The 1,153,433-nt window shown below is 43.2% G+C and overlaps 2 protein-coding genes, 2 non-coding genes and 3 pseudogenes across 4 annotated transcripts; 3 read left to right on the top strand and 4 right to left on the bottom strand.

Annotated features, from left to right (window-relative positions):
- The first annotated feature begins 189,792 nt into the window (after window positions 1-189,792).
- LOC124776493 (SH2 domain-containing protein 4B-like) lies at window positions 189,793-798,130 on the top strand. The gene is made up of 9 exons (XM_047251508.1): window positions 189,793-189,990; window positions 759,681-759,849; window positions 783,995-784,157; window positions 785,963-786,203; window positions 786,513-786,669; window positions 787,507-787,654; window positions 787,869-788,020; window positions 791,710-791,907; window positions 797,310-798,130. The coding sequence occupies exons 2-9, from the start codon at window positions 759,681-759,683 to the stop codon at window positions 797,432-797,434; spliced, it is 1,353 nt and encodes a 450-aa protein (XP_047107464.1). The 5' UTR covers window positions 189,793-189,990; the 3' UTR covers window positions 797,435-798,130.
- Trnat-ugu lies at window positions 385,764-385,837 on the bottom strand. Its single transcript has one exon. It is a non-coding gene; the product is annotated as a tRNA-Thr (tRNA).
- On the top strand, window positions 453,888-454,005 carry LOC124778900 (annotated as a pseudogene).
- Window positions 767,656-767,773, bottom strand: LOC124778937 (annotated as a pseudogene).
- An 881-nt stretch (window positions 798,131-799,011) lies between the features above and the next one.
- LOC124776492 (cyclin-dependent kinase-like 5) lies at window positions 799,012-1,148,639 on the bottom strand. Its single transcript, XM_047251507.1, has 10 exons — window positions 1,148,586-1,148,639; window positions 952,022-952,241; window positions 945,867-946,061; window positions 942,118-942,296; window positions 930,166-930,278; window positions 906,303-906,641; window positions 887,967-888,444; window positions 845,902-846,200; window positions 835,664-835,743; window positions 799,012-799,604 (listed from the first exon to the last, which is right to left on the bottom strand). The coding sequence occupies exons 2-10, from the start codon at window positions 952,187-952,189 to the stop codon at window positions 799,533-799,535; spliced, it is 1,923 nt and encodes a 640-aa protein (XP_047107463.1). The 5' UTR covers window positions 952,190-952,241; window positions 1,148,586-1,148,639; the 3' UTR covers window positions 799,012-799,532.
- LOC124778960 lies at window positions 876,116-876,233 on the bottom strand (annotated as a pseudogene).
- Window positions 958,579-958,649, top strand: Trnag-gcc. Its single transcript has one exon. It is a non-coding gene; the product is annotated as a tRNA-Gly (tRNA).
- Window positions 1,148,640-1,153,433: the final 4,794 nt, after the last annotated feature.

Below are 1,153,433 nucleotides of genomic sequence, written 5' to 3'. Positions count from 1 at the left end.
TGTACTTCAGTTTGGTCATTCGACGTGTTGTGCTACCATTCATAAACAGTATTCCAGGTGTTTTCCAACAGGATAACGCTCGCCCACATACCTCTGTTGTAACCCACAGGTTCTACAGTGTACTGACATGTTGCCTTCGCCTGCTGGATCATCAGATCTGTCTCCAGTGGAGCATATATGGGACATCACCGGACGACAACTCCAGTCTCATCCACAAACAGCATTAATCGTCCTTGTATTGACCGACCAACATGGAACTCCAGTCCGTAAACTAAGATACTACACCTGCGCAATACAATGCATGCACGTCTGCATGCTTGTATTCAACATTCTGGCAGTTACGCCGGTTATTAAGGTACCAGCATTTCACGTTTACAGTCGCTTACCTCGCGCTTACATTAATCTGTCATCTCGCAAAGCTAATCATTTAAAAATGTATTCCCGAAATTTCATTATTCTTCATTACTTATTTTCTAGTGTTGCTATTTTTTCCGTCAGTAGATATTTCGAGATTTTTTTGTTAATAAAGTTAGTAGTATAGGTTAGTGAGCAAGTGCCGACAAAAAAAAGCTTCAGGCAAAAAAGACTAACTTTTTTCATTCCCCTACGACAAGGATAGCGAGAAGTCTAGAAGTTTTTGAACCGCATTGTTACTGGTGAAGAGACTGGGTGTGGCATAAAAGTCCGAAAACAAAATGGCAGCCAACAGAATGGCACCGTTCACGAGCCTACAAATAATTTAAAAAGATGCTGAACACAAAAAAGGTTGTGGCAACAGTGTTTTGAGATCGCAAATGTAGCGGCCTATAGTGACCCTTCACCGACTACGCCGCGCCGTTCATAGCAAAAAAGGCGTGAATTGTTGCCCAGCGGTACTGCGCTCATTCATGACAACATTCGCCCGCATTCTGCGGCATTGACGAAGGATTCGCTTCGGTAGTTTAGTGGGAGGTTTTTGAACATCCACGTTATAGCCCACACTTGACCCAGAGTGATAACCATCTTTTTCCCAAATTGAAGGTTTTTTGGTCGGAAAGCACAATGGAGATGACAACTTACTGAAGGAGGACGTTACTAACTACTCAAAGAACTTGGCACCAATTGAATTTGCAGAAGGCGTAGGAAAGCTTCAAGGTACTACGAAAAAAGTTTCAATTTGAACGGCGACTACACAGAGTAATACGTATGGTATTTAAATATCTTGTGAAACAATTCTTTCATTGTCTTGAATAAAAAGATCTGGAGATACATTGCATTGCTTTTAGAGTGGTTCTGGCAGAAGCTTTTGAAATGTGATGCTACAGAGCAATGCGGAGGATCAGATGTGTAAATCTAATAACCGATGACTTATACTGAATCGAATCAATGAGACAAGATCTTTATTGTACAGCTTGACTGAAAGAAGTAATCGATTGGTAGGACACTTCCTGGGGCACCAACGATTGTGAAACAATTCTTTCATTGTCTTGAATAAAAAGATCTGGAGATACATTGCATTGCTTTTAGAGTGGTTCTGGCAGAAGCTTTTGAAATGTGGTGCTACAGAGCAATGCGGAGGATCAGATGTGTAAATCTAATAACCGATGACTTATACTGAATCGAATCAATGAGACAAGATCTTTATTGTACAGCTTGACTGAAAGAAGTAATCGATTGGTAGGACACTTCCTGGGGCACCAACGATTAACTAATTTGGCAACGAAGGGAACTGAAGGGGGAAAGAGTAGGGTGTAAAAATTGTAGGAGAGCAAGGGTCGATTACAGTACGTAAGTTCAAATGGACATACGTTGCAACAGCTAATGCAAAGTTGAAGCGACTTGCACAGAACAGTCTAACGTGGAAAGCTCCATAAAACCAGTCTTCGAACAGAAGACCACAACCATAACAACGAAGAGAAAGTGAAAACGTGTTGGTTCATAGTAGACTATTCTGCCTTGTAGTTTTTTTAAAGTTTTCTTTACTTGCATGCTTCAGTGTCCGTGAGGAACATATAAAAGATTGTGTTTTTGAATTTTTGTTCAATGTTGCCGCTCGCTATTTGCCACTCTTTATGAAAGAAAGAGATAAATTCATTGCCTTAGTATCTTTTTATAACATTTATCTATGACGCCCAAAACCGGTTATTTCTCGTTCCGTGTAAATATTCAATATGATAGCCTTTACCACTGCGAATCACTGTGTCGATAGCGATACTCGGGAGCAAAACAACTACAGCGAGAGTCCTATTTATACATCTTGCTTATCAAGTCATAATATACGCACGCTGGAGCCAACAGCTGAGTAGAACAGATACCATCGGTTTGTTGTCGCAGCAACTTAGCTCAGCCACTAGCTCACGATTGCAGTACGAAATGTTTTCGCCCTTGGCAAGATATTCTACACATAATTTTAAATGAAGAATCGAAATTAGTTAGCTGTTTATTAACACTTTTTATTGTAGCTGTCATATAAGCGGGTTTTATTATTTGCTTACTTACATCTGGGAGCAGCGTAACACGTATATAATGAATATAAAAGTGTAAAATCTGTGAATATAGAATGGCAAATTGCTGTAAAATTTTCAGATATCTTGTACTTCTATGTTATTAACGACTGCAACAAGTTTTCGACTAATTTTGTCTGTTTTTTTTTTACCAGTGTTAACCACTTTACAATTACTGTAAACAACTGCTAGATATGTTGTCAGTCAACTGTTCGTGCTGGTAAAAATATTTAAATATCTGACTGTTTGAATATCTTTTTATCTGCGTGCCTCAACTAAAAGTTATAATTATTTTTGTTATACTATTACCAGTAACATTTATATTTATTTTCTGTTTAATTTAACATAATGCCGCGCTTTTCCAGCATGTTCTGCGCCTTTTCTGGCGTTCGTTCATACATGTTGTTTAATGACAAAGTGCCTTAATTCAATTAGGACGGTAATACTATAGCTATAATTTTGTGGACTGTTCTGCTAACTGAGTGGTTGTTGGAGTATTAGGGAGGAGGGGGTTTGGGGAGCAGAAAGATAGAAGTCGATATTTATTTGTAAGTTATTTCCGCCTAAAACATAATTATGTGATGTATACTTCCATCTAAAAATGTCTCTTGCAGTGAAATGCATGCAAGCCAGTGTCAGTGTGGTACATGACAATACCACTAGTGCACCAGAAGTAAATACAAAAACAGATGACTCTCTGATACGCCGAAATCGGTGTGTCGTCCAACTCAACAGGTCACAAGCTACGTGTTGTTGGGCTCCAAGTAAATAACAGATATCACTGGACGTCGTTTCTGCCACCACGCCCCTCCCCTACCCCTGCCCCCCCCCCTCCACTCACACACACTTCACCCCAAAATATCCATCAACAGCCATTCTGTTAGCAGAACAGTGCACAGAATTGAAGCTATCATGTTTATGTGTGAATTTAGATTCATTATGGCATTATTAAATAACATTTATGTATTTCGGCCATTAAGGCCTTTGTCGTTAGTAGACACGCACGCACGCACGCACGCACACACACACACACACACACACACACACACACGTCTGCAGTGTCAGAGAACTGAAACTACACTGCTCAGCTCTCTGCCACTACAGATGTGTGTGCAAGTTGCGTTTGCGTGCGCCCTCCCCCCGCGCGTGTGTGTGTGTGTGTGTGTGTGTGTGTGTGTGTGTGTGTGTGTGTGTACTGCCGACAAAGGTCTTAATGGCCGAAAGCTATAATTGTGTGAATCTTTTTGTTGTGCCTATTGCGACTCAGCTTCTCCGCTATATGGTGAGTAGCAACTTTCCTTCTCTAGTATTGTTACATTCCATCCTGGTTTTTCCATCGTTTGATTTATGTGTGTATTTATATCTGTATGTATTGAAGTGATCAGGTGGTGAATGATTGGTGGTGACAGGCCCTGGGGCACAAGGAAACACTGTTAACAGTTGCAAAGAACTTTTATTGATCTCTATAGTGAGGCAGGCGTGCCTACCTTCGTTGACCTGGACTGGGGCTGACGATCGGGTGGCGGCTTCCATCTGGTGCTACTGAGCCGGTGACTTGCGTTGCTGCAGCCGGCAGCCTCTGTAGGCCACAGTCCTTGACGTCAGCAGCGGGTCATGGTGTCCCGCCTAGGCGACAGCTCCTCTTCTCCACACGCGGCCTCCGTGCTGGTATGTGGAGTCGGCTGTGTGTGGGGTACAAGCCCCTACCCTCGGACAGAAGTCGGCTGGTGGCTGGCGTTGTAGGACTCTCAGGATCAATAGCGGAAGGCACGGATGGCAGATTAGCAGGTTGGTGAGACCAAGTCCTGTGAAGGACTTAGAGCAGACGGCAGGCGCAGCTCAGTCTTGAACCCATGGCTGCCGCTGGCGGGGCCCGCTCGTCTCGCTGTTTGTCGTCGGTCTGGCGTCATGGGGGTACTGCTGGTTTGCAGCAACGACGAGTGATCCCTGCCTTAAAATTCACATATGAGTATATGCCTCCGGCGGCTGTTTGTTTCACTAAAACCCAGCACCTCGCCAAAGCAGAAGATTTGCCCCGACGTGGTGACGCCGCCCCACTCGCTACACGGTTACTGCCGTGCAGCGCCGTGAACTGCCGAGCCCGGCTATCCTTGCTGCGAAATCTAGTGGCGTGTCTACTAATTGTAACCCAAACGTCGCCACACAGGCTGCTAGTGAACCGCGACTGCTAACACAATGCACTATTGCATTTCCGTGCTACTTCGCTTTTGTTAAGGGTACTTGTATGTGAATAACTGTCACAAAATTGATTTTTTAAATTTTTGTCTTAAAAATTTCTCTGTAGTCTTCTGAACGAGAAAAAGTTTACCTCCAGGAAAATGGACAATAGAAAGTACCAAAATTGGAGGAATTTAAAAGTGGCTGCACGCACCATGACGTGCCCATACCACACAGTCAGCTCTGTTAGAAATAAGGTTTTGCTTTCATTTGTTTCGTTTTCATGACTTTTTAGTCCCTTAAGTTGGCTAACTTGTGAAAGCTATACAGTTGCTTGCTTATCTTTTGTTTATCAGAGAGTTTAGTCATTGTTTGCTGTTGTTTTTGAGCGAATACTTTCTTTACAGCAAAGTAATTGTATGCGTGAGTTCCTTATTCCACTTGAGAGCGATGGGAAGAATGAAGAAGTTCAGTGTTCAACAACATAAATGTTATGGAAATCGGTTCACGAAACGGATTAACTCTAATACTGAAATACAACATGATACAACACTTGAATCAGCTTCAACCACTCCAAGTCCTTCGAAGCTAAAACCGAAACATTTTGATAATGGGCTTGACAGTATTGATGCTGATAATATTGAGACGCCAGCTATTGACTCATGTTGTGTTATTGTTGAGCTCTCTGCTCTATCTGAACTGCTTCATTAAGCTTTGCTGTGTAAGGAACGTGGCAACAGTGGCGTGAAGGTAATTGAGGAGATACTTGCTAGAACAGGTTATGCATCTAAATTAAGAATTGTTTCGAATTTTTGTGATTTAAGCGAATGTGGTTACACTTGTGGCGTAACTCAACAGAGAGAGTAAAAAAGCAAATATTGAACTTGTTTACGCTATGAGGTACATAGGCAAAGGATACAGAAATGCACCACAGGATGCATCCACGCTGCATACATTCACGTCTACACTTTCCTGAACAGTATTTTTCGTACTATTATTTGCTACTTCTAAATCTGCAGAATAATTTGGTTGTACATGTCAAACCTTGTAGGGAGAGGTATGTCTATACCTTCCCCTACAAGGTTTGACATGTACAATAAAATTATTCTGCAGACTTCAGAAGAAGTAGCAAATAATAGTATGAAAAATACTGTTCAGGAAAGTGTAGACACGAATGACAGCAATGCATGTATGTCTACAGCATGGATGCATCCTGGCAATGCAGAGGCCAGAGTGAGTGGAGGGATGGAATGTGAAGGTGTTGTGAACATATTACACAGGTCAGTGGCGAAATATGGTGTGATGTATACATCTTACCTAGGAGATGAAGACTCAAAAGGGTACCAAAAAGTTAGTGAAGCCAAAACTTATGCTAACACAAAAATTGAAAAATGGAATGTGTTGGACATGTCTAGAAAAGGCTAGGTACAAGATCAAGGAACTTGATGAGGGATTTGAAGGGAAAGAAATTAGCTGATGGTAATTGTATTAGTGGACGTGGTCGGCTTGCAGACGAAGAAACAGACAGGTTGCAGTATTATTATGAATAAGCCATAAGACAAAATAAAAATGACCTTGAGGGAATGAAAAATGCAGAATGGGCTACCTTCTTTCATAAATACTCTAAAGATGACAACCTATGTCATGCACTCTGCCCACCTGGCAGTGATTCATGGTGTGGCTACCAGAGGGCTGTTACTCACGGTGAGACCTACAACCACAAGTATTCTTTGCCATTTGCTATAGTGAAAGTTATAAAACCTATGTATAGGGATCTTAGTGACAGAATATTGTTAGAGAAATATTTACTTGGTAGGACTCAAAATCCAAATGAAAGTTTCAAAAATTGAATTTGGGAACACATACCAAAAGCTTTTCCAGTAGGACTAAATACTTTGGAAAAAAAGGTGTGCTAGATGCTATTCTATGTTTCAGACGGTGCAGTGTCAAGGCTTAGTGTTATGGAACGGATGTCAGTGTCTGGTGGACTAAATATGCACAGAGCTCTAATAGCCATTGACTGAAGGTGACTGTTGGAAGAAGAAAAATCAGTTTAGCAAGCCACCAAAGAAGCAAGAATAAGAAGGAATGTGAAAAAGAAAGGGAGGAAGAACAACACAGGAAACAAGATGAATAGAGGCCTGGGATGTATTAGTGCCATGCAAGTTTAATAGAGAAAACAAGTTTTAACTTTAACTTGAATTTCATAAAAGTTAAATTATTTAATGTTCTGGGATACTTTGGTTAAAAAGTATTAAAGGTAGAGAACTGAAATTTTGTATACAGTCTTAAAACATGCTTAACTAAAAAGACTTTGAAAATAAAATGCTTTTTCGAAGAAAAACCCTGAATTCATTTCCAAAATTTTTGATAATCATACTTAAAAATTTTTTGTACCGCAATTTATGACAGCACCATCTTTTTAATAGTCTGCTTTAAAGATAGTAGTGTAATGAACTGACAGGAAAAAATAAACTTTCTACCTTGTTCGTATTTTCAGTAATGTGTACATATGATGTACATAAATAATTAGCACGGTTTATTTCACTTGCAACAAAAAAGTATGATTAAAAAAAGTGTGAGAGCTAAAGCTGCGTTTCGTACATAAAAGCGTTCCCAAAAGATGCCTTAAAAGATGGTGAGCGTTATATGGGCTTACAAATCTTATTCTTTGAGTTACACGGTTTAGAAAACTGACAATTTTTTCAAGGTTCCCCTGATATTCATGGAGCAGTTCCCTAAAAGACTACAGATTTTCAGATCAAAGACTGGGTCATGGCATTACAGTACCTGAAGATGAAGAGAAAACACTCGAAAAGCTTAGTGTTATGTAAAGTTCAACAGAAAATAAATATAAATTTGACTGGTAGCACTATAACACAAATAACTGTAATAATTTTTAATTTTAACCATCTACAAAGATGCCCCATCAACGTTACTATAACTTCCATAGTGCAGTTTTTACAAGCGATGTCCAGAAAATAAATTCCACAGATAAACTGAAGCAATACAAAACTGTGATTCATGAAGCTTTCCTGGCGGTTTGAGTAGGTCGACGTTTTGCCACGAAATTTCAGCTGACGACCATTCAGCCAGCTTCAGATGAAACTTTGCCGTCCCACGACAGAATCCTCACGACAGATTGACGACGACTGCCAGTGTGCCGGCCAGAAAGGATGTAGTTGTTAGACGGTTTCCCATATCCCACTAGTTGAATGCTGGACTTGTACCCAAGTCTCTCCTCATTACACGATTCAATTTCCCTTATTTGCACACATAACACTACACGCAGACAGTTGGGGTACACACGATCCTTTCCTGGGTGTGAACGGAGCAGAGACAGGAAGGGGATCCGGACACACCTTAAATTAACCATGCTAAATCCGTTTATAACCTTGCTGACCTTGCGCTGATGCGGGATAAAGACACAAGAAAAATAAGACTTTGCTAACTGAATTTTAGCTCTGCTCGCTGAACGATCTGGACACCCCATCGCCTGGCTGCTGTCGACACCTCACACCCCCCCCCCCCCCCATCTCAGAAGCAGATTAAAAAACGAAAAAGAAACAGGTAAAATAAACTAAAAGCATTGTACCCTTTATTTTATTCCCCTTTTTCACGTATTTTAATTTAGTTTGTGGTGGTGCCTGAAGTGGTGGCAAACATCCATCTTAGTTAGCTTTTAGGCTGAAAGTGGCAGTGGCATTAGCACTAGTTTTTGTTTGTAGGTTAGATAGGTTTCTGGGGGGTAATATGGGTGTTAGGGGCCAACGCCTGAAATGGAAGAGGTCTAGGGGAAAAAAAAGTGGTTAACGGAAAAAAGTGGTTAAAGGCCAGACTTTTTAAAATCAAAGGGCTTGACTTCAATCCCCGGTAAAACTGAGGACTTTTTACCTGTTAAAAATAAAAGTACGCTGGAGACCCACGTTCAATTCTCGGCCTTGGCACAAATTTTCACTCACCACTTCAGTCTATACACATAAAATGATACCTATATGAGACTATTAAAGTCTATGAAATGGTTTTATTTCATTTGTATAAGTACCAGCATCTTGGTTTCAGGCTGGATCCCGCATTTACATCATGGAGAGCCTCGGTAATTATGTTAGCGTGTAAAGGGGAATTTAAAGAGGCTGGGGAGGCAGTGAGAATCTGAATCGAGGAAGGACGTGTGCTAAACTAATCGGTGCATTTGTCTTAACAGATGTGCTAAGGTGGCTTAGTGGCTAACGCACGTGCCTAGTAAGCAAGAGACCTGGGTTCGATTCCCAAGCTTGCTACAAATTTTCACTCCCCACTTCAATCTATATAGATAAAATCATACCTGTATGAGACCGCCCAAGTCTTGAAACTGAGTCATTTCATTTATATCAACACAATGGAAGCAATATTTCATCAATATCTTTACCAAGGTAAAGGTTTTCACTCCTCTCTCGTGGTATTTGGAACAGAGCCACCAAAAATCATCTGTTCAAATATACGTTTTTGTGTGATGTTTGGCCCAAGAAGTTACTTAGTACAATCTTTTAACTTGCACACCAAATGTTTTTCCCCTTGAACGTTTTCAATCTATTTAATTACATGTATTTTTTTTAATTTAGAGGAATAGGAAAATTTTTATGTAAGAAATACCATTTTCAGAAAAACATACGCCGAGTTATTTTGCAAATGGAGACCAGTCTGTTGCAAGAGACTGTCGTTAACCGTTTATGAAGAGGTAAATTTTTCATTCACATAATACTGAAATTGTGAATATGCAAGAGGATCACTATCTGATTTGCGTCCCCCTTACTTTTAACGCTCACGTCCACGCAACCCAAATTTTAAATTCTTAGTACGACTGTAAGTTACTTGTATTCTATAGTCGGTGGTACTCAGAAAATTCTCAACTTTTCGCATCTGTCACTTGGTACACTTCATTTAAGATCACACTACACAGACTTTACGTGCCAGTAACTGTCATCCTGAGTAACCTTGCACATACGTATTCTTCAGAATTTATAGCTTGTTACTTTGGATTGTACGTTGGACCGTTTCATCCATATTCTTACTCCTGTTCCACATCTACTTCAATAACATGTTTTGCCTTTTTTCCTATGAAAATGAGAAACGTAAATAACCATTGCTATTGCAAACACTACTACTATTGGAGCCTCTAATTTCTTAATAAATTTTGATTTGCTGTCAGGTGACTTTAACTTTGTTAATATTTGGCGCCAATAAGATTCCGCATAAGCCACCTCGGATTGTAGATGTACCGTTCAAGTTCCACGTGCACTCACAAATGTTGCACAGGTATACTACCTTCCTCTCGTCTGACCCATTTCGTCTGTGATCTTTGCACTTGAGTACTCTCCTATTGAGTTTCTGAATAGAAGCTTTAGTGTGCAGTTTACATGTCTCGTCATAGGCTTCTTGGTGCGAGGCCGCATTCTCGTAACCAAAACGACCTTACCACCAAGGTACTTCGTCCTCATCAGGTGGGGATTTAAGCTGCACTGTGTTACGTTCCAGTTAGTATAGTGGTGCCTGCACTGTTCGACTCCTCCAACAGTTAACCTCAAAATTCCTCACTCCAGTGTCTGTCAGTATTTGGTCGTAGCCTTCTACGCAGTAGTTGGTACGCTTTGATTTAGAAGTCTCTGAGCGTCCGATACTTCACGATAAGAACCGGTGTACTTCCCATCCATACCTGTTTAATGCGCGTGTGCTGTCTGTCTCTAATAACCTCGTCGTCTACGGGTCGATAGGCCACAATCCTACTTTCTTCGCTAAAATGTCGTCCGTATTGACTACACTGTGCCATTTTGTGCTGCAGTGCCCAATGTTTACATCTGGTGCTGCAAGAGACACCTCGAGGCTCGACGGAATTTTGACGGGACAACACCAATGCGGACATTCAAGAGTAATCCGAGGTGACAATGATCATTCCAGTGTTGAAAGATCATTTACGGCAAAAGCTGTCTTAAAATAGTCAAAGTCGCTTTTAATTGGAAGGTCCCAATCTACTTTGTGGTCGGCTGCGGTGACCGAGCGGTTCTAGGCGCTTCAGACCGGAACCACGCGACTGCTACCGTCGTGGGTTCGAATCCTGCCTCGGGAATGGATGTGTATGATGTCCTGTTAGTTGGGTTTAGTTAGTTCTAAGTTCTAGGGGACTGATGATCTCAGATGTTAAGTCCCATAGTGCTCAGAGCCATTTGAACCAACCTACTCTGGCATTTCCAAAACTCTATTAATTTTTACGTGTCAAGAAAATGCTTCAGAAAATAGTTGTTTGCTTCTAAAAGCTCTATCAAAAGACACTTGAACAGCATATCACATTCTCATCCATCCAGCCATCAATCCATTCATACATACATACATCCTGTAACATGTTTTCCATGCTGTCCTGAAATTATTTTAGGTGAATATTTGGCTGTTCCTCTGAGCAACGGTATGAGCGATTACGTTCCTCAACTTATTCTATGACGTTAACGCTCCTTCGTTACTGTACGAAGTAAAAATAGCAATCCTGTTTCTGGATGTTTGGATTCGCAGCAGTTGTCTGCCGTTTGTTTAATTGAATTCTTGATTCACAGTGACACCTATTCCTCTGCTGCAGTGTCTGTACGTTTTACTCGTATGGCAACAAACACGATGAAATATAAGCAAATTCTTGAAGTCACTATTATCTCAGGAATAAAAGTGTGGCTTTTAATATCTACTGCAAAACAGACTTCGAGTTTCTGCTATAGTGCATACTTATACTTTTGCGTTGCCTATCTTACCGCAAAACCGGTTTCTTCAAGGCAACGTCTGGCTTGTTTGCAAAGTAAACCGGTTGGGATACGTTGTGACTGTTTCTGGTTACAAGCAACACGCCACGCGCCAAACAGAGTAACGTACCGAGCGTATGCGTAGGTGAGATAAGATACAGCTATTTGCCGCGAAAATTAATTGGGATTAATTACAAACCAGGAAAATACAGGGAAGGGTTCAAACATTACTGTTGTAGGACAGGGGAGAGACAAGGTTCCAGAATAACTCTGAGCACTATGGGACTTAACATGTGAGGTGATCAGTCCCCTAGAACCTAGAACTACTTAAACCTAACTAACCTAAGGACATCACACACATCCATGCTCGAGGCAGAATTCGAACCTACGACCGTAGCAGTAGCTCGGTTCCACACTGAAGCGCCTAGAACCGCTCGGCCACCGTGGCCGGCGAGAGACAAGGACTGAGTAAAGATTTAACTTACACAGGACGTCCCCGGGAGGAATGGCGTTCATTCTTTCCGCGCTCAATAAGAGATTGAAATAATAGAGAATTGTGAAGGTGATTCGATGAACCTTCTGCCAGGCACTTAAATGTGATTTGCACAGTATCTATATAGATGTACATGTAGTGATTTGGAGACATGGAAAAAATCGAGATTCGAGCAGTGATTAAGTACTTCGTAAAGAAAGATATGAAAGCGAAAGACATTCATGTCGATTTCCAGAATACACTGGGGGACTCCACTCCTTCATATTCAACTGTTATCAAGTGGACTCGCCGACAAGTTAGCCAAAGAAGCTACCCGAACACAGACGTTGGAGATCGGCCTCCCGGCAACTGATCTCCGATCGGTGTTGCGCCGTCGGGTCTTTGGCATGTGGGCAGACGAATGGCGCACTCTGTCTGCACCCAACAAGCTGCGGCGAGTAGAGGAGACCACGACTGTGTGCGGTTCCTCCATGCGGGCCTCTCGCAGGGATTCTGTGGTTCTCTGTAGGCTCCGCATTGGTCACTCTTGGCTGACGCATGGTCATCTGCTGCGTCGAGAGGACCCCCCTCATTGTCGCTGTGGTGCAACCATCACGGTGGCCCATATGTTGTTGGAATGTCCTCTTTTAACCGCTCTCAGGCGAACTTTTAATCTCCAGGATGATTTATCATCTCTTTTAGGTGACAATATCTCTATGGAAGATCGGGTTTTAAGTTTTATTCGCGCAAGCGGCTTTTATAGGCCCATTTAATTTTATTACATCACCCTCTTTTGCGCTGTATCTTTTAATTCGTTTTGTTTTGTAATTCGACTCCACCCTAATCTTTTAGGCTGGAGCTTTTAACGTGTTGCAGAGTGGCTGGCTCATCCTTTTATTTTCGTGATCAGCCTGCCACGATCCTCTGCTGTACAGTTTTAATTCTTTCTGCCTTTCTTCTCTATGTTGTTTTTGTTGCTGTGCTCTGTTTTCCATGTTGTGTTATTATTGACCTTGGGAATTTTCTTCCCCTGGAATTTTAAATCTGGTCGGCAGAGCTAAGAGGATGATCCACGCAATGGTCTGCCAAGATGTGTCACTACTCCAGAAATCATTGCAAAAGTGCACAAAATGGTCATGGAGGACCGCCCATTGAAAATGCGTGAAATTGCTCACGCTTGCCAGATGTCATCTTAAAGGGTATATCACATTTTAAAATGGTTCAGATGGCTTTGAGCACTATGGGACTTAACATCTGAGGTCATCAGTCTCCTAGAACTTAGAACTACTTAAATCTAACTAATCTAAAGACATCACACACATCCATGCCCGAGGCAGGATTCGAACCTGCGACCGTAGCGGTCGCGCGGTTCTAGACTAAAGCGGCTAGAACCGCTCTGCCACGCCGGCCGGCTATATCACATTTTAACTGGAGAATTAGAAATGAAAAAATTAACTGCAAGATGGGTGCCGCGACTCTTGACGCTGGATCAAAAATGCATGATAATTGACATATCGGAGCAACGTTCGGCCCGTTTAGGAGAGACCGAGCGAGGTGGCGCAGTGGTTAGCACACTGGACTCGCATTCGGGAGGACGACGGTTCATTCCCGTCTCCGGCCATCCTGATTTAGGTTTTCCGTGATTTCCCTAAATCGTTTCAGGCAAATGCCGGGATGGTTCCTTTGAAAGGGCACGGCCGATTTCCTTCCCCATCCTTCCCTCACCCGAGCTTGCGCTCCGTCTCTAAAGACCTCGTTGTCGACGGGACGTTAAACACTAATCGCCTCCTCCCGTTTAGGAGAAATGAACAAGATTTTTTGCGCCGGTTTGTGACTACAGATAAAACGTGGCTGCACTACTATATCCAAGAGACAAAACAACAGTCAGAGCAGTGGAAAGATGCTGATTCTCCGCCACCAAAGACAGCAAAGAGAATTCCTTCGGCCGGAAAGGTCATGGCATCAGTGTTCTGAGATGCGAAGGGGATTCTGTTTGCAGATTATCTCTCCACTGTGCAAACAATTACTGGAGAGTACTATGCTGATCTCCAGGACAAATTACAACAAAAGATACGCGAAAAAAGTCTAGGTTTAGCGAGGAAGAAAGTCATCTTCCATCAAGACAATGCGCGCCCGCCATGGCAAAATTAAACGAACTTATGTATGAATTGTCTCCACACCCGCCATATTCACCTGATATGGCTCCGTCAGACTTCCATCTCTTCGCAAAACTGAAAATTTCTCTTGATGGACTAAGATTTACTTCAATCGTAGAACTGATAGCCTGGAGGAAATTCATTTTCTAGATGGGATCAAGGCACTAGAACATCGTTGGACCAAATGCATTAATCTAAAAGGAGACTACACTGAAAAATAAAAAAAAGTTTCAGTGATGTAAGTACTTTTTTTCTATTCAGTTCCGAGAACTTTTCAAACCGCCATCGTACAATTTTCCATTGGGCATGAGATCACTGAGATTGGATCGTAGATCAGTGGAAGCGTGGCGCCTGGTCGGATTAATCATCTTCCATTTTCCTTGGTCGTGACCGATACGCTGTCAGCCAGGCGAACGGCTGAGCGAAACGTCCACTGCATCCAAATGATTTTCAGTTAATTTTGGCTTACGAAGTGGATCAGCAAAGATTTAGCGTCACAACATGTGTTATAGCGATTTCAGACCTCATCCTGTCAGCATTTATGCGAACTACGCGTAGTGAAATGTTCTAGGTTTCTTTGATCAATAGACTATTCTCGCGATGTTTCGCTACCGAAAGAAAATTCGAACGCATGAATTGTAAATGATATAAGTTCAAATACATTTTTACTATAGCGAAAAGCAATTACGTTTCTTAGCGAGATGCAATGAGGATAATATGACATCCCACTCATTTTCGTTGGGACAAAGCTGAGAACAAACTGTGCAAATCTGGTAAGTCTCGGCAAACATTACAACATGGGTCGCCAGACTTCTTATCTCCTGTAGCGCAACACTTTTCGCGAAAATGAGCACAGCATATTTCTCACTAAGTTCTGTTCCAACACTGTGTAACAAATTCCTTGAACCTCATGACCAGTGACAGTGGAAATTCTTAGGCTTGTTATGAGGCTGGTTTCAATCGTTCGAAGGAATGATTGTTAGTTACACAGTAGCTACTTGATCGTTCGGCGTTAACTGTTCCATCGTGATCGTAACCTCAAGTACCATGACAGCTGTGGACTACGTGAACATTATTGCAGACTGACTGAGTCGGTTCATTCTTGCTGTCTTCCCTGACGACGACGTCGTCCAGCAGGACAACTGTCACAAGGTCAGAATCGTGCTACAGTGGTTTGAGAGGCGTGATAGTCAACTCACGTTGATGTTTTGGTCGCCGAATGGGCCTGATCTGAACTCGATGGAACACATCTGAGGCGCTGCCGGGTGCCTAAATCAGGGCGTACTAACCTACGGGAATTGCGTGATCTGCGCATACACATCCAGTGCCACATACCTCCAGAAACATACCACGGTCTTGTCGAATCCATACCACGCAGAATCGCTGCTGTGCTGCATCCAAAAGTGGACCAACTCGCTGTTCAGCAGGTTGTCATAATGTTCTGGCTCAACAGTGTACATCATCAGCAGACAAATATTTGAGTTACTCGGATACTCAACGGATGATCACGTAAATATGGCGGAAGTCTGATAACAAACTTTCAGAAAGTAAGAGTAGCCTTCTGCAGTCGTTCTCATCTTCAGCAGAACTCTTTTGGATATGGTTTTATGTAATTACACGGTGTGGTTGTGAATCATATTCCTACTGGACTTAGTATTGGTGAAAAGTGGAAGAAAAGATCCTGCTATGATACGTCTGGAGACCAATGCCTTTTCCGATTGGGGCTGTTTTATTTGTGATGAGTAATGTGTATTTACAGATGAGGCTTGGTTCATAAAAGATGGCAAGGTAATTGATCACAAAACGCACATGTGGACGGATGCAAATCCTCAAGCAGTCAAGTACGTGAGGCATCGGGATCCCTTCAGTATCAGTGTACTGGCAGAGATAGATTCTTAGGGTAATACACTTCACCAACCAGAGTAACAGGTGCTGTGTATCACCGAATTCTGCTCGATGAGTTACCAGCATTGTTGGAAGACGTTACGCCTGCAAAAAGACAGTGACTGTTATTAATGCAGTATGGAGACCACTCTGTTTTCTTTGGATCGTGCGACAGTGCCGCACTGCAACGTTTCACGGGCCATAGATTGGTCGAGCAGGTGCAGTAGCATGGCCTCCTAGTTCAGCAGATCTCAGTCCGTTGGCTTTCTGCATGCGGGGGCATTCATAGGTACTGGTGTATGCCCAACCCATCGACAGTGCAACCCACACAGGAGTGTGTGAACAACGAATGTTTCGAAGTCCAAATGGAACCAGATGCGTTTGAAAGAGCGTTTGGTTCACTGCGAAGAAGGGCTGAAGTGTGTTAGGATGCGCGGTAACGACATACAGCATTAACGGTATTGTCTGCTTGCAGACTGCTGACTAAAACTGGATGGTAGTGTGGAAAAACCATGACCTCTCCACTAGGGTCATAATTTTCTGGTGAAATGAGCTGTGTATTTTTCAGCAAACTGGAGAACATAACTCCCACGTAGAAGTGTCTATTCAGTTCCGTCTTGCTTACTGTCCATGTTATGCATCAATCCAGAGTTGAGCAACGAACATAGCTTTTCATGACTGTCCTCCCGAGAGAGGACAAGTTGGCGCATCTGTTTCCGGTGTACACAGCTGAATCTCGGGTTTTCAGCCTAATGGCAGTACTGAAAAATCCCAACGTCTGTCAGGCGTCATACTCATCATCTTTTGACGATGTTATTTCACCCGAAGATGATGTGTGTTAGACTCAAAAAGTCGCGGTTTTTCAACACTGTCGCCCAGCTGGAAAGCCAGTGTATTTATATTGCGAGTAGTTGCGTCTGGAAACAAACGTATTCATTTGCAAGCGGCCCAGCAGTCTGCGAACTCACTTTAATAGGGGTGATAAAAGGAATATACAGTTTAAACTGCGTGCCGTTTTCGTTTCGATCGGTTGGCAACCCTTGCTACTGCTCAGATTTTAGGTTGGTTGGTTGGGTTAAAGATTAAAGGGACCAAACTCCATAGGTCATCGGTCCCTTGTTTCATAAACACACAGAGCACAGTGAAACCATCCATTAGTCAGTCGAAGCACAAATGAAAAATTCCAGGGGAAGAAAATCCCCAAGGTCAATAATAAAACAACATGGAAAACGGAGCACAGCAACAAAAACAACATAGAGAAGAAAGGCAGAAAGAATTAAAACTGTACAGCAGAGGATCGTGGCAGGCTGATCACGAAAATAAAAGAATGAGCCAGCCACTCTGCAACACGTTAAAAGCTCCAGCCTAAAAGATTAGGGTGGAGTCGAATTACAACACAAAACGAATTAAAAAATTACAGCGCAAAAGAGGGTGATGTAATAAAATTAAATGAGCCTATAAAAGCCGCTTGCGCGAATAAAACTTAAAACCCGATCCGCCATAGAGATATTGTCACCTAAAAGAGATGATAAATCATCCTGGAGATTAAAAGTTCGCCTGAGAGCGGTTAAAAGAGGACATTCCAACAACATATGGGCCACCGTGATGGTTGCACCACAGCGACAATGGGGGGGGGGGGGGGTCCTCTCGACGCAGCAGATGACCATGGGTCAGCCAAGAGTGACCAAAGCGGAGCCTACAGAGAATAACAGAATCCCTGCGAGAGGCCCGCATGGAGGAACCGCACACAGTCGTGGTCTCCTCTACTCGCCGCAGCTTGTTGGGTACAGACAGAGTGCGCCATTCGTCTGCCCACATCCCAAAGACCCGACGGCGCAACACCGATCGGAGATCAGTTGCCGGGAGGCCGATCTCCAACGTCTGTGTTCGGGTAGCTTCTTTGGCTAACTTGTCGGCGAGTTCGTTTCCCGCTATCCCAACGTGTCCCGGGGTCCATATGAACACCACTTAACGTCCACGCTGTTCGAGAGCATGAACGGACTCCTGGATGGCAACAACAATGGGATGGCGTGGGTAGCACTGGTCAAGAGCCTGTAGACTACTGAGAGAGCCACTGCAAACGACAAAAGACTCTCCAGTGCTGGTACGAATACGCTCAAGGGCACGAAAAATGGCTGTTAGCTCTGCGGTGTATAAACTGCAGCCATCCGGCAAGGAGCGCTGGTCTACACAGTCCGCATGAGCATAAGCGTACCCCACACGGCCATCAACCATCGAGCCATCTGTATAGATAGCCTCCGAGTCACGAGATGCGTCGAGGAGAGCAAGAAATTGGCGGCGCAAGACTGCAGGAGGAACTGAATCCTTTCGCCATCGTGAGAGGTCCAGCCGAAGCTGCGGGCGACGAATACACCAAGGTGGTGTATGTGGGTGGACCTGAAAAGCAGATGGAAGAGGCAAAGACTCGAGTTCACGAAGGAGTGACCTAACACGGATCCCAATTGTATGGCCCGATCGTGGCCGCCGGTGTGGCATATGGACTGCCGCATTAGCGAAAAGGAGACCGTAGTTAGGGTGAGGGTGCGAACAATGGACGTGGGTAGCATAGTTGGCTAACAGTTGTTGACGCCGAATGCGAAGTGGAGGAACCCCAGCCTCAGCAAGTAGGCTATTAACAGGGCTGGTGCGGAATGCTCCTGTCGCCTGTGGAGTCCCACAGTGGTGAACGGGGTTCAGCAGTTGCAACGCTGAGGGCGACGCTGAGCCATACGGCACACTCCCATAATCCAGTCGGGACAGCACGAGGGCATTGTAGAGCTGCAGCAGCGTATGACGATCTGCATCCCACGTTGTGTTGCTGAGTCAGCGGAGGGCATTCAGATGCCGCCAGCACTGACGCTTGAGCTGACGAATATGTGGAAGCCAAGTAAGCCGGGCATTGAACAGCAATCCCAGAAAACGGTAAATGTCAACAACCCTGAGCATGGCATCTTGAAGATAGAGCTCAGGGTGGGGATGGACAGCTCGACGCCGACAAAAGTGCATAACACAAGTCTTTGCAGGAGAAAATTGAAGCCCATGGGCTAGGGCCCACGCCTGCGCCTTGCGTATGGCTCCCTGCAACCTACGTTCTGCAACACTAATGATGGAGGAGCTGAAAAAGATGCAGAAATCGTCAGCATATAACGTGGGTGAGACAGACGACCCTACTGCTGCAAGGCCATTAATGGCCACAAGGAAAAGGGGCACGCTCAATACGGAGCCCTGTGGAACGCCGTTCTCCTGGATATGAACTATGGGATGTGCCAATGAAAACGCGGAATGTCCGAACAGATAAAAAATTCTGAATAAAAATGGGGAGAGAGCCCCGGAGACCACACCCGTGCAACGTGGCGAGAATATGGTGCCGCCACGTTGTGTCATATGCTCTGGAGAGGTCGAAAAAGACGGAGACGAGGTGTTGGCGCCTGGAAAAAGCAGTGCGGATTGCAGACTCAAGGAACACCAAAGTATCGGCGGTGGAACGGCCCTGACGGAATCCGCTCTGGCACGGAGCCAGAAGACCTCGAGACTCGAGCAGCCAACACAGCCGTCGACTCACCATACGTTCCAGTAGCTTGCACAGAGTATTTGTCAAGCTGATTGGCCGATAGCTATCCACATTAAGCGGGTCCTTACCAGGCTTTAGCACCGGAATGATGGCACTTTCTCGCCACTGCGAAGGAAAGACACCATCGCCCCATATGCGGTTGAAGATGGCAAGAACACATCGATGACACTCCGGGGACAGGTGTTTGAGCATCTGATTGTGGACGCCATCTGGCCCAGTGCCAGGGCGCTTTGGAGTTCCAACAAACTAAATGGGGCGTTATACGCCTCAGGGTGGCGAGAAGCAAAAGAAAGCCGTTTGCCTTCGTCCTGGCGTTTTAGCGCGCGAAACGCGGGCGGGTAATTCCCCGACGCAGAGGCCCGAACATAGTGCTGTGCGAAATGCTCGGCGATTGCATCGGCATCGGTGGATAGCGCGCCATTGATGGAAAGCCCTGGGACACCTGTAGAGTGCTGCAATCCAAAGATGCGCCGAATTTTCATCCACACCTGGGAGGGTAAAGTACGGGAACCAATGGTGGAAACGTACCTCTCCCAGCACTCCTGTTTGCGCCTTTTGATGAGCCGCCGTTTCTGAGCACGGAGACGTTTGAAGAAAATGAGGTTCTCCAAAGACGGGTGCCGTTTATGTCGCTGAAGAGCCCGCCGACGTTCTTAAATGGCTTCAGTGACCTCCGGAGACCACCAAGGCACTGACTTTCGCTGGGGGCACCCTAACGAACGAGGAATGGTAAGTTCCGCAGCGGAAACAATCGCTGCAGTCAGTGTCTCAACCGCCACATCGATGGTACCGTGGGGGAGAGATTCAACAGTGGCAGCAGAGGAGAACGTTTCCCAGTTTGCCTTGCTAAATGCCCATCTAGGCAAGCGTTCATGGGAGCGACGCTGGGGTAGTGAAAGGAAGATGGTCACTACCACACAAGTCGTCATGGACTCTCCAGTGGACCGATGGTACAAGCCCTGGGCTGCACAACGACAGATCTATGGCCGAGAACGTGCCATGCGCCACACTGAAATGTGTGGCGGCGCCAGTGTTTAAGAGGCAGAGGTCGAGTTGGGAGATGAGATTCTCGACATCTCTGCCTCGGCCAGTAATCTTCGTTCCACCCCACAGGAGATTGTGGGCGTTAAAATCCCCAAGGAAAAGAAAAGGCGTGGGAAGTTGGGTGATAAGTGCAGCCAATTCGGTCGGGCAGACTGTACCACCCGGAGGGAGATAGACACTGCAGATGGTTATGTCCAGGATAGTCCTTACGCGGACAGCCACAGCTTCCAATGTTGTTTGGAGGGGCACTGGTGCACTATATACAGAGGTAAGGACATACACGCAGGCTCCACCTGACACACTATTGTAAGTGCTAAGGTTGCAGTAATAACCCCTGTATCCACGAAGGACAGGGGTCCGCATTGCCAGGAACTAGGTTTCCTGGAGGGCAATGCTTAAAACAGGTGTCATGCTTACAAGGGAACCTCCCCATCGCACCCCCCTCAGATTTAGTTATAAGTTGGCACAGTGGATAGGCCTTGAAAAACTGAACACAGATCAACTGAGAAAACAGGAAGAAGGTTCCCTTGTTAGAAGCTGTCGTAGCTCAGGTAGATGGCTAAAATAACCGCCACAATTCCACTGGAGGATTGTACAAAGCGTGTCCTGTAGGGGCATGCAGACACTGAAAAGGCAAATTACTTTGCAGGGTCACATGCTGCCACCGACTGAGTGACGGACGTCGCTACGTCCATCGTTTCTGAGGTGACGGCGAGATCCAGGTCATCATGGGACGCAAAGAGCTCGACCTCATCCTCAGAGGCTGAGCTAACAGGAAGCGATGGTGTGGGAACCACTGGGTCCTTATCCTTCTTAGAGAGCTTCCTCTTCTCTCTCTTGTCTTTGGGAGGAGGGTTTGCATGCCGGGAGGGCTTTCCTGACGCATTATCAGGAACAGACGAAGAGCGTGAAGCCCTTCGACCAGCAGCTGGTGGCTTCTTCAGTCACTGGCTAGTGTCTTGTGAGACACTGGGGAAGTCCTTGGAAGGGACTCCCCCAAGGGATCCCTTCCGAACAAGTGAGGCTGGAGGAGGCTGTTGCGTCTCCGGCTGAGCAGCCGGAGAGGGCTGTCGCCTCTCCGGCTGAGAGGTGGGGACTGACGTCCCCAGTTGTTCGAGGCGCACTGCTCCCAAACTGGGTGTTTTGGGTGTAGTGGAAGAGAGAGTGGCCCCCACCAGTGGAGGGGCAGGCGTAACGTGACTGTTCTGTGGGCCAACTGTGAAAGGAGTCTTTGCAGGAACTGGTGGCGGCAGTGTTACAGCAGCATAACTCAACATAGGTGTGGGGTTGAGCCGTTCTAATTTCTTCCTCGCCTCTTGGCAAGTTAAACGGTCCAAGGTCTTAATTTCTTTCGCTCTCTTTGGTAGACTGCACAGTCTGGCGAGCAGGGAGAATGATGCTCCCCACAGTTAACGCAGGTGGGAGGTGGAGCACACGGAGCATTGGGATGCGAAGGTCGTCCACAATCTCGACACGTGGGGCTAGCAGTGCATCTGGAGGACATGTGTCCGAATTTCCACAACTGGGAGCATCGCATAGGGGGCGGGACATAGGGCTTGACATCGCACCGGTAGATCATGACCTTGACCTTCTCGGGCAAGCAGTCGCCCTCAAAGGCCAGGATGAAAGCACCGGTAGCGATCCTATTATTCTTGGGTCCCCTAAAGACACGACGAACGAAGTGTACACCTCATCGTGCCAGGTTCTCCCGTAGTTCCTCATCAGACTGTAGCAGAAGATCTTTATGAAAGATAATCCCCTGGACCAAATTTAGTGACTTATGGGGAGTGACGTTAACGCGGATGTCACCAAGCTTCTCACAGGCGAGTAATGCCCTTGACTGTGCAGATGAAGCTGCTTGTATCAAAATGGCCCCGCTCCGCATTTTGGAAAGAGATGCCACTTCCCCGAACTTATCTTCAAGATGAGCCACAAAGAACAGAGCCTTAGTCCCCAAAAATGAATCCCCATCAGTTCTGCTGCACACAAGGTATCGTGGTGAATACGGCTCCTGTCTGTCCGCAGCCCTGCGTCCCTCCCAGGGCGTGGCTAGGGAAGGGAACGAGTTGGAGTTATATGTCACAGAATTAAATTCTATCTTACCGCGCTTAGAGACGTTGGTGGTCGTACGACCACCGGATTGAGACTTTACCCGCTTCATTGCGGGGTATCCGCCCCGATGCCACCCACTCCGACCAGGGGCTCTCCCCACGGGCGCCACCCAGCCACAGCAAAGGCCACCTGGCATGATGGCCGTTGCCGGGAGTCCCGATGCCCCAGAGAGACGAGCATCTACTCCTTGGCTTACGTGGGGAGGTGTCAGCTCAGGCATCGGCAGTACGAGCCCTGTGTTGTCAGGGGGCTACAACCTAGAGGGTACATGACGACCCCACCACAACGGGCTGGCTACCGTGCTGGATTTTGGGTGCCATGGGAAGTCCATAGGTATCGTGGGTGCAGATGGTGACGCACTAATGATGTAACTTACACAATCCATCAGGAGTGTATGCCCAAAATAAGGGATGGAAGGTGTAGTTACGACGCCAAGACGATAAAGAGTGCCAAGGTCTTAGGGCACAGAGGACTGATGTTGCACCAAGTAAGGTGTCCTTCCCCAAAAGGCTCGTACTTCTGTTGAATTTGGAAAAATGGAAGTCAAACCCCAATGGGGATCATCACATTAAAGGCCGAAACAGTTGAGACTCCTTTTAGTCGCCTCTTACGACAGGCAGGAATACCACGGGCCTATTCTTATCCCCGGACCTGCAGGGGGGGCTCAGATTTTATTTAGAGACAGTGCAGTTAGTGAAAATGAATCTTTTCCTGCCCAAGAACGCATTTTAGTCGAAGCGTGTTACAAATACGGTGCGGCGAATGTTTTTTAGACACTTCGCAGTTTTCTGTTGGCGAAAAATATCTGATTCATCGATAATTATATGACTATTTGAAAAATTTGAGGGAAGTCTTTGAGTTGCTGATGTTAAGACACCAAATCAACGTCGTACCATCCAGGCTACTGAAGATATAGCCTAGCAAATAAATGTACCCCAAAGACCTTGAATCTCGTCGATCACAAGAATTGTACATTTTGAGAGGTACCAAGCCAAATGAGCATTTGCAACGGCGCAAATTTACCTATTGAATGTTGGAGAGCTCAACTGTGGATGTCAGTTTTGCGAGCAATGTCCTGTTTAGTGTTGTGTCGCATTTGCAACTGGACAGCTAAGTCAACAACCATAACTGTCGAATATATGGTGACGAGAATCCTCGCATAACACAACAGCCGACGAGTGCAGAACTATCTAGTGTAGTGTGAGTTCTGCTGGTCGGAATGCGTGAGACTTACTTTTTAGTGCATGTAGCAGTTATTGCAGTGCTGGTGAATGGCGTACATTATTGCAACACAATAAACGAGTGTCTGTGGCTCCAGCTGTAAGGGATAGGCCTAAAAACCAAGTGGTTCCAGCAAGAAAGGGACACCTATCATACCACGTCCAAATCGCGCACGTTCTTGTAGGACAAGTTTCAGTGTCGTGTCATCTCACGCCATTGAGGCCGGAAATGACCTCCATAATTTCGCGAGCGTGGTGTGGTGTGGTGTTACTGTACCCTGTGGGATTATGTGAAGGCACATGTAAAAAAACCGAGAATCATTCCCGAGTTAAAGGACTAAATTCAGTGCATCACTGCGAAAATCGATCTAGAAATGGTTTAAAATGTCATTGAAACGCCTGGTTAAATCCGCAGGACAGAACAGGTAGTTGGAATTGTGGCCAGGGGCCAAAAATGAGCGGCTGTCATTTACACTCGAACACATATAACTTTATTTAGTTGCCCAAACATTACAGCGCAAATTTCCGAGCTTAACTATCGACTGAATATGTCACCAGAATCTTATGATTTAAGGGCACAGCCTCTTTAGTTTTTAAAACGGCTGAAAGCCCATGATTTAAAACACAGCTACAATAAATTTTCAAAGGCAGAAGGCCCGAAGCTTTATCCTTTTTTAAAAAGGAAGCTGAAGATCAAAACAGTCTAAGACTTAACAATAAGGAATTTCACTTTTAAATGGCTGAAGGCCCATGATTTAAAACCCAACTAAAAGCATACAAATTCGAACCATCGGCTATGAGCCATTAAAATACACGATAAAAACACCAATAAGAAAGGGCAGTACAGCCAGCGGCGCTCAGAAGTTTACGAGGTCGGTCTGCACTTGAAATATTAACGTTCGCTTAGGGGAGAGAGGTAGTCGGCCCAACTATATCCTATCAGCTGGCAACCCAACCGAGAGACAGTCAACGGAACCACCGACAAGACGACTTGATTTCCACCCGACCAGTACACAAGGAGCACAAGGAACTCCAAAGCCAAAACGTAAAAGGCGTAGCCACCCAGAACCACGTATTCACAAGCTGTCAAAACTACACACACGTGTTGGACAGCGACAACACGGTGAGGAAAGGACACTGCCTGAATTTTACGTTAGCGGCCAGGGCAGGTAACAGGAACGCTAACGGTCACAAGGCAGAAAATTCCGCTGGTGCACTTGGACTTCAAACAACCAAAATACAGTTAAAGTCCACTGGATGGTGACTAAACTATCGCCAACTCGAACACTCGCTGTTGCTCACGGGAATACCCCCAACAGCCAACCATGAAAACCGACGGCACAATGTGAACAGACTGGCTTCCGTAATTAAATCACCACTCAGCTTTGATGTGCTGAGTCGGTGAGCCACGAACCTCGTGGCAATCGGAACAGCTCCCACACACTCCGACACTGCGTAAAGACCGCCAGTGGTCCCGGCCCACTGCGCCGCGTGATTTCCTGGCTGATCCACACCAACCAACCGACTACCACACATCAGCACGGAGACAGCACTAAAATAACTACACACAGTTTCACGAACACTTGCCCGAAGGACTGGACAATACTAACGGCAGCGACTGTGCAATGACAAGGACGGATCACGAGTGGCACAGGCAGGCAATCCATAAGCGGTCGCCGGCCAACATGCACGTCGTCCGACAAGACGACCGACCGACAACCAACCAAGGTGGTCCGCACTCAAGTGATACGTATCGGCAACCGTCGGGCGAGTCTGGCTGTCCGGATCTCACTGCAGCCGCGCCCCGACTGAACTTCGGCCGCGTCCACAGTCAAACAGTGCCAGGTCCAAACTGCACTGCTAGCGCCTCCCAACTCACTGACAGATCCGAACTAACTCCGAACACACGACAACCGGGAAGTAATAGCAGTCAGCAAAGATAATACGCCAGGGCATACATCGATAAGCGCTGCTGCTGCCGCTCACGGGCAGGCAAGGCGGCAACTGAGTGACACCAGTAATTGAAATTATCATAACGAGGTGGTAGTACAGTAAAAAAAACAAGGTGTCAAATGAGATATGGCACGAACATGAGCCACGCACGGCTCAGTCATTGAAAATGTTTAAAAAGAGTAAGAGTTTGTCAACAAAATTTTGGCGGACATTCGTTAGATTTTATTTTCCACACGTAACTGTACTGTATAATGGTGAATTCACAAAAGTTTTTCAGCTTTTTAAGTAACTAATGTGCTTAATTGCGAAATTAAATGCCGGCCGCGGTGGTCTCGTGGTTCTAGGCGCGCAGTCCGGAACCGCGCGACTCTTACGGTCGCAGGTTCGAATCCTGCCTCGGGCATGGATGTGTGTGATGTCCTTAGGTTAGTTAGGTTTAAGTAGTTCTAAGTTCTAGGGGACTGATGACCACAGCTGTTAAGTCCCATAGTGCTCAGAGCCATTTTGAGAAATTAAATTGCGGGTTCTTGTTTTACGTTGGCACGGTGAGAAGTGCCGTCAGCGCTAGTGCACTACACTGTGTGTGCCGCTTCTGAGCATTCGACGACGACACTCTCCGTATTAGGATGCAGTCACAGTGGGACCGATATCGGTGGATTCCTCCGATGACCGACATCGGCTGAAGATGAACGGTCTTTTCAAATCAGCACGCCACTACATGCGCGGTCGCACTGCAGCCGATCTCATCACCCGAACGTTCAGACTTCGGACGACAATTGGTGAAATTCAAACAGAATTGTTTTCTGCGGTCAAATCGACCGTCGTTCTCACTCACGAAATATGAATTGTGAGGAACTGGTAAATTTAGCCCAAAAAAAAGAGAGTTTGTGCCATCCCAAAGTTGAAAAATATCATAAACATTTTTGAAAGGTGCCTATCAGCAGCTGTCAAATAGTGTATAAAATGCATGATTGACCATCAGCTGCTTTTATTTTACACCCAAATATCGACCCGTTTCAGTCATCAACCATCGTCACGGATAAGAGTTGAAATGGTTTAAGCCATTACATTACATTTGTCAAAGTGTACACAGAGAGTAGAATGGTTAGCATACTGGACTCGCATTCCAGAGGACGACGGTTAAAACCCGCGTACGGCCATTTTGATTTAGGTTTTCTGTGATTTCTCTAAATCGCTTGAAGCAAATGCCGAGATGGTTCTCGAGTTTCCAGCCAAATGGTAGTACTGGTACGCTTAGTATGTTTGCTTCTAAAAGTCCTGTGTCGTATATTGATCATCATGACATGCTCTACACATTATTTAAGTAATGACAAATGTAATGTGGTGACTTAAACAATTTTAACCCTTAACCGTGAAGATACTCCATGACTGAAACAGGCTGATATTTGTGTTTAAAATAAAAGCAGCTGATGGCCAATCACGCATTTTATACAAAAATATAATGACGGGGATATAGTTAGAATCTATGGATTGGAATCTCAGGGTTACTGGAAACCATAAGTAGGCAAAATTTTTATCCGAAAGTTTAGGAGTAAATTATAACCCCAAAAAATAATCTGTTCACGTGAGAAGTGTTGGGTACCTTATGCTTACAGTTACTGTAGTTGATCTCTTTGGGTTGTGGTAGGTTGACATTAGCTGTCTACAAATTATTATTCCTGCATACTGGCGTTTGTATGCTAGTATGGTAAATGAAATGTCATGTGGCTAGGGCCTCCCGTCGGGTAGACCGTTCGCCTGGTGCAGGTCTTTCGAGTTGACGCCACTTCCGCGACCTGCGCGTCGATGGGGATGAAATGATGGTGATGACAACACAACAGCCAGTCCCTGAGCGGAGAAAATCTCCGACCCAGCCGGGAATCGAACCCGGGACCTTACGATTGACATTCCGTCACGCTGACCATTCAGCTACCGGGGCCGGACTGTTAGTATGGTGGTGGTTCTGTTATATGAAGTCGTTTGCAAATGTTGTGTATGGCTCTGGCTCTGAGCACTATGCGACTTAAGTTCTTAGGTCATCAATCGCATGGAACTTAGAACTACTTTAACCTAACTAACCTAAGGACATCACACACATCCATGCCCGAGGCAGGATTCGAACCTGGGACCGTAGCGGTCGCTCGGCTCCAGACTGTAGCTCCTAGACCCGCACGGCCACTCCGGCCGGCTGTTGTGTATGTGTTTCAATTTTTCAGTGTTTTAGATTTTCCTAGTACGTTTTTCTAAAGTTTATGCTTGTCTTTCGCATGTGTGCCGAAGGACAACCATTGAAGGTTTATTGACGAATGTCTGATTAACTTCATATAAATACAGCAAAATAATGTTCGCCGGCCGCGGTGGTCTAGCGGTTCTAGGCGCTGAGTCCGGAACCGCGCGACTGCTACGGTCGCAGGTTCGAATCCTGCTTCGGGCATGGATGTGTGTGATGTCCTTAGGTTAGTTAGGTTTAAGTAGTTCTAAGTTCTAGGGGACTGATGACCACAGATGTTAAGTCCCATAGTGCTCAGAGCCATTTGAACCATTTTTTGAAAATAATGTTCGTAATCTTGTGCCTCAAGATCACCACAAATTACCTCCAGTAAGTGACTAAACGTTTCTCATTTCATCTCATATATCCGTAAAACTTATCTGGTTATTCTGATAACTGAGGACAGAGTGTACAGTACTACTCATGTTCTTTTTGAGACAGATACCCGTGTACCTCATCAACATGCATTCGGAGTCTTTTTAATAGTGAAAGCTATAATGCAGCATACATCACCAAGCACAGAGGCGTCGTGGTATCCGTCCCACACTAGCAGGTTAAAATCTAACCGTGTTCATACACAGAAGAGATTCTAAACTAAGCTAACTTAACTTCGTTGACCCCGCCAAAAATTGGCGAAGGAGGTCGGACGCACTGTGACCATGCTGTCGGCCGATGTTACTGCGCGACCTCTGGCGACGGCGTCTGACAATCGTTGTCAGTACCACTGTGAATGCAGCCTTAAGGCCCACACACACATGCGAGCGATTTCGCCAGCCCTCCCGCTGTGCGGTCGTGCGCGATACGTTCGCCTGTGTACCTGTGATTAGCGGTTATATTAGCGGTTATATACTTGCCGGGTTCGTGGTTCGGGTGCGTCGGTTTGCTGGAGGGGATCTACCTTCGATCACTACTTCCAGCCAACGAGTTTCCCGCACTTCGTCAGTGCATGCAGGTAGGGCTTCCCAAGCTGTCGCCCTTGCCCACACAGTCACATAGGTAGGCGAGCGAGTTGGCGTACCTATCGGGCTGTGAACGGGCGCCGGCTGGAGTGGCCGTGCGGTTCTTGGCGCTTCAGCCTGGAACCGCGCGACCGCTACGGTCGCAGGTTCGAATCCTGCCTCGGGCATGGATGTGTGTGATGTCCTTAGGTTAGTTAGGTTTAAGTAGTTCTAAGTTCTAGGCGACTGAAGACCTCAGACGTTAAGTCGCATAGTGCTCAGAACCATTTGAACCATTTTGTGAACGGGCGGCCTCTTGCAGTCTATGGTCCGTTGCTGCGCAAGCAGCTTCTAAGAAAAGGGGGGGGGGGTGACAGAAAGTCAGTATTTTCTCACCAGAGCACTGAAGACGAAAAAAAATGGTTCAAATGGCTCTGAGCACTATGGGACTCAACTGCTGAGGTCATTAGTCCCCTAGAACTTAGTACTAGTTAAACCTAACTAACCTAAGGACATCACAAACATCCATGCCCGAGGCAGGATTCGAACCTGCGACCGTAGCGGTCTTGTGGTTCCAGACTGCAGCGCCTTTAAACGCAGGGCCACTTCGGCCGGCGAGGTATGGGGAGACCTGGAGTCTTACACCTGGGGCTCGAGCGGCTGCAAGTGGCCCTGACGTGCCGCTGTGGACAAGCAACAACAAACACTGCTAAAAAGCCGATTGCGGATCGCAGCTTCCCTACATTTGTGAATTATTCCCTTCCACATTGTTGATTTCGGTGCTATTCTGTGAAACAAAGGTGGGTGGTAAATGCTTCTAGTGACATCTTTTATTACCTTCTTGGACTTATCAAACTGACTATGATAGGTTTCTCCATCGTCGTCTTCTTACGAAACCATAATAGCTAAACGCCACGCTTCCTGAAGTATTGTTTGGCTTCACATAATACCACCTGCGGTTTATCAGACCTAGAAGCACTTTGGTTTGTCAGTTAAAACTTAATGACAGAATTCATACATTTGGCTGCAAAAAACAAGGCAAGCTGTTTGATAGCTTAACAATCTAGTTTCTATGTAGCTTTGTTCCCTTCATGTACAACAACACAAAATATCCAGTAAACGTGGCCTTTTATATGCATATATTAAGAGCTACAATCACTTATTCAGTAGAAGAAATGTGTTTCACATTAGCGAAGATGAACAAGTGCTAATAGCTGTTAACTATGCACTTTAGAGCTGGTGATTACGGAACCATTTTTCTCCTTTTGGACCATACTATCATCTCTCAAAATGTGGAAAGCAAAGAGCTTACAGTATTAGAGATATGTTTCACAGTACCGAAGATCAAGAAGAGCTCATAGCTCTTAAGGTATTCGTTTTACCACTTTTTTTTTTTTTTTGCTTCGAATGATCGTTCTTGTTATATTCCTGAATGACTAGTCCTACTGGGACAGCCTGTATTTCTTCTCTATAACGGACATTCTTAGTAACGGACACGGGGATCGAAAACTACTTCCACAATACAAGTGAGACCTCTTATCAACGGACAGCCTGACATAAAACGGTCACATTTCCTGGAATCTGAGACACCAATGGTCAGGGCCTCGAGCCAGCGGCACTGTTTCACGTTACTACAAAGCGTACATTCAGCAGGTACTTTGTCGCTATACCTTGATAAGAATGTGCTGTGCGCGCTGCGATGTCACAGAAACGCAAACGGCTGACTTCGAAGGAAAATTCTGGTGTTAAAGATATGGCACTGAGGTTAGTTGTAGATAAAACACCTCAATGAGTTTTGGAGAGATAAAAGTGGCAACCTTCCGTTGAGAACGGCGTATGAGTGGATCTCTTATTCCGAAAAAAGCACTCGAAATCGCTAAAGATGGCTGAATAGATTCAGGATTAAGCGCATCTCTATGCGAACTGTGTACGGCGAATCTGGTTCAGCTGACAAAAAGCATTGTGTCGGAAAGGTGAAAAAAGGTATGTGGAGTCTACGAAGGTTATGAAGAAAGAAACGTGGTTAACTACGACGAGACTGCTCTTTTCATGTCGTTTTATTTAGAGGTGTCCCTATGAGTCTGTCTTCTTATCGTGTGTCAGTAAGATAGCTAAATTTGAAAAACCTGTCGTTATAGACAGGGCCAATAGGGATCTGACTCAAGTAAAATGAAGATAGAGTGGTTTCCAAACTGCAGTACGTGGAAGAAAAGGGTAATAACGACTGAGTGGCTGTTGAAATTTGGTCGAAAAATGGGTGGCTAGATAGGAAAGTGTTCCTGTCTTACTACAGCACACTGCAGTACAAGTCTGATGAGTATGACACTTGAATTCTTTCGCCAAACACTTCTTCACAGTGCTACCCCTGGATCTAAGGATTATTCATAATTTTAGTTCTGAATGGGCAAAAAATATTGACATATTGTTTTCCAAATAGCCTATCTTGTATTTGCATATGAAATATCAATAACTGTCAGTGTATTGGAGGCAACTCTGTATATATCTTATGCCTTCAGACAAGTCCCTTTCACTAAAGTCAGCAACTGCTTCTAGAAAATGTTTTTGTCTGAAACAGTGACCTATCTCCAGCCATCAATGGCAGTGTCCAGGACCATGAGGTTCACAGACGTGAATTTTATCTGCTTCGTAACGATAAAACTGACGGCAGCGAAGGTGATTATGATAATGATGATGATGATGATGATGATGATGACATTGCTGAACAGGACTGCCTTCCACTTACAAATTGAGACGCTGCTGAAGAGATAGGAAGAGGGATGAAAAGGTTAGCCTTTGTATTTTGGAAAATATATTGCAAAGACAGTTATAAAAAACTTAATATTCGGAAAAAGACATCATTATTTTGAACAATCTTAGTCTCTCCACAAATAAAATCCACTGTAAATGGTAGAGCGTTTCTAATTCAATAATTCAACAAAAATCTGCACTACTATGTGCACTGTATTTTGTTCTTTGAAATCTGTGTGTATGACGTTGCCTAAGAGGATACTCCCCACACTATACCCCCCACACTCTCAGATGAGACTAAAACCGGTTAGTACCCTTGTGCCACATCCATATGTTACCAGCTCTCGTTTTAATATGTGCCGAATGATCCGAAAGCTCTCTTGATAATTATTACTTGATACAAGATTAGCTACCTCTATGACAACAAATCACATATAATATTTTTGGACCGGTGTATGAGGGAGCCAGCTGTTGCACGAAAGCAGGAGCAGCCAGATGAAAATGGAGAACACAGTGAGAAATATTTTACTGCACCGGGAAGTCGAGTTCGCCGCACTGAGCACCCAGCTGCATCGCCGCATGTATCACAGTGATAGTAATGAGGAAGTCTGGCACCGCGCCGTGGGACGCAGCTTCCGCTGGCATCGTTTCTTCGGCCGTCTCTCTCTCTCATCACTTTTTATGGCTTCAGGCTTTCATCAGATCTGTTACTTTCGACATATGGAATTGGAATTGAAAACACTCTGTAGACTATGTTCTAATTTCCAGAAGAACTTTTCGAGGTGTTTGACATCTTCGCCAACGTTTTGGCCGCTGTTGGAATTGGCCCTCATTTGTACGGTGTATTTGCTATGTAACGATGAAAGCCAGTCGGAATATTGGCAAACACGTTGGTCTGTGAAACAGCACATGCATTCGAAGAAGATGCCAGTTTTATTTATTTCAGATGGTACAAGTGTCATCGAAAGGTGGTTCAAGACAAATAGATTATTATTAAGTTTGAGCAAGACCCATTATGCACACATCCGAACTTCTCACAGGACTCTAAAAGCTACAAAACCAGTCCACTCTGATTGTGTAATAGCAAAAGTAGAAAGCGATAAGTTTTTTGGATCTACAAAAACACCACAGCCTTTAATTGGAAAATCCATGCTCTACAATTAGTGAAGCGCCTCAGATCAGGTACGATTTTAAAACATATGATTACTCCTAGAAGTGATTTAGAAATGAATAATATAAGCTATTTTGTAAATTTTCATTCACTAATGAGCTATAGAGTATTTTTTGGGGAAACTTAACTTTGTAACGCTTTCAAAATAGACAAATAATAAGCACATTTGGTGTTAGTACCAAAGCATTCTAATGAAGGAAGAAGATTAGCAGATAGCGTACTGCTGTTGGACTTCCTGTAGAGACTATCCAAAAGGTCTTAGTCTTTTGAAAACTGCTCATTAATATACATATTCATTCCTTTGTCATTGAGCAAAATCTCTCAAGAAATAGTGAAAAAAATTATTATTATACTAGAAACAAAAAACCTCCACAAAGACTTCACCTCAGTGAGTCATGCAGAATTTCGCTATTCTTCTGCGCCACATCATCACCAATGATAGAAGGCATAGCGAACATGTCACAACCTAAATGCGAATGTCTGTAGTGACGTTTACATATTGAATAAACTGTGTATTCGCTATAGTTTGTAACTAATTTACTATATATATATATATATATATATATATATATATATATATATATATATATATATATATATAATTTTCATTAAAACCCTGCTGTTGTATTTATTCCAAATTATCATTTCGAAACTATACTGTTTCATCTTCAGATGTGCTTGTGGCAGTATAATTCAACCGACACGTTAAATTGCATAAAGTTATCCCAAGCATAACTACTTCGAAATTCAGCATAAAATATGGGAGTTCTCGTGTCACCCAGTATGAAGGCCAGACATACACTATATGTACAGGCGTTGGACAAAAATGTGGAAACACCGTGAGAAATTCATGCTTGAACATAAATGCAAATGCTAATCACGCTTACAAGTTGTACTGTTGTATTCCACCACGAAAGGCAAATGTGTAATGTCCTCAATACGTTGCAAGTGTCAGTAGTGATCAGAACAGTGTTCTGTGTAGTTGTGAGCGCTTTATGTCGTAGCTAAGTGAATTAGAATGAGGAAAAACTTTTGGAGCTCGTATGGTGAGTGCTTGCGTAACAGAGGGAGCCCAGGTGTTTGGTGTTTCAAGAGGCATCTTATCGAAGATTCTAAGTCACAACGCGGACAGAAGTGTGTGTTGAGTGATCGTGACAGATGGTCATTGAAGAGGACAGAAAGTAAGCGAACAACGTCTGCAAAAGTCATTGCGGAACGGAGTGTCGGACTTGCGAATCCCGTCAGCACCAAACACCACTAATGGAGCTCCTGAAGCAAGGAATTGAAGGGCCAGCTAGAATTCCAAAAGCACACATCAGTGATGCAAACAGGAAAACGTGGTGCCGAAGCCATAAAACATGGACTATGGAGCAATGGAAAAAGCCATTTAGTCGAGTATTCTTTCACACTGTTTCCTACTTGTTGCCGAGTTTACACCTCAAGAGTGAAACATGTCGAGGGGACGGTGATGATTTGGGTAGCCCTCTCGTGGAATTGCATGGGTTCCATGGTTACTCTGCGACGTCGAATTACTGCCAAGGGTTATGTGAACATTCTGTATGATTAATTCCATCCCTTGGTGCAATGCTTGTTCCCCAATGGCGATTGTTCCAAGTCGAAAGGGCGTCTGTTTACAGAGTTCGTATCGTCCAGGACTGATTTTGCGGGCACGAGGATGAAATGTCGCATCTCCCCCGACCACAACTGGCATCAGATCTCTGTATTACTGACCCTGTCCGCCCCAGTAGCTGAGTGGTGGGCCACCAGACACAATTGAACCTCGAATGTTTCTATACCCGGAGGACAAACATTTTCCCGTGGCCAAATGTCATGCTATTACGTGGGTCAAAGGGTGGGCGGTTGCTTGTCTCTTTCATGAGGGACCTAAATCCCGCCTCGACTTCTGGACCTATTTACGAACAGCCCATGCAGTTCTAGAAAACACGCCACGTTACCGAACATTATTTGCTAACTATCTTGGAGGGGTCTTTGTTCTGGGAGCTGAGGGCACCTACCCCTCCCCTCCCCCCCTCCCTGCAGTGTCTGAGTGTGAATCACCTATGATTGATTCTACATCTGACTTCCGCGGATGGGGGAGCGCGTCGTAGATTGCTCGGATTTTATTTCATTTCCTTTTTCTTTACGCAGCATTTATATATGTTTTTCATAATAATAGTGAATATTACAAAAACACAATGCAAATAAATAATCAACAACAACGCCTTCCACTTCTGTTGATTCCTGTGTCTCCTACTTCCCTATGCCTCACAGGCTCGGTGGTGGTGAGGAGGACACTATGGTCAGACCTCGGACTCGACCCCTGCCCAAAATGCCCCCTCCCACCCCTCCCCCCACCGGTCCAATATTTTCTTTAAAAAATGTGGAGGAAAAAAGAAAAAAAATGTGGTCAGCGCGACAGAATGTCAATTCTAAGGGCGCAGGTTCGATTCCCGGCTGGGTCGGAGGTTTTATCCGCTCAGGGACTGGGTGTTGTGTTGTCCTAATCCTCATCATTTCATCCCCATCGACGAGCAATTCGCCGAAGTGGCGTCAAATCGAAAGACTTGCACCAGGCGAGCGGTCTACCAGACGGGAGGCCCCAATCACACGACATTTTTATTTATTACTGAGCCTTTGTCTCCTTTTACGAGAAAGGTGCGTGATCGGCACCATCTCCATCAAAGTTACCTGAACTTGCCACTATTTTGTAGGAAGAATGGTACAGGATTTCCATGAAAACCATACAGGGCCTGTACTTACCCACTCCAAGGCGACTGGAATCTGTTTTGAAAGCTAGCAGGTTTCCAACACCGTGTTGGGCATGGTAATGTGTTTCCACAATTTGTCCAACCCCTTTATATGAGCGGGTGAGTGTGTGTGTGTGTGTGTGTATGTGTGTGTGTATTATCTGGGAGTCATTTTCAAATAAAACTGAGACTGTTCAGAGTCTATTCTACCTTGCACTGAACACACTTCACACTGGTGTACTCCCCATTCCTGATTTAAATGAGAGCAACAGCATTTAATTTTAATAAACGCCTTATCTGCTGCAAGATCCTTGGTTTCATTGTTTTCAGGATTTGAATTTAAGAGTGTGTATGGTCATATAGAATTTTCAATTTATGAGGAAGCATAAACATCGCGGGGTTCGATTTTAACGTCAGTAATCGTACGTACATTGTTGTTCCAGTGCCAGTCGCATTAGGCCTAGTTTAAGCGAACAAAGTAATTTGATTTGACTTATTACGCTCAATATGTAACTGTACTTAATTTTGAATTTGATGCTCTGAACATAATGTTATGATGGAATTTCACTGCTATTTAGCAATGGTTACTGGTCATTCGTTAGTAGCAGTGTTCCACTAATTTAACGCTGTCAGTGACAATAAAATACCAGCGAAAGAAGTTATTGTAAATAATCACGCCACAGATATATTTCGCGATCATTAATCACGTTACTCGTTTCGATGTTTGACCGTTGAGCAACCTGTCCCAATTCCTCATAATATACTTTTATTGATCATACAAGGTGGTTACAGAAACGTGAACATTTAAAATAATTACAAAAATGAAGGATACTTACAAAACTTTATTTGATGCCGAAACGGCAGAAGTGGAATTCACTTTTTAAAAATTACCTCATTTAATTGCTGTCCATGTCGCCGTACAGATTCAGTAATCCGATTCTGAAGAATACGAACAGCGCAAGGCAATGTGTTTTCCGGTATGTTGGCAATGTTTTCTTCACTCTGACTCTTTAGCTGGAACAAGGTTTGTCTGGTACACAATGGTCTTCACATGTCCCTATAAAAAGCAGTCACACGTTGAGAAGTCTGAATACCAGGGCGGCAAAGCGATATCAGCATTCCTTGAAATTATGCGATCCCCAAACAAAGTTTCATTGTGGCCATAAACAGTCGGGGAGGTTGTGGGGGTGGCTCCATTCTCTTGAAACCGGGCTTAATGTCACGATCTGGAAAAGACTGGACCTTGGAGGACAATACGTCTCTATCGTGTTGACATAACACTGAGATGTCTGACAGAGGAGCCTTCTTCATTTTCAAAAAAAGTAAGGACCTATCACCCCACGACATGACATTTGTGATTTGTGGTGCATAATGTTGTTCCACCTCTTCCTCGCAATAAGGTGAAAGATGTTCGTGTAAAAACGCCATTTAGGTAGTTGGCATGCAGAGAACTTACCACTGTGCTCGCGCTCGTTTGATCAGTGTGCAGAGTTGGGGCGAGGCGCGTCAGCACAGAGCGTCACTGGGGCGAGACGGCGATTCAGCGTCGCCACCTGCTGTGAAGGGGTCGCTTATGCTTTGGCCTCGCGGCTTGCAGGTATTTTGGAAGGCAGAGAACAAGAGGCGCTGCCTACAATGACAACCATCAAAAACAGTTGAAAGAAGCCGAAGAGAAATGTCATTCTCTTCTCTTCTGTTCTGAGATTCAACTCGGCGGTGTGTTCTGATTAATAAGAGATCTGTTCACCAAACGTTGTAATTGTTACATAAGAGCAAAAAAATACAGAAGATTTCTTTAAAAAGCAGTTAATCATTTCGTAGCGAGTTGGCGTAGATGAGAGCTCTCTTACAGCTCTCGACACTCTGCAGATGGAGAAGTCACGTGGTACAAGAAATAGCACTGCATAGCAGGTCAAGAGCTACAAGAAACTACGAGAAGGCGACTGCAAGAAAAGTTAAAAAATATCACGGAGATATTCAGGGTGAGAGATCGTTAGTGATGATGTTGACTCAGTTACAACACATAACTTGAGCCGTAACACTTCTGACTGCACACTACACAGTAACTTTTGCACTGTGTAACGGACAGTGGCGATCCGCAGAAGGATTTTCTAACGCCAAGTAGCGCGTGTTGTGCTTAATAAGCGAAACAGGTGACTCATCTGACATCCAAACATTTTCAGTGAAGTTATCATCGTCGTTGTTTTTAGCTATCAGATTTTCAAAAAATTGCAGGCGCAGTGCAGAATTATTAGGTATCAGTTTTTGAATGCTCTGAAGCTTGTGAGGATGAGATTGAAGACTACAGAGTTTTCTTTGCACGCTCTGACGTCCGCGCCCCAATCAGCGTGCAATTTTTCACACCGAATGACGAGGCCTCCTTACCACTGCATCTTGCTCAGCATCAGTGTTTCATGGAATAAGTACAGATAATATACACTGTTATACCGGAGCCAAGGTAGCACCTGAGGGCCGGCAACCCATATTACAACACAGAGGAAGAGGTTGCCTATGCCCAAGGCGTACCAAAAGCACCATGGTAAACACTGGCTGTTTACATACAAGATAATGGAAACAGACATTCCGAGCACTACTTCCTGCAGGGGAGCTCGAGCCACGGCCTGCAGGAAGTATCACTACGCCAAAACCTGATTGGCTGGAGACAGCTATATTGGGGCTAGAACCAGCCCCAAAGTTCAGTTCACGCTGGATGCCGACCTCGTGTACTGCGACCGTTGAAGATTACGTCATCGTCTCTGAATTAGACTGTTACTAGTGTGTGTGTGTGTGTGTGTGTGTGTGTGTGTGTGTGTGTGTGTGTGTGTCTGTGTCTGTGTGTGTGTGTGTCTGTGTGTGTGTGTGTGTGTGTGTGTGTGTTACCACGAACCTTTATGCAAAATTAGAAGTGAACTTCTGTTTGCCTCAGTTAGGATACTTTTTTCGTTATTATTACCTTCCGTTTGTATGTTCAATCATCTACCTCGTGAACTTACTTTATTAAAAGTTGTGTTTGTGAAAAATTGCGAATTGTCAGTCACAAGATACATCAAATAACTTTTTTGCAAAACTGAACCAGACTCTTCAAAGCGCCGAAACACTCTTCGTGCAGGTGTACACACACACACACAATATCGGTAATGTGCACTTCAGGGTAACCACACGCTCCACACCGCTCCATTGCTCCATTGCAACTAAATGTTCGGTACTACTTGACAGTTTCGAGTTACACCCCCACTTATTCAAGATCTACAGGACTGCCAACATCAGCTTCAAATGTTCCCGTTTCTCTAAGCCATCCTGCGCTTCACTGACAAGATTGATCCAAGCGCCACGTGTTCTCTCTTGCAGGTACGACTGTCGTAATTATAAAGACTGCCACGTGTCCGATGACCCAGATTTTTATTTCGCCCATAATAATTATCGAGCAGCCGCACTAGTTTGATTGCTGCAGTGCTGAGACACCCTATATTTTGTTCACGTTGTCTGGCAACTGGAGAAACCGAATGAGGTGGCACAGTGGATTAACATTGGTTTCTTCGTCCAGAGAACCTGATTTATTTGGTGATATTCGAAGGCGTGCTGAAAAGTAATGCCTCTCAATTTTTATATGAAAACTCTTAAAAAAACACCGTTTACATTTTACCTCTTTATTCTTCATGTCTACGTATCTGCAACCGTCCGTCGCTAGAGGGCTCCGAACTGTAGCGTGTGGCACGGCGCGTGTTATGCAACTATACTGCTGAAAAATAAAATAGTACACCCTTTTAGAGATTTGCAATTCACTCTAAATTTATTGTTGCAACAGTGTATATGGAGAACATGAAATGATTACATCTACAGATCAACAGCTGAACACCCACATTAGTACGTGGTGTAGCCTCCATAGGGGGCAATGCAGGCGCTGACTTTGGCATCCAGTCGACCGTACAGATGGCGGATACTGCCCTGGGATACGTTATGACAAGCCTGCACGGCCTGTTGACGTAGTTCTGTAAGAGTCATTGGCTGACGAGTCGCACGAGTCATTTCTCGTCCCATCATATCCCAAGGCGTTCAACTGGAGGTAAGTCTGGAAATCGTGCTGGCGAAGGAAGTTGCTGCCCGTCTTACAGCACAAGTTGAGTTTCAAGGGCAGTGTATGGGCGAGCATTATCCTGCTGGAACAGCACATCGTCTTCTTCTTGCAAGGATGGAGAAAGAAGGGGTTTAGCAACATTCTGCTACTAATGAGCGCTGGTTCGCGGCCCCTCCAGAAACAGCAAGAGGGCGAGGTTTGTAGCTTACAGCACCTCAGGCCATAAGGCCTGGGGTGGGTCCATTGTGTCTTGGATGAATGCACTCGAAGAGACAGCGCTCACTAGGTCTACGCTGTACGCACCAACGACCATCAACTGCGTGCAGGCATAATCTGCTTTTTTCACTGAAGACCATGGCGCGCCAATCCATTTTCCCTGTGAGCCTCTGACAGTACCAGTCGAGCCTTGCACGCTGATGCTGTTACTTGAGTGGAAGAGGGCTAGAGTTGTGCATACACACTGCAAATAACCGGTTTGCAACAGTTCATGTAGATATGTCTGGGCACAGAAACCCTCTTATCTGTACTGTGATAGCTGTAAGATCTGCCCCTGCTGCCTTTACAATGCGACGATCCTGGCGGGCGTTTGTGCTGCGTGAACCTCGTCTACAGGTGTACAGGTGTGAGAATGTGTGTCTAGCGGCATCACAGTTTAAGATAGGAAAGTTAGATTCGGTGCAACATTCCTGCGTGTGCAAGTTACAGCCAGGCTTGGGCCTGTTGACAATAAGTTACGCTGACCAGCAGTTGTGAAGTAGAATGGAGGCCGCAGGGCCGTCGAACCGCTGAAAAGAGTAAACACAGCGGTTTGCATGTCGCAAGTCGCAGGCAGAAGGGGCCCACTGGTGCAACCGGGTGTGGGGAGTACGTGACTCGGAGCAGCAAAACAGAGGCGCACAGCCGAGTGTAAATAGATGCCGTTTTCCAACGAGATTCATTCAAGTGTGGCAGCTCTCCTGGACGGCGAGGCGTGTAACACCATCGGCTACATGCAGCAACAAATGCTTCAAATGGATTTGAGCACTATGGGACTTAACTTCTGAGGTCATCAGTCCCCTAGAACATAGAACTACTTAAACCTAACTAACCTATGGGCATCACACACATCCATGCCCGAGGCAGGATTCGAACCTGCGACTACAGCGGTCGTGCGGTTCCAGATTGTAGCGCCTAGAACCGCTCGGCCACACAACATGCAGCAACAGATGCAGCGCCAGCGCCCCAGTCCACGGCGGGTCGTTGGTTCGACCCTCTGAGGCCGACGCGGGGTCCACAGCCAGCCAGCGGTGGGCCACTCTTTGGCTCGCTACCGCGACCAGTCGTCTCGGCTCCCGACACACGCCGGAGGCGAGGGCCGCAGATTCAGACGCCAGATCGCAGGCGGTCATTGCCGCCACGTTCTCAGCTATACCAGTGAGGAAGAAGCAGCAGTCGGGCCAACCTATGGCTCCGAGCGGAGCAGCGCAGAAACAACGAGGATGGTGGCCGCTGAGTCGGCTGCTGGTGCAGCCTCCTGACGTAATTGGAACTCTGCAACTGGTGTACAGGGCTGGTCCAACACAGCGCGTTGCACTGGGTCGCTGGGGTGGTGGCCTTGGCATTGCGGGACCCTGTGATGCGGACCGAGGTGAACGGGGCACTGTAGCTAAAAAACAATAAATCATTTGGAAAGTTTTCGCCGAGTTTTAATACAGCAACCCCTGGCACCCACCCACTACATTTGGTGTCTTCCCACTACAGTTGGTCATCCAGATACATTCGGTGGCAGAAGTCGCCATTACAACGTGATCACTGATACCAGTATCGTTCCACAACCGATACAGCACGTCCAAAAATTCGTGGTAATTCTCCGAATGCACTGTCCTGCCACTGGGAAGGTCACAACGTGACACCGTTCAAACTCACTCAGTTGGCTGTAGGAAACACGAGTGCGTCTCCATCGGATGATTGCCTGCTTGCTTCACACGTGTGCGCCACACTGAGCCTTCCGGGTCTGGGCATTCCGTATCAGAGGATAGACACAGATGGCGCTCTGGTAGCTATGCCACTACGTTATCTGTTGACGGATGACGTTGAAACCATGTGGCATATGCCGTCATAGGACCAAAATCGACGTCGTCTTTCTAGGTGAACTAATTTTTTTCCGGCGCTGTATGTCGGTCCATGAGAAACTGGTACTTGGGCGCCCTAAAAAGTAATACCTCAAATGTTTATCGCAAAACCTCACGAAGCTTTTCAAATAAAACAAACATTATTTATATTTTACATCTTTATTCTTCACGTCTATAGACTTGCAACCCTCTGTCGCTAGAGGGCTCCAAACTACAGCGTTGACATGGAGATATGTATCGTAACTACATCGGTGAGTGAGAAACAACGCGCTGTAGTCGAATTTCGAATTCGAAGAGTTCGTCCGCACATGGAGCATCTCCTCCTTCAACAAGATAATGCCAGATCACACACGAGCGCTGAAACATCTGCAACAATCCGACGCCTTGAGTTCACTGTCATCGATCACCTTCCATACAGTCCCGACTTGGCCCCATCCGATTTTCATCTCTTTCCAAAACGTAAGAGAAACCTTTGTTAGTGAGGAAGTGGTGCAAGTGGAGATGAGGTTGTGGCTACATCAACAAACTCAAAACATTGTACAGTATCAACAAACTGGTAGCTCGGTGGGAGAAATGTCTTTATCGCCAGCGTGACTTTGTTGAGAAATAAACATGTACACATCAAAAATGAAGATGTAGAATATTAATAACGTTTGTTATATTCAAAAAGCGCTAAGAATTTTCAAATTACAATTTCGGAGGCATTACTTTTCAGTACACTCTCCTAGATATAGATTTCTCGCAGTTTCTGTGAAGTATTCCACGCAAGTACCACTATAGTTCATTAGAACAGTTAACGGTGAACGATCAGATAGCTATTTTGTGACTAACGATCGTACCTCTGGACGACTGAAATGGGCCTCATAACAAGCCGAAGAGTTGCCACTGTCATAATTTATCAGGTACATAGAATTTGTTACACAACGATCAGAACTTAATAGAGAAAAGTACTGTGCTCATTTTCGCGAAAAGTGTTGCCCTGCAGAAGATAAGAAATCTGGCGACTCATGTTGTAATGTTTGCCGGGACTTATTAGATTTGACCAGTTTGTTCTCAACTTTGTCCCAATGGAAATGCGTGGAATATCATATTATCCTTATTGCCTCTCGCTAAGGAACGTAATTGCTTTTTGGCTACAGCAAAAATGTATTTGAACTTATATTAATTACAGTACATGCGTTGAATTTTCTTTGGATGTTGAAGCATCGCGAAAATTGTCGAGTGATCAAAGAAATCCTCGAACATTTCGCTAGGATCAGTTCACAAAAATGTAAGCAGGAAGAGATCTGAAATCGCTATACCACGCATTGTGACTCGGCGTCTTCGCTCATCCAGTTGTTAACTGAAAATGATTTGGACGCTCATCGGTTTTTCTAATAATACGCTTACTGTTTACACTCGTATCTGTAGTTAGGATTATGGCTCCGGACTGGAATGACTAGATGTGTTGGTGAAATTCAACTGTGTCTTGAAATCCTGATCAGGAAGTACTTATAAAAACTATTGAAACACATTGTGGCTTTATTTTATACTGAATTGGAAAGCCAGTTGATGAATTAACTAGTACACAACCTTGATTCTTTCAAAAAATAATATATACTATTTCTGTAGGTAACACTATTTATTTAAACAATCAACATTAAAAATACTGGCTGGTTGAGGTCTTCGTCTTTGAAAGAATCAGCCTATATTTTTTACAAAGCCATGTCCTCAAAATACCCTTTTTCGACATAATAGCACTAGTATCCAGTTCTATTACTGTATTTTGAACCTGCATCAGAATGCAGCATGTGTATCCAAATTATCATAGTCGACTTGTTTCAAGACTGGTTTTTTTACATTACACGAAAGTAACTTTTAACTACCTAATTTAGTAATTAAGCCGAATGAGAAATGATTTATTCGTTATTTAAGACACAGCTGAACACCAGTAATGGAAGGTCATATGGTTTACACACACCAATCGTTCCGCTCTTGACGCTGGCTATAGAAAACGGAGCAGTTACTTATTTTTGAGGGACACTAACGTTTCTTAAAACATTTTGACACCAAGGAGGATACATGTGACTGAAATGAACCTTACACCACTGTTTTAGTTAATTTTAATAAACAAAGTACCTAAATGTAAATGATATGAGAGTGTAAAACCATAGTAATACACTAATTATATTAATACTAGAACTGTCCGTTACGTTTTCACTATAAAACCGCTGAACCGATTTCAGTAGAACCTGATAAGGAAATAGCTTAAATCCTCAGTGAGAACATAGGCTACTTTAGAAACTGCGTACAAGCTACTTCTTGATTTGAAGAATATTAAGCGAATTAGGGAAAGATATTTACTCTTTGAAAAGCAATTTCCTCTTTGACTTTTGAACTTTTATCATATTTCTGAAAATGCTTCTATTGGTTGATATGTTCTATGTAATATGTTTCAACGTAATGAGTACGATGAGTCCTCAACGTGTTTAACCCTTACTTTCATACCAATATTATAAATGCGAAAGTAACCCTGCCTGGTACATTTTCGCGAGTAAACCTCTTAATCCGATTCGATGAAATTTGGTAAGGGAGTAACTAGCACTCTTTAAAAAAACTCTTTTAGAAAAAAGGACGACTCTGTAAGAGGATGAAGGGAATGGAACATATTTTCTCATCAGTGAACATAAACCACGTTAAAGAGTATTAAATTTGTTGTATGCGCGCTCCTAGCCATGTTACAACACGTATTGTAGCTTACTTACCATCACTCATCATAACAAAAATACTGATATGCGAAGCACAGCCACAGGTAACACCGGCAGGTTCGAAAAATATGCAAGTGTTACGGAGATGCTTCGGAAACACAAATGGAAAACAGTTGAGGGAAGGCGAAATTCTTTTCGAGAACACTACTGAAAAAAATTAGAGAACGGGCATTTGAAACTGACTGCAGAACGAATCTAGTGCTGCCAACATACATTTCGTGTAAGGACCACGAAGGTAAGATACGAGAAACTAGGGCTCTTACAGAGGCATACAGCCAGTCGTTTTTCACTCGTTCTATTTGCGAGTGGAACTGGCAAGAAGATGCCTAGTAGTGTTACAGGATACCCTCCGCCATACACCGTACGGTGGCTTGCGGAATATGGTTATAGATGTAGATCTAGATATGTAATGTGAAAACCCTGCGTGCCCTACTCAGAGACTCCAACCACCGTGGAATAAAATCAAAGACGGGTTGGATGAGTTCTTGATGAATACCTAACATTCATGGTTGGTTGCAAAAGATATTATTGGAAGGCCGTGACGGAAAGGTTGAAGTTGTCGACAAATCAAACATCCTCGGTAAGCAGCATGGCCGTTGAATACGCAGGTCAAAGACCAATGGGTACCAGGCCCATCGAAAAAGACTTCCGTATTCGTCGCCGCTCCGATTTGGGTACTGTCTTTCTGAAAGATGAAGATACCTCAACGAGAGGCAGTAGATAAAGGCGCAAAATCTGGTGTTTGTATGCTATGCAGCTCGACAAGTTGTCACCACGGTAGGGTGTAACACGTGCGCTTGCCTCGCTGTAGTACGGGTTGAAGCAGTAAAACACTGCATTTTTCGACTCGCGCAGCCAGCGACGGCATCACAGTTTGAGTTGTTTGTTTTTTTCTGGACAACGGAAGTCGACTATTATTTCACATTCTCCTCGGCGTAGCTAGGAAGCATAATATATAGGTATTAGTCATCAGTTGCGAGGATGACGGCTACGACGCTGATCTTCGATGTCTTGTGTTCCACAATACCAGGGTGTGTAGTGTGCGCCAACATGACCGGTGGCTTCCTTTGTTGATATCCTTCTTGCCGTAAAGTGTAAATGAGCGGACAGACTAGACTTGATATCGCCGTTAGAGGCATGCAGGCAGGCTATTATAATACTTTGTTGAGCAATTTATGTTCCGAATCTCCGTTACACTTCCAAAATGAAGTAACGCTCATCCTTACTTTTCAATTTTTCTTACTTTCGGGACTAATATATTTCTAATCGCTTTAATAAATTTAGTTATGGATTTTGGGAATACCACCATACGATCTTATTTCAAAGCTACAGCAAAAAGTAAGAAATATTTCGTTTATCTTTCCGGAACAGATTCTAAATTTTTTTTTAGCTTTCTGTCAGTTAGATTATAGATCTGAAGGGATATGAGCTATTTCAGACAGTTACTGAGATTCTAAGAAAGAAAATGTATTTTCCAGATGCATTCCGACAACTGAAAGAGATAAACGGAGAAAGACCACTATTAGTAACAGTTAAACTGAAAAAGTATGCCTATGCCGAGTATAGCTATTTTGAACGACGCTTTTCAGAAGAAAGTACTTAAAAGAGAACGGTGTGAATACTTGTGCTCCTACCGCTTCAGCAGATTTTATGGTGTGCTCTTTGCCAGCTGGCTTCGTTATGAATTGCAGGTTTAGTCACTACGCAACTTGGACTAGATAAACATACGCATTCTGCTGATAACAGCAGTCGGTGCCGGCCATAAAACGTCAGCATTAATTAAAGAGGTTATCTACCCAGCAATACGACATTCAGATTCAATAACTAGTTTCAACAGTCAAACCACGAGCGTGTGCCCTGAGTACTTCTTGCGACTGTACAGGGTTTATTAGAAATTACTCTACGAACTTTAAAGCTTGAATTACCCACAGCAAAAAAGAAAAAGAAAATCATTGCAGAAATCCATTGTTTTTAGGTTTCTACTAAGAAGAGTTTCGAGGTGAAATCCAATTGAAGTTTGTAACCAATAAAGAAAATTCGCGTTGTTACGTAAACGAGTAGTATTATCTGTACATGGTTTTTACTTTACTTTCCTTGATTGTGATATTTTGCTACGGACAGTTGTTTTCCTTTGGATCAGTGCATGTTTGACGTTATTCTGCCTCGGACGTTTCGCGTTTGTAGGAAAATAGAGTTACTTTTCATTTCTTTTCAGCGGTGGTAATATTTTTTATTTCCTTAGCAGGCAGATGAGATTTTTATTTAGGGGCGCGCAAATGGTAATGGATGTGCGGCTGCCCGACTGTACAAAATGTGGTTCCTGATTGAACGCAGTATACTCAGCGTTTCTTGCTGGTTATCGTTTTTGCATGACGAAGCTCCAACACATTTCATTGGCATTGTGCCAGATGGACTGGATGACGTATTCCATGGAAGATGGAATGGATAGGTAAGGAGAGAAGGGGGCTAGTCCAATGGACTGCTGATTCCCACGATCTCAGTTCTTTGGATTATTATCTATGGAAGTTTAAAAAATTAGATTTATAATTTATTTCTGTAGAGATGCTTCATCGATGTCTGGTGCAAATCTGCGAAATCATGCAATATTCTTTTGAAAAAATGTGACGATCCATGATCAGATGTGTGAATGTTTGTCTAGAATCAAACAAAGATCTTTCACAAAGTTTCTTGTTAGTTTTTAACTTCAGAGCCTTTGTAGAATATTGTTAATAACTAAAGGACAAAGCATTTTTGGACTTGTTTTTTCTTGTTTTCATCTGAGAAGTTCACTCTAAAATATGGAAAAGTATTTCTTGTCAACATTCATAGTGATATCATTCTGAAATGCTGGAGCAGGTTCTTTAATGAAATGATGTGTCATCCGATCGACTTAAAAGTTACCAGGAAACGAAATACTCATTCATATAGGACGTTCATCAGTGGTCGAAATGGTGCTGATACATTTTGCTCTGCTCTTTGATGTGTACCATTTGCAACAGAGAACAGAACTTGCATCACAATGATATGTCCTGCGATAACATTTTACGTGTAATTTTATAATTACATAAAAATATCACAGTTTTTATTATCTTTATTCTCTTTCACATATTTCCAATGCGGGACTTAGTTGACAGAAGTAATGACACTAATGAAATATTCCTCTTACCGAGGCCAGTATCGAGCGTGTTCTGTAGCATTACTGGGATGTTGGTCATGGCATTTGCAGAAGGGCCGGCTGCGGTAGTAGTGCGGTTCTAGGCGCTTCAGTTCGGAACCGCGCGAAAGCTACGGTCGCAGGTTCGAATCCTGCTTCGGGCATGGATGTGTGTGATGTCCTTAGGTTAGTTAGGTTTAAGTAGTTCTAAGTTCTAGGGGACTGATGACCTCAGATGTTAAGTTCCATAGTGCTCAGAGCCATTTGAACCATTTTTTTGCAGAAGGTATCTTTAGTCATTGGGAGGTGTGTGAAATAAGTACGTAATTCAGAAAAACGTCTGCAAAATAATCTCTTGGTGTGGTGGTAAGAGTCAAATAGTCATGCTGGAGTTTTGGCAATTTAACTGATGCAGGTTTCCCCCAAGGTTGTGTTATTTCTGTATAAGGAGGGGCACAGAAGATAGTAAAGGCTGCATCTCGGCAAGGAATGTAGACTAAGCCCGTCTGTACCCCCAGTGCTACTGTGGTGGTGGACTGTTATGCTACGTGATGTAGGAAGTGCACCCAAAGCGCTGCAAACAGTGGGATAAAAGTCGGCTGTTAATTTTGCGGACCCAAAACTTGTGCTCATCAGTATATGTGTTGGTAGTGAAATTGTTTTAGAGGAGAATATTTTACAAGCAAATATAGAATGCTGTGACTGAGAATATACTTTTCAAAAGGTTCGTAGGGTTCATAGGGACTTTGTCTTCCACATGAAGACAGACTGAAATTAAAGGGAATGTTTAACTTACACATGTAAACTAAAAGTTTACCTTAGCACTAGTTGTAATCTTCCAGTTCCTGTGGTTGCAAGTAGGCGTCGACCGAATCACTCACCTGCAAGCGTATGCAACTAGTGAAACTGCCGCCATTCTCCAGAAGAAGAAATTTGAGCAGCTAACAAAGACGACACTGAACACTACGCCTCGACTGGATACATCACGAACAGTGGTGAATCTTTCATCTCATCCCATCAGCAACGCAGCCACAGAAGCACTAGCTAAAGGACTAAACTTTGCCGTCACATCTGAGCGGATTCCTACGGAAGTAATTATTGAATCCATGGAAACAGTACTCCGGCACACATCTGCGATAGAAGCTGAGAAAATTAGGCAGGAAACCGTTCGAGTTCTACGTGCCAAGCCACCGAAACACAACCTTAAACGAGAGGAGAGGGTAGCTATCTAGGAAACTGAAGAACAACGACGAAATTATGATATTAACAACAGGCAAAGGCAATGCTACTGTCATCTTAGACACCGTGCAGTACGAGGACAAGATGAAAGAATCATTAAATGATCCCGTCTACAAAGAAATAGGGGCGGACCCAACGGCGATGATAATTCGAAAGACGCAGGCCGCGATTAAGGACTCGAGAATTGACGCTGACACAGCCAAGGATCTTACCAGTCTCTCCTAGAATTTACTGCGTTTCAAAGATACATAAGGAAAGTTATCCTTTGAGGCCAATAGTGAATGGGATCAGTTCGCCTACTTAGAATTTGGCAAAGTATCTAGCCTGCAAATTAAGTCGTCTAGTTGGCAAGACGGACTCTTAATTGAAGAACTCGACGCACTTTATAGAACGCCTAAAGGGAGAGACAATTTTACTTACGGACATTACGGTCAGCTTTGACGTGAAGTCACTATTTACGAAAGTGCCAGCGGATGAAACTATCAGCAACCTTCAGGAGTATATCCCGCCAGACTTATGGCACCTGGTTAAGTTGTGCCTGACTTCAACGTACTTCAAATGGAAAGGAAAATTCTACGAGCAGACAGATGGCGTAGCAATGGGGTCTCCCCTATCTCCGCTGGCAGCCGACATATTCATGGAAGCCTTTGAAGCAACGGCCCTCGGTTAGCTCCTTTACGCCCACGTTGCTGGTTCATATACGTGGAAGACACGTTCGCTATATGGCCTCATGGTGAAACGGAGCTAAACAAGTTTCACGAATATCTGAACAACATGAACAGGAAGATGCAGTTCACGCTCGGAGAAGAATGGTGCAATTCCATTTCTAGACGTCGAAGTATACAGGAGAATGGAGGGTACACTGGGTCACAGAGTATATCGCAAGCCTACACGTACAGACAGGCATCTGCACGCCAAATCCTACCACCATCCAGTGCAGAATAACTCTGTCATCCGTTCTTTGGCAGTCAGCGCGCAGCGCCTAAGTGATGCTCAGAACATAACACCTGAGCTTAAAAGGCTACGCACAACGTTTCTAGCCAACGGCTACAGCCATAAGTCGATCCACACAGTCCTGTCGACGATCTCAAGTAAGAAAGATAAACAAGAAATAGACAAACTGCAGCCAACAGTGCACTTACCTTATGTGAAAAATGTCACTGACCGAATAGGCAAACACCGGTTTGGGGTACAGACTGTCTTCTATAGTGGTCGTAGGATCCAGGACGTGCTAGGCTCCACCAAGGACAAGGTGGATACATTACACACTGCAGGCGTTTACAAGGTGCAATGCGAATGTGGTGAGGCATACATCGGCGAGACTGGTAGGCCAGTAGCAATTCGGGATTACGAGAGCTATATTCGTCTAGGGCAACACAACAAATCTGCAGTGGCAGAACATAATCAAGACTGCGGAAAAGAAATAAAATTCAGCGAAGCCTGTGTGTTGGCCACGCAGCCGGTTATGACGAAACGCTTGAACACCCTAATAACATGAACAGGGAGGATGGACTCAGGCTTGCCCCATCTTGACTGCCAGCAATCAGAGCCAAACAGACCGCACTGTCAACACGTGGCACGAGCACTACCGGCGAGTAACTGCCGCCGCGCGACCGACGTCCAGCATTTGGTAAACAACAGCCAACTTCTCATTCGACGGTGACCACCAGTCATGGCACACAGCACAAGAGCCAAAGACAACAGAGGTTACCTTGTCCCTCCACCGCAATAACCTATTAAAATAAAATTCCCTCTCCTTCCTTAAGTGACCAGTGAACAGTAACAACAAAATATAAAGGACACTGCATAACTAGAACGAACTCCCCCTCCTGGATGATGCCCTCTCTCCCTCCATTTATCCCTCCTATCAACTCTGATCCTCACCCCCCGTCCTTTCCTCCGTCCTTCCCTGGGCTCCCTCTTCCCCCCCCCCCCCTACCATCCTGTTTTCTCCCCACCTAACCTCTCCTTACCTCCCTTCTTCCCCCCCCCCCCCGAGTCCTTTTGTATTCCCCTCCTCTGCCTTCCCCACCCCCTGTCGCGTCTGCCCAGCACCCCCCCCCCCCCACCCCTCTTATGGGTCCTCATCCTCCATCAGCTCCTTTCCCCCTCCCCCCTTCGCTTTTCCTCTCCTTCCCCCCTTTTTTATTTTCCCATCATCTGTCCAGTTTCCCCCCACGTGCTCTCGGCTGTGGTATGTCATATTTGCCAAACTTTTAGTGCAGTGTGCCAGTGAACGTTCGGTGTTGTTTCGTCTTTTCAAGTGTTGCGAACAGAAACCATACTGTCACTGGGTCTGAATTTTATGTCTTTTGCGAACAGAAACCAGACTGTCGCTGTGTTTTTTAATTGACTATTATTTTACCTGTCTGCTTCATATGTATTTTATTAGCATCATCATCCCTTTGTTCTATGTTTTAAGTTCCACGATTTTTTTTCGCCATATTACCATTTAAATCTCCGATTTTATCGCCTGTTTTTATTATATATTATCGTCATCTTTTTAAAACAAAGTCTGTAGGCTGAAGAACGGCATACTAAGCTGCTGCCAGCCCGCCCCCTTCGGGGGGGAATCGAAAATCAATAAAGAAGAAAGAAAACTAGAACGAACCATTAGACCCAGAAGAAGGCCGCTGCAACCATGGTCGAAACGTTGGTTTTTCTGCAGCAGCAGTAGCAGCAGTAGTTTTATGCATTATGACGGTGTACCATACGCAGAAAACTTTTATATCGACTAAAGAAAATAGTTCTGTATAGGGGAAGGTGTGGTAAACTCGCCACTGTAAGGGAAGTTGAATTTTCATCAAACAATAGTTATTGATTGAGGCTTACTGCGTGCGCTTTTTGAATGTACATATTATGAAGTATCACACCAGTTTTTAAGTGAAAAAGAAAATAATGTATGGGAACTAAATGCATTTTTCTGAACGCTTGCGTAGTGACATCTTTTCTTACCCGTAGGTAATGTGGCCAGAGCCCTCACAACAGGAGCTCATGTCAGCTGTTCTGGTTTCCAGACATATTTTCTAGGCATCTTGATGCTCTAGTATCTGTCAAGCAACTGCAACTGAACTTTTTCAATCGGATTTTGGTATTAGGCCAAATATAACTGAGCGGAGACGTATTAAATAATATAATTTAAATCAGAATCTTGACAAAGGGCTAGAATGACGGATGACAACTCTGTATATAAAACGCTTTAGAACTCAGTCTGATCTGTAATATTATGAGTGATGTATGGAAGTATAATCTATTGTTGAGGTATACACTGTGGCCACTTCTCCTGACGAGTGGTGTGGCCACCTCTACCGATCGGACACCATGTTGGCATAAGTGGTTCACAGATTACACCATCAAAACGAAAGAAATAACAACATTTGTAAGCCAAATGACGTTGCTTCAATATTGGTACGATAAAGCAGCAGTACTTCACGTATTAGTGAGATAAGAAGAATGACACAAATTACAAGGGGCGTTCAACAAGTGATGGAACACCATTTTTTTCTGAAAGCAAGTTGGCTCCATCCAGGATTCACCACTCTTTTGGTTAGAATACCCTATTTTTGAACATAATCTCTTTGTTTAGTGCGATGGTCTTACGTCACCTTACTAGGAGGGCCTGTATGCCCGCGTGATACTACTTTACTGGTCGACGCCGGAGCCAACGTCTTGATGCATGACTGTCATGCAGCGATCACCTCGGATGAGTGTGTCCGCACGTTCCAACATTGCAGGAGCCACGCCTGTGCGGGGCCGGACGGCACGCAGAAGATCTGACAGGTTTGTGCAGCCTTGTTGCGATGATAACAGACACCTCGCCCAACAACTCGCCTTGCTTTTGCTCACTGTCAGGTCTCCGCAGACATTCTGCAAGCGCCTATGAATATCTGCGATGCTGTCGGACACCGTTTTAAACCGTTTCATGTAGTATTTCACTACATTCGTGCTCCACGTCCATAAACTTTATGTGGCAGCATTTAAAATAAATTCGGCGTTATTGTGAACAACTCCTCTCATTTTGGTGGGATGGCACTGAAATCTTCAGTTTGCAGTGAAGCGATTCCATCCTAGCATGTTAACCGATGAACCTGACAAAGACGTCAATCTCTCTTTTAATTTCTCGTTCTTCTGTACTTTCATCGGAAAGTAAGGGAGAGTGTTGTGTGTAGAGCATAATGTAACTAAGAGCACACTATGATTTTGGGTCGCACTTCGATCTGGTGACTTGAATGATTTTAGAATCAGGTGAAGGTATGCGCTCTCGAGACCGCCATTAGCAGTTCTCGCCATTTTCTACAGATTTTCTCTTTCTGACACGTGAGGTTGTACTAGAGAATATATGAAAGCTATTTGAAATATGTTGTCACGTAGAAGAAGGTGTAATTAGATGAATGACGAATACTAACTTCACTTAACGAAGGTTTATTCTGCACTTGCACGTACAAGAGCGCGTAGCGAACTGCCTCAGGCCAGAACACATACAGAATACATACTGTGGTGTCACCGCCAGACACCACACTTGCTAGGTGGTAGCCTTTAAATCGGCCGCGGTCCATTAGTATACGTCGGACCCGCGTGTTGCCACTGTCAGTGATCGCAGACCGAGCGCCACCACACGGCAGGTCTAGAGAGACGTACTAGCACTCGCCCCAGTTGTACAGCCGAAGTTCATAGCAATGGTTCACTGACAAATACGCTCTCATTTGCCGAGACGATAGTTAGCATAGCCTTCAGCTACATTTGCTACGACCTAGCAAGGCGCCGTATTCAATTGATAATTAATATTATGAAGCATGTACCGTAACGAGAGATGTTCTACAATTGTGGATTAAAGTTAAGTATTACATCATCTACGTACTTTATTTACAATTCTCAAGATATTGTCCTGTTCCAGACCTCACGCCAGTCAGCGTGTAATTAAACGCGTGCATTTCGGCCTCCTCTAGAAAAACAGTGTTGGCTCTTCTGCCAACACTACACATACAGCTACAGAACATTCCAGTAAAATGATTCTTGACATTTGTGGATTCTTATAGAATGTACTAGAACCGAATATAAAAATTAAAACAGTACAGGCCAGGTGTGTTTTGAACTCACGACCCTCCCTGCAACAGTTTAGTACCATATCCACCACACCAAAGTGCTACTCAACGTTGGCTGCGACAGTATCGTTAATTCTTCGGGTACAACATTTTATGGTGAGTAAAATGCTATATACGAGGGTTGAAACTTTAATAGTGGCAACTATTTATTTACAGCTTGTACAAAATAGATACGTGTTTCAAAGTTTTCCTGACCTTCAGAGTAGTCACCAGCATTGTGTATAACCTCTTGCCAGCGATGTGGAAGCCGTAGGATACTCTTAGCAGTGCCAGTTGCGTTGACAGTTCGAGCGGCGCTGTCTATTGCCCGACGAATTTGTAACAGTTCTGAAGCGAATGCCGTCAAGTGTTTCCTTCAGTTTAGAAATAGAGTTGAACTCACGATGGCATAAGTCAGGTGAGTGCAGTAGGTCGTACAGCCCTTAGCGGCCCCATCAGTCAAACAAATCAGTAACAGCTTGCACTATACGTGCTTGAGCATTGTCTTGCAAAATGATGGTCAGGTCCTGCAGAAAGTGTCATAACTTCTGTCTATATGCAGTTCATTTTGGAACACAACCTACGGCCAGCTTAGAGACAGATTTGATGACACTTTCTGCGGGACCCGACCATCATTTTGCTGGACAATGCTCAAGCACATACAGTGCAAGCTGTTACTGATTTTTTTGACTGATACCGTTGCTAAGTGCTATACCACCTACTGCACTCCCCTGACTTACACCCTCGTAAGTTCAGCTCGATTTCTAAGCTGAAGGAAACACTTGACCGCATTCGCTTCAGAACTACTACAAATTTGTCGGACAATAGACCACTCCGCTCGAACTGTAAACACAACTGGCACTGCTAAGAGTATCCTACGGCTTTCACATCGCTGGCAACGGGTTATACACAATGCTGGTGACTATTTTGAAGATCAGTAAAACTTTGAAACACGCGTCTATTTTGTATGAGCTGTAAATAAATAGTTGCCACTATTAAAGTTCCAACCCTCGTATTTTTAGAACTATTTACGTAATTTGTGCACAGTCATGCCATTTTCGTCGGTCGTGCACAATCTTTTGCCTTGAAACAGGTCTTTTACCATGGAACACGTAATAACTGCAAATGAACCGAGTTTCTTTAATGTCTTAACAATGTTACCTATCTTGAAAATGGAAATTTCTCTAGGTTTCCAATATTTCAAAATGTATTTAACTTGTAATTGGACTTTGATAATACTTCCTCTTAATTTGATTTCATATTCATAGTTCAGTGATAATGTAACAGATAGACAATTAAATGCGGGGCTGATAAAATTTTCTGGACTACAACGCTTTTAAAGTTCTTTGGAGTATCTGTTCCTTGGTACATGAGCACGTTGTACGTTGGAACAGTTTTTCACGTTTGGAAAAACGTTAATTCTCCAGAATAATTTTTAAGATTTCAGAAAAAAGCTGCCGCACATACAAAATGAATGCCGTCATTTAAAAATGGAATAAGCAAATATATTACTTCTATTACGATGCTGGCCAGATGCCATCTTCCTACGGATCCTTGACTTGTTTCTGAATCTTTAATAATGACTTTCTTTCTTATCATTTTCTTGACAGTTCATCACTTCATACAGTGTCTGCTCCTTGATTATTAATATCAAGAAATATCAAAACTTGTGTCCACTTCGACGTTGAAATAAGAAAGCCGCCCGGTGTGGCCCAGCGGTTCTAGGCGCTTCAGTCTGGGACCGTGCGACCGCTACGGTCGCAGGTTCTAATCCTGCCTCGGGCATGGGTGTGTGTGATGTCCTTAGGTTAGTTAGGTTTAAGTAGTTCTAAGTTCCAGGGGACTGATGACCTCAGATGTTAAGTCCCATAGCGCTCAGAACCGTTTGAACCATTTGAAATAAGAAAAAGATTTTGGCGAAATGTGTTTTCACTATTTAAAACTTTTAAAGGCGAAAATTTATAAAAGAGATTCCTACTTTGTTGACAGGTAATTAAGCTGAGGCTGGAAACATAAATCTCCGTTTCTTGATATGCAGTACTGCAAATGTAGTGTTGTAGGCTACAAAAAAAGTTGTGGTGTGGATATTATGCGAACTAGATTTCAAAATGTTTGGTGGGTAACTGAGTCTTGATTGTGTCAACGGGTGGATAAGGAAAGGACTATAGCTGGCAGCTGTGATAGATTCCGGCCCGACTGAGCGGATTTCTGAATTAAAAAGTGATAGTTCGTTAAATCGATACTCATAATAATCTAATGAGGTGAAGTGTCCTTCCCGTCATTTCTACATCTACATCTGCATCTAAATCCGCACTCTTCGTTTCCTTATGAAGTGCATGGCAGAAGGCACTTCCCTCTGAACCAGCTAGTAGGGCTTCTTCACGTTCCATTCATATATGGATCGCAGGAATAATGATTGCTTAAACGCAGCTGTGTGAATACTGTAATTAATCTGATCTTGTCTTTGCAATTCCTATGGGATCGATACATCCGGGATTTCAGTTTATTCCTAGATTCTTCCTTTAAAGCTGGTTCTTGAAACCTTCTAAGTAGGCTTTCTCCGAATAGTTTCCGCCTGTCTTCAAATTCTGCCACTTTCTACAGCATCTCTGTGACCCTCCCCCACGAGTGAAACAAACCCGTGACAGTTTGTGCTGTCTTTCTCTGTACATGTTCAACGTCCCTATTTGGTACGGTTCCCGCACATGTGAGCAATATTCTAGGATAGGTTGCACGAGTGATTTGCACGCAATCTCCTTAGTAGACTGAATGAAATTTTCACTCTGCAGCGGAGTGTGCGCTGATACGAAACTTCCTGGCAGATTAAAACTGTGTTCCAGACCGAGACTCGAGCTCGAGATCTTTACCTTTCGTGGGCAGGTGGTCTACCATCTGAGCTACCGAAGCACGACTCACGACCCGTCCTCACAGCTCCAATTTCGTCAGTACCTCGTCTCCAACCTTCCAGGCAAAGATCCCGAGTTCGAGTCTCGGTCTAGACACAGTTTTAATCTGCCAGGAAGTTTCCTTAGTAGACTGATTGCGTTTCCCTAGTATACCATCAATGAACTGAAGTCTGCCACTTGCTGTACCTACGACTGACTCAAATGCTTTCCTGAAATCGAGAAATACTGCTTCCACTTGATTACCTTGGTCCATGGATTTCAGGATGCCATGAGAAAAAACAGCATATGATAGACGTTTTCGGAATCTATGAAGGTTGGCATGGATGAGATCATTTTGTTCCAGGTTCCTCAGTACATTTGAGCTAATTACATATTCTAAGATTCTACGAGGGTTGAATGAAAAGTAATGCCTTCACCTTCGTTAATTGGGTTTGAATGGGAATATTTTAATAAATCAAATGCAGAAATAATCCTTGGAATGTGATCTTTAATTGCCAATATTCACTTTTCCACATGATTACCAGTCAATTGGACACATTTCAGCCAACGATGAACAAGTTTTCTGAAGCTGTTACGGAAGAAGTCGACATTCTGTTTCCGCAACCAGTCTCACAGTTCTCTCAACGTCTTCATCAGAAGCATAATGATGTCCCCGCAGATCGTCTTTCATCATTGGGAACAGATGGAAGTCAGACGTGCTAAATCTGGACTGTATGGAGGATGCTGTACGGTGGTGAGATTCAGTCTCTGAAGTTCTGCTGTGGCGGCACGTGAAGTGTGTTGTTTGGGATTGTCATACTGCAGGAAAACATTTCCCTTTTCCTTTCGGACTCTTGTTAGCCGTCGTTTCAGAGTTCGCAGCGCTGTGATGTAACGTTCTGAATTTGTTGTTGTTCCACTATCAAGGAAATCAACATGGATAACACCATCTGCGTCCCAGAACACTGTGGCCATGATTTTTCCACCTCAGGGCTGCGTCTTGAATTTATTTTTCTGGGGCGAGTCTTTGTGTCGATATTCCATAGACTGACGTTTCGTCTCCGGGTCATAATGGTGTACCCACGTTTCGTCTCCTGTCACAACTGAATGGAGAAAGGTGTCACCTTCATTCTCGTAACGCGATAGGAGGTCCTGGAAAAATTCAAGTCTCTGCACTGTCATTTCAAGAGTCATCATCAGGGGTACCCATTGTGCACAGATCTTTCGATAGCCAAGCAAAGCAATAATGTGATCCACACGTTCTTGTGCTTGCAGTTTCTCTCTGAATGATACGACGATCGTCCTGGACCAATATGTCAACATTTTTTTTGTGAAGCTCGGTGGTTGCTGTCACAGGACCACCAACTCTTTGTTTATCACACAGGTCAGATGTTTCCACCTCAACATCTCTAAAATTACTCGCCCAACGACGCACAGTACTCACATCAACACAATCACCATAACCTGCTTTCATTCTCTGATGAATATCCTTTGGGGTGACACCTTCTGCTGTCAAGAATTCAATGACTGCACGTTGCTTAAATCGCATTGACTGACCGTCAGCGCAGGGTTCAATACTTTACACTGTAACAACACAACCGTTCAATGCTAAGGCTTTCCACTGGAGTTGTAGAGAAGAGGCTACAGAACAAGCCAGTACCTGCCGCAAACCAATGCTGCCAACTGTTGAAGAGTTACGAAGGTGGAGGCAGTACTTTTCAGTCAACCCTCGTACAACCAATGGGTGTCAAGGAAGTTCGACGGTACTTTTGGGTAGATCACTTCTGCTACCCTTCTTGCAGGCGGGTTTGACCTGAGCTTTCTTCCAATTACTGGGCACGGTTTTTTGTTCAAGGGATCTACGGTAGATTACGGTTAAAAGAGGAGCTAACTCAACCGCATGTTAGGTGTTTAGCTGGATAGGGATCCCCTATAGCCTTGGGGCTTTGTTCAGTTTTTGCGATTTCCGCTATTTTTCAACACCACTGAATATGTACATCGCCCTACTTTTCAGTGGTGCGAGAATTAAACTGGGGCGTTATCTCTGGATTTTCCTTTGTAAAGAAACATTTAGAAACGGAGTTCAGCGATTCTATCTTTGCTTTGCTACCCTCAATTTCAATCCCTGTCTCGTTCCTTGAGTGTCTGGACACTGGCTTAAGCATCACTAAGAGCCTTTACATATGGCTAGAATTGCTTTGGGATGGGATTTATATTTCGATAATATTCACCTACCGTAGTCGTTGAAGGCTTAACGAATTGTTATCTTGACATCCAAACGCGCTTCGATTCAGTCTCCCACTAGCTATAGCCCTATGCTTTGTTTTACTCCTACTGTGCAGTAGTCTCTTTCTCTTTACAAGTTTCTTTACAGTGTCTGTATACTATGGAGGGTCTCTCTCGTCATGAAATCTTCTACTAGGTACGTTCGTCCAGTGCATGATCAACTATTAATTTAAATTACAGCCACAATTCTTCTGCTTGTTGCTCTTGAGAGCTAAATGCGTTGAGTTCCTTATTGACATATGACATTACTGCCTCTTTATCTAGTTTGTTGAAAACATAAATCCTTCTGCTTGTTTAAGTTACCCTTTGTATTTGGTAATCACTATTGCTGCATTGTCTCAAGGTCACTGATACCAGTTTCTACATGGGTATCCTCAAACGGTTCTAACAATCTGTTCTAGGTCGTTCTCAGAGACGCATTTGGTAATGTTTCACAGGACGTCTTGCCACATTCAGCCCTTACAAAACTGTAACTTTCCCAGTTGGATTGTTGAATGACTGAAGTCTCCTTTATGCTGATAGTACGACTTGGCAAGTGACTTACTACTAAAACTTACGTTTTTCTCTAAAGTTTTCGGTTACATCTGGAGGTGAATCTGGTGGTCGATAGGAGGATTCGATTACAATTTTATGTCCACCCTTGATACTGGGTTTTGCCCAAACAATCTCGCATGTAGTTTCAATTTCTGACAGATATGGGTTTTTTATCTACTGCGACAAATGCAACACAACTGTTTAACATTAGCCTATCTTTTCGGTATGTACTTAAATTTTCCCCGAAAATCGCACTGCTATCAATTTTAGGGCTTAATCAACTGTCTATACCTAGTATTACGTGAGCATCACTGCCATTTTCGAGTAATTCAAAACATTGTTGTGAATGCTTCAGCAGTTATTCAGTAGGATTTTAATAGTCTGCTCTTAAGGGGCATTCCTTTTACTGCTGTTTCTGTGTCTCTTACACATATAAGCACTGTATGGAGAGTCGCCTAATCTAGAAAACCCTTTTATACACCCAACACAGGCTGCCTGGGTAGCAGCTTCTGCTGCGTAGTGCACACATGACCCATTTAGGGGGGTCCTACTGTTGTCAACGCTATGTCGCGCACGTTCAGGAAGCTGCAGCCAAACTTGTCACAGAAACTTGGAAGTCTCTCGTTCAGTTTCATCACAAGGAACAATACTCGTGCACTGAAGCGTTTAGAGGCGCATATTATTAACGACTGGTAATCAAAAAGCACGTGGCCAGTAATATGCTAGCAAATGCTAAACCATTAGTTCCATCGGGCAAGTTTGGAAGACACACTGCAAAGTACAGATATCACCTGTCTGCTTTTAACTTGGCATCATCAAAATGGTGTGCATAAGCCATTAAGCGCAGAATGGTTACCATAAAAAGAATAAATGTCATTCTCAAGACAGCGCATTATTTGGCGTACAACGATGGTGCCACCCTTCAAACTTAAACGAAATCTCGGGCTACTACAGATAAGTCTGTCATCATAATTTAAAAAAAAAAATAATAAAATATGTAGAAGTAAAGCGGGTTAACGGAAATCAATTCAGATCAACACGTAACGCTTGCAGCAGGATGGAAGACAAATTACATTTATTTGCCCATAGTGCACGAGAAGATCTGTGAATCACAGTCATAATGCTTAAGACACGAAACCAATATTGCTGTAACTCGAGACACCGGGAGCAGCTCCGCATCTTCCAGGAGCTGAAACATCAACTCTCGACGCAGCTGCTGCTGCCACTTAACGGCGTGTCTCGGAATTATCAGAACGGGTCTGAAGGGTCTGAAACAGACGGCGCTACAGTTTCGGTACTACTACTACAGGATGATGGATGCTTGGGCTTCAACCTCCCTCTACCACGAGGTCATTGCTGAGGGAATTGGATCCGGAAATGAGACGCCAAAATTAATAGACGAGTTCTGCTATTTGGGCAGCAAAACAAGTGAGACACCAGAAGTAGGCAGGATATACTCGTAAAATACAGACTGGTAAAGCGTTTCTGAAAAAGAGAAGTTTGTTAACATTGATTATAAATTTAATGTTCGGAAGAAAGTGAAACTGAACGATATGCAGTTCAGACACGAAGAGAATAGTAGTTTTTTTTATGTGATGCTACAGAAGAATATTGAAGAGTTGATGAGTGGACTGAATAACTAATGAGGAGGAAGAAGAAATTCGTGGTCAACAATACTAAAAGAAGGGACCAGTGTGGGACCTATCCTGAAGCGTCGACGAATCCTTAATTTTGTAATGGAGGGAAGTGTGAGAGAGTCCAAGGGTTGAATACAATAAACAGGCTGAAATGGATGTAGGTTACAGCAGCTACGCAGATATGAAGAGGCTTGCACAGGATAAACTGGCGTGGAGAGCTGCATCAAACCACTCTTCACACTGAAGACCACAACACCAACAAACGAGTCTTGTACTTACGCTTAAAGCGCTTGCGCGAGTTCTTACACCGCAACACTGTTGCGTCACCGGTGAAAGTTGATGTGTTGTACCGGTAGGTTTAAGCGACACGAAAATGTGGAATGCAGCAGCATCTAGCGGCAGGATCTGAAACATCAACTCTCGACGCAGCTGCTGCTGCCACTTAACGGCGTGTCTCGGAATTATCAGAACGGGTCTGAAACAGACGGCGCTACAGTTTCGGTACTACTACTACAGGATGATGGATGCTTGGGCTTCAACCTCCCTCTGCCACGAGATCATTGAAATGGGACAGAAGCTCGTGTTGGGAGGCAATGATGAAGGGAACCGGCCTTGCTCTTTTCAAAGAAACCATTACAGTATTTGACTTAAGCGATTTAGGTAAACCACAGCAAGCGGCAAACGAAAATGTGACGGAGATCCGAATCGCTATTCTCCAGAGTGTCAATCCAGTGTGGTTACACCGCGGCACACTGCTCAGGTTTTGTTATTGAAACAAGAAATTTCACACTGAGCACTCTCTTTATTTTTCGAAATCACTTAACTTGAGTTCCTAACACCTACATTTAATAGGAAACTGTATATGTGGAAGATGCGGAGCTGCTCCCGGTGTCTCGAGTTAGAGCACTATTGGTTTCGTGTCTTAAGCATTATGACTGTGATTCACAGATCTTCTCGTGCACTATGGGCAAATAAATGTAATTTGTCTTCCATCCTGCTGCAAGCGTTACGTGTTGATCTGAATGTCACTGAGTAAACCTCATTCCATATCTTTCCACCCATAAAATATTCCGTACTTAACAAGGGCTTGTCTTGAGATTTTCATAGCTAGAGAGACTAACCATTACTCCGGGGTCTCTAATGACAGAAAAAAAAAGTTGTGTGACTAGGGCCTCCCGTCGGGTAGACCGTTCGCCTGGTGCAAGTCTTTCGTTGCATGTGCTCGGGGCGGACGTCGTAAGACATTCGTTTAAGTTCGTTGTTGATCGATTAACTCAGTTTTTTTTTAATTACAGAGGGCAGCTAACGCTCTGGCCGGACACGCTGAGCTACCGTGCCGGCCGCTCAGCTACCGGAGACGGACCTAATGACAGTGGCCTCCTAGTGTTTGTCCCCTAGTTCCGCAAACAAGTATAAACAGAATCGTCAGTAGGTTTTTGACTGCATATAATAGAAATAATAATAATAGCAAATAAGTCAACAAAACTTAAAAGTCCAAGCCATAACTTTTGCGTCTTGCTGTTGTTCATTCAAAATTTGTTACTAGTTTCAGTTGCGTAACCACCTGTCTACCACCCTTCAGCAAGCGCGAGGTTTCAATAAAGAATAACGAATTGTTATTTTCCAGAATGAGATGTTCACTCTGCAGCGGAGTGTGCGCTGATATGAAACTTCCTGGCAGATTAAAACTGTGTGCCCGACCGAGACTCGAACTCGCTGCAGAGTGAAAATCTCATTCTGGAAACATCCCCCAGGCTGTGGCTAAGCCATGTCTCCGCAATATCCTTTCTTTCAGGAGTGCTAGTTCTGCAAGGTTCGCAGGAGAGCTTCTGTAAAGTTTGGAAGGTAGGAGACGAGGTACTGGCAGAAGTAAAGCTGTGAGTACCGGGCATGAGTCGTGCTTCGGTAGCTCAGTTGGTAGAGCACTTGCCCGCGAACGGCAAAGGTCCCGAGTTCGAGTCTCGGTCGGGCACACAGTTTTAATCTGCCAGGAAGTTTCATATCAGCGCACACTCCGCTGCAGAGTGAAAATCTCATTCTGGAAACATCCCCCAGGCTGTGGCTAAGCCATGTCTCCGCAATATCCTTTCTTTCAGGAGTGCTAGTTCTGCAAGGTTCGCAGGAGAGCTTCTGTAAAGTTTGGAAGGTAGGAGACGAGGTACTGGCAGTAGTAAAGCTGTGAGTACCGGGCGTGAGTCGTGCTTCGGTAGCTCAGTTGGTAGAGCACTTGCCCGCGAAAGGCAAAGGTCCCGAGTTCGAGTCTCGGTCGGGCACACAGTTTTAATCTGCCAGGAAGTTTCGAATTGTTATTTTGATGGACTATAAGGAAATCGATATTACTGTTCTGTTTATTAAAAAGAATCATTTTTGTGTCCACATTTCCAATTTTTTTTCTTAGAGGGTGTCCAGCGATAAGAACAGTTGAAGATGTCATTTGAAATATGGATGTTCTTAAAATGTAGTTAATGATCGAGAAAACGACTGCCGGCCGGAGTGGCCGAGCGGTTCTAGGCGCTACAGTGTGGAACCGCGCGGCCGCTACGGTCGCAGGTTCGAATGCTGCCTCGGGCATGGATGTGTGTGATATCCTTAGGCTAGTTAGGTTTAAGTAGTTCTAAGTTCTAGGGGACTGATAACCTCAGACGTTACGTCCCATAGTGCTCAGAGCCATTTGAACCATTTTGAACAAAAAACGACTCATATTGTATTTACTTCTGCGATTTCCTAGTATTAATGTCGTACACACCGCAGGAAAAAAACGCAGCACCCTCAAAAACTACGTTCAGTGGCACCAGGGTTTAAGGTGTGCACAGTGAGCGTTTGTAGCGTTAGTTATTCGTTTGTCTCGGTCATTGGTGATATGGAGTCCTGTATATGTGCTCTCTGTTTTGAGTGTGCAGACGGTAACTGTGCTGAATTTAGAAGTGAACAATGTGTAAAACATTCAGATTAGTGTACAACCATGCCCCGCCGAAGAGTACGTACTCCTGTCAAACAACTTCTGTCATTTGTTTAGGGTCGCATTGTGGACCTGCGGGAAGCTGCATGCAAGTATCAACTAGTTACTGTATATGTTGGGCACAATGTATCGGTGGTGTGTCGCTGGACGTCCACGTGGTACAGATGCACATCAAGACCGACGCATTGTGTAGCAGCTGTGGCCGACCGAGCATCATCCAGGGAAGAAATATGGGCACGTGCTGCGCATGATGTGTCACCAAGGACCATTGGGAACCGTCTGCTCGTAGAAGGGCTGATATAAGTTGTGTCTCTGGCCAGAGCACCACTGACATCACGACACTGCCAAGCACGTCTACTCTGGTGTCGTGAAAGAGCCGACTGAGGAGTGTGGTAGCACTCTGTTGTCTTCTGTGGCGAGACTAGGTTTTGTCAGCATGGAAGTGATGGCGGACGTACATGTGTACGGCGTAGCCCTGGTGAGCGGCCTATTCCGGAGTGGATTCACCCATGACATGCAGGTCTCAACCACATGTCCTGGCATGGGGGGGGGGGGGTCATATCTGGTGTGCCTGCAGCGTAAAGTAACCAGTACCTGCTACATTACACAGGTTGTTATGCCCATGCTACCGTCATTTCTTAGACAGGAAAGTGATGTGCTTTTTCAGCGGAACAACGATCGTCCACATACGGCTGCTGCGATCCAACGTGCTCTTCATGGTGTTCAGCAACTGAACTGCCATGGCCAGAAGGATCACCAGATAGATCTCTTTCCAACTGAACGTTTAAGGGACGTGGTGAAGCGAGAAACTTACTTGATCTCCAGAGCCTTAAAGAACCCTCTCCGAATTGCAATAAAAGGTGCAAGATGCTAGGGACAATCTATCCAGGCTGTCACTCGGCCCCTTTGTTTGGGCACCCTTTACTATGTATGTTTCATTATACCTGAATTGGTTATCATATACAGGGTGGTCCATTGATCGTGACCGGGCCAAATATCTCACGAAATAAGCGTCAAACGAAAAAACTGCAAAGAACATAACTTGTCTAGCTTGAAGGAGGAAACCAGATGGCGCTATGATTGGCCCTCTAGATGGCGCTGCCATAGGTCAAACGGATATCAACTGCGTTTTTTTTAAAAATAGGAACCCCATTTTTATTACATATTCGTGAAGTACGTAAAGAAATATGTATGGTTTAGTTGGACCACTTTTTTCGCTTTGTGATAGATGGCGCTGTAATAGTCACAAACGTCTAAGTACGCGGTATCACGTAACATTCCGCCAGTGAGGACGGTATTTGCTTCGTGATACATTACCCGTTTTAAAATGGGCCGTTTACCAATTGCGGGAAACGTCGAATTGTGTTGATGTATGGCTATTGTGATCAAAATGACAACGGGCGTGTGCTATGTATGCTGCTCGGTATCCTGGATGACACCGTTCGCAGCATAGTTACGTTATTTAAGGAAACAGGAAGTGTTCAGCCACATGTGAAACGTCACCCACGACCTGCAACAAATCATGATGCCCAAATAGGTGTTTTAGCTGCTGTCGCGGCTAACCCGCACATCAGTAGCAGACAAATTGCGCGAGAATCGGGAATCTCAAAACCGTCGGTGTTGAGAATGCTACATCAACATCTATTGCACTCGTACCATATTTCTATGCACCAGGAAATTCATGGATACGACTTTGAACGTCGTGTACAGGTCTGCCACTGGGCACAAGAGACATTACGGGACGATGACAGATTTTTTGCACACGTTCTGTTTAGCGACGAAGCGTCATTCACAAACAGCGGTAACGTAAACCGGCATAACATGCACTATTGGGCAACGTAAAATCCTCGGTGACGCCGACAAGTGGAACATCAGCGACCTTGGCGGGTTAATGTATGGTGCGGCATTATGGGAGGAAGGATAATTGGCCCCCGTTTTATCGATGGCAATCTAAATGGTGCAATGCATGCTGATTTCCTACGTAATGTTCTACCGATGTTACTACAAGATATTTCACTGCATGACAGAATGGCGATGTACTTCCAACATGATGGATGTCCAGCACATAGCTCGCGTGCGGTTGAAGCGGTACTGAATAGCATATTTCATGACAAGTGGACTGGTCGTCGAAGCACGTTCACCGGATCTGACGTCCCTGCATTTCTTTCTGTGGGGAAAGTTGAAGGATATTTGCTATAGTGATCCACCGACAACGCCTGACAACATGCGGCAGCGCATTGTCAATGCAAGTGCGAACATTACGGAAGGCGAACTACTCGCTGTTGAGAGGAATGTCGTTACAGTAGTGCCAAATGCATTGAGATTGACGGACACCATTTTGAGCATTTATTGCATTAATGTGGTACTTACAGGTAATCACGCTGTAACAGCATGCGTTCTCAGAAATGATAAGTTCACAAAGGTGCATGTATCACATTGGAACAACCGAAATAAAATGTTCAAACGTATCTACGTTCTGTATTATAATTTAAAAAACCTACCTGTTACCAACTGTTCGTATAAAATTGTGAGCCATGTGACAATTACAGCGCCATCTATCACAAAGCGAAAAAAGTGGTACAACTAAAACATTCTTATTTCTTTACGTACTACACGAATATGTAATAAAAATGGGGGTCCCTGTTTTAGAAAAAGCAGTTGAATCCGTTTGACCTATGGCAGCGCCATCTAGCGGGCCAACCATAGCGCCATCTGGTTTCCCCCTTCAAGCTAGGCGAGTTTCGTTCTTTGTAGTTTTTCCGTTTGACGCTTATTTCGTGAGATATTTGGCCCGGTCACTATCAATGGACCACCCTGTATACCTACTATGACGTTCTACCTGTCAGGTCATTGGTCAATAGAACGGCTTTGTCTCCGGGCGTTGCACTGTTTTCCCGGCTGTGTATTTTCACCAAGAAACAGTTTTATTGTAATACGTTCGTACGATGCTCATAAGAACCGCAAAAAGATTTGTGTGTCTGCCAGAGCCACAGCTGCCCCTACGTAAACAAGCAGAAAAAACTGCTAACTGACATATCCTGGAATACTGTTGGATCAATATCAAATCTAACGTTGCGTAAATGTCTCATGCTTACATGTCTAAAACTACTGTTGTGTGGATAAATTAATAAACGATGTTTGTAAAGACATTTTAACATTGCACAGGCTAGCATGAGATGTCACGTCATTGAATTATGGCGTATGAATTATTGATATTAACCTTGATTTGTAGAAATATTGCTATACCTAATTGTCGAGGGCGTACGCTGAAAAGTAATGCCTCTGAATTTTGTATGTGAAAATTCTTGAAGTTTTTTTAAATAAAACAAACTTTGTTACCATTTTACATCTTTGTTATTCACTTCTACATATTTATTTCTCCACATAAACAAACTTTGTTACCATTCTGCATCTTTATTATTCACTTCTACATATTTATTTCTCAACATATTTATCGTGGCGACGAATACATACCTCCCGAAAAGAGACCAGTTTGTTGATACCGTCACTGTAGAATCTTTGACTTTTGTGGGAGCCACAAACTCACCTCTGCTTGCTCTGTTTCATCACTATCAAAGTGAAGTCCTTACGATTTGGAAACAGATGAAAACCGGATGGGGCCAAGTCTGGACTTTATGGAGGATGATCAAGGACAACGAGCCCAAGACGCCGGAATTTAGCAGATGCCGCAGCGTTCGTGTGTGGTCTGGCATTGCCATTCTGAAGGGAAGAGTGCTCCTTGTGTAGACGAAATCTCGGATTGGTGCTTTCAATTTTCTGAGATGTTTCTACGCACTGACGTAGTTGCGTTGAACATTGCAATCTTACACGCTACAATTCGGAGCCCTATTGTGGCAGAAAGTTGCAACTTGCGTCAGCGAACTGGGAAAGTCGACCAAGTATTCTGCATGACATGTAATACCTCAGCCGATATTGAGAACAGAGTAAAAAATTCGGAGGCATTACTTTTAGCACGTCCTCGTACCAATAAAGGCATAAAAAATTTTTCATTTGACAACACTCTCAGGAAGCGAAGGTAGCATATAATGTGCTGAAGAGTGAAGGTAGCATGTAATGTACTGAAGAATGTGTGACTGAAGGTGACTTAGGTCTTATACAGGGTGAGTCACCTAACATTACCGCTGGATATATTTCGTAAACCACATCAAATACTGACGAATCGATTCCACAGACCGAACATGAGGAGAGGGGCCTAGTGTAATTGGTTAATACAAACCATAAAAAAATGCACGGAAGTATGTTTTTTAACACAAACCTACGTTTTTTTAAAATGGAACCCCGTTAGTTTTGTTAGCACATCTGAACATATAAACAATACGTAATCAGTGCCGTTTGTTGCATTGTAAAATGTTAATTACATCCGGAGATATTGTAACCTAAAGTTGACGCTTGAATACCACTTCTCCGCTGTTCGATCGTGTGTATCGGAGAGCACCGAATTACGTAGGGATCCAAAGGGAACGGTGATGGACCTTAGGTACAGAAGAGATTGGAACAGCACATTACGTCCACATGCTAACACCTTTTTATTGGTCATTTTCACTGACGCACATGCACATTACCATGAGGGTTGAGGTACAAGAACACACGTGGTTTCCGTTTTGAATTACGGAGTGGAATAGAGTGTGTCCCGACGTGTCAGGCCAATAGATGTTCAATGTGGTGGCCATCATTTGCTGCACACAATTGCAGTCTCTGGTGTAATGAATGTCGTACATGCCGCAGTACATCTGGTGTAATGTCGCCGCAGGCTGCCACAATACATTGTTTCATATCCTCTGGGGTTGTAGGCACATCACGGTACACATTCTCCTTTAACGTACCCCACAGAAAGAAGTCCAGAGGTGTAAGATCAGGAGTACGGGCTGGCCAATTTATGCGTCCTCCACGTCCTATGAAATGCCCGTCGAACATCCTGTCAAGGGTCAGCCTAGTGTTAATTGCGGAATATGCAGGTGCACCATCATGCTGATACCACATACGTCGACGCGTTTCCAGTGGGACATTTTCGAGCAACGTTGGCAGATCATTCTGTAGAAACGCGATGTATATTGCAACTGTTTGGGCCCCTGCAATGAAGTGAGGACCAATGAGGTGGTCGCCAATGATTCCGCACCATACATTTACAGTCCACGGTCGCTGTCGCTCTACCTGTCTGAGCCAGCGAGGATTGTCCACGGACCAGTAATGCATGTTCCGTAGATTCACTGCCCCGTGGTTTGTGAAACCCGCTTCATCGGTAAACAGGTAGAACTGCAATGCATTCTCTGTTAATGCCCATTGAGAGAATTGCACTCGATAATTAAAGTCATCATCATGTAATTGCTGATGTAGTGACACATGAAACGGGTGAAAGCGGTGACGATGCAGTACGCGCCTGACACTACTTTGACTCAGTCCACCGGCTCTCGCAATGTCCCGTGTACTCATGTGTGGGTTCATGACAACAGCAGCTAACACACCAACTGCACCCGCTTCTCCTGTGACGGGCCGGTTACGGACCCGTTTGTGTGCTACGACCATACCTGTTACATACAGTTGGCGGTAGATGTTTTGCAATGTGCTGCACGTTGGATGCTCTCTGTCCGGGTACCGTTCTGCATACACCCTGCAGGCTTCAGCTGCATTTCATCGACACTCGCCATAGATGAGTATCATCTCCGCCTTTTCGAATACACCATGGTCACAGTTCCTACAACACTACACTATCACAGACGTCTGGTAACACGGTGTTCTACAGTTGGTCTGCGTGCGGAGACGAATGCAGAATAACAATAGCAGCAAGCGCTGCTCGCCGACCGTGGCCCGTGTTTGTTACAACACGCAACTGAACGTCGGAGGTTTCAAGCGTCAACTTTAGGTTACAATATCTTTGGATGTAATTAACATTTTACAATGCAACAAACGGCACTGATTACGTATTTGTTTATATATTCAGATGTGCTAACAAAATTAACGTGGTTCCATTTAAAAAAAAACGTAGGTTTATGTTAAAAAACGTACTTCCATGCATATTTGTATGGTTTGTATTAAACAATTACACTAGCTCCTCTCCTCACGTTCGGTCTGTGGAATCGGTTCGTCAGTATTTGATGTGGTTTACGAAACATATCCAGCGGTAACGTTAGGTGACTCACCCTATATAAGGTGGAATTCTGAGAGGAAGTTTTCTTTGGAAGCACAAATATCGAGCTCAGGGAGTTAAACTAGGAATGCGGTTTCTTCCCAAACACCCCCTCTATTATCTCGGGGAAGACTTTTCTTCCAAATGAATGAATCCCATTTATCCCAGAGAAAAATTCCAATTTATTAAGTACTACGTATGGATTTTTAGCTCTTCAATCCTATTTCAACACTGACCTATGAAATTGTATTCGTTCCGTCCCAGAACAGTTTATGTGTATAGGTTCCGCGTTAGCAGAGGTATTTACCTTAAAACGTGTTATGATCGATACCGATAGCAATAATTAAAGACGGTGGGAATCTTACACCCCGTACAGGTCGGCATTTCGCGATACAGAAATTATTGCAGGTACGTCTAAGCTGCAGGCGCTCACTGCTGGACTCATTCATTTCGTCATTTCCCTGTCGGCTACTATTGCTGCCATTCTTTGCTGTGAAACAGGAGCAACAAAGTGGTCTCATCTTGCTAAAACCGCTTATTACTGATAATATGAAGAGGCGACAGAATCAATACAGTTCATTTTTATCTTAAAACGATTAAAGTAATAAATGAAATTAGAACATTTCTTTATTTCTTGTGCAGTTGTTTTTTAGGAGCATCTTTTTCTCTCCTTAATAAACTTCTTATTTTCCTGTTCTGGTTGTAACGTATTTTGAATAATCGTAAAGGCACAGCAAAATTTTTCACTCAGTTAAAAAATCAGTTTATGTGTCACTTCGTCCTTCACTATATTTGTACTGACGACTGCTTCAATTTTTTTTCTGTGACAAGAAGGATACCTATTGAACTTCTGTATTTAAATCTGTGTGTCTGTACTTAAATTGCTGAATGACTGAGACCCACAATATCCTAGCGCAACGCAATCTGAATTAAAAAAAAAATAATAAATAAATAAAAAAAATATAAAAAAACTGACTTCAAATAATTAATTCAAAAGAACGGTCCTGACTAAAAAGAAATCCTAGCAATAACCTATACATTTCAACACTATGTATTTTTTTTTACCTTAATAATGTGACATACAGTTCAGACACGAATATAAATCGTTCAAATGGTTCAAATGGCTCTGAGCACTATTGGACTTAACTTCTGTGGTCATCAGTCCCCTAGAACTTAGAACTACTTAAACCCTATTAGACGACCGCGCTGAAACTCAGTGAGGTGTTGATAATGGTATCTTTGTCGTCTTGAAGGTATTCTTGACTAATCTCAACTCACCACATGCAGTTTCAAAGGTAACTAACGCTCACACTCGTTACAGAGTGTATTTCAAGTAAACATAATTTGCGACTGGCAAGAAATTTGATAGACTTCATCTTTCAGATGAAGAACACGCCTGCCAACTCTCGTTTATGTAGCACGACTTCTTCTTGGTGTTGCGACTTTTTTTTCGTCAGTGAATACGACAGGACCTACAGTGGTCAAATAAGAGATGCACGTGAAGGCAACGTGACAGTTCTGTGATTTAAGTACAGATACATATATGATTACCGGGTGTTTCATCTGCTCAAGAGAGGATATAACTGGAAAATCCTGAAGTTAACGAAAAAGCTTCCGAAATGCAGCTGCCTCAGGGCAATGGGACGGGTCGTAGGTAACAATAATTGTTCTTGAGACTATAGCTACGATGAAAATAGATACTGCCTACATAAGCATTGTGTGATAGTGTAAGTGGGCTGCTTCTGTGTTGGCAGCGCTGTGTAGCGCTTTGCATTGGATCTCTGACAGCGCTTTCTTTGTAAGAGACGCTGTGGCTGGTTGGACTCGTTGTTGGAAGTTAATCGCGTGTTGGGCAGTTGAAAGTTAGTCGTCAACAGTCATAGAAGTACTCTAGGGCAGTTGGAGGTGAAAAGCCATCAGTGATGGATGTTAGATGTGAGAAGTTAGCATTGATGGAGGGTAGAGGTCTGAAGTGTTGGCGTAGGCTAACGATCTGTACATGTTGGAGATTGAACATGATTCATGATTATATACCTTTGTACTAGATGTCAATGACGATTTATATGCCGGCCGTGGTGGTCTCGCGGTTAAGGCGCTCAGTCCGGAACCGCGCGACTGCTACGGTCGCAGGTTCGAATCCTGCCTCGGGCATGGATGTGTGTGATGTCCTTAGGTGATTCGAGTTGTTCATGAACAGAATTCCAGGGCGTGTCTTCCAACAGGATAAAGCTCGCCCAAATACCATTATTGTAACTCAACGTGCTGTACAGAGTGTCGACACGTTACCTTGGCCTGCTCGTTAACCACAACTGCATCCGGTCGAGCACATATGGGGCATCATCGAACGACAACTCCAGCGTCATCCAAAAACAGTATTAACCGTCCCTCTACTGACCGACGAAGTGCAAGAGGCATGGAACTCCATCTCACAAGCTGACATCAGACACCTGTACCATACAATGCATGGATGTTTGCTTGCTTGCATTCAACATTCTGGCGGTTACACTTGTTGTTATTGTAACAGCGTTACACATTTCCAGTGGCTTATTTCGCGCTTACATGAAGCTGTGATTTTGCAGTGTTCATCTCTTAAATACGTCACCTAGACAAATACACTCCTGGAAATTGAAATAAGAACACCGTGAATTCATTGTCCCAGGAAGGGGAAACTTTATTGACACATTCCTGGGGCCAGATGCATCACATGATCACACTGACAGAACCACAGGCACATAGACACAGGCAACAGAGCATGCACAATGTCGGCACTAGTACAGTGTATATCCACCTTTCGCAGCAATGCAGGCTGCTATTCTCCCATGGAGACGATCGTAGAGATGCTGGATGTAGTCCTGTGGAACGGCTTGCCATGCCATTTCCACCTGGCGCCTCAGTTGGACCAGCGTTCGTGCTGGACGTGCAGACCGCGTGAGACGACGCTTCATCCAGTCCCAAACATGCTCAATGGGGGACAGATCCGGAGATCTTGCTGGCCAGGGTAGTTGACTTACACTTTCTAGAGCACGTTGGGTGGCACGGGATACATGCGGACGTGCATTGTCCTGTTGGAACAGCAAGTTCCCTTGCCGGCCTAGGAATGGTAGAACAATGGGTTCGATGACGGTTTGGATGTACCGTGCACTATTCAGTGTCCCCTCGACGATCACCAGTGGTGTACGGCCAGTGTAGGAGATCGCTCCCCACACCATGATGCCGGGTGTTGGCCCTGTGTGCCTCGGTCGTATGCAGTCCTGATTGTGGCGCTCACCTGCACGGCGCCAAACACGCATACGACCATCATTGGCACCAAGGCAGAAGCGACTCTCATCGCTGAAGACGGCACGTCTCCATTCGTCCCTCCATTCACGCCTGTCGCGACACCACTGGAGGCGGGCTGCACGATGTTGGGGCGTGAGCGGAAGACGGCCTAACGGTGTGCGGGACCGTAGCCCAGCTTCATGGAGACGGTTGCGAATGGTCCTCGCCGATACCCCAGGAGCAACAGTGTCCCTAATTTGCTGGGAAGTGGCGGTGCGGTCCCCTACGGCACTGCGTAGGATCCTACGGTCTTGGCGTGCATCCGTGCGTCGCTGCGGTCCGGTCCCAGGTCGACGGGCACGTGCACCTTCCGCCGACCACTGGCGACAACATCGATGTACTGTGGAGACCTCACGCCCCACGTGTTGAGCAATTCGGCGGTACGTCCACCCGGCCTCCCGCATGCCCACTATACGCCCTCGCTCAAAGTCCGTCAACTGCACATACGGTTCACGTCCACGCTGTCGCGGCATGCTACCAGTGTTAAAGACTGCGATGGAGCTCCGTATGCCACGGCAAACTGGCTGACACTGACGGCGGCGGTGCACAAATGCTGCGCAGCTAGCGCCATTCGACGGCCAACACCGCGGTTCCTGGTGTGTCCGCTGTGCCGTGCGTGTGATCATTGCTTGTACAGCCCTCTCGCAGTGTCCGGAGCAAGTATGGTGGGTCTGACACACCGGTGTCAATGTGTTCTTTTTTCCATTTCCAGGAGTGTATATCCCTGAAATTTCATTACACTTCAATAATTAATTTTTGGTTTTGTGATTTTTCTTCCGTCAGTGTACATTAAACGTGCTGAAGTAATATTGAGGAAGCTCACGTACGAATGTCTGTGGATGGTACATTTCCTTTGTAAAAGACGATATTAAGTTGCTCTAAGTCTAGGGCTACACTTGAGGCGTATGGGTCCAACGATAGGTTATCAGAGAACTAGTCGGAGTTTCCTGTACGTTATTGCCATGTATCAGTTCTTCACTGTTAATGATTTGCAGCATTCTTACACTTACAGCTTGCACCTGTACGTTGTGCTGTCCTCAGATTTTACTCTTATCTATAGTACACGAGACTGATAATCGCTGGGTCGCTGGTTCGAGTCTCGTTTCGGCCTTTTTTTTTTTGGATTTCGTTCTGTTCGAAAGATTTATCGAATATAGATTAATTAACACATATATAATTGTCGTTTTCATGAAAATTGCAAGTCTTCTTATTTATAATTACATATCACACATAAAAATCCAGTTTTCATTGCAAATATACATTCTTAATCACCTTTTTTGAAGAGGTTTCTAACAAACAATGAATAAATTAAAAAAAACAATACATATTAATTTTTTTCATCATTACGAATTTTACACGGCACGGAAAAGCTCACGGAGCTTGTATCGTTGTTTAAAAATTTGCCATAGCCAGGATTCGAATCCGAGCCACTTATGAGGTAGGAAACCATTCAAACAAAGAGCCATGCAGTCAGTCGAAAAGCGCTACCCTGTTTTAGTGTATTAAAGACGTTAGGTGAACTTCAAAGTCGATTTTCTCTAGAATTTTTGAGAGTTGCATCGATCTGCTTTTGTTGATAGATACTTGAGTTCTTCACACGACTCACGAGCCCCCCTAATAGCATTGTTTCTGCCAGTCTATCTGTCGTAGAACTTCACAGAAGCTGCCCAAGCATGAGCCGTTGGACTGACGGTTCTGGAAGAAACGACGTTGCGAAGAACTGCCCTAGACACAGCCTAGAAAATTGTTTCCAGAATGTGTTACCAGCGAAAGTAATGATTCTACGTTCAAGGCTTGGTCGGAAAACAGTCTTAATCTGTGAGGAAGTTTCATAACAGGGGGTCAAATTTCAGTTCGGGGATCGAAATTTACGTTTTCTGGGGTTTCACTGAATTCCTTAAGACAAGCGCCCAGATGGTTTACTTGAAAAGAACACAGACAATTTCTATCTCTACTCTTCGTCAACCTGAACTTGTTGGCTTCTAATAGTCTCGTCACTAACGAGATAGCGAACTCCCATTTTACTACCAAATGTACCTTCTCGTTTCTTTTCTCATTATGAAGCTTTCTAAAAGGAAGCGAATTCTCATAGCTCCTATTGGTCATTACAGTTATTATACACTACTGGCCATTAAAATTGCTACACCAAGAAGAAATGCAGATGATAAACGGGTATTCATTGGACAAATATATTATACTAGAACTGACATGTGATTACATTTTAACGCAATTTGGGTGCATAGATCCAGAGAAATCAGTACCCAGAACAACCACCTCTGGCCGTAATAACGGCCTTGATACGCCTGGGCTTTGGGTCAAACAGAGCTTGGATGGCGTGTACAGATACAGCTGCCCATGCAGCTTCAACCCAATACCACAGTTCATCGAGAGTAGTGACTGGCGTATTGTGACGAGCCAGTTGCTTGGCCACCATTGACCAGACGTTTTCAGTCGGTGAGAGATCTGGGGAATGTGCTGGCCAGGGTAGCAGTCGAACATTTTCTGTATCCATAAAGGCCTGTACAGGACCTGCAAGATGCGGTCGTGCATTATCCTGCTGAAATGTAGGGTTTCGCAGGGATCGAATGAAGGGTAGAGCCACGGGTCGTAACACATCTGAAATCTAACGTCCACTGTTCAAAGTCCCGCCAATGCGAACAAGAGGTGACCGAGCCGTGTAACCAATGGCACCCCATACCATCACGCCGGGCGATGTCGCCAAACACGGATGCAACCATCATGATGCTGTAAACAGAACCTGGATTTATCCGAAAACATGACGTTTTGCCATTCATGCACCCAGGTTTGTCGTTGAGTACACCATCGCAGGCGCTCCTGTCTGTGATGCAGCGTCAAGGGTAACCGTAGCCATGGTCTCCGAGCTGATAGTCCATGCTGCTGCAGACGTCGTCGAACTGTTTGTGCAGATGCTTGTTGTCTTGCAAACGTACCCATCTGTTGACTCAGGGATCGAGACGTGGCTGCACGATCCGTTACAGCCATGCGGATAAGATGCCTGTCATCTCGACTGCTAGTGATACGAGGCCGTTGGGATCCAGCGCGGCGTTCCGTATTACCCTCCTGAACCCACCGATTCCATATTCTGCTAACAGTCATTGGATCTCGACCAACGGGAGCAGCAATGTCGCGATACGAGAAACTGCAGTCGCGATAGGCTACAATCCGACCTTTATCAAAGTCGGAAACGTGATGCTACGCATTTCTCCTCCTTACACGAGGCATCACAACAACGTTTCACCAGGCAACGCCGGTCAGCTGTTGTTTATGTATGAGAAATTGGTGGAAACTTTCCTCATTTCAGCATTTTGTACGTGTCGCCACCGGCGCCAACCTTGTGTGAATGCTCTGAAAAGCTAATCATTTGCACATCACAGCATCTTCATCCTGTTCGTTAAATTTCGTGTCTCTAGCACGTCATCTTCGTGGTGTGGCAATTTTAATTGCCAGTAGTGTGTTTTCAGTGTACTGATTTTGTACTGTATGCGCCTTGTATGTAATGATTGATGATTTCTATCGCACTATGGTGATTCCACAAATATACATTTGAATAAATATGATATGAAGAAAGAAATTATACAAATCTAGTACCCACCCTCAACGGACGAGTGTTTCTGTCGAAACATCAAGTTTTGATCAAATATCTCTGACTGACACCATAGAAGCGCCTGACAGTGAGCAATCACATAGATTTAAACTTCTCACTATTAATTTTTAAATTAGAGCGAAAGATAGTAACGTGTGGTAATTTTTATCACTATTGTACTCAGAAGTAGTAATATGAAAAAATGACTGCCCGCTGTTGCGTTCTCCAACGCGGGGAGGTATCGGACACCGGAGGTACTCATGCGAATGAAGGGCTTGTGAAACGGTTTGAATTCACGAAATCAAGGGTGTATGGCTCCGTATTGCATTATCGTTTATTTAGAAAGATGCATAAGGGGCCTGGAGATGGCATAGTGGAATGTTGAAAGTGGTTGTCGTCAAAATAAAATAAAATAACGTCTTAGTTACACCGCTGTTGAAGAATTTCATTGATGTTGACAATTACTTACCCAGCTAATGCCCCCCGTCGATGATGCATCAACAGAGATTATTCTACTTGGGGGTCAACTTACCGTCCCTCTTTTGTCGTAATTCGCTGCTGCGAGAACACTGATGGAAAGGAAAATGACAGTATTCGTAACCAAAAAGCGAAAGACAAGGGAACGAAATTTTTAAGAACTTTTCAGAATTATTTGTAAGGCAGATACATAGTAATAAGTTTGCAATACTTCTTTGGCGAAGTAGCTAGAGCCTTAAGATCGTAGACAACATGCAAATAGCATCTTTGAAATGACAAAAAGTAAGTGATCAGTAGACTAGCAATATGGTTAAACCAATAGGTGCGCTTACAAAACAATATCTCGGATATGTCAGCTCATACCAACCCGAGACACCTGGAGAATTGTCAACTTCACACTCCTGGAGGCCACAGGTGATCAGAGGAAGCGGCCCGTTGCGCTGTACGGCACGAGTTGAGACGACTACAGACAGAAGTCTACGATTTTAATATGAAATCACAATCCAAGGTGTTTTTATTCTATTGCACAATGTGTATCAAAAAGAATCATTCGATTTAAAAACGATAACTCTTATGTTATTTGAGGCATGTGCGTGAATAACGTACTATGTAAAGAGCAAACTCTCGAGTTTTACATGGTTCCCGTTAGGTAAAAGCAGTGTGCGCCCACTTCAGTTCTTGAAAAACGGTGTCTCGGTGAGAGATAGCGTTTTGCGTTCTACGTTTTGCGCAGTGCGGGTCAGTAATAACTATTAAGCGTGACTTTCGTACTATGGATGGTGTGGATCCTCCTACAGCACAGAGCATTAGACGATGGCATGATCAGTTGCGAGAAACAGGTTGCTTGTGTAAAGACAAATCGTCGGACCGTCCCCGATTGTCTGAGACAGACGTCGAACGCACCCGCCATAGTTTCACAAGGAGTCCGCAGAAATCCGTTCGCCTTGGAGCTCGACAGCTCAACATGCTCCCGATGTCCGTCTGGCGTGTGATGCGTCGACGTTTACACATGAAACCATACAAAATTCAGCTACTGCAAGCTCTTCGGAAAGATGAACCGTCGTGATGTGAGAGTATGGGGTACAAGTTATGCGATATGAGAACGACTCTCCATAATTTAATGTCTTTTGTGCAATTTCATGGGAAAAGGTTATGGTCCATTTTTCTATGCCTAGAACACTGCTACAGAAAGCACATATCTCGATATGCTTGGTAACTGTCTTTTCCCACAGTTGGAGACTGATTCGAACGACTTCATTTACCAACGGGATGGGGCACCGCCACAATGGCATCTGAAAGTGCGGGGATTTTTATATCAGAGGATTACTGAACGATGAACGGTCGCACTGGACTAAATGAGCCGAGCGGTTCTAGGCGCTACAGTCTGGAAACGCGCGACCGCTACGGTCTCAGGTTCGAATCCTGCCTCGGGCATGGATGTGTGTGATGTCCTTAGGTTGGTTAGGTTTAAGTAGTTCTAAGTTCTAGGGGACTGATGACCTCATATGTTAAGTCCCATAGTGCTCAGAGCCCTTTTTTTGGACTAAATGATTTAGCCTTACATTACTTGCCTCCAAGGTCACCGGACCTGACTATATGTGATTATTTCTTTTGGGGGTTTATTAAAGACTCTGTTTATGTGCCTCAGTTACCAACAACAGAAGACATGCTCCCTGCAGTCTGGGAATAATCTGAAAGCCGCATTGACGTATACCGTGCATCTCAAGGGGTCGTATTGAACACCTATGAAAAGGTATGACAAAAAACTTTTTGAGTTTCCCGTTCATCAAAACCAAAATACATTACATATGTTTATTAGTTTGAAAAATATAGACGTGTCATTTTGATGATTATTTTTGATACATCCTGTATTTTACGAACGCCGCAGATGTATCGGTACACTTTTCAACATAAATTGATTTCGACAACCTGAAGCACTGCCTCTCGAAATGCTTATTTAGTTGTGTCTTGGACATAAGAATGGTTGAATGCCACCATTTATTGCTGATAATGTGTTCTAAGATGTTTCACTTGCGAATAACAAGGTCTCACCCGCGTGAAATGATTAACAATCGCTATAAAAACAGCTTAGCAGTCTTCCACATTTGAAAGTTATTCACCAGACTGTGTATTCGCGAATGTGACGCGTATGGCCAAAGGTATGAATGGCTTCATGGTCTGGGAGTTCAAATGAATTTTACACTATTCCATAAGCTGTGTAATAGACATTAATAACTGCATCACGTCTCAGAAATGTTATCGTGATACTGTATAGTACTAGTCTGTATAATACTATGCTGTCTGTTTAGTACTAGTTGCTTCCGACCAAGGAATAATTTTAAAACCGCTAAGTGTACGATGCACCAGGCAAGAGGACAGTACAACAGTTACATCTTAGCAGTGGCGAATCTGCTATGATTTCGCCGCCGCCAGCGCTTAGCTGTCGACGATACCGCACGTCTCCTCCCACACACAGATAAGCATCTTGACACAAATCTCTTTCTCAGTAAAGACCTGGCAAGCACTTCTAATCATTTGAATGTAGTTACATTTTTTCTGATAAACCTTATCAAATACGTGTTTCTTTGAACAAACGTGGTACTGTAGTGAGTGGATTCAAAATTTCGTGTAGTCACTGTTAGCCATTTTATTAATTCTCTGTCACTAATGTTTACTAATTTCACCTCATTTTTATTTTGTTTGGCGTTGTATGTAAGTTTCTATGATTTGGGATATGCCTTTGCAGTGATTTTGTTAGATAATTTTACGTATTTAAATGTTATATTTGAAAAAATCCTTGAACTATCGTGTCCGCCATTAGTTACTGGGCTTCGACCAATCAGAACAAAGCAGGTCATTTCTCATTTCTCATTAGTACAAAATGTAAACACAGTGAGATTTCTAAATTTGACAGGTGTTCGATGACAGTGGCTTATGTTTACGTTCTGGAACACGACATCCTGCACCACTTTCAAGGTCGTGAGTAAGATCACTTGCTTTTACAGTTACCTTTGTAAAATTTGTTTGGTAATTTTTTAAAAGATATTCGCGAGATGTTTCTTTTAGAAACTCTTGGGATTTTGTTTACTAAATTCGAACGTGACATTTGCAATAACTTAGGTAGTTAAGCGAGTTCTTCCGAGTCTAAAATCATTAAAGTTTACTTCATTATATTTCCAAGATAAATACATTATCGCATCAAAAGTATCCGGACACTTGTTAGCGGACATTATAGTGAGGTGTGTCCACACCTCGTCACAATAACGACCTGAACTGTGCTGGGGACATTTTCAACAAAGTGGCTCAATCTCTGTGGAGCAAAGACAGCTTATTCTTCCTCGAGAGCCTAAACCTGAGATTGAGATAGTACTGATGTTGGACGCTGGGTCTAGTGCGAAGTCGACTTTCTGATTCATTTCAAAGGTATTTAATTGGGTTAAGATTAAGACTCTGTGGAGGCCAGTCCATATCAGCAACGTTATTGCCCGCAGATCATTACCAAGTAGTGTTATTTTACGACAGAATACATTGTCATGCTGATACAATCATCGTCTCCGAACTGTACTGCTGTTCGGAGTACACAGTGCTCTAAATGTGTTCATACCCTTACACATTTTTCGTTTTCTTAATCACAACTGTCTCTAACTAGAATTCTGTAAATATATGTGTATACGAGTTAGCTTATTTTAAATTGATCTAAACTTGTAAATACTTTGTCATGTCCTATATCCTTGTAAAAAGAGATCTACGGATGAATAAAGCTACTACTACTACTACTACTACAATATGGAGACGACAACCTGACCACGAGAAGCACCCCCATACCGTAACACTACCTCCTTCGTTCTTCACTGTTGCCACTAAATATGACACGTTAATAGATTTCTCCAGGCGTTCGCCAAACCCAGACCACTCCATCGGATTGTCACAGGTTACAACGTGATTCCAAATCACGCTTTCCCAGTCATCTACGGTCGAGTCGCTTCGTTCGGTACACCACACCAAGCGTCATTTAACACTGATTACAGAAATGTGTGTCTTGTGAGGAGTTGCTCGACCGTTGTACACCATTCTTTTTAACTCTGTAAGAAGAGTCATTGTGCTTGCTGGTCTATTGTTACCACTTTGAAAATCACCAGTGATTCCTTCTGCTGATTTCATATGACTTCGTATAACCACCCCCAACAATGCTCGACGGCCCCTGTCCATCAGTCCATGTGGTCTGCCTGGTCTTGGTTTACCCTTGATTCCTACTCTGCAGGAATCAGCATGGATTCCGGAAACAGCGATCGTGTGAGACCCAACTTGCTTTATTTGTTCTTGAGACCCAGAAAATATTAGATACAGGTTCCCAGGTAGATGCCATTTTCCTTGACTTCCGGAAGGCGTTCAATACAGTTCCGCACTGTCGCCTGATAAACAAAGTAAGAGCCTACGGGATATCAGGCCAGCTGTGTGGCTGGATTGAAGAGTTTTTAGCAAACAGAACACAGGATGTTGTTCTCAATGGAGAGACGTCTACAGACGTTAAAGTAACCTCTGGCATGCCAAAGGGGAATATTATGGGACCATTGCTTTTCACAATATATGTAAATGACCTAGTAGATAGTGTTGGAAGTTCCATGCGGCTTTTCGCTGGTGATGCTGTAGTATACAGAGAAGTTGCAGCATTAGAAAACTGCAGCGAAATGCAGGAAGATCTGCAGCAGACAGGCACTTGGTGCAGGGAGTGGCAACTGACCCTTAACATAGACAAATGTAATGTATTGCGAATACATAGAAAGAAGGATCCCTTATTGTATGATTATATGATAGCAGAACAATAACTGGTAGCAATTACTTCTGTAAAACATCTGGGAGTATGCGTACGGAATGATTTGAAGTGGGATGATAATATAAAATTAATTGTTCGTAAGGTGGGTGCCAGGTTGAGATTCATTGGGAGAGTCCTTAGAAAATGTAGTCCATCAACAAAGGAGGTGGCTTACAAAACACTCGTTCGACCTATACTTGAGTATTGCTCATCAGTGTGGGATCCGTGCCAGGTCGGGTTGGCAGAGGAGATAGAGAAGATCTAAAGAAGAGCGGCGCGTTTCGTCACAGGGTTATTTGGTAAGCGTGACAGCGTTACGTAGATGTTTAGCAAACTCAAGTGGCAGACTCTGCAAGATAGGCGCTCTGCATCGCGGTGTAACTTGCTGTCCAGGTTTCGAGAGGGTGCGTTTCTGGATGAGGTATCGAATATATTGCTTCCCCCTACTTATATCTCCCAAGGAGATCGCGAATGTAAAATTAGAGAGATTCGAGCGCGCACGGAGGCTTTCCGGCAGTCGCTCTTCCCGCGAACCATACGCGACTGCCGGCCGAAGTGGCCGTGCGGTTAAAGGCGCTGCAGTTTGGAACCGCAAGACCGCTACGGTCGCAGGTTCGAATCCTGCCTCGGGCATGGATGTTTGTGATGTCCTTAGGTTAGTTAGGTTTAACTAGTTCTAAGTTCTAAGGGACTAATGACCTCAGCAGTTGAGTCCCATAGTGCTCAGAGCCATTTGAACCATACGCGACTAGAACAGGAAAGGGAGGTAATTAAGTGGCACGTAAAGTGCCCTCCACCACACACCGTTGGGTGGGGCTTGCGGAGTATAAATGTAGATGTAGCTGTAGCTGTGCTTGTTTCTTCGAGGCTCCACTTAACAATCATATCACCAACAGTCTACTTGGGGAGCACTATACGGTAAAATTCCTCATCGACTTGTTGATCAGATGACATCTAGTGACTAGTCCACGTCCGAACTCACTGAACTTACCTTACTGATCCAAAAAATACTCCCCACCTATATTTATACTGGCGAGTTCACCTCTCTAGACATCTACAGTTCGATTAAAATTACTTCATAGTTGACGCTTGTCACTTGCGCTACAGTGTTGCCACATCGGCTGCCGGCTACCGCTCGGTTGTAGCTAACACAAACACTGCAGGTCAGTTCACAAATGCTGTTAATGTGTGACGCGAAGCAATACTGGGGAAGCGGTCGCAGCGAGGTATGACGGAAAGGCGAGATGTTCTGGCGACTGCTGATTTTATGTGACCAACGACTGAACTGCGGCAGGTGACGCGTTCTGTCGCCCTGAATGATGATGATGATTAGTGTTTTAGGGCGCACAACAACGAGGTTATCAGCGCCCGTTCCCAAAAGAAATGTTGACGAGTGCACCCTGAATTTAAACTCATATCTTAACATAATCACAACCTAGTGATGTACAACGCACACTGCCGTTAATCAGCGGCAGAACTAAAATCACGTTCGCTTTGTCCACGGCGATTAACGCTAACCTCTACGAGCAAACTCAAAACAGAAAAATTTCACTTTCAGCGCTAAAAACAAACTGTAATTTCTCGCTATCATACAATGATAAACTGAAACTATAATCACACAGGTTACATGAACTGTCGCTTTGCCAACCGATGAGCAGTCCTGGTTGGCAATTGGCTGTAGATTTCAGACAATACAGGAAGATTCTAAACGAAAAAATAACGATAGCAAGAAAAATAAGTGCAAATAAAAATGTCAATACGACAATGAAAATGATGTGGCGAAATATTAGAAATTAAAAAAAATACATTTAAATCAATTAACTGAATAATAATAATGAAAGTCATTAGATTAGATTTAGAAACATAAAAATTTTTGTTATATACCACCAGATTCGAATCTGTGACCGTAATACACAACAGTTTTTTTTAATGTACTTTATTACACAGGTCAACCAGCTCTCTGACCGAACACGATGATGATGAAGAACTCACAACACCCAGTCCCCTGCCGGGAATCGAACCCGGGCCCCCTGCGTGGTAGGCGGTAACGCTACCGCTACGCTACGGAGGCGGATATTAATGCGTTAACCACTGCGCTACGAAAATATCCGGTATAAAACTGCTTCATTTATGAGTCTGGTAGCCCAATAGCAACGATGAATCGCAGCCATCAAAAATTCTGCTTCACGTAATGTCGTGCGAAAGTTATCTAACGTGGATCGATCGCTGTGATTATAATAGCTGTATATATGACGCTGAAACGGGTCTAGTGCGGAAGTATCCGTTAGTGTCGCTAGTCCTGTGTATGAAACGTATATATATCGTTAGCATCGTTTCGTGCGTGTGTGTTGTTTTTCGTGTGATTATCATATGTGGTGAAATACGAAATAAAAGTACCAGATTCAGGATTTGCCATTCAAACACAGCGATAAAGATAGCCATAGAATGTGAACTGACCATGTGTTGTGGCAGTTCGGCAACGGCGAACGGTTCGGGCGTGACGCTGAGCGCTCTGATTGCAGGAAGTCAGCTCACTTAGTGAAGTGTCAACTATCAAGGAATATTAATTGGACTACAGTGATCAATTCTGCGATATATAGCGTAGGGGTGACCGGATACTTCTGATCCGAAAGTGTATGTAGACGCATTCACGGTCAAAAACTGATATTTAAATTTTTTAAGAGACGTTTTCTTTACAAATGGTAATTTCACTGCAGAGAGCGGACAGAGGGAAAGAATATGTTGAAGACCTCTACATTTTGGAGTGGGGGAGGGGATCGGGGGAATGGAGAGAGGTAAGAAAATGTCTGATGATGTGATAATAGAAGAAGAAATAGAAGTCGATACGGAACACACAGGAGAGGCAGTGTTAGAATCAAAGTTTAACAAAGCTTTAGAAGACTTGCGATGAAATAAGGCGGAAGGCATAGAGTTCGTTCTTTCCGAAAATCTAAAATCGTTGGGCGACGCAGCAACGAAGCAACTGTTCAGGTTGGTGCGTAAAATGTATGAGATTGGAAACTGAGATCTACTTATTAGAATTTCCTTTTGGTATTCTTCTGACAGCGTTTCTCTAAGTCGATATCTCTTAGTGAGCGCCACAACACATTATGTATTTTCTTTGCTTTCTTTCTTTTAATTGCCTTCAGTATCTTATGATTTATGTTTACTAACATCTAATTAGAAAGCGTTATGTAAATGGATGTTATTATTTTGAACTGTAATAGTATCCACAATGTACCTGGATATATTGTCTATGTATTTCTGAAATTTTAGATCCAGCAGAAGAAATGATATCTTTGTAAAAGTTTTACCAACAAAAGGGGGGCAGATGAGGACCGAGAGGGTTCAAGGAGCGGACTTACATATGTTAGACGGGAACTCTTGAGTGTGCAGTGACTCTTGTCAAAAGTTTGTTAGTTGGTGAAAAGAAGAGTGTTTTAGTAGTATGGGAATAAGGAGCACTGTGAAGAATATCACTTCACCGTGATTTATACTGAGCAGCCAATCAAACTAGACTTTCGAGACTGTGATCTTTGTTGTTTCGCGTAACTGACGAGAGGAAAATTCATCCTGTACACCGAACTGCCATTTACTTCGTGCAAACTTGCGTTTAGAAATCTGAGGGCCAAGCTTACAACCTTTCGTTTTAAGTGGAATAACAAACCGGCTGCGAGGATCTTAACACGAATTAAGCTGCAGTCTCATTGCTAAAGTGCAATACCTGTGTATCAACTGCCATCTCGATACGATCCAGTCTCATGTTACTGTTTAAGTTTAATTTATTTTACTTATTCTGTTGCTAACCGACAAAACGGAACAGCCGTAAATTTTATTTCAAGCTTGGTTATTACTTACTAATTTACTATCAAGATTGTCATCGCCATCTTGCAACAGATCAGCGGTTTTCGAGAACAACAAAGCGTCGAATCCAGAGTATATGCTTCACGATAGCGGTGACACGGGTTAGACAAGCGAATGGATCTCTGACTCCATCATACAACAACAGGAGCATTATACTAATAATAGATAAGCTGAGATTCCTTTAGAAAATAACTACAGTGTTAACCGAATGTCAGTTGCATTAGCAACATATAATTTTCCCTCGCAGTGGAAACTTCAGAACCAAATGACGTACTTGGAACAGCGTTTAGCTACGTCAGATTTTATAGATTGTGTAATAATATCTTCTTTTTTGTCACATGTTCACGTTATGTGAATTATTTATTTAAATACGTTTTGAGAGAGTTTCAGAAATAAGGTGTAAGGAGAAAAGGTAACTGCCTCCAGATGTTTGCAAATGCATATTCGCTCATGTTGAAGTCTTTTACTATTAAGTGGAATTTTACAGAAGAGATCTTATACGCTAAGGTACATTCCGTCAACACGCGGTGCTGTGGTGCCCACATCGGATGCAGAGTCATTACGTATCTAAGACAGAACAGTATACTCCTATCAGAATTTTAATTATACAGCATGAGGAGAGGATGGCGGTTTAGATTATCCTTGTTAATTTCCGTCGGAGCTACTGTGGAGCACATAAGTAGTTATAAGCCCCAAGAACTTTCACGAAACTCTCCTAACCCACCGGAAAACTGAGAGAGAGAGAGAGAGAGAGAGAGAGAGAGAGAGAGAGAGATTGGGAGGTGGGGGGGAGGGGGGCAGAGGCATACAGTCGTGTAGACCAGTACGACAGTCTGCGGCCGAGAAGCAAGAGTAGGTGCCCTGTGCTCACTCGAGCCCAAGTGAGACTGAGAGGAATCAAGTGGCTTCTGTTGACGAGATCATTCACCAAGTTGTACGAAGTAGCGCTGTACAAGAGGGAAGAGGACAGTAGAAACAACAGAATCAGAAGGTCAACTAGTTAGTACAAGCACCACAGTAGTGGGAGGTTCATCAGGAGCAAATGATAACCTAGTACTCTGTCAAATACTCAGTAAATTTGGGGAACTAGAAAAGTTAGACACGTTAGAAACGAAAATAAAAAAGATGCAAAGTGAATTGAAAATCGAACTCACCACTTTCCCATCCCTGCCCCAGTCCATGACAGAGGTGCTAGGCAGGTCTTACCCCAATTTTTTGCAAACTAACAAGTATATACCCGCACCTACCCAAATATGATTGCTAGGCATGCATTACCCACGCAGAATTTTTTACCAGTGGGTGAAGCTACTCCACGCATTCCAGAGTTGTACTAAAATGGTTCCTCTTTCCTGTCCCAGTCCTATTCCCTTCTTCAAGATTGTCACGAGTGTCCTACAACCGAAGTATTTTTTCTACACAATAGGTTATATGTGTACTAATTTCGACTGAAATTGTACCATGCGTTCCACAGTTGTAATTTACATATGTCCCCTTTCTACTGACACCCCCACACCTAGGGATTACACGTCGTTAGGAGTGTCATCAATCGTTGCGACCCCGAATACTGTGGTTCAACACTAGTGTAGTATACTTTAGATAATTTGTACATCACCCAGTTCAAATAGCCACTTCACCCCCAGTGGCGGTAGGAGTGTCTTAGACCAACAGTATTTTGTCCCAGATAATTAGACTATACTTACAAAGCATAGTTGATATTGACACAGGTATTCTATAGCCAGATTTACATGTCACGATATGTCAACCGCTCCCTCCTTCCCGTCGAGAAATGAAGCTAGAAGTAACTTTGACATAAGCGTATTTCCATATTCACACAATAAAGTGAGTAACGGCTGCAATATATATTATACGGATTTTTCAAGTGTGCACAAACGCATCCATAGAATGAAGCCAAAGAGGAAGACATTTTGACTGCACACTAGATGTATTACTATGAACAACAAATATATACTTATTGTAAAGGTGAGATGGTAAGATAATTGCGTATAGGAACTGAAAGCGTCAAGCCAACGTCCCACAAATGATTTGTAACCTATAGTTAAGTGAAAGGGCTTCGAAAAGTTATTTCACTTCATTTCAGACTGGAGTCTGTCAGTAAAACAGGAACTTTACCTTAAGTTACGTGAGCAGTAAGTTTCGATTTCCGACTACGCAGCTACTTGTAATTTATATAGTCTCAAGTTGTTTTCATCGCTCTATGTATGTGTATTGTTCTATCGTCCAGAACTGTGCCAAACTGAAGTGGCGCAGAGAAACACACGGGAAGTGACTTAATCCACTATCACTTACCGAAAGAGATAATTTCTAGAAACCCGATTTAACGAACACTTGTGCCAACAATATCAAGCTAAGATTTTTCTCTTATACCCCGTCTAATCAGCACAAATGTCGAATGCGTAATCGACCTTATAATTAAATAACCATTCATTTCATTCTTTAACTGCATTTCTCAATCCAGACGTTACGTAGGTTACAAGGTGCGATCGGCTGATTAGATAACAAACGCTTTCACGGTTTGAATTCCCACCACGTTAAGACGCTCACTGTTTCACTCTGCAACATTCTAACATGTGCTAAGGGAAGAGTCACCCTCAACACTTATACACTAAGATACACAGGCATTGGTTATAAATGTTAAGAGGCTACTTTTTATATTTCAGGCTTATAATGAAGTTGTAAATCTAATATCCTCATTTCTGATGATGTTGGCCGATATCTTCATAATTTTCATCCCATTTTAATTACACTCATATAGTTACTAACTGCCTCGCAAGATATGTTAATTCTGCACTCTTAACGCATGTCAGTACTATTTCTTTCATATCTATTCAGCGGTATAGTGTTATCTGTATCAATATTTTTCGAAAATTCACTCTTAGCCTCTATGATACTTTTCCCCCTTTTAAGAAAAACATATCGGTATCTGAAACCGAGCATGCAACTACAACGTTAAAAGACTACCAGTTCTACGAAGACAGCCTTCCTTCGTGATGTTTCTCCTGTCGTTATGTTTCATTATTTACAATCTACACTACTCTTTTAGTGTATCTATAATACTACTTGAAATCAGGAGCTTAGTTATGTAGTCAAAGAAATTATGGACTTCATTTGAACTGGCTTTTCAAAAGCCACTGAGCATGTATAAGAATTCAGTTATATGGATTCATATCGATTTGAGACGCCCTTAACGCTTCTTCTCTACTCCTACATCCATACTTTGCACACTGCTGTGAAGTGCATGCTAGAGAGTACTTCTCATCGTACAAGTTATTAGTTCTTCCAGCTCCTTCGTAATCGATACTGTCCCGATACATAGGGGCGTACTATATTTCTAGATTCGTCATTTAAAGCTGGCTTTTGAACTTCGTAAGTACGCTTTCTCAGAGTAGTTCACATCTGTCGAGTGCATCCCAGTCCAGTTTCTTCGGCATCTCTGTGACACCTGTCTGTTCTCTGTATACGTTCAATGTCCTCTGTTAGTCCTATTTGGTACGGGTACCAATATTCTAGTTGGGTCACACGAATGTTTTGCGAACGTTCTCCTTTGTAGACTAATTGTATTTACATGAACCGAAGTCTGCCGCCTCCTTTACCTATGACTGATCCTATGTGATCGCGTCATTTTGTATCCGTAGAAATGGTTACACCCAGGTATTTGTGTGAGTTGACCGACTCCAACTGTAACTCGTTGATATTATAGTCATAATTCGTGTTTTCGTTTTGTGAACTGAGCAGTTTTACACTTCTGTGTATTTAAAGAAAGTTTCCAATATTTGTACCACTTTGAAATCTTTTAATAATGTGACTGAATATTTGTGCAGCTTGTTTCAGACAGTATTTCTTTATAGATAACCAAATCACCGGCGAAAAATCTGAGGTTGTTGTCGTAAGTAGGCTGTTTAGGTTTTCTTATTGGTAACGCCACGTAGCGCTCTATATGAAAATCACTGGCTATGCTGTGTGCAGTCTGTGGCCAGTTTGCATTGTTGTCTGCCATTGTAGTGTTGGGCAGCTGGATGTGAACAGCGCGTAGATTGCGCAGTTGGAGGTGAGCCGCCAGCAGTGGTGGATGTGGGGTGAGAGATGGCGGAGTTTTGAAATTTGTAAGACTGGATGTCATGAACTGCTATATATATTATGACTATTAAGGTAAATACATTGTTTGTTCTCTATTAAAATCTTTCATTTGCTAACTATTCCTATCAGTAGTTAGTGCCTTCCGTAGTTTGAATCTTTTATTTAGCTGGCAGTAGTGGCGCTCGCTGTATTGCAGTAGTTCGAGTAACGAAGATTTTTGTGAAGTAAGTGATTTGTGAAAGGTATAAGTTAATGTTAGTCAGGGCTATTCTTTTGTAGGGATTATTGAAAGTCAGATTGCGTTGCGCTAAAAAATATTGTGTGTCAGTTTAAGTACAGTCATTTATAATTGTTCTAAGGGGACGTTTCATATGTCAACCCTTAGCCGAGGATACCTCACTGGAATCTTCTGATTTTTTCTTGTAGTTTGTGTAGTTAGTGTAGCTTTTGTTTATTGCTAGCGTGTAATTGTAGAGAAAATCTACTTTGTAGTTGCAGTCTTTCACTGTTGTACAGTAAAGCAGTTGTGGCATGCATGTAGATTTGCACCAAGTATTTCGCAGCTGTAATTAACTAGATATTATTTTCAGTGCTATCTTAATGTGTTCTCTTATTTTTGCTCTTCAAATTGTGCTTTTCTGTGTTATCGTGTGAAATATTGTGACAATAATGGCGTGTGAAAAACGTAATATAGGCTCCAAAGTAAACTGAGAAGTGACACTGAAGACGAAAGCAGTGTGTTAGCGCCACCGTGTAATGAATTAACTAATGTTCAAAGTAATAATTTGGTAATTGTACATAGGGAAATGGAGCGGGCTGCAAATAATGGTGTAGGCAGTGAAACGATTAGTGAACAGGGAAGTATTATCGATCGATCGGTCGGCAACAGCTTGCCTCAGGAATCCGAAATGACAGGACACAATCTTGCAAATACTGTAGATTCAGGTTTTGCGTCCTCGCCGTTTTCTCAAATAAGTCAAGACACATTTTCTGCTTTTCAAAATGCGAATATTGGCGGTTCAAATGCATTGCCGAATAGCACTGAGGAACATGTTTCAGACACCAGTGCATTGTTATTACAATTAATGCAACAAATGGGACAAAAGCTTCAAAAGTTAGACACAATGGAACAAAATCTTCAAAAGTTAGACACAATGGAACAAAATCTTCAAAAGTTAGACGCAATGGAACAAACACAGCAACAGTTAGACACAATGGAACAAAATCAGAGACAAACACAGCAAAAGCTTCAAAAGTTAGACTCACTGGAACAAACTCTCGAACAAACACGTGAAGATTTAACTACTGAGTTACACAACATTGAATCGAAATGTCAAAAAGTCTGTAATGACGTAAAAACACAAATTTGTGAGCATTTTCAACCTATTTTTTCGCAGCATGAAAATGCATTACAGAATCACGAAGCAGCTATAAAAGAACTGCAAACTATTGTTCATGAAAATCATGAGACCTTGCAAGCTAAAATTGATTCAGTTGCATCTACCGATTCGGTTACGCAACTTGCAAAAACTCAGGAAACCTTAAAGGACACAGTAGATACTCTGAAAATTGGTTCAGAAAGACACATGGAGGAAATTAGTTCATTATCAGAGAAAGTAGTTGAACTTTCGGATCAGCTAAATAATTTATCTACGAAGGTAGATGATAATCTGAATGACACAAAACCGGTAGTCTTTAATGACACAGGAGAGTGCGAACAAATTAGGAAATTCAAACAAAATCAGAATCAAATTAATACGCAACACCAAAGAGAAATCCGGGAAATACAAGATCAGCTGATACAGGTAATACAAGAACTACATGTTTCAGAGGACACTCGCGCTCCAATACGGGAAGAGGGACATAGAAATACTGAACAGCCACAAAATAATAACACAGGGCACTTCGGAAATTATGAAAGAAATTGGCAAGGTACACCGAATTTTGAGATGGAACCACCGAAACGACGTAACAATGACCGACATGCGACTTGTCGACATGATGATTTTGATTATAAGCTGTACATTACTACACGTAAATTCAAAACATTTAAGAATTCTGGCAACGACATTCATCCACAAGCATGGCTCCATCAATTCTCTCATTGTTTTCCTCCCAACTGGTCGTTAGAACACAGATTAGAATTTATGTGTGGCTACTTAGAGAATGAACCAGCTGTAAGAATGCGATCGGTCATTCACGATTGTCACAGTGAAGGAGAATTTTATCATGCCTTCCTCTCAGCATATTGATCTCAAGCTACACAAGACCGAGTAAAACATAGCATCATAATGATGAAACATTTCGAACAATCTGAATTTTCCAGTCTTGTGAAATATTTTGAAGACATGTTGCACAAGAATCAGTACCTGTCAAACCCATACAGCCCCTCAGAACTCATCCACATTTGCTTAATCAAATTACCTGAGCATTTACGACATATTATTTTGGCAGGACGTTGCAAAGACGACACTGAAGCTTTTCAGGGACTCTTACAAGAATTAGAAATTGACACTGACAATCGCGGAACGCGTAAACAGGAACACAACAATTACAGTTCACATCCGTCGCAATTCCGCGATGACAGAAATAATAACTGGACACGACGAGGCTATTCTCACAACACAAATCGTGACCAAAACAGACACCACCCGTATGACAACCACTGGCAGAGAAATAGTTACAGAGAAAGTTCGCATTTCCGTAGTAATGAATATGACAGAGACAATAATAGAAACAGACTATATGGTAACCAGAACTATTATTATCAAGGGAGACAGATAACTGTAGACGCAACGGTCCAGTGCGCAGTTACGATTCAGGGAGAAATTCTCCACCACATGACCGACAAGAAAGAAACTATGGAATCTACCGACATGACGACAGATGATATGATCGTAAGGACAGAGCTGAATTGCATCAGAACTGGCGGGATTTAAACAGGGCTGGGCCCTCTGGGCAAGGTGAATTTGTAGAAGTTAGACCTCCAAATCCCAATAACGACGCGCGCCAACAAAGAAACAGACAATGACTCGCACCGCAGGCAGCCACGTGCGCCGGCTGGCTCAGAGAAAAATAACATAGACGCTAACATTGAGAAAAATTCCAGTATTCTTTACCGACGTATACCACATGATAATTGTGTCGAAGTTGAAACACTGCATATTAGGAAGAGTAAAGGTTTACACCACATTTCACATGTAAAATCATTTATTGAGAGATAATCTGCTTTTTAACTTAGTCTTTGCTATAAAATTTTTCACTTTACATTACTGGGATGCTTTGTCAGACTTAGAATCTGTTAACATGCAACAATGTCTGAAGTTAGATATCCAGTCAAGAACCAAGAGAACTTATTTAAACAGAAATTACCACTGCATTGTGATAGTGAACAGAGGACACAGTGTTACTGTGTGTGTACATTCTTGCTTGTTAGTTGCACGATTACGTAACGACTATAAGGCTTACATACTTAGAACATATACTGCTAATGAGATTTTAATGCAACATTTTGGTTTACTTGAAAAGACATTCCTTATTTGAAGTAGTTTTTGTGAGATTAAAGCTGACTTAGTATTTGGTTTCTTTGACAGCTACGCGATTATATCACGACGCTACTAATGTGTGACACAATTTGCATTGTTGCTTTTACGGTGTTTCTGTTTTATATCTCCACAGTTTTTCTGAATTATTCTGGAAAGTAAAACATGTTTTAGTAGTAACTTTTGTGGTATAGCTACAATGAGACAGCCTTTTTCGTAGCACAACAATAGGTTACATTATAGTACTTTCTTGATCACGGTAAGGTACGTAATAACTACGATATCTATACGCAAAGCATTTCACTTTCGTTTATGATGAGGTAAGTACATTGACTTCACCAGAACTTTGCTTACAGAGAACGATAACTACGACACTTCCACAGAATTATCTTAGAGCAAGACGCACATTTAGCGCTACAGGACACGCATTTGAGTGATTAATTTTGTATTTAAACCATTCATTTTTCAAGATTTTTGAATTACAAAGAAAGTTTTCCGTGATACATTTCATTACATTGCTGTAATCTGTAACACCTGAGGGTATAATTACATTAATCCTCAGGGGAGTACACGCTTACTTTGTGTACCATGTGTTTGGCAAGCACAAGGAGCCCTAGCTAATATGGTATTTGCTTATACAACTCTACACATCGGTACCATATTTCTCTAACACATAAATTACACAGCTATCTGATCATTTAACTGAGAGAGACAAACATTTATTTTACTACATCAGTGACAGATATTTACGCAATTACACCGTTGGATAACTTCACACTTACGAAATTGTATTTTGTCTGTACTTTGTGAATTGTTCATATTTTTTCGGACCCATTGTGATATTATGAGAGCTTTGAATGATATACACTCCTGGAAATGGAAAAAAGAACACATTGACACCGGTGTGTCAGACCCACCATACTTGCTCCGCACACTGCGAGAGGGCTGTACAAGCAATGATCACACGCACGGCACAGCGGACACACCAGGAACCGCGGTGTTGGCCGTCGAATGGCGCTACCTGCGCAGCATTTGTGCACCGCCGCCGTCAGTGTCAGCCAGTTTGCCGTGGCATACGGAGCTCCATCGCAGTCTTTAACACTGGTAGCATGCCGCGACAGCGTGGACGTGAACCGTATGTGCAGTTGACGGACTTTGAGCGAGGGCGTATAGTGGGCATGCGGGAGGCCGGGTGGACGTACCGCCGAATTGCTCAACACGTGGGGCGTGAGGTCTCCACAGTACATCGATGTTGTCGCCAGTGGTCGGCGGAAGGTGCACGTGCCCGTCGACCAGGGACCGGACCGCAGCGACGCACGGATGCACGCCAAGACCGTAGGATCCTACGCAGTGCCGTAGGGGACCACACCGCCACTTCCCAGCAAATTAGGGACACTGTTGCTCCTGGGGTATCGGCGAGGACCATTCGCAACCGTCTCCATGAAGCTGGGCTACGGTCCCGCACACCTTAGGCCGTCTTCCGCTCACACCCCAACATCGTGCAGCCCGCCTCCAGTGGTGTCGCGACAGGCGTGAATGGAGGGACGAATGGAGACGTGTCGTCTTCAGCGATGAGAGTCGCTTCTGCCTTGGTGCCAATGATGGTCGTATGCGTGTTTGGCGCCGTGCAGGTGAGCGCCACAATCAGGACTGCATACGACCGAGGCACACAGGGCCAACACCCGGCATCATGGTGTGGGGAGCGATCTCCTACACTGGCCGTACACCACTGGTGATCGTCGAGGGGACACTGAATAGTGCACGGTACATCCAAACCGTCATCGAACCCATCGTTCTACCATTCCTAGACCGGCAAGGGAACTTGCTGTTCCAACAGGACAATGCACGTCCGCATGTATCCCGTGCCACCCAACGTGCTCTAGAAGGTGTAAGTCAACTACCCTGGCCAGCAAGATCTCCGGATCTGTCCCCCATTGAGCATTTTTGGGACTGGATGAAGCGTCGTCTCACGCGGTCTGCACGTCCAGCACGAACGCTGGTCCAACTGAGGCGCCAGGTGGAAATGGCATGGCAAGCCGTTCCACAGGACTACATCCAGCGTCTCTACGATCGTCTCCATGGGAGAATAGCAGCCTGCATTGCTGCGAAAGGTGGATATACACTGTACTAGTGCCGACGTTGTGCATGCTCTGTTGCCTGTGTCTATGTGCCTGTGGTTCTGTCAGTGTGATCATGTGATGTATCTGACCCCAGGAATGTGTCAATAAAGTTTCCCCTTCCTGGGACAATGAATTCACGGTGTTCTTATTTCAATTTCCAGGAGTGTATTTGGTGTGGGATCACGATTTTTAAAGTACGTTTGAGGCAGATGACACTTTTGACACGAGCAGAGAATTTTTTTTAGGTTTTGAAATTATTGGAGGAAGCTACGACGATTTGTAGAGTTGACTGAGGTGTTATGATGTTATTATTACGATTACTATGTGTATTATGCTGTTGCGGTATGTTTATGATCAATAAGCTGATGCTGTATGAGTTATTTGATTATGCTACGTATCTGTTATGATGAAAGTTTGTTTACTGCATTATGAAATGCCATATGGCTAGTGACTGACGTTTCACACCTTGCTTTGCCTATTTTGTTTAATATCTAGTTCTTAGCTGCACTGCAGCATTGGTTAAAATAAAATTTTATAGATGTACTAATATAAATATTTTATGCCTACAGATCCAGTAAAGAATAACTTTATGATGGATGTACTCCAAAAAACATGGGGGAGCACAAAAAGACATTTCCACTCCACAGGAATTGCATACATAATTTTTGTCAGTGACTTGGTAACTTCTCTGCTAGAGCAAGTTACAGTGATGCATCACTCTAGTGTTAAGATGTGACATAGGTATTAAACATGGCCATTTTTACTGTAATATTTTTTCTGCTCGAGCTTTCTCATGTTTAGATATAAGTTATTGCATTTGCTGCGGCTGTTTGCCAGGCATAGTGCTACTAAATTTCACTTTGTATTACTTTGATAAGCTAGTTTTACTACTGATTTATTTTTCTTGTTGCTGCACATTGGCTCATATTAGTTGTAATGTTGCATTGCTTGGTAACTTAGATTTACTTCAGCTTGCTGTGACAATTTCCATTTTTTTCATTGCTGTTTGTATTAATTGTTTTATGCTGCTGCATTGCCTCGTCCCTTAGTTTAGCATCTGAGCTCAGTAGATTTAAGTTAGCTTAAGAGGGGGTAGACTATATAAGAGAATGAGTTGTGATGCATTGGAAGAAATGCATTGAGAAGTTATACGAAAAAAGTACAGAAAGCAGGTATAGATAGGACTTTTTGGAAATAATGAAGAACGAAGGGAGATCTCCGAGAAGTAAAGAAAGTTTTGTTTGCAAAATACTGCAGTAAAACAAACCCTGTTCTTTCCTTGTGTTATCCCTCTATGTGTTCGTGTTCCCTTGTGTATTTGTCTTTTTCCTGTGTTTAAGTGTTTAGCTAATAAGATTTATGTTGTAGAATTTTTCAAATAATATGTTATTTTCTTTGTAAAGATGTTTAGACATCATTTATTCTGTTCTGTTTCAATGCTCATGTGTGAAATTAATGTTTCGAAAACTATTCTCAATATTTTATTATTATGAAAATCACTGGCTGTGCTGTGTGCAGTCTGTGGCCAGTTTGCATTGTTGTCTGCCATTGTAGTGTTGGGCAGCTGGATGTGAACAGCGCGTAGCGTTACGAAGTTGGAGGTGAGCCGCCAGCATTGGTGGATGTGGGGAGAGAGATGGCGGAGTTTTCAAATTTGTAAGACTGGATGTCATGAACTGCTATATATATTATGACTATTAAGGTAAATACATTGTTTGTTCTCTATTAAAATCTTTCATTTGCTAACTATTCCTATCAGTAGTTAGTGCCTTCCGTAGTTTGAATCTTTTATTTAGCTGGCAGTAGTGGCACTCACTGTATTGCAGTAGTTCGAGTAACGAAGATTTTTGTGAGGTAAGTGATTTGTGAAAGTTATAGGTTAATGTTAGTCAGGGTCATTCTTTTTTAGGGATTATTGAAAGTCAGATTACGTTGCGCTAAAAAATATTGTGTGTCAGTTTAAGCACAGTCATGTATAATTGTTCTTAATATTGTCTGAATGTTCATTAATATGCAGTATGATTGTCTAAAAGGTACTAATACGCTTCTCTTGAGCACAATAGACGTTACTTGTGCAGCTGTCGGTGACTCTCCGTCCAATATAACATATTATGTTTGCCTTCCCAATAAATGCTTTATCCAGTAACAAATTTTGTTTGATACTCATACGGTCGTACTTTCGATTACAAGCGGAGGTGTGGTACTGGATGAAATGCTTCTCGGAAATCGAGCGGTACTGCATCTACTTGACTGCCTTGTTCCGTGGCTTACGGATGGCGTGTAAGAAAAGTATGAGTTAATGTCTTATGCTCGACTATTCTTAAATCTATGCTGGGTAACATGAAGGTCATTCTGTTCGAGATACCTCATTACGTTTGAGCTTAGAATATGTTCTAAGAGTCTACAACAAATGGACTTGAGGGATTCTGGACGGTAGCTTTTTAGATACCTTCTGCAACCTTTCCAGTAGACGGGTGTGACCTGTGCTTTCATTCAGCTACGAGGCACGGTTTATTGTTAGAGAGATCTCACACGGGCTAACTCAGCCACAAATTGTCGACAGAACTTGACAGCGATTCCATCGGTCCTTTCAGTTTTGCTCAGTTTTAGCGATATACTCTGTTTATCAACATCACTGACACTAATACCTACTTCATTCGCCGTTGGGGGGCACTGCAGGAGCCTCCACGAAGATTGCGTTCACCACTCGAACAACAAGCAATCGGGTGTCCCCTGGAAACGACCTAGTCGGCCAATCCTGCAAACACCGGAGCACCAAAACCAAAGATGACAATACACCTCTCCGAAGAGACTCAAAAAAGGCCTTTATCAAGACCATCACTAGTGACAACTTTCTGCAATATTGGAGGCTTATCTGTAAATAAAGAAATTTTATTGTCTGACATGTGCAAACGAAACAACTGTGATGTTCTAGTCTTACAAGAAACACACAGAGCACCAACTAGTCATAGACCAAAAATACCAGGCATGAAATTAGTTCTTGAGAGACCACACGAAAGGTACGGAAGTGCTATATTTGTGAAACCGAACTTAGACGTATGCTCCTGTGCTCTGACCTGCGAAGAAAATATAGAAATTTTAACTATTGAGCTACATTCATGTACTGTAACATCCGTGTACAAACCACCCAGTGCGAGGTTCAAATTTACGGAGCCTGGAAATTTCCATTCAAAAAACATGAAAGTTGTACTAGGAGATTTTAACTGTCACGGTCTCGCATGGGGTTATAAAGAGACAAATGACGATGGCGAAATGCTGGAGATCTGGGCAGACCAGACTAAACTGAAATTGATACATGACCCAAAGTTGCCTGCATCATTTAACAGCGGAAGATGGAAACGAGGATATAATCCAGATAACATCTTTGTCTCCGAAAAGGTATCCCTGCAAACTGTAAAGCAAATCGAGGATCCAATTCCAAGATCGCAACACAGAGCAACAACTTGCTGCATTTCTGCAGTAATCAAATCAGATGTAATGCCCTTCAAGAGACGCTTCAATTTCAAAAAAGCTCATTGGGAACTTTTCACAGAGGACTTTGATAAGGAGATCCTGGAAATTAAACCAGAGATACAATCATATGAAACTTTTATAGAACTTGTCAATAAAATCTCTCGTCGACGCATACCTAGAGAGTGCCGCACCCAGCATATCGCTGGACTCAATGGTAGCAGCAAGGAAGCTCTGAAAAAGTATGAAGAACTGTACAATAAGGACCCCTTCTCAGAGGAAACGATCCAGGCAAGTGAGGTACTAATGTCTGGTATATCCGAAGCGAGAAAGGAAAGGTGGTGGAACCTCCTACAAAAGACGGACATGAAGCACAGCAGTAGGAAGGCATGGAAACTGCTCAAAAGTCTCAGCAACGACCCAACAGAACCACAACCAAATTAGAGTGAAGTTACACCTGATCAGATAGCTCACCAACTACTCATGAACGGAAAAACTAAAAGGAAGATCAGGAATGGCAAAATTAAAAGAAAATTGAACGAGGAGATTAGCTTCCTAGCTCACCCGTTCTTCACTCAGGAGCTACAAGATGCCATCAAAGATTTGAAAAACAATAAGGCCGCTGGCCTCGACGATCTGAGATCCGAGCAAATGAAACATTTTGGACCGGGAGTACAAGCATGGATCCTAGAGCTAATGAATAACTGTATTACAACAATGCAAATTCCTAAACTGTGGAGGAAAGCTCCGGTTATTGGGTTACTAAAACCAGGGAAAGACCCGGCTGAAGCTAAAAATTTCCAGCCTGTCTCACTGCTTTGTCATTTATTTAAAGTGCTGGAGCGAATGATCCTCAAACGCATAGCTGATTATGTGGACAAAGCCCTCATTAACGAACAAGCTGGATCTCGACCAGGAAAATCATGCTGTGGCCAAATCCTTAATCTCACACAGTACATCGAAGACGGCTATCAGAGGGGAGAAGTAACTGGGGTCGCATTCCTGGATCTCAGTGCTGCATATAACACAATTAACCATAAGTTGCTTACCCAGAAAGTGTATAATGTCACTAAGGACTACACCCTTTCTATGTTCGTGCAATGTATGCTACAGAACAGACGCTACTATGTAACCTTACAATCTAAAAACAGCCGATGGAGGACACAGAAAAATGGCTCCAATATTATTTAACATCTATACCAATGATCTTCCCGTCAGCCACCAGACACGAATGTTCATATATGCTGACGATGCAGCAGTGGCCACACAGGATAAAACCTTTGAACAAGTGGAGGAGAATCTCACAGGAGCCTTAACAGAACTTGTTACCTATTACGACGGCAATAATCTCAAACCAAACCCTAGTAAATCTCAAGTATCCGCCTTCCATCTTAGGAACAAACAAGCCAATCGGAAACTCCGAGTCATGTGGCAAGGGGAAGAGCTGAAACATACAAACAGCCCAAAATACCTGGGAATAACATTGGACAGAGCACTTACTTTTAAGCAGCACTGTCACAACACTAAAAAAAAGGTCTGTGCCAGGAACAACATACTGCGGAAGCTAACAGGTTCATCGTGGGGAGCTCAACCACATGTTTTGCCCACCACGGGTCTGGTGCTGAGTATCTCAGCAGCGGAATATGCGGCGCCAGTTTGGAGGAACTCTGCCCACACTAAGCAAGTTGACGTCGCCGTAAACGAAACTGTACGTATTGCCACAGGATGCCTCAAACCAACTCCCACAGACATAATTTACCCCATCATAGGCATAGCACCACCCACTATCCGCAGACAAGTAGCCGCCGAGATCGAAAGATCAAAACAAAAGAATGATCCTCGACACCCGATGCATATGCACCGAAAACAACGTGTCCAGCTGAAATCCCGCAGGAGTTTCATTGAAACTACTGAAGAGCTCGCCACCAAGCCCGTCGCAAGGCGGCTATCTCTCTGGGAAGAAATGGTGCCACACTCCACAATGGAACTACTTGAGGAGGGATCTGCAGGATTTCAACTACCTTTTACAACTTGGAGGTCATTAAACTGGCTGCGCACTGGAGTAACTGGGTGCAAATCAAACCTATTTAAATGGGGCTACAGTGATAGCGATAGGTGTGAATGCGGAGCAATACAGGACTTGGACCACCTACTGATCTGCCCAGATATGTCTATAACATGCACTAAAGATGATATTTTGAAAGTCAATGACAAAGCAATCTACGTTGCTAATTACTGGGAAGGGAAGATATAATTGGTGCATCAGGACACGGAAGAAGAATTCGCCGTTGCAGTGGCGTGAGAAATAAATTGTCGCAATACTCCTGGATTTTCGTTTGTGAAGGAGCAACAGCTTACTCTGTAAGAACACCAATGAAATATGAGTTCGATCCACATAAATAAGGGGAAATCATTTCGGTAGACCAGAAAACGATGCCATTAAATGCGTGACGCATACTCTGATGAGCCAAAACCTTGTGGCCGGTGCCTACGGTGCGAATGAATGCCGCCTGGTGGTATTGTGGCTACGTGACGCCGTAAGGAAAGTATATAACGTAATCGAAGCAGAGACGAATGCCTATTCATTCTAGCGACAATACGGAAAGCAGACGGGGAATCCACTGACATAAACGACTCTGACAAAGGGCGGACTGTTATGGCTCTGCGTTTGAGAACGAGCTACTGTAGTGATCATCACGTTGAAACCACGTGTAGACAACAAAGTGTAAGACATGCACGAATCACAGAAGGTGAAGACCGGAAGCTTGCCCGTTATGTAAGGCAGGATAGGCGGTGATCTGTGACAGACTCCAAGGGAGAGGACAATGGTGGTGCAAGCACGTTTCAGAGCACACGGATCAGCGTACGTTGTTGATTATGGAGTCCGCAGCAGACGACCCCTTTCTCTTAATACGTTCACTCAACAACAATTACGATTGCAGTGGCCAAGGGATCATCGAGAATGGACCGTGAATCAGAGTGGAAACGAGTCGCCTGGAGGGATGAATCAATTTTCTTTTTACAAAAGGTGGATGGTCATGTTCGCATGCGACGTCGTCAATACGGGCGCTGGCCGGTGGAGGCAGTATTGTGCTTTGGGGGAGACTCACCTAGGCTTCAAATGGCTCTGAGCACAATGGGACTTAACATCTATGGTCATCAGTCCCCTAGAACTTAGAACTACTTAAACCTAACTAACCTAAGGACATCACACAACACCCAGTCATCACGAGGCAGAGAATCCCTGATCCCGCCGGGAATTGAACCCGGGAACCCGGGTCACCTAGGCTTCCATGAGACCTGTGGTAGTGATTGAATGCGCCATAACGGCTGTGGACTAAGTGAACATTATTGCGGACCATCTACGTATCTTCATGCATGAGGCCTTCCCGGTGGTGGTGGCATCTTACAAAGGAATAATTATCAATGTCACAAGGCCAGAAATGTGCTACAGTGGATGACAGGGAACTCATTTTGACTACTAAATTCGCCTCAGCTGAATCAGATGGTACGGCTTGGCAATCAGTTCTGCACCGGTTCGTAATTTAGGGGAAGTGTGTGACCTGTGCGTAGACGCCTAGTGTCCCATGCCCCTGCATGCCTACGAAGGACTTCTCGAAACTATGCTATTCAGAATGACTGTTACATGGCGGTCCAAAGGCTGAAGCGCCTAGAACCGCTCGGCCACAACAGCCTGAAGATAATCACTGATTATGAATCCCTTCTTTTTGTTCGACTTTTCCATCCAATAGTCTCTGTTGTTTCAATCGAAAGCTATTAATACCTTTCCATTCATTGCTCGGTCAATATGTTATTCCCATAATAAAAGTGGCTGTCATCTTTAGGTTATTTTCTTTGGTTCTTAACAGGAGAATGTGACTCTAATAAGGAAATTGGTTAGGACGGAATGGAAGCGATCAGCTTCATTTAAACAATTACTATAATTTAGAGGCAATACTTGTCGGGTTTCTATATTTTTAAGGTTTTTGTTAAGTAACTACAGTGCGAATGTTCACATATTTGGCAGTAGACGTGCTCGTATGACCTAACGCAAGCTTGTGATGCAAGGAGGAGGACCACGACTCGATAGAGGCCACAGATAACACAAGTGTCATTCTATGCGATAGAACAAGGAAATCTCCAAGGAATATCAATCTTTGTTGCCATCTGCTTTTCATTAAGTTTCTACATGTACCTACTTACTTTGATAACCCCTATGAATATATGGAAGAGGGGCTTCTCACTGAACCACATATTAGGGTTCCTTCCCGTTCCATTCTGCTTACATGCCTCCGTGCATTCAGTAATTAATGTAATCTTGTCTTCGCAGTCCCTACGGGAGCGATAAGTAGAGAACTGTAATATATTTCTAGACCTCTTGTTCAGTATTGACTCTTAGGTTTTCGTGAGCTACTTGACGTCCATCGTGAAGCGTCTTCCAGTTCACGTTTTTCAGCATTTTCGTTAGGGATCAATCGTGAATCAGACAAACGTATGACCATTTAGTTCTACATCATCGATGACTCTCCAAGCTTATGCCTCCTCCTTACTGCTGCACAGATAAATAACTTGTCTTACACATACCCAAATCTTTATGAATGATATGTCGCTGATTATGCTCAACTTCTCCGAACTTCGCAGTGCCCATTTTCTTCTTAGTATCTGCCGCACCTGTTCTTTGGGACTGCGGCAGCTCCAAGATTTCAAGAAAATAGATACCAAGAGCCGTAATTTTTATTTAGGTACCAATCTCGGTGCCTCATTGGCACAGGCCTGTATACACGAAACTAGGTAAGTCATCTAATCGTTTGTGTTATTATAGAGGCCGCTACATCCAACTGGTTTGAGCAGACCTCTTCTCGGTAGACGCGGGCCCTTCACATTTCTAACTACAACTGTCGTTTCTGTAATGAACTGATAATTTGGAAATATTTGTTACGCCTTTCCATCTGTCAACATTGCGACCGTGCTGAACTGATGGTCAGAGATCAACGGATCTTCGAGATCGCCAAAACAAAATGAAGCATTGCGATAACTGCTCTGAAGTGTATGTTGGCGACACTGTGTAACCAGAAAATTGGAAATTTTTAGTAAGGTCTTATGGGACCAAACTGCTGAGGTCATCGATCCCTAAGCTTACGCACTACTTACTCTAACTTAAACTAACTTACGCTAAGGACAACACATACACCCATGCCCAAGGGAGGACTCGAACCTCCGACGAAGGGAGCCGCGCGGACAAGATGCATAGACCGCTCGGCTACCCCGCGAGGCCTGTGTAACTAGGCAAGCTCCCAGTGGTATACCAATATCAATCACTGCCTTAAAAGAGCACACTGGGTCGCTTTCGATCGGTGTAGATGCTGTAGAACTGATACCAGGCGCTAGTGTGAACCTCCAATGTTGACGTTAGTCAGGCCAATGAAGCGATGAGAATATGTCTTTCGATTGTCGGGAATCAGAACACTATGGTTCCTGGCCAAGAGAAGGCTACTGGTATCAAGCACACGGCTTAATCTGAGGAAGAAATTTCTGAGTGTGTACGTTTGGGGCATATCATTGTATGGTAGTGAAACATGGACTGTGGGAAAATCGGAACGGAAGAGAATTGAAGCGTTTGAAATGTGGTGTTACAGACGGATGTTGAAAATTAGGTGGACTGATAAGGTAAGGAATGAAGAGATTCTCCGTAAAATTGGCGAGGAAAGGAATGTGTGGGAACTACTGAGAAGAAGAAGGAGCAGGATTACAAATGTGTTAAGACATCAGGAAACAACTTCCATACTACTAGAGGGACCTGCAGAGGATAAAAAATGTAGGGGAAGACGAATATTCGAATACATCCAGTAGCAAATAACTGAGGACGTATGTTGCAAGTGTTATTCTAAGATGAAAGGTTGGCACAGACAGGAGAGGAATTAGAAAAAAAAAATTCGATATAGAGACGTGACAGAATGGCAGAAAGGTGCTATCGTTTTGGACTTGCCCGTTACCAGAACTTGAGTGATTTATTGATGTATCAACACTACCTTTCCAACGTGTGTACAGATAATGGTGTATACCACTCGCAGCTATGTAACACGGCGTAAGAACAATACTTGTAAACTGATCATAACCGACAGGGATCGAAGACGAGAGTCGCGCCTTCCTGTTGGTTTCAAACCTAACAGGCATCGCTGCTGTCAGTGAATGCATGTCTATCGCAACCAGTTTCCGAGCGAACGTTGCGAAGTGAATTGCATACAACAGATAATTTAGAATCAGGCACATCGTAAAAGGCCGTAGTTCACAGCGGCACGGAAAGCTGCACGTCTCTAGTGGGCCAAACAACACAGAAACTGGTCAGTAGCTGAGGGGAGGAACAATTTGCCTATTTTAAACTTATCCGAGGCGTCGAACGCATCGACGGCACAATGAGGCGTGTAATCCGCAGGGTATGGTGGCCGAAGTTCAAGCAGGAGGGTTTTCTTTCATGTTTTGAGGATGTTTTCGAACGACTTGCACCAATTAATTCAGGTTATCGTGAACATGAGCTAGGATATTTATTTAAACACTGACAAGGGAACCTCCCCATCGCACCCCTCTCAGATTTAGTTATAAGTTGGCACAGTGGATAGGCCTTGAAAAACTGAACACAGATCAATTGAGAAAACAGGAAGAAGTTGTGTGGAACTGTGAAAAAATAAGCAAAATATACAAACTGAGTAGTTCATGGGAAGATAGGCAACATCAAGGACACTGAAAAGGCTGGAGCGCCGTGGTCTCGTGGTAACGTGAGCAGCTGCGGAACGAAAGGACCTTGGTTCAAATCTTCCATTGAGTGAAAAGTTTAATTTTTTATTTTCAGTTTACGTGACAAACTCTTGTGTTTTTATCACTTTTTTGGGAGTGATTATCACATTCACAAGAAAACCTAAATCGGGCAAGGTAGAAGAATCTTTTTATCCATTCGCCAAGTGTACAAGTTAGGTGGGTCGACAACATATTCCTGTCATGTGACACACATGCCGTCGCCAGTGACGTATAGAATATATCATGTGTTTTCCTGTGGAGGAATCGGTTGACCTATGACCTTGCGATCAAATGTTTTCGGTTCCCATTGGAGAGGCACGTCCTTTCGTCTACTAATCGCACGGTTTTGCGATGCGGTCGCAAAACACAGACACTAAACTTATTACAGTGAACAGAGACGTCAATGAACGAACGGACAGATAATAACTATGCAAAAATAAAGAAAGTAAAATTTTTACTCGAGCGAAGACTTGAACCATGGACCTCTCCTTCTGCAGCTGCTCACGCTACCACGGGATCACAGCGCTCGTGAGCTGACGGTCTCCATAATATTGCCTATGTCACCCATGGACTACTCAGTTTGTATATTTTGCTTATTTTTTCACAGTTCCACACAACTTCTTCCTGTTTTCTCAATTGATCTGTGTTCAGTTTATCAAGGCCTATCCACTGTGCCAACTTATAACTAAATCTGAGGGGGGTGCGATGGGGAAGTTCCCTTGTGAGTCCCAGCGTTGTCCGTATATGTGTTAGGTTGGTGCATTAGTTCGTAGTGTTTTTGTTTTGCATCTTCCTGTTGCTACGGGTTTATTTATCGATTGTTGTTTTCCAATTGTAGTTCACTGTTGCTATTCGATTTTACATATTGTCATTTTATCATTTGGAGATAGCGAGTAGAGTTCTGGACGCTAGAAAATGGAGTGCCAAGTGGAGAAATCGGAACATTTCCGACGTATTCTTCTTTTTCGGATCAATAGAGGGTTGGCAACAGCAGAAGCAGCTAGAAATATTTGCTCCGTGTATGGGGATAATGCTGTTGTACAGAGCACGGCAAGAAAATGGTTTTCTCGTTTTAAGGAGGATCGTTTTAATACTAGTAACTCTTCATTTTCAGGAAGGCCTTCGGGGTTTAAACGCATTAATGCACAATGAACCACGTCAGTGTACTCGAAAACTGGAAGATGTGGTGTACTGTGGTCATTCCACCATCGTGCGGCATTTATATGCAGTGGGGAAGGTTCAAAAATCTGACGTACGCTCTAAGCCAAATTCACAAAAATCAGCGGTGGCCATATATGTAACTCCGCTTGCGCGTCATCAGTTGGCTCGTGAGCAACTCTAACCATTTCTATGCTCTACCGTTACTGGTGACGAGGAATGTTGTGTTTATGCTAACATAAGGAAAAGAAAGGACTGGTTGAGCCCGAACAAAGCAGCAACTCCCCGTACAAAGATCAGAGTGCAACAACAAAAGATAATGTTAATGGAACAGTGGCGGTGTGATGTACTACAATATTGCTTCCCCGAGATGTACCATTAAACTGACATTAAATGTCAACAACTGAAACACGTATGTAACGCAGCAGCGATGGCGAGGCATTGTAGCATCTGTGACCAGAGAGTATGCGCTTGACCGCGCGAGTGTTGCGAGCGGTTCTCAGTAGTAGTCTGTCGTTGCGCAGTCTGTTAGTAGCTGTAGGCCAGTGCAGTACAGTAGTCGTTGCGAGTCTGTAGCTCTGTCTAGTTGAGAGCAGTACTCAGTCTGTAGTCGTCATGCAGAGCGGTCGGTCAGTAGTAGCAGCCCAGTGCGGTTGTGTGATGTAGGCGGTCGGCAACACTGGTCAAGATGGTGAATAAGGTATACCATTAATTAATATAATCATTAGATAATGTAAAAATTTATTTATTGTAATTATTCTCCAACAAGTCCCCCAATAATAATTTTTTTATTTCAAAAGCATTTTTTCAAAAATTTAATTTTTTATTGAACTAAAGATCTCGTTGCACTTCCCATTTCATTCCACTTCTTTTGAAGAAAAAATTTCACTAGAATCACAAAAAAAAGAGAATATTATTATTTGCAATGCAGTTCCTCCGAGAGGTGCGCAACAACAAGAGCAGATATGTGACATCCATTTATTCTGAGGTAAGACTTTAATTCTGATTGTTTTACACAGGGCCAAAGACCGATATTTCGGTTTAATTGAAATTTCTTGTCACTGAACGGACTTTAAATTTTGTGAAGAAATTATGTTTGAGTCAGATTGCGAATTTCACATTTTTGTTGCCATTGTCAGTACATTTCATTGTGGGCAGGTTACGCATAGAGCAATGTCCATCAGCATTTCTAATTAGTATCGTCCTTTTCTTTTAAAATTTTTGTGGGGAGGTTACACTTGGCTCCCATTTCTATTGAGTATTGTCATTTATTTCTTTTAAAATTGCGGTGGGGAGGTTACACTTGGCGACACCCAGTCCAGGATCGTATTTCGTTGAGAGTCTTTTGAACAACAGTCAGATATCTGCTCTTGTTTGCTTAGATATAATTAGGATTTAGCGCAACGCTTTTAATAATATTGTGACTTTCTCTCTACAGGTCAACGGCAATTTGTTGCTTTGTTGTATTTGTGTGTTGCTTTTGCATTGTGCTTATTTATTTTTCTGAAAAATTGTGACTATTGTAAAAATGCCGCGAAAGACTGTGAATAGTGTATCGCGAGGTATTTTGAATGAAATTACCGACTCGAACAGCGTGACCGATAGTAATTGTGATACGCAACGTAATGATGACAATCCTGCGTTCACTAACAATCAGTGCATTCCAACCACTAATGATGACTTTCACCTTAATGATGAACAAACGAACTCAATTGTCTCGTCTGTTAACTTGACGACAATTGATGACGCAGAATGCTCTATTGTAATGAGCGCTGCAGAGCTTAACACACCCGATTTGGAAAACCCAAGTAACGAACAGACAAATTTGTCTAATGAATATGAACAGATCACACAAAGTAGGGCGGATTTATTTAATTCCGAAACAATGACTGATAGTGTACATTTGACTGGCAAACCTTTTTCTAAAATACAGAATGACCAAATGGTCACACAAAGCGCGACAACTGCAGGTACACCGTTAAACAGTACTGAGAATGCAAATGCTACGTATGATTTGAATCAATTTATGGCAATAATGCTACAGTTTAAGAACGACCTTACTGCAAATTCCAAACAACAGAACGAAAAATTAGACAAACAAAGTGAAGATTTTAAACAACTCAGTGAACAGGTCAAACAACAGAGTGAAAATTTCAAACAATTTAGGGAAGATAACAGACAGCTTAGTGAACAAATTAGAGACGTTGCCGCGCAGTGCCATGACACTAAGGAACAGTTGCGCGTGGAAATTGAGGCTTGTTCACAAAAAAATAGCGAAGAAATAAAGTCGATTGCGCAAGAATTAAGGGAAATGCAAACAGCCGCAACAAATACACTCAGAGACGAAATTAGCGGAGTCGCCAAACAGTGCTCTGAAAAAGTTACACAATTACGGGACGAGTTTAGAGCAATGACGGTAGAACTTTCGCGCACTATGGACGCAAAGATAGACGCGAAATTCGAACAGCAGAACACTCAGATTAACGAGCGCTTTAATCAGCACATACAGAACAGTGATACGCGTTTCCGCAGATTTATTCAAGATCAAAACAAAGTAAAACGACAAGTCATGGAAACAATCAGTGCACAGAGACAAGAGGACAAACGTAAAATGTTCGCGAAAGCGAAGACGTATGTAGACAATAATATTACTACAGTGTCCGACAAAATTAATACCATAGAACAATTGAACGCGGAATTACGGGATGAAATTTCTGATCTTAAAGCAAAAACAGATACACACACAGTAAATATTCAAACAGTGACAGATAGATTCGAACAATTAGATCTAACACAGGATTGTGATGTTATCAAAGCTGATGTTAAAAAACTGAGCGAAACTACGCGCAAGTTGCAAAAACAGATTAATGCGTCTGATTCTAAAACCGATGATCAGGCAAAAATACTGACAGAAAAATATGATGAATTGGCCAGTCGTATTGATGCTATCGAAAGTGCTAATGACAATAAGTCAGACGATACTGCACCGGTTTCTTTTATCCAAACACCTGAATTTCAAAATTTACAGCAGGCAATTAATGAGATCGATTCGTCTAACAACACGTTACGTAGGAAGTTGTCAAATTTACAACAAGAAGTAACAGAGATGAAAAACATTTCAGTTAATAACATACCACAACAGACGCCACTTTATGAACATGTGTCTGACTCACGCAGCGTGTATAATGTGAACAATTTACAGAGACTACGCGAATTAAAATCCGAAAAGCCACGCGACTTAAAATCTGAAAAGCTACGTAGCTTGAAATCCGGAATGACACAGACGAACAGATTCACACACAAACCCGAACGTGTTTTCAAATTCAATGGCGAGAACGTAGATTACGAGCAATTTTTATCCGCCAGAAAATGTAAGGAATTTAATAATGACAGCGTACAGGTACACGCTTTGCACTGTATACGACAATTTATCTTTGTACATTCACCGCTATTGCCTGTAATGCAGAAGCTAGCTTTGAACCAGATGCGACAACTTGCTATTGCATTTTCATCAGCATTGCCTGTAATGAAGAAATTTGAATTAGCACGGATACAACAATTTGCCTTTGAAATTTTACCGCTATTGCCTGTAACACAAAAGCTAAAATTTATTTGCAGTGCGTAATTGACCTCAGGGGATTCATTACGCTTTAATGAATATGTGCCGTAGCGAGCATAGGGCCCCGAGCTGTAGTAGTGCTGTTTCATCTTTAGTTTTCTGCACTGCTGCCTTTTCTTCTACTATCCTTTATATCTATCCAAACTGCTCTTTAACTATTGCTCTATTTAGGATTAAGAATATGTAATGAAAACCGGATATGACAAACCTTTACCGAATGTGGCAATTTTATTAAGCATTCCCGTAATGACAACTACCGCCGTAATTTTAATTACAGATAAAATCGTAATCATCAGTATGTATAAAAATTTGAGCAATCGGAACCATATTTATGTAACAATAGATGTTTTACACCGCAACAGCATGAAAGTCAACCGCTTAGCATACCTAACCAACAATGCAGTCTACAAGGTCAACCAAACTTTAATGTTTCGCCGCGTGCACGTATAGTCCTAGCTCCAACAAATAGTAACGCATGGCAGCAAAGAAACAACTACGTGCAGATAACACACTATTTCAACTCGTATCGCAATGCGCCGTATAGAAATTACTATCATGACAGACGTAAAAATGATGAGCACAATTTTCAGCGTACATTTAATAACAGTCGATCTTATGAGCAGCAACAACGGATAATCATGAATGAAACAGACAATAGGTGTCATCGATAGCGTAATACGTCAGTAAGAAATAACAGAGCAGTTCAAATAGTCGAAATGCCACAGCATCCTCCCGACAGAATTTCACCAGACACAGTACAGGTTTTATATTACAGTAACGCAAACATTACTTTTGACACGCAGAATTTTGCTCACGAGAATGTTATTTGAAAAATGCTCTGTTGAATGCTCCACTTTTATCGCACCCTGATCTTACCAGAAATTTTTCCATTGATACCGACAGTTCCAACACCGCTTTAGGCGTACACATTTTCCAGGAATTGAAGAAGATGGTTCTACAGTAATCAAAAACATCGCATTTGCAAGCCGCATTTTGTCACCCGCTGAACGAAATTATTCTGTTACTGAACTTGAAACATTATGTGTTGTTTGGGCTTTTACGAGATTTCGGCATTTTCTTTATGGCAGACATACCACTGTTTACACAGACCACAGAGCGATACAATTTTTACTTTCGGCTAAATTTACTCACGATAGACTAAGTAGATGGAAACTGTATTTACAGGAGTTTAATTTTACAATAGTTCACATTCCCGGCACGCAAAATGTTATAGCAGACGCACTATCGCGTTCTCTCAGCAACAATCAGCAAGACGTAGCAACCCACTTCTGCAAAGCAAATTTCAGTGTCATGTACATTCAACAAGTTGCATTTGAAAACTTTATTTCATCGTCGTTACAGGACATAGCAAAGGAGCAAAATAAAGACAACGTGTGGAAAGAAATTAAACAGCTTTGGCAAGATAAGAATAATGTTACGATTAGAAACCACTACACTGTACGCAATGACATTCTGTTTCGCCGCTCTCATCCTGACAGCAACAATTGGTTATTATGCATTCCTGACGAACTGGTTAACAAATTAATTTGGTACACTCATTTAAGTTACGCACATTACGGAGCAAGAAAATGTTTTCTTATACTGAGACAGAACTGTTATTTTGCCAACATGGAGAAACGTATACGACGAGTTTTAGCGTCTTGTAAAATTTGCCAGAAAGCTAAATCAGACACCACTTCACATATTCCTCCTTTATATCCCATTATACCTGTTAAATTAAGACACATGGCCGCAGTAGATATTTTTGGTCCGATTCCCAGAACTAACAGAGGTTTTTGCTACATTTTTGTCGCTGTTGAGCTCACTTCAAAATTTGTTACTTTCACTCCGTTACGCAAAGCTACTGCCAAAACTGTTTCAAATGCATTTGTAAAACATTTTCTATTTCATGTAGGGCATGTAATGAAAGTAATTTCTGACAATGGATCTCAATTTCGTAGTAGCGTATGGACACGCATGTTACGAGCCAGAAACATTTCTCCGATCTATATATCCAAGTACCACGCTTCTTCGAACCCTTGTGAAAGATTAATGAAAGAAATTGGTAAGCTGTGCCGAATATACTGCCACAAAAGACATATTGATTGGGATACACACATACTCTCATTCCAAGATGTAATTAATTCCATTCCAAATGAATCCACTATGCTATCTCCGACTGTTATACTGAAAAACGTTGAACCACCGAACAAAATTAAAGAATTAATAGAATTTCCCAAAAGTCGTCGCCTACGACACCACGAAATAATTGACATTGCGCTGAAGAACATCAAACGTGCCGCAGAGCGCCGGAGAAGACAGCAAAAACAGGTTTGTAAACGCCGAGACTTTCACGTTGGACAGAAAATATTAGTGCGTACACACTATTTATCCAGCAAATTAAAAGGTAAGTGCAGTAAATTTGAACTTCTATACGCAGGTCCGTATCGGATTCGCAGCATCCCTCACCCCAATGTTGTACACGTCGAAACTTTGAGAACCAGAAAATCGAAAGGCAATCACCATATATCAAACATTAAACCGTTTATTGAGTGAAACCACTGTATGATTCAACACACTATGATGCCATTTACTAATGCAATTATTTCACGTGACTAATTACTGATGATTATCGTATTTTTTCTTGGCAAGTGCCCGGCAAGGTAAGGTTAGCAGGTCGCTCTTCTTGTCGTTACACATCAGACCGTGCATATTTTTCCAGATGAATTTACACATTTATGACTATTTTTGCAATTATATTTATGTGACTACTTATTGATGATTATCGTGTTTTTTCTTGGCAAGTGCCCGGCAAGGTAAGGTTAGCAGGTCGCTCTTCTTGTCGTTACACATCAGACCGTGCATATTTTTCATTTTTTTTGTGTATGTGACTGTTCTCCAGTTTTGTTTGTATGTATTGTGAAATAGTTAAGATATAACACACACCAGTCGACTTTGACATTTTTTTTGCCTTATGACATCTCAACATCGTGACTGTTTCACATTTTTTTTGCTACTGCATTGTATTATTCTGTGTATATCTTTGTTTTTGAACACTGTGAATGTTTTTGACATATTACGTTTTCTGTCATGTTATGCTGTAGGGTTAATTATGTTACCATAAACCAGTCATTATCTAGTGGGTATATGATTTAAATGCAGGACATTAATCTTTGTTCATCAATTTCAGAAAGGAATGATGATTCTAAGAAATAAATTTAACATAAATGGGAATTTCACCTACGGAATAAACGAAAGGAGATGCAATAACTTTATGAGGAAGAGTAAAGGGATCAGGATTAACAAACATTAACAAGAATATACTATACTCATCACAGAATAGCAGTCTTAACTAATTTTTTCTTTCAGATTACAAGGTGATTGATGCAGGCTGTCAGACTGAACTACACATCTTAGTTTTAGTGATGAAATATGCTAGAGATAAGGAATAGTTATGTAATGAGTAATGAAGTGATTTTTGCAGATGATAATGAATGCTGACGAATAATGATGAAGAATATGCTGTTATGAATAATGAAGTTTTTCTTTACAGGTGATGATGATAATGAAGTTATGATAATATGGATAATGAATAATGAAGTTTTTTCTTTACAGACGAGGATAATGTTGAAGTTATGTATTTATGCTATGTAGTTATTTAAGTATTTGTTGCAGTTTGTTTTGACAGCAGGCGTTATATTGCATAGTAGGATGACTGAAAGTTTTGGAAAGGACAGCTATGGAACACATTTTTATACACACTTCACTGCCTGTTAATTCGAAGTTCACTACTTTTCAGCATAGTGTGCGTTTCTTCTTTCAGGTCAATAATCCGTTTTTGTATTTTTTCCAGGAGAAGTTTTTTCATGATACTTACTAAACCTGTTACTTATTATACCTGTTCTAGTACTTGCATTTTTATATTTTTACCCATTTGTGTCTATCGTTTATAAATGTGATCACATGTACTGCCTTGTTACATAATCTTGCTACAGCTGACTCATGACGAATGACATTACCTATCCTCATTTGCTGCAATAGGTCAAAAGCCAATAGTGTTATGTTTCAGCAATTAATTATCGATCCCAACGCAATGCATTGCTACAAAAAAAAAAAAAAAAAAAAAAAAGCATGTATTACCAGTCGCACATACTGTCACTAGTTTATGATAATTCTGAATAATACTGATCAACTATGAATAGCATGTCACTTGAGTAATGACCTCTTAATGAGACTATATTCAAAATAATGCTTTGTCACTAGCTAATAACTGCCACTGTCTATTATAATGATACCACTTATACTGCTTGTGATTACTAATGATTTGACTGTAATTAACTGATTTTAATAATGCCTTTGTAATGATCTGAATACTACTGAATGAGGAACACTGTTTATTGTAATGAGTACTTGTAATGCCCATGATTATTAATGCTATGACTGTAATTAACTGATTTTTAATAATGACTTCGTAATAATCTGAATAATACTGAATGATGATTTTATTCAATACTTGCTGGCCACTGAGTGCCAATAATTAATGTCACTCCACGAATTGTTATTAATTATGCCATTGATTAGCTCTTGTTTCCAATGTTGATACTTTGTTGTTGGAAATGAATGTGACTGTTTCATAATGCTTTGTAATTAGGAAAAGACTAATGATTCTTAATAGATTGGAATGACACATAATTAATTAACTATGGTACTGTTTAATAATGCTTTGTAATTAATTAAGGCTAATAATTCTTACTATATTGAAATGACAAATGATCAATTAATTAACTGTAATTAGACAAATGATTAATTAACGACAAATGATTAATTAACGGTAATTAGACAAATGATTAATTAACTGTAATTAGACAAATGATTAATTAATGACAAATGATTAATTAACTGTAATTAGGAAAAGGCTAATGATTATTGGAATGACAACTGATTAATTAACTGTAATTAGGAGAAGGTTAATGATTCTTAATTATACTCTGTAACTGAAAATAATGCATTTATTTCATAATGCTTTGTAACCAGGAAAAGAAGGCTACTGATTCTATGTAAAACAATTAATGAACATTTTTCTGTAATACTACATACTTGGTACAGAAATGTTCAATAACTGGGCTATGAATGCCACAAACTACTAATTAAGTCTGTAATTGTCAATATTATGTGACATAATGTCCTTCTCCTCATAAGCTAACTACCCTGAATTACTGCAATGTCCATTTGTCCTGTTTATCCTAGTGATCATGGAGCACTATCTTTGGCTTTGCACTAATTCTACGTTGGTGTGCCTTGTAAGAGTGTGGTGTTGACACGACATGCTGTCCACCACCATGAGCGATGAAGACATTATTATGGTCCCACTGTTTGGTGTACCTAATGTACTGCCAAAATGAAAACATGGAACATTACTACGACAGTTCAGTGTCTTTGCTACACTGATAAATTCTGATGGGAAAAGAACTTCAAGTTGTGTCACTTGGTGTTGTACTTCTGTGGAAAGATATGGACTTTCAGAGCAGCTGTGTGCAATCTAAAGTGCTACAACCATGATGCAATCCTTCCCTTTCCTATCCTGATTCTTGTCACATAAAGAAAAATTTTTTTGGTAACATCATTTATGTTCATAGGTTATACATTTTTCGATTCGCTGAACTCCAATGCGAGTACAATTATGTCACTTGTCAACATAATATTTTTTGCCAGTCTGTTCATTTGTTCTGAATATGCTAAAGAATTTTCAGTGCCTGTGCACTTTGTTATCTGTCAAATAATTTGTATATACTTTTCTGATTTGCTACTATGTTTTGTACTCACATTTTGTCTTTGTCTGATATATTTTGTACTTAGTGCGTGTGCACAACATTTACTTTATGTACTACATCTAATTATTCTTGCCAGTCTGTTTATTTGTTCTGCATATGCTAAAGAATTTTTTCAGTGCCTGTGCACTTTATTATCTGTCAAAAATTTGTATATACTTTTTTCTGATTTGCTACTATGTTTAGTATTCACATTTTGTCTTTGTCTGATATATTTTGTACTTAGTGCGTGTGCACAACATTTAAATATTCTGTAAGTTGTAGGATTTTGTTAATTAAAGAAAAATTTTGCCGCGATTGGCAAGTCCAAATGACTCACCATCGCTGCCAAATTTTTGCCCCCCCAGTGGAGGGTTATGAAACACGTATGTAACGCAGCAGCGATGGCGAGGCATTGTAGCATCTGTGACCAGAGAGTATGCGCTTGACCGCGCGAGTGTTGCGAGCGGTTCTCAGTAGTAGTCTGTCGTTGCGCAGTCTGTTAGTAGCTGTAGGCCAGTGCAGTACAGTAGTCGTTGCGAGTCTGTAGCTCTGTCTAGTTGAGAGCAGTACTCAGTCTGTAGTCGTCATGCAGAGCGGTCGGTCAGTAGTAGCAGCCCAGTGCGGTTGTGTGATGTAGGCGGTCGGCAACACTGGTCAAGATGGTGAATAAGGTATACCATTAATTAATATAATCATTAGATAATGTAAAAATTTATTTATTGTAATTATTCTCCAACAAGTCCCCCAATAATAATTTTTTTATTTCAAAAGCATTTTTTCAAAAATTTAATTTTTTATTGAACTAAAGATCTCGTTGCACTTCCCATTTCATTCCACTTCTTTTGAAGAAAAAATTTCACTAGAATCACAAAAAAAAGAGAATATTATTATTTGCAATGCAGTTCCTCCGAGAGGTGCGCAACAACAAGAGCAGATATGTGACATCCATTTATTCTGAGGTAAGACTTTAATTCTGATTGTTTTACACAGGGCCAAAGACCGATATTTCGGTTTAATTGAAATTTCTTGTCACTGAACGGACTTTAAATTTTGTGAAGAAATTATGTTTGAGTCAGATTGCGAATTTCACATTTTTGTTGCCATTGTCAGTACATTTCATTGTGGGCAGGTTACGCATAGAGCAATGTCCATCAGCATTTCTAATTAGTATCGTCCTTTTCTTTTAAAATTTTTGTGGGGAGGTTACACTTGGCTCCCATTTCTATTGAGTATTGTCATTTATTTCTTTTAAAATTGCGGTGGGGAGGTTACACAACTGAGACGTCTTGCAGGCGCAGTCCAAGAACAACGACCTGAAAGACTGTTTGAAGTAATGCTACTCCACGACAACGCCCGCCCGCGTTGTGCTAGACTGACAGAAAACGTTATGCAGGGATTGGGTTGGGAAGTCATTCCGCAACCACCTTTTTCACCTGATATTGCGCCCGCTTTCAAGCAAACTGCAAGGAACTTCCTTTCCGGGTGAAAATGAGCTTCTAACATGGTTCGACAACTTCTTCGTCTCAAAACCACGTGGTTCCTACAATCGCGGAATCAAAAAGTTACCCCAGCGTTGGCAGTCTTTTGTCGATAGTGAAGGAGAATATGTTATTAATGACTAAAGTCTGTATTTTGTTGTATTTATTAAACTTCTGGGAATTCAGTGCCAACAAAATATTTATTTCAGTTCTGACAGTCAGTCTCCTCCTTTCCCCTCTCTCTGTCCTTCCCCACTGCCCTCCCCCCCCCCCCCCCCCCCCCGCTCTGCCCATCATCTCCCCCTTCTCTCTGTGCACCTCTTATTCCCACTCTATCCGCCCATCTCCTTTTTCCCCGCTCTCTGTACATATCCTCCTCTCTTCTTTCTATGTCTGTCTCCTCTTGCCCCCCGCTCCCTGACCATCTCCTCCTCTTCCCCTTCACTGTCCGTCTCCTCCACAGCCTCTTTCTGTGTCGCACAATGATATAATTTCATAGCTACATTCAGCAGCATTTGTGAATACTGTCTGCCATATGTGTTCTGAATAAATATCAAAGAAGCAATGAAGTCGAACATCATCCACGATCCTGAAATTTTTCACGCATGTCGGTGTTATGTCGTCATTTCTCCTGAATTATGTTCGGTACAATGACATAATTTTGTACGTATATTCACTGCCATGTGTGAACATTGTCTGCAAAATGTGTCGTGAATACAGTTAGTAGTAATTGTTGTGCTCTTCAGTCCTGAGACTGGTTTGATGCAGCTATCCATGCTACTCTATCCTGTGCAAGCTGCTTCATCTCCCAGTACGTACTGCAGCCTACATCCTTCTGAACCTGCTTAGTGTATTCATATATTGGTCTCCCTCTATGATTTTTACCCTCCACGCTGCCCTCAAATACTAAATTGGTGATCCCTAGATCCCTCAGAATATGTCCTACCAACCGATCCCTTCTTCTAGTCAAGTTGTGCCACAAACTCCTCTTCTCCCCGATTCTATTCAGTACCTCCTCATTAGTTATGTGATCTACCCATCTAATCTTCAGCATTCTTCTGTAGCACCACATTTCGAAAGCTTCTATTCTCTTCTTATCTATTCTCTGCTTGCCTAAACTATTTATCGTCCATGTTTCACTTCCATACATGGCTACACTCCATACAAATACATTCAGAAACGACTTCCTGACACTTAAATCTATACTCGATATTAACAAATTTCTCTTCTTCAGAAACGCTTTCCTTGCCATTGCCAGTCTACATTTTATATCCCCTCTACTTCGACCATCATCAGTTATATTGCTCCCCACATAGCAAAACTCCTTTACTACTTTAAGTGTCTCATTTCCTAATCTACTTCCCTCAGCATCACCCGATTTAATTTGACAACATTCCATTATCCTCGTTTTGCTTTTCTTGATGCTCATCTTATATCCTCCTTTCAAGACACTGTCCATTCCGTTCAACTGCTCTTCCAAGTCCAAGTTTTTATTTCTTCTCCATGGATTTTAATACCCACTCCGAATTTTTCTTTTGTTTCCTTTACTGCTTGCTCAATATACAGATTGAATAACATTGGGGACAGGCTACAACCCTGTCTCACTCCCTTCCCAACCACTGCTTCCCTTTCATGCCCCTCGACTCTTATGACTGCCATCTAGTTTCTGTACAAATTGTAAATAGCCTATCGCTCCCTGTATTTTACCCCTGCCACCTTAAGAATTTGAAAGAGAGTATTCCAGTCAACATAGTCAAAAGCTTTCTCTAAGTCTACAAATGCTAGAAATGTAGGTTTGCCTTTCCTCAATCTATTTTCTAAGATAAGTCGTAGGGTCAGTATTGCCTCACGTGTTCCAACATTTCTGCGGAATCCAAACTTATCTTCGCCGAGGTCGGCTTCTACCAGTTTTTCCATTCGTCTGTAAAGAATTCGCGTTAGTATTTTGCAGCTGTGACTTATTGAACTGATAGTTCGGTAATTTTCACATCTGTCAACACCTGCTTTCTTTGGGATTGGAATTATTATATTCTTCTTGAAGTCTGAGGGTATTTCGCCTTTCTCATACATCTTGCTCACCAGATGGTAGAGTTTTGTTAGGACTGGCTGTCCCAAGGCCGTCAGTAGTTCTAATGGAATGTTGTCTACTCCCGGGGCCTTGTTTCGACTCAGGTCTTTTAGTGCTCTGTCAAACTCCTCACGCAGTATCGTATCTCCCATTTCATCTTCATCTACATCCTCTTCCATTTCCATAATATTGTCCTCAAGTACACCGCCCTTGCATAGACCCTCCATATACTCCTTCCACCTTTCTGCTTTCCCTTCTCTGCTTAGAACTGGGTTTCCATCTGAGCTCTTGATATTCATACAAGTGGCTCTCTTTTCTCCAAAGGTCTCTCTAATTTTCCTGTAGGCAGTATCTATCTTACCCCTGGTGAGATAAGCCTCTACATCCTTACATTTGTCTTCCAGCCATCCCTGCTTAGCCATTTTGCACTTCCGGTCGATCTCATTTTTGAGACGTTTGTATTTCCTTTTGCCTGCTTCATTTACTGCGTTTTTATATTTTCTCCTTTCATCAATTAAATTTCTTATGTTACCCAAGGATTTCTACTAGCCCTCATCTTTTTACCTAATTGATCCTCTGCTGCCTTAACTACTTCATCCCTCAAAGCTACCCATTCTTCTTCTACTTTATTTCTTTCCCCCATTCTTGTCAATTTTTCCCTGATGCTCTCCCTGAAACGCTGTAGAACGTCTGGTTTAGTCAGTTTATCCAGTCCCATCTCCTTAAATTGCCACCTTTTTGCAGTTTCTTCAGTTTTAAACTGCAGTTCACAACCAATAGATTGTCGTCAGAGTCCACATCTGCCCCTGGAAACGTCTTACAATTTAAAACTTGCTTCCTAAATCTCTGTCTTATCATTATATAATCTATCTGAAACTTGTCAGTATCTCCAGGTTTCTTCCATGTATACAACCTTCTTTTATGATTCTTGAACCAAGTGTTAGCTATGATTAAGATATGCTCTGTGCAAAATTCTACCAGGCGGCTTACTCTTTCATTTCTTACCCCCAGTCCATATTCACCTACTACGTTTCCTTCTTTTTCCTACTATCGAATTCCAGTCACCCATGACTATTAAATTTTCGTCTCCCTTCACTATCTGAATAATTTCTTTTATTTCATCATACATTTCTTCAATTACTTCGTCATCTGCAGAGCTAGTTGGCATATAAACTTGTACTACTGTAGGAGGCGTGGGCTTCGTGTCTATTTTGGCCACAATAAGGCGTTCACTATGCTGTTTGTAGTAGCTTACCCGCACTCTTATTTTTTTTATTCATTATTAAACCTACTCCTGCATTACCCCTATTTGATTTTGTACTTATAACCCTGTATTCACCTGACCGAAAGTCTTGTTCCTGCTGCCACCGAACTTCACTAATTCCCACTATATCTAACTTTAACCTATCCATTTCCCTTTTTAAATTTTCTAACCTACCTGCCCGATTAAGGTATCTGACATTCCACGCTCCGATCCGTAGAACGCCAGTTTTCTTTCTCCTGATAACGACGTCCTCTTGAGTAGTCCCCGCCCGGAGATCCGAATGGGGGACTATTTTACCTCCGGAATATTTTACCCAAGAGGACGCCATCATCATTTAATCATACAGTAAAGCTGCATGCCCTCGGGAAAAATTACGCCCGTAGTTTCCCCTTGCTTTCAGCCGTTCGCAGTACCAGCACAGCAAGGCTGTTTTGGTTAGTGTTACATGGCCAGATCAGTCAATCATCCAGACTGTTGCCCCTGCAACTACTGAAAAGGCTGCTGCCCCTCTTCAAGAACCACACGTTTGTCTGGCCTCTCAACAGATACCCCTCCATTGTGGTTGCACCAACGGCAAGGTCTATGTTTCATGGGGGGGGAGACGGTACAGTAGTAAAGAAGCAATGACAGTAGTAAAGAAGTAATACATTAATACGTCGTATCTGATGCGACAGTTTTAGTGCATGAACAGCGCCAATGTAGTAAACGATGAACTTTTTTCGTTTCATCATGTGATGAGTGTAAGCGACAAAAGTATCGTAAACGTTTGAAATTTTGTGTAAATTTAGGTGCAAGTCACGAAGTGCTCTCATTCTCAAACACTGAACAGTGCACACAATAGCTATGTAAATTCTGCAACGACAGTGTGGAAGTACTCATTAACCATACTGAAGATTGTATAATCACGTGTTCATTAGTTTCAATCTTATTACGTAGCATATATCAACCAACAAAAGCGTTTTCACAAATATGGGAAAGTTCAAAGTCAAAGAGTAAATGTTTTTCCCTACTTCGTGTAATATTCTTCGAATCAATAAGTATCTTTTACTCCACACTTTGCAAAGTAGCCTTGGTCTTTCCTCGACGTTCAGGCTGCGTCCTTACTGAATTTCATCGAAATCGGTTTAGCGGGTTAGTAATAATACATTTAAACGTCATGCATGATGCAGCAGTTTTTCAGGCACTTCATTATTTATGACGTCATATAACGTCAATTATGTACCGTACAATGATATAATTTTGCAAGTACGTTCAGTGCTATGTGTGAATATCGCTTGCAAAATGTGTCGCGAATACATTTATTAGCAAAGAACTAATAAATTAAAACGCCAAGTCTGTTGCGAAAATGAACCACGAAAATATAGTAAGCAATAAACGTTTTTGTCTTTTATCTTTATATGGGGGAGGGGGGGGCTAGTCAGCGAGAAAATGTTTGAAATAACGTGTGAAGTTTGTTGGAAGGTACAAAGTGCTCTCTTTCTCAAAAACTGGATGAATAACATCTGGGTATTCGCATGTCGTGGCTTACATTTCTGCTGCATCATCACCCTTTTGATAGGGATCACACTGATTCTTTCCAGACAGTAAGTGATGTGTATATCAAGTTTGGTTGAAATCGGTCCAGTGGTATCGGAGGAGATGTGGGACAAACGTATATACATTTTTATAATATATATGAATATTTCTTTCTGTGTGATCCGATTTTGAGGTACTAAAGCCCATACGGTGTCCCAAATTATGAAATTATGCTCAAGTTACCTGCCAAATCTCCATGATCACTCGTCTGGTATTTTTAGAGCTTAGTGTATTCAAAGACAAACAGACAGACACGACGGTTTTACAGATTTGCTATTAATATAGATTTTCGGTGACCAAATATCAACCGTTCTTCTATATCTTCATGATGAGTATACTGTGAACATTTCCAAGCTGACAGCACCCAAACTCTGCTGGCTAGGCGAACACCCGATTGCACCACGACTGACACACTAAATCATCCGATCTTAACTAAGCCCCTAGAAAATGTCTGGGCCCATTTGAAACAGAGGGTGAAACGTAGCATTCAACATCCTCGCAATATGGCACCTCTGCTCAATCTAATCATTGGTATGGAATACCTGAAGAAACTGATCTGGAGTCTGTCCTTCGCTGAATTGAGGCCATTATGAAGATCAGAGACAGTGTTACATGGTATTATGTTCTGAAAAGACATTTTTACAAATTTCAAAGTTTGAGAGAATTTTACATTTTCTCTGCAGTCTGGTCAACTAAGCAGGAATTAACTACGTCCTGCAGGCGATCAGGTAGATATACTAAACCGCCACGACACAATAAAGTTAAGTGCAAAAGATTTTTCTGGCAGAACGATGTTATTCAACAGATCGTTAATCGAATTTTTTTCCTCGCGTTTCACTGTAACTCTTTGTCAAGAGAGAGAACACATCGGCTACATGTAAATAGCCAAATTCCGACTGAAATAGAACGTCATAAAAAGCTGAACTTTTTACTGGCGTAAATCTTTAATCAGTGCGGGATAACTTTCGTTGCTGTCATCGTATAGAATATCTATCCTAATTTACTTGGGCGATAACCGCTCAAGATACCATGACTAATGAAAACGCGAGTCCCAGAGTTCTTGCTTTATGTGACGAGTTACCTGAAAAATTAGACTACCTGAGCAAGCCTCCAGACCTCACTCACAGTTTGATTGTCACTGCTTTTATTCCTATTGCCGCTCGTTTTCTTGTTGGAACTAATTCATTGATGTATGCAGATTGTGGAAGGATAACCACACTCCTTCTTCCCATCTGTTCCTCTATTGATCCTATTCCGTAATGAGGACCATCTGTGTTGTTCTGAAGTCATAGGAGGAGAACCAGTGAATGAAAGTCCGACACAGGTGTGCTCAGAAAGTAATGTTTTAGGAGGTAATAAAATTTCATTATTAAAGCAGACGCTATGGACTCAGAAACATGAAATGCTTATTCAAATTTTTATGTAGTTGTTCATGTTTTTTCTGTCTTAAGCGGTGAATCAGCATTGAAAAATATTTGCCTTGTTCTGTAGTCACACTTTTATTTCGCCTACTGGATACCGGTTCGTGTACCTTTTTCTATCATCAAGCCATCCCCAAGCGTGAAGTTGTGAAGTTCGCTTCCTAAATATATGCATCATATGCTCAACTAACATTACTTCTAGGAGTATCGAGTAACATTTTTGCTCAGTGATATAGCCCAGTTATGTATTTATGTACATTGCTTTAAGGGAATGCAAGTTTTCTCAGCGAATTTCAGTGCTAATGAATTCAAGGCGCATCAATTTAATAGGAGCGTCGCTGTGATACAAAGTATGCAACAGAAATCGTAGCAGCGATTGTGATCTAATGAGCGATTAGAGAGTCTCTTGGCAGCCAGTTTGCCGTTAGTTGTAACACGCGCTGGCTTATACAGAGTACATGCGTGGGGCAGCAGAGGAACTTTGGACTGGCGCGCGTTAGGCTGCGTTGGTTGATGACGTGGCGCGCTCTTCCCCACTCCTGTGGTCGCCCCTTAACTGGTAAACCCCCGATCTAGCCGGCAGGGCCGTCCACAGTTTCTGTTAAGGGCGCTCCGTGTTCCTATTAATTAAGCGGCCCAAGGCATGTAATAACGTTGATTATAACGCTTCCGCCGGGGGACATTGTGGCGCAAGTTTCGCTGCGAACTGCGCTCTGGATACCACCACGCTGTTACGGAAGCCATTAAGCTCCGCCTTGCGTCACATGTTTCAGACGGGGAGAATAACGGCCGCACTGCCGATGTACTATAAGTTGTTACGGATCATAGGGAGGCCGGAAGTACGAATATACTGCTCGTGAGTCCCATGCGGGAAATTGTCAGCCCCTCTTACAAGATGGTTGGGGCAGGATTAGCGGCTTTACCCTGCGGAGTGGCTCAGTTTGATGGGTCTGAATGAGCCCGCATAGTGGTCTAAGGGTTTCTGTATGAGAGTGACAACAGGCACTTCTCTTCCCCCTGGATACGCTATTTTTCCCTCAGACTCTTGTGAAGGCGAAATGGCATGCTGAAAAGTAATGCCTCCGAATTTTTATAGTGAAAACTCGTAAAGTTTCTTTTGAATAAAACAAACGTTATTAAAATTTTGCATGATTATTCTTCACGTGTACCTGTTTGCAGCTCTCTGCCGTTAGAGGGCGCCTAACTGTAGCGTGTAACATGGCTGTGTTTAACGTAAAGATGCTTCTACATCTGTGCGCCTTGCGGCTGTGCGTTCCCCACACGGAAGTAGAGGCGTCCCCTGTGAGCACAGGTATGAATGGAATCACTCGTGTGTACATGCTGTGCAAAAGGCATGCACCTACACGCATGTCTCTCCTTGCCTGTGAGGCAACCACAGCCGCATGGCGAACAGGCTCAAGGCGCACAGGTGTAAAGGCATCTTAACTATGTCGGTAAGAGAGGAATAGCATGCTCTAATAGAGTTTCTAATTCGAAGAGTTCGCCCACACATGGAACTCCATCTCTATAACAATGCAAGACCACGCACGAGCGCTGCGCCATCTGAAACAACTCGACACCTTAGATTCATTGTCATCGACTGTACTCCATACAGTCCCAACTTGGTACCATCCGGATTTCATCTGTCTCCAAAACTTAAAGAACACTTTCTAGGACTTGACTTTGATAGTGGTGAAGTGGTTCAACCACAGGTGAGGTTGTGGCTCTGTCAACAAAGTCAAATATTCTACAGTGACTGTGTCAACAAACTAGTCTGTCGTTGAGAGAAATGCGTTGGTCGCCAGGGAGCCTTTGTTGAGAAATGTACATGCGGACGTGAAGAACAGAGATGCTGAATGTTAATAACGTTGTTTTATTTAAAAATCTTTGACAGTTTTCACATAAAATATTTGGAGGCATTACTTTTCAGCACGCCTTCGTATTACGAAGTCACTCTTGCCCATTACGAATCGCTGGTTCTCTGGAACATGCGGAGTTGAGCGCGCCTTTTTCCGGCAAGAGGCTCTGTCTTGGTGTTTCGTTCAGCTATGACCAAGTGCTACTGCTCACGTGTCTGTATGGGAGGCGAGGACAGTCGTTGTTCATGTTTTACGTGGAACTCTCGTATGTAGTAGAGTCCCACCAAGAATGCGTGGAAGCTTTGCCTGTTTTTGTTGTGGTCTTCAGTTCAAAGACTGCAGCTCTATGGATCTGAGCACTAAGGGACTTAACATCTGAGGTCATCAGTCCCCTAGAACTTAGAACTACTTAAACCTAATTAACCTAAGGACGTCACACACATCCATGCCCGAGGCAGGATTCGAACCTGCGAGCGTAGCAGTCGCGCGGTTCCGGACTGAAGCGCCTAGAACCGCTCGGCCACCGCGGACGGCGCGACTGCAACTCTCCATGCTTCTCTATCCTGTGCAAGCCTTTTCATCTCCGAATGACTACTGCAACCTACATCCTTCTGAATCTCCTACATGTATTCATCCCTTGGACTCCCTCTACGATTTTTACTACCCACGCTTCCCTCCAGTACTAAATTGGTGACTCCTTGGTGCCTCATAATGTGTGCTACCAATCGATCCCTTCTTCTAGTTAGATTGCACCGCAAATTTCTCTTCTCCCCAATCATATTCAGTATCTCCTCATTAGTTACGTAATCTACCCATATAATCTTCAGCATTGTTATGTAGCATTCCATTTCGAAAGCTTCTGTTCTTTTCTTGCCTAAACTGTTTAACGTCCATGTTTCACTTCAGTACATGGCTACACTCCTTACAAATACTTTCAGAAAGGACTTCCTAACACTTGAATCTATTATATTCGATGTAACATACTTTTCGTCTTCAGAAATGCTTTTCTTGCCATTGCCAGTCTACATTTTATATCCTCCCTACTTCGTACATCATCAGTTATTTTCCATCCCAAATAAGAAAGCTCATCTACTACTTTAAGTGTCTCATTTCCTAATCTAATTCCCTCAGCATCACCTGATTTAATTCGACTACATTACATTATTCTCGTTTTGCTTTTGTTGAGTGTGGCTAGGGCCTCCCGTCGGGTAGACCGTTTGCCTGGTGCAACTCTTTCGGGCTGACGCCACTTCGGTGACTTGCGTGTCGATGGGGATGAAATCATGATGATAAGGACAACAAAACACCCAGTCCCTGAGCGAAGAAAATCTCCGACCCAGCCGGGAATCGAACCGGGGTCATTATGCATTACGTCGCGCTGACCACTCAGCTACCAGGGGACGACGCTTTTGTTGATGTTCGTCTTATATCCTCCTTTCAAGACACTGTCCATTCCGTTCAACTACTCTTCCAAAGTCCTTTGCTATCTCTGACAGAATTACAAACCTCAATTTTTTTTATTTCTTCTCCCTAGACTTTAATTCCTACTCCAAATTTTTCTTTTGTTTCCTTTACTGCTTGCTCAATATAGAGACTGAACAATATCAGGGATAGGATACAACCCTGTCTCACTCCCTTCTCAACCACTGATTCTCTTTCGTGCCCCTCGAGTCTTATAACTGCGTTCTGGTTTCTGTACAAATTGTAAATAACCTTTCGCTCCCGGTATTTTACCCCGCCACCTTTAGAATTTGAAAGATAGTATTCCCGTCAGTATTGTCAGAAGCTTTCTCCACGTCTACAAATGCTGTAAACATAGGTTTCCCTTTCCTTAGCCTATCTTCTATGAGAAGTTGTAGGGTCAGTATTGCCTCGCGTGTTCCTACGTTTCTCCAGAATCCAAACTTATTTTCCCCTAGACCGGCCTCTACTAGTTTTCCCATTCTTCTGTAAAGGATTCGTGTTACTAATTTACAACCGTTACTTATTAAACTGATAGTTCTGTTGATAAAATGTGAGTCTAGAAGCTTTCCATCGAATGATAGGGCATAATTACACCCAAAATAAGCGGTCATATCACTATCGCCATTTTCAGCCTGCAGCATTTAAATAATTACTAGAACAGTTATAAAGGCAAGCATGAAGCGAGATAGATTAGTTTGGAAAAACAACACTGCAATAGCGAACTTCAACTGGCACTTATTTTATGCCTTAACGTTTTAACGCATCGAGCAAGCTTTGCCCATCAACAGGCACGTTTGTAGCAAAAACAACAGCGGATAGCACTGGACATCACTGTTTTACCGTTTACAGCTACACCGCTTCCTTCCCCCTTCCTCCTTCTCCCCCTTTCCCGACCCTCTCAAGAAAGTTGCTTCAACAGAACACTCGATGTAGATGAGGCTTTGAAAGCTATTCCTCCTTTTCTTCTTACAGGTTGAGGTGTAATGATCTTTCTAATTGCGAGAAACAGTTTGCGCATAAAAGCAGTTCGGCCATGTTGCGTTGGTAAATAATTGTTTGAATCATGTGGTACTAATTTCCTCGACGATAAAAATTAAAATTACAGAAAAAAGGAAAAAGTGAATCACCTACAATGCATTAGGGTAGGACAAAATATCGGTGGAGGTGGTTTTTGCCATTGTCTTCCTCCGACGCGTTGAAGTGTGAGGTGAATATCTGTGCTTTGTGGATAAATGTGATTATTACTTGTGCAGTGTGGTGTTATGTTTGTGTGAGTTTTGTGAGAACAGGGATGAAAATAAGGGAGGCGGTAACGCTGAACGCTGTGTTGGCACAAAACCCATTTTTCCGGAATAATCCCAAGAGTGGCGCCGAGTTTAATGCCTGCATCCAATGGATGGATCAACGTCGGCAGTAGATTATATCCCCCACTCCACCACACACACTGCGGAAGACTTTGGATTTAATCCAGCACTCTAGCGCTCAGCATGGAGATCAAGACCTTAATTCCACCTCCTTTCGCAGGCAATTTCTAGCGATGGAAGTATCTTCCATCATGTTAAGCGCCACCTCGATAGTGTATACGTTAACTAAAGGGAGGGTAACAAAAGGCTGCATAAAAAGTGTCAGTAGATCAATAACAAGGAGGTGGTTCCTCATAAGCAATAGAGGCGTTCGGGAAAATCAGGATCACTGGATATTAGTTAACGCACATAGAGGGCCATTACTGCTGGATCGAAAATGTTGCGTGACTGATATCGATTAGAAGACAATTTCTACATGGAGATCTGAACTGAAGATATCGATTAGAGATCTGACGGGAAAGGTAATGTTCATTGTACTATCGAAACAAAAACGTAACTGTGAGTATAATATCTCCTATTAGTGCTGACTGTTCTTGCTAAAATGGACACCCACTTTACAGCGTCCTGTCTCGATCGTGATCCAGGCACCAGCTTCCTCTTCTACCTCCAAGAGGAAACTACCTGGTAGAATTTTGCACGGATCATAGTTTTATTATTGCTGACACTTCTTCAAGAGTCATGTATGAATGCTGTGTGAGAGGCCTGCAGACAATGGAATGGTTTAGATTGTATATATAATGGCAAGAAAGTGATTTCGAACCTGATTTTAAACTGTAAGACATTTCCAGGGGCAGATGTGGACTCTGATCGTAATTTTTTGGTTATGAAATGTGGGTTAAAACTTAAGAAATTACACAAAGGAACTTAAGATGGGAGCCGAAGAAGCTGAAAGAGCCAGAATATAAAGAGTTTCAGAGGGAACATTAGGCTACCTTTGACAATGATAGGGCAAGGGAAAACAGCAGAAGACGAATGGGTAGCTTTGAGAGGTGAAATAGTGAAGGCAGCAGTTGATCAAATAGGTAAAAAAGACAAGGCCTAGTAGAAATCTTTGGATAAGACAGTAGGTATTGAATTTAACTGGCGAAAGTATAAAATATAAAAATGCAGGATACTTCTGTGCAGCAGTCGAAAGAAAATTCAGACGTCTCAACAATGAGAGCGGCAGAAAGTGCAAAATGGCTAAACAGGAACGGCTAGAAGCCAAAATCAAGGGTGTAGAAGCGTGTATAATTAGGCGAAAGATAGATAACGCCTACAGGAAGATTAACGAGACCTTTGGTACAAAGAGAAGCAACCGTATGAATATAAAGAGCTCAGATTGGAAGCCAATACTAAACCACAGAATGGAAAGTTGAAAAGTGGAAGGACTATTTAGAGAGGGTCTACAACTTCCTTCATCAAGCAGAAAGAAAGAAAGAAAAACTTCAGAAAGAATTATACTTCAGGGAGAATAAATACAAATTTAATGTAAGATGATGACACTGTAATTTTGCAGGGATAGCAAAGGACTTGGAAGAGCAAATGGTTCAAATGGCTCTGAGCACTATGGGACTTAACTTCTGAGGTCATCAGTCCCCTAGAACTTAGGACTACGTAAACCTAACTAACCTAAGGACGTCACACACATCCATGCCCGAGGCAGGATTCGAACCTGCGACCTTAGCGTCGCGCGGTTCCAGAGTGTAGCGCCTAGAACCGCTCGGCCACACCGGCCGGCTTGGAAGAGCAACTGAACTTAATCGACAGTGTCTTGAAAAGAGGCTGTAAAACGAACATCAACAAAAGTAAATCAAGGATAATGAAATCAGGCAATGCTGAGAGAATTAATTTAAGAAATGGGACACTAAAAGTGTTATATGAGCTTTTCTATCTGCGCTACAAACTAACTAATGATGACTGAAGTAAAAAGAACGTAAAAAGCACACTAGATATAGAAAGGAAAGAATTTCTGAAAGAGGAATTTTGTTGGAGTGTACCCTTTTACGAAAATGAAACGTTGACCATAAGCCGTTCAGAGAAGAAGATAGTTTTTGACATGTGGTGCTATGGAACAACTTGACTAAAAGAAGGGATCGGTGGATAAGACGCGTTCTGTGGCACCATAAAACTATTATTTTTGTACTAGAGGGAAGTGTGTGTGTGGGGGCGAAGGAGGGGAGGGGTAAAACTTGTAGAAGGAGACCTGGGGACGAATACAGTAAGCAGGTTCAAATGGGAGTAGGTTGCAGTAATTACACCGAGATGAAAAGGCTTGAACAGGATGGACTACGGTGTAGAGTTCCATCAATTCAGTCTTGAAACTAAAGACCACAATAACTAGCTTAATCACTATGATTAAAGTCAAGTTCACAACAGAAATTAAAGGCAGGTGAGAAGATTACAATGTAATGCAAATAAGAATTGAAGGCACACTCAAAGGATCAGATATATTTACTAATATACACTGAAGAACCAAAGAAACTGGTACACCTGCCTAATATCGTGTAGGACCCCCCGCGCACACGCAGAAGTACCGCAACACGACATGGCATGGACCCGACTAATGTCTGAAGTAATGCTGGAGGGAATTGACACTATGAATTCCGCAGGGCTGTCCGTAAATCCGTAAGAGTACGGGGGGGGGGGGGGGGGGGGGAATCTCCTCTGAACAGCACGTTGCAAGGCATCCCATATATGATCAATAATGTTCATGTCTGGGGAGTCTGGTGGCCAGCGGAAGTGTTTAATCTCAGAAGAGTTTTCCTAGAGCTACTCTGTAGCAATTCAGGACTTGTGGAGTGGCGCATTGGCCTGCTGGAATTATCCAAGTCTGTCAGAATGCAAATGGACACGAATGGATGCAGGTAATCAGACAGGATGCTTACGTACGTGTCACCCGTCAGAGTCGTATCTAGCCGTATCAGGGGTCCCATATCACTGCAATTGCACACGCCCCACACCATTACATGGCCTCTACACAGCTTGAACAGTCCCCTGCTGAGATACAGAGTCCATGGATGCATGAGGTCGTCTCCATACCCGTACACTTCCGTCCGCTCGATACAATTTGAAATGAGACTCGTCTGACCAGTCTACATGTTTCCAGTGATCAAAAGTCCAATGTCGGTGTTAACGGCCCCAGGAGAGGCGTAAAGCCTTATGTCGCACCGCACCGTCACCAAGGGTACACGACTGGGCCTTCGGAAGCCCATATCGATGATGTTTCGTTGAATGGTTCGCAAGCGGACACTTGTTGATGGCCCACTATTGAAAACTGCAGCAGTTTGCAGAAGGCTTGCACTTGTGTCAAGTTCAACGATTCTCTTCAGTCGTCGTTAGTCCTGTTCTTACCGGATCTTTTTCGGTAGCAGAGATGTCGGAGATTTGGTGGTTGATCCAGTTCCTGGTATTCACGGTACACTCGTGAAATGGTCGTAAGGAAATCCCCACTTCATCGCTATCTCGGAGATTCTGTGTACATTCGCTCTTGCGCCGACTATAACAACACGTTCAAACTCACTTAAATGTTGATAACCTGCCATTGTAGCAGCAGTAACGGTTCTAACAACTGCGCCAGACACTTGTCAATATAGGCGTTGCCGACCGCAGCGCCGAATTCTCCCTGTTTACATGTCTCTGTATTTGAATATGCATGCTTACACCAGTTCCTTTGGCGCTTCAGTGTGTAAGGAGTGTTCAAATGAGAAAATATGAAGCGTTATAACAACCAGACCGGTTGAAATTTGTATATGCAGCTTGGGGATAACGTAGTGAGACATGTAGGGACGCGAATGTAGTGTTCTCTCCTGCCCCTACGAAATTCGGAGCCGTCCTTTTCGAGGTCCGAGATCTGGTACTCATCGAATTACTCGAGCACAGAAAAATCATTAAAAGTGACTTGTACTGTCTGACACTCTGCAGCGAACTCAAGTCCATCAAGAGCAAACGATCTGCAGCGGTCGCGGAGTGAGTGATTCTGCTCCACTATAACGCGGTCCAAAAAAATGTTCAAATGTGTGTGAAATCTTATGGGACTTAACTGCTATGGTCATCAGCCCCTAAGCTTACACACTACTTAATCCGTTTTCGCCGGCCGCGGTGGTCTAGCGGTTCTAGGCGCGCAGTCCGGAACCGCGCGACTGCTACGGTCGCAGGTTCGAATCCTGCCTCGGGCATAGATGTGTGTGATGTCCTTAGGTTAGTTAGGTTTAAGTAGTTCTAAGTTCTAGGGGACTGATGACCACATATGTTAAGTCCCATAGTGCTCAGAGCCATTTGAACCATTTGAACACTACTTAACCTAAATGATCCTAAGGACAAACACACACTCCCACGCTTGAGGGAGGACTCGAACCTCCGCCGGGATCACGCGGTCCAAACTTGTCCAATTTCACTCAAAGGTAAATAGTCAAGGTGAAGTGGGAGCAGCTTTAGCGTCCACCCTACAGCACGGACGATATGTCGGCCTGCGACTTCCGTTTGTTTGGATCTCGGGAAAAACATCTAGAAAGGGAATTGCTTCAACTCGGACTACGAACAAAAGAACAGAGTGGAGGACTGGCTCCTGTCACAGCAACAGGCCTCGCGAAACAATGGGTGATTAATCTTGAATAAATATTATACCTGCAGTTATGTTTCGTTCCTTGACAGATGTAGATAGAAGATACTCACCTTTTAGTTGATGAGATAGGACCGAAATGGGTGGCAGAGTGTACTTTAACCGTTCAAGTAGTGCTGGTTATTTGGCCGGGAGTCAGAGTTGGGGTACGAGGAAACCATGCGCAATAACTACTGAAACATCCGTGGAAATGAAGACGAACGGAAATTTTGTGTCAAACGGGGCTACAGTAGAACTTTTTAAGTTACGTGATTGGCAGTGTGGGTAACTCCGAGGTTCGGCTGTAGACCTTCTTTCGTACTATCTTCAAAATATTTACTAATCAGGTTGTGACGAACGAGCAACAACATGCTTAAACGGTTTTCCCGCTGTAAACCGGCAGCCTTTCTTACAGTTCTGAGGTTTCAGCACTCGGGTATACTGCTGCAGCGTGGCGCCTAAGTTGTTGGCCCGTGCGGCTCAAAGACTGACTGTACCTATCGCGGAAACCCGCGCTGACTCGTTGAAAGAGATCCCAAAATTGGGGGTCAGACCCATGGCTCGCCATACGTGTTGCTTAAAGCTTCGCCTCCCAAAGAAAACAGTCGACAAGAAATAGTGGCACTGCTGGCCAACCTAGCTGTGTCTTTTTCAGTAGTTCTGAACGCCAGGTCTGGAACGTTACGTCACCAGGTGGTGGCGTCTTCCTAACGTCCAAATTCACCTTGCAGTTGTATTCCTGCGCCTGATAGCGTTCAAGTTCCTAAAAAGAATTAATTTAATGGAAACTGCCAGTCTGCTGGCGATAATTAGTAACTGCTTAGTGCAAATAGGTAACAACTCGAAAAAGCAAGGAAAAATATCTCTGTGTTTATGTATGACCATTATCTACGCACCTTCTCTCGGTCACGTTCGCGCTACACACACAATTGATAAGCGGATTTTCCCCACTCATTATTTACGGAGATTCTCAACAAATTTTGATGCTCAAATGCTCCATTTTATTAAAACTAAGAAGGGTGTCGACCTCGAACGCTCAGAAGTGCAGTGAAATATGCTTCGAATATAAATCGCTTATTCCAAAAACAGTCATTTGCGACATTCGCATGCAAAATTGCGCGTCTTATTGTGAGAGAAATGGTTCAAATGGCTCTGAGCACTATGGGACTTAACTTCTGAGGTCATCAGTCCCCTAGAACTTAGAACTACCTAAACCTAACCAACCTATGGATATCACACACATCCATGCCCGAAGCAGGATTCGAACCTGCGACCGTAGCGGTCGCGCGGTTCCAGACTGTAGCGCCTAGAACCGCTCGGCAACTCCGGCCGGCATTGTGAGAGAAATTTGAATAATCGCCTGGTTGGGATCTAAGACAGGAACTTTGATGGCGTGAAGAAACAAAATAGCAATGCAACAGGACCCAGAACACACATTTTTCAATGCCGTGACTTATTGTTGTATGTCCTTATGCTTAAAATAATAACGCTGTCTCAATAACAGACTTTTTTCTTGATCTGACAGTGCGGCGCATCTATGTAGTATTCAAAGCGCAGGTGTGGGATCTCGATGGAGGCCAAAGCAAAATCGAACAGAACAATATACTCATATGATCTCACCCAATATCTCACATTCAGCATCACCTCTGCATTCAAGCACTCCAGTGCCAAACGCAACCCTAGTTTTTCAAACGATGATATTGATATGTTGATATTGGATGCTTGAATGTGTAAGGGGTGTGTGTTCTGTTCTGTTCCATTTCGCTATGACACTTCATTGACATGCCACACCAAAACAGTGAAGTGTGAATAGCTGTGCAACCCTATCAGGTCAATAGCGGACTTGACGACTCTCGTGGCGGCCGCCAATAGAGTGTTGTTGTTGTCCGGAACATGCGGGACGCGCACAGATGGATATTTGGCATTCAGGCGCTTGTGCCTGGATGATTTCTGAAGCGGGCCACCCGCGCGATGCGAGTGTATTGCAAGTTGCTGTCGTTTAGGCGGGACACAGCACTGCTTCGCACCTATAAATCCCAGATCCGATCCATGCTCACCTATGCAAATGTGGCTTGGACTTCCTTCCTCCCTCCTTTTATCACGGCCTCCAGAGCCTGGAACGCCATGCACTCTGCCTAGCCTTTCGGACCCTCTACCAACTTATAAAGTTCCCCGCCCTGCTGTCCCACGTTACCCGTATACTTGACACTACCCACCAGCTAGTTTCCCCCGTGCTCAAGGATATCGGTACTATCCCGCGCCTCTACCACCATATTCCCCCAACACTCACCTCCACATCCTCTCCCAATTAAACTTTAATCGCCTTCCCTTACCCAACCATCAAATCCGTCCTGATATACACCCATCCTACCAGATCTAAAAGATCCCACCCCTCCTCCCCTGGTCAGGACTGCCTTCCCCACCACTCGTCTACACCCACATCCTAAGGCTCCACTCTCACGAATTCTTCCTCGAAACACATGCCCACACAGTCAACCTCTTACACACTACACTTACTGCCACATTTCCATGATAGGCCTATCCCTGAAAGTTTATATCCCCTCGTCACTTCTGTCGCCCACAAAAAAAAAAAAAAAAAAAAAAAAAAGGTTCAAATGGCTCTGAGCACTATGGGACTTAACTTCTGTGGTCATCAGTCCCCTAGAACTTAAAACTACTTAAACCTAACTAACCTAAGGACTAGAGTGCTGCAACGCTCAATGTTTGACCGGTCACTGCTCGCCCGTTGACGGGGGGACCGAGCCGCTCGTGTCCGGCCCCACACGACTCGGCTCGGTCTCGTACTCGCCCCATGTCTGTTGTCCGGATTCCGGACACCCGGATAACCGAGCACGACCGGTCACCGCTGACGTCTCACCTCGCCTCGCCTCGGCTCGCTGCACTGTACTGTACAAATCCAACGCCTCTCTCTCTCTCTCTCTCTCTCTCTCTCTCTCTCTCTCTCTCTCTCTCTCACACACACACACACACTCACACACACACACACACACAGTGTATTTATCTCTCTCTCTCTCTCTCTTTTAATACAAAATTGACATTTCCAAGAACGGGTACGTGACACAGCTAAATTCATAAAGCACCTGGAAAGTAAAATGATATTTCAATACAATCGCGGATAAAAGACGAGTCTCATTTCCAAACAAAAGATATATTTTTCCTTTCATTTATAGGAAACATTAAATAAGTGCTTTGTCTGTAATCTAGAAGACAACCATCTTCATAAAGATAGCATACAAAGAATATTTACAGACTTGTCATACTTTTCAATTGTTTGCAACATAAACAAAATTATAGTTATTGTTGATCAGCAATAAATCACTAACGCGTTCCGGATTTAATTGCCTGCGGCAATTTGTTAGTAACATGCCGGCTTTACTAAAGCACCTTTCACTAGGTGCGCTTGTTGCTGGGATACGTAAAATACGTCTTGCAACTGCAGCCAAATCTGGCAGATCTGTTTCATGTCTGCTCCACCACTTTAAGATGTCATCATCATCTCCGGGATGCATTAAAATGTACAGATCTACTTCATCTGCTGCGGGTGATATGTTGTTCCTCCATTCCTTGAAACGATCTCTCTTTCTGGGTGGTGATGACACAGTACTTGAAGGATCTATGGTAATAAACAACAGAGACAAGTAATACAGAACTGATATGGAAATCATCGAAACGTTCCCTTAAGAGACCGATGAACTCGCTGTTTGGTCTCTCACCCCAAACAACCCGACCCCCTTTCCCATAAAAACGAGGTGTTTTACGTTAATGAAATATTATACGAGTCACAACATTCCCGTTTCTCTATAATACACTTTCCACTAACTATGCAAAAAAGATTATGTTAATGATTGCATGTTGTACCTGTGTACGTAGCACACATTTGTCGCACATTGCTAAGAATTTCCTGCTTTTCACTTATTTCAAGCATATTAAGATCACGGAAGGACGGCTAAAGAAACGATCTTTTGTGAGGTTTCTTCCAACTGTGTTTCTTTAAATGAGTGGTTCCCGACTGGAAAAACAATAAAGTGGAGCAATTTATGCACGATACGTACCCAGTAGACGTACTGTTTTCATCTAACAACCAACAGAAATGTACTCCATAGGCTTTTCAGACCTTCCCGTTTCTTTAATGTGTAAACATTGGTTTCAATCTTACGTTTTACTACACTCGCTTCCTCGCGCTGCATGATTACAGAGAGAGACACACCACAAATGAAAAGCCCGTACTGGCTGCAGTGTCACACGGATAATGACACGTGTAAATAAATGTGTTTGAAGTTATGTGCTACGTATTCGGTCACGGCTTCTATGCTCGGTCACTAGAACTAGAGCGGGTAGCCTATCCAGTTAGGGTGTGCTCGCCCCACCTCGTATTTTGTGCTCGCTTACTCGGTCATGCAGGACTCTACTAAGGACATTACACACATCCATGCCCGAGGCAGGATTCGAACTTGCGACCGCAGCAGTCGCGCGGTTCCGGACTGCGCGCCTAGAACCGCGAGACCACCGCGGCCGGCTTTTTATTGTGTCAAACATTTATTTTTGTCAACTGCCATGTCCAGTTTTATCATGTATTTTAAAATTTTTACTGTCATGTGGCTGAAGGGTGGTGATTTGTGTCCGCTGATAGCCCATCCACCCGCCCAAGTAGGGCGAGGAGGATTAAAAGAAACGGAGCGGCAGTTCGGTCTCAGCTATCAAACTAGTTATTCCTTAGAGCTCTTCGGCCAGGTGTCAACTGCATCAGAAAGCGCATCAATCAGTCTCGCTAAGGATTCATCGTAGCACTTCGTCATGCAGTGCCTAACATCTAATTCCTACCGAGCTTAGGGCAGTGACTTTTACCTCTTTACACTTTGGCCTTACGTCAACCAATTAGCTCCAACCATCCCTCGTGAATGTGGACATGAACCTTTTTTTTCTCTCACTTTGGTCTTCCGGCCCTGAATCAATTGTAAATAACTTGTTCCACGAATTGGCTTCTTTTTATGTACATGTTGATAAAACTAGTTTACATTGATCACGTGGGCGGTGTTCTCATTGCGCCTCTACCGGCACAAGACGCTTCCCGCAGTTTTGCACGTCGACTGTTCTTGGGACGGGCGATTTGTGGTCTGAACACATTTTCGTCCGGTTGTGAGCATTCGAGATCACGCACTTCGCTTTTAAGTACAGTGTGTTTCACAATGTTTTGACGCTTTCAAATCTAAATAACGCGCGCTAAAAACAAGACAGTGACGGTGGCGCCGTCTGTTAGTGGTGTGGAATGTCAAGTTTCATCCCATATATAGGTAAGTGATCATGTCGCACTGGTCGAAGCAGCATCGTGCGTTCGTGGCGGAGGTCTGTCGTCGCTACGGCGAATCTGTCGTGCGCGTGCAACGTGCCCTTCGGAAGCATTTCGAGATTCAGTCGCGATATCCAATTCCTGCTATTGGAACAATATTGAATTGCGTAAGAAACTTCCGTGCAACTGCCAGTGCATCGAATCGAAAGTCAACCGACTGTCGGAAAACCGTCCGAACTGCCGAGGACATCGAACATGTACGTAGCTGTTTACAGGCAAGCATCCGTCGTTCGTTACGAAATGTGCCCAAACGGTCAACATTTCTCCAGCGTCCACTCATAATATAATACGGTTTGCTCCGTGTTATCATCCAAACGCGCTTGTGTCTAGTGACTGCCTCCCTCGCCTCATTGAACCGTGTCAGACTTTTACCTGTGGGGTTATCTGAAGGCGAGAGTGCACTCCGTCTGGCCGGGAATCTCGCTTCAGTTAAAAGACAGAATTCAGTGTGAAATTTCCAGAATTCCTCTAGCAGTTACGAAAGATGTGTTCAAAAACTGGGTGAATCGTCTCCAGTATTGCGTAGCGGCGAATGGTCGTCATTTGTCCGGTGTAGTATTTCATGAGTTAACTACACTCCTGGAAATTGAAATAAGAACACCGTGAATTCATTGTCCCAGGAAGGGGAAACTTTATTGACACATTCCTGGGGTCAGATACATCACATGATCACACTGACAGAACCACAGGCACATAGACACAGGCAACAGAGCATGCACAATGTCGGCACTAGTACAGTGTATATCCACCTTTCGCAGCAATGCAGGCTGCTATTCTCCCATGGAGACGATCGAAGAGATGCTGGATGTAGTCCTGTGGAACGGCTTGCCATGCCATTTCCACCTGGCGCCTCAGTTGGACCAGCGTTCGTGCTGGACGTGCAGACCGCGTGAGACGACGCTTCATCCAGTCCCAAACATGCTCAATGGGGGACAGATCCGGAGATCTTGCTGGCCAGGGTAGTTGACTTACACCTTCTAGAGCACGTTGGGTGGCACGGGATACATGCGGACGTGCATTGTCCTGTTGAAACAGCAAGTTCCCTTGCCGGTCTAGGAATGGTAGAACGATGGGTTCGATGACGGTTTGGATGTACCGTGCACTATTCAGTGTCCCCTCGACGATCACCAGTGGTGTACGGCCAGTGTAGGAGATCGCTCCCCACACCATGATGCCGGGTATTGGCCCTGTGTGCCTCGGTCGTATGCAGTCCTGATTGTGGCGCTCACCTGCACGGCGCCAAACACGCATACGACCATCATTGGCGCCAAGGCAGAAGCGACTCTCATCGCTGAAGACGACACGTCTCCATTCGTCCCTCCATTCACGCCTGTCGCGACACCACTGGAGGCGGGCTGCACGATGTTGGGGCGTGAGCGGAAGACGGCCTAACGGTGTGCGGGACTGTAGCCCAGCTTCATGGAGACGGTTGCGAATGGTCCTCGCCGATACCCCAGGAGCAACAGTGTCCCTAATTTGCTGGGAAGTGGCGGTGCGGTCCCCTACGGCACTGCGTAGGATCCTACGGTCTTGGCGTGCATCCGTGCGTCGCTGCGGTCCGGTCCCAGGTCGACGGGCACGTGCACCTTCCGCCGACCACTGGCGACAACATCGATGTACTGTGGCCACCTCACGCCCCACGTGTTGAGCAATTCGGCGGTACGTCCACCCGGCCTCCCGCATGCCCACTATACGCCCTCGCTCAAAGTCCGTCAGCTGCACATACGGTTCACGTCCACGTTGTCGCGGCATGCTACCAGTGTTAAAGACTGCGATGGAGCTCCGTATGCCACGGCAAACTGGCTGACACTGACGGCGGCGGTGCACAAATGCTGCGCAGCTAGCGCCATTGGACGGCCAACACCGCGGTTCCTGGTGTGTCCGCTGTGCCGTGCGTGTTATCATTGCTTGTACAGCCCTCTCGCAGTGTCCGGAGCAAGTATGGTGGGTCTGACACACCGGTGTCAATGTGTTCTTTTTTCCATTTCCAGGAGTGTATAATAAATGTTGGAGCTTGCTTAAAATGTTCAACTTTGTTTTGCGATGTATTATTCAAATTTGAATCATCAAAACACTTTGAAACACTCTCTACTTGCGCTGTTTGATCGTCGTCCAATGAGGGTGGGGCATCACAAACGGGTGTTAACTCTGTGTCGCTCATCTGCACCTGTGTCGAAATCGCTAGTCGCCGGCTCCTCTTGTTGCGAGAAAGCGCATATAGGCGTAGTCGTGCAATCGGCGACGAGCGCATTTCCTGGAATATTTTGAGCAGCTGCGCAGTCACGGCGGGGTCCTTAGTTTCAAGGCGAACCTCGCACTCGGCGTGCCGGAACACGCGCCGCTATTGGGCCGTTATGCAGAACGAACCTTGTCTGCAACAACGGAGTCTGCCTCACGTACCACAGACTCTGCGACTATTACGTTCCTGCAGTTATAAGCGTAGCTAGATGGAAGAGAAGCCGCGGTTGTAGTTTAATAATTTATAAGAACTGTTCCGCTCAACCACACTTACAATGTCAGTCACCTTAAGATCCGAGCACATTAAATCTGACACATTTCACCGTCACAAGAATCAGAAGACTTCGTAGAATCAGAGGTACAAATCGATTAAAAAATAAAATAAAATCTTTTACCAAGTTTCCTGTGTTCACTTTCGTTGACAATGCCGTTTTCTGCTAGGGTTACAAAGCTTGAATTTAATATACGACGTGCGACTATAAAACAACGGGACTGTTGCTGCAAACGATTTTATTTCATAAACATACATTTTAGTTATTGTCACTTTCAATATACTCCCCTCCTCTATCCCTAGAACGCTCAATGCGAATTTTTCGTTGGTGGAAACAGTGCTGAAAAACTTCCGAGTGCCGCGTTTTCTTTCACTGCTTCAACGGGGAAAACTCTTGTTCCTTTTAGTGCAGATTTGACTTTGAGGACTAGACAAAAGTCATATGGTGTTTGGTCAGGCGACTAAACTGGATGGTATAACACTGGGATACTGTACGTCGCTAGAAAACTCTTCACAGGCAATGCAGTATGAGCCAGTGCGTTGTCTTGATGTGCAACCCAAGACTTGTTCTTCCACAGTTCGGATCGTTCTTTTCTTCTCACGGAGTTGAGCATGAACCTCAAAGTAGTAATATTAATTAATATTTTGACCTTCAAGAACCCAGTGAAGACACACAATTCCATAAATGTCGAAAAAGCAATCATCATCACTTTGAATCTTGATTTGCTCATTCGAACTCTTTTGCTCTCAGTGGGGGTGGAACCTTCCAGTGCATGCATTGGCGCCTAGTTTCTGGACCATAAAAAAAACAAGATTCGTCGCATATTATCACTGTTTCCAAGAAATAAGGATCATTATCAGTGGTATTCAGAGCGTCAGCACCAAAAGTTCCACGAGCTTCTTTTTGTTCGATCGAGAGAATCCAGTTTCGCACACACATTCTTGATCAATTCGTGCCGTTTCAGCAAGAGATAGAATACTCAACCGACCTTCAGATCTGATCAGATTGCCTATTTTTTCGAGATTTTCATCCGTTTTTGATGTTGGTCGGCGTTCCTGAGTCATCTGCAAGGTCTTTGCGGCCATCTTGGAAACGTTTGAACCACTCAGAACTCTCATACATGATAAACCGTCTTCGCCATACACTTATTTTAGTAAAAGGCAGGTTTCAGTAGCAGTTTTTGCAAGTTTTATGTGGAACTTCAAGGCGATTCATTGCTCTATTATTACATACTATTACACTTGTCATTTTTACGGCAAAGGGAAATAACAGCTCTTACGCAAACGAAGGCCACGGTCACACTGATTCGTCTACAGAAATCAGGGATGCCGCATTCGGCTGAGAAGGCTTCACACTTCGCTTCTATTATTGGTCGTTCATCTTTGGTGCATATATACTTATTCTGTGACATCATCAGTGTCTTTATTTTATAGGCATACCTTGTAATTCGGCGTGAGCTTATTCTTAATACTTTATCTGCTAGACGCCAGACTATCGGCCGGTTTTAATATTTTATGCTTCACATTCTTGTAATAATACGAGTAGATATATCTTAGTGCCCCCCCCCCTCCCCCATGAACCATGGACCTTGCCGTTGGTGGGGAGGCTTGCGTGCCTCAGCGATACAGATGGCCGTATCGCAGGTGCAACCACAACGGAGGGGTATCTGTTGAGAGGCCAGACAAACATGTGGTTCCTGAAGAGGGGCAGCAGCCTTTTCAGTAGTTTCAGGGGCAACAGTCTGGATGATTGACTGATCTGGCCTTGTAACATTAACCAAAACGGCCTTGCTGCGCTGGTACTGCGAACGGCTGAAAGCAAGAGGAAACTACGGGCGTAATTTTTCCCGAGGGCATGCAGCTTTACCGTATGATTAAATGATGATGGCGTCCTCTTGGGTAAAATATTCCGGAGGTAAAATAGTCCCCCATTCGGATCTCCGGGCGGGGACTACTCAAGAGGACGTCGTTATCAGGAGAAAGAAAACTGGCGTTCTACGGATCGGAGGGTGGAATGTCAGATCCCTTAATCGGGCAGGTAGGTTAGAAAATTTAAAAAGGGAAATGGATAGGTTAAAGTTAGATATAGTGGGAATTAGTGAAGTTCGGTGACAGGGGGAACAAGACTTTTGGTCAGGTGATTACAGGATTATAAATACAAAATCAAATAGGGGTAATGCAGGAGTAGGTTTAATAATGAATAAAAAAATAGGAGTGCGGGTAAGCTACTACAAACAGCATAGTGAACGCATTATTGTGGCCAAGATAGACACAAAGCCCACGCCTACTACAGAAGTACAAGTTTATATGCCAACTAGCTCTGCAGATGATGAAGAAATTGATGAAATGTATGACGAGATAAAAGAAATTATTCAGGTAGTGAAGGGAGACGAAAATTTAATAGTCATGGGTGACTGGAATTCGTCAGTAGGGAAAGGGAGAGAAGGAAACATAGTAGGTGAATATGGATTGGGGGTAAGAAATGAAAGAGGAAGCCGCCTTGTAGAATTTTGCACAGAGCATAACTTAATCATAGCTAACACTTGGTTCAAGAATCATGAAAGAAGGTTGTATACCTGGAAGAATCCTGGAGATACTAAAAGGTATCAGATAGATTATATAATGGTAAGACAGAGATTTAGGAACTAGGTTTTAAATTGTAAGACGTTTCCAGGGGCAGATGTGGATTCTGACCACAATATATTGGTTATGAACTGCAGATTGAAACTGAAGAAAATGCAAAAAGGTGGGAATTTAAGGAGATGGGACCTGGATAAACTGAAGGAACCAGAGGTTGTAGAGAGTTTCAGGGAGAACATAAGGGAACAATTGACAGGAATGGGGGAAAGAAATACAGTAGAAGAAGAATGGGTAGCTCTGAGGGATGAAGTAGTGAAGGCAGCAGAGGATCAAGTAGGTAAAAAGACGAGGGCTAATAGAAATCCTTGGGTAACAGAAGAAATATTGAATTTAATTGATGAAATGAGAAAATATACAAATGCAGTAAATGCAGCAAGCAAAAAGGAATACAAACGTCTCAAAAATGAGATCGACAGGAAGTGCAAAATGGCTAAGCAGGGATGGCTAGAGGACAAATGTAAGGATGTAGAGGCTTGTCTCACTAGGGGTAAGATAGATACTGCCTACAGGAAAATTAAAGAGACCTTTGGAGAGAAGAGAACCACGTGTATGAATATCAAGAGCTCAGATGGGAACCCAGTTCTAAGAAAAGAAGGGAAGGCAGAAAGGTGGAAGGAGTATATAGAGGGTTTATACAAGGGCGATGTACTTGAGGACAATATTATGGAAATGGAAGAGGATGTAGATGAAGATGAAATGGGAGATACGATACTGCGTGAAGAGTTTGACAGAGCACTGAAAGACCTGAGTCGAAACAGGGCCCCAGGAGTAGACAACAATCCATTAGAACTACTGATGGCCTTGGGAGAGCCAGTCATGACAAAACTCTACCATCTGGTGAGCAAGATGTATGAGACAGGCGAAATACCCACAGACTTCAAGATGAATATAATAATTCCAATCCCAAAGAAAGCAGGTGTTGACAGACGTGATAATTACCGAACTATCAGTTCAATAAGTCACAGCTGCAAAATACTAACGCGAATTCTTTACAGACGAATGGAAAAACTAGTAGAAGCGGACCTCGGGGAAGATCAGTTTGGATTCCGTAGAAATGTTGGAACACGTGAGGCAATACTAACCTTACGACTTATCTTAGAAAAAAGATTAAGAAAAGGCAAACCTACGTTTCTAGCATTTGTAGACTTAGAGGAAGCTTTTGACAACGTTAACTGGAATACTCTCTTTCAAATTCTGTAGGTGGCAGGGGTAAAATACAGGGAGCGAAAGGCTATTTACAATTTGTACAGAAACCAGATGGCAGTTATAAGAGTCGAGGGGCATGAAAAGGAAGCAGTGGTTGGGAAAGGAGTGAGACAGGGTTGTAGCCTCTCCCCGATGTTATTCAATCTGTATATTGAGCAAGCAGTAAAGGAAACAAAAGAAAAATTCGGAGTAGGTATTAAAATTCATGGAGAAGAAGAAAAAACGTTGAGGTTCGCCGATGACATTGTAATTCTGTCAGAGACAGCAAAGGACTTGGAAGAGCAGTTGAACGGAATGGACAGTGTCTTGAAAGGAGGATATAAGATGAACATCAACAAAAGCAAAACGAGGATAATGGAATGTAGTCAAATTAAATCGGGTGATGCTGAGGGGATTAGATTAGGAAATGAGACACTTAAAGTAGTAAAGGAGTTTTGCTATCTTGGGAGTAAAATAACTGATGATGGTCGATGTAGAGAGGATATAAAATGTAGACTGGCAATGGCAAGGAAATCGTCTCTGAAGAAGATAAATTTGTTAACATCGAGTATAGATTTAAGTGTCAGGAAGTCGTTTCTGAAAGTATTTGCATGGAGTGTAGCCATGTATGGAAGTGAAACATGGACGATAACCAGTTTGGACAAGAAGAGAATAGAAGCTTTCGAAATGTGGTGCTACAGAAGAATGCTGAAGATAAGGTGGGTAGATCACGTAACTAATGAGGAGGTATTGAATAGGATTGGGGAGAAGAGAAGTTTGTGGCACAACTTGACTAGAAGAAGGGATCGGTTGGTAGGACACGTTTTGAGGCATGAAGGGATCACCAATTTAGCATTGGAGGGCAGCGTGGAGGGTAAAAATCGTAGAGGGAGACCAAGAGATGAATACAGTAAGCAGATTCAGAAGGATGTAGGTTGCAGTAGGTACTGGGAGATGAAGAAGCTTGCACAGGATAGAGTAGCATGGAGAGCTGCATCAAACCAGTCTCAGGACTGAAGACCACAACAACAACAACGTATCTTATTGCTTCGCTTGGAAAGAGACTAAATTTATTTGTTGTTAAAAGGAAGTCAGATCGCGTTTCTAACTTACAATTTCGATCCAGCGACAGTTTTAATGTGAATCATTGGAATTTTGCTGCACGAAGTTACATGCAAGGTATTTCTTCAAAGGCCTTATGCCGATAAATCTCAACGCTGGTTACACTGCAACTCAAGAGTTGCACCTCAATTACAAACCTGGTGGTTAAGTAAGACATTCTTCAGATTGTCAGGTGATTGCGCACGACTGTTACGTAATGTTTGACTAGTCTCACAAGTGAGTTCTGGGGTGTTCAATGCTAACATGATGTGGCTCAACTGAACTGCAGATGTCCTCACGTGTTGATCGCCTTGGTCCCGGCGTATAATGTTCTTCTGGAAAGTTCGCTGAATGATCTCAGAAAATAAAGGAAAAAAGAGTTACAAATAAAATATCTTTACTGGCATAAAAGTAACCACTTCTGACATCGATTGTAAAGCAGTCGGAAACTGTCACGGATCGCTTCCTTTGGAATCGGTCGAAGTGCCTTGGTCGAACATTGTCGGATATCCGCATCACTACAGAAGACGAGACCAGCACGATTCGGAGAAGAAGCGACAGTCAGTGGCACGGTGTTCGTCGTTTTCCCAACCTCCCTCCATGATGTATCAAGCCCTTCCTGTCGAAAAACGATCAACACCGTCTTTTCTCAGCCGACTTTTTTGGGAGGTGTTGTAACGGCGACCGGAACAGTCGCGGGGTTGAAGTAACGGAAACGCGGCGGGACCCGCGGAGCGGCCCGCGAACAACACAACGGAGAGGACGGACACGACCAACGAAGGACCTTACGACGATAACAAGAACAAGACAACAGAGTCAAGAAACCTAACTAAACAACCACGTCCACTCGTAAATAAAACACGAACGTAAATACGCTGTTTAAGGCGAGGCGATATGTCAAGAGACGTACGCAATGTTAGACTGACTGGCTAATCGAGAGGCAGGGACGCCGCTATTGGCCGCTGGAACCACGTGTTCCACTGTGGCGTCCTCACGCTAAATGCGGGCCAGGAGGCGCGCGCCGCCACAGCTTACGGCGCCTTGGTGCAGCGACCTCTAGGGGTCTTCGACGTCCATGACGTCTGGCGGGTATTCAAATTCCGCGGCGCGCAGTACCAGAGGAGGCGAGAAAGACGAATATCAAGCCATTGAATGTCGCCTGATCCCCAGATCGTACTGGTAGCAACAGGTCTTGACTCTTATACTGATGAGGGTATCCGACAACGCGTGGACACAGTGCTTCGAGCGATTCCACAATAAGCGATCCCTGAGAGTTTCCGACATCTCTGCAACCGATGTCAGAAGTGTGTTACAACTAGTAGTGATTACTTTGAACGCCAATAAAGGTATTTTGTTCGTAACTCTTGTTTCCTTTATTTTCTGTCACCATTCACCGAACTTTTTAGATGAAGGCAGACAACCCGACACAAACCGTGGCAACAAATCAAATAACACGTGTTTTAGAGGAATTTAAGTATTAGGAAGTCTTTTCCGGAAGTGCACTTCCGAAAAAGAATAGTGGATCCTTTAAGAGATTTCCAGTTCACTCAAAATTTATAGTTGTAACAGTGTATATAGAGTGCATGAAACGATTACATTTACATGATGATGATGGTAATGTTTGGTTTGTGGGGAGGCTCAACTGCGCGGTCAACAGTCAAATTTTATCTACGTTCACAAATGATAATAATGATGAAATGATGGTCACAACACAAACACCCAGTGAAAAATGGTTCAAACGGCTCTAAGCACTATGGGACTTAGTGGGAGGTCATCAGTCCCCTAGACTTAGAACTGCTTAAACCTAACTAACCTAAGGACATCACACACATCCATGCCCGTGGCAGATTTCGAACCTGCGTCCGTAGCAGCAGCGCCGTTCCGTACCGAAGCACCTAGAACCGCTCGGCCACAACGGCTGGCAAATTCCCAGCCCCCGATTACACTTACAGATCAACAGCACAAATGGTTCTGTGGTACCGTGTATCGACCCATGCTGTAGCCTCCACGGACGGTAATGCAGGCGCCGACTGTGGCATCCGGTCAATCGTACATATGCCGGATACTGTTCTGGGATACGTTATGCCACGCCTGCTCGACCTGTTCACAGATTTCTGCAAGAGTTGCAGGTTGACGAGTCGCACGAGTCACTTTTCGTCCCATCACATCCTACACGTGCTCGAATGGAGAGAAGTCTGGAGATCGTGCTGGCCACGGACGATGATGCACGTCTTGCAGAGTACGTTGAGTTTCCCGGACAGTGTGTGGGCGACTATCATCCCGGGTCGACTGACGCGCGCGCGCCACATTGGATCGATCTGATTGGCTGCTGATGATGTCATCATGCCTATATAAGTGGGAGACCGTAACAGCCGCTACAGTCAGTGAACTCCTGACGACGATGGCGGAGATGGCCATCGAAAGCTCGAGCATTTTATTCGAATTGACGCGGCTGGAAAACCGAGAACGTTTTATTCATGTATGCCGTCGCGAAAGACTCCGAGGACACATGACTATTATCCTGTTCGAATAACACAAAACCTTCTTGTTGTATGAGCGACAAAAGAACGGGTCTAGCAACATTCTGCACTTACTGAGCACTGGTTAGCATCCCCTCCAAAGGTGAACGAGAGTTGCAGCCTATCGCACCCAGACCATAAGACCTGGGATGGGACCATTGTGTCTTGGACGAACGCATTCAATGAGATAGCGCTCACGTCGTACGTGCAAACAACCGTCATTTGTGTGCATGCAGAATTTGCTTTCATCGCTCAAGAACACGGTGCACCATTCCATCTTCCAAGTGATCCTCTGACGCCACGAGTCGAGCCGTGCTGTGGCGTGACTGCAATGTCAACTACAGGTGTGCGTGCTCGTAGTGCCGTTGCTAATAACAGGTCCTCAACAGTTCATGTTGACACGTCTGGGCTCACAAGTCCTCTTATCTGTGCTCTGGTAGCTGTATGATCTGCCACTGCTGCCCTTGCAATACGACTATCCTGGCGGACGTCTATGCTCTGTGGACGACCGGAACCTCTTCTAAAAGAGTGAAAATATTCACGTGATCACTGATACCAGCATCGTTGCACAACTGACATCCAGCTTATGTGGCAATTCTCTGAGGGATCATCCCGCCACTCGGAAGGCGGGAATTTGACACCTTTCATTCTCCCTCAGTTGGCTTTAGGAAGCACGAGTGTGTCTCCATGGTATGGCTGCCTGCTTGCTTCATGCTTTTGCACCAGAGCCCTCTGGCTGTGAGCATTCTTTATCAAAGGGTAGACAAAGATGACTCTATTTGTTGGCGGACGACGCTGAAACCGCTATCAGTACATCTACTATGCCCCAGATGGCACAGCCGTCATCGGATCAAAATCGTCATCTTTCTAGGTGTACTAATTTTTGTTTCCGACAGTGTATTTGTCTGGAGTGTGACCTCATACTGTAGTGAATAGTCTGCGATAAACAGTACAAAGGAAACTTGGTGCTGCAGAGGAATGCTGGAGATTATACTGGTAGCTGATATAGCTAATGAAGAAATACCAAACTGGACGGGGGAGAAAAGAAATTTGTAACACACTTTGATTAAAATAAGGAATCGGTTGATAGGACACACCCTGATGCATCCAGTAACAGTTAATTTACTAATGGAGGTAAGTATTGGTTCAAATGGCTTTAAGCACTATGGGACTTAACATCTCAGGTCATCAGTCCCCTACACTTGGAACTACTTAAACGTAACTAACGTAAGGACATCACACACATCGATGCCCGAGGCAGGATTCGAACCTGCGACCGTAGCAGCAGCGTGGTTCCGGGCTGAAGCACCTAGAACCGCTTGGCTACAGCGGACGGCGGAGAGAAGTATGGAGATCAAAAATTGTACAAAGAGACCGAGTCTTGAATACAGTAAGCAGTTTTAAATGGCTGTGGGCTGTAGTAGTAGTTCTGCAGAGATGAAGAGGGTTGCAAGGGCAGACTAACGTGGAGAGCTTCATCAAACCAATCTTCAGACAGAACATCGCAACAACAACAACAACAACAACTGACGGATGCTGCACAGTCCAGTATACTGTACCGTCACGACGGAAATGGTCGCCGATACAAGGAATACCAAGGGAAGTAAACGATCCGAAAAACTTTTTATTGATGAACTTATTTTTAGCTGTTATTGTACAGGATGTTCTGATTATTGTGATTGTGTGCGACTGACAATTGCAGCTTGCTCTTCCGACAATAGTCAGTTGTTATTTTATTACATGGTATCAGATTTTAAGTTAACAGACATTACAGTTACTACTGGGACGAAATGTTCTCTTCAACTGTTCTGTGCCCTTTTCTGCGACCCGAGACAACGAGGGATTGTTACAATATGGGAAACGTCTCTACGACTGGGTGCAGGCAACCAGACATAATGTACGTTTGTCAGAAATTGTACGTACAGTTTATCTCTTAATGTAGCAACCATATACAAATACGCACTGTTTCGTAGGACGACTACACAGCATCGAGTTGAGGAACATTCCACGCCGAAGAACACAGCCCTGAGAATCATCTCTCCACCTTCTCAGCTTCTGATCAGTCTGTGAGCTTTTATACGCCTACATGTTACCTTCGGAAGAGTGTTATGGAGCGGACTTCAGTCTGGTTAAGATTTAGATTTATGAGAGATAATTACGTCGTAAATAAACCGCCTGACAAAAAACTTGAGCGCCCATGAGCGGATGCCAATGTAACTTTTTAAACTAGTGTGTTACTATGCATCGTAGCTCCTGTTTAGTGTTGTTAACAGGCCTGGTAGGGTATATAACGGGCGTAGAAGTGCCAGATTTTGAATGATCACTACAAAGACCGCGGTGATGTCGCCTATTTGAGTGATACAGCGTTATCAGCACCTGCCAAAGTTTGAAAGAGGACTCACTGTGGGTGTTTATTTGGCCGGTTGGTCGAAAGGTCCAGTATCCGGATTTGTGAGACATTCACAAGTGGTAATGGCCCAATGATGGACTGTATGGGAACGCGAGCGCGACATATTCGTCATCAAGGTTGCGATCCAGCACTTCTGACCATCACAAAGGAGAATCGCAGTACTGTGCACCAAGCACACACAGTCCCCTCACACGTGCACCTGCCGTCCGTCATCACCATCATCATCATCATCATTATCGTAATCATCATCATCATCATCGTCTCTGAGGATTAGGCCTTTTTATCTGCTCCGCCGCAGAATTGTTCACGCTGTTTAACGGGTGTCCACCGTGTCTCTTGCCGACTGAGCTACACTGTATTGACGCTTTAGTTGTTCTAGCATCAGACGTACGTCGGACATGGTCTTTACAGTGCAGTCGTTACTTTTCAATTATATTTGTTATATATTCAACATCTAGTCGTTGTCTAATATCCGTATTTCTTTTGTAGTCCAACAATGAATATTCCACAACAAAGCAAAGGAACTTCATCTCTGGTGATTCGATTCGTCGTAAATGATCACATGTTAGGCTCCAACATTCGCTCCTGTACAGCAGCAAAGGAAATGTCGTTACTTTGTAGAGTCTAGTTAATGTTTCCTTCCGTATCTTCTGTTTTAATGTACGTTGTATAGTTCCACAGAAATGTCTGAATCTGGCCAATTTTAGTTCCACATCACTTGACTTAGGAAATTTAAAATTGCGCCCTAAATATTTAAACTCTCTTGCTTGTGCAATTATTTGTCTATCTATAACAATTTTGGTCATTACTTTTGTTTGCCGGCCGGAGTGGCCGAGCGGTTCTACGCGCTACAGCCTGGAACCGCGCGACCTCTACGGTCGCAGGTTCGAATCCTGCCTCGGGCATGGATGTTTGTGATGTCCTTAGGTTAGTTAGGTTTAGGTAGTTCTAAGTTCTAGGGGACTGATGACCTCAGATGTTAAGTCCCATAGTGCTCAGAGCCGTTTGAACCATTTTTTTTATGAACTCAGAAGTTAAGTCCCATAGTGCTCTGAGCCATTTGAACCCTCACTTTTGTTTTGTCTGCTGATACGCTCATTCCGTATTTAGCAGCAATTTGACTCAATTGTGTACTGAAATTTGAACCTTTCTTTAGATTCACCTGTTATAATCTGATCGTCAACAAACAGAATCGTCATAAATAAAAATTATGTTTTTTAATGTGTCTTTCAGTAAAATCAACCATTATCGAATGATATCGCCGATGTAAACATTAAAAAGGGTGGAGGACAGCGAGCAGCCTCATCTGTCTTCTTGGCTGACATCGGCAGATTCTGTCCCATTCCTCACAGTATAAATACTTATTTTTATTATTTTTCTATAATAACTGAATTGCCGTAATCAGATATGCTGGAATTTCCAATTTCTTAACTGATCCCCCTTAGCATTTTTGCTTTACCTTGTCAAAGGTCTTTCCGTATTTGATAAAAACACAGAAAATTGGCAGTCCAAATTCCCTTCTTTTCTCGGCTGCTTGTGACAAAGTGAAAATTTCCCTTCTTATCTCGGTTAAATGTGACAGTGAAAAGATAATCAAAACAAGATCTACCTTTTCTGAAATCTGTTGTATCTCTAACGTAGGTGCTTCCGTTATTGGCACTCATCTCTTCTTTGTAGTTTTAGCATACGTTTTGCAGCAGGAATTTAGTAGACTTATTCCTCGGTAACTTGGGTATTGTATTCATCACCTTTCTTCTAAATAGGCCATACCAAAGCTTCATTTCATTCAACTGGCGCATGTCCGCTAGGCCACCAAATATTCATAGAATTTAAGGGTGTATGATTTAGTTGATCAGATATGTATTTAATCACCTATATGTTTATTTTCTCAGTGCCAGGCGTTTTTTTTTCATGTGTTCAGTCACATGTTGTAGCTCTTCCATTATTATCAGATCTACAGAGTCGCTTGTACTGGTGTTTATTTTTTTGTGCTTCTTCATTATGTCCACAGATATCTGAAACATTTTAAGCGTTGTTTTTCGGATTTAATTGTCAAGTATCTCATTCTTGTTTAAGTTTTTCATGAACTTATACTTATTTAGTTAGGGAGATTTACTTTTATAAACCTGTCTGCAATTCACTGCATTAGATAATGTCTAAGCTTTTAGATATGCCTCCTTTTTGTCTTTTATTAACATGCTAATATCATCATTTCAAATCGTTAATCCCCTTTTACAGTACATCTTTTTCCTCCTTCCTCATGCTTCAGCGACTCCCTGCAGTATAATTTGTTTAATAGTAGTCGATTCTCTGTTTATGGCTTTGCTTGCTGGTTTCGTTTCACGTTTCTCATTTAGTCTCTTCAGACGTTTTGCGCAACCAGATGGTGACTCCAGCAGCAGCTCTTTGTTCTTGCGATACTCAGCAATAGATCATCACGTTTCCCGTAATTTCTTTTTTGTTTGAGTTATTGGAACAATATCGATTTTAGCATTGCCTAGTTCTTGTTCCAGTTCTGTTTCTTTATGTGTCAGACCTCTAGCATTCCATGTCGCTGCTGTGAACGTTTCTGATATTTGTGATTTGTATTTGCTCTTTACCTTATTTCTTTCATTTCTCTGCATATAATGATGAGGCCGGCGTGGAATTTTCTTTGCCTTTTTAGAGATTTGAGTGTCCCCTGACAGCGTCGCAAATACTACCCAGGGTAAGGACATTGGTGGGGCTGCCATCTTTCAGCTTCTGTCACAGCTGACTTTATTTCAGACGTGATCTATCCTAGACAGACTGCCTTCTCTACGACTCCGAGATCTGTCCACCCTGGGTATTTTACACTCAAGAGCCAAAGAAACTGGTACGCCTGCCTAATTTCGTGTAGGTTCCCCGCGCGCACCATGAATCCTGCAGGGCTGTCGATAAATCCACAAGAGTACGAGGGGCTGAGAATCTCTTCTGAACAGCACATTGCGAGACATCCCAGATACGCTCAATAATGTTCATGTCTGGGGAGTCTGGTGGCCAGCGGAAGTGTTTAAGCTCAGAAGAGTGTTCGTGGAGCCACTCTGTAGCTATTCTGTACGCGTGGGGTGTCCCCTTGTCCTCCTGGAACTGCCGAAGTCCGTCGGACTGCACAATCGACATAAATGGATCCAGGTGATCAGACAGGAGGCTCACCTGTCAGAGTCGTATCTAGACGTATCTACATCTACATTTATACTCCGCAAGCCACCCAGCGGTGTGTGGCGGAGGGCACTTTACGTGCCACTGTCATTACCTCCCTTTCCTGTTCCAGTCGCGTATGGTTCGCGGGAAGAACGACTGCCGGAAAGCCTCCGTGCGCGCTAGAATCTCTCTGATTTTACATTCGTGATCTCCTCGCGAGGTGTAAGTAGGGGGAATATATTCAATACCTCATCCAGAAACGCACTCTCTCGAAACCTGGACAGCAAGCTACACCGCGATGCAGAGCGCCTCTCTTGCAGAGTCTGCCACTTGAGTTTGCTAAACATCTCCGTAACGCTATCACGCTTACCAAATAACCCTGTGACGAAACGCGCCGCTCTTCTTTAGATCTTCTCCATCTCCTCTGTCAACCCGACCTGCAACAGCTAGACTAGGCAATTAACGTTCCACGCGGCTGCTGCCGTCAACATCACAACGTAAACAGCTGTGACTGGAGTGGTGGTGTGACCGGCAAGTGTGGACTACGGATGAATGGCGTTGCACTGTCTTCAGCGATGAGCCGTGGTTCTGCACTACCCCTACGACCATCGTTGGCGCTTATTTCGGCGACCTGGGTAGAGGTCCCATTCTTCCAGTATTTTGGAGAAATTCAGCGTTGTTCGTCCTAACGTCATGGTGTGCAGAGCCTTTGGGTTTGACTTCAGGCCGCGGCTGGTAGTGCTTGAGGGACCTCTGACGACACAACGGTGCGTCACAGACATCCTGCGTCCTCATGTGTTTCCACCTACGCGGCAGTGACGTAGTGCCATTTCTCAGTTGGGCAAAGATCGTCCAAACAGGCCACGTTTCTCTATCTCATGCGCTGTCTGCGTAATGTACAGATACTCCCACGGCCAGCAAAATCCACAGATCTGTTCCCCATAGAACATGTGTTTGATAAATTCAGACAGCCCTGCTTCCCACTGCCAGTATCCAGGATATGAAGGACCACTTAGAACAGTTGTGGGCCAGGATGCCCCAGCAGAGGATACAACGGATTTATCACATCTTTCCCAAGCGAACTGCCGCATGTGCCAGGGTACAGGAGATACAACGTCATACTGACAAGTGCGTTTTTATTGCAAAGTACTTCGTAAAATTGAGTCGATTTTGTAATCACTGAAATAATGTCACATACACTCTCAACCCGTGAATATTCATTTCCTTTCCTCCTTTCCTTCTAGAGGCTTCCGTTCTTTGTCAGACAGGGAATGTGCCTATAAAAGACAGAGAAGAGTCTGTTAAGAAAAGTTTCGAAAAAGACAGTGGAAAATTTCTATTAGTCTAAAGTTTTGAAATATAATAAAGGTTAATAATACCTCCCACTGCTGCTCGAAATATATCTGATTTTTGCTCAAAACGAGGCATGTCGGACGTGTATCGTTGTAAATTGAGTAGTGTTGCTAAGTGTCTTTGCAAAAACGCGAACTTCACCTTGACGAAGGAAGAGCATATCTTGACTAATTAGTGTGAAAAAAATCTCACATACTTTCTACGTTATCTGCATAACTATTGTTTCATTGCCTTTCTTTTAATAAAACTCTACTATGCATAAAGTTTTGAAAATTTTGGAAGAAAATGGGTTTCATTATTGGTTTCTATTTGAAGAGAGCCTGAGTTGCGGAAGAATTGTGTATCATGTGATGTACTAAATAAACTATTGGGATAGTTCCTTCTTCAGGCAACGTTTTCGCTGAAGTGATATAAATTAACAGCGGATACATGCACGTTTCCTTTATACCTTAATCATGTTACCAGTACAAGGTAACTGGATTACTGGCACTTTTTTGCAGATGTGATACTGTGCACAACTCATGAAATCCTACGAACAAATTTATAGTGTACACGAAATGTAAACGGAAACTCCGATAAAAATAGGAAACATGTAACAGAAACAAGACCGTCAAGGCAGTAACTTAGATTGAAGCGGTACGATTTCCACACTTCTGTATTTTACCTTTAGAGAGTAATATGAGAAAACCACGCAAGTTTCTTATTAAATCTGCACGAATTTTTATTTCATTGACGACAGTAACGTACTGGACGGGAAGACACACAAAACCTGTAACATCTTTTTGAAGCGGGAAGATACAAAATATTTGTAACATCTTTCGTGCAGCTTGTGAAAAGAGAGAGAATGTTAAATTCAGATGGTCAATTCTCGCACAGATTCCGCAAAGTTGGTGGAGATGCTACTGGTACGCATCATTAGTTCCAAAGAGCAAGTTGTTTTGCTGATCTGCATTCTGTTTTTAGAGTTGATTTCCGGACAGCAATGCTGCTGAACTAATAATATAAATCGTCATGTAATGATGGGGCCAAGGCTCATGAACGAGTTGTAATTAATAACTAATTTTAGATGAAAAATGAAAAGTAGCACCCACAAAAAAGATAAGACGATTCCGTAATTGCATTTATTTCAAGACAGCGTAAAAATTCAGTGATAATATCACATTTATTATTTAAAAAAAAAAAGTCTCAAGAAAAAATCCTGGAAACAGTCATATGTCAGTTCGACTAATTCCTTAAATTGCTACTTAAAGCGTGAAAAACTGTAGCTGACGTTAAGCAATTGTAGGAAATATTATTTTTCTACCAGTAAATCTGCTTCTTTTTTCGGTCGTTTAAGGGTTTAACGTCGGGAATCCTTCGCAAATGTACACTGCTGCCGGTAAAAAGTGAAACACTCAGAAGCAATGGTTTGTAAGACGAAACGATAAGAGAATATGTAGAACGCCGGAACCATAATAAGTAATTTAAATGTCAGAGAAGTAACGTGCACGTAGGCTCCTCAGCACCTTCTTTTTGTGTGGACGGACAGGTCAGCGTTACGCAACGCTCACTCGGTGCGGAGCCGTCACACGAAGTGGGAAACGGGTATCCATGTGCCACTATGCCTCGCCGACTTCACAGGGTGGAATATCGACATGCGGATGCGTTCGAACGGGGCGGAGTGATTGGTCTAGGTGGCTCTGTCGTTTCGTAACACTGCGGCACGCTCATGGATACGCTGCTTCAAGCGTAAGGCCTATGTGGAACCAATGGAGAGAAGACGGCAATACGCAGGACTCAATGTGACCACAGCGCGAGATGACGCTGCTCATTTCTGTAGTGTCATCTCCCTAATAGGTGGAACAAATTTCATTGTGATTACATCTTCCAGTCCTGCTGTTTCACTTTCTCCAAACAGCAGGGTAGATACAGATAAAAATAGCACGGCTGAACAAAAATAATAAGTGCATGTCGCAAAAGCGACTTGAAAATAATGTAATTTACCATTGTGGTTATTTTTATAATGTTATACGCCTTAACTACAAAAAAATTCAGATAAACGAAGTATATTTTCATAGTGAATATAAAGTGTTTGGGAAACCAGTGTAGTAAGCATTTAATGAAGCAAAAATTTTACGAATCGCTAGCTGCAGCAACGGAATAAGGAATAATGATAGTAAAGAAATTCTGGCCCGATTCTGGAGGATATATACTTGTTATATAATGTGAGAATTTTATATTTTTATTCTGTGCGAAAAAGTACAATTCAGGTAAGTAAATGTTCAATGAGAACTGTGAAACTTGTACATTCACGAGTTTTACTACATCGTGGTATTATTTATGGACTCTCAGTTGAATATGTGATCGAATGTTCTTTCTTTTGAAAGAAACCTTGCGTTCAAAGTTTTTCTAAATGACTAGCTAACACAATAGGCTATGTCGGCAGTAGATTGCCGACCGAGGTGGCGCAATGGTTAAGCGACTGTACTCTGTTCGGTAGAACCGGTATTCAAATCAGGGACCAGATTTAGGTTAACGCTGGTTTCCATAAGACAGGTTAAGGCGAATGCCGAGACACCTCCTTCTTAAAGACCAAAGCTGATTTCCTGGCTCAATCCGGCCAGATCAAACTTATTTAATCCCTCTAACGGTAACGACAGAAGTGACGTGCTAATGTAATTTAAATTATTTAAAGTAATTCAAAATGTCTGCCCGGTTAGCCGAGCGACCTAACGCACTGTTTTGCGGGCGGGAAGGCGTGACGGTCCCCGGCAAGAATCCGTCCGGCGGACTAGTGTCGAGGTCCGGTGTGCCGGCCAGTCTGTGGGTGGTTTTTAAGGCGGTTTTCCATCTGCCTCGGCGAATGCGGGCTGGTTCCCCTTATTCCGCCTGAGTTACACTTTGTCGGCGATTGCTGCGCAAACACTGTCTCCACGTATGCGTACATCATAATTACTTTACCATGCAACCATTGCGGTTACACTCGTCTAGTGCGAGACGCTCGCGGGGCGGTCCACTGGGGGCCGAACCACACAATAACCCTGGTTTCGGTGTGGGGGCCGGGCGGTGTGGCCGACCGGTTCTAGGCGCTTCAGTCTGGAACCGCGCGACCCCTACGGTCGCAGGTTCGAATCCCGCCTCGGGTATGGATGTGTGTGATGTCCTTAGGTTTTTTTTCTGGTCATCAGTCTACTGACTGGTTTGATGCGGCCCGCCACGCATTCCTTTCCTGTGCTAACCTCTTCATCTCAGAGTAGCACTTGCAACCTACGTCCTCAATTACACTCCTGGAAATGGAAAAAAGAACATATTGACACCGGTGTGTCAGACCCACCATACTTGCTCCGGACACTGCCAGAGGGCTGTACAAGCAATGATCACATGCACGGCACAGCGGACACACCAGGAACCGTGGTGTTGACCGTCGAATGGCGCTGGCTGCGCAGCATTTGTGCACCGCCGCCGTCAGTGTCAGCCAGTTTGCCGTGGCATACGGAGCTCCATCGCAGTCTTTAACACTGGTAGCATGCCGCGACAGCGTGGACGTGAACCGTATGTGCAGTTGACGGACTTTGAGCGAGGGCGTATAGTGGGCATTCGGGAGGCCGGGTGGACGTACCGCCGAATTGCTCAACACGTGGGGCGTGAGGTCTCCACAGTACATCGATGTTGTCGCCAGTGGTCGGCGGAAGGTGCACGTGCCCGTCGACCTGGGACCGGACCGCAGCGACGCACGGATGCACGCCAAGACCGTAGGATCCTACGCAGTGCCGTAGGGGACCGCACCGCCACTTCCCAGCAAATTAGGGACACTGTTGCTCCTGGGGTATCGGCGAGGACCATTCGCAACCGTCTCCATGAAGCTGGGCTACGGTCCCGCACACCGTTAGGCCGTCTTCCGCTCACGCCCCAACATCGTGCAGCCCGCCTATAGTGGTGTCGCGAAAGGCGTGAATGGAGGGACGAATGGAGACGTGTCGTCTTCAGCGATGAGAGTCGCTTCTGCCTTGGTGCCGATGACGGTCGTATGCGTGTTTGGCGCCGTGCAGGTGAGCGCCACAATCAGGACTGCATACGACCGAGGCACACAGGGCCAACACCCGGCATCATGGTGTGGGGAGCGATCTCCTACACTGGCCGTACACCACTGGTGATCGTCGAGGGGACACTGAATAGTGCACGGTACATCCAAACCGTCATCGAACCCATCGTTCTACCATTCCTAGACCGGCAAGGGAACTTGCTGTTCCAACAGGACAATGCACGTCCGCATGTATCCCGTGCCACCCAACGTGCTCTAGAAGGTGTAAGTCAACTACCCTGGCCAGCAAGATCTCCGGATCTGTCCCCCATTGAGCATGTTTGGGACTGGATGAAGCGTCGTCTCACGCGGTCTGCACGTCCAACACGAACGCTGGTCCAACTGAGGCGCCAGGTGGAAATGGCATGGCAAGCCGTTCCACAGGACTACATCCAGCATATCTACGATCGTCTCCATGGGAGAATAGCAGCCTGTATTGCTGCGAAAGGTGGATATACACTGTACTAGTGCCGACATTGTGCATGCTCTGTTGCCTGTGTCTATGTGCCTGTGGTTCTGTCAGTGTGATCATGTGATGTATCTGACCCCAGGAATGTGTCAATAAAGTTTCCCCTTCCTGGGACAATGAATTCACGGTGTTCTTATTTCAATTTCCAAGAGTGTATTTGCTTGACGTATTCCAATCTCTGTCTTCCTCTACAGTTTTGGCCCACTACAGCTCCCTCTAGTACCATGGAAGTCATTCCCTCATGTCTTAGCAGATGTCCTATCATCCTGTCCCTTCTCCTTATCAGTGTTTTCCACATATTCCTTTCCTCTCCGATTCTGCGTAGAACCTCCTCATTCCTTACCTTATCAGTCCACCTAATTTTCAACATTCGTCTATAGCACCACATCTCAAATGCTTCGATTCTCTTCTGTTCCGGTTTTCCCACAGTCCATGTTTCACTACCATACAATGCTGTACTCCAGACGTACATCCTCAGAAATTTCTTCCTCAAATTAAGGCCGGTATTTGATATTAGTAGACTTCTCCTGGCCAGAAATGCCTTTTTTGCCATAGCGAGTCTGCTTTTGATGTCCTCCTTGCTCCGTCCGTCATTGGTTGGTTATTTTACTGCCTAGGTAGCAGAATTCCTTAACTTCATTGACTTCGTGACCATCAATCCTGATGTTAAGTTTCTCGCTGTTCTCATTTCTACTACTTCTCATTACCTTCGTATTTCTCCGATTTACTCTCAAACCATACTGTGTACTCATTAGACTGTTCATTCCGTTCAGCAGATCATTTAATTCTTCTTCACTTTCACCCAGGATAGCAATGTCATCAGCGAATCGTATCATTGATATCCTTTCACCTTGTATTTTAATTCCACTCCTGAACCTTTCTTTTATTTCCATCATTGCTTCCTCGATGTATAGATTGAAGAGTAGGGGCGAAAGGCTACAGCCTTGTCTTACACCCTTCTTAATACGAGCACTTCGTTCTTGATCGTCCACTCTTATTATTCCCTCTTGGTTGTTGTACATATTGCATATGGCCCGTCTCTCCCTATAGCTTACCCCAACTTTTTTCAGAATCTCGAACAGCTTGCACCATTTTATATTGTCGAACGCTTTTTCCCGGTCGACAAATCCTATGAAAGTGTCCTGATTTTTCTTTAGCCTTGCTTCCATTATTAGCCGTAACGTCAGAATTGCCTCTCTCGTCTCTTTACTTTTCCTAAAGCCAAACTGATCGTCACCTAGCGCATTCTCAATTTTCTTTTCCATTCTTCTGTATATTATTCTTGTAAGCAGCTTCGATGCATGAGCTGTTAAGCTGATTGTGCGATAATTCTCGCACTTGTCAGCTCTTGCCGTCTTTGGAATTGTGTGGATGATGCTTTTCCGAAAGTCAGATGGTATGTCGCCAGACTCATATATTCTACACACCAACGTGAATAGTCGTTTTTTTTGCCACTTCCCCCAATGATGTTAGAAATTCTGATGGAATGTTATCTATCCCTTCTGCCTTATTTGACCGTAAGTCCTCCAAAGCTCTTTTAAATTCCGATTCTAATACTAGATCCCGTATCTCTTCTAAATCGACTCCTGTTTCTTCTTCTATCACATCAGACAAATCTTCACCCTCATAGAGGCTTTCAATGTATTCTTTCCACCTATCTGCTCTCTCCTCTGTATTTAACTGTGGAATTCCCATTGCACTCTTAATGTTACCACCGTTGCTTTTAATGTCACCAAAGGTTGTTTTGACTTCCCTGTATGCTGAGTCTGTCCTTCCGACAATCATATCTTTTTCGATGTCTTCACATTTTTCCTGCAGCCGTTTCATCTTAGCTCCCTGCACTTCCTATTAATTTCATTCCTCAGCGACTTGTATTTCTGTATTCCCGATTTTCCCGGAACATGTTTGTACTTCCTCCTTTCATCAATCAACTGAAGTATTTCTTCTGTTACCCATGGTTTCTTCGCAGCTACCTCCTTTGTACCTATGTTTTCCTTCCCAACTTCTGTGATGGCCCTTTTTAGAGATGTCCATTCCTCTTCAAGTGTACTGCCTACTTCGCTATTCCTTATTGCTGTATCTATAGCGTTAGAGAACTTCAAACGTATCTCGTCATTCCTTAGTACTTCCGTATCCCACTTCTTTGCGTATTGATTCTTCCTGACTAATGTCTTGAACTTCAACCTACTCTTCATCACTACTATATTGTGATCTGAGTCTATATCTGATCTTGGGTACGCCTTACAATCCAGTATCTGATTTCGGAATCTCTGTCTGACCATGATGTAATCTAATTGAAATCTTCCCGTATCTCCCGGCCTTTTCCAAGTATACCTCATCCTCTTGTGATTCTTGAACAGGGTATTCGCTATTACTAGCTTAAACTTGTTACAGAACTCAATTAGTCTTTCTCCTCTTTCATTCCTTGTCCCAAGCCCATATTCTCCTGTAACCTTTTCTTCTACTCCTTCCCCTACAACTGCATTCCAGTCGCCCATGACTATTAGATTTTCGTCCCCCTTTACATGCTGCATTACCCTTTCAATATCCTCATACACTTTCTCTATCTGTTCATCTTCAGCTTGCGACGTCGGCATGTATACCTGAATTATCGTTGTCGGTGTTGGTCTGCTGTCGATTCTGATTAGAACAACCCGGTCACTGAACTGTTCACAGTAACACACCCTCTGCCCTACCTTCCTATTCATAACGAATCCTACACCTGTTATACCATTTTCTGCTGCTGTTGATATTACCCAATACTCATCTGACCAGAAATCCTTGTCTTCCTTCCACTTCACTTCACTGACCCCTTCTCTATCTAGATTGAGCCTTTGCATTTCCCTTTTCAGATTTTCTAGTTTCCCTACCACGTTCAAGCTTCTGACATTCCACGGCCCGACTCGTAGAACGTTATCCTTTCGTTGATTATTCAATCTTTTTCTCATGGTAACCTCCTCCTTGGTAGTCCCCTCACGGAGATCCGAATGGGGGACTATTCCGGAATCTTTCGCCAATGGAGAGACCATCATGATACTTCTTCAATTACAGGCCACATGTCCTGTGGATACACGTTACGTGTCTTTAATGCAGTGGTTTCCATTGCCTTCTGCATCCTCATGTCGTTGATCATCGCTGATTCTTCCGCCTTTAGGGGCAATTTCCCACCCCTAGGACAAGAGAGTGCTCTGAATCTCTATCCGCTCTTCCGCCCTCTTTGACAAGACCGTTGACAGAATGAGGCTGACTTCTTATGCCGGAAGTCTTCGGCCGCCAATGCTGATTATTTATCAAAATTTAGGCAGTGGCGGGGATCGAACCCGGGACCGAAGACGTTTTTCGTTATGAATCAAAGACGCTACCCCTAGACCACGGGTAAATCCATGTCGTTAGCTTAATTGGGTCTAAGTAGTTCTAAGTTCTAGGGGACTGATGACCTTCGATGTTAAGTCCCATAGTGCTCAGAGCCATTTTTTTCGGTGTGGGGCGGCGGTGGGGTGTTGTGGACTGCTGTAGCCTGTTGTGGGGTTGTGAGTCACTGAGGGCTAAGGCAGGGACGAAGCCTCTCCGTCATTTCTAGGTCCCCAGTTCCATACACTACAATACAATAATATACGAAATAAAGTTTTAAAAAGACCATATGAAGTTGGTAAATGAATAATGTAAATAAAGAGAAATATTTCGTATTCACTTTACTGATGATTTCTTTTCTTCAATGTTGATGTTGTTAACGCTGGCTGATGCGATGGAACTCGACTCGGGTACTCGGTTCGAATCCTAATGGTGGAAAAAAATCGTCAGTTTTTGCCCAGTAAGGGGAGGAGAGATAATGACTTACTGTTCCTGATCATCATAATTTTCCCCAATGTCGTGGATTCAATTGCAAATATCGCACGCACTCATTATGGTCACTTACATTCAGGCACAGTTAAGACACGAATCTCAGAGGGAGAAAATTTTTCGAATTAGGCGGCTGGGCCTCTTCATACAGATCTTCCAACCAACTGCTTAACTTTGTTGGTGTAAGCTTTTGTCTGTATCTTCTACATGTTTTTATTTTCTGGTCTGAAGGTAGCGGCTATACTATACCGCTCTTGGTCCTAAGCGACCTTGCGGTTGTCATTATATTTCTCGAAGTATTTTATCTGGTCGGAAATCATGTGATACGTTTACATTTTAGTTTTTATTCCTATGACATTTCTTTTTGACGAGAGCACTTTTTCTGAGACGTTTTAAAACTTGTTGTGATTACATGTATTCCATGTAACTTCTTATTCTGATGAAGATTGCCCTATTGCAGTCGAAACCGTGGTCAATTGACAAAGAAATTTTGTGCAACCGAAGTGGCTGTATATATGTCCTGTAATTCTGGAGAAATGTTGGATAACGGGTGGCAATACTGATCATACGATTACCTTATAAGATAGGTTAAACAAAGACAAACCTACGTGTATAGCTTTTGTAGACATAGAGAAAGATTTTGAACAATTTTAAATGAAATATACTCTTTGAAATCCTGAAGGTAGCCGGGATAAAATACAGAGGACAAACTGGTTATACTTGTATAAAGCTTGCACAGAAACCAGATGGTAATTATGAGTCGAAGGGTATGAAAGGGAAGTAGTGATTGAGAAGAGAATGAGACGGGGTTGAGCAAATGGTAAAGAAAGCAAATAAATTGAAACTTTGAGGATTGCCGACGGCATCGTAATTCCGCTAGAGACAGCAACTCACTTGGAAAAGCAGTTGAACGAAATGGACAGCGTTTTGAACGGACGACATAAGATGAACATCAACAAAAGCAAATCAAGGATAATGGAACGTAGTTGAATTAAATCAGGTGATGCTCACGAAATTAGATTAGGGAACGAAACACTTATAGCAGTAGATGAGTTTTGCTATACGGTCAGTAAAATAACTGATGATGGCTGTAGTAGAGAGGATATAAATTGTAGACTGGCAGTGGGAAGAAAAGCGGTTATGAAGAAGAGAAATTTAACATCAAATACAGGTTTAAAAGTGAGAAAGTGTTTTATGAAGTTATTTTTATGGAATGTAGCCTTGTATGAGAGTGAAACATAGACCATAAACAGTATAGACACGAAGAGAATAGAAATTTTTCAAATGTGATGCTGCAGAAGAATGCTGAAGATTAAGTGGGTGGATCACGTAACTAATGAGGAAGTACTGAATAGAATTGGGGAGACAAGAAATTTTGTGGCGGAGCTAGACTAAAGAAAGGGATCGGTTGATAGGACATATTCCGAGGTATTAAGGGACCACCAGTTTAGTACCGGAGGGACGTGTGTGGAGTAAAAATCGTAGAGGGAGACCAAAGTGGAGAATAAAGTAAGCAGATTCAGAAGCATGCACGTTGTAGTAGTTATTTGGAGATGAAGAGGTTTGCACAGTGTAGAGTAGCATAGAGAGCTGCAGCAAACCATTCTTCGGACTAAAGACCCCAAGAACAACAACTGGGGGAAAGAGAAGCAGCTGTATGAACATCAAATGTTCAGATGGAAAACCAGTCCTAAGCAAACAAGGGTAAGCTGGGAGGAGAAAGGAATATGTAGAGCTGAGTATACAAGGGAAATGAATTTGAAGGCAATATTATAGAAAGGAAGGAGATACAATACTGCGAGAAGAGTTTGACAGGGTAATAAGAGACAAAAGTCTAAATGAGCACCCTGGAGTAGACGCGTCGGAATTCCTGATATCATTAGGAGAGACAGTCATGAGAAGACTATTCCACCTGCTGTCGAAGATGTATTTCGCACAGGTGAAATACCTCCAGACTTTGAGAAGAATGTCATAATTCCAATTTCAATTAAAGCAGTTGCTGACAGATCTGAACATTACCGAACTATCAGTTTAATAAGTCACGGTTGCAAAACACTAGGAACATCCACAATGAGATTTTCGCTCTGCAGCGGAGTGTGCGCTGATATGAAACTTCCCGGCAGACTAAAACTGTATATCGGACCGAGACTCGAAATCGGGACCTTTGCCTTTCGCGGGCAAGTGCTCTACCAAGTTTAATATCAGCGCACACTCCGCTGCAGAGTGAAAATCTCATTCTGGAAACATCCCCATGGCTAAGCCATGTCTCCGCAATATCCTTTCTTTCAGGAGTGCTAGTTCAGCAAGGTTCGCAGGAGAGCTTCTGTAAAGTTTGGAAGGTAGGAGACGAGGTACTGGCAGGAGTAAAGCTGTGAGGACGGCGCGTGAGTCGTGCTTGGGTAGCTCAGTTGGTAGAGCACTTGCCTACGAAAGTCAAAGGTCCCGAGTTCGAGTCTCGGTCCGGCACACAGTTTTAATCTGCCAGGAAGTTTCACAAGGAACTTCTTCTTTATAGAAGAATGGAAAACTGGTGGAGGTCGACCTCGGGGAGATCGTTTGGATTCCGGGGAAATGTTGGCGCATGCAAGATAATACTGACCCTTCGACTTACCTTAGAAGGCAGGTTAAAAAAAGACGAACTTGGGTTTATAGCTTTTGTAGAGTTAGTGAAAGTTTTTGACACTGTCGACTCAAATACATTCTTTGAAATTCTGAAGGCAATAAGGGGTAAAATACAGGGGATAAACAGGTTATCTTCAACTTATACAGAAAAAACTAGAAGGGAATTACGAGTCGATGGGTGTTATCCAATCTGCACGTTGAGAAAGTAATAAAGGAAGCCAAAGAAAAATTTGGAGAAGGAGTTAAAGTTCAGCGTGAAGAAATGTAAAGCTTGAAGTTTTTCGATGACACTGTGATTCTGCCAGAGACAGGAAAGGACTTGGAAGTGTATTTGAACGAAATGGACAGTGTATTGAAAGGCGGGTATAAAATGCACATCTGCAAAAGCAAAAGAAGGATAATGGAATATACTGGAATTAAGGCACACTATGCTGAGAAAATTAGATTAGGAAATGAGACACTTAAAGTAGAGGATGTTGTTGTTGTTGTTGTCTTCAGTCCGGAGACTGGTTTGATGCAGCTCTCCATGCTACTCTATCCTGCGCAAGCTTCTTCATCTCCCAGTACTTACTGCAACCTACATCCTTCTGAATCTGCTTAGTGTATTCATCTCTTGGTCTCTCTCTACGATTTTTACCCTTCACGCTGCCCTCCACTGCTAAATTTGTGATCCCTTGATGCCTCAGAACATGTCCTACCAACCGGTCCCTTCTTCTTGTCAAGTTGTGCCACAAACTCCTCTTCTCCCCAATTCTATTCAATACCTCCTCATTAGTTATGTGATCTACCCATCTAATCTTCAGCATTCTTCTGTAGCACCACATTTCGAAAGCTTCTATTTTCTTCTTGTCCAAACTATTTATCGTCCATGTTTCACCTCCATACATGGCTATACTCCATACAAATACTTTCAGAAACGACTTCCTGACACTTAAATCTATACTCGATGTTAACAAATTTCTCTTCTTCAGAAACGCTTTACTCGCCATTGGCAGTCTACATTATATATCCTCTCTACTCCGACCATCATCAGTTATTTTGCTCCCCAAACTGCAAAACTCCTTTACTACTTTAAGTGTCTCAGTTCCTAATCTAATTCCCTCAGCATCACCCGATTTAATTCGACTACATTCCATTATCCTCGTTTTGCTTTTGTTGATGTTCATCTTATATCCTCCTTTCAATACACTATCCATTCCGTTCAACTGCTCTTCCAAGTCCTTTGCTGTCTCTGACAGAATTACAATGTCATTGGCAAACCTCAACGCTTTTATTTCTTTCCATGGGCTTTAATACCTACTCCGAATTTTTCTTTTGTTTCCTTTACTGCTTGCTCAATATACAGATTGAATAACACCGCGGACAGGCTACAACCCTGTCTCACTCCCTTCCCAACCGCTGCTTCCCTTTCATGCCCCTCGACTCTTATTACTGCCATCTGGTTTCTGTACAAATTGTAAATAGCCTTTCGCTCCCTGTATTTTACTCATGCCACCTTTAGAATTTGAAAGAGAGTATTCCAGTCAACATTGTCAAAAGCTTACTCTAAGTCCACCAATGCTAGAAATGTAGGTTTGCCTTTCCTTAACCTATTTTCTAAGATAAGTCGTAGGGTCAGTATTGCCTCACGTGTTCCAACATTTCTGCGGAATCCAAACTGTTCTTCACCGAGGTCGGCTTCTACCAGTTTTTCCATTCGTCTGTAAAGAAATCGCGTTAGTATTTTGCAGCTGTGACTTATTAAACTGACAGTTCGGTGATTTTCACATCTGTCAACACCTGCTTTCTTTGGGATTGGAATAATTATATTCTTCTTGAAGTCTGAGGGTATTTCGCCTGCCTCATATATCTTGCTCACCAGATGGTAGAGTTTTGTCAGGACTGGCTCTCCCAAAGCCGTCAGTAGTTCCAATGGAATGTTGTCTGCTCCCGGGGCCTTGTTTCGACTCAGGTCTTTCAGTGCTCTGTCAAACTCTTCACGCAGTATTGTATCTCCCATTTCATCTTCATCTACATCCTCTTCCATTTCCGTAATATTGTCCTCAGGTACATCGCCCTTGTATAGACCCTCTATAGAGGGTCTATATACTCCTTCCACCTTTCTGCTTTCCCTTCTTTGCTTAGAACTGGGTTTCCATCTGAGCTCTTGATATTCATACAAGTGGCTCTCTTTTCTCCAAAGGTCTCTTTAATTTTCCTGTAGGCAGTATCTATCTTACCCCTAGTGAGATAAGCCTCTACATCTTTACATTTGTCCTCTAGGCATCCCTGCTTAGCCATTTTGCACTTCCTGTCGATCTCATTTTTGAGACGTTTGTATTCCCTTTTGCCTGCTTCATTTACTGCGTTTTTATATTTTCTCCTTTCATGAATTAAATTCAATATTTCTTCTGTTACCCAAGGATTTCTACGAGCCCTCGTCTTTTTACCTACTTGATCCTCTGCTGCCTTCACTACTTCATTCCTCAGAGCTACCCATTCTTCTTCTACTGCATTTCTTTCTCCCATTCCTGTCAATTGTTCCCTTATGCTATCCCTGAAACTCTGTACAACCTCTGGTTTAGTCAATTTATCCAGGTCCCATCTCCTTAAATTCCCACCTTTTTGCAGTTTTGGATGAGTTGTGCTATTTTGGGAAGCAAACTGACAATGGCCGAAGTAGAGAGGATATAAAATGTAGCCTTGCAGTGGTACGAAAACTGTTTATTAACAACGAATACAAATGTAAATGTTAGAAGGTCTGTTCCGAAGGTATTTATATGGGATGTAGCACTGTGCGGAAGTGAAATGTGGTTGACATGCAGTTCAGTCAGGAAGAGTATAGGAGCTTGTTGAAGTACGGTGCTACAGAAGAATGCTGAAGATTATATGGAGAGATCATGTACCAAATGAGGAGGCACTGAACAGAATTGGGACGAAAGGAAACTTTTGGTATAAATTAACTAATAGAAGCGGTCGGTTGAGAGGACGCTTTCTGAGACGTCAACGAATCGTTGGTTTAATATTAAAGGGAAGTGTGGGGGGTAAAGCAGGTTCAATTTCCTGTTGATTGAGGCAGTTATAAAGATATGATGCGGTTTGCACAGGAGAGGCTAGCATGGAGAGCTAGATTTAGAACTGAAGACCACAACAACTATACCAATGAAATGTTTGATAATCGTGTTTACTGCAGTGCCACTCAGCACGAGTTCGATGAGAGCAAAGCATATACAGCGCACGTTCCGTCTTCGTATTCCGTTAGATTATGTTTTATTTATTCATCTGAATTTCTTAGGAAACTACAGGAAAGAGCACATGAACGGCTTTTTGCCCAACATCTTTATACTTAAGGATAAGAAGAACGCAGTTCCAAATGAAGAATAAGCCAGTTTTCCATACTGAAATGAGAAAACCACGGCAATTGAAGAGCCTTCAAATATATAAAAAGTGGTTAAAAGAAAATGCAACAGATGTTTGCCAACGCACTGCAGCGATTAAGGTTTTTTCGTTATTTTAACTCTCTGTTTGTCAGTTAACGTAGGTACAGCATTGGCATTTTGATTAAGACTGTGTTATTATGAATAAAATTTTCTCGGCTGCAGCCCATTGAATTCTATTAATATCTGCCTTCCGTCATCGCCATTTGACGACTGGTAGTATCTCCAAGTCACCTTCGCCTTCAAGTACTTGATGTGAACAGAATGTGCTTTTGAGTTGGAATCCTTTATCTTTATGGTCATTCACCACCTCCTTCTTGACTAAATTTCTATGTTATGCGAGTACTACTTAGCCACGATATTGTAGTTATTTGTGACGCTGTCGCCACAATTCAGTTTTGATGCCTGTAGAATACTGCAATAAATGAAAAAGATATTTCCAATATACTGATAGGGCACCCCCTTCGCTAGGGAGATGTAGACTACCACTTATCTGTCGCTCTGTAGCTGTTGGTTTGCATTTTATTATAAACATATGTTTGTCATCTTGACATGGTTCACATATTTTGGAAAATACCGTTTTGACTACCTTGTGCGTACATCTTACGACGATACGCCTGTATCTGGAAGTGCGCTTAATAATTTGGTAACAGCTGAGTGTACGCGATTGTAGTTCTGGTTTTCTGTCCTGTAGGATGATTTGAAAATGGATCCCGACCTGAAACTAGTCATCATGTAAATAAAAGGGACATTTATAGTTTTGGTTGTTTTCCCGTCGTATTGATTAACACAAACTGCTACCCTGCAATTACTCCAGCGTGCAACCGCAGAGTTGATCCTTAAACCGCTGCAAGCGTAAATTGCGTCGGGAGTTTGATAGCTCGTATCTGGGACTGGCAGCGGTAGCATGGAGAAAGTTGGGCATCCCAACTACTGACCGCACCGACTGAACAGTCCACCTTCGCTTCCTGGAATACAAAATTACTTTAAAGAGTCACCGTACAAACAGAAAACACGTAATAATGGGTGGCATAGTGTCATGAGTGATTCCGCTAATGCTCAGATTTTAGAAAACACTTATCATAACCGTCTCAGTATATGTTATCTGCTTATTCAGGTAAAATTTTTAAAAGATTACATTCGAACTATTTTCATTCTATGTTATCTACTGAAATATTTATTAAACTTTTGTTTTATTTTAGATCTGAAGATGAATATTACAAGTGATCGAACTAGTTATCAAGTATGACTATTTGCAGCTGAGATAACAAATAGTTTAAAAAATACTTACACGAAACTAGGCACACTGTGCGTGGAGCACAGAAATGATTTATTATAACTGGATTGTCTCCGTAGCCGAAAGGTCGCTGCCTTCGGTGCGTGAGGACTCGGGTTTGATTCCCGATACCTTCTCAGATTTTTTTCTGTGGTAGAGAGATCTGGTACGGGGTCCAATCAGCCCTTGTGAGGCCAAATGAGGAGTTTCTTGAATGAAGAAGCGGCTGTACCATCAGGATTCATCTACTGGCTGTAACGGCTGGAGGGAATGTTGACATGCTGATCACATGTCCCGCGATCAAAGGTTCGTACTGCGTTGTAGGCAGCAGTCTGGAGGCGGAAGAGGCTTAAGGCCCCTAATGCGTGGATGGTGGTTATTTTATTTGTTCAAACTGCCTTGGTGGCGTATGTTATACCGTTGTCACCATTATTGTGACACGTTACTATATAACAAGACTGCTGACTGTTTCTCGCGATGACTGCTTCGCATATGAAACCGGGCAACCTTCTTATTAATTTCGGCGGTCAAAACAGTTTCAATAAAACATTTGTAAAAATACTTAAATTGAAAATAGTACTTCTCAGAGCAAGTGAGCAGTATTGCTTTCAGAAGACCGACTAGCTAAATTAACATTGTTATTATTATTATTATTATTATTATTATTAGCGAATGTCCTCATTGGAGAACGATAAGCAGATCATTTTGAATCTTTCTTAGGTTTCTTCTTATTTTCCCAATATCTCTTCATTTTCTCCCCGAATGCCTTCTTTCTTTCTGCGGTCCACTTTGGTCGGTATGGTTATGGTTCCACCTTTGGAATAAACTTCTACTTATCAATTTTGCTTCTAAATGTATCCCTGTCTGTTGTGTTTGTTAAGTCAGTTTTTGCTTTTGTTAAAATTCTTCTTGACTTCAGTTACCAAGGAACTGATGCTTTAAGGGATGTCACATAGTCCAAAAGAAGTTTAGTGAGTCTGTTTACGGGTAATCTGTCTAGGCGTCCACAGAACTTCATTCGTCTCGTTCTGGTGTCAGTTTCAATGTCTGATACTTTTTCTGCTCTCTCGATGCTTTGCAGTCTGTATCCATCTTGTCTGTATCGTGGTTCCAGAATTTTTCTAATAATCTTTCTCTCTATTTTCTTAATTTCTTGTAAATCTAGTTGTCGATTCAATGAGAGTGTTTCATTTGTGTATGTGACTGTCGGTTTGATTACTGTGTTGTTATGTCTGATTTTAGTGGCTTTTGACAGGAATTTTTTGTTATACAAGCTTGAAACAAGTTTGGACGTTTTCTTAATTTTCTGCAATCTGTTTTTGTGCTATTTTTTCATGTCATGTTGGTTCAACAATTTCACCGAGGTATTTAAAGTGTCTGAATCTGTTATTTCACCATAATTTGTTTTAAGTTTTGGAATATCTAACTTCGAACACATGAATTCAGTCTTCTCAAAGGAGACTTGCAGGCCAACCATCTCTGCACATTCTTTGAGAGTCTAGATTTCTTTTACTGCTGTTGCTTCACTGTTGATTAGAATCGCCAAGTCATCTGCAAACGCTAAATATGGAACGTTCAGTTTTCCTTGACATCTTCCTAGTTCGATTGGCTCCCAAAAGTTTTGTTTTCTTAGTTACATTTCCCGTTCTTTCATTACTTTGTCTAAAACTAGGTTGAATAATAGTGGCGAGATCCCATCTCCTTGTCTTACTCCTGTTTTAACTAGTCATGGTTCCTAAATTTAATCTATTAATTTAATTTTTGATTTGTCTCTGACAGTGTTTGTTCGGTCATTTTTCGAGTTTTTGTGTCTAGTCCGCGTTCTTGTCGACTACTACAAAGATATTGCCTATCTATAGATCGTATGCTTTTTTTAAATCAACAAATGTGCAGACTATTAGTTCAACTTTAATTGCTTTAATTTTTAAAATAGTGTTAAGATTAAAGATCTGTTCCGGCCACGATCTATTAGGCCGAAAGCCTGCTTGGTAATCTGAAATTGTATGTTCTAGCTGTTCTAGTGCTCTCTTTAGAAAACAAGCGTATAACATTTTGTAAGCGACCTGCAAAAGTGAAATGCCTCTGTAGTTGTTTGCATCTGATCTCTCTCCCTTTTTGTGCAACGGACCTATTAGTGCACATATCCAAACCCTCTGAATTTTTTTCTGTCTGCAAAATTTCTTGGATGATTTGAGTGATCTCTTTTAAGGAATTTGGACCAAGGTTCTTCAGTAGTTTAGCTACAATTCCATCTTCGTCCCATGACTTATTATTTTTTAGCTTTTTAATCTCACTGCAAATTTCTTCTTGACTTGGCGGTAGTGAAGTTTCATTCGTGTGTTTCGGTTGTAATCTGGGGTATCTGGTTAATTATAATAATATAAGTATCATTAGCCGGCCGGGTTGGCCGAGCGGTTCTAGGCGCTTCAGTCTGGAACCGCGCGACCGCTACGGTCGCAGATTCGAATCCTGCCCCGGGCATGGATGTGTGTGATGTCCTTAGGTTAGTTAGGTTTAAGTAGTTCTAAGTTCTAGGGGACTGATGACCTCAGATGTTGAGTCCCATAGTGCTCAGAGAGTTTTGAACCATTTTTTTAAGTATCATTATATTCACAGCATAGTTTTCTTTGTTTTCGTTTTCGCAGTGTCGCAAGCAACAAGAAGGGTAAGTTGATGGTTATTTCATCTAAGTATCGTCAGTCGGAAGACTGGAACAACGCCGCCAAATCCCTGGCGATATTACTGCCATTTCTTCAGCTACATTTCAACAGCAGACACAATGTGTGATAGTGTCGTACTAACCACTGGACTCGCGTTCGGGAGGACATATATTCCGAATTCCTTTTCAGTTCAATAAATTTTACCAACAGCCGTACAGTTTAAAATATTTTATTTTATTTCGAAAGCAACAAGTTTCGACAGATCATTTTGCTACCTTCAGGCCTCAAGAGTTGCTCTAACGCTTCCGTATGAATCAGCTGCACAGCGACTGGTATTCGCGATATCCAGTTGTATGGCGCTATACGATAAGCTCGTTGATTCGATAAATTATATGGGGCCTGAAGGTGGCAAAATGAATCGCCGAACTGGTAGCTTTCGAAATAAAATTAAATAAAATAGTCTTAAAGTGTACGGCTGCTGGTAAAATTTATGGAATTGAAAAGTGCGTACCAGCCGATGCCCCTGGCCGTAATGGACCAACAGATTTCGAATTCATGTTTGGTAAAAAGTGAAAGTTGCACGGCGTTGTTAGCCGGGCTGTCTCAGGGGGTGGCTTCAGCCGCCTGTCGGAAAGCGAGTTCTTCCTCCGCGCAGCTCGCCCCGTCGGAGGTTCGAGTCCTCCCTCGGGCATGAATGTGTGTGTTGTCATTAGCTTAAATAAGTTTAAGTTAGATTAAGTAGTGTGTAAGCCTAGGGACCGATGACCTCAGCAGTTTGGTCCCATAGGAACTTACCACAAATTTCCAAATTTTCTTTCTCCGCCCAAAGGGGCCCAATTCCTTGCGGATGTGTGAGACTTGCGTGTTATATGTCTATTTTTGGACTACATATCTACATATATACTCCGCTAGCCACCAAGCGGTGTGTGGCGGAGAGCACAACTCGCGCCAAAGTTATATTTCCCCCCTCTGTTCACTCGCGGATCGCGCGAGGGAAAAACGACTGTCTGAACGCCTCAGTACTAGCTCTAATTTCCCTTACCTTTGAATGGTGACCATTGCGGGATTTGAAAGTTGGTGGTAATAATATATGCTCTACATCCTCGGTGAAGATCGGATTTCGGAATTTAGTGACCAGCCCCTTTCCGTTTAGGCGCCGTCTGTCTGCAAGTGTGTCCCACTTCAAACTTTCTATGAGATTTGTAACGCTTTCGCGATGGCTAACGTATTGTAAGCTATTTCCTTTGTTGAAGGACTGCATCGCTTCAGGATTTTATCAATAAACCGCAATCTAGAGTTCGCCTTACCCGTTACTTGTGTAATCTGATCATTCCATTTGAGATCATTTCGAATAGTTACACCCAGATACTTGACGGATGTTACCGCTTCCAAAGACTAGGCATTTATTTTGTACTCGTTTATTAATGGGGATTTTCGCCTTATACGCAGCAGGTTACACTTACTAATACTGAGAGATAACTGCCAGTCATTACATCACGTATTTATTTTGTGCAAATCATCATTGATTTGTTCACAAATTTCTAGTGATACTACTTTCCTGTAGACTACAGCATCATCGGCAAACAACTAATGCCGCTGTCAATACCATCAACCAGATCGTTTATGTAAATCGTAAAAAGCTGCGGACCTAGTACGCTGCCCTGGGGCACACCTGAAGTTACGCTTGTTGCTGTTGAAGTCACCCCGTTCAGGACGACATACTGCTCCCTGTCTGTTAGAAAACATTCTATCCAACCGCATATGTCATCGGGTAGACCGTAAGCGCGCACTTTTTGGAGCAAGCGTCAGTGCGGAACTGAGTCGAACGCCTTTCAAAAAGTCGAGAAATATGGCATCAACCTGGGAGACGGTATCTAAAGCCTGTTGTATATCATGCACAAAGAGGGCCAGGTAGGTCCGGCCCCCGGTAGCTGAGTGGTCGCCGGCACGGTAGCTCAGCGTGTTCGGTCAGAGGGCTGGCTGCCCTCTTGTCATAAAAAAAACCTGAGTTAATCGATCAACGAGAAACTTAAACAGGTGTCTTACGACGTCCGCAACGAGCAGATGCAACGAATGGAAGCGAACAAAATAAGGTAAAAAAAAAGTGGTCAGCGCGACGGACTGTCAATCCTAAGGTCCCGGGTTCGATTCCCGGCTGGGTCGGAGATTTTCTCCGCTCAGGGACTGGGGGTTGTGTTGTCCTAATCATCATCATTTCATCCCCATCGACGCGCAAGTCGCCGAAGTGGCGTCAAATCGAAAGACTTGCACCAGGCAAGTGGTCTACCCGACGGGAGGCGCTAGTCACAGAACATTATTATTATAGGCCCATCTGTGTCTCGCATGACCGCTGTTTCCTAAAGCCGTGCTGGTTTCTGCAGATGAGCTTCTCAGAGTCTAGAAAGATCATTATGTCTCAACACAACATAAATTCCATGATTCTACAACAAATCGATGTCAGTGAAATTGCCCGGTAATTATGTGCACCCGATTTTCTACCCTTTTTATAGATTGCAACTGTAGGTCAGTGCAGTGAATGTGTGTAAATTGTGGAGTTATATCTGTGACATATGATGATGAGGAGAGCAGAGAGAGCGAGAAACCTGGAGCCGGTCATAGCTTACTCCTCTCGAATGGCTCCAAGGGAGCGGCCGAGCTTAACGTCTCCATCCGACGGTCACCATGAACAGTATCACATGCCCTCCCTCCATGAGAGTCTGTGCAGAGGCTGGATTTTAATGAAGGACATTGGCGCAAAGACTGGTGATCAGACGTTTTATACCACTACGTCTCTTTCCGTTTGCGGCCAAATACTGGAAGTGACAATTTTATGCACCACCAAGATTCGAGCCGGCTTACTTCAGAATCGAGCGACATCGCTCTGGAGCGCATTAGCGACCTCAGATACGCAGTTAGGTTTCCTGCCTGGTCATTCAGGTGTACCTTGGCGTCCCTAAATCATACCGAGTGCGTGCTGCTATTAACTATTTGAGAAGGCATCGTCGATTCATTCCGCTCCCCAGTCATCATTGTACAACAACGTCAATTGTGCTGTTTTCAGCATCAGTCCTGAGGTCGGTTTGATGCAACTCCCCATATTTGCCGCTTACTGGCATGACTTCTGCATCCCACTCCGTCGACTCTCTGCTGTTACTCATATCTAGGCTTATCCCTGCGGCTTCTCCTTATATCACCCTCTCAACAACAGGTTTCGGGAACGACCCACGCCGTGCGGGGTAGCCGAGCGGTCTAGGGCGTCTTGTCACGGTCCGCGCGGCTCCGCCCCCCCTCCCCCACCCCACCCCCCATCAGAGCCGCCCGTGGTGGCCGAGCGGTTCTAGGCGCCCAGTCCGGAACCGCGCGACTGCTACGGTCGCAGGTTGGAATCCTGCCTCGGGCATGGATGTGTGTGATGTCCTTAGGTTAGTTAGGTTTAAGTAGGGGACTGATGACCACAGATGTTAAGTCCCATAGTGCTCAGAGCCATTTTGAACTCCCCGTCAGAGGTTCGATTCAACCCTGGGGCATGGGTGTGTGTGTTGTCCTTAGTGTAAGTTAGTTTAAATTAAATAGTGCGTAAGCTTAGGGAACGATGACCTCAGCAGTCCCATAAGACCTTACGACAAATTTCCAAATTTTCCAACGACCCGCGTCGTAATACGTGGCCAACTAGTACATCTCTCCCATTCATTGTCTTCTTTTTTCTTTACCAGGTATTACACTTCATTTTGTTGCAGGACTTTTTTATTCCATACACGTTGTAATCCCCCCCTCTCTGTCACCACAATTGTCAAATGGCTCTGAGCACTATGGGACTCAACAGCTGTGGTCATCAGTCCCCTAGAACTTAGAACTACTTAAACCTAACTAACCCAAGGACATCACACACATCCATGCCCGAGGCAGGATTCGAACCTGCGACCGTGGCAGTCGCACGGTTCCGGACTGCGCGCCTAGAACCGCGAGACCACCGCGGCCGGCCCACAATTGTCGATGGTAAAGTCTTTTCAAAAAATAAGAAAGTAGTAAGATTCACAATAAACTTCTTACTTATCTTCTATTCTCGTAGTTGGCTTCAGTTCTTCATGTCTAGCGGTCTGATTCTTGAAGCTGAAATTTTCACGTTTTAGGTTCTCATGTTTCAACTGACGTATATAAATTTGATGAATGCCTGTACAGATTTTTTCAGGTTTATTTGCTTCACATTTTACTATATCACACTCTCTTTTGAATTTTCACATTAACAAAGCCGAAATTACGGTGTTCTCCCAAAATACAATATCACTCCCGATCACATCAGAGGCATGCTCGCTACTACTTCCTCACTCTGCGGTAATAACAATATTCCAAAGGGTTTACAAATTTCCTTGACAAATGAATTTTTATTAATTTATATATGAATCCAGAAATTAACATAATCAACAGTATCAGATTGCGTAACTAATCATAGAAATTTTAAGTGTGCCAAATATTTCGTAATATGAAATGTTTCTTAAAAAAATATTTTAACTGCACATACAGAGCTAGTAGTACATCTCTATTGTAACAACGGAAATAAAGTAATTCAATTTCAGTGTTTTTAGTTTGAAATATAACATATTGCGTATAAAATTATATGAATTATTTCAGATAAACATTTGAGATAATATTAACCTGTCCAAAACCCGAAAATTAGTTCTTGTATCGACTACTTCTGTTGAGGAAAAGTAATGCTAGAGGAGGGTGTCCCTTGACAACGTCACTCAATCTGATCTCCAACAATGTTCGGTAATTGTCATTTTTAAGCTTCTGTTTACAGCGGTTATGAAATTTTTGAAGTAGTAATTTACTTGCTTGAGAATGTTTCTGATTTAAAGCGAACGCTTTATTTTATTTCATTCGTTACTACCTAATTTCGCCCCCTTTGGCATTATAAAACATAAAATACAAGTATCATTTACTCCACAGAACGAAAGGTACGTTATGTACTTAACAGCACATCCTGATCCACAATGCAGTGTTGAAGGAATAAGATGATATCACGTCATGATACACAGTACAGTGTGGACCTTTTTCTCTTATTGTTATTGTAATTTCCCCCTCCTCCCTCCCAAAAGATCGATCTAACAGCAGATATCACTCCTTAGCCTAAGTGTAACATATTATATTGATGATTATCTCTTTATCTCAGTTTGGTTACAACTGAATGAAACGAACATGTTATGTACGTTTCGGTTTTATTATATGAAAGGCATACGCAGTGGCCTGGTATCTATACATATTTGTGCTTAAACTATTTTGTTTTAGATTTGGACATAGTACGTTGAGGTTATAGATAGTTCTGGTACTTTCTGATTTTCTACAGTTAAAAATTTATACTTACAAATTTCGTAGATGCAGCTCTACATCTGTTCTTATTCTAGGTTTATAGCTGTTGATCCGCTTTTTGGCAATCAAAATTTTATTTAGACAGCACTAGGAAACGAACACTTGTTTACGTCATGTTACGTTTTGGATGCTGTTGCCAATGATGAATGTTATTGGTAATTGTCGAATGTGTGATTGTGATATCTATGATTTTTTGTGTGTGTGATTTGATATTTCTTTTACTATGGCTAGGCGTGTGTATGAATGTTATTTTTGTACATTGTGTGTGTGTGCGTATGTGTGTGTGTGTGTGTGTGTGTTTGAGAGAGAGAGAGAGAGAGAGAGAGAGAGAGAGAGAGAGAGAGAGAGAGAGGGGGGGGGAGAGAGATACAGAGAGACAGGGGGTGAGGTTTGTAGTGCTCTTTGTTATGGCGTAAGCTCAAGTGCCGGCACGCCAGTCGGGAACAACAGGAAAGAAAAGGCTGTGAGAAGCAGTCAGCCAATCGCATGCTGTCTGGACCTCCCTCCAGGACGACAACGCGACAGCAGTGGTCCCTGTGTGAAGAGCACATAAGAGCCGCGACTGACTGCTGGCGGCCCAGTTCAATAGCAGCGTCAAGATTAACGAGTTCGATAGCAGCGCCCACGCTAATCACTTCGCTTGAACACTCAATGTAGCACAGACTTGGGATTGTCTATACCGGAGAATATTGAGTATTTCGTATGTCGCCCTTTGCTTGCGACACATCTGTGTAATTGTCAAAGTTAAGATCTGTAATTTTCTTTGTGTAATATAACTCATTAACACGACTTGTTTCATTGTTTGTCTAGCGAACCGAATCTGCAGGCTTCCTAGACACTACAATTAGGAATTATATGGATATCGTTTTTTTCTATTTTATCCTTTTTATTAGGTTTAGCGGAGAGTTTGTGCTGCTTCCGTATGTTTCTGGTCGTTTATCACTGTTGGTTCTCTGCAATGGCTTTCTGAATGTGGTAGTTTCCTGCTTTGCAGTTGCAATTAGTAATACCTAAAGTAATAATTGTCAATACAGTATTATACGAAACTGAGGACAACAAGTAACAAAAGTTACATTTTTACAAAGATGTAACTGTGCGGTTGGTCCCGGTTGAGGTTCGAGTCCTCCCTCGGGCATAGGTGTGTGTGTTTGTCCTTAGGATAATTTAGGCTAATTAGTGTTTAAGCTAAGGGACTGATGAGCTTAGCAGTTGAGTCCCATAGGATTTCACACACATTTGAACATTTGAACAAAGATGCACGAGGTATGACAAATGTGACAATTTGGGTTTTAAAAAGTAAAAAATGTTGAGGGTTGGTATTACACATTTTACAAAGTTGTACGATATAAGACAAATGCGGCAATTTGGATTTTAAAAAAACTAAGATAGAAATCTGATTAATTTTCAGTAGATAGGCGTTTTACACTGTCGTTAAAGATACAGATGATGACATCTTAATATTTGGCAAACGATTCAATCTCTCCGAATCATTATGCTCTCCATTAGGATTTTTCTCGTAGACGCCCTGCCGGAAGCCTTTATTCTTTATCACTCGATCTGTTCATGAAAATACTCCTGCAACGCCACGTTTCAAAGGCTTCTAATTGCTTCATTCCGATTCCCCGGTGCCCACAGTTTTTATCCATATAGAGCTACAACGTTAGTGTCATTAACATTGTTTTACAATATGGAATAAAAAGAGATACACTGTATGTGTACTGTGTAGTTGTGGCTAAATACCATTAAAATGATCTACAGGGAAGATTTCTGCATAACTGAAGCTACGTTTTATAGTTTAACTAGCAGTGCACCGCAACCGTACGGTCTGTGCGTGCATTCCTTTCGGCTGGAGCCTGTGCCCACCGGAGCAGAACAACAGACTGTTTTGCTGTTGTGGTTAGATTTCGGATGCAGCACAGCAAAACTGTTAACGGGAGCAGAAGAAGGAAAATGCAAACAGCCGGCACCGACAATCTCACCGAAAGCAAAGAAAGAAAAGTTGGCTGCGGTTCTCCTTGGCGACGGCTCGCGGCGGGTTGCGCCTTTACGGAGAGCCGCCGCAGCCTCGACCTGCATATTTTGCTCCGATTCTGGAAACCAGCTGCGGCCATCCTCAGTGGGACGGTGACACACCGTCGGACAAGTGGCGCGCGTACCGACAGCAGAAGTCATACCGGGGGAGTCTCCAGTTTACGAATGATCCGAACGTACAGCGGATCCAGCAAGTCTTAGTTACCACATGGAAGGAATCAAACTGAGGCCATGAAACTTGGTGATGATTTAGTCTTTCTCTACAAATTCACCCGTCAATGTGACCCATTTTTCGCCAACCATCGGCAATTTGGTGTCAACCTTGGCTGCAGAAGGCTGCGTTCTTGCAGTTTAGAAAACATTTCTTCTTGAAAATTACATCGCTTTCATTCTGGAAATGCCCGCCACGCGATGGTTTCTTCATCCGAGGAAAGCGGAAGTCACTGGGACCCATATCAGATGAATAAGGTGGACTGGAAGGGGGCAGGAGGAGATCAAAATTTTGTAGCCCGAAGCATCAGCACGTGCAGCTGGAGCCTGTACAGATTGGGCCGGGGAGTTATGGTGGAACAAAAGCGACCACTGCAGCATCGTCTTGTCAAAGGTTGACGTTTTATGATTTAAACAGCAACCAGCCCCAAGTCTGGTTTAAAAAGACCTGTGTGAATCAAATCGTGGCAGGTTTCGGATTTCTTACAAATCCACCTTCAGATGGTAGTTAGGGGTTTCCTTATTTTCTTGCTGGGGCCTCGTTTTGTATTCGTCTATGGGTTGTCGCACTAGGATACACAGAAAGCTTTTAGTTCACAATTCGATAAAATTTACGGGAGATTTAGTTCTTTTGACCTCTATCAAAACATTCATTACATGATTTTAAAGTCAGTAAAACGTGCATTGTCGTGGAAATTTACGTCCTGTACAATTCTGTGTGACGAAATCGCCCTGTGGATTTGTCATGAATTTTAAAACTAATATACTCTTGAACTTGATGCGAGTGCTGTCTAGTTAACTGGTAAACGCTTTAAACCACAATATTCATTAAACATGGAATGGTATAGTTTAAAGCGTTTTACAGTGAATTGGACAGCACTCAAACAGTGCATGTCCAAAAAATGGGTTAATTTTAAAATTTGTAATAAAAACATAGGCCGATTTCGTCGCACAGAATGATACAGCACGTAGTTTTTACAACATTCAGTCAATCGGCAGTTAGTCTGTTTTGAAGAACAAAGTGTAGTACTTTTTTACAGTTTTAACAGTTGCTAAATGCTTCATCTCTTATGTATATTTTGGTGTATTTGTAACGTTATGTGCGCCACAACCGTTTGTAGTTTTTCGTTTTCTAATTTGAAACGAGTTTCTTAGGCTCGTAGCGGACACTTTTATGCTACATATTGATTCATAATATTAAATATTTTCCGACGTTCCGTAGTTGCTTAAAAATTCTTGGAGATGTATTCCATCTTAGCAACTAAATGAAAGGCAGTTTGTTTTGTGCCACGTGCATTTCGCTTCTTTTATTTGTGAGGCATCTTCATAGCTTGTAATATAAGTTTGCTTTATGTAAAGAATAACTGAGATATATAATAACTACAAATATGTTACTACATTACTTTTTTCCTTGTTATTCTCTTCCGTTCTAGGTCGGAAACACATTCTGCCGCACAAGTTTCGTGAGTTTAAATTACTAGTTGGTGTTATTTACGATTTCTGATATTACTAATCCACGTGTGTCGTCCTGGAGTTGTATGGTTGATCTGCATACTCCAGACACCAGATTTTCGGCGCCTTTCCGAACACATTTCTTTGAACACTTCATTTCCACTTTTCACCTGTATGCTGACTGTCTGTGTGTACAGTGTGAAGTATTGTCAGCTGCCACTGTGTGTTTATCACTCAAATTTTGTTTGTGTTAAGGTGTCTATAGGTAGTATGATATTTATTTGTTATCTATGTGTGTCCACGTGCTGTTTAAGTATCTGAAAACGGAAGTTCATAAAGTTTACATGAACATGAAATGTAAGTTAGTGCAGAGGAGTAGGAAAAGCAATCCCGGAATGTTAAAATACAATATTAGTAATGTACTACTTGATACAGTCACGTACATTAAATATCTAGGTAAAAAGTTGCAAAGTGAAATGAAATGGAACGAACATGTAATGATTTTAGTAGGGAAGGCGAATGACTGACTACAGTTTATTGCGAAAATTTTGGGAAAGTGTGGGTCATCGGTAAGGGAGACCGCATATGGAACACTAGAACGAAGCATTCTTGAATACTGCTCGAGTGTTTGGTTCAAAATGGCTCTGAGTACTATGGGACTTAACAGCTGAGGTCATCAGTCCCCTAGAACTTAAAACTAGTTAAACCTAACTAACCTAAGGACATCAAACACATCCATGCCCGAAGCAGGATTTGAACCTGCGACCGTAGCGGTCACGCGGTTCCAGACTGAAGCGCCTAGAACCGCACGGTCACAGAGGCCGGCTCGAATGTTTGGAATCTCCGCCAGGTCAGATTAAGGTAAGACATCGAAGCAATTCAGAGACGGGCTGTTAGATCTATTACCGGCAGGTTCGATCAACAGGTACTACAGAGGTGATTTGGGAACTCATATTGGAATCCGTGTAGTGAAGGTGACGTTCTTTTCCTAGAACACCATTTAGAGAACCAACATTTGAAGCCGACTGCAGAACGTTCATTTCGCGTAAGATAAGAGAAATTTGAGCTCGAAGGAAGACAGGTAGCCAGTAGTTCTTCCTCCGCTCTAGTTGCGAGAGGAATGGGAAAAAAATTTACTAGTAGAGGTACAAGGTACCCTGCGGCATGCGCCATGCACTGGCTTGCAGAGTATGTAAGTAGCTGCATATGTGGATGTAGAATATAATTCGTTTTATTTGGTTAGTTTTATCGTGATGTATCTCCTCAACTATAATTCACCTTCCATGTTTCATGAATCAGTTAAGATAATGATTGACGAGATACATCTGCACTGAATTAGAGGTATTCGCAACGTCTGTCAGTGGTCAGAAATCATAATGTAGACAACGCCTCTCATCACAGCTTACAGCTGCTTTCATGACTATATTCTTTATCGTCAAATATGGATTGATGAAGTTCAGCAGACCCGAAAAGCTTGTTTCAGTCATTCTCAAATAAGACCGAAAAATCATCTGCTCCCAGCTCCTTAAGTGACAGAGTGTGGCTAAAATTTCTTCCTCCGCATTAGCCATTTATTCACTTTCAGCTTTCTCTAGGCCTCTTTGGCCTTGTTAGCTCTAAAACAGACAAGACAAATGCCATTTTAATGTGCCTGTGTGATACCGAGCGGGATCTCGCAGAACATAACGACAGTGAACTAAGGAAAACAAACAGCGACCTGTGATAGGAACACGGCGGCGCTGCAATTGCTGAGTGCAATCCCGCTCGGGACGTATGTAGAGTTCAAAACTGGTTCAAATGGCTCTGAGCATTATGGGACTCAACTGCTGTGGTCATAAGTCCCCTAGAACTTAGAACTACTTAAACCTAACTAACCTAAGGACATCACACACATCCATGCCCGAGGCAGGATTCGAACCTGCGACCGTAGTGGTCGTGCGGTTCCAGACTGTAGCGCCTTTAACCGCTCGGCCACTCCGGCCGACCCGTATGTAGAGTGTATGCCGGCACGAATTAGGCGGTCGGGTATAGGGGCCCTTTAGCCTGGACGTCTACTGTGGTCGTATTCGTCCGACTAACAGGTTGTCCGTATGGTCGTAAGACCTATGAAACTCATCCACTGCAGCCGAGTAACGTCCGACAAACGGCCGGCAACTGAATAAAGACTTACCTAATGATACAATACCCAATATCAACACTTAGACCAATGCAAGCTACTTTCAAGAAATATATTTATAAGGCTCGACAATTTATAGACTGTGTGATTGGAATAATGATTAACAAATGAAGATTGCTGCAGAGTAGTACTGAAATTAGTAAGCCTGATAAGGTTGGTATTATGCACTGAGGAGCCAAAGAAACTGTTACTCCTGCCTGATATCGTATAGGGCCCCAGGGAGCACGCAGAAGTGTCGCAACACAACGTGGCATCGACTTAACTAATGCCTGATGAAGTGCTGGAGGGAACTGACACCATGAATCCTGCAAGGCTGTTCATAAATCCGTAATAGTACGACGGAGTGGAGATCTCTTCTAAACAGCGCGTTGCAAGGCATCCCAGGTATGCTCAATAATGTCCATGTCTGGGAAGTTTGTGGTCAGTGGAAGTGTTTAAACTCAGAAGAATGTTCCTGGAGCCCCTCTGTAGCGATTCTGGATGTGTGGGGTGTCGCATCGTCCTGGTGGAATTGCCCAAGTCCGTCGGAATGCATAATGGACATGAATGGATGCAAGTGATCAGACAGGTTGCTTACGTACGTGTCACCTGTCAGGGTCGTACCTAGACTTATCAGGGGTCCATCACTCCAAATTCATACGCCCCACACCGTTACAGAGCCTCCACCAGCTTGAACAGTCCCCTGCTGACATGCAGTGTCCATGAATTCATGAGGTTGTCTCCATACCTGTACATGTCTATCAGCTCGATACAAATTGAGACGGGACTTGTGCGATCAGGCAACAAGTTTCCAGTCATCAAATGTCCAATGTCGCTGTTGACGTGCTCAGGCGAGGCGTAAAGCTTTGTGCCGTGCAGTCATCAAGGATACACCAGTGGGCCTTTGTCTCCGAAAGCCCATATCGATGATGTTTCGTTGAATGTTTCCCACGCTGACACTTGTTGATGGCTCAGCATTGAAATCTGCAGCAGTTTGCGGGGCAGGGTTGCATTTCTCTCACGTTAACGATTCTCTTTAGTCGTCGTTGGTACCGTTCTAGCAGGATCTTTTTCCGGTCGCAGCGATGTCGGAGATTTGATGTTTCACCCGATCCCTGATATTCACGGTACACTCGTGAAATGATCGTATGGGAAAATCCCCACTTCATCGCTACCTCGGTGATTCTATGTCCCGTCGCTTGCGCACCCACTATACCACCATGTTCATACTCACTTAAATCTTGATAGTCTTCCATTGTAGCAGCAATAACCTATCTATCAACTGCGTCAGACGGTTGTTGTCGTATAAAGGCGGTGCTGACCGGAGCGCCATATTCTTCCTGTTTACATATCTCTGTATTTGAATACGTATGCTGAAATAGCTCTAAGCACTATGGTAGTTAACATCTGAGGCCATCAGTCCCCTAGAAGTTAGAACTACTTAAACCTAACTAACCTAAGGACATCGCACACATCCATGCCCGAGGCAGAATTCGAACCTGCGACCGTAGGAGCAGCGCGGTTCCGGACTGAAGCGCCTAGAACGGATCGGCCGCAGCGGCTGGCAATACGCATGCCTCTACCAGTTTCTTTCGTGCTTCAGTATAGTTAAGTGTATATTCTTGTTACACAAAATCGTAATTGGCAAGGTGGAGAACCAGCAGGTGCATTCACTTGACAACGAATACGCTCGATAAAAATTACATGCTCCTGTCGGTGAAAATCGTGGTGTCATGCAGTGCATTCCATCCGAGGTAAATTTATGGCGCTCACATACGCTTACGGGATGTCAGAATAGTATCTACGTAGAATGAAGGAAGGTTAAATGTGTTCCTAATTTTGTTTTTAAGTACAGTTTCTAGAACTTATTTAAACAGTGTTGTTGAATTCACTATACGTCAGGTATAACATATTGTCTAAATCTGGCTCAAATGGCTCTGAGCACTATGGGACTTAACTGCTGAGGTCATCAGTCCCCTAGAACGTAGAACTACTTAAACGTAACTAACCTAAGGACATCACACACATCCATGCCCGAGGCAGGTTTCGAACCTGCGACCGTAGCGTTCACGCGGTTCCAGACTGTAGCGCCTAGAACCGCTCGCCCACTCCGGCCGGCGCCTAAATCTGAGCACACAATGTTATGTTTTATGTTACTTGATTATTAGCGTTTCCACGTAGCTTCCACCTTATATTCCCCGCAACTTTCAACGATAGTTTCCACAGTAAGTGGCAGCGATGATATTGTAAGAGGTCCATGACTAAGGAATTTTTTGCTAGCGCACTCGAGCAGATGTAATTTCGATGGATTGCTCACGCGCTGCCTGCGATATGTAAGCTATAAGAGAATCTCAGACCAGAGAGCAGTGTTGGCTGCAGTAGGAACTGTGTAGTAGTAGAAGTAAGTAGTTGCTAGGAGTCGTGTGTATCGAGTTGGCTGGGCCGGTATTGGTGAGCGATGGCGGTGCCTGAGCGATGTAGTATAAGGTAAAAGCAGCCTCGCACATATGTTCTATTGTTATATCAAGTCCCATGTAAGTCCAGAATGAGATTTTCACTCTGCAGCGGAGTGTGTGCTGATATGAAACTTCCTGGCAGTTTAAAACTGTGTGCCGGAACTCGGGACCTGTGGAAATGTTTTTAAAAAAATCTCTTAATAATAATCTTTCTTATAAAAATTGACTTTTGACAATCATTCATCTCAATTTAAAGAATTTCCTAATTTCTCCAATCCATGGTCATCCCGATTATTGTAAAGAAAAATCAGTTGTTTCTTTTTATACATGACAAATCAATCGGCCAGCATTGCACTGGGCTGTGTCAGAAAAATTTTTTATAGGAGCAGATATATATGCGTTATCTGGCGACCTTACTGAGGTAAGAATTTTTTAATTTATTCAGTATTATCTTTCAGGGCCATGACGTAGCACTGGTGACGTCCAAATTTACCAGTTTAGATTCACAGTCAGTTAATTATTGAAAGGGTATATATGAGTCACATTTTTTTATTGCGAGGTTAGTCACATTTTATTATTGGTAGGTTACGGAATTTATCGGTTGGGAGGTTACAGTATCTCTTGTCTTGCTTATCTCTCAGTGATTTCATTCAAGTGACTTATAAACTTCTCCATGTCCATAGTTTCTAATTAAGTACGAAACACACGCAGACACAAATAACAAAAAATGGTTCAAATGGCTCCGAGCACTATGGGACTTAACAGCTATGGTCATCAGTCCCCTAGAACTTAGAACTACTTAAACCTAACTAACCTAAGGACATCACACAACACCCAGTCATCACGCACAAATAACAACAGGGGCGCTACATGTCTTGGGATTATTCGGCCGTGTGTAGTTGTATACGGCCGTCCAACTAGTCGAACGAATACGCTTCTAGTGGACGCTTGGCTTCAGTTGTATGTATAGGCTACAAGGAACAAAGAACCGACTCGAAGTTCAAATGTTTACCTCCTGAAAAATGATATCCGTGATTCCACGTTGTCTTGCTGTGACTTACGCTTTGTCGTCTCCCGTTGTAGCACCATAGTTGCAGAGTGCGGCGGCAGCGAGGACGGATGCTGTGCCCCTCCCCCCTCCCCGGCGCCTCGACAGGAGGGGAGTGGGGGGCGGGCAGCGGCGGCGCGCCCGGCGCGGTCGCCAGTCGGTGCCTCGCCACGCCCGCGCACAGTGCTCCGAGCCGGCCGGCCGGTCGCCGACAGCACAGCACAGCTCACGCCTGCCAGTGCCGCGTGCCTCGTAGCGCCTTCATGTCGCCAGTGCAGCGCCTCGCCTGCTGACCGCCGCCCGCCTTCAGACACCCGCCCGGCCTGCCGCACGCTTCCTTCCTCCTACAGTCATCGACATAAACACAAGGTAGGTGGCTCACCTTCCGGGGATGTGTCTCCAGTACCACGCCGACTCCTTCCGCGATGCTCTGTTGGCTTCGTTCTATTCTGGAGCCCTTCTTCGGATTGTCTCCAGTTTGATGGTCATCCAGGTCCCGCACGCAAAGGAAGATGGGTTCGAGTAACAGAAGTCTACTGAAGAGAGCGATGCTGACGTTCTGTTTTGACCAGTGACGTCACCATCGACACTGGAGGTAGTGAGGACCGACTGCAGCGCAACTCGAGCTCTAGGCTGATTGGAAGGGTGGCAGTTTGGTTGCGATTTGGAGAAGTGAACAAGTGTATCATAACAATCACACATTTTCTTGAATAAGTTTCCGATCATTGTTGATTTTTGTGGGTAAAAATATGCAGATCGCATACTCCGCTAAAATGTCTATTATACATAGGCCTTCGTTTGATGGACAATATTCCTGAGAATGTACTTTGGAACACCGCACTGTATGGGCGTGAATCACGAATTGTGGGAAAATCAGAAAAGAAGAGAATCGCAGCGTTTGAAGTGTGGTGCTATAAAAGAATGCTGAAAACTAAGCGAGTTAATAAGACGAGAAATTAGGAGGTTGTCCGCAGAATCGGCGAGGAAAGGAATATTTGTAAAACATTGACAAGAAGTAGGGACAGGGTGTAAGGACGTGTGTTATAACGTTGTGGAATAATTCCATGGCACTAGAGAAACCTGTATTTAGTAAACTCAGGGATAGATACAGTTTGGAATACAGGTTGAGTCAGGAGGAAAGCTACGTGCTTTGAAGGGTGATAATATTAGTGATTCTGAACGAAAAACGTCATAAGAACGTATGTTCTGGTCTTAGCAGTTTCGGAGGAAACTAATGAAAACAGTGGAGAACAGGGCAAATGCAGATGATAGTAAATGAAAGTTTCTGATCCTATGTTTTGTCTAATTGTGCAAATTTCCTCGCAAAAGATGTTCAAAAAGTCCACCGTCAACTGCAGCGCATTTTGAAGCTCTTGTTGTATCGCTGGTCTGAGCTCATTCGTACTGTCCTTCACCTGAGCACACCCGTGTGAAATACGAGCGGGAAGTTCTTCTTCTTGTCCACTCTGCGCGTATAGGCTTCGCTCTTAAGCCAACAAAACAAACAGCAATCTAATGGAGTAAGATCGGGTGACCTCGGTGTCCAAGACACGACTCCACGGAGACCGATACAACGCCCAGCACACGTTTCACTGAGCTACTGTGTCACTGGCTGTACGGAATGCGCAGGAACTCCGGCATGCTAGAAGTACGTCGTGTTGCCAAAGGATTATCCTCCAGGTATTCTGGTTAACAAATTTTGAAAGTTATAAAGATACCGTACTCCATTAACACGGTTATCTAAAACAACTGGACCGATGAGTTGGTCACCAGTAATTTGTGCGCATTGAAATGGCATGTAAAGACAACACTATATAGCTAATGCTTGAGTCGTTTTCGCGTATGAGTGCTGAGAACGGCATGCGACTGAAGCCCGTGATTTTTAAACAGCTGTGTGCCGGATACAAAAAAAGGAAATATATTCATTTGAAGTTTTTCGTTTAGAATTACCAACACAGTCATGTCCTTTCCCTCCAGAGTCACCCTGTATATCCAACACACAACTGATGACGTCTGCTGTAAATGCTGGTCTGAGATAAAGCGATGGGCATAGTAGAGGAATTCGTGACAGGCTTATCGAACCAGTTAGGAAACTGATGACAGAAAAAGAATGGTTTTATACGTTTCTTAATTTATAAGGAATTTTTGGCTACTACCATCTACAGAAAACTTATTGAATCTGACGTTGAAAGTTTTTATCTGATGACGGCAATAGCCGAAACGTCGTTGTAAATGACGTCCAAAAATGTAAAATAAAAAAACCACAAACCAAAAATATATCGAACTTCGTCGAACTTCATGTTTCTGTTACCCCTGAACAACTTTCGCATTTGTGAGTAATAACAGGAAACTCTTGCCTTTGATCATGATAAAGAACGTTTTACTGAGTACAAAATAACAACAATAATTACATGCATTTATGTTTGTCTTTGTAAACTGTACTTACATTAAAAGTAGTTGCTTTGGTTACATATAAGGGCAGAATTACGCGCTCAACTGAGTTTTATTACTTACAAAACACAATTTGTATTCTATAAGGATATAAAATACACAATGGACTAACACTGATTCTAATTACGTGCAAAACAAGAAACCAAAAACCAAAAAAACGAGGAGTCGTCGGCTCACATTTTCTCTGTAACACATTTGTTTACAACAAAGAAATAGATTAAGTGATTTAAATGACTTCATTCACAAGAATCATTTATTGCTAATTTACAAGTTATACTTACATCCTGTATGGAATTAGCTGTTTTCCCACTTTGACATATTTTCAAGGCTGAAGGCATTAATAACTAGGACATACCCACCTGAAACCTCTATAAATCCGCACCAGTCCCGTCACATAATAATAATTAAAATACGCATGACTGTATCATGTCATAGCCGACATACTGATTAACTGTATCACTATGAAAATTTGACATATTGTATTCTTCAGTACTTCCAGTAGCTGTACCAGTATGTCAATGATTCCGGCAATCTACCATCAACTGGAACGCCGTGCTATTTTTTATTTTCATCCTCTGACAGTTCATCTTGTGCGGCCGATCGCTGTGGGTTCTTACTCCATCAGTCAGGTACAATGTTCTTCCTCGTTCGCATTGGAAATATGATACATTTACCTCCACCGAAAACACCCTGAAAACGTACTTCTCCAATGTTTCGTGTATTATAAATCTCGATTGCGTTTTATTTCAATATATCCGTTTTTTGACCAGGCAGCCGTGATAGATCTCGTCGCACTAATAACGATAAGCGTGTGTAGCAAGGTTAAACAGCACCTTGCAGACGTAATTTACCTTCGTGAGCAGTCATTTACAATGGTTTTTTGTATCTTGCCGACGTCACTGACTAGCACACTATCAGTAGTATCGAAAAGCAAAATTTGTCGTTTTAAACGACCTAGGAAGATTATCTGTGTATTTTGGCGGTGTCTTTGATCGTTCCATCAATAGTCGTCGTCTGTCAATGATTTGTCCAGAAAATGATGCAGAGCTCTTTCTCATAAACCGAAACACTGTTACGTTTATCGTCTACCTGTACGTGGATATCGTCCCGTAGTGATGAGATAAACAGGGACAGATATCGACTGTGACAGGCAGCAGACACAACAGATGTTTTGTTGTTGTCTTTTTTTATCGTATCACACTGTACATACATTCAAAGGAGAAACTCTTTGAGATGGCTTTGTTATTTCGAAAAGAGGAATTAAACATTTTTTGTTTACCAATGAACCTAATGACTCGCTGACACACACTTCTCAGTATCTTCACAATTGCACCTACCTCTGTATATAACGAAGTAGAACGTCTGATTCACACATACGTACGACTCGTATTTCCGGTGTTTTGATGTTTTGGTCGTCGGAACACGTACCGACCCTGCAAATGCACGCGCCTTCGTGGCCCAGACCGCTTACGCACTTTTGTGCGGTGGCACTCCACTCGGAGGAAATCATTTTGAATACTGGTCGTGGAAATACTTGGTCACTACTGGGGGAGAAATGGTATCGTAAAGTTCATCACAATACTGTTGCTTTAATGTCGTAATTTAAATTGGAAATCTCTCTGTAGTTCATCGTGCTGTAATGGTGTGTGACTGTAAATGGTTGATCGCAGCCTCCTTTGGATTTTCAAACCGTTAGAGAGTATTGAGCAAGCAGTGAAGGAAACAAAAGAAAAATTCGGAGTAGGTATTAAAATTCATGGAGAAGAAGTAAAAACTTTAAGGTTCGCCGATGACATTGTAATTCTGTCAGAGACAGCAAAGGACTTGGAAGAGCAGTTGAACGGAATGGACAGTGTCTTGAAATGAGGATATAAGATGAACACCAACAAAAGCAAAACGAGGATAATGGAATGTAGTCAAATTAAATCGGGTGATGCTGAGGGAATTAGATTAGTAAATGAGACACTTAAAGTAGTAAAGGAGTTTTGCTATTTAGGGAGTAAAATAACTGATGATGGTCGAAGTAGAGAGGATATAAAATGTAGACTGGCAATGGCAAGGAAATCGTTTCTGAAGAAGAGAAATTTGTTAACATCGAGTATAGATTTAAGTGTCAGGAAGTCGTTTCTGAAAGTATTTGTATGGAGTGTAGCCATGTATGGAAGTGAAACATGGACGATAACTAGTTTGGACAAAAAGAGAATAGAAGCTTTCGAAATGTGGTGCTACAGAAGAATGCTGAAGATAAGGTGGGTAGATCACGTAACTAATGAGAAGGTATTGAACAGGATTGGGGAGAAGAGAAGTTTGTGGCACAACTTGACTAGAAGAAGGGATCGGTTGGTAGGGCATGTTTTGAGGCATCAAGGGATCACAAATTTAGCATTGGAGGGCAGCATGGAGGGTAAAAATCGTAGAGGGAGACCAAGAGATGAATACACTAAGCAGATTCAGAAGGATGTAGGTTGCAGTAGGTACTGGGAGATGAAGAAGCTTGCAGAGGATAGAGTAGCATGGAGAGCTGCATCAAACCAGTCTCAGGACTGAAGACCACAACAACAACAACAGAGAGGAGTAAGCTGTGCGCTGGCGCGTACTTTTATCCTCTTTCTTCTTTATCATCAACAATAAAAACACGACACTACACTAAACATGTAGTCATTACTCGCCTACAGTTCAGCACACATCAAAACAACCTAGCTTTGTAAAGTAAAGGCGCCGAATTGATGTAGATATAGAAACTCTTTTTCAATTTAGGTGGCCGACCCGTTATAACAATCCCATACTGGCACACGTTACAAAGCGTTCCTGTCACCTAGGGGCGTCAATATGCGAATTCACAGCACACACGATTCACAGCACACACCATGGGCACATTCCTTGACTCTAGTGTTCTTTTTTTCTTTTCCTTTCTGATCCGTGATGTGACGTGCATTATTTGTCTGTGCTTGCAGAACGTTCGGTTCAAAATGTAACCTGCATTTCATGTATTACATTACTGAGATGTCTGCTGGAACAATGGAACTTTCCATTATGGCGATACTTAAGAAACGCAGTGTCGCTCAAGAAGTGTTTTCAGATGACTCGGGTCGTCAACTTTGAGGACTTGAAGTGGTCCTCCAGCTCTGCCGTACTTCCCAGTAACCCGGTAATTCCGTTCTCTAGTACTGTCATTGGTATGTCTGGAGCTTGTCATGTATCTCGTATGCGTAGTGATTTAACATTCACAGACAGACGATGCCAGATGAATTCATTCTCATGTTGTTCACTTCTGCTGTGCAGTAATCCACCAGCCCATACGCAATCGATAAATGGCTTATACATAACATTAAAGAACTGTCTTTCGACGTTTATTACCTTCGAGTTAGGTCTTCTCCACTTTATAGTCATGAGTGGTAGACCTGATGAGTGGATTCTTACTCGGGCTTGTTCTGCCTCCTTATCGGAGCATTTAATTTATTACGCGATCTGAACGTCACATTAAAATGATGCATTCTGGTATATCTAGCTGGCACAAAACACATTGTTATTTCCTTCGAGGGGAAACAGATAGTGACTTAGTGTGGGTGAACGTGTATGTTCTCACTCATTAGAAAGAGTCCCACAAATGAATTTGGACTGACTCCGCTTAGCCCGAAAATGCTCTTCTGCTGAACAGGACCCTGAAGGGATTGAAGATTTAGTGCTGACAGCAATAGACATTTGCATTACAATATACATTTCGTATTCATAGAGAAACTGAGGTGAGACTAAGAGCCTAAGCCTAAGCGAGGTAACTGTAATTTCGTAGCAGAGAAAAATCCACCGTGTGGTGTGTGGTGGAGGGTACATTGTCAACCAGAATAATTTCTCCTCCTCTCCTCACACTCCCTACTCTATTTATAGACGATGCGCAGGAAGAAAGACTGTCGGAAGCCCTCCTTCTCTAATTATAGCGTTTTGGTCATTACGCGAGACTTATGTCTGACTGTCTGTCTGGAAGCTAGAAAGCTTAGCTCTACCCATAGCGCCGAAGTTGCATCGAGAGAGAGGAAGTAAAGACAGTAAAAAGAAAAGATATATGTTCTTCAGGAATTTTTTATTGTCGCCAATAGTAAACCCCGTATTACTACCGTCAGCTAGTATGTTTCGCGTTCTGTTGTTGAATGGTTGGAATAAGTAACATTATGTTTTACCCGACTGTGTAGTTACTGCAGAACTGGCCCTTGAACAAGAGTAAATTTCACCATTTACACTGAGATGACTAGTGGTAATTTTGATGAAATGACATTTTGCCTCGGCTTACTTAATCGAGAGACTGTAAGTACTTGTAACATGCAAGCTTCATCTAAATGTAACAATATTTTTGAGCTTGCTCTTTCTTTCTCACAAAGCAACAGACGTTACTGATAAAAAATAACGCGTCCAAGCACATCAGCTTGCTATCCCGTGATCTTTTGTTCTTTAGTGTTGTTCTTCGCCTACTTACATTTCCGGTAAGAAAGATTAAGGACACATGCCACATTGTTTTTCTATGGAGGAATAATGAGGACTGTAAATAGAGTTGTGCTACACCAAAACTATGTTTCCTTATTTTTTGTACACTACATAAATGGCGTAGTAAATGGTAGGACTACTGGTAGTGTTGGTAGAACTGCTAGGGAAAGAAACAGAAACGAATGTGTTACAGAGAAAATGTGAGCCGACGACTCCTCGTTTTTTTTGTTTTTGGTTTCTTGTTTTGCGCGTAATTAGAATCAGTGTTAGTCCATTGTGTATTTTATATCCTTATAGAAAACAAATTGTGTTTTGTAAGTAATAAAACTCAGTTGAGCGCGTAATTTCTGCTCTTATATGTAACCAAAGCAACTACTTTTAATGCAAGTACAGTTTACAAAGACAAACATAAATGCATGTAATTATTGTTATTTTGTACTCAGTAAAACGTTCTTTATCATGATCAAAGGCAAAAGTTTCCTGTTATTACTGACAAATGCGAAAGTTGTTCAGGGGTAACAGAAACATGACGTTCGACGAAGTTCGATCTATTTTTGGTTTGTGGTTTTTTTATTTTACATTTTTGGAGGCAATTGCGTTTTATAGTGCTTTATGATAAATCTGTATTGTTTTCTTTATTTTTACTACAGCATCCCTCTGTTTCACATTACAAATCAATAATTTTCGAATAAAACCTGAATTAAACATTGACAATTTCAGTTTTACTATAAATATTGTTTATTCTTAAGTAAGAGACAGGAATATAACTATACAGAACAACAATGTTCCGTAGGCTACATGGCCCTTTATATATCCTGACTCAGTTTCTGGAGGGTTTACTGCATCCAGTTTTTAGGGGACTCTAGTAAGACACTGATCGCGTATGTATAGAAAGCGATAACGCCCGATAGATACGCAACACACCCAATCTGCAGGTAATGCAAGTACAACGTCAAAACCTACCACAGTTACAAGGGAAACTAACGTAATCTAGGCTTACTTATGGTAGTCTACAGTAGCCTCTGGTAGTTTTACAACTATGTAACACTTACTGAGAAAATTCCTGTGCTCAGAACAGATACCTTCCCGTTTATCGTTACGGTATTCGAAGGAAACACGAAAGATTTTTATATTTTGCTCCTAACTGTAAAGTAGTTCCCAAACTGGTGAGGACAAACGGAAGCCACGATAAAGGGAGCTGTGTTTGTAAATCATGCTTTCTTTGTTTGCGAGGTCCCCGCTTACGTGCTTGCCAGTGTTTTCCCAGCGACGATAAAGTTGACTCTACCCGACAACAACCGTGGCGAAGAGTGGGAGCTCGCCGAACATATCGCCGCAGGGCCTGTGTGAGGTTAAAGAAGGCACTGCCGGCGGCAATGTTATCAACTGTCTGATTCACTTCATTCATGTTCGCAGTGCTTCAAATCGTGCTCTAATTACCACTGCCCCGACACTAACTTTTTACTAGAGGCTGTAAATTAATTTCATAAATACTTTTTACACCTGTTACCCTAATAATTTCTTTTTACAGACTCCATTGCTTTACTTACGCAGTTAGCGGAAGTGAACGGCGCTCGTCTTGTCTCCACTCGATATTCGTAGGCCACACTGCATTCTCTGCGTGTCTGAGCGACTGTCAGGCGTAGGATCCTGGAATTTTCTGAATATCATCTTCATAATTTGTTAGTTGTAGTTACAAGGTATTCCACTATTTCTTCTATAGCAATCATTCTTAGGCTCATGGATTAGTTCCACATAACTCAGAGGTCAAGGGATATTATTATCGCACACGAAGCGGTGTTACCGGATTCCTTGGACTTGCAATCGCTGGTGGAAAGAGGTTTCTGCCCTATTTGTCAATAATATTGCTTTAGAAAGCTCATCTACCGAAACGCTAAAAAACTATCTTATTTTAGGAAAGCATGTCATCCGCCGATTTAACTGACGGAACATCCAACAAAAAGAAGAGAAAATTATTTCTGTGCAGTTTTATTTGATAAGAAAATAATACAACAAAAATGATTCTGGATCATTTGGTTGAAATTTCTTCGTAATGGCTAATGCGTAAATACTATGTAATTGGAGTCCTATTGTAATGATGAATGACGTGCAGTTCGATGCTCATTCAGTTTGTCCTCAGGTATGATAGCTCTATAGTGTCGTGGAAGGACAAATAATTGTTTTCAGAAACCACCATGCATTATCTTCGTTAAATTCTAATACTCGGATATGGCGAATCGCCCTCGACGAAAAAAGACTGCGCAAGATCCTCTGTCGGATGTCACCTGGCTACCTTCTCGAGCAGATAGACCTGAAAGTTTTGTGGTCATTATTGTTCCGGCGGTCACATTTGTATCCAATTTCTCTTACTTATAGTTTGGGGACACCCATAGGTTTTCTTACGTTCTCCATCGTAGGCAGCAATAAGGGGTGTAATGAGTATTGCATGTATTTTAAAATCCCGTCCTCTGTCCAGATTTCCCCTTGAAAAGTCGTTGGTGCTTATCGTGTAACTCAGTGCTCTGACAAAAAATAACTACAATCTGGTTGCACTAGAATTCCTAGATATTCTTTAGCAAGCAGGCTAACAATAAAGACTCATAAGCGAAAGCAGCCCGGTCATACAAACGGTAGTGCGACCCTGTGATGAGTCCCTGAATTTGAGTCCTAAATATTTCAAAAAAATCAGCTACCAGTCATAGTTACTATGACAGCAGAATCTACCAACAACGCGTTGTGGCGAAATACTTTCTAGATGCCCCCATAGCTCTGCTTATTAGTTGAACAGTGTTGAAAACTATCCTCTATTATTGACCTTAGCCACTTTTAATTCTATTCATCTCTTTGAATACCCCTGCATTGTTGTGCCGAAAAAGCTCTTTTTTTGTTTTACTACTGCAGTCCCTTGATCGGTATAGCTGCGTCGTACGACGGATCTTTATATATCTGTTATGCCCATCATGCCCTAGTTTTTGTATTCCAGTCTTTGTCAGCCTTTACCTTTGTCTGCCACTATCATTAGTGTTGTGTCTTACTCTGTACATAACATTAAGTAGAGGTGGATTACAGAGTGGTGTGGCAATTGTCGTTGTAGGAAAGGTGGACAGTAGCAGAAGTGATTAACGAAGAAGTCAACGCAGTAAGCATACGACTTACTTAACTTGTATTTCTCCAAGCGAACGAAGGCTCAGTACAGATAATGCAGCTACTACAGTGTCAAGAAGGATGAGGATCGCTGAACTAAGCACGAGCGAAGGTGTCGGAACGCCGCGTTGGGTCCCTCAGATACCGCGCGACCACTATTGTCGTCAGACGGTAACTTGCCATTCCATTAGCATCTCTGATAGGCCGTGGGGTGGTTTCGATACCTGATACCACAGTTATTATTATCATTATTATTATTATTGCTATTATCACTATTAGTGGCAGTAGCTGCAGTGGTTCAAGTACTGCCAGTATTAACTTTATTAGTTCATAGTTATTATTATAAACTCAGTTCGCCACACTCAAATCATTTTAATACTATTTGCCCTATTGAAATTGTTATGTTAGAAGGATACTGTATATGTGAAACCATAATCCGATGTAAGAGAGGACCCGATGACCGTAATCAGATCAGGTTAAATAAATAAATACCACTCTACTGCTGTTTCCAGTGCCAGGGCAACCTTTCTTGGTGCCACAGCAGGTATCGTACCATCTAAACTTTTTTTTCTATTACGATATTCCTACTGTGATTTTTCTTGTCTGTTCCTTAAAATAATTTTTCAGTTCGTACTTCATGTCATTCCCATGTCGAAGTATACTTCCATTTGTTCAGAAGTACGCTTTGAAGGCTTTATTTCTCAGTTCCATATTCTAGCTCTTCGTTGAAGAAAGCAATATTCATTTTCCAGAATACACTCTGACACCTTCTTTTACTACGGCGCTTTCCCAATTTTGTTTAAAACATATCGCTATTCACCTTTGCCATAACTTTGTTTACCCTTAACCGATTTTAATTCATTAGCATGCGATCCATTATGTGGGCAACGGTCTTGCCGCATTGGTTACACCGCTTCCCGTAATATCACCGAAGTTAAGCGCTGTCGGGCGTGCTCGGCACTTGGATGGGTGATCATCCAGGCCGCCATGCGCTGTTGCCATTTTTCGGGGTGCACTCAGCCTCGTGATGCCAATTGAGGAGCTACTCGACCGATTAGTAGCGGCTTCGGTCAAGAATACCATCATAACGACCAGGAGAGGGGTGTGCTGACGCCGCGCGGGATTAGCCGAGCGGTCTCAGGCGCTGCAGTCATGGACTGTGCAACTGATCCCGGCGGAGGTTCAAGTCCTCCCTCGGGCATGTGTGTGTGTGTGTGTGTGTGTGTGTGTGTGTGTGTGTGTTTGTCCTTAGGATAATTTCGGTTAAGTAGTGTGTAAGCTTAGGGACTGATGACCTTAGCAGTAAGTCCCATAAGATTTCACATACATTTTTTGTGGTGTGCTGGCCCCATGTCCCTCCTATCCGCATCCTCCATGGAGATGACACGGCTGTCGGATGGTCCCGGTAGGCCACTCATTGCCTGACGACGGAGTGCTTTTTATCCATTATGTTCAGTACTTCTATCATTTTCATCTTTGGTAAAAGTGTAGTCGTCTGAGAGTCTTGTTATTGGCTCGACATGGCATTCATGTTAAACAACAAGGGTGAAATGCTACAATGCTTTGTTACATCCTATTTAACAAGAACTTGTCTTTCTTGATCTTCCACTGAGATATTTCAGCAATCATAATTATGTGGAAGTATAGTTGTCTAAGAGAAGTTGATAGTCTTGTGTCACAGAGTTGAATTTCAAGTAGCTGTTCTTAATAGAACACAAAAATCAACACGTGTTCCGGCTTCTAGTGTGACGCCAAACATGGAGGCAATTGACAAAGAATTTTTTTTACAGCTTGAAGTTCTGTTGGCTGTAACCGGAAGGTGAGCGGGTTTGATGGGTCACTGGTGAAGGGCCATACTGTAGAAATGAGTTTGGTTTCAGTCCACTTCCCAAGTCGACAATTCTTTTTCTCTTATGTTAATTTTCCCCTCGAGTACAGGTCACGTGACACGCAGTCGGATGAGAGAGATGCTTGATCATGCAGACTAGAGAATCCAACTGTCGGTTCATAATCAGTTTTCACGACATTCTGTTACGCGTTTGGTTTGCTATAATGAAGTTTTTCACGCATAGTTGTGAGGAAGAACTGCCAAAGCATGTCAGTTTTATTCATCGCAGCTAAGCTTTGCGTTTCTGTTGTATTTACAACTTCCGTCCAAATTGCTTCCACATCTAACAAATAAAACTGTTTACAACTTGAAAATAGAGCTTAATTAGCCATAAAAAAGTATTTAACGCGAGGTAAAAGTTTCGTAAATTTCTAGATTCGGACATGAACCCGAGTTATTGCTATTAGGAAGTGCAGTTATATGACGATCCTCTCAAAAATTATATTGGGTTACTAAAATAAGAAATAAGTGTTGATTTTTCAATGACGAACGGGTGTGCGAGATGTCATCCATCCGTTACCCAGAACTGTCAGCTCCCACTTGCGAATGTAGCAAAACAACAACGTGGATTCTTTGCACCGCCCGACACAGACAAGACTTGTAAGCAGTGCGGTTCACGAAGACTAGAAAAAAGTCTCCGCGTAGTAATCAGAAGAGAGATTTGTTATCACACAGATAGACGTAGCTGCTCAATCACACGGATCGTGTCCACTGAGCCATACGGCAGTGGGGGACACCAGCATACGACAGCACTGCTGCAGGAAATGGAAGATTAGGGCCGCGTCCTATACCGATCGCTGTGACGTCACGCGTGGTGTGTCACACCGAGGTACCTGGCGTTCGCTGCTGCTGTTTGTGCTGCTACAGGTATTTACTGCATGTCTAGACAGTCAGGTGGCGCTTGTTTCTACGAAGCTATTATTTGCTCATGCAGTCCCAAGATGGACCAGCAATACAGGTGGTCAGATATTTGTTTTCTAACAGCTTAAACTGCTTATGTATTACCGCTGAGCCAAAACACTACCGTCAGACTTCCTGAGGTCGTAGTTAATGGCTTTGAGCACTCGTTCATCTTCGCTGCTGTGGAACACATCTCTTCTACTGAACAAGTGTTCATAGCTCGTGAACTACGCGTTTTAGAGTCCATGTTTAGTAGACAATTTTTTCTTGTTTTGGTCTACACTACATCCTCCCAAAGTGTGGAAAGCGAACAGCTTGCAGTAGACATATTTCACAGTACCGAAGACGAAACAAGTACTCACAGCTCTTGAGCTATGCATTTCCGAGCCCTTGTTTACCAGACATTCTTTTCTTCACAATGTGCTTCCACAGAACATGTGGCCTGCAATTGAAAAAGTGTCATGATAATCACTCCATTGGCTCAAGATTTCGGATTAGTCCCCCATTTGGATTTCCTGGAGGGTACTGCCAACGAGAAGGTCGCTATGAGAAAACGATTGAATAATCAGCGAAAGAGTAATATACATGTACTCTACTATGGACCGACAAAGAATGCCCTTGTATCCATTTTTTGCTAACAGTATGAAATTTAGGGACTATAAGTGATAAGTTTTTCATGAAAATACGCATTCAAAGTCCCTGCGAACAGTTTAGTACTAGGTTTCTGCTTCCCCCAAGGAAAAAAAAAAAATTAAATGACTTTTTCGTTTCTAAAACTAGACTCATGACATACCGCACTTTTGGACGCACTTCGTTACATGCATAATGGATGCTTTAATTGGATCAGATTTATCGTTTCGGAAAGTGAACCTTATTCTATATACGATTGTTGATATTGTTAAAAATATCGGGAATCCGATATAGCGATATTTAAAAAAAATATCATTATCGACCTCTGATATAGCAACGGAAAAATATCGACCAGCCTATAAAAATAGCTGCTGCACAGTGTAAATACGCTGCCCGTTTTAGAGCTGTACATTTAAGTACTGATTTATTATTAGATGTTCAGTACATTAACAAGCTAGCAGCCTGCCCATCCCCCTTAGAGCAAGAATTTAAAGGAAAACGATGCACGTTCACTCTTGGCGATAACCATTTTGCTAACAATGGTAACTGCACGTAAGTGGCACTATAAAAGGTGCGACAGGTTCGTCGTTCGGTTCCGTCACATATCGGATCCGTCCGGAACACTTGATGTCGACTTCCCTGTTTTGTTTTTTTATTTGTTTGGTTTTTTTTTTATTTCTGCCAACGCCAGCGATCTAACAGTTGTAGTGTCAAAATTGCGTAGTGAAGTTAAACGATGCAGTTTCTGCTGGTAGCATCGAGCGCCGATTATGTCAGCATTTCCCTTCACACATCTCCGCTCGCCGCAAAGACGTGTCTTGTCATTTACGTTTTTCTTCACACTAATTGCGTTACAATATTTTTTAACGCAACTGGTGCGCTACTTCTTCACGTCGCAAACCTTGTTAATCCATTTCACACTGCCACCCCTCAGTGCAATCGGACTTCTTTTTTGTGCCATCTATACTTGCTTCACATAATCGGAGAGAAAGACTGGACGTCATGAAAGCTCAAAAAGTAGTAAGATTGCTCCACACAGTGAAAGTAAAATTATGTTCTGCTACAACTTCAAAAGAACAAATATTCCCTGAAAGTTTCGAAAATATAAAATAAAAATATCGACACTCGATATCGGTATATCGGGGAAATAAATATGACCGATATAGTCCGCAGCTCGTGGTCGTGCGGTAGCGTTCTCGATTCCCGCACCCGGGTTCCCGGGTTCGATTCCCGGCGGGGTCAGGGATTTTCACAGCCTCGTGATGACTGGGTGTTGTGTGATGTCCTTAGTTTAGTTAGGTTTAAGTAGTTCTAAGTTCTAAGGGACTGATGACCATAGATGTTAAGTGTCATAGTGCTCAGAGCCACTTGAACCACTTGACCGATATATATCAGTACTTTCCTGGCATAAATATAGATATATCTGTATTTTGTCAAGAGCTCTGTTTTATAGCACATGCCCATTCCGACTGACGTTACTTTTTTATGCACACTCACTCCTTTTTGTGTGTGTTATGATTTCAGTCTTCCTCATTTAAGTTTTATGCTATTTCCTTTGGTCACTCCATAGTATGTGGGAACGCATGCTCTGTCATCATTCTCATAAAGCTGAGATTTTCCTCCGACTTCAGTGATAGTGCCAACAAACAGATGGTGAATATAGCACCCCTCATTTCCTGTTGCTTCCGTTTATCATTACGGTGATAATACTGCGATTAGAGAACAACTTGAACAAACATTGTGCGATAAACTATCTGGCAATTATATTCATAACGTAATTGTGAGACAAACTTATTTCCTTGTTTTATTTCAAATCAGTGTGCTCTTTGACCAAACGGACATGAAGTAACAAACATATATTCCAAGATCTCTTCATTTAAGCACGGGTTCCTCTGTTAAGTTGATAAATAGCAGATAGGACGAGTGACGTCATACTTCCCAGAAAAGAAGCTATTCGCGAACTGCGTACATTCGACATTCTTTCAAAGGAGGAGGGGACGGGAAAGAGTAACCAGACAGTCAGTTTTAAGCACTGAACTGTGTAGGATTTTAATCCGACGCAAACACTGATAAGACAGTGCTGCTCTCGACATATCTTTCCTTTTAGGCGTGGAAGAGACTTCACTCGTCGCTGAAACTGGGATTCCAACCATGTGCACGCGGTAACTGATGGGAGTTACTGATACTTGACAGTTGGGTTGGGTTGTTTTGGGGGAGGAGACCAGGCAGCGAGCAGCGAGGTCATCGGTCTCATCAGGTCAGGGAAGGATGGGGAAGGAAGTCGGCCGTGCCCTTTGGAAGGAACCATCCCGGCATTTGCCTGGAGCGATTTAGGAAAATCACAGGAAACCTAAATCAAGATGGCCGGACACGGGATTGAACCGTCGTCCTCCCGAATGCGAGTCCAGTGTGCTAATACTTGACAGTATGATTCTGGCAGTACATCCCATGTTATGATGTTTGCACAATGAGATCTGCCTGACAAAGAGAGCATAAACGAGACTAAGGTCGTGCTCCTGAACTGCTGAGTTACTGTCTCAGTAAACTTGGGAAATTTTCGTGTTTGTTTACGTCTCGCATGTAGTGCTTCAAAGGAATTGTAATGGCGTAAATAGTCGGAAAGAACAATATTGTCTGACTACACATTGCATAACTGTCTCTTTTCAATGCTCTAGCTTAGTCTGACGTCACCGGAGGACTTTTCACGAGCGGAACAGAATGCTAGATATGAAGGCAAAGACGACGGAGGAGCGGACGGAGGTTCAGGATAACTTCTTGCCCTGGTGGCAAACTGCCCCTATAAGGCGGAAGAAATAGCTACGGCCAAATAACACGAGAATGCAGAAAGCTAGGGAACTCACTGCATCAAATACGCAAAATGTGCATCCACAGCACATGTAACCAGTAACTGAAAAATTGTAATGATAATCTCTCCTTTAGAGAAATATTCCCTTTTAGTCCTCAATTTGGATCTCCGGGATGGGACTACCATGGGAGAGATCACCCTAAGAAAAAGACTGAATAATCCAAGAGAGGATACTATTGTATGAGTCGGAATGTGGAACATCAGAAGTTTGAACGTGTTGTGGAAGCTAGAAAATCTAAAAAGCGAAATGCAAAGGCCCAATATATATAGATGGTGTCAATGAACTTGAAAGAAAATAACGACTTCTGGTCAAATGAACATAGGGCAATATCAACAGCAGAAAATGGTTATGAATAGGGACTTAACGCAGAGAGTGAATTATTTTTACCTATTCAGTGATAGAAATGTTCTAACCAGAGCCGGCCGGTGTGGCCGTGCAGTTCTAGGCGCTTCAATCTGGAACCGTGTGACCGCTACGGTCGCAGGTTCGAATCCTGCCTCGGGCATGGATGTGTGTGATGTCCTTGGGTTAGTTAGGTTTAAGTAGTTCTAAGTTCTAGGGGACTGATGACCTCAGAAGTTAAGTCCCATAGTGCTCAGAGCCATTTGAACCATTTTTTTTTTTTTTTTCTAACCAGATTCGACAGCAAATGAACGCCAATAACAATAGTCCAGGTATACATGCCGACGTCACAAACAGAAGAGGTAGGGAACGTATTGGAAGATAGTGAACTAATTCAGTACATAATTGGTGATAATACACTAATAATCACGGAGGATTGGAACGAATCGTAAGGGAAGGAATTTAAAAAAGTGTTGCGGGAGAATATGGGGTTGGTACTGGAAATGAGACAGGAGAAAAACTAGAGTTGTGTAATAAATTTTAGCTAGTATAGTGAATATGCAATTAAGACATCACAAGAGGAGGAGGTATACTTGAAAAATATCCACAGACACAGGGAGATTCCTGCCGGATTACATCATTCAGACAGAGTTTCCGAAATCAGGTATAGATTGTAAGGCGTACCCAGGAGCAGATAGGCTCAGATCACAATTTCGTAATGATGGTGAGTAGGCTGAAGTTCCCGAGAAACGTCCGGAAGAGTCAGTGCGGAAGAAGTGGGACACTGAAGTCAAAAATTGCAAGACTTACTGAATAGAAAGAACATTCTACTAACAAGGGAACCTTCCCATCGCACCCCCCTCAGATTTAGTTATAAGTTGGCACAGTGGATAGTGTGGTGTCACCGCCAGACACCACACTTGCTAGGTGGTAGCCTTTAAATCGGCCGCAGTCCGGTAGTATACGTCGGACCCGCGTGTCGCCACTATCAGTGATTGCAGACCGAGCGCCGCCACACGGCAGGTCTAGAGAGACTTCCTAGCACTCGCCCCAGTTGTACAGCCGACTTTGCTAGCGATGGTTCACTGACAAATTACGCTCTCATTTGCCGAGACGATAGTTAGCATAGCCTTCAGCTACGTCATTTGCTACGACCTAGCAATGCGTCATTATCATTTGCTATTTATCTTGTGAAGCATGTACCGTCAGACCGATGTTTACCAATTATGGATTAAAGTTAAGTATTCCAGAAGCTACGTACTTTTTTACTAGACTCAACTCCTTTAACTGTTCCAGACCTCACGCCAGCCTGCGTGAGCTTAAACGCGTGCCTTTCGGCTACCTCCTAGTGGCTTGGCTGTCTTGCCAAGTCACAACAGATAGGCCTTGAAAAACTGAACACAGATCATTCGAGAAAACAGGAAGAATTTGTGCGGAATTATGAAAAAATAAGCGAAATATACAAACTAAGTAGTCCATGGGCAACATAAGCAACATCAAGGATAGTGTGAGCTCAGGAGCGCCTTGGTCCCGTGGTTAGTGTGAGCAGCTGCGGAGCGAGAGGTCCTTGGTTCAAGTCTTCCCTCGAGCGAAAAGTTTACTTACTTTATTTTTGCAAAGTTATGTTATGTCCGTTCGTTCATTGACATCTCTGTTCACTGTAATAAGTTTAGTGTCTGTGTTTGGCGACCGCACCGCAAAACCGTGCGATTAGTAGACTAAAGGACGTTCCTCTCCAATGGGAACCGAAAACATTTGATCCAGGAAAACACGTCTGATATATTCCATACGACACTGGTGACGGCATGTGCGTCACATGACAGGAATATGTTGTCGACCCACCTAACTTGCACACTTGGCGAATAGGTAAAAAGATTCTTCTACCTTGCCCGATTTAGGTTTTCTTGAGGAGGTGATAATCACTCCCAAAAAAGTGATGAAAACATGAGAGTGTGTCACATAAACTGCAACAAATGAATGCAACAGTTTCACAGTCGCACAGTTTTCTCTGTGCTCTGTCAAAACATAAGTTTTTAACGTTTTCAAATTTTTCCGTGTGTAGACCGTCAAATCCTGCTTATGTCCAAGCAAATCTCAACATGTCCTGGAATTTTGGAGAGCGAAGTTGATTATGTGTGAGTGCCTGAACTCTGATAATTGTCTGAAAATAAAAATTTAAACTTTTCACTCGAGGGAAGACTTGAACCAAGGACCTCTCGTTCCGCAGCTGCTCACACTAACCACGGGACCACGGCGCTCTTGAGCTCACATCATCCTTGATATGGCCTATGGTACCCATGGACTACTCAGTTTGTATATTTTGCTTATTTTTTCATAGTTCCACACAACTTCTTCCTGTTTTCTCGAATGATCTGTGTTCAGTTTTTCAAGGCCTATCCAATGTGCCAACTTATAACTAAATCTGAGGGGGGTACGATGGGAAGGTTCCCTTGTGAGTACAGGTTATGGATGGATGGTAAAGCTAAGAAAGAAGAAAATAATAAGGAGTAACAGGAATGACATGAGAGGGAAACTTAACATCAAAATTGCGGTCTATGAAGTAGACGAAGTTAAGAAATTCTGCTACCTTGGAAGTAAAATAACACAAAACGGACGAACTAAGGACATAAGAAGCAGACTAGCGTAGTCAAAGAGGACATTCCTCTGAAAAAGAAGTATACAAACATAGGACTTAATGTGACGAGGAACTTTCTGGAAAGGTACTTGTGTAGCACAGCACTGTGTGCTGGTGAATCGTGGACAGAGGGAAAACCGGCAAAGTAAAGAATAGAAGCGTTTGGGATGTGGTGCTACGGAAGGATGCTTTAAATAAAGTGGACGGGTAAGATATGAGGAGATTCTCCGGAGAATGGGAGTGGAGATGAACAAACAGAAAACAGTGACAAGAAGAAATAACAGGATGATAGAACATTTATTAGGCCATCGGAGAATAAATTCCATAGTACTAGAGGGAGCCGTGAAGGATAAAAACTACAAGGAAAGAAAGGTTGCAAGATGTAAGTCTGCAGGCTTTCGTGGCTATTGTCACAGAAGTTAAAATCTATTGGGTTGTTAAGCCGCGTCATATTTCTTCAAACAATCTACGTTTCGATCCCTCTGTTGGGATCTTCTTCAGGATCTTGTGGTGTCCATTGTAGAGTGAGCACTCGATCTACAGTGGACACCACAAGATCCCGAAGAAGATCCCAGCATAGGGATCGAAACATCGATCTTAAATCTTAAATTCAATGAGAAGAAATATGACTCGGCTTAACAAGAAAGAAAAATTTTTAAATTTAAGATTGTAATACATCCGACAAGTAACTGAGGACATTGGGTACAAATGCAACTCCGAGATGAAGAGGTTGTCATAAGAGAGGAATTCGAACCGGACGTCAATGAACCAGTCAGAAGACTGACGACTCAACAAAAAAGAAACAAAACGAAATATTGAAAATCTGCTATATTATTTGACGCCTTCATTTCATTTCGCCTTGCCGCCTCATTCAGTACTGAACAAATGGCATTCAGCATTGCACCTGTCTTCACAGGTAGTATTTTGGGAGCAGAGATCGGCCATTAATGTGTTTTACTGTGGGAAACTGTTTCGACTTTGTAGCGATAATGCTATTTTTGAATGGATATAGTTGCAAATCGTTCTTTGTTAATCACAGGGCCAGATACACTGCAGTGTTGGTGGGGTGGTAGCTGGCGGTGTTGCGTGAACAGAGCACAATGACTGTGCGTACCAATTTTACATGATCATGTCACCATGCATGATTGGTTATAGTAACGTGAATTCATATTAACATGAAAAAGAGATCATTTTGGAGTTTACATCACATACAGAATTAATTATCATAGCCAATAGTGGCTTATGGCATTATTAATAAACGATGCATTATAATGGAAGCCTTGTCTATATTGTAAGAAGGTATTTAACTATAGTGCAAATGGAGGACACTTTTGATATCTTTGGTAGTTTTTCCTGGCCAGCGTTTTGGTCTGTTGTGGTCAGAGGTTTGGCCTGATGTGACTGGGGTTTGGTGTGGTGAAGTCGGTGCTTTAGTCTGGTGTCCCTGAGGTGTTGGTCTGCTGCGGCTGAATTTTTGGTCTGGTGTGGTGGAGTTTTGGTCTGGGGCAACCGGGATTCTATTCTAGTGCAATTGGGGTTCTAATCTGGTGCAACTGCATTATAGTCTGCTGCAGCTAAGGTTTGCTCTGGTGTGGTTGAGGCTTCATCTGTTGCAACTGGGTTTGGGGGCTGCCATTTGGTCTGGTATGGTTGAGGTTTCGTCTGGTTTGGTTGGGGTTTGGTCTGGGGTGGCTGGGGTTTGGTTTGGGGTGGTTGGGGTTTGATCTGGTCTGTTTCAGGTTTGGTCTGGTGTGGTTGAGATTTTAATGTTGTGCAGTTGGGGTTAAATCTGGTGGAGTTGGGGTTTGGCGTGGTGCAGTTGAGGTTTAGTGTGGTGGGGTTGGGGTTTGGCTTGATGCCATTGGTCTTTGGTCTAGTGCTGTTGGGGTTTTGGTCTGGCGCAGTTGGGGTTTGGGTCTAGCGCAGATGGAGCTTTTGCGACCGGAGTGGCCGTGCGGTTCTAGGCGCTACAGTCTGGAGCCTGGCGACCGCTACGGTCGCAGGCTCGAATCCTGCCTCGGATATGGATGTATGTGATGTCCTTAGGTTAGTTAGGTTTAATTAGTTCTAAGTTCTGATGACCTCAGAAGTTAAGTCGCATAGTGCTCAGAGCCATTTGAACCATTTTTTTGGAGCTTTTGTCTGGTGCTGTCGGGTCTTTGGTCTAGTGTGGTCGGGTTTTTGGACTGGTATGGTCAGCATTTTGGTCTGGCATGGTCAAGGTTCTGGTCTGTTGCAGCTTGAGTTTACGTCCTAGTAGAGTCAGAGTTGTCTAGTGCGGCTGGGATTCTGGTCTGGTATGGCCAGTGTGTTGATCTGATGCAGCTAGGCGTGGATGGGGTTATTTCAGTCTGACTGAGTATGACAGCTTTAGTACTGGAAACTGGACAAGCAATTATAATAAAATCTAAATGGAGGCCTCAACGAAGTTGTTCGCTGCTACATGTTCGTGGCTTTGCCAGTAGATCCTTTCGGAAAAAAACTGTCGCGAGTCCGAGAAACGCCTACTTACCTTAGTAATTTGTAGACGACTTTTGCAGTATGAGTAATGAACTGAATGGCCGGCAGCCAGAGTCATTATATGACGCGTGCTGAGCAGCGCGGAGTGGCAGGAAGCGTGACTCACAGCCAGAGCGCGCTCGTGGCGTACGCGCTCCCGCGTGCTAATGGCTGGCGCCGCACCGCGCCGCGCTGCCCTGTGTTCTGGAGAAAGCCGCAGTGAAACCGCTGCAGCCGTGCTTTAGTTTCCCCCGCACTCTTCGTATCGGGTGGCGTGCGAACTCTGAGCGTCGAGCTGTCCCGGGAAGGGGGGATACAGGCTGCATTTTTCTTGCATTGTTCCAGCAGCGTCTGTGTCAAGCCGAAACCATACACGCGCTCAAGAACTCGACATAATCCGGAGTGGTGCTTGTTGTGGTTGGCAGGAGAGCCAACACCATGTTACTTGAGGAGGCCGAAATGCACGCGTCTTAGTTCACACAGGCTGGCGTGAGGTCTGGAACAGGACAAGGAAATTAGAATTTAGAAAAACGGACGTAGCTGGTGGAATATTTAACAATACTTAACTTTAATCCATTAATGATGAACGTCGGTCTTGACGGTACATGATTCACAATATCAATAGTAACTGATAATGGCGCCTTGCTAGGTCGTAGCAAATGACGTAGCTGAAGGCTATGCTGAACTATCGTCTCGGCAAATGAGAACGTAAGTAGGCAGTGAACCATCGCTAGCAAAGTCGGCTGTACAACTGAGGCGAGTGCTAGGAAGTCTCTCTACACCTGCCGTGTGGCGGCGCTCGGTGTGCAATCACTGATAGTGGCGACACGCGGGTCCGACGTATACTACCGGACCGCGGCCGATTTAAAGGCTACCACCTACCAAGTGTGGTGTCTGACGGTGACACCACAGTCCTATTACAACTTGGCACTATAGACGCGTACCAAATGTCAAGCTCGTCTAACTTCGTCGCTTCATTCAGCCTCATAATCCTGGCGTACATTACAAGAACTCTGACACCAAATACTGACAACACGTCATGCGCCGGGTTGGTAAACAGAGCGAGTGATACAACACGACGACGAAGAAGAGCAAAGAACTATGTACTGATGAGCCAAAACATTATGACCACCTGCTTAATACCTTGTTTGTCCGGCTTTGCGATGAAATACATTACTGATTCTGCGTATCCGTGATCGGACTGTTTGCTGGTAGGTTTGTGGAGATATGTGGCATTAGATGTCTGTGCACAGGTCATGTAATTCGCTAAATAATGGGCCGCTGATTTTTGTACGTGGTGATGGCGTCCCATAGCGACTCAGATAGGTTCCGTAGGATTTACGCCAGGCGAATTTTGTCACCGAGACATCAGCATGAGCTCCCTATAATGCTCCTCAAACCACAGTAGCACGTTACTGGCTGCGAGACAAGGATAATTATAATGCTGAAAGATGACAGCATCGTCAGGGAAAACATTAAGCATGAAGTGATGCACTGGTTTTCGGCTGTCAGTGTGTCTTCGATTACTCGTATTATCATAGGGCCCATACAAGCGCAGGAACATGTCTCCCACAACATAATACTGCTCGAGCCACTTTGCGTCCGTGGCGCGCTGCATGTTACGAGCCGACGTTCACCTTGATGACGGCGTTTGTGGAGACGACCATTGACCTAGTGCAGCAAAAATTTGATTTACCCGAAGAGCCGACACGTTTCCACTGATCGACGGTCGAATCCCAATGGTCCCGTGCCCATTGCAATCGTAATTGACGACGTCTTTGGGTCAACATGTGAATACGTAGGGATGATATGCTGCGGAGCTCCATGTTCAACAATGTGCGATGAACGGTGTGCTCCGAAACACTTGTGCGTGGATCAGCAGTGTGATCATTCGGGAGAGATGCCACAGATCATCATCGGTTCTACTTTACAGAGCGGACAAGCCTCCGAGCCCCACGTTCTGTGAAGGGCCGTGGACGTCCAACCACTTAGCGTCTAGCGGTAGTTTCACTGTCCTTCTACCTACTTCCGTAGATGCTCACGACACTAGCACATGAATGTTCGACCGGATTCGCCGTTTTCAAGGTACTCGTTCACAGGCACTGCGTAATAATAATCTGCCTTTTGTCTTTGTCCCTTATCTCAATGAATTTCCCATTTGCAGCCCATATCTTCGCTAGGGTGATCCTCCCTCTATGTCTGTTCCGCTTACATTCTTTTGTTACCGTGTCACGTGGCATCAACGCCATAAGGTGGCTTCCACTGTCACGGTCGACAGTGGTCATAATGTTTCGCTTATCAGTATACAGATATGTACAGCGACGGAAATAAACTGCAGAATGTGAAACACAACTTCCAGTGAAAGTGGCACAGATATTATAAAATTATTAGAAATAGATTCTACTTGGATTTTTAACTTCGTGAGTATACCAAAGGATAATTTCTAAACTTCTTTATTTCGCTAATGATTCTCGCTTAAGTCGTTTCCATATCAGGGTTCTGTAAATCAGATTCACTGATTGCCCTTCTCCAAGTTCTCTGAAAGCTTGTATCATCAGAGGAATACCCTGTACTTTCCCCGAAATCACTTGCTGCTGCTTCGAAATCCTCTTAATCTTCAGTTGTTTTCAGCTAGCTAAACTTTTGTGACGTACGTTGGTCATATTTAAAACGCAGCGCGCGCACTCACACCCACACCCACACCCACCCACCCACTCACCCACCCACACACACACACACACACAAACACACACACACACACACACACACACACACACACACACACACACACACATTCGTGGGGTGGTACTTGAATCAGCGATGAGCGAGATGGAGAGATGGTGCTTATTACTTTTCTCCCACTAAGTTTCGTTTATTCTTTTAATTTATTTGATATCGATTTCTAAGCATCTACGGTTTCATATTCAGCCACTTTAGCACTGCGAAGAGACGGTATAACGCCGAAAGTACATGCTGTTAATAGTACCCAAGCATCATCTGTCTCACATCGATCATGGCTAAGGTGCCCTAAGACGAAGTGGTGGTTGCCTCGATTTCTGTGACAAATAAATTAAACTAATAAAGACAGCTGAGTGGAAGAGAAGAGATTAGCCTTCGTTCCCCATATCAAAATATTTCACAGCTGACCTGTCCAAGTTCCAGTGCTATGGAAGCACAAAATTTCCCATCGTTTCACTAAATCACATAATACTGATGGCAGGATGGTTCCTATGAAATGGACACGGTCAATCTCCTTCATTCTATTCGAGCCCAAGAATGTAGTCTGTATCTAATGACCTCGGCGACAAGTCGGAAATTAAACCGTAATCAATCATGCTTTTATTCTTAGTTTCTGATTGATATTTAACAATACATCTTATTGGACATAGCCCTGAAATGAATCAACACATTCGCCAATGACAGTTTGTACAAGAGAATTTCTCTGTGCGACTGTCCTGCATCTCGTAGACTCATACGGCGACAAACTTAGCTCATGGGATGAAAGGGAATATTTGTGGACCTGTGTGCATTATACATAGCTCGGTCTGCTAGAAAAAGCAACATTGTGATCATGGGAAAGAGAGGCAAAGGATTGGGGAACTCGATGCCGTGCGGGGGCGAGGAGCGAAGGCAGACTCGTGCTGGCAATCCTGCTGGTGCGGCGCGCGCAGCGTTGTAACTCGGTTACGGATGCAAACGCACGGCGGCGCCGTCAGCAGGACATTAGACGCTAAATGCGGCTCCTCCCTGCCCCCCCCCCTCCCCCCTTCCCAAGCAGACTGGTGAGCTGAGTGGTCCGTGCGGCTGACTGGCATGCGCGGGATCCACGTTCGATTCCCGGGATTGCCAGAGCTTTTTCCTTGGTGGCAGGACAGGGACTGCGTGTACTCAGCCTGTTGAGGAGCTACTTGATCGAGTAGTAGTGGTTCCACAATCAAGAAAGCAAGCAACGACCGGGAGGGCGGTGTGCTGACAATGTGGCCCTGCATACAGCATCCAGTGGCGCCTTCAGCAGATGATGGCAAGGTGACCAGTCGGGCACCACGGGCCCGTCTAAGGCCAGAACGTGAAACTTTTATGCAGAAGGTGTGTGAAATCAGTATTAGATCGAAAATAACAAAAACAAAAAATGAAATAGTGTAATAATACATGTACATATGGTCAAATACTAAAGGCAAACAATGTGCGGACACGTTCTACCGACAGTGTAAACGTCGTGAAATCTTACAGTAATTACGGTTATAAAAAGGCGTTGAATAACGCATTGATAATGAATGTAAGGGAATGCTAAGCATACTGGAAGAAAGAGCGCCCTGTTGGGACAGAACACGTGTCGAATTTCCTATTGATGGTTATTCACATAAATCAGCAAGTCGAAATTCAGCGACCACGATACGCCCAGACTCTGGCTTTAATTTTGATTGACAACGCAGATAACAGGAATCATCATAGGACTATCGCGACAAATAGGCACAGCTTGACAATCGCCAAGGAACAGACAACATTGTTGGACAAGAATAATCACAGGCAATATGGAACACAGTAAATACGTAATAGAGGTGGAGTTTTATATTTATAACGAAAAATGATAGAGATTTCAACACATTTTCAAAGCAAGAGAACAGACATAAGTAACGTTCATGTTTGACACAGGTCACACTCTCAACATAAAGTGAGCTATATGCCCTTCTCGGGCACTAATGGACGTTTTGCACTTGTTATTCATGCTGAAAAAAAAAGTTCAAATGGCTCTGAGCACTATGGGACTTAACATCTATGGTCATCAGTCCCCTAGAACTTAGAACTACTTAAACCTAACTAACCTAAGGACATCACACAACACCCAGTCATCACGAGGCAGAGAAAATTCCTGACCCCGCCGGGAATCGAACCCGGGAACCCGGGTGCGGGTAGCGAGAACGCTACCGCACGACCACGAGCTGCGGACATATTCATGCTGAATACCAGAATGTTGAGGAGTCCTCGTAGGATATTGTCGTGGTTTCAGTTTTGGCACGGTTCAGGGAAGAGACCGTTGAGAAAGAGGTCTACCAAGAGGATCCCAGACATGTCATACAGGGCTTTGGTCCGGGGAGTTTGCAGGCCATTTCATATGTTCAAAATCTTTGCTTACCAGTGTGTCAGACATCTCAGCGGTCCCATGTGGGCTGGCACTGTCGTCCACAAACAGGAAGTCGGGACCTCTCCGCGCCCCTAAACAGACGGACACGATCCAGAACAATCTCCTTGCATTTCCGCTGTGCTGTAACGGTACATGGCGCGAGGAAATGCAGCGGTGTTCGGCCATTGTGTATAACTCCTGCCCACACCATAACGCCTAGGCCATACCGGTGAGTTCATGAACAGTTTGTGGTGTGTAACGCGTTATCCTCTCTCTCTCTCTCTCTCTCTCTCTCTCTATCTCTCTCTATCTCTATCTCTCTCCACAGTCACTGGTGGCCTGAATAACTTGGCACGGTGAAGCGGTATTCGTCGGAGAACATCACTCTGAACCACCGATGCTGACCTCAACCAACATGCTCTCTACACCAACGAACTCTCTCTCGATGATGACGTGGTTAAAGTGGGATCCATTTAACAGACCTCCGAGCATACAAACCAACCTGATTTAATTGCCGCGAAATGATTATGGCAAAGACACGTGTGATGGTAGCGGTCGCAAGGTCTGCAGCGATTTGTCGAGGTGTGAGATGTCTGTTCCTTTCCGCCACTAGGACTATGTATCGACCCTCTCGCAGTGCGGTGGCCCTTCTGCCACAAGCGACATGCTTTCGCAAAGCATTGCGACCGCCAGCGACCTTTTTTAACCGCGAGATGACGTTTTAGGACACACACATTACTGTGGCCAAAGTAGAGCACTTTGACCGGTCTCGTACTGTCCAACTGTCACTCAAATGATGTCTTTCAGGCACGTTGCCGTACTACGCCGAGCCGTTCTAGGCGCTTCAGTCCGGAACCGCGATGCTGCTACGGTCGCAGGTTCGAATCCTGTCTCGGGCATGGATGTGTGTGTGACGTCCATAGGTTAGTTAGGTTTAAGTAGTTCTAAGTCTAGGGGGCTGATGACCTCAGATGTTAAGTCCCATAGTGCTTAGAGCCATTTGAACCATCTTTTTTCTTTTTTTTTTTTTTGGCGTACTACACGGAATATTGCAGTAATCGGTTCCACAACAATCTTCGTCAAACAGCATACAACATGACCTGTCGAATGCATGCAGGGCGTTTCTACACAGGTTCCGCTGTAGTTACCACGTTCCGCCCTCTACATTTCCTTTTACCATCACTGCTCGGGTGTTCTGCAGCAATTATCGGTTGCTCCATAGCTATTGTCAGTTGTTTCTGAGCAATTGTCAAGCAGTGTATAAAAATAATGCAGATTTCGTTTAAAACGACTTAGAGAGCAGTCCGTCCGGGATATCTCCTCTCTGTCTCGCTATTGCCAGGAAAGTGCAGGTGCCGCAGAGTCATAACTTAGCTCCATTTCCGCGCAACCGGAAGTTTTCGTTACATTCTCCGAGCAACTTAATCACTAAATTTAACTCCATCGTGGGTTCAACAGCATGGGATAGCGGCTGGTCGATGAAATGTAATAGCCGTTATATTGATATAGTTAGTCAACCATTTCCGACGTTCCAGTCACGTCATCATCAGACCCGTCGCATGAATGACGCCAACTGCCCATCGTGCATGAATAAGACAAGGCACATGTGTGAAGAGGACACATGCTAATGAAGTTCGGATATCTACGCAACCAGATACGATTATTGGTGCCTTGTCTTATACATGCACGAGTGGTACTAGGTATCATTCATGCGAAAGGCCTGAAGATGACGTGACTAGAACGTCGAAACTGGTTATCTAATAAGACAATATCTGTTGTGTTGGCAGAAGAGCCATCACCGTGTTAGGAGTTTAGGCTGAAATGCACGCGATTTAGCTCACGCAGGCTGGCGTGAGGAGGGAAGAGCTATACTGACGTGAGGTCTGGAACATGACAAGGAATGAGAATTCAGAAAGCGGACGTAATTTGTTTGATATTTAAGTTTAATCCATTAATGATGAACGTCGCTCTTGACGGTACATGATTCACAATATCATCTGTTCAGAATACATTCTCGAAGAATATGGCGCCTTGCTAGGTCGTAGCAAATGACGTAACTGAAGACTATGCTAAACTGTCGTCTCTGCAATTGAGAGCGTCTGTAGACAGTGAACCATCGCTAGCAAAGTCGGCTGTACAACTGGGGCGAGTGCTAGAGAGTCTCTCTAGACTAGACCTGCCGTGTGGCGGCGCTCGGTCTGCAATCACTGATAGTGGCGACACGCAGGTCCGATGTATACTAATGGACCGCGGCCGATTTAAAGGCTACCACCTAGCAAGTGTGGTATCTGGCGGTGACACCACAATATAAACAGAACGGCTTTTGGTAGAGTTTTATTACATTTCAGCTTAACAACTTTTCCTAGTGCCCAAAGGGTTCCTCGCTTCAGGAATATCGATCCGGTCAGGAGATGTCTTTGCTTCAGCAGATATTTCGTCTGATAAAGGCTAAGTACTAGATCAGTGATTGAAATTAGTGTGATGATTCCGATGAATGTTTATTGCCGTCAGTACAGGCAATACAGCAAACTTTCTGCCCTAATATTCTTCATTCGACCAAGCGCCTCCCGCTTTACGTAGGAGCATCGCTACAATGAAACTACGGTATCCTTCTGACCCTGAACGCCGCAGAGAGATATAATCCAATAAATTTACGCTCCAAGTTTATTTCTCTCCATAATTCATACGTATCATAAATAGAGAGAAATCCGCTCGGGGAAGTTTCGTCTGCTGATGACAGCAGGGTCTTTGCGCACCATTGACTCTGCCTGTGATGTTGCTACGGAGGCTGCGAACGCAGGCTGAGGGGAATTTGAATTGCGGGCTTCTGGGAGCGGTCGTAGTTGGCGCTAACGAGCCGTGGGAGGCAGCACCGCGCATCGCGGAGGATCCGCGACTCTGGCTGCCGCTTGCTGTCTGTGTCTGCTGGGGAAGGGGGCAGGGGGGGGGGGGGGCAGGGAGGAGCCGCATTTAGCGTCTAATGTCCTGCTGGCGGCGCCGCCGTGTGTTTGCAACCGTAACCGAGTTACAACGCTGCGCGCGCCGCACCAGCAGGATTGCCAGCACGAGTCTGCCTTCGCTCCTCGCCCCCGCACGGCATCGAGTAGTACCGTGAAGCTCTCTGTCATTAGCGTTTCACGAGCCTGTGCAGAAGCGCACCAACTGGTACCCTCTCTCGCTCTATTAATCAACTGCCACTTCGAAATAAACGGTTGGATAATTTGGGTATTAAATACTTGGAAATTGCACGGTGGTCTCCAGATATAGAATTAAGGGAATATTGAATTTGCTAGCCCCGCTCTGTATTATGTTATTAAGAGATTATCATTTGTGATTTATGACTGAGCAAAGATTATGTTGAAGAAGATAGATATAGAAGATGGATACATTAATGTTATAAAGAGAATGTACAGAGGACACAATTGTAGAATTAGGACACCATTGGGGAACTCTGAATACTTCGAAACAAGACAAGGACTTAAGCAAGGAAGTATTCTATCTCCTGCACTTTTTAATGTTGTGATGGAGGAAATGAATAGGGTAGTTAAAAATATAGTAAAAGAAAAAGACAAAAAGATGATTTTTGCAGATGATATGGTAATATGGGCTGATAAAGAGGTAGATGTACAGTTACAGCTTGATGCGTGGAAGGAAATAATGAAAAGGTATGGATTAAAAATAAATAAAGATAAGAGTGAAGTAATGGTATTTGGAAGAGCGAAAGGGATCAACGGAAATATTACCTCGAATGGAGAACCCCCAAAGCGGTAGAAAGTTTCACCTATTTAGGGAGTGAAATATCTAGGGATGGAAGAATAACTAACGAAATTAATAGGAGGTTACAGAAGGGAGGCAATTTCTACCAAACAATAAAACACCTGATTTGAAATAATGAAGTTTCAGAAAGAGCAAAACTCCTTATGTATAAGGAATTATTACGTCCTTATTGTCACCTTTGGTGAAGAAACATGGACAATGACACAAAGGGACTGGAGCAGACTGCAAGCAGGGGAAATGAAATTTCTCAGAGCAGTAAAGGGAAAAACAAGAATGGACAGAGTAAGGAATGTAGAGATTAGAAAGGACCTGAAAAAAGAAAGTATGAGAGAAGAAATTGAAAGAAAGAGATTAAGATGGTATAGGCATGTTAAGAGGATGCATGGGCAGAGATTCCCCAAAATTATGGAAGAACTAAAGATGAACGGGAAAAGACCTAGAGGGCGCCCAAGAATACGGTGGAAAATGGGAGTGAAAATATCTGTAGAAAGGAGAGGTGTGACCTGGCAGCAAGTGGAGGAAGAAAAGTGGTGGGAGGACCGAGCCAAATGGAGAGGACTCATCAGCACCCAGACCCGGCAGTAGCTGGAGCGGGATTCGGATATAGATAGATAGATAGACATTTGTGATTTACGTACACATGATACTGTGTTCGTTTGCCGTGTAATGCAAGCGATAGTATCTTTGATTGCATTTCGTTAGAAATGTGTTTGAATCTTATTAAGTTCGATGTTTTTTATTCCAGTCTTTGATCACAAAATCATTTCTTTAGACGATGACCGGCTTCAGTCCGTAATGACCATCTTCAGATCTACAATATACAAATATGTACACCTAGTGAGCAGTGTGTCCTTCAACATAATACAGCAGTATGTATCACAATATACTATCATGCGAGCAGGGAAACGTACAGGTAAAATACAGTACAACCTACCTTTTTTACACCATGTCCTAAAGTGATAATGCCATAATGGCATCGTCAAAACATGTAAATATAATCAGCCGAGCATCGTCACATAGATCTAAAATAAGGTGTAGAATAGACCACTTCGTCCACACAGTCATTGTTGCAACTGGCTACTGAAATGCAGTAGCTACCAGAAATCGGTTTGCCTACATCCTCCCTAGATGTTTGATGCTGTGGACTAGCTTGTACAAAATGTAGTTCTCTGTACCGTTCTCAGTATAGGATTTGAGGGCAAACAGAAGAAAAACCCTGTAAGATTTACTTGAAGACGACATTGCTACTGGACTGAAGCTTTCAGGGAGAAAAAAGTAGACTGTTACGGAATAAATAGAACGATCCAGCGCATTAATAAATTAGTGTGTGATGGTACTTCTTTAAGTACACCAGGCTGGCCTCGGTGACCGAGGCGTTCTAGGCGCTTCAGTCCGGAACCGCGTGACTGCTACGATCGCAGGTTCGAATCCTACCTCGGGATGAATGTGTGTGATGTCCTTACGTTAGTTAGGTTTAAGTAGTTCTAAGTACCTCAGATGTTTAGTCCCATAGTGCTCAGAGCCATTTGAGCCATTTTTTAAGTACACCACTACATAATGAGACGGAAAAACTTATGGGATAAGTAATAATATCATTTCGGACATCATTTTGCCCGGCTTACTGCAGCAACTCGACGTGGCATGGACTCAACAACTTGTTGGAAGACCCCTGCAGAACTACTGAGCCGTGCTGCCTCTATAGGCGTCCATAACTGCAAAAGTGTTGCCAGTGCAGAATGTTGCCCACGAACTGACCTCTCGATTATGTCCCATAAATCTTCGATGGGATTCATGTCGGGCGATCTGGGTGACCAAATCATTCGCTCAAACTGTTCAGAATGTTCTTCAAACCAATCGCGAACAAACGCGGATCGGTGACATGACATCCACGTTTGGCAACAATAGCCGAACATAACCATTTCCAGACAATGATCGGTTCACTTGGACCAGAGAACCCAGTCCACTCTACACCAGTATTGAGCCACCACCAAATTGCTCAGTGCATTCTTGACAATTGCTTCGTCGGCTCTGCGCTGCACTCGAACCCTACCATCAGCTCTTACCAACTGTAATCGGGACTCGTCTGGGCAGGCTACAGGTTTGCAGTCGCCTAGGTTCCAACTGATATGGTCACGAATCCGGGAGAGGCGCTGCAGGCGATGTCGTGCTGTCAGCAAAGACACTCGCCCCAGTCGTCTGATGTCACAGCCCATTAACGCCTAATTTCACCGCACTGTCCTGGATACGTTCATCGTACGTCCCACACTGATTTCTGCGTTATTTCACACACTGTTGCGTGTTTGTTATCACTGACAACTCCACGCAAACGCTACTGCTCTCGGTCGTTAAGTGGAGGCCGTCGGCCACTGCGTTGTCCGTGGTGAGAGGTAATGCCTGAAATTTGGTACTCTCGGCATATTTCTAGCACTGTGGATCTCGGAATATTGTATTCCCTATTTGCAAAATGGAATGTCGCATGCCTCCAATCCCAATCACCATTCCGCGTTCAGAGTCTGTTAATTTCCGTCGTGCGGCCACAATCATGTTGAAAACCTTTTTACATGAATCGGCTGAGTACAAGTGACAGTTTCGCCAATGTGCTGCCCTTTTATACCTTGTGTACGAGATACTAAGGCCTTCTATAAATGTGCATATCGCTAACCCATGACTTTGGTCACCTCCGTGTATATACGCGTATCATTCTCTTTGCTTTCCCTTTTTTATTAGTTTGAGGGCTCCTTTGTCCATATCATAGCCTTCTAATTCCTAAAAGACTTCTACTTTAAAATGCAGTACTGTGCTGGAGCTGAACAGGTCCCATAAAAAAAAGTCGTAAGGGCGCTGATAAGTGATTTTATTACTCAAATTGCTCACTTGACGCTTTTCGGATTGATTTCCACCACACTAGCGTTTGTGTAACATAATCTTACAGCTTATGTTATATATATATATATATATATATATATATATATATATATATATATGTGTGTGTGTGTGTGTGTAGTGTGTGTGTAGTAACGCTCGTATTCTGTGATCCTCCGTGCGCTTGGATATCTGGTGGTGGATATAAATCCGAAACGCATCAAGTTAGCAATCTGAGGGACAAAGTCATTTTCCACCGTCTGTATAACTTTGTTGAGGCGACCTATTCAGCTCCATTACAGTACTACATTATAATATACTCAAGGTCGACCGCCGCATACGATATTTCATGTCCCAGCTATATTACTTCTCTTTCACTTGATATCCCTTGAATATTCCACGTTCCTAAGCGCTTCTTTCGTTTTCCAATTTTCATTTACTTCTTTTACAGTACATTTCCAAGGCTTAAACGGCGATGAACCGCCAAACGAATAGAATAAAACCAATTATTTCATCCACATTTCAAAAAATAAGCCGACGCTACTGTGCAAACTATTGAGGAATTGGCGTTATTTGTGCAATAGCCAGTTTGTTCGGTAACGTAATAAAATGTTAAAACTGAAGTGATTAATAACGGATTTGGAGGAGCAAATTGGACTTAGAGCGAGAGGCTCATATGCAGATGGCATATTTACTCTTAATCACACCATTGGAAAGAGGCTACAAAGGGGAATGAGGTTCACTTAACATTTGATCTACAGAAGGCATACTATATAGCCGCACAAGTAAGTTCTGGACAGCAATGCAAAATTTTGGTATCTTAATAGATATGTCCACGCAATGATAAACATAGGAGGATTTAAGCTGTTTGTTTAAAGTTTATAAAAGTATTTTCGAAAAAATTCTCTGTGAATTCGTGTATAAGACAAGGGTACTCATTAGCATTAGCACCGGCTTTATTTAAAGTGTACGTAGAAGTAGTTTTTCAAAATTGGAAGAGGAATTTCCTGCAAGGGGCTCTTTGTAGGACAAGAAATGCTATATACTTTACTCTTAGCCGATGAACATGTCCTTACAGCGCGAGACAACGACTGCTCCAGTTACATGCTCACGAAATTGCACTCAGAATATTCGAAATGGGGCTTGACAATAAACACGGAAAGAGACGGGATACATGGTACTCAATGAACGATACATACACTGCCGGAAAAAAAGTCAGCACCCTCAAGGACTGTATTCAGAGGCACCAGCCTGTACATGTGCATGCTGAGAGGCTGTAGTGTTAGTGATCCATTTTTCACGGCCATCGACGCTCAGATGGCGCTATGGAGCGCCCTCTGTTTTGGCTCTGCAGGCAGGAACTGTGCTGATTCTAGAGGCGAACAGCGTGTGCAACACTCCTTCTAAGGTACAACCATACCCCACCGACGAGTACGCACTCTTGTTGAACAACTCGAACCGTTTGGACAGGGTCGTATAATGGGCCCGTGTGAAGGTGGATGGTGCTATCGACGGGTTGCTACACATATGGGACACAAAGTATCGCAGTAGTTAGAAAATGAAATGCCTAAAGCCGTTCTTATGATCTTATTTGTTCTGTAGCTACCAGTTTCGGTGCTTCAATGCGCCATCTTCAGGCTGTAGTTGACGCTGAAGGGGTTAAAAAGATCCATATACACGAGTACACCGCATCAGTGGCCAACATAACTGGTTTGTAAACTTTGGCGTCAGCACTCCAACCATCGACTGCCAGTTGTCTGGAGAGTGCAATGGTACTTGTCGAGCCTTGGCACACGGCTCCATTAGACGGCAGCTAAGGCTACTTTGCTCCTGCACCACTAATGAAACGTCTGCTTTGTAGCCACCTGGTTCAGAAAACGTTTGCTAATATCATCTCTACGAGTAGTTTATGGCGTTCCGTGTTCGTGATAATAATAGAAAAATCATCTTTAGTGCAGCTCCTGTTTCCGTCAGTAAGTTTAATTCTCACATTGAATCGCTAGTATATTTGAGATCGTTTGTAATACATGCTCTGACATTTTATTCTTGTGCATTAAGATCGTGTACGACAGAAGACGGACACAATTCTATAACAGCGACAGGCGTAGCAGATACGCAGATCACTGCCACGGAAGTTATGTTACAATTGTAACACAGAACACAGCGTCAGTTCATATCAGGCACGTTAGAAGGTAGCCTCCGTAAACTAGAGGTTTTAGCTGTTTCATATCATTTTGTCAAACCCTTCTATTAATTGAAGCAGTGAATCTGAGGGCATAACCGGTGAGAGGGCACTAGAGGATCCCTGCAATGAACTTGTAAAACCTCCGGCCACTCTCGTCCAAGGCGCAATGGCTGACCTTCCAGACGCGAGCGTTAATCCAGTCACGTCTCAATTGCTCCTTCAGAAAGTCGTGCGCCTTCGCACACATCTCTCATGAGAGGTCGTAACCACGCGTGGCCAGTTGTTCGCGTCGTGCCATCACCGTCCGACATTGCATTCCACAGTTTTTCACGACCGAGAAAGTACAGCGCACCGCGGCGCATTTGAATCTGCGAACGTGAGCGCAGAGGAGAATGCTAATCGCACGTTTGCGGAAGCGAGTCGTCGCCTTAGGCGCCTTTCACGGGATTCACCGTTCGCTGTTGTTATACTAGACAGGACTAACAATACGGCAGTTGAAGCAGTGTAGTATATGCCTTTCCTTATTCACTTCGTTTAGTAACTCCTCATTCCTCATTTTGTCTTTCCAATACATTTGTTCCCAGGTTCACATCATGAAGCCTTGTAAACATTACTCTTGTAGTCTTCACAGTATCCATGTTTCAACCTTATCACGTCATTCATTCTGCATCACTGTTTCTCTTCCAATTCTGTCATTTATTATTTGCCATTGCCTGAATATAAATATTTATTTTCTTACCACGTTATTCACAGATGTTCTCAACTTTGTTCAGACTGATAACGATTATCTTCTCATCTTTAGACAATCGTACCACGTGATTTTATTTCTGGCTATTTCGACTCCTCTCCTATCTGATAAATGTTCAGTTAGGTCAGTGGTAAACAGAATGTGAATCTTACACATTTCTGGAATTAATTTCCATGTTGTGTCTTTTCAATTCCTGTTTTTGTTTTTTGTCATTTGTAACTTGGTTTGTATTCTTGCTTGGTAGTCCACACGAATATTCTTCAAGACCTCAATAAGCCTTATCAATTTCACTCTAAAGGGCTTCTGGTTCCACGAATACGAGGCGCGTATTTTTCTCAACATATGTTTAAAAATTATTCTAAACGGATCAATGATAAACATCACACTTCTATTTTCTTGAATACAGTTTCTTATTCGTTTTGATCTGTCTGAATTTGACAGATATTTACGCATTCTTAGCGTAATTTTGGGCGCATGAAATATCATACCGGTAGCTCTAAAACTGTCAGGATTTTGTCTCATCTCATAAACGTTGTTACACAAATTAATTTACTTATCTTCTTCTCTCTGACTCTTTGGTAAGTTATACAAGAATTCCATCTTTTCTTGATGCCTTTACATTTCTCATTTTTCTATCAGAAATCTCTGCATGGTGACACAGTCATATCTGTGCGAGCGCTAAACGGACATGTTCTGCCGCGCACAGCTGATGTCGCGTTTGTACTTCTGTAAGCGTGGTTCTATGGTGTGCTGCTATGGCTAGCTTTGGTAATGTGATTAAGACTCACCTCTCATTCTGTATGATTGTGTGAGGGATTGCGTTACTTTTACACAATCTCACCCAAAAGGGTGAGACAAGTTACTGAAATAAATTACTTCGCAACTCAGGCTGTTTTTCAATCTGAAATAATTCCAAACAGTTGGTGTATGAGCCCGCCAGAATGGAACGGAATAAATTTTGCATAGTGTTTTGCTGTAGAGGACCACCATCCCAAGAACCTTTCGCCATAAGGGAGAAAAACAACCGTCTAATGTAAGCAGCAACAAACGTATGAACATCCAGCACGCTGCAGTAGCAACTTCCGTTAAGCAGTGCAAGGAAAGGCCAGTCGAAAATTGCAAATTTCACTTTTTATTCACTCGATGCGTGAAATTTACAACTTTGGACCGTTTTTTTCTTTGTTTTAGTGATGAACAAATATTATTGAAGTATGAACATCCGTCTGAACATGAACATGTCGGTTCGAAACTGAAGTGATACTATCCGTGTAAATAGGTAGCATTATCTTCAGTGGCTGGTTTTCGTTTTTTCTTTCCAAGAATCTTTTTGTATTTAGTTCATAGCCACGGTCTCAAAAGGTCAGTTTTCGACAAAACAGCGGAAGGACTTTTCCTATCTCACGATTTTCCTGTGGTGTGTTCTTGGTAATTGATCCTTTTGCAGAAGTTAATAAAAAAATATCTACATTCGTTTTTACTCCCTAAACATACTTTCCTGCATGCTTTTTTTCCGTTATAGCTTGCTCCCACTACACCACGTAGTCACCCAGGCAGATTACGCATATCGGTTTTCTACAGTTTTCTACAGTTTCACAATTTCCCTCTGTTTTTCCATCAAGGAATATTGTGAACAGCAATCCTGGCAGGAACAGCCGTGTCGTAACCATGGACAGTACCGTCTGCCGGTAAGACTGTCTTGCCGGTCCAGCAAGTGCGCCTGCACCGCGCTCTCCGCTGTTGGCTACGCTGGCCACAGCTGTTGCTCGTGGAGAGGCGTAGCGGCGCAGCATCTGCCAGGCTAGCGGCTAGCGGGACAGGAATGCACAGCCAAGTGCCCTGCTGCCTGCGTGGGAGAACCGGGAACGAGCGCTCCAGCCCACAGGCCGACAGCTGCTCTTTGTCACACTGTGTCCAGTGCACTGATTTCCCATATATTACCCTACCGTCTCTGCAGATAGGTTCAAAGGAAGTGTGAGCTTGAATGCTCCCACGTGCTTTCTCTATTTCTTCGTCTTGTTTGTAAAGTGTGACGTCCACATTACCATTGGCGCTCACCGGTCTTCGTACCTGGTGCTCGTACACTGAAGCGCTAAAGATACTGGTAGGCATGCATATATAAATGCAGGGATATGTAAACAGGAAAATACGGCGCTGCGGTCTCCAACGCCTATATACGAGAGGGGCCAACGAGGACCGAAGAGAATCGTAATTTATGATAGAATTTTATAAATACAGGCTAACCACAAACGGATATTATTTACTCCGATTTTCATTCACGGGGTAGCCCGCCGTAGTGGCCGAGCGGTTCTAGGCGCTACAGTCTGGAACCGCGCGACCGCTACGGTCGCAGGTTCGAATCCTGCCTCGGGCATGGATGTGTGTGATGTCCTTAGGTTAGTTAGGTTTAAGTAGTTCTAAGTTCTAGGGGACTGATGACCACAGCAGTTAAGTCCCATAGTGCTCAGAGCCATTTGAACCATTTTGAAGCATTCACGGGGTAGAATGTATTCTAAACCAATCACTTGGTTTTCATTCTTTGTCAGCACCGTTAATTCGCTAAGCAGCTGGCCAAATGTCTCTTTGTTCTTTCTGTGAACGATTAAAATCAAGTTGTTTTATTGGTTCTCATTTTTGCGGCTACTATTACGCTTATGGACGCTACTACTATTCTGAGAATTCCCACTGCCGACAGCATGGCACCTACGACAGAAGAAAATACTTCAAAACAAGATGAGCGGGATTGTTGTGTATTTGTCACAATGGGGCCTGTATGAGCAACAGAGTCCAAAGCGTCGGCGACAGGAGCAGGGGCAGGTGGTGCCACAACCTGAAATGCCTTCTGTAGGAACCGGCTTTGACCGCAGCGTATCACAACCTGTGGAGGTGCCGTTTACGCGAGTGTCGCGTTCTCTATACGTCGCGGCTTGTCATCTGGTTGTACCGGTCAGCTCCAAATCTGTCCGGCTAGAATTACGTAAGTGTCTTTTTTATTTATTTATTATTGGCTTCTTGTGTGCGTACTTTCCAGCCATCACAAATTAGAAGGATTGGAAAATATAGCAAGGCAACATTTAAGTTTCCTTTAATTTACACCTATGGTCACAAATTTCTTGTTAACAGATTACCGGTTTCGGTCTATAATGACCATCATCAGAACTGCAGCAAAAAATGGGAAAAAGCAATAAATAGGCCAATGGAAAAGTGCTACTGACATATATATGCATTTGTGCGCTTTAAGTATGAAGAGGCATACCTGTTTTATGAAAACAAAGTCCTAATGCACTGCAGCCATAGTGGCATCGTCAAATCTTAAATGCAAAATCAGCACCAGCATCGTCAAATATATATAAATAACATTATATGCACGAGTCATGTTGTCAGTAACACTACTGTTCAAAACGTGCTTCCGTACAGCAGCCACAAGGTGTTTGTGTTGCAAGTTCATCAGATGTCGCTAATGTAGGCATGCATTAGTTTTCAATGATTAATTGAACAGCGTAAAATAAAGGGAGATACTTTAGTTGAAGTCTGTAATGAGCTTATAATGTAAAAAAGGCATTACAGTAATAATATGCGATGAAATAGAACAAGACAAAAGTCAGATTGTTAAAAAGAGGAAGAGTTAAGAGACAGTAGTTGACATATGCTCAAGTGCCAATATTCTAGATAATGACATAAGTAATAAACACCTTTGATAGTGCTCAGAATAATAACCGTCCAGGGTGGCCGAGCGGTTCAAGGCGCTACAGTCTGGAACCGCGCGACCGCTACGGTCGCAGGTTCGAATCCTGCCTCGGGCATGGATGTGTGTGATGTCCTTAGGTTAGTTAGGTTTAAGTAGTTCTAAGTTCTAGGGGACTGATGACCTCAGAAGTTAAGTTGGTTCAAATGGCTCTGAGCACTATGGGACTTAACATCTGAGGACATTAGTCTCAGAAGTTAAGTCCCATAGTGCTCAGAGCCATTTGACCCATTTCAGAATAATATTAAAAAACTATAAAACAAATCGCTAAAGAAACCACAATGAAAGAAAACATAGTGTTGCACATAATCAGCGCCCTCTGTTAGCGCTAACGCAAGAATTCCGCACAGGCGGGAAGTGGTTGGAGGAACGTGACCGCCAGAGGGCCCCTCCTATCCTGCGGCACTCGGTTGCAAGAAAAAAATGATAAAATTCCGTAACAGTGCATGACTAACATTATCTAGTTAATGCAGTGTGGTGTCACAGCCATACACCACACTTGCTAGGTGGTAGCTTAAATCGGCCGCGGTCCATTTAGTACATGTCGGACCCGCGTGTCGCCACTGTGTGATCGCAGACCGAGCGCCACCACAAGGCAGGTCTCGAGATACGGAATAGCACTCGCCCCAGTTGTACGACGACTTTGCTAGCGACTACACTGACGAAGCCTTTCTCTCATTTGCCGAGAGACAGTTAGAATAGCCTTCAGCTAAGTCCATGGCTACGACCTAGCAAGGCGCCATTAGCCTTACATAGTTTGATAGTTATCGTATAAATGTCTCAAGAAGAACGATGTATACAACAAGGATAGATTAAAGTTAAGTATTCGAGGAGCTGCATACTTTTCTTATTAGAATTCACTACTTATCCTGTTCCAGAATTCACGCCCGTCTGCGTTAGATAGCGTGCATTTCGGCCTCCTATATCTACATAGGTGTTGGCACATTCGCCAACACATCATGCAGTATATGAAATGATCAGAGAAGAAACAAGAAAATACTAGAGTGATGCGTAAAACGTACGAAAACGAAGTAAATATGTGAGGCACTCAATACTAGGCGAAACTATCAACAACTAGCTTGTGAAAGGTAATATTTGCCCTTCATCGTACTTGCATTTTAGGGCATGGATTCCCAAATTTGTCTCCAGACTGAAAATGTTATACGTGTACCCTTAGGCCACTAGGAGGGCATCCGAAGAAGAATACCTCGAATTTTTGTGTGAAAACTCGTAAAGCATTTTAAATAAAACGAACTTTATTAATATTTGCAGCCCCCGCCGCTAGAGGCCCCCAAATTGTAGCGTGTAACATTGCGGTATATCACGCAACTTTGTCGGTGCTTGAGAAAAAAAATCGTGCTGTGGTCGAGTTTCGAATTCGAAGAGTTCGTCCACACATGGAGCACCCTCTCCTTCATCATGACAATGCCAGACCACACGCGAGCGCTGCTACACCCTGCAACAAACCGACGGCTTGGGTTCAGTGTCGTCGATCATCCCCCACACAGTACCGACTTGGGCCCGTTCGGTTTCCATCTGCTTCCAAAACTCAAAGAACACCTTCGAAGACTTCACTTTGATAGCGATGAAGCAGTGCGAGCAGAGAAGAGGTTGTGGCTCCGTCAATGAAAACAGACATTCTACAGTGATCAGTGACGATATCAACGAACTGGTCTCTCGTTGGAAGAAATGTGTTCACCGCCAGAGTGATTATGTCGGCAAATACATTAGTAGACATGAAGAATGAAGACGTAGAATATTAATAACGTTTGTTTTATTTAAAAAGCATCAAGAGTGTTCACGTACAAAATTTGGAGCCATTACTTTTCAGCATACCCTCGTTTGTATTAAACGTGTTAGTTCTATTCGTGAATTCGTTAAATGACCACCATTCATTTTTAGACTGTGATGACTTCTTTTGCTATAAACATGGCTATGTCATGTTACACACTCCTCGTTGCATTTCCAAGAACAGGGGCAGTTCAAAGTGACTGGCAATGAGCAAATCTCGAGAACTCCTTTAAAAAATTGACTCTATCTTTCTCACAGGGCTTGGACAGAAACAGGATGTGATTTATATAACCAGTTGTTTCTTTTTCGCATTGATAGTAGGCTGTCTCCAATAAGCCGATTCTACGTAAATGAGCGGGGAAAGACCCATGATTGAGACGCTTTCTCCTTGAAAGTTTGGAAATTATAAACCATAACTATCTCGGTAAGAATGGCTGTCCACTTGCATAGCTTTTAACTTTTTTTTTTTTACTTTAATTCCAGTCTTCCTGGAACGAGAGAATTGCCTGTTGTTTTATTTTATTTTGTATATGGAAGTTTTATGTCCACAAGTCTTCCACTAATGTCATCGATCACTATATCTTCCAAAACGTAGTATTAAGTGTTTTGTTTTTACACATTTCGTAGATGTAAAGTTGTGAATGCTTAAGCCATGAACTCGCAATCAACAAAGAGTAACTCTTTTTCCAGTGTGATCAAATCTATTATGTTTTCTACGGGTGAATAAATTTGTTGAAAAAGAATGTAACACTTCATACTGCCATTAAGTCCCCAGATAAAGTACTCTATCTTCGATTTAAGGATGTAGCATCACGCACAAAAACATATCTATGGTTTCAAACAGATGCTTCCAGTTATGTAACAAATATCAGTAAAAGTGGACACAAGTACAGTGACTTGCAATATGGACAATATCTAGGTCTTTATGTATATGTCCAAACAACAAATCACAATCACTGTATTGCTCTATACTCGTAGAGAGACTGGGTCCACATTCGGGAGGATGGAGAGTCGGAAACGCACCCAGGCATCCGGACTAAGGTTTCCCTAAGGCAATAGAGACATCTGCGAGAATGGTTCCTTTGAAAATGACACTGTTGACTTCCTTCTCGGTCCTTCCTCTAATCCAGACTTGTACTCGATCTCTAATGACCTCATCGTTGACTGGGGATTAAGACCTAATATTCATTCTTTCCTTCCTTGCCGGCCGTAGTGGCCGAGCGCTTCTAGGCGCTACAGTCTGGAACCGCGCGACCGCTACGGTCGCAGGTTCGAATCCTGCCTCGGGCATGGATGTGTGTGATGTCCTTAGGTTAGTTAGGTTTAAGTAGTTCTAAGTTCTAGGGGACTAATGACCAAAGAAGTTAAGTCCCATAGTGCTCGCAGCCATTTTTTTCCTTCCTTATATTTGTAGGACAAACTGCAACTAAAATTATCACGTTTTTATGAGCTGTCTGTATCCTTATCTCATAGGACTCGTCACAAAAGAGAGAACGGTTGCTGACATCATCCGCAGATTTTAAGTCTTTGAAGACACACCTCCTTCCTAGACGGGAACCAAAAAGACGTCAATACGACGGGCATGGCGTTCCAATAAGTAATGTAACACAGTTTTTTCAGCCAGTTTCGGTTCGAAAAAAAATCAGAATTTACTGTGGGGCATCGTGAGATTGTTCGCGCTTCAGCCCCTGTAGTTTCGTGAAGTTCCGATTGTTAGCGGCGCTGTACATAGCCTTCAAAATGGCGCCTGTACCAGAGGTGCTCTCGAATCAAAGAGTTGTCATTGAGTTTCTTTTGGCAGAAAGTCGCTTGCGGAATGTCTATGGAGACCTGGCAGCGAACAAAAGCACGGCGAGTCGTTTTTCATCATCGCAACAAGGTCGCGCAAACGTGTCCGACCTCCCGCTTGCCGACCGGTCGCACTCAGCTGTGACTCTTCTAATGTTGGACACCCTCAGTCGAGGTGATCGACGGGTTACAATCAAACGTCTCGCTGTCTCTGTAGTGCTGACACATTCGTTCTCCAGTTGCGGTACTCAAAGGTGTGTGCCCGCTGTTTTTCGTGCCACCTGACAGAAGACCACAAAGAGCAACGAAGGACCTTCTGTGCGGAATTACTTGATCGTTGTGAGGGTTATCGTGACGATTTTTTGTCGAACATCGTCAGAGGCGATGAAATATGGGTTCATCACTTCGAACCGGAAACAAAACGGCACTCCCTGGAGCATCGGCACCTCTCCTCCGAAGAAAAAATTCGAAGACTCGCCATCAGCCGATGGTCTTCTGGGACTCTGAAGGCGCTTCATTCTGTTTGATGTTCTCCCTTATATGCAATGATCATCTCTGAAGTGTATTGTTCAATCCTCAGAAAACTGAAGAAACGACGTCATCGTGTTGGTCGCTGCAAAAATGGAAACGAACTTCTCCCTCTCCATGACAATGCAAGGCCTCAGATAAGTCTGCGCACCTGTGAGGAGACCCAAAACTTCATTGGACCCTTCTTCCTCATCCACCCTACAGACGGATCAGGCACCTTCCCAGTTCTATCTGTTTGCCCCAAGATGTACGTGGATGATGAACAGATTATTGATGAAGCAAGACGTTGGCTCCGACGTTGGCCAGTAAAGTGTACCATGCGGGCAAACGCGCCCTCCCAGTGAGGTGGCGTAAGGGCGTCACATTTAGCGGAGCTTATGTTGAAAAATACGGTTTTGCTTCCAGAAGAGAGGGGAATAATTTGATGCAGGTAACCCAGAATAACACCAACCTACTGACGGCCACACGTAAGTGAAGATTTTGCGCGAAAAAGATGTAAGAGCACTTTTATAGGACCAACACATCAGCTATCCAATTTCTCCTAACTACATAGTGAAGTTGAAGTTTCGAGAAAAAGAAAGATCAAGACTGTGTACACCAGATACCATTCCTGTTGTCAACAAAGGGCGGAAACCGCAGGTATCTCGCAACACTGGGTGATATCGCCCGAGGCGTAGTAGCCGCCGCTAAGACAAGGGGCTTGAGCTCCGTTGCAGAAGACAGGATGTTTTCGTTCTCGGTTGTCTGCCCATGGACTAACTCCGCTTTCGCAAAACTGTAAAATGCTGTACGATCGGATTCATGTGGTGGTGAACGGCACTCTCCTATTCCTCATGTAGCACTGTGTCATTTATTCTTAATTAAGGAAAGAAGTTCGTTCGGAACTGCTGAGAATCACCCTAAAGGTTTACTCTTCGTCTGATTAGTCACCTAAAGTAGTGACGTATCACTACATGTCCGCAGCTTGTGGTCTAGTGTCTAGCATTGCTGCCTCCGGATCACGGGGTCCCGGGTTCGATTCCTGGCCGGATTGGGGATTTTCTATACCCTGGGAGTAGGTGTTTGTGTTGTCCTCCTCCTCATCATCATTCGTGACAGTGGTTAGACTGGGCTGTGTGAAAATTGGGACTTTGTACGAGCGCTGATGACCCTGCAGTTGAACAAGCGCCCCAAAAACCAAACATCATCGTATTATTACATATAGTCTTATAGAGCTGTGCGACGATTTTGATGTGGTATTGGTTTTCCTTTCCTGCAGTCTCATACGTATATTCCAGGATTATGGCATAATCTGGCAGTCTGTTGGTGCTGTTCATCATGTCTCGTCGCTTTTTAATATTTCGGTTATGATGCGAAGTTCTTTTGACCACCAAGTCTTCGAATTTTTTACGCTACTTTTTAACTGGTTAGCAGTCTTATGAAAAAAAATACCAAATGACTTTATCGTCCAGAATTTGCTTGACGATTGCTTGCTGATCTGGGCTTAATTGTATGATCTTCTGAAGTTGGCAAATTAATTTGCCGAAACTGGAAATGGAAATTTGTGGTAAATTCCATAGCACCAAACTACTGAGGTCATTAGTCCCTATGTTTACACACTACTTAATCAAACTAACTTACGCTAAGGACAACACACACACCCATGCCAGAGGGAGGATTCGAACCTCCGATGGGGGCAGCCGCGCGAACCCTGACAAGGCGCCCCAGACCGCACGGCTACCCCGCGCGGTGCCGAAACTGGTCAAGAAGTTAATTTAATAAATAACTGTGCAGCCGACGACTGATTATTCCTATTCTTAGAACTATAGTCGAATCCACAAACAAGGGTGTTCGCGCCCGTCGAGAAACGGACACGGAATACATTGCTGCTGCTTCCAAGCGACAGTTGCGGTATGCGTTTACACCTGCTCTGCGCGTGACGTGGACAAGTATCCTGCAAATTATGTATCTCACTTACTTGCGTAGAATTTTTCGCTTATCACCAGCATCAACTGTGACTACTTGCAAGCCGGCCGAAGTGGCCGTGCGGTTAAAGGCGCTGCAGTCTGGAACCGCAAGACCGCTACGGTCGCAGGTTCGAATCCTGCCTCGGGCATGGATGTTTGTGATGTCCTTAGGATAGTTAGGTTTAACTAGTTCTAAGTTCTAGGGGACTAATGACCTCAGCAGTTGAGTCCCATAGTGCTCAGAGCCATTTGAACCATTTGACTACTTGCAACAAATGGAATAAGCATTCCTTAAATAACTCGCTACAGCCACGTTTAATGCTCGCGCTGGGTACGACATTCACAGCAGAGCGCCCTGAACACAGCTGAACGCTGATTGGCTGTCGGAGAATGCGGGACGTAGGTGCGCAGAACGAGCCTAAACTCGACCACCATTGTCTGCGACTCCAACTATAGTATTGTCTCTTCAGCGCCGGCCTTGAGGTCGCCGCTGGGCCAAGGGCAGCTTGCCGGCCAATCGGTACTCATGGCCGCACTATAAAGCTAGCCGCACTGTCACTCTGCCTTCAGATGTGTATTCGCTGCGCTCTCATATCATTCTCGTTACACACCATTAGCCTGATCTCGATGTCACTAAACCTTAGTTTTCGCTCTTGAATTACTCGTTTGGACTTCGTTACTGGCCGGTCGTTGTAGCCGAGCGGTTCTAGGCGCTACAGTCTGGAGCCGCACGACCGCTACGGTCGCAGGTTCGAATCCTGCCCCTCTTGTCGTTGTCCTCCTGTTCGTACTCAGATAACCGCTGTTAAAAGATCCTGTCCAGTCGACCAGTTTCTACTGATCCTTTGAGTCATTCCCGATCCTTGTCAAATTCCAGTTACAACAGTTTGCGATAGTAAAACGAAAATCTGGTAAAAATCATACAAAATTAATTTTGTTTGTTTCTCTGTTTTATTTTTATTTTTTATGAAGATAACGATTAAACTGATTGATATTTCATTTGTGAGTAGGAGTAACACTATTCTGTTTCAGTTACAGTCAGGTGAAAAGACAATGAAATAACCCTGAAACTTAACACATGTCTCTCTCATACTCTCATCAAAATGTTTGAAATCCATTGACAAATTTCACGTGCACAACACTAAAAAGCAGAAAAGAAGTTTCTAAACATAATTTAAATTTTAATATCTTTCTAAATATGACAAAAAACTATAAAATAATTTCTCCTAGCCCCACACAATTTCCTTAGACAATGCAGATATTTCTGAAAATCTGTAACGTTTATACCGAAAAACGTGGGGGAACATGGAATATATAATATTATTCATGCATCAGTTATGTATTGCATGCACCCATTTGTTTTCATTATAAATCTTACAAGCTCAAAATCATAAATTTTCATAACTATCTGTACCTATTTAGGAATCTGTTTGGGGCTAGGATATTATTATTTAATATGTTTAGATCTGATTTAAAACCATGTTATAGGCCTATCCAAAAATTTATTTTACTTAAATAATTATTTTGAGACACAAATACTGATAAATAGCCCCAACGTACGAGTACTGCGCCCATAAGGCAAGAGAGGCCGAGATTGATGTTTCAATTAGGTACATAGCTTCAGTCTGCAAGGAAGTTTCTTTTACTTGTAATTTATATTCTAGCCGTAGTAGGACACATGTTGCCGCCCTTTTACTTATCAATAAAAATGTACATAAAATTCATTGACACGAATGAAAATAGTAATCTGGAGCTCGATGACGTACGGTAGTGTAGGCGGTGGTGGTGGTGGTGGTGGTGGTGGTGGTGGTGTGTGTGTGTGTGTGTGTGTGTGTGGTGTCTCGAAACCTCTAAGTACGACGATGTACTGGGCTCCTTGTAACACTGAGGGTCATAGATGCAGTTGGGATGGAGGAAGTAACTTGGAAAAAGGATGTGAGATATGGATGAGGAAGGATCAATGTGATACGAGGCTCACAGGATTCCGGTTTTACAGGGAGAGGAAGAGTGGGGGCGCTCTATTTTGAATGAAAGCAGTAGAGTGGGTTGTAGTGTAAGAGCGTTGGCTTTCTCAGCCGAATTTCATTTCACTAAAATAAAATAGCAGTCGAAAAGTACTTAGTCTTATTACGAGGAAGTGCTGAAAAGTAATGCCACTGAATTTCTTATGTGAAATCCTCGAGAGCATTCTTTTGAGTTTTGGGAACGGATGAAAATCGGATCGGGCAAAGTGGGGGGTGTTTGGAGGATGATTGATGACAGTGAAACCAAGGCGTCGGATTGCTGCACATTTCGCTGTATGGGCGAACTCTTCTAATTCGTGAAACTCGATTACAGCATGCTGTTTCTCATGCACCGACATACATACGTTACAATCACCATGTTACACGATGCCAGAGGTTTAGCAAACTGCTTCAGCAAAGCGGTTTAACTCAAGCGATATTGAGGACAGAATAAAAAACTCGGAGGCATAAGTTTTAAGCACGCCTTGTACACAAGACCTAATCAAACACCTAGAAGGATTTTACTGAAATAGGTTGTAGTTGATAGGATGGGTAGAGATCAGGAATGTTTTCACGGTATGGATGTGGAAGGCGATTAAAATGACGACCGGAAAGAACAAGGGGGTTGGAAGGTTGTGATAGAGACACAGTAGCTTCGCAGGGTGCTAGCAGGTTTCGTAATTAGAAATTTGACTACCGCGAAACAAATGCAACAGACATTAAGCTATATGTAGATTGCTTCACATGACTGTTTATTCGGATGTTTGAGCGTGCTTGCTTATTCCGCTGCTTATATTAGTTGACTTCGTTTAGAAAGCTTTGTTTGTTGCGTGCATTCATGAGAAATCGGGGTGGCGCCCCCTAGTGGCAGGATTATTTGCGCTTGTCAGAAGCAGAGGGTTGCGGCTAATGCATTTGCAGCAGGGGTTGCTGCGTCGCTGACTCACCGCATCCCTGCACTGTACGTGGGGCGGGCGTGTGACGGCTCGCGCGTCGCGTGGCTGTAAGGAAGGACGTCAGGTGTGGCGTATTCTCCATTCCAGTGGCCGCTGTCACGCGAACGCTGCGGCTCATCGTGCTCTACTCATAACACAGCCAGTATTACGTCACGCTAATTATATCCGCAGTCCACTTCCAAGCAAGCCCACTGTAATTTTTGCATTTAATGCACCACTGGCCATTGAAATTGCTACACCAAGAAAAAATGCAGATGATAAACGTGTATTCATTGGACAAATATATTCTACTAGAACTGAAATGTGATTACATTTTCACGCAATTTGGGTGCATAGATCCTGAGAAATCAGTACCCAGAACAACCACCTCTGGCAGTAATAACGGCCTTGATACGACTGGGCATTGGGTCAAACAGAGCTTGGATGGCGTGTAGAGGTACAGCTGCCCATGCAGCTTCAACATGATACCATAGGTCATCAAGAGTGGTGACTGGCGTATTGTGAGGAGCCAGTTGCTCGGCCACCATTGACCAGACGTTTTCAATTGGTGATAGATCTGGAGAATGTGCTGGCCAGGCCAGCAGTCGAACATTTTCTGTACCCAGAAAGGCCCGTACAGAACCTGCAACATGCGGTCGTGCACTATCCTGCACAAATGTAAGGTTTCGCAGGGATCGAATGAAGGGTAGAGCCACGGGTCGTAACACATCTGAAACGTAACGTGCACTGTTCAAAGTGCTGTCAATGCGAACAAGAGGTGACCGATACGTGTAACCAATGGCACCCCATACCATCACGCCGGGTGATACGCCGGTATGGCGATGGCGAATACACGCTTCCAATGTGCGTTCACCTCGATGTCGCCAAACACGGATGCGACCATCATGATGCTGCAAACAGAACCTGGATTCATCCGAAAAAATGACGTTTTGCCATTCGTGCACCCAGGTTCGTCGTTGAGTACACCATCGCAGGCGTTGGTGTCTGTGATGCAGCGTCAAGGGTAACCGCAGCCATGGTCTCCGAGCTGATAGCCCATGCTGCTGCAAACGTCGACGAACTGTTCGTGCAGATGGTTGTTGTCTTGCATACGTCCCCATCTGTTGACTCAGGGATCGAGACGTGGCTGCACGATCCGTTACAGTCATGCGGATAAGATGCCTGTCATATCGACTGCTAGTGATACGAGGTTGTTGGGATAAAGCACGGCGTTCCGTATTACCCTCCTGAACCCACCGATTCCATATTCTACTAACAGTTATCGGATCTCGACCAACGCGAGCAGCAATGTCGCGATACGATAAAACGCAATCGCGATAGGCTACAATCCGGCCTTTATCAAAGTCGGAAACGTGATGGTACGCATTTCTCCTCCTTACACGATGCATCACAACAACGTTTCACCAGGCAACGCCGGTCAACTGCTGTTGGTGTATGAGAATTTGGTTGGAAACTTTCCTCATGTCAGCACGTTGTAGGTGTTGCACCGGCGCCAACCTTGTGTGAATGCTCTTAAAAGCTAATCATTTGCATAACACAGCTTCTTCTTCCTCTCGGTTAAATTTCGCGTCCTTATCGCGCCATTTTCGTGGTGTAGCAATTTTAATGGCCAGTAGTGTAACTACAAGGGCAATGTGGAAATAAATATCTAACGCAGATAGTAATGTGGCAACCCCGTTTGAATGCAGCAGCTGTAGGTAATCTTTCATAACTATCTACATCTATGTACATACTCCACAAGCAACCGTGTGGTGCGTGCCGGAGTTCAAAAATGGTTCAAATGGCTTTTAGCACTATGGGATTTAACATCTGAGGTCATCAGTCCCCTAGAACTTAGAACTACTTACACATAACTAACCTAAAGACCTCACACACATCCACGCCCGAGGCAGGATTCGAACCTGCGACGTAGCAGTCGCGCCTAGAACCGCTCGGCCACCGCGGCCGCCCACGTGTCGGAGTGTATCTTGTATTACTATTAGTGGTTTCCTTTCTCGTTCCACTCCCAAATACAGTGCGGAAAAACTACTGTCCACGTCTCTCCATACGAGCCCTAATTTGTCTTATCTTTGTTATCCTTATGTTAAACGTGCGGTGGCGGCAGTAGAATAGTTCTGCAGTGAGCTTCAAATGACGGTTCTTGAAATTTTCTCAAGACTGGTTTCCTCTAGAAATTCCTAGTAAAGTTCACGAAGCATCTCCGCTTATTCACAATTTGATCGAATCTACCTCTACAAATCTAGCGGCTAGCCTCTGAACTGCTTCGATGACTTCTTTTAATACGACCTTGTGGGGATCCCAAGTACTCAAGAGTGGGTCGCACTGCTGTTCTGTAAGCAGTCTCCTTTACATGAGGGGCGTTCAATACGTAATGCAGCACACTTTTTTTTCTGGGACAATTTCGGTTGAAAAAATGCGAAATTTATTGTGGGACGTCATGGAATATTCTCGCTTCAGCTCATATATTTTCAAGAAGTTCCGATAGGTGATGGTTCCTTTGAGAGGGCACGGCCGATTTCCTTCCCAATCCTTCCCTAACCCGAGCTTGCGCTCCGTCTCTAATGACCTCGTTGTCGACGGGACGTTAAACACTAACCACCACTACCACCACCACCGATAGGTGGCAGTGCTATACGTGTGCTTCAAAGTGGTGTTTATATCGGACGCCTTTCCAAGCAGAGAGCTGTCATTGAGTTTCTTGCCCGCATCTCGTGGTCGTGCGGTAGCGTTCTCGCTTCCCACGCCCTGGTTCCCGGGTTTGATTCCCGGCGGGGCCAGGGATTTTCTCTGCCTCGTGATGACTGGGTGTTGTGTGATGTCCTTAGGTTAGTTAGGTTTAAGTAGTTCTAAGTTCTAGGCGACTGATGACCTCAGAAGTTAAGTCCCATAGTGCTCAGAGCCATTTGAACCATTTTTTTTTTTTAGTTTCTTTTGGCGGAAAACATGAATATCGCAGATATTCAAAGGCGCTTACAGTACGGAGACCTGGCAGTGATCAAAACCACGGTAAGTCGTTGGACGTGGCGTCTGCCATAATCGTAACAGGATCGCTCAAACCTGTCCGATCTCCCACGTGCACCCCGGCCGCAGACAGCTGTGACTCCTGCAATGTTGGAACGTTCGGACACTCTCATTCGAGGTGATCGACGGATCACAATCAAACACCTCGCTGCGCAGTTAGACTGGATCTCTGAAGTGGTTATTCTGTTTGATCTCCTCCCTCACGGTGCAACGATCAACTCTGAAGTGCTTCCGCTGCCGTCAGAAAATTGAAGAAACGACTTTAGCGTGTTCGTCGCCACAAAAATGCACTACTTATTGAACACCCCTCGTAGAAGATCTCATTTTCCTAAAAAATGCTCTTATTAAACCGAAGTCGACCATACTACACCCCTACTTCTGTCCGTAGGTGCTGGTTCCATACAGCTTTGCAATCTTATGCTTAGATACATAATCGACGTTTCTGTGTCAAGCAGCGTACTACCAGTGCTGTATTCGAAAATTGCAGGATTGTTTTTCCTACTCATCGCCATTAAACCTACGTTTATCTCCATTTACAGTTGCTGCCATTCATCACACCAACTATAAATTTTGTCTAAGTCGTCTTGTACCCTCCTATAGTCACTCAACTTCGACACCTTACCGTACGCCACTGCCACACTATCATCAGGAAACAACCACAGATCGCTGCCCACCCCGTCCGTCAAATCATTTATGTGTATAGAGAATAATAGCGAACGTATCACACGTCCCTGCGCCACTCCTGACGATACATACCCTTTAATATGATGAACAGTCGCCGTCGAGAACAACGTATTCGATTCTGTTCCACTCACATATCTGCGAACTAATCCGTATGCTAGTTCTTCCGTTAAGTCTGCTACGGGGCACCGTCTCAAGGGCTTTCCTAAAATCTAGTAATATAGAATCTGCCTGTTTCCCATCATCCATCGTTCGCAACGTATCTTGTAAGAAAAAATCCGTGCTAATTTGTGGACAAGGATTGTCCGTCTCAAGGAAATTTATTACATTCGAACTGAGATTATGTTCTACAATTCTGCAGCAAACGCCGGCCGCGGTGGTCTCGCGGTTCTAGGCACGCAGTCCGGAGCCGCGCGATTGCTACGGTCGCAGGTTCGAATCCTGCCTCGGGCATGGATGTGTGTGATGTCCTTAGGTTAGTTAGGTTTAAATAGTTCTAAGTTCTAGGGGACTGATGACCACATCTGTTAAGTCCCATAGTGCTCAGAGCCATTTGAACCATTTTTTTTTTTTTTTTTTTTTGCAGCAAACCGATTTTAAGAATACTGGTCTGTAATTTTGCGGGTCCTTCGTTTTACCCTTACCATCTAGGCGATTTCGTATCTAGTCTGTCAGTTCAGCGTCTGAATGACATATTAAAGGCTGAGTGGGCTGTTCAACCATTGATGTCACAGTAAACGAAAAAGATTTGGCATCGTTACACCGTACAAATGCGTATACATTCAGTAAAGAGTCTGCTTCATGGGCGTTGTCCTTTTTTTAAATAATTATCGCTAGTTATCTTCACTGTGTAGAATTATCTTCCAGAGAAACTTACAGCCTCCGTCTCTGACATTGCGTATAATTACATCCAATCGTTAGGAACTATAGTTGGAAATGAATAGGTGTCTAGTCAACAATGTACTGATTTTGTTCGCGATACTATGGCAGCTAGTGTGACGTTAACAGCTGCTTCATTATTGTTGATAATGTGTCGCTATGACTGTTGCACTAAGGTCATGACCGCATCGTGCTATCTCAACTTCTAGGTACATCGATTACCAGTTATATTTGTTCTCTAAAACTATTGAAGAAAGCGCCACTCTTGTATTGCGGAACTTGTTTTAAGTAATTTTCTCTGAAATATGTTTGCTAATATAAAGGGTGGTTTGCTGTTTTCTCAGCTTATTTGTTCTTTTTATTAGTATCTTTGTTTGCCCTTCCGTATGAGGCAAAGAGGATGTGAAGCGGCCGTAGTAATTGCCAGACGTCTGCTGTTTACTTACACGGTCTCTACTGTTTGGCATGTGACTGATGCAGTTCGGTATTGCTTCGGTGCCCACGTCCCCGCTACCTTAACTGTAAAACGTATTCAAGTTCCTTTTAATTTTTATTCCGTTATGCCACTATTGTGCTGTTACTTAATCTTTTGACCCCTTTTTATCTTTAAATGTTGTCTGATGGTGATCTACTGACCGAAAGTGCTGACAACTTAACGTTAAAATAAGCGTGATGGAGCTTGTATTTCATGATAAACAAACAGTAATTGCTGTAGCTACATAGACTTCGTCTAAAGTTATTAATATTTTTCTTCGTTTAGTTTTGATGATATGCCAGTAGCCGTCTGCGCGGACTAATTTTTCCAAGTAGTCGGAAAACTATATTTTGGAGTTACTGGCAGTTATTTTTGTAAGCAATCGCTAGCTTAGTCGTGAAATATTTCCGGACAAGAAAATGAGTTTTTTTGGTGGTTTATAGATAGTGTTTTGTTAACTCGCTAGTCAAACTTATATTAACGTAATTTAAATGCAGCCGCGCGGGGTAGCCGTGCGGACTGAGGCGCCTTGCCACGGTTCGCGCGGTTCCCCCCGTCGGAGTTCGAGTCCTCCCTTGGGCATGGGTGTGTGTGTGTTGTCCATAGCGTAAGTTAGTTTTAGTTAGATTAAGTAGTGTGTAACCCTAGGGACCTATAGAACTTACCACAAATTTCCATTTTTTAATTTAAATGCAGATGGCAAGCTATAAATAATGAAAATCCTACAAAACCCAACATTCTAGGAAACAAAATAATAAACGCAACGGGCAACAACTGTTTTGAGGGTTAATTTCATTAGATTAATTATTACTTAAAATATATTTGCATTTTACGTAATTGAATAACAGTACCCACTGAATACGCCACAAAGATGCTAAGGGATGTTTTGGGCATTTAAAAACAGTTGTTTGCATGATAGACTGAACTTGAATTCCTATAGTTTAATACGTTTTACGTGGTTTTCCTGGATCGCTAAAGCAAAAATCGGAAACTATTCTATCCCTATAGGGTACCAGTCCCCTCCTCTTAAAGCATGTTACTTATGCTATTTGTTATATTTTGGCTTACTGGTCGGCATTGTATTACCTTGACAAATTCCACATCACAGTGAGAGCAAGACAAATAAATTTTAAAAAATTGCATTCCATTTTTTGATGTTGTATATGCAATGTACTTATACATGTCCCGTAAACGGATTAACATACCGAAACAAAGTTTTTGAGAAATGGTAGGCACGAAGGTAGTAATAGTTATCTGTGTGATTAATACTCGTACCTTTTCTCCACGAATGTATGAAGTACTCGTGGCTTTTACACCCAAATGCTTAAAAGGTACGGAGATATATTGTTCATAGGCGTATATCAATAACTGTTTGAGATATTCAGTGAAACTTTTCTGTATAAAAGGTGACATAGTGTTATATATGAAGCTTACATAGCGTAGTCTCACCCCTGACATGCAAACGTAGATAGTGGAACGGAAATTGCGCCTCGGCCTTCACACTTACCAAATCTACCTCCTTTTCTGTGGTGTCTCAGCAAATGTTGATGAACGACGTATTTCCGCGTTTCCCTCTTAAAGAGGGCTGCACAATCCGCTTGAGAATGAAAATTTATTCTGGAAATGGCAGATTTATCATTTGCGCCCAGTATACTAGAAACACAGCGAGGGGCGTGCGCAGATCCTCTTTAGATATACGCGTAGGTGCAGCCACACGGTTTCACTGCAGGGCAGCAGCGGCAGCAGCGGTGCGAGCGTACAGCGGCGGTCCGCCCACGGCGTGCGCTACCAGACCGGCCCAGCCATGAAACAAAGTGTTGCGCTCATATTGACAAACGCCACGGCGATAACTGGCCGGCGTTGGGCAACGCCAAGGATGCTGGCCGCAGGGGCAACTGCGTTGCCCGCTCCAGCGGATTTCGCCGTGCCGGATGTTGTGGCTGCGGTGGATAGTGCGAGAGGCGCCGCAGCAATATGTATGTGACGAACACGTTAAATTGTACTTGGCGATTCATTTGCAAGAATCGACAAAACGACAAAACAACAGCATGCAATCAATACCGAAGCAAAACTGTCCACACACCTATTACTGGATATTACACTACTGGCCATTAACAATGCTACACCACGAAGATGACGTGCTACAGACGCGAAATTTAACCGACAGAAAGAAGAAGCTGTGATATGCAAATGATTAGCTTTTCAGAGCAATCACACAAGGTTGGCGCCGGTGGCGACACCTACAACGTGCTGACATGAGGAACGTTTCCAACCGATTTCTCATACACAAACAGCAGTTGACCGGCGTTGCTTGGTGAAACGTTGTTGTGATGCCTCGTGTAAGGAGGACTTTGATAAAGGTCGGATTGTAGCCGATCGCGATTCAGGTTTATCGTATCGCGACAATGCTGCTCACGCTGGTCGAGATCCAATAACTGTTAGCAGAATATGGAATCGGTGGGTTCAGGAGGGTAATACGGAACGCCGTGCTGCATCCCAACGGCCTCGTATCACTAGCAGTCGAGATTACAGGCATCTTATCCGCATGGCTGTAACGCATCGTGCTGTAACGCATCGTGCAGGAACGTCTCGATCCCTGAGTCAACAGATGGGGACGTTTGCAAGACAACAACCATCTGCACGAACAGTTCGACGACGTTTGCAGCAGCATGGACTATCAGCTCGGAGACCGCGGCTGCGGTTACCCTTGACGCTGCATCACAGACAGAAGCGCCCGTGATGGTGTACTCAACGACGAACCTGGGTGCACGAGTGGCAAAACGTCATTTTTTCGGATGAATCCAGGTTCTGTTTACAGCATCATGATGGTCGCATCCGTGTTTGGCGACATCGCAGTGAGCGCACATTGGAAGCGTGTATTCGTCATCGCCATACTGGCGTATCACCCGGCGTGATGGTATGGGGTGCCATTGGTTACACGTCTCGGTCACCTCTTGTTAGCATTGACGGCACTCTGAACAGTGGACGTTAAATTTCAGATGTGTTACGACCTGTGGCTCTACCCTTCATTCGATCGCTGTGAAACCCTACATTTCAGCAGGATAATGCACGACCGCATGTTGCAGGTTCTGTACGGGCCTTTCTGGATACAGAAAATGTTCGACTGCTGCCCTGGCCAGCACATTCTCCAGATCTCTCACCAATTGAAAATGTCTGGTCAATGGTGGCCGAGCAACTGGCTCGTCACAGTACGCCAGTCAATACGCTTGATGAACTGTGGTATCGTGTCGAAGCTGCATGGGCAGCTGTACCTGTACACGCCATCCAAGCTCTGTTTGACTCAAGGCCCAAGCGTATCAAGGCCGTTATTACGACCACAGGTGGTTGTTCTGGGTACTGATTTCTCAGGATCTGTGCATCCAAATTGCGTGAAAATGTAATCACATGTCAGTTCTAGTATAATATATTTGTCCAATGAATACCCATTTATCATCTGCATATCTTCTTGGTGTAGCAATTTTAATGGCCAGTAGTGTAATAAGGGTTGTGTCAACCCTTCACCCTTATGACGGCTTCAACTCTGCTGGGGACACTTCCAGTGTTTTTAGAATGTCTGTGAACGAATGGCAGCCAATTCCTCCTCAACATATTGGATCCAAAGAAGGTAGTGATGTCTGACACTGGAGTCTGGAGCATAGTGGACGTTCCAATTCATCCCAAAGGTGTTCCAGTGGGTTCATTTCGGGACCGTGGGCAGGCCAGTCCATTTCAGGAATGTTACTGTTCACAGACCATCGCCTCACAGATGCTGCTTTATGACAGGGTTCCTATGCTGTAACATGTGGTCGTATCCTTCCGCGTTTAGTGTTTTCCTAAGCGCAATAAGTGGACCAGACCATAGCCAAGCATAAACTGTTTTCAGGGCTAGTTACATTAGAATCCCACGATTACCCCACGTCACTTAACTCAGTTGCAGGGATAGTTCCTTCCAAAGAGAACGACTGATTTCCTTCCTCTAAATTACCTAATGAGTCGCTAATGACCATGTCGTAGGGTGAAAGATTAACCCTTTCTTCTACTGGAGATCACCTTGGTACTCCCGTGAAAGACATACGACTACAGCTTAGTTACACCCAGAGGGTGATATTCGGGGAGCATCCGCAGCGCCATGACTCGTAAACTAATTGCACAGCCCGGACTGCAGCGCCAGCACCCTCCACTTGCAATCACGGACCATCGTTCCCTGCTTCGTAAGCAGTGAGGGGTCCAAGCCGACGCTTCTTAATCCACTCACCCCTCGCTGCCTTCCACTCTGACTTCCCATGACGCCAAATACACTGACTGGCAAAAAAAAAAATCAGGATACTTCTAACGAGTCAGTACTCACTTTGGTGTAAGTGCGTGGTGTGTTTCGGTCTGTCCCTCACCAGGTAATCCGTCCTGTTATGAGCGACGCAGACAACGTCTGCATTTCTCTTCATGTAATCGAATTGGATAGCAAAACAGATTTGCCGCTATATAAGAGTGACTAAACCTTTAAATATTCTTACACCAAATAGGCTCTGGTTCGACATTGTTTCGTTATTTTTGTAGCGTAACAGGGTAACCTGCTGCTAAAATCTTTCCAGGTTGTCTGCAGAGTAACAGCTACGTCTTGAACCACGGTTTCTAACACACAGTCTCGAAGCGAAATATCTCTTGCGGACATCGCTGTAAGAAAGACTATCTTATGAGTAGGATCGCCTCCTGGAAGCGTTGTTTTCGAAACATCTTGAAGTTGCGTTACATCTTTTCTCTACAATAATGTGCTACACGGGAATGAAAGCAGGCTTATGTGCCGAATTTCAATTACAGCGTCTTCTGAATCAAAGTTATATACAGTCCCCAACTCATCATCATCAAAAACTGTAAACTGTTGATATCCGACTTAATTTATCCTGACCATCGTAAGGTGGTGTAACCAATATTATTAAAAATGTGACAGTAGAGTTCGTAAACGTGAGCTCTAAGTAAATGTCCGGAGCACAGGACACCGGCACGCATGCAATAGCATGTACTACTAATACGTACCAAAACGGCACGAAGAAAAATGGGATTTTTTCGGGGCTCATACCTCGGGTTCTGTTAGTGATAGAAAGGTAGGTTCAAGTGTTTCGGATAGTCCTTGGGCTAGCGACCGTTTGTATACCTAACAGAAGATTCGTCTCATATAACTATCCACCAGTGCACGGTCAACTTTTGAATATTATGCCCTTCGTCCAGATTAGGCAAGTGGAGCTAATTAGCTGCATCTTTTTGCATTAAATGTAGTCTGCGTGAGCCATAGGGGATTAAGGAGGCTCCAACTAGTTCGTGGGCAGTTCCTCAGAAAATCAGAATAAAGTTTTTTTCACCTTTTCACCATTCTTCGGTTTCAATAGCGGATATCTAAATAATTAACCGCAGCAAATTGTTCAAATTTTAACATTTGTCTATAAGCGCCATCTTCCAAAAACACCCAGAAAATATGGTTTTTGGGTACCAAGGAGCGGATTCCAAATGGCTGAAATTTTTATGATATATTCCTATGATCCCGATGTCTAACAATCTTAAAAATTTTCTTGATATCTTTATCGGTTTCCGAAACGCAGGGGTTCAAAGTTAAAATACTTTTACACGTAAAACACGCACGTAAAATCTAGTTAGGTGAAAACACAGTTTATACTTGTAAAGGGCCGTACCCGTGGGGACATGTGCCGTAACGTGTCACAGTTATCACCAGATGGGTTCTGGGAACCCCATGTTGTAGTACTGAGGCGCATGCAAAATTTTTGTGCAGATAGAATCCTGTTAATGTGTACAATTAGTTTTGCGTTATTTCAGTTTTACGTAAGTAAACTATTAAAAATTTTACTGACCCATAAAGTTCATTTGCTCTGCTATAGCAGGGAAAAGGAGGGAACCAGCGGAAAAATGCCCCTATCCGAATACAGAAAGAAGAATGTGTTCCTATGTAAAGGACTATGACTGAAATGTGAGTCACCAGCTGCCTTAGTCTACCTTCCTCACCACCTCCAAAATTTTTCCAAGCATTTTGACATGCGAACATATCCGCACTTTTTGTGCTGAGAGAGTAGGAGACAGTCGGCAATTGGAAAGAGACTGGGAAGACACTAGGAAGTGGTCGTGGTATAGATAAAGCGAAGGAGACAATGGTTGGGTGAGAGAAAGAAAGAGAATCAGCGGCAGTGGAACTTTGACATTGACAGAATAGTGTTAGGAAAAACGTAGCCGGCCGCTGTGGCCGAGCGGTTCTAGGCGCTTCAGTCTGGAACCACGCTGCTGCTACGGTCGCAGGTTCGAATCCTGTCTCGGGCATGGATGTGTGTGATGTCCTTAGGTTTAAGTAGTTCTAAGCCTAGAGGACTGATGACCTCAGATGTTAAGTCCCATAGTGCTTAGAGCCATTTGAACCATTCTTTTTGAAAAGCGTGAAAGTGACGGTGTCAGTTGGAGAGAAATAGAGAGAAGAAAAAAGTGGAAGTGGGTGGGATCAGGTGATAACGAGAGACAGAGACTTCGACAAATAGTGACAGTGAGAAGAGAGAAAAGTAGTGGGAATGAACGAATGAGATAGCAGCAGTAAGAGAGACCAAGAGAGGAGACAGTGCAGTAGTAGCAAGACAGAACGAAGAAGAATCTGTGTGGCTGTGACGTGGGACAATTACTGTTAGAGAGACACAAAGAAATAATGACAATGAGTGGAACTGAATGAGTGAGTGAGAATGGGCGAGAGGGAGTGGATGGGTATGAGCGGTTTACAGCGACGGACTAGTGGGTGTGAGTGAGCTACAATTAGGTGAGATTGTGGGAGTTTGAGGGAGTTGCATGTTAAAAGGAGCGCGAGTATGTGCGCATGCCAAATTTTTGGGACAGTTTTTAAAGTTGCTGAAGAAGGTAGAATGAGGCAGCCGGTTCCCACTTTTCAGTGAGAGTCTTTTATACAGGAGCATATCGCATTTTTTTTTAAATTCTCCGCTATGAGCATCTTTCTGTTGCTACACTGACGATCAAAAACTGAGCTCCAACTTTGAGACAAAATACAACACAGATTTTGCATGGCATGTTACCTATCTAGCCGTGTTCTAGGGGTAGCGTCTTTGATTCATAATCAAAACGTCTTCGGTCCCGGGTTCGATCCCCGTCACTGCCTAAATTTTGATAAATAATCAGCATTGGCGGCCGAAGACTTCCGGCATAAGAAGTCAGCCTCATTCTGCCAACGGCCTTGTCAGAGAGGGCGGAGGAGCGGATAGAGGTTCAGGGCACTCTCTTGTCCTAGGGTTGGGAAATTGCCCCTAAAGGCGGAAGAATCAGCAATGATCAACGACATGAGGATGCAGAAGGCAATGGAAACCACTGCATTAAAGACACGTAACGTGTATCCACAGGACATGTGGCCTGTAATTGAAGAAGTGTCATGATGATCTCTCATTGGCAAAAGATTCCGGAATAGTCCCCCATTCGGATCTCCGGGAGGGGACTGCCAAGGGGGAGTTTACCATAAGAAAAAGATTGAAGAATCAACGAAAGGATAACGTTCTACGAGTCGGGGCGTGGAATGTCAGAAGCTCGAACGTGGTAGGGAAACTAGAAAATCTGAAAAGGGAAATGCAAAGGCTCAATCCAGATATAGTAGGGGTCGGTGAAGTGAAGTGGAAGGAAGACAAGGATTTCTGGTCAGATGAGTATCGGGTAATATCAACAGCAGCAGAAAATGGTATAACAGGTGTAGGATTCGTTATGAATAGGAAGGTAGGGCAGAGGGTGTGTTACTGTGAACAGTTCAGTGACCGGGTTGTTCTAATCAGAATCGACAGCAGACCAACACCGTCAACGATAGTTCAGGTATAGATGCCGACGTCGCAAGCTGAACAGATAGAGAAAGTGTATGAGGATATTGAAAGGGTAATGCAGTATGTAAAGGGGGACGATAATCTAATAGTCATGGGCGACTGGAATGCAGTTGTAAGGGAAGGAGTAGAAGAAAAGGTTACAGGAGAATATGGGCTTGGGACAAGGAATGAAAGAGGAGAAAGACTAATTGAGTTCTGTAACAATTTTCAGCTAGTAATAGCGAATACCCTGTTCAAGAATCACAAAAGGAGGAGGTATACTTGGAAAAGGCCGGGAGATACGGGAAGATTTCAATTAGATTACATCATGGTCAGACAGAGATTCTGAAATCAGATACTGGATTGTCAGGAAGAATCAATACGCAAAGAAGTGGGATACGGAAGTACTAAGGAATGACGAGATACGTTTGAAGTTCTCTAATGCTATAGATACAGCAATAAGGAATAGCGCAGTAGGCAGTACAGTTGAAGAGGAATGGACATCTCTAAAAAGGGCCATCACAGAAGTTGGGAAGGAAAACATAGGTACAAAGAAGGTAGCTGCGAAGAAACCATGGGTAATAGGAGAAATACTTCAGTTGATTGATGAAAGGAGGAAGTACAAACATGTTCCGGGAAAATCAGGAATACAGAAATACAAGTCGCTGAGGAATGAAATAAATAGGAAGTGCAGGGAAACTAAGACGAAATGGCTGCAGGAAAAATGTGAAGACATCGAAAAAGATATGATTGTCGGAAGGACAGACTCAGCATACAGGAAAGTGAAAACAACCTTTGGTGACATTAAAAGCAACGGTGGTAACATTAAGAGTGCAACGGTAATTCCACTGTTAAATGCAGAGGAGAGAGCAGACAGGTGGAAAGAATACATTGAAAGCCTCTATGAGGGTGAAGATTTGTCTGATGTGATAGAGGAAGAAACAAGAGTCGATTTAGAAGAGATAGGGGATCCAGTATTAGAATCGGAATTTAAAAGAACTATGGAGGACTTACGGTCAAATAAGGCAGAAGGGATAGATAACATTCCATCAGAATTTCTAAAATCATTGGCGGAAGTGGCAACAAAACGACTGTTCACGTTGGTGTGTAGAATATACGAGTTTGGCGACATACCATCTGACTTTCGGAAAAGCATCATCCACACAATTCCGAAGACGGCAAGAGCTGACAAGTGCGAGAATTATCGCACAATCAGCTTAACAGCTCATGCATCGAAGCTGCTTACAAGAATAATATACAGAAGACTGGAAAAGAAAATTGAGAATGCGCTAGGTGACGATCAGTTTGGCTTTAGGAAAAGTAAAGGGACGAGAGAGGCAATTCTGACGTTACGGCTAATAATGGAAGCAAGGCTAAAGAAAAATCAAGACAGGTTCATAGAATTTGTCGACCTGGAAAAAGCGTTCGACAATATAAAATGGTGCAAGCTGTTTGAGATTCTGAAAAAAGTAGGGGTAAGGTATAGGGAGAGACGGGTCATATACAATATGTACAACAACCAAGAGGGAATAATAAGAGTGGACGATCAAGAACGAAGTGCTCGTATTAAGAAGGGTGTAAGACAAGGCTGTAGCCTTTCGCCCCTACTCTTCAATCTGTACATCGAGGAAGTAATGATGGAAATAAAAGAAAGGTTCAGGAGTGGAATTAAAATACAAGGTGAAAAGATATCATGATACGATTCGCTGATGACATTGCTATCCTGAGTGAAAGTGAAGAAGAATTAAATGATTTGCTGAACGGAATGAACAGTCTAATGAGTACACAGTATGGTTTGAGAGTAAATCGGAGAAAGACGAAGGTAATGAGAAGTAGTAGAAATGAGAACAGCGAGAAACTTAACATCAGGATTGATGGTCACGAAGTCAATGAAGTTAAGGAATTTTGTTACCTAGGCAGTAAAATAACCAATGACGGACGGAGCAAGGAGGACATCAAAAGCAGACTCGCTATGGCAAAAAAGGCGTTTCTGGCCAAGAGAAGTCTACTAATATCAAATACCTGCCTTAATTTGAGAAAGAAATTTCTGAGGATGTACGTCTGGAGTACAGCATTATATGGTAGTGAAACATGGACTGTGGGAAAACCGGAACAGAAGAAAATCGAAGCATTTGAGATGTGTTGCTATAGACGAATGTTGAAAATTAGGTGGACTGATAAGGTAAGGAATGAGGAGGTTCTACGCAGAATCGGAGAGGAAAGGAATATGTGGAAAACACTGATAAGGAGAAGGGACAGGATGATAGGACATCTGCTAAGACATGAGGGAATGGTTCAAAAATGGTTCAAATAGCTCTGAGCACTACGGGACTCAACTGCTGTGGTCATCAGTCCCCTAGAACTTAGAACTACTTAAACCTAACTAAGCTAAGGACATCACACACATCCATGCCCGAGGCAGGATTCGAACCTGCGACCGTAGCAGTCGCACGGTTCCTGACTGCGCGCCTAGAACCGCGAGACCACCGCGGCCGGCTTGAGGGAATGACTTCCATGGTACTAGAGGGAGCTGTAGAGGCCAAAAACTGTAGAGGAAGACAGAGATTGGAATACGTGAAGCAAATAATTGAGGACGTAGGTTGCAAGTGCTACTCTGAGATGAAGAGGTTAGCACAGGAAAGGAATTCGTGGCGGGCCGCATCAAACCAGTCAGTAGACTGATGAAAAAAAAAAAAAAGTTTCCTATAAGGCGTTGGTAGGTTTCCGCAGGTATGTGCCACCAGAGGTCTACGCACAGGTGACGCAGTTCCAGAAATTACAGCCTGGTGGTTTGTGGGCGCGGAACTGATGCTCGATGGCGGGCGAAATGCCTTCAGGCGATATAAAATCAGGAGAAATTTGTGGCCAAGATATCGACTTATGTTCAATGTTACATCTCTTAAGCCACTGTAGCACGATTCTGGCCTTGTGACGTCATTGGAGGACACATTTAATGCGACGGGATGCAAGTGACCCCACGGGAGGCCAGGTACTGCTCCCCGTAGTATATTGCTGCCACCGGTCAGCAACGCATCGCGGCCCACGTCTCAGGCAGCCGTTCGCTTGGATAATGGCGTTTCTGGATGAGACCATCAACCTGGTGCAACAAAACATGTGACTCTACCGACTAGGCGACTCGTTTCCATTAATCCATGGTCCAGTGGCGATGACTTCGTGTCCACTACGCTGGTAATAATTGACGATGCCATTCGGGAAGCATGAGATACGTAGGGTTCGCCTGCTATGGAGATCCATACTCAACAACATGAGCTGAATGGTGTGCTGCGAATCCTGCCCGCCCCGGCGCTGTACCCTGTCGTGAAAACTGCCACAGAACGCGGCGTCTGCTGGTTTAGAGAGCGGGTAAGCTTCTGACGTGGACGTTCTGTGACGAGACAATGGCAAACAACACCTACTCATCCACTTGTGGTTTCACCTCCTTTCAAGCATCTTCCATAGATGCTCACGAGCGTCTACCAGCTTCGCCGTTTCCGAGATGCTAGTTCCCAGGCGCCAGTCATAACGAACTGACCTGTCACTTACGTGAGTGGATTTCCGTATTTGCGGATCGTATCGTTGCCGCAGTGATTTCTTAATCGTCTACGCTCCGCGATATGCAACTGCGTCACGTGCCCGCAACTATTAGGCTGGTGCATAAGTTCGTAGTGTTTTTGTTTTGCATGTCGGTATTCCGGTTGTTATGGGTTTATTAATCAGTTGAAACTTCCTGGCAGATTAAAACTGTGAGCCGGACCGAGACTCGAACTCGGCCCCTTTGCTATTCGCGGGCAAGTGCTCTACCAACTGAGCTACCCAAGCACGACTGACGCCCCGTCCTCACAGCTTTTATTCCGCCAATACCTTGTCTCTTACCTTCCTAACTTCACAGAATCTCTCCAGGAGTGCTAGTTCTGCAGGTTCGCAGGAGAGGTTCTGTGAAGTTTGGAAGGTAAGAGACGAGGTATTGGTGGAATTAAAGCTATGAGGAGGGGGCGTCAGTCGTGCTTGTGTAGCTCAGTTGGTAGAGCACTTGCCCGCGAAAGGTAAAGGTCCCGAGTTCGAGTCTCAGTCCGGCACACAGTTTTAATCTGCCAGGAAGTTTCATATCAGCGCACACTCCGCTGTAGAGTGAAAATTTCATTTTTATTAATCAGATGTCATTTTTTGTTTGTAGTACACTGTTGCTGCTTCAGTTTACATATTGCCATTCTGTCATTTGGAGACAGTGAATGGAGCTGTGGACGCTAGAAAATGGAATTCCAAGTGGAGAAATAGGAACTTTTCCGGCATATTCTTCTGTATGAGTTCAGAAGAAGGGTAGGCAGTCAGAAATATTTGCACCATGTGTCGGGATAATTCCATTGGACAGAGCACGGCAAGAAAATGGTTTTCTCGTTTTAATGAATATCTTTTTAACGTTAGTGACTCTCCACATCCGGGAAGACCTTCGGGGCTTCATGAAGATCGTTTAAACGCATTAATCCACAATGATCCGCGTCATTGTACTCGAGAACTGGCAAATCTGTTGCACTGTGGTCATTCCAGCATCGTGCGACATTTGCCTCCAGTGGGGAAGGTTCAAATATTTGGTGTATGGGTACTGCAAGCTCTACGCCAAAATCGCAAAACTCAGCGGTAGCCATACGAGCATCTCCGCTTGCTCGTCGTCAATTGGCTCGTGAACAACACCGACCGGTCCTATCCTGTATCTTTGCTGGTGACGATAAACGGTGTCTTTATGCTAACGTAAGGAAAGAAAAGCCGAAACAAAGCAGCAACTCCCCGTACAAATACCTGCGCGCATCCACAAAAGATAATGTTATGCATCTGGTGAAACGGCGACGGTGTGGTGTACTACAAATTGCTTCCCCGAGGTGTAACTGTGGTGTCACCGCCAGACACCACACTTGCTAGGTGGTAGCCTTTAAATCGGCCGCGGTCCGGTAGTATACGACGGATCCGCGTGTCGCCACTGTCAGTAATTGCAGACCGAGCGCCGCCACATGGCAGGTCTAGAGAGACTTACTAGCACTCGCCCCAGTTGTACAGCCGACGTTGCTAGGAAAGGTTCACTGAGAATTACGCTCTCATTTGCCGAGACGATAGTTAGCATAGCCTTCAGCTACGTCAATTGTTACGACCTAGCAAGGCGCCATTTATCCTTTGCTATGTATCTAATGAAGCATGTACAGTAACAAGACCAATGTTCACCAATTGTGGATTAAAGTTAAGTATTCCAGAAGCTACGTACTTTTCTTTATAGCATTCATTACGTATCCTGTTTCAGACCTCACGCCATCCTGCGTGAGCTTATAGCGTGCATTTCGGCTTCCTCAAACAACACGGTGTTGGCACTTTTGCCGACACTTCAGTAACCATCAGTACCGACATTTATTGTCAACATCTGAGAAGTCGTGCAGACGCAATCCAAGAACAACGATCAGCAAGACTCGTGAATTGACGCTGTTTCACGATGACGCCCGCCCGCATTCTGCAGAACTGACAAAGAACACTGTACGTAAGTTGGATTGGGAACCCATTCCGCACCCACCTTCTTCACTTGATCTTGCGCCCTCAGATTTTCACCTCCGAGCAACCCTCAAGGAATTCCCTTTCCGAATGAAAATGCGCTCCGAACATGGCTCGACGATTTCGTCACATGTAGACCACGTGATTTCTATCATCGCGGAATCGAAAATTACTGTAGCAGACTGTTGTAAGGAGAATATATTTACTGAAGTCTTTGTTATGTGTATCTGTTGTATTTATTAAACTTATGGAAAAACGCTACAATCTTATGCACCAACCCCTCTACATAAGGCGTTATTAAAGCTCGCGGTGGTCTGTGGTCTTTATGTTTCTGGCTCGTCAGTATAGATTCTGATCTTGAGCAGGAGGAAGGCTAAGTCTGCCCCAAGGATGTGCAAACGCAAAGCAAACGATAGATTTCCTTACTACAGTAAGGTCTTAACTCTCGTTGAGACTGATCTATAAAGTAACGTGGATAGAAAAGTCTCACATCAAACTTTAAAGTTAGCTTCATGAGTACTTTCGGCAATCGCCAAGAGCAGTTTTTGTTAACAATGGTTGCGTGCGTCACAACTGTAAACACAACTAGCCGTTTATTTGCTGCTCGCTTACGAGAGAAGAGCTAACAGCACATTAGGACGAGGGCAGAGTAACACTGTTTGGTTTTACTGGCGATAACCCTGCAGCGTAACGTCATCTCTGAAAGACGCACCGGATGTGATCTCAGTTCTGTCGGTCAGCCCTTCCTCTCGTTTTACATGACGACAAAGGCCGCTGCAGTTTGTTTTATCCAGTAGAAGCCGATGATAAACGAACTTGTGGCGAATTCAGGAACTTTTTTGTATGTAATTCCCATATTTTTGATTGTGGTTAGGTACTACTCATATTACCGTTAGATACTTAATTGCTCTCATCATCTTGTGCATGTCCATAGTTGCGATTGCTAAAAACATTCAACAGCCTCCATCACATAAATATTTCTTTATTTAAGACAATCGGTTTCGACAATCTTTGCTGTCTTCTTCAGGCCTTAAAAATCTTTTTGTTGTGAAACGTTTTTGTTTTACGGTGGACCTCAGGCCAAGTTGTCATGTGGATAAAAATCAGTCCATTATTCGTAACTGATTGTTATCCACATGACAACTTGGTGTGAGGTCCGACGTAAAATGAACACGTTTCACAACAAAAAGATTTTTAAAACCTGAAGATGACACCGAAACCAGTTGTCTTAAATAAAGAAATATTTATGCTATCTAGGCTGTTGAATGTTTTTAGCAAGTAAAACATATCGCACCGTCTGTATTCTGAAAATGGAAAAATTCTGTTTGTTACGATGATCTCGAATACTACCATAAAATTTAAAATAAATCCATGTGTTGACACAGGGCCACAAATGTAGAAACATGGTAAATTCTAGAATCTATTAGGCAACTTATCTGCTTTTAGTATGTCGCAGTACCACTTGAATTACGTTAGCTCCATCGAAATGTTTGTATACTAGCCAGTAGGTACTGCGTCTGTAGTTGGCAGCCTTTGTTTTATGTCTTGGTCAGCAGTGCTTTAATACTTTTTATGAAGATCGGGCAGCACTTTCATCCATTAAAGTATTAAAGAATGAGGTTAGTCATGTCGAATAATCGTGCTGTAGTTCCACTCCTATGAAAACTTCAGTAGATAGAAAAATAGCTTCATCGCCTGTGTTGAGAACTGTGGTGTGGTAAATGCTAAAACAAACGCATTGTTAGTCCCTGATCCGAATCCAACGCAGAGTACGTCTTTTTCATTTTGTCTTCGTAAATATATATAATTTACTAGCTTTTCTATAAATTAAACTTCATTTTCACATGAAACAGTTAATGACCTTCAGTCAGTGTAAAACGATGCCGGTAGGAAAACAGTAAACAACATAAGGCAGTGCCTCTGAAAGTAATTTTTTATCATTATGTTAAATTCTGAATACCCTTTAATGTAACACTTGATGTATTATGCGACGTGAGCTGAAACATTGGAACTGCATATTGTGAGTTTAATGTAATTATTTATTTCTAGCAAGTGCTGAATGGTGACAAAGCGAGTAAGAGTGTCATAATATGTGCGCAAGTAGAGAAATGCGTAATACAAAATGTTTAAAAATTGATATCGGTTTTCCGTTTACTATGCCTCTAGGATGTACGATTTAGCGCTAGAATGTGAGATGGTACTTTGGTTATGCAAAGCTAGTTAACTCTTTGCTCAACAACGTAGACTGCCAGCGCAAATAATATAGATGTCAACTAGCAAAAAGAAGGTTTAGTTATATGTAGACGATTGTGCAATTTGGAAATTGTAAATTTGTTTTAAGTTCCTATGGGACCAAACTCCTGAGGCATCGGTACCTAGGCTTACACACTATCTAATCTAACTGCAACTAACTTACACTAAGGACAACACACAGACCCATGCCCCAGGGAGGAATCGAACCTCCGACGGGGGCAGCCGCGCGAACCGTGGGAAAGCGCCTCAAACCGCTCGGCTACACCGCGCGGCGTTGATTGTGCCTCAAGTGCAACCAGGCAACTTGAGTTCAGCATTAAGTTTCTATTTAGATTGCCGGAGTGGCGATAACCTCGACAGAAAATACAATGATTGTAGAGAAAAGTGTACGGGATGGCCAAACGCCTCTGCCCCAAAGGTAGAACATTCTTCTCCAGTTGTATATCTACAGCTGTTATAAATATATTTCTTTAATCAACCGTGTGTTAATGAATTTGGAAACAGGATCTTTCACATTCGGATTTGTATATAGTACAAACTGAAGAGAGGTTGTCCCGATTAAAGGGCTGGCCACAGAGCAATGGGTGAAAAGTGTTGCTGGCTTTAGTCTTCATGTTCAGTCAGTCTGACGCCGAGCTACTTCTTCTCTCTCTTTTTGTTACCAAGGGTCGTGAGTATGTGCATCCACTACCAACTGATCTATCCAACTTACAAACGCGATTCAGGCTGTAAGATCTGCTTCTTTATCTCACGTATCACTGTCCAACGAAAGTAGGAGTTACTAAATGTTACATTAAATGGGATGAGCTTGCAAAATCTGCAGCAGGAGAAGGCGCATAGATGGTTCAGATTTGTCTCTATCGAAGAGTTTTTGGAAAGTGCTGTGAATTTATAAAGGTGATCGCATACAAGACATTAATGCGACCAGTTCTAGAGTTATCCTACAGCGACGGAGTCCATATCAAGCAAGCATTCATGTAACCACCCGTAGAGAAAATGCAGATTCGCGCTGAAGGATTTTAACATTTCGGGAAGGCCCGTACTAAAGTGTAAGTGGGACGCTAGGGGAACTTATACGTGTAGAAAGGCAACGTTGTCCATACGAAACCCTGTTGGAGATACGGTGACAGTTCTGGTGCCGCCATTGAATATCACTGACGGGGACCCTTAAAATGAAGAGAAATTAGAGTGCATGTAGTACCATATAGTTACTTTTTCCTCGTTCATGACGGAAACGGAGTTGGATATAAAATCACTGATACTGATACCAAGTACTCTTCATCACACACTGTAGAGAGGCCTGTTTAGTATATATAAGTAGATATGTAGACGTAAACAGCTTTCAATCCCCGATTTTCACGTTTACATATCATTGTTTATTCAAAAACGTAATCATATACCTTGGGCATGGGTGTGTGTGTTGTCCTTAGTGTAAGTTAGTTTAAGTTAGATTAAGAAGTGTATAAGCCTAGGGACCGATGATCTCAGCAGTTTGGTCCCATAGAACTTACCACAAATAATCATACAACTCTTTTTTAGTGTTCGTTATACTGCGTTTGTAGTTACGACAATTGGCTCCAAGCCTTATCACCTCTGTTCATATTAACTTGATAAATTATTAATACCACTCGTCGTTACTTACTGGGCCTACCCATCGTCGCTGCAGAAAAAGCAGTGTTCGAATCACCGGGAGACATTCTTTGGTGATATCTGAAACCTTCGTCTCGCAATTAAGTGTATTTCTCAGTCAACACCGACCCAGATTGCAGCTACATGTAACAGAATCACTTCTGCACTAGTAGCTACTGTACATACTCAACTGCAGCACGCATGTTCTTACTACGAGGTGCATTCAAGTTCTAAGGCCTCCGATTTTCTTTTCCCCGGACTGGAAAGAGATAGAAACATGCGCATTGTTTTAAAATGAGGCCGCGTTCATTGTCAATATGTCCCAGAGATGGCAGCACCGTATGGCAGATGGAATTTTACCGCCAGCGGCGAGAATGAGAACTGTTTTAAATACTTAAAATGGTGGCGTTTTCCTTACTTGAACAGCGTTCAGTCATTCGTTTTCTGAATTTGCGTGGTGTGAAACCAATTGAAATTCATCGACAGTTGAAGGAGACATGTGGTGATGGAGTTATGAAGGTGCCAAAAGTGCGTTCGTGGGTGCGACAGTTTAATGAAGGCAGAACATCGTGTGACAACAAACCGAAACAACCTCGGGCTCGCACAAGCCGGTCTGACGACATGATCGAGAAAGTGGAGAGAATCGTTTTGGGGGATCGCCGAATGACTGTTGAACAGATCGCCTCCAGAGTTGGCATTTCTGTGGATTCTGTGCACACAATCCTGCATGACGACCTGAAAATGCGAAAAGTGTCATCCAGGTGGGTGCCACGAATGCTGACGGACGACCACATGGCTGCCCGTGTGGCATGTTGCCAAGCAATGTTGACGCGCAATGACAGCATGAATGGGACTTTCTTTTCGTCGGTTGTGACAATGGATGAGACGTGGATGTCATTTTTCAATCCAGAAACAAAGCGCCAGTCAGCTCAATGGAAGCACACTGATTCACCGCCACCAAAAAAATTTCGGGTAACCGCCAGTGCTGAAAAAATGATGGTGTCCATGTTCTGGGACAGCGAGGGCGTAATCCTTACCCATTGCGTTCCAAATGGCACTACGGTAACAGGTGCATCCTAAGAAAATGTTTTGAAGACAAATTCCTTCCTGCACTGCAACAAAAACGTCCGGGAAGGGCTGCGCGTGTGCTGTGTCACCAAGACAACGCACCCGCACCCCGAGCTAAGGTTACGCAACAGTTTCTTCATGATAACAACTTTGAAGTGATTCCTCATGCTCCCTACTCACCTGACCTGGCTCCTAGTGACTTTTGGCTTTTTCCAGCAATGAAAGACACTCTCCGTGGCCGCACATTCACCAGCCATGCTGCTATTGCCTCAGCGATTTTCCAGTGGTCAAAACAGACTCCTAAAGAAGCCTTCGCCGCTGTCATGGAATCATGGCGTCAGCGTTGTGAAAAATGTGTACGTCTGCAGGGCGATTACGTCGAGAAGTAACGCCAGTTTCATCGATTTCGGGTGAGTAGTTAATTAGAAAAAAAATCGGAGGCCTTAGAACTTGAATGCACCTCGTATATGTGACTGTCGATAGAGCATAGTTATAATTATTTATTAAACTCTCAGTATTCAAAATGCATTGGTAGATGAAAAATGTGTCAGAGATTCCATTTTTCTTGGCACATTGATTATTACATAGACCTGCATTAAAAGTAGATTCGCTTTTAATCCACTAGGGATGATTTTCTGGTCATAAAATAAATAATCGGAAGTTATAAACCACACTTCTGTAACGTCCACACCCATATCCATACCCATAAAGGTGATCGCATACAAGACACTAATGCGACCATTTCTACAGTTCTGCTCCCGCAACGGAGTCCATATTGAGCAAGCAGGCGAAAGTAACTCTGTTACGTTTTCACAATTAAATCGCTAAACCCCTTTCGACGAAATTTGGTATGAAGATAGCTTGAACCCCGAGGAAGAGCATAGGCTACTGTGTACAGTACAAGATATTTATTGATTTGAAGAATACTACACGAATTAGGCAAAAATATTTTCTCTTTGAGAAAGGTATTTATTCTTTTATTTTTTGAGTTTTATCATATTCATGGAAAGGCTTTTGTTGGTCAATATGATCTGCGCAATACGGTTCAACGCGATGAATAAAATGCTTATACAGTCCTCAACGTGTACTTCCACAGTCCGTACTTCCACAGTAATGTTATTAAATGCGAGCGTATGTCTCTGTTACGTTTACGCGTCTAAACAGATAAACCGACTTCGATGAAATTTAGTGTGGAGATAGCCTGAAGCTTGAGGAAGAACATAGGCTACTTTAGAAAGAAAAATAGAAAAAATCGACCCTTAAGAGGGCGAATTATGACGAAGTATGACCTGATGGCTTCCTGTTTTTCACTGCCGTAAACAAGGATGTTCTGATAGTACAATTACGTGATTGAAACACGCACACACGGGGCCCGCATCTCGTGGTCGTGCGGTAGCGTTCTCGCTTCCCACGCTCAGGTTCCCGGGTTCGATTCCCGGCGGGGTCAGGGATTTTCTCTGCCTCGTGATGGCTGGGTGTTGTGTGCTGTCCTTAGGTTATTTAGGTTTAAGTAGTTCTAAGGTCTAGGGGACTGATGACCATAGATGTTAAGTCCCATAGTGCTCAGAGCCATTTGAACCATTTTAGCCACACACGGACAGGCACTCACGCACCTACAAACAAACACACACACACACACACTCACACAGACTCAGTGCTGAATTTTTTTCCCCTGTAGAATGAGAAATGTCTACCTTCTAGAGAGCTTAACATGCTTTTTGAAAAATATCGGCATGGTACACAGACGTGAAATCTTCACCATTAGATGTTTGTATTTCTTCGTCAGATTGTCCGTCCCCTTAAGTGAGTGGTCAGAGCGTCGGTCTGCCATGCAGTGGGCACGGGTTATATTCCCGGCCGGGTCGAGATTTTTCCCCGCTCTAGGACTGGGTGTTGTGATGTCCTCGTCATTTCGTCATCATCGACACGCAAGGTGCCCAATGTGGCGTCAACCGAAAAGACTTGTAGTTCGGCGGCCGAACTTCCCCGGGTGGGGACTCATCGCTGTCAATGCCATACGATCATTTCATTTCATTTTTTGTGTCAGATTCGTTGCCTGTTTGTGAAACACATCTTAGTTGTAACGGTTTCCACGTCTTAATCCGGCTACCTGTACTTTGTATCAGACGTACGATATCTTCCCCAGTGTCTACATTTCTAGCCTCCCCAACAAAGGAGTAGAAAGGCAAACCTTCCTGGTCACGAATTGTAGCCTGGCGTCTGAGTCTCGGAACTGGGAACGTCAAGTGGCAGTGCTACTTCTTGGACTGACGTGATGCTGCGGAAGACATCCGGCCTAGGGCTGTGTTTACTCGTAGCTTCCCGCACAAGACACGTGTCAGCGCGCCTTGCAAGCCGCAGCTACAGTGTTTTTTGTGTGCCTGGTTTCTGATGCTACGCTTGTGTATGTCTGTTATCTGATGCGGCTGCCATCGTGTGAAGACAGCTGGTCTTCGGGGTGGGCACGTCAAGTAATGCTAATTTGCTGGTAGTCCAGTTATCACGATACCTCATGCGTAGATTTTTCGTTTTTTTACGCATTAATTTCATCCACAGACTGCACGCAAAGACTCTTTTCCAGATTTCCTCTGAGCTGTCTGAGTCGTCGGTCTGAATCTGCCTCACTGCGCGAGTCGACAAGATCGCGCTGGCACTAGTGTCCCACACGGAGGGCACGGCTTAGATGCTCCAACAAAAGGTTACTGTAGGATTTGACCACTACTAAGAGGTGACGCAGTGTTTGCATCACTGGACTGGCAGTCCAGAATCAAATCCCGAAACCACCTGTTTTATGTACCCTTTTCATACATCACCATAGGTTGAGCGCCTTGATAGACTAATCAATTTCAGGTATTATGCTCTCCCTAATTTGTGGCGATATGACGCTAAATTCGAAACATTCCTTAGAAAATGTAGTCCATCAACAAAGTAGGTGGCTTACCTATATTTGAGTATTGCTCATCAGTGTGGTATCCGTACCAGGTCGGGTTGTCAGAGGAGATTGAGAAGACCCAAAGAAGAGCGGCGCGGTTCGTCGCAGGGTTATTTGGTAAGCGTGATAGCGTTACGGAGATGTTTAGCAAACTCAAGTGACAGACTCTGCAAGAGAGGCACTCTGCATTGCGGTGTAGCTTGGTGATGGTGTGTTTCTGGATGATGTATCGAATATATTGCTTCCCCCTACTTAAACTTCCCGAGGAGATCACGAATGTAAAATTAGAGAGATTCGAGCGCGCTCGGAGGCTTTCTGGCAGTCGTTCTTCCCGCGAACCATACGCGACTGGAACAGGAAAGGGAGGTAACGACAGTGGCACGTAAAGTGCCCTCCGCCACACACCGTTGGGTGGCTTGCGGTGTATAAATGTAGATGTAGATGTAGATGTAGAGAGTAGAGTTTAATCACATCCTCTTTTAACATTTTAAAGCTGACAGTGATAACTAGGTTTATTGCGCAGTCTTACAACACAATTATGACAGTTATTACGATCGCAAGTGATCAAAAATATCTGGACACCTATCAGCAAACATTGATAGTGCTGTGTCCAATATTCATCTTCATGACGGTCTGAACTCTGCTGGGAACACTTTGAAGGAGTGTCTGAATGTCTGTGAAGGAATGGCAGTGCATTCTCCCCTGAAGAGCCGGAACCGAGAAGGTAGTGATGCAGGGCGCTGTGTGTTCCGGCGTAAAGTCAAGCGCCAGCACGCCAGTCGGGAACGACAGAGTAGAGAGGCCTGTGATGAAGACGTCAGCCAATTGCACGGTGACCGACCCCTCTCCAGGACGACAACGCGACAGCAGCGGCCTCTATGCGAAGAGAACATAAGAGCCGCGTCCGACTGGTCGCGGCCCAGTTCTACAGAAGCTTCACGACTAGCGACCTGAATAGAAGAGTCAACTATATTACTTCACTCGTATTAGGAATTGTATATACTGAAGAGATTTCTTATTTACATGTCACCCTTTGCTTGCGACATATCTGTGTTATTGTCAAAGTGAAGCATTTCCTGCCAGGTTAGCCGAGAGCGCTAATGCGCTGCTTCCTGGACTCGGGTAGGCGCGCCGGCCCCGGATCGAATCCGCCCGGGGGATTATCGATGGCGGCCGGTGTGTCAGCGAGCCTGGATGTGGTTTTTAGGCGGTTTTCCACATCCCGCTAGGTGAATACCGGGCTGGTCCCCCCGTTCCGCCTCAGTTACACGACTCGCAGACATCTGAACACGTTCGCACTATTCCATGGGTTACACTCGACGCAGACAGCTGGGGTAGACTAATTCCGTCCTGGGGGAGGGGGGTACGGGGTGGCGGCAGGAAGGGCATCCGGCAACCCCTTAAAACTAACCTTGCTAACTCCGTTTCTAACTGTGCCGACCCTGCGAAACCGCTGGACAAGGCACCAGCGAAAGAAAGAAAGAAAGAAAGTCAAAGTGAATACTGTTTGAATGTTGAATTTTGTCTAGCGATCCGAGAAGGCAGGCTTCTCAGACCATAGATATTTGACGTCGAGGCAGGATTCAACATTGTGATCTGGAGCGACGTTCTAACTCACCCCAAAGGTTTTCCATTGGGTTCAGGTCGGGACTCTGGACACGCCATTCCATTTTAGGAATGTTATGTTTCACAACCTGTTGTACCAAATATGCGGCCTTATGACAGAGTACCAGGTGCCCATAGGATCATCGTCTCCGAACTGTTAGTCTACTGTGCCGTCATTGCTGCCACATGGATTCATATAAATATCCATTTAGCGTCTTCTTAAGCGCAACAAGGGGCAGACTGTAAAATCAGCATTTCCGTGCTTCACTATTGGCACTACACATGGTGGTAGGTAAGATTCTCCAGGTATTGATCGGTCTCAAATCCTTCCATCAGATTGCTACAGCCTGTAGCGTGATTCATCATTCAGAACACTCGTTTTTAGTCATCTACTGTCCAGTGACCGGTCTTTACATCAAGTCAAGGGTCGCATAACACGAGGTACATAAAAGTGTATCTTATGAGGAGCTGCCCGACCATTGTAACCCGTTCATTTTGACTGCCTACGTGCAGTCATTGTGCTAAATTGTAGCATTTTGTAACTCACGAGTGATTCTTTCTGCTCATTTCACGTGACTTTTGCCATCATCCTCCGCTATGCTGGATGGACCCTGTTCAGCAGTACATGGGATCTGCCTGATATTGGTTTAGATGCGTGGTGGTTCCTTCACTTTTCCACTTCACCAACATTCTATCTGGACAGTTTTAGAAGGACAGGAATGTCTGTGATAGCTTTGTTACTATGGTGATAAGCAGTGATTGGCCCACGTTCTTAGTGAGCGAATTCTCCTAACTGACGCATTCTGCTGTTACTGCTGCTGCTCTGACAACACAATACTCTTCATCTCCTTTTATACTCGTGGATCTCCCCTCGTGTCACCTACCGGTCAATTCCGCATTACATAGACATGTCCGGATACTTTTGATCAGATAGTGTAGTTATCACGCTGACAGCGAGGAGCACATGCTCATATTTGGGAAGAAAATTGCCGGTCGTTCCATAGAACTCGTCGACCCTTTGAGTGAGTCGAAGTAGGGTAAGCGAGGTGAATCTAGATCTAGATGATTAGGAGGAGATTTTAAGCCACCTCTCTACCGCCGTATACAAGCCTACTGACTTGACCACTGAGTCACGTCTCTCGGAATAAGGACACTAGAGGAGCACGTTTGTCCAGGAGCATATCTTGTGTGGAGGACAGTTCGGCGTCAAGTCGTATCCGTGCAGACAGGACTATTAATATCGGCGCACAGCTGCGTGGACTACGGGCCTGGGCGGTGTGCATGAGGTAAGAGGCGCAGGCGGGACCGCGTCAGCTAAACAGGCGGCCGGCGCGCCGCGGCGCGACTACTGTGCCACCTCGCCCGGCTCCGCGTAATCCCTTGCGTAAACCCCGCTCTGCTGTCTCAGCCGCCGCGTCGCGCCGCGTCACCCTGTTATTAAAAGTGACCCACGCTGCACGACAACTCGCTACAACTGCAGCCCGTCTAGCAGCACTTCTATAAAATCAGCAGCAAGTTTCTGGGAGGATCGAAAAATCTCATCGACACTACTGGCCTTTAAAATTGATACACCACGAAGATGACGTGCTACAGACGCGAAATTTAACCGACAGAAAGAAGATGCTGTGATATGCAAATGAATAGCTTTTCAGAGCATTCACACACACAAGGTGCAGACAGGAGGAAAGTTTCAAGCTGATTTCTCATACACAAACAGCAGTTGACCGGCGTTGCCTGGTGAAACGTTGTTGTGACGCCTCTTGTAAGGAGGAGAAATGCGTACCATCACGTTTCCGAATTTAATAAACGTCGGATTGTAGCCTATCGCGATTGCGGTTTATCGTATCGCGACATTGCTGCTCGCGTTGGTCGAGATCCAATGACTGTTAGCAGAATATGGAATCGGTGGGTTCAGGAGGGTAATACGGAATGCCATGCTGGATCCCAACGGCCTCGTATCACCAGCAGTCGACATGACAGGCATCTTATCCGCATGGCTGTAACGGATCATGCAGCCACGTCTCGATCCCTGAGTCAACAGATGGGGACATTTTCAAGACAACAACCATCTGCACGAACAGTTCTTACGACGTTTGCAGCAGCATGGACTATCAGCTATCAGCTCGGAGACCATGGCAGCGGCTACCCTTGACGCTGCATCACAGACAGGAGCGCCTGCGATGGTGTACTCAACGACGAACTTGGGTGCACGAATGGCAAAACATCATTTTTTCGGATGAATCCAGGTTCTGTGTACAGCATCATGATGGTCGCATCCGTGTTTGGCGACATCGCGGTGAACGCACATTGGAAGCGTGTATTCGTCATCGCCATACTGGCGTATCACCCAGCGTGATGGTATGGGGTGCCATTGGTTACATCTCTCACCAATTGAAAACGTCTGGTTAATGGTGGCCGAGCAACTGGCTCGTCACAATACGCCAGTCACTACTCTTGATGAACTGTGGTATCGTGTTGAAGCTGCATGGGCAGCTGTACCTGTTCACGCTATCTAAGCTCTGTTTGACTCAATGCCCAGGCGTATCAAGGCGGTTATTACGGCCAGAGGTGGTTGTTCTGGGTACTGATTTCTCAAGATCTATGCACCCAAATTGCGTAAAATGTAATCACATGTCAGTTCTAGTATAATATATTTGTCCAATGAATACCAGTTTATCATCTGCATTTCTTCTTGGTGTAGTAATTTTAATGGCTAGTAGTGTATATCTGCCATGATCATCTAATCGAGCTTTTGATTTTTTCCACAGATTTATTCACATTGGGTGTAGTGTGAAATTCAAGGGGTGTCAGATTTGAAATATAGAGCGTGTCTTCCAATAATTCACACATCAAATGGCCCATTTTGCCATTGCTAAAGCACATTTCTTTGCTCTTTTTCAACCGATATCTCTTTATCTTTTTCATCCCGTTGGTCAAGAAGGCATGCAGTATTCGCCAGGTTTGTTTCACTATGTGCAAGGTAACCAACAAGGATAATATCTTCTGAATCCCACACAACATCAACCGGAAGATGAAATTGACTTCGCTCTTCCTGAGACCACGCCTCCTTGTCTAGCATCCAGACCAGAGTTAACGTACTCCATTTCAACGCTGTTCGCCGGCCGGAGTGGCCGTGCGGTTCTAGGCGCTACAGCCTGGAGCCGAGCGACCGCTACGGTCGCAGGTTCGAATCCAGCCTCTGGCATGGATGTGTGTGATGTCCTTAGGTTAGTTAGGTTTAATTAGTTCTAAGTTCTATGCGACTGATGACCTCAGAAGTTAAGTCCCATAGTGCTCAGAGCCATTTGAACCATTTTTCAACGCTGTTCAACAAGTTCTCATGTAAATAAAACAAGAATCTGGTAACAGTTCTGAAGATAATGGAAAACATACCCAATTAGCCACTCTTTCTACAAATTATCTGACTACGTTTATTACAGAATTAATAAGTCGTCCAAGCTACGATACAAGCAGTAGAATTCGTTGAAAAGCTACATGGCATACAGTAATGTACTCTAAACAGTATTCATTATTTTCTTTGATAATCCATCTAGTCAAGTTAATTCCGGTAGAAGATAAGCAGCAGCTGCCTAGTATAAACGAGGGCACCACAACTTCTTTTTAACTTAGCTTTTTTTCTAGTTTACTTGCTTACTTTTGCTAGTAACAGCTTGACTAATATTAAGGAATATAATGACTATTGTTAAGACAATATACAGGGTGTTTCAAAAATGACCGGTATATTTGAAACGGTAATAAAAACTAAACGAGCAGCGATAGAAATACACAGTTTGTTGCAATATGCTTGGGACAACAGTACATTTTCAGGCAGACAAACTTTCGAAATTACAGTAGTTACAATTGTCAACAACAGATGGCGCTGCGGTCTGGGAAACTCTATAGTACGATATTTTCCACATATCCACCATGCGTAGCAATAATATGGCGTAGTCTCTGAATGAAATTACCCGAAACCTTTGACAACGTGTTTGGCGGAATGGCTTCACATGCAGATGAGATGTACTGCTTCAGCTGTTCAATTGTTTCTGGATTCTGGCGGTACACCTGGTCTTTCAAGTGTCCCCACAGAAAGAAGTCACAGGGGTTCATGTCTGGCGAATAGGGAGGCCAATCCACGCCGCCTCCTGTATGTTTCGGATAGCCCAAAGCAATCACACGATCATCGAAATATTCATTCAGGAAATTAAAGACGTCGGCCGTGCGATGTGGCCGGGCACCATCCTGCATAAACCACGAGGTGTTCGCAGTGTCGTCTAAGGCAGTTTGTACCGCCACAAATTCACGAAGAATGTCCGGATAGCGTGATGCAGTAATCGTTTCGGATCTGAAAAATGGGCCAATGATTCCTTTGGAAGAAATGGCGGCCCAGACCAGTACTTTTTGAGGATGCAGGGACGATGGGACTGCAACATGGGGCTTTTCGGTTCCCCATATGCGCCAGTTCTGTTTATTGACGAAGCCGTCCAGGTAAAAATAAGCTTCGTCAGTAAACCAAATGCTGCCCACATGCATATCGCCGTCATCAATCCTGTGCACTATATCGTTAGCGAATGTCTCTCGTGCAGCAATGGTAGCGGCGCTGAGGGGTTGCCGCGTTTGAATTTTGTATGGATAGAGGTGTAAACTCTGGCGCATGAGACGATACGTGGACGTTGGCGTCATTTGGACCGCAGCTGCAACACGCCGAACGGAAACCCGAGGCCGCTGTTGGATCACCTGCTGCACTAGCTGCGCGTTGCCCTCTGTGGTTGCCGTACGCGGTCGCCCTACCTTTCCAGCACGTTCATCCGTCACGTTCCCAGTCAGTTGAAATTTTTCAAACAGATCCTTTATTGTATCGCTTTTCGGTCCTTTGGTTACATTAAACCTCCGTTGAAAACTTCGTCTTGTTGCAACAACACTGTGTTCTAGGCGGTGGAATTCCAACACCAGAAAAATCCTCTGTTCTAAGGAATAAACCATGTTGTCCACAGCACACTTGCACGTTGTGAACAGCACACGCTTACAGCAGAAAGACGACGTACAGAATGGCGCACCCACAGACTGCGTTGTCTTCTATATCTTTCACATCACTTGCAGCGCCATCTGTTGTTGAAAATTGTAACTACTGTAATTTCGAAAGTTTGTCCGCCTGAAAATGTACTGTTGTCCCAAGCATATTGCAACAAACGGTGTATTTCTATCGCTGCTCGTTTAGTTTTTATTGCCGTTTCAAATATACCGGTCATTTTTGAAACACCCTGTACTATTAAGGGTCTATGATTGGCCTGTCTTTTACTAATGCATACCTCGACTCGTTCTCCTCCTTGATGTTGTCTACAGAACATGGTGGATGACTCAATGAATGACGAATGACTAAATGGATGAATGGAGACAGAGCCAGCAGCTTTCATGCAGTGTTATGAAAGCTGTCTAGTTTTATATGAAGTTGTCGGCCCATGTATTATCTAAGGTAACAAATTGAAGCATATAGTCAGCTGAATTCTTTTTAAAACTGTCCAGACTTAGCTGAAAAGTTTGTTTTTACATTTGATTTATGCTGCACCCATCGTGTATAAAGCATTTTCGCAGTTCATTCTTAATGTATAATGTACCTTACTCTCTGTTCTGGCGTCTATATGGCGCCAGTTGTTTCATGTGCATATAGTCGCCAATCGTCCAGTAACACATGATGCACTTTCCTGGTGTCTTCATCTGAGGTTGCAGTTACGTGGCTATCTTCGCTTGGATCATATTAAAGATAAGTATGTGCAGATTTGTTTCTAGTCAAGCAGCTTCAGATAAATTTGAACTAGCGATAAAGCACTCCAAACAAAGAGTATTATGCTGTATGAAAGACATTTGTTTTAAAGCAACAAAAGCTGGTATGGAATAATAATTTATTCTGCTGCCAAGCTTTCGACATAATGTAATCACAGCGCAGACTTGAACAGCTCATTATCCGAACGTAATTGCAGTACATCTGAAATATTTAGATTAAGTGTATGTTGGAGGTACATTGAAATCATCGTCCACGGACACGTGATTTATACTTTTAGTTGCAAAGTTCTTACGTTGGAATAGTTGCAGCAGAATGAAGCATTTCTGCGACGGCCCTTTAACTTTTCAAGTTTATTTCTTATATTGTACTCAACGATTCCCCAAGAACAGTAGCGGTGAATTTTCACTTATAGCGAATCGTCTTCTGTTGAGTTTCCTAATATTTTATTTTAGCTTAGAAACATAGGGATTTATCTACATGGTTTTGCTGCCCATATTACTCAATATGCATTCCGTATTTGACATCAACAGCCATACCATTTGCTATCGACAAATCCTCATTTATGCATTATTGTATACCTCAACAGGTGTTAAAAGTCTTGTGTGTTCTGTTGTGTTCTGTAATCCTTTGCTGTAACAGAGTGTCTTTCTAAATCAAGAAACCGTTGCATAATTATTGTATCGAGAGTCCGGAATCGTGAATTATATATCTACATTATCCACCGGTAGCAAAGTTACGGTGTGTGGCGGAGGGTATCTCTGGCGCCACTTTCTTTCCCTCGCGCCTTTTCTTTCTCCATTCAGGTGTAGTACTTGGGAAGAATGACTGTCGGTAAGCGTCCGTATGAAATCTTAACGTCTCAGATTTTCAATCGTGCTCATTTTGCGAGGTTTACGTCGGAGGTAGTTGTATATATTACTAAGCATCTTGTAACATATACTGTCGGAATTACCAGCAAACATCTCCGTGTTGCACAACACCTCTCTTGTAGCGTCTATCTTGGGAGTTTATTGAGCATTGAGCATCTCCGTAAGGCTCTCGCACCGACTAAACGTTTATCTGACGAAATCTGTGACTCTTCATTGGATCTTCACTATTAATCCAACCTGATGAGGCCCCTACACTTGGGAGCAATATTAAAAAAATCGGTTGATAGTGTGTTTTACGCCGATTGTTTCGTGGATGATTTACACTTCCTTAGAATTCTTCCAAAGAAAAGTGTCAGCAAGAGCAGTCTCCACAAAACTGTATCCACGCCCCCCCTCCTCTCCCCCCCCCCCCTCAAACAACACACACAGTCACATAGAGAGAGAGAGAGAGAGAGAGAGAGAGAGAGAGAGAGAAGGGCTTAGGTAGGCAGCTAGATTTGTATAGATGGATAAATAAGGGGAGACAGGTATTGTTATGTAGATGGATATAGTTAAGTAGGTATGACTAATTAGAGTAAGTTGAGGAAATTATGGATGGGTAGAGTGAGGTAGGTGACTAGGTCGAGTTAGGTGGATAGGTCGAGTTAGGTGGATAGAGTTAGGTGGATAGGTAGAGTTAGGTAGATAGGTAGAGTTAGGTGGATAGGTAGAGTTAGGTGGATAGGTAGAGTTAGGTGGATAGGTAGAGTTAGGTGGAGCAGTAGAGCCAGATAGATGTAATTACGTAGATAGACACAGTTAAGTAAATTCAATTAGAGTAAGTTGAGTAAAGTATGGATAGGTAGAGTTAAGTGGATAGGTAGAGTTGGTTAGGTCGATAGGTAGAGTTGGTCAACAGGTAGAGCTAGATACAAGGTGAGAGAGTGAGTAAGGTAGACAGAGTGGGGAGAGACCTCGTATCAGCGGTCTCGCACGCGGCCTCGGCCTCTGTCCTGCCTATAGGGGCAGACAGGGAGTGTGCTGTGGCGGGCCGGCCAAGGCACGAGGCCTTCGGTCGACAGCGGAGTCAGTGGACCGGCGGCCAATAGCAGCGCCCAGGGCAAGGCCGCGCCGCCGGCCAGCCTGGATCACCGCGGCCGGCTGGACTGTGTCCGCAAGGCAGCGCTCTGCTAAGAGCCGCGAGGTCACTGGTCGAGGCGGCGGCTCTGCGTGCACAGCCTCTGTGCCGGTGAAGTGCGTACGTCAGCACTAGGAAGATACCGTGGAAGTGAATACTGTATCAGTGAGTCACAACTGGAATCAGCCAACGCATGAAAGTATCTGGGTGAAACAACTTGCAACTTGGAGGGATATTAAAGGGAATGTTCACATAAGCTCAGTCATAAGTAGCTATTCGACAATGGAAACTGTTAAAAAAATCTTAATATTTCGCATCTTAGAACATTGCTCGAGTCTGTGGGACCCAACGAAACAGGACAAACAAGGAATATTGCACGTAAACAATGGTGCCACTAATAGTCACTGTTTTATATCACTCGCGGGAGAGCTAACCGAAATGCTGAAAAACCTGAATCGTCAGACTGTTTACAGTTGGAGATTGACGCAAATCATCCCACGAAAGCCTATTTCCAAAGTTTTAAAGGAACAGTACTAGGTGTAAAAGAAGAATGTGGAAAATAAATCAGCATCCTACGTATCAAATGGTTCAAAGGGCTCTGAGCACTATGGGACTTGACTGCTGAGGTCATCAGTCCCCTAGAACTTAGAACTACTTAAACCTAACTAAGGACTGCCCGAGGCAGGTTTCGAACCTGCGACCGTAGCGGGCGCGCGATTCCAGACTGTAGCGCCCAGAACCGCTCGGCTACTCCAGCTGGCTCCTACGTATCGCTCCTATGCTAATGAACCTAACTTTATTTGCAACCAGTGCACAACCGTAACGCCACATCGTTCTGGATTTACAGCGACTTTCGTCAATGTTTCCTTTTCCCTCTGATGGTAAATGATTTTGACTCAATGCGATGATCCTATTTTTGACAACGACAGGATTTACTCGTGAGCTAAATAAGATTTTACTAGAAGCGTTTCGTTTTGTTGGACCGGAACCTATCTTAACTGTCATTAAGACCAACGTAAAATCTAAAATAGCAAGCTGGATCAGGAGGCAGGACCTACAACATTGGATTAAACCCCAAAAACAAACACATGGAAAGCTAATAATGTCGGAACCACATTTAAAGAGAAGTTCTGTAATTCAACTAGAGGTAGATTAAATTCATAGTTGATCTGACGGCTTACCATGGGAACTCCAAGAAATACTTTCACACTACAGCAATAGAGAAAGAAGCCTCTAAGTGCAGACTATGTGGTCCGAGGGATGAAAGTGCGCCACATTTAATCTTGCAATTCGAAGCATTTGAGGCTGAAAGACAAAAATATTGTGTCATTAATTCATGACGAAATTGTGGCTAATGGAGATCTAGTAAAGGGACTCTTCCTACTCTTTAAGGGTACTGGTTGCCTTCTCTAGAATGACTGGGTGAGATACTGAACAATAAATTCAGTTTCGGTGTGGGCAACAGGGTACTAGGACCACTGTTCTTTTTTGTCACCCTGGTTAAATCACATCCAGAGGAAATATTTTGTTACCTTCTCCCTTCGGCGTATTACAGAAGTTCTTTGTACAACACGCGAGTCTTAGGCTGAATTAGAATCGACAGAGAAATATGCTGTCTGGTTTTTTCACAGGTAGCTTCAACAGCCAACAGTCTGACAACTCAGGTTTTTCAGCAATTCCGTGAGCACTCCCCTGCATGATGCAAAACTGTGACTATTTGAGCCGCCATTGTTTACTGGCACTATCCCCTGTTTGTCCTCTTTGGTTGGGTCCCATATATTCGACCAATGTTCTAAGATGGGACACACTAGGTTTTTTTTTTTTCAAAACGGGCAAGTCAGCTTTCCAATTACATACATGCATTTGCTCACTCGCTTTTTTATACTATACGGTGACGAATGTCGTCCTCATACCCTTTCAAAAGTTACCAAATAGGAATACGTTTTAATTATTTTGCAGCACGCCATTTTCTCATTATAGAAAAAAACTCACAAATGTACTTGATTAATGGGAACTAATGTAAGCGAATCAATGCAGTCAGTGATTAGATATTGAGACAATACAGGCAAGAGGACATGCCGCTTGTCCTAAGATTCAAGTCGAAATGCTTGTCTCCTACCAGTGTGCATGATATTAAGTATGCAATGGGGTAACAATACTGACCTTTTGTGGACACTGACGGTGGCGGAAACAAAAGGAAATACGGTGGAAACATATACTATGCAAGTCATGGAGGTAGTGAAATTTTCAGTAGTTTAGATCATAATAGACTACCAATAAATTTAGTGATAGCTTCTGTCAGTTCGAAATCGGCCTTCGAGCTATCAGTGCAAAAGAAGACTGCCAGCGTAATGTCTGTAAATCTGTGCTGTAAGGACTTTAGGGATATCGTCCCGACACATGTTTAATAATTCTTAAACAAATTCGTCCTTGTCCACCACAAGTGGGAACTGTTTCACACGGCTTCAGTTACATTCACACTGCTCACCCAGTTCATTGAAGCATTCGTATTAGTAAGAAATGAAGATAAACGATCTTGCTTAATGCGGATAGGATCCACAGTCTACAACGAAACGGCCAATGAGCGGCGCTCCCATGACAGGGAGGTGCGCCACGGCACCGGATAGAATCCGCCCGGCGGTTTGCCAGCCAGCCTGTATGTGGCTTTTAGGCGGTTTCCCATTTCTCACCAGGTGAATTCCGAGTTGGTACCCATGCCCGCCACTGTTACACGATTCGCAAACGTTTAGAAACCTTTCGCTCACTTTCACATACATAATACTAGACGCTGACAGTTTCGGGTACACATATTTCGTTCTTGGGGGAGGGGGGAAGGGGTGTAATGGGGTGGTGACAGGAAGGGCATCGGGTTAACCATGCCAGATCCGTTACTAACCATGCCGACACTGTGCCGATGCGGGACAAAGGCACTAGAAAAAGAAGTAGACTAACTCACAGGAAAGAGAATGATGCAAGATAGAAGACAGCGTGAACAGTTTCCACATACAGATTTCCTACTTGGAGCGGGAAATCGCCATCTATGAATCGGAGAGCGGAACACAACACAATGCCTGAGAGGAAGACATTGAACTTTTATTCAGCCCATCGCAGCTAGACGGTCTTGATAGTCAGACAAAGCATATAAGCACACATTCAACTACAGTCATTACAATGCGGTTAGGTTACGCATGTTACGAAACCCATTTGAATGAAAGTAAAGTAGCCGAATCGCATGACCGTCAATATATGACGAAGTAACAAACCTGAACCACATAATCCCGGATTCACGAAGTTCACAGCGCGCCAAATGGTGCGCACAGCCTAATCAGGGGTGTATCACGCGATAAACACAAGTACATAAGACTCCAATATTTACATCAGATCGTCACATTCTCTCTCTCTCTCTCTCTCTCTCTCTCTCTCTCTGTGTGTGTGTGTGTGTGTGTGTGTGTGTGTGTGTGTGTGTGTGTGTGTGTGTGCGTGTGTGTGTGTGTGTGTGTGTGTTTGTGTGTGCTAAATTTGGCCTTTATCTTAATGTTATTCACCAGGAAGGAAACAAGACTTGTTTTAAGCCTTCCTCTCATCGGCTGAAACGGAGGAGTGCAATGGGCCGCTACGTGAGTGACTCGGCGTGAACGCCAATGTTGTATCGAAAGTGCACATAAAACACGCATTTACGTCCCGCACGTCACTGTGCGGATGGCAGTCAGCTGTGCGAATATGACGTTGTAGGCTCCTAGCTATAAAAATGAATAGCAGATTTCACATCACGTGGGAATGGAGCACAGAGCAAAGTAGTGAAGCAAATAAGCATCGAGGAAGCTCACGCTACTGCCACTCTTTCTGGTCGTTGTTTTAGTCAGTACTTACAACGACGACATCACTGTTAACACCCACCCTCAAACACAAAGATAGTTTGGATTCCATTATGTGATAACGATATTTTCGTCTTTCTTACTAACAATTTCCATAACACTTGAAATACTATCACACGTTGGATGTTCTGTTGGAGTCATCTATTTTTCTGCATACAGCGTTTCCACAAAGAAATAAATTACTAGTGCCTTGAGAGTTAAAACTGTCAAGGTGGTGGAAAAATATGTCAAATTCAGACTGACATACCATCGTCGGGTATTGTGACGCGCTGAACATACAGGCTGACCTTGCACTCAAGAGAAAAAAATTCGTAGGTTTTGTGAGTGTTTTGGTTTATGGAACCCTTAGACCATTAATCATATGACTATCAGTTTTCTCGTTTGTTATCCTAAGTTTCCTTCTTTCGGTGAAAATACCCTCATATCTGTGAAAGAGCCTGTACTTTACAGTAATTTCGATATTTAACGGATCTGGTTTCTCGTAGGTGTCTGGAGCCTATTTGCAGATGCAGAAGTACTGTGATGTGATTGTAGTAGCTGTGGCAACAGCTCAGTAGTAGTGTCGTTGTCTCGCTCTTTCACTGCAGACAATAAACAAAGACACGAGATGTATGCTGACCAATTCTTCAAGAGAAATCCCATCCACACTGCTGTGCAGTGTTAATAATTTTCCTATTTTACAACAAAACACCATTCCGAGGTATTCAATTCTACCCTATCAATCAAATCCTATTTTGAATCATAGTAGTAGTTTTTGTGTGTTTACTAATATGAATTGGTATTCAACAAGTTGAAGAACCATATATTAAAACAGGAAAAATCTTGAGATTATCTACTTTACATGCTTCTTAATTAATGTTCATTTTTGAAATGCACAAGACAAGCTAACTAAGGAATAAAATAAATAAATTAATCAGCTTAGGAAGTATATGACTTGAAAACATAAAAGTGGAAGTTTAACTCCTCTATTGACTTTTCTCAAGAACTTTCACTAACTAAATGAAATAAATAAAATCTTTAAAGCAATAAAGAAAATAAAAAATTCAAAGACAAAGGTAAAAAACTCTTTCAAGCTAAATACATTAATTTATCATAATACAATCAGGGCAAAGTACCTCAAACTCAAATAAACCCAAAAGATATAATAGCAATCTTAATAAAAAATATAAAAGAATAAAAATCACCACCCAAAAAATTAAAGCTAAGAACATTCTCATAAAAACAATGCTAGTATATTTAGCCAAAAAAAATAAGGTAAAACCACCCACACCATATTCAGTATTAAACCCTGAAACTAATTCAGACTCATTCTCAGCAAAATCAAAAGGAGTTTGATTAGTTTCAGCTAAACATATTAAAACTATCAATTAGAATAATTGAAGACAATAGAATTAAAGATAATCTAACTTCATATGAAACTGTTTGAGCAACAGAATGTAAAGAACCTAACGAAGAATAATTTGAATTAGAATATCAACCAGCAATTATTACAGTACAAACACCTAATCTAGTACAGTATAAAAAAACAAAAAACCATTAGAAAAGGAATACATGTAAGTTAAATATATAGAGATTATTCAAACAGCCAATGAAATTATTAAATTAAAAACAGGAGAAAAATAAAAAGTAAACAATTAGATATAATAGGGATGGTCTGCTCATTACAAATCAGTTCAATAGCATCACTAAGTGGTTGAGGGATCCCTACAAACCGTACTTTATTTGAACCTTTACAAATTTGAATTTAACCTAAAACATTTCGCTCTAATAAAGTTAAAAAAGCCATACTAATTAAAACTCAAATAACCAACAAAAGAAAATTCAAAACAAACATAAATAAATAATAAACTATCAATATTATTTGAAGAAATAATCTACATAAATGAATTCTAAATTCAACACATTTATCTGTTAAAATTTTACTTAATCCAACATGGAGGTTGCAAATCCACTTTGTCATTATGAGCTCTCAAAAACAATTACACTGTTATCCCTAAGGTAATTTAATCTCTATGATAATAAATTATGGATCAAAACAACAAACATAAATCAATGATATAATAATTAAGAGTTTATTTATTCTTCATGTCACCATAACAAAACATTATCATTAAATATAGAAAGACCAACAAATAACTATATAATACTAAAATGTTAAGCTCCATATGGTCTTCTCATCCTAAAGATAAATTTAAGCCTTTTGACTTAAAAGTTAAATTCAAAAATTTATTAAGAGACAATTGATTTCTCATCAAGTCATTCATTCCAGCCACTAATTTAGAGATTAATGATTTTACTACAAGGTCAAAATACCATGACTCTTTAAAAATCCACTCAGTGAGCAGGCCAGACCTCAAAACATTTTCACAAGGGCATGTTTTTAATAAACAGGCAGAAATCAATTTTTCCTAGTTCCTTATAATAAGTTAACAAGGTAAAACTTTTATACAAACAAATATACTAGTTCTATCATTATTATAAAGATTATTAAATTAAATCAAGAATCTTAAAACAAAACCTAAAATAATTATGAAATCAGAATATAATATAATGAACTAATATGTAATCTTAAAAATAGCTGGTTTGAAGCCTATTATATTCCAAAACAGCAAGTTACAGGTTAATAACTTTAAAGCTTATCCTTTAATGAATAAATAAGTTAATATTTAGACTAAAATATTATACAAAAAAATCAACTTTAAAAATTAAATTTTTCTCAAGAAACTAGATATCTTAGGAAATGATTAACATTTCATTTCTATAAATAATTTAACAATAATTGTGATATGTTAACTATAAATTATTTATAAATTAACCCAAATTGAGACATGTAATAAAAATACTAAAATTTTCATAAAACCTAATACAAAAGGTACAATAAATAAAACCTACTTCAAAAAATTTAAAATAATATTTCATAAAAAACATTACCTATATACTCTAATTTAAAGAATCAATTCTTCAAAAATACTAAGACAAAAAACAACAAAGTTTCTTTATATTAAATAATTAAATAAACAAATAATCAATGTAATAAAATCAATAATCAAGATATCCTGATCTGCTCAGAAAAATTTTCAGTGTAAGTGAATTACTTTACTAATAAGTAATACGTTGAAACTCTTCCTAGATACACTTTTCAGTACATCTACTATGTTCCAACTTATCTAAATTGGAGCTACCTTAAAATAATTGCAATAGAATAATCAATAATGAGAGCAACTGGCGATGTGTACACACCTCAGAGCCCATATCAATTGAATAAAATAAATCAAATTACTGTCAAATCCACCTTTATCAAGAGTATTTCACCATCGTATCTGTTATAAACAAAAATCTATTGTAACCCACCTCCTCTTAACTATAAGCTGCACCTTGACCTGAAATACTTTAAAATAAAAATCCAGAGAATTATAACTCTAAAAAGATTCTCTGATAACAGAGATATAAAAACAAATACATTAAGTAGAGTAAATGTTAAACTATCAGTCATAGGGTAGGTTCCTCTGAATGGAATGAGATACCACCAAATTCTATGGGTTTAAAGGACCTTATCTAACAGTACCCTGCTAAGTATAATTAACATTTAAAATATTTGAGTATCTGATGCTAGTTTATTATTTCAATTTTACAGATTCATAAAAAGAGCAATAAATAAATTTTGAGATTTCCCCTTAAAATATATATATATTAACCCAAAATAATATAAATAACTGTTGTAACCAATAATATTCACTTGTATCAACATATAACCGCAGCTGCTGGCATGAATTATGCCGATACTAAATCAATTTCTAAGTCCAAGAGCACTTGATAATTAAATCAAATTACAGCAAAAAGAACATTTAGTTTAACAAAACTTGCATATAATACAAAGAAAAAGTTAATAAACAAGCAATAATAACACTTTTGGGAAATGTATGTAATAAAGTGTAAAAGAAGTAAAAATCTTAAGAGCTAAGAATAAATACAAAGATTTCAAGAAAATAAAAACAAAAAAGAAATAATAAAAAAAGAACTGCTCTCCCATTCATGACCACAATAACATCTCTATTATATAAACTAAAGATAAATATGGAACCTGTATACCAATAAATACACTCCTGGAAATTGAAATAAGAACACCGTGAATTCATTGTCCCAGGAAGGGGAAACTTTATTGACACATTCCTGGGGTCAGATACATCACATGATCACACTGACAGAACCACAGGCACATAGACACAGGCAACAGAGCATGCACAATGTCGGCACTAGTACAGTGTATATCCACCTTTCGCAGCAGTGCAGGCTGCTATTCTCCCATGGAGACGATCGTAGAGATGCTGGATGTAGTCCTGTGGAACGGCTTGCCATGCCATTTCCACCTGGCGCCTCAGTTGGACCAGCGTTCGTGCTGGACGTGCAGACCGCGTGAGACGACGCTCCATCCAGTCCCAAACATGCTCAATGGGGGACAGATCCGGAGATCTTGCTGGCCAGGGTAGTTGACTTACACCTTCTAGAGCATGTTGGGTGGCACGGGATACATGCGGACGTGCATTGTCCTGTTGGAACAGCAAGTTCCCTTGCCGGTCTAGGAATGGTAGAACGATGGGTTCGATGACGGTTTGGATGTACCGTGCACTATTCAGTGTCCCCTCGACGATCACCAGTGGTGTACGGCCAGTGTAGGAGATCGCTCCCCACACCATGATGCCGGGTGTTGGCCCTGTGTGCCTCGGTCGTATGCAGTCCTGATTGTGGCGCTCACCTGCACGGCGCCAAACACGCATACGACCATCATTGGCACCAAGGCAGAAGCGACTCTCATCGCTGAAGACGACACGTCTCCATTCGTCCCTCCATTCACGCCTGTCGCGACACAACTGGAGGCGGGCTGCACGATGTTGGGGCGTGAGCGGAAGACAGCCTAACGGTGTGTTGGACCGTAGCCCAGCTTCATGGAGACGGTTGCGAATGGTCCTCGCCAATACCCCAGGAGCAACAGTGTCCCTAATATGCTGGGAAGTGGCGGTGCGGTCCCCTACGGCACTGCGTAGGATCCTACGGTCTTGGCGTGCATCCGTGCGTCGCTGCGGTCCGGTCCCAGGTCGACGGGCACGTGCACCTTCCGCCGACCACTGGCGACAGCATCGATGTACTGTGGAGACCTCACGCCCCACGTGTTGAGCAATTCGGCGGTACATCCACCCGGCCTCCCGCATACCCACTATACGCCCTCGCTCAAAGTCCGTCAACTGCACATACGGTTCACGTCCACGCTGTCGCGGCATGCTACCAGTGTTAAAGACTGCGATGGAGCTCCGTATGCCACGGCAAACTGGCTGACACTGACGGCGGCAGTGCACAAATGCTGCGGAGCTAGCGCCATTCGACGGCCAACACCGCGGTTCCTGGTGTGTCCACTGTGCCGTGCGTGTGATCATTGCTTGTACAGCCCTCTCGCAGTGTCCGGAGCAAGTATGGTGGGTCTGACACACCGGTGTCAATGTGTTCTTTTTTCCATTTCCAGGAGTGTATGTTATATTATACCTTTCTTTTTTCTAAAAAAAAAAGAAATACCGAATAATATAATAAATATATAGGATACATGATCACACTGACAGAACCACAGGCACATAGACACAGGCAACAGAGCATGCACAATGTCGGCACTAGTACAGTGTATATCCACCTTTCGCAGCAATGCAGGCTGCTATTCTCCCATGGAGACGATCGTAGAGATGCTGGATGTAGTCCTGTGGAACGGCTTGCCATGCCATTTCCACCTGGCGCCTCAGTTGGACCAGCGTTCGTGCTGGACGTGCAGACCGCGTGAGACGACGCTTCATCCAGTCCCAAACATGCTCAATGGGGGACAGATCCGGAGATCTTGCTGGCCAGGGTAGTTGACTTACACCTTCTAGAGCACGTTGGGTGGCACGGGATACATGCGGATGTGCATTGTCCTGTTGGAACAGCAAGTTCCCTTGCCGGTCTAGGAATGGTAGAACGATGGGTTCGATGACGGTTTGGATGTACCGTGCACTATTCAGTGTCCCCTCGACGATCACCAGTGGTGTACGGCCAGTGTAGGAGATCGCTCCCCACACCATGATGCCGGGTGTTGGCCCTGTGTGCCTCGGTCGTATGCAGTCCTGATTGTGGCACTCACCTGCACGGCGCCAATCACGCATACGACCATCATTGGCACCAAGGCAGAAGCGACTCTCATCGCTGAAGACGACACGACTCCATTCGTCCCTCCATTCACGCCTGTCGCGACACCATTGGAGGCGGGCTGCACGATGTTGGGGCGTGAGCAGAAGACGGCCTAATGGTGTGCGGGACCGTAGCCCAGCTTCATGGAGACGGTTGCGAATGGTCCTCGCCGATACCCCAGGAGCAACAGTGTCCCTAATTTGCTGGGAAGTGGCGGTGCGGTCCCCTACGGCACTGCGTAGGATCCTACGGTCTTGGCGTGCATCCGTGCATCGCTGCGGTCCGGTCCCAGGTCGACGGGCACGTGCACCTTCCGCCGACCACTGGCGACAACATCGATGTACTGTGGAGACCTCACGCCCCACGTGTTGAGCAATTCGGCGGTACGTCCACCCGGCCTCCCGCATGCCCACTATACGCCCTCGCTCAAAGTCCGTCAACTGCACATACGGTTCACGTCCACGCTGTCGCGGCATGCTACCAGTGTTAAAGACTGCGATGAAGCTCCGTATGCCACGGCAAACTGGCTGACACTGACGGCGGCGGTGCACAAATGCTGCGCAGCTAGCGCCATTCGTCGGCCAACACCGCGGTTCCTGGTGTGTCCGCTGTGCCGTGCGTGTGATCATTGCTTGTACAGCCCTCTCGCAGTGTCCGGAGCGAGTATGGTGGGTCTGACACACCGGTGTCAATGTGTTCTTTTTTCCATTTCCAGGAGTGTAACTTATTTTAATATGTTGTTAATATAAAATTAACCTCATATTAAGTTAATTTAAATATTTAAGAATTAAATAATCTATTCATTGATAATTAATTAATTATATTATTATAATTAAAATAATTGATTATATTAACATGATAATTTATATTAAATAAGATAGTTATCTATGTTATATCCAATAATACTAATATAAAATATTTAATTACATACAATTATATAGTTTATAATACAATAACCTATTTTAAGCTAAAAATATAAGTAGCTATAATCCTTGGTAAATATATGAACTAAAATAATCATTCAATATTAATAAAATAACATGAGAATTATGTATTTAATTAAATGTATTATATTAATATAAACCATTTATTACATATATATAAATAACATGGAAATTGTTTGAGCCCACAACAAATTAATTCAAAATAAACACAATTATACACAATCTATCATGCTTTATTTCTGGATCATTTGAAACTTGAAAAGAGATAAGGTTGGCACCAAAAAAAGTGCTCTTGCACCATCATATTGCACCATCCCACACATCAGCGATATCAATGGCAAAAGTGCATGAACTGGGTGTTGCATTGGTTAATCGTTCGTGCTATTCACCAGACTTAGCCCCAAGTGACTTCTTTCTGTTCGCTGTCTTGAAACTTTGGCGTACTGGGAAAAAACTGTCGTCAAATGAGGAAGTGATATATGCAGTCAACGAGTATTTTGCAGAGTTTGACAGAACCTATGTTTCCGTTGGCTAGAAAAAGCTGGAGGATCGCTGCACCAAGTGTATATCTCTCAAAAGAGACTATGTCGATAAATAAGGTAAGTTCTTTACTAAACAAACATTTCTTGTTGTTTTTTTTTACCACACTTACGTTTCTGGCGGTTAGTCAGGGAACGACAGTGGCAGCCTCGCTGCGAGACGCAGGCCTAGCTGGTGCCTGGAGCCTCCAGCCGTCTACTGTGCTCGCATTTGGCAAGAGTGCGGGGAGAACCGGTCGTGTCGCTGACACAGTCGCTGCGGCCCGCCGCAGGCCGCGCGCTGCTCGTTTTGCCGTTGCGACTCCCTCTGGACTCCTAAACTAAGGCTTACCTTGTACCCACGGGCCGTTAACGAGATGCTTAAGGCGTCCGTAAAAGCAGCTCGTAAACAGGAAACTCGAGACGCTTATTTGGCCGGACTGCTCTTGCTGTCTCCATTCGCGTGCCGCTGGAAATGGCTCGCTAGAGGCCAGTAGGGGTCTGGGTTAAGCGCTACCTTACGTGACCGACGTGGTAGGCTTTACGGGAGGTAGTAAATAACTTATACAATAGGAAATCGTTGCTTCTACAAAGGTGGAGTGAAACATTGAAAACATAACGCTAACCTTAGAACATCGTACACAAGAGGTGGGGGGACGACCACGTGCTTCTGAAGGTTATGTCAAGTAAGATTCCGAATTGAAGATGCAAACACTGTACTGTTTTCGGTTATTTCAGAAATACAACCATATGAAAATATCAGGAACGAACAACTTTCCCTATACTATCATGGAAAAAAGTATTCATACACCGTGCCGAAACTGCAATTGTAACATCACATTTTAACAGCTGAAAGCAAGATGAAATTCTCTAAAAAATTATAAAAACTGTGTTCCCATATTACAATACAATAAATAATTTTTTATTAGACATAAAGATCACAACCAGAGATGAAATTTGATAAAATAACAGCATGGGGTTTCCTGAACATACAAAAACATTCATTAAATTATCCTTCTCCGAAAAATAAATAAAAATTCTGTACCAGGTGGCTTCATACAGTGGGGAAGAACAGTAGTAATACACTACTATAAATGTCATCATAGAAACGACTAACGAACCGCTTGCAGCGAGGGATGCCTGATAGGCGGTGAATGCCGTGTACACAGAAAAATTGGCCGCAAAGGGAAGGAAACAACTGTAGAGGAAAGGCAAATAGTTAACTCCCAGTGTGAAAAGGCAAAATCATTTTCAGAAATAGCTGATATTAGTGGAAGAAGCCGGTCAACAGTGCAGTCCATAATATGGCGATTTAGAGAAAGAAATACTCTCATTAGTAGTGAAAAAGAGGTCGGCCACAGGAGCTATCGCGAAGACAACGCAACACGTCAAAAAGGATAGTCAAAAAAACATCCTAAGTTGACAGTTTCTGCATTTTCTGCACATGTAAATGATCAGTTTGGAAAATAAACCACACCAAGGTCTGTTCGCTGTGTTTCAAGTAGTGCAGGTTAGAAAGCAAGGGTACCTAGAAGAAAATCATATTTAGCAAGATCAACAAGGGATTGAGACTTGAATGTGCTCGAGAGCTTGTAACGTCTTGCTTGGGAAGGAGCGACGGCATCTCCCACTGGGAATCTGTTCACTGGGTTACATATCTATGGGCCTGACTATTTCCATGCGACAACATGAAGCGGTTCATTTGTCTACATGTTCGGACACGCTTCCCATATGGCTCTAAGCACTATGGGACTTAACTGCTGCGGTCATCAGTCCACTGGAACTTAGAACTACTTAAACCTAACTAACCTAAGGACATCACACACATCCATGCCCGAGGCAGGATTCGAACCTGCGACCGTAGCGGTCGCGCGGTTCTAGACTGTAGCGCCTAGAACCGCACGCTTCCCACCTAGTGCAACTACGCCACGTATTACGAATCGAAACTAGGAGAGACGCTCTGTCCACTGATAAGTCGCATTTGTCTGTGTGTCTTCTAGTTTTTACGTAGTAGTATTCTGAAAACTTGGAGGTACTTTCAATAATCCTATATGTTTGCGAAAAGTGTTGACTTATTTCCCGGCACAGACAAAATGATTATTAAGCGGAATTTTAAATGCCCATTCGGTAGAAACCAAATTAATTTCGTGCTATATCTGTTTTATTGATATGTATTCACAGAGAGAATAAAAAGTGAAGGTTAACCACTGCAGCAGCCGTGGCTCGAGCTGACTGATATTCCCGAGCAGTAGCAGCGACCCTCAGACGCTGCTGTTTTACTCGTTATTCTCTGTGTTTTGCTGTCCCTGTTAACATTTATCAATAAAAAGAATGTCTGACTAATTTATGACTACTCTATGGAATAACCACGTAAAATTCCGCTTTAAAAATAATTTTGTTTGTAATATCCCTAACATCCTCTAACAATATGCCTGTTCGATCAGCTCATGTGTATCAATATCTTTACCAAAATGGAATAGAAAGGGGGAAGGGAGGGGAGAGAGAGAGAGAGAGAGAGAGAAGATAGAAAGAATTTCGTCAAAGAATAGCTGCGCTATTCGTCAATTTGTATAGTCTATTCCAGGAATCGCCGATCGGGGAGTCCTTATTAGGATGTGGTACAAATGGACACTGATACGTATTTAGATTTTCTGCGGATTTCCTAAATCGTTTAAGGCAAATATGAGGGTTGCTTTCTCCGAAAAGGCCTCCAATGGTTTCCTTTCACATGTATGTCATCTACGCCATGCAGTGAACAAACGGACTTGATGCCAACAGAGCTTCTGTTCTAAATCATCATCTTCTCTCTCTCTCTCTCTCTCTCTCTCTCTCTCTCTCTCTCGTTTTCCCTTAGCCGCTGCGAGGTCACAGATAAAATGTTGTCCAAAACGGAACACTCCACATTGCGTCAGCATTCGTTCCTGAAGACGTTGGTGAAAGCATACGCAAACTGTGGTGTCACCGCCAGACACCACACTTGCTAGGTGGTAGCCTTTAAATCGGCCGCGGTCCGTTAGTATACGTCGGACCCGCGTGTCGCCACTATCAGTGATTGCAGACCGAGCGCCGCCACACGGCAGGTCTAGTCTAGAGAGCCTCCCTAGCACTCGCCCAGTTGTACAGTCGACTTTGCTAGCGATGGTTCACTGACTACATACGCTCTCATTTGCCGAGACGACAGTTTAGCATAGCCTTCAGCTACGTCTTTGCTGCGACCTAGCAAGGCGCCATATTCAGTTACTTCCAGAATGTACTCGTATTCTGAATAGATAATATTGTAAATCATGTACCGTCAAGAGCGACGTTCATCATTAATGGATTAAAGTTAAGTATCAAACTAGCTACGTCTGCTTTCTGAATTCTGATTCCTTGTCATGTTCCAGACCTCACGTCAGTATAGTCCTTCCCTCCTCACGCCAGCCTGCGTGAGCTAAAACGCGTGCATTTCGGCCTCCTCTAGTAACACGGTGTTGCCTCTTCTGCCAACACAAAACAAACGACAGCAGATGTGTAGTGCACCAGAGGCAAACGTCCCGTTAGGCACAGCTGCAGTTTGACACACAGTGACGTCACTGTCTCTGCTGCTGCGCACAGGGCCGAGTTCAATAATACAAATGTGTCCCAAAAACTCTTCACCTACTGGGAAACCTTATTCAGTTTTGCTACAAACGTAGTAGAGGGGCGGAACCTACACCAGGGTTGTATAAAGTTTCTTGTACAACTGGAAAATATATCAGCACGTCCCACGAACTTATTTGATAGGAGCTGAACGTCTATTTGATAGAGAGTTTTAAAAATCACAGGCAGGACTGATGAAAAGAATTCGTGTTAAAGAAACCTACCAAACACAGCTGTTAGCTTTTTTTATCTTACAACACGTGTCACTTCTCTCGTTGTGTAATGGACTGGTGGAGAGCAGTCGTATTTTACAACCAAGAATCGTTTTATTGCTTTATTGAAACGAGCGGTCTAAGGCTGCAGTCGTGGACTGTGCGGCTGGTCCCGTCGGAGGTTCGAGTCCTCCCTCGGGCGTGGGTGTGTGTGTTTGTCCTTAGGATAATTTAGGTTGAGTAGTGTGTAAGCTTAGGGACTGATGACCTTAGCAGTTAGGTCCCATAGGATTTCACAAACACTTTATTGAAAGTTACGGAACATCGAATAATGGTTACACGTTCCTTCGTTGTTGTGGTTGTATTGCGCACAATGCGACACAAAAGTTGACTTTCAAAAAAGTTCCTTGAAATCTTTAGGCTAATTTTTTGTGACATATTTAACTGAAACGTCTGAAGTTTTATGGAGAATCTAGCAAACAACTTCGCATGCCTGTAGTAAAACTAATTTCTAAAACGCGTGTTGACAAGGACATATTACGTCATTCGATTCGGTAAAATACGAGTACTGCGGTAGTGAAACCCACAGTAGGATTGATAATACTTCCTTGTTTCTGTTATGTATCATGTACGATCGTCACTAATAAATCTTATACTTCTAGCCCACCTTCAGAGCAACAGTCCGCGTAACAAGGTACAAAATGATACTCCCATTGTCAATACGTTACGGTGGAATTACGTAGGTGTGACTTCCAAGAGCGGCGTATTCGCAATTACCGTACCGAGGAAACTGCTGGGAAAAGTACAATATTTATTCAGTGGGTGTCGTGTGTGTTATCTGCCTCCTTATCACTATTTATATACTATTCCCTCACTGTAAGAAAGTTTGCCAAGCTGAGTAAACGGGACAAGATAAGTGGCGGCAGTTCAGAGGGCCGCGCGGCGGATGGGGTATCTCTCCTGAGCGAAGTGACGACGTTCAGTCTTTTACTCCAATTGTGTGGCGAACTACGTTATTTCTCTTTTTGAAGACACACACACACACACACACACACACACACTCACACACACACACACACACACACACACACACACACACACGTTACAACAGCTTACACTCCGCAGATACACTTTACACACAATTCTCGCACATCTCGTGAAACGTTACGTTATATGCGGAGGAAGAAAACCCTTTTGCGAATAGGTGGCTGCATAATCCCCTCGGGATTCTCTATTAAGAGTCTTTCTTCTCCAGCTTCTAGTCGCATTATTTTCGCTCTCCGCTCTTAGTTCATGAACGTGAATACAAAAGTAGCATCTATTTTTCCATCCCATTCTAAACTATTTTTCCATACTATAAGAAAAAGTTTCCGGAAATACATAAACAGTTTTGCGTCACCCAGGTTCTCAGAACTTTTGAAGATAGATGTTTACTGTGGATATTGTATCAGGCAATACCGCTGTTCGATCGCGTCCGCATTGTTACTTTGCACCAGGAAGGGTTCTCAACAAGGGAAGTCTCCAGGCGCCTCGGAGTGAACCAAAGCGATGTTGTTCGGACTGGAGCTGTGACAGGTTGCATTGTTCTGCTGGTAGATGCCGCTGTGCCGAGGAAAACCAGACTCCAGGTAGGTGCGAACATGGTTTCCAAGGATAGATGAATACTTGATTCATTGTGCCTTCCAGAATGACGAGATCATCCAGAGAATGCCAACTCCCCCAAACCAATACGCTCTGTCCCCCGGCCTGCATCATTCGTGACGGTGGCTAGATTGGACTGTACAAAAAACTGGACTGTGTAAAAGTCGGGACTTTATACGGGCGCTGATGACGGCGCAGTTTAGCGACCCAAAACCAAACATCATCATCATCATCATCATCATCCGGCCTGGACCCTTCCGATGATTGTTGCAAGGTGTCTGATTTCAGACATTTCACGCTGTAGACGCCAACGACCATCAGTCCGATGGGAGAACTGATAAAGGTACTCAAAGTACCCTCCGCCACACACCGTCAGGTGGATTGCGGAGTATGGATGTAGATGTAGAATAAAAGGAGATTTACCTGTCGACCTCTCAGCGTTCTCCCGACACTGTTGTATTCATAGTTCCGCCTAGTCAGCGCGTACACAATTTCCCCACTAGAGCGCGCCCCGCTAAGCACAACAGCGCAGGCGCAGCGCTCGTCCGTCTCCGCACTACGAGATGGCGCTGTCTTAGAGACGGACCAAATTCTGCTTCCGCCGATCCGCGGATTAATATGTAACGCAGCCAGTGAGATTGCTGCTAACGTAGAACCTTTTCTCCTCGCGGATCACACTCGCGCAGTGACACCTGAACGCTCGAGGTATTATAACGAGTGTACAGACCTCCGATTAGTCTGCATTAGTTTGTAGTCAAGTTTCAGTCTGTGCCTAATAAGATTATCATATTCCTGTACATAGCCATGAAGATAAATGAATAGACACTTTGTCAAGTATCAGAGATATGTGAGAATAAGATTAACGTACCAAGACCAAAGGAATTTCAGATTGTCAATTGTAAACAGCATCCAGAATCAAGTTACGTAATATCTATGCCTTTTTATTATTTTAATAAATGTGTGTGAAAATTAATCAAGTTCTGTTTAAAGTTGGTCACTGTCAATCTGCTACTCTAAGCGTGCAAGTGGCATTTCTATCGTCTGACCTAACGGCAGAAGATAAACACGCCACGATAAGACCACGAGACATATTGCTGATACTCGCCTACTTCGTTAGAGCGACAGGTCAAATAATCTGATGGTGTTTGTACCGAAGGTCTTACAGTACGCACACCACACTGTTTGTGCTACCACCTGCTGTCTGTGAATGGTTATTGCACATTGACATCGAGCACAGGCGGTGGTCATATTAATGTGACTGAACAGCGTATTTTTCGTGACGAGTGTGACGTTTGTTCACTCCCGTCTTCCAGGATGACAATACCCATCTTTACAGGGCCGTACGCATGCGTTCCTGATCTTTCAAACACTTAGCCACCCTATCGCACGTTGAGTGGCGCCAGATATTTATCCTATGTAGGAACTATTTGCAACAGTGGGTGAAATGTAGGTCAACATACCACAGTTTGGTAGTTAGAGTCTAATCGTCAATGAGTGGCTTCACCTGAACTCGACGTAACGCTCGCTCTCTTTATCGCCGAACTGAGATGTTTATCAAGACAGGAAGCGGTGTTACACGGTGTTAGTGTGATGTCTCCTGGGGTTAACTACTTTCATGTCTGGTGTGCTTATTCACTGACGTCGAGGCAGAATGTGTGCTGATCACTAAACACAGCCAAGCTCTGATTAGAAAGAGAGCAAGGGATGTAGTCTACTGTTTAACCTGTACGTCGAAGGAGCCATGACGGAAATATAAGATGGCTTCAGGAGTGTCGTTTGCTTCGTGGTCATCACGTGCTAATCTCATCTCTCCTACTTCTCATTGCTTTCGTCTTCCTATAGTTTGCTCTCAATCCATATTCTATACTCATTTGACTGTTGATTCCATTCAACAGGTCTTTCACTTCCACTGAGGATAGCAACGTCATCAGCAAACATTGCCGTTGATATCATTTCACCCTGAATTTTTATCCCAGCTTTGAATCTTTCGTTTTAGTCATTGCTTCTTCGTCTTAGATGTATAGCCTGAACAGTAGGGGCGAAAGACTGCATCACTGTCTTATACCCTTCTTATTCCGAGCACTTCGTCCATGGTCGTCCCTTCCTTTTTGTTCCATCTTGGTTCTTGTAGACAGTGTATATTACCTGTCTTACCCTTTACCTTGTGTAGGTCGTTATGTCCTATGAATGTGTCTTGATTTTTCTTAAATCTTGCTACCGTTACAGAGTGCAACATCAGAACTGCTCCTCTGGTGGCTTTGTCTTTCCGAAAGGGAATCTGATCGTCATTTCACAGATACACAATTTTCTTTTTCTTTCGTCTGGTACTATTTCGTTACCAACTTCGATGCACGAGTTGCAAAGCTGATCGTGGGGTAGTTCTCGCATTTCTCTGCTCTTGCTATGTTCAAGATTGTGTGCATGATATTTTCCGAAAGTCTGATGGTATATGTCCAGTCTCACACTTTCTACATAAAAACTTAAAGATTCGTTCTGTTGCAGCTTTCCGCAATGACTTTTGAAATAGCTGCGAGGTGTTATCGATCCTTTATACGCCATATGACTGCAAGTCTTCCAAAACTTTGTTCAACTCTGACTCTAATACTGGATTCCAAACGTCTTTTGTATCGACTGCCACGTCATTACACAGTTCCTCCGTATCGTAGAGCCCTTCATTGCACTCTTTGAACCTATCTGCTCTCTCTGCGTTTAACAGTGGATTTCTCATTACACTCTTAATCTACACGCCTCTTGCTTCTGATTTCACCGAAAGTTATTTTGACTTTTCTGTATGCTGAATCAGTCCTTCCGAATGCCATTTCTTTCTCAGTTTTCATATTTTTCCTGCACCCATTTCGTCTTGCCTTCCTTGATCTTTCTGTTTTCTGCGTTGCTAAGTGATTTATATTGCTGTGTGTATGTCTTTCCCAGAGCATCTTTGTACTCCCTCCCTTGTTCATCAATTGAAGTATTTCTTCTGTTACCCAAGTTTCTTCGAATCCACCTTCCTTGTACCATTGTTTGTCTTTCCAGCTTCTATGATTACTCTTTTTAGAGACCTCCAGTCTTCTTCCACTGAACTGGCTACTGTTATATTCCTTACGGCAGCATTTACAGCCGCAGAAAACTTCATACGAACCTCATCATCCCTCATTCCCTCAGTACCTCCCTTCTTTTCGAGTTGATTCCTCTGGACCAGACTCTTAAACTTGAGTCGGCTCTTGACAGCAGCCCATCTGAACGACTGCTAATGGTCCTAGCTGCACTCTAGATCCAGGGCAGTTACAATTAAACTTTCACTAATTGAGCCAGCATTGATGGAAAACTATTTAACATATGGGTGACCAATTTTATAGGAATGATTTTCAGACTGGGTGCTGCAGTATCTACGTTGTTAGTAGTGTTAGTGTCCTGACTTTCAGTTGGCGCCATTAGTTGTTTTGCGGCGTAGGGTTGAAACACAAGCATTACTGTTGCAGACATGAGTCTGGACAAGATGAGCAGAATTTTACTCCTAAAGGTGTTATATCAGAGTTGTAAGGATAGAAGGTGACGACATGTGGCCGTTAAACATTTTGTGGAGTGATGAAGCTGTCTGGGGCAGTGAACACTCACAACTGCCGCATTTGGGGATCGTTGTCGCCAACGAACGTTCATGAAGTTCCCTTGCATACTGAACGCGTTACTGTGTGCGGTGGTTTCACTGCCCAGTTCGTGACTGGTCCATTTCTGTTTGACGAACTCCGACCGTAAGTACCAAGCACACGCAGCGTGATCGGCACATGTTACTGTGATATGCCCCGCCAACACGTGATACCTGCTCTACGGGAGAGAGGAGCTTTGGACTCAAGTGTTCTGATGCATGATGGAGCTCCATCTTACAGCGGTCGCGGTGTAACTCGGTTACTCCGTAACACATTTGGAGAAAACCGAATCACTGGCCGATCGTTCCAAACTGCGTGGCCGAGATAACTAGATTTGAACCCGTTTTGTTTCTGACGGTGCGATTACCTGAAGGACAAGGTTTACCAACGGAACACTAACGCACATTGGAGGTTGAAGACGAGCATAGCAAGGGAGGTAGCCAACATCCCACCTGAGATGTTTCGGGCAGCAGTAGAACAATCTCCTGTGCAGTCCCAGGCTGTTGTGGATGCAAATGGTCGTCACATTGAGCAATGTTTATAACCTGCATAGCACACTGGACTCGCATTCGGGAGGACGACGGTTCAATCCCGTCTCCAGCCATCCTGATTTAGGTTTTCCGTGATTTCCCTAAATCGTTTCAGGCAAATGCCGGGATGGTTCCTTTCAAAGGGCAGGGCCGATTTCCTTCCCCATCCTTCCCTAACCCGAGCTCACGCTCCGTCTCTAATGACCTCGTTGTCGACGGGGCGTTAAACAACACTAACCTAACCTATAACCTGCAACGTAAACATGGAACGCAGTTAACAAATGGTACCCTCTCATGTGGAATTAAAATGTTTCTTTTAGTGGTTTATGTGTTATTTCTCCTCCGCAATTTTTTACAAATGTTTCCACACACTTTCATTGTCCTATGATCACTGAAGTAGCGAAAGTTTAATTATAATCAGCCAGCATGTAATACGTTCCGATTTGCGCTAGGGGCGCTATGCGTTGAGCAACGTTCGCTATTTTAAAGCTGCTGTTCGTCGTGAGAGAGCGTGTGTCGTTCGGAAGCAAGGCGACCAGCAATTGCACTTTCTTTCGTTTACCAGACAAGCGATGTACAGCTGTTATGTTACTTCAGAGCACTGGTCATTTCTTCGTAACTAATCTCCCGCATGTCTGCAATACGACGTCGCTTAAAATCATCTTATTGCAGGAATTAGTTCTTAAATATCTTCCTGGCAATACCTACTCATCCCTCACGATGATGGACACTTATTCGGGAAGCCGTATACCATTAGGTGGTCACGGTTTACTTGCTAAGTATCTGGTACACTGTCCATCCACAGCGCTGCACTTTGAATCGTTGCCTTTTCTCCTCTCCATAAGTGCTCCAAGAAAATTTATTATATCCAAGTCATGCCTTTAGAAGAGACTGATTCTCTTTTACCGCTAGTGTACTTCGATGATTCAGCTTATATTTCTTTCCAAGGCTTGCCAAGAATTGAGGGAGATTTTAAAGAGATGATGAGACTGTTCCAACTAAGATAAACGTAAATTGTAGTGTAATGACAGGTGTTTCACATACAACATCGAACAGCAAGTCACAGTGTCCCTTACGCACTTTCTTTGAAGAGAATCCGCGACGTCTCGGTCTCAGTGACAGGGAGTGTGAGACACAGACGCATTATACTACACTGTCATTCCCCGTAAGATTAAAACATTAGCTAGCCGTGGTAGGAGGCAACAGAACCCTCCGGGTTGTCCTCCGTGACGCGGAAGTGGTACGTCGACGCAGAGTGGCGAATACAAGCCCAGTCGCTTAGTGCCGCGACCCCCGACACACAGATTACTCGTCCCTGGTAGCTAGTCGCGGAACCAGAGGCCCCACCTTGAGGCCACCCGCTTACCGTAACGGCGTTTGGCAGTCATCCGTTTAATTTCTTTTGTCGTTCAATTCCATTGTCTCCATTGTCCTCATTTAATTTCGTTGTTGCCGACGTCAGCTGATAACTGTGTCCAAAACTAGCGTTTTTCATATCTTGACAAAATACTACACAAATGTACAGGCTACCTAAATCGATAAAACGACCATATACACTGAAGTGACAAAGAAACCGGTATAGGGATCCGTATTCAAATACACAGATTTATAAAGAGGAAGAATACGGTGCTGCGGTCGGCAACGCCTATATAAGAAATGGCAGGTTATCAGGATTTAAGTGAGTTTCAACGTCGTGTTCGCGCACGAGCGATGGAAAACAGCATCTCCGAGGTAGCGATGAAGTGAGGATTTTCCCGTACAACCATTTCACGAGTATACCGTGAACATCAGGAATCCGATAAAACATCAAATTTCCGTCATCGCTACGGCCGGAGAAAGATCCTGCAAAAACGGGGCGAACGACGCCTGAAGAGAATCGTTCAACGTGACAGAAGTGCAATCCTTCGGCAAACTGCTATACATTTCAATGCTGGGCCATCATCAAGTGTCAGCGTGTGAACCACTCAACGAAACGTCATCGATATGGGCTTTCGGAGGCGAAGGCCCACTCGAGCACCCTTGATGACTGCACAACGCAAATTTTTACGCCTCGCCTAGGCCCGTCAACGCCGACAATGGACAGTTGATTACTGGAAATATGTTGCCTGGTCAGACGAGTCTCGTCTCAGATTGTATCGAGCGGATGGACGTGTGCGGGTGTGGAGACTACCTCATGAATCCATGGACCCTGCATGTCAGCAGGGGACTGTTCAGTCTGATAGAGGCTCCGTAATGGTGTGGGCTGCGTGCAGTTGGAGTGGTATGGGACCTCTGATACGTGTAAATACGACTCTCAAAGGTGACACGTACGTAAGCGTCCTGTTTTATCACCTGCATCCATTCATGTGCATTGTGCATTCCGACGGATTTGGGCAATTCCAGCAACACAATGCGAGACCCCACAGGTCCAGAATTGCTACAGGGTGGCTCCAGCAACACTCTTCAGAGTTTAAAGACTTCCGCTGGCCACCAAACTCTCTAGATATGACCATTATTGAGCATATCTGGGATGCCCTGCGACGTGCTGTTCAGAATAGATGTCCACCCCCCACGTACTCTTACAGATTTATGACAACCCTGCAGGATTCATGGTGTCCATTCCCTCCAGCACTACTTCAGACATTAGTCGAGTAAATGCCACATCGTGTTGCGGCACTTCTGCGTGTTCGCGGGGGCCTTGCACTATATTAGGCAGGTTTACGAATTTCTTTGGCTCTTCGGGGTATTTTTATTATTAAAAAAAGAAGAAGACATTCCTCCCTCCCAGAGTGGCTCCTGCAGCTGTGGCTCCTGCAGCTGTTTATGAGTAAAGGGTCAAAATAATAAGTTTGGCTTTCTCAAAAACCAAATCGTTTGCTTACGCTAATATATACTAAGCTACTTCTAGCTGCCGGCCGGGGTGGCCAAGCGGTTCTAGGCGCTCCAGTCCGGAACCACGCGGCTGCTATGGTCGCAGGTTCGAATCCTGCCTCGGGCATGGATGTGTGTGATGTCCTTAGGTTAGCTGGGTTTAAGTAGTTCTAAGTCTAGGGGACTGATGACCTCAGATGTTAAGTCGCATAGTGCTCAGAGCCATTTGAACCGATTTGGGAACTCGTAGAATGTTACAAAATTGGTTACTTTCCTGTTACTGTTTGTGTCTCTTCCGGCTGCTGCTCCCTGTTTTGCAGTTTGTCAAACGGAATGTCCTTTAAATATAATCCTCTAGATCCCTTAATGTATCACTTCATTTTCTGAATGAGCCCGCGATCATTATATTTATTTTGTGCATAAAATATTCGCAGTGATTTCGGACTCTCAGGAAATTTATTTCCTTTATTAATAAATGGGATGCCCTTGAGACCTCCCTATAACGTAGCTTTGCCCCTAATCTGCTCAGGCAGATAGGCGCAGGTACTGCCCATGGATAACTGCAGACTGAAGCTCCATTTCAAACTCTTCTTGATTCTCTTCTTGGGCCATTCCTGAAAAGTTAATCAGTTCGTTCTCTACAAAACTGTCACGTTTATGGTACTCAGTCTTAGTTCTATAATATAGCACTGGAAGTACTATATTGCTTTAAATGTGTTTACTAATGTTTTGTTAGAGACAAAAAAATGGTTCAAATGGCTCTGAGCACTATGGGACTTAACTTCTAAGGTCATCAGTCCCCTAGAACTTAGAACTACTTAAACCTAACTAACCTAAGGACATCACACACATCCATGCCCGAGGCAGGATTCGAACCTGCGAACGTAGCGGTCGCGCGGTTCCAGATTGTAGCGCCTTAACCGCTTGGCCACCCCGGCCGGCTGTTGGTGAGAGTGATTATACAGTAAGATCTGTATGCGTCAATATTCTGTTGTCCCACCTACAGCGTTTAGTTGTGATACTTGAACCAGACGCCTAGGAACCTGAGGTGGTATATCCAGTATCTTTTAATTACTTTGTGTAAATACCGTCTAGACATTCAAAGATTTTTATAAAAACAATGTTTTAAAAATTTAATGAATTATACAAGAGTACTCCTTTCTTGCAGCATTAGAAACAAATCTCTGCGGATATATCGGTTGTAAGTCAAACGGCGTAGTATGGCGTGACTACAGAAGTTTCTGACACAGGTCGCTGAACAGGTTAAATAAAAATGCAGACCGGTCTAATATACGTGTAGTTGTGGGAGCGCAATACTAGTACGAACGCTGTTGCAGACACACACACATAAACACAGGCAGAAGGCTGTTGCCGCCTTTGTGGGTAGAGTCCGGCCTTGGATGGCCCAACAGCTGTAGGTGTGGGAAGCGGGTCGGTGAAACTGGCGTGCGGCGAGAAAATTACTCGGCAGCAACTCAGGCTGCAGTGTACTGTGGATTCTCAGTCAGTGGGTGGAGCTAGCGCCCTCCCAAAGACAAACGGCAGGCCCTGGGCGCAGCAAATCATGCATTTCGCAGAATACAACAGCCACGCCCGCAGATACTTCCTGTCTTCTTCCATTTCGCGTTTTACAGTAATACATCGTAAAGCGTGCCACTGTTTTTTATTTTCCTCTCTACCACACACAACACTAGAGTGTCTCAAGACTTAAAAAAGTCAATTAGACTGCTGTGAATAGGCCTGGAAAGTTATTGCGTACTTCCTTTTTGCCACGTTTTTGTTATGGTGCTTTCTTGTCTGTCTGTTCGGTGCAAATTTTGCAATTTATTTTAAACTAACTTCCCGATGAGATAAATGCCTGAAATTTTAAACGTAGCTCAGAACTGGATGACCATGCAATACTGACTCGCCTTCTGGTCTGGTGTGTGGCGGAGAGTGGTATGCGCGTCATTGCGGCTCCGCCCTTTTCTTGTTTGAGTCGTGATTGGTTCGCGGGAAGAACGATTTGTGGCAAGCCTCGGTGTGAGCTCAGCTCTCTCTCATTTTTATCATCGCTGTCCTTTCGCGAGATTCACTTGGGCGGAAAGAGTATATCGGTAGAATCAGGTGAAGGCAAACTGAAATCAGCCGTCAACATGTCTCTGCTGTAATCTCATCAAAATGTCTGAAATCGACAGAATAATTTCGCATACACAAGACTTAAAAGCAGAAAATAATTGAAATGAAAATAACCGTTAATATAGATAGCCTGAAAAATTGTGAATTTTTAATAACTATGAAAATATTTGTAAAATTTAAAACGAAAAACGGGGGGGGGGGGGGGGGGGCGCAAGCAGTATATAATTGAGGCATCATTAGTTCACCTCCTTATTGTCATAAGCGCTATGAGGCTAGGAGTCTGTATGGGTCTACGAGAAATTACTTTATACTTTTTAATCCGATTTATGACTTGGTATATTAAAAATCCATGTTTACTTAAATAATTATTCGTTGTTTAGCGAGAAGAAACTTTCAACGACATTGCAGAGATATATTATTAGCACCAAGATGGCAGTATCCGGGATTGAGACAAAAGCCAATCGGTCTATTGGCCGAAAAGTTTAAATGTTTAACATTTTGACAGGTTCTGGGAATTCGCAAAACAAGTAAGTCGGTTATAAATCCCCTGGGTGCGTAGAAAACAAGTTGTTGACATCCTGAGAAATGCAATAGAAACGTGAACGTTAAATCAGTGGTTCATTTTCCTAATAAAAAGCTTTATGTTCCTTTGACTCTTATCAAAAATTTCCATTGCAGAGAGCGAGCCATGAAATTGAGGAGCTGTGTCGCTAGTTAAGTTTCTCGAAGGCGAGTGTTGTTGTTTGGCGCTGCTTGATGCATTTCTTTTTCAGTGGTAGCTTCATATCCTGTATTTCGAAAGTGAGTGTGTTGTGATATAGTCCTGATATTATTCTGGAGTACCCCGGTGTCAGGTAAGGTTGGTGCTGCTAGAAGAAGCGGACTTGGCAAGGTTCGCTAATCTGGAAAGAAACCGGATTGTTTCCATGCAAACAGGCGTTTGGTATGGTGTGGCTAAGTTGACACTCGTGGTCTTTTTATGAAAATATTTTATTATGAAAGCATTTTTAAAGCTAAGTCTATGAAAATTTAAATTTGGCTTCTCAGTTAGAAATAAAACAAATACGTGTTCCATTGTTTTTGGAAATTCAACCACTGTAGGAGTGAAACGGGGAATGAAAGTTTTTATGGAAATATTTCATTGCGCAAGAATTTTTGTTACTAAATCCACGAAAATTTGTATTTGGCTTCTCTGTTAGAAATAAAACATGCAATGGTTTTGGAAATTCAACCCCTAAGGGTGTGAATAGGGGGTGAAACGTTTTATGAAAATATTTCATTGCGAAAGCAGTTTTAAAGCTAAATCTTTGAAAATTGGAGTTTGGCTTCTTGGTTAGAGATGAAAAAGTGTATGTTTCACTGTTTTTGGAAATTAAACCCTTAAGGGGGTGAAATAGGGTCACACTGATAAACAAACTCATTCCTCATCGCCCAGCCCAAACCGCTAAGGATAGAAACTTGAAGTTTGGAGAGGATATGGATCTTATATTGTAGGTATCGTTTAAGAAGGGATTGTCCGAAATTCCACTCCTAAGGGGGTGAAATAGTGGATGAAAGGCATTTTGAAAGTATGTCGCTATTAAGGGAATTTTGAAACTAGAATTACGAAAAACTGGTATTCGGTTTCTCACTCAGAAAATAAAAAATATGTGTTCCGACATTTTTGAAAATTCAACCACTAACGGTGAAAACGGTGATGAATTTTTTAAAATAAATCATTACTAAAGAAATACTAAAGGATTTTAAGGCTACAGGGTTGCCCAGAAAATAATGCACCACATTTTTTCTTCAACAACTCTTTATTGAACATAATGAGAATTACACACACGAAAGAATGGTGTTTCATCTACACACCCTATTTTTCCACGTAACATCCATCCCGTTCTATGGTCTTCCTCCAGCGCGAAACAAGGGCGTGTATGCCCTGTCGGTATCAATCCTTGTCCTGGTGTCGGAGCCAGTACTTCATTGTGTCAGTCACCTCCTCATCATCCTCGAAAAGTCTTCCACGAATGGCGTCGTTTAACGTTGTAAACAAGTGGGAGTCTGAGGGGGCTATTTCAGGGCTGTCAGGTGTCATGGTGGATGGTCCCCTGGACGGCTGCAAATCGTGGAGCTCCGCCGAACCGCCTTCTGGTGACCACACCCTCCATTGGTAGCAACTAACTGTACTTCTGTCTACAACAGAAGCTCCTTAGACTTTGCACAAGCGTTTGTGAATATTCCCCACAGTTTCATTCTCTACAGTGAGAAATTCAATGACGGCATCTTGCTTGCAACGTATATCACATACAGACGCCATTTTCAAGCTGCCCTGCTGCTACGCTATCTATCGGAAGTGACGGAAACTCGCTCAGGAGACTTCAAATAATACATACGTAACGTTTCGTATTTCTAGCATTGTCTTCATCTGAGAAAAAAAAATGCGGTGCATTACTTTCTAGGCAACCCTCGTACATCTGTGACAATATTGGTATTTGAGTTCTCGGTCAGAAATTAAAAAAATACGCGTTTCAATGTTTCTGAAAATTCAACCCATAAGGGAGTGCAATAGGGGACGGCAATTTTTAAGAAAATTTAACTCTAAATTTATGAAAATTGGTAATTCACTTCTTGGTTAGATGTAAAGAAATACTTTTTAGGGGATGAAAGTTGCAATGGAAATACCTCCACAAGAACGCAAAAGGCATAAATTTGGACTCTAGCTACCAGAATCACTTTTTGATCAGAAATACATTCGGAAAGATCATGCTTATATGGTCTTAATTAGAGTGAAAAACTTAGACGGTGTTGCAATCTGTGAACAACCCAAAAATTCCATTAAATAGAAACAAAACCACTGCAGGCCTTACATTCTACACACTGGACTCGCATTCGGGAGACGACGGTTCAATCCCGCTTCTGACCATTTTGATTTAGGTTTTCCGCCATTTCCCTAAATCGCTTCAGGAAAATGCCGGGATGGTTCCTTTGAAAGGGCACGGCCGACTGCCTTGCCCATCCTTCCCTAATCCGATGAGACCGATGACCTCGCAGTTTGGTCTCTTCCCCCGAATCAACCCAACTTACATTCTACGCGAGCGAAGCGGCGGGCATTAAGCAAGTACTACATATATTTTAAAAAGTAGTTATACAACGTGTGGACAGTTAACCCATCGTTCGTCCAACTTGCACCATCCTGTACCTTGAAACAGAAGGATGTCTTTTATCACAGAACATGTGACATTTGCTAATTAACTGAGTTTCATTAATGTTTTAATAATTCCACTTGTCTTGAAAATATAATTTTGTTCCAATAGTTTCAGTTTCAAAATCTGCTTAACTTGTAACTAGTTCTGCTTCGTTTGATTTTATTTACTGATTATTGGTGTTTAGCAGAGTAATAGTATAGCAGAAAGACGACTGAATACAGTATTGACAAGATTTTCTCGATTGTGACGATTTTAAATTTCAGTAGAATATTTATTCCAACGTAGATGACCATGTTGTAACTTGGAACAAAAATCATTAATTTTCTGGAGTAAATTTTGTAATTTCAAAAAAAGAACTGAAGCACATAAAAAGTGAATGTCGTCACTTAAAAATAGAATAAGAGAATACGTTAAACTTATATTACAGGGCCGTTCAGAGGCGAAAGACTGAAAAGTGGTCCACGGTACAACAGTCTCCCCTACTTTCAACTCTGTTGTCAAAATACACCACATGTAATAACTAGGTAATCTTCCTGCAAATCGGATGTTTGATATCCTGTTGAGCGAAATAGATTTGGAGACTACTGTACCATCGCAGAGAAATACGCATAGGCTTGAACTCGACGTGTTACAGTAAATGGAACAATTTCTATATTCTTTTATGCGAAAAAGAGGCGGTTCCTTAGAGTCCTTCTTACTACTCGCTCTTTCTTCTGCCTAGGTACATCTAGATGGATACTCTGCAAATCATATTCAAGTGTCTGGCAGAGGTACATGTAAGATAGCCACTTTTGTAGCTTTAAGTTAATTATGAAAAATAATCTTGCTATTTAGTTAAAATGGCTTACTATTTATTGACTATGCACCTTAAATATCACTAATTGCCTGTACTTTAATTTCGCTGGGAAGCGCAAGTTTGGTGACGTGAGGATTAAGCGCCATCAACGTGCTACCATATGCATGTCTGCATCATTTCTCTTAGAACCTGCAGTCTAAATTGTTTGTTATTTGAAGTCCAATTATTCTTGCTGTCCACTGCTACATATTGCATCGCATTGTGCTGCGTCTGAACTCGGTCGAGCACCACCCAACTTATCGCCCACCTGCACCGATCCCTACGCCTTGTTTCATAATAAAGGGAAGAATAGTGGTAACAACGCGCAGCTTACGTTTATGTGAGGAGTCTGCTCAAATCATATCTTAACTGCAAACTAAACTTACTCTTTTAAACTCCCACTTTATCTGTTGTTGCTCGTTTCACCTCGAATACTTAGCATGCAGAGGTAAAATGTAATCCAGCATTCGATCAATATTTTAATTCCCCACGGACATTCTTTATTTTAAGGAGCGACACTACATAAAACTGGTAGGAAATACATGATTAGAAATATCAGATATGAAAAAATTTATTAAAAATGTATTTTGCGTTTAATGTCAGTTTATACTTGATATTTGCTTAATTCAGCAGTAATTGTTATTACCGGTGGTGGCATGTCTGAACAAAAGAAGGCAAATTTGTTAATGAGACATCTGAATTGTTTACGACACTTGATTTTACCAGCTACACATGCTTAATTTTATGCCTAATTTAGTACCTAATTTGTGGAAGGCTGCTGAAATCCTTAGCCTTGGTTTGCACAACAATGGGACACATGAGTAAAGGTTACGTTAACTAAATCAATACCTATTCTCTGATCACTTCACCAATATCGAAAACAACTTTGAGTTTTGCTAAGACACAGCAGAACTACCACTGTTTATCGCACAGGTTTCTAACATTTCATTCCGCTCTAATACAGAAATCTGGACCATCCGAATTAACAGGCTCACGTTGGCACAAAATCGCGTAGTCGTTTCTTGTGCGTTCTAGTGACACTTTGTTGCTGCCATGTTGTAGTTAGGCAACAAAAATTTACGAGTTAGGCGCTTTTCGGTAGACGCATATACGAGGATGTGGTGAAAAGTAATGTCTCAGAATTTTTTCTATGAAAACTCTTAAAGCTTTTTAAGTAAAATAAACGTTATTAACATTCTACATCTTCTGTCTACAGGTTTATTTCTCAACATATCCTGGCGACGAACACATTTCTCCTAACGAGACACTATTTTGTTGTACCGTCGCTGTAGAATCTTTGACTTTGTTGACGGAGCTACAACCTCACCTCTGTTTGCACCGCTTCATCACTATCAAAGTGAAGTCCTTGAAGGAGTTCTTCAAGTTTTCGAAAGGGATGAAAATCAGATGGAACCAAGTCGGTGGTTGATCGGTTACGATGAACCCAAGGAGTCTGATCGTTGCAGATGTCTCAGTGCTCGTGTGTGGTCCGGCATTGTCTTGCTGAAGTGGAGGGTGCTCCTTGTGTGGACGAACTCTTCAGATTCGAAACACTATACATCACGCTGTTTCCCAAGCACCAAGATAGTTGTGTTACACACCGCCATGTTACACGTTACAATTCAGAGCCCTCTAGCGGCGGAGGGCTCGAAATGTGTATACACGAAGAATAAAGTTGTAGACTGTTAATAATGTCTGTTTTTTTAAAAGCTTTAAGAATCTTCACACAAAAAATTCAATTATTACGTCTGAGTGACTTCGAGATGCCGTTGTCAGCAACGATGCAGAGATAGGAAGTGCGAGTACCTTTAACGAGCGCACACAGACAGCAGCAGTTCGTCAGCCACTTTAGGGAGATACTGCTGGTGCGACAATTGATCTTGTCTCGCTGGTCACTAGGGTACTGCCAAGCTCTGTTACTACTACTCCCCAAGCCAAAGAGCGGAGAAAGGTGATCCGGATCTGCCAATTAATGTTCCCTTCACCGACTATGGTGTAATTACGTCTCGTGACGAAGTCGCATGTGTTGCGACATGTCTGGGCAACATGGACACCAACAGCGAATGTTCTTCAGCACACGGGACAAAGAATTAGTCACCCCGAGGAGAAACCACGCTAAAATCTCCTAATACCGTCTCTAGCCTTGATAATGGCGCCATTGACGCCAAAAAGGATGCCCTAAGGTTTCTTCGGTATGCAGTATCCAGATGACGTCACTCATTGATGATTAGCTCCCTTAGAGCTACCGAATTGCCGTGGTATGGATTTCTCAGGTTACCTTCCATTAGGAACGTGGCTGCACTCAGCGCCTGTGATATGATTTACAAATTATAGAGCACAGCAGTCAGTCGTACTTTTTTGCAGGTTTTATTCGGCAACTCTAGATTTCGGCTAGTGCCCAGCCACTATCAACGCCCGAACAACAGAAGACTGATATGCATTGATACTATGAAACAGTGGTGTGTAATCTAATGTATAAGCCACATAGGTTATGCCACGAGTTGTAGCTTTTTACAGTACCGCCTGACCACTTCGTTCTTGTATTTTTTAGCATTGACAATGGCTAGGCACTAGCCAAAATCTAGATTTGCCGAATAGAACCTGCAAAGCAGGACGACTTTTTCCTGTGATCTATCATTTGTAAAATCTGGACTTCTGTTAGTGGCTCAGAAAGGAGTTCAATATGTAGGATCAAAAATTTTTGACCATTTTCCCAATAAAATAGAATGTCTGATAGGAAGCAAAGCAAGTTTTAACTCTAACATAAAAATCATTTCTTCTAGACATGTCTTTCTATTCCATGAACGAATTTTTACATACTTCTGGCAGTCTGTAAAAAACCTAGTTTCTGTGTGTTTTTACAGGCTTAGCGTTAAAAATATTCATTATTGGTAACACTAATCTGTAAGCTAACTCTTTCCCTACCATTTCGACAAAATAATCGTTCAAACATCAAAGGAACATGTAACTAACTACAATGTCCCCGTTAGTACATGGGTGGGTGACCGCCTTTGGACACCAGGGGCCATTGGCTCAGGAACACGCAAGTCAATGAAGTGGCCTCCGATTAAAAGACCTACAACAGGCTATTGAGTCATACGACACTACACTGAGACGACAAAAGTCATGGTACAGCGATGTGTACATGAAGATGGCGGTAGGATCGCCTACACAAGGTATAAAAGGGCAGTGCATTAGTGGAGCTGTCATTTGTACTCAGGCGATTCATGTGAAAAGGACGGAAGTTAACAGACACTGAACTCGGAATAGTTGTTGGAACTAGACGCATGGGACATTCCATTTCAGAAATAGTTTGTAAATTCAGTATCCCGAAATGCACAATGTCAAGAGTGTGCTGAGAATACCAACTTTTCAGGCTTTACCTCTCACCCTGGACCAGGCACTGTCTGACGGCCTTCACTTAACGATCGAGAGCAGCGGCGTTTGCGTAGAGTCGTCAGTGCTGAGAGACAAGCAACACTGCGTGAAACAACCGCAGAAATCAATGTGGGAAGCACGGCGAAATCATGCGTTAGTAGAGTGCTGCGGAATTTGGCCTTAATGGGCTATGGCAGCAGACGACCGACACGAGCGCCTTTGCTAACATCACGACATCGCCTGCAGTGCCTCTCCTGGGCTCGTGACCACATCGGTTGGACCCTAGACGATTGGAAAACCGTGACCTGGTCCCATGAGTCCCGATTTCAGTTGGCAAGAGCTGATGGGAGGGTTCGAGCGTGGTGCAGATTACACGAAGCCATGAACCCAAGTTGTCAACAAGGGACTATGCAAGCTGGTGGTGGCTCCATAACGGTGTAGGCTGTGTTTACATGGAATGGACTGGGTTCTCTGATCCAACTAAACTGATCATTGACCGGAAATGATTATGTTCGGCTGCTTGGAGACCACCGGCAGCGATTCACGCACTTCATGGAATTTTTATGGATAACAATGCACCATGTCACTTGGCCGCAGTTGCTCGCGATTTGTATGAAGAACATTTTGGATAGCGAATGGTTTAGACATCCAGATCGCCCGACATGTATCCCATTAAACGCACAAAACCCTTCACCAGCAACAATTCAACAATTATGGACGGATATAGAGGCAGCATGGTTGAATATATCTGCATTGGATTCCAACGTCTTGATCAGTCCATGCCACGTCGAGCAGCTGCAGGGAAAAGAGGCTCCGTCCGTTGTGGCCGAGCGGTTCTAGGCGCTTGAATCCGGAACCGCGCTGCTGCTATGGTCGCAGGTTCGAATCCTGCCTCGGGCATGGATGTGTGCGCTGTCCTTAGGTTAGTTAGGTTTAAGTAGTTCCAAGTCTAGGAGACTGATGACCTCAGATGTTAAGTCCCATAGTGCTCAGAGCCATTTGGTCCATTTTTTTGAAAAAGAGGCCCGACAAGATATTTGGAGGTATCCCAAGACACCTGTTACCTTAGAGTATTATCATTATTATCACTTACGCCATATTCCATCGATGTGAGGAGTACATCATTCGTTATATAGACGTTGGACAGTCCGTGCTGATATAATAAAAAATGGGGCAACTCCAATCGCGCCGGCCGCGGTGGTCGTGCGGTTCTAGGCGCTCCAGTCCGGAGCCGCGCTGCTGCTACGGTCGCAGGTTCGAATCCTGCCTCGGGCATGGATGTGTGTGATGTCCTTAGGTTAGTTAGGTTTAAGTAGTTCTAAGTTCTAGGGGACTGATGACCACAGCAGTTGAGTCCCATAGTGCTCAGAGCCATTTGAACCATTTGAGCTCCAATCACAGTGTCGTCAATATCACGTACGAAACACCATGGCCCCTAAATGAATTTTCACTCTGCAGCGGAGTGTGCGCAGACTTGAAACTCCCTGGCAGATTAAAATTGTGCGCCGAACCGGGGCCAGCACTTGGAACGCTTTTTTTTAAAAAAGAAATTTCCGCCATTTGACTATTAATTGTTCATTTATTGTACACAACCATGATTTCGGCTTTGTAGCCATCCTCAGGTTCATGCTGAAATGTTAAAATATGTCGGACCTGTCCGTGAGATGTGACAGGTCAGACATATTTTAACATTTCAGCATGCACCTGGGAATGGCTACAAATCCGAAATCATGATTGTGTACAATGAATGAACAATTAACAGTCAAATGGTGGAAATTTCTTTCAAAAATTTCTACTTGTCTGTGGTCCCCTATGTAGAAAAAATAATTTGCGAACTTTACCTTTCCCGGTCGGGAACACAGTTTTAATCTCCCTGGGAGTCTTCTGATGGCTCCTTTCTGTCAATCTGTCACGTCTCGACGTCGACTCATCTGACTGCGCTGATTCATACAACCCACTGGCACAAACAAACCACTTCACTGTCACGACTTATGTCAGTAGCGGAGAGTCGCATGAGTGACGCCATCTACAGTGCTTCAAAGCAACGTGGTCGATCTTGAGGTGACTGATATATTGTTTACTGTTTCATACGAGGAGAAGAATCGACTCGTTATAATTTCCACTGGAGCGTTGATCACGGCGAGCAAACGCAACTAGCTATTGGTGACTGGAGAGAGTAAAGTGAGTAGAGTTGAAACTGAGGAAGAGGAAGCAGCGGCGGCTGAGCAGCTCAGCGCGCGTGCTGTGTGTCACGCGTGCTGCGGACAATGCATGTCACCCGAGAGGCGGGGCGGTGCGCAGGTGGCGTTGTTTGCGCTCCGCGGCACGTCCTGCCGTGACGGCCATCAGACGGCGTGGCTCCGCGGACAACACGCGGGGGGACTGACGCCAACACGTAATCCCTCTGGCGCCGGTTCGCAAACAACAGCACCGGCTCCGATAGAGAACGCCAGTGGGCGATACAATTCTGATGTCGGTTGCGTCACTATAGTCTGTGGTACAACACCCTCATTGGCATTGTAGCGAGAAGGAAGTGCTTCTCTGGGCGGTATCACTAATCCGGTGCCTTGGAGGAGGAGATTAGTGTTTAACGTCCCGTCGACAACGAGGTCATTAGAGACGGAGCGCAAGCTCGGGTGAGGGAAGGATGGGGAAGGAAATCGGCCGTGCCCTTTCAAAGGAACCATCCCGGCATTTGCCTGAAGCGATTTAGGGAAATCACAGAAAAGCCAGAGACGGGATTGAACCGTCGTCCTCCCGAATGCGAGTCCAGTGTGCTAACCACTGCGCCACCTCGCTCGGTTCTGGTGCCTTGCTGCTTCGGTAAGTCCCTCGTCGCACAGTTGTAGGGCTCAGTCGCCAGGTTCCATATAGGTGGTAATCCTGCTGAACTGGAGTGCTTGGGGATGCCAGTTGTTAATTGTCAACAACTTTTGATTTATACTTGTTTTAATACAGAAATTTCTTTGTCACACACGTCACAGAAACAGTATTTGCAATATGGAGGCTCTGGAGTACGCCATTATATTCGACCCTTTACACACATTGACACAGTTTTCTGACTTTACATAATGATAGACACTGCCCACGACACGTGGCGTTCTTATAACTAATAACTTCACTTTTATATCTTATTTAACATCTGAAATACGCATTCCTGACCGTTCTTTTAGAGCCGCCCCGGTTACTCGACCGTGCGTTTTGAGTGGCTCCTTGCGACTGACTCGCCCTGTCTTCCCGAAGGGCAAGAGAGACCACCCCACCTTTCTCTCTCAGCCAATAAGGACACTTCTCTCGTTCCCTACACCCACACATATATCCAAACCTTCAGTCAATGGGCGTTCAGATCGCTGTTGCTGGGCGGATCTGACGTCACGTTTGCGGACATTGTGACGGAAGTTTGTCTCAGAACACTGTCTCAGATTGTGAGATCCTACTCCCAAAAAGTCGGATCTTGTCCCTACTAAGGTTGCACAACATTGCCTCCTATTATTATTTCATCACTAATGCTCTTGCTGACGCTTAATTGTTAAATGTACATGTAGCCTGGCTGCTACTGAACATTCCCGATCGCATAAATATGCGTAATTCTTGGCCTAAACACGCGAAGGGAATGCATATATGGCATTACAGTGGGTCTCGTGGAAAACAGTAGTTTCAATCTCAAGTTCTTCTCGTTGTGCTAGAGGTTGCATAGAAACCATCTACATCTGCAGCTAACACTACTCTACAATTCACACTTAAGTGCCTGTCACAGCGTTCATTGAGCCACCTTTAAGCTAATTCTCTACCGTACCACTCTCGAACAGAGCGCGAGAAAAACTAACACTCGGATCATTCAGTCAGAGCTCTGATTTCTCTTATTTTATTACAATGACCATCTCATTATGTTAGGTGGGCGTCAACAAAATATTTTTGCTTTCTTAACAGAAAGTTGGTCGAGCGAGCAGTTGTACATGATTTCTAGTTGTAGTTCTATTGTCAACATACTCTGAAAGGAACTTGAGTAGCATTCTGTCTGGACTAGAGCCCTTGTCTTCACTGACCGATTTAAGCTGCTTCGGCATACCAAGGATATCTACTTCTAATTTACTTATGTTGGCAGTTGTTCTTTATTTGAAAAGTTGCTAGACATAGTTGCCTTCGTACTTAAGGGGACCACACTCTGCCTATCTAACCCATGTTAATTTAGACAAGTATTTGACCCATTTCTGAAAAAACTATTTGATGCAGGACCTTAATATTTTTACTGTATGTTACATGATGCTGATAGAGTCAAATGTACTAAAATCTACTTTATCTATTTTATGGATTTTAAGAAATACTTTTTTAAATTTATTAACAAAAATATAAAGTTTTTCTGCAGAAAATATTTTTTATGAAGTTCCAAATGGAGGAATATTAATAAATGTAGTACCAGAGGTGGCATTTTATGTTATGCAGAGTCTCTGAAAATTTCATTCATTTATCTACGATAGTTTCTGATATAATGGGGCATATGTACTGAAAATTTATTTTGCGGGAAGTTTTCTACAACTACTCGCAATCACACTTGAACAAAACTAACCGCGTGTTTGAAAGTGTGTTGTTTACAAACAGCAGAAACAAAGAATACTGACCGTTGCATTCCAAGGATAGCCAACACACTCGGGAGTAAAAAAAAAAAAAAATCCCTAACGTGCAATGTAGGGGATATAAAGATCTAAAACATGCAGAAAAGTGGGTGACAGAAAAGTGGGCGTGGCACATAAACACACGTGGTAGGAAAATGCTCTTTAAATGTCCGAAAAAATATTTTTCAGCAAAATCCCTTTGAGAGTACTTAAGTAAAACCTTAATCTAACATATACGATGAAAACCGACCTGAACCACGGTGTGGTCCCCTTAAGCTTAACTCTTCTTATAGTTTTTATGACATCAGCTTTCTTTCTCCTCGCGTGTATCGACGCATTAAAGGAGCACAACGGGGTTGAAGAACATGATGAGGAAGTTCTCTCAGCAGTGTACATTGCATTAGCATATTTGGAAAAGGCATTTGTTAATATGTAATAGCCTAAATTGAAACTTCCCGAGTTCGAGTCTCGGCCCGGCACACAGTTTTAATCTGCCAGGAAGTTTCATATCAGCGCACACTCCGCCGCAGAGTGAAAATCTCATTCTAGCCTAAATTGTTTTCCATTTATGGGAACAGAAAAAGAGTAAGCAGTGGTCGTAATATCATCTATCTTTTTCATTGCAGATCTAGATTTCAGCTAACAATGCAGTTATCATCAGTGCTGCATGATGAGACCGCTGTAGTCAGTACTGTCGGAATGATAGAGGAGAACAAAATCAAGAAAAATTTGGGCAGAGTTGCTGTAATTTCTCTATATATGCGGCAGTGAGGGGTGTGCGAGTTGTTTGTCATGGACAGAAACCTACATGATATGTTGTGCAGACAGCACAGTAGTCGCCTAAGTGTAGGGACTGAGTCAGGTGCCGGCCGGAGTGGCCGAGCGGTTCTAGGCGCTTCAGTCTGGAATCGCGCGACCGCTATAGTCGCAGGTTTGACTCCTCCCTCGGGCATGGATGTGTGTGATGTCCTTAGGTTAGTTAGGTTTAAGTAGTTCTAAGTTCTAGGGGACAGATGACCTCAGAAGTTAAGTCCCATAGTGCTCAGAGCCATTTGAACAATTTGACTGTCAGGTGCTTAATGAACTGGTATTATGCTAACTAATGGCTATATTATACACATAAACAAAGATAAAAGTAAGGTAAGGGAGTGCACAGCAAGTGGACATGATGGACTGCTAAATTAACTTCGACAGAAGTGCCTTTTTGCTCTAGATGAAATTTCTATCTTCGGAAGCAGAACCGATAAGGCAGATGAGAGGAGGACGTAGTGTCAAGCACTGCCAAACGCAAAGGAGCCGTCTACAGAATAAACCGTGAGTAACATCCATATAAACTTCAGAAAACATTAATGAAAGGCTGTATTTGGAGCGAAGTGAGTCGGTAGCTGCATCGGAAAACCAACGTTAAGGTACATGATCAATACAAACTTTGGAAGGGAGAGTACAGACCATAAATAGAGGACAAAGAGAGGGGGGGGGGGGGGAAGAAGAGGGGGTGAAGAAGGAAAAAAGGGGACAGATGAAATGAGTAGGTGAGGAGGTGTTTGACGTTGGAAATGATGGGGAAGTGAGACTAAGTGTGGGTTTAGAGGTGGGGAAGCTCTGCTGCTGTGCTGGCTGTCTCCCCTCCCCTCCCATAAATTGTAGCTGTCACGTTGCTGCTGCACGTAGCGGAGTCACAGAGGATCCACTGAGTAGGACTTAATGAAGCTGACGAGCTAGTAAAGCTCTTCGTCGTGGCGCCTGCCGTGTTCGTACGGTGTGAGGTCTGTAGAGGCGACCCTATTATGCGCTCTTGGTGAGTGATTTGTGGATCGTGAGGTCAGAGCCTGCTGCATGAGCTCCCTCTTCACGCTGGCACCGGAAGCTGGCGCCGCGCGCTCGCTATGCGTTCCACCGACTAAACGCGGTGCTGTAGTGTTCCTAACCTGCTGGCGGCATTTTACTCTTTCGTAATAAGTGTTTCTCAACACTTTTTACTTACATTATTACAAAACGTAGCGAATAAGCTTTGCTGTGTGAATAACTACTCACAGGGGGTTGGGTTGTTTGGGGGAGGAGACCAGACAGCGAGGTCATCGGTCTCATCGGATGAGGGTAGGAAAGGGGAAGGAAGTCGAGCGTGCCCTTTCAAAGGAACCATCCCGGCATTTGCCTGGAGCGATTTAGGGAAATCACGGAAAACCTAAACCAGGATGGCCGGACGCGGGATTGGACCGTCGTCCTCCCGAATGCGAGTCCAGTGTGCTAGCCACTGCGCCGCCTCGCTCGGTAACTACTCACAGGAAAAACGATGGATAACTGCGTTTATGGAAAATATTCCGGTGAATATTGCAGTATGCAGACAGAAGAGAAACGCACATCTGTGTAGCTCCGCAATATGCGTGTGTAAGAATGTTGTGGTAAGTATTCAGTATAACGTCGCTGTTGTGTCTGTATAAGGCGTCACTACAGAAAACTAGCAATCTGGAAATCGATGATAAGTATGTTCGTAGTGAGAACGCAACAATGTATCCTTGTAGCATTACGTTTACAGGACGGAGCACCAAAGCGGATGTATCAGAAAATCAGGTAACCACTTGTGTCGGCGACAATGGGACGAATATTTTAAGTGTGTCATGTGGATATCTAACCAAAATACTGAGAGTTTATGACATATCAAAAGTTGACTAGACAATCCCATTTTGTCAGGAACCAGTGCAAATTTCCATGCTGCAGTTTTAGAAGTCAAACAGGAGATTTTCCTTCTTTCACGAAGATATAATCAGACGTATTTATTTCTTCGCCCCAGTAAACCAGCAATTTTAGTTGTTCACCCTTTTCCTAGAAACATATTATATCTATTTGTAGATCATCAATCATATCATGACTCCTCCTTTACTTTTAGTTTCCTTGTCGTGAAAGGGATTCTGTTAAATGACTCCCAACCTCTGACAGTAGTAGGACAGGCACTGTTGGCGTTGAAGGGCCTTTCCGACTCGCCCATCCTAAGCACTGCCATTGCCAAATATTCACCGATAAATAATAAAAAAGCTCATTAAAATCGTTCTCTGTGTAATACCATGACACGTCGCAGCAGCACGGAAGAAACGTCGGTATTTGTTCTATTTCAACATTTTAGGTATTTCTTAAGATTATGTTGCAGTTATTTTAATTATATTGACACTTCATATGTATTTATAGCATCAAAAACATTGTTAATACAGTATGTCCCAAGCACGTTGGATCAAAGTTGCACAAACGGTACAGTACTCTATACTGAGCATTTTGATGTTAGAAATCAGTGGTCGGAAATTAATGTTGTACAAGCGGTAAGAAGTGCGAGACACTCCGCTAAATTTGAAAGCAATAGATTGGCAACAGGCATCATGGTAATTGAAAAAAATGTGGCCGGGGGTAGAGCCTAACAAGAAACTCGGACGTTCCGTATGTCAGCGAGTTCGCCTAGTTTCTCGACAAAGAACTGTTCGTACAGTAGAATTGGGGGAGATGCTGTTGGATCTCTTAGGCGAAGATTCGTCAGTAAGCTTCTGTCAACTTGCCCGTGAAAGAATACAGTGTGGAGAATACTAGAGACGCTGCAGTTACTCCAGGACTATAAACAAGGTGTGCAAGCAATGAAGGCAAAAGCTTGCTAATCTAGAGATCAAGTCTCTCAACGGATTATGTTGCGAGGAAGTCATATCAACTGGCGGTTGTCACTTTGAAAGGTTGCCGTAAGCTTAAGATTTTTCTGTACGGTGTAATTTCTTTATAGCAATATAAAAGTAAGTATTCGTTAATCGTTCCTTAAAACGGAGAATGTAACACCTGCTACCATTCTAATAATGTTGGCACTAAGCGCTGGAAGTGCCCCACGCGTGGAATACTGCTGGTGAGAAAAGGCTTCTTCGTCCAGTTCAATAAACATACCTCCTCATACTCCGCAAGTGGTTTGATGGCCATGCTGCTGAAGCATAAGTGCATAAAATTAGCCAATGTCAGTAAGACGTGTCTCGTAAAAGTATAAAGAGTAAAATTTGCAGTTATTTGCTTCAGTAACGTGTTGAGTAACTTCAGAGTTCTTGATGGTGGACAATATTAGTGTTCCATCTCTCACAAACTGCCCCTTAGTCTTCATTATTTCTGCTGGTCGTTTGCGAATGTTTTCTGAGACAACACTGCGGCTATAAATGTGACGTTCGACTGTTGTAACAAGTAGATTTCTGCACAGTTCAATTACAAACAGTGGTGATATTGTATTGTAGAACTCTCGTTTATGCAGGTGAATCATCGGACAACCTATCTGTCTACATAAAACAGATGGAATTCCTCCATTCGTTTTTCTGGTTTCAAAACATCTGAACTATTAAAAACCGCCTCGTTCTAATGTTGTCAATTCTCTTACTAATCCTGTTTTCTTTTCTGTTGCAGGTGGGTATGCATCCGGAAGCGGGCGCACGTAGACGGAGCTACTGCAGGTATTGATCGTGTGTCGCGTACGTAAGTGGAAAAAATATATTTTTCTACTTGATGTAATGAGATTCAGGTGTACTTGTTTCTCATACTCTTTCTATGTATGCATTATCAATTTATTCTACAGCCAGCAGGATCTGCAATGTTAGACCACTCTTTACTCGTGTTGGGATGTTGCAACTGAATGGTACTGTTAATTCAGCCCAAACATCTACGGTAAGAAAAAAGTTAATTCCTACTACGGTTCGATGAAATGGATGACAGATTGCACGCTAGCGCTATCACATCATACACTTGCTTGCTTGAGAGGGCGACACTAGAACAGAACTACGGCAACACGATAAGAAATAACCAATAACATTTTTTTAAGACTGTTACAAAATTTAACTTTGGTAACAATTTGATGCGTGGCACCTGATGTGCTATGACTAATTCAGTGATGTCTAAATAACTTAGCCGTCTCTTGGCTGTCTATGATATTGCCACTAAGACTGAAAGTAATTATGCAGACTCTCGTTTGGCTGTACATATCACACCTTGAACAGCGACTTGAGGCTGCTGCTCGGAACACAAGCGCCTAGCGAGTAGTCGTGCCTATGTGAGGGTAGTCTCTCGCAGTGTTATGTACCTCTTGAGCCATCTACACAATAATTCGAATTTTACGAACTTCCAGCATGCTGGAGCAGCTGTGGGCCATCAACTTCTGTTAATCAGTAGAACGAAAAACCAGTCTAGAATGGCAAATTTTACTTTTTTTTCACTCGATGACTAGTTTTCGGGCGAGATCCAGTTTTAAATCATCATAACATAGTCGAAAATGGCATTCCCGAAGATGTGAAAACCATGTCAAAAATGTGCACCGAACAATTACAGCGTATACAGATATAATTTGAAAATGGGTCTCGGCTCGAAACTAGTCATCGAGTAAATAAAAAAGTAAAATTTGCGACTTTGGACTCGTTTTTCGTTCCACTGAATTCTAATTTTATTATAAAGTTGAAGTTAACTATAAGGTTAAAGTTGTTCATTTTAAAGGATGCCATAGTTTAGTTTTTCTTCCTTTCATGACTGACTTCATAATATTATGACTCATTATTGCAATGTCAATCCTTGCATTTGCTTCAGACGCTAAGCAATTCACATTTGTAAAAAAGTGTTTCTATTTCGTGCTGTCCTTAGATTCGCGTTTGTTTTGACATTTGTATGTACCATTATACATTTTGAAATAATATAGCCCAAACGCTCATTCCACTTACTCCGTCATATACAGAATTTGTTGGCAGGTGTTACAGCAGAGAGAAACGACTATATGAAGCCACACATTAGACAGACGGCTTTATTTGTAAATATGGAACAACGCTACAGGAAAGTCGCCTCTAGCTAATATCTATGGGACGATGTGAGCGGGCCAGGAGCACGTTCGCAGCGGTACCCGGGTCGTCCCTACCGAGCAAGGTGGAGCAGTGGTTAGCATATTGGACTCGTATTCGTAGGACGACGGTTCAAATCCGCATCCGGCCATCGTGATTCAGGTTTACTGCGATTTTCTTAAGTCGATTAAGGCAAATGCCGGGACGGTCCCTTTGAAAGGGGCGGGCGATTTCCTTCTCCATCCTTCCCCAATCCGAGCTTGCACTCCGACTCTTAATAATGTAGTTGTCAACGGCACGATAAACACTAATCCCCCACCCCCGGGTTGTCCCTGGGGAGGAATTCTTACCAGGTGCTACAACAACCAGAAATAGTTAAAGAAATCGCTCATATTTCGTGCCTAGTAGGCAACTTCGCTCTAATCGACCTGTGGTCGAAGTAGGCTGTAACAGTGATGCAATAGGCAGTCATATGCTGATGAGCCAAAACATTGTGACCAATGCCCACAGCGAGCTCGGTCTTCTGTCTTTTTTTCTTGTTTGTACTACTACACTGAATTCCATACCATTATTCTTCTTACGCGGGGTTTCCACACCATTCTTCTCTAATCTGCTTATTTTAGTTCTTTTCTTTTTCATTCCTTGGCTGTCCACGTACTTTTTAACGTTCAATATTTTTACCGTTTCAGATACTTCCAGTGTATTCTTCTCCTTGTTTTCTTTGCTGTAAGTACTCCAGGAACATTTCTCAGATCCAAGCCAATACTTGATAGCAGCCTGCATCAGTTTACTTTTGGTACCTTCCTTTTCTTATCTTAGAGGTACCTCAGTAGTAGGTAAACATTCAGCTAACTTTCATCTTAGGTATTAATAACCGCTCCAGATGAACATATCATTAAAACATTAGAGCGAAAAAGTTCGGAACGTTTTTAGCGAACATTCGTTGTCCTCCAGAATAAAACACCTCTGAAAGGCGGTATGCCGTAGAATAAAACAGATAAAATAGATTCCGATATAGTGGATGGAACCTAAACAAATCGTACCATAGTGATCCTTTGGCAAGGAGAAAAGAAATGAAAACTATTAATACCTATTTTTTAGGCCAGAATGAAAAACCAGGAATTAGTTGCCACATAATGGAGGGATGTTCTTCCTGAACAAAATCGTCAAGTAAATAGTTATTGGCGGAAAAGCAGAACCAGAAAACCGCACTTACCGCGTCTCCGATCTATACGGAGTAGCACACAGGGGACGCGGCTGCGTGCTCTGTCATACCGAAGACAAGTGCTTTTACTGCCACGAAACCGGTAGTGATCCAGTTATAAAGGACTAACTACAGCTGAAGCGGTTGTTAATACCCAAGCTAACTACTCATAGCTGTGGCTGCCCTATCTACAAGGTTATCTGCATTCAGGTAACTGCCTGGAGAAAATGAGTCCCAGTTTTATGTGCTTTGCTGCTGTTTCGCCGGAGTCGCTGAGCACCTGGTAGTAGAGCTAGGCGGTAAAGTGGTATGGTCATGAGGCTCAGATTGCAGGATCTCATGATCAACGGATTTGCTAATAAACTGTGGTAGTGGTGGAGATATGCGTAAACATGCGGCACACTGGAAACTGCCGACAGTTGTGCCAAAAACGTAATTGTAAATCTGCGGTCATTTCGACATTAAGCACCCTATTCAGACACGGCTATTGTCAGTCGACTTATCAAACGCCACATATGCGGCACACTCACAACTGTATGACATATTATTAATAAAATGTCTTAGCTTCCACACCCAACTGTAGGCACTCTAGCTGAACATCCACAGAGGTCACCGGCCAGCTTAAAAGGGCAGCAGTTACAGAATCCACGATAGCACCGGAAATACATGGGGTAATCGGAAAGTAAGTTCCGATCGGCCGCGAAATGGAGACCACTGTGAAAATGATTTATTTAAAACGCTTAACCATAACTTCCAATTATGTGTCTACATTGTCGCCAATCCGACTTAGACATTTGTCGTAGCGTTGTACTAACTTTCCAATACGCTCCTTATAGAAGGCAGCCGCCAGTGCTTTCCGGCAGTTGTCCTGCGCTGGTCTACAGCTCACTGTCTGTGCAAAAATGTTGTCTTCATAGCCAGCGGTTCAGGTGAACAAAGATGAAACTCAAAGGGAGCCATTTATGGGCTGTATTGTAGGAGATCAAACACTTCCCATCGAAAACGCTGATCAAACACTTCCCATCGAAAACGCTGCAGGAGCATGTTCATTGCTCCTTCTGAATGCGGCTGAGAATTGTCTTGAAGAAGCAAATGCTCAACAGTTATGTTATGTGGGTAGCATAGCTTTAGGCGAAATTTCTTCAAGCCCTCGTACTTGGCCGGAGAAACTGTTTTCTAGGCATCTTTACGTGCTCACTTTGCACTGAGAACTGAAAAGAGCGACGTGACACGTTCGATGACCGTATTAGAGGCACTGCCCAAGACATCTGTGCAAAGTTTCAACGGATTTTCATAGTGATTTCCATTTCGCGACCGATCGGAACTTATTCTCCGAATAGCCCTCGTAATATAGACAGACGGCAGTATTCAATGAAAATTCAGTTCATAAAACACTAATGCTATTGCGAGAATTGAGCAAATTAAATGATTTCAAGACTTGACGTGTTGTAGATTTATATTAGCATTCGTCTGTTTGAAGCCAAAGCGCTGCACAGGACGTTGAATATTATCTCTCTGTATTAGCGAAATACGAACATTGATCTGGTTTTTGCCCGTGTGCCAGTCAGAACAGTTTAGTCTGCTCTGCAAATGAGCACCATCTGCACGGGCTTACACTGGGGCACAGTGGGGCGTCACGGCATTCGACGCAGACGATGTACCAGAAGCTGACTGCTATCCATGTGTCTCATACTATAATTTTCTTGAAAAAGGCCTGTTTGTTAACCATAATCATTGCTAAGTATTCGTGTGTACATTACACCAAGATTTCACACTTCAAGAGAAAATCTACACTACAATTATTCTCGGTGGAGATAAAAAATAATGGCTGCTTATGGTGCACTGTTCTTAATAGTAGCAAACTGGAGAAAATTTATTCCTATTTCGTCCTCTACACTTTTAGGATACAGATGGATTGGCTCATGGCTTCTATTCAACACTTCAAAATGCACTTCACGAAAGAAGCCTTGTGCTGGCTCTGTCTTTGGCAGTTTAGTCAATAGTATTATAGTCAGACAGTTCGTAACATCGTCTGGATACACCCTCTAACTTCGATACCGCTGGGTTCACAGGGATATTAGTAGTCCTACTTTTCATGGTGAGGGTATTTATTCAGCTTCTTTCGGGAAGCAAACATTTCGATATCTCGACAAATGCCGTTAAGTTGAGTTAATCGTAATTTGGTTCTTATTTAAGTCAATTTAATGTGGCAGGCTAACGTCACGGTATACCAAACAAGGTATTAAGCAGGAAGTAGAGTTCACAGTTTGTAAAATGAATTAGTTATGCATTCTGTCTCCCCTGCAGAGATACGACGGCACTTTGGAAAGTAATGACTCCGAATTTTTAATGTGAAAATAAAGCTTTAAAATAAAACAAACGTTACTTACATTCAACAGCCTCATTTTTCGTGACTATATATTTGCAGCTCGCTTCCGTTAGAGGGCTCCGGAAGTGGCAGCGTGCAACGTAACTATACCGGTGCGTGAAAACAACGTGCTGTAATCGAGTTTCGAATTCAAAGAGTTCATTCACACATGCAGCACCCTCAGCTTCGGTATTAAAATGCCAGACCACACAAGAGCGCCGCGACATCTGCAACAACAAAAAATGGTTCAAATGGCTCTGAGCACTATGGGACTTAACGTCTGAGGTCATCAGTCCCCTAGAACTTAGAACTGCTTAAACCTAACTAACGTAAGGACATCACACACATCCATGCCCGAGGCAGGATTCAAACCTGCGACCGTAGCGGTAGCGCGGTTCCAGACTGAAGCGCCTAGAACCGCTCGGCCACCAGCGGCCGGCCATCTGCAACAATCCGACGCTTTAGGTTCACTGTCATCGATCATCTTCCTTGCAGCCGAGACTCGGCCCCATCCGATTTTCACCTGTTTCCGAAATCGAAGTAACTTCTTTGACAACATCACTTTGGTAGCGATTAAACGGTGCAAGCAGAAGTGTGGTTCTGGCTCCGTTAGCAGAGTCAAAGATTCTACTGTGAGAGTATCAAGAAACTGTTCTCTCGTTGAGAGAAATGTGTTCTTCGCCAGGGTGCTTACGTATATATTGAGAAATAAATATGTAGACATGAAGAACAAAGATGTAGAATGTTATAAGAGCCGATAAAATAGTTTACGTTTGCAGCGCACGTGCAACGTAGCCACGACTCAGACGCGAGTATACAGGGTGTATCAAAATGGACGGCGCAAACTTACACGGCTGAACGAAAACGATAGTAGAAGCACAAATGCCAAGTAAACGTGGGCTCTAAAACGCATACCTTAAGAACTATAAGATATTCTTGATTTTCAATATTGTAAACCTAATCTCTTCTACTGCAAGCTCTTTGCTTTCCATATTTTGGGAAGTGGTAGTATGGACCAAAACAAGAAAAAAATGTCTAGTAAACATGTGCTCTAAAATGCATACCATAAAAGTTATGAGCACTTTTTCATTAGAAGAGTTGTGTTCGAAAGTACCGAAGATGAACAGGTGCTCATAGCTGTTAAGGTATGCATTTTAGAGCACATGTTTATTGGTCTTTTTTTTCTTGTTTTGATCCATACTACCACTTCCCAAAATGTGGAAACCAAAGAGCTTACAGTAGCGAGTTTTGTTTCACAATATTGAAAATAAAGAATATCTCAGCTTTTAAGGTATACGTTTTAGAGCCCATGCTTACTTGACATTTGTGCTTTCAGCCGTGTAAGTTTGCGCCATCCTTTTTGAATCGCCCTGTATAAGCACCCACATACAGACGAAGGATTAGAGTGGGATTCGTGTCGTACCAACGTGCGTACGGCAAATACGAAATGTGAACTATGTCAAGGTTATAAGTAGATGCGTCCAAACAGGACCAACGTGCTATTGTACTTTTCTTGGCTGCGAAGGACAAACATCGGTAGACTTTAATCGCAGAATAAAGACTGCACCAAGATCCGTGCTGGGCGTGATTCGACACTAGACACCCTCATATCGTAAATGTCATAACGGAGAAGTTACGCCAACTCAGTTGGGAGGCACTCGAGCATCCGCACTATGATCCTGATCTCCCTCTCTCCCTCCCCCCCCCCCCTCCCCCTCCTTCACACGATAATCACGCCTACGGTTCCTTGAACAAGGTCTTGAAGGGTCGACGATTCCTGTCGGACGGGGATGAGCAGCAGGCAGTTATGAAATTCTTCACGCAGCAGGATATGATGTTTTACTAAACGGCGATCTTCAACCTGGTCCTTCGGTGGGATAACAGACTCAAAGTTCACAGCGATTTTGCCTGATTGGCACACCGATTCTCGACTGTACGGCCTTCGAACGGAAAGTTTTTGATAGCCCTTATGGTAAAGTTCGTATTATTTGAAAAGCTTGAAGAGTTTTCACATAAAAAATTCGGTGGTATTACTTTTCAGCACACCCTTGCAGGCGAGAAATTTAACGTCGATTTGAGCCATCTGCAATTGCCAGTGAAGTGTTTCCTCGGTAGTAACTACCGAAAGCTACATTTGATCCCTGTGATGTATCAGTACTATCTTCTGTTTCATCACTTTACACAGTGATTGTGAAGAGAGAAAACGAGGTGCCGCAGAGGCAGAGGCACTGGACTAGCATTAGAGAGGAGAAGAGTTTCGATTTAGCCATCCAGATGTACGTTCTCCGCCCGCGATTTCCCTAAACCAGTGAAGGCAAATGCCGGAACAGTAGTTAGTTCGATAAAAGTATAGCCGATTGCATTCCTTACCCTTCTTTTCTTTTTCTTTTTGGCTTGCAGAGACTATTGCCATGTAGTAGGTGGAGCACTGACTCTACTTAAAGTAAGAAGGCTAACAGGAACAGATCAAAAATCGCAGATAGGTTAGTCCATCCTGTTTATTTACCAGATAAACAGCCCTCTTGTTCTAATGGGTTCATATATTAATTCAAAGGACTCTCTGTCTCTCTCTCTCTCTCTCTCTCTCTCTCTCTCTCTCTCTCTCTCTCTCTCTCTCTCTCCCTCCCTCCCTCCCTCCCCCCTCTCAGAAAATAGCAGATGTTTCAGTGATTGACATTTGAGGTAAGAATCACTTTTTATGGAATAAAATTAACGCTAAAAGGCGAATTCTTAGCATCTGTTCTATCACTGAAGGTACACAGCAATTTTTATTTTTAAAATGTCTTGCATCTGTACTAAATTTATGAGGTTTATTTGCAACTGCGGAATCTCTGTGTCGTTAGCTGTATTAGGTACGAAGATGTTATCTATGAGTGACATATGAAAATTTTTGCCAGACTGGGACTCGAACTCGTATTTCCCTCTAACGTTGAATACGTTTGTCTTCTTCTAACCCTCTGGCCGGCAGACAAGTAAAGTTCCGAGCGATGCGGTCGTATACAGTATGACATATTGAAGTTTGCGTACCCGGATAACTGCAGTTGTTACGACGAACTCTTACGAAAGTGAAAAGGGGCGTAGTACTTAACGGTCAGTGCATACTGCTACTGTTGAGCCTTGGTAAACGTCTCGTTTAATAAACACAGTACGCAAGAGTAGTTTACACGAAGTACAAATCGAATGTACAGAACAAAGCCCAAGCGCAGTAATCCGTGAACAGCAAGCGAGAACCAGGCCAACAGAATAAACCGCGGCAAGTCCGTGAAGCGGTAAAGCGTAGCGCAAGAACGTAGCGCGAACAGACGATTCTGGAAAAGCTTCGCTGTGCTGACCTTCTATACAGCCCCAGGTACCACTTGTTCGCCTCCATGTCACTCTACATGTGGCAATGGGTGTGTCTTCTACACAAAGCGCCGCTCTCTTGTCGTCGGAATTGCAGCCGACGACGCATACAGCAGCTACTAACTTCATAATGAATGTGTTCAATCTGATCTAGGTCCAGGCGTTAATGAAGTTGTAGCTCGGTTGCCTTCCAAGGGATTGTGAAGCTGATGTCTTCTGTCTGTTACCGTCTTGCCTAAAACCAGATTTAAATTACCTCACCTGATGGTATTCTGCTCCCTGAACAGTTGTGACACCAGTCATCTTTTCGTCTAGCAGGTATTTCTATTTGCTTATTAAAATTAATTGATTAAGGACGGGAACAGTGGGAAACTGCAAACCAGTAGCAGTCAGATGGTTCAAGTAAGACTGGATGTATTCTTATAAACAAATAGAATTGCGAGGCAGTCTCGTTACAGAAAAAATGTGAGGGCTTGCCAGTACACACAGGTCATTTGCAGACTCACTTGGACCAAGTTAAAAGTAGATGAAAACACGCAAAATAGAAGAGAAATAATGAAAACTGGTCCAGTCCCTACAGAGAGTACTGAAGCAGTAAATTATACACCAATTTCCAGGACTAAAATCCCAAACGAAGGGAGTAGAGACGGCTTTCGAGTAGGACTGTTGATAAAATATCGATATATTGATATATAATTATTTTTTTCCAAAAACTTGCCAACATCGAGTGCTGATATTTTTTATATTATATTTTTTCTCACAATTCTTGGTAAATATTTGAAGCTGATCTTTTGAAGTCGTAGTAGAACGTAAATTTATATTCACAGTGTGAGGGAATCTTACTACTTTTTGAACTTTCATCTCGTCCAATCTTTCTCTTTTGATTGTGTGAAGCAAGTATATGTGGCACAAACCGAGAAGTCCGATTGCACTGGGGAGTGGGGGTGTGAATGGAATAACAAAATTTCCGATGTGAAGAAATTGCATAGCGACTGCGTTAAAAATAACTTTTAACGCAAATAGTGTGCTATTTCTTCACATCAGCATTCTCCAAAAACTGTTGCTGAAAATGATTAACAAAAATCTAAATGACAAGACTGGTCTTTGCGCTGAGTGGAGACGTGTGAGGAGCAATGCTGACCTAATTGGCACTCAGCGCTACCGACAGAAACGGCAACGTTTAGCATCTGTACACAATTTTCACACTACAGCTGCTCGGTCGCTGGCGTTGGCAGAAATGAAAAAACAGGGAGGTCGACACTAAGTGTTCCGGACAAATCCGGTATGTGACGAAATCTAACTACGGACCCATCCATCGGACGTCTTTTATTGTGACACTTACATGCAGTTAGCAGAGTGATTATTGCCAAACGTGAACGTGCAATGTGTTCCTTTCAGTTAATGCAGAATGGGGATGTTTTAACACCCGTGGTCTAGGGGGGGCGTCTTTGGTTCATAATCAAGATACCTTTGGTCCCGGATTCGAATCTCCCCGCTGCTTAAATTCTGATTAGTATCAGCATTGGCGGCTGGAGACTTCCGGCATAATAAATCACCCTCATTCTGCCAACGCCCTTGTCAAAGAGGGCGGAGGGCCGGACAGAGGTTTAGGGCACTCTCTTGGCCTATGAGTGGAAAACTGCCCCTACAGGCGGAAGAATCTGCAATGATCAACGGCATGCGGACGCAGAAGGCAATGGAAACCACTGCATTAAAGACACGTAAAGTGTATCCACAGAACATGTGGCCTGTAATTGAAGAATTGCCATGATTATCTTTCATTGGCAACAGATTCCGGAATAGTACTCCATTCGGATCTCCGAGAGGAGACTACCAAGGGGCAAGTTACCATGAGAAAAAGATTAAATAACCAAGGAAAGGATAACGTTCTACTAGTCGGAGCGTGGAATGTCAGAAGATTCAACATGGTAGGGAAACCAGAAAATCTGAAAACGGAAATGCAAAGGCTCAATCTAGATATAGTAGTTGTCAGTGAAGTGAAGTGGAAAGAAGAAAAGGATTTCTGGTCAGATGAGTATAGGGTAATATCAACAGTAGCAGAAAATGGTATAACTGGAGTAGAATTCGTTATGAATAGGAAGGTAGTACAGAAACTGTGTTACTGTGAACAGTTCAGTGACAGGGTTGTTCTAATCAGAATCGACAGCAAACCAACACCGACAACGATAGTTCAGGTATACATGCTGACGTCGCACGCTAAAGATGAAGAGATAGAGAAAGTGTATGAGGACATTGAAAGGATAATACAGTATGTAAAGGGGGATGAAAATATAATAGTCACAGGGGACTGGGATGTAGTTGTAGGGGAAGGAGTAGAAGAAAAGGTGACAGGATAATATGGGTTTCGGACAAAGAATGAGAGAGGAGAAAGACTAATTGAGTTCTGTAACAATTTTCAGCTATTAACAGCGAATTCTCTGTTCAAGAATCACAAGAGGAGGAGGTATACTTGGAAAAGGCCGGGCGATACGGGAAGATTTCAGTTAGATTACATCATAGTCAGACAGAGATTCCGGAATCAGGTACTGGATTGCAAGGTGTACTCAGGAGCAGATATAGACACAGATCACTATATAGCAGTGATGAAGAGTATGCTGAAGTTAAAGACATTAGTCAGGAAGAATCAATACGCAAAAAAGTGGGATACGGAAGTACTAAGGAATGACGATATGCTGCTGAAGTTCGCCAAGGCTATAGATGCAACAATAAGGAATAACTCAGAAGAGCATGAAGAGGAATGGAAATCTCTAAAAATGGCCATCACAGAAGATGGGAAGGGAAACATAGATACAGAGAAGGTAACTACCAAGAAACCATGGATAACAGAAGAAATACTTCAATTGATCGATGAAAGGAGGAAGTACAAGAACGTTCCGGGATACTTAGGAATACAGAAATACAAGTCGCTGAGGAATGAAATAAATAGGAAGTCAAGGGAAACTAAGACGAAATGGCTGCAGGAAAAATGTGAAGACATCGAATAGGAAATGGTTGTGGGAAAGACATAGTCAGCAAACAGGAAAGTCAAAACAACCTTCGTTGACATTAAAAGCAAGGGTGATAACATTAAGAGTGCCACGGGAATTCCACTGTTAAATGCAGATGAGAGAGCGGATAGGTGGAAAGAATACATTGAAAGCCTTTATGACGGGGAAGATTTGTCTGATGTGATAGTAGAAGAAACAGGAGTCGATTTAGAAGAGATAGAGGATCGAGTATTAGGATCGGAATTTAACAGAGCTTTGCAGGGCTTACGATCGAATAAGGTAGAGGGGATGGATATCATTCCATCAGAATTTGTAAAATCATTGGGGGAAGTGGCAAAAAAACGACTCTTCACGTTGGTGTGTAGAATGTATGAGTCTAGTGACATGCCATCTGACATTCGAAAAAGCATCTCCCACACAATCGCGGAGACGGAATGAGCTGACAAGTGCGAGAATTATAGTACAATCAGCTTAACAGCTCATGCATCCAAGTTTCTTACAAGAATAATATACAGAAGAATGGAAAAGGAAATTGAGGATGCGCTAGATGACGATAAGTTTGGCTTTAGGAAAGGTAAAGGCATGAGAGAGGCAATTCTGACGTTGCGGTTAATAATGGAGGCAAGACTCAAGAAAAATCAAAACACGTTCATAGGATTTGTCGACCTGGAAAGAGCGTTCGACAATGTAAAATGGTGCAAGATGTTCGAAAGTCTGAAAAAGAATGGATAAGCTATAGGGAGATACGGGTCGTATACAATATGTACAACAGCCAAGAGTGGACGACCAAGAACGAAGTGCTAGTATTAAAATGGATGTAAGACAAGGACGTAGTCTTCCGCCCCTACTGTTCAATCTATACATCGAGGAAGCAATGCAGGAAATAAAAGAAATGTTCAGGATTGGAATTAAAATTCAAGGTAAAAGGATATCAATGATACGATTCACTGATGACACTGCTGTCCTGAGTGAAAGTGAAGAAGAATTACACTACTGGCCATTAAAATTGCAACACCACGAAGATGACGTGCTACAGACGCGAAATTTAACCGACTGGAAGAAGATGTTGTGATATGCAAATGATTAGCTTTTCAGAGCATTCACACAAGGTTGGCGCCGGTGGCGACACCTAAAACGTTTTGACTTGACGAACGTTTCCAACCGATTTCTCATACACAAACAGCAGTTGACCGGCGTTTCCTCGTGAAAGGTTGTTGTGATGCCTCGTGTAAGGAGGAGAAATGCGTACCATCACGTTTCCGACTTTGATAAAGGTCGGATTGTAACCTATCGCGATTGCGGTTTATCGTATTGCGACATTGCTGCTCGCGTTGGTCGAGATCCAGTGACTGTTAGCAGAATATGGAATCGGTGGGTTCAGGAAGGTAATACGGAACGCCGTGCTGGATCCCAACGGCCTCGTATCACGGCACTTTGAACAGTGGACGTTACATTTCAGATGTGTTACGACCTGTGGCTCTACCCTTCATTCAATCCCTGCGAAACCCTACATTTCAGCAGGATAATGCACGACCGCATGTTGCAGGTCATGTACGGGCCTTTCTGGATACAGGAAATATTCGACTGCTGCCCTGCCCAGCACATTCTCCAGATCTCTCACCAACTGAAAACGTCTCGTCAATGGTGGCCGTCACAATACGCCAGTCACAACTCTTGATGAACTGTGGTATTGTGTTGAAGCTGCATGGGGCAGCTGTACCTGTACACGCCATCCAAGCTCTGTTTGACTCAATGCCCAGGCGTATCAGGCCGTTATTACGGCCAGAGGTGGTTGTTCTGGGTACTGATTTCTCAGGATCTATGCACCCAAATTGCGTGAAAATGTAATCACATGTCAGTTCTAGTAGAATATATTTGTCCAATGAATACCCGTTTATCATCTGCATTTCTTCTTGGTGTAGCAATGTTAATGGCCAGTAATGTACATGATCTTCTACATAGGCAGTCAAATAACAAATGACGGTCGGAGCAAGGAGGACATCAAAAGCAGAAAACACAAAAAGGGCACTCATGGCGAAAAGGGGTCTACTAATATCAAATATCGGCCTTAATTTGAGGAAGAAATTTCTGAGAATGTACGTCTGGAGTACAGCTTTGTATGGTAGTGAAACATGGACTGTGGGAAAACCGGAACAGAAGATAATCGAAGCATATGAGATGTGGTGCTATAGACGAATGTTGAAAATTAGGTGGACTGATAAGGTAAGGAATGTGGAGGTTCTGCGCAGCGTTGGAGAGGAAAGGAATGTGTGGAAAACACTGACAAGGAGAAGAACAGGATGATTGTTAAGACATCAGGGAATGACTTCCATGGTACTAGAGGGAGCTGTAGAAGGCAAAAACTGTAGAGGAAGGCAGAGATTGGAATACATCCAGCAAATAATTGAGGACGTAGGTTGCAAGTGGTACTCTGAGATGAAGAGGTTAGCACAGGAGAGGAAAACATCGAACCAGTCAGAAGACTGATGATTAGATAGGCTGCCAGCTAGTTGAGGTACAGCATCATCAATTTTTAACGTGACATCTACGAACACTGCGTGCTCCTTCCGAGAGCAAAAGGATCCCTGCAGCCAACTTAAAAGGGGGCGGACATGCCGATGGTCTCATAGTCTTCCTGCTGAGGGTGAGTTCGACCCACCCATGCATAAGTTGGCGTTCCTGGGTCGGGTGCCAACACTGTCCATAGGACGGGTTGGTGTGCCTCTGCGCAACCGTTGCGTCAGCTAGAATTTGAACTAAGGGCCACTAGAACATCTGTAGATTTACGACATCTTGCGCGTTTTAAGAATTATACGGTTGATTACGAAAATTGCTCCGCCCCGCAATTTGATAGTCCTCCACTCAGGCAAGCTACCGGCTTCAGTCGGCTTGGGAAAATTACTTTTCATGTGTAAATAAGTAGATTTAATTGAACAGCTTAAGGGATGTGCAGGCACGTAACTCCTGCCATTGAACTGGTGTCTCGTTTTGTAATGATTTGGGCTATAGGCACTTTGCTACGTGATCCAGACGTCTCCGCAAATCTCTGTGCTACTAAGTGTGTCAGTTTGTTTATGGCATGTCTGCGACTCGAGGGTGTGGAAACCACAGTCTTCACCGGGGGGTATCTGAACAACACCGCCATGAGCTCCGTCACTTTTTTAGTGAGTACGTGTCTTCCCTCCTGCCAGCACGTAGTGGTGAGCAGCAGGCTGTCAGACGGGACCAGTCGCGACACAGCTGACGGCGAGTTGCGTCGCTCTGCTCCGTCACACCTCCTCCCACGCTCGACTGCGCGGCGTCCTGGATAGCCGCAGCGCAGCCATCGGCCACGGCCCATTACTCAGCAGCCAGGCTGATGGCTGGCCAGATTTCTAGCGCCGTGACGTATTGCCAGCTGACAGTTGCAAGGGCCACCTTAGCTAGTCGCTTGAAACGATTCCTCATTTGTATTTTTTTGTCTTTCACATAGATCCAAACCCAAGCGCGCGCTCGCGCACACGCACACACACACACACACACACACACACCGATAACATATCAGTGAATGGTGTGTCTAAGTTGAGATTCGTAGTTTACGCCGTAGTGTAATTTCACCAGGGGGCAAGTGTGTCTGAACGTGTAACGAATCATCAGCTCCGTATTGTTGCTACGAATTACTTTGGGCCTACAGATAGGCAACCCAAAGAAAAGAGTTCCAGAGCGGTTTGCTCTCTGTGCCTTCCCAAGTACTTCTTGTCACAACTTCAGTGAACTGCATGCACGTATTAACGTTTGCTGTAGCACAGACGGTTTGTCTGTTGAGCACCTACCCCATTTATCTTGACCGATCTAAATAGTTTTTTGACCACAAGCAAAATAAAAAATGTGTCAAGCAAACATGACATTCCTAGTCTCAGCGAAGGCGAAGAAAAATTGCAGGATACGTTGAATGCAATCAATTGTCTAATGAGCACAGAATATGGATTGAATTTAAATCGGAGATAGAAAATAATGAGTAGTGACAAGAATGAGATCTGCGAGACACCTAAAATTATAATTGGGGGTCACGAAGTAGACGAATTGAAGGAATTCTACCCTCTAGGTGGCAAAATAATCCATAATGGACGGAGCAAGTAGGAAACAAAAAGCACACTAGCACTGGCGAAAAGGACATTCCTTGCCAACAGAAGTCTCCTAGTATCAGACATAGGCCTAATTTAAGGAAGTAATTTCTGATAATGTACGTTTGGAGCACAGCGTTGTATGGTAATGAAACATGGACTGTCGGAAAACAGGAACAGAAGAGAATCGAAGCATTTGAGATGGAGTGCCAGAGATGAATGTTGAAAATTAGGTGGACTGATAAGGTAGGGAATGAGAAGTTTTCCGCAGAATCTGCGAGGAAAGGAATATATGCAAAACACTGACACGAAGAAGGGACGGAATGGTAAGCCATCATCATGGAATAATTTCCATGGTATTAGAGGAGCTGCGGAAGGTGAAAATTGTAGAGGAAGACAGAGATTGCAATCGTACATTCAGCACCTGCTGCTGTGACCGAGCGGTTCCAGGCGCTTCAGTCTGGAATCGCGCTGCTGCTACGGTCGCAGGTTCGAATCCTGCCTCGGTCATGGACGTGTGTGTAAAGTCCTTAGGTTAGTTAGGTTTAAGTAGTTCAAAGACGAGGGGACGGATGACATCAGATGTTAAGTCCCATAGTGCTTAGAGCCATTTGAACCGTACACTCAGCAAATAACTGAGTACGTAAGCTGCAATTGCTACACCGAGAAGAAAATGTTGACACAGGAGCCAGAAGACTGATGATTTAAGAAAGAGAAAAAAGAAAGACATTTCTTGCAATTTTGTTCGTTACGAAGATATGAACAGCAGAATGTCTTTTTTTTAAATGGCACCCTGTATGTTTTATTCGGTTATCCACTTCCTCTGTCCAAGATGTGTTCAGAAACGTACCACAGTCTGGCAGTCACGTAAACATGACGTTATTAAAAACATGACAAAAAACTGACTCTCGGTAAACAAATGTAAACACATGGAGAATGCACGCCATTCACTCAGTCAACAATAAAAGAAACGTAACCATTTAATCAAGAACTTCCTTCAATGTAGACAGCAATTTGTTTGAAACAACTGTACTATATGCACCCATATTGTAAATTAGAAAACATTATAGCAGTTGCTACATATCTACCTTCTCTTCATTGGTGTACACTGTGTTCATACAAACCTTCAATTGAACACGGGTGACTGTATGACCGGTGGGCATACATTTTACTTGTTTTTCCCTCTACTGACTGTCAACTCCAGGAAGTGGAGTTGCTACCCGCACTGTGTATTAGTACAGGAGAGTTAAAGTCAGTTTTTTGTCACATTTTCTTTAAATTTCTCATTAGATATGATAAAAAGTGATCTGTATTTGCTCTCAAGAAACTTTTAATAGCCAAGATCGCATTTAATACTTTTTGTTCATGTTTTGTTTTAACAGTTGGGACTATCATCTTCTGATCTTCAAAAAAACATTCTGTTCCATTATGATTGTATCACACTGTCGGCTATAATGTAAACGTTATATGTGTGATACAGTCATAATGGAACAGGACGTACAACAACAAGGTTTCTTTTTTTAAGATCAGAAGATGCGTTATGTTTAAATGGATGGTAGATTGTGAAACGTTTTTGTACAGGTCTTCAGGAGAGAAAGTGACTTACCGAGTTACACAGATTACTGTTCCACTTGCAGCTAAAAATATTTTATTTATAATTATTGCATTTTGGTTCTGGACGAAAAGCTATTTGGAGTGGGAAAATAAATGGGACACACGACATACGTGCGAGATTTGTTCCAAAAACGGCGAGAATTTTTTTATGGATAGAGTTTCATTTATTCGTCTACATCAATGTTACCGCCTTCAAAATAGTCCTTATTCGACATTATACATTTACGCCAGCGCTTTCTGAAATTCTCAAAACGCTTCTGTAGCTCGACCTTTGGGAAAGCTTTTAGCTCTCTGAGCTATGCTTGTATTTCATCTGCGCTTGAAGGGCAGCGGTATTTTAAGGTTTTCTTTATTTTTGGAACAAAAAATGTAACATGGGGCTATTTCTCGCTAATATAAAGGCAAAAAATTCACGAAAAACCAACGAAGTTTTAGTATTGTAGGTTGTGTGAAGTGTTTCGCAACAAATAGATACAAAACTGCAATCCACAAAAGTTCGTTCAGAAAATATTTCTAACATTAAATTTATAAACGATATTAGTATATTACTTTTTTCAAAAAAGCTTTTCCTCCTACACCCTATCGCCCTTGTCTCACTTTCGTTTTGATCAGCTTATAACCGTAATATATTGAGAAATTTCTGGAAAGACACTAATAAAAGTTCAGTGTTTCGTTATTACAGGGAAACCGAAGATACATTGCAAGAGTGAACGCCTCTTGAAATAACAGCCACAATGTTGATACTTCTTACAACGTTTTTTTATGGAAATTAACTCCAGGCACGAATGCCTACAAACTGACAGAAGGTACTCGATCTTACGGCGCTAAAACGAATGTCGACACTGGTACAGCTATTTTCGTGGAATGTTCTTACTCTCAGTTGCGCTGCTGGAATCGCCAAAAGTATAAGCTGTGGGAAACAAGGAATACCTAGAGAAAAGGCAGCTGGCAAACGAAACTCCGACGGCGTAATTGTCATGAATGACTTGGCATGTGAGTAAGCAAAATAGCGGCTGCATTATTTCGTCAGTGGGTGGCCACTTCCTCACCCCCCCCCCCACCCCACCCCGCTCCCCACTGGGTAGCCGCGCGGTCTATGACGTGTTGTCACCGTTCGCGCGGCTCCCCTACCTACCCCCCCCCCACCCCCCCTCCCCATCCGAGGTTCGAGTCCTTTCTCGGGCATGGGTGTGTGTGTTATCCTTAGCGTAAGTTAGTTTAATTTAGATTAAGCAGTGTGTAAGCTTATGGACCGATGACCTCAACAGTTTGGTCCCATAGGAACTTAACCGCCCCCCTCCCTCTCTGGTTCCCCATCCGTCCTTCTTTCTTTCTCTCTCTCTCTCTCTCTCTCTCACACACACACACACACACACACACACACACATCTCTACGTTGTCAATTGCAGGTTGCTACGTTGTCAATTGCAGAGATGTGTCTGAGGTAGCTCAAATAAATGATTTATTCTATTATGTGTACGTTATTGGCGTGATTATGCATACAACATACATGACTGCTTCCAGAATACATATTCCGATATCACATGTATCTGAGAAATCACTCACATCTATATCGTTTCGAAGAAATACGTCCATGCGAGGATGGGCGATAACAAGAAATGTTTGGCTGTGGCGCTGAGCGGTGTCTCTAATCTCTAACGTTTTTAGCCAGAGCAATGATTATCCTATAATCTCCACCTTAGACGAGCAAAACCAGAAATCGTGAATCGAACAGTTCGCGACCTGTGCTGTGTTATCTGAGTATTAATTACAATGTTCACACGGCGGATGATATTCAAGTGACACACATTGCGGCTGCTTGCTTTAAGATACCGTCCCCAAAAGCGATCGAGAGCTTGAAAATCAAACGTTGTTGTAGCGGTGGCAGGAGGCACAGATCGAATGTTGATCTCGAGTATATTCACAAGTCGTAAGACCAGTTCAGTGATAATTCCGCTCATTAAAACCGAAGTTGTTTTTAGGGCACTGTTAGTCGTTTGACCTGATGGTAAAACCGCTTGTAGCTTAGAGACGTGTTTCGTAAGCGTAATAAGAGTATCTAGAATGAAACAATGGATAGCGGGAGATACCGATCTAACAGACGCCGGGTAACGGATTCGCAGCGCAACGAGAGCTCGCAGAATCGGAGCTGGAGTGAGGACCGGGGGAGAGGCATTCTCTCAGACGCCCGCAGCTTGACGGAGGTTTGCAGCACGAACTCTGCCGCGCTTCAGACCAGCGGTCACGGCCAATTTCTCCGTGCCACGCGGCCTGGCCGCATATGGGGCATTCGCCGAGCGCGACACGTCCCACGGTGCGTATCCAGGTTGTGACCAAAGCGTTTGCAGACGTGCGTGCCAAGCTGTTCCAGCGGTTTACTTCAAAAATGGTTCTCAGAAGTCACCACGGGCAAAGGCGGTGGGCCGGGACGACGTGTCCCGCGTGGTTTTTGACCCATGAGCTTCGATCGTGCACTGAGAGACGTTAACTTAGTGAAACATTATTATCATCAGCACACTTAAAATTCAGATTTTACAATGCACTCTTTCACGGCCGCTATTTACATCCCAGATTTTTGTTACACGGGTATTAGACGACCGTCTAAGCTCTAAAGCCACCGGTACACGGACCGTGCTTTCTAACATCAATGTTGAGCCTTCAGAGTTCAATGTGCTGCTGTTATAAGGCACGAAGGAAAATAAGTCAATAAGGAGATGGGCTTATAAAAGTTCCATTACAAATAGTGAGATACAAATTTACAATAATTCTCCACATAAGATCAAATTAAAAATGGTTCAAATGAGCACTGTGGGACTTAACATCTGAGGTCATCAGTCCCCTAGAACTTAGAACTCTTTAAACCTAACTAACCTATGGACAGCACACACATCCATGCCCGAGGCAGTATTCGAACCTGCGACTGTAGCAGCCTAGAACCGCTCGGTCACAGCTTCCGGCTAAGGTAAAATAATTTCATCATTTTCACTTATTAGTAAAACCATGAGGTCATTCTTACTTGATCACTGTTGCTGTCCAGTAGCGGAATATCTACAACATATAAAACACAAGACCTGAAACAATGAAGTCCAAAATATCTTACTGCACTGGAACTAGTGCAAGCTGCCTTGTAGATAAATCCAATCGCACAAACTCACTCCTCAGAGAGCGTGCATTTATATTCTATAATATTCCATGTAACGTAAATATACTTCCGTTAAACTAATAAAGTATCAGAATCTATTACAAAAGGTGAAGATGAGTAAGAAAAAAAAATTATTTAGAGCCACTGAGATGCGAAACGGCAACACATCACCCATTAGCACACGGTTCTGCGTCTCTGTTCATTACACCACACCGAGCACGATTGATAGGGGACCGTACTTTGCGTCTTACCATGTTGTGAAAGCTTTAATCGTAGAAATGTTACTAACTGACATTTAATTATAACAAATTGTACCAAGAACAATGCGGTTTTCATGTTTCTCGGTGTTCTGTTGCCTTTAAACGGCAGACTTCCATAATATGCAAGTTACAATAATTCTTTAACCACCCACTACTCTGCACGTTTCAAATGCCAGTCTCTAATTTGGTTTCAGCTTCTTGCTAATAACGCGTAGAAAGGCCGTCCTAAGGTAGTTATTTTAGCTTGTAAATACCGAAAGTTTACCGCATCCGAATAAGTTTTCTGTTGTACTCTAATAGGTTAAGTTATTCTTCAGATATCAAGCAGGACTATGAATCTCCATAGAATAGGAAGCACTTCGTGAGAAAGTTAATGCAAGTCGCCGTTGAAGTTTAAATCGTGAGCGTTCCTCTTAAAAACAATGACGCGTCCCATCAGCAATCTATAATGCGCATTTCTTTTTTTAACTGCACTGCTCCGTAATATTTCCATGTGTTACTCCAGACAGTTTTACTACTAAAACTTGTTGTAAGTTTCACTGTAGTACTTAATATTTGATATCCTTCTCAGTTCTTCGTAGTTAACAGGTTTCAGAGCATATGCTGCCGATATGGTTGCACTGTGGGTCTGAGGATGGCATTCACGTATCGTACAGCCGTTACGGCGCCTTCCATTACCACCACCGACGTACGTCGATCCCACATAATGCCATCCCAAGACAGCAGGAAACATCTATATTGCTGCACTCGCTGGACAGTGTGTCTAAGGCGTTCAGCTTGACCGGGTTGCCTCCAAAAACGTCTCTGATGATTGTCTCGTTGAAGGCATATGCGACACTCATCGGTGAAGAGAACGTGATGCCAATCCTGAGCGGTCTATTCGGCATGTCGTTGGGCCCATCTATACCGTGCTGCATGGTGTCGTGGTTGCAAAGATGGATCTCGCCATGGACGACGGGAGTGAAGTTGCGCATCATGCAGCCTATTGCGCACAGTTTCAGTCGTAACACGACGTCCTGTGGCTGCACAAAACGCATTATTCAACATGGTGGCGTTGCTGCCAGGGTTTCTCCTGGCCATAATCCGTAGATATCGGTCATCCACTGCAGTAGTAGACCTTGGGCGGCCTGAGTGAGGCATGTCATAGACACTTCCTGTCTCTCTGTATCTCCTCCATGTCGGAACATCATCGCCTTGGCTCACTCCGAGGCGCCTGGACACTTCCCTTATTGAGAGCCCTTTCTGACACAAAGTAACAATGCGGACGCAATCGAACTGTAGTATTGACTGTCGAGGCATGGTTGAACTACAGACAACACGAGCCGTGTACCTCTTTCCTGTTGGAATGACTGGAACTCATCGGCTGTCGGACCCCCTCCGTCTAATAGGCGCTGCTCATGTGTGGTTATTTACATCTGTGAGCGGGTAAGGTGACATGTCTGAACAATCAAGGGGACTGTGTCTGTGATACAGTATCCACGGTCAACGTATATGTTCAGGAGTTCTAGTATCCGGGGCGATGCAAAACTTTTTTTGATGTGTGTATAACAGAGCAGTGCATTGGCGGAGCTGTCATTTGTGTTTATGTGATTCATGTGAAAAGGTGTCCGACGTGTTTATGGCCGCACGACTGGAATTAACAGACTTTGAAGACGGGATGTCAGATGGGACTAGATGCATGGGATAATCCATATCGGAAATCGTTAGGAAATTCAATATTTCGAGATCCAAAGCCGGCGGTCTTCACTTAACGAGCAAGAACAGTCGCTTTTGCGTAGATTTGTCAATGCTAACAGAGAAGCAAATTGCGTGAAATAACCGCAGACATCAATGTGGGGCGTACGACGAACATATCGCCGGCGGGGGTGGCCGAGCGGTTCTAGGCGCTACAGTCTGGAACCGCGCGACCTCTACGGTCGCAGGTTCGAATCCTGCCTCGGGCATGGATGTGTGTGATGTCCTTAGGTTAGTTAGGTTTAAGTTCTAGGGGACTGATGACCACAGCAGTTAAGTCCCATAGTGCACAGAGCCATTTGACGAACATATGCGTTAGGACAGTACGGCGAAATTTGGCGTTATGGGCTATGTCAGCACACGACCGACGCGATTGCCTTAGCCACAGTTGTTGGCGATTGTTTTGAAGAACATTCTGGGCCATTCGAGCAAATGATTTGGCCACCCAGATTGGCCGACATGAATCCCATCGAAGATATATTGAGTCCATGCCACATCGAGTTGCTTTACTACTCTGGGCAAAAGGATGTCTGACACCATATTAGGAGGTACCCCGTGACTCCAGTGTAAACAACTGAAATGAGATTGACGTGGTAATTGATTGGGAAACCGCTAGTGTTAACTAGCTCCTGCTGGAAGATGGACGCAGGTGTGACAGGACTGCGTCTTCCGGGCGCTGCATTCCACTAAGTCTGGGTGGGAGCCGCGGACAGAGCCGACCGGTCCCGCGGGTCGGGGTCGCGTAGCGGTTGGGCCAGGTCAGGGCGGCCGTGCCCGCTGCAGCCGCCGCCAGCAGAGGGCCGCCACCCGGAAACATATTCACCTCGCCGTGCTACCGGAGCAGTCCGATTCGCCCAGCACTTCTCACTAATTTCGTGGGTTGCAGAGGCATTGCTTAACCAATTTATGAACAGATTATCAGTTTTGTGGATTCGAGAGCTGGTACAATATGACAGTCACTAATTGAGCACCGCAGGAAACATTTACCATTGGTGACGATGGTGAAGATGTTTGATTGTGGGTCGCTCAACTGCACAGTTATCAGCGCCCGCACAATTTACCAACCTTTGCTCAGTCCAATCTCGCCGCTTTCATGAATGATGAGGAAATGATAACACAAACACCCAGTCATCTCGAGGCAGGTAAAGATCCCTGACCCAGCCCGGAATCGAATCCGGGACCGTGTGCTCAAAAAGCGAGAACGCGACCGAGAGACCACGATCTGCGGACACCATTGGCGAGCCTCTGAGGCAAAAGTTATACAGGATGTTCGGAAACTCCCGTTAGAAGCTTGTAGGACCTGTAGAGGGGAGTGAGTACATAACAGTGAAGAGCCAAAGACTCTGGTACACCTGCCTAATATCGTGTAGGACCCCCGCGAGCACGCAGAAGTGGCACAAAAGGACGTGGCATGGACTCGACTAATGTCTGAAGTACTGGAAAGAATAGACACCATGAATCATGCAGGGCTGCGCATAAATCCGTAAGAGTACGAGGGGGCGGAGACCTCTTCTGAACACCACGTTGCAAGTCATCCCAAATATGCTCAATAATGTTCATGTCTGGGATGTTTGGTGACCTGCTGAAGTGTTTAAATACAGAAGAGTGTTCCTGGAGCCACTCTGTAGAAATTCTGGCCGTGTGGGGTGTCCTGCTGGAATTGTCCAAGTCCGTTAGAATGCACAATGGACATGAATGGATGCAGGTGATCAAACAGGATGCTTACCTGCATGTCACCTGTCAGAGTCGTATCTAGACATATCAGGGGTCCCACATCACTCCAACTGCACACGTCCCACACCATTATAGAGCCTCCGCCAGTTTAAACAGTCCCCTGCTGACATGCAGCGTCCATGGATTCATGAGGTTGTCTCCATACCGCACACTTCCATCTGCTCGATACAATTTGAAACGAGACTCGTCCGACCAGGCAACATGTTTCCAGTCATCAACAGTCCAGTATCGGTGTTGACGGTCCCAGGTGAGGCGTAAAGCTTTGTGTATTGCAGTCATCAAGGATACACGAGTAGGCTTTACGCTCCGAAAGCCTATGTCGATGATTTTTCGTGGAATGGTTCGCACACTGACGCTTGTTGATGGCCCAGCATTGAAATCTGCAGCAAAATTCCGGAAGGATTGCACTTGTGTCACGTTGGACGATTCTCTTCAGTCGTCGTTGGTCCAGTTCTCGCAGTATTTTTTTCGGCCGCAGCGATGTCGAAGATGTGATGTTTTACCGGCTTCCTAATATTCACGGTACACTCAAGAAATGGTCGTAAGGGAAAATCCCCACTTCATTGCCACCTCGGAGATGCGTTGTCCCATCGCTCGTGCGCCGACTTTAACACCACGTTCAAAGTCACTTACATCTTGATAACCTGCCATTGTAGCAGCAGTAACCGATCTAACAACTGCGCCAGGTACTTGTTGTGTTATGTAGGCGTTGCCGACAGCAGCGCCGTATTCTGCCTGTTTACATATCTGTGTATTTGAATACGCATACCTATACCAGTTTCTTTGGCGCTTCAGGATATTTTGAAGTGGAACTCCTGTCCTAGAACGAACCATTCCCGTTCTACAACCATTTGAAAACATGTTGGTAACTTTTACAAGTAATTATTAGGTGTAACCCGTGCAGCACTTGTTTTACAGCTCCACTCATTAACAGCCAAAGCAATTGCTCGTGTAATCATTGACGGGTTCTCTTCAGCGTGATGCAGTACGGCCTCTTTCAATTCAATGGGGACAGTTGGAATTGCGTGCCCCGACCTGAACTCGAACCCGGGGTCTCCTGCTTGCATGGCAGACGCTCTATTCGACTTTTTTTTTTTTTACTTCATTTTATTCGGTATTGTTCGTTGCGTTTGATCTGGACGGACGTCACATGACATCCGTTTAAGTTGATCGTCGATTCCTTTTACTCTTTTTTTTTTTTTTTTTTAATACAGAGAGCCAGCGGCTCTCTGACCGTACACCCTGAGCTACCGTGCCGGCGCCTGAGCCACCGAGGACACGGAGGATAGTGCGACTGCAGGGATTTATCTCTGGTACGCTCCCCGTGAGACCCACATTCCCAACTTTCTGTCTGCACACTACACTTGTAGTGCCCCTGCCCGCTATACTCATTACTCGCGGCAGTCAATCTACCGATTCGGACATGTCCGAAAGAACAGATACCAGCTGGATGTTGTGTCCGAGCGGTTCTAGGCGCTTCAGTCTGGAACCGCGCGACTGCTACGGTCGCAGGTTCGAATCCTGCCACGGTTATGGATGTGTGTGATGTCCTTAGGTTAGTTAGGTTTAAGTAGTTCTAAGTTCTAGGGGACTAATGACCTCAGCAGTTAAGTGCCATAGTGCTCAGAGCCATTTGACCCATTTGAATTTGAACAGTTACGCTCTACGGTGTCTCTTGCATGGTGAATGCTGGACGCCCAGCTTGAAGCCCGGTTGGGTCAAGAGGCCGACCTGCAAAACGGCGCCCGCAGTCGGCATCTGGCTAAAAGGGGCCGCAACCTCTGCGGCCGCAGCTTGGCCCGTGTGCGACGCAGGCTGGCGGGCCGCGGGTCCCGTTGTAACGGTGTCAGCGGGCCGCACGCTGTTATTGTTACGTCCACCCACGCAGCGGCGCCGCAGCATCTGGTGCTCCTCGGGCGGCAGCGTCGGCTCACTGCGCACGCGCAGTAGCCGGCAGGCGGCTCTGGGGCAACGCGCAGCCAGTGGATTGCGAGAGGCCGCGCTTAACTGTTGCCCGCGCTACAGTCCGTCTTATGCATAGAAACGAAACTCAAATGTTTTTTGGGATTTAATCCATTCGCGATGGTGAGGCAACCACAGACAGAGAACAACATTTATTGGAGAAGGATCAAGTGCGCACAGCCAATTTCTTGCACAGATACTTGCAGTCACTTGGGGCATTGGCTTACGGATACACACACACACACACACACACACACACAACTTTCAATATATATTATATTTGCTGTTGTACTGGACGAAATAACACTCGTCTGTACAGCGGTGGGTTCTTAGCTTTACGCCTGGAGGAGACCGAGTTGATACTGTAACACATGAAATGTTAGATCACTTTATTACAACTTGAGCAAAATAAAAAACTTAGCTTTGAAACTCTATAATGTCTACGGGAACGCCATGAGTATTTATTACTGTACGTTAACGTATCACTTGATACAGAATAATATGTCTCTTCTCTCAAAGTGCAATTGGCATGAATTTTTATGCAGAGTACCGTCTAATATAACTATCGCACTGCTGGCTCGGTAGAGAAACGATGCTGTCGTTTTCGGCGATGATGACTGCTGACTGGGATGAGCGGTACTGCGTGTACTAATTTCCGAACTGTATGATGTTATTATCAATGTTCGTGTAACACAAAAAATATTTAAGATGACTTATTCTCGGTATCAATGGTAAATGCAATTGTAAATGCAGTACTCCATTCTTCTAACACGTCATGATGCTTTCTGATATGAAAGGTTGCAAATTAGAAAGTGCAACACCATAAAAGCCACCTAAATTGAGCTTTGCTATTTTCAATAAAAAGAAATGTACTTTTCCTGGGCGCCTTGGCCCCACATACTTTAGTTTTCAGAGGGCCTGTCTCTATTAGAATATTATGCTTCACGTACCTTTCGTCGTTTGCAGACGCGCAGTGCCGCTGTGCAACACGAAGCTGAAATGCTGTGTTAAAAGTGCACCGAAATCTGGACGGTTACGTGAAAGGCTTTGATTGTTGAGCGAATAATGTTAATTTCTTTTCAACTGCGAGTTTAAGCAGTCTAGCATGTTTGTGTTTAACGTATTAGACATGAAATGAAGCAAAGTTCAATGTCGCGCGCATTAAAATCCGACCAGCTTCATTTTTCTGTTAATGAGAAGAGAATCTGGACTTTCTGAGAGGTTCGCATTGAAATCTTGTAATAGAACTGATTAAAATTCTTTGAAAGCTATTTTCTATTTACATATGAATTACAATTATTTTTTATGTAGTGAATCGTGAGAGACTTGATCCATGCTGACTGCTCCAGGCTAACACAAAAACAATTTCTGCAATGAAATATTAATTCACTTTCAAGTGACACACGTAAGCAGATAATTCGCAGCGAGCGAGTTCCTATTTTTTAGCCGTGTGGCGTAATAAAAACCTTAAAATTATGTTCTCGCCCGTAATGGCGTCTTTGAAACAAAATCAGCTCAGTATATGAAAACTGCAAATTATTCAGTAATAATTATGGGATGCCTTTCCCTACACTGTTTATAAGAAAACACAAGTTTACACTTTTATAAAATTAATTATTATTATTTCCTTACAGTAATAGTAACAAACATATACCATTCTCATCACGAGTCGTAAATGGCGTCCTTCGACAATCAAGAACAAAACAAAGAGTAGTTAGTTTTTTCTCTTTCTTCCTCGTTAGAGGACTGTCTGTTCATTTTTATCTTTGTTCACAGATTATCCTTGCAATACATAGTTTTCGTATTAATAGTAATTTTCATTGTTCTTTTTCTATATTATTTTACAATATTTCACTGCAATAATCGCAACACATCGTCTTTATGGCTTTTATCAATATTTTCGTTATTACGATTGTTTTTATATCGTCGCACTAGTTTCGTATATTTTCACAATAACGTCATGGGGATGGCACATGTGCCCAGACTTAACAGTACGCAAGCTGATGCGGTGGCGTACGGAAACTCACCTGGGCGTGTCTACGCCGACTCCGCTCATTCGTCGCTGCGCCCGGTGATTGCGTATGGTTTCGTCGCGAGGTACCAACCTTCCCTTGGCACCACATCTGCGATTACCCATCACACATTGTGTTTGTTTATTACGAGATTTTTATCTTTCGATACTTCCTGGGTAAATAAAACAGTGTGTTAGAACGGGACATGTACCCGGAATATTGCATTTCGCCGGTACTGCGCTTACCGACTGAGCTACACAGGTACGATTAATGACCTCTTCCATCCTTCCTCTGTCACATCTTAAGTTGTGAGTGAGGAGGTACTGAGTGAAGTAAAGTTGTAATGGGGAGTGGTGAAGGGAGTCGTGACTTATAGCTTAGTTGGTAAAGGCTCTGCCGCGAAAAGCAAGGTCCCGCGTTCGTGACCCGTTCTGTCATATAGTTTTAATGTGCCAGGAAGAATCGTGAGGTAGAAAACATTCCCGCCGCCGAGGTCAACATGATATGTCTGTCCGTTCTGTCTTCAACAGTCGGATGACAGGCAGAGGGACAACTAATTGATTCTACGAGAGAATGGTTCCCAACCCATGGGCAGCGACGCACTAGAGGGCTGCGGGCAGCGTGGTACCGGGCCGTGAACGCTGGTCACAATCGAAGACAAGATAAAAATTATCGGGAGCTTCAGGAGTTTCACTCGTCACCCGTCAAGATCAGCGAGTACAGAATCAAATAAGAATTTAAATGCTCTATCAAGTAGGTGAAACTGTAGGCCGCTACAGGCGGCGCTACACGGCTGACGCGTGACCTCGCCTGGCTTTTCATGGCTTAAACACGTTAACATGTACAGTCCGATCGTAATTTGTGGGCTTGGCAGTTCCTCGGACACAGTTGTTCGCAAGAACGACTTGCTGGAATTTGCTCATTTATTATCCAGACATAAGACGAAAGAAGGAAGGAAGATCGGTGTTTTACGTCCAGCCCACAGCGTAGAATATTAGAGCGGAGCTTTGCTCGGATTTCTTTGCTACTGGAGGGGAAGAAAGCGGCCATGTCCCATTTAAGGAACCACCCCGGAATTGCATCAGCGACCGCAGAAACCTGTGTTTGGAAGGCCGACCGAAGAACTAAACCCGAGTCTCTCGAATGCGGGTTGAGGTCGTTGGCCACTACATCACCTCGCTCAGTTCCCCTGGAGATAATGATGAATTATTATACACTGAGTTTTTTTTCGTATTTGTCTGCTAATGGAATTTGTATTCGCTCAGGTTTGGAGAACTGACATTGAGATAGGTATTGGCGTTTCGGCACGTGCAACTGTTTTTATAGCTAAGTAGTTGAAAAATAAAGAGAGAAAAAAGAGGTAAGTGTTACTGAATATTGCTTGTAATTTTCACGGGTAAAATTTCAGAATACTCGAAAAGTCATTGTGTTTATTAATTGTGCAATGTTACAGCTGACGTTTGACACCTGTGCATCGTTCATCGTCTTCCACAGTTTTATACGCAACTGCAACACAGGAAGCATCAACGCCGGCATATTTTATTTGCAGACGCGGATTTCGTGAAATTTGGAAGCTGCAGATACATAATGGAAACAGTACGGATCACTGCAATGACACAGGTTGTAGCGATTTGTAAATACTATTTTCTCTGTTGATTTCGTTAAAAATGCTTATCTCTGACTGATAATCACTAACAACTGAGACATAGAAAACTCTAACAACTGAGATGCACTTGTCGTACAATTAGAATTGAACGTTGTAGTGTCCCAGTATGTCAAAACATATATAACAGTGACATAGAATTTTGTGAAAATATAAACAAACTCGTTAAAGAAGGGATACGTTAACATGAAATCAAAGACAATGAGTGACGCGTATATATGACGACGGCGAGAGCGCGATTTGCACTGTTACGGTCACGCCACGGACGTCTGTGAACACTGCCATTTAAATTCCTGTAACAATACTTCCAATCACGTTGTTGCAATCACGGGCCAGCTACGACACTGTTGCATCACTTATATGTGTGAATACACCTTCAGTCAGTGACTGAGTGCTGTATCATAGGGTTGTGTCTGATTTTAGTTACTGCTACTTCACGTCAATATGGATGCTTGTTTTGGGACGGGACGAAGCAATGAATGCGGCATCATATTATGTAAGTAGTGAGATTGTCAATATCGGGTCCAATTAGTAGAAAAATACCAAAAAAGGTAAAAACATATTTTCGTAAATATAACTCCATTTTCTCAAACCTAGGGCTTGTGTATTCTGGTTCCGAGGTAGAGCCCCTGTGTGTGTGTGTGTGGGGGGGGGGGGGGGGGGGGAAGGTTGTTTTGTAAAGGTATGCAACGAATAACGAATATATTCAACTATCAAAACTAATAAACATCCTGAAAGTGTAGGAAAGTCTCTCGATTTCTTTCAGGCCATTAAAGAAAGTTTTTTCTGCGACTAAATCCATGATGGAAAAGTCTTCAAAACGGAACATACTAAGTGCCAGAGTTTCTTACGAGTTATCATTGTTAACTGCAAAGAATGGGTCTCCTCACACCGTGGGAGAAGAAGTTTGTGGAAAAATGTACACAAAACTTACATGGAATTCCTTTATCAAACAATAATGTGAAGACACGAACTGATGAAATGTTGGAATCTGTCATTGCTGCTTTGAAACAAAGCGAATATTTTTCGCTGCAGCTTGATCAGAGTAAAGATGTTGCTGACCAGGCCAATTTATTAACCTATGGTCGTGTTGAATGGCAATACTGGAGAAGACCTGTTTTCTGCCAATATTTCTCCACAAAAACAAATTTCGAGAGAAGTTTCAAATATGTTGACAAATATTCATTCGTAAATTCGTGGCACATGATGTGTCTAGTTTTCACACTATCCTATTTGTCGGTGTTAGGTCATTTGCCTCCGTCGTTCAGTGAACAAACTCCAGTGTACATACAGAGGCTTTTGCAGTAAGGGTTGAGACGAATGTTCGAAAAAGTTCTAGACGATGTAGTAGAAAACTTCAACTTTATTAAAGCAAGACCTAAAAAAATGAAACTGTTTGGTGTTTCGAGTGATGAAATGGCCAGTGAACGTACACAGGTTCTTCTTCGCTGTGAAGTTCCGTTACTGTCGGGGAGTAGTATTGTCAGGGTGGAGACTGTGATGGAAAACTTGCAAGTTCCTACTTAGAGTGCGTGACCGATGTAAATTGGTTCATACGGTTGACATGTTTGCTGATATTTTCGGTGCCCTCGACGTTCTTAACTCTGCAGAGCAAGGAGCTTCATAAGTTTCTTTTAGGAACTACTTGCCTACAGTTTTCGGCGAAATCCAATGCATTAGAAATCTCTTTGAAGAAAATTGCTTAAAAAATTGAAATTTTCATCAAGTGAAGAAGACTCGTTAACTGAAACGTAGCCTGACCAGACTGTAAAGTCGATGTTTGAAACAACACGATTGGTCTCTTTCTGGATAAGTGTTCGGCAATGGTATCCAGCAATTGCCAAAATTATACAGAGATACTTGATGAGCTTTTCGACAAGCTGTCTATTTGAACAAGCCTTGTCAAGTTAACTCGACAAAAAAAATGTACAGGTATAGACTGAATGTAGAGAGTGACTGGAGGCTAAAATTAACATTTTTAATTCGGATAATGATTCTCTCTTTGGAGGCAAACGATGTCAAAAATGTCATTCAGTTCTTTTTAACATTGACCACGTTTTGAGTTTACATATATCTGTGATACCTGAATGCATGCAATAAAAATCTTTCCTTATTAAAAAAAACCATTTTTCCATCCTTGTACAGTAACTTTTACTAATTAGGCATATATATGTATATAAAGGTTGGGGACTGCTGCTACAAGGGTTCCGTTTTTACCGATTGAGGGAGAGAAACCTAAAAACGATCGAACAGCAATTCACGATTTCATCAAAAGTAAATCAAGGGAATAAGTTAACGATGAGACACTCCTAAGTATACTTCATAGTGAAGTAAAAGGTTGAGCGATGATTTTCGGGGGAAATGTTACAGAATACTGGAGGTCGTTTATTTAAGAATTTAAGATAATTTTAGATTAATTACAAATCAAATATGCACCCTCTTTAATGAAACGTGACATGGACAGATAAATGAAGTCGGTCTAATGGTTACCCGAGAAGATCGGTTTATTGTCAGCTTTTGAATAAAAGATAAATAATACTTCTCCCGCTAGGCCGCAAGGTGCGTCACCCCCTAACGCCCATTCATCATAAAGAGCTTCACCAGTTACTGTATTCGATGTTCGTTCAGTTTGACAGAAATATAAGCCACAGTCTTTGACCCATTCTTACGCCTTAATGATGACTTATCTTTCATTTCTAAACTAAATGGCCACTGCCCGTAACAGTAACGTAACCTAAAATCATATGCGTTCTTTGAGGTTTTTCCCGCATCTCTATCAGAGCAACTTGGTGGGAACACACCTTCATGGGATGGATTGCAAGATAATGCTGTTTCAGAAAAGTAGAAATTATTTCAGTCTAATGCTATAATTGCGGAAGAAATTATGAAAATAATTGTATCTTCGATTGTTAACGGAAAATATTACACAAAGGAGTGACCAGCAGGGTCACAGGAGACACTGTACAGTGGAGTGTTTGTTAAGAAAGAAAAAGGCAGCTTCTAGGGTAGAGATAAAGTGAAATATACGAGGGCGTGATGAAAAGTAATACCTTCGATTTTTTTATTTATTTCTCAAAATCGGTCGGGGTACTACATGTCATTCATACTACTCGGTCGACTTTCCCGCGTCGCTGTGCAGCCTGAAGCGTTCTGCTGCTAGAAGGCTCCGAACTGTAGCGTGTAACGAGGCCGTGTGTAACGTGAATGAGTGACAGCTCAGAAAACTGAAAGCACGAATTCGAAGAGTTCGTCACACGTGGAGCACCCTTTCCTTCATCATGACAATGCCAGACCTCACACGAAGGCTGCGACATCTGCAACAATCCGATGACTCGGATTCACTGTCGTCGATCATCCTGCATACGGTCCGGACTTGGCCTCATCCGGTTGTCATCTGTTTCCAAAACTTAACGCCTTCCACGACATCACTTTCTTAATGATGAAGCGGTACAAGCAGAGGCGAGGTTGTGGCTCCTTCAACAAAGTACAGCATTCCGCAGCAGCGGTATCAACAAATCTGACTCTTGTTGGGAGAAATGTGTTCGTCGCCAGGGTGACTATGTTGAGAAACAAATATGTAAACACTAAGAATAAAGATGTCGAATTTTAATAATGCTCGTTTTATTTTAAGAGCTTCAGGAGTTTTCAGGTAAAAAGTTCGGAGACACTGCTGTTCAGCACGTCCTCTTATGTTGTATTAGACATGGACAAAACAACAGAAACATATGAAACTTCCTGGCAGATTAAAACTGTGTGCCGGGCCGAGACTCGAACTCGGGACCCTTGCCTTTCGCGGGCAAGTGCTCTACCATCTGAGCTACCCAAGCATACAGAAGCTCTCCTGCGAACCATACAGAACTAGCACTCCTGAAAGAAAGGATATTGCGGAGACATGGCTTAGCCACAGCCTGGGGGATGATTCCAGAATGACATTTTCACTCTGCAGCGGAGTGTGTGCTAATATGAAACTTTCTGGCAGATTAAAACTGTGTGCCGGACCGGACCGAGACTCGTGTTCGAGTTCGAGTCTCGGTCCGGCACACAGTTTTAATCTGCCAGGAAGTTTCATAGCAGCGCACACTCCGCTGCAGAGTGAAAATCTCATTCTGGGAACAGAAAAATAAACTGGCAAACATTGAAAACTAAGGAGACGGACACCAGTGAACTGTAGACGATTGAGCCTCCGAGTGCGGCGCACATCGTTGGGATGGCGGATATTAGTTGTTAAACAATCGGCAGAACGAGGTTTTGTGCCCAGCGAAACTAAAGCTAGGAAAACTGGAAATATCTTTGATTTTTTCATGCTCTCGAAACCCATAGCAGCAATAGCAACAATAACAAAGCCAAATTAAGAAGAATATGTTCTTCTTTTGTTGAAGTTCTTTACCTGTCATCACGTGTGTGTGTGTGTGTGTGTGTGTGTGTGTGTGTGTGTGTGTGTGTGTGTGTGTGTGAAAGAGAGAGAGAGGGGGGGGAGGGAGAGAGAGGGGGGGTCGGAAATCGAGAGAGGGGGCTAGGGGGGAGGAGAGGAGCTGCAATCATTCTCACTTAGTTACTCGTTACATTCTGAATAGTGTTTTCTATCCTATGAACACCTACATCTACATCCATACTCTGCAAACCACTGTGAAGTGCATGGCAGAGGGTGCTTAACTTTGTACTACGTATTGCAGTTTCTGCACGTTCCACTGAGGTGTGCCGTGTAAGAAGAATGAGTGGTTAAATGTCTTTCTGTGCGCTATTAGTCTATTTTTTCGTGGTTCCTACGGGACGACACATAGTACCCTGTAGTGCGTTCCTAGACTCTTCGCCTAATAGGCCTACTGGTTCAAGAAACTTTGTAATTAGGCTTTGGCGACATCTACCTGGCAGTTCAGGTTCTTCATCATGGCGCTCTCCCATGTGCCAAATATAACAGTGATAACTCATGCTCCCTTTCTGTGAATGGGTTCAGTACACCCATGTTCGTCCTGTTGGACATGGGTCCCACACACAACAGTTTTCTTGGACAGGCTGCTCAAGTAATTTGTAATCAATCTCCTTCCGAACACTACATCTTGGCACTGTCCTACCAATGTACCAAAACTTGCCACCTGCATTACCTTCGGCTGAGACTACCTGACCATTTGATTTCATATTATCACAAACCGCTACAGCCTGGTGCTTGTATATCGGTATGAGTTGGTTGATTCCAATATTAATTCATTGGTGTTGTAGTAAAGCAATTCTTATTTCTGCATTTTTTGAAGTAAAAAAATTCCGCAAATCTGTACATTTAGAGCAAGTGCAATACTTCCCGTTTTGTTCCAGGTTCCTGTTTTCTTAGAACTCCAATGCGTTTGCCATCTACGTACGCTGCGTAAGCATCCCGACTCAGTTAGGTTCCGTAATTTATCTGCCTGAGCGCGCAGCTCTGCAAGCGGATATTCCGTTATTTCCATAGCCATACTGGTCGTATCTCTCGTGTGACGCGCTTGCTGTTGATATATGGGAGAAACGTCCTGCTTGCGGTGTACCCAAGTCCTACAGAACCGGCATGCTGAGATCGAAAACATTGCTTCAGGCTCGGGCACAATAGCACTCGCAGTGATACAACAACTGGAATTCAGTTCCCCAGGAAACAAAAAGTAGATATCTTCGTAGTTGAGAAAGAGCCGAATTAAAACGCAATCGTGTTTATATACATTTGCAGAATGGCTATTATGACTCAGTACCACTATTAGACTGACTTAGTGGGGCGGAGTGAGCTTCATTCTTTTCGGTTAAGTACTGGTGTAAAGTATATATGCAGACTGAAGCGACAAACGAAAATTTGTACCAAGGCCGGGACTTATTCGTCGCTTCACTCTGCATCATAGACGTCTGAGACGTGGAAAGGTTTCTGTAACCATATAATTTCATTTACACTGGTCTTATTGTTCGACCATGACAATAGAAGCTTCCCTCACTTTATAGTTTGTACATAATTTTTAAATTTCTCTTGATAGAAAAGTATTTCAACAGAATTACCGGTTCCAGCTATATAATAACCATCTTCAGAATTAAAAGGAAAACGTTGCTGTCTACTGCAATAAGAGATTAAAAACAAAGGATAGAAATGTGATATAAAGACAATATACATCTCATTCTCTTCACTGCAACAACCATGTAAACGTAATTAGTCAAAACTGCCATGCATGTTTCAACCGGTTATACACGTTTATAGCATGCAAGGCTATCCTAGACGTCGTTGATGCATGCATAATATACAGATAATTACACAAAGTAATTAAAAGAAGGTTAATTTAAAAGCACAGTTCATTAAAATATTTTCAGTTGTAATTATTTAAGCAAAAGATTTTTTTTTTATATTTAGCCATTAGAGAAATCTACTTATCTTCTGACAGTTTAAAAGTTGGTCAGAATTTAACAAAACATTCAGAAATAAAAAGTGAGTACAGGAATCATTTTAAAATTGAATAAATCATGATAGCTCTAGAATTAGCATTATATAGGAATTTATATAGTTTCTGTGGCAGCGATTCGTTGCCACTTATACTTTAATGTATTTCTATACATAATAGAGCGACGTAATTATTCAATATACGACGATAGCAAAACATCGGATCTATCAAGTTTTACATGAAGTCTGAAATTATGACTTCATTCCACCCAAAATATTTTACTACAAGGGCAAACACTGTTGTAAACTGTCGTCATAAGTAAGCATAAAGCTTTCAAAATTTAATTAATTCCTGAAGTAGCGTCAGTGGTATATCCACAAATACGTGGAAGTACTAAACGAAATTTTTTGTTTAATAATCATCACCATCACCGCCACCACTACGATCAATCAGGAAGATGTGTTCCACATTTCATGTTGCCCGCTTGGCTCACCTTGTTCTCTTCAGTCTCTGACTGTTGCTTCAAGAATGACGTCGTATATTGACTATTATTTTACGTTTTGAGCTTTTTTACATTGCTTCATTACACTAAACTTTAATGGTACAAGTGCTGTATCCTAAGGTGGGAAGCATCCACATGCCTGAAGAGCTTCTGAGGAAAACTGAAAAAACTCACACAGCATGAACAAAAGCAACATCAGCCCTGATACATCAAAAGAGAAGGTGTCCCAAATGCCGGGCAGCCGGTTGTAAAATCCTCGCCACATAATTTTCAGGCCGTAGCGACTGGCTCAGCCTTTTACAGCGGAAATTTGCTAGCTGCTGGGAATTTGTGATTTGACATACCTGGGATCCGAATTAATTAGGAGACTGGGGAAGTTTAATGGTGAGTTATATTCTACTACAGTCCATAAACTTGTAGCGGAGAGTAGCCTTCACTGACGAGTTAATACTACTTATATACAAGGATAGTAATCAGTGGGTGCAAGAATAAACAAGTATAGTTACAAAAAGGACTTAAATGAAACGTGGGTTATTAACATGCTGGAGAGAGCTGAGAAAGTCCTCACTTGCTAGGGAGAGAGCTAAACCCATGAGATAGCGACCACGGTGACAAGAGGGGATATGTGGGGTCACTACTTATCACACGGAGGAGGGCGTCGCCTCACGACAACAGCCCGACGTAGTTGAGCGCGTGAGTGAAAATGGTGACGCCTACACTGTTATGGTAATGAACAGGCAAACTGTACTCTCATGCAAGCCGGCAAGTGCAGAGGGCATATAATGTCCTCGTCGGAGTCGTTTTGCTGCTGCCGTTAGTGTGAAAAGAAGCCGGTAAACTGGGCTGGGGCGGTCGCACTCTCAGGTTTTATGACCTTGGAGCGCTCCATCACTGCAGTGAGCTTCTCACCTCAAAAAAATGGAACCACTACCAACTGCTGGAAGGGACAGAGGCCAAGAACTGCCTGCTGGGACTTAGAGAAGCGACAACATCTTTTGTCCACAGAGGTTTCACCTTCTGCCTTGGCTCCAACCTTCAAAACTTGTGCCGCCCCGAGGAAGAAGAACAACCGTTTCAATTTGTAACTGTATTTAAGAGTTTCGCCTTCTTGAGCAAGTAATTACATCATCTATAAGAATAAAAATTAAATGCTGTTCTTTGTTAAGCACATTAATTGAGAAGGCCTCGACCAATATGGCTAATTTTCTTTAAATGTTTGTAATAGTCCGAACACGAATTTTTAAGGAAGAAAATTGGAAAAGTTGCCGAGAAAATTGCAAAATTTGAGGAAACCTGTGATTAATTGAGAAGGCCTGGACCAATATGGCTAATTTTCGTTAAATGTTTGTAATAGTTCGAACAAGAACTTTTAAGGAAGAAAATTGGAAAAGTTGCCGAGAAAATTGCAAAATTTGAGGAAACCTGTGATTTCTTCTGTGGTATTTTCGTATGAAATCGACACCATAACTCATGATTCGAACGATGGATATGCGTAGTTCTTTTTTTGATTTGTTCGTTATGGTCCTGGAAAAGTTACCAGAAAAAATGGCACAATTACAAAGAAAGTCCGATAATTCCGTCAAACTGCAAAAATTACAAATTTTGTATACACTCTCGATCATAACTGACAATAGGAGCGATGTATTTGGCTGATTCTTTTTTTGCTTTATTCGTTATGCTCCTGGGAAAATAATAACTCAAGTGAATGTTTTCGACCGAAAAAAATCTGCAATATATGGAGAAAGGTCTGGAAAAACATATTCCAGCCTAAATTAAAATAAAATTTGTTTTTACTTTTCTTGTTGCATCGCGATCTGTCCAACAAATTTAGTTATTTTATTTCTATTCCAATTCCAATTTATTTCGCTACTACATGCACAAACACCGTGTCACAGCTGATTGTCAAATTGTAAATCATGCCAATCGTTTATACACTGGCAAGAAATTGCTTCGGCTGTTTATTTTCTGTGGAACTGTGATTCTGTTATCGCAATCGATTCATGAAATGAATTAAGTTTCAACAAATTTACAGTTTTAACTACGAAACTCTGTTAGTTTTGAAACGCAAACGGCTATATAGTAACAACAAAGTGAATCGATTGTCCATTTTCGATTGAACTGTGATTGTTCGCATCGCACATTGCGACCCAACCGACAAAACTGAATCTAATAAGACAACTTAATCGCACTGCAGTGACGCCAATAAGACGAAGCAATTTAGAATTTGCAATGTTACAAAACCAATTTTCGATCTAATCGAACTGTAGAACAACACGAAGAGCGGAATGAAATTGAACGGATTCGATTATCACCAATACGTTCATCAATTACACAAGAATAAAGATAAAATGCAAACGAAGATAATATGCGTCGATTCATGAAATGAATTAAGTTTCGGCGTTTTTATCTCAAACGAATTTACAGTCTTACCTACGAAATTCAGTGAGTGTTGAAACGGCAGCCGGCCGTTTGGCTTAGAGGTTCTAGGCGCTTCAGTCTGGAACCACGCGACCGCTACGGTCGCAGGTTCGAATCTTGCCTCGGGCATGGATGTGTGTGATGTCCTTAGGTTAGTTAGGTTTAAGTAGTTCTAAGTTGTAGGGGACTGATGACCTCAGATGTTAAGTCCCATAGTGCTCAGAGCCATTTGAACCATTTTTTGAAACGGCAAACGAAAACGAAAACGAATGGGACGTCATTTGTCAACAGAAAACACTCGCGCGACAGTGAATTTGAATAATAGTGCAATAAGACAAATAAATGTTGCGTTGAATACTCATCTAACTGCATTCCGTTACGTGACAACTGATTATAGTGCACACCACTCAGACTGATTTAAAGGATATGAGCTTAGAGTGCGGAAAAGAAGATGGAGCAAGAGGGAGCAAGGAGGTGATGGACAGAGAGGGGGGAAAAGTACATGGACAGACAGAAGGGACTGGAGAAGATGAACAGCCTGTAGGGAGAGGAGGAGATGGGCAGAAGGGAAAGGAAGAGATGGATTAACAGAAGAGTGGAATGAACATATACTCGGGTAACGCTGGGCACTTAGGTACTTTCGGAGTCACGAATACTGTTCCTCAGCAGGCCAGGAATCTGTCTATTCCCTCTCTTTTCTCTCAGGAATTGTTTATAAAGGTTTAATTTGAACTTAAAATTTGGAAAACCTCGAAATATAATTGGTACTCTGATGATAAGTTCACCAGAGAGTCAATAATTAAGAATGGGTCAGGGATCTGCATTGATAGGTATTTCTTTTCTTTTTCTTTTCCTTTTGCCGTGTTACCCGTGGATACGCAGGGTCGGCATGGTTAATCGGATGTGGCAATGTTAGTTGAAGGGGTGGCTGGATGCCCTTCCTGACGCCACCTCGTACCTCCCAGGAAGGAATTAGTGTACCCCAACTGTCTGTGACTAGTGTAATCCATGGAATAGTGCGGAAGTGTTCAGATGTCTGTGAGCCGTGTAACTGAAGCAGGACGTGGGGACCAGCCCGGTATTCACCTGGGGGATGTGGAAAACCGCCTAAAAACCACATCCAGGCTGGGCCCTCGTCATTAAGCAGCGGGGCGGATTCGATCCGGGGACGGCGCGCCTACGCGAGTCCAGGAAGCAGCGCGTTAGCGCGCTCGGCTAACCTGGCGGATCTGCATTGATAGGTATTGGTTACTAATTATTCGCGGTTTACAAAACTGTTGATGGATTCGTGACCACTTGTTGACGTATTAGCGGTTGGATTTTGTCTCGAGAAAAATCGTTAAACAAATGTCGGCTGAAAATAGCGAGACGAGAGCTAGGGCTTTCTCTGATAGTGGTCTCTCAAGAACACCTCCCGATGCGTGGCAAGCTTGTCAAGGATTACAGTGCGTTCTGTAAATGAACTCCGAATTTGGAAGAAACATAGTTTTTTCTTATGACGTAGGAAGTTCGTCTGTATTCGAAGTAAAGTAAACTCCTAGCAAAGCCCTTGTCAACGAAAGCAAGAGGATTACTCAAAAAAACGTTTTACAGATCCATCAAATCTATCAGATTGAGACTTCATCCTCTACAAGCTTCTTTTGTCCCCCCTCTCTCTTTCTTTCCGTCTTGGTATCTTTCTCTACTTGCTGAGACGCGCCCCAGATTTCCAGAGGTTCGCTTCAAGGACCAAATGAAAGGAATGCCTTCCTCCTTTAAAGCCACCATTCATCCGATGAAAACGTTCTATCGGACAAAGGAGACTGCCGCACAGCACCCTCTGAGAATGTCGCCCCGTACGCCGCCTTCCTTACAAATGGGGCGTTTTCGAAGCGCTGTGAAGCAATTTGCTGCCTGGAAGCTGACGCGAGTTCCGCACCCACGCTTAGGCGCTAACCTCTGTGTGAGGGAGGGGGAGGGGAGGGGCTGAGGAAAGTTATGGCTCCCTCGCTCGCTTCAATAGAATCAGGCTTCCTTTCAAAGTGACTTATGGCGAGCCAAAGAAATCTCATTTTTCTGCGTGAAAATATTTGAGCTGGGTTGCAAAAGATAAAAATTCCATTTTGATGCAACCATTAAGACGTCATCTGAAATCCGCGGTGTTTTATATGTTATCATTACTGGGTGTCCTTCATTAAGTTAACTCGCTGACTCTTGAAGAAAAGGTATTAACTTTTTCCGGGAGAAGGTGACACGACATGGTGAATGCTGCGTCATTACTACTAGAGGACTTCAAAAAGTAAGTTACATGATTCTTCCCACGCTAAGACCATTGCGCAACAAGAGTGGCACACTGTCACAAGAAAGTACATGTTTCTTACGGACACAGTTCTGCTGCGGTACGGATAGTAGGTGCGTCACAGTGTGGAAGTGAAATGGTGCGGCAACTGGAAACGTGCTCCAAAGGTTAAGTGTGCGGGTCAGTGCTATTCTTTTGGGCAAAACGTTTGAATTTCACACAGATTGACGGTGAAATTCTGGCGGTGTGTGGACCAAATGTAGTGTCATGTCCAGCCGTAGTGACAAGTTGCCAACGAGCAGACCAAGGCCGCACAGACGCGGATGATGATGATGATCAGGAAGGAACTGATCCACGATGCGAGAAGAAATACAATACATTTTTCCCATTTGACTTGTACAGCCTGGCTATATATAAACGCTGGTAAAGTTAGAAAGAAAAAAATGGTTCAAATGGCTCTGAGCACTATGCGACTTAACATCTGAGGTCAACAGTCCCATAGAACTTAGAACTACTTCAACCTAACTAGCCTAAGGACATCACACACATCCATGTCCGAGGCAGGATTCGAACCTGCGACCGTAGCGGTCGCGCCGTTCCAGACTGTAGCGTCCATAACCGCTCGGTCACCCCGGACGACGGTGAGTTTTTGGTTTTACGTACTGACTGTCTGTTGTAGCTATGTTTTCATTAGTTCATTTCATCATCATTTGACACTGTAGACACACAAGGAAAAATTAATGATAATGCTGAACAGTTTAAAAACTTTGTTTCGAGCTGTTAATTTCGAAGCACGGCCCAGTGCAGAGTCCCGCGTCTATATCTACAACTACGTACATTTAACTACACTGCAATTCACAGTTAAGTGCGTGACAGAGGATTCTTCGAACCCCCTTCAGACCATTTCTTTACCGGTCTACTCTGGAATAGCACGCGGGAAAAAGGAACACTAAAATCTTTCCATGCTGGCTCTTATTTGTCTTATTTTATTACAACGATGATTTTTCCCTATGTAGGTGGGAACCAGTAAAATATTTTTGCATTCGGAAGAGAAAGCCGGTGATTCAAAGTTGGTGAAAGGATTCTGGCGCAACGAAAACCGTATTTGTTTCAGTGACTGGCACCCCTAACTTATATCCTTGACACACTCACCCCTATTTCGTAAAAACGAGCTGCCCTTCTTTGAACTTTTTCGATGTCCTCCATCAATGTCGTCTGGTAAGGATACCTTACCCCACAGCGATCGTCTAGCAGAGGACAGACAAGCGTAGTGTAAGTTGTCTCTTCATTAGACCTATTGCATCTTCTAAGTGTTCTGCCAGTAACTCACGGTCTTTGGTTTGCTTTCCCATTAACATTGTTTACGTGATTATTCCAGTTTCAGTTAGTCGTAATTGTAAACCCTAAATATTTAGTTGAATTCGCAGTCTTTAGCTTTGTGTGATTTATTGTGTAACCGAAATTTAACGGGTTACTTTAAGTGCTCATGTGGATGAAATCACCACAGAGACGATTCCCAATTTTCGCATCATACTGATATCTTGTGTAAATACTCTTTCAGTTGATTTTGATCATATGATGACTTCACAAGATGGAGTATTACTTCCGTTTGACTCGACGACTTTCCGTCAATTATTACGAACTGTGCGTTTCTGACAGGAAAACACGAATCCAACTGCATAGCTGCGACGATACTCCGTAGGAACGCATTTTGATTAGAAGTAGCTTTTGAGGAACATTGTTAAAAGCCTTCTAGAAATCTAGAAATATGGAATCAATTTGAGACGAACTGTCGATGGCACTCGTTGCTTAATATGAATTAAGAGCTAGTTGTGTTTTTGAATGACTGCCTCTGCTGACTATTTGTCAACAAATCACTTTCTTCGAGATAAGTCTATGTTCGAAAAACCTACTGAAAATCGACGCTAGCGATAAGGGTCATTATTCGGTGCATTACATCACATATTTGGACGCGCAACTAGTCCAGCAACACCTGTTCAGACATACGACGTCATTTCGACGGTCTAAACAACTGTTGTTATGAAACAGCTGCACACAACTGGTTCATTATCACAAAATTCTCTACAGAAAGGAAGTTCTCTTCAGAACCATCAAACAACACGAACGTGCAGCAGGAAGTGATGAAGATCACATTAACTGCACCGTCTGTTTGCGATTATGTACTATCGGTGACCGTCATATGACGGCCCTCTTAGCGAGGGTGCACTCTCGTAGGTGCCTCGTATGTCCGGTCTCGTCTTTGTGGGCGTAGTTTACAGGCTGAAATAATTAATAACATACCGTCCCTAGTCAATATTGCTTTCTTTTTAACATTTGGCGCCTTTCGGGTTTATAGACATTTTCTCAAGGAGTGGATTTTATTTTTTATCACTAAAGCGAAGTGAGCATCATCTTAATGTCTCTCGAGCGTCATTTCGAGGCTTTGAGAGCCTTCTGGGAAAAAGAAACATTTTACATGTATACTATGCCCTGCTTTTGAATGCATCCCAGCGTAGATAAATAATAAAATAACTAAACAAACACTTATTAATTCTTTTATTATCATTAACTTATCGAAACTAGGTAGCATTTGTGACAATGTGCAACTGAGACTGTTACAATAATTTTTTCTACGAAAGATAATACCACATCAGATTACGTTCATATGTCATGGATCACATCAGCTGGCTTGAAACTTGAATCTTATATATGATTAATTGCTTCGATATATCGTCCTGGCAAAGAAACATTAATCCCTCACCAGTTTCTTTCGTCCAGAGAAAGCTCTTGTCGACCGGTGTGGCGGTGCGGTTCTAGGCGCTTCAGTCTGGAACCGCGTGACCGCTACGGTCGCAGGTTCGAATCCTCCCTCGGGCATGGATGTGTATGATGTCCTTAGGTTGGTTAAGTTTAAGTAGTTCTAAGTTCTAGGGGACTGATGACCACAGATGTTAAGTTCCATAGTGTTCAGAGCCATTTGAACCACTTGAACCAAAGCTCTTGTTTACTGTGAGTAGCGTACCTTCACTCGGAAAGCTTCGTCGCTGCCTTTACTCTTCCACCTTACCGCATATTAATTAATTTCCATATTCAGTCTGGTGTTCGGTTTCTTTAATATCAGTTTTGTATTTTGGTTTTGCTATCCGACATATTTTCTTTATTTTGATGATTCTAGGAAGGGCCTTAGTTTAAACAAGTACCGACATATTATTGTGTGCTGCTCGCAATTTTCACGCTCATAGTAGTTATTTTTCATATGAGAAGTATGTCAGTATCCTACGTTGATGAACGTTCCAACCGAGAGTGTAGCTTCCCTTGTTCCGGACGAAGAGTCAGTTACGAAAATATGCCGAAGGAAAGTAGTGAAATCCACGTCCTTTGCTATACTACGAAAGAAAATAAACTCTTTCCGCAGCAGTTCCATTGTGTTTCGAAGACAGTTATATCGGATCGCTTCGTCGTAAAGTGCCGAGATTCAGCACATGGAGGTAGCAGACAACTACAAGAACAGTAAAAAATAATTTGTTTGCTATCACTCCTGAAAAATTTCTTACTAGTAAACGATGTAAACACTAAAAAAAACTGTTGAGGCTTTGTGACCATTTACGGAAGTACTGTCTGTTGGGTTCTCTCTCCGGGTCTTCGGGTGGCATTTTTTTAGTAAAATTGCTTGATGTTTTACCAGCACAAGAGGCTGGCATTATCAAAGGTTGTCCTCTACAGCTGGTGGCGGACCAGATAAAGGCACACCACAGGAAACGTTCGCTTAGATAATTGCGTTGAGCGGTTGAGACTGACTTTGTATGCGAACGGAGACATGTAGACATTATTGTTTCCCTACATATGACTATGGAATAGGATAGGCAATCGCAAATTTGGTACCTGTTATCCTCCACCACGCACTGTACAGTGGCTTGCAGAATATGTATATATAGGTGTTGCCGTAAATGTAGATAATCGCTGTGACTCATTCATGAATGGGAAAATAACGTACGTTTCCAGCGTTCGTCCACTGTGGTCGACACGTCCTATTCACTTTAGTCGCGTTATTCCTTTAAGCGTTTTTCGGGTCACTGCGAATACAGAACGAGCTAAGGAAGCCACGATACGCAGTGTGACGGGAGTCGTTTGGTTCAAGGTCTCCGAGAGGTCTCTGGCAGAGGACAGGAGCTATGCTGGTTGGTCACATTAGGAGTATCGTGGCCGCGAAATGATGCCTCCTGTCAGGAATTTCTTTCAAAACTACGAAATGACGCCAGGTAGTCATTCAAATCCCCGCCCGTCTCGCGATAAGTATGGCTGCCCTCTGAACTACTGTTCGGCCATGATTATTGTCAATCCAATTTGCTTTTCTGTGCCGTCCAGCTTCTATACGACTGAAATACTGACAAGGGGATCTTACGAACTGACTCTCGCCGATTTGATTCATACTAAGACTTCAACACACGCAAACAGGAAGACTCTCATCCGTTTTTGAGATTGAGTTTGAAAACTTTAGTCGTGATTATGTATTTTGTAATCCTGTGCGAGACTCTTCATCTCCGAATAACTATTGCAAGCTACACCCTTTTGAATCTGCTTACTATATTCAACTCTTGGTCTCCCACTGCTTTTTGCATCCCGCACACTTCCCTCCAACACAAAGTTGGCGATCCGTTGATGTCTTAGAATGTGTCCTATCAACAGATCCCTTCTTTTGGCCAAGATGTGCCACAAATTTCCTGTCTGCCCAGTTCTGTTCAGTACCTTCCGATTACTTACGTGATCGACCCATCCAATCTTCAGCATTTTTCTGTAGCACCACTTTTCGAAAGCTTCTATTCTCTTATGCCTAAACTGGTTATAGTTCATGTTTCAGTTCTATACATGGCTACACTCCAGATAAATACATTCAGAATACACTTCCTAACTGTTGAATCCACAACATTTGATGTTAACAAATTTCTTTTCTTCAGATATGCTTTCTTGCCAATGCCAGTCTACATTTTATATCCTCTCTGCTTCAGCTACTTTAATTGTCTCGTTTCCTAATCTAATTTTCTTAGCGACATCTGATTTAATTCGACTACATTTAACTATCCTTTTTTTGCTTTTGCTGATTGTCACCTCATATCCTCCTTTCAAGACATTGTCCATTTCGTTCAACTGCTCTTCCAAGTCCTTTGCTGTTTCTGACAGAATTACAATGTCATCGGCAAATCTCAAACTTTTTATTTCTTCACCCTGAAATTTTAGTTCCTACTACAATTATTTTTAGTTTCATTTACTCTTTGTTCAATGTTCGAATTGAATAACATCGGAAATAGGTTGCAACCCTGTCTCACTCCCTTCTCAGTCACTGCTTCTTTTTCATGACCGTCGGCTCTTATAAATGCCACCTGCTTTCTGTACAAATTGTAAATAGTCTTTCGCTCCCTGTATTTTAGTCCTGCCACCTTTACAGCTTGAAAGAGTTTATCGCAGTCAACGTTGTCAAAAGCTTCCTCTAAGTCTACAAATGCTAGAAACGTAGGTTTGTCTTTCCTTATAGCCGGCCAGAGTGGCCGAGCGGTTAAAGGCGCTACAGTCTGGAACCGCACGACCGCTACGGTCGCAGGTTCGAATCCTGCCTCGGGCATGGATGTTTGTGATGTCCTTAGGTTAGTTAGGTTTAAGTAGTTCTAAGTTCTAGGGGACTGATGACAACAGCAGTTGAGTCCCATAGTACTCAGAGCCATTTGAACCATCTTTCCTTAATCTATCTTCTAAGATAAGTCGTATGGTCAGTACTTCCTCGCGTGTTCCTACATTCTCCGGAATCCAAACTGATCTTCCCCGAGGTCTGCTTCTATCAGTTTTTCCATTGTTCTGCAAAGAATTTGTTTTAGTATTTTGTAACCATGACTTATTAAACTGATAGTTTGGTAATTTTCACTTCTGTCGGCAACTGGTCTGTCAAATTCTTCTCGCAGAATTGTATCTCCCACCTCACCTTCATCTACATCCAGCTTATCGTATGTGAATAAATAATCTATAAAAGAAGACATCAAGTTTACGTTCATATATGATGGATTGCATTCACTGGTTAGAAACCTCACTCTTGCGAATGATTTATGTCGCAGCATATTGTACTGATTATTTAGTTCAAAGCAAACTATTTTTTATTTTTATTTTAGTATCGTCACTCAGAAATATTTGTTCTGCCATAACGGCATCTCTTAAAGGCATTGTAATCATTTCCACCTTCAAGCTACGGTTTAGTTTCTTTAATTTCTATTTCATAATTCGGTGTTGTTAAACGCATTTTCTTTATTGTAATAATTAGCGTAAACAAGTACCGACACATTGTTGAATGCTGCTCACGGCTAACATGCCTGTGATTATTGTTTTGCGTTTAGCAACTGCATTAGTATCACAAGATGTTCTAGTTTCCAACCCAGACTGTAGTTACCACTCTTCCAGATAAAGAGGCAGTTACGAAAGTAGGTCGAAGGAAAGTGGTGAAAAACCACATCCTTTGCGATTCCGCGGAACAAAATAACTCGTAGTGCAATAGTTTTGAAGTGTTTCGAAGGCAGTAATTCCATATCGCTTGGCTTTAAATGTACAAAATGATTTCTTGGAGTTGGCGGACAACTCCAAGAACACTAAAAATTAGCTGTTTGCCACTCCTGAAAAAATTTAATACAGGTTCTAGACAATTTAAGAACTGTCGGTAATATATATTAGCGAATGTCGAGCGCTGATTGAACACATGTTCGATAGCCTGTGAGCTTTTTCATTTCACTTGATTTAACTGAAGATGGAAGATTGAAAGATTACATTTTCATATTCTCCTCACTTTAAGCGATGTTTCTTATGAGTTAAATTTAGGTTGTAATGCTGTTAAAATTGAAAATCCCTTAATAGCCAAAAAGCATAGGCTAAAGTATGTTTCCTTTCAGAAGTGAAAGTTTTGTTGAGAAGGCCGATAAGGGTATTGTTCAGCGCGTCAGATGTTATTGAAATTGATCAAAGAGTCTGTGCGGCTGGTCCCGGCAGAGGTTCGAGTCCTCCCTCGGGCATGGGTGTGTGTGTTTGTCCTTAGGATAATTTAGGTTAAGTAGTGTGTAAGCTTAGGGACTGATGACCTTAGCAGTTAAGTCCCATAAGATTTCACACACATTTGAACATTTGATTTTTGATCAAAGAGTCTGTGTCATTCAAATTATTAATTTTATTTTTAGGTAGATGTATATTGCACGGAACTCTAATTTGTCTTTTCTGTAAGCTGCTATTGTCTGTAAATGTTACAAAATGTAGCATTTGGTAATGGTGAACAGGTACAATAGTAAATGTAACGTCACAATTACAAGCAGATGAGCATAAAAGGGAAAGAAGCGCTGTTACTCGATGGTAAATATCTGCTATAGGCACAATTCAAATTTTTCGAATTTTTAGTACAGCTTTTCATTATAGATCCTTCCATCTAAACGAGCTAAGAATGCTCCAGTAAAATTTCCATACGTTATTAATTTATTCTGCATATTTCACTTCTAGGAAGCAACGTCAATGTTTTTATAGTAATTCTCAGTCTTTGTTACTGGATTAACAGTTGGAACAACTGTTGTACAGGGTGATTCAAAAAGAATACCACAACTTTAAAAATGTGTATTTAATGAAAGAAACATAATATAACCTTCTGTTATACATCATTACAAAGAGTATTTAAAAAGGTTTTTTTTCACTCAAAAACAAGTTCAGAGATGTTCAATATGGCCCCCTCCAGACACACGAGCAATATCAACCCGATACTCCAACTCGTTCCACACTCTCTGTAGCATATCAGGCGTAACAGTTTGGATAGCTGCTGTTATTTCTCGTTTCAAATCATCAATGGTGGCTGGGAGGGGTGGCCGAAACACCATATCCTTAACATACGCCCATAAGAAAAAATCGCAGGGGGTAAGATCAGGGCTTCTTGGAGGCCAGTGATGAAGTGCTCTGTCACGGGCTGCCTGGCGGCCGATCCATCGCCTCGGGTAGTTGACGTTCAATTCAGACGATAAGGTTTCATAACTAACCTTTTTCGTAGGACTCTCCATACAGTTGATTGTGGAATTTGCAGCTCTCTGCTAGCTCTGCGAGTCGATTTTCCTGGGCTGCGTACAAATGCTTGCTGGATGCGTGCTACATTTTCATCACTCGTTCTCGGCCGTCCAGAACTTTTCCCTTTGCACAAATACCCATTCTCTGTAAACTGTTTATACCAACGTTTAATACACCACCTATCAGGAGGTTTAACACCATACTTCGTTCGAAATGCACGCTGAACAACTGTCGTCGATTCACTTCTGCCGTACTCAATAACACAAAAAGCTTTCTGTTGAGCGGTCGCCATCTTAGCATCAACCGACGCTGACGCCTAGTCAACAGCGCCTCAAGCGAACAAATGTACAACTAAATGAAACTTTATAGCTCCCTTAATTTGCCGACAGATAGTGCTTAGCTCTGCCTTTTGTCGTTGCAGAGTTTTAAATTCCTAAAGTTGTGGTATTCTTTTTGAATCACCCTGTATTTCATTGCATGAGAGGTGTTGTTCGAAAGCCAATAATATTAAAATCACTGAGGTGATGTAGTGAAGGCTGACATCACGAGAGCGCGGTCTGATGACAAACTCGCGGATGACAACGAGGCTACTGATGCAGTAAGACACTGGCTCCGACGTCGACCAACAGAGTGGTGCCAAGATGGGCAAACAAGCCCTCCCAGTAAGGTGCGTAAGGGCGTCACGTTGAAAGGAGATCATGATGGAAACTAGGGTTTCATAGCCAAAAGAGTAAGGAATAATATGGTGTACTGGAATGATGAATAAACTAACCTGCTTTTAGAAAAAATGTGTTGGATTACTTATTGAATGCCTCTGTACTTCTGACCGGAGGATGAGACCCAAAAAAATCTTAGGCAATATAGCTGCTGGTAGCTGCTTCATCTCCGCATCAACATTTGCTGTGAATCCTATCTATGAGAGGATTTCCAAAAGTAAGATACAGATTATCATGTCTGGGCAAGAAACTTTTATTTAATGCTTTACTATACTTGAAACTGTCGCAGGAACATGACATTATTTCTGAACATAATCGCCAAGTCTTCGCAAGCAACGGTCGTAACGTTGTACCAGTCGTTGAATTCCTTGACGACAGAAGTTGTTTGGTCACGCAGCCATTGGAAAACCGCTGCGTGTACTTCCTCATCGTTGGAAAATCTCTTTCCCCCCATTTGATCTTTCAGCTTGCTGAAAAAATGAAAATCACAAAGTGGCTAGACCCGTACTAAATGGCGTATGAGCATCACCTATATGTGTGCGACCTTGGTTAAATTATTTGCAGCCGGCCGGTGTGGCCAAGCGGTTCGAGGCGCTTCAGTCTGGAATCGCGCGACTGCAACGGTCAACGGTCGCAGGTTCGAATCCTGCCTCGGGCATGTATGTGTGTGATGTCCTTAGGTTACTTAGGTTTAAGTAGTTCTAAGTTCTAGGGGACTGATGACATCAGATGTTAAGTCCCATAGTGCTCAGAGCCATTTTTTAAATTGTTTGCACCATTTCACTAAGGGTGGACCTGACGTTGCATTTTGTCCATATACAATCAGAATTTCACAGTAAATCTGTATGCATTTAAGATGATTTGTTCACAAGAATCGTACTGTTCCACGTACTTCAACTCTAGAGCATATATTTTGCAGTTACTGCGGTATTTCATATACACACTGTGATGCACTTGTTATTCGTACCGCAGTAGAAATATGTTTGCAAGGCACCTGGAAAATTCTTCTGACAGCGCGCTACTCTTGTTGCATAATGGTATTAGCGTGGGACGAAACGTATGACATACTTTCTGAAGTCCCTACGGATATAGCAGGAAAACGAAAGATAAGCCACGTCACTCGGGCGCTGACTTGACTGTAAGTAATCAAAATTTTGCGCTAAATTCCGCAAAGTTTTCATTAACTGCATCGGATTTTCCCGGTCACACGATCGAGCACGAATTATTCCACATACAAGAAGCCTACAGTATTTTAATTAAATAGTAAACAATAGTATTTCTAGTAACAAATGTAATGACAGCACTGCTAATTTATTCTGGGTGTTTCTAAGTAAGTCCCCTATTAGTGCAAAGCGGCCGAAGAAAACTGCATACTGCTGCAGTAAACAAATACCACGAACTTTCATTATTCGGTATATTGTTCTAATATTCACTTTCAACTTCAGATGTCTGTTGTTAACTGTCTGAGCTAACGAGCTATTGCAACGATATATCTCTCGAGACGTGCGTTAGAACTTTCCCTTAAAGGTTGTCTTTCCTTGTGATTGGCATTGCGTTTCGTTCTTTCCCGATCAAAAGTACCCAGATTTCGATCAGCGTTTCCCTTCTAGCGTTTTACGTCACAGATTTTCTTCTCGCTCACGGACATACAGTGTGGTGTAAAATCTGGCGAGATTAAAGTATGAACTAATGGGAAGGCTTTGCAGAAACAAGATGCTGACTTCGTTTCTTACGGAGGTAAACATAAGAAAAAAAAGAAGAAATTAATGGAGAGTGAGTTAAAGAGTATGGAAGAGCAAGCCACACCGTGGGAAACTCTCGCTTGCGTGACAGTGTTGAGCGACTGGGACTTAACTTCGGACCGTAAACCCGGATGACGCCTGACGCGTAGGGAGGCTGATGAGCAGCTTGTGAATTCAGTCCGGCGCTCCTTACTTAAGGCTGGCCGGCTTAGGGCGCGGTATTTCGTGGGACGTGGCGGCGTTTTTATAGTTCAGGACGCAGAAGGGCTGTTTTTTCCACGAGCCACCCCCGCCGCACCAGCTGCCTGAGTGCGCCTGCCCCAAAGAGGTGCTTTCACGCTGCGTAGGCCCTAGCCTTCACCCGCATTCCGCCACCACTTATGTTCCCTCACACACACACACACACACACACACACACACACACACACAGGCGAGAACAAGCCACGTTGGCGGCTGGTCACAAAACTGACGCACATTGCCTTCCGGAATGGGCTCCACTACTACTCATATCGGTGGTATCCCTTAACGTGATATTAGATACATTAAAATTTATACCGGAAATACCATCTGACAGCGGCAACGAAGTCATAATCGGAAAATAAAAGATCGAAACCGTTCGAACGGAACTACTGTAATTGTTCGGAATGATCGAACATTGGAGCACAATACGCTGAACATCACAATCGTGTAGAAAAAGAAAGTGTAAATCAGATTAAGCTTACCCATTACGGATATTCTGAAACTCGTGACTGCTAATTGAATGTAAATGCATAAAACTACAACCACTCACTTTTTTGAATAATTATTTATTGTTCCGTAAACCGGTTTTCGAACCTTTTCAGGTTCATCTTCAGATGATTTTCTGGAAGTTAAATCTCTATTTCTACCATAATGCTGGGTGCTGGCTCTGTGACAAGAAGATGGAACACGCTTTAATGTATCGCCATGAGTATTGTTTATCTCTGGATATGGATGCAAACGCTGCCACTCCAGGCGATAGCGTAAGAATAACACAACCATCGAAAGGCAGTTGGAAGAGAGAGATCTGGAAATGAACTTCAGCGATTCTGGCGTAAAACGGTGAAGATGGTCCCAGTGGTTTTTGACGCAATGGACGCAGTACGAAAAGATCTCAGTGGAGACTTGAAACGACTATAAAGTCTGCTTCACTGGCATCTACACATACATACATTACACAGTTTAGGTGCCTGGGAAATATCAGATGTGATAAAATATGAAATTCAGCACAGTGATCTTGTTTCAGGTGTTTATTACTGTCTTTAACGTCAATAATAATAATAGTAATAATAATAATAATAATTGATATTATAATAACAATAGCAATAATGATGATAATATGTTTGATCCTCACAATGATTTTAATTATATGAACACACATATTCGCACAATTCTGTCCGTATGTTCATTGGCTCTTCTCCCCTCTATCTTTAATGATACGAAGTATTTGTCTCGCCAGCCTTTCTTCCTTGATGTGCAGTTCCTTTCTGATTTCCGTTCAATGTTTCAGGACAGGACAGTAGAGCACAGTAAAATGTTGATTTCATGGATCTTAATCTTTTATAAGTGAACCCTGGTTCTCAATGTATTTCAAAGTATTAAGAAAATTTTGTTTTCTGCTTCTAGGTTCTCGTTACGGTCTAATTCGCTGTGTGTGGTTCAAAATGGTTCAAATGGCTCTGAGCACTATGGGACTTAACTTCTGAGGTCATCAGTCTCCTAGAACTTAGAACTATTTAAACCTAACTAATCTCAGGACATCACACACATCCATGCCCGAGGCAGGATTCGAACCTGCGACCGTAGCGATCGCACGGTTACGGACTGTAGAGCATAGAACCGCTTTTTTATTTTTTTTTTATTTTTTTTCGGCCACCCCGGCTGGCGCTGTGTTTGGTGAATCCTATTCTTCCTAGGTACTCTCTCCAGTGGCACACAGCGGAGCTCGCTTTGATCTTGACTTCAGTTTGCATTTAGTCTTGCTTCCGATAACCAGTATTAACACTGCAAATAAAACTATGTTTTTTATGCTGTTACAATATATGTCTTTTACAAGTAGCATGCATTGTTGCGATCTTACTAGTACAAATAAAAACTGTAACTATGTGATAACACTGTTTCACAAAAAAATAACTAAATCTGTCGCGTGTCTTGTTGATATTTCAGACGAGCTTACTTCAGCCCCAGCTGACGCCTGTTTCAGCCAGCTGAATGTGAAACTGGAGCTTAAGCGCTCTTGCGCTTCGTACATCAGCGAGGCTGCGCCACACGCGTGTTTACTTTTCGTCTTGATATCCAAGGCGGCGGGCGACACGTCATATCTCGAAATAGCAGCCAGCCTTCCTGGAGAAACTGTGCCTTCCTGACTCAGTGGGAAATATTACATACTGTCGACTCGCGACAAAAATATACCCCCGCGATACTGGAAACGTCAAACTGAGAGATTTCGCCACGTCTCATCTCTATTTCTACAGTAGTGCCGTTGGCAAAATTGTAGACACTTTCAACAAATCAAATTCTAGACTATTAAGAGGATATACACATGTAATAACTATCTTATCGCTACCTAGCCTAAAGATACCGATGTGCATCCAAACACGGTGTAGTACAGTGCTCTGAATCTCAAGCGAAACAGTAACATCTGTGGAATTCCGACGACGCGTTGGCAAGGACCAACAAATTTATTTAGTTTTCTGTCTGTTCTTTCGGACATGCCCGAAAAGACAGAAACCTTTGTTTAAGCCTCAAAGTTTAAATGAATATGACTCGAAGGAAAGACAGATAACGGCTGCTAGTGGGCACTGAAATAATTTGCTGGGATGTTCAAGATTCTGCTTCTCAGCAGCGGTTGCATTAACCGCTTCGGCCATCAAACACAAAGTTCCAAACTGTCCTCAAACTGACGTAGTGTTCCTGCCCATTAAGCTTGTATACTCGTAGCATTTGCCAGTATGAGTTCGAGCGTAAGTGTGTATCTACACAGAAGGGATTATTGTCGTCATCTAGCCATATATATACATATACTTCGATATGCGAGCGAGAGCGCCAATGGTAGTAGAAAATAAGGTTGAAAGACTACATTTATTCTCACTGAAATATTAAAATTTTTCTCAAACACATAAAATTCGTGACAAAGTCACGAGTTATACGGCGCTTTACGGGTGCCGAGTTTCATCTGCAGGTAAAGTAAACAAGAACCTTTAAGAAAGGTCATTAACAAAGCAAAAAACAGTATAAAATGTTAGAAATGAGTTTATTTCTATAACCGTGCTGCGACTGCGTAAATTATTTTCTTCTTGAATAAAAAAAATCTGCTGTTGCACGACGCATCTTGCCCATCTTGTGTGTGACCGTTACACGGACAATTTTTCCAAGGTCTAACGACATATCAGTCACGAAAGGCGCCAACTATTCCATTCACTGTGGCTACATCAGAGGTCTCACTGCAACAAGCCATCTGCCACTAATATAACTGCTCATAAGCGTGCTTCACACAACGCTGTTAAAAACATAAAACGTCTTTTAACGCAAACGTCATATTATTTACTTTCCAGTAGGAATTTCCGCCACTGATTCCAGTACGGTCTCAGAAAAACCACTGTTAGGAGAATGGAATGAATGCCGAGACACAGCAGACGGAAGTAGTCTTCACAAACTTCCTTGTGGGCTAAAAATGAAACAGAGAAGCGCTCATAACTTTCAGAGTGAATGGATCTCTTTCTGCAGACTCCGAGGCGAGTAGAAACTCTTCTGGAAGTTCCAGCGACGTCTGCTTCCAGCGAGAACGACGGGATGAGGAATCCAGTAGTGTTCGTGGTTCACTAATGCAGACAGAAATCTTATCGGTAAGGAGTTACACTGCAGAAAAATGAATACAGGATTGTACTACAGAACCTAAAATAATGTATGAGGCGTGCTCCTTAATCTATCGTAATGTCTGTTTGGCCGAAGTTAACATAAACCGTGATCGCCACAAGGACACAGCCGTGTAGCATGCGCACTCCCTCCTTTCGACGACGAAAATTAACGACGGCGCTCGATGTGTCAAGTGCGGAAACCTGAACATGTTTGAGCATGTGGATTTGTAAGCTTGCAGGTAGCATTAGCTGCAAAAAACAGCAATGTAGTATGTTCCGACTAATACCATTCCTGTAGAAATTATGTCTTGTAGTTCTGAAAAAAAACAGGTACGACAGAGTAGGGTAGAATAATTCAATAAATGAACGATTATTTCTATTGGTGGCATATACTGCAGGTAAATGCTTGACAAAAAAAAAAAATTGTTCAAATGGCTCTGAGCACTATGGGACTTAACATCTTAGGTCATCAGTCCCCTAGAACTTAGAACTACTCAAACCTAACTAACCTAAGGACATCACACACATCCATGCCCAAGGCAGGATTCGAACCTGCGACCGTAGAAATGTTTGACAACTCGCTGTTTTGTGATCCATTTATTTGCCAACGGAGGTAGTTCTCGAGCCGACAATCGTTTAAGTATCGCCAGTACTGTTTAAATTTAGCTAATATCGGGCTACGTGACAACTTCAGCAGTACACAGGCTAAGCAACTATTCTGGCCTTCTCTAGTGACATTTGCGTAGCATAAACATCTAGGAATGGCAATAAACCATAAAAAACGAAAGGTCTTCTTTTACAAGGTAACCAATTGTTTTACAGAAGATAACAGCGGGTTCTTCAAGAACGCCACTCATATATGTCAGCACCACGCCCACTATCAAGTGATACAAGCGTGCCTTGTTATATCACTTCGAAAGGTTATCATAGGAATAGTTTCGAAGAGTTCCGAACGAATAAGTGTACTATGTGAATGAAAAGCATCTCAGAGTCGAACAAAGATTTTCAGTTTCGGGCAACTGTTGCAGGAGAATTGGTTACGTGTCAAAGGAAGAAACGAAAAAAAATGTCTACGTATCGTTTCGGATGTGCATCGGTTAACAGGAAACATCATTGCAACATCCGTTTTGTGTTATCCATCATTCTGCCCTTTGCCGTAAGAACTCTGCTCGTATGTCTGGTGATGGAGGACGAAACAGACGAAAGGAAAGGAAAAAGAGAAATAAATAAAGAAAGTTAGTGTTTGATGTTTTGCCGACATTGTGTGATTAGACACACAGCAATCCTTTGGCTGGATAGGGATGGGGGAGGAAACCGGCTATGATCTTGTTGTAGCCACCAAATGGTTTAAATGGCTCTAAGCACTATGGGAGTTAACATCGGAGGTCATCAGTCCCCTAGACTTAGAACTACTTAAACCTAACTAACCTAAGGACATCACAAGTATCCATGCCCGAGGCAGGATTCGAACCTGCGACCGTAGCAGCAGCGCAGTTTCCGACTGAAGCGTCTAGAACAGCTCGTCCACAGCGGCCGGCTGTAGCCACCACCCTGCTATTTGCTTGAGATGATTTGGCAAACCAAAGGGTCAGCGGTTGTTGTCTTGCGTTGAGAAAAGCCATCTCCAACGTTAACTTGATACCGCATATCAATAGAGCTGTCAGCGATTCTGCATGAAAAATGTTGGTTATTCTGTTCGCTTGCGTCGTTTCTTGCACTGTTTCCACTACGCGTGGCATCCTTAGCTTAATATTGGTGTGGTATCCAGTCTTCATGTTAACTATTTTTTTTGGTGCTTGACAGCGAAACTAATGTTTACGCGAAACACTGAATGTTTTGTTACAGACTTGCTAGAGTCACTTATACGACTGACGGTGATCCTAGTATACTGCCGCGTCGCTACTCTGAGAGTACAGAAAATCACCATCTGTGTGGAAGCGGAGCTGTTGATTATCTACGGAATCTGTAGCGTTTCCTAGTAAAAGTGATATCCCAATCCTGAGGTTACGCGGTCATTGTATGTTGTTCGATTCATTGTGTGTCGTACGTGCCGTATGCACTAGACTGATCGCAATACTGTCAACAAGAGAAGCAGATAGACATCAGCTAATTCATACTGGAATCGGCAGTGTATTGTAAGGCCTGTCCAACGCAATGCATTTTCCATAGCAGGTAATGTATCACAAGAATCTAATGCGGAAACCAGACGTATTCGCTACAGGAAAGGTTTGTGTGTGTGTGTGTGTGTGTGTGTGTGTGTGTGTGTGTGTCGCAAGAATGTAATGCGGAAACCAGACTTATACGCTAAGGGAAGTGTGTGTGTGTGTGTGTGTGTGTGTGTGTGTGTGTGTGTGTGTGTATGTGTGTGTTTTGCTTAGGGCACACTCTGCGAGGCTCTCAATGTATAATACTTGCTAGTGAACATTTCTTAGTTTCTCTGGATCAAGAGAGAAGAATTGTCTCTGCCAGCAGCACAGGCAACCTTTCGCCAGGGCCTGTGAAATCTCTTTTTCGACCGAAGAGCGTGGAAGAAAAATCGTGGCCTGCTTCGCTGAGTCATTGTACTGATTGACACGAGCCGATGGATGGATAAAGCGTAACAGCGTTAGGTAACCGAAGGAAGGAAGGAACGAACGAACGAATGAACGATCGAAGAAGGAAGTAACAAATGAATGAACGAACGAAAATTAGGATTTAACGTCAACTTAGCGATCAGCAGGATACGGATACCTATTCAGACTACATGTTTCATTACTAGTACAGTCATCTAGAACCAGAGACGATGTTACACGATGACACGGTCGTAAATCTTCAGAATGGTTGTTTTACTGTGCAGAGGGATGTACGCTATTCTGACACTTCCTCGAAGATAAAAACTGAGCCATATCGGGACTCTAGCGTGAATAGTTTTACCACAGAGTCCTATCAAAGCATTACTCCTGACTTCACATCTTCAGTTGTCAGTAGTTCTCTCCCAGCCCCAACCTTTATGGAAGCCCTATAATATGCTTTGCTGTGCTGTTACTCCAGGAAGAAAGGAAGCGATGAAGTTGTGAGGGTGATTCACAAGCCAGATCGGGGGAGCTCACCGGAGAAGAACACTGTCCACAAAAGCCACGAGTTTCGGTTGGTTTCGCTATGGAGTACACAATTTTAATCTGACAGGGCTCTCAACGGAAACATTGACAGTAGGGGACAAGTGCGAGACAGCGCTTGTTCTTCTTCATATTCTGACTCGTAAAATATACTACTAATTTTTGCTACTACTTGAGACAAACTCGACATTATTTATCATTGTTATTTTATTATTCTTTAACAGGCAGAAAACTGTTTTTGGATACTTACCACAAACTCAGTTGTCGTCCTTCGGATGTGTACTGCCGGCTCGCAGTTTTTTCTGCATCAGCATCAAAGGATCTCTCTACAGTGACTACTCTCGACAGTTCGGCTTTGTTACTACTTATTCTCTACCGATCACTGCCCCATTCATGATAGCGATTCTTTTTTAACCCATGTACCGACTGACTTGGCCGTGTGCGGGTTTTGTTTTCGTTTGACGCCGCCCACCCCGAATTCCTCTCCTGCACTAACCTCTTTATCTCAGAGCAACTCTTGCAGCCCACGTACATCGTCCTCAAATATTTGTTGGATGTATTCCAACCTCTGCCTTTTTTGTAAAATTAAGAAAACCGCAGGACAGTTGCTTAATCCACGATCTTTTGTTGGATACACGACCATTTTCAGAATAGTTACAGTTTCACCATCTGGTGTAAACTGCAACAATAAAAATATTTTGTTACAATCCATAAGCCTAAAATATCAGATAAGAAATTACGCGCCTAAAATTTCAAAATTAAAACAAATTAAAAAAGAGAGAACAGGACGTTACTTACAAATAAAATCGCTTATGTTGTCATGGAACCAAAGGTTCTGTGTCAAAAGAGCAAAAGGGACCTAAAACAATCCGAAAAAACGGACATCACAACCAGACACCAAAATTTACCAAAATAATGAAACATATAAAATGCAATAAATATGGGAACGGAGGGAGAAATCACATATTGCGTGGAATTACTTACAAAAATTCCATAACAGCCGTTCCCCGTGCTGTGCGACTGGCAGCACAAACAGTAAAACTATGTAATAGTAAATACTAGCCGTGAATCTGAAGCCGGTGTTTCTGCTTCTCGAGCCGCGTGGTCAAGGGCGCCTCGCCACGGTTCGCGTGGCTCTCCCCCGTCGGAGGTTCGAGTCCTCCCTCGGGAATGGGTGTGTGTGTTGTCGGTAGCATAAGTTTACGTTAGATTAAGTAGTGTGTAAGCCAAGTGAACGATGACTTCAGCAGTTTGGTCCCATAGGAACGTAATACAAATTTCCAAATTTTGCTGCCTCTTGTACTTTTTCTTACGTTGCATTTGCGTTATTTACACTTCACCTTACTTTTGGAAGTTGAACTGAAGTTACGTGTGTTATGACTCAGCACAGTGTTACAGTGTTTACAAAAAAATGGTTCAAATGGCTCTGAGCACTATGCGACTTAACTTCAGAGGTCATCAGTCGCCTAGAACTTAGAACTAATTAAACCTAACTAACCTAAGGACATCACACACATCTATGCCCGAGGCAGGTTTCGAACCTGCGACCGTAGCGGTCGCTCGGCTCCAGATTGTAGCGCATAGAACCGCACGGCCACTCCGGCCGGCACAGTGTTTACGTCCGATCGTTTGTCTTCGTGTAGGTTGTGAGCATTACCAACCTTTGAAACTAAGTTGGTTTTAACCGCTGTTGCGGAAGAGGGGCTTGCTAACAAAAGCTCCCGTAATTCTTCTTCACTTTTACTGAGTATAGCAATCTCATCAGAGAAAATTACTATGGATTTCTTTCACCTTGAATTTGAATCCCACTCCCCCTGTGCGTTAATCGCCTATACGTTTATTTTTCAGAGACTTTTTGGACAAGTTTCTCTGACAGCGTTCCTTTCTCCTGAACCTACCGAAGGTCCTCCCAATTACTGTAATCTTTCCTGAACCTCCTAGAGCTTTCTCGAACATCCTGGCTGTAGGCCTGCATCCGTTAGTCACTTTGCCGTCCGAATGTGTCGTTTCCCCAGCAGGCTGTCGATAAGTCTTACTTCCCAAGGAGCCTGGCATCACGCCTTATGCATCCTCTTACTATTAACCTTTCTCTCCTTTCCTCGTAGCCTTGCGACTTCTTACATCTATAAAATTCTATAGCCACGACAGAGCTATACGTTACGGTAAGTGAGCAGGTCACGACACGCTTTTATACAATAAATTAATAAGAGATTCGTCTTTCAAACTTGATAACTTCTTTTCTTTCAGTTTCTTTTGGCATATTGATAATTTGCTAAATCGTAATCTACACTCCTGGAAATTGAAATAAGAACACCGTGAATTCATTGTCCCAGGAAGGGGAAACTTTATTGACACATTCCTGGGGTCAGATACATCACATGATCACACTGACAGAACCACAGGCACATAGACACAGGCAACAGAGCATGCACAATGTCGGCACTAGTACAGTGTATATCCACCTTTCGCAGCAATGCAGGCTGCTATTCTCCCATGGAGACGATCGTAGAGATGCTGGATGTGGTCCTGTGGAACGGCTTGCCATGCCATTTCCACCTGGCGCCTCAGTTGGACCAGCGTTCGTGCTGGACGTGCAGACCGCGTGAGACGACGCTTCATCCAGTCCCAAACATGCTCAATGGGGGACAGATCCGGAGACCTTGCTGGCCAGGGTAGTTGACTTACACCTTCTAGAGCACGTTGGGTGGCACGGGATACATGCGGACGTGCATTGTCCTGTTGGAACAGCAAGTTCCCTTGCCGGTCTAGGAATGGTAGAACGATGGGTTCGATGACGGTTTGGATGTACCGTGCACTATTCAGTGTCCCCTCGACGATCACCAGTGGTGTACGGCCAGTGTAGGAGATCGCTCCCCACACCATGATGCCGGGTGTTGGCCCTGTGTGCCTCGGTCGTATGCAGTCCTGATTGTGGCGCTCACCTGCACGGCGCCAAACACGCATACGACCATCATTGGCACCAAGGCAGAAGCGACTCTCATCGCTGAAGACGACACGTCTCCATTCGTCCCTCCATTCACGCCTGTCGCGACACCACTGGAGGCGGGCTGCACGATGTTGGGGCGTGAGCGGAAGACGGCCTAACGGTGTGCGGTACCGTAGCCCAGCTTCATGGAGACGGTTGCGAATGGTCCTCGCCGATACCCCAGGAGCAACAGTGTCCCTAATTTGCTGCGAAGTGGCGGTGCGGTCCCCTACGGCACTGCGTAGGATCCTGCGGTCTTGGCGTGCATCCGTGCGTCGCTGCGGTCCGGTCCCAGGTCGACGGGCACGTGCACCTTCCGCCGACCACTGGCGACAACATCGATGTACTGTGGAGACCTCACGCCCCACGTGTTGAGCAATTCGGCGGTACGTCCACCCGGCCTCCCGCATGCCCACTATACGCCCTCGCTCAAAGTCCGTCAACTGCACATACGGTTCACGTCCACGCTGTCGCAGCATGCTACCAGTGTTAAAGACTGCGATGGAGCTCCGTATGCCACGGCAAACTGGCTGACACTGACGGCGGCGGTGCACAAATGCTGCGCAGCTAGCGCCATTCGACGGCCAACACCGCGGTTCCTGGTGTGTCCGCTGTGCCGTGCGTGTGATCATTGCTTGTACAGCCCTCTCGCAGTGTCCGGAGCAAGTATGGTGGGTCTGACACACCGGTGTCAATGTGTTCTTTTTTCCATTTCCAGGAGTGTATGTCAAACATTTGGTCAGTGTTGGCATAATTCATACGATATATCGAGGAGTTGATATCACAAATCGTTGTGCTCGCTTCTGAGCGTCGTGACTTCATGGCATAAACAAAGTGACTCCATCCCGGACGGTTACTATCTCCCCTTAGAGCCTACTGAAGAAGCAGACTGGAAATCATCTTGATTTGAGTTTCCACCTGTTCGGTGGCAGGCAGGATGGACCATAGCAAGCAGGTCTTCATCCGTTTCTACGGGGGTTTCGTTCACCAATGTCTTGCTGTAACTCCAGAGGAAACAGTCCAGAGATGTGAGATCCGACGGTCGTGCTGGCCGTGGGACAGGACCTGCCTTTCCGATCGAACCGTGTGAGGGTACGTGTTGTTCAGGTGCCGTCGAACATTAAAATCGAAGTGGGCTGGTGCACCGTCGTGTTAAAACCACATGCTTCCCCAGTGTGCGAGAACTGTGGCAGCACGTCTCGCAGGAAAACCAAGTAACGTGCGCCAGTGAAACAGGGAGACAGCAAATAAGGTGCGATTTGATGATCTTGGACAATGCCCGCTTATATGTTGACAGAGAATCGTTGTTGGTGGTTCGTTCCAGACATGCTGCGGCTGTTGAAAACAGCATCATAGGTGAAAGAGATGTGAACCGTGAAGAATACAAAAAAAAAAAACTGTACGAACTTCGGCACGGCGGTGGATAATCCATTGACAGAGGTGAACGCGGGGCTCATAATTCAGTGGTCCCAGTGCTTACACACTTTCTTTATGATATGGGTGTAATACCTGTCTAACCAGTACCCTACAGAGCAAGGTGGCGCAGTGGTTAGCACACTCGACTCGCATTTGGGAGGACGACGGTTCAAACCCGCGTCCGACCACCCTGATTTAGGTTTTCCGTGATTTCCCTAAATCGCTTCAGGCAAATGCTGGGATGGTTCCTTTGAAAGGGCACGACCGACTTCCTTCTCCACCCTTCCCTAATCCGGTAGGATAGATGACCTCGCTGTTTGGTCTCGTCCCCTCAAACCAGCCAACCAACTAACCAGTACTCTCCACACACATCTTTCGAAGTGTGCATTTCACGAACAAGTTGACGGGTGCTTATTGCTGGGTGGACGGCCACACGATCCAACACCATCTCCTGTAAGTCTGGTTTTCGGAAATGTCTTTGGCGGTAACCTTGGCCGGCTCTCTGTGTCGTGAACGACCCTGTCCCTCGTAAGTTAGTGACCACAAAGATGAACTTCTTCCATTTAGGATGGGACCTGTTGATACAGCGTTCCCTGTACATTTGCTGCTTTACAGTCACTACAGCCTGTGGCATTGTGCATGAAATGCATTTCTGCCAACTCTCGCGACCAGTAACGTTCCATCTTTGACTACGCGTCATGCACTGTACACACTGACACACCTCAACATGGACACATCACAAGCTGTCTGAGCAATGGACAGCTGACACCAGGGATAATGGTACGCGCCGATGCGATGCTTGTGGTCGTCACGTGACACAAGTGCTATGAGCTAACAAGTAAGATGTGTACATTATGTCTGTTTGGTGGCCACGGGTGAACGCTGTTTATCAGCCGTTGTCCGCTCTAGTGTACAGCAGACACCCGGGATCTTTGCGAGAGTGCTGCAGAACAGCAAGCGCCGTTTCAGTACGTGCACACTTGCACTGAAATTGGTGGTGGTCGCTTTAAACAGTTATTATAAGATTCTGACCATTGGTACACTATCTCAATATAATCGGTTGTGGACTCACTATCATCTGTTCGATTTTGACCCAAAAGGTTTGAGGCACCTTGTATGGCAACACTTGTTGCCAGTGGTGGCCGAGCTACGGGTTGAGGGTACTGCCTGGCGAGGCGAGAGGACCCGGCGCGGTCCGGGCGGGATGGAGGGAGAGGGGGCGGGACGCCACGGGCAGGCGAGCCGCCGCGAATCGCTTCTGCCTGGTGGCTGGTGGCTGGCGGCTGCTGGCTGCTTTCTTCTGGGGGACCGCGGCCCGCCGCCACGGCCCGCTGCGCCGCGCAGACGTAATCCTCTGCTCTCTCGGCCAGCGGCGTCGCGCGCTGCGCTGCGGGAAGGCTCGCCTACGCCGTCCTGCGCGGGCGACCTCTGTAAGAATTCCCTGTGCCCTGCCTGACTTCCTACAGTTGTGGAAATACACTGCAGAGCCAAGGAAACTGGTACACCTGCCTAATATCGTGAAGGCCCCCGCGAGCACGCACAAGGCCGCAACAGGACGTGGCATGGACTCGACTGATGACTCAAGTAGTGCTGGAGGGAACTGACACCATGAATCCTGCAGGGCTGTCCATAAATCCTTAAGAGTACGAGAGGGTGTGTAGATCTTTTCTGAACGGCACGTTGCAAGGCATCCCAAATATGTTCAATATAATGTTCATGTCTGGGGGTTTGGTGGCCAGTGGAAATGCTTTAACTCAGGAGAGTATTCCTGGAGCCACTCGGCAGCAATTCTGGACTTGCAGGGTGTCGCATTGTCCTGCTGGAATTGCCCTAGTCCGTCCGAATACACAATGGATATGAACGTATGCATTAAATGTATTCGCAATTGCGAATAATGACAACCATCAGCTGCAGAATGGAATGACAGCAATGAAAATTCGTGCCGGACCGGGACTCGAACCCGGATTTCCCGGTTATCGCGAGCGGTCGCCTTACCGTATGGTTATCCGTACGCAATTCACGGCCAGACCCAAACTTCTACATGTTGTCAACCATACTTCTACGACGTGGAGACTATATCTATTATGTATGTTCCTGTACAGGTCAAACGTTGTACGTGAAAGTCGCTTACCCGGTATCTGTACAGAAATGCGATATTCCAGTGCCTGTTATTCTGGTTACGATGCACGCATGTAGGCACGAATGTCCAAAGGAACTTTGCATCCTAATCAGACCGAGCGAAGTGGCGCAGTGGTTAGCACACTGGACTCGCATTTGGGAAGACGACGGTTCAATCCCGCCTCCGGCCATCCTGATTTAGGTTTTCCGTGATTTCCCTAAATCGCTTCAGGCAAATGCCGGGACGGTTCCTTTGAAAGGGCACGGCCGACTTCCTTCCCCATCCCTCCCTAATCCGATGAGACCGATGACCTCGCAGTTTGGTCTCCTCCCCCAAATCAACCAACCAACCAACCATTCTAATCAGAATAACACAGGCACTGCAATATCGTGTGAATGGATGCAGGTGATCACATGATGCTTACGTACGTGTCACATGTCAGAGTCGTATCCAGAAGTATCAGGGGTCCCATAACACTCCAACTGCACACGCCCCACACCATTACAGAGCCTCTACCAGCTTGAATAGTCCCCTGCTGGCATTCAGGGTCCATGGATTCATGAGGTTGTCTCCATACCCGTACACGTCCATCCGCTGATACAATTTGACCTGGGTTTCGTCTGCTTTGTGTCGTGCAGTTATCAAGGGTACACGAGTTGACCTTTGGCTCCGAAAGCCCATATCGATGATGTTTCGTTGAATGGCTGGCACGCTGACACTCGTTGGTAGCCCAGCACTGAAATCTGCAGCAATTTGCGGAAGGGATGCATCTCTGTCATGATGGACGATTCTCTTCAGTCGTCGTTTGTCCCGTTCTTGCAGGATCTTTTTCCGGCCGCAGCGATATCTGAGATTTGATGTTTTACCGGATTCCTGACATTCACGGTACACTCGTGGAATGGCCGTACGGGAAAATCCACACTTCATCGCTACTTCGAAGATGCTATGTCCCATCGCTCGTGCACCAACTGTAATACCACTTTCAAAATCACTTAAATCTTTATAACGTACCATTGTAGGAGCAGTAACCGATCTAAAAACTGCGCCGGACACTTGCTGTTTTATATAGCCGTTGCCGACCGGAGCGCCGTATTCTGCCTGTTTACATACATCTGTATTTGAAAACGCATGCCTACACCAGTTTCTTTGGCGCTTCAGTGCATGATCGGACACAGTTACAGTGTTCTGGAGCGGATAATGACGTATGTGTGTTTGTGTGTATTTGTGTGTGCTACGGAGCGAGTAGTGACGTGTGTGTGTGTTTCTGTGTGTTCATTTTTGAGAATTGCGCTTAGAAATCTCTTTGGCATGTCTTCACCTTGCAAAGCAAACCAGCTTGATCGGGGGAAACGTGGTGTTGCTTCAGGCAGTGTCAAAGTCAGGCCGCCTGATGGACGTAAGAAAACGGGAGAGAAAAGCTGTACCACAGTTGCTCAATCACTTGAACAGTCTCCAGTGGAATCCAGTAGCAAAAGAGCAGCTCGACTTGCAAAACTATTGCGCACCTCTCGTAATCAGGGGGAAAAAGATAAGGATGCCAACTCTAACGAGACCCATTGCCTCCGGTAGCTCTATACAGGGCAACTGCGTTTCATTCGGACAGCAATGGATTGCTCACGGTGGTCCTGTTTCATGGCCAGCTCCGTCATCAGAAATGATACTGCTGGACCTCTTCTTCTGGGGGCATGTGAAGAGTCCAGTTTATGACACTCGGATCAGTACCCATATGGGCCTAGTAGTTAGGACTGTCACAGCCGGGAAAGCATGACAGAACAGACTGAACACACCGTGATAAGAGCGTTCGTGCTTCGTCTGACGGTTGTTTCATAGCTGTGCGTTTAGTGTTGTACGGTTTGATGACTACATATCGCAGGAGTTTTCACCAGTGTGAAGTGGGGTAAGAAATGAAATAAAGCAACATTGAAATTGAGGAGCATCGTTTCAAAACGTATTAAATGTAGCCAAGGTCAAAATACAATCTGATGCATTTACACCCCATTTATGGTATGCTCATTAACGCTGATGAGTCAGATCGGGTCATTTCGTAATCTTTCCCATAGTAACTTAGTGTTAAAAACATGAACCGAATCTAATCGTATTATGTACACCGCACCTGACGGTCCAAAATGTGTTATGTTCTCGACATATTCCCTAGCCTGCATTATTAGCCCGCTCTTTTGTTGGCTGATCCCAGTATTTTGATCTTGGAGCTCGCAGTATTGTGTCGACTGCATGACTGTGCTCTTCTGATCACCATGCGGGGCCATTTACCCGTGAGAGAGCGACCGAAAGGAAGCAGAATGAGAATTAGAGCTACGAAAACCAAAAGACAGCTGGAAGAGGAAGTTCAGTTAAGTAATAACATCAGATGTACTTTACGAATGGCCATTTCAGCGCAGTTTGTAATGTCGGTGCATTGATGTGTTATCTGTGTGGGAAAGATTGCATCAGTGATCGTTTTTACACTTAATTTGAGCTTTACCATCTGCAGTCATGACGCGAGGAAATGTATTTGGCTTTAGGTACTTCAGTCGAGATGCACATTTAAGTAATTTTGAACCGCCTTGTAATCAAAAAGAAGGCAGATTCAAGTGTGGAAGCATCCCAGTATTGTATCTGGCGAAAGCAAAAATTAAAGTTTACAGCGTGACGAACCAAGCGGGAAAAGATCGTGGACTCACGATGAAAATTACATCTCCAGAACCACGAATAACAGGAAATCATTACGCAGAACAGGGCAGTCGAAATTACATTGTTGTGTCGCATTATATAATTTACATTGTTGTTAACAATACTGCTACTAACGCGTTAAATGTTGCACTGTTTTTGAGACGTCGTTGTCATTCGGCGGTAGTAAATAGTTGAGTAAGTCATTATTGTGGGCAGCAAGAGTCTGGCACCCGATTCTTCTCTTGCACGAGAAAGAAGGACTGTAACATATCGATCTACCATCAACAATAAGTTAACGACTTTATTTTCTTATGTCATTGCCTGTGTCCAACAATAAAAGCAATACAAAATTGAAATGAAAGTTTCAGACCATATTATGCGAAAACGTGATTGGGTCAAAACGCATTTTGTTCAGTGAACAGGTTCAAAACGTATTAAGTGCAGTTTAAAGATTAAAATGGCGCATTCATTGATTGGGAAATGATTTCAAATGTGACTAATTCTGGAACACACTAAGGTCCTGCCGTCAAGAATTTTGTCACAGTTCATTTGGTTAGGAAGCGAAATGTTTTTCTCGCTTCCTGTAGAATTATGATCTGTGCACTTAATGCGATTTGAAACGATGCTCCTCATATCTACTCAGCAACAAGCCACGCGAAACGACGGATCGCTCACACGAAAAGACCCAGGAAATACCTCTGAATGAAATTACAATGAAATGAACACCCTTAGCTGCTTACAGGCGTTGACATACGTCAACGGGGACAGATGAAAATGTGTGCCCCGACCGGGACTCGAACCCGGGATCTCCTGCTTACATGGCAGACGCTCTATCCATCTGAGCCACCGAGGACACAGAGGATGGTGCGACTGCAGGGATTTCTCTCTGGTACGCCTCCCGCGAAACCCACATCTCAACGTATTGTCCTGCATTACATTCGTAGTGCCCCTGCCCATTATACTCATACTCGCGGCGCGTTGCCGTTTCCCGTAAGGGTTGGGGCACTGTTTGTGCATTCGCACAGAAGAAGAAGATGGTCAAGTAGCCGGTGAGCCTTAAATATATATATATATACTAAGATGGTATCTGTTCTTTCGAACATGTCCGAAAGAACAGATACCGTCTTAGTATATATTACCTCTGAATGTTTTGCCGGTGGAGCTCGGGTTCATCCGGTGGAGGCGTATGAAAGCCATTTTTCGTTTCCTCCGTGCGTGACTGCAATGGAACGAAAATAATTGTTATTATTCTCGAGTAGTACCTCCACCGTGCACGGTGCAGCGGTCTGTGTACGTTTAGATGCAGAGCACTTACAAAAAAATGGTTCAAATGGCTCTGAGCACTATGGGACTTAACATCTGTGGTCATCAGTCCCTAACTAACCTAAGGACATCACACACATCCATGCCCGAGGCAGGATTCAAACCTGCGACCGCAGCAGTCGCGCGGTTCCGGACTGCGCGCCTAGAACCGCTAGGCCACCGCGGCCGGCGAGCACTTACTGATCGTGTAGTTGGTGCGGTGATAATCTTGTTTATGCCGATAACACTTATCACATGAAGGATATCGTAATGACATGACTCTCAAGTGTACATTACACGCTGTCCAAACGTTGGGCACCTCGTGCAGGGGGCAGCGGTGTCTGAGACGTCGGCGACCTCCTCGGAACGCACATCCTGCTGGTACGGCCACGCGCCGACCGTACGCAGCTGCAGCAGACCACACCAGCGCGCCTGTTTCTCCGTTTTTGTTTTTGCAGTCGCCGTCTAATTATAGAGACGTCACCCCCCTCCCCAAATTCTCCCCCCCCCCCCAACGCGGCACACCCATTTCACTCTCCCACTCCTCCCCCAGCACTTGCAATTAGGGCGGCAGGCGACGCCACATCCGGACCAAGTAGCTGCAGTTTCCGTGTCCAGATATGGCCTAGGGCGGCTGCATGCCTTTCTATATCTGCATCTACAGCCCATAAACCACTACACGGAGTGTGTTTCTGGTACCACTATCGTTTCTGCAGTTACATATTTTTGACAAACTGTCGGTTTGCTTAGCTACCAATGAGATCAGAAACTTTTTTTAAAATTTTTTTGCGTTATACAACACACTATCAGCGATACTGTTTTGATGAGCGTTGTTGTTGTTGTGCTCTTCAGTCTTGAGTCTTGTTTGATGCAGCTCTCCATGCTACTCTATCCTGTGCAAGCTTCATCTCCCAGTACTTACTGCAACCTACATCCTTCTGAATCTGCTTAGTGTATTCATCTCTTGGTCTCCCTCTACGATTTTTACCCTCCACGCTGCCCTCCAATGCTAAATTTGTGATCCCTTGATGCCTCAGAACATGTCCTACTAACCGGTCCCTTCTTTTTGTAGAGTTGTGCCACAAACTCCTCTTCTCCCCAATTCTGTTCAATACTTCATCATTAGTTATGTGATCTACCCATCTAATCTTCAGCATTCTTCTGTAACACCACATTTCGAAAGCTTCTATTTTCTTCTTGTCCAAACTATTTATCGTCCATGTTTCACTTCCATACATGGCTACACTCCATACAAATACTTTCAGAAATGAATTCCTGACACTTAAATCTATACTCGATGTTAACAAATTTCTCTTCTTCAGAAACGCTTTCCTTGCCATTCCAAGTCTACATTTTATATCCTCTCTACTTCGACCATCATCAGTTATTTTGCTCCCCAAATAGCAAAACTCCTTTGCTACTTTAAGTGTCTCATTTCCTAATTTAATTCCCTCAGCATCACCCGACTTAATTCGACTACATTCCATTGTCCTCGTTTTGCTTTTGTTGATGTTCATCTTATATCCTCCTTTCAAGACACTGTCCATTCCGTTCAACTGCTCTTCCAAGTCCTTTGCTGTCTCTGATAGAATTACAATGTCATCGGCGAACCTCAAAGCTTTTATTTCTTCTCCATGGATTTTAATACCTACTCCGAATTTTTCTTTTGTTTCCTTTACTGCTTGCTCAATATACAGATTGAATAACATCGTGGACAGGGTACAACCCTGTCTCACTCCCTTCCCAACCACTGCTTCCCTTTCATGCCCCTAGACTCTTATAACTGCCGTCTGGTTTCTGTACAAATCGTAAATAGCCTTTCGCTCCCTGTATTTTACCCCTGCCACCTTTAGAATTTGAAAGAGAGTATTCCAGTCAACATTGTCAAAAGCTTTCTCTAAGTCTACAAATGCTAGAGACGTAGGTTTACCTTTCCTTAATCTTTCTTCTAAGATAAGTCGTAAGGTCAGTATTGCCTCACGTGTTCCAACATTTCTACGGAATCCAAACTGATCTTCCTCGAGGTCGGCTTCTACCAGTTTTCCATTCGTCTGTAAAGAATTCGTGTTAGTATTTTGCAGCTGTGCCTTATTAAGCTGATAGTTCGGTAATTTTCACATCTGTCAACACCTGCTTTCTTTGGGATTGGAATTATTATATTCTTCTTGAAGTCTGAGGGTATTTCGCCTGTCTCATACATCTTGCTCACCAGATGGTAGAGTTTTGCCAGGACTGGCTCTCCGAGGGCCGTCAGTAGTTCTAATGGAATGTTGTCAACTCCAGGGGCCTTGTTTCGACTCAGGTCTTTCAGTGCTCTATCAAACTCTTCACGCAGTATAATATCTCCCATTTCATCTTCATCTACATCCTCTTCCATGGTTAAAGGCTTAAGTCTCTGGCTCACGCTTCCACATCTTCAGAGGCTTTAACGACCCAGGAATGAGTTAGAGTGAAACAATCTCAGCAAGACGAACTGTTCGTACGTATCCACGTGGCGTTCGTTTCGTGACGTTATTAGAGCGTTACCTGAGATCACTTGTCGCGCTGACGTATGTTACAGAACGTGTAGTGGGGAAGAATTGGCGTTGTTTGTTTGTTTTATTTAGCACTAAGGTCCACAACTGTTCAGTAACGAAAATACCAGCCGCGAAGGCCTGCATTCTATGAAAAGATTATCATTTTCGATATTAAGTAGCATCATGTCACTCCCTCCCCCCCCCCCCCTTCCTCCCCCCCCCCCTCCAAGCTCGCAGTCGTCAAACTCAGTGACCCAAGTCGGTGTTGCATTGATCTGTGTAACGTCACACGTACATCGGTAACTGAGTTTGACGTTTGTGGTTACTTGATACCGAAACTGGTGCTCGTTTGACAAAATAATAGGTCGACTATAGACTACTGCAAATAAAAAAGTGCTCGCGTCTCGTTTCTTTACTTCTGTCGCTTGGAAAGAAAATGTATGGGCTCTTAATTTCTCCGATTTCTTTACGATATGTTGTGAGGTATGCACATTATTTTTGTCATCCTGTAAAATCTGTATCTTACGTAAATATCGATATGCATAGCTCACAGAGAGCTGAGTAATCTTTGACTAGTGCTTCAATATCTTTTTGTTGCTACACCGCCTCTGCCTGAGAACGCTGGCTAAGTTACACACATTCTAAGCTGAGCAGTGTTGAGTAGCAAAAGTATTTTGGAAAATTGTCAGGAAACTTTCTTTGTAAATGTAATATGAGATTGATCGAATTGGAATATGAATATTTTTGAACCAATTAGGAAGCGAGAAGCTAAGGAGATTATTTGTAACTCTTCTGAAATGTCAAGAGATTGACGTAAGCACGCAACTGTGTAGCATTGTACTAACGATGCTCAGATAGTAGGATTGTTTTATTGACTACTTTGATAGGAAGACGAGATTCGCCATGCTTAAAGTTATTTATTAAAGTATGGGAAGTATGGAAATACTATTGAGAACATTCAGTTGATTTTTAAAGCATTACTTCTCCATATAGAGTTTCATTTGAATTTTGGCTGAAGTCGTTTCTTACTACTCAAAATTCCCACCCTCTGCAAAAATCTCTGTCACGACACAAGGTAAGTGAAAACACAGTTTAGGCCCTGGAATTTCTTTGCAATTTCAGTTGCATGTATATATCACAAGTCAGGTTGCATTCAGTGTAGCATTGAATTTTTATAGAAACAGTGAGCTTCGATTTGTAGACAATGTTAAGCAAATCACATAAAGTCTTTGTGTAATTCAGTCCAGTCAAAGTTTTGCACAGAAGACGAGTTTAAGTCAGGAATTAGTTTGTTTGGTAATCATTTTTGAGAATTTTTGGTAGACAGTTTTATAAAGATTCACCCAGACAGAGAGCAACACGGAAGGACGTAACGTGTGGACTGACTGTTTATGGAATGTACCGAGTGTTTCATAGGCCACTTCTTTTGTGCCTTCCTGAGGATTTTCCCAGCAAATGTCTGCCTGGCATCTGCTTTTCCAGCAAGTAGTTTTTTTGTGGGGCCTCCACTTCACATCAGCACGTATTGGTGCTCCCATTGTTTCGCCAATAGCGCAATCGTACACTAATGTGTATCTCGGTCTATTTGTGTTCAGTGTACTACATTTATTTACATTCAAGATCAACTGGCAGACCCAGGGCCCACAGTCGGTCCTCTCTGTGCCTTCTTGCATCTTGCTACTGCCCTCTGACGTCACAACCTTCCTGTAGACAACACAATCATCTCCGAACAGCTTCACGAAGCTTCCGCTACGTCATTTATCTATGCTTAAAACAGTAACTAACCCATTTAAATTACATTTATGTCTTCCGATTTCGTCCCGTTAAAAAAGACGAATTCTATCTGCTATGAGGTCTTGACTCTAGTCTATCTGTTCTGATATTGCGAAATCCGCGTTCTCCTTCAATTGGCGCTACAAGTATGACTTCATGCGCTTGAACGATAGTATAATGCGCCTATCGATTAAAGGAATTTATTTTAAGCCTTACATAATCGTGAAAGTGCATGTCGCGTTCTCTTGCGAGGTTCACATCGCCAAGACGTTTATCACTGTGCCGTCATCGATAGGGTACTAGAATGTTTGAACAAGAACACTAGCCAGCTGATAATGAATTCTCTCAGCGCTCCAGTGAGAATTACGTTTACTCGCGTCAACGTACGGGAGTAAAGCGGCAACTAACAAAACTAAAAGAGAAACAAAATAAAAATATTGTGTGTTGGTAAGGTTCACGCATTGTAGGCAGCAATCCTTTAAGTAAAACGTCTTTATCAGTGTTTAATACTTAGATTTTTCGTACTAAATCTTCTCGGATTTACGGCTATTTTCAACAGCACTATGTCTGGACTACTTTAACGTTATTCTTTGGCATCATTGCTTCCGTGGCTGTATTACTTTGGTAAAATAAAAAAGAAATCGCCTTCAGTCACAAATCGTCATTTACTCCTGGTTGTATTAAGAGAACATAGGCATATTACAAAGTGGAATATTGTGATTACAATTTTTACAGAACTTTCTTAAGTATCTTATAAGTAGCCACATTTATAAACATATATACACTTCTCGTCCTGCAGCACATTTGTAAACATAATTCAAACAAGTCAAATATAAAGCTGATAAATTTCTACATATACGGTGGTCTTATTTCTAAGATGATACGAAGATGTTTTATTATTATTTATACATAGATATCACTTGTGAAACAAGTGGATACCAGATGTGACCTCATGTATGAAATTGGTGCAATATTAAATATTTGTTTCTTAATGAAAAAATAAACCTTTGAAATTGCTTAAAAACTGTGGCTTGGTAAACTCTGTTTGCTCATTTAACGTGTTTCTGGAAAATTTTCTTTTAGCATCATTATTTCTAATTGCTCTACCAAATCAAGTTTCCTACCATTACTTTGTGAACAATTAGGCTGTTGTGAAAGTCACTTAGTCTGTTAAGGTTCATATGATAAGCTACTGAGGATTTGTCAAAGTGTTCGAATCTGATGCTTTGACTCACAAAGTGCCACTTTGTAATTACCTTTGTACTGTTAACATGACCAGTAGGATTCCTAATTCCAAAAATGATGCAGACTGATCAAGCTCCTGTAGATGAGCCCCCTGGACTCGAAAAGCATCGTGCATTGAAGTAAAAATTATAATTTGTGAATGAAGGCGGTTTGGTTTTTATTTTGGTAGATTAGTTTGTTGATATTTCGTTAAGACATCTGAGTAGCATTTTTGTAAGAAAGCACATGTGAAGGTTTGACACATCCAAATGCAACTCGCCACCATTTGTGTACAGAGAACGGCTGAAACAAAATGGCGAGAAGGGTGGCTCAGTTATCGTACTGCCATTCTGATTCGTGACGCCCTGAGTCAATTGAGGCGTGTTATGGAGTCGGTCCTTCGACCAAGCCACAAAAAAACTCGTTCTTTAAATCTCAGCTGGTACTTAGTTTCAGATGCTATCGACATGAATGTTCCTCTTTTTAAAACTGCAGTGTTGATTCAATAGGCCTGAGGTAGTCTCCTGTTTTAGAACACAGAGCCATAATGGTGAAATCATTCTTACACGTTGCTCACTACGGCATACTCGTAAATGCAAATGTGCAGATTTTAAAAATTCCAACGCAGATTAATGCACAATTTACTGTACCGAGTAATATTTGATACCAGAGAAATGAATTTTTAAAGCTAGAAAGATATGGATCTAATATACGGTAGAGCTAATTTTTGTTTCCAATTGTTTCAGGTAAGCCACCATCGATGACACTACTACACCAGCGCGCAGTGATTGCAAACCTCTACGAGACCGTGTCCGACTCAGAAGCATCGATTGACAGTAAGCTTTGCCAGTCTATAACACAATGAATCCAAGTGATGTATTTCTGTGGCTTCAGATGTTTCGGCAAAGTAGTTTACGCGTGCAAGACAAGCCACGTGTCAAATTGTCAAATATCACAAGCGAACGAAACCTATCAATCGCTGATTAAAAATTTCAAAATGACACAGATTATCGATGTTACATGCATGAAGAAATATTCTACGTTAACTGTGCGAGAAGAATAGGTATGCAAAAATGAATGTCCCCATTAGTTTCCAAAGACCTTGCTATAGGAGATGGTAGAAAATGTGTGGAGCTTTTATCATATTAGATACGTTTCTGTGAGGATTGTTGACAATGCTTCCAATGGGGTCATCGGTCGTAATGAAACCTGGCGATTTTATTTTCGATCTTTAGTGCGAAAGGCAGCCAGGAAAATGAGACATACTGGATCTCCGCTTCGGAAAAAATAGCCATTTGCCAGAGCACTTAAAATATTGGAGGTGACATTATTTAAGGAAGGAGGGAGCTATGTCATAGATTTCTTCGAACGTCGTACTACCATCACCGAAGAACGATATTGTTGTTTCTTTAAAAAGCTGCAGCACGTTTTACGAATAAAGTGACAGGGGAGTTCCCTAGTTTTTTTTTATTTGATTCGGGTTTACTGAATCATATCAGGCTGGTACAAACATGAATCATGTATACAGCGAAATCACAATATCAATCGTTTGAACAATGATTTAAAATTATTTTGTGTTATGTACATAGGTACAATACTTATATCTACAAAATTTTGAAATGATATCAACTATGTAATTTAAAGAGCGTAACACAGATGAGGAGAATACACCTGGAGATTAGAATGTTTATGCAAACACAGGTATTACAGAAAGTGCATATGCACGGATTGCTGTCTCGTATGAAATAGAAACGAGCTGTGTACATTTGAGTACCTTGACGATACAATAAGACAGGAGCACTTCGTAACACAACGACCCTCCCCAGGCTCACCGTGTGTTGGAACAAGTACGTGTATGCCCACCGAAGTCCCCAAAGAAATACAGAGACGCACTCTATAGTTAGTAATGAATGTATCTAATTACAGATTCTGAACCCTTTCCTAACGGCCAATCCACGGGTGAATTCACTTTTGAGCTGTCAATTGAGTTTCATTAAGTTTCAATTGCAGTTAAACCTTTAATTAAAGTCTTCCGAGAGAAAGAGGCCATATTAAACTGATTCCTAAATTACTGAGGGACAGAAATTCGAAATTGGACTGTAGATGCTGCCGTTTTAGGAGAAGTTAGTGATTTGGTCAGAATCGTGGCAACTGTTAATAACGTTCGAAGTTTTAAATCGTTTCCTCTTCTCCCTAACGCATGGAGAGAAAGACAGTGACGACTGCATTTACACAGTTTGAAGTGAGCCAGAATGTGTAACGTGTTAGCGAAAGACATTTTCAGTTCCCCGTATCTAAGCAGGTAGTCCTTGGTCTCTGCTTATCAGTGTAGTTGGCAATGGCATATTTATTGGGATCGGACGCTCAATAAAAAGCGGTGACTCTGAGGCCATTTTAAAGCCCGGAGCACAACCTCGCCAACTATCATTCTGTTTAGCTCCGACGCGGACCCACGATTACCGCCAGATGCCGACACGTACGCGCTTTGCTCCGGGCACTTGCCGCCTTGCAGGTAGCCACTGTTTGCCCGTTCATTACTTTGAGCGGTACGCCGAAACGTCGCTCACGTGCAGATGTCACCATTTTTACCCGACTACGTGACGCATCGTCCAAAAACCAGCAGCACCGGCCGTGTGTTAAGAAATCACTGCAATCAGTCAGTCATCTCGTTTAGTATCTCAAGAGTTCAGTATTCTCTCTAGCATAACAAGACCAATTTTTGCACCCTCTTCCTAGTAATATTTCCGTGTTAGTTTTGTTTAAGTAGCTTTGTGTCTGATTGTATTGTTATCTTTAGGTTGGCTCTATCAGCACATCTGGTGTTTGTGGCTAAAATGTCAGTAACCGTTACTCTCGAGTGTATCTGTTTGTTAATCTTTAATCTGTCCTTTTTAATTCGAGCTATGCCTGCTCCCTACCTCACTCGCCCTACAAATTAATCAAGGAGCCCCTGTAACTAGGCTCGAATCGACTGCTTTCAGCAATCAGCGAAACGTTTAAAAAACTAGAATGGCGACGTTGGATTATATTTATAATGTTCGCCTACCTATCCGTTACACGATGGATTTCATAAAATGCCTCTCCCACCTTGCAGAAATGTCAGGTTCTAACAATACTACAGTTTACGAAGGTATCTCTTTTCGCTTTCCTAGCATCACCGACTTCGACTTTGCTCACCTTGCGTCTTCTAAAGTCGTCTCGTAGATATCGTGCCGATTGGCTTCTTCTACACATAGACGCAGGATTCGACGTGCAAACAACAAACTGTGCTAAACTGATGTGGCAGTGTGGGAGAAAATCCAGTGTTACGAAATAAAGTTATCAATACGTAGGATGCCGCTTGATTTTTATTTACTTTAACGTTTAGCTGTAATCAAGAAGCGCAAGTTCAAATGGTTCAAATGGCTCTAAGCACTATGAGACTTGACATTTGAGGTCATCAGTCCCCTAGACTTAGAACTACTTAAACCTAACTAACTTAAGGACATCACACACATCCATGCCCGCAGCAGGATTCGAACCTGCGACCGTAGCAGCAGTGCAGTTCCGGACTGTTGCGCCTAGAACCGCGCGGCCACAACGGCCGGCTGAAGCCCAAGTAAAAGCATCGTTATGTCCATTCAATAAACCAAATTCCGCGGAAGCTATGTTTAGAGCACCGCAAAAAGACACAATCTGATAATCTACAGTATTACAAGACGTTCAAAACTTTATACGACCGTTCACCAAGGCACTGTTTAACGAGACAAATGATTTTCGGTAACCTGTTACACTACACCGTCCAAAGCGCCTGTTGCACTTGTACCTGATATAAAGCTTGTAGTCAGTTATTACACACAACCATTTTCCGAGGTACTGTTAACTGCGACGAATAATTATCGGCATCGCTTCCCACCTGACTGTGTTGCATCGCTCGTACTCGGTGGAAGACTCCCAGTGAGTTACAGTATCAGTTCGGAGCCTGCTTAGTCAGTGCACACCGTCTCCCACCAGTAACGACTAAGTTAAAATGTTCTTATCGTTTAGGTTTGTTTTTAGTTAATGACCTTATGAAATTGTTGTTAACCGTCTATCAGTACAACTAATGTTGACGGTATGGCAGGGTGAGCATAGCAGTGTTCAAATAATAAAACTTAACTAACAACATTGTACTGCTTCGCTGCGCGCTCAGTATGTGGCTCCCGGCTGTCTATACGGTACTCCAACATAAGTCAGCGCTAGCAATCGCGTTTCCTCGCCCTGGAACCATCTGCCGCACCACTCAATGCGTGGTACTCTCTACCTTGTTGCTATTGATTGTTCTTGTCTGATTGGCAGCAAGCAGAAGTAAAATAAAAATATAATATAGGCAAAAAATGTGGCATCAGGACACAACAGGAATTTTAAATTCCAGAGGCTTATTTCTCTTATATCCCCTGCAGACTGGGGAAATCTTCCTTTTCCCGCGGTTTTCACAAGATTTTACAGTAAACGGTTTTGCTGTGGTTTGAAGAAACTCTAAGAAATAGGCAAGTATTTTACATGTCCTCTTTCTTTCTTCTGACCGTCGCAGAATTGGTTGTCCTTGATGCCTATCCAATGTTAAGTGAGAAGGAGTTGAACCATGGTGGTTATGCATTTGTACCTAGGCAGTTATCAGCTTCCTGCTCGCCTGAAATTTTCGAAACCACGGTGAGCATCTAATTTCAGGTTGTATGGCAACGTAGTATCCAGACAGAATGGCACCAATCACCTGCCTATTCTTTCTCAGCCAGTTTCCGTACTCATAACTTGAAACTAACATTCACTACATGGCCATAAACACTGACCTCCTTCGCCCGTAGGCCGATCTTGTCATTACAAAACAATCCTACATGAGCTGAGACAAACAGAAAAGAGGTTCTTATAATCCTTCCTTTACTTAGCAATGATTCTCCTTTAATTTGCGTTATTCATTTTAATATTCCACTTTGGATTTTTGGTTGATTGAAGAACGCTATTGAGTCTTATATTACCAGCAGATTCTGGAGCCCCGCCTGTAGACACATTTAAGATTCTTCCGAATCGCTATCATTTCTGGAGTAAAAATTTAACAATAAGAGGCAGATGAAATTGCCTGCAATATTTCTACTTGACACTAAATGGGCATTCCGTTGCTGAGGCCTCTTGACATCAAGGGCCGTAGTTGCTCGCAAGCGACATAAAACTGAATGACAACAGTGCAAGACGGTATGATTCTGCTGAAGATTGGCAACATGGATGTAGTTGCCATAACCCCAGAGTGTCCCGACAAAGCGCTATAGGTTTCTTCTTTGTGTGGACGACTGAAGACCTATCTGCATGGGAAACAGTTTAGAAGACCTCATATTGCGTGTGAAAACGTGTTTACTAACTTGCGTTCATGCCTTGGGTACAAAATGACTGGATTAAGCGCATAAAATGAGTCATGTACTGATATTTCAATGTTTCTATCCACAATATTTAGTTTCCTTGGGGAGTAATGTTACCGATGTTCAGTAGATGGTGCGTTGCAGAAAACATTTTCAGAAATGAATTTAAGTCAGAGATATAACGTAGACCCTAACATTTCACACATAGATTTCCGATCACGAAAAATAATAACACGATGATTTAACGCGTAATAGTTGTAAGCCCGCGCGTTTGTGATTCTCAACGAAATTTGCAGATTATAGAGGTAGATCAAAATATTATATCACTGATAGACTCATAAATGAATCAGTAAATCACTACAGATTTTTCGTCGTATAGATATTGTGTTTAAGAAGCAAGCAAAGCGTTACAGTATGTAGAAGTTGCAGTCGTATTATGAAAATGGTGTCAAAAGGGAGATTTAGGTTTTCCATGGTTTGTCCATGTCATTGCGGACACATTTTTTCTTGATGATGGCGTGACCAAATAATTTCCTCCTTGCCGATGTGTTTTTTCTGACTCTAATGACCCTAATATTGAGGGAGCATTACACTCAAAGGTTCCTTTCTTCCTCTCCTGTTCCTCAATACATTTTGGCCGGTAATCAAACGAGCAGCAATGCTTAAAGATTTGTGTGGATTTTTCAGCTAGAAAAACATGGTCGTCTTTTCTGTTTGTGAAATCTCGGGTAAATAGAAATCCTGTACCTGTTTGTCCCTAGTACCGCCTATAGTTAGTTAGTTAGCTACATATTCCGTAGCACATTTTGCGCGATACATCGTAATGATGTGGAACGAATCATTTTACATTCACTTCGCAAATTAATTTGTATAAGAGTATATGGTTATATGGTTACATTCTGAACATTTCAAAGGCTTTTTTTATCAGAAGATTAAACGGCTTCACAGATACTAGTTAATAATTCCTAACCACCACATTTTACACGAATATCTTCTACGAAATAGAAGTTGTCAAGGAGCACCTTTCTAACTTTGTTTTCAAATTTTACTTTTCTGTCTCAGTCATTTTATATCACTGGATAAGTGATCAAATATTTTTGTAGCAGCATTGTGCATTCCTTTTTGAGTTAAAGTCAGCCTTAATGTGGAGTAATCAATGTTATTTTCCTTCTGTTATTGTAATTATATATATCATTGTTTCTTTTGAGCTGTAGTGTATTACTTACAACAAACTTCGCGAGTGAATAAATATACCGAGAAGCAGTAGTCAGAAGCCCAACTACTTAAACAGATGTCTACAAGATGATCGTGTATGAGCAACATATTTTATTCTTACAGTACGTTTTTGCGCAATGAAGACTTTCTTTCCCGAAGATGAGACACCTCAGAACATTACTCCATATGACATTATTGAATGAAAATATGAAAATACGTCAACTTACTGATTTGCCTCTCCCCAAGATTTGCCGTGATTCTAAGTGCAAATGTGGCTGCATTAAGTTGTTTGAATAGTTCCGAAATGTGCTTTTTCCAATTTTTTCTGATTATAGACACCTAAGAATTTTGAGGTTGCCACTATAAATTTTTATTTCCTCACCATGTGTTACACTTATAACCGGTGTACTACCCCTAGAAGTGCAGAACTCAATATGTTACGTCTTTTTAAAATTGAGTGTGAGACCATTTGCTGAAAACGAGTCAATGATACTCCCAAGAACTTTACCACTTCTTCCGTTTCCGCCTATATGCTTGGACTGATTACAGCACTAGTGTCATCGGACAAAAAGAACTAATTCTGCTCGTTGTATATTAGACGGAAGATCGTCTACAAATATGAGGAACAGTAGTGGACCTAGGAATGAACCTTGGGGAGCAGCACACGTGATTTTTCCCCAATCAGAATTATGTCCCTGGACTATATTGGTTGAATTACTAAATACAACTTTGTGCATTCTTTTGGTTAGACATGACATTACTCATTTCTGTATGCTACAGAATTCGCTCATAGGGCACGGTGCCTCCCTGGTTCTGAGGCTGAGGTTATACAGCGAGTGTGGCGGCCAGCCCGCAGTGACGGCGGCTAATGAGCGGAGCACGCCCATTATTTGGGTGGTGGGAACCGGCGCGCTCTCAGCCCACCTCACCTCACCTCACCTCAGCTCTCCTGTCTTCCTCCCCCACCTCCATGACTCTTACTGGCGCGACTCCAGTGCGAGCGCAGCGGAGGGAAATGGAAATAACGAAAGCAAAATCAGGCCTACACCCGTATTGGTGTTAGGGAATTTGTAGAGGCTGTTAGAGAACTCATCTGAAGAAGGTACTACAATTTGTCGACATTCTTCGGGAGAATGCTCATTACGTGAAGTAAGGCGACGAAGGAGGTAGCCTACAAAACCCTCGTTCGACAAAACCTTGAATGTTTCTTTGCAAAAAACAGACATAATGTCTGATAGGATAGCCGCAATCAGTGATTTTACAATGTTATTTATAATCCGTCTTGATGGCTAAATGTTTATTCATATGACCGATTTCGGCTCATCTAGAACCATCTTCAGATCTGATGTGACGCAGCATGTGAAAGTTGCTGGATTTGGACGGGTTACTCCTGTAACGGAGATATCAGATTTCAAGATGGTTCTAGATGAACCTAAATCGGTCGTATGAATAAACATTTTGCTATCAAGACGGATTATAAATAACTTTGAATGTTTCTGACAGTAACAAATGGGAATGACATAGCACATAGAGAACATCCATAGAGTAGCAGCACGTTTCGTCTCAGGTTCGTTTAGTAAGCGCGAATACGTCACAGAGATACTCATCCACCTCCCGTGGCAGAAGCTACAAGAGAATCAGGATATGGTTTACAGCTAAAATTCCAAGAACCTACGTTTCTAGAAGGTTCAACCAATATATTCCTCCTTCCTACTTACCTCTTGTGAAAGGATGATGAAAGCTAAATTTGTTATATTTTACAGTGAAACAGTCAGGGAGGCCATATCCATCAGTTTCTCTTTATTTCATGCTGGGGTCTACACTCCGTTTCATGTTGGCCACACTACCAATACGAAAAAATTCATAGGGGTGAGATGTGTCGCTCGCACTCGCCATGGGAAGGGACCTCTCGAAACAATCCAGAAAACAGGCGCGAATCCAACCAAGGGTGGGTGGGTGGGCGATGGGATGCCGTGGGGTGCATTACAATCCCCATTTTTTTTTTTTTTTTTTTTTTTTTTTTTTTTTTTTTTTTTGTCATCAGTCTACTGACTGCTTTGATGCGGCCCGCCACGAATTCCTTTCCTGTGCTAACCTCTTCATCTCAGAGTAACACTTGCAACCTACGTCCTCAATTATTTGCTTGACGTATTCCAATCTCTGTCTTCCTCTACAGTTTTTGCCCTCTACAGCTCCCTCTAGTACCATGGAAGTCATTCCCTCATGTCTTAGCAGATGTCCTATCATCCTGTCCCTTCTCCTTATCAGTGTTTTCCGCGTATTCCTTTCCTCTCCGATTCTGCGTAGAACCTCCTCATTCCTTACCTTATCAGTCCACCTAATTTTCAACATTCGTCTATAGCACCACATCTCAAATGCTTAGATTCTCTTCTGTTCCGGTTTTCCCATAGTCCATGTTTCACTACCATACAATGCTGTACTCCAGACGTACATCCTCAGAAATTTCTTCCTCAAATTAGGGCCGGTATTTGGTATTAGTAGACTTCTCTTGGCCAGAAATGCCTTTTTTGCCATAGCGAGTCTGCTTTTGATGTCCTCCTTGCTCCGTCCGTCATTGGTTATTTTACTGCCTAGGTAACAGAATTCCTTAACTTCATTGACTTCGTGACCATCAATCCTGATGTTAAGTTTCTCGCTGTTCTCATTTCTACTACTTCTCATTACCTTCGTCTTTCTCCGATTTACTCTCAAACCATACTGTGCACTCATTAGACCGTTCATTCCGTTCAGCAGATCATTTAATTCTTCCTCACTTTCACTCAGGATAGCAATGTCATCAGCGAATCGTATCATTGATATCCTTTCACCTTGTATTTTAATTCCACTCCAGAACCTTTCTTTTATTTCCATCATTGCTTCCTCGATGTACAGATTGAGGAGTAGGGGCGAAAGGCTACAGCCTTGTCTTACACCCTTCTTAATACGAGCACTTCGTTCATGATCGTCCACTCTTATTATTCCGTCTTGGTTGTTGTACTTATTGTATATGACCTGTCTCTCCCTATAGCTTACCCCTACTTTTTTCAGAATTTCGAACAGCTTGCACCATTTTATATTGTCGAACGCTTTTTACAGGTCGACAAATCCTATGAAGGTGTCTTGACTTTTCTTTAGCCTTGCTTCCATTATTAGCCGTAACGTCAGAATTGCCCCTCGTCCCTTTACTTTTCCTAAAACCAAACTGATCGTCACCTAGCGCATTCTCAATTTTCTTTTCCATTCTTCTGTATATTAGTCTTGTGAGCAGCTTCGATGCATGAGCTGTTAAGCTGGTTGTGCGATAATTCTCGCACTTGTCAGCTCTTGCCGTCTTCGGAATTGTGTGGATGATGCTTTTCCGAAAGTCAGATGGTATATCGCCAGACTCATATATTCTAAACACCAACGTGAATAGTCGTTTTGTTGCCACTTTCCCCAATGATTTTAGAAATTCTGATGGAATGTTCTTCTGCCTTATTTGACCGTAAGTCCTCCAAAGCTCTTTTAAATTCCGATTCTAATACTGGATCCCCTATCTCTTCTAAATCGACTCCTGTTTCTTCTTAGATCACATCAGACAAATCTTCACCCTCATAGAGGCTTTCAATGTATTCTTTCCACCTATCTGCTCTCTCCTCTGCATTTAACAGTGGAATTCCCGTTGCACTCTTAATGTTACCACCGTTGCTTTTAATGTCACCAAAGGTTGTTTTGACTTTCCTGTATGCTGAGTCTGTCCTTCCGACAATCATATCTTTTTCGATGTCTTCACATTTTTCCTGCAGCCATTTCGTCTTAGCTTCCCTGCACTTCCTCTTTATTTCATTCCTCAGCGACTTGTATTTCTAGCCCGCATCTCGTGGTCGTGCGGTAGCGTTCTCGCTTCCCACGCCCGGGTTCCCGGGTTCGATTCCCGGCGGGGTCAGGGATTTTCTCTGCCTCGTGATGGCTGGGTGTTGTGTGCTGTCCTTAGGTTAGTTAGGTTTAAGTAGTTCTAAGTTCTAGGGGACTTATAACCACAGCAGTTGAGTCCCATAGTGCTCAGAGCCATTTGAACCAACTTGTATTTCTGTATTCCTGATTTTCGCGGAACATGTTTGTACTTCCTCCTTTCATCAATCAACTGAAGTATTTCTTCTGTTACCCATGGTTTGTTTGCAGTTACCTTCTTTGTACCTATGTTTTCCTTCCCAACTTCTGTGATGGCCCTTTTAGAGATGTCCATTCCTCTTCAACTATACTGCCTACTGCGCTATTCCTTATTGCTGTATCTATAGCGTTAGAGAACTTCAAACGTATTTCGTCATTCCTTAGTACTTCCATATCCCACTTCTTTGCGTATTGATTCTTCCTGACTAATGTCTTTAACTTCAGCCTACTCTTCATCACTGCTATATTGTGATCTGAGTCTATATCTGCTCCTGGGTACGCCTTACAATCCAGTATCTGATTTCGGAATCTATGTCTGACCATGATGTAATCTAATTGAAATCGTCCCATATCTCCCGGCCTTTTCCAAGTATACCTCCTCCTCTTGTGATTCTTGAACAGGGTATTCGCTATTACTAGTTGAAACTTGTTACAGAACTCATTTAGCCTTTCTCCTCTTTCATTCCTTGTCCCAAGCCCATATTCTCCTGTAACCTTTTCTTCTACTCCTTCCCCTACAACTGCATTCCAGTCGCCCATGACTATTAGATTTTCGTCAAATGGCTCTGAGCACTGTGCGACTCAACTTCCGAGGTCATCAGTCGCCTAGAACTTAGAACTAATTAAACCTAACTAACCTAAGGACATCACACACATCCATGCCCGAGGCAGGATTCGAACCGGCGACCGTAGCGGTCACGCGGTTCCAGACTGAAGCGCCTTTAACTGCACGGCCACACCGGCCGGCAGATTTTCATCCCCCTTTACATGATGCATTACCCTTTCAATATCCTCATACACTTTCTCTATCCGTTCATCTTCAGCTTGCGACGTCGGCATGTATACCTGAACTATCGTTGTCGGTGTTGGTCTGCTGTCGATTCTGATTAGAACAACCCGGTCACTGAACTGTTCACAGTAACACACCCTCTGCCCTACCTTCCTATTCATAACGAATTCTACACCTGTTATACCATTTTCTGCTGCTGTTGATATTACCCGATACTCATCTGATCATAAATCCTTGTCTTCCTTCCACTTCAATTCACTGACCACTACTATATCTAGATTGAGCCTATGCATTTCCCTTTTCAGATTTTCTAGTTTCCCTACCACGTTCAAGCTTCTGACATTCCACGCCCCGGCTCGTAGAACGTTATCCTTTCGCTGATTATTCAATCTTTTTCTCATGGTAACCTCCCCCTTGGCAGTCCCCTCCCGGAGATCCGAATGGGGGACTATTCCGGAATCTTTTGCCAACGGAGAGATCATCATGATACTTCTTCAATTACAGGCCACATGTCCTGTGGATACACGTTACGTGTCTTTAATACAGTGGTTTCCATTGCCTTCTGCATCCTCATGTCGTTGATCATTCCTGATTCTTCCGCCTTTAGGGGGCAATTTCCCACCCCTAGGACAAGAGAGTGCCCTGAACCTCTATCCGCTCCTCCGCCCTCTTTGACAAGGCCGTTGGCAGAATGAGGCTGACTTCTTATGCCGGATGTCTTCGGCCGCCAATGCTGATTATATATCAAAATTTAGGTAGTGGCGGGCATCGAACCCGGGACCGAAGACGTTTTGATTATGAATCAAAGACGCTGCCCCTAGACCACGGGTTCAATAATAATTAAACAAAAGTGTTTCAGGAGAATCGTTCATATTTTTACGTACAAGGTGATTCAGCTAACCTGCTCACCTCACATACACATTAAGAGGAAAAAAAAAACACCACGAAGGAGTTATGCAAATTGGTCACAAATTGATATTCATACGGATATCAAGGAAAAATGCAAAATTGTGTACATTGGCGGCCGTTGGAAGAATGTGTTGCGCTGCAGCGCAATTTTATTTCACGGCGCAACTGGCAAGAATAGTAAACAGGCGACATATCGATACCAGAGCATAAAGTCTTTGCTAATTCTATTCCGTGCACTCCATTGGACATAATTACGTCGCGCAGACAAGTGCATAAATGTACGCAGATGTCAGCTTTCGAGAGAGGACGTGTACTTGGGCTCAAAGAAGTTCGTTGGAGTAATCGGTGATTTGCTCGACATTTGAACAGGAGCGATGCCATTATTCGACGATGTTGGCAGGAATGGGTGAACGGCGGCCGAACACAGCGTCAAGAAGGAAGCGGTCGACTTAGAGAGACGACAGAACGAGAGGATCGACCAACAGTCAGAGAGGCACTCAGAGCACCGGATTCATCACTATCATCGGTCCGACATGCACCTGGTGCTTCAGTGACCAGAAAGACCACTTGCAGGCGGCTCGCAGAAAGGGCGCTGAGATCACGGCGTCCCCTTGTGCTGACTATGTACACCAGCGAGTCCGTTTGCAGTGGTGTCGGGCACATTCGGCCTGGAATCTCATTGATTGTAGTAGAAATGTATTCAGTTATGAGTCCTGCTTCGATATGAGCTCCGATGACCAGCGAAGACGGGTACGGGTCTGGAGACGCCTGGACAGCGATAGGATACCAACCTGACTGGAGCGATGGTCTGTGTTGCCATTTCTTTTCATCGCAGACCTCTTCTGTTGTCATCGGCGACACCGTTACAGCGCAGCGGTACATGAATGATCTTCTACGCTCCGTTTTGTTGCCATTAATGGCAAGCCATCCAGGGCTTACATTTCAGCAAGATAATGCTCGACCGCACACGGCGAGAGTTTCTATTGCTTGTTGTGCTGCTTGCCATACCCTACAGTGGTCGCCGGATCTCTCCCCAATTGAAAACGTTTAGCGTATTATGGGCCCAGTCTCGGAAACTGACATACGGCCGGGAGAGCGGTGTGCTGACCACATGTCCCTCCAAATCCGCATCCAGTGACGCCTGTGGTCTGAGGATGACACGGCGGCCGGCCGGTCGGTCTCTATGGGTCTTCATGGTCTGTTCGAGAGGAGTTAAGTTTTTTAGTACTATGGGTAGGCCCTCCAACGAGTTCGGGATTTTGACGATATAACGTGCCAATTGTTCAGAATGTTGCACGTCATCTCTCAGGAGGACATCCAACAACTCTAGGATCAGAGGTGAACGAATAGTTTATTGACTTAATTTGTGAAAGTCTTTTTCTTGAATAAATGATCGTTTGTCAATACAGGCACATCACATCTACAGATTTACGTCTCATTCGGATAATTTCTTCGTAGTGATTCCTTTTTTTATCTTATAATGTATTTCCAGAATAATTTAAGATACTGTAATTCTATTTTTACAGAGATGAATTATTAGTTCTTCACTAAAAGAAGGATAGTAGCTTTTCATAGCTATATTAATTACAGGACTATCGGTGTCAGCTTTGCTTTTTTTAAATGGAACCACAGTAATATCTACTGCTAGTATTGTAGTTCTAAAAGAGGCGAATTTAACGATCTTCAACATTTCGCAACCCTGTCAGCAACTGTATAAATATTAATTTTAATTTTAATAATCAACAGCCTCAGTTGCACCGTTTACCTAGAATTTACCTAGGTTTCAGTCGGGATAACCCAACCTTCTTCAGATTAACATTAACTACCGTTTGTCCATAGTGGACATCGTCAAGCTAAAACTACAAGTCCATAAATTATCGTCAGACTGTAAAACTTATCTGCAACTGCCTCGGCCCCACTTCGCTACCGCGATGCGACAGCCACGAGTGCTGTACTGGAACTCCAGTATAACGACGTTCCACTTTTCAAAATACGTTTGGAGTAATTACAATAATTAGATCGAGGCTTACATGTTTTCGACATGAAAGTGATTGCTGTCTGGTGCCGCAGTTAGTGATTTCGTGCTCAAGTGATGAAATATGTCGCGTCGGATAAAGTGGAAACACAGTGTCGCGTCCCAGAGATACCGGTATAGAAGAGGCACAGAGGAAATGGGCCTGTGTCGTTCACGTGCGTCAAGTGCTCGTTAGTGAAAAATAAATGTCTTTCACAAAGCAAGAGAAATTATATACTATGCTACTTTACGTAGAATACAGAAAGAACACGAATAGAACAGCTGAGTTGTAAGCACAAAAGAGTCACGATAGACAGAGGCCAACAAGAATGACAATCAAATTGTAACTGGAAGGGCACTGGAATACTACGCAAAGGGGACGCAGCAAACTTGCAACGACTGGAGCGAAAAACGTAGGTGATCCGACAGCTGTTGTTTATAATCCGTATCTTAGTTCGAAAGAAATTGCGAGCGCCTCTGGAAAATGTCAGGGCAGCGTTGTTCGCGTTTTGCACACATACAACTACACGAGCAGTTAAACCAGCAGAATTTGAAAAGACGCATCGACTTCTGTCACTCGGTTCTGATGCGACACCAGGACAATAGGACCTTGCTTTATACGATGGGTGTTCAATAAGTAATGTAACTTTTTTTTTTCTCGGACATTTCGGTTGAAAAATGCGAATTTTGTTGTGGGATATCGTGGAATATCCCCGTATCAGCTTCTATAGTTTCATGAAGCGACGGCGCCATACCTAGCCTTCAGAAATGCGTCTGTAGTGGAAGTGCGTTCCAAACAGAGAGCTGTCATTGAGTTTCTTTTGGCGGAAAACCAGAACATCGCAGATATTCATAGGCGTTTGTAGAATGTCTACGGGGACCTGGCAGTAAACAAAAGCACGGTGAATCGCTGGGCGAGGCGCCTGTCATCATCGCAACAAGTTCGCGCAAACCTTTCCGATCTCGAGCGTGCCGGCCGGCCGCACACAGCTGTGACTCCTGAAATGTGCGGACACTCTCATCTGAGCAAATAGACGGATCATAATCAGACGCCTCGCTGCACAAGTGGACGTCTCTGTTGACAGTGCTGACACATATGTCTATCAGCTGGAGTACTAAGAGAAGACCATAAAGAGCAACGAAGGATCATCTGTGCGGAAATGCTTGCGCGTAAGGTGGCTGGTCATGACAATTTTTTGCCGAACACCGTCTCAGGCGATGAAACACGGGTTCATCACTTCGAACCGGAAACAAAACGGCAGTCCCTGGAGTGGCGCCACACCACCTCTCCTCCGAAGAAAAAGTCCCAAGCCGCACTCTCAGCCCATATAGTCATAGTGACTGTCTTCTGGGACTCTGAACGAGTTATTCCATTTGATGTCCTCCCTCATGGTGCAACCATCAACTGTGAAGTGTATTGTGCTACCTTCAGAAAATTGCTGAAGCGACTTCAGCGCGTTCGTCGCGACAGACGTGCAAATGATCTCTTCCTTCTCCACGACAACGCAAGTACTCACACAAGTATGTGTATCCGAGAGGGGCTCACAAAACTTCATTGAATTGTTCTTCCTCATCCACCCTACAGCCCGGCTCTCGCACGTTCCAACTTCCACGTATTTGGCCCAATGATGGATGCACTCCGAGGGAGCAGTATGTGAATGGTGCGGAAGCTCTTGATACAGCAAGACTTCGGCTACGACGTCGACCAGTAGATTGGTACCATGCGGGCACAGAGATCCTCTCAGTAAGGTGGCATAAGGCCATCCCACTGAATGAAGATTATGCTGAAAGACAGGGTTTTGTAGCCAAAAGATGGAGAATAATATGGTGAATCGAAGTCCTGAATAAAATCAACCTGCTTTCAGAAAAGAGCGCTGCACTAGTTGTTGAACGCCTCCCGTAGATTTCTCTTTACCGTTATAGCTGCCTTTACCAATCATAGAAAGCTGAATGTAAGAAATATGCACCACTTGTCCACTGACAACCCGGACTGGCCTAAGAATGTTGAGCCTCAGAGGCAGTAGCTTGTGAACGTTTGGTGTAGGATTGTTGGAGACACTTGAACGGTCATTACTTCAGTGCAGAAATCTTTACAGTAAAATATGTGCACAATTTCTTACCGAAGTGCTACCAGCTCTCTTAGAGCAACTGCAACTTAAAGTAAGTAGTTGTTCGTGTAATAAGTATGATGGATGCCCGAGTCACAATTCGGTTGTGGCTAGGAAAGCACTGACCCAGCTCTTTCCCGGTCGGCGGATAAGACACGAAGGCGTTATCAGTCGGCCAGCATGTTCGTCTGATTTGGCGCCACGGCGCTTTTTCGTCTGGGGTAAACTGAAAGATGAATATTCCTAAGTTCCTGCGATTGAAGATCATTTAAAGTATCACATTGCGAAAAAATGTCGGAAGAATCTCTTTAGTCTGACCACAAGTCCTTACATCAGCGACTGCAACGCGTATTGCATTGCACTAGATCGTAGGTATTTCTAACACATAATGACGCAAATTGAATTTTAAAGAAGTTGTTGCTAACATAATTTTACAATGTAGGATTGTATCTTGACAGTAAACTCATGATGTGAAGTTATTATTTAACAATCTATGTATCTCAATTCCCTGTTTGCAAATGAGTAGTATTTGTGACGTGAATTTTTCTTGCAAGGCTGTGGCAGAAACAAGAGCAGAAATGTTGCGTTAGGTAACTGGTCAGTCGTCCTTAGATGCCACGTCCTTTGCCTTCCAGTTGGTGTGTCGATCCAGCTACTTGTAGCCTAGTGTGATTAGCATCAGTTTTAAATTTATTTTTTCTCCGCTATTCCCGCTTTTGTAAGCAGATTTACTTAGCTGCGACAAGCTGGAGGCCCTCATCAGCCTGCTGAGACAGTTCCGTATAACAACACGAATTTCTACAGACCCGTGGACTCGGTTTCGTGTTCAAAATTGCTAAATGTTAAGTTTTAAATACTGTATTTTCTTCGAAACCAGTAAAAAGATTTTGAAGAGTGAAACGCCGTTGAAAACCATCTCATTTACAACTAAAATACTGGCGACAGAAATTATTATAAGTCCATTTGAAAAAGTGAACTTGTGTCTGTTATTCCTTGTAATTAATAAAGATACGAAAAGAGACTGCACATCATTTATAGCGGACTTTTCCACTGTTCATCTGCAAGAAAACATAATTATAGTATCTTAAACGGTTCAGCTGAGGTGAACAGCTGAACTCAGTCATCCCATCAGTTTCCAAGTTTAACAGCTACCTTCAGAGTGTAAACTAGCATGAAAATGTCTCGAAAATGTCACGGTGTTATATAAATTGCAAGCCACATTTAACACAGGGTACTTTTCAGTCGTTTCTTCGAGGGCCTGGCCATGTGAATGGTTTTACGACGTGACCGGCAACGTTGCAGTCAGATAAAGGCACACATCGTCAGTCTCTGACCGAACCTGCAATCAACAACAAATTGACACGGTTCGTACGTCCACAGGTAGAGCCAGAAAACAGGAGGAATTTGACTAAAGAGAAGAGAGTAAAGGAAAGACTGACTTCCCGAACGCAGGTGGAAACGACTGAAAAAAGCAGCGTTCCCCTCACTTACACGATCACACTAGCAGAGTCGTCAGACCCGTGTTCACAGTCGGAGCACCAAGTGAGGTACTGACAGTTGTCAGTGCACATTTCGATTTTATGTTTTGCAAATTACGGTGTTGTTATAGTTATGACAGTTTGTTACTATTATAGTTCTTAACTTAAATGCATAACACATGTTTTCAATTTTTGGGATGAATCTAGTTTCCTGGATGTTATGCTAAGGCAATATACTCAGTATATCATCACGATAAAATAAGAGAAATCAGGGCTCGCACGGAAAAATTTAAGTGCTCGTTTTTCCCGCGTGCCTTTCGAGAGTGGAACGGTAGAGAGACAGCATGAAGCTGGTTCATTGAACCCTCTGCCAGGCACTTTATTGTAAATAGCAGAGTAATCACGTAGATGTAGATGCCAACAGTTTAGATGTAGATGCGAACATTTTAGAAACTTAACCATTTCGAAAATGCTGCCATCGTTGGCCCGAAAGCAAATAAACGTGCCGTTTCGGATGTCAGATAAATTGCTCCGTTTGAGCATTACAACGATTGTACTGTTATCGCGTCCCCCATTCCCCCCCCCCCCCCATTTCGACACGATTTATGTGCTCTCCACTACTAGTACTACCACCTGCCGATTATTGCACGTTGACGCCGAACATAGGCGGTGGTCGCATTAAAGTGTCTGGACCGCGTAAATAACTCAAAGGTTTCTTTGAAGTCATTTAGGATACATTATAAAACATATTTTCGAAGAAAATAATATCAATTTAGATGCTCTGTCAGAAGAGACGTATGCTAATGAAGTAGTCCAGACTCTTACGAGACGAGAGACAGTGTTACAATAAGAAACAATGTTGTATACGAAACCGAATCTATCGATAAAACGACGGCTTTTTAATCGCAAGAAGAGATAAAGCCTTAGTATCTGTACCAGGAATCGATATGTCAGATCTCTGAAATGTCAACCAGTGAATTGATTTCATAATTTAATCGTAGGCGAGCCAAACTTTAGATAAGGATATGTAATGAGATTAACGGACACAGCTAAGCATCGTCGCAAGAAACGGCTTGCAAATAAGTCTGCTATTGCTTCCGTTACAACCTGTTTCCACATTTTCGTAATTCATTTATCTGCAAAGACTCAGAGCGCAATACTGCTGGAGTCTCTTGCACCGTTGAAAGAGACCAACTCTGTTCTACGGGTTGACGTCCGTTAGACCAGTTTAAAAAAGCTTGTTAACGAAGTCAGCAGGCGTATTGCGCACGCTGGGAACAATTTTTACAAGTCCAACTGGTGGCTTCAGACTCGTTTAGCTCCATGCATTATAACATATCGACGAATATCGCATTAGTTACACGCAAATTTACGTCATATTCAGACTGTTTTAGAGGTACAAACACATCTAGAGATGTACAGTACTCAATATCGTGTGTATAACTGCAAGTATGTGTTGAAAGGACTAGAAAGACGTTAGATGGTACACAACAGACCTAAATGTTACTGAAATTTCTGTTCCTTGGCTAGCACTCCAAAAGCCTGTAACACCCTACGGATTCACTGGAGTAGTTGCGGCTGTTATGGTTATTTCTGATGTATTTATTTATCGTATGACAAAAACAACAAATGTGCATAATCACAAGCTTGTACAATCTTACATCTCCAGATCTCGTTCCCTGAGCCATTCGATTGCTGCACCCTATGCATTGTGAATTTCCATTATCCTCCCTTTATACGCTGCAAGAGGACAGTCAGCAGTTATGTGATGGATTGACTGTTAAGAGGCACCACAGTCACAATTTGCAGAACTAGCCCAAGCTCATTTGTATACTAAATTACCACATCTGCCTTGTCCGTTTCGAATCCGGTTCATGATCTTCTATTGACGTCTGGGGAGATAGATTCCTTGTATCCGCATGGAAGGGTTCTCGACTAGACATTTGTTGACTACCGATAACTGTTCCCACTGCACTGCCCTTGAATGGTTAACACTGAAACAGGATCCAACAAGGTCGTTAGCTGCGCGTCACAACGTTTTCTTTGATTTAGAGCGTCGCTGTCCTTCTTGTGCAATAACTCTATGATAAGGTTGCTAAGGATTCTTTTGAACTAAGGCGCTGCAGTCATGGACTGTGCGGCTGGTCCCGGCAGAGGTTCGAGTCCTCCCTCGGGTATGGGTCTGTGTGTTTGTCCTTAGGACAATTTAGGTTAAGTAGTGTGTAAGCTTAGGGAATGATGACCTTAGCAGTTAAGTCCCATAAGAATTCACACACATTTGAACATTCTTCTGAATGTTGTTCCAGACATTCAGGAGAGTTTTTGATCTGGTAAGAGCTGGAGGAGGTATATTGCTAAGATCAGGAAGCCATTTTGTGTTTGTACTACGAATGCACCCTATTATTATTCGCATTGCCTGATTGAGTTGCGCGTCTACCTTCTTAGTGTGAATACTATTGATCCAGGTCGAACATGAGTATCCATCTACATCCACATCTACATTTATACTCCACCCATCAGTGTGTGGCGGAGGGCACTTTACGAGCCACTGTCATTGCCTCCCTTTCTTGTTCCAGTCGCGTATGGTTCGCGGGAAGAACGACAGCCGGAAAGCCTCCGTGCGCGCTCGAATCTCTCTGATTTTACATTCGTGATCTCCTCGGGAGGTATAATAAGGGGGAAACAATACATTCGATACCTCATCCAGAAACGCACCCTCTCGAAACCCGGACAGCAAGCTACACCGCGATGCAGAGCGCCTCTCTTGCAGAGTCTGCCACTTGAATTTGCTAAACATCTCCGTAACGCTATCACGCTTACCAAATAACCCTGTGACGAAACGCACCCTCTCGAAACCTGGACAGCAAGCTACACCGCGATGCAGAGCGCCTCTCTTGCAGAGTCTGCCACTTGAATTTGCTAAACATCTTCGTAACGATATCACGCTTACCAAATAACCATGTGACGAAACGCGCCGCTCTTCTTTGGATCTTCCTTATCTCCTCTGTCAACCCGACCTGGTACGGATCCCACACTGATGAGCAATACTCAAGTATAGGTCGAACGAGTGTTTTGTAAGCCACCTCCTTTGTTGATGGACTACATTTTCTAAGGACTCTCCCAATGAATCTCAACCTGGTACCCGCCTTACCAACAATTAATTTTATATGATCATTCCACTTCAAATCGTTCCGTGCGCATGTTGTTGTTGTTGTTGTGGTCTTCAGTCCTGAGACTGGTTTGATGCAGCTCTCCATGCTACTCTATCCTGTGCAAGCTTCTTCATCTCCCAGTACCTACTGCAACCTACATTCTTCTGAATCTGCTTAGTGTATTCATCTCTTGGTCTCCCCCTACGATTTTTACCCTCCACGCTGCCCTCCAATACTAAATTGGTGATCCCTTGATGTCTCAGAACATGTCCTACCAACCGATCCCTTCTTCTGGTCAAGTTGTGCCACAAACTTCTCTTCTCCCCAATCCTATTCAATACTTCCTAATTAGTTATGTAATCTACCCATCTAATCTTCAGCATTCTTCTGTAGCACCACATTTCGAAAGCTTCTATTCTCTTCTTGTCCAAACTATTTACCGTCCATGTTTCACTTCCATACATGGCTACACTCCATACAAATACTTTCAGAAATGACTTCCTGACACTTAAATCTATACTCGATGTTAACAAATTTCTCTTCTTCAGAAACTCTTTCCTTGCCATTGCCAGTCTGCATTTGATATCCTCTCTACTTCGACCATCATCAGTTATTTTGATCCCAATAGCAAAACTCCTTTACTACTTTAAGTGTCTCATTTCCTAATCTAATACCCTCAACGTCACCCGACTTAATTCGACTACATTCCATTATCCTCGTTTTGCTTTTGTTGATTTTCATCTTATATCCTCCCTTCAAGACACCATCCATTCCGTTCAACTGCTCTTCCAAGTCCTTTGCTGTCTCTGACAGAATTACAATGTCATCGGCGAACCTCAACATTTTTATTTCTTCTCCATGGATTTTAATACCTACTCCGAATTTTTCTTTTGTTTCCTTTACTGCTTGCTCAATATACAGATTGAATAGCATCGGGGAGAGGCTACAACCCTGTCTCACTCCTTTCCCAACCACTGCTTCCCTTTCATGCCCCTCGACTCTTATAACTGCCATCTGGTTTCTGTACAAATTGTAAATAGCCTTTCGCTCCCTGTATTTTACCCCTGCCACCTTTAGAATTTGAAAGAGAGTATTCCAGTCAACATTGTCAAAAGCTTTCTCTAAGTCTACAAATGCTAGAAACATAGGTTTGCCTTTCCTTAATCTTTCTTCTAAGATAAGTCGTAAGGTCAGTATTGCCTCACGTGTTCCAGTATTTCTACGGAATCCAAACTGATCTTCCCCAAGGTCGGCTTCTACTAGTTTTTCCATTAGTCTGTAAAGAATTCGAGTTAGTATTTTGCAGCTGTGACTTATTAAACTGATTGTTCGGTAATTTTCACATCTGTCAACACCTGCTTTCTTTGGGATTGGAATTATTATATTCTTCTTGAAGTCTGAGGGTATTTCGCCTGTTTCGTACATCTTGCTCACCAGATGGCAGAGTTTTGTCAGGACTGGCTCTCCCAAGGCCGTCAGTAGTTCCAATGGAATGTTGTCTACTCCCGGAGCCTTGTTTCGACTTAGGTCTTTCAGTGCTCTGTCAAACTCTTCACGCAGTATCGCATCTCCCATTTCATCTTCATCTACATCCTCTTCCATTTCCATAATATTGTCCTCAAGTCCATCGCCCTTGTATAGACCCTCTATATACTCCTTCCACCTTTCTGCTTTCCCTTCTTTGCTTAGAACTGGGTTTCCATCTGAGCTCTTGATGTTCATACAAGTGGTTCTCTTATCTCCAAAGGTCTCTTTAATTTTCCTGTAGGCAGTATCTATCTTACCCCTAGTGAGATAAGCCTCTACATCCTTACATTTGTCCTCTAGCCATCGCTGCTTAGCCATTTTGCACTTCCTGTCGATCTCATTTTTGAGACGTTTGTACTCCTTTTTGCCTGCTTCATTTACTGCATTTTTATATTTTCTCCTTTCATCAATTAAATTCAGTATTTCTTCTGTTACCCAAGGATTTCTACTAGCCCTCGTCTTTTTACCTATTTGATCCTCTGCTGCCTTCACTACTTCATCCCTCAAAGCTACCCATTCTTCTTCTACTGTATTTCTTTCCCCCATTCCTGTCAATTGTTCCCTTATGCTCTCCCTGAAACTCTGTACAACCTCTGGTTCTTTCAGTTTATCCAGGTCCCATCTCCTTAAATTCCCACCTTTTTGCAGTTTCTTCAGTTTTAATCTACAGGTCATAACCAATAGATTGTGGTCAGAGTCCACATCTGCCCCTGGAAATGTCTTACAATTTAAAACCTGGTTCCTAAATCTCTGTCTTACCATTATATAGTCTATCTGATACCTTTTAGTATCTCCAGGGTTCTTTCATGTATACAACCTTCTATCATGATTCTTAAACCAAGTGTTAGCTATGATTAAGTTGTGCTCTGTGCAAAATTCTACCAGGTGGCTTCCTCTTTCATTTCTTAGCCCCAATCCATATTCACCTACTACGTTTCCTTCTCTCCCTTTTCCTACACTCGAATTCCAGTCACCCATGACTATTAAATTTTCGTCACCCTTCACTATCTGAATAATTTATTTTATTTCATCATACATTTCTTCAATTTCTTCGTCATCTGCAGAGCTAGTTGGCATATAAACTTGTACTACTGTAGTAGGCATGGGCTTCGTGTCTATCTTGGCCTCAATAATGCGTTCACTATGCTGTTTGTAGTAGCTTACCCGCATTCCTATTTTCCTATTCATTATTAAACCTACTCCTGCATTACCCCTATTCGACTTTGTGTTTATAACCCTGTAGTCACCTGACCAGAAGTCTTGTTCCTCCTGCCACCGAACTTCACTAATTCCCACTATATCTAACTTTAACCTATCCATTTCCATTTTTAAATTTTCTAACCTACCTGCCCGATTAAGGGATCTGACATTCCACGCTCCGATCCGTAGAACGCCAGTTTTCTTTCTCCTGATAACGACTTCCTCTTGAGTTGTCCCCGCCCGGAGATCCGAATGGGGGACTATTTTACCTCCGGAATATTTTACCCAAGAGGACGCCATCATCATTTAATCATACAGTAAAAGCTGCATGCCCTCGGGAAAAATTACGGCCGTAGTTTCCCCTTGCTTTCAGCCGTTCGCAGTACCAGCACAGCAAGGCCGTTTTGGTTATTGTTACAAGGCCAGATCAGTCAATCATCCAGACTGTTTCCCTTGCAACTACTGAAAAGGCTGCTGCCCCTCTTCAGGAACCACACGTTTGTCTGGCCTCTCAACAGATACCCCTCCGTTGTGGTTGTACCTACGGTACAGCTATCTGTATCGCTGAGGCATGCAAGCCTCCCCACCAACGGCAAGGTCCATGCTTCATACTCCTAGATATTTTACAGAAGTAATTGCTACCAGTGTTTGTTCCGCTATCATATAATCATACAATAAAGGATCCTTCTTTCTATGTATTCACCATACATTACATTTGTCTATTTTAAGGGTCAGTTTCCGCTCCCTGCACCAAGTGCCTATCCGCTGCAGATCTTCTTGCATTTCGCTGCAATTTTGTAATGCTGCAATTTCTCTGTATACTACAGCATCATCCGCGAAAAGCCGCATGGAACTTCCGACAATATCTACTAGGTCATTCAGCAGTAGAGTATGTTAGAGCCAAGGCTGTGGATCTTAAAACATAACATTAGCTCCTCGTGGGGTCCCAGCAAGTTTTAGAAGAATGTTGTTCCTCGTTTTGACTTTATACGTTTGAAAAATGCTGCTTGTAAGAGTTCTAGCTAGTGTTATTCCTAGGTATTTTGGCGTGTTGCAGTACGCCAAGACTTGGCCTCTGAATCCGACTTCTAGTTTGTAATTTACCCGTCTTTTATGTAGGGGAAATACTGTCGCAAAAGACCTCTAGCCAAAGAACGTATAAGAAGTAAGGTCTTTTTCAGACCCACAAGTTCGTAGAATCGGACCATCTTTGCGTGTTTATTTTGTATGATAACTACAATTCCAAGAATACGCAGAACCTGCTGTCCTACTTCTACACTTATTGACTTAAAAAAAGGTGTAGAGGTAAGACATCGGACTTGTATTCGGTTGGACAGCAGTTAAAAGGCCCGTCCGGTCAGCCAGATTAGCTTTTTCGTCGTTTCCCTAAACCACATAAAACAAATGCAGGGAAGATTCCTTAGAAGAGCAGAGGTCCTGTTTCGTTCCCCATCTTACCCCTTTCCGAGCTTGTGCTTCGTCTCTAATGACACTGTCGTCGAAGGGACGTAAATCCTGATCTTTTTTGTTTCAAATAAATAAATAAAACAACGGATCATACCTCAAAAACAATTCCTAGATCGCACTCAAGTGTTATTTTTGTAAATTTGCGAAATGCTCATAGCTCCCATACGAATAAGAGTTTCAAAGATTGTACGGAGCCATCATCTGCTCATTGTTGTGGTCATCTCCATAAAGTTAGCATACATGTGCTGCGTATGTGTAAATGTATTCGAGTCACATGCTGCTGATGAATACATGGCACTGAATACTGGACTTATTTTATATGAAATGTTCTACTAAATTCAGTGCACGCGTTCTAATATATTCAATATCTACGTTGGCCGCGTCTGTGTTTGTTCACGGGAAGTTTACATTCAGAGAAGGATTTGTTTGTAAATCAAGACCGTACGTAAAACATTCTTCATTTATATTTTCAGTTTGGCTAGGATGACTATTAACGAACTGTTTCACTTCTAGTAACTTATTTTCTGTTTTAAAAACGATCTACGTTAGTATCTAGATTTTTTTGTGTCATCAGTCTTCTGACTGGTTTGATGCGACCGCCCACGAATTTCTCTCCTGTGCCGACCTCTTCATCTCAGAGCAGCACTTGCAAACTACATCCTAAATTATTTGCTCGATCTATTCGAGTCTCTGTCTTCCTCTACACCTCCCTCTAGTATCGTGGAAGTTATTCGCTGATGTCTTCAGATGTCCTACCATCCTGTCCCTTCTTCTTGTCGGTGTTTTCCACACATTCCTCTCCTCTCTGATTCTGCACAGAATGTCCTCATTCCTCACCTTAGCAGTCTACCTAATTTTCACCATTCGTCTATAGCACCACATCTCAAATGCTTCGATCCTCTTCTGGTTTTCCCACAGTCCATGCTTCACTACCATACAATGCTGTGCTCCATACGTACATTCTCAGAAATTTCTGCCTCAAATTAAGGACTATGTTTGATATTAGTAGACTTCTCTCGGCCAGGAATTCCCTTTTTGCCAGTGCTACTCTGCTTCTGATGTCCTCCTTGCTCCGTCCGTCACTCTATATTTTACTGGCTAGGTAGCAGAATTCCTTTAACATCATCTACTTTGTGACCATCAATTCTGATGTTAAGTTTCTCACTGTCGTCATCTCTGCCACTTTTCATTATTTTCATCTTTCTTCACTTTCGCCGGTCGGAGTGGCCGTGCAGTTCTAGGCGCTACAGTCTGGAGCCGAGCGACCGCTACGGTCGCAGGTTCGAATCCTGCCTCGGGCATGGATGTGTGTGATGTCCTTAGGTTAGTTAGGTTTAATAAGTTCCAAGTTCTAGGCGACTGATGACCTCAGAAGTTAAGTCGCATAGTGCTCAGAGCCATTTGAACCATTTGAATCTTCACTTTCCTCTCAGTCCATATTGTATACTCATTAGAACGTTATTCCATTCAGCAGATCCTGTAATTCGTCTTCGATTTCACTGAGGATAGCAATGTCATAAGCAAACCTTATCATTCATATTTTTTCATCTTGAATTTTAATTCTATTCTTGAAGCTTTCTTTTATTCCCGTTATTGCTTCTTCGATGTACAGATCGAACAGTAGGGGCATTGTTGGTCTTCCGCTCTCATTATTCCCGCTGGGTTCTCGTCGTGTTGTATATTATCCGTCTTTCCCTAAAGCTTACTCAAATCTTTCTCTGAATTTCGAACACTTGCACCATTTGACAGTGTCGAAAGCATTTTCCAAGTCTACAAATCCTCTGAACGTGTCTTGCTTTTTCTTTAGTCTTGCTTCCATTATCAACAGCAACGTCAGAACGGTCTCTTTGGTGCCTTTAATCTTCCCACAGCCAAACACTTCGTCAGTTTTCTTTTCTTCTGAATGTTATTCTCGTCAGCAACTGGATGCTTGGCCTGTTAAGCTGATTGTGCGGTAATTCTCGCGCTTGTCAGCCGTTGCAGTCTTCGGAATAATGTGGATGATATTTCTCCTAAAGGCAGATGGTATATCGCCAGACTCATACATTCTACATTTGTTGCCCCTTCCCCCAATGCTTTTAGATCTATCACAACGGAAATGAGACAATGCTGAAGCGTGTGTTTACATAGAGACGTGTGTGTAGTGATGGACATTAGTTAGGTGAAACCGGCGTCCGCGCTGCCTGTCTGTCATTTGCACGGTGCACGTGCCGTAAATCCGCAGCGTCTGGTCAGCACAGAGAGTGAACAATTACCGCTCGGCTGGAACTCGACGCAAGGCAGGCCGGCGTATTTATGATCCGCGTCCGTCGCGTTACGCGTTACCCGCGTCTCCTTCTCCCGGGAGAAAGTCCGTGTTTTCCTCTCGCATTTCGCCCTGCTGACAGCCGGTGAAACTGCAGCCGTGGCTTTATCAGATTTTACGACCGCGACCGATGACCAATTCTTTTGCACTTTCGGCGCAAACGAGCAGTGTGCTCGACTCCCCACGCTTTAGTTCTAATTGGCTCTCTGGTCGTCTTCGCTCCGCCACACCGTCTTGTTGCGAGTGTTCATTGACGTACACTTTAAGACAAACTGCTCTGTTTCGTTTGACTGGTGAACTGTCAAGAAGCACTAGCGCATCCCCGCAATCACGTAGAAACATCCTCCTGTCATTCAGTGATACATCTGATCATTTCTTTAGTAGTAATTATTGTCTGGAAAAAAAAAATCCAGACGAGCGCAAGCCAACGTTAGTGTGTGGATGGGAATAGTCTAATATGTTAGGTAGCCCACTAGTAGGACACTACATTTCTAATCGTCCTTCCTGATCCTGTGTATCTGACTCTGTGCATTATATGACATGCTCGCCCTTGGACATTCATTAGTTAAAATTCCATTGATATTACAAGAAGTAGCCAAAAATTCTAACTGTCACCTGTAAAAGTTAAAGTTACGTAAATGATTTTAGTCTATTAGCACATGCATGTCTGTAGTCCTGATACACACCGAAATTTCGATACGATAGGCTACATAATCCATGAGCTAAGACATTTTATTTTGGCTGTTCTAACGGCCTGCTAACGGTATTGTGGCGCAGAAATTTCAAAGGTTGCCAGGACTACACACGTACGTGTAAAAAAAACGGAAAATTAATTAAGTAACTTCATTATTTTCGACTTGACAAAACTTAATGATCGCGCCTCGCTACGTCCACAGACACGCATACACACACACACACACATACACGCACACACACACACACACACACACACACACACACACACACACGGCGCGCGCACAGCCAGAGAGAGAACGTACTCTAGGGCTTACCCTATAGCTGAGTCCTGCACTGCTTACAGGAAGCGACTACTCGGGTAGCCGAGTACATGTAGCATGCACGTGTGAAATTTTTATGCCCGACGATCAATTACCTGTCTTAAATTGAAAGAGTTTATCAACCACATTAGAGAGTCGGGACATTTCTTTTAAATATAATTTTTTGTTCTTTGGCATTAATCATTTAGCCAGACAAGTGAGTAACTACAGATATGGTAAACCATATATGCCATACACGTTAGAAATTAAATTAATCCAGGCAAACTTCATGGTGCATTCTGCACATTTACGCACTCAACGCAGTCCATATATCACAACTTGTTACGCTTGAACCTTCGAGACTGACTTATAGCTGGATATCCGCTTCTTGCAGAAACTGGGCAATACTGACATAGTCCGTTGAGATCAGCTGTCGAAACAGGTCCGTCACAGATGTAGGTTGAGGAACTCCTGCTCTGATCAAGGCCTTAAGAAACTTGGGGCGTTGTCTGTCATAACGTGAACATCCTAGTATCACATGGTTGAGGTCTGCAATTTCAGTTGGTTGGTCTTCGTTGTACCTTCATCCTATAAAGATGTGGAGGGTAACAGCCGTGACCCAGCTGGATGCACGTTATGGTAGTGGTACGACGTCTAGATAGCTTGATTTGGGAGAACCACAGTTTTCGCGAAATACTCGGCTGTATTGCGGCATAATGTCTTCCTTTGGACTGTTGTCAGATCATATCAGATCAGATCAGATCAGTGATGTGCCGGGCAAAACTGTGAAGAAGGGGGATAACCCGCCGTGGTTCAATATCCGTGATACATCGTTGCTACGAAAGCAAAGACATGTTCACAGCAGTTTTAAATGGCTTGATGACAAAAGAAAAAAATTCGAAGTCAAAACAAGCGTATTGAAAGCAATGTGAGAAAAGTTCTGGTGTTATTTGAAGATAGAAAACTTGTGAAAGGCACAGTCTAATTTCTGTGTTATAATTCTGCCATCGAAGAGAAGAAGATGTAGTATATCTAGTTGGTTAAATACTTGTACGCAGGAGGCTCGATACTATACAACTCACGCAGTCTTTGTTCGTTCTTATGTAATGAATACTTTATGTCTTCTTGTAGAAACAACTCTTATCCAAGATGATGTTGATGAGTATACTTTGTAAAGTAAACTAACATCTTTATATGTTGATCTTTCAATTCCACTTAGAGCAGAAGCTGCTGAACGTTAGACGGCATAAATTGTAATGATTCAGTTTATCAGTACATGGCATCTTGTTGATGACTGAGTGGCAAGAAAAGACATTTGTTTAACACTTCCCAGTCGTTCAAGTTAATGCTTTTCAGATGTTTCACTAACGCATTTTGTATATCTGATTTCAGTTCATTATCTTATCGATATGTACGTGTTCAAACGATTCAGAAGATTTTATTTGTACTGATAACGGCCGAAAGGCTTGCAGACTCTATTTATTGGGACAAATTGAGACTAAACAAGCAGTGTCTCGCTTACTATGAGTGTATCATGTCTCGGGAAGAAACTGTATTACTTTTGTTAGCAATTGTATCAATGAGCACTCCCAGAAAAAACTGTTACTGAAAGAATATAAATCGCCCATCGTTCGTTGGATCATCATCATCATCATCATCACCATCCAATGGTCGGGTGCTATAGTCACCAGTTCCGGTTTATATCATCCATCCACATTTACGAAATCTTCCCAGTTCTCTCTTTCCAGTCGACAGATGATTCATTCTTTTTTTTTTTAATAATCTATTTTCTATCATTCTATCAACACTATCCATTTCATTCTATTTCTTCGATCTTGTCACTAACTGAAAAGATTTATAAATCTGATCTTATTATTTCATTCCTTATTTTATGCATTTTATTACAGCCACTTGCATATCTCATGAACTCCATTCCTGTTGTCTGTATACATAACTTTTCTTTTTTATTAGTCATTGACTTGTTACTATAATTACGACGTAGCAAATTGCTTTTATATGGAATATTGTACAGTCAGTGAGCTACGTTTGTATATGATTTGACTTCGTGCTGCCGGCCGATGTGGCCGAGCGGTTCTAGGCTCTTCAGTCGGGTACCGCGCGACCTTTACCGTCGCAGGTTCGAATCCTGCCTCGGGCATGGATGTGTGTGATCTCCTTAGGTTAGTTAGGTTTAAGTAGGTCTAAGTTCTAGGGGACTGATGACCTCAGATGTTAAGTCCCATAGTGCTCAGAGCCATTTGAACCTTTTTTTTTTTTTTACTTCATGCTCTGTAAATACGGAGCCATCACATATCAGAACTCTAGGTTGTTCTTCAAACCAAGCTATAATGAAAGTCAATAAACTAAGTACAGGAAGAAAACCTTCTCTGGGCGGGTCTGGTTGCAAGTATAATTCATCGATATAAAAAAAAAGCAAGAAAATAGCCACAGCAAGGTTATGGATTTTAAAGATCTACATTAGAGCTTAAAGAAGGGAAGCAAAACAGCGATTTCACTATCGATAGCTTAGTACGGGTTGCTCGAGTTGCGCAAATTCAGATACAAAGTAAACTCATCGAACAAGAAGTTATCGCTTAAAGAGCACTGCAGCAATAGCTTTGGGGCGCTGTGCATGGTGTAGAACTGGCACGAGATGGACCTGTGACCCTCCACTACTGACGTAAGATGCGGCAACAAAGTGGCGTTGATGCACCAGTCCGTTGTATGGAAACGATGAGTCGATATAGAGCCGTGGCAGAAGGCCAGAAAGGAATTTTCCTCTTTGAATGGGCACATGACCATACCGTTACTGAAGTTGGTGCAGCCACCGCATCTACGAGGAATGGTCTGTTGTTCGCAGCCACTAAGAACGAGCAGTGGTCTTAAACAGGGACCAGAGTCGAATGTCACTTCTTATAAGGACAGTCGATTTCAAACTCGACAGGACTTGTTGCTGTCAATGAATGCAGTTCCCAAACATCCTGCAGGGACCTTTATGCAATGAACGATTGAAGTCTGGTACCGCGTAGAAGGTCATTGCTCACAGTGGCAGATAAACCACATGTCTTCAGTGGGTTGAGGATCACATAAAATGGACAGTAGAGCCACGATTTTGCATTTCTGCAAATGATGCCAAATGTCGAATGCACCAACGGTCCAAAGAGGCATTTAATACGCATTTGTAGCGGGTGTAGTTCAGACTAGTGGTAGTTCTGTAATATTTTCAGAGCGTCTTCCGTTCCATGACTTGGTCCCACTTATTTCATTTACGTATTCATGTATCAGAATATTTCAACATTCTCGGGTCCATTCACGGCTCTCGCATCTCATGTTCTAAGACGGCAGCAGGCATGTTCACGGGGCTGCATGCATATTTTCCTTGTTTTACGAACACTCAGGTACCCTATCGCATCCCGACTTGCCCGCTAAATCACTCGATCTTAACCGCACAGAAAATTTCTGGTACTGTCTAAAGCAGCGTGTGAAACCTAGCATTCAACATCACCGAATTTTAGTACCTACACAGGATCTAATCGCCAATGCCGGACATGGCGTACGTGAAGAAATTTGTGCAAATTAATCCTCGCCGAATGACGCAATTATCAAAGCAAGGGACACAACTACACGGTATTATAGTGTTGTCTCCTGGGTGACTTTTTGTCCTGATGATGACGATGATGATGATGATATTTGGTTCGTGGGGCGCTCAGCTGCTTAGTTATCAGCGCCCGTACAAATTCCCAGTCTTGTCACAGTCCAGTCTCGCCAGTTTCCCAAATGATGATGAAATGCTGAGGACAATACAGACACCCAGTCCCCGGGTGGAGAAAATTCCCGACCCGGTGGGGAATCGAACCCGGAACTCCTTATCCAGAGGCAGCAACGCTGGCCACTATCTGCTGGTAAACCTTTCGGGATGTGAGGTCGTGGTCCAAGTATTTCTTCTGCTCCTGATGTTTCGTCCAGGACTGCGCTTGATATCCTCAGAGGCACTCCTCCGCTGAGTCTTGCGACTAGCCACTAGACCACGAGTTGCGGACACATTTTGTCCTGTTACAGTACTTCTGTGCAGGTGTGGTGCAAAAATAAGTTTAGGTTTACAGAAAATGATGTGGTTGGTAATGGTAGACTAAAAGAGAAGAGGGAAGCTGCACATTACTAATAACCTCTGTCTCGTACTAGCGTGCAGGTAGTTTTGGACATTGAACTGTTTCCTTTTGCTGTGACGCTTTTCATCGAAGTCGATTAACTTAATAGTAATGACCGAGCGGTTACTACAGACATGTTCCCGTGCGCCGTCGGAAGGCAGAAACAGAGAGGTTGCTATATTGTCGCATAGAAAACTACCTGAGAATTGTTTTGACCAGTTTTGAGCAATGAAGGTTCGATACCAGACGTACACTACCTGATTAAAAAGTATCTGGATACCCCAATGTAATGCAGAACTGACTACTACATGTCACGAAAGGCGGTCCCGTCAGCACAAAGGACGTGGGAGGTATTGTGTTGTCAGTAGAGAAGCATTAATAGCAGAATAGGGCGGGTAGGAGGGCGCAGCGACTTCGGACGTAGACTAGTCACCTGAGTAACAAACCCATCATGCATATTTCAACCCTTCTAGAGCTGATAGTCGATTGTTCATGTGACTGTGAAGTGGAAATAAGAAGAAAGAACCGCAGCTAAACCAGGAACAGGTACCTCATGTTCTGATGGACAGTGACCGTCGAGCACTACACACGCCAGCTGTAAACAATCTCATAAAATTAGCGGGGGGAATCGCGAGTTCTAAAGTGCCACCAGCAGTCCAGCTAGAACAGTAGCGAGTTGAAAAGAATGAGATACAGTGGTCGAGCAGCTTCTCACTCATAAGCCACATATTTTTATGTTCAGTGCTGAACGACGTTTGAGATGGTGCAAAGAGCGACGTCAATGGACAGTGGGTGCTGGAAATTATTGATTTAGAGTGATGAATCATGCTATACCCTATCGCAGTCCGATGGAAGGGTTTGGGTTCGATGAATGCCTGGATGACATTACCTGCCATCATGTGCAGTCCTAACAGTGAAGAACGAAAGGGGTGCATTTCGTCCTACATCTATATACACGTGATTACTCTGCTATTCACAATAAAGTGCGTGGCACAGGGTCCAATGAACCACCTTCAAGCTGTCTCTCTACCGTTCCACTCTCGAACGGCACGCGGGAAAAACGAGCACTTAAATTTTTCTGTGCGAACCCTGATTTCTCTTCTTTTATCGTGATGATCATTTCTCCCTATGTAGGTGGGTGCCAGCAGAATGTTTTCGCAATCGGAGGAGAAAACTGGTGATTGAAATTTCACGAGAAGATCCTGTCGCAACGACAACCGCCTTTGTTTTAATGATTCCCACTCTATTTCACGTATCATGTCTGTGACACTATCTCATTTCGCGATAATACAAAACGAGCTGTCCTTCTTTGTACTTTTTCGATGCCATCCGTCAGTCCCACTTGATGCGGATCCCACAGCGTACAGCAATACTCCAGAATAGGGCGGACAAGCGTGGTCTAAGTAGTCTCTTTAGTAGACCTGTTGCACCTTCTAAGTGTTCTGCCAATGGATCGCAGTCTTTGGTTTGCTCTACTCACAATATTATCTTTGTGACCGTTCCAATTTAGGTTATTTGTAATTGTAATCCCTAAGTATTTAGTTGAATTTAGGTTAGGTTAGGGTAGGTTAGTCTTCAGGTTTATGTGACTTATCGCGTAATCGAAATTTAGCTGATTTCTTTTAGTGCTGGTGTGAATAACTTCACACTTTTCCTTATTCAGGGTCAATTGCCACTTTTCTCACCTTACAGATATCTTATCTAAATCATTTTGCAAGTCGTTTTGATCATCTAATGACTTTACAAAACGGTAAATGACAGCATCATCTGCAAATAATCTAAGACGGTTACTCAGATTGTCTCCTATGTCGTTAATATAGATCAGGAACAATAGAGGGCCTATAACACTTCCTTGGGGAACGTCGTATATTACTTCTGTTTTACTCAATGATTTTCCGCCTATTACGAACTGTGACCTTTCTCACAGGAAATCACGAATCGTGTCGCACAACTGAGCTTCTGGAAATCTAAAAATATGGAATCAATTTGACATCGATAGCATTTAGGTTTGTGGTCCTCTTATTGCGCTTACGAAAACGAAGAATGCGAAAGGACATGAATAGATTTTACAGCAATGTATACTGCGTATATTAGAGGAACAGTTCGGAGACGATGACTGATTAAATCAGTATGTCAATGCAGCTTCTGTGAGGCAATGGTTTGTAGACAATAACATTCCTGAAATGGAATGATATGCCCAGAATTCCGACATGAACCCACCTTTGGGATGATGTAGGATGTCGACTTAGCTCCAGAGTCCATCGCCCAACATCACTACTTCGTCTGGTTTTGGCTCTTGAGGAAGACTGGACTGCCATTCCCCTACAGACATTCAGACACGTCATTGAAATCGTACCCAGCACAGTTCAATGGGTCATTGCAGGTAACATCTGTTATAAACTGTCTGACCTCTGCTTTAGATTGACCGATTTCGATGAAACTCGTCACAGCTTAAAGACACAGACGCGTATCTATAATTCGCCACAAATAATTCCCTGATTTGAAATTAATTAAATATTCTGAAATGAAACATCAGTTGGACAAATGTTCTATTGAGGTTGGAGGCGTGCTCAGACAGTCTAATGGTTGGGGCACTGGTCGAGGAAAGCAGGTAATGGGGTTTCGAATCCTGGTTTGGCACAAATTTTCTAGTGTTATGACTGATGCATTACCTCTGTAACAAGAGTAGTTTCTCTTCGTTTGTCAGATCTCTTATACACGACTACTCGTTATTACAATTCAGCATAAAACTATTACTCTGACTGAGATCACTGTAACGCCTGAGAAGCACTTTTTCCGATGCAAATCCACGATGCGTTGCGTTATTACGTAACATAAGCATTTAGTATAGCCCTTACTCAGGTCATGTCTGCGAGCAACGAGCAGTGCAGCGTTGATTCCATAAGCTTACTCAGAGATTACATAGAGCATTGCAGTCCTTAAAAACATCTTAGTGGTCTTCATTTACCGTTAACTTCCGCCGACGTGTTACCATACGTCACCTGTTGTCCCTGTCCTGCATATGTCTGTGACACTTGCTTCTTGAGTGTACTGTAGTTGCTTGCGCTGCTGTGAATGAATGTGGCAGGATACGAGGTGGCTGATACCCAGTGCCACCAATCAGTTTATTTCTTTCGAATAGTACGAAACGTGCCGCTAAGTTTAACATTTACATCCGACAGGCTATGACCTCCAAAAGCTTCATGCGTACTCCTTTCGAAATACTGTGGTGTGTTCTGAAATTTAACCTAAACAACCTCGTCTGCTGACAGCGATGTTATGTACTGCTGAAGCTGTTGTCATATTCAGTAAAAATATGAGTTTGGCTAAGTATCTGTTCACTTGTTCACTGTACATTTCTGCTTAGAAACTTCACTTGTACGCTTGTCTCAATCTGTTACTTCAAAATGTTTAAAATTTTTGCCAAATAATATTCACAATATTTTTACCTGCCAGTAAAATAGTTTAATTATTCTTAAGGTAATGTAGGAAACAGCAATAAATTTGATAGTATAAAAACGCGCCAAAATATTCTTCTGTTATTGTTTTGTAATTGTGAAGTTATCAGGGATAAAATACAGGGAGCGAAAGAGTAATCTTGCTCAGAAACCAGACCGAAGGTACATCAGTCGAAGGATGTGAAAGAGAAGCTGTAAATGAGAAGTGAGACAGGGTCTTAGGTTATCCTCCAGTTCATACAATCTGTACGCTGAGCAACAATTAAAATTCAGTGACAAGAAATATAAATTTTTAAGGTTTGCCGTTGACTCTGTAATTCTGTCAAAGACAACAAAGGACTTTGGTGACACCACTTGAACGGCATCAGTATAACTAAAGCAAAAGTAGTAGAGTGTAACAGAATTTAAGCCAGTAAAGCCGGAGGAAGTAATTAGCAGATGAGACGCTGTAATTAGCAGACGAGTTTTTTTTAAATAGGTGGCAAAATAACTGATTTTAGAAGAAAAGAGGATGTAAAATGTAGACTTGCAATAGCAGTACAAGCTTTCCGGAAATGAGAGATATGTTAACATCGAATATAAATTTGTTTCTATTAATATAAGATCAAGTGTTTGGAAGTCTTCATTGACAGTGCTTGTTTTGAAATGTATTTTACGGAAGCGGATCGTTGATAATAAACAGCGCAGACAAAAAGAGGGAAGGAGCTTTCAAAATATAGAGCTACGAGAGAATGCTAACGATTGTACTGGCAGATGAAGTACTGAAAGGGCACTGAATCGAACTGGTGGAGAAGAGAACTATGTACCACGTCTTGCGTAAAAAAGGGTTCCTGAAGCAACAAGAAACAGTGAATTCGGTAATGGAGGAAAATGTGGAAGATAATAATTGTAGAGGGAGCGCCAAGCTTAAATACATTTAGTAAGCGAAGGTGGATGTAAAGTGCAGTAGTTATGCAAATATGAAAACATTTGCAGGACTAATATGGACAGCTACAAGGAGCCAGTCTTTGGCCTGATGTCTGCCACAACCGCAACAACAACAATATGTCATCAATCATATGACCGGGGTTATTTTTTATCCTGTTGCTCAGTCTTACACTATGAGCTCAACAGACAACAAATTAATCATCCCTAGAGAAATCATTAGAAGCACAATGCAATACAGTGGAAATTAGTCCCTGGGCTTGATAACCGCCTATATTCTAAGTGAGTCCAAAAGACTGTGCAGGTGCTTCGCATCCAGGTTAAGCTAATCGCTGAGGATTTGATTGCGCAATCCCGCCAAATTGTAGGGTTGCTGATGTCTGCGTTTTACCTGCTGTTCCAACATATCCCACAGGTTTTCTATGCGGTTAAAGTTGGTAGATTATACAGGCCAGTTCAGATGTAATAGGGTGGGGTAGTATTCAGAAAACCAGACACATTTTCTTCCAGCCCTATGAACTTCGCTGCTGGTAAACCTTTAGGGGTATAAGGTCGTGGTCCACGAAACTCTTCTGTTCCCAACGTTTCGTCCAGAACGGCGCTGGGCTGCTTGCAGTCACGTTGAACAGTCCGCCTTGAAACACGACCAAATTCAGCAACTTCGCATACTTCACGGCCAAACACAGTTGCCTCTTTTTGCCATTCTGTCACGTCCTCATATTTATCCATGTCTAAGCACATCGTCCGCTTGGAAAATAAATGTATCGCTGGCGCTAGTGCCTTATGCTCAGAGGGAGGCAGTGCACGTGCGGTTGAGTGCGTGACTCGATCGTCGCGCAATCTGCAAGGACTTAACGATTGGCCGCCGCGTGCGCACTGGGGTGACAATTTTTTTTCCGGTGAGCTTACAGTACTGAACGAGCAGTAAGTTTACGCCGACTTATCTCAAAATCTTATCCTTCTCTTTGGTGACTTTAGACCGATGTCATGTTAAGCGATGAAGTATTCATAACGTAGGTCTGTAGTTATCTACTATATGTCCTTTAGCACATTGGCAGTAAGAACGGTGCGGTCAAGCCCTGGCACAGTGAACTCCGCACTATCTAACATCGGCGTTCGTCTTGCAGCCGGCAGAAGCGCCGTGCTTCCATATACAGAGCAGGAGGGCTTCGCGCCTGGCTGCGCTCTTAAAATTTTATCAACCTGATTCATCGCCCCTCGCGGTCCCCCACAGCTGAGGCGCGGGGAATGAAGAGCCCTCAGGCGGAAGTCGAACGCCCCTAACGAGATTCCCAGCGCGCTGCCACAGTAATATCCTTGATGACTTCCGGAACAGTCCTCAGCTCTGCGGGAGTCGTGGCAGGGGGCACGTCGAGGGCCCATGGGTGTGGCCCTGGGAGCAGGGGAACAGGCAAAATAAAGTGGTAAACGTTCCACGGTGCCTAGCTGCTTCTCTGTCCTTTCTTTCCGCGCGATGATTCTCACTCGCGGCTTTTCTGAGCTCTTTGTTTTTCTTTTCGCTTGTATGACCTTTATTGAAAAAGTATTGGACGACATTACTAATCTCCACGAGACTCAGAAGGCCATAGACACGGGTTCCCAGGTAAATGCCGTGTTTCTTGACTTCCGCAAGGCGTTCGATACAGTTCCCCACAGTCGTTTAATGAACAAAGTAAGAGCATATGGACTATCAGACTAATTGTGTGATTGGATTGAAGAGTTCCTAGATAACATAACGCAGCAATGGAGAGAAGTCTTCCTAAGTAAGAGTGATTTCAGGCGTGCCGCAGGGGAGTGTCATAGGACCGTTGCTGTTCACAATATACATAAATGACCTTGTGGATAACATCGGAAGTTCACTGAGGCTTTTTGCGGACGATGCTGTGGTATATCGAGAGGTTGTAAGAATGGAAAATTGTACTGAAATGCAGGAGGATCTGCAGCGAATTGACGCATGGTGCAGGGAATGGCAATTGAATCTCAATACAGACAAGTGTAATGTGCTGCGAATACATAGAAAGAAAGATCCTTTATCATTTAGCTACAAAATAGCAGGTCAGCAACTGGAAGCAGTTAATTCCATAAATTATCTGGGAGTACGCATTAGGAGTGGTTTAAAATGGAATGATCATATAAAGTTGATCGTCGGTAAAGCAGATGCCAGACTGAGATTCATTGGAAGAATCCTAAGGAAATGCAATCCTAAAACAAAGGAAGCAGGTTACAGAACACTTGTTCGCCCACTGCTTGAATATTGCTCACAATGTGGGATCCGTACCAGATAGGGTTGATAGAAGGGATAGAGAAGATCCAACGGAGAGCAGCACACTTCGTTACAGGATCATTTAGTAATCGCGAAAGCGTTACGGAGATGATAGATAAACTCCAGTGGAAGCCTTTGCAGGAGAGACGCTCAGTAGCTCGGTACGGGCTTTTGTTGAAGTTTCGAGAACATACCTTCACCGAGGAGTCTAGCAGTATATTGCTCCCTCCTACATATATCTCGCGAAGAGACCATGAGGATAAAATCAGAGAGATTAGAGCCCACACAGAAGCATACCAACAATCCTTCTTTCCATGAACAATACGAGACTGGAATAGAAGGGAGAACCGATAGAGGTACTCAAAGTACCCTCCGCCACACACCGTCAGGTGGCTTGTGGAGTATGGATGTAGATGTAGATGTAGATCTACGAACAGTCTGCACGTTTTCTTCTCTTCAACCCTTTAGCGCCGAGATCCGTCATACGTCGGTGAGTGCCGTCGCTGCAAGACAGAACAAAATTTTGAAGCTACTCAATATTATCAACGTAAATTTATAAAAGGTAACCCAATCACAGTTTCAATTTCTTCCTTCCTTCCTTTTATTTCTTCAGTTTCTGTTGATAAGTTTTGAATTACAAATCACTCTCATTTAAATAAGAAATTCCGTCAATATTTCTGTTAATCTTCCTTCTGGTTCTAGGCTGTCGATTGATAATGAAATAAAATAGTAAAGTTATAGCAACAACACATTTCAAAATTTTGTGTAACGACGTATATGTAAAGTAAAATTGAACACCAATTATAACGCAGATAAAATGGTGACTCAACTACTCGTCACATAATATGGAAAACCATTCTTTATACTCGTTTGTCAAAAGCTGACATACTGAGAACCGTGGCTGTAGTATAATTGCTATACTATAACAGATTTTTAAATTATGTATCTTGTAAGCATTCTACAATGATTTTTTTTTTATTTTGCAGCAGAATGTGCGCTGATATGCAACTTTCTGGTACATGAAAATTGGGTGCTGGAATGATACTCTAACTCGAGACCTTTCTTCTTACACCTTTCGCAGCAGAACTTCTGTGACGTCTGGAAGGTAGGAGATGAAGTACAGGCGGAAGTAAATCTGTGAGCATGGATCGTGAGTCTTGCTTGGGTAACTCCGTCGGTACAGCACATGCCCACGAAAGGCAGAGGTACAGAGTTCGAGCCTTGGTTCGGCACAAAGCTTTAATCTACCAGGAAGTTTCTTACAGAAATAGCTGACCATTCCTTTTCGGAACGGAGGTGTTGATACACATTCGTCGTTGTCACGTAAAAATGTTTCTGTATTTCAAGTTAAAGGTAATAATATGGAATTAGTTATAAACTGAACTATATCAACAAACAGAAACGCGTATATCAAAATTAGCCAGTGCCGGTACAAAATCCAGATCGAAATATATGTCGTTTATTTCGTTGGTCTAGTCTCGTATCGCGCGTCCTATCGCTGAGTATTTCTGTGCAGTTCAGTGGAACTCGTTCGAGCTGACCATTTCGTATTGCGTGACGACACACCGCACGCTTTCACCGGACTTTAAGAGTTAACACGTAGTGCAGGGAATGAGAATCGCCGAAGAATCAATGGGAAACGTTGTATGATAAGAGTCACACCAACATGAAGATTTCGTCACATAAAAATTGACGTGCAATAGGGATGAGCCATCTCCTCTGCGGATTGAGACATGGTAACTAACAAATGTGTTTGGTCACGGATTTTACTTTGCTTCATTTCAGTCTTCCTCGTTTGGATACAGTACAGTTTCTGAGTGTTAAGTAGGATTACCAGACTATTTGTGACTTTACTGCTAACATGCTGTCGGCGTCTTGTATTTGAATCATGTACTCTTTTTAATTATACATTCTTTCTCTCAAGTGTCCAGGGATTCCATGAAGGAATGGTTGTGTCCTGAAAGAAACTTAAGGATGATCTTCATGCCTGCTCAGACCTAAAACAGCTAAATTTTTATACAAGCAGCTATTTGAGTGAAATTAGTTTAGCTACAGCTCTCTCGCACTGCCGAACCCATAAACCCTTAGCTGAACAGTTAGCGTAACTGATCGCCGCGCCAAGGACAAAGATTTAAATTCAATTTTCGTGAGATATTTTGCCTTGGCGAGAGGTACTTGGAAGAGAGGTAACGGCTTTATTATGGAGTAACTGACATTAAAGGCTAGGAGACTGACGTGTTGCCCAGACTCGCCTCATACTGACATCCGGTGACGTCATGGGCAGTGGCGGTTCGGCAGCACGTGGTCCTCGAGAACAGATCGCGGAGAATCCCAGAACTGAAATTTCTCGTTATCTTGTGGAAGAGGGGCTCCAGTGAGTCCGACAAACACCTTTTTTTGTATCATCAGTCTTCTGACTGGTCTGGTTTCATGCAGCTCGCCACGAATTCCCGTACCAACCTCTTCACTTGGAACATACGTCGTCAATTATTTGCTGAATGTATTCCAGTCTCTGCTTATCTCTACAGTTTTTACCCTCTAAGGCCCCTCTAGTACCATGGAAGTTATTTCCTGTTGTTTTAGCAGGTGTCCTATCATTCTGTCCCTTCTTCTTGTCAGTACTTTCAATATGTTCCTTTCCTCGCCGATTCTATGGAGAATCCCCTCATTTCTTACCTTCACAGTCCAATTAAGTTTCTTCTGTAGCATCACATATGAAATACTTCTATTCCCTTCTGTTCCGGTTTTCCCACAGTCCATGTTCCACTGCCATACAACGCTGTGCTCCAAACGCACATTGTCAGAAATTTCTTCCTCAAATTAGGACTTACGTTTGATATTAGTAGACTTCTCTTCGCCAAGAATACCCTTTTTGCCAGAGTTAGTCTACTTTTTATGTACTCCTTGCTAGATGTGTCATACGTTATTTTGCCGCATAGGTAGCAAAATTCTTCAACTTCATCTACTTAGTGATCACCAATTATGACAAGTTTCTCGCTGTTCTCATTTTTGTTACTTCTCATAACCTTCGTCTTTCTTCGACTTACCTCGATCCATATTGTGTGCTCATTAGACTGTTCATTCCATTCATCAGATCCTGTAATTCTTCTCCCAATTCACTAAGGATAGCAGTGTCATCAGCGGATCTTAACATTGATATCCTTTCGCCTTGAATTTTAATCCCACTCTTGAATCTTTCTTTTATTTCCGTCACTGCTTCTTCGACGTATAGACTGAACAGCAGGAGCGAAATTCTACATCCCTGTCTTTTTATTCCGCTTACCTTTCTCTTGATCTTCCACTCTTCTTGTTTCCTCTTGGTTCTTGTTCATATTGAACCGTGTTTCATTGTAGCTTACCCCTATTTTTCTCGGGATTTCCAACATCTTGCACAAGCTTACACAGTCGGGCGCTTTTTTCAGATCGACAAATCCTATGAACGTGTCTTGATTTTCTTCAGTCTTGCTTTGATTATCAACCGCAACGTCAGAAATGCTTCTCTGATGCCTTTACCTTTCCTAAAGCGAAACTGATGGTCATCTAACATATCCCCAATTTTCTTTTCCATTCTCCTGTATATTATTCTTATCAGAAACTTGTATTCATGAGCCGTTAAGCTGATTGTTCGGTAACCCCCGCACTTGAAAGTTCTTGAAGTCTTGGGAACTGTGCAGATGATAAACACGTAGCGCTTTTAAAACCTAGCGCAAGATATCTACTTCTGCAGAGAGGACATAATCAGTTACTGTAACTCACTGAATGCAGCTGCAAAGATTACGACTAACGTCAGTATATTTGGCATTTTATTACAGCTCGAAGGTCTTTTCGAGACTGAGAAAGGTTGACGAGAGTTTTCGAAGTCTCTAGGAGGAGCAAGAGGGCACGAAATACCGAACGGTTCACCTGTTCGTAAACTCTTCTACAACAATGCTCCAAGGTTGCTTGGCCCTCTTAACACAATCACGGCTACAATGTAAAATTAACAGCAATAGCAGCCCTTGGTCGCAAAAAAGAAGTCTTCTGACCTAGTTCTCGGCACTGCTATGAGTGCCTTCATCAGAAGTAAAACTCTCAGATTGGCATGTCACGTTATAAACTGAATATCAAGTTATAAAGCTTCAGTCACAAAATTTTTAAAAACTGAATATATAAAAGTAAGCCACAATCGGCTGCTCACATGCGTTGACCTACGGTAGCATCAGTCTGAAACCTGGGTCAAAAGACTCATTTTTTGCGACCGAGGGCTGCTATTGCTGTTAATTTTACTTTGTAAACAGTCGCTGGCCACGCAGCCATGTTCAAAACTTTACGTTTACAACGTTCATGCAACACAGATTACAGAAACTTGGCACGAGCTTTTCGGCAGAGTTTGTTCCTCACCACACTTTGCCCACCTGGCCAGAAAATTTCGGATATCCTGCAGAAATAGTTATTCGTACTTATTCTCTGTCGTAATTCGGCGACTGCGCTGTATTTTTTGGTCATTTTATTAATACAATCAATGCTGTGCATGTTGAGGAGTAAATAGAAAACAACGTGAAATAACGGCTGTGTGCGGCTGAAAACCTGTGAGAACTGTGGAAAGGCTTAAAAATATTTGTATCTGATAATGAATTAAATTTTCTCCTTTAACACTTGTTCAACAGCAAATATCTGACGTCACAAAAGATCTTTCAACGCTGTGTGCAGCTCCCATAGGACGAAGTTCGAAGTTTGTACGGCAATAGATCCACGACGTGCAAAATATTATTTGCATCCTCTGCCTCAACCGGTATGTTACGGAGGATATTCCTAAAAGAACTATCACTACTTCTTTTGAAAGTCGAACCTGACATAATTGATGTTACGTTGTAAACTCAGCGCATTAAGGAATTAGCACAATTATTTGTTTACATTTATCTCACAAAAAAGTAAAGTGCATCAAGAAAGGCTTAAGTTTGTGTGTGCTCAACTGGTAAGCAATATACTTGTGAAATTTAATGAATACGAGTAAACACTGACCGGGTTCGAAGTTGAATTTCCTGCGTAATGCGAGTTGTCAGCTTAAGCGTTACGCTGTTCTGTTCTGTTCAATCTTGTGACGCAATTTCATTGCCACTGATTTTTGCAACTATGATCTTTGACGCAACTACTGAAGATTTTTCCAAAGTGTATGTGGGAATAGCAGCACTGTGTGAACGCAGACGGTGGAGAAAAGTGGCTCAAAATTGGTTCAAATGGCTCTGAGCACTACGGGACTTAACTTCTGAGGTCATCAGTCCAGAACTTAGAACTACTTAAACCTAACTAACCTAAGGACATCACACACATCCATGCCCGAGGCAGGATTCGAACCTGAGACCGTAGCAGTCGCACGGTTCCAGACTGTAGCGCGTAGAACCGCTCTTCCACACCGGCCGGGAAAGTGGCTTACCCTGCAGTGAGAGTAATACAGAGTCTTTTTCATTCTTTCAGACAAAACCACTTGCGGTGGTGGATCACGTCATGGGGAACAATTTTTGTTACAGACAAAATGTTCGCCGACACTTTCCGGCGACGCTAGGCGTCGTTTAAGACTGGTTATACGCCTGAGAGGCGGCAGGTTGTAGGCACAGTGCAGCTTCCGTAGGCAATGTGTGCTACCTATCATCCAGTCGTTTACTCCGCGTGAAAGGTGATAGGCTGAACGAAACTGAAGTTCCTGGTTAGCTTATAAAATATCTTTCCCTGCTTAGAAATATTCTGAACATTGAAAAATTGCTGTCAATATACTGGGTAGTACTGCACACCTGGTTAGTATACCCTGTTAATTCCGTGAAATGTCGTCATCCCAGGCCTGGCGAATACTCGAATACTAAGTGACACCGAGTTGTCACTGGTAAGCGTCAGAAAATATTTTGTCCGTAACAAAAGTTGTTCCCTGACGTCATCTGTGAACCCTAGACGTTTGTCACGAAAGCTTTGAAACATCCTGTACTCATGAAATTAATTAAGTGCACTGAATGAAATGATGAACTGATGAAATCAACGAAGATGCAATCACGTGAAATAACATAGATGAAATGTGATGTACTGAGTATCTAGTGACAAGTGAAAATTATCTGTTCAGAACATCTGAATGGTTTACGTTATAGCATTTCATTGCATTTGAATGTATTTTCATATTTCTCAGTTCGGAAGTTAGTGAGCCACAATACGAAAAACTTCAAAGAATTCACAAATGCATTTCCGTCCACGGACGTGGAAAGATCGTGGCGCAGTTAGCTAACTCGAGATTAAATGTATTTACGAGGTTTAATAGCATTCAGTCGAAGTGTTATGATCTTTGTCTATCTTTGAACCATTACACTGTCATGGCTTTCTAGAGATTTATGTGGAAGTTACAACCCTGTGTGTTGACACAATGTTAGCAGAGTACGTTTTTGCAATCCGGTGGTCGGATTTCGAAATCTTTCTGAATGCAGTTAGATGGCTACACAACATTTATCAGTGAATATAAAATGTTTATAGAGTTCAGCAGCAACCAGTGTCTGTTTTTCGTTTACTGTACTGAGTCGAAGCTTTTGAAATGCGATGCTACAGAAGAATGCTGAAGATTAGATGGGTAGATCACATAACTAATGAGGAGACTCTGACTAGATTAGGGGAGAAGTGAAATTTGGGGTACAACCTGACCAAAATAAGGGATCAGTTGGTAGGACTCATTCTGAGGCATCAAGGGATCACCAATTTAGTACTGGACGGAAGAGTGGAGGGTAAAAATCGCAGAGGGAGACCAATAGATGAATACCCTAAGCAGATTCAGAGGGAAGTAGGTTGCGGTAGCTACCCGGAGATGAAGAGACAAGCACAGGATAGAGTGGCATGGAGAACTGCAGCAAACCAGTCTTTGGACTGAAGACCACAGAAAAACAACACACTGAAGAAAAACTATTAACAGGTTCGAATTTATATATTCATTAGCAGAAGGCTTGCATGCTTATATCAGAACACAAGGTACGTAGCTTTACAGGTGAGTTAATGTGATATAACCGCATTGAACTTGTATTTTCGTTATCCTTCTCCAACGAAAAATTTTCATGTTCTTCACATACACTCCCTGTGGCCTTCATTATCATCCACGTTCGTTAGGCACCGATACAAATTTCCTAGACGTTGTACATGTTTTAGCACACTTACGTGAGATGAAAACAAATATGCACTGTATTTGTTTTCATCGCGCGCCGCGCATCCCCAAGAGCAACGAACAACAGGATTCCCGTCGTGGATGTGCGCGAGATCACGCGAGGCAGTAAGGCGTGCCAGAGGATGAGTCGAAGCAACTGCTTTATCTTTCCCTTGAAGTGTAAAGTAAGACTGGCGTTGCACTAACGGTAGAAAAAGAGAAAGCATTAAAGATGTGGTATCCCAGGAAGACAGTGAAAATTAAGTGCGCTAATTAAATCAGAAATGAGGTGGTTCTTCTCAGAGTTAGTGGGGAAAGGAGGAATACGTAGAAAACATTGACTAGAAAAACATTAAGGACGATTGGACACAACATAAGACCTTGGGGCATGATTTTCCTTGTACTAGAGAAGTCGCACAGGGCAAATATAGTAGGGGAAGACCGGGATTGGAATAAATACAGCAAATAACTAAGGATGCTGCTTCCAATCGGCAGGCGCTATCCTGAAATGAAAAGATTGACAAGGAGAGGGAATAATGATAGGCCGTATAAATCGGTCACAAGATTAGGAAAAAAAGGTAGAAAGAGAGAGAGAGAGAGAGAGAGAGAGAGAGAGAGAGAGAGAGAGAGAAGCTAGGCTTATTGCTGTTTTTTCTTGCCCAAGACATTGAGTGTTTAACCAATAGATTCTCTCTTCGTCACTTTAACGACTGTAGCTATGGGGCTGATCTAGACATTTCTCAGTTCATCAGCTGTTAGTGATTACGGTTATGCCACAGGTACGTATGTACTTTTTCGCGATATCATACTAGATAACACTGTGCACGAAGCACAGATTCGTACTTGTCAGTTTCGTCAGTACTGTCTAGTAACCACAGTTTAGTCAGCTATTAGCAGTCTAGTTAAAAGTCGATTAACTCTCTACAGTAAGCTGATTTCTTAGGATGGATAGGATGTGTGACTGCTGTGTACGGACACAGGAGGAGCTGGCCACTGTTCGCGAACAACTGAACGTGTTGATGGCCGCGGTCAGCCGTCTTCAGGCTGCTGCCTCGGAGTGTAGCGGCAGTGGGGAGTCTGGTACGTCGCATGGTACACCCCAGGTGTTACATGCTTCACCCACTGTCCCTACTGTCGAGACATCTTCGCGGGTACCGGGCGCGGTTGGGCCACCCTCTCCCCAAGGGGAGTGGCGGGTTCAGCGGCGTTCGCGGCGCACGAGGCGGAGGGTCAATGTGGACGCTGGCCGTGTGGCATCGCCCGCTCTGCCTGTGAGTGGACATGTGGCTGCTCCTTCAGCAAGGTCCGAGCAGGCACACGGGGGGGGGGGGGGGGAGGGGTTTATTAGTTATTGGGAGCTTTAACGTTAGGCGGGTGATGGAGCCCCTTAGGGAAATTGCGGAAAGGTCGGGGAAGAAGGCCAGTTTTCACTCTATCTGCTTGCCGGGGGGTCTCATCTGAGATGTGGAGGAGGCCCTGCCGGCGGCTATAGAGAGCACTGGGTGCACCCGACTGCAAATTGTTGCTCATGTCGGCACCAATGACACCTGCCGTCTGGGTTCAGAGGTCATGCTCAGTTCGTACAGGCGGTTGGCGGAATTGGTGAAGGCGGAAAGCCTCGCTCGCGGGGTGGAATCTGAGCTATTTGTGGTATCGTTCCCAGAACCGATCGCGGTCCTCTGGTTTGGAGCCGAGTAGAAGGCTTAAGCCAGAGGCTCAGACGATTCTGCGGAGATCTGGGGTGCAAATTTTTCGACCTCCGCTATCGCGTGGAGAAATGTAGGGTCCCCCTGAATAGGTCAGGCGTGCACTACACGCCGGAAGCGGCTACAAGGGTAGCGGAGTACGCGTGGAGTGCACATGTGGGTTTTTTAGGCTAGAGAATTCCCTCCGTAGGCTCGACAAGATGCCTCCTGAGACGCGGCAAGGTAGGAGTAGGCAAAATGCAACAGGGAATAACAATATTAATGTGCTAATAGTAAACTGCAGGAGCGTCTATTGAAAGGTCCCAGAACTGCTCTCATTAATAAACGGTCACAATGCCCATATAGTACTAGGGACCGAAAGTTGGCTGAAACCAGACGTAAACAGTAATGAAATCCTAAACTCAGATTGGAATGTATACCGCAGAGACAGGCTGGACAGTGAAGGGGGAGGCGTGTTTATAGCGATAAGAAGTGCAATAGTATCGAAGGAAATTGACGGAGATCCGAAATGTGAAATAATTTGGGTGAAGGTCACGGTTAAAGCAGGCTCAGACATGGCAATTGGATGTCTCTATAGGCCCCCTGGCTCAGCAGCTGTTGTGGCTGAGCACCTGAAGGATAATTTGAAAAATATTTCGATTAGATTTTTTCCTCACCATGTTATAGTTCTGGGTGGAGATTATAATTTGACGGATATAGACTGGGAGAATCAAACGTTCATAACGGGTGGCAGGGACAAAGAATCCAGTGAAATTTTTTTAAGTGCTTTATCTGAAAACTACCTTGAGCAGTTAAACAGAGAACCGACTCGTGGCGATAACATATTAGACCTCCTGGTGACAAACAGACCCGAACTATTTGAAACAGTTAGCGCAGAACAGGGAATCAGCGATCATAAAGCGGTTACTGCATCGATGATTTCAGCCATAAATAGAGATATTAAGAAAGGTAGGAAGATTTTTCTGTTTAGCAAAAGTGACAGAAAGCAGATTTCAGAGTACCTGATGGCTCAACACAAAAGTTTAGTCTCAAGTACAGATAGTGTTGAGGATCAGTGGACAAAGTTCAAAACCATCGTACAATATGCGTTAAATGAGTATGTGTCAAGCAAGATCGTAAGAGATGGAAAAGAGCCACCGTGGTACAACAACCTAGTTAGAAAACTGCTGCGGAAGCAAAGGGAACTTCACAGCAAACATAAACATAGCCAAAGCCTTGCAGACAAACAAAAATTACGCGAAGCGAAATGTAGTGTGAGGAGGGCTATGCGAGAGGCGTTCAATGAATTCGAAAGTAAAGTTCTATGTACTGACTTGGCAGAAAATCCTAAAAAAATTTGGTCTTATGTCAAAGCGGTAGGTGGATCAAAACGAAATGTCCAGACACACTGAGACCAAAATGGTACTGAAACAGAGGATGACAGACTAAAGGCCGTATACTAAATGTCTTTTTCCAAAGCTGTTTCACAGAGGAAGACTGCACTGTATTTCCTTCTCTAGATTGTCGCACAGATGACAAAATGGTAGATATCGAAATAGACGACAGAGGGATAGAGAAACAATTAAAATCGCTCAAAAGAGGAAAGGCCGCTGTACCTGATGGGATACCAGTTCGATTTTACACAGAGTACGCGAAGGAACTTGCCCCCCTTCTTGCAGCGGTGTACCGTAGGTCTCTAGAGAAGGACTGGAAAAGGGCACAGGTCATCCCCGTTTTCAAGAAGGGACGTCGAACAGATGTGCAGAACTATAGACCTATATCTCTAACGTCTATCAGTTGTAGAATTTTGGAACACGTATTATGTTCGAGTATAATGACTTTTCTGGAGACTAGAAATCTACTCTGTAGGAATCAGCATGGGTTTCGAAAAAGACGGTCGTGTGAAACCCAGCTCGCGCTATTCGTCCACAAGACTCAGAGGGCCATAGACACGGGTTCCCAGGTAGATGCCGTGTGTCTTGACTTCCACAAGGCGTTCGATACAGTTCCCCACAGTCGTTTAATGAACAAAGTGAGAGCATATGGACTATCAGACCAATTGTGTGATTGGATTGAAGAGTTCCTAGATAACAGAACGCAGCATGTCATTCCCAATGGAGAGAAGTCTTCCGAAGTAAGAGTGATTTCAGGTGTGCCGCCGGGGGTGTCGTAGGACCGTTACTATTCACAATATACATAAATGACCTTGTGGATAACATCGGAAGCTCACTGAGGCTTTTTGCGGACGATACTGTGGTATATCGAGAGGTTGTATGAATGGAAAAGTGTACTGAAATGCAGGAGGATCTGCAGCGAATTGACGCATGGTGCAGGGAAGGGCAATTGAATCTCAATACAGACAAGTGTAATGTGCTGCGAATATATAGAAAGATAGATCCCTTATCATTTAGCTACAAAATAGCAGGTCAGCAACTGGAAGCAGTTAATTCCATAAATTATCTGGGAGTACGCATTAGGAGTGATTTAAAATGGAATGATCATATAAAGTTAATCGTCGGTAAAGCAGGTGCTAGACTGAGTTTCATTGGAAGAATCCTAAGGAAATGCAATCTGAAAACAAAGGAAGTAGGTTACAGTACGCTTGTTTGCCCACTGCTTGAGTACTGCCCACCAATGTGGGATCCGTGCCAGATAGGGTTGATAGAAGAGATAGAGAAGATCCAACGGAGAGCAACGCGCTTCGTTACAGGATCATTTAGTAATCGCGAAAGCGTTACGGAGATGATAGATAAACTCCAGTGGAAGACTGCAGGAGAGACGCTCAGTAGCTCGGTACGGGCTTTTGTTGCAGTTTCGAGAACATACCTTCACGGAAGAGTCAAGTAGTATATTGCTCCTTCCTTCGTATATCTCGCGAAGAGACCATGAGGATAAAATCAGAGAGATTAGAGCCCACACAGAAGCATACCGACAATCCTTCTTTCTACGAACCATATGAGACTGGGATAGAAAGGAGAACCGATAGAGGTACTCAAGGTACCCTCCGCCACACACCGTCAGGTGGCTTGCGGAGTATGGATGTAGATAGGTAGACATGACTCTGATGATCGCCTCATCTGTTGTTTTATGCGAAGCTCACACTTCTTCGACAATCAGTCTTCGATTTTACAACCTTGAGAACAGAAGCTTTCGAAGTGTTGTTCTACAGGAGAATGCTGATTACACAACCTGAGACATCGAGGTATCGTCCATTTGGTAGTGGATGGAAGTGTACGTGTGTGGGGGGGGGGGGGGGGCTGGGGGTTGTTGAAGATAAAGGCTTGAGTCGTAGCCAGATGAAAATGGACATAAGGTGGAGATATGAAGCAGCTTGCTCAGGATAGACGAGTGTGGAATACTGCGTCAAATCTATCTTCGGGCTGAAGGCCACACGACAGTATCAACCTTCCTGGAATCAATTTTCACTCTACAGCGGAGTGTGTGCTGGTTTGACAGTTGCTGCCAGATTAAAACTATGTGCCGTACGGTGCCTCGAACGCGGGACATTTCCTTTTCGCGGACATGTGCTGTACCTACTGAGCTTTCCAAGCACCCGCGCAAATAGCCTTACTTTCGCCAGTACCTCGTCTCCTACCCTCTAAACTTCACGGGAGTAGACCACTTGCCATAGTTCCAGGTTTTAATCACAGTGTGTAACTCTGTTCTAACTGCCAGCAAGTTTCAACATTCAAACTTTTATGAACTCGCCATAACTTGGACAGGTGTGTCGCCAGATACGCATCTGTCAATAGATTGTGGAGTTGTGACAACAGAATTGAGTAACATTTGTTGTCCTTTGGCTCGACAGTGGATCATCTATGCTTTAACATAAATTGCGAATAACTGGCGCCCTGTCACTGCGACGACGCTGTAAAGCAAAATTGCCAAGGATATATTTTTAATCTTACTTTAAAATCGTAAAATGCTATAGCACTGTACACTGGTAGACCACTGATAGGCTGTTCAGCCCCTTAATTCGAAAGACATACCTTATTCGCTCACGCTGGCACCGATCCATCGCGAAGTGTGCGGGTTGCGTCTTAAGTGTGTCTGTGCAGTGCAGCTGACAATGATGGGCGTATACGGAGTATTTTTGTTATTGATGTGAGAGAGGGTGAAACCTGGATGTAGCACACAGCCTGCTTTTTTCGAATATCACAACGGCAGCTCCGGGGTTAACGACCTCATGCGACTGTCGGATCACTAGTGCCACATGACCGCACTTCATGAGACACGACGCAGAGTTTGGTAACGAACCCCAGGGCATTAGCGCACAGCGTGGTACTCAGGAACTGTACGCCAGCGCCACTCCTCCTCTTGTCGGCCAAATACTGGCGATGGAAATTTCTTCCACGCTAGAACAGTCTACTTCCGAGTAGTGTGCCGAGATACAACATTGAGTCAGCGTCAAGGATTACGTAGGCGTGCTGATTTTACAATAAAATTATGTTATCAAATGCCTGTAATTATACAGCTATAACATCAATGCATGTATCCTGTTTGCTTGTAGCTAGTGCCTATGCCTTCTCTAGCTTCGGTTTCGATGCTCTCAGTTTGACAGAGGAAGAGTCCAGCAACCAGGGTTAAGGGGGAAAATCAGGTTATGATAATGTTCAGACAGGTCATTATTATGCCTTTGCAAAGCCGAAAAGCTGACAGCACAACGTAGCTGTTTGTAGGTAATATTGTCTCGATACGTACTTGTGAACAAAAATAACGTAAGTAGCTATATCAGCAGAAGAGACCGCCTAGCTCTGTAACATCTCATGTTGTGCTGCCGTTACGCTCCGTGGCCAATCTGAACGATCTGACGGTTATTCTGTATACCACCAAAACTCGGCATACGTTCTCGCATCCAGTACACAATCCGTCTGCTGCCTCCTGCTCGGCGTAACCTGTATGGGAGAAGGTGCCTACAGAATGCAGCGGAAAGGAGTAGCTGTGCACTGGCTCGCAGTACCTGCCATGTGATAGCATCGCGAGCCGAGTCGTTAGCCGCTTTCTGGGCCCGTGGTCCTAAGTGACAGCTCGCTTTCCGCGTGCTGCGCCCGCCACGGAGCAGAAGATCCGTAGCCGCGATTTTCTGACGCCACCAACGCTATTCGTGTAGAGCACACAACTGGGCCTGTCTGCGAGCTTTGTTGGTGGTTATCATTTCTAATATTTAACTGATCTTGGAGGCTGTGGTCAGCAAATGCGTGCGTAGGTGAGGGGTGGGGATTGTTAGTTGCTACACGCCTATTATTATGAGAGAAATCAAAATGAATAACGGATAATGGACTGACACGGTGGTACAGAGCCATCCTGGGCCGTAGAGTGGCAGTTGCCGGAGGTTTTGGGAGCGTAAATGTTTTACCAGTGACACAGTGTATTAATGGCACCTCTTATAAACACAATTACTACATATTTTAAGCAAAGAAATTCCAAAAATATTAATTAAAATGTAAAAACATTAACTGATTCCCGTTTGACAAATTCCCAAAACAACAGTGCCAAAATCTGTGAGTGAAATAACAATAGCTGTATTTCAAATTGCAGTACAATTAAATCATACTTCAAAAGTACATTAGGCAGTTTCATAATCCATAATTGTGTTCTCACGCGGAATCCTAAATTAGAGAACAAACAGTAGCTGGGGACACTGAAATCACGATCTAAAACGAATGACGCTACATTCACAATTATGATTTAAATTAAACAGAATTAATTTAGTCCACGGTGCGAGAGCATAACAAGTTACTCATACAAGCTGTCTGGGCACTCTCTTATAAGAACTGAAACCCTTTCTCATTGCAGTCACACGGGACAATTTCCACAATAGAATAATGTCAAACAGGAAGCTCATAATAAGAAACTGAAACAACTAAACACCAAATCAGAAAAGGCAGTGCAGTCTTCAACTCTAAGAATTTGGCAATTTAGCAAACAATATTTTAGCAGCGTTCAAAATTATCTGACGTACAGTTTTCCAGAATGCAATTTACAACGACACTGGTCACATGAGCAATGAAACTGTAGACGAGAAAAATAGACTGGAGTACATCCAGCAAATAATTGAGGAAGTAGGTTGCAGTGGCTACTCTGAAATAGAAAGGTTGGCACAGGAGAGGAATTTGTGGCGGGGCACATCAAACCAGTCAGAAGACACTGAAAAAGCAGGTTTTCATTTCAAGTAAATTTTCGAACAAGCTATATTTTGGTTATTGTTTTGTGCTCCTCCTGACGAAAAACTGATGCACCCGGAAGGGGAGAGGAAAACGAAATGAAACTTCACGTGTTGAGAGAGTGTATGATATCAGTGATTACAATCGAGTCAAATTTACTAACAGCTTGGCGGTACGAGGCCACTGTTGCACGACCTTTGGCCTGGATGCATGCACGCATGCAATGTTTCGGTTGGGAAGGATGTCATAAAGCCGTTGTATCTTCTCTCTTGAGGCAAGCTGGCCCCCAACCCTTGTAACTGCTCCTTGATATCCTGGATACTGGCAGGGGCTGCAATTGATGTCCCATCTGGAAGGACACGTGTACTGTTCTGACAGACCTGGAGACCTTGCTGGCCTCTTCAGTACCTCCATATCCCGCAGGCATCCATAGAGACACGTGTCATGTGTGGGCGAGCAGAGACCTGTCGAAAAATGGCACTACAATACTGTCGCATGAGCGGTGACACATGAGGACGCAGGATACTCGTCTTGTGGCATACCGTTCCGCCGTCAAAGTTCCCTCTATCACTACCAGCCGTGAGCTGAGGTCAAACTCGATGGCTCTCCACACCACAACGCCAAGAGTAACTCAGCTGTGCCTCTCCAAAAATTCAGATAATCAGATCTCTCACCTGCTCGGCTCCATACTCGCCGACGACGGTCATGCACAGTAGTGCATAACTACGATTTATCGCTGAACATCTTGCGAGGCCATTCATCAGTAGTCCATTCTTCCCGTTGATGCCACCACTCCAAACGCAGTCGTTTGGGATGTGTTAGTGGCAGCCCACGCGTCCTAGGCGCTACAGTCTGGAGCCGAGCGAGCGCTACGGTCGCAGGTTCGAATCCTGCCTCGGGCATGGATGTGTGTGATGTCCTTAGTTTAGTTAGCTTTAATTAGTTCTAGGTTCTAGGCGACTGATGACCTCAGAAGTTAAGTCGCATAGTGCTCAGAGCCAACCAATCATCTCTTGCAGCACGAACCTGGACGAAGAGAGTGAGGTTCGGGAAGATACCGACAGGGTGTGGAGTCTAGCCCACTAACCTGACGTGGGCAGCTGCGCTGGGTTTCTCAGCTGATGATTTATGGCGCGAGCAGCCCGACTAATGTGGTCCCAAAAATTCTCGCTTGGCTTTAAATCCGGGGAGTTTAGTGGCCAGGGGACTGCTATAAACTCATCCTGGTGCTCTTCGAACCACTCACGCGCACTGCGAGCTTTATGACACATTGCATTGTCCTGCTGATAGATGTCATGACGCTGAGGAAAAACAAACTGCATGTAGGGGTGGACATGGTCCTCAAGGTTGGTTGGTTTGTTTGGTGAAGGAGATCAGACAGCGAGGTCATCGGTCTCATCGGATTAGGGAAGGATGGGGAAGGAAGTCGGCCGTGCCCTTTCAGAGGAACCATCCCCGCATTCGCCTGGAGTGATTGAGAGAAATCACAGGAAACCTAAATCAGGATGGCCGGACGCGGGATTGAACCGTCGTCCTCCCGAATGCGAGTCCAGTGTCTGATCCTCAAGGATACACGCATACTTATACTGATGCGTTGTCCCTTCCAGAATGACCAGATCATTCGCCGACCTCATACCATAACGCTCCCTCCTCCAACCAGGACCCGTCCGACGATTATTGTAGAGTGTTTGCCATCTGTCCGATGAGCATAAAACGTGATTCATCGTAAAATGCCACCAGTCGCCATTCTGTGATGTCCATTTGCGGTACTGGCGTGCGAATTTCATCCTTCGCTGGCAGTGAACAGTAGCCAGCATCGGTGCATGAATCAGGCGCGTGCTGCAGGGACCCATACGCAGCAACGTTCGCTGAGGAGGCACTGTTGGTGGCAGTTCATCGGGTGGTCAGTTGTTCCACATTTACACGTCTGTTCGCCTGTCCACAACTCCGCAGCCGTCGTTGACTCCTGTCATCCACGGCCAGTGGTGCACCACAGTTGCCTCGGCGCCAGTTTTGCATAGGGCTATTTTTCCATGTACGACGCCACACGAACACCTTACCGACTTAGCCGTTTCGGAAATTCTTCCATTCCTTGGCCCGAAACCCAGTGATTATGTACTGTTTGGGCGTCAGATAAATCGCTCCGTTTCCGCTTTACGACTACGACTGCACTATTTCCCTCGCCCGCTGACACTTTATGTACCCTCCACTGCTAGTGCTGCCACTTGTCTGTGAGTGGTTGTTGCACGTCGACGTCGAACATAGGACGTGATCACTGTAACGTGACTGGACCGAGTACCTATCACAGAGAATTGAAATTGTAACCATTTACACGCTGCTGATGCACTGTACATGTATGGCCATGTCTTCTGGGTGCTTGACTTTTTTGTCATGCAGCGTATTTCACGGAAAATCTTATTTTTATTAGTAAGGCTTATTCCTTTATAACCTGCCCCAAACACGTTCGTAGATATGCAGGTAGTTTATAACGCTTTTTTACTGTTTAGATTTTATGCAAAGAATGAAGTGAGAGTGGCGTGACGATCTAAATTGGACGTCAAAATGTCTGTCGCCATGTGGCAAACTGGAGATGCGAGCTGCCCGGCAGGAAGGAACCCAGAAAAGCAACGAAACGACACAGAAAGGAGCTAAACAGTCCAACTTATGTTGGTGATAATAATAATTATTTCTATGATACGATGTAGGAAGCTACCATTTCACACACGCTCCTTGATGAAGAACCAAGAGCTTTCGCTTGAGTGTTTGCATAGTAAGGTTCGTGCTACATTCTGTCTGAAAATCGTTTACGCTTTTTTAGAGCCTCCTTGGTGCTATTACACGCACAGTTTGAATAATTAACTGGTTCTCGTCCTGGAGCCGTGAGAACGGACCGGGACGGGGGTTTACGCTGTGTGTCTGTGTGTGATAATTGGTTCCGCTCTGACAGACGCAGGGAGACGCAGGTGTGGCCTGCGGGGTCGGCAGTTCACAGTGCAGCAGACAACAGCCTGGCCACTTTCTTTGTGGCTCTGCGGCCTTCGCGGCAAGCGGCTGCGTCCGGGATGACGTCACGATCTCCCGCGCCTTGTGTGGCATTGCCCCACCTCATTACGCCCGAGTTGCGGATTGTCCGCCACACGACTCGAATGTTCCCTGCCGAGTGGCTGACACCGTCAAATCTTTTGTCACCCATCGGCACACTGAAGCACTGTGCAGGATCGTAGAGAGCGTCTGTACAAAATACTTTCATCCCTATTTGTTACTTCGCATCATGAACTTTTTTATCTGTGGACATCAGACCCTTTGTGCTAATAAAACATATAACGTAGGTCAATTCTTACAAAGAAGAAAACAGCAACCAGCCACTATTAATTCTGCTATTTATTTCGGTAAATAGCGCCGTTACCGGTTTCGAACTGGCAAGTTCATCATCAGACGGCTGTTCACATGATTTTCAAGATACACTTTACATTACTGTCCATTTTCAATTTTTAATTTTTTTTGTTAGTATTCCACTATGGAATAATAAAAATTGAAAACGGATGATAATGTAAAGTGTATCTTGAAAATCGTGTGAACAGCCGTCTGATGATGAACTTGCCAGTTCGAAACCGGTAACGGCGCTATTTACCTAAATAAATAGCAGTATTTATAGTAGCTGGTTGCTGTTTTCTTCTTTGTAAGAATTAACCTACATTAATTGTACACAGCCACGGTCTCACCATGTCAGTTTTAGACAAAATAGCAATAAAACATATGTTTTAATGTAGTGGTAGTAAGTCAACTGTTCAACAAACCAGCAAATATTTTCATTTTATTCAGGTGACGGGACAACCATCCTTAGCCACAAACGTGAGTTACTCGAAGGGACGAAGTGTGTTCCCTCTGCTATACGCCACAATGTGTCGAGTATAGATGTGGATGTCTAGCTCTGTAACGTATAGGCTTTGCTTTGTATCTACATGCTAAGACAAAAGGGACGGACCACGAAGCAATTACCGATTGAGACAGAAATCGGTAGATGTGATGTACATGTAAAGACAAATAAATGATATAATTTCAGAAAAACTGAATGATTTATTCAAGAGAAAGAGTTTCACAAATTGAGCAAGTCAATACCGCGTTAGTCCACCTGTGGCAGTAATACAAGCAGTTATTCGGCTTGGCATTAACAGAATTTTGGAGGTCCTTCTGAGGGATATCGCGCCAAATTCAGTCCAATTGGACAATTGGATCGACAAATTCTCGAGCTGGCTGTAAGACCCTGCCCCTAACGCTCCAAACTTCTCGACTGGGGAGAGATCCGGCGACCTTGCTGGCCAAGTTAGGATGTGGAATGCACGGAGACAAGCGGTAGAAACTCTCGCCGTGTGCGGGCGGGCATTCTCTTACTGAAATGTCAGTCTAGGATGGCTTGCCATGAAAGGTAATAAAACGAGCCGCAGAATATCGTCGACATACCGGTCTGCTGTCAGGGTGCTGCGGGTGACAACCAAAGGGGTCCTACTATGAAAAGAAAAGGCACTCCACCACCCTTGGCTGTCGAGCCGTATGTCGGGCGACGGTCCGGTTGGTATCCGACCGCTGCCCAGCGCGTCTCCAGACACTTCGGCCTGGAATTTCACTGACTGGAGAAGAACTGCCTTCAGCGATGAGCTCCGCTTCGAATTGAGCCTCTATGACATATCTGAAGATGTGTGACCAAATACTGTCTGATGTGAATCGCTAAAAGCTGCAAGACTAATAGTGCGTAAGCAACGGTTGAGCCCACACGTGACAGATGCTTCTCGTGAAATAGTTGTTACGCCTGTGGCGTGTTCGTACAAGTTTAGGTACATGTGCGTGATTGTTATGAATTAGCTTTGTGCTGGGACCAAACAGCGGGGTCATCGATCCCATAAGATGAGGGAAGGTTGGGGAAGTAAATCGGCCGCACCCTTTCGAAGAAGCCATCTAGACTTTTGCTGAAGCGATTTACAGAAATCACGGAAAATATAAGTCAGGATGGCCGGACGTGGGTTTGAACAGCCGTCCTCCCGAATGCGAGTCCAGTGTGCTAACCTTTGCGCCACATCTCTCGGTAGCTTTGTGTAAAGTTGGGTAGCGCGGAAATACGTTTAGGTAGGACTTTTACTCGGCTGTCGTGAAGCGCTTGCCGAATACTAGTAGGACCCGAAGCGGGACCAAAAAAGTATTCGCCGGAATATAAGTAAATGTTACAAAATGATGAAAGATGTCTCACGTAACTCATAAATATGCTCGGAATTGTACAGGGTGTTCTAGGAGAAATAATCACTGTTCAAGGATATGAAAGGAACCATCATTTAACTTACAAGACTTCATTTGGACAAATACCCTATTCCGAATGGTTTCCGAGATGAAATACATTTAGTTTACAGTGTTATTTATTCGCTGTATTATTACATACACTATCTGGTTTACACATATACAAGAGTTAGTAAACGTTACAACATGCGTCAATGAAAAATACGCGTTTTTAACACATTCACCTCTAAGCGTTATAGTACATGTCACACTACTGCTGTTGTACAGTTTACAGTACAAGTTTGGATACCCCAAGGTGAACTTCAGTGCATTTGTACACTCGTGGGAGAAAATGTTATGTTGCTTGTCTGATTGCCTCTGCACGTTCCCTAATAAGGACAGCAGCGACCATAACGCGACCTAGCAGTTTACCTCGCGTGTTCCACTTCCGTTTGCACTCCATTAACCAAACCCATAAACCAAAATCTAATGGCGTTAAGGTCCATCAATCTTGGTGGCCAGTTAATTGCACTACTACTACCAATGCTGCGAATCGGGTAAAACACAAGGGCGTGCTACTAGTCCAAAAACAAATGTATTGGGCCTACAACTTTGCTTCCGCAGTTTTGCGGTAGACGGCAGTAGCGGCAAGTGGTTGGTCATGAGTGTAATACAATAAGCTTAGGCATCTGTAAACATAAAGCCATAAAAATATTAGTCGATTTGTGATTGCATCATAAGGTTACTCTCGCTTAAATACGTCAACTTACGTACCCATTTCTCGCCATTTGTGGGTAGTTTGAATTTTCTGCATTAACATGAAGAAATCTGCGGTTGTGGCTCTTAAAATGCTGGGTAAGACCAATGGTGAGGGAACTATTAGTGGAAGAACGAGCAGAGAATGTTTTCAAGGCCTTAAGAACGGTGATTTTTATGTCGAAGACCGGCATGGCGGGGGAAGACAGAACGTTTTCGTAGCTACTGAAACAGATGAAGACAGTCACAAGACATCATTATCGGAAGCAATTGATGCGTTCGAGCCCAGCACTGAAAGCAGGTCAGTGCTCGGTCCCATGTCGCAAAACCCTTCAAAATAAACATGGAAACGTTGAAATGAGAAGTCCTATCCCTCCCGCCGTATTCTCCATACGTTGCTCTCTCTGACTACCACTTCTTTCGATAAGTGGCATACAGTCTGGCTGACCAGCACTTCCTATCATATGAACAAATGCAAAATTGAATCGATTCATGGATCCCTACAAAAGACGCACAGTCCTTCCACCACGGGATTCGTATGCTATCCGAAAGATGGGAGAATGTAGTGGCCAACGATGGGCAACACTATGAATCATAGTTTTTTTTGTAAGTTTTTCACAATAAAGACCCGAACTTCGAGAAAAAACGGCGGAAACAAAGTTGTAGACCTAGTACATTACATGTGACCTATCTCGGAAATCAATAGAAATAGGGCATATATTCATACGAGGTGTTTCGCTGCAAATGAGGACTCGTGTCATGTCCCTGAATACTGACCATTCTTCGAAGGACACCCTGGAGACAATCCAAGTCAGTAGAAAGGTCGCTTCAAAAGGAATCAAAACACCTAGAAAATCCAGTACCGAGCGAACGCGAAAGCTACAGCAGCGTCGAGAAGGAAATGAACAACAAAAAGAAACGGTGCAAAGCGATTGTGTAGCAGGTCAGCGACAGTTCAGATTTGTGATTTATCTATTGCGTACCAATTATGAGACTCTGTGTAACTGTTGCTGTTGTTGTTGTTGTTGTTGTCTTCAGTCCTGAGACTGGTTTGATGCAGCTCTCCATGCTACTCTATCCTGTGCAAGCTTCTTCATCTCCCAGTACTTACTGCAACCTACATCCTTCTGAATCTGCTTAGTGTATTCATCTCTTGGTCTCCCTCTACAATTTTTACCCTCCACGCTGCCCTCCAATGCTAAATTTGTGATCCCTTGATGCCTCAGAACATGTCCTACCAACCGGTCCCTTTTTCTTGTCACAAACTCCTCTTCTCCCCAATTCTATTCAATACCTCCTCATCAGTTATGTGATCTACCCATCTAATCTTCAGCATTCTTCTGTGGCACTACATTTCGAAAGCTTCTATTCTCTTCTTGTCCAAACTACTTATCGTCCATGTTTCACTTCCATACATGGCTACACTCCATACAAATACTTTCAGAAACGACTTCCTGACACTTAAATCTATACTCGATGTTAACAAATTTCTCTTCTTCAGAAAAGCTTTCCTTGCCATTGCCAGTCTACATTTTATATCCTCTCTACTTCGACCATCATCAGTTATTTTGCTCCCCAAATACCAAAACTCCTTTACTACTTTGGCAACGGCCTTGCCGCAGTGGGTACACCGGTTCCCGTCAGATCACCGAAGTTAAGCACTGTCGGGGGTGGCCGGCACTTGGATGGGTGACCATCCGGGCCGCCATGAGCTGTTGCCATTTTTCTGGGTGCACTCAGCTTCGTGATGCCAATTGAGGAGCTACTCGACCGAATAGTAGCGGCTCTGGTCAAAGAAAACCATCATAACGACCGGGAGAGCGGTGTGGTGACCACCCGCCCCTTCTATCCGCATCCTCGTCAGAGGATGATACGGCGGTCGGATGGTCCCGATGGGCCACTTGTGGCCTGAAGACGGAGTGCTTTACTACTTTAAGTGTCTCATTTCCTAATCTAATACCCTCAGCATCACCCGACTTAATTCGACTACATTCCATTATCCTCGTTTTGCTTTTGTTGATGTTCATCTTATATCCTCCTTTCAAGACACTGTCCATTCCGTTCAACTGTTCTTCCAAGTCCTTCGCAGTCTCTGACAGAATTACAATGTCGTCGGCGAACCTCAACGTTTTTATTTCTTCTCCATGGATTTTAATACCTACTCCGAATTTTTCTTTTGTTTCCTTTTCTGCTTGCTCAATATACAGATTGAATAACATCGGGGACAGGCTACAACCCTGTCTCACTCCCTTCCCAACCGCTGCTTCCCTTTCATGCCCCTCGACTCTTATAACTGCCATCTGGTTTCTGTACAAATTGTAAATAGCCTTTCGCTCCCTGTATTTTACCCCTGCCACCCTCAGAATTTGAAAGAGAGTATTCCAGTCAACATTGTCAAAAGCTTTCTCTAAGTCTACAAATGCAAGAAATGTAGGTTTGCCTTTCCTTAATCTAGCTTCTAAGATAAGCCGTAGGGTCAGTATTGCCTCACGTGTTCCAACATTACTGCGGAATCCAAACTGATCTTCGCCGAGGTCGGCTTCTACCAGTTTTTCCATTCGTCTGTAAAGAATTCGCGTTAGTATTTTGCAACTGTGACTTATTAAACTGATAGTTCGGTAATTTTCACATCTGTCAACACCTGTTTTCTTTGGGATTGGAATTATTATATTCTTCTTGAAGTCTGAGGGCATTTCACCTGTCTCATACATCTTGCTCACCAGATGGTAGAGTTTTGTCAGGACTGGCTCTCCCAAGGCCGTCAGTAGTTCCAATGGAATGTTGTCTACTCCCGGGGCCTTGTTTCGACTCAGGTCTTTCAGTGCTCTGTCAAACTCTTCACGCAGTATCATATCTCCCATTTCATTTTCATCTACATCCTCTTCCATTTCCATAATACTGTCCTCAAGTACATCGTCCTTGTATAGACCCTCTATATACTCCTTCCACCTTTCTGCTTTCCCTTCTTTGCTTAGAACTGGGTTTCCATCTGAGCTCTTGATATTCATACAAGTGGCTCTCTTTTCTCCAAAGGTCTCTCTAATTTTCCTGTAGGCAGTATCTATCTTACCCCTAGTGAGATAAGCCTCTACATCCTTACATTTGTCCTCTAGCCATCCCTGCTTAGCCATTTTGCACTTCCTGTCGATCACATTTTTGAGACGTTTCTACTCCTTTTTGCCTGCTTCATTTACTGCATTTTTATATTTTCTCCTTTCATCAATTAAATTCAATATTTCTTCTGTTACCCAAGGATTTCTACTAGCCCTCGTCTTTTTACATACTTGATCCTCTGCTGCCTTCACTACTTCATCCCTCAAAGCTACCCATTCTTCTTCTACTGTATTTCTTTCCCCCATTCCTGTCAATTGTTCCCTTATGCTCTCCCTGAAACTCTGTACAACCTCTGGTTCTTTCAGTTTATCCAGATCCCATCTCCTTAAATTCCCACCTTTTTGCAGTTTCTTCAGTTTTAATCTACAATTCATAACCAATAGATTGTGGTCAGAGTCCACATCTGCCCCTGGAAATGTCTTACAATTTAAACCTGGTTCCTAAATCTCTGTCTTACCATTACATAATCTATCTGATACCTTCTAGTATCTCCAGGATTCTTCCATGTATACAACCTTCTTTTATGTAACTATTGTATTAAAATGATTGATAATTAAATTACATACTAACACGAAACACTTGTTGCGATTTTATCTCGACTTTTTTTACGAAGAATCTACGGCGCGGATCCAAACTCCCTGTGCGCTCTGTTTCTGAAGTGAGCGCCGTAGCTCAGCACGGTATTTGCATAGACAGCACCACAAAACAGCCTAAATTACAATTTCCAGTTAGACGTTGCGCCGATGTCTTGGATTAAATCCCAAACCTTTCCACAATGTCTTCTGGAATGAGAGTATGTGCCATTAGTTACGGGAACGTTAAGATCGGTGGTCCCTTTGGTGCAAAGACACATGTATGTACTGGCGTTCAGTAACTGCATGGAGACATATTTTCCCGTCGAATTGAATGTTCAAACTGTGACTTGGTTTCCACATCCGCTAATTCAAATATTTTAAAATGTTTTTTCCAACATGAACTTTGAAACCCCAGATTGATGCCGGGAGCGGCGTAATCGAGGATATGGACTAGTTGAACTTTAAGAAATGTAATTTGCATTTCGCGATTTGGTAGTTGCTTGATGCTACACGACTGATTTGAAAAACTCTGACTTCTTTTCTGAAAAACAAAACTCGTATTACAATGAATAATGAAATACACATGTGGATAAGCGAACTGATAGTGAAACAGCACTTAAGTAAGTCAAAATAAGTTACTATATTGTGAATTCACTGCAACGACGCTTACATGTCGAAAGCTGAAAACAGAGAGACAAGTGCGATCAGCCAGGCTTCCCGCAGCTGCTCTCTAAAAAAGTTGAAGGCTGCGACATTTTTTATCACACAGATAATGCAGATATGAACATCGACTCTTGGTTGAAAATCATTATGTAAATAAGGTTACCTTCCATTAGGAACGTGGGTGCACTCCACGACTGTGGTATGACTTTCAGATAATAGAGCACAGCAACCAGTTGTCCTTTTCATGCACGTTTTATTCGATAAACCTACATTTCGTTTAGTACTTAATCGTTATCAAATGGTTCAAATGGCTCTGAGCACTATGGAACTTCTGAGGTCATCAGTCCCCTAGAACTTAAAACTACTTAAACCTAACTAACCTAAGGACATCACAAACATCCATGCCCGAGGCAGGATTCGAACCTGCGACCGGAGCGGTCGCGCGGCTCCAGACTGTAGCGCCTAGAACCGCTCGGCCACTCCGGCCGGCTAATCATTATCAATGCATTCCGCTATTGCCGAACATTGTATTTGATGTGAAAATCCAATGGAAAGTAATAAAACTATGATTCTGATTACTGCACCATCATTTTGGGACTACATTATTGAAGAATCCGTGCAAAAACGCCTGGCAGAAAAGCTGATGAACCTTGGTAGCTGCTACGAGTTGGACAATGCAGTGCGCTGCCGGCGTTAAGTGGAGTCCGCCTCTCAGCTAAACTTTGACGCATGCGTTGAAATCTCGCGGCGCGCTACATACGAGGTGCATTCAAGTTCTAAGGCCTCCAATTTTTTTTCCAATTAACTACTCACCCGAAATCGATGAAACTGGCGTTACTTCTCGACGTAATCGCCCTGCAGGCGTACACTTTTCACAACGCTGACGCCATGATTCCATGGCAGCGGCGAAGGCTTCTTTAGGAGTCTGTTTTGACCACTGGAAAATCGCTGAGGCAATAGCAGCACGGCTGGTGAATGTGCGGCCACGGAGAGTGTCTTTGATTGTTGGAAAAAGCCAAAAGTCACTAGGAGCCAGGTCAGGTGAGTAGGGAGCATGAGGAATCACTTCAAAGTTGTTATCACGAAGAAACTGTTGCGTAACGTTAGCTCGATGTGCGGGTGCGTTGTCTTGGTGAAACAGCACACGCGCAGCCCTTCCCGGACGTTTTTGTTGCAGTGCAGGAAGGAGTTTGTTCTTCAAAACATTTTCGTAGGATGCACCTGTTACCGTAGTGCCCTTTGGAACGCAATGGGTAAGGATTACGCCCTCGCTGTCCCAGAACATGGACACCATCATTTTTTCAGCACTGGCGGTTACCCGAAATTTTTTTGGTGGTGGTGAATATGTGTGCTTCCATTGAGTTGACTGGCGCTTTGTTTCTGGATTGAAAAATGGTATCCACGTGTCATCCATTGTCACAACCGACGAAAAGAAAGTTCCATTCATGCTGTCGTTGCGCGTCAACATTGCTTGGCAACATGCCACACGGGCAGCCATGTGATCGTCCGTCAGCATTCGTGGCACCCACCTGGATGACGCTTTTCGCATTTTCAGGTCGTCATGCAGGATTGTGTGCACAGAACCCACAGAAATGCCAACTCTGGAGGCGATCTGTTCAACAGTCATTCGGCGATCCCCCAAAACAATTCTCTCCACTTTCTCGATCATGTCGTCAGACCGACTTGAGCGAGCCCGAGGTTGTTTCGGTTTGTTGTCACACGATGTTCTGCCTTCGTTAAACTGTCGCGCCCACGAACGCACTTTCGACACATCCATAACTCCATCACCACATGTCTCCTTCAACTGTCGATGAATTTCAATTGGTTTCACACCACGCAAATTCAGAAAACGAATGATTGCACGCTGTTCAAGTAAGGAAAACGTCGCCATTTTAAGTATTTAAAACAGTTCTCATTCTCGCCGCTGGCGGTAAAATTCCATCTGCCTTACAGTGCTGCCATCTCTAGGACGTATTGACAATGAACGCGGCCCTTCTGGGAAATTGAAAAAACAATAAACAAAAAAAAGTGTTCTTCAGTCTTCGATGGCTCACTTGAAGACGACTGGCGTCTGCCCAGTTGAATTATCGTGGGAGGAATTAAACGACGACCGGCTGGAAGTCCGGAATTTGGCTCTCACCTCTCCTCTGTTCATCGGGAAAATATAAAGTATACACTGAAGAGCCAAAGAAACTGGCACACCTGCCTAATATCGTCTAGGGACACCGCCAGCAAGCAGAAGTGCTGCAACACGACGCGGTATGGACTAGAATAATGTCTGAAGTAGTGCTGGAAGGAACTGACACCGTGAATAGTGCAGGGCTCTACCTCTTCTGAACAGTATGTTGCAAGGCATCCAGATATGTTCAGTAATGTCCATGTCTGGGGAGTTTGGTGGCCAGCGGAAGTAAACTCAGAAGAGTGTTCCTGGGGCCGCTCTGTAGCAATTCTGGACGTGTGGGGTGTCGCATTGTCCTGCGAATTGTCCAAGTTCATTGCAATGCACAGTGGACATGAATGGATGCAGGTGATCAGGCAGGATGCTTATATACGTCTCACCTGTCAGATTCGTATGTAGAGGTATGAAGGGTCCCTTGTCATTCCAACTGCACACGCCACACACCATTATAGAGCCCCAACCAGCTTAAACAGTTCCCTGCTGACATGCAGGATCCATGGATTCATGAGATTGTCTCCATACCCGTACACGTCTGTCCGCTAGATACAATTTGAAACAAGACTCGTCCGACCAGGCAACATGTTTCCAGTCATCAGCAGTCCAATGTCGGTGTTGACGGGCCCAGGTGAGGCGTAAAGCTTTGTGTCGTGCAATCATCAAGGGTACACGAGTGGGCCTTCGGCTCCGACAGTCCATATCGATCATGTTTCGTTGAATGGTTCGTACGCTGACACTTGTTGAGGGGTCCAGCATTGATATCTGCAGCAATTTGCGGTAGGGTTGCACTTCTGTCACGTTGAAAGATTCTCTTCAATCGTCGATGATCCCGTTCTTGCAGGATCTTTTTCCAGCCGCAGCGATGTCGGAGATTTGATATTTTACCGGATTCTTGATATTCACGGTACATTCATAAAATGGTCGTACGGAAAATTCCGCATTTCGTCGCTGCCTCAGAGATGCTATGTCCCATCGCTCGTGCGCCGACTATAACACCACGTTCAAACTAACTTAAATCTTGATAACCTGCCATTGTAGCAGCAGTAACCGATCTAACAACTGCGCCAGACACTTGTCTTATAGCCGGCCGTTGTGGCTGAGCGATTCTAGGCGCTGCAGTCTGGAACCGCGCGACTACTACGGTCGCAGGTTCGAATCCTGCCTCGGGCATGGATGTGTGTGATGTCCTTAGGATAGTTAGGTTCAAGTAGTTCTAAGTTCTAGGGGACTGATGACCTCAGAAGTCAAGTTGGTTGGTTGGTTGGTTTGTGGGGATTAAAGGGACCAGACTGCTACCGTTATCGGTCCCTCAGAAGTTAAGTCCCATAGTGCTCAGAGCCATCTGAACCATTTCAACTTGTTTTATAGGCATTCTGCCTGTTAACATATCTCTGTATGTGAATACGCATACCCATACCAGTTTCTCTGACGTTTTACTGTAGTTCTTTCTTTGACCGGCAGCTGCACCGCAATGGCGTGCATTAGCGACTTTGTCTATCCTGATCTCCACCTCGTGACCCTGAAACACCGACGAGTTCGTTCCCTTTCACTTGTTATACTCTGCTTTCCTCCCTGCTTGTCTTCCCCGATCATCACAATTCACTTCTTGACTTCGACGTGACCTTGAGATGCTCATTTCGTTTTGCAACGTCAGCGATATCAGCAATTATAAGTGTATGATGGCTGTATGCCGGTCTACCTCGGAAGGCACGACTCTCGTGCATCAGCAGCTGCGATGAGGTGCAGCCGTACAGTACAGTACAGTACAGCACGGCCGGCTGGTGGCCCTGAGCAGCGTAACACGGGAGCGGTCGTCGGACGGCCTTGCGGCAGGAGGAACGTGTCTGGCAGGGAGCCGCCGTGAGCCTCGAAAGGGCCGCAGCACCGAGCGTGCTGCTAAATAGGGAGGAGGGAGCGCGGGCAAGAAGCGGCTTCCGTGTTGGGAGAGGCAGCCGCCGGCTCCGGCTGTGGGAACGCGACCCAGCCCACTGCCGGTAAGGTCCAGCCGCCGAGTGCCCGACTGGTGGAGCCACCAGCGCCGTGGACGTTGCCTTGCCCTCGTAACCTTCAAGTGGCGTCATACGATTTTGTAACGTAACTGTCATCACGGTGTCTCTCAGACCACTGAACTTTACAATTGAACTATAGGATATTGTTTTAACTTCTTAGCTGTTTACTGATCTCAACTGGCTACAACATGTATTTTCAAATATATCCAAGTGAATCCACAGCAGACTATTAATAATGTAGAAGAAAATACACAAAATACCTATCTAATGGTACGAAAAAGTGGACAATCTTACATTTATCAAAAATCTACAAATAGAACTCTTCACTGTTATTCCTATCCTATGCAATGCCTGCCTTTTAAAACAACCGAGAATCGGAAACAAGCAAAATTACTCGAAAATTTCAAGGATAAATTCACGTTCTCGCGCAAAATTTCATACACTACTGCCCATTAAAACTGCTACACCACGAAGATGACGTGCTACAGACGCGAAATTTAACCGACAGGAAGAAGATGCTGTTATATGCAAATGATTAGCTTTTCAGAGCATTCACACAAGGTTGGCGCCGGTGTTGACACCTACAACGTGCTGACATGAGGAAAGTTTCCAACCGATTTCTCACACACAAACAGCAGTTGACCGGCGTTGACTGGTGAAACGTTGTTGTGATGCCTCGTGTAAGGAGGAGAAATGCGTACCATTACGTTTCCGACTTTGATGAAGGTCGGATGGTAGCCTATCGCGATTGCGGTTTACCGTATTGCGACATTGCTCCTCGCGTTGGTTGAGATCCAATGACTGTTAACAGAATATGGAATCGGTGGTTTCAGGAGGGTAATAGGGAACGCCGTGCTGGATCCCAACGGCCTCGTATCACTAGCAGTCGAGATGACAGGCATCTTATCCGCTTGGCTGTAACGGATCGTGCAGCCACGTCTCGACCCCTGAGTCAACAGATGGGGACGTTTGAAAGATAACAACCATCTGCACGAACAGTTCGACGACGTTTGCAGCAGCATGGACTATCAGCTCGGAGACCATGGCTGCGGTTACCCTTGACACTGCATCACAGACAGGAGCGCCTGCGATGGTGTACTCAACGACGAATGGCAAAACCTCATTTTTTTTCGGATGAATCCAGGTTCTCTTTACAGCATCATGATGGTCGCATCCGTGTTTGGCGACATCGCGGTGAACGCACATTGGAAGCGTATATTCGTCATCGCCACTCTGGCGTATCACCCGGCATGATGGTATGGGGTGCCATTGGTTACACGCCTCGGTAACCTCTTGTTCGCATTGACGGCACTTTGAACAGTGGACGTTACATTTTTGATGTGTTACGACTCGTGGCTCTACCCTTCATTCGATCCCTGCGATCCCCTACATATCAGCAGGATAATGCACGACCGCATGTTTCAGGTCCTTTACGGGCCTTTCTGGATACTGAAAATGTTCGGCTGCTGCCCTGGCCAGCACATTCTACAAATCTCTTACCAATTAAAAACGTCTGGTCAATGGCGGCCGAGCAACTGGCTCGTCACAATACGCCAGTCACTACTCTTGGTGAACTGTGGTATCGTGTTGAAGCTGCATGGGCAGCTGTACCTGTACACGACATCCAAGCTCTGTTTGACTCAATGCCCAGGCGTACCAAGGCCGTTATTACGGCCAGAGGCGGTTGTTCTGGGTACTAATTTCTCAGGATCTATGCACCCAAACTGCGTGAAAATGTAATCACATTTCACTTCTAGTATAATATATTTGTCCAATGAATCCCCGTTTATCATCTGCTTTTCTTCTTGGTGTAGCAATTTTAATGGCCAGTAGTGTAGTTTTAGAAGTCAGAATGTAGGCATTATATACTGAGGTGACAAGTCGTGGGATAGCAGTATGCACAGACACAGATGGCGGTGGTATCGTGTACACGAAGTATAAAAAGGCAGTGCATTGGCGGAGCTTTCATTTGTACTCACGGGATTACGTGGAAAGGGTTGTGTTGTAATTATGGCCGCACGACGGGAATTACCAGACTCTGAACGCGGAATGGTAGCTGGAGCTAGATGTACGAGACACTCTACGTCGGAAATCATTACGGAATTGAATGTTCCGTGATTCACAATGTCAAGAGTGTGCCGAGAATACCAAGTTTATGGCATTACCTCTCACCGCGGACAACGCAGTAGCCGACGGCCTTCACTTAATGACGGAGAAATGGTTCAAATGGCTCTGAGCACTATGGGACTTAACATCTGAGATCACCAGTCCCCTAGAACTTACAACTACTTACACCTAACTAATCTAAAGGCATCACACACATCCATGCCCGAGGCAGGATTCGAACCTGCGACCGTAGCGGCCGCGGGGTTCCAGACTGAAGCGCCTAGAACCTCTCGGTCACAAATGCCGACAACGACGGAGAACGGCGGCGTTTGCGTAGAATTGTCAGTGCTAACAGACAAGCAACACTGCATGAAATAAGCGCAGAAATCGGTGTGGGGCGTACGGCGAATGTATCCGTTACGTCAATGCAGCTAAATTTGGTGTTAATGGGCTATGGCAGCAGACGTGCGATGTGAGTGCCTTTGTTAACATCACGACATCGCCTGCAGCGCCTCTCCTGCGCTCGTGACCATATCGGTTGGACCCTACACGACTGGGAAACCGTGGTCTGGTCAGACGAGTCCCGATTTCAGTTGGTAAGAGCTGATGGTAGGGTTCGTGTGTGCTACAGACCCTGACGCGATGCCATGGCCCCAAGCTGTCAATAAGGCACTGTGCAATCTGGTGGTGGCTCCATAATGGTGTGGGCTGTGTTTACGTGGAATGGACTGGGTCTTCTAGTCCAACTGAATCGATCATTGACTGGAAGCAGTTTTGTTCGACTACTTGGAGACCACTTGCAGCCGTTCGTGGACTTCGTGTTCCCAAATAACGATGGAACTTTTATGGATGACAATCCGCCATGTCACTGGGCCACAGCTGCTCTCGATTGGTTTTAAGAACATTCTGGATAATTCGAGAGAAAGACCTGGCCACCCAAATGGCCCGACATGAATCATCTGGTACCGCGCGCCGCGGAATTTGAATCCCCGCCAGACGTCATGGACGTCGAAGACCCCTAGAGGTCTCTGCGCCATCGCGCCGTAAGCTGTGGCGGCGCGCGCCTCCTGGCCCGCATTTAGTGTGAGGGCGACACAGTGGAACACGTGGCTCCAGCGGCCAATAGCGGCGCCCCCGATAATTTAGGCGCCTGCCTCTCGCTCAGCCAGCGTGACTAATCGTTGCGTGAGTCTTGACGTATCGACTCGACAACAGACACCGTGTTTGCCGTTCTTTGTTTTCATTACTAGTGGACGTCTTGGATTCGTTTGGTTGTCTCTGTCACTCCGTTGCGCCTTGCGTGTTGTCGCCGTAAGGTCTCTCTCCATCGTCCGTCGTTGTTTCGTGTCCGTCCGTTCCGTTCGTTTGTTGGTTCGCTGGCCGCCCTCCGTTTGGTCCCGCCGCGCTTTCTCGGCCGTCCCGGTCGCGGTTACAACAGGTTACAACAAATCCCATCGAACATTTATGGGACATAATACAGACGTCAGTTCGAGCGCAAAATCCTACACTTCCGCAATTATGGACGGCTATAGAGGCAGCAAGACTCAATATTTCTGCAGGGAACTTCAGACATCTTCTTGAGTCTACGCCACGTCGAGCTGCTGCAATACCCCGTGAAGTCCTACACGGTATTAGGAGGTATCCAATGTGTTTTGCCGGCCGCGGTGGCCGAGCGGTTCTAGGCGCTTCAGTCTGGAACTGCGCGACTCCTACGGTCGCAGGTTCGAATCCTGCCTCGGGCATGGATGTGTGTGATGTTCTTAGGTTAGTTAGGTTTAAGTAGTTCTAAGTTCTAGGGGACTGATGACCTCAGATGTTAAGTCCCATAGTGCTCAGAGCCAATGAGTTTTGTTACCTCAGTGTACAAACCTGCGTCCTGGTGTCTACCAGACGTACAACCTTTAATGCATACTTCGCCGGTTTTCCTGGCAGGTACATCCGAAATATACATCGACCGCGGAGAAGCACAAGAATTTCGTCTTCACAAATAGTACAGCCTGGAGACTGACACTGTTGACAGTTCCCAATAAATATGTTAAAAATGTTCGACACTGCGACAGTCGAATCTTCTTTCCTTTTTCATTTCATGTACCTAATTTTTTCCTTTCTTCCCTGTTGTCTGGGTTCCCAAATCGAAGAGTTCTTAATACGAACAAAAACTTTTTCTCAAAGTCATTGTGAAAAATGTTATGTCCGCTTCTCTTCATTGAGAAAAGTTTATCTATGGATTTGCCACATTTGGAGACTGCTGCGAAGCCTATAAAAGCTTTCAGCTCAAGAACATGAAATATCGCGCACAGAGGACATGATAATTCTTTCATTTTACCGATTTTGCTGTCTGACCACTGCAAAATCTCACTTAAAATCTCTTGAGTAGAAAGTAGGTCCCACACTTGTTCAACATCTGGCTTCTTACCGAAGGCATTAGCCTAACTCGAGAACCAGAAATCTATAACAAAATTTTATGTTGTCTTGGTCTCTCACGAGTTGGTACTTACACTTTTCTCCATTTGAAGCAGTTTCCTCGACCACAAAAGTAAGAATGACTTTTCTCCATAGATCACCGAGTTGTGTGTCCTTTGTTCCGTTATCATCATCATCATCATCATCATCATCATCATGCACTCCCCGCTTTCAATTCGTTTCGCCGTCAGTTTCTGTCCCGTAATCTGGATCAATATCACTATCTCCGAAAACTTCATTCTCATATATTCCTGTTTGGTTCACTTACCCCCAGAAATCATTGAAAATAACCAATCCGTTCAGGCTGCTTTGAAAGGTCAGATGGATCTGGCAAGGTTACATATTGTGCGAGTTAATTACGAGGCACTGTCGGTAATAAGCATAACATATTACACCCTAATTATCACAACAAACACGAAACTTTGATAAACACGTCCGTCGAAAAATAATCACGCAAGTGATATCTTACGTCTGTCAGACGTCGCGGCAGCTTATCTTGGTTTCACAAAAAAATTAAATGGTGCGAACGGCAGTCCACGTTCACAGCAAGGATCCAGCGCTCCAAATGAAAGGTACACAAAGGGTAAAGTGAAACTACCTCGAAAAGGAAGACTATAATGCCAGTTAAGTGTTAATCTATCGCAGTTCATCAAACGCCTTCAGAAATATATCCCATTTTACGCGAGGTCTGAAACAGCAGCATTGTAAACAGGTACTATACTCCCATTAGCAGCTGAACCACACACACTCACCTGGAAATGTGTAGCACTCGCTTTCGCCTTGATGGCGAGAGAAGCGCGTCACGTGTGTGGGTACAGTACAGTTTCTTTCTTTGCAAGCGGTGTTCAGGTGTTCAGCATTGCCTAGGGCTAGACAGTAGTAATCGAAGTGTCCTCTGAGATGGATTCAATCCAGCCAATAAAAATCGTCAGAAATGGTGGCCGAAGACTTACTGTATAAGGAGTCACCCTCGATATGCCAACGGCCTTGTAAAAGAAGGCGGAGAAGCAGACACTGGCTTGGGGCACCCTACTGTCCTTGAAATACGACGCCGCCCCTAAAAGGTGGACGAATTAGCAATGATCAACGACACGAGGAGCAGAAAGCAATGGATACCACTACATTAAAGGTACATAACGCGTACTGGACTGTTACTGAAAAAATGTGATAAAGATCTCGCTGTTGCTAAAAGATTCCGAATTACTCCCTCAGTGGGGCTCTGGATGGAGATTGCCAAGGGGGAGGTGACAGTGAGGAAAACAATCAATAACCAACGGAAGGGTAACATCTAGAAATCGGAATCTCGGAAGTCTGAATGCGGCAGAAGAGCTACAAAATCTGAAAAGGGAAAAGCAAAGGCTTAGTCTAGGTATAGTGACGGATAATGATTTCTTGCCAGACGAATAACAACAGCAGAAAATGAGGTAGAATCGATAATAAACCAGCTACTAATAATTGTAGCGCAGTTTTGGCCAGTGGGTTGCGCGAGGGATCGTTTATTTTATAAACCATTAACATAATGTTAGGCAATTAATAATAAACCATGAGACCCACGCAAAACTTCCGCACTTTTACAGTTTTAAATAATGACAGTGTTTGGAACAAGTGGGAATGAAGAGAGAACCTATTTGAAAATGAACTGAACGAGGCGAAATAATCATGACTTTACGATACATCCTTGTGTATATATTTCAATGTGACAAAAAGTGTGTTTTGCACTTGGAATGTTTGTCCCAGTTTTGTAGTAAGATAATATGAAAAGGGAGCCTCCTATTCGTGATGAATAAGTTCACTTAGTAAAATTTAGGTATGAAGCTGGGCATTCATGACGCTCTTTTGCCTCTTTTATGTTAAAATTTAGTTTTAGCGCAGCATCAGTATTCAATGTTAGAAGCCGGTTAAAATTCGTGTACAATATTATTACTTGTTGAGAAAAACGGATTTTGACTTGAGAAATGATATATTAATAACAAATCAGAGCTAATGATTCGTAACAACAGGCATATCACTAATATATATGTTTCATCCCCTCTGCCACACAAGCGGCTACCAACAACGAACAACAAAATAGAACGCGCAGTATCCACACTCCCTCCGAAAAGTATTTTGCATTGTGTCAGTTACACAAAAACAGAACAATAAATGAATAAAATCCCAAAAGACTGCACCCTTATTACCAAGGACGCCCATTGGCAACTTACTACTGCTACATACAACAGGACTAGCAAGGATATCTAGTCTACGAACAACAGCAGTAACATAAAGTTCAGAATAGCTATAGCTATGTTCAGTACTAGCATCCGCCTTGAATGCGATTTCAGACAGAATGCAAGACTCTCTCCTTTACAATGATAGAACACACTCTCAGCGTGAAGATATGACAGTATACCGACAGCACCATTTTGTTCCCCTACGGCAACACATTGTCATATTAAAAGTTGTACCGAACATTCCGTATTCAGATACATACACCAACCACTGGCTATCTCCACTGAACACAATACCTGCTGTGCAATAATCTCAAGCTGACAACTTATCAGCTACCCAGAAAACACTGCGGCCAATGAAGAATACTCCTAGTGCTCCATATTTTACAGCAGTAACAAAACAACTCTTCTCTGTATCTGGGTGCGGTTGCCATCTTCGTTGGCCACCGGATCGACACAGGTCCACCCTCTTGGTAGGCGATGTCCACGACAGCTCAGCCACACGCCGTGTTAAATGTTGACTGCACAGACCTTCCGTCTCCTTGGCACATCACTTTCCAGCTGACTCCATGCCAGTTACTGCCCACCGGTCAGCTGTAGCCCACTCAAACTGCTGCTTGGGGTGACAACTAGGATCTGCCACATTAACCCAAAACAAGTCGGGAAAGCGCACCATAGAAGGGCCAACGCCAACCGATTACTCGAGCCGCTAGCCAGCACAGCTTCCCACAGAGGCTGAAGCTGCAGTCGTGACACGTTCTCGTCTCGCTGACGGACACCTCGAGGTCCAGCTCGCTTCCTCTGACAACCTCGGCTGCCCCCGCAATGTCAGACCGCCAGTGACGCGTCCTCAGATTGGCGTACAGGAGATGTTGACAGCTCCAATGTGACACGCAGCCCCAGTTAGACTGGGAACGACGCTGCTGCAGCACGAAACGCAGGCAACCGCGCCTGCTGGCCGAACCATGAGTGCCGGAGCACCACTGTCGCGGCCGGCAGGGTAGCATTCATCTCACGCTAGGTGAGAAGAGCCCTACGTCATAGTGACGTAGCGCTACGTCGTCGCGACGTAAATAAACCTAAATCGAATTCTTGAGTACGTATATCGATCTTTGCAGTTGTACCACAGAGGTTGCACGGTAACGTGAAAGCTAAATGTAAATACATGTGTAGAAACGAAGTTGAAGCAGTTGCGTGGTATGTTCTGCCCAGTTGAACTACTTATTAAGCTGTAATCTCAACAACTTTGGATGATAAAGTGTGTTTCTTGATTTAATGAATGTCTGAACGAAAGAACCATAACAATAACGAAAGTAAAAAAAGCGAGTAGTCATTTTTTAAAAAAATCCGATTAATTGCGCATAAATCATGTGGACAGAAACGTGAAATAGGGAGAAATTAAACTGTTTCGTATTTTTATAAAAGCCAATCGATTCTACATAATTTTTCTTGGCAGAAACGTTATACCGAGAAATTAATGTGGTTCCAAAGATAATTCCGAATGTTGCTGGAATTTTAATTTTGACTTCATGTTGCAGATCCACTCAGAAAATTTTGCTCTTCAGAAGTAAATTATTGCTGATGATTATGATGTATAATGTACACTGTTTATAACACATGTCATTATTTTTCTTTATACGCTGTATACTGTCAAAAAACAATGATATTTCGCCTATAATTGTAACTCATATTTTAATATTCAAGCAGTGTCAACTATAAAAAAAGTATGTTTCTTAATAGTTGCCAAATGATGTAGAACACCGACTGTCACAATGGGTGAGCTACTTGACAAAAGAACCTCAACACCCCACAGTTTTTAGCAGCACGAAGTGATGTTTCATATGCTATAGTGGAATACTGTGTTTGTTTATTCTCTCAATAGACATGGTATAAATTTTGGGAGTGTTTGGAATAATTACTATAGGTCTTTCCATATTGCCTAAGAGTCATACAAAAAGTAGCTGAAAATGGCAACAGCGCTCATTGCTTTCACTCGCTTAAAATGCTGGTAAATGTGACTTGCATGTCATTGTTTCTTCACAGTATGCAACGTATGAAGAAAAATAATGACATGTGTTATATCAGGTCTGTACATTATAATCATCATCAATAATTTATTTCTGAAGAGCAAAAGTTTCTGTGTTTAGCTTCAGCATGAAGGCAAAATTAAAATTCCAGCAACATTCGGAGTTATCTCTGGAACCACATTAATTTCTCAGTTTAACGTTTCTGCCCCGAAGAATTATTTACAATCCATTGGCTTTCATAAAAATACGAAAAACTTTGATTTCTCTCTATTTCGCATTTCTGTCCACATGATTTATGCACAATTAATAGCTTGTTTTTAAAAAATGACTAGACGCTATTTCGTTACTGTGATCGTTCCTTCGTTCAGACATTCATTACATCAAGAAACATACAATAACATCCAAAATTGTTGAGATTCCAGCTTAACAAGTAATTCAACTGGGATGAGGATAGCACACAACTGCTGTATTGCTGTAACTTCGTTTCCACACATGTACTTACATTTAGCTTTCACGTTTCTATGCAACCTCTGTGGTACAACTACAAAGATCGATATACGTACGCATGAATTCGATTTAGGTTTATTTACGTCACGATGACGTAGTGTTACGTCACTATGACGTAGGGCTCTCCTCACCTAGCGTGAATGAATGCTACCCCGGCCGGCAGGGCAGGATGGAAGCAACACGCCGCGAATTTGAAATTTCTGGCACACAGCAATAGGTCTTGTATTTCAGCTAACAATAGCGGATACATGTATTTCAGCTAACAATAGCGAATACACTGTTCAGAAGTAACAAGAGAAGGAACTAAACTGGGAAAAGTCCCAAAGGCAGGGGTAGATTCCAGCTGGATTACATCATGGTCAGACAGAGATTCTAAAATCAGATATTGGATTGTACGATTCAGATTCAGAAGCACAGTAGCTCAGGCAAATAGCCTATTTCAGGCCCAAAACAATCTAATAGTGTCACACATCAGCCTTAATTTGAGGAAGCGAATTTTGCTCCAATGGCAGACGGGAGGGATCATCTCTTGTGGTTTATGAGGTTGCATCAGCGTTTAGCAACGCACACCGCGACTCAAAAGCCAAGCCGCCTTTTCCTCTGTGCTTCGAGTATCCCAAGGCAATGTTCCTGCCACCCTGTTAATTTTTGGGTACTTCAGTTACCAGCAACAGCGAAGAAGTGGCTGTGGATATTGTGGCTGCTCACCGGTTGTTTATGTCCATCAATTAACTGGCCAGTTATTTTGCTGCACATTGAATCGTCTGTCCTGTTACAATGCATGACCGCTGACATCAGTCATCAACGTTGCCCACAGTAGCTGACTGTTCGTAGAGGTGGCGACTTTCCCCCAAATGGCATACTCACAGCATGTGAAAGGCCTAGTGCATGCACGAATATGAACATCAAATCCGCTGTTTTGGCAGTGAACAGATGCCTTGTTTCGTCCATTTTGCGCGCACTGGGTTCGATTGTCAAATCACTGGGCGCTACAGGTGACCAGTGATTGATGCCTCAAACTATTCCATTCGACATGGCGTCAATAGTGCTCTTGCGCCAACGTAGTAAGTGTATCGCCTTTCATTGCTGATGATTCTACGACCTTTCTTATTTATCGTAGTGATGATTGGACTCGACATTCTCGTGACTTTTGAGCAGTGAGTTCATACATTTATATAGCCATGGGCTTTGGCCTCCGTTCCTTTGTGATGATGTTATTCCCGTAACGAGAAAACCCCCACAAGTGTAAGACATATGTCCTGACATTTGTCTTACACTTGCGGGGGTTTTCTCGTTACGGGAAGCCTGATAGGGAAGGCGAATGGTCTACATCGGTTCATTGGAAGAATTTTGTCAGTCTGTTTCATGTGTAAAGGAAACCACATACAGGACTCCAGGGCGACCTCTTCTTGATTACTGCTCGAGCGTTTGGGATCCGCACCACGTCGGATTAAAGGAAGACATCGAAGGATTTGAGAGGCAGGCTGCTAGATTTGTATCACTAGGTTCGAATAATTAAGGAGATTCTTCGGGAAATCAAATGGGAATTCCTGGACGGAAAGCGACCTTCTTTTCGAAGAACACTATTGAGAAAATTTAGAGAACCAGCATTTGAAGCCGACTGTGGAACGATTCTACTGCTGTCAACATCCATTTCGCTTAAGGATCACGAAGATAAGAAACGAGAAGTTGGCTCTGTTTGCGAGTGGAGCGGGAGGCGAAATGACTAATCTCTGTACATGGTACCCTTTGCCATGCATCGTACAGTGACTTAAGAAATTTGTATGTAGATGAACACCGACTGAGACTGAGGAATTGACGTTAACGGTAAGGCAACTGTTCGCGGAACACAAGAATCCAGTTTTAAGTACCGCTCTTGCAAAAAAAACTTCATTTTTTATAACTTAGTGTGATTTGATGGATTATTGCGCTCTAGCCAACTATGAAGATTTTAATGAGTATTTCGCGCAAATATTTGAAAATGGATTCACAGTGCCATCTCAGTGTGCCATCCACTGAATGCAGACTGCGTCTTTGTTTACGCACGAACCTCTGTCCGGCGTTAGAACTTTGAAAGGTGCCGAACAAACGTGAGTTTGCAGGATGCGGCTTCATCGCGCAGAGTGCTTCCTCGGTGGCTCGGACAGTAGTGGGCGTGTCTCGCTGCGGGCGCCACCCCCGCGCCACGGCGGCTTCCCTTTGTGGCGAGGCGGGCCGTTAAGGAGGACAGCGGTGGGAAGTGGCCTGCTTTGTGCCGGCAGCGCCGCCGGTAGATTAATGCGCTGATATCAGGCGCCGCGGACAGATTTAGGGCCGGCCGGTTGTTTGAAGAGCTGCTCATTTAGCCCGCGCCGGACGCGCCGTCACAGCAGCACGCCTCAGCAGGTGGCCGAACAAAGAACTGCACCACCCGCCCTGCTCAGGTAAACAAAGCTCTTACTCGGCGTCTTTCCCACACGTCTCCTGGAAGTACTGCATACGGTTTACTACAGTGGAACTTTTTTGTCCCTTGTCTCGAGATTGATTACCTTGAGATGGTAAACCCACCACACGAATGCTGCTCCACCCAAAAAAGTACATCAAATAAAATAAAAGAACAGAGAGTTAAGTCTAGGATACAGTTACGACAGTCAACTACCTGCATAATACGTTCAAAAACTCGCTGCCAGAACATAAAGTCGAAAGTGCTTTAAACCTCCTACACACGCGAAAATTTGTTAGAATTAGTTCACTGCATGCAAGAGACCATTCCCACCCATGCCACTGTATCTATAATGGCGTATTACTGACTTGTTGGCATTTTAATTAAATAAAACAAAAGCTGATAATAGCACGTTGGTTCTACGGAATTTTCAGGATATTTGGAAACAGCTCATGGCAATGACATCAGCCTCAAGGTGACAACGCTCCCTGTGCAACGGCATTCGACTTGGAGAAAGCTGCTTCGAATCCTACTACATCCACAGCTACATCTTTGTCGCACAAGCCACCTTAAGACTTGGCATCACTGTCTTTGCCCCTCGTTCATCCGCGAATACTGCATGGGAACCATTTTCGGAAAAGGCGTTTATAACAGTTTCACTCGATACAATTGACCCGCTCTAATCTTCTTGTCTATAGATTCCTTTTTCTTTCTTTCTTTTGCGTGTGCCGTTTATCCCGCGGATACGCAGGGTCGGCATGGTTAATCGGATGTGGCAATGTCAGTAGAAGGGGTGGCCAGATGCCCTTCCTGCCGCCACCCCATATCCCCCGGGAAGGAATTAGTGTACCCCAACTATCTGCGACTAGTGGAATCCATGGAATAGTGCGAAAGTGTTCAGATGTCTGCGAGCCGTGTAACTGAGGCGGGACGTGGGGACCAGCCCGGTATTCACCTAGGGGGATGTGGAAAACCGCCTAAAAAACACATCCAAGCTGGCCGGCACACCGGCCCACGTCTTTAATCCGCTGGACGGATTCGATCCGGGGCCCGAGCGCCTACCCGAGTCGAGGAAGCAGCGCGTTAGCACGCTCGGCTAACCTGGCGTGTAATGTTCTTGTCTATAGATGGTAGGTTGAAATCTCTGCCTAATCCTACAACATGACTAGAAAATGCACTCGTGATACTCTCCAAGTCTCTCCTCAACCGTTCCGCCATCAGTACTCCTGGCGCAGGGAGTCTGTGAAAACATCCAATCTTCAACCAAATTATTTCCCACTCGGAATTATCGTATTTCTTACGGCTGTAACCGTGTCACCGCCACCGGCATTCAACCTGTCTTAGCGATATGCATTCCGATCGAAATTAAGAACTTCATTGTTATTGACATCTGGTTTCTGTCAGCTTTCTGACCCTAGGACTATGTGGGCGCTGTTACACTTCATAAGCAAGTCTAGTTCCCGATCTTTTACGAAGACGCTCCTGTAGTTAACAACTGCATTAACATTTTCTTTCTCCGATCTACTACGGCGAATGTTACGTTGTTTAATTGAATCTGCCCGAAATCGGAATGCATCCTCCGGAGGGTTTTTCTATCCACACCGCCACAACCGTCAGGCGGCTTGCGGAGTAGATGTAGAACAACTTTCGACAAACCTCCTACCAGCTGCAAGCTCTCTGATTTTCCCGTCGTCATTTCTCGAGACGTGGGAGAGGAAGTCTTATGTTGCCTGACTCTTCTTCGGAATTTCAACAGGATAAACTTCTCCGCGATACACCAAACCACTGGAATCGTTTAACATGTTCGTAAGGTTCTCGTGCCAACGAAACCATCCCGTGACGAAACGCGACGATTTTCATTGGATCTTCTCTATATTATCTCTTAGACCAACTTGGAGACGGTCCCAGACTGATGAGCAATTCTTAAGAATCAATCTTATAAATGTTTTCGTGCTGGGAAATAAATTTTCACTGCCGTACTTTCCCAGTACGGGGAGACAAGTGGCGGCGTAAAGATCCTGTTTACTAGAGTATACATCCATACGTTGGATTAAATTCTAACCCTGTCCTCCCCCCACCCCCCACTACAGTGCCTCCTGGAGTGCAGAAATAAGACATTGTTGATAATAATCTTTCCATCGAATGGGCGAAGTAACTCCTTTAGTATAAATCTTATGGACTCTCTGCCGGCATTGGGTATCCTCCTCTCCTCTCTCAACGTTAACAGTAGCACAAACAGAACACTTCAAGTGCATATGTGCTTATCCCAATCACCTGCACTGAACATGTAAGTGACAGCTCTCTCGATTCACATAGAAAATTTGCCATTGTGCGCGAACAAAAAAATACTTTTCCATTACATGGCTTATCCTGCCCTTAGGGGTCTCCCAGGCAATCATACCCTACGAACCTTGTTTTGACGGCAACAGAAAAAGTGACCCTGCGTCATAACTGAGCAGTCTGTCGAATATCCTAGTACAATCTATAAGCTAAGCAGAATACTCACTCAAATTCCGAACTAGTCTCTGAAGGCCCAACGGTACCGACCGACCGCCATGTCATCCTCAGGCGATAGGCGTCACTGGATGCGGATATTGACGGGCATGTGATCTGCACACCGCTCTCCCGGCCGTTGTCAGCTCTCGTGGCCGGAGGCTCTACTTCTCCATCACGTATCTCGTCAGTTGGCCTCACGGGGGCTGAGTGCATCCCGCTAACCAACAGCGCTCGACAGTCCCGGGCACTCACCCATCCAAGTTCTAGCCAAGCCCGACAGCGCTGAACTTCGATGTTCTGACGGGAACCGGTGTTACCACTGCAGCAAGGCCATTGCCTAAGAAGAATACATGACATATAAATATCTCCTTGTTTCAGTGTTGGTGAAGAGCCTGCATACAAAACGACCAATGACATACATTTGGACCACAAGTAATAGAACATTGTCAAAATTCATGTAACACACGACGTCTTAGAAATTCGAGTTTTTGATGATGCACTATTTGATGAAATTATCAGATCTCACCTTCCAAATAAAGCAACTTCATTGACTGATCTGGTGCAGTATTCCGTTCGAAATATGCACGTACTAACTACTCTCAACTAATACAATAGTGTCTACCTACCAAAGCAGATGAGTGATGTGTTCTGTGCAAACAGGGGACCGGCTGGTTCTCTCTCTCTCTCTCTCTCTCTCTCTCTCTCTCTCTCTCTCTCTGTGTGTGTGTGTGTGTGTGTGTGTGTGTGTGTGTTTCCCCCACACTGCATGCTGCAACACTTGTCCCTCTCGACGTTAGACATATTTTCTGCTACTGTCAATGTTTACAAAACATGTTGGCTTTGTAGGACACACATTGGCTTTATAAGACAGATTGGCTTTGTAAGATAGGTTGGCTTTGTGATAAGAGTAGTTTTTTGAAGCAATGAGTTTTTCTTTAGCGCTTGTATCCTACCATCATATGGTGCAAAGATGATAGTTCCATTAAGATAATTGCCGGCCGTTGTGGCCGAGCGGTTTTAGGCGCTTCAGTCTGGAACCGCGCGACCGCTACGCAGGTTCGAATCCTGCCTCGGCATTGGATGTATGTGATGTCCTTAGGTTAGTTAGGTTTAAGTAGTTCTAAGTTCTAGGGGACTGATGACCTCAGATGTTAAGTCCCATAGTGCTCAGAGCCATTTGAACCATTAAGATAATTCTGTAAGGGGCTGCCACCATAACTGTAGTACATTTATACCACTGTGAGACGAGGTGGTCAATGCCTTCATGGATAAATGATTGCGGTAGCATATGGGACCACAATTGGTCCCACCCACATGTTGACAAGGTTGCTTTGACTACGCTGCAGAAGTTTCGGTGGGAAGCCCTTACACATTCTCCTTGCAGTCCCAATCTCTCCCCATGCGATTTCCCTACTTCTGGAACTCTGAAGAAAGACATTCTTAGTCGTTTACTTGCTACAGACGAAGAGGTGTACGGGTGGGTGTGATCATTGTTCCATAGGCAAACGCAAATATTTTTCCGTGAAGGCGTTGACCATATTGTCTCACAATGGGATAAATGTATTAACAGATATGGCGCTTAATTTTGAAATGATAATTTAATAACCGGAAACATGGGCTGTGGTAGACTGTAACGCATGTTTATTTAATCGTGCGATGAGCTAATTTCGAGTAAACGTCATTGTCAAGCACATTAGTAACGCCTGTACTTCATGTCGTTTTCAAATCATTTTTACTTACAACTAAAATGTAGCCATATTCCGTCCTTTTAGGAAAGTATCCACACTACAGCAATCTGGAGTGTATGGATCCGCACACATAGTAAATTTTATAGACAATTTATTTACTTTTCCCATCTGTCTCGTTTTCATTTGACTGCCCCTTACACTACGCGAAGACTTTCGTGTCGTGAATATTATACAGTTATTGTAACATTCGGCAGACATGACAAATTCAACGTATTTACAGATAATCTATGAATGAAACTTGTATGTTTAGTGAGCGTTTCCAGATGCTAGATGAATAAAATACATTCTTAGTTATCTTGCTTATTCCTAAAATAGCCTTAGTTCAATAAAGATACGTCTATACTGACAGCTATGTGGCTTTTGGAAATACCTCATCATTCTTGACTTTTTTAATTGTTGTAATTATGATAATTTGAATGGGTGTTGAGTGTTGAATGTTCTCTGAACTGTGGTTGCCCGACCCAGAAAGATGTTTGTAGGACTCGAACCTGCGCTTGCTTCTTGAGACGGTGACCCTACGACTACTTACTGACACCGCTGGAGCATACGCTATGTAATGCTCAGAAAAAGTGAAGACTGGCCTATAACGTTTCACTACTCCATCGATGATCCGTCACAGCCGTCAAATGTCTGCCACTGGGTGTATACGAAGCTATGTAAGCTGGAACGACAACAGACATCTATTATTTGAGGAAAGGGGTGACGGCAGACGGATGTATTGGAGGAATGCTTAAGAAGTTTAGTTCGTCCACGAAGAATACCACAAATTATTGGCTCGAGTAAGACTTCAGTTCCCTAGCGTAGGGCCTTACGAAATAAAATTAACAAGAGAGAGAGAGAGAGAGAGAGAGAGAGAGATTTTAGGGGGGATGGCGGGGGGGGGGGGGGGGGAGAGATACTGAAAGAAGAGGGGATGCACGATTTGTAACAGATGTGTTTAGTCAGCACGAGTTTACTTTTTGCTAGTGCTCAAATATCTCCAGTAGGAGGTACAACGTAGTACATCAATTAAACGTTCGCTCTTAGAATTGCGATAAGGGACGTGCCAAAACAATTTAAATATATTCTCTAATCCTAAACATATGTCATAATGATTACGACCCTAAAGTGACAGAATTTGGTGCTCGGATACAGCGACTATGACAGTCTTGCTCCTTGCGCATTATCCTCGAACGGAATGTAAACTCAGGCGTAGCCTACAACGGAGGGCAGATGTGTATCTACCGGTTTCGTGTGTCATTAGGACATAGTCTTTTTTTAGCGTCCATTTGTAGTGAATGATTAGAGCCCTCGGGTGACGTAATGAGGCATGAGCCGTGTTTACACTGGTAGACTCAGCGCTAATGACTATAAACAAGTTGCTGACATGCTGTTTCAAGAATCGGTAAGCCACTCTCGCTCCTTAAATCTGCAAAAAACCGTGCAATAGGGAAAAAACTACTAAAGAGACATTTACTTATCAATAAAGATGAACAACGCTGAACGTGTTAATTATTGTCTATGATTCCTGAATGAGTTTCCGTGATATTTACATTGACTTCATTCTTCGTAAATGGAATTAAAAGTAAACATAGGAATTAAGATAACGAATGAGGAACACCTGAATGCACTTTTGTTAGCAGATGATATCATTATTATACAAAAGAATGAAGATGATTTCCAAAGTTCACTGTACCAACTGACCACAATATGCAAAAAAATACAACTTTAAAATTTCTAGTAGCAAAATGAAAATAATATCTTTCCGAGAACAAGTCTCTCAGATCTCTTATTTAGGCCGTGCTATAAATTTTTAATTTTGACTCTGACACTGAAAGTAAAATACACAAATTCCACACTGCCTGTGGTACTATTTCAGAACATTGGGTCATAAAGTGCAAAAGAGACCATTATTCTATAAAGTGATGGCGGTTCCTCTGTTATCCTATGTAGGCGAAACCAAGGTTACCAAAAAAATAAAATTCAAACAGCAGAGATGAGTCTCCTAAGGAAGACGAAGGGCTGCACAAGAAGAGACATGATTAGAATAGAAGATATTAGGACAGAATTAAATATTTTCAATATGAATGAAAAAAATATAAAAATATCGTGAGGGTGGAGACAACAGCTCATGAGAATGCCAGGCCACAGAATTCCCCAGAAGGTCCTGAGCTGCAAGCTGAATGGGAAAAGGAAGACCTCGAAGAAGATGGGAGTGATTTTGTATGTGCGTTCGGAACGGGCAACAGCCGAATCCGTGGAAAGAATATGAAGATGATGATGATGATGATGATGAGACGACGACAATCAAAGTGCGAGACCGGCATCAGTGCAGAGGTTTAAAATTCTGTCTTATCGAGCGGGCTCGCTTAGTGGTAAGTCATGGCAAACGCTATCCGGAGGACTCGGATTCAAACCCCTCTAGATTTGTTTCCCGTGATTTCCCTACATTTCCCTTTTAGAAGGGCACGACTAATTTCGTTGTCCATCGCCGCGGAAGATATTTTCATCCTGTTAGAGAAGGCAAAGGAGTTGGAAGATAAATTTAATGAAATGGACAGTGTCTTGGAAAGAGGGTAATGGGTTGTGATCTAACTCGATCAGGTGACGCTGAGGTAATTAGATTACGAAATGAGACGATTGAGTATTGTCATTTGGTCACAAAAGAAGTGACTATGGCCGATATAGTGAGGATATGAAATTCAAGCTGCAAAAGTAAGAAAAGAACTTCTGAAGAATAGACATTTATTAACATAGAATATAAATGCAAGTGTTGAGAAGTAATTTCTGAAGGAATCTGGAGTGCAGTCGTGTATAGAAGTGAAAACTGGGCGACAGACAGTTCAGACAAGAACAGACTAGCTTCTGAAACCTTCTGAGAAGAATGCTGAAGATTAGATGGGGAGACTGGATAATTAATGAGGAGATAGGGATTAGAAATGGAGAGAAAAGAAGTTATGACATAACTTGACTAAAAAAAGGATCGGTTGATAGGAAATAATCTGAGGTATAAAAATCGTCAATCGTTACACAGCGAAAGCGCTGTAGCAGATGCGTCTGAGAAAGCCGTGAACAGAATCGTGGTTTGGGGGGAGGGGGTGTTAGTGCTCGATTTCTATTTGAGCTAGGAACATGGAGTAAAAAGTTTTTCGTGAAGCCCTGACTAGCGGCCCCATTTGTGAAGCCATTCGAACATCTGTCTTACTGTTGCTATGTTACAGTATATCAAGCAAGGTTTGAACGACGAACCGAAGCTGGTGCCCAGGAAAATTGTGAAAATCGATGAATTCCTTTTGCAAAACATGTGGACTGGGCTGAAATTAATGCTCAACCAATGCCACTTTTTTATGTGCACCGTTCGAATTTTACGTGCAGATACGTGCAAAAAGAAACTTTTTTCTGGAAGGTTTTTGAAGCCATTATTTCTAAACTTTAAACTTGTACATATTGGTTGAAACTTAGCACTAAAATAGTTATGTAGATAAACTCAATACGTTATGTTTAATCCAATAATGTTGTTGTTGTTGTTGTTGTTGTGGTCTTCAGTCCAGAGACTGGTTTGATGCAGCTCTCCATGCTACTCTATCCTGTGCAAGCTTCTTCATCTCCCAGTACCTACTGCGACCCATATCCTTCTGAATCTGCTTAGTGTATTCATCTCTTGGTCTCCCTCTACGATTTTTACCCTCCACGCTGCCCTCCAATACTAAATTGGTGATCCCTTGTAGCACATAAAAATCATGCTTACGTGACTGAATGCGCGGAAACGGTTTATTTCTACGGTAAAACTGAAAACTTTCTTGCAAAAATCTAGCTTCATTCGGATTTTAAGTGCAAAAAAAGCCCTTTTTTGTGAGTTTCTTTTTATGCGTGACACTTCTGTGTTTTAGACTTGTGCGAATCGGTTCAAATTTTGTAAGAATGTAGACAAATACATGTATTCAATGGTCGCGCTGTTGTTTAGTGAAAGCCTTATCCGTTGTTTAGAAGACAATAAAAAACCTATACCGGACACTCGTCGCCTGAGCCAACAGAAATATACATCTGTCGGCAGATAAGACGAAAGATAGTTCACTTCTTTTACATCCATAACATCGCCCAGAACATATTCGCCTTATTTGTGCTATGATAGGGGATGTCATAATTATGATAGAGTAAATATTGGAAACCAGAATGAAAACTGCTCCCGTAAAAACACAAAAAAGGCGATTATGTTCTGGGCAGAGTTAGGGATGTGATAGAAGGGAACTAGCTCTTCGAATTATCTGGCAGCTTCAGTGAGACTTAAATCAAATCATCTTGTCATATTCGCACATTTTTACAAGTTACTCTACTTTCCCAGTGCAGTGAGCTCTCTTAGCTGAGTAAACAATATATACTCTGAAGCGCCAAAGAAAGTGGTATAGGCATGCGTATTCAAATACAGAGATAAGTAAACTGGCAGAACAAGGCGCAGCGGTCGGCAGCGCCGACAGTAAGTGTCTGGCGCAATTGTTAGATCGGTTCGGTTACTGCTGCTACATTGGTGTGTAATGAATATTTAAGTGAGTTTGAACGTGGTGATACAGTCAGCGCACGAGCGATGGGACACAGCATCTCCGAGGTAGCGAAGAAGTGCGGATTTTCCCGTACGACCATTTCACGAGTGTACCGTGAATATCAGGAATCCGGCAAAACATGAAATCTCCGACATCGCTGCGGCCGGAAAAAGATGCTGCAACAAGAGGACCAACGACGACTAAGAGAATCGTTCAACGTGACAGAAGTGCAACCCCTTCGCAAATTGCTGCAGATTTCAATGCTGGGCCATCAACATGTGTCAGCGTGCGAACCATTCAACGAAACATCATCGATATGAGCTTTCGGAGCCGAAGACCTACTCGTGTACCCTTGACGACTGCACGGCACAAAGCTTTACGCCTCGCCTGGGCCCGTCGACACCGACATTGGACTGTTGATGACTGGAAACACATTACCTGGTCGGACGACTCTCGTTTCAAATTGTATCGAGCGGATGAACGGGTATGGAGACAACCTTATGAATCCATGGACCCTGCATATCAGCAGGGGACTGTTCAAGCTAGTGGAGGCTCTGTAATGGTGTGGGGCGTGTGCAGTTGGAGTGACATGGGACCCCTGATACGTCTAGATACGACTCTGACAGGTGACTCGTATGAAAGCGTCCTGTCTGATCAACTGCAGCCATTCATGTCCATTGTGCATTCCGACGGACTTGGACAGCTGTAGCAGGACAAAGCGACACCCCACACTTCCACAATTGCTATAGAGTGGCCCCAGGAAAACTCTTCTCAGTTTAAAGACTTGTGCTGGTCACCAAACTCCCCAGACATGAACATTATTGAACATATCTGGAATGCCTTACAACGTGCTTCGTACGCTTACAGATTTGTGGACACCCCTGCAGGATTCATGATGTCAGTTCCCGCCAGTACTATTTCAGATATTAGTCAAGTCCATGCCACGTCGTGTTTCGGTACTTCTGCGTGCTCTCGGGGGCCCTACACAGTATTAGGCACGTGTACCAGTTTCTTTGGCTCTTCGGTGTAATATCATGTGAGTGAAGACCATACATGGAATAGCTAAAAAAGTTTTTCTGGCAGGATAAAATTTCTGTCGGTTGATTTGTTGCTGGTGGGATGACTTGTATCATGTTACTTTACTTGACACGATGCATCCTATCAAAAGACATGGGGCTAACACTAACAAGTAAAAAAACGCGAATATGGCAAGATGTTTGATTTAAATGTCTTTGGAGCTGCCAGATAAAACGAAAGAAGCTGCCATATAAAACGAAAGCTAGTTCACTTCTTTCACATCCCTAAATTCGCCCAGAACATACTCGCCTTCTTTGTGCTATAATAGGGGATTTTTCAGTCTGGTTTATGGTAGTGGAGGAAAGTGTGCATGGTGCAGATTGTGGAGGGAGACGAAGCCTTGAAAGAGTAAGCGGGCTTAAAGACACGACGGATATAGTATGACGTCACGGCGGCACTTAAGTATAAAATCTTTTCGGTGTTCTGAGCTTGTAAAGTCTGAATCAAAAATCGATGTTTCGAAGGTTATCACCATCTGGTTCGTCGGGAGATGACTGTCTCCCAAGCTTGTTATTGGCCAGGTAATGTCGCCTGGTATTCTATCGGCATAGTGAGGGAACCTGGGCAACGGGATTCGCAAGGGTAAATGCTAGACATCGGCAATAGTGTAGTATGCCCACTCTTCACCCCCCCCCCCCCCCTTTCCTGCCTTCCTCGCCTGACCGCGATTGAGAAACGTAGACCACCCCCAGCATCATCCGTCCCCTCACTCCATTTTTTGGTTGTATTTCTTTTAGCTTCTACTTCTTTTATTACACAGTCCCCATAAGTCGATGTGAGGGAAAGGATCTCCGTACTCACCAAGTTTATCCTATACAATTCCACAAAGCTACGTTTCTTTATCGTAGATTTTTCACTATTTCTATTCTCAACACGCTGTGCATTTGACCATAGTTTTTGGCTCTGACGTGGATTGTCTGTCCTGTGTAATTTTCGCCACTTTCACATGGCACGCTGTGGATACCAGATGCAGGCTGCAGAAGTTGTACAGAGACAAAGAGGCTTGCATAGCGCTGGCTAGCGCGAAGAGCTACGCCAACTAGTCTTCATGTCTTCGGACTGAAGACAAAAGCAATAATAATTATAGTAACAGTAATACCTTCCTAATCTGAGCCTGAATTCCAATGTCCTATGTTTTTCCTACTTTCTACCCTAATATGAGAGGCCTTAAGTAAGTAAGGCAACACTGAATTTCTAATAGTAGATTGGTTTTACTCAGAATTGCAATATACGATATTGTTCCCGAAGGAGGCCTTGCGTTGTGATGTAGAAGGATAAGTTTGTTTACATTTTCGTGGCGACGAATACGCTGTAGTCGTTTCTTCAATTTTCTGATGGTAGCACAATACACTTCAGAGCTAAGTAGTGGACAGGTGTGTCAGCATTACTAACAGACGTCCAGTTATTCAGTGAAGTGTGTGAAATCTTATGGGACTTAACTGCTAAGGTCATCAGTCGCTAAGCTTACACACTACTTAACCTAAATTAACCTAAGGACAAACACACACACACACACACACACACACACACACACACACACACACCCATGCCCGAGGGAGGACTCGTGTGTGTGTGTGTGTGTGTGTGTGTGTGTGTGTGTGTGTGAGAGAGAGAGAGAGAGAGAGAGAGAGAGAGAGAGAGAGAGAGGGAGAGAGAGATACATTGTCCTCGTATGAGAGTGTCCATAAGTTCCAACATTGCAGGAACCACAGCTATGTGTTGTGGCCGGCCGGCAGGCGGCAGATTGGATAGATTTGCGCGAGCTTGTGGGGGCGATGACAGACGCCTCGCTTAGCAACTCACCGTGCATTTTTTCATTGGGAGGTCACCGCAGACATTATGCAGGCACCTGTAAATACCTCCGATCCTCTGGTTTTCCACCGAAAGAATTAAATGACAGCTCTCTGCTTGGAGGGCAGCTCCGTTGTAGACGCCATTTTGGAGGCTACGTATAGTGCCACCATCCATCGGAACTTCGTGAAACTACAGAAGCTGAATCAGGAATATTCCACGATGCACCAGCATACTAAGATTTTTTTTTCAACAGAAATTGGCCGAGGAAAAAATAAGGTGCATTACTTATTGAGCACCCTTCGTATTTTATATTATCAAAAAAACCAAACACTGAGACTACAACGTTTTAAAATTACTCTGGAATGCCGCAAGAGAGACGTTGGTAAAGAGAGGTGCCACGAGGCGAGAAGCGCGTGTCTAAACAGGCGTGAGGGAGCTGGCGGCGAGGCCGGCAGACCACGACCGGCAAAGACGCAGGCGTAGACTGCACGGAGCGGCGAGCCCGTGTCGTTCCGCCGCGTCCCCGCGGCCGCTTCCGTTTGTTAGCGGGAGAAATTGCAGCCCGGGAAAGTCCGACGCCGAGTCTGGCAGCGGAACGCCAACAGCCAGCCCTCTTCACTTACTGTCCCTGTCTAGCTGTCAGGTCAATCACAAACCATTAGCGAGCTACTGATCCGCGGACCCAGTCGTGATAAGAGCTTCCTTGATTGTCGAGTTGAAATCCTTATAAGGGATCAGCGTCGGGCGGAACTGTCCTTCCGCAATGCTCCTCTTACCGCGGCGGTCAACAGTTTCAGTACGGAGACCGCCAGTAAGCCCTTTTATCTTAAGTAAGCGGACGTCAATGCCCATGTCCACCCATCTATTATGGCTTCCAAGACATCCAAGACATATTTGTTAGTCTGTTCACCAAACGTTAGTTGTAGTTTCTGCAGCACACTTTGGGAGTCAGTAAGGACCAGTGCGAGGTTCAAATGGCTCTAAGTGTGGTGTCACCGCCAGACACCACACTTGCTAGGTGGTAGCCTTTAAATCGGCCGCGGTCCGTTAGTATACGTCGGACCCGCGTGTCGCCACTATCAGTGATTGCAGACCGAGCGCCGCCACACGGCAGGTCTAGAGAGACTTCCTAGCACTCGCCCCAGTTGTACAGCCGACTTTGCTAGCGATGGTTCACTGACAAATTACGCTCTCATTTGCCGAGACGACAGTTAGCATAGCCTTCAGCTACGTCATCGCTACGACCTAGCAAAGCGCCATTACCAGTTACTATTGATGCTGTAAAACATGTACCGTCAAGAGCGATGTTCACCATTTACGGATTAAAGTTAAGTATTCCAACAGCTACGTCCTTTTTTGCTAACGTCTAACTTCCTTGTCCTGTTCCAGACCTCACGCCAGCCTGCGTGAGCTAAAACGCGTGCCTTTCGGCTTCCTCTCATAGTGGGTTGGCTCTCTTGCCAATCCACAACACTAAGTACTATGGGTCATCAGTCCCCTAGACTTAGAACTACTTAAACCTAACTAATCTAAGGACATCACACACAACCATGCCCGAGGCAGGATTCGAACCTGCGACCGTAGCAGTCGCGCGGTTCCGGACTGAAGCGCCTAGAACCGCTCGGCCACACCGGCCGGCATCAGTGCGAGGCGTTAAGTCTGCGTGCCATAATAAATAGCCTCCCTGATCCCTATTAACTCCACTGTGTAGATACACAATTCAGGCGGCAGTGCAAATATCTGGTATGTGTCACTAGAGGGGCCAAAGAAGGCTTATCGCACACCGCCTGAGTTTTAGAGCCAACCGTATAGACGTATTTCAAGCATACCGCGGTGGCCGAGCAGTTCTAGGCGCTTCAGTCCGGAACCGCGCGACTGCTACGGTCGCACGTTCGAATCTTGCCTCGGGCATGGATGTGTGTGATGTTCTTAGGTTAGTTAGGTTTAAGTAGTTCTACGTTATAGGGGACTGAAGACCTCAGATATTAACTCCCATTGTGCTCACAGCCTTTTGAACCATTTTTCAAGCATACCGCTGCCAGTGTCGGGTAAGTACTCCAAGTCGTGATTAATGTTCGTCCCCGTTCTAAAATTGGATGGCAAGTACGACACCAGGGCTGGTGTGAAGAAACACAAGCAGTTAAAACACGATAAGAAACGGAACAAGATTTGCATAATTCACCTTGCCTAGGCAGAAATTTTTTCACCGAAGCGACGTATCACTTTGGCCCCTCCTTCCCCCTCCCGCCCCCAGCCTCCCATCGCCCCATTCTTCTACATTCACTCCTGTCAATTTTCGCTATTATGATACAGCCTCTGAAAAAAAATACTAGTCTTGGAGATAAGGTTATGGACTCACGTTCTTTTATTTCTGTGTTTTTCGACGCAATCACAAGAATACTTCTCCATGCCGTAGCTGCTTTCGCCCAGCCAGTGGTCATCTTTAGGCGTAAACGCACGTGCTGCAGACGTGTTGCCTTGTCCTTCGTTATAATTGACAGTGGAACCTGGTTGCATCACGTGCTTACATGTTCTTGTGACTGTTTCGAAAAAGTGTAAAAACTAAAAGAATGTCACACCCTGCGTACCATATTTCACACTCTTGACTCCTCTGGCACACCTCTCAACTCGGAGCCCAAACGGCCGCTCGTGTCGCTTGGGTTTTATACCGACGCTGGCCTTAGGTTAAGCTTACACAGTATAAACATCAAAATGGACATACTTGTGTCGAAGCGCTCATGGCACAACGGCAGAGAACTCATGGCATAACGGCAGAGACCGTATATATGATGCATAAAACAGAAACTACTTACAATTGAAAGTGATGAATTGATGAGTGTTGGCACTCTAACCAAAGTACATTCATTCTGATGCGTTGGTGCCTCCTTTCTCCTGGAGACAGTAATAATTTTCTGTTTCACATATTAACTTATAAAAATTTTCTGTTTTACATTTTAAGTTACAAAAAAATCGTGGTGCGTTGTCCTTAAAGTAACAGTTCTTAATTTAAATCGTGGTTTTAGGTAATTTCGACCATAAGTCAAGGACACGAGTGATGTTACATACTATACATTCCAGTTACAGACTCTTTCACTTTAGACATCTGATAATATTACAATGTGTGATACGTAACATCACGCACGTGCTTGAGAACGAATGTGGTTGAAATTAGCTAATCGCACAATTTAAATAAAAAACGCTTACATAATTGCCTACAATGGCCCATGCTTTTTATAAAGTATTTAGAGGCTGTGGATCAGCACAGAAACAAAATTTTAACTTATGTTACACTGGATATGTAGTTCAGACACAGCCGAAAATGCGCAGTAATGAAAATAAAGAGATGGTTTAACCCATCCAACGAACTCCAGTGCTTGTTTTGGCAATTATGGTCACTATAAGATGGCCTACGCCTATAACGCAAAAAATTAAAAGTGAAACATCTCTCCACGGAAATCACAATACTTAAATTAGGGGAATTTTTTAAGCACAAAATGCCAGTTACGAAGTAGAAAATCATTCTTTTCTCCAAAACAGCTATCCCATATTCAGGTGAAAGGCGGTGTTATTTAATGAGTATTAAAAATTCAGATTATTGAATACAGTCTCTTGTAGCAATGTGAGGGCTTGAGAGGTATTACGACGGTGCTAAGGTGAGCAGGAAGTGAGGTCGGTGTACCCGGGTGGGCGTTCTGGAGGTCGTGCGTGGTCTGCCGCAGCGGGTACGATAGCTCGCAGCGTGGGGCGGCTTGCAATTTCAGCCAGCACGTGGGCTGCTACGTGTCTGGAGCCCGGTACCAGGTGTCGCTCATATGTCTGCTTATAAAAGAGGCGTCTGTGCGCACCTGGCTGGTCCTGTGAGGAGCTGACGCTGAACTCAGTGCACCATCATTTACACTTACACACACACATGTACCTCTAAGGGATGAAAGTTTTTATCGGCAATATACATACACTGTACATCTGCAGATCGCTACAGGGTGCACAGTAGATGACATTTTCTACTGTATTAGCCTGTCTCTGGGGAAGCGATAGGGAAAACAGATACGCTGAGGTGACAAAAGTCATGAGACAGCGATAGACACATGATATACATATGGCGGCAGTACCGCCTACAAAAGGTATGGAAGGGCAGTGTGTTGGCGGAACTATCATTTGTACTCAGGCTACTCCGACGTGAGTATGGCCCCACGACGGGAATTAACGTAATTTGAACGCGAAATGGTAGTTGGAGATAGACGTACGGTACATTCCATTTCGGAAATCGTTAGCGAATTCAATACTCAGAGATCCACAGCGTCAGGAGTGTACCAAGAGTACCAAATTTCAGACATTACCTCTCACCACCGACAACGCATTAGCCGACAGCCTTCACTTAACGACCGAGAGCAGCTGTGTTTGCGTAGATTTGTCAGTGCTACCAAACAAGAAACACTGCGTGAAATAATCGCAGAAATCAATGTGAGACGTACGACGAACGTGTCCGTTAGGACTGTGCAGTGAAATTTGGCATTAATGGGCTATGGCAGCAAACGACAGACGTGAGTGTCTTTGCTAACAGCATGACATCGCATGCAGTCCCTCTCCTGGGCTCATGATCCTATCGGTTGGACCCTACACGGCTGGAAAACCGTGGCCTGGTCAGATCAATCCCGATTTCAGTTGTTAAGGTAGGGTTCGAGTGTCTCGCATACCCCACGAAGTCATGGGCACAAGTTGTCAAAAAGGCACTATAGAACCTGCTGGTGGCTCCACAATGGTGTGGGATATGCTTACATGGAATGGCGTGGACTGGGTTCCTGTCCAATTGACCCGATAATTGAATGGAAATGGTTATGATCGCCTACTTGGAGGCCATTTGCAGCCGTTGTTGGGCTTCATGTTCCCAAACAACTATGGAATTTTCTTAGATGACAATGCACCATATCACCAGGCCACAGTTGTTCGGGATTGGCTTGAAGAATATTCTGGACAACTCGTACAAATGATATGTCCACCCAGATCGCCCGACACGAATCCCGTGGAACAGTTATGGGACATAATCGAGCGGTCAGTTCGTGCACAAAATCCTGCACCGGCAACACTTCCGCAGTTATGGACAGCTATACGCAGAATGACTCAATATTTCTACAGCCTACTTCCAGCGTCTTGTTTTGTTCGTGTCACTACACCGGGCAAAAGGAGGTCCGTTGTGATATTAGAATGTATCCCATGACTTTTGTCACTTCAGTGTCATTTGGTAATTCTACAGCAAGACCAGTTCTTGAAATTTCCTAACATCTTGCATCAGTTGTCTGCTTGTTGAGATTTTCCACCATTTCTGTTACCCTCTGCCTCGGCACAGACAAGACTTGATGGACCTTATCAGTAGAATCTGATAAGGATCTCAGAGAGTTGAGTAGCCGGCCATAAAAGTTTTTTATAAATAGTCTCCCGCGTAAACAAATAGCAGTTTCCCGGTATCACAACAGTGATCGATCCCTAGTCTGTCTTTTGTTTTACCTAGAATCTATTCTATGTAGTCCTTCCATTTCGTAAATTGTCGTATTGTTTCCCCCATGTATCTGGACGACGTATGATTTGTTTTTTCTTATAGTCAACGCCCACCATATGTTTCATTTGGGTGACGTTCACATCTTCTCTTTTCTCTACATTAAGATCAAACTCGCGATAATGTTCGTATTACAACTAGAATAAAAGAATGTTAAAATCCTTGTTGAATTGTAAATTTCATTTATTAAAATAAATAGGTAACATGACCATTGCTTTTTAAATGCTGCAATAATTGAAATGTAATACAGATTTTCTTTTCTTTTCAGGTCAGTTGCGGGCCGAATATTGCTGTTGAAACGAACGAGGTAAACACCTTAAAACTCCTGGGAGTTAAACGTAACCTCGTTTAACATCTCTGAAGTCAACGTCGTTCACGATGTGTTTGGACAATTCTTAATCTGTAAGTCAGGTTACACTACCTTTCTGCTCTCGTAAGAGTAATTTAGTATTTTCACTTGTTGGGTGATCAGAAATATCAGCCGGAAAATGAGAAAACCGCTATGGACTAAAGTAGCAAAGCGTGTGCCTCTAATTTTATTTCAACGATAGAATTAGTCACAAAGAAATTCTCAGTGATATTTCTGGGATGGGAACGTCGACTGAAGTTCTGAGAAGGGATGACCGATAATGGAATGGCTCAAATGGTTCAAATGGCTCTGAGCACTATGGGACTCAACTGCTGTGGTCATTAGTCCCCTAGAACTTAGAACTACCTAAACCTAACTAACCTAAGGACATCACAACACCCATGCCCGAGGCAGGATTCGAACCTGCGACCGGAACAACAGCGCGGCTCCAGACTGGAGCGCCTAGAGCCGCACGGCCACCGCGGCCGGCGATAATGGAATGGATAATCACTGTAGTTGGAAATATTTCTTTTTTCCTCCTTCTATAGAGCGCCTTTGAGATTGTGTTGAACTGTGCTAGTCTTGCAAGGAGAACACGGCAAGTACCATAACCCGATTTGCCAGAAACATCGCCCTGTGGAAGAGGAGTCAAAATAAGTGAACACGTGTCTCGGGTTATCCGTAGATACTTGACTCTTTCTGAAAAAACGACGGTCAAAGTTTTCGAGGTGTTTTCCAGATGCCTTATGTGCCTTTTACCGCGCGATATCCACAGACGAAATGGTGACACAGTAGCCGACGTCGCGGCTTCTTAATTTTGTGCACCGTGCTTAAGATTACTACACGAATGTTTTCCAGTTATATTGATATAGCGTTGTCCTTATTCATCTACTAATTGTATGTCAGATGAATGAATTAAGAAAAAAAGAATGCGAATATTATCTGAAATTGTTGTCGGTGAAATTCCTGTAGTGTATCTTGATTCATAATAAATTCCAAGCGCTATTTTTCGGCACAGTGCTCCGTTATGCATGGTTTGCAGTGAAATGTTCAGCACTGTTAACGACGTTTCTTTCCAAAGTAAGATTAATACGAAAAAATGTCATTGTGGCAAACTTGTCTTCGCGCTATGCTCGTGGTTTTCGAATGTTTCTACGATCGTTATCATCTAAGGGAATGTACCAAATCTTCCTGAAGAATAAATATATGAATAAAATATAAGAATTAATATAACAATTGATATGAGAATGAAATACAGGATATGAGAATTTATAAAGATCGTAACCCCTCAACATACCTTACAGACATTTGTTATATAATAAATGTATGACAGTTTTTCTGATATCCAGTTGTAATTTTACGATTAATCTAACGCCCATGTATCCCCTAATATGATAAGAAACGTGCGTGTACTAACCTTCTACGGACACATGTAGATAAATAAAAACAAAAATGAAATTAAATAAAAGCAATTTCGGGTTTCGAACACGTCGCGGAAAATTAAGAAGCCGCTTCTCTAAGCGCTAAGTCAACAATTCGTTTCAGTGTATCACGCGGCAAAAAGCTCATAAAGTAACTCGAAAATTTTTACTGGCATTTTATCAGAAGCGGTCGAGCATCTACGGATAAACCGAGACACATTTTCGCTTATTTTGACTCCTCTTCCACTGAGTGAAGTTTCTGTGAAATCGCGTGGTGGGCTCCTCGTTAGTAATAACAGTAACTGAACTGGTAACACCTCAAAAGCCGCGGCATTATTTTCTGCAGACTTAGTAATGTCAGTGTACCGAAGCAAGAAACAGCTTTTTTTTTCTTCCCCAAGAAGAGGTGAGAGTTTCACAATAATATAGCCTATGGCCGTTCATTTGGTCCCTTATTAAAGTGTAGCATCATGTTTTAGCACCTGTGCAACAAAAAAGTTTAATTAAGCTGAAGCATACAATTAATAACCCTTAATAATACGTTCTGACGACATGCACAAAGCGAAGTCTTCGTGTTCTTTGCGATACTGTCATGTTCTCAACTACTCTGGTGAATGAAACACGTTATGACCACTCCAGCCGCTATACTGAATGCCACCAAGTAGCAATGCGGCGACGTGACATCATAAGCAAAATATTTAAGCGGGGCGGAGATGCAAGGGAATCGTACTAGCTACCTTTCTTTTTTCTCTTTTTTTCAGGCTTACAACCGGTTTGATGCGGTTTGTTAGGACCTCTTTTCATCTCAGATCAGCACCTACACTTAACGTCCACAGGTATTTGTTCGATGTACTCCAATCTCTGTCTTCCCCTGCAATTTTTACCCTTTGCTGCTTTCTCAAGTACCATGGCGCATATTCCTTTTTTGTCTTAACAACTGTCATATCATCCTGTCCCTTCTTCTTGATAAGATGTTCCTTTCCTTACCCATTATGTGGAGAATCTCCTCATTCCTTATTTTATCAGTCCATCTAATATTCGACATCCTTCAGTAGCACCATATCCCAGACGCTTGGAATCTTTCGTTTCGTTTTTTCGCACATTCCAGGGTTGACGATACTAAGTGGGAAAATTCAGTGACTTAAACGACATTGACAAAGTTGGCGTGCCACTGACGGGAACATATGGAAATAGATTGAACGAGGTGAGCGACAACGTGTTGGACGTCCATCCCTCGGAACGTGGTCGGAGGGTTGGGGCTCTGCAAAGCCTGCCACAGGCTGCCTTCCTGGACGATGTGACAACTCAATATAGTGCAGGTGCACGTACGATTCGGAGCACACCGCTCAGTGCGTAGTGTTGCACCCAGGGCTCCGTAGCAAATGACCCCTATGTGCTCCCATGTTGGCCAAGCGACACCGTCAGTTACAATTGTAGTTGGTATGTGATCATCATGACTAGATCGTGGGTCAATGGAAACGCGTAATGTCGTTTTACACTTGGTGTATGGCCGTCATCCAGACGAACCGCTCCTCGACATATGCACCGCGCCACGGACAGACGTCAATGAGGGCAGTAATATGCTATGGGGGACATTTGCCTGGGGCTCCATGCGACCTGTAGTGGTTATAGAAGGCACTACGGCGGCAGTAGACTAGGTGAACGTTATTCCGGACCGCCCGCATCTCTTTATACTTGATATGATACATCAGGAGCCGGCCAGAGTGGCCGAGCGGTTAAAGGCGCTACAGTCTGGAACCGCACGACCGCTACGGTCGCAGGTTCGAATCCTGCCTCGGGCATGGATGTGTGTGATGTCCTTAGGTTAGTTAGGTTTAAGTAGTTCTAAGTTCTAGGGGACTTACGACCACAACAGTTGAGTCCCATAGTGCTCAGAGCCATTTGAACCATATTGATACATCAGGATAACGGTACGTGACACAAGATGTCTTGGCCACCAAATTCATGTGATCTGAACCCAATGGTACGCATCTCGGAGACTATCAGGCGATAGCTCCGCGCCCACACACCATCGGTCAGACATTTACGGCAATTGCCTGACCTTGTTCGTTGACATCTGGTGTCACATACCTTCGGAAAACTACCAAGGATTTGTCGAATCCATGCCACGCAGAATCGCTGCTATGTTGCGTTCCAAAGGTGGACTAACATGCTATCAGGCAGGTAGTCGCAAAGTGTGTGTAGCAGCACCATCGGAGTCAGCGATCCAGATCAGCATACGGCCCTGTCTACGGTGCCACACTTCCTGGACTAGCTGCTACTCGTCTGCCAAGGACTGGCTTTTGCCTCAGGTTCACCGACTCGACTTTTTACTACCTGTATGCACAGACTGGCCATGACACGGGTTCCACTTTTTAAGGTTTTGATCTGTTTCTTCTTTATGTGCATGCACATACATTCTCTGCAAATCACTGTGAAGTGCGTAGCAGAGCGCACTGACCATCGAACAACATGTTAAGGTTTCTTCCTGTTGCTGTTGTGAATAAAGCCCACGAAGAATGACTGCTTAAAAACTGTGCCTGCTGAAACGAGTCTAAGCTTGTCTTCACCATCCCCATGGGAGCGATACGTATGGGACTGAAGAATAGTTATTCTTTCTTCATTTGATGCTGGTTGCTGACACAGGATACTTTCAAGTCTGCCATCAAGATTGCCGCTCGCTGTGCCCGAGCGGTTCTAGGCGCTTCACTCTGGAACCGCGCGACCGCTACGGTGGCAGGTTCGAATCCTGCCTCGGGCATGGATGTGTGTGATGTCCTTAGGTTAGTTAGGTTTAAGTAGTTCTAAGTTCCATTTGAACCTTCAAGAGTTCTTCAGCTCATTTCTTTCAGCATCTTCTTCGTGTCAAACAAACGTGTGACCATTTATCCTGCCTCATACACTGAAGAGCCAGTCCTCGTAGTTAGCCCGACAGACTAGAGCAGTATTCTAAAATGAGATGCACAATTAATTTGCAAGTAGTCTCTTTCGCAGATTGACTGTATTTTCACAGTATCTGGCCAATTGACCGAAGTCTGCCACCTGCATTACTTGTCACTGAGCCTGTGTGAGAATTCGATTTCATATCCCTACGTAAATGGTTACACCCAAGTGCTAGTATGAGCTGACTGGTTCTAATTGTGTGCCGATGCTGTAGTCAGAGGTCACAGCTTCATCGCTCTTAGTGAACTGTATTGTTTCACAATTCTGAACATTTCAAACATATTAGCAATATTTGCACCACTTTTAAATCTTTCCAAGATATGAATTGATATTTATGTAGCCGTTTTCAAATAGCGCTTAATTAATCGTTTTCCAAGGTCCGATCGGTCGCGAAATTAAAACCACAGTGAGAATACGGAGAAGCTCAGACAGATGTGTTTCGCAGTGTCTCTGGTACGCCCGTCGCTCGCGTCACGTCGCACTTTGCATATGGAAGCACATTGAACACGTAAAAACGCCTAGAACAATGGAGTCTCCCGCCAAGTGTGAAGTGCGTGGTGTCATTCGACTTCTGCATTCAGAACGGTTCCGCCTGATTTCCATGAAGCCCACATAACGTAACTGTCAGAGTGACAGCGATGTGCGGCAATACTGAAGCAAATTTGATGCAGGTCGTACAGACGTTCATGACGCAGGCTGTCAGGGAACGAAGCTAGAGCCAACGGATGTTCAGTGAGTGGATCGGACGACTAAAGAAAGTTGTGTATGGAAGACAACACAGTACAAGAAAACATTGATGTTGTCATTAGGCGTTGTTCTCCTTCATGACAACGTTTGGCCGCACACTGCGCCTGCAACGAAGACGCTCCTCAGCGTTTTCGATGGTAAGTGTGCCATTGCCCCGGAATTGGCGCCGTCTGATTTTCATCTCTTGTGCACAGGGGACACTGCCTATGAGGATAGCACTGTGGCACAGACAACGACCAGCGTGGAGAATTGGCGGAAAGCACAGGCGGCTGCCTTCTGTGAAGAGGGTGTAGAAAAGTTAATACGACGCTACGACAGATGTCTTAAGTCGGAGCGGCGACTATGTAGAGAAGTAGTTGGAAGGTGTGGCTAACTGTTACAAATAAAACATTTTTGATTTGCGGTGTGGTTTTCCTTTTCGCGACCGATCGGACCTTGAGGAGAAAAAAAAAAAGCTCTAGTAGACAACTACTTATAAATGATCAGAAGGAAACCTGAGACTACTCCTATATAAACTTGGAGGAAATGGCACTTCACAAACTGTTATTCTTAATGGACCTATTTTTTTCCGTGGATGTCGACTTAATTTTTCACTTGATGTCGCAACTTGAGCAGCTGGCAGTGGGTGGTTTACACTTGCAATTGTCCGCTGTGAGAACGCATCGCTACCTGGATTGGAATTTTTCCCGACCGAGATGTTATCGCCTACAAGACCTGGCACTGTCCCATCTATATAGTGTAATCTGGTTGAGTAAACTATTTGCTTTTAAATAGCTGCTTTTGAAAGCCTACAACAAACTGATGAGTGAAACAAAAGTGGAAACGCTGACTTATTATCTCAGAACTGGATTTAATATAGAATCACGAGTCAATTGTTAGCAATGAAAAGACATAGGGGTAACGACTCATACTGCTATGCACGTGCATTACTGCAGTTTCACTCACATCCAGTTGCAGTGTATCTTCTTCTGGCGATGTCATTTTACAGAATTCAAAATAATGCTGATTTTTCTGGCAATGTAAGCGGCTACGCATGCGCAGCTCCATAACTTCGTGTAAACATCATAAGTCTCGCTACAGACGCCATCAGTTCGCAGTCGCTGCGAAACTGCGTTCCTTCAAGCGTCCCAGGCACTTCCTTTCAGGAAGCGTTCCAGGCGAAGAACTCGCCAGACGCCATTAGAACGTCGTCGAATTCAGGTCGAGGGAGGTACTTCGTCGAAGTCGTTCGATATAACCCCCTCCCCCCACTGCCCCAAAAGGCCAGCGTCTCGCCTTCCCAAAGCGGTTCAGATAAAACGGACGCTCCTTCAGCAGACGACGCCGACACTCACCGATACCGGCCAACACGACGCCTTTTAGAGCCGCTGTACCTTACCTGGTGCTATACGGCGCCGCTGGTATTCAGGACACACACACATACACACACACACACACACACACACACACACACACACACACACACACACAGGAGCTTCATCGAATGGCGAATGTAAAGCTGGTTAAACCTACAAAATTAAACAGGTGGGCTGCATATTGTTCGTTTTTTTATGCACAAACGCAAGACAGTAGCCACAGTCTTACAACCTGCAAAGTGTTATACTATGTTAGTACTGCAATCGAAATTTTTTGACTACTATAAGCAACGACAGACGCTTGGAAATCCATTCGTTGATAAGATTCGTAGTCACTTTTGGCGAAAAATTAGAAATGGCTATTTTTATATTACTTGTGAAATTGCTTGCTATTTCGTTCGATGTTTATATCAAAATACCGTTGTCATCGGAGTGATTGTGATTTAATAGGCCGGCCGAGGTGGCCGAGCGGTTCTAGGCGCTACAGTCTGGAGCTGCGCGACCGCTACGGTCGCAGGTTCGAATCCTGCCTCGGGCATGGATATGTGTGATGTCCTTAGGTTAGTTAGGTTTAAGTAGTTATAAGTTCTAGGGGATTGATGACCTCAAATGTTAAGTCCCATAGTGCTCAGAGCCATTTGAGCCAACCAAACTGTGCGTCAAGCTTGACCTTAGAAGTTAAGTCCCATAGTGCTCAGAGCCATTTGAACCATTTTTTGATTTAATAGCTAAGGGCCTCTACAATGTTCTTCATCCTTTTCATTAAATGCCGCGCTGGTTTAAGCTATCAGCCGTCCGAAACCGTTTTCAATGTACGATGAAATAACTACTCCACTTATTTGAATTCAAATTTATTTATAGTGACACTTTCCGAGTTTAAAATTCATCAGGCTGTACATACAGAATACTAGAGTACAATTCTTGAAGTTATGTATGTTGGTTTACTTCAAAAGCTGTGTAACACGAAACTTGTCGCTGTAAATAATTGTATTTATAACGATGTCACTGGACGTATGTGATACCATTCCAATGAAACTGCTTTGGAAAAGAATTACATGTTACAGGCACAGATAATCGCGTAATTAAAATAGTGCAAGAAATATATACAGATAATACACGCCAAATAAAATCTGCAGAAATTTAGAACAAGCAAAGGGCTCTTAAAAGACTGGTCCATATCAAAGTGCTATTCTATATACATATATAGATATTAATCTCAGCAACTGGTCTCGTAAATGTAAGAGAATGGAGTTAGAGATTGCAGACGAAACATATCTACACCATTTACTATTTGCCGATGATCAAGTTGTCATATTACAAGATAGGATGAAAATTAAACATCTAATCAACTATAAATGGAATATAAGATATAGTGTTTGCAGATTAAATATAACAGAAGAGAGCATCTTATAACTATCTGGATGAACTGTACCTAGAGGAGAAAAATCAAAAAGTCAACAATTTTCCTGCTTGGGGCTCATTGTAGGAAAAGGGGATATTAAAGTTTAGAAATTAATATACGAATTAGAAATGGAAGGAAGGCAATTGGGGTGCTCATTTCAATCTTGTGGAGAAGAAATGTGATGAATAGAACAAAAAGATTCATATTCAAATCGATATTAGAGAGTATAGTCCTGTATGAAGTAATGATATGGACAATTAACCAGAGGCGTATAAACAAGATTAAAGCGTTAGAGACGGTTTTCTGAAGAAGATTAGCAAACAATCTCAACGAAAGATTGCATAAGGAAAGCCTAAGTGATACGGACAATGGAAGTGAATGAACGAATATATGAAGTTATGGATAAGACAATTACAGTGACACGGACATGTAAGAAGAAGGAAGGGAACAAGGATACCGAAACTAATATTGGAGCGAGAACCTGTGAGAAGAAGAACACACCCAATAACTATCTGACTTCAAATATCACAGACGGCAATGACAAGATTTGGTGTGGAAGAAGATACTCAAAATCGAAGTACCTACAGAAACATCTTGAATAGAGAATTCTTTAGTACTTGTGTAATACTCATTGTAATACGTTTCAAGTGTAATGTTGTGTGGAAGGGAAACCTCTGTGTCGAGGAACGTCTCTCTCTAGGCATATATAGCGATATGATATTTCGTTGTTATTATGAGTTTGATTCTTTCTAATTTAATGTCGTTGGTTGACTGGTTGACAGTGAGCATGAAATTGGTTACGAAAATGTTTAACTGTGAATGGAACCTAAAACCAAGTACCACGTTTATATGCTTTGTTCATTAATCTATTTACGTCTTCCTGTAAGGAAATATTTTTGGAAACTGACAATGTGCTTAGAGGGCCAGCGTTCCGAGTTCTTTCTGTCTTTTATATCTCCTCTTTCCCGCAGAAATCCATACGGATGTTTGAAACAATCCAACGATTTCTCTGCGAGAATTTTGCTTTACAAACGCCGAAAAAAAGACATTCTAACTCTCGATGAAATGGTTTGCTTGCTTGTAGGGAAACGAATGCACCGTGACGGTACCAAATCACTGGATTTGACGGAACAGAAGGATTTGTTATGACTACGTTTCGCTAAAGAAACACCTATGCCAATGAGAACAGAAATTCTTACAAGAACTGGCCGTCAGACAATTGAAGATTCATCGTCGATAGATGGCTGCGGAATACATTGAAATTAACGCTGTCGTTTCGTTTTTTGTCAACATCGCGTCACGTTCTTTGGCATACGGGTCGTAAGTGGACAACTGCCAACCACCAGCGTTTTTAATAAAGGAGTACACAGACACGTTTCAATTCGCCTAAGAGCTGGTAATGTAGGGTTCGTGGCCTACGCTCGCCAACAACGGCGAAACGGTTACCTGTGCGATGACGTCGCCAGCTGGGCGTTGGCCGAGCACCAAGGTCACACCGCGCACGCCAACCGTCTCCAGCACACGTTCTCTCTGCTCGGTCACTGCTGTTTATCCAAGCAAATGCACAGTTACAACAATTGTAGCTGTGCACGTACTACCTTCCACCAACTCTTAGTAGAGGACGGCGATCATTCTTGGCACTTACACATAGAGTTTGTCTACAAAGCAATGCGTACCCCGCGTTCAGTCATAGCCATCATCAAAAGAATAGACATAATGCATAACTTCAATTGCAGATTACAATGATAATCGACAGAACATATCTAGAACGTTTGATTCCACGCCAAAGCATCTGGAGGCTCTGTCGGTAGCATACGGTAGTTTCAAACCGTCATCAGTTCTTGGAGATCACGTTCAGTTCCGTAATCCTGTTACTTAGTGTATTGGTACCTGCCTAATGTGGAGGGTATGTTCGTGGTAGTGGCGTCTATTATTTCTTGTAATTGAAAAAAAAAAAATCCACGAACATCTGTGTACGTATGCAGGAAGGTACTGTTGATATAGAAGTATTTGATGTGTAAGTATTCTTTAAACATGAGATTTGATGTCTATGCTATGCTGATGGGTAGGGCGCTTGGGGATACTGTATGTAATGCACGTTTGATCTGGGCATTGTATCCATCGTGTCACCGTTACAACTGTTTCTCGCGTGCATGAAGAGACGGCTCGCCATCGGCTAGAGAACAATGGAGCTTGCCGCCTGCGCGAGGTCACGAACCGACGACCCACTTGCTGTGCGGGGGCTTCAGCCGCGGCTGCCGGCCGTCTCGTAGTCATCCCTTCTCAGACCTCTTCCACCTTTGCCGCTGTCAGAGCGGCAAGTCGTCTTTTCGACTTGGGTAACAGCAGGGATGTGTCAGGACTAATGAGGCGCCGTTAAGACAACTTCCGGAATGAGAGAAGGGAAATTTCACCTCTGTGATTTAAAAGCAGCTCACGAAGCGAGACAGACACCACGACAAATTAGTGCGAAGTTCTTTTTGAAGCATAATTAGCACTTGCTGTCAAGTTGGTGAGATTTTTTTAAGCAGATCGAAGCATGAGGGACGGGGATAACGACGATAGGCGCCAAATGAGAGAGAAAGAGAGAGATAGAGGGCAACTATACTATTTATGGGCTCTGAGCACTATGGAAGTTAACTGCTGAGGTCATCAGCCCCCTAGAACTTAAAACTACTTACACCTAACTAACGTAAGGACATCACACACATCCATGCCCGAGGCAGGATTCAAACCTGCTACCGTAGCGGTCGCGCCGTTCCAGACTGTAGCGCCTAGAACCGCTCGGCCACTCGGGCCGGCTATACTATTTATTATTTACACTTGATTATTCCTTGCTATAGTCTCGTTGATCGGAAAATTAGCCATCGGACATTCAGAAGTGGCCATGTTTCGGGTGCGAATTTACTCACAAGATGGATGTGCCGATTACTAAGTTCTCGCCGTGAGCCTTCGACGCATGCCCTATCCATTCTGCCGCACTATTCTACAGCTTATTCCCTTCCAAAAATTCTAATAGTAATGGAGAGGTTGCAATATGCGAACGCTTTTGTACGACACAGTTAACTTATTTCTCTTTAAATTCAATTATTACGTCCCTACTTGATCTAATTACACTAACACGACAATTACAGTCACACATCTGTCACTAGCTTATATGACTTCACCACTGCCATTCTTACCGTACGATCGATTTTTAGATGTATAACGGCACCCCTGTACGAAATTAATCCTGTGCTTCAAAATTATTATTCTCACCATGATCGCGTCTTACTCGCGTTATGGCTCTGGAGCGACTGACTCTCCTTCGGGTTAGACAATCTCCAGGCGCCAATCTGTCCCTTCTAGAACTATGGGACATTCCCGTCAGCGATGCAGTTGCGCTTGAGCAAGGAAGCGCAAGGGCAGATTCTATCCCTCAAGTACAGGATCGATACCTGTATTCTTACAAGTGCCAGTGATGACTACTGACTAAACACGGCGAATAACTAATAGTGGCTGTGGTATATTCAAGTCTTCCAATTGGTAGTTTAAAGTCCCCACAGTTACGACGAGATAGTGCGATGAGGCGATGGCGCTGAATCGATAACCAGCCGTTTCGAATACTGGTGTTGTAAGAAATTGTCATCGGTGTTGTTTGACACGCAAATGAAGGAGATGTATCGACTTCTTGTTCCTTATCACCAAACTGTGCGTCAAGCTCCTGGGTTACATTTCACATCCCACCGTACAGTATCATGGAGAAAGGGTATGCGACGTTGTTCAGGTGATCAGGCTCTCAGCTGCTACTTGTGTGTCGTCACTCGAGAAGCTTAGGGTTTCAGCTGTTATCTGTATGTGGTTACTCGAGAAGCTTAGGGTTTGGCTTGGCATACAGTTTCAATGGTTGTGTCTTCTTGAGCGCTTTTTTTCACCTTACATCTGAAGGAGAGGTAGATCCCCAAAACAAAGATGGCTTATGTACCAGTTTCAAAGTTTTTTGATACAGGCCCAGCAACCTTTCTTAATATTTCATTGACCGTTTGTTAACAAATGTGTCACACTTGCAGTACATATGTTTGGCGACTAGTTTTGAACCATCTGTTTATTCGGAAGCCTGACCTACTGAGGCTGCACCGAAAGTTATTAAGATCATTCATTTTCAGTACAGCCTCGATAGGTAAGGTTTGAGAATGAACCAGATGGTTCGAAAGTAGTCGCCAAACACATGTAGTGCAACTGTGACAGGTTTGTTAATAAACAGTTCATGAAAGATGGGTTGAATAACAGCACGTAAAATATCAGAAGTACGAAGGTTGAATGAAAAGTAATGCCTCCACCTTCATTAATTGGGTTTGGATCGGAATAATTTAATAAAACGCAGAAATAGTCCTTAGAATGTGGTCTTTAATTACCAATATTCACTTTTCTACATAATCACCAGCCAATTGGATACATTTCTGTCAACGATGAACAAATTTTCCGAAGCCGTCACGGAAGAAGTCGACACTCTGTTTCCGCAACCACAGTCTCACAGTTCTCTCAACAACTTCATCAGAAGCATAATGATGTCCCCGCAGATCGTGTTACATCATCGAGAACAGATGGAAGTCAGACGGTGCTAAATCTGGACTGTATGGCGGATGCCGCACGGTGGTGAGATTCAGTCTCTGACGGTGGTGGCATGTGAAATGTGTGGTTTGGCATTGTCATGCTGCAGGAAAACATTTCTCTTTTCCTTTCGGACCCTTGTTAGCCGTCGTTTCAGAGTTCGCAGCGTTGTGATGTAACGTTCTGAATTTATTGTTGTTCCACGATCAAGGAAATCGACATGGATAACACCATTTGCGTCCAATAACACTGTGGCCATTTTTTCCACCTGAGGGCCGCGTCTTGAATTTCTTTTTCTGGGGCGAGTCTTTGTGTCGATATTTCATAGAGCGACGTTTCATTCTCTGATGGATCTCTCTTGGGGTGACACCTTCCGCTGTCAAGAATTCAATGACTGCACGTTGCTTCAATCGCATTGACCGACCGTCTGCGCAGGGTTCCATACTTCACACTTTAACAACACAACCGTTCAATGCTAAGGCTTCCCGCCAACTGGAGCTGTAGAGAAGAGGCTACGAAAGAAGCCAGTACCTGCCGCATACCAATGCTGCCAAGTGTTGAAGAGTTACAAAGGTGGAGGCATTACTTTTCAGTCAACCCTCTTACAGGTACATAGATGGCGAGTCGAAATCAGAACTCATGGAAAACTGTTTGCGGTTGCCTACTGAACCATAACTGTACCCAGGCACGCACCTCTTCAGTGAGAAGCAAATCGACAGCCACAAATTTCTTTCTTCAGGGCTCCAAAAACATGGTAATTGCATGAGGTGAGATGAGGACTCTATGGAGAAAGTGTAACGGCTTCCCAGCGAAACTCCTGCACGGTGGTAGAAACAACCTTGGCGACACGTGGGCCCGCTCACGTACTGTCCCTACCTCTCCCTATGCGATTTCCATGTTTTTGATGCCATGAAGAAATACGTTCGTCGCCTTCGATTAGCTTCGGACAAAAGGATGCACGCCTGGGTAGAATCATGGCTCCGTAGGCAACAGCAAACTTTTCTCCGTGCTGGAAGTGACCGTTTTGTCTCACAGCTAGATAAGTTTGTTAACAGTTATTCCGATTACGTTTGAACCAATAAGGTTTACTTACTTTCTTCCCGTCTGTCTCGTTTTATTTTGACCGCCCCTTATACACTGAAGAGCCAAAGAAACTGGTACACCTGGCTAATATCGTGTAGGGCCACCGCGAGCACGCAGAAGTGCCGCAACACGACGTGGCATGGACTCAACTAATGTCTGCGTACTGCTGGAGGGAATTGACACCATGAATCCTGCAGGGCTGCCCATAAATCCGTAAGAGTACGAGGGGGTGGAGATCTCTTCTGAACAGCACGTTGCAACGCATCCCAGATATGCTCAATAATGTTCGTGTCTGGGGAGTTTGGTGGCCAGCGGAAGTGTTTAAATTCAGAAGAGTGTTCCGGGCCCACTCTGTAGTAATTCTAGACGTGTGGAGTATTGCTTTGTCCTGCTGTAATTGCCCAAGTCCGTCGGAATGCACAATGGATACGAACGGTTGCAGGTGATCAGACAGGATGCTTCGTACGTGTCACCCGTCAGAGTCGTATCTAGACGTATCAGGGGTCCCATGTCACTCTAACTGCAAACGCCCCACACTATTACAGAGCCTCCACCAGCTTGAACAGTCCCCTGCTGACATGCAGGTTCCATTTATTCATGAGGTTGTCTCCATACCCGTACACGTCCATCCGCTCGATACAATTTGGAACGAGACTCGTCCGACCAGGCAACATGTTTCCAGTCATCAACAGTCCAATGTCGGTGTTAACGGGCCCAGTTGAGACGTAAAGCTTTGTGTCGTGCAGTCATCAAGGATACACGAGTGGGCCTTCGCCTCCTAAAGCCCATATCGATGATGTTTCGTTGAATAGTTCGCACTCTGACACTTGTTAATGTCCAAGCTGTGAAATCTGCAGCAATTTGCGGAAGGGTTGCACTTCTGTCGCGTTGAACGATTCTCTTCAGTCGTCGTTGATTCCCTTCTTGAGGGATCTCTTTGCGACAGCAGCGATGTCGGAGATTTGATGTTTTACCGGATTCCTGATATTCACGGTACACTCGTGAAATGGTCGTATGGGAAAATCCCCACTTCATCGCTACCTCGGAAATGCTGTGTCCCATCGCTCGTGCGCCGACTCTTAACACCATGTTCAAACTCACTTAAATCTTGATAACCTGCTATTGTACCAGCAGTAACTGATCTAACAACTGCGCCGGACACCTGTTGTCTTACGCAGGTGTTGCCAACGGCAGCGCCGTATTCTGCCTGTTTACATATCTCAGTATTTGAATACACATGACCATATCAGTTTATTTGGCGCTTCGGTGTATATTTCATATACAATTTCAATTAATAATAGTTTTAAGTCTAAATTTCAGTGGCAGTGATTACACTCGTTAATATATATCATAATTACTATGACAAGCTCTGGCTGTACTTCTCTTTGCGCAAGAACTTCATTAATTCGAAAATATTCCATTACCATCTCTACAAATAATTAAGGTGGGCCTAACAATCATTTTGCGAAAGCCTTATCCAAAGATGCACAATATTCGAAGTACCTATGCGAGAAGTTTCCGCATCAGAAGCAAAATTGAAAGGAGATGTGTTTGGTTGTTGGACCAGACAATCGAAAAATGTTAGATCACAGTATCGAATGAAAAATTTCTATCGTACTCAATTCGCAGGTTTAGTGAGGGTAAAATGACTCCGTACGCACTCTAATCTCTAATTTTCGTGAGACTATGGCAGCACAGTAGTCGCATAGTCTTCTTCGAAAACAGGTTTTCTAAATTTACTCAACTGTGTTCCCCGAGAACTACGTAGTGTTTCTTCTAAGTTTATCCGTTTAATTTCCCCGAGCGTTACTGTAACACTTCTGTTTGGGCTATACCGACAAATTTACGATTCTAGGACCACGTCTCTGAACTCGTTAGATGGCTGTTCTCGTGGTTAGGGCCACGTGTCTGAATTCATTACAAATGGATTGATTAACGTTTGTACGCCATTTCTTTTATAGATGTACTGCACTTCCCACTTGCCACCGAGGAAGTAACAGATGAAAGAAGTATTCAACGAACGCCTTGTAGCTGTATGCAGCGCCAACTTGGCTCCGAATGACTTCACTCGAAACACGCCGTGTACAATATACAGTGGATCATTATTCTAACTGGTAGCAGCCATAAGGAGTAGCCCTTTGTTTAGTTGTTTTAAGCCCGGTAGTCTTGATTGGTTATAGTGGCGTCTTACGATACGACTATTCGCAAATAAAACTTATACTCACCAGCTGCGACACAGTCGCCTATATGAACAGTGGTCCAATTCTGTCAAATGTTTTTTTTAATTTTTTTTTAATTCCAGTCTTTGTCACAATATAAATTCCTTTGACGATGACCGGTTTCAGTCGGTAATGACCATCTTCAGATCTACAATATTAAAAATATATACACCTAGTGGGCAGTCTATCTTTCAACACAATACAGCATTTCATATCACAATATTGTATCATACAACCTGAGAAATGTACACGTAAAATAAGCTAAAGCGTACCTGTTCTACACCACGTCCTAATGTGATAAGGCCGTGATGACATCGTCAAAACATATAAACATACTCAGCACAGCATCGTCACATAAAGCTAAAATACGGTGTAAAATAGGCCACAACGTCCACACCGTATTTTATATTTATGTGACGATGCTGTGCTGAGTATATTTATATGTTTTGACGATGCCATTACGGCCTTATTACGTTAGGACATGGTGTAGAACAGATACGCTTTACCTTATTTTACCTGTACATTTTCCAGGTTGTATGATACTACAGGGTGTTACAAAAAGGTACGGCCAAACTTTCAGGAAACATTCCTCACACACAAATAAAGAAAAGATGTTATGTGGACATGTGTCCGGAAACGCTTAATTTCCATGTTAGAGCTCATTTTAGTTTCGTCAGTATGTTCTTCCATCTACGCTCAATGGAGCACGTTATCATGATTTCATACGGGATACTCCACCTGTGCTGCTAGAACATGTGCCTTTACAAGTACGACACAACATGTGGTTCATGCACGATGGAGCTCATGCACATTTCAGTCGAAGTGTTCGTACGCTTCACAACAACAGATTCGGTGACCGATGGATTGGTAGAGGCGGACCAATTCCATGGCCTCCACGCTCTCCTGACCTCAGCCCTCTTGACTTTCATTTATGGGGGCATTTGAAAGCTCTTGTCTACGCAACCCCGGTACCAAATGTAGAGACTCTTCGTGCTCGTATTGTGGACGGCTGTGATACAATACGCCCTTCTCCAGGGCTGCATCAGCGCATCAGGGATTCCATGCGACGGAGGGTGGATGCATGTATCCTCGCTAACAGAGGACATTTTGAACATTTCCTGTAACAAAGTGTTTGAAGTCACGCTGGTACGTTCTGTTGCTGTGTGTTTTCATTCCATGATTAATGTGATTTGAAGAGAAGTAATAAAATGAGCTCTAACATGGAAAGTAAGCGTTTCCGGACACACGTCCACATAACATATTTTCTTTCTTTGTGTGTGAGGAATGTTTCCTGAAAGTTTGGCCGTACCTTTTTGTAACACCCTGTATTGTGATCAAAGACTGAAATAAAAAAATAAAACTTATACTGACTTTTTTGTATTCCAGACTGACTTTTATCGTGCCCGGGACTAGTAGCATCTGTAAACTAATGTTTTTAAAGAGGAGAGACAGTGCTGCATGCGGCTGTGATGCGCAGTAAGTAGCTGCGATGTCTCGCTGGAAGAATTGCTGGCGCGTTGCTAATGTCATTATGAAGATGACGCAACCACTGAGGTCACAACAGCCACCAGGAATTGCGTGTAAGCCCAGCGGGACGCGCTATGTATAGAGCTAACGGGAACTGGCAAATAAAGTACTTGCGGGAATGCTGCAGCAACGGCTCGTAGTGAGTACACTTCTGCGAAGTATTCGAGCTGATATGGGATAGTAAGATGCCGTCTCTTGAATCTAAGAATGGATGATCAATGCAGCTTTGCTATCTCTGTGTAATCTCTTGTCTGTATAGACGTGTATCTGTTGACTTTAAGATCCCTTCACCTTCACACATAAGTCTATACAGTACAGTAAGGCCCTCCCAGTTCTTGGCTGATCCGTGATAAGACAGGCGAAAATTTTGACTAAGGGAGGACTATTAGTATTATCTCTATTTTCATTCGCTCCCTCTCTTTCTCTCCTTTATCTATGTATAGTTTTTAATATAAGATTTCATTACGTGATATAGTGATAAAAAGAATCAGTCAAATGGAATCTTTGGCGGAGTCCTTCGTCTTGGTTATCAGCGGCTGGCTTGCTGTAAGAGATCTTTACATTTATTATTACTGTTAAACACTGCAGTCAGTCGGGAGAATCAATCGTTTGGACAATTTGTTCCTTTTGCGAATGATTGCGAATTGCAGATGTGTACGAAGCCTTTTTGGACGATTTAACACAGATTCAGTGATTGCAGGCTCTCTTCGACACAACTGAAACTTCCCCACTAATTACAGGGCCAACGTGATCAACAAATGATTCAGAAAAAACTCATTCGTTCATTCACTCCAGAACAAAAAAGAAACACAAATCTTATTTATGGAGGAAATCGTGTATTAATTCCATCTCCATTACATGTCGAGATCTCCGGTGATTCCACGCCTTAATTATTTTCCTTTTACAATCTCTTTTCTCTTCAAAACAAACCGCTAACGGCACAAATGTTAATTGGCTCGCTTTAGCGAGAAGAAAATCAGAAAATGTATCTCCCAGAAACACGTCAATCCCTCAACAGATACTCCAGAAGCTGTCCTACTCTAACAACCATGGAGAATGCATAAATGCATCTCTGTTATTTGAAAGAATAAATGCACTAGAAAATACTTTGGCGTCGACGAACTGTCGCCGCATATATTACAAGAAAATCAGATCAGATAACTTTTCCAAAGTGAATGAATGTGGATGGTTTGATTGAAAATGATTAATTGGTGCGTGGTAGAGGGTATTTGCTGTGGGGACATTACAAGTTGTACTTCAGTTGGTTCAAATGGCTCTGAGCACTATAGGACTTAACATCTGAGGTCATCAGTCCCCTATAACTTAGAACTACTTAAACCTAACTAACCTAAGGACAACACACACGTCCATGCCCGAGGCAGGATTCGAACCTGCGTCCGTACCCGTCGCACGGTTTCAGACTGAAGAGCCAAGAACCGCTCGGTCACAACGGCCGGCGGGTTGTACTCCGTAGTGGCTAAACAAACAGCGGTGATCGAGAATATTTCGATCCATCAGCACTTGTAAGCCACTGCTTAAACGACTGTCAACAAATGCTTTTGTACACTCTGCGATTGTCTCAATGCGCACCACGTGAATACACTACATTTGACTTACATGTGCGTTAGCAGGTCCAACCCCTTTTTGATAACCAGTGACGGACGGAGCAAGGAGGGCGTCAAAAGCAGACTAGCAATGGCAAAAAGGGCATTCCTGGCCAAGAGTAGTCTACTAGTGTCAAACATAACCTTAATTTGAGGAAGAAATTTCCGAGATTATACCTTTGGAGCACAGCATTGTGTGGCAGTGAAACATAGACTGTGCGAAAATCCGAACAGAAGAGAATCGAAGCATTTGAGGTGAGGTGCTACAGACGAATGTTGAAAATTTAGTGGACTGATAAGGTAAGGAATGAGGAGGTTCTGCACAGAATCTGAGAGGAAAGGAATATGTGGAAAACACTGATAGGGGGAGAGGACATGATGATAGGACATCTGTTAAGACATCGGGGAATGACTTCCATGGTACTAGGGGAAGCTGTAGAGGGCAAAACTGTAGAGGAAGACACAGATTGGAATACATACAGCAAATAATTGAGGACGTAGGTTGCAAGTGATACTCTGAGATGAATAGGTTGGCACAGAAGACGAATTCGTGGCGGGCTGCATCAAACCAGTCACAAGACTCATGACTCAAAAAGACGTAAAAAAATAAAAACTCCACTTTTATCAGCCGTAAGAGAAGTAAAAGCTATTCCTGACGTTAAAGTTTGTAAAATGGAGTCCAAACAAATACACCATTAACACTTATATACGTAAATCTATTTTAATACGAGGGTGAGTCAAATGAAAACCTTAAATTTGTAATAACAAATCGAAATTTCACGCCGTTATCCTGTAAGTTGATAAGCGTGCTTCAAATAGCGTGCAGAATGGCCTGTAGGTGGCAGCATGGTGCAGATGCACACATACCGTCGCAGTATTAGTATAAAGATGGCCGCTCCACTTGCGACTTGCACTAAGGAAGAACAGCGTTCTGTTACTCGGTTTTTGCGTAGTGAAGGTGTGAAACCTATTGAAATTCATCGACGAATGAAGGTTCAGTACGGTGATGCATGTTTGTCACAGCAGCAAGTCTACGAATGGACTAGGAAGTTCGCAAATTGTGTGACTTCAGTGGAAGTGCTCCTCGTCCAGGTCAGGCATAACGAGTTGTGACTCAACAGAACATTGGAGCAGTTGAAGCCATAGCGAAGGAAAAACGCCGAGTGACACTGAATGACATTGCAGCATGTTTACAGATTAGTCATGGGTCAGCACACCACATTGTGCATGATGTGCGTCAGTTTCACAAAGTGTCTGCAAGATGGGTGCATCGACAGCTGACTCCTGAAATGAGACCACGACGTGTTGACGCTTGTGAAGAACTTCTTCGGCGCTTTGAACGAGAAGGTGATGGCTTCCTTGCAAGAATCGATACTGGGGACGAAACCTGGCTTCACTTCCACCAACCGGAAACGAAGAGAGCGAACAAGGAATGGCGCCATTCCTCATCACCAAAACCAAAGAAGTTTCGAACAGAATCATCAGCAGGGAAGGTTATGCTGAGCCTCTTTTGGGACGAAAAAGGCGTCATTTTGGAGCATTACATGCCTAGAGGGACCACTGTCACCAGTGCATCATACACAGATCTCCTAAAAAATCATCTGCGGCTGCATTCAAATCAAAGCGACATGGATTGCTGTCAGCAGGTGTAATTTTGCAACATGACAATGCAAGGCCCCACACTGCCCGTACAACAGTTGCAACAATCACAGGCCCTAATTTTGAGTGTCTTTCTCATCCACCATACTCAGCAGATCTTGCCCCAAGTGATTTCCACATGTTTGGACCAATGGGAGAAAAGAAGTTCCGTTCTGATGAAGAGGTACGGCACGCGGTGCATGAGTGGTTATGCGGACTACCAAAAGAACTTTTTTCTAAAGGAATGTATGCACTTTGTAAGCGCTGGAGGACTTGCATTGAGCGTGTGGGAGATTATATTGAAAAGTGATACAGCTTTGTACCACTTCTGCACAATAAATAATATTTTAAAAATGTTTAAGGTTTTTATTTGACTCACCCTCGTACTTATATCTGCACACACTAAATCTTTTAACAAATAAGGGATTACGGCGTTTATGTAGTATCCGATGAAAAGTATCCGAACACTCTTATATAATGCTGTATTGATCTCCAGAGGTCACGACAAGCGGACGAGCCAGTATAAAAGGAGGCACGTAGTATAGAGTTATCTGTAGAAACGAAGTAAAGCAGAGTGCGTCAGTCAGGAGAGTTAGTGGCTTCGAATATCGAGTATTTCTTGGATACCATCACAATAATGGATTCCTCAGTTATATTTCAGCCTTCTAAGAACGTCCAGTCGACTAACATTGATGTGATTGTGAAGTGGAAACACAAAGGAACAATCACAGATAAACCAGACCAGGCAGACTTTATGCAGTAAAGAAGTCTGCACAGGATACTGTGGCCGATGAGCACTGACCAATTTTCGTTCTAGGCGCCGGGTGAGTTCATTCGTTTGTTTAGGAGGAGAGGCTGACAGTGTTTTCCACCTCTCGGCCGGTCAGCGATGACAGAGTCGAGGCGCACTCTCTGCAATCTTTCTCAAACGATTTTACGGAAACTATTAGGTAAAAAAATTTCATTTTTCTTACTTATAGCTTTACATGTCAAGTTCATGATGATGTGACCATCATTTCGTTAATGGCCATAGTTATTGTGATGTTTACGTGGAAGTAAGACACTCGAGAAATTCGAAGAAGTTTGCAATGAAAAATATGGGTCACTATGATTTTGCATGTGCTACATATTACGTAATGTGTTGCTGCATGTGAAATTTAGCTAACATATCGAATTTTTCTTTAGATTTGGCTGGAGGTCTCAATCTGTCACTAATCTCGAGAAAATTGATCTGATGTAGCACACTTGGTTACATCGCGCCACCCTAGCGATAAAACCAGTATGAAATATCACAACATTCCATATTTAATAAACGATTTGATACGTCGAAAAGAACTTTTGATGAATGTATTTATTATACATAACTTCATTATATTCTGTGTTATTCCACTAACTACAGACGTTTTTGAGGAAAGAATTTAGTTTTTCAGGACTATCGATAGTTGGTGAAACGAGAAATGATGTGGGTTTGGGAGCAATAAATTGAAGACATTGCACGTTTATTTTCTACCGAGGATACGCTTTCCTATAAGGTATTGGCCTTACTTTTCCTCAGTTCCTCACTTAATAAACCACTGTTACAGAATCCTCTAGCAATCGTGTCTGCACAACATGTTAGTGATGTGACATTTTGTGAACTTCGCTGTGTTTTCGCTAAAGAAGCAAATTTTCGCATGGCAACAAGAGAAATGTGTAGGTTTTAATCAAAATTCAGCACTCATGATGCTTCTCTGAAATCTACAAATGGTTTACAAGCGAAGTGAAAATAAATCGCTGCATTTTCGGTGAAATTCTTTTTAGATACTAACCAAAACAGAGGTGACAGATCTTTTTGAATGGTCACCATGCAAGTGGGGGTAAGCTTCTGTTAAGAACGGTTCTTCCCCTCCAGCGCTCGGCGTTTCACCTACAGCTCCTGCCCATAACCCCCACCAAAAATGGTTCAAATGGCTCTGAGCACAATGGGACTTAACATCTGTGGTCGTCAGTCCCCTAGAACTTAGAACTACTTTAACCTAACTAACCTAAGGACATCACTCACATCCATGCCCGAGGCAGGATTCGAACCTGCGACCGTAGCGTTCTCGCGGTTCCAGACTGAAGCTTTCCACGTCGCCTACCCTGTCGAATGCGCATCTGCCGGCCAAGGCATTTTGCGCGGACTCTGCTGATGGACAGATACCATCGAGCGTTGCGGAGGCTGGTTGTAAAAAATCGCGTGAATTCTGTGGAAAAAATTACTCGCGTTTTCCAAAGTGCTACCAATAGTCTAAGTAGCACAATGAATGAGAGTAGGGAATTGAAAAGAAAAGGGTGCAGTGGTAGAGCAACACCACTGGACAGTGGTCAAGCTGAAACGAGTGATTTAGAATGATGAATGACGCTACGCCCTGGGAAATGTTTCCTGCCATCATGAGTAGTGCCAACAGTGACTTACGAAGGAAGTGGTGTTCCGGTTTGGGGATGTTTCTGGTAGTTTGTGGTCCCATTACTGATTTTAAGAAACGCCAAATATAGGAGGATGTGAGCACGTTTTATAGCAATGTGTACTCCGTACAGCAGAGGAACAGGTGGTGGACTATGATCGTATCAGCATAATAATGCACCCTGGCATAATGTAGCATCTGGAAGACGATGGTTTGTGGACAATAGTATTCCGGAAATTGGTTGGAGTGTCAGGAGTCCCGACCTGAACTGAATGAGACGTCTCTGGGTTGAAGTAGAACGTGGGCTTTGCTCCAGACACCGGCCTCGAACATCACTATCTTCTCTGGTATCGGCTCTTGGGGAAGAATAAGGTGCCAGTTCTCCACAGACATTTAGATACATCACTGGAATGTCTACAGCAGAATTCAAACCGTTATAAAGGTGAATATTAATGTCCACTAATATGTATGCGAATACTTTTGAGCAGCTTGTGAGCAGATAGAGTACGTCGGCAATTGTTTAGCAGCGTATTGAACTAAGGAAGGAAGGTAGAAAGGAAAACAGATCGGGCTGTAATGTTCCGTCGATGACGATATCATTCGAAACGAATTACAAGCGGTAATTTAGGAACAGATGGAAAATGAAATCGGCCCTGTCATTCTCAAAAGAACGATACTGACGTTTGTCTTAGGCACGATAAACGTAAATCTGTATGCCCGTCGTCCTTCCGAATCCAACTCCAATGTCTTAAACACTGCGCCACAGCAACTTATCGAAAATGTTATGCAGTCACAGAAAGCTATTCAGTCAATTCTAACTAACCTGCTTTTTACTCAGCAACTAAAAAAAAAAAAAACAGCAACACATTGGTAGGCCAGTAGCACTTCTAAATCAATGTAGTTTTGCCTTTCTTCAACCTGTCTTTCAGGTATTAGGATACTGACTAGCGTGTTCCTGCATTTCTCCGGAATCCAAACTGGTATTCAACGAGGTCGGTTTCTGTAAAGAATTCACATCAATATTTTGCAACCATGAATTATTAAACTTACGGTTCGCTAATATTCACACCTGTCAGCGCCTACACTCTTTGAAATTGGAATTATTGCGTCCTTTTTGAGGTCTGAGGATATTTCGCCTGACTCGTACATCTTGCATACTAGGTGGAATAGTTTTGTCGTGGCTGATTCTCTCAAGAATGTCAGTAGCTATGACGGAATGTCATCTACTCCACGAACCTTGTTTCGACGTAGAACTTTCAGTGCTCTGTCAAATTATCTCGTAGTGTCATATTTCCCATCTCATCACCATCTTCTTCCTCCACCTTTTCTATAATATTGCCATCACTTTACTTGTATAGCCATTCTATTATTCCCTTCACCCTTCAAACTACCCTTCTTTCCTTAGTACTGGTTTTCCATCTGAGCTCTTCATATTCATGCAGCTGCTTTTGTTTTCTCCAACACTTAATTAGTTTTTGTGTTGGTGGTATCTATCTTTCCTCGATTTATACGTGCATTTGTCCTCTAGTCATTCCTGTTTGACCATTTTGCACTTTTGCCAGTTTAATTTTTCACACGTCGCATTTACCCTTTCGCCTGCTTCAATGCTGCATGTTTATATTTTAAATTCAGTATTTCCTGCGTTATCCAAGGGTGTCTACTAGGCCCTGCGTTTTGGCCTATTTTATCCTCTACTGCCTTCTCTATTTCATGTCTCAAAGCTACTCATTTGTCTTCTGCAGTATTTCTTTATCCAGCTTCAGTTACTTGTTCCCTTTGAAACTATTTAACAGCCTCTGGTTCTTTCAACTTATCCACGTCCCGTCTTCTTAATTTCCTACCTTTTTGCGACTTATTCAGTTTTAATCTGCAATCCATAACCAATAAATTACGGCCAGAGTCCACATCTGACCCTCAAAATGCCTTAGTATACTTCACAAAGCGACGTAAAAGTTACATATAAGCAGTATCTCCTACTGGTAAAATTCCTTTTTTTTCAGTATTGTAACAGTGAATTGAAATGTTCGATTTCCGTTACCTGCAGCTGAGGCTATCCTATCGTCCCGCTTCCTATCCTCAACCACTGTTACCCTAAGATAGTGGTACGATATGACCAGCGACGGTGGATTCCTTTCGCCATTCGCTCTGTGAGTGGCCCAGTGCTTCAGCTTTAATGTCCTTGATGCCGATGGGGCGCTTAACCTCCCATATCCAGCCAAATGTCAGTGGTTTTGTTGTTCGATCCTCCCCTGAGTGTGCGGGTGTACAGTGCTTTCGTAACTGGCCCGGCCCCCCTGCGTGGCCCATGCAGGTGCAGCCGCTTGGCGGTGTTTTATCAGCAGCAGCCACGCTGCTAATCCCTGCGGGGGATTGGCCCGCAGAGAGTACGTCTCGGCAGCTCGCCCTGCTCTGCACAATGGCCCTGCGTCTGTTGTTCCGCGCCAGCCGCTGATTGCGGGCGGCGAGCGGCAGCGTACGGGACGCCAGTTTTACTACGCTCTGGCCCCTCTGCATCACAATACCACGCTCTGCAGTTAGTACGTCACAAGAGGTAAAAATAAAAATGGAAGACCATGAACAACGTATTTGGATTAAAAAAAAGTGTAGGACAGGGATGCAGTCTTTCGCTGCCCAGTGTTTAAATATCAAAGTAGCTATGACGGAAATAATAGGTTGAAAGGGTCCAACCAGGGGTAAAAAGCTCACGCACTTCAGTTTAAATTCGCCCCCATACTTCACCCTGTTACCACGTAGCTTCTGGGAACTGGTGAAAGATAGCTGGTGGTGGCCGCTGGGTAAACAGGGTAGTATCACGAGGGTAATCCCAAAAGTAAGATCTCATATTTTTTTATAAGTACAGAGACCTGTTTATTTCTACAGTGGTTTACATCAGTTTTACAGCTTGAACATTTAGCTATTTTTCGACATAATCACCATTTCTATCCATGCATTTTTGTAGACGCTGTGGCAGTTTTTGTATGCCCATGTCACACCAGCTCGCAGCCATGCTGTACAGAAAGTTATGAACCTCTTCTTTCACCTCGTCGTCGGAGCTGAATCGCTTTCCGGTCAAATGTTCTTTTAATCTAGGGAACAGGTGACAGTGCCGCCGATGTGGCCGAGCGTTTCTAGGCGCTTCAGTCTGGAACCGCGCGACCGCTACGGTCGCAGGTTCGAATCCTGTCTCGGGCATGGATGTGTGTGATGCCCTTAGGTTTAAGTAGTTCTAAGTTCTAGGGGACTGATGACCTCAGATGTTAAGTCCCACAGTGCTCAGAGCCATTCGAACCATTCGAACAGGTGACAGTCACTGGGCGCCAAGTCAGGACTTTAGGGTGGGTGGGTGATTATGTTCCACTAAAACTGTTGCGGGAGAGCAACGATTCAAATGGTTCAAATGGCTCTCAGCACTATGGGACTAAACTGCTGAGGTCATCAGTCACCTAGAACTTAGAACTACTTAAACCTAACTAACCTAACGACATCACACACATCCATGCCCGAGGCAGGATTCGAACCTGCGACCGTAGCGGCCGCGCGGTTCCAGACTGTAGCGCCTAGAATCGCTCGGCCACACCCGCCAGCGAGAACAACGGTTTGCCGAGCGATGTGAGGGCGAGCGTTCTCATGGAGAATGTGTACGCCCTTGCTCAACATTCCTCTTCTTCGGTTCCGAATTACCCGTTTGAGTGTTTTCAGAGTCTCACAGTAACTGTCAGCGTTAACCGTCGTCCCAGCGATTCAGCTGGTATGGTACGTACATATAACTTCTAGGATATAAGAAAAAAACTGAAATTTCCTTATAGATTAAAACGGTGTGCAAAACCTTTTTTTATTTGTACCAACGTTAAATTCAGTACCGTATTACAACGTAAAGCATCGAATTACAGAGGTATGCGGCAGATGGTGCTGCGTTCTCAGGCAAGGTAGAGGTTCCTTCCTGTAACGGTGATGTACGAAAGAATACGTGAAGTGAGAATGAAATGCAGTATTCCTTATATTGAGGAAAACGTTCAGGTATGGTGAAGTACACTTAGATTCAAATGGTTCAAATGGCTCTGAGCACTATGTGACTTAACACCTGTCATCAGTCCCCTAGAACGTAGAACTACTTAAGCCTAACTAACCTAAGGTCATCACACACATCCATGCCCGAGGCAGGATTCGAACCTGCAACCGTAGCAGCAGCGCGGTTCCGGACTGAAGCGCCTAGAAGTATACTTAGAGTAACAAAGTGATTGACAGCTAGTTGTTTAAAAAAGAGCTACTATAGTAACGAGTTCGGTAGCGCTGCCTTCAGTTTCGTTCGCCGTTGTCATATCGCTCTGTAGGCGACAATTACGGCTGCCAATGTAGCTGTTGTGATTCGTTATCATCATAAGCTTTGTTTCTTTATACAGATATTTTTATAACACACAAAGGAATGGAGGCAGCTAATAGAGAAAATGCACACCAAACTGATAAGGCCACTAAGATTGTGCAAGTCGAACTCAGTATTGCTGGTTCCCGGGAATATACGAAGGAATTCAGTACCGAATTGCACAACTGTTGCTGCTGCGGCCATATTGGTTCGTGAGTAGCGGCGGAACGGCAACAGCGCCCATTTTCCTGTCTGTCAATGATGATGATGATAGTGTACAGTTAACATACGCACAGTACTGCGATTGTATTTATATTAATTGCTAATGTCTACTTTAAGTTACGATCTGGACGATTATAATTTACTGGAATATCATTTGCTGTCGTGGAATCCGCTCCTACTTATTGATCAACTCTTTCATCAGCTGGCAGTGACCGGGATTCGAACACTAAAAGTGGCGTTACGCAAGTCATGCTCTCACCAACTGAGCCATCCAGGCACGACTGACGACATGCCTTGGCAGCTTCGTTTCCGCCAGTGCATCTCTCGCGTTCGCCATACTTCACAGGATGACTCCTACGTACCTTGCAGGTAAAGATGTACCGACACACTTGAAGCTGTGATCTCGCATGACATGTCAGTATACCTCAGTCGATACGAGCGACGTCCGCCAAAGGCAAGATGCCGGTTTAGAGTCCCGATCCGCCACACCCTTTTTATCTGCCATTAAGTTTCAATGTATCATTTACCAATAGCCGTACAGTTCTTACACTCTAACATTTAAATTCTGTAATAAACATAAATTTTGTGTAAATAGTGATTCTGTCCTGCCGTACTTGCCCACCTTCCCTTATGCCACTGCTCAGTTATAATTGATTGTGATTAGGAACTTTACTTATGCCTGACGAAACCACGACAAAATAATGAAACGTGTCAGAGCCCTGTTTTGCTAACCAAATGTAATTACTGACATGAAAGTACGATGATTCATTCTGTACTTCTGCGATCTTGCCAGCAGATCAGGTGAGTATTGAATTACATTACAAAGTCTTTTGCACGGCCTTACATGAATTAAGGATTCCAAATAATTCTGCTTACAAATATTTACCGTTAATGCAAAATGAAAATTGTTCAGGTTTCATTGCCTAGCACACTACGCTCCGGTATGATTTTTAAATGAAATACGTGACATTTTCAGAAGAATATCGACATCTTAAAAGCTTTGCGTTTGTTGGAGGCGATCTTCATTACCAGCGACGTAGTGAACCGACACAACGTGCGCATTTGCGTCCCGAACCTTTCATGCACTGACTGGATACAGCGAGGCAGCCCATAGTATGTTGGGGCTCGTGTGACTGACCAGTATTTTTGTTTTTAATGACATGAGGCATATATTACCATATCTGAACGTATTATTGCTTGTAAAACACGTCTTACAACTTGTAGTGTGCCGGTAAAGATAGCCATGTGGCCTCTGGCCTGATGCCGATACGGCATATTAAATTTTAAAAAATAAATCTCTACCTGATGACCTGGACATCATGAAGTTCCTGACGTTCACGCATGCTGCGGAGCACCCCGTGTATGAAACACGTAGCCTTACAGTATCTCCGCTGCTGCCCAGTTTTTCGCGTGTATTATAGCTATCAGCTAGGCCACGTTAGATTTCATTAAAACACCCGACTCAGTTCTTCTTCACTCTCGTCCCTACTGTTACGTCATCAGCTGAACTTATCACGCTGATCATTCCGTGACTAAATTCATTTATGCAGCACTAAACGGTTTAGACGAAATTGCTGGAGAGTACCCGTGTATTTACTCGAACTGTACAATCGAATCGGTCTCTGTTCTAAAATAAAATTTATATTGCCGCTGCACACTACGTGGCTTTGTTATTAACGCAGAAACCTAACCATGCAGGTGCCAACGAGCAACCGCCTTGTACTTCTAAAGTTTGAATAGAACAATTGCAAGAATTACCCGGAGACATGGCTGTGGCTAAGCCATGTCTCCGCAGTATCCATTCTTTCAGGAGTGCTAGTTCTGCAAGGTTCGCAGAAGAGCTTCTGTAAAGTTTAGAAGGTAGGAGGCGAGATACTGGCAGAAGTAAAGCTGTGAGTACCGGGCGTGAGTCGTGCTTGGGTAGCTCAGATGGTAGAGCACATGCCCGCGAAAGGCAAAGGTCTCGAGTTCGAGTCTCGGTCGGGCACACAGTTTTAATCTGCCAGGAAGTTTCATATCAGCGTACACTCCGCTGCAGAGTGAAAATCTCATTCTGGATTACAATAAATGTTGTGTATTGTGGCCCCACGTTGGGAGCCAATGTTGCGTGTCGTGTATTGCGGAATTCCTGCGAGACTACAACAAAACCAGTTACTTACTACAGTATTAATGTAACATGAGGTTTTATTTCATTAATGCTTTTCCCGGCTGTTGTTCTTGTTGTGGTCTTCAGTCCTGAGACTGGTTTGATGCAGCTCTCCATGCTACTCTACCCTGTGCAAGCTTCTTCATCTCCCTGTACCTACTGCAACCTACATCCTTCTGAATCTGCTTAGTGTATTGATCTCTTGGTCTCCCTCTACGATTTTTACCCTCCACGCTGCCCTCCAATGCTAAATTTGTGATCCCTTGATGCCTCAAAACATGTCCTACCAACCGATCCCTTCTTCTAGTCAAGTTGTGCCACAAACTTCTCTTCTCCCCAATCCTATTCAATACCTCCTCATTACTTACGTGATCTACCCACCTTATCTTCAGCATTCTTCTGTAGCACCACATTTCGAAAGCTTCTATTCTCTTCTTGTCCAAACTGGTTATCGTCCATGTTTCACTTCCATACATGGCTACACTCCATACAAATACTTTCAGAAACGACTTCCTCACACTTAAATCTATACTCGATGTTAACAAATTTCTCTTCTTCAGAAACGATTTCCTTGCCATTGCCAGTCTACATTTTATATCCTCTCTACTTCGACCATCATCAGTTATTTTGCTCCCCAAATAGCAAAACTCCTTTACTACTTTAAGTGTCTCATTTCCTAATCTAATTCCCTCAGCATCACCCGATTTAATTTGACTACATTCCATTATCCTCGTTTTGCTTTTGTTGATGTTCATCTTATATCCTCCTTTCAAGACACTGTCCATTCCGTTCAACTGCTCTTCCAAGTCCTTTGCTGTCTCTGACAGAATTACAATGTCATCGGCGAACCTCTAAGTTTTTACTTCTTCTCCATGAATTTTAATACCTACTCCAAATTTTTCTTTTGTTTCCTTTACTGCTTGCTCAATATACAGATTGAATAACATCGGGGAGAGGCTACAACCCTGTCTCACTCCTTTCCCAACCACTGCTTCCCTTTCATGCCCCTCGACTCTTATAACTGCCATCTGGTTTCTATACAAATTGTAAATAGCCTTTCGCTCCCTGTATTTCACCCCTGCCACCTTCAGAATTTGAAAGAGAGTATTCCAGTTAACGTTGTCAAAAGCTTTCTCTAAGTCTACGAATGCTAGAAACGTAGGTTTGCCTTTTCTTAATCTTTCTTCTAAGATAAGTCGTAAGGTTAGCATTGCCTCACGTGTTCCAACATTTCTACGGAATCCAAACTGATCTTCCCCGAGGTCCGCTTCTACCAGTTTTTCCATTCGTCTGTAAAGAATTCGCGTTAGTATTTTACAGCTGTGACTTATTAAACTGATAGTTCGGTAATTTCCACATGTCAACACCTGCTTTCTTTGGGATTGGAATTATTATATTCTTCTTGAAGTCTGTGGGTATTTCGCCTGTCTCATACATCTTGCTCACCAGATGGTAGAGTTTTGTCATGACAGGCTCTCCAAAGGCCATCAGTAGCTCTAATGGAATGTTGTCTACTCCCGGGGCCTTGTTTCGACTCAGGTCTTTCAGTGCTCTGCCAAACTCTTCACGCAGTATCATACCTCCTTTTTCATCTTCATCTACATCCTCTTCCATCTCCATAATATTGTCCTCAAGTACATCGCCCTTGTATAGGCCCTCTATATACTCCTTCCACCTTTCTGCCTTCCCTTCTTTGCTTAGAACTGGGTTGCCATCTGAGCTCTTGATATTCATACAAGTGGTTCTCTTCTCTCCAAAGGTCTCTTTAATTTTCCTGTAGGCAGTATCAATCTTACCCCTAGTGAGACAAGCCTCTACATCCTTACATTTGTCCTCTAGCCATCCCTGCTTAGCCATTTTGCACTTCCTGTCGATCTCATTTTTGAGACGTTTGTATTCCTTTTTGCCTGCTTCATTTACTGCATTTTTATATTTTCTCCTTTCATCAGTTAAATTCAATATTTCTTCTGTTACCCAAGGATTTCTACTAGCCCTCGTCTTTTTACCTACTTGATCCTCTGCTGCCTTCACTACTTCATCCCTCAAAGCTACCCATTCCTCTTCCACTGTATTTCTTTCCTCCATTCCTGTCAATTGTTTCCTTATGCTCTCCCTGAAACTCTGTACAACCTCTGGTTTAGTCAGTTTATCCAGGTCCCATCTCCTTAAATTCCCACCTTTCTGCAGTTTCTTCAGTTTCAATCTGCAGTTCATAACCAATAGATTGTGGTCAGAATCCACATCTGCCCCTGGAAATGTCTTACAATTTAAAACCTGGTTCCTAAATCTCTGTCTTACCATTACATAATCTATCTGATACCTTTTAGTATCTCCAGGATTCTTCCAGGTATACAACCTTCTTTTATGATTCTTGAACCAAGTGTTAGCTATGATTAAGTTATGCTCTGTGCAAAATTCTACAAGGCGGCTTCCTCTTTCATTTCTTCCCCCCAATCCATATTCACCTACTATGTTTCCTTCTCTCCCTTTTCCCACTGACGAATTCCAGTCACCCATGACTATTAAATTTTCGTCTCCCTTCACTACCTGAATAATTTCTTTTATCTCGTCATACATTTCATCAATTTCTTCATCATCTGCAGAGCTAGTTGGCATATAAACTTGTACTACTGTAGTAGGCATGGGCTTTGTGTCTATCTTGGCCACAATAATTCATTATTAAACCTACTCCTGCATTACCCCTATTTGATTTTGTATTTATAACCCTGTAATCACCTGACCAGAAGTCTTGTTCCTCCTGCCACCGAACTTCACTAATTCCCACTATATCTAACTTTAACCTATCCATTTCCCTTTTTAAATTTTCTAACCTACCTGCCCGATTAAGGGATCTGACATTCCACGCTCCGATCCGTAGAATGCCAGTTTTCTTTCTCCTGATAACGACGTCCTCTTGAGTAGTCCCCGCCCGGAGATCCGAATGGGGGACTATTTTACCTCCGGAATATTTTACCCAAGAGGACGCCATCATCATTTAATCATACAGTAAAGCTGCATGTCCTCGGGAAAAATTACGGCTGTAGTCTCCCCTTGCTTGCAGCCGTTCGCAGTACCAGCACAGCAAGGCCGTTTTGGTTAATGTTACAAGGCCAGATCAGTCAATCATCCAGACTGTTGTCCCTGCAACTACTGAAAAGGCTGCTGCCCCTCTTCAGGAACCACATGTTTGTCTGGCCTCTCAACAGATACCCCTCCGTTGTGGTTGCACCTACGGTACGGCCATCTGTATCGCTGAGGCACGCAAGCCTCCCCACCAACGGCAAGGTCCATGGTTCATGGGGGGGTTTCCCGGCTAGTTATCGTTATTTTGTTAAAGAAATTTCCACTTGGGAATGTCGAGCAATGTCGTCTGTCAAGCATTGTAAATGGAACTAAGTTCATGCACAAAAGTGATCATAAATGACCAGCAAACAAGCTAAATGTATCATAAGTACTTTCAACTATACAAGAGTAATGATTTTTAGTGATTTTCAGTGCTATTGCATAATATTCTCATTACTAGTTGCAGATCGTCTATCGAAATTACCGCTACTGTTTTTCGAGGTGGCAAGTTTTCTTTAAGCAAAATGAATAGTTTTGTCACATAATACCACACGCACAGTACACTAATGTATTTTTTCCTGTGAAAATATTTCATAAAAGTTCTTACGAAATGCAGGGCTTCATACATCAGGATGTAATAATTGGTATGACGTAAAATGCTGTTTGCATTGATATAAGTTCACTATATTTAAAGATTATTCACAGTCTAACAGGAAATTATTACCTCTGAGGCGGTTCTGTGCCACCAATACACAATTGTTATCGCAATTATGACCAAAAAAATTTATATCTGTATAAAAATTCAATTTATAACTGCCGCTACAATATTTCACTAAGATGGCGGTTAACGTAAGACAATCACTAATCGATTCTCCTTCAGGCACTATTTTACTACTAACAGATAATATATACAGAATGCCGCATTTATCTTGACCACCCTAAATAACTATTTGTCCAGATGCAAATTACACAATGTTGCAAGCAAATGTTCTTTAGCCGTCAGGGAGACAACAATCAGCATGATTGTCTTTGCTGTAGCTTTGTTTTTTACAAAGATATGAACAGCGGTATGACTTTTTTAACTGGCACTCTGTATTTTTTGTTCGGTAATTCATTTCCTCTCCTAAAGACCTATTCAATAATGTATCACAGAGTACCATTCACTGAAACACCACGTTATTAATTACGTAACACAACACTGACGCTGATGCTCCCAGCGCTTAGTGCAGTTACTCGGAGTAATGGAACACGCCCACGTGCTGACGTTGACAGAGGACATAAACATAAGTAGAACGCACACCCGTCATTCCATCAACCATCGTCAGTTGAAGAGTAGTGTGAGTAGAGTGTACACCAACGAAGAGAAAGTAGAAATGCTACTCATCTGTGGGGAATGTAAGGTAGCAGAACAGTAATTGCAATATTGTTTTCTTATGCAAGGGAACATTTAGTACAGTAGTTTAGTCATTTTAAATACTGTTGTGTAGAGTAGACATATACACTCCTGGAAATTGAAATAAGAACACCGTGAATTCATTGTCCCAGGAAGGGGAAACTTTATTGACACATTCCTGGGGTCAGATACATCACATGATCACACTGACAGAACCACAGGCACATAGACACAGCCAACAGAGCATGCACAATGTCGGCACTAGTACAGTGTATATCCACCTTTCGCAGCAATGCAGGCTGCTATTCTCCCATGGAGACGATCGTAGAGATGCTGGATGTAGTCCTGTGGAATGGCTTGCCGTGCCATTTCCACCTGGCACCTCAGTTGGACCAGCGTACGTGCTGGACGTGCAGACCACGTGAGACGACGCTTCATCCAGTCCCAAACATGCTCAATGGGGGACAGATCCGGAGATCTTGCTGGCCAGGGTGGTTGACTTACACCTTCTAGAGCACGTTGGGTGGCACGGGATACATGCGGACGTGCATTGTCCTGTTGGAATAGCAAGTTCCCTTGCCGGTCTAGGAATGGTAGAACGATGGGTTCGATGACGGTTTGGATGTACCGTGCACTATTCAGTGTCCCCTCGACGATCACCAGTGGTGTACGGCCAGTGTAGGAGATCGCTCCCTACACCATGATGCCGGGTGTTGGCCCTGTGTGCCTCGGTCGTATGCAGTCCTGATTGTGGCGCTCACCTGCACGGCGCCAAACACGCATACGACCATCATTGGCACCAAGGCAGAAGCGACTCTCATCGCTGAAGACGACACGTCTCCATTCGTCCCTCCATTCACGCCTGTCGCGACACCACTGGAGGCGGGCTGCACGATGTTGGGGCGTGAGCGGAAGACGGCCTAACGGTGTGCGGGACCGTAGCCCAGCTTCATGGAGACGGTTGCGAATGGTCCTCGCCGATACCCCAGGAGCAACAGTGTCCCTAATTTGCTGGGAAGTGGCGGTGCGGTCCCCTACGGCACTGCGTAGGATCCTACGGTCTTGGCGTGCATCCGTGCGTCGCTGCGGTCCGGTCCCAGGTCGACGGGCACGTGCACCTTCCGCCGACCACTGGCGACAACATCGATGTACTGTGGAGACCTCACGCCCCACGTGTTGAGCAATTCGGCGGTACGTCCACCCGGCCTCCCGCATGCCCACTATACGCCTTCGCTCAAAGTCCGTCAACTGCACATACGGTTCACGTCCACGCTGTCGCGGCATGCTACCAGTGTTAAAGACTGCGATGGAGCTCCGTATGCCACGGCAAACTGGCTGACACTGACGGCGGCGGTGCACAAATGCTGCGCAGCTAGCGCCATTCGACGGCCAACACCGCGGTTCCTGGTGTGTCCGCTGTGCCGTGCGTGTGATCATTGCTTGTACAGCCCTCTCGCAGTGTCCGGAGCAAGTATGGTGGGTCTGACACACCGGTGTCAATGTGTTCTTTTTTCCATTTCCAGGAGTGTAGTAAAGGCTGTCCTTCCTACAAACTGCATCTACATAACGTTTCTTTTATTGTTGCTGTTGAAGGTAGGCGAAATTCTACGCACGCAGCGGAACTGTACAGAGAGCGTTATCCTGAGAAGAACCCATCTTCACGACGGATTTTTTCTCGTTTTGTTGCGACGCTTCAGGAAACGGGAAGTTTCAACCAACGACATCGCAATCATCTCGTCGTAGCACTCGCACAGACGAAGCTGCCGAAGTTACTGTTCTCGCTTCCGTTGCTATGAATCCACATGTGAGCACACGACAGCTTGAACATGAGACTGGCATTCCTAAAACCAGAGTACATCGTATTCTGACACGTCACCGGTTCCATCTTTACCATGTGCACCTACATCAAGAATTGCATGGGAATGATTTCCAGTATCGTGTACAGTTCTGTCAGTGGGCCCAGCAGCAAATCCTCGCCAACCCAAACTTCTTCTCCAGTGTTCTATCTACCGCTGAATGTTCCTTCTCAAACGAAGGACAGATAAATACAAGGAACATGCTTCATTGGTCCAGCGACAACCCACGATGGCTTAGACAGGTGGAACATCAGCGACAGTGGAGAGTTAACGTCTGGTGTGGGATGCTTGGTACTACAATTATTGGCCCTTATCTCATCAATGGTAGTCTAAAAGGCACAGCGTATGCCAACTTCCTCAGACGAATTCTTCCTCCTCGCCTTGATGAAGTGCCGCTAAGAACCAGAATGATTATGTGGTATCAACACGATGGATGTCCAGCACATAATACCTCGCGCGCACGTCGTGTTCTGAACCGAAGGTATCCTGCCAGATGGATTGGTCGAGGAGGAACAGTTACTTGGCCTGCTAGGTCTCCTGATTTAAATCCTCTGGACTTTTTTTCTTTGGGGATGCATTAAAGACGATATTCCAACAACTGCAGGGGACATGCAGGAACGTATCGTGCTTGCTTGTAATTCTCTTCAGCAGGCAACACTGGAATCAGTAAATAATTCTTTCATTCAACGAGTGCACCAGTGTATCGGTGTCCAGATTCACTCCTTTGAGCACCTTTGAATGCTCTACTCCTGGGCAATGGTACAGGAGAGTCAAAGTCAATTTTGAATTATGTTTTTACTTGGTTTTAATTTGTTTTCTGACGACTCCAGCAAGTGGACGAGTTTGTGATACTGGACTCAAAGTCAATGTTGTGTTATGTGATTAATAACGTCGTGCTTCAGTGAATGGTACACTGTGATACATTTTTGAATAGATCTTTAGGAGAGGAAATGAATTATCGAATAAAAAATACAGGGTGCCATTTAAAAAAGTCATACGCTGTTCATATCTTAGCAAAAAAAAGCAGCTACAACGAAGGCAATCACGCTGATTGATGTCCCCCTGATGGCTAAAGAACATTTGCTTGAAACATTTTGTAATTTGCATCTGGACAAATAGTTATTTAGGATGGTCGAGATAAATGGTTCACCCTGTATACTAAACCCTTTTTTATACCTTCACTATATGCATTAACACTCGATAATATTTCTCAATGTCGCTTATTATTCAGCATTTACCAATAAACCTTGCTGTAGATCAATAGTGCTGGCTGCGCTCCTTTGCAGCTGCTCAGAAAAACTTAACATTTATACAGGACGAGAATCATAATGAAATAAAACTCCAAAGAAAGAAGATTCATTTCAATGTCACAGAAACTCTATTTTTCAAATAATTAATAACATAATACAGTTTTTTACAGACATCTGAGTTACGAGACATCAATCTCATCCGATCAGTACAACTGTTCGAACAAGAAGAAGGATAATTCTAGAAGAATCCTAGCTAACAAAAGATTGAGAGTTTCATTATCTTTTTCCATGGGTATAGCCTGAGAGATAGTTTCTTACAGAATATTAAATTATGTCATTGGCAATAATTATTTATTATTTTAGTATCCATGAAGTCCTTTTTATTAATATCACGAGAATGTTCATTCGCATTCCACACACAACGCTGTCGCTAACATGATTCTGAATAAAAAATAGGCATGGATGTTACGACCACTACCGTTTCCTTCGTTATAGGAAAAGAACACTCAACGTAGCGCCTTACTGATGTCTATAGAATCATCACCGTACACAGCTTTCCTACTGCTATAGATTTCAATTGGAGGCATGTTTTCTGCGGTTGGAAACTCGATTACAGCATACAGCATGCTGTTTCTCATGCACAGACATGGTTGTGTTACACACCGTCATTTTGACACACCACAAATCGGAGCCCTCTAGCAGCAGCGGTTGCAACTTGCGTCAGCAAAACAGGAAAGTCGACCGAGTAATACGCGTGATATGTTATAGCTCAATCGATATTGAGAACAGAATAAAAAATTCGGAGGCATTACTTTTCAGCAGCCCCTTATATCTCTAGAAACATGAAACAGTCAGCATAACATTGTAGTTAAAGCAATGTGTATATGCATGTGTTTTTTAGCAATAAATTACAAGTTAGATACAAGAAAGAAAAATTGAAAGAAAATAGTAGTAACAAAGGATGTTTGGGAGTTTGTATGTAACTATAGATCCTTCAAGAAAATATCAGAAGCCGGGGCAACTAATCTTGTTTAGACGTCATTACGGGACGAGAGGTAACAGAATGTGTAACAATATGTTCTTTTAAAGTTGATCATAAATATTAATGCATAAATTCAAAATAATTTTGGCGTAATAATAAGGAATACCCAGATAATGAAACTGAGCGGAAGTTACCTGTGCGACAGAGCAGAAAGAAATACTTCGAGTTGTGCATTGCGTCCCAACCGCTTGATACGTTCGTGAAGAGATCCTAGTGTCTAGTTGACTTTCAATAGGATCGAATGACAAATGGAGCCCATTACGCAGTATGCTATTGTTATGGAGCTCCAGGACTGTGTCTGACAAGTCGTTGAATGTTCCGCCGTTCCCCCCGTCCCCCGTCCGCCCCTCTCTGCGCAGACAAAACGGAGCAGTCATCAGCCAAGCATGTGACGTATATGCGCGCCGCGAGGAGCATTGTTGTCACGCTGCGCGGAGTGACAGCTGAAGGGTGTTCCGTAACCAGTAACACCAAATCCCGCTATCGCACAACATAGCCAGAGCTCCCTTCGATGTTCCTGTCAGCTTCACGTGTCAATGGAAATAACAACGCCACGGTTCTTTTTATAGAGAGTACAATAGTCTATTCTCGGGCATTCGGTTTACGTGTCCCCTACGGTGTAATTCCCAGTAGCGACGCCTTGTATGACAAACATGCACAATATCTTCATTCCTAATACGTCTTTCTTTTGCAATAGCCCTAATTGCAGTAAATAATAGCCGCAGATCAATCTACATAAAAATATTGTATGCCGATCGAACTCATCGGAGAATTACTTTAGGACTAGAATATTAATGTTTGTACGAGGATGGATTGAGAAAGAAGCCTGATAATTTTCACGGAATAACAGAAAATCTTGTTGAGCGGCTGGGATCTTTTGCTGTGATTCCTGTGATTCTTGCAACCATTTTGTTTAATCTTCCATAGAGATGAGACGTGCAGTTGTCTTTTTGGCAGCTGTCATAAGCGATCGTGTCCCGCGTTTCGTGAAAATCAGTAAAAAAAACGAATATCGCACAAAGGCACACTGCGATGCAGATAAAAACTGGCTTGAGAGATGATGTTTGAAAACCGTTTTAGCATTCATTGACGTTTAGTACTGTTTAATTTAAAGGTGATGGCAGGAACGCTGCTAATTTTGCAAACTCGCAAATTGATGTTTCTTCTGAAGAAACTATCGATAAAATTCATTATATCCTGACAGACTTTCATCCTATCGAAACTAATAATGTTGCTTGTATCGCAGGCATATCAGATGAGCATGAACGTATTATGAAGTACTGCAGGTGAAATAATCTCAATACTCTGTAGGTGCTGCTTCTCCCAGGTCTAAAACGCATGTGGGTAGCTTTATGAAACGTGTAAATGATTTCGAGATTCAAGAACTAATGCTATTACGACTGTGGACTAAACTTCTATGCACCACAACTTTCAAGACAGAACTGCAGTCAAGAGAGTATGCTGGCGAAGATGAAAGCACAAATAAAAAGCAGCGAAAAAAGTTTCGCCTGCAGATAAGTGATGGTCACAGTTTTTGGACCTGCAGGGTACAATCACGAATCATTACTCTCAAGGGGCGAACAGTGAAGGATTCTATGCTAGGTTACTGAATCGTTTGTATTGTCGAGCTAAACTGAAACGATCAAGACTAGCATGGAAAAGAAGTGTTCATGCACCAGGGCAGTGTATGATCCAAGTCAGATGTTCCAATAATGAAAGATTCAGATGACAAAAAATGGATCGATGGGCAGAATGAAGAACTTATCCATGCAGTAAACGTGTACGACAAACAATGAGAAACACGTATCTTTTTCGAGGGAATAAAAGTATCGCAATTATTCTGCTGTAGCTGACGCAAAGAGCTTGTGATATAATGGTCAAGAATTTCTCACTTTCTATATTCGAATACCGACAGCAAAGCACACGATCGATGACGAATCTATTGTTTCAGGTCCAAAGCTCGTTAGTTTTCTAACCTGTCAATAACCAGAACTGGTTAGCAAATGCATGGACAGGGAAGTGGCAAGGGCTAGTTAGACAGAAATGAAATGTTTTTGTCAAACTGTAACAGATTTCCCGGCGTCGTTTCGTTTCTTAGCCGCCCCCTCCAATTTTTTAGAGAAATTTGGTGCAATAGTAACCTCTACATGAAATACTTTAAAATAAAATGTTGCAGCTAAAACAAAATAATTGAGGAATCTTTCAGTATTCGATATGAATTTATAAAACTTACTCCCAAATGATTTTTTTTTTAAATACACAAACTTGTGATACACTTGACAGGACACACATCTGTTACCCAGGCAGGAAATTTAATAATACGAAACACACGAACCAGAATGGTGAGTGAATTGGTTTCAGTACGAAGGAACGAAATGGCACCGTTCTGCTTGGATCTTATACGCTCGTTCAGTCGTTGACAGGAGCCAGTATAATGCAGACAATGAATCACGCAACACTCGGCTTACTACAACGTAGGAAAAAAATGGTTACCAGAACGGTTATCATAGCTCACAACAGATACAGAGGAATTGTGGAAGCAAAACAGATAACAAAATTTTGGCAATGTTCTGTACATCTAACAATAAAAGGTAGCTGAACTGGAATTCAGAAACTGACTGCTGGAGGTATTGGCATAAAACAGTGAAAGGTAACCAACTGCCTGGCAGTCTTCAAATACGCGCGCTACTTCTCCGGGGAAGCAGACTGTAGGAAATAATGTTAGAACACGGCCAGTGGCATTACAAGAACACGCGTGTCAGAACACAGACACAAGATTTTCGCGGAGACAGAAGCTCACCAGGTTCAATTACGATGACACAAAGCCAACGTAACAGCGCAAACACCCTCTTGGCAGCGACCACGGGTGTGCAGTCACGTTCGGGGCACACATTTTCATCTGTCCCCGTTGACGTATGTCAACGCCTGTAAGCAGCTAAGGGTGTTCATTTCATTGTAATTTAATAATAATAATAATAATAATAATAATAACCATAAACAAATTCAAGAAATAAGACCTTAAAAATATTGGCCTTTTTAAAATTTTTGAATTAAACAATTTTAAATAAACCAGACAGTTAAAACAATTAAAACAGTTCTAAATAAAATGCTTCAAAACATACACCAAAAGATTTACGATAAACTTAGAACAATGATACAATATGCATTGAACATTAAAGGGGAAACTTCTTGTGCGAAGCCAGTTAATCGATGGCCTCTTGGCCCACAGAAAAATTTCATTTACAATGTACATCAGATAACATAAGATACTCGGCTTGAGTACAGACAGCCAATACGCGCGACTGCAAAACAAACAGCAAGGCGCGCTAGTAAAGGCTCGAGAGCCGTGCGAACGGCCGCAAGTAAACCAGGCCCACGCGGCGAGAAGCCGCCGACACGGAACGCTGTCCTAGCAACTCAGTAAGCGCTGTTAACAAAGATAAGTGTCTAACTGAATTATACTACAAGTAAAGTTGTGGTTTAACCATGATTGCACTTATAGGGCGTTTCAAATAAATTAATACGGTCTAGAAAATAAGCTTCGCTAACAGAGAACTACAGAAAGAGTGGTGTAATTCCTTCCAGAAACAAATGTAACACACAACTCAGTATGGTCTTAACATTAGCTGGAGCTCACGACATGCTTAAAAGGGCAGGATAATTGTCATACTACAGAGCCCACCAGATTCTAAAACATCATGAAAACAAATATTGGAACAGAATAGCTGGTTATCTTGCTAAGAATTTTAAAACAAACACATTTTTTCCTTTTTTTTTACTAGATAAGACTTAGGCCCGTGATATAGCTATGCGGGCACATTACATAACCGTAACAACATTAGCCACGACAAATTTTTCTGAGAGAAAACGCCAGCCAGCAGATTAAGATAAATTACTTCAAAATCTAACAGAGCAGACAGGGCAATACACTACTACTAGCCCGCTCGGTTAGCCGGGCGGTCTGATGCACGGCTTTCCGGAGTGGGAAGGAGCGCCTGGTCCCCGGCACGAATCCGCCCGGCGGACTTGCGTCGAAGTCCGGTGAGCCGGTCAGTCGGTGGATGGTTTTTAGGCGGTTTTCCATCTGCCTCGGCGAATGCAGGCTGGGTCCCCTTATTCCGCCCCAGCTACACTATGTCGGCGATTGCTGCGCAAAGAAGTTCTCCACGTGCACTTACACCACCATTATTCTACCACGGAAACATAGGGGTTACACTTGTCTGGTGTGAGACTTTCCCTGGGAGGGGGTGGGGGGGGGGGGGAGTCCACCGGGGGCCGAACCGCTCAATAACCCTGAAAGAGTGGTTCGGCGTGGGGCAGCGGAGGGGTGAAGTGGACTGCGGTAGCCGTCGTGCGGTTGTGGACCACTGCGGCTGTGTCGGGGACGGAGCCTCTCCGTCGTTTCCTAGGTCCCCGGTTAACATACAATACATACAATACAATACACTAGTCCTCGAATGACAGAGCCAAGTAATAAGGCGTGCATAAAGACTTAATGAACATGAACACGGACATCTGTTCAAATAGCTTGCGGAGCGGGAAATCGGAGCACAGAGCTAAACAACTAGTTGCGCACAACATAAGAGTTCCAGACCTTTGCCTTCTGCCCAGTCCTGGCGGAGTAGAGTGAGCGACGACCCTGAACACACGTCGTGCCTATCCGTTGCTCCAAGCACTGCTGCTGTCCCGGCTCCACACTATGCGATAACCGCACAGATAAGTCACCCACGTCCCATTCTAAGACGCCAGCTGAAAGTTGCCGATAGTGGAATAAGCCGCCACGGGTCACTCCTGTTTCGTGGAACGCGGTCTGCGGCTGCCAGAAGATGTTGCAGTGTTTCCCAACCAAATCGCTGAAGCGTAGCCTTCGTCCGATTGGCAGTGTGGGGGCGGGCACTGTCGTGCAACAACACGTTTCCGTTCGATAACATTCCCACAGACCGAGGCCAAACAGTAAAGCCAACAGTGGAAACATCTCCCCCGCCAAAGAAATTTAAGGTTGTTCACACAAGTTCCGGTAAGATCGTGATGACCTTTGACTGCAGGGGCAGTCTGCTCGTCGATCCCCTCGAGCGTGGAACAACAACCAACGCGCAGCGCTACGACGTGTTGCAGAAACTGCGACGCGCCATAAAGGGAAAACGCTCAGGGATGTTGTCGGACTTGAATCATCCTGTTGCACTATAACTGCCGCCCCCAAACTGCCAATTGGACGAAGGCTACGCTTCAGCGATTTGTTTGGGAAATCTGCGACATCAAAATGGTTCAAATGGCTCTGAGCACTATGGGACTTAACTTCTGAGGTCATCAGTCCCCTAGAACTTAGAACTACTTAAACCTAACTAACCTAAGGACATCACACACATCCATGCCCGAGGCAGGATTCTAACCTGCGATCGTAGCGGTCGCGCGGTTCCAGACTGTAGCGCCTAGAACCGCTCGGCCACAACGGCCGGCTTCTGCGACATCCTCCGTAGATCCCGGATCTTTCACCATGTGATTTTCATGTCACTGGCGACCTGTAGAAGGACATGCGTGGACGTCTGCTTCAATCGGGCGAGGAAGTTGAAGAGTGGTTAAGGCTGTGGATCCTTCAGCTGCCGACCGCTTTTTACGGAACAGGAACTGATCGTCTCATCTCCAAGTGGGATAAACGTGTTGACGAATGTGGTTATTACTTTTCAATGGAGCCATTTCATGATCCCATTATGGCGGTTATTGGGTTTCGACATGACCGCCTCGTATAGAATAACAGCCACTCACATATTCGGTAAACTCGATAGGCTAGAACGGTAATACAGGGTGTTTATAAATGAATATCGGGGTTTTAACGCTTTGTAATATTTATTATATTAATCTTACAGTTATAAATGATATGTCAAATCAAAGAGCAATTCAAACTGTTTTACCAAGAACCTTACAAATGTTCAATCTGGGCATCATTTGTCACACGGCGTACATCAAGTCTATAGCCGAGTTCTTCCCAAACGTTGATAAGTGTGTCTTCAGTGATTGTAGCAACAGCTACTTCAATCCGGTATCTTAATTCACGGAGGTCTGCTGGTAACGGAGGCACGTACACACGATCCTTGATGAGGCCCCAAAGGAAAAAAATCGCATGGCGTTAGGTCGGGTGAATGTGGAGGCCATGCAAAGCAAGCCCTATCATTGGGCCCCTTGCGGCCTATCGAGCGCTTGGGTACAGTGAAGTTTAAGCAAGTCTAGCGGATTGCTGCGGAAACATTGCGCGCTGCGCATGCCCACTGGTGCCAAACACAACTGTTTGAGTTGCTCTTTCATTTCACATAACATTTATAACTGTAAGTTTAGTGTAGTAAATATTATAAAGCGTTAAAACCCCGATATTCATTTACAAACACACTGCACTATCACACAGGCAGTAAATAAGACGTTTTAAGTGAAAAAAGTATCACAACCAAGGAAACACGGTTGGATCGTGGGAACGGATGAAAGCTTCCATATCTGCGTGGCCTACAAACAAGTTAATTTTGTTTTTGTATCCTGCCATGGGCTTGGGACAAGGAATGAAAGAGGAGAAAGACTAATTGAGTTCTGTAACAAGTTTCATCTAGTAATAGCGAATACCCTGTTCAAGAATCACAAGAGAAGGAGGTATACTTGGAAAAGGCCGGGAGATACGGGAAGATTTCAATTAGATTACATCATGGTCAGACAGAGATTCCGAAATCAGATACTGGATTGTAAGGCGTACCCAGGAGCAGCTATAGACTCAGATCACAATATAGCAGTGATGAAGAGTAGGCTGAAGTTCAAGACATTAGTCAGGAAGAATCAATACGCAAAGAAGTGGGATACGGAAGTACTAAGGAATGACGAGATACGTTTGAAGTTCTCTAACGCTATAGATACAGCAATAAGGAATAGCGCAGAAGGCAGTACAGTTGAAGAGGAATGGACATCTCTAAAAAGGGCCATCACAGAAGTTGGGAAGGAAAACATAGGTACAAAGAAGGTAGCTGCGAAGAAACCATGGGTAACAGAAAAAATACCTCAGTTGATTGATGAAAGGAGGAAGTACAAACATGTTCCGGGAAAATCAGGAATACAGAAATACAAGTCGCTGAGGAATGAAATAAATAGGAAGTGCAGGGAAGCTAAGACGAAATGGCTGCAGGAAAAATGTGAAGACATCGAAAAAGATATGATTGTCGGAAGGACAGACTCAGCATACAGGGAAGTCAAAACAACCTTTGGTGACATTAAAAGCAACGGTGGTAACATTAAGAGTGCAACGGGAATTCCACTGTTAAATGCAGAGGAGAGAACAGATAGGTGGAAAGAATACATTGAAAGCCTCTATGAGGGTGAAGATTTGTCTGATGTGATAGAAGAAGAAACAGGAGTCGATTTAGAAGAGATAGTGGATCCAGTATTAGAATCGGAATTTAAAAGAGCTTTGGAGGACTTACGGTCAAATAAGGCAGAAGGGATAGATAACATTCCATCAGAATTTCTAAAATCATTGGGGGAAGTGGCAACAAAACGACTATTCACGTTGGTGTTTAGAATATATGAGTCTGGCGACATACCATCTGACTTTCGGAAAAGCATCATCCACACAATTCCGAAGACAGCAAGAGTTGACAAGTGCGAGAATTATCGCACAATCAGCTTAACAGCTCATGCATCGAAGCTGCTCACAAGACTAATATACAGAAGAATGGAAAAGAAAATTGAGAATGCGCTAGGTGACGATCAGTTTGGTTTTAGGAAAAGTAAAGGGACGAGAGAGGCAATTCTGACGTTACGGCTAATAATGGAAGCAAGGCTAAAGAAAAATCAAGACACTTTCATAGGATTTGTCGACCTGGAAAAAGCGTTCGACAATATAAAATGGTGCAAGCTGTTCGAGATTCTGAAAAAAGTAGGGGTAAGCTATAGGGAGAGACGGGTCGTATACAATATGTACAACAACCAAGAGAGAATAATAGGAGTGGACGATCAAGAACGAAGTGCTCGTATTAAGAAGGGTGTAAGACAAGGCTGTAGCCTTTCGCCCCTACTCTTCAATCTGTACATCGAGGAAGCAAGGATGGAAATAAAAGAAAGGTTCAGGAGTGGAATTAAAATACAAGGTGAAAGGATATCAATGATACGATTCGCCGATGACATTGCTATCCTGAGTGAAAGTGAAGAAGAATTAAATGATCTGCTGAACGGAATGAACAGTCTAATGGGTACACAGTATGGTTTGAGAGTAAATCGGAGAAAGACGAAGGTAATGAGAAGTAGTAGAAATGAGAACAGCGAGAAACTTAACATCAGGATTGATGGTCACGAAGTCAATGAAGTTAAGGAATTCTGCTACCTAGGCAGTAAAATAACCAATGACGGACGGAGCAAAGAGGACATCAAAAGCAGACTCGCTATGGCAAAAAAGGCATTTCTGGCCAAGAGAAGTCTACTAATATCAAATACCGGCCTTAATTTGAGGAAGAAATTTCTGAGGATGTACGTCTGGAGTACAGCATTGTATGGTAGTGAAACATGGACTGTGGGAAAACCGGAACAGAAGAGAATCGAAGCATTTGAGATGTGGTGCTATAGACGAATGTTGAAAATTAGGTGGACTGTAAGGTAAGGAATGAGGAGGTTCTACGCAGAATCGGAGAGGAAAGGAATATGTGGAAAACACTGATAAGGAGAAGGGACAGGATGATAGGACATCTGCTAAGACGTGAGGGAATGACTTCCATGGTACTAGAGGGAGGAGTAGAGGGCAAAAACTGTAGAGGAAGACAGAGATTGGAATACGTCAAGCAAATAATTGAGGACGTAGGTTGCAAGTGCTACTCTGAGAAAGGAATTCGTGGCGGGCCGCACCAAACCAGTCAGCAGACTGATGACCAAAAAAAAAATCCTGCCATTTGCAGGGGACTGCAAAATGTATCTTGACAATTGATATTTAATATACAAATTAGTATTTCAGAAGGGGTTATTCACGTCTTTTTTCGAATGTCCATCAGCTCATTTTTTAACGTTACTATGGCACTCTTACTGCCCTTCATCTTTTAGTCCAGCAAACGATAAGCGCTTCGAAAAGAATCATGTTGAGGAGCAATTTAACGATTTACTGCCACTAAACGGAAGCCTGGACTTTGATTAACCAACAACAGAACGCAATTTTTCAGTTTTATACCCAACTTATGATTATTTCAGTATTTTATGATGTAGTCAGACTTCAAAAGTTTGTACTGAAGAGCATAATTTTTTCCATGTATTTAGAGACAGTTGCCAATACCTGCATTAGAGTGGAATTTACGAGTACATTAGAAAGATCAGGATAAATACTCATGAACTTTCTTTAATTTACATTTTCTCGCGGTTAACCCATTCTGTACCCATAGGCAAGCGATTAGTTTGTCAATTCCTGTAATTGATTGTATCATTCGTGTTTAGGCGCTGATATACTGCCATGTTATTACTTCTCGTTGTTTTGTATCTGTTACATCCTAGGCAGTAATGCCAACCGAGCCCGCTGCCAAAAGGTTGGCAGCATCAAAGTCCGGACGCCGTCCGCATAAGCAGCGCCAGCGATACAGGAAATCGCCGCAAGTCTGCGCGCGCCACCGCTGGCTTTTGGCTTCTTAAGCGCTGGAGTCGCGAGCGCTAGGACAGTTCTGTATTCGCCGCTCAGTTGTATACTCTCCACCGAATTGTGTACTTGTTAGTCAGTTGTGTGTTCATCGCAGCAGAGTTGTTGTTTGTCGTCAGCCGACGCTGACCTAGCCGCTCCGACTCGAACTAGACAGATCTCTGTAGACTCGGAGTTCCCTATTGTGTTTCTGTATCTTCATCAATAAAGATAAGTACCGACTTTTATTTACTCAGAGTGTTTGGTTTTTCATCTTTCTGTTCACTGTTCCAGCAGACCGGTCGGCCCGCAATTAAAAGTGTGGCGGTGACTTCGTAAGCCATTTCTACAGCCAAGTGTTTGTCGCCACGAACACCGCCACAAAAGTATCGAATGGACTTTATAATGTTAGTGCAATCTTTATGAAATGTATTCGTACTTGCGAATATGGACAACCATCAGCTGTATACGGAATGACGACAGTGAAAATTTCTGCCGAACCGGGGCTCGAACCCGGATTTCCCGCTTACCGCGAGCGATCGCCTTACCATAAGGCTACCTGAGCACGCTTCACGGCCGGACCCAAACTTGTCGCCAACCAAGTGTCTACAACCTGCATTAGTTCATTTCATATGTATGTATATCCCGGTACAGGGGAGACATTTTAATTGATAGAGGCTTGTCCGGTGTCGGAGGATAAATGCGATATTGCAGTGCCTGACTCATTCAAGAATATGATGCAGTATTCCTTAGGACAAGCTTATCATTATGAACAACGAAGCCACTGCAATATCGTGTTTATCCACCGACACCGGGCAAGCGAATTTCAATTAGTATGTCTTCCCTGTACGGGAATATACATAATGGATGTACGAGTACAGGTTCTAGACACTTGGTTGACGATATATGGCAGTTGGGTCTGGCCGTGAAGCGTGCGCAGGTAGCCTAATGGCATGCGGGCACGGTAGCTCAGCGTGTTCTGTCAGAGAGTTAGTTACTCTCTGTAATAAAAAATTGAGTGAACGGATCAACGAAGAACTTGAACAGGTGTCATCGGACGTCCGTTCCGAACAAAATGGTTCAAATGGCTCTGAGCACTATGGGACATAACATCTGAGGTCATAAGTCCGCTAGAACTTAGAACTACTTAAGCCTAACTAACCTAAGGACATCACACACATCCATGCCCGAGGCAGGATTCGAACCTGCGACCGTAGCGGTCGCGCGGTTCCAGACTGAAGTGCCTAGAACCGCTCGGCCACAACAGCCGGCTCCTCCCCGAACAAATTCAACCAACAAAATGAGAAAAAAAATTTAAAAAATGGCAAGGCGATCGCTCTCGGTAAGCGAGAAAATCCGGGTTCGAGTCCCGGTCAGGCGCACATTTTCATTGTCATTGTAAGTAGGCTGTTTAGATTTTTATGTTGGTGACGCCTCGTAGCGCCCTTTATTAAAATCGCTGACGGCACTGTGTGCAGTCTGTGGCTGGTTGGACTCATTGCTGGATTATCCGTTAGTGTAGTGTTGGGCAGTTGGAGGTGAGCCGCCAGCAGTGGTGGATGTGGGGAGACAGATGCGAGAGTTATCAAACTGGATGTCACGAATTATTTTAATATATATATATATAATACATTGTTTGTTCTCTGTCAAAATCTTTCATTTGCTAACTATATGCCTATCAGTTGTTGGTGCCTTCAGTAGTTAGAATCTTTTGTTTAGCTGGCAGTATTGGCGCTCGCTGTATTCCATTTGTTCGAGTAACGAAGATTTTGGCGAAGTAAGTGATTCATGAAGGATAGATTATTGTTAGTAAGGGCTATTCTTTTGTAGGGATTATTAATGGTCAGATTGCGTTGCGCTAAAATTTTGTGTGTCAGTTTAGAAATGATCACAATAAGTAAAGAGAAAACTGTCGGAGTATGTTTGGTTTTGCTCAGCTGTTTCAGTATCAAATAACGTAGAAGTTTACCAGCACAGTCATTCTTTACATTGAAAAGGGGAAGTTTCATCATCATTTCATTATACAGCTTATGGTTGCCCATATTCACAACTACGAATGTGTTTCACGTATTTCAATATTTCATAATGGCTGTAGTCGCGACAATGCCTGTTCCTTCAGACGTGCATGCATATCCGAAGGAACACTGCATCGTATTTTTGAACGACACAGGCACCTCAGTATCATATTTACGGAATGTATTAGCTGAGCAAAGCTACGTCAACTAAACTTTATGACGTCCATTTTTACGGAATTCGCTACTGAAGACTGTCACACTAAGATGACTCGAATCCCCCCCACGAGTCCTCATACGGAATGAAAGACACTGGCTCACCGTCATAGGAAGAACTATTTTCTGAGGGAAAATTGCACAAATGCATGTTAATATTGCACTTTTTACAGTACTGACCACATGCAAACCTGGGGTCAGCGAAATTTGAGGTCAGATTTTTCCTCACAAAACCCATTTGCATCAGGACCTCTTAGCAGGAATTTTCGGCACGAAGTAACAGACGTAGTTTTTTCAAGAAGCGCTCAGCTTTATTCGGTGCCGGTCCCATTTAATGTGTTTGGCCGTTCTCTGGTCTCTCCGTCCAAACCGAGACCGTCTCAAGCAACGGAGACATGGGCATAAGTCACGTCTTAGGGAAAGTTACTCGACAAGTCGGTGTCTGAGGAATGGGACCAAGATTAGAAATTAGGACTGAGACCTGGAGGAGTCCAAGGTCGGACCTGCCGGAGCTCAAGCTGCTCCTGCGTCGGGTCGTCCTCATTCCGACCCACAGAGCCGCTACGGGAGTGCAGCTGGCGCCGGCCTCCGTAATGGGAGAAGACAGCACGACCATTAAGCTCACCGGTCCAAAATAATTGTAATCTGGCGTGGTGACGTTAACACTAATTTTAAGGCACTGGCAAATGTCGATGAACGACGTGTGTCGAGAGGACTTACTTGAGTTGTGTTGACCAGTAATCAGTGTGTGCAAACTAGTGGCACTGCACAACGTGTGACTTGTGAACCGTAAGGCAGAAGATCCACGAAGCAGCATAAGGAAGGTCAAAATGTGAAGGAAGTGGCAGAATTCTCTGCTGCACCGCACACTGTATAACGGGTTTTGATAGTTTTTGCTCTTGGATTGTCTGATCAAAAGTGAATAAAACACAATTTTTGTGACATATGCGTTTCTTCTTTATTCTTTGCAAGGCATCTCCAGTGGCCCGGAATATGTACATATTTTGGTATGTAATATTTGGTGTACATTTAGGACGTTGTATATTTTGGTTATAAACAGTTCTGGCAAATTTTTAGTTCTCTATGACGTAATAAGAAAGTTTTACCTACAAATTTCGTGGATGACGATCTACGTGTTGTGTTCTTGTTTCTGTGCTATAGCTATTCTTCTAATAACTACCATTTGAAATTTCTGTTTTACTTTTCATTGCACTGGGAATTGAACACAAGTTTTGATGTTATGTTTTTGATATATATAGTGTGTGTGTATGAGAGAGAGAGAGAGAGAGAGAGAGAGAGAGAGAGAGAGAGAGAGAGAGAGAGAGAGAGAGAATATGTCTTTGTTTTGATATTGCTACATGTACAAAGGGATTTTTTTTTTTGTCATTTGTTTTATTAAGTTTAGTACAGAGTCTGTAGTGATGTGTGTCTCTTCATTTACAACATGGTTAGGTTTCAGCAATGGCTTTCTGTATGTGGTAATTCTGCTGTATTTGTATAAGGCATTTGTTATGATTGTTTATTCTGATCGTATCTTGGTCCATGTTTGTAGGATGGCGGTTGTAGTTCTTTAAGTGCTCTACTAATGTGGACTCATCTGTTTTATGCTTCCACCATCTAAAGCGTTCCTTCTATCGTGTTTTGAAATACCTGCCTGTCATGCCTACGCGTGCTGCATCACAACTTTGACTTTCAAGTTTCTATATTCCTGATCCCCGAAATTACGTCTAGTCGACGTGCGGGCTTTTTTGGCAAGGGGGCTTGTGTTATTTAGAAAGGTTTTTCATAGACTCCATGACATGTTATACAATCGGGAAACCTACTTTACTTCCATTTTATGTCCTGTCTGGGGGACTCCCTGTATTTGTGGATATGGTACTGCTAAAATAATTTTCTACATGACCTGTATGGTTTCGTGGTACACATTTAAGTTTTCATTAACTTTTACAGTAGCTCCCGAAGATGGTATTCGTGTCCTGAAACCTAGATAGTGTACATTCCTCAATCAAAAGAAAGGAACTTTCAAATTACAACGCAGCAGGTTTTATTCAGCATCAGGAATCGAAGTAACAGTTGTGGATGTCCGACTCAGAAGATATTGATAAGAAACAGTTTGTTTTTCAGCATGATAGTGAGCATGTCAAGTGTTTAGTAACATGTTTACATAAAAATACTTGCAAATCAGGCAATAACAGCCGAGGTGGAACCACGCCTCTAGCCTTCATAAATTCACGGCTGTGGTACGCCCTACTATGAGAACAAACATATAATGTCCTCGTCACTCTGATTCGAATGATGAAGCTCCATCGCATTTCTTTATATAGTCACGTAATAGGCTCGCGAAAGAAAAATTTTCGGTCACTTGATATTCAGCAACTCAGTTTTATTTATGCGTTTCGAATAAATTCATATTAGAGAACATCCGTAGAAAGGATACGAAAGTCCTCAGAAATAACAAATAATGATAAAACTGACTAACTTTAAAAAGCTACATTGAAGTGAACATACCAAAGGAGGTAAGGTGCTCATAAACCGGTATGGCGTCATGTGTGAGCCACCAATTTCGTATTACAACTGAATGACAGATTTTGACGTTACGTACAAAATAACAACCATAGCCACTAAATGGCACAAATTATGGCGCAAAGTGACGCTGAATGCGTATGACAAGCCAGGTAAAGGTGCAAGAATGTTTAACAACTGTGAATATTGATCAGAAAGTTATACAGCAAAAAACCGTAAATAAATCATTACAAATTTCCAAATCAAGAGAATTTTTAATGATTGTGTTATCATTTATTTATGGCTTTTGCTATATAGCTTCCTGTGTAACATGCTTTGTTGTTAAACATTCTTGCATCTAATCAAATGAAACTGTATGTTACCAGAGATCTTTTAAAGTCTCAAACCCATCTATGATGTATATATGCACATTGAAACGTCGACAGAAAATTTGTACCACGGTCAGGATTCCAACCCGCATCTCCTGCTCACTAGGCAGGTGCGCTAGCCACTACACTGCCCTCGCTCGGTAGCTTCGCACAATTGAACGGTTTACGCCAGCACGACACCCATCTGAATCCAAATTTCCATTCCTACCTCAGTTTAGGGGGAATAACAAAAAGCCATCTGCCTAGTGAGAAGGAGACTCGGTTTCAAATCCCGGCCATGGTACAATTTTTCATTTGTCGCTTAAATCTGCATATTTACATTATTCTTGCATCTTTACTATGGCTTGTCATACGGGTTCAGCGCCACGCCGCGTTGCTATTCGCGCCACCTCATTTCCATGTTTATTACTTGTACGAATCGTCAAAATCTGTTATTCAGTTGTAGTATGAATCTGTGACTGACAAGCGACACCGTACCGGGTGTATGAAGCAGTTTACCTCCTTCGGTATGTTCATTTTACGGTAGTTTTTTGAATTTTTGTCAATTTTATCATTGTTGTTGTTCGTTGCTGTGGTCTTCAGTCCAGAGACTGGTTTGATGTAGCTCTCCATGCCTATACTGTGCAAGCCTCTTCATCTCCGAGTAACTACTGCAACCCACATCCTTCTGGATCTCCTTAGTGTATTCATCCCTTGTCTCCCTCTACGATTTTTACCCTCCATGCTTCCCTCCAACACTAAATTGGTGATCTCTCGATGCCTCAGAATGTGTCTTACCAACCGATCCCATCTTCTAATCAAGCTGTGCCACAAATTCCTCTTCTCCGCAATTCTATTCATTAGTTATGTGATCGACCCATCTAATCTTCAACGTTCTTCTGTAACACCACATTTCGAAAGCATCTATTCTCTTCTTGTCTAAACTATTTATTGTCTACGTTTCACTTCCATACATGACTACACTCCATACAGATATTTTCAGAAACGATTTCCTGACACTTAAATCTATACTCGATGTTAACAAATTTCTCTTCTTCGGAATCGCTTTCCTTGCCATAGCCAGTCTACATTTTATATCCTCTCTATTTCGGCCGGTCAGAGTGGCCGTGCGTTTCTAGGCACTATAGTCTGGAACCGAGCGACCGCTACGGTCGCAGGTTCGAATCCTGCCTCGGGCATGGACGTGTGTGATTCCCTTAGGTTAGTTAGGTTTAATTAGTTCTAAGTTCTAGGCGACTGATGACCTCAGAAGTTAAGTCGCAGAGTGCTTAGAGCCATTTGAACCCATTTTGAACTTCGGCCATCATCAGTTATTTTGCACCCCAAGTAGCAAAACTCATCTACTACTTTGAGTGTCTCATTTTCTAATCTAGTTCCATCAGCATCACCTGATTTTATTCGACTACATTCCGTTATCCTAGTTTTGCTATTGTTGGTGTTCAGCTTATATCCTTTTTTCAAGACACTGTCCATTCCGTTCAAATGTTCTTCCAGATCCTTCGCTGTCTCTGACAGAAATACAATGTCATCGTCAAACCTAAAAGTTTTTATTTCTTCTCCATGGATTTTAATTCCTACTCCAGTTTTTTCTTTTGTTTCCTTTACTGCTTGGTTAACATACAGATTGAATAACATCAGGGATAGGCTACAACCCTGTCTCACACCCTTCCCAGCTACTGCTTCCCTTTCATGCCTCTCGACTCTTATTACTACCATCTAGTTTCTGTACAAATTGTAAATAGCCTTTCGCTCCCTGCATTTGAACCCTGCCACCTTCAGAATTTGAAAGAGAGTATTCTAGTCAACATTATCAAAAGCTTTCTATAAGTCTAATAATGCTAGAAACGAAAGTTTGCCTTTCCTTAATCTATCTTCTAAGATAAGTCGTAGGGTCAGTACAGCCTTGCGCGTTCCAACATTTCTACGGAATCCAAAATGATCTTCCTCGAGGTCTGCTTTCACCAGTTTTTTGCATTCGTCTGTAAAGAATTCTTGTTAGTATTTTGCAAAAAAATGTTTCAAATGGCTCTGAGCTCTATAGGACTTAACATCTGAGGTCATCAGTCCCTTAGAACTACTTAAACCTAACTAACCTAAGGACATCACACACATCTGTGCCCGAGGCAGGATTCGAACCTGCGACCGTAGCGGTCGCGCGGTTCCAGACTGAAGCGCCTAGAACCGCTCGGCCACAACGGCCGGCTAGTATTTCGCAGCCGTGACTTGTTAAACTGATAGTTCGGTAATTTTCACACCTGTCAACACCTGCTTTCTTTAGCATTGGAATTGTTATATTCTTCTTGAAGTCTGACGGTGTGGTGTGCGTACTGTAAGACCTTCGGTACACAAACCATCAGATTATTTGGCTCGTCGCTCTAACGAAGTAGGCGAGTGTCAGCGATATGTCTCGTGGTCTTATCGTGGCGTGTTTATCTTCTGCCGCCAGGTCAGACGATAGAAATGCCACTTGCACGCTTAGAGTAGCAGAATGACGGTGACCAACTTTAAACAGAGCTTGATTAATGTTCACACATATTTATTAAGATAATAAAAAGCGTAGACATTACGTAACTTGATTCTGGATGCTGTTTACAATTGACAATCTGAAGTTCCTTTGGTCTTGGTACATTAATCTTATTCTCACGTGTCTCTGATACTTGACAAAGTGTTTATTCATTTATCTTCATGACTATGTACAGGAATATGGTAACCTTATTAGGTGCAGACTGAAACTTGACTATAGACTGGTACAGACAAATGCAGACTGGTACAGACCAATGCAGACTAATGCAGACTGACTAATCGGAGGTCTGTACACTCGTTATAATACCTGGCGCGTTCAACTATCACTGCACGAGTGTGACCCGCAAGGAGAAAAGGTTCTACGTTAGCAGCAATCTCATTGGCTGCATTACATATTAATACGCAGATCGGCGGAAGCAGAATTTGGTCCGTCTCTAAGGCAGCGCCATCTCGTAGTACGGAGACGGACGAGCGCTGCGCCTGCGCTGTTGTGCTTAGCGGGGTGTGCTCTAGTGGGAAAGTTGTGTACGCGCTGACTACGCGGAACTATGTACACAACAGAGGGTATTTCGCCTCTTTCGTACATCTTGCTTTTATTTGTTCTAAATAGACCACAAGAACAACAATCTGTAATTTGTCTTGCCTACAGATATTATGACGATCAGTTTACCCGAAACGCATAAACGAAACTGAGTTGCTGAAAATGAAGGGACTAAAATTTTTGTTTTCTCCAGCGGCGTCACAGTGCTCTAAGATGTGTAATTCTGTCGTGTTCGTCAGCGAGCGCAAGTGCAGTTGGTACCACATCTGCACGATATAGTAAACTGGCGCCCTCCTTCCCTACGGCCTCCGTGCGTCGCTCGCTAGTTGCATAGGCCAGCACAGCCGCCGGCATGCGCCCGCCTCCGATTTGAAATGTAAATGGCGGGCCGGCGTGCTGAGTGCTGAGGACGCAGGCGGCGGCATTCCAGGCGGGCGAGACCAGCAGGCAGCAGCCAGCAGCCTGAGTCACGCCACGCCGCGCCACAAACCGCTCCACGTTGAGCTCTGCGCCGGCTGGTCGCAGCAAGTTCTGGCCCTGGAGCCGTCCCCTCTGATATACACTTGACGTGACAAAAGTCCTGAGATACCTCCTAATAACATTTCGGTCTTCTTTTTGCCCGGCCTAGTGCAGCAACTCGATGTGGCATGGACTCCACAAGTCGCTGGAATTCTGCATTAGAAATATTGAGCCCTACTGCCTCTTCAGACGTCCATAATTGCGAAAGCGTTGCTGTTGCAGATTTTTGTGCACGAACTGACTTCTCGGTTATGTCCCACAAATGTTCAATGGTATTCATGTGGGGCGGTCTGCGCGGCCAAACCATTCGCTCCAAGTGTCCAGTATGTTCTTCAAGCCAAAAATGGTATTCATGTGGGGCGGTCTGCGCGGCCAAACCATTCGCTCCAAGTGTCCAGTATGTTCTTCAAGCCAGTCGTGAACAATTGAGGCCTCGTGACATGGCGCATTGCCATCAATAAAAACTCCATCGTTGTTTGGGAACATGAAGTCCATGAATGGCTGCAAATGGTTTTCAAGTAGCCGAACATCCAGAAGTCCCAGCCCATTCCATTAAACACAGCCCACACGATAATGGAGCCACAAGCAGCTTGCACAGTGGCTTGTTTACAACTTGAGTCCTTGGCTTCGTGGGTCCAGCACCACACTCAAACCCTACCATCAGCTCCCACCAACTGAAATCGGGACTCATCTGATCAGGCCACGGTTTTCCAGTCGTCTAGGGCCACGAAATGGTCACGAAGCCAGGAGAGGCGCTGCAGGCGATGTCGCGCTGTTAGCAAAGGCACTCACGTCCGTCGTCTGCTGCCATATCCCATTAACGCCAAATTTCACCACACTGACCTAAGGGATACGTTCGTCATACGGCTCACATTGATTTCTTCGGTTATTTCACGCGGTGTTGCACTGTCAACTCTACACAAACGTCGCTGCTCCCGGTCATTGAGTGTAGGACGCTGGCCACTGCTTTGTCCGTGGTGAACGGCAGTGCCTAACATTTGGTATTCTCGGCACACTCTTGACACTGTGGATCTCGGAATACTGAATTCCCTAACGATTTCCAAAATGCGTCTGGCCCCAACCGCCATTCCGCGTTCAGAGGCTGTTAATTCCCGTCGTGCGGCCATAATCACGCCTGACAGGAATCACCTGAGTACAAATGATGGCTCCGCCAGTGCACTGCCCTTTTTTACCTTGTGTACGCGATACTGCTACCATCTATATATGGGAATGTCACCTCAATGTAACTATGCCTGTACATTCGGCTACGTATGTTCAAAACCTGTACTTGTTTCCACCATGCCAAAGCATTTGTTGTTCTCTGCATATGATTAAGAAACTCAAGAGCACACTGTGACCTCGCCTACTCGGAGCTACTAAAGCCCTACTTAGGGCCGTATCGTTCACTTCGTCGCTCGTTGGATGATCGACCATGGGAAGGAAAGTGAAGTCTGACTCAACGATCGCGAAGCTTCGACGGGTGGGGCTACATTCGATGCTCGTAGTAGGGAAAACGATGTAAATAACACTACCAGAAATCGACGATCCGCCAAACGGAGGACCATTGACAAGATCTAGATCCAGGTTGCTGTTGTCGGCTCCAAAGAGAATTTCTGAAACGGCGGGTCGCCGATTCTCCAGGAGAGTGAGCAGTGCCCCAAGATGAGGTGCATCTATTGTAGTGTAGTGTAGTGTACCGGTTAGCATTTCTGCCTGACGTGCTGCAGATGGCCAATCCAATCCAAACCTAACCATCAGCTATATTCGATGTTTGTATAAAAAGCACAAGTCTGGATTATTCGTCGTTTGTGTAAATAGCTGCGCTGTCCGTTCAGGAGGTCAGTTCTGTTCTGGCTGTCCGCTGGTGTTCGTAATAACCGTGCTTTCAGTTCTAAGTGCTGTACTTCACTGACAACCCTGCCATCGGGTTCGTGATTAATTGTGTTTTCGACGTAACAGTATTAATACATAGGCTAGAGGTATACGAAAACACTTGTTTATATTTCAGTGTGTATTAAAATTCATTTGTCCAACACTTTACACACGAGCTCAAACATTTTTATGGATATTGATACAGTTCAATGTGGGCACCGCTTGTAGCTCGACAGATAATTGAAACGGTGCTCCACTTCTCATCATTTGTTCATAAGCATGACAGGTATTATAGCCTGTACTGCGTCATTGAGTACACCATCGCAGGCGCTCCTTTCTGTGATGCAGCGTCAAGGGTAACCGCAGCAATGGTCTCCAGGCTGATAGTCCATGCTGCTTCAAACGTCGTCGAACTGTTCGTGCAGATGGTTGTTGTCTTGCAAACGTCTCCATCTGCTGATTCAGGGATCGAGACGTGGCTGCACGATCCGTTACAGCCATGCGGATAATCAATGCTCTGAAAAGCTAATCATTTGCATATCACAGCATCTTCTTCCTGTCGGTTAAATTTCGCGTCTGTAGCACGTCATCTTCGTGGTGTAGCAATTTTAATGGCCAATATAGTAAATATTGACAGATGAAAATCGCAACGCCAAAAGATAATTTACGTAGAGTAATGAAATTTCGGACATATTTGTCTATGTAAAATATTTAAGTGATTAACATTGCAAGATCACAAGTTAATGTAAGTGCGAGATATGCCATTACAAATGTGAAATGCTGGTACATTAATAACCTGTGTAACCGTCGGGATGTTGAATGCAAGCGTGCAAACGTGCATCGACATGCATCCAAAGTGTTGTGCAGCAGCTGGATGTCAGTTCGTGGGATGGACTTCCATGCCCGTTGCATTTCGTCGGTCAATAAAGGGAAGGTTAATACTGTTTGTGAATAACACTGGAGTTGTCGTCTCATGATGTCCCATATGTGCACGACTGGAGACAGATTTGTGGATTGAGTAAGCCAAGGCAACATGTCGACAATCTTTAGAGCATGTTAGGCTACAAAAGCGGTAATTGGATGAGCGTTGTATTGCTGGAAAACACTCTCTGGAATGCTGTCCATGAATGGCACCACAACAGATCGAATCACCAGACTGATGTACAAATTTGCATTGATGGTGCGTGGAATAAAAAAATGGTTCAAATGGCTCTGAGCACTATGGGACTTAACTTCTGACGTCATCAGTTCCCTAGAACTTAGAACTACTTAAACCTAACTAACCTAAGGACATCACACACATCCATGCCCGAGGCAGGATTCGAACCTGCGACCGTTGCGGTCACGCGGTTCCAGACCGTAGCGCCTAGAACCGCTCGGCCGTACGTGGAATAACCACGAGAGTGCTCCTACTGCTATACGAAATCGTACCCCACACCGTAACTCCAGGTTTAGGTCCAGTATGTCTAGCCCGCAGACAGGTTGAGAGCAGGTTCGCAACAGACTTCATTCTAACCACCAGACTGCCATCACTGACATCGAGGCAGAACCAGCTTTTGTCAGGAAACACATCAGACTTCCACGCTGCCCTACAATGAATTCTCCCTTGACACCACTGAAGTCGCAATTGGCGGAGATTTGATGTCGGTGGAATGCAGGCTACAGAGCGTCTGGTTCGGAGCTGCCGTTGAAGTAATCGATTTGTAACAGCTCATTCTGTCACTGCGGTGCCACTGCTGCTCAGATTGCTATTGTAGATGCAGTACGATGCATCAAATCCATACGCCGAACACGGTGGTCTTCCCTCTCGCTAGTGCCACGTGGCCGTCTGGAACCCGTTCTTCTCGCAGGCGTACGTTCTCGTGATCGCCGATGGGAGCAAACATGTTGAGTGGGTACATTCGGGACAAGTCTTTCTGCAGTGTGGCAGAAAGAACATCTAGCTTCTCGTAGCCCTATTACACGACATCGCTTTAACTCATTGATGTGTTAATAATGGCGTCTTTGTCGCCTTAAAGGCATTCTTGACTAACATGAGCTCCTCACGTTGAATCTCAAAGGTAACTAACGGTCAGCTCAGCTTGTATTTAAAGCCAAGCTTATTAGCATCCTCGGCGCTACTAGAGTCACTCTTATGCGGCTGACGCAAAATTTGAGTAGACATCATCTTTCAAATATAGAAATACGCCTACCAACTATCGTTTATGTCGCAGAACTCCTTCTTGGTGTTGAGATTTGTTTCCCGTCGGTTTATATACCGATTGTGACGATAAACCGCCTGCATACAGTGCATTCCGTACATATGGTAGATGTTACAATGATATTCATTGAAAGATGTGACATACTTCGATCAGAGACAATTATTTGGTTTTTACGTGCATGTAGTGCAACCTGTGGCAAATACTTTTATCTGAACTGGTGTTAACTCGAATTCTAAAAAATACCCTCATGCTCATACATTAAGGATAATGCCGATACATGGTGAAACAACGCTCTGGTGGGCGGTTTGCGGGTTTAAATCACCTCGGGGTATCACCATGCTGTGCATTCGACCTGCGGTCGTCGCACGGTGGCGCTGACAGCAGTCCACATACACAGCGGTGTGTTGGTGCATGTAAGAGTACGGTGCAGCGGGTAAGTGTGCGGACGTTTTCAGACGTGCTAATGGTGACTGTGCGTTGAAAATGGCTCAAAGAACACATATTGATGACGTTATGAGGGGTAGAATACTAGGGCGACTGGAGGTTGGTCAAACACAGCATTTCGTAGCACGGGCCTTCAGTGTGCCACAAAGTGTGATCTCAAGATTATGGCAACGATTCCAGCAGACAGGAAACGTGTCCAGGCGCCACAGTACGGGACGTCCACAGTGTACAACACCACAAGAAGACCTTACCGCAGCCACTGGAACAGTTGTCTCCAGACACACAGTCTACAGACGACTGAACAGACATGGTTTATTCGTCCGGAGACCTGCAAGGTGCATTCCACGGACCCCTAGTCACAGGAGAGCCCGTAAGTGTGGTGTCGAGAACACAGTACATGATCATTGGGACTGTGGTTCCAGGTTATGTTCACGGACAAGTCCAGGTATAGTCTGAACAGTGATTCTCGCCGAGTTTTCAACTGGCGTGAACCAGGAACCAGATACCAACCCCTTAATGTTCTTGAAAGGGACCTTTATGGAGGTCGTGGTTTGATGGTGTAAGGTGGGGTTATGATAGGTGCACATACACCCCTGCATGTCGTTGACAGAGGAAGTCTAACAGGCCAGATGTACCGGTACGTCATTTTGCACCAGTATGTCCGTCTTTTCAGGGGTGCAGTGGGTCCCACCTTCCTCCTGATGGATGATAACGCACGGCCACACCGAGCTGCCATCGTGGAGCAGTACCTTGAAACAGAAGATATCAGGCGAATGGAGGGCCCTGCCTGTTCTCCAGACCTAAACCCCATCGAGCACGTCTTAGATGCTCTCGGTCGACGTATCGTTGCACGTCTTCAAACCTCTAGGACACTTGAGGAGCTCCGACAGGCACTGGTGGAATAATGGGAGGCTATACCTCAGCAGCTGCTCGACCACCTGATCCAGAGTATGCCAACCCGTTGTGCGGCCTGTGTACGTGTGCATGGTGATCATATCCCATATCGATGTCGGGGTACGTGCGCAGGAAGCAATGGCGTTTTGTAGCACATGTGTTTCGGGACGGTTTTCCCAACTTATCACCAATACCGTGGGCTTACAGATCTGTGTCGTTTGTGTTCCCTATGTGCCTATGCTATTAGCGCCAGTTTTATGTAGTGCCATGTTGTGTGGCACCACATTCTGCAATTATCCTTAATTTATAGCATGTGTGTAGTACTGCAGTAGTTACAGAGATCTGCAGCTGTTTATAAATGTATGAACATTAAATTTTCTAATCGATAGGCTTAATATATTTTCTATATTTCTGTAATGCATTATATGGCAGAATAGGGTCACGATAAAGCCAGTCAAATAAAAATAAAAAATTCTTCCCACGCTCCATACGAGACTGGAACGGGGAGAAACGCCCAATATGTGGCGCTTGGAGTATCCTCTACCATGCACTTAACAGTGCTTTGCAGGATGTGGTTGCTGATGTACATCGAACACTCTCAAACTGTCATTTTATTCCTTCTGGTCCCTCACTCGTATTTCGTCGCAAGCCGCGCCGGTCTCGAAGTGTCGTCGTCTCTTAATCTCTAGCATACGTAGCACGGTTTACACTTGCAGTACGGCTAAGTCTGCGCGCTGTAACAGCGGTGGCGTCGTATCAGTAAAGCACGTCGTTAGCTGAGATTAACTAAATCCGTCCCTGTTGACTTCTCCAGGGGCGTAGCGCAAGAGGAAAGGTCTTGTCGCAGCGTCACGTCAGCACTCGACGCAAGAAAGTGAGGAAGAAGCGCCGGCGCGTGAGACGGCGCAGGGCGTGCTGACAGGGCGCCCAAGGCAGGCGGGCGGGCAGGCTCCATCCAGCTGCCGCCGTGCCACTTGCGATGCCGCCGCACGGGCGCCCACGTACGCCCATCGCACATTTCGGTCGCCCCCGTTCCCAGACAGCGGCCTACTATACTGCGCGCGACCTTTCCAGCAGTTTCTGTTGACAGCCCAGGCTCTCATCAGCATTCCGGCGACGGGGCGCTTCCCACAATAATTATTTTCGTGCGAGAGAGCGAAGCGCGCAAGCAGTCCGCCGTTCTTGACACAATTTGCAGGTTCCCTGCCTCTTCGTGAACGCTACCCCAAAATCAGACGTCGCTTACGAAAGAGGGCGCTTGGAAAAGGCTGGTGCAGACCAACATTGCGACACTCTGAAATAAAGGATCCCACGAATCCATATTCGGAGAACACCGTGTTAATAATAGTGAGTCATATCAAGTAGGCACCAAAGTTTCGTGAATCGAGGGTTTTTTTATTTTATTTTTTTTAAGAGCTATTGATAGATAGGCTTTAGTTTTAGGGTTGTAGATACAGGATGTCCATAGAGTCTGGGTACATAAGGATCTCTAATCAATAATAATAAAGCACATTTTCGTCACTTTACGTTAATAAATAATATTTTCAACATGATCGTCGTGCTTTTCAATGCATAATTTGATGTGCTTTGCCAGATAAGATGAACTCGATGGAATAGGTCTGAATTTTCGTCGACTTTAGCACTCTGGCCGGTAATGAGTTCTGTCAGGCGGTTTAAATCTTTAATAGATTAAATTTACTCTTTCAGCATGACCCAGAAAAAGAAATCAAGCGGAGGAATGTCTGGCGAACGAGGGACTAACGCCGGCAGTTGTGGCCGAGCGGTTCTAGGCGCTTCAGTGCGGAACCGCGCTGCTGCTACGGTCGCAGGTTCGAATCCTGCCTCGGACATGGATGTGTGTGATGTCCTTAGGTTAGTCAGGTTAAGTCGTTGTAAGTCTAGGGTGGCAGGCGTAAAATACAGGAGCGAAAGGCTATTTACAATTTGTACAGAAACCAGATGGTAGTAATAAGAGTTAGTAATAAGAGTCGAGAGACATGAAAGGGAAGCAGGGTTGTAGCCTCTCCCCGATGTTATTCAATCTGTATATTGAGCAAGCAGCAAAGGAAACAAAAGAAAAATCCGGAGTAGGTATTAAAATCCATGCAGAAGAAATAAAAATTTTGAGGGTCGCCGACGACATTGTAATTCTGTCAGAGACAGCAAAGGACTTGGAAGAGCATTTGAACGGAATGGACAGTGTCTTGAAAGGAGGATATAAGATGAACATCAACAAAAGCAAAACGAGGATAATGGAATGTAGTCGAATTAAGTCGGGTGATGCTGAGGGAATTAGATTAGGTAATGAGACACTTAAAGTAGTAAAGGAGTTTTGCTATTTGGGGAGCAAAATAACCGATAATGGTCGAAGTAGAGAGGATATAAAATGTAGACTGGCAATGGCAAGGAAAGCGTTTCTGAAGAAGAGAAATTTGTTAAGATCGAGTATTGATTTAAGTGTCAGGAAGTCATTTCTGAAAGTATTTTTATGGAGTGTAGCCATGTGTGGAAGTGAAAGGTGGACGATAAATAGTTTGGACAAGAATAGAATAGAAGCTTTCGAAATGTGGTGCTACAGAAGAATGCTGAAGATTAGATGGGTAGATCATATAACTAATGAGGAGGTATTGAGTAGAATTGGGTAGAAGAGGAGTTTGTGGCACAACTTGACAAGAAGAAGGGACCGGTTGGTAGGACATGTTCTGAGGCATCAGGGGATCACAAATTTAGCATTGGAGGGCAGCGTGGAGGGTAAAAATCATAAAGGGAGACCAAGAGATGAATACACTAAGCAGATTTAGAAGGATGTAACTTGCAGCAAGTACTGGGAGATGAAGAAGCTTGCACAGGATAGCGTAGCACGGAGAGCTGCATCAAACCAGTCTCAGGACTGAACACCACAACAACAACAACAAACAAGTCTAGGGGACTGATGACCTCAGATGTTAATTCCCGTAGTGCTCAGAGCCATTCGAACCATTTGTGGGACTCACTCCGCATGACCTCCTCTTCAACTCCAGTGACAAAACTGTCATTTAGCCAGTCTGTAACAGCTGCGTCAAATGGGCAGAGAAGTCTGAGAGTCCCTCACCAAAATGCTCAATTTGAGGCATCAATTTGTCTCTCAGCATGTTCGATAACTCTCACCTGTTCTATTCATCTAAGATGAGAGGTCCTACCACATGGGCTTCCCACAAAATACACAGCACCATCATCCTCTGGCAGCCCTGCTGTTTGTATGGACTCATCCATTGCGGATTGCCTTGACACTAGTATCGAAGAGTTTTCAGCATTGAATAAAACACAATTTCATCACTGAACAGCGCAAAGTCTTCAGTAAAATTGATATTTTCTTTCGCTTTATCTGCAAACCATTCAAACATCTGCATGTATCTATGGGGGTCATCCTCATCTAAGTTATGCAAATCTGGAACTTGTACGGATGAAACCTCTGCCAGGATTTTGTGGATGGTTGATCTTGCAACTCCCAACTCTGTGGATCTCCGACGAAGTGATTTCTTTGGGCTAGCATAAACCTTAGCCAAGACAGCCTCTTTCGTTTCGTCTGAAGTCTTTGGTTGTCCGGAACAGGGTTTGTCCAACAGACTTCTGTTTCTTGAAACTTGGTGGCTAACATCCCCGACGGCAAGAAAACAAATATGTTGACGTTGAGGATGTCGAAGGTTAGATTCTTCTACAACGTGCACTTAAAGAGCACCAACTCCACTCGTTCTTCTTTAGATAGAGCCATCATTCAGTCTGAAAAAACAAAATGTATTAGAATTTATTTTATTATTTACTTATTTATTAATATTTACTAAAATTTGTTGGAATTCTCTGAGTACGCAGACTTTGTGGATACCCTGTACAAAATTGAGTAATACTGCAGAAATTTGGGAAGAAAACAATGGTGTTTACTTGCATGTCTATATGGACAGACATTGTTGATGGAAGATACCCGACCGAAATTACTCCGAAATAAATTCGTTGAATGCGATTGACTTGGCTTCATATGTGCTACATATAGATGTACTACCTATTGGTGACTTAACACAGTTAAAGCCAAGTTATTCGCATTCAGAGATTTTAATTCGAAATAATTTCGGTCGACTGTCGGTCGTCACCAATGTCTGTCCATCCAGACACGCAAGTAAATATTGCAAGCCGAGGCGGGCAATAGACGATAACATCATAGGCCTCGATTCGTCATTGTCTCGTTCTCACTGGTGCGGGAATACAGAGTATAGGTGCGAGCATTGAATGGTGAGTGTAGGGGACCATACTGGGGTGTAGGGATGTAGACAGTTTGACGCATGGATGTTTGGCTCAGGCCCTGAGTTGCGCACGGATGCCTAATGGTAAGGCGACCGCTCGCTATGGCGGGATATCGGTGTTCGAGTCTCGGCCTGTTACAAATTTTGACATCACCAATATGTAGTACATCTATACCTAACACAGCTGGAGCCAAGTTATTTCCATTCAACGAATTTATTATTTCAAAACAGCAGTGCTCGGGAAAATACGTGTAAAATTATTTGCCAATTTGCGAAAAGAAGTTTTCATAACAATTCTGAATAGCCCCAGGAGTTATGCACAAAATTCTGATAACTTTGTTGTGCAGATAGTAGCTCGAAATAAATAGTTGCGTTTTGTTATGCACTTGCGATGATGAACCAAAAACATTCCAGGACCTATCATTGCTGTCGTTGTTTTTTTCTTCAACAAAACATTCCTGCATTAAGGTATATTTAATGAATGTAAGAACACCATGGCGTTCTTCTTTAATTTGTGTAAACATGTTGCGATGACAATTTCGATCCTATATCAAGCATGGCGTGCGACAGTTTTTGAAATACAGCGTGAGTCGACGTGAAGAGAACGCCTCTATCATCGAACAGTTTTTTAGTCTTCCGAACCGTGAAGACGTTTCAGCTTCGGTAGATTGTACATTTTTATGGGTGTTATGGTTCACTGATATTTACACTAGAGCGACGACCGCACAAGAGCACCGACTGAACGAGCGTAACCATGCCGTTCAGACTAGCTTGAATACTATTGTACTATATACTTCTCACATCCTTCTTAGTTGACGTGTGTTTTGTTTTCTGATTGTTATCTACTCCTTTAAAAATAAGCTGTGAAGCCATATCATCCAAATCTTCGCCTTTTCTTTAAACAGAATTTCATGATATTCTGTTCAATAAATATTCTTAAACTTGTTTGTGCTCATGATCGTCTTCCAAACGTGAAAATAACTTTTCAGTGCCTCCAGTAAATAAATTAAAAGGGCACCGTGAATCCTTGTCCCTGCAACTCCATAATACCTCAGATTCCAGAATGCTTCGCTCTGTAAATTAAATATACATTAGCACCAGGATCATTACAAGCGCTATAAGATCTATCTCTCCCACAATTTTACTTTATACGGCTAACTTAAATTAGACAAAGAAACACTTCGTAATCTTGAGCATATCGCTGACCAGTTGGGGGCCGGACCGTCTGCTACCTGAGGACAAAGCTTTCACAGTTCTAATAGGGTTTTAACTGACCATTTTCGGTAGAACTCTTGGGTGCTGTCTTGGACTGTGAAGTGCTGCACGAATTCCTTTTTTATGTAGTGAAAGTGGTTCCCTCATTACTGGAATAATCTCATAAACTACACACCTGGAAATTGAAATAAGAACACCGTGAATTCATTGTCCCAGGAAGGGGAAACTTTATTGACACATTCCTGGGGTCAGATACATCACATGATCACACTGACAGAACCACAGGCACATAGACACAGGCAACAGAGCATGCACAATGTCGGCACTAGTACAGTGTATATCCACCTTTCGCAGCAATGCAGGCTGCTATTCTCCCATGGAGACGATCGTAGAGATGCTGGATGTAGTCCTGTGGAACGGCTTGCCATGCCATTTCCACCTGGCGCCTCAGTTGGACCAGCGTTCGTGCTGGACGTGCAGACCACGTGAGACGACGCTTCATCCAGTCCCAAACATGCTCAATGGGGGACAGATCCGGAGATCTTGCTGGCCAGGGTAGTTGACTTACACCTTCTAGAGCACGTTGGGTGGCACGGGATACATGCGGACGTGCATTGTCCTGTTGGAACAGCAAGCTCCCTTGCCGGTCTAGGAATGGTAGAACGATGGGTTCGATGACGGTTTGGATGTACCCTGCACTATTCAGTGTCCTCTCGACGATCACCAGTGGTGTACGGCCAGTGTAGGAGATCGCTCCCCACACCATGATGCCGGGTGTTGGCCCTGTGTGCCTCGGTCGTATGCAGTCCTGATTGTGGCGCTCACCTGCACGGCGCCAAACACGCATACGACCATCATTGGCACCAAGGCAGAAGCGACTCTCATCGCTGAAGAGGACACGTCTCCATTCGTCCCTCCATTCACGCCTGTCGCGACACCACTGGAGGCGGGCTGCACGATGTTGGGGCGTGAGCGGAAGACGGCCTAACGGTGTGCGGGACCGTAGCCCAGCTTCATGGAGACGGTTGCGACTGGTCCTCGCCAATACCCCAGGAGCAACAGTGTCCCTAATTTGCTGGGAAGTGGCGGTGCGGTCCCCTACGGCACTGCGTAGGATCCTACGGTCTTGGCGTGCATCCGTGCGCCGCTGCGGTCCGGCCCCAGGTCGACGGGCACGTGCACCTTCCGCCGACCACTGGCGACAACATCGATGTACTGTGGAGACCTCACGCCCCACGCGTTGAGCAATTCGGCGGTACGTCCACCCGGCCTCCCGCATGCCCACTATACGCCCTCGCTCAAAGTCCGTCAACTGCACATACGGTTCACGTCCACGCTGTCGCGGCATGCTACCAGTGTTAAAGACTGCGATGGAGCTCCGTATGCCACGGCAAACTGGCTGACACTGACGGCGGCGGTGCACAAATGCTGCGCAGCTAGCGCCATTCGACGGCCAACACCGCGGTTCCTGGTGTGTCCGCTGTGCCGTGCGTGTGATCATTGCTTGTACAGCCCTCTCGCAGTGTCCGGAGCAAGTATGGTGGGTCTGACACACCGGTGTCAATGTGTTCTTTTTTCCATTTCCAGGAGTGTATTATACACACACAAAATATAATTAGGGTTTTCCTTAAAACTCGTGAAGAGTTACTCAGAATTGCGATCGTATTTTTTTTCGCAAATTCATAAATAAATTTCTTCCAACATTAAACTTTTCCCGATTGCTATTGTTTTCTTCGAGAAATTCTCCAGAAGTATTCCAACTTCGTACAGAGAACTCTAGAACTACAACACGTCTATCAAGAACACTGAAAAAAAGTATGTTTCTCGAATTAAACTTCACCAGACTACAATAATGATGTTGATTGTTAGGTGATGGCGAACACTTAAACGAATTACTACACTTTTGTAAGCAGAAAGATCGTTATTATATGCCACTGTGCCTCACTCTTTTTAAAAAATAAAATAAAGTCTTTTGAGAAATGCGACGGGATTCATGGAAAAGTAACGTCTCACAACGCCTCATTTTCGCTTGTAACCCGAACATGTGTGAGTAGAAAGGTCAATGCTGTAACGTTAGGCTGAAGGCTTTAGTTTATTTAAAAAGTATTTTTGTTAGAGAAGCGAGAAGGTGCACGGAAAACCACTGCAACCACTTTTCTTACAATGTCTCAAACTGTTTCGCATATTACACGAGAATTTATGTCGGCTTGATGTGAGTGGAAAACTGTTTGTTCTCTGATCTGAAGATGGTCATCATAGACCGAAGTTAATTACCCGGTATAAAATAGTGTGATCCGTGACAGGAATAAATATAAAAAAGATTAACACTTTGGCACATTTTACAACTGGCGCAGTATGGTTTTTCCGTTAGGCCGTCTTCCGCTCACGCCCCAACATCGTGCAGCCCGCCTCCAGTGGTGTCGCGACAGGCGTGAATGGAGGGACGAATGGAGACGTGTCGTCTTCAGCGATGAGAGTCGCTTCTGCCTTGGTGCCAATGATGGTCGTATGCGTGTTTGGCGCCGTGCAGGTGAGCGCCACAATCAGGACTGCATACGACCGAGGCACACAGGGCCAACACCCGGCATCATGGTGTGGGGAGCGATCTCCTACACTGGCCGTACACCACTGGTGATCGTCGAGGGGACACTGAATAGTGCACGGTACATCCAAACCGTCATCGAACCCATCGTTCTACCATTCCTAGACCGGCAAGGGAACTCGCTGTTCCAACAGGACAATGCACGTCCGCATGTATCCCGTGCCACCCAACGTGCTCTAGAAGGTGTAAGTCAACTACCTTGGCCAGCAAGATCTCCGGATCTGTCCCCCATTGAGCATGTTTGGGACTGGATGAAGCGTCGTCTCACGCGGTCTGCACGTCCAGCACGAACGCTGGTCCAACTGAGGCGCCAGGTGGAAATGGCATGGCAAGCCGTTCCACAGGACTACATCCAGCATCTCTACGATCGTCTCCATGGGAGAATAGCAGCCTGCATTGCTGCGAAAGGTGGATATACACTGTACTAGTGCCGACATTGTGCATGCTCTGTTGCCTGTGTCTATGTGCCTGTGGTTCTGTCAGTGTGATCATGTGATGTATGTGACCCCAGGAATGTGTCAATAAAGTTTCCCCTTCCTGGGACAATGAATTCACGGTGTTCTTATTTCAATTTCCAGGAGTGTATATTATACCATCAGTATGACTGCTGTGCCGATTTGAATGAAATACATAATTCGAAAAGTATTTGAAAGTAATTAATAACCAGGAAAGTTGAGTAAAAAGTGAGTCACAACTACTGTAACTCGGTATTGCTTTGCTCTAGAGCAGTGATATTTTGTACGTCATTTATCATCTAATCTTCATCCAGTTTTTGTTTTCTGCTGTTTCAGGTGAGACACCATGGATGATCGACATAACTCTCACCCATGCCTATGCAGCAATCGATTTCAACCCAGGGATAGCGAAGCAGCATCGATTCATGGTAAGTCGGTTTCAGTCAACGAAGGTTCTTTGGCTTCACTAGTTACTGGCATGGTGACTGGTAGGTTGGTAGACTGTCAACCGTCAGAGAAAACGAAAGCTCGTCAGTCGTCGATGAATTCCTCCAAAATAGCAAGTGCACACCCTGCAGACAGATAATAGGACATGGAGGTTCGTTCACGAACGGCTGCAGCATAGAAAAAAAAATTGTGTGTTCCCTGGTTTCTGGGTGAAGAAGGTAGTATAAATCGGAAAGAAGTATAGGATCATAGGTAGCAAAATTTGTTTAGATTCGAACCTAAGAACTAATGACAATTCGGCATGGAAACTGCAACGTCTTTGGTCATGCAAGTAATGAATAACAGTGTTACTTTTGGATAAAGAAGATATCCAATTTCCATAGACCTTCTCCATCGTGGAACAACCAATTTCAAGTGACTGTTATGACTGTTCATGTTTAGACCTTCTCCATCGTGGAACGACCAATTTCAAGTGACTGTTATGACTGTTCATGTTCAAGCGGGCCAGACTTCGGAGCAAACGTAATCAAGCCTCAAAACAGTAATGCAAGACTGTTTGCTGTTCGTATACCAGTACAAAAGATTGACCTCGTGGTATGAATATCGGATATGTAAGCCCTATACTCTACCAACTAGCTACATAGAATTTTTATCTGTCTTGAAAATTGAAGATCCAGATATGCAGCAAACAAAAATGACAACCAACTCATTATGTCTATATAACGAGCAGTCAAATGAAAAGAAGACAAATGGGAAAACGTATGTGTACTGTTTATTGTTTTGAAACATACCCTTAGAAAAATTTATAAATGACAGTGCTGGAAAACCTCTACGTTATTTGATTTTCAAACAGCTGAGCAGAACTGAACGTACTCAGACCTCTCCCTCTTTACTTATTCTGATCAACACTAAACTGACACACAATATTGTTGGCGCAACGAAATCTGACTTTCAATAATCCCTAAAAAAGAATGGACGTGACTTAACAATAACCTATACCTTTCATGAATCACTTACCTCACAAAAATCTTCGTTACTCGAGCTACTGCAATACAGCGAGCGCCAATACTGCCAGCTAAATAAAAGATTCTAACTACTGAAGGCACTAACTAATGATAGGCATAGTTAGCAAATGAAAGATTTTCATAGAGAACAAACAATGTATTTACCTTAATAGTGTTCAAAAGACATTATATATATATATATATATATATATATATAAGTTCATGACATCCAGTCTTACAAATTTCGTTTTTCTGACGGACACACGGTCCAGATCGTCCGTTCTCAAAATTCTGCCATCTCTCTCCCCACATCCACCACTTCTGGCGGCTCACATCCAACTGCACAACGCTATGCGCTGTTCACATCCAACTGCCCAACACTGCAATGGTAAATATTCCAACAATGCAAACCAGCCACAGACTGCACACAGCACAGTCAGTGATTTTCATACAGAGCACTAAGTGGCGTTACCAACATACAAACCTAAACAAGCCGTTTCAAAATTAATCGAGTTGACTGTTAATACAATTATCCCACTGTGAAACAAAACGTCAATGCGGGGCTACATTTTGCCAAGGTTGTTTCGGCTATGCTACAGAAGTTTCGCTGGGAAGCCCTTGTACATTCTTCATACAGTCCCGATCTTTACCCATGCTATTTCCATAGTTTTTGAGCTCTGAAGGAAGACACCGGTGCCCATCGACTTGCTTCGTACGAAGAGGGGCACGCCTGGATACAATCATGGTTTCGTAGGCAACCGCAAACATTTTTCCATGAAGGTACTGACCGTCTGGTTTGACAGTGGGGGCAATGTGTTAACAGTTATGGCGCTTACTTTTGAAATAGTAAACAGTTTACTTTTTTCCATCTGTGTCGTTTACATTTGACTGCCACTTACAAAAGCGGTTTAATGACTATTCTCAAGGGTTTTAAAAACGGGAATTTGTGTTGTGGAAACAAAGATGACTGTAATGCAGTGAATCAGATGGGTTGTAAAGAGAGCCACATTTCGATAGGTCAATAACTCTACGTACAAATTTTCAATTTCTTAGTGGTTACCATGCAACGGCCTTGCCGCTGTGGATACACCAGTTCCCGTGAGATCACCGAAGTTAAGCTCTGTTGGGCGTGGCTGTCACTTGGATGGGTGACCATCCAGCCGCCATGACCTGTAGCCATTTTTGGGGGTGCACTCAGCCTCGTGATGCCAATTGAGGAGCTACTCGACCGAATAGTAGCGGCTTCGGCCAAGAATACCATCATTACGACCGGGAGAGCAGTGTGCTGACCTCACACCCCTCCTATCCGCATCCTCCACTGATGATGACACGGCGGTCGGATGATCCCGGTAGACCACTCGTGGCCTGAAGACGGTGTGCTTTTTAGTGGTTACCATAGCCATGCTGCTTTGTATGATTTGTTACTTTTTGATTGAAGTTTGTATCTCTAACACAAATTTCCGATTTTCATAGTTTTTGAACCCTTGCATCACAAAGTTTGCATTAACCAATTCTACTTTTGCTAATTTTTTGCTGGAATCAGTGTCGCAAAGAGCGGGTAGGCAGATGAAAACTTTGAATCAACTCAGAGAATAATGCAAGTTAAGCTACCAACACTCTCTCTGAAACATTTCGTTACCCATCACTGTACAGTGGGATCAAAATGCTTCAAAAAAATTTGGGCTTCTTTTACAGCGAATCGCTCTGCAACTTGTGTCACACTTGTGTTCGAAAGTAAGGGTGTTTTACAGCAGAACAGACGCCTGTAATTCAGCGGACACGCCCAGTTAGACCGACAGCTTTTTACGTTTCTCTGACCTCTAAATATGTATGATCCACTTGAGTAGTTGGTTTAACCAGGCGTGGCTTGTTAAGCTGTACCTCAAGCTATACGTTCGTTCAAGCGTGATCCTTTTCTCTAACAGGGACGTAATAAAGCGTGGCACATTTTGTGTAGTGTGTGAGTGTCCTTGATTTCGTCCCCAAAACTAAATATCAAGCTGCGAAATTTCGCTTGTATCGTATAAGAAAGAGAAAACTCACCTCAGATACTTTAGTGGCTGGAGAGACGCTACCTATCATCGGCGTGGATGTCGATTGTTAATACCGAGCGAGGTGACCTATCGGTAAGTCACTGGACGCGTATGCGGGAGAACGGAGGTTTAAATCCCCATCCGGCCATCCAAATTTAAGTTTTCCGTGATTTCCCTAGATCGTTCCAGGTAAATGCTGGGATGATACGTTTCAAAATGGCATGGCTAATTCCCTTTCCAGTCCTTCCCTAATTTGAGCTTGTACTCTGTTTTTAACGATCAGGACGTTAGCCCCTAATCTTTCCCTAATTTTCCTTCCTTTCGACTGTAACCCACTCTAGTTACGGTTCCCGGACCAACAACTTCTTGCAAGAACATTCGACAAATACTTCCGTGATTTCCTGATAAATAACGAGTGGCCAAGATTGTTTCTAACGCCTTTAACATGTCATTTGAAATAACAGCAGATTGACAGAGCAGAACGAGGCTCCAAGTGTCGCACGAATGTGTGGGTAAGTACGCCCTACTGAATAATTCGTGGACTTTTGATGTATCAGCCAATGCGAAACGGAGTGCGAAAGAAGCGTACTACCTAAAATACGCGCTACAAGATCGAATTACAATCGCTGAGTACAGGGTAGGACAGATTGAAATGCGTTGACAACATAGAACACGCAGCTGCCTTTTACCCTCTCTCAGCGTAACGATTCGAAAGACTTTGCGGAACAAGTTCTTAAATGTGCTGGAACTAAATCTTGAGGTTTACGAAATGGTGGAAACAGCGGTGTTAGAAATTTATTGTAGAGGCGAGTGTGAGGAATAACTGAAGGCATTGCTGATTCGATTGCTACTCGTGTTGTGCTTTCAATGCCAGGACCACGAACGCGCAACTCGGGATGCTCACCTGGTTTACGACAGACAACCATAACGAAATCTTCATATAGCACTGAGTAACAGACAAAAACAAAGACCAAGCACGGTAGTGAATGATAAATACGCTCCAGACAAAATTTCTACTTGGGTTTTTCGATTGCAAAGACATAAACTAAGCACAACAGGAACTGTACTTAAGTCTTGTAAAGAGAAATCAGCAGTAGAACTCAGCTATTGAAAACATCGGATTCTTATTTCTAGTGAGTGCTAGATTCGGCAACTGAGACAAAACAACTAGAATGCAGACGAATAGATTGACGTTTGTGAGATCAAAGAGCTTTAGGAAGGTACTACAGTGCAAACACCCAACCAAGTTCCAATTGATTCTAAAATGAACCTTAAACCGGCGTGGATTATCAGCAGAAAACATATTTATGCCCACATGCGGTCTGTTCCTCAGCTGTCGGCAGCAGTGTAATTTTCTTTTACTTCATAATCATCGCCCCGTAGAGCTAAAACAAACACTTACTATTAGCTGCCAGGTTTTCTCTTGCCAATTGTTCAAAAGTGTTCTCAGTCACGTAGAAGTTGCATTGAAAGTTACAAACACTTTTTATTATCTTTTTCCTGGAATTTCTAATTTTCGTGTTGGCATATTAGTAGATAAAAAGCATTTTTCGTAGAGATACGCCCGAAGTATCACTGTGAACATGCACAGAAACTGATATGCTGCATTTGTTGGTAGGGTAAAGATAGTGGAATGGCGCAGGTAGGAGAGGGAACGCGCTTCCCACTTTCATACTTGTTCGTATGTGGCAGCACCAGTCTTTAAGTAGAGGACAGTCTTACTACAAATTCTGCAGAAACTGCGGGCATATCTGTAAGTTTCAGGATCGAATTTTCTCACCGACCATGAATTCCTTCTCGAAGCTTATAAACAGTTATTCTTCGATCTGTTTTGTAAGACTGTTCTCTCTGTCAGCTTTGTTACTGTCTTTTTCTTCGCGTTGATTCCGTCTCACCAACTTTGCGGGAGTTTTCACCGTCATTATGCACTGCCTTCTTTGAGGTTGGAGCTAACGACAGAATCGTCAGGGACCTGAGAAAATATACCAGCAGGGTGCGTCGAGGCAGTGAAAACCAACGGAGAAAAACGGCTTAGAGCGCCTGCAGAAAAATTGGTGCGCTGCTTGCCGGTCTGTTTCACACTCCGAGGACACACAAACACTCTTCCCAAATGTTCGGGATTCCAACAGGGATAACAGCGTTATTTTTCTGAATCGTACTAGAGTTCCTGCTTTCTCAATCCGTATCGAGGAATTTAATACCTGAAGCTTTGGCTATATTACGATGTGTGTGTGTTTGTGTGTGTGTGTGTGTGTGATTGTGTGTGTGTGTGTGTTTTCCATTACAACTTCAAAAATACCGCATTTATTACAGTAATGCACTCATAAAAATGTGGTATGGTACGACGTCATCATGGAAAAGGTAATGTACTGCGTCGCATCTGCGATTCCCCATGGGGATCGCTCGTATTTACTGCATTATTTCGGTGCCGTTACTTGAAAAATCTTAAATTATAACTGTTCACTGCCCTTGTTTATTGTGTATCAACAAACACTTTACTCTTTTTTATTATGATTTTGCGTAACACCAAATTGTAATACGTTTAACTGCTACCTAAGTACGAGGTATCTCACATTTGGCTATCAAAATAACTGTCATGTCATGGAATCTACGAGTCCTTCGTATGTTACTTAACGCAGAGGACATCCAATACCTATGCAATCCCTTCACGTTACCATGAGATGGTTTGGGAGATGACGCTTTACGACACACTGCATATTTCTTATGGTTCGTAATCGGGATTTGAGGAGTAGGGCATTGGATGAAATTCATTACCACGCTCCTAAAGCCATTGCAGCTCACTGATTCACAGAGCACCTCATCTTCTCAAAGAATTGCTTTGATCTCTTGTATTATCTTTCTCCCTCCCCGAGTCAGTGTGCTGTAGATTTCATCTGCCGACGAATTGCAGCAGTTTTGCATAACGGAGGCGACCATCTCACCTTGACGTGAATGACCATAATGTTATGAGAGGGCCTACGCTCATATCCCACTTTGATGATCATTGTAATAATTAAGTCTTAACAACTGCTGGCCGTTTGAGCGTATAATAGCGGCGGTATGTTTATATTCATAAAAAAGGAAAACAGCTGCGTTCAGCCACAAACGGTGATTTACACTGACGGAAAAAAATCGCGACACCAAAAAATAATTAATTTAGAGAAACGAAATTCTGGGGAAATATTTGTCTATGTGACATATTTCATTGATTAACATTGCAAAATCATAGGTTAATATAAACGCGAAATAAGCAACTGCGAAAGTGAAATGCTGGTACATTAATAACCAGTGCAACCGCCAGAATGTTGAATGCAAGCACGCAATCGTGCATGTATTGTGTTGTACAGGTATTGGATGTCAGTTTTAGGTCAGTTTGTGGTCAGTACAGGGACGGTTAATGCTGCTTGTGGATAACGCTGGACATGTCGTCGAATGATGTCCAACATGCGCTCGGTTGGAGAGACATCTGGTGATCGATCGGGCCAAGGCAACATAGCGACACTCTATAGACCATGCTGGGTTACAATAGCAGTATGTGGCTGAGCGTTATCCTGTTGGAAAACATGGCCTGAAATGCTGTACATGGATGGCAGCACAACAGGTAGAATCACCAGACTGACGTACAAATTTGCAGTCACAGTGCGTAGGACAACCATGAGAGTGTTCCAGCTGTCATATGAAATTTCAGCCGAGATCATAACTCTAGATATAGGTCCAGGATGTCTAGCACGCAGACAGGCTAGTTGCAGGCCCTCAATTGGCCTCCTTCTAACCAACACACGACTGTCACTGACCCGAGACAGAACCACCTTTCATCAGAAGAGGAAGCAGACATCCACGTTGCTCTCCAATGAGCTCTCGCTTGACACCACTGAAGTGGCAGATGGTGGTAGTTCGTGGTCAGTGGAATTCACGGTACAGGGCTTCTGCCTCGAAGCTGTCCTTGAAGTAAGCGATTTGTAACAGTTCTTTGTGTCAGTGTGGTACCGACTGCTGCTCATATTCCTGCTGTAGATGCAGTACGATGCACCAGAGCCATACGCCGAACACGGTGGCCTTCCCTCTCGGTAGTACCACGTGGCCGTCTGGAATCCGTTCTTCTTGTGACCGCACATTCTCGTGACCACCGGTATGAGCAATGGTGTACAGTGGCTACATTCCTGGTAAGTCTTCCTACAGTATCGCAGAAGGAACATCCAGCTTCTCGTAGACCTATTGCACGACGTCGTTTAAACTCAGTGAGGTGCTGATAATGGCGTCTTTGTCGCCTTAAAGACATTCTTGGCTAACATCAACTCATCACGACCAATCTCAAAGGTACTAACGCTCACAACGCTTACAGCGTGTATTTCAAGTAAACCTGATTTTCATCCTCATAGTGGCACTACCAGCGCCACTCTTATGCCACTGAAGCGAGAGTTGAGTAGACATCAACTATCAGATATAGAAACACGCCTACCAACTTTCTTTTATGTTGCGCAACTTGTTTGTGTTGAGATTTTTTCCCCGTCTGTGTATATTTCAATATAAGATGCTTTTTGAGCCCCAGGGGTTCATCTTCAGGTGCTTGATCAGTTAACACCAACTTTCGAAAACTGTTTACTGCTAGTCCTTTAAGAGTACACAGATATGTTACGAAGTGTCACTTTGTGACTGCAGTTGTCACAAAACTAAGACAGAACCGCAGTGGTTACATAGTTTTTGGTGACACTATGTGTAGACAAATGGTTCAAATGGCTCTGAGCACTATGAGACTTAACATCTGAGGTCATCAGTCTCCTAGAACTCAAACTACTTAAACCTAACTAACCTAAGGACTTCAGATACATCGATGCCAGAGGCAGGATTGGAACCTGCGACCGTAGCGGTCGCGCGGTTCCAGACTGTAGCGCCTAGAACCGCTCGGCCACCTCGGCCGGCTATGTGTAGACATATTAGCATATGTCTACACACTTTTCACCTCGCAGCGCAGTTGTGAACACAATTCAAACAAGTTAAACAATACCCAAAAACAAAGATATTGCATTTCCACATATACATAGATGTTGTAGCTGTTGCTGTCTCTAAGATGACTCAAAGAAGTTACAATATCATTTAGACACAGATATCACTTGCAAAACAAATTATTTCCAGAGATATCGTGTCTGACCTTATGTTACAGAACGGATGTTACAGAACGGTTGCACCTGTTACATTCTCTTTTTTAGGAAAAAATAAACGTTTGAAATTGTAGAAAAACAGTGACTGTTCAATTAAATTTGCTCATTTAATACGTTTTCGGAAATTTTTTCTCTGTGTAAGAGTTCTAATTCCTCCAGCACATCATTTTTAGTATCTTCTGTGCGGAGTACAGTTACGCTGTTGTGGTTGTCGTCTGTTCAAATACGTATGGTTAGCTTCTGAAGTTTTATCGAAATGGTTGAGCCCGAAAGTATGTATGGGGGCTTAATTATTTACTATGCAAATAATTTTTATTTTTCGTCGCTGTCTCTCCGATTACGCTGTCTCGTAATCGGTTGGCCCTGACTAGCATTTGTACGCAATCTGACTGCATAGAACAACAACAAAGAATGAAAGAAAATTTCCGTTAACACAATTAATTAATTAAGTCCCCAGCAACTATAAAACCTAGGAAACAACAAAACACAAGTGTAGCTGTTCTGTGTGTGGAAGTGTGATTCAACGTACACATCTGGCACGGTTCTTCCTCAATAAGACCAGATATTTTAAACACCATTTATACTGAAGTAATTAAAAAAAACAGAAATACTATAGTTGCACATAGAAACCAGAAATACTGTCTAATACAAGAACACGAGCCAGATGCTTTGTTGACTGAACCTGTGACCAAGAGGCATTATTGTTTATGACATTGAAATAAATAAAAAATAGGAATTTTTTTACCTTCATATATATTGACGAAAAGCACATTACAGCATCCCTAATCCAACAACATCTGGTGTCTAGCCCATCAAAACAATATGACAACATCTGAATAAGCACTCTCCATGGGAACTTCTCAACAACGACTCATCACTGCTACATCTCAACAAGCACTCTCCACCACGACTTCTCGACAAGAACTGCCAGTGGAGGCGGCTGAATAATACTCTTTGGCGCAATCTCTGGCGCTGTGGCTCAGTGTAGCCACCTTTATTTTGCTCTTTGTAGCGTGTAAGTAAAGTCCTCCCTGTTTTATGTATGTAGAACACATGACACCCATTACACTGTATTTTTCTCATATAGAGAACTGTCGGAAATAACGTACAGTAGTTCAGTATCAAGTACAGGTGGAAACCCTAACTACCATATTTTTTCTCTTTTATGTCATTTTACACTCGCAACAAACGGGAACAATACAGCACTATATAACTCAATGTTTGTTTGTTTGTTACCGTGCCTGTGCCCGTGTATGCTGGTTGTTTGAATTTAAATTTAATGCCAAGGACGACTTCCGGAGAATCACTGTACAGTTACAGTACCAAAAAGATAAAAATAACGTAAAAAGTAAAAAGAATTTAAAAAATCGCGATGACATGGAGATCGCTAGCATTAATTAGGGCCGGGTAAACGAGGTTTCGCTGTGACTAATGGATACAGGTAAGAGATTGTTTCGACAGCTGCAATTACTCGGTAACGTTAAATCACTTCTAACACGCGGTACGAAGCAGAAAGCAGTAGTCGCAGTTATTGCATCAGCCCTGCATGAGGTGGGCGGGACTTAGTCCTACAATAAGGTCCCCCCCTCCCCCCCCCCCCCACCCGCCAATTCCTGCGCAGACCACGTGCTGGGTGGAGCTCCCTCCCTCCGCTCCCGGCATCACCCTCCACTACGACTCGTGAAAAACTGCGCCGATATTAATTCTTAAGTCGTGACCTGAAAGCCTAACCATTGTTAGAGAAGCACAAACAATAGCAACCGCGTGCCAGCAAGGATAGGGTTAAATTACGTTCTCTTATTCATGCGGTGTATCCTCTCGCAGCTGTGAAAAGAAAAGAAAACGGCATTTCCTTCGCAGCTGAGGTAATGCTTGCAAACAGGCTTCTGCTCACGGGGCTGCGGTCGCGTAACATGGCCTAAGCATACGGGCGTCCCCATGCGGACGGCGGGAAGGGTATTAATGATACCGACCCCGGCGTTTGCTTTGGGATGACTTACGGAGCAATCAGAAGACTAAGCGAGCGTTGGGGAGAAGGCGGGAGGGTACTAGAGAACAGAGGAGATGCAGTGGAGCGGGAGAAGGGAAACGGCGCGGCAAATAAAACAATAAAAGCCGCCGCCTGCGGCTGAAGGCAGAGGCTGCTGAAAAATGGACGAGGTGTGTAGGGCGGTGCCCGGCCAAGGCGCGGATAGCAGCCGACTAGCCGCAGCAGCAAGCAAGCCCGCTCCCCCTCTGTTGTATTTCCTCCTCAGTATCTGGCTGCGACAGTATCGGCGCCGAGATATCTACTCCACAAGTTCCTTATACAGGGTGACGCAGAAAAACGGGACCATTTCCACACTCCAATAAAACTCAGCTGGGATACCGTGAATTGCATCTAGAATTCTTAGTCGAATGGTGTACACTTTGCTCTTGAGGTAGACCCACAAGAAAAAAAATCGCAAATAGATAAATCTGGCGATCTAGGGAGCAGGGAATGTTACCGAATCATGAGCTCACACGGTTGCCAAACAATTCTCGCACATATGCCATTGATTGCGGTGCAGTGTGTGATGTCGCTCCGTCCTATTGAAACCAGGATTCTTGAACGTTTGGAAAGTTGTTCTTTGCAGGTGTAATGAAAGTACGTAACATCACTTAACTATTGGGATTGGCAGTTATTGTGTTTCCCTGTTCATATGCGGTCCGATAATACCATGTAGTGAAACAGCACATCATACGGTCACTTACCTAGCGTGGAAATGACGCTCATGAACGTCATTAGGATTTATGTTTGCCCAGTAACTGTAGTTCTGTTCATTCACATAACCTGTGAGATGAAAATGTGCCTCATCTGACATCCACAACTTGTTTAGAAATTCATCGTCATTGTTTATTTTTGTTATCATTAGTTAATAGAATCCTAATCGTTACCGGTAATGGTTGTCCTTCAATTGTTGCACCATCTGTAGTTTGTACGAATGAAATTTTAAATCAAGGTGAAGAATTCTGCGAATACACTCCCGGGACATTCCAACCACTGCTGCTTGCTTACGAATTGAACGCCGTGGGCTCCGTAAGACCGACTTGCGTACATCAATCTTCGGTAGAGAACGCACACTTCTTGGTCGTGCTGTTGGTTTCTTCTTGAGGGCAGATCCAGTCTCTTCAAAGTTATTAATCTGAACATTTTATCGCGTGTTTCGACGGGACGGCATCATGACGTCCTAAATTATAAAAACGTCGAAACTCCTTCTCCGCCGCTACCAAACTATCATTGCTTCATTAAAACATGTTTATGGCTAACTTACGCTGTTGTCCGTTCCACTGATCCATGATTACTGAAACGGCGGGCTGTTTACTCGCTGTCACGAACCTGCAGTGCTGCTACCTGCCCATGGGTGTCACTACTCATTTCAAACATTCCCGTTACTCTGTGTCACCCTGTATTTTCCAAATTCTTAATTTTGCGCACGAATGATTACTAGTAGCATACCGCTAAATGATTACTAGCACACTCGCATACTGCTAAGTAGCTGCACATCAGTGTTGTCAAATCTGCTTTTTTGTTGATAATTCCGGTTTCTTTTTAGCTGACTGATTTAGGTGGGGTCTGGAAGTAAACGCTTTTTTCTTAATCATTTGGCCTTTTTCTGGCATCTATACATATGCGTTTAATAGTTAGGTAATAACTGGTAAACTTAAAATGACAGGCAGTTTAATACAAATCAAAACTGAAAATATATTCCAAAAAGAATCTAATTTTTTCTGGAATTGAATGTTGCTACAGCTGTTAGTTGATATCGGCACAATAGCCTAAATCACGATTTTAACTAAATTAATTTAACAACTATCTAGGTTGAATATGTTGTCATTGATAAAATCTGTGAGAAATGTCGAGTTTCGTCATCCACATTTCAAGTTACTTACTCATATTTCTTTCATTCAGTTTTCTTGTGACAGCCAGAGCGAGAGCACCAGCAGCAGCGAGTACTGTTTGTATAAAGCGTTTATTTTGCATTTTGTTTACGACCTTCCACTAAGGAAGGGATTCTATTTGTGTTTATCTGCTCTGCATAATAACTAACAGTTCTTAATAAAACTTTACGTAGTTTTCCTGTTAGATTTCTTAGTGTTTTCTTGAACGTTTAGAACAGAAAGCGCCCTAAAACCGTCTTTTGTTTGTCTCGCGGCCGTTAGCCACTAGTCACTTGAATCAGCAGTTGTCTTGTGACAGCCAGAGCGAGAGCACCAGCAGCAGCGAGTACTGTTTGTATAAAGCGTTTATTTTGCATTTTGTTTACGACCTTCCACTAAGGAAGGGATTCTATTTGTGTTTATCTGCTCTGCATAGTAACTAACAGTTCTTGATAAAACTTTACGTAGTTTTCGTGTTAGATTTCTTAGTGTTTTCTTGATCGTTTAGAACAGAAAGCGCCCTAAAACCGTCTTTTGTTTGTTTCGCGGCCGTTAGCCACTAGTCACTTGAATCAGCAGTTGTCTTGTGACAGCCAGAGCGAGAGCACCAGCAGCAGCGAGTACTGTTTGTATAAAGCGTTTTTGTACTTATTTGCTGCGCTTAGCTTTTAAATAGTTTTTCTGGGAAAACCTAGCGTAGTTTTCGCGTCTCGTATTTCAGTGAGTGTTTCTTGATTATCAGAGTAGCTCATCAGAAGATTATCTTGGGAATTTGTCACCGTATAGAGTAGGGTAAACATAGTCATGTGTAGGGACTGTGGTTGTTGTGAGCGGACGCAAGGAGAATTGGCCACTCTTCGGGGGCAGGTGGAGGCTTTGTCTGTTAGGCTCATCGAGCTCGAGGCGCAGGCGTCGGCTCGTAGTGGCGTTGGGTCAACTGTGGTGAGACCTATGCCTACTTCGGTGGCCTTGGAATCACATGGAACCCCTGATGTCGCTGCGTCTTCCGGCAGTGAGCATCTTACCGGTCAGCCATCACTCCAGGGTGAATGGCGGACAGTGGTGGGCTCGCGCGTGCCTGGCCGAAAGGCGAAGGTGGGATCTGGCCGCGTGGCAGCTGCCTTACCCCTTTCCAACAGGTACGGGGTGCTTCCTAGTGGTGATGACATCGTTTCCGAGCCACCACAGGATGCCTCGCCTGTTGGGCCAGTGGCCGATTCTCCGGCAAGGTCCCGACAGTCACAGAGGGCGGGCCTATTAGTTATAGGGAGCTCCAACGTTAGGCGAGTTATGGAGCCCCTCAGGAAAATAGCGGGTAGGTCGGGGAAGAATGCCAGTGTGCACTCGGTGTGCTTGCCGGGGGGTCTCGTCCGTAATGTGGAGGAGGCCCTTCCGGCAGCTATTGAACGCACTGGGTGTGACCGGCTGCAGATAGTAGCACATGTCGGAACGAATGACGCCTGCCGCTTGGGTTCTGAGGCCATCCTTGGTTCCCTCCGGCGGCTGGCTGATTGGGTGAAGACAACCAGCATCGCACGCGGAGTGCAAGTTGAGCTTAATATCTGCAGTGTGCCCAGAGTCGATCGCGGTCCTCTGGTTTGGAGCCATGTGGAGGGTCTAAACCAGAGGCTCAGACGACTCTGCGACTATAATGGTTGCAAATTCATCGACCTCCGTTATTGGGTGGAGAACTGTAGGGCCCCCCTAGACAGGTCACGCGTGCACTACACACCGGAAGCAGCTACTAGGGTAGCAGAGTACGTGTGGCGTGCACACGGGGGTTTTTTAGGTTAGAGGGACCCCCCCTTGGGCGAAACGATAAAATACCTGACGGCTTACCAGAGAGGAGATTATCATCGTTGATAAAGAACGTCCGTCCTCAGAGACCAAAAACAGGAAAAGTTAACGTAATATTGGTAAACTGCAGGAGTATCCAGGGCAAGGTTCCTGAATTAGTATCTCTTATTGAAGGAAATAGTGCGCATATAGTATTAGGAACGGAAAGTTGGTTAAAACCGGAAGTGAACAGTAACGAAATCCTAGACACAGAATGGAATATATACCGCAAGGATAGGATAAACGCCAATGGTGGAGGAGTATTTATAGCAGTAAAGAATTCAATAATATCCAGTGAAGTTATTAGCGAATGCGAATGTGAAATAATCTGGGTTAAGTTAAGTATCAAAGGTGGGTCAGATATGATAGTCGGATGCTTCTATAGACCACCTGCATCAGCAACCGTAGTAGTTGAGCGCCTCAGAGAGAACCTGCAGAACGTCGTGAAGAAGTTTCGTGATCATACTATTGTAATAGGGGGAGACTTCAATCTACCAGGTATAGAATGGGATAGTCACACAATCAGAACTGGAGCCAGGGACAGAGACTCTTGTGACATTATCCTGACTGCCTTGTCCGAGAATTACTTCGAGCAGATAGTTAGAGAACCAACTCGTGAAGCTAACGTTTTAGACCTCATAGCAACAAATAGACCGGAACTTTTCGACTCCGTGAATGTAGAAGAGGGTATCAGTGATCATAAGTCAGTGGTTGCATCAATGACTACAAGTGTAATAAGAAATGCCAAGAAAGGAAGGAAAATATATTTGCTTAACAAGAGTGATAGTGCACAAATCGCAGAATATCTGAGTGACCACCATCAAACGTTCATTTCTGAGGAAGAGGATGTGGAACAAAAATGGAAAAAATTCAGAAACATCGTCCAGTACGCCTTAGATAAGTTCGTACCGACTAAGATCCAAAGCGAGGGGAAAGATCCACCGTGGTATAACAATCATGTACGAAAGGTACTACGGAAACAAAGAAAGCTTCATCATAGGTTTAAGAGTAGTCGAATCATAGCTGATAAGGAAAAGCTGAACGAAGCGAAAAAGAGCGTAAAGAGAGCAATGAGAGAAGCATTCAACGAATTCGAACATAAAACATTGGCAAACAATCTAAACAAGAACCCTAAAAAGTTTTGGTCATATGTAAAATCGGTAAGCGGATCTAAATCCCCTATTCAGTCACTCGTTGACCACGATGGCACCGAAACAGAGGACGACCGAAGAAAGGCAGAAATACTGAATTCAGTGTTCCGAAACTGTTTCACTGCGGAAAATCGTAACACGGTCCCTGACTTCAGCCGTCGCACGGACGCCAAAATGGAAAATATTGAAATAAACGATATCGGAATTGAAAAACAACTGCTATCACTTAGTAGCGGAAAAGCATCCGGACCAGACGAGATACCCTTAAGATTCTACAGTGATTATGCTAAAGAACTTGCCCCCTTTCTATCAGCAATTTATCGTAGATCGCTGGAAGAACGTGAAGTACCTAAAGACTGGAAGAAAGCGCAGGTCGTTCCCATTTTCAAGAAGGGTCATAAATCAGATGCGAATAATTATAGGCCTATTTCGCTTACGTCAATCTGTTGTAGAATAATGGAACATATTTTGTGTTCTCGTATTATGACGTTCTTAGATAATACAAATCTCCTTCATCATAACCAACATGGATTCCGCAAACAGAGATCATGTGAAACTCAGCTCGCCCTATTTGCCCAAGAAATTCACAGTGCCGTAGACACTGGCGAGCAGATTGATGCCGTATTCCTGGACTTCAGGAAGGCATTTGATACGGTTCCGCACTTACGTTTAGTGAAAAAAATACGAGCTTACGGAATATCGGACCAGGTTTGTGATTGGATTCAGGATTTCCTAGAAGAAAGAACACAACATGTCATTCTTAACGGTTCAAAATCTGCAGATGTAGAGGTAATTTCGGGAGTACCGCAGGGAAGCGTGATAGGACCTTTATTGTTTACAATATACATAAATGACTTAGTTGACAACATCGGTAGCTCCGTGAGGCTATTTGCAGATGACACAGTTGTCTACAAGAAAGTAGCAACATCAGAAGACTCGTACGTACTCCAGGAGGACCTGCAGAGGATTAATGCATGGTGCGACAGCTGGCAGCTTTCCCTAAACGTAGATAAATGTAATATAATGCGCATACATAGGGGCAGAAATCCATTCCAGTACGATTATGCCATAGGTGGTAAATCATTGGAAGCGGCAACGACCGTAAAATACTTAGGAGTTACTATCCGGAGCGATCTGAAGTGGAATGATCACATAAAACAAATAGTGGGAAAAGCAGGCGCTAGGTTGAGATTCATAGGAAGAATTCTAAGAAAATGTGACTCATCGACGAAAGAAGTAGCTTACAAAACGCTTGTTCGTCCGATTCTTGAGTATTGCTCATCAGTATGGGACCCTTACCAGGTTGGATTAATAGAAGAGATAGACATGATCCAGCGAAAAGCAGCGCGATTCGTCATGGGGACATTTAGTCAGCGCGAGAGCGTTACGGAGATGCTGAACAAGCTCCAGTGGCGGACACTTCAAGAAAGGCGTTACGCAATACGGAGAGGTTTATTATCGAAATTACGAGAGAGCACATTCCGGGAAGAGATGGGCAACATATTACTACCGCCCACATATATCTCGCGTAATGATCACAACGAAAAGATCCGAGAAATTAGAGCAAATACGGAGACTTACAAGCAGTCGTTCTTCCCACGCACAATTCGTGAATGGAACAGGGAAGGGGGGATCAGATAGTGGTACAATAAGTACCCTCCGCCACACACCGTAAGGTGGCTCGCGGAGTATAGATGTAGATGTAGATGTAGCACCCCACACTGTTTAAGTTGACTATGAATTTCTTCAGATCCCAGCTTCACGCTTTGAAAAATCGAATGACACCTGGCACTAAATATATCAGACACTTTATTTTAAACTGTCACACACTGCCGGCCAGGGTGGCCGAGCGGTTCTTGGCGCTATAGTGTGGAACCGCGCGACCGCTACGGTCGCGGGTTCGAATCCTGCCTCGGGTATGGATGTGTGTTATGTCCTTAGGTTAGTTAGGTTTAAGTAGTTCTAAGTTCTAAGGGGACTGATGACCTCAGAAGTTAAGTCTCGTAATGCTCGGAGCCATTTGAACCGTTTTGTCAAAGTGCAATAAGTCGCTACTTAGTGGATTGGTTTCGTATGTTCCTCAGAGCTCAGCAGATTGCTTCAGATAGTACACGAGTTCGATATTCACAACAAATTCTGTGCGGTTGTTGTCTCCCTGGCCATCTTCTTTCGCACTTCGCAGCTTCCAATGACAGCAGGTGGCGCTCAAGTGTCACGTACTCCCCAGTTACGCACGGTAGTTCAAAGCCGAATTCTGCAGACTACACTTTTCAATTGGAGCGTAACCGACTGACAACTTCTGGAACGTAACCGACTGCCAATTTCCACGAATTTTGGAACAGGTTCAAGTACCTGTAACTGAAAATCGTAGAAGGCACGACTGACCGAAACTGAAAGCAATCTCTAAGTTGAATGGCAGCTGAAAGGATTGTGAGAAAAAAAATTAAAAAATCGCGCATATTTATGTATAATAACACGTAACTACTATGGACACTTCCTGCATGATGCATTCACTCAGTAGCTCCCAACAATGGAAATTTCTTTATCCTGCAATAATTTTAAAGTACACAACTATGTAGTTCACGAAAAAAATTCGAAAAATAATTGAATAGAGAAAGAAAAATCCTGGGATCGTGGATTTTGTGCTTCCAATATATTACACAAATTCTGATTCGATACAAATGCATTAATACTCGTATTCATGAGAAATCACATATTGTGTTGTTCGGTTGAGAGCATCACGTACAGCATTAAGTCAAAACATGTTTCAGCAGAAAGAAAAATCTAAATGAATTGTGTGAGTTCCAGCAAATCGAGGATTAGTCACAAAAGAGCTCATTTTTAAGATTCAAAATGGTTCAAATGGCTCTAAGCTCCATGGGACTTAACATCTGAGGTCATCAGTCACATAGACGTAGAACTACTTGAACCTAACCTAAGGACATCACACACATCCATACAGCGGCCGGCTTTTTAGGATTCCGTGCCACAATATGTAAAAAAGGAAACTTTATAATACACTTTTGTTGTCCTTTCGTCCGTTTGTCTAACTGTCCGTCCGTCTGTTCGGAACTTTTGAAATTTCTGTCACATACTAAGGTCTACGGCCCCTTGGCGGAGTGAAACATTTAAGATTCTAAGTGAATGCAATGAAAAGATACGGCCATTTATGTTACATATTTTGATACTCGCAAACTCACTCGTCAAAACTTAATAGGATGCTTCGCGTTCATTGAGAATCATCAAACTGAAGAGGTATGATTTAAATTAAAGTAAAGGAAAAATTAATTGGTGTTGCTAGTTATCATAAGCCCAGAATTAAGAAAATAAATGAAAAATTAGAATAGCGAATGCGAATTACACAAAAAATTTAAATTTAAAACGTATAATTAAAACATTCTCAAAAGTTTTGAAATTTCCAGGACGGATATCTTGCCAGTATGGATATCAACAACAGGCGCGATGGATGAACTATTTACATGCACAGTTAAGTTTGTGCGGGACCCTCAGAACCCGAGCTATACCCGGACTTGTCTATTTTTTTTTTAATGTTACAATTTTTTTGGTTAAAGAATCTCACAAATTCAATTTGGTGTCGAACAATCATCAGACTGCCATTTTTGTACGACTCATATTGCATAAAAGCCTTGTGCCTAAACAGCTGTGTCATTTCGCTACAGTAGCCGAGCGGTTAAAGGCGCTACAGTCTGGAACCGCACGACCGCTACGGTCGCAGGTTCGAATCCTGCCTCGGGCATGGATGTGTGTGATGTCCTTAGGTTAGTTAGGTTTAAGTAGTTCTAAGTTCTAGGGGACTTATGACCACAGCAGTTGAGTCCCATAGTGCTCAGAGCCATTTGAACCAACCATTTCGCTACAACGTGGACTGGGCTCCCTCCTGTTCTACAAAGGCCACGGAAGGAGGTGTCATTCTGCTGGGTATCAGGGAAAACAGATATGAAGCGAAGCGATATCGATGTACCAACCAACGAGGCGTATAGTGATAATCGGATGGTTCAGACTTCTCCCCAAATGCTATATCCTCACTGTTGAGGTACAAAGCCATGACTAGATAAGAAGAAGAATGACTGGAAACCACAGACAATAAGTTGCGTCTTCTAAAGGCAACAGCTGAGCCATGGCGTACCTCCTTCCAGTAGCACAGATGACATGAGTTCCCTCTCTTTCATTTTTGCGTAGGACACAATCCTATGATGCATGGCTTCTTGCTCCTGCAAGAGAATGCTCCAGTGCGTGGTGCTTGTGGTGCACGCGTCACGGTGCGCCGCATTTTAGTTTACTGCGTTATATTCAGACAAAAGGGAAGGTCTGCCCTCTATTATCGCCGACTACGGGATGAATGTGGTACGTATTTTAAGACTCTCCGAAATGACCGACTTGGTTCATGACATATCAGGGAGGAATTTTTGCCGCATTGTCGTTTTTTAGCCTCCTTATGGTACTTTAATAGAAAATTTTAGAATATTAGACAAAATTTCTCCTTAAAAGTTGCGTAATAGTGTTAATGTGCGGGTGAACGTGAGTGAGTTCTAATTATTTTAGTGAAACACATACACGCACGCACACACACGGCTCTAACCTCTCTTCTTTTGTTACATGCTGTCGTTCCTGATATCTGCTATTCACAACGAAACTTAATGCCTCACGCCTGCTAGCGTCCCGAGTTATCTAATCTAAATCAAGTCACAACTGTCAACATCGAGGTTGACATGTAATTAGTACTGTAATGTATTGCGATAATTGAGTATGGCGTGATAAGTAAGGTGATCCAACACCATTTTCGTTACAACGCAGTCCATAGAAACTTTTGTACTTTTCATCACCACTTCATCTCATGCATCAGTGCAGTAAAACACACACACATACACACACACACCTAGTACATACAAACACAAAGACGCATAAACCCACCTTTCATCCAGTTAAGGCTACATTCTTCTCTTAGCTCTGGTTGAGTTTATCTGCATGAAAAAACGATACTGGATATCGGCGGCAAGGCGAGGAGAGGGGAAGAGATAAGGCTGTTTGATCAGGATTTGTGGGCGCGAAGGTCGCTGGAAAGGTCGGCGAGATGCTCGTGACTGAGGCCCGGCTGCGACCTTTCCGCGGCTGCAGCGGCCGACTTGGAGTCCTGCAACTGGAACAACGGCGCCGCTGTTGACACAACAACCGAGCACCACCTGCAGCTCCTTGCGAAACCTCGAGTTCGTTTTTCCAACGCAAGAGCAGCAGCACACTCTGTCACTAATTCGGTGGCGTCTCAGATTTTGCTACGGTTAATGCAGAAGGCCATAATAAATGATTCATTCGTTTCCAAAGCTCAATATTAGAGTATTACGAGTAAAAATGCTACTGATGCATGAATAGAACCGTAAACTCGCCAAGTTTTCGTCCTACCCTCTGCAAATGTTCAATTTCGACTCTACTTCATGTAGCAGCAGCATCTGAATGGCCATCAGAACTGCATTGATTCGTTCTCCCAGCTATTTCAGTGTTATTGGCAGTGAGGTACGTAAACACGGTCCCTAATTTCCCATCATCTTCACCACTAGGCCCAATGTAGGGATGCGACAAAAATCGATGCTCCAATAGGGGGTTGGGGAGTATTCTCGGTATCAGCAGTCAGTTGTGCAAACAATCACAGCTGCAACATAACAAGGTAAGAGCGACTCGTCACACTGAAGAAAAACGGTCGTCTGTTACATTGCACAGAAAACGTTATGTTTCGACGACTGTCGATCACATGGCAAAATTTCATCAGGATTTTCAGTATATGAGACTCTCACATCGTGCCGATTAACCTTTACAGATATGCGTAAGGTTGTTTCATCGCTGGCGAAACTTTCGTCTTCAAGTGCTTCCCTTCCTATACTGTGATGCAAAACTGAAGGCACTGACCATAATCTTGAATTTTTGGACGAGCTGCATCAGCAACCTTTTTCCTTAGGTTTTTGTGTTTCAAAATCTTCCACACAGTGTGCTGCAGTATTCCAAGTTCCGGGCTTACGCGGACCGTTGATTCTTTTGGACTGCACAGGAAACTTTCCGTTAATCTCTCCACGATTGCATCTCACACACTACTTTTCTGTGAATGATGACAAATGACTCTGAGCACTATGGGACTCAACTGCTGTGGTCATAAGTCCCCTAGAACTTAGAACTACTTAAACCTAACTAACCTAAGGACATCACACACATCCATGCCCGAGGCAGGATTCGAACCTGCGACCGTAGCGGTCGTGCGGTTCCAGACTGTAGCGCCTTTAACCGCTCGGCCACTTCGGCCGGCTCTACTTTTCTGTCTACAGACACATCTAGTGTCCCTAAATTGTCGATAACAAGGCACAATGCTCTGTTTGCACGGCGCTTCTCTTCCTTAAATCCTTCTGAATGCACGCTGCACTGTTTTAAGGGATAAACATCTCACGTATTCTAACACACGCATATTCCTACCTTGCTTTGTGACCATTCTGTCAATATATTGCACCGATAAGGTCAGCTGGTGGGCACAGTGCAAACTCAGTGAGTTTACGGTTCTGACCGTCATAATCGTACGTGTAATACGTAGGACGAAACAGAAATTTCAAAACGAATCATTTATAGCAGCCTCGTATTGTGTTGGTCTGAGCTGTCTAAAGAAAAAGAGGATCGTTTTAAGGATGATAAAAAGTAGTCAGGCTCGTTTGCATTATACTAGAATCGCATATGCATATATCACATTGTGATATGTTTTCAATTCATAACATATGAACCCTTATTCGATTTCACAGCCATCAGTGAATTTTTTGCTTGTTGATGAACTTTCCCGCAGTCAGCTTTACGAATCGATCATGTTAATCAAATACTGTCGTTTACAGCGGACGGAAAGGCTTGTTGTTAACATGACTCGCTGCCAAGCCGGCCGCTGTGACCGAACTGTTCTAGCCGCTTCAGTCTGGAACCGCGCGACCGCTACGGTCGCAGGTTCGAATCCTGCCTCGGGCATGGATGTGTGTGATGTCTTCAGGTTAGTTAGGTTGAAGTAGATCTGAGTTCTAGGGGACAGATGTTAAGTGCCATAGTGCTCAGAGCCATTTGAACCATTTTTGTCGCTGCGAGAGAGAAAGAGCGCTCATGTTTCTTAAGATATAGGTGGCACGTCTGCCGACGTAGAATACTGGTGACTGCAGGAATACACAGTTTCTGAAGACTATGGACACAGACTAAAACAACAGCCCTACTGGCATCAATATTCTCGTGCCAGTCGCCTCGCGCACGTATATTGCACCTCATTCCATGCAAGCAATATTTTTCCCAATTTACTGAGTTTTTTTTCCGGGTATAAAATTATTCTCTCTCTATACATACGCACATTAGAGGCAAATAAATCAGTGTGGCAGTTTTTGCATTTGCAGAGTCATTTTTTATGTTTATTAGTTGTTTAAATAATTAGAGAAGCTGAACTTCAATTTCATCGCCCATAATCTTAGGATGATGGATTGCAGAACGAATTTTCACTTTGCAGAGGAGTACGCGCTAATATGAAACTGCCTGGCAAATTAAAATTGTGTGCCGGACCGAGCCTCGAAAGTGGAACCTTTGCCTTTAGCGAGCATTTGCTCTACCGACTGACTTATTCAAGCACGACTCACGACCCGCACTTACGGCTTTCCTTCCGCCAGTACCCCGTCTCCTTTCGCAGAAATTCTCCTGCAAATCTTGGTTGTTATACGCGTCCATTAGGTTCCATGATTTTTTTTAGATACAACTGTTTCTTCTAGATACAGCTGTTTCCTCTCATTGCGCATGCCTTGCGCTTAATTATGATTGTGTAAAAGGAAAGATTTTGAGCAGCACTAAGGTCGTAAATTCCACACTCACTTAACCATGCGGAGGTCTTTCGTTTAGTAAACTAAACTTCGTCTATTACTGCAATGGTTATAAAGATGATCAATGGAACAAATCAATTATCTCACTTGTTTCCAAAAACTTTTAAAGTCAGTCCAATTCGAAACATGTTTAGAAAACTCGGTACAGCTTGTTTGGAAAGTAGTTTTCATTTACATTTTGTTCTACGTGTTTTTTTAACCGCCTTATAACTGCAGACTCGTCCGACTGACATGAGGCCGGTAACTGCCCGCAGCGTTCCGATTTCGTGAGCCACAGCTTGGTGCGGGCTCGCCTTTGGCGGAACAACCGTTCAGCCGCGAGTGTGTCACGGCTATCGGGAAGTGGGCTATTCGGCACCGTAGCGGCGTATCGCCTGTGTTCGTGATCATGTAATTCACGCTCCGCTCGAGGTTCAGACTCAAGGTGCTAAGTACATGTCCAATCATGCACTCCTCTCACTGAGGTGCCCATAAGTATGCCAGTTTCTCCTCTCCTCGTGAAACTGATAGCTTCTCTGGAAGCAGGAAGGTGACAACATGCTGGGACTCCGCCAAAAATTTTTCACAAAATGCTGCTTTACGCTGCCACCTACCCAATTAAGTAATTATTGAATACGTTACTGGACCTGAAAGAGCTTATATTTTATATCGTACCACACATGCTTAGAAACCGTAAAAATGTATTCAGGGTACGATTTCCCGCGCTCATACCCTGAACTGCTCGCTATCATTCGAGAAATATGGGACCGTATGACAACGTCTAATAAAACTAGACAGTGTTTTGTTCTCTTCGGTACCACCACATTCGGATACGTCTAACGTGATACTGTACGTGGAGCTGGGGCTTGTCTCAAAAGACGATCGTGGTGCCACTCCTAGATGCATTACTCCACACGCCGTTCTGACAACCCTTGGTGCTCCATACGTCGTCAAACTGTTTTTGTGGGTATCTGTTTTGCTGCAAACAAGTTCATTTTCTGATTCAAGGTACGTGAGAAGGCATACTATCCTGCACGGTCGAGTGAGGAAAGTCTCTATCATAGACGCGAGTGCCTCTCTGTATGTCATCATAGGTTGTGGACACGCTACAGGGAGACAGTCTCTGCACAAAGCAAGTTGGACAATGCCGCCGATGCATTACAACTCCGCGTGAAGACCGACATCTGGCCATCTCTTCGTTGCGCCATCGTACGGATATCTCAGAGGAGCCAATGGAACCGCCGTGTCTGATCATATTTTGATGAACAAGTTACGAGAAAGGGGCCTATGACCTAGACGTCCTGTTAGAGTGCCTCGGTTAATACGACATCTTACAGCTCCCCTTCAATTCTGACATCCCCATGTCAACCGGTTGCTTTGTCACTGGTCAAATGTGTTATTCACAGACGAGTCCAGATGTCCTCTGATGCAAGGTGATGACTGTGTTCGATATATATATATATATATATATATATATATATATACTTACTATGTGATCAAAAGTATCCGGACACTTGGCTGAAAATGACTTAAATGACCGGTATTCTATTTTTGGAAACTCTGCTTAAAGATCCTTGTTGTAATCGAGGGCCATACCACTATTTGGACATTAACAGTAGTCAGTATTGAGGAGTGAAACCGGAGATTCGTGGTAAGCTGTCCTTTGTCCGCTTCGGTAGCTGAGCGGTCAGCTTGGCGGATTGCTAACCCAACGGGCCGCAGTTCGATTCTCGGACCGGTCTCATATTTTCTCCTCACGTTCGCATCGTTATAATTGACGCTCCGCTCTTGAGATGGCTATATGGGCACGTCCCGAAAGCCAATAAATTATTTTAAAAAAGTGCACCTTTTACAATGTCTACAAACATCGTCTAATAGGCCACGCCATACCGGAATAGGTACATCATTGTCTCAGCAATGCTGAACCGATTCTTGACCATTTGTTGCTTTTTTCTGTTAGCGTTGTTACTAAAACACCACTGATACCTTTTCTCATTTTCTATAATAATGCACTATTTCAAAGCAATAGAAATTTTGCCAATAAACATTACTCGTCTTTAAAACAAGTTTTATTTAGAAACCAAAAGTTAAAGCACCACTGCTAGGACAAGCTGATAAAATGGTTTTTTATCCGGTCATTAGTAAGAAATAAACAAAACTGAGATAATACAAATACCGAAAAATGCCGATTATGAAGAACTGAATCATCGGTATCTGTTTTCACCTGTCGGTTTTTCCCATCACAGAGTTGGAATAGGAGGCAGTGTAGTGAGTGCCGAGGTGTGTCCGCTAGAGATAGCGGTTATAGCTGAAACAACTGCTTTTTTCTAAGCCAAGCCGCGCGGGATTAGCCGAGCGGTCTGAGGCGCTGCAGTCATGGACTGTGCGGCTGGTCCCGGCGGAGGTTCGAGTCCTCCCTCGGGCATGAGTGCGTGTGTTGCTCCTTAAGATAATTTAGGTTAAGTAGTGTGTAGGCTTAGGGACTGATGACCTTAGCAGTTAAGTCCCATAAGATTTCACACACATTTGAACTTTTTTTTCCAAGCCAGTATAACCGTTTTATGAAATAATCGAATTTCTGTTTCTGTTCATATTATCTCCTGTAATAAACGTAAAAATTGGACAAAGATTGAAACATTTTGACTTTCTCAGTTTCAAGATACATAGTATCAAAACATTAAATTAAATAGGCAAATAAAAGAAAACTGTCCATCGTTCGCTGCTTTTCACCAAAAGTGATGACTGGATGAATACTAAAAAAGATCAGCAGTATTCTCCTACAGTTTTTAAATTTTTGAAACTCTGCTCAAGAATCGTGTCGTAATCGGGGATCAAATGGTTCAAATGGTTCTGAGCACTATGGGACTTAACATCTATGGTCATCAGTCCCCTAGAACTTAGAACTACTTAAACCTAACTAACATAAGGACATCACACAACACCCAGTCAGTAATCGGGGATCGAACCACTGTTTGTGCATTACGAAAAGTCAGTGCTAAAGGGTGAAAAAAGCGGTTGAACTCTGTTTTTCGAATTAATTTGTCCGTTTTGAAGGGCTACAAGCAGGTAATTATGTAGACATGCCCAGCAGATCAGCTACTGTCTACTTTTATTGTGTACGATTAATGAATTGTTGTTAAGTTTTTAATTTATTGTTGTTACCATAATTACCTTCGTCTTTTATTGTTCCATAAGGCAACGGCCTTGCCGCAGTGGCTACGCCGGTTCCCGTGAGATCACCGAAGTTAAGCGCTGTCGGGGGTTGTCGGCACTTGGATGGGTGACCATCCGGGCCGCCATGCGCTGTTGTCATTTTTCGGGGTGCACTCAGCCTCGTGATGCCAATTGAGGAGCTACTCGGCCGAATAGTAGCGGCTTCGGTCAAGAATACCATCATAACGACCGGGAGAGCGGTGTGCTGACCCCACGCCCCTCCTATCCGCATCCTCCACTGAGGATGACACGGCTGTCGGATGGTCCCGGTAGGCCACTTGTGGCCTGAAGACGGAATGCTTTTTTTTATTATTTCATAGAAATGGCAGACAAATCTTTAATCTTTTAAAGCAAATGATGCATTGTACTTCACTGCTACGTCACTTCATAAAAATATTTCCAGCCAAGGGTTGGTGCTTTTTGAAATACAACGGAGGTCCGGCGATGACAGCGAGAAAATATTGTATAGACCAGGTGGGGGGTAAGTCTTGCACACGGCACATACACGCGTACCTTAAGCCATGACACACGGCAGTAGGGACATTATTGTCTCAGAATGCTGCGCTAATTCTTATGCCACGTGTTTGTAGCTCGTTTCTGTCGGGATTGTTATTAAACTACAGTGAAGCTTTTCCCATTTTATATAATAATCAATGCAGACTTTACGAATAAAAATTATTCCCTTTTTTTAAAAAAACATTTAGTTGGGATTTCGGTTTTTTACTCGGTTTTTAGCAATAAATAACCACCTGTTATAACCGGGACGAAACTACCGAAAAATACCGGCTATTCACAATATATCGGTGTCTCAATAATTCAAGAACAGTCTTAATCGCATTTATTATTATTATTATTATACCGCCAACCGGTATAGGTCATCTTCTGGGCGTTTACACCATTGTTTGACTGCTGGCGGTGTCACTCCTGTCTACATAACGGCAGGAAACTATAGTTTGTAGACAGGAATGACACCACCAGCAGTCGACCAATGGTGTAAACCCCCAGAAGATGAGCCCTACGTCGTGTTGAAACAGGTTGGCGGTATAATAATAATAATAATAATAATAATAAATGCGATTAAGACTGTTCTTGAATTATTGATTAATTATACTGATCGCTGATTCTCTCCACCACCATGTTGTCCAAAAATATCGGTGTCTGCTTTAACCGATCGGTTTTTCCCATTCCTAGTGTCTTCTGGGCAACGATTGAGAGGGGCAGGGCAGCTGTGCCGCCCCCTAATTGCACAACTAGCGCTCTGGTCGCCGGCTGCCGGCTGACTGGCACACAATGGCCACGAGCGACCCACATGCGCGCTCCGTTAGCGCACGACTCTGATTTATACGGTGATTGTGATCGGCGCGGCCCGCCTCTCAGGAAGCGAGCGGCCCGCCGCCCCGAGCAAAAACGCCGCTTCTGTCTTTGTCACGGTGGACACGACTGGGAGACCGAGTCACACGACGCGCACGCGGCTAAACGGTCAGACAGTACTAGGGTCGCGTGCCTCGCGAATAACTGACCAGGAGAATATTAGAACGATCTGTCGTTTTCCTCGCGAAGCGTAATAATCATTTGTGATTTATATCGAGCATTCATTGTTTATATCGTCGCGTAAAGGTTTTATCGGACGAATATGCGAACGAGCTAGCGACGGACTAGGACCGCTGTTGTTTGCTCGTTAGGCATGCAGTCTTGAGGGGCGAATGTCTAAGATGACCATAGAACAGGTTGCACAGGTCGAGCTCTCTCTAGCTTCTGCTTATTTCATGAGAGTCATTTGTAAAAAGAAATACGAGGGTCGTTCAGTAAGGAATGCAACAATTTTTTTTTTTTTTTTTCTGAAACCAGGTTGGTGTTATTCAGGATTCCAGTACACCATATTATTCTCCACTGTTTTGGTTACAAAAACCTTTTTTGTAACGTAATCTCCGTCCAAAGCGACCGCCTTATGCCCTCTTACTGGGAGGGCTTGTATGCCAACACGGCACAGTACCACTCTACTGGTGGACGTCCGAGCCGACGTCTCGCTGCGTCAATTAACTGCCCATCATCCACGTACTGCTTCCCGCGGAGTGCATCCTTCAGCGACCAAACTCACTGCTCTTTACGGTCTTTTGTTAGAGCGTCGAGAAACACAATGTAAGTAGGCTGTTTAGGTTTTTATGTTGGTAACGTCACGTAGCGCTCTATATGAAAATCACTGACTGTGCTGTGTGAAGCCTGTGGCTGGTTGGCATTGTTGGAATAGTCGCTATTGTAGTGTTGGGCAGTTGGATGTGAACAGCGCGTAGCGTTGCGCAGTTGGAGGTGAGCCGCCAACAGTGGTGGATGTGGGGAGAGAGATGGCAGAATTTTGAGAGCGGACGATCTGGACGTGTGTCCATCAGAAAGAGTAAATTTGTATTATTGGATATCATGAACTGATACATATATATCATGACTTTTGAACACTGTTAAGGTAAATACATTGTTTGTTCTTTATCAAAATCTTTCATTTGCTGACTATGCCTATCAGTAGTTAGTGCCTTCAGTAGTTAGAATCTTTTATTCAGCTGGCAGTATTGGCGCTCACTGTATTGCAGTAGTTCGAGTAACGAAGATTTTTGTGAGGTAAGTGATTGATGAAAGGTATAGGTTATTGTTAAGTCACGGCCATTCTTTTGTAGGGATTATTGAAAGTCAGATTGCGTTGCGCTAAAAATATTGTGTGTCAGTTTAGTGTTGATCAGAATAAATAAAGAGAGAAATGTCTGAGTGCGTTCAGTTCTGCTCAGCTGTTTGAAAATCAAATAACGTAAGAGGTTTATCAGCACAGTAATTCACTAATTTTTCTAAGGGGACGTTCCAACAGCGATTAGCCGAGCGGTCTAAGGCGCTGCAGTCATGGACTGTGATCCCGGCGGAGGTTCGAGTCCTCCCTCGGGCATGGGTGTGTGTGTTTGTCCTTATATATATATATATATATATATATATATATATATATATATATATATATATATATATATATATATATAACAGCGGGTAACACATCTTTGAGTACCCCAAATGGTGGACGAGTTTATCAGCACTACCGACGCAGACGTCCAGCTGAGCAGCGAGGTGTTCGATTGTCATCCGTCGATAACCTCGAATGAGAGTGTCCGCACGTCCCAACATTGTAGGAATCACAGTCGTGTGCGGCGGGCCAGCATCCGGGAGGTCGGACAGGTTTGCGCGACCTTCATGTGATGATGGCAGACGCCTCGCCCGACGACTCACAGTGCTTTTTTTCACTGCCAAGTCTCTGTAGACATTCTGCAAGCGCCTATGAGTATATATGACTGGTTTTCCATCCCAAAGAAACTCAGTGACAGATCCATGCCTGGAACGCAACTCCGTTACAGATGCCATTCTGAAAGCAACTTATACCGGCGCCACCTATCGGAACATTATGAAACTATAGCGGCTGAAGCGGGAACATTCCACGACGTCCCACAACAATTCCCACATAAAATTCCGCATTTTTTTTTTCAGCCAAAAGTGGCTGAGAATATAAATGTGTTGCATTGAGTATTAAACGTCCATCGTACCAGCTGATCAGAAGTACCCCAACACCTCTATGTAACGGGGAATTGACCACTATACACCACGAGGCGGACTCGCCAGTAAAATAACATGCGAGCACTGTTGTGTTGTCAGTAGAGTAGCAGTAACAGCAGAACGAGTCGCTCAGGAAAGTTCAGCGACTTTGACGACGGCCTAATCGTTTGATGGCACCTGAGTAACAAGTGTATCAGACACTTTTCAACCCTTTCACAGCTGTTCAAATCAACTGTTGGTGATATGATTCGTAAATGGAAACGTGAAGGAACAAACACAGCTAAACGAAGTTCTGGTAGGCCTCATGTACTGATGTACAGGGACCGTCAAGCATTGTGGAACGTGTTTTTAAAATATCACATGAAATCAGCGGAAGGAACCTACTTTGAGTCCCAAAGTGCTACCACGAGTCCAGCTGGCACAGTGACTGTGCGTAGGGAGTTAAAGAGAATGGAGTACAATTGTCCAACAGATCCTCATAAGGTACAGATTTCTGTAGTCGAAACTAACCGGAGCATGGAGTCGTGTAAAGAGTGACGTCACTGAGCAGTGGATGATTGTAAACGACAGATTTGGAGTGATGGAGCACGCTATATCCTGTGTAAATTCGATGGAAGGATTCGATTCGGTGAATTCATCGAGAACGTTACCATCACGTAAAGTAATGGGGAGGCGGTGCTACGGTATGAGGGTGTTTTTCGTGGTTAGGGTGTAGTCACCTTATTGCCTTTGAGGAAGAGTTAAATTCCTGTGAGTATTGGCTGGTGGTGTGGCCGAGCGGTTCTAGGCGCTTCAGTCTGGAACCGTGCGACTGCTACGGTCGCAGGTTCGAATCCTGCCTTGGGCATGGATGTGTGTGACGTCCTTTGGTTAGTCATGTTTAAGTAGTTATAAGTTCTAGGGGACTAATGACCTCAGATGTTAGTGCTCAGAGCCATTTGAACCATTTTGTGAGTATTGTTCGAGTGTTTGGTCTTTTGGGACCCCCACCATGTCGGATTGAAGGAAGACACTGAAGCAATTCAGAGCCTTGCCGCTAGATTTGTTACCGATAGGTCCGATCAAAACGCAACTCTTACGGAGATGCTTCGGCATCTCAAATGGGAATCCCATGGCGACTTCATTTCGAGGAACGCTAATGATAAAATTTAGAGAACCGGAATTTGAAGCTGACTGGAGGACGGTTCTACTGTCGCCAACATCATTTCGCGTGAGGGTCACGAAGATAAGAGAAACGAGGGCTCGTGCGGAGACATCTGGATAGTCGTTGTTACCCTCGCTCTCCTTGCGAGTGGAATAGGAAAGGAATCGACTAGTGGTGGTACGAGGTACCCTCCGATATGCACCATATGGTGACTTTCGGTGTATGTGCTTGTAGCCGTAGAAATGCAGAAGGATGTGAACACATTTTAAAGAATTGTGTACTGCGTGACACAGAGGAACAGTTCGGAGGAGATGATTGTATCACTATGACAACGCACGGACAGTAACATTCCTGAAACGGACTGGCCTGCCCCGATGCCTGAAATTAACATAATCGAACATCTTTGGGATGAGATAGAACGCTGAATTCGCTTCAGACATCACTACCGTTTCTGGTTTCGTCTCTTGTAGAATGGGCCGCCGTTACTCCACAGACGTTCAGGCACCTTACTGAAAGGGTCTCTAGTGTAGAAAGGGTATCTAGTATAGCACAAACCGTCATAATGCCGAAGGGTGGACACACTCGCTAATGCTGTCCACTAATAGGTATCCAGAAAATTTTGATCACGTACTGTATATCGCCTCGGTCCGTAGCGTTGTGGTTTATAGCACTGCTTTCGGGATGAGCGCGGTTCAAATCCCTGTTCGACCAACACATTTAAATTAACTAAAAGAGACATCTTTCCACTTGGGGTGGTGATTATTAAGACTTTTTCTAGGTCACTTCAAATACAACGACTAATTTCTGCTTAAATAGCTATTTTCAAATGCTTATACGGGGTGAATCACATAAAACGTGCACCGCAAATATTGCAAAAACGGAAAGTGCTAGTGATGTGCGGTTTTCGTACAGTGAATTGGCAGCCAGGGGCTCATATTGATAGCCATTCAACGGGTTGTAATAATACTTAGAAAGTGTATTTTTTGTGCAAACAAACGTTTTTTAAATGGAACAATGCCTATTGACATTACAAAATTAAAGGATAGTACATTAGAATGTAAGTGGTGTTCGTTGCAGTACTTTACTGTGAGTCGTTCACGATGTAACATATTTTGAAAAGTTTCGTCGCCGACAGTTGTTTGTGCAATTCCGGCTGCATAGTTGCTAGGTACGATGTTATGTTTGCTTACAGTGTGTTTGTGTGTTCCTTAAGTGTACTGCGACTTGCTAGTCACTTAGTTTGTGACAGTCCATACAGTAGATCGTGAGTGGTTGGTTCAAATGGCTCTAAGCACTATGGGACTTAACATCTGAGCGACTTATGACCTAAGATGTTGAGTCCCATGGTGCTCAGAGCCATTTGAACTTAACATCTGAGGTCATCAGTCCCCTAGACTTATAAGATTCGTACCTGTGACAGTAGCAGCAGCGCGGTTCTGAAATGAAGCGCCCAGAACCGCTCGGCCATAGTGGCCAGCTCGTGTATGGGCAACTGGATTTGACAACGCAGAAAAATCAGACATGCTCAGGGTGTAAGGAGAGTGTAGGAAGAATAGAGTCTGTTCTTGTATGTTGTACGTGACAAGGCATGCCAATAGACGTCAACCATCTCGGCAATTATTTATCAGCTCTTCAACCAGTTACATGAAAATGGCAGTGTAACGCGTAGACAGCGTAACACAAGGAACCAAGTGACGACAGAAGAGGGGGAAGTGAATGTTCTTGCTGCTGCCGCGCAATCGCAGGAGGAAGTGGCACGAGTCAGTTAAGTGTTCTACGCATTTTATTTCGTCATAGATTCCATCCCTATCATATCGCTCTCCATGGAGAGCTACATGGGAGCGATTATGAGAATCGTGTCAGCTTCCGTACATGGGCAGTAAAACAGGGCACTCCAGATAAATCAAGTATCTTATACAGTGATGAGGCCAGATTTACCAATCACGGCCCGATAACCCACCGAAACATGCATCATTATTGGTCTGTTGACAATCCCCGTTGGCTTCATGAGGTGGAACGTCAGCATCCATGGAATGTAAACGTATGGTGTGGGATAGTGAAACATCAGTTCATAGACACATGTTTCAGAGACAGAACACTGAGCACGCACAAGTATCGCAGCCTCCCAACAGACCATCTTCCATCGATGCTAGAAGAGCTTCCTCTGCAGACTAGGAGGAATCTGTGGTACCAATAAGATGGCTGTTCAACAGATAGTGCATGCAGTACCGCAGCAAGTCTTCACGAATTGTTTCCAAATCGTTCAAATGGCTCTGATCACTATGGGACTTAACACCTGTGGTCATCAGTCCCCTAGAACTCAGAACTACTTAAACCTAACTAACCTAAGGACATCACACACATCCATGCCCGAGGCAGGATTCGAACCTGCGACCGTAGCAGTCGCGCGGTTCCGGACTGAGCGCCTTAACCGCGAGACCACCGTGGCCGGCTCCAAATCGTTCGACTGGACGCAGAAGACCCGTACCTTGGCCGGCCCGTTCCCCGGATTTGACGCCTGTATACCTTTTCCTGTACAGGAAGCTGAAAGACGCTGTCTACAATGACATACCAACTACATCTGATGGTATGCAACGACATATTACTGCAGCCTGCTCGTACATCTCCGCTGAAGTGCTAGCACGTGTCCAGCAGTCGTTCCACACAATACTGGCAGCGAAGGCCGATGGTCATCTTGAACGCAACCTGTAATGTTAATTTGTCTCGTTACTGGCCAGAACACACATAACTAGTGTATGCACTTGTGACTTGTGTGTTATTTAGTGTGGGCTACCACAGGTATTGTACAAGTGTCAGTTTGGGAACTTTTCAAACTACTATATCTCGCAAACAAATCGCACTAGACATTCTAATTTACACCACTTTTAGTTTGTTTGTGTCAATAACATTGTTCAATTTGAAAAGTGTATGTTCGTACGAAAAATACTATTTCTATACAATTTTGAACATGGCCGATAATGCAGCAGCAACCGTAGACGAAATTTATATTATTACTTGAAAATACAGCTCTTCGGTTGCACAGGTAAAAAATTTTCAACTTTACCTAGGTTTCAACTGCTCTAAGGCAGCCTTCATCAGAAGTAAAAAATTTTTACATTACCTGTAACAGAGTTTTGGAATAATATAAAAATTATTAAATTAAACATATGTAATAAAATTACATCATAGTTAACTGCTATGGTACAGTAGACAAAGAAAGCATACTTACATAGAGTAAATAGTTATGAAATGGTTTAGAGCAACAATGCTCACGTTAAAGATAAAAATATATTTGTACATTATAAAATTTTCCTAGGAATGCACAACTTGATAAAGACGCGCCGCTAAGGGACGCGTGTGCGGCCGGCACTGTAAGCAGCATCAGACTGCCAGGCGCGCGCGCCGTCGATGGTAGCAAGTCGGCACCTTGTATCGCGCCATCTAGTATTGAAAGCTTGTAATTTACAGTGACAACAGCTGTCGGAAGCATTGGAACAGGAGTGCACCTAATGTGCTGATTACATTATGTCAGGTAGTATGTAACAGATCGAAAGTTGAACAAAATATTATACTGTAAAACAGGGAGAGAGAGAACAATATTTAAGGCTACAGTACGGGAAGCATAATAGCAATATTCCGCGTTAAGTAATTATAAGCAAGGGCTTTACACCATCAAAGAAATTTTTATCACGTAAGTGTAATTGCTCATTGAGGATTAAATGGTCGTTACGGGAAAAATGTTTGAAAATTCCCAACTGTTCAAGAATATCAAGTCTGAAGCCTTTCTTTTCCGTATGTAAGATACTAATATCATGAACGTCTTTACGTTTGTGTCCTTTGATAAGAAGGTGGTCAGCGAATGACGAATTATGTACGTTCGTACCTTGTTTCCCTAATAGATGCTCTTTATATCTAATCGAAAAAGCTCGTCCAGTGTGTCCTATATAATAAGCTGAGCAAGTGTCACAGGTGATTTTATAAACGCCTGAGTTTATTCTTGCTACAAAAGATGAATATGTAGCAAAAACTTTAGAATTTTTTGAGGAAAACAATATTTCTGAGCTACAGGTAGATCCCACCCCAATTTTACAAAAAGAAATTAGATCCGCGGTCAATGATGCAAATTCCTTACTTAAGCCATTCCAGAAAAAAAAGCTGATTAACATGAACCCCCAGCCGCCTAAGCTTCGGTCCCAATTTAAGGTCCACAAAATAAATCACCCTATTCGGCCTATTTCTAATAGTATGAACAGCGCTTACCACGATCTAGCAAAATTCCTTCATGATAAATTAAAAAGGTCTTATGTTTTTCGAAATAATTACTCTATAGCTAACAGTCAGAGCCTTATCAACAAAATAAAAGACATACACTGCGAAGAAAACACAAAGATGTTCTCATTTGATATTAAAAACCTTTATACCAATGTGCCTGTACTAACGACTTTAGATATCATAGAGAATAACTTACGTTTGTTCAAAAAAGAACTCTCTGATGAACAGATCACTGATGTCATTAACTTAATGCAGATCGTAACAAAGTACAATTATTTCGAATTCAATGGATAGCTGTACCAACAACATGGTGGTCTTGCTATGGGCAATCCCTTAGCTGGCATCCTAGCAGACATTTTTATCAACTCTCTAGAAGAGACATTTTTAAAAAATTTTTCCACTACCACCTTAGGAATTGTTTCATATTCTAGGTACGTCGATGACATTTTAATCGCCTATAACGGAACGAACGATGGCATTAGCCACCCGTTCGAGATCTTTAACAAACTACATGGAAAAATCACCTACACATGTGAACTTGAAAACAGCTCCCGTCAGTTAAATTATTTAGACTTAACTTTGACAATAGTAAATGACAAAATCTTTTTCAATATTTTTCGTAAGGATTCTTTTTCTGACCAAATTGTGCCAGCCTGTTCCACACACCCACGATCTCACAAAAAAGCATTTTTTCACTCTGCTGTTCATATAGCAATCTCTACCCCTTTGTCCTCTGAAAATTTAAAAACCGAATTGAATCTAATTTAAACCATTGCAGTTAATAATGGTTACCAACCAAATATAGTAGATGATGTCTTCAGACAGAAGTCCGCAGCTCGTGGTCGTGCGGTAGCGTTCTCGCTTCCCACGCCCGAGTTCCCGGGTTCGATTCCCGGCGGGTCAGGGATTTTCTCTGCCTCGTGATGACTGGGTGTTGTGTGATGTGATGTCCTTAGGTTAGTTAGGTTTAAGTAGTTCTAAGTTCTAGCGGACTGATGACCATAGGTGTTAAGTCCCATAGTGCTCAGAGTCATTTGAACCATTTTTTTTGTCAGACAGGAAACCAATAACAGAATTACCACGCTTGGGACCACTATTGACGAGCCTAGCGATTTGAAGAAATACTTCTCTTTACCGTATGTAGAGCCAATAACCTACAGATTGCAAAGTCTCCTTAAAAATTAATATGGCTGCAACATAGTTTTCTCTACCAACAACTCTGTCAAAAATAATCTTATCCATAATTTAAAACCAACACTGTCGCCTCTGCAAAACTCAGGCGTTTATAAAATCACCTGTGACACTTGCTCAGCTTATTATATAGGACAGACTGGACGAGCTTTTTCGATTAGATATAAAGAGCATCTATTAGGGAAACAAGGTACGAACGTACATAATTCGTCATTCGCTGACCACCTTCTTATCAAAGGACACAGACAAAGGACACAGACTTAAAGACGTTCATGGTTTTAGTATCTTACATACGGAAAAGAAAGGCTTCAGACTTGATATTCTTGAACAGTTGGGAATTTTCTAACATTTTTCCCGTAACGACCATTTAATCCTCAATGAGCAATTACACTTACGTGATAAAAATTTCTTTGATGGTGTAAAGCCCTTGCTTATAATTACTTAACGCGGAATATTGCTATTATGCTTCCCGTACTGTAGCCTTAAATATTGTTCTCTCCCTCCCTGTTTTACAGTATAATATTATGTTCAACTTTCGATCTGTTACATACTACCTGACATAATGTAATCAGCACATTAGGTGCACTCCTGTTCCAATGCTTCCGACAGCTGTTGTCACTGTAAATTACAAGCTTTCAATACTAGATGGCGCGATACAAGGTGCCGACTTGCTACCATCGACGCCGCGCGCGCCTGGCAGTCTGATGCTGCTTACAGTTCCGGCCGCACACGCGGCCCGTAGCGGCGCGTCTTAATCAAGTTGTGCATTCCTAGGAAAATTTTATAATGTACAAATATATTTTTATCTTTAACGTGAGCATTGTTGCTCCAAACCATTTCATAACTATTTACTCTATGTAAGTATGCTTTCTTTGTCTACTGTACCATAGCAGTTAGCTATGATGTAATTTTATCACATATGTTCAATTTAATAATTTTTATATTATTCCAAAACTCTGTTACAGGTAATGTAAAAGTTTTTTACTTCCGATGAAGGCTGCCTTAGAGCAGTTGAAACCTAGGTAAAGTTGAAAATTTTTTACCTGTGCAACCGAAGAGCTGTATTTTCAAGTAATATTATAAACTCTTTCTATAGTTACAATCTTTTGATTGGCTAACATTACGAGCCACAGAGTACCAGCCCATTCTGTGAAGACCGCACATCAATAGCATTTTCCATTTCGGCAATATCTGCGATGCAAGTTTTCAGTGATTCATCCTGTATATTACAGTGTCAATACGGTCGCCAAAACCATTAGTTATGGTTTTCTCATCTGATACAGTGCACATTATCAAATTGCATTCAACAGTGTTCTGACAGCGAGACGCCACTGACATAAACACAGCAGCGAACTTATACGATGTGCTACCGTTTGTGACAGTTTACGTGCTATTCTTGACGCCCATATTGACTCTATAATATGTAAACACCGGAAAATGGATATGTAAGCCAAAACTATTTCTTTATATGCGACCAACAAAATATCGTAACAAATACTATGGTATAGAAATGGTCCCATCATTCGATAAACTGTTGTGAAATGTACCACTTGCAGTTAGATCACAAAATGCCATATTTCACTATTGTAAGTACTCCGTCACCAGTAAGACTGCACTTGCATGGCAGTGCGTCATTTCAGTGGTGTTGATTAAGGCATCCGCAATGTCGCAAACTAGGTCGCATCCTTATTGCGAGTGAGTAATTGAAGTGCATTCTGGAAAACCCTGTAACCATCTGTGGCTCCGCACACACTTGCTCACATATCTTCGTGGACAGATATGTAGGTGTGACACTGTTGAGTTTTTTCGTTAAGGAGAATCTATAATCTTTGCCTCAGTGCAAACCATTTCCTGTCATTGGTGATAGAAACTGTGATACGTACAAAGCTTTCATATAGATCTTTCGGCTATGTTTCTGCTGTGCGACTATTCAAATGGATCCTTTACAAAATTACAGTTTCAATCTTCGGCACCACATTTTGGTTAGGTTGGTCACCAGTTCTGAAATTTTTCCTGGTAATCTCTTGAAAATATGAGGATTGCTGTTTGTGGACGTGTATTTTGAGAGTTTGCGCTATTTTTATATATTAGTTGATAAACAACAGTCTCTTTCGTGCTGAAAAAAAAGGCTCTGAGCACTAAGGGACTTAACATCTGAGGTCATCAGTCCCCTAGAACTTAGAACTACTTAAACCTAACTAACCTAAGGACATCACACACATCCATGCCCGAGGCAGGATTCGAACCTGCGACAGTAGCGGTCGGTCGGTTCCAGACTGAAGCGCCTAGAACCGCTCGGTCACAACGGCCGGCTCGTGATGCAATATCGATATTTATCATTCAGGATGTGTTTTGCCTTTTTCTAATGAAAGTTATTATGAGCAGATGTTGATTAATTTACAAATTTTGACAATTTTTGGATGTTTCCTCCATGTAGTTACAATTTGCAAAACGAACTTACGCCTTATTTACAATTTTTTTAACATATTCAAGTCGAATGTATGTGTTGTTCTACTTCTTTCACAAAAAAAGATAGTAAGCGTGTGAGACAGAATCAGTGTTGCAGGATTTTGTGTACGAAAGAATATTTATGTACGTGATATGAAAAATGGTCACGAAAAAATTTATGGAGTTTGCGTAATAAACGGATCTATTGTGTAACGTTGATGTTTTCTTCGGTTGGAAGTATCATATTGCCTTAAAATGAGCCAGAGAAAAATTCATTTCCTTACACATAAGAAACTGTAGATAAGGGTGCAAGACAGTATTAGGTGACTTTTAAGTAAGTTTGAGACTTGTAAGTCCCAGGAATTCTTGAGTTTTTGCTGGTCACCTGGCAAAAGCGTGGGCACCAACACCTGTCACAGTGGCAACTGACCTAGGAGATGCGCCTCTCTTCCGCCAAACAGGGACAGCCTGCTGGAACAAAATGTCGTACAGCAAGAGACGAAAAGACACACATACTTTTTACGCAATAATATCGAAACATCATGCAGCAAGTGAAACATTTATCTTGATTAACTTGTCATGGTTGGGATTCACAGTCAGTATAAATTTGAAAACTTAATAAACCACGGAATAATGCAGATAGAGAGGTAAAAATTGACACACATGCTTGGAATGACATGGGGTTTTATTAGAACAAAAGAAAAAAAAACACCTCATATTGCTAGACGCGTGGAAGATCTCTTGCGCGCGTCGTTTGGTGATGATCGTGTGCACAGCCGCCACTTTCGTCATCCTTGGCCTCCCAGGTCTCCCCAGACCTCTGTCCGTGCGATTACTGGCTTTGGGGTTACCTGAAGTCGCAATTGTATCGTGATCGACCGACATCTCTAGGGATGCTGAAAGACAACATCCGACGCCAATGCCTCACCATAACTCCGGACATGCTTTACAGTGCTGTTCACAACATTATTCCTCGACTACAGCTATTGTTGAGGAAAGATGGTGGACATATTGAGCATTTCCTGTAAAGAATATCATCTTTGCTTTGTCTTACTTTGTTATGCTAATTATTGCTATTCTGATCAGATGAAGTGCCACCTGTCGGACATTTTTTGAACGTTTGTATTTTTTTGGTTCTAGTAAAACCCCCTGTCATTCCAAGCCTGTGTGTCACTTTGTACCTCTGTAACTACATTAATCTGTGATTTATTCAGTTTTCAAATTTATACTGACTTTTTGATCACACGGTATTTCTTAAAAGTCGCCGTTGACTATAAGAAATATTTATTATTACGATTGCACTACCAACACACCAAGATTAAACTACTGAAGACAACAGAGTGTATAAAATTTAATATACACCCTGTGCTTCATTTTTGTATTTTTTGTGTTAACTTTTGTAGTGTTGCTTGAAAATGGCACTAAGGCCGAAATTACAATTGTAATAATAAATATTTCATACAGTCAACGGCGACTATGATGCCTTTTAAGAAAAATTTCTTATCTTACCCATAAATGATAATATCTATAGATCGCAGCACGCAGCTATATAGTGTGTTTCTGTCTTCTAGAAAGCATAATAGAGATGCACATTTTCACTTGTTAAACAAAAGACATGCTTTCAGGATATTGGACGATGTGTGAGACTGGGCCACACGCATCTAATAAAACAGAGGACCGTACATAGTGACAAATGATTGATGCAATTTGCATGAAAATGCTATAAGACGACGCGACCATCTGCATGCACTTTTAATAATTTCTCTTATGTCTTGACCACACTTTCATTTTTCCAACAACACCTTACGCGCTAGACTTTGGGTCATTTTCAAACGCAGTGTTATGTCAAACTTGGTTCATTAGATACACTGTATCACGTCAGCATTCTCAGTCACGAGACGAGACTGAGTATTCCTTATCTAAATAAGGTCTTGAAGCAGGAAATGACCTTAGAAGTACTGGTACAGGTTTCCGTTCATATCCCGAAAGACGCAGATATCTTAATGGATTTCGACTGAACTACTGTTTTTTGTATGAGACCGCCTCTTGAGCCATACCGTTCTCAGATCAGTATTTTTTCCCTTTGTGCCACATTCTCCTATTGTGTCTGAGGGTTGAGCGTGCTTTCTCTTTCCCCCTCCCGGCGAGAGAAAACAGGCGGTTGGTACGCTCAGCTTTTGTTTCCTGTACTAATTGCAAGTAATTATAATTAACGTTCTGGAAAACTGCTATAATAAAAATATAATGCAGATCCATCAAATGAGTTTTGATATCTGACAGTATCTCGCGAGTGTTAGGAGGGTACGTGGTTGCGCAGCTGTTCTTGCCAGTTTCAAACCGTCAGTGACTGTTACAATGCTTTTCAATGTTACTGATACGAATTCACTTCTTAAGTCCTGAGAAGCATAGTTCTGAATAAAATATTCTTGTACACTGGCGGAAATGGGAAGTGTTACAGTATGAACACCTTGAGAGAGTGGTACCAGACTGACCCTCCAGTATCTCCAAACCACAGGAATACACTGGCTAAAATTTCATTCTTATGCGAGCTTATTTTCAGTACAGAACAAAAAGCCGTTGCTAGAGATGAATGGTTTGAGTATATGGTGATTACTGGGCGTGTCCACTGGAACTTTTAAGGCGAAGATCGCAACACAGGACGCCCAGAGGGCAGCTTCTTGACATTCTTTGAAAAAGGTGGAGCCGGCCGCTGTGGCCGAGCGGTTCTAGACGCTTCAGTCCGGAACCCGCTGCTGCTACGGTTGCTGGTTCGAATCCTGCCTCGGGCATGGATGTGTGTGATGTCCTTAGGTTAGTTAGGTTTAAGTAGTTCTAAGTGTACGGGACTGATGACCTCAGATGTCAAGTTCCATAGTGCTTAGAGCTATTTGAACCATTTTTGAAAAAGCTGGAATCACTGGCATGAGTGACACGGGATCATCATACCATCAGATTGCAAGGGTGACTGAAGTGACATGGCTGTAGAACAAATGGTTATGAGACAGACATAGGGAACAGTGTGGCCAGAAGTGTCTGTAAGAGTCCTTCCAGAGTGACTACACTTCGAGAAGATCGCAGGATACGGGAACTACGAGCCATATGACCACAGGAATATGCTGCAAACTTCTTCTTTTTAACACTCGAAAATAATCCGATGACTATAAACTTCTGAAGAAGGGCACAAAGTGCCTGAAACCGGTAAAGAAAATAAAATTTCCTTTGTGCACTACGTTGCTGATTATTTCAACAAAGAGTTTTATAACTATGGCGTACGTGTAGATGTCGGCGATTATGCTGGTACGTAAACTGTCCAGTCACATTACTGCGACCACCTGTCAGAACAGTGAATAACGCCCTTTGCAGGCCGGACCGCTGCGAGAGGTGCAGGAAGAGGGTCACTGAGGTTCTAGAAGTTGTCGATGGGGATGTGTAACCGTGCCAAGTTAAGTGCCGTGGCCAGCTGGACTAAGTTTCTCGGCGCAAACAGCCCAGTCGAGGAGGTCCCATAGATTCTGGATTGGATTTAAATGCGGGGAGTCTGGTAGCCACGGGAGTACGGTAAACGCATCCTGGTGGCCATAGAACCACCACATACACTACCAGCTGCGTGACACGGTGCATTATCCTGCTAATAGATGTCATCGTTCCGAGGAAAACCAACTGCGTGGATATTGTCCCTAAGGATAAATGCGTTCTTGTGTTTATTCACTGTGCGTTCCAGAGCGTCGACATCAACCAGCTAATGCCACGAAAACACTTCCCCGACTATAAAGCTCCCTCCTCCGGCCTGCACCCTTCCAACGATTGTTGCAGGGTATTTGCTTTCAGACATTTCACGCCGTACACGCCAACGGCCATCAGCACGGTGGAGCATGAAAAGTGTTTCACCTGAAAAGGTAACCTGTCGCCACTCAGCGGACGTAAAGTTTCGCTATTGCCATGTAAATTGCAGCTTTCGTCGCCGATGAACAGCAGTCAGCATGTGTGCGTGAACCAGGCGCCTACTGCGGAGGCCCACACGCAGCAACATTCGCTGAGCGGTCGGTCAAGAGACACAGTTGATACCTGCTTAGTCAATCTGGGCGGTCAGTTGCTCAACAGTTGCACGTCTATTCGGCCGTACACACCTCCGCAGCCGTCGTTCAACCTTAGCACGTAATGGTCCGTGGTGCACCACAGTTGCTTCGGCGCCGGTTTGGACAGAGCCATTTTGCCATGCTCGGTATACTTTAACCATGGCGGCACACGAACAGTTTACAAACTTAGCCATTTCGGAAATGCTTCCACCCTTGTCCCGAAAGCCAATGATCATGCCCTTTTGGACGTCAGATACATCGCTCCGTTCCCGCATGAGAAAGACTGCACTGTTTTCCGCGTCTCCCCGACACGCTTTATAATATCTCAATTGCTAATGCTGCCACCTGCCGTCTGTCAGTGGTTATTGCACGTTGGCATCGGGCATAGGCGGTGGTCACGTTAATGTGACTGGACCGTGTGTGATTAACGCTCAGTCTGAAATGCCTTGGTTGAATCGCCGTCTCCAGTTAATATGTTTCGGCCTGCTCCACCATCAGAGTGACAAACAAAAACAGTGAACGCGGTGTTTCTCAGTAACGCTTAAAAACCCCTGTAGCGACATAGACGACGCTGGGACAAGTAACATAAGATGCATGGGGTCGCAAATGTCGGAAAATACCCCAAAAGTTGATGACAAGTTGCAAACGTGTAAGTTACAAAATTGTCCACGCTCTAACCAAGTAAAAGCTGTCCTTATTTTTTGTTTCTTTCCTTTCGTCCTTTCTTTTTTGTTCTCAGACATTATTTAATAAAGAAAACGTAGGTCATTTACCGGCAAGGACGCAGTTTGCAAGCTTACAATTATTTACATGTGACGCAATACGGTTGGTTTTGTTGTACTGTACTTTGCAATAAGCCAGCGGAGACCGCAAGACCGGTAGATAAAGTAATAGATCTTACCTCAATGTAAGCACCTAACTGTCTGATGCAATAAAAAAATACTTCATGCCAGACGCAACACTCGAACCATGATCTCCACGCGCTGAAATCGTGCAGGTGGGCCCATAGTCACATCGACGGGCTTGGGTTGGGACCGTCAGGTGCAACAGACCGATAGACTAAACCGCTCCACGTGCGTCTAGGTACTTCATGTGGTGACTTCACATGTTCAACATTGAGGCCTACGAGAAAGACAGGCCGCGGCGCGTGCGTCACGAAGGTAGACTTGCGCTCGCTCACTCGCTCAGATCAGCAGACAAACTACGTTTATACACCTGTTAACTCGTAACTAGGCGTGTCCGTACAAACGAAAACTGAATCTGGAATCCGCTGTTATGGAATCTTACTGTTATTAGTCCTATAATGATGGGAAGTCCATGGGCCTACTTATAATTTGTTACGGCTGTACTGGCGTACAATAATATAAAATCATGCTAAAATGATTATCAGTTGCATAAGGCACCACTTCCAGCATGTAATAAGTACCGTTAAGGAGAAGAGACTAAATGCTATAAACACGCCGTTATACCATTTATATCGAGTAATGATCTTAAATTAAATTTTGCTGTAGTGGAAGATACAATTCTCGTTACTACTTACACGCCCAGCTGCGAATTAAGAGGTTCAGAAACGCATTTTATCTACTGAGCTGAGTGAGCGACCCCGTTCGGGACTACCTTCGCGACGTACGCGCCACGGCCTGTCTTTCTCGTGGACCTCGTTCAACATTTGTCATCCACTTTTGGGATATTTCTCGACATTAGCGACCCCATGTATCTTGGATTAAATTAATTGTCTCAGCATCACCTACGTCGCTTCGGGGGTTTTAAACGTAAATAAGAATCACCCTGTATAAACTGACCGTAACTGATTATAAGTACAGAAAATCTGTTGACTCTAGCCGACTGCCGCATTTCCAAAGCAGATACATGAAAGTTTGAGCATATCTAATATACAGTTACGGTATTAGTTGTTACGGACGGTGGAGATTGGTTGTAATTCCGCCAATCACTAAAACGGACCGCGCGACCGCTACGGTCGCAGGTTCGAATCCTGCCTCGGGCATGGATGTGTGTGAGTTCCTTAGGTTAGTTAGGTTTAGGTAGCTCTAAGTTCTAGAGGACTGATGACCTCAGAAGTTAAGTCCCATAGTGCTCAGAACCATTTGAACCACTTTGAACTAAAACGGAACTGATGTACGGTATAGGCTGAAAGCTAACTGAATTGCAAGCATCAAAGACGAAGATAACACTGGGACCACAGAGAAAACACTTTGGAACGCTTCAATGAACAAGAAATATTCCCAGTGCGTTCCCTGCAGTGAATCCTTCAGCAGGGCGTGAGTCGCCGGAATTTTGCGTGCGGTTCTCGCTATTTCAGTCACTCACTTCGTCGAAATGATGACAGGGGCGGCGTTTACGTGACGTCGCGCCTGTGTTTACCGCTGCATTAACCCGCGCTTAACCTGGGATGACCGTAAATCTTCTCGGCGGCGCTACCCGCACCCACCAATCTGCGCAGTGGCCTTCAACGACGAAAACGGCTTTGCGGTAAGAGGCGTGCAGCTGCTAAGCGCAAGAAGCGTTTTCGATACCCGGTATTGTACAGGATTTTCCCTTCACCGTAGGAGTAGAACGAGGTCTGTAAAGGATGAGCTACTTGAAGCAGTAGTATATGTGAGCGAGACTTACGTTTAGCTAGTATTTTTACTCCCTGTAAACGAATCTATGTAAACAGATTCCAGTTTCAGTTTTCAGTGCGACATTCACTGCGTCAGTATTCAATATAAGGGCTGAATTCTTTAAAAAATATGTATCACTCACTTGTGCACCTCACTAGCGTCCTAAATATTCTTTCTTACTGACTGTCTCACTATCATATCGCGTAGTCCCACCCTCCTGTTTCATTTGCTAACGGTACAGGCGAAGAAGACTATAAGCTCTAATTTCTCTGATTTCCTCGTCGTGATTTTGCGAATTGTATGTAGAAGATGTAAAATGTTGCCCAACTCTTCGTGTAAATTTCAGCAGTAAACCTTCCGTTGTGCACTAACAATCTCTCGCTTACTAAACGATCCCTACATCCTCTAGTGATCCTACCTGGCTAGGGATCCAAATTGACTAGGACCGCTACGGTCGCAGGTTCGAATCCTGCCTCGGGCATGGATGTGTGTGATGTCCTTAGGTTAGTTAGGTTTAATTAGTTCTAAGTTATAGGCGACTGATGACCTCAGAAGTTAAGTCGCATTGTGCTCAGAGCCATTTGAACCAAATTGACTAGCAATAGGAATCTGTCGCACTAGGATTTTTATGTTGCCTCCTGTATGGGTGAATTACGAGGGCTGTTTTGTTTTTTCTCCATCTGATCGGCCGAGAAACAAAAATAAGACTTATTATTTGTCGTAACGTGGTACCAACTTTTCAACACCTGCCTGTAATTTCCGTCAATTCCCTTCGCTGGTTTGCAGCTCGTTGTTTGTACCAAAAATACTGTCATAGCCAGCGGTTCACGTGAGCGAAGAGATGAAAATCAGAGAGAGCCAAGTATTTTCTTTTGAGCCGGTTTTTCGTGTATGTATGCATTGTAAGAGATTGCTTTGCGATTAAGAAGCACGGCCCTTTATATGTATGTCCGATAGAATGTCAGCCTGCAAAAGTTGGATCAGTAGCTGTCGACCGCACATACCTGGCGGTGAACGTATGAACACACCTTACTGTGCCCCCTTGTGCCTTCTTCCGAAAGATTGAGCCGCTTGAGCATTATATGGTCACTCGTTTCCGAGTCAATATCCACAAAGTCGACTAGAGTTTGAGAACTTAAACTGCGTACTGTGTTATTATTATTGTCTAGGTTGCTGTTTTCTCTAAAACTGCATCAATCTGGAACTCACTTTCTGCAAAAAAAAAAAAAAAAAAAAAAAAAAAAAAAAAAAAAAAAAAAAAAAAAAAACAGTATAATTAGGTTCTCATAGAAATGTGATACATGGTCAACATTGATCCAAAAAAATTCGTAGTATTAAGAGTACATTACTTCTTCGTATACATGTGGGAACATAATTCTTGGTAGCATCAACCGTTGTCCAGCAACATAAATCATCGTTCATCTAAAGAAACTTTCAAATGTAACACACAACTCGTGTTGAACAAGTCTTTGGTCAGTCCTGAAATCCGGATGCAATGCACAAAATAGCACCTCACAGCTTATTTAAATAACCTTACGGAGTATTCTGGAACGGGACGACAGCACAAAAGTTTTTACTGTTACTATAATACGCTAATAGAACTATTTTACACAAGGATGTACTCTTCGATTGATCACTATCATCTGTTCCGCACAAACAAAATCGTTCCCATCTTTTACGAGGTCTTCCAATATCTCTTTCTGAGGCAGCACGCAAGCACGCACGCACGCACGCCATCAAGCATCACATACGTCATTCCATCAGCACCACATGTTGATGGTTATTCGCCGAAATATCGTACATATTCGACAACTGGCTCCGGCGGTACACCCGAGAACCTTGGAAATCTCTGTTCTTACATTCGGTTTGTAGTTCTTTTGTGGAATTCTGTGACGTAGTATTCTCATGGAGTATTGTCTCTAGTATTTATATTACTTTTGAATTTCTTCATTCATGTAGAATATCTCCAATTCCAATCATATTTCTGTTTGGCTAGTTCTTTGACCTCCTTGGGAACCTCATTTCTGCTTTTTGATTTTTTTAAATTATTTTTATTAACCGAGTTTTGTTTCCAGGGTAACACAGGAACCCCGCCACCACTTTACCGTGTTTCATGATGGCCGGTTTTTGGATATTATGGCCCTATGTTCTCCTAACGGCACTACTGACAGCTTGGAATTTGTGTATTTCAATAACAGTGTCAAAATCAAAACTTCGTACCACATATTGATCGTTATAAAAGTTAAATAGTAATTGTCACGCTTAATATGAAGTTTACTTGCTTCCTAACTCACTCGTTTCACACACTTTTGACGGCCTCTTTCTTATCTGACACAACGCCGATGTTAAAAAGACGTCTTTGTTCCCATGCGTGCTAAGTCGGCTCGTGAAAGCAGCCTTTGTGAGCAAACAGTTAACAGAATGCGCAGATTCACGATAACACACAGCAGGTAACGGCTGTTCATCGGAAACCGTGTAGACAGGTAACTCATATCGAGCAAACGGTTCTTCAGACGAAATGGCATTAGTAACGGCACCCACGCGCAGTCCGTTATAAAGAGACGTAAATTATCTGCGGTTGTACAGAGTACATCTGAAAGTATAAGCCGTTAAGTACGCTATGTGGAGAAAACAAAATACTACAGATGACAATATATTCATTTTACATTCATACAAGTGCTTGCTGATGGACAACCTGTACCGTAACTGTCGACAGTCCACTCTAATGTTCTGATATTACGTAAGTGAAATTATTTCTCGCGACGTAACGTTGAGTTCTCCTACGCTTTGCAAAATTTTCACTTAGCTCTTCCAACATAAATTTCATTTATGCATGCACAACCTTCATTTAATTTAATAATGCTTATTACAAGCACTTCCTTTTCAAAGGCCGGCCGAAGTGGCCGTGCGGTTAAAGGCGCTGCAGTCTGGAACCGCAAGACCGCTACGGTCGCAGGTTCGAATCCTGCCTCGGGCATGGATGTTTGTGATGTCCTTAGGTTAGTTAGGTTTAACTAGTGCTAAGTTCTAGGGGACTAATGACCTCAGCAGTTGAGTCCCATAGTGCTCAGAGCCATTCAAGGTTATTTACTAATTCAAATTTCGCTGAATGACTTTTAGCAGTAATCATCCTCTGTGCATTTCTTGTGATATCTGATACAACAGGAGATTCTGCAAAGATTATGTGGAAGAACTTGCTTCCCTTCTACGAGTAGCAGCAGTTTATCGCAGATCACTGGAGCAACGATTGGTACCTAGCGACCGGATTCCCGGTTTTAAGAAGGGCCATAGGACAAATACACATAATTATAGGTCTATGCCGTTGACATCAATCTGTTGTAGAATCATGGAAAATGTTTTGTGCTCACGTATTATGACGTTTTTGGAGAACGAAAATCTCCTCTATAAAAATCAACATGAATTCTGCGAACAGAGATCTTGGGAAACTCATCTCGCTCTGTTCCTCCATGAGAACCATAGCGCTGTAGACAATAGCACTCAAGTTGACGCCGTGTTCCTCTACTTCAGGAAGGCATTTGACACCGCCCTGCACTGCCGTTTAGTGAAAAAAGTGCGTGTTTACCGAGTATCGGGTCAGATTTCCGGCTGAATACAAGATCTCCTTACAAGATCTCTTAACAGAACAAAAACGACAAATGTACAGGTAATTTCCAGAATACCCCCAGGAAGTACGACACGATCGTTACTGCTTACAAGGTCTGTAAATGGTTTAGTAAAATGCATCGAAAGCTCTTTAAGACTGTTCGCAAATGATGCGGTGGCCTGTAAGAAAATAGCAAAGCGTGAATGCAGTGTCAAATGGTTCAATTGGCTCCAAGTACTGTGGGACTGAACATCTGAGGTCATCAGTCCCCTAGACTTAGAACTACTTAAATCTAACTAACCTAAGGACAACACCACACACATCCATGCCCGAGGCAGGATTCGAACCTGCGACGGTAGCAGCAGCGCGGTTCCGGACTGAAGCGCCTAGAAGCGCTCGGTCACAGCGGCCGGCTAAGACAGTATCGATTTGCAGAATGACCTGTGAGGATTGATGAATGGTGCAGGGCCTGGCACTTGACGCTGAACGTAAATAAACACATTGCGCATACATAAGAAAAGAAGTCACTATGTAAGTAGGCTGTTTAGGTCCTTATATTGGTAACGCCACGTAGCGCTCTGAAAATCACTGGCTGTGCTGTGTGCAGTCTGTGGCTGGTTTGCATTGTTGTCTGCCATTGTAGTGTTGGGCAGCGGCAGCTGGATGTGAACAGCGCGTAGCGTTGCGCAGTTGGAGGTGAGCCGCCAGCAGTGGTGGATGTGGGGAGAGAGATGGCGGAGGTTTGTAATTTGTCATGAACTGATATATATATTATGACTTGTGATGATATTAAGGTAAATACATTGTTTTTTCTCTATTAATATCTTTCATTTGCTAACTATCCCTATCAGTAGTTAGTGCCTTCAGTAGTTTGAATCTTTTATTTAGCTGGCAGTAGTGGCGCTCGCTGTATTGCAGTAGCTTGAGTAGCGAAGATTTTTGTGAGGTAAGTGATTTGTGAAAGGTATAGGTTAATGTTAGTCAGGGCCATTCTTTTGCAGGGATCTTTGATAGTCAGATTGCGTTGCGCTAAAAATATTTTATGTCAGTTTAAGCACAGTCATGTATAAATTGTTCAAAGGGGAAGTTTCATATGTCGACCCTTAGCCGAGGATACCTCCCTGGAATCTTCTGATTTTTTTTTCTTGTAGTTTGTGTAGTTAGTGTAGATTTTGTTTATTGCTAGCGCGTAATTGTAGAGAAAATCTCCTTTGTAGTTGCAGTCTTTCATTGTTGTACAGTAAAACAGGTGTGGCATGCATGTAGATTTGCACCAAGTATTTCGCAGCTGCAATTAACTAGATATTATTTTCAGTGCTATGTTAATGTGTTCCCCTATTTTTGCTCTTCAAATTGTGTTCTTCTGTGTTGTGTGAAATACTGTGACAATAATGGCGTGTGAAAAACGTAACACTAGGCTCCAAAGTAAACTGAGAAATAATAGTGACGACGAGCGTGGCTTATCAGCACCACTGTGTAGTGAATTAACAGACGTTCCAAGTAGTAATTTGGTAACCATGCATAGGGAAATGGAGCGGGCGGTAAATAATGGTGTAGACAGTGAAACAGGTAGTGAACAGGGAAGCATTATCGATCGATCGGTCGGCAACAGCTCGCCTCAGGAATCCGAAATGACAGGACACAATTTTACAAATACTGTAGATTCAGGTTTTGCGTCCTCACCGTTTTCTCAAATAAGTCAAGACACATTTTCAGCTTGTCAAAATGTGAATGTTGCCGGTGCAAATGCACTGCCGAAAAGAGTAGAGGAACAGATTCCAGACACTAATGCATTGTTATTACAACTAATGCAACAAATGGAACAAAATCAGAGACAAACACAGCAAAAGCTTCAAAAGTTAGACACAATGGAACAAAATCTTAAAAAGTTAGATGCAATGGAACAAAATCTTCAAAAGTTAGACTCATTGGAGCAAACTCTTGAACAAACACGTGAGGATTTAACTACTGAGTTACATCACATTGAATCGAAATGTCAAAAAGTCTGTAATGACGTAAAAACACAAATTTGTGAGCATTTTCAACCTATTTTTTCGCGGCATGAAAATGCATTACAGAATCACGAAGCAGCCATAAAAGAACTGCAAACCATTGTTCATGAAAATCATGAGACCTTGCAAGCTAAATTTGACTCAGTTGCATCTACCGATTCGGTTACGCAACTTGCAAAAACTCAGGAAAACTTGAAGGACACAGTAGATTCGATTTCAACACAGATGGACACTCTGAAACTTGGTTCAGAAAAACACACTGAGGAAACGTGTTCACTATCGGAGAAAGTAGCCGAACTTTCAGATCAGTTCACTAACTTATCTACAAAGGTAGATGATGATCTGAATAACACAACACCTGTAGCCTTCACTGACACTGAAGAGTATGTAGAAATCAGAAAATTCAAACAAAATCAAAATCAAATCAATACACAGTACAAAAAAGAAATCCGAGAAGTGCAAGATCAGTTGGCACAAGTAGTACAAGAATTACGTATTTCAGAGGACACTCGCGCCCCAATACGGGAAGAGGGACATAGAAATACGGAACAGCCACAAAATAATAACACAGCGCATTTCGGAAATTATGAAAGAAATTGGCAATGTGCACCGAATTTTGAGATTGAACAGCCGACACGACGTAACAATGACCGACATGCGACTCGCCGACATGATGATTTTGACTATAAGCTGTTCATTACTACACGTAAATTCAAAACATTTAAGAATTCTGGCAACGACATTCATCCACTAGCATGGCTCCATCAATTCTCTCATTGTTTTCCTCCCAACTGGTCGTTAGAACACAGATTAGAATTTATGTGTGGCTACTTGGAGAATGAACCAGCTGTAAGAATGCGATCGGTAATTCACGATTGCCACAGTGAAGGAGAGTTTTACCATGCCTTCCTCTCAGCATATTGGTCTCAAGCCACACAAGACCGAGTAAAACATAGCATCATAATGATGAAACATTTCGAACAATCTGAATTTTCCAGTCTTGTCAAATATTTTGAAGACATGTTGCATAAGAATCAGTATCTTTCAAACCCATACAGCCCCTCAGAACTCATCCGCATTTGCTTACTCAAACTGCCTGAACACTTACGACATATTATTTTAGCAGGACGTTGCAAAGACGACATTGAAGCTTTTCAGGGACTGTTACAAGAACTGGAAATTGACACTGACAATCGGGGAACGCGGAAACAGGAGCACAACAATTACAGATCACATCCATCACAATTTCGCGATGACAGAAATAATATACGACAAGGCTATTCTTTCAACATAAATCGTGACCGAAACAGACACCACCCATATGACAACCACTGGCAGAGTAATAATAGTTACAGAGAAAGATCGCATTTCTGTAGTAATGAATGTGACAGAGACAATCATAGAAATAGACAATAAGACAACCAGAACTATTATTATCAAGGGAGACAGAATAACTTCAGAAGCAACAGTTCAGCGCGCAGTTACGACTCAGGGAGAAATTCTCCACCACATGACCGACAAACAAGAAACTATGTAAACTACCGACAAAACGACAGACGTGAATTTCATCAGAACTGGCGGGATTCTAACAGAGCTGGGCCCTCTCGGCAAGGCGAATTCGTAGAAGTTAGGTCTCCTAATCCCAATAACAACGTGCACCAACAAAGAGACAGACAATGACTCGCGCCGCAGGCACCCACATGCGCCGGCTGGCTCAGAGAAAAATAACATTCACGCAAACCTTGTGAAAAATTCCAGTATTCTTTACTGACGTATACTGCATGATAATTGCGTTCAAGCTGAAATTCTGAGTACTTTGAAGAGTAAAAGATTGTACCACATTTTACATGTAAAACCGTTTATTGAAAGATAATCTGCCTTTTAACTTTGTCTTTCCCACAAAATTTTTCACTTCACATTTCTAGTATGCTTTGCCAGACTTAGAATCTGTTAACATGCAACAATGTTTGAAGTTAAATATCCAGTGAAGAACCAAGAGAACTTATTTAAACAGAAATTACGAATGCATTGTTATAGTGAACAGACTACACAGTGTTGCATTTGTACATTCTTGCTTGTGAGTTGCACGACTACGTAATGACTATCAGGCTTACATACTTAGGACACATACTGGTACTGCTAATAAGATTTTAATGCAACTTTTGGTTTACTTGAAAATACATTCTGGGTTTAAAGTACTTTCTGTGAGATACCAGAGGACACAGTGGTTAGTTTATGTGACAGCTACACGATGTTATCACGACGCTACTAATGAGTGACAATTTACAATGTTGCTTTTGCAGTGTATCTGTTTTATATCTGCACAGTTTTCTGAATTCTTCTAGGAAGAAAAATATGTTTTAGTAGTAACTTTTGTGGTATAGCTACAATGAGACAGCCTTTTCGTAGCACAACAATACATTACAGCACAGTACTTTCTTCATCACGCCAATAAGCATAATAACTACGATATCTATACGCAAAGCATTTCACTTTTGTTTATCATGTGGTAAGTACATTGACTTCTGCAGAACTTAGCTTTCGGAGGACGATAACTACGACACTTCCACAGAGATTATGTTGCTACAAGATGCACAGTTTAGCACTACAGTACACGCATTTGAGTGATTAATCTTATACTTAAAACACTTATTTTAAAGATTTTTTTTTAATTACAAAGAAAGTTTTCCGTGATACATTTCATTCCATTGCTGTAATTTGTAACACCTGGGAGTATAATTACATTTATCCTCAGGGGGGTAAACACTTACTTTGTGTACCATGTGTGTGGCAACCACAAGGAACCCTAGCTAATATGGTATGTGCTTAAACAACTTTACACATCGGTACCATATTTCTCTAACACACAAATTATATAGCTATCTGATCATGTAACTGAGAGATAAACTTTTTTTATTACATCAGTGACATATGTTTACGCAATTACAGAGTTGGATTACTTCACACTTACGAAATTGTATTTTGTCTGTACTTTGTGAAATGCTCATATTTTTTCGGAACCATTGTGATACTATGAGAACTTTGAATGATATATTTGGTATGGATTCATGATTTTTAAAGTACGTTTGAGGCAGATGACACTTTGACATGAGCAGAGAATTTTTTTAATTATTGGAGGAAGCTACGACGATTTTGAGATTTGACTGAGGTGTTATGATGTTATTTGTACGACGACGATGTGTATTATGCTGCTGAGGTATGTTTATGGTTAATAGGCTGAGGCTATATGAGTTATTTGATTATGCTTCATATTTATAATGACGAAATATTGACGAGTGTCGATGGATACGTATATGTGTAATAAGGTAAGGAGTAATGAATAGTGGGTAGGGACTCTTGACTTGTGAAACAGGATGTTGGAAACCAAGAATCGTACTTTAAGAGTTATGAAATGTGTGTAAATGCGTGAATGTATCACAATGCCAGCGAAAAGTTTTTTGGACACTTATATTTATAGGATTTTGTTTCTACAGATTTGCAACGCTAATTCTTGACCTGTGAAATATTTTTATGTGAGACAGTCACTGTAGCGGAAACTGCTGTCGTGAATATTTCCGTAAGAAAGTTAAGTGACCACCTGCACGTAATGCGTCGCGGGCACCCACCTGGGCGACAGCCGCCCGAAAAAAAAAAAAAAAAAGCCATTAGCCTTTCAGCGGCACAGGTAGAAAAAAAAAGGGAGGCCATTATCCTCGCTATTGACGTTCCTTTGTAGAAAGCATCGCAAAAACGACACTGTCGAACTTGAAAAATGCCACATAGCTATTGAATGATGTTTTTATGCTTTGGTTTGCGTAATTGCTTATTTCATTTGATATCTGGTTTCCAGCTATGTTGCAGCATTGCTTTTATAAAATAAAATGCATTTGCTAATGTGAACACTTTCTGTCAACAGATCTATTAAATAATTATTTTATGATCCACATTCTTTAAAAAAGGAGCACTTGGAAAGGAAAGAACAATAAGAAGGAACTAGTAACAGTAACACATAATTTTCTTTTCAAGTACATGGTAATATTTTTTTTTTACAATAAGTTGTTGTGGTGCACCACTTTAATTACTTAGACATTAAGATGTGATTATACATTTCCCTTATCTGCATTGTTATCTTTAGTGTACTATTTTTTTGCTTGAGCTATGTCATGTTTAGATATAAGCTGCTGTTTGCCAGGCATAGTGCTACTGAACTTTAATTTGTGTTACTCTGCTAAGCCAGATTTATTTTTTTGTTTGCTGTGCATTGCCTCATATTAGTTGTAATGTTGAATTGCTTGGTAATTTAGATTTACTGTAGCTTGCTTTGCGATTTTCCATTTTTTTTCATTGCTGTTTATATTAATTGTTTTATGTGCTGCTGCATTCCCTCGTCCCTTAGTTTAGCATCTGAGCTCAGTAGATTTAAGTTAGCTTAAGAGGGGGTAGACTATATAAGAAACCGACTATGGAGAATAGGTAAAGAATGCATTGAGAAGTTATACAAAAAAAAGTACAGAAAACAGGTTTAGGTAGGATTTTCTTGGAAATAAATGTTGAGGTGAGAAATGTGTGAACATATTAATACAGAAAGCATGCTTAGATAGAATTTTTTTGGTGGAAACAAAGGATGAAATAAGAGGAAAGATATATGAAGTTTTGGGTTGGACTGCAGTACCAAATGTTACACTGAAAACGAACCCTATCCTTTCCTATTGGTGTTATCCCACTATGTGCTTGTGTACCCTTGTGCAGTTGTTTTCTTCCTGTCTCTGTGTAGTTTCATAGAATTTTTTCCTCTTTTAATATTAAGCTACATTCACTATGATGAGGAATACTGTTATCCTCAAATATAATTGGCATTAATAATATGTTATTTACTTTGTAAAGATGTTAGCCATTATTCATTCTGTTTAAATGCTGATATGTGAAAGTGATGTTTCAAAAGTTATTCTGATCTTTATGTATGTAGTTATGTCATTATTTTTGTAAAACTGATGTATACGTTTATTTCTATTCTTTTGTAAAGCCTGTACTACAAATGTTATCTGTATTGTTATGTTTTTTAATGATGTATTTTGTACCTTTGTTATTGTATTCTTATGTTATAAAATTGTAATTGTCACCAGTTGATGATATTATTAACTTGTAAGTTACATTTCACTGCACACGTTTCTGTTGGTCATAGTATATGGACAATATGTGAGAAGTAGGGACTGTTAGTGTTTGCACGTGTGTTAATAACTCAGCAAGGGACTGGATAACAGCATTGTTGGTTCTAAAGACAGTTACGAAAACTTTGTGAGTGCACAAGTGGTGGTTTATGGACTTGCTATATTATCCACAAGACTCTTCAATGGTGATTGTGCACCTGCACAGTCACAACAGATGGCTGCTGGCTATCTCTACAAGGACTACAGTGGGTCTACATCTTTGATGATCCATCAATACCATTATTTCTACAAGGTCTGCAGTGGGTCAGCACCTCTGGTGGCCCACCAATACCGTAATCTCTACCAGGACTACAGTGGGTCTGCTCTGTGATGACCTACCTACCAATACTCTTCAAAATTTCGACTGACTCTGCTGTGGGTTTGCTCTGTTGTGGCCCATTACCTGTCAGCATGTCAAGAGTCAGCACTGTCTTTCTGATGGAAGGACATTACTTCTTCAAGACTGCATGGAAATCCACTACTTCTGTGTGCATTCTCTTTTACTGTTCAGACTTTGAAAAAAAAAAAGAAAAACACTGTAATTTTACTGTGATGAATCAGGACTGTCTTTATAGACTGTGAGAAAATTTTAGCTTTTGACCAACATTGTATCAATAAGTGTGTGCATTTGATTTCTTTGTTATTGTAATTATGAAAAATTTTTTCAAATCTGTATTGGCCACTGCCCAAACCAATTTGTAAAATTTTTTTGTGGGGAGCATGGGGGCTATGTAAGTAGGCTGTTTAGGTCCTTATATTGGTAACGCCACGTAGCGCTCTGAAAATCACTGGCTGTGCTGTGTGCAGTCTGTGGCTGGTTTGCATTGTTGTCTGCCATTGTAGTGTTGGGCAGCGGCAGCTGGATGTGAACAGCGCGTAGCGTTGCGCAGTTGGAGGTGAGCCGCCAGCAGTGGTGGATGTGGGGAGAGAGATGGCGGAGGTTTGTAATTTGTCATGAACTGATATATATATTATGACTTGTGATGATATTAAGGTAAATACATTGTTTGTTCTCTATTAATATCTTTCATTTGCTAACTATCCCTATCAGTAGTTAGTGCCTTCAGTAGTTTGAATCTTTTATTTAGCTGGCAGTAGTGGCGCTCACTGTATTGCAGTAGCTTGAGTAGCGAAGATTTTTGTGAGGTAAGTGATTTGTGAAAGGTGTAGGTTAATGTTAGTCAGGGCCATTCTTTTGCAGGGATCTTTGATAGTCAGATTGCGTTGCGCTAAAAATATTTTATGTCAGTTTAAGCACAGTCATGTATAAATTGTTCAAAGGGGAAGTTTCAATTCTTGTACAACTACTCTATTCATCACAAACTGCTGGAAACGGTATCTACTTTAAAATATGTAGGTGTAACTATCCAGAGCGACTCAAGTGGAATGAGTATATAAAACAAATAATAGGAAAAGCAGATGCCAGATTGAGATTCATGGGAAGAATCTTAAGGACATGTAACTCATTTGCGAAAGAAATGGTTAACGAGGCTCTTGTTGGATCGATTCTTGAGTATTGTTCATCAATCTGGGATTTGTACTATGTAGAACTTGTAGAAGAGATAGAAAAGATCCAACGAAGTACGACGCGTTTCGTCACACGATCGTTTAGTCTACGCGAGAGCATTACCGAAACTAAAAAAAAAAATTAAAAAAATAAAAAAAAATACTCCAGTGGCACTCAGTGCAAGAGAGATGTGAATTACGGGGAACTTAACTGTTGAAATTTCGAGAGAACACTTCCAGGAAGTCGGACATCACTTCACCTCCTCCCACATATATCTCGCGATATAACCGATGAGAAAATTCAAGAAATTAGAGCTAATACAGAGGCTTACCGATCATTCTTCCCATGCGGCATCCGGGAGTGGACAGAGAATGGGGGATCCCGTTAGTGGTACCAGGCTACCCCTGTTGATGCAGATGTAGATCTAGATGTAAACTGTCTAAATTTCCTACAGATGGCGGCATATTTCGTACATATATCATACTGGGCTAAAAATTTCCCGCCGTTAATAGTATGCCTTCGTGGCCTGGTTAAAGTACGAGATCAGTAATCTAATTTTTCGACGTAAGCACAGATATTTTGCTGTCAGTTGCTACACAAAAACTTCAGGGAAAGCTAACACACATGAAATGTGCATAGCAGTTCGTATTCCAGGCAACTTAATATAAATTCTACTGGTTGGATGAGATGCTTCCCGGATGTACGTAGGCATACAGACTACACGAACATGGCTATTGTTGAGAGCATGTTCATTTTGATGACTGATTTATGTTAATCATACTGTCATCATTAGCATCGTCATCCATTTGACATCCAGTGTTGCATTAATATGTCCCCTAGGCGTTTCCATGCATCACATTGTTCAGCGAAACCACCCATAATAGTCCTCCACATTTTCCAATGTCGTCTATCCAATGCCAGTTACGTCGTTTTTATTTCGTTTCCTGTTCTTGTGGTGATCGTCTTCAACTGCCTCAAGCACAAAAACACCTCAGCCCGTTCTATGACTGCTTTTCTAATTATGCGCCATACTCATTTCATTTCAAATGGAGCTATAAGGTTAAAGAGACCTTTTAAACTCCCAAAAATCTATGTTGTATGCATGCAGACTGAAAGGTTAAATGAAAATTTGTACCAAGGCCGGTTTTCCAACCTGGGTATAATGCTCACTAGGCAGACGCGCTAACCACTACGCCACCCTGGCCTTGCACAACCTTATTATTTAAAGTTTTTGGCGATTACAGTTGTTGTTTTAGGTGCTAATTTTGGTTATCTTATTTCTAAGTTTGATTTTTCTCATAACTTATTTTCTTTAAGTATGCTTCATTTTGTTAGCATGGGCTACCCTGGAACGCCTCCCTCCTCAGTTCAACTTCCCATTCACGCCTCAGCCCACTTCGCATTTCCCCTGAACTCGAACAGCATTGCAGAGGCTCTCCAACAGTATTCGAATACCACCTCAGCATCAAACGAAACGGGGGATTCCGCCTGAAACCCAGGCATAGGTGCTTTAATCAAATAAAACCATGCAGTTCCAGAGACCTATTCAAGTCTCAAAGATCTGTGATGCATGCAAGCTGACTGAAGCAACGAATTAAAATTTGTACCAATGCCGGGGATCGAACCTGGGACTCCTGCTCACTAGGGAGATGTGCTAACCACTGTGCCACGTTGGCACGGTGGGTTTCTACCACTGCATGGACTACAGTACACGCCTCCCTTCTCAGTCCAAATTCCCATTCACACCTCGGGCTGTCCAACTGTAGTGAAATATTTCATTATACTTACATTTCGTATTCTAATAAGCGATTTTATATACAGGTCTTCCATTCTTTATCGAGGTTTATCTACAGGCAAACAAAACGACCTCATCAGCAAAGCAATGGTTGTCCAAATAAGGGGTGAGCCGGAACTCCAGCGACAAACTTTCAGAGTGCCAGTGTGGACCAAAATAAGAACAAAATATCTGGCAAACATGGTCCGTAAATGCATACCTTAAGACCTAGGAGCACTTGTTCATAATAGATACTGAGAGAAACATCTCTTCTACAGAACAAGTGCTCATAGCTCTTAAGGTATACATTTTAGAGCCCATGCTTCCTAGACTTTTTTCTTGTTTTGGTCCATACTGCAGCTCTAAATATTTGTCGGTGGAGTTCTGGTTCAGCCTGTATGTTCCGTTAACATGCATCTCCTTCGTTTTTCCTCTTTAAAGATCTGAAATGTTCGTTTAGGGCAGGAAGAAAGTCTGCACTCGACACAGGAGGATGGAACTTGAATATAGCCAGTGTACTAAGATTATTTAGCTATGTTGTTGTTGTAGTCTTCAGTCGTGAGACTGGTTTGATGCAGCTCTCCATGCTACCCTATCCTGTGCAAGCTTCTTCATCTCCCAGTACCTACTGCAGCCTACATCCTTCTTAATCTGTTTAGTGTATTCATTTTTTCGTCTCCCTCTACGATTTTTACCCTCCACGCTGCCCTCCAATGCTAAATTTGTGATCCCTTGATGCCTCAGAATATGTCCTACCAACGGGTCCCTTCTTCTTGTCAAGTTGTGCCACAAACTCCTCTTCTCCCCAATTCTATTCAATACCTCCTCATTAGTTATGTGATCTGCCCATCTGATCTTCAGCATTCTTCTGTAGCACCACATTTCAAAAGCTTCTATTCTCTTCTTGTCCAAACTATTTATCGTCCATGTTTCACTTCCATACATGGCTACACTCCATACAAATATTTTCAGAAACGACTTCCTGACACTTAAATCTACACTCGATGTTAACAAATTTCTCTTCTTCAGAAACGCTTTCCTTGCCATTGCCAGTCTACATTTTATATCTTCTCTACTTCGACCATCAACAGTTATTTTGCTCCCCAAATAGCAAAACTCCTTTACTACTTTAAGTGTCTCATTTCCCAATCTAATTACCTCAGCATCCCCCGACTTAATCGACTACATTCCATTATCCTCGTCTTGCTTTTGTTGATGTTCATCTTATATCCTCCTTTCAAGACACTGTCCATTCCGTTCAATTGCTCTTCCAAGTCCTTTGCTGTCTCTGACAGAATTACAGTGTCATCGGCAAACCTCCAAGTTTTTATTTCTTCTACATGGATTTTAATACCTACTCCGAATTTTTTTCCTTTAGTGCTTGCTCAATATACAGATTGAATAGCATTGGGGAGAGGCTGCAACCCTGTCTCACTCCCTTCCCAACCACTGCTTCCCTTTCGTGCCCCTTGACGCTTATAACTGCCATCTGGTTTGTGTACAAATTGTAAATAGCCTTTCGCTCCCTGTATTTTACCCCTGCCACCTTCAGAATTTGAAGGAGAGTATTCCAGTCAACATTGTCAAAAGCTTCCTCTAAGTCTACAAATGCTAGAAACGTAGGTTTGCCTTTCCTTAATCTTTCTTCTAAGATAAGTCGTAAAGTCAGTATTGCCTCACGTGTTCCAATATTTCTACGGAATCCAAACTGATCTTCCCCGAGGTCAGCTTCTACCAGTTTTTCCATTCGTCTGTAAAGAATTCGTGTTAGTATTTTGTAGCTGTGACTTATTAAACTGATAGTTCGGTAATTTTCACATCTCTCAACACATGCTTTCTTTGGGACTGGAATTATTATATTCTTCTTGACGTCTGACGGTATTTCACCTGTCTCATATACTAATACATTTTACTGTTGACTGTACTAATGCATTTTACAACTGACGTCAGGTTCAGTGACAAGCCGGTTTTTTGTTTTATATCTGACGCTCAGAAGAATGCTGAAGATTAGATGGGTAGATCACATAACTAATGATGAAGTATTGAATAGAATTGGGGAGAAGGGGAGTTTGTGGCATAACTTGACAAAAAGAATGACCGGTTAGTAGGGCATGTTCTGAGGCATCAAGGGATCACAAATTTAGCATTGAAGGGCAGCGTGGAGGGCAAAAATCGTAGAGGGAGACGAAGAGATGAATACACTAAGCAGATTAAGAAGGATGTAGGCTGCAGTAGGTACTGGGAGATGAAGAAGCTTGCACAGGATAGGGTAGCATGGAGAGCTGCATCAAACCAGCCTCAGGACTGAAGACCACAACAACAACAACAACAACAACAACAACATCTGACGCTAAAGTAAGAACGATACCATACAGGCTAACGTAATTAATGTTTTGTTACCTGATGATCTTAGGTCGATCGTACTAAGTTGTTAATTGGAAATTTGTGGTAAGTTCTAAGGGACCAAAATGCTGAGGCCATCGGTCCCTAGGCTTACACATTGGTTAATCTAACTTAAACTAACTTACGCTAAGGACAACACACACACCCATGCCCGAGGGATGACTCGAACCTCCGACGGAGGAAGCCGCGCGAACCGTGGCAAGACGCCCTAGACCGTAGGCTACCCCGCACGGATAAGTTGTTAATGAGCAAATCTTAGAAAAACTGTAATTTAATACTTTTTCGAACATTTTCTAGCTTTAAGACACCAACTGCACAAAATAAATTCACCTTTTATTTTTTAATTTACTCTCACTGATCCAAACGATAGTGTGAGAACAGTGTCTTCTTCTAAACTCCAAATAAAACTAAATGTATCCTGTTTGCTGTTTCGTTGTTCTTCCTTTTTCGGCAATTATTCTATACGAAGCAATTTTCCGACTAACAGATATCTTGAGATTTACTGTTTGCATCTCATAACACTGTTTGTTAAACTTTTTTTGAATCCGAGTACCGAACAGCAATCTTCAACGATTATACTGCACCTCCTCACTCATCCTCAGACGTTAATAATGATGCTTCACCGTCCTCGCGAGAGTATTTCGGCCTTGACATTTGCCTTGACGAACCTGTCGCTACCGGCGTGGGCTGTCGGTTGTCTTACTCACGTGCCATGTCGCCGTAAAAAGTGAAACGAGACGGCGGCAGCGCGCACGCCGCCCGTGGAATATGACGCTCGCGCCGAGAATAATATCGTAATTGGTCCGGACAGACAGCAATTACAAGCCGCACCCGGCCAGAACAGTACTGCCCGCTGGCTGGCGAAAGCTACCGTGCTGCGCTCACTCCCTTAATTTCTTCCACAAGGCCCGCAGGTTCGGTAGCGCTCTCTCTCTCTCTCTCTCTCTCTCCCTCTCTCTCTCTCTCTCACTCACACACACACACACACACACACACACACAACACACGTTTAAACCCCCCTGACCCTGACACGTTCTGAAAAAAAAATCATATTGGAGTAAAAGTTTTTGGAACATTGTTCCAGGAATGGTTCAAATGGCTCTGAGCAGTATGGGACTTAACTCTTGAGGTCATCAGTCCACCAGAACTTAGAACTGCTTAAAGCTAACTAACTTAAGGACATCACACACATCCATGCCCGAGGCAGGATTCGAACCTGCGATCGTAGCGGTCGCGCGGTTCCAGACTGTAGCGCCTATAACCGCTCGGCCACCCCGACCGGCTGTTCCAGGAAAAACAATGATCTACTAATAATATAACTTATTTAGTCTTGAAAGGAGGATATAAGATGAACATCAACAGAAGCAAAACGAGGATAACGGAATGTAATCGAATTAAATCGGGTGATGCTGCGAGAATTAGATTAGAAAATGAAAGGCTTAAAGTAGTAAATGAGTTTTGCTGTTTGTGGGGCAAAATAACTGATGATGTTCGAAGTAGAGAGGATACAAAATGTAGACTGGCAATGGCAAGGAAAGCGTTTCTGAAGAAGAGAAATTTGTTAACATCAGGAAGTCGTTTCTGAAAGTATTTGTATGGAGTGTAGCATGTATGGAAGTGAAACGTGGACGATAAATAGTTTGGATAAGAAGAGAATAGAAGCTTTTGAAATGTGGTGCTACAGAAGAATGCTGAAGATTAGATGGGCAGATAACTAATGAGGAGGTATTGAATAGAATTGGAGAGAAAGAGAAATTTGTGGCACAACTTGACTAGGAGAAGGGATCGGTTGGTGGGGCATATTTTGAGGCATCAAGGGATCACCAATTTAGCATTGGAGGGCAGCGTGGAGGGTAAAAATCGTAGAGGGAGACCAGGAGAAGAATACATAAAATAGATTCAGAAGGATGTAGGTTGTAGTAGGTACTGGAAGATGAAGAGCCTTGCACAAGATAGAGTACCATGGAGAGCTGCATCAAACCAGTCTCAGGACTGAAGACCACAACAACTACAGTTAACACATTCGTGATCGAGACTGAGTTTGTTAAATAAGTTATAATATTGGAGTAAGTTCTCAAACTGCAAAATAAACTGCCCAGGATTACTTAGATAACACAGTGTAGGGATTCGGTAATAAATGGTACACAAGTGAATAATAGGGATGACAATAATAGTACTGCCGGCCGCTGTGGCCGAGCGTTTCTAGGCGCTTCAGTCCGGAACCGTGCAGGTTCGAATCCTTACTCGAGCATGGATGTGTGTGATGTCCTTAGATTATTTAGGTTTAAGTAGTTCTAAGTCTAGGGGACTGATGACCTCAGATGTTAAGTCCCATGGTGCTTAGAGCCATTTGAACCATTAGAATAACAGAGCAGGCTCAGATAAATAAGAGCATTTTCTACAAGATCGTTCATACATGTAATAAATATGTTGTTTCTAGTGACTGTTCGACGATCGTGTAATTATATCAGGTGTTCTCACTAAGAGCCTCCAGCCGCGTTTTCATTTGTGTCTTGGCAGATATTTGGATTTCCTTTTGCGCAGTGTGTAGTTGGAGGAAGCCCAAACAAATACTGATCATCACGTGTTTCAATCGTCGCTCAGTATCGACAAAAATGTTGGTTTATTTCCCACCACAAACAAAATGACTTTTATAGCGAAATTTTACATGCCCATTCAGTACACCGGTTTAGTGGGATATTCGTTTCTCGATGTGTATTAACAGAGAGATGAAAACAGAATAACAACCGGAACTCCAGCACCTACAGCGCCACCCTGGACCGCCCTGACCAGTAACACTGCTGAGTCTCTACTGGAGCACTGGTTATTCTTCATATTTTGCTGCTCTGTTAATAAAAATCGATAAAACACAGTTCACAGCAAGCTTCCTCGGGACCGCTCTATCAAATAGGCACGTTAAGTACCGCTTTAAAAATCATTTTATTTGTAACTGGAAAGAAACCGACGTTTGCTGTCGCCACTGGGCATCGTTTTAAAGATGTAAGGAGCAGCACTTGTTCGGGCTGACTCCAGATACACACCGTAAAAACGAAATACAAATATCCGCTGGAATACGAGAGGATACGGATCTGACGTCTTTTACGAGTGTCACCCTGTACATGCAGGGTGTTTCAAAGTCTTTGCATCAAACGTCTATGGGATGACGGATGGCGTCATTTGGAGCAACTTTAACGAAAGGGGCAAAACGTTCACTAGGCATGTTACTTTACAGGCAGCCATGTTACATGCTATAGTTTGGAGCCCTCTAGCGGCACAGGGCTGCAGATATGTAGGCATGAAGATGCAAAGATGTAGAATATTATTAACATTTTATTTATTTAGAAAACTTTAAGCATTTTCACATAAATACTTTGGTGCCATTACTTTTGTGCATGCCCTCGTAGATATGCGGACTCATGACTTTTTACTTTTAAAATAGTGCGTGTTTCGTAAGACATGTAAAATATTGAAATATAATAGACACAAGACGTGAAACTTCCTGGCACATTAAAACTGTGTGCCGGACCGAGACTCGAACTCGGGACATTTGATGGTAGAGCACATGCCCCCGAAAGGCGAAGATCCCGAGTTCGAGTCTCGGTCCGGCACACAGTTTTTATCTACCAGGAAGTTTCATATGAGCACACACTCCGCTGCAGAGTGAAAATTTCATTCTGGGAACATCCCCTAGGCTGTGACAAAGCCATGTCTCCCCAGTATCCTTTCTTCCAGGAGTGCTAATTCTGCAAGGTTCGCAGGACAGCTTCTGTGAAGTCTGGAAGGTAGGAGACGAGGTACTCGCGGAATTAAAGCTGTGAGAACGGGTCGTGAGTCGTGCTCGGGTAGCTCAGATGGTGGAGCACTTGCTTGCGAAAGGCAAAGATCCCGAGTTCGAGGCTCGGTCCGGCACACAGTTTTAATCCGCAAGGAAGTTTCATATCAGCGCACACTCTGCTGCAGAGTGAAAATTTCATTCTGGATATTCAAAATGTTCTTTTCGTTTCTGTCGTACACCTCTAGGTGGTACAAGGGGACCTCGAGATATGAGTTACGCATTACTGTAAGAGGCCAAGTAACTTTTATTGAATGCTGTACTACGATGTGTTACAAAATCACGACACTATTTTTCAACAGTCACCAAGTCTCTCTAAACAATGGCTGGAAATTACTACCAGCCGGTCAATTCTTCGACGACAGATATGCGTTGCTTGGTCATGGAGCCATTCCACAAAAGCTGTGTGAACGTCGTAGTCGCTGGAAAGTCTCTTCCTCTCCACATCTTCCTTCAGCTTGCCGAAAAGATGGAAATGGCATGATGCAAGATCTTACTTCCTTCCCGATCAACTTCGCCCAAATTGGTTCAAATGGCTCTGAGCACTATGGGACTTAACCTCTGATGTCATCAGTCCCCTAGAACTTAGAACTATTTAAACCTAACTAGCCTAAGGACATCACACACATCCATGCCCGAGGCAGGATTCGAACCTGCGACCGTAGCGGTTACGCGGTTCCAGACTGTAGCACCTAGAACCGCTCGGCCGGCTCAACTTCACCCACATCTATGCTGCTTCGGTCAGATTGTTGACACTATTTCCCTAAGGCTGCAAACGGTGTTGGTCCATACACTGTCAGATTTTTCGACCGTGACTCTGTGTACAGTTTAGACGTTTTGCCCACAAGAATCGTACTGTCCCGCGTACATCAAGTTTGGTGTACGTTTCTAGTTTCCGTGCCAATTGACTCGCATCCCGTCGTCCACCTCTTATGCGCATCGCAGCAGAATTGTATCTGCAGGATATCAGGAGCACGTGCCCTCTTCCTACAGTGCAGCATTCGTGTCGTGCAGTGATCTTCCCGTGGGACGACGTGTGCACCTTACTTCTCGAAGTCCATACGTAGACACCGAGAACCATGTGAGCTGCGAGCTCAGCCTGACCCGATTTTCGGTCATTCGTGGAAGATAATAAAACGCTAGACAGCGACTGCGGCCCCAGATTGCGAAATGAGCTTACCGCGATCCACCGTCCCGAATAACGTGCGGATTACGGGCGAGTCTTGCGACACGGTCGGGCCATCGCATCGCGTGATCTCTTTCTGCGGTGATAGGGTTTTATGGCCGCATGTGGTCCGTCGGCATACTTTAACGGGCCGCCATAAAAGGCAGTAAGCGAGGCTCTCGGGTGCGCGAAGCACGTCCATCCATCACCGCGGGTCGGAGCCACGGCACCGAACCAAAAATACGGACCGAGCGAGGTGGCGCAGTGGTTAGACACTGGACTCGCATTCGGGAGGACGACGGTTCAAATCCCGCGTCCGGCGATCCTGATTTAGGTTTTCCGTGATTTCCCTAAATCACTCCAGGCAGATGCCGGGATGGTTCCTCTGAAAGGGCACGGCCGACTTCCTTCCCAATCCTTCCCTAATATGATGAGACCGATGACCACGCTGTCTGGTCTCCTTCCCCAAACCAACCAACCAACTAAAAATACGGCATAACCTGAAAAGCCAATGCGGCGTGCGTGACTGCTCGTACGTTTCCATGGTCGGATTTTTCAGCCTTTATTAACTCTTGGCTGATATAATTCTGAATTCGAATCTTTAATAACATTTGCGACGTATTATCAATTCCATTGACGATTAATGAACAGCTGATTGTAACTGTTAGTTTGTATAGTGAGTGGTTAGAGTTAATACTTATTATCAAGTAGTCGTGTAATATAAGGGCTTGGTTTCCGTCCATATTTTATGTTGAATATGGACTATGTCAAATGGAGTTTTGCATGTGGAATACTAATTTCATTTATATCACCATCATCATCATCTGCAGTCATGGATTAGATTCGACGCTGTTCCTGCTTCAGCATCTTAGCTGGGACGACCTACGTCCCTTGACGCTTTCGGTATTCTTTGGAAAAGCTTTTTTGGGGTATCTATCTTTTCGCATTTGGCCTACACGTTGCTTCCATTTCTACTCATATGTGTCGATTTTTTTCTGTTAATGCGAATATTCCAAGCTCATTTCTAATATCTTCGTTTCTTATTCCCTCTCCTAGTTCACATCCTGTAACTGATCTGAGGAATTTCATTTTGTGACGTAACTACACAATTTATGTCTTCCTTATTTGCTATCCAAACCTCAGATCCCTAAGATAGCACCGGAACAACTAATGTTTCATAGAATATCCGTTACATTTCTTTCGTTGTCTTTCTGCTTAATGTTCTTTCTACTGTTCCAAATTTTGGCGTTTACTTCTTTATATCTTTATCGTATTCAAAAGAAATGTTGCAGGCCAAGCAGTTAAAATGACCTACTTGCACAATGATTGTGTTTTCTACCGCCGTTTTTGAACGCACCTGTCGCTTCCATTGGAATGTCATTGCTTATGTGTTTTCTATGGATATTATAAAATTATAATTCTGGTCAATTTGGTTTAATATAAAAATATTTCTTTGCAGTTTGTCTTCTGAAGTATCTATTGTAGTACGGTCGTCAGCATTCATTATTGTTTTTATGTAATAATCCTTATCTGGTCGTATTCGCTGTTGTGACTTAGCAAGACAGCCAAGTCACAACGAGAGGAAGCCGAAAGGCGCGCGTTAAGCTCACGCCGATTGGCGTGATGTCTGGAACAGTTAGAAGGAAATGAGAACTTAGAAAATGGACGCAGTTGCTGTAATACTTAACTTTAATCCACATTTGTAGAACATCGCTCTTGATGATACATTAATAGAATCTCAATATCAATTGAATACGGCGCCTTGCTAGGTCGTAGCAATTGTACCTGAAGGCTATGCTAACTATCGTCTCGGCAAATGAGAGCGTATTTGTCAGTGAACCGTTCCTTGCAAAGTCGGCTGTACAACTGGGGCGAGTGCTAGTACGTCTCTCTAGACCTGCCGAGTGGTGGCGCTTCGGTCTGCTATCACTGACAGTGGCGACACGCGGGTCCGACGTATACTAACGGACCGCGGCCGATTTAAAGGCTACCACCTAGCAAGTGTGGTGTCTGGCGGTGACACCACATTCGCCTGTTGTTTTTTGTCTCCCCATTCCATTTTTTAATTATGTCATTTATATATAAACTGAATACAATTGGAGAAAGACTGCAACCTCGTTTAACTCCTTGGTTAGTTAAAATGTCATTCTTACCTATTTTGTTCCCTGTTTTTATTGAAATTTAGCTTCGTTGTATAAACTTATTATGTCCCATATCAAGTGTCACGAAGTTTCATTTTCTTGTAATATTGTGATACTGATTTATATGCCATGTCGGATATGTTAAATCGTTTGATCCTTATGCACATTGCTTGAAAATGACATAGAAGTCGAAATCGGGCGATCGCACAATTAATAAAGAATGTTACAGCCATGTTTTCCTTTAAAAAATGTATCTAGATGGCTCCACATGGATTAATGGAGTAAAAAATCCTTTTCATTTGCCAGTAATTTCTTATTTTTTGCACGACCGGTTCCGATGCGTAAAGTTTCATCTTCAGGTGTCAGCAAATAAGTTATGGAAACACAAATGCGTGACACTCGGGCCAGTCAGTCATGGTGAGGTCACACCCACGTCAGACAAACGCATGGGACCAGCCCCCGCCTTCTCTCTCTCTCTCTCTCTCTCTCTCTCTCTCTCCCTCTCTCTCTCTTTATGTCTGTCGCTTCCGCCGCCGCTGTCAGCTGGCTTCTTGGTCGGTTGCCTAGTCACTTCCGTGTCGTGCTTTCGTGGCGGACTCCGCGGTTGCTGACCCTACGCTCCCATACGTTTGTTTGACATAGGTGTGACACCCTAGACTGGTCCGACCGCCACCCATTTATGTTCCCACAGTTATTTGGTGGGACTTGAAGACGAATCTTAACTGGTCGTGCAATAAATAAGAAATTACTGGCAACTGAAGCGACTTTTTCTGTTTCTATGTTCCTCAGTTGCGTATGTTCGCATGTTTAAATATGTTGGCTCCATAGGGATATGAACCGCCCTCCCCCTGTAATACGAGTACAGCTTGGTACAAGAGCGCCAGCTTGCGAGCTACCATGAACCATAGCATGGGTTTGCTAATATGTTTTGCACGCAGACTAACTGGCCTAAAAGGTGGACCTTACGAACCGCTCTGCCCTCATGGACTTCATCCATACTTCCAAGATTTGAGTCTGCCTCCATAGCTGAGTGATCAGCTGGAACAGTGTGTACTCAGTCTCGTGGTGCCAATCGAGGAGCTAGTTGACCGAGTAGTGGCGGCCCCAGGACATATGAAAGCGGCCGGGAGAGCAGCGTGCAGACCTCACGCCCCTCCATACAGCATCCCATTGGAGGGAGATGACACGCAAGTCGGTCAGTATCGACGGGCTTGCCAGGGCTTGTTGACAGAGATTACATTACAGGATTTGAAAGCTAGTGTACGAATATCAGTTTCTTTCTTTCCCGCACGCCAGTTTAGTTCTTTCTTTCCCGTACGCCAGTTTAGCGTGTACTGGCAGCCCCGGAAATTGGTCACATGCGCCCTTCCCCCCGGCCACCCCTCCCTCCGCAGTATGCGGGTCGGAAGTCGGAGAGTGAAAAAGGGGCGTCGTCGAGATTAGCACAGAAGTTCAACGCAGTGCGATGCACTTCTCAAAAAGTGTAGGGGAAATCGATATCGAAGAGTTGAAGATTTCCGAGCGCCAATACCAACAAAACATTTCTGGATAGAAGGACAAAACGAAAAGATTGCGTCCAGCGAGAATGAAACAGCGGCCTCGCGCTTATGATACTAGAACTCTAGGAAGAAAGCTGCAATTCTTCTGACAATACAATGAAGGCTTTTTACGACCGGGTGTCTTAGCTGCTGGAGAGTCTTCCGAGTTGTACGGCTGTGGTCCATGAAACTATTCCGTTCCTAACGTTTCGTCTAGAGCTGCTTTGAACTTCTGCGTTAATCTCGACCACGCCCCTTTTTCACACTATTTACGTCACTCTCCGACGTCCTACCCGAATAGTGCGGAGGGAGTGGTGGCCGGGGGGGGGGGGGGGGGGGGAGGGGGGGGACACATGTGGACCAATTTCCGGGGCTCTGCCAGTATACACTAAATGTGCGGGAAAGAAGAGGAGGCCACGCAGAAGAAAGAGGAAAAACCACGAGGCCGGCCAACAGACAAAGGCACGGGTCCTCACGCCCGCCACCAGCCCACCAGCCATCAGTACAACCGGAGCAGACGCCGACACGCACGGTACAAACTGCGTCAAGACGTCCACAGCTGCGAGAAGTGCTGCCACCAGTCTACAGAAGAAGGCCACCCACCACCACGCCATCAGGTGCCAAGTGGCCACACAGGCGGAGAGGCCGCGGCAAACAGAAACAGGAGGTCTTGACGAGAGCTATCCGCTCCAACCGCTGCCGGCACGCACGGGCCGGCAGAGCCAGTGTAGGCCGTTTCCAGGACTGTCCTCTCCCAGGGAACAAGCGGCGTCGCCGCAGGACGCTCACAGAGACGTCAGCGCCACAGCTCGCCATTCGCGCCGCCCTTCCCAAGGGGCAGGCGGCACAAGCGACACGGTCTTCGATTCCGGTTATGCGGCAGTGCCAAGAATGAATAAGACGAACTCTGAAACGAAAATGCGGTGATGCCACTACTTCATCAAGTCTCTCAAAGAGTTTCGTTACATCGTCCACTTCACAAGCAACGTTCATCCACCGAAGTCAGCCAGCATGTCGCCCCTGCCAATATAGGAAGAACGGCGCCAATACGTGTCCCAGATGCTCAGAACGCTCGGATACGGAACCAGACGACCAGACAACCCTGGACAGTCCTAAAATCTCGTCATCGCAACACCCATCCTGACCCATCCAGGCCGGCTGCTGTGATCGAGCGGTTCTAGGCTCTTCAGTCTGGAGCCGCGCTGCTGCTACGGTCGCAGGTCCGAACCCTGCCTCGAGCATGGATGTGTGTGATGTCCTTAGATTAGTTAGGTTTAAGTAGATCTAAGTCTAGGGGACTGATGACCTCAGATGTTAAGTCCCATTGTGCTAAGAGTCATTTGAACTATTTTTTTACCCATCCAGACAGCGGTACGATACCGTATCATCATTGTTCACCCATTAACTCATCATCTCGCTCGCCAAGCTTAGCACGATTCAAAAAACCCGCTAGCTCTCTCTACCAAAATAATAGGTTCATTTTTACAGATCACCGGAGGCCTATCCACCAAGTGAGTCCACAACAAGTCACCATACCGAGAGGATTTTGCAGGAATAGTACTCAAGTGATTTGTCTGCACTTCATCAGTTATAGGAATAGTCCTGTCAGTATTAGTGGAGCACCTCTGAGGATGTTCATCACAGCTCTGAACGATACGTCAGGATCCGAGAAGTTCCTTGAACCATGGCCATACAACCCGCAGCTCGGTCAGAAAGCTCGTAAGTTTTGGTTCCTAATAGCGCTCAGAAAGCTTCAAGACTTCGATGGTTACGTCTTTGAGTGTTTTCGAGAAATTTATTGCCTTAGATATCAAAACTTGTAACTATAAAGAAACTGTAAGTCCAGACGGTAAGCGCTCTTTTGCAGGAGAGACAAGTGACAAAAAGTGTCTGATTATTGTTAATTCAGGTTTTACAATGTATTTACATTTTCCGGTAACCCAGGATTATATGTCAAGCCGGCCAGCGTGGCCGAGCGGTTCTAGGCGCTTCAGTCTGAAACCGCGCGACCGCTATGGTCGCACGTTCGAATCCTGCCTCGGGCATGGATGTGTGTGATGCCCTTATGTTAGTTAGGTTAAAGTAGTTCTAAGTTCTAGGGGAATGATGACCTCAGATGTTAAGTCCCATAGTGCTCAGAGCAATTTATACGTCAAACTTATTTTCAATTCCTAATTTGTGCCCACCTGTCCATAAATTTTCCTCGACTTTTCTTCTAATTAATGTCTGAATTCGTAAAACCCATGCGGCCGACGGTCTCCCTCTTTTCTTCCTTCCTGGTGGTTCCCGCTCTTGATCCGTCGTGGCAATCTCCTCTGTCATCCATTTCGCATGTCCATACCGTATGACTTGTATTTCTTCCACAAAATCGATAACAGAACTTGCAACATACACTTTTTCTCGATTACTTTCTTTCTTAGCGTTTCCCTCTTGGATATCTCTGAAGACCGCCTGCAAAAGTTCATCTCAGTTGCCATCAATCCTTGCATCAATTGGGATTTCATTGTCAATACTTCTAATATTTGTTTTGAACAGTTTTTTATTTCGTTTCACTTCTGTTGATATCATAAAATACCAATTAATCTTCCAATATAACTTTTCAGCATTTATTCTTGTATTAATTTCCATATCTTGCTTACCGTCTTGTGTGATCCTTACTCCTAGATTCTTGTACTCTTCAGGAAGTGTGTTCCTTCCCCAGTGCCATATCTTGATTTGTTCTTTCTGTTACCAAGTATTTTTTATTTATGGCGACCCGAAGCCCCTATTTTTTATTATGGATTGATTTTTTTTATGTTAACCAAGAAGTCATGTTACCGGGAACGATAAGAGAATAGCGTTCCTTTAACTTAAGGGTGATCGAAGACGCAGCACTACTTCAGGGTGTCCGTTGTCGCAGAAGGAAATCAACCATGACCTAGTTTACGAAATTATCCTAGCATTCGCTTTTAGTGGTATAGGACAACCACGGAAAATCTTAATGAAGAAGACCGCTCGGGAATAAAAAAAATGTTTTAAAGTTCCTCTTACTGCCAAGCAGCCATCCTTGACACAGCTACTTGAAAACTATTCTTCCGGTGTCAGTGTGTGCGAGTACTGTTTACTGTACACTTTACTGTTCAAGCCTGTTTCAGTCATACGAATGCTGAATCATAGCTGGAATCTAAATCTGTTGCAGGACTTAAATTAAATGTGACGAGACAGCCAGGAATTTCCGTGGTATATCCGACATCCCAGATTTAGCCACGTTTGACGTCATCTGAAACTCGCGCGTCGAGTCGGCGAAACGGTGTGCGAAAAGTTTTTGGGTAGATGTGAAAATTTCCAGAGATTTGAGTAAAAACAATCGGGATGCTAGGGTAATACAATGTTCGTATCTCTCTCGCATTTTTTTTCTCTTTCGGATCTTTATTTTAGTTTTTCTCTGAGGCTTAAAGCATTAAAGGGATACCAACATCACCTTTTTTTTTTGGTTGTCTCCCTGACTGATGTTCTTCTTTCTGCCTGTTTTGGGCCAAATCACATCAGTCGTGTCTTCACTTGAGCGTAAACATTGTCCCAGTATTCTCACATTCGTTTTCTATAAGCCTCCTTTCTTTCTTTGGTCCGTATCTTCCCAGTATTCAACATTGACTTCTCTTGGAAACTCCAGTATGTTACAAGTTCCTTCTCAAAAAGGCGCATTTCTAAATGTGATCCCCACTATTTGAAGATCCCATACAACCTCAGTGAACTCTCATACTTCTAAGTATTACACATTCTGTTAACGAGATCTTCCTTCCCCCGGACCGAACTTCATGAAACCCATGAGTGACGGTGAAATTCGCAAAAATTTCAACAGTTCCAGTGTTATTTACTCTGTCGCCTGATGGCGATCTATTACGCCGAAAACCATTTTGTTACCCAATGAATCATTTTTATTGTCAATGGAGTATTTATTTACTGGCCCGTTCTTCAACATACAATAGCGAGGTGTATAAATGATTGTTACAAGCCTTGTACAAAGTTTTGTAATACAGAAAAAATTACTGATTAAGGCTATTCACATTTGATAAATTAAGCATTTCTAAAGCTCTAGTCCAAACACAAATAAAAACTAAAAACTAATTATACGATAAAGTAAATGTTGAAAATAGGAGAAATACACTATTTATATACTATTCAGACCTAGATATTACAAGGCCTTGAAATCATTACGTCGAGCAATGACTAGTAATTGGTACAGAAGGGGTCTAATAGCAACATGGGAAGACGATTGAGCTGAAACTGTTTTCTTAAAAGGTGCAACGAATATTAACCATCCCATTGTTAACAGACGAAATCTTGTTTTACCCAGCTGACAGTGCACATTGATGTGCAATATCTAGGCAAATTCTACTAAATACGCAGTGCGCAAATTGTTTAACGGAGGTGCTGACTTAGCTATGAACTTAACTGGAATACGATTTTGTGGTGACCGTAAATTTTAAAACAGACCGAACAAACAATTGCCCGAAGCTTAGAGCGGTGTATTTGCATTATGGCTACACGTGCAGCGCCTGCCCAAGAAACTGTCGCTGCGCTTGTAAATGGCGAACAATTCACCCATATGGGATCCAACAGAAAAGCTTAAGGCACGCAGCAATCCAGACGCTTCAAATGTAACTCTTAATGCGTGGACATTATATTCTAAGAAAACTGTTTAATGTGGCTCGAAAAGGCTCTTAAAAGGAATAATTATTTATTTGCTTCGTAACCAGTTACTAAACTTGAATATTTACCAATAACGACGCGTTGCGGAGGATGTATTCCATCATATGACCACAATTCAGATTCTTAGCTGAGCAACGTTGCACTCGGGAAAGCAACAAGTCGAAAACTCTGCAGTTCCTCTACATCTGAACTCCACATTTGACTTGATAGCTTAGCATTTGAATTGTGCGTCCACTTACAGTTCAGAAACTGCATCAAAGAACCGTAGGAATCGGATGCGAACACATATAAATACCTTCTGAACAGAATTATTTAAAGAAAGCCCTTGTACAGAATCCAAAACAGTAAGATAATTTCGCTGCAATCGCGGAGCACATAAGTTTAGTGAGATGATGGCATTAGCGTACTGATAGCTAAAACCGAGAATTATTTATAGTTAGAGATCAGTTACCCGACATTAAAACTAAAAGTTGGAAAGTTGTCTTTATTCGTATTGTTACATCTGACTTTTCGCAGCCCTGAATTGTATTCTTTGTACCGAATATTTCAAGTAAACAATTAACAGAATGCAACTGCCATTAGTGACTCTGTTGTTAACAGCAGACTTTGAACAAAGCCGCTAGATGGTACATAGGTCGAATTTCCACAGAAGTCGAGCCTAGTGATGCGTAGAAATATGCGAGGCGGAAGTGCTACAGCTGTCCACCGGCTGGGAGGCACATTCGCTCCCGGCTTCTACAGAAATTCACCGCAGCGAAAAGGTTAATGCAACAGTACATTAAAGTAGCATTTTATTTTTATAAGAGGCAGTTGTGTTGTACCAAGTTCTGTATTAAATTTTTTAGTGCGAAAACAACGATTCGCTTGATTATTACACTTAATAACGATGGTGAATAACATTACTTTGCCACATTTACGACCTCATGGATACGGCAGAAGGCAAACATAGGAAATGGCAGCAAAGGAAAGAAAGAAGGAAAATGATGTAAACTGAAATTAAACGAAATTCTGTGATGAATTATTCTCGTATAATGAAGTTTTGTCAATAGGGTACGACGATACAATATAAATTCCTTTTTTTGTAATGCGATAACAAATGTTACGGGTTTGTTCATACAATGTCCGTCTCCAGATTGTGCAATAGAAAAGGAAATAAAACTACATATGGGTACAACAAATCTGTAAATATTTTATAATTTATATTTGCAATTAATTTAGAGTAAAACCCGATTCGGTTCGTACCTGTACGGCATAGATGGCATTTCGCGAGCAAACCGCTGCTATACTAAATATAAGAACAACACTAGTGAACCAAATAACAAACACAAAATTGTATAAAAAGTTACAATGAATCATCTTTTTAAAATATGGTGATCTTAGATTTGGTATGAGAATACTTAATTCACTAAATGCTACCTAAGATGTATAGGTATGAACCACGTGTATTTTCGTTGTTAATTACAAAGAGAATAGAAAAAACATTTTTCAGATTTTATGTTTGTAATGTAGATTATTTTTCTTTTCCTATTGTAGAATCTGAAGATGGCAGTGATTGGCCGAAACGATAATGATTCTTATATTATAAATGTTTGTCTAAAGCACAAAGTATGGAATTTATTAGCTCAAGTGGAAAAACACAGCGCTACATGCTCCAGAAAATCCGAACAAGTACGGCTCGGAATTATGTCGCTCATAGACTGTTGATGTGGAGTCTTTTGTGCTCTCACAATTTGGATTCACTTGCATGTCATGCTCTTGACTGATTTTTATTTTGCTTTTTTCAGGTTTTATCACATTCTAATAACCTGAGAGCGGTCACGATCTCGAACTGGATATCGATGTGTATAAATACAAGGAGAACATCTATGTTTCGAAACCCGGTATTCTTTCATTTTTCTTGTGTTGCACCGTCGAAGAAATCAGTCAGCAGTATACTGCGAAACTGGATAGCGCTGTTGAGGCAGAATGTAAGATCGAATTTGAATATTTACACACTGTTCGGAAGCGGTTAGTCGGAATCAGTGTATTTGAGACTGGCTACGGGAGAAACAAAGCGACTGCCAGTCCTTTCCCTCATCTTTCTCCAATCAAGCAAGTGCTCTGTATCTGATGACCTTATTGCACGTGGTGTCACAGTGGTCTCGTATGGTCGGTCGTTCAAACACCTGTCTAGACGACCAGATTTAATTTTTACTGCAGTTTCCCGAGATCACTTGAGGTAAAGGCTGATGTAAAACCTTTGAAGAAAGACACCACCTATTTCTTTCGCCTGTTCGAGGTTTCTCTCCGTCTCGAGTGGTCTAGTCGTCGATGGGACGTTGAACATTAAACTTGCCTTTCTTAATTTTAAAGATACTATAAACCATAACGTATCTCTCTTACCGTGTTGAATTACGTAAGGCTCTTAGGTTTCCATCCGAGTGTATTGGATGAGACGTTGTCCTGATCATCATCTGTTGTATCCGTTCGACGAAGTTGATATTAGTTCTGATTTTAACGTAAATAATCAGTGCTTGTGTCACAAATGTTGTAGTTCACTGGATATGATCCCCTAAGAGGGTTCGGGATGGTCGAGCGGAAGGGCGGTGGTGTGGACCTGTGTCACGCCCAAACTGTCACTGGAGACAGCATTAAATTATCATGTGTTTATTGCTGACAGTTTTACAGTAATTCAGTCTCCTCCTCAGCGCGACCTGGTAGCAGCCGTGCTGCGTCCGCGTCAGAGGAACGCGCATACCCCGTCGCGGAACCTGATGTCGTAGCTCCCGGTGTTGACCACAGTCAGTTTCGCAACCTCGTGCAGGGTGGAGCGGCAGTCGGCGTGTTCCCACAGCTTAGCGTGACAGTGGACGTCCGCTGACGCCTCGGCGCTCTCGTTGAGCGTGTTTGCGCTTAGGTTTGGTGCTGGAAATCGGCATACCCCTGATGATAGTTGTCGCGATGGTGAGAAGGCGAAAGTCCTAACAGCGACGCAGAGGACAGCCTGACGGGCGGTCCCAGCTTACAGCCGGTAAGGCAATACACGCACTGCCAACGAACGTTGGCACAAGGTGCCCTTCTCCCAAGTTGAACAGCATGCAGTCTGACAGATTAGTTCTTCATCCACAGAAGATTTGCGCAGCCCTCGTCTTCAGTCAGTTATCTCTGTGACCAGCAGGAGTGCAGGAGTATAAATTCGCAGTTTGAAGTCCCCCTCATAGACGAGAATGGCTGCAGACCCGTAGAAGTAGACTCGAGACTGGCAGCAGTTGACGAAACTTTGTTGTGTGTCAAGAAGTCATCGTGCAACTAATAGGGCTGGCCTTCTGTCAGCATCGTTGATGCTGGTGGAATGACCAGATTCTGAGTACTGAGTGGAAAGAAGGGGAGGGTTATATAGTCGTCGATAACATGATTCCCCTGCGCGGGTGACCAAATGTGCTCCAGGTTTTCGAGACAGATAGCGTTCTCTGCTGGACTAAATTTTAGAGGCGCGGAGCGTTCTTTTGTGCAAGGTTTGCAGCCTGAAAGGCATTCTTGCATATCTTTAGGTGTATGTACTCCACACTGCCCCATTAACCTATTCTGCAGTGATATCATGGTGCTGAATCAGACCTCTCTCGCACAGTTCGTGACAATGTGCTTCTTGCTTGTTTGTGTTCCATCAGCTTCGAGTGTTCACACTAGTTACGCAACCATTATGCACTGGACAGGGCTCTACGCCTACATGTTGTTCCAGACAGCTCAAAATTTCATTCTTCGCTGTAATACTATTTTGCTGTGCAACAGTATTAGTCCAAAAAGAACGAAGCAGTAACTTCGCAGATAAGTAGTCTCTTCATTTTTTCGTCTTTATTTATAGTCCATTACCTACATTAGTAATATGCACCACAGTTTCTTACGTAAGATTCCTTAAACAGATATTATAAGATGTATATACATTTTTCTTGGTAAAACTGCCACTGGTGCCCCTGGATGACTCGGCACTCAGTTTGCAACCATTCAGAGCCACCGGAATCCTGACGAAAATTCTAGTACAGGGATCGAAACGTCAAGCTTCTCAGAAGTTTGAAAAAGAATCTGACGGTGCCTAGCGTCTCCGAAGACCGTGGATGACAACAGCCACAGAAGACCGCAGCTTTTTATTTTTATTACTTCTTGAAGTACCCATCAGTTTGTTATAATCTCGTTACCTGACAGCGGATGACGTTTCAGGCAACGCACGTTGGTATGTACTTAAACCTATGGCACTTAACTGACTGTTACAATTTACTCGTTAAAACTACCCAACACTTTGTGTAGCTAGAGACGATATAGTGGTATTCAACCCGAACGTTGATTTCACGCAGCTCTCAACATTACTCTGCCGTGTGCAAGTCTCTTCATATCTGTATGGCCACTGCGACCCACATCTGCGAGGGTTGTTCGGAAAGTAAGGAACGATCGGTCGCGAAATGGAAATCACAGTGAAAGTCAAAACCGTTTTCTTTGCACATTTAGCTACACTTTCCAGGTACTTCTTTACATAGTCGCCGCTCCAACTTAGACATTTGTCGGAGCGTTATACCAAATTTCCAACACCATCGTCATCGAAGGCAGCCGCCTGTGCTTTCCGATAAATCTCTACGCTGGTCTATAGCGCGTAGCCTGCGCCCAAGTGTTATCTTAGTATCCAGCGTTTCATATGGACAGAGATGATACTCACTATGAGCCAATTGGGGCTGTGTTGTGGGTGACCGAACACATCCCATTGAAAAGGCTGCAGGAGGATCTTCACTGCCTCTGCAGAGTGCGGCTGAGAATTGCCATGAAGAAGGAAGTGTGTGGCAGTTGTGTTACGTGGGCTGCATTCATTAAGGCGAAGCCTCTCAATGGGCCCTCCTACTTGGCGAGAGACATTGTTGTTCTAGGCACCATTACTCGCTCACAGTGCGCTCACAACTGAAAAGAGCGTGTTGATGCGATCGACGGGCATACTAGAGACACTACTCAACACATCTGTGAAAAGCCTCGTCAGATTTTCACAGTGGTTTCCATTTCGCGACCGATAGTTCCTCACTTTGCGAAAAACCCTCGTATTTGCACCTGCTTACTGTACTCGAGTCTTGGTATCCCTCCACAAATTTTAGACCTTCCTTCATTAGCAAACTGACAAACTGAATCATCGTGCACGATTCACATCTCTACCAGGCTACACTCCAGAGAAATTTCTTACGAAAAGTCTTCCTAACATTTGAATTTATATGCCATTTTAACAAATTTGCTCCTTTTTATTATGTATCTTTTCTACTCCGATCAACAGCAGTCGTTTAGTGATCCAAAAACGAGACTTATACACTACTTTTAATGTCTCATTTCCTGGTTGAACTCCCTTAGCATCCTCTGATTTGACTGGAATGCATTTAATTACCTTCGTTTTAACTTTGTTCATATTCATCACGTAACTTCTTTCCAAGACAATATCCATTCTGTTTAACTGAACTGGGAGAATAGCACTGAAACCGCTGAACTATAAGGCTGTTAGTTCTTCAATCTTCACTGTAATTTCTTTTTCAAATTATTCCGTGATTTCCTTTATTGTTTGCTCAGTTTAGATGTTGAATAAAAGAGGGAATTGGTAAGATAACAAATAAGGATGTTCTCCGCAGAATCGGCAAGGAGAGGGACGTGTGGAAAACATTAACAAAAAACAAGATCCGAATGGCAGGACGTTTTAACCGTTTGTGTATCAGCGGTTTCTGCCTAAAACCACCAGTTTATTTTTATTTATTTATTTATTTATTTTTTTGAAGTAACAGTGACTTTTGCATGAAACTTCTGATGTTATTGCAAGAAAGACATCTTCTGGAACACTGGGGTACATCCACGAATCTGCATTTTAGCATTCACTTAACAGCGTACACAGCAAGAGTTCCGCGGAGATTGTGCTACAAGTACGTGAGTGTAGCAGATTGGAACTTTTTTTTTACACAGTGATCATACTGAGGAGATCATTGACAGTGCAAGTAAGTATATCTACAGTTATTGTAAAGTATATTTGAGTTTTTAACTATTGCTGTTATGAATGGTTTTAAAATGGAATCACTCAGGCAGTATGTACTTTTGACATAAATTTGTTACATTATTAGACAAATTTTTGCTAGTTATGTAGGACTATAATTTTTTGCAGGCATTAAGAGTTCATGGAAATTTCTATTTTTGGGACTGTGTCTCGGAAAAATGCGACATTGCTTTCAAATATATCTCATAAAATAGTGGGTGGTTCAAATGGCTCTGAGCACTATGGGACTTAACTGCTGTGGTCATCAGTCCCCTAGAACTTAGAACTACTTAAACTTAACTAACCTAAGGACATCACACACATCCACGCCCGAGGCAGAATTCGAACCTGCGACCGTAGCAGTCGCGCGGTTCCAGACTGTAGCGCCTAGAACCGCTCGGCCACTCTGGCCGGCATAGTGTGTGGTAGAAAACTGTATGTCCCATTGGTTCCAAAATGAAACCACAACATTGAACCAATTTATTGTTTACTTTTTGCCAGTGTTTTCTTGTTTTAGTTGCTTACTATGATGATAAAGGTCAATTATGTGAACAAATTCTAAAATATTTTTTTATATTGTTGGGACTGGGAGGGTAAATACGTCAGGCTGTAACTTTCATGATAGTTGAGGAAGCTGTAGGGCACCGAGCGAGGTGGCGCAGTGGTTAGCACACTGGACTCGCATTCGGGAGGACGACGGTTCAATCCCGTCTCCGGCCATCCTGATTTAGGTTTTCCGTGATTTCCCTAAATCGCTTCAGGCAAATGCCGGGATGGTTCCTTTGAAAGGGCACGGCCGATTTCCTTCCCCATCCTTCGCTCACCCGAGCTTGTGCTCCGTCTCTAATGACCTTGTTGTCGACGGGACGTTAAACACTAATTTCCTCCTCCTCCTCCTCCGGAGCTGTAGGGGGTAAAAAAATGTAGAGAGTCTGGTGGCGGGCCGACTCAGCAAGTCAGAAGACTAATGAAAAAGGAAGAACCGCCAGGTATGGGTTACAACCCTTTGACATCCCCTTCTCAGTAACTTCCTCCCTTTCATATCTACTGACTCCATGTACACTCCTGGAAATTGAAATAAGAACACCGTGAATTCATTGTCCCAGGAAGGGGAAACTTTATTGACACATCCCTGGGGTCAGATACATCACATGATCACACTGACAGAACCACAGGCACATAGATACAGGCAACAGAGCATGCACAATGTCGGCACTAGTACAGTGTATATCCACCTTTCGCAGCAATGCAGGCTGCTATTCTCCCATGGAGACGATCGTAGAGATGCTGGATGTAGTCCTGTGGAACGGCTTGCCATGCCATTTCCACCTGGCGCCTGAGTTGGACCAGCGTTCGTGCTGGACGTGCAGACCGCGTGAGACGACGCTTCATCCAGTCCCAAACATGCTCAATGGGGGACAGATCCGGAGATCTTGCTGGCCAGGGTAGTTGACTTACAGCTTCTAGAGCACGTTGGGTGGCACGGGATACATGCGGACGTGCATTGTCCTGTTGGAACAGCAAGTTCCCTTGCCGGTCTAGGAATGGTAGAACGATGGGTTCGATGACGGTTTGGATGTACCGTGCACTATTCAGTGTCCCCTCGACGATCACCAGTGTTGTACGGCCAGTGTAGGAGATCGCTCCCCACACCATGATGCCGGGTGTTGGCCCTGTGTGCCTCGGTCGTATGCAGTCCTGATTGTGGCGCTCACCTGCACGGCGCCAAACACGCATACGACCATCATTGGCACCAAGGCAGAAGCGACTCTCATCGCTGAAGACGACACGTCTCCATTCGTCCCTCCATTCACACCTGTCGCGACACCACTGGAGGCGGGCTGCACGATGTTGGGGCGTGAGCGGAATACGGCCTAACGGTGTGCGGGACCGTAACCCAGCTTCATGGAGACGGTTGCGAATGGTCCTCGCCGATACCCCAGGAGCAACAGTGTCCCTAATTTGCTGGGAAGTGGCGGTGCAGTCCCCTACGGCACTGCGTAGGATCCTACGGTCTTGGCGTGCATCCGTGCGTCGCTGCGGTCCGGTCCCAGGTCGACGGGCACGTGCACCTTCCGCCGACCACTGGCGACAACATCGATGTACTGTGGAGACCTCACGCCCCACGTGTTGAGCAATTCGGCGGTACGTTCACCCGGCCTCCCGCATGCCCACTATACGCCCTCGCTCAAAGTCCGTCAACTGCACATACGGTTCACGTCCACGCTGTCGCGGCATGCTACCAGTTTTAAAGACTGCGATGGAGCTCCGTATGCCACGGCAAACTGGCTGACACTGACGGCGGCGGTGCACAAATGCTGCGCAGCTAGCGCCATTCGACGGCCAACACAGCGGTTCCTGGTGTGTCCGCTGTGCCGTGCGTGTGATCATTGCTTGTACAGCCCTCTCGCAGTGTCCGGAGCAAGTATGGTGGGTCTGACACACCGGTGTCAATGTGTTCTTTTTTCCATTTCCAGGAGTGTAATTTATCCCTGTTACCTTAACAATTCGGAAGAGCTTATTCCAATCAAAACTGTGTATAGCTTTCTCTAAATTACAAATGCTACGGTCAGTACTGCTTCGTGTATTCTTACATTACTGCAGAACCATAACACAACGTAGGTGCTCGTAAAGAAATTGACGTCTGGAACGCGACTCCCAGTTTACTACTTCATTCACCACAGTGGAATTTACTGCCGTGCTCTGTAATGTTAATGACGCGGTTCACTATGAAACAGCCCTATGCTGTCACTTACTATCAGCCTCGCTTAAGAAATCACATGCTCAGCACTTACACTCGATTACAGCCCTTTACTCTGAAGTCTTATCTCGACCACCTTGTACCATACGAGCGACACACAGAAAACAACGCACGCTGGCCTTCTAGCAACAGGCGTACGCGCGGTGGCGCCGATGAATGTGCTCCCATTGTCCCGGTCTGCGACCCTCGGCAGTGTTATCAGTAAGTGACTCAGGCGGGCTTTAAGCGATCCACGGGTGACTCGGTGCTATCACACCGAAACGTCTTCTCACAGACTGAGTAACGGCGGAAGTATGGGACAGTCAGAGACACATATGGCTGGTGGGAGAAACGTTACAATGCGACATAAAGGCCTTCTTGAACCGACGTATAACAGCACCAGATTTTATGGTTTTTGAGCTGTGTGTGATCGACTGAAATACTATTCATCCCGGAGATAATACCACTGATCATATGACCGCAAAACGCTTTCCAAGCAACTCTTGCAAAGCGTCCTCGTATGGAAAAGGTATATATTTTGTGGTTCTGTACCTCAGTAGTTAAAAACGGAACTCTTATACAGGGAGACAGTTATTGAACTATATGAAATAAAATCGTCATAATTTCTGAACAATTTGCGCTAGGACGTTCAGACTGTACGGTTGGCCGCTGGCGTGGTGGGAATTAGTATGCGCTGTAGGGTTTGGTTTAGCGACGAAGCCCACTTTCATTTGGATGGATTCGTCAGTAAGCAAAATTAGCGCACTTAGGGGACAGAGAATCCGCATTTCGCGATCGAGAAGTCTCTTCACCCTCAACGGGTGACTGTGTGGTGTGCAGTGTCCGGTCAGGGAATAATCGGTGCGATATTCCTTCATGGCACGGTGACTACGGAATGGTACGTGAATATTTTGGAAGATGATTTCATCCCCATTATCCAAAAAGACCCTGATTTCGACAAGGTGTGGTTCATGCAGAGCTGGACCCCATCGAAGCAGGAGAATCTTTGATGTCCTGGAGGAGTGCTTTTGGGGACTACGTTCTGGCTCTGGGGTACCTACAGGCCACAGACATGGGTCTCGATTGGCCGCCATATTTTCCTGATCTGAACAGAGGCGACTCCTTTTTGTGGAGTTACATTAAAGACAAGGTGCACAAAAATGACTCCAAAACCATCGCTCAGCTGAAAACAGCCATTCAGGAGGTCATCGACAGCATCGATGTTCCGAAACTTCAATGGGCCATGCAGAATTCCGCTATTCGTCTGCGCCACATCATCGCCAAGGATGGCAGGCGTATCGAACACGTCATAACCTAAATACGAATACCTGCAGTGACGTTTATATGTTGAATAAAGTGTGTTCGTTAGTTTGTAACTAATTTTCGTTATTTCTCGTGTATTTTAATAATTGTCACCCTGTGGGATCACTTTCTTGTCTCCCTGCCTGTCTGCCCGCCTGTTAAGACCCTTTTTTCTCAAGAGCGGATAAAGGTATCAGGTTGAAGTTTTTCAAATTCTGAGGTCTACGTTCCCTTGGTGCTGTGAATAATTTAAGCTCAAAAATCATTGCAGTCGAAAGATATGGCCACGCACGTCATATACAGGGTGTTACAAAAAGGTACGGCCAAACTTTCAGGAAACATTCCTCACACACAAAGAAAGAAAATATGTTATGTGGACATGTGTCCGGAAACGCTTACTTTCCATGTTAGAGCTCATTTTATTACTTCTCTTCAAATCACATTAATCATGGAATCGAAACACACAGCAACAGAACGTACCAGCGTGACTTCAAACACTTTGTTACACGAAATGTTCAAAATGTCCTCCGTTAGCGAGGATACATGCATCCACCCTCCGTCGCATGGAATCCCTGATGCGCTGATGCAGCCTGGAGAATGGCGTATTGTATCACAGCCGTCCACACTTCGAGCACGAAGAGTCTCTACATTTGGTACCGGGGTTGCGTAGACAAGAGCTTTCAAATGCCCCCATAGATGAAAGTCAAGAGGGTTGAGGTCAGGAGAGCGTGGAGGCCATGGAATTGGTCCGCCTCTACCAATCCATCGGTCACCGAATCTGTTGTTGAGAAGCGTACGAACACTTCGACTGAAATGTGCAGGAGCTCCATCGTGCATGAACCACATGTTTTGTCGTACTTGTAAAGGCACATGTTCTAGCAGCACAGGTAGAGTATCCCGTAGAGGAAATCATGATAACGTGCTCCACTGAGCGTAGGTGGGAGAACATGGGGCCCAATCAAGACATCACCAACAATGCCTGCCCAAACGTTCACAGAAAATCTCTGTTGATGACGTGATTGCACAATTGCGTGCGGATTCTCGTCAGCCCACACATGTTGATTGTGAAAATTTACAATTTGATCACGTTGGAATGAAGCCTCATCCGTAAAGAGCACATTTGCACTGAAATGAGGATTGACACATTGTTGGATGAACCATTCGCAGAAGTGTACCCGTGGAGGCAATCAGCCTGATAGTGCCTGCACACGCTATACATGGTACGGTAACAACTGGTTCTCCCGTAGCACTCTCCATACAGTGACGTGGTCAACGTTACCTTGTACAGCAGCAACTTCTCTGACGCTGACATTAGGGTTATCGTCAACTGCACGAAGAATTGCCTCTTCCATTGCTGGTGTGCTCGTCGTTCTAGGTCTTCTCCAGTCGCGAGTCATAGGCTGGAATGTTCCGTGCTCCCTAAGACGCCGATCAATTGCTTCGAACGTCTTTCTGTCGGCACACCTTCGTTCTGGAAATCTGTCTCGATACAAACGTACGGCTATTGCCCCGTGCTAATCCATACATCAAATGGGTATCTGCGAACTCCGCATTTGTAAACATTGCACTGACTGCAAAACCACGTTCGTGATGAACACTAAGCTGTTGATGCTACGTACTGATGTGCTTGATGCTAATACTGTAGAGCAATGAGTCGTATGTCAACACAAGCACCGAAGTCAACATTACCTTCCTTCAATTGGGCCAACTGGCGGTGAATCGAGGAAGTACAGTACGTACTGACGAAACTAAAGTGAGCTCTAACATGGAAATTAAGCATTTCCGGACACATGTCCACATAACACTTTTCTTTATTTGTGTGTGAGGAATGTTTCCTGAAAGTTTGACCGTACCTTTTTGTAACACCGTGTATATTTGATACTCACTCATCAAAACCTACATCTACATACAAACTCCGCGAGCCACCGTATGATGCGTGGTGTTTCCTTTTCTGTTTGACTTGCAAAGAGAATGAGGCAAAAACGACTCTCTATAAACATCCGTATGAGCCCAAATCTCTCTAATCTTAACGGTCCTCACGCGGAAAGTACTGTGGCGGCAGTTATGCAGTCAGCCTCAAACGCCGGTTCTGTAAATTTTCTCAATAGTGCTCCTCGAAAAGAACGTCGCATTCCGTCTTTCGATTCCCATCTGAATATCTCCGTAATACTTGCATGTCGTTCGAACCTACCGGTTAACAAGTGTACCAGTCCCCCTCTGGATTGTTTCGATGTCTTCCCTTAATCCGACATGGTGCGGTTCCCAAACAGTCGCACAATGTTCAACATTGGGTCGCACTAGTGTCATATATGCGTTCTCTTTTACAAATGAAGCACACTTTCCTAAAAGTCTCCCAAGTCTTGGAAGTACACACTCCACAAAAAATTCACAAAATCCAGGTATTGATGGCTCCAGTTATGCATGCACTGGTGTATCTGATTCTCTGTACATGGAGTGCATAGGGACCTGAAGATGGTATTAATGAGCTACCGAATCTGTTAGTGAAAATGAAATAACAACTTCTGAAAACATGCGGCTGTTTCCGGATTTTCCTTTGGTACAAATTTATTTTTATTTTCACTACGCGTTTCGGAGGATTAAATGTCAATTACCAGGTGGATTTACGCCAATTAATATGATGTGCGTGTATTGTGTAGGACTGTTGGATAACTTGCGGCACTGTCTCGAGAGCTCACATATTCCTTTCCCTGCGATGCTAACACAACAGGAAGAAAAACGTGTAACCACTAGGGACAGCCTCACGGGTCACTCAGAGGTCGTACTCAGTACATGCACGACATATTAACTGACTTAAGTCCACTTGATGAAGGTTTAACCCTCTGAATCGTCTAGCGGACATGAACATATTTTGTGACTGGATGCAGTGACTTACAGTTTCAATTGATACCGACAGAAGTTAGGGTAAAAAGTGGTCTAAAATATTATAAACATTTAAAGTCAGATGAAGTAAGTTACATAGCGGATGTTTACGCCCGAACTTACAGCACACGCCAGCCGGTGTGGCCGAGCGGTTCTAGACGCTTCAGTCTGGAACCGCGCGACCGCTACGGTCGCAGTTTCGAATCCTGCCTCGGGGAAGGATGTGTGTGATGTCCTTAGGTTAGTTAGGTTTAAGTAGTTCTAAGTTCTAGGGGTCTGATGACCTCAGATGTTAAGTCCCATAGTGCTCAGAGCCATTTGAACCATTTTACATCACACTCTCCTCACCCGTAGAAAACATTCAACGGGCTTGACTCAAGAAGCGCTGAATTTCAGTGTTAGATATTGTTTACATATCTTCTTTGTAATCATTAGTAAATATGCAGGAAAAGAACGTACGAGCATAAAACATAAAACTCCGTTATACAGTAAATGTTCAAAAAGCTGTCATGGCTACGTCTAACTGAGCTGTAAGTCTTAGGTTCGCCACCAGTGTTTTGTGTTCCATTTCACGAAAGGTAAAGCTGACGTTCGATTCACGTCACCGCCTTAGTTACTCATAGAGTTAATTTAGTGGTCGTTATGGTCATGACGATCACGTAAGCGTTTACTAAGTTCATCATAGACTTGGTTTCCAAGAGCCGGAAGTGTTCACAAATGCGGAGTTGACAGATGCCCATTTGAGGTACGAATTAGCCGTGCTGCTTAACGTGTGTATCGGAAGAGATTTCCAGAATGAAGGTGCATGTTCTGTAGAAGGCTGAAAAACTACTGAAAATACGCAATACTCAAGTAAAACATCAGCCAGGCGCCACGCGATCCGGCGATCCGATGGCGCTCGCAGTGACAATGGAGGGTGACCAGGCGGTAGACGGCACCACCTTGGACACGGGTATCGGGTTCACTACCACTCGCAGTCGATATCGCCTTACTGCCGGTCCCCTGGCATCGGAGGCAGTTTCCATCGCTGTTCCAATTAGAAACTATATGGCTGTCCAGGGGTACCGCACCAGTACGAAAAAATACATGACTGGCGCCCGTCCTGGGTACACACAGTACAACCCGATATGAACACTGTTGCTCGATACGTACAAGAGTCTACGTCTCTCTCATTTTCAAAAATTACAGTACGAAGATAAGCTTAATTTGTGAGTTACACAGAAGGTCATAAAATACATTTTAACTGAGTACTAGCTGACGTTAGGATATTCATTTTGTCAATTTTCTATTAGAAAAGAAAACAAAAAGTGATCTGTGTTTGTAGGATAATATCGAAAAAATTTCTTTTCCACGTACTCGTGAAAACGCCTTTAAGATTATGTAACAGTTTCTGTGCGATGGGCGCAGCTGCTTCGCGTGTCTGCAACGCTATTTTGTAGACTTGTCTATGGTACCGTCTTTTCGTAGCTTTATAGAAGGCTACTGTTTTCGCCTGCAGCAGTTTTCGCTTCACAGTTGAAAGCTGTCAATATCGCTGCAAGGTGTCAGGTATTTCCTTCAGCTATCTCGACTGTACGAATATCTTAGTAGTAAAGAATAAATGTTTTAAAACTTCATGAACAGTGCGGCATTTTTTCACGCATCCTAATGATTATGAGGTCGTATCTCGTCATCTATGTGTGGTTTCGTGATATAATTCTGTAGGTGTATTTAGAGGCATATCTGGATGATATCTGCGAAATTTATTGCGAAAAGTTAGTAGAACGGAAGTAACAACTTTAAACCTCATGCATGATGCGGCAGTTTTTCATGAATTTCATTGTTTATGACGTAATATCTTCTGAGCTGTGATAGGGAGGTGTTCTTGCCCCCCCCCCCCACACACACACACGCAGCCATTGTTGCCTGACAGTACGGAATTCGTGTATCAAGACTGGTTAAAATCGGTCCCGTAGCTTAGAAGGAGGTGTGTAACATACACATGTACATACACTCATACATACACCCATTTTTATAACATGTCTGATTACAAAATTCGCATCAAAGAGATAATGGAGGCCATAGATTTATCTTGTCAAACCACCGAGCCTCAGTTTTAATAAAAGTTTGTTGTAAATACTTATACCGAAATATACTCAAGAGCAAAAGAAACTGGTACACCTGCCTAATATCGTGTTGGGCCCCCGCGGACACACAGAAGTGCCGCAACACGACGTTGCATGGACTCGATTAATGTCTGAAATCGTGCTGGAGGGAAACGACACCATGAATCCTGCAGGGCTGTCCATAAATCCGTAAGTGTAAGATGGGGTGGAGATCTCTTCCGAACAACACATTGCAAGGCATCCCAGATATGCTCAGTAATGTTCATGTCTGGGGAGTTTTGTGGCCAGTGGAAGTGTTTAAACTCAGAAGAGTGTTGATGGAGCCACTCTGTAGCAATTCTGGAAGTATGGGGTGTCGCATTGTCCTGTTGGAGTTCCCCAGGTCCGTCGGAATGCACAATGGACATGAATGGTTGCAGGTGATCAGACAGGATGCTTGACGTATATGTCATCTTTCAGAGTCGTATCTAGACGTATCAGGGGTTCCACATCACTCCAACTGCACACACCCCACACTATTACAGAGCCTCCACCAGCTTGAGCAGTCCCCTGCTGACGTGGATTCGTGAGGTTGTCTCCTGCCCCTTACACGTCCGCCCCATCGATGCAATTTGAAACGAGACTCGTACGACCAGGTAACATGTTTCCAGTCATCGACAGTCCAATGTCGTTGCTGACGTGCCCAGGCGAGGCGTAAAGCGTTGTGTCGTGCAGTCATCACACGTGGACCTTCGGCTCCGAAAGCTGATACCGATGATGTTTTGTTCAACAGTTCGCACCCTGACACCTGTTGGTGGCCCAGCATTGAAATCTGCGGCAATTTGCGGAAGGGTTGCTCTTCTGTCACGATGAACGATGCTCTTCAGTCGTCGTTGGTGTCGTTCTTATGGGATCTTTTTCCGGCCGTAGGGATGTCGGAGATTTGATGTTTCACTGGATTCCTGATATTCACGGTACAATCGTGAAATGGTCGTACGGGAAAATCCCCACTTCATCGCCACCTCGGAGGTGCTGTGTCCCATCGCTCGTGCACCGACTATAACACCACGTTCAAACTCGCTTAAACCTTGATAACCTGCCATTTTAGCAACAGTAACCTATCTAACAACTGCGCTAGTCACTTGTTGTCTTACATAGGCGTTGCCGACCGCAGCGCCGTATTTTGCCCGTTTACATATCTCTGTATTTGAATACGGAAGCATATACCAGTTTCTTTGGCGCTTCACTGTATATCGAAAATAAGACGGCACACTGTCAGTCTCTCGTTCGTACATACAGGCATACAGAGGAATGTCATAATATGTGTGGCTTCGTTTCTGGCGCCAAAAACGCGTGAAGACAAGAGAGAGTGGTATGTATCCTCACTTTCATTTTTTGTCAAGCTAGTATGTAAATGAACTGCCAACACCACGTTATTGTCAAACATGAAATTTAGACATTTTCACTGTATACGTACTGCTTGTCAGTTGTACGCACTTTCAAGGGCTAGAGGCTTTCATACAGCCGTCTCGTGCGGTTCACGCGCGCGTTAGCTCTGTCTCGGAATGCTGACTAATGTACAACTGGTGTCAGTAAATGCCTACCGCAGAGCGACGCCACACACACATCTATCACACGGCAGACCAGTTTTAACGAGCTTGGTTCGGATTCCAAATAAGTATCATTGTCTGCTGACGATGGAGTATCGTTAAGTCTGTATCCTTCCGGTACTAGATGACAGGCACAGTTAATATAAACTGTTTGTTTCAATGGAATAAAGTGGTGAAGTTTACTTATGGGGTGTTTGCGTATTTCTGTACCTCACGGACCCAGTGCCTACATATCCTGACAAATAGTACGTGAGATCCGCAGCCGAGGGTGCAGAACTTCTCATACACTCTTCTTCTTTTTCTTGGCCTTTGTCCCGCATTGGAGCAGGGTTGGCATAATTATTTATGGATTTGGATTGGTTAGTTCAAGGGGTGATGGCTTCCTGTCGTCACGCCGTCACCCCTCTGGAACGGAATATATGTACCCCAAATGTCTGTGTATAGTCTTTGTGAAAGTGGGCGGAAGTTTTCTAAGTTTTAGCATATCATGTAACTTACGCGGTATTTCGGTACCAGCCCGATATTCACCTAGTGAGGTCTAGGATACCGCCTAAAAGGCACATCCAGGATGGCCGATACACCAACCCTCCTCACTAACCCGCCGTGCGGATTCTACCTGGTGCCGGCGTATCTACCCTTACCGGAAACATCGCGGCTCTCGGCCTCGTGCTTGTCAGTTATATACACATTTTTAAGTATGTGCACTCTTGATATTAATGCGAAGGTCGTTAATTAATCTCACGACCGGAAGAGATCAATGAAATTTTCTGCACATGTAAAATACATATTACAGTGGTTTATTGTACATTTAGCTGTGATCAGTGTGATGATACAGTGACTGGTAGACTGTACCATCTATCATCTCCGCCATACGATACATGGACAGCAAGTAGTTGTAAGTTTCGTAACGACATTAAAAATGAAAAGGTTTTGTATATTTTATATTGTGATATCACACTGTAAAAAATGTATGTTCTTTCTTTTGTTCCATGCTACGAGATTAGTAGCGGAAGGAACAGTCTTCCTGTCACAACGCAGCCATCATTTCTGGGCTACAATTGCGTCTAATCTTGAAGCGACCCCCCCCCCCCCCCCCCCCGACCCTACAATGTGATGACAGATGAAATTTATAGCTTTGCATTGTAATACAAACATCAAAGAAAGTTTTTCATCACCCCGGTTCTCAAAACTCTTGAAGACAGACGTTGAATGTGGATATTGTATCACAGACACAGTCTCTTTGACTGTTCAGAGATGGCTCTAAACCCGCCCAAAGATGTAAACAACCATGCATGAGCAGTGGCTATTAGACGGAGGGGGTCTGACAGCCGATCAGTTACAGTCATTCCACCAGGAAGGAGGCACACGGTTCGTGTTGTCCGTAGTTCAGCCATGCCTAGACGGTCAATACCGTGGTTCGATCGCGTTCGCATTGCTACTTTGTGCCAGGAAGGGCTCTCAACAAGGGAAGTGTCCAGGCGTATCGGAGTGAAGCAAAGTGATGTTGTTCGGACGTGGAGGCGATACAAGGAGACAGACAGGTACTGTCGGTGACATGCCTCGCTCAGGCTGCTCAAGGCTTACTGCAGTGGATCACCGCTACCTACGGACTATGGCTCCGAGGAACCCTGAAAGCAACACCACCATGTTGAATAATGCTTTTCGTGCAGCCAAAGGACGTCGTGTTACGACTCAAACTCTGCGCAATAGGCTGCATGATGCGCAACTTCACTCCCGAAGCGCATAGCGAGATCCATCTTTGCAACCACGACACCATGCAGCGCGGTACAGATAGGTCCAACAATACGCCGAATGGACCGCTCAGGATTGGGTGTCGCATATGCCTTCAACCAGACAATCATCGGAGACGTGTTTGGAGGCAACCTGGTCAGGCTGAACGCCTTAGACACACTGCCCAGCAAGTGCAGCAAGGTGGAGGTTCCGTGACTTTTGGGGTGGCATTATGTGGGGCCGACGTACGCCGCTGGTGGTCATGGAAGACGCCGTAAAGGCTGTACGATATGTGGATTCTATCCTCCGACCGATAGTGCAATCATATCGACGGCATTTTGTCGAGGCATTCGTCTTCATGGACGACAATTCGCGCCCCATCGTGCACATCTTGAGAATGACTTCCTTCAGGATAACGACATCGCTCGACTAGAGTGCCCAACATGTTCTCCAGACATGAACCCTATCAAACGTGCCTGGAATAAATTGAAAAGGGCTGCTTATGGACGACACGACCCACCATCCACTCTGAGGGATCTACGTCGAATCGTCGTTGAGGAGTGGGACAATCTGGACCAACAGTGCCTTGATGAACTTGTGGTTAGTATGCCACGACGAATATAGGCATGTATCAATGCAAGAGGACGTGCTACTGGGTATTAGACGTACCAGTGTGTTCAGCAATCTGGAGCACTACCTCTGAAGGTCTCGCTGTATGGTGGTACAACATGCAATTTGTGGTTTTCATGAGCAATAGAAAGGCCGGAAACGATGTTTATGTTGATCTCTATTCCAATTTTCTGTACAGGTTCCGGAACTCTTGGAACCGATGCGATGCAAAACATTTTTCGATGTTTGTATATTAAAATATATATGCAGTTCTGGTTCAGTTTTGGTCACGATCAATTGGAATCTGTCAACATGTGTCGTAACGTTTGAGATGTGGCTCTATTACCTATGTGCCTAATTGTGCTGTAATAAAGGTCTGAAAGGCGGACCAAACTTTTTTGGAGAATCTGTAATTTTTTCGGAATAATAATTAAATGAATTACTGATTTGGAAAAAAATTTATTTTAGTTCGAGTGTAGTTTTCTTGGAGTTGAAATGTCGTTAGCTCGTTTCACAAGAACTGCAATAAGGCAGTAACATCTCTGATTGTTGCAATTATGTTACTGATTTTGGGTTGACTTCATTTCACGATAGTTTGAGTGAAAGTGATATTTAGGAGACTTTTCCAAGGCTAAACTAATCTTACATGCATTCTGGAAAGCAAAACATTAAGTTAACTGTGAAGTAACTAGGCAAACTTAATCTTTGCCTTGAAGCGAGACTTAAGCAAGCAACAGTACTAGTATCTCCAGACATTATAAATGAAGAGAAATGCAATATTAACGTGAAATGTTATATTACTCAGAAATTAGCTATGGTAAATAAAATCGTGAAGCCCAAAGGAGTACTATCGTTATTGACGAGGTTGCTGTTGCTGTAATTGAGCATGCAACAGGTCCCTCGTATAGTGCTAATACTCAAGCAGTGTCACGAGCGTTGACCATCCCTTGGTCAACAGTATGAAAAGTTTTGAGGTATATTTTACTCTGGTATCCGTACAACATACCGATGATGCATCAACTAAAGCCTCATGATCCACAGTAACGTTCCGAATTTGCTCTTCGGTTTCTGGCCCGGATCGAAGTTGAGATGGTGCCGGACAGTATTCTATGGAGTGACGAGGTACATTTTACTCTACAGTGTGCAGTGAATACACATAATTGCCGGATTTGGGGTACTGTTAAACAGCGTGTTCTGCGTGAAGAGGCTTTGCACTCGCCATGTGTGACTGTGTGCTGTGGATTCACTAGGACCTTAATTCTCGGCCCGTTCTTCTCTGAAGAGAATACACCCAGAGGGCCTGTAAGCTGTACCGTGACGTGAACACGTTATTGAGACCTTGTGCAGCATATGACTCCTGACTTTGGAAGAGCGCAGCTGTGTGGAAACCATTGTTGTCATACAAAATGGCATAACACCTCAGGTCGCTCAATCTGCTTAATGCTACCTTACACGAACTTGTTATCTCCAGAGGCTTCGCAGATGCATGGCCTGCAAGATCAGCTGATCTGAATCCGTGTGACTTTTGGCTCTGGGGATACCCAAAAGCACGCGTTTATCAGGAACACGTTCTGTCTCTACCTGATCTGAATGCCAGTGTACAGGAACACATTGCTCAGACTTCGCCGGAATTGCTGCGAGTAACTGTTGATCACGCCGTTTTACGGATGCAGCATCTCATCGACGTCTCTGGTGTTCTTACTGAGCAAACTGCAAAAGCGGCGGTTCATAATAAAATCAACATTATGGATTTTTCATTCGTTTGACCTTTTCTGCCCACGTCCCGTCCCTAATGTATTATACGTGGAAACATTTCTATACGTTTTTCTGGCACTCACAGCTCCAGATTTGCATCTGGTGGCCTAAATTGGAACTAATTTTTTTCCAGCGCAAATCGGTTCCGCATTAATGCATTATCATATCTACCAAGTTTCGCAGCCATACGATAATTACAGCTCACATTGGACCTCTGTGAGTAGCTGCACTTCAGTTACAACCACTTTTCTCACTGAACTTTAATGTTGTTGTTGTTGTGGTCTTCAGTCCTGAGACTGGTTTGATGCAGCTCTCCATGCTACTCTATCCTGTGCAAGCTTTTTCATCTCCCAGTACTTACTGCAACCTACATCCTTCTGAATCTGCTTAGTGTATTCATCTCTTGGTCTCCCCCTACGATTTTTACCCTCCACGCTGCCCTCCAATACTAAATTGGTGATCCCTTGATGCCTCAGAACATGTCCTACCAACCGATCCCTTCTTCTGGTCAAGTTGTGCCACAAACTTCTCTTCTCCCCAATCCTATTCAATACTTCCTCATTAGTTATGTGATCTACCCATCTAATCTTCAGCATTCTTCTGTAGCACCACATTTCGAAAGCTTCTATTCTCTTCTTGTCCAAACTATTTATCGTCCATGTTTCACTTCCATACATGGCTACACTCCATACGAATACTTTCAGAAAGGACTTCCTGACACTTAAATCAATACTGGATGTTAACAAATTTCTCTTCTTCAGAAACGCTTTCCTCGCCATTGCCAGCCTACATTTTATATCCTCTCTACTTCGACCATCATCAGTAATTTTGCTCCCCAAATAGCAAAACTCCTTTACTACTTTAAGTGCCTCATTTCCTAATCTAATTCCCTCAGCATCACCCGACTTAATTAGACTACATTCCATTATCCTTGTTTTGCTTTGAATTTGAACTTTAATTCCGTTTCGAAATTATCCTTACTTTCATTTGTTCCTTCCTGTATGCACTATATGTATATGATGAATAGCCTTAGGCTTAATATGTAAGAAAAAGCAACTTTAAAGACAGACGGCTTATCTAGTACGCCTCAACAAACCCCCCATTCTTTTCCCCGCACATTAGCTAACGAGTGAATGATGGTCTTGTTACATGGCGCGACCGCATTTCTCGTGAAGACTGTGAAGTGCGGCAACGCGTCCAGCCCAGACAAAGATCCTCGTGGGACACTGGGCGGCGGTGGCAAGGCGCAGGGCCCTGCCTCCTCGGGCAACGCTCCAAGGGAAGTGGCGCCGCCCCTCTGACGTCACTTCCTCCAGGCGCGGGACACGCCTCGACGTGGCTCCATTGCAGGCTCGATCAGGCTGTGGGCGCTCCACTGACTCTGTCCGTGTCCTCCCAGAAGCCACCAGGCCTCTCTCTCTCTCTCTCTCTCTCTCTCTCTCTCTCTTTCTTTCTCTCTCTCTCTCTCTCTCTCACACACACGCACACACACACACACACACATACACATACACACAATCTCAACATTCAACGCCGCCACAGTTCCTGCGTTTGAAGTGGAGTAGCCGATTTAAGATTTTGTTTTCTTCTTTACAATACAACGGTGTCTATTTTCATTACATTCTTCAATGAACTTGTCGTCTTATGACGTTACCTACAAACGTATTTTTTTAATGAAGTGGTTAATTTTTATTTCAGTCTCTGAAAGTGTCTGCTGCTGTGCAAACGCGATGACTTGTGCTGTTTCATTGTTAGGAACCTGCTCCTCGCTGGCAGTTCTAAAACAACATATTTCTCCTTAATGACATAGTCTGATACGTTCTATGTGGATCAGTCAACAAATGATGCCTCGTATTTTTTTCTCCTTAAATAATGTCTGTGGAGTGAAACATTTGAATTTGGTGTTATTCCGTAATCCTTCTCAAATCCACTGAGTCAACAGTTGCCAGCACTACAATCGCTCGCAAAATAGCCGACAACGATGTTCGTGGAAGAAAGAGGATGACCCTCGTATGTCTACATCTACATTTGCAGCCTGCAAACCCCTGTGGAGTGCCTGGCAGAGGATACTTTCCATTGTACTAGGTATTAGAGTTTCTTCCTGTCCCATTCAGGTATGGAGCACGAGAAAAATTTTCAAATACCTCTGTGCGCGCTGTAGTTAATGGAATCTTGTCCTCACGATTCCTGTGGGACCGATACAGAGGGATTTGTTGCGTATTCCTAGATCGATCATTTGAAGCTGGTTCTTGATACTTCGTAAATGGTTATTCTCGGTGTAGTTTGTGCTTGTCTTCAAGTGTCTGCCAGTTCAGTTTCATAAACATCTCTTATAACACTCTCCCACAGATCGAACACATCTGTGACCATGAAATATGCCCTCCTGCTAGAGAAAGTTCTGCAGTCGATAATCTTCCAGGTAAACGATATTAAAAATTGCGAATGATTCAAAATTTCACGTGTTTATTTTTGCCGCGTCAAGAGGGCACATTCCAAAAGCGATGGGATTTTCTTGTATTTACGCCTTTTATAAGCAAAAGTCGTAATCTAAAATCAGTGACTTCCGTAGCTGAAAAATATAAAAAGAAAAGATTAACTTTCAGGCCAGAATGTTTTGGTTGTCTGCCGGCATTGTTCAGTGACACTCGACCACAAAAGTTCAATAAATCTCTTACACTCAAATAATGTAGGAATTGAGATAATCGGGTTTCGAGATTGACAAATATAGGTTATTTCTCCATCAAGAGAATGAATAACGAAAGAGAGCAAACAAAGTTCGAATAGTCTGGTGATTGAACTATCCGGCTCAGCATTTTCGAAAACGGCTTGTGTGAACATAGGAAAACATGTAATACACGAAATATGATTTCAAATAAGGTACGTCATCTGATCTTAAGAAACAAAACACCGTTAGGTAATTAATTCTCTGGTTATTTTTTTAATTTTATCCATATTTTGCAGCTTCAAACGTGACTGTACTCAATACGCTCGAGGTATGAATTAAAAAACGCCTTCAGTCACAATTTTTCATGTTTTATTCAGTACACGATGCATTTCGGACCCTGTGGGTCCATCTTCAGGTGTAATTTGTCTTAATACATGATTTATTTGTTCTCTTGATTGAGATGAAATGCATATTCCTGTCACGAACAGGTTTGATGTTAGGTTACGAACTTCGTAAGTCAGACGCGAAAAATATGTGTGAATAGTGGAATAGATGAATAGTGTAAACTTACCAAATAATCCAAGAAAAGCGTTTTTAACGTTTTAGTAACAGTATAAGTTTTTTCCTCCATCGTTTCGAACTTTTTGACAGGGAGAGACTCGCCGAAGAATCCCACCTACAAATAGTGTTACGAAAGAATAGGTACCCAGATCGTCAAATTCAGCCGCTTTCGTAGACAAAACCAAGAATGCATGAGAAAGAGGCTTAGACTGAGTCCGAAGAAGAGGGAACAGAAGTGGATGAAGTACCTCACGGCGGCGCGATATCCTGAAAGATCGGCAGACTCCTACGGTAACTTGGCACTTGTCATCTAGCATATTTCGCTCCCTTCAAACAAGATAATACGTCTTCTGTGTTATGATAAAGACGTTCTAGGTCTCCAAAACCCTTTTGCGTTTGTGGCATGTGCTGCAAGGGCCAGACTATCAGAACCGTCGAGGAGAGATGGAAAGTCAGCGACACACTCGACTGAAACGACCAATCAAATCAGCTGTCACCGAGCACTACCTCGGAGATAATCGTGAAATGAAATACGATGAGACCAGTACGTTGGTGGAAGTTTGTGGGACAGCGTAACTGAGGGTTCTGATGAATTAAGATGTCAGAAAAATCAATAAACAGGTGCAGATTCCGGTTTAAACAAGGCTTTGGATCTGACACTCAGTTCATTAATATCTCATCGGCCATCACATCCAGCAGAGCTGGAAAACGCTGAGAAAATTTGCCTTTCACTGAAAATCTGTGTCGGGTCTGCAAAATAAGAGAGGTATGAAAGGGGGTGGTGGGTGTCGGGAAACGAACTTGTTTCTTAATAGCGGCCCGAGACGGACAATAGTTCATCTACATCTACATCTAACTTCTACTTCTACATCTAACTTCTACATTTACATCTACATCTAAATACATATTCCGCAAGCCACGGTACGGTTCAAATGGCTTTGAGCACTATGGTACTTAACATCTGAGGTCATCAGTCCCCTAGAACTTAGAACTACTTAAACCTAACTAACCTAAGGACATCACACATCCATGCCCGAGGCAGGATTCGAACCTGCGACCGTAGTGGTCGCGCGGCTCCAGACTGAAGCGCCTAGAACCGCTCGGCCACACGGTACGGTGCGAGGGGGAAGTTCCCCTTCACTACATTATTCAGTTCCTTTCCTGTTCCACTCGCAAATAGATAGAGGGAAAAACTACTGTCTATATGCCTCTGTATGAGCCCAGATTTCTCGTGGTCCTTGCCAGAAATGTATATTGGCGGCAATAGAATCGATCTGTAGTCAGTCGATTCTCTAAATTTTCTCGGAAGTGTTCCTCGAAATGAACGTTGCTTCCCTCTAGGTATTCGTATTTGGCTTCCCAAACCATCTCCATAACACTTGCGTGTTTTTGAACATACCGGCAACAAATCTACCAGCCCTCCTCTGAACTGCTTCGATGTATTCCTTTAACCCAACCTGGTACGCATCCCAGTTACTAGAGCAGTAGTCAATAACAGACCGCACTTGCGTCCTGTATGTGGTCTCCTTTGCAAATTAACCATAAATTTTATCTAAGTCATCTTGTGTCCTACAGTCACTCAACTTCGACTCCTTACTGTACACCAGAGAATAATCGGCAAACAACCGCAGATTGCTGCCTACCCTGTCCGCCAGATCATTTATGTTTATAGAAAATAACGGCGGTCGTATCCCACTTCCCTGGAGCAGTCCTGACGATAGCCGGCCGAAGTGGCCGTGCGGTTCTAGGCGCTGCAATCTGGAACCGCGAGACCGCTACGGTCGCAGGTTCGAATCCTGCCTCGGGCATGGATGTGTGTGATGTCCTTAGGTTAGTTAGGTTTAACTAGTTCTAAGTTCTAGGGGACTAATGACCTCAGAAGTTGAGTCCCATAGTGCTCAGAGCCATTTGAACCATTTTTAGTCCTGACGATACCCTTGTCTTTGACGAACACTAGCCGTCGCGGACTACATACTGGGTTCTGTTATTTAAGAAGTCTTCGAGCCACTCACGTATCTGGAAACCTATTCCGTATGCTCGTACATTCGGTAACAGTCTGCGGTAGTGCAAAGTGTCAAATGCTTTCATAATGAGGTTGGAGACGAGGCGGCGAGTCCACATAGCAGGAAAACTCGCAGCACCTAAAGAAAATTGTTGGGTCGGTCGTCAAAACACTGTGCATAAAACTGAAACAATTAGGCAGATTACCCGGAAATCGTCGAGAAAACCTGATACACCACATCACCTATGAGTGCATCGGTGCAAGAATTAAGCTGGGACAATACACCACTGAATTTTCCTTTGTAGAAGAACATATGAAAACGGTTTTCTGCTATGCTACCTTGAATTTCGGTACCAGTTTCGTACATGAGTGTGTGTACAGTAACTTTGGCACCACTAATAGCCTCTACATATGACAGGAGTTCCTTTGGAATTTATGAGACATCCTTCGGTAATATTCTGCTACGGCAGTCGTTGAAGGCTTCGCGCATTGCCCTCTTTGCAACCAAACCCTTACGTATAGCCCTACGCTTTGTTTCATACCCATTATGCAGCAGTATCTGTATACCATTATAGTCCTATGCTTTGTTTCATACCTATTATGCAGCAGTGTCTGTATCCCATGGAGATTCTCTCCCATTATGAACTGTTCTAGATGGACGGATGAGCACAAAAGAACTTTAAATTTTCAAGAATTGTTACAAACAAAATGGTACTACTTCTTCGCTTCAAACATCATTCCGTTTATAAAGTGTATCCGGAAGTTATTTTACGGATAATAAGGACACGATGTGTGCTCCTCGAGCCACAAGGAAAACGCCGAGACGTTATTCATACTTTATGCGGTACGTCGGTGATGATGGACTCTACAACAACTGCGACTCGCTGCGGTAACTGCGGCAAGGATTGTAACAAAGTTGGACAAATACTTTATCTTTGACATAACTACATAACAAAAATAACGAGGCATTAAATGTAGTGATCGTAATGGCCATCTTCACCACACGTCTGCATGGTGGAGTCATCGTCCAGACAGATGTTCTTGGGTGTTCCGTGCAGTCACTGATGATGATGTTGACTATGATGACAATTATAAGGTTTTGAGGGCGCACGACAGCAACGTCTCTAGCGCGAATAATAAAACGTAATGGGACAAGTGAGGTGGAATATCACGAAATTACAAAATTGGCAACTGCGAATAAAAACGTAAAGGAAGTCCTGAATTACTTAAACACACACCCACGCACACACCCACGCACACACACACGCACACACACACACACACACACACACACACACACACACACACGCACACACACACGCACACGAAGCAGATCATAGTGTCAAATCCAACACAGGGTAAAGGAGTGGAAAAGCAGTCTAAAGCATTAAAAGAAGATTGGCAAATACCAATGGCTAGCATCGCTGGAAGAAAAGTGTGTGAATCAGACAGTCTGCAGCGTACTAAAATCTCCAGCCTAAAAGCTTAGGTCAGAGTCCAGACATCACAAAATTTTTAAAACATCACCACGCTCGTCTCGTCATCAGATGGAACAGAGGATGGATTCTCACCTAAATTTTTCTGTCCGTTTGTCACAAAATAAAATGCACTCAATTAAACTCAATTAAAATGTCCATACGCTGACTTGTTGGCCACAGGCATCACAGGCAGGAGGGTCCTCTCGCTAAAGTAAAAAGCCCTGTGTGAGGGGACAAAAAAAAAAGCTCTGAGCACTATGGGGCTCAACATCTGAGGTCATAAGTCCCCTAGAAATTAGAACTACTTAAACCTAACTAACCTAAGGACATCACACACATCCATGCCGGAGGCAGGATTCGAACCTGCGACCGTAGCAGTCACGCGGTTCCAGACTGAAGCGCCTAGACCCGCCTGGCCACCCCGGCTGGCTATGAGGGGACAGTTCCGTGTGGAAGTGAAGAGGTGCACCATCTTTTTTATACGATGGAGTTATTGGAGTCTTCTTGCAAGTGTGACAGAATTCATAAAATAAAGCTTTTTGAGATAGTAAATCCCTAAGACGGTTTTCTCCATGAAAAATAGAGGGCGGAACACGTTGACAGTGTCTCGTTCGTGTTCAGTGAAGAAATGGGAGATTTCTGTTTCACAAAAACGAAAATTTTTCGAAGTTTACCATTAGTGTGAAATGTTTCTTCACTAAATATTAACCTCTTTTAGTGTCCTTATCATTGCCCGTGCTTGCCAACATCTCAGTGCAGCACGATAAGCTGAAGTGAAAGCCTGCACCAATTGCAGTCTGTATGGTGTCATGCCAAGTGTTTGCGCAGTTTTTTGGAAACGGTTGTTTGTGGGATCTGAAGCTCAAGATTTGCTCGGCGTTCCGATATCTGTGGACTTCGCTGGAGTGCTGCTCTATGGCTGACCAGGACGTTAACCTTTCTAAATGCAGACCTTCTCTTTAAACTGTTTGCACCCGACATAAACGGAGACTGTGCTGGCTGGCTGCTGGTGAAAATGTGAGCGAAATGCTCGATAAACAGCAGCTACCGAACAATCATTGCTTATTGAAGGACCCGCCAGCTCTTCTGTAGTGTTTCTGCCGTTTTCTACCGTAGCACTCTCTGGTGGCGGAACACTGTAATAAAAGATTTGCATCCATACGTAAGAAACTCCCAGAAAGACACTAGTGAAAGGTTAATGTTTGGAGTGAATAAGTTGTATCGTTTCGTTTGTACGAATTTTTTGAAAGTGTAAAGGTCTGTTGTGGTCACCCTGTACAAGGTTTTGTTAATTATGTGTTTTCTGCCATTGTGAATATTTCACCTTTACTGTGCTGGGACAAAGATGTACGAGTGCGCTGCAGGAGTAGTGGTTAAGATCCTTGACTCCGTGTTTACCATAATCTGTGGTGCGCTTGGTGGCGTGCCAGTTGCGCAGCGCTAGGGCATTCTTGAGAGAGGCACAGTAGCGAGCAGTTGAGTTTTAGAGAAGGAGATCTGGCATTTGTGGATCTGGGAGTAATTATCTGGAATATTTTATTGTGGAGATGAAAACTTGAGTGTAGAGATATTTTTTTTACTGTATGGATGGATAAGATTTTTGGAGGAATACACTCCTGGAAATTGAAATAAGAACACCGTGAATTCATTGTCCCAGGAAGGGGAAACTTTATTGACACATTCCTGGGGTCAGATACATCACATGATCACACTGACAGAACCACAGGCACATAGACACAGGCAACAGAGCATGCACAATGTCGGCACTAGTACAGTGTATATCCACCTTTCGCAGCAATGCAGGCTGCTATTCTCCCATGGAGACGATCGTAGAGATGCTGGATGTAGTCCTGTGGAACGGCTTGCCATGCCATTTCCACCTGGCGCCTCAGTTGGACCAGCGTTCGTGCTGGACGTGCAGACCGCGTGAGACGACGCTTCATCCAGTCCCAAACGTGCTCAATGGGGGACAGATCCGGAGATCTTGCTGGCCAGGGTAGTTGACTTACACCTTCTAGAGCACGTTGGGTGGCACGTGATACATGCGGACGTGCATTGTCCTGATGGAACAGCAAGTTCCCTTGCCGGTCTAGGAATGGTAGAACGATGGGTTCGATGACGGTTTGGATGTACCGTGCACTATTCAGTGCCACCCCAACGATCACCAGTGGTGTACGGCCAGTGTAGGAGATCGCTCCCCACACCATGATGCCGGGTGTTGGCCCTGTGTGCCTCGGTCGTATGCAGTCCTGATTGTGGCGCTCACCTGCACGGCGCCAAACACGCATACGACCATCATTGGCACCAAGGCAGAAGCGACTCTCATCGCTGAAGACGACACGTCTCCATTCGTCCCTCCATTCACGCCTGTCGCGACACCACTGGAGGCGGGCTGCACGATGTTGGGGCGTGAGCGGAAGACGGCCTAACGGTGTGCGGGACCGTAGCCCAGCTTCATGGAGACAGTTGCGAATGGTCCTCGCCGATACCCCAGGAGCAACAGTGTCCCTAATTTGCTGGGAAGTGGCGGTGCGGTCCCCTACGGCACTGCGTAGGATCCTACGGTCTTGGCGTGCATCCGTGCGTCGCTGCGGTCCGGTCCCAGGTCGACGGGCACGTGCACCTTCCGCCGACCACTGGCGACAACATCGATGTACTGTGGAGACCTCACGCCCCACGTGTTGAGCAATTCGGCGGTACGTCCACCCGGCCTCCCGCATGCCCACTATACGCCCTCGCTCAAAGTCCGTCAACTGCACATACGGTTCACGTCCACGCTGTCGCGGCATGCTACCAGTGTTAAAGACTGCGGTGGAGCTCCGTATGCCACGGCAAACTGGCTGACACTGACGGCGGCGGTGCACAAATGCTGCGCAGCTAGCGCCATTCGACGGCCAACACCGCGGTTCCTGGTGTGTCCGCTGTGCCGTGCGTGTGATCATTGCTTGTACAGCCCTCTCGCAGTGTCCGGAGCAAGTATGGTAGGTCTGACACACCGGTGTCAATGTGTTCTTTTTTCCATTTCCAGGAGTGTATTTCAAGGTAACAAAAGCAAGCACGAGAATGAAATGTTTGTTTGCCAGAACTATTAATTGAAGGAAATCTTTGTCCCATAGATAACTAATAACATTCATGATTAGTGTTAATTTCATCTCTATTGTTTCATTATGGTACAAATAACGCAACTACTTTAAAAGTATAGTTTTTGTAATGAGTGAATTTCGTAATTGTTGGAATCTTGTTATGTTTTACAGTCTTTTTTGATAATAATCAGACTTCAATTTTGCAAGAACCTTTTTCTTTAAAGTTAAACCTGCCTCCACCATTCTTAGTAAAGTTTTATGTATTACGTCGCACGTAATAGTTTGTTTCTGACAAGCAAAGAAAAATTTAGCTGTGAGTAGATTATTTTTCTCTACCTGCTGCATTTGCTGATTTCAATTTGCTTTCGAGGACGTCAGTACACCAAACACAAAAGAACATGCTGACCAAGAAGTAAGTTACTTTTCTTTCAGGGCAGATTACACTTCGCTTTCTTGTGAGCAAACAGCACGTAGTCACTTTAGCGAGTTGTGTTAGGTATGCTGATTAATTTACAGTGAACAGTGAAGGTAATCTTAAACGGCTGTTTTCTTCAGACTTGAGCAGTAGTTCGCATTGTGGACATTTCAAGTCAGACATTGCACTTTTTGTTACGTTACTTTCACAACGTACTTCAATATTCAGTTTCAGCCAAATACACTGAAGAGCCCAAGAAACTCGTACACCACCATAATAACGTGTAGGGGCCCCGCGAGCACGTAGAAGTGCCGCAATACAACATGGCATGGAGTCGACAAGTGTCTGAACTAGTGCTGGAGGCAACGGACACCATAAATGCTGCAGGGCTGTCCATAAATCCGTAAGAGTACGAGGGGGTGGAGATCTCTCCTGAACAACAAATTGCAAGGCATCCCAGATATGTTCAATAACGTTCATGTCTGAGGAATTTGGTGGCCAAGGAAGTGTTTCAGATGTTAAGTCTCATAGTGCTCAGAGCCATTTGCAGTGTTTCAACTGAGAAGAGTATTCCTGGAGCCACTCTGTAGAAATTCCGGACGTATAGGGTGTCGTATTGTCCTGCTGGAATTGCCCAAGTCCGTCGGACTGCACAATGGACATGAATGGATGCAGATGATCGTACAGGACGCTAACGTAAGTGTCACCTTTCAAATTCGTATCTAGACGTATCAGGGGTCCATCTCACTCCAATTGCACACGCCCCACACCGTTGCAGAGACCCCGCCAGCATGAACATTCCCATGGTTACAAGCAGGGTCCATGGATTCATGAGGTTGTCTCCATACACGTCCATCCGCTCGATGCAATTTGAAACGAGACACTTCCGACCAGGCAACATTAACAGTCGCTGCGCGGGGTAGGTGCGGTCTCAGGCGTCTTGTCACGATCCACGTGCCTCCCCACTCCCCCCCCCCCTCCCCGTCAGAGGTTCGAGTCCTCCCTCGGGCATCGGTGTGTGTCTGTCGTCCATAGCGTAAGTTAGTTTAAGTTAAGTGAAGCGTAGGGACCGATGGTCTCAGCAGTTTGGTCGCATAAGCCCTTACCACGACTTTCCAAAATTAACGGTCCAATGTCAGTGTTGATGGGCCCAGGCGAGGCGTAAATTTTTGTATCGTTCAGTCATCGAGGGTACACGATTGGGCCTTCGGCTCCGAAAGCCCGTACCGATGATGTTTCGTTGAATGTTTCGCACACTGATGGCCCAACATTGAAATCTGCAGCAGTTTACGGAACGGTTGCACTTCTGTCACGTTGAACGATTCTCGTCAGTCGTCGTTAGTCCCGTTCTTGCAGGACCGCTTTCCGGCCGCAGCGATGTCGGAGATTTGATGTTTTACCGGACTGCTGATAACTATGATCATAAGACGAAATCTCCACTTCATCGCTACGTCGGAGTTTCTGTGTCCCATCGCTCGTGCGTCGACTATAACACCACGTTCAAACTCACTTAAACCTTGATAACCTGCGATTGTAGCAACAGTAACCAATCTAACAACTGCGCCAGACACTTGTCTTATGTAGGCGTTGCCGACGGCAGCGCCGTATTCTGTCTGTTTACATATATCTGTATTTGAATACACAAGCCTACACCACTTTGACGCCTCAGTGTAATTTTCACAAAGTACACCGTTAATTTTCTTTCGTATTGTTTTTAGATTTATTACATTATTTCAGATTCAGCGATTCAGTAAGATTAAAGTTTTGTTTCATGAAAGCGTTCACGAGCGCAATATAGGGCCAACCAACTGTCAGTATTGGTCAGATGTGCGATATCTTAAAGTGACATTAGACGAGGAAAAAGAATATTCAGTATTTCAGATGTGTGTGTGTGTGTGTGTGTGTGTGTGTGTGTGTGTGTGCGCGCGCGCCTGTGTGTGTGTGTTATTATAACCGTTGCAAGATGCAGGTGTCTGCGCATTGCTCGATTCACTGATACACTTAATACGGACGCTTCTGTATCAGTAAAGGACTGCTCCTCCGCTCTGAGCAGCGAGTGAATGGCGAGGTAAACAGCAGGACGTAAAGCATAACGCGCCATATCGGGGACAGCCGGCGGAGGAGCCCGCGCTGTCGGCTGAGTTATTCACGCCCCCGCCCAGCTCGCCATTGTCCCGGCCGGCGGACGCCTTTGTCGCGAGGCGTCGGGGACAATGCCGTGGCTGGTTCTCCTTTTGTGGCAGGCGGAGCAGTGGAGTGTGCCCGCGCGGAAGGACCCAGCACGCACCGTAGTCACTGGAACTAACGCTGCGCGGGTCTCTCGTCTGTTGCAGGTGGGTGTCCAGCGGCTTGTGGACGGAACTTCTGCTGCCGAGCAAGCATCGCTGCTGGCAGATAGCTCTCTGCTGCATCAGCCAAGGTAACTCTCTACTAAAGTTTCATCACCTGCAAGTCCACATAAAGAATGACGGTTTGATTGTACTGGGTGAAACGTTCCCTTCGTCCGTAGCTCGGAACTTCCGTGGTGTCGCACGAAATCTCACTCGCCAGTATTCACGTACTCCTCGCGGTGGGCGGCGCGCGTGACAATTTACGACCCCGTACTTCTCCGTGATTTTAATTGGAAACTTTTACTGGCGGATCTGGACTAGCCCTCTCCACTACAACACTATCAAATGGCTCTGAGCACTATGGGACTTAACATCTATGGTCATCACTCCCATAGAACTTAGAACTACTTAAACCTAACTAACCTAAGGACATCACACTACACCCGGCCATCACGAGGCAGAGAAAATCCCTGACCCCGCCGGGAATCGAACCCGGGAACCCGGGCGTGGGAAGCGAGAACGCTACCGCACGACCACGAGATGCGGGCTACAACACTATCGTCCAATCTAAATCAGGGGTTCCAAAACTTTTCCTTTGGCGTAACACTTAGAGACTTCTGGTACTTTGATGGAACACTTTGTTTATTTTGAACGTTAATACAATTACTAAAATTTTTAAAAAATGAGATAAAACTGTTTTATTCAGCGATTACTTCAATTTTAAATCATAACTACTAACACAGAATTCGTAATAAAGTTTTAAAAAGTAAGAAAAAGTGTCGAAAAAGCCCTATGTTGTTAATACTTCACTTCCAGCGGAACACAGTTTGGGAGCCACTGGTCTAACTAAGGGGTTAGCAGCGTCATTTTGATCCATGAGACAGGCTTAAAGATTTCACAGCTCCAGTCAATAATTAAGGGCCGTTTAGCTATCGAACTGCATTCTACATCTACATCTCTACTCTGCAAGCCACCTTACCACACGTGTGGTGGTGGTGGTGGTGGTGGTGGTGGTGGGATATGAGGAGTACTTCGTGTAACACCGTCAGTTCCCCCTTTTGCTGTTCCTTATACTTTTTTATTTGTGGGGACCAACAGGCTCCAAATGCTTAATAAACGTGAGCATGGTCCTTAGAAACCTTTAATGTGCATTGCAGTCTACTATGGACCATGTTTACGTTTATCTTCCTATTCTAATCGCGTATGATTAGCGGAAAGAACGATAGGTGATAAACCTTCGTGTGGGCTCGAATTTTTCTCATTTTGTCTTCATGGTCTTTTCGCGAGATATACGCACGTAGGAAGAAGCAATACGTTGGTCGACTCTTCTAGGGGAAAAAAAAAACGCTCTCGCAACTTTAACAGAGAACCACGCCGTGATGCAGAACGCCTCTCTTGTAGAGCCTGCCACAGGAGTTGGCTGATCATCTCTGAGACGCTTTTGTGATTACTAAATGAATCTTCTCTAATTCATCTATCAATGCTGCATGGTGCACGTACCAGACTGACCAACAGCATTCAAGTATTGGTCGGCATCTGCCTCATCTGCAATTAATTTTATGTGGTCGTTCCACTTTAAATCACTCCGTACGCATACTCCTAGATTTTTTATGGAAGTAACTGCTTCCAGAGATTGTCCAGCAAATTTCAGGAAGGATGCAGGACTGGAATGATTCACCACTAACAGTTTAGCACGCAGCCTCCATCAGGCTCGTAGCCGCTTCGGCAAATAATGACCATCAGAACAAAACAGGAGAGTTCAAAGTCAATAGAGAAAGAGTCACACAATTATAGCACACTCTCAAAAAAAGAAAAAAAAGGGAATGAGCGTATGGCTTTGATGGCCGGGCCGTATTTAAGTCCTTTTCAGTTGACGCCACTTCGGCGACTTGCTGGTCAATGATGATGAACGACAGACAACACCCAGTTCCCTGCTGGGAATCGAGCCCGGGCCCCCTGCGTGATAAGCGGAAACGCTACTGCTATGCTACGGAGGGGACACAGCACTCTCCAATTTGCATGGAAACAATAGTAATTTATTGGCAGCTGTTAACGCTACCCAAGTCCGTCACTTTTACGCATCACGACCTCGAGCTAGCTGATAGCTTCACGCTCTTCCCTGATGCCTCTATCTTCTGAACACCTCCAGGTTCCTTAATCCGCAATACTCGCCGAGGAAAACAGTAACGTGTCCAAGCAGTATTCGACACCAGCACACAGGAACGCGTTTTCGAAACATTTGTCCATTTCCGTACCGGAAAACTAACCTTGCTCATCACGGAGGATCAATAACTTCAGACTCACAAAATAATAACCACTTTAAAATTCAAACTCCGCCCCCAGAGACTACCTGTCGACTCCTCCATTTTCAGACCTCCTAACAGCTCCACAAAATTTTTTAATAACTTTTAGAAATATTTGTCGTGGAGAAACAGCGGTCTCGCTAAAAGTACTTTAAAAATTTATTACAAACAGTCTCTACAGCGAAAACATTTATTTCGAGGGTAACCGGTTTCGGTCAGTATTATCGATTCTCAGACCCTCATACCATGATGGTAGATATTGGTGGTAAATGGAGCGGGTTTTGTGGCTCCACGAACGTCAGCTGCTGAGCAGTTGTTCAAATGCTGATCGAAACCGGTTACCATCAAAATAAATGTTTTTGCGGTCGAGACTGTTTGTAATCCATTTTTAAAATTATTTAACATTTACCCCATCCAATGAATCATAATCAACAGCATAATGTAAGTATCTTCATTGGCTGTTTTCTGCTGCGCTTACAGCGCTTCAGGAAGTCGCTGCCTAATGGCAGGACCTTTAGAGCTCTGCAATAAATGTTGGAAACATTCGCCTTTAAAATCCACGAAGTCAGCTCCGACCGCCATCCATTTAGGAGGACTAAGGAAAAGTCGGTCCACCATCTTCAGGCCGAACAAGGTCCGGAAACTGGCTGAGGTGATTGCAAAAACGAACACGGCCTGTACACATGCGCGGGCCAGGAGATACGTTACGTAGTTTCCAGAACTAAGGGGAAAAAAATAACATAAAATAGTTTAAGAAATTTGTATTGGTATTTATGGAACTCAGTCACTTGTTCGGTGCACGACGGAATTTACATTAAACCAGATAACACAGTTTCAGGGCAAATAATTTGTTTCCAGATCGAATATTTCACTCTGCAGCGGTGTGTACGCTGTTGCGAAACCTCCTAGCAGCTTACAACCGTGCACCGCGTCGGACCGAACACGGAACCTTGCCTTCCCGCGACAATAGTGACTGAGCTATCCAAGCACGTCCTTCTGCCAGTATCGCTGTTCTACTTTTCCTAACCTCGCAGTTCAGCTTTATCCCTTGATTCAGTGGTACTTAAAGAAGAAAGGATATTGCGCAGTCTAACCACAGCGTAGGAGAATGTTTCTAGAGGGAATTTTTCACAGTGATATGTGCGCTGTCTTGAAACTTCCTGGCAAACAAAAGCCGTGAGTACGGGTCTGTCGAGCCTGGATAGTTAAGTCGGTAAGAGCATTGACCGTGACAGGCCAAGTTTTGGGTTCGAGTCCCGGACTAGAACACACTTTTAACATGCCAGTACATATAAAACAATTTATGGGTGTTTCACTCTAGCATAGCACAAATAGCTCTGCAGCCATACAACGCGGTCACTTTGTTTGTTACCACTGTTTTCTGTCTGCTGTGTGCTGCTCCAATGCAGCTCTCAAAGCGGTAAAGAACTTACGGGAAGAACCGCGGTAACCAACACACCTTGAGAGATGAATTCTTCTCGGGTTATCAGCCGAGTGGTGGCATCGTATTGTCGCAACGTTTCAATGAGTTTCGTACCCATCATCTTCTGGCGAAGTGACCACTCGGCTGATAACCCGAGAAGAATTCATCAGTGGAATACGCCGAGAAAGACTGCAATCGCATAGACCTTGAGAGAGTATTTCGAACACGCTCTATAAGATTCAGGTCGGGAAATCGAGGCGGTCACTCCATACTCTGAATTGTTTTCAACTCAAATACATTCGTCTGTGTGACGAACCACATTGGGATCGACCGTTATCGTCTTGAAGATTGAATTGTTACCTACTTCGCTGCCATAAGAACAAGCAGTACCATTAAGGATGTTATCTCTGTGCTTATGGGCACCACACCACTCTGTGCAAAGACGTGACAATTTACGCTGCCAGCCAATGTTTCTTTCGCAGATTCCGATGGATGGTAGGGACACCTGTCACAGAACAGGGTACTTATTGTTCAACAGTCATTATGAGGCACAATAAAATTAAAATACGCTACTAAATTGGTCCAGATCTCTTTATTACAACATTAGCTTACAAAAAGTTACACCATATCAACATTTAGTTACCTAACTTCACATTTTTATTGAACAATTAGAGAAATGGTAATTTGGTGGGGCAAAATAAGGAATAATATTTCGCACACAAAAAGTAGTCTAAAAATGAAAACGATAACAGCTGGTATGTATTTCACATTAGTTATAAACAGTATATAGACTATTAACGCTTATGCTGCACATAAAGTGCACACATAGATAACGTCGCCCTCATTGTCGACCCACTCCCACGAATTGTGTAACCACTTGAGACATACACTACATCTTATCCAGCCCTCTTCAGAGTAGCCAAGGCAGTAAAAGCATTCATCGGTTTCTTCTATTTTATCACTATCATTGAACGAATTCGGCTGCTTTAGTTTTGTGGGTGTTTTGGAGCTTTGATCACTATTAGTTATTTTCTTTCCAGTTTTGCTTACTTTAAACTTTTTCTGAACTAATTCAAGGCGCCTTTTCGCAAACTTAGACCTTTATGGCTTGGTTTTTTTCTTCTCTTTTTTCCTTCCTCTCCTTTAATTAGCCTCGTCTTGTAAGGAGCGTTCGTTTTTCTGTGCTACTTTTGGAAATGGTAGTGTGCTCTCTAGACTGGAAACATGGAAGCTACATCTGGTGATATGGCTACTCAACAAGGCATGTTCGGTGAGTACGGTGTAGGAGTTATGCTGTGCTAAACGTACGTAGTGACCCTGCGAAGTTTTCTTCGGAATGTGCTACTCAATATCCGTGGTTGCTGATGGTGGGAAATCTTTAGTTCGTAAGGCATTCTGGTCATCAAGTTAAATTCCTGATTTCCGAAAGCCATTAACAGAACGTAGTGTAGTTGAGGACTTCAAATAAACATTGCCAAACAGGGTCACAATTTGGAAGACTATGATCACTTACCAATTTCTTCCCCTTACTACGATTAGACTCGAAACATTCTCTACAGACAAAAAACTTTTGCATACAAAATCTGAAAAAAAAAATAATAATTTAACATAGTGCGGAACAGGACAGTACCCCGTTCTGCCCGTTCCCCATTCTGCCACAAGAGTACGCTTTGAGATTACACAACGTTCAGTGACCACCATGAAGCATAATTGATATTTAAGCTACGTAAAAATGAAGTTGAGAACGCAATGAAGACAATGGTGGCGATTTAATTTAATTGAACAAACATATGTTTACTTACTTGTGTGATTTTAGTACCTGGATATTGCAGAAAAATGCAAGAAAAACGTGTCGTCACAGAACAAGCAAAAACACAGGACGCAATTGCTTTGATGCATTGTTAGACATAGTTCTAACAATGTCTGAGATATGGCAGCACATACAAGACAAGGAACACCAATACCTCGTTCTGCCTCACTACCCTGTTCCGCCACATGTTCCCCTAACAGCAAGTCTGTTGCTACTCTGAAAGCTGAAGCGGACCTTCCATGCAGATAACAGTTTTCCATGATCTTTAATCTTGTGCACAAATTAGCGTACCCCACTGCGACCGTTCGATACACACCTGACTTGTAGCTCAATAAAAACCACGTTCCAATGCTTTCCGCGCAAGGTATTCCATGATATCACGTGTCGTGTTCCTCCAGCGAGAGCAGATTGCAGTTAATATGGAGTAGAAGTCTTCTTTCCAGGGCATATTTGCACATATCGTTCATCGGCGTAGCCCCTGGTGGAGTTCAGACGACGTGTTTGAGGTTATAAATTATTACCATCTTTCCAAAAATTGCTGTGCTGCTAGTGTGTACGTAACTACCGCAGTAACAACACACTCAATTCTTGCAATAACATTTTTGTTTTCGTAGTGAACGAGACGTACTTTTGTCTTCATCTGGCGTCTGAGCGCCATCAGTTATGGAGGACTGCAGTCGATGTCGAATCTAAGGCAAAGGATTGTCTCCGAGTTTCATGCACACAGAAACGAATGGTATGTTAAGACAGAAAAGACGCTGCCAGATCTTTCGAGAACCCTACACCTAAGTAGCTGGAGTAGTCACACACACATTCAGTTATCCGTGATTCTAATCTTATTTGTTAGCCATTTTCAGTAAAAATTGTGCTGATCAATTTTTATTTTTTCATTGCATTACCACCACACTGTCAAAGATGTTACTGACTGTATGTTTCTACTCGAGCCTGGACGTGTAACTTCTCTTCCAATGTTGTTTGCAAACATTGTAACTTCTTCGGTGATAACACTCAGTAAATTTCTGAAGATGGCCTTGTAAGCCGAAAACCGGTTAACAATAAAAGTAATGTTGTGGAACAAAACCAAACTGGTGCTTTTCATTTATAATAATCCTACATTTGTGACTTTTATTAAATCAGTGTGAAGAAGAAATTCATCTACTGTTGAAAATCATTAAACGCATCACCGTACAATTTCATTCCGTTTTAAAGTTACGGATGGATTCAAATAACATTTCAAATCGTGTTTCCCTCAACCAGACGCTCTGAAAATTACATACATGCTGTTTTTGAGATCAGTTTCACAAGAAGCCGCCTAGCATCCCTAAAGAAGAAATTTTAGGATGTTGTCAACCCTCACACTACTGTTCTTTGTGTGTGTGTAGTATGGTTAGTGTTACTGACAATGCTGTTTCGAATGAGTTGCATAGCTTTTTGCTAACGCTGTAAGTAGCAAGTCCCCAACCTATTTTACGTGTAGCACGCGAAGGAGTGCCAAATTACACGCTACCTTTGTAGGAGGAAGCAGAGAAAAGACGGCAACGTGCACATCTTGTAGCTTTCGTAGAGACTGAAGAGTTGGGGATGTACGCAACTAAAATTTTCACAGCATAAACTGAATACTATTTGTCCCATCATTATTTCTACAAACAGCTGTATTAAATGCACTTTGGAGCCACAAGGCTCCAGTCTCAAGCATAAAAGTGAGACGCACTACAAAAATAATTCACAAGTTTATCGTCTAAACTTGGGTTCAAAATGGCTCTGAGCACTATGGGACTTAACTTCTGAGGTCATAAGTCCCCTAGAACTTAGAACTACTTAAACCTATCCAACCTAAGGACATCACATACATCCATGCCCGAGGCAGGATTCGAACCTGCGACCGTAGCGGTCCCGTGGTTCCAGACTGTAGCGCCTAGAACCGCTCGGCCACCACAGCCGGCTCTAAACTTTGGAGAAAGGTGTATGACACCTGTCGTAATTGTTGGATGGATTAGCAGTCTCCCCATGTTCGGATGAACGAACTGTACAGTGATTTACACATTTTATGTTTCAAAGTGGAGCCTTGGTACTTCGAAGTCGACAGCGGTTAAACTGAAAACCAATTAATACAGCTGTTTGGATATAGAAATAAAAGGGGGATGGTAAAATTTATTTTCCGTCGTCGTCCGGTAACAGAAATGAATCAAAGTTTGCAGGGATAAAGGGAGCTCAAAGAAGAAGTGCTATAAACGTTAACCTAAAGCCTGGGAAAGTCCCGCGGTTCGTTGTTGTTCCAGTGGAAGCGACTGCGTGCAACGATGGGTGACGACTTATTTTACCGCAGATAAACTTCCTGCGGAAGCCACACGTGGTGCAAGAAATCCGCAGGAAGTCCAGTTGGCTTCCTGCGGCGCTGCGCGTCTCCAGGCAACGCGCTATCCATCACTGAGGCAGCGGCCGCCAGCGTCCGAACGTCAGCGCAACATCTCATGGATTGACGGAAAACGAACGAGGCTAACACAGCTCCCCACTGTCTGCCCATGCAGCAGATCTTAACAGCTTGTACTGTTTCTAAAACACTGCTCTCAGGCAGCTGATATATGCGCGTATAATCTTTCTACGGTTACTCAGTTCTGCCATCAAGCCTCATAAACTACGAGGGCCATTTCAAAAGTCCTGCGCATTTAAGGTAGAATTGAAGAAGATGATTTATTTTACAAAATACTTCCACAAGACTCCGCTGTAATCTCCATTCTTGCTTATCACAGCTTTCCAACGTTTTGGCAACTTCTCTATTCCGGATAGGCCACCCTCACTGTTCAGCTGTCTGATAACTCCGGTGTCCTCACTGGAAGCTTCACTGATTGTAACAAAACGTTTACCACGTAGTTGTTCCTTCAATTTTGGAAACAAATCAAAGTCTGGTCGGCTCATAACAGGACTGTATGGTGGGTGGGGAAGTATTTCCCATCCATACTCGTATTTGTCGGGCGTTTCTCTCGCTGGTAGGGCGATACGCGTTCTTGCATTGTCGTGCAAAATAAGGACACCATCTGCAAGCATGTCAGGCTATCTTTGACGAATTTTCGGGCGCAAAACATTTTGCAGAACCACCTGGTGGTACAGAATTGTTACGGACGTCCCTTGGGGCACACTGTAGCTACGACTCCAATCATGTCTTACTCAAAGATCACCGTCAGTTTCATCTTTGATTTTGTAGCGGAATTCTATCGGGCGTGGAGAATCGGAACTTTTCCATTGTGACGACTGAGACGTCAGTTCTGGCTCATAATCTCGTTTCTGGGATTCATCAAGTGCAATGATCCCTTTCAGAAACTGTTCTCCTTCTGTTCGATAACGATTCTTTGGCGACCTGCTTCCTGCTCTTCACTCAGATCATGCGGAGCCGATCTGGTAACAATTTTTCTCATCTTTAACTTTTCGCTTATGATGTAAACTAAAATGACAGACGTTCTGGCCTCATACGCAGTTTCCTCACTTGTTTTTCGTCTGTCATCTCTCAGAATCTCGTTAACGATAACCTGAGAAGTGTAGTCTGTTGCAGTTGATGGCTTTCCACTTCTTGTGTTGCCCTCAGTGCTTATCCGACCTTCACGGAAAAGAGCAGACCGCCGTGATATTGCGTTACGATCCACTACACTAATCCCACATACCTCTCTCAAAGCGTTGTAAATCTCCATTTGATTCTGTCTAGGTAGGGATTCGATTATGATGTAGGAATGCTGGTCATTACGTGTAATCCGACCTGAGTCGGTTTCAGTATTCACTTTAAAATTTGAATTACTGACGACACAGCCACGTGAACCAGCAAACACGCATACGATCGTCGCGGCTAAGTCTCACTCACAATTGCCATGAATTTCAATTTGATCACGCCACCGTAACGGTGGCGCATGCGGGATGTGCAGGACTTTTGAAATGACCCCCGTATTTCTTTTATTTTTTCGCCGTTCTTCTTACCGTGACGAAATACACGAATTTCGTGTAATCGCTCATTCGTAACCTGACAATTTCGTTCTCATCTTGAGACCTTCTATCAAATCTGACGCCACACTACCCTAGCGCAGGAAAGGAGTGTGCCCGCCTACTTGAAAACAGCCTAAATTTAGTTCTTTATCAAATGGTTGAAATGGCTCTGAGCACTATGGGACTTAACAACAAAGGTCGTCAGTCCGCTAGAACTTAGAACTACTTAAACTTAACTAACCTAAGGACACCACATATATTCATTCCCGAGGCAGGACTTGAACCTGCGACCGTAGCGGTCGCGCCGTTCCAGACTGAAGCGCCTAGAACCGCTTGGTCACACAGGCCGGCGATTCTTTATCCTTGTACCAACTGTCTATATGTTGTATTTCTGAGGAAGACCAGGCAAACAAGGCTGACATCCGCATAGGTTACCACTGTGGAAAAACTCGTAAAAGTACATTCATTTTGGTCGATGTCCTCTTCATATTGAGCCGGCCGACTTGTTACAAGCGTTCAACCTGTTACCTCTCAGAAAGATTTATATCTTTGCTTTCTACACTACTGGCCATTAAAATTGCTACACCAAGAAGAAATGCAGATGATAAACGGGTATTCATTGGACAAATATATTATACTAGAACTGACATGTGATTAAATTTTCAGGGTGCAGAGATACTGAGAAATCAGTACCCAGAACAACTACCTCTGGCCGTAATAACGGCCTTGATACGCCTCGGAATTGAGTCAAACAGAGCTTGGATGGCGTGTACAGGTACAGCTGCCCATGCAGCTTCAACACGATGCAACAGTTCATCAAGAGTAGTGACTGGCGTATTGTGACGAGCCAGTTGCTCGGCCACCATTGTCCAGACATTTTCAATTGGTGAAATGTAACGTCCACTGTTCAAAGTGCTGTCAATGCGAACAAGAGGTGACCGAGATGTGTAACCAATGGCACCCCATACCATCACGCCGGGTGATACGCCAGTATGGCGATGACGAATACATTCTTCCAATGTGCGTTCACCGCGATGTCGCCAAACACGGATGCGACCATCACGATGCTGTAAACAGGACCTGGATTCATCCCAAAAAATGGCGTTTTGCCATTCGTGCACCCAGGTTCGTCGTTGAGTACACCATCGCAGGCGCTCCTGTCTGTGATGCAGCGTCAAGGGTAACCGCAGCCATTGTCTCCGAGATGATAGTCCATGCTGCTCCAAACGTCGTCGAACTGTTCGTGCAGATGGTTGTTGTCTTCCAAACGTCCCCATCTCTTGACTCAGGGATCGAGCCGTGGCTGCACGATCCGTTCCAGCCATGCGGATAAGATGGCTGTCATATCGACTGCTAGTGATACGAGGCCGTTGGGATCCAGTACGGCGTTCCGTATTACGCTCCTGAACCCACCGATTCCATATTCTGCTAACAGTCATTGGATCTCGACCAACGCGAGCAACAATGTCGCTATACGATAAACCGCAATAGCGATAGGCTATAATCCGACCTTTATCAAAGTCGGAAACGTGATGGTACGCATTTCTCCTCCTTACACGAGGCATCACAAGAACGTTTCACCCGTCAACGCCGGTTAGGTGCTGTTTGTATATGAAATATCGGTTGGAAACTTTCCTCATGTCAGCACGTTGTAGGTGTCGCCACCGGCGCCAACCTTGTGCGAATGCTCTGAAAAGCTATTCATTTGCATATCACAGCATCTTCTTCCTGTCGGTTAAACTTCGCGTCTGTAGCACGTCATCTTCGTGGTGTAACAATTTTAATGGCCAGTAGTGTATTACATCTACAACAACGAAAAATACAATGCCATGAAAGGAAGAAGGAAGTGGTTTAACTTCAAAAATGGTTCAAATGGCTCTGAGCAGTATGGGACTTAACATCTGTCATCAGTCCCCAAGACTTAGAACTACTTAAACCTAAGGACATCACACACAGCCATGCCCAAGCCAGGATTCGAACCTGCGACCGTAGCAGTCGCGTAGAACCGCTCGGCCACAGTGGCCCGTTTAACTTCCCGTCGTCGGCTAGGTTATTAGCTACCGAACACGGTAGGATAGAACACGTACAGAGGTTGGAAAAAAATATGAAAACCCCGCGAGAAATGCGCGTTTCAACATATATGCAGATGCTAGCCAAGTTTGCAGGTTACACTGTTGTATTTGACAACGAACGATACCTATCAAATCTCCTCATTAGTTTGTGAGTGTCCATCGTGGTCAGACTAGTTACTGTGTAGTTGTAAGTGCGTTATGTCGGAGCTAAGCGACTTCGAACATGAGCTAACTCTTGGTGCTCGCACGGTGGGTACTTCCGTAACCAACGTAACCGAAGCGTCTGGTATTTCAAAAGGCAAAGTATCGAAGATTTATGTCGCATACAGGGAAAGAGGTAAAAATCGTCTCGAAGTCACAGCGCGGACTAAAGTGCGTTTTGAATGACGGCGACGGACACTCACTGAAGAGGACTGTGACGAAAAATAACAGGACGGCAGCTACAGAAGTCACCCTCGCCTGTCAGAGATCGCGACTTTCATTTCTGGCCAAGCCCTGAACATACCATAAATCTGAACGAATCGGTGTTGAGGAGCAGGCGCGGCCGCCTTGTCAGAGCTGTCCGCTGCCCCCGGTGTCCATTGCGCGGCGTCCCGCCAGTAAGGACGCACCTTCCCGTCAGCTGTCTGAGCGGAGAGAGCGACAGCGGGGATGCAAATGCAGCGCGTCGGCGGCCCAGGAATGCAGCGCTGGCGAAACACCGTTGCAGCACAGCACACCACGCCACGCCAGCTGGGGAACGGCGTCCAGATCGCGGATCAACGGCACTCTGAGCAAATGTCACGTCTCAGGCGTGATGCCCCTGCGGCTGCGAGCCACGGAAGTGACGCTACTTGAGCAGCGTGCAGCACCTTCCCAGTTGTATTTCTGGAGCAATTAGTCAATTTATTGGGTTGGTACATAAGTTCTTAGAGTTTCTCCGTTAGTTTAATAAGCACAACAGATACACATAACAGAGACTTTAATCGTCAATAGTATATTTTTCACTACTTACAACACTCTGTCAACGGTGAGGTAACTCTTCGACTGGGCGACTTTAGAAATCACGCGGTTTTTAGGCGAACAACTCGTTTGGAGCGCATTTTCATCTGGAGATGAATTTTCTTCAAGGTTTTTCGATTGAGAGCGGAAAAAGTGAAAAATCTGAGGGCTAAAGTAGAGATTAATCAGAGCGCAAGATCAGGTGAATAGAGCGATTGCTGACTGACTTCCCAACCCAACTCCTGTATAGTGTTTTTTTCAGACTAGCTGAACCCGCGAGGCGTTATCGTGAAGTAGCGTCACTTCTCTGTCTTTCTGGTCGTTGTTCTAGGACTGCGTCTCAAAGACGTCTCAGCTGTTGACAATAAACATAAGCAGTGGTGGATACTGCTTGGCGAAGAAATTAATAGTATGTCGCACCGTCACTGTTCCACCACATGCATAAAATTATCTTTTGTGTATGCGTGTAGGTATTTGTAGGGGGGATTGCTGCTTTGTTTGGGATCATGCATTACTTTCTTTTTCCTTAACTTAGCACAAAGACACCATTTATCGTCACCAGTAACGATACAGTGTAGGAATGGTCAATGTTGTTTACGAGCCAATTAATGACGAGCAGGCAGAGATGCGAATAGGGCCACCCGCTGAATTTGTGGTTTTGATTTAGAGCATGCGACATCCATACACCTGATTTTTGAACCTTCTCCATGCAGATATCGCACGATTGTCGAAGGATCACAGTTCGTTACATACGCCAGTTCTCGAGTACACTGACGTAGATTATTGTGCATTAATACGTCTAAACGATCTTCATAAAACCCTAAAGGTCTTTCCGAACGTGGACAGTCACTAATGCCAAAACGGTCCTTCTTGAAACGATAACATCATTTTCTTGTGGTGCTCTGTCCACTGGCAATATCCCCATAGAAGGCGGAAATGTTTCTGGCTGCATCCACTGCTGTAACCCCTCTACTGAATTCATACAGACAAATATGTCGGAAACGTTCCGATTCCTTCACTTGGAACTCTGTTCTCTAGCGTGAATTGCAAATAAGAAATGACAGTCGATAACTAAACCCATAGCAACCAGAATACCAACATGTAAAACAAAAACGGTACGATCTTATGCGCCAGCCAAATATTTGCAAACTCTCTGAAGGATGAGCTCAAAAATGTTCAAATGTGTGTGAAATCTTACTGGACTTAACTGCTAAGGTCATCAGCCCCTAAGCTTACACACTACTTAACCTAAGTTATCCTAAGGACAAACACACTCACCCATGCCCGAGGGAGGACTCGAACCTCCGCCCGCACAGTCCATGACTGCAGCGCCTTAGACAAGGATGAGCTGCATCATAATATTTCCAGAAGAGTATTATTCTTACACTGCCGAGCAAAGGAGAGTAGGTACTTTTCAGATATACCAAAGACGCCATAAAAAAAGAAAATACACTAACGTAATGTCTCCTTCAGAAAATAGAACTCAAGTTGTTTTTCGCGTCCTAGCTTTTTTCCCAATCTTCCATCTGTAAATTCCTCCTTGACATAGCTCTCCTGACTCCGTCTTCTGATGTTGTTGTCGGTCTTTCTGTTCTTCTTTTATTATTTGGAATCCATTCCATCAACTTCTTACGTCACCTGTTCTCAACCAAAACAAGTACTTGCGCGTACTATCTCAGTCGTTTTGCTTCGATTGTATCCATTACAGTGGTACTCATGTTCATTTTCTTATGTATCTCTTCATTTTTAATTTTGTCCCTTAGTGTCAGCCGGCCGAAGTGGCCGTGCGGTTAAAGGCGCTGCAGTCTGGACCGCAAGACCGCTACGGTCGCAGGTTCGAATCCTGCCTCGGGCATGGATGTTTGTGATGTCCTTAGGTTAGTTAGGTTTAACTAGTTCTAAGTTCTAGGGGACTAATGACCTCAGCAGTTGAGTCCCATAGTGCTCAGAGCCATTTGAACCATTTGAACCTTAGTGTCAACCTACATCAACGCCTCCAAAACCACATTCCCATTGACAGTAAGTTCCTCTTAATTCTTTCCGGCGTTTCCCACGTTTCTATTCCAAAAGTTTCGTATTTAGCAAATGTCAAAATTTGGCAATATCAAAAAGATTAAACGCTGTAAGTGACGATGTGTTGAGTTGTCATGATGTGAAGGCGAGAGTTACTCCTAACACACGCAAGACGGAGAACGCAGTAAAGAAAGAGCTTGCCTTGCGCACCCGACTCCCTGTTTTCCCTGGTCGGATCCTAGAGGTTGAGGGACAAGGGACCGTCACCCTCGCAACCACTTTCATTAGTTTCGGATTTATAAAACTTCCCACATCAGACGCCTGTCCCACGTCCCCATGCATCGCTCAGTATGCATCCGCTTGCCTTTCGTGGGCATTCATACTGATGCTTATGACTGAATATCAGTTGATGGGTGAGTGAGCTAAATTATTGTCAGATTCAGATGATGATGATGATTAGTGTTTTAGGGCGCACAACAGCGAGGTTATCAGCGCCCGATCAAATTCAGTACTGCCACCTTTCGTCAGACTATATTCCTCAGTCAGCTGCTGATTATCAGGAATTCCTCAGGCTTAAGCGCTGGCAGTGCTAGGTGCAGCATAACCTTATCGTGTGTGTACCTCCCACTAAGTGATTAACACCGCAATCTCACGGTACAATGTAAATGCTGGACACCTACAGCCGTAGTTTCAAGCCATCCTTTCAAAAACTTCAGGGATCCCTTACCTCAAATACCAGTTCTAGTACACGTATCTACGTATTCACAGCTTCATAGAATTTGGAAGCAATACTGTACAACAGTACAAACCCCTTTATCCAGTTTTTACAGAAAACTCATCTTCGCTGCAGTAAATTGATGCTGCTGTAAATATACCTCCTAAAACAAATTTGTCTATTCTTTGCAGTTTGTTTCCATATACTGCGGTCTGTTTACAGAACAGGTGGCTGCATCGGAATGACTCTTCCAAATGTTTTCACTTGCTGTTCCCCTTAAATCTAAATTCAGGCACTCTCGCGAAAGAGAAGTGCGCAGACTGCAAACAATATCGTGAAATGAAGGAGTTTTTTTGGCTGACGCGACGGTCTCAGTGGGCTCTATAGATCGTTATGGCAAGACTGGATATTGAATCATATACATCTAATTTATATATAAGAAATTCTGTCACTGTGAGCTCCTCGATTTCTTGTAAAACGCATCTCCCGCTGTAAAACGTTAGTTTAAGAACGTGTTAAGAGTGAAATTCAAATGCAACCAGTAAATGTTTTTCAAATATTATTTGTTGGGAACGTGAGGCTCTGATTAGCAACATTATTCGAGATAACCTCTCCCATTCAAATGGAATTACCTAAATGTCCGTAGAGAAGAATTTATTTGGGAGTCTGTGCTATCAGTCGTCCACCACCTCTTCATTAGACCGAAACTGTCGCTCAAGGGAAGGTCGGGAGAGTTTGGTGGATCGAGAAGGAACGCAAACTTCATGACCATAATTGACGCCGTGCATTGTCGTATTACAGCAACACACGACAGCAGTTCTGTTTGTTTCCATATGATATCATACCAAAGATGGTACTTTTCAAGGCCTGAGTACGATGAACCGTTGGTAGAGGTACCTTACGATGTGTGGTGGTCAAGGATTATGCCGTTTTCGTCCCAAAAGAGGGTCTGTATGCGCTTTTTATCTGACGGCCATTTTCGAAATTTCTTTCTTCGTCTCTGGTTGGTGGTGATGGTCGCAGGCTCCTTCTCGTTTAAAGCGCCGACGGATATGTGCACAAGCGTCAACACGTCCGTTCAACAGACTACTGCTGGAGCACCCGTCTTTAAAACGCTTTTTGAAACTGGGCCAGATCATTCAAATGGTGGTACGATGAGACATGACAAATAATTTCAATGGAGTGGCAATGCCACATGCCTCGTCTGGACAAGTCATATGTCAGGGATGTACTCTCTGCGAACTTCAGACTCCATTCGTAGAGTTGCTACTTTAACAGGCACCCGATGTATCTTAATAGGTGCACACTTTCACTACGCAGAAACCAAGAAACCAAATAATGCTATTCGTCCGTGATGCTTGTTGCTTGTGGGACGTCCATATTACCTATGGCGAAGTTCGTGTCGCATGTGCACTAGGTAATAGCGCCATGCCTGTGCACAGTAATGTCAACATATTTACCAAGCTGTAGATCACTTTTCAGCCTCTAATTACCATTTTTTTTATTTTCCTCTGCCTGTATTTCAGTACACTTGTTTTCTTAGACTCATGTCCACGTAAAAAGAGTGACTGTGAAATGAAGAATATAAGCAAAGATGATTGGAGTAACGAGAGGCCTCTGTAGTGAGAACAGATTAGTTTGGTTTTTATAGCAATGTGTACCACTTTATTGTATTTTCTTTGGGAAACATCTACTATAGAGCCAATAACAGTTATATTCGTACAGGCTTAACATAAAGTTACGAAAAACTAACAGAATAAGCTGAATGTTGTGGATGCTATGGTATAATATTAATGGGATATAATTATAGTCATGATTACATTACGTAAAAGCCTCTTCTTAAAATATATTCATATGTAGTTTCTTACTCAATATGTTAAGAGTCCTCATACACAAATATAAGTTCCTAAACGTAAAAACAAATTATACAAAGATACAACGCTTTATTCCAACAACCAGGCTGTCTCCATAAGGTTACTTTAACGAAATGGACTGCTGGTACAAAGTTTAAATCTGAATATTCGTATTTTTAGGTACTCCGCTAAATATGCTCCTTTCGTATTATAAGTACTCCAGCACGTCGACGAGTCTCATTGTTGAGTTCTGAGAAGAACAAAGTGAGTCAACTAGGGACTACAGGCCTTCCATCGCCAGAATTCACGGAGGCAATTAAGTAACTTTTCGCACAAACTTCCAGGAAGACCGAGGTAGTTAATTTTAATCTCGTTTTTATTTATTTATTTATTTATTTATTTATTGTTCCGTGGGACCACATTTAGGAGAAGTCTCCATGGTCATGGAACGAGTCAATACATGAAATTATAACACGATTGTAGAAACAGATAAAATGAAATATAAGAAACATATTCAGGCGACAAGTCGTTAGTTTAAATAAAGAAAATCAAAAATGTACACTGGAATTTGCTTAATTTTGTATCTCTTCCAGGAGCTCCTCGACAGAATAGAAGGAGTGAACCATGAGGAAACTCTTCAGTTTAGACTTAAAAGTGTTTGGGCTACTGCTAAGATTTTTGAGTTCTTGTGGTAGCTTATTGAAAATGGATGCAGCAGAATACTGCACTCCTTTCTGCACAAGAGTCAAGGAAGTGCATTCCACATGCAGATTTGATTTCTGCCGAGTATTAACTGAGTGAAAGCTGCTAACTCTTGGGAATAAGCTATTATTGCTAACAACAAACGACATTAAAGAAAATACATACTGCGAGGGCAATGTCAAAATTCCCAGACTATTGAATAGGGGTCGACAAGAGGTTTTCGAACTTACACCATACATAGCTCGAACAGCCCGTTTTTGAGCCAAAAATACCCTTTTTGAATCAGAAGAATTACCCCAAAAAATAATACCATATGACATAAGCGTATGAAAATATGCGAAGTATACTACTTTTCGTGTTGAAATGTCACTTATATCAGATACTGTTCTAATGGTAAATAAAGCGGCATTTAGTTTCTGAACAAGATCCTGAACATGGGCTTTCCACAACAGCTTACTATCTATCTGTACGCCTAGGAACTTGAACTGTTCCGTCTCGCTTATAACATGCCCATCCTGTCTGATTAAAATGTCAGTTCTTGTTGAATTGTGGGTTAGAAACTGTAAAAACTGAGTCTTACTGTGATTTAGCATCAAATTATTTTCCACAAGCCACGAACACAAGTTCAGTTTCAAGAATTGCATGAGAGGGAGCAACAACGATGTTTTGTCTGACATGTTCGCAGTCAGCTTCCCTGATAAGAATAGCTCGAAGCAGCAAAAATCAATTACCACCTAAAGCACACAGGGATACTATCAGAGTGTGCAATAGTATAAGACATACTGTCCGAGGGAAAGACTCAATTATTTAAAAGTGAAAACGATCAGAAGCATAAAACTAAGTGGCTGTAAATATCTACCGACAGTGCCACATATTCTTCATCACATTAGCATAATGTGATGGTTTGTCTGTTTTAATGATCTGGAGATGGTCAGTATGGACCGAAACCGATAGCCTGACGACAGATTTTGTAATTGTAGACTGGAAACAAATTCTATATTGCTAAACAAATGCTTGATTAATCTGATGACTCAGTTGATTTGATGACTCAGTTGGGATCTCTCTCAATTGTTTAGAAACTTGATCGGTGCGGTAAAACTGACAGCAGAATTCTTCATTTTGATCAAAGACGGTAGAATACATCATCAACATGGACATTCGACTGTATTATGTGGTGTCACCGCCAAACACCACACTTGCTAGGTGGTAGCTTAAATCGGCCGCGGTCCATTTAGTACATGTCGGACCCGCGTGTCGCCACTGTGATCGCAGACCGAGCGCCACCACAAGGCAGGTCTCGAGATACGGACGAGCACTCGCCCCAGTTGTACGGACGACATTGCTAGCGACTATACAGACGAAGCCTTCCTCTCATTTGCCGAGAGACAGTTAGAATAGCCTTCAGCTAAGTCCATGGCTACGACCTAGCAAGGCGCCATTAGCTTTACATAGTTTGAGAGTTATCGAATGAAATGTCTCATCAAGAACGTTGTAAACCAACAAAGAATTAAAGTATTCGAGGAGCTGCATACTTTTCTTATTAGCATTCAATACTTATCCGGTTCCAGAATTCACGCCAGTCGGCGTGTGTGTACGCGTGCCTTTCTTTCGGCTACCCGTCACTGTGGACTGGCTGCCTTAGCAGTCCACATCATATTACATCCCGCTGTAGTTGTGTTTCCGAATATTTTGTGGTATTATGCATTTCATATGTTTGTATACCAATTCTTTTTTTCTTTCTTTATGACCTGCATGTGTTATATACATGTACTGTAGGCCACTTGTGTGTAATTAATTCATGTGTGTACGCTATACGCTAAGTAAGTAAATAGACAAACTGTATAATTTTGCATATAAGGAAAACGAAATTTCGACATGCAAGGGGTCCTCTTAAACATATCGAACATAATAGAAGGTGTTTCAAAGGTTTTGGAACAAACTTCTGGAGGCAATAAACCACGTCATAATCAGAAACTTCTGTTTTGCCTTTCACGTGGACGATAGGCAACACACATTGCATACTAGAGTGCTTACACACTGTCGCCTCTCAGTGGCAAAACAGTCATGAACGAAGCCAGGCGTCGCCGGACACACCAGGGAACATTTTGTCTTCAAACAAGTTGTTCCCGTTGACGTGATTTGGCACCCCTAGACGTTTGCCACAAAGATTTTCAAACAGCCTGTATAAGGAAATTAAGAGAGCCCCAGATGGAATGGTCATTATACAGAAATATGAGAGGAATCCACATTCGAAGCAAAAAAAATCCAGTAAATATGGGCTCCAAAATGTATACCATCAGAGCTACGGACACTTGTTCATCTTCGCTACTGTGAAACTCATCTCTTGTACCGAACAAGTGCTCATAGCTCTTAAGGTATACATTTACTAGACTTTCCTGCTTCGAATTATCGTTTCTACCTCATCCCTGAATATTGATATTTCCTTCCGTGACCCCCTGTACATAAAAACCAGCGCCCTACACACTGCAGATTTTTCTATCTACCTGCTCCATGTAAACAGATACTCCTTCTGTTTTTCTGATTTTCATATTAAACTCTGGGCTACTTGCGACAGTAGCAGAACGAGAAATTTGAATTTCATAACTTTAAGAGCATACCGAAAGAAGCTACATGCCTTGATTCAACTTGATATAACATTTCCACACGATTAAAAATAATTGGCAAGCAATTCAGCAAAACTTTTACTGCCTATTTACAGACCAACGAATCAGCCACTGCTGTAAGTGACCTCCGTCAGTGTACTGATATGTCCCTCACTCGCCGATACCTACCAACAGGTAATTTAAACAACCTTCAGTAGATATCAGATCGTCCTCGCTCCTGCAATCGAGACACACATTGAGTTCTATGACGATCTTGATAGAATGACACTAGAAACAGGACAGAGTAACAGTGTATAAGACCTGCATGTGGCGCTGGCCCAGTAGTCAATACACCAGACGGATGACCCCTGCCTACAGTGGTCGAAACGTTAAAACATGACAAATAGTTCACATACCCGGAAAAATTGCCTTGAACATAACGACAGGCAGGGAAGCGCGTGCACGTGCCAGGTATTTTATTCAAAGTGAAACTGAATTTACAATTTTAAGTTGACGCCACAATTTCCAGTTAAATCGTCTGCAGTAGTTTCTCTTTGCTGTGGTACTGATAATATTCTATTTGTAAAGTTACCTACACCCAGTTGGCTATCTTATAGTGATTACTTGTCATGGGAATAGACGCTCTACTGTGCTACTATTAAAACATGCGCGATGAAGTTAATGGACGGTAAAAAAATTGAGCAATTGATACTTTGCGTACCGGATGACATCTATAACAAATTTAATGGTTGAGACATAATTTGTGTCAAGAAACAGCGCCGAAATAGCACATTATGACATCTGTAAGTTTCACGTTATGTTCCTTACGCTACTTTAGTCAGTGTGACAGTTTGGTAAGGAAGGACTAGTAAATTACAGGTAATTTCTTACAACAAAGTGAAATCCGATTTCTGTCAATATATATAATGCTGTTTAAAGCGTTTGTGAAGAAGAGAAATTTGTTAACATCGAGTATAGATTTAAGCGTCAGGAAGTCGTTTCTGAAAGTGTTCGTATGGAGAGTAGCCATGTATGGAAGTGAAACATGGACGATAACTAGTTTGGACAAGAAGAGAATAGAAGCTTTCGAAATGTGGTGCTACAGAAGAATGCTGAAGATTAGATGGGTAGATCACGTAACTAATGAGGAGGTATTGAATAGGATTGGGGAGAAGAGAAGTTTGTGGCACAACTTGACTAGAAGGAGGGATCGGTTGGTAGGACGTATTCTGAGGCATCAAGGGATCACCAATTTAGTATTGGAGGGCAGCGTGCAGGGTAAAAATCGTAGAGGGAGACCAAGAGATGAATACACTAAGCAGATTCAAAAGGATGTAGGTTGCAGTAGGTACTGGGAGATGAAGACGCTTGCACAGCATGGAGAGCTGCATCAAACCAGTCTCAGGACTGAAGACCACAATAACAACAATTAGAAACGAATAGAGTCGCTACATGGCGAAATTTTCACTTCTTCAAAACAAACAACAGTGACTTAGAAACACGCGGGATTTTCGTTGTAAGTAACATAAAGCTAACGCGATTTGTATCTGAGGAAGTTGTTACGTTATGTTAATTCAATGTTGAGTTGATTTACAATGGAGTAGTTCTGTTTCTTACATGATTTTTTGCTGTGGGGCAGCAGCACCCCAAGAAACTTTGGCCAAGATCAGTGAACATCTCACGTAGTGCACAACGTAATTTTCAGTGTGAACCCGTCGGTTCGAAATCGATAATTCCGCTATTTTTTCCTAACAAACAGCGTTATTAACAGTGCTAGCTACTGTATTTACCTTGCTGTAAGGATTAACCTGTATTTTTTTCACAGCCACGGTCTCACCACGACAGTTTCCGACAAAATAGCAAGTAGCGCTAAAAAATTAGTTTGCATTGAGGGAGAATTATCACCTCCCTTCGAGCAGATTTCTGGTTGAGAGGGTACTGAATAGGTTTGTCACGTGCTGTAAGTGGCAGAGGAGTTGTCGTTGCCTAGACAGAGAACAGCGCGTGTCACATCACACAGCTTTTTATACTCCCCAGCCTAGCGACGTTTCCAGACGCGTCAAGGCTGTGTCAGGCAGTATATAGGGCGAGGGTGGACCCCGCTTTGTGTGTAAATTAACTTCACGAGCGCGCGGGGTCCGCCCGCATAGCGCCGCGGATCCCGCACCGTCCCTCGCTGCCAGCCGCCGCAGACATAGCTGTACCTGTGGCTCGCCAGGAGACCCAGGCGGGTGTGCTGGAGGGTGCGTATTCCACCAGATTTATTTCCCTTGCTTTCTTACCGCATTCGCGGTTCGTACGCGGAAAGAATAATTGTCAGTACCGCTCTGTATGTGGGGAGACGGCATCCCCACATTAATAGAGCTACTATTAAGGTATATTCACACGATGCCATACTACTTTCCACGTTAGTAATCGCAGGCGCACAGGAATAAAAGAGAGTGCACTGAAAGTCGTGGAAAGAACGCATGTACGCGTGGGGAGTTCTCGTGTCTACTCGTCGCCTCTTTGCGTAAGCAGTCTTCTATGGATACCCTTCTGTGCTTGTGACCTCGTGCTGCGTTTATTGTGACGAAAAGAGCGACAGAAAAAGATTAACGGTAAAGTGACTATGGGTAAAGAAGTATCCAAATAACAGAGATACGAGAAATACAAAAAGTGACGACGACGTTTTGTTTGCAAATTTCTGGAGGTCACAACGAGATTTTAGATTTTCTGTTTGGGAGACTACATCGATAAGGCTTCGTTAGCTAGTAGCCGTTGACTCTCAGTTTGATTTATGTCTCATTTCAAAACAAACTGAAAAATACTTGACGGAGCGTCTGAGTCGTTAGGTGAAGGTCAATTAACTTTCAGTGCGTCACTTGTATTTTATTTTATAAAAAAGTTGGTTACATAACTTTAATCGTGAAAGGTTATATGTAGATTAACATCTAGAAAAATCTGGAAATTTCATAGACATCAAAATCCATTAGAACGATGGTTGTGTTTCCCAATTTTATATTTTTTTGCATCACCAATGTGGTTTGTTGTGCATCTACACATACCTCATCATTTCTTTTGTTCAGCTATCAGGTTCCTCATTTATCTGCTATTAATTCGCCATGGTATGAACTTTTGTTCACAGTTACACCTTACGAATTACTGGCTTATCTTTTATGTTTTCCTACTTCGAAACTTACGGTATCTCATTCTTTACAGTAGTATGATCGGAGACTTTATCTAATGCTTGACAGATGCGTCACATCTCAAATTTTTATTCAAATAATCTTTTGAAGTGGCATTACATATACTTTTTCTTTGTCTGTAATCATTATAAATTTATGCGTGCTTCCTTTGGAGTCAACAGAAATTATTTATTATAAATCGCTTTACAACATCAACAGACTACATAATGAAACACACTTGGATCCCAGCTGCCTGATGTCTGCAAAAAGGCGCAAAGATTCTCACCGAAAGCGGTAAGCAATGCTCTTAACGCACGGCCTCCATTTCCAGAAAATTACGCATGCACAAATGCGCATGCGTAGTTGAGTTGTTGGAAATTTATGCGGATGTGCAAAGTTGAACAGAAAAAAAGGCGTCGTGGGGAAGCACCTTTAATGATTCATTCGTTTTCAAAGTTCTATACTTTTCAAAGTGTCACATGCATGAATAGAACCGTAAACTCGCCATATCTCGATTGTGCCCACAAGCTGGTCTTACGAGAATAGCACCTAGACAAAATGACAATTAAGCAAAGAGACTTTTTGTTTGTTGGACTCTGCGGGAGACTTATCTGTTGTAACAGTGGAGTGTCTTTCAGAGACTATTATGACAAAGAATCGCCATCTAAACAGAGCACTCGGCGTTGGTGTCGACAATTTATCGTCATTTGTCTCTGTAAACAGAAGGATACCGGTCGAAAAAACGTGTCACATTCAGTTGTGCAGTCCGAAAAATCAAGGGTCCACGTAAGCGACGAACTCTGAATATCGCAGATTTTGCGACGACGGTTACGTTTCAAACCGATCCCTCTGTAGCTCGTGTAAAAATTGGAACCGGAAGATCATGGCTTGCGCCTTCAATTTTGCATCACAATGCTTGGGGATGAACATGTCACCTTTAAGCTGATATCTAACGACGAAGAAACCTTCCATTTTCCTCAAAAGGTTAATCGTCAGAATGTGAGACGTAAGGCACTGAAAATTCTCGTGAAACCGTGGCGCATGAACGTTAACGTTTTTTGTGCAGTGTCACAGACGAACCTGTATGGGTTGTTTTTCCTCTGTGAGAAAACTGTGTCGGGTACCTCTTACCTTGAGGTGTTGGACGTGTGGTTGTTTAGTCGACTGACTGCTGATTACGAGAATTTCATCTTCCAACAAAATGGGGCGTCTCTCATTTGAGCATCGATGTTCGTTGCCATCTAAATGACGAACTTCCGAATCACTGGATTGGGGGAAGATCATGTGATTCTGTTCACTTGGCCCCACAGGTCGCCTGACGTAATGCCTTGTGAATTTTTCTTTTTGGGCGCTCTTAAGGACATTGGATAGTTCAAAGAATGCATCAACGCTGCTGTGATGTCCATTGAGAGGATTTTACTGCATAAGTTTTGGAACGAACTTGACTACGCTTCGACGTGTGTTGTGTAACCAGAGGAATACACAGAGAATATCTGTAGAGTGCAAATGCGAACTCGGTGAGTTTACGATCCTGTTCATGCATAAATCATATTTGTACAAGTTTGTTTCGAAAATACAGAGTCCTGAAAACGAATGAAACATTTACAGTAGCCTTTATACATTACTTATATTCAAATTTGAGCATTATTGGACCAAACAGTGTACAACAAAGGGCGTTTTCATAGTTTTGCTTTATCTTTTCTTTGTGCCTACTTTACCTTCATTCTCTCTCAATAGACTCTTTTTCGCTCATCAGATCAAGTTTTTCCGATCTTCTTTGATTTTTCTGCGAGGCCAGTTCTCGTCGTGAATTTTCTGTCTGGACATTTTTCTGTCTGCGGCATCAAGTTTTCATTTCCGCTTCCTCCAGGTCTTCTATTTCTGTATCGATTCATTTTATTATTTCCATTTTAGCTTTAGCGAGATTCGCAGAATTCCACAACCTGTTTTATTATCTGGATGTTTCCATTCTTTGATTTACATCTACATCATACTCCGAAAGTCACCTAATGTTATGTGGCGGAGGTTACTTCTGATACCACTAACTCATCCCGCCTACCCTGTTCCACTCGCGAATTTCGATTGGGAAGAACGATTGTCAGTAAGTCTCAGTTTTAGCTATAATGCGTGTTTCGCAGTTTCCACAACCTATCTGGATGCATCCATTCTTCCATATACATCTACATCATACTCCGCATGTCATCTAATGTTGTGTGGCAGAGGTTACTCCAGCTGCTACTCACTTATCCCCCCTAGCCCGTTCCACTCGAGAATGGCGCGTGGGAAGAACGATTGTTGGTAAGCCTCTGTCTTGGATTAAAAGTCTCGTCGTGATCATTACACGAGATGTTTTTAGGAGGAAGTAATATGTTGTCCGACTCTTTCCGGAAAGCGCTCTCTCGAAATTTCAGTAGTTAACCTCTCCGCGATGCACTACGCTTCTCTTGCAATGTTTGTCACTCGAGTTTGTCGATCATCTCTTTAATGCCCTCGCGTAGAGTAAACGATCCTGTGACAAAAAGCGCCGCACTTTCTTGGATTTTCTTATCTCTTCTATCAGTCCTACCGGGTAAGGATCCCATATTGATGAACATTAGTCAAGGATCGATCAATCAGGCATCTTATAAGCCACTACCTTCGTGGTGGGTTACATTTCCTTCACATTCGTCCTATGAATGGCATCTGATTTTCCTATTATTTGTTTCATGTGGCCATTCCCCGCTCTGGATAGTTACTCTTAGATATTTTACGGAATATACTGTTTCCAGCGGTTTCTCACCAGTAGTATAGTTGTACAGTAGTGGCTTTCTTTTCCTACGTATACGCAGTATGTTACATTTATTTACGTTCAGGCTCAACTGCCAGGGCCTGCGCCATTTATCAATCCTCTGCAGGTTATTCTACAAATCGCTGCTATCTTCTGGAGTTGTTACTTTGTTATAGACAACCGCATCATCTGCGGACAGTCTTACAGATGTTCTGACGCTTTCTGCTAGATCGTTTATGTACACTGTAAACAGTTCGGCCCTGTCACACTTCCTCGGGGTACTCTGGATACCTTAGCGTCTGACGATTCCGTTTTGTTAAGAGCGGCTTGTTCAGTACTATCTGCAAGGAAATCTTGAATCCAGTCGCAGTCTGGTCCGCTACTCAATAACATTGTCGTCGTGTTTTTTTCTTTTTTTTTTTTTTTCCTGAACGGCAGTGCGTGACGGTGTAAAATGCTTTCCTGAAGTCAAAGAACACGGCTTCATCGTAAGCGCTGTTGCCTTCAGCACTATGGATCTCTTGAAGGAACAGAGCTAGCTGAGTTTCTCAAGATCTCTGTTTGCGGAAACCATGTTGATATATTTATATAGAGGAGATTTCATACTTCAAAAACATCTTAATTCTTGAGGATAAATCGTGTTTCATAATTCTACAACAGATGATATAAGTTTATAATAGTGTGCATCCGTTCCACGATCCTTCTTGGTAACGGGAATGTCCTGTGATTTTTTCCAGTCGCTAGGTACCTTTCGTTGCTTCAGCGATCTACGACAAACTGCTGGTAGAAGGAACTCGAGTTATTTCGCACATGCTCATAGAATTTTAACGTGTGTTTCATTCCTATCCGGATAAATTTTGGTATACTTTCCAATTTTTTTTACTTGCTCTCTGTGTGTACGTTCTTTCTTCAGTATAATTTGGACTGAAAATGAACGTGAATATCTGTCCTTCCCCCTTTTAGCTTGAGCCACTGTCTGTTTAAATGAGTGTTTCAGCCCCATAAGGAAACATGGTTTGTTGGCTACGTTGCAGTGACTCAGTTTTTGGATACAGTTTTTTTTATGAGTGTATTTTGTAAGCCTGAAAGCTGTTACCATTTTGGACAATGAATATCGTAACCAGTCTTTCCCACGCTAGTTTACTGAATGTTTTCACCTAAATATTTGCATTGGAAAGCTCTCGGTTTTCCCGTACTTAGTTTTTGTGGCAGGTTGTGTTAGATAACATTCGTCGATTTATTCTTTCACGGCATGACTAGTCAATACCTACCTCCAAGTTATGTGAAGGAGTGGTAAACCTCTCTGGCGCACCACAGTAGATGCGTTGATGCTCTGGTTTAAGTTGCATGCAGTTTATGTCCTCGTGCGGAAGTCATCGCCAGCTAGTGTTCCAAGAACGTGTATGTAGTTATGTATAGTAGAAGTGGGTAGTAATAGAGATTTTCTGAGGCTCGTGTTGGAAACAGCAAAACGTAAAAACTTTGCGACGCGAGTAGGATTGGAGGAAATGTATTTGTTTACCGTCATTAAATTTAAAATGTCAGTGTGAAAGTTCGGACAATAATCGCGGCACATGGTAGGCTGTTGCATACGATGGGTTCAGTATAATATACCGTTGAATAGAGGTAACCACTTGATACGTAACTTGTGTTTCAAAATTACCAAATGAACAATTACAGTATTCAATCATCCCTACAAAAGACAAAATCTGACTGATAAATAGACAGTAATGAGTGATTATTATAAATACAGACAGAACAGCATTACAATATGGAATAGAGCACTTTATATGTACAAGCGCAAATTTCTCCAGTATTAACGTTATGGACATTGTACGAAGTGCATCTTGGAGGAATCTGCGTGTTATCGAACGTGGGCTTTGAAAATTTTGCAAAAACCGCTCTCCACGACCCACAATTCCATTCTTGCCACGTTTCCCATTGTTAATTGTCGGGTATTTCTGTGACGCCCTCACCCTGACTAAACTAAGCGCGGAACTCTTCGGATTTGTCGTTATTATGGCCGTCAGTGCGAAGAATGACAAGGAACAGGTCTCCGCTCTGATATATGCTGTGCAAGCTTCTTCGTCTCTTCGTAACTACTACACTCTACACACACTAGGCCTGCTTATTTTAGTCAAATTTTTGTCGCCCTCTGCAATTTATACTCTTCATACTACCCGCAAATGTTCAAATGTGTGTGAAATCTTATGGGACTTAACTGCTAAGGTCATCAGTCCCTAAGCTTACATACTACTTAACCTAAATTATCCTAAGGACAAACACACACACCCATGCCCGAGGGAGGATTCGAACCTCCGCCGGGACCAGCCGCACAGTCCATGACTGCAGCGCCCTAGACTACTCGGCTAATCCCGCGTGGCATACTACCCTCCATTAGCAAACTGATGATTCCTTCAAGCCCCACGAAGTGTCTTATCAACCGATCCCTTATTTTAGTCAAGTTGTGCCAGAAATTCTTTTAATGTCATGGTCGTTTTTGAGACTCAAGTGTCCAAAATACAGCTTTTTATCAATTGAAGTCGCCCGGTGTGGCCGTGCGGTTCTAGGCGCTTCAGTCTGGAACCGTGTCACCGCTACGGTCGCAGGTTCAAATCCTGCCTCGGGCATGGATGTGTGTGATGTCCTTAGGTTAGTTAGGTTTAAGTAGTTCTAAGTTCTAGGGCACTGATGACCACAGTGCTCAGAGCCAACCATCAATTTCCTTCCGTTAATTCAAACTCTTTAATGGGACCGGTTTCTGGTATTTCCGTTCATCATCCACACCTGGAGCAAATATTGTCGATGAATATCAAAAGACATCTCTGCAGCCTCTTAAGTACTCCTTGTACCTAGAATGAATTTTCACTCTGTAGCTGAGTGCTATTCTCGCAAGATACAGAGGGAAGATTGTGTGAAGCTTGGAAGGTAGCAGAGGAGACAGTTGCAGAAGTAAAGCTGTGAGGACGGGTTAGGAGTAGTACTTGGGTAGCTCAGTCGGCATTGCACTTGCCCGCCGAAAGCAAAGGCTCCGGGTTAGAATCCCGGTACAGTACACAGTTCTAATCTGTCAGGAAGTTTCATTTTGTATGTTAGTGTAGTAAGAGATGTACACAAGAGGTCATAATAAGAGACTAAGAAATGGTGCACTTTAATACCCATAGACTAAGTAAACTCCAACCGCAGATGATGAACGGTGATGCTGGTACCTGGTCTGGCAAAAACGTTTGAGTAAAAAAAGAAATGCAATCTGCTCTGGACAGTATATACCAAAGCTACACAGCATGAAGCTTCAAAGTTCTACTGTTTTCTTTGAATCTGCCTATAGCTGTTAGATCATGTTTAAATGTACCCGTTCAAGCGTTTTCCGCATTCTTACACGAAGTTGCCTTTGGATGCTGCAACACGTACACCAGAGCGGTATTGCGGGTTGCCGCTATCGATGAGATGGCTAACACTGATCAGAATGTAGAGCTGTCAAACAGGGTGATCCTTGATGATGTATAGGAACTTTGAAATTTGTTGGAGAGCGGTAAATCCATCAATCTGAGTAAAGGAACTGTGGACCGGAAGCGACAGTCGAAAGTTATAAGCGAAACTAGTTCTGATACCTCTGACAGTGGACCTCTTCTGCTGATTTTCATTTTCTGGGAGATGGTAGTAAGGACGAATACAAGAAAAAATGTCCAGCAAACGTGGGCTCTAAAACGCATACGTTAAGAGCTATGAGCGCTCGTCCAGCTTTGCCACTGTGAAATACATCTCTTTACCAGCCAATTTTTTTCTTGTTTTGGTTCATATATACTACCTCGTCCCAAAATATCGAAAGTAAAGAGCTTGGCGTAGAAGAGGTGCACATCAGAGTTATTAGAACTAATTTCGGACGTAACTTTCGATTCTGTCGGTTTCAGACCACGGTCCCTCACCCCAAATTGATGCAATTTACCCTTCTCCATCATCTCTGACGGTTTATAAAATCAGCACGAAATCGTCATGTATATCAGTAAATGGTGATTCAACATGGGCTACTTGGAGTGTTTTACAATAAGCCATATTTTTAATTAATTGGTTTATTCTTTTACCTTTTTCTTTGCCTCAATTTGCATCTTTATTTCAAATTTTTCCTTTTTTCAGAAGTCAAAGACCTACTCCTTGGACACGATTTCGACTAAGAGCGTTCGTTTACTATGGATATTTAGAGCCCAACTAGTTCATTCTTGCACCAGACGATAATTGCTTCACGTTTCATCCTGTACGAGGATCAGTGATGGAGAAGAGATCTGAATCCAGTGTTGTACGGGTACATAAACTGATTGTCATTACATTGGCAGGCATGTGTCAAAAATAAAATATTTTTGACACATGGATCTATGCCGACAATTGTAAAAACGGCGATGGTACATTAGTCCTTACTAATGTAAAATTGCTACCTTCTGAAGAAGACAAATTTATATTTGTCGAAACCTAGGTAAAGAATTTCTTTATCCATTGCAACTGGTCGGCAGTTTATAATTTTATTATATCGCACATTGCTTATGTCCATAACAGCGTTCCCATACACTTTCTTCATGGGTGGGCTTAGAACTTAAAAAATCATGGGTCAAGAAGCAAACCGTCGAATTTTTCCAAACTGGTTTTGATGCCTGGGTCCAATGACGGCGCAAATGTGTACAAACACATGGTGACTATGTTGAACGATAGTAGATGACTTTTTAGGCTATAATCTGTGCTGTTTCTGCTGTTACATGTTCATTATTAAGTTTATGGTACAGGAGGGATTACTTTTTGATACAGTCGTAGCTGTAAATAAGCAGCCTCTGAAAAAATGTTTCACATGGCTCTGAGCACTATGGGACTTAACATCTGTGGTCATCAGTCCCCTAGAACTTAGAACTACTTAAACCTAACTAACCTAAGGACATCACACACATCCATGCCCGAGGCAGGATTCGAACCTGCGACCGTAGCGGTCACGCGGTTCCAGACTGAAGCGCCTAGAACCGCACGGCCACACCGGCCGGCAAGCAGCCTGTGACTGCAAAAACTGTTTTTCTTTCTTCAGTGCACGATCGCCTTGAAATGCGCCTATTCACATAGCAGCATGTTGCAAAAAATTACATTACAACCGTGCGTAACAATATAACACCATTACTCGTGCACTGTATGTTACAAGTCGCCAGTCCTATAGGATTATAAGATCAGATTGTAAGTTCTTGAGCGTGTCTGAATCTGTATGAAATTACAATTACTGTATTCAGTGGCTGTTTATTTACAATCACTTCTTAAATCAAAGAAAATGCCCACAGTCCTCAAGCTATCTTTTAGACAATCACGACAGAATAAAGTGCATTTTTTGTGCTTAATCCTTATCTGAGGCCTGGTGATCCAAAATCAAACAACAAAGAAAATGATTAAAATGTTTGGGCGCGTGATGGTTGAGAGGTGGAGCCAACCGGATGGAGGTCCTTGGGACGGTACACGTGCCAGCAGCGGATACGCCGTAGCGAGGGTGTGGGAGTCCACTTCCGCCTACGTCGCGGCCTTCCGGTTATAAGAGGGTCGGTTCTGGGACCGGGGGAGGAGAGTGCAGACAGAGAAGGGATGCTCATCTGTCACGGGCACACCCCTGTTCTGCTGAGGACGGGTGCCCCGCGGCCAAATCCCGCCAGGGTAATGGCCCGCTGACGTCTCCTGACCTCTGCTCGGAATCAAAAGGCCCCGCTCCCTCATCAGATGTAACTTCTCGGCTAGGGCCGCCACCAGTGGAATGCAAACTGCGCCAACAACAGCCGCAGCGGGCCACCACCCCACCGACTCGCAAATTATTCCAGCCGTGGGGGGGGGGGGGGTTCCATTCTCTTCTGCTGCGGTGTAATATCCTCGTCACAGGAGTCACGACGAGACCCTTGTGCAGCTGTGAAAGAGCTGAAAATACTCTGAAAACTTGGGATCTCACTTGTTCAATTGTTTCAGCTTGTAAACTACTTGACGTTTAGAAATAAACTGAGGGGACATTGAAGACCGCAGAGAAATTTGCTCTAATGAATATGCACTGTTGCTATGAATGTAGGCTTGTGAAAATATTAATATAACGCAGTCTGACTTCATGAATAATCTAACACACGTAAACTTACACTTAGCGCAGCGATTAAATCCTCCATAATAACTCATTTTAGTACCAGAAGAAGTAACAGTTCATTTGACAAGTTTTAAGTCCCACCTCACAGGGAAATCATGTGCGATGAACTTGCTTGGTCGACATCAGTAATACTAATCACTTTTCCACAATAAGAGGCTAATACTGTGTTAAATCCAGCCTAGTCGTCAAATATGGGGTGTCTAGGAATCCTACTTTCTCGGACCACTAGACAATATTCAAACAAATCGTATTAATGAATTTTATTACACAACGAAAAAATACAATACTTAAGTTTGTGTTACACAGATGTGTCGGAAGAAAAGGGCGACAGACAAAATAAGAAATCTCTTCAGTATAACAATTCCCAAGTCTGTGTCACATAGGCAGTACAAGCAAGTGATTAAAGTTGACGCTTCTATCCAAATTGCTAGTCTTGAAGCTGCTTAGAACTGGCTGGGCCCAGTCGGGCGCGGCGCTTATGTCCTCTTCACATTGGGGCCGCTGCTGTCGCGTTGTCCTCCTGGAGAGCGGTCGGTCAGCGAACGATTGGCTGACGTCTTCTCACAGCCATCTCTTCTCTATCGTTCCCGACTGGAGTGCCGGAGCTTGACTTTACGCCGTAACATATTTGAATATCCGCAGAAGATTAAATGGAAAGTGACACAGTAAATGCTGGTTCGTCGATCTCGACGAGAACTAGCCTTCTGAAACCTGAAAGAAATCTATTAAGAATGCGGCAAGCAGTCTCACGCTGTCCAAAAGTCTGTACGACATGAAATGTAATTCTCATGAAATAATGAGCGTACTGAAGGCACAAGATCAGAGTTGATTAGCATTATTAGCATTGATTAGCATTACACCGTGCTAGGCATGGTAATGTGTTGTGTTTTTGGTTTCTCTGTATTTTTATCCACCTCCTGAACGGGAACAACGCATGCGTTTTGTGTCGTTTAATTCACTAAATGTGAGTCAGCTGCGACGTTTCAGAGCGATTTCGTATCAAATATCAGGTAAAAGCATCAACACACAAAATATCCCATGGGTGGTACAACAGTCTCCGGGGAACTGATCTATTACATGGTGCGAAGAAAACAGACGTGCCAGGACCATCAGCAGAGAAGCTGGAGCCTGTGCCGGAATCATTCATCAGGATCTGGAAAAAACTGAATTACAAATTAAAATTTGAGGAGATACATCATCCTCGATATGTTTCTATTTTCTATTTATCTTGCGGTTTTCACGCAGTCTTCTTCTGAAACTCTGGAGATAGTTTTTAATAACAAAGTATATTTTCCTTATAGCGTCAGATGCACGCAGAGCCAGAACGCGACGCTTAATCTCGAGAGGGGCAGTAGCCATAATATTTTGGCCCAACGGTGTTAATAAATCTAGGAAAATCACGCGCTCTCGGAGCAACATTTCCAAAAACGGACAGCACAAAGATCTGTCAGTTCACAAAGGACTCAAAGAAATGAATAACACAAGCGTAAAGAAAAGTAAGGATGCATAATCATAAATATTTACTGACCAATTTCTAGCGATACTTTATCTCGGAACATAATTTCGTAAGGACCAGCAGTAGTCGGAGGTCATTGCGGTACTCTTATTTGCCTTGCTAACGCTCTTCCATTTGGGAAATGTCCTGGTGGAACTGCAATGCATATCCGTCACTTACAATGGCGCGGCTATCCGGGAAGAAGAACAAAGGATCATTCAAGAAGTGTAGTATAAGTCACATTCTCTATCTCTACATCTACATCTACATGGTCACTCTGCAATTCACACTTAAGTGCCCGGTAGAGGGTTCATCGAACGATTTTCATACTACTTCTCTACCATTCCACTCTCGAATGGCGCGTGGGAAAAAGGAACACCTAAATCTTTCCGTTCGAGCTCTGGTTTCTCTTATTTTATTATGATGACCATTTCTCCATACGTAGGTGGGTGTCAACAAAATATTTTCGCATTCGGAAGAGAAAGTCGGTGATTGAAATTTCGTAAATAGATCTCGCCGCAAAGAAAACCGCCTTTGTTTCAGTGACTGCCACCCCAACTCGCGTATCATGTCAGTGACACTCTCACCACTATTGTGCGATAACACGAAACGGGCTGCCCTTCTTTGCACTTTTTCAATGTCCTCCGTCAATCCCACCTGGTAAGGATCCCATACCGTGCAGCAATATTCCAGCAGAGGACGGACAAGTGTTATGTAGGCTGCCACTTTAGACAGCCTATACAACATCGCTCTGGTTTTCTGCTGTTTGGGTGCCTAAAAAGTTCTTTCAGACACTTGTGAAAGACAGCCATGCCAACCTTTCAACATCACTGAACAAATCAAGCAAACGTTCTTCAGATACTAATTTCCTAATTTACAATCCGACAAATAGTCCTTTCTTCATTTTTGCTTCATTAATCCTCGTAATGAATCCACTTTAAGATTTGTCCATTTCATGAGACCCATTTTAATGTGCCTCGAAGGTAGATACGCATGATTGAGATCAACAAGAAACATGTTCACCACATTCTTCTATCCAGTCAACTAGTCCATTTCGAGGAGGACTTCTTTTCCTCACAGCATTGGTTCATACTGCCTCTACAGACTCATTAGCTTAGAAACCAGCAGTGCTTTTTGTAACGGAGCTATATGCCAAGAACCATTCCCATTACCTTGAGACATCCAAATATAAGACAGCTGCATTTCTCATATTGGGTACGTGTATCAGTTTAAGGTTCTCATATGTGTTCTTTCACATTGTTTGTAACAAAAATGGTACTGACTAGTGTTACTTGTTATCGGAGAGGTCTTTCGGAAATAGCAGGTAGCTGACTCCAGGGTAGCAATACGAGTGATTCGGTTCATTACTTCTACATCATTTCTCTACATGCGTGTCGACATCTGCATAGCGCATCCGTATTAATTCCCGTTCCCCTATGTCTCCCTGTGTATATTGTCAGCTGAACGGTGCGTATAAAGACAGGCTATGGATCCGTCTTCGGACAAGCCCTCTTTTCTCTAACGCTGTCATTGTTGTTACGTGCGAATCTATGTAATGATAGGATGGAAGGGGAAATACTAACACCCATTTTCTTGAGCCTTCATTGAATGTTCAGTCACAGAATGTTACGACTATGCTTTTACCGCGTCTCGTGGCGAGTTTCCTGTCAAGATTTTTAATGGAGAATGTTGGCCATTTTTGTGAAGCAGTCGCCGTAACTCAAAGAAAATGCAAGGAGTTATATCTATTTCAGAGAGAAAAAAATCTGGTGAACGCTTTGCAACGTTTTCTTTCCTTCGTTTCATCTTTACTGATAACATTACGTCTTACTGATTTAGCACGCAAAAAATATATACTGAAATGGATGCCCCTAGTAGACAAGGAGCTTTTTTAGGCTTATTTTTAGCATCGTTGCTTTATGAGATACAGAAATAAAGGCAGGAAGGAAGTGAGGTTACAGAGTTCAGGAAGATTGACTGTGAACAAAAATTGTTTATTTATTCACAAAAAATAAAGAACATTATCGGGACTAAACTGTGTAAACAAAGCACGCTGTTAGCGATAACATGTAGCAATTTACCTATTGATTCTGTGTATGTTTCTTTCTCAGGTGTTTCGGTGTTCGATCAGTAATTCAAGTTTATAATTCCATCTACTTAGCTCTTTTTTATACTTAATATGACGCCAGGTGCGTGTAATAACCCAAGCCGCTTCTGTTTTCACATCATATATTGAACTGTAATTTTTCTTTAAAACATCCTCACTCTGGGTTGATTGTACCCTAAAACAAGCAAAATAAGAAAAAAGTGATATTCTTTCAAATGTTGAACTGCTGGCAGATAAATGGAATATTCCAGTATGAAGTAGGTTTGAAACATCGACAGGATGTTTCCTCTTCTCGTCATATAACAGAACGTGTATTTACCTTGGTGTTTACATGTAGCATACTGATTTAGTAACTAGTAGCACATAAAATTGAAACTTTGAATTCCGCTGCTTTGCCGAAGGGCTAGGGTGTAGTCCACGAAAGGTTGAACTTCATTTTCTTTCCCCCTTCTGAGCCACAAATTCTACCAAATATTGGGCGGCGGCTTCTGCAACGTAACAGCATCCGGTGAGTTGCCATAGACTGCTTTCATGTGACAGCCGAGGAGTACTCGACTTGCCTATCATGCGTGAGTGACTCCTCAGCTCTCAGATGGCGCTCCGGACAATGCTTTGCCCTGGATCCCACGGCATAAAGGAAACGGTCTTCTGGCTGGGAGCATTGTCCTTGCATCTCAAGAGCCCGCGCCACTGTGAAATGGCCCTCTTGCGTCATATCCTCCTGCTAACGGCGCTACAGTGACGCTGCTCTGATGAACTGCGTTAACAGCCCGTCCCCTAACTATTAGTGACCACGATACTTTCGTAGCGTTTTTGAACATACACAAAAATTACGCGTACCTAATTAGTATCTAAGTAGCTTAGCGCCCACGTGGACTGTATAGTCACCACAGAGTTATTTTCTTTTTCCTTAATCGAATTTTCATGTTGTCCACAAATTGAAATATTACCCAAGCTTTTCATGCTGATTAAGACCTTAGAAGCAAGGTCTTTTCCGAATTTACTTCTGACAAAGAAACGATTCTGGTAGCTGGAGCCAGAGGCCTTTGTTAATCCTGCCTTTTGAGTTCTTGTGGTGATATTTCTATAAAAGCTTTCATCACCTAACATGTTTTTTTAGAAGTCAAGTACGAGTTTTCATAGACTTAGCTTTAAATGTGCTTCATCGTCTATTTCACTCCCTTAGTGGTTGAATTTCTAAAAATAGATACGCATTTTTTTATTTCCAACCGAAAAGCTAAATTAAAATTTTCACAGATTTACCTAAAAAATGCTTTCATAAAGACATATTTTAATAAAATATTTTATCCCCTTTTTCACCGGTTTATCGCTTTAATTTCCTAAAGTACTGAAACATTTTTTTAGTCTGTAACCGAGAGGTCAAATACCAGTTTCCATAGATGTAGCTGTAAAAAATACTTTAGCTGTTCTTTCATAATGGTGTACATTAAAAGACTTTCACCCACTATTTCACCCCCATAGGGGCTAAATTTCAAAAAAGGCTGGAACATGTGTTTCTTTATTTCTGATCGAGAAACCAAATACCAGTTTTCGTAGATCTAGCTTCAACATTGCCTTAATAGTGAATAATTTTCAAAAAACCTTTAATTCCCTATTTCGTCCCCTTGGGGGTGGAATTTCGAAAAACCGCTTCTTAAACGACGCCCACAGTATTATATCAGCACCCTCTCCAAATTTCAAGTTTCTATTCTTGGCGGTTTGGGCTGAGCGATGATGAGTCAATCAGTCAGGATATTGTCTTTTATTTGTAATGATTTATGATGAAAGTCGAAAAAAGTGGATATTGTGGCGCAGGATTCGGTTGGGAGTGCAGATTGACTGGGGGGGGGGGGGGGAGGGGCTCTAAAATGTGGCGTTTTAATCAGTATTTGTTTTATCAACCAACGATTTACAATATGAATACAGGCACACACTTGAGCTCAATGCCGTACAATAATTAACTTCACATAACAAATCGCATAAAAAACACAATTACTCGCCCCACAGTAATAAAATAATCTGATATCAAAAGTAGGCAACAATTATATACAGAAAAAGTATCGTAAGATACATGTATATATGATAACGATAAAACAATATTGTTTCAGCCCCCGAATGACATTACAAAAGTACACCAAAATGAAGCAGCACCAAGCAGAAAGGCTCACTAGAATGATCTGCAGTCCACTACTACAAACACATCCACCGTAACACAAACAGACAACAAGATAGGACGGGACAGTCTACATGAATATGAAACCTTTAATGGACTCTAAAAGGAAAAGACATAAAGAAACAAACTGTAGAATGGCTTATCGCTAACACACAACAGCCTTGCCGTGTTTTTAAATTGGAACAATGATGTTACTCCTACATAGTACCACACCCACGCTATGGATAAACACTTTAATCACGTTTATGGCGCAAACTAATTCCTCGCGGCCTCGCCGCGCCTCTGCACAACAACAAACTATATCGGATCGAGTTCGACCAATCCCGGCACACACCGCGCACTGTATTTTGCATAGCCAAAACTGTGATAATTGCACTTATAACTCACAAAAAGCACACGTCACTTTATGCTCTGCATTAAATTGCCGTAACCGAAACTCTTCACCTTCCTTTCTATTAGTTGCCTTCTTCTTCTGGCAGATAAAACATCATCTGCTACCACATGTCGACGACGTCTGCCTTATAGGCCTGCACTGACCGTTGCAGTCCACTACTGCTGCTTCCCCAAGCTCTGTTTTCCTCAGTGGTCGTCAATGAACTCCTTAACACTTCTGTAGCATCCTCAGCTGGCGATTGCGACCAACCCCTCGGCCAGTAGCGTCGATAACAATAGAAGCACAGCTGACGTGCCAACCAGGTCCCGGCACCGAGCCCAAAGCTTGCCCGCCGCTGCCCACGGTGGCCCATGGGCTGGCTCAAGCTGATGTGGCCGCTTCCGCCCCGTGCTGCCGACTCGCCCTGACCCGGCACATTCCGGGCCCACCGACCCATTTCAAAACCTCGGCTGTCGCGACAGTGGCTCACCCACGGTGACGCAACGCGGAATTGTCAGCCGCTTCCACACTGCAGCTCTCAGATTGTGTGCTCCATCCAGCTCTGTGCTTAAGGAAAGGACCGCCGTGTATTGTGGCATGAGTGGGACAGTGCACAAATGATTTAATTCGTACCTAACTGGAAGAGTGCAGACAGTTGAAATAAGTAGTTCTCGTAACATGCAAAGATCAGCACATTCCTCAAACTGGGGAACTATCAAGAATGGGGTTCCACAAGGGTCAGTCTTGGGTCCTTTGTTGTTCTTATTATATATTAATGACTTGCCATTCTATATTCACGAAGAGGCAAAGTTAGTTCTCTTTGCTGATGATACAAGTATAGTAATCGCACCTGAGAAACAAGAATTAACTGATGAAATTGTCAATACTGTCTTTCAGAAAATTACTAAGTGGTTCCTTGTAAACGGACTCTCACTGAATTTTGATAAGACACAGTACATACAGTTCTGTACAGTGAATGGTATGATGCCATTAATAAATATAGACCTTAATCAGAAGCATATAGCTAAGGCAGAATATTCCAAATTTTTAGGTATGTCCATTGATGAGAGATTAAATTGGAAGAAACACATTGATGATCTGCTGAAACGTTTGAGTTCAGCTACTTATGCAATAAGGGTCATCGCAAATTTTGGTGATAAACATCTTAGTAAATTAGCTTACTACGCCTATTTTCACTCATTGCTTTCATATGGCATCATATTTTGGCGTAATTCATCACTGAGGAATAAAGTATTTATTGCACAAAAGCGTGTAATCAGAATAATAGCTGGAGTCCACCCAAGATCATCCTGCAGACATTTATTTAAGGATCTAGGGATATTCACAGTAGCTTCTCAGTATATATACTCTCTTATGAAATTTGTTATTAACAACCAAACCCAATTCAAAAGTAATAGCAGTGTGAATAACTACAATACTAGGAGAAAGGACGATCTTCACTATTCAAGATTAAATCTAACTTTGGCACAGAAAGGGGTGAATTATACTGGCACTAAAGTCTTTGGTCACTTACCAAATAGTATCAAAAGTCTGACAGATAACCAACAAGTATTTAAGAAGAAATTAAAAGAATTTCTGAATGACAACTCCTTCTACTCCATAGAGGAATTTTTAGATATAAATTAAGAAAAAAAAAAAGAAAAAAATATTAAAAAAATTAAAAAAATAAAAATAAAAATAAAAATAAAGAAAAACAAAAAACACAAAAAAATAAAGTTGTTATATTAACTTAAGTATGTTGTTAAATTAACCTAATTATGTCATGTATTGGAAAATTCGACTCGTTCCACATCATTACGAAATATCGTATTCATGATCCATGGAACTAGTATTAATCTAATCTAATCTAATCTGTCGTGTCGCCCAAGGAAGACTCGGCGTGGCGCTGCCTATGTCACACGCCGTCACTCGCGCCCTCTGGCGAGATCTCAACGCCGCGCTGCGCCAGCGCGACCAGCTGGGCGAGCGGGAACACAAGCTCGCTGCCCAAGTTCAGTTCCACCGAACACTGTTTAGCGTTTCTAGAGTGGTGATTGCGAGGTAGATGAAGTCAAGGAATTATGCTGCATAGGCAGCAAAATAGTCCTCGACGGACGGAGCAACGAAGACATAAAAAGCAGACTAGCAGTGGCAAAAATAAGTCCATTAGCAACAAACACAGGCCTTAATTTGAATATTTCTGAGAATGTACAGGGTGAAAATTATTGAACTATATGAAAAAAACGTAAATTATTTACAAACTACGTCGTGCACACATTTTATTCAACATGTAAAACTCACTAAAGATATTTGCATTTAGAATATCACATTTTAGTTATGCCTGCCATCACTGGCGACCATGTGGCACAGACGAATAGCGAAATTCTCTATGAACCACTGAAGTGTCGGAATATCGATGCTGTCGATGAGCTCCTGAATGGCTGTTTTCAGCTCAGCAATGGTTGTAGCATTATTGCTGTACATCTTGTCTTTAATACAGCCCCACAAAAAGGAGCCGCAGGTGTTCATATGCGGAGAATATAGCGGCCAATTGAGGCCCATACCAGTGGCCTCTGGGTACCCCAGAGCCAGAATGCGAGCCACAAAGTGCTCCTCCAGGATATCAAATACTCTCCTGCTTCGATGGGGGCCGAGCTCCGTCTGCATGAACCACATCTTGTCGAAATCAAGATCACTTTGGATAATGAGGTTGAAATCATCTTCCAAAACCTTCACGTGCCATTCGGTAGTCGTCGTGTCATCAAGAACTATCACACCGATTATTCCGTGACTGGACATTGCACAACACACAGTCACCCGTTGAGGGTGATGAAACTGTTCGATCGCGAAATGCGGGTTCTCAGTCCCGCAAATGCACCTATTTTGCTTATTTACGAACCCATCCAAATGAAAGTGGGCTTCCTCCCTAAACCAAACCATATTCACATCATATTAATTCCCATCATGCTCGGCGTCCAACAGTGCAATTTGAACGACCTAACGCAAACCGTCCAGAAGATACGACAATTTTATTTCATACAGTTCAATAACAGTCACCCCCTACGTTTGAAGCACAGAATCGCATGGTAGTGAACCGCGGACAGTAGGAAAATCGGAGCAGAAGGGAATCGAAGCATTTGAGATGTTCCGCTACAGATCAGGTGGACTCATAAAGTAAGGAATGAGGAGACTCTCCTCAGAATCTACGAGGAACGGAATGTATGGAAAACATTGACAAGAAGAAGTGATAGGATGGCAAGACATCTGTTAAGAAATCAGGGAATAACTTACACTGTACTAGAGGGAGCTGCAGCGGGAAAAACTGTAGAGGAATACATCCAGCAGATAATCGCGGACGTAGGTTGCAAGGGCTACTCTGTGGTGAAGAGGTTGGCACAGGAGAAGAATTTGTGACGGGCCGCATCAAACCAGTCAGAAGACTGATGACTGAAAAGAAAAGAAAAAAAAAATGTTCTAATCAGTCGGAAAGTGGATGGCTCGTTAGTCCATTTCGTCCACTGTAAGCCCGCACAGTAATATCTATATTTTGAAACAACTTACGGGAATTCAGTCAGGTAATATTTACAGCGACCGGCGATATTTCGGCGGGAGTACACCCCGCCATTTTCAAGGCACAAACTGCGATGTACAAGCAAATTTGAAACCTCGATTCTTAGAGTAACTCAGGAAAGATAACACCCCCACACACATTGAACACTTTGGCCATCTTTGGTGGCGCTAGTGTTCAGTGTGTGTGCGTGTGTATGAATAAATAAAAATATAAAATAATTAAATAATCGATGACCTGGGTCTGCAGAAAGTTGGTGTCTGTAGAATACCATGCTGATTTAGCAAAACCAATGTTCGTCAGACCACACGTTCAATACAAGGTACATGTATGGAACACGATCGTCAATCTCGCCTTTCGACGAATGGTAAGTCAGCCTTCGCACAGCCAGAGCTCAATGTGACACTCCATGGATTATTCTCGCAAAAAAAAAAAAAAAAAAACTTGGCTACATCGAGACCCTTTAGGAATTTGATTACTAAGGACTACGTTTGACGGAAGAGATTGTTAATCGAGTTGGCGACATTCAACTGGATAAGGCGTAGCACGCGTCCATTTCTTTAATTCGTTCGCAAAGACATTTTATACACCTAGTGCCACGTCCAAAGGGAATTAATTTCAGTAACTTTTCCGGATAATAAAAGAATCTTGAAGAAATTGACATTGCATGAAATGCATTTGCTCCAGCGATATTTAATTTTTTAATATGCCAGCAGAAAACAAATCTGTTTCTTACTCTACACAATATTTGCTTTACTCGACGAAAACTTTTTGCCTCCAAGGTATTTATTAGTTTTAGCAACAGAAGAGGTCACATCGGCCCTTAGCCGGACTGGGTGAGGAGCTATTTCGAAGCCTAGCTTGTGCACATCTGCCACTCCAATAGGTACTACGTGGACAGCCTCCGATGCTAGAACCCTTTTCTGTACCTTTTTCCTTCGGTTAGCTGTGAAACCGGTCCAACAACACTACATCACAAGAACCGGTCACTGTTTTCCCTGTTAGCCAAACATCATAATGATACCGTGTGAATTGGCGAGCCGGGAAAAAAGTGTTTCCATTGTTTACGCCGATGAAACGGTTGTCGAGCTTTCAGAGCATTTACACCTTCGCCGGCGCAGTCCTTTAACTGCAGTTTTGTTCACAGGGTGTAGTGCTGGAGCCAAGTTTCATCTGCAGTCATAAAGCGACGCGAGAAATCTTTCGGATCAGCTTTAAAATTTTACAAGCTATATTTTACAATATTCTTCATCGAGAGGATTTGAAGTGAAGTCGCAAAAGCAGCACAAATTGTCTACTCAGCATCGTAACGTGCACAACCCACTCCAGAGGATTACGTGCCCGTTCCTTATGATATTTTTATCTGAACACTCAAACTAATCATAACGCGAAACTCTGCTGTCTCAGTACCATTCTACAAAACGTGGTACTGTCATCACCCTGCAGTGCTGTTCTAAACAGGCGTGGGTTTTCTTTAGAGGTGGTGTGCTCTTGCCTTTGCCAGACCTTTGAACTAGCTTACCCAGAGAATTATGAGGGGACAGTTCAATGTAGGCTCCGAACCACACCGCAGTTTGGCACGTATAAGATGTACAAATCACTAACAGAGGAGGAAGAAAATTTGAACTACCATTAGTATCCGAAACTTTGAAATTTTTGGTCTGCCACCAAATTAACCACCCAACCGTATTTATCTTAGTTCATTTGGTAACTGGCACCAAACTGCTTCTTCAAAAATTAAGTGAAAATATTGTTATCACTGAGTGTTTCTCATTTTTATCCGTGACTAAGAAGTGTGTGACACCGACAGATAAGACAATTCAAAGAAAAAATAGCGGAAGATTCAAACAAACCGTTACAACAATCACGTGCACCACCATCAGTACCGTTTTACATAATTTCCTATTTGTATATGATGTTAATGCAATTTTCCATCGCCGCTCGGAGACACCGTTCCATACTTTTCATCATAGGAACATGAACTGTAGGTGTCTTAAAAAATGGTTCAAATGGCTTTGAGCACTATGGCACTTAACATCTGTGGTCATCAGTCCCCTAGAACTTAGAACTACTTAAACCTAACTAACCTAAGGACATCACACACATCCATGCCCGAGGCAGGATTCGAACCTGCGACCGTAGCGGTCACGCGGTTCCAGACTGAAGCGCCTAGAACCGCACGGCCACACCGGCCGGCTGTAGGTGTCTTACTTACGGTCAACTAACTCCAGTGGTAAACGCTACAAGAGAGGTGTTGTGCATCAAAGAGATATTTACTGTTGAAATTTCTAGAGCTCACGTGTCAAGAAGAGTTGTGCAACATATTACTTCCTCCCACACGCTTCTCGCGAAATGGCCACAACGATAAAATTAGAGAAATCAGATACCACGTTTGAGCTCTACCAACAATTATCGTGTCCCTTCTCCACGCCTACGATCTGTGCCTGCGTTCGTAGGACAAGGTCCGGGCGAGACATTCCGCGAGCGTGCATGCGGAAGAGTGGAGGAGAGCCTTGTGGGTGGCGGAGGAATGCAGCAGGCGTCCCAGGTCACGGCCGGCGGCGTCCGCTGTCTGCAGCACGCTGTACAGCCAAGAGACAGTCCACGTGTTGGCTGCAGCTGTCTGGATCAGTCGTGCAGCAGATTCTCAGGGACTTCCCGTAGATTTTCCGATTTGAGCCCTGGAATGCGCCACGAATAGAACAACCTTCCGTAACTTACCTCTAGTCCACGAGCATTGTTCCAGAGTGTACACACAAACAAGGCTGTAAAAGTCGTATCCTGAGAGCTATGAGCACTTGTTGATCTTCTCTACTGTGAGATAACTGATGAGCCAGGGAAACTGGTACACCAACCAAATATCGTTTAGGGCCCCCGCGAACACGCAGAAGTGCCGCAGCACGACGTGGCGTGGACTCGACTAATGGCTGAAGTAGTACTAGAGGTAACTGACACCATGAATCCTGCAGGACTGTCCATAAATCCGTAGGAGTACGACGAGTGGAGTTCCCTTCTGAACAGCACGTTGCCAGACGTCCCAGATATGCTCAATAATGTTCATCTCTCGTGAGCTTCGTGGCCAACGGACGCTTTGAAACTCAGAAGAATGTTCCTGGAGCCACTCTGTAGCAATTCTGGACGTGTGGGGTGTCGCATAGTCGTCCTTGCATTTCCCAAATCCGTCGCAATGCACAATGGACATGAATGGATGCAGGCGACCAGAAAGGATGCTTACGTACGAGTCACCTGTCAGAGTCGTATGTAGACGTATCAGGGGTCCCATCCCACTCCAACTGCACACGCCCCACACCATTACAGAGCCTCCACCAGCTTGAACAGTCCTCTGGTGACATGGAGGATCCATGGATTCGTGAGGTTGTCTTCATACCCGTACACGTCCACCCGCTCGATACAATTTGAAACGAGACTCTTGCGACCAGGCAACTTCTTTCGAGTCATCAACAGTCCAAAGTCGGTGTTGAAGGGCCCAGGCGAGGCGTAAAGCTTCATGTCGTGCAGTCATCAAGGGTACACGAGTCGGCCTTCGGCTCCGAAAACCCATATCGATTACGTTTCGTTGAATGGTTCGCAAGCTGACACTTGTTGATGGCCCAGCACTGAAATCTGTAGAAATTTGCGTAAGGGTTTTGCACTTCTGTCACGTTGAACGATTCTCTTCGTTCGTCGTTGGTCCCGTTCTTGCAGGATCTTTTTCCGGACGCAGTGATGTCGGAGATGTGATGTTTTACCGCATTCCTGATATTCACGGTACACTAGTGAAATGATCGTAGGGAATACCCTCAATTCTTCGCTACCTCGGAGATGCTGTGTCCCATCGCTCGTGCGCCGACTGTAACACCACGTTCAAATGCACTTAAATCTTGATAACCTGCCATTGTGGCAGCAGTAACCGATCTAACAACAGCGCCGGACACTTGTTGTCTTATATAGGCATTGCCGACCGCAGCGCCATATTCGACCAGTTTAGATATCTCTGTATGCGAACACGCATGCCTATACCACTTTCTTTGGCGCTTTGGTGTAAAGCGCTTCCACACCAAAATCTCTGCAGTTACGAGTGACCTAAAGAACGTAGTAAACGAAGAGGATACATTCCTCTGTCATTGTCCATGGGCGCAACCTGCAGTAGACATCTGTTAGTGTTGTTACAATACAATGAGGTGACAAACGTCATGGTTAGTGATATCAAATTGATAGATGGCTGTAGTATGGCGTACACAAGGATTAAATGGGCAGGGCATTGGCGAAGCTGTCATTTATACTCAGATGATTCATGTGAAACGGTATCCGACGTTATTATGGCCGGGAGAAGGGAATTAACGGGCTCTGAACGCGGAATGGTAGTTGGAGCTAGACGCCTGGGACATTCCATTTCGGAAATCGTAAGGGAATTCAACACTCCGATATCCATTCGAGTCTGTCGAGTCTGTGTCCTGAAGCTCCGCTATTTGACAGTAACAGAATAATGTGTTCTCATTTGTTTACTCCATTCTGGAGGTAGTTCGTAACAGCAAACAGCTTGTAGTAGAAGAGACGGGTTTCACAGTAATGAATGTACAAGTGCTTGTAGCTGTTATGGGGTGCATTTCAGAGTCAATGTTTACCGGACTTATTTTTCTTACTCTGATCCGTACTACCACCTCTCAAAAATGGAGTACTGTTTTTTAATACTCTTCATACTTAAACTGAAATTTCGTTCGAGCAGTCGGTAAAAAAAGGTCGAAATCCACTGAAGAAAATAAATTGTTTCGTCCATAGAAATGTCCACTGCTCCACTGTAGTCAGAGTGGGGTGCAAAAATTGGAAATTTGTGGTAAGATCTTACGGGACCAAACTGCTGAGGTCATCGGTCCCTAAGCCAACACACTACTTAATATAACTTAAACTAATTTACGCTAAGGACAACACACACACCCATGACTGACGGGGGTCTCGAACCTCCGACGGAGGAATGTGGTGCTCATAAACTCCCATATTATCCTTATAAAGGCGAAACCATCACTCGAGAGCGTTGTCCTTTACACAACTTGAAATACACTGTACATTACATTAAGGGTGACCACCTGTCAAAAGGCTGAATAACAAACTTCTGCCAGCGCGGAAGTGCAGGAATAGAGTCAGTGAGACTCTGGAAGTTACCAACGGTGATTTCAAGCCATTCTGACTCCAGTGACGGGGCCAGCTGTGTTTGAGGAACCGTGGCACGATCAGCGCAATCGAGATGGTCCACAGATTTTCGATTGGGGTTAAATCCGAGGAGTTTGGTGGCCAGGAGGGTACGATAAACTCATCCTGATGCTCTTCGAACCACGCACATACACTACGAGCTGTGTGACACATTGCATTCTCCTGCAAGTAGATGCCATCGTGCCGGGGAGAGAACAAACTTCATGTAGGGGTGGACATGGGCGCCAAGGATAGGTGCATTTTTATGCCGATTCATTGTGCCTCCAAGAATGACGAGATCAGCCAGAGAATGCCACGAAAACATTACCCAGATCATAACGCTTGCAAGATGCTCGCTTTCAGTCGGATAGAGCATAAAACGTGATTTATCTGGAAAGGACACCTGTCTCCACTCAGTGGGCCACCAGCTGAGGCATTTGCGTGCAAATTCCAGTCTTGGTCGTCGATGAACAGGTCAGCATGGATGCATGAACCAGCCGCCTTCTGCGGAGTCCCATACGAAGCAATGTTCGCTGAGCGGTCGTTGAGGGGACACAGTTTGCACGCCTGTTTCCTCCCTACACATCTCCCTTATCAACTATGGCCCGTGATTCACCATAAATGCCTGGGCGCTGGTTTTGGATGGCGCCGTTTTGCCACGCACGGTATGCTTCAATCACGGCGGCAAGCGAACGGTTTACAAACTTAGCAGTTTCGAAGTCCTTCCACCCTTGGCCCGAAAGCCAACGATCATGCTGTTCTGGACGTCAGATAAGTCGTTCCGTTTCCGCATTACGACAACACTACACTGTTTTCCGCGTCCCCAGACGCGCTTCATATGCCCTCCTCTGCTGGTGCTGCCACCTGCTGCCTGTGAGTGTTATTGAACGTTGAAGTCGAACATAGGCTGTGATCGCTTTAGTGTGACTAAACCGTTTATATCCTATCAGTATATGTATATTCTATACATATATAAATTAAAGGTCCCGCAGCGGTTTTTTGTCAGCAAGTGAATCTCAGGGACTACTGCAGGGACTTTGATACTGTTATCACTAATAGCCTGATTCAAACGTTGTCACTCCTGGTACACGGTACCGTGAACGTTGTTCGTTCCAGTATCCATATTTCGATAGCCTGGCTCGTATTTCTTTCCGCGCCGCTGCTATTCGCAGAGCTAGGCGAGTGATTTCCGCCGCGTCGGTTACCTTCGCCTTCTTTATGATGATGACGTCCCTCGCAGCACGGGCTGTTGCTGCGCAGTCGAGAGCCTCCGTTTGATCCTCGCCGCTACCTGCGGCAACGACTGTTCCCTGCTCATTCCGAAACACGATTGCCGCCGTTCTGTGGATTGTAGTCATTTTCCGTTGTAGCGCTCTTACGTTTTGTGCTGCCTACGCATCTTAAAAGGCAAAGCCAATGTTGTCTGTTACAAACATGAAGTGGCGTTTAATTTAAAGACTTGCATTAGGCCATTCAACCAAACGAAACTATTATTACCAGCCTCTATATATATAGACGTATTATCTACTTCTTCTTCTTCTTCAATACATTTTCTAAATTGAAGTCCGACGCTGCGGTTTGTCCCCGTATGTTCAGCCCAGTCACAGGAACTGCAGTGTGGATTTTTGTACTGTTTTCAATAATCGACTGATTCAGGGCGGACCGGACGACACAATAGCTCGCAACTCTCTACATTGCCACGAGATGTCACTCCAAGCGCAATTAAAAGTGGAAAAGATAGCATTCGTTCTTCCTGAGAGCTTTCCTGGCGCGCGCTGCCTAAATCGTTTAAGTTATATGAAAGTGATGAAGTTCAGTTACCTAATGTTGTTCTCTGAACTTTAATCATAATTGTACGGAGTGGCCGGTAGAGGAAATTAGCAGTATGCCAGAAAAGTCGTCCTCCAGTAGAAACTTAGTGATGCCCGCGAGCCGGCAGCTGTGGACGAGCGGTTCTAGGCGTTACGGTCTGGAACCGCTCGACCGCTACGGTCGCAGGTTCGAATCCTGCCGCGGGCATGGATGTGTGTGATGTCCTTAGGTCAGTTCGGTTTAAGTAGTTCTAAGTTCTAGGGGACTGATGACCTCAGATGTTAAGTCCCCAGCCGGCCGCGGTGGTCTAGCGGTTCTGGCGCTGCAGTCCGGAACCGCGGGACTGCTACAGTCGCAGGTTCGAATCCTGCCTCGGGCATGGGTGTGTGTGATGTCCTTAGGTTAGTTAGGTTTAAGTAGTTCTAAGTTCTAGGGGACTTATGACCTAAGATGTTGAGTCCCATAGTGCTCAGAGCCATTTTTTTTTGTTAAGTCCCATAGTGCTTAGAGCCATCTGAACCATTTGAACCATCCAGAGCTATGGAATCTACAATCAAGAATAAAAACAACATATCACTAACAGTTACCAGAATATTAGAGATGTCGTGTCCGTGATGGCTGGGTGTTGTGTGCTGTCCTTAGGTTAGTTAGGTTTAAGTAGTTCTAAGTTCTAGGGGACTTATGACCACAGCAGTTGAGTCCCATAGTGCTCAGAGCCATTTGAACCATTTGAAGATGTCGTGTCTTTCCGAGTCGTATACTTCGCAGGAAGAGATTAAGAAGGAAAGCAATATTCTGCGTTCAATACACAAGCGGGAGTAGAATATAACAAACAAATTGAAGCTCTCCGGTTCTTCCACTGCCGATGTATATGCCCCAAAGTTGCGCTATGTTAGTGAATTGTGATTAGAGGACCAAGTGGATGAGAATAAATTTTTGCCTGCTTGTTCAAATGGCTCTGAGCACTATGGGACTTAACATCTATGGTCATCAGTCCCCTAGAACTTAGAACTACTTAAACCTAACTAACCTAAGGACATCACACAACACCCAGTCATCACGAGGCAGAGAAAATCCCTGACCCCGCCGGGAATCGAACCCGGGAACCCGGGCGTGGGAAGCGAGAACGCTACCGCACGACCACAAGCTGCGGACTGCCTGCTTGTGTCTTCCTTTTTAATGTGAGGGTGAAATAAATCAGATATTAAAAATTTGACTTGCTTGAGGAGAAAGTTGATTTAATCATCAGGTTTTTGGGTGTAATATTTCCTTCTTCAGATTTTCGTCGATATATTAAAGTTTGCAGCGAATTTGATCAGTGGAAAAAAAAGTTGAAATGTGTGTGAAATCTTATGGGACTCACTTGCTGGGGTGATCAGTCCCTAAGCTTACACACTACTTAACCTAAATTATCCTAAGGGCAAACACACACACCCTTGCCCGAGGGAGGACTCGAACCTCCGCCGGGACCAGCCGCACAGTCCATGACTGCAGCGCCCTAGACAGCTCGGTTAATCCCGCGCAGCTGCTCAGTGGAACAAAGTGCTAATTAAGTAACTCAGTTTTAACCATTTCCTGCTACCGAGATGGGACGGCGCAGTGGTTAGCGCCACCGACTTCCATTCGGGAGGACGATGCTTCAAATCCGCGTCCAGCCATCCAGATTTAGGTTTCCGTAATTCGCTAAATCGCCCCAGGTAGATGGCGGAATAGTTTCTTTGGAAGGGCATGGCCAATTTCCTTCCGCATTCCTGAAACATTCCGAGCGTTTGCCCTGTCTCTAATAACCTCGATGTCGACGGAATGTTAAATCCTATTCTAAGGCGCTGCAGTCACGGAATGTGCGGCTGATCCCGGCAGAGGTTCGAGTCCTCGCTCGGGCATGGGTATGTGTGTTTGTCCTTAGGATAATTTAGGTTAAGTAGTGTGTAAGCTTAGGGACTGATGACCTTAGCAGTTAAGTCCTATAAGATTTCAGATACATTTGAACTTTTTTTTTTTTTGTTAAATCCTGATCTTTCTTCCTTCTTTCATTCCCTGTACAAGAGAGTTTTTCATAGTTATACAAAATGGATAGGAAGAGAGATCCCAGATGAGAAAAAGTGCTCTCGAGAGGAACAAACCTGTTGCACCATTCAGTCAACACCAACTGGGTGTGCCATTGTGTGGTGTGCGTACTGTAAGACCTTCAGTACACACACCATCAGATTATTTGACCGGTCGCTGTAACGAAGTAGGCGAGTGTCAGCAATATGTCTCGTGGTCTTATCGTGGCGTGTTTATCTTCTGCCGTGAGGTCAGACGATAGAAATGCCACTGGCACCCTTAGAGTAGCAGATTGATGCTGACCAAAATTGACAATCTCAAGTTCCTTTGGTATTGGTACGTTAAGCTTATTCTCACATATATTTGTGATACTTGACAAAAGTGTCAATACATTTATCTTCATGGCTATGTACAGGAATATGGTAATCTTATTAGGCGCAGACTGAAACTTGGCTATAGACTGGTACAGACAAATGCAGACTCGTACAGGCTGGTGCAGACAAATGCAGACTGACTAATCAGAGGTCTGTACACGCATTATAATACCTCGCGCGTTCATGTATCACTGCGCGAGTGTGATCCGCGAGGAGAAAAGGTTCTACGTTAGCAGTAATCTCATTGGCTGTTACATATTAGTACGCAGATCGACGGAAGAAGAATTTGGTTCGTCTCTATGGCAGCGCCATCTCGTAGTGCGGAGACGGACGAGCGCTGCGCCTGCGCTGTTGTGCTTAGCGGGGCGCGCTCTACTGAGAAAGTTGTGTACGCGCTGACTACGCGGAACTATGTACGCAACACATTGCTGCGGGAGAATCCGCGGCTCCGTAGTAGGACCATTTAGCCACCAAATAATCCACAGATAACTCTGCCAAAAGACATTCCATACACGAAAATAATAAATGCCTACGATGATATTGATTCATAAAGCTTGTAACACTAGATAATGGCCTAGGACCGAAATGTAGATTGTGGAATGAAAACTTGTACAGTCAAAGAGCGAATTTGGCAACCAAAGTTGATCGTGCACGGGGGCCTTTAAGATGCGCTGGGACTCGCAGCCGGCGTTCCTGCTACTTGCGTGCCGCGGCGTCACAAATGCAGCGCTGGACAGTGGCCGGGACGGGCGGCCGCTCAGGATTCCGGAGGCGCCCGATGCCGCCGCCGCCGCCGCCGCCCCCAAACAAGGCGCAGCCGGCGCGGACGGCGCCAGGCGGTGTCGCACCGCGGTGGCGCGCGCAGCCGAGCCTGCACCAGGAAGCCGCCGCTGTTTAGTCTCCGGCGCAGTTTATAGGCCGCCCGCCGCGCGCTGAGCTTGCGCAGTCTCCGCTTTGCTGCAGCCACACGTGCGCACATATTGGGGAACACGTCACAAAAACGGTGCTAACTCTGCAAAACATTAAACAGCTCACACGGAAGTGGCCTACTTTGACTCTGTAGCTGCGCTGACCGAAATTGCTACGAGGAGGCCAGCAGCCCTGCAACAGTTATTACTACATACAGTGACGAATCAAAACATTGTGGCCACCTGCTTAATAACGTATCCGACGCCGGTCCTTTCGTCACTGACGTCATTGTCGCCACAGAAAACTACGTTTCAGTATGAAGATAAACTTGCCGGACGTAGCAAAACCCTGGCGGGATTATTGCTCTCATTGCTACCACGTTTTAATCATTACAGCTCGTGCGTTGAAATGCGTTAAGAATATACACTACTGGCCATTAAAATCGCTACACCGCGAAGATGACGTGCTACAGACACGAAATTTAACCGACAGGAAGAAGATGTTGTGATACGCAAATGATTAGCTTTTCAGAGCATTCACAAAAGGCTGGCGCCGGTGGCGAGACCTACAACGTGCTGACATGAGGAAAGTTTCTAACCGATTTCTCATATACAAACAGCAGTTGACCGGCGTTGCTTGGTGAATCGTTGTTGTGATGCCTCGTGTAAGGAGGAGAAATGCGTACCATCACGTTTCCTACTTTGATAACGGTCGGATTGTAGCCCATCGCGATTGCGGTTTATCGTATCGCGACATTGCTGCTCGCGTTGGTCGAGATCCAATGACTGTTAGCAGAATATGGAATCGGTGGGTTCAGGAGGGTAAAACGGAACGCCGTGCTGGATCCCAACGGCCTCGTATCACTAACAGTCGAGATGACAGGCATCTTATCCGCATGGCTGTAACGGATCGTGCAGCTACGTCTCGATCCCTGAGTCAACAGATGGGGATGTTTGCAAGACAACAACCATCTGCACGAACAGTACGACGACGTTTGCAGCAGCATTGACTATCAGCTCGGAGACCATGGCTGCGGTTATCCTTGACGCTGCATCACAGACGGGAGCGCCTGCGATGGTGTACTCAACGACGAATCTGGATGCACGAACGGCAAAACGTCATTTTTTTCGGATGAATCCAGGTTCTTTTTAAAGCATCATGGTGGTTGCATCCGTGTTTGCCGACATCGCAGTCAACGCACATTGGAAGCGTGTATTCGTCATCGCCATACTGGCGTATTACCCGGCGAGATGGTATGGGGTGCCATTGGTTACACGTCTCGGTCACCTCTTATTCGCACTGACGGCATTTTTGAACAGTGGACGTTACGTTTGAGATGTGTTACTACCCGTAGCGCTACTCTTCACTCCATCCCTGCGAAACCCTACATTTCAGCAGGAGAATGCCCGACCGCATGTTGCAGGTCCTGTACGGGCCTTACTGGATACAGAAAAAGTTGGACTGCTGCCCTGGCCAGCACATTCTCCAGATCTCTCACCAGTTGAAAACGTCTGGTCAATGGTGTCCGAGCAACTGGCTCGTCAAAATACGCCAGTCACTACTCTTGAAGAACTATGGTATCGTGTTGAAGCTGGCATGGGCAGTTGTACCTGTACACGCCATCCAAGCTCTGGGCTCAAATGGCTCTGAGCACTATGCAACTTAACATCTGAGGTCATCAGTCGCCTAGAACTTAGAACTAATTAAACCTAACTAACCTAAGGACATCACACACATCCATGCCCGAGGCAGGATTCGAACCTGCGACCGTAGCGGTCGCTCGGTTCCAGACTGTAGCGCCTAGAACCGCACGACCACTCCAGCCGGCCATCCAAGCTCTGTTTGACTCAATGCCCAGGCGTATCAAGGCCGTTATTACGGCCAGAGGTGGTTGTTGTGGGTACTGATTTCTCAGGATATATGCACCCAAATTGCGTGAAAATGTAATCACATGTCATTTCTAGTAAAATATATCTGTCCAATGAATACCCGTTTATCATCTGCATTTCTTCTTGGTGTAACAATTTTAATGGCCAGTAGTGTAGCTTGGCTTCCTGTGTTCCTATTTTCTCTGCATGACCTGCCAAAATAATAGATTTTATATCGCTATCCCTACCCATCTCCAGCTCTGAAATCTATCCACGATCACGATATGCTGTATTCCAACACTACAAGCAGGATTGAGCCGACGCCCTTTGATCCAGAGCATTTCTATTCCAATTAATTAATGCGGTTGTTCTCTCACAGAAATCGCGGTGAAGCATGCATCTGACTCCCGTGTTTAATGAAATTATTTCAACTAGCCATAAATTGGCGAAGAGTTCCATTACTGTTCGATTACGTGATAAATAACTGGAAACGGTATCAGCTGTAAAGTATCTAGCATTAACCGCCCGGCCCAACCTAAAGTGGAATGGCCACATAAAACAAATTATAGGGAAAGCAGATGACGCTCGTACCAGTGAGTGATCTCAGGTGGTGACCGACTTGGGGGAGGGTGGGAAGGGAGGAGGGAGGGGGAGAGGGTGCCACAATCGGTACTCGGCGCCTACAGAGCCTTAATCCCTAATCTTCCCTTCTTCGAGTCTTCCTCGAAAAGACAACCTAGTACGCTCACCACAGCGCCACTTCGGTCATTGACCAAAGAGAAACAGCGCATGCAGAATACTTCTGTGATTTTATTCAGCTGTAAGAGACTTTTCAACGTTCTGAAACCGATGAGACTGAAACAATATGGAAAGCGCATACCGCGAACGGATTATGAGTCAATAGGAGCGCAAATGTGTGCAGTGAGGTCGCGGGGTGATTGTTTTGCAACCTGTTCCGGCGTCTGGCTGGCGCCGCTCCAGCAGGCCTTGGACCTGCTAACCTCGCGTGCCTTCTGTTCCCACGGACAAGCATGCGTCTCCCGCATCGCTCATACAAGGACGCCCCGCACGTCTTAGCTACCAGCAATACTAATGACCTCTGGATAGGTATCTGTGCTAGCCAAGACTGCGGTACTGAATACAATAGGGGCCGCGAATAATGAAATATACAGCGGCGTGCGTTGGTCTAGCGAGTGCTTCAGCTGCCGAATAGGTCTCTTCCACAAAAATCAACATGTATTCCCATCTTGCGAAACTCAGCCTGCTCTTTTCGTTCACGAAATTCAGCGCACAGTAGAAAACGGCGCCCAGACTGTTACTTTGTTCCTGGACTTCCGGAAGGCATTCCATACAGTTGCGCACTTTTGTTTAGTGAACAAAATACGGGCTTATCTAGTGTTGGACCAGGTTTGTGACTGCGCCTAGGACTTCCTAATAGAACTCAACACGTCGCTCATAACAGGACGACATCGATGTAAAATTAATTTGTGGAGTATCCGTTACTTTTTATAGTACATATAACTGATCTAGTGCGTAAAGCTGGAAGATCCATGACGCTGCTCGCAGGGGATTGCAAGAACAAAAGGCTGTAGCGAATTGTAAGAACTGTAAGTACCAATGAAAGTCGTGAGTCAGGCAGCGATTTAGCAACTTCAGAAGACCTTGGAAATTACGCTCATCATCGTACAAACCCAGATAGTGTAATCAATGAACAAGTAACAATTAACTGACAGCTGTTTTTCTCACTAGTACAAATGTAATACCTACCGTTTTATTTGTGGCATACGTATAGAGTTAAATAAAATGAATTACTTCGTAACAAAGATTTTATGATTAGGTTTAATCTTGGTATTTCACTCTATCTTTTATTACTTATCTTAAATATGTCTTATTTCTGCTATATGTTAGAATGAAATATACACAATTTTAAACTTGTGAAATTTCTCTTCTTATTGTAAAAAAAAGTAATAGTTTACTCTCCTTTATTAGCGGGCTGCAACGCTAATAAATGATCACATTTCAAAAGCAATAACAGTGTGCACAGCTACAACACTAGGAGCAAGACTGATCTTCACTACTCTGGGTTAAATCTAACTTTGGCACAGAAAGGGGTGAATTATGATGTCACATAAATCTTTACGCACTTACTCAATAGCATCAAAAGTCGGACAAATAACTAACCAACATTTCAAAGAAATTAAAAGAACTTCTGAATTACAACTGCTTCTACAGATGCTTCTGCTTCTACAGATGAATTTTTAGAACAAATTAGTAATATTACAACTAAAAAAGGAAAAAAAAGAAAAAGAAAACGTTCAATTGTAGTATACAAAGAAACCTTTTGTTAAATTAACATGTTTCACATCATTACGCTGTGTCGTATTCATGATCTATGGAACAAGTATTAATTTAAGCTACGCTGAAGAGCCAAAGAAACTGGTCATCTGCCTAATACCGTGTAGGACCCCCGCGAGCACACAGAAATGACGCAACACGACATGGCATGGTCTCTACTAACGTCTAAAGCAGTGCTGGAAGGAATTGACACCATGAATCCTGCAGGGCTGCCGGGTAAATCCGTAAGAGTGCGAGGCGTGGAGTCCTCTTCTGAACAGCGCGTTGCAAGGCATCCCAGATATGCTCAATAATGTTCATGCCTGGGACGTCTGGTCGTTAGCGGAAGTGTTTAAACTCAGAAGAGTGCTCCTGGAGCTACTTTGTAGAATTCTGGACGTGTGGGGTGTCGCATTGTGCTGCTTGAATTGCCCAAATTCGTCGGAATGTACAGTGTACATGAATGGATGCACGTGATCAGACAGGATACTTACGTACATGTGATCTGTCAAAACCGTATCTAGACGTACCAGGGGTCCCATATCACTCCACCTGCACACGCCTCGCACCATTACAGAGCCTCCACCAGCTTCAACAGTCCCCTGCTGACATGCAGAGTCCATGGATTCATGAGGTTGTCTCTATACCCGTACACGTCCATCCCCTCGATACAATTTGAAACGAGACTCGTCCGTCCAGGCAACATGTTTCCAGTCATCAACAGTCCAATGTCAGTGCTGACGGGCCCAGGCGAGGTGTAAAGCTCTGTGTCGTGCAGTTGGTTCAAATGGCTCTGAGCACTATGGGACTCAACATCTTAGGTCATAAGTCCCCTAGAACTTAGAACTACTTAAACCTAACCAACCTAAGGACATCACACACACCCATGCCCGAGGCAGGATTCGAACCTGCGACCGTAGCAGTCCCGCGGTTCCGGACTGCAGCGCCAGAACCGCACGGCCACCGCGGCCGGCTGTCGTGCAGTCATCAAGGGTACACGAGTGGGCCTTCGGCTACGAAAGCCCATACCGATAATGCAAATGGTTCGCACGTTGACACATGTTGATGGCCCAGCATTGAAATCTACAGCAATTTTCAGAATGTTTGCACTTCAATCACGTAGAACGATTGTATTCAATCCTCGTTGGTCCCGTACTTTTTTCGGCAACGATGTTTTACCGGATTCCTCACATTCACGGTACACTCGTGAAATGGTCGTACGGGAAAATCCCCACTTCATCGCTACCTCGGAGATGCTGTGTACCATCGCTCGTGCGCCGATTATAACACCACGTTCAAACTCACTTAAATCTTGATACCGTGCCATTCTAGCAGCAGTAACCGACTAACAACAGCGCTGGACCCTTGTTGTCTTATACAGGCCGTTGCCGACCGCAGCGCCGTATTTTGCCTGTTTACATATCTCTGTATTTGAATACGCATGCCTATACCAGTTTCTTTGGCGCTTCAGTGTACACAGAATAGCAAGAAGACCTGCAAAAGATTGGTAATTGGTGCAAGGTCTGGCTGTTGGTACTGAACGTAAATAAACACAACGTACTACTCATAAATTGCCGAAGAGCTCCATTACTTTTCGATTACTGTATAAATAACTGGACTGGAATAAATCGTAACAATCTACTATTAACAGTCCGGCACAACCTAAAGTGTAATGACCACTTCTAAGAAAATCAGATGCCACATGCCAGAATCCTAAGAAAAAGGGAGTTCATCCACAAAAAAGGGTTTCACAAAACACTTATCTGCCTGATTCTTGAGTGTTGCTCAAGTCTGGAATCTGTACTAGGTTCGACTGATAGAAGAGAGAGAGGAGATCCACCGAAAAGTGGTATATTTCGTCACGGGATCTTTTAGGAGGTGCGGGAGCGCTACCGACACTACAAGAGTGGTGTTTGCATCAAGGGAAAAAAATTAAGATTAAATTTCCGTTAGCCTATGTTCTAAGAAGAATCGGGCAACTTCTCGCGAAATGATTACTATTTGACAAGGGTAGTAACGCAACAGTGGCTACCAAAAAACACTTGCGATGTTTATCGAAGTGCCTTAGAAGTTCGCAAATGCCAAAAGTAGTTTTCTAAGTTCAAATAGGATAATCTTGACCTTTCCGACTCGTATCGATCAGGAAGACCAACAACTGTAGACAATGACGTGTTAAGGGCGGAAGGGGAAGGAAACTGGAAATTTGTGGTAAGGTCTTATGGGGGCAAACTGCTGAGGTCATCGGTCCCTAAGCCTACCCACTACTTAATATAACTTAAACTAACTTACGCTATTGACAATACACACACCCATGCCCGAGGGAGCACTCGAACCTCCGACGGAGGGAGCCGTACGGACCGTGACAAGGCGCCTGAGACCGCGCGGCTACCACGGAGAATTGTCAAACACTCATAACCAACTTTGGTCGACTGTCCAAGAACATTTTTGCACCAAACTGGTAAAGTAAGAAGAGCAAGTATTGGGGTTCCACATAATCTGTTCGTAGGAAAAAAAGCATTTTTTGATCGCTTGATTACTGAAAATGAAAAATGAGTTCTTTATGATAATCCAATACGCTATAGGCTTCTGAATGAATCGCCACGAAGTACGGATAAGTCAGGTTTCCATCCCAAAAAGGGGCTTCTGTATATTTGCTGGAGTATTCCTATGATCGTTCATTTTTAATTGCTGAAAGCTAGATAAACTGTGAGGCAGATCTTTATTGTGAACAGCTGGATCGAGTAAATCAATCTTTAATTGAAAAGTGTCCAGTGATTGTCAACAGAAATTCTGCAATACGATAATGCAAGACCCCACTGCGCAAGAAGAACCCTGGTAAAAAATTAATGAACTGGGGTGGGTGGTATTGACTCCCCCACCACACTCTCCCGAAATTGAGCCATCGGATTTCTATTTATTCCGAGCGCTACAGCGGTTTCTAAGCGGCAAAAAATTGCAGTATCTCGATGATGTCCAAAATGTCATCTCCGATATTTTCCTCCAGAAATGATTATTTATCGATCCAGCATTGGGAATTTGCACACTTGATGCAAAAAGGCTGTTGATAACGAGGATGATTGATTACATCATTAATCAAAATTAAAATCTTGTTAAATGTTTATCTGATGGAATGTAATGTAATAAAACGACACTACTTTCCAGTCACCCTGATGTGTCATGAAAGAAGACATAATTCCACCACATTGTGTTGAATTTTATTAAAAACTACTAGTTTCGTGCGTTGCCCTTAAGAGATGTGGATGTATCATCCTCGTCAAATAAAAATCGTCTGTCATGCGCGACTGTGCATAGCACGGTCGTCAGAAACGTGATTTCACGACGCATAATTACAAACCATATCTACACCCAGTTTTTTGTGGTACCGTCACATATGCACACATGTGGCAGTACCATAAACCACTGGGTATGTAGTCGTAGTTTGTGGCGATGCACCGCGAGGTCAGGAATTTTGACGACCGTGCATGGCAGCCGATTTTTATTTGACGAGGATACCGTTTTTTCAATAAACTTATTGAGTGATGTAAAAAGATAGCACTTCACTGTCCATTCATTTCTTATTACCAGTTATCGCGCACAAACTACAGATACACTGTTTCATTAAGTAACACTACACAGTCTGCCAAGTGACACGGGGCCATAGAGACGGTATTGAACTCCATTTTGTGTACTGCGACTTCCCATCTGCTTATCTGAAAAATAGAGTCCGTAATGAGTGTGATGTCCAAAGGAGGATAAGACTTCAGTATTATAGATTTCAGAGCTTTGGATCTAAAGTTTTTCAGAAAAGAAAAGAAAAACATTGTAGTGCGAAAGCGTTGTGTTAAATGACAGATTATTTAGTATTATTTTTAGTATTTAGTTGTGCAGTATTTTTACCGAATCCTTACTGTACGATCCATGTAATCCCTTAGTGTATAGAATGTAAAACTCAACAGGTTGCTGTCTTTTTAAATAAGTTTGTTTTAGTAATTTTGTCTCCCTGAGCAATTGTTGTAAGGTTTTGTACCTTGATAGAAAATACTGTTTCGAGTTTTATGTTTATTCTTTGCTACTAACTGTTAAGTTCAACCTAAGTTAAATGGTCATCGATAGAGCTGTTTTGTAGGAATTATCCAGGTTATTTTTGATGTGCATAATAGGTCGGAAAATGTACTCACATGGTATAGTCAATATCCTCCTGTATTCTGAGCAGACAAATGCAGTGAGCCCGATTACCGTTTTCTCGGTACCGGTATTATTCTTATGACTCTTTTTTGTAATCTGAAAACAGTTTTCATATTTTGCTTAAGTTCTATAAAGAGAGGCCGGTACTAAAAACAAAAGAAAAGAACCTGCGCCGTGATGGGGTCACAAAAAAGGAAGATATCTGTCGTCACGTGTAGAGAACTGTTTTTTTCTTTAAGGAGAGGGTGTGCGTGGGAAGACAGCGGCGGACGGTTCGCGTTGGCCGCTTTCCCACGACTGGGGGAACCTCATTGTTAGCTCTCTTCTCCCAGGGCACCAGCCGCCTCCTCGCGCTAGCAACGGAGTCACGGGTTCGACAGCCCATAGCGGTACGGAAGGTCGCCTACCTCTCTAACAACTACGTTGAGGTGGGTCCTCCACAATACAACTTCCGACTTCCTCATTCCCAGTGGTTACGACGTCTACTGTGTTTTATTTCTGCTCTGGTGATGCGGCTCCACATCCCAGGAACAAAAACGCATACTGAATTCCTTTTCCGTTGCTTACAGTTTTTGCAATGGAATTAAAGTGCGCAAAAGACATTCATCGCCGAACGAAGTCGCAATATGGAACAAAAGCCTCTTATTTCGGGTAATCCCGGGTCAAGTTTTTTGTTGACAGTGTGAATGAATCCAGGAGCTACAAAATTGTTGACTAAGCGTACAGAACTAAAGCTGACAGTGCGGCATGCTATAACCACAGGCGTAGAACGTAAGATAGCTCGTCCTGGTCGAATACCTGCCTACGTTCTACATTCCATGGCCGAAGAAAAGACCATATATTCAAAGCCACACAGAGAAAGAGCACAGGTGGTTACAGTTTTCAAGAAGAATCGTCGAGCAGATGCGCAAAACTATAGGCCTAGGCCTATGTCTCTGACATCGATCTGTTGTAGAATTTTAGAACATGTTTTTTGCTCGCATATCATGTCGTTTCTGGAAACCCAGAATCTACTCTGTAGGAATCAACATGGACTCCGGAAACAGCGATCGTGTGAGACCCAACTCGCTTTATTTGTTCATGAGACCCAGAAAATATTAGATACAGGCTCCCAGGTAGATGCCATTTTCCTTGACTTCCGGAAGGCGTTCGATACAGTTCCGCACTGTCGCCTGATAAACAAAGTAAGAGCCTACGGAATATCAGACCAGCTATATGGCTGGATTGAAGAGTTTTTAGCAAACAGAACACAGCATGGTGTTCTCAATGGAGAGACGTCTACAGATGTTAAAGTAACCTCTGGCGTGCCACAGGGGAGTATTATGGGACCATTGCTTTTCACAATATATATAAACGACCTAGTAGATTGTGTCGGAAGTTCCATGCGGCTTTTCGCGGATGATGCTGTAGTATACAGAGAAGTTGCAGCATTAGAAAACTGCGGGAAGATCTGCAGCGAATAGGCACTTGGTGCAGGGAGTGGCAACTGACCCTTAACATAGACAAATGTAATGTGTTGCGAATACATAGAAAGAAGGATCCTTTATTGTATGATTATATGAAGCGTAACAAACACTGCTAACAGTTACTTCTGTAAAATATCTGGGAGTATGCGTACGGAACGATTTGAAGTGGAATGATCATATAAAATTAATTGTTGGTAAGGCGAGTGTCAGAGTGAGATTCATTGAGAGAATCCTTAGAAAATGTAGTCCATCAACAAAGGAGGTGGCTTAAAAAACACTCGTTCGACCTATACTTGAGTATTGCTCATCAGTGTGGAATCCGTACCAGGTCGGGTTGACAGAGGAGACAGAGAAGATCCAAAGAAGAGCGGCGTGTTTCGTCACAGGGTTATTTGGTAAGCGTAATAGCGTTAGCGAGATGTTTAGCAAACTCAAGTGGCAGACTCTGCAAGAGAGGTGCTCTGCATCGCGGTGTAGCTTGCTGTCCAGGTTTCGAGAGGGTGCGTTTCTGGATGAGGTATCGAATATATTGCTGCCCCCTTCTTATACCTCCCTAGGAGATCACGAATGTAAAATTAGAGAGATTCGAGCGAGCGCGGAGGCTTTCCGGCAGTCGTTCTTCCCGCGAACCATATGCGACTGGATCAGTAAAGGGAGGTAATGGCAGTGGCACATAAAGTGCCCTCCGCCACACACCGTTGGGTGGTTTGCGGAATATAAATGTAAATGTGGATGTAGATGTAGAAGAGAAAGGCTGAAACGAACATTCTTTTTCATACCGCAGAAATCGCCTCGAAAGAAATACAATCATGATCGCCTAAATCTGACGAACCACATGCGAAAAAGGTATTTTCTTTTGCACGTAAACGATGAAAACGTCATATACATTTCGAGAAAATATGTATGTTGTGAGAATCACATGTGGCAAAAGAGACGTTTTATGTGATACATTGTCTTCCTTAAAAGCTTTGTAGATCATCAGAGCCATTTTGAAAAAGTGAAATACTCAAACTTCGTGGAGATTGTACATCAAAAGCAACTCAACGGAAAGATAAATAAAAATTACGAAAGATAAATAAAAATGAAACACGTATCAGAAATGAAGGCCGTCAGAGTTGTGTATTTTCCCCGCCACTCTCTACACTACAACTGAGGAAGATCATAAAAACATGTATGTTATCAGTGAAGGACCAGATCAGATGTGGAGATAAATGGAAGCTTAGAGAAACTACTGAATAAGTTTCAGCCCGCAATAACTCATCACGCTATTATCTAAATATAAATGTAAGAAGAACGAAGTGAGTGCTGTTTATTATGTTGTCGTTCACCATCCTATTGTTAAGCAAAAGAAAAACAGGAATTATTTCCCAACAATTAAACCGGATCTACAAAGACACTCTGGCGTAAGAAAGACATGAGAGCTTTCGGTCCGAGATTGTTTGAGCTACTTTTGAAAAAACGAAGTTCTTATAAGATGAAATGCTGCAATTTAACTACGAACAGAGCGGTGGCGCAGTGCTTAAGGCACTGGATTCGTTAATGTGTGGAAAGGGGTTCTATCGTCCAGTCGTCCAGAATCAAATTTAAGTTATTCGATTAAGACGAATGTCGGTACGGTTACTTTCAAAAGGCCACGGGCGATTTCCTTTCCCTGCCTTGTCTAATGATATCGTTTCCTTTCTTCGTTCCTTTCTCGCTTCCTTCTTTAGACATTCATTGACTGAATATTTAATACTAATGTATAAAGCAGAGGCAGATTGTGGGTAGAGCACCAGTCTTCATAATGTGATTTGTATTCTGTGTCGTAAACAGACATACTTCCAAATGAAGAAGTCGACAAGAGAGATCATGCAGTAAAAGAAGTAGGAAAAATAAGTTTGTTCAAATTTTATTTCTATCATTTGATGCAGATATACTAAAGTTTTCAAGCGTTATTCAGGCAGTTATAATAGTATGCCGTTTTACGAGACCACTGCTTATTCCCACCCTCATTCTCGTCCGTGTGTAACTCTGGCCGCTTGATTCGTACTCAGTGGTCAGAGTCGTTTATAATTTCGCACTTGGACATCTTCGCGAGACGGCACTACAATCGACACGCTATGGTTCACTAATGCCTAGCTGCCCTGACGTACAGGGGTTGGACAAAAATAGGGAAACACTGCGAGAAATGCGTGCTTGAACATAAATGCATATGCTAACCGAGCCTACAGGTTGTACTGCTCTGTTTGACCAAGGACGGCACCTGTGCAACGTCCTCGATACATTGAAAGTGCTAGCCGTAGTCAGAAGAGTGTTCTGTGTAGTTGTGAGTGCGTTAGGTCGGAGCTAAGTGACTTCGAACGGGGACAAATTGTTGCTGCTCATATGGTGGGTTCTTCCATAACCAAGGTGGCCGAATTTTTTTGTGGTTCAAGAGGCACCATACTGAAGATCTCTACCGCCTACATGGACTGAGGAAAAATATCTTCCGCTAAGTCACAACACGGACAAAAGTGTGTGTTTCGTCACCGTGACAGATGGTCCTTTAGGAGAATTGTGACATCCAAAAGTAAGAGGACGACAGCTGCAAGAGTCACTGCAGAATTGGATGTCACACTCGCGAACTGTGTCAGCTCCAAAACAACACGAAACTCTTTAGGTGGGAATAGCACGGTGACCTAGAATCCCGAAACCATTGATCAGTAATGCCCAGTGAGAACGTGGTGCCGAAGCCGTAAAACCTAGACATTGTTTCCAACTTCGGCTGAGTTTTCGTCCCAAGAGTGGAACATGGCGCATTTGGGCAGCAATATCGTGCTGTTCCTCAGCGCTGTGGCTACTCTGCTACTCCGCAAGGTCATATTACTGGCAAGGTTATGTGAGCATTTCGGCTGGTCGCGTCCATCCCATGGAACAACGTTTGTTCCCCAGTGGTGATGCTACGTATATTTCAAAACGACAGAGCCCCTGTTGACACTGTATCCATCGTCCAGTACTGGTCTTGCGGGCACGAAGATGAACTGCCGCATCTCTCCTGGTCACCACAATCACCAGATATCAGCATCATTGATTGAGCCTTTGAGATCTACTTTGGAGAGAACGGTGCGCGATCGCTATCCACCTCCGATATTATTACTCAACTTGCCTATACATAGCAGGAAGAATGATGTAAGATTTCCCTGAAAACAAAACAGGGCCTTTATATATCCGTTATGAGACGACTGATATAACATCGGTTTCTTTACACTGTATTAGGCACTGTAATGGGTTTTTGGTGTTTCGTACCTTTGTCCAGCCCCAGTAGATGTTACACTGACGGTTGTCGCAACATGAAGCACCAGTCTAACGTTTATCAAATTTTGTGAAGCTGTTCATGACATAAAGGATATTAAATGATTATAGTTTCAAGTCATTCGGAACTGATGTCCAGCTTCAACATCAGTCTGAGGTGTGAAACGCATGCTCTTGTAGTCGTTATGGCAAGAAACCAATTAGCCGGCGAATGTCTCCATGAGAAGTTTGTTGCCATGGCTGAACACGGGTCATTAAGACTGCTGGCTGGAGGCTGGTATGAAAGTATTCGTTTCCCATCACATCCCAGACACGCTCTCTGGGTGACAGACAAGGGGACCAGGTTGGGCAGTCAATGATCTGTACGTTCCTCAAGGCACTTATGACGTGAACTGGTGTGGGGTCTTGCATTATTCTGCTGGAATATGCCATTTGGTGTACTGGTCATGAAGAGTAAAATAAATAGTTTAACCATTCTTGCGACATAGTGCTGAGAATTCAGCCTGCTTTAATCAGTTAGTACATCAGGCCTGCTGCAGTATCCAATACCTCGCCGCAGCATAATTCCAGGAGTTGGAGAAGTACGTGTCTCTAAAATTGCTGCTTCCTGTGACCTATCACCAGGATCTCTGTAGACATGTTGGCGTCGAGCTGACAGCCACAAACGAGTCTCAGTGCTGAACAGCACGCAATGTCATTTAGCATTCCAGCTAACTCTGGTTCTACACCATGTAAGTCTCTGTGGTATTGTGACAAAAGCAAATGACAAATAGCAGCTCTACCTTTCAACCCAGCTTCCAGTAACCTGTTCAAGACAGTTTATGGTGACAGCCGGCTTCTAACTTCTACCCGGATTTCTGCTGTTGTCATCCCTTTATTCGTCACAGCCAGTTGGCCAGTGCTATGATCTACTCGTGATATTGACCTTCTTGAAAGACTCATGCCTACTCTTCGTTCCACACAGTTGTGCTGACTCGTTCACGTCTTTGCACTTCAGCCAGCTGTCTGTTTGATCTGTCGCTACGACGCACACCGATGTCCCTTATGCCATTCATTCGACCTTTCCGAAATATGGCGCCAAGCTGTGTTGCGATCTAGTCTGAAAAGTTCCACTAGTAGTCACAACTCATATCATTATTCATTTGTAGGACTGACTTCTTTCTCCATTGAAAATGTACTCACGTAAGGATGAAAACTTAACAAACATACCCCACACGCATGGAGGCAAAGGCCTTGCCGCAGTGGTAATACCACTTCCCCTCGGATAACCGAAGATAAGCGATGTCGGGCTTGGCTAGCATACGGATGGGGGACCGTCTGGGTCCTCTGAGCACTGTTGGTAAGCAGGGTGCACTCAGCGCATGCGCAGCCAATTGAGGAACTACACTACTGGCCATTAAAATTGCTACACCACGAAGATGACGTGCTGCAGACGCGAAATTTAACCGACAGGAAGATGATGCTGTGATATGCAAATGATTAGCTCTTCAGAGCATTCACACAAGGTTGGCGCCGGTGGCGACACCTACAACGAGCTGACATGAGGAAAGTTTCCAACCGATTTCTCATACACAAACAGCAGTTGGAACGGCGTTGCCTGGTGAAACGTTTTTGTGATGCCTCGTGTAAGGAGGAGAAATGCGTACCATCACGTTTCCGACTTTGATAAGCAGTTCGACGACGTTTGCATCAGCATGGACTATCAGCTCGGAGACAATGGCTGGGGTTACCCTTGACGCTGCATCACAGACAGGAGCGCCTGGCGATGGTGTACTCAACGACGAGACGAACCTGGGTGCACAAATGGCAAAACGTCAATTTTTGGAGTGAATCCAGGTTCTGTTTACAGCATCATGATGGTCGCATCCCGTGTTTGGCGACATTGCGGTGAACGCACTTTGGAAGCGTATATTCGTCATCGTCATACTGGCATATCACTCGGCGTGATGGTATGGGATGCCATTGGTTCAAATGGTTCAAATGGCTCTGAGCACTATGGGACTCAACTGCTGAGGTCATTAGTCCCCTAGAACTTAGAACTAGTTAAACCTAACTAACCTAAGGACATCACAAACATCCATGCCCGAGGCAGGATTCGAACCTGCGACCGTAGCGGTCTTGCGGTTCCAGACTGCAGCGCCTTCAACCGCACGGCCACTTCGGCCGGCGGGATGCCATTGGTTACACGTATCGGTCACCTCTTGTTCGCATTGACGGCACTTTGAACAGTGGACGTTACATTTCAGATGTGTTACGAGCCGTGGCTCTGCCCTTCATTCGATCCCTGTGAAACTCTATATTTCAGCAGGATAATGCACGACCGCATGTTGCAGGTCCTGTACGGGCCTTTCTGGATACAAAAAATGTTCAACTGCTGCCCTGACCAGCACAGTCTCCAGATCTGTCACCAATTGAAAACGTCTGGTCAATGGTGGCCGAGCAACTGGCTCGTCACAATACGCCAGTCACTACTGTTGAAGAACTATGGTATCGTGTTGAAGCTGCATGGGCAGTTGTACCTGTACACGCCATCCGAGCTCTGTTTGACTCAACGCCCAGTCGTATCAAGGCCGTTATTGCGGCTAGAGGTGGTTGTTCTGGGTACTGATTTCTCAGGACCTATGCTCCCAAATTGCGTGAAAATGTAATCACATGTCATTTCTAGTATAATATATTTGTCCAATGAATACTCTTTTATCATCTGCTTTCTTCTTCAATTTTAATGACCAGTAGTGTACTTGATTGAGAATTAGCGGCTCCGGTCACGAAATCTGCCAACGGCTAGGAGACGGTGTGCTGACCACATGCGCCTCCGTATCTGCATCAAGTGACGTCTGTGGGCCGACGATGACACCATGGTACTGTTGAGCCTCCAAGGCCGTTCGGACAGAGATCCTTTTTCTAGATACAGGCGTAGAATGCCGGAGTATTGATAGTGTTCGTTCAGGGTATTCATGGTGTAATAATTTCCATGGACGAAAGGGAGAGGGGGGGAGCAGAGAGATCGAAACGCGATATGGTATCCAAGCAACTTTTCTTGCGCCGTCATCATTTCGGCTCACACAGTAAGACACCGGACGTTTCGGCGCTTACCTGACAGGTAGACTTGACAAGTACCTCCTTGCACACCAAGAGTCTCTCTCATTTCCTTTGTCAGACGTCACGCACACTCCACTCGCCGAACTCGTTGATAGTCTGAGCACAGCCGCCGGAAATAGTTTCTCTTGCCGGGAAGGAGTGGAAGGGCTGACCGAGGTGGGGAAGACAATGGAAGACTGGTGCCGGGCGTGAGATACGTATCTCCGCGTGTGTTCGCTATCTAGAGGTAGACAGTGCGCGAGGGAAGCGAGACGTCAGTTGGTGTCGCACAGTAGGGCGGCCTAGGCCACTTACCCGCAGTGGGAGGGCCTCCAGCAGCGCCCCGCGTGTGACACGCAGGTGAGGGCGGGCGAGGCCAGCGCCGGCCGATGACTCCCGGCCCGCGGGCCTGATTGTGCGTCTGGGAATCCCGGGCACGCGCCGCCCATCAACATACAATGGCGGCGCGGCGGCGCCACCGCACTCTGCGGCCGCAGCGTCTGTCCCTGCTGCGTCTTACTGCGTCACCTTCTGGGGGCCGTCTGCTCCCACACGCTCCTTGAGACAGTCTAGTGCCAGGCAGAGGGTAGTTCGCACCAAGATTGCCAGCTTTCTCTGTTATTCTTAGCGTACGGATCCAGCGAAAATTGTTTGTTTGTTTTCCTCAAATGGTTCAAATGGCTCTGAGCGCTATGGGACTTAACTTCTGAGGTCATCAGTCCCGTAGAACTTAGAACTACTTAAACCTAACTAACCTAAGGACTTCACACACATCCATGCCCGAGGCAGGATTCGAACCTGCTACCGTAGCAGTCGCGCGGTTCCAGACTGTAGCGCCTAGACTCTACAGTCTGGAACCGCGCGACCGCTACGGTCGCAGGTTCGAATCCTGCTTTGGGCATGGATGTGTGTGAAGTCCTTAGGTTAGTTAGGTTTAAGTAGTTCTAAGTTCTAGGGCACTGATGAGCTCAGAAGTTAAGTCCCATAGAGCTCAGAGCCATTTGAACCATTTTTTTTGTAGCGCCTAGAACCGCTTGGCCACCTCGGCCGGCCTGTTTTCCTCCATACGCAATGTAATCTCACCAGACGCAGGTTTAATGCTAAGTTAGGGGGGAGGGAGAGAGGGATGGACGGAAGGGCTTCACAGTGTGTTAGTCCCTCCCTTCCTCTTTCCGTCTACATCTACATCCATACTCCGCAAGCCACCTGACGGTGTGTGGCGGAGGGTACTTTGAGTATCTCTATCGGTTCTCCCTTCTATTCCAGTCTCGTATTGTACGTGGAAAGAAAGATTGTCGGTATGCCTCCGTGTGGGCTCTAATCTCTCTGATTTTATCGTCATGGTTTCTTCGCGAGATATACGTAGGAGGGAGCAATATACTGCTTGACTCCTCGGTGAAGGTATGTTCTCGAAACTTCAACAAAAGCCCGTACAGAGCTATTGAGTGTCTCTCCTGCAAAGGCTTCCACTGGAGTTTATCTATCATCTCCGTAACGCTTTCGCGAATACTAAATGATCCTGTAACGAAGCGCGCTGCTCTCCGTTGGATCTTCTTTATCTCTTCTATCAACCCTATCTGGTACGGATCCCACACTGCTGAGCAGTATTCAAGCAGTGGGCGAACAAGTATACTGTAACCTGCTTCCTTTGTTTTCGGATTGCATTTCCTTGGGATTCTTCCAATGAATCTCAGTCTGGCATCTGCTTTACCGACGATCAACTTTATATGGTCATTCCATTTTAAATCACTCCTAATGCCTACTCCCAGATAATTTATGGAATTAACTGCTTCCCGGTGCTGACCTGCTATATTGTAGCTAAATGACAAGGATCTTTCTTTCTATGTATTCGCAGCACATTACAGTTGTCTATATTGAGATTCAATTTGCCGTTCCCTGCACCATGCTTCAATTCGTTGCAGATCCTCTTGCATTTCAGTACCATTTTCCATTGTTACAACCTCTCGATATACCACAGCATCATCCTCAAAAAGCCTCAGTGAACTTCCGATGTATCCACAAGGTCATTTATGTATATTGTGAACAGCAACGGCCCTACGACACTCCCCTGAGGCACACCTGAAATCACTCTTACTTTCAACGCCTGAAAGTTATTGCTTTATTGCTACAAATTAACTGAAGCAGCAGAAATAATTTCATAAGCGTTACCTCATTGTTATGAAATGCTGGAAGATTCTGCAGGCCATCCACACTTGGTGCAGTGGTCTCTACCATCAAACTTAATCAGTATGACTTCCCAGTGGTAATCAATGTCTAGAATGCAGGCCGAGCATAGATCAAAGATGGGTTGGCCACTAAAACGCTTCCGGATTCAAAATATCAAAAACAAGTTTTTTTAGTTTCCTTGTTTTTATTACACTGCTGGCCATTAAAATTGCTGCACTACGAAGATGACGTCCTACAGACGCGAAATTTTACCGACAGGAAGAATATGCTGTGATATGCAAATTATTAGCTTTTCAGAGCATTCACACAAGGTTGGCGCCGGTGGCGACACCTACAAAGTGCTGACATGAGGCAAGTTTCCAACCGATTTCTCATACACACAGCAGTTGACCGGCGTTGCCTGGTGAAACGTTGTTGTGATGCCTCGTGTAAGGAGGAGAAGTGCATACCATCACGATTCCGACTTTGATAAAGGTCGGATTGTAGCCTATCGCGATTGCGGTTTATCGTATCGTGACATTGCTGCTCGCGTTGGTTGAGATCCAATGACTGTTAGCAGAATATGGAATCGGTGGGTTCAGGAGGGTAATACGGAACGCCGTGCCGGATCCCAACGCCCTCGTCGCCCTCGTATCACTAGCAGTCGAGATGACAGGCATCTTATCCGCATAGCTGTAACGGATCGTGCAGCCACGTCTCGATCCCTGAGTCAACAGATGGGGACGTTTGCAAGACAAGAACCATCTGCACGAACAGTTCGACGACGTTTGCAACAGCATGGACTATCAGCTCGGAGACCATGACAGCGGTTACCCTTGACGCTGCATCACAGACACGAGCGCCTGGCGATGGTGTACTCAACGACGAACCTGGGTGCGCGAATGGCAAAACGTCATTTTTTCGGATGAATTCAGGTTCCTTTTACAGCATCATGATGGTCGCATCCCGTGTTTGGCGACATCGTGGTGAACGCACATTGGAAGCGTGTATTCGTCATCGCCATACTGGCGTATCACCCGGCATGATGGTATGGGGTGTCATTGGTTACACGTCTCTGTCACCTCTTGTTCGCATTGACGGCACTTCGAACAGTGGACGTTACATTTCAGATGTGTTACGACCCGTGGATCTACCCCTCATTCGATCCCTGCGAAACCGTGTATTTCAGCAGGATAATGCACGACCGCATGTTGCAGGTCCTGTACGGGCCTTTCTGGATACAGAAAATGTTCGACTGCTGCCCTGGCCAGCACAGTCTCCAGATCTGTCACCAATTGAAAACGTCTGGTCAATGGTGGCCGAGCAACTGGCTCGTCACAATACGCCAGTCACTACTCTTGAAGAACTGTGGTATCGTGTTGAAGCTGCATGGGCAGCTGTACCTGTACACGCCATCCAAGCTCTGTTTGACTCAATGCCCAGGCGTATCAAGGCCGTTATTACGGCCAGAGGTGGTTGTCTGGGTACTGATTTCTCAGGATCTATGCACCCAAATTGCGTGAAAATGTAATCACATGTCAGTTCTAGTATAATATATTTGTCCAATGAGTACCCGTTTATCATCTGATTTCTTCTTGGTGTAGCAATTTTAATGGCCGGTAGTGTAGATTGTTAGATATACATTGAATTAGCGAACTTTGCTTATTTTCTTTCGCTTATGTCGTATGGTATTATATTTTGGGGTAACCCTTCCGATTCTAAAAGGATATTTTTGGCTCATAAACGGTCGGTTCGGGCGATAAGTGGCGTAGGTTCACGAACCTCTCGTCGAACCCTGTTCACGAGTCTGTGTATTTTGACATTGGCCACTCAATATACATATTCCATACTGTCATTTCTTGTTAACAACATTAGCTTATTACCAAGAATAAGCAGCTTTCACTCACTTAATGCTCGGCACATCAAATCCGCATTTGGATCGCAGTTCCTTAACTTTTGTGCCGAAAGGTGTGCAGTATACTGCTGCATCCATTTCCAACAAGCTACCACTCGAATTCAAACATCTTAGCAGTAATCCACGCACTTTCGAATCGAAACTGTCTATTGTGTCGAGGAGTGCCTTGAAAAATTAAGCTGATTCTTGTTGTATTGTTGACTGCGTTTACTTAAACTTATGGACATACTTTTTTCTGGTTCTTAAACATTTTATTTTTATCTGTCATTACTTTTATGTTGTAATTTCATGTACTGCAACGTTCCATGACCTTGCACATTTGCTGCTCAATCTGGTTCTACTGAACTTGACATGTAAATAAATAAATAAATAAAGCAGAACAATATGAGTAACAGGTGTTATATACATTGACTGAATACATACGGCGTGGTTTCAGCTGGAGCCACTGCGCATGAAATCTCGTTACTTTTGGTGGTAAGTTAAAATGTAGTTCTTTTCTCCGGTTGGGTATATGGCTGCTTGAGAGATAGCATACTTCCATCTGCTTCTGAGACGTTCCTTCTTTGTGCTAGAGTACACAGAGTGCCTTGACGTGCCATTTATTCGAAGAAGCTTTGCTTCTGTTGAATGTTTTTCAACTGGAACAACAGTTTTAAATTTTTTTGTTAATCGTTCTTTGCTGTCACTTTCGGAAATAATAGATGCCAACATTGATTTTTTTCGTCCGAAAATCGAGATTACTGTCTTCAGATAACACATCATCTCCACTTTCACTGCTACTGTCAGTCTGAACCGGCATCAGAACAAATCCCTTCCAAAAGGCACGCCAGAATCTCCTCTTCCTTTATTCTGCAGGAATACATCGTGTGAAACTGGAAGTACAGCAGTCTGTCACAGCTAGTCATGTTGCTCGTAGAGCCGCAGTGGTTTCAAAAGGAACCACCACAATAATTATGAAAAAATATATATAAATTTAATTATCATCGCAACAAACAGAGTATAAATTTGAACACGATATTTTACCGTACCTAATCCATGCGCAAAATACGCGTTATAGATACAAGTTCAACCACAATTTAGAAACAAAGACAACCGCGCACCGAATACAAAAATGGCTCCTACGTTTGCTCGTGTAACTGCTAAGATCCGAAAGATATGAAACAGTTCAAGTTGCAGCCGCTACGTAGCGGCATCTGCTGGAGACGTAAAGGGTGGCTACAGATGTTGCGACTGTGCGTATGCCACAAAATGAGAAAATCCTAGGTGGCTTCAAACGGCCCCACTTTTACCTTTCCATAGAAGCAGCTGAGTGTCAATCGTTCTCCGGAAATCGACAATAACCTAAAATCCTCTAAAATTTATGTAATAACGTAATGATAGATGAACCCGCCAGGGCAGCCGAGAGCGCTAACGCGCTGCTTCCTGGACTAGGGTAGGCACGCAGGCCCCGGACCGCATCCGCCCAGCTGATTAACGACGAGGGCCGGTGTGCCGCTCAGCCTGGATGTGGTTTTTAGGCGGTTTTCCACATCCCGCTATGTGCACCGGGCTGGTCCCCACGTTCCGCCTCAGTTACACGCGTCGCAGACATTTGAAACACGTTCGCACTATTTCAAGATTTACACTAGACGCAGACAGCTGGAGTACACTGATTCCGTCCCTGGGGGTACAGGGTGGCGGGAGGAAGGGCATCCGGCCACCCCTAAAACTAACCTCGCCAGATCCGTTCTAACCGCGCCGACCCTGCGATCGCTGCGGGACTATGGCGTAAGCGAAAGAAAGAAAGAGTAATGATGAATTAAAATAGCCGTGTATTTTATAGAACTCACGAAGAACGTTCATTCAGCCGAATGCATAAACGGCGCGTTTACTATATAACACGAGAATCTTTCGTTTTTTATATCCTTGCAACTTCACTGTCACATTAGAAGTAGACTAAATCATTTCTTATTTCTCATTTTTTTTCGATAGAAACTATTTCATGATGTTCGACGAGAGTCGGCTGCTCGGATAAAACTCAGTAGAGCTACCTAATCGATCTAAAACAGCAGAAAACTGGAGAGATAATAATGACGCAAAAACAGTCCGATTGCCATACGTCGCCAGGATCCAAAACGATCTCAATTCGTCACATAACTAATTAGCCAGTGAGAGACCTTGAACTAAAGGCTTAGCACACATAGATGGGAGACACTACAAGGAAAGACGTCAGGCGTGGCGGAAGGGCTTCTCACTCCTCTTGGGAGTCGAAGTTTATAGTTAAAAAAAATCCTTTCACAAACATATTTCGCTTTGGTCATTCCGGTAAAATACCATAACTTGCATCTGCATTGAGGCACACTAACAGTCGTTCTTCTTTCCTAGCACCAACATATTCTAACAGTAGGCGTTACAAGAGAAGTGTTGTGCATCACGGAGAGGTGTGCTACTGAAATTTCGAGTGATTACTTTCTGGTAATAGTCACGACGAGAAAAATCGAAAAATTAGAGCTAATACAGTGGCTTACTGACAATCATTCTTCACAGGTGCCATTCGCGAGTCGAAAAGGGAAAGGAGGTGGCGGGGGGGGGGGGGGGGTGGATCAGTTAGTGGTACCTCCGCTACACATCATCGTTAGGTCGCTTGCGGAGTATGATGCAGATTTAGATGCAGTAGAATAGATGGAGGTAGAAGGGACGATAATAGCACTAGATGCTCTCCGCCAAACCGAGTGGATCGACTGTGTGAACTAGAGTGATGCGACAAGGAATCTTCTTTCCAGACGACGAAAACATTTTAAACGCAGTGACGCGTATATGGTACTGAAACAAGAAGGATTTACGTTTCGTTAGATCTTTCAATTAAGCTCCGAAACGGAGTCACAGGCCCGGCATATAAAGTTTTAATTTATCAGGAAGTTTCATATCAGCGCACATTCGGCTTGTAGAGTGAAAAATTCATTCCAGAAAATATCAGAATAGCGGTTTTCCACATCCCACTAGGCGAATACCGGTCTGGTCCCCAGGTTCCGCCTCAGTTACACGACTCGCAGACATTTGAAACACGTTCGCACTTTTCCATGGATTACTGGATTACACTAGACGCAGACAGCTGGGGTACACTAATTCCGTCCCGGGGAGGTTCGGGGTGGCGGCAGGAAGGGCATCCGGCCACCCTCTGCCAAATCAGTAGTAACAAGGCCGACCACGCATTGCAGCGGGAATAAGGCCTCAAGACAATGATGATGTAAATATCAGACTAACGTTACTATTCTGTGAGGGACCACGGGTCCCTTATGCGAAAATACTCAAATGAATAACCCCGGAAAAACTCCGGAATTTCATTGGTGGAGCTTTTTTTAAGACTGTATGGGACGTGTGTGTTGTCTGGCGCCACTCGACAAACTTCCCTGTCCCGGGCGGCCACGATCGCTGGTAATCCGCTATACATTCCAGCCGCGCTCCACGCGCCGTAGAAACGTGGCCGGCTCGTTAGCTGTGACACGGCGCTGTCCGTTTCCCTCTGGGGCCTACTTCTCTTTCCCTCGATAACACTGATACTAGGCCAGTGCCGTTAAGCCCCTTGTCCTCGTTCCGTGGGACGGCTGAAGCTCGCCTCATCGCGACTTCATTGGCGTCAGCGTAAACTCACTGCGTTATCAGCGTCGAATGAGGCCGTATCCGCTTGTTTATTGGCAGTTCGGAGGAACTTCGAAACGACGTTTCTTATGCTGCGGCAGGCCATATGGCGATAAGCACGATACATAAATGACGCGTGTATAACTCTCGCGAAACTTTTTTTCCCGTATGCCGTACACAGCCAGAGTGCTCGTATATAATGATCTTTTACTTTACCTCGGGAATTTTTTTTTCTTGTAAGCAGTATTTCACAGGATTTAATACGACAGGGCATCAGAAAGAAAGTTATACCTCATTAGGTCGCCCAAGCAGCTTTTATTGTATGCTGCAACACACTTCAAAGTGAGACAGATACATAACATTATTTTTCAAGATGAAATGCATTAGCAGTTACGAATATGAAGCACCTTCATCTGTATAATGGAATGATGACAGTTCGAACTCGGGTGGGCTTTACGCGAGCGGTCGACTTAAGCGCTTAGGCTATCCGAGCACGAACCATGACCAGACCCAAACTTCCATATGTCGACGACCATGTGCCATACCTGTATACGTACAACCTGTTATGCACTTAAAGGGGAGACTTTTTACGAGGGGCGTTGAATAGGTAATGCAACACGTTTTTTTCTGTATGTAGTTTGGTTTTATTCGGGATTCCAATAGACCATACTATTCTCCAATCTTTTCGCTACAAAACTCTGTTTCTTAACATAATCTCCGTTCAACGCGACGGCGTTACGCCACCTTACTGGGAGAGCCTGTACGCCCGCATGATACCATTCTGCTGGTCTATGTCAGAGCCAACGTATTGCTGCATCAATAACCTGCCATCATCCATCCCGCAGAGTGCGTCCTTCATTGGGCCACATACATGGAAGCTACTGCTCATGGTCTTTCATTAGGTGGTGAGGAACTCAACGAGCACACGCCTTTGATTATTCCAATTGCTGGACGAGTATGTCAGTGCTACCAACAGAGACGAGTAGGACGAGTGTTCCAGTATTACCAACAGAGACGTCCAGTTGTGCAGCGAGGTGTTTGATTTTGATGCCTGGATCACCTGGACTGAGAGTGTCCGCACGTTCCAAATTTGCAGGAGTCACAGTTATGTACAGTCGACCGCCACGCGGGAAATCGGTCAGGTCTACACGAACTTGTTGCGATGATGACAGACGTCTCGCCCAACGACTCACCGTGCTTTTGCTCACTGGCAGGTCTCCGTAGACATCTGCAAGCGCCTGTGAATATCCGCGATATTCCGCTTTTCCGTCAAAAGAAAATGACAACGCTCTACTTGGAACGCATCTCCGTAACAGACGCCATTTCGAAGGCTACATGTAGCGCTGCCACCTGTCAAAACTTCATGAAACTATAGTGGCTGAAGCGAGAATATTCCACGATGTACCACAACTAATTCCGTATTTTTCAGCCGAAATCGTCCGAGAAAAAAAAAGTGTTGCATTGCTTACTGATCGCACCTCGTATTTGTAAGTCACAGGCCCGGAACCAGCCCATAAATACGAAATTGCGGTGCCTGTGTCGTGCAAAAATACAATGGAATGTTCCTTCGAACATGCATGCGTGTGTCTGTAAACAACAGTCGAAATGTCCTATTCCTCGACGACGGAAATCCACTTTTCGGTCACGGGGCCATTCGAGAACCACCACTGTGTGAACGTCCTAGACGTTGGAAAATATCACCCCCACCCCTCCAGATGTTCTCTGAAGTTTGCCGAAAATGTGGAAATCGCTTGGTATAATGTCTGCACTTCCCTATCAGCTTAACCCACGTCCGTGTGACCTTATCAAATTGTTGATACCATTTCACTACCGCTTGTTGCGATTTCGCATTTGATCCATATACCACCAGAATTTCATGGTGAATCTGTGTGCAATTTAGTTACTTCGCCCACAGGAATCGTACAGTCCCGTGTACTACAACTTTGGAATACGTTTCCAGTTGTGATGTCATTTCAGTAGCACATTATGATGCACCTGTTACACACCGCGACTGTGTCTGTGGGAAACCCAGAGCATGTACTCCCTTGTGACAATGCACCACTCTTCTTGCGCAGGAAGACTTGTGAATCTTACTCTCTGAAGTTCTTTCTCTTTCTTTCTTGGGGCCTTTGTCCCACTTCAACGGGGGATCGGCCCTGTTACTACTGAATTGGCAGTGTGAGTTGCAGAGGGTGGCCGGATGGCCTTCCTGCCGCCACCCTGGAATTAGTGTACCCCAGCTGTCTGCATCTAGTGTAAGCCATGGAATAATGCGAACGTTTTCAACTGTCTGCGAGTCGTGTAACTGAGGCGGAAAGTGGGGACCAGTCCGGTATTCACGTACTGGGATGTGGAAAACCGCCTAAAAACCACATCTAAGCTGGCTGGCATACCGGCCATCGTCGTTAATCCGGTGGGCGGATCGATCCGGGGCCGGCGCGCGTACCCGAGTCCAGGAAGCAGCGCATTAGCGCTCTCGGCTACCATGGCGGGTCAATCTTTCTCTCTGAAGTCCATACATAATTTAAGGAACGTTATTATTAATCTCTAAAAAGCTGCTGGAAGTATTAAGTTCGTGCGTAAGTTGTGGCGGTATTCCGGTTGATATGGGTTTATTTATCAAATGGCTCTGAGCACTATGGGAGTTAACTTCTGAGGTCATCAGTCCCCTAGAACTTAGAACTACTTAAACCTAACTAATCTAAGGACATCACAAACATCCAAGCCCGAGGCAGGATTCGAACCTGCGACCGTAGCGGTCACGCGGTTCCAGACTGTAGTGCCTAGAACCGCTCGGCCACCCCGGCCGGCGTTTATTTATCGATTCTCATCTTTATTTGTAGTGCACTGTTGCTATTTGGGTTTACGTATTGTCATTTTCTCATTTGGAGATAGTGAGTGGGACTGTGGACGCTAGCAAATGGAATGTCAAGTGAAGAAATCGGAACGTTTCTGACATATTCTTCTCTTTGAGTTAGTAGAAGATTGACAGCAGCGGAGGCTGCCAGAAACATTTGCACTTTGTTTAGGAATAACACCATTGGACAAAGCACAACAAAAAATTGTTTTCTCGTTTTAAGGAGGATCGTTTGACATTAATGACCACGTTCAGGAAGACCTTCGGGATCTGATGAACGTTTAAACGCATTAATCCACAATGATACAAGTCATTGTACTTGAGAAGTGCCAAATGTAATGAACTGTGATCATTCCACCATTGTGCGACATTTGCATCCAATGAGAAAGGTTCAAAAATCGAGATGGTTAAGCCCAAACAAAGCAGCAAACCCACGTACAAAGACCTGCGCGCATCCACAAAAGATAATGTTACGTATTTGGTGGAACAGCGGCGGTGTGGTATACTACGAATTGGTTTCTTAAGGTGTAACCATCACTGTTAACATTTACTGTGAACAACTGCAGATGCAGTCAAAGAGCAACGACCAGGAAGTCTGGCTGAAGTGGTGCTACGTTGCGATAACGCCCGTCCACATTCTGTTACAATTAGACTGACAAAAAAAACAGTACAGGATTTGAGTTGGGAAGTCATTGTGCACCCGCCTTATTCACCTGATCTTGCGCCCTCAAATTTTGACCTTTTCCGCTCTCTACCGAACACCCTTCAAGGAAACTCCTTCCCGGATGAAAATGCTCTCCGAACATAACGAGTTCTTTGCCTCAAAACCATGTGATTTCTGCAGTCGAGGAATCGAAAAGTTCCCTCAGCGTTGGTAAACCGTTGCAAATAGTGAAGAAGAGTTTATTATTGGTGACTAAAGTCTTTGTTATTTGTATCTGTTGTCTTTATTAAACTGATGGGAACACGCAACGGACTTGTGCATCAAGCCAATGTTTACTGTCGAGAGTAGTTTCAATGAAAAGGTCATATTCAGTGGATGTGCACGTGTACAGAAACAAGCAACCATTTCGTACCCCTGTGAAACTCTTTACTATTGTTACCAGTTTCGGTTGTTACCAATCATCGTCAGTCACTAGAAGACTGATGCCTCATGGTGCAACACATTTCAGTACCTTGTCGTTATACAGTAGCACAGTCACCAGACTGGGCCGTTGTCATGTTTTCGAAATTGTTTAAAAGGAAAGTGTGTGGATAACAAATCAGAAACAAAAGCCAAACAGGCAAACAAAGTAAATAACTTCTAAACTTCCCAACAGAGTAAAACTGCGTTGCACTGGTACTCGAACCTGGGACCTTTGCCTTTCGCGGGCAAATGCTCTACCGACTGAGCTGTCCAGGCACGACACATGACCCGCTCTCGTAGCTCGATGTCCGCCAGTGCTTCTCTCGCATGTTTCAAACTTCGTATAAGTTTCCCTCATAGACCTACACGAAAGGATACTGTGGAGAACTGACTTAGCTACTGCCTAGCGGATTGTTCCCAGGATGAATTTTCGTCGTGCAGCAGACTTAGAGCTGATTTGAACTTCCCGGCAGATCAAAACTGTGTGCCGGACCGGTACAGGTGAGCGTACACTCCGCTGCAGAGCGAAAATTCATTCTGAAAAATAAATAACTTTGGATTTCAGGGAAATAATAAGCTTAACCTCACAAATCATCATCCTTCGACTGAAGTTTTCTCCTACTTCCTGTCAACATTATAATTCACCACAAGGCTACCCCACTCGAAATTCGCACTAGTTAGTTAGTACAAAGACATCACGTCCCCACTGGTTCCGAAATATATGCTTACAGGCCGTTGCGTTATCAAAGGACCCCACTCGAAATTCGGACTAGTTAGGTAGTACAAAGACATTACGTCCCCACTGGTTCCGAAATATATGCTTACAGGCCGTTGCGTTATCAAAGGATCCATCTCAGTATTAAATAATTCATTGTACACTCATCAAAACGGGCAGGCCGGAATCTGAGCACCACTACTTCCAAATAAGAGTGTCTTAACCAATGCGCAATCTCTATAGTGCGTTAACCAACCGCACATTATTTATTTTGTGTGATGTGCATCTGACAAATGGCTCTATTAGCATTCCATTCTAAACAGTTCGCAGCTCTGCGTGTGTTTTAGTTGAATGCTGCCGAGGACACCAATAGGTATTGGGTTGGTGCCGGAGTTCGTTGCGTTTTTCCTTAAGTATACAGATACACCTAACAGAGACTTTGGTCATTAATAAAATATTCTCATTCACTATTTACACCAGTCTGCCAACGCTGGGGTAACTTTTCGATTCCCAGACTGTAGAAATCACATGGTTTTGACGCGAATAACTCATCGAGCCTTGTTCGCAGCGCATTTTCATCCGGAAAGGAAGTTTCTTGAAGGTTATTCGATAGAGAGGGGAAAAGGCGAAAATTTGTAGGCGCAAGGTCAGATGAGTAAGGTGGTTGGAGAATGACTTCCCCACCCAACTCCTGTTTAGTGTTTGTCAGTCTAGCGGAATGCAGGCGGTGTGTTATCGTGGAGTAGCGTCACTTCACGCAGTCTTCCTGGTATTTGTTCTTGGACTGCGTCCGAAAGAAGTCTCAGTTGTTGACAATTATGTCAGCAATGATGGTTACACCTCGGGGAAAGCAATTTGTAGTACACCATGCCGTCGCTATTTCACCAGATGCATAACATTATCTTTTGTAGATGCGCCCAAGTATTTGTACGGGGAGTTGCTGCTATGTTTGGGCCAACCATTCCTTTCTTTTTCTTATGTTAGCATAAAGAAACCATTTCTCGGCCGGCCGGTGTGGCCGTGCGGTTCTAGGTGCTTCAGTTTGGAACCGCGTGACCACTACGGTCGCAGGTTCGAATCCTGCCTCGGGCATGGATGTGTGTGATGTCCTTAGGTTAGTTAGGTTTAAGTAGTTCTAAGTTATAGGGGACTGATGACCACAGATGTTAAGTCCCATAGTGCTCAGAGCCATTTGAACCATTTGAACCATTTCTCGTCAACAGTAACAATACAGAATAGGAATCGTCGGTGTTGTTCACGAGCCAGTTGATGACGAACAAGCCGAGATGCACATATGGCCACCCGCCGATTTTTGTGATTTTGGCTTAAAGCGTGGGGTACCTATTCACCTGATTTGTGAACCTTCCTCCCTCCATACAAGTGTCACACGATAATGGAATGATCACAGTTCATCACATCTGCCAGTTCTCGAGTACGCTGACGTGTATCATTATGAGTTAATGGGGTTAAACAATATTCATCAAACTCCGAAGGTCTTCCTGAACATGTAGAGTCACTAATTTCAACATGAACCTCCTAAAGACGAGGAAACAATTTTCTTGCCGTGCTCTGTAAAATTTGGAAGTTTATGGTAAGATCTTACGGGGCCAAACTGCTGAGGTCCCTAAGCTTACACACTACTTAATCTAACTTAAACTAACTTACGCTAAGGACGACACACTCACCCATGCCCGAGGGAGGATTTGCACCTCCAACGGGGCGAGCCGCGCGAACCGTGGCAAGGCGCCCAAGACCTCTCGGCTACCCCGCGCTGCCCGTGCTCAGTCCAGTGGCATCAACCGTATAAAAGGCGCAAATGTTTCTAGCTCCCTCCGCTGCTGTCACCCCTTTATTGATCTCGAACAGAAGAATATGTCGTAAATGTTCCGATTTCTCCACTTGGCCCTCCATTTTCTAGCGCCTACAGCTCCATTCACTATCTCCAAATGACAAAATGAAAATATGTAAACTCAAATATCAACAGCGAACTACAAATGAAAAATGACAATCGATAAACAAATCCATAGAAACCGGAATACCAACGTGCAAAACAAAACCCCTACGAACTACCGAGCGAGGTGGCGCAGTGGTTAGACACTGGACTCGCGTTCGGGAGGACGACGGTTCAATCCCGCGTCCGGCCATCCTGATTTAGGTTTTCCGTGATTTCCCTAAATCACTCCAGGCAAATGCTGGGATGGTTCCTCTGAAGGGGCACGGCCGGCTTCCTTCCCCATCCTTCCCTAATCCGATGAGACCGATGACCACGCTGTCTGGTCTCCTTCCCCAAAAACAACCAACCCTACGAACTTTTGCACTAATCTAACATTTTCATATCTAAATACTTCTGGTGCATAGTTAGAAGTTACTGTTGCTACAACGAAGACACTGGCCCGAAAATGACATTACAGTACCTCCCCTGGAATATGGAGGACAGAGGTTTTTATTCATTATAGAATTCTCAAAGACTTCTAGAACTGATTTCCAGTTAGTCTGTTAAACCTCTCGTTTAGCCAATCGTAGCATTACTTAATTTAGTTTTTGTCGCAAAACACGTCTGCAAACTGACCGACTCATTTACATAAGAAGTGGCAATTTTGTACTCTTCCCCCGCCATCGCCCCCTACATTTCTGCTGACTACCATGACACCTCCTTTTGGTCGATTATTATGCTGTTAGATGAGAGATTTGCCCTGCACAGTGGCCGGTACTGCTGTGGCAGCTTGAAAGACAAATCGGGCCCTGTCTTGCATGTGGCGCAGCTATTAAGATAGGACTCCGCCTTCCTCGAGAAAGAGCACCAGAGATAAGAGGAAAAATTCGTCGTCAAAAGACTTCTGTCGCTGCATCGTGGCCCACATCTGAAGGCACGTCATTTTACGTGTCTATAAAGGGCATCACATTCATGATGGCCGCCCTTACAGTCCCTGGGCGCGTATTCTTCTACGACAGCTCATTGCAAGCGCAGAATATCAAATTCTGGAGGTGAGCAGTCACATGGTGTGTGTATGTCTTATAAGGTATTATAGCTTACATCAAACTTGTGGCTGCATGTGTGGAAGTGAAAACAGAACTACCGGCATCCGGCCTAGCGTATCGGTATGCCAACCGCTTAAGAGTCTGAAACAGGTTGGCCGTCACGCACTCACACTGCACGCTGTGGCTACAAGCAAATCAAGTGCTTGGAGGTAATTTATTTGATGTGGCTAGTCAGTTCGTACCAAAATTACGTCACTGATAGTGACAGGGTTTGCGATGAGAAAATCTTACGGAAAAGTCGCCGGTTCTCTGATTTCTCTTCAGGTTTCTTTTGATATACTTCGTGTAACACAAACTTTAATATTGTGTGTAACTGTAAGGGTAACGGGCAATGAAAAACAGTACGCTGTGGCAGTTAAAACATTGTCATTACGTGTTTATACAAACATACAACAGAAGATATTGCATTACCATAGAATATGTCAAAGGGTTAAATGTGTGACACGCGTGGACTTTCTTCAGCAAGTGAAGAAAAAGTAAAGCGACAGTGTCTTGCATTTGCAAGAAGCCTCTACGAATATGCACAACGCAGAATGAAACAGCACGCTTACACTTCAAGTAGAAGACCGTGTCGTGCGAATGAAAAACTGCTGAAAGAACGACGCTTTTGCGATAACCACCTTGGTGTGGGATTCTACATCTACACCTGTACTCCGGAAGCCGCCTTATTGTGAGTGACAGAGGGTATTTTTTCCACTATCCTATCGGTAAACTTCTGCATTATCTTTAACCTCTCTGATTTTCTCTTCGTGGCCCAATGGGAGGAAATAATACGTTGCTCGACTCGCCTTGAAAGGTCAAAAATGGCTCTGAGCACTATGAGACTTAACTTCTGCCGGCCGTGGTGGCCGAGCGGTTCTAGGCGCTACGGTCCGGAACCGCGCTACCGCTACGGTCGCAGATTCGAATCCTGCCTCGGGCATGGGTGTGTGTGATGTCCTTAGGTTAGTTAGGTTTAAGTAGTTCTAAGTTTTAGGGGACTGATGACCTCAGAAGTTCAAGTCCCATAGTGTTCAGAGCCATTTGAACCATTTTTTGAGCTTAACTTCTGAGGTCATCAGTCCCCTAGAACTTAGAACTACTTAAACCTAACTAACCTTCGGACATCACACACATCCATGCTCGAGACAGGATTCGAACCTGCGACCGTAGCGGTCGCGCGGTTCCGGACTGTAGCGCCTAGAACCACTCGGCCACTCCGGCCGGCCTCTTGGAAAGTACTCTCTCGGAATTTGAACAGTAAACCTTTCTCTGATGCACAACTCCATAGATTTAGTGTTTGACACTGGAGTCTCTTGAGCATCTCTGTAACGCTCTCGCGACGATCCCGTGACGGAACGCGTCGCTCTTCTTCGGATCTTCTTCTTCTTCTCTCTCTCTCTCTCTCTCTCTCTCTCTCTCTCTCTCTCTGTCTCTCTCCCTCTCTTTCACTCTTCTTTTAACCCAACCTGGTAAGGACCTCAGAATCATCACCATCGTCTTCTTCTTCTTCTTGTTCTCTCTCTCTCTCTCTCTCTCTCTCTCTCTCTCTCTCTCTCTCTCTCTCTCCCTCTCTTCTTTTAACCCAACCTGGTAAGGACCCCAGAATCATGAACAACACTCAAGACTTTGTCGAAAAGTATTTTGTAAGTTAATGTTCCAAGCAGCAATGCGCCGACCATTACCGAGAAACTGAATAATTGCAAAACTGAGTGCAAAATAGCATCCCGTGTCTCACATTACACAATTTACGATTCTGACCTGAAGTAATAGCAGAATACATGCCCGACGTCTTCTTCGAATATCTGTTTGGTAACCATTATCCTGGTCAGGCGGTATGTGGCGGGCCGTGCGCTGCAAATAAAGCCACTAATAATCAGTAGTTATATTGGTAGACAGCTTATGCGTGACTGTTATTGTTGTTGTTGTTGTTCGATGCAGCACTCCATGCTACTCTATCTTGTGCAAGCTTCTTCAACTTTGCATAGTTACTGCAACCTACGTGCATTTCAACCTACTTACTGCACTCAATCTTTTGTTTCCTCTTCAATTTTTACGCTCTTAGCTTCCATCTACTAACATAGTAAATGTTTCTTAATCCCTCAAGATGTATCCTATCAACTCTGATCCCCTCTTTCATTCAAATTGTCCCATAAACTTCTTGTCCTACTGTTGGATTCAGCAGCTCCTCATTAGTTACCCAGTCGGCTAACCAACCTTCAGCACTCTCCTGAAGCATCTCATTTCAAAAACGTATATTCTATCCTGTATTAAAATTTTAAAAAATGCACAAAAATCTTTTACTGCCTAGACCGCAATTTACATTAGACACTTAAAACGTGATGACTGCTTTCGGTTGTGTATAATAACCATCTTCAGATCTGTAAATAAGAAGAAAAAGAAATTGTCCGAGAAAAATTCTTAACAAAGTAATATACATTCGTAGGCTTCCACAACACATGTCATTTTGGATAAAATAACCGCTCTGAAGAGGGCCGCAGCAAGCCAGTCGACACGTCGCCAATTTAGTTGTTTTAGTAGTTTACAATGACACAGCCCAATACCCAAAATTATGTTATCCCAAAAAAGTAATACACAGTTCAAAAATATTATAACCGACGCAATATATATAGGGAGAGCCTACACCATTTGTAAAATCAACATACATCATAACCAAGTTTGCAGCGTTGTGTGGATAGTAATTTACTGCTTTCAAAGTAACCTACGGCCAATGGCCTTGCCGCAGTGGTAACACCGGTTCCCATCATATCACCGAAAAGCGCTGTCGGGCTGGGCTACCACTTGGATGGGTGACCATTCGGTCTGCCGAGCGCTGTTGACAAGCGGGGCGCTGTTAGCCCTTGTGAGCCAACTGAGGAGCTACTTGACTGGGAAGTTACGGCTCCGGTCTCGTAAACTGACATACGGCCGGAAGAGCGGTGTGCTGACCACATGCCGCTTCAGAGCCGCATCCAGTGACCCCTATGGGCTGAGGATGACACGGCGGCCGGTCTGTACCGTTGGGTCTTCATGGCCTGTTCGGGCGGAGTTTAGTTTAGATCTTTTTTTTAAAATAACCACCATTCAAATCGTTAATGCAGGTGAATATGCATTGAACAGTATCAGTAGTGAATCTCATGCAAAAACATGAATTCATGTTAAAACGCAATCAGACTAAGACAATACTGACACGAAAAGCATCATCAAGTGCAAGCCAGGTCGTAACCCTGCAGAAATAAACATCTGGTCCAAACTGTTTATCGCCCATATCACAGTTCTGTACAATGATACACTCCATGCCTTCAGAAACCACCCTTCCAAACAAATGAAATTTACATTCGAAGCTTAAAAGTTCCTTTTTTTCGGAAATGCTCTCCTTGCTATTGCCGCTCTGAGTTTTATATCCTCTCTCCTTCGGGCGTCATCAGAACATAGTCCACCTACTGTTATTACTGCGTCATTTGCTAATAAGTGGAGTATGACAACTGTGTGTGGCAATATAGACCGATGCACCGACGCTCTCTTGCACAGAAGCCTGGTATAGTCCTAGTTCGAGCAAACGATGACTTAATCACTTGCCTAAAGTCCACTTTGGCTCTTCTTGGCGCCGAGTCCTCAGATATCATCTTGAGGTACTGGCTAGTTGCTGAGTGGAGCCATGTGTCTGATTTTATTCACGTGTGACGGATGGCTGTCCATCTAGGAGCTATCTGTTAGACGTAAGGGGAACGTATAACATAGTCGTTGTCGAGTGCGCCCTTCTGGTGTTTGGCTTTAACTATGTTGCGCCTGATTCGTAAGCTGATCGGCGCTGTTCGCCGTAGGTCGTCTCCTGTATTTTCTGGATGGCACAGCACTCTTGTTTCGCTTTTGTTCATATTCATTTTATAATTTCTTTTGAAGACACAATCCATTTCATTGAACTGCTCTTCCTTTTCTCTGCCTATTATTATTTTTTTTAAAAGAAAACTGCCCTAGTGACAAATAGTGAATAGTGTTAAAGTCTTTAGCTGATAGCCAATTTATCTACATATATCTTCATCTACATCTATAGCTATACTCTGCGAACCACTGTGAAGTGCATGGCAGAGGGTACTTCTCACTGTGCCGGTCATTAGGGCTTGTTCCCATGGCATTCGTAAGGAGCGATGGAAAAATGATTGTTTAAATGCCCCTGTATGTGCTGTAGTTAATCTAATCTAATCGTCACGATCCCTATGGAAGCGATATGTAGCGGGTTGTAGTATATTCCTAGAGTCATTATTTAAAGCCGGTTCTTGAAACTTTGTTAGGAGACTTTCTCGGGGTAGTTTCTGCCTATCTTCAAGAGTCAGCCAGTTCAATTCTTTCAGCATCTCAGTGACATTATTCCGCGGGTAAAAATAAAAAAAAAATAAAAAGTAAGTCTCTTTTGTAGACTGATTACATTTCCTAATATTCTACCAGTAAACCGAAGTCTGCTACCTGCTTTATCCATGACTAAGCCTATGTGTATGCTTCACTTCATGTCCCTACTAAGTGTTACACACAAGTATGTGTATGAGTTTGCAGATTCCAAATGCGACTTGCTATTATTGTATTCATAGGATACTATGTTTTTCTTTCGTTTTGTGAAGTGCACAGTTTTATATTTTTGAATATTTAAAGCAAGCTCCCAGTCATTGCACTACTTCCAAATCTCATTGACATCTTCTTTCAGACTATATTTCGTTGTAGACAACGCACATCTGAAAAAAGTCTGACGTTGCTATTAATATTGCCCACAAGATCATTAATATACATTATGAAAAATTAGAGACCAAACGCGCTGTTACTTCCACATGTATCGATGACTCTCCATTTAAGATAACATGCTGCGTCGTCCCTACCAAGAAGTCCTCAATCCAGTCACATATTTCGTCTGATACCCCATGTGCTCGTACTTTCAATAATAAACGTAGTCAGATATTTTTGGGAGATCGAAAAATACTGCATCTGTCTGACTGCCTTGTTCCATGGATTTTAGGATGTCATGTGAGAAAAGTGAGAGTTGGGTTTCACAAGATCTATGTTTTCTAAAATAGTGCTTGTTGGCATGGAGGCGGTCGTTCTGTTCAAGATAACTCATTATATTTGAGCTCAGAATACGTCCTAAGGTCCTACAACAAATGGACTTCCAGGACATTGGACAAGTGTGACATGCGCTTTCTTCCAAGCACTGGGTACAGTATTTTGTTCGAGGGATCCACGATAGATTATAGTTAACAGACGGGCTAACTCAGCTACGAATTTGGTATAGGCATTTCATGACTCCCTGGAGTTTTTCAGTTTTTACGATTTCACCTATTTCTCAACGCTACTGACACTAACATTTATTTCACTCACCTTTTCAGTAGTACGAGAATTAAACTGGGCAGTTCTCCTGGGTTTTCCTTTGTAGACGAACATTTGGAAACAGAATTAAACATTTCCTCTCAACTTAAGTTCCATTCTCGTCCTTGAGTGACTGGACACCAACTTTGGTGCCATTAACAGCCTTTACATATTACGAGAATTTGTTCGGATTTTGTGAAAGATCATAATGGAAACTGTGAGTTGGATGTTAACGTCAAAACTGCCCCTGCTGCTGCGCGAAGCAACCTAGAAACAAACGCTGAGACTTCTACATGTCCCATCTGAGGATGAGCTGATAAAGCTCGGAAACCAGTTCTTGAAAACGAAAGAAATATTTCATAAATGACTGGTGGCAAGTGTCTGGTTCAGTTACTAGCGTCGCCTTTGGTCCGCGTGTTTCAGATGCTGCAGCAGATCCTGAAGGAGATGTGGGTGGACCCCGAGCTGCTGGCGGAGCTGGACGACAACCAGAAGCAGACGCTGTTCTGCCGCATGCGCGAGGAGCAGGTGCGCCGCTGGAAGCTGTGGGACAGCCAGGCGCCCGTGCCCGAGCGGCCGCCCAGGCCGGCAGGTGGGTACCGCTCTTACACCACGCACCCGACGTGTGCAAGTCGGGTGTGGACAGAATTTGACGCTATATCCCTCAGGAGGGCGTCCAACAACTGTAACAATCAATGCCAAGGGTCACAGGTACACCAACTCGTTATTGACTTGCTCTGTTTGTGAAGCTCTTTCTCTTCAACAAATCATCCATTTTTTTTCTGAAATTGTGATCATTTGTTTGTCTGTATATATACCGGGTGATCAAAAAGTCAGCATAAATTTGAAAACTGAATAAATCACGGAATAATGTAGATAGAGAGGTACAAATTGACACTCATGCTTGGAATGACATGGGGTTTTATTAGAACCAAAAAAACACAAAAGTTCAAAAAATTTCCGACAGATGCCGCTTCATCTGATCAGAATAGCAATAATTAGCATAACAAAGTAAGACAAAGCAAAGATGATGTTCTTTACAGGAAATGCTCAATATGTCCACCATCATTCCTCAACAATAGCTGTAGTCGAGGACTAATGTTGTGAACAGCACTGTAAAGCATGTCCGGAGTTATGGTGAGGCATTGGCGTCGGATGTTGTCTTTCAGCATGCCTAGAGATGTCGGTCGATCACGATACACTTGCGACTTCAGGTAACCCCAAAGTCAATAATCGCACGGACTGAGGTCTGGGGACCTGGGAGGCGAAGCATGACGAAAGTGGCGGCTGAGCACACTTTCGTCACCAAACGACGCGCGCAAGAGATCTTTCAGGCGTCTAGCAATACTTTTTTTTGTTCTAATAAAACCCTATGTCATCCCAAGCATGTGTGTCAATTTTTTCCTCTCTATCTACATTATTCCGTGGTTTATTAAGTTTTCAAATTTATACTGACTTTTTGATCACCCGGTACATCACACCTACCGATTTCCATCCCACTCGGATAATTCTTTCGTGGTCCGTCCTTTCTTTGCCTTTGCGTGTACGTTTCATTTTAGCATGGCCTGCTTTCTTCCTCGTTAATTTGTGTTGTTTTACGATCTCTGCATTTGCTACAATCTTCTGTTTCTCTTCTTCGGAGGGGGGAGGGGGGGGGGGGCAGCTGTCCTCCCTTTCTCCATACTGGCTACAAAAAATGGTTCAAATGGCTCTGAGCACTATGGGACTCAACTGCTGTGGTCATAAGTCCCCTAGAACTTAGAACTACTTAAACCTAACTAACCTAAGGACAGCACACAACACCCAGCCATCACGAGGCAGAGAAAATCCCTGACCCCGCCGGGAATCGAACCCGGGAACCCGGGCATGGGAAGCGAGAACGCTACCACACGACCACGGGATGCGGGCTACTGGCTACACTCACCGTATGGAGTGCGAGATGCGAAGTAAGCGCGTCGATATCGTCGACATCTGACTGAGTCGCCACGCTTTAGTCAATAATAAAGTACGATTTACTTCTATAGAAGTGTAAAAGCGAATAAACACCATAAAAAATAAGCTCAACGATCTTCATAATTGTGACAAATCCAAAAACACTGCTGACTTTTAGGGGTAGAACATCATGAAAGTGGTGTGCAACAAACGTCAAATTTGGTATGAAGTGTACTGTTATTAGCGGCATTCAGTAAGTTTTTCTCGGATACTTTCGGTTGAAAAAAGTCGGGATTTGTTGTGGGTCATAGTGGAACATTCGCGCTTCAGCCCCAGTAGCTTCATGAAGTTACGATAGGTGGCAGCTAGCCTTCAAAATGGCGTCTGTAACGGAGATGCGTTCCAAGCAGACAGCTGTCACTGAGTTTGTTGCGGCGAAAAACCAGAGCATCACAGATATTCATGGGTGCTTGCCGAGTGCCTACGGAGACCTGGCAGTGAACAAAATCACGGTGAGTCCTTGGGGAAGGCATGTGTCATCATCGCAACGGGGTCGCGCAAACCAGTCCTATCTCCCGCGTGTCGGCCGGCTGAACACAGCTGTGACTCCTGCAGTGTTGGAACGTGCGGACACTCTCATTCGAGGTGATCAGCGGATCACACACACGTTGCTGCTCAACTCGACGACACACAAGTCTGCGTGCCCGAGAGGCGCTCGCAAAACTTAGCTGGAGTGTTCTTCCTCATTTACCCTACAGCCCGGATGTCGCACCTCCCGACTGCCACCTGTATGGCCCAACGAAGGATGCACTCCGCCAGAAGTAGGACGTGGATGATGGGGAGGTTATTGTAGCAGCAAGACATTGGCTCTGACGTTGACCATTAGAATGGTACCATGCGGGTATAAACGCCCTCTGTCAGGTGGCGTAAGGCCGTCGCATTGAACGGAGTCTATGTTGAGAAATAGGATTTTGTAGGCAGAAGACTGGGGAATAAAATGGTGTACTGGAATCCTTAATAAAAGCAGCCTCCCTTCATAAAAAAATGTGTTGCATTGTTTACTGAACGCCCTTCGTACATGCTTGGAGGTGCAAATGATTTAACTTTTAAGCACACAGCATAGAGTAGGCAAGAGTAACGCCAACAACAGTCTGTTTATAAGGAAAGATTATGCAGCGGAATATCTGATTGTGAAATCGCATTTGAATGTTGGTTAGTTGTGAGAAGATCTCGCTTTCTCGTGTAAAAAGGAAATTGTCTACCAGCACGCAGATCATGGTGTATCAATACTGCTGTTTATCGTTCCGCGATAATGCTGTTCGCGTTGGTCGGGATACCACTACCGTCGTGCTATTATGGATTCGATAGGTCCACAAGAGCCGTACTGAATGTCATGCAGAACCTCAACGGTCTCGCACGACAAACACTCGAGAGGACAGACCTGGTGTTTGCTCTGTCAAGTAGGCTATACAAACAGCAGCGCTGAGTGGCCGCGCGGTTAGAGGCGCCGTGTCACGAATCGCACGGCCCCTCCCGCCGGAGGTTCGATTCCTCCCTCGCCCATGGGTGTGTGTGTTGTCCTTAACGTAAGTTAGTTTAAGTAGCGTGTAAGTCTAGGGACCGATGACCTCAGCAGTTTGGTCCCTTAGGACTTCACACACATTTGAACATTTGATATACAAACACGTTATTTAGCATGACTCAGGAAATGGGATTATTTGCGGCAAGACAAGTATCTACAAAGACAGTGCGACGACGTCTAGATCACAATGGACTGTCTGAACGTCGACCATAATTGCAGCTTCCTTTGAAGAGGCAGCGGAGAGAGGCATGCGGACAGTGTGCGTCCAACAACACTGCACACAAAGCTACCACTACGCTGTCTTTGCAGAAGAGGCTCAGTTCAGCATCACGTAGGAGATAGACGTCTGTAGAGGCTTCGTCACAGTCATACGCGTGTAGCACCTGGAATGATGCTAGGGGTTGCGACTGGGTCCCTAACATGGTGACCTCTGGCTAGCGTAGATTCCTGACGCCTTAAGACCGGTGCCTGCCGAATCTTCGAGATCTCTATGGTGTTATCTTTCAACATGATAGCACAAGACCCCATGTTACCCGTACCTTGGACATAATACGATACAGGAGGTGTTCGACTATTGCCACGGCTAACACATTTTAAGATCTCTCAGCCATTGAAAACATGTGGTCGTGGGTTGCGAAGAGACTCAAAACACCGCCAGTCGCCTGCCATTAGGATTGAGGAACTCTGGCATAGAGTAGAAACAGCTTAGAATGATGTACCTTGTCTGTCATCCAAACGCAGTTCAACTCCATTCCCAGACTAAGTTTCTCACTCCATGTACTCAACCGTGTATTCTTCCTACTACATACACCAGAAGCAAAATTGTGTTATTTGTTATCGTTCCTGGTGTGCAAGTTAATGGGCAGAAGTATACATACAGGGTAATTCATCTACCCCTACCGGTGGGTTGTATGCAACCCACATTGCCTTCAAAAACCACACGCTAGTTTTTCATATCCTCTAGCTCGCTTTGTGCAAACTGTAGGTCCTACAGTAAAAATGAGCAAGACCTTTTTTGGGGCAAATTTAATGTAATTAACTTTTGTACTGGGATACGTTTTCGCTGAAGACCACGGTTTTCGAGTGATTCAAGAAAAACGTTCAAAAGTGACCTTCAAATACGCCTCCACCCCCTATTCACCTCTCACCAGTTAGGACTTCCTCCAACCACTGTACAAAAATTTCCGACTACACGAAGTATTCCCGATATTCGACATTTTTGGTCTCTAACGATTGGGCTATTACACCACCAGCAAGCATAGTTGGTTGTTTCGTTAACATTACTGATTTAAACATACCCGTGATGTTAGTGAAAGAAAAACGATTTTTGTAAAGGTTACCCTAAAACTAATTACGTTGACAATTCGATCCAGGCGTAACCTTTACAAACACAGCACTTTCGTAGCCAGAAAGCTTGACGAATACAACGATGTAATTGTTTATTTTGCAATGCTAAAATTCACAAAATTGTTAAATAAAATTTACACCAACGTCAGTTTTACGAGTGGTAAGTGCTCAACGAAGCCCGTGGCGTAATAAGACCAGTCAATGGAGGCCAAATACGTCGAAAGTTGGGAATAATTCCTGCACTCGCAAATTTTTTTACATTGGTAGCAGGGATTATCATGAATTACATACTACAAATCCAGGTCAGAGGGGGCTGAGTGTGGGAGTGGGAATGCATTTGTAGGTCACTTTTGTGCATTTTTCTTGAAAAACACGTAAACTACAGCCTCTAACAAAAACCTATCCCAGTACAAAATTTTTTATTTCTACAATGGTTTACATCGGTTTACAGCTTGAACATTAGCTATTTTTCGACATAATCACCATTTCTGTCGATATATTTTTGTAGACACTGTGGCAGTTTTTGTATGCCCATGCCATACCAGCTCGCCGCCATGCTGTTCAGAAAGTTATGAACCTCTTCTTTCACCTCGTCGTCGGAGCTGAATCGCTGGGACCACAATTAACGCTGACAGGTACTGTGAGACCCAGAAAAAACTCAATCGGGCAATTCAGAACCGGAGAAGAGGAATGTTGAGCAAGGGCGTACACATTCTCCATGCCAACGCTCGCCCACACATCGCTCGGCAAACAGTTGCTCTCCTGCAACAGTTTCAGTGGAACATGATCACCCACCCACCCTGTAGTCCTGACTTGGCGCCCAGTGACTATCAACTGTTCTCTAGGTTAAAAGAACATTTGGCCAGAAAGCGAGTCAGCTCCGACGACGAGGTGAAAGAAGAGGTTCATAATTTTCTGAACAACATAGCGGCAAGTTGGTATGGCATGGGCATACAAAAACTGTCACAGCGTCTACAAAAATGCATCGACAGAAATGGTGATTATGTCGTAAAATTGCTAAATGTTCGAGTTGTAAGCTAATGTTAACCATTGTAGAAATAAACAGGCCTATGTACTTATAAAAAATAGGAGACCTTACTTTTGGGATTACTCTCGTAGTATCTCTTACCTATGAGACTGGAGACATAGCATCAAACTTTCGAAAAAAAATCATCCACAATCCACACAGTCCCAAAGATAGCAAGCATAATGTACTCAAAAACCAAGACGGGACAATAAGAATGGAAGATCAAGAACAGAGTGCTCGAATTGAAAAGGATGTTCGACAGTGATACAGTGTTCAGCCCCTACTGTTCGGAAGGAGGGGAGTAAAAAATGAAAGCTCTGCCAGTCTGGTCACAGGCTGGTTAGTCGGAACCAACCGACTGCCATGTCACCCATCAGCCGAAGGTGTCACTTGAATGAAATATGGAGAGGCATATGGTCAGCACACAGCTCACCTGGCCATTGTTGGGTTAGCGTCCTGGAGCCGGTAATACTCGGTCGTGTCGTTCAGTTGGCATCACAAGGCTGAGTAGTGTGATACCATAGATCGATTCCACCTTCACTGGCGTCCCGAAATTGGCAACGAAAGTGCACGTTTCCGACAGAGGCAGACAGAGGTCGAGCGGGAACCGACGGATCCAATGATGTGCGCCTGCTGACCCACGCCTTCAGCAGTTCTGTCTACGCTTGCCCTCTGCCGCTGCGGTATAGGATAGGTGGTGGCCTCTCAGTGGCAATCTTTGACAATCTTAGTCACTCTTGACAGTTACTCGTGGGACCCTCACGCTCTTTTGACACGACTGGACTTTATTGCTGTTTGTCCTTCTGTAGCCGGCCGGTGTGGCCGAGCGGTTCTAGGCGCTTCAGTCTGGAACCGCGCGACCGCTACGGTCGCAGGTTCGAATTCTGCCTCGGGCATGGATGTGTGTGACGTATTTAGGTTAGTTAGGTTTAAGTAGTTCTAAGTTCTAGGGGACTGAAGACCTCAGATCATAAGTCCCATAGTGCTCACGGCCATTTGAACCATTTTGTTCTTCTGTAAAGTTTCTTTGCAATACTTGAACAAAACTACAAGTTCACTAAAACTTTTGTTTATTGTATTTGCGTGTTCGCTAATCATTTCTGCTCCTGCCCAGTTTCCTTGGGACGACAGGCGCTGTACCACTCTGTAGCCCACCTCTCCTTACCGTGGTGTACAAAGTCGTACACAACAAGAAGACCCTGTTCCAGTTCTCTACCAAGTGAACATCTCTGGGGATGCGAGGAGTCAAACATGGGTTCTCCACTTGGCAGCCATTTCGCTGGCCACTGGGCTACAGTTCGAAGAAGCGATGACGGTAATGAAAGAAAATTCAGGCTGAAAGAATATCAACGTAATACTCGCTGATGACGTTGCTACCCTCACTGTAAGTGAAAAAGAATTACAGGGCCCGTTGAATGGGATGAACAGCGTAATGAGTACAGAATACGGATTTGGATGTCAAATTGAAGAAGGTAACGAGGAGTATCAAAAATGAGATTAGCGGTAAACTTAACATCAAAATTGGTGTCCACGACACGGTCCAAGTGGAGAATCGGTTATCTTGGAATCAAAGTAAAACATGATGGATGAAGGAGAGCGGACATAAAAAGCACACTAAAACAGGCAAAGACAGCATTCCTCGCCGAAAGAAGTCCACTACTATCAATAATCGGTTTTAGTTGGAGAAAGAAATTTTTGAGAGTGTGTGTTTGGAGCACAGCGTTGTAGGGAAGACAGTTATGGGCAAAAAGGAAGAGAACTGAAGCGTTTGAGATGTGGTGCTATTAAAAAATGGCTCTGAGCACTATGGGACTTAACATCTGAGGTCATCAGTCCCCTAGAACTTAGAACTACTTAAACCTAACTAACCTAAGGACATCACATACATCCATGCCCGAGGCAGGATTCGAACCTGCGCCCGTAGCGGTCGCGCGGTTCCAGACTCAAGCGCCTAGAACCGCTCGGGCACTCCGGCCGGCCTGTGGTGCTATTAGAATGGTGTTGAAAATTAGGTCGACTAACAAGGTAGAGAATGAGGAGGTCCTCCTCAGGGTCGGCGAAGAAAGGAACATATGGAGAATACTGAAAGGAAGAAGGGACAGGATGATAGGACATGTGTTATGACAGCAGTCAATTACTTCCATTTTGTTAGAAGAAGCTGTAAAGAGTAAACATTGTAGCACAAGACAGAGACTGGACCACACCCGTCAAAGAATTGAGGACAGAAGGTGCAAGTGCTACTCTGATATGAAGATGTTGGCGCAGCAGAGGAAGTCGTGGGAGGCCGCATCAAAGCAATCATAAAAAAGCACTCCGTCTTCGGGCCACAAGTGGCCCATCGGGACCATCCGACCGCCGTACCATCCTCAGATGAGGATGCGGATAGGAGGGGCATGTGGTCAGCACACCGCTCTCCCGGTCGTTATGATGGTTTTCTTTGACCGGAGCCGCTACTATTCGGTCGAGTAGCTCCTCAATTGGCATCACGAGGCTGAGTGCACCTCGAAAAATGGCAACAGTGCATGGCGGCCCAGATGGTCACCCATCCAAACGCCGGCCACGCCCGACAGCGCTTAACTTCGGTGATCTGACGGGAACCGGTGTATCCACTGCGGCAAGGCCGTTGCCACAAAGCAGTCATAAGACTAACAAAAAATGCCTGTCTGCCAGGAAGTCTTCAATCCGATGGCCTAGCTGCTCAGATATCATGTACGAACGTGTCTTGTGCGCTAAGCGGCAGTGCGGGACTGAATTAAGGCTCTGTGTACGTCAGGGAAACACTGCGTCCAACTGTACTCCGCTAACTGCTGCCTCGTGGCCGGCTGGCTATGGCAAGGGCGGCAGGCAGCGTATCTCCGGCCAGTGAAAGTGTTGCCCGCCAGCAGGCAGCAGCCGTGAACTTGGCCGTCGCGTCGTGGCGAGCAGCCAACACACGGAGCAAACACGCCGCCTGCGGCCTCACACCCACACTTTCACTGTAGCTTACGCCGCGAGTAGCCGTGTGTCACGCTGACCGCCGCCACGGCGCCCCCAAGTGAAACAGCCAACAACTCGCTGAAACCGCTGCCCGAATCCCAGGACTGTGTCTAGGCTGGGGCAACCAGTTGTCCCAGTGATCACCGAGGACGGGGGGCCAAATGAATCAACAGTTACGAGTAGTGTTCCGGTGTAATATCAAGCGTCGGCATGTCGGCCTGAACGATACACCAGAGAAGGCTGTGAGACGACGTCAGCCTGCAGAACACTGACTCGGATGACACCACGACAGGAGCGGCACCTATACGAAGAGAATATAAGCGCCACTCCAGCCAGCCTCGCCCGCACTAGAAAAGCCGCACTACAAGACGAGCTGTGATACAAACTCTATAGCAGTGACTTATGAACTTGTGTGATGTGCTTGCATGGAAATTTTATACTGGGTGATCAAAAAGTCAGTATAAATTTGAAAACCGAATAAATCACGTAATAATGTAGACAGAGAGGTACAAATTGACACCCATCGTTGGAATGACATGGGGTTTTATTAGAACAAAAAAAAATACAAACGTTCAAACAGTGTCCGACAGGTGGCGCTTCATCTGATCAAAATAGAAATAATTAGCATAACAAAGTAAGACAAAGCGAAGATGATGTTCTTTACAGGAAATGCTCAATATGTCCACCATCATTCCTCAACAATAGCTGTAGTCGAGGAATAATGTTGTGAACAGCACTGTAAAGCATGTCCGGAGTTATGGTGAAGTATTGGCGTCGGATGTTGTCTTTCAGCATCCCTAGAGATGTCGGTCGATCACGATACACTTGCGACTTCAGGTAACCCCAAAGCCAATAATCGCACGGACTGAGGTCTGGGGACCTGGGATGCCAAACATGACGAAAGTGACGGCTGAGCACACAGTCATCACCAAACGACGCGCGCAAGAGATCTTTCACGCGTCTAGCAATACATTTTTTTTGTTCTAATAAAACCCTATGTCATTCCAAGCATGTGTCAATTTTTACCTCTCTATCTACATTATTCCGTGGTTTATTAAGTTTTCAAATTTATACTGACTGTTTGATCACTCGGTATATCGAAGGACACTGATTATTTGCATGCCGCCAATTGCTTGCGACACCTGTTCGTGAAAAGGCGAAGTTAAGTATTGTCAATTCAGTTTACTGTAATAAACTCCAGTAATAAGATTTGCGAGATTGTTGCTTAGCTATCCGAGCCGGCCGCGGTGGCCGTGCGGTTCTAGGAGCTGCAGTCCGGATCCGCGGGACTGCTACGGTCGCAGGTTCGAATCCTGCCTCGGGCATGGATGTGAGTGATGTCCTTAGGTTAGTTAGGTTTAAGTAGTTCTAAGTTCTAGGGGACTGATAACCTAAGATGTTAAGTCCCATAGTGCTCAGAGCCATTTTTTAGCTATCCGAGAAAACAACTTCCTTGGCGCCCTATATTAGACGAGTATGCAGGATCCCACAAGTAGAACTCGCGCACTAAGTGTTTCGTACAAACTTAATCATGTATTAGGTTGTTGCGTAAGTTCGTAATGTTTTGTTTTGTATGTTAGTATTCTAGTCACTATGGGTTTATTTTTATCGGTTCTCATTTTTTATTTATAGTTAACTGTTGCTATTTGAGTTTACATATCGTCGTTTTGCCATTTGGAGAAATATCTGGAAGTGTAGACATAAAAATGGACTGCCAATTGGAGAAATCGGAACATTTACAATTTGTTTTTGAGTTCAATAGAGGGGCGCCAGCCGCTGAAGCAACCAGAAACATTTGCGCTGTTTGTGGGAATAATGCCACTGGACAGAGGACGGCAAGAAAATGGTTTCCTCGTTTTCAGGAGAGTTTTCCACGTTCAGGAATACCTTCGGGATTCGGTGAAAGTCGTTTAAACTAATTAATGCACAATGATGCACGTCAGTGTACTAGAGAACTGGCATATGTGATGAACTTTTTGATGATTCCACCGTCGTGCGACATCTACGTGCAATGGGGAAGGTTCTAAAAATCAGGTGTGTGGGTACCGCATGCTCTAAGCCAAAATCACAAAATCAGCGGTTGGCAATATTTGTAGTCTGCTTGCTCGTCATCAACTGCCTCGTGAACAACACCGACCGTTCCTATCCTGTATCGTTACTGTTGACGAGAAATGGTGTCTTCATGCTAACATAAGGAAAAGAAAGGAATGTTTGGGCCCAAACAAAGCAATAACTCCCCCATCTCCAGGAACAGAGACGGTGAGGTACACTACGAATAGTTTCGTGTAACCATCACTGCTGAGACGTCTTGGAGACGCGGTCGAACATCAACGACCAGGAATACTGCGTGAAGTGATGCTACTTCATCATAATGCATCCTGTTAGACTGACGAAAGACACTATACAGGAGCTGGGCTAGGAAGTCATTTCAAACCCACCTTATTGATCTTATCTTGCGCCCTCAGGTTTTAGCTTTTCTGCTCTCTATCCAACAATTCTCAAGGAACTTCCATTCCGGTTGACAATGCGCTCCGAACATGGCTCCACGAGTTCTGGGCATCAAAACAACGTGATTTCTACAGTTGCGGCATCGGAAAGTTACTCCAGCGTCGGCAGGCTGTTGTAACTAGTGAAGGAGTATGTATTATTGATGAGTAAAGTCTCTGTCACTAAACTTACAGAAAACGCTACGAACTTAAGCACCAGTCTAATATACACTCCTGGAAATGGAAAAAAGAACACATTGACACCGGTGTGTCAGACCCACTATACTTGCTCCGGACACTGCGAGAGGGCTGTACAAGCAATGATCACACGCACGGCACAGCGGACACACCAGGAACCGCGGTGTTGGCCGTCGAATGGCGCTAGCTGCGCAGCATTTGTGCACCGCCGCCGTCAGTGTCAGCCAGTTTGCCGTGGCATACGGAGCTCCATCGCAGTCTTTAACACTGGTAGCATGCCGCGACAGCGTGGACGTGAACCGTATGTGCAGTTGACGGACTTTGAGCGAGGGCGTATAGTGGGCATGCGGGAGGCCGGGTGGACGTACCGCCGAATTGCTCAACACGTGGGGCGTGAGGTCTCCACAGTACATCGATGTTGTCGCCAGTGGTCGGCGGAAGGTGCACGTGCCCGTCGACCTGGGACCGGACCGCAGCGACGCACGGATGCACGCCAAGACCGTAGGATCCTACGCAGTGCCGTAGGGGACCGCACCGCCACTTCCCAGCAAATTAGGGACACTGTTGCTCCTGGGGTATCGGCGAGGACCATTCGCAACCGTCTCCATGAAGCTGGGCTACGGTCCCGCACACCGTTAGGCCGTCTTCCGCTCACGCCCCAACATCGTGCAGCCCGCCTCCAGTGGTGTCGCGACAGGCGTGAATGGAGGGACGAATGGAGACGTGTCGTCTTCAGCGATGAGAGTCGCTTCTGCCTTGGTGCCAATGATGGTCGTATGCGTGTTTGGCGCCGTGCAGGTGAGCGCCACAATTAGGACTGCATACGACCGAGGCACACAGGGCCAACACCCGGCATCATGGTGTGGGGAGCGATCTCCTACACTGGCCGTACACCACTGGTGATCGTCGAGGGGACACTGAATAGTGCACGGTACGTCCAAACCGTCATCGAACCCATCGTTCTACCATTCCTAGACCGGCAAGGGAACTTGCTGTTCCAACAGGACAATGCACGTCCGCATGTATCCCGTGCCACCCAACGTGCTCTAGAAGGTGTAAGTCAACTACCCTGGCCAGCAAGATCTCCGGATCTGTCCCCCATTGAGCATGTTTGGGACTGGATGAAGCGTCGTCTCACGCGGTCTGCACGTCCAGCACGAACGCTGGTCCAACTGAGGCGCCAGGTGGAAATGGCATGGCAAGCCGTTCCACAGGACTACATCCAGCATCTCTACGATCGTCTCCATGGGAGAATAGCAGCCTGCATTGCTGCGAAAGGTGGATATACACTGTACTAGTGCCGACATTGTGCATGCTCTGTTGCCTGCGTCTATGTGCCTGTGGTTCTGTCAGTGTGATCATGTGATGTATCTGACCCCAGGAATGTGTCAATAAAGTTTCCCCTTCCTGGGACAATGAATTCACGGTGTTCTTATTTCAATTTCCAGCAGTGTATATAGACCTTCCACCCATTCCGGGAATCGAGGATCTCGATGATTTTTGCCTGTTATCGACATTGATACCATCAAGATATCGGCACCACTGATTGCAAGACCTTCGAGTATGTTTTAAGTTTGAAGTCGGATATCAGATGATAAAAGAAATATTTTTTTTGTCTGACATAGTTCTAAATTAACGATTTTCTGATTTCTTTCCTTTACTTGTAGTGTTAAACCTTTCTTCTTGCCAAATTTCATGACTACCTGAAGGGGAAGAAGGATGTAGGTTTTAATGAATGAGTTTACGAGTATCAAATATGTGACATACATGGCCCCCATCTTTTGATTGCATTTACTTAGATGCTCATTATTTTACATCGTCAAGGGACTGTAGACCGTAATATGTGACATAAATTTCAACTTGATACGTTTACCAGTTCCTGAGAAAAAGGGATTTTGAACAGTCAGACAGACAGACGGACAACGAAGTGACCCTATAGGGATTCCGTTTTTTACGATTGATCTACGGAACCCTAAAAACATGAAAGAATTAAAATGACAACGAAAGGTGGAAAAAAGGAACTACTACATGCGTCGATGGTACGTTCACAAATCTCCACAATCTGCTTGTGTACAAATCTTAATAACGAAAGTACCTTTCGCATGGTGTGTCCTTGCTAAGCAACGTAGCTCTATGAAACTGGGATCATACATACGAAGAACTGCTACAGTATAATACATAAAGTAACTAAAACAAATGCACAATAAGGCGAAAGAAAACGACACTTTTATTCAAAGACAATAATTACACTGAAGTCTCCATGATACACTTTGTGATCAAAAGTATCCGGACACCGGTTCTTGGCGCCCTCCTTCGGTAATGCTGGAATTCAATATGGTGTTGGCCCACCCTTAGCCTTGATGAAAACTTCCATTCTCGCAAGCATACGTTCAACCAGGTGCTGGAAGGTTTCTTGGGGAATAGCAGACCATTCTTCACGGAGTGCTACACTGAGGAGAGGTATCGAGTTCGGTCGGTGAGGCCTGGCACGAAGTCGGCGTTCCAAAACATCCCAAAGGTGTTCTATAGGATTCAAGTCAGGACTCTGTGCAGGCCAGTCCATTACAGGGATGTTATGGTCGTGTAACCACTTCGCCACAAGCCGTGCATTATGAACAGGTGCTCGATCGTGTTGAAAGATGCAATCGCCATCCCCGAATTGCTCTTCAACAGTGGAAAGCAAGAAGGTGTTTAAAACACCAATATAGACTTATGCTGTGATAGTGCCATGCAAAACAGTAAGGGGTGCAAGCCCCCTCCATGAAAAACACGACCACACCATAACACCACCGCCTCCGAATTTTACTGTTGGCACTACACAAGCTGCCAGATGACGTTCACCGGGCATTCGCCACACTCACACCCTGCCATCGGATCGCCACATTGTGTACCGTGATTCGTCACTCCACACGACATTTTTCCACTGTTCAATCGTCCAATGTTTACGCTCCTTACACCAAGCGAGGCGTCTCTGCCAGTCAACAGACGAGGTCGACCTGTACGCTTTTGTGCTGTGGGTGTCCCTTCACGGTTCCACTTCACTGTCACATCGGAAACAGTGGACCTAAGGATGTTTAGGAGTGTGGAAATCTCGCGTATGACACAAGTGAACCAAATCATCTCACCACGATCGAAGTCTGAGAGTTCCGCGGGGCGCCCCATTCTGCTCTCTCACGATGTCTAATAACAACTGAGGTCGCTGATATGGAGTACCTGGAAGTAGGTGGCATCATAATGCATCTAACATGAAAAACATACACTACTGACCATTAAAATTGCTACATCACGAAGATGACGTGCTACAGAAGCGAAATTTAACCGACACGAAGAAGATACTGTGATATGCAAATGATTAACTTTTGAGAGCATTCACACAAGGCCGCTGGTGACACCTACAACGTGCTGACACGAGGAAAGTTTCCAACCGATTTCTCATACACAAACAGCAGTTGACCAGAGTTGCCTGGTGAAACGTTGTTGCGACGCCTCGTATAAAGAGGAGAAATGCATACGATCACGTTTCCGACTTTGATAAACGTTGGACTGCAGCCTATCGCTATTGCTGTTTATCGTATCGCGATATTGCTGCTCGCGTTGGTCGAGATCCAATGACTGTTAACAGAATATGGAATCGGTGCGTTCAGGAGGGTAATACGGAACACCGTGCTGGATCCCAACGGCCTCGTATCACTAGCAGTCGAGATGACAGGCATCTTATCCGCATGGCTGTAACGGATCGTGCAGCTACGTCTCGATCCCTGAGTCAACAGATGGGGATGTTTGCAAGACAACAACCATCTGCACGAACAGTACGACGACGTTTGCAGCAGCATGGGCTATCAGCTCGGAGACCATGGCTGCGGTTACCCTTGACGCTGCATCACAGACAGGAGCGCCTGCGATGTTGTACTCAACGACGAACCTGGGTGCACGAATGGGAAAACGTCATTTTTTCCGCTGAATCCAGGTTCTGTTTACAGCATCATGATGGTCGCATCCGTGTTTGGCGACATCGCGGTGAACGCACATTGGAAGCGTGTATTCGTCATCGCCATACTGGCGTATCACCCGGCGTGATGGTATGGGGTGCCGTTGGTTACACGTCTCGGTCACCTCTTGTTCGCATTGACGGCACTTTGAACAGTGGACGTTACATTTCAGATGTGTTACGACCCGTGGCTCTACCCTTCATTCGATCCCTGCGAAACCCCACATTTCAGCAGGATAATGCACGACCGCATGTTGCAGGTCCTGTACGGGCCTTTCTGGATACAAAAAAATGTTCGACTGCTGCCCTGGCCAGCACATTCTCCAGATCTCTCACCAATTGAAAACGTCTGGTCAATGGTGGCCGAGCAATTGGCTCGTCACAATACGCCAGTCACTACTCTTGATGGACTGCATGGCTGCATGGGCAGCTACACCTGTGCACGCCATCCAAGCTCTGTTTGGCTCAATGCCCAGGCGTATCAAGGCCGTTATTACGGCCAGAGGTGGTTGTTCTGGGTACTGGTTTCTCAAGATCTATGCTCCTAAACTGCGTGAAAATGTAATCACTTGTCAGTTCTAGTATAATGTATTTGTCCAATGAATACCCGTTTATCATCTGCATTTCTTCTTGGTGTAATGGCCAGTAGTGTATGTTTTTGGGGGTGTCGGTACTTTTGATCACATAGTGTACATGATGGTCCTTCTGACATTACAAAAGGCGGCACACGGTTCGTAATAGGGTGCGTGATCACCACAGACGGCAGTGCGTGTTCTGCAACGTGCTCCCGTGGTGGCCACGAGAATGGTGAGGAGTTCTTGTGGTGGGGCGCTCCATTCCTCCACCAGAGCGGTCGACAACGGTTGAATGATCGATGGTGCGTGTTGACGTGCTGCAATACTCTCCCCAACGCGTCGCATACGATCTTAAGTCGATGGAACGGGCACGCCAGTCCATTCGCCGAGTATCCCCTCGTTCCAAGAGCTCCTCCACCGCCGCTGTTCGATGCGGTCGCGCATTTTCATCCACAAAACTGAAATCGGGGTCGACTGCACGCTCAGAAGACGCACATGGAAGGGACTGCAGCGTCACAATAACAGTGGCCGGTGGGTTATTATTATTATTATTATTATTATCGTATGTATCAACTACAGTAATACACATTTAGCAAAACATAGAAATATATATAAAAATGAACATGTGAAATTATATATAGTACACAAGTTTTAAAACGGCTCAGACTACACTCGGATGTTGATGGTCTCGATCCAGCGGAGTGCCTCGTGGGATGCTTAATGGAGCTTCTCAATGCCACCAGGGAAGCGTCTGATTGGACAGTCATTCACAATGTGGCTCATTGTTTGGGTGTCACCACAGTCATACACAATGTCACTTGAAAAGCCCCACTTGTGCATGTTGTATTTGCACCTACCCTCTTCGGTCTGATATCTGTTTAACTGCACCCACACCTCCCTTGGTTGGTGGAAGCCTGGAACTGGAACTGTTGGATTGTCTACGAGTTCGTGGTTTCGGGTTCTTGTAGCTTGCCACTCACGTTTCCACTCTGCGTCCGGTCGAACCCTGTGGATAGCATTTGGACTCCCATTTCATATGCTGGTCTTCTAGATTTGAGGAGTTTCCTGGGCAGTGATAGCAAATCGTCTTGAAGAGGGATCGAGTTGTTTTCAGAAACTTGCTGACAGAGGTTGTAAAGAGCAGCCTTTCGACGGAGGTCTGGTGGACAGATGTTTGAAAGCACTGGTAGCCAGCAAGTAGGTGTAGACCGGACTGTACCACTAATTACTCTCATAAATGAGTTCAGTTGGACATCTACTTTCGCTACGTGGGTGCTTCAGAGCCAAACCAGTGCACAGTATTCTGCTGCAGAGTATACCAGTGCAAGGGATGCTCCTCGGAGAACTGATGTGGTTGCTCCCCATGTACTGCCTGCCAGCTTTCTCACAAGGTTCACTCGTGTTTGTATCTTCTTGGCCAAGCTGGAAAGGTGTTTTTTGTATGTTAAAATTCTGTCCAGAGTGACTCCCAAATATTTTGGGCTTTCGTTGTATCTGACTGTGCCAAGTGGGCCGAACTGTGGACTGATCTTTGCTGATGAAAGGCGATGGGTGTGCCAGGTTCAAAGATGATTTGCAGGCCACAACGACCACGCAAGAGCGCCCGTGCGACAATTCGTAGGGCGGGGGGGAGGGGGGGGCAGACGAACCGAGGGATATGCTGTATTTTTACACTGAAGCGGCTAAGAAACTGGTACAGGCATGCGTATTCAAATATAGAGGTACAGTACGTAAACAGGCAGAATACGGAGCTGCGGTCGGCAACGCCTGTATAAGACAAAAAGTGTCTGGCGCAAATGTTAGATCGGTTACTGCTGCTAAAATGACAGGTTATCAAGATTTAAGTGAGTTTGAACGTGGTGTTATAGTCAGCGCACCTGCGACGGGACACTGGGACACAGCATCTCCGAAGTAGCGATGAAGTGGGGGATTTTCCCGTACGACAATTTCACAAATGCACCGTATCAGGAATCCGGTAAAACATCATATCTCCGACATCAGTGCGGCAGGAAAAAGATAATGCAAGAGCAGTACCAACGACGACTGAAGATAAGCGTTCGACGTGACAGAAGTGCAATCCTTCCGCAAATTGCTGCAGATTTACTGAAATCTGGGCCATCAACAAATATCAGCGTGCGAACCATTCAACGAAACGTCATCAATATGGGCTTTCGGTGCCGAAGGCCCACTCGAGTACCCTTGATGACTGCACGACACAAAGCCTTACGCCTCTCCTGCGCCCGTCAACACCGACACTGGACTGTTGATGACTGGAAACATGTTGCCTGGTCGGACGAGCCTCTTTTCAAATTGTATCGAGCGGATGGGCGTGCACGGGTATGGAGGCAACCTTATGAAAACATGGATCCTGTATATCAGGAGGGGACTATTCTAACTGGTGGAGGCTCTGTAATGGTGTGGGGCGTGTGCAGCTGATGTGATACTGGTCCCCTGATACGCCTAGGTACGACTCTCCTGATGACACATACCTAAGCATCCTGTCTGATCACCTGCATCCATCCATTTCCATTGTGCATTCCGACGGACTTGGAAAATTCTAGCAGGACAAAGCGACACCCCACACGTCCAGAATTGCTACAGAGTGGCTCCAGGAACGCTCGATGAGTTTAAACACTTCCGATAGCCACCAAATCCGCACACATGAACATTACTGATCATATCTGCAGATTTACAGGCAGCCCTGCAGGATTCATGGTGTCAATTTCCTTTAGCAGTACTTCAGACTTTAGTCGAGTCCATGCCACGTCGTGTTGCGGCACTTCTGCGTGTTCACGGGGGCCCTACACGATATTGAGCAAGTGTACCAGTTTCTTTGGCTCTTCAGTTTAATGTTTTGGAAGCCGAGAGAGCTGGGAGATTGAGCCCACGCAGTATTATGTCTCGCTACATTGTAGCACTTGGAACACCAAAACGGTCATATTCGACAATGTTCTTGGGTGCATTACGTGTTACCATCCCTCGCCATATGAGGGTACATCCATAAATCGTTTGTTAACGAATCTGTCACCAGTTGCAGTACTTATGTTTGGCGACTAATTTCACGCCTTACAGGTACATCTCCAAGCCCGGCCTGTTGAAGCTCCACTGAAATTGCCTGACCTTAATATTGAACATCACATTGGCAACATATGCTTTATAGAATGTTTGCAGAATGAATACAACAACCCTCACGTGTTTCTTAGCAAGTCAAAATCAAAATGTAATTCGGCGTCCAGGTGTTCCTAAGTGCAAGAATTAAAAAGCATGAGCAGGCTTTCAACAAAAATGGCTATTCAGAGAAAGAAAGAAAAAGGGTTTGTGACGAAATAAGAGTAGGCCTAATGATAACCATAAAACGCAATGGAAGAACACGGTTTCTCCCCCATTTACCAAAAAAGTAACTCATCAGATCGGGAAGGTTTCAGAGAAACATGATATCAGACCGGCTTTTAAAACCAACTAAGAAAATATTTCAAGCACTCCGATCCCTGAAGAATGAACTCCTTCCCCTGTCGGCATATGGGGCACATGAGGTCCTGTGTACTTGTGGAAAAATCTACATTGGATCTACCACGAAAGCGTGAATACGAGAATGAAAGAACGCAAGTCTTTGCCGACTAGGGAAAACAGAAAAATCAGTTATGGCGGAACATGCTCTTCAATCAGGAAATCATCAAGTGAAGTTTTCCAAAACTAAAGTGTTATCCACAACGACAAACTGTTATTATCCACGGCCATATAGAAAAGCCAGGGAAATATACAAGCATGGGGATAATTTTAAAGGAAAAGAAGGAGCCATTAAACAAAGTGATATAATTATGGACAGTGGCTCTGCAAAATTGATAGTTAAATTTTATCTCTGACAATAATTATCTTTGCTGACCACTTATAAACTACCCCACACTCATTTTACACAGTATTTAAGTCGCTGTCCGACGCCTGCCTCGTCAGTCGCAGGAGCACCTCCGAAAATGTGCAGCACAGCTCTGGATAGAACGTGAAGAGCCGAAAAGTTTCTTGGACCACTGTAACACAACACGGAAGACTCGCCAGCAGCTATGACAACGTGCCTTGAAAGCCTTCATTGTATCTTCTAAATGGTTGTTTTTCTCTTTCAGAAATATTTCAGTCTCTGTTCTCAAGATAAAGAAGCTTGACGAAATTACGTCAAAATTTAACCACGTCGTTACCATGTGGTACATGAGATCACCCGAATAATATGCTACCTCTTCTAGGAAAGACATGAAATGGAGTCGAGTCCATAACATCGAATGAAATTGACGGTAGACATACTGGACACGTATTCAAAAGAAAGGAAACCTGATTTAACTACTCAACAAAAACAGCCAGGAAGTCGCCGTCAGTTGCAAGCACAGTTTTCTTGGTGGCATTTCTATTACTTATGAACAAGTGAAGGCAGTGCTGCTAGATGTCTCTTTTAGGATTAAACGAGCGGGAAGAATTGCGCGCTACTTTAAAAAGCTTTCACGCAAGCGCGAGCCAGATTAAATCATTTCCTCTGTCGGATGTGACCCACAGGCAGCATTTTGGAGACCCTGTTCTAGGCAGTAAAAATTATAGAGGAAAAAGACTAACAGAGTTCTGCAAGAAATTTCAGATGGTAATAACGAATAATCTGTTCAAGAATCAGAAGAGAAGAAGGTATACTTGGAAAAAGACACGGAGACACGTGAAGATTCCAGCTGGATTACATCATGATCAGACAGATATTCCGAAATCAGATACGGATTGTAAGGCGTACACAGGAGCAGATATAGACTCAGATCACAATTTAGTAATGATGAAGAGTACACTGAAGTTCTAGAGAATCGTAGGCTACGGCAGAATCAGCGCGGAAGGAAGTTGGATACTGAAATACTGAGGAATGATGAGAAGCATTTGAAGTTCGCTAATGATGTGGATGCTGCTATGAGGAATATCACAGAAGACTGTACCGTCACAGATGTTCAGACAGACATATGCACAAGGAAAGTAACTCCAAATAAATCTTCGATAACAAGATAAATCATTTAGGAATGAAAGAGCAGGGCAGATAAGGCGAAATGGCTGCAGGAAATATATGAAGATATGGGAAATGAAATGATGGTCGGACGGACTGACTCTCCATACAGAAAAGTCTAAACAACCTTTGGTGAAATTAAAAGCAAGGGTGGTAACATTAAGAGTGGAATGGGAATTCCATTGTTAAACTGAGATGGAAATGCGGCTAAGCAGAAAGAGCACACCGAAGGCCTCTATGAGGGAACAGGACTTGTCTCATAAGTTGATAGAAGAAGACACTGAAGTCGATAAGGAAGATACACGTGATCCAGTATTAGTCAGAATTTAATAGGGCCCTGGAAGACCTGAGATCAAATGAAGTAGAAAGGGTAGATAACACACCATTGGAATTTCTAAAATCATTTGGGGGGGGGGGGGGGCGGATGACAGCAAAACGACTACTAGTATTCTAGTTGATGTGTAGAATGTTTGGCGACATACCGTACCATCAGACTTTAGGGGAAAAAAAACATCATCTGCATAATTCCGAAGATTGCGAGGGCAGATAGGAGTAAAAATTATCGCAAAATCAGGTTAGCATCTCATGCATCCAAGCTGCTGACAATAATAAAATACGGAAGAATGGAAATAGCTTTAGGAAAGGTAAAGGCACGATACAGGCAAGCCGGCCGAAGTGGCCGAGCGGTTCTAGGCGCTACAGTCGGGAACCGCACAACCGCTACGGTCACAGGTTCGAATCCTGCCTCGGGCATGGATGTGTGTGATGTCCTTAGGTTAGTTAGGTTTAAGTAGTTCTAAGTTCTAGACGACTGATGACCTCAGAAGTTAAGTCCCATAGTGCTCAGAGCCATTTGAACCATTTGATATAGGCAATTCTGACTTTGTGCTTGATAATGGAAGCAAGGCTGAAGAAAAATCAAGATACGCTCACACGATTTGGGGACCTAGAAAAGTGTTCGTCAATATGAAATAGTGCAAGAAGTTCGAAATGGTGAGAAAAATAGAAGCGACCCATAGGAAAAGATGGGTGTTGTGTAACATGTACAAGAACTAAGGGGGAACAATAATACTGGAAGAACAGGAATGAAGTGTTCAAATTAAAAAGGTGTAAGGCAGGAGTGCAGTCATTCACTCCTAGTGTTCAATATATACACTGAAGATGCTATGACAGAAATAAAAGAAAAGTTCAAGAGTGAGATTAAAATTCTGGATGATAGGGTATCAATGACAAGATTTGCTGATGACATTTGCTATCATCAGTGAAAGCAAAGAAGAACTGCATGATCTGTTGCATGGAATGAATAGTCTATAAGTACTGAATATAAACTGAGAATAAACTGGAGACTGTGCGGCTGGTCCCGGCGGAGGTTCGAGTCCTCCCTCGGGCATGGGTGTGTGTGTTTGTCCTTAGGATAATTTAGGTTAAGTAGTGTGTAACCTTAGGGACTGATGACCTTAGCAGTTAAGTCCCATAAGATTTCACACACATTTGAACAATAAACTGGAGAATCATGAAAGTAATGAGAAACAGCAGAAATGAGAACAGTGAGCAACTTAACATCAAAACTGGTGGTCATGAAGTAGACATAGTTAAGGAATTCTTCTTCTACCTTGGGAGCAAAATAACACACAGTGGCTGAAGTAACAGAGGATGTAAGAAGGAGACTAACACAGGCAAAGAGGGCATTCCTTGCCCAGAGAAGTCTACTGGTATCAAACATTGACCTTCATCTGAGAAAGAAATTTCTGAACATATGCATTTGGAATGCAGCATTGTATGGTAGTGTATCATCGATAGTGGGAAAACTGGAACAGAAGAGAATAGAGCCATTTGAGATGTTGTGCTACAGATGAATGTTGAAAATAAGGTGGACTGATAAGATAAGTAATGTGGAGGTACTCCACAGAATCTAGTGAAGAAAGGAACATAGGAAAACGGTGACAAGAAGAAGGTACAAGATGGTAGAACACGTTTTAAGGCCTCAGGAAATAGCCTACATAGTACTAGAGAGAGCTATGGAGCATATAAACTGCAGGGGAAGATAGAGATACATCCAGCAAATAACTGAAAAAGTAGTGTGCAAGTGCTACTCTGGAAAGAAGAGGTTGGTGATGGAGAGGAATTTGTGGGACTGGAAAGTCTACATCTATCTCACTAACAAGTTAGGTACTGCTTGCTTTGCATTACATGTAATTAGTATTGTGTTATAATGATCTTGGTTCCATAATATTTAATCAAATGACACATACCAGCTAGAACACTTCAGTAACTTTTTTATCAGTCTTCAACAAAGCAATTCCAAAAGCATTGTAACTACACAAACAAGAAAATTTATATAACCAAAGAGTAACTGAGCTGTCAGATCTGTTCTCTGCAAAGCAGAACACTTCACAGTGTACTGTGCACTTAACCCTCTCACAGTGGTGATTCTCACACAGCCCCACCCCACACACAGAGAAGAGTGATGCTCTGGGGATATACAGGTAGTGGTGAGTGATCTGCCGACCCACTAAAAAAGACCGCTTTGATACCGGAGTCTTCTCTCCAGGAGATGTTTGACCTGTTGAAATTGGTGTGTTTTGTCCATGCTCTGGGCCTTCTTCCTTCTGTCTCTATAGGGCAACAGTGTCTCTTTCTACTGTTTGTGATCCCTGCATCTGCCACCAGTATGTGCACTGTTTTCACTCTGTCCAGTGATATGGACTGCCATTTGCCATTAACATCTATTTGTATTTAATGCTCCCCACTCAGGAATATTTTGTATGACCTTGAATAAGGCAGGTGCAATGGTGGTTGAACTGCATCCATCCTCAGCATGGCATGTGAACATGGATAAAGTTCCTTGTCCAGGATCATATTGCTGTTCCCATTAATGAACCAGATGAAGGGAGGAGGTTGGACATGTGGCCCTGTACTTGTTACAGGATGTATGACAATTCCCCCATGGTTCACTGCTCTTGTGCCACAAAGAATTCTGCTGCCAGAGGCAAGGTCTCACTGAAAACCAATTTTGCCACGCAATTATGTTGTCTCTGGATGAATAATTTACTACTACCACTACTATATGAGAATGATGAAACCAATTAATTAATTCCTCATCAGTGAGGAACTATATTTTACTGCAGGAATTAAAAGCTTTTTGAATGGATATTTACTGAAAACTTTGTCTTTTATCCTTAAGTATATGTACCACTAGCAGATTTTAAAATGTTCAAGATGGCGATCCTAACTGTTCCATCTAGTAAAATGAAATGTACCCAGTTGTAATAAGCAGCTAGAAAATGTTTTAATAGCTTTTGTAGAAATGAATGTCAGACATACCGTTAACATAATATTGACTGGAATTAATTCAAGGCACTAATACACACTTTTCTAATATCAATATTCCCAGCAAGTTTAGAGCTTCCTAGCTGGACAGTAGCTTGCTGGTCAGGCTAAGATTAAATAGCTTTCGGCGATGCAAATTCAAATACTGTTGTAAATAATTAGTCAATTCATTTTGGTCAGATGATGCCAATAACTTGTGCAGATAAGTTTATATCACATTTAGCAATAAACTCTCTGTGGGGCTTGTGCATAATAATATTTCTTCATTTTTTTCAGAACCAAACAAGAAGAAGGTTGATTTTCTGCTGGGATCAGATGGGGAGCCCTGGGTGTGGGTTATGGGGGAACATCCAGATGACCCATCAATAGAAGAGATCCTTGAGCGTGAAGCAAGGGAAAAGGCAAGGCAACAAGCTGAAAAAGAAGCTGAACAGCTCAGGTATGTGAAGGACCATCTACATTCATTTCAGCAGCAACTAGTTTACTGATTCTGTATCAAGCCAACAGCTGATTTTGTATGTTTTTCATCAATGCACTACTATACCTAGCAAGCCAGAAATTTTTATGTTTAAAGGATACTAAACTTGAGTATTTCGAGATGTACTGATATAAACAGCTTACACTATATAACATCTTAAGCTCATACTAACTCTTCAAAGCATTGGCAACCAGTACAAATTGTTGCGTTACAAGAGCACATAAAATTTTGTCGCAGATTCTCAAATGTTCCTATTAGTTGTAGTACATTGAGACAGAGATCTAGGACCTACCAACATGTTTCTCTTCAGTTTCTACTGAGGTTTCAGACATAAACAATTTTGTATAATCCCATAGGGAAAAAATCCACAGAAGTGAGATCCAGTGATCTTACTGATTGTGAGTACCTATCAGCCCTTACAATCAAACAATCTGTTGCTCAAGTGCTCATGGGATTAATATTAAAGTTGGGAGATGGACTGTCATGTTGAAAACATGTCCTGTCATAGGTCACAAAACTGTGGCAATAATTGTGCACTATTCAAATTGGGTGGCAGCAATAAGGGCCTGTTAGTTGTTGCTATATTAATCATGAACTGTTAACAGTGACAAACTTTGCTGTGAACACACAATACAAGATTATATATTGTTTTTCAATATATTACAGTCTGTGTTGATGTAGCAGGCACATGTTTATTATAAAAAACAAGCAGTTTATAAATGCATACCTCACACGTATTTCTCACCCAAGACCTGATGAAGCTTGAAAGCTTCATTTATGACCATTTGTCATCATCTCCATTGTGCAGACCTAAGGGTTTTGGACATCCTCTACATTCAGGCTGAAATTAATAGGAAACAGACTCTCAGTCCCTTGGATTAAATGCCTCCTTGATTTTACTTCTACTTAACATTTACTTTTATTAAGACTATTCTGCATGCAAAACTTGTGAGAACAGCAGATAAGCTTATGGAGTAAATTTTTACAGTGTTTGGGACTGTAAAATGGAAACAGGGAATCTAACAGTAAGTTTCATAATTGTACAGTATGCAACAAAGTTGACATTATCATGTCAATGTTTATTTACAAATGGAAGTTGATTAAGTTGTATGAAGTAGTTTAATGTTTTATTTAGGTTACATAATAAGAACAGAAAACATATCACATTTCTTAGATGATCTTTTTCTTATTTCTGGTTGCAGTTGTTTGATACAATAAGGGAAAAAAGTCACCTTATACAGCTCTTCTTCTTCATTCCAATTTCTCATGAGAATTCAGTTGCAGTCTGTATAGAGTATATCCAGTTATCACCACCAGCAATGCAGTTTTTTGTTGGAGCAGCACACAGGCACAATTTACAACAAACATTCCACACTGTTATTGTGTCATTCCTTATCCCTATAGTGTTTCTGCTTTATGATGAAATCTGTGGAACAAGACATGTGAGGTAATTTATATTACATTAGTCATATGTCGCAGATCTTGCTGAGAGGAATTCCTGGAATGTGGAAAGTAATCAAAGATGTACATTTATTTAATTTTTTTAAGTGAAATACTATGAAATGACGCTAGATGAAAGATTAATGGCATGAATCACACAATTAATATGTATATTCAGTTATTTAATTAATTCACAAAGTGATCACAGATGTAATACATCAACTACATAAATGACCACTATAACTGTAAATAAAAACTGTAATCATCCACAATGTGTCAATGAACCTAAGATAAATGTAGTGACAGTTTGTGTATTTTGATTGCAGAAAGTCAATGGAAGCAGAATTGACTGAGCTACTGGACTTAAACCAGAAACAGATACAGGCTATGGAGGCCCTTCAGCGCAAAGAGGCAGATCCAATGGATATATACTGCTCAGTAGATGAAATCAGAGACAGAATAAAACAGCAGTTTCCTAATAATAACACGAAGAATAATATTAACAGCACTATAGAGATCAGCTTTGCTGATAAACGTGATGCTTTGCAAGAAATATCTCTCAATACTGTAAGTTTTTGCACAATTCAATAATAAAATAAGTTATTTATTGCACACAAAGCAAGTGGGGACTAAATGTAATTATTTTCACTATTAAAGAAGTTCCTCTGATAACCTACTAAATGAAAGGAAAGTCAACAGAAAGAAGAAATTATTTTATGTGCATCAAATCTTTCCTTAATTTTGTTGAATGAATCTGTCACTCCTTGATTTTCTCAGTGAGAATAACCATTTGATAATCATGTTGTTACTATAAACAACAATTTTATTTATTCAGTTAGATTTATCCAAAGTAAGAGATTTCTTGTCTTTTTTCAGCCAAAGAAGGTATCTCAACGTGTTGCACTCTGGGAGAAACGTGTGATGGAAGAAAGGACATCTGAAATATTCAGACGGATTCAACGTAAACAAAAAGAAGTTGCTAAAGAAGCTGAGGAGGAAGAGCATAAGAAAGAACAGCTATGGAGGGAGCAAGGTACTACCACTTATCAAAATAAGTTAACTTTATTAAGTTCTTTAAATAGAAGTAAGCAGTCAAGATGTATTATTTTTTTTAACTATGACTGCAACAATTCATATAAAAGGAAGAAGGTTACCTTGATTTGATGGACTAATGAAATTGCAGTGCAAAATTGTGCTTGCTTCTAACTTTAAGGCTGGTGAAATACAATTGTCTTTTGATACACAGTTGATGATGCTGGTCATTTAATCAGCAGTGTCTGCTATGAGACTCAAGAAAGCACAAGTTGGAGAGAAGAAAGATAGGAACTCATGGCATCACAAACAACAACAATAACATTCACTTCCTTTGATTTGGTTGATTGTAGTAGAAAAGTCTCTTGGCTTGCTGATCCAAATATTGTTTGGCTGGTTGGCTGATTTGGGGGAGAGACCAAACAGCAAGGTCATTGGTCCATCAGATTAGGGAAGGATGAAGAAGGAAATCAGCTGTGCACTTGCAAAGGAACCATCCCAGCATTTGCCTGAAATGATTTAGGGAAATCATGGAAAATCTAAATCAGGATGGCTGGACGAGGGTTATGAACTGTCATTCACATGAATGCGAGTCTAGTGTGCTAACCACTGCACCACCTTGCTTGATTCAAATATTATACATCAAGTTTGGTCAAAGTGAAAATAAAGAATGGTTACTGCAACTAGCATTCATTGCAACCTTCAGCATTTTTAATTTTGCTGTCCTACGACTAATACATACGCCGTTTCCAATAACTTTGACAAAAATTAAAATGTACATTTTCTAAAAACAAAATTGTTGATTAACTAAGTAACAGATTTGACTTTTTTTTTTCAGAACGTAAAGCAAAAGAAGCTGAAATGCAGATACGTGAAATAGCACGGCGTGCTCGAGAAGAACATCGCAGAACTTCAGTACTGGATATGGATGTTGATATTCAGGCCAATTCAACCAAAAATACACTCTCTGTGGAAACTAGCAGCAGGTGGATTTTCTTTCTTAGATAATCTTTGGATCTTGCCTAGTTATCAACAACAAAATAAATTCATAAGTCCTTAGGCTATGATGATTTGATTTGTTTTAGTTGTAAATCTTCACAAATCATGACATTACTGTCTGGAGTCAGCTTGGAACATTAAGAATATGATGAATCACAAAACTTTTCTCTCAAATGATGAATCAAATCTTTATCATTTCAGTCAAAATAGCCAGTCAGCTGTCAACACAACTAATAGCACAACTGCAAAGCCAGAAAGTAAAGAAGCTGTGGTGGAATGGTTCCGCTCTAGTGAAATAGCACGAAGAGCAGGCTTAGAGCCTACATCTAATCAAATATCTCCTTGGTTCCATGGTAAGTACAATTAAACAACCTCCTTAATCTTCTGATTGTTATTCTGCTTTATCTTCTTGTATCCTCTGAATGCACCTGCATATAGTTAACAATTATATTATTCTGCACAAGAGTTTCTCACATTAGTTCACAGTTTAGTATTGTAACATTATTTATTGCATATACTACAGTAATTTTTTGTGTGTTTTTCGGTTTTTACAGTCTCCATTTTTGGGTTTTAAATTTTCCTATCAACTTTCTGTGGTTTCATGACTTTAACGTATGTGATCATACAGGACATGCTGCATTAAATTAAATTAATGATTGTGCATTGCCTTATTCATGCATATTAGTTACTCTTGCTCCAAGCTATGTGCATAGTAATGTAAGACTCAAACAACAGCAAGGCTACAACGAACCAAAGTTTATTCTTCTTCCACACACAACAGCTGAGAACATAGACACAAACATAGCAACAATCCAGGTACTGATAAAAGCAGTTGCTGACAATAAGTATGAACACAATATGAAGACAAGTTCCCCCTGCACTGTCCTTTTAAAGAGGAGGGCTCCAGTAGACAGTGCGGTAGATGCTATGCTATTTGTGCAAGTGCTGTGGCCACTCGTGGCCTGGTACCACAGTGCATATCATAGTATTATGTGCAGAGTTATAGCACCCCTTCCCCATTGTGGGTGTTGGGGCATCAGTTGAAATATTCATGGCCTCTGCAGTGGATGCTGAAGGAGATGGTGGCAGTGGAAGGAAATTTTGGAGCAGAACCAGCGAGTAGAGGCAGAAGTGGCATGGCCATGGGCACACACGATGGTCTCTCCCCTGTGAAGTACCATAAAGAGGACCAGTGACAAGAGAGCTGATAGCATCTTGATATCCGGTCCCCTGACATGGCAGGACTATGCAGATGCTTGGTCAGAGAAGCTGGTATTGATGGCCCCAAAGGTGTCAGCAACTGCAGGATCACTGATGGCAGCAAAGTAACACAGGAATGCCCAACAACAGGTGCCAGGGGGCTGGGCCCCGGAGGAGAGGCAGGAGGTGGCAACATCCAAGGAGGGCAGGTCTGCTCCCACAGAAGGGACACCCTGGGAGGCTGCAACAGACATTGTGGGAGGAGGTGGAGGACCCATGGCCCTTGCCATTAAGTGAGGATTTAGCTGGTTGTGATGGTGCCACCAGCCCATCACTGGTGTATGCTATACAGAGACGACAGCCTTGGAAGCTATGGACTGTGGCAAGTATTCACTTTAGTTGAAAACAGAACCCCTGATCCCAGACTGCAGGGACGGGGGCAAATAAAGATGAAGGCCACACTGATGGGCATTGATGGGGTGGCATGTGCAGATGGAGGAGGGTGTGTGGCTGGTGACATTGGAGCATCGCGGCTGGACTCTGATTCCCCATTAGTGTAAACCTTTGTTAACCCAAGAAGTATGTCGAGATATCATCTCTACAGGAGTCTGTGATGGGCACAGAAATTGTAAAGGCCTGAGACACAAACTGTAGACCATTATCCATCATAGGTCAATACTTGGTATGCAAGACCCCCAAACATCCCTGACATAGGAGCTGAAGCACATCCTGTCATAGGGTGTTCGGGATCACAGTCCCAGTCAACAGCCCATCCATACCTAAGAGAACAACACCATCAAATACCAAAAGGTGGTGGCAGAGGATGTAGTTACACAAAGGATCAGAAGCCCTACCTGGAGACCTGTCTGGCTAACGAAGCTGAAAGAGGTGAACAATTTGATGCAAAACAAGATTAGCAGTGACAGTAGGTGCGATCCAGGAGCCTGTAACCCTTCCACTGTGCAGTGTGCCTCAACATCTAAGTGAAGCAAAGGAGTTCATCCTCATCAAAAATATGATCCATCCCCATTGAAAGCTGGGACAGCGCATCATCACTGGCATACTGTGCAGTAAGCCAAAAATTTATTTCATAGCTGTAGCAAGATGCTGCTTTGTTGGTCAATGAAGTAGAAGGATTAAACGATGAAACTAAGGGCTTGTGGTCAGTAACAAGGCATAACTTAGTCCCATACAAGAACACATGAAAATGTTTGAGGGCCTAGACAATAGCAAGCATTTCCTTTTCAACTTGAGAATTGAGCTGCTGAGTGGAATCGAGAGTTTTTGATGCATAAGCTATTGGATGTTTGGAACCATCCTCATACTGCTGTGCAAGAAGGGACGCCAAGTCCATAATGAGGGGCATGAATAGCCTAAGCCAAGTGATGGCCAGGATGGAAAGTTGCCAAACAAGGAGCAGAATGTAATTTGATTCCAAAAACGTGAATGCATGCTCGCAGGCTGGTGTCCATTGAAAAGGAACATTCTTGTGGATCAAATTATTGAGGGAATGGGTCAGTGTGACTGCACCCAGAATGAATTTGTAATCATAACCAATTTTACCTAAAAATGCTTGGGGTACTTTGAAATTTGTAGACTTAGCACAACCCCAAGTAATCTCAAACCCTGAGTATGAAATGGATGGCTAAAAAAATTTAAGTCGGGCAAGCTGCATTTCAACCCCAGAGTATATAAGACTGTGAACAAGGTACATAAGTCACCTAAATGTTCTTCCATTGATGCGCCCATGATGACAAGCAAAACACATTATGACAAGAGATGCAGAGTCAGATGTTTAGTAAATGCTTCAAACATCATTTGTCTTCTACTCATTGAGTTATATTACAACTGGATTTATTTAAGTTCTTATTCATTACTACAAGTAAGCAACACATTTAAACATGAACAAACCAATAATACATCTTCCATGTGCGCAGAACCTGTTTTAAATCTTCTGTGCCAAACTGTTCAAAAAAATTTCCCTGGGATGTGCTGGAATGCCATTCCAGTGTGTTCCAGCCAAAATTAAGTTCTGGCTTCAGTGACAGTATTTTTCATAGTTCTATTCTGTGATTAGGTAGGATTACAAATTTTTGGATGGTTGAGATTGCATAATGGTATTCCAATCATAATCCGATAACCCACAAATAGAAGTTTCCTGTTTTCTGTTAAAACAGACTAGGAGGAAGAAAACAAAATGGCACAATCTGTCTAATAGCTTAAATGCCCTGCTATTGTAGTTAAAACTGACTGAGTGTAAGAAAACTGAACTGCACATTTTCACAGCACAGCCTGTTCTCTCTCACAGTCAGTTTTAACAGAAAACTTGTACATTATTGTTTAAAGATATATATAGCTTATGCACATTTGAATTTTTATTAGATTATTGTGTAAAAATCTGAAATAAATCAGTCAAGAACTTTTTGAGATTGTTGGTAACATTATCTTGTCTTTATATAGCATCTTTATATAGCAGTATAGAGTAACATGTGCTGCAAAAGTTGTGACTAAATTATATATAGCTTGCTTTACCCTTTCTCTATTTGGTAAGTGATTTTGGAGACAGATGTTGTATAATTTACTATCCTTTTGTAGTTAATTAGTTGTATATGTAACAACTTCATTTGAAATTTATTTTTACTGAAACGTAAAGAAACATCATTGTCTGCTGGTGCTGAAACAGCTCTCGAATAGCAATGTAGAATGAACAGAATTTAAAATTACTACATTCTGGAAAGGCATTGTAGCTTTTGTACAGTAATGGATTTACTTAACAAATAATTCATCAATACACAGATGCATAAATGTCATAAGCATGTAATTTTTATAATTATTTCTATAGGACTCATAACACGCCAAGAAGCTGAGGCACTTTTGCAGGACCAGTCAGTGGGAACATTCTTAGTAAGAGTGTCTGAACGTATATGGGGCTATGCTATCAGTTATAAGGATACAGATCGATGTAAACATTATCTGGTTGATGCTTCCAACGGACATTATCAGTTTTTAGGAGCTAATCAGCTCAGTCACAACACACTGCGTAAGTATATAAATAATTATCACACTTTTAGTTATACAATTCTCCAAATAGGTCATATCTGTCTACACATTTTCATTAAGAAGTACTTCAATGCTGATAATTGCTTTAACTGTAAGGTACTTACATGTAAAAAAATCTAATATTGATGAATTGCAGAGGCAGTACAGGGGGTCCTTGAATGACAGTCTGTTAGTAACAGTAGTAACCAGTACACAATACTTGCAACAAAAAATTGGATTAACTTCTGAATGGAGTACATACTGAAAATATATTTTTGATACCAATAATTGCACACATCAAGTATGAAAGTCATGGAATGTTTCAGAGAAAGCATAAAAATATTGCACATGAATTTCCTAATCATGATGTATTGATGGGGAAATTTCAGTTGATTTTGGTGCAGGAACGAAAATTGTTTTGTCATTGTTGCAAATGTCCTATCATAAAAATTGTTTTGAGCAGTCATTGGGACAAACCACTCATAAGTAATCACACTTGTAACAAATATCCCTGAACTGTTTGGAATCACTGAATTTAATGATAGAGATCAACAATCACAAGATTTTTTATCCATCCACTTACATTGATACATATAGATTCATTAGCCACTGCTGTTGAATGAAATGTTAAGAAAGGTAGGGAGATATTTCTATCATCTAACTGCAACAAGAAAGTTATTCAAATGCAAATGAAGCTGAATCGTTATAGACAAATAAGAGCTGAAAAAAGTCAGAATAAGCATACAGATAGCAACACAGCATGTATTCTATGAATTAATAGAAAGCATCACCTTCCCATTGAGTGCAACGAATTGGGACGTGGACCTCAAATACATGTGTTAAGAAGAGATAATGATGGAAGAGTATAAAATGGACACTGAAATACAAATTCTATCATCATAAATTGTTTCTTCAAATGGTTCAAATGGCTCTGAGCACTATGGGACTGAACATCTGTGGTCATCAGTCCCCTAGAACTTAGAACTACTTAAACCTAACTAACCTAAGGACATCACACACATCCATGCCCGAGGCAGGATTCGAACCTGCGACCGTAGCAGTCGCGCGGTTCCGGACTGAGCGCCTAGAACCACGAGACCACCGCGGCCGGCGTAAATTGTTTCTTCAAAGAATGTAATATATAGCCATAAATGGGAATGGAGTTGAACCAATGAAGAAGAAGAACAAGAAGGGGAAGAAGAAGAATAAGAAGATACTTGATAGAGAAACATCACTAGTTCTGATGGGGGTTCATATTAGATTCTATACCAACTGAGGTGAAGAACAGGTGACTCATCTAGCTGAAATAACAGTGTGCCAAATATGATTAAAAAAGGCGCTGGTCTTCTTAGTATTTAAAATGGTTCACATAACAAATGCTCCAATTAAAGACTTAAACTGCTGACACAAATTCCCTGTGTAAATGTATTTTATGTTATGTTGGATGACTTTCTTGATACCACAATGGACATCACGTGAAACTTGCCTCATTTTATTTATACATGATGTGCATAATATTGTAAATATCAGAACCAAGACAGAAACAAGTTTTTCTTGGCTTCCAGAAAGGCTATGATACAGTTTCTCTGAGTAACCCAGTAAATTAAATGAGTGCTTACAGAATACAGAAAAATGTGTGGAATTTGATTAAGACTTACCAGCAAATAGAGCTCAGTATGGTTGCGTATGTGGCGGCATAATCAGAAGCAGAGGTAGTGTTTGGTTTACATGCAAGTGACCTGGCAGACAATGTTTCTACCTCTGTATGGATGTTCACTAATGTAAGTGGATGGATAAAAAATCTGCTCACCAAGTGGTGGTAGGAGAACGCACATATAAAGGTATAGAAATTTGCAAACTTTCAGAGCCAGTGACTTCTTCTGCTAGCAGAAGGGTTGAATAGGAAGAAAGAGGGGATAAGAAAAAGAGTTGATGAAGTTTTTCAACCCTTCTGCCAGGAGGAGGAGCTACTGGCTGCAAAAGCTTAAAAATGTCTATACCTTTATATATGTGTTCTCCTGCTGCTGGTTGGTGAGTATATTTTTATCTATCCAATTACATTATCTTTTTGCTACAAAATGCAGGAAGGTCTGCAAATGATCAGTACTGATGTAAATGCTGACACTCTAAGTGTAAATAACTATAGTGTCACATAAATAAATGGGTTAAAAGATTTAATATCAGTTGATTATGCACACAATTATCACCAGTCTTGGAAGTCTCATGAATCTCAAACATACAGGAGTATCTGTCCAGAAGGCTGTTTGATAGTTACCACATAGCTGTAACTATTGAAAAGGCAGATGACTGACTAATATTTATTGCAAAATACTAAGGAAGACTAATCCTGTCATGAAGCCACTGACAAAACCATAACTCAGAACCTTTGTTTGTTGGTGTAGGAGACTTACAAATTTGCCTTAATGAAAACAATATAAAGTAGTCATCATGGGTTTATTTACTCAGTGCAAGATCACAGTAAAAATCTTGAGAAATTCCAATGGGATACCCTGTAAATGCTTTATATACCGCAGAAAGCTGTACTCTCAAAATCCTGAGATCCCACATTCCTATACATATGAAGAAATACATTACTTCCTAAAAACTGCAAAAAAAACTCAACCCCAACAAGCCATGAAGGCCCAAAGGTACTGACTGGTCATTGTGTCCACTCCACACACATTTTGTGTAATCACCATGTGGATCAAATTAGAGAAAATCAACTTTTAATGAAGAAGTTCTTATTAGCTTTATTCCTCTACGTAGAAATGGGAAGAGAGGACAATGGTTTTAGCACACTGAATAACCTTTACTGTATGCCATACATTGGAGTGTATGATGCAATGTAGATGCAATTGACACATTGCACACTCAGTATCAATCAGTAATAGTTTTAGCCTGGTGGATGTAATAATTAGCATGAACAGCATAGATGGTAATAGAATAGTCTTTCTCATAGCACTGGATAAATAGCAAAACTCAGTTGTCCATAGCTAAGTACCTCTTTTATCATTCAGGGGATCTGTCAAATTATCAAAGCACCCATTCCTACATGGCTGAAAAATCTTCAGAATATACCAGAACCTCCTCTATCAAGCAATACACCTTCCATGAAGTCCTTCAACCAGTCTTCTTGTGGTTTATACTGAGCAATGCACAATCATTTACGTGCAGGCCAAAATGTGTTTTTTTTACATTTTTAGATAGTGTTTTCTCACATTTTAGCTGCTGGTATTTGTTTGCCCATTACAGCAGGCTAAATGATTTCATTTTTCTTTGTGTACCCACTGACTGCGCAATACTCCAACTATATGGTGAGTGGTTCCCTTTACTTCTTTCATTATTTGTGAAACACACAAAAAGGTATAGAAGGACATACTGAATAGAACTGGGGAGGAGAGAAATTTGTGACACAATCTGACAAGAAGAAGGGATCAGTAGGACATGTTCTGAGGCATCAAGAGATCATCAATTCAGTATTGGAGGGAAGTGTGGAGGGTAGAAATTGTAGAGGTAGACTAAGGCATGAATACACTAAACAGATTCAGAAGGATGTAGGTTGCAGTAATTACTCAGATGAAGAAGCTTGCACAGGATAGAGTAGCATGGAGAGCTGCATCAAACCAATCCCTGGACTGAAGACCACAACAACAACTAGGATCAGCTGTATTTAATACTGTTAATTTCTGCAGATACTGAATGATTATGAAAAAAACTTTCACTTTATTGATTATTATTAGTATTATTATGAAAATTTTCTGGTGCAATTTGCTTGCAATTCTTTGTCAATGGGAATTGGCGAATTCATAATAATGAAAGGACCACCATTGTAGTGGAAGTGTTATATACATCTGTGTGTATGAGACTTATCTCTCTGAACACTTTGTAAATGAAGTGCTACACATTGTTCACTTTGAAACTTCCTGGCAGATTAAAACTGTGTGCCGGACCGAGACTCGAACTCAGGACCTTTGCCTTTCGCGGGCAAGTGCTCTACCAACTGAGCTACCCAAGCACGACTCACGCCCCGTCCTCACAGCTTTACTTCTGCCAGTACCTCGTCTCCTACCTTCCAAACTTTACAGAGCACTTGCCCGCGAAAGGCAAAGGTCCTGAGTTCGAGTCTCGGTCCGGCACACAGTTTTAATCTGCCAGGAAGTTTCATATCAGCGCACACTCCACTGTAGAGTGAAGATTTCATTCAATTGTTCACTTTGATTTTTTCAGAGATGATCCATCTTGAAATAAAGTATCTCAGTATTGCAAAGTATGTCAGTATGACTGGTAATGACAAATTTACTGCTTGTTTAGCAAACCTATTCATGTTCAAATAACTTATGAGACTGCAGCTGGGTGACTTTTTGAGAGTCGCCAATATTTCAACAGGTTTACACCCTATCAGTTACAAGAGACAAAGACAAATGCAGCTCAACCATTGGACTGTTAATGTTCACTCTCGATAACTTCTGATGCGGTTGTGTGATGGCACTAGTGTGTACAGAAAGAAAGAGAGAGAGAGAGAGAGAGAGTAATTCATCTTTATGGTATGCTTTAAAAATCAAAGTTTTAAGTTCCCTTGCACAGCATTCCCTTGCGGCATTTGTGCCTTGAAAATGACAGTGTACACCTGTGTAAATAGCAGTGGCTGTTGCCCTCCAGCTTCATTCCCATAAGTATTTGAATATTTTATACACAGTGACAAATTCAGATTTCAAACCCATTCATATTCTTCATTCATTTCAGAGCTTTTGTTATGCAACAAAATAGATTCTAAGATGTTCTGCTCCCGATTGGATTCTTTTCATTTGTCATTCTTTTTTAGTTCAAACAACACATATTCCTGTGAAAATGAAGAGTCAGAGATAGGAAGTGCATCACTGAGAGGGCAAATTATCACTCACCTTAGTTCAGTGTTGTGCATTCATTACTTGGTCTGGGTTTAGCTCTCCCCATTGACCTTCTCACTGCCATAGCTTATTAAGAGTAGATCACAAATTTGGTTGCTGATCCAATGTTAACTCCATATTTTTTCCTGCACCTAATGTGTACTATGAGTCATGATGTGGAGTGACTTTTCCTTTCTTTCAGCAACTGTGTAACTTCCTTTTTTCTCTTTTCTTCTGTTTTTTGTGCTTCCTAAATTTCCCATTCTAAATTGTGCTTTATACTGTAGGACTAAGACCCAGCTGTGTTAGGAATGGATATTATTGCTACCAAAAGACTGTAATCTATGTTTTGCTTTCCGTTTAAACACATAGTGTGTTACATTATCTGAGCTCGTTGTACTGACTTTGGATTTTGTTCCTAGATTAATTTGTGTTTATTTTTCTTTATTATAAGACATGTGTAACTTAATTCCAAAATGGAAAACATGATTTGTCAAGGTAAATTTATATGTTCCAGGTGATATGATACAGTACCATGCAGAAAATCCTATCACTATGATGGGAGGTGAGAGATTACTATCTCCATGCCCACGAAATGAGGTACCTAGTATTTTCAAAGGACTGCTTCAAAACAGCTGGTGATTTTCCTCAGAAACATAAGTGGAAATGCCTAAGCCAGAAGTAATTGCTTATCATTAGCAATAGCTAAGACTGAACATTTACCCACAGTTAATTCATTTCTAGTTCTGAACTAGAAAAAATAGAGGTAGTGAAGCAGTGATGTGTTTTTTCAGTGTAAGCACAGGAAAAAGTTTGGCTAATATTCAAAACAAACTTCCTTGTGTAGTACCAGTGAATGTAATCTGTTAATATAAGACCTGTACAGTGGATAGTGATTGACTCTTGGTATTTATAAACAAAGAGATTGTGTGTGTTAAATGTTTGTGTTGTAATGTGCTGTCATTCTGTAGTATGAAATATTTCAACATCCACCCTCACTTTTTATCCATTAACACTGTTGTATTCCTGTGTGGTTGACACAGAGGAAGGTGACAGTATCACAGTGCCATGACTCATTTACTTGCTATTAATGTAAATGGAGGTAGTCCAGGTTATGCAGAGGGCACTGTCTTGTGCTGTAAGGTTGTACAGTTTGTAATGTACATTTATCAGAAGGAAAATAATTATGTTTCCTCATAGAACTATCAGATGTATTAAGCAGTGAGATAGCAGTGTATTATGTCAGTTTTTCAATAATATAATTAGTCTGGTTGCTTTCAGCCCTACATTAAAAAAGAAGAAAATAAATTTTATATTGGTGCTCATTGCTGCTATAAACTTACTCTTCATTGTTACTAATACAAGATTTTAGTGCTTTACTCTATAAAAATTAGTTTTATAATTCCAATTCCTTCTAAGTAAAATAATAGCCAGAACTATGACTGATGTACACTGATTTATGTGTATTCATTTTCTGATTATGATATTGTGTCAGTTTTGCAAAGGGGTTTGAGACTATCCCTAGAATAACTGCAGTGATTTCTATTCATATCATAATCTGAACAGCTGTTTTTGAGAGCTCATAGTATATGTCACCTGTCTGTCATGAATCAAAACAGCAGTTCCTTATACTAAGGACAGCAGGCACTATTTGGCTAATTTTGTATGTGGGACTCATACAACAGAGGAAAACAAAATTATATGATTTACAATTTATTGGAAAACACACATCAAAACAGCAAACAGTAACTATGTACACAGTTTTAAAAAATATTTTATACAAATATAAGGTGACTATCTGTTGTAAAAAATATAATTTTCCCAACTTGGGTTCCATATGTATCAAGAACAAATTTCTTATGAGTGCACTCCATCACTCATCACAAAAGAGATCAACATAATTTCATCTTTTTCATACATGATCACTCTATGTTTTTTAAAATTTGGTGCTTCTCCTTGAAAGTATTATAAAAACATCTGTCTCAAAAACAGATACAAATGAAGAATAATAAAACAAAAAGTATTTGAAGAACAAGATTTACACTGGATGACAATGTAATTCCAGAGAGAAACTGTAAACATAATAAATTTAGACATCAAAATAAACTTTTTTTTAAATTTTTAATAAATGTTCATTATTCTGATTTACACTTTCTGCATCATTATGCAAACAATCACTGCAATTTAAGCAGTAGCTTAAGTAAAGATAGGTACCACACACAAACAAAATTAATACATAAATGATTTTTCAATCAGAACATTAATTCATCAAATTAGTGATCATGTATCTGGCAAGAAGATACTGAAAGGAGGTCTGTGAAAGCAGAATATTGACATTCTATGATGTTCATGGATATGTAATTGTGAACTGAAATTTGTTAAGACTTCGTTGTGATGTTTCAATAACAGATCTGTACTTGGAAATGTTTAGTTCACAAGTCATAGACTGCCCTCTTGCTTCTGATTATTTCCACAATTAGTTTCATGTGATATGGAAATATAATGATGATTGTCTAGTACAAATATACTGTGTATGTCAATCTTGCTTTTTCCCTTATTGTTCATATTTTATAATATACTGAATACTTTGAAGATACTGTAAACTCTCCAGTTTAAAATTACTCATCCAGAACATTACAGTTAACCATCCTTTTCCTAAATGTACCATGGCTTTCGTGATCAGTGTGTACTGAAACTTAAAGATTTTGAGAAATTTCTTGTACGTCTATTTCTGAGTGTCTCATACAAATGGTAAGTTAGAACCAAATCTTGTTTTGGGGCTCTGTGATGGTGAACGAGAAGAACTGCCTCTCTGCAAAAAAGGAAAACAATCACTTCAGTACACAAAACATTAATGTAATAAAGTGTCAGTTCTTGCATAGGATTTGTATTCAATGTTATGCTTCATAAGGAGATTATACACATTTTTTTCCATCCTGATCTTCCCATTAATTCCTTATGAAGAATTATATTTAAGTAGGAAGAAATGAAGAAATGACATATTCATTAAACTGATAAGCTGCATTTACATTTAGAAAATGAAGTTGTTCAACATTGTTAGTCTTCACTATGACTGAACATTCAATTAGTATATAGTTTTATCAGACCTGAGTCTAATCACAACAGAACAATTTCAATGGTAAACATATTTTTTTACCTGTTATTTCAATCTAAAAGTGTTAAACTAAATAAATCCATGCAAAGGAAACACCATTTCACAGTCATGCTTGTCTGGCAGCTCCAGATAAAGTGAGTACAAAAAGTGAGAGTAGTAGTGTATACAAGCTTGAAAACTTTATGAATAAGCTTCCAATAACTTCAGTAACTAACATTTACAAAATCAACTTCTCAGTTCAGGGCGACACTTCTTAGATATAAATAGCATAAAATAACAAGCTGGGCATTCAACAATGCACAAAAATGTTCTTTGATTCTCTATGATATAATGTTAGAAATTAATTGTTTTTGAAAATGTCGACACAAGCTTAAAGAGATGGATGGTAAGAACCAGATAAATTTGAATGAAACTGGATTTTGTTGCATAAAAAGCTGATGATTCATCACTGAGTATCACTTCATGTAGGGCATTGGTGTAATATCTTAATTGAGGAAATACACCTGCATTCTGCCACAACATGCCTCACTGCGACATTGCCTAACTACACTATATTCTGATACAGCACTCACTATGTAAGAAAAGTTAACAGGAAACTGAAATTAACCCAACTTCAGCAGCCATAAACTGTACAGAGTAACTATCATTCTTCACTATTAAACAATATACTCAATCCTTATAAGTGTATTGTAGTAAATAAATAACAGTTTAAAATTAGAAACTCAACAGTGTTTACTAAGGTAGAGACTTAACTGTTTTTTATGTAAGGTATTAATTTACAGGCTTTTTAAACATGTAGTTAAAAACAAATGTTTCTTGAAAAATGGAGGGTTCATTGCAATGCTGGCATAAGCAAGTCTTTTTTCCAATTTCAGCTTATGTACCTCATAAACTGAAGAATCAACAGTTTTTCCATTTGCAGCAGTGGTTCACATCACATTTCTCATGGTAGTGAGTACATGGTAAACTTAAACGGAGGTATATTTAAGAGTCTCAGTTTATAGACATGCAACGAGGAGGTTACTTGGTGTGGCAAGATGTGATGCTGTTCCTGTCCCTGCAGACTGTTGCAACCTTAGTAACATCAAGATAGGAGTTTTGGAACAATCTCTACTGAAAAACATTTCATATGTGTCTCAGATAAAATCAAAAGGTATTGCTAACATTACAAAGCATCTTTCAATTGACACATTTTGGTAGGCTGTGCTGTAAGGGAGGAGGACAAAAGAGAGAAGAGAACTGGGCAAAACCATAATATAAAAGTACATCTCACCTGATGAGGATTATTTGGCATAACAATTTCCAGCTAGATATTATCAATCACAGGTTTCTTATTTCCAGTCATTTCTTTGCTGTATGACTCACATTTTTAGAAATAATGAATCTGTCTCTAAGAATATAGTTCATATGTATAATCTTATTGAGCCAATATTATTATGAATTCCTGAAAGGATAAACTATTTGTTCCCTGAAATGGAGCAGGATTATTTCAGAGTATCACAAACCAAAATGCTATTAACGAGGGAAGAGACATAGAAATAAAAAAAAATTGGTTTCCAGTTCTATGCATTCACTATGAGAGTTCAATTGGTACTAACAGTCAAGATTTTAAGTGCAAAAAATTCCCATCATAATCATGAGTATTTCTAAACATAAAGAAAATGGTAAACATGAACTTTTAATCAAAGTATGTCATTCAGTCAACTGCATTTGAAAAAAAAAAAAAAAAAAAAAAAAAAAAAAAAAAAAAAAAAAAAAAAACAGATATGTGCACTTGACTATAGCAGAAATCTGTTTTAAGATAACTGGATGTCAATTTACGTCCACCTGAAACATATGTTGGATGTTTTGATATAATGCTATGTACCTACTCTGAAAACTTTAATTACCTACAAAAAAGCAGGAAGGAAAATATGAGTTCAATTAAAACCAAAGATAAAATGATCATGACAATAATGACATGTGATAATGACAACGCAACTGTAGGCTTTTTTTTTTTCATTTCTGAATGATTATTATTGTAGTGGTAATATGATGATTAATGCTCAGTTTCTGATAACTTATAGTACTTTATTATTCATTTGTAATAATGAAATAGGAATATATAATTTCAAATTTAAAATATATCAGGTTTCCTTTACTTACATGAACGCCCTTCCTTTCTCTATCTTGTAAAATGTATAAATTCTGTTATTATGTAGCTTTATTTTTCTGCTCTACTAAATTCAAAACACTAAATGTCTGAGCTGTTAGTATAAAATGACTTATGCAACTGTTGCTTTGGAACATTGCAATTAGCCTTAATGATGAACAGTTCTAAAGAGTACCAAAGAAGCAGACATTAGCTATACAACTCTGTGGCAGGGCATATTTTGGTTCATTCCACATCTCCATAGTTTTCTCCATTGTGACATGTCATGTAGAACAAATGTGAATGAACAGACAACTTAATGACCATATGAAAGAACTGAATGGAATAACAACAATACAAAAGTCGTAGATTGCTACTCACCACATAGAGGAGGCATTGAGTGGCAGATTGGCACAATGAAAACAAATGCTAGCTATTATTCAGTTATTGGACTAAGTCCTTTGCCAGATATAGACAACAAAATTCACACAAGCTTGACTAATACAAGCACAGCTCACACACTCATGGTCACTGTTTCCTCCAGGCACTAAGGCCAGCTGCGACTGCATCTGAAGTGAGCAGTGGCCTTTACTGTGATGGATAGTGGTAGCACAGAGGCAGTGTGGAGTGGGGAGGGGAGGAGAAGCGATAGCAGGCTATGGGTGTGGGTAGATGTTAGTGCCACCTCTGGGACCATGCAGGGCCACAGTGGGGACATGATAGTGGGCTGATAGGTGCAGTTTTGGTAGGCTGTGCTGTAAGGGAGGAGGACAAAGGAGAGAGAAGTAGAGACAGGGAAAGGACTACGCATGTGCACTAGTGGGATAGAAAGCATGTGTAGGGCTGGAGTGGGAGAAGGGAAGGTGATACTTTGGAAAAGAACAGGGACTAGCAAAGGTTAAGGTCACGGGGATTATGGGACTGAAGGATATGCAGCTCAGAAAGTTCCCACTGGCACAATTTAAAAAATCTGTTTTTGTGGGGAGAACCAAATGGCACAAGTCATGAAGCTGTCAGTTTAGTCAAGCACATCGTTTTGGGAGCCATGCTCAACAGCTGGTGAAACACAGTAAGTTGGAACTATTCCAGTTGTTATTAATCTACTCCTGTTGAATACCTTTCTTCCTCTCTCTATATTTCAACCAACCCCAACTAAATGTGCTATTGCTAAAATGATTTAAATACAATATTTATCATTAATTTATTATTAATAACAAGTAACTGATAACTGAAATTGTTACTACAGAGTATAATGGTGAAAATAGTATGAGCTAATCCATAGATTTGAGAATATTGATACCACTCATTAGAAAGAGAGCATTTCATTCTGTTCAGTAATCTAGCTCAATTTTCTGAATATTAACTTAAAAGCTACCCTTAACTAAAGTTCAAACAGATCTAAAATTACTTTTGCCATTTGAGCTTAGACTTAGACTCCAGGATTTAACTGAACAATTCTGTTACACTAATTTTTCTGAACTATATACCACCCTTCAGTATTGAATTAAGCAATTACATTAACATGATTTCAAATATGACAACTTTATGTGCTGTTTTGAGGCTTTCCCAGTGCTGCATCTGCTTGATAGGTTCCCAGGAATTACGCCGGATAATATTGTAGAAACTGCACAATATTTCAGCAAGACAACTGCCCGCCATCTTCAGGTGCTACTGTCATGCCGCTGAGAGGCTTGCCAATTTATATGTTGACTTTCTAGAACAGCACAGGCACCAGCGAGGGCATAACGTCATCGAAGACCAATCATAGACAGCGTCGAATACCAGAGCCATCTTCTGGCGAAACGGGTCACGGTCTGCGGAAGCACGCCATGGCACGGGAAAATGCGGCCGGGAGCAACAGACCCCGTTCGCGCGCCTGAGGTGCTGGCACATGATTTAAGCATCTGCGTTAAGGTTTCCCATCTGCATTGACTTGATGCAGCTGCTAATCTGTGGCTGACAATTCCATAGTGCCGCCAGGGCTGGCTCCCAGGCTTTGCTCAGGTGAAACCCCATGTCTCTAATTATTAGGTCATTGCTTGTAAGTATTTCGACTGCCTCTTTGATGATGGAGTCCCAGTATGTGGAAGCATACGAGAGGATCTTGGTTTCTTCAATGTTCATGCCGTATCCTGTGTCGAGGCAGTGTTCAGCAACTGCAGATTTCTCTGGTTGACCCAAACTCGTGTGATGTTTATGTTCGTCGCATCTGTCTCTAACCGTATGACACGTCTGGCCAATATAAGACTTCCCACAGTGGCATGGGATTTTATATATTCCTGGTCTCCTCAGGTCGAGGTTGTCTTTAACAGAGCCAAGCATTGATTGCACTCGTGCTGGAGGCTGGAAAACACATTTAATCTGGTATTTCTTGAAAATTCTGCCCATCGCCCCCCCCCCCCCCTCTCTCTCTCTCTCTCTCTCTCTCTCTCTCTCTCTCTCTCTCTCTCTCTCTCTCTCTCTTTCTCTCTGTGTGTGTGCACGCACTGCACGCACTGCAGTCGACTGAGTGCTACAAAGCACCACAACCCCGTGGTGTTCTCTGCTTCTACAAGCTGTTCTTGAGGTTTGGAGCATGCTGGTCGAAATGCATTCTGGATCTGCTTCTCGGAGTACCCATTCTGAACAAACACAGAGCAGAGACGGCTAAGCTCTGCCGATAAGCTGTCCTGATCTGAGATGGCTCTAGCCCTATGCACTAGCTCCATAATACAGCATTGCGCTGTGAGGGATGATGACAGCTCGTATGTTGTAAATACAAGTCTGTGTACGTAGGCTTCCAGAACACACTGTGACCCAAGGCACCATCTCCTTTACTCATAAACAGATAGTCCACCATGGAGGCATGCCGTGTGCTAATGAAATAGTACTGAGAATTCATACAATTTTCCAAACTTAGATAATTTTCCAACTAACTACTGTTTCATTAAACTAAATCATTATTGAATCCAATAGATTATCTACATTATTAAATTCTCATCTTACAGTTTCTTCAGATTGTAAAATACCATCCACCATTTTATAAACACCCCTTTCAACCCAAAAATCTTCAGTTCTGGATGCGCTGCAACAGGATTAACAACTTTTTGTAAACATCACATTGCAGCTTTGGTAATCTCTTTGGTAGCAGTTCAGTCAGCACCTGATATCTCCCAAGTAAGACCTATGCCTAAAAAGTACACATTTGGTAAACTCTTGAGTAAGACCTGTTTAAAAAGCCCACTTACTGCTTGCTACTGACATCTCAATGGAAGTGTGCCAACTACCATGACTTCAGTAACAGTTTTGTCTTATTCACATCAATGAAGGTCAGTGACTTACATTGTATCATAATGTTTATTACATCCTGCAAATGTTTCATAGTTTTTAGCTTTTCTATTGTGAATAACAGGACATGTATGTGCAGAAGATGATGATGAGTGGTATTATTTTGATGAATGAAGACTTGAAATACAATTATGCTCACTGTCACTATGTGATGAATTTCTGTTAGTGGGTTATTACTTTTACAGTGTTGAGAGTGAATCCTGTGGACTGTAAAGTACTGTTATATACTGGTGAACAGAGTATAGGCAACTAGACAACAGGAGCAGACTGTGTAGATGAGCTACCACTGAATGCGAAGTCTGGTTCATAACACCAAGAAATAAGGTTGCAATAATTGTTTGTATAATGACATTGTTTAGGATGAAAATTAACATGACACATTTTGTGAAACTTAGCAGTAGAGTAATACATACAGAATTTTCAATTGACAGAGACTGGTTATCATTCCAGTGAAAATGTCTATGTTGAATAAATGTGAATAAATATGAATTTGTGAAAAATTTAACTCACACATTTTGTGTTTGTCACTGAACTGTATGACTACCAATAAAAAGTAATTTCAGGTTATGAGGCTTCAGTTTTGCACTTGCCAGCTAGGAAATTAAAAACAGGTGGATTCAAAAACTAAGGTCCCCTTCACATTACTCAAACAGCTTTCCTTTTCTCCTAATGTGAGCATGATCATGAATTATATGGTAGCTCAGTTTAAAGTATCGTTTAATTACAGCGCCTAGTATCTGTCATATTTTTTTTTTTTTTTTACTATTGACATGAGGGTACAGAGTGTGGGAGATGCAAGTATTGCCATGAGAAGAATGGGGGAACAAGCCCTACTTTCCTTATGCAATGTTGTCTCTGCACATGTACTTTGCACTCTGTTCTGACAAACTACAAAAGTTGAAGTAACGGTCACACACACTTAGAAATATCATCCACACTAATCTTGGAATTCTTTAGTCACTCATTAAAATGCAGTAAACAATGTGATAGCTTGACAGAGTATAGACTTATGTAATGGCTACTATGAAGCTAGACATGGTACTGTTATTGTTGGTTCACTAAGGCTTGCAGTGTCCTGACACAAAACACTGGTGGCCCAAAGTCCTCAACCTTGTATGATGTTGAGATATGGATCCCAGTGGTCAAAAAATGTTTAATAAATAATACCTTATTGTCAAAACTAATGACAATTTCATTATTGTAATTTAGTATAAAACACACAAATACAAGAATGTAACCCACAACTACACATTTTAGGAGTCAAGCTTCCACCACCTGGCTATCTGAGTTCAACCCTCCACACACACACACATGCTCAAATGCAGTCACCCTGATGGGAGCCTGAAGTCTAGAACACATAGCTATTCCTTACATTTGTGGTTGTATGCTAAACAGTTAAAGTCACTATCTTCACAGCTGCTACCTCCAACCTATAAAATGCCTAATATTACAATTGTGATTTGTCTTTTCAATAGATGTCTATTTGAGGAGACAGAGACAACAGAGAGAGAGAGAGAGAGAGAGAGAGCAGCCTTCATATTGTATGAGTAATATCTAGTTTTTATGAGAAATATTCTGTTGCAAAGTATGGTTATCTACTGTAGTGTCACAAAGTGTAATATCAAATTGTTATTTTCTTTTATAATTATTCTCATCTTTATTACCAACAGGAACACAGGTGCACATATCCATCCCCCCCCCTCTCCCTCCCTCTCTCTCTCTCTCTCTCTCTCTCTCTCTCTCTCTCTCTCTCTCTCTCTCTCTCTTTCTCTCTGTATGTGTGCACGCGCGCGCGCGTACGATAGCCCAACAAACATTCTACCAGAACTTCCCAACTATATTTGTAACTTAATGAAATTTGTACATACAGCACTCAATGACAATAGAAACATTGAGCATCTGGAAATACACATTTCCAACTTATAACAAAAAATTACACTTTTATTGGAAAATTACATACTCTTTTACCAGTGGGTACCACACCAAATAATACAAGAACTGCAGTCGACTGAGTGCTACAAAGCACCACAAATTAATAAGAATATTCTTAGTTGAAGTGATTCCATGTTGACTTCATTTGCGAGGTCTGATCCAAAATTTCAGTTTTTCTGGATTTAATTTCAAAATCCCCTGAAAGTGTCATAACATAGAAAGAGAATCAACTTTTCTACATGTGAAGAGAAAAGTTTAGTGCAAGAGAGTCTAGAGAGAGGCTAGTTTAGGAAGAAACAAATAATTGTTATAGAATGATGGAAACATCATCATAAGCACAAATACAATTTTTATATTGCAAATTCTACTATAGACTGTACAAGACCAATTTTTACAACTAAGAATACATGTTTACAAAGCAATATGAAACTTGTTACTACCGTTTTATTAAAAAAAAAAGATCATTACTGTCCATCTTGATGAGAACACATTTGATTAAACAAGAATGTCAAAAGAAGCAGAAAAAAGAACCCAAACACACTGCATGAAAACATGGGAAAGTACAGAAATATCTCTAAAAATCTAGGGTTCTACAGGGAAAAACCAGAAACAAATGAAATACAATACCGAGGACAAGCAACAGAAGAAACTGAAATATCAAACATTTTCTAATGCATTACAAGATTAAAATAGCTTCATAAGCAAAGATAAAAATTCAAGGACAAAGATAAACTGTGGAAATAGAAATAGAAGGAAGACAGCTGACAAATATATTAATACTGGTCAAACAAAATGTAAAGAAGAGATCAGGAGGAAAAAGAAACGTCATATAACAAGCAAATGTATTGTACTTCAGTTGTATATTTAATTAGTGTAATTTTGTTAGAATCAGATAATGCAACTCTTCATGTTACAATTAGTTATGTCTTCAATGGACCATCTGTACTCTATACTGTAATAAGTTAAATAAGATTAGTTTATAGCCTATTCAACGTAACTTATACAGAGTGTCCACAATTAAAGTTCCAATTCCAAAACACTGTAGAAAGAGAACTACTGCTGAGAACGACATCAAATTTTAACAGCGTATTACAAACACATGGGGAAATGTCATGGAAAATAAATAACAAAAATATGACCAATAGGCATGTCAGCCTCCATGAAGGGTCATGCACTAGTGATAAAGCTGTTTTACAAAAATGGTGACTGAGCATCAACAGCCATGAAGGAGTTTCAGATACACAAGGGTATGAAAAAAGGCATTGGTCCAACGTCTGCTAAGAGTATGAAGAAAATGATTACAAAATTTGAAAAAGACAGGTTCTTTTGAATCAAAATGTGGCGGAAGGAGGAAAGCAGCTGATCCAAAGACTGTCAGTGATAGGGTCACAGCACTGCAGGAGGGGTCAAGAAGTGGTGCACAAACTTGCAGTGCATGGGAAATTGCCCAAACATTAGACAAGCCTGCAAACACAGTGCACAAAATAATAAGAAACATCATGCATTGCTATCTGAACAAAATCTCCCATGTACATGAGTTGCTTTCTGCTGACCCGCTAGTGAGACAAATGTTCACTCTGGAACAACATGCTCACATGGAACTGGACAATGAATGGCTGTGGAACATTCTATGGACAAAGCCCATTTCCATTTACAACAACATGTCAATACATAGAATTGCAGAATATGGGCAACAGAAAATCTGCACACACATAAACTGCTACCACATCATTCTGGAAAGTTGGCTGTGTAGTGCAGGTTGCAGGTTGATGGCATTTCCTATCATAGGGCCACATTTTCTTGAGGATTTGAGTCCTGTTCATCCTGTTACCTGCACCACCACTGGTAAATGTTATGAGAGTCTTTTGCACACCACCATCATTCCAACCTTTCAACGGCATGAATGTGTGGGTAGGATCATTTTTACACAAGATGGCACTCCTCCATACACTGTACAGTCAGTGAAGTGGTTACTGCAGAGGCATTTTTGAAATGCTAGAATTATCAGCCTTCATTTCCCTACAGTCTGGTTGTCCAGATCACTTGACCTTAGTCTGTATTACTCCTGGCTTTTGGGTTTTCTAAAAGATGTTGTGTTCAGTGCTCCAATTACAAACATACCTGAAATGAAGGCAGGCATTGCGCAACTCATTCTGAACATGAACCCTGAGACAGTCCGATCTGTTGTGAAACATGGTGTTTCTCTATTTCAGCTTGTAGCAGAAAATTGTGGGCAGCATTTTGAATATGTTTTGGGCCAGTCTCACAACAATTAGAAACCAATGTCATTTTACTTTTTATGCAGTTTTTGGCCCCAGGACAACTAAAAACTGGTTTTTGCCATCTGATGTGGTACGACCTTCCCATGGTGGATGGGTCTACCTAACTAACAGTGCCACAATTGCTGACCTACTGCAGTCATGCACAATGAACAGTATGTGTGGTGTAATGTGCAGCTCAAACCATAGCCATCATATTGCAATTCACCTGTCATTTGTAACTGACCTCATTTACATTAACACAGTTTGTTTCATGGTGTTTCCCCATGTGTCAATAATATGCTGTTCAAATTTGACATCATTCTGAGAAGTGGTTCTCCTTTTGCAGCAGTTTTAAACTGGAACTTTAATTATGGATACCCTGTATTTAAAGATCAGCACAATTTGTTTATTTACAGATTAGCATATTGAAGAATAAATACATACAACTTGATAATAGGAATAAGAGTATTATTTTTGCACTACATAAGCTGCAAGATTCTTAATAAAAATTATTTTAAGAAACACAAAGCTTTGTCCAGAAGAGACTTTGAAATTTTGCTTTTCTAACTGTCTAGCCTCTTATAGAATTCAGAAGTCGCTCAAAAATTTTGGTAGCAGCATTATTAAATTCTTCCTGGGACAAAGTCCATTTTAGTGAAAAGTAATGAAGATATTTTTCCTTCTAATACTGCAGTTATGGACTCAATACTTTCTGGATTTTAATGGTTTCATTTCCTTAGAAAAGAATATCTGCTCTATGTTATAGTTAAAATATCTAACTCTCTGCATGGGTAGTTACAAAATCATTGGTGAACAACAATTGTCATTCCCATACAGAATCATCTTCTAAATAGCTATTTGATGCAGAGATTGTGAAAAGGAGGCAGCAATAACATAAAAGGAGCCAGTTTTATTAGATTAAGTTATGCTTGTTATGTTACAATGTTAATGGATGATTTCAACTCACCACCTATAGGATGAGAGACTCAAATGATTAGGGTGAGTCTTAGGGACAGTGAATCATGTGATATTGTTCCAAATGCTTTATCCAAAAACTACCTTGAGCAGTTGGTGAGAGGACTGACTCATGAGAATAACATCTTAGAACTCCTGCTTGCAAACAAGCCTAACCTTTGATTTAGTTAATGCTGAGCATCCCTGTTTATAGGACTATTGTCTATTGGTATTCATAGTGGCATTAAGAAATAAAAGAAGACTTTTCTGTCAGCAGTCAACACCCAACATTCATCAAAAAAAAGGTTCAAATGCCTCCAAGCACTATGGGACTCAACATCTGAGGTCATCAGTCCCCTAGACTTAGAACTACTTAAATCTAACTAACCTAAGGACATCACACACATCCATGCTTGAGGCAGGATTCGAACCTGCGACCATAGCAGCAGCACAGTTCCGGACTGAAGCGCCTAGAACTGCTCGGCCACAGCAGCCGGCTGAAACATTCATCCATTAAGCTGAAAATGTTGATTATAAAATGATAAAATTGTACAACATGTGTAAGATGGAGAAGTATCAAGCAAAGTTGTGAGGAATGGCAAACATCCACTATGGTTCACAGCTATGTTAGAAAACATCTCCAAAAGAAAAAGAGAACTTCACTAAAGATTGAAACACAGCTACAGACTCACTGGGGAGAAAAAACTGAATGAAATCAAAATGAGCACAAGAAGAGCCAAATGGGAACAGTTTAATGAATCTGAAAGTAAAATTATATCTACTGATCTGGCAAAATATTCTAAGAAGTTTTGGTTTTATGTTAAGTCACAAAATGGTCAAAGCCACCCAAACAAAGAGAAAGCCATAATACTCAATTCTGGTTTCTGAAATTGTGTCTCTGAGGAAGATCAAACTATATACTATGGTTCTTCTTTTGCAGGACAAATGATAAATCAAATTCACTCAACACAGGAGAAGCATTACCGAGACAACTGTATGTTTATACATACATTATGCAAAAGAACTTGTTCCTTTTGTGGCAGCAGTTTATCAAATGTCACTGGAGAAACAAAATATTCCAAGTTCTTGGAAAAATGTGCACATCATTCCCATTTTCAAGAAAAGGATCTTCAAACAGATATACACAACTGCAGGCAGCTGTTGCTGATGTCAGTCTACTATAAAATTTTGAGACATGCTTTATGGTTACATATTATGACTTTTCTCTTCTGTTGGAATCTATATGGCTTCCATGAACAAAGATCTGTGAAACTCTACTGACTCTGTCTTTACATGGAACACAGAAGGCAGTAGACACCAGTGTCCACATGGATACTATGTTCCTTGACTTCTGGAAGATGTTCAGTACTGTTACCCTCATTCTAAAATCTTATTTACACCTTGAAAATGGTTGCATTATGTTGTCTTTTGAAACCTGCTCTGCCTGTTTCAAGTCCAATGTTTTACCTGTGTCATTAGCGAATATTTTGTACTACACAGGAAAGACATTTATTTGACCATAGCTTGACATTTTAAAAATAGTTTTGCTTGTCGCCTTTCTTGTGGTGGAGAGCCACCATAGCAGTTAGACTTTCAAGACTGTGATTATCATTCTTGATGAATTTAGTTATATGAGTGTCAGGTTGTGGTTTAATATCTCTTTCTATGCCTTTCATTTCACCTTCCAATGTTGGAGACATCCTCAGAACCTATAAGCGCTTTCTCAGTTGTTTATAACATCAAGCAAGCTCAGCAAGCCAAATAGTTTATGCACAATCTTGCAACAGTCAGATAGTGGTATCATCCAACCACTACCACAGCTTTTGAAGCCTTGCTGTTGTGTGTTACGGATCTTGTACTACAGACAGTGGTGGCTTGTGAGTTTATGGGCATTCATAAATTTTTGGATTCGGATACATTTGGGAGTGTGAAACTAATAGCATCTGCTGTATAACAGTTATGCTTAGCAAATCAACTGAACAACTTAGCATTTGCAATGTGTATTTTGTCAGGTGCCACAAACATAGATACCAGAAAGATAGTTTATCACTGCTACTTTGAGTCAGTTATTCGTTATGGCATAATCTTCTGGGGAAATTCAGCAAATGTCACTAGGCTCCTAGTATTACAAAAGAAAGTAATTAGAAACATGTGTGTTGCAAAAAAACGGGAATCCTGTCGACCACTGTTAAAAAATTTAAAAGTACTATCTATCCCCTCACTTTACATATATGAGATGGTGGTGTTCCTATATAGAAATCAACATACACTAGACAATTTCCGTTTTGACCACAACTACAGCACTCGCCACAGAGATAACTTCAAACTTCCAACACATCGTTTAAAACTTTATGCCCAAACGCCAGAGTATATGGGGTTAAAAATTTTCAATAAAATAAAAGGCAGTAATATATTTAAAATGGAGATTGGTTCACTGAAAAGATTGCTCTTTACTCTCCTGGTGGAAAAGTGTTATTATTCTGTCGATGAATTCATTGAGGACAGCTTCACAATCTGAACACAGGGATTGTAATACATTTATTATTTTATGTACATGTGTAGCTGTAACTTAGAAATGTAAAATATAATGTAAACTTTTGTAGTTCTCTTAAAAAAGTGAAAAAAGTTTCTTTTGTAAACCTTGACATGTCTCCTGTACATCAAATCAAATGATTTGAAAATTGTATGTAATGAGATGAATAAACCACATAACATAACATAACACATAACAAATTGGTACAACTATAACCACTGTCGAACAACTTTAATAATAATAAGATGTGTAAGTTATCTGACACACATGCGCAAAAGCTCCTTAAAATGTGCACAAGTGAAGGTGTGCTCTTGACCCTGTTGTGTGCCATATCTTTCAGAGACCAGCATCTATGTTATGTTTAACAATATTAAATGAAAAATAACCAATAAATTCATAAGGTGTTGAAAGTTAGGGTGTTCATGTGCTGTTACACAGCAGCCACCATTGACTACAGAACAGTTAGCGATATTTGCTTTGTTTAGGGCTAAGGTCCACAACTTGTCTGATATCAGTCCTTTTTTCTGTTGAAGTTGTTTTTGTGTGTCAGGGTTTTTTTTTATTTCTGTGGCTTGTCTGTTCATCCTAACATAATAATTACTAGGTCTCAATAAAGCCACGGTATTAGAGCATCAAATTTTGTGGTTCACTGGACCCAAATGCATGATCTGCTACTGCTGATTTATCCATGTTGTCCACACAATAATTATTTTTGTGTTCTTCACAGTGGGTGTTAATGCATCTTTTAATAGTTCCTATGTACAAGGAAGTTTTTGTACTCCTCCTGTGGTAAATAATGGGAATAGGTTTTTTGCAGTGTCTAAATATGCTTATACCTCTCTTGTCAATTTAAACACTATAACAACACTGTGTCTTCTTTCTTAGCACTCTGCTGTTGCAATTTGTCACTGTTTTTCAGAAGGGAGAATAAAGTGCTTATTCATCTCTTTCTCAGAGTAGGTGTTTCTTTGAGAGCAACACTTAAATGAGTGAGCTCTTTCTCCAAAAACTGTGGTTCACAAATTTGAAAGCCTGATTCACTTCTTACTACTCTTTTCTGCTTGGAATGGTGATCTGAATTTCTGTGAAGACATTTGTTCATATCAGTGGGCTTTCTGTAGAGTCTTTCGCAATGTATTACTTGAATAAAAAACTCTCGGTGTACATGCTGAGACAATTCAGAATATAACTCCAAGCTTTCGACCACTACCTCCATGGTCGTCGTCAGGGCTAAAACTGACTGTCGTAAACTAGCGAGGCTCCCACTTTTATATACCAACGACAGCTTCTGATTGGTTGGAATATGCCATAGCAACAGCAATAAGGCACATAGTGAAGTGGTGCCCTCTACTTCCATAGATGTAGTTTCTATCCCACGTTGCTTGCAGCGCCATCCCTTGAATCAGGAGGTAAAGCGCGGGAAGTTTTGCTCTGCGATTTTTCTTTATCCAGTGCACACTTCCAGGTGTTGCTAAGTGCATAGCCATTGTCTCTGTTAAAGTTATTATCGCTAAGTCTAATTTTGACTGCTTCCCAGATCACAGAGTCCCAGTAATTCGATGCGTGGGCTATTACTCTAGTTTCTTCAAATAAAATCTTATGCTTGTTAAGCAGGCTATGCTCAGCTACCGCTGATTTTTCCAAATACCTGTATTTCAGGTGGCACTGGTGTTCAATGCAATGGTTGGCAACGGTTCTCACAGACTGGCCCACGTAATTCTTGCCGCATTCTCAAGGAATACTATAAATTCCTGGCACCCTTAAGCCGAGACTATCTTTGACTCGTCTCAACATTTCCTTAATTTTCTTAGGTGTTCAGAAAACTGGTTTTATTCCTTGCCTCTTTAGGACTCGGCCTATCTTGCTTGTTGTAGCACCGCAAAATGGAAGTTGCGCTACGTGTTGGTCCTCTTCTTGTTTATGGATGGAATCGTGTCTTAGTTTCTTGGACAATATTGATTTAATTTCACTGGCAGAATAACCATTCCTCTTGAAAACAGTCATCAAATGGTTAATCTCGAGACCGAGGTGGTCCTTGTCAGAAATAGTCCTGGCTCTGTGTACTAAAGTATTCAGCATAGCTCTCTTCTGAGATGGATGATGGAAGCTGTGGCTATGCAGATATAAGTCTGTATGCGTTGGCTTCCTGTACACAGAATGGCCCAGTCGTCCATCCAGTTTTCGCTCCACCAACACATCTAAAAAAGGTAACTTCCCTTCCTTCTCTACCTCCATTGTAAATTTTATGTTTGGATGTACACCATTCAAATGTTCGACGAACTGCTGCAGCATGTCATTGCCATGTGGCCAGATTAAAAAGGTGTCGTTGATGTATCTGTAGAAGCATGAAGGGCGGAGGTGAGCACTGCTCAACGCTCGTTCATCAAAATCCTCCATGAAAAAATTTGCTATTGCTGGTGATAGTGGCGAGCCCATGGCTGTTCCATCTGTCATTTCATAATAATTTCCACTGTATAAAAAGTAAGTGGTCATCAAGGTATGCCGGAACAACTTCAAAATTTCTGAGGAAAAATGAGCAGCCAACAGTTGTAATGTGTCATCCACAGGTACTTTGGTGAACAGAGAAACCACGTCAAGGCTGACCATGATATCATTTGGGCCTATCTTCATTTGTTTTATGATATCAACAAACATTTTTGAATTTTTAATATGATGTGGGCAGTGACCAACTATAGGTGCCAACAATTTAGTTAAGTGTTTTGCAAGCCTGTACATAGGAGAGCCAATAGCACTAACAATCGGTCTCAACGGGACGTTCTCCTTATGAACCTTTGACAAACCATACAATCTTGGTGGCCTAGGTGCTCTCGGCCGTAAGTTCTTCACCAGTTCATTGGAGAGGCCAGAGTTTTTTAGTAGCTCCCTTGTCTTCCTGCTGAGTGCTGATGTGGGATCCCATCTGAGAATCCGATATGTGCTGTCCTCCAGTAACAATCCAACTTTCTTGTGGTAATCTGTAGCATTGAGGAGTTTGTGCCCTAAGGTTTCATCAGTTTCTCTAAGTACCTGTTCATCCAAAACTGAAATCTGATCTCCTTCCTCTTTTTCCATTGCAAAATTCATATTACAATCAATATCATCCAGAAAATTTAGAAATTCTGAGAGTCCACTTCTTCTATGATGCCATATGATGAAAGTGTCATCAGCATACTGAACCGAACATGTGGGTTTCTTCTTGGCCTTCTGAAGGGCTGTTTCTTTAAATTTTTTCATATAGAATATCACTAAAACTGTGCTGAGTGGAAACACAAAGGGATTACAGATATTGGTTATGAGCAGGCATTGATGGAAATTAATGGGGAAAGTTGAAAATTTGTGCTGGACCATAATTTGAACCCAGGTCTCCTGCTTGGTAAGTAGACACTCTCATCACTGAGCTATCTGGACACAGTGGTCATTGCAACTGAATTCACTGCCCTAGCACATCTCCTGTCAGATTCAAATTCTCAACTTAACCAGACACTACTAACATCATGCACCTTGCCGATTATCCTCATAACTCATGGTATTTTGCCGATTCATGTAAGAGTTTGAGCCTGAAGAGGTCATTGGCCATCTTGCCTTAATAATGTATATATGTGTTCTGTTGGACGTCTGAAAGCACACCACACACACACACACACACACACACACACACACACACACACACACACACACAGATACATGCTGAGTGGGTTGCCCACAGCCACTGGTTTCATCAAGATATTATATTACACAAGTTGTGGCCTTAGTCCTAAATAAAGCAAGCAGCACCAACTCTTCTGTAGTAAAAGTTCTGTAACACACAACTGTGAGACTGCATGATCTGTGGTGGCAGTTGGATGACATCACTACCCAACTATTGCCCAATTACTTACAAACACATTCCAAATGAAAGACATTCTCTGGTACAATGTTTATTGCAACAGATACTGTCTTTTATTTAGAACATGGAACCACTGTTGCTGCACCAGAGCAGAGCAGAGTGGAGCAATTGCTGAGCTAATTTGATTTCAAAAAGCAGCTGACAAATCTTTTTTGGCCTCTCAGGATATCTTCGGCTTTAGGAGATGAAACATCATGCACAAAATGTCCATACATCTAAAACCACCAAGAATTACTGCAGTGTTCCAGTCTTGGAAAATTGTCTTACTCTGCAGACATACTGAAAATAAGGTTGGAAGTTCCTTTTGTATTACTTTTGCTGCAGCTTTAATTGTTTCTATATAACTTTCTCTTCATTGTTAGTCACTGTTACATCTGCCATGCTAAATGGCAACATATGGAATCTGTCTATATCTTACAGTTCCAATCACTTATTTAAAAATTTTCGTTGTATCTTCTCATGTCCTCTCAAAGACATTTCCACATAGTTACGGTTAACTCAGCATGTTGTATTTTGTTTCTCTTACCATTTGCTTCAAGCTGTCAGCTTCTCTTTAATAGTTATCTTTTTACAGTTGACATTTCATTTATTTTGCTTTCTTAAGCTGTAACATCTTTTGCTGTTTATTTTAGTAACTTTGTTACTTTTAGATATTTCCATACAATCTCCATATTATGGGATAATGAACTTGTTGATTAGTTTATTCTGGTATACCTCCCTCGTGCTGGTGTCAGAAGGTGTGGAAGTTGAATGCGCACAAGAGGGTATGGACCTGGATACCTACTAGAGGTCTCTGTGCTCCCTCACATGCCTGCACCGTGAGCTTTGCCATACAAGTGCACCACTCCCAGTACCATGTGAAGTCTGTGGCCAATTGCATTTCTCACGGTCATGTATTTAGGCAGTTGTGTGGCACTACCCTGGCAGTCTGGTACTCACTGTAGTTTGTGTGTGCATCTCGGCTGCCCTGTGTTCCAGTTCCATGTGCTGAGATACATACTGTTATTGTTTGAAGTGTTCCTGCGCTGTTATTGTCTCGCCTTGTTTATCCCCTCAGTTCTTGCGTGCTTGCCTTGTGTTGTGTCCTGGTCAGTCATACTGTCTGTCATCCCTCACTTGTTCATCTGTCCTGTCTGTCTGTTAGCTACACCTCCAGCAGCTCCCCCACCTGGCAGTTTTGTGTCTCCATTCTCTGCTGTCCATCGCTTGCCAGTCATTTGCGGCTATAACATTGGGGACGAGGTAAGAGGTTTGGTAGCATGGAGGCTAAGTTTGTCTGTCTCCTGGAGCAGGAGCAACAGCTCAGGCAGCAGCAGCAGTGCCAGTTACACATCTTACAGCAATCCTTGCAGTTGCTGACAGACAATGTCACAGCACGAGATCCCCTATTGCACCAACTGACAGGTATCCCGGTTTCTGATGCTTCCCCATGTCCACCGTCATTTCTGCCATTTAATGACGCTAAGGAAGACTGGGAAATGTACTTGCATCATCTGAAGCAACATTTCATAGCGTTTCAGGATATGGATGACTCCTTACAGGGGTCATTATTCTTGTCCCGGGCATCATCAGACACATTCTTTCTGCTCCGCAAGTTGGCACCGTTGTCCGACACTGTAGCTCTCTCCTTTAACAATATATGTGTGCTGCTGACTAACTACTATCCCCAGTGATACCACATCATGGCATCTCAGCCTGAGTCCACCAGTACCATAAACAGCTCAGTCAGTCATACCATTCTTGGGTCATAGACATGCAGGGTCTCAGCCACAAATGTGACTTTACTTGCACCAATCAGCATTGCAAGGCATTGTATGCAAACTCATTGACTCATGATGTTGTCATTCAACTGGTACTCAATCCAGAGGTCCACACAGCTGCATTGAAACTTGACAATCCCTCACTGGAAGACGTCCTGCACATAGCCTACTCTTTTGAAATTGCACAAGTGGCGAACAAGCATCTTATGGCGAGGCAACAGATAGTAGCAGCAGAGTCCTCCTCATGGGTGCCACCCTTGTGCCATCAGCATGGTACAGTTCACTGAGAGCTTTAGTGCAGCTGGTCACCTCTCGTTGGCAGTCGCGTAGGTCACTTCTGTCTTGCTCGCAGTGCTTATCCACCCACTCTCACGCAGACTGTCTTGATTGCTGGAAGTCATGCACGCTCTGTCAGAAAGACAGCCATCTCCAATCTGTCTGTTGCAGCCACTCAACCCACTCCTGCCCCTCACCTGCAGGGCATCAGGATACCGTGCACATGCTGCAATCAGTCATCCCACTGGACGCCCCATTGATATGGAAGTTGTTCCTCATGCTCCACATATTTAACGTGGATGTTTGTTTCCAGGTAGATATGGGGGCCCCCAGAGCTGCCTCCCACCCCTCGGCAATTGGTCACGTACGGTGACAGTTTCTATCACCCTCTGTGGGCAGTTCTCAATTCCGGCCGCCTATAAACACATTCCCTGGCTTCTGACCCTATTGGTGGTTGACCATCCCTCGGCTTCAAACAGTTTTGGCTTTTTGATTTCTTATGAAGTTACACTCATTTGCACTGCCATCCCATTCCAGGGCTCAACAATCTGTGCTTGGCCTATGCCTCTCTATTTCAGTCTGACTGAGGGTGTGCTTCAGACTTCCAGGCGCACATTATTGCTCTCCGGCCAGATGCTCAGCTGCAGTTCTTCTGGGCTTGACCCAATCCAACGGCCTTACGTCCAGCAGTCAAGCAAGATTGACCGCAGGCTGCTGGTATCATCAAGCCCATGAAAGTGAGACCTTGGGTGTCCCCCTTAGTGGTGATCAGTAAACCAAATGGCTCCCTTTGCCTATGAGGGGATTTCAGAGTTACAATAATGCACTGACCCTGGTTGAAATTTATCCCATTCCCTGGCAGGAAGACATTCTCACCAAACTTGCATGTGGTAAATACTTCTCTAAGATCGACCTGGCAGAGGCTTACCACCAATTACCCTTAGATGAGGAATCCCATAACCTCGTTGTCATCAACAAGCCTTTCAGATTATATAAATACAAGCGCCTGCCATTTGGTATTTCCTCAGTGTTAGCCATTTTCCAGAGGTACCTGGAGCAGCTCACACAGTCCATCCCAGCTTGTGTCAATTATGGCCGAGCGGTTCTAGGCATTACAGTCTGGAACCACGTGACTGCTACGGTTGCAGGTTCAAATGTTGCCTTGGGCATGGATGTGTGTGATGTCCTTAAGTTAGTTAGGTTTAAGTAGTTCTAAGTTCTAGGGGACTGATGACCTTGGAAGTTAAGTCCCATAGTTCTCAGAGCCATTTGAACCATTTTTTTGTGTCAATTAACTTGATGACACCTTGGTCACTGGCTGTACACTCGATGAGCATTTGCAACACCTCAGTACCTTATTTCATGCCTGCAGGCTGCAGGCTTATGCTGTCAGCTGGAAAGGTGTAGTTTCTTTCAACCAGAAGTTGAATACCTGGGGCACTGGCTCAGTAAAGACAGCATTTGTCTGTCGGATTTCAATGTCATGGCCATCAACTCGCTTCCCCGCCCCAAGGATTCATTTGACCAGGTTTCTTTGGGCAAGGTTAACTATGACTTACAGTTTTTAGCCCGGGCTGCTGACATTGCACAGACCCTCAATCACTTGTGTCGCAAAGAGGTGCCTTTCAACTGGACTCCTGCCTGTGATCAAGCCTTTCTCCGCTCGAAAACTGTGCTCAAGTCCGCCTCTTGCCTGACTCCCTTCTCCCCGACCGCCCCTTGGTTGTTGCAGTCAAAGGGGCAGTCCTGGCTCACAGGAATGAGGATGGCTCAGGACAGCCCATTGCATATGTGTGCAAGACTCTGTCCCCAGCACAGAGGAACTATTCTCAGATTGAGAAGGAGGCTGTGGAGATTGTGTTTGCCATTCAAAAGTTTCACATCTACCTGTTTGGGACGAAGTTCACTCTCCTCACTGATCCCGAGTTCAACCAGCAGGAAGTCCTCTGCTTTCACATAGATACAGCCCACCAAGATACAATGGATGGATTTCCCATCACAGCTGCACAGGTCACCTCTGCCATACGCCAGGACCCTGTTCTGTCATAGGTTCTCTGCTATGTGACCCCTGATTGGTCCACCTATCTGACTCGCTGGTTGTAAAGTGAATTCAGCTGCTGGTGGCAGCTCTCACACAGGCTCTCGGTTGTGGCAGGTGTCCTTCTGTTGGCCATCCATCAGGAGATTGTCCCACACAATTTGTGTCACTGCGTCCTATGCTTGCTACACCACAGACACTAGGGGTGTCCTGTATGAGGCTTGCCATCATGTGTATTGGCCCAGCATCAATGGTGACATCAATCGCTTGGTCCATGGGTCCATGGTGTGTGCGCATGACCAGGCCAGCCCTTTGCAATCATTTGCACCCCGACCCAAGCCTCGCTGGCCTTGGGACTGCATCCACCTCAATTTTGCAGGCCTGTTCTTGGGATCGACATGGTTACTCGTTGTGGATGCATACTCGCTCAGGTTCTCGCCATCAGAGGCCTGCCTTGTACCTTGGTCACCAGTAATGGCCCCCAATTCATGGCTGACTCCTTCCATGCATTCTGTGAGGCCAACAGTATCAAAAACATCCACACTCCTCCATTCTATCCATCCTCCAATGGCACAACAGAATGACTGGCCAGGATGTTTAAACAACAGCTGACAAAAGCAGTAGAATCCTCTGCCACCACATCGGCCCTCACCTTATTCCTGAGCACTTCTCGCACCACACCAATTGATGGTCATAGTCCAGCCAAACTCCTCCATGGGTGGCAACCATGAACCTTGCCCCATCTGTTGACGCTGTCGCCTTCTGAGCCCCACTTCCACCCCTCTCAGTGCTACAACCCTGGCATGGCTGTGTGAGCCTGCTCGTGTGGGGGCAAGGCTGCTTGGACTCCCACCACAGTAGTCGCAACCTATGGGTGGTGTGTGATGTTGGTACAGACACAGAAGGGGCTCGAGCACTGCCACCAAAACTAACTCCAGCCTCATACCCCTTCATGGAACCTCACGTCCACCATCCCTTTGATTCGGCCCCACTGCCAACAGCCACTGGCTCCCTGCACTCTTTCCCACATCCACAAGGGTCGGATGTGAGGTGCCATGCCCTGTCCTCCAGTGACATTTTGATGGATTCCACACTGGGGGTCATCAACAAGAGGTCTCCCTCTGTTCTCTCCTTCCGCCCACTATCTGATACGTTTCTGCCCCTACACACAGATTTCAGGGTGGGGGGAGGGGGGCGGGGGAATAGGGAGGAGGATCTGATGTTGAAAGGCACGGAAGTTGAATGTCCACCACAGGGTATGGACAGGGATACCCACAAGAGTTCTCTGTGCTCCGGCACACACCTTCACCGCGAGTCTCGCCATGTTAATGTGCCACTCTCTGTACCACATGAAGTCTGTGGCCAATCGCGTTTCCCATGGTCATGTAGTTAGGTGGCTTTGCAGCACTACCCCAGCAGTCTGGTACTCACTATAGTTCATGTGTGCATCTTGGCCATATTGCGTTCAAGTTTTGTGTTTTGAGATACATACTGTCGTTGTTTGGAGTGTTCCTGCGTCGTTGTTGTCTCACCTTGCTTATCGTCCTAATTCTTGCTTGCTTGGCTAATGTTGTGTCCTGGTCAGTAACAGTGTCTGTCATTCCCTACCTGTTTGTCTGTCGTGTCTGTTCGTTGTTACCTCCAGTGGCTACCCCGCCTGGTGGCTTCGTGTCTCCATTCTCTGCTATGTCACTCATGACTATAACACTAGTCTTAAAATAATTTCTTAACATTAAATGAATTCACTGTTGGTACTTGACAGAAGATGGAAATTGTGTTAAAAAGGGAACACTTTCCTGCCATTCTCCAAATATCATTTATTTGATCATCAACTAGCTTCAGCTTCTGGTGAACTGACAATGGCCTAAAAAGCCAATCTGTGATCAAATAAATAATACTTGCAGAATATTACAACAATTTTTCTTTATCTATAAATATTCTGATACATTTCTTTCCAACCTAATGAAATTGTTTCTTTTTAGTTTTGTATCTACTTTTACTCTGCATCACACTACCCATGATCTCTTAAAATTCAAACATGACTTAGAATCATTAGATACTGTATAATTTCTTTATTGTTTGGTAAAATATAGTCAATTTCACCTTTAGTTGCATTTGGTACTTGCCAAGTCCATTTTCTATTGTTAAGAATGTGCCAAGGATAAAGTTCTTGGCAAGTTCTACTAACAAATAACATCCATCATTTTTGTTATCATACCAAAATTCCTACTTATTCATCAATACATAAGTACCATGGCACATAGTCTTGAATTATTTATGTGGAATACCTAACAATGGAAAATCCAGGACAGAATGTAACAATATTAGAGAAGGTAAGTTGTTACTCACGATATAGCGGAGATGCTGAGTCGCAATAGGCACAACAAAAAGATTCACACAGTTATAGCTTTTGGCCATTAAGGCCTTTGTCAACAATAGACAGACAGACAGACACACACACACACACACACACACACACACACACACACACACAAACGCAACTCACACACACATCTGCAGTTGTGGGCAACTGTGGTTTCAGTTGCCTAAGACTACAGACGTGTGTGCAAGTTGCATTTGCATGGGTGTGTGTATGCATGCATGTATGGAAGAAATCTCAGACAGAATAGGAAGACTTATTCTAAAAATAAATAAAAGATATTCCATGTAACAATATAAGAGAAGGAAAATTGCTACCCACCATATAGCGAAGATGCTGAGTCGCCATAGGCACAACAAAAAGATTGACACAGTTATAGCTTTTGGCCCTCAAGGTCTTCATCAATAATAGACACACATACAAACACACACACACACACACACACACACACACACACACACACACACACAAATGCAACTTGCACACACGTCTGTAGTTGTGGACAGCTGTGGTTTCAGTTGCTTGAGACTACAGACGTGTGTGCAAGTTGCATTTGCATGAGTGTGTGTGTGTGTGTGTGTGTGTGTGTGTGTGTGTGTGTGTTGTTGACAAAGACCTTAATGGCTGAAAGCTATAATGTGCGAATCTTTTTGTTGTACCTATGGCGACTCAGCATCTCCGCTATATGGTGAGTAGCAGCTTTCCTTCTCTTACATTGTTACATGGAATATCTTTATTTACTTTTAGAATAAGTCTTACTATTCTGTCTGAAATTTCTTCCATACTGCTAATACTGTTTTCCATTATCTTGTTTGCAAAAAAAGCATACATCTTGATTTTCTCCTTTGCTCTTTTCCTCCAAAATCAAACATATGTCTTGATTTTAACTATATTTATCCCTCATGTTTTTGCTACCACTAACTCTTCTTTGGATCATAATGCTCTGGCATTTATTATTAGTAAATAAAAAATAGTAGTGGCAGCAGTTGGTTTACAAGGTCTACTGTTTTGTTTATTTAATGAAAATTACATAGTTGGATATTTCCAATCTCCTAAAGCCACTGTATATGCCAGAATTCTTTCAGTCCACTGTCCCCAATGTTGTTTCACCAAACACTGATGTCCAAGCTGCCACTAGGGTCTCATATAATTTTACTTGTTGTAGTATACCAGCCTGCCAGGTCAGAAGAACTTGGTAAGACACATGATCAGAACAACAAGGAGTACACAGCATTTCAGAAGATACTTTACGATCCAAAACGTTACAGCATTTGATCAGGAACCATATGCAAATTGTTTCTGCCTTAGTAGTTCTAGAAAAGGAAGAGCATGTTGAATGTTCCATTCAGATGAAATTTGACAATCACATACAGAAAACTTCCTAACAGCCATTTATACACCAAAGGTACAGTAGTTCAGGCACACAGAAAGTGTGGATGTGAAGCATTATTCTGGCTGAGCAACAAGAAATTAAACTGAAATGGAATGGATGTGTGCAGTTCCTCAGTCTTTACACAAAACTTGGAGGACTTCCAGATTTCTAGAGCAATGATCCATCGAATCCTAGAAAAATTCTTTACAGTTAGATCTATACAATCTGTAACTTTTTCAGGTGCTGAAACCTAATGATGAGTCAATGAATGCCAATTGCTGTGGATATTCTTGAGTGTTTAAACAATAATGGCATTTTCTGAAGAATGTGGCATTTTATCACATATCTCCTTTTCTATGTGTGGTACAGTAAACAAAAATAAACCTGGTATCAGCAGCACAACATTTACATATTGTAAAGGAAGTGGTATGTGAAAACCCTAAAGTGTGTTTGATCACATTCTTATTTTTCTCAGAAAAAAGCTTAATTATATTTTGCCATTCTGTAGCTGTATGCTTGACCACAGTTTGTTGATCATCAACCACAAGCTATTTTCCAACAAGATGGTGCACCACCACACAGGGCCAAGAGAATGTGAGATGTTTTAGAGTAGGAGTTCAAGAATGTTGGGGTGGGAAAAGTGACTTAATTCCCTGACCTCCTACATCAACCAACACTGTATTCTTGGAATTCTTCCTATGGAGATTCCTCAAACAAAGTTTTCGAAATGCCTGTGAACAACATAATTGATTTGAAGATTTGTATCATTGATACAAGCACTACAAATGATGCAGATATGTTGTGTGGAGTGTGGTTGGAACTGGAATGCAGATTATATCAACTGCTACAGAAAAGCGTATTTGAAACAGACTAAAAAAATATTTTGGGTTTGCAAATAAGCTAAAATCAGTTTGTACACCTTATTTTGTGCAATGCTAGATTACAATGAAGTTATTCAGTACCTTTTTAGACACCCTGGACATACTAAATGTACAGGAATCAATATCACTGTAGCAAAGAGGACATCTAGAAGTAAAACTTTGTCTTCCACAGAATCTTTCAAAATGCATGACAGAGTAAAAACCAAAGTAATTCAGCACTTTCAAAGGCAGGAAGGTTGGCTAATGTGAGATCACAAACTTCAATTCTACTATTTCATTTAATTGGTTTGTAATATGGAGCTGCATTTCATATTAGCTGGATAAACACAAAACAGAAAATAAACACCAACAGGACTAAAATGATGATGATAGATAAACTGAACAGACAAAGTAGGGCAAAGATTAAGATAAGAAATAAAACACTAATGCAGGTAAATTAATTTGGCCACTTGGAAAGTACATTTTTGACAAATGACAAAGAAATTCATTAACAATATATTTGGAGCATTTTAAGTTACAGTAGTCAAGGGTGGACTTTTCTGAAACAAGAAAAAAAATTAGAAGAAACAGATATGTGGTTATAGAGAAGAGCCACAAAAACATCCTGGACTGAATGAAAATCTAGTGAACAATTACTAATGGCAATTTAAAAGACTTGATACAGAGAAGAAAAACTAAATTAATTGGACACCTAATTCCACATAACAGCTTCATAAAAAACTGCTATGTCCTCACCAATGGACGCAACAGAGCTAGTGCACTGAGACAGTTTCAAACTGGCGCCACAGGTGGCACTTAGAAGTTCACCGCCAGCCACAAGCACAGCCCAATCAGCAACATCTGCACTGCCACCAATGAGATGGACTTCCACACTGCAGTAAGTGGTGGTTACAGGCAGCAACGGACATCTCATGCTTGGCATTGATGTATGACAGTTTTAGTATGGAGTTCCAGGGTTGCAGTTCGTACAATAGTTTGTAGTGGATATCAGACAGTGAGATTTAGTCTACAAGTGGAGTTGCCTATAGCCTTCACATAGGGATGAGTGTTTACTACAATGATTGACTGTGTGATGCCCAGGACAGACAAAGTCTTGTTGACATTGTATTTAGTAACTCACACCTTGACAGGCCACTGCCTGGTTGTACCTGCTTATAAGCACATCCAACAAGTTGCTGTACAACCTTAGTTAAGTATCACTGCATAATAACATGTATATTTGTGTGTCACTAATTTGTTTGAACTGTCACAGTCCCTCTCTTCATCTTGGAGCACCTAAACCAAATACAGAACAAGCCATTCTACCCAGACAACCTACACACATCATCTGGCGATTAGAATTCTGAACTCACTGTGCTGCAGCATTTACTGTGTCACTTTGCTAGTCCTTGCTTGCTTGTTTTGTTAACTTTTTGTGCTTGTGGAAATTTTCTGTTACAGACTGATGCTCTTCATTTTTTTCTATTTAATTGCTGTGCTACCATAGTTCAGAAGTTAGCTCTAGGATTTCTTGCGTGTTTGTATTAGCTTTTGTTTACCGTGTCAACCCCGCCACTCCAGACCCCTTATTTACTTGCCTCACAGTTAGTGGCACCATAAATGCAAACACCTGTAGCACAACCACTCGAACTAAATTAGGTCCTTCAGTTGCAGATGAAGTCAATGAACCAGCTTACAGAACTGATGAAGGGGTTCATCTCTAAAGAGATACAGAATCAGATTCCATGACCCGCTGAACAGCCACAAGCAGCACAACCTTCGTTTCTGCCTCTATTTTGGCAATTTGAAGAAGAAAAGAAAGACTGGTCAGAATATTCACCACAATTTGAAGCACACCTGGCCACTCACCAGATTCACGATACTGTGAAGCAGTCTTTCTTCTTTCCACCATTGGTGTCACTGTTTACTGCATTTGTGCAAAGTTATTCCATACCAGTACTATGAGGCCAGACCTAGGTAGCTATGAGGAGCTTATTCAAGCACTGAACAAATCAAATATTATGATGATAAGATCAATGTGGTGGATGCCAGATTTAAATTCTTTAGGCTCAAAAAACAACCAGATCAACTGTACAAGCAGTGGGTGACAGATTTGTAGGGGCTCACAAGACAGTCCAAATTTAAGTGTGAATGTGGAAAATACTGTAGTGACTTGATCACTCATGAAGCCATTACTCAAAACACAGCGTATAGTAGAATCTGTTAACAAATTTTAACATACCCTGATCCCATGTTGCAATAGGTTTTGCAGATTGCTGACTTTCAAGACTTGTGTGACAGCATAGTTGATAATTTTCAAGCAGGGTAGATTCATGCCATAGCCTCAAGAAATAACATGGTGCAGTAATGTAAGCATCTCGCTTTGAAGGTAAACACAGAGCAACCCAGTCGGGTATGCCACAGCTCGCCATATAAATAACCTGGCCAGAAATCTACTGGTGTGAAATCTTGTCCACGCTGTTTCTAATCTCACACGTGACCAGTGCCCTTCGGATTGCATGACTTGTTTTGTGTGTGGTAAGAAAGGGCATATTCAAGCTGTTTGTCTGCAGATGAGAAAGAGTTCTGCTCAGAACAAACACCCACATAGCTTGAAATTTCAAGTCATGTTGTTCATTCTGAGTCAATCTGTGATGCTAGAGTAGAACATAACAGTGAAACTGTGCAGTACAAAGAATCAGTAGTTTCTTCAGTGCAACATTACTCCAACAAACTTTTTGTGGACCTTGTTATTGCTAGACAAAGTGTTCAGTTTCAGTTAGACACAAGTTCTTCAGTGTCATTGCTAAACCGCAATACTTATGATCTGCTTGGCAACCCCAATTTATAGAAGTCCACAACTATGCTGACAGCATATAAAGGACAAGATACATATTAGGATCTTGTAGTCCTTCCTGCCAGCTAATATTTTTGGCCTTGATTTGTTTGTATTGTTTGGAAGGCATATTATAGACAGTGTACTAGCTGTTACTTTGTTTGATTTTAGCGGCAATGTTGCTCAGTTGTGTGGTGAATTTAAAAATTTGTTTGCTGACGGCTTAGGTAAAGCTGTCAGTTTTGTTGCTCATGTGACAATGAAAGACAGCACACAGCTCTGCTGTTACAAAGCTTACACAGTACCAATTGCACTCCTGAACATGTTGCAAAGGAACTAGCACAGTGGCAGGAAAAAGGTGTCACTGCACTCATGACAGCCAGTTTGTGGGCATCCCCATTAGTTTTCGTGAAGAACACTTCAGGGAAATTGAGAATCTGCCAGACTTTAAGGTGACAGTGAATCCTCAGACAGTGGTTGATGCATTCCCAATGCCACAACCTGATGAGATTATGGACCACTTAGGGGTGAGTCACTGCTTCTCCCAGATCAATTTGTTTGATGCCTACTGACAGATTCCATCACATGGACAATCAGAGGAAATGTATGTGATTAACACACACATGGGACTCTACAAATTTTTTCGCTTGCCTTTCAGAAGTGCGTCTGCACCAGTGATCTTTCAACACTATCTGGAACAATTAACAGCATCTGTGCCTTCATGTACAAATTATTTGGGCAACATTGTGGTATAAGACCACATGACAAAAGTGCACCTCAGTAATTTGTGTAACCCTGTTCAGAGCATTGTCAGAGGCAGGCCTCAGATGTAACAAAGACACACGTGTGTTCTTCCAGATGGAAATTGAGTACTTAGGTAATGCGATCATTTCCCAAGGTGCCCAACCGATGCAGTCGCACTTGCAGGGTATTCATGACCTGAAACCTCCAAGAGATCTCTATGAACTGCAATCATTACTAGGGGAGCTGACCTACAACATCCACTTCAATCTTAAAGTATCTCAAATCGCGGTGCCCTTACATTGTCTTTGACACAAGAATGTACCTTCTGTGTGGTCCCATGAATGTGACACTGCATTTCAGAAACTGAGAGATGCTTTACTCAGCAATCATTGCCTGGTCCATTTCGATCCTGGCAAACCAGCTGTCTTGGTCAGGGATACACCCTCATATTGCACTGGTGCGGTACTTTCACACAGAATTGGTTCTGCAGACAGAGTAATAGCTTTTGCCTCAAACTTCTTAACAAGGCTCAAACCAATTATTTGCAGATAAAAAACGAGGCTCTTGCAATTATTTATGGAGCAAATAAATTTCACCAACACCTGTATGGAAAGAAATTCTGCTTAGTCACTGACCACAAAATGCTGCAGTCACTTCTCAACCCAGCCTAGCTTATTCCAAACTGCACTGAACAAAAATTGCAATGATGGGCTCTTATTCTCTCACATTATCAGTACAAGTCAATTTAAGGCCCACATCCAAGCATGCCAATGCAGACATGCTCTTGTGTCTTCCTGTCAGACAAGATGCAGACTTCAACACATTGGAAGCATCATGTTGTCACATCAACACACAGGAGTTAGATGCTCTGGACCAGTTCCCCTGAGACATGGTCCACATGAAACAATTAGCTCACAGACACTGCCCTTGGTTCTGCATGGATGCTTGAATGGAACAGATGATGGTGTAGTGCCATGCTTGTGCGGAATACCAGGCAGGCCCTCCTCAATGTTTCTTTGATTGGCCAAAACCAGAGGTGCATTGGCAGGGTGTTCATTTGGACTTTGCTAGATGCTACTGGAACTTTCATTGGTTGGTTGTCATTGACACATACAGCAACTTACTTTTGTCATACCCACGAATTCAACACTGACACACTGCACACTCCAGTCTTTAAAGTCCATATTTTGCATTGAAGGTCTTCCACAGCTGCTAGTGACTGACAATGGACCTCAATTTGTGCAACCAACAGCATTTGTCACATCACCAGTGTGCCCTTTCATCCTCAATCAAATGGAGAAACAGAGCACTTTGCATGCACTTTCAAACAGCAGGTAGCAGGTGGACAAGCTACACACTCATCACACATGGGAACAAGCTTTGCTGCTATTACTCTTGTCTTAACCCTCACAGCCCCACAATGGTCCTTCACCAGCAGAGTTGCTCCATGGATGGTGCCACCAGACACTGCTTCAGCTGCTGCTGCACCTGCCCACCCAGGCAACGTATAAAGCTAATCAACAATTTTTTTCAGATTGTACAGCAGACAGAAGACCTGGGCCACAGATGTATTGTAAAATCATTTTATATTTCCATGTTTCTTGAACAGGGTCCAGGAGATTTGCAGCATTGGCACCAGAACCAACTTTGCTCTTGTAATTTCCTTGATCCTGCCACTGAGTCTTTGTTTACAGATTCGTTGCCTGCCCAGATGATGCAGTCTGCACTCCATCCAGTGGCCCAGGGTTCTGCATCACCACCACCATGCTTCAGCCAGCACCAAGTGAACAACAGAAATCTTCCAGGGATGGTCCACTCCATGGCACGGCCTACCAAAGGACCAACATCCTGCATCACGACACCATTGTAGGTCAGCACCATGAAGATTGCAGTCCATTGTCAAAGGCAGAAGTATGCCCTCTGCCTTGGTTTTTGGCTGATGTTCCAGGGCAGCTGCAAGGGGCTCATCAATATCTACCACATGGCTCCCATTCTCTCATCGCTTGCTGCATCCACACCTCCCGCCCACCATCATAGCAGCAACCAACACTACACAGCAAGGGTGAGGAGTTTGTGGGAGGGGAGAGTTGGTGTGCTGAGACAGTTTCCACCTGGTGCACTTTGAGGAGTTTGCGATCAACCACAAACGCAGGCCAATCAGCAACCTCTACGATGCTACCAATGAGATGGTTTTCCACGTTATGATAAGCAGTGGCCACAGGCGGCAACAGACAGGTCATGTTCGATGTTGGCATATGACTTTTCTAGTACGAAGTTCCTTCACATAGGAACAAATGTTTACTACAGTGATTGATAGTGTGGTGCCCATGACAGACATAGTCTTATTGACACTGTATTCAATAATGCGTGCCATGGCAGGCCACTGCATTGTATCTGTCCACAAGCACATCCAATGATCTGCTGCACAATTTTAGTTAAGTATCGCAGTGCACCTCCCCCCATGAACCATGGACCTTGCCGTTGGTGGGGAGGCTTGTGTGCCTCAGCAATACAGATGGCCGTACCGTAGGTGCAACCACAATGGAGGGGTATCTGTTGAGAGGCCAGACAAACGTGTGGTTCCTGAAGAGGGGCAGCAGCCTTTTCAGTAGTTGCAGGGGCAATAGTCTGGATGATTGACTGATCTGGCCTTGCAACACTAACCAAAACGGCCTTGCTGTGCTGGTACTGCCAACGGCTGAAAGCAAGGGGAAACTACAGCCGTAATTTTTCTCGAGGGCATCCAGCTTTACTGTATGGTTAAATGATGATGGCGTCCTCTTGGGTAAAATATTCTGGAGGTAACATAGCCCCCATTCAGATCTCCGGGCGGGGACTACTCAGGAGGATGTCGTTATCAGGAGAAAGAGAACTGGCGTTCTACGGATCGGAGCGTGGAATGTCAGATCCATTAATCAGGCAGGTAGGTTACAAAATTTAAAAAGGGAAATGGATAGGCTGAATTTAGATATAGTGGGTATTAGTAAAGTTCAGTGGCAGGAGGAATACAGGTGAATACAAGGTTATAAATACAAAATCAAATAGGGGTAATGCAGGAGTAGGTTTAATAATGAAAAAAAATAGGAGTGTGGGTAAGCTACTACTAACAGCATAGTGAATGCATTATTGTGGCCAAGATGGACATGAAGCCCATGCCTACTACAGTAGTACAAGTTTATATGCCAACTAGCTCTACAGATGATGAAGAAATTTATGAAGTGTATGATGAGATAAAAGAAATTATTCAGGTAGTGAAGGGAGACAAAAATTTAATAGTCATGGGTGACTGGAATTTGAGAGTAGGAAAAGGGAGATAGGGAAACATAGTGGGTGAATATGGATTGGGGGAGAGAAATGAAAGAGGAAGCCGTCTGGTAGAATTTTGCACAGAGCATAACTTAATCATAGCTAACACTTGGTTCAAGAATCATAAAAGAAGGTTGTATACATGGAAGAAGCCTGGAGATACTGAAAGGTTACAGATAGATTATGGAATGGTAAGACAGAGATTTAGGAACCATGTTTTAAATTGTAAGACATTTCCAGGGGCAGATGTGGACTCTGACCACAATTTATTAGTTATGAACTGTAGATTAAAACTGAAGAAACTGCAAAAAGGTGGGAATTTAAGGAGATGGGACCTGGATAAACTGACTAAACCAGAGGTTGTACAGAGTTTCAGGGAGAGCATAAGGAAACAATTGACAGGAATGGAGGAAAGAAATACAGTGGAAGAGGAATGGGTAGCTTTGAGGGATGAAGTAGTGAAGGCAGCAGAGGATCAAGTAGGTAAAAAGACGAGGGCTAGTAGAAATCCTTGGGTAACAGAAGAAATATTGAATTTAATTGATGAAAGGAGAAAATATAAAAATGCAGTAAATGAAGCAGGCAAAAAGGAATACAAACGTCTCAAAAATGAGATAGACAGGAAGTGCAAAATGGCTAAGCAGGGATGGCTAGAGGACAAATGTAAGGATGTAGAGACTTATCTCATGAGGGGTAGGATAGATACTGCCTACAGGAAAATTAAAGAGACTTTTGGAGAAAAGAGAGCCACTTGTATGAATATCAAGAGCTCAGATGGAAACCCAGTTCTAAGCAAAGAAGGGAGAGCAGAAAGATGGAAGGAGTATATAGAGGGTCTATATAAGGGCGACGTTCTTGAGGACAATATTATGGAAATGGAAGAGGATGTAGATGAAGATAAAATGGGAGATACGATACTGCGTGAAGAGTTTGATAGAGCACTGAAGGACCTGAGTCGAAACAAGGCCCCGGGAGTAGACAACATTCCATTGGAACTATTGATGGCCTTGGGAGAGCCAGTCCTGACAAAACTCTACCATCTGGTGAGTAAGCTGTATGGAGACAGGCGAAATACCCTCAGACTTCAGGAAGAATATAATAATTCCAATCCCAAAGTTACAGACAAATGGAAAAACTGGAAGAAGATGACCTCGGCGAAGATCAGTTTGGATTCCGCAGAAATGTTGGAACACGTGAGGCAATACTGACCCTACGACTTATCTTAGAAAACAGATCAAGAAAGGCAAACCTACATTTCTAGCATTTGTAGACTTAGAGAAAGCTTTTGACAATGTTGACTAAAATACTCTCTTTCAAATTCTAAAGGTGGAAGGGGTAAAATACAGGGAGCAAAAGGCTATTTACAATTTGTACAGAAACCAGATGGCAGTTATAAGAGTCGAGGGGCATGAAAGGGAAGCAGCTGTTGGGAAGGGAGTGAGACAGGGTTGTAGCCTGTCCTTGATGTTATTTAATCTGTATACTGAGCAAGCAGTAAAGGAAACAAAAGAAAAATTCGGTGTAGGTATTAAAGTCCATGGAAAAGAAATAAAAACGTTTAGGTTCGCCGATGACATTGTAATTCTGTCAGAGACAGCAAAGGACTTGGAAGAGCAGTTGAACGGAATGGACAGTGCCCTGAAAGGAGGATATAAGATGAACATCAACAAAAGCAAAATGAGGATAATGGAATGTAGTCGAATTAAGTCGGGTGATGCTGAGGAAATTAGATTAGAAAATGAGACACTTAAAGTAGTAAAGGAGTTTTGCTACTTGGGGAGGAAAATAACTCATGATGGTCGAAGTAGAGAGGATATAAAATGTAGACTGGCAATGGCAAGGAAAGCTTTTCTGAAGAAGAGAAATTTTTTAACATCGAGTATAGATTTAAGTGTCAGGAAGTCGTTTCTGTAAGTATTTGTATGGAGTGTAGCCATGCATGGAAGTGAAACATGGATGATAAATAGTTTGGACAATAAGAGAATAGAAGAATGCTGAAGATTAGATGGGTAGATCACATAACTAATGAGGAGGTATTGAATAGAATTGGGGAGAAGAGGTGTTTGTGGCACAACTTGATGAGAAGAAGGGACCGGTTGGTAGGACATGTTCTGAGGCATCAAGGGGTCACAAATTTGGCATTGGAGGGTAGCGTGGAGGGTAAAAATCGTAGAGGGAGACCAAGAGATGAATACACTAAGCAGATTCAGAAGGATGTAGGCTGCAGTAGGTACTGGGAGATGAAGCAGCTTGCACAGGATAGAGTAGCATGGAGAGCTGCATCAAACCAGTCTCACGACTGAAGGCAACAACAACAACAACAACATCACAGTGCAGTAAAGTGTATATTTGTGTGGCACCAATTTGTTTGCACTGCCACAGTTACTCCATCCACCTCGGTGCACCTAAACCTAATATGATGTGTGTGAGCTGTTCTACTTAAATGACCCATACACATCAAAAACATCTTGGATAGAAAAATCCTGAGGAAAAAGATCAAGAAGCACTTCCATGACACAATATTACAAAGTGTTATAAATGGAATGAACTGCAGCCAAATGGTACAGATGGCGAGGGCCAAAGGATGGCCACATCGAAAGGTGTTGCCTTCAGTTGTGATAATGGTGGTAATTCAGTTCTCCCATAATAGTAGAAAATTACTTAGTTTTTTTTAATGTGGCGCAAAATTATAACAGGCAAAATAATGTGATGTAATAAGCCTGATTCACCAAGTAAACTACATCTTCTTTATCATAAATAACACTACACGCACATTCTGAATACAGTATTTTGAATTGAGAAAGTTGTCAAAGAGACAACAGATGGAACAAAGGTCATTTAGAAACAGCATTGTGCACATTACCCAGCATTATCCCAAAGAATGTCACTACAAACATACAGAACCAGCAAGTATAATGTTTCTCTCTGATGGCAACTGTAAGAGACAGTTGACCTTAATACTTGGGCAATAGGCTCCAATCTGTATAGGAATAAACAGTAAAAATACACGAATAACTTGCATAAAGCATTTCTGTCAGAAAAAATAATAACAACAATGATGAGGATAGTGATAGCAACAATAAAACTGACAAAAAATTACTATTTGAGGATTTGAGAACATCTAATGGTTAAGTACTCATTTCATAATATTTATACTTACTGGTGATATAAAAGCATCTGTTGGTGTTTGATGAGTTGGGTTCTGTTTTTTCTTTGATGCCTTTGTTGGACTGCCAGTAGCTGTAATACAAACCACATTTGATTAGTACTGCCACACAAAAATAAGTACAAGGGGACAATATCTTAAGTAGATCAAACGTAACTGCATTAACAGTAAACTATTACACTTCAAGGGAAATGAAGGAATGTTTTCCTCACATTATTATCATATTCTGCTAAGATTGTTCTATATGATACAAACTCTCAAAAACTATTGCAGTTGAAAAACGGTATCAGATTACACAGCTTTTAGTGTACAAATACATTCTCTTAGAAAGAGATTTATGATAATAACAGTGGTTGTGCTGTGAATGAAACTTACTATTGACAGTGGATAACTACTATTGCACAATGAAAATAATGGCTTTGAGAGCTATCAGAAAACCATAAGTAATGTTAATGCTGCAGGTTTGTCAATGTGATTGATAGAATACATGTTGTTTAGATGTCCATGTTGACAGATCCGTTTTTCTGGTCCCACAGTCTGAGATTTAGAAACACTCAGGTCTAGACTGTAACTGCTGTGAGCTTATGTCCACCAAGATTTCACACTGTTCACATGTCTCACAAAACACTTAAGGCACTGCAGGAAAACGTAAGACGGGGAGGATTACAGGCCCCCTCAATGACAAATTCAAGTTTCTGGGATGACATTGATCTGGACCAGATGAAAAAGACTAGTTTAATGTCCTGCAGTTGGCAGGAAAGAACTAATAGTCAATTTCAACAAGCTTTATTATAATTAAACACCTTCTTGACATACACTAAGTTTCTAAACACAGAAACAAACAAACAAAACCCACAACTCGATGGTAGCAAAACAGATAAGGGAACAAGACAATGGAAGAAAATACTGACCAAAACTACTCTACAAGATACAACATGCTACTACAAGACTACGGCGAGTGAATACAAGGCTAGGGCCAGCATAAGTACTGGCCGGAGCTGTTTCTAGCAGTTGGTAAATACTGCCAGTCTGACAGTCTGAGAGTGTTTATAAAGCCAGGTTGGCAGAATGCTATATCAGTAATATGAGTTCTGATTGGTGGAACACTGTCACATGCTGTCTGGCGAAGTTGTTCCATTTGGAAAGTCTGTTACTGTTTCTGTCTGCTGGCGATGTTTCTCTCCGCGCAGCTGAAAGGGTTAGCAACCCATCTTGCGTGTAAGTTCTGCGGGCCCTCTAAAATAAGGGGCCACTACAATAATTAGCATGAAATAAGACAATGACTTTATGTAAGGGACCATGTCCATCTACTTCTGTGCTTGCATCTTGCTACACAAAGTTTGGATAAGTGGGCAATAACATGGATCTTAGAAACCCAACTGCTTCTATCACTTTTCATTTGGGGAAAATAAATTGAAGAACTTTAATACACATAGATATTTTGGTGGAGATGGAAGAAGAATTAAATAGCAGACAATGCGATAAGGTAGTATTATAAGAAATGTGGTATAAAATGGAGATCAAATTCAATTAAAATTAGCTCTGTGTTTCACAACAGAGGAATAGTGCAGGGAGGAAATTCCAGAGTAGGCTATATAGTAAAAATGAAAATCAATGACAGTATTATAGTCAGATACTGAAGGAATCTCAGAGAGAATAGAGACACTTAATTTAGGAATAAATAAAAGATATTAAATGGAAAGCATTCGAGTCAATACATCAACATGCTCACATTCTGATGAAGAACTGGAGTACCTCCACAAAAATGTTACAGAAGCTGGTACATGACAGAAGAGTTGACAATATGATGATAATGGGAAATTTTAATGCACAAGTAGCAAGCAATGAAGAACACTTCTTAAATTGAGAATTCTGGACACACCACAAGAAATAACAGATGTCGAGTGACAGTAGAATTTTCTGAGAAGAACACCTTGTTGTCTTTAACACATTCTTTCAGAAGAAAAGAAGTAGAAAATGTCTTGATAAGGATCACATGGAATTAAAAGCTGAGTGGACTACAATTTATCAAAGAATGAAGAATATGTTTCAAATGTTACTTGGATTACAAATGGTCATAGACTCCCAAGATGCACAGTAAGACTTGATATAAAGATAGAAAGAAACAGATTCATCAGGCAGAAAGTCAGAAATTTAGATCATAAACAAAATTGTTTAGTAACATCAGATTAATTAAGCAAGGAGTTCATTACCTGAAAATTGTTGATCTTATAGACATGGACAAAAGGGAGAACTAGTTGACATAGGTGCTTATACAAACAGAAAAAAATTTGTAGGTAAGAAACAAGTGGAATGAAGCAGCTATTAAAGAGGAGGTTTCATGAAAATTATAGTAACAGCACAGTAGAAGCTGCAGAATTAAACAAAACTATTTATAAATTTAGATTAATTAGAGCATCTCAACAGTCATTCTTCTCACACTCCATACGCAACTGGAACAGAAAGAAATCCTAATGTGATATCATGCTAAGTACACAGTACAGTGCAGAGTGCATATGTAGATGAAGATACATATTCAAGAGCATGCAAGAATAATTCCGAAAACTTAGTAAGTGAAATAAATGAAGACAACAAAGTTATTGATGTAGCAAAACAGAAATTTATGTTGCATAAGACAGCATATTTCATCAATTAAGATGTCTGGTGGAACAGTAACTAACAACACTGATCAAATTGTACAAGCATTCTAAGCCTTATTTTAATCACAAAGTTTTTGAATCAGTTAAAAACCAAATCTGCACTAACATTCCTCGAGAAATCAGGTACTGAGTCAACACATCTCATTGGACTAAACAATATGTGTCAATGGCACAGCTTCCATTAGCTTCAACAGTATAGTGATAAATTCAGAGTTGAATGAGGTGTTTAGTTTAGTTTTTTGCATGTTCCATGGATCGTACTTTTAACAACTCTCTACAATATGAAATATGCCAGGAGATTTACAAGTACATGGTTGCATGGGGGATGTTGAACTGTTTGTACTTATACACTACTTACCATTAAAATTGCTACACCAAGAAGAAATGCAGATGATAAACGGGTATTCATTGGAAAAATATATTATACTAAAACTGACATGTGATTACATTTTCATGCAATCTGGATGCATAGATCCTGAGAAATCAGTACCCAGAACAACCACCTCTGGCTGTAACAACGGCCTTGATACACCTGGGCATTGAGTCAAACAGACCTCAGATGGCTGCCCATGCAGCTTCAACACGATACCACAGTTCATCAAGAGTAGTGAGTGGCGTATTGTGACGAGCCAGTTGCTCAGCCACCATTGACCAGATGTTTTCAATTGGTGAGAGATCTGGAGAATGTGCTGGCCAGGGCAGCAGTCGAACATTTTCTATATCCAGAAAGGCCTGTACAGGACGTGCAACATGCGGTCGTGCATTATCCTGCTGAAATGTAGCGTTTTGCAGGGATCGAATGAATGGTAGAGCCATGGGTCGTAACACATCTGAAATGTAACGTCCACTGTTCAAAGTGCCGTCAATGCGAACAAGAGGTGACCGAGACGTGTAACCAATGGCACCCCATACCATCACACCGGGTGATACACCAGTATGGCGATGATGAATACACGCTTCCAATGTGCGTTCACCGCGATGTAGCCAAACACGGATGCGACCATCATCATCTGTAAACAGAAACTGGATTCATCCAAAAAAATGACGTTTTGCCATTTGTGCACCCAGGTTCGTTGTTGAGTACACCATCGCAGGCACTCCTATCTGTGATGCAGCATCAAGGGTAACCGCAGCAATGGTCTCCGAGCTGATAGTCCACACTGCTGCAAATGTCATCGAACTGTTTGTGGAGATGGTTGTTGTCTTGCAAACGTTCCCGTCTGTTGACTCAGGGATCGAGACGTGGCTGCACAATCCGTTACAGCCCTGTGGATAAGATGCCTGTCATCTTGACTGCTAGTGATACAAGGCCGTTGGGATCCAGCACGGCATTCTGTATTACCTCCTGAACCCACTGATTCCATATTCTGCTAACAGTCATTGGATCTCAATCAACACGAGCAACAATGTCACGATACGATAAACTACAATCACGATAGGCTACAATAAGACCTTTATCAAATTCAGAAATGTGATGGTACGCATTTCTCCCCCTTACACGAGGCATCACAACAACGTTTCACCAGGCCACGCCGGTCAACTGCTGTTTGTGTATGAGAAATCGGTTGGAAACTTTCCTCATGTCAGCACACTGAAGGTGTCGCCTCTGGTGCCAACCTTGTGTGAATGCTCTGAAAAGCTAATCATTTGCATATCACAGCATCTTCTTCCTGTTGGTTAAATTTCATGTTTGTAACATGTCATCTTCATGGTGTAGCAATTTTAATGGCCAGTAGTGTATTTATTTGAATACTATGGAACACAACAGTACAAACTACATAAACGTAGAAGCGTAAACTAATGGAGAATTGATGTCAATGGAAAACATGTTCAATGCAGCCACTATTTTGCCACTGTAGCTGTTCAAGAAAAACATTCATATTCCAACTACCTGCCAGCACAGATCTTCATTGTTTGAGTTGCACACTTCCACAACATGGGATCTGAGTTCCGCCAGATCTTAAGGACGCACACAGAAGACTTCTTCCAATTATTGCCACAGAAAATAATTTTACGGTTTGATGTTGGGGCTGTGAGATGGTCAAATTTGACCACACTGAAGACATCAAGGAAAGCAGTAAGGCAGCACTGTTTCACCAAAAGATTCATGCAAAAGGTCAAGAACAACATTGGCTGGGAATGGTCAGGCTCCATCCTGCATAAACCACTGCATGTGCATTGGCTGTGGAGAGGCATTAAATGGAGGAAGAAACAGGTTTCACGACAAGCCCATGTACCATTCAGAAATGACCATTTCATAGAAAAAGGAAGATCCGTTTAATCTGTCACTTGATGTGGCAGCACAAACAGACACTTTTTGATTGTAACTGTCCCTTTCATGAGATGACACTGGACATTCTGTAGCCCAAAACCTCACATTTTGTTTATGAACCACACCATTGACATTGGTGTACGCCTCATCAGAGAAGCAGACGTTGAATCCTTCCCCTTCTCTCTGCATTACCCAAGCAGCAAACTTACATCTGTCTTCTTTCTGTAGACTGAGAAGAGTATGGAGCTCAGTCATTTTGAACTGGAATAATTTAAGGTCTGAATGGAGACTGTGTTGAATAGATTGACAGAATATGCCAAGTTCAGCTGTGGTTCTTCTTTGTTGACTTACAGGGTTGTGTAGCAATTGCCACTCTCACAGCTTCCACATTTTCAGGTGATTGGATTTGAGATAACATGGTCACTTTGGTTCCAACATTCCATTATTTTGTAACTGGTGATGCAACCTACAGCTTGTGTTTTTAGCGGAAGGTCACCTTGCTTTAAAATGTTGAAAGGGATGTGTCTGTGTAATACCCGCATTTTTATGGGTGCATATATTTCTCCTTTCTGTGTTAACTTGTGGACTATTTTTCTTTCTAGTGTTATTTTTATGAATGCTGCTATTATTTTTCAATTGTGCCTTATTCTTCACCACTAACTTTACAAAAGAGTAAATATACTGAAAAGACATAATTAGAATGCATAAGTCTTTAAATATTTGCCTACATGATATCGTAAGATGGACACTAGATACTCACCTTTATTCATCATTGACCACAGATACAATGCCATAGGCTTCATCTCTCATATACATTATCAATATACTTAATTACATACATTTAGCATACATTTTAATTTTTAACATATGTTCACACTCTGTAAATAAAAAAATTCTTTTGTATTATAAAATGGACTTTCAGCCAACTAGTTGTACGGCTTTTTTAAAAATAATTTACAGGACATGAACCATGCTGAGGATGGTAAGTTGTCAAATACTTTTAAGCAGCTGACTGTGGGAAATGGGCTGCTTTTACCAGTCTGTCTCTTGGAATATCCATTTTAATTTTTCCCTGCTAAGGATAGAAACTTGAAATTTGGAGAGGGTGTTGGCCTTACACCGTAGGCATCACTTAAGAAGGGGCTTTTTGAAATTCCATCACTTAGGGGGTGAAATAGGTGATATAAGTTTATGAAAAAATGTCACTATTAAGGCAATTTTGAAGCTAGACCTGAGAAATTTGGGATTTGATTTCTCGGTCAGAAATAAATAAATATGCGTCTCAGAATTTTTGGAAATTTAACTCCAATGGGGTGAAATAGTGGGTGAAAGTTTTTTGAAAATAAGTCATTATTTAAAAAACTACTAAAGTATGTTTAAAGCTACTTTTATGAAAATTGGCATTTGACTTCTCAGTTACAAATAAAAAAATACACATTTTGATTTTTTGGAAACTCATCCCTTAAGGGGGTGAAATATGGGATGAAATATTGTAAGAAATATTTCTTTATGAAAGCATTTTTAAAGCTAAATCAATGAGAATTTGAGTTTGGTTTCACAGTTGAAAATAAAAAAAATATGTTTCACTGGTTTTGGAAATTCAACACCCATGGGGATGAAACAGGGGAAGTTTTTACGGAAATATTTCACTATGCTAGCATTTTTGAAACTAAATCTACGAAAATTTGTATTAGCTGTTCTACTAGAAATTTAAAAAAATACACATTCACTGTTCTGGAAATTCAGTGTCTAAGTTGAAATAGGGGATGAAATGTATAATTAAATTTTTTTTATTATGAAAACATTTTTAAATCTAAATCTACGGAAATTTCTGTTTAGCTTCTCTATTAGAAATAAAAAAATATACATTTTGCTTTTTTTGGGGAGGGGGGGGGGGGTTTGAACCATAAGGGGGTTGAAACAGGGGATGAAAAGTTTTAAGAAAATATTTTTTATTACATCAAAACATTTTTAAAGGTAAATCAACTGGTACTTCACTTCTTAGTTAGATATAAAGAAATATGTGTTAGGGGATGAAAGTTTCTATGGAAATATCACCACAAGAATGCAGAAGGTATGAGTAATAAAGACCTTGGACTCCTGGGAGTTCAATCTCTAAGGTGAAATATGGGATGAAATGTATAATGAATTTTTTTATTATGAAAACATTTTTAAATCTAAATTTACAGAAATTTCTATTTAGCTTCTCTATTAGAAATAAAAATATATACATTACACTTTTTTTGGGGTGGGGGGGGGGGGCGATTTGAGCCCTAAGGGGGTTGAAACAGGGGATGAAAAGTTTTAAGAAAATATTTCATTAGATTAAAAATTTTTTAAAGCTAAATCAATTAAAATTGGTACTTCACTTCTTAGTTAGATATAAAGAAATATGTGATAGGGGACGAAAGTTTCTATGGAAGTATCACCACAAGAATGCAGAAGGCATGAGTAATAAAAACCTTGGACTCCAGTTACCAGAATCACTTTTCAGTCAGAAGTACATTTGGAAAAGACTATGCTTCTACGGCTTTAATTAGCATGAAAAATTTAGATGGTATTATAATTTGTGAACAACATAAAAAATTCAATTAAAGCAAAAAAAATCACTACAGAACATGCAGCCTATTCGGGTGAAGGAGCAGGCACTAAGTTAGTCAATTATATACGAGGTAGAGCGCCCCTATATTGGCAATTTATAAGAAATGTGAGATTGGAGCAGTCTAAAATAGGTCAATCTTTAATATTCTGAAGTAACTAACCCTCTCAGTTCCCACATTAGGTATTTTGCAATCATAACTGATGTATTCTCCCCAAACAGGGCCCTCCCAGCCAACAATGCCATACATTCATTTCCATTTCTTTCCAGCTCAACTTAAAAAGTCTAAATGGGTTCCTAAAGTTTAACTGTTCCATTTTCTACATTAAACAATGGGAAATCCAGGATGGAATGTAACAATACCAGAGAAGGAAAGTTGCTACTCACTATATAGTGGAGATGCTGAGTCGCGATAGGCACAATAAAAGATTCACACAATCATAGCTTTTGGCAATTAAGGCCTTTGTCAACAGTAGACACACATACACACATGCACACACACACTCACACAAATGCAACTTGCACACACATCTGCAGTCTCAGAGAGCTGGTAGTTTCAGCTCTCTGAGACTGCAGACGTGTGTGCAAGTTGTGTTTGCATGAGTGTGTGTGTGCATGTGTGTATGAGTGTCTATGGCTGACAACGGCCTTAATGGCCACAACTATGACTGTGTGAATCTTTTTATTGTGCCTATCACGACTCAGCATCTCCGCTATATGGTGAGTAGCAACTTTCCTTCTCTGGTACCATTTTCTACATTATTAGACAGTCCTAGCAGAAGACGACAGGTCTTGCCAGGATTACACAGAGTTTGTAAGAGGAGAACCAATTCTCTGCAGCATCTAGTGATTTCAGTGTGACATTTGTTGTAATACTGAGCTGTCTTATGAGTTGCAATTATTATTGCATCATCAGCACAGCAAATCACAGAGCAGGGAACATGATGTGTCAAATTGTTGACTGTAATTATGAAAAAGAATGGCACAAACCTGATAACTGTGGTATCCATGTCTAAACAATTTTCATCCTAGGACGTCTGTTTCTCATTGAGAAATATTGTTTTCTATTAGGGTTACAAATACTTTGGAAACTACAGTTGTCTCCTTTTTTAAAAACTGGTATAACGTTTGAAATTTTTAATGATGCAGAGAAAATTCCAAAGTGAAGACTGCTGTTAAAAAATGTATGCAAAAGGTTCACAAAGCAAATGAACAGCCTTCTCTATGATGTAGTTGGATAGACAGTGATTATCCATAGTTTTAGAGTTGGAGAATTTTTTATGCCTATTATGACATCAGTGGATATGATAATTTTCCACTTAAAAGACTGTTGCACTGGCAGCTACTTGCCAAGTAGTTCACCTTCAGATGTGTCAGATGAGATTATTCTATTTCCAGTTTCTTTCACTGAAGACACAAAAAACTCATTCAATTGATCTGGTTCAGGTGACACTTCTTGTGTGGGTAGGAGAGTGTTCTTGTGCAATAATTTGCCATGCCATTTTGCACTTGTTTGAAGCAGTTTCTATAACCTTTCATAGGCTAACTGTTTTGCATGAATCAGCTTAACATTATCCTTATAGCATGGTTCTGTGTGATGAATACTTTTCATCTACATATGGAACTACCACTGAAAATTATTCCTTATGGAGGAATTGGGCAAGGAGATATGGTATCACTAAAACCATTCTCAGCATGCTTAGAGTAAGTCTTCAGATCCTTGAGAATGTGGAAAAATAAAAAAAAGGTATAACGTCAAAGGAACATATACAAACCACCATTATTTTGTTGATAACAATGTACTATTTGTATCTGCCACACATAAATGTCAGAAACATATGGGAGAACTTCACAGAGCAAGTTTGAAAGTATTTCTGAAATACAATTTTACTAAAAATAGGAACATATGAACACACAAAAATAGTACAAACTAATTACAAAGTTGTGGTACCAATTGGTCAGTTACAGGTAATAACTGGGTGGTTAGAAAAAGAGAAAACAGAAGAGTAAAATGTGGTGTGAAGTGCACTGAGCAAATTAAGATGCTTTTCAAAACTAAACTTCTGATGTGTCTCTAAAAGAAATCTTACAGTCAGCTTGTAATACTGTTTTTAACTTATTCCAGTGAGACACAGACTTTTAATGCAAAAAGATTAAAAACATGATAGCTGTTCAGTAAGCAATGGAGAGATACATGTTGGGAATTACTTGGAGCCACAGGAAAGCATATAAATGAACCAGCAAATGAACAAGAATTGAAGATTTAATTATGACTGTAATGAAAATGAAGTCAGCAGAACATACAGCTATGTGGATGGATGGTAGACAGACCAAGTACATTCTTTGCAGGATTCCATGAGAAAAGAAAAAAATCAAGATGACAACTTAATGAAAAGTGTGTAGATGACAAAAAATGTGCAAGAGCAACATAGATGTTTCTACCTGAAGATCATGCATAGAAAAGTCTAGAGGAAACCTACAGTTAACAGTTCATCTCAAATGATTATTATTATTGTTGTTGTTGTTGTTCTTGTTGTTGTTGATGATGATGATTATGGTACTACTGTGCATTTGTTCTTCCATGGATTTTTATTGGTTCTAGATCAAGTTAACTGAGGCATATGGAATGACATATTTTGTTTCTTTTTCTTTAAATTCTTTTAATTATTTTGACAAAATTTGTATTTTCAGACATACTCACCACCAGGTAAATTAGGCAGGGAGAAGTCATCAACAGCCTGTTGCTTTTGTGGTTTTGATAGGAGTCTTTTGCTGGTTGTAATCCACCCATCACCAGGAGGAGACTCATTAGGTTGGTGGGTATCTGGCGTACACACATCAAGCATCAGACTGCGATCCAAACGACGTATGAAGGTAGTACGTGGGGCCACGTGAAGCATGGGAGTAGCATTTACTGAAGTAGTTGTTGGTAGAGGGCGATTTACTTCTCGAAGTTTCCCACCAGGCACAAGTGGTGACTTTTTCAGTGGTTCAGGAATCCTGTCAAGTAAAACATTAATAATTTTATTTCTACATCAACAAACTGCCATTATGTCATCTGATTTTTCCTTTTGTTACATTAGCAATGGGGAACGGCAAAAATTGCTAGTAAATAATGGTTCAGTCTTGAAATGTAGAGCACAAGAAAATCATAGCTAAGAGTAATTGATATTTCCTTTTTTTAAAATTCATTATATAACACCCAAAATGTTGCTAACATCTTGTCATTACTTGCTTAAAAATATAATTTCCTGGTATCTAATGCCATGTGATGAAAAAGCCAAAGGCCAAAACTGAAGTGAAAACATAGGACAAGATGTTGAACACAAAATATATGATTCCTTGGTGTAAGAGATCAATTTCAGTAAATTGCCTTTGTACACATAAAACAGAGTTGTTATCATATATTTTATTTGCATTCATTTAAACCTCTTTAACACTGAGCTCCTCCCAAAAAGTCTCAACTGAACAAGACTGTTTGACAGTCTTAAATGGTCTTGTTGAAAGAGCAGTGCAAGTTCCTACCTGTTATGAGAGTTGTCTTAACCACTGTTTTGCTTAGTACTTACAGTTAAAAGCCCACAAATTGTCATAATTAATTAAGCCATACATCATGTACAAATACGATTTTCTTGTAGCCTCTACCCTCGAGCAGGCATGCCATTTTAAATAACATGAGGGGGTGTGTGGTGTACTCAGCACACATGTAAAGAATAGCTGCTTTATGTCACCAAGATAAACATGTTGAACAAAATCACAGTTCAATGATAGTTTAATTAAACAAAGATAAAATAAACTTACATAATCTGAGCTAAAGCACCATTTAATTAATCATTAATGAAAAAACTTTCATTATATCACACTGTTGCACAGACCAATGTTACCCCACAGTAATGACCCACTCAAAGTATTAAACAGAGCAATTGCATCAGCCCTGACAGTCGCTGATTTGACAGTGGATTTGTGCTGTTAGCTTGTAATCTGGGTCATTTTCTTGCACAGATTGTAAATTTTTTCTCACCTAGCTTGTTGTTTATTTTATATTACTGCTGCTCTCTTGGATGTATGACAACACAATTTATCACTGTTGGCTGCATCAATAACAAAGGAATAGATTGGGCTTGCAGTGGTGAAACAACAATGGAACAATGAAAAACAATTTTATTTGTGGTTGGCATGCTATATATATAGGTGTGCCTGCTGGAGGAAAGAGACATGGATGATTGAAGATACACATTGACAAAAGATGCAACTAAAGGTAAATAAATATTGATTACAACTGTGATTTAAAGGGACTTAACTGCATCACTGTTAGACCCTTAATCCTTTCTATCAGACCCTTAATCCTTTCTTAGTGTTCGAAGACATAGGTAAGAGACATTTTCTTTATATTAATAATGGGATCATATGTATTATAATTGGTACATGAATGTTCAGCTGAACTAACACACTTTAATTATCATCAAAGTCAAAACTAAGATCACTGTATAAATAAGTATCAAGTGCAAAATATGTAAATTGTATCTATTATGTTAAAGAATAGGTACAAAAGTTATTTTATTGCTTGAGTCAGATTCAAGCATGAAGAACAGGTAACATCTAAATGAAAATTACCTTAGTGTCTTGTAAAGACCTTTTAAATCATAATTCATCTGAAAGTGATTTTTCCAAATAACGACAAACACTATTAAGGAATATTTGTACTGTGAAGTTACTACAAAAATTCTAACATCACTCAACAAAAACTTCCAATATTTAGGGTTATCAACTATACACAACATTTCTTCACATTGCTTTAGCTGCACTATCTGAAGGGTAATTTAAAATATTGGTTTGATGTAAATGGATTAAAACTAAACATGGAAAACCCAACTTACACAGTTAAAAAGTAAACAAGCAAATTCAATCAACTTCCAAATTACTCACAAAAATCAGGAACCTAGGGAAGCAGAATCTGTCAAATTCCTGGGGATATTTTTAGAAAAAAAATTATTCTGGTCTTCTCATACAAGGTACTTGGGAGACAAGCAAAACAGTTTTCCATTCACAGCCAAGTGAAATGGACACTACAAAAGTTGTTTACCGCAGCTGTTTTGAATGTCTTGTAAGATACAGAATAATCTTTTGGGGAAATGCAAGTAGTGTAAATAGAATATTATTTCTTCAAAAGACTGTTATTAGAAATACGTGTAATATTAAGCTAGACATTCTACCAACCTTTATGCAGGGATCTAAAAATTTTAACTATTGCATGTTTTTGCATTTAGGATCTGTTTGTCTTTATCCATATCAACCCAGATTATTTATGAAAATATATTTGAAACATATGCATGAAACAAGAAACAAAGTTAACTTCATGTCACCATCTCATGGACTAAAACTCTACTCTCATGCTCCTCAACACATGGCTTCCAAAATTTACAATAAATTTAAAAAAACTTTCACAGCATGGAACTAGGTTTGTTGAAGATAAAATGCACTATCCTAATGCAAAAATGTTGTTATTTTTTCATGGAGTTCTTAAATGATGATGAAGATTCTTTGTAGACCAATGAAACAAATTTGTAGTGACTTTTCTAAATTAAATTTTCTTTGTTCTTTGTTTGACATGTTGTATTTATCTCTGGTACATTATCTATACTGAGAAGTCTCCTGCACTTTAAATTAATGATTTATGTATGTACATGAATACACAACAAAATTCAGATTCTGATCCTGTATTACACAAGGAAATAGAGACTGAGAGTGTGCACAACATGCTAACAGCCTGATCTTCATCTCTTCAAATTGAGAAATACTTTGACTGCAAACCAGAGTGAACTGATTTCCTTGGTTAGTTTAGGTATGTATTTACTCAATTTTGGCTTGTTGTCCAACTGATATCCAAAGAACTTTGCACATAACATACCAGCTAGTGTAGAACAATTCATGTCTATTGCTGCTACCAGTAGATTATGTTTGCATTTATTTAAAAAATAATATGGTATGAGGTTTTTTAGGGTTAAGAGAAATATTTTCTTTGAAAAGTCATATTTAGGACATTAAATGTGATGTGTATTACCTTAATGCTGTGCTTTCATGGCTGTCAGTGTTCCTGAGGTAACAAGAAGCTCCCCTACTGTCTGTCACTGATATACGAGTATATGTTGCACCTTTCATTAAATAAGATATCTCTCAATGTCAACACCATTTAGACACAAGAAATTTGTTCCTCATCACTCTGGTCATTAATTTTTAATACTATCATTGTAATGTTTTCAACTCTGTGCTTTATAACTGTGGGTACTTAGAGTAGACCAAAAATAAACTGGTTACCCATTTGTTCATGATATAAGTACAGTTCTTCTAGTTTCATGTATCTGCCACTAACTGTTATGTGCAAGGTTTATTAGACTGATGATAACCCTGAAATCATGAATTTCTTGACTGTAGTAGAATTAGTACCTAAGTAACTACTATTGTGTATTTAAACAAGGCTTATTTTTTGCAGTGTCCATTCCAAAATTTTTCATTACTGACATCTGTCTCCTATAGGATCCATGCAATTTTTTGTTATAAAGACATTACTTTTCAGTATGATTGTTGCCATTTATTAACATTCATCTCTTTAAAACATAAATCTATGCAGCAGATGGCACAACTCAAATCTGTGATGGTCACTTATATTCGAGGTAAACATGTCTCATACATCAGTATATAGCATGTTATTGTAATTTGTTAACCAATAAGTCACAAAGGCAGACTCAGAAGACTATCAAAAATTGTCTGTACACCTTATTTACAGGCATCACTTCTTGGAAACTTAATAGATAGAAAGGTATTTCTCCAGGGAATTTCATATTTTTACAGCCCATTATATCTTATCCTACCTACCTAGCAACTTAACTCTCTTATGATCAAAACACATTTATTAAATTCTCATGTTTTTCATGTGGATTTTAACAAAATGTTTATTTTTATGATTTACCTTCCATAATAGTTTTCAAATGTCACCACATATTATACACAGTTTAAGAATGAATTACTACAAAATGTTTATTTTAATGATTTACAGTGTATTACAATAATTATTCACTGACCCATACACAGGGCACATTATTAAGAATGAATTTCTTGCCAATCATATCGGTTCTGTGTTTTCTCTCTTGTCCTCTTGAGTTGTCTTCTTATGGATTTTAAGACTCCTCTTGTTTTTTAACTTCTAATAATCCATTCAACTCAACTACCTTTCTCATGTTTTCACCATGCCCTCTTCGCTCTTCTGTCTCCAACCTGTTCAATGGAAAGTGATTCTGCTATTCCCAAACACCTCCTGCCTAACTGGAGTAATTTCTTTTGTTACTGTTCTAGTACCTTGTTGTCTTCCAAACAATATATGTGTTAATTATCATCCGTAGCAAAAGTGCGAAAGTGCCCCCCCCACGAACCATGGACCTTGCCATTGGTAGGGAGGCTTGCGTGCCTCAGTGATACAGATAGCCGTACCATAGGTGCAACCACAATGGAGGGGTATCTGTTGAGAGGCCAGACAAACGTGTGGTTCCTGAAGAGGGGCAGCAGCCTTTTCAGTAGTTGCAGGGGCAATAGTCTGGATGATTGACTGATCTGGCCTTGTAACACTAACCAAAACGGCCTTGCTGTGCTGGTACTGCGAATGGCTGAAAGCAAGGGGAAACTACAGCCGTAATTTTTCCTGAGAGCATGCAGCTTTACTGTATGGTTAAATGATGATGGCGTCCTCTTGGGTAAAATATTCTGGAGATAAAATAGTCCCCCACTCAGATCTCCAGGCGGGGACTACTCAAGAGGACATCATTATCAGGTGAAAGAAAACTGGCGTTCTACGGATCGGAGCGTGGAATGTCAGATCCCTTAATCAGAGAAAATTTAAAAAGTGAAATGGATAGGTTAAAGTTAGATATAGTGGGAATTAGTGAAGTTCGGTGGCAGGAGGAACAAGACTTTTGGTCAGGTGAATACAGGGTTATAATGACAAAGTCAAATAGGGGTAATCCAGGAGTAGGTTTAATAATGAATAAAAAATAGGAGTGCAGGTAAGCTACTACAAACAGCATAGTGAATGCCTTATTGTGGCCAAGACAAACACGAAGCCGACACCTACTACAGTAGTACAAGTTTACATGCCAACTAGCTCTGCAGATGATGAAGAAATTGATGAAATGTATGACGAGATAAAAGAAATTATTCAGGTAGTGAAAGGAGACAAAAATTTAATAGTCATGGGTGACTGGAATTCGAGAGTAGGAAAAGGGAGAGAAGGAAATATAGTAGATTAATATGGATTGGGACTAAGAAATGAAAGAGAAAGCCACCTGGTAGAGCTTTGCACAGAGCTTAGCTTAATCATAGCTATAGTTCAATTCTTTTATCTTGGCGGCTCGCGCATGCCCACCCAGATGTGGGAGATTGCTGCATTGCCAGTTGCACACGACGCATGCACCAATAGAAGCAGCGCCATAGTATAGCATAGTTCAGAAACTTACGTGCAGGGGGGAATGCGCAGTTCATGAAGTAAAGCCACCACGGCCGCATTAACCCTTTCTCTGCTACAAAGACGTGCTCCCTGCATTCCGCGCTGTGCGCGATTTTGTCACTGCACTGCTCGAATGTGCAGACACATCGTGTTTCGACTGCTTTGACACTCTTATCAATCGATTCCACAAAAACTATTTGGCCCAAAAATTAGATTTTTACACATCTTCTTGACTGATACCTTCCCCCCATAAATGATTTAATTTTGTTTTGATGTTCAATGCAGTTATTATGCAGCATTAAATATAGTAAACCATTGCACAAAATTTTGAAGAGTTTGCAGAGGTAAAAGTCCATAGAGTATACTTTCCATATGGTCGATTTTAGTTGCCTCAATGTTGAGAATGAAATGTGGACAAGATACCTAAATTTCATATAAAATTTACCATATAACAATATCTCATTTAATTTAAGTACGACATAGGTGTCGTATGTAATATTGAGCAATATTCCGTCTTTCGCGACTGTAATAAAAGTATTATTTACACCAGACGCGTTTGGCTTTATTTTAAAGCACTTCAATCAAGGAAATGTATGGCACATACTAGAAATTTCAAAAAATTGCATTCAAACGAATACAATTCGTGAAGTAAGGGACTTCGATATTGTATTTAAATAATGAAAATATTAAGCACCTCTCAAGGTTTGAACTCATAACCTTTCACGTAGCAGCCCAACACCTTCACCGTTACGCTGACGCACATCGTCTGACTACAGAACACCATGAGGAGTATAACACGTCACGCAAAATACTGACAAACACTGTTGGTATGATTATGAATTACTCACGCTTCGTCGAAGTCCAATAGAAAATAAACAATTACCGCTGTTCTTTATTGTGAAAAAGCAGTTCGTGAGAGTGATACAAACACCTTTCCTTGCTATCGCCTGAATTAGGAGTCTTATTGCTTGTTTGGTTTAATTAATTAATAGAATATGAAGCAATTGGTATAAAGAATGCTTTTTCCAAACTTTCTATAAAAGAATGTCTGCTATCAAGACATTGCTTTTGTTCTATTACTTTATTTATGACTGAATGTTTCTAAAACTGAAGACACTCGTCCATGCTCTGCACTGCAGTCGAGATGTGGCAACGTCGTTCTCTGTTCATTGGCTGACTGTGTTTTGTGACGTCAGATGCGCAGAATGAACCTAAACTCGGCCGCCAACATAAATGACGCGCACTTTAACACTTGGTTCAAGAATCATGAAAGAAAGTTGTATACATGGAAGAATCCTGGAGATACTAGAAGGTATCATATAGATTATATAATGGTAAGACAGAGATTTAAGAACCAGGTTTTAAATTGTAAGACATTTCCAGGGGCAGATGTGGACTCTGACCACAATCTATTGGTTATGAGCTGTAGATTAAAACTGAAGAAACTGCAAAACGGTGGGACCTGGGTAAACTGACTAAGCCAGAGGTTGCACAGAGTTTCAGGGAGAGCATAAGGGAACAACTGACAGGAATGGGGGAAAGAAGTACAGTAGAAGAAGAATGGGTAGCTCCAAGGGATGAAGTAGTGAAGGCAGCAGAGGATCAAGTAGGTAAAAAGACGAAGGCTAGTAGAAATCCTTGGGTAATCAAAGAAATATTGAATTTACTTGATTAAAGGAGAAAATATAAAAATGCAGTAAACGAAGCAGGCAAAAAGGAAACAAACGTCTCAAAAATGAGATTGACAGGAAGTGCAAAATGGCTAAGCAGGGATGGTTAGAGGACAAATGTAAAGATGTAGAGGCTTATCTCACTAGGGATAAGATAGATACTGCCTACAGGAAACTTGAAAAGACCTTTGGAGAAAAGAGAACCACTTGTATGAATATCAAGAACTCAGATGGAAACCCAGTTCAAACAAAGAAGGGAAAGCAGAAAGGTGGAAGGAGTATATAAAAGGTCTATACAAGGGCGATGTACTTGAGGACAATACTATGCAAATGGAAGAGGATGTAGATGAAGATGAAATGGGAGATATGATACTGCGTGAAGAGTTTGACAGAACACTGAAAGGCCTGAGTCGATACAAGGCCCCGGGAGTAGACAACATTCAACTAGAACTACTGACGGCCTTGGGAGAGCCAGTCCTGACAAAACTCTACCATCTGGTGAGCAAGATGTATGAGACAGGCAAAAAACCCACAGACTTCGAGAAGAATATAATAATTCCAATCCCAAGGAAAGCAGGTGTTGGCATATGTGAAAACTACCGAACTATCAGTTTAATAAGTCACAGCTGCAAAATACTAACACAAATTCTTTACAGATGAATGGAAAAACTGGTAGAAGCCAACCTCAGGGAAGATCAGTTTGGATTCTGTAGAAATATTGGAACACGTGAGGCAATACTGAGGCTACCACTTATCTTAGAAGAAAGATTAAGGAAAGGTAAACCTACATTTCTAGCATTTGTAGACTTAGAGAAAGCTTTTGACAATGATGAATGGAATACTCTCTTTCAAATTCTAAAGGCAGCAGAGGTAAAACACAGGGAGCGAAAGGCTATTTACATTTTGTACAGAAACCAGATGGCAGTTATAAGAGTTGAGGGGCATGAAAGGGAAGCAGTGGTTGGGAAGGGAGTCAGATACGGTTGTAGCCTATCCCCTATGTTATTCAATCTGTATATTGAGCAAGCAGTAAAGGAAACAAAAGAAAAATTCAGAGTAGGTATTAAAATCCATAGAGAAGAAATAAAAACTTTGAGGTTCGCCGATGACATTGTAATTCTGTCAGAGATAGCAAAGGACTTGGAAGAGCAGTTGAACAGAATGGAGAGTGTCTTGAAAGCAGAATATAAGATGAACATCAACAAAAGCAAAATGAGGATAATGGAATGTAGTCGAATTAAGTCGGGTGATGCTGAGGGAATTATATTAGGAAATGAGACACTTAAAGTAGTAAAGGAGTTTTGCTATTTGGGGAGCAAAATAACTGATGATGGTCGAAGTAGAGAAGATATAAAATGTAGACTGGCAATGGCAAGGAAAGCGTTTATGAAGAAGAGAAATTTGTTAACACCGAGTATAGATTTAAGTGTGAGGAAGTCTTGAAAGTATCTGTATGGAATGTAGCCATGTATGGAAGTGAAACATGGATGATAAATAGTTTGGACAAGAAGAGAATAGAAGCTTTCGAAATGTGGTGCTACAGAAGAATGCTGAAGATTAGATGGGTAGATCACATAACTAATGATGAAGTATTGAATAGAATTGGGGAGAAGAGGTGTTTGTGACACAACTTCACAAAAAGAAGAGACCAGTTAGTAGGACATGTTCAGAGGCATCAAGGGATCACAAATTTAGCATTGGAGGGTAGCATGGAGGGTAAAAATCATAGGGTGAGGCCAAGAGATGAATACACTAAGCAGATTCAGAAGGATGTAGGTTGCAGTAAGTACTGGGAGATGAAGAAGCTTGCACAGGATAGGGTAGCATGGAGAGCTGCATCAAACCAGTCTCAGGACTGAAGACCACAACAACAACAACAGCAAAAGTGATCTCAGTTGGGAGAGGGCATATTTGTCAGTGACAGATACTAATATTTACACTTACATATTTACACTTACATCTACATCTGTACTCTACAAATGACCATGTCAGGAGTGGTGGAGAGTGCATAGTGTGCCACAATAATTTTCCCCTTCTTATTCTATTTGCAGATGGTGCACAGGAAAATTGACTGTCAGTCCCATTCTGCATAAATCTGAATTTAGCTTCATTGTCATTATGTGAGATATACATTGGAGGAAGTTGTACATTTCTTGACATTCTGGAACATGGGATCTTGGAAGTTTTTGGAGCAAGACTGTCTGCAATGCCAATCATCTTAGGTGTAATGTCTCCTGCCACAGTGGTTCGATGTGCATTTCTGTTATATTTCCATGCTCATAAAAGAACCCTTTGACAAACAGTGCAGCTCATCTTTCAATATTTCTCTTTTCAGTTAATACAACTTGGTAAAGATCACAGATTGATGAACAGTACTCAAAAAAAGAGGTAGTTTAGCCCTATAGCACATGATAAAGGCTCTGCACTATCTGGAGCCCAGGTCTGCAGCTCAGATGACAGCTGAATAGGTCTACAAGTGGCTCACAGCTAACACTTTCCTCATAAAATCTCATATTATGCAGCTTCAAAAAGCAATAATAACCTTTTAGCACCAGAAACAGACATTAATGGCCATACACTGAATGAAGCACAGTGCATATTGTTCCTTGGAATCCTTAAAAATTGAGTCTTCTTACAGAGTTGATCTAAAAATAAGAGTGTTGGCATATTTCACATATTTTCACTTCCTCTGTCTTATGGAATTATCTTCTGGGGCAGAGCATGTAAAGTAAATAAAGTGCATGTTCATCATAATCAATCATTAATAATATTATGTAAAGTAGATAACCTTACATCTTACAGAAGTCATTTAAGGCTCTTGTAATTCTTACACTCATTTCCCAACACATTTACTTCTTAATGGTTTTTGTTGTTGGTAATAAATGTCAGTTCCAACTGAATTATGATATACACAGTTACAATACAAGACATAATAAATTTATTCCTTGATAAAGGAACTATCATATTTCATCAAAATATAAACAGTATTAGAGATAAAGTTAACGAAATGGTTGCTGATGTTGATTCTGACATTACTTGTATATCAGAGCACCACTTAAACAATGTGGTAGTTCAAACACTTCCTATACTGGGATAAAGATTAGCTGTCTCTTTTTCACAGAGGTCTTTGCAGAGTAGACGATTGACTTTGTATGTGAAAGACAGTACTTCATTTGAATCTACTGACATATCAAAGCATTGAGCCAAACAGGTTACTGAATGCCATGCATGAGTAGTTGAATTTAGTAAAGACATTTCTGTTCAAGCCTAAGAGATTATTTAGTTAACTTCATAGAGAGTACCAATGATTAGTTGTGTTTGGTGACTTTAACATTAATTTTATAAGTGACTGTGCAAGAAAAAGAATGCTAGAAATGCTAGGAGTTCTTCTAAATTCATATCACCTGATGCAGACTGTATTTTTTCCTGTCAGAGTGCAGGAGAACAGTAGTACAACTATAGACTACATTCATGTTCGTCCTTCATCACCAGACGTGCATTCTGGTAGTAAAAGGGCAAATTGCCTTTCAGGCAATTACTAACACTAGAAGGAATTTGTGTGCATACGCACACACACACACACACACACACACACACACACACACACACACACATACACACACACACCATTGTTAAATATAATTACAAACTATTTTGAAATGTTAATCCAAGTGGCAACAGAGACTTTTGAAACCTCATTAAAGAACAAGAATGGCTTGAATTTTATAGTGCAGGTAACATAGACAAAAATACACTACTGTTTGTAAAAAGTGAAACACTCAAAAGTAACAGTCTGCAACATGCCACAAAAAGTGGATGTGTAGAACAGTGGAACCATAATAAGTGATTTAAATGACAGAGATGTGGCTTCCATGTAGGCCCAGTGACACCTTCATTTGTGTGACTGGACAGGTCAGTGTTATGCAATGCTGAATCTGTGCAGAGCCATCATACAAAGTGGAAATATGTAACCAAGTGCCACTATGCCTCACCAACATCACAGGGTGGAATATGGGCATGAGAGGGCATTTAAATGGGGCAGAACGATTGGTATCCAGGAGGCATATCTGTCATTAAGTGACATTGTGGCTTGTAAAGGCACATTGCTTCAACAGTGAGGCATATGTGGAGCCAGTGGAGAGAAGAGGGCTGTACACAGTGCAACAGGGTACTGGAAGACACAATGTGACCACTGCACAAGATGACTACCATATTGTTTGGTTGGTCGTAACTGACAGAACAGCTTCATCCACAATGTTGGTGCAACTTTAGAACACTGCAATGGGTGTGTACATGGTTGCATCAATGGTCTGATGTTATCTCCTGTGGGTGGCATGCATGCCGTTTCATCAACTTCCATTCACCAGAACTTACAATGCCACAGACTGCAATGGGCATATGAAAGCCATCACTCGTGTGATGAATGGCAAAATGTAGCATTTTCAGACGAGTCCTGCTCCAAATTGTCCTACCGTGATGGCTGCACAGGTATTGAGCCACCATGGTGAACTCAATCAGGCAGACTGTATTGTTGAGCAGCATAGTGGACAAACATCAGTTGTGATGGTTTGGGGTACAACTGCCTATAACACACAATCTTGCCTCCTATGTCTTGAACAGCTACTGGTACATCAGTACATCAGGGAGTTTACAGTCCAAGGCTCTGCCCCTCCTGCAGGCCATTCTACAAGCCATATTTCAGCATGGTTACACGTGGCAACATGTGGCGAGGAATGTGCAACTCTCCTTCAAAGAATGACAGATACCTCTGCTTTCCTGGCCCACGTGTTTGCCTGACATGTCACCAATTGACCATATTTGGGATATGGTTGGCCACTAGCTTGTTCATTCGGGTCCTCCTGTAGCTATAGTTGATGCTTTGTGGACACACCTACAAACCATGTGGCAGAATATTCCTCAACAGCATACCCAGACACTCTGATTCCATGCCATGATGTCTAACAGTTCTGATTGCAGCACATGATGGTGATAGTCAATTCTGAATTTCTCTGGTCACAGTGAATGGGCAGGTCTGTAGTACTAATCATTGGTGTCATGTCCCCAATTGGTGGAATAAATTTCATGGCGAGCACATCTCTCAGTCTTTGTGTTTCACTTTTTCCAAACAGGAGTGTACAGTGCTTTTCTCAACATATTTCTCATGTGCTTGGAAAGTTGATTTCCATTAGAACATTTAAAACAGAGTGCTGGCACTAATAGGTGACCTGGACAGCTGACTAATGGATAAAGATATCATGTAGAACAAAGTGAGAATTGTCTCAGAATGTTAGGGATAGTAACAACTGAGCTTCAGTGGTTGACTACAGACAGTGCTGTAAGGGCCTTAAAACTGTTATTAGGAAGGCAAAAAGCATGTGTTATGCAAAATGCTCAGTCATGAAGGAAGTGTCTGACCAACAGCACAAGGTTGATGATATAAAGTCAAGACATAGTAAACATTTTTTTTTACTGATATGTCCAATATAAGTACAGTATTTAACAATTATTTTCTAAATATAGCTGGTGAATTAAATAAAAAGAAAGGCTTTCCAAGACTTCCAGATTTCCAGTCTGAAATAACAGCTTCATGATACAGACAAGACTGCGTCAATAATTAAACTGTAGAAGACTAATGGCTCTACAGATTTTGTAGGGTATCTAGGAGGATATTAAAACATTGTGCTCCATATGTTAGCCCACTACTTAGCCATTCCTTTAGGAATGGTTAGTTTTCTGAATGATTAAAGTACTCAAACTACTCTATAGAAAAGGAAACCTATTTCTATATCATTGCTGTTTGCAAAAGTTGTTGAAAAGGCTATGTATGTAATTGATCATTTCAGTTCACACACATTTGTTGTCAGAAATACAGATTGGTTTCAGAAGATGTTTAACAACAGAAAATGCTACATTTTCTTTTTTCAGTGAGACACTGGACAACTTAAATGAAAAGGTTGTGAACACTAGGTATCATCTTTGATTTAACTAAGGCATTTGACTGTGTTGACCACAAATTACTGCAGAAGTAGGACTTTTACCAGCCTGGAAAAAGAGGAGTAGGTCACAGTTCATTCCTCTCATACTTTAAGAACAGACAGCGAAAGGTCATTCTCCACAGTAATTAGAGAGGGAAGCGGCATCTGGTTGAGGCATGGTTATTTCCAATTGCAACAGTGCATATGGAGTACATGAAATGATTACATTTACAGATTAGTAGCACAAGCAGTTCTGAGGTACCAGGTGTCAACTCATACTGCCATTAGTATGTGATGTAGCCTCCACAGGCAACAAAGGCACTGACTATGGAGTCCAATCAATCATACAGATAATGAATGCTGTCCTAGGGTATATTACGCCATGCCTGCTCAACCTGTTCATGAAAGTCTGTAAGAGTTGTTGGCTGATGAGTTGCACGAATCACTTCTCATCCCATCATATCCAATATGTTCTCTGTTGAAGACCAGTCTGGAGAATGTGCTCACCAGGGAAGTTACTGCACATCTTACAGAGCACATTGAGCTTCAAGGGCAGTGTGTGGGTGAGCATTATCCTGCTGGAACAACACATCATTTTCCTGTTGCAAGAATGGCAAAAGAATAGGTCTATCAACATTCTGCACACACCAAGCACTGGTTAGTGTCCCCTCTAGAAGCATGAAAGGTGATTTGAGAGTTGTAGCTTATCACATCTGACATCATAAGGCCTGGGATGGGCCAAGTGTGTCTCAGACGAATGCAGTCTACAAGGTAGTGTTCACCAGGTTTCCATCATATGCGCAAATGACCATCACTGCATGCAGATAGAATCTGCTTTCATTGCTGCAGACAATGGTGTGCTGTTCTATCTTCCAAGTAATTCACTGACAACATCAGTTGAGCCATACACGTTTACACTGTGGCGTGTATGGAAGACAGGATAGAGGTGTATATGTCCGTAGTCCATCTGCTGATAACTGGTTTGCAACAGTTCATGTTAATACATCTGGGCTCACAAGCTCTCTTATCTGTGATGTGGCAGCTGTATGATCTGCCACAGCTGGTCTTGCAATACGATGATCCTTGTAGGGATCTGTGCTGCATGGATCTCACGAACCTCATCTACAGGTGTGCGAATGTTTACATGATCGCTGATATCAGCATCATTGCATAACTGATGCAGCATGATGAACTTGTGTGACAGTTCTCCGAAGAACCATCCTATCACTTGGAAGCCACAGTTTGATCCCTTTCAAACTTGCTCAGTTGGCTGTGGGAAACACAAGTGCATCCAAAAGTAGTAAACTCAGCAATATGACATCAGTTTTGATTTAATTCTCTGACATCATCAGTTGAGCCCTGCACATTTACACTGTGGCATGAATGGAAGACAGGTTAGAGGTATACATGTCTGTAGTCCGTCTGCTGATAACTGGTTCGCAACAGTTCATGTTAACACATCTGGTTTCAGATGCTCTCTTATCTGTGATGTGGCAGCTGTATGATCTGCCACAGCTGGCCTTGCTATACGATGATCCTTGTGGGGGCCTGTGCTGCATGGATGTCCAGAACCTCATCTACAGGTGTGAGAGTGTTTACATGATCACTGATATCAGCATCATTGCACAACTGATGCAGCATGATGAACTTGTGTGGCAGTTCTCCAAAAGAACCATCCTATCACTTGGATGGCCACAATTTCACCCCTGTCAAACTTGCTCAGTTGGCTGTGGGAAACACAAGTGCATCTAAAAGTAAAAAAAAACGGCAAGATGACATCAGTTTTGATCCAATGATGGCATATACCACCTGGGGATTAGTAGATGTACTGATAATCATTTCTACGTTGTCCGCCAACAGCTAGCCTAGCATAGTGGCATAGCTACCAGAGTGCCTCCTCTGTGTCTACTCTTTAATACCTTCCAATATGACAGGTTATTCTAAAATATGACACTAGCTTAGTAGTGAAGGATTTTGAGCAGAACATAGGCAATGTATCAGGTAGAGCTGTTCAAGGCATAAGGTCATGGCTTGTAGAAAATAAATTGATGCAGAATCACACTAAAACTCAGTTTTTACAGATTTTAATGAACTATTCAACTAAAACTAAAATTTTTATTACACAGAATGAGCACATGATTTGTGAGTCTGAACTATCAAAATTCCTGTGTGTTCAGATAGATGGAAAGCTGTCATGGAAAGAAAATGTTGAAGATCTTGTTCAAAAATTGAATACTGCTATATTTACCAGTTATCACTAGCTTAGTGCCCACTGCTTCCACCCACTTAGGCTATATGGTCTGCACAGTGTTTTTTTTTTTTTTCTCTTTTTCTTTTTCCATTAGCAAACTGCAACACCTAAAAGCTAATTAAGACCATAGAACAGGGTCTTTCCTGAATATACTTCTGATCAAAAATGCAATTCTGGTAGCTGGTTGCATTCTTGTAGTGATGTTTCCATAGAAACTTTCATCCCATAACATGCTTTTCATTATAGCTAACTGAGTAGTAAAATACCAGCTTTCATAGATTCAGCTTTAAAAATTTTTTAATATAAGGAAATATTTTCTTAAAAATTTTCATTCTGTGTTTTCCCCCCTTAGGGATTGAATTTCCAAAACCAGTAAATCACATAGTTCCAACCGAGTCAAATACTAATTTTCATAGATGTAGCTTTAAAATGCTTCATTAGTTCTTTAATAATGATTTATTTTCAGAAAACCTATTTATCTCCTTAGTGACTGCAATTCCAAAAATGCTAAAACATTTTTTTTTATTTCTGACTGAGAAACCAAATACCAATTTTCATAGGTCTAGCATCAAAATTGCCTTAATAGCAACATATTTTCAAAAAACCTTTCATCCCCTATTTAACCCTTTTAGGAGTGGAATTTTAAAAAAAATCTCTTCTCAAATTACACCTACAGTATAAGATCAACACCCTCTCCAAATTTCAAGTTTCTATCCTCAGCAGTTTGGGCTGGGTGATGATAAGCTGGTCAGTCAGGTCGTTGCATTTTACATAGATTAGAGCACTATTTGCAGTAAGTAGTAGTCCAACATGAAAATTAGACTACTTTGCTTATTTTCATTCACTTATGTCATATGGAATTACATTCTGTGTTAAGCCTCCCAATGCATAAAATGTATTTTTCGCTCAGAAATGTGGTGTAACTTCAAGAACCTCTTGAGGAGTCTGGGAATTCTGACAGTGGCCTCTTACTATTTATTTTGTTCAATGTCACTTGTTGCTGACAAAATAAAGTTATTCCCAAGAACTAGTAGCATTCAGCAGCAGTCAGTTAATATTAGGCAGAAAGCCAGTCTTCATTTGGATCACACCTCCTTGGCTTTTGTGCAGGAAGGCATGCAGTATTCTGCTGCATCAATTTCCAATAAGACACCACAAGAATTTTAAAAAAATCTTAGCATTAATCCTCATGCTTTCAGGTTTAAACTGAAGAATTTCCTCAGGGCTCAGTCCTATTCAGTCAGGAAGCTCCCAGAAAGAAATTACACTACTTCTTGTGTTATGTTGTTCATTATGCTAATGTGTACTCACAGCTTGTCATCTGCATGGGATTCATGTACATTTTATTTGATCTATTATTACTTTTCTTATGTTAATTCCTTCATGAAAGAAGATGAAGCAAATATTCCAGAATTCGAAACCAGAACAGCTGTTAGCATGAGTGACATAAAAGTAGATATCTTAGGTGTTACAACACAACTAAAATCAATTAAGAAAGGCAAGTCTTCTGGTCCAGATGGTATACCAATCAGGTTCATTTCAGAGTGTTGTTGTTGTGGTCTTCAGTCCTGAAACTGGTTTGATGCAGCTCTCCATGCTACCCTATCCTGTGCAAGATACTTCATCTCCCAGTACTTACTGCAACCTACATCCTTCTGAATCTGCTTAGTGTATTCATCTCTTGGTCTCCCTCTACGATTTTTACCCTCCACACTGCCCTCCAATGCCAAATTTGTGACCCCTTGATGCCTCAGAACATGTCCTACCAACCGGTCCCTTCCTCTCGTCAAGTTGTGCCACAAACACCTCTTCTCCCCAATTCTATTCAATACCTCCTCATTAGTTATGTGATTTACCCATCTAATCTTCAGCATTCTTCTGTCGCACCACATTTCGAAAGCTTCTATTCTCTTCCTGTCCAAACTATTTATCATCCATGTTTCACTTCCATACATGGCTACACTCCATACAAATACTTTCAGAAACGACTTCCTGACACTTAAATTTATACTCGATGTTAACAAATTTCTCTTCTTCAAAAACGCTTTCCTTGGCATTGCCAGTCTACATTTTATATCCTCCCTACTTCGACCATCATCAGTTATTTTGTTCCCCAAATAGCAAAACTCCTTTACTACTTTAAGTGTCTCATTTCCTAATATAATTCCCTCAGCATCACCCGACTTAATTCGACTACATTCCATTATCCTCGTTTTGCTTTTGTTGATGTTCATCTTATATTCTGCTTTCAAGACACTCTCCATTCTGTTCAACTGCTCTTCCAAGCCCTTTGCTGTCTCTGACAGAATTACAATGTCATCGGCGAACCTCAAAGTTTTTATTTCTTCTCCATGGATTTTAATACCTACTCTGAATTTTTCTTTTGTTTCCTTTACTGCTTGCTCAATATACAGATTGAATAACATAGGGGATAGGCTACAACCGTATCTGACTCCCTTCCCAACCACTGCTTCCCTTTCATGCCCCTCGACTCTTATAACTGCCATCTGGTTTCTGTACAAATTGTAAATAGCCTTTCGCTCCCTGTATTTTACCCCTGCCACTTTTAGAATTGGAAAGAGAGTATTCCATTCATTATTGTCAAAAGCTTTCTCTAAGTCTACAAATGCTAGAAACATAGGTTTGCCTTTCCTTAATCTTTCTTCTAAGATAAGTCGTAAGGTCAGTATTGCCTCACGTGTTCCAATATTTCTACGGAATCCAAACTGATCTTCCCCGAGGTCGGCTTCTACCAGCTTTTCCATTCGTCTGGAAAGAATTCATGTTAGTATTTTGCAGCTGTGACTTATTAAACTGATAGTTCGGTAATTTTCACATCTGTCAATGCCTGCTTTCTTTGGGATTGGAATTATTATATTCTTCTTGAAGTCTGAGGGTACTTCGCCTGTCTCATACATCTTGCTCGCCAGATGGTAGAGTTTTGTCAGGACTGGTTCTCCCAAGGCCGTCAATAGTTCTAATGGAATGTTGTCTACTCCCGGGGCCTTGTTTCGGCTCAGGTCTTTCAGTGCTCTGTCAAACTCTTCACGCAGTATCATATCTCCCATTTCATCTTCATCTACATTATCTTCCCTTTCTATAATATTGTCCTCAAGTACATTGCCCTTGTATAGACCCTCTATATACTCCTTCCACCTTTCTGCTTTCCCTTCTTTGGTTAGGACTGGGTTTCCATCTGAGCTCTTGATATTCATACAAGTGGTTCTCTTTTCTCCAAAGGTCTCTTTAATTTTCCTGTAGGCAGTATCTATCTTACCCCTAGTGAGATAAGCCTCTACATCCTTACATTTGTCCTCTAGCCATCCCTGCTTAGCCATTTTGCACTTCCTGTCGATCTCATTTTTGAGACGTTTGTATTCCTTTTTGCCTGCTTCATTTACTGTGTTTTTATGTTTCCTCCTTTCATCAATTAAATTCAATATTTCTTCTGTTACCCAAGGATTTCTACTAGCCCTCGTCTTTTTATCTACTTGATCCTCTGCTGCCTTCACTACTTCATCCCTCAGAGCTACCCATTCTTCTTCTACTGTACTTCTTTCCCCGTTTCAGAGTATGCAGACACAATAGCACCTTTCTTAGTAACCCACGGACAGAAGTGTTTACTAGTGAGTGGCAGTAAGTGCAGCAGGCCAGTATTCCAATGATGCTAACCTGCTGCGGACCTATCCTTGTGCTCATCACGTGCTCACTTATCTCCATGGGTTTGGACATACTGCTTAACATAGTTCAGTTTACGTGGCAAGTTTGTTCCACTTACGAGGTTCTCTTCCCCAGTTGTTAGGAAGTCACCATTGACCTATGAAGTACCCATGCCGACAGTGTTGAGTTGTGGCATTGTCACAACTTCTGCAGATATATAAGGTTTGGAACGCAGACTCTTGTGCAAAACTTAGCAAAAACCTATGATATTGAGGATGTGGCTACAAACAAGAATAATTATAAGCAATTGAGAACAAAATATGCATTTCTTGTGTTTGTCAACGTAGACCATTTGTTTGCTAATCCAAAATGAATTAATTTCTATTTTTCAATATTTGATGAGTGATCACAGATGCAGTCATACTAAAAAGCAACATCAAAATGTTGAAAGCTGTTTCAATAGTTTTCTGAATGAATGACTAAAGTATGTCAGTACGTTTAGTGATTTCAGTAGAATTTTCAATATTTGAGCGGATTACTTTGGGAAGTATGTTCTAATATCACATTTCATCACTCCTGAATATATTTATTGACACCTGCACTCAAAATCATAAGTGAGAACCACAGCCATTTTATTGAATACACTGGTGGATATAAACAAGTGAATTTCCATTGGATGCTCAGCTGCACTGTTTGAATGTGCTCTCATTAGCCACTTACTGAAGCAATTTATGGTTTGTAATGGTGAGCTGCATGCAGTCTTGAGAGTACTGGAAAAATGACATGACATTATGACAAGAATTTTCTCATTTTCTCCAATTTACTGAGTGCCCTTTAGGTGATTTGATGAATTATCACTACTCCTTGCAAAAGTAAAAGGAGAGGTGTCATTCAGAAGTACATGTAGAGATTAAGCGGAATGATTTAGATGCCTATAGTGGAAAAAGAGTGACATAATGTTCAAGTCATCCACATACTACTGAAGCACAGGACAGCACATGAGAGGAAGAAAAAGTTGATGGAAGTGAGGAGTAATAAATTTATCTATGTGGAATGAACTACTGGGCTATGGCACAGCTTCCTCCAATCACTGAGGTGACCAGAGTTATCTTAACATGTATCTAGATTGGACAATATGCCTCAATAGATGGATTCCTCATCCACCTGGAATCCCCAAAAGTTGTACTTAGGTTCAGATGTCACAATACCACATATTAGAAGAATGCATAATGTTTGCCAATAAGTAGCCAATCCATGGTTTGGATGGTGACTTGCACTATTTTGTGTTATGCAGTAAGACAATGAAAAACATTCTAAATTTCTGTTTGTGTTGTCATAATAAACCTAAAATTTTAGGAATGAAAGTTTACTTTCTGAAATACATTAGTTACAATGTGCTACATCTTTTCTTTTGAATATGTTTTTATAGTTCAATGCTACAGTATTTTTAAAGAAAGATTAAAGTGAAAAATGAACAGTATATACAATTTTCTGCAGCTGAATGGAATGTACATATTATTCTTCATGCACTGTTAAGTGCCTCCACATCTTTAAACTATTTGCTATGTCACATCCACAAAATCTGTGATTAATTCAGTTTTACCATTGGAAGATGCAACATAAACTCATGGCCACCTCACATGCTGCTCCAAGAAATTGTCAAAGCTTGCCACTTGAAACAATGATGTAAGAGATGCCTTCCCCTAATGTTGAAGGTTTAATCATTTCAATGTCTAATGGATGAACCTAAACTCTTATAACTGATGCTGACTTATATATTACAATCATGACTGCTGCATACCTGGCTGCCCTCTGTTGTCAGTTCCCACAAGGACAGCCTCTCTTCATCTGCAAAACTTAATAAACATGGTAGTATTTCTTTTGTCTGTGCACAGCCTTGTGTGTGGGCCCAACTTTATTAGCCAGAAACAACAAGGTGCCACTATCATTTTTAATGCAGAAATGGAACTAGGAATTCTGTAATCCACTTGCATGGCAGCACGATAAAATGTCAGACTGGGACTGTGGGGGCTTTCTTGGTTAAATTATAGACTGTTAAGGATGGGTTTCAAGGATGTACCCAGTCAGATACAGGGGAAGACAGCTATAACAAATCCCCCCCCCCCCTTTTACGCAGGCAATCAGAAAAAAATCTTCACAAACCAAACTCACATCCTGGACCACTAAACAGGCAGATGAATCAATTCAATGTCAGTTTGAAGAAAGCCAGAACATGTAATGGAGCCATTTATTGTGAAATCTCAAAACTATTTCATCATTCCCACAAAAGAAACATGAGGGCCCCCCCTCCCCTCCCCTCCCCCCCCCCCCCTCCCCGCCATGGCATGGTTAAGCAGAATATTTATCAGGAAAATCACCGTTACTACGCATGTGAAATATTCAAGAAAGATTACTCTCAAATTTAGACATATATCAAATATCAATGTGTCTCCACAGGAACATGCAGGTGTTGAGGATACAATGAGTGCATCAGTAGCACTTACTTGTGTCAATATTGTAGTAGTCTGGCTTATGAATACTTCAAGAGGTGATGCCTCAAAGATTCCTGGAGGCACTGCAAGCAGCACCTTGATGAATGCCACAAACGAAGAGCCTCCAGGCCACTGGCCAAAGAAGACTGCCAGGATGGTGTTATAAGTGGTGGGCACATGGGCACATGTCTTCTAGTATGAGATTAGTTCTGTGTTGCTAGTTGGTGATGAACATTATACTGACTTGTTGATAGTTAGTGGAAAAAGTACAGTGCACTTAAATGTATGCCCATGTCGGGCCACTACTTATAGCTCTGTCTGCCACAAGTTGTCAACAGTGCAGCAGTTCTTTCACACAAGTTGAATATATTATATTTATTTAAAGTGTACTTATGTCAACTAATCTTTGGCTTGCCTGTCCAGGTTCCTAAGGCAACAGATCCTTTGGACACCTTCCACCCATTTATCATTAGCAGTGAGGAGGTAACGCTCAGCTCCTCATAAAATAATTCTTACTGACCCGCATCATAATGTCTGGAGATGAACATTGTCAAATCTATGACACCACATCATTTTATTTCCTTTGCTGCCTATTTCTTATCTCTTCCAAGACATTTTTGTTTTGCTTTTACCATTTGTGCTTGTGGACATTTCTGTTTCAGATCTGTGCTCGTCATTTTTGTTCAGTTTATGTATTTGTGCTGCCATTTATTGATTTAGCTTTAGTATTTTTTGCTTTGCCAAGGCTACCCCACAGCCCCAAGCCCCATGCATGCCTGCTTCACACTCAGCAGTGCACAATTGCCAGCACCTTTGGCACCAACACTTGATCTAACACAGCTTCTTCAGTTACAACTGCAACAAATGATGCAGCTTATTGAGATGATGAGGGGCTCCATTCAAATGCAGATGGTAGCGAATGAGAATCACCATCAGATGCGACCAACTATGGCAGCACCACAACTTATGCAGCTATCATTACTGCCTCCATTTCAGCCATTTGAAGAGGACAAAGAGGACTGGATTGAGTACTTGGCCCAGTTTGAAGCTCATCTACCAGCACTTCAAGTACCAGGTACTATTAACCAATCTTTTTCTCTTATCAAAAAAATGGTTCAAATGGCTCTGAGCACTATGGGACTTAACATCTGTGGTCATCAGTCCCCTAGAACTTAGAACTACTTAAACCTAACTAACCTAAGGACATCACACACATCCATTCACGAGGCAGTATTCGAACCTGCGACTGTAGCGGCCGCTCGGCTCCAGACTGCAGCGCCTAGAAACGCACGGCCACTCCGGCCGGCTTTCTCTTATCAAATGACAGTGTATCAGTATATATGATGTACTGCAAATTGTTCCCCACTTTGCAGCCAGAACTTGTGAATTATGAGGAATTAAACCAGGCCTTGAATAGCTAGTATGGCGTGAAAGTCCATGTGGTGGCTACCAGATTTAAAATTTTCAGATTAAAGAAACAATCGGGACAAACTTATACACAGTAGGTCACAGACTTACAAGGGCTTTCTAGGCAGTGTAAGTTTTATTGTGAGTGTGGCAAGTATTACAGTGGCCTCATGATATGTGATGCCATTAGTCAGAACATGGATGATAACAGAATAAGGGAACAGATTCTCAAGGGTCCCAATCCTTCCTTGCAGCAGGTTTGGCAAATTATTGACTAACAAGACTCTTGTGACAGCACCTAGATAGTTTTCTGTCAGACAACAGTTTTGCTGTAGTGCCTAGCTATAGTACTGTGTGCTTGTGTAGAAAGACCACTTCCAAGGCAAGTGCACAGTGGCCAACTCAGGATCAGGTTCAACATAGCTAGCCATGTAAACAGCCAGGCCAGAGAGGTACTGGAGTGATTCTTGCCTGCACTGCTTCTCAGTGCATAAGCATCACTTATGACCATCATGAAATGCAACTTGTTTTTGTGTGATACAGTGGGAGCCCTGAAGAACTGGAGCTGTGCATTGGCTTTCATGGTCATGAACAACAAAATTAGAAGCTTTACCTAAACCGGCAACAAACAGGGCTTTGAATTCAGCACACAATTGAATGACACTGTCCTTCAAATCAAAAGAAATATCTGACAGCACATTGTCTACAACACACAACCCATACTTGGTGAACAGGTTGCTCAGGAACTTTCACAGCGGCAGGACGGTGGCATTATTGCACACATCACAGCCAGTCAGTGGACATCTCCTTTAGCACATCAAGAAGCCATCAGGCAAACTGCATATTTGTGCAAACTTTAAGGCAACAGTGAACCCCCTAAACAATGATTGATTTATTTCTTTTGCCTCAGAACTTATGGACCATTTGGGAGCTGGTTGTTACTTCTCTAAGACTGATTTACACAATGCCTACTTCAAGATCCTTTTAGATGAACAGTCACACCAAGTGTTTGTCTTTAATACACACAGGACCTCTTCAATTTTCTTACAGTAGTGCATTCTCACCAGCAATTTTCAGTGCTATTTGGCACAATTAACTGCATCTGTGCCTATGTGTACATACTATTTAGGTACCAGGTCACACAGCAGACAAACATCTTAGTAATTTGCACACCCTTTTCCAAGTGTTATCAGAGGCAGGCCTTAAATGCAACAGAGACAAGTATGTGTTCTATCAAGCTGATACTGAGTACTTTGGGCATGTTCAGCTGATGCAGCTGCACTTGCAGGCCATTCGTGTCCTCATACCTCCAAGCAATATTACTGAATTACAGTCAGCGCTAGGGAAGCTGATGTATTACATCCATTTCATTCTGAGTGCAGCTCAGATTGCTGCACCATTGCACTGCCCTCGCCACAAGAATACACTTTTTATGTGGCCCCAGGAATGTGACATTGCTTTTCATATACTCAAAGATGCTTTCCTCAGTGATCATTGCCTAATTCATTTTGATCCTTCCAAAACTGTAGTCTTGGCCATGGATGCCTCTTCATCGGCGTTGTGCTGGTGCTGTACTCTTCCACAGGATTGGTTCTACTGACAGTCCAATATCCTTCACCTCCAAATTGCTTAAAGCTCAGAGCAACTATTCACAAACAGAGGAGGACGCTGTTGCTATCATCTATGGAGTGAGTAAATGTCATCAGCATTTGTATGGAAGAGAGTGTTACTTGGTTGCCAAACAAAGCCGTTGCAGTTGTTTTTAAGCCCAACAAAGCCAATTTCAAATTACATCACACATAAATTGCAACAATGAGCTCCAATCTTATTGCACTCCCAATACAAGTTGATGTACAGATCCACATCCAATCTTGCCAATGCAGACCTGACTTTGACACATCAGAAGCAAATTCCCCCCCCCCCCCCCCCCCACAGCACTCAGACAAGACATACTGGACCAATTTCAATTAGACCACTGGAAGATCACCCAGGTCATGGTAGCAGATCCAGACTTGCAGATTCTATTGGGTTATGTCCACACTGGTTGGTCTCACACTGTGAAATAAATTGTTAGCCTGGTGGTTCACTGCTGCTGTTGTTGCATCTTTAGGGTGCTCAACATCACCATCATCAGCTTGCATACATTAACTGTATGAGACAAATGGGGCTACAGCACACAGCAGGAAGATAGTCTAACGTACAACATCAGGTCACAGATGCTCCCTTTTACTCTTTTTTATATGAACATGCACAATTCCTCTGAAAGGTACAATGGAGCTAGTGTGTCAAGGCAGACTATCAAAAATATTGATATCAGGTCTGAACAGCCACTAAGAGGCAAGACCAGAAAAGAAGACTGGCTAATCATGAAGAGAATAACTGGATAATCCAATCATCCTCTAACACACTAAAAGCTTTGAGCTAAGATCTTAGGAAGAAGGGAAGACAAAACACAAAATTGAAAAAGACATGCCACATTCAGTTCACTATCACTTAAAATTGAGGGCAGGTCTGTTGGTAAACCAGCTTGTATCCTCTCATCATCATATAAAACACAATTGGTTAAAATGTGGTGAGATGTAATCAGCACACTGCATGCATCACAAATAGGCAGTCCTTCACATTGGAGAAGGAAGCCATGGGTCAGGGACTGTGTCCTATTCGAAGTTGTTAAACAGAGTTCATCAGTTCTAAGTGGCTGGAAGGAGATGCGCCATGGCCTTACAGTCTCTTTTATTGATTGAAATTTACTTTCCATCATGCCTAGCAACTCTTCCTCCTAAATATGCATGACAAATCTTTGCAGCAAAGACAGTGTGGCGTGCAGAGGGATAGGGCAGTCAGTTATATTAGTAAGGGTACATGTCTCCTTGGCCACAGTATCAGTTAACTCATTCCCTTGGATACCCACATATCCTGGTACCGAGCAGAATAATACCTCCTTTCTTTGTCTTTGCAAATGCAGTATGACATCATGGATATTCTGGACAGTTCTGTCTGCTGGGTACATATACTGGATGGCCTGCAGGGCACTAAGTGAATCACAGCAGACAAGGAATTTGGATCCATAATCATGTTTCATCCGCTCCACAGCTTTAAAAACTGCATAGAGTTCAGTGTCAAAGATAGTAAACTCACTAGGCAGATGGAACCTGAAGACAGAGGCAGGAAAAATGACAGAACAACTGACAGCATCCCCCTATTTGGACCAACTGTATATACTGCATTAGTCCTGGTAGATAAAATGATAACAAATTTATTCTTAAAAAATAGTCTGCAGTGAACAATTTGTTGAACTCTGGCAAATCTAAAATTATTCTAGGCTTCAATAACAACCAGGGCAGTGCTTTGCACCAACCCTCCCACTGCATATTTGTTGGAAATACACCTAGATTTTAAAAAAATGCTGCTTTGCCCTTATACCGAAATGTTTTGTCCCTCGTGGATGAGTGCTGTAGAGTCATTCCAAGGACTCACAGATATTAGTAGTCACAAGGAAATCCAGTGAAGTTGGAAACAACTGGAGCTTGAGTGTCTGTTTAGCCACAAGCAATCGCCACCAAGCAGCTAATGGCAGCTCCGCTGCCTCTGCGCACAAGTTTGATACAGGGCTCCTGTGGCCAATCTGATATCCTCACATTGGTCATGCTGAGCCATAGACCATACAACCATAATCAAGATGTGATCTCGCTCAACCCTTAGAGAACTTCAGCAAGCAGGATCTATCTGTGCCCCAGTTCTTCCCAAGCGCTTCATGATATTCAGCACTTTAAGGGCTCTTATTTTGAGCTCCTTGAGATATGGCAGCCATGCCACTGTGCTATCAAAAAAAGATATCTAAAAACCACATCTTCAACTTAAAATTTAAAACAGTAACCCACAGCCTTAGTTCTTGAGGTGTAAAAAGAGAATGATCACAGTTAAAAATCAATACACAGTGTCTTCTCTGGGGAGAAATTAAAACCTTTTGGAGCAGACCATTCTTCTGTATCTCAGATGTCACCTATTACTGGTGAGAGGAAGGTGTGGGACTAGGAGTGGAATAGAAAATGGAAAAATCATCCACAAACAATGAACACTGCACATGACTCCTCACTGCAGACAACATGCCACTGATCACAATGGTGAACAAAGTCATGCTTAAAACATTCTGTGTGGGAGACCATGAACTTGAGTAAATCTGTCTGAATGAGTAGTCCTGACTCTGTACTGAAATTAACAAGCAACAAACAAGGAGAGCAAGAAAATGAGGAGGCGGCCTTGAAACCCCCACTCATGTAGCTGACAAACTATATTGTGTCTTGATGTAGCATCATATGCCTTTTCAATATAAAAAAAGATGGATATTAAATGCTGTTTTCATAGGAATGCCTCCTGTTTAGCCATCTCCAATAGGATGAGGTTATTAAGAGTGGAGTTATATCTTCTACACCCACACTGGAAATGACTGAGGAAATTTCTGGATTCCAGAGTCCAGACTAGTCAGGAGTTGATCATCCGCTCCAGTGTCTTTCCTACACAGCTGGCAAGAGCAACACTCCAATAGCTGCCTGGTTTAATAATGGAGATCATTATTGGTTCCCTCCAAGGGACAGGATATTCTTCATCTCTCTATATCTTATTAAAGACAGCAAGTAAGATCTCTTTAGTCAGGATTAAGGCACCATAGCATACCAGTCTTGTGAGTTGCAGTTAATGGTGCATCCATTCCCATGTGGAGAAAAGGAACTTATAGGCCTCTTCATTGCTGGAGTTGGAACCAATGTCTCCTCCCCCAAACAAGGCAATAGGCATGGAAACCTGGAACAGGACTCTGGACAACGTTACATCGTAAAGGTACCACACCACGGTCTGAGCGACACCTGCGGGTGTGACTTTCAGGACTCCATTGTCCTATATGGCAGCTAATGGACATGATATTCTTTTTCCAGATATCTTTCTCACCAATTCCCATACTTCAGTGGCAGAAGTTGATCAGTTAATGTACTTCAAAAAATGCCATGATTGCTTCTTGCTCTCCTTTACTTTCCATCAAGCTTTTGTTCTTGCTAACTGAAAGGCTGTAAGGTTCTCTGGTGTGGACTATGCTTGAATCTGTGCAGCAATTTCCACCTGTCCCATATAGTGCAACAATACTTATTGTTTCACCGATGAACAGGTTGCCTTCAGTGACAGTTGGATAATTCAGAAACATGAGCAGCACAGCACAGTGCGTCACATCAGTAAAGTGATCCACCCAGTCATGGAAGCTGTCCCTGTGCTCAATCACAGCTACCTGGTTATAAAGCAACCAGTTTGCCTTGCATAGCAATCACTTGGATGGTTTTCCCTCAGGTCTCATCCTTTGTAAAAGGCAGACAGTAACGGAAAATAGCCACTGGAGTGGAGGACAGCTGCCACCTCCCATACAAAAGAGTCTGTGAGAGCAGGAGAGCAAACTGTCAAATCAGTGGCAGAGAATGTCCCTGTCACTGTGCAAAAATGTGTCTTTGTGCCCATATTTAGGAGGCATGTGGTGTCAGATTGTAGCACATTTTCAGCCTCTTGACCCATTGGGCATGTGGAGAGACTACCCCTGAGAAAAGAAACAGTGGCAGAAGCTGGTTGATCAGCTCGGAAAGTGCTTCACCATCCAGTGGTTCCTGTGGTGGGAGATAAAGGGAATGCACATTACCTGAAAGGACACAAAATACACAGTGACAGAAACTGCCTGTAGTGGGGTGACTACAATTATAAATGAGGAGTGAAGTGTGTCATTGATGAACACTGCTACTCCTATCTGATTTCTGTCACCACTGACGTCACCTTTTTCATACAATGATAACCACTAAAAACAGGAGTACTGGAATCCTTGAAATGTGATTCCTGAAGACACACACACTTTGGTCTGATCTGTGTGAGGACCTTTAGTTTGTCCACATGAACTCTGGAGTCATTTAAATTCCACTGCAGTATCAATATTATCTATTTGGAAGGTTTGACATCCATTTCTCTTTGTGCCTTGGAGGGGAGCCCATGGTCATTGGTGAAGGGCAAACAGGACTTGGTGAGTCACTGATTAAGACCACATCCATAGCCAAATCTTCAATAGAGGCAGTAGCTGCTGATTTCATTGCTGGTGCCTTAGGTTCTGTTCCACTGGACTTTGATTTTGTCTTTGTGACAGTTTTCCTCTTTTGGGCTGAAACATGGGAAGACCTCTGAATGAGTGTACCAGTTGATGCCTGTGTAACATTGTGTAACATTTGGTGTTAGGGGCAGTGGCTAGACATTGTCGGTTTGAGAAGTTTGTGTAACTGAGACTCTGGCAAGATCAGGGTTACTAGAGTCAGTCTGTTGGCACGTGCGGCAACAGGAGCAAGAGCTGGTAATGGCAGTTGCCACTTCTATTTGTGTTGACACACTAATTTTAACTATGGGCTGTTTCACAGCTGGTGCAAGTGAGGTAACAATTGATGGGGGCTGCATGGTTTTAAACAGCTTTTTCGCTTCTGCATACTACACGTGATGAGTAACTTTAAGTTCTTGAATTTTTTTCATCTCTGTAGAGGAGGCACTCTCTACTCCAGATTGGGCATGAGTTAGAGCAATTAACATACATTGGTGGGGATGTATAGCCAACACCTGGCACATGAGCTGCTTGACCACAGTTCCCACAAGTAGTACGACCATTACATGCAATGGAAGTGTGACCAGATCTTTGGCACTTGAAACACTGCAATGGATTCAGAAAAAAAGGCAAACTACTAAGTGTAAGAACTCTGTCCGAACAGGCTCTGAAGGTCCAACAGTACTGACCGGCTGCCGTGTCATCCTCAGCCCACAGGCATCACTGGATGTGGATATGGAGGGGCATGTGGTCAGCACACTGCTCTCCCAGCCGTTGTCAGTTTTCGTGACTGGAGCCGCTACTTCTCAATCAAGTAGATCCTCAGTTTAGCTCACAAGGGCTGAGTGCACCCTGCTTGCCAACAGCGCTGGACAAACCAGATGGTCACCCATACAAGTGCTATCCCAGCCCAACAGCACTTAACTTTGGTGATCGGACAGGAACCGGTGTTTCCACTGTGGCAAGGCCATTGGCGCTAAGTGTAAGAAACCTGCCTTAATGTTGCTGGGCAGGTCTTGTTTATTGGGAGTTAAAATGAATGTAGCTGTTGGTTTAAGCTGCCCATACTCTCTCTCTTCTTCACATTTTGTACCTCCGTAACACCTTCATCTGCCCATTCCTGTTGTAAGACACTAATGTTCTCATCCATGAGGTCTTCACATGTTACCACCCCATGGCTGGAATTTAAGGTGTTATGCAGTTCAACAATAACAAGGTATTCATCCAATGTTGTTACTTTGAGAAGTTTCTATACTTGCCCTGAAGTGGCCATTTCAATCAATAATGTACCACAACAAATCCTTTTTTTTTACTTTTGACCACTTGTAACACCATCTAAACACCATAGCAAAGGTGCCCTCAGCACATTTAAGTTTCATGAAAATTATTTTAACACATCTGTGCCCTGTTACCATAACTTATTCTGAAATTTTGAGGAGTATGCTCAGGAGAGGTATCCTCATGGCTTCTCTTGTTGGGAAAGATAAGAGTGCTCACCAGTGACCCACCCAATCCACTGGGAGCAATTTTTGAAAAATTAATAGGCTCCACAGTCAACCCATGAGCAGCTAGCGAACAGATGTGCACCCAGACAGAGTCCTGTTTGCCTGGGTAAGCTTTGAACAACTGAGGTGTGGCAGGTTCCCCAGAGGTCATCTGCTTATGACTGTTCTGCCTCAACAGCCATGCATCACATCGGTGTGCACCACACTTTAGGACTGAGGGTTTTTAGAGAGGTTTTTACCATCTTCACAATCTAGGTGATTAAACCAAAATCTGCAGGCTCAGTGGCACACAACATTCCACCACCACACTGCTGTCACCAAGCCCCAGCTTGGGGTACCTGTTTTTGCCAAGCCCATACTCAGTCAATGAATGCTGAGCCCCTTGGGAGTTGGTGGTTCGCCGATACTTTGCACACCAACATGACTTGTCTGTGCTATAAGATGTCCTATTGCTAAATGCTGAATCTGAACAGTCACATGTGGTGATTCTAGATATTCTCTGGAAACATGTTCTTAGTTTGCTTCATCCAAGTGACTGGGGCATGGCCCGCACCAAACAATTAGCTCAACAACAATGCATTTGATGCAGCATGGACTCATAAGTAGAGCAGATGATGGCTCATTGCTAATTTTGTGTGGAACATCAGGCAGCCTCTCCTTATTGGTTCTTTGATTGGCTGAAGACTGAAGCACCTTGGCACACTTGCATTTGGGTTTTGCTTGACCCTACTAGAATACTAGTTAGCTGATTGTCATTGATGCAAATAGCAAGTTTCTTTTTGTAGTTCCCACGCACTCTACAATGACATGTTCCAATCTTCAAGCCTTGCAGTCCATATTTTGCCTTGATGGTCTACCAGAATTTGTCTGCAGAATTTGAGGACTTCTGTACAGCCAACAGAATTCATCACATCACCAGTACACCTATTCATCCACAGCACAAAAGCTCTTTTAAGCTAGATGGATAATCTACATGCTCACGACATGCAGGACCAAGCTTTGCTCCTCTTCTTGTCATCTTACTGCTCCCAGCCTCACAATGGTATATTGGTTTCTTCATGGACAGTGCCACCACACCTTGCTCCAGTCACTGCACACACCCAACAGCTCACACCTACTCTGCCCCCTCAGGCAATGTATCATCTTAATGACGCAGTTTTTTTAGATCATACAGCAGTTGGAAGCACTGGGAATGTAGCATCATTGTGAAGTTGCTTGGCAGTTGCATGTTTTTGATACAGGTTCCAGGCAGATTGCAGCGACAGCACATGAATCAACTTCACACCTGTAAATGGCATGATCCTGCCACTGATTCTTTGTCCACAGATTCACTGTATGTCCACATGATGCAGTCTGCATACCCTCCATCTACCAGGGGTCCTGCATCACCAGCATCTGGCCTGAATTGATAAACCTGGACCTTACACCTCATCCATCGCCAAGCACACAGCTGACATCCATGGGCATTGATCCCTTCCGCTCTGTGGCAGGCCAGGGGCCTACCACACCACTTCAAGATGCTGTTACAGTTCAACCACCAGTACACCTTGTACCATTGCTGGATGCAGGGGCACACCATCCATCTCATTTCTCGGCTAGTATTCTGGATAGTCTCAAGGTGAGTGTCAGGACACAGACAGAAACTTGGAACCAGCCACAGCTTCAGTTCCTGTCTCCTCATTGCTTCCTGCATCCATGCTTCCCCTCCACAGTTGTTGCAGCAATTGTCACTACATGATGACTGTGAGGACGTTTAGGGTAGAAGGAAAAGGGGAGGAGAAGTGTAGTATCGTAGTTTATCAATACTGCCAGAGCCGGTACCTCAAAGGTTCCTCCAGGTGCCATGAGCAGCACTTCAGACATTGCCACCAATGAAAAATATCCAGATCATTGACCAATGAAGACTGCGGGGGTGGTGTTATAAGCAGTGGGCACATAAACACAAGTCTTCCAGTATGAGATTACTTCTGTGTTACTTGCTAGTGCTGAACATTACACTGATTTCTTGATAGTTAGCTCCACTGGCAAACATTTAGGGTACTTAGACACAAGCCGATGTTGGGCCTCTGCTTATAGCGAGCTGCGTCTGTCACAAGTTGTCAACAATGTAGCAGTTCTTTAGCACAAGTTGAGTAAATTATATTTATTTAAAGCACACTTGTGTCAACTAATCTTTTGCTTGCCTATCCAGATTCCTATAGTGACAGATACTTTGGCCACTTTCCACCCATTTATCATTAGCAGTGAGAACATAACATTTGGCACTTCAGAACATAATGGTTACTGACGTGCATCATAACATGCATTTTTAAAGTTTATTTTCTGCCTCTTTGAGAGTACATCTGCACATGGACAAAAATATCTTTTGCAAATATTTTCTAGCTTTATTTGCCTATTTGTCGATCATTATGTTGGATTCTTGCTGAATTTAAAGATATGAGGATTTAATTTCAAACTGCGAAGTTAAAAATTTGACCACACAAGATATCAAGTGAATAACTGCCAATCTTTTGGGATAAAAACAGTTATGCATGTCTCATGTGAAATTGAGATATCTTCTCACTCACTGACTCAGTTCAACAAAAATTACAAATTTTAGAATGGTGGACCACAATTCCCTTCCCCCACCCACAGTCTCTCTCTCTCAAAAACACACATACACACACACACACACACACACACACACACACACACACACACACACACACACACACACACACCTGCACTGACAACTGTGTCCTAACAGCATCTTTAAAATGAAAGAAATCAGCTGTATGTACTGGAACAGTATGAGGTTACAGGTTTAGCTGATTCAACAAACTTGAATAAATCTTGAGGAACAAAGGCCTTGCTTAACTTTTTTTGTTTCCTTCTAATTACAAAATCTTTTGCGGCTCAAACAGCTTACACATTCATAAACAACTTGTGTGTCAGCTCATCAAACCATCCGATGCTTGCCAGAGCCATTAATAGAAACACAATCACTATTTTTATTTTGGACAGCACAGCTGTTTGACCAGACAACAGGTTTCTTTCCTGTAAGTGGCCCCAAACTGAAGACTTTAACTAATCATGAAGCAACCTCTGAGCTATTTCTTGCAGCAAGACTTACGGCCCACATTCATATAAAAACAGTATTTTTATTACTGACAAGAATACCCAAATTGAAACAATTTAGCTGGCTGCTATAATAGACTTTGCAATGTCTTAATGATAGCAAATGTAATATTTGGTGCACATCAATAGAAGCAGTAGTAGTTTTGCAACTGGTGAGTTTTGACTCAAATGCACAAATGCCCATTAAATCCAAAGAACATTTGTAATTTTTTTGAAGAATCACCTGTTCAACTTTGGCTGTAGGTAAGGTATCCCTTACACCTCAAATTAAACATGTCGCATAATCTGCATGTGTCCATATGAGGTCTGTGAAAGGACATGTGTAAAATCTCTCTTAAAAACTCACATTTGAAATTTGTAGGAAACATGAGTCAAAGGGCAGTTTACTGACAGCTTTGAAATTTAGGCTCCAGTACTCTTTACTCAACCTGGAATGACCCCAATGGCTTTTAGCATGTGAAAATCAATTTATTGAATCCTTAACTTGCAGTCTTGGGGCAGCATCTTTGACTAGTAACCATAATGTCCTGGATTTCACATGTGAACGTCACCACTGCTTAAATTTTGAATAAAAATCATCAGCAATGGCAACCAAAGACTTCCAGCCTAAGAAGTCAACCTTGTTCTGCAATGGCCTTGTCGAAAAGGGTGGTTGAACAGACAGAGGTGTGAGAAATTGCCCCTAAAAGGAAGAAAAATCAGCAACAATAAGTGGCATGAGGATGCAGAAGACAATGGAAACTACTGCATTAAAGCCATATGATGTGTATCTCCAGTGGCCTGTAACTGAAAAAAGTGTAATGATGATCTCTCCACTGACAAAAGATTCCAGACTAGTCTCTCATTTGGATCTCAATGAGGGGACTGCAAGGAGGAGATGACCATGAAACAAAAAGATTGAATAACCAATGAAAGGCTAGTGTTCTATGAAATGGGGCATGAAACATCAGAAGTTTGAAGGTGGCACAGAAGCTAGAAAATCTGCAAAGGGGGATTGCAAAGGTTCAATCTAGATGTAGTGAGGGTCAGTAAAGTGAAATAGAAAGAGGACAAGGATTTCTTATCAGAGAAGTACAGGGTAATATCAAAAGCAGCAGAAAATGATATAATAGTAGTAGGATTCATTATGAATAGGAAGATATGACAGAGATTGAATTACAGTGAACAGTTCAGTGACAGGTTTGTTCTCATCAGAATTGAGAACAAAACAATACTCACAATAAAAATTCAGGTATATATGCTGATATTGCAAGCAGAAGATGAAGAGACAGAGAAAATATATGAAGATATTAAAAGGGTAAAATACAGGACAAGGAGGGAAATGAGAATCTAATAGTCATGGGGGACTGGAACACAGCTGTAGGATAAAGAGTAGAAGAAATAATTATGGGAGAAAATGGGCTTGGTAGTAGGAATGAGAGAGGAGAAAGGCTAGCTGAGTTCTACAATGAATTTCAGCTAGTAACTGTGAATACACTGTATAAGAATAACAAGAGGACACTGTATACTTGGAAAAGGCTAGATGCAGCAAGATTGCAGTTAGATTACATCATGGTCAGGCAGTGATTCTGAAATCAGATACTGAATTGTAATGTGTACCCAGAAGCAGATAAGACACAGATAACAATTTAGTAATGATGCAGAATAGGCTGAAGTTTAAGAGAATAGTCAAGAAGAATCGCTGTGAAAAGTCATCGGATACAGAAGTACTAAAGAATGAGGAGATACACTTGATGTTCTCTGAGGCTATAGATACTGCAATAATGAATAGCCCAGTTGGCAGTTCAGTTGAACAGGACTGGACAGCTCTAAAAGGGGTAAATGGGAAGAAACCATGGGTTACAGAAGAAATACTTCATTTAATTGATGGAAGAAGGAAGTACAGAAATGTTCATGGAAATTCAGGAATACAGAAATACAAGTCACTATGGAATGAAATAAAAAGGAAGTGCAGGGAAGCTAAGGTGAAATGGGTGCATGAAAATGTGAAGAAATTAAAAAAGTAATGATTGTTGGGAGGAATGACCCAGCCCAAAAAAAATCAAAACAAGTTTTGGTGAAATTAAAAGCATTGGCAATAACATTAAGAGTGAAATGGGAATTCTACTGCAGTGGAGAGAGAGAGAATAGGGAGAAAGACTACACTGATGGCCTCTATGAGGGGGAGGATTTGTCTGATGATGTGACAGAAGAAGAAACAGAAGTCGACAGGGAAGAAATAGGGGATCCAGTATTAGAATTAAAATTTAAAAGAGCTTTGGACAACTTAATATCAAGTAAGTCAGAAGGTATACATATCACTTCATAGAAAATTTCTAAACCATTGGGGTACATGGCGACAAAACAACTATTCACGTTGGTGTGCAGAACATGTGAGGCTGGAAATATACCCTCAGACTGGCAAGAACTGGCAAGTATGAGAATAATCACAAATGCAGCTTAACAGCTCATGCATTCAAGCTGCCAACAAGAATAATATACAGAAGAATAAAAAAGAAAATTGAAGAGCTGTTAGATGGCAATCAGTTTGGCTTTAGGAAAGGTAAAGCCACCAGTAGTTCTAATGTTGTGGTTGATAATGGAAGCAAGGCTGGAGAAAAATTAATACATGTTCATAGGATTTTTTGACCTGGAAAAAGTGTCCAACATTGTAAAATGACAGAAGATGTTTCAAATGCTGAGGAAAAGAGGGATAAGCTATAGGGAAAGACAGCTGATATACAATACGTACAAGTATCAAGAGGGAACAGTGATAGTGGATAACCAAGAATGAAGTGCTCAGAATAAAAAGAGTGTAGGACATGGATGTAGACTTCTGCCTCTACTGTTTAAGCTATGCATGGAACAAGCAATGACAGAAATAAAAGAAAGGTTCAAAAGTGGGATTAAAAGTCAAGGTGAAGGGATGTCAGTGATAAGATTTACTGATGACATTGCTGTCCTCAGTGATAGTGAAGAAGAATTAAATGATCTGCTGAATGTAATGAACAGAAGAAGAATTACAGGATCTGCCAAGTGCAATGAACATTCTAATAAGCACAGGATATGGGTTGACAGTAAACCAAGGGAAGATGAAAATAATGAGAAGTAGCAGAAATTACAACAGTGTGAACTGAACATCAGAATTTTGGATCACCATGTAGATGCTATCTAGGCAGCAAAATAACTCATGATGAATGGAGCAAGGAGGATATAAAAACCAGAATGCACTGGCAAAAAGAGCATTCCTGGTCAAGAGATGCATACTAGTATCAAACATTGGGCTTCTGATAGTGAAACATGAACTGTGAGGAAACTGGAACAGAAGAGAATCAAAGCATTTGACATGTGGTGCTAAAATGAATGTTGAAAATTAAGTGGACTGATAAGGTAAGGAATGAGGAGGTTCTCCACAGAAATGCCAAGGAAAGGAATATATAGAAAACACTAACCAGGAGAAGGGACAAGATGACAGGACATACGTTAAAACATAAGGGAATAACTTTCATTGTACTAGAGGGAGCTGTAGAGGGTAAAAAAAATGTAGGCAAAGACAGAGATTGGAATGAATCCAGCAAATAATTGAGGATATAATTTGTATTTGCTACTCTGAGATGGAAACTTTGGCATAGGAACGGAATTTATGGTGTGCCACATCAAACCAGTCAGAAGACATGACAAAAATACTCATCACAGTCACTGAACTTATAACTGTCTATGTTCTTATTGTGAGTTGTTACTTCAGGGACGATTCCCAGCCTTTTTTCTATTTTTGCAGCCCAAATTATCTCTTTCCGTTACAAAATTGTTTTATTGATATAGACAGAAGCTTACCACATGAACCATACATCAAATAAATGGAATCAACCTCGAGGATGCACTTGGAACATCGGAAATGATCAGTGCTTGGCAAAAAGACAGTGTGGCATTTACTAATAAGTGAGACACTTTCTCTGTGATTTGACATTTACAAAAAGGCTATGGACATGCAGCAGGGTACTAAGAACACAATAAAATTGAAAAACAACGTTTGTAAAAAATGGCATAGAATGTTTGACATTTTTATTCTTCATTTATCCAGCATGTGTAGTATACTGCCAGGTATACAAAAAGTATTTAAAAATAACTTTTAAATACTTTTTGGATTATCCAAGGTGACTAATTTCTGACAGGATGTCATAGCCTTATTGTATAGTCACAGATGTCTACTTTAGGGAGATATAATAGCAAAAATAGCAGAAAAGTTATTTTGAGCTTTAGTAAAAGCTTCAGTATTTGTCAGCAAAAGAGGTAAGCATCATTTAGCTGATTTGTATGTTTGTTGTGGTCTTCAGTCCTGAGACTGGTTTGATGCAGCTCTCCATGTTACTCTGTCCTGTGCAAGCTCCTTCATCTCCCAGTACCTACTGCAGCCTACATCCTTCTGAATCTGCTTAGTGTATTCATCTCTTGGTCTCCCTCTATGATTTTTACCCTCCACGCTGCCCTCCAATGCCAAAATTGTGATCCATTGATGCCTCAGAACATGTCCTACCAACCGATCCCTTCTTCTAGTCAAGTTGTGCCATAAACTTCTCTTCTCCACAATCCTATTCAATACCTCCTCATTAGTTACATGATCTACCCACCTAATCTTCAACATTCTTCTGTAGCACCACATTTCGAAAGCTGCTATTCTCTTCTTGTCAAAACTATTTATCGTCCCTGTTTCACTTCCATACATGGCTACACTCCATACAAATACTTTCAGAAATGACTTCCTGACACTTAAATCTATATTCGATGTTAACAAATTTCTCTTCTTCAGAAACGCTTTCCTTGCCATTACCAGTCTACATTTTATACCCTCCCTACTTCGACCATCATCAGTTATTTTGCTCCCCTTTCTGCTTTAAGTGTCTCATTTCATAATCTAATTCCCTCAGCATCACCCGACTTAATTCGACTACATTCCATTATCCTTGTTTTGCTTTTGTTGATGTTCATCTTATATCCTCCTTTCAAGACACTGTCCATTCCGTTCAACTGCATTTCCAAGTCCTTTGATGTCTCTGACAGAATTACAATGTAATCAGCGAATGTCAAAGTCTTTATTTCTTCTCCATGGATTTTAATTCCTACTCCGAATTTTTCTTTCATTTCCTTTACTGCTTCCTCAATATACAGATTGAATAACATCGGGGATAGGCTACAACCCTGTCTCACTCCCTTCCCAACCACTGCTTCCCTTTCATGTCCCTCAACTCTTATAACTGCCATCTGGTTTCTGTACAAATTGTAAATAGCCTTTCCCTCCCTGTATTTTACCCCTGCCACCTTCAGAATTTGAAAGGGAGTATTCCAGTCAACATTGTCAAAAGCTTTCTCTAAGTCTACAAATGCTAGAAATGTAGGTTTGCCTTTCCTTAATCTTTCTTCTAAGATAAGTCGTAGGGTCAGTATTGCCTCACGTGTTCCAACATTTCTACAGAATCCAAACTGATCTTCCCCAAGGTGGGCTTCTACAAGTCTGTAAAGAATTCACGTTAGTATTTTGCAGCTGTGACTTGTTAAACTGATAGTTCGGTAATTTTCACATTTGTCAACACCTGCTTTCTTTGGGATTGGAATTATTATATTCTTCTTGAAGTCTGAGGGTATTTTGCCTGTCTCATATATCTTGCTCACCAGATGGTAGAGTTTTGTCAGGACTGGCTCTCCCAAGGCCGTCAATAGTCCTAATGGAATGTTGTCTACTCCCGGGGCCTTGTTTCGACTCAGGTCTTTCAGTGCTCTGTCAAACTCTTCACGCAGTATCGTATCTCCCGTTTCATCTTCATCTACATCCTCTTCCATTTCCATAATATTGTCCTCAAGTACATCACCCTTGTATAGACCCTCTATATACTCCTTACACCTTTCTGCTTTCCCTTCTATGCTTAGAACTGGGCTTCCATCTGAGCTCTTGATATTCATACAAGTGGTTCTCTTTTCTCCAAAGGTCTCTTTAATTTTCCTGTAGGCAGTATCTGTCTTACCCCTAGTGATTAGCTGATACAATGCTTAATAAGTCTAATCTCATAATTACGTAACACACATGAGAAAAAGTTTTTTTTTGTGCACTAGAATATAACAAGCAGCAAACTGCATGATTTTCTCTTTAAAATGGCACACTTGACATTTATGTATTACAATGTGTGGAGCACCAAATTTGTAAAGTGTTATACTTAATTGTTAGGATGGGCAGACCACCTCATAAATGCAAGATTTAATTACGAAATGTAGGCTCAAGTTTGGTACTTCCATAAGTGTTGTTACCAGTTAATCCTTGAGACTTAAAGAAAAGAAAGCGATACTGGATTTCCCTAATTTATGATTAAATATGTATTTATGTACTATGGAAAATTTGGGGAGAGAGAGAGAGAGTGCAGGGTCAACCTATTGACCACCCTTTAAACAATAACAATATACCATACTTTTATGACAAAATAATGATTTTAAAAACAATACACCTTGTGTTACAAAGTAAACTATAAAAATTCACAGCATTCTGACAAATCAAATCTTTAATACTGTGTATAAACGATACCCTCTAACAACATAAACTGCTGTTTAATTCATTCTCTTCCTCCTGTTTTGAACTAGGGTCCTCCCCCCCCCCCCCCCCCCAAAAATAAAAAAAAATCTGTCAGGCTATGATCAGAATGATGGTGTTTTGCTGTAGAAACAAGAACTTCTGTTTTGTAATGCTTTTTCAGATCATTAATAATCATTTGTTGTGCAGTCTTTCCAGGATCTGCTACAGATTGTCTTTTAATAATTCTGTTAACTCTGGTGGTAGTTTTTTATGGTTTGTTGCTCATATGCACCACAGATTCTATGAAATTTCACAACCACACATCAGCCATCTAGATACCGTACTCCAAAAAAAATGGTTCAAATGGCTCTGAGCACTATGGGACTTAACTTCTGAGGTCATCAGTCCCCTAGAACTTAGAACTACTTAAACCTAAATAACCTAAAGACACCACACACCTCCATGCCCGAGGCAGGATTCAAACCTGCGACCGTAGAAGCAGCGTGGTTCCAGACTCAAGCGCCTAGAACCGCTCGACCACACCGGCTAGCGTACTCCAAAAAGTATGAAGTACCTAATCCTGCTTTAGCTTCTTTCAAAGCTTGTATTATTGCCTTCGATTCTGGGCCATATTTTTTACGTTTTTGTTGTTGCATAATTCTGTATTAATGAGTTTGGATTTTTTTTTTTACAATTTGCCAGCAAAGAAAGGAGACTGAAACATTATGTCAAAACATTTTCACCTGGAGGTAGATTTCGTCTTATACTGTACGTACTTACCTCCCTGTGCTGACCCTGCTGTACCTTGTTAGAAAAACTGAATCAGTATATCCCTTATGTCCTCAAACTGATCCTTTTGCTTACACACCAGCAACTTTTTCATACAAAAGAACTTGATCAAAACACTTGAGAGCATCACGTTATGTCAGTGGTAGTGTAGGCAATTTATATTATAGACAATTGAAACTGACTATTTGCTTCTATCAAGTCTCTTGGCATCCATATGCAAACTTTTGGAGGTCACATAGTAAACTAAATGTGTGTGCATTATCCATGAATGTTGTAAAATAAATCACTTTTGCTTTATTGATAATGAAATACTGGAGGAGTTCATAATATGCCATATGTCTTTTTCTGAATCATGATGGTATGGTAGTAATAGGCACTTCTTAGATGCACTCTATTGCAATGATAATCTTTTCTGTCTCTTTTAAAGACATTGCACCAACACCACAGACAATAACTGCGAGTTGCAAATGACATAACACATTCCCACAGTTTTTGCTAACAAGGAAGGTAATGGACTAGTGTGCCATTAATTCCAGTCAATGCTCCACATTACCTGAGGCACTCTAAGATGCTATTTCATGAATGCAGTCTTCTGGAATATGTCCTAACTGTGAACATATCCCCCCCCCTCTCTCTCTCTCTCTCTCTCTCTCTCTCTCTCTGTGTGTGTGTGTGTGTGTGTGTGTGTGTGTGTGTGTGTGTGTGTGTGTGTGTGTGTGTGTGTGTTTTCAACTAGGCTGCATTAGAAATTAGTAGACTCACCTTGTTGGCAGTGTTGTAGTCTGATCTCTGTTCACACTGAAACTCAAATTGTTAATGGATGGATGTAAAACTTGCATGTTATTGTGTCCTTGAGAAGAAGGAATGGAATGTTCATTTTGAACCTGAGTGTTTGTGTTAAATGTATGTAGCTGCAGAGACTGGAAAGGAGCTGGTGAAGGTGACGAAGTTTGCTCATCTCCGAAATTTGTACTCAGCTGAATGTCATGCACAGACACTTTCACACGAGATAGGTCACTTTTGGAGAGCATTCCAGGAGTCTTTGCTGGCTCATCCTTATTTTCACGGTCCTCTTCAGCTATATCCATAATGTTATTACCATCACTCATTTTTCTTCTTGAAGCAGGTTTGTTCAGATCTACAAGAAATCTACGGCTGTCACCACCAGCGTTCTGCTCGGCTGGAATAAGGTTTACCCTCCATCTTGGTGGATCAGCAAAACTTCTTCGCACGTTGGTACCTGAAATTGGTAAATGTTTTAAAGTAATTAGATGACATGTACTGGGAGATTATTTTATAATCAGTGTGACAGAAATTTGAACACTATGAAGTTTACTGTGTTTTGTGGGCATTTCATTTCACAATGAAAGAATGAATCTTAGAAATAGTGAAGATTACATTCTAAAACGATCAAAAGGTTGCTTGAAGTACATCTGTGAGAATTCTGGAGTTAGATTAAGTGGCAAAAATTTGGAAAATGCTACTACAGTAATACATGAACCAAGTTCTACATATACATCTGTACTCAACAAACCAGTGTTAAGTTATGGCAAAGGGTTCATTCTGTCATACCAGTTACTGTTTTTTTCCCATTCCTTTCACTTATGGAGCATGGTAAGAATGATTGTTTAAGTGCCTCCATACTTACTGTAATTAATCTAATCTTGTCCTCATACTCCCTACAGAAGTGATACTTAGGGGATTGTGGTACATTCCCAGTCATCATTTAAAACTGGTTGTGAAACTTTGTAAGCAGGCTTTCTCAGGATAGTTTATGTCTCCCTCAAAAAGTCTGACACTTCAGTTTCTTCAGAATCCCTGATGATTCCATGGAACAAATGATCCTCAGGCCATTCTTGATACTTTAGTTAAGTCCTTCTGTAAAATGTGAATCTCTCAATGCTGGTATTCTAGTTATTGATGTAAGTTTTCACTGTGCTTGTATGATTCTTACACACTGCAATCCAGCAACACTATCAACACTTGAGAGTTGAACATTGCAATTATTTGTGCTGAATTTTGATCCTTCCCTATTGTATTCTACAACAAACACATGCACATGCATATTGGTAGTGACATGTTCCATAAAGGAAGATGCTAGTACTTCCAATTTTAGAGTGCACGACACAAAGGTACTGAAATAAATCATAGACATCCTGTTAGAATCATAAAATTTATGTATAGTCCAGATGAAATTGTAGTGGTATGAAGTGAAATTCAGGTCTTCTGGTAAAATTTTAATTGATTTAAGCACACAGTTGGGTGACTTGGCTTGGATGTGTGCTGGATGAGCAAAGAAAGTTTGTGTTGTGCTGTGTTGTTGCTTCCTGTGTTGATGTTATTGGTCAATTTGTAATTGTGGCAAATGTAAGGTAGCATTACTTGAGTGCAGCTGTTGATTGTGTCATTTAATATCTAATGATTCTCAATAACATCTCACAAAAAGAAAGCACGTACACACACCCTAAAAGCTGTTTTGATCTCTTTCTAGCTGATGTGATGTGGGGTGCTGTTGTGTGCTATAGAGGAAATAGTATAGAAGACATTATTATGATCAATTCTACGTTCTGGTTTTTAAAATTTTACAGGCGAACGCTATATTGAATGCGCTCCCCTTTGCTCAATATAATTTGAAGGAAACAAGCAATGTTTGCTTTCTCAAATTTCCCTGACATTTTATTTTTGATCACATTGGGACGTTGTTGTAGCACCATCACAAATGTTACACAAGCAATATAGGAATAAAGTACCCCTCCAGAAACTTGTAAATAGTTTGTGTCAAACTGAATCAATGTTGTATTTGATGTACAAAGTGGTAGTTTTATCCCCTTAAAGTTTGCATTCATTGTGTATGGAGCTTTGTACAAGAGAGTCTTGTTAGGTGGATGTGAACTGTATTATGTGGAAATGGATTTTCTATTACAACTATAGTGCACACCAATTGTGGTGGGGCATATGGCCTGTATCAGGCAAAAGGTGTGTGATGTTGGTTGCATTCCTCACTGTACGATCAGGCACCTGCTGCTCCAGAAACATACTGGGGAGGTGAAAGCAAATGGATACACACAAGACCACGTGGTCTACTGGAGCATCTAACAGTCAGCTGCAAATATGAAATGCGCAGTGTACAGTTACACTTGGTTTGTGGCAGTTTCCTCCATCGCTCTGTGGTTAGAGGCTTGCTGCAGCACTGGTGAAGTGGCAGTGGCAGCAGCGTGCAGAGACCTAGTGTATTACTCCAGCTACGGAATGTCAGAACCGTTTGATCACATTCCTCTAAAGCAACAGATGCAATCTTGTTCTACAATTATACTGTATTTAGTGTAAAAGCCCATCTTAGGAGTATGGCAGGGAGCATGCAGACTGTGATGTCGACACATTGCCTTAGTGGATAATCGCCCTGGTCCTGGCCAGTACACGGTACACCTACTGCAGGTGCAAGCAGCCTCTCTGTAGTGGGAAATACAGGAGGTGTGTGATGTCATGTTGTGCACTCCGAGCAATACTGGAGCTGAGTTACACGCGGTCTGTCAACAAGAGAGTACGTTCCCGGCACAGCAGGTGACCCAGCCATGCCCAGCACAGCACAGCCTGCACAGGGAAGTGTGGCAGAGTTGATGTGAGCCGGCATCTCCGAGGTAACCGATGGTCAGCATGGCGTGGTATGGGGGCAGTAGTGTTCAAATAAAGATGCAAGTGATTACCTCTCCTATTCCTTTCCCACCAACCATGTATGGCATTGACGAGTATTTGACAATCGTACAGGTTGCATTGGTGGACTATTTATTTTTAAAGTTAGGACAAGCAATTTACAGTTTGACGGGCAGCAGACATCCTATCACTTTAAACTTGAGGTAAGTGGGTTTTCAATTTGAATCCTGTCATTCAGGTTCAGTTAGGGCTGTTGCCTGGCAGTGGCAGGACAGTAGCCTTGATCCCTGCATGCCACAGAGTGGCTGGATAGCGAGGCAACATGATCGCTTGGGGATGGTGGGAAGGAGGGGTGACGGTGGTGTTGGTATGGGGGGGGGGGGGGGGCAGAGAGCCTTTCCTCTTCCCTCACTGGTGTTTCTTTAAATAAAGACACAAGTGGAGAGATCCAAACCTAGAGTTAGGAGAAGCAGTGATCATACATCTGAGTGAACGGTAGCTCATAGCAGGACTGAGCCAGTATTTCAAGTCTAGGACAGTATACCTCAATTCTACACCGTTATAAAAATAGACTAACAGGTTTGAGCTGGACTGTGACGTCATAGAGGCAGGGCCAGTATTACAGCTTTGGGCCAGTATGCCGGAATTCTACATGGTCATAAACAGCCATTTGAATCTGAGCTGGATGTCATACAGCTGCACCGATCGCCATGTTCTATAGCCATCTTGCATTCCAGGTAAGCATTATTGGCTTTTGACATCATAGTTAGGAGGATGCTCTTATCCCCAGTCTCGGATTGTGGTGTCACACAGCCAGGGCAAATATCCCTAGTCACCAGCTCCATTTTGAATTTGCTGCCAATTTATACTTAGGGCAACAACCCTCTATTCATAGGAAACAAACTAGCGCAATTGGGCTATTTTTTCTATTTCCCGCCAAAACTTGATTTCCCGTCATTTCATGCATAGTGCAGTTGGTCTTTGTCGGACGGGTGGAGGGTGTGAGAAAGCCATGACTCATCGATGACGTCTTGGATGACGTCATCGATGATGTCATCAGTGACACACTTTGACCGTGAACTCTCCTTTCATACCTATTAATGTAGTAGTTCCTCCTTTCATCACACAAACATCGAAATGGTAGATGTTGAGATAAATAGTTACAGAACAAAAAAATCAGCTATAAGTGCCAAGTGTGGAATGGCATCTGAAGCTAACTGTGAGATTCTATAGAGACTACGCAAAAAGATTTGCCCCCAAACTGTAGTTAATCACAGGTCGCTGGAGCAACGAAGGGCATCTAGCGTCTGGAAGAAAGAGCAGGTTAGTCCCAATTTCAAGAAAGGTAGTCCAGCAGATGTACTAATTATAGGTCGATATCAATAACATGTCGTGTGTAATTATGAAACTGTTTTACACTCGTGTATCGTGATGGTTTTCGAGGGTGAAAATCAACACGGAGTCCACAACAGAAATTGCAAGATAACAGGAGGAAGTGTCGCGTAATAACACAGAGACCACAGCTACGGCATTGTGTCCTGTGCTGAGCTTGTGTACTGAGTGGAATTCTGCCGAGAATTTTCCGAGATGAGGGGAGGAAACGGATTTAGAAATATAAGTACCAACACATTATGTTGCCAATGCTTTCAAAATCACAACCGGGAATGCATGAGACTCGGAAACTAATAAGCATATTCACAACAGAATAAATTAAGTTTGTTATAAACAAAGTACATAAAATGCTAGTGCTATCTGTCAAGACTGAGAAACAATTAAGGTTCTGCATTGATGATTGTGATAAGATTTGATTGTATGTTTATTGTATGAAGAGTTGGAAACTGGTTTTAAAAAATAAGACATTTGAATAGCGCACTGTGGAAACGGCAGGAGAAAATAAAGTAAGTCTTGACTAGTGTGCGTCGATTCTGGTGACGTGACAGCTTAAAAAAATGAGAAAGTGAATTTTGTAACTATTATGAATGAAATGAATGAACATCTAAATATTTGGGTTAGATAATTTTCTGTGGTTATTTTTAAAAATGTTAAGCGTAAATGACTGACCAATTGCGGTTGGCCGCAGACGGACTTTTGACTACAATAGTGGGTCACGTGACTCGCTGAGCTGAGAGCATGGAAAGGGTTTTCCATGCTCTTTTTCTGATGGACACCGATCCGGTATAATTGTTTAGGAGGCGAATTGCCGCACGTGGATGTGTGCCGAGTAAGGCATTTTTCGGGAGTTAATGTTTTAACTTTTAAACTGACAGTGAGTTAGAGATCTGAGTGCTCTTATTCAATGGTTGAGATATTAGCAAACTTTTGTTGTGCAAAACACAACGTTTTAAATTCGCGTACATAATTTGCCTGCAAACTGCTCTGGGGCACTGCTAGACATATGGCTTATTTACACTGTTCTTGCTATGACAATAGCGAACCTATCCCAGCTGTTTCTCGATATCGCAAGACCTTATCTATTTCATTTTACACACTCCTGGAAATTGAAATAAGAACACCGTGAATTCATTGTCCCAGGAAGGGGAAACTTTATTGACACATTCCTGGGGTCAGATACATCACATGATCACACTGACAGAACCACAGGCACATAGACACAGGCAACAGAGCATGCACAATGTCGGCACTAGTACAGTGTATATCCACCTTTCGCAGCAATGCAGGCTGCTATTCTCCCATGGAGACGATCGTAGAGATGCTGGATGTAGTCCTGTGGAACGGCTTGCCATACCATTTCCACCTGGCGCCTCAGCTGGACCAGCGTTCGTGCTGGACGTGCAGACTGCGTGAGACGACGCTTCATCCAGTCCCAAACATGCTCAATGGGGGACAGATCCGGAGATCTTGCTGGCCAGGGTAGTTGACTTACACCTTCTAGAGCACGTTGGGTGGCACGGAATACATGCGGACGTGCATTGTCCTGTTGGAACAGCAAGTTCCCTTACCGGTCTAGGAATGGTAGAACGATGGGTTCGATGACGGTTTGGATGTACCGTGCACTATTCAGTGTCCCCTCGACGATCACCAGTGGTGTACGGCCAGTGTAGGAGATCGCTCCCCACACCATGATGGCGGGTGTTGGCCCTGTGTGCCTCGGTCGTATGCAGTCCTGATTGTGGCGCTCACCTGCACGGCGCCAAACACGCATACGACCATCATTGGCACCAAGGCAGAAGTGACTCTCATCGCTGAAGACGACACGTCTCCATTCGTCCCTCCATTCACGCCTGTCGCGACACCACTGGAGGCGGGCTGCACGATGTTGGGGCGTGAGCGGAAGACGGCCTAACGGTGTGCGGGACCGTAGCCCAGCTTCATGGAGACGGTTGCGAATGGTCCTCGCCGATACCCCAGGAGCAACAGTGTCCCTAATTTGCTGGGAAGTGGCGGTGCGGTCCCCTACGGCACTGCGTAGGATCCTACGGTCTTGGCGTGCATCCGTGCGTCGCTGCGGTCCGGTCCTAGGTCGACGGGCACGTGCACCTTCCGCCGACCACTGGCGACAACATCGATGTACTGTGGAGACCTCACGCCCCACGTGTTGAGCAATTCGGCGGTACGTCCACCCGGCCTCCCGCATGCCCACTATACGCCCTCGCTCAAAGTCCGTCAACTGCACATACGGTTCACGTCCACGCTGTCGCGGCGTGCTACCAGTGTTAAAGACTGCGATGGAGCTCCGTATGCCACGGCAAACTGGCTGACACTGACGGCGGCGGTGCACAAATGCTGCGCAGCTAGCGCCATTCGACGGCCGACACCGCGGTTCCTGGTGTGTCCGCTGTGCCGTGCGTGTGATCATTGCTTGTACAGCCCTCTCGCAGTGTCCGGAGCAAGTATGGTGGGTCTGACACACCGGTGTCAATGTGTTCTTTTTTCCATTTCCAGGAGTGTATTTTTGTAGCGATGTATCCTGTGTTGAGCCACCGTTCGAAATAATGTGATCTACTGTGAATAAATCAAACGTGTTTCGAAAATATTGTTTCACTTCCATCAAAACCGCCTTGATTCCGGCTATTTAAATACATATACATCACTTCATGTATTTTGTCTTTCTTTTATTCACCGACAATTTCATTGGCGTCTTGCTTAAAATTAAAAGGTGCACATAAGGGTAAAAATGCAGCGATGGGCAACCGCTCACATTAGTAGATGGGTCATCTACCAATGTTTAGGGTGTTTACTCCGCCTCGGTGGAAAAGCGGCGTTGGATATTTGTTTCCGCTATCTCAATGCAGTCTGGCAAGTATGATCTGTTTGAAAGTGCGCACTACTGACCCGGTATGCTGCAGTATCTTATGAAACTCGGCTAGCTCTGTTTGTCCACGAGATTCATAGTACCACAGACAAAGGCGCCCAGCTTGAATATGTTTTCTTTGACTCCCAGAAGATATTTGATACAGTTCCGCGCTGTTGTTTGGCTAGCAGATTTGTGACTGCATTTAGAAATTTTTAACAGAACAACACGTTGTCGGATGACAACAGGATGAAATCGACGGATGTAAAGGTAATTACAGGGGTAGTTCAAGGAGTTATCGCACTTCCTTGAAGTACGCCTGAACTTACATAAATTTTCTACTGGATAACATTGGAGACTCTGTGGCTGTTCACAGGAGAAACTGTTGTCTACAGGAAGGCGGCAATGCCACAAGACAGTAGCAAAATACATGAAGTTGTAAATAAATGTATCGTAATGTGAATAAACAGGAGAGGAAATTCACTACTTTTTCAGTATACTATTGGTGAAAATCACTGGAAATAGTAACTACTAAAAAATACCTAGGCAACGTAAGTAGAATGACCAAATAAACCAAATTCTGTAGTAGGAAAAGCCGATGCAAGACTGATATTCATTAGGAGAATCTGAAGGAAATGCAGTTGATCTATGAAGGAAGTGGCTTACATAACGTTTATTCGACCGATTCTTGTGTACTGCTCATTAGTCTGGCATCCTTATCGGAGAGGATATATGTGGTCAGAAAATGTGTGAAATGCTTGTAGGGATGTTAAAGGGTAGGTTGTACTGAGACGTAAATGTTAAGAAAGAAATTCGATACGTTGCGCCGTTTCCGAGTTATTTAGCATTGAAGTTAGCCAATCAGATCGTCACGCGCGTAAATTCAAGTTTCAGCTAACGAGACAAAGCACTCGTTGGGCAACACCGTCGCTGGCAGGCCGCTTGAATGCGAGCGCGCGACGCCCCGATTGGCTAAATTCTACGCTAAATAACTCGGAAACGTAGCAACGTATCGAATTTCTTTCTTAACATTTATGTATCAGTACAACCTGCCCTGTAACATCCCTACAAGCATTTCACACATTTTCTGACCACCCTGTATATATGAGATCCAAGAAAAAGCAGCACGTTTCCTCACAGGATCATTAGTCGTCCTCACCCGGGACGAGGCAGCTAACGTTGACGTGGACGCGGACGGGACATCCAACCTCAAGATAGTGTGATTTGCGCTCTACAGCGGCCGTTTTCCTCTCTATTAGGCTCGCAAACCATGCAGTTTGTTTACGAAAATGGACGCGCGTAAAATAGCTGCGTTAACTCTTTTAGCGCTTGTCGAAGAACAGCGGAGAAAATCGCGAATAATGTTCTGGACTCGCTATTGGCTTGAACACCGAATTGCTCATAGAAGAACACTACACAATTTTGTACAACGATCTGAGCTACATACCAGCAGAAGTTATTCGTTAACTCAACCACATTTTCATCCCATTTTCGGTTTTAAATTGAATATAGTTAAGGTATAGCGTCTAATTCAGATCGCGCATGCATGACATTATATTTTCGATGTTGCGTTGACTACTCACACTGTGAAATAACGTACTTCATCGCACAGATTTCAAGTTGGAGATTCGTTTCGCAATCTCGTTCAAATTGGAGAGGAGACTTTTTCGAAGTCACTCACCACCACCGAAAATGATATTTACGGCAAGATACAAACATTAGCCAGACCATAAACCCAAAGATACGTAAGTATATTTTACAGGAAATTTTATAATAGCAAAAACTTCCTGTGTGTAACCGTGTCTATTTCCAGACATAGATTGGCAGCCATGTTAAGATTTCTGGTCACTGGAGAAATATTCCAGCCGTTGGCCTTTGCAACAAGAATTGCAGCAAATACATTATTTATAGTAAATAACATCGGATTTTGAGATAATACTTCCATTAATTTAATACGAAAGATCAAGAATCTTTCAGGAAACAAAAGATGAAAGAAAATATTAGGAAGGATGTGGACGCGATCCTGTTACCTTTCCATCTACAACTAATTTTTTTAAAGAAACAAAAAAATTAAAACACCTGACGAGAGTGGAACCCATGACCTTCTGCATGTAAAGACGCTACCCTAATCATTTTTTGGTCAATTTTACCAAAAGCAAGGTAATACGAATGAAAAATTAAACAGAAAAAGGATTCTACACATCATTCATCTATTTATCGATTAAATACGAGATACAGCATATTGACAAAAAGAGCACGGTGGTGTGGGATCCTTTGCCATGTCTAATGGGCCATAACCATATACTGGTGAAAGGCACAAGGATAATACCCGCTCCCCACCACGTAATGAACATAATGACCGACAAGCCACATACTTGTATTGTTCTTCGTTTTGGGAAAGAAGGCTGAATCGGGACGCAGGAGAGTCTCACTGCAGATTGCCGCTTCCGTCGTCCTCCAAAGAAAGGCCAGCTGTCGCCGGAGCCAACTGCAATGTCCGTGGCCGCAGAAGACCATCCGATAACATAATGTATCCGTCTCATGGCAATGACTTCATCGGTCTGTCTCAATATGGCCAAAGCGAAAAAAGTCGAATGTTGGTGGGGAGAACGTTATGAACGACTTGGTACCATGAGGACGCTACTTCCATTGGAAAAGTAGGTAGGCTGACATTGGGCCAACCAGTCTTTCAACCTGTTTCAAGCGATGGGGCTCCACAGAGGAAATGCGATTTGGAAACGTCCAGCGAAATAACAGCAGTTTTATAGAGAGATGCGACTGGGAAAGAATATCAACCCTCAAATAACTGAGATTTAAAAAAAATTCCGAATACTCTCGAATTTATTATTTATTCTACCAACATCTTCTGGAGAGGTTAAATTCGCTGATCGGAGACAGCCAAACAAGAGAGTTGTAAATGACTGGGGGACGCGAAGACACCTTAAAATAGTGCGACGAAAAAATAAAGTGGAAGCTGGTCCCGAAAATTGGGGAGGCCCATACCTCTCATCAGTCAGCGTCTCGCCCTAACCTCATAGCGCACCCGAAAAATAGTGTTTCGCCACATAAACTTGCCCGATAATCGTTTTATCTTTCGGGAAATCATCGCAGGAAAGGGAAAAATTTATGCAACAAAATAGGCTTGACTTATCACTCCAAGCTTGCTTGACTCCAAGCTCCGAATCCTATGAAGTAACGAGAATCGTGTTCAAGGATCGCTCCTTCAATATTGTCCATGAGGACTTACAGTTAAACGAAGCCATCTTCATCGGACAACGATCAATAATAATATCCAACAATCGATGGCGGGCGACCACCACAGCCCTTGGAAACTCATCCGTGTCAAATCTCCGCAAACTGAGTAACCGACGTTCTGGTCGTTAACCAGCGCTCCCGCAAAAATGTGTCAAAAACGTCCTTAAGCACCGATATGTCGTCATAAATACGAAGAAGTACCATAAAGTTATCGGCACACGCACGGACGATAACCTTTCTTCCAATAACTACCAGCCACCCAATCGAGCAGCTACGGACTGAAATAAAGGTCCCGGAAATAGCACGAATAACGACCAAGATAGAGGATACCCTTGCAGGACACCTCGGCGCACTTCTACATTATGTGATCAAAAGTATCCGGACACCTGGCTGAAAATGACTTACAAGTTCGTGGCGCCCTCCATCGGTAATGCTAGAATTCAATATGGTGTTGGCCCACCCTTAGCCTTGATGTCACTTTCCACTCTCGCAGGCATACGTTCAATCAGGTGCTGGAAGGTTTCTTGGGGGATGGCAGCCCATTCTTCTTGGAGTGCTGCACTGAGGAGAGGTATCGATGTCGGTCGGTGAGACCTGGCACGAAGTCGGCGTTTCAAAACATCCCAAAGGTGTTCTACAGGATTTCAGTCAGGACTCTGTGCAGGCCAGTCCATTACAGGGATGTTATTGTCGTATAACCACTCCGCCACAGGCCGTGCATTACGAACAGGTGCTGGATCGTGTTGAAAGATGCAGTCGCCATTACCGAATTGCTCTTCAACAGTGGGAAACAAGAAGATGCTTAAACATCAATGTAGGCCTGTGCTGTGATAGAGCCATGCAAAACAACAAGGGGTGCAAGCCCCCTCCATGAGAAACAAGACCACACCATAACACCACCGCCTCCGAATTTTACTGTTGGTGCTACACACGCTGGCAGATGAAGTACCGCAGGCATTCGCCATACCCACACCCTGCCACCGGATCGCCACATTACGTACCGTGATTCGTCACTCCGCACAACGTTTTTCCAATTTTCAAACGTCCAATGTGTACGCTCCTTACACCAAGCGAGGCGTCGTTTGGCATTTACCGGCGTGATTTGTGGCTTATGAGTAGCTGCTCGACCATGAAATCCAAGTTTTCTCACCTCCCGCCTAACTGCCATAGTACTTGTAGTGGATCGTGATGCAGTTTGGAACTCCTGTGTGATGATCTGGATAGATGTCTGCCTATTACACATTACGACCCTCTTCAATTGTCGGCGATCGCTGTCACTCAACAGACGAGGTCGGCCTGTACGCTCTTGTGCTGTACGTGTCTCCTCACGTTTCCACTTCACTATCACATCGGAAACAGTGGACCTAGGGATGTTTAGGAGTGTGGAAATCTCGCTTACAGGCGTATGACACAAGTGACACCCAATCACCTGACCACGTTCGAAGTCCGTGAGTTCCGCGAAGCGCCCCATTCTTCTCTCTCACGATGTCTAATGACTACTGAGGTAGCAGATATGGAGTGCCTGGCAGTAGGTGTCAGCACAATGCACCTAATATGAAAAACGTGTATTATTGGGGGTGTTCGGATACTTTTGATTGTACAGTGTATGAGGGGTAAAAGACGACCATTCACGTCAGTAGACGCCTGAATACCAGTAATTAGAACGGTCGCAGGTTCGAATCCTGCCTCGAGCATGGATGTGTGTGATGTCCTTAGATTGGTTAGAAGTTAAGTCCCATAGTGCTCAGAGCCATTTGAACCATTTTTTGAACGTCTCGAGCGCTATTTAGAAAGATCACGAAGGACAACATAATAAAATTCCCGACTCCTCCTCATTTCAGCGCTTTACGCATGAGTGCAGTGCGAAGCCAAGGTCCGACAATGGTAACCCACCCGTAAACGAGCGACAACCACTCGCGAATGGCTTGCCTGCCCCCGCACGGCAGAGTTGATTTCGTCCAGAGAGAAGGGTCGGTCAGATGTAAAATATTTTGCTTCTAAATAGGGTGAGAAAGATGTACCGGCTACGGGACGTGGTTAAGTCATTGAAACTGGCAGGAATAATTACTCAGTTGACAGAAGCTGGTTACATAGGGAAGCAGACAAATAAAAACTGTCGAGTCGACTACTACAAGTAGCTGTAAAATACGAGGGTTATTCCAAAAGTAAGGTCCGATTGATTGCCAAATTGAAACCACAGTGAACATCAGAAATGTTTTACTTGTAACAATTAGCTACACCTTTCAGCTACTTCTCTACGTAGTCGCCGTTCTGACTTAGACTTTTGTCATAGCGTTGTACCAACTTTTCAATAGCCTCATCATAGAAGGCAGCCGCCAGTGCTTTCCGCCAATTCTCCACGCTGGCCTACACCTCGTTGTCTGTGTCAAAATGTTGTCGTCAAAGACTGCGGTTCATGTGACCAGAGATGAAACTCAGGGGGAGACAATTGCGGACTGTATTGTGGGTAATCTAACATTCCCACTTGAAAACGATGCAGGAGCATCTTCATTGCCCCTGCAGAATGCGGCTGAGAATTGTTGTGAAGACGAAACAGCACGACAGTTATGTAATGTTGGCTGCATAGCTTCAGGCGAAATTTCTCACCAGGCCCTGGTACTTGGCGGCAGACACTATTTTCTAGACATCTTTACGCACTCACTGCGAGCTCAGAAATGAGAAGAGCGACGTGATGCTAACTGGGGTTATACTAGAGACACTACCCAACACATCTGTGCAAAGCTTTATCGGATTTTCATAGTCGTTTCCATTTCGCGACCGATCGGACCTTACTTTTGGAATAACCCTCGTACATAAACCTAGTTCACGAGTCTGATTCACAGGAAGTAAGACGCATTTCGATCTTCCCCAATCCAAATTTTTCGCGGATTTTGACGAAATAAATTAATGGCATCTTCCCAATAAAAACGCGAGCAGTAACATCTACGACCAGATCCAGATGGAGCAAATTAAGGCGAGATCATAAAAACTACACCCAATACGCTGACCATCGTCCACCGTTTCAAAGTCCGTCAACGGAATACCGTCCCTACGCAACACGGCCATTCCAGGAAAACTTTCCGGCGCAACGTTAAAAAACACAGAATCCCTAGGGAGACAAAACTCATCAAATAACACTTCTGTCATAATGAATTAAGTAATAGTGGAGAGCTTATCCTACCAACATTTGTCATAAAAAAAACGTATACGCCTGGATTAGTTAAGACATGTGATGCATGGAAAGAGGAATAGAAAAGAATTTATGCATCACGTTCCGCTCCCCATAACACCGGCAGATGGCGGAGAAGAAGGTACAAGATTCGAGGCCTCCCCGTGGGAAGTTGCAGGTTCCACGCTTTGTTTTTTCCGGCACGACGCTACACCTCAGGTTGGTTCAAATGGTTCCAATGGCTCTGAGCACTATGGGACTTAACATCTGAGGTCATCAGTCCCCTAGAACATGGAACTACTTAAACCTAACTAACCTAAGGACATCACACACATCCAAGCCCGAGGCAGGAGTAGAACCTGCGACCGTAGCGGTCGCGCGGTTCAAGACTGTAGCGCCTAGAACCGCTCGGCCACTCCGGCCGGCACACCTCAGGTTGAAAACGTTGTTTCACATCACGTAACTTCTTGACGCAGAAGGGTAGGAGGCCCATCAAAGTTCCGCTGCGGGAGGGGGGAGGGGCAAGGAGAGGACCATCCCCACTCCACTCAACGGAATGCGAGAAATACAACTGGGAGCGACGAACACCATCATCAGATAAAGAACAGACAGACAATGCAGCGTCTGGCGCCGTCTGCATCATCTGACTCCCCGGAAGAGAATCCGTAGTAACCTGTTGCTCCACCGTACCAGAACGAGGAAGGATTGATATTTTCAAGAACACTGTAAAGGCAAAACAACAGACGATGTCTCCGATAAATAATCGGAACTCACCGTAACACACGATTCTACCGGCGGGGGACAGTACGCAAATGCAACACTCATTTCAACGCCATCAGAAACAGCCACGTCACCCCTGGCAAAACAAGAACCGCAACTAGCGTAAGTATTCAAAGTATCACCACGGAAAGAGGCACCCGCAACCATTATCTTCCCGGAGAGGCGAGATTTGTGAGGGATGGCTTCAAAATCTTCACCTTTCTGAGTCCGCTGGCTTTTAAATTATGGTACCGATGCCGGCGCCTCTACGGCAGCTGGGGTTACATCTCATCATGCCAGTAAAAGCGGAAAGTCGGGCTTAGTGGGGGGGTAACGTCTCCTCAACATCTTCTAAAGGTGGAGAAGTACTGACAGCAGATTGTGGACACACTAATTCGGCTAATGTCAACGGACGACGTTTTCCAGAACACGACTTTAAAACCGTATCACGACGCAGATAACTGGATCTGAGATGGCCAATTTCATTACAAAGGAGGCAGGTCCCTTCTTGCCTTGGTATGTAACATGAATCCGGTAACCACAAACAGTCAGATGTGAAGGAATATTCTTTTTTTGAACACTCGTTTCTACTGTTCGGATGTCACGTTAACTTTGTAAGTGGTGTTGTGAAGACCAGTGTTCCTGCCAGATACGCCGAACGACTCCAAAGGGAAGTACCGCCGCCTTAAGAAATAATTCGTCCACTTCGGGTGGAAGATTGTAAATTACAACTGGAATATACTCGATAGCTGAATTTGCAAGAAGGACTAGACTAACGGAACCATCACGGTGTGTAAACATCGCTGGAGAACCAACCCGAGAGAAAAGCCAATCTACTTGAAAGCGATCTTGAAACTTCACAAAAATGTATGCAAATCAGAATCAAAACAAGCAGTATCTATCTGATCAGATGTAAAGTGAAACCTATCAACCAACCAATCGTGAATTTCTAAAGAAGCGAACGTACCACGACGAGAAATATTCTTGGGAGACTCGACAGACATCATGGCGCGGGCAGAGAACAAATCAACAACAAACTCAGCAACGCAAGAACGATGCGACACCAGCTGATACACGCACATGACAAACACACCGTTCGACACACGCGGCGCTGTGGCACAAGCGGAAGTAAGGACAACCTGCTGACTCGACGTGCAGACTCGACGTGCAAGGTGGAGCTGCAAAATGGTCAATTGCGCTACAGCTTCAACAAGCAACTGTACTTTCGTAGGTGGCATACACTGTATCAGGGTTGTATCTACAAATGCCAGTGTTTGATACGCAAGTTGTAGCAAAAAGACGCGCTTTTGATAGATCTTCATTGTGCCCTAGCATTGAAAATGTGTACTTTCGTATCACACAAGTTATAATACTAAAAACAGCATCTACAGGAAAACTTTACAACTGATTTCCCGTCGTGTTATTATAACAAATCAAATCGTAGGTAAGACGACGCGTTTTTGAGAGATGCTCGATTTGTCGATGCTTTGAAACACCTTATATTCATACCACGTACCTTGTGAGAAAGAAAACCCACCAAATACGATGTTTAACGCCATACAACATGGCGACTCCTGCTTGTACCGTAAAACGATGTCGCATCTGATTGGCCATGTTCCTCTCTACGAGGCACAAATCTGACATGCCAGATTCTTCCTTTCACGCTGTGCAGTGTACTGGAACGTGGAATTCCACGCTGTGACGTCACCAGCACCTCGTCCGCGTGCCTATTCTTGTCCCGTGAGAGGAGGGCTTTAACAAGCATGAGAGCATTACGGAGATGTTTAGCAAACAAGCTCGTTGTGCATCACGGAGAGGTTTACTGCTGAACTTCTGCTTGTGTACGTTCGAAGAAGAGTTGGGCAATATTTGCATTCCTCCCACATACGTCGCCCGAAATGATCACAATGAGAAAATCAGAGAAACTGGAGCTCCTATGGGGGTTCGCTAACGGTTATTCTTCCCACACGCCATTCGCAAATGGAATAAGGAAGAGGGGGGGGGGGACAGTAGTGGTACCAAAAGTACCCTACACACACCGTAAGGTGGCTTACAGAGTATAAATGTAGACGTACTATAAGACAGCAAATGATTGCGTGTCCCATCCTTGTCAAATTAGTCCTGCAGATAGGCAAACGCCTATAGGTCTACGTTTGAGTTGGGTTCGTTGTTCTTATGGCGCGTACACAGTAGGGTAACGAAGACCAACTAACGTCTTCGTTGGCCGAGATTTGCTAAAAGTGTACGGGCGGCAAATCGTTGCCATCGAAGTAGTTGGCCGTGGTTGCGGTTCCGCTTGCTGGCGGTAACATCAAAGCGTTGGAGATTGGTTGGCGTTGGAAACCTTCTCGTTGAGTGGACGCCGCGGCGAATGTTCGTTGGTTCGGTCGCGATTTTCTGTGTCTAGTGCCTCTAGAACAGGTTTGTATTTGTTTCCCAGGACAGCCACAAGTCACACTTGATGTGTTCTATTGACCAGTTTCACCCTTTAATTTAACAAGGGCATCATGAGAAACACTGGAATTTACAGTTTAAAGTATAATAATTGGCTGTTAAATTAAGGAGCGAAACCATTCGATAAAACATACTGAGTGCGACTTGTGGCTGTCCTGCGAAACTTAATTTCCACAGTCGTTGTTTCTCTGCGGGCAGTGCCTGCTCTTGCTATGGGTGTGTATTTATTGTGTTTAAAATACAGGAGTACAGAGTGCGACATGGCGAGAGCATTAAAGTTGATAGAATTTTATCGTGAACGGGAACGTTTACGGGCCCCTACGAACTGCTACTATATGTTCAAATGTGTGTCAAATCTTATGGGACTTAACTGCTAAGGTCATCATCGGCCGGCCGGAGTGGCTGAGCGGTTCTAGGCGCTACAGTCAGGAACCGCGCGACCGTTGCGGTCGCAGGTTCGAATCCTGCCTCGGGCATTGATGTGTGTGATGTCCTTAGGTTAGTTAGGTTTAAGTAGTTCTAAGTTCGAGGGGACTGATGACCTCAGAAGTTAAGTTCCATAGTGCTCAGAGCCATTTGAACTATTTGCTAAGGGTCATCAGTCCCTAAGCTTACACACTACTTAACCTAAATTATCCTAAGGACGAACACACACATCCATGCCCGAGGGAGGACTCGGACCACCGCCGGGACCAGTCGCACAGTCCATGACTGCAGCGCCCAAGAAGACCGCTCGGCTAATCCCGTACGGTAACTGCGATTATAAAAACAAACTGAAAAGACTAGACGCTTGGAGGGAAATAACTCAGCTATTACACGGTGATATGCACGATATGAAAAGGAAAATGGTGTCTTTATTGACATCTTTTTGCCGTGAACGACAAAGCGAATTTGGGAGTGACTCCTAACTTTCCACTGCAGGTTCAAAACTGGCTCTGAGCACTATGGGACTTAACAGCTGTGGTCATCAGTCCCCTAGAACTTAGAACTACTTAAACCTAACTAACCTAAGGACATCACACACATCCATGCCCGAGGCAGGGTTCGAACCTGCGACCGTAGCAGTCGCACGGTTCCGGACTGCGCGCCTAGAACCGTGAGACCACCGCGGCCGGCTCCACTGCAGGTACGACTCTTTTAAAGAGATGTGTTATCTTTGGAAATTTTAGGGCCTACACAATTCAATAACAATTCGAGATCCGTAATTTTGATTAGAGAAAGAATTATGAAGTAGCCCATATTCCAATACAGTCAACTTCGATTCCATATGGCCGAATCCATTGGCCCCAAGTAAGACCTTCGTTTGGTGTGGATGAGATGCGAACGCCAATACATTGGCGACCAGCGTTATCGGGCGAATCCAGTCTCTGTCGTTCGTTGGCCTGGTGTGCACGAGCCTTTAAACTGTAAAATGGTTCCACAATACTGTATTTTCAGAGTCTTAGAGCGACCGACGAAGGAGTACAGCTGCTACTACTACTACTACTTCTACTACTACTGCCGTTAGGTGCAAGCTCTGTGATGGAGACATGAGAGTAGGCCGAGGTGTATCACGCACCCCGGATGTCTCGGCGGGAAGCGGAGCTGATGGCGGCGGCGGCCTGCCTGCGCAGCAGGGGGTTTCCCTGGCTCTCCTGGGCGACGCGCGCCAGCAGCTCGGGCAGGAAGCGCTCGGGGAAGTGGTCGTGCGTGAAGTAGGGCTGCTCCATGAGGTCGGCGGCGGACGGCCGGTGCGCCGGCTCGGCGGCGAGGCACAGCGCCAGCAGCTCGACGGCGAACGACGGCCACGCGGGGAAGGTGCGCGCCAACGTCTGCGCCGGCTCCTCGGCGGCCCGCCGCAGGCCGCGCAGCAGCGGGTTGCGCGCCACCAGCTGCTGGTGCCGCGGCGCCAGCTTCCCTGTCCCACCCACAACCCGTCACAGTTAACCGGGCTAGTCAAAGTTTTAATTATCAACCTGAAAGATTAAAGTTACGTGCCGTAATTAAATCTCTCGTTTGTTTGCCGGTACATGTTTGCACTCGCTACACACAGTGAAATCCCCGCACCGTAGTACCGGGCGGTTATAATTAAAGTGCAGCTATTCACAGAGGTTCAGTGTGAGCTTAATTATCGTATGACAGAGAAACTTGGTAGTTATTCCAATGCGTTAATGCGGAACGGATTTAAGCAGGGAAAAAATTAGTTCAAATTTTGGTCAGTAGGAGGAAATCTGGCGCTGTGAGTCCAGGAGAGACTTATAGAAATGTTACCGTGCGTAGTGGATTAAGAATGGGATGTAGGCAGAAAAGGTCAAACCAGTGATTAATGTACACTACTGGCCATTAAATTGCTACACCACGAAGATCACGTGCTATAGACGCAAAATTTAACCGACAGGATGAAGATGCTATGATACGCAAATGATTAGCTTTTCGGAGCATTCACACAAGGTTGGCGCCGGTGTTGACACCTACAACGTGCTGACATGAGGAAAGTTTCCAACCGATTTCTCATACACAAAACAGCAGTTCACCAGCGTTGCCTCGTGAAACGTTGTTGTGATGCCTCGTGTAAGGAGGAGAAACGCGTACCATCACGTTTCCGACTTTGATAAAGGTCGGATTGTAGCCTATCGCGATTGCGGTTTATCGTATCTCGACATTGCTGCTCGCGTTGGTTGAGATCCAATGACTGTTAACAGAATATGGAATCGGTAGTTTCAGGATGGTAATACGGAACGCCGTGCTGGATCCAAACGGCCTCGTATCACTACTAGCAGTCGAGATGACAGGCATCTTATCCGCATGGCTGTAACGGATCGTGCAGCCACGTCTCGATCCTTGAGTCAACAGATGGGGACGTTTGAAAGACAACAACCACCTGCACGAACAGTTCGACGACGTTTGCAGCAGTATGGGCTATCAGCTCTGAGGCTGACCCTTGACGCTGCATCACAGACAGGAGCGCCTGCGATGATGTACTCAAGCCGGCCGGTGTGGCCGTGCGGTTAAAGGCGCTTCAGTCTGGAACCGCGTGACCGCTACGGTCGCAGGTTCGAATCCTGCCTCGGGCATGGATGTGTGTGATGTCCTTAGGTTAGTTAGGTTTAATTAGTTCTAAGTTCTAGGCGACTGATGACCTCAGCAGTTGAGTCGCATAGTGCTCAGAGCCATTTGAACCATTTGATGATGTACTCAACGACGAACCTGGGTGCACGAATGGCAAAACGTCATTTTTTCGGTTGAATCCATGTTCTGTTTACAGCATCATGATGGTCGCGTCCGTGTCTGGCTACATCGCGGTGAACGCACATTGGAAGCGTGTATTCATCATCGCCATATTGATGTATCACCCGGTGTGATGGTATGGTGTGCCATTGGTTACACGTCTCGGTCACCTCTTGTTCACATTGACGGCACTTTGAACAGTGGACGTTACATTTCAGATCTGTTACGACCCGTGGCTCTACCCTTCATTCGATCCCTACGAAACCCCACATTTCAGCAGGATAATGCACGACCGCTTGTTGTACGTCCTGTACGGGCCTTTCTGGATACAGAAAATGTTCGACTGCTGCCCTGGCCAGCACATTCTCCAGATCTCTCACCAATTGAAAACGTCTGGTCAATGGTGGTCGAGCAACTGGCTCGTCACAATATGCCAGTCACTACTCTTGATGAACTGTGGTATCGTGTTGAAGCTGAATGGGCAGCTGTACATGTACACGCCATCCAGGCTCTGTTTGACTCAATGTCCAGGCGTATCGAGGCCGTTATTACGGCCAGATGTGGTTGTTCTGGGTACTGATTTCTCAGGATCTGTGCACCCAAATTGCGTGAAAATGTAATCACATATCAGTTCTAGTATAATATAGTTGTCCGATGAATACCCGTTTATCACCTGCATTTCTTCTAGGTGTAGCAATTTTAATGGCCAGTAGTGTATAATGCTGATTTTATTATTATCTTGCGCTTACACAGTTTGTTCAGTATGAACATCGGAGAGATCAACAAAACGCTATACAGGCGACAGATTTCCACCTGGTGGTCAAAACTGGAACAAATTTTTTCTGCGTAAATAGGTTCCGCGTTAATGCAGTAGAATATCTACCACTACAGGAGCAAAACAAAATGTCGAAGCCCATTAATAAAGTGAAGTATTGTCCGCAACTGCTCACATCCATTCAAAAGACCCGAGGAACCGAGGCAACAGCCGAAATATTGCAGCTATCAGGCCAGTCCAGATTAATTCTTTAGCCGCCTAATCACCGTGGACGAGGGCACTATGACCCCGAGAGAAAGCAGCAAAGCAAGCAAAGTAATTCGTCAGCTTATGAGGCCTGTGAAGGGCGATCTAGGGCTTAGAACGCCTGGAGTGTACAAGATACCATGTCAGTGTGGCTGTTACTACGTCGGCCAAACAGTACGCACTGTGGAGCAACGCGGGACAGAACACGAGAGGTGCTTACGCCTACGCTATCCAGAAAAATCAGCCGTGGCAGAAGACACCTTAGAAAATGGACACCAAATTCTATTCGACGAAACATCTGTCGTTATGAAGACGAAGGGATTTTGGGATAAGCGTCACAAAAGAAGCTATTGAAATAAAAAAAAACCTGAAAACACCATAAACAAGGACGGCGGTTTGCAGCTCAGCACAGCCTGGGACCCGGCTATTGCGATTTTAAAACGGGGGCGACGGACGCAGCATAAAAACATTACCGTATACGGCGAGAAAGAGAGCACCAGTGACGTCACAGCCAGCAGTGCGGCTGTATGACGACGCGGCCACGTTGACACAGCAGTCAGTCTTACCACTTGACAATGACCGGGGAGAGTTCGGTCGAAAGCTCGCGGGATTTTAACCACCTGACGCGGCTGGAAGCCCGAGAAAATTTTATTACATAAAGCAGAGGAAGCTTGTGAATTCACCACCACTGAAAACGGCAAAGGCCGAATCATCATCGGGCAAGGTGATGCTGAGTGTGTTTTTGGGCTGTCATGTTGTGGTGGACCCGAGAGTGTCTTCCCAGAATGAAAAATTGCAGAGGATGTAGCGGAAGAAGAAACTGAAGTGACTCAGCAGGCTGTAGAAAGAGTGATTAAGAAACTGAAGAATAATAACGCACCAGGAGGAGATACGATAACGGCAGACATGTTGAAGGCAGGAGTTGAGACACCTCAGAAACAGATATACGATCTCATAAGTGAAGTATTGAGAAAGAAGGTCATCAAAGAAGAGGGGAAGTCAACTACCATTATGTCACTGCACAAAAACAACAGTAAAAGAAATTTTTAGCAGCTACAGAGCTATTTCTCTGCTAACTGCACCACACAAAGAGCTGTCGATAGTAAGTCCTGAAAAGCTGAAGCCTTTTGCTGAAGATATAGTTGGAGAGCATCAGATAGGTTTTAGCGCAAGATCAATCGTGGCTCAAATTTCCACAATGAGACAAATCTGCGAGAAGTGCTGGAAATTCAACCATCAGTTTCATTTGTACATTTCTCAATGTCTTATGATAGTGTACAAAGATTATGTACGACATCCTCAAGGAGATTGGTATACCAAGTAATTAGCTTGGTGAAGGTGTCTACAGGGGAGACAAAAGCCAAAGTGAAATACCAGGAGGAGCTGCCCAAGGAATTCACCATCAGAACAGGTGTAAGATAAGATGATGTCATTTCACCACTTCTTTTTAATTTGGTTCTGGAGAAAGTAATTCCGGAAATGAAAAGAGAAGGCAAAGGTGTGAAGCTAAGTGGAAGAACACAGTTACTAGTATATGCAGACGACAGTTCAGTCATAGGCAGTCAGAGGAAGAAATGGCAGAAACTTTAGGGGACTTAACAAAGGATGCCAGCAAGAGTGGACTGTGAATTAATGTGGAGAAGACTTAAGAGTATAGAAATGTCCAGAGAAGCCCCTAATAACGCACTATTACATGTGGGAATATGGAACATAACCAGAGTGGAAGACTGACAGTACGTACAGAAATCAACATTACATCACAAATCTTGAATTAGAAATGATTTCCCAAGACAATAAATATTGTTTTCTTCTGGGAAACAGTTGCCATTGCCGAGGAGGTGGAGGTAGAAGAGACAATTCTGCTGGAGGTAGTAGAAGATTTTGGCAGGACGAGTGACACTGTGGCACCTCAAAGAGCGCCTACTATGATAGAAGAACTGCACAGATGCAAATGAAGACAAGCAACCACCAAACAAGTAGAATTCAAAGAAATCAAAAAGTGAATTTAGTTATGCTTCAGACATCATTGAAAGAATAAGTGACACCATTCCTAAAGGCTGCGACAAACGGGTCAAACATCACCATCTATGCATATTTTAAATTGAAGTCTCAAGCCTCGTTTTTCTGTTATCTTACGGCTAATCTCAGGACCAGCAGTAGAGATGTTGATACTAACAGACATACTGTTTCATATCATAAACAAGTCGTCTGGACGCAGATACTTAGTCCTACCCGTTCAAACTCGGGGCGCACCGTCAATGTAATATATTTGGTGTGTATGTAGCATCCAAATTGAAGGATTATAACAGACATGTTCAAAATGTAGTCTAATCTGAATTGCAGGAAGTGTTACACAAGACAGATTGCGAGTTTTAATTGTCCATCTGCCATTATTCAGCTTTCCGAAATAATTCAGGCAGTACCAACATTTTTAATTTTTATTTTTATTTCTTGTATGGTTATTTTAGTTTAGTTTATGTTTTATTTAAAAAATTAACAGCATATGAAATTTTCACTGAAGTAAACAGACTATGCCGATTAATGTAAAATTAAAATTCATGGAAGACCTGATCTCTCCCGTTGTATGAGTTCAAATCAACTGTAATTACGTCACATTATAGCTTTCATTTCACAAAATTTTAATATAACCAGCAAATAAATAAAACCGGTTTTTCCCTCGATCATGGTATCTCTGCTCCTACAAACTGTAAAATAGATTTTGTGTATGTAGTTTACGGATGCTCACCAGTGAAGTTGTCAATGCCATTACAAATATTAAAAGAAACGAATATAAATAAAAGGACTAAAACTGTTACCACATCGTGAGGAGTAAACCTACAAAATGACACTCATTCATTCGCTCCCAACTCGTGTTGACACACACCATCACTCCATCTCACACGGTGTAAGAAAACGGAGAAAGGGTGAAAGGTCTAAGCCTGGAATTACAACATAAAAGAAATTACGGAAGAGCTAAAATAACACCACAGGGAAATATAACTGGTTGACCACATTCAAAAAACATGGGTGAGCTACTCACCTTGTTAACACATTAAGAACAAGTCACTTAAAATAGAGGCAGATCAGTCGGCAAATTTGCCGCTGACCTCTGGTCTGAAAATAAAGTCGGTCCAGGAAAATGTGGCGCACAGTGATCTGTACGCCACAACTACCACACATTGGAGGGTCCTTTCGCCGGAGCAAGAAACCTTGCGTCATAGGGCTGTGGCCTTTGTGAGGACGAATAAGGAGAACCTCATCCCGCCTGCGTGGTTAGACGGAGGTACGCCACGGCCGCGTTGTGAGCTTTACTAGACGGAGCTTATTGTCTGGCACCTCCAACCACACTTCTTCCCATCGACGCATGGCTCTGTAACTCAACAGTGAGGTAACAGTATGCAGAGCGATGGCACACTGAACTAACTGAGGATCACGACACGCGTCCTTGGCTGCTACATCCGCCCTTTCGTTCGCCACAACACCAATGTGCCCTGGCGCCTAGCAGTAAGACACCTCCTTCCCCAGCCTTTGTAACTGGACAAGGGCGTCCTCAAGATTCTAGACTACTTTGTCGGCTGGATAAATGCACTGCAGTGACTGAAAAACACCCAAGGAGTCGAAACAGACGAGGAATTAAGCAAGCACGGCACATGTCATTTGCTCCAGTGCCCTCAAGATCACGGACAATTCAGCATCAAAGACAGTGAAGTCTGGAGGCAACCGAACCTTGTGGTCACGATCTGGGAAAACAACAGAGCAGCTTTCGTAATCTCCCTGTTTAGGCCCATCCGTGAATGCAGCAGCATACTGGTGGTGCTAATTTAAAATGCCGGAAAATATCATATTAACAGCATAAGCGGGAGTGCAACCTCTCCCACACTGCGCTAAATCTAAAATCACTCTGGGCCTCTGCAGTAAGCGGTGTGGCAATCAGTAAAAACCCAGGATATCAGCCGGTCCCAAACTAAGGGACTCCAGTACACGCTTCGCACAGATCCCAGATGGCCTCGTTGCCCATGGACGATTTGTACAGAAGTGTTCCACAGCTGGACGAGCAATGTATGGTATACTGCGGATGAAGGAGTAGCGAGGAACTTATACGCCTGGCACATCATGAGAAGTTGCCACTGGATGGTACATGGTGATTCACCAGCCTTAGGATCGAGACTGTGTATGGGGCTGGTCCCATAAGGTCCCTTGGCGAGCCTGATCCCCTCATGGTGTATAGCGTCAATAATCTTCAAGTAAGAAGGCCATGCTGACTCATGCAATGTGCACTCATGATGCAGCCACGATCGCACGGAGGCCCTATAAAGCTGGAGCAGACGCGCTCTGTCCACTCTAAGGATCTGTTATTAAGACAATTCAAGGTATTTAGTGCCGTCTGGGTCTTGCCTTCAGGTCCTTGAACTGTGGTACTCACGACAGTTTGCAGTCAAGAACGAGGCCTAGAAATTTCACTGAGTCTTTGAAATGGAGAATGGTGTCCCACGTACGCATTTCAAGTAAATTCAAAATACTAGGAGAACGATTAAAATGAACACACACACACACACACACACACACACGCACACACACACACACACACACTCACACACACACACACACACACACACACACACACACACTCACACACACACACACACACACCCTTCTCTGCAGAAAATGTAAAACCAGTCTTTGCACCTCCTTATCCAATCTTTTCACTGTAAGTTGCAGCTGACGAGTCGCTGCTACGGCACTGGAGGAAGAGCATAAGATCGCAAAATCATCCACAAATAAGGAGCACTGGACGGGTCTCCATACTGTGGACGTTATGCTCTTAATGACTATGACAAAGAGGGTAAGATTTAAAACACCGCACTGGGGAACACCATTTTCCAGCACAAAACTATCTTTTCTACCAAAAAGGTGTCTTGAGGGGAAGGACCGAATAAAGAGCGGAATGTAGCCACAAAGCCCCATTGTTGTAGGTCACAGAGAACATAGCACCTCCAAGTAGTGTCGTACGGCTTACTGATGTCAAAAAAATACCAATTAGACAATGCATGTTACATTGGAAAGCCTGGTTGATTTCCGCCTCTACATGGTCAGGTTGTCGATAATTGACTGACATCTCCTGAATCCACAGTGAGAGTTGCTAAGGAGCTGCCTAGTGTCTAATATACAGACCAGACAACGGTTGACCATGCGCTCTAGGGTCTTTTCTACACAACTCGTTAAGGCAACGCTCCGACAACTACTGGAACACATTCGGTCTTTTTCTAATTGAGGAGAGGTATCAAAATTGCCCTATCAAAATTGCCCTATCAAAATTGCCCCTCGCCACGAGTCGGGAATTTGCATTGTCACTATCTCGAATTAAAACATCCTAACAGTATTTTCTTTGATACCGTTTGCAAGTGTACCGTATTTGGTCGTGACCGGGAGCTGTATCACGAGCGTCAGACAGTGGCGAATCCAGCTCCCACATTGAGAAAGGACAGTAGTCAGTGGAAAATGCTCTGCCATAGTCAGCGCTGTGTTTCCGGGTGTTGTTTGGAGACACCACTGTCTCAACAACGCCGCTATAAGTAACCGACTGTCAATTGCGAGTGTTTAAGGGGTCGCCGAGCATTCGATACGGTACTAAAGGAGTGAAAAGAGACAGCAAAAAATACGGGGATGCAGCAACATATTCCCAATCGCACGATCACATTGTTCTAAAACGTGTATTGTGTAAAAGAATATTGGAGTTTCAGTTACTGTTATCGCGAAAGAAGGAAGAATCAGCACGACCCTCGGACATGGGTGTGTGTGTTGTCCTAAGCGTAATTTAGTTTAAGTTAGTTTAAGTAGTGCGTAAGCCTAGGGACCGATGACCTCAGCAGTTTGGTCCCATAGGAACTTACCACAAATTTCCAAAAATTAGCACGATTTGTTTGGATATAATCAATCATCATCACATGGCTGTGTATCAGATACTGTACAATAATTTTGATTCGATGCTGGAACGTACATACCACTTCGTCATTCCTCGACAAAAACTGTGACTGAGCAACTGCAAAATTGTGAAGGACACCTCCGAGTTCCCTCCTATGAACAAATACAAAATTATGCTTGCAACTTTGTTGGCGGATCTTGACAGTATTTTTTTGTCAGTTAAGTAAATAACTCGGGGAAAAAAACATAAGCGAGTTGCAGCGCTATTACAGTCTCTATGTCACTTGGTTTACTTTTTTGTGATGGTGAACAAGGTAAGCTTGCGGGAAGAAGTACTGGATTTTGTTTGTAAAGAACGCATGATATACAGCAAATGGGGAACTGCGAATCTGCTTCCTGGAATGTTACAGATAAACGAAAAGAATTTGACAATGTCTCTTGGCAACTGAGTTTAGGGCGACAATTGCGTGTGAATTGCTGTTTCACCACAATAGTAATGACCTCTACTTAACAAGAAATAGTGAACGTCATAAAATGTATTTCCAAAGTGAATTTCTAAACAGTAAACTTAGCATTAAATTTTAAAGGGGCATTAGAACAAATTATTTGAACGCATTTTCTAAAAACACAGAATTTTATTCAAAATCTCCAGTACCGCTCAGGAAAGCGACTGACTAACAATGCCAGGTTTTGTAGCAGATGCGCACAAATAAAATAGGTCTGTGACGTAATATCGGAATTTATCCAAATTTCTAACATAAGTGAGGGACTCTAAAAGCAGACAAAACCTACTGTTTTAACAGACACGTTGTGAGAGAACAGTACTCCAGTTTAATATTTCCGTCAGCCGCGGCTCCTGATCAATAGCATTAATCGCGTAACATCAGTGAGATGCAAATTTTGATTCTGTTTAGATAGAACCGTAACGTCCATGAGATGCAAATTCTGATTCTGCTTAAATAAAACCAAATCACACCCGAAAATTGCACGGAATCGAACGATACGGTTTACTGTATCAGCTTACTTAACCCTCTTTTCTTTTGAAAAGGTATAGCTATGACGGGATTTTTTTAGTCTCCCAGAGGTTTTAATCATTCACAGCGACAAAAACAATTGATTTTCGCCGTCTTAAGGAGATCGTATATCTCCTCTGAGTAAGTCACTTTACATATTAAAGCATCAGAGATAAACACCACATGAATTATACGTGTATCTTCCTTTTTATTCGAGATTTTTTTTCATTTTGACACTGTCTACATCTTTTAGGCGCATTAGCAGCACTTCGTTAGGTTTCATTTATCTCGATATCCCTCCTGTCGCTCAATTCACAGTATTTCACAAAGTCTAGAAGACAGAGATAAGGTAAAATCTAGAACTGAAATTCTCCTCCACAAATGGCCTTAACCAGTTCTACCTTAGAGACCGACGAAAATCTCGTCGTCTCATTACATCGTTTTCGAAATACATAACTTGTCTGTTTAATCGCGTGATGTTCAGGGCTGAATAAAACATAGCTGCTGGCCATCTTTTTGTATTTCAGGAGATATTCTTATCTACAGTAACGACACGACATTTTGTGTTACTGTAGAACAGTGTTTTACAACCTTTTTGAATATGCGACCACTTCCAAGTAAAAAATTCTAGCCAGCCCCCAAAACCGTAATAAAACTATGTCAGTGATTTCGAAGGAAACGTATTTAATTTCCATTCTCGCCTCCATCGAAAGTATGCGGACACCTGGCTGAAAATGACTTACAAGTTCACGGCGTCCTCCATCGGTAATGCTGGAATTCAATATGATGTTGGCCCACCCTTACCCTTGGTGACAGCTTCCTCTCTCGCAGGCAGACATTCAATCAGGTGCTGGAAGGTTACTTTGGGAATGGCAGCTCATTCTTCACGGACTGCTGCATTGAGGAGCGGTATCGAGGTCGGTCGGTGAGGCCTGGCACGAAGTCGGCGTTCCAAAACATCCCAAAGGTGTTCTATAGGATTTTGGTCAGGACTCTGTGCAGGCCAGTCCATTACAGGAATGTTATTGTCGTGTAACCACTCCTCCACAGGCCGTGCATTGTGAACAGGTGCTCGATCGTGTTGAAAGATGCAGTCACCATTACCGAATTGCTCTTCAACAGTGGGAAGCAAGAAGATGCTTGAAACATCAATGTAGGCCTGTGCTCTGATAGAGCCACGCAAAACAACAAGGGGTGCAAGCCCCCTTCGTGAAAAACACGACCACGCCATAACACCACCGCCTACGAATTTTACTGTTGGCACTGCACACGCTGGCAGATGACCTTCACGGTGCATTCGCCATACACACACCCTGCCATCGGAATGCCACATTGTGTACCGTGATTCCTCACTCCACACAATGTTTTTCCACTGTTCCATCGTCCAATGTTTACGCTCCATACACTAAGCAAGGCGTCGTTTGGCATTTATCGGCGTTCTGTGTGGCTTATGAGCAGCCCCTAGATCGGTTACTGCTGCTACAATTGCAGGTTATGAAGATTTAAGCGCGTTTGAACGTGGTGTTATAGTCGACACACGAGCGATGGGACGCAGGATCTATGAGGTAGCGATGAAGTGGGGATTTTCCCGTACGACCAGCACACGAGTGTACAGTGAATATCAGGAATCTTGTAAAATATCAAACCTCCGACATCTCTGCAGCCGGAAAAAGATCCTGCAAGAACGTGACCAACGACGACGGAAGAGAATCGTTTAACGTGGCACAAGTGCAACCTTTCCGCAAATTGCTGTAGATTCCAATGCTGGACATTCAACAAGTGTCAGCGTGCCAAAACACGAAACATCATCGACAAGGGCTTTCGGAGCCGAAGGCCCACTCGTGTACCCTTGATGACTGCACGACACGAGGCTTTACGCCTCGCCTGGGCCCGTTAACACCGACGTTGGACTGTTGATGACTGGATACATGTTGCCTGGTCGTTTCAAATTGTATCGAACAGACGGACTTGTACGGCTATGGAGACAGCCTCATGAATGCATGGACCCTGCATGGCGGCAGGGGATTCTTCAAGTTGGTGGAGACTCTGTAGTTGTATGGGGAGTGTGCAGGTGGCGTGTTATGGGATACCTGATACGTCTACATACGTCTCTGACACGTGACACGTACGTAAGTATCCTGTCTGATCACCTGCATCCGTTCATGTCCATTGTGCATTCCGACGGACTTAAACAATTCCAGCAGGACAATGCGACCCACCAGACATCCAGAACTGCTGCAGAGTGCCTCCAGGAACACACTTCTTAGTTTAAGCACTTCCGGTGGCCACTTCTGCGCATTCGCGGGTGCCCTGCACGATAATAGGCAGGTGTACCAGTTTCTTTGGCTATATATATATATATATATATATATATATATATATATATATATATATATATATATATATATATATGGCCGGTGATACTCGAGAGCAGTTAGTTGAAAAATTAAAGAAGAGTCCAGATTTTTCTGCAGTTTGATGAACCTACTGATGCTTCAGACTGTGTGCAATTTATGGTATGCGTGCACTTTGACGTAGATGAAAGTACAATGGCAGACATTTCAAAGCACTTCCAGAACTCTACTGGCCAGTGTTTCTACATGTTTTTAGAAATAACTCGTAACTGCGAGACTGATTGGACAAAATGCATCGCCATCTGCAGTGTTGGTACTGGCTATGACAGGCAATAAAAGTGGGCCCGTTGCGAAATTAAAATGAATAATGCCAAATGTTTCATGTACACACACTAGTTTCTTCACGGACAAGTTGTGGCAGCCACTGTTTTGCCTTCTGATTCAAATGATGTGCTCAAAGGGGTGGCAAAATCTGTGAATTCTGTTAAAGGTAAGTCGTTGCAAATTCGACCGTTTGGAATCATTTGTGAAGACATGCGTTCACTCCCCAAAATCTTTATTAAACAGAGATCAGGTGGCTTTCCAAAGGAAAGGTATTGACACGAGTTCTGGAATTAGAAGCTGAACTGTTATTGTTCTTACAATATTCTAAATCTGGTTATGCGAATTATTTTCGTGATCCTCTTTGTCTATTAAAATTAGCATTTCTCGCAAATCTTTTTGACCACCTAAATATTTTACACAAGACCCTCCAAAGGAGAGAAGAAAACATAACGGCCAAGCATAAAGTCATAGGTTTCCTCTATAACTTTGTTTTTGGTTAGGGTCTTTACAAAAGACAATGTTTGAGTGTTTCCCTTGCTTTCAGAATATTTTCGAAGAAATTGCAAATGACCGATCGGCGGAAGTAAGTTCCCACATTCCTTGCGTGATACAGAGCTTGCATAATATGGAAGAGAAACTATTAAGTTACTTTCCAGAACTGATCTCTGAACCTGTCAACGAGCATAAATGGATACTGAATCCTTTTTTTTTTACATATTAGTACAACTGGCTGATCTGAGTACGAGCATGAAAGAAATAATTACAGATTTTGCTGCTGACGACATGCTTAGCATGGAATTTAATTCACAGAAGACTGACGTCCTCTGCATGGAGAGAAAAGAAGAATATCAACAGGTGGCAAGGGAAACTTTGGAATTATTAGTATCATTCGCCACTTTCTACCTATGTGAATTAGCTTTCCCTTCAATGGTGAATAAAAAGTAAAAAGAGAAATAGGCTGCAATCAGAAAATAGAAACACAATTTGACTAAAATTTAAAATAAACAGTCATAGTCTTCTCATTGAAATTGTTGTATTGTTACTGTATTGTAGGACCTACATCCCTTGCTTACTTTTATCTGGCTAAGTGGAGCCGTAACAGTCATCGCTGGTGTCAACCTACCTATGAAAACTGTTCAGAACAATAAAATCCTGATAGGGGTCAAGTATGATTTCAAATAACACAAATGAGACACATTATCACTAATCACCAAATTGCAGTTCCGCAAATAAAGCGTTATGCATTCTCGTATAATCGCTGAATCGTACGATTATTGTTATTGACTTTATTCTTCATGGTATGACTTATGCTCCGCGGGAAAGGGATGACAATGAGGGAGCATAAAACGTGGAAGAATAAATAGTGTAATGTTTACATCATCATTATTATTGCGGTGAACGAAGTACAATGAAACTGTGATTAACGAACACCGTCTATAAAGAGTGATTCGCATAACGAGCAATGCATACTGTAATCTTGTATAAGGTTGAATCGCTTAACGAGCAATGTTTCGCATAACGAGTCTGCTCAGTGCCTTTTTTTTGTCTTCGGCAACGATTTCTAAAACTACTTTTTGACTTAGACAGACCTCTTCATCTCCTACCCTTGGGCAATAGGTAATTCGCTGTTCTACGACCTTTCACCTTGTACACTAGTAGCTCCGACAAATGACAATGCAGCACGTGTCCAGTTATACTGTTAGCGACACTCCCCAAACTGTAATTGCTGTCACCGGTATCTGCCCTGATCTCCTCGACGACGTTCCAAATTCTTTGTGACGATGTTGCAAGCTCTCCTAACTTTGAACACTCATCTTAATTCAGGGCCTTGAAATACCTTTTATGAATTTCATTCTAGATTTGTCGTCGTTAACCAACAAGAATTCGATAAACCTACCCATTAACCAATACGTAGAGTATTAGTATTCATTTTGAAGAGTTGACAAAAGCACATGTCTTTAGACAACTTTATTATAAAAAAGGATGTACAGTGTTATACATTGTAATACTATTTTATAAAATATGTTAGTATTTTTTCGGAATGGCGCTTCATCCTAATTTTTACTCAAATTTCTACAGAAAAATATGTTTCGTGCAACGAGCGTTTCTCATTGCACGTAAGACTCAGAAGCGAATTATGGTCGTTAACCGAGGTCTCAATGTAGAGTCTGTTTCTAGTCAAATAGATTTTTTCTTGAATTTCTCAAAGTTATTAATTGGATCTTGTTCATCCAGTACTCGATCGATTCCATAAAACAGTTTTCAAGTTTTGCGTTTATTCGTCGTTAACACAGTGCATTTATTACAAAACAATATACATTCTATTAAGTTCAGAATTAATATTAACCAAGGAATTACGCAATTTTAACAAAAAATAAATTTCACTTCTCTTAGGTCTGCTTTTTTATTGTCAATGGCCTTGTCGCAGTGGTAACACCAGTTCACTGAAGCTAAGTGCTGTCAGGCTAGGCTAACACTTGGATGGATTACCGTCCGGGTCTGTCGAGTGCCGTTGGTTAGTGGGGTGCACTTAGCTCTTGTGAGGCCAATTGAGGCGCTACTTGATGGAGAAATGGTGGTACCGGCCACGAAAACTGACAACGGCCGGGAAAGCGGTGTGCTAATCACGTGCCTCTCCAAACCCGCATCCAGAGACACCTAAGGGGTAAGGAGACACGGCGGCCGGTCGGTACCGTTCGGTCTTCAAGGCCTGTTCGGACGGTGTTTGTTTGTTTATATGTTTTTATACTACGGCTGGTTGATTCGTTTAAGCACATCCAGTTACAAAAGAAGACATTTCTTTTTCAATTAATTGCTAGAATTTTTGATTTGTTTTATAATAAATAATTTTAGAATATTTTTTCAATTCTTTTAGAGAGCACTATTAACTTAACAATGATTCACTTCATGGCAGTCACAATCAACATCACGAAAGAAATGAGAAATGAAATGGCTCTGAGCACTATGGGACTTAACATCTGAGTCATCAGTCCCCTAGAACTTAGAAGTACTTAAACCTAACTAACCTAAGGACGTCATACACATCCATGCCCGAGCCAGGATTCGAACCTGCGACCGTAGCAGTCGTGCGGTTCCGGACTGAAGCACCTAGAACCGCTCTGTCACCACGGCCGGCTGAGAAATGAACCAAGCGACAAACAACGACAGTTTTCTGAGAATCCCGATGAAGCCACAGAGCTGCGAAAACAGAAACAAAGCTAACACACATAGTTTCCATTACAGTAGGAGGTGAGCTCAAGCGTCTAGATCGGCTCGATAGAAATTGCCTTGTATCACTGCTGCCAGTCCTAACAATGGACGAGGTGCATTCAAGTTCTAAGGCCTCCGATTTTTTTTCTAATTATCTACTCACCCGAAATCGATGAAACTGGCGTTACTTCTCGACGTAGTCGCCCTGCAGACGTACACATTTTTCACAACGCTGACGCCATGATTCCATGGCAGCGGCGAAGGCTTCTTTAGGAGTCTGTTTTGACCACAGGAAAATCGCTGAGGCAATAGCAGCACGGCTGGTGAATGTGCGGCCACGGAGAGTGTCTTTCATTGTTGGAAAAAGCCAAAAGTCACTAGGAGCCGGGTCAGGTGAGTAGGGAGCATGAGGAATCACTTCAAAGTTGTTATCACGAAGAAACTGTTGTGTAACGTTAGCTCGATGTGCTGGTGCGTTGTCTTGGTGAAACAGCACACGCGCAGCCCTTCCCGGACGTTTTTGTTGCAGTGCAGGAAGGAATTTGTTCTTCAAAACATTTTCGTAGGATGCACCTGTTACCGTAGTGCCCTTTGGAACGCAATGGGTAAGGATTACGCCCTCGCTGTCCCAGAACATGGACACCATCATTTTTTCGGCACTGGCGGTTACCCGAAATTTTTTTGGTAGCGGTGAATCTGTGTGCTTCAATTGAGCTGACTGGCGCTTTGTTTCTGGATTGAAAAATGGCATCCACGTCTCATCCATTGTCACAACCGACGAAAAGAAAGTCCCATTCGTGCTGTCGTTGCGCGTCAACATTGCTTGGCAACATGCCACACGGGCAGCCATGTGGTCGTCCGTCAGCATTCGCGGCACCCACCTGGATGACACTTTTCGCACTTTCAGGTCGTCATGCAGGATTGTGTGCACAGAACCCACAGAAATGCCAACTCTGGAGGCGATCTGTTCAACAGTCATTCGGCGATCCCCCAAAACAATTCTCTCCACTTTCTCGATCATGTCGTCAGACCGGCTTGTGCGAGCCCGAGGTTGTTTCGGTTTGTTGTCACACGATGTTCTGCCTTCATTAAACTGTCGCACCCACGAACGCACTTTCGACACATCCATAACTCCATCACCACATGTCTCCTTCAACTGTCGATGAATTTCAATTGGTTTCACACCACGCAAATTCAGAAAACGAATGATTGCACGCTGTTCAAGTAAGGAAAACGTCGCCATTTTAAGTATTTAAAACAGTTCTCGTTCTCGCCGCTGGCGGTAAAATTCCATCTGCCGTACGGTGCTGCCATCTCTGGGACGTATTGACAATGAACGCGGCCTCATTTTAAAACAATGCGCATGTTTCTATCTCTTTCCAGTCCGGAGAAAAAAAATCGGAGGCCTTAAAACTTGAATGCACCTCGTATTGTTTGGTTCGAAGCATGCTAACTGAAATGCGTTCTAGTAACCGTAGTGCGAAGTCTTGCCCGTAATATGCAGCCACTTTGTATCACATTTCAACATTAGCATCTTTTAAATGCGCTTTCGGGAACTACAGTTTCGTGTGACAATTTGATCACAGCAGGTGATCGGCACGGAATCTAAGTTCTCAGTACTTCACAAAATGCTGCCCCCGCACCGCCGCTCCCACCCGAAAGTTAATGTAGTCCTTCCCCCTCAACCTCGAAGAGGTGAACTTGTGAATACGTACATACTTATAGTGTCCCTCGACGACCTGGTTCCGTTCCGCAAATGTCGGAAGAGTTCGACACACATCGTATCACTTCTCACCGCTGCAATTCTTTGCGTATTTGAAGTGCTCAAAAGTAAGTGCCACAATTTAACGTGAGCGACTTTACAATGTACTTTCACGAAACCTTGTCACTTCTGCGTGACATTTCTGCCGCAGCAGATGATCGTCACGAAACACATGTTTGGCATCTCGCGAGTGCATCCTCTTACGACCCGTGATCCCCCCGAGCAAGACTTTGCGACCAGTCTGGGAGTCGCGACCCACAGGTTGAAAAACACTGTTGCAGAAACTGATCATCCCAGCTTTCATTTTATTTGCTCCTTCATCAGTCTTACTCACCAAAACGTAAGCTGGAAATCAAAACGATATTCTTTTTTGCTTGCGACACGTAGAGACCATGGTTCTTTCCTTGGGTATGCGAATGCGAATGTAAAGCATTGTTTCTTATATTATTTTGTTCGTCTGGGATTTGGCACTTAATTTCCTTAAGCGTCCAAGCGAAATAAAACCTATAATTTTTATAGTGAAAGTGTAACTTAAATTAAGTGAAACAATAATTTGTCGAGATCTAAAAGAGAAATGTAACAAATACAGTTGCACGCATTTCTCAGCCACGAGGATAGCTTAATCAAGAATTGATGTTTTTTAGATAATACGATAAGCCGAAACTCTTATGCATGGCAGTCAGAAGAAAATTTAATTCATTCAAAAATATTAAAACTTGCACAGCTGCTCACGCGTTCTCCACAAACGCAATTTGGCTCTGACAGCCGTAATTAACAGTGTTCAAAACAGCGATGACACTGAGAAAAACAGCCGTGACACAGGAGGAGTTTCTGAGGCTTGTGTGTTCTCCAGTTTTCTGAGAACATAAATGCGTCTGCATTTGTCACTATGACGGGACTGATGGCGCGTTAAAGGAAAACGAAATTGGAAATTATTATGAAAAGGATAGTTGCGGCTCGCCATATAGTGGAGATGCTGAGTCGCAGATAGGCACGACAAGAAGACTGTCAACCAAAGCTATTCATCAGAACAGGCAACACACACACACACACACACACACACACACACACACACACATGCGCTCGTGCGAGGATTGCGGTCATGTGTATGTGTATGTGTTCTCTGTCCTGATGAAGGTCCGTTTGGCCAGATGCTTTGATTGACAGTCTTTTTGTTATGCCTATCTCCGACTCAGCATCTACACTATGTGGTGAGTAGCAACTATCGTTTTCATAATATTGTCATTATTCCATCCTGGATTTTCCATTGTTCGAAGCTGGAAATTGTTACACAGGTCCAGTCTGCGAGGGTTTGTGATTCCTTGACTGCTATTGTTGATGACGCAAACGCGTTGGAACTATTTATATACTTCATACAATATAATATCGGTAATAAGGCGCGATCTATGTACGAACTAGTTGTAATAACCTGCTTACTGACTTTCTAAGTCAAATATGAGATTATGTATTCGAAGATAGGTTTAGCAAGTCTCTTGATGCCATTTAAGATGGGTGGATTATTGATTGTAAAGTTCTCGTAAAATACGATATAGAATACATATTTTTATAAAATTTGAATTAAAAATTTAAAACACAGACTGTGAAGACTCAGAAGAAGTAATGGTGGTTTCATTCTACATGCAGTTAGAATCTGTACTCTTTTGACGTGTCTGAGTTTAAATACGAGACACCAGCAGTATTATACAGCTTGTACCATATAAAACCATTACACCTCACGTGCCGGTCGAACTGCTTGTGAAGTGACAACACTGTCTCGAAATTTGGTTACGCTGCATTTTATCGGATTGTTGAGTACAGCTGTGTATCCGTGCGTGAGTTGTTATGAGAAGCTCGTATTGTTGACTTGTTACAGAAATGAGGCAGTTTGCACTAGTACAGCGAACTGATAATGTGAAGTGTTATATAAAGCCAAGACTCCATCAAACAACATGAAGAATTGCTACAAGCGAAATATGCTGGCAGGAAACTCCTCACGATCAGTTCTATTCAAGATCTGTACAAGAAATGGAGGGCTGTACGGTCCGTTCACAATGTGCAGAGGAATAGGCGACCGACAGTCAGGGCTCCTGAAACTATAACCAGAACTCGAATGAACATTACGAGGAGCCCCCGCAATTCGGTAAGGAGGTTATGCAGCAAGTTGGTGTATGCCGTACAGGACGTTATGATGTACTGCAAGATGTTGTTGGTGTTGTGGTCTTCAGTCCTGAGACTGGTTTGATGCAGCTCTCCATGTTACTCTATCCTGTGCAAGTTTCTTCATCTCCCAGTAACTACTGCAACCTACATCCTTCTGAATCTGCTTGGTGTATTCATCTCTTGGTCTCCCTCTACGATTTTTACCCTCCACGCTGCCCTCCAATACTAAATTGGTGATCCCTTGATGCCTCAGAACATGTCTTACCAACCGATCCCTTCTTCTAGTCAAGTTGTGCCACAAACTTCTCCCCAATCCCCAATCCCGATTTTTACCCTCCACGCTGCCCTCCAATACTAAATTGGTGATCCCTTGATGCCTCAGAACATGTCCTACCAAACGATCTCTTCTTCTAGTCAAGTTGTGCCACAAACTTCTCCCCAATCCTATTCAATACCTCCTCATTAGTTATGTGATCCACCCACCTAATCTTCAGCATTCTTCTGTAGCACCACATTTCGAAAGCATCTATTCTCTTCTTGTCTAAACTATTTATCGTCCATGTTTCACTTCCATACATGGCTACACTCCATACAAATACTTTCAGAAACGACTTCTTGACACTTAAATCTATAGTCGATGTTAACAAATTTCTCTTCTGCAGAAAGGCTTTCCTTGTCATTGCCAGTCTACATTTTATATCCTCTCTACTTCGACCATCATCAGTTATTTTGCTCCCCAAATAGCAACGCTCCTTTACTACTTTAAGTGTCTCATTTCCTAATCTAATTACCCTTAGCATCACCCGACTTAATTCGACTACATTCCATTATCCTTGTTTTGCTTTTGTTGATGTTCATCTTATATCCTCCCTTCAAGACACTATCCATTCCGTTCAACTGCTCTTCCAAATCCTTTGCTGCCTCTGACAGAATTACAATGTCATCGGCGAACCTCAAAGTTTTTATTTCTTGTCCATGGATTTTAATTCCTACTCCGAATTTTTCTTTTGTTTCCTTTACTGCTTGCTCAATATAGAGATTGAATAACATCGGGGAGAGGCTACAACCCTGTCTCACCCCCTTCCCTTTCATGTCCCTCGACTCTTATAACTGCCATCTGGTTTCTGTACAAATTGTAAATAGCCTTTTGCTCCCTGTATTTGACCCCTGCCACCTTCAGAATTTGAAAGAGAGTATTCCAGTCAACACTGGCAAAAGCTTTCTCAAAGTCTACAAATGGTAGATATGTAGGTTTGCCTTTCCTTAACCTAGTTTCTAAGATAAGTCGTAGGGTCAGTAGTGCCTCACGTGTTCCAATATTTTTACGGAGTCCAAACTGATCTTCCCTGAGGTCGGCTTCTACTAGTTTTTCCATTCGTCTGTAAAGAATTCGCGTTAATACTTTGCAGCAGTGACTTATTAAACTGATAGTTTGGTAATTTTCACATCTGTTAACACCTGCTTTCTTTGGGATTGGAATTCTTACATTCTTCTTGAAGTCTGAGGGTATTTCACCTGTCTCGTACATCTTGCTCACCAGATGGTAGAGTTTTGTCAGGACCGGTTCTCCCAAGGCTGTCAGTAGTTCTAAGGGAATATTGTCTACTCCCGGGGCCTTGTTTCGACTCTGGTCTTTCAGTGCTCTGTCAAACTCTTCACGCGGAATCATGTCTCCCATTTCATCTTCATCTACATCCTCTTCCATTTCCATAATATTGTCCTCAAGTACATCGCCCTTGTATAGACCCTCTATATACTCCTTCCACCTTTCTGCTTTCCCTTCTTTGCTTAGAACTGGGTTTCCAACTGAGCTCTTGATATTCATACAAGTGGTTCTCTTTTCTCCAAAGGTCTCTTTAATTTTCCTGTAGGCAGTATCTATCTTACCCCAAGTGAGATCAGCCTCTACATCCTTACATTTGTCCTCTAGCCATCCCTGCTTAGCCATTTTGCACTTCCTGTAGATCTCATTTTTGAGACGTTTGTATTCCTTTTTGCCTGCTTCATTTACTACATTTTTATATTTTCTCCTTTCATCAGTTAAATTCAATATTTCTTCTGTTACCCAATGATTTCTACTAGCCCTCGTATTTTTACCTACTTGATCCTCTGCTGCCTTCACTACTTCATCCCTCAAAGCTACCCAATCTTCTTCTACTGTACTTCTTTCCCCCATTCCTGTCAGTTGTTCCCTTATGGTCTCCGTGAAACTCTGTACAACCTCTGGTTTAGTCAGTTTAACCAGGTCCCATCTCCTTAAATTCACACTTATTTGCAGTTTCTTCAGTTTTAATCTACAGTTCATAACCAATAGATTGTGGTCAGAGTCCACATCTGCCCCTGGAAATGTTTTACAATTTAAAACCTGGTTCCTAAATCTCTGTCTTATCATTATATAATCTATCTGAAACCTGTCAGTATCTGCAGGCTTCTTCCATGTATACAACCTTCTTTTATGATTCTTGAACCAAGTGTTAGCTATGATTAAGTTGTGGTCTGTGCAAAATTCTACCAGGCGGCTTCCTCTTTCATTTCTTACCCCCAATCCATATTCACCTACTACGTTTCCTTCTCTCCCTTTACCTACCACCGATATCCAGTCACCCATGACTATTAAATTTTCGTCTCGCTTCACTATCTGAATAATTTCTTTTATTTCCTCATACATTTCTTCAATTTCTTCGTCATCTGCAGAGATAGTTGGCATATAAACTTGTACTACTGTAGTAGGCATGGGCTTCGTGTCTATCTTGGTCACAATAATGCTTTCACTATGCTGTTTGTAGTAGCTTACCCGTACTCCTATTTTTTTATTCATTATTAAACATACTCCTGCATTACCCCTATTTGATTTTGTATTTATAACCCTGTATTCACCTGACCAAAAGTCTTGTTCCTCCTGCCACCGAACTTCACTAATTCCCAACATATCTAACTTTAACCTATCCATTTCCCTCTTTAAATTTTCTAACCTACCTGCCTGATTAAGGGATCTGACATTCCACGCTCCGATCCGTAGAACACCAGTTTTCTTTCTTCTGATAACGACGTCCTCTTGAATAGTCCCCGCCCGGAGATCCGAATGGGGGACTATTTTACCTCCGGAATATTTTACCCAAGAGGACGCCATCATCATTTAACCATACAGTAAAGCTGGATGCCCTCGAGAAAAATTACGGCTGTAGTTTCCCCTTGCTTTCAGCCGTTCGCAGTACCAGCACAGCAAGGCCGTTTTGGTTAGTGTTACAAGGCCAGATCAGTCAATCATCCAGACTGTTGCCCCTGCAACTACTGAAAAGACTGCTGCCCCTCTTCAGGAACGGCACGTTTGTCTGGCCTCTCAGCAGATACCCCTCCGTTATGGTTGCACCTACGGTACGGCTATATGTATCGCTGAGGCACGCAAGCCTCCCCACCAACGGCAAGGTCCATGGTTCATGGGGGGATATGAAACTAAAAACCTATTGTGTGAGTGTGGTACAAGAGTTGAAATCTGCGAATCAGGAAAAAAGATCCTATTGTTGTAATTAGATGTTAACATCAATTGCTAACGGTTACTTGGATTCCTTGCTTTACTTCATGCCAGATGAAACTTGGTTTCATTTGTCAGGTTATATAAACAACTAGAACTGCAGATAATGGTCGCAGGATATCCCAAAATTCTGTATGAAGAACCTCTCCACTCAGAGGAGATAGATATTAGTGTGCGTTGTCCGGCATGCGCATTATATGCAGTATTCCAACAAGATGGAGAACCGCTCGCACATCCAAAGAAAGAATGATCCACATCACTAACGTGTTCCCTGAAGACAGACACGTCAGTAGAGGCCTCTGGCCACGTAGGTCCCAGGATTTAACATCCCGTGTTTTTTATATGTGTGGCACACTGGAAAGCAAAGTGCATGCTGACAATCCCCGTATAAGGGACGATCTTAAATGGAAAATTACTGGAGATTTTAACAACATCACGCCTGGAGAATTACAGTGTGTTGCTGGTAACGTCATCACACGAAGTCAGCGATACCTGGATGCCCATAGCCATCAATTCCAGCACCTCCTATAAACAGGTAACCAAATGCTTTTTAACGTTACTATTATCTGTTCTTTTTTAATTAGTTCATTGTTGCTTTAACCACGGGCATGAGGCGTATCAGTTTTATGCATTTCTATATAGTCGTCATTAACTGTAAAACTACAACTATAAATAAGTCACGGGAAGTAATAGAAAACTTATGGTTTTATTTTTCTATTCATTACTTGTATTTGCGGATCTGTAACATATCAAAGTTTGTTTCTAATGTTACAAGAAACATCGTACATATACGGTGTAAAATTCCACAACCTCGCGGCCCTTTTCGCAATATTCTAACACAGCGTTTGATCCACGAGCTGCTTCCCTTCAGACTAAATGTGACAGTCTGCAGCTGTAAGAGTGCAGTGATACATACCAAGCATTTTTACGATCTGGAACAGCTGGTCGATGTCAGAATCTCCAGGGAACAGCGGATCGCCCGTCATCATCTCGGCAAACAGGCAGCCCACTGCCCAGATGTCAACTTCCCTGCAAATCAGAAACAGTGCCGTAAAAGAACTTAGTATACGAAATGCGATGTTTAAAACTCTAGGCGAAACGGTTTATAAAATTCATACTGATGTGCGCATAAGTGTGCAACGGAAAAGTAATGTTCAGTTAGATATTTCTGTCGAAAGTAAATCGTAGTCTGCTTATGTACAGAAGCCGAAGCTCTGTTTTTTGTTTATATTGCCATTCTCCTTTGTCTATAGATTAGCGTGATATATTAGCATGAAGGAATTCAATGTAAAGGGCTCAACTTCATTGCTCAGAAATGCCATTTTAGGGGCAAATGGGCATAACGGAAGAGGAGACAAAGGATTAATAGAAGAGCTCTACGGACCACCCCTGTCCTTCAAATGCGGCAACACTGTACAGCCTAGGTTAAATGAGAAATTTCAACCTTTTGTTCTGATTGGTGGTCGTCGGTCTGAACAGAAAGAAAGTGTGAAGAGACTGGTCATTCAAGTCTTATATTTACCCATACTCGTGGACAAATGCAGTGAAATTGTATGTGGAGTGTGTCATACTGCAATCCATCCTAGTAACTTTATATCTGACGAGATGAAAACGGAAAAAATCCTATCCTACATACTGACTGGGCCAATACTCTGCGCCTTTGTTTTGGGTATGGGCGGGAGAGCGCGAGACTGTTTCTCACGTTCGTCAACGGCCAAGAAAAGAATGATGCCGGATCGCTCCATGTGCAGGTATTGACTCTCCTTCAGTACTCTATGCAGCTTAAGGTACATAACTTTCTTACCCCATTCGTATTTTGGAACTTTTACATGGAACTAGGGCTGTCAACATCTATAGCACTCCAATGCACGACGTCAATGATAACCCCAAATTTTTTAACCAATCAGCTGTTATTTTGTGCTGTTAGAGGCTTTCACGATGTAATAACTGCCTGGAAGGTTCTCGGACGTAGCGTCGGATTGTACTGTCTACACAAAACGATACGATCGAATGCTATGCCCGAGAACCTTCCAAGAAGCTGTTATTTTACTAAGGGAATGACAAGTGACTGTAGTAAATTATGTTAATCGGTGTAGTGTAAATTACTATACTGATAACTATGAATGTAAATGCCACAGAACTTGTTTAAACACATACAAAACATTCAAAATGTTAAATATACAACGTTAACATAACTGCCTAACATAAAAATGAAGTACCCAGCAGATATGGTCCAATGTCAATGCAACTACGTACATTGGCGAGTAAGTCAATTTGTAGAGTTGCATTTCACTCTGAGAGTAAAACGGCCATCATAGTGCAATAGTGTGGTCGTTGTTTTGTGTTGTTACCAGGCCCGACAGGATAGAAAAAGGGACATGAACAACTTCAGACGTTGAGTGAGCGCTATGAAGGTCATGGATATGCCGCGTACTTGCACGAGACAGCGTTATCAGCATCTGACAGTTTGAAAGTGGCCTCGCTGTTGGTCACCATTTGATCGGCTGGTTGGACTGCATGAGAACATGAGGGCAGGTACACCCATTGTCAAGGTTCTGATCGACCATATCTGACCACCACAATGGAGGATCACCTTATTGTGCTCCTAGCACACTGTAACATCTTCACGTCCGTGCCTGCCCTCCGAGAATAAGCAATGGACTCCCTTTTACATCATGTGTCATTCCGCACCATTGGTCAGAGACTAGCAGCAACAGCACTAGAAAATGAGGGTGTGAGCGGGTGGCGGAGACTTGGTGGGAGCCCACAAGACTCCAGAGCAAGGCAGCTGTAAATGTAACAAGTTCTTTTATTAACGCATCTGCGCTGCTAGATACACTGGATCCATGGCCAGCTAGCTACTGAATTTTGCTGGGCTGGCTGCCTGGACCTTGCATTGCTGACACGGTACTACATCACGCCAGTTGCTTTGTTATATGAGTCTGCTGCGACGTATAGGATTTAGGCGTCCTTCACAATGTCTACACGGGATAATTTTTGTGAGTCTTAAATCCGGGAAATCCCTTACAACATGGGACACCTCGCAACTCTACATGGGACTTATCCACAATGTATACTTATAAGCACGTTCATCTCCGAAATAAAAACAACAACCTTTTTTCCTTCAAAAGATATATGCTGTGCTTTGGCTGCAGTACAGCACTTCTTGGTCAGGCAGATTCGGTGGTTTGACAACTTTAATTCGTTCCGATGATTAAAAACTTGTGTGAGGCCCGGAATCGAACAAAGATCTCCGGTTTCTCACGAGTACTCGCCTTACCTAATTACGTTATTTGAGTACGCCTCTAGGAACTAAACATCCATCGTAATTTTTGTTTCCCTGATATATCTCCGAATCAACGATCACACATCCTCCCTTCGGAAATAGCGTTACCAGGAGATTAATACCTGGCTCACATTCTAAATACAATCGAGTCGTCTCTCCCACATTGCACTAAAAATTGTGCTGTACTCCACTTCCATTCTTCTGTTGATGTTATGTCGATTATGTTTTATAGCAACTATACTAAATAAAAGAAATTAATTACACAATCATTAATTCGTTCGTACATTTCGTTTGCACATTGCATTCTGCAACACTCTTCATGTAGGCGAGCCTAAGGGAAGAGGAACGAGTCAGGTTGTACACCAACAGCCGCAAACAGCAACTACATGTTATTTCTGTAAAGTATACTAGCGACAAACTATGACTAGTTCTAAAACTAATCACAATGAAAATTGCGGGAACACCTTCTAGGTTACTTTATTTACGTAATATAAGAGAAAACAGCTTCTTGAAAATGCGGAAGCTCCTCGTCTTACACAACTCAGCTGCTGTTTTTATCAACGAAGTGCCTCCGAAAAGTTAGGTGATGGTCTCATAATAAAGGAAACAAAAGTTATAAACGAAATTCCTTTACTGGCCTACAAAGTAATCACCATCAGCTACGACACACTTCTGAAATCGGTTGTAGAGCTGTTGGAAACAGTCAGCAAACGCTTCTTGTGGAATCACCATAGTCATGCGCAATGCTTGCGAAGCGTACGTGTTTCAGGGCTGATTCAAGGCGTGGAAACAAAAACAAGCCTGCCGACGCCAAATTTGGAGAATAAAGAGGGTGCTGAACAAGAGTCACCTTGCGCATATCCAACGCCGCGTGACCACGGTGCTTGGAGTGTTCCTACAAGAAGCGTTTGCTGACAGTTTCAAACAGGTTGACAACCGATGTCAGAAACGTGCTGCAACAAGACATTCGAGTAACAATGCTATCCTACAAGGAGACATTTCCCTCACTTCAATATTAAAATGAACATTCATTACTCTGTAAACTTACTTTTTTTCTCCGTGAGCGTTGTTCAAATCGTTAGCTCAAGGAAGGGTTGTTTTAATGATTTCACCAAAATATTAAACACTTCTTAGACCAAACATGTTCCATTTCGAGAGCTCTTTTCAAAGGTATTATTTTTTTCCCATGTTCCAGTTGAAACTCCGAAGTACAGCTTTCTTCATTTTCAGCAGCTTCCAGGCAGTGTACGGTTCACTTTTCTGTTCGTCCTGACGGTTTTCCTGAAGAGCATTTTACCAGAAAAAAAGATCGGACGCACAGTTTCCAAAAAGCAGCCTGCACATTAGGCCTGACGCACCCTATACAGGTTGTAACAAAAAAACAGCGACAAAGTTCAACGAGAGGAACTTGAGGGCTAACTGAGGCAGCGGACCCATGTTCCCCATCCAAAGGTGTTAAGGAGCATCGAAATAATGAGGGAAATCTCCTGCCTCTAGATGACACCCTGGGAAGCGAACGCCAATTGTAACGCTGACGCATCTGACGGGGACGCTGTTCTGGCGTAACCACAAACGCCGGAACGAAGAGCCGAAACGAAAGACCAGAGAAGGCAGTGAAGAAACGGTGGCCAATGGTGCGCGGAATCGGACAGCGCCGCGCTAGGCGCAGCTCCTGCCAGCCTCGGCCGCACAAGATCGGCCCGAGTTTCCGACGTGGTTAGTGCTACGCTGTCAGATCCGTATCAAGTGGTTCCTTGGACTCTGTGTGTAACAAGAGCTGTTCTGTTTTCACGTCGCCTCTCGCTAGCGACATTTGCTGTAAATAAAGTGAAATATTGTCAGTTTTTTTCTGGAAATAAAACTACTAATGTTGTTTGTTTGAAATTGTTGTATAGCATTCCGAGAACGCTGCATCCCCTAGGAATCCTGTTAGCGACGAGTGGGCAAGAACCCACAGATGTCATTTAACGTCCTGGATACTGTCCTATCCACGGCGAGGAGTCCAACGTTAAGAAAAAATGGCTCTGAGCACTATGGGACTTAACATCTATGGTCATCAGTCCCCTAGAACTTAGAACTACTTAAACCTAACTAACCTAAGGACAGCACACAACACCCAGCCATCACGAGGCAGAGAAAATCCCTGACCCCGACGGGAATCGAACCCGGGAACCCGGGCGTGGGAAGCGAGAACGCTACCGCACGACCACGAGATGCGGGCCCAACGTTAAGACTCATCATTGTTGCCGAAGGGATGGCGTAGCAGCAGGAGTTTTCTCTCATTACTTTTGCCGCGGGGGGTAGGCGTGTGGTCTAGGGCGCCTTGTCACGGTTCGCGCGGCTACCCCCGTCGGAGGTTCGAGTCCTCCCTCGGGCATGGGTGTGTGTATTGTCTTTAGCGTAAGTTAGTTTAAGTTAGATTAAGTAGTGTGTAAGTTTAGGGACCGATACCGCAGCAGTTTGGTCCCACTGGACTTACCACAAATTTCCAAAATTTCTCATTGCTTTGACAGTCTGTAGCGCTGTACGATGACAGACACGGGCTCCTATATACATTTAGGTGACAAAAGTCATGGGATATCTCCTAATACCGTGTCGGACCATCTTTTACCCAGCATAGTGCAGCAGCTCGACATGGCATAGACTCACCAAGTCGTTGGAAGTCCCTTCCTGAAATAATGAGCCATGGTGCTTCTATAGCCGCCCATAGTTGCGAAAGTGTTGCCGTTGCAGGATTTTGTGCATGAACTGACCTCTCGATGTCCCATAAACGTGTGATGGGATTCATTACGGACGATCTGGATGACCAAACCACTCGCTCGAATTGTCCACCATGTTCTTGTCACCCATAAAAATTCCATCGCTCAATGGCTGCAAATGGTCTCCAAGTAGCCGAACATAACCATTTCCAGTCAATCATCTGTTCAGTTGGATCAGAGGACGTAGTGACGTAGTCCATTGCACATGAACACAGTCCACACCATTATGGAGCCACCGTCATCTTTGACAGTGCATTGTTGACAACTTGGGTCCATGGCTTCGTGTTGCCTGCGCCAACTCGAACCCTACCATTAGCTCTTATCAACTGAAATCGAGACTCATTTGACCAGGTCACGGTTTTCCAGTCGCCTAGGGTCCAACTGATATGGTCACGAGCCCAGGAGAGGCGCTGCAGGCGATATAGTGCTGTTACCAAAAGCACTTGCGTCAGTCGTCTGCTGTCATAGTCCATTAACTCAAATTTCGCTGTACTCTCCTGACGGATACGTTTGTCGTATGTCCTACATTGATTTCTGCCGTCATTTCACGCAGTTTTGCTTGTCTGTTTGTACTGACAACTCTACGCAAACGTCACTACTCTCGGTCGTTAACTGAAGGCCGACAGCCAGTGCGTTGTCTGGGGTGAGAGGTAATGCCTGAAATTTGCTGTTCTCGGCACACTCTTGACACTGAGAATCTCAGAATATTGAATTGCTTAACAATTTTCGAACTAATATGTCCTATGAGTGTAGCTCCAACTACCATTCCGCGTTCAAAGTCTGCCGGCCATAATCACGTTGGAAATCTTTTCACGTGAATGCACTGCCCTTTTCTACCTTGTGTATGCGATACTACCTCCATCTGTATATATGCATGTCGGCACACCATTGCTTCTGTCACCTGAGCGTAGTCGCAGCCTGTTCCTCAATAAAAGCTGAGCTCGAAATTTGTCGGTATATTTTTGTTAGATTATATAGGCATATAAATGATGTCTCAGAATTAATAGCGAAAACTGACACAGGTGAATGTACACAATAACAGAAGCAAAAGCGTTCGAGTGAGCACGGGTCCGGAAAAGAGTCGTTTGCGACGTAATTGTGGATGTATGGCTACGAGCCGCCATTGATTTCACTATGAAATATTGTCTGCACCTACGTCATCAATATCTGCATGATTGCTCTGCAGTTCACAATTAAGTGCCTGGCAGAGAGTTCACCACCTTTAATCTACTTGTCTACACTTCCACTCTCGAACAGCGGGCGAGAAAAACGCTCCCTATGTAGGTGGTCACCAACAAAATATTTTAACACTCTGAGGAGAAAGTTGGTGACCGAACTTTCGTGAGAAGGTCCTACTTAAACGAAAAACGCTTTTGTTTCAATGACTGCCACCACAACTGGTGCATCATAGCCGTGGAACTCTCTCTTATTTCACGATAATACAAAACGAACTGCCCCTCTTTGAACTTTTTCGATGTCCTCCGCAGATCCTATCTCATGCGGATCCCACACCACACAACAATACTCCAGAACAGGGCAGACAAGTGTAGTGTAAATAGTCTCTTTAGTAGATCTGTTACATTTTCTAAGTGTTCCGCCAACAAGTCATAGTCTTTGATTTGCTATCCCCACAACATTGTCTGTGTGATAGTTTCAATTTAAGTTGTTCGTTGTCTTAGTCCCTAAGTATGCGGGATCGATAAAAAGTAGTGGCAACATCGTCATAATTCATACCAGACGTTACTGACAGGCGTTCACCGTATTTCATGTCCCCAGTATAATCGTCCCTCATCTCGATCACCTACCCGCACAAAGATGGAAAGCGTCGTTCACTATCAGCGCATCCACCTCTGTCGAAATCTTGGAAGGACCGACCTGTGGCACATATGATGCCTTCTGTTATGTTGCAGCGCGAGCCACGAAGAGGTCCTTTAATTTTGGCGAACAGGTCGTAATCTCACTGAGTCATATCCGGAAAATACGGTCAACGTCCCAGTATCTCCTACCCCGAATAAAATAAATGTCATGTGACTAGGGCCTCCCGTCGGGTAGACCGTTCGCCGGGTGAAAATCTTTCGATTTGACGCCACTTCGGCGACTTGCGCGACGATGGGGATGAAATGATGATGATCAGGACAACACATCACCCAGTTCCTGAGCGGAGAAAATCTCCGACCCAGCCTGGAATCGGACCCGGGCCCTTATCCCACCCCCATGCACGCAGGGGATCGCCGTGCGGCACGTGCACTGTAAAGGAGGATTATGGTATGCAGTGCCAAAAGGAAACGCTGCAGTGCGCTCCGACCACGTGCCAATCCAGTCTTCATTCACGCACGTAGTTCGTGTTTCCTAAACGTACTGTTAGGGCGCTCTAAATGGCCTTCCGCAGTTTCAGACAGCACACACTGCAGCTGACTCAAACACAGCCGTTGCAGCTGACTTTCTACTCTCAGCTACAGACAATGGGAACGACATGAGACGCATATTCTTCACGTTACGGCGGTGTTGCCACTAGTCTTTGTCCAACTCATGTATTTAGTTAAGTTTGCACTTGCCTTTAGATTTGTACGATTTATCGTGTAACTGAAATTTAGTGATTTCCTTTTAGTGTTCATGTGAATAACTTTGCACTTTCCTTTATTTAGAGTCAATTACCATTTTTGGCACCATGCACATATCTTGCCTAGATCATTTTGCAATTCGTTTTATATCATGACTTTGCAAGGCAGTAAATTACAGCATTGTCTGCAAACGATTAAGACGATTGCTCTGATTGTCTCCCAAATCGTTTATGTAGATCAAGAACAACAGAGGGCCTATAACACTTCCTTGGAGAACGCCAGATATTACTTCTGTTTTATTCAGTCTTTCCGTCAGTCATTACGAACTGTGACCCTTCTGACACGAATCCACTCGACCCAACTGGGATGATACTCTATAGGCAGGCAGTTTAATTAGAAGTCGCTTGTGAGAACGGTGTCACAAGCCTTCTGGAAATCGAAAAATATGGAACCAATTTGATGTTCCTTGTCGACAGCACTCATTACTTCGTGACAGTAAAGAGCTAGTTGTGTTTCATATGAACGATATTTTCTGGATGCGTGTTGGCTATCTGTGAATAAATCATTTTCTTCGAGTTGATTCATATTGTTGGAGCTCGGTATAAGTTCCATAATACTACTGCAAATCGACGTTAGTGATACGAGTCTGTAATTCGGCGGATTACTCTTACTTCCTTTCTTGGGTACTGGTGTGACTTGTCCAACCTTTCAGTCCTTAGGCATGGATCGTTCTACGAGTTAGCGGTTGTATATGATTGCTAAGTATGGAGCTATTGTATCAGGTTACTATGAATGAAATCTGACTAGTATATAATATGGACCCGAGGCCTTGCCTTTTTAAGTGTTTTAAGCTGCTTCGCTGCACCAAGGATATCTACTTCCAAATTATTCATGTTGGCAGCCGTTCTTGATTCTATCTGTGGAATAGTTAGTACAATAAGTCCCCCACTCCGATTTTTTAAAGAGATGAAGTCCCATATACAAAACGTGTATCTCCCGAAATAAGTGTCGTACAATGTTACGATTTTGCAGGTACATTCAGTGGTATATGTGGATATTGTCTGCAGGATGTGCTGCGAGTAGCATTAGCAGTGAAGTGCATGGCAGTGCAGCGAGTAGCATGCCTGATGCTGCAATTTTTATACACGAAGGAAGAAAATACAGTAATAACTTTGCTCCCTTTATCGTTCTGTTGAGGCGTTAGCGAGAAAAAGTTTCGTAAAGCTTTGAAATTGTGTGTAAAGTTTGTTAGAAGTCGATAAGTGGTTTCATTCTCAAACACCGGATGAACATAACGTGAGTAATTTACACGCCTTGGGTTACCCCGCCTCAACACATACAGAGTTTCTGACTTTAGTACAAGTATTTGACATTTGGTGTTTAACTTTTAAACATAAAATTATAGTTCTTAATGAATAGATTATGACAACATTTCAGATTTTTAAATTCCCTCAATAATTTGTATGAAACATTGAAAGTCAAATTTTTGCTACTCATGAAACTTCTTACATAGGCAACTGCAACCGAGACTGTGCCCTGTGTAAGCCGTTTAGAACTATAGACATGTTTGCGAAGTAAACTTTTAGATTAAGGCCTCATTTAGTTGGGTTCAAATTTCAACCATGACCTACATTAACAAAGGAGGTGTTCCAAGTCTCGTCCTCACATTTAGATAGAATACTGCACTCCCTCTGCAGAGGATTACGAATTGTTTCAAATACTTGTAGGTCATCTCGTAAATTTTCAACAGATAGTATTGGCGTCAAACGTAGATGTCACAGGACGAGCGCCCGCGCCGCCGAAAAGTGTTTGATTGCTTTTATTGAGGTGGCTTACTTGCATGCAGCAAGTATACAGAATCGTCCCTGGAGCCAAACAGGTGTATCCAAACAATGGCAGAAATTTTGGCAGCACTCATTAACAAGGATTTACAGCGATTTATTACACGAAAGTATATATAACGTAACTTGAGTGTGAAGGGGATGCGTGGCAGTATTGTAAAATATTCACTTCCACTGATCAACCTTTGAGCGTTGATCTAGTCCTGAAACCAATGAAGGATAACTAATACAGTAAGCATGTCCAGTTGGACTCTTCTGGGCGGCAACGATAGGGTGGCGTCCTGATCCTGTTTTGAGGCACGGTTTTAATACTGTGTAACCACACTGAAGAGCCAAAGATACTGGTACACCAGACTAACATCGTGTAGGGCCCCCGCAAGCACGCAGAATCGCCGCAACACGACGTGGCATGGACTCGACTAATGTCTAAAGTAGTGCTGGAGGGAATTGACATCATGAATCCTGCAGCGCTGTCCATAAATCCCTAAGAGTGTGAGCTCTTCTGAACAGCACGTTACAAGGTATCCCAGATACGCTCAATAATGTTCATGTCTGGGGAGTTTGGTGGCCAGATGAAGTTTTTAAACACAGAAGAGTACATGGAGCCACTCTGTAGCAATTCTGGACGAGTGGGCTGTCGCGTTGTCCTGTTGGAATTGCCCACGTCCGTCGGAATTCACAATGGACATGTACCGATGCAGGTGATCACACAGGATGCTTACCTTCGTGTCTCCTATCAGAGTCGTATCTACACGTAACAGGAGTCCTATATCACTCCACCTGCATACGCCCCACACCATTTGAAAGCCTCCACCAGCGTGAACAGTCCCCTGTTGACATGCAGGGACCATGGATTCAAGAGGTTGTCTCCATGCCCGTAGACGTCCATCCGCTCGATACAATTTGAAACGATACTCGTCCTACCAGGGAACACGTTTCCAGTCATCAACAGTCCAGTGTTGTTGTGACGGGCTCAGGAGAGGCGTAAAGCTGTGTGCCGAGCAGTCATCAAGGGTACACTAGTGGGCCTTCGGCTACGAAAGCCCTTATCGATAATGTTTCGTTGAATGGTTCGCACAGTGACACTTGTCAATGGCCCAGCACTGAAATCTGCAGCAATTTGCGAAAGGGTTGCACTTCTGTAGACGTTGAACGAATCCCTTCCGTCGTCGTTGGTACCGTTCTTGCAGGATCTTTTTCGACCGCAGGAATGTCGGAGATTTGATGTTTTAACGGATTCCTGATATTCAGGGTACACTCGTGAAATCGTCGTGTGGGAAAATACCCACTTCATCGCTACCTTGGAGATGCTGTGTCCCATGCGCCGATTAGAACATCACGTTCAAACTCGCTTAAATCTTGACAACGCGCCATTGTAGCAGTAGCAACCGATCTAACAACTGCGCCATACACTTGTTTCCTTATAGAGGCGCTGCCGACTGCAGGACCGTATTCTACCTGCTTACACATCTGTGTGTTTGATTACGCATGTCTAGACCAGTTTCTATGGCACTTCAGTGTAGCTGTTGATATACTCTTTCTGAGTGGAGCCGTGAGTTTCCTTATATTCACTTTTGGCGGAGGGATGTCCACCTGGGAGCTACATGGGTACCATAAGGACGAAGCTTAACACAGTCCGTGTTGCGTGCGCTCTGGCTGGACTTGCTATGTGGACACCTCTCTGTGTATGTCACTGACAAAGGGATAGACATGGGGATGTGGAGCACCCTTAACCTCTTGGAAGACGAATGGCGACTTGCATGTACCCACAAAAATGTTCCAGCAAGGATCGATACCTGGTACCTCAGAGCCGCTTGTGCTATTGATCAGTAAATGTAATTATTTCATGTACTCCATGTTCACTGTTCAACGATAAATCTTGAATGAATTGGAAATCTCTAAAAGGGTGTATTAATTTCATTTCCGGCAGCATATTATCGTCTGTTCTCATCTGTGTCAATCTTGGCTATTACGTATGAAGGATACTGTGAATGATCTCGTCTTGCGAAGTTTTACCGCAGACGTCCTATAACCTGAGCAACAGGTCCATTAAATTATAGCCATTCGCTTAGGAGATGAGAATCTCCCGCCATAGACCCGTCCGGATAGCCGAGGGAGTTAGCGCGCCGCTTCAGGGATTAGGGGAGGCGAGCCTGCCCCGGATTGAATCCGCATCGGAGTTTAACTACAAGGGCTGGTGAGCCGGCCAGCCTGGTAGTGGGCTTTAGGCGGTTCCCGACATAGAAATGGATAAACAGCGGGCAGGTATCCATCTGCCGCCTGAGATAGCCGCTACGCAAACATTTAGAAAACGTTCACACACCTGAACATGAGATCTAGACGAGAGCCAGGCATATGGGGTGCAGACTTCCAGAAACGCATCCGGTCACCAGCTCTCAGTAACATTTCTTCAGCGCATACCTGCCGTACTTGACGTCTCCGACGAGCAGCTCCGGGGCGCGGTACCAGCGCGTGGCCACGTAGTCCGTGTACGGCTCTCCCGGTGCAGCGAGCAGCCGCGCGAACCCAAAGTCGCACAGCTTGACCACGCCGAGCCGCGACACCAGCACGTTCTCCGGCTTCACGTCGCGGTGCACGATCTGCTGGCAAGTCACAATTCACATTACCGTTTATCAATAGAAGAAAATAATATCAATGTGATAACACTGAAGCTGACTATTGCATTGCAAAGAACATCCGTTTCTTTTTAACTTATCTTCGTTTTCACTATTTGTTTTTATTTGTAACCTATCAACAGCACTAAATCTGACCTCTACGCTAAGAACTGAGTACAGAATATTATAGATCGCAACAAACTCATAGATTGTTATGAAAATTTCCAGCACAGGTCATTATATACATCTGCAACTACATCCACATCTATACTCCACAGGCCACTTTTAGAGTGTGTGGCGGAGGATATTTTGTGTACCACTGCCACTTTCAACCAACTACTGTTGGTAAGCCTCTGTGTGGGCTATATCAAATGGTTCAAATGGCTCTGAGCACTATGGGACTTAACTTCTGAGGCCATCAGTCCCCTAGAAGTTAGAACTACTTAAATCTAACTAACCTAAGGACATCACACACATCCATGCCCGAGGCAGGATTCGAACCGGCGACCGTAGCAGTCGCGCGGTTCCAGACAGTAGCGCCTAGAACCGCTTGGCCACTACGGCCGGCTGGTCTATATGCTGTTTAATTTTGCCTTCATGTTCTTTTCCCGAGGTACACCCAGGACGAAGCAGTATGTTGGTTCATTGTGTTAGCAACGTACGTTTTAGGGATTTTAACAGTAAACCGCACTGTGAAGCACAACGCTCACCTTGTCGGGTCTGCCACTTGATTTGTATGAGCGTATGCGTTGCACTTCTCTTCTTTTGATCTTCTCCATTTCCCCCGCGAATCTTATCTGGTAAGGGTCCCATACTGACAAGCAATACCCAGATATCAATCGGTTCCAAGACAACCGGTTTCAACAGTCATCATCTGATCTAAGGGGAGAACATGAAAGTAATGAGGGGCGGAGGGTCTACAATTAATTACACCTAGATGAAGGGATCGGTTGGTAGGACATGTTCTGAGGCATCAAGGGATCACCAATTTAGTAAAATGGTTCAAATGGCTCTGAGCACTATGGGACTCAACATCTTAGGTCATAAGTCCCCTAGAACTTAGAACTACTTAAACCTAACTAACCTAAGGACATCACACACACCCAAGCCCGAGGCAGGATTCGAACCTGCGACCGTAGCAGTCCCGCGGTTCCGGACTGCAGCGCCAGAACCGCACGGCCACCGCGGCCGGCACCAATTTAGTATTGGAGGGCAGCGTGGAGGGCAAAAATCGTAGAGAGAGACCAAGAGATGAATACACTAAACAGATTCAGAAGTATGTAGGTTGCAGTAGGTCCATGGAGATGAAGAAGCTTACACAGGATAGAGTACAGTGGAGAGCTGCATCACACTAGTCTCTGGACTGAAGACCACAACAACAACAACAACAACAACATCATATAAAATGCAAAATTTCGCGTCCCATATGGAACTTGTTATAAAAGTTCCTTATTACATTAGATGAACTAAAATCACAAAAGGCACTGCACATACACATATATATCTTGATAAAAATACGTAGTTGATAAAATGCACACTGCTGATAATATCCTCGCTATCCATGCCTATCGCGGTCGGACATGACTCCCTAGTTCGTAGCTACGCTACGGGCGGAGTGTTGACATAGAGGTCGCCGTTGGACAGCTTAAGTAGTACACGCTAAATGATCGCCTGCTGACGTTACGAGCAATCAATAGTGATGCATCAGAAATAAAGGTGGTTTTTGCGTAGCCGAACCCTTTGCATGAGTGATACTTTGCGGGACCGTTCCAGGTCTTTATTTAACAAGTAAAATCGCCGAACAGCCGTGCGATTTGAGAAGTCATTTTATTTTATTTTCACAACCAGTTTCGGCAATTCAGTATGCCACCTTCAGGGCCCATATGCAGCTCATGTATAGCCTTGCAACCTAGTCGATACTGGCATACTGGAGACATCAGTATATGGATGTCGTGAATTCTACAGCGAAAGCACAACAAGTCAAGCCAGGTCTGGCTGGCTTGGTATTCGCGCTCGCACCATTACGGTGTTCTCTTTACGTCATGTTGCTTGGTTCATTAAAGATACAGGTTATTTATATTTTTTTTTGATTATTACTGTAATCTCCTCACGTAAAATATGCAAATAGTCTGTATGACTATAGATTTTATGTCGAATGCAAACCCATTGTAATTTTAAACGTGCGGTCAGTTGGGATTCCGCTATTAATTGCTTGTAACCTCAGCATTTGATAATTTAGCGTGAGATAGGTAACTTTTCTGCCGCCTCAAAGTTAACACTCCGTCTGTAGCGTAGTGCTGTTCGGTGAGTTTGGGAGAATCATATCCGACTCCAATATTCATGTGTGATACGTGTGTGTGTGGAGTGCCTTCCATGGTTCGACTTCACGTAATGTAACATTGCACTTTTATAACAAGTTCCATAAGGATAGGTACGTGAAATTTCGTATTTCATATAACAGGTGTAATTAATTGTAGTCTCTCCCCCCCCCCCCCCCCTCGGTACCTTAATTTCTCTCTCCTTAGTTCAGATGATGACTGTTGAAACTGGTCTTCTTTAAACAATAAAAGTCTCTATACTGCGATCATGGCGTGCGGAGTGTTCTTCATCCTCCCCCTCCCCTCACTCCCCCCTTCCTTGTCATTATGAGTGTTCTTCCAGGGAATCTCGGTCTGACACCTGTCTTTCCTACGATTATTTTTAAGCATAATGTCAGATATTTAATGATGTCGCTGCTTCCAGTGATTGTTCGGCAATCAGCTACTCACACAGTTACTGATCTTTCCGCCTGTTTATGAGTAATTCGTTACTGTTTCAGCACTATACATTAGAAACAGAGAAATGATTTGTACTTTTGTTTTTGTAGCATACTACTCGATAATGCCCTGTTGACGAAATTGTAACACTGGAGGATAAAAAATCCTAGCAATAGTGTAAGGCGAATTTGTTATCCGTTTTGAAATTCTATGAGTGTGAAGACCGATCGTTTGGACCACGGAATATAGCGAGAATGTAGATTTGCTTCTAATAGCAAGAATCTGAGGACTGACAGTTTTAACATCGCTTAAGCAATAGTGTAAGGCGGGTCGTGCGAAAGTTTTGTAAGCGATCTCCTGTGTAGACCAACTTCACTTCCCCAGTATCCTAACAATGAACTAAAGTCTATCACCTTCTTGCTTGCAGTTGAGCTCGTGTGACCATTACATTTCATATCCCCACAAACTGTTTAACATATGTATTTTTATGAATTGACTGATTCGAATTACGACTCACTGATATCACAACAACAGGATACTATGTTTTTGCTTTTTGTTAAGTGCACTATTTTACGTTTCTGAATATTTAAAGTGAGTTGCAAGTCATAGCACTACTTTGAAACCTTGTCAATATCTGAGTGAATTCTGTGTATTTTACTTTTTTTTCAGATAGTACTTCATTGTAGATAACAGCATCAACTGAAAGAAGTCAGAAATTCCTGTGTTTACACCAGCGTGGTAAGCAATCGCCAGATGAGAGCGTCTACGCGGGACAGTAAAGGGCAGAGTGTGTACTGACGTTGTTGGAGTGGCAGTAGTGAATGGCGCGCAGCACTTGGAAGGTGTGGCAGCGCGTCACCAGCTCCCCCAGGCCGCCCGGCTTCTCCTCCAGCTCGTCCAGCACCGTGTGGTCCACGAACTCGAACACCAGGTAGAAGCGCCGCTTCCGCCGGAACACCTCGATCAGGTTCACCAGGTTCTCGTGCCGCAGCTTCTGCAAACGCACACCGCACCGCACCCTTGTGTGATGAATTTGAAATACTGTTCATGGAGAGGTCGGATGGGGGTGGTGGGGTGGTGGGGAGGCTGCCATGGTACAAAGGACACAATAAAGTTGTATGACACGGATGGCTAGAATACACCGAGGGGTAGATTAAGTTGCCCAACTGCAAAGATTTTTGTCTCCTTCGCGTACAGTCACACCCTTGTAAAATGTAAACCTCCAGGGCCGGAAATTTCACTTTTAATAAAATATTCCGGCCCCTTACGCCGTGGGCGGATGGACTTTCCATTAAAACTCAAAGTTTTGTCCTCGTCTGCGGAGGACATTATCAAGGGGAATCGTAATGTGTCCAGTTCACATCCTGACTCGGTACTGACTGCGCCGAAATTCCGTTTACGCGTGCTCCCGAGCAGTGGCCTTTATTTCTCAGGCGCAATTGGCCGTTGTCGGTGGCTGTCGTCCGCTGTTGCTATCATCCTATGGTGAGAGACTAGTACACGTCATCTTCAGCACTGGGATCCAGATGTAATTCAATTTCATGTCCTCCTCCTTCCTACTGAAATTCCTGGGGTGTTTAACAGTCTCTGTGGCCTCTCTGTACAGCGTTTCACTTTATCCGCTTGTGGCTGCCAGTATTTGAATCCTATCAAAATGGATGTGGTGGTCTCCTGGCTGCAAAGCATGTTCCGCAACAGCTGATGTGTCAATCTCTCTCAATCTCTCCGCTTCTGCAGTGGCCCTTGTGCTCTTCCTCTCGTATTTTGACCGTTCTTTTTGTAGCGCCCACATACACGTCCACAGAACTACACTGTATCCTATAGATTCCTGCGTCTCCAGAGGTTTGCGAGCACCCTTGCCCAATTTTAGGTGGTTCTGAATTTTCCGGGTGGGATTTTAGATTACCGCTTTGTCAAGATTTTTCCTATGCGGTCTTAACACAACAGCATAGCTGTGATTTTTGCGCGACAATCTCAATGCTCATTTTACCTCAGCGGGCGAATAACCAGAACTGGCAGCCACAAGCGGATACCATGCGCCCGCAGAGACTGTTAAACGTCTCAGGAAATCCAGTAAGAAGGAGGCGGGCTTGAAATTGAATAACATCTGAACCCCAGCGCTGAAAGCCGGCCGCAGTGGCCGAGCGGTTCTAGGCGCTACAGTCTGGAACCGCGCGACCGCTACGGTGGCAGGTTCGAATCCTGCCTCGGGCATGGATGTGTGTGATGTCCTTAGGTTAGTTAGGTTTAAGTAGTTCTAAGTTCTAGGGGACTGATGACCTCAGATGTTCAGTCCCACAGTGCTCAGAGCCATTTGAACCCAGTGCTGAAGAAGTTGTGTACGAGTCTTCCACCATGGTGTGGGTGATAGCAACAGCGGACGACAACGGCCAATTGCGCCCGGGTAGTCAGAGCACGTGACTTCACGCCACTGCGCAGCGGCACACGTAAAGGGAATTTTGCTGCAGTCAGTAGCAAGTCAGGGCCTGAATCGCACATTCAATGGAATTACGATTCCCCTTCAAAATGTCCTCCTCAGGTGGGAACGAACCGTTGGTTTTTAATGGACATTACATCCGACCACGCCATAAGAGCCAGGAATGTTTTATCAATTATAATTAAACCTTTCCTTCGCTGTATCTAAAATAGTTGTGTTTACGTGCATCTGTTGAATGTAGATGCCTGTGGTGATTGTACGTATAGTGTAGTGTCGTGTATAGTTTTTGCGGTGATGAAAGAAGGGAGAAGTTGAAACCCGGTGTCGGCACATAATCCCAACCTTCTGAATAAAAGGGGGCCGCCATTCCACGGGTAGATCACCAACAAAAATGCCGTAAGCTCTGACTCCATGAGAGGCTGCGGAGAGATTTGGAAACTAACCCTGGACATTGCCGTAAAGATTGATAATCAGAAACTGTACGTCGCCACCTCTCCCAGCCTCGGCGGCCAAGTACCAGCGATCAAAATTTCTTCCACCGCCAGGATTCGACCGGCCATCGCACAAGCACGCGTTAGCGCCTTCCTTTGGTTTTTTCATCGTGGACAGAAGTTGTGCTGCAACCTTTTAAGCGACACATTCTACTTCTTTTTATTAAAAATAAATTACATTCTACAGCGAAATGTGCACATGAGTTGAAACTGAACTCCTCCATCCTTTAGATGCCTGATTCGCGAAGGGTCTCTTCACTTCTACTACATTGAGTAGGTAGGGGCCTATTTCCACTTTGTTTCGACCGTATAGAAATACAAATGAAAAATAAGAACATTAAAGGATCGAAGCATTTAGAGTGGAACTATCTTTAACGGCTACTTAATGAGCCCTTACGTGGCAACCACAGCTTGGTTTCGTTGTGTACCAGCTTTCCCTGTTCTTGGACGTAAATCTTTCAACTCAGTTGATGCTGTCCAGCATCTTTTCCTATCTTGTGTTAATCTTTTCATTTCAAGATTATTACTACATAAAATCTCTCGCCCCGCGAATTCTAGTCTTTGCCTACCCCTGTTGCACCAAGTTCACTTCTCAGTGCGACAGCAGCTGACCAAATAATGTTCCAAATAATGTTTCTACATCCAAGCAGGAGGTCTTCACAGAATTCTTTTCTTGTCTGTTATTTCTAGTACTTCATCTAGCTTTACCTATCCACCTGACTTTCAATATACTTTTACAGCTTCAGATTTCAAATATTTCCAGTTGCTTATGGAAATCTGTCAAGGCCCACATCCAATCTCCATTGAATGCTGTACTCTAGATGGGCGCTTTCAGAAACTCCATTCTTGTCAACATTCGGTACCTGTACCGTTCTGCCGCTGACAAAAGCTTTGTTCGCCTAATAGCTGCATACGCTTGATATCTTTCTTGCTTCCACTATTCTGTTTTTGCTTGCTTCCAAGATACGACAGTATTTGTTTCGTTTCTTTCATAATTTCGATGTTGTGCGTGTCGCTCTTCTTCACCTTCAAGCTGGCACTGGTTACCCTTAATCCATATTCACCTTTGGCTACGCCATTCCATACAAATAGTATCTGTTTAACTTGGGCTCCTTTCACATTCTGAACTTGCTTTTATTTTCTTATTTTCTTCACTGGTTCTTCTTAACATTGGAAATCAGCTGCAACTCTGCTTTACGCTTGCCTCGACAAGAATTTCCTTTACTTGGCACTAACTAGGACTCCTACTTCAATTTTGCCTCGGCTACGGAGGTATTGGCATAAACAACAAATGTACTGGAATCGTAGATGATCTCACACTGGGTTGGATGGTGTGTAGTGGCACTAACGGAATAGGCGACTATTGGTTATTGCACCTCTTAGGAAAGAGCATTAAGTCCACCAGCAGTCGTCATTAGAACAAGTGATACAAGTTTATTCGCTTCTGCCGTTTGAAGACATGTTACGCCGGCAAAACACGAAGCTTGTTTCTTACGCTGTGAAAAGGAACCAGACTATTAGACCTTCGGCAATACACACACACAGACACAACACACACACACAACACACAAGGATCTAAGTGAATCTGGCCTTGACAACAACCTCTGTGACTCTGATACGTAAAAACTAACTGAAAGGCTCTGATGCGTTAAAACGGAATGATATCTCTTTTAGTTATTTTGTTCTGATTATTACCTTTTATTCTTAAGCCAGTAAGACCGTTAAAAACCATGCTGTCGGCTCTCCCACGCTTACTAACAGGAAAACTGGTTAGGCATCCAATGCTATACTTCTCTCGGAAATATAATTCTGCTGCACATAGTACTCAAGTCTTCCCAAGTCAGATTACAAAACGCTCATCAGATCAGTACTCTGTGGGTATATCTGCCGGAGAGAATTCAATCACTAAAAACTACAGTGTGGTATTTCATTTTATTTTCACAACGGAAGCAGTAATACGAAAGAGGTAAGATAGTTTTTACAGTTTACTTATCAAACTGCGTTGAAAACGCGGTAATTGTAAAAATAATTGTAAAAATAAGCACCTTTCCTCGAATTCTCATAGATGCTGTAGTTATCGGCACTGGCACTGATGCTAACTACATTCAATACAAAGGGGCATCATTTTCCTGGGGCAGGAAGCTCCTTCTGCAGTTTTTTCGTATTTCCGAAACAAATTTGGGTTTCTAGAACTCTGCGTTCTGAAAACACAACGCATTTCTTTACTCAAACTCTTTTCGACACCTATCGATGATCTTTAGTGGGTCTCGTTTCATTTCAGAAACAGCATTAATTCGAAAGATAGGATTGTACAAGTTGGCCTGTTTTTATGCGTTTCATAGATTGACAGCGTGTCACGTTGCATTCCCCACTGTAAATCTTCAGTATGTTTATTTGTGGGTTGCAAATTCTGTGCTATGTTTTTCACAACTCTTTCATTTCACTCTCACCTGGTCTCTCAAGTTTTCCAAACCCTCGTTTTGGAGTACGAAACTAATGACCGTTGTCGGTGAATTAAATCCACGAATTACCTAGTTTGTCATTTATGAATAACAGAAACACCGCGCCGATGACAGGGAAGCTGGGCATACCTGTGTAACACAGCGTTGCACTGGAAGCAGTAGGTAGCCCTGCATCATCATATTATGAGGAGACGTTACCAGATGAGTAGGCAACGGCTTTGCCGCAGTGGATATACCAGTTCCCATGAGATCACCGAAGTTAAGCGCTGTCGGGCTGGCACTTGGATGGGTGACCATCCAGGCCGCCATGCGCTGTTGCCATTTTTCGGGGTGCACTCAGCCTCGTGATGCCAATTGAGGAGTGACTCGACCGAATAGTAGCGGCTCCGGACGACGAAAACCATCATGACGACCGGGAGAGCGGTGTGCTGACCACACGCCCCTCCTATCCGCATTCTGAACTGAGGATGACACGGCGGTCGGATGGTCCCAATGGGCCACTTGTGGCCTGAAGACTGAGTGCTTTTTTTTACCAGATGAGTAGTGGTAGCTCGCCAACCTCAGCCCCAGTTAAATACGGCATCTCTCAAGTTATGTAACAACATGTAGAAGACTTTTTTTCTTAAAGCAGGTTGTTTTATTTAGGATTCCGATACACCATATTATTTCCCGCTTTTCTAGCCACAAAACCCTATTTTTCAACGTAATCTCCGCTCAATGCGTCGGCCTTACGCCACAACGCTGGGAGGGCCTGTATGCCCGCAAGGTACTTACTATTCTACTGGTCGGCGTTGGAGCCAACGTCTTGCTGCACCAATGATCTCCCCATCACCCACGTACTGCTTCCCGCGGAGTGCATCATTCATTGGGCCAGACAGATCGTATGAGAGTGTCCGCACTTTCCAACATTGTAGGAGTCACAGCTGTGTGCGGCCGGACGGCACGCGGGAGATCGGACAGGTTTGCGCGACCTTGATGCGATGGTGGCGAACGCCTCGCCCAACGACTCACCGTGCTTTTGTTCACTGCCAGGTCTCCGTAGATATTCTGCAAGCGCCTAGGAATATCTGCAGTCCCCTGGTTTTCCGCCAAACGAAATTCATTAGCAGCTCTCTGCTTGGATCGCACCTCCGTTTCAGACGCCATTTTGAAGGCTACGTATAGCGTCTTCACCTATCAGAACTTCATGAAACTATAGGAGCTGAAACTGTATTTTACGATGTCCCACAACACATTCCGCATTTTTTTCAATCGAAACCGGCCGAGGAAAAATGTACTGCATTACTTAGTGAACGCCCCTCGTAATGAAAAGTGAAACTATTTATTTACAACGTAACAATAACCGATATCGAAATGAAATTTAATAGGTGATCTCCAATTTATTTCCAGGTTTTGAAATTTACGAAAATGGCTTATTTTAAGATTCTGACACAGCTGCGAGATCTGTAAAAGACGAGGACAAAGAAATTCGCAGCTGTCCAGTCTCCTAATTGTTGTAGCCGGTGTACATAGGTCTTATGACTATGTAGAGTGGTGAAATAAAAGGTGGGCGTCAGCGACGCACCTTGAGCATGCGGATCTCGCGGAGCGCCATCTTGCGCACGTTCTGGTCCTCCTCGGTCTCGATGAACTTCTTGATGGCGACGAGCTGCCCCGTCTCGCGGTGGCGGCACTTCATCACCAGCCCGTACGAGCCCTCGCCCACCACGGAGATGTTCTCGTACTTGTCCATCGCGCTGCCCTTTCGTTCTCATCCCAAACTCCGATCCAACGTCGTTCTCATGCTGTCAACAAAACGCCACAACATAAATGACAAAGTAAGAACAAACAGTTCAATAAAGATATTACTCTTTCAGGACAACTGTTTTCCGTCCATAACATTAGGTTAGCTTGTTTTGGGGGAAGGGACCAAACAGCGAGGTCTTCGGTCTCATCGGATTAGGGAAGGGCGGGGAAGGAAGTCGGCCGTGCCCTTTTAAAGGAACCATTCCGGCATTTGCCTGGAGCGATTTAGGGAAATCACGGAAAACTTAAATCAGGATGGTTAGACGCGGGACTGAACCGTCGCCCTCCCGAATGCGAGTCCAGTATGCTAACCACTGCGCCACCTTGCTCGGTTCATAAAATTATTTACAGCTTTAGCAGCCAAGGTAACGTCTCCATACTTGAAGTTTATGTCACAGAAAGTTTGAGGGAAAGCGGACGTCAGGCATCATGCAAGGTGTCCCATTTGTCTTGACCAGACCAAATGACTAAGCAAACTAAAAAATAAGTATTTCGTCCATAAGGGACGGCATTATGAGGACTGCGACTGTTGATACATACAAATAGAAGTTTCAACGTCAGGCACATATTTATTTTTCCACTACGCGTTTCTATGTTTCGCACCATCATCTTCAGGTGGAGAACTGTTTATTTATTTACCTGGCATTGGTGACGAGTACAGACATCTTTTCACAGCAGTAGGCCAAGGGTAGTGTAGATTACGTTGCTTCTTTCGCTAACGGTAAAAATTGCGAATATAGAAAAGGTACTTCAGAGCTTACTTTCGTTTGGTTATAAGTGTCACGTTCTTTTATCACTGGTAGCAAACTATAGGAATGTCAGCTCTACTGCTCCTAAGACGACATCCTCGTGGGGCAACCGGTATATGCCCCAAAATGTAGGAAAGTAGAAAGTCGACCTCATGCAACCCCTGTCTACGCGGATTCGTATTGGACCGACACAATTATCCAATGTGGCACGAGTAGTGAAGCTATAGGCGAATTAGTCTACCATGAGTGCAGTCTTGCCAAACAAAATCACAGCAGCTGTCGAATAATTCTTTATTATACAACCGGTTTCACAACGTAAAGCCGCATCGTCAGATTCATATTCAAATCATTTACAACGAAACATAGAGATTACTGGACGCCCCTATCACTCAGACTAATACTCTCTACGTTTAGTTGTAAATGATTTGAATTTGTACCTGATGACGCAACAGTTAAGTTCCCAAACCCTCAATATAAAGTGTGTTGCCATGAATTCTTGTTTGCTTTACATCTGCAACAACCGTCTACATGACCAAGTCAGTGCTTCATAACACCTAGTTCGGATAGTTGCAGCCAGGCAAATCACATGCGCCACTATAATAGCATTTTCAGGAATGCGTTTATGTCAACATTGTAACTGTGAGACACTTGTTGGGGTTCTATCGCTATAAATATGTTAAATTGTCTCACCTTGCAAGGGAACTGAAACTTCCGGAATAATTTCGGTCAGATCCTCCATTTGTGGCTCATGCGATCAGTAACAGCAGCAGATGTTGTAGTAGTACACCGTATGCAACAGCTGAATTGTGTTTTTTTGTCACATAAACGTTTCGGTTTATTCAGTCAAAACACCGCCAATGGTAGGTTTTCCTTCTCCATCTCTTGCTTACAATAGGGAAGTGATGACACCTGGTACGTTTCACATAAAAATATATAATAAATTCGCAGATTGTAATCGGAGAGCAAATTAACAAAAGGCTGGCAGTGAAGTCTGCTGGTAAGATAACATTTTTCGGACGGCCAGTAATATACACTGATCAGCCAGAACATTATGACCACCTACCTAACAGCCAGTATGTCCATGTTTGGCACGGATAACAGCGGCGACGCTTCACAGTATGGAAGCAATGAGGTCTTCGTAAGTCGCTGGAGGGAGTTGGCACCACATCTGCACACACGAGTCACCTAATTTCCGTAAATTTGGGGAGTGGGGTGATAAGCTCTGACGCCCCATTCAATCGCATCCCAGATGTGTTCGATCAGGTTCAGATCTGGAGGGTTTGAGGGGGGAGGGAGGGAGGTGGCAGCACATCAATTGCAACTCGCCTCTGTGTTCCTCGAACCACTCCATCACACTCCTGACCTTGTGACATGCCACGTTATCTTGTTGAAAAATGCCACTGCTGTCGGGAAACATGAAGGGCTTACTGGCCTGCCACCAGTGTACGATACTCCTTGGACCTCATGGTGCCTTCACGAGCTGCTTTGGACGCATGATTGTCCACGTGTATGTTCCCCAGAGCATAATGGGCCGCCGCCAGCTTTTCTCTGTCCCACAGCACAGGTATCTAGGGGCCGTTCCCCTGGAAGACGGCGGATTCGCACACTCCCGTCGGCATGATGAAGGCCCAGTGTCTGTTGTCAAGTGCTCAGTTCAGTCGTAGTTGCCGATGTCGTGGTGTTAGCATGGACACATGCATGGGGTCGGCTGCGGAGGCCCATCGTTAGGAGTGTTCGGTGCACTTCGTGTTACAGACACACTTTTACTCTGCCCAGTTTTAAAATTTGATGTTAGTTCTGCCACAGTTCGCCGCCTCACCTGTTATACCTGTCTGCCCAGCCTACGACGTCCGACATCTGTAATAAGGGGTGGCTGCCCAACCCCACAACGTCTGGGGGGGTGGAGGGTTCACATTGGTTGGTTGCGGCACGTGTTTAAGACAATCACCACAGCACTCCACGAACATCCAACAAGTAGTGCAGTTTCCGAAATGCTCGAGCAGAGCCCCCGGCCCATCATAATCTGCCCTCGGTCAAACTCAGGCAGATAGCGCGTCTTCCCAGCTACACGCACCATGCGTGTGTCTGACTAACGGTCATTCCTCTCCAGGAGACGCTGCTACCTCCTGGACGTGTTCATATCGGCAGTTGGTTGCTGGTCATTACGTGCTTGCTGATTGCTGTAGACCACGGGCAGTCGCAGGGCTGAAGGGAATGAGTAGTTGGTCTGTTTTGCCCCAGTCCGCCCTACCTCTCGCAGGTATTCTTCTGAGCTGCCGACTGTCCCTTGCATGAGAAATCAAGTACCTATCATATCATTTAACTGGAACACAAATTCTCACTTATCTAATACCTTCGCCGTTACCATACATAGAACAAACACATTCGCGATCTCGTCTCTAAAACAAATTATCTGCACTATGCAGTAGGCGAGGATCAGTTTCGCTTTAGGAAAAGTAAAGGCACTAGAGTTGCAGTTCTGATGCGCGGCTGATAACGGCAACAAGACTAAACAAAAATCAACATACGTTCATAGGATTTGTCGACCAGGAAAAAGCCCTCGACAGTGTCAAATAGTGCAAGATGTTCGAAATTCTGAGGAATATAGGGGTAAGCTATAGGGAGAGACGGGTAATACACAACATGTACAAGAACTAAGAGGGAATATTAAGAGTGGAAGACCAAGAACGAAGTGCTCGGATTAAAAAGGTTGGAAGATAGGGATGTGGTCTTTCACCCCCATCGTTCAATCTACATATTGAAGAATCAATGATGAAAATAAAATAAAAGTTCAAGGGCGGAATTAAAATTCAAGTGAAAAGATATCAATGTTAAGATTCGTTATTGACACTGCTATCTTCAGTGAAAGCGAAGAAGAATTACATGATCTGATGAATGGAATGAGCAGCCTTATGAGTACAGAATATGGATTGAGAATGAGTCGAAAAAAGACCAAAGTAATGAGAATTGGCAGGAATGAGAACAGCGAGAAACTTAACATCAGGATTAATGGTCACAAAGTAGACGAAGTTCAGGAATCCTGCAACCTAGGCGGCAAAATAGCCTACGACGGACAGAGCAAGGAGGGCATCGGAAGCAGACTAGCACTGGCAACAAGGGCATTCTTGGTCAAGAGAAGTCTGCTGGCATCTAACATAGGCCTTAGTTTTAGGAAGGAATTTCTGAGAATGTACAAATACTTTTGGTGCACAGCATTGTACGGTAGTGAAACGTGGCTGTAGGGAAACCGGAACGGAAGAGGATTCGAAGCATTTGAGATGTCGTGCTACAGACGAATATTGAAAATTCGGTAGATTGATAAGATAAGAAATGATGAGGTAAGACACTGACAAGAAGAGGGGACAGAATGATAGGATGTCTGTTAAGACTTCATGGAATGGTACTAGAGGGAGCTGTAGAGGGTAAAAACTGTAGAGGAAGGCAGAGAATGGAATACATCGAGCAATTAATTGAGGACGTAGGTTTCAAGTGTACTCTGACACAAAGAGGTTGGCACAGAAGAGGCATTCGTAGCGGGCCGCATCACACCAGCCAGAAGACCGATAGCTCAAAAAAGGAGATGCGCACAATTCTGCGCCCCAGTGCATTTAAGAAAAATGCTTGAACACTTTCTTTTATTGACCACATTACTTTTCTTCGAATAATTAACAGATATGAACAATTCCTCCTGTATCAAACAGTAAAGCAAAGGCTTCCATCTTTTCCCATTTATATTTCCTTCTCTTTTCGCTTCTCAAACCGCCACTTGACCTTCTATATCCCTCCTTGCGTTCCGCTGCGCACCAATGACAACACAGCGCTTAAAAGAAAACAATATTATAGCCTACATGTGAAAAGAGAGTGTGGTGTCACCGCCAGACACCACACTTGCTAGGTGGTAGCCTTTAAATCGGCCGCGGTCCGTTAGTATACGTCGGACCCGCGTGTCGCCACTATCAGTGATTGCAGACCGAGCGCCGCCACACGGCAGGTCTAGTCTAGAGAGACTCCCTAGCACTCGCCCAGTTGTACAGCCGACTTTGCTAGCGATGGTTCACTGCCTACTTACGTTCTCATTTGCCGAGACGATAGTTCAGCATAGCCTTCAGCTACGTCATTTGCTACGACCTAGCAAGGAGCCATTATCAGTTACTATTGATATTGTGAATCATGTACCGTCAAAACCGACGTTCATCATTAATGGATTAAAGTTAAGTATTCCACCAGCTACGTCCGTTTTTCTAAATTCTAATTTCCTTGTCATGATCCAGACCTCACGCCAGCCTCCTTTAGTAAAACGGTGTTGGCTCTCTTGCCAACCACAACAGAGAGAATTCTGACATTTTCTCTTTTCCCTCAGGCCACAATATCTAGCAGCCTTCTGGTGACAAATGTGAAACGTGTACTGTCTGGCGAATGATTTTGTTCCACTTATGTTTATACGTACAGAGATACAAACACATCTTCTGCAATTTATAAGTGATACAGTTTTTTGATAAACGCTGTTGTAATAATTTTATTTCATTTAGTTCTTTATAAATCTCGTAACTGAGTAACAACAGTTTTCAGCAGTCTGTTAAGGTGCAGTAGTGAAATTACATTCCATGACTTCTTTGGGAAACATATACGGAGAGTTATACGGAGAGAGGGTGAACTCTGAAGATCTCGTTTCTTTCCTTTTTTTTTCTCTCATACAGCAGGAAAACTCATGTTTAATGGGGCGCCAGATTATTACAATATGAAAACTCAAAACAGCGTTTGTGAGGTTTGAAATGTAACTTTGATATTGAAGCTGTCATATCTTAAAAACTAAATTAATTATGATTGGAAATAAGTGAGGCTGAAACTTTTTTAGGCATTTAGAACTGAATTAAAATTTACCAGCAATGTCGTAAATCACGAGTTATCATGCATTATAGCAGATATGGATTCACATAATTCATTTTGGTATTTCTGGCTCTATAAACAAAGCTGGAATAGAATGAGATTTTCACTCTGCAGCGGAGCGTGCGCTGATATGAAACTTCCTGGTAGATTAAAACTGTGTGCCGGCCGAGACTTGCCTTTCGCGGGCAAGTGCTCTACCATCTGAGCTACCCAAGCACGACTCACACCCCATCCTCACAGATTTACTTCCGCCAGTATCTCGTCTCCTATTTTGCAAACTTCACAGAAGCTCTCCTGTTGCCCGCGAAAGGCAAAGGTCCCGAGTTCGAGTCTCGGTCCGGCACACAGTTTTAATCTGCCAGGAAGTTTCAAAGCTGGAATAGTTGATAAGTTCTATCGAGTCAGAACTGTGTAGAAGTATTTGGACTTTTATTGATTCTGACATTTAGTTAATTTGTAATTGTTCAATTTTTCTTCTTTCGTATAGTTAAATAACATAATAATAATATTTTTTTTAAGAAGAGAGGAGCAAGACTGAGTCCTTTTTGTGTGGTAAGGAGGTTTCTGACGATCGCACATCGTAAAGGATCGGTACGAGAAGTACATTGAATATCAATGTGCAAAAACTAAAAAAATACTTCACGAATAAATGCATATTTTGTCTAGATGGTACAGCTTCATTGATATACATGAAATGGAGGCATCGGTGGTTCAGTGGTAGAATGCTCGCCTGCCACGCGGGCGGCCCGGGTTCGATTCCCGGCCGATGCATCATTTTTAAGTAGTCTGGATATTGTTCTTAAGTTGCAAACAAAAAATACTACAAAAATATCTTGTCATTACGCAAAACCGTATAACCTCAGCTGAGCTACTGAGATGTGGGAGTGACGCAGCTTCTCCTGAAGCGGCAGATGGGACGCAAGCGCTATCTAGCTGCTACTACTCGCTACGAGTTCCGCCTACTGCCTGCGTAACAGCCCACGCAATCGCTAGGTGGCCACAGCGTAAAACTTCTGTCAGTGGAGGATGACTGTGGAAAGAGGGGAAGGGGGGAGGCTACACAGATGTATGTTTGAATGCCTGTCAATAGCAAATAGAAACTCTGGAACACAGTCTCCTAACAAATGCCTCAACGTTTGCATGCAGTCTTCATACAATATTGTGTTGCTTAAAGGCTGTTTGATAATGTCTTGCTTTGTGCCCTATGCTATCTTTCACTGTTTGTATGTAATAACATGCTCAAACATCTTCCTCAGCTTCGTCAAAAGAGTTCTCCACGATCTTCAGCTTCTAGGTACACTAGTCCCAAAAGATGCCGTCTACACACATCTCACTAGCTTCTCGTCTGTGTCGTTCTTTATCACGACCAAGTCAGCAAAAAAGTTCCTTAATCTATCTCCTTGCAAGTACATTTTACTACATCACAATCACTGTGAGATCTATGATCTTTTCCATTCATTGATTTTTTTTTTTTTTCAAATGAATCAGTTTTGCTTTCCAGGAAATAGGTACAGATAACATCCGAAAATATAGACGCTGAAAGCGGCTCTGTGTTGGTGCGAAACGTCGAGTGGGACAGACAGAGAGGGAACTATTAGAAGCCCGACGAAGATAAGATGGACTGATCGAGTAACTAATGAAGACGTTCTGCAACTTGCCAACAAGAAAACATTGGTACCCTGCTAAAGAATGCAATGAATCGAAGAGGTAGACCGGTTTGGGTAGCTATTATGTCAAGACTCACTGCTGACAAGTGTAGGATTGCGGAGAGTAGACGTGGACGTCGTGCACACAGAGGGGCAGGATACTGGTATAGCAAGCGGATCGCTGCTTTTGTAGTGTGTGGCAGTTATACTTAAACGAACAAGTTAGCTGGCCAGCGACAAGAATGGAGAGCTGCATCAAACAAACCTTAGGACTGATGACGAAAACAACAATAACGAACTTTTTGTACAGCTGCACGACTACCTACTATAACGCTGTTTTCGTGATACTGGCAAACAGATTTTTATTTTTCGAGAATGATTCCAAAAATTTTTAATTTCAACGTTAATTTTATACTGTATGATACATTTATTTTATTAGGTAATTAAGCTACAAAATAAAATAAGTGAAAGACAGCCTCCAGACTTTCTTTGTATTCACGAGACAGAGTGAGACGGAAATTAAGGAACATTATTCCTTCTGTACAGAAGCAATTTTGGTTCAAATGGCTCTGAGCACTATGGGACTTAATGTCTGAAGTCACCAGTCAACTAGAACTTACAACTATTTAAACCTAACTAACCGAAGGACATCACACACATCCATGCCTGAGGCAAGATTCGAACCTGCGACCGTAGCAGGTTTGAGGCATCGTGTCGCGGACTGCGCGTCCCCTCCCGCCGGAGGTTCGAGTCCTCCCTCGGGCATGGGTGTGTGTGTTGTTCTTTGCATAAGTTAATTTAAGTTAGATTAAAGTAGTGTGTAGCAATTTTGGGCAAGGTTAATTTTAAGGTAACGCCTTTCAAATATTATTGGTGGTCATCAAGATGGTGGCGACCGTTAGACAAGCTCCTTTTATGAATAAAGCCGTCGGGAGCACCGGGATACATTCCCGGGAGACATGAAATGTATTCGCATTTGCGTTTATAAACCACCTCACATAATGGAATGACGACAATGAAAATTTGTTGCACAGCTGGACTCAAACCCCGATTCCCCGTAATACGCGAACAGTCGCCGTAACTGCGTCATCTACCCGAGCACGACTCACGGCCACACCCAGACTTCCATATAGTCGTCCATGTGTCATACCCGTACTCGCACATCCCATTAATGTTGTTCCCGTGCAGGGGAGACATTTTATTTGTAAGTCGTAGTCCGGTATTGGCCGATAAATACCAAATAGTATGTTGTGAAGAAGTACCATGGAATGTCCCTTCGGACTTGCATGCGTGTCCGAAGGAACACTGCGTCGTACCTCTTCACAACACAGGCGCTGCAATTTTGTATATTCCTGAGAGGTAGCTGGTGGTTAGAGGTAACCAGATAATGGCAGTCTAACAGATCTGGAGAGTACCCTCAGCATTCGCTGGGAAGACAGACATAACTTCTCGAGACATGGTCGTTCAGGGTGATAGATGTCATGTATAATTTTGGTATATGAATTTTTGGTATCTGAATCGATTGTGAGCGAGCAACGATGTTGTAAGCTGTATCGCAGAAGTTAAGTGAGTATCTTTGAGCTGCGTGAGGGAGCAGTGGAGCAGACACTGTTTAGTTTGATTAGAGAGAGAGCTCTCGAAGTTCAGCTGTGTTAGAGTTAGGCAAGTGAGGAAGCTATGGCAATATTATGATTCAAATTTAATGTTTCAATTTATCTTTTTTTTCAGTAGATATGATTTTTGAAACTGATTTGTGAAGGAAGAAATCTAATGGAATGTAAGGTAAATAGACTAATGATGTTATAGCATTGCCTCCGGTAAAAAATAGTAGAAATAAATTGCAGAGACTTAACAATAGAGAAGAGTTATCTGTGCTATCTGAATTACAAATATTATTATCTGTGTGTTTTGTAAAAGAAGAATGAGTGGTTTTTGTTTCATTGTCTGGTCGATTCCGCAGTCCTCACTGACGGATGTTAAATTTTCACGGTCTGTAACTGACACAATTATTTGTAGTGGGAATATAATTTTGTTGAATACATATGAGATTAATCATTGTAGAGCGTATTTTTGTGAGTAGCTAGTACCTATCCTGTATATGATTCAGTACGTAATAATTAAATGTTGCCCTGGCCATTTCTTACGTAGGATTGTTGTTGTTGTGACGCCATTACCGACAAAAATTATATAAGTTCTTCCAACAGTCATATAATACTAAAAGCATTAAAAAAAATTTAATAATTTGAAAACGGCGTCCTGTAATATTTTTCAATTCTTATTAGGCCAGAGGTACAGTTTTTATTAATAACAATATCAATAAATGCTTACGCTGTCATTGCACATAGGCAGCTATCCTGGAACATCCAGCCCCTCAGAAAAAATAATTAAGAATTGTTTAAATGTATTATCGCGTAATAGTTACAAAGGATTTTAATCCATCGTGAGTAGGACGGATGTCTTCACGTTAGGATATGTATGCTATTTTTGGTGATAGCACCCTGAGAAAAATCAGCCGTGGCTTTTAACATATATAAAAGATAAAAGATTATTTCTATTTTTCAAAACTATTTCATACAATAAGAATAACGGCACGGTTATCGTTGTATGAATTATTCAATCAATCATTTATTATCATTTAAAATTACGCGATAATGTTACTTTTTTTCACTATTGCTGTGCCATCGAACTAACTTGGTTATTGTGCTGAAAGTTGTTAGATTTGAGAGATAAGAAATTGCATTGTTTGGATGTTGAGAAGCTCATTAAACTTAAAATCTGCTTTGCACACTTTTTCTCAATATAAAAAAGACAGACTGTCATTTATGCGCATATTTCATTCTCTTACCAATCTTTCTCTTAGAATTCTTTTTAATGGATCACGCAACCAAGTATGTTCGATAAACAGTTCGATTTGCAAGTAACAGAGACTTCATTGCACCCCTCGAGTGTGTCTGTGTAGGTACAGTAATTTGCAGCTGTAGCATAGAGGTATGCAAGATAGAGCAGTATTGCAATACGTTATCCAGATATGCGCAGAATAGAGGTATTGTGTTTTAAACTGGGGACCTAGAAACGATGGATAGGCTTCACCTCTTTGTAGCTCTCAGTGGTTCACAAACCCACAGCAGTCCACCCACCCCACCGCCGCCCCACATCGAACCTAGGGTTATTGTGCGCTTCGGCCCCTCCCCAGCAACGTCTCGTACCAGACGAGTGTAACTTCATATGTTTGCATGGTAGAGTAATTATGGTGTACGCATACATGGAGACAGTTAGCTTAACTGACGTTGAATAGGGGAACCAGCCTGCATTCGTTGACGTAGATGGAAAATCGCTTTGAAAACCATGCACAGGCTGGCCGGCACACCGGACCTGGACACTAATCCACCGGGCGGATTCGTGCCAGGGATCGGCACGCCTTCCCGCTCAGGAAGCAGCGCGTTAGACAGCGCAGCTAGCCGGGCGGGCAGAACAGAGGTAAGGAGAAAATATTATGATTTTTTATTTGTTCAATCAGGCCCAACTTATGTTATTTAGAGGCAGTTTCTGTGATCAAATTTGGCAAAGCCTGTTACTCTAGGTTTCATGTCCAAGTCCATTATTCAAGCAGTTTATACTGTTTAAAATTCTTGCAGTCAGATTGCTAACTTTTACAGTATGAAACAGTCTCCTTTTCATTATGACAATTAATTGCCCTTACAGTGCAGCTTGTCTTTCACATTACGACAGTAAAAGTTTCATTACGACAGTTCATTTATTATCACAGCACTGGCTTACAATCAGAAACAGAGTACTCCAGACATATTTTTATTTATTTGGACAACTTTCACTATATTTTTATTTATTTAGATAACTTCAGTCTATATTTTTATGTCTTTAGATACATTTCAAGGGTGCCAACAGAAACCTGACAGGCTGCTGTTTCCTTATTGGGCCCAAGTTTTTAAGTAGGACCTAATGGCGGTACTCAGCCTGATTTCTGTCGGCGTCCTGAAACAGTCAACACGCAGCGTCCGTGTCCATCACGTAGGACCTCTTGGGCAACCGCCAGCCACAGTCAGCATAAAAAGGCGAGATGCTACGGCCTATTTGTAAAATTGAGAGTCAACATTAGTGCACTCGTTCCTCCAGATTTTATTGTTTAATATTCATTTTACATTGCCTTGTAAATCTTGAATAAGGGCAACGGCCTTGCTGCAGTGGATACACCGGTTCCCGTCGGATCACCGAAGTTTAGCGCTGTCGAGAGTGGCCGGCACCTGGATGGGTGGCCATCCGGGCCGCCATGCGCTGTTGCCATTTTTTGGGGTGCAGTCAGCCTCGTGATGCCAATTGAGGAGCTACTCGACCGAATAGTAGCGGCTCCGGACAAAGAAAACCATCATTACGACCGGGAGAGTGGTGTGCTGACCACAAGCCCCTCCTATCCGCATCCTCATCTGAGGATGACACGGCGGTCGGGTGGTCCCGATGGGCCACTTGTGGCCTGCAGACGGAGTGCATGTAAATCTTGAATGCAGAACTGGCAATTAACGAGTCGGTTTTGGACTCTTTCCCACTGTTGCGATTGTGGTACTGCCCTGTTTACCAACATCCAAACTGACTGCTTGATTCACACCTGGACTGCTTGATTCACACCTGCAAGTACGTTCGAGTCAGAACTTGATTTGACACAAAGTACACAAAATTACGGTATCTCAAGCGTTTGACAGTAATCCACTCAATTGTTTTTTAAGGAAGATTAGTTTGATAGCTGAAAGATGAGCATGACCTACACGTTTAGTATTACTAATTTGAGTTTCACCTCTGTGATTTAACAATCTGAAATTACATTTTCCTATTATTAAAATCATCGTATCCAATAATTCAGGAGATGAAGGTAGGAAATATATGTCAAAAGTTACTTTTATTCACACACAGTAGCAATAATGTTAGGTCGCTACTGAAAATTTAAAGTCTCAAATGGGAAAAAAGAGGCAGGAAGTTTGGTGGATTACGAACGCCAGCGTCTGATGATGAGAGAAGGACAGAAGTGAAACAGGTGTCGGCACACAGACTACTACTCTCGAACGGCAACAGGGGGATTGCCCGGCTTAACGCCCCAACCCGACGGACGAATCATAATCAGCCGTGTCACTGCTGAGACTCCTTGTGACACTGCGGAGAAACCTCACCTACGACATCAGTGCGAAGTCTGGTGATCAGTACCTCCTCTCGCCTTGCCATCCGAAAAGTGATGGTGAAAATGTCTTCCGCCAACATGATTCGAATTAATTAACGAGCGAGGTGGTGCTGTGTTTAGCACACTGGACTCACATTCAGAAGGTCATCCAGAATTAGGTGTTCAGGGATTGCCCTGAATCGTGTCAGGCAAATGAGGGATTGATTCGTTTGAAAGGAAAGGGCCGATTTCCTTGTCATCCTTGACACAGTCGAATCTCGTGCTCCATTTCTAGTGACTTCGATATCGACGGAACGTTAAGACTTACTCTTTTTCTTCGAACCTGTTACCCCAAAGTCGAGCGCCATTATATAGGCGTACATTAGCGACCTCAGCTACGAAGGTTGAATCATCTCGCCTGCAGTCGACTAAGAAGTTGTTTAGTAGGATTATCCACAAAGTAAGTTCCTCTCGTGTCACAAAAAGCAAGAACACATAGTCTCCTGGAAAAACTTATTGGAAGAAATATTTTTAAAAAAGTTGAGCTACTTTTCAAAGCCTTCAGTGACGATACTGAAACATATTTCATAATGTGGGATCAAGTTTCTTATTTCTTTGTCACAGACGTCTGCTGTCAGGTATTTGAACCAGTAGGTGATAGTCGTACACACCTTTTCATCACATTTAAATTCGTAAGAAATTCTTCAAATATCAAGTTTGGTGGTGCAGTCATTTTTCGAAGCAAGTACATAAATATTCGTTTCACATATTAATAGGACTTTTTCTTGATTCATTATAGTATTTATTTACGTTCAACACGCATTTCGCCTTTTACATTAGAGGCATCCTCAGCGTATTTTTTTCTGGAAGAATTCAAATGGCTCTGAGCACTATGGGACTTAACGTCCGAGGTCATCAGTCCCATAGAACTTAGAACTACTTAAACCTATTAACCTAAGGACATCAGACACATCCATGCCCGAGGCAGGATTCGAACCTGCGACAGTAGCGGTCGCGCGGTTCCAGACTGTAGCGCCTAGAGCCGCCCGGCCATCTCGGCCGGCTCTGGAAGAGTAAGGTTTTATCTTTACTTATAGATTCGAAAACAGTCCCGCCATAAGTTTTTTTGCTGTTGGCGTACTTGATTCATGAGCAGATCATAAAAGTCTCACAGTGAAATCGTCAGAATGAATGATGACAAGCTGACCAAAAGAATTCTCCATCTTGTCATATCAATGACAGTTAAGGAAAATTAGTTGCTCAAAGTCCAGGCAACGCGCATTAAGGGTTACATGGTATGGGTTGAGATACGTTCAGCACACCTGTCGAGAATCCTGAGTATGAATCCACGACGAGAACTGGAATCAACAGAACCAGGACAAAAGAACCGAAGAGAAACTTCACCAAGAAAATTGAGATACTTTTGGAGAAGACGAAAGCAAATGCGCCAGCTAAATGAGTTTAATCATCGTCCTCAGTTGGGCATAATGATGTAAATTATACAAGTTACTCATTGTACAGGTTCAGTCAGGAGGAAAGGTAAATCCTTTAGTGATAGTATAGGCGATCCTGAAAAAAAAAAAAAAAAACTGTGGTGTCTTGCCCACTCGCCGCTAATAGGGTGCCTACGGGATGCAGCGTTCTCGGAATGCTATGCAACAATTTCAAACAAATAACATTAGTAGTTTTATTTCTAGGAAGCAACTGACAATACACTTTACTACAGCAAATGTCGCTAGCGGGAGACGACATAAAAACATAACAGTTCTTGCTATACACAGAGTCCAAGGAACCACTGGATACGGATCTGACAGCGTAGCACTAATCACGTTGCAGACTCGGGCCGATCTGAGTGGGGGAGCGTCGCTTTTATTCACATCTCGTAGGGAGCGCGCCTGGCGCGACTCGGTCCAATTCCGCGTACCATTGGCCGTCGTTTCCTCACTGCCTTCTCTGGCCTTGCGTTCCGCATCTTCGTTCCGGCGTTTGTGGTTACGCCAGAACAAACTTCTTATGGACATAGCGCCCTATTGTGAATGGCTTCCAAGACAGAACAAGTTTAATGCACATTGTTATTTATTTTCTGTATTATTCACTACACTGGCATTGTTTCCAACGTATCACAGTAGTGTAGAGGAATTCAGGACGATCATTTTATACACGACACTTGTCTACAAAAACTACCTAAGCTATGGCGCATTCGCATAGCTCGACATTTTCAATATTTTCTCGCTCACTTCACCCTAAGTATTAACCGTAGAGAAAATTGTACACGACCTCTTTTTGTAGGAAATTTAATGTGGAGAGGCTGAAAAATCAGGCAACCAGTTGCAAATAAAAGTTCATTAGCCTTCGACCTAGGTTTCGATATTTGTAAAAATATCTTCTTCAGGCCCACTACTTCTGAAGAATAAACCTTTATTTGCAACTGATTGGTTGATTTTTCAACCTCTTCAGATTTACACAGTTGCTGTTTCGCAGCCTTGTTTAACATTTTGAAAATTAATGTGGTTTAATTTTGCATGGCGACGCGTTTTCGCTAGAGGCTGCGGTTTTCGAGTTGAGAAAAATGTACAATATTGACGTGAAAAATGTTCTGTCACGGCTGTCTAGGAAACCAGAATAGGACATACGTCGATATGAAGCTTTTTTGTTCAGAATCACCAATACCACCACCCCTCAAAGCATGTACCTTTTCTCCTGACTCACCCTGCATACACGTGGGGTTTCCAGACAATTGCAGAGCATTTCTCTCAGTTTTTAACTCACATTACAGGTGCTTAATATGGGCACTGTCTGTAACTCGGCAAACGTCAAAACATGCGTGCAGTTCACTCTGGTCGCTGTTGCTGCTGCTGCTGCTGCCTAGGAAAGCGCAACGCCAGCGGCCCGCTTTGGAAATATGATCACTGGGTTGCCCATTTGCAGAAGCGAACTAATTCGATGAGCCAGTACAGAGCGGAAAGATTTGTCTACTTGTTCTGAAATGCTTGACCTCTTCCCCTTAGTGGTGCTCTCTACAACTAGGCCACAGCGGTTTGTATTACGAATCGAAACTTTGAAAGATTTTCCATCCACTGATAGTGTCATTTTCGTCTATAACACACTTTTCGCACAGTCGTCTTCTAACGCTCCGCAGGTACTTGAGAATAACCCTGTACATAGAAAAAAACGCGAATGTACCTGCAATGAAAACGATTTTATATATGGGCTAAAAAAATTATCGTAGCAATACACTCTACAATCACTGGTTGTAGGAAGGGACGAATTTTTCCTCTGGAGGAAATAAATGAAGGAGGCGTGCCACGAATAGCCTCTCGTGCGAGCGATAAGAGGGAAAGAAAACGCGGAAGTGGTGCATTGTGTAGGGGGAGAGTGTGGGGGCTTGGGGATGGTGGTCAGTGGCCGGCCGAGGTGGCGCGTCACGCGATGCCCGCCAGTGGTCATTGTCCTGGCGCCAGTGGCGGCCCCTATCGTCCCGCATCGCGCTGGCGCCACTTCCGGCGCGCCCGCCTCGCCTAGCATGCAGCACGGACCCCCATGCAAGTCAAATGAGCGGACGCCGATTACTGGCGCGGCGCCCCAGTTCTCTCGATAACGCTATCTGGGCTGCTGTCGGAAGGCGTTCAGAGTGGAACGGATTTATTTGTAGAGTTCACTGGCCGCGTTAATGATCCCTCCAACCTACTCTGTGCCAGGGGTATAGTGTTCTCTCGTTACCGTCTCAATCATTCACTGTATAGATAGAAAGCATATCATTTATTTTTGTTCGTTTATTACGAAACTGAATTTAACAATTTTTCTATTGACAAGGAATTTCAGATCGATTCCGTATTTCTGGATTTCAAATGGTTCAAATGGCTCTGAGCACTATGCGACTTAACTTCTGAGGTCATCAATCGCCTACAACTTAGAACTAATTAAACCTAACTAACCTAAGGACATCACACATCCATGCCCAAGGCAGGATTCGAACCTGCGATCGTAGCGGTCGCTCGGTTCCAGACTGTAGCGTCTAGAACCGCACGGCCACTCCGGCCGGCTCTGGATTTCCGGAAGGCTTTTGACACTGTACCACACAAGCGGCTCGTAGTGAAATTGCGTGCTTATGGAATATCGTCTCAGTTATCTGACTGGATTTGTGATTTCCTGTCAGAGAGGTCACAGTTCGTAGTAATTGACGGAAAACCATCGAATAAAACAGAAGTGATTTCTGGCGTTCCCCAAGGTAGTGTTATAGGCTCTTTGCTGTTCCTTATCTATATAAACGATTTTGGAGTCAATCTGAGCAGCCGTCTTCGGTTGTTTGCAGATGACGCTGTCGTTTGTCGACTAATAAAGTCATCAGAAGATCAAAACAAACTGCAAAACGATTTAGAAAGGATATCTTAATGGTGCGAAAAGTGGCAGTTGACCCTAAACAACGAAAAGTGTGAGGTCATCCACGTGAGTGCTATGAGGTCATCCACGTGAGTGCTAAAAGGAACTCGTTAAACTTCGGTTACACGATAAATCAGTCTAATCTAAAAGCTGTAAATTCAACTAAATACCTAGGTATTACAATTACGAACAACTTAAACTGGAAGGAACACACAGAAAATGTTGTGGGGAGGGCTAACCAAAGACTGCGTTTTATTGGCAGGACACTTAAAAAATGTAACAGACCTACTAAGGAGACTGCCTACACTACGCTTGTCCGTCCTCTTTTAGAATACTGCTGCGCGGTGTGGGATCCTTACCAGATAGGACTGACGGAGTACGTCGAAAAAGTTCAAAGAAAGGCAGCACGTTTTGTATTATCGCGAAATATGGCAGAGTGTGTCACAGAAATGATACAGGATTTGGGCTGGAAATCATTAGAAGAAAGGCGTTTTTCGTTGAGACGGAATCTTCTCACGAAATTCCAATCACCAACTTTCTCCTCCGAATGCGAAGATATTTTGTTGACACCGACCTACATAGGGAGGAACGATCACCACGATAAAATAAGGGAAATCAGAGCTCGTACAGAAAGATATAGGTGTTCATTATTTCCGCGCGCTGTAAGAGATTGGAATAATAGAGAATTGTGAAGGTGGTTCGATAGACCCTCCGCCAGGCACTTGAATGTGATTTGCAGAGCATCCATGTAGATGTAGATGTTCTTTATATTGAAGAAATAACAAATTTTTCTGGTACAGATAATGGTCTACCAACTGATGTCCCATGTGATCGGTAAGGAGTGCACGTCATTGCCATTTACAGTAAGGGTAGAGATCAGACGCAAAGAATTACGAATCATCACCATCTGGTTTTTAACCTTAATGAATTTGGGTTTTCGTGTGGACTGTAGTACTTCTTCAGCATATTGAAAACAGAGGACATAAGCAAAAAGATGAATTCTGACTTCCTAGCTTCCCGAAAAATGAAGTTTATCAACAGAAGTCACCTACACCAAATGAGCTAAGAAAATCCTTCGAGGCGTCCAGTGCGGCTATCTCCCGTCAACGCTGACAACCATAGTCCCGATACTGTGCCGCAGTGTCGATCAATAATGACGAGGTAAACGATGTACGGAAGTAGCTGGCAGAATGTTCCACTGTTAGAACCCAGTAAGCCGTACCAGACGATGAACGCTCAAAAAACTCTAAAATATTATTGATTGTGCCACAGAGAAATGTAATACGACAGCTAAAGGGCACCATATACATATAGATTCATTGTATAAAGCCAGTGGCATTTAGCTGGCTGATGAGGCAGGTACCTCCTAAAACGTATTTTAACTACGTTTACGTGCAAGCTGAGGTATCTGATAATCATTTGAAATTGCAAATTACTATGACCAGCCACATTTATTACACATAGTAGTCAATTAACACTACAGTGCCAAAAAGATAGAAAATATCGAAATTTTACTTATTGCGCATCTACATTACAGCGCTAACAATGCACGATTACATTTTCAGGTGATCTGCGCGTAGAGTCCGAAATGTAGCACACATAGCTCCCACCTCTGACAGTAAGAATGGCTCTAAGCCATCTCAGCATTAAGTCCATGCTGCTTCAACTCCAGAGCTCTTCAATCATAGTGGCTATGAGTGGTGGAGTAATGGTATCCCGACTGCCCATGACCAGATGTTTATAATGGGGGAGAGATTTCGAAAACGCATTGACAAGGACAACCGTGCAAAACTTCTGAATCGAAGTAGGCTCAGGGCAGCACAGGTAACATGCAGCCTTGTGTTGTAGCCTCTTGGCTTGACTGACTAGTATTGTACTTCCGGGTGTTCAACGGAGTTTGAATTTTCATTTTTGGACAATGTTTCGACGACCGATCCAGTCGGCTTCATCAGGTACTGCGAGTTATGCTGTTACGTATAATCGTTGCCCGGCCTCCTATCTTACTGAGATACTCTTGATGTCACGCCGCAATTTATATCTGATTGGTATAAATAGTGGCGCGAGATCAAAGATAGTTCACAGTCTGGTTGGAGTCCTGGCAACGATTATACATAACAGAGTAACTCGAAGCACCTGAGGAAGACGACTGGGTCGGCAGTCGAAATGCAAACTCGGCAGAAAGTACGTCACTAATTGCATTATCTTGTAGAAAGATAACAGCACTATGCGGACGTTTGGCTATCGTGTTGCCTATCCAGTCATCTCTTCACGCTGGGACCTTACGACAATGACGGAAGCAATCTGGCAACGTTCGTTCTCCTCGAAGACTCCACACATGGATGCTTCTACCGTGATGCTGTACACAGAGGTACAACTCGTCTGAACGACGGCGCAGTGACGCACCTGTGTCACTGAACGCACTACTGTTGGCGCGCCAAGGGAAGCTACAACTGTCGCCATGCTGACGGCCCGTGTTGGTACTCGTCCCGCTGCAAACAAGCCCGTCTACTGACTTAAGATACGTGGCGTGGCAATATAATTCTGCACAGTCGAGGGAACTATACAGAGGGGCCCAGAAAACACTCTTTGGTAGTCGATATTAATACAAAAGACATACCATTCGAATTCTTTCGCTGGGGCAAGGTTATTTTGTGTGTTCAAAGTGATCCCCATTAGCAGCGAACTGCTGAATTGTTGACAGAACTATGGCTGTCAGTGCTGACCGTGTGATAGCCGCACTGGACGCCTCGATAGATTTTCGTAGCTCATTTGGTGTAGCTGACTTCTGTTCAACGTCCCTCTTACGTAGAAATCAAGAAGTGTAAGGTCTGGAGACCATGGTGGGTACTAATCGGCTCCTCTTTGACCTATCCATCTCATGTAGGTAAAATCTTTCATTTCCAAACACCTTTCGGATGGCAGGTAAAATCGATATTTGCAGCATATGAAGATACACCTTACCAGTCATGGTACCTTCGAAGAAGAATGGGCCAATCAAACCGCGTGATAATAGACCACACCACACATCAACACTCGGTAGATTAACAGGTTTGTCCACGTGAACTTAAGGATTTTCAGGAGACAAGTAAACGCAGTTGCGACTGTTTACAGTACCGTTCAGTTTGAACTGCGCCTCGTCATACCAGATAACCATCCCAGAAAACTGTTCACCCTCCCGAAGCACGCCTTCAAACCACTCGCAGTACTCCATCCTTCTGTCTGGGTCGTCCTCGTTCACAATGTGCAGCTGTCTTGGAATGTACACTTTCCAATTTGCAGCTTTCAGAATTCGTCGTACGCTTGGTCTGCTTACCCTGTTTTCACATGCACCCTGCTTCACAGATTTTTGAAGAGACCTGGTAAAATGTTGCAACACAGCAGCGCTGGAAGCTGGACCTGTTGATGTTTCTGGTCAGCAAGACCTTTCCTTATGCACATCCTGAACGTTACCGTCGGCTTCAAATTTATCCGAAATACGATCCGAAATATGATAAATTGTTGTATGTGTTGGTGGTTGAGTTCCGTACACATGAAGCCGTTGCCGTTGTACCTCCATAATGTTTTCGTACTTCCAGCCGCGCGCCTTGCCATGGTTCGCGCGGCTCCCCCCGTCGGAGGTTCGAGTCCTCACTCGGGCAAGGATGTGTGTGTGTGTGTGTGTGTGTGTGTGTGTGTGTGTGTGTGTGTGTGTGTGTGTGTGTTGTCCTTAACATAAGTTAAGTTAGGTTAAGTAGTGTGTAAGCCTAGGGACCGATGACCTCAGCAGTTTCGTCCCATAGGAATTTTCCATAAATTTCAATTTCCCTGCTGCCAGTAACACTTCAATAGGTGTTGCTCAAACGACAATATTACTTCATTCATTGCTGCACTGTCATTTTTCTGGGAGACATGTTCCAAGATCCGTTGAGAAAACAATGGACTACGCTAACGGTCAAAATTGCAATGATATGGTTTTGTTCCAAAGACATTGACTATCAAAGAAAGTCTACGTTTTTCTGGAACCCTCTGTATGTCTTTCTCGTTAGGCGCTAGTCGCTTGGGGCCACTGACATACTGCATGGTACTGAGTATGTCCCTCCTGAAACCACTGATTCCAACACGGGCAGAACATCGCGGAACGATGAACCGAAGTCTCGACAGGCCATGAGTTCAGTACCGCAGTGACTTTGGCAGCTGTCGTCGTCGTACGTTTTGTCACAATCCTCTTCAATGGCCGTCAGTTACAGTCACTCAACACACGCTTCCGTTCGCGTTGTGACTTAGCGTATAATGTTTTCCCGCTTTCCCTGTATGCGATACGTCTTCTACACGCCGCCTCTTCAAACATCAAACACTTGGCTACCTCGGTTACGGAATACAATTTACGCACTTCCGCATTCACTTAGCTCCAAATATGCATTTACAACTACACAGAGCACTCTTCTGAACATTACTAACACTTGCAACATATTGAGAGCATTGCACAGGTGCCGCACTTGGTCAAATAGAACTGCGCAACGTCCCTATCATTTGCGTTTATGTTCAAGCACTCATTTCTCGCGGTGTTTCTGTATTAGTGTCCAACCACCGCACTGAACATGTTCAACTTTTACAAACAGAACTATAGCGGTCTCTCCTGCAATGTTTTACTTTCTGCACATTTTTGTGAACCGATATACACTGAAGCGCCAAAGAAACTGGTATAGGGATGCTTATTCAAATAGAGAGAGATATGTAAACACGTAAAATACGGCGCTGCCGTCGCCAAGACCCATATGAGACAACAACATCTACACCTGCATGGTTAGTCTGCAATTCACACTTAAGTGCTTCGCAGAGGGTTCATCGAACCATTTTCATACTACTTCTCTACCATTCCACTCTCGAATGGCGCGTGGGAAAAAGGAACACCTATAAATCTTTCCGTTTGAGCTCTGATTTCTCTTATTTTATTATGATGATCATTTCTCCCTACGTAGGTGGGTGTCAACAACTTTTTCGATGTCCTCCGTCAATCCTACCTGATAAGGATCCCACACTGCGCAGCAATATTCCAGCAGAGGACAGACAAGTGTAATGTAGGCTGTCTCTTTAGTGGGTTTGTCGCATCTTCTAAGTGTTCTGCCAGGAAAGCGCAGTCTTTGTTTCGCCTTGCCCACAATATTATCTATGTGGTCTTTCCAATTTAAGTTACTTGTAATTGTAATTCCTAGGTATTTAGTCGAACTAACAGCCCTTATATTTGTGCGATTTATTCTATACCCAAAATTTATCGGATTTCTTTTAGTACCCATGTGGATGACCTCGCACTTTTCTTTATTTAGTGCCAATTGCCACTTTTCGCACCATACAGAAATTATCTCTAGATCATTTTGTAATTGGAATTGATCATCTGATCATTTTAGTAGACGGTAAATTACAGCGTCATCTGCAAAAATCTAAGGGGGCTGCTCAGATTATCACCTAGATCATTTATGTAAATCAGAAACAGCAGAGGGCATATGAGACCACCTTGCTGAACGCGAGATATCACTTCTGTTCTACTCGATGATTTACTGTCTATCACTACGAAATATGACCTCTCTGAGAGGAAATCATGAATCCGATAACACAACTGAGACGATACTCCATATGCACGCAATTTGATTAATAGTCGCTTGTAAGGAACAGTATCAAAAACCTTCTGGAAATCTAGGAATATGGAATCGGTCTGAGATCCCTTGTCGACAGCACTCATTACTTCACGGGAATAAAGAGCTAGCTGTGTTGCACAATAACGATATTTTCTGAATCCGTGTTGGTTATGTATCAATAAGTCATTTTCTTCAAGGAGGTTCATAATGTTCGATTACAGTATATGCTCCAAAATCCTACTGCAAATTGAGGTCAGTGATACGGGTCTGTAATTCAATGGGTTACTCCTACTTCCTTTCTTGAATATTGGTGTGACCTGTGCTACTTTCCAGTCTTTAGGAACACACCTTTCGTCAAGTGAGCGGTTGTATATCATTGCTAAGAAAGACGCTATTGTGTCTGCATACTCTGAAAGGAGCCTGATTGGTATACCATCTGGACCGGAAGACTTGCCTTTCTTAAGTGATTTGAGTTGTTTCGCAACACCTAAGATATCTAATTTTATGTCACTCATGCTAACAGCTGTTCTGGTTTCGAATTCTGGAATATTTACTTCGTCTTCTTTCGTGAAGGCTGTAAGAGGTGAGGTACTTAGGAGAGTCTCTGACCAGAGAGCAGTATGTCGTTAGTTGTTGCTTGTCGCGAGTCTGCGCTTGTCTGCGCGAGTCGACAGTAGTCTTGAGTAGTCTGCGTGAGTCGGCGGTAGTCGGCGCGTGTCGGCTGTCTGCTCAGCTCGGGACTCTGGTCAGGACTCTGGAGGATGAGTATTGTTGTAGAAGGTAAAGAAGCAGCCTTGCGCATATCTAACAATGTATGTTAATTGTCATTTAATTTGTTTCAAAAAATGCTCCAATAATAATTTTTATAATATAAAGTAATTTTTTTTAAAAATGCATTCATTTCAATTTAAAGATTTTATCCATTGAATAATTAATTCCTTTCACGAATCACAAAGCATGGGCCAGCATTGCACGGAGCTGTGCCGAAAATTTTTATGTAAGAGCAGATATATTTGCAGTTTTTATTGAGGTAAGAATTTTTTGCTTTTTTATTCAGAATACAGGGCCGAGGCGCAGCGTTGCTGTCGCCATAAAATTTACCAGGTTACTGAATTTTTTTTATTATTTTGGTGTTTAGGAATTTTTCTGTTTCGAACTTAACATTAAATGAGAAAAGAATTTTGTGGGAACATTAAATGTGAATGCATTTCTGCACACAGATTATAAATGGGAGCCAATTTTGTTCAGAGGTTACAATATTAAAAAAATTCATTTAATTAATAATTTTGTTGGGAGGTTACATATGGTTCAGTTACATTAATAAATATTGTGGGGAGGTTACAAGGCATTACGGAAAACTGTAGTTAGTAACTCCGCTTTAGTGGCACCATCATCGGTAACATTCCCATCGCTACCGCGCAGTGACGGTATTGACTGTTTTTTGCCACTGGTGTACTTTACATAAGACCAGAATCTCTTTGGAATTTCTACCATATTTTGTGACAAAGTGTCTGCCGAAGTTGTTAGATCGGTTACTGCTGCTACAATGGCAGGTTATCAAGATGTAAACGAATTTGAACGTGGTGTTACAGTCGGCGCATGCGTGATGGGACACAACCTCTCTGAGGCAGCGACGAAATGGGGATTTTCCCGTGCGACCATTTCATGTGTGGACCGTGAATATCAGGAATCCGGTAAAACATCAAATCTCCGACATCACTGCGGCTGGAAAAAGATCCTGCAAGAACGGGACCAACGACGACTGAAGAGAATCGTTCAACGTGACAGAAGTGCAACCCTTCCGCAAATTGCTGCAGATTTCAGTGCTGGGCCATCAACAAGTGTCACCGTGCGAACCATTCAACTAAACATCATCGATATGGGCTTCCGTAGCCGACGGCCCACTCGTGTACCCTTGATGACTGCACGACACAAAGCTTCACGCCTCGCCTGGGCCCATCACAACGACATTGGACTGTTGATGACTGGAAACATGTTGCCTGGTAGGACGAGTCTCGTTTCAAATTGTATCGAGCGGATGGACGTGTAAACCCATGGACCCTGCATCTCAGCAGGGGACTGTTCAAGCTGATGAAGGCTCTGTAGTGGTGTGGGGCGTGTACAGTTGGAGTGATATGGGACCCTGATACGTCTAGATACGACTATGACAGGTGACACGTACGTAAGCATTTTGTCTGATCACCTGTCTATTGTGCATTCCGACGGACTTCGGCAATTCCAGCAGTTAATGCGGCACTCCACACGTCCAGAATTGCTACACAGTGGCTCCAGGAACTGTCTTCTGAGTATAAACACTTCAGCTCGCCCCCAAACTCCCAGACATGAACATTATTGGGCATATCTGGGATGCCTTGCAATGTGCTGTTCAGAAGAGATCTCCACCCTCCCGTAGTCTTACGGATTTGTGGACAGCCCTGCAGAATTCATGGTGTCAATTCCCTCTAGCATTACTTTAGGCACTAGTCGAGTCCACGCCACGTCGTGTTGCGGCATTTCTGCGTGCTCGCGGGGCCCTACACTATATTAGGCAGGTGTACAATTATATTTGGCTCTTCAGTATATATAGATCTGTATGCGCACACCTGGGCAGGGAGGCGGCAGCCCACGAGCGGTATCGCCACTGCTGAAGGTGCAGTGTTAGCACCGATGGAGGAGCGCTACGCAACCAACGCAGCGCTTTCTCCAATGCAACCGTGAGAGGTTTAACCTTCGCGTCCACGGAGGACCGTTCTCGCTCCCTGCGCTGCTCCTGGCCACAATCCGTAACACACCTATTCACAGTTGTGTCATAGTTCTATTGTAGCCCTTTACTGTGCTCTCCCTGTGTAGGGCCCATATACCCCTGCAACAGTATACCTTTTTTGGGTTAGATATACGTCACCGTTCACCCCAACTCTCATTCCTACGGCCTAGCTTGTCCATCCTATACAGTACAACGCCAGTGCACGCCTCTATTTTCATCCGCTTCTGCCATAGCTTGTGTTTGTTTGGAGGCCGACAGATTAGCACCCTCCGTGCCTTAATTCAGCTATAATAAGTACTTCGTGCTTTCTCCTATCTCTTCCGCTGGACATATATGGAGACTGGAGGACAGCAGTTTTGGGGAAAAAATTGTAAATGTGAAAATGACTGAGTGGACCAGCAGCAAGCAGGTAGACTGTTCGTTCGCCCTTTTTCAGAATTCTGGTGAGGCTTCGCAGGTAACTGTCTGCATCTCGAGTCACAGCGTCTAACTTAACCCCAGAGACGACGACATCTTTGCACTGTCTTAACGGCTTAGCGCTTAACTCTGAACAATAAAGTATCCGTTTCAATTCCTGTTAATACTGTACAGTCAGGGAGTGGATGTTAATAAGAAGGTTACGACTTTCAGTTCTTTTAAGAATATGGGTCGAGGAGCAAGGAACAGTTTAAACCAGGATACAGCAAAATGTATAGCTTGCTAGTTAAAAACTGTAAGGCACTTTTTTTTATATACTCAATGTACCCTCAGACGAGAAGTCGCTAGCAAGTTATATTATAACAGAAACAATACAAATGTGCTCCTTCAGTTTCATGTACATAATCAATTTGCTTTCCAATTACATTTGAGTCAACAAATAGTTGAAAAGGTTGCCAGGAGTAGATCTGATCTACCGCCAAATATTATGCTTCATCATAAAAATAGCGGAAACAAGTGGAGAGAGGTTATAAAAGAACGTGAGGGTCGGCTGATTACAAACGGATTACGCTTGTGCGTGTTAAGCTATAAGAAAGACAAAGCGAAGAAAACGTGATGAAAGGAAAAAGTTTGTTCGCACGAACAGAAGAGATCGATAGAAATGCTGCCCGCGCATTCACTGCCTACTGTCACGTGGGCAATGTGTGTGCTATACCCATGTTCCAAAGCTACTTTACAGGCAATTACAGGAATGTACGCAGCTTTTCGTTATAAAGGACTTCCACTGTAATTTAGTTCGTAAACGTTTAGAAAATGTTCATACGTATTTAGCTTTTAAATAACATTTTTACATGTATTCGTAGCGCAAATTCACCATAACTGAAAGAAAATTCTGGATCTCAAAATTTGATTATGCTATTAACAACTACACGTTCACTGTGATTTTGGGTACCGTCAAAGCCTTGTAAAGCACATGTCCCGAGTTTAAATCCCGCGTAGAGGATGTGCGGGGTTGTAAACGTGTCATCACTGATTGTATCTTCCAAAGTAGAAGAAAATTCTGAAATGAATGTATGTGTGTGTGTGTGTGTGTGTGTGTGTGTGTGTGTATGTATGAGAGAGAGAGAGAGAGAGAGAGAGAGAGAGAGAGAGAGATGGGCATAAATGATACAAGCAAACGTAACAGTACTGTGTTCGACGGATACATATGACATGTAGACACGGTAAAAACTGTCGACCTTGCTGAATAATCATACAGGCGGATGCTAATAAAACTAAAAACCGTCTTTCAAATGTGGTGTTAGGTGGATCAGTGAGGGCTTTCGCACTGTTTTTGACGTCATCAGATTCTTAATTTTGAAGTATTTGACATCCTTCTGGAAATGACTGAACGTCCACCTTCAGAAGACCTACATGCTCCGGGCTAATATTCACTTGAACACGAACAAACGCAAGGAAAGTCTCGGCATTATGATTTAACAGTTCTACCAGGCAGATCATCCTTAGGATTGATTCATGCTAGCAATGCAATCTGTCAACAGCAACAGACATCTGGTTCCCCTATGCGAATAGAGTACGAAGGAGAATGATGAAAACGGATTAGATGAATGTGCCGATCATGTGAAATAGCAATGAACATTGCCCGCGATGTTTTCAAGGAACAAAAAGTGCTTAAACGAAGTAACGAAATCAAGGGGAACTTAAATGTGGATGTGGATTTGAAACCCGCTCCTCGCGAGTGCGTTAGCCACTGCGCCATCCCTTCGGCGTAGAGTGGAGAGTTCCCAATAACTTTGATGCACAGTCTGTGACACTGGAACCGACTTTACTGATGTCGTTTTACGCAACCCGTATTGTTATATCTGACCTTCAAAAACCACGCGCGAGATTTCCTTAATCTCTCGCTCGCTACGCGTACGCTGTTAGAGCTACAGAAAAAAATGATCAGTACCTTTTTGTAGGAAATTTAATGAAGTTCAGTTATGACCTGGATACGATTCGCTAACGGCCGTGGTTTTCGAGTTATTCAAGAATAACATCCAAAGTACTAAACTTGCTTTTGATTCGTCGGCACATTCGGGTGTTAGGCGCCAAAACGCCTAACTTCTCTTATTAATTATCTATATACTTTTCATCGTGTTTAACCCATTTTTCAGTACGACTAATTCTCATGGTTACCCTACGAGTCTACCGTTTTTGTTTATTAAATTTCACTAGTTTTGAGAAACGTAAGAGTAATGATATTACAACCGAAGTGCTTCGGACACCTTCGGGTCGCTTTGGCGCTGCTGGTAGCCGAAGTACTTCGGCTGCGCTAGTCACTCTGTTCCGGGTGTTCTTCAGAGTCGGACGTGTATCTGTGTTTCAGACGGACATGCTGTACTCTACATCGGAAGTCGTCAGAAAGGTTACCGTACTATTAAGAAAGCTGCGTCGAGTGTGATATCTTAAAATACAAACAAACAGGATACGTTAATGAGAAGGTGTTGCCTACCATCATTAGCAGTACTACAGACCTTGCCCTTTGTAGATACAGAGATTAACTTGGGCAAGTGGCATCCCACAAAAAAAAGCACAAACACAGGTTCAGGTTCGAGATGACAACATAGCAGCCTCCACCGTAGAAGATCCCACGACCGACGAGCTGTCTTCTGCGCTGGGGACACAACTTTAGAAAAAGACAGGGTGGTGGAAAGAACGGTTAAGTACTCTTATTCAATCTGTACAGAGATCTCCAGCTTCCAGATCTGACTTCCAACACGACAACATATAGTCTATAAGTCACTGAGTTTTCCTTTGCTGCCTTGAAAAGCGACATGAATGAATACGATAGCAAAGCGCAGGTATGTTTTCTTAGTTTCATGACGGCAATATACAAGAAAGCAGAAAGTGATAGGTCTTTAAATAGTTCTCCTTTACTGTACTGTGAAAGAGATGAATGAGCGCACTGCGGGAGTACTGATAAGATCATTGACTTTGTGTTTTATCTGTGATTGACTTCCTAGTTAGTTGTGCAGCGCTGGGGCATTCTTATTTGAGGCATAGCAGCGAACAGCTGAGTTTTTCAGAGAATTTTGAATCTAAGAGGAACTATTTGGACTACTTTACTATGGAAATGAAAACTCATATATAATACTTTCTTGTTCTTTATACCGATGGAGATTTTTGAGGGATTTTAAAGGTATGTTTGTAATGAGAGCATTTTCTAATTGTTAGAGTCTTCTTATGTTGTACAGTCTTTTTGTCAATAATCGGAGTTTGATTTCTCAAGTCCGATTTCCATTAAAGTAAAACCTATCTCCACAATTCATAGTGTGTACATTGCACCTTACGCCACACGAAGTCACAGATTGTTTCTGACAAACAAATTTAGAGTAGATCATTTTTCTTTACTTGCCGCGTCTGCTGATTTGTATATGCTTTCGAGAACGTCAGTACTCCAGACACAAAAACACCATGCTGTGCAAGAGGTAAGTCGCTTTTATTACAGGGCAGATATCACCGTCACTCTTGTGCAAACAGTGTGTAGTTAGAATTGTCAGGTTTAGTGCTTGCAAGCAGTTTTATTTTCTGTGAACAGTATTGGTAATTTCATGTAGTTATATAGTTTATTTTTGTAGATATTCCAAGTCACTCATTGCTCTTCATATTACACAACGTACATAATGTCCGTCGGTACCGAGTTTTAGTTATGTAGTTTTCATTGAGCACACAGTTAGTTTCTTTTAGCATTTAATTAGACTCATTTTCTATATTTCATATTTTGCATTTCACGAAGTTTTGAATTTTATTTCACGACGCTGTCCACATGCGCAAAACAGGGCCATCCAAAAGTCTGTTTCGCTCAGCAATTGAATACGTTACCTGAAGTACACGTTATATGAGGAGAAAGTTTTCGAAATTAATGTATTTAGTCTTCTCACATACAGACAAATATTTCATAGAAAGCTTACAGTCCATCCTATCTCTCTGATCTGGTTCGAACCCCATTCACGTGTCTATGAATGTTAGAGCAACATGGTTGAGCACAGGTCTGCAGGATACACCGACAAGATCTTTCTGAATGACGAAGTTCAAGGTAATGGAAGAGTTGCGCGTCCCCTTTATCAAGACCGTTCTCCACTATGTCCAACTCCATTGCATTCCATTTACGGCCCTATTACGGAACGGCTTCGAGAAAGGTTATCCTTCACCGTCAGCAGGGGTGACTACGGTGCTCAAAGCAGACACCGTACACCCGAAATCGAAGAGGCTGTACTGCATCACTTTGAAGAGAACCCGTCAACGAGTACACGAACAGTTTCTTTGGCTATTAATGAGTGTAACTGTAGAACAAGTGAAGGTCATGCCTAATCAGTCACTCGTAAAAGTGATCGCGTTACCAACATGTTTTTAAGCAGTTTTAGCACGGAAACGGTATGTTTTTAGGGATGTGTTCCAATTCAAAATATAGTCTACTCACGCCACTCAAAGTTTTAGAGGTTCGTAACGGGAATTTCCTAACAGTCCGTATATCCTTTTGTATCTGCAACAAATACTCATCTCAGCAATATTACAACTGTTAGAAATCCCAAATTCAATATCTGATGACTATCTTCATCAGTTTTAACCTGGATTCTATGTACTTGTTCTCTTTAATCACGTCGCAGTAAACGAAAGACCCAGTATCCTCGTTTAAACTTAATTTTCCGATGGCAGAGATATTTCGAAACAGAACACCTGCAACGACTGCAAAAGTAATTTAGGACTGATAGCATAAATTTCTCTTTGCGATACTCGTTACTATGTAGTTATATTCCGTGAGGACGTCCTATTGTTTCGCAGAAAATTGGACGTGACCACGAGTGGAGGTATTGTGTCACAGCTTTACTGGATTCAAACGACGTCTTCCCAACCGCTGTGGCTCGGAGCTGCCGCCATCAGTAGTTTTCCCAGAAATCGCATGTCTTTTCCTCGCACTGTCTTGTTTATTGCCAGTGAAGACTTTATGTCGTACTTGAGATCAAAAGCAACGTCTGGAAACCGAGCGGCGCCGGTGTTTCTGAGAATGGAGGAAATACCGAGCATTTATTCTCCGTGTCTGGCGAAGTTTATTTTGAGAGTCCATGCAGGGAGAGATTCAAATCGGATTAAGTGGATTTTAGCTGAACTTCGCCGACTATTACGTGCCACGTCGCATTGCTCAGCCGACCCCGTTTCTCTCGAATACCTGTCGATGCTTGCGTGCGTCCAGGTCGATAGCTGTGTGCGGCCGCGTACGCGCAGCTGTGCGGCGGCTGCTCCACCGTTATTCCGTCACACGCGTCTACTGTTGTCGTTGGTACGACGCTCAGTCGAGAGTTGATACAGAAAAATATCAGAACAGCGCGCGGTAATAAATAAATAAGCACTGGAAGTACTACGGGAGAGGAATGCAAGTTCGAGGCCAACAGAGACCGAGCACTACACTGCAATGGACGAGGTAGAGCATTTTCTGTCGCTTTGTTGAAGGAACCACCCAGACATTTGCCTTTACCGATATAACCAAGTCTCGGAAATCTAATCCGTGATGGACAGAAGGGAAATGCAGTTTGTTGTTACATACACACCAATATCAAAATTTTGTTATATTTAACATAACAAAATAATCGACATTTATAACGTGGTGAGCACATTTTCACACGATGTCCAGTATGTTACACTATAATAAGGATGGTAGCATCCAATCTGGCAAATTCGACAGCATCACTTTGAGATATATAATCATAATTACATAAATTACCACGAGTGCCATAAAACGTTGAAGATTGGCTGTAACTTTTTATTGAGTGGTCCTCTTTGCGTTTCAGATGTGATGGGTCATAAACAAAACACAACACAACCGTTACATTTTTAGTACTGGCCGCGCGGGGTAGCCGTGCAGTCTTGGGCGTCTTGTCACGGTTCGTGCGGTTCCCCCCGTCAGAGGTTCGAGTCCTTCCTCGGGTATGGGTGTGTGTGTGTCTTCCTTAGCGTAAGTTAAAGTTACATTAAGTAATGAGTAAGCCTAGAGACCGATGACCTCAGCAGTTTGGTCCCATAGTCCTTACCACAAATTTCAGTACTAATTCCGCGCGGCGACGACGTCATTGAACTGGCGAATGATTTACTGGTGAAAAAAGATAATGCACCAATAAGGCTTACTAAAATTCATTAAGTTGTAGAAGGTACCTGGTGGGAAAACGCAACGTTACCCGAACACCACGATGCATTCAATTTTATCTTCTAATAAAAGATCTACATCTACATTCATACTCCGCAAGCCACCCAACGGTGTGTGGCGGAGGGCACTTTACGTGCCACTGTCATTACCTCCCTTTCCTGTTCCAGTCGCGTATGGTTCGCGGGAAGAACGACTGTCTGAAAGCCTCCGTGCGCGCTCTGATCTCTCTAATTTTACATTCGTGATCTCCTCGGGAGGTATAAGTAGCGGGAGCAATATACTCGATACCTCATCCAGAAACGCACCCTCTCGAAACCTGGCGAGCAAGCTACACCGCGATGCAGAGCGCCTCTCTTGCAGAATCTGCCACTTGAGTTTATTAAACATCTCCGTAACGCTATCACGGTTACCAAATAACCCTGTGACGAAACGCGCCGCTCTTCTTTGGATCTTCTCTATCTCCTCCGCCAAACCGATCTGGTACGGATCCCACACTGATGAGCAATACTCAAGTATAGGTCGAACGAGTGTCTTGTAAGCCACCTCCTTTGTTGATGGACTACATTTTCTAAGCACTCTCCCAATGAATCTCAACCTGTTGGCCCGTCCCCAATGAAAAACTGATAACACATTCAATAGGTTATCTCACTTTTCCTTATCGAGCTGTTATTTTTCCTTTTTGTAATTTAGCGCACTGAAAAGTTAAAAATATACTAGAAGACTTATTTAAGGCTCTGGAGGACGACGGTTCAATGCCGCGTCCGGCCATCCTGATTTAGGTTTTCCGTGATTTCCCTAAATCGCTCCAGGCAAATGCCGGGACGGTTCCTTTGAAAGGGCACGGCCGACTTCCTTCCCCGTCCTTCCCTAATCCAATGAGGCCGATGACCTCGCTGTCTGGTCTCCTCCCCCAAACAACCCACTATTAAATTTCACTATCTGCTATTTACTGTTTCGCTTCCCAGTTAGCGGTACCAATTTAGAAAGAAATATTCAATGGAAAAGGAAACCCCTTTCACCAGAAACTGTATGGAAGTTGCACACTTTTATTACTTTTTTGCATTTCCTCTGTCGAATGCAACTCAGCTTCATAATTTAAAAGGGAATTACGCAATTGCTATGATCCTTGGTACAATGAGAACCTTCATGGTATGAAAGAAGTTTATAACTCCTGAAGTAATCATTTTGGACCTATAAGTAATGCAACATATGTCTTTCAAATTACCCATCTTAATTTTTATGTAAAGCCTTACTAATTAACGCACAATTTCTGTCACTCCCGCATCACGTTCTGTAGCTCTATAACGAAGACTAATATGTGCTACAAGTTAATGATTAATAGAAAAAGAATAGCATAATAAAGCCAGTGGTGTTTATGTCATTGTCTGATTATAAGCACCGTTTTCTGAAACGATGATACCGCCTCGATTGCAACAAGATTGTTTTCACATCTTTTGATTGACGCCATACACAACTGATGCTTTTTCTTCACAAAGAGCCTACAAATACCTCTCGCACAGACTGAAACGAAACTACATACTCTCCGTCAAGTGTACGCTGTTTCCAACCACAGAAATACTCAGTGGAAAGTGGCTTGCGACTGCCCTTTGTTATTTTAATGAAGGAAGCAAGTCTACAGTGCGCCAGGTGACGAATTGCTAATTCTCCTTGCAGCTGGCCACATTTAAGTGCCCGTACTCCTCAGCCTATAATATAAGCGATTCTTACAGTTTTTGTGGAAAAACTAATGAAGCAATCAACGTAAATCTTTTTGACATTATTTATTGATTCTTGGACAACATTTTCCGTCTTTTTAAAGAAATCCAGTCATCAGTAAGTCCCCCATCCGAGGAAAAATAGATTGTATCTCAAGCTGACGGAATGGATTGCAGTCACACTAATAAAGACATCTTTCTGGAATTTGGCTGAAGTACTTCTCGGGCATGTCCGCAAGAAGTAACAGGCTAAGTTTTTTGTTTTAATTTATTTGTTACTTGTTGCAAAAAACGTGACCAAAAACACACGACAAAACTACATCTTTGTTTCAAACGTCCAGCATTTTATTATTGTGTCAAAATTCATAAAACAATGCTGCTACTCCGTGCACAATATCCCACAGACAAAGAAATTTTTTTTTATTTCCGATGAGATACGCAGACCGCAAGACTTATGTCATGGATTCATTTCATTTTGGATAGACCAACTATAACTCTTCGGATGGGGAGCTTAATGATGACTGAATTTCTTAAAATGATCGGACAATGTTATCCAAGAATCAATAAGTAATGTTCAAACCGATTAACTTTGATTGCTTCATTAGTTTTTCCACAAATAATCGTAAAAATCGCTTATTATAGAGGCTGAATGAAGAGAATGGACTATAAATGAGCACATCGGAGCAGTGTTATAACTAAAATATATCGTTAGTGTGTAATTAGTTAGACCAAATGCGTCCAAGACTGCCAATGGGACAGGTGTATCGTTAATGAAAAGCAACAGCGCCCAAGGGGATGACATCGCACACTTCAGTTATAAAAAGGGTATCAGTCACAAAAGTCAGCCGCACGGGGTAGCCGTGCGGTCTCGGGCATCATGGACGGTTCGCGTGGCTCCCCCCGCCGGAGGTTAGAGTTCTCACCCTCGGGCATGGGTGTGTGTGTTGTCCTTAGCGTAAGTTAGTTTAAGCAGTGTGTAAGCCTAGGGACCAATGACCTCAGCAGTTTGGTCCCGTAGTCCTTACCACAAATTTTCAAATTTCACGAAAGTCACAGTCAGTCAGGCATTTTCGGACGCAGTGAAGAAGTCGGATTGCAGAGCAGAGTATACCCCTAAAGAGTATTCTGTTTTGTTGTGGTAGCTAGCTTGCTTATGGGCACTACATTGACATTATACATCAGTACTCAGCTAGCCAGTTGACGGTGTGTGGCAGAGGGTACTTCTGCTCCCATTAACTGATCCCCACTGCCCCGTTCCACTCGCGAAAGGTGTGTGGGAAGATCAACTGTCGGTAAGCCTATGTATCAATCTTAATTTCTCGTCATGGTAACTTAGCGAGCTGTGCGTGAGAGGAATTAACATGTTCGACTCTACCCAGAAAGCATTCTGTTGTGACTTCAATAGTAAACCTCTTCATGATGCGTGACGCCTCTCTTGCAGCGTCTGCCACTGGAGTTTGTTGAGCATCTCTGTAACGCTCTCGCGCCAATCAAACGATCCCGTGACGTAATGCGCCGCTCTCTGTTGGATCTGCTCTATCTCTTCTATCAGTCCTACCTGTAAGCGTCCCAGATTGACGAACAGTACTCACGAATCGGTCGAGCAATTGCGTTGTAAGCCACTTCTTTCGTGGATGAGTTACAGTTTCTTAAAATTCTTCCTTGGAATATATCTGGCACCTGCTTCTCCTACTATTTGTTTTATGTGGTCATTCCTCTTAAGGCCGCTCTGGATAGTTCAGCTAGGTATTTACGGTAGCAATACGTCATCAGTAATTTGGTTGCACAGTAGTTGATTTGTTTTCCTATATGTGTGCCTTTAGTCATGTCATCAGTATAACTAGACATCTGCAGAATTATTCATAAACTATTGAAGCTGGTCCGAAGCCCAAGATTTTTTCTGTGACACAGGAAAGGTCGTATGGAAGAGCCTACATACTGCAGAAGACTCGTCCCACTGTTTTCGCCACTTGAGCCGCCCGAAGTGGCCGTGCGGTTCTAGGCGCTGCAATCTGGAACCGCGAGATCGCTACGGTCGCAGGTTCGAATCCTGCCTCGGGCACCGATGTGTGTGATGTCCTTAGGTTAGTTAGGTTTAACTAGTTCTAAGTTCTAGTGGACTAATGACCTCAGAAGTTGAGTCCCATAGTCATCGGAGCCATTTGAACCATCGCCACTTGATGTGGGTCAAAATCGTCAACAAGTAGATGGCTTTTATGCGAAGAGAAGATCTGGACCGTAGCCTGTCGATTTCCACAACTAGGACATGTAATCAATTGGGAGTAAAGAGCTACTTTTTATTCTAATGTATCCTCTGACAAGATTATGGTACCAGGCCCAGCCTTGGAACGTTATTTTAAATTGGGGTCAACCGCAGCCACATTTCCACAGTTTGAACGAAATGATCCGTAGTGGCTATAAAATACTTTCAGTCAAGGTCACGACAGATTTCGTGTCAACTAAAGACTCATCCTCAGGTGGTAGAGATTTTATAGCGGAAAGGTGACTGCCTTCGAATCACTCCCCATCATTCACGTCACGTTCTGAAGACGCTTTTAGCGCGCTATGTGTTTATAACTTGATACCAATAATGGGGAGCGGCTCGAGGACAGTTGCTTTTCCGTTGTGAGTTGTTAAATAGAATATCACCTGGGGACGCGTATCCAGTGGACTCGAAACCAGGCGTGACTTCCACAAGAGTATTTTACAGCGAGTGTGGATCATTCCATTTAAAATCAGCCTAGGAAGCCAATATGAAAACGTTGTCCTTGCAGTTCTGGACATTATCCACGCGGGGCGGTTTAATCCTGTGTCGATCTCCTTTAGGTGAGTGCTGCTGAGCCTCACTAGAGCACAATATCTTGCAGCAGAATGCACCAGACTTATCGCTGAAATTTGGCAGAGGGAACCTATGTGACACAACGGAGATTTGCAGAAATTTTTCCTGGCTCCTAGTTTCACTGCTTTCTCCGGTAGAGTGAGGATAAGTTGGACGGGGACAGTAAACTCGGTGGCCACCTACACACAATTACTGGAAAGTAGTAAGCTATCTGCCGACACAGGGAATCACTCTCGTCTTCTGTTCTCATTGCCTGCTTAAAAACAACACCAGTACGTTAACGCGATGACGTCAGGTAGAAAGGCCTATCCCTGGTCGTGAGCCACACGACAGAACTGTCTTTAATCATCAGTGATTGCGGTTGCCGAACACTAAGGAGGACTCTCACGACGAATCGCAGAGTCTTTGTGACGAAAGTGATCATTCTGATTCTCCAATTGCAATCCGATGCGGGGTGCACAAACGGAACATCTCAGGTCGGATGGTACTTCCCAAATCTCTGATCAACATGAGAAACGGACGTACACGGTGACTGTAAGAAACGGTAATGGTTCTCCATCTTGTTCCCTACAACAGGTCGGATCGCGATCGTTCAAAGAAACCTATGTGTCGGATTGCTCGTTTTAAGACAAATAAGGAGGTTATGACGTTGTTTGCAGTTCACAGCATTCCATTAGTTCCATTTTGCTTCTTCATCGATGTATTTATCGTAAAATTATAACCCTCTCTTCCATTCAATCACACACACTTTTTATGATACATGCATTACGGAAGATCTTAAAATGTTACCTAATATTAATAGGAAGAGTGATAACGACAATATCGATAATAGAAGTAACAGCAGTTTACATTTCTATGTGAAGAGGGGAATAATAGACGATAATATTTTTACCATCCAAGTTAGACAAATTCACAATGTCGTCGTGGCGGCAGCAGAGGTAAGGGAAGACAGGTGAGAAACATAGGGAATACAAGTGAGAAAAAGAGGAGAGAAAGTAAATGAAGTGAGTCAGTAAACAAACGAAGAGGAACAGAAGAGCTCTGGAAAAAAATACCATTTGCCCCGCCGCTGGTCAAGAGAAACGGCTGTTATCTTAGTTTTCGAGTGAGAAATTCGTAGGAAGAGATAAAAAGTGCTACAGCCTTTTCTTCAATGCAACATGGCTTTCGAAATTTGCGCAGGCTAAAGGGAAGGTTGTTTACACAGGCGTATAGCACTAATAGGCTGGAGTTTTTACTTTATCTGAAAAGTTGAATATTATATATCACTTTCGATATGATTCAAAGGAGAGAATTTCGTAATGATACCTTCATCAATCGTCTCTTGCACGATTATTTCTGATAAATACCAAGACAGTGCTTTTAGAAAGATCGTGGACGAGTTCGTGCTCAATCCTGGTCCATTCTGAGCTTTAATCCGTCTCTAATCATCTCTTTCTCGTCGTGACATTAAGCCCGAAACTTCGGTCTCACAGTATCGGATTTACACATCTGATTGCTGTCTCAGATCTAACCTAAGACGCAAACAGAATAAAAAGTTCTCTGTTAAGGCACAATAAAGCGCTGCACACGCAGTTAGGGATGCAGATACCATGAGATACCGGATGGTTATAATTAAAGTACAGCTACTAACGAAAGTCCAGTGTGGGCTGTAATTACCGTATCCCAACGAAACTTGGTAGATATGCTAATGCCTTAAAGCGGAACTGATTTACGGCGGAAAAAAATAGGTTCCGATTTTGGCCACCAGGTGCAAATCTGGCGCTGTACAGCATCTCGTCGTCGTCTCCGGTGCTCTTATTGAACAAATTGTGTAAGTAGCAGTTAATAATAAAATAAACCCTCTGCCTCTTTCAATTGTTTTACTTTTTCTGTCCACATCCTGTTCTTAATCCTTTGCATATAAAGACATTTCTATGCTTTTCTCGCATTCACAGCGCCAGAATTGCACATGGTGGCCATATTTGGAACTAATTGTTTGCAGGGAAAAACGATTCCGCATTAACGCATAAGACTATCTACCACGTTTCGCTGTCATACGATAATTACAGCCCACAATCGACCTCTGTGAGTAGCTGCACTTTAATTACAACCACCCAGTACTTAATTCATGAAACATCGTCGCTGACGTAACCTCTTCACTAGGGCCACGCTACGGCGATGAATACTCATTCGCGGAAGTGGCTCCGTTTCCGTGTTTGGTTTTAGGCCAACGACCTGTCCCACTTCAGACAACAGCGTCGGTCGGTCGTTCGTCATAGGAAGGTTCGTGACGACGGCAACTGTCACGACCGAGGGCGGAATACGAGAACACCATCACTTTTGCAGCAGGGGTCTTTCTCGTGATAGTTTCAAAGCCCAGTACGATTGGGAGCATACGGTACTATTCTGTTTCCCTATCAAAAGTGATGTGAACGAACATCAGCGTTGCTTCATCCGCTAACAATTAAACACGAAATACATTTATTGTAACTGAAAATATTACGATTTCGTAAAGTTGCAGACATCAAGAATTTAGCAACAGCAAGCGTAAACTCTAAAACGTAAGATGCATATTCCAGAACAAAATTCACGCAGTTTTCATAAAACGGCAATACAATATACTGTTTCATTTCAAATAACTTGTGATCTGTAGAATATATACCTAATCTCTTGTCACTTACATTAAGTGTGACCAGGGTCTCATGAAACAAACACAAGTGCGTTTTCGCAATTTCATTAATCAGCCGATAAATGCGCCAACCTTTTAACTGCAATATGACATTTTGTGAGCCAGAATGGTTTATCTATACGGGGAAAATTCAGTGATATAAAATCCATCGAATATGGGTATTTCTGTACTGTTGTTGCAGCCATTTCTATGACTGCTCGGCGCATGGAGTTTATTCCACTCTCCATTACGTATTACTTGCCTCGGCGGCGCTAGTTACGTGGCGAGTGGGGTAAACTTACGGGTGATATGCCAAAGAAACGGCCGCAGCACCAGTGCAAAAATCTACGTAGACAGTAAACTTTTACTCCGTAATTCCATAACACACGTACAGAATAATTAAACCACTGATTTTGTCTTCTAAACGTTTGCTATTATGGGGCAAGAAACTGCAGTTCCATTTAAAAAGAACACAATATTTATGTCTGAATGTCGGTAATTAATAAACAGCGAATACATGTTGGCAAGGCTGCTTTAAAGAGGGAAGATCACGGTAGATACTGTTTTTGAGCCTATTTTTTGGCTTAAAATATTCCTTAGAGAGTCTATTTTTATGATTGATTCATACAAAGTGTGCCATAAATGTTAAAATATGTTAAAAGAGCATGGCGCATCCGAGCGCTCGAATGCAACCGATGTAATACTATTAACGTTACCGACCCCATAGGGGTCCTGTTAGTTTCTGATAATATCACAGAGGGTATTAGTATCAACTAAAATACTATTCTGAACAAGATTTCCATCCGTAACATGATTCGTTCATGATAAACAGTGTGAAAGCACATGCTTGTCTCGCGTCTGCTCAAGTATCATTTCGCTCATTTTTCACACGAAGTAAGACATGAGTGCTTGAAAATAACAGAGGAACGTATTTATACGGATAGAAAACGTTAGAAATGTAATCCCAATCGTGCAAAAAACGCTTCTATTGGTATCGGAAGGCAGTTAACCGATATAATTTCGGCAAAATGAGAATGTTTCGACACTGGCGAAAAAAATGTCAACTGTGCGGTGCTTGCCGATTAAAGGTTTGTTCAGTTACGCTTGTTTTTTCAAAGCTGTAGTTTTCATCTCGACAGGAGCTATAACTCATGAAATATACGTGCTTATACATTAGAACTTTTTGTAACTTGTGAGTCAGCGTTTTTCCTGGGGTAGCACGTAGGATTTTTGCTGTATATTTTTACGATTTGTAGTGCACGTTTTTTTAACGACTTTTTTGTCGAAAAGGTTGACTTACATTTCATAGTACCATCATTTTGTTAAAAACATTTTTTTTAATATCCCTACGTTACAGTAAACAATATCGTCAGTTTCGAAGCAGTTTTTGAAATTGTGTTCTAGGCTGAAAATTATGGCGTTCTGAGCTCCAACCAACTGCCCTCTCACTCCGCAAATGAATTTCGTAGATGTCGTTTAGTGTCCTCCGGGTGCAAGATTTTTACTTCAAAAATACGTAATACAATCTTGAAGAGTTTACAATAAATGTCTACAGTCAGCGATATAATTTGTTATTTTACTGAAAAAATCATGAATATCGGTTTCAAAATCGAGTGTCACCCTGGTCTAATCCCTTAAGGCCGAAGTGACACAAGCTTCCGCTTGGGCGCCAAGCTGAGAGGGGCACACAACTGCAAGATTTATGTACATTGCGTATCACAACTGACACGGACGTAACTGTACGATGGGAAAACGGGGAAGGGGAGGAGGGCGGCAAATGATCACTCGCGTGTTTGATGACTCGCGTGTTTGGAAAAATGTTTTCGGAACGACCCTGGGCGTTGGCCTTTGTTTCATGAGCTCTTCGTCACTATTGGTCTAGGTGAAAACGGATTTCTAATATCTAGAACAACTCGATAGTTATTTGATAAGGGGACTGCGCCTACTCGTCATCACCGATTTCGTCCAAGTTTATGATATCTGGAGCGCTTGATTAAGTATGAAAGTGTCAGAAGTAGAAGCTCCAGATGGAAAAATGTTAAGGGAAGAAAAGCATTTTTGGAGTGGGTCGAGACGTGAGACATTACGTTAGCGTAGTTTCCAGGCACGGCTGGAGCAGCGGGAAGAGTGCAGAACGGTGAGTCGAGGGTAGTGGGGTCGAGTCCCTATGTGGAAGCAAATTTTCAATTCTTACGTTTCTATACTGCAATTAAACCGAAATTATGGTCAATAAAGTGTATTTATTGACACTGAAAAAAAAGAAAAGGAAAATTTGGGATTGCAAATAAATTTCCAGGACGGGATTGAAGGCATAAACGAGAATTTCGTATACAAAATGAGACACTTTTATTATTTTAAAACTGATGATTTACTCATGCTTGGGTGAAATCCACTGCAAAAACGTTGGAACTTATTGTTCGCGTGGAGCTGCTGAGGGTTGGTCGAATGTCAAAATCGTTCTGTACCCGGTAATTGCCATCTCTTCTTAGAAAATTAGTTGTGAAGTCCTCGTGGACCCTACAAGTACAATCCTTTTTCGGAAATTATTTGCAATCCCAAATTTTCTTTTGCCTTTCCTTCTCAGACGTTTTATAAAAATATTAATAAAATACAATATATTGAACATTATTTTGTTTTATCCGCGGGTTGAAAATAAAAAAGATTACTAATGTGTACTCTTTCGTCTGTACCAGCCGCTACATGGTGATTACGCTGACTTAAATGGCTGATGTCTCGTCCGACCAGCGCCAAAAATGTTAATTTCTCTTAGCGCTTGGCCATCTGGAGCTCACGATTCTCTCGCTTTTATTTCTGACCAAGCCCTGCATACAACAAAATTTGGACGAAATCGGTGGAGAACAGGCGCGACCCCATGTAAGGTGAAAAATCTGACGCCTCATCCTATACAAGACATACCACCAACACAGAATAAACGCTTCCACTGATAAAATAACTTTTTTTCAAGGAAAGGGAAACAGTGTCACAAAGGCATTAGTGTCGTAATGAGCGAAGTAGAAAGATGTTTTCCGGCCGGAGTGGCATAGCGGTTGTAGGCGCTACAGTCTGGAACCGCGCGACCGCTACGGTCGCAGGTTCGAATCCTGCCTCGGGCATGGATGTGTGTGATGTCCTTAGGTTAGTTAGGTTTAAGTAGTTCTAAGTTCTAGGGGACTCATGACCTCAGCAGTTGAGTCCCATAGTGCTCAGAGCCATTTGAACCATTTTTAGAAACATGTTTCGTTTCACTGTTGTTACAAGCTGAGGCAATAACATTGAAGGCTCCACAAAATAATGCATTTACATGTATGTTAAAAACAGTAACGGCGCAGTGTTACATGATATCAACTGGGTACAGTTAAAGGATATTAATTTCTCCTTCGTTTCATTTGAGATGTTTGCAAAGAAATCCCTCTTACACTCTTCGAGAAAAGACACCGAGATAAAATTTTGCAAATTAGAGCCAATGAAACAAACACAAATTAATCACGTAATATCTTTGAACTGAGCGAACAGTTATTCACCAGCATCAAAACAAGAAACCAGAGTGAATAACTTTATTGCGTAAAAAATCTACAGATTAGCAGAATCAGTTTTAAGGAGACGAAATAATTGCATTGCAGCTACGAATTCAAGAAAAGTCATCTGATGAACCAAACAGAGTTTATTACACGCGAAGCACGTGTCGAAATATGTGAAGGGGAGCGGAAGCTGTGTCGCCTTTTTATTCCAAAGAAGAAGATAATGATGAACAACCAAAGTATTTTTTTATTTTATAGTTATCAAATTTAACCTTGCCTTTTAAATACAGAAGACATGTATGTAAAATTACCTTCTGCTAAAGTTATGGGTATTTACACTCCTGGAAATGGAAAAAAGAACACATTGACACCGGTGTGTCAGACCCACCATACTTGCTCCGGACACTGCGAGAGGGCTGTACAAGCAATGATCACACGCACGGCACAGCGGACACACCAGGAACCGCGGTGTTGGCCGTCGAATGGCGCTAGCTGCGCAGCATTTGTGCACCGCCGCCGTCAGTGTCAGCCAGTTTGCCGTGGCATACGGAGCTCCATCGCAGTCTTTAACACTGGTAGCATGCCGCGACAGCGTGGACGTGAACCGTATGTGCAGTTGACGGACTTTGAGCGAGGGCGTATAGTGGGCATGCGGGAGGCCGGGTGGACGTACCGCCGAATTGCTCAACACGTGGGGCGTGAGGTCTCCACAGTACATCGATGTTGTCGCCAGTGGTCGGCGGAAGGTGCACGTGCCCGTCGACCTGGGACCGGACCGCAGCGACGCACGGATGCACGCCAAGACCATAGGATCCTACACAGTGCCGTAGGGGACCGCACCGCCACTTCCCAGCAAATTAGGGACACTGTTGCTCCTGGGGTATCGGCGAGGACCATTCGCAACCGTCTCCATGAAGCTGGGCTACGGTCCCGCACACCGTTAGGCCGTCTTCCGCTCACGCCCCAACATCGTGCAGCCCGCCTCCAGTGGTTTCGCGACAGGCGTGAATGGAGGGACGAATGGAGACGTGTCGTCTTCAGCGATGAGAGTCGCTTCTGCCTTGGTGCCAATGATGGTCGTATGCGTGTTTGGCGCCGTGCAGGTGAGCGCCACAATCAGGACTGCATACGACCGAGGCACACAGGGCCAACACCCGGCATCATGGTGTGGGGAGCGATCTCCTACACTGGCCGTACACCACTGGTGATCGTCGAGGGGACACTGAATAGTGCACGGTACATCCAAACCGTCATCGAACCCATCGTTCTACCATTCCTAGACCGGCAAGGGAACTTGCTGTTCCAACAGGACAATGCACGTCCGCATGTATCCCGTGCCACCCAACGTGCTCTAGAAGGTGTAAGTCAACTACCCTGGCCAGCAAGATCTCCGGATCTGTCCCCCATTGAGCATGTTTGGGACTGGATGAAGCGTCGTCTCACGCGGTCTGCACGTCCAGCACGAACACTGGTCCAACTGAGGCGCCAGGTGGAAATGGCATGGCAAGCCGTTCCACAGGACTACATCCAGCATCTCTACGATCGTCTCCATGGGAGAATAGCAGCCTGCATTGCTGCGAAAGGTGGATATACACTGTACTAGTGCCGACATTGTGCATGCTCTGTTGCCTGTGTCTATGTGCCTGTGGTTCTGTCAGTGTGATCATGTGATGTATCTGACCCCAAGAATGTGTCAATAAAGTTTCCCCTTCCTGGGACAATGAATTCACGGTGTTCTTATTTCAATTTCCAGGAGTGTAATTACATCAAATGACTCTGAGCACTATGCGACTTAACTTCTGAGGTCATCAGTCGCCTAGAACTTAGAACTAATTAAACCTAACTAACCTAAGGACATCACACACATGCATGCCCGAGGCAGGATTCGAACCTGCGACCGGAGCGGTCGCTCGCCTAGAACCGCACGGCCACTACGGCCGGCTTAATTGCATCATCTATGCATTTAGGGCCTTGTGGGTTCATCTTCATGTGTTATTGATTCGTGATCTACCCACGCAGACACATCCAAATAGTAGCGTGTAGCGTTCCCTGTCGCCCTCACTACGCGATAACGCATCGTGAAATAGATTCCAAGAGACAGTGAAGGGGGTTTGGGGGTTCTACTAGATCCATGACCGTTCCTTTGCCGTACATAAGCTCACCGGACAAAAAGTAGTCATCGTTGGATAAATCATTACAAGCATAATTTAATACCGTGTAATTCTGTACCTGGACTTGATAACCACCTGGATTCGGCTACGAAGTAAGTCCACAAGGCTGTGCAGGTATGTGGTATCCATGTTAAGCCACTTGCTGAGGATTTGATGGCGCAGTTTCTTGCTGAGGATTTGATGGCGCAGTTTCACCAAATTGCGGGGATGCTGACGTCAGCGTTTCACCCGCTGTTCCAACGAATGTCCCACAGATTTTCTGTGGGGTTCAAGTGAGGTGATTTTGTAGGCCATTCGATTTGTAATACGGTGAGGGAGTACTCAGAAGACCAGACACATATTCTTCCCGTCCAATGACCTTTGCTGCTGTCGTCTTGAAAAATAGGGGTATCAATAGCATAGTCATCATGCAGATGTTGACTGAAAGGCAACATCTGATCATTCAGAATATTTAAATAAACATACTGGTTCATTTTAGTGGTCACCTCAGTAATACGAAAAACAAAGACCCACCGTTCGGTTACAGCTGAGCTTGCACAATTTCAGTGTACTCGACGACGTACGAGGCAAAAACGTGATTCGCCAGATCACATTACGTTCCACCAGTCAACTACTGTCCACGTTCGATGATTTCGAGCCCATTAAAGACGCTCATCTTATGTGCTTGTGTGGACAACGGCCTCCTGCGAGGTGAGCGACCTCATATTTTCATTGTATGTAGTTGTCTTCGCAATGTTCTCTCGCGAACAGTTGGGGATGGTCCTTCATTCACTGCTCGCAGCAATTCCTGTCGGGCTTGGAAGCAATTTTTATTCAAAACCCGTGAAACGCGTCTCTCGTCCCTCTCAGTCACGATTTTTTGCCGTCGCGTTTCGTGGGCACGTTTGTTATGCTACTGCTTGTAGACGCTTACGGCCATGGGCATGTCTGCCCCTTTTCCCCGCTTTGTCACATCCCTACATTTAGCAATGTTTGGATACAATGTTCGCTTGAAGCATAAATGTCTCACGGATCGCGCTACTGCCTTATACTCACGTAGAGACAGTGCACACGCGCATGAGCACATGACTCGATCGCTGGACCATCTGTAAAGGCTTAACGATTCATCTGTGAGTGTGCACTGGGGTGACTAATTTTTTGGCTGGTGAGCTTATGTCAAGGAGGACTGTGAGGGCTGCGTCAAAGGCATCCATGTATCACTTGATGGTTTCTCATCTTGTTGACGTTGAATCAACACGATTGAGTTAACGTGATCTAACCAAACGAACACCTTCCGGTCCGTGGAATGTTCCTCAAAGCATTCTGATCCCATTTGGGGGCGGTTTCGGGTGGTGAATTGTCCTGCTGAAAGTTGAAGTCGGTTGCAGCTATAAGTGAATTGACGGATGACCATGATCGTCCTCTGCCGAGAGACGAAGGCGGGCGCACCATGTGCCCCAGTTCATCATACTTTTATACCCTCAACGTGAGAACAGCCCTGTCTGCTGCCTAAATGATGCCGTGTTTGAAAGCGGAATGTGTCGCTTCATGTAATTTTCAACGTACTCGTACCTTGCCACTGGCGAGTGCGCCGTGCACAGCGATTCATCAATACAGAGGACCTACTTTGACGCTTGAAGCGTCCAATGGCGGCACTTTTGGGCCCATGCTAATCTGTGTGCCCTGTAAGTAAAGGCAGGTGGTGTGTGGCTGCGGCTTCATTCCCCAGTGGCGAGGAGGTGGTTCTGGGGAGTATCTCTGCCATCGGCTCTTATAGTCCGCGGCATTGCACTGACGCCTCTCTCTGTCCATTGTCATCGACGTCTTTTTGCCCCCCCCCCCCCCCCGAGCTCTAGACTCTGACAACGGCGTGCTTTTCCCGAACCGAGATACTCGCGGTATACCACTCACATACGTTTAGTTTATTTTTTAGTGTGTTGTTGTTGTTGTGGTCTTCAGTCCTGAGACTGGTTTGATGCAGCTCTCCATGCTACTATATCCTGTGCAAGCTTCATCATCTCCCAGTACCTACTGCAACCTATATCCTTCTGAATCTGCTTGGTGTATTCATCTCTTGGTCTCCCTCTACGATTTTTACCCTCCACGCTGCCCTCCAATGCTAAGTTGGTGATCCCTTTATGCCTCAGAACATGACCTACCAATCGATCCCTTCTTCTAGTCAAGTTGTGCCACAAACTTCTCTTCTCCCCAATCCTATTCAATACCTCCTCATTAGTTATGTGATCTATCCATCTTATCTTCAGCATTTTTCTGTAGCACCACATTTCGAAAGCTTCTATTCTCTTCTTGTCCAAACTATTTATCGTCCATGTTTCACTTCCATACATGGCTACACTCCATACAAACACTTTCAGAAATGACTTCCTGACACTTAAATCAATACTCGATGTTAACAAATTTCTCTTCTTCAGAAACGCTTTCCTTGCCATTGCCAGTCTACATTTTATATCCTCTCTACTTCGACCATCATCAGTTATTTTGCTCCCCAAATAGCAAAACTCCTTTACTACTTTAAGTGTCTCATTTCCTAATCTAATACCCTCAGCAACTCCCGACTTAATTCGACTACATTCCATTATCCTCGTTTTGCTTTTGTTGATGTTCATCTTATATCCTCCTTTCAAGACGCTATCCATTCCGTTCAACTGCTCTTCCAAGTCCTTTGCTGTCTCTGACAGAATTACAATGTCATCGGCGAACCTCAAAGTTTTTATTTCTTCTCCATGGATTACAATACCTACTCCGAATTTTTCTTTTGTTTCCTTAACTGCTTGCTCAATATACAGATTGAATAACATCGGGGAGAGGCTACAACCCTGTCTCACTCCCTTCCCAACCACTGCTTCCCTTTCATGCCCCTCAACTCTTATAACTGCCATTTGGTTTCTGTGCAAATTGTAAATAGCCTTTCGTTCCCCGTATTTTACCCCTGGCACCTTCAGAATCTGAAAGAGAGTATTCCAGTCAACATTGTCAAAAGTTTTCTCTAAGTCTACAAATGCTAGAAACATAGGTTTGCCTTTCCTTAATCTAGCTTCCAAGATAAGTCGTAGAGTCAGTATTGCCTCACGTGTTCCAACATTTCTACGGAATCCAAACTGATCTTCCCCGAGGTCGGCTTCTACTAGTTTTTCCATTCGTCTGTAAAGAATTCGCGTTAGTATTTTGCAGCTGTGACTTATTAAACTGATAGTTCGATAATTTTCACATCTGTCAATGCCTGCTTTCTTTGGGATTGAAATTATTATATTCTTCTTGAAGTCTGAGGGTACTTCGCCTGTCTCATACATCTTGCTTGCCAGATGGTAGAGTTTTGTCAGGACTGGCTCTCCCAAGGCCGTCAATAGTTCTAATGGAATGTTGTCTACTCCCGGGGCCTTGTTTCAGCTCAGGTCTTTCAGTGCTCTGGCAAACTCTTCACGCAGTATCATATCTCCCATTTCATCTTCATCTACATTATCTTCCCTTTCTATAATATTGTCCTCAAGTACATCGCCCTTGTATAGATCCTCTATATACTCCTTCCACCTTTTTGCTTTCCCTTCTTTGGTTAGGACTGGGTTTCCATCTGAGCTCTTGATATTCATACAAGTGGTTCTCTTTTCTCCAAAGGTCTCTTTAATTTTCCTGTAGGCAGTATCTATCTTACCCCTAGTGAGATAAGCTCTACATCCTTAGATTTGTCCTCTAGCAATCCATGCTTAGCCATTTTGCACTTCCTGTCGATCTCATTTTTGAGACGTTTGTATTCCTTTTTGCCTGCTTCATTTACTGCATTTTTATATTTTCTCCTTTCATCAATTAAATTCAATATTTCTTCTGTTACCCAAGGATTTCTACTAGCCCTCGTCTTTTTACCTACTTGATCCTCTGCTGCCTTCACTACTTCATCCCTCAAAGCTACCCATTCTTCTTCTACTGCATTACATTCCCCCATTCCTGTCAGTTGTTCCCTTATGGTCTCCCTGAAACTCTGTACAACCTCTGGTTTAGTCAGTTTATCCAGGTCCCATCTCCTTAAATTCCCACCTTTTTGTAGTTTCTTCAGTTTTAATCTACAGTTCATAATCAATAGATTGTGGTCAGAGTCCACATGTGCCCCTGGAAACGTCTTTCAATTTAAAACCTGGTTCCTAAATCTCTGTCTTACCATTATATAATCTGATACCTTTTAGTATCTCCAGGGTTCTTCCACGTGTACAACCTTCTTTTATGATTCTTAAACCAAGTGTTAGCTATGATCAAGTTATGCTCTGCGCAGAATTCTACCAGGCGGCTTTCTCTTTCAATTCTTAGCCCCAATCCATATTCACCTACTATGTTTCCTTCTCTCCCTTTTCCAACGCTTGAATTCCAGTCACCTATGACTATTAAATTTTCGTCTCCCTTCACTACCTGAAAAATTTCTTTTATCTCATCATACATTTCATCAATTTCTTCGTCATCTGCAGAGCTAGTTGGCATATAAACTTGTACTACTGTAGTAGGCATGGGCTTCGTGTCTATCTTGGCCACAATAATGCGTTCACTATGCTGTTTGTAGTAGCTTACCCGTACTCCTATTTTTTTTATTCATTATTAAACCTACTCCTGCATTACCCCTATTTGATTTTGTATGTATAACCCTGCATTCACCTGACCAAAAGTCTTGTTTCTCCCGCCACGGAACTTCACTAATTCCCACTATATCTAACTTTAACCTATGCATTTCCCTTTTTAAATTTTCTAACCTACCTGCCCGATTAAGGGATCTGACATTCCACGCTCCGATCCGTAGAACGCCAGTTTTCTTTCTCCTGATAACGACATCCTCTTGAGTAGTCCCCGCCCGGAGTTCCGAATGGGGGACTATTTTACCTCCGGAATATTTTACCCAAGAGGATGTCATCATCATTAACTATACAGTAGAGCTACATGCCCTCGGGAAAAATTACGGCTGTAGTTTCCCCTTGCTTTCAACCGTTCGCAGTACCAGCACAGCAAGGCCGTTTTGGTTAGTGTTAGAAGGCCAGATCAGTCAATCATCCAGACTGTTGCCCCTGCAACTACTGAAAAGGCTGCTGCCCCTCTTCAGGAACCACACGTTTGTCTGACCTCTCAACAGATACCCCTCCGTTGTGGTTGCACCTACGGTACGGCCATCTGTATCGCTGAGGCACGCAAGCCTCCCCACCAACGGCAAGGTCCATGGTTCATGGGGGGAGGTTCTAGTATGTGACATAAAATGAAGTCACGTGTTGCACAACGAGTAACTGATGGGTTACTGTACGCAAGACTTAACGATTCAGCGTTTTTACAAGAGATTGCCTTCTCAAGTGTGTCAGCTTTTCGCATGTAGTTTGTGTAAGCCAAAAATGGCTCTGAGCACTATGGGACTTAACATCTGTGGTCATCAGTCCCCTAGGACTTAGAACTACTTAAACCTAACTAACCTAAGGACATCACACACATCCATGGCCGAGGCAGGATTCGAACCTGCGACCGCAGCAGTCGCGCGGTTTCGGACTGAGCGCCTAGAACCGCTAGTTTGTGTAAGCACACTATACAAATGAGAACCTACACATGCAAGCCAAAATTATCAGTGACAGTACCAGAATGAATCTTTGGTTGTGCTGTGACTAGTGGATGAATTCTTATTTTTTCATGAGGAAGGAACTGCAAATTATTTGATCTTAAACACATTCCAAAATTTTTTGGGTTCCTCACTTAAGACTTACATTGGTTTTACAGCTGAATGGCCTATCGCCATTTCGTAACAAACAAGGGACGCAGTGTAGTCATACAATATCATCTGGACGGAAGAGCAAACCGGAACATTGTCGTTCTGGTAGGCACAAAATTTTTCGTTAAGCAAATGGAACTATATAAGGCTTTAAGAATATTCGGCGTCTCTTAATCTACAAGTATCATCACACTGCTACATTCACGCGATCCAAGAGTGTATCGCGTCTCCGAAAGGGGCAGATATTTACATGTGACATTTAATACAACACCAGTAAAAATTAGGTACGTATATGTGCTAAACGTAAAGGTGCAGTTTTAAATTTTAGTTTAAAATATGTGCCCTTCCTTAAGCACATCATCCAGCTTGCTATTAATGTAGTTCTTGAGTTTATAAACTAATAAACAATGAAGAAACAGAGCTTCCGTGGACATGTACATGTATCTACTTACGTATATTCGTTTATAAATGAATTCGCTTGAATTAAAACTGAAAACATATAAAGACCAAAAACAAAAGAATTCTGGACTGTAATCTGTCGACCGTGGACCGGTTCTTCCCTGACAATTTCGCTCCCCCTCCCACGCTCCACCCCCTAATGTAGCACAACACGTGGATTTCTTTCTTTGGCGATACATAAAGCTAATAGCAACTGGAGTCAAGCGATAACAACGTTTAAGATGTAAAGAATTATATTTCAAACTATATCTGTATGGAAGTATGTAATTCTTCAGGTGCTGCTGAATACATTGAGAGACAGTTAATACAGATTGGATTTATGCGAGCAGGAAACTGACTCATAAGCAGTTAAACTCGTTGCAACTGTCTCGAGTGAGATTCGTTGTGTTTTAAGTCTTCAATATTTACTTTCTAGATTTTAGTTACTAACAATTGCATTACAGTAATACCCTTCCAATTATATGCTGCGCAGCCAGTGTTTGAGAAATAAATTATGCATTAGACACATTTAAAAACTCTTGACACTGGGTAGGAGAAGAAAATACGCATATTACGCTAATTAAAGTAAATATTTTCTGTAACTGTGGTAAAATTTTCGTTCAGGTGGAGTGAGATAGTGTCAGAGTGACTATACGGATATGTGACAGAAATCTCGTTTTCTGCTAAGTGTTGTACGTCGTTTTATGCGATATGAGAGTTATCTGACCCTAACAAACGCAACATTTATTGATTCAAATGTAGCGTTCACGGAACCACAAACAAGTATTTTTCATTACTTGGCAGTATATGTTAACTGGAAAGTGGAAGTCTGAACTTCGGGTGAGCGTTAGTCAGGCAAAGTTGACAGGAATTTTCCGTGACGTGTCTACGATGCCCCTTCATGGGAGACCGCTTCCACGGAACGATCCCTTTAACCACTTAGGCTCCACTAGACGAACTGCCGGTCGGCAATGATAATTTACCTTATCCCTAACACAGGTTTTTTTGTTATTTTTGCCTTTGAAACAGTTTCTCTTGGAATAAGTTGCCAAACACGATACCATGACAGAGTGAACTTTTGTCATCTTCCGAGTGGCCTTGTACTGTGCAGATTTATTACTTATCGATTGCAAGAGACCCTGAATTGCCATCAAGACGAATGCTCACAATGTAGACCTGCAGAGACTATACTGGCCGTCTTCCTCCCTACTTGCCTCCCCTTCTTCTCCCCTCCCCTGCCCTTCTCCCTCCACAGCTTAGTAATTGTTGTCTTTAGGTACAGTAACTACTTTGAAGTAGCCAATAGAAATGTATCTTCTAAAGTGTGTTATACATGAGGAAAGAAAAGAAAGAGAGACACTACCTCTCCACAGTCATCATAAGTGCAATTCAGTAACGGCAAATGATATCATGAGGGGAGAAATAAAGAGTCTATGAAATCAAAAAAGTACACGTACTTTATGATGCGTTGTTATATATCGTATATGGCGATATTTCTAAAAGCTGACAGAGAAAAAATTGCTGTTCATGCCGAATTCAAAACTGATGTTATGGAATAGCTTTCACCTCGACTTTTGAACGTTTCGAAGCACAATGAAATGCTGCAGAGCAACGAATTGTCGAACTCTTCACGTAACTGTTTTAACAGTTAAACTGGAAATTCTCAAGCGCTAAGATCCCCGATCGCGTGAATCAAATTCAGATAATGAAAATGGATTGTAGACATGATAAACCTTTTGAAAGATATTTCACAGCTAATCCCGGCACCATAGCATTTCTAGCTTGCGCGCAAACTCTACGTTAAGCCTGCTGGATTACTGAACTATCGGACGGGTTTCATTTAATGTCAGTCTCCATCAAAAACCAACAGCATTATTCCTTAGGAACTGGATTTCGGTAGACAGGCAAGTTACTGGGACTAAACAGTGGCGCCTACCGACAAATTATTTCGTTACTCGCCTTAAAAAAAAGTGTGGGCTCTGACCCAGGGTCCTCCTAAACATAAAACATTTGGTACGTTTTATGTCCGTTGTCTCTTTGTAAGAGTCTGCTACCTGTATACAACACGGACAAACGGTCTACACTTCATTCAGTCTTATACTAACAAAGAGCTGAAACGTAAATTCCTGATTATTCTCAAAAGCTATCATGCACTATTAAACTGAGCACACGTGACTCGCCGTGACAAAGTGGTGCAAGTTAAATGAAATGCTGACAACTTAACACCGTCCACGCAAACCTTTGCATTTCTTAGAATGCCAGTCATTTTTATGGTTTTCCAACACTTCTTAAGAAGACTAGCCCACAGTGAAGGACGATTGTGCCCGTCAGTATACTCGATTTCGTAAGCAGGAGAAGTCTTACCCCGTCAAATCAAAGGATCGGCAGTCTATCAAACTGACGGAATTAGCGGTCAAAGTGTCAATGATGGAACAGCTACTGGAAGCCGAGTCGTCTGTTTACTGCTAATCAGTTTTTTAGGAAACAAACATTAGTGCGAACAAAATATTTACCTGAGTACGATTATCCAAATAAAATCATCAATACCTACAGCTCATGTCACATATAAGAATATCACAAGCGGCGACTCTTGTAAGCTGATGTTCCGTATAACGATTACAAAAAAGTGTGATAAAACCAAAGAACGAAAAAGAAACTACTCGTCTAACAGCTGAACCTGTAGAATTTCGACATAGTTCAAATAATATCTCTGGTCAGTTTATTTATTAACTGATACGCTACATAAGCAAAAATATATTCACATACATCTCGAAATCTGAATGATGTGACACTGACTATAAAGTGGAGTTGTGTTCGCTTTCAACGTCAGTATACCGTAGACCTTAAAAGTACGTAAACTGAAACATAGGCTAAAAATTTATAATACACCAAAAAATCTTTGCTCGAAGAAGCGCCACCATTATATCTCAATAAAACACTTTTGAACGGTTATATGAAGCACCAACAATAAACTAAACCTGAATAATCTTCGATTTTCGATGCATTTCAAGAACTGGAAATGCGTCCGGTAACATTATGAATAATAGCCGTAGTGTACTGTGACGCTAATTGATGGGGTTAAAAATTTATTATCTCGAGATCATCGATGGCTGCGTTTTAAACACAGTTCTCCTCGCTACAAATCAAACGAACCAATATGGCTTTACGAAACATATGGGACAGAGAGTTATTCTGAGCACAGTGATAATTTTTTATTTCTGATATGTGACATTTATATTATTCAGTGTGAAAAAAGAGAAACAAACGCAGTGCTTCTCTTTAAGTAGGTAGTCCAACGACGAAACGAGTATGGCCAAATAGAAAGAAAATTCATAAAGTTGGAGCGCAAAAATCTACTGTGAGGTACACAAATACACTTACGAACCACTTGGAGTTATTTTTTTTCAAATATTATTGTGTTTACAGTTACCTTTGATATAGTGCGACAAGATTTAGTAAAGACTTTATATAGGATTACGTCGTTTTGGATTTCAGCGAACCAGAACTAAAGATTTCTTTACTTCAGGATCCATAAAACATGAGGAGCACGCTACCACAAAGGTTCTGAAAAGAGAGAAACCAAAACACAAAATAGCGTAAATTGGGCTATACATGTGTTTACAGTAGACTTTATTGCTAGTGTAATGCGTGACCAGAAGTGACGTCATGATCACGTGACCGGAAGTGCCGCCATTATATATCTTTAAAGTATGAAAAGGAGGTTTGACAGCCGCAACTGTTCAGTCTTCTGTCGTAGTGGAAAGTGTCGATGAGGGTTGCTTCAAAGTGCTTAACGTTCCCCAGCTATTAGTGAAGAAGTGGAGGCAAAGCGGCGAGCGGTTTGGTTTGTGGTGATTATTGTATTGGAAAACCTAGCTACTGACATTGGCCACATAAATGACACCGGAAATCGTACGCTCCTTAGCAAGAGGAATTTACATGCGCGTACACCCATTACAATCCGTTATGTGAAGCCATTAGGATGATTAAAATCTGTGATCAAGTGGACTTTTAAGAACAATCAGACAAGGGACGGCCTGTAATATTAAAGAAAGAAATGTGTGATGCATTTAACAGCTATCTACAAGGTAAATTCTCCAAATTCATCTCAGAAGACAAGGCGTCAAGGTGAAGCTACCATTTCTATAACACAGACACCACAACGTGACAGCAAGCGGAATTCTGAAAAAAATTGCAAGGAAGCACTGGAAATCATTACGAGGAAATACAAAAATCCATTGGCTATCTATACTACCATACGGCGTGTTTCAGCACAGTGGTTGCAAACTTTCAGGAGAGAGAGAGAGAGAGAGAGAGAGAGAGAGAGAGAGAGAGTACAGCTAGACAATGGAAAATCGCATAATAATGTGTGGTAGGAAACGCTTTCCTGGTGCTGTAGTGGCGACTCAGAGCAAGAGAAAGGAAGGATGCGAACAGAGGTAGAAAACATTTTTATTACACTCTGTTTAGCACAGCAGAAAGCAAGGAATAAAAACAAAAACAGGCAACAATAGTCATCAGAGAAGGTGTTCGAAATTACGATTCGGAGCCGTGAAGCAGGCCTCACGTCTCCGGTACATAGAGAACAACAGATCTTCTGCTGTACTATACATGGGGTAATCAACACGTTTTCTAAATCTGTTCGTGTCCTTTCTCTCTTGTGTTTTGTATCGTACTACAGCGCCAGGAAAGCGTCTAGCCATACTCTATCTATGCTGAAAGCATGTAACCGCTATGCTGAAACACCCTGTATAAAGACAACTCGCTGTTTAACGTTGTTACCGAAATTCTCGAAGAGTTCTTGACTGATTATCTCCAAATTTTTATAGGGTACTCTAATGAATCTTCGGACGGACAGAGGCTATGTATTTTTAAAATATATAAATATGTATGGAATACTAGCCGGGTACCTGCCGTTACCCGAGTACATACTTATTACAGTCTTCTGTTAGTACATCTACTCCTTCCCCTCTGTCCTCACCTGTAAGTCAGTCTCCTCCTCTCCGTCTGTCTGTCCATCTCCTCTTCACGCGCTCTCAGTCCATCTCATCCTTTTTCCTTTCTCTTTCTATTTCCTCATCCACATCTCCGGTTCACCTCCTCCCCCTTATCTGTGTCCTAGTTCCCTCCCTCTGTCCATCTCCTCCTCCCTATCTTCCCTCACCGTGACCATCTTATCACTCCCACGCTAACAGCAGGCTGGTGGTTCTTACCCCCATAGTATTTCTTTCCATATACTAAGTAATATGTGTACGAAGTTTGGATGAAATCAATCCAAGGGTTCAGGAGAAGCTTTTACGCGTATCTTTGCCAGAGTGCGCACATGTCACGTACAATCTGCCGGGAAAAAATGACGGCATATACCGCCTGGAGGACAGTAAATGTACGGACAATGGTTTGAACGTGGTCCGCCAATAGATTGCGTAGTGGCGTAGCTACCAGAGAGCCATCTGTGTCTACTCGTTAATACGGAATGCTCACAGCCAGAAGGATCAGTGTGGTGCAAAAGAGTGAAGCAAGCAAGCAATCATGCCACGAAAACGCACTCGAGTTTGAAAGGGGTCAAATTGTGACCTTCCGAGTGGCGAGATGGTCTTTTCGGGGAACTGCCTAACAAGATGGACGTGCTGCGACAGCTGTGCAGCGATGCTGGTATTAACAATCGCGTGAACATTCTCACACCTGTAGACGTGGTTCTGGATGTCCACGCACCACAGAGCCCGCCAGAATCGTCATATTTTAAGAGCAACAATGGCAGATCGGGCAGCTATCACAGTACAGATAAGAAGGCTTGTGAGCCCAGACGTATCAACAAGAACTGTTGCGAACCGGCTATTAGCATCGGACTACAGACGTGCACACTTCTAGCCCGGCTACTACTCATGCCACAGCATTGGCGTGCACGGCTCGATTGCTGCCATCAGAGGAACTCTTGCAGGATGGAATGGCTCGCCGTGCTCTTCAGTGAAGAAAACAGATTCTGCCTGATGGTCGTTTGCGCGTACGACGAAGATCTAGTGAGCGCTGTCTCGTAAGAGTGCATTCGCCCATGACATACTGGCCCCACTGTGATAAGCTACAACTCTCACTCATCTTTGGTGTTTCTGGAGGGGACGCTAACTAGCGCTTGGTAGGTGCAGGATACTGTTACAGCCGCTCTTTTGTCTTTCTTACAACAGGAAGATGATGTGTTGTTGCAACATGATAATGTTCCCCACACACTGCCCGTGAAACTCATGGAATATGATGGGACGAAAAGTGACTCGTGTGTCGTCAGCCAATGTATTTCATACATATTTGTAGACGTATTTCACCTGTATCTGTAGGTGAAGAGCATGGCATAATATATCCCAGGACGGTATTCGCCATTTATACGATCGACTAGATGCCCGAGTCAGCACATGCGCTGCCGCCCGTGGAGGTTACACCAGGAACTAATATGGGTGTATTAACTCGGGTCAATACATGGTATCTCAGACCCGTCTATACTAATGATCTGTAAATGTAATCATTTTATGTAATCCATACTCACTTTTGCAAGAATAAATCATTGATTTGTTCGCAACTTTCGTGTGATACTACTTTCCTGTAGACTACAGCATCATCAGCAAACTGTCTAAGGCCGCTGTTAATACCATCAACAAGATCGTTTATGTAAATCGTAAAAAGCAGAGGACCTATTACGCTGCCCTGGGGCACAACAGAAGTTACGCTTGTTTCTGTTGAAGTCACCCCGTTCAGGACGACGTACTGCTCCCTGTCTGTTAGGAAACTTTCTATCCAACGGCATATGTCATCGGATAGACCGTAAGCGCGCAGTTTTTGTAGCAAGCAACAACGCGGAACTGAGTCGAACGCCTTTCGAAAGTCGAGAAATATGGCATCAAATATAGAAAAGTTTTTGACCGATTTACTTCAGATTTTTACATGATACTCTAATGACCATTCAGGCAGACATAAGTTATTTGTTTTTTAGTATATGTACTATCTAATACAAATCCATTTCTTTCTCACAGTCTGTTTCAATTACGATAGCAGGTCATTTGAACCACAGACAAATTGTTTCGTCCAGATACAGTTTTTCTCCTTAAACATACTTTCAGACAAAATTTGAATACGCAACAATTGTATACAACTCTCATATCCCTGTATACCAATGATCCGAACCGATTTATCCATTCACTTTAAGCGATTTCAGTTCCCAGTCAAGATTTTATTTTTATTAATAATAAATAAGGTATGAGAGAGAGGCAAGTAGACAGAGAAGGGGGGGGGGGTAGGAAATGGACATAGAAACGTGGCGGAAGAGATAGAATGAGGGGGAAAGAGGTGATGCACATAGAAAGGGAGGAGGAGGAGACGGAGATGGATAAGAAAAGGGAGAGGAGGACATGAACAGAGAGAAGGGGCGTAGACGATTATGACGTATATCCAATTCCGACACATATTCACCACTGGGACTGGCAGATGCTAAAATGGTTATTCTAATGGAAGAGCTCCCTGGTACATTGCAGCAATATCATGTAGACGGTTATTACCTTATGTACTTGGATGCAATGCAAGATTTTGCTGGATTTTTAATAAAATGTGTGATTACCTAATATCAAACCATGAGTTCTATGTGCAAGAAGACCACCAGTGAATTAGCAAAGTTATTGTAAACAACAATAAGTCAATTGGAATAGACTCTTTAATGAGGATGATCCCCTATTGTAAACGAACATAACAAATTTACATATCTAATCAGAAGCCCAGGACTGAATAAAGATATCTGTAACCACCTTATAGATTTCATAAAGCGTCTGGGCGTGCATCTGCGAGGAACTTTTATGTCCTCCTTGGCTAAGGAACCTGGTGTTACCAGGCTGGCGTTTACAATATAAAGCTGCAGAACTAATCGTATGTTTGAACCTGTACAAAACTGTATCAGTGTTTTGAACGTTAACAAACAGTATTTACAATATGCTCCACTGTTCTATATGTCAATGACTTCCAAGTGATGTCACCTACAGAGTAACTAACTGAACAGCCGCTGTGTAGGGTATAACAATGTTCTAAATAAATTGCTCCTTCAAGTGCATTTAATGTGTTATGCGTAGGAAAAATAAAAATCTAAATAGACGACATCGAAGCCCAAAAACGGTGAAAACAGTTGTCACAAAGGATAACTACAATTGCTACCAGAAAAAGGGAGCCACTTCAGATGTCCAGCCAAGGCTTACATATTACTTTACAATCTGTACTCAACTGGGGAATATAAGATATCAAAATTTACTTCAAATAGCAATAGTAAGTGCCGTACTTTGCAGGACCGGCTGAAAATTTCGGAATCGAGAACGTTTACTACGTTAAAGGCTACACGAAAAACCTGTTTGTAAAAATTAAACCTGTTTATAAAAATTCCATTCCTATCTGGATTTGCTTAAAAAGGATGGTTACGTTGTATCTAAATATGGTGGATGGATATTGTGCAACTAACAAAAAAAACAAAAAAAACGCCATTTACAGAGTTCAAAATTGATGAAATGACATTTAACAGTAATTTTGTTTCTAAAAATTGCAAATTTAAAGCTCTATACAGAAGTTCCAAAAAAATGTGGAGCAGAAAAATTGCCAACGTACACCCAGGAATATGTGGTGTGATTTATTAACAGAGTTATGTAGGAGAAAACGCAAAATTAAAATCTTCAAACACTCTCTGCTAGAAGAATTATAGTAAAGAACAGAGCTAATTGTTAGATCCAGAAATGAGATGTTTACAGGAAAAAGTTAGACATGTATTGGAATTTGAGACATACCTACATTGTATTTATCAAATTACTGGCTGAAGAAAGAAATAGATGATTCAGTTGTAGATTTAAATTATAAGTGGAAACTTAAACTGGATGTTATTAAAACTACACCAAACAAAAGGAAAGAGTTCTGTTGTGTGTGTAAATATATAACCAAAAACTAATGAAAGCTGTTTCACAAGATTATTTGTTTTCTTCTTCTCTACCCCGCCAAAAATCCTAAAAAAGTTTCCCGTTTATGATGATCTTAATGTATCTTTTAAATGAGAGGAGAGGGTGTCCCTGAAAAGCAGTTCAAACTAAGTGGTTGAAAAGTATAGTTCCCCTCATTTCTTACCTGCATGAATGTACCACATAAAATTTCCTCAGGTGTGTAGGCAGGGTTCCCAGAAGCCTTGTCATTGGAAGTATTACTTATCAGTGGATCGAACCTGTTACAACTGTTTGGTCCCAGAACCGGCACGGGTGAGGGGGGGGGGGGTGACCTTGGAGATAACCAGAACAGTTGTCTCATTTGTAACATGATACTCCTTGAGATAACAAACAAGTTATATCTGGTTAGGTCCCAGAACTGTCACTGTCCTCCTACTGTGGAAACACACGTAACATTCATACAACAATTTGAAACTTCAATTCGCATATCGCATTGTCTTAATGTGCGTTATGTTGTCACTAAAGCGTTCAGCCTTTATGTGAATTTCTGCACGTTGTCGTGTTGTGTTAGATTAGTACTGATAACACTAAGTCTCATCACACGCGATAATTTTTCCCAGAAAAGAATTGTCCACATTTTGCATTTCAATCAATTCGTGGCAGGCGTCCATGCGTCGTTTTTATTCAATAATCAAGGTGAATGGGACAAACTTTTACACATTTTTCTCTTCTTCAAAACATTCTGGAGAATCTCTTAAATACCTGATTTAGAGATAATGCTTCATTGCTATTTGCGTATTTCGGAAAATTAGAAAACAAATCTCTTTCTCTGTGTTAAATAGTATGTTTCTCAGTATTGTTGCTGTTGCGGACACTATATTATTATGGATGTGAGAACAGAATTGCATTTACGAGAGAGAGCGTTAACAACTGTATAAGTTTCACTACATCTAAGTACAGTATATTTTCTTCTATCTATCCATTAGGAATTTATTTCAAAGTGTTTCAGCTTACCACAATACCTAAAATAGATCAACTCTGCATAAAACCCTCCATGTAATTGAGATATGGCCATAACTACTATGTATGTGTTATACTTTTTTTGGATCTACACATATTATTGTTACAATACAGCTTCACTATTGAAGTACATATAAGTCTTTTTATTAGATTCTGTCAAAATATTTACGAATTTATTTATTTGAAAAAGATGGAAGCGAGAAAAACATGTAATCTGGATAGAGAAAAGGATGTTCATTAAATGCATAAACACTTACTCGATTTGAAACTTCCTGGCTGGTAAAAACTATGTGTCGGGCGGAGATTCGAACTCGGGACCTTTGCCTTTCGGGGGAAAGCGCTTGCCCACGAAAGGCAAAGATCCCGAGTTCGAGTCTCTGTCCGGCACACAGTATTAACCTGCCCGGAAGTTTCATTATCAGCGCCCTCTCCGCTGGAAAGTGAATATTTCATTCTGGAAAAACATAACAATATCCTTTGTTCCAGCAGTGCTAGTCTTGCAAATTTCGCAGGAGAGGTTCTGTGGTGTTTGGAAGGTAGAAGACGAGGTGCTGGCTGAAGTATAGCTGTGAGGAGTGGTCGTTAGTCGTGCTTGGGTAGCCCAGTCTTTTCGGACGAATAATGGTTACACCTAAGTGGATAGACTAACTCACAAAATAGCTGTTACTGGAGTTCTGAAAAGCCAGACGTAACACACGAGGCATCCATGCATGATCGAAAAACAGGAGTGTGGTGCACTATTAGCGGTGGGAGAATTATACGCACTATTTTTTTCCGAGGAAACAATTACATGTTTTTCTCACTTCCATCTTTTTCGAATAAATAAATTCGTAAATATTTTGACAGAATCTAATAAAAAGACTTATATGTACTTCATTTGTGAATCTGTACGTGGAAAACATTTTGCGGCTTTTTTTCCCAACTGATACACAGAACGTGCATTTGCAACCTTCCACTAGGACTCTGCGACAGCACATACAAACAACTTCTTATTACAGGAAATTCATGACCTGGTAAACTGACAAGAACGATACCGTTGTAAAAACGACGTTTCGATGAATGAACAACTAAATTATTACAAAAGCGTCATTCGCAAGAGAATAATGAAGAAACAGCCTAACAGGAAGCTGAAAAGTGCACACATTTCGTTTAGCACGAATGCTTACGATGCGTGAGAGTGGAAAATTTTCTCTTGCGAGAACCAATAAGTGAACCACCTCTCGGTACCATGGTCACTGGGTATGTATGATAATCTGTAAATGAGCTAATGATTTATCGCTTGTCTCTAGCAGGCACTGTTATTTGACATTATCTCTCGCCACCCGACGCGAGCGATGGCACAATGTCACGCCTCATGAGTCCTCTCAGCCTTACCTTCGGGCGGCCTAGATCACCATCAGTGATCTCTTTGGGCTACACCTGGCGCGTCTGCGCTTCTGCGGACGGCCTTCAGTCAGAGGCGCAGCGTGCAGCCAGTTAGCATGTCCTTGGCGGACCCAGGCGACGCCAACTAGAGCGATCGTTGTCGTATCTGACGGCCCGCGAGAGACACGGGAGCACCCTGTTCTCAGAGTATCTCGCGCGAAATGCGTGTCGTCGATTGCATTGGAGATCGATCACATCACGTGCTCCATACGACTAGTACTACATCCTCACTGACACAGGTACAAATGAACAGAAGCTGCCCACAAAAATTCTCGTGCTGCATGCAACTAGCATCATACGTTTATTGTTGTGTGATTTTTTTTTAGTTAGTTTTAGTTACTTATGAATTTTCGGGCGTTATTGTTTCCATTAATAGACCTACTTATTCAGACGAGATGCTCTGTGTATGAGAAGCGCAGCTCCGAAGGAAAGCACCTGTAAGTAACTAGGAAACGAAATTTGCATAACGCTTCAATTAGAGTGATTTTCGTTATTATTCGATCACTTTCCTAATAATATTTTATTGCTGCGTACGATATGCTGCTTCGCCAAAGGGAATGAATACTGTAGACTCAAAATAAACTGGTAAGTAATGTACTCAAGAAGAGTCACAGTGCCATGAACAAAAACATTTAGGCCTAATTTGCCGTTATCACTTCTATTCTATTCACTTCTATTCTATTTCATATATGCAATAGCACTAAGGAACCGTTGGTGTGGCAAAGAAGTGCTGAAATGTGTACAGTCAAAGACGTTCAGAAGAAAATCTTTTGGGTAAGCTAGCTGAATCACTATTACAATTCTTTCTGAAAACATATCTACTTCAGAGCTTTATTACAATCCACTGGTAATTATAGGCCGCGTGGAGTGGCCGCACAGTTTGAAGCGCCATGTCACAGATTGTGAGGCCCTCCCGCCGGAGGTTCGAGTCCTCCCTCGGGCATGGGTGTGTGAATTGTTTCTTAGCATAAGTTAGTTTACGTTAGTTTACGTAGTGTGTAAGTCTAGGGACCGATGACCTCTGCAGTTTGGTCCCTTAGGAATTCACACACATTTGAACATTTTTGATAATTATAGCAGATAAGGAATTAAATTTACTCGAGCTTTATTTGTTTTACATACACACGAAGTGATGTAAAGTGAATAACTGAAGTAGCGTTGGTGAAGGTAACCGGTACTATACTACACAGCAGTGAACGTTACTACCGATAAATACTAAGCAAGTCGACGGCGTGAGAAATGATTTTGCCGTTTCGCAACAGGAACTTGTTTATTGTGCCATATCTCGTACGTTTATCAAATTCAAGAAGTGTAAGTATTTTATGAATTCTATTCGTAACCAGCCCAGGGAAATAAAGCAAATTTTGAAACAGCTGTTCATCCTGTCATTAATCACAAAATATGATACTGCATTCGCCCCTTCAGACAATAAGCTACATTCTAAATTGAGGTTCATGAACAGTATAACATAGTAAATGTAATTTAAAGGTGGCTAACTTTGATTCCTGATTGCTTGATGCTAATTAACAATTCAGTATAAATGGCACAGATAACTTTTCTGGGTCAATCTATCTTCTGAAGAGAATACGCAAGCTGCGAATAGATATTTATTTTCGTGAGTCAACCAACTTCTTTACACACTCTCCATTTCTACAGATAATCTCTGTTTGGTTACAATCTGTGAGCATGTGTGTTTGAATGTACTGCTGAGGGCAGCAGAGGTTTCCTTGTGTGCTCTGTGCTGTATAGCGTCGATAACGATAGTTTTTCCCAGAGAAGTCTAGCAAGTTTGTTTCTCCACGAATCAGAGCGCATCCTACTTTTTCGCAGCGGGTGTTTTGAGATATCTAGCTCCACACTTCCTTGAAAAACAATCACCAGAGCCCACACCTTCCGCTCGCAATTTTAAACCACGATATTCGGGTTCCAGGCGTTGTCCTGGAAAGACCTAACGTTCCTTCGGAACATACACTGCCGATCAAAAGTTTTCGATGACTCCTCATACTGAATTGTCAGCGTCAGTGAAACCCGTTTTACGAATATTTCCAACTCACACGACGTTTTCCTACTTTCTCAAATTACTGCCCCCAAAACATTAATGAGAAACACGGTCAAATGGTTCAAATGGCTCTAAACACTATGGGACTTAAAATCTGAGGTCATCAGTCCCCTAGACTTAGAACTACTTAAACATAACTAACCTAAGGACATCACACACATCCATGCTCGAGGCAGGATTCGAACCTGCGACCGTAGCAGCAGCGCGGTTCCGGACTAAAGCGCCTAGAACCGCTCGACCACAGCGGCCGGAAAACACGGTCACATGCAATGTGAAAGAGAATAATGTTTTTATGTTCGTGTAGTGTACGTCACGTCCATGTGAAATCGACTGGGTCATAGGGAGCATTTCCGCTGTTCAATTTTTCTATAAGGGTTTTTCATACAAGGGGCGTACAAAGGTTTGCGTTTGAGGCCGATGCTGCAGCGTATATGCAACGTAGCGCGTCTTCGATGCGAGTATATAAGCACCGACATGTAGGCAAAGGATTAGTGTAGCATTCGTGTCTTTCAGACGTGCACGCGGTAAATGCGGAGACGTTAGCTGCGGCGAATTTATTACCAAATACGCCCAAACAGGGCGAACGTGCTGTTATTTCTTGACTGCCGAAGGACGAACACGGGAATGAAAAATCTGTGTCGGCCGTTGTGGCCGAACGGTTCTAGGCGCTTCAGTCCGGAACCGCGCTGCTGCTACGGTCGCAGGTTCGAATCCTGCCTCGGGCATGGATGGTGTGATTCCTTAGGTTAGTTACGTTTATGTAGTTCTAAGTCTAGGGGACTGATGACCTCCGATGTTAAGTCCCATAGTGCTTGGAGCGATTTGAATCATTTTTTGAAAAATCTGTATGGGGCAGCATGTCTGTCGAAAACCGCTATTGTGCAATGGTGCTCCAAGGAATTTTGCTCTTCTCGATGCAAATGTCGTAACGCAGAAGTTACGCCAACTCAAAGACTCAAGTACCAGCCCTACAGTACTCATTTCTCCGCAAGCGATTATCACGGCTTCGGTCCCTTAAAAAAGGCCTTGAAGGGTCGACAATTCCTGTCGGACAAGGATGTACAGCAGGCAGATAGGACTTCTTCACACAGCAGTGTTTTACCAAACGGGTATCCTCAATCTGGTGCGCCAGTAGGATGATTGCCTCAATGCTCACGGCGATTTAACCTGACTGGCAGAACGATTTTGTAATGTGCAGCCTTCGAACGGAGATTTTTCATCGTCCCTTATGACGGAACCCCGACCTTGTGCACACGGGAGACGTTTATCGAATCCATGCACCTACGTTGTATAATGTTCACGTAATTTAATTTTTTTTTGTTTATTGTGTGTTGTGTACATAGTTCCGCGCCGTCAGCGCGTACACAACTTTCCCAATAGAGCGCGCCCCGCTAGGCACAACAGCGCAGGCGCAGCGCTCGTCTGTCTCCGCACTACGAGATGGCGCTGCCTTAGAGATGGACCAAATTCTGCTTCCGCCGATCCGCGTATTAATGTGTAACGCAGCCAATGAGATTGCTGCTAACGTAGAACCTTTTCTCCTCGCGGATCACACTCGCGCAGTGATACCTGAATGCTCGAGGTATTATAACGAGTGTACAGACCTCCGATTAGTCAGTCTGCATTACTCTGCATTTGTCTGTACCAGTCTATAGTCTAGTTTCAGTCTGCGCCTAATAAGATTACCATATTACTGTACATAGCCATGAAGAGAAATGTATAGACACTTTGTCAAGTATCAGAGATATGTGAGAATAAGATTGGCGTACCAAGACCAAAGGAACTTCAGATTGTCAATTGTAAACGGATCCAGAATCAAGTTACGTAATGTCTATGATTTTTATTATTTTAATAAATGTGTGTGAAAATTAATCAAGTTCTGTTTAAAGTTGGTCAACGTCAATCTGCTACTCTAAGCGTGCAAGTGGCATTTCTATCGTCTGACCTAACGGCAGAAGATAAACACGCCACGATAAGACCACAAGACATATTGCTGACACTCGCCTACTTCGCTAGAGTGACAAGTCAAATAATCTGATGGTGTGTGTACCGAAGGTCTTACAGTACGCACACCACATCGTGGCTATTTGGGATGGGTAACGGAACTACACTGACTGAAGTGAAAAATATCACATCATGAACACTTTGAACGAACGCTACCAATCTGGCACTCCATTATTCCCATGTCCGTGCAACATGTTGATTAAAATGTGATCATCATGTGAGCTTATTTTAAGTATAGAAAAAAGGCATTCCTACAGATGAAGAATGGTGTGAGTATATGATGCCTAATGAGTGTGTCCAACATTACTGGAATTTTTCGCGTTGAGATTTTAACACGGCATGTCCATAAGTCGTGCACTTGTATCTTATCGCCATCTTTCAGACTTCCACAAATGTCGAATCTGCATGAGGGATGAGCCGTGGCGGCTGGCGCTAGGGTGTTCGACTTGCACCACTGATATCGATATTCGGCTGTCCTGTTATCTTTGACTGCTCCCCCGGCGGGTTTTCCGGGTGAACGTGTGACTCACTCGTCTCCGGTCGGCGTTCAACGAGCCAGCTTGTGTGCGAAACAAGCCCGCGTCTGCCTCGTGATGACTGGGTGTTGTGTGATGTCCTTAGGTTGGTTAGGTTTAAGTAGTTCTAAGTTATAGGGGACTGATGACCATAGATGTTAAGTCCCATAGTGCTCAGAGCCATTTGAACCAAGCCCGCGTCCCTAACCATGGTGCATGGGCCTCGCCATACTCGCCGCCCTTGTCCTTTGGCGCGCGCCGGATGTACGGTGCCGATCATTAGGCGCCTTGACGTGCAAAATTGTGGTGCGTTCGTCGTCTCACGCTGAACAGCTTCCCAGCTTGTAATTTGCAAGCTCTAACTTACGTATGACTTTTATTCTTTGTTTAACTAAGAAGATTGTTGAAACTTATTGTGGCATGGGTAGCTGTTGGCGATGGTTCTGAACATGGTTCCACAGTGGCTATTTTAAGGACGCTGATATTCCTCATTCCGTTTTCGATCATCCGTGAAGTGTGTGTTTTAAGTGGTTCTAGTGCAAAATTTAACTGTTTTAGGACATATTCGCTTTGGGATTGGCTGCGGTTGTGTACGTGCCCGGCAGCAGTAGAGTTAATGGTTTAATCATTTGTCACAGCAGCATTTGGTATGTACGTTTAATGTTGAAAGTGCCTTAAGGCAACTGGAAGTGATCTATAAGTTTCCTGCTAATTTACTGGGAGACGGATAATGTCTTGCTCCTTAAGAATTTGGGGCGTGCTTATTATATATTCCAGTGTGGCTGTGATTTGACCTTGTTTTCATTGCAATCTATTTGTGCTGCAGGCCATTTGTTAAGACTGCTTGTTCCCTGGCGTCGGCGCGGTTATGGATTCTTGTCAGGACCACTCATTGTGGGGCCGGTCGGTCTATATATATAAATAAATACCCCGTGTTGTGTGACACTGTGCACAAGCCGTGGGGAGTGAACGCTCGTATTCCCTGCCAGCCGTAGCGTTATTGCTTCCAAACACTGCTAAGGGCCTTAACGCTGTTCTCTAAAGTTAAGTGTAATTTGGGAATCATTCTGAGTCATTATGTCCGTTAGTTAAGTGAGGCCACCTTGTTAATATTGGCGTTTCTCTAAGTCATTTTATAGGTTGAGTTACTACTAGCCCTTCTTATTTAACACTTACGTTAATCATTTCTGTATCTTTAATGAACGCGCAACTTGGTATTCCTGTGTGCAAGTTTTGGGACCTTGGTTGGCCCACTTCGTATTTTTTGTATAAGCATGTTTCACTGGGACATTTATGTGGGCAGTTCAGTTTTATTAAGCTTTAATATCTCTTTGTTCTTTATGAAGTTGTGGTATTATGTTGCTGTGTAGCTTTGGTTGGAAGTGTATAGTGTTAATAGTCTCTTGAGACATGGTTAAACAAGAAGGATTGTTTGTGATTGATTATTCACCGTACCTACTATCAATGAGTTTGGTTGCGGACGCAAAATACTGATTCTTATTTGTGTTTATGTAATTCAATCAAAGTGAAGATTTGTCTATTGCATCTGTAAGACGGCAAATGTCCGAAATGAAGTTTATAATAAAATCTCTTTAGAGTCAAATTAAAATTGTAAAACAATTACAAGCTTGTCCGTCACAAGTGATCCCGGACTTCCAATTGTCTTTAAATAACTGTGGTGAGATTGTAATTTTGATTTTCTAAAGAATTGGGTAGTACCACGGTTCAAGGGTTATAGGAACATCACACGCCACAAATCGAACAGATTGTTGACCGTAGTGAAACGACTGCAGAACGGCTGGTCACAGAATGGACTCTGGACCAAGGTGTGGCAATATGAGTAGGCAGTGGTCCTTTGAGAAAAGATATGCCACGAAAAGATCGTAGGATTGTTCGACTGGCGTTGACGAGTAGACGCATGACAGCAGTTGAAATTTGGGCAGCGCTTACAAGCAGAGTATGCCAACGACCTTGCCGCAGTGGTAACACGGGTTCCCGTCAGATCACTGAAGTTAAGCGCTGTCGGGCTGGGCTAGCACATGGTCTCCCGAGCGCTGTTGGCAAGCGGGGTGCACTCAGCCCTTGTGAAGCAAACTGAGGAGCTACTTGATTGAGAAATAGCAGCTCCCGTCTCGCAAACTGACATACGGCCGTGAGAGCGGTGTGCTGACCACATGCCCCTCCATATCCGCATCCAGTGACGCCTGTGGGCTGAGGATGACACGGCGGCCGTTGGTACCGCTGGGCGTTCCAAGGGCTGTTCGGACGGATTTTAGTTCAGTTTACAATCAGTGTGTCAGCAAGATCACAAGGTGCACTCAGGTCTCAAGATTTCATGCATCGTTTGATGCTGACAGGGGCGGTGGCAAGGGGTGGGGAGCTATCGGGGCTATAGCCTCCCTCCCCTCCCCCCCCCCCCCCGCATGGAGTATCATATTACACTGGATAAAATGACTTCAGAAATCAGCGAATGTATTACTCCAACAGATTCAATCATTTTTTATAATTATGTAACAATACAGGTTGCAATGTATTCTAAACACATTTTAACAAAAGAATAAGAGCACTAAATATCTTACTACCTAAACCAATAAATATCATTTAACATAAAATAGGCGTCTTATTGTTGTGATTCTTGAGTTTCTCCCGGCGTATTTGATAGTCAAAATATCCACGCGTGTGCTGCCGGTCTATAGTGTCCAACGGGCACAATATTTCGGCGATCATACATGTCGCCATCATCAGGTGAACTGACGGACTGAGCTCCTGTGAACGTGCCGGCACGGAGAAGGTTCAAATGGCTCTGAGCGCTATGGGACTCAACTGCTGAGGTCATTAGTCCCCTAGAACTTAGAACTAGTTAAACCTAACTAACCTAAGGTCATCACAAACATCCATGCCCGAGGCAGGATTCGAACCTGCGACCGTAGCGGTCTTGCGGTTCCAGACTGCAGCGCCTTTAACCGCACGGCCACTTCGGCCGGCCCGGCACGGAGATCCGTACGCTATGGCTGCTCAGAGGGAACTGGGTTCGGTCGCGGCGGCGGCCGATTTAAATACCCTCCGCCCGCGGCGCGCTCCCTCCGCTGTCCGCGCCCCGCGGAGGGAGCGCGCCGCGGAAATCCGTACGCTATGGCTGCTCAGAGGGAACTGGGTTCGGTCGCGGCGGCGGCCGATTTAAATACCCGCCGCCCGCGGCGCGCTCCCTCCGCTGTCCGCGCCCCGCGGAGGGAGCGCGCCGCGCGGACGGCGGAGGGAGCGCGCCGCGGGCGGAGGGTATTTAAATCGGCCGCCGCCGCGACCGAACCCAGTTCCCTCTGAGCAGCCATAGCGTACGGATCTCCGTGCCGGCACGTTCACAGGAGCTCAGTCCGTCAGTTCACCTGATGATGGCGACATGTATGATCGCCGAAATATTGTGCCCGTTGGACACTATAGACCGGCAGCACACCCGTGGATATTTTGACTAGGCGTCTTATTATTTATTAGTACACATTTTTTACCCTGAACTTCAAAACAGTTACCAAAACTATTTTAAGCACCACCAAATGTTACCAATTTGTCGGTAGAGGACCCCAACTCTCCTTTTGTTAAACCATATTCCATCCCCCCCCCCATTAGCCCCCCCCCCCTCCTCCCACCTAGACCGACTTCTAGAATCGCAATGGTTGCTGGCACCTTCATGTAAGAGAGACATGTGTGGCGTATTGAGAGTCACCAGGGACACTGAGTGGCATTCTGTGGTGTACAGCGGTGAGTCTCGCTCCTGTCGGATAGACGTCAACGCGGCCTTCCACAACAAGGTGAGGAGTCGCAGGAAGCAGCCATTCTCGAGATACATGCGTCTCCAATACTGCAATCATGGTAGGAGGAGGGCGGTGGTGGCGGGGGGCAACAGAGCAACATGAGTGATTTCGTAATTGTTGAAGGCAGGTTGATTCCCGCCAGTGTAGGTCAAGAATGATAAGCTCCGTTGTCATATCGTTCATGCTCAGGATGCCAGTTGGCATATTCCAGCACGAATTTGTATTGCGACCCGTAAATCGTGTCCAGGATGCGATGGGAAGACGTATTTTCATACCAGCTTCTAGACAGATATCTTCATGTACCGACACAGCATGTGTTTTGAGCATGCCAAGAAACTCCTCATACGACATTTGTAGGCTGTTGCCATGCCACACCAAGTACAAGTATTCGTGCCAGTGGAGGTTGCACCTCATAATGAGGTTGGTGATGATGGAACGAGCTCCGAAAGAAAAAAAAAGACTTTAATCAGTTACTTTCCGTCAGTATAGTTAATTACTAACCTTTGTTAAAGTCGAAGAAGTATTTTTCAACCGTGTAAAAATCATTGCTATCGCAAGCAGATCCTGGAAAAGCACGTAACATACAACAGAGAAGTATGATCACTAGGCAACAGCGCTGTTACAGCGACGTGTAATCACCAATGTGCAAGTAACAGAGACTGAATGTCTATCAAGGAGGAACTATTATAACTGATATGGGGAAAATAAGCGATATGAGAGTAATTTAATTTTTGCAGATGACAAAAGGCTGGCGAAATCATTCAAAAATAGTATGAGGAAGATGATGTTCATTTCCTACCGCTATCGAAATGAAATTAGGTTTAAAAATATGCAGACGTATAGGTATAAAATCGGAACAAGAACACATGTAGGGCAGCATCTACGAAATTTACGACTGAAGATGCCTTTATTATATGCACATACCACAAATACATTCATGCTCATAAATTAAGGATAATTGCAGAATGTGGTATCACAACGTGGCACTACACAAAACTGGCGCTAATAGCATAGGCACATAGGGAACAGATACGACACAGATATTTAAGTCCACCGTATTGGTGATAAGTTAAGAAAACTGCCCCGAAACACATGTGCTACAGAACACCACTGTTTCCTGCGCATGTACCCCGACATCAGTATGGGATATGATCACCATGCACACGTACACAGGCCGCACAACGGGTTGGCATACTCTGGATCAGTTGGTCGAGCAGCTGCTGGGGTATAACCTCCCATTCTTGCACCAGTGCCTGTTGGAGCTCCTGAAGTGTCATAAGGGTTTGAAGACGTGTAGCGATACGTCGACCGAGAGCATCCCAGACGTGCTCGATGGGGTTTAGGTCTGGAGAACACGCGGGCAACTCCATTCGCCTAATATCTTGGCAGATCGGTGGGGCCGTGCGTTACCATCCATCAGGAGGAAGGTGGGACCCACTGCACCCCTGAAAAGGCGGACGTACTGGTGCGTCCCGATACACCTGACCTGTTACAGTTCCTCTGTCAAAGGCATGTAGGGGTGTACGTGCACCAATCATAGGCCCACCGCATACCATCAAACCACGACCTCCATACAGGTCCCGTTGAAGGACATTAAGAGGTTGGTATTTGGTTCCTGTTTCACGCCAGATGAAAACCCGGCGAGAATCACTTGAAACGTCCCCTTTTTAAAAATTTATATACGACTGTGCTTAAACTGACACAATATTTTTAGCGCAACGCAATCTGACTTTAAAAAATCCTTACAAAAAAAAATGGCCCTGACTAACATTAACCTATGCGTTTCACAAATCGCTTACCTCACAAAAATCTTGGTTACTCGAACTACTGCAATACAGCAAGCGCCACTACTGCCAGCTAAATAAAAGATTCAAACTACGGAAGGCACTAACTACTGATAGGCATAGTTAGCAAATGAAAGATTTTGATAGAGAACAAACAATGTATTTACCTTAATAGTCATCAAAAGTCATAATATATATAGGAGTTCATAACATCCATTCTTACAAATATCAAAACTCCGCCATTCTCTCTCCACATCCACCACTGCTGGCGGTTCACCTCCAACTGCGCAACGCTACGCGCTGTTCACATTCAGCTGCCGCCGCCCAACACTACAATGGCAGACAACAATGCAAACTAGCCACAGACTGCACACAGCACACTCAGTGATTTTCATACAGAGCGCTATGTAACGTTGCGAATAAGAAAACATAAACAGCCTACTTACACACTGTTCAAACTATACCTGGACTCATCCGTGAACATAAAATGGTACCACTGTTCCAATGACCATGTACTGTGTTCTTGATACCACGCTTTACAGGCTCTCCTGTGACCAGGGGTCAGTGGAATGCGCCTTGCAGGTCTCCGGGCGAATAAACCATGTCTGTTCAGTCGTCTGTAGACGGTGTGTCTGGAGACAACTGTTCCAGTGGCTGTGGTAAGGTCCCGAACAAGGCTACCTGCAGTACTCCGCGGCTGTCTGCGGGCTCTGATGGTGAGATATCGGTCTTCTTGGTGTTGAACACTGTGGACGTCCAGTACTGTAGCGCCTGGACACGTTTCCTGTCTGCTGGAATCGTTGCCATAATCCTGAGATAACACTTTGTGGCACATGGTGGGCCCGTGCTACGACCTGCTGTGTTTGACCAGCCCCCAGTCGACCTAGTATTCTACCCCTCATAACGTCATCAATATGTGTTCTTTGAGTCATTTTCAACACACAGTAACCATTAGCACGCCTGAAAACGTCTGCACACTTACTCGCTGCCCCTACATGCACAAACACACCTCTGCGTATGTGGACTGCTGCCAGCGCCACCGTGCGACGACGACAGGTCAAATGCACCGCATGGTCATACCCCGAGGTGATTTAAACCCGCAAACCGCCCACCAGAGCGTTGTTTCACCATGTATCAGCGTTATCCTTAAGTTATGAGCATGAGTGTAGTTCGCTTTATCCAGTTGTAATTAGACTGATCCAAAGCGATTATTATTAAAATAATATGCTATATTTTTTCTTGGTGTCTGGTGTAATAACTACCTTGCCTTTTATACACTGCAAAGTTGTGTCAGTCATGGAGAAGGAGTAAAGTATCACAGTACAGTTGACCTGTGAGCGGTCCGTGTTCAAAGATAAAGGTGTCATTACGCCCATGCGACATTATGCCTCCCCACACCACGATACCTGGACCACCAAAACGATCATTTTCGACAGTGTTCCTGGGTACATTACTTGTTCCCACCTCTCGCCACATGATCGTTTTGCTAGTCCAGCTGCGGAGGCCTAATGTTGCATGGGCGTACTGACCTCCAAATCTTTAAACACGGTACACTCACTTATGACCGTTAATGCGACACTGCAATCCACCACCGTGTACCTCTTTTCAGGGGTGCATTCGGTTCTGACTTCATTTCATTCGCTACCACATCGAACAGCGCAGGGCCGGCCGCGGTGGACGTGCGGTTCTAGGCGCTCCAGTCCGGAGCCGCGCTGCTGCTCCGGTCGCAGGTTCGAATCCTACCTCGGGCATGGATGTGTGTGATGTCCTTAGGTTAGTTAGGTTTAAGTAGTTCTAAGTTCTAGGGGACTGATGACCACAGCAGTTGAGTCCCATAGTGCTCAGAGCCATTTGGTTCAAATGGCTCTGAGCACTATGGGACTCAACATCAGATCCATTTGAACCATTGTTTGAACAGCGCAGGAGACGGAGCTTTTGGAAGAGAGCTTATTCGGCAAATGGACTGGCGTACACGTTCCTCCGACTTAATTCCCATCGAGCATGTATGAGATGCGCTGGAGAGACGTAATTACGGGATGTCCAAATGCATCAACAACCATCCAACAGCTGTCAACTGCGCTGGTGGAGAAATGAAACGTTCTACCACAACAACTCTTTACCAGTCTTGTGGACAGTATGGGAGACCATCAACACTCGTGATCACTGAGACATAATTATTGTCCTTGAGTAAGAGTGTAATTTCTGTTCGTGTCATTGCGTTTTCCTTTCAGTTGTCTTCTGTACTATACTGCGGCACTTTTTTCTATGTATGGCCCAAGTTTCATCAAGACACGTTACTTGGCAGGGAAATATCACGCGGAAGTTACTTGCGTCCTTAAATTTTGCACATCAGTATATACTGTCATAGCACATTTATGTTAAGAACGTAGAGGGGGAGATGGAGGGAGGGCAAGGAGGGAGAGGGAGAGGGAGAGGGGGAGAGAGAGAGAGAGAGAGAGAGAGAGAGAGAGAGAGGGAGAGAGAGAGAGAGAGAGCACTGACAGTGGTTCGTATGTTGGCCAATCACGAAACGTGAACTCATCAGGCTGCAATATTTTTATGCGATTCACAGGCTCCACTGTTTGACGTGTGGTGTAAATGCGGGCAGCAGCTCCTGCAGCACTTCAGCTGCTGAAGTGTTTTAGGTAATTACGCTTATAAATACGCGGCCAGCCTGATTGCCTGCTAGCACTCCGTCCCTCGGTAGCTTTGGGTATCCTCCAACCACCCTCCTTATCAGGAAGTAATCAGTGCGTCCCCCCTGTAATTCGCTCCTCGCTCAGCTTATCTGACATCTCTGTCACCCTTTCTTTCCAGTACACGATTATTGCGTTGGCGACAATTACAAGCTGTTGCTTTCCTTTCGTGATGCGTTCTGAGTGCAGCTGAATTAACACAATGTTCTCACGCCGCATGCCTTTCGTTTATTTTCAGATAAGCATCTCCAGTGAAGGTCTTTTCCTTACTCCTTTAACTGCGTGCGTGTTAAGATGCAGACTTAAAGCGTCGATGAGAATTTTCGTCACAGCACTTTTACTAGCACGTGAATACTACATACAAAGAGACGAGAAGATATTTCTCACTAACAAGGCTATTCTGAATATAAGACATGCCAAATACGTGGAGTGGGCTACGTAATTATTCAGCAAAACGTACTCATTACAAAAGTAAACTAGTACATTACTGCTGGTGAGCTCTCCTTTACTACAAGACAGTAATTAGAAACGGAAATTATGATCGTGGCGTAATACGGAAAATCCACAGAGGCTACAATGAGTGGGCAGACGATCCAAGTCACCCTCTAGTATCTTCCTAATCATGGGACATATGTGGTTCGTAACGATAAAGATGCGACACAATTCTTGACGACAGAAAAGTTTCATCGACATTGTCAAGCTCCTGAGATGATGGGGTGTAACCATTTTCCTTATTTTATCTGTTTACCTCTTTCTTGTGATAAGAAGGGTATACGGGCTTGAATGTCGGTGTTGCATAAATTTTCATTTCTCATTACACATTAATCAATCGAAATCGCCTGGCTTGTTAATCATTTGTAACTTTCAGAGAAGCGTTATGAGTGGCGCATTTTGCGTAAAACCTATACGTTTCTCTTGTTGCCATGTTAAAATTTGCTTCTGTTGCCAAAACAGAGGCGTTTCCAGTCCCACGTCAGTAACATGTTGTGCAGACGCAATTGCGAGGAAATTCTGGAACAGTGCGTCATTAAGTTTATTAAGTGAGGAACTGAGGAAAAGTAAGATCAGTAGCTTATGAAAATGCACATCCAGGGTAAAAAAAATAAACGCGTAATGTCTATCGATGGCTCTTAGAAATCACACTATTTCATCAAAAAAGACTACAGTTAGTCGAGAAATAATGTAGATAATGAAGTTTTGCATAATAATCATTGCCATAATCGCATTTAGATATCTCAAACCATTTATGAAATATGAGGAATGTTGTGTATGTTTCACTCTTGCTTTACTGCTGGCGTGGCGCGATCGTAAATGAGTGTGCTACGGCAGATTAAGTTTCTCGAGATTGGTGACACAGAGAGACCTCCATCCAAGTCTAAAGAAAAATTCAATGTGTTAGCTAAATTTCATACTATACAATATGCACCAAATGCAAAATCATAGCAACTTCTATTTTTCATTGCAAACATTTTCGAATTTCGCTCAGTGTCTTACTTCTATGTAAATATCACAATAACTATGTCCATTAACGAAGTGATGGGGACGTCATCGTGAACCTGACCCATAAAGCTATAAGTAACGCAAAAATGGATTTTTTTAAATGAATAGTTTCCGTAAAATCGTTTGAGAAAAGTTATCGTCGAATGTTGGCAAACACTGTCGACCTCCCCTTCCAAATAAAGGAATGAACTCGCCCAGCGCTATGGACGAAGCTAGAGGTTCTGTAAATATTGTAGCGGCTGTGCAGTCCATTGACGAGACAGCTTATTCGTACACAATTACTCCATTGCTTTCACTGGCAGGCAGGCCTGCTCCAAAGCTGTTTGTGGTGCTTCAGCGGTCTCGTTCTTTGAGTGTTCACATACGTCAGTCCATGTTCGCAAAATCAAATATAACACTTTGGCTGCCGGACCTGAATCACTCAAGGTTATGTATGTACCAGGCCGACCCTTTTATCGTGTGCGTATAATTGTTAGATACATGGGCTGTGAAGTTAATTTCTTCAATGTCATACCTGCTAGGCCACATGTATGGGAATTATGCACAATGTTTAATAAAAGATCAAGACTTCTTTCAGCATTTCAGATGAATGACATTTATTTTTTGGAAGAAAAGAGGAAATCTAACATAAATGCAGAATATTTATTAACTCTGCAAGTTTGTTTAGAAATTCACAGCAGATGTGACATCATATTTGAATTCATTGATAGACTGTATGCTTTACTTTACGGGTGTGAATAATGAAAAAACATTCCAAGCACACTAAGTTTTCATTCAGGCGACCCTTACAGTTTGTAATGACTTGCTTTAATTTCTTCATAGCTTCAGCGCGTCCAAATTCGTGAGAGTATGTCACCAACATGATACACAGTTGTTTCTCTTTCTGCCAGTTACTTGCAAGACGTAGTTCCGAGAACTTGGCGTTCCTGAAGTTCCTGGAACGTCTTTAGGGTTTCCAATGGATGGTTTTGTGGTTGCTCCTTTTCTTGAGGTAATTGCTACCATTTCTGGAACGTCTTTAGTGGTCAGAAACAAGGCCTCTCTTGTCCTTCCTACAATAACATTTATGTTACTCTGCACGCATAACATTTCACCTTTCTTGACCTTTCCTTTCACTACAGTCATTGGATTGGACTGTCTGTTCTTCCCCAATGTACCAACATGTTGTGTTGAATGTTCGTTCAATTTATGGGTTAATGTGACGCTTGTATAATAATAACTGTTGACGTACAGGGTGAGTCCGTCATTCACCAATGGACCCATCGACTCCATCACTACACTGGAGGATCTGCATACACTTTCATGAACACACAGTTTGAGTAGCTTGAGACCATTTTTATGACGTTTCTCCGAACTTGCGAAAGCCCAGCCTTCCTATAAACGGCACCATAGTTTCATCAGTGCATACTTTCTCACCAGGACAATACACTTCGTGAAATTTATCGTTGAGTGGATGAACTACTTGTGAAATTTTGTACAGTTGGCCGTTGTTTGTACCCGAATTGTCCGAAAAACTTAGCATGATCAAAAGGGCCACAAATCTATTACGGGGTAAAGCTCTAATACTTCATTTTTGTGCATCGTGTTCTTTCACGAATATTTCTGGAGTGTAGGTTTTCAGTCCACAGAACAAACCAGGATTTCTTCGTTATCTGTGTCTACCCACTGTTGTAATCTACTGTATTCTGTACAATTTTCGTTGACAATACTGTCAATAACTGTTGCTCACGAGAACGATTCGTTTCTGTGACAGTCATTTCCAAAACATGGTCATCAAAAAACAATCGGTAAAAATACAGTTCATGGCATCTTCCATCGCCTTCACATGATCAGAAATTCCATCATAACAGTTTATGGTGAAATCATTTGTAATTCCAGTTACACCACGGCAAGCAACTTCCGAACGTCACTATGAGACACAGTTGCTGATTAGCCAACAGTTGTTCTTTTTCTTTTTCTCGGTCCGCCTGCATCGGAATCGTCGGATTCACGATCGAAACTCTCAGCGCCTAACTAACTGACCTCACTCTCAACAACCAGCTAACACGCAACAGGCTCCATGTCGGACATTATCACAAACTCACAAGAAAACAAGCTCAAATCTTCAAGGAAACACGACTTCAAACACAAGAAACATCTAGCAAAGTTGCCGCGCGAGTTATCGAGTGTAACCAGTGGCCGTAATGTCAGCCGCATGGGAGTTCAAAAATGGGTTCACTTTGTCACCTGACAAATCAGTTGTGATATTCACGACGAAATGGCGTAATAACTTCTCATCCGAACTACATGTTGGCTGTATACATTTCCGGTTCGGGCAAACACTAAATTCCTTGGCGTCTAGTTCGATAGCAACCTCACGTGGACGTGACATGCTGCGTACCTCATCGACTGGGTGGATAACACTGAATATCTTGCGTATGCGTGCCCGTGTATGACGAGGAGCGGAACAGGTTACGCTCTTGACTCTGTATGACGTTTTGATCCGGTCTGTCCTAGATTATGGTAGTACTGTCTACGGCATTGCAACGAAATCAACTTTGCGCAAGCTCGATGTCATCAATTATAAAGTGATTCATCTTGTTCTCACGAAATCAACGCCCTGCTAGTGGAAGTATCCGTCATGCCGTTGTCTATAAGACGGAAGATGATGTCCGATATTTTTCTCCTCAGTCGATCTTCGATATCTGCTTGTGCTTCTCTTAAGGCGATGGTTCGATTCTGAATTTTCACACAGGCACTTCATGGACGTCGAATGACTAGGAATTCCTTCACTAGTTCGCAGCTATGAGGGATGGCGCCATCTCTTTCCACTCGTTCTCAGGACACAAACTTCCGCTGTTTTCGTTTTGTCTGTTCTTCACTCCAGCCCAAGTGGTATACCTGCCGTCCGATTTCTGAACGAAGACCAAAGTCACTCGCTACATGGGATCATTTTCTCAGCACACAATGGCCGCAGTACGCTCGCAGCTATACGGACGGTTCTAAATCTAAGGCGGGTGTGGGATACGCCTTGCTTTGCCCTTCTAGTGGCGCTTAGAAAATGTCTGCGTCTCCACCTGAATCTTCTATCTACACGGGGGAGCTACTCATTATGGTACTCGGGCATTCAATTTCGTCCTGATACTTACAGACTCTCAAATCTGCTGCAGAAATTGCAACATCCCACGTTTCATAAGCAGACTAACAGGTATGTTCTGGACGTCTTAGCGGTCGAAAAACCGCGCAGTTAGGTTTAAGTAGTTCGAAGTCTAGGTCTGATGACCTCAGATGTCGAGTCCCATAGTGCTTAGAGCCATTTGAACCATCTTCTGTTCCGTTGTTTACGTTTATTCTGTGAAACTACAAATGTACTCTATAGATTTGTTACTTTCAAATAAACGAAGCGAAAGCGGACTGCCGATAGAACATTGCTACAAACTCCGAACAGTCCTTTTATGTGTCAGGAACTTATTGTCTCACGTCAGTTTCACATGTACTACAGTACAAAACTGGCGCGACGAGGGCTGGAACCAGGAACCCTTCGTAAGAAAACCAACGCTCTACCGACTTCCTAAAGGCAGATTTACACGACAGACGCTCACAATTACGTTTTTCCTGGACTCCCTAGGTAAGGTGTTACTTATTACATATCATTTACGCCCGTTCTCCCGTATGACAGCACATAGCACAAACTATATTGGAGTTTCGTTGATATTCTGTCGATGTACAACGATTAGCACAGAACTGACAGTCGGTGGTTTAGCGTAGCAAATGCTTTGCTCCCTGGCTAGGGCTCTTTGTTCAAAATGAACAGATCTTCAGTTAACAATAACAGTTTAAAATAAATCGTGTTACCTCAGCGGTTCATTGTAATCAATGCTTTATTTTATTTCAGCCATAAAACACAAAGATGCACACATTTCAGTAATGATAAATCGTTGAAATGGCTCTGAGCACTATGGGACTCAACTGCTGTGGTCATCAGTCCCCTAGAACTTAGAACTACTTAAACCTAACTAACTTAAGGACATCACACACATCCATGCCCGAGGCAGGATTCGAACCTGCGACCGTAGCAGTCGCACGGTTCCGGACTGCGCGCCTAGAACCGCGAGACCACCGCGGCCGGCAGTGATGTAAAAAACTGAATAGTCTTCCATGTCCGGGAATAGACTGATTGCGCTCAGTGCGTTTGTTACCGATCAGATTAGGAAATATTTATCTTGCCATGGTAGTTTGCCAGCATTGATAAAGAAATCGGTGAAAACATTTCTTCTACTGTTAAGTGTACTTCCACCTTGGATTGACTGAATTTCATTGTCCAGATAACATAACATACTTTTCAAATCCTCTGGTATTTTTCAGCCACCTTTCTTATGTGAATTTCGGTATCCACACTTTGTACAAGACTTCCCACACAGATTTACAAACTTCCCTTACTGTTTAACGCAAACTTGTGGGGTTGGTTCTGGTAATGCAGATCAATCAGACATCTGGAAAATATGAACAGTTGACACTACAGCTGTTGGTTTGCCGTTGATTCTTCAAACGACTGTACACTGATTGGAAAATAAAGAATTTACTTTCGTCTTCTCTTAAAGCCATAGTGTCACGAACGCTTCTTTCAACAACCACGAACTAATAGGTGGGCGATACCAAAACCTCCTGTTGCGTTTCTTAAGTTATTCATAGCAAACACTGCCTGTTTTCCTCAGCCAACGTGCATAATGGTTGGCTTCCAATCTAGTATCTTTTTTATCGACCTGGAAAAAGCGTTAGACAATTAAAATGGTGCAAGATGTTCGACATGCTGAGAAAAGTCGGGGTAAGCTATAGGGAAAGACGGAGAATATAAAATATGTACATGACGCAAGAAAAATTAATAAGAGTGGAAGACGAAGAACGAAGTGCATGGATTTAAAAAGGGTGTAAAGGCAGCGATGTACTGTTCAGTCAATACGTCGAAGAAGCAGTGACGGAAATAAAAGGAAGGTGAAAGAGTGGGATTAAAATTCAAGGTGAAAGGACATCAGTGTTAAGATTCGCTGTTGAAATTGCTATCCTCAGTGGAAGTGGAGTAGAATTACTGGATCTGTTGAATGTAATAAACAGTTTAATGAGTACAGAATATGGATTGAGATAAACCGAAGAAAGATTAAAGTAATGAGAAGTAACAGAAATGAGAACAGCGAAAAACTTATCATAATTGGTGATCACCAAGTAGATGAAGTTAAGGAATTCTGTTTCCCTAGGCAGCAAAATAACTTATGACAGACGGAACAAGGAGTATATAAAAAGCAGACTAGCACAGGCAAAAAGGGCATTCTTGGCCAAAGCCTTAATTTGTGAAAGAAATTTCTGAGAATGTACCTTTGGAACACAGCATTGTATGACAGTGAAACATGGACTATGGGAAAACCAGAGCAGAGGAGACTTAGAAGCATATGATTTCAAATGGCTCTGAGCACTATGGGACTTAACTTCTGAGGTCATCAGTCCCCTAGAACTTAGAACTACTTAAACCTAAATAACCTAAGGACATCACACACATCCATGCCCGAGGCAGGATTCGAACCTGCGACCGTAGCGGTCACGCGGTTCCAGATTGTAGCGCCTAGAACCGCACGGCCACCCCGGCCGGCAGAAGCATGATATGCGGTCCTAGAGGCGAATGTTAAAAATTAGATGGACTGATATAGTAAGGTTCTCCGTAGAATCGACGAGGAAAAAAATATATGGGACACACTGACAAGAAGAAGAGGCACGATGGGAGGACATTTGTTACGACATCAAGGAAAGACTTCCACGGTACTGGAGGGAGCTGTAGAGGGTAAAAAGTGCAGAGGAAGACAGAGATTGGAATAAATCCAACAAATAATTTAGTACGTAGGTTGAAATTGCTACTCTGAGATGCAGAGGTCGGCGCAGGAGAGGAATTCGTAGCGGGCCGCATAAAAAAAAAAAAAAAAAAAAAAAAAAATCATCCGGAGTGGTTTTTGGGACCAAGGCTGATTTCACATTCGTAAACCATAAACGAAAAAAATTCCCTTCTGTCACAATCATTGTTTTTATTAAAAAGCACGATGTCCTTTGAGTCCACCTATTCAGACATTTAACATATTGTTTCGACATTACTTCTACATAGCGGTGCCCACATTTGTGTTTCTTTTATCAGTCGATCACACTTGATGTACAGATAATTTACGTTATAATAATACAGATTTTGCACTTTGAACACGGTTTTGTTTTACTTTGTAAGGTATCCCTTCTGTTCAAGCCACATTTCATTTCCATATTTTCGTGTAACACAATTTTGTATTTCGTCTGCACATTCAGTGAGTAAAACGGTACTGCGGAACACAAACAGTCGGAAGTTACGAGCTTTAGTTCCCACGCTGGCTGAAGGAGCCGCTGGACCATATGGCGTTGCCAATGGAAGGTGGTGTGAAGTGCTGTGGCTAGACGTGAGAACGCCCGTTACGTTGGCAGTGGGGTACGTAGGGGAAGCACAGGTATTGTGGCGCGAAGTGTATAACTTCCTAAATAAATATTTGGCAATAAAAGTCGCTTTTTTCTATACAGATATTAGGAGAACCCTACAGGTCAGAAGTACTTTCTTACAATATTAAAACGCTAGAAACAGATCATTTTAGTAAATAAATGAATAATGTTTAAGCTAACGAAAATGTACGAACGGCTACGAAATATCCCGAGCGTAAATACGAGGTATACGCTACGGCCGAAGTCGTCAGTTGCCGACAGGATGCCCCCCGAGCTATTTCTGTTGTAAATTGTTAGTTTTCTGTTAATCGTATTAACTGTGTCGATGCTATCAGATTATGGAGTTTAGTAAACAAATACGCCATAACTGCATCTATTCTGAACGTTATTTTCCGAATAATATAGCTTCCCGCTTCGTCACTTGGAATCACAGGTAGTGGAATTGCACTTCACAGACAACCCGACGGCGCTGATGCTGCTTCTGTGAAAATTCGAGTTTCTCGGCGAAAGGGATAGAATTCCTCACGACGACTCACTAAGATGCCGAAGGACGGATTGTCTTAATCTGGGCAGAAACTCTGATGGAAAAGCGCGGCCAGTCCTAAAGTACGCCTCTTACACCATCCTCTATGGACTCACTGGTTAAACTGAGACATTTCTGGAGGTTTAGTACAAGAGGGGGGGGGGGGTTCTTGCAACTTGTTAACGTTTTGAAAAATTGCGCACGCAAAAAAATATAAACATTGTGACAGACGACGGATGTTTCTCCTTTGTACTGATTTGTCACCCCTCTTCCCGAATGGCAAATTTGTATGATTTCCGTGTGACTAAGCTGTGCAACTTCATCAATTTAGCATTAAAGATCAAACAAATAAAACGCAGCAAAAGAGCAATAAAAAATACCAGAGAAAGGACAACTTACGTTGAAACTCGGGAGCGCTAGGAAAAAGATCCAAAAGGCAACAAGTTCACAGCACTTCTTTACAAAGGCTTTACACTAACTAAATAGCCATAATGAAACACCATTAATTACACGACTGCTCAAAAATCGGTGACACGAAACGTGCGCAAAATGTCCCCGGGCCCACGTGGGGGGACCGGCCGCCTGCAGTAACATGAACAGTCTGGTCACACGGTGGTGCAGGTGACTTTTTAATACAAGAGACGAACGCACGTATAACAACTAAAGCACAATTATATTAAAGCCTGTACCAGCGAGCATTAAAAACCGCGTCGAGCTCGGGAATAGAACTGAGCAAATATGTGCCTAAATTCTAGCAGTTGTTAACTGGGGAATATCCAGGGCACAACAAGAAGCTTTACGTTTCTTTAAAACAAAGGTTTAGAGTGCAATACACGGCATTTACTAAATGGTGCCGAAATAACCTTGTAAGATAACCTTCAATTGCCAAAGCAGTTTACTTTACGCCTATCGTTGCCGTGAGTTATTGAGTCGAGTATTCCAACTTGGAGCAACTAAATGACAGTCTCTTTTAATAAACCGGATAAAACTGTAAAATCTAAACCACGAAGAGACATTTTAAAGAATTACCCTATTTAAAAAATCATAACTATTATGTTTTTTAAGGTGTGACAACAAGGTCCTGTAGGAAAGAGCAAACTCGAGTTTTACTTGGTTCTCGCTTGGTAGCAGCAGAGTGCGGCCGCTGCAGTTCTAGTAAAAATGGTGTCTGGACAACAGAGTGTTCTGTGTTCTACGTTTTGCGCAGTGCGGGTCATAACAACTGTTCAGTGTGACTTTCATACTAGGTATGGTGTGGATGCCACTACAGCACAAAGCATTAGACGATGGCATGAACAGTTTCGAGAAACAGGTTGTTTGTGTAGAAGCAATTCGCCGGACTGTCCACGAGAGTCAGTCTGACACGGACGTCGAAGGCATCTGCCATAGTTTCATAAGGAGTCCGCAGAAATCCATTCGCCGTTCATCTCGACAGCTCAACATACCCCCGATGTCTGTCTGGCGTGTTGCGTTGACGTTTACAAAGGAAACCATACAAAGTTCATCTACTGCAAGCTCTTCGTAAAGGTGACAAACAACAACGTGTGGATTTCTGTAATTTCGTTCTCGGCAAGATGGAGGATGACAGTTTTCTTCCACGCTTAGTGTTTAGTGACGAGGCAACATTCCATTCAAATAGAAAGGTGAACCGTCATAAAGTGGTAATATGGGGTACGGAAAAACCACATCAAGTTGTACAACAAGAGAGGGACTCTCCAAAATTTAATGCGTTTTCTGCAGTTTCATGGGGAAAGGTGTATGGTCCATTTTTCTTTGCCGAGAACACTGTTACAGGAAGCACATATCTCGATATGCTTGAGAACTTTCTTTTTCCACGAACGACATCATTTACCAACAGGATGGCAAAGCATTACTGAACGATGGGTCATTCGGACTGGACCAAGTGATTCAGCCTTACGGTACTGGCCTCCAGGGTCACCGGACCTGACTGTATGTGATTATTTCTTGTGGGGGTTTATAAAAGGCTATTTATGTGCCTCCGTTACCAGCAACGATGAATGAACTGAGGCATCGCATAACAGCAGCTGTGGAATCTGTAACTGAAGACATGCTTCAGGGTGGGAACAATTTGCATAGCGAACTGGTGTACCATATGCCTTGCATGTCAAGGGGGGCAAATTGAACACCTATGAAAAGGTACGAAAAAAAAACTTTTTGAGTTTCCCGTTCATCAAAAATCAAAATTCATTGGATAAGTTTATTAGTTTCAAAAATATAGAAGCAAATTGGATGACTCTTTTTGGAACACCCTTTACATTACAGATATCACATTACTAACATGGCTGTCCTTATTTATTTTATGCATCCACGCACATCGCTCGACCTCGGCTGCTGTAGTCCACATAAAGTGTCCGTCCACAAACCAATACCTAGCGGAGTACAGCAAGCTGCTTGATTCCCTGTCCGTGACATTCGCTTGGCCGCCCATAGGCTAGGCGCAAATTGAGAAGCGTATAGCAGGTGTGACGTGACACGGACACTATAGCGCGACACGCGCGTGCCGCACGGGTCCAGCGCATATTGCGACGCGTACACTAACTTCGTACGCGCCGACTGGCGAAGCTCTGCGCTGACTGAACCGAAGCGCGCGCAACCTCTATCTTTCTCAAACGATTTTACAGAAACTATTCACTGAAAATATATGATTTTTGCCTTACTTGTAGCGTTATATGCTAGCTTCGTGACGAAGTGCCCATCACCTCGCTAATGACCATTCTTATTGTGATGTACACATTTTAGTAAGACACTACGCAAAACTCAAAAAGTTTGCAACGAAAATTAGGGGTCGCTATGATCTTGCGTTTGGTGCGTATTACACCATATGTTGCTGCGTATGAAATTTAGCTAACATGCTGAATTTTTGTTTAGACTTGGGAGGAGATCTCTATCTGCCTCCGATCTCGAGAAAATGGATCCTATGTAGCGCGCTCACTTCCGATCTCACGCCCGCGAGAATGAAATACTCGCAACATCTCTCGTATCTCCTAAACCGCTCGAGACATCGAAACGAAAGTTTGGCAAATGATAGCACACAAGGAGGAGAGTGTTTTGCCAATTATTAAACACATGGAACTTTCTTATCTATGGCTATATGTCACTACTTATACTTTTTTTTATTTATTTCACTCCAGTGATTGTAATTTTTTAAGAGTTATCGACAGCTAGCGAAACAAGAGCTTCCTAGTATGAAAATAAACATGAAATTTCTTCTTTTACGATACTGCAAACCGATACTATGAGGTTTTTCGTAACCTATTGAGCTCTGTGATTGCCAATTACTTGTTTAATGAGGCCCTCCGTTTCGGAATTCTGTCTCAATAGCTGCTGTGAGATGAGTTTGGCAAATTACATTGTGACAAAGGAAGTCCAATTAAACCAGTCACCAAGAGAAATGTGGCCTTTACTCATAAATGGTGATGCTTCTTCGAATGAGAAAAGGTTAACAACTCACACAAAAACAGATTGGCAATTCTGTTGGAATTTTGGTGGGATACCCGTAACCCATCGTATTTTTAACACTGAGCGACTGGAATGGAAACTTACCCAAAGGATTTTATTCCTTCTCTTGATCTGAGCAGTATTTAATGACGATCGTTCCTTCACGCGGAATGATAGGCACATGCCAGATACTGTTTACTCACCTAGGGCTTGCCAAACTGACAATGCGTGATCGCGAATAAAATAGTCGTTATTGAGAAAAATAAACAATTGATCTGTCGCACAACACAATGGTCAGTGTATCGTCAGCAGCGAAGGATAATGCGCGCGACGGGAATGCAGAAGCTATCCATGTGTGCCTTGTGAGATGGTATTCGAAAAACATTGTCATGAAAGTAGATCTGCCTTTGTCAGCAGCACATTTCAACAAATTAAATATATCTAATCATAACACTCTTTTAGGACATTCCTACTTTCGTAATAATACTGACCATTTTCTTCATTTGTGTAGCCTGTTGTTGTATAATTGGTTTATTCATGCTGATAATGTCCATGCAACAATTGAAATGCTTTTTCTCAGCACGGCGAACCATTTACAACATTGTTATTTGTGACTGCTTTTCGACTGTTTCTAGCTTGCAGTGGAAACATGTTGTTCACATGCATGTAGTTCAGTGTGTTGTATTACATTATTACACCCATATCAGAGTAATCACAGTGAAATTTCTATACTTCAGATCTTGGACGCTTTTTACCACAAGCACAGAGGGATCACACCTGTAGAGATTATCCCTCTCTAAATTTTTGTAACAGATCGTACAGATACGCTAGCTTACTAGGCAGCGAGAATATAACCTTGCTTTACTTTCCTGCCTTGATTCTTAATCACATGATTTTATACTATTCCTTGCTTCCTTATTTACTACCCCCTGTCCCTTCTTGCGAGCTGAAAACATCGCGGAGGCATATGGTGCAATTCCAGCGGCCAATGGCTCATCAGTTACTGAAGTATACATTTTTCTTGACAGAAGAAAAACAAAACAAAACTATGCAGATATAAATAACAGAAAAGTATATCATGCTAACGAAGAAAGCTGGAGCGTTTAAATGGGGAAAAACGAAACATTACCCAAAGGCAATAAAATTCAGGACACAGTAAGGCAAAATTTATCGTATTGGCAATACTACCAATGCTGATATGCGCCGTTCCGATGTGAGCACATGGCCGGGCTACTTTTGCGCTCCCCGCCTCAAATTTCCCACGGTGCTAGCGAGGCAAGCGCGACGTGCGGCGCGAGAAACTGTGCCTCAACCACAACGCCGCGCGACCTGGCGCAGGCGCGTGTCGCGTCCCAGTCGCGTCGCGTCACAATTTGCGCGGTCCCATTTGAACCTGTGATGTTACAAAAACGCGCGGCGCTGCGTCGCCCCACACGCGCTATACGCGTCTCAATTTGCGCCTAGCCTAAGTGCACTCTCCCCAGACAGTCTTGTGTCTCGTCCCTCTATGCTTTCGGCGCTCAACGCCCGCCACCTAGCGGCGAGCGATATATCGTGCGAGGGAGGCAAAACACTATGATGTCGATTACAGAGCGTCCTAGTATTCCACGATGTTAGGACAGTCGGCTAATAGCTAAAGGTGCATCGATTTATAGGAGCCATCACCTCCGATGCGGCAATATTCCCAGGCACTTTTCTGCGATGGAGTGTGCAACATGATGGTGTGGCAGCATACCTGACTACCGACGATCTGATTTATGGCCGACATATAAAACACTCTTCTGGTCAGCTGATTAGCCATAACACAGATTCCTACGCCTTCCAACCGTCCGCTGGTGTGCCTCAAGGTTCCGTCCTCTCCCCTCTTCTCTATCTTCTTTATACGGCCACCGCCTTCACCCCCCCCATCCACCTTCTCTAATACACCGATGACACTGCCTTCCTTGCACTCGCCCCAACCCTGCAACGCTCTCAGCACCTTCTCCAATCCAATCTTGACCGGTTCACCACTTGGTGTAACCGCTGGCTGCTCAAGGTCAATCCTTCTAAAACCCAGGCGATCATTGTAGGCAAAACTACCCCTTCCTTCTGTCTCCTTGATTTCTATATCACTATCTACGGCCGTCCTGTCAACCTCTCCCCCACCCTCAAGTACCTTGGCGTCACCCTTGACCGTCGCCTTTCCTGGACCCCCCATCTCCAGACAATCCAAGCCAAGGGATGTTCTCGACTCCACCTCCTCAAACACCTCTCCAATCGCACATGGGGTCTGGACCCCTTCGCAGTCCTCCACACTTATAAATCTCTCATCTACCTCCATCCTCTGTTATGACCATCCCGCCTTGATTTCCGCCCATCCTACCTACTACAAGTCCCTTCAAATCCTAGAAAGCCATGCGCTCTGCCTCGCCTATCCCATCTGCCTCCCATCCCCCACGTGGCTCCTCTACGACTTAATACCTTTCCCACATCTCCTCCTCTTCTTTGAACGGATATGGATCCTTTACTCCTCCTGTAAACATGGTCCACCTCACCCAATTGTCTTTCCAATACTCTCTCACTCCAATCTGCTGCCGTCCCTGTACTCCTGCATCCCACCTGCTCTCCATCTTACCACACTCCACACCCTTGCCCAAGGTGGCTTCCGCCAACTCCCCCTCCCAGATGATGCCCTCGTCCCCTCTATCTACCCCTCCTACAAGATTTGATCCTCCCCTTCCTTCTCCTGAGTTTTTCCTCCTAGAGCTCCCACTTTCCCATCACTCCCTCTCCCCCCCCCCCCCCCCCACCTCCCGCCAGGGCCTCCACAACCCACCTTAACCTTTCCCCTGCCCTTCCCTTCTTCTCTCCCACTGGCATCCTCCCCACCTTCCTCCTAGCCTCCCCTATTCCCTGTGACAGTCCCCCCCCCCCCTCTATTGTGCAATAGTGTGTATAGTGCGCCGAAGATCGCCACCCATGTGCTACAGTGTTCTCTTCGTCTAAGTGCGTCGGTGTTTTATCTTCAGTGCACCTTCGTTCGCGTGTGGAACTACACTGCTGGCCACCATAAATGCAACACCCTGAAGGAAGCATCCGAATCAAGTAAAATTTACACCATGAGTTTGCAGCGATGAGATATGCAACTGATTAGAATTTCAGCGCAGACGCACATCACGCGCGCCTGTGGCGCCACCTCATAGCACCATTTAAGGCTTGGCGATTTCGACGAGTGTACGTTCGGCACGTGTGTTTACCTTGTGATTGTTTCACAAGACGATCAGTTATCCCTCGTAGACAACAGCGGACATCTTTTGATCAGGTATCCGAGTTCGACAGAGGAAGGATAGTGGCTTACCGAGATTGTGGATCATCATACAGAGAAATCGCTAGTCGTGTTGGACGAAACCAAACAACTGTAATGCAGATATGTGACCGTTGGATGCAGGAGGGTACGACGGACCGACGTGGTCGATCGCATTCACAGCGGTGCACCACTGCACGTGCTGATAGGCAAATCGTGCGCATGGCAGTGACGGATCGCTCAGTGACATCCCGAACCGTAGCACAGCACATTGCGTCTGTAACGCATCATCCAGTATCTGCGCGTACCATTCGACGCCGTTTACAGCAGAGTGGTCTGTCCGCAAGACGTCCATTGCTTCGTCCACCATTGACGCAGAACCACAGACGTCTCCGTCGCCAATGGTGTGATGACAGACGGATGTGGACGGCAGAATGGAATGACGTTGTCTTTACTGACGAGGCACGCTTCTGTCTGCAGCACCACGATGGTCGGATTCGAGTGTGGAGACACCGTGGAGAGAGGATGCTGGACAGCTGCATTATGCACCGCCACACTGGTCTTGCACCGGGTATTATGGTATGGGGCGGTATTGGATATTACTCTCGCACGCCTCTAGTACGCATTGCCGGTACTTTAAATAGCCGGCGCTACATATCCGAGGTGCTGGAGCCAGTTGTCCTTCCTTACCTTCAGGGCTCGGCCACAGCCATATTTCAACAGGATAATGCGCGACCACACGTGGCACGCATTGTCCAAAGGTTCTTCGTCAATAACCAGATTGAATTGCTTCCCTGGCCGTCTCGCTCTCCGGATCTTTCGCCGATAGAAAACATGTTGTCCATGGTTGCTCAACGCGTGACCCAGATTACATCCCCAGCTGCCACACCAGATGATCTTTGGCAACGTGTGGAAGCTGCTTGGGCTGCTGTACCCCAGGAACACATCCAACGTCTCTTTGACTCAATGCCGAGACGTGTGGCAGCGGTGATCTCCAACAATGGCGGCTACTCTGGCTACTGATTCTGGCAGGAACCACATGTCACAGACGTCTGTAAACGTAATCATTTGATACTTGGTCAACATGTTATCTACAAAATAAATCTTGTTGTGCTACCTCTTGTCTTTTTTGGTGTTGCATTTACGGTGGCCAGCAGTGTATTTTGTCTACGCTTGTGTCCAGTCCAAATGGTTCAAATGGCTCTGAGCACTATGGGACTTAACATCTGAGGTCATCAGTCCCCTAGAACTTAGAACTACTTAAACCTAACTAATCTAAGGACATCACACACATCCATGCCCGAGGCAGGATTCGAACCTGCGTCCGTAGCGGTCGCGCGGTTCCAGACTGAAGCGCCTAGAACCGCTCGGCCACAACGGCCGGCTTTATGTCCAGCGCAGAACTTACTTGTCCCACCAGTGACTTCCGCGAACGCCTTCTTTTCGTTTCTTACGTATGTCTCCTGTTGACTGATTGTTTTTCTATGGCCGAAGAGCGGCGTAAATAGTGTTTTTCTATGGCCGAAGAGCGGCGTAAATAGGCCCCTGCCGGCTTACCTTTTGTAAGGTATGAAAATAACAATAAAGAAGAAAAAACAGCTGTTTAGTTCCCGGGTATCGTGTGGGACTTACGAGGACCTGCGGAAGACGAGGAATGAAATCGATTGTTTTTTTTCAAGGGAAGCTATCTGATTCGATTGTGGTGAGTTATGATTAACACCTGCTCGTAAGATACACTGCCCCCGGCATCTTCCTATTTAAGCGTATGTAAGTGTGCGCCGGGGGTGGGGAGACTGTGCAGTCTTCCCACGGCGGGGGAAAGCTACGGCGAAGTGAGTCGGCAAGTAGACAGTTGCGGCCGTTAGTGAGGAGTCAGATTTGGCGTCGGTCGCTGTGCGCCGTGCAGTGCCTGAGAGGAATGTGTCTCTCCGCTCGCCACGTGCGATCGATCTGTCGTCGCTACGCCGGCAGTGACAAGCACAGCCCCCGGTCCGCGCGACGGCCCAGCCGCGCGGTACCGCGGAAGTCGGTGTGCTGATGCAGCCGGCGACGTGGTTTAGGTTGCCTTTGACAATACAGTAATGTCGTAATGGATTAATAGCCGAGAATCTGCATGAGGTGCATCAGTCGCTTAACTCTTACAGACTCGAAATATTAAAAATACATTATTTTAAATTTTCTTTTTTTATTACATCATTAGACGTACACTGAGGCAGAACAATGTGAAAAATAAGAGTTCCATACACTAATAATCAGTGCAAGTGAACAATGAGTTACTGCCACGGATCATCATACCGCAGTTCAGCATTTGAAAGATTCCAGTAAATAAATTATTGTAAATTACACTACTGGCCATTAAAATTGCTACACCACGAAGATGACGTGCTACAGACGCGAAATTTAACCGACAGGAAGAAGATTCTGTGATATGCAAATGATTAGCTTTATAGAGCATTCACATAAGGGTGGCGCCGGTGGCGACACCTACAACGTGCTGACATTAGGAAAGTTTCCAACCGATTTCTCTTACACAAAACAGCAGTTCACCGGCGTTGCCTGGTGAAACGTTGTTGTGATGCCTCGTGTAAGGAGGAGAAATGCGTACCATCACGTTTCCGACTTGATAAAGGTCGGACAGTAGCCTATGGCGATTGCGGTTTATCGTATCGCGACATTGCTGCTCGCGTTGGTCGAGATCCAATGACTGTTAGCAGAATATGGAATCGGTGGGTTCAGGAGGGTAATACGGAACGCCGTGCTGGATCCCAACGGCCTCGTATCACTAGCAGTCGAGATGACAGGCATCTTATCCGCGTGGCTGTAACGGATCGTGCAGCCACGTCTCGATCCCTGAGTCAACACATGGGGACGTCTGCAAGATAACAACCATCTGCACGAACAGTTCGACGACGTTTGCAGTAGCATGTAGTATCAGCTCGGACACCATGGCTGCGGTTACCCTTGACGCTGCATCACAGACATGAGCGCCTGCTATGGTGTACTCAACGACGAACCTGGGTGCACGTGTTGTGGCGTAACAAGCTAGTTACGCCACACTGAGAAGGGAGCCGAAAGGCACGCGTACACACACGCCGACTGGCGTCAAGTCTGGAACAGGATACGTTATGACTGCTATCAAGAAAATACGTAGCTTTGGAATATACTTAACTTTATTCTTTGTTGGTTTACAACGTTCTTCTTGAGACATTTATACGATAACTCTCAAACTAGGTAAGGCTAATGGCGCCTTGCTAGGTCGTAGCCATGGACTTAGCAGAAGGCTATTCTAACTGTCTCTCGGCAAATGAGAGGAAGGCTTCGTCCGTATTGTCGCTAGCAATGTCGTCCGTACAACTGGGGCGAGTGCTCGTCCGTATCTCGAGACCTGCCTTGTGGTGGCGCTCGGTCTGCGATCACACAGTGGCGACACGCGGGTCCGACATGTACTAAATGGACCGCGGCCGATTTAAGCTACCACCTAGCAAGTGTGGTGTCTGGCGGTGACACCACAGCACGAATGGCAAAACGTCATTTTTTCGGATGAATTCAGGTTCTGCTAACAGCATCTTGATGGACGCATCCGTGTTTGGCGACATCGCGGTGAACGCACATTGGAAACGTGTATTCGTCATCGCCATACTGGCGTATCACCCGGCGTGATGGTATGGGGTGCCATTGGTTACATGTCTCGGTCACCTCTTGTTCGCACTGACGGCACTTTGAAAAGTGGACGTTACATTGTAGATGTGTTACGATCCGTTGACAGTGGACGTTACATTGTAGATGTGTTACGACCCGTTGCTCTACCCTTCATTCGATCCCTGCGAAACACTACATTTCAGCAGGATAATGCACGACCGCATGTTGCAGGTCCTGCACGGACCTTTCTGCATACAGAAAATATTCGACTGCTGCCCTGGCCAGCACATTCTCCAGATCTCTCACTAATTGAAAACGTCTGGTCAATGGTGGCCAAGCAACTGGCTCGTCACAATACGCCAGTCATTACTCTTGATGAACTGTGGTATCGCGTTGAAGCTGCGTGGGCAGCTGTACCTGTACACGCCATCCAAGCTCTGTTTGACACTTTGCCCAGGCGTATCAAGGCCCTTATTACGGACAGAGGTGGTTGTTCTGGGTACTGATTTCTCAGGATCTATGCACCCAAATTGCGTAAAAATGTAATCACATGTCAGTTCTAGTATAATATATTTGTTCATTAAATACCTGTTTATCATCTGAATTTCTTCTTGGTGTAGCAATTTTAATGGCCAGTAGTGTATTACTAATCTGAGTTGCTAGCATTTTGCCGTAGACGCTGCGTAAACCTATTTACCCTGTGACGAGGCTGTATAGTAGCTGCATGCAAAGAAACCACATTTTCAATTACTCTTGTTGTAAAGGCCTCCTACCTGCCACCTTATGCAAATATGATACCAAACGCATTTGGCCAATACAAAAAAAAAGAAATGTTCAAAGTAAAACAGTTCGAACAATTACAAACTTTCATCAGGACTCGACTAGGAAACACATTTCGGCTCAGTCCACACGAGCGATTTACCATCGCTAGCTCACAGCGTCGTCTACTAGCGCGTTTTCGCTGTACATGTGAAACGTTGGAGCTACACACACTATGACAGTGAAGCAGTCTCAGTCACTGCTGCTTCCTGGGTCACCGCTAAGCAGTAGCCACTGTGGGAGAATTGGGCAGTACAAATGCGTTCGCAACTCTATCGAGAGCATCTGTATGAATGTAGCCGGTTTAGATGTGGAATTGTTTATTGAAGAGTTGAAGAAATAACCAGAAATATGGGTACATCTCGCAAGGAGCACCATGATAAGAAAGCGCCACATGGTTTCAAATTGTGAAAAGTTTGGAGACGGTTCTGCAGCAAAACCGGATCAGGGCAGAAATTATAAAATCAATTGTCATTGTTAAACTATTTTGTGTTTCTTTTCTGGTGATGGCCTTTTAGCTCAAATGTGGCCACTCAGAACTTGAAGTAGACCCAAACCGTCAAACTAGCAGGAGTCAACCTTTTAATACTGACGAGTTACAGTTAGGTACAAATTCTAGTGTAAGCATGACTTGAGTATGATTGCTAGTCAACCCGAAACGAGTAATCATCGATTCGTAATGCATTTTTTTGCAATGAAGATCATTAAGTTTATAATGAAAATTACAGGCCTCTGGGTCTCCCTTGCGCGAGGATGTAAGGTCTTACAAACGAGTGGTTAAATCAAGATCACCGCCCTGTATAAAGCTCTTCGGTCCAGTGGCATGTTGCACTCAGTGAAAATCGACGAAGTGCACACATGACATCCGGTAACTGCGGACTTTTGGGGATCCTCTGTCCTCTCACATTGGTATGTTTGTTACTCTGTGATTTTTGTCGTAAGTTTAAGGATTAGTTTCATCGCAGTTTATGTATTAGTCTACCGCAGCTACTGCTGGTTTAACCAACTCCAGTATTTTAGAGTCATTTTCATCCGCTATCGATGCGTTCTGATACTGTGATTGTTTGCTTTGTGCACGCGCTGTGCACACAGAGCATAGAAGGATCCAGAGCATAGAAGGATCCTTCTATGCTCTGGTGGTTGTGCAGCACGCAGTAGACACAGTACGGTCGGCTGCGCTCGCTGAAGTACAGGGTGTTTCAAAAAGAACGACCTAATTTCAAAACTCCATAATTATCGATAAAAAGATACTACAAAAAATGGTTCAAATGGCTCTGAGGACTATGCAACTTAACGTCTGAGGTCATCAATCACCTAGAACTTAGAACTAATTAAACCTAACTAATCTAAGGATGTCACACACATCCATGTCCGAGGCAGGATTCGAACCTGCGACCGTAGCGGTCGCTCGGTTCCAGACTGTAGCGCCTAGAACCGCACGGCCACTCCGGCCGGCAAGAAGATACTACAAACTCGAGATAAATCGCAAAACAATCACAAAACCTTGAAACTTAAGCTTTGTTATTACAAATGCTCTGTGTGCTCACCACCAGCAACACGAACAACTTCTAGACGATAAGTAAATTCGTCATAAACTTTACACAATGTATCTGCTGTTACACAAGTCATGGCAGCTGGTATTCCGTTCTTCGTTTCTTCTATGTCACGAGGCAAAGGGGATATGAACACACTTTCCTTCACATACCCCCACAAGAAAAAATTGCATGGGGACACGTCTGGCGATCTTGGAGGCCAAGACTGCAGGACAGTGTCTCGGGGTCCCCTGCGCCCTGTTCAGCCTTCAAAATATTTCATTTTCTACAACTTCAGGATGGGTCAGATGGCTTCATTTTCCAAGAGGGTGGAGTTCCACCACATTGGTACAACAATGTAGATCAGTTTCTCAATGACACTCTGCCTCAACGCTGGATAGGGCGCACGGGACCTCGAGACACTGCCCTGCCTTCTTGGCCTCCAAGATCGCCAGACATGACCCCATGTAATTTTTTTCTTGTGGAGATATGTGAAGGAAAGTGTTCATCTCCCCTTTACCTCGTGACACAGAATAAATGAAGAACAGAATAACTGCTGTAAAAGTAGATACACTGTGTAAAATTGGGCTAAAACTGGGCGTATCGGTAATAAGCCGTACAGTTTGCGATCGACTAAGAACTGCTCTCAGTCGAATCCGCCATTGCCTGCTTCCTAAGATTACCAGCCAAAGAAAATGTATTGCTTGTTCCTAGGGCCGGTGTGATGTAAAGTGGGATCGTTTAACGTAATCCACCAATATCTACATCTGTGTGTTTACTCTGCTATTCACAATAAAGTGCCTGGCAGAGGGTTCAATGAACCACCTTCAAGCTGTCTCTCTACCGTTCCACTCTCGAACGGCACGCGGGAAAAACAAGCACTTAAATTTTTCTGTGCGACCCCTGATTTCTCTTATTTTATCGTGATGATCATTTCTCCCTATGTAGATGGGTGCCAACAGGATGTTTTCGCAATCGGAGGAGAAAACTGGTGATTGAAATTTCATGAGAAGATCCCGTCGCAACGAAAAACGCCTTTGTTTTAATGATTGCCACTCCAATTCACGTATCATGTCTGAGACACTATCTCCCCTATTTCGCGATAATACAAAACGAGCTGCCCTTCTTTGCACTTTTTCGATGTCGTCCGTCAGTCCCACCTCATGGGGATCCCACACCGCATAGCAATACTCCAGAATAGGGCGGACAAGCGTGGTGTAAGCAGTCTCTTTAGTAGACCTGTTGCACCTTCTAAGAGTTCTGTAAGCTGTAAGACGTCGCCTTATAGACACTGGACTGTCCTCATCTCCTTACCGCCATTACACCGAAATGTCACAATTCCTTCTCAGCCTGCCGTTTATATCACTTCTTATGTTGTCTTACAAACTATTTTATGAAGAGAACACTTAACACATTCGGCACTATGCCCGTACGCCAAACGGGCGCCTATGAGCCGTGAGCACGGCACCCCTATCCCATACGGGCGCAGTTTTTCCATTCGTTGAAATGTGTATTCGCGCGTGCTACACGATTGCCGACTTACCGTACCAGTTCACATTTTGTCCGCTAGATGCAGAAAGGTCGATTTATAAGTGAGCCTTTACTGAACATACTGTAGGAACATCAACTACTAGTTGTCGGAACTGTCATGAAGAACAGAAAAAGGCCTACTAACTGCTTCAAAATAAGGAAGCTGAAGCGAAATGAATATTTTTTTCTTGAGGAATTGTCTTACACCAGCGCTCAAATTGAAAAATAAATATGGGGTACACTGCCTCTCCACAAAATATCAGGCAACCACAAAAGAAGATTCTGTACATTCACAACGAGGTTTTACGAGAGCAATAACGCCAAAGACTGTCATAGATTGTAACATGAGTAAAACGAGAGCACATCATGCCAATCAGTTTTCCAGCTACCATCCATGTGCAAGCAAAACTATGACGTGGTGAAAAAAAGCTCTCCTTTCGCGTTTTCCTAATGTCTACTGTGAATGCTTTTATTTTGCACAAGGATGTCAACATGCAAATGATATCGCTCGTGAAATTTATAAAAAAAAGTTTCACGGACTTCGTAGCTGCAGGAGGAGACATTCGATCATTGGAACCAACACCAGCTTCTAGTCTAGATACAAATTCTGGTCTCCATTTTCCAGAAAACATACCACCCGCCGCCAACAAAGTAAACGCTATGTGCTACAGTAAAATTTGCACTGACAAAGGAAGAGGCTGGCAAGCGAATAAGCAGATGGTAGACTTTGTGTACCACAAATTACATGCCAGAATTTTTGTCATAAAATATGAAGTAAAAATGCACGTGTAAAGTTATTTCCCGTTTTTATTTCTATTTGAAATTTTTATGAGCAAATGTAAAACTTTATCTGGGAGGGAGTTTTTTTATGTTTCTGGCAAAGCTAATACACCAGTATTGATGCTAACATATGTAGGGTAAGGTGCCCTACTTTTGGATGGTGGCCTAATTACGGATAGGTGGATATATGCTCCCTAGACGGTGTTGCCGGTGCGAAAACTAGCTGATATCCTTGTGCTTCCGCCATTTTAGTGTCCTGCAAACAGGCTAGCCCATCAGTCGCGTTCCGTGCTCGCATTTTATTTCTTCTTAATATCTTAAATTTGAATGTAATATTTTGTAGATACACTGTAAGAATCACAGTTATCACAGTTTCATGGTAAGTAGTTTGATATTTGTCTTATTTATTAGTGATATTTGATATTTAATTAAACTTGTGAGTAGCTTGTAAATGCAACAGTTCATCACATGTTTCAGTAGTTGAGCCATGTTTGTCAAGTGATACACGTGCCTAATTTCGGATACTGGTGGGGTGCCTAGTTTCGATCATCTGACAAATGAGCTCCTTTATAGCTTTCACTTTTTATTTCTTTTCAGGAGATGGCTCGGAAAAAAAGTGTTGGGCAGAGGAAAATAAAGCAAGGCAATGGAAGCCATGAGAAACAAAGAAATAGGCCTCTTAAAGGCTTGTTTCGAGTGCCAAAATTTGCGTTTGTAGACTACGTAATGACGAGAAACTTGGAAGAGAAGCTGGACTATAGGATAGGAAGAAAATGTGCTTTAGGAAGAGTCTTCATCTCAAGATGAGCTAAAATGCAAGAGAGCAATTTATGAAGAACTAGCAGAATCTTCAAAAAGGGGAAAACATCAAAGCACCCAACAGGCCAGCCAAAAGAACACAAACGTGGCTAAAATGAGTAGGCGACAAAGAAAATCGGCTTATGAGTTATCATCTGCTGAGGATTCAGAAAGTTCGGTTTCCCTTGTCTCGACAAATGATGAAGACAGCGGAGATGAGGAATGCGTCCATTGTTCTGTCCCATACTGGGAAGACAAATAGAAAATTGTATAAAGTGTTTAGAACGTTTGCTGGGACTGAAAAAACATGGCTGGAAGATGTACAAATGTGGGAACTGCAAATAATAGCCTCAAGGGATAAAGTAGACAATTTTAGACCTATTTTTATGCCATCAGTGTTTGCTAAAGTTATTAAAAAGGCTGTATATGTAAGGATAATTGATCATTTTATGTCATAATTTGCTATCAAATGTACAGTTCAGTTTTAGAAGTCGTTTAACAACTAAGTACTCTGTGAGTACTGGATGGATTAAACAAAAGGTTTCGAACGCTATGCATCTTTTTTGATTTAACTAAGGTGTTTGATTGTGTTGATCACAAAATATTGCTCCAGAAATTGGAATATTATGGCATATGGGGAATAGATCACAATTGATTCACCTTTTACTTTAATAATAGGAACCAAAAGGTCACTCTCCACAGTGTTGAGAATGGCTATGATGTGGTGTCTAAGTGAGGTAAGGTTAAATGAGGGGTGCCCCAGGGATCAGTGCTGGTGCCACTCCTGTTCCTTATTTATATAAATAATATGCCCTTTAGTATTACAGGTGACTCTAAAATATTTCTGTTTGCTGATGACACTAGCTTGGTAGTAAAGGACGTTGCCTGCAACATTGGCACTGTTTCAAATAGTGCAGTTCAAGATATAAGTTCATGACTTGTAGAAAATAAACTAATGCTAAATCACAGTAAGACTCAGTTTCTACAGTTTATAACACACAATCAAACAAAACCCGACGTTTTAATTTCACAGAATGGGCACATGATTAGTGAAACTGAACAGTTCAAATTTATAGATATTCAGATAGATAGTAAACAGTCGTGGGAAGCCCACCTTCAGGATCTTATTCGGAAACTCAATGCTGCCACTTTTACTATTCTAACGGTATCTGAAGTAAGTGATAGTTCGACAAGAATAGTAGGCTACTTTGCTTCATTTCATTCGCTTATGACGTGTGGTATTATATTTTGAGGTAACTGTCACAGGATATTTTTGGCTCAGAAGCAGGTGTTTCGTGTAATGAGTGGTGTAAGTCCGCGAACCTCTTGTCGACCCCTGTTCATTAGTCTGGGTATCCTGACGTTGGCCTCTGAATATAAATATATTATTTACTTTCGTTTATTGTTAACAATATCAGCTTATTCGCGAGAATTTGCAGCTTCCACTCAGTAAACACTAGGCAGAAATCCAATCTGCATTTCGATCGCACTTCCTTGACTCCTGTGCAGAAAGGCGTGCATTATACTGCCGCATCCATTTTTAATAAGCTACCACAAGAATTCAAAAATCTTAGCAGTAATCTACGCGCTTTCAAATCGACACTGAAGAGTTTCCTCATGGGTCCCTCCATCTATTCTGTCGAGGAGTTTCTTGAAAATTTATGCTGATACCTGTATTATATTGCGGATTGTGTTTACATAAGGTAAATGGAAATGCCGTGTGGCTAGGGCCTCCCGTCGGGTAGATCGTTCTCCTGGTGCAAGTCTTTCGAGTTGACGCCACTTCGGCGCCTTGCGTGTCGATGGGGATGAAATGACGATGATAAGGACAACACAACACCGAGTCCCTGAGCGGAGAAAATCTCCGAACCAGCTGGGAATCGAACCCGGGACGTTAGGTATGACATTCCGTCGCGCTGACCACTCAGCTACCAGGGGCGGACTACATAAGGTTATGGCTTGTCTTTTTTGGGTTCATAAAAATTTTATTTTATTTGTTATTATTTTCATGTTGTAATTTCATATAATTACACGTTCTATGGCCTTGGAGATTTGTTCCTCAATTTGGTTATACTGAACTAGGCGTGTAAAATAAATAAAAAATGTAGTTATGTGTGTACCATCATCGTAATGAGACTGGAATATCTCTACATTACTTTTGTATTATTTACAATAATAAAACAATATTCCTATAAGCATACATACTCGAATTTTCCTTATGAAATAACCCTAGCCGAAATTAATAATCACATTGTCAGAAATTGCGCACCCTTTGGTTACACTCTCCAAAATGCACAAGTTTCTTTGACATGAATTGTGAAAGGTAATCTGTTGACTTTAGCTACAAAAGATTATATATAAACAAAATCTAATATGTTTTACATACGTCAGTCATTTTCGGGAGCTTTCAGCTGATATTTAACCAACCATATCATTAGATTTCCGTGGCTATCTGAAATTAGGGCACCTTGCCCTATATAGGGAAGCATATTTCCTAATCTATAAAGTAAAGAATTTAAAACGATGCTAAATGTGTGCCTCTAAGATACTTGACGGTTTATAATTATTCTTTAAATCTGATAGAAAATCGCCAGTTGAGCTACGCAATTTAAGAGGAGAGACAGCAGTGTTGAATTTGTTAAACAATATCGCTATTGGCGGAGTTTACGACTGTACTGGTGGAAAGAGCCCAGTGAAGATACACGCGCAAGAAAGACATATCGAGGGAGAGACAAACGAGCGGGTAAGCTTTGAGCGGGTGACGTCACTTCTTGGCGAAATGCCGCCGGCTGTCGACCTTGCTATCGACCACGTGGTGGGAGGTGGACGCGAGCGCGCATCAACGACCATCGACCGGCGCGGTCGCGGCCGCGGCCGGGCGACTCTCGTCCCAGGCCGGGCTAATTGGTTGCGAGTCTGTCTGCTATTTCCGTCCCGCTCGGCGATGGACGCAGCACGGAACCGGCGCGGACCCTCATGCTCGGTCGCAGACTGACTCCAGGGACGCCGGCGGACGGCCCACGCAGACCAACTGTCGCCTCCACTCTATTCATGCTCGGCGGCTCTATATTTAGGCCTGGAGCGCTGGTCGCCAGGCTAAACATAGTCTCCAGTCGCTACAAGCACGTCACGGACTTACAAGGAACCCCTTGAGTGCGAGGTCGCAAGTTCGGCCCTTAATAAGGCTCATTTGAAAGTGATGTGTCAACAATTATGACAGGAAAAATATTAGCCTCTAATGACTCGCTATGAGCATCAGGAGGGCGACAGAAAATCAGTGTCCGAGGGGAGCAGAGATCAACCTTCTACGGGTCGTATGTGATACGCTTCACAAAATGGACACCGTCGACATTCAAGAAATATTCGAAACAAACCATTAACTTGCACCAAAACACCGAAAGAAAAATGGCGCGCCACAGTGATCACAAAGATCGAAGGCGAAATCCTTGGGAGTTGGAAACCGTGCACAACGTCCAGTTAGATATCCACTCTTAAAGAATACGTATAGAATCTTACTGGTGTGACGGGGTCATGAGAACAGGTGGAATGCGATGGCAATGAAGCCGAAAGCGTAACAGTCGGTCGTGGAGCTTATCGGAAGCTGGCTATCCTTGAAGTCATAGCTGCAGATCGTGCGATGATGTGTTTCATAGGCACAGAAAAAGCAAACACCCAGATGCTGAATTTGTCCATTGTTTCCAGGTGGTATGAATTGCAATGTCACGCCCTTTTCAGGAGGGATACTGAGCTCTAAGGGAGTACGATTTTTATATGCAGTCCAGGAACCAAGCAAAAGCAAGTTATTTTGAGCAGCTAGTGACTAAAAGCAGTGCTCATACCATAGTTCTCTTACGCCCATGTTTTCTAATCTTCCTTGCTCTGACACAAATATTTTCTACTGTCCTTGCAGGATCACGCACGCGAGAAAGAATCACTGGGGGCAGAGCACCTCCAACTTCTCGCAGCACAATAAATAACTTTCTTGCTAATTTACTATCCAGACTAACAATCGCCATAATTGTACACGAATGATCTTGATGTTAGTCGACCTTGATACAACTCCCTTGATGCTTCTAATTTCCAGGGTTCCTAAAACATGCATTTCCTCTTCAAATCCCGCTTGTCGGAGCTGAAAACAAATTCCTTACTGAAGGATGGTAAAAGTTTGTTTATCTCAACGGCAAATTTTCGGGCCGCTTCCGGAGTTCGCTGTGCACCTTAAAGTGCAATTTGATGCCCGTAACGTTGTAGGTCAGTGGTCACTATCAAGCACATCCTGTAAATTGTATCGACCATACTTGAAAAGCGCTAACACTAGTTTTTGTAGCAAGTGCGCCTCGTCCACCCTTGAATATTCGTAGTTGTTTCTTACGCACTACACTGTCATATTGCTGCGGACGTATTCGAAAACTGTTCATAATTGTTTTTACTATGTTGCGGATGACCTTTCACGGATGATCATGTACTTAATTACGTTTAGTACCCTCTCTTTGGGCAACGATTGTCCTTTACTACGTTTCACTGGAGACGAGATTTGTGGCTCCCTGTCCGACAAGGATGATGAACTACATGGCTCAACACCTGTTTCAGTACCACTTTCGCCTGTTAAGCACGTATCGTCATCATTGTACTCCTCATGTACATTGTCCGCACAGTCGAGCGTGTACGACACCGCACAGTCCACTGACTTATCTTGCAGAAACGCTGATGTTTCATCTGCCACTTCTTTCTCACTCTGCGAAATTCCTTGGGTTCCTTTCCGCCGAAATGCCAACTTCGGCAACTGTTGTTGTAGATAAAATTCAACGTTTGCTTTGTTTATCGTTGCCATTGCTCTGCTTTGCATCAACACCACTAACACTGTAGCACTGTTGTGAGCTACTCGTCAACTAAGCAGTTCAACTACGTTCCGCAGCCTCGTGCTGTGCTCACTAATCGATATCTGCAGTCCCGCCCTTGTTGCGATTAGCGGCCAATATTATGGTTGCATGGTAGACAAAATGTAGGGCATCGAATGCCGTAAACATCATTGTCCTTTTGCGAACTCGCACGCAAGGTTTTTTTCTGTTAATCGGGTTATGAACTGATTCAACGACAAATATGAGAAAACATACGTCTGACAAGGTAATGTTGACATCTTTCTGCAGATCGTACTTCACTGCCCATAAATATACAAAGAAAATCGTGTTATGTATCACTAAGGATTGCTGATAAAATAAACCTTTATCGTTTTCGACTGAAACTATCAGCGCCAGGCGACATTACGTTGTATCACTTCAGTTTACACAGTATCACAGTTACTGTGGCATCAACACAAATAAAATTATAAAATGTCATCCTGCTTCATTGTCGCCAAGGTTAAAATGTATTTAAATTATATTATTTAATTCTATAGCTGTGTTTTACACTTGACAACAGGGACGTAGTATAACATTTTATCGTTTTATTTGTATTGATGCCACACTTAAAACTATATCATAGAGTGCAAGCCCGAGTGACGGAACACAAGTCAAAAAACATACACAGAGACCGGTGCCTTAAGACTCAATCGTAATTTAATATGGAAAAACTATGGCCCTAATCTAAAAAGGCACCGACCACTTCGTTGTTAAGAGAGGCGCACACGGAGGGAAGCTAGTTATTTACCACCTCCTCATGTTTCTTCAAGCCCTGGGTAAGACACGAGAAGAGTGACGCCCTTCACTATCGTCGCGTCAGGTGCTCACTGGGTTCTTGTGCTCAGCACAACACTGAGGGCAAAACGTCCTGACAAGCCACAAAGACAACTCCCCTTTGCGAAGCGAGGGTTTCTTGCTGGAGCACCTTCACTGTTCACTCGTTTACGTAATTGGCCGGAACCACTCCTAAGGTCGCCTGCCTAACATGTTCAAACTGGTGACTAGACGGTCCAAATCACTTTATGTAACTGGCCTCTCCGAGAAAAAAACAGATCAGCGGTCCTCCGGTTTTATACCTTGCAGGATGTTGGCAGTGACTTCTGATCCCAAAAGCTGAACATCGATAGCTGTGGCCCCAGTGCGTATTTGATGTATATATTGAAGCAAAGTCTCCCCTATCTAATGAACACGAAAAAAAAATTGATTTATCAGATCACTCTTGGCCCTAGTTGGCAACCGTTCCCTTCAAATCCTCTCACACAGCTCGCATAAAGAGACACGTTCAGTCAAAACAACACTAATCATTTCAGCTAGGAACCTCCGACACAACAGATACAAGAGCTGAAGAATTACATCCCAGGAAATCTTAAAAATGTTCACCAGCCTTTCCAAGGTTACTGGGAACCACGAAACACTTATCAGCTATTCTGTAATGTCGATGGAAATGCTTTCAGTGCCCCGGAACACTGCTAAAAGAGGATTCAGAAAGTTAGAAAAATGGCATGCCATACCACCACCAACACTTCCACATCCCGCACTAGGAGAGCCACCAGTATTTTCCAGAAATAATGAACATTGTTCCTCAATCTCCCCCGGGTTTCCAACCGACTCTAACATACTCAGTCTCATTTGTAAATGCATGACCTTAACCTCTAAATCATTAACAGCAAACTTCTGCTGGGAATCACTAACAACAGGGCTCAAATTCATAACGCAGTGAGACCGTCGCGTGATTTGAATTTGTACTCTGTTTACCTGCACACGTGAGAGGCTGCTGCCTCCTAAAAACGAAATGTTGTGATCAACACTCGAGAGAGAAGCGGGACAGTTATTAAGAGCAGCATTCGCCACCCCCCACCACCCTCTCATCCTCCACCAAACCTGGGCCGCAATAACCAGCAAAAGACGCGCCGTCATCCCGCACAACCACACGCCCAGTTCCACAACACTTCCCTCTTGCCGCGCGCGGGATTAGCCGAGCGGTCTCGGGCGCTGCAGTCATGGACTGTGCGGCTGGTCCCGGCAGAGGTTCTCGAGTCCTCCGTCGGGCATGGGTGTGTGTGTTTGTCCTTAGGATAATTTAGGTTAAGTAGGGACTGATGAGCTTAGCAGTTAAGTCCCATAAGATTTCACGAACATTGGAACTCCCCTCTTCTGGCTGGCCGCTTATACGAAGCTTGTATCGAAGCTGCTCCTTTTTATGACTGCCAATCCCCAGCATTCCCCTGGCCGCTATATTATCAACAAATACATCTGCAAACACATCATGTAAGTACAATTTTTTAAAGAAAATTTTTTATCCTAAAATACCCCCAAAGAAAAATTTCCTTATTATGAATGACGCTCAATTAATTAATTAGCCCAACTCTCTGCTACCAGATGATACATGGGCAGCCATCATTCGTTGCTCGGGGAGCAGAAGGACTAGCAGTGGGAAACTGAACCTCATTCGTAGTAACAACACAATTTATTACAGCTCCCAGTGCTGCGGTAAAAAGTAACAATATGACGGTGCAATAACAAAGGCCAGCTGCCTCAGTAGAACACCGTAGGCCCGCTCTCCAGTGACTCATCGGGAAACAGAATCCCCCGTCGCTACTAGTCTGGACACGCCACAGCACTCTCTGGTCAAGTAAGGCAAGCGCTGGGCGCTTCTCGATCACACATACAACGTATCTTGAAACATATAGAACAAATGCGAATACATGGGCCAACTCAGACTGTTAATAAACCAAACATTTTTGAAAAAATAAATGAGTTGTCCTTAGATCTAATGATATTTCTTTTAACTCCGCAGTATTATGACGATGCACGGAGTAAAATCAAACCCCTTCTTTGGAATAAAATTATACGATGTATATAACTGAAATAATAGACAAATGCCAAGTTTGCAAGGTAATGTGCCACACCTGCAGCTCAATCAATGGACAAAACAAGTTCGGTAACGTTCGAGACAGTTGGCAAGTGAACAGAAATTTCTTAATGTGAACACAATTTGCTCACAGACAAACACAAAATAAGTGGCAGAACAAACTATTAACTGCACACTAACTAGTCTCGACCCAAAAGTAACGTTACATAACAAAGTCCAGTTAACATTTGGCACACAATAACAACAAAATTTGAATAGCTGTCAGAAACTATTATTAAACACTGAAAACAAGCATAAAACTCATTAATAAATGTGCACCTCAAGAGACTGAACTGTACCATGGAACAAGACACTGGATCTTTGAATCTTTCGAATTAATCCTGGTTTAGCCAAACAGCACTTAGCTTGACGCGGCTGACACAGCGCCACACAATTCCGAATATGAATAGGCGTCTGTCACAAAACATGCCCGCCAAAACTAGATGCCGAGATTTAATTATTTTCATTCTAGTTCACACCAAGCAGTCGAGCAAACATGACCTAAATCATTTCAAAAACGCTCTCTCACGGTGTAGTTCTTTGGCAGAGGCCTTGCCGGTAGTAGCAGACGCGCATATGTATTGTAGCCGTACTCTCGCAGCAGACGGTCCCCTCCTCTGTGAGCTGATCTCCACATGACTTCCTGTCCACACCTCGGCTGATGTATTCAGGTGTCGGAGTGATTGGCTGCCTTCGGAAACCAACTCAGGTTGTGTGGCTTTTTGCCAGGCGGAAAAACCTGCCTTGGGCGCTGAAGGCGGATTGCCAATATGGGTTTCGCTCTCTTGTTCCACATGCCCAGCATGCTCGAGGAATATGGGCAGCAAGCCCTGGACTAAGTCGATGGAAGACTGCCCTCTTCAAGCGGATGTGTCCTACCCCACACTGACTACCTTCTTCAGCTGCCCTCACGCTAAGAAAGCTCCGCATCGGCGGACGTACTCGCATCAGTCTGTTTCTGTTTCAACTCCCATTAATGTTTATTGAAGCAAAAGTTCTGTAAACAGATACTTGACAAACTATAATATGATAAAATATTAACTGCAAAAAAAAAAAAAACATTGAGCTAAATCTTTTATTTAGGTCTCCAAAACTGAGCACAATCCCAAAGATAATGGGTGACAGACCACACTTGGCACACATTCCTGGGTGCCAGTTGAATTTGAAGTGCATAAATATCGAATCTTGCACGAAAAGTGTTTCATGAATGTCACATCAGAAAAAAGTCTGTTACTCTAAACGTAAGCCTTCATCACTGTGTGTACTGAAGAAGGGAAATTAGTGTGCAAACCACCAACAACACATACTGAAGAATAAAAACAAATACTGAAACAACCACATATCATATTAGTACATTAGATGATAAAAAATTATAGCCTCCAATATATCGTCTCCAAAACTGAGCAAAACCTCATAGATAATGGGTGACAAGACGTAGTTCAGCAAATTTCAGAAAATACTTCTGAATGACTTCAAATGCACCAATTTATACACTGATCTATGAATAACTGCACTATAGAGAATATCTTCCTAAAAATTGCCACTGACCTTACCGCCAAGTCTTTTCTGTACAAGGTATCATCACTGTTTCAGCAGATACTGGTTCTCTTAAATACAGATCAATTGTGGTTATACGTGTAATGAGATTACTTTGAGAAGAAAAACTCATTTCCCTTACGTTATTATGTGAGTACCAACTCCATCAACATGTTCCGGACAGCGAAATAAGTGGTTTAATTATTTTTTTTTGCTGTTGTATGTGCTGAAAACAAATTTTGGAAGAAACCGACTATCTGAACATACTAAAGTACGTTGTAAAATTGCGAACTTTTCCCAATCCTTCAACTTAAAACTGAACACGCAAAGCTGCCAAGAATATTCGAGAAGCAGATACCCACCAGCAGAACAATCTCGTCAGTACACACACATGCACTACTTTTTCGTCCCAGGAAGAAGTAACGGTTGGCCCTTGTCCTTTCCTCGATGTGTTATTCGAATGGCTATTTCTGTTTTTCCGAGCATTATCTGTAGACCACAACAGGCTACCTTAAGTCGCCTATTAATTACGCTTATGGAACACAGCGAGGCCGCTGTCTGAGTAGTGTATTGGGTTGAAAAGTTCAGTTGGTTGAAGTCTATCTAGCGAGATTTTTTGTTAATCTGTGTGCTGATTTCTTTGGTTTTACTTCTTGTGTATGCGCTCCGGGTTGTTTATACTTATTAATAAAATGAATTACATTTGGCAAAGAGTTTAGGTTCACACCACTCCCAACCACTTTCCACTCCCACCGTTTATTATGACACCACCCTTGAACTTTCCTTATTACTGAGATGTATGGGGTGTTAAAAAACTCTCTCCGCAGTGCCGTATGATTGTTAGCCGCGCGTGCCATATGCCGCAGTGAATATACCGAAATGAAACTCAGTGAAATACAAGTTATTAATTTATTGAATATTCATTTTTACTTAGATAAACGAAACAGTGGAATGTTGGGAGAATCCACTTGACGGGAAGTAAGCCAGACAGGCGAACAATCATACGGCACTGCGGAGAGATTTTTTGAACACCCCGTATAATGCTGCAGCAGTTACGTTTTCTAATGCGTAGCACTTTACGTTTTCTAATGCGTAGCACTATGCGTTTCAGAATTTTATTTTCATTTTCAGCTTCTGTGGGAGTTTACGTAAGCACTGCATACGATGTCTGCGTGTGTTTTGTGCTTCTCTTGCCTGCGATCGCCTTTTAATGGTTTTACTGCAGTAGAAAAATATAAATCTCGCAATTAGAAAATCGTATTTTTTGTGTCAACTTACAGATCCTATGCCTCTTTTATTGCGCAGAAATTCAAACACACTCAAACCATCACTCACACTGATTGCTTTACATACAAACGTAATACGATACAAAGATACTACGACAATATTGTTTTTTACTGAGGTTGACTACAGACACGGGTGTGCCATTTTTAGCGTCTTACATTTGTATTTATATTGAACTGTCACTTATAACTGCTCTCATTATCGACAAAGGCCGTGTACATTAACAACTGTGCTTTAAATTGTATTTTTATACTATTTTGTGGCAAATATTGAGAGAAATTCATGAAGGGTTGATCATATTTACGGATTAATTATATTTACTACATATGCGAGAAACATTTGAAGAAATTAATCGATCCGGTGTCTAGAACGCTGTTGGGAATTTTATCTCCTGACTTTTGTGGTATAAAAGAATTTCAAACTGATAATGTGAGATTCTGGAAGATGTGCAAGTTACCCGTCTACGGCTGCCATGGGACTCGTGCTTTTTCTACCAAAAGTATCTTTAGATGTTGGATTACGTGGAAGGCGGAGGTTGACATGATGCAAACTGGGAGCGTTCCAAAGATTTATCCCTGAAATTCCTCACGTTTCTCATTGTCTTTGTGAACAGATGCATTCCCTGGAAGATAGACTTTATCCTTTTGTGATGCTGGCCTGTCCAGACGTTGGTCCAGAACACTTTAAAAGTTTCCGCTATTTATTTGGAAATTTGTGGTAAAGTCTGGTGGGACCAAACTGCTGAGGTCATCGGTCCCTAAGCTTACGCAATACTTAAGCTAACTTAAACTTACTTACGCTAAAGACAACACACACACTCATGCATGAGGGAGGACTCGAACCTCCGAAGGGAAGAGCCGCGCGGACCGTGACAAGGTGCCCAAGACCGCGCGGCTACCCCGCGCGACTCTCGCTAGTTATTGTTTTACTCTTTCGTGGTAGATAAAGCAAAAGTTTTTACATCCTAGAAAACACTGATAATATATTTTTCAGCAGCGTAAATCGGCCATTTCTGTTGCAGGGTCGCTAATTTGCACCCACACCTTGGCTCCTATTTTTTTTCCTGGCGTAAAATGTTTCTCGTACGTTTGATCCATAGTTAAAATCGTTGCACAACATCGACTGGATTCTTTTAAAGCAACCTACACGTTTTTGGCAGATCAATATCTTTACCAGTAACCTCTCCCCGTCTCCTCCCCCCCCCCCCCTCCGCCTCCAACACTGATTTTTAAAAAAAATCAGACTCCCATGTATAAAACGCATCTTAATGTTGGTGACATCGTATTTCCTGACTAGGGCAGTCTGGCTTTAGAACCCGAGCGGAGCGGACGCGTGGCGAGTTTCCGCCTGCGACGCGTACAGCCAGCCTGCTTTGTTTACTTGGCCGACGGACTTCGCTTGATTGTGCACAGGAACGTTGCCAACCACTTTAGGAAAGCAACACTTCAATTCAATTTTCATAATGGATACGCAACATCAAAAGTGATGGAGACAGAATGGTCCATGATGAAGGAAAGATACCACCATTGCACATACTGGGAATACACATTTCTTTACTTAATACTGTCATAATTACATGTCAAGGTGCCGGCCGCGGTGGCCGAGCGGTTCTAGGCGCTTCAGTCCGGAACCACGCGGCTGCTACGGTCGCAGGTTCGAATCCTGCCTCGGGCATGAATGTGTGTGATGTCCTTAGGTTAGTTAGGGTATGGCACTTACTACGACAGCCACCCACATTGTAAATGTGTACACAAAATCTGGTTCTGTCTGTAGAAGGGACAGAGCTCAGTTTTGCTCTGTGATAATAGCTCCCGTCTTTCTCTGTCGCTGTGAACATTGTCCGCTTGCCAGGGACTTCAGTTGTGTTTTAAATAAAAAAGACCAACAACCAAATTTCAGACCCCTGCCAGAAACTCTGCTTCGTTGCCCACGACCATTCCCTCTGGCACACTTGGATGATTCGCCACCGCAGTGCACAGGGCCCTACATATCAGACGGGACACTCAGTACGTCGACTGAATGGGATTTATGCCCCCCAGGGGCACATAGGTGCTATCCAATACGCAGAACAGTGGCCCTTGACTTTCTTAGGCCATTGTGTTTACGTCAGCATCATTCTCCTCCTCCCACTGCAGGGGGTGTGGTGCAGTCGTGCACCACGGAAATTAAACACCGCACACCTTACCAATCCTGACTGCCGGTGGCGTGTGGCAGAAGTTTGGAAGGCGAGTGAACGCCGGCATCTGGCTATTTCATATTTCACGACGATGTGTTGGTGGCTCTTTCGACAGAGATGCCACAGATCACCGTCTATCCTACTTTACAGAGCAGACAAGCCCCCGAACCCCATGTTCTGTGAAGAGTCGTGGACGTCCAACCATTTAGCTTCTGCTCTTCTACGTCTTTCCGTAGATGCTCACGACAGTAGCACCTGAACATTCGACCAGCTTCGTCGTTTCCATTCGCAAATTCATGATGAATATATTCTCGGTAATTTGGCGTGCTGTTAGTTATGCTGCCTAAAGATACACTGTTCCAAACTTTATTACTTATTGTGCTAAGCCTTTAATGCTAGATTACAGCTCTTAATGAGTAGGTTATGACAGCATTTTAAATTTCGAAATTCTGTCAATAATTATACGAAATACTGGAAATAAAATTTTTGTTCTCGCTGGGAGTCGTTAGAAATGCACAGTTATGCCCGAATGCCCGTGTGCCCGTTGTAGCCGTTTGGTAATACAGATTAACTTTGGGGTTGGGCTGTTTGTGGGAAGAGACCAAACTGCGAGATCATCGGTCTCGTCGGATCAGGGAAGGATGTCGGCCGTGACCTTTCAGAGGAACCATCCCGGCATTTGCCTGGAGCGATTTAGGGAAATCACGGAAAACCTAAATCAGGATGGCCGGACGCGGGATTGAACCGTCATCCTCCCGAATGCGAGTCCAGAGTGCTAACCACTGCGCCACCTTACTCGGTAGATTTGGCATTTAACAAATGTGTCATACACTGAAGTGCTAAAAATAACTGGTACAGGCATCCGAACTCAAATACAGGCAGAATACGGCGCTGCGCTCGGCAACGCCTACAGAAGAGAATAAGGGTCTGGCGCAGTTGTTAGGTCGGTTACTGCTGCTACAGTGGCAGGTTATCAAGATTTAAATGAGTTTGAACGCGATGCATATTCGGCGCACGAGCGATGGGACACAGTGTGTCCGAGACAGCGATGAAATGACTACTTCACGAGTGTGAAACATCAAATCTCCGACGTCGCTGGGGCCGGAAAAAGATCATGCAAGGACTGGACCAACGACGACTGAAGAGAATGATTCAACGTGACAGAAGTGCAACCCTGCCCCAAATTGTTGCAGATTTCAATACTGGGCCATCAACAAGTGTCAGCGTGCGAACCATACAACGAAACATCGTCGATATGGGCTTTCGGAGCCGAAGGCCCACTTGTGACTGCACGACACAAAGCATTACGCCTCGCCTGGGCCCGTCAACACCGACGTTGGACTATTGATAACTGGAAATATGTTGCCTGGTCGGACGAGTCTCGTCTCAAATTGTATAGAGCAGTTGGACGTGTATGCCTATGAAGACAACCTTATGAATCCACGGAATCTGCATTTCAGCAGGGGACTGTTCAAGCTGATGGATGCTCTTTAATGGTGTGGGGTGTGTGCACATGGGATCCCTGATACGTCTAGATAGGACTCTTAGAAGTGACAGGTACGTAAGTATCCTGTCTTATCATCTGCGTCCATTCATGTCCATTCTGCATTCCGACGGTCTTGGGCAATTCCCTCAGGACAATGCGACGCCCCACACGTTCAGAATTTGTACAGAGTGGCTCCAGGAACACTCGTGTGTTTAAACACTTCCACTGGCCACCAAACTCCCCAGACATGAACATTATTGAACATATCTGGGGTGCCTTGCAACGTTCTGTTCAGAAGAGATATCCATCCTCTCGTACTCTTGCGAATTTAGGGACAGCGCTGTGGGATTCATGGTGCCAGTTTCCTCCAGCACTACTTCAGACATTACTCGAGTACATGCCACGTAGTGTTGCGGCATTTCTGCGTCCTCACGGGGTCCTAAACGATATTGGGCAGGTGTACCAGTTTCTTTGGCTCTTCAGTGTATTTAACTCTTAATGTAAGATATACCGTATTTTTTTTCTCCTGAAAAGCCTATGGCGCCAGCTATTTCACGCGCTTTTAACTGCAGATCGCCTAGTACCATATTTTATTTCTCTATCAATGCCATTATCTGTCGGTGTAGGTTTGGGTTGCACGTCAGGTGATTCATCCTCGAAGGACGTCTGATGACTCATTCTCGAGGGAAATGCGTCACATTTAAACTCATTTACCTACCCCTTTAAGTGTTCAAGCAACAGACCACATATAGATCTGCACCAAAATAATCTTAAAGTCACCAGAGTGTTCTAGCTTATCCATTGGGTCGATACCGATACAGGACATCTACCTGCATAAAAGGTACTAATTTGCAAAATTTACTTGACACTTCACTTGTGTCACTGCGGAACATAATGAAGACGAAATTGATATCCACGCCGTCCCCGCGCCAAGGCGCTTGACCTTGCCACTAGACGAGACGAAATTTGATTTCACGATCCTGTCCATTTACTGAGGCATGTGTGGGACCAAATAATACGTTACTGACTGTTCTTAGAACATGTGTTTTCAAAATTTTAATGGAATTCTTCTTTGTGTGCAGTGTACTGCCTCTCTTGTGGCGTGTGCCACTTTTTACAAATAATTTATAGTTAATGTATCATAATTAATGTTGACTTATTTGTAGAAACGAAATGGTAATCGTTTCCTAAGAAACCTAGTTTCTTAAGGAAATAATTTTTTAAAGTTAATATTTTTATATTTACTTTTTAGATACAAATATTAAGTTATTAATCTTTAAAGGATAAGCTTTAAATTTATTGGCCTATAATTTGTTCCTTTTAAAATATAATAGTAAGCTTTAAACCAGCTATCTTTAATATTATCTTTTAGTCCACTATTTATAATTTGATCTTATAATTATTTTAGCAGTTTTGTTAAGATATTGAATGTAATTTAATAATCTATCTAAAAATGGTAATAATTTATTGTTAATTTGTTATAAGGAACTAGGCAAAACTGATTTCCAGCTGTTTATCAAAAATGTCCTCTTGATATTTTGACGTCTGACCTACTGGCTGAGGAAAAATTTTGAAGAGCCACGGCATTTTGACCATACAAAGGAACCACAATCATTGGTCTCTTAATTAGTGGCTGGGATGAATGACTTGATGAAAAATCAACTCTCTCTTAATACATTTTTGAATATAACTTTTTAAGTCATAAAGCTTAAATTTATCTTTAGGACGAGAAGACCCTATAGAGCTTAACATTCTACTTTTATATACTTTTAGTTAGTCTTTCTATATTTAATGACGATGTTTTGTTGGGGTGATATGAAGAATAAAGGAGTTATTCATTATTAAATCATTAATTTATGTTTATCATGATCCATAATTTACGATCATAAGAGTAAATTACCATAGGGATAACAGCACAATTGTTTTCGAGAGCTTATTATCGACAAAGCAGACTGCGACCTCGATGCCGGATTAAGAAAAATGTTGGGTGTAGGAGCCCAATGATTAGGTCTGTTCGACCTTTAAATTCTTACACAATTTCAGTTCAGACCGGCGTGAGCGAGGTCAGATTCTAGCATAAGTTTATTTATTCACATTAATATGAAAGGACCACGTGGATCAGATATTTTTTATGTTATTGATTAATATTGATTACTATTTGACAGATTAATGCACTGAATTTATAATATATTTATGTAGATTTTTTCTGCAAATAGTATTGATACTTTGTGATTTATTTGTATTTTTTAAATGTTGTCCTTTTAGTGTTTTTTCAACTTTATCAAAATGTGAGGCTTTAGATCATATTCAAATTCGAAAGGGTCTAAAGAACGTAGGTTTTGTTGGTATTTCCCAGGCTTTTAATGATGCAATTAAGTTAATCTGTGAGGAGCAACCCATTCCTACTGCATAAAAATATTTACTTTACTATTATTCTCCTGTTTTCAATTTAATAATTTGGTTGTTTGATTTTTTATTTAAATTATATGTGTTCTTTTCCTTATGGTTTTTTTTATTTTTTGTGTTGTAGCAGATTAGGTGTACGTAGTATAATAATTGCTGTTGGTCAGTAGTATACAAGAAACAGAAAAACGAATTTTTTTAAAGTAACTTCCTTCATGCAAGAATTACATACAAGATAATTCCTATAATCTGCCCAGCACCTGCCTTTCCTACAAATAGTTTTGCTTGGTGCTTAAATCATTTCAGAAGTATTGCTCTAAATATTTCATGGTACGGTAAACTGCTAAATTTCGTAGTCAGTGTATCATCCAAAATCTTCTAAAGTCCATACTGATTCTTTTTTTCTATTTTTCATTCCATCAAATTACATAGTTCTGTATTTCTAGGTGCATGTACCGTGATTTCGTTTCTTATCTGCTAGGTTGTTATGTATTCTTTTTTTTTTCTTTTCTTTTCTAATGCAGTATCATGTTGTAGTTTATCTTTTTTTTGTGATTCTACTCATCAAATTACTGCAATTTCCTTAGATGCAGAATTTCGGAAAATTCCTCAGTTGTAAGCCACATAAAACACTTTGTTTCATTTCAGGAAAATGAAAACATCTGCGAGCCTCATCAGAAATGCTGACCAAGAATAAAGTAAAGTTGAAAGGTACTGAATCTTTGACTGCTGTGGATAACCTTTATATTTTCGTAGGTGCTGGACTGAATTTCAGTATTAATAAAGCTGAAACTTATTCACTACATACATATATACTCCGATCAGCCAGAACATTATGACCACCTACTTAATAGCCGCTATGTCCACCTTTGACATAGATAAGGGACTTGTCGTGGCGTGTCAGCCATGAGGTTTGGTGGGTCGCTGGAGGGTGTTGTCATTAATGCAAGATTACAGCTCTTAATGAGTAGGTTATGACAGCATTTTAAATTTCTAAATGGTGGCCGTCATTGTGCCTTGCACAAGTTCCACTGGAACCATGGATGTCCACGTGAATGTTCCCATAGCGTAATGGAGCCGCCGCCATCTTGTATCCGTCCTCCAGTGCAGGTGTCAAGGAGCCGTTCCCCTTGAAGGTGATAGATTCGCACCCTCCCATCGGCATGGTGAAGAAGCTATCGTGATTCATCAGACCACGTGACTCATCAGACACACTTGTACTCTGCCCAGACTTAAAGTCTGATGTTAATTTCGCCACAGTTCGCCGCCTGTCCTGTTTTACCAGTCTGCCCAACAAACGACGTCCGACATCTGCAATGAGGGGCGATCGCCCAACCCCAAGATGTCTGGACACGGTTTCTCCTTGGTTTCGTCACTTGTTGAAGACACTCACCCCAGCACTCCTCAAATATTCGACGAGTCGTCCAGTTTCCGAAATGCTCGTGCCCAGCCTCCGATCACAATCTCTTCTCGATCAAACTCAGATAGATCGCGAGTCTTCCCCCTTCTACACACGAGCTGCACACTCACTGGTGCTGTATGTTCCGTCCGTGTGTCTGACTAGCAGTCATTTTTCGCCAGGTGGCGCTGCTATCGCCTGGACTGGTTTATATCGATAGCAGGTCGGTGCTCATAATGTTCTGGTTGATCATCGTATATGAGACCATGGTTTTACGCGTTTAGCACTTTTACACCTTAGATAGGCCTACATAAGAAATGAAAATGATTTGAATGTGGTAAGTAGTAATGAAACACTCTTAATAGATTGAAACATAATTTGAATGAATCTAGAGCCAATATCAATAAGAACTAATAATGTTAATACTAGCGGTACTAATATTACTGCTTCTTCTAATACCTACAGCTGCTAATAGTAATAATAATATAGTAGTGGTAGCAGAAGATACAAAATGTAGTTATAGGAGTATAAAAGTTATATTTTCTGGTATAGCGAGTTCTGAAGGAGAGAAATTTAAGGAAGCTGCACGAACGGAGTGGTTTGGATAATGAGGAACGTCATCACGATCACAGGGAGATCGCTGGAATATACGTATAATGATGGGGTGAATACAGCTCAGACATGTCCTCCGCGTCAAAAAGACCGAGAAGTGTCGCCACAGAAGACATGCATCGCATGCGTCGACGATGTCCTTGGATGTGATTCAGTCACGGTATCATACTAAGCGCAGTCATGAGTTGGTTACAAGGAATAGAAAATTAGGTATATTTTCGTCGTCAGTTCCTTCTGCTGTACAAAGATGTCGGGGAGAATTTTCAGTTTTTTATTCTTTTTTACACTACTCGGAATTTCACGCAACATGAGATTCCAGAACATGATCACCCTGAGTAGAAGTTTCGGAGTCGTCTTCGTGTCTGTGACGAATGAGGCAACGACGGTTTGCACCCGGCGTACAGTTGCTACAATCGTGAGCATTCATCGACATATGGTGGAAACGAGTTCAAAAGCCTAAAGAGCTACTGCGTTCACATACCATAAACGTAACATAAAAATTCAGTAACTCAGATATTTTTTCTGTATTTTTTTGCTTTGAGTAACGCTCGTATCATCTGTCTCAGTTTTATGTTCTGCTCGAAACCTACGGTGCAGAAGTATCGTTCAGTTAGAACCTATCCAACGGATTTTTGTATTGTCAATGGAAATATTTCTTGTACAAAGTTTTTTTACTCGTCAGAGTCCTACTGTTTTTCTGTGAATTCGTCAACAACGAAGGCGAGAAATGGTTACGTGCGGAAAGTGATAATCCTTCGACATAGAGCGCAGCGGCTACTTCTGAGCCAAGGAGAACTAAATGTGTCCTCTTTGATGTATCGTTCTGAAGTCGGCCGCCATCATTCGTTGTGTACAGCGAACGAGAGACCGCAGTTGCGCTGACAGCGGGCAAATCGACAATCGAGCGGTAGAATCGATAGCATACGACCCAGCCGCTTCGCACTGTTTTCTGTCTCAGAGGAGATGGGTGATTGCAGAATGCAGGCGGAAGTTCTTGCGACAGTAGCAAATGAGACGCAAGGATTGGAATATATACGTATAACAAGACCAGATAAACGTCGAACCCAGGAAACGCCTAAAAGTGTGTGTGTGTTTGCTTCGGTGAATGTATAATAAAGGAATGGCAGGAAAGAAATCTGAGCTGGATTTCACACTGCGACAAGTAAACAGATTTTTTTCCCCAAATGCATCAGTCTTTCGGCTGGTCTGATGCCGCCTCGCATCTTTCTCTACCTTGCGGCAATCATTTGATCTCTGCGTAACTACTACACCCAAAATCATCTGTAATCTGTTTAGCATATTCTAGTCTTGTCTCCCCTTTTATTTTTCTCTCTTCTTGCCACTTAGAGCAGCAGTTACCGCACTTTTTTCTACACTCTGCTTTCCTCATCTTTTTTTGTTCGCCCTTATTTCATACTTTATCTGCTCATTTAATTTTTGAAATTTGAGAAAGTCATTGCATAACCGCAGTAATGATCACACACAAAGTCAAATTGCCATTCAGCAAAACTTTGTTTGTTATGGATAGGTTAGGGGTTTGGACAGTGTATTCGCCGGCCGGAGTGGCCGTGCGGTTCTAGACGCTACAGTCTGGCACCGAGCGACCGCTACGGTCGCTGGTTCGAATCCTCCCTCGGGCATGGATGTGTGTGATGTCCTTAGGTTAGTTAGGTTTAATTAGTTCTAAGTTCTAGGCGACTGATGACCTCAGAAGTTAAGTCGCATAGTGCTCAGAGCCATTTGAACAGTGTATTCGGACACTAGGATATTTACCGCTTGTTTCTTCCGAAAAGTTCGGTAAACAGACGGATATATAGGTAATATAATTTTTAGCGTACACTGACGGAAAATCATCGGAGTTCCAAGACGGAGATGTGCGACGTAAACGAAACTTTGCAGGTGTGTTTCTACATCTGAAACATGTCTATTCAAATTTCGCACTGTCGCATAAGAGTGGCGCTAGTAATACCACTGTGAGGATGTAAATCAGGTTTGCTTTAGATACACGGTGTAACGGTCGTGAGCGTTAGTTACCTTCCAGATTGGAGGTGGTGAGATGATGTTAGCCAAGAACGCATTTAAGGCGACAAAGATGACATTATCAGCACCTCACAGAGTTTGAACGAGGTCGTGTAATAGGACTAAAAGAAGCTGGATGTGCCTTCTGCGATTTTGCACAAATTCTTGGCAGGACTGCTGGCAGCGGTGGTCACGAGAATGAACGGTCGCGAGAGGACCGTGCTCCAGATGTCCACGTAGCACTAGCGACAGAGAAGCCCACTGTGGCTTCAGACCATCGCAATGCATCTGCAGCAGCAATATGAGTACCCGTTGGCACCACAGCGACTTAACGAACTGTTACAAATACCGAGCGAGGTGGCGCAGTGGTTAGACACTGGACTCGCATTCGGGAGGACGACGGTTCAATCCCGCGTCCGGCCATCCTGATTTAGGTTTTCCGTGATTTCCCTAAATCACTCCAGGCAAATGCCGGGATGGTTCCTTTCGAAGGGCACGGCCGACTTCCTTTCCCGTCCTTCCCTAATCCGATGAGACCGATGACCTCGCTGTCTGGTCTCCTTCCCCGAAAAAAACAACTGTTACAAATCAGTTACTTGAAAGACAGCTGAAGCGTGCGTTCCGCTGACCTCATACCACCGCCATTTGCGACCTCAGGGGTGTCAAGAGAGAACTCATTGGCAGGCAGGGTGGAGGTGTGCTGTGCTTTCTGATGACACCTGGTTCAGCCTCGGTGTCAGTGATGGCCATATGTTGGTTAGGAGGGGGCCAGTGCAGGGTCTGCAACGAACCCTGTCCGCGTGCTAGACATACTCGATCTGCGCATGGGGTGATGTGTGGGGTGTGATTTCGTATGACATCAGTAGCACTTTCGCGATTATCCAAAGGACTCTGACTGCAAAATTGTACATCAGTCCGGTGATTCGACATGTTGTGCTGCCATTTTCGAACAGCACTCCTTGGAGTGTTTTCAAACAGCATATCGCTGCTGTTGTAACGCAACATGGTCTACGGCGTGTCGACACGTTGCCTTGGCCTGCTCGATCGCCAGAACTCTCTCCAGCCGAGCATATAACGGAAATCATCGGACGGCAACTCCAGTGTCATCCACAAACAGCATTAACCGTCGGTGTATTGGCCGACCAAGTGGAACACCCATGATTCTCCATTCCACAAACTCACATCTGGGACTTGTACAACACAATATATGCACGTTTGCATGGTTGCATTCCATATTTTAATGGTTACACCTGTTATTATAATGTACCAGCATTTCACATTTGTGGTGGCTTATCTCACGCTTACAGTAACCTGTGACCTTGCAATGGTAATCACGTAAATATGTCATCCAAACAATGTCCCAAAATTTCATTACTCTACATTAATTACTTTTTGGTGCTGTGATTTTTTCCAGTGAGTGTGTATGGAACTACATCGACCGCTATGTCTTTATTACAAAAATCGGTCCTAATCGAATTTACAGGGTGTGTTTTTCAAGTAAGGTCCGTTTGAACATAAGTACACAACAAAGTGTTATTTCAAGAAAGTAAATTTATTTTCAGAAAGGACATACTTCACTCTATTTTTCGATATAGTTGCCAAGCTAGTTCAAACACGTATCATACCTCTCAACCAGTTTTAAAATACACTCTTCATATAAACTTGCCGCCTGCTCCGATATCCAAGAGTTCACTGCCGTTTTCACGTCGCCGTCGTCATTGTAACGGTTGCCACTGAGTTGTTGTTTGAGGTGGAGGAGCAAATGGTAACCACTCGGCTTAAGATCAAGACTGTAGGGTGGGTGATCTAAAACTTTCCAGCCAAAACTGTCCGATAAATCGCGGGTCTGATCTGCAGTGCGAAGTCTTGTATCGTCATGGAGAGGGACAGTTCCCTTTGTCAGCATGCCGCGTCTTTTGTTTTGAATCGCTCTGCATAGGTTTCTCAGGGTTTGGCAGTATGCTTCGGCATTGATAGTGGTTCCTCAGTGTATGAAGTCGACCAACAAAACACCATGCCTATCCCAAAATACCGACGCCATGATTTTGCGCTGGGACAGAGTCTGTTTGGCCTTCACCTTTACAGGCGAGCGTGTGTGTCTCCATTCCATGCTCTGTTGCTTCGATTTGGGCGTGATATGCGAAATCCATGTTTCGTCTCCAGTTACGATCTGACTCAAGAAGCCGTCGCCCATTTCATGATAACGAGTCAAGAACTTCAACGCACACTCAAATCTTTGGTTTTTGTGGTCCTCTGTTAGGAGTTTTGGGACCCAACGGGATCACAGTTTCCTAAACTTTAGGTGTTCAGAAACAATGTTGTAAAGCACTGGTCTCGGCACCTCAGGAAATTTGTTTGAGAGACCTGTTATTGTGAAACGCCTGTTCTCACGAATCGTCGCTTCAACTGAAGCCACCAAATCGTCTATAATCAAAGAAAGGCGACCGGAGCGGTCATGGACGTTGTCATGGCCATCTTTGAATTGTCGTACCCACTTACGCACTTTGCTTTCATTCATAACAGTATCACCGTACACTTTGCAAATCTGTCGATGAATTTCTGCAGCAGACAGGTTCCTTGCTGACAAAAACCGTGGCACTGAGCGAACCTCACACGCGGAGGACGAGTTTATAGTCTTAAACATTTTTAAAGCACAGAACAGAACCGTAGTGGTTAGCTACAGAGCTGAAACTGAGCACAGTTGTTCCCGAGGCATGCAGGTACACGATTCACGCGCTCGTTGCGGTATGCGCGCGAACTACTAGTGTCTACAACGAAACGGACCTTATTTAAAAACCACGCCTCGTATTTAATGTTAATGTTGTACAGTCCCCGTCACGTACGTTCAATCAGTTGTTTTCAGCAGCAGTATTACAAGGTCCGGAGCACCACGAAATGTGTTCACGGCGATCAATGTAGCGGCTTCCCTTGACAGAGAGTGGCGCACCAGCATGGGTGCGTCCTAGGACGACACTGGACACAAGAGTGGCACCCGCGTCGTCTTTTCAAAGATTTCTGATTCTGCGTACAGCACCACGACGGACATACCCGTGAGTGGAAGATCTGAGGAGAATGAACGGTGCCAGACTGTGTTCGTCATCGTCATACGGCTGCAGCATCTGTCGTGGTGGTAGGAGGTCACACTGGTTACGCAACACGATGAAAATCGGTAAACTGGACAGCAGCCTTTATATTTCTGACATATTTGGACACAACTATCGGCCTTATCTTCGAGGTTTCCGTGACATCTTTCAAAATGATAATGCAAGATCTCACGTTCAGCGTTCTGTTCTAACGTGCCTTGACCCACAGACTGTTTGTTTGTTGCCCTAGCCAGCACGTTCTCCATATCTCTGACTCGCTGAAAGCATCCGGGCAACACGCCGAGAGAGTGACACCCCAGCACTCACCAGCCACCACGTTTAATGAACTCTGGCACACAGTTGAAGCAGCATAGCATGACGCTTCTCTGTCATTCAAGCTTGCTAGGGGATCGTCAGACCCTGTAATCACTGATTTTGATGAGTCATAAGCACTTTGTAGAGGGACCCGACGTGAGTACCGGGTTAGCGGCTTTTAATGCGAGGGCCCTTAGTTTCCAAGTTTCATACGCACCTCCTAGACCTGTAACGTTTATCATGCCACCCAACAAACAGCTCTTTTGTGCATAGCGCAGGAACTAAGATCCACGCTACCACGCTGGTGGTTGGGGTTTAAATCTCGCCCGAGACTTTTTTTTCTCAATTTCGTCGTCCAGAATATCATTCAATAGTATGAATCATGAAAAAGAATTGAAAAATTGTCATTTTCGACGAAGTAAATCAATCATTGCAGCAAACGTTCTTCAAATGTATATTCCGTTAAATACAGAATAGATTATAGAATCGTCTTAATTGCTGTCTCTTCCATCGCTTGCAGCGCTAGAACAGAATTGTAAATGGTATCTGCCACTGAAGCAATCGAAACACAGATTCGTAGAGCACCACGTTCGTCTTGCAGCAGTGATTCCCAACCTGGGGAAAATTACGCCCCCCCCCCCCCCCCCCCCGCCCTCTCCCAGAGATTTCCTGAGGGGTAAAAACTAAACGATTCGATTCTGTTTCAGTCACGAAACTAAATTATTTTCAAAAGATCATTACTATCATCAAATTCTGTAAGATTCTAACACTGATTACATAAGTTTTCAATAACAATTTTTGCTCAGTTAGTAGCATTAAGACGGTTGAGGTTACAGGTTCCTCACGTACGCCACCTCCTACACACATATGTTGTGTTTTGTCCCGCACATCGCTGATGACAAAAGTGAGACATATACGTAACAAATGCTAAATATTTCAAGAAAATGTCTTCTCCAAGCTGTACATAGTACCTGCAGGAGTCAAATTGCTTCATAACTCGCTTCGTAACAGATGAAGGAATTAATTGACATCACGACACAACAGTAGCTACAGAACTACTATAGTGTTACGCACAGCATTTATGATATTATTATTATTATATTGTTATATTTCATTATTATTAGAGTGGTTAGGCACAAAGCATTAACAGCGAGAAGTCGTCGAACTTCTGACAGTTCAGAAGGAAAGAGTTCAGCAGTTAAGTGATATACAAACAGTACGTACAGTGCACATATCTGACCATCTTTGATTTTAAATGAAGTTGCAGTCTGCAGACCAAGCAAGTGCCGCAACGGACAGGAGTAACGCAAGGAAAGTATGTTTTCTAACACGTGTCTGCCCTCAAAGTACGAATAGTTTGCTTTCTTATCTGAGAAGGCGAGAAGGCATTGTGGATAGCGCTTGTGATGCATCACAAATTCATCATTCATTTTAAGGTGCGCGCGCACACGCACACACACACACGCACACACCCACTAAATATATCATTCATCTTTCATCATTTTCAAAATAAAAGTATTCCAAGGAAAGTCTTTCATCCTTAAGTTTAGTCAGGCGCTAAATTTGGTGGTAAGACGGCAAGGGGGGCAGGGAGGCGATGGCTCGGGTACAAGCTAATGTCTGATTGCACTCAGGAGTAATGGTCCAGCAAAGGGTGCGAACCACTGCCTTACAGGCACACAGAATTTTCAGAAAACATAGTTCGTTAGAATTCAGACAAATTGTTTTTACTTCGATTAACTTCGATGCGAACCACGCGCATTTGCTCCGTCATGTGAAAACAGCTGCACTAAATTAATGCAGATTTAAACAATGTATTTTTATGGTATCTTCCCGCGAAGCGATTGCTCAATTAGCCTTTGGCAATTCCGGAAAATTTTGACCTTTTTATGTGAAAATTTTAACTAGCCTGTAAAAATGCACACCACATGTTTGGTGGAGTACATTTGGGTGGGATAATTTTTACGGTGCAAATGCATGCTTGTGTTTCGTCTACAGACATTTGATCATAAAGTGTCTCGACAGTCTGCCCTTCCTACGAATGAATACGGTAAAGAAGTTTTTCTTGTCCCAAGTACGGAATAACGATAGATTTGTAAAGCTCTTCGTACAGCGTCTTCGTGAACTTCCCTGATTTGTGTCTTCGTGAACTTCCCTGATTTCGTGAAGGTCACAATTACATTTCTTAATTTAGAAGTCAAAACATTTCAACCATATTTCCCGGATTGTTGTCGCATACATAAGAAATCGTAAGGGGATATCTTTCTTTATGCAGTTGTAGTGTGCTGTGAAGAAATGACTAATCCTGTTCAAACTGGTTTTCGCTCCTTGTTCCGCAAGTGATCTATTTTGCGTCGTTTGGTACCGGCAGCTGGTTTGATTCGTATTAATTACATAATCTGGGTCAAAATTTGGTATGAGTACGTTCGTCTGTATCTGGAATTCAGCTGTTAATACTTTGTCCATCTTTGGAGCTCTCAAAATATATGGAATTTTAAATATGAACCACAACCGGAATACACAAGTGAAGAAAGTTTGCTGTAATGATTAATTTATTAATGAAATAACTACGGTTAAAATGATTGTAGTGGTAATTATTCTGTTTAATGATACTCTGTTCGATGAAAAGGAAAAAAGGAAAGGTATAAGGGAAGGATTTGAACCAGACCGTCGTGAACTTCAGCTCCTGCGCTGTGCTCCTTCGATCAAGACAGAATCAACGTTACAGGTCCAGGGGGTACGCATAGAACTTCAGCGTCGATTTTCACGGGAACTAACGGCCGTAGAATGAGAATTCGCTAGCCAGGTGCTCAGGACAGGTCCCTCCGCAACATACCTATGATGCCTCAAAATCCGTGATTAACAGGCCTGACGCTCCCCTTGTCGGATCGAAGCGATGCGCAGCCTGGTTACAGCCACTTGTGTTGTCACAGGAGACGGCTCTGTGTACGAAATTTCTCACTCCTTTTGCCACCCAAATGACCTGCAAATTTAATTATGCATTCTTGTTACTAAGCTGTATGTACATTTTACGTAAAATTTCGTTATCTGCTATCCCCCGTGTTGCTGCAGTTTTAATGACCAGTAGTATATAACCTTTGATTTACAGAAGCTACCTTTTACTTATCGTGAGTATACACCTTAATACTTGTGTTGTTTTTTGTGTACAGTATATGGACAACTACTTGTATGATTTATGGGAATTATTTGTTTACCTTTGTGTCAGACTACTTGTGCGATGTATGGGACTTCTTTCTACCTTTGTGTCATCTCGGACTCATTTCCAAGATAAAAGAGAATGTAGGTGGACAAGAGGTAAGCTAGTTCTTAAAAAAAATAAAAAATAAAAAACCTTCAGTATAGTGGTTCTCGCTTAATTTGCAGTTAATAGAACATATTTATTTTAAATATATGACATATGACGCTCGGCGACAGAATGTGGTACTTGGCTACATAAACAACCACTATGTCGCCGACCGTTGTGGCCGAGCGGTTCTAGGCGCTTCAGCCCGGAATCGCGCGACTGCTACGGTCGCAGGTTCGAATCCTGTGTGATATCCTTAGATTAATTAGGTTTAAGTAGTTCTAAGTTCTAGGGGACTGATGACCTCAGATGTTAAGTCCCATAGTGCTCAGAGCCATTTGAGCCAGTATGTCGACATAATTTTATTCAAAATCGCCTGAAGCTTGCACTGGAAATTCGTGATACAAAATAATGCAATAGTACTTGACACAGTAAAAGAAATAATTTGTCCAAATACAGAGTCACGGATTTCATATTCACAAATTCACAAAATATGGTGGAAGAGGTAGCATCCATTTATAAATCACAAAATAGCTTACCGAGCGAGGTGGCGCAGTGGCTAGCACACTGGATTCGCATTCGGGAGGACGACGGTTCAATCTCGTCTCCAGCCATCCTGATTTAGGTTTTCCGTGATTTCCCTAAATCGTTTCAGGCAAATGCCGGAATGGTTCCTTTGAAAGGGCATGGCCGATTTCCTTCCCCATCCTTCCCTAACCCGAGCTTGCGCTCCGTCTCTAATGACCTCGTTGTCGACGGGACGTTAAACAACACTAACCTAACCTCACTAAATAGCTTGGCAGTAGCTATGTCATAGCCTGTTTCTATACTCAACGCGGGAAAACATTAGCGGAATAGGGAACAGGTTATAAAACGGGCTACACTGATCTACAGGAACAAAGTCTTATTTTTGTATGGCTGCCGGAAACTTTATGCATAAATAAAACTAGTTCCAGGCTACACAATTTATTACTGGTAAAATTCACTCCCGTCATTTACTGTCGTTTTTGCAAGCCTTTGAAACATTTTTATTTTCTTGAAGGAAAGATTCACCAACAATCCAGGGCCGAAAAAAGTTTCCAGGAGAATAATGCCACGCTTTTATAATAGCAGGATTACTAAATAAGCATCCGCAAGAATAAAGTTACCGATGTATCAATTTGCTATAGCAGTGATGGTAAAATTTCTGGTTTCAGGTAAAACTTTTTTTAAAAAAGCGAGTTTAATGGGACGTTCTGTGTGGTTTCTGAAAGACTGATATTGTCTTTGAATGATACTTTTTCTGAATAAAAGAGTCAACTTAAAGATCAACGCATTATAGAATGACTATTTATGAACAGACTCGACAATAAATATTCGCCATTGAATTAATTCATTATTAAAATTTTAAGTATTGCCATTAATTGTACCTGCTTAAATGCCATACTTCGCCCACTATCTACATTGTTCCTTTCTGTGTTTTAAAAGAGCATTTCTGCTTTTGTTAGCAACATATCAATTGTAATCAAAGCAGAGATATACACACAAGCGCCAAAGGAACTGATATACGCATGCGTATTCATATATCGAGATATGTAAACAAGCACAATACGGCGCTGCGGCCCGCAACGCCTGTATAACAAAACAAGTATCTGGCGCAGTTGTTTGATCGATTACTGGTGCTAAAATGGCAGGTTATCAATATTTACGTGAGTTTGAACATGGTGTTTTAGTCGGCGCACGACCGATGCGACACAGCACCTCCGAGGTAGCGATGAAGTAGGAATTTTCCCGTACGATCGTTTCACGAGTGTACCGTGAATATCAGGAATCCGGTAAAACATCAAATCTCTGACATCACTGCGGCCGGAAAAACATCCTGCAAGAACGGTACCAACGACGACTGAAGGGAATCGTTCAATGTGACAGAAGTGCAACCCTTCCGCAAATTGTTGCAGGTTTCAATGCTCGGCCATCAACAAATGTCAACGTACGAACTATTCAACGAAACATTATCGATATGGGCTATCGGAGCCGAAGGCCCACTCGTGTATCCTTGATGATTGCACAACACAATGCTTTACGCCTCGCCTGGGACCGTCAGCACAGGCATTGGACTGTTGATGACTGGAAACACGTTGCCTGGTCGGACGAGTCTCGTTTCAAATTGTATCGAGCGGATGGACGTGTAAACCCATGGACCCTGCATGTCAGCAGGGGACTGTTCAAGCTGATGAAGGCTCTGTAGTGGTGTGGGGCGTATACAGGTGGAGTGATATTGGACCCTGATACGTCTAGATACGACTATGACAGGTGAGACGTACGTAAGCATTTTGTCTAATCACCTGCATCCATTCATGTCCATTGTGAATTCCGACGGACGTGGGCAATTCCAGCAGGACAATGCGACACCCCACACGTCCAGAATTGCTAGAGTGCGGCTGCAGGAGCACTCTTCTGAGTTAAAACACTTCCGCTGGCCATCAAACTCCCCACATATGAACATTACTGAGCATATCTGGGATGCCTTGGAACGTGCTATTCAGAAGGGTTGCCCACCCCCAGGTGCTCTTACGGATTTATGGACAGTCCTGGAGGATTCATGTTAAGTCCCTCCAGCACTACTTCAGGCATTAGTCGAGTCCATACCACATCGTACTGCAGCACTCCTGCGTGCTCGCGGGAGGTCCTACACGACATTAGGCAGGTGTACCAGTTTCTTTGGCTCTTCGGTGTATATTTCACTAAAATGGCTTTTTCATTCGAAATAGTTAAAGAAAAAGAATGCTACGCAAAAGCTTATTATTTGTCTGCCATTTCCATGAAATAATAATAAAAGGTGAAGCGATCGTATGAGTAAGAAATTGAATACTGAACAACTCATTAATAGCTCATAATAAATACAGAAATTAGTTGATCTGCTACTAGTGTCTACATAATACGCCTTTACCTGCTTGTAGCCCTTAGAAGCGGGCAACTTCACACAACAAACAGTTCCCCTACCTTAGTTTTCTCCATTCAGCACTGACTATTCGTAACGCCCACCCAATAGGGGTATGATCCTCGATTACAAGGTGATTTTTTAACAGAGATTTAAAAAATTCGAATCGGTAGGAGAATACCGCTAAATTTTTGTAGTATTCAAACGCGCATTAATTTTCGACAAAAGCAGCGAACAGTTCACTAAGTTTTATTTAATTTGATATTTCGTATCTAGGTATCTTGAAACGTATAACGCAAAAACCTGAGGGAGACGAGAATTTTTCAACGTTCATGAGATTTCTACGTTTATTGATGGAAATAATAAAAATTAAAAAAAACGAAAATCAGTTATTTCCGAAACCGGTTATTCTGAGCGGTTTTAACACTCAGGTTAAATTGGAGATGAAAATTACCGATGCAACCGAAATCCTGTCGTTTCAGCGATAACCGCAAATCGCTATGAAAGACCCCTTTGATCAGTTTATGAAAGTTACTTGCGCCCCACGTCTAATAAGACAATGCACAGTGAAGCTGCGGCGTAATATGAGTAAGACGAGCAGTAAATTTAAAAAATGAAAATCGTTCATTCCCTCCCCTCCCCTACCCAGACGGTGGTGGAACTGGTGAGCGTGAGGTGGCTATGCGTCATGTACGACGGCAGGAGCTGGTACTTTTCTGGTCGGTGGAGGGCCACCTGATTTACGAGTCATTAAGGCCCTGAGTCACGGGCGAGCTCGCCGGGGAACGAGCTGAGTGAGAAGCCCTGTCACGGCAGGTCCAGGCGCGTCGCCCTGGCAACGCCTGTTTATATTGGCCGTTATAGATCGGTTAGTAGGCCGGCTCACACAATTAAGAAGTCACCCACGAATGGAGTAAGCTAAGTTAGCAAAAGGTACACACGTTTTTTTCTTTTTTTAAACGTATCGAACTTCTGGTTTAGTGAACTGTCTGCTGTCTGTAAAATACGCACTTACGTTACTTTTGTGTACAGACATTTAAGCATTAAATATTTAGCCCTATTCATTTTCTTCGATCTAGTCTGTAAATATCCAAAACAGTTAGATCAATTTCCTCTAAAGACGTCTCAAAAGAAACAGCTATAGTGCAGTTCACAAAGGCAATTATTCGAGAGGCTTTAGTATATCTTTGTTCATGATGTTAGTGGGCTACGGACTGACACGTTTTAGGACTAAAAAACGTAGGATTACAGTTTCCTGTACGATCACTAATTACAAAATAACTGTGACAGCTTCGGTAACCCAGACAACGGCGCTGATTATACACGAGGACAATTTTCAGTAAGACATATTGATAGGTCTTTTTTTAAATTCACTTGGATACATTGGGAAAGATCTTGGCACTCAAGGAAGGAATTGCGTCTGCCATGTATTCAAGAATTTTCTACTCGTCCCTCTACGGAACAAAGATGAGAAACAAGGAGATAAAACATTTTGCCAAAAAACGTACTTAGCACTGAAGTTTATTAGTCTTCGCAACAAGTCTCCAAGGATACTTTTTAGGCGAAGAAACATTATTACTTATGTTGGCTATTATTTCGTTTTAAGAATTGGTGACGCTGTCATATTTACTTTACAATCTGTATAGTAAATCAACTGGAACACATTGAACCACTGAGGAAGGTGTTAGATATAGCTGTAACAGTGTACGCAATTACAGACAACATCGTTTTTAGCGTCATGTCATCTAAACATGACCTATATTACGAAAGTTAGTGATATGAGACAATATGTATGCTTATTAGCCAGTGTCGCACTTCACAACGGCCAACCAAACAGGAAATTGTCCTATTTCTGGCATATATTATTCACACATTGAATTAAACCCATTTTTAGTTCTCACAAAAAGTAAAACCAGCTCTCTATCCTGATCTGTCAGATGAAAAAGCTATAAAATGTTGAAGCGTAAAAAAGGATAAGAACTTGAAAACTGAGACACTCTTGAGACAAAACCTGCGCGCCTGCAAAATAAGGTGCTTCGATGGAGCCTGCACGCCTCTCCATTGACGAGGATTGTTACCCCACACGAGGAAAGAAGCATGGTCCCTCAAAAGACATCCATTCGACAGAGGCAAGGCGACTCTACGACAAAGTGGACTTCCTGCGTGACTTGGTCAGTGGCTTGCAACACATTGGAACCACAACTCCTAGGCACCAGCACCGCTACCCTGCTCCTCTTACCATCCTCGAGAACTCGGATTCGCTAATTATAGCCCTGGTACGGCCGTAATAATATGTCAATTTTGATACGGCCACCCATTACATGAAATCCTTGGTACGGCAACCAGTATAGCTACCTATGTAGTTGTATCTCTTCTTACCGGCAATCTTGAACTCTCACTGTTGGAGGGTGGTACCGCCGGCCGCTGTGGCCGAGCGGTTCTAGGCGCTTCAGTCCAGAACCGCGCGACCGCTACCGTCGCAATATCGAATCCTGCCTCTGGCATGGATGTGTGTGATGTCCTTAGGTTAGTTAGGTTTAAGTAGTTCTAAGTTACAGGGGACTGATGACCTCAAATGTTAAGTCCCATAGTGCTCAGAGCCATTTGAACCATTTGAGTGTGGTACCGGACTTCAAGTGCCACTGCCACACCTTCAACGTGCAATACTGTGATGTCATTGTAAGGCAGGATTTTACTCCTACACCAAGACAATTAGACCTCTGTACCGCAACCTACCAAAAAATAGTAAAAATAACGGCTGTCAGCTGCAAGTTGTAAGTCAGTCTGAGTCTTGCTAGAGAGTTCCTCCAGACCGTTTATTGTGTCTTGAAGTCGTCGAGTGAGATAGAAACAGTGGCCGTTAGATAGAAAGAGGTTAGTCTTCAATAGAAACAGAACAGTGAATAGAATTATCGGGGATAGAGACCGCCTATCTAGAGATTTAAACTGAGTACTGTAGGTTTGGAACTGTTCTTCGAATAGTGCATCAAGTCAGAAGATTAGTACGACTTTAGCTCAGAGAACATTATTTCGTTTCTGTTCATGGATCTGTAGTCAACGCAGCACAGGTAGGCTAGACCTGCATTCTACAGTAGCTGTAACGACCGTCATCAGAGTTGAGTAATATGTTTTACTACTCATTTTTCTGTGTTGCTTTTATTGTGCGTGTGCTGCCCTAGAACCCAAGCATCCGTTCGATGAGGACACCTTTATTAGTCTTTCCCAGCGGCAGCGTCGCCCAAAGTGGATGCCGAGACAACAGTTTCTCCTATATTCCTTGATAATACCCTGTGAGGCTATCAAAAATTTTACGTCACCCTCCCGTTCAGCAACGGACCAGTATCTTTGTCCTATTGTCAACACCCTTGGAGCCTTCCTCACAGTTTCGTTATCTCTCACGCTCACTTTTCTCTACAATTCCTCGCTGTCCTCCAAAGCAGTTAACTTCCTTTTCGATGACTCTTTAGTGAGTGCTGCGATGTCATTTCTATAACTCATTTCTACGTACATTACACGTCAACTGTTACGATAATTTCTGTGCCTGCATAGATATAAGAGAGAGGCTAAAGGCACTAATAGTGCGAAGTATGCATTATGAAATATGTCAGAAGGAATTGTCGGCCCATAGTGCTCGGAACCATTTTAGTCCAGCTTTTTTATTTTTAGGAATTGTCGGTCACATTAAGGATCGACTGGCATCAACTGGGGAAGAGCATATTGAATGCAAAAGTATTGTGCAGACGTCAAATGCGTAGTAAAGGAAAATCAGCGTCACAACAGCGGCTTCATAAGGATTACCTGAGCCCGATATTGTGACATTAATGTTTTCAGTATTTTCTGATGACCTGAACATACGACTTCTACCCAATAGCTGCAATTACGAATTCACTTGGAACTCAGCCGCCAGTTTATTCCCAACGTTTTGTGTGATAAATACCGTTTTATACTAACTTTAGTTGTAGTGCCATTGTGACATTTTATCCACTACTGTTTAAATAGCTGCTACAGCTTAAAACTAGAGAAATTAATTAAACTGGAGATTAGTTTGTTACAGCAGAAATTATACTCTAGCAAAGTGTAGCCACAATCAAGATAAAACCCTTCATTACATCGCTGCCATGAAGTCAAGACCATACCGAGCGAGGTGGCGCAGTGGTTAGCACACTGGACTCGCATTCGGGAGGACGGCGGTTCAGTCTCGCGTCCAGCCATCCTGATTTAGGTTTTCTGTGATTTCCCTAAATCGCTCGAGGCAAATGCCGGGATGGTTCCTTTGAAAGGGCACGGCCGACTTCCTTCCCTAATCCGATAAGACCGATGACTTCGCTGTTTGGTCTCTTCCCCCAAACAACAAAACCTAACCCTCAAGACCATCCCATTCCAAAGTTACAATTTGGAGGTCACTGTAGAAAGGTCAATCTTCTTTTCGTTTAGATCATCACCTTTCACACCTGTGTGTGTTACGCCCGTAATCGCTGCAACAACTCTCAAGGGGAACTCTCCATCGCACTGCTCTCAGATTTAGTGGTAAGATGACCCTGTGGACAGCCCGCCGAAAACTGAACACAGATCAAGTATAAATACATGAAGAAGGTATAATGAACTGTGAAAAAGAAGCAGAATCGAAACTGAATGGTCAGCGCTCAAGATGTACAACATCGAGCGAATTCGAATAGCCCCGGCGTCCTGGTTACGTGGTGACTATGTTGGACTGCGAAGGTGAAGATCCGTGTTCAAATCTCCCTTGTGTTCCATGTATTTTTTCGCAAAATTATGAACTGTCCGTCCGGCCATTAACGTGTCTGCTCGCTGTATTCAAATTTGTGCCTGTGTCATGGTGTAGCGTCCGTTTGCAACGACGAGGTGTAAGTAAGAGACCTCCAGACTTAGGCGTACCTCCTATTTGTTCTACACAAATACATGTTATGACTCTTGCGTTCCATACGGGAGGCTTTGACTCTTGAATTCCTTCGTTGCACAGAGTTCACACCCATTTATTTGTTGTTTTCATTTCTTTGAGAGGTTTATGCGGCATCCCGCTGCTCTCACTATTCATAACATTTACTTGCGACGTTAATATATTCTTAGCGCATGACTCAGTGTATGATACGACAACTGCCGAGTCTAGAGAAGAAGAACAGAAATGTCAATGTCCGAACGGAAAGTTCATAATTTTGTTAAAAAATGGGGCACTAGTGAGATTTGAACACGGACGTGCCGCTTCGCCGTCCTACACCGTCACCACACAACCACGATGCCGTAGTTCTCGTAACTCGCTCGATGTTGCACCTCTTGAGATTGGACCTTTCACTGTTAATATTTTGCTTCTCTTTTTCACAGTTCAGTACACCTTCTTCCAGTCTTCATGCTAAAGCCATGTTCAGTTTTTGACTGCCTATCCCCTGGGCCATATTACTATTAAATCTGTGTGGGGTGCAATGGGGAGTTTCCCTTGTCGGCACGGCATGGCAAGCCACCTTTACGTATTCTGCTCGTTCGCCCCTCGGTGAAAGGGCGCAAGGTGGCCACACTGCTCTCTTCGATGTGGTGAGGCACAGCGGTCTGTCATGCAAGGCCTGCCGCTATAGACGATGACATCTGATGCCCAGAGCCTCTCTACGGCCCCTCATATGTACGACCTACCTAGCCAATTCTCAGCGCACGCACGCGATACCGCACAACAATTGGCGTCATGTACGCGTCACACCACGCTTTAAAGGCCGCATAAGTTTCTTACCATTTGCGTGTTTTGTTCATGATGAGGTAATTTTCACAAACAGTAGCGTAATTTCAATGTAATAGGGGACTTCTATGGCACAGTTGGCAGTTACATTTCCTGACGAACAGCTTGTTGGTTTAGATTGAGGCAGATTAGCGATACAAATTTTGTGAACTACGGGTGATGGGAACACTGTGTTATAACTGTCGAAAGGGTTGCAAAACCCTTGCTTATAACACGACTGAGTAGAGATTATGTTCTTGTTCTTCTGTTGACTATTTATCAAGTGTTAATCAAAAAGGTAAATAAATAAAAGAAGAGCTTAGAAATGTAATACAGAAAAATTAGGCGGCGATGAAGTGCTAAGGAGAAATGAAAATGTAGAAAAACTGAATAAAACTGGTAGCGCGCTGGATCCTTTACAGAGAGAGGATAATAATTAGTAGGAAATAAACACACCAGAAACCAGAAATCAATAAGAAAACGCATACTGAATGTCACAGACACGTGAAAAGGACAATATAGAAAGAACACTTTGAAACTGGAAGTTGCAGAGATTGCTCTCTACGAAATTAAAAGTTTACGGCTGAGTGACTATTAATCATTTATCAAACAAATGTTCAAATGTGTGTGAAATCGTATGGGACTTAACTGCTAAGGTCATCAGTCCCTAAGCTTACACACTACTTAACCTAAATTACCCTAAGGACAAACACACACATCCGTGCCCGAGGGAGGACTCGAACCTCCGCCGGGATCAGCCTCATAGTCCATGACTGCAGCGCCATAGACCGCTAGGCTAATCCCGCGCGGCATTTATCAATTATAAGCTTGTAAACTGCAGAATGAGGAACGAAGAAGTCTAAAAAGGGGTAGAAATAACAATTTGAATCTATGGACAACGGTTAGAATATTAACTTCGTATGAGAATACACTAATGACAGAAAAGTGATGTATAATGTTCAATATCGACAGAGAATTAGAAAAATTATTACAGGAATTGATACAAAAGGAGGATATAGGACCGGAGGAGACGTTGCCTGAAGCTCGAAAAGAGTGCACGAAGAAACTGAAATTACACAACGCTATTATAAAGTTATGAAGTGACAGATGATTTTACAGAACGGGAAAAAATGAAAAATTTAGGAAATATAGAAGACTATGCTACAAAAGTATTTAAACATTAATCGAGAAGTGAATCGAAAGGAAACTGAACACGACTACAGCAGACATGATTTCGATTGCAAAGCAGAAATAGAAATAAGGTTAGAGATAAGAGCAGAACTTAATAATAGATCACGGATCACGTGGTTTTCAATAATTTTGAAATAATGTTCGTAGGGAGAGACTGTTCAAAAATAGTAACAACGCGTGACTTTGGCGTGTAGTAGAAAGCTTGTACGTAAGCGAGAAAGTAACAGCATAAAGCAACGGAAGAACAAGTAATGTACACATCAGGGGAGGGGAGAGACAGTACATGTTCTTTACCGTTACACTCATTCAATCTCATTGGTACATTAAGCTTGTGCACCCCTTGACCTTTATGAGTGCATTAAACTACGCCCCATCACGGAGTTCCACAGATTCTGTTCTCTCTGTCGATATTCAGGAACTGAAACTTCACATTCATGATTAGATTAGATTAGATCAGATTCAATTTTCGTCCCATAGACCCAAAAAATGAGATGATTCTAGTGGGTGTGGAACATCTCAGAAAGTATAACATAAAACATTTGAATATAATACTTACTACCCTGATAATGTGTCAGGAGATTTTCTAAATAGGTGAATAGAACGCGGTAAACTGTAACAGTTAATAGTTACATAATTAACACGCTGTCAGAATGAAGCATTGTTATGCATTATTACCTAATCTTGACTGTTGTGACCAAGTGCTGTCAAAACTGAAATATAACAGACATTGTTACTTATGCTGGCTTAACAGTCTGTGTTAAGATATTCATGTATTGAGCAGAAGGAGTTGCCTATCAAAACGTCTTTCAAACTCTGTTTAAACCGTGCTTTGACCCCTTTTTGGACCAAGGTAAGTGATTTTAGGTGTTTATGTAGATTGTTCTTATTCCTAGTATTGATATTAGCAGTTAGAAACAGAAACATATTACTTGCAAAAAATTTAATTAAGGAATAAATATAGCAATGGTTAGAATAAAAAGCTGCTTGAACAGGTTTCTACATGATGTTCTAGAATTTACACAAGAAATGATTCTTATCACACGCTTTTTCACCCTAAAAACTTTTGCTCGGCTTGATGGGTTACCCCAGAATATGATAATGAATGACATAATACAATGAAAGTAAGCAAAGTATGCCAGTTTTTTATATTTATATCGCCTACATCTGACATTCTCACTACAAATACAGACTTGTCTAGGCGGTTAAGCAAGTCTGTGGTATGCCTTTCCCAACCAAATTTATCATCGAATTGTAATCCCAGAAATGTAACACTGTCAACCTCTTCGATCCGCAAGTCTTCATATGTTATACACATGCTGGAAGGAAATCTCTTACAGGTTCTGAACTGCATATAGTGGGTCTTTTCGAAGTTTAATGACAGTGAATTAACTTTAAATCATTTATTAATGTCAGTGAAAATTTGGTTAGCAGCTATTTCTAAATCTGTACTTGACTTGCTACTTGTTGCAATGTTTGTATCATCTGCAAACAAAACAAACTTAGCATCTGGCACTGTAACAGACGAGAGGTCATTAATGTACACATGAAAAAGCAATGGACCCAAATGGAACCTTGAGGAACACAACTTGTAATTAATTCCCAATCAGATGAAGACTCACAGTTTACTGCACAGGTATTTTGCAACGACACCCCCATTATTTCCTGTTAGATAGATAAGATTCAAACCATTTCGCAGCATTGCCAATGACGCCGTAATATTCTAACTTACTTAAGATAATGCTGTGGTTCACACAGTCAAAGGCTTTTGACAGGTCACAGCAAATGCCAGAAGCCTGTAATTTATTATCTAATGAATTAAATTCAGTCTGACTGTAAGTGTAAATAGCTTTATCTACATCAGAACCATTAAGAAATTCAAACTGTGACTTGGACAATATATTATTTGCAATCAGGTGCATAAGGAGACGCTTGAAGACAACCTTTTCAAATACTTTTGAGAAAGCCGGCAAAACTGAAATTGGTCGATAGTTTGATGGTATCTCTTTATCCCCCTTCTTGTAAAGAGGGTTAACTTTAGCATATCTTAGACAGTCTGGAAATGTTCCACTGATAAGAGATTGATTACACAAATAACTTAAGATAGAACTCAACTCGCATGAGCACTCTTTGATAAACTTCGTTGATATGTTATCATGCCCACTAGAATACTTAGATTTTAAGGATTTTATGATGGATGGCACTTCTCTGGGAGACGTGAGTGTCGTTTCCATTTTACAGAAGTTATTTTTAAAGACTGGTCTCAGATACTCCATAGCACAGTTCACCAAAACTGATATCCCCAAGCTGTCAGTAACAGAAATGAAGTACTTGTTTAAGAGGTTTGCAACACTAAATGCACTTGTTACCAAAGTCTCATTTATTTTTAGAGCTATCTGTTTCTCTTCCTTTTTGGCCTCACCTGTCTCAGTCTTCACACATTTGAACATTTTGAAGCTCAGTGCCTCGGGTTAAAAAAATGGTTCAAATGGCGATTTGAAGTGGAATGATCATATAAAATTAATTGTTGGTAAGGCGGGTACCAGGTTGAGATTCATTGGGAGAGTCCTTAGAAAATGTAGTCCATCAACAAAGGAGGTAGCTTACAAAACACTCGTTCGACCTATACTTGAATATTGCTCATCAGTGTGGGATCCGTACCAGATCGGGTTGACGGAGGAGATAGAGAAGATCCAAAGAAGAGCGGCGCGTTTCGTCACAGGGTTACTTGGTAACCGTGATAGCGTTACGGAGATGTTTAACAAACTCAAGTGGCAGACTCTGCAAGAGAGGCGCTCTGCATCGCGGTGTAGCTTGCTCGCCAGGTTTCGAGAGGGTGCGTTTCTGGATGAGGTATCGAATATATTGCTTCCCCCTACTTATACCTCCGAGGAGATCACGGATGTAAAATTAGAGAGATTAGAGCGCGCACGGAGGCTTTCAGACAGTCGTTCTTCCCGCGAACCATACGCGACTGGAACAGGAAAGGGAAGTAATGACAGTGGCACGTAAAGTGCCCTCCGCCACACACCGTTGGGTGGCTTGCGGAGTATAAATGTAGATGTAGATGTAGATATAGCACTATGGGACTTAACATCTGAGGTCATCTGTCCCCTAGACTTAGAACTACTTAAACCTAACTAACCTAAGGACATCACACACATCCATGCCCGAGGCAGGATTCGAACAGTGGTACGTTAATTGGTTCAGACAAACGTGGAGGAATTGAAACTGGCAGTGCAGGAACACCCCCTGTGCTCATGTTTACAAGAAACACATTTTAAAACGACTGACACTCCTGTGATGTGTGTCTATACCCTTCAACTAAAGGATGATCTGACAGGAGAGAGACAAGGGAGGGGTTGCTGTGTTTGTCAATAACGTGAATCATTCATCTGTTCTCTTCCTGCCTATTGCCCTGCAAGCAGTTGTTTTCGAACTTCATGGGTGTCAAAGAATCACTATTCGCTCGCTGTATTTATCTCCGCAAGATGCAGTAGACTCTGAAGCTCTCATAGATCTTGTCGAACAATTCCCGCGATCATTCCTACTACTGGCAGGCTCGGGTTTTGTAGAGCCTCATGACGTCTCACGAGCTGTGCATCCTCAACACAGGCACTCAGACTCATTACTGTACTGCTTCTGGGTCATTCTCAGCCATCGATCTCTCTTTCTGCTCTCCAGCCCATGCACTCTCTATTCAGTGGTATGTCACTGACGACCTTCATTCCTGTAATCACTTCCCACTCCGCATTCACCTAGTGGAGAATCAACTGAAGAGTATCCACCGACATGGATGGTCAGCAGCGCTAACTGGACGCTGTTCAGCCAGCTGGTTGTGTCTGAACATCGCAACAGCGCCCAGGAATGGGTCGACCACAACAATCCGCTGACTTATCCATCCCAAAGTCTTGAGGCCGTCTTAGGAGGCGACGTGTACCTTGGTGGATAGGGGACAGCCGTGCCGCTCTTCTGCCTTACGGCAGCCAACCTCATAGTCTTTCGAATCGCGAGAGCCAAGGCTCGACGCGTATTTAAGATCATGGCAAGCGTTTCTGAATTCTACCAACCTTTCCATTTGTTGTACGAATGTATGGGAAGCCAGACAAAGGATTTCCGGTAAACACAGTCATTTGCCAATTGCAGCAGTGCTGAAACATGAGTGTCTCCAGACAACGAATGGAGACATCGCTCGGACGCTGGCAGAGCGTTTTGCAAAAATCACTATCAAGTCCAGCCAGGATGAACGTTTCGCTGCTACTGTGTGACTGCAGAGAGGGGCAACCTGGAAATCGGATCCGACAGTTGTGAGTCCTACGACTCCCCTTTCTCCTTGTGGAAGCTGGAATCGACCCTGTCCGAGACTTGTGACACTGCACCTGGTCACGACCAAATCCTGTACTGCAAGCTTCGACATTTGCCAGCAGTGTCAAAGGAAATCCTTCTCGAATGTTTTAATCTTACGTGGCAGATAGGTCACATTCCCAACTCGCGGAGAGAGGCAACTTTTTTTACCTCTCCTCAAATCAGGAAAGGACCGCACATGTTCCAGTAGTTATCGGAATATTGCCTTAACGAGCTATGTAGGAAAGACCCTGGAGTGAATGGCTAACCGTCGTCTGGTCTGGTTGTTAGAGGCAAGGCAACTCCTTAGCCGCTCTCAGTGCGGATTCCGAAGATTTCGGTCCACTGTCGACAAGCTGACCATGCTAGAGGCAGGTATTCAGCAGGCTTTCCTACATAGGGCTTTCGTGCGTTCGCGGCTGGACTATGGGTGCACGGTGTATGGACTGACGAAGCCTTCGTTTATGAAGATCATTGACGCTCTCCACCATGCCGAGATTCAGCTGGCAGCGGGTGCTTATAGGACCAGACCCTACCCAGTCTTTGGCTGAGGCTGGAGAAGTGCCACTTTCCAGTCAGCAGCAGTTCCTCATGGTGAGTGAAGCATGTAAGTTCCTCGCAGCTCCAGCTTCACCCAAGCACAATACTGTTGCTCGTCCGCCTCTGGAATGCCTTTTCTCTAACTGTCCAGGAGCCACAATGCCGTTTGGGATCTGCATTCATATGTACTGGAGTCACTCTGTGTAGAGCAAGTACGATCCTAAATGTAGGACTTTAACCGTGTGCCGCCCTGATTGGAGAGGCCCAGAGTAATTTTAGATTTGATACAGTACAGGAGATATTGCACTCCGCTTTGTTTGGCATACGATATTTTCTGCAAAATTGGTTCAAATGGCTCTGAGCACTAAGGGACTTAACATCTGAGGTCATCAGTCCCCTAGAACTTAGAACTACTTAAACCTAACTAACCTAAGGACATCACACACATCCATGCCCGAGGCAGGATTGGAACCTGCGGCCGTAGCGGTCGCGCAGTTCCAAACTGTAGCGCCTAGAACCGCTCGGCCACGGGGGCCGGCGATATTTTCTGATATTTTATCTGAGCACCACAACTTTGTTGCTCTCTTTACGAATGAGGGATTCTGCTGGTTGCTCTGTTTTTTCTTTTCGGTTCGTATCCTCGAGGTCCGACTGCCTCAAGAATTTACTGTCTTCAATGCAGAATTATGTGCGATCTCGCGGCCACTGGAGCAGATGAGACGTTCTTCCAGTGCTAGATTTCTTGTCTGTGCCCTTCATTCTCTCCAACGTTTGTACTCAGCAGGGAAAATAGTTCAGAATATCCAAAATGCCCTCCTCCAACTACAACGACTGAGGAAGGAGGTGTCTTTCCGCTGGATACCAGGGCACATGGGTATTGCAGGGAACAAAAGAACGGTTCTAGCAGCCGAGGAAACGTGTCATGATCCTCAGCTACTTCAGTGTGCCATCCCTCTATGCTGTCACCTCGCTGTTGAGGCAAAAAGTCAATTGTCGATGGAAGGACGAGTGGCTGGAAGTGAGAGAAAATTAGCTCCGTCTCGTAAAGCCAACATGCGGCCGTGGCGTACCTCCTTCCAGCCATGTCGACGGGACGGGGTTCTCCTTACTCGTTTTCGCATAGACCACAGCCCTATGACGCATGGCTTTTGGTTCCGGCGAGAGGACCTTCTCCTATGTGTGGTGCTTGTCGTGTACATCATTGTGCGCCACATTTTATTGGACTGTGTTTTATTTTCCGACCAGCGGGCCTCGACGGATTGCCGCTGGATCTGCCCTCTGTTTTAAGTAACGTCCAAACGATAGTGGTTCGGTTTTTAAAGTTTTATGAATTATCCAATATTTTTCCCAAGATTTTAGGGAAATGATTTTAATGTGTTAACAGGGTACTGGCTTACCCAAGTTTTTTGGAACTGTGCAGCCTGTTTCAATTCATGTATACCTACTTTCCCTCTTCCTAAATCGTTTTAGCGCATGTGAGTGACTGTATGGTCATTTGGAGTGCAAGAATTTACAGATAATCTTCACATTCGTTTGTTTTGATGAGTCTAAGAGTGCTGATGACCTCGCCGATAAGCGCTCATAAGATCCAAACAAACAAACGCGCGCGCGCACACACACACACACACACACACACACACACACACACACACACATTTGCGGCGCAAGCTTTTGTTTCGATTTTGTAGGCGCATAAAATGACATTTGTTTCGACACGTCACCATTGTGTTAGAATTCAATCTTTTCAAATATCCTATGTATGCTCAGCAGATAGAAAATATATTGGAAATGACTTATACACAATTATTTTGTTACCGGTCCAATAGGAAGACTTCGAGAATTCCCGCCGATGTTCCGGCTTCAGAGAGTCTGGACACAAAAATGATTTCTTAAAGACAAAGTATAAAGAATAAAATTATATCATCAGATTTATCGTTACTTTTTATTTTACTTTCCAAATAAATCCAAGAAAATCACTTTTTTCATGAGCTCACAGAGAGGAATGCAGAGGGCAATGGTAGTCGGCGCAAGTTCAGATCCCGCTGGTGGCCACTGGCGAACCAGTTGCACGTCCTATCCAGGTGTTGAGCGATTCGCCGATTACTCAACCGGCTTGTTTGAACCCAACTTCACGTCCTCCCTCAAATGCTGACAGCTGCGTATATTGTTCATGCGCCTATCTGCGGGGCATAGACACTGCCCAAATCAATGCACGGTCAGTATCTGTAAGAATACCTGTTTGTGACCTTCGTCGTTTTTCTTTGTCTTACGAGTGTATTACTCTGTGTGACAACTGTCTTAAAGAGATTAATAATTGAATTACATATTAATACGAAACACTTTCAATAATTTTATCCAAGCATTTTCACTAAAAATCTACCGGAGTGCACCGAAACTGGACTCACGGAATTTTTTAAAATTTGTTTTTTGAAATTTTCTTTCGTTTCCTTCGTCGTTTATTCTATGTATGAGCTATGTATATGAACACGAATAGGAATTCCGTGAATCTGATGGGAGAACTTCGGCGCACAGGGGCTCCGAAATTAGGAGAAAACCATCGAGTATCAGTGAAGATTTGGGTCATTCCCAGAGGCGTGCTCGGATAACGTAATGACTGTAGCGAAACGCAATAAATCCAGGTTTTGGTACAGGCACAAATTTTCTTGTGGTACTTTAGACGTTAATGTATTGTAATTTGAATGGCATCCATAATTGTTAAAAACAAAGCAAATAAGCTAGTGCTGCCTCAAATTCATCAAAACATCTGCTGAACCACTTTATCCACGCTACGAGACAATACCAGCATTTTTAAAGGAGTCGTGGGGAGCGCCGCTGTTCAAATGAGCAGAGTTCTTATCAGCGAGATGCCATTCCTGGTGTGTTCCATTTCTTTGGGAATTAGGGGCGGTCCGAGGAATGGGTCAGATTATGAAGCATGCCATCACTATACAACACTACTTTTAAAAAAAATCGGAACTACGAAAACTCTGAGCAGCGCGGGATGGCCGTGCGGTCTGGGGGGCCTTGTCTTGGTTCGTGTGGCTTCACCCCTTCGGAGGTTCGAGGCCTCCCTCGGGTATGGGTTTGTGTGTGTTGTCCTTAGCATAAGTTAGTTTAAAATTATGTAGTGTGTAAGCTTAGGGACCGATGACTTCAGCAGTTTGATCCCATAGGACTTACCATAAATTTAAAAAAAAAATTGAAAACTCTGAATTCTTGTGGTATCCGAACTGTCAACATACGAGGCAAGTAATAACAGTTATTAACATGGTTTTTTTTTCTTGAAAAATATGTGTATCAACAACAGTCATGCGGGAAATAGCAGTTCGACTAAAGCAACTGAGTTAAAGTTTTTTGGTTTATCACAAATATCCTTCCGATCCTGTGGACGAATATTGAAAAGGTAACAAACGCCTCTGTTTTAAAAACAATAATTAGCGATGTGCTGGCATGGTAAGACTCAAGAGTTAACTGAATGCATACTGATGTTTCGCCGGCCGGTGTGGCCGTGCGGTTAAAGGCGCTTCAGTCTGGAACCGCGTGACCGCTATGGTCGCAGGTTCGAAACCTGCTTCGGGCATGGATGTGTGTGATGTCCTTAGGTTAGTTAGGTTTAAGTAGTTCTAACTTCTAGGGGACTGATGACCACAGAAGTTAAGTCCCATAGTGCTCAGAGCCATTTGAACCATACTGATGTTTCTTTTCAACGAGACTGTGTTGCTAACCACGAATCTCGTAAGTGGAACGATAACCAAACGCAACCTCGATTGGATTTTTCGTCGTTACGGTTGCGTTTTTTAAAAACATGAGAGGAAGTTGCAAGGAGATAGGCGTAAGACAAACAGTGACTAAATCACACAAAGGCTGCCAGTTCGTGTCATCGTCCGGCAATTGTTTCCCCTTCATCGATCCAAACGGCACACGGAAATGAGTGTTGTTGTGTCAGGACTTAGGTTCACGTCAAATGCATGCAAATGAGGGCGGAGTGCGTGGTGTGTTGCGGCCTGGGGGTAGCGGCCGCGCTGACCTTTGAGGGCTGACCCCAGCGCGGCGCCGGCTGCCTATTAATAGCCTCTCGCGCGCACCCGCTGGCCATTTACCAGCGTGGTGAGGGTGGGGACGGCGCTTATTTACAGTTCCCGTAGAGGGCGAAACTGTTGCGATGAAGCGCAGCTTTAAAGGTACACCACTCAGTATTACCAAGGGTATAAAGTGACGTTGTAGCTGATCGCCCTGTTGTTTAACTGAGCGACAGGAAGGGAATAAAAGAAAATTTAAGCACGGAGGTAGAATTAATCTAAGTATAATTCCATTTTTGTACACTGTTACTCCTTTGGTTTCAGCTATACTGACGGAAAAAAATCACAACAATAAAAAGTAATTAATGTAGAGGAATGAACTTTGCGTAATACGTTTGTCTAGGTAACATGTGTAAGTGATTACTACTACTACTACTACTACTACTACGACGTGATCAGGTTCAGTGGACCGCACGCATCTACAAGTTTCCTCCTCCAATGTATTCTGTCCAATGCTACTATCCGCCATCCGTCCACATCTATTGACTCTATTGACACTTGGTTTAAATCTTCATGGAGTCCATCCCTCCAACGCTTCTTGGGTCTCCCTGGCGGTCTCTTTCCTGTAGATGTGAAATCCAGGAGCTTCCGAGGCCATCTGTGATCCTCCATCCGGGCCACATTGCCAGCCCACTGCATTCGTTTGGCTTTGACAGTTCCTGCTATGTTGGGCTGCTGGTACAGTTCCTCAAGCCGGCCAGTGTGACCGAGCGGTTCTAGGCGCTTCAGTCTGGAACCGCGCGACCGCTACGGTAGCAGGGTCGAATCCTGCCTCGGGCATGGATGTGTGTGGTGTCCTTAGGATAGGTAGGTTTAAGTAGTTCTAAGTTCTAGGGGACTGATGACCTCAGATGTTAAATCCCATAGTGCTCAGAGCCATTTGAACCATTTGAAGTTCCTCAAGCTCTTGGTTGTATCTGATCCTCCATTCCCCTGTATCTGCATCCAGAACCGGACCGAAGATCTTCCGAAGTACTTTTCTCTCAAAAACAAGCAGCTTATGGAAGTCCTGTTTCTGGATACTCCATGTCTCACAGCCATATAGAACAACAGGCTGGATCAGGGTTTTGTACAGTCGAATCTTGAACTGTCTGGAGAGATATCTGGACCGAAGCGGTTGTGCTAGGCTGTGGTAAGATCGGTTTCCTGCTTGTATTCTGGCATTGATCTCTGCTTCACAGGACGAGTTCTCAGTGAAAAGTGCCCCTAGGTAGTGATTAACATTGCAAAATCAAAGGTTAATATAAGCGTAACTAAGCCATAAAAAATGTGAAATTCTGGTACATTAATGGCTGGTGTGACTGCAGGACCGTTCAATGCAAGCATGCAGACGTGCATGGATTGTGTTGTACAGGTGCCGGACGTCAGATAGTGTGACGAAGTTCCACGCCTCTTGCACTTGGTCGGCCAATACAGGTACGGTTAATACTATCTGTGAATGAAGCTGCAGTTGTCGTCGATGATGTCCCATATGTGCTCGAATGGAGACAGATATGGTGATCGAGCAGGCCAAGGCAACACGTCGACACTTCCTAAAGCATATTGGCTTACAACTGTTGGAAAACACCCCCTGGAATGTTGTTCATGAATGGCAGCACAACAAGTCGAATGACCAGAGTGATGTACAAATTTGTGGTCGGGTGCGTGGGATAACCGCGAGAGCGCTCCTGCTGTCGTACGTAGCTGTACTCCATAACATAACTCCAAGTGTATGCCCTGTGTGTCTGCCAGGCAGGTTGGTTGCAAGCCATGAACTATCCTCCTCTCAACCAAGACACGGCCATCACTGGAACCGAGGCAGAAGCAGCTGCCATCACAAAACACGACAGACCTCCACTCTGTCCTCCAAAGAGCTCTGGCTTGACACCATTAACGTCGCAAATAGCGGCGGTTTGGGATCAGTGGAATGCACACTAGAGGGCGTCTGGCCCGGAGCTGTCGCTGAGGCCGGCCGGAGTGGCCGAGCGGTTCTGGGCGCTACAGTCTGGAACAGCGCGACCGCTACGGTAGAAGGTTCGAATCCTGCCTCGGGCATGGATATGTGTGATGTCCTTAGGTTAGTTAGGTTTAAGTAGTTCTAAGCTCTAGGGGACTAATGACCTCAGAAGTTAAGTCCCATACTGCTCAGAGCCATTTTAACCAGCTGTCGTTGGAGTAACCTATTTGTAGCAGTTCGTTGTCCCTCTGTGGTGGCAGCTGCTGCTCAAACTGCTGCTGCAGACGCAATGTCATACGTGGAACACGATGGTTTTTCCTCTCGATAGTGCTACATGGCCGTCCGAAGCCCGGTCTTTCAATGACAGCACATTCTCGTGACCATTACTATCAGCAATCATTTACAGCTACAGTCCTGTCAAGTCTTTCTACAATATCGCAGAAGGAAGATCCAGCTTCTCATACCTCTATTATACGACCTCGTTCAAACTCTGTGAGGTATTGAAAATGGCGTCCTATGCGACTGTCGCGAAATCTGAATAGACATCGTCTTTCAGATGTAAAAACATTCCTATCAATTTTCGTTTATGTCGCACAACTCCCCTTGGTTTTTTTTCCATCAGTGTATATCTATACTTTCTGTCCTATCTTCTAAGAGTTAAAAAATGGCTCTGAGCACTATGGGACTTGACTGCTGAGGTCATCAATCCCCTAGAACTTAGAACTCCTGAAACCTAACTAACCTAAGGACATCACACACATCCATGCCCGAGGCAGGATTCGAACCTACGACCGTAGCGGTCGCGCGGTTCCAGACTGTAGCGCCTAGAACCGCTCGGCCACCTCGGCCGGCTCTAAGAGCTATTAATTTATTTTAATGACTTTTGAGAATCACAGTAAAGCAATTGATCAAAACTGGGCATAATATTTGTGGTTCAAACTTCCTGTCAGGTTCAAACCGCGTGCCACTCTGGGACTCGAAGCGGCACCCGTTGCCTTTCGCGGACAAGTGCTCTATCGACTGAGCTACCCAAGAACGTCTCACAACCGAGCCTTACAGCTCTATTTCCGGCAGCTCACCTTCTTGCTGGAGAGCTAGTCCCGCAATGTGGTCAGGAGAACTTGTATGAAGTTTGAATGGTAGGAGATGAGGTACTGGCGGATGCAGAACTGTGAGGGAGGGTCGCGGGTCGTGTTTGGGTAACTCAGTCGCTAGAGCACTCCTCGAGCAAGGCAAAGTGCCCAAGTCTGAGCCCAGTTCCAGCACACAGTTTTAATTTGCCAGGAAGTTTCAAATAATGCTCCTGTAGGGGTGTGTCACGTCGATTCATAGCAAATCTACCCATGTAACCGATAAGAATCAAAGACTATATGAAAACCAAGAGTGACACAGCGCTACAAGAACGTTAATTGTAATCATTTCTGTTTCAAAAAGTAACATCAAATCTTATTAGTATTTGAAGTTGACAGACTGAAAATTGCTTGTACACACTGTAATCCTCTTATTATGTTTCCTTTGATACTTGGTACTCTCTCTTTGCAGATAATTAAAAAATGCACAAAGGCCGAAACTGCAAAAGCGTGCTAGAACAGTTACAGCTAAAATCGAACGTGGCGTGATTTAAAGAAAAGGTAACGTTTTGTTACATCAGACAGTAAGTATTTTTATGTAAGGTAATTAATTGTTTTATAGTGATATTTCTGAAAAGGATTTAATAGGGAGAATTAACGCAATAAATTTGGAAACCGGCGCTTAACACTGCATGGGTTGAAAGAATCTTGCACTTCGCATGTACTAGCAGTATGTTTCTAAGGGAAGAAAACATTTTATCAGGAGTTTTTTTCGTCGACAAAACTTTCAGATATTAAATTAACAGCCAGCTGATTGTAGAACATAGACTAATGTGGTGACACATGACAAATACAGTAAAAGGTCAACAGACATGCATATCAGTGGTAAGTTTCGCAGACGAGTAATCTCGTTCAAATGGCTCTGAGCACTATGCGATTTAACTTCTGAGGTCATCAGTCGCCTAGAACGTAGAACTACTTAAACCTATCTACCCAAGGGACATCACACACATCCATGCCCGAGGCAGGATTCGAACCTGCGACCGTAGCGGTCAGTAATCTCGTCTCCTCGATTGTGAGGTAGACTTACGAGAAATGTTGAGCACAGAATTTAGGGAAAGCGAAAGCTAAGCAAACACGAGCGTGACTAAGAGCAATGCAAAGACAAGTGACTTTCCAAAGGGCAAAATAAGGTAAGATACAATAGAAGAACCGGAGAATAAAAATCTTCTACGTAGAAAGTTGCGTTACTAACCAGCATCAGACGGTCATAAGCGAAGAAGGCTTTGTTCACGAAAATACTTATTTGTAGCAAAAATTTTGAAATTCGTTAGTCTTTCGAATGATTTTACGCTGCGCCTCACCACAAACCAGCGCACTCTATAAAACTTCCTGACAGATTAAAACTGTGTGCCGGACCGAGACTCGAACTCGGAACCTTTGCCTTTCGCGGGCATGTGCTCTACCGACTGAGTTGTTGAAATTCACAGGAGACCTTCTTTGAAGTTTGGAAGGTAGGAGACGAGATACTGGCAGAACTGAAGCTGTGACGACGGGTCGAGAGACGTGCTTGGGTAAATCAGTTGGTAGAGCACTTGCCCGCGAAAGGCAAAGGTTCCGAGTTCGAGTCTCGCTCTTTTTGCGAGTGGAATAGGAAAGTAAATGACTAGGAGTGGTACAAGATACCCACCGCCACACAGGATACAGTGCACTGCAGAGTATCTATCCAGATGTAGAACTATCGTTCAGTCACATTTTCTGTCCTACTACCACAATACAAAGTGTAAATAAAATGGAGTCTGGAGTCCAAAAGATATAAATATCCGGGAATATACAACACATTGTTGGAGGGGTACTCCCTATCATTCTGCACTACATTTCTCACTGAGACCATACGCAATCTCGTGACGTATCTCAGACCTTAACAATCCCCCCCCCGGTTAGCCTTCCGGAAGAGGTGACTCACTTTTACAGTGGCGCTACTTCAAAGAGGGGGTGGCAGTGACGCATACCTGACACGCCACCTGCGATATGTTTCAAGGGACCGTCGAGCATTGCAGATTTCGCAAAAAAAAGTTAAACCTGTGGAAGAAATAAATTGTGAGTTTCACAGTGTCACCAGCAATCTGGCTAGCACAATGACCGTGCGCAAGGGATTAAAAAAATTGAGTATAATGGTCGAGCAGTTCCTCATTTCTGTTGTCAATGCTAAGTTACGCTTGAGGCGGTCTGGAAAGTGGATGACTGGAAACAAGTGATTTGGAGTGATGAATCACGCTGTACTCTATGACAGTCCGGTAGAAGGTTGTGAGTTTGCCGAAATCCTGGAGAACTTTATCTCCTACGATGTGTAGTATCAACAGTGAACTATGGAGGACTTGGAGTTATGGATGTGAGCGTTTTTCGTAGTTTGCGCTTGGCCTGCTTTTTACGCTGAATAAAACGCTAAATGCGGGATGATGTGAATACATTTTACAGCATTGTCTGCTGTCTGCAGGAGAGGAAATGACGTAGGAGATGACTGTATCAGTATGACAGTGCGCCTTGTCATAAAGCAGCATCTGTGAGGCAATGGTATGTGTACAATAACATTCTTACACTGAAGAGCTAAGAAATTGGTACACCTGTCTAATACCGTGTAGGACTCGACTAATGTCTGAAGTAGTGCTGGAGGGAACTGGCACAATGAATCTTGCAGGGCTGCCCATAAACCCCTAAGAGTACGGGTTGCTGGAGATCTCTTCTGAACAGCATGTTGCAAGGCATCCCAGACATGTAAATAATGTTCATGTCTGGGGAGTTTGGCGGTGAGCGTAAGTGTTAAAACTCAGAAGAGTGTTTCTGGAGCCATTCTCTAGCAATTCTGAACGTGTGGATGTCGCATTGACCAAGTCTGTCGGAATGAACAATGGACATAAATGGACGCAAGAGATCAGACAGAATGCTTTGTACGTATCACCTTTCAGAGTCGTATCTAGACGTATCAGGGGTCCCATGTCACTCCAACTACACAAGCTCCACACCATTACAGAGCCTCCGCCAGCTTGAACAGTTCCCTGCTGACATGCAGGGTCCATGGATTCATGAGTTTGTCTCTATACCCGTACACGTCTATCCACTCGATACAATGTGAAACGAGACTCGTCCGACCGTGCAACATATTTTTTCCAGTCATCAACAGTCCAATGACGGTGCTGACGGGCCCAGGCGAGGCGTCAAGATGTGTGGTGTGCAGTCATCAAGGGTACAAGAGTGGGCCTTCGGCTCCGAAAGTCCATATCGATGATGTTTCACTGAATGGTTCGCACGCTGACACTTCTTGATGGCGCAGCGCTGAAATCTGCAGTAATTTATCGTTTATGTTGGGTGTGCTCATAAGAATGAAAATGTTGTAACAGGACTGAATTACGCGAAGTAGGGCATCAAAGCAGTCTGAAAGTTGAACGATTCCCTTCAGTCGTCGTTGGTACCGTTCTTGCAGAATCTTTTTCCGGCCGCAGTGATGTCTGAGATTTGATGTTTTAGCGGATTCCTGATATTCACGATACACTCGTGAAATGGTCGTTCGGGAAAATCCCCTCTTCATCGCTACCGCGGAGATGCTTTGTCTCATTGCTCGTGCCCCGACTATAACACCACGTTCAAACCCACTTAAATCTTGATAACCGGTCACTGAAGCAACAGTAACCAATCTAAGAACTGCGCCATACACTTTTTGTCTTATATAGGCGTTGCCCACCGCAGTGCCGTATTCTACTTGTTTACATATCTCTGTATTTGAATACGCATGCCTGAATGGACTGCCATTTCTCCACATACATACAGAAACTTCATTGCAAGTATTCCCACCCAAGTTCAAGCCGTCAAAAAGGCAAAAAAAATGGACATAGATTAATGTCAGCTAATAGGTGTTCCGGCACTTTTGATCAGACATTGTATAATTAACTCAGTAATTACATAAGCAGTCCAGTAGAATAATTGCGAGACAAAGTGACGATACGTAATTCACATGATCGTTTATGTTGGGTATGCTCATAAGAATGAAAATGTTGTGATAGGATTGAATTACGCGAAGTAGGACATCAAAGCAGTCTGAAAGTTGAAAGCCTCAAATTGTATCATATCGCAGAATCGAAAGTATGTCACTTGGAGCACGCTACGCAATAACCCCGTTATGACATCTAACAGCCCTGTTCGTGAGCGGCGCGCTCACAAAACAAAAGCAGTGTACAGAAAAGATCAGGAAGATATACATTTGAGGCCACAGGGAACTGTTCTGTGTGCCGTCCTTTGTGGCCGTGCGGTTCTAGGCGCTCCAGTCTGGAATCGCGCGACCGCTACGGTCGCAGGTTAGAATCCTGCCTCGGGCATGGGTGTGTGTGATGTCCTTAGGTTAGTTAGGTTTAAGTAGTTCTAAGTTCTAGGGGACTGATGACCTCAGAAGTTAAGTCCCATAGTGCTCAGAGCCATTTGAACCATGTGAACTGCTCTGTGAGCACGCACTTACTATCATTTTGACGTGCATTAGATAACAGATTACAGCACGGCTACACAGAATATTTACAAATACGCTATATAGCGCCATTCTAATGGGAAAGGGCAATAGAACACCATTGGAAACGTGGCGAACAAATATGAACCAGAATGTGTCTTTCACTCTGCAGAGCTGTGTGTGTGTGTGTTGTTTCGAAATGTTGCAAACCTAAAACTGAATATCGGACTGCGACTGGAAACCAAAGGTCTTGTCTTTCGCAGGCAATATCCTTACCGACAGAGCTTTCCAGGTACGACTCACGGTCGATCCTCACAGCTTCAGTTCTGGCAGTAAATCTCTCCTACTTTCCAGACTTCACATGAGCCCTCGCGCTTACCTTGTTGGACTAGCAGCCCTGTTAATAAGTAATATCGAGGAGAAAAACTGCTCCCAGCCTTAACCCCCTGTTTCAGTTCTTATTTAAGACTAGTAAATTGAAGTTTGTTTACATAATGCACAAAAAATTTCATCATTTATAAAACTTTATTGAGTTAATATCCTTTTAAGTCTGATTATTATTTTTCGTGATATTATACATTCACCAATGTAACTTGAAAATCGGAAAATGATCAAAGTTACACGTTTACTTGGCGAAATTATCATGTAGTGTGATGTATACTGAATGGACTTATATTGTATTACTGTTGGTACTCTCGATTTGTTTGTTATAATGTGTACTCAGACTATGATTTTGATGGAGATACCGATTCAACAACTTGATGTGTCAGTATACTGACCAACAGATATTTACGTGGTCATCTCCAAAGCAAAAATATGTTGCGGCATGTACAACGGGAGTACGTTTAAGCAGCTGATGCAGTTGCTGAAATCACCTGGTTTCGTACGTTCGTACACTCATTATGGCCAACCAGAGTGCACTGCAATTAATGAAAAACAGAGAGCACCAAAAAGTAAAAAATAGGTTCACAAAAGTTTGTGAGAATGAATATTTCACTGAAGCTAGGAGGACTGGGATAATGGGTCGTGTGAGTCGGGTGTGCAAATTGGAGAAGAGTATGGCCCGTGAAAGGTAAAGCTCTGGATAAGAATCCCGAGTCAGGATACACTTCTAATCTGTCAGGAAGTTTCAGGAAACGCCATATTTGCTCGACACTGATAGAAAGTAGGAAGAGGCAATGATTAGATGCACCGTTCTATGGATACTGTACTCGTAATAATAGCCGGTCGGAGTGGCCGAGCGGTTCTAGGCGCTACAGTCTGGAACCGCGCGACCACTACGGTCGCAGGTTCGAATCCTGCCTCGGGCATGGATGTGTGTGATATCCTTAGGTTAGTTAGGTTTGAGTAGTTCTAAGTTCTAGGGGACTGATGACCTCAGAAGTTAAGTCCCATAGTGCTCAGAGCCATTTGAACCATTTTCGTAATAATAAGCGAGCACAAAAACACATGGTCCATATCATTTGTTTTGATCAGCTAAAACAGTAGTCTGTTGTTCAGAGCACTTACTTGGTTAATAAACAGACATGCCAAGCTCTGTTTGTGCGAGTAACGGAATTTTAGCGAGGTCATATTGTGGACTTAACGGTCACTAGTTGGTCCTGCCTAACATGTTGCACGTCAAGCGTCAATAGTGTGTCATTGTTGGTGTTGGAGGTCCAAGGAAACTGTTCGAACTCCTGCTGATTCCGGATGGCGGAAGCAGTCAGAAGAACGCCTGGATCGCCACACCAGACGGGCAGCCACCAGACAGTGGCTAGTTTAGCACCCTCAGGATTCGTTTCTACATCTACATCCATACTCCGCAAGCCAGCTGACGGTGTGTGGCGGAGGGTACCTTGAGTACCTCTATCGGTTCTCCTTCTATTCCAGTCTCCTATTGTTCGTGGAAAGAAAGATTGTCGGTATGCCTCTGTGTGGGCTCCAATTTCTCTGATTTTATCCTCATGGTCTCTTCGCGAGATATACGTAGAAAGGAGCAATATAGTGCTTGACTCCTCGGTGAAGGTATGTTCTCGAAACTTCAACAGAAGCCCGTACCAAGCTACTGAGCGTCTCTCTTGCAGAGTCTTCCACTGGAGTTTATCTATCACCTCCATAACGCTTTTGCGATTACTAAATGATCCTGTAACGAAGCGCGCTGCTCTCCGTTGGATCTTCTCTATCTCTTCTATCAACCCTATCTGGTACGGACCCCACACCGGTGAGCAGCATTCAAGCAGTGGGCGAACAAGTGTCTGTAACCTAATTCTTTTGTTTTCGGACTGAGTTTCCTTAGGATTTTTCCAATGAATCTCAGTCTGTCATCTGCTTTACCGACGATTAATTTTATATGGTCATTCCATTTTAAATCACGTGGTTTTTCGGAAACTGAAGCAGAGCAGGGGTGCCGCTCAGCGCGTTTCCTCTCACATTATATCAATGGTACGAGAAACGAAATCGCAACGATAAATAGCACCAGTTTGTGTTTAATGAGAAGAGTAGATTCTGCCTCGGCGTCAGCAACAGTGCTTCGTGAGGAGGTAGGCAAGTATTGCAGTTAATGATATCGCCACGTGCAGGGCGAACTAAGTGTGGCATCGTGTGGAAAGGTACAGCCAGCAAAGATCGTTCACCGACGGTGTTTATTAGGGGACTTTCTGTTGCCGTTACTGTTAAAGCCCGGAGATGTGCTTGGAAGACGCTCGTGCGCACAATTCTGTCGTTACGCAACGTATCGCACAGAACGTTCAAGTCCCTTGAAAAATACGATCACCAGAACTGTTTACCGTTGACCACGTGTAGGGCGTGAAGGCTACATGACTGATCCAGCTGTGATATGTGGAAAGGCATGAGGCACTATCTCCCAATGACATTCGACAACTCTTCCGTGTTGTTTTTGTGGTGTTCAGTCCGAAGACAGGTGTGATGCAATTCTCCACGCTACTCTTTCCTGCCAAGTCTCTTCATCTCCGGGTAACCACTGCGACCCACAGCCTTCTGAACCTGCATACTGTATTCATCTCTTGGTCTCCCTCGACAGTTGTTACCCCCGCCCATCCCCCCTCACACACATACACACTTCCCTCCAATACTACGTCTCAGAACGTTTTCTATCAACCGATTTCTTCGTTTAGTCAAGTTATGCCGCAAATTTCTCTTTTCCCCAATTCTATTCAGTACCCACTCCCTCAAGTGTTAGCGATGATTAAATTATGCTCTGTGCAAAATTCTTCCAGGTAGACTCATATTTCATTCCTTTCCCCCAATCCATATTCACCTACTATTTTTCCGTCTCTTCCTTTTCATGTTACCGAATTCCAGTTCCGCATCGTCATTAAATTTTCTTCTCCGTTAACTTCTTTTATCCTGTCATATATTTCTTCAATATCTTTATCATCTGCATAGTTAGGTGGCATATAGACTGGTACTGCTATTATGGGTCTATCTTGGCTATGATGATGCTTCCACTGCGCTGTTCATAGTAGCTTACCGGCATTCCTATTTTCTTATTTATTATTCCTATTTGATTTTGTATTTGTAACCCTGTCCTCGCCTGACGAGAAGACCTGTTGTTCCTGCCACCGAACTTCACTATATCTAACTTCAACCTACATATTTCCCCGTTTTAAATTTTCTTACCTGCCTGCCCGAATAACTGAGCTAACATTCCTTGGCATGACCTGTGAAATGCCAGTTTTGTTTTTCCTGGTGACGATATTTTCCTGAGCAGTCCCCGCCCAGAGATCAGAAATATTTTACACGAAAGAATGACAATCATTTAATCCTGCAGTTGAGCCGCGTGCCCTTGGGAAAATTACGGCTGTAGCTTTCATCAGTTCATAGTACCAGCACAGCAGGTCCATGTTGACTGATGCTACAATACCATATCAGTCAATCGTCCAGACAAGAGCTCCTACAAAAATTAACTATTCAAAATGCGTTGCCCATCTTCAGGAACCACATGTATGTTTGGTCTCTCACTAGATATCCCTCAGCTGTGGCTGCACCACCGGTTTGCCATCTGTATCGTTGAGGCATGCAACCCACTTCACCGTGGTAAGGTCCATGGTTCATGGAGAGGGGAAGAGAGAACTCTTTCATTTGTCTACGAAAGACGGCAAAGAAATCTTGGAGTTAGACAGAGGTTTACAAGATACTAAAATTTTTATCCAAGACCGTCTGCCCACTGGTCATTATGACCATACGCAGTGTGCCATTACAGTCACACAAACCGCACTGTGTGGAAAAAAATGTCACCTACATATTTCCTTGTGTCGGAACGTAACAGGAAATTCTGATGCTAGGAACATAACAGGTGTATCTTGCCTTTTATTATAACCACAACGCAACAGAAAGAATAAAAAACCCAAAGGGATAATTTGCACAGCAATGGTTTAAAAACATTGACCTGCCATTATAACCCCTGTTAGAAAATTGCGCGTGGACATGGGTGAGCGCCAGTCTAAACGTGTACACGATTACGGAATATCCTCTCGCTTGAAGAAGTTTGGTAAACACATGATAATGGTAAAAAAATACACTTATGCCCTGTTTGTTTTAATAAGTTTTATTTCACATTGCTTTGATTCATTCGTTTATTTTACTTTCTTGTTCATTTTTCTGCCTTTCGAGGCTGTGATACTGTTTTATTCCAAATGTTTATACTGTAAGCACACAGATGGCGCTACCATAGCTTTACGATCTGTATGATTTTAATTACTTTGGTCCATTATTTTAGTATTGTACTTTTCGCTGTTGTACGGAATTGTAAATGCATCTCCTTCCATTAAACTGTATTGCAAAAATAAGTCACATATTACCCTGTACTTACTGTTATTGAGCGTATTATACTTATGGCTCCACACATGTGATTTTTTTGTATGGTTTAACCATTGCGTGTGGTTTTACAGTAAATTTTTAAAATGGGGCACCACACATATTTGACGTCAAATTTTCTTCCTGTTCAACCATGTAAGCAATGGCTTCAGTTAATGCTAGACTCCTGTATGTTCTGCATCAACCAATATTACTTACTGCGTGACACTTTGGACTAATGCCACCTGGTCTTATATGATATGTAACTGTATGGTGTTTATGTTTGTACTTACGATTCGTTGTTAACTATGTCATATTTGTCCCTGATTCTCCTGTTTTGTAATTTTTAGCACTCAAAATGACTATGTAATGGTTGAAATTAGATCTGCTGTAATAAAACGACGGATTTTGCGATCGACTGCTGTTCTTTTCTCCATTGTCTATATTCAACGATCGCTGCACACAACGGGATCATATGGATTCCAATCTAATTAAAATATTGCCGAGCTGGGCATGTGCAGATTTTTATAAATATAGGAGACGAAGGATAAGGCTAAGCAACGCCATCCAGCATATACCCTTTGACAAAAGGCGCATTAACAACAGAGTGAGATCAAGGTACGTACAAGCAGTGTTCAACAACAACATCAGAAGTAAACGGCTGTTTACTTACATATGGAAAAGTGAAGCCATCGCTATTCGAAGTGAGATTATAATGTTATTTATTAGAAAGGAAGTGATTCGTAATAAGTTACGAATATATAACTTGCACCAAGCTGGTCTTTTCAGACCTTTCGTCTTATATAATTGCTTGAACGTGTAAGGGAAAAGACAGGCAGAGAAACTACGGCTACGCATAACAGCAAGTTCTTAGATTCCGGGTGGGAAGGCGTGCTGGTCCCCGGCACGAATCGACCCGGGGGATTAGTGTCGAGGTCCGGTGTGCCGGCCAGCCTGTGGATGGTTTTCAAGGCGGTTTTCCATCTGCCTCGGCGAATGCGGGCTGGTTCCCCTTATTCCGCCTCAGTTACACTATGTCGGCAATTGCTGTGCAAACACTGTCTCCACGTACGCGTACACCATAATTACTCTACCACGCATAACACTTGGGGTTAGACTCGTCTGGTGTGGGGGGGGGGGGGGGGGAGTCCACTGTGGGCGACAGCACAATAACCCTGGGTTCGGTGTGGGTCGTCGGCGGGGTGAGTGGACTGCTGTAGCCTGTTCTGGGGTTGTGATCCACTGACAGCTATGGCGGTGACGAAGCCTCTCCGACGTTTCTAGGTCCCCAGTTCAATACAATACAATACAAGTCCTTGGATTTAACTGATCATTTATTCGATACCAGCACACACGACGATGCAACTTCTTCCCGCGTGTAGTGAACCTTACGAACATGAGTATCAACAGTGATTAACAGTTAATGTTACATAGAGGTCTGAAATATAAAATGAATACAAAAGTACATTGTAGAGCAATTACAGACACTATTACTCGTGTAAAACTTGCAATTTAAAAGTTTCTAAATTTGCACACAGTCGCAGTGAATAATGTTATCACTAAGGAGACTAAAACATCACATACAAGTTTCAAAATAGACAGGAAGATAGTCAAGGGTGTAAATGAGAGGCCATAACAATGAAGGTAAAGGTAGCTCGAGTGTCGTTATAATGACAACTGATTGCATCAACAAAACAAAACAGAATTCGACGAGAATGCTATATTCAGAAATGATAAAGATTTAACTTAAGAGGCATTATAAAAACTAAATGATAAGCTTCAGGTATGTAATGAAATTATTACGCTCACAGAAAAACAACTAAGAGATACGAATCCACGAGCTCCAAGTTCAAGCGTGCAGCTTAAGGTTCATAAGGAACACTTCCCCATGAAGCCTCTGTTGAAAGTTCTGTTGGTCCTTTTAGTAAAGTCACCAGCAAATGTTTAAAATATCTCGAAACACATTACCTATTTAGTCATACACAGGAAGAGCACTAAGTCTTGTCCTGATTATAAAAATTTATAACAGAATAACCGTGTGACATAATAAGTTACATTTGATGCCGTTCCATAGGTTAGTGTTACTAGTTTTTTTAAGACCACCTACGTTAGTAAACCTCAACGTGTGCTCCCTTGGTAGCTCGGAGAATGTCGAGGCGGTATTCCAGTTCCCGCCAGGTGTTTCGTAACATGTGTTCTGTCACAGTACCCACAGCCGCTTATATCCTAGCCTTCAGTTCGTCGACGTCAGCAACTGGTGTTTCAGCAAGATGGAGCACCCCCTCCCCTCACCAATTGGGCTTTGATAGTGCGTGATTTCCTGGATGAAACATTTCCGGATCGGTGGATTGGAAGGAACGGTCCAACATCCTGGCCACCCCGCTCTCCAGCCCCTTGACTTTTTTTTCTGGGGCTGTATGTCTTCGTCACACCAGTTGCTGACGTCGACTAATTGAAGGATACAAGTTGCTATGGGTACTGTGACAGAACACTTGATGCGAAACACCTGGCAGGAACTGGAATACCGCCTCGACATTCTCCGAGCTACGAAGGGAGCACACGTTGAGGTTTACTAACGTAGGCGGTCTTAAAAAAACTAGTAACACTAACCTATGGAACGGCATCAAATGATTATTATTATGTCAAACGGTTATTCTGTAATAAATTATTATAATCAGCGCAAGACTTTGTGCTCACCCTGTACATTCTATAAAAATTGTTACGAACTTAGTATAAAAATTTGTCACATCCTTATATTTAGCACTATGACATTTTGATCCCTAGATATACCAACTGAGAATACTATGATGATTATTGGACAAAATTTGCTAGTCCAGAAAATATTATCACTACCTGAAATCTATGAATTTCTTGATTTGCTTTCTTTAGTTCTAAATTACAATTACCTAAATTCAATAACCTAGTGTATTATCTGAAAGATGTTCTAAGTAAGGAAAGTGCTATTTCAGGTTTTTTCGCTGATGTTTTTGTTAATCATATTGATAATAAGTTCTTTCTCGAGAACTCCAACTTGACGAGAAAAAGTGAGTATTACTTCAAATAAGTGGTGAACACTCTTTTTCTAATTCATAATGACGAGGAAATGGTAAATAAATGCAATGTGTTACATGAAAAAAATTAAACTTACATGTGTACATGTGAGATTGGAATAGATGGGCCCATTAATTTCATTGATCTAAACATCAGCAATTTATAAGTTTATAAATTATAGAGCGCAGCAATCAGTCGTCCTTTTTTTTTGTAGGTTTTATTTGGCAAATCCAGATTTCGGCTAGTGCCTAGCTATTATTAATGCACTATTTTCTAGTCTCGGTACATGTCAGTTCTCTGTTGTTCGAGCGACAGTCACAGTTCTTTGAATATTCAAAGACTAGAAAACAGTGCATTGATAATGGCTAGGCACTAGCCGAAATCTGGATTTGCCAAATAAAATCTAAAAAAAGAAGGACGACTTATTGCTGCGCTCTATAATTTACAAATAATACCACAGTCGCTGAGTGCACCAACTTTCCTAATGGAAGGTAACCTGAGCAGAAATTTAGATGGTAAACATAATTTTGGCATATTTCGTAAAGAAAACTTAGACGAATTGTATAGTAAATTGCGACTCAAATCATCTACCTCAGCACAAAAATGCTTTCTTTCATTTTGCTTTTAACAGGTTGTTCAAATTACTACATTCTCAAAATGAGCACGAATTTGAATTTGGCGTAATTACCTGTACTGGAAAAATGAATAATTACCCTGTTGTTATATACTTAATATTTAGAAAAAAATCCCAAAAAAGTTCAACAATAATACAGAACTAAGGTAGGATTCAAATCCAGGCGATGAAGACAGAAAGAAGAGCAACATTTCACTGACATAGTAGGCGGTCTTCAGCACAAAAATTGCATCAATTTTCAGAAAGTATAAAAATTGGCATTTCTTTTTCAGTTAATAATAACTTAGGGTTTTTTAGGCTAATAGTGTACATAAGAAAATATCCTACATGAATCTGGAGTATATAAAATATTCTGTCCTGATTGCGACGCATGTCGAATCAGACACCTTCCCAAGGGACACCGCCTTAACGAAGCACTGTCCGAGGATTCCTTACTCCTATGAAACTGAGGATACGTCGGTGGCAGCTTAGCCGCTGGTAGGATCACCCTTGGCAAACAGATCCTGGCTGAGGAGCCGGACTAAATGTGTCCTGCAACAACCAGTCATTCCCTTTCCTTTCCTTATCCGCAAGAGCCGATGGGTGAACTAAGTAACTGATACTAAAATGTAGACTTTCACGGCCGGAAATATCATGTCCATTATAATTATCCGGGCTGTTATGCCGTGGTCGGTTGATGAATTCTGTGTCGATTCCCAACGTTTCGTCTCCGACTGCGGGAGACATCTTCATGGGGGTCCGTATCTCGATGGAAGGTCCAACACACCCGCTGGCTCGCTACTGACTGCCGCTAAATTCCGCGTCCGCGCGCTCCCACGCCGCGGCGTGACGTCACGTGTTTTGAAACGTCAGTGCAATTGGCCGCTGTCCGTCGCCGTCGATCGCCGTTGCCATCACCCAGTAGTGGACGGGTGGTACACATCTTCATCAACACCGGCATCCATATACCGTTTAATTTCACGCCCTCCTCCTTTCGGTTGAAATTAAAAAAATGGCTCTGAGCACTATGGGACTTAACATCTATGGTCATCAGTCTCCTAGAACTTAGAACTACTTAAACTTAACTAACCTAAGGACATCACACAACACCCAGTCATCACGAGGCAGAGAAAATCCCTGACCCCGCCGCGAATCGAACCCGGGAACCCGGGCGCGGGAAGCGAGAACGCTACCGCACGACCACGAGGGTTGAAATTATTTAGGTGTTTAGCGATTTCGATTGCCTCCCTGTAGAGCCTTTCGTAATATTCGCTTGTGGCCGCTAGTACTTGCGTCTCCTCGAAACGAATATTGTGGTTCCCTGGCTGGAAAGCATGCTCCGCAACAGCTGATCGTTCCGTTTTTCCTCTTCTACAATTTCCCTTGTGCTCTTCCAAACGTTTAGAAACGGTTCTTTTAGTGGTACCCACATAAACATCACCACAGCTGCATGGGATCCTACACACTCCAGCTTTTTCCAATGGTTTGCGAGCGTCTCTGGCAGGCTTAAGGTATTCCTGTATCTTCCTAGTTTTTTCGGATGACGCTTATTTCGTGAGATATATGGCCCGGTCACGATCAATGGACCACCCTGTATACTAAATGAACAACCCGATTTCAAGCACTCACAGTTATTAAAAATAAGGATAACGGATAACAAAAACAGGGCAGATTACAAACACGTCAATAGCAGTTGCATAGATACACGACCCTCAACGACATGAACATCTCTGAGTAAGCAGCTACCTGTGAAATTTCAATTTCTATGACCGTCAAAATAATGAAAAACGTATTATAGTATAAGTGCAACACAAATCATTAAACAATTTCAAAACGTTACAGAAAAAAATATTACATCAGATAACTGTAGAAGGCAATAATAGCTTTCTCTAAGTTGTCATTGTCCATCTACAACGTCCGGACGCGAGTACAACATCAAATGTAAAACACTTTTATAAATTGTATGTTGTGTAAATTATAAATAAATGCGATTGTTTGCAGATGTACTGCTGAAGGAATTGAAGTGGAAATAAGCTTATATACTTATATAAATTATTAAGCAGTTGTCTGCATGATTTAACGATTTCCCTATATTTTTCTTTGGAATAGACACACGTATTTCTGTTATCTTTAGACTCGAGTAAATCGATCTCCTTCAATTGGAAAAAAAAATTGCTACAGTACTAATTTACGAATAAAGGCGCAGCTATTGTGAGGCGGGTAATTTCGTTTCTCCGTGACGTCAATGGCGAAGAATGCCTAGCGAGAGAACCGGCAAACGACTTTATGATTGGCGTCGCCGCCGTCTCCGGATAATGCTGGTGCAGTATTTCGGACTTGAAATACCGCCCAAGTTCCCTGTTGGAGCTCGTCTGCTCGTTACGCGGAGGTAATCGACGCGCGCTGTCCTGCTGGCGGCACGGCGGCGCGCGCCTCAGAACGCAACCGCCGCGGGGTTCGTGATTCGCGGCACGCCACGCCACGCACACCGGCTATTGGCGTGTCCCTTATCTGTGACACCAATCAGCAGAAGCCAGTGTCCCACTTCCCTGCCTAAAGTACAAAGCCCCTGTGGCCGTCCACAAGTATCGCTTTCCGTGCAACAGTGGAGGGCGAAACACACTCGGGGAATACGAGCAAGACACGTTCAGCTAGTGTCACTGAGCTCTTGTCAAACTCTCAACTTTCACCTTTCACGAAAAATGTCTCTTTATTCTTCTCTCTCACTCCGTCCCTTTCCTTTCCTCTCTAGAGATTAATCCACTTCTTGTGCACACCTCTTCACATTCCTTTAAGCCCAGTCCACCTCTCTTAAACTGCACTCAAACTTCTTCACTTTTGTCCAGCCTATGAACACAAAACATTCGCCGGCCTAGGGCCTGTACCTTCCACTCAGTACCAGGTCAGTGGCACGAAACATAATGCCACGGTCTTATTGCGACGACAATTTACGAGGGTTGGAACTTAAATAGTGGCAGTTATTTATTCACAACCGATACAAAAGAGTTACATGTTTGCACCTGTTACTGTCCTTCAAAGTAGTCACCAGAGTTCTGTAGAACGAGTTGTCAGCGATGTGGAAGGCGTAGTATACCGTTATAAAAAGTGCGCGTTATATATCTTGGCGGCCGAGTTTAGGTTCGTTCTGCGCATCTGACTTCACAAAACACAGTCAGCCAATGAACAGAGAACGACGTTGCCAGATCTCGACAGCAGTGCAGAGCACGGACGAGTGTCTTCAGTTTTAGAAACGTTCAGTCATAAATAAAGTAATAGAACAAAAGCAATGTCTTGATAGCAGACTTTCTTTTACAGAAAGTTTGGAAAAAGCATTCTTTATACCAATTGCTTCATATTCTACTAATTAATTAAACCAAACAAGCAATAAGACTCCTAATTCAGGCGATAGCAAGGAAAGGTGTTTGTTTCAATCTCACTAACTGCTTTTTCGCAATAAAGAACAGCGGTAATTGTTTATTTCCTATTGTATTTCGACGAAGCATGAGTAATTCATAGTCATACCAACAGTGTTTATAAGTAGTTGCGTCAGGTGTTAAAGTCCTTATGGAGTTACACTATTCAATGAGCTGAGGTAGCAGAACGGTTAAGGTGTCGGCCTGCCAAGTGTAAGGTTATGAGTTCAAACCTTGTGTGGTGCTTAATATTTTCTTTATTTAAAAACAATATTGGAGTGCCTTACTTCACGAATTTTATTCGTTTGAATGAAATTTCCAGTGCTTTGCCTCTTCATTAACTTTTTCGCTGCTGCAGACACGTGCTCCCCGCATTCCGCACTGTGCGCGATTTTGTCATCACTGCACTTCTCGCCTGTGCAGACACATGGTGTTCCCACTGCTTTGACACACTTATCATTCGATTTCACAAAAACTATTTGGCCAAAAAATTTGATTTTTACACGTCTTCTTGCCTGATACCTTCCCCCCATAAATGACTTAATTTTGTTTTGATGTGCAGCATTAAATGTAGTAAAACATTGCACGAAATTTTGAAGAATTTGCAGAGGTAAAAGTCCATAGCGTATACTTTCCGTATGGTCGATTTTAGTTGCCACAATGTTGAGAATGAAATGTGGACAAGATGCCTAAATTTCATATAATATTTACTGTATAACAATATCTCATTTAATTTAAGTACCACATAGGTGTCGTATCTAATATTGAGAAATATTTCGTCTTTCCCGACTGTAATAAAAGTTTTATATACACACGGCGCGTTTGGCTTTATTTTAAAGCACTTCCATCGGTGAAAGGTATGGCACATACACAATGGTATTCATGTTCTATTTCTTGATTTTGTTCCACAGTCGCAGTTTTACCAATGGTATTGAAATATAGCCCTCTTCTGCAACTGTAATAAGCGACTTCTTTAGACCAGACGCGTTTCTCTCTTTTGAAGCATCATAAGAGGACTGTATTTTGTGTCCTCCAATGCCAAGTCACCATTCGTAGTTTTGTGCTGCGGTAGCACAATATTCAACGTTTGTGTTGGCTCATCAGTGTTTTAGCAAATAAATGCTGTTTGTGTGTGCCACACACAAAATTATATTTGACATAGCTCTGAGCACTTCACTGACAGACGGTATATTCAAGTCCTAATGTTTTTGTAAGTCCACAGTTTTGTTTAATGTATTTTGTCTACTTCCTTTTGATTGATTGAAGTGCTTTAAAATAAAGCCAAACGTGCCCAGTGTAAGTAAAACTTTTGTTACAGTCGCGAAAGGTGGAATATTTCTCAATATTACATAGGACACTTATGTGGTACTTAAATTAAATGAAATATATAGGTATCTTGTCCACATTTCATTCTCAACATTGTGGCAACTAAAATCGACCATACGGAAAGTATACTCTATGGACTTTTACCTCTGCAAACTCTTGAAAATTTCGTGCAAAGGTTTACTATATTTAATGCTGCATAATAACTGGGTTGAACATCGAAACAAAATTAAGTCATTTATGGGGGGAAGGTATCAGTCAAGAAGATAGGTAAAAATCTAATTTTTGAGCCAAATAGTTTTTGTGGAATCGAATGATAAAGAGTGTCAAAGCAGTCGGAACACAATGTGTCTACGCAGGCGAGCAGTGCAGTGACAAAATCGCCCACAGCGCGGAATGCAGGGAGCACGTCTTTGTAGCAGCGAAAGGGTTAACGCGGCCGTGGTGGCTTTACTTCATGAACTGCGCGCTCCCCCCTACACGTAAGCTTGCAACTATGCTATACTATGGCGCTGCTTCTATTGGCGCGTGCGTCGTGTGCAACTGGCAACGCAGCAATCTCCAGCGTCTGGGCGGGCATGCGCGAGCCGCCAAGATAAAAGAATTGAACTTTAGCAAAGCCTGTTCTGTTGATGGTGCGAATGGAGCGGTCTAAAGTTACGGTGATTCTCGTGTACGACGTTATCCTAACGCATTACGCTCCTCCACGGCAGACCGTCAATGCACTATTACTGTTCGTTTTTGGAACATCGCCTGCGACCAGCTTTGCGAAAGAAGCAGCGACACTTTCTGCGCAACCCACCCATCATTTTACACGACAATGCGCGGACGCATACAGCGCAAGCTGTGGCTACTCTGTTCGGTCGATGGGACTGGGAAGTAATGTACCATCCAAAATACTCCCAGGACTTAAGTCCTTGTGACTTTAATTTGACTCCGAAGTTGAAGGAACTACTTCGTGGCATTCGCATCAAAACTGTTCCAGAGATTCGACAGGCAGTAGACCGCTCTATTCGCACCATCAACAGAGCAGGCTCTGCTAACGGTATACTACGCCTTCCACATCGAATAACGAGAAGCGCCGGTGTGCAGCCTAGCTTGGATGTGGTTTTTGGGCGGTTTCCACATGCGACTAGGTGATTATCTTGCTGTTGCACACGTAGCTACATTTCGAATATGTTGTCACGCTTTTACATGGCTAACACTAGACGCGAACAGATGGGGTACACAATTTCCATCTCAGGGAGGGAAAGAGGGATGGTGTAGCGACAGGAAGGGCATCCGGCCATGCAAACCCCGTGTAGATACAGTGTAGCTACCTTATAGATGTGGAGCAAAAAGCAATGAAAAGTAAAGATTCTCTGAGAAGAAACCTAGCTCCTTATGCTGGAGAAGGTTAACAGATCCTGATTTTTTTTTTTTTTTTTTGTCAATACGGACCGCAATGGATCGTTAACACACTTCGTATTGAATCTTGGGCTCCATAAGGTTCCCTTTCTGTGCAGCGACCGTGGAATATAAAATTATAAAGAATGTAGCAACCAGTCGCGAAACATAATTTATTTATCTTGTTGCAAATCAGTCATCACCGGTGCATTTTTCTAACCGATACATGCCATAAGTAGAAGTACTGTCCTTGGCAGATTTCTATCGCCGCACAACTACAGCGATAACCCGGAGAGAGCCACCGCTACCAGGTGATGGGTGGATGCGGGGTGGGGGAGGGGGTAGCATGACTTACTGCAGAAATCCTAAATAACCTGCGGTGCAGGACATATAAGATATTATGCTGGTAAGAACATATCTTGGTACAGAATTAATGTTTAGGAAGTGTGAAGGGAAATGATGGAAAAATGTCACATACAAAACGCTGTTCGCGCTGGACAGGTGCTGGAGTTGGGCAGCTGGCAAGTGCCCGTAGCTCGAACCGAACTGGCGCTGCAGTCGGGCGGACTGGGTGGTGCGGTGACTCATATCTTCCGCCATTGCCACGACAAGTCACTTTCTTTCGTTTATGGTTAGTTCATCTCTCTTGTCACATATGGGTGGCAGGTGGGCTGTTAGCAATACGATATTCTACTCCTCAACCAAATCATTTAAAAAAAATATAATGACAGAAACAAAACATGGGGCTGTTCTTCTATTTTAAATTAAGAATAAAAAACGGACAGTTAAGAAAGGAAAATATAAACATTTTAAAAATGCATCGCAAGAAGGTGAAATTCTTCTGATTAAAAAAAAAAAAAAAAAGTGAAGCACTGCGCTGCATTTTCACTTAAAATCTAAAGGACCTGCAGAGGGAGAGAAGTATTGTCGGAGGAAACAGTACGTTGCATAGGGTCAATGGGTGTGGTAAAAAGATAGGGGTCTGTTACAGAGATGATAGGTAGGAGATGAGGTGGATAGTGGGAAATACAGTCGGTAGGAAAGAGAGTGAGGAGGAGTGTGCTGTGTGAGTAGGGTAATGGTTACAAGAGGAAAGGAATGGGGATGAGAGGAGAGGGAAAGAAGAGAGGAGCCCCGATGGGAATGGAATGACTGGGGGAAGCGTTGATGTTGGTACAAGGGATAAATATCGGGGTGGATCTCGTTGTCTGTGGGAGGGAGTTGGTTGAAGATGCGTTGGGATAGGATGTGGAGTGTATGTAAGTGTGGGGACGGAGGGATATATTTATGAAGACGCCGCAGCATACCAAGGTTGGCGATCAGAGGAGAGACAATCGGGTTGTTAGAATCTAGTCTGCGGATAGAATGGGAGATGTGGAGCCGTGGGTGAGGAGGGGTGGGAATTTGATGAGACGGTATAGGATACATGTGGCGGGAGGTAAATAGATGCGGAGTGTATGACGTTCGAGGATTTGGAGGGACTTATGGAACTTAGGCGGGGCAAGGATCCACGCAGCATGTGCATACCAGAAGATGGGTCAGGTCACGTTTTTGTAGGTGTGGAAAACAGTGATGGGGTTTAATATCGGAGTTCGGCCTGTAACTAGATTTAGTGTATTGTGTGCTTTCGTTGGACGTTCCGTGGGTTAGGTTTCGACGTAAGGTGGCGGTCAAGGATTAGTCCAAGACACTTCAATGTTAGTTAGCTGGACAGGACGGTTGTAAATGGTACGCTAACGATGTCTCTCTAAATGCCAACTAAATGTGGAACATACAACATTCATGTCTTCTGAGAATTTTCCTGGCGTGCTCTGCTTAAATCGTGTAAGATATGTGAAAGTTACTCAGTTACCTAATGTTGTTCTCTCAACGTTTATCCTTTGAGTATAAGTGGTACCTAACCTAACCACTGTTTTATTCACTTTTTTAAATTACCAATGCATGTTGGAGAACGCAGACATCTGGTGGTACACTGAGGTACTTCGACGAATGTGGTGCATTGTAGCAGACACTTCTAACGTTCAAAGCAACAGTCGGCGTGGAGATTGTGACATGCGGTTTTTTTAAAAATATGTCAATAGAAAATCAACCAGGCCTAAACATAAATAAATCAAAGTAACGAACTTATGAAAAATATTTATAAGCTAAGAAATTTAAATGTTAAGAAAAATGTTTTGTAAAATTTATTTAAGTTCTTTGCATATCGATGGTGACAGTGAAGTATCCGCACCTAGCTCTTTGTTGGCGGGAGGGCCCGCGCATTGATACATAGGGAGCGCGGCGAGAAGCGCGCAGCATTGTCGATAGAACACACTGAAGTCAACCTTTGTGCAGTGAAGCTGTGTGTAGAGACAGGGCGGGCTGCCTGTTCGCCACCAGCTATATATTACTTGAAGAATACTATAATTATATAATTGGTAATTATTTATGAATTATTAAAAATCGACGTCATGAAGACATCAAAGGTATTTAAGCGCTAACTGCATATTTTAAGTTCGTTGTTACATTTTTAATGTTTTATGTAAACGATCTCCAAACTAAAGTTTTATAAATGAATCATTATAAAGAGTTAAAAATTTATATTCAATCATTTTCAGTAAAGCTCAGTTTATCTCACGCAATATCGTATTATTTTTCATTGAACCCAGTAACCACAAGATTTAACTTTTGTTGAGTTTTCTCAACTTTTTTATTTAATAATGACATTGAATTTTGCGCCAGTAACTTCAATCAAAAAGCAAATGAATAATAAGTACAATTTTAGATCACATATTTACAATACTAGTAAATGAACGCCAACCCACATAATTATCAACAATACGAGTAGATCAGAGTGAGTATATTCAGACATGCAGTCAGATGACGTTATCCAGAAGCGACCAAGTAAAATAAAAGGTAAGGAAAATATATATGTGTGTTTTCAGGTTCACTGCATAGACAACCAGTACTAAAGGCCACGGCGTAAGCTTATGTGTTTACGTCGAAATAATCATCTTTTGATCAGTCACATTAATATTGTTACCAATAAAGGCATTATTAATATTGTTACCAATAAAGGCACAAGGCGTACAACATTGTGTACGCTAAAGACTATCAGATCAGACACGTTGTCAAAAGTAAGTCCAGACAGGAAAGCTGCAAGGCACAAAAGTTCAATTGTCTTTCTTTCTATCATTAGACGGAAAGTAAGTTATTTTATTATAGACGGTAAGCTTATCGTCCGAACGCATTAAGTTCAATCATTATTTCTTTTATTTATGCGACGGGAAGGTTTCGTTTTTTATAATGGTCATATGGAGGAGATCATCAAAAGCTAATGTAACGCTAATTTGAGTTTGAGCTACTGCTGATATGTATGATTTCGAAATGAAAATACTGGGGCAGTTCGTAGTTTTGATACAAATATTACTAAATTCTAAGCCCATGTTTGCTTATTATTCATGATTATAATTTGTTTTAGGCTTTACGTGTTCATGGAAGTTTCAAGATGTGGGATTGCATATAGGAAAAATGCGAATTTGCTTTCAAATATATCGCGTTCCATGACAGGTGGTTTAAAAACTGTATCTTATGTCTTAGTTGTTCCAAAATGAAACAACCTGCGTAAAACAATTTATTGTTTTCTTTTTGCCAATTTCTTCTTGTATTCGTTGCTTACCATGATAATAATAAAAAAAAATGGTTCAAATGGCTCTGAGCACTATGGGACTTAACATCTGAGGTCATCAGCCCCTAGAACTTAGAACTACTTAAACCTAACTAACCTAAGGACATCACACACATCCATGCCCGAGGCAGGATTCGAACCTGCGACGTAGCGGTCACGCGGTTCCAGACTAAAGCGCCTAGAACCGCACGGCCACACCGGCCGGCATGATAATAAAGATTACTTTTGTGAAAATTTTTAAAATTATATTTTTTCATATTGTAGGAACTCAACAAAGTGGCCCGTTAACAAAATTACTGCTACACGAGACAAGTCCAGTCGTAGATACTTGGTGCTTCCTGCGTGAAGCTGGGGTGGATCGCTAGTTACGTATAAAATACAGCTATGTGAGAGATGACACAAAATCTTAAGGTACGTAACACGTTCGTATCATCATTACCTAAATATAATGCAGATAAACTTGTAAACTGCTTTGTGTCCTGTCGGCACAATATAAAGTCGTTTTAAGTTAAAACATAACTTACTGAAGTTAAAATGCCACAAGTGTTGTACTCAAGTGGGTGCTGTCGCCAGAGAAGGAACCAATACATCATCATTCAGTGCCCTGTCAAGTAGTGCGTTAAAATGACGTCTTCTCGCCTCTGTGGCTGAAAGGAGGAACTCCACGGCCAGGTGACTGACTTGACAGTCCCGCAACCTCAGCTTCTGTTCCTCTCACCGACGTCATAAAACCGTACAATAGCGAAGCGAGTGGGCTTTGTGTGTTATTATTTTCCACACAGGCATCCTTGACTGCATCGTCTGTGGCCTTGTTTCCTGAGTTCCCACACGCCTTGTTACTGACCAGAAGTAAAGCCTTCTTCCCGCTCTCTAGGAGTGGACACAGTTATTGTGGGAGTTTTACATTTAGTATCGAACAAATACCGACTTTTTTAAACTCTAATTGTTCATAGCGGTTTATTACATCCAGTACTATCAGTGGTTCTCTCTATCTGTAACATGGCGTAAGCAAACAATTAGACCTAAAACTTATTTTCTGGCTCATATTTAACATGTACCACTGACACAAAACTTTCGCCTCATTTGGCATTTTCACGCTCTACTGAGTCGGCCTTAATTGACTCGCTGTATGCAGCAACTGATTTTGACCTACGAACACATATTTTGCAATAAATCAACGAAAGAAACTCTTAAGGTTACTCACAAGGCTCAGCACATCGAAAGCGCCGCTGGCGTGACGACCAAGACATCTGACTGGAGAGCGGAGAACCTTTGTTCCATTCTCAAAGACATTCTGCATTTTTTTTTTCGTGTCGAAATTTGTAGGAGTGTAGGAATGTCACTAAGGTAAGAACATCAATAAAGATATGACAAAAAATCTTCTACCTAGTTGTTCGAAGGAAAGTGCGAACATGTAAAAGAGTGAGTGAGAGAGCCATTGCAAAGCGAACAGAATTAAAATTCTAATTCTTCAATAATCCAAGTTGTTTGAGAAATTTATTTGCCTATCTCGTTATTACTCCTTTTTGACTTGCTCACCTTATTAACCCTTCTGTTCCTACCAATTTCGATACGGAAGAAATAGAAATTTAAAAAAAAGGTGGACTCTAACACAGGTTCTCCGCTCCCTCACTAGATATCTCGGTCGTTACGCCAGGGCGCCTTCAGGGAACACATTTTACCTTAGGTGTACGTAAATGGCAGTCGTAAAAAAATTTCTTTCTTTATAGAAAAATGTGCGTTTGCATACACCACATACACACTAAGACAAAAAAAGACACACGCCACGAAGGAATTATCTAATTACGGCAGAAATCGGTAGATGTGATGTAAATGTGCCGACTAACAAATGATTACAATTTCAGAAAAAATTAGATTTATTCAACAGAAAGAGCTTCTGAAATTGAGCAGGTCAGTAACGTATTGGTCCACCTCTGGCGCTTATGCAAGTAGTTGTTCAGCGTGGCATTGATTGAATTGTTGGATGTCCTTCTGAGGGATATCGTGCCAAATTCTGTCCAACTGGCGCGTTAGATCGACAAAATCCAGAACTGGTTTGAAGGCCATAGCCATATTGTTCCAAGGCAAGGTTAGGCAACGTCTGAGATAAGGTGCAGAAACTCCCACTGTGTGCGGTCGGACATTATCTTGCTGAAATGTAAGCCCATCATAGCTTGCCATGAAGGGCTACAAAACGGCCCGTGTTCCCGGGTTCGATTCCCGGCGGGGTCAGGGATTTTCTCTGCCTCGTGATGACTGGGTGTTGTGTGGTGTCCTTAGGTTAGTTAGGATTAAGTAGTTCTAAGTTCTAGGGGACTGATGACCATAGATGTTAAGTCCCATAGTGCTCAGAGCCATTTGAACCATTTTTGGCTACAAAACGGGGCGTAAACTATCGCCGAATTAAGTGTAAGGGTGCCGCGGATACAACCAACGGGGTCCAGTTATGAAAAGAAATGGAACCCCAGACTATCACTCTCTGTTTGGCGGTATGGCGGGTGAAAATCGTATTGGTTTCCGACACTGTTCAGGGCGTCTGTAGACACGTCTTCGCTGGTCATTGGATCGGGACTCACCACTAAAGACAATTCTCCAGTCGGTGAGATTCCATGCCGAATGTGTCCGACACCTCTGCAACCGGGTTTGTTGTTGTCCAGAGGTCAACGGCAGTCGGCGAAAGGGGCGCCGTGAGCTCATCCCCCTTCTGTGAGCCGCCTTTTAATGATCTTTGTGGTCATGAGTTGCACGTGATGAATCCGGGTCTCTGAATGCCTCTCTGACGATTCCTCGGTGCTCGTGTTATGTCGTCCCTCTAGGTCGGCCGCTTCCTTCTTGACGCTGTGTTCGGCCATGGCTCACCCATTCCTGCCAACGTCGTCGAATAGTGACATCGCTCCGATACACATGTCGAGCGATTCGCGAATTACTCCAACCTGCTTGTTTGAACCCAACTACAGGTCCTCTTTCAAATGCTAACATTGGTGTATATTATTCACCCGCCTGTCTACGAGAGATAATTACTGTCCAACTCAATAAGCGAAATGAAATTCGCAAAGACTCTACATCTTAGCATCAACATGTCCTCTATTTACCATCATTCACAGCTCCGCGGCGAAATTATCTATCGGCTACCAAAAACAAAATATTGCATTTTCCGTCGATACTTTTAAGAATGTCAATTTGTGACCAGTTTGCATAGCTCCTTCGTGGTATGCCTTTTTTTGTCTTAGAGTGTATGATGATGAAATTATCTATCGATCCCGTCAATTTTAAATTGACTCGCATCACTTTAGGGGTGGGTCTATCACAGACAGGGGGGGGGGGGGGGCGGGAGAGTAATGCAATCTTCCATTTTGGGAATGTACACAAGCGACTTGCCAAATAGGAACCGAGTCGGGGTCTGAGGCCTTTCCCTTGTAAGCAACCTGAAATCAACTGGGATGATATTTTTAGTGATTGTAGTGTCTCAAAATTGGCATTATGCGTCTGCTAACTGGATCTGAGGGTCACAAGTGTTCTGGCTACTTCAGAGATGCAAAGAAATTGAGAACGGGCTAGCGTCCTGAGTGCACAGCAAGCCACAGCACACCCATAGATTTTAATGAGCACGTAATATCAAGAACATAAAAGTCAGTCTTAATTTATCATTTTTATATGATGTAGCTATTTTGTATTCAAGAGAAAAGTCTGCAGCGAAAAAAAGAGGGAAAAGACACTCTGTCAAGTTATGAACACTGCAAGAGAGACACTCTACATTAACACGCAATCAAGGCATGTTTAACCAAAAATTTAGAGGTCAAGTTTATTCACTGAAGTTCCTGAGAACTAAACACGCAAAGCGCGAAAATGTGAACACAGATGCCTCCTCTAATTAGCGTCTGCGAGTGTTCGTGGGAGAGCTTTCGCAGCGGAGGCAAAACTCATCCGTTACGTCTCCTTTCCCGCGTAACAGCAAGTTCTGGTACCGATTATCATGTCCGTACGTGGTTGCTTTTGAGACAGCGAAAGAGCGTTAATTTATTTCTCTACATCAAGAATCAAACTACGTTAGCTATGTGTACCATACAGAGAATTACATTAGACAGCAATTGATTTGCTTACTTTTTTAAATTACTTTATGCTACAGAGCGAAGATAAACTAGTGCCACAGTCTTTAAAAGTATGTATCCACACGTGCCGCAGACTTCTTTATGCGAACATGGGATGGGAATACAAGGGGTGGGCAAAAATATAGAAACATCAGGAACACAACACATTATCATGCCTAATACGGTGTAGGAAACCCATTCGCATTCAAAACATCTTCCATTCGTCTCCGAGAGAATAAGCACTGGTTCTGTATGGTTTTCATGGGATTCTTACACCATTATTCCTGCAAAACAGTGGCAATATCAGGTAACGATGATGGTGGTGGATAGCGATTACAGATCCTTGTCTCCAAAGCAGACCACAAAGGCTCAGTAATATCGAGATCTGGTGAATATGGTAGCGAGGCGTGATGCGATAATTGATCCCCGTGCTCAGAAAACCAGTCCTGAACGAAGCGAGCTGTGTGAACAGGGGGTCCTGTCTTCTTGGAACACAACGTCACCACTGGGGAACACTTTGTACTCTGAGGTGGATCTGACCAGCCAAAATGGTCACGTGATCCCTGGCAGTAATGCGTACTCGCAGCGTAACCATGGATCCCATGAAATACCACGATGCGGCTGCCCGTATTATAAACCAGCTCCCGCCATGTTCCATTCTTCGCGCGTAAACTCGACCAGAAGTTGGAAACTGTGTGAAATAGGACTCATGCGACCAAACGACTTTCTTCCATTGCTGCGTAATCCAGGTTATATGGTTTCGACACTACGTTTCCTAGTTTGTGCGGATTTGCATCACTGACGATGGGTTTCGGAATTCCAGCTTATGGGGTTTCCATTGTGTGTTTTTGGTACTTATGAGGACATGGTGTGGGAGTGCGACACTTAGTCCTGCAGTTCACTGACCGTCTGTCACGATCACTCAGCGCACGTTTTTGTCAGCTTCTGACTTAGCGGATGATGTTTTTCCACTTTTCTTGTATGCGGTGTAAACCTTCGGTACGGGGCCTTTTGAAACACCAAACTCTTCCGCTACCTTGGTAACTAAAGGATCCACCACAAGAGCGCCAACAACTGTCCACGTCCGGATTCGCTGATCTCGGTCATAATGCACTCACAACTACACAGAACACTGTTCTGAGCCGACTGACACTTAGTAAGTGTTGAGGACTTTGTAGAGGCGCCGTTCGTGGTCAACAACAGCTCAACCTGCAGGCTTGGCTAGCGTCTGAGTTTACGTGCAAGCGCGCAATTCTCGCTGTTTCCATATTATTTGTCCATCAGCTGTAGAATTGTTTTAGAATTTACGAGTATCTTCAGGTTCTATAAGTGTGTAGATCGGACAAAGAGTTGGTCACCCCCAGGACACATGCCGCTAATGTGGAGTAGAACCGCCTCTAGGCTTGATAATGGCCTCAGTTAGCGGAGGCAGAGATTCCACATGTTTCTTCAGGCATACAGTTTGCAGCTGAAGCCACTCATTGACGATAATATCCCGCAGAACTACAAAACTGTGCAGATGTTGACTGCTGTTTTTCACCCGCCGTTGCAATTAGTCCCAAAAATTCTCCGTGGGATTAGGATCGGGTGATGTAGCTAAACAGTCGATGTGCGATGGAGTGCCTAAATGTTTGTCAAACCAGGAATGTATGCACGCAGCTGTGTTCACGGCTGTAGTCATCTTAGAATTCGGGAGAGTCCAGAGCATACTTATCATGAAGAGGTAGCAGAAAAGGCAGCACTTTGTCACCAAGAACGTTGAAATATACATCCCAGCTCACGTTTGCAGTAGCTTGAATGAGTGGGCCCATGTCATGGTACGAAGAATATCCAATATCCCTAAAACATCACAGATCTCCAACCAGGATATTTGTTTCAAAGTTTTTGGTAACAAAGTGCTGCCTTTTCTGCTACTTCTTCATGATAAGTATACCGTGGACACGGCTTCCTAGCATTCTATCCCCGGAACAGACAACTCGGGGTAGCTCAGTTAAGATACAAACGGCCACAGGAGAATGTCGTGATTTAATTGCAATGGCAGCGACGTGCAGACTCCGCGCCGCGGTGGTTGCCGTTGATTTGGACAACGCAGTCGACAAGGTGCGGCATCGTTTTCTGTTCTCAGTAATGAGCCGCATAGGTTTTCCACCCTCCTTTATCGATGTCATCCGGCGCCTGTACTGCACCGCCAAATAGCTGATTCACGTCAATGGCCGTGTGGCGGGACCAGCGACGATCCGGCAAGCAAGTTTGCCTACTTTCGGCCCTACTCTATGTCATAAACCTGGAGCCACTCATCGGGAGTCTGACGAGCCACCTTTCTGGTCTCACTTTGCGACTGCACAGTTTTCGGTGTCGTGCGTATGCAGAGGACCTCCTCCTCTTGGTCCGCTCACGGAATGAAACACAAACGGTGCTTGATTTGATATCAACGTACGGAACCGCAGCGGGCAGTAACATGAATGTGGCTAAACCCACGGCGATGTCCTCTCACACGACGACTTGGCACCTCTCCCATGCGTACAGCAATAATTACGATACCTTGGTAACATTTTCACCTCCATCGTGCGCCGCTCCGCTGCCATCAACTTTCGGCGTGCACCCCAAATTATCCGCACGGAGGTGCGACAAAATCTCCTCCGCCGACTCTATTCTTTACATGTCCAATACCTCTATCAACTTGTGGCGTCCAGAATGGTCCACATCGCACAGGTAATTCCATTGTCATCAACTATTGGTTGGACGCTCTTTAAGGTCCGTTACGAAACGATAACTCACCCCCTCCCGAGCGGGAAGCCTCGGCCTTGTCAATGTGCAACTCCAAGCGGCGTCCTTGTAAATGTCCACAACGCACAAGCAGTGTAACGGCGGCCTCTCCTTTATGCGTAGCGTGCTGGAAATTCTTATGCCCGCGGCCATAACGCCATCAGTACCAGTCGGACACATGAAGCACCATCTGACGCATATTTCTGGACACGCGTTCTCCTCGACCTAAAGATTTTTACACCACACTGCTTCGTTACATATCCAGCAACAACGTCGAACTCAGACATCCATCGAGCGGTGGTTCACGGTTTGGCGTCATATCTACCAGCATTCCCTCTAAAGTCCGGGTAACATGGTACCACGTCGTATGTGGAAAATTCGCCACAAATCAACGTCTTCACGCCATCGGACTAACGGACTCTGCGCTTTGTTCCATTTGCCACCTCACGGATGACGATGCCCACCAACTGACTTGTGTTGCCACCAGCGACGTCTGGAAACTTTGTCGACAGTTCGTTGCCTGTTACCTCTGCGTTCTGCCGGATTCGACTGCCCCATGGACATTTATCCATCCTGAGGATTCTTATTTCCCCGCCACCAAAAATCATGCGATTGTAAGGGTCAAGGGGTGGACGATCACCTACATGTACAATGATGGCGACAAATCACGCGTTGACTTGTGGCAGTACTTACAAACAGCCCACAATGAAGTGGAGCACCGACCGCGGTACCGCGCGTTCTTTGCCAGTTACCTACACGCGATCTTTATGTCAGCCCCGCTCAGCTGGATGGCGCCACACGCGGACGACACTCCTGTCTCGTCCTGCTGACATCGGAGACTCTCCGCGCTACTTTCTATATCGTAACCCACAGTGGAGTAAGCGCATGGCCTCCTTTCTTTTACGCACCATACCAGAGCATGCTGGTCATTCCACCGACTCCACTGTCCCCTCCTCTTTGGCTTCTACCCTCCTTTTGGGCGCTTCTTCCCGGTAGAATGCCGGGGACACGGTGGCCAGGCGTCGCATGTTAAACCCTGCCCACTCTGCCTGCGCAGTTGCCTGCAAGTCTTCTCACACCTTCTTCCCTTTTTTGTCTGTTGCCTCACACTTCGTGATCAGAGCAACTGTCTAGTAAGCAGCTGACCCGGTTTAGATTCTCGGGCCGGTACAAATTTAAAAAAAAATAAAAAAAATAAAAATGGTAAGGCGACTGCTCGCTATAAGCTGGAAATCTGGGTTCGAGTCCCAGTCCGGCATAAATTTTCATTGCCGTCATTCCATTATACAGCTGATGGTTGTCCATATTCGCAACTGCGTAACATTTCGTGCATAATACCTATAGAGGTCTTCCCTCTATTGTTTCTTGCGCGTTGTTACCTAGCAACGAGTGCTATAGCGTCCCGCTAGAGGGCGCTGCCGCCTCGTCTGTCCCGGACTCCGTGCGCAGACTCGCTCTCAGCGCCATGTTCCTCGCTTAGTGGCTTTGGGTGCCACTACCAGCCATGATACAAGTGTGCGATAGAGCACAGTTGTGGTTTTCTTATACTGGATGTGAAGCCCGATATCGTTGTCTGTCTTCTGTCAACATGAGGCACTATTGGAGCAGACGCGCTCGGTACTGCGCATCTAAGATCTCAGCAAGAACAAGCAGTACTCCGAAGGTTCGGCTAATGGCATACTGGGAGCAGCTACTCGTACAACGCTAGCAGGTGTCTTCTGCAATTACCACACAGCGAGTAGGGCACTGCAGAAAATTTATTCTGGCGAGAAACATTTTAAAACAAAAAGCATTGTGCTTTCTTTTCTACCAAGGCAGAGTGTATGTTTCGATGAACGGTGATTGGAAGATTGACCTCAGCTAACTTTTTATTTAAACTACCAAGCATCATTTACTCTTTCTGGGACGTTGGGGAACTGTCTGGCACTGGTTGTGTTTTAACTGTAATGGTTATAGCTTCCCCGCCAGAAGAAAAAAATATTTTTTGTTTTATATTATGAGTGGTACTGCGGGCATTACGTACGCAATTATTATAACTCGTGGTTCTGTCACTGTTCATTGTCACTGGGTTTAAGAAGTGTTTCTGTTTCTTATTTAGCATTCTGAAAGTTTTTTATTGCCTGTTTTCAATTTTTTATTGTTTCCATGCTTTATGAAAGTTTTTCAGATTTTGTAGTTACAATGTACGGCTAGTTTAATGCCTTGGAAAAATGACAAATTTACATCATCTTAGTAGGCGATGTGCGTGTTAGACTTGGTTGGAAGCCAAATGCTTATTATAAATTGGGTGCACTAATGCATGTGGTGTCACCGCCAGACACCACACTTGCTAGGTGGTAGTTTAAATCGGCCGCGGTCCATTTAGTACATGTCGGACCCGCGTGTCGCCACTGTGTAATCGCAGACCTAGCGCCACCACAAGGCAGGTCTCGTGATACGAACAAGGACTCGCCCCAGTTGTACGGACGACCTAGCTAGCGACTAGATGTACGAAGCCTTTCTCTCTCATTAGCCGAGAGACAGAATAGCCTTCAGCTAAGTTAATGGCTACGAACTAGCAAGGCGCCATTAGCCTTACAGTGATTGTAATTAAAGTCTCTTGTGTATAGTCAAGAGCGATGTACCACAATGATTGATTAAAGATAAGTATTAATCCAGCTACGTACTTTTCTTCATAGCATTAATTACGTAGCCTGTTCCAGTACTTCACGCCCGTCTGCGTTAGCCTAGCGTGCATTTTCAGCCATCTCGATCTACAAGGTGTTGGCCCAGTTGCCGACACATCAATGCAAGTTTTTATAAATTCCTTTAGTGCAAGTGGAGCGATTCTTACGTACTTGTGTTAGGCCTGGTAGCAATAAAGTTGTGTAGAGTTTTGTTAAAAGCAGCACTGACCTCGAGTCAAATAAAATAAATCTGATTATCTGGGTAAATGGTTTTTTTACTGGCAACTTCTACTTCCAGATCCCCGATTTGTACCTTATCAGTGGTAGTAGATTGAGATTACGTGGGTGCTGCAACAAAAACTATTTTAAGTTGTGCGCTGCAGCCACCAACTACGATCGTATATGATTTCTCGGTCTCTTATTTGTTTTCCAAATCTACGCACTTCCTATCTACTATATCCCCCTAACTGCCCAATTTCTATTTCAGCGTCCATCCCTAGATACTATCAACCATACCCAAACCCGCACACCGCACCCATCCGCAACAGTACACCAAAGATTCGTGCTATCCCCGCTACCATACCTTCTTGCCCATGCTCTAGCCATTTCCTCATTTTACCCGCTCCATTACATCGACAATACCTTCCTTCTTGCCGTCCATCCAAACTTTCAGTCATCCTACGGATCTCTTGAACACACCTTAATAGTTTATCGTCATGATGCAATCTATCGCATCTAGCAATCAAGTAACCCCAAAACTAAGGCAGTAGCCATCCGTGTTTTCAGCCGTTCACCTCATCATATACAACTATCCATCCAGTTTAGTAAAAGACTTATATACTTGGGATTAACTTTCTACCACAAACTAGCCTGGGAGCACAGAGGTGATGTAGTGGTTAGCAAACTTGCGTTCGGTGCGACGGCGCGTTGAAAACCCCTCCGGTCATACACATGGTTTCCCTAGCTGAACAGCTGATGGGACGTCTAATCAATCTAACGTGGAAATCCCACTTATTAACTCTCCAATAAAATGCACACAACAGACTTAAACTACTACTTAAATATCTTTAACATTTCGCGGCCCTGTCAGCAACTGTATAAATATTAATTTTAATTTTAATAATCAACAGCCGCAGAGTTTACCTAGAATTTACCTAGGTTTCAGTCGGGATAACCCAACCCTGTTCAGAATAATAGTAACTACCGTTTGTCCATAGTTACAGTACAGCGCTCGTGGCTGCCGCATCGCGGTCGCGAAGTGGGGACGAGGCAGTTACAGATAAGTTTTTACAGTCTGACGATAATTTATGGATTTGTAGTTTTAGCTTGACGATGTCCACTATGGACAAAAGGTAGTTACTGTTATTCTGAAGAAGGCTGAGTTATTCCGACTGAAACCTAGGAAAATTCTAGGTAAACGGTGCAACTGAGGCTGCTAATTATTAAAATTAATAAAAGTACTAGATATACATCCGCATCATATGCACCAATCCACTTAAAGGTGTGTGGCGGAGGGGACTTCTGGTACCAAAATCTAATATTTCCTTCTCTGTTCCACAGGTGAAAGGCGCGTGGGAAGAAAAATTGTCGATCAGCCTACGTATTGGCCCTAATCTCTCGAATTTCCCCGTCGTGGTCTGTCCGCGAGGTGTATTTTGGAGGAAGTTCAAAAAAATGTTCAAATGTGTGTGAAATCTTATGGGACTTAACTGCTAAAGTCATCAGTCCCTAAGCTTACACACTATTTAACCTAAATTATCCTAAGGACAAACACACACACCCATGCCCGAGGGAGGACTCGAACCTCCGCCGGGACCAGCCGCACAGTCCATGACTGTTGGAGGTAGTAATATGCTGTCTGACTCTTCCCGGAAAGTGTTTTCTCGAAATTTCGATAGTAAGTCTCTTCGTGATGCACAACCCCTCTCTTGTAACGTCTGCCACTGAAGTACGTTGGGCAGCTCTGTAACGCTCTCGCGCCGACTAAAAGATCCCGGGAAGAAGGCCGCCGCTCTTCGTCGGATCTTCTCTTTCTCTTCTAACACTCTACCTGGTACGAATCCCAGACTGAGGAATAGTATTTCAAAATCGGTCGAACAAGCGCCTTGTAAGCCACTTCCTTCGTGGATGAGTTACGTTTCCTTTGAATCTCAGTCTGGCATCTGATTTTCCTAATGTCTGATTTATGTTACTCCTAGACACTTTACGGGTAGGTTCTATTTCCAGAAATTTGTCATCAGTAGTGTAGTTGCACAATAGTGGATTTCTTTTCCTATGCCTGCCCAGTGTTTTACATTTATTTACGTTCAGGGTCAGCTGCCAGAGCCTCTGTCATTTTTGTAAATTGACACGTCTTGTGGCGTGGCTACGTTTTTTTTTTTTTTTTTTTTTTTTTTTTTTTTTTTTTTTTTTTACAGATAACCGCGTCGTTTGCGAACTGTCCTGAAGAGCTTTCGACGCATTCTACTAGATCATTTATATACACTGTTAGCAACGCTCCTACCACATTTCCTTTGGGTACTTGTAAATTACTTTTACATTTGTCGTTGTTGTTCATTTAAGAGTGACGTGTTTAGTTCTACCTGCAAGGGAGTCTTGAATCCAGTCTCAGATTGGTCCGATATTCAGTAAGCTCGTATTTCTTTTCACTAAACGGCAGTGCGGGACGGTGTCATATGTCTTCCTGAAGTCAATAAACACGGCATCAATCTGAGCGACGTTGTCTGCAGCGCTATGGATCTTATGGAGGAACAAAGTGTGCGGAGTTTCGCCAGATCTCTCTTTGCGTAGCTGCTAACTACCTATTAACCGGCCCAAAAAGAGAATTACACCCTTTCACCGTCTGTCAAACTCCCCTTGCCTTCGCCGACGTTGCTTGAATATCTGCTCCTCCCAACTTTTACCGCTCCCTATACGTACTTGAACTTCAAGCTTGATAACAGAATCGCATTCTGCATCTGCCTACTTTCCGCTGCACGTATTCTTTACCGGTTAATTATTTTTCAAATTCTCCTTAAATTCCAAAAACACTTCCGAAAATCTTACACGTCCCGTGAATTTGATCAAGGAACCCTTCTAGTGTTTCCGCTTCACAGCCAAGCTAGGCCACTGCCGTACCACCTTCTCTTCACCTTCCTTTTCCAAGGTAACTTTACCGATTCCCGCTTACTGATCCAGAAAGCTGTACAGAAATCTCACCTCCCTTTCTCACCTACTCCTCCACCTTCCATTCCACACCTCTTATCACCCAGCCCGCGTATAACTTCCACAGTAGCCACATACAACTTTACAAACTTCCGCAAAGCTCCAATGAAACTCCCATCTGTTTTAATTCAGTTCCCATCTACCCACTCATCTACCAATTTACTAGGGCCAAGCTACTTGTTCCCATGCTAGACACAGACATTAGATGAACAATTCTTTTTATTTTAACGTGTTATTGTAAACTCTTTTTAAAATCGTAAATATTGCTGCAAGTTTTAAAAATCATGTAAGCTGAAAAGTTCCATTACGGCAGTTGATAACCCGCCCCCAATATGGAGGAATGAAATGTTAAAAAAAAGTGCGTTGGATATTTGCCTGACTCCACCAGTTACTTCCTTGGAGTAGGAAATAATTATGTCCTCTCTTTCAAGTTGAATTTCTGCATTTGTGTTGTCGTCATCGTTATAATTTTCACACTGATATTTTAGGTTGATGCACAAGTTCGTAGCGTTTTTGTTTGTATTTTAGTATTCCGGTTGCTATAGGTTTATTTATCGATTGTTTTTTATCTGTAGTTCACTGTTATTTGAGTTTACAAATCATCATTTTGTTATTTGGAGATAGTGAGTGGAGCTGTGGACGCTAGAAAATGGAGTACTAAGTGGATGAATTGGAACATTTCTGACATATTCTGCTGTTGGAGATCGATAGCGGAGTGACAGCAGCGGAGGGAGGAGAATACTGTTTAACGTCCCGTCGACAACGAGGTCGTTAGAGACGGAGCAGAAGCTCGGATTACAGAAGGAAGGGGAAGGAAATCGGCCGTGCCCTTTCAAAGGAACTATCCCGGTATTTGCCTGAAGCTATTTAGGGAAATAACTGAAAACCTAAATCAGGATGCACGGACGCGGGTTTGAACCATCGTCCTCCCGAATGCGAGTCCAGTGTGCTAACTAATGCGCCACCTCGCCCGTTGACAGCAGCGGAGGCGGTCAGAAACATTTGTGCTGTGTGTGGGGATAATTTCATTGGGGATAGAGCACGGCAATTAAATTGTTTTCTCGTTTTAAGGAGGATCGTTTTGTTAATAGCGACTGTCCACGTTCAGGAAGACCTTCGGGGTTTGATAATCGACGTCATACGGTGGGGAAGGTTGAAAAATCGGGTTTATAGGCACCGCATGCTCTAAGCCAAAATCACAAAAAACGGCGGATAGCCATATGTGCGTCTTTGCTTGCTCGTCGTCAGTTGGTTCGTGAACAACACCCCGTATCGTTACTGGTGACGACAATTCGTGTCTTTTTTTAGCATAAGGAAAAAAAAGGAATGCTTGAACTCGAAACAAAGCAGCAACTCCCCGTAAAAAGACCTGCGCGCATCCACGAATGTTAATGTTATGCACCTGGTGGAACAGCTACGGTGTGATGTACTACGAATTGCTTCTCCGAGGTGAAACCGCCACTGCGGACATTTATTATCAACAACTGAGACATCTTGCAGAGGCAATCCAAGAACTACGACCAGCAAGGCTACGTAATGCTGCTACACGATAACACTCGCCCGCACTCTGCTACACAGAGAAAGAACACTATAAAGGAATTGGGTTGGAAGTTATTCCGCACCCACCTTATTCACCTGATCTTGCGCCCTCCTACATTCACCTTTTCCGTTCTCTGTCGAACAGTCTTCAGGGAACTTCCTTTCCAAATGAAATTGCGCCCCGAGGATGGTTCGACGAGTTCTTCGCTTCAAAACCACGTGAATTCTACAGTCGCATAATCGTAAAGTTATCCTAGCAGTGGCAGACTTGCAAATAGTGAAGGAAAATATACTGTTGATGACTGAAATCTCTATTATGTGTGGCTCTGTATCTATGTTTAATGAACTTACGGAAAAACGCTACGAACATATGCACCTTTTAAATAATTTAACTTCTATCGTTACTTATTAATTTCCAGTAAACAACAAAACGTCATTATTTAAGAGACTAAATAGCAAAATTTCTCAAGGAGCTGTAGCGGCAAGGACGATATTCTTTTACGTCGAACCATGAATCAGATAAACTACAGTAACGACTAGAGCTGAATGCTGTATGAGAAGCCAACCAGCGAGCTTGAGGAAAACTTTGAAGATCGTAAGGGACGATTAGAGACTGATGTCAGCAAAATATTTCTTGAAGCACATCCAGTACATATACAGGGCTAATAGTGTTTGGAATTTTCTGAATTTTCTCCCGCAAACTGCAATGCATGAGGAAAAAATTAAAGCACACAGCAGACATGGTCAGCTGTCACTGTAACTTTGTACACGTACACACCACCGACAGGTATATTGGTGATTTAGCAATTATATGTGACAGGTAAAACAGTAACTAGAGTACGTTAGTACTGTTCGTGCTTAGTGTTGTTACGAACCCTGGTAGGGTAAATAAGGAGAGTGAATGATCGCTGTGAAGGACGGAGATGCCGCACATTCGTATAAGGCAGCGTTATCAGCACCTGACAGACTTTTATAGGGACCTCATTGTAGCGTCTCCATTCCTCCGGCGTGTACAACGGTGCAATACCCAGATATTTGACATGTGTTCTACTGCATACGAACATGAGGGAAGGCGCACAATCCAAAGTTCCGGGAGACCACGTCTGACCACCACAAGGGAGAATCATTGCATTTTGCACCGAGCATATCTTAACCCGTTCACATCTGCACCTGCCATCCGAGAGCAAGTAACGGACTCACTACGGAATTCCGTGCCATCTTGCACAATCAGTCGGATACTAGTGGCAGCCGGACTAGGGAGTTACCGTTCAATGCGTAGGCTACCATTAACACTACAATGTAACAGCTGTGTTTGGAGTGGTGTCTGGGTAGCATGGATAGCTGACTAATGACACTAGATTGGGTTTAGCGATGAATTGCGGTTCTGAAGAACCACGAATGAACATCGTCAGCAAGTATGGAGTCGACTTGGAAAAACGTCCCGTTCTTACAATGTTTTGGAGAGGCACAACCGTGTTACTCGTGGTATAATGGTGTGAGAAGCTGTGGTGTGCGTACTGTAAGACCTTCGGTACACACACCATCAGATTATTTGACTTGTCGCTCTAACGAAGTAGGCGAGTGTCAGCAATATGTCTCGTGGTCTTATCGTGGCGTGTTTATCTTCTGCCGTTAGGTCAGACAATAGAAATGCCACTTGCACGCTTAGAGTAGCAGATTGACGGTGACCAACTTTAAACAGAACTTGATTAATTTTCACACACATTTATTAAAATAATAAAAAGGATAGACATTACGTAACTTGATTCTGGATGCTTTTTACAGTTGACAGTCTGAAGTTCCTTTGGTCTTGGTACGTTAATCTTATTCTCACATATCTCTGATACTTGACAAAAGTGTCTATTCATTTATCTTCATGGCTATGTACAGGAATATGGTAATCTTATTAGGCACAGACTGAAACTTGACTACAGACTAATGCAGACTGACTAATCCGAGGTCTGTACACTCGTTATAATACCTCGGGCGTTCACATCTCGTAGTGCGGAGACGGACGAGCGTTGCGCCTGCACTGTTGTGCTTAGCGGGGCGCGTTCTAGTGGGAAAGTTGTGTACGCGCTGACTACGCGGAACTATGTACACAACAGAAGCCATTGGGTACTATCGTCATGGCTGTTAGTGATCGAAGGAACTGTGACTGCACACTAGTACGTCACAGCTATCTAGCGTCCGCATATGTTACCTCTCATACAATAGTGTCGGGATGACATTTTTCAACACGACAATGCTCATCCACGTATGGCAAATGTGTCTATCAACAGTGTATGTAATTCTCAGGTACTCCTGTGGTCAGCGAGATCCCCAGGTCTGTCTCCAATAGAATGTCTGTGGAAACAGCTAGGACGTCAATTCTGTCCCAATATCAGAGTATTGAGACTATGGTACTTCTGTCGCAATTTATGACCTGTAACCCTGAGCAACAGATGATTTATTAACCTTCTCCCATCACCTGTCACCCTGAACAACAGCTATGTCGCAGTTGTTCTTTCTAGCTCATGTGAGCTTCACAGCATACTGACACTGGGCCAATTATTTTAGTCACATTGGACTAAATTTTCTTTGTTATATTGTCTTTAGTGTTACATAGCAGCAATTTTTAGCTTTCTTGAACTACAACATTGTTAAATCTTTATACATAACAATGTATTTTAGAATAAAAACAATCCAAACAGAGGAGATCATTTTTTATTAGTATTCTGATTTGATATGTTTTTAATCTTTTCAACTTTTGCTTTTGAAGTTTCAACTTCTGCTTCTGAAGTCGGCATCGTATCTAAACTGTTGTCGGCTATGTGATCAAAAGTATCCGGACACCCCCCCCCCCCAAAACACACGTTTTTCATACTGTGTGCATTGTGCTACCACCTACTGTCAGGTACTCCATATCAGAGAACTCAGTAGTCATTAGACATCGTGAGAGAGCAGAATGGGGCGCTCTGCAGAACTTACGGACTTCGAACGTGGTCAGGTGATTGGGTGTCTTTTGTGTCATATGTCTATACGCGAGACTTCCACACTCCTAAACATCCCTAGATCTACTGTTTCCGATGTGAAAGTGAAGTGGAAAAGTGAAGGGACAAGTACAGTACAAAAGCGTACAAGACGACCTCGTTTGTTGACTGACAGAGACCTCCGATAGTTGAAGAGGGCCGTAATGTGTAATAGGCAGACATCTAGCCAGACCACCACACAGGAACTTCAAACTGCATCAGGATCCACAGCAAGTACTATGACAGTTAGGCGGGAGGAGAGAAAACTTGGCTTTCTTGGTCGAGCGCCTGTTCATAAGTCACACATCACGCCAGTAAATGCCCAACGACACCTCGCTTGGTATAAGAGGCGCAAACATTGGACGACTGAACAGTGGAAAAACCTTGTGTGGAGTGGCGAATCACGGTACACAATGTGGCGATCCGATGGCACAGTGTGGATATGGCGAATGCCGGGCGAACGTCATCTGCCAGGGTGTGTAGTGCCAACAGTAAAATTCGTAAGCGGTGGTGTTATGGTGCGGTCGTGTTTGCAATGAAGGGGGCTTGTACCCATTTTTGTTTTGCGTGGCACTATCACAGCACAGGCCTACATTGATGTTTTAAGCACCTTCTTGCTTCCCACTGTTGAAGAGCAATTCGGGGACGGCGACTGCATTTTTCAACATGATCGAGCACCTGTTCATGATGCACGGGGAGTGGTTACACGACAATAACACCCCTGTAATGGACTAGCTTGCACAGAGTCCTGACCAGAATCATATAGAACACCTCTGGGATGTTTTGGAACGCTGACATCGTGCTTGGCCTCATCGACCGACATCAGTACCTGTCAGTGCAGCACGCCGTGAAGAATGGGCTGCCATTCCCCAAGAGACCTTCCAGCATCTGACTGAACGTATGCCTGCGAGAGTGGAGGCTGTCATCAAGGCTAAGTGTGGGCCAACACCATATTGAATTCCAGCAATACCGATGGAGGGTGCCACGAACTTGTAAGTCATTTTCAGATAGGTGTCCAGATACTTTTGATCACATAGTGTAGTTATAAAGTAAAGCTCTATGAGAAGAAAGGTGTATTATGAGAGACAATACATGGCCCCTTCCTGCTCTAATGTGAAGGACAAAATCGAACAGTAGACGGCTACATCTACTAGATCGGCTGCAAGATTGACTTTAACAACAACAAAAATGGATATAATATATCGACCTAAACGATTTAACCGCATACAATGTAAGTGCGTATCAAAACAAAGACAATTTTGGTCACAGCCTCCTGATTAACCTCGAGTTCCCAATACACTTAAACACTAAGTCTAAACGGAGAAGCCGGCCGATGTGGCCGTGCATTTCTAGGCGCTTCAGTCTGGAACCGCGTGACCGCTACGGTCGCAGGTTCGAATCCTGCCTCGGGCATGGATGTGTGTGATGTCCTTAGGTTAGTTAGGTTTAATTAGTTCTAAGTCTAGGGGACTGATGACCTCAGATGTTAAGTCTCATAGTGCTTAGAGCCATTTGAACCATTCGAAGATCAAATAGAGTGTTGGGGTATTTGGGGGAGGAGAGCAGACAGCGAGGTCATCGGTCTCATCGGATTAGGGAAGGATGGAGAAGGAAGTCGGCCGTGCCCTTTCAAAGGAACCATCCCGGCATGTACCTGGAGCGATTTAGTGAAATCACGGGAAACCTAAATCAGGATGACTGGACGCGGGATTGAACTGTCATCCTCCCGAATGCGAGTCCAGTGTATCAAATAGAACACAGACATTTAGAAAAGAATGACAGCAGTCACACACTAATATATCCAAAACACGGATGTTTTTCGATCCAAAGAGGTCATAATGCCAAGGAGAACAGGAAAGCAGAACAGGAGTGAAAAGCAAAGAAAATGATAGTTGTAGTTTAGTATCAACAGGGAACCAAGAATTATAAGTACCTTCCTTAGTGCTGTCTCGTCTCATTCTCTATCCGTAATAGGATACTCGCACGCTGCCTTGCCTCGCACCGTCTGCTACTTCCTTGCAGCAACGCTACACGGGTGCTGTTGAAGTATTGGTCATTCTCCCTGTTTTGTTTTACTATTCCTGTTAATATATATCGACAAAACAAATATGAGTTACACTAATCTGGCACTCTCTCTCGAATGTGCACGTGATAGTCCACTTTATTTATTTATTTATTTTTTTAATTGGAGACAAACCCACTAGGGCCGCGCGGGATTAGCCAGCGGTCTGAGGCGCTGCAGTCATGGACTGTGCGGCTGGTCCCGGCGGAGATTCGAGTCCTCCCTCGGGCATGGGTGTGTGTGTTTGTCCTTAGGATAATTTAGGTTAAGTAGTGTGTAAGCTTAGGGACTGATGACCTTAGCAGTTAAGTCCCGTAAGATTTCACACACATTTGAACATCTGAACAAACCCACTAGGCGCATAACCTGAAACGTGTGGCGAGCACTATTTGAGAGCCTACTCCAGTTACATAATGTAAAAGCTAAATTGGCGATATCTAGCGAAACACCCGAGAAAATGTGCCCTACGAATATTAGGGGAGACATCCTGTCTAGTATAAGATACTGAAAATGGATTTGCTCAAGTTGAGTGAGCTCCTTTGCTAACAGACCAATGAAGGAAAAGATCTGGAACTTCACTGCAGCCATATTACGTCATCTATGTAACGGAATGACGTAACATATATACACTGTCTGATCAAAAATATCCGGACACCTATTACTGTACGTTAATATGAGGTGTGTCCATGCTTCACCTTTACGATGGCTTGAAATCTGCTGGGGACACTTTCAGTGGGGTGTCTGAATGTCTGTGGAGCAATTGCAGAACATGTTCCGACAAGAGGTGAAACCAGAGAGAATAGTGCCTTCTGGAACGAAGCCGATGTTCTAACTCATCCCATTGTTGTTCCATTGAGTTCAGGTGAAGACTCTGTGCAGATCGCCCATTTCAGGAGCGTTATTGTTAGCAAACCATTCCCTTACAGCGTCTGCTTTATAAGAGGATGCATTGTAACGCTGTTACAAACAATAATCGTCTCCTTACTGTTCCTCTTCTGTACGGTGCACACTATGCTGTAAAATGTGTTCTAGTCCTTCCACATCTAGCGTTTTCTTAAGCACAATAAGGAAACCGATAAACACCTCCCCTGTACTTCACTGTCGGCACTACGCATAACGGGAGGTAACGTTCTCCAGGAATTTGCCAAACCTCAGCCCTTCCATTGGACTGCCACAGGGTGTCTGTCATCACTCCCAGTTACTCGTTTCCAGGTGTCCACTGTCCGATGGCGTCACTCTTTGCACCTCCTCAGACATCACGTCGCTTAGCATTGACTACAAAAATGTGTGGCTTACATGGAGCTGCTCGAACACTGTACCCAAATCTTGCAAACTATGCACATTAATTGTGTTCCTGGTAGCACTTGGGAACTCTCGAGCCACTGCTGCTGATTTCATGTGATTTTTTCCAGCTATCTTTCGCAATGTTCGACAGTCCCTGTCCGTCGGTACATGAGTTTTCCCTGGTCTTGGTTTGGGTGTGGTTCTTCCTTCGCGTTTCGATTTCATAATTTCAACATAAACAGTCGACTTGAACGGCTTTAGAATGACTAATATGTCCCTGATGGAGCTGTTACTCAGATGACATCCAGTGGCTAGTTTACGTTCGAAGTCACTGAACCCTCCTGACGACCTTTGCTGCTGTTACTGTGTCTCTCCTGGCATCGCAACACTCCCCGCCTCCTTCTAATCTGCGTCGCCTACATCTCGTGACATCTAGTGGTCAATTCCGCAATCGGGATTTGTCAGATACTGTACTTCCTTGCAACATTTTTCCTAGGAAGATTTTGTCTGTTGTAAAACTCACAACAGGCCAGATTCGCCAATTGTGTTTAGTAGTGAAATATAGAGATCTATTTACTGATGCAAGGTCCTCCAGAAATAAGTCTTCCTTCTCAGAAGGAAGAAAGTGATGGCAACAGTGGATGTACTGTAAGTACCTGTCATGGCCTGGTTGCAGCATACAAGCAAGTAACATAAGTTGTTTACAGATGCTTCGTCTCGCTGATGCAACGCCGAAGCCTTGGGACACCCGACACCGACACACTGTAGCATTCCAGCACGTCTCCGTTCGCCAATCTACCATTTCTCTCAAAAGTCATTAACAACTAATACCCGGGAGAGTAATCCTGAGTTTATAATTAATAGAGTGTGGGTCATTTTGTTTTTAAATCTTAGACTATGGTATAAAGAGGTTAGCTGTTTTTGTTTCAATACATCAGATTAAAGTATTAGAAGTAGATGTAGAACTGATGCTGCAAACAGCTGAACATTTAGCTACACTCCAAAATGTATAATTCATGTGAAGATAAAAGCATTTACAGGAAAATCATGGCTTGCCACACCTATATTATACACTAAATAAACAATTAGTTCCGGTAAGAAACCTACCATCCTCAGATATAATGTGACATCTCAATCAGATATACAACAAATCATAACTATTAACAAGCATCATTAAGGCGCTGCAGTCATGGACTGTGCGGCTGGTCCCGAAGGAGGTTCGAGTCCTCCCTCGGACGTGGGTGTGTGTGTATGTCCTTAGGATAACTTAGGTTAAGTAGTGTGTAAGCTTAGGGACTGATGACCTTAGCAGTTAAGTCCCATAAGATTTCACACACATTTGAACAAGCTTCATTCCATAAAGCAACATGTTAATTCAACTATAGTTGTGAAGCACATACAGCCCACAGTATATCTGTGGCCATGTGCTTCGCCTCAGGTCTACTGTCTGCAGTATCGCTCCATAATTTTAGTTGAATTATCAGGTTGATTTATGGCATGATGCTTGTTAATAGTTATGATTTGTTATGCTTCTGATTAAGATGTCACATTGTACCTGAGGATAGTCTGTTTCATACCGAAACTTGTTGCTTAACGTAGTGACAATAAACATATGAGAGAACAATGATTTTCCAAAAAATTGATGATGAGGTCCCATACTCCGAGGAGCGTAGGTGGACGATGCGGGAGACCCGCACCGCCGACTAGGCAAGGTCGTAGCGGAGGTGGTTTGCCATTGCCTTCCTCAGACCGTAATGGGGATGAATGATGATGAAGCCAACACAACAACACCCAGTCATCTCGAGGCAGGGAAAATCCCTGACCCCGCCAGGAATCGAACCCGGGACCCCGTGCGCGGGAAACGAGAACGCTACCGCAAGAAAAAATTATAGAAGCTCTAAATCATCGTCTCCTCAAAATCATGTGCAAATCAGTCATCTCGAGGCAGGGAAAATCCCAGACCCTGCCAGGAATCGAACCCGGGACCCCGTGCGCGGGAAACGAGAACGCTACCGCAAGAAAAAATTATAGAAGCTCTAAATCATCGTCTCCTCAAAATCATGTGCAAATCAGTTATTACGTGCATCTGTTGTATTCCTCCAGACGACACACCTAACCCTTTAATTTCAGTTTGCTGCATATCCTACACTGAAGTGTATAACTTTAATTAGAATGTCTGATTGCAAATTGTCACACTCAATTTTAGCAGTAATTGTAATTTTAACAAATATAATTAACAGAAATTATCAACTCAAGAAGAATAACATAATAAATCGACTGTCCCATAAATGACCTGCAATATATACATTAATTACAGAATATATTTGCATTATTGGGAATTTCCTGTAAAAGACATTTTTGTATTTATAGAAACGTTTTACAGTCCTTATTTTGTGGAGTCATAATTTGTCTCACTTTGCCTTGAATATAGACGATAATTAGCGAATTCACAAGATATTTTGAGCTTTTTAAGGAAGAAGAGATCCTAACCCTAATTTAATTTCAAAAACGTCCATGTGTTAGGTTTCAGGAACTTCTGCCGTGTCTTGAGAGAGTAAGGCCATAAGATACTGCTGATGTGATCTGTCGGATGAAGACATTATGCTTGACATCCTCCATTATGATTCTTGACAGCAACAGCTAATTTATCGTTAACCAACTTTCTCAGAACTTCAGTACTCATCCTTAAAATCAAAACAACACACGCCAGAAACCCTGAACACAGCGGTCCAAAAGACACAGTTACTTTACTTGTTATCTGCAAGTTGGAAAAGGCAACGGTAAACCATTCATTGAGGCCTTACCAACAAAGTGAGGTGGTACTCACACTCTCCAGACCTCTCCAATATACACAAGGTTTATGTCTGCCCATGTAACATATACCTCGCAAATAAAGTTCTTCATGCAGTATGGATGAGAATGATAATGTAACAAAAACTGTTTTTATAATGTGAACCAAAATGACACGATGGTGTTCAGATTCAGAGATCATGGATGCTAAAGATGTATTATTTCATCTTTATGGATGGAGATGTTCTAATGTTCCTTATTGGCAATAATGTTTGCGCTATAGGAAAAAATGATCATCTCAAGTAGTGTCGTATGCTTTGTTTACAGAATCCGCTAAAGATAACATAGTATCTCAAACATCAATAATTCTTAGCCGTTGGAATGAGGCATTTCGGACTACACATTTCCCTTGGTATTGTTCATACATAAAAAAGAAGTTGGTGTAGTAAAAGATGTAAAAGCAGATACGTTGCATGTTTCTATTTTTCGGTCGTCAATACACTGTTCCTTGCACCACTGAAGTATCTTCTTTATACCCACAGGTTTGCAGACAGCAGTTCCACTGTGAATGGTTTGTTCCGGCTGTTCTGTTGCTCGTTTTCGGTGACAGTGTCTTCTCTAGTCACATCAGTCACCTTCATGTCAGAGATCTTACTACAGATCACAATCTTTAATTCTCCCCTGAACCTATGAGTAGTGTTTAGTTTTTCTTTCCCCCAAAGTTCTGGCAATATTCGCCCATGAACCATGTATGCAGTAATGTCACTAGAAGATGATAATGGTGATTATTGCTTTGATGGTCCAGACTTCATAATAACTGATTACAATAGGGCTTTTGTACAAAAAGAATCATTGGGACTTCATTCATCAACAGTCTCGCCACAATTAAATTAATGCAAAAGGTCATCAGTTACTGGAAGATGTTTAAACACACACAAATTAAAGACACATAAGTTAAAACGGTAAAAAAAAAACAATGAAGCTAAAATGAACACGCTAAAACGGCTAAGGTGTCGTTACATTTTGTTGAAGACTCTTCCCTTCTTAAATTTATTGCACTCATCAAGGACTTATTTGTTGCGCTAGAAAATATACATTGATGTTTCACAAACTTTTTTTCATATAAAGTGTGTTTCTGGTTGGAGTCCTATTTTTAGAGTCATACGAGTTCAAAGTATTACTGCTGTGTCCTAGTATTAATACTAAGAAAAGAATTCTTTGATTTGGTAGCCATTTTCATAGATGCACACATAGTGTGTCGTCGTTCGAGGTTGCTAAGATAGAAGCAACTATTGCACACTTCCAGAGATCTTATAGTACAAAAGAGAAACAAAAGACAACAACAACAAAAATCAGTAAATAATTTTCGTTGTGTTAGATATTTATGTATTATTATATCCAGTGCTTGACATAGACATAGCTTTTCGGATAATAAAGGGTGGAGGCTTTTCAGATGTGTGACCACACGTTGTTGGCAGTCACAACAATATCGCCGCGTGCGCGCGGCAGCGGTACTTACTGGTGGACGCAGCGCCTGCCGTTGTTGACAACGCGTCCCACAGGCAGCACGCCGTGACTGCCGGCAACTGGCGCGCTCGCTGACACACCTGCCTGCGCGCATGCGCACATCGGACGCGCGTTCGCATATTGATTACAGGTAGACTCAATTATTTACCCGGCGCCCTCCGTACGTTCCACTCCCCGTTTCATTTGCTGTAACGGACGCTCACACACATTTAACGAGCGACAACCTTTTCGTCATCCGATTTCCGATGGTTCCGCCTCGTTGGCGAGTTCTTGGAGCCAGTTACACAGCGTAGTAACAACTCCGACAGGAAACATCTGAAACATGCTAATAGATGTTTCGACATCGGAAAAATACGATTTCTGGTACTGATTTCGTACAGGAATCTGCCACTGCGTTGTAATATACGAGCATGTATGGTGTCTACATCTACATTTACATCTATAATTCTCAAACCATTACACGGTGTTTCGCGGAGAGTACTACAGGTGCCACTAACATCCCCCCCCCCCTTCTCCTCTTGCTCCGTTAACGAAAGGTGCATTCGCCTGAATTTGAGTATCTCTCATTTTCAAAAATTGTTCAAATGCCTCTGAGCACTATGGGACTTAACATCTGAAGTCATCAGTCCCCTATAACTTAGAACTAACCTAACGACATCACACACATCCATGCCCGAGGCAGGATTCGAACCTGCGTCATAGCGGTCGCGCGGTTCCAGACTGAAGCGCCTAGAGCCGCTTGGCCACACTGGCCGGCCTCTCATTTTCTGTCGTGACCATTTCGCGAAGTGTAGATTATATGTTGTCATTGTTGCCAGATTCTTCTCGGAACGTATGATTCAAAATTTTAACAATAAAACTGTTCGTGATTCACAGGGGCGCCCTTATGCTTAATTTGTAGGGAAACGGGGAGATTAACAAAAATTACGACATGTTGAAATTAAAGATAACAGAAAATGGAAACTACTTACTACTTAGTAATTAAGCAACTGTTACCATATTTTAAAATGTGCGAGCTACACCAAAACTCAAGTTTGATCTGTTCGTCACAGGTATTCAGGTAAAATAAAATAAATAACAAATGCTGTAATTAATAATAAACTGGAACTTACTGTTAAATATTACATGGTACATAAGCAGTAAGCGTGGGATTAATTACCTACCAGTGGCGAACTAAGCCCGTTGGAGGCCCAGGGTGGCGAAACTAATGTGTTTGGCGAAACTGATGTATTTGTAGTGTACATTTTGTAAAAAATTACTAATACAGATGTAACGGCTGATAAAAAAAATCAACTGTTGTTAATGCGTGTGCTCTACGCTCTAGTAATTGTATTACGAATTAGAATTTAGCACAACAACTACCAGGTAGAGTGTAAAGAAATAATAAAGAATGGAATAAGGACATTACCTTTTATTTTAATATCTGGAAACAAAGCTTGTACAATTACAATATCAATTAGTTTCATACCCTTAGTATGGGATAGTAGATATTATTGATATTATTACAGTACATGTTTGCGAGACTTTGTTGTACTGAAATTCTCCGTACGTCTTTGAAATCTGCTGCGTTGGAAATTTTTCTTTCAGTTGATAAAATGGACAGTTTGGTTAGTGGTTCTTGGTTCATTGTAGAGCGAAGGTAATTTGTTATTAGTTTCAGTTTAGAAAAACGGCTCTCGCATGATACGTCTGAGACACAAATTATGAAGAAGTGTTGTATAATAAGTGATGTACAGGGTCACTGAAGTCCCATTTAATTATAAATTGAAGGATGTCTTGGGATGCCCATCTAGCAGCAACGTCCATTTCGTATCGGTTGCACGTAGATGCCTACGATACCTTTGTAATTCTTGCGGCACCTGCCCCTCAACATCGTAAATTTCTACCATATTCTCCAGCGCTACACCCACGGTATCATCAGAAGCTTCAAGCTCAAACTCTCTTTCAACAATTTGGAAAATTTTGGTGTTTTCCTTCATGGCCGTGTATCGTTGCGACAGATCTTGTATAACTCGGCCTATGTATTCAAACACTGATCGACGAACTTTTCGAATAACCGATCCAGCGTCATAAGCTATTCCGCCTTTATTTATCTCTGTTCTTCCTCGTCGTTCAGTGCTGATGTCCATATCATTGTATTTGTAGTCGCAAAAGTAACAGTATTGTCTGTAATTGTAGGTCGTTCCGGCAGTAAACAATCATTCAGAGATTTTAAGTTGGCGCGTCCATCCAGCCATTTTTGGAGACTAGATATTTTTTCACTACATTTGCGCCGGCCGGAGTGTCCGTGCGGTTCTAGGCGCTACAGTCTGGAGCCGAGCGACCGCTACGGTCGCAGGTTCGAATACTGCCTCGGGCATGGATGTGTGTGATGTCCTTAGGCTAGTTAGGTTTAATTAGTTCTACGTTCTAGGCGACTGGTGACCTCAGAAGTTAAGTCGCATAGCCGGCCGTAGTGGCCGAGCGGCTCTAGGCGCTTCGGTCTGGAGCCGAGCGACCGCTACGGTCGCAGGTTCGAATCCTGCCTCGGGCATGGATGTGTGTGATGTCCTTAGGTTAGTTAGGTTTAAGTAGTTCTAAGTCCTAGGGGTCTGATGACCTAAGATGTCAAGTCCCATAGTGCTCAGAGCCATTTGAACCATTTTTAAGTCGCATAGTGCTCAGAGCCATTTGAACCATTTGAACTACATTTACTTCCTCCATTATCGTGTGCCAAAAGTTGATGTAGGTCAAAAAGATAAGATCACATATAGCTAAAAGCAGCAAGCTTGTTGCAGATCTAGTATCAACGTTTGCTTTGGATGGACCTGCCAAATCTTCCAAAGTGCTCACGGTTGTTTCCACGTTTTCATTTATTGCTTCAACTGAACCATAATGAGCACTCCAGCGAGTACCAGACAGTCGTTTCAAACTTTTTCTCGTCCCCCCCCCCCTCCGAGAAGTAATTCCCGCCTGGATATAGAAGACGAGAAGAATGAATATAGCTTCTCTACAATTCCAAAACAGGTGATCCTTGAGGGGACACATGATTGTGCACGAACTCCACAACGATTTAAGGAATGATTAGCACAGGGACTGAACAGAGCTTTTGGACTGACATCTTGAATTTTCCGTTGTGCTCCTCCATGTACAGATGACATTGACGCGGCCTTGTCATAACAATGAGCCCTGCACAACGCAGTATCCAGCCCATCTTCCTCCAGCTGCTGTTGAATATCTTTTGACATATCCTGTGCAGTCTTTCGTGACATACAAAAACTAAGGATTCTCGAACTTCCACAGTTTTGTCTTCTATATGGACTTACCTAATTCTTTCATTCATTTGGTCAGTTCTGCTCTCATCGGAAGTATTGTCAAAAATTATTCCGTAATATTTAACTTTTTTATATCGGCAATGATTTTTTCCTTAACATGTTCACCCAAAACAAAATAAATTCATTTCTGCTCTCATCGGAAGTGTTGTCAAAAATTATTCCGTAATATTTAACTTTTTTATATCGGCAACGATTTTTTCCTTAATATGTTCACCCAAAACAAAATAAATGCATTTTTTATCCCTTTTGGCAAAACTCTCTTGGGCGTAGCAGCGGACTGTTGAAGTTTTAAACATTGTTCTTACAATACTGGATCATATTCCGCCATTAGTTTCACTAATTATAAGAAATTTCCATTGTTTTCTGACGAAAAATATTCATGATGACCGCATAAAACAAGATTCTGCAGAGCTGAAAATATTGTAATATCTAAAGGGCGATGTAAAATGCTTCTCCATTTCTTTGTCTTATCATTGACAATCTTCTGATCATCTTTGTCAGTGATTTTATTAAGCTTCAAGTCCATAGCGAGTGTTTTCCATTTTTCTAAATTTGATAGATGTTCAGACGACTGCTCATGGTTTAATATCTTTGGATTCAAATTCTATCACTGTCGGAAGCCAGAAATAAATTTATTTATTTAGTATGGCTCTCAGAGGCAAATAATCGGCAGAAAGAACAGTGTAGTTTCTTTCGTTGGTGGTGAGTATAGCAGCCATTTAGTTAATTATTTAGTCTTGTTCAAATGCGAGTAAAACCACGACGTAATCAAACAATGACGTGTTCCGCTAGTGTGTTAACCTTGTCTTTCTGTAGATTCAGAAGGTCCCTCCTTGTTTTGATATACCGTACTTCACTACGCTTTTCAATAATCACAATTCTGAGATGCTCTGGGAAAGGTTTTTGTCAATCTGCAGTATCATTCGATGAAGAAGAGTCGAAGTTAGATGTATCACAAATACGATCATTCTCAGTAACTTTCTAGTCACACTGATCTTTTGTTTCAGTGTCATTCACGTCAAAGTCTTCATTAAAATCACGCATAACAGACTTTTCAACTGTGCTTGTGTTCTCAATACCAATTAATATCTGTTCACCCGAGCCAGGTTAAATAGTTTGATTACACTTTCCCTCGGCACCTTTATTTTCTCCAGGAGCGGAAAGATATTTGGATAAAGATGCAGCGAGCGATTTAGCCTCTTCAGTCTTTGCTTTTCTTAGCTTTGTTTTCTGAGAGCCAGATGGGTGACTTTTTTCACTTACAAAAAAAAGAACGTCGCAAAATTTATTTCGCTGACAGGCTCGTTGAGGAGAGTAGATAGATACTATCCCGATCAGAAACCTATGGTCATTTACAAATGAATGTTGTGCATAGTCTTCATGCTGTGGCTGCCAATAAATCTATTTCTTTCTGTAAAAAAAAAGATTATTTATTTTTTGTTATTTGATAAACCATTATTTGGTTGTTAAACAGCGTGATTCCACTATTTGTGACACATTTAGATATTACAAGAACGTGTTATTTT

Source organism: Schistocerca piceifrons, chromosome 2 (genome assembly GCF_021461385.2).
Source record: "Schistocerca piceifrons isolate TAMUIC-IGC-003096 chromosome 2, iqSchPice1.1, whole genome shotgun sequence".
In the NCBI taxonomy this organism is placed as follows: Eukaryota; Metazoa; Arthropoda; class Insecta; order Orthoptera; family Acrididae; genus Schistocerca; species Schistocerca piceifrons.
Note: the sequence above shows the minus strand (reverse complement) of the source record. Positions and strands in the feature narration are given on the sequence as shown.

Coding starts and splice junctions, on each gene's coding strand:
- LOC124776493 (XM_047251508.1), top strand. CDS start 759,681: ATGCTGCAGCAGATCCTGAAGGAGATGTGGGTGGACCCCGAGCTGCTG. Junction 786,670..787,506: donor ACAGCTATGGAGGGAGCAAG/GTACTACCACTT, acceptor TTTTTTTTTCAG/AACGTAAAGCAAAAGAAGCT. Junction 788,021..791,709: donor AATATCTCCTTGGTTCCATG/GTAAGTACAATT, acceptor TTATTTCTATAG/GACTCATAACACGCCAAGAA.
- LOC124776492 (XM_047251507.1), bottom strand. CDS start 952,189: ATGGACAAGTACGAGAACATCTCCGTGGTGGGCGAGGGCTCGTACGGG. Junction 888,445..906,302: donor TTCCCGCCGAGACATCCGGG/GTGCGTGATACA, acceptor TACCAATTTCAG/GTACCAACGTGCGAAGAAGT. Junction 835,744..845,901: donor CCTGCCTAATTTACCTGGTG/GTGAGTATGTCT, acceptor TTTGTATTACAG/CTACTGGCAGTCCAACAAAG.